Source organism: Cetorhinus maximus, chromosome 17 (genome assembly GCF_964194155.1).
Source record: "Cetorhinus maximus chromosome 17, sCetMax3.hap1.1, whole genome shotgun sequence".
Classification (NCBI taxonomy): Eukaryota; Metazoa; Chordata; class Chondrichthyes; order Lamniformes; family Cetorhinidae; genus Cetorhinus; species Cetorhinus maximus.
The window spans coordinates 60,132,184-61,181,052 of NC_135895.1; the positions used below are offsets into that span (position 1 = coordinate 60,132,184).

Genomic DNA, 1,048,869 nt, shown 5'->3' on the forward strand with positions numbered 1-1,048,869 from the left:
AAATGCAGACAAAAACTAAAATCCTGAAGACTAAAGAAAAATTTGAAGAAGCATTCTGACGTGAAGAAAAGCTCAAGAAGTGGATGCGCAGAGGGAAATCACCAGGGCAAAGCTCCGAGGAAAGGATTGAAAGCTGACGGCAGAAATTTGAAATTCCTCACTGCAGCAGAAGACTCCGTGGGATCTCTTGCAAGTTCAGTATCCATTCCCAGAGTGCAGAGTCAATAGACCTAGGGGGAGTGAGCTAAACCTTTTAACTTCCAGGAAAGCAAGTCCTGAGAAACTTATAAACAGTTCAGTGGTCAGAAATTGCTGTTTAAAAATTCTGTCGGAAGGAACAGATTCTCGAGTCATCATCTGAACACGTGGTGTCCAAGTTCCCTCTGAGAAGAAAAATAATGAATTAATTTGGAAGAATCGTGTCTAAAGAATCAGTTTTAAAAACCAGCAAAGGCCAGGATTCAATGCTTTTATGACCATAAAGCAGAGTGTGGAAATGAGGAACTCTGCAGCTAATCAATCCAAGCAGCCATTGTTTAAAATGTTTTCAAGGCTGAGCATGAACGCCATTACAGCAGGAGCCCACCAAAACTGGCAAGCATGGGAAAAACCTTTGTCTTCAAACAAACAGCAGCAGCATCTTGAATTTTAGCAACTTCTTGAAGCTGGAACTACATTTTAAAATTTTTTAACCATGGCTGAAAAATCCAAATTACCAGATCAGTTTGGATTCACCCAAGGGCCAAATCTGATGGAAAATTGGGTGTCCTGGGGGACAATTTTCCCCATATTGGGTAGGGCGTGTGGGAGAGAGTGCTGGAAATTGCAGACATTGAGCCTCTATTTTGCGTGGGCGGGCCAATTAAGGTGATTCCCGGGGACGACGGGAGTGCGCGGGCGCGGGTGGAATGGCAATTGCCGCCGGGTCCAATGGCGACCTGGCAGCCTGTTTAAAGGCCAAGCTGCAGCCACACTAAGGCTGCTGTACGTGGCCAGAGGTTGGGCAAGACAAATCTGAAACAGCCATGCCAGAGGATAGGGCGGGTGGCCACTGTGCGCCCAGGTTTTCCAATGAGTGCCTTGCTGCCCTCCTCGAGGAGGTGCTTGTCCCTGAGGACGGTAGGAGGAGGCCACCCCACTTGACCAAGCGTGCGTGGAAGGGTGTTGCGGAGGTAGTGAGCTCCCACGACGTTGTGCAGCGCTCATGGACCCAGTGCTGCAAGCCCTTCAACGACCTGCTGTGTATGCGAAGGGTGAGTAGCATGTTGGCATCATTCACTGCACCCATCATGTAACCTTCTCCCCCTGCTGGTGGACCACCCATGTCTGTGTGGTCTGCGTGCAATGAGTCAGTAACGGCATGTGTCCTTAGTTGGGCGGCCCACCAGATATTGCCTATGCGTTCATCAGCATGAGAGGGTTGGGATGAGATGGGTTCTGCACCCGCAGCATGTGATGGAGTGACACCCACATGACTGTGGTGGGGTCAACCTGGAGGAGCTACACCCAGGTGCACTGGTCGAACTCCACAACATGTGGAAGTCAGGGTGATGACATGGTGTGAGGGGATCTTCAAGGTACTGTGGCACAGATGGATGTGCTGCCCTCTGTGGTCCACGTCATTGTGCCTCCTTGCAACGGCTGGTACAACTGTGTGCTCCCAACTGTGATGAAGGCAGCATGTGGGCGGGGGAAAGGACACACCAGGCATATTAGTGTGAGTACCAGCCACCAGCGGGGGAAGGATGCACTGCAGACCTGCAATGACCAACCAGGCTTGGGGTGGGCCGGCCGCGAGGAGATTGATGGTACAAGTATCACTTATCAACGCAATTTTTTCATTTACAGGAGAAGAATTCTCATAACAGCGCTGGGCGGCTGAGGACTGGCGGTGGGCCAGGTCAGATTTTGCTGCTTAGCCGTTTTGAGCAGGAGGCCCTCGACCTGGAGAGGCGGCACGTGCCCAGGTCCACTGGAGCCGGAGAGGTTGGGGTTCCACAGGCAGGTATGTATGGCCAGCACTCACATCACTAGTAGTCTCCCAACATCCATGGCAGTGCTGATTGTTCAGTGAGTGACATTACCAATGTGGCTTGCCCAGTGCGTGTGGAATGATGATCCTGGGGACAGGCATGTACATTGGCATTGCCCACAGGCTAACTGATCGAATTTCCTTACTCTTCCTTTCAGCTTCATTGGCGCATGGAGCAGCAGGGGCCCCCTGACACCTGAGGAGCATGAAGTTGCACCTTTAGAAGTGTCACACCATCTCTGCCAGGCAGGCACCAGCGCAGATACTGGCACCTCGGTGGGCATCATATCATCAGCTAGTGTCCCGGGTCACAGCAGTGAGGGCACTTCACAGTCGCTGGAGCAGCTGGCGGAGACAGAGAGTGCCGATGGCACATGCAGTCGGAGGACTGAAGGGGCCCAGGCACATGCTCAGTCCATGGCAGATGATGAGCCTCTGGAGTCGTGGGCCATGCAGCCAAGTGCTGACATGCGGCCAGGTGTGCGGGAGCGTCTAGTGGAGATACATGAGGCTCTGCTTGGCTTGGTGTCAGTGGCGAAGGAGTCTACGTGGTCTGTGGCCTTTGAATTGAGCACCATGGAGAGATTGGCGACTCTCATGGAAAGGCAGCTCCAGGGACAGGATCAGGGGTTTCTGGGGTTGCGCTGGGACCTGCATGCTCTCACAGGGGCATTGACCTCATTTGGTTAGTGCCCGTGTGGGCGGTGGTTTGGCCACCAGGTATCCCATCTCGGCGCCCATCCATCTACGGTGAACAGGAAGGGCCAAATGGACCTCACGTCGGAGGAGCAGCTGCCTGTTGTCTCTGCTGGCGCCTCTCAGGGTGCTGCAGATGAGGGCAGCAGCTCCTCCGCCCCTCTGCCAGTGACCGCGGCTCCCAATGAGGCTGTGACAAATGGGGAGATGCCAGCTCCTTCCCAGGCGGGTCCATCACAGGCTCGACGGGCCAGAGGACGTCCGCCAAGGTCATTGAGGCCAACAGGACAGAGAGAGCAGACTGTCTCAGATGCCACTGCCGGTGACGGGGCACCAAAAAGACGTAGCGCCTGAAAATGAAAGATGAAGGTGTCTTAGGCACACCCCAGGTTCATCACTGGTGCTTTTCTGTTGCCCCCCACGCCCCCACCCCCCACCCCACCGCCCCCCCCCACCCAAGAGTTGTTTCGAGCTTTGTGTGAACTGCAACACCATTTTATTTCTGTTATGTGAAGAGACTTTGGTTGCAATATTAAATTTATGTCGTCTCAAATGGCTGTGGGTGCCTCTTTTTTTGGGAAGGTGCATGGATTCCTGAGATTTGATGACTGATTTGTGTGTCTTTTAGATTTATTCATGGCGCCCATCGCCAATCCTCCTGTCCAGACAGATGAGGTCTCCAGGATGGAGGATGCATGCCAGGCTTGCGTTGCAAATGCATATGTGCTGTGCTAGCTAAGGTTCATTGGATTAGAGTGTCCCGGGTGTCCCTGCCTCCCTGGAGCATGCCCGGGTCAGCCTGTGCCCCCTCATCATTTCTCATTGTGCGTGCTCATCCTCGGACTCACTGCTGGACTCATCGTGCTTAGCCCCAGCCACTCCGTCTATTTCTTCTTCGACCACAGCGTCCCCACTTTGCAGTGCTAGATTGTTCAAAGCGCAGCATGCAACCACGAGAAGCGATAGTTGATCTGGAGGGTTCTGGAGTGTGCCCCTGGAACGGTCTAGGTATCTGAAGCGCATTTTGAGAAGACAAATGGCTCTCTCCACCACAGCCCTTGTGGAGGCGTGACTTCTATTATCCCGCTGCTCAGCTTCTGTTCTTGGATGGCGGAGAGGCGTCATGAGCCACCTGCTGAGGGGATAGCCCTGGTCTCCCAGCAGCCATCCTTCTAGCCGGGCTGGAGCACTGAAGAGCCCCGGGACCTTGGAGTGTCTGAGGATGTAGGCGTCGTGGGAGCTGCCTGGTTACCTTGCACAGACTTGTAGAATCAGCATCCTGTGATCACACACTATCTGCACGTTCATGGAGTGGAAGCCCTTCCTGTTGACGAAGGCACCGGGCTCACCTGCTGGCGCCTTGATGGCCACATGTGTACAGTCTATAGCACCCTGGACGCGGGGGAAGCCAGCAATGGCCGTTAAGCCTCTGGCTCACTGTGTCTGACTGTCCTTGTCCCAGTGGTAGTGGATGAAGGTCAATGCACACCTGAACAGAGCGTCTGTCACCTGCTTGACACAAGTGTAGACAGCTGATTGGGAGACACCACAGAGATCGCCCACTGAACCCTGGAAAGAGCCGGAGGCATAGAAGTTGAGGGCAGCTGTGACCTTTAGAGACACAGGCATGGGGTGTCCACCCACACAGTTAGCTGATATCTCTGGACCAATCATCTGACAGATATTGACTGTCTCCCTTGAGAGATGGAGCCTCCTTCGGCACTGCACCTTAGACACATTGAGGTAGCTGCTTCGCGCTCTGTATACCCTGGCAGCAGGATAGTGGCGTATTCTGCAGCCCCTTCCACTTGGACTACCTCTTGGCCCTGCACCCCTTGTGCCTGCGCCTGTCCTCCCAAAGGTGGCTCCCCTGGATGCTGAATGTGCACTCCTGGCCTCCTCCCCCTTCTAGCCCTCCTTTCCTCCTCAGACGAGGTGCCTCCAGTGGAGAGATCACTTCCCATTCCCAGGCTCAGGGAGGCTTTCTGAAACCTACAGGCCCCAAAACAAATCATCACTGAAAGGTGCTGACTTGAAGATTATGAGTGCAGTCCAAGCAGCACCTATGCGTTTGACACTTCTCCGCCTCACACACACAAGTTTCAATAACTTCTGAGCACTAAATATTAAATATATGGATTCGTAAAACCACTGATCCCTCTTTCCCGCCCGTGGATGAGGATCATTAAAGTTTCGGATAGCTGCCTGCCCGTTGCGCCCGTGCGATGAGCCAAATATCGCATGGGCGCCTTAAAATCCATGACAATTGGAGCCTCAACTACCTTAATTGGCCTGGTAATTACTGGCGGGCGCACAACGGACATTGTCGCGTGCCCATCCAGCGAAATATTGCGATGGCACGCCGTGACATCGGGACGCGTGCCTGACATCACTGCGTGTCATTTTAACATCGGCATGAGGGTCCTGCCCCCCGCATGCCAATGGAAAAATTCTGGCCCTGGAAAAGAGAATTTTTAAACTACAGGAGTACATCAGGTTTAAGTAGAAATTCAGAAAAAGTCCAGATCAAAACCTTTTTATATTGGTTTGATGAACTTGGCTGATGAAATAATCCTAACGCCATACACTGATGAATTATCAACCAGCTTCGATGAAATATTAAAAGCCTTTGATGAATATTTTAATTTTCAAGTTATGGAGCGCACTGAGCTTACAAAGAGGCACAGAAAACTCCCAGTAAAGCGCCAAAAGAACGATGGACAATACATGAGTAAGCCACACAAAGGTGCCAGAGAAACAGGGAACTTTCCCGAAGTCTCAGAAATTTATCTTTTTGAAAATCCCGACATTCCCTGAACTGCAACAGCAGGTGACAGCATGGAGTGAACAGCTGACTATGAATGAAGGAAAACTATCTGATGAAAACTAAAATAAACAAACTCTGCAAAAGGAAACTTAAATAAGGTTGGAAAATGTTCATATTAGAAATAAATTGAAAAATTTGAAACTCAAGATTCAAGCTGAGTATGTACCCTTGAAACTGCATGAGACGTCAATGAACCAAACTGTTCAAGATCTGAACAAACAAAACTTTGAGGTGTCACAGAAGGTCAAGAAAGAGACTACAGAACTAAAGAAAATGGTTGGACATTTGGAAGAAAACTTGGAAAAACATTACATTTCCAAGAAGATATATGAAGAGATGAAAATCAAGAACTTGGAATGGCAAGGGAAAGTAGAAGTTCTCACAAAAGAGCGTGAGGAGTCTCAAAAACAATTAGCTGAAGCACAATTACAGAATGCGAGCTTGAACGATAGCACAGAGGAATTGTACTCTGCCAATGAAAAACTGACCAGGGTAGAGAATCAACTTTCACATATGAAAGATGAAGGAAAAACAAGAATGAAAACTAATGAGAACACTGAAATGGTGCTCACAGGAAGTAGAACACTTGAAAGAGGACTTGAAATGCTTAAATTATGAACTTATAGAAACAAATTCAACAAAAGTGGATCTTCAGTTAAAACATGATGAACTTAAAGCATCGGAAGTCTCTGGTAAACATCGTGTAAAATGTCGGGAACAGGGGAAGGAATTGCTGATGAATCAGAACAGTTGCTGAAAGCAGAATTAACAACTAAAACTGATGAACTTCTTGAACTTCGGTCCAATCTAAACAACATGAAGGATGAGATGTGCAGTACGGAAGAGCACATCTAGGCTTTTAAAGCAGATAAGATGAATTCTACAGAAGATCTAATGAATAAATTGTATGATATTAAGGAGCAGTCAGTGACCACGGAAGAAAGATTCCAAAAAGAATGGAATGCCCAAGTGAAGTTGTTAAACTTATAAAAGAATTCTGCAGATTAACAGCTCAACTTACCAGAGTTGAATGAGAAGATTCATAAGCTTGAAAAACAACTGGAAAAGAAGAAAGTAATCAAAAATCTGGCTAAAATTGTAAAACAAGTGGGAATGAAGATCCATTGTTGAAACATCAACTCCCATATGTGTCACGGCGAGCTGCATGATGAAAGAAGAGGAAAAAAATGCTCTGGGGATGAGTACAACGTTCGTTCATCCCACAAGAAACAGGATGGAACAGCAACCACCCATCACCAAACTGCTGAATTGACAAAGAGCAGTTCAATACCAAGGAATGGAAAAGAAGATAAAAAGTTACCCAGATGCCACAACAACCTGAAAATCAACAGAGTTTAACTGTAATGACAGAGCCTACCGCTTCTCTGACAGTAGTGCGAATGAGGTATGGAAGGGTTAAAAGGCCTCCAGACTGCCTGCACCTATGAACTCAGAGACTTGAAGGAGGGGAGATGGGCTAGTAATAATAATGTAAATACATGAGGTAAACTAGGTTAACTGAAAGTACATTGGATAAAGATTGGGGAGGTGTAGTACAAGGGTCTGGCACATTTAGGGTTAAATGAGACTCAGAACAGTGCCGCCCATACAGTGATGTAAGAGAACACATGACTCGCACCTAGGGGTCAGACTAGTGTTGAACAGAGCCATGTGCACAAGCAAGTACGGAGACAGCTCCTACCTTGAACCCTTTACTGTACATATGTACGTAGTTCTTGTAGTTAATAAATACATACAGTTAACCTATTTAAGGCTCTGAAGACTTCATTAAGACCCACCAAATGGTATCCAACACCCTACAACAGTAATGATGGCACAACTGTCAGTGTTCACCTTCATTACTACACTGAACCAGACAGCAACTTCAGGACTTTGGGCATGTAGAGAATAATGTGGAAATTCAGGGGTTGTTGTCTATTCCACACTCTTCCACAGGTTGTGCTATTGAAGTCTACCCCACCCGTCCTCCACAGAGTACAACGTCTCAGAAGTCAGTAAATTGGTAGAAACTTACCATAAAAACCCCTGAAAAAGTTACATCTTGTTGAATGTGGCGTAATTGTGTTTCTGCCATCATACTAAGTTCATAATTACTATTAAACACCCTCACTGGCCCTGAAAGATGAATTTTATAATTGTGGAATGTCAAATTTCTCTATTATGATTACAGAAATTAACATTTTAAAAAATCTAAAACTTGATATTGCAACTTTGATCTTAATCCAATTATAATCAATTTATTTCATAATCTGAAAATGTAAAATAAAAATGAAGGACAATCAGTGCTTTTAACTTTCTGGTTTGCTGCCTGTGAAAATACTTCAATGTGATTGGCTGCTTACCCTGCTTGCTGACATCATAACTGTTGGATGCCTGGACTTGACTTGGCACCAGATTTAAACTTCTATCAGGAAAGGTGAAATCCACAACACTGAGATCGTTAGATCTTTGTGGGCAGCTTTATTCAAGCTCACATTTCCATTTGTTCTAATAATTCAACAAATTAATTTAAACCCATAGTGATTTGAATTATAGTAATATTTTTATGGAGTGGGGGCATATAGGAACACCATTGTGGTTTTTTGAAAACTAGTCTCCCATAAATAGATGAAACTGAGTTCCCAATCTCAGCTAATTTGCTATGAAAGTAGTGATAAACAGAAATCACACCTTTCCCAATAAGGTGGGAAGGGGACAAAAAAATCTGATGAATAGCCATTGTCTTGTCACTTTTATGCACCTTTTCTGATTCAAATTTACAACATTGGACATCAAGGGGAAATCCTTGCTACTTGTTCATAAATGGTGCATTGCATGAGAAGGCCCAATGGAGGAAAAAGTGGACATATTACATTTTCTTTTAAATCAGGAATAAGCAAACTACTTTAGCTTCATAAAACTCAAGCTGCTGATGTCTTTAAATTGTTTTTTCAGCTATGATATATTGCTCTTCAGAAGCAACTGCAATTAATTTTAAGTGTTTCCAGTTTCCCCTTATTCTCTTTTCACACTGCTAGACACAACAGCTGCAGTTTTAACTGAATTCAGTGGGTTGAAAGCTATTGGTTTCAATGAGGGTGCCATTTTACATTCAATGGAGCAAAATCAGAATGTAAAGTGGGCAGTCAACCAAAACCCACCTCTAATACGTGGGTTAGGTTAAAATTAACCCTCATGCCTTGATCATCAGTGCAGACAGATGACCCAATTTCAATGGTTCATCTTGGCAATGAAGGACTGATTCTTCAATTTGATAAGCCTAGATGAAGAATCAAAGTCGATTGTGCAAGATACCAGGCAAGTTAAAAAGAATAAGAGAGAAAGTTAGGTAAATCAGAAACCACAATTAGGTAACACCAAATGTGGATCTTCAAAACAGAAAACTTGTACATTGTTTGAGTAAAGGAAGATAAAGGAATTGCAAAATTCTGAGTTGCTTAGAATGAATGAGCTAGAGCAGAAGTGCAGTGAATCTAAATTTCAATAGAATGATGCTAACAGTCAGGATTTTGGAACATCATCTTAATATTCACATCTATCAATGAAAATAAATGCAGACAATGCTACTCCTACATTATTGCCTTTTCATACTCTTACCTTATGTTGCTAGTGTTGAAAATGATTCAATTCACACGTTGGGTGGAAAGTCTCAGGGCACCAAAGGGCAGAGGAAGTTGGAACTGAGTCTGAGATGGAGAGGAGGAAGAGAGGAGAATGGCAGTAATAGGTGAGGAGGAGAGTGGTGGCAATAGATGAGGAGTAGAGGAGAGCAGCAGCATCAATTTCAGAGCCCACCCTCCTTTAGTGCTTACTTAACCAAGCACTGAAGTGACTCTTTGACTTGCTGGTAACATTCTCACCCCGGAGTCAGGTGCAGGTTTCAAACCTTAATTCAGACAATCCAGGCCAGTGGAGGTCAGAGCTCCAGTTCTGAATTCTGTTTTGCCATCCAGCAAAGTATTCACAAGCATTGAGTTTGGTTGCCCTCCTTCCCTCAGAGTATGGGTGATGGAAGTCCATAAAATTAATCACCCTATTGACTCACATTGTGGTAATCTGATGTGTAATATACCTTTAAGAAGAATGTTATAATGGAAGTTCACATGATCTTAGTATCCAATAAAGAGTAGTGCAGGCTACCTCAGTATTCAGTTGAAAGCACACAAGTGTAGCTCTTGAATACCTTTGTAAATAAGCAGAATGTGTTCCACTTAAGCGTGTACTGACCTACTTTGTCTATTGTACCAACTCAGTCAACCCTAAATAAGCATGCAACCTGGATCCATAAGTCCCAACAAACTGGTGACCAGGGTCCAACACATTTAAAGAAAGTTACAGTCAAAGGAGGAGTGTTCACCTTGCAGCCTTTCCAACTGTAAGTCAGCCTAAGAATCCTTCAAGGGAAGATTGTGAATGTACAAAAAAAACAATACTATCTACTTTGACCCAGGCGAAAAGATAGTCAGAGAGTTAGTTTTATAGCTTTTTTGGGAGTTGTGGGGTATACTGGTTTCTAAAGAAGAGAAGGGAGAGTGACTTGTACATTAACTTGCTAGCTGTACTGAGATCATTGATTTTTTTGCGGCATTGATCTGTAGTCCTAGAGGTGAGAGAATTGGCACCCAAACAACTCCCACCTCTTTCTACATGGCATGGGTGACATTTTAGTAGGTTTCTTGCCACAGACACCAGCATTCTGTTTCTCCTATGTTCTATTTCATTGAAAAGTATTTGCATGTCAGACTTAGTGAACAGTAGCATCCTCCTTGTAACATGCTCTACTACGTTCTTTGCTCACCTCTGCCAAGTTTTTCTGTGTTAGACAATCATGGATAGTGACAAATATATTAATGAGACATCCATGTGAGCTAGCTGACAGTCAACTCACTGGGCTAGCACTGGTCCTTATTTATCTGCTGTTCTCCCAGTCTGCTGCTGTAATCTTCAGTCAGAAGCAGCTTTTTGAATTTCTGTGCAATCCAACATATTTCTTCAGCTTTTCACAGGTTTTCCACCAGTGACTGATCCAGTGGATATGAAGTTTAGGTATAAGTACCTTTCCAAAACATCAGTGAGCACAACTCATGTTGCATGTGACATTTCTAAGCCAAAGTGTCCAAGAAGTAAATTTTCCAGGGGCTGTGTCTACCACAGGGAGGGAGCGAGGGATGGACGGGGACACACACACATACACACACACACACACACACACACACAGACACACATACACACAAAATTGGGATTATTTATGACCATTTTTTGGATGCTACAATTGTTCTTTGAGCTCCAAAATGGTGTCTGCGGCAGTTTCACACACACACACATACACTTGGGGGAGAAATTGTGCTGGACTCAATATGGGTGCAGGCATTAACCCACATGAAGTGAATGTCCACCTGAAATATGCAGAGCAAGCACAGTGTTAGTTTGGAGTTCAAGGCTTTAGTGCATGCCCCTCTTTTAACTTTGCTAGGCTGAACACACACTCAGCAGCAAGAAGGACCCCACATCAGTGCTATTTAAAGCAATCACCAACTGTTTATAGGTTACTTGCTGGCTGATTTCTACTGACTGTTGCTACAACTCTACAAGTGGTTGGTGTTTAAATTTGCGAAAATCTAGAGGGGGCTGAAGGAGTTTCTTTCTAACTTCAAGGTTCCTGCACAAACCAGTTGCTGCTAGACATGGGTGCACAAGTTGGCATTTCCTGAAAAACACTGCATGATTTGGAGAATGAACAGAAGCCATTCAGAGCAGGACAAACTGCTGAAAGAGGGAAGGAGAAGGACGGGAAGAAGGGGCTGTCAGCAGGAGCCCATATCTGCCTGGACTCTTCAGGGAGCAATTCTCCTTTAAACTTCAATGAGGAACAATGTGTGTGATGCCCTCACTGAAATTTGCTACCAGCTGCAGCCACAACTGCAACTTCAAAGAGGGCAAAGATCATATTGCCAGTGGCTGTGAAGGTGACTTTGGTGAAGAACTTTATGTTTCTGGCTCCGTTTTAGCCTGGAACTGGAGCTATTTGCAACACGTCACAGTTTGCAATCCAGAGTTTTGTAAGGAAGTTCATTGAGGGTCTCTGCTTATTAGAGAGCTAACTACATTCCATTCTCTCTTGCCTGGGGTAAGAAGGCAGAATGAGCATACAGCTCCATGAGGAGTGAAGGCTTCCCCCAAGGCGCAGGTTGCCATTGACTGTGCACACATTACATGCCAACTCTGTCTTAAACTGGAATGCAAAGGGATTTCATTTTCTCAGCGTTTAGCTGGTATGTAACCGCAGACAGCACATCATGCAGATTAATGCCCAATACCCCGGAAGCAGTCATGATGCCTTCATTTTGCAGCAGTCCACTGTTACAGCTGCATTTCAGCACCATGGTAAACCAAGGGGTGGCTAATAGGCAATGAGAGCTATTCGCTAGCAACATGGCTAATTACTCCAGTGCGCAACCCACACACACGTGCGCAGCATCCATACAATGAGGGCTATGTTTCTGCACAAAATGCAATAGAGCAAACCATTGGTATGCTGAAACAGCACTGCCCACTGCCTGCACAGCTCTGGAGGAACCCTGTAGTATTCGCTTGAGTGGGTGTCAAGATTGGTAGTGGTCTAACAATCAGACATAAGTAGCTGAGAAGCAGCATGAGGAAGAGGTGGTGATAATCTGGACAGCACCTTTTGAACCGAGCTGTCCATTAAGAGCTCACCTGAATGCAATACCAGTGGCCACAAACCCAATTCCCCATTCCCCAACACCATGCCTTTACTGTATCACTGACCATCACATCATCCACTCGCCACAATGCAAAATTAAGAGCCACCACAAAATAAGCATCCCATACCAAATTCGTAAATGAACCATGCCATAATGCATACAAATGTAAACTAATCACCCGTCTATATTCGCTTATTGCATGTCTTTTGTGTGCCTTTGCCCGGTCTAGTGCTGCTATGCAGTGGTCCTGCATGTCTGGTGTAAGGCTACTAATTCCCAATGGAGGAGACTGCCCTGATTGCAGGTCAATTGTGATCAGTGTCTCGCCATGTACAGATCCCGCCTCTATTCTTTCCTCTAAACCACATGCAGTGTCAATATCTAAGCTAGTGGCTGTGAGAGTGATATCAATTGCGTCTCCATAATCACTGTCTTCTTGTTATTCCTCCACTGCCTGATCAGGTTACACTTCTTGAGTTTCTGAAATGAAAAGCATAACATTTTACAAGGGCAAAATTGTGGTGTGGGGAAGGGGAAAAGTAAGAGATGGTTCATGTTCAATGAGGAGAGGTTGGATGTGAGAAGGAGGATCAGGTATGAGAAGAATGTTATCACTAGCCAAGGCTACAGTAATGGGCTTCCCAATACTGGCCACTACTATCTGCTCCATGGTGATTAGAACATGCAGGTGCACATCTTCCCCTTCAGTTATCTACTACTGTGTACCAACCTGTCCGGCAAGAGAGAGTTAAATGTGTCATGCAATCCGTTTGCCTAATGTGGCTGCCATGGATGAATATGAATGCAAAAATACAATTTAGGAGCAAGAGTAGGCCATTTGCTCCCTTGAGCCTGCTCTGCCATTTGATGGGGTCATGGCTGATCTGATTGTGGCCTCAGCTCTACTTTTCTGTCTACCCCCTATACCCTTTGACTCCCTTGATCAAGTATCTACCTAACTCAACCTTAAAAATATTCAATGACCCTGCCTCCACTATTCTCTGGGCAAGGAAATTCCACAGACTAACAACCCTCTGAGAGAAAAATAATCCTCCTCATCTCCATCTTAAATGGGAGTCTCCTTATTTTTAAACTGTGTTCCCTGGTTCTAGTCTCTTCCGTAAGTGGAAATATCCTCTCAGCATCAACCCTGTCAAGTTCCCTCAGGATCATATACGATTCATTAAGATCACCTCATCTTCCTCTAAACTCAAACGGTTACAAGCCCAACCTGTCCAACATTTCCACATGCGATAACTCCTTCATTCCAGGAATTAGTCAAGTGAATCTTCTCTGAACTGCTTCTAATGCAATTATATCCTTTCTTAAGTAAGGAGACCAAAATCACACATGGTACTCCAGATGTGGTTGCACCAACACCCTGCACAACTGAAGCAAAACTTTCCTACCTTTATATCCTATTCCCCTTGCAACAAATGACAACATTTCATTTGCTGCACCTGCATTCTAACTTTTGCGATTGATATACCAGGACACCCAGATCTCTCTGTACTGCAGAGTTCTGCAATCTCTCCCCATTTAAATAGTGTACTGCCTTTCTATTCTTCCTGCCAAAGTGGACAAGTTCACATTTTCTCACATTATACTCCATCTGCCAAATTTTTGCACACTCACTTAACCTATCTATTTTCCATGCCTTATGTCCTCTTCACAACTTACTTTTCTACCTATCTTCATGTCATCAGCAAATTTAGCAACCATACGTTCGGTTCCTTCATCCAAGTCATTGACAGAGATTTTAAATAGTTGAGCCCCAGCACTGATCCCTGTGACACTCCACTCATTACAGCTTGCCAACACGAAAATAACCCATTTATCTCTACTCTCTGCTTCCTGTTAGCTAACCAATCCTCTATCAATGCTAATAAATTACCTCCTAAATAGTGAGCTTTTATTTTGAGTAGTAACCTTTGATGTGCGCCTTTTTGAATGCCTTTTGGAATTCCACACCTTTATCCTTGTGGCTTGTTACTTCCTCAAAGCTCTAATAAATTAATCAAACATGGTTTATCTTTCACAAAACCATGCTGATGCTTTTTATTTCAATTTGATACTATCCTTAACTTCCTTGGTTAACCATGGGTGATGCACCCTTCCCATAGGCCAGGATTTTCTGGTGGTCGTGCGGGCTCGGCAGGCGGGTCCAGGAGCAGTTGGGAAGATGACTGCCGCCTGCGATCGGGCCCCCACCGCAATTTCACACTGGCCAGTCAATCAACGGCCAGCAAGCGTGAAACACGCGCTACAGTGCTCAGTGCTGCTGGGGAGGGGGTAGGAGGAGCGCAAGCGCGGAAGTTTGCGCATGTGTGTGGGTGCTAGCAGTAAAAGCTCCATAAGGCACACAGCTTCAGGGAGCTGAAAATTTTCCAAATAAAAAATAAAGATATTAAAAATGCTAAAAAAAAAATGTCCTCTCATGCGACTCTGTCACGTGAGCAGGGATATGTTAGAGATGAGCGCAAAAAGGATTTTGTAAAATCACTGGTCAAAACCTCAGCCCGCCCGTGGATGAGGTTTCACCAAAAATGTAAAGGCCTGCCGACCGAATGGTTGGACAAGCAGCAAAAAATTTGAGTCGATTACCTCATTGAGGGCCTTAATAGGCCACTTAATTGTCATCGGGCCGCTGCCGACTCCAACTTGGGCCCGTGACTGAAATATCGCGCGAGTGCGCGATGGCTTCGGGATGCTCACCCGATGTCATCGTGCATCATTTTACGCTTGTTTGGGTCGGGCACATGCCGGCTCGATGAGTGCAATATTCTGCCCCTAGAGTCTTTCAAACTAGAATGTACCTTTGCTGAGTGTTATGAAATATTCCCTGCCACTGCATCTCTACTAATACCCCTTTTAAGCCAATTTCCTAGTTCACTTTAGCCAGCTCTGTCTTCATAACCTTATAATTGCCTTTATTTAAGTTTAAAACACTAATCTCAGACCCATTCTTCTCTCCCTCAAACTGAATGCAAAATTCAATGATGTTATGATCACTGCTACCTTGCACATTACCTGGTCTAGGATAGCTTGCTCTCTGATTGGATCTGGAATGTGCTGCTCTAAGAAGCCATCCTGAAAACACTATGAACTCATCTTCCAGGCTACATTTGCCAATCTGAATCATCCAATCTATATGCACATTTAAATTACACATGATTACTGCCGCAACTTTCTTATGAGCCCCGATTACTTCTTCCTCTGTACCTCATCTTACAATGTAGTTACTGTTAGGGGGCCTATAAACCCCTCCCACGAGTGACTTCTTACCTCTACCCAAACTGATTCTACATCTTGATCTTTAAGGCTCTCTCTCGCTATTGTACAAATGTCATCCTTAATTAACAAAGCTATCCCATGACCTTTTCCTAGCTTCCCGTTCTTCAGAAATGTCAAATAGCCTTGAATATTCAGGTCCTAGTCTTGGTCACCTTGCAGCCATGTCTCTGTAATGGCTAACAAGTCATATACATCTATTTCTATTTGAGCTGACAATTCACCTATTCTGTTACGAATGCCATGCATGTTCAGATACAAAGTCCTTAGTTCTGTCTTTTTATTATTTTTGCAAACTCTGGCCTTACCTGTAAGTGCACTCTTAAGTTTGCACATTCTTCCCTTCCTGCCATGCTCTGATTATCCTTACCATTATTGCTACCTTGCTTTTTCCTTTCCCTTGAATTTAACACAACCTCTTTAAGCCTTTCCCCAGGGTCAGGGAGGGAAATCATGGGCCCTGGTGCTTCTCCTGTTTCTGGGACCCTTATCCCCACCACCTCACCAACACCCTCCCCCTCACATCCTTTGGGTGCCCAGATGTGGGTATGATTGTCAAAGTGGGGTGGGATTGTTTTATGTGGGCTTAGCAAAACTTATTGGCTTTTGTACTCTGTGCCTCTTTTTATAAACCCATTGAAAGCTCAGGTTTCGGTTTGATACACTTTACAACCACAACTTTGTCAGACAATTACACGCAACTTCGTTGTTCATATTACCCAAACAGCTCCACTTCTTTCAACCTAGCCATATGCAATATCCAAATAGCAATAGCCAAAAGACTTGAACCTCACATGCAGTGCAAACAACAATCCTATGTATAAATGAGACTATCTTGAACGAACAATGACATATTCTATTGGCGCATGGCTCCTGATTTCACTTCCAAGTTTAAAAATGGCAAAATCTTCCAGTAAATTAACGCCAATCAATTCATCTGCAACAATGTGCTATGTCTATCCACACAAGTGGACTTTGATAACAGCAAAATTACACTTTGAATTGAGTGATGAATATGTTCTCATTTTAAATTGAAACCACATGTACAAATGCCCAACATAGGAGTATGTAATAGGGGAGCAAAGTAATGCAGGGGAAGAATTTTCCCCATGTCGGAGGGGGGTGGTCGGGAGCGGGCACGGAGCCGATCTCCGCCCGTGATTGGCTCTGCGCCGCCATTTTATGTGGGTGGGCCAATTAAGGCCCGCCCAACGTGACACATAACCGGTAGCGCCCAGCGCTACCTGTGCAGGCGGGGGGAAGAGGGAGAGTGGGAGCCTGCGCTCTTACGCGCATGCACACGAAAGAGCGCAGAAATCTCCCTGAGGCACAGAGCTGCATCAGGGGGATTAAGTGCATATTGAAATTTTTGAATAAAGAAACATAAAAATTATTTACACATGTCCCCTCATGTGACAGTGTCACATGAGCTGGGACATGTTTATGAATTGTGCAAAAATTATTTATTTATTTAATAAAACCTTCAGATGCCTCATCCCGCCTGTGAATGAGGTTTCCTGAAAAACATGAAGGCTGCTTGGGCTCTTCACCTGCCCCCAAACCTTAATGTTGGACAGGTAGCATTGGTAACTACTTTAATTGGCTTTTTAATGGCCTTAACAGGCCTTAGACAGTTCGGCAGGCACGGAGCTGCCTCCAGCGCGCGCCAGCCTAACGAAAGATCTAAATAACGCACGGTGATGTCAGGACTCACGCCCGATGTCACACGCATTGTTTTATGCATCAGTGTGTCGGGCCTGCCCCCACACGCTGACATCAAAATTCTGGCCCAGATGCTGGAAATCTGAAATATTAACAGAAAATGCTGGAAATACTCAGCAGGCCAGGCGGCATCTGTGGAGAGAGAAACAGAGTCAATGCTTCAGGTCCTATTGGCATAGGGCAAATAAGATTAGAGAGATGAATGCATGGTTCAAAGACTGGTGTAGGAGAAGTGGGTTCTGGTTCGGGGTCACAGGCAGCAGTACTGGGGAAAATGGGGGCTGTACTGTTGGAACGATCTACATCCAAACCATGTTGGGATGAGTGTTCTTGCGAAATGCATAACTAGAGAAGTAGAAAGGGTTTTAAACTAAATTATGGGGGAAAACGATCAAATGTGGGAAGATCTCATATATCAAAGAGAAGAAACAAGGTACGAGAGGAAGGTATTAATATGGGAATGATAAACAGACTATGACAGGAAGGGACTGAGGGTGCAAGTCTAAGAGTAAAGCCTAAGATAAGGCTAGGGGTTACGAAAATAATAAAAAGGACAAAACTAAAGGCTCTGTATCTGAATGCACATAGTATTTGAAACAGAACAGATGAACTGATAGTGTAAATAGAAATAAATAATTATGATCTAATAGCCAATACAGAGACATGGCTGCAGAATGGGATAGATTGGGACCTGAACATTGAGGGGTATGTGACTTTTGAGAAGGATAGATGGCTAAGAAAAGTTGGAGGGGTGGCTCTGTTAATTAAAGATGACATTAACACAATAGAGAGGGATGACCTAAGTTCAGGAAACCAGGATATAGAAGTGGTTTGGATAGAGATGAAGAATGATAAAGGCAGTGGTATACTGGCCTTGATCCAAACAGTAATCACATGGTAGGATGGGGTATCAAAGAAGTAATAGTGGAAGCTTGTCAGAAAGGTATGGTGATTATCATGGGGGGTTGTAATCTACATATAAATTGAAACAACCAGATGGGCAAAAGTAGCATAGATGACGAATTCATAGAATGTTTTCTGGATCATTTCTTAGATCAGCATGTTTTAGAGCCAACCAGGGAGCAGGCTACACTAGACCTGGTATTGTGCAACAAGATAGATTAATTAATGGCCTCATGGTAAAGGCACCCCTATGTAGCAGTGATCATAATATGATTGAATTTTACATTCAGTTTGAGGGAGAGAAGGCTGTGTCTAAGACTAGTATTTTAAACTTAAATAAGGGCAGTCACAAAGACATGAAAGCAGAGCTAGCACAAGTGAACTGGCAATTTAGATTACTGGATAGGTCAATAGAGATCCAGTGGCAGACATTTAAGGGGATATTTCAGAAAACACAGAATAGATACATTCCAACGAGAGAGAAAAATTCTAAGGGGAGGATCCACCATTTGTGGTTAACAAAAAAAAAGTTAAAGATAGTATCAAACTTAAAGAAAAAGCATATAATTACACAAAGATGGGTGGCAGGTCAGAAGATTGGACAGAACATAAAAAAAAGGCAAATAATGACTAAGAAATTAATAAGAAGGGAAAAATTAGAGTGCAAGAGACAGCTAACTAGAAATATAAAGACGGAGAGTAAGAGTTTCTATAGATACTTAAAGAGTTAACGTTGGTCCTATAGAAAGTAAGTCTGGGGAATTAATAATGGAAAATAAGGAGATGGCAGATGAATTGAATAAGTATTTTGCATTGGTCTTCACTATAGAGGATACAAGTAACATCCTAGAAATAGCTGCTAATCAGAAACTGTAAGGGAGGGAGGAACTCAAGAAAATTACAATCACCAGGGAAGTGGTACTTAGCAAATTGCTGGAACTGCGGCTTGACAAGTCCCTGGGTCCTGATGAATTTCATCCTAGGATCTTAAAAGAAGTGACTGGTGGGATAGCTGATGCATTGGTTTTAATTTTCCAAAATTCCCTAGATTTGGGGAAGATTCTATGAGATTGGAAAATAGCTAATGTAACTCCTTTATTCAAAAAGGGAGACAGAAAGCAGGAAACTATAGGTCAGTTAGCTTAACATCTGTCATAGGGAAAATGTTAGAAGTTATTATTAAAGACGTTATAGCAGGGCACTTAGATAAATTCAAGGTAATCAGGCAGAGTCAACATGGCTCTGTGAAAGGGAAATCATGTTTAACCAATTTGTTGGAGTTCTTTGAAGTAGTATCAGGTGCTGTGGATAAAGAAGAACCGATAGATGGTACTGTGCTTACACATGTGCGTGAGTGTGTGGGAACCCTGAGCCCGCATTGAAAGAGGAAGTTGCTGAAGACCCGATGGTAAAATCCCCATCCCCTCTACCTGCCTATCCAGCACCCATTGTAGCTGAGGATTCCAGGAACTTCTCCTAGGCTTCAGGGACAAGTAAGAATCTGCCCACTAGTAATTCCACCTCATGTTGTCAAAGCCCTGACCGGAGACAAGATCAGAAATACAGATTCTACCCGTGATCAGTGCATTAGGAAATGGCAGGGTGTGCCACCACAGGGCCCCAGGCCAGGTCACAGTAAAGGTGAACCAGGGAATACAGAAACATAGTGCACAATCTGATACCCAGGTACTCATCAATTATTTGTCAGGAACCTGCCTCATGATATTGATGAGATGGAGCTGAAAGAATTCTTCACAGGATAGGCAATGTGATAGAGCTCAGTATTAATGCCAAGAGTAGTGGCCAGTGGGCATTGGGAAGGGTCTGGGCCAGAGACCAGGACCCACAAACTATTGGGGGGTACGGTGGAGGGAGGGGGGGTGGGAGTGAGGGCCAGAGATTTGAAGTACTATGTGTATTAGCACTCACCTTCCCATCCAGCAGCCTCCATCCAGGTCTGAAGACGGAAAAGTGAAGATTATGGAAGCAGTACTTGATGACAACAAGGCCAAACAGATATCCACGAGGTAAGCAAGGAGGGACTGGGGAATTTGGCGTGTCCCACAACTCAGCCAATGATTGCTGTTGTTTAGAATAGTGGCAATCATTGGCCGGTTAGCTTGTCAATTGGTATCGGTAGATGCCAAATTGGCTGCTTTGGACACTGACCATCCAGATTGACAGGATACTTAGCCAATGAGACTGGGCCCCCTTGGAGGCATGGGCCCCTGTGATTAGCATGGTGTGCACACCCCTCTCCTGGGCCCTTTTCACCCCACTATTAAATTTAAAGCCCTCTCTACTGCACTAGCTATACGACTCACCAGAACATGGTCCCAGCAAAGTTCAGGTGCTGAAAGCTCCCATGCTCCCCACCACTGGTGCCAGTGCTCCATTTCTTCCACAATAATCTTTCAGCCATGCATTCAGCTCCCTAATCTTATTTACCTTATGCCAATTTGCTCGTAGCTCAGCAAATAATCCAGAGATTATTACCTCTGAGGTTCTGCTTTTTAGTTTAACCCTAGATGCTCATACTCACCTCCCTAATAGAATTTCGTTCCTAGTCCTGGCTATGTCATTGGACCACAACATCTGGATCCTCCCCTCTCACTGCAAGTTCCTCTCCAACCCTGAGCAGATGTCCCAAACCATGGCACAAGGCAGGCAAAACAACCTTCTGGATTCTTGGTCTCAGCTACAGAGAGCTGTGTCTATCCCTCTGTCTATACTGTCTCTACTCACTACATTCCTATTTACCCCCCCTGCTTGAATGGCTTCCTGTACCATGGTGCCATGTTCAGTTCATTCATCCATCCTGCAGCACTCGCTCTTATGCATACAAGCTGCAACAGCCTTGAACCTGTTGGACAATTGCATGGGCTGAAGCTCCTTCATTTCTACTTTCTTGATCCCCATACCTGCCTTACTCGCAGTCACCCTCCCATCCCTGACCATGGACCAAATCAGAAGTACCTAGCCTAAGGGGTGAGACTGCCTCCTGCAGCGAAGTGTTCAGGTAACTTTCCCCCTCCCTGATGCATCGCTGCATCTGAAGCTCAGAGTCCAGCTCATCAACTCTCAGCCAAAATTCCTCGATCCGCAGACACTTCTGTATGTGTGTTTGCCGTGGATCACACTAGCATCCACTAGACCTAATATACTAAAGCTGCAACACATCACCTGCCAAACTAGCTTTATTCTGTTTAATTAACTAATTAATTTAATTTAATTTTAATTAATGCCTCTAGTCCTGCTTGTGTCTATATTATTATTTCAATTAATGTTCTGCTTACCCTGATTGAAGTGCTAGATAGCATAAATAGGAAACACTCACCAGCCAATCGCTTACCTGCTTCTCTGTGATATTGCACCCTGATTTTCCTTTCCAAATGGGGGCTCTGAACCTATAGATTGCCTAGTGGCTTTGCTCTTTGTGCCCACTTTGCTCTCGCTGGAACTCGCTCTCTACATGCTGTTTTTCCCCACTGTTCTCTCACTCTGACTCTGTGTAAATTGAGAGATGTGTTTGTGAGGCTTGCAGCAGTGTTAAAAGTGTAAAAATGCGGTGGAGCATACGTATATCAGGAATAGATCAATAGAGACCATTGCTATGTGAATGATGGATTGCATTGAGCAAACGCTGAAGCTAATTGTGCAGCTGATAGAAGATGGCATTTGAAGATGCATTCACTGACCTTGACCACTTGAGTGAGGTTATTAAACTTCTTATAGCACTGCCTTCAGGTCCTTGGGGCTTGACCTGACATTGACCTTCATGGCTATCTGCTCCCACTGCTTGTGCCTGAAAGACCTTATGGCCCCCTGTGGACATAGGACATCTCTCCTGCTTTCCACTTCTTCCACCAAGAGCTCTCGTGCATGTCGTGGCTTTATAATGATATAGAAGCACTCATAAGGGATTGGGTAAACACAATGTGGGTTCATTTATTTAGACTTGGCACATAAGAGCATTTATGCAAAGATAGGAAGCTTGAAGACACAGCATCACTGTGTGTGCCGTTTTCTACTCACAGGACAAAGTGAAACGGACTGGATCACATGACACTTCCCTTCTAGTGATGGCATGCTGCTATCCCTTAAAGGCATATTACAACAGTTCAGTGTCCAAAAACCTTGAAGCTACTCGCTCCCATATTGTGCCATTCTTCAATGTTTTACAGGGTCAGATTCACTTTCTGCATGGCTGCCATGCCTGCTCCAGCCACAACATACCTCTCCTTTTGGAAATGCAGATAGCTTTGCAATGCAAGCTAGCTTCAACTAATACTATCCATATTGGCCTCCTACAGAGTCATCCAGCCAATCAACAGCAGAATTAGTGCTGGCTGGAATCTGAAGTAATTGAAATGAGCAGGCACTGTGCTACCTGCATTGTAATCAATGGGCAGTTGCTAATGACGCATTGTGATCCCCATGACTGGTTTCAGGAGCTATCAAGTTTAGCCCCCTAAGTCTTCGACCTTCAACCCCTTGATAATCCTTCAGTCTTGTGTTTTTCTCCAATAAATGTGAAAAATATATTGCACACCTACAACTTAAGTTGGAGACTTCTGCAATATCATTGCTTCACATTAGACACTTATATCCAGACCAGTTTTGTCAAATCCTTTTAGGGAAATGGCAAGTTTAAAAAAAAGTGCTGTGCATCTTTCAGTTTTCTAGGCTGGTATGTATTGCTTTATAGAACAATGTAGTTAGACCTTGGAAGCAATATAAGAGGAACTATGGGCAGTGTAGACATATAAAAGAGAGAATTCTGACAATGAGACAGAGATTGGAAGCTAGGGGTGACAAAACGTATTGCCAATTGGAGGATATCCTGTGCAGGAGTACAAGGGCAATTTTAGAAGCTCCTCCACAAATATGATGGCATATAGCAGTGAGTGCTTTCATCAGACTGAAGCACATCTCTGTGTATACATGCCAGTCACCTGACTCACACACAACTGGACTAGTGAGCAGATTGCTATAATTTCAATAGAAAGGGAATTACTCCTCCCTAGTAATTACCAATTGTCTCCTTAACCAACTGGTTGTCTCACAATTCTGCCTTGGAAGATCTGCCTTCATACCAACAGCGCAACATGAAGATAACGGAACAGGAGGACCTGTCAGCTCGGGTTTACCTGGCAGCAGTGGTGTCCCACGTGCAACCTAAAAATCTCTATCCTACCCATTCTTTTTTAAACTTGGATGCCAGTGTCTCCAGTTCTGGTGGTAATGTTTTTAGCTGCATGCACTATATTTGGACACTAGCAGGATTTCCCTTAATCTTGACCCTTAGTTGATCACCAGGGTCAGTGTAAGCATATCAATCTCACTGGTTGAAAAAAATGCGAACGAGGCTCAATCTCCAGCATTTTTATTGGCCTCTCAATTTTTGCATGGTCCTTTTGTTTTCATGCAGGTATGGGATGGTTTAATTATTCCAACTTAGATTGAGATAAAGGTAATGAAGTAGTGAAGAAAGTTGTGAAAACTTTTTAAGAGTACATTTCAAAATGCCTTCTGGATAAGTATATTTCTAGCTCAACAAAGAAAAAAAAATCATTGCTCAATTTAGTTCTTGGAAATGAAATGGGACAAATATTGACCACAAGAGTAGGGGAACAATTTGAACAGTGACTCAAAAAATGACAGAACTCAGTGTCAAGAAAGGATCTTAAAAAATTTAACTGGGCAAACTAACTGGGCAGAAACATCAACAAACAAACTGAACAGCAATGGAGAATCTTCAAATATGAAAGGAAAGAGTAAAAATAGATATACTCTTTTACAGTGTGAAGGATAGAGTACAGGGGACAACAAGGGAGGATTAAAACTAAGTTATAATTTTAGGATGCAAGTGATAAAACTAGGGTAAATACTGAAGAAAACCACGAGAAATATACAAAGTGTAATGGGGAAGTAAAAATAGGGATTAGAGGGCTAAAATAGAATTTGAAATAAAATATGTCAGGAAGATAAAGGAAATAGTAAGGAAGAACAAATGTGAATTTGCATAGCAACTTTCATGACCACAGATGTCCCAAAGCATTGCACAGCCAATTAATTACTTTTGAATAGACCACCGCCAATTTGTACACATCAAGGATCTACAAAGAGAAATGAGATAATGACCCAGATGGTCTGTTTTAGTCAATTTGGTAGAAGGATGGCCAGGGGTGGAATTTTCCCAGAATTGCAATAAGTGCGGTAGTGGACGGGTAAAATGAAGTCCTAACCGCCAATGAAAATGCTGGGTTTTCACGACATTTTGTCCCAAGCCCACCTCATTATTTATTCACTCCCACGGAACACGATGTTTCCATGATGTGCAGGCTTTCATTCACCCACAAGCCATCACCCCACTGTTTCATCACACCGGCCACCATCTTTAAAAAGCAGTCGCCACCAAAGCACTTATCTCCACCAGCTCACAAATGCCACTCGGGAGACATGGCCTGCAAAGAAATAAAGACTGCAGCCCCCCCGCTTCAACGACGAGTCCCTTGAGCGACTGCTGGATGCCTTGGGGGTCTGCCGGGATGTGCTCCACCCCCACACTGGCCGCAGGATGGGCAGCAAAGTCACCAACCCGGCTTGGGAAGCGGTGGCAGCGGTGGTCAGCGCGAGCACCCTGCAGGGGGGACAGCCACCCAGTGCCCAAAAAAGGATGAATGATTTCCTCCGTTCCACGAGGGTAAGTCACTCTTTTCATCACTCCCAACCCATACACTCACAAACCCATCACACACCCACAGGGCCCTCACTCACTGCCAGTGCAAGGGACATCACCATTCACTCTCTCACACTCACCATCATTGTCCTCATCCTGTCCATGGGACCACTCACCACCCTCACAAGCCAGGCATACTTATCATCTGGCCTGGTAGGTGTCCTGATACACTCTCCCTATCTCTATCCATGCAGGACAAACTGGCTCACAACAGGAGGGAAAGTCTGCAGACAGGTGGAGGGATGCCGGAGTTCAAAGTTCTGACAGAATTTGAAAACAGAGCCATCCAGCTGACCGGCGATGACCGGGACCGGTCCTGTGCTGACGGTGAGGTCGGTGTTGCTCTAACAAGTCAGGATCCAGCAGTGCAACATCCATCAGACAACCATGCCATGAGTGATGTGTCCTCTTTCACAGGGCACTGCCATGCACTAATTATCTCCCCTTGCTTTCACAGGCACATCTGTGAAATAGCCGACAGAGTCCATGGCCCAGGGCCTCCAATCAAGCCCCGGAGACCACCCCTGAAGAGGGATCTGAATGTGCCCTCCCTGAAGTCCCATCACAGCACTCACCCACACCCTCCACTAGCGCAGAGACACACATCTCGGTGGGATGCTTTAGAGTAGCCTCGGGATCACAATCTGGTAAGCACATCACACTTTCTGATCCGCAGCAGGTAGCGGCAGGGACTTCCCACATCCACAGCACTCAGAGGACTGCTGGAGGCCAGAACATTGCTAAGTCCGAGTCAGATGACAAGCCTCTGGACTCAGTCACGTCACAGTTGCTGGAGGTGCAAAGGCAAGCTCGGGAACATCAGGAAAAGATGTCCGCTGCACTCCTCAGGTTGCAAAGCACAATGGAGGAGTCTGTCCTTCTTCAGGCTGAGCCAATAGCACCAGCATTGCAACGCACCAAGGTCAACACTGGCAGGATGGTGGCCGCCATGAAGACCTTGGTCCAGGGCGTCACTCCTGCACTGTTGCGCGGGCTTAACTCCATCACTGATGCCGTAGTTGGCCTCCAACAATGTGTATGTGAGAGGGGTGGTGGGTATCTTGATCTTACTCCAGCCACCCCTTCCACTCACAGAGTCAGCCAGGGGCCCTCGGACACCCATAGGGAGGAGGATCAGCAGATGCACACTCCAGGGCCATCTCAGAGGTGACTCTGGGGGTAACCGGCCCATCTGAATCCTCTCCTGATCTCCGCAACTCCAGCTTCACAGACCAAGGGTGATGCCACTGCCACACAGCAGGACCCCGAAAGCAGGCCAAGGCCCACCAAGTCTCGGCCCTCCAGAAGACGCCCACCAAGGTCATCACAGACAGAGCATCACAGTCAGCAGGCTGCCTCCACCTCTGCTGTGGATGTCCAAGGAGCACCAAGGCATAGCGGCAGGGTTAGGAAAGTTAAGTAAAAGTCGTTGCACAGCCTGGGCACGGGTGTTGGTCACTTGTACATACTGTTCACTATTGTCAATAAACTCCTAAGAATGTCTCCCTGCCTGTGGCTCCTTGTTCTGATGAGCACTGTTCCTGTCACTCAGATATGAAACATTTCTGCACAAGATAAAGGCAGGTGTCTCAGTCAGGGCCTCTTCCCTGTGCGGCCTTCAGACCACAGTGATAGTCCAGCCTCACACTCCCTGGAAACATTACTGATGCCTGCACCTCGGTGGTGCTTGTCATTGCTGCCAGATGTAGTGGGCAGGCGTCACAGAGTTCTCTCATACTCTCTGTGTGCTCTCAGCACCTATAAGGTGGGGCCGGCCCCCATCACACCAGCGTCTGTGACCAGTGATGCTGTGCACCAGCTCCTGAAGGGCTAAGGTGTTGAAGGCGGACACAGCATCAGATGCGTCTAAAGTTTCATGACTGCTTCTCTGAGATGGCCCTGATCATGGAGCGCAAGCGAGCTGCCCTCGGCCAGACAGGAGTCAGACATTCACAGAGGACGTGTGAAGATCATGGACTGTCCTCACTGCATGTTGTCCTTGCACAAAATCAGTGTTGTACACTCTTCAGTACCTTTATATCCTTGTAATAATAATATGGCATCCAGAATTGCAACCAATATTCTAAGTATGGTCAACCAAAGTTTGATACAAGTTTAACATAACTTTACTACTTTTCAATTCTATCCCTCTGGACGTAAACCATCATGCTTAATTTGCTTTTTTGTAGGGCCTTATTAATCAGTGTTGCTACTTTTAGTGATTTGTGCAGTTGTACTCCCTGATTGGACAGCATCTGATTCTCCAAACACTAAAGATATCATCCATATGAACGAAAGTGCTTGCAAGTTCCTTCAAACACTAAAATATTTCTTTTGCTGACAAAATTGCAAACATGTCAGGAACAGGACCTACCAAATCGGTTATGAAAATTGTGAGCTGAATACCAACTGAATAAGATGGTTTATCTTCCAAAATGAAAATATTCTTAAAATGCAGCCAGTTAATGGCCATATTCTTCATAGTGATGAATCTAATGAATCAGTAGCCCTCCATGTTGAACATCACTTGGACGAAGCACTGATGGGGCAAGGGCACAGAATGTAATCTGGATGGGGAATTTCAATGTGCATCACTAAGAGTGGCTCAGTAGCACCAATACTGACCAAGCTGGCTGAATCCTAAAGGACATATCTGCTAGATTGGGTCTGCGGCAGGTGGTGAAGGGATCAACAAGAGGGAAAACCTATTTGACCTCATCCTTACCAATCTACCCATTGCAGATGCATCTCTCCATGACAGTATTGGTAGCAGTGACCACCACTTAGTCCTTGTGGAGTTGAAGTCCCATCTTCACATTGGATGATATCCTCCACTGTGTTGTGTGGCACTACCACTGTGCTAAGTGGGATAGATTAAGAAGAGAGTGCAAGAAGAGGACCCTGGGACAGGCAGCCAGCAGCTCCTAGAAGAGATTGCGAGAGGAGGACCCTGGGAAAGGCAGTCAGCAGCACCTAGAGGATCTAGTCTATCTAGAGGATCTAGCATCTAGTCTATACTCAAGTAGGAGTAAGGGTAAAATAAAAGCAAGAGTCCATTGCTATTTAGTTAAGATACATTTGGGGAACTCAGTCCCGTGATTTGCACATCTTGCGCGATGTGAGAAACCCTAAATGCTCTTGGCGGTCTGGATGACCATGTGTGCAGGAGATGCCACCAACTGGAGCAAATCAAGCTCTGGGTTTTGGAGCTTGAGCAGCAGCTGGGGCCACTATGGTGCATTCATGAGGCTGAGAGGTTTGTGGATAACACGTTTCAGGACGTGGTCACCCGCAGCTTAAGGAGAAATCTTCGTATCCTCACTGGCTATGGGTGAGGTGCCAGAGGACTGGAGAATGGCCAATGTTGTTCCATTGTTTAAGAAGGGTAGCAGGGATAATCCAGGAAATTACAGGCCGGTGAGCCTTATGTCAGTGGTAGGGAAATTATTGGAGAAGGTTCTTCATGACAGGATTTACAGTAAATGGCAGAACCCTTAAGTGCATGATGGGCAGAGGGATCTGGGTGTACAGGTCCACAGGTCACTGAAAGTGGCAACGCAGATTGATAAGGTAGTCAGGAAGGCATATGGCATGCTTGCCTTCATTGGCAGGGGTATTGAGTATAAAAGCTGGGAAGTCATGCTGCAACTGTATAGAACCTTGGTTAGGCCACACTTGGAATATTGTGTGCAATTCTGGTCGCCACATTACCAGAAGGATATGGAGGCATTGGAGAGGGGGGTGCAGAGAAGGTTTACCAGGATGCTGCCTGGTCTGGAGGTTAATAGCTATGAGGAGAGGTTGGAGAAACTCGGATTGTTCTCACTAGAGCGATGGAGATTGAGGGGCGACTTGATAGAAGTTTACAAAATTATGAGTGGCATGGACAGAGTAGATAGTCAGAAGCTTTTTCCCAGGGTGGAAGAGTCAATTACTAGGGGACATAGATTTAAGGTGAGAGGAGAAAACTATAGAGGAGATGTGCAAGTTTTTTACGCAGAGGGTAGTGAGTGTCTGGAATTCGCTGCCAGAGGAGGTGGTGGAAGCAGGTACGATAGTGGTGTTTAAGAGGCAGTTTGACAAATACATGAATAGGATGGGAATTGAGGGATACGGACCCCGGAAGTGCAAAATGTTTTAGTTAACAGGCAATATGATCGGCGCAGGCTTGGAGGGCCGAAGGGCCTGTTCCTGTACTGTACTTTTCTTTGTTCTTTCTTTGAAGTGCAAGCAGAGAGGAAAGGGGTGACCGCCAGACAGAAGAAGGGGACCAGACAGATAGTGAGGGATTCTCCCAAGTGCACATCGCTGACAAACCATTTTTTGGCCTTGACAAACGGTGAGAGTGACAGTTACTCTGTGGAGGCCAACCAGAGCCAAGGCCATGGCACTGTGGGTGGTCCAGCTGCTCAAGGTGGGAGTAAGAAGTGTGGAAGGGCAATAGTGGTAGGGGATTTGTTAGTGAGGGGAGTAGACAGGTGTTTCTGCAGCAGTAGTCATGACTCCAGGATGGTATGTTGCCTCTCGGGTGCCAGGGGCAAGGATGTTACGGAACGGCTACAGGGGATTCTGAAGGGGGAGGGTGAACAGCTGGAGGTCCTGGTCCATGTTGGGACCAATGACATAAGAAGAAAGAGAAATGAGGTCCTGCAAGCAGACTTTAGGGAGTTGGGTAGGAAACTGAAAAGCATAGCTATGATATCATACTCCCAAGTGCCTATCTGTGCCCACAGCTCATCTGTCTTATTCCTCAGGTTCCTTGCATTAAAATATATTCCATTTAGCCTTGCTAAACTCACTTCTTTCTTATCTAGCCTATGTTTCCTTTGCCTTCCAAACTCATTTACTAGCATTTTAACTTCTAATTCCCTCTCAGCTTCTCTCCCCTCTGAACTACTTTTCAGGATCCCATCCACCCGTTTTGCCCATGTGATGAGCTAAAATTTGCACGGGCAACGTAAAATCGTAGTCAATAGGCTTTTTGATGACCTTAATTGGCCCTTTAATTGTCGGTGAGCACTGCTCCGACTCCTACGTGCGCCTGCCGACCTCAATATTGCACGGGTGCGTGATGATGTCAGGATGCACACCTGACGCCTTTTCACACTATTTTACTTGCATTCGAGTCGGGCGCGCGCCTGACCTCAGAATGCAAGATTCAGGCCCAAGGCTGCAAACAGACTGGCTTAATCCCAGACTTTTGCCAGGGAGAGGGATGGAGTCTGTTCCATAGCTACTGAGTGGGGACCAAAAATGACGCATTCATAGTCTTCCCAATATTAAATTGGACAACATTTCTGCTCATCCAGTACTGTACATGCTGTTGGATAAGCATTCTGATAATTTAGCAACAGTGGAGGAATGGAGAGAGGCGGTGGTGAATTAGAGCTGGGTGTTGTCAGTGTACCTGTGAAAACTAATGCTGTGCTTTCAGATGACGTTACCTAGGGGCAGCATGTAGATAAGAAATAGGAGGAAGTTAAAGATGTATCCTTGAGGGACGTCAGAAGTAACAATGCTAGAACAGGAAGAGAAGCGTGTGAGTCTCTGGTTATGATTAGATAAAATAGAATGGAACTAGGTGACAGCAGCCCCACCCAGCTGGACAAGAGTGGAGAGACATGGAGGAGGAGGATGTGGTCAACTGTGTCAAAGGCTGCAGACAGGTTGGGAAGGACAAGGGGGGAAAGTTTACCATTGTCACAGTCACATAGGATGTCATTTGTGACTTTGATCAGAGCTATTTTGGCACCGTGGCAGGTGTGGAAACCTGACTGGAGGGAGAAGAGCAAAATATATAGCACAATCTCTTCATGTCAGCAATAGCCCAGGAGCAATTCAACACCTGTCCCAAATTAGTGCACTTTCAAGATGGAATATTAAACTTTGTTGCTCTACAACTTCCCAATTTGTTAGTAGTCTTCTTCCAGACCTCTCAACATGAAGCTCCATGTAAAGGAATGATTTTTAACAGGACCCATCAGTCTTTGGTATTCATGTGTAATTTGGGTGCTACTAAATCGGAAATTACATCACTGCCAACCTAGTCCTGTTCTTTGCTGCTATCCACTAATTCAGTATTCACTGAACAGCAACCGGAAACCTTAACCGCCATAGCCAAGGGCATTGTGGGCATCTCCTGTTTACAAAATGCACTTCCGGTTTCCTGTGTAAATTTCTCCATACACATTTAACTGATGATTGTTAATTGTTGCATATAATTGTTAAAACAAAGTCAAATTCAAAACAATTAAAATCAAAATGCTTTTATCAAAATATTTCAAACCACCTGTTTTTATGTCATTAAATGATACAGCACAGAAGGTGGCCATTTTCCCAACCTGTGCTATTTCTTTGGTAAAGCTGTCCAATGAATCCCACTCTCCTGATCTTCCCCATAACCCTGTATATTTTTGTTTCCCTTTGGGGTACTTATCAATTTTCTTTTGAACGTAATTATTGACTCTGCTTCCACCTCCCTTTCAGGCAGTGAATTCCAGTTTGTAACTGAAGAAAACCCTCATGTGACCTCTCTTTTTCCCTCTTAAATCTGTGCCTTCTGGCTACTGACCCTCTTTGTTTACTCTATCAAAGCCTTTCATGAATTTGAACACCTTTCCCCTTAATCTGTTCTGCTCCAAGGAGAATAACCCAACTTAATCGAATCTCTCCACATAACTAGAGTCCGTCATTCCCAGTACAAAGTGTGATGCCCAGAGTTGAACATCTCAGGCCGAATTAGTGTTTTATAAAGGTTGTTACGACCAGGTGATGAGAAGTGAACTGGCTCCCCTCTATTCAGGGGGTAGGCAGTGGTGTAGTAATAATGTTGCTGGACTAACAATCTAGAGGACCAGGCTAATGTTCTGGGAGCACAAGTTCAAATCCCACCACAGCAGCTGGTAGAATTTAAGGCCCTGTAGATGGTTAAACTCCATTTTGTTTTCCCCACACCGATCCAAATCCTGCTGACTACATTTCTCATCATTCCTGATTCTAACCATGTCCCTGCAAAATTAATTATTGGTTGAATGAAATAAAAACCTCTCCTCTATTCAGCTACCTCAGTTGGTCACAACTAAGGTTTTTTAAACATGTCTTTTCCCCGTGGATGCCTTTTCTGAACCCAAATATATTTTCACTATCTATGCAGTGAGCAATAAGGAGCCAATCAAACACGGTTTTCTTGAGTCAAAGAAAGAGTAAGTTTTATCAGCCACTGAAGCCCGAGGAAAGTAATAAAAGATGCGACATTACATGTAAACAGGTATCAGACGTAAGGAAAGTTAGAGACCAAATAAAAGTTAAAAGAATATACGGTTAGATGTCCTTTGCTTGTCCTTAAGGTGTAGATTGTTAAACAGTGCGGCTGATTTAAGTTCGCTGGTTCCTTAGATGCAGTCAGATGTGGAAAGTGTTGCAATTCTTATAAGATTGCAATATATTTTGGTACGCTGACTTCTTGAACTGGGTACTGCACTTGTTCCGAGGGAGCACCTGTTCCCACTTGAGTGGAGTGCAGTTGTACATCCTGGCTGGCTACCAGTTCCCCATTGTCTTAAAACAGTTACAGTTGATCAAAATCTAGCACTTCGTATTTTTAAAATATCTTCCTTAGTGTTGAGTTTAGATGTCTGTAGATTACCAGAAATATCTCTCTCTTCACACTCCCTTGTGGGGAAGTGGGGGGAGGGGGCTCTTGTTTGCTTTTCTCACTTTGGAAGGTAGCCTCACTTTTTAAAGCAATTTTTTCTGTCTCATTTCAAATTACAAAATTTCCAATTGGTTGAAGGTTTTTTAAAAAATAGCTTTCCAAAAATAAAGAGTTATAGCTACATGACAAGGTTTAACATAACTTCTCTGTTTTTGTACTCAATTCATCTATTAATGAAGCCCAAGTTCCTATGTTTATTTTTAAAAGCCTCCATTTCAACTTGCCCTGCCACCTTCAAAGATTGTGTACGTACAACCCTGGGTCTCTCTGCTAGTGCACAACCAATAAAAATTGTACCGTTTGGTTTATATTGGCTTTACTCATTCTTTCATCCAGAATATATCACCACAGGATTCTCTATATTACATTTCATCTGTCATCTATTTGGTCATTCCACCAGTCTGAGCATACCCTCCTTAAGTCTTTTACTTTTCACTTCATTGTTCACTACAATTCTGAATTGTTTCAACTGCAAACGTTGAAATTGTGCCCCGTGTATCAATAAGATTATAAGATAAAAGAAATAGGAGGAGTAGACCATATAACCTCACCAATAACCTGCTCACCAATCTTCAGTTCAGGTTCCATTAGGGTTACTCAACTCCAGACCTCATTATAGTCCAGAGCTGAATTCCAGAGGGGAGGTTAGAGTGACTGCCCTTGACATTAAGGCAGCATTTGACCTAATGAGGCATCACGAGGAATCAGTGGAAAATCTCCACCTGCTGCAGCCATACCTCGCACAAGGGAAGTGTTTGTGGCTGTTGGAGACCAATCATCTCAACCTCAGGGCATCACTACAGGAATTTCTCAGGGCCTCATTGCCTCCCAAAAAACAAGCGTATCATGTCAAACACAAATACACACACACACACAAATCAAACTTATCCATAAACTTCACCCCAATAACTTCCACCAACCCCACCCCCCACCCCCTGCCAGGCCCCAGCCACTGTGACTGAATAGAAAAGCAAAATATTGTGGATGCTGGAAATCTGAAATAAAACAGAAAATGCTGGAAAAACTCAACAAGTCTGGCAGCATCTGTGGGGAGAGAAACAGAGTTAACGTTTCGAGTCCATATGACTCTTCTTTAGAACTGTGATTGAATGCTGGCTTGCTTGTGCTGTCATATCATTTCTTTGCCTTCGGTACTGTATATTAACTCACCTATTAGACCAAGGCTCAAGCTATAAATCAAGGGGCAAATCTATTTAACAGAAAACATCTAAATGAATATTCATTATGAATATATGTTTACACTAACTTATAAACCTCCTTGAAGTGTCAAAACAAAAAGAGATTCTTCTGAAACAAAATTGATTCTTGACATAGTCAATTACTGCTTTTGTGATGAGACACTATCAGAGTCATTGATGTAGCTCAGTCTCCCTGCTGACTCTGGAATGACTAACTCCTGCTTCCTAGATGACAGACGCGGCTGCAGCTGTATCAATGGTGGAAGTAAGTAGTGAATCTCTGACTTTCACTTCTACTGTGGATGCTGGAATTTTATCTTCAGCCCTGTTACTCTCATCTTCCTGCTTGATAACATCAACTTCTGTCTAAATCTATCATTGAGGATTTTCCAGGTTCCTGAACTAACTTTAGATCTTCACAACCTTGACCTGATGAATGGATGCAACCTGGAGCATTACAATTCCTTCTACTCCTATGTGCCATCTGGATATGACCGACTTTCCCACATAGCACTTCGACTGGAAACGGGGGCATTTAAATGGCTGGTGGTTACCATGGCAAAAGTAGCACTTAACTTTCTAATTCTGAGCCTGTGAACTTGGCTGCTGTGGCCTGGATCTTGCTATCATCCAGTGCACCTGCCATGCTGGCTCAGGAAAACAACTCCCTTGCAATTATCTCTCTGCCATGTTCATGGCTGTGGCCTCATCGCAGGCCTCCTTCTGCATCAGCCTTATTGCCTTTGCTTAAAAGTTTGCCCTGGATTTGATTGTTCTTTAGACCCCCTACAAATGTCACTAATGTGGATTTCTAAGACATGCCATACCCACAATGACGAGAGAGTTTATTTAATTCGAGAATGTAATTTGCAACAGTCTCTCTTGGCAACTGTTTTCTTTGGCGGAACATAACTCAGCGCAATATCATTCTTAGTCTTACTATAATAGGCGTCCAGAATTTCATTAATTTCAGCGTATGCCATTGAACTAGGGTCTCACAGGCAACACTGGTTGAAAACTATATCCAAAGCATCTGGCCCCATCATGGTGAAGAAAGCATTTAATTTATCCTCATCTCCTATTTTATTCAGTTTCAGCCAAGTACGTATGCTTGATTTGTAACTACACCAGCCTTCTTTGTTAGGGTTGAATTCTCCCATTGTCCCCGGCTATGCCTTCAGTGCCATTTTGTTCAATTATATACTGTGCTGGCGTACTGTGTACCTGAACACAATATGCACATGGAGCAATCTTTCAAGTTGCTCAAACTTCCTCAAAGTCAATTTTAGGAATTGTGGCACAATGTTCTTCAGTCCTTAATTTCTCAAATGAAGTGTAAAAAAAAAATTCCATCCCGGCCCCATTGCCATTTTTCTATTATGCAGGGCACTGAGTGAGACTAACACATGCTCAGCTGCAGGTAGCCATGATTGATCTAACTTATTTACACCTCCCCAGAGAGGGCATTATAACAAAATGCTCAGATCTTGCAAAATACTACATTCAGAGTGCCTCAACTTCTGCTTAAGCCACAGGAGTTACATCACGTGAGAATGGTAGGAAAAGTGAAAGATTTTGTATTTCCCCAAGGTTATGGGCATGGGCTGCAATAAGTCCTCAATTAAAGTTATGGTTGCATTCCTGAAAATCATGACTTTAAGTGAAATGACTTGAAACATTGATTCCTATGGGAGACAATGTTAAAACTGTGGTTAGGTTTTTTAGGACCTTCCTTGTCAAAAATAAAAAACAAATATTCAAACATTATACCTTCTTACTTGCAATATTTTACATTGTTAAATTGCTATGTTGGTATATGAAATACTTTAAAAAAAAATAAAAGCTATTTTTAAAAAAAGTAACTTTCTATTTACAGTACCTCCTGCTAGCTGTTGATCACACACACTGACAGAGGCTGCTCGGTGTAGGGGTACACACGTGCACTCATACAGACACTTCTCCCTCCCCAAAAACCTATCCACACATCAGGTCAGGAGAGGAGGAAAACCCAGGCTGAAAGGCAACCCACTTCTGACCCCGCTTTCTTCTGAATTCTGCCAAGGGCAGCACAAAGTATGTGTCACCAGAAGCAAAAGCAAGTTAAATCGAACTCCTTAGCTCAGACCTGGTACTCTTGCCCTTCCCTACTGACCAGGGCTTGGGGCCTAGTCTGTTTCTCTCTAGTTCTGCTTCTTAAGCAATAAGGCAAAAAAAGGTTTTCAGTTAGCTCTGCTGCTTGGCACTATTTCATGGTCATTTTTATTACTCTTTTTTTTTAAATTACCAATTTATTGTTTTGACATTTATTGTTTTTGCTCAGCAGGTTATTTTTTGCTCAGCAAGTTTTTTGTTCAGCAAACTTCTTAAAAAAAAATCATGTTTAATGTTGTGCCAAACCAGATCTCAGGCAGCTGCTGCTGAAGGGGAATGAGAGGCTCACAAGAAGCCTCATTGCTTTTCAGGGGGCTGGCAAGAGGGGTTATTTTTGCTCCAAAAGAAACAGGAAATGCTCAGCATATCTGGAAGCATCTATGCAGAAAGAAACAGAGATTAGTGACCCTTCATCAGCCTAGTGCAGATCATGGACTGAAGCATTGACTCTGTTTCTCTCTCCACAGATGCTGCCTGGTCTGAGTATTTCCAGTGCTTTCTGTTTATATTTCAGATTTCCAGCATCTGCAGTACTTTGCTCTTCAATTATATACTTCATGCTGGGCATTTGTAAGTGTGGTTAGTTTCAATTTAAAATGAGAAAATATTTATCACACAATGCAAAGTGTAATTTTTCTGTTAACAAAGCCCACTTATGTGGATAGAAACAACATATTATTGCAAGTGAATTTGGTTGGTGCTAATTTACTGAAAGGTTGTGCCATTTTTAAACTTGGAAGTGAAATCAGAGCTTGATTTTTCACAATGACAGAGTCTCTCTCCGTCATTGCGAAAATGGCAGAAGAGGCCAAATTACAGAAGTCCTGTCCTGAACAAAGCACTTATGATTTGCACGGAGACGGGAATGGGGCCAGTTCGGGATTTGGGCATGCATGTTTCGAGGAGGCACCCACCCAAATAAAACTGCAGCTGTCTCCAGCCACATCAGATTTTCATTAGCCAAGGGCAGAATTTTACATTTGACATGCGGGGCCAGGCCCGACACGCCAGAATGTAAAATGACGCGTGATGACACCGGTTGTGCGTCCCGATGTCATTGCGCTGTCTCATGATATTTTGTTTGACGGGTACACATCAGAGTCGGCTGCACACCCGCCGATAATTGAAAGGCCTATTAAGGCCATTAACGTACTAATTAACTCCAAATTTGCGCTGCCCATCCAACTTAATGGTTGGCGGGCAGGTGAAAAGGCCAAGCAGCCTTTCCGTTTTTTAGGAAACCTCATCCACGAGCGGGATGAGGTTGCCTAAAGCAAATACAAATTGAAAAAAAACTTTTTTTGAAAAATAAAAATATGTCCCATCTCATGTGATACAGTCACAAGAGGGGACATGTTTTATTAAATTTTTAATGTTTAATGTTTTTAATAATTTCTTTAAAATGCACTTCAATCTCCCTGAGGCAGCTCCATGCCTCAGGGAGATTGAAGCATTCCTTTGTGTGCATGTTAATTGGCCCGCCCACGTGAAATTGCGGTGCCGAGCCGATTGTGGGCAGTGGTTGGCTCTGCGACTGCCCCCGCCCGCTCCAGCCAAGCCCACCCGACCAATGTAAAATCCTGGCCATGGTGTACGCAGATTAGACCTGGTAGGAGCAGCTCTATACTTTGTAGTGTCCTTTGGAGATGTGAGGTATACTTTTGAAGAGGTAGGGTACCCCTTTGGATATGGTCCCGGGACACCTTTGGAGAAGGTCAGGTGCCCTTTGGGATTGTTAGAATTAGACATGAATGTGCGCAAAAAGTGCATAAACCCATTGGAATTGTAAAGTGAAACTGTCAAAAATGACAAAAGTGTTAAAAGCAACTGTCAAGAGGAACTGTCAAGGTATTTATAAAATCTGCCCTGTAAACCTTTGAAATCTACTGTGTGGAGTGTTAAAAAAATGCTTGCTATTTCACTCTGTCTGTTGACATAAGCCTAAGTGTTGTCATTCCTGGATTTGTGCTATATGATTTCACAACATTCCATTATCACAGTGGGGCACCTTCCATTTCACAGTTTGATTGATAGCTCCAAATGGTTATAGACCTGAAGTGAGACTATGAATTCCAATGCCCGTTTTTCTAAAGGAAATAAACACTTGAATAAAATGTTTGTTCTTTGGGGTTTTTTAAAAATAAAGTCTGCAATAGACACTACAAACATTATTTTTTTCAACCTTAGCATGGCTCCTGAGGTTTACTGTGGTGAATACTGGGTGAGTTGGCATGGTAGGTGCAACAGCAAAGGTTGGTGGGTGGAGGGCATGGGTTGACATGGAGGGTATGAAGGGCCATGTTGGGTTGGTAGAGGGCATGAGGTAGCATGGATTAGCATGGATGGGGCATTGCGATTGCATGGGAGGTGAGGTGGTGTGAAGGGTAAGGGCTGGAGGGCTTTTTTTGTTTTGACGCTTTTTGAAAAAATCTTTGACAAAGTGCTGGCACACCAGGGAAGGCATTCTACCCAGCCCAGATCCACACCCGGCAGCCTCTACACTCATTCTGGTGTCCCAGAGAACCTCGCTACCAGACTGAAAGCGCCTCAGAGGTTGGGGTTTTCTCTCAGTCGGACTGCAGTGCCGGGAAACGTTCCAACTCTACGCTCCTGACCCGGGAGCAAAAATTCAGGCCCAGGAGTCATGCCTCAATAGAATATGTCCTCATTGTTGCATCCTCAGAATATAGAGAATTCTGAAGATTGTCAACCCTCTGTGGAAGAAATTGATCCTCATCTCAGTCCTAGATAGCCACCTCTTACCCAGAAACTTTATTTTCTAGTCTTTCTACCTAACTGAAATCCCATACCCCAGGTACCACTCCAGCAAATCTCCTCTACGCTCTCTCTAAGGCCTTGGCATTAATGTTAAAAAGGTTTAAATGCAGAGCCTACCTCTCACTGACCCGCCACTCATTTAAATTTAGCATTTGCATACAAATACAGCTATGGTCTCCCTGATTATAGTTCAGCCTAGATTCAGGATTATAACTCTATACTCGACTTGTATTCCCTTGAGCATAGAAGATTTATCGGTGATCTGATCAAGGTATTTAAATTGTTGAAAGGATTTGATAGGGTTGATACGGATAAATTATTTCTATGGGCAGAATTTTCCGTTTGTCGCTTGGGCGGCCCCACGACTCGGCGCCAGGCGGGCAGCCGATTGCCGCTGGTGAAATGGGCTGCGCCGCCATTTTCTGTGGGCGGGCCAATTAAGGCCTGCACCACGGGTAAGCGACTCCAGTGGGGAACGGGAAAATAGTCACGGGGGTGGGCGGCCTCAGACTGCCGGTTCCAATGGGGAGCCGGCAGCCTGTATAAAGAGTGGCCAGGCAGCCTGCTTGGGGCAGTGCACATGGCCACTCGTGGAGAGAGGGAGGGAGGTGCGAGTGCAGAGCAGCATGAGCAGGAGGAGGTGGGCAGGCTGCAGGAGAGGCCAGCGGGGGGCCACTGTGCCCCCCGGTTTTCCGATGCATGCCTTGCTGTCCTCCTGCAAGAGGTGGGCATCCGTCAGCAACTTCTGTATCCAGAGGATGAGAGGAAGAGGGCCCCCCATGTCACCAGCCAGGTGTGGGAGGATGTGGGTGATGCTGTAAGTGCCCATGATGGTGTGCGGCGCATTAGCTCATAGTGCAGGAAAAGATTCAATGATTTGCTGCGCTCTGGAAGGGTGAGTACCATGTCTGTCTTGGCCATTTGACCCAGAAGGCAGCCTTAGCCTTTGAGCTCACCACCATGTCTTGCTGTCATTATTGCAGAGAGCATCTGTCGCACACTGGGTGGGCAAATGGGTACTGACCATGCTTACATCAGCCTTAGTGGTTGAGGAGAAGAAGGGTTCTCCCCGCAGCATATGTTGGTTTCTGTGGCATTTGAGTAGTCTGGGGGCAACCTGCAGGGGAGGCCACACGACACATACTCAGAACTCCAACACATGTCATATTGATGGTAATGAGATGGTGCAAGGAGTGCCTCAAGGTGTATTGGGCAAGTGCCATCTGCTGGCATTGGCGCCACACCTAGTTGCGCCTCCTTGCCATGGGCGCTAAGAGCCGTGTGATATTCAAAGTGATGGACGCCAAATGTGTCCAAGGGGACCGTTGGGGGAGGGGTTTGGGACCAGCTGTACTTTCTTCTGGGGACTCATCACCAGTAGTGTGGACAGGAGCCGCTGGAGGCCTCAGATGGGCCACTGTGGTTGGGGTGCGGCGTGCGCATGCAGAGAACATGAGCGAGCAGCCTCAATAAATCCTCTTCTCTGTTTTGCAGGCAAGAAGTCACCACAATGCCCGGGAGTGCCAGAGGACTGGAGGTGGGCGCGCCCTCCTGCAGTGCCTCACGCCTTTTGAAGAGCAGGCCATGGAGCTGGGCAGGAGTCAGTAGGCCAGGTCGACCGGGGGCGGCGAGGCTGGGGTCCGGCGGGCAGGTATTTGAGGTCCACAGACCCATCCACCCTGTCTGCCCACCATCCAAACCACTGATGGTTGCTGCAATCGTTAATGCTGAAACAATGCTCATTCACTGACTGAGACATTCTGACGTGTGGGTCATACAGAAGGGACCCTCGTCCCCTTGAGGAATCGCCTCTCCACCACCTTCCAAAGTCACCTTATCCCATTTGTGACCACTATCCCAATGGCCTAACGTGCCATGGCATCGCTGCTGCACAGCCAAAGACTTATTTCATCTGAGGGGGTTTGGGACCTCCAGCACCCTTTCAGCCAGTGCACCCCACATTACTTTGTCCAAAAGGTCCTCAGCACCTCAGCTGTGAACATCATGGCACTCAACTTAGATGAATGCCACCACGTTACTCATCCCTGTGCCAAGGGGAAATGTTGCTTTCTGCCCACCCGGTCTATGCCCCTCCTTACAGAATGAAGGCCAATAATGTGACCTCTCAACTTCCTGTGATCGACGGCAAATGTCACAACTGTTTGCGATGTTTCCTCAGCCCCGCAGCTATCCAGACCACAATGCATCCAGGTCAGGTACCTCTGCGCTCTCCCCACTCCTATGGTTCATAACATGCCATGTGGCATTCCTGAGGCCATCTAACCAGCCTGTTTGCATGTGCGTTTAATGTTTGGGGCTCGTCTTGACTCTTTTTCATCTCACCAATGTTCTTCTCCTTAGGGTCTTGAAGGGTGAGCGACTTATGAGGCTGGGGGGGAAAGGGATGAAAGGTTGAACTGACTGTACGCTAACTGATGCACTGTCCTTGTTGTTAATTTCAGCATCACCACCAGAGTGACCCGCACCTCGACCCCGCGGCCCCCCCTCCACACCTGAGGGGCAACATGTGCAACTTGCGGCACATCATTTCAGCCAGCCAGGCACCAGCGCAGACACACACACCACGATGGGGACTTTACCATCGGCTAGTGTCCCGGGTCACAGTGGAGAGGGCACATCACGATCGCTGGAGGAGATGGTAGGGGCAGAGAGTGCCGATGGCTCCAGCAGCCGGAGGGCTGCGGGGGACGAGGCACATGTTGAGTCCGGCACTGATGATGTGCCTCTGGAGCTGTCCCCATTGCAGCAGCTGCAGGACAGGCGGCAGGAAGTGTGTTTGCATCTGGCAGGGTTGCATGAGGGAATGCTTCAGTTGCTCTCTGTGACGGAGAAGTCCAGGCAGAGTGCACGTGAAGAATCTGCCCTCAAGGCAGAGCTTCAGGATTCCTCCAATGACAGATTGGCGACTCTCATAGAGAGGGGCTTCCACCAAATGGATCAAAATATGATTGGGTTATGCTCTGACCTGCAAGCCCTCACAGTGGTTCTGGCCACAGGTGGTGTTTTCCATTGTGGGAGATGTTGTGGACACCAAGCGCCGGCACTTGGTGCCCATGCATCTGCGGTGAGCAGGGAGGTAGATTTGGACCTCTCGTCGGTGCAGCAGCTGCCTGCCATCACTGTGAGCTCCTCTCAGGGCGCTCCGGATGAGGGCAGCAGCTCCTCCGCCCCTCTGCCAGTCAACGTTTCTTCCATTGAGGCTGCAACAACTGGGGAGGTGCCAGTTCAGGAACTGGCCACTCCCTCCAAGTGGAGCCATCACAGGCTCCACGGGCCAGAGGACACCCGCCAAGGTCATCTAGGCCAATAGGACACCAGAGTCAACAGGTCTATCTCTCAAGCCACTCCAAGCAATGGGTCGGCACCTAAACATAGCACCCGAAAACGTAAGCATAAGGCACCTTAGGCACTCCCCGGGTATGTCACTGGTGATTTTGTGTTGGCCTTAGAATAGGGACCCATATTTTTGTGATCGCTAACAAGTGATGTGTGGTTTTGTTTTGGACAAAATAAAGTCCACCTTTGTTACCATGGCTGAGGGTCTTTAGTTTGTGGTGCATTTTTCTTTTTCACATATTTATCATGAGTGTTTGAGTGGACATTGATGTTTCTGTACTAAGCCCTTATTTGCAGCTGAACAGGTGGAAGATGTGGCATCTAAGTGCCATGTGTGGAAGTGCCAGGCAACACTGGTCCTGCTGATCCATGTGTGTGGAGCTAGCTGAAGTTTCTTTGGATTAAATTGTCCCGGGTGTCCCTGCCTCCTTGGTGTAAATGCGGGTCATCGTTCTGCCCCTCATCATCACCCTGTGCTTCCTCATCCTCTGAGGCACTGCTGGATTCATCATGTGCAGCCTCATCCAGGGCGTCAAGGTCTTCATCGTCAACTGCATCGCCCCTTTCCAGCGCAAGATTGTGGAGAGCGCAGCATGCTACCACTATCAGAGAGACTCAATCTGGGGGGTACTGGAGTGCGCCCCCTGAGCGGTCCAGGCAATGGAAGCGCATCTTGAGAAGACCGATGGCTCTCTCCACCACAGCCCTGGTGGTGCCCTGGCTCCTATTGTACCGCTGCTCAGCTTCTGTTCTTGGATGGCGGAGAGGCGTCATGATCCATCTTCGCAGGGATAGCCCTTGTTACCCAGCAGCCAACCATCCAGCCCAGCCGGAGCATTGAAGAGCACCGGCACCTGGCAGTATCTGAGGATGTAGGCGTCACGGGAGCTGCCTGGGTACCTTGCACAAACTTGTAGAATCTGCATCCTGTGATCACACACTATCTGCACGTTCATGGAGTGGAAGCCCTTCCTGTTGATGAAGGCACCAGGCTCACCTGCTGGCGCCTTGATGGCCACATGTGTGCAGCCTATAGCACCCTGGACACGGGGGAAGCCAGCAATGGCCGCCGAGGCTCTGGCTCACTGTGTCTGACTTGCCTGGTTGCAGCGGAAGTGGATGAAGGTGGATACCTGTCTGAACAGAGCGTCTGTAACCTGCTTGACACAAGTGTGGACAGCTGATTGGGAGACACCGCAAAGATCACCCACCGAGCCCTGGAAGGAGGCAGAGGCATAGAAGTGGAGGGCAATTGTGAGCTTCAGAGTCGCTAGTATGGGGTGTCCACCCACACAGTTCGGGGAGATCTCAGGGCCAATCATCTGACAGATATAGTTGACTGTCTCCCTTGAGAGTCGGAGCCTCCTTTGGCACTGCACCTCAGTCATGTTGAGGTAGCTACTTAGCCGCCTGTATACCCTGGCAGCAGGATAGTGGCATCTTCTGCGGCCCCTTGCACCTTGGACAACCTCTTGGCACTGTGCCCCTTGTGCCTGTGTCTGGCCTCCCAAAGGTGGCTCCCCTGGAGGCTGATTGTCCAGTCCTGGCCTCCTCCTTATTCTATCCCTCCCTTCCTCCTCAGGGGAGCTGCCTCCAATGGAGAGGTCAGAACCCATACCCCCAGGCTAAATGGAGGCCTCCGGAAAGCTGCAGTCCCGAGAAAGATTACTGTCTGCAGACTGGTTTCAAAATACACAAGAAGTCTCTTGGAAATCGATGAGAACTACTAACAATCACACAAGTATGTTTAAACACTTTCATCAATTATAACTTTGTGAAAAACATGAACAACCCCTCTGAGTCCACATATCCCGACATTGCAAAAGTTTTCTTAAATAATCTCCTACCCGTCTTCCCGTTGGGCCCGTGCACCGACCCGAAGTTCACACGGGCCCCTCAAAATCGTACACAATTGGCAAGTTAAGGGGCTTAACGAGCCCTTCAATTAATGGCGGGTGAACTGAGCACGCCCGCCCACCGAAATATCACGATGGCGCACGCTGACTTCGGCACACTCGCGTGACATCTGCGCGCGTCGGTTTACACGCTGACGTGCGGGCTACGCCATCCACACGTCAGCTGGAAAATTCTGGCCTATGGCTGGGGGCTCAAGAACAAGGTGATGGAATCTAAAGTTTAGAGCTAGACTATTCAGGAGCTAAGTCAGGAAGTACTTATTTGGAATTGTCTTCCCAAAAACAAATTTAGGTCAATTGCAGCTTTCAAGACTGAGATAGACAGGTATTTTTGTTAGTTTCATGTCCCTTGATATTCTTAAGATAAGACAGCTAAATGAGCCCAGATACATATCCTTATCTAACTAAATGATGGAGCAGGCACGAGGAATGAATGGCCAACCTCAAGTTTGCAGTTTAGCGCAAGCATGAGCAGTTATTAGTCTCAAAATTAGTCTATGCAGTCCATCACCCTTGTAATGTAGACACAGTACCTGTGCACATTGTGATTATCTTCTGACTTGAAAATCTAAGGTGAGGTGAGAGTGACTGCCCTTGACATCAAGGCAGCATTTGACCGAGTGTGGCATCAAGGGGCCCGAGCAAAACTGGAGTCAATGGGAATAAGGGGAAAACTCCCCGCTGGTTGGAATCATACCTAGCACAAAGGAAGGTGGTTGTGGTTGTTGGAGGTCAATCATCTCAGCTCCAGAACATCATTGTAGGAGTTCCTCAGGGTAGTATCCTCAGGGCGAAAGAGCGCACTCATCTCCCTGAGGCTAAGTGCTGCCTCAGAGAGATCAGCGCCAAATTCAAAAATGTGAAATATAGAAAAATAAAATTTCCTGACATGTCCCCTCATGTGACACTGTCCATCACTTTTAACTAAACTTTTATTAAATTTTTAAAAACCTGCATCATCCCACCCATGGATGAGGTTTCATGCTTTTTCTGAAGCCTGCCAGGGCTCCCGGCCTGTTTGCCCACCTTAAGGTTTGACGGGCATGTCCTTTAAGTACTTCAATTACTTTTTAAATGGCCTCAGTTGGCTGTTGACAGGTCAGTGGGCACACAGCTGATTCTGCTGCGCTCCCGCCAACCTGAAAATTGAAATGGCACGGGGTGACGTCAGGAGTTCCGCCCGACGTCATTTTATGCGTTGGTGAGCGGGCCCCGCTCACCGAACTCAATATCTTGCCCTATATCGCCGTTCCTTCACTGCTGATGGGTCAAAATTCTGGAACTCCCTCCCTAACAGCACTGGGGGTGTACCTACAGCACATGGACTGTAGCAGTTCAAGAAGGCAGCTCACCACCACCTTCTCAGGAGCAGCTAGGGATGGGCAATAAATGCTGGCCCAGCCAGCCATGCCCACATCCCATATATAATTTTTTTAAAAAAACCTGAATAAGATTTTGCAACTTGTAAATTATAGTGGAAATGCAGCATTCGAAGCAGGCAGAGGACTGCTGCTTAGGAAACCAGATATAAATACAGCTCCTCATATCATTGTCATGTAAACACAAAGAAATCTACCAAAAAATTATTTGCAAAGCCGTGCCTTTTTGAATTCATTAACAAGCTGCAGAAGTCATGCTTTGACACCATGTGAAGAACCCATTCCGTGACAGATGCATCACTTCTCCCACTCAAACAGCTTCAAGCTGCCTTTCCATCTGGAGCCGAATAGTTGATGCCTTCTGGACTATGACTAGCTGCAGTATTAGTGAGTGATTTGGACAGTGAATTAAGGGGAGGGGGTGGTGGTAGAATTTGCTATATAAAGCTTAAATCTTTAAGCTTCATCACAAGTTAGATGGAGGCAAAATAAATGATACATTATTTAAAGAAACAGGAGTGATAAACCAGACATGCTGTGCGTTCAAAGGGTAAACCCAGTATTAGGAAACAATTAAAAAAATACAGACCTTCCCATTTTTATGGGGAACAAACAAACTAAATGCAAGATGATGTCATGCTTTAATCAAGACAAAATCATGATCATGACATTTCATAATGAAAGGAAGACAAGTGTAGGATTGATTTTCAATTCCTAATCAGGTTAACTACAATTGAACAATAATGACAAAAGTGAACAGATTTTAGAATCTCAATTTTATCAATGCTCTTATCATTACTACACCAAATTTTCCTCTTTCCACCTAACCTTAAAGTATTGTTTCACATACATGTTCTCCTCTTTCCATCTGCAAAGTAACAACATTGCCCAAGCTAACTCAATCTGCCTTAAGATATCAAAACTTCTGAACACCTTGTGACAAATGAAAAATGAAAGATCTGTCTCATTTCAATTTATAAAAGATGATTCATTATAAAATGAAAATGAACAATGCTGGTTTCAGGCACACACCCCCTTGAAAATGGTGATGTGGATTCAGAGGAATTATGATTAAGATCAGGAGAAAGCTGCAAACCTACAAATTCAGAAGAATGTAACCATTCAAAATACAATGTCAAGTAAATGGCCTTCTCCATGTGCATAGGTAAGAAATAGGGAAAAACAGAGCCAATTAAATTTAAACCAGAATATCCAAGCCCCATCCAAGCAGGAATCGCAATAATTGTTGCTTCCCCTCCCTGGAGCACAAATCAGCAGACAAACCGAGAGGTCTGGCTATTAGCCTTCCCTTTCTCCTGCCCACTTCCCCTCATTTAGCAGCTATTTTGCAAATGCTCTCTCATTCCACTCAGGGCAAAATTAGCCTTCCCTCCTCCTATTGAGAGAAGAAATGTTCTGCCACACCTCATTCCCATGAAGGTAAACATACCATGATATTTTTGAAAGACAAAGAGAGACTGGTGCACGCACATGGAGTTCAAATACCCAACTGAACTGGTTTATTCTGGTTTTCTGATATACATACATACACAAACAAATGGCCACAAGAGGGTGCTATTACACTCCTCCCTCCTTAATGAAAAAGTTACACAAAGTTTAAATTGCATACAACTTTATACAGTTCTTATTTTTCATTTATTTACCAATACAACTTAACTACTGGTTAAAGGCAAAATACTGCGATGCTGGAAATCTGAAACAAAAACAATAAGTGCTAGAAAAACTCAGCAGGTCTGACAGCATCTGTGGAAAGAAAGACAGAGTTAACGTTTTGAGTCCATATGACTTGCTGCTCCATTTGATGCAGGATGAAATGGTGGAGCTTTAGTGTTTTTTACCACATTAATTCTCATAAATTTTAAAAATCCTTCTGAAAAAACTGAGGTCCGTTGTCAGGCTCAATTTCCTCTGGGGCTCATAAGCATGAAACAAAATATGCAAAATATCTAGAGTTTTGCTAGCTGTTGTTCGAGTCATTGGAAACCCCTCAACCCCTTTTGAATGGCTATCTATCACAATGAAGAGCTGTTGCCCTTAAAATTCTGCAAAATCTATGTCCAGCCTCTACCACCCTCTAGCTGGCCATTTCCATGGTTGCAAAGATACCGATGGTGGCTTCTTTCCTATTGCTTGGCATACACTAAACTGTTTCACTCTGCCTGCGATGTCCTTATCTAATCCTGGACACTAAAGATAGCTTCTCGCTAGACTCTTTGCCACGCTCATCCTTAAGTGTTGACCATGAAGATCACATAGTAATTGCGACCTGTACCATTCAGAATTACAACTCTGGCTCCCCAAGTAAACACAATCTTTATTCAATGGACAACTTATACTTACACATAAAAGATGACCTGATTTCAAAATCCTGTATCTGTGTTTGGCCACCTATCATGAAACTATTAATGTATATAATATTGTTGGAAAATATTTTTCCTTTAAAATAGAGGTTTAGTCTGTGGGTGTGTCTTAGCTGGGTTAAAGCCAGCTAGTCTGTGTACTTTGATGTGTACTAGTTTTGATGTGTAAGAGAGATAGTGTGCATTTGCATTTTTTGAATAGCGCATTCAAGAAGTAGGGTGAAAACTGACACCTATCTAGCAGCTACCAAGCAATATATTTATATTACTAATAAAATTGGTACTATGAAAGGGGTTTCATTGTTAAAAGGTGAAGTTTAAAGAGGCTGGTGAGACAATGAGAATTAACATTCAATAGGGTGGTTGGTATAACAGGACAACAATTTTGGGTGTGCAGGGCAGAGGCAATGTGTGATCAAAAGGCAGCTGTAAGCCTCCAACTGGCTCCACAGGAACCAAAGTGAAAAGAACCTCATTTTGATTTTGTAAGGTGAGAATGCTTTGCCTTGTGCCTGGTTAAGTCCATGGGTTGCTGTTGCCTTGATGGAGATTAGTTTGGGAATTGGTTAAAAGTCATGACAGTAGTAATTTGTAGCCATGTATATATATATTTTTAACCTGTATAAATTAATAAAATGTTTCTTTTAGTTTAATGTAAAACCTCGAGAACTGAGGGTCTGATTCCTGATTAGAGTCGCATCTCAAACATAACACTTAAAATTATAGGTTATGACAATTATTTGAAGTTTCCCTCTGAGATTTTTAAATAACTCCGCTTCACCATAACAATCACCCATGTAATATAGTCATATACCCTTGCCAGTACAGGATCCCCGAGTTGTTCCCCAGATTGTTCTACCTATTTCATTTGATATGACTGGCAACTCATCTACATGTGAAAAGGAAAATGCATCTTTTCTGTTGAGCTCTACCTTGATGGGGATGGTAATATACACATTGTGTTGGCATTACAATGATCTTCCAATCATCTGTACTTGATCTCAGATTGATTAGCAGACAAAATCAAAGCCCACCTCCACATTGGGGCTGCAGCTAAAGTGGGTACTGGGAACTTTGGATTCAGAACAGCCATCAGTGGCTTATGATCAGTTTCAATTGTGAAATTGTGACCATACAAGTATTTATGCAATCTTATTACTCCAAAAATCAAATAAATTGCTTCACATTCTATCTGAGCATAATTTTGCTCACTAGCACCGAGGGTCCGTAAGGCAATCGGTCTCTCCTCACTATTATCCAACACAAGAGATCACTGCATCTACTTCGCATGGAGAGGTATTACATGCCGGCTTAATTTTTTTTGGACACAGCATAACGTACAAGCATTGGAGAGCATCTACCAATCTATTTATATTTTATTTTATTTATATATATATTTTAAAACACAACTTGAATGCTTTGTCACACTTAATCTAATTCCACGGAACGCCCTCCCTCAAGAGTTCATTCAGTGGATGCAATTAGGTTATCAAATTTAGTACAGGTTTACTGTAATAATTCATTAAGTCCAAAAAAAATCTGAGCTCAAAGGTGTGGTGCATTTCTTATTGCTTGAACATTACTCTTGGTAGAATGCAAGCCATCTTTGTCTACCCTGTGTCCCAAACACTCTCCAGAGTTTTGAAACACTTCACATTTGTGTGCCTTTGCCAAATTCCATGCTTTAAATTTATTTTTATTCTTTCATGCGATATGGGTGTCATTGGCAAGGCTAGCATTTGTTGTCCATCCCTAATTGCCCATTAACTGAGTGGCTTGCTAGGCCATTTCTGAGGGCAGCCAAGAGTCAACCACATTGCTGTGGGTTTGAAGTCACATGTAGGCCAGGCCAGGCAAGGACAGCAAATGTCTTTCCCTAAAGGATATCAGTGAACCAAATGGGTTTTTACGACAATCAGTGATAGTATTAGTGCCCATGGGCAGAATCTTCCAGTCAGCATGCTGGGGTGGGCCCGACATGCTGATGTGTAAAATGACGTGCGATGACATCGGGCAGGCGTCCCAATGTCATCGTGTGCCATTGCGATATTTCGTTCGGCAGGCGTGCACTGGAGTCGGCTGCATGCCCGAAATGTTAAGGGTCTATCAAGGCCATTGGGAAAATAATTAAAGTACTTTAGAACACTGCCCATCCAACCTTAAGGTTGGCGGGCAGGCAAAAACCCAAGCGGCCTTCGTGTTTTTCAGGAAACCTCATCCATGGACAGGATGAGGTTTCCTGAAGCTTTTATAAAATAAATAAATACATTTTCCCACCTTCACAAACATGTCCCAACTCACGTGACACTGTCACATGAGGGGACATGTTTAAATAAATTTTTACATCATTTATTAAAATGTTTTATTATCTATTCAATCTCTCCGAGGCCGCTCCGTGCCTCAGGGAGATTGCTGTGCTCTTTCGCGTGCATGCGTGAAAGAGCGCAGGCCCCAACTCTCCATCCTCCCCTCGCCCGCACAGGTAGCGCTGAGCACTACCAGCCAGGTTACACTGGGCTGGCCTTAATTGGCCCACCTGTATAAAATAGCAGCGCGCAGCCGATTGTAAGTGGCAATCGGCTCCACACTCGCCCCCACCCATCCTGCACGCCATAGGAAAAATCCAGCCCCATGAACCTGAGGCTAGCTTTCAATTACAGATTTTTATTAATTGAATTCAAAGTCCACCAGTCCCCTGTCCCCAGATCACTAGCCCCAACCTCTGGATTACTAGCCCAGTGACATTATCACTACACCACCATCTCCCCTGGAGCACCTTATCCAGCTTGTCATTATGGGTCTGCCTGTTTGGAGCTGAAATCTCATCCAAATTGCACACTAGTCCTTGAATCCCTTGCAAAATTTGATTCGCCGCCCTTTGGAAAATTCCAGGGGCAGGATTTTCCCGTTGGCGAGCAGGGGGCGGGGCCCGCTCGCCAACGCGTAAACTGACACGCGGTGATGTCGGGCGGAACTGCTGACGTCATTTCCTGTCATTTAAATTTTACGGTAGGCGGGGGCTCAGCAAAATCAGCTGTGCGCCTGCCGACTTGTCAAAGGCCAACTGAGGCCATTGACAGAGTCATTTAGCTAATTAATGGACCTGCCCATCCAACCTTAAGGTTGGCGGGCAGGCCAGGAGCCCCAGCGGGCTCCTGAAAAAACATGAAACCTCATCCACAGGTGGGATGAGGTTTCATGTAGGATTTTAAAAATTTTATTATAGTTTTTGTAAAAATTGTGGACATGTCCCAACTCATGTCACACTGTCACATGAGGGGACATGTCAGGAATTTCTTTTTCTATTTTTAATATTTTTGACAGTACAGCCGATCTCCCTGAGGCAACACTTAGCCTCAGGGAGATGAGTGCGCTCTTTTATGTGCATGCACTCTCGATTTTGGGATTCCGCCCCCCCGCCCGCACAGGGAGCGCATAGCACTTCCGTGCAGACATTGCGCTGGGCGGGCTTTAATTGGCCCGCACATGTAAAATGGTGCCATGCTCCCAATCGGAGGTGCTGATCGGAAGCACCCATGTGCGTGCCCGCCCTTCAACTTTGCCCCCGATGGGGGGAAAATCCTGCCAAAGGGGCTGAAGATACACAAATGGCAGCGTTTGAAATTGAAGAAGACCCATGTGTGTATCAACAGTCAAATATGACTTAGAATATTTCCGTCGGCGAGTTGGGGGCGGGGCCCGACCTCATCCCGCCCCATTTAAATATTCAGGAAGGCGGGCGGATAGCGAAATCAGCTGTCCGCCTGCCGACCTGACAATGGCCAATTGAGGCCATTGACAGGATAATTAAGCCACCTTAAGGTTGGCGGGCAGGCCAGGAGCCCCAGCGGGCTCCTGAAAAAACATGAAACCTCATCTACTGGCGGGATGAGGTTTCACGTCTGCTTTTAAAAATCTTTAATAAAGTTTTCGTCATATATATTAACATGTCCCATCTCGTGTGACATTGTCACATGAGGGGGACATGTTAATTTTTTTATTATTCTATTTTTGAGGTTTATGAAACTTTCAGCGCTCTCCCTGAGACACCACTTAGTCTCAGGGAGCAGTGTGCGCATGTGCAAAAGAGCGCACTCTGACAGTTGGGGAATCCCTCCCCCCCCCCTGCACAGGATCGCATAGCACTTCCCATCGGGCAGCCCGCTAGGCGGGCCTTAATTGGCCCGTCCACTCAAAATGGCGGCGGGGCCCCTCTTCGGCGGCGGCAATCGGTTGCCCGCCCACCCATCAAGGGCAAAATTCTGCCCATAATTTAACTCAAGTTGCAGATAGGCATTTGTCAGATCTAACTTTGAAAAAAGTCTGCTTCCTGACAAAACTGTGAACAGATCCATATTCAGCAAAGTATCAGGTGGATTACATTCCAGTACTCAGTTTACAGTTACCTTATAATCAGCACATATTATACACTACCATCTGACTTTGGTGCTACCACTATGATAAGAGCCCAATTACTCTCTTCTACTTTAGAGATAATGTTCTTAGTCTCAAGTTTTTTTCAGTTCTTGCTCTACTTTCTCTCAGAGTATACAGCACTGGACAAGGCCTGCAGTAAACTGGTCTTTTGTTCCTCGGAGCCTGTATGTTGGCCTTATATCCTTGAATCAATTTGCCAGTTTCACTAAACACTTGAGGGTACTTGGTGGTCACGTAGTCTTGCATTGTGAATTTCACATCGACAAGTGAAACTGGAATGAGCTTTTTCATAACCAGTTTCTTCCTAATTTTTTTTCAACCTTCACCACAGAGATATACAATGAACAATGTACAAAATTGCCTATGACTCAATCGAACACATTTCTCATTATGGGAATTTTCTCTTCTCCATAACTTTGTAATTCTGTGTGTAATTTCTCCAGTTGTGGACTCAACTTTCCACAGTGTAGCGATTTAGGAATCACACCACCTGATGCACCCATGTTGACCTCCAAGTTTATTGGAGCTCCATCTAACACTACTACAACTACGATGCCCTGCAAATTTCTACCGTACACCCTTGTACTTCGGGGGCCTCATCAACCTGGTGCTGTTCAATACTGTATGTAGTGACTGCCATTTCCTCCAGACAGCATTTTCTCCATTTACATTCTTTCAACATGCCTAGGCAAGAAGACTCTTCTCCTTGCAGCTGTAGCACTCTGCCTTCAAAAATGGACAATTCTGTGCCCAATGTTGGCCTAAGGGCCAGTAACAGGACTTTGTCATATCTCTGCTACTGCTACTAATTGCTGCCATTGGTGCCTTCCGCTTGCTCAGCTGCAGCTTATTTTACTTCAGCCGACGACGGACAGTTGCTAACTCTGACTCCTCTCGAGTCACATTCCGCCATGTCCACGGACAATGCCATTTGGCAAGCTCTATTGAAAGTTAACTTTGACAATGTCAGCAATTTACTGTGAATGCATCCACCTTTTAAACAACACACAAGTCTGTCCTGCAACACTTTCCCTTGAAATTCTACAAAATTACATTGAATGGACAGCTTTTTCAAAGCCATGGTAAACTTTCCAATGTCCTCACTGGGCAACTGATTCCTTAATCCAAACAATAGCTTTCAGTAATTTCCAATGGCTTGAGACTGTAATGCTGCTTAAGCTTACACAAAATGTCCAGCAAGAGCACGTCCTTTGGCTTAGCAGGGGTGAGCAAATTCGTGACTACTCCATACAATTCTGGGCCTGCTTCTGTTAAAAATACTGTCCTTCTTTTCCCCACTGCCTGAATAACAGCTGGATTATCAAGATCTTTGAGGATTTTATTAGCAGTGAAAAACATCTTCAGTCATTCCACAAGCATATTGAAAGACTTTTGTTCATGGCAGTGATCTATCAGACGTCCAATAATACCCATTGATGCAGCCATCTTCGAAAGTCAGTTCACCCATGTGTACAAGCAACCTTTTCTCTAAGACTGAGTTTTTAAGACTATTTCTCAGCAAAAAAAAAAATTACAGTTTTCTACTTTGCTGGAAGTTTCTCCAACCAAATTTGCTTGGCTAGATAATGTTAGTCCTAACCCTATCGCCAGACTGTGATATCTTTACAGGACAAAGAGAGACTGACACGTGCACATGGGAGTTCAAGTACCCAACTGAATTGGTTTATTCCGGTTTGCTTCTATACATACATATACAAATGGCTACAAGAGGGTGCTATTAAAATACCCTTTCAGCCTGTTCCCCTGGAGAACAGAAGTCACCTTACTTTCATCCAAAGCACTCAGCTTTCTCCTTTGAGGCTAATTCAACCTCTCTGTTCTCATCCACCCCTAGGTGAAATTGGGCCCATGCACATGTCTACTGTTTACTTGGTATGTGTTATTTCCTCGGATCCATGGGTTTGTTTTTGTGGTGGACATGGGTAAAGATACCTGGAGAGGCCCCAAATATAAGACCCCTCACTTCCCTCAGGTTTTCCTGTCATTTTAAGATTAAAATCAGCAACTGTCTCTTATTTCTTGATTTTCTTCATCTCTCCTGCTCTTTTCAGCGGGTGTTCTGAAACTGTGGTCTCGGGCCTTGATCTGCCAGTACTGTTTAAATATTAGCTGCAAAAGTAGATTTTTTTTTCCCTGCGATGACAACCCTGAAGTGCCAAGTTTTAATTAAGGTAGGAATCTTATTCTAACGTGTACATTGTTCCCATAACCAGCTCCCTCCAGGGTCACGCACCATACTTCTTGCAGGTGGGATAGGAGAAAGTCCATTCTCAGGAACACCAAATGCTAATCTACAGCCAGTGGCCAAAAAAGGTGCAAGAGGAGATTCCAACTTTAACCAGCCAAGAACAGACAGCAATCTCCTGCAGGAGTGAGAATCGGGGTGGTGGGTAGGCCCGTGACAGCAGAGGCCTGGTCTTTCCTTGTGGGATTTCCATGGAGGAGTTGTCCTGCTCCAGACTGCAGTCAGGTAAGTTTTTTAAACTTGATCTTACTGGTTTTCTAGCAGCTTCAGTTGCTGGACAATCACCCACTCAGGGGCCAGGTAAAATTCCATTGAGGTCCCCGGGACACTGATTTGCATTCATTCCCTCAGCCACCACCAAAACCGCAGGTCAGTTCAAACTGATCAACAATGGGAAACTCCTGTCCTGCAGTACATTCTTAATAAATTTTCAGTTTCTTTTTTGTTCTGATCGAGAGAGATGCCAGTCCTAGTGAGTGGGACAATATATCATTTCAACACGTAATGCCAATATTAAGTACTCCTGAGGCAGAAAAGTCAGCCTGCAGAATCTTAAGCCTTTTAACCACCGTTGTCAACTCAGAATTCAAACAAAAACCATGAGATGAACAAACCAGCTCAGCGGTGGCTAGAGGCAACAGGAGCTATGAGAGAGAAAAGATGAGGAGGTGAGCAGGATAGAGGGAAAGACGTGCATTTATACAGCACCTTTCACTATCTCACGTTACCCTAGAAGCTTTTTACAGCCAATGAAGTACTTTTTGAAATGCAGTCGCTGTTGTAATTCAGGAAACATGTCAGCCAAATTGTGCACAGCAAGATCCAAGAAACAGCTATCTGATTATGACTAGATAATCTGTTTTGGTGCTGGTTCAGGGATTAATGTTTACAAACACACCGATGACTAAAAATAAACATTGTTGCTACCAATCACCAATATTTATGGTTGTGGATCGGCTAGACGTTATGATGCAGACTGAGCACCATGGGCAGCGGTGTTGGGGGGGTGGGGTGGGGGGGGGGGCGGTGGGGGTGGGGGGTGGGGGGGGTGGCATATGCCTTTAAGGGGTAGCAGCATGCCATCACTAGAGGCGAAGTGTGTCATGTGATCCAGTCTCAGTTTCACTTTTGCCTGTGAGCAGAACAGCACAGCTCTTATGTCTTCAAGCTTTCTACCTTTGTATAAATGTTCTCATGTGCCTAGTCTTAATAAGTGAACCCACAATGTGTTTACCCAATCCCTTATGAGTGGTTGGTGCCTTTATATCATAAAATTGTGACATGGACCATCAATTTCTCTAAAGAAGTGCTGCGGGCAGGGCTAAGTGCTCGCCAGCACGGAAGATCCAGTAGCCAGAAAAATAATCCCAATTTGCATCTCTCAAATAGCTGGATGAGTACATGCTTGGGCCTATGTATTTGATTATTATTAATGAAGTGGAATCCATACCTTATTTTTACTTTTAGTAATTATCTGATCTGAAATGATCATAAAAGCTCTCTGTGCTGTCTCTACTCTAAACTTAGTATTATCACATCACTGCACCAGCATCTGTGGGTGGCAGTGATGTAGGGAAGTCCATGTTTAATCATTTTAATAGTTTAGTTATGTGCAATTATCAAGGAATTGAAGTGCATTAATTAATTAATACACTTCTGTGTATTATATATGTAAGACATGAGGATCATACTATGTGAGACCTTGGGCAGAATTGTCACAGGTTTGCACTAAGTATGGTAGTGGGCAGGGAAAACAACATTTTACCCGCTAGCCGCAAAAGCAGCTTTTCACGCCGTATAGTCCCAAACCCGGCGTATTAATTATGAATTTCCGGGAAACACGTCATTTCCATGGCGGACGGGCTCTCATTCGTCTGCCACGCCATCACCTCGCTGCTTCATCATGCTGGGCACAATAATTAAATTCCAGCTGCACGCACACCTCTCAGTGTTTCCAGCCCAGGACTGCTGTAGGGAAGATGTCCACGAAAGGCAAAAAGACTGCAGCCCCCAGGATTAATGACGCATCATTGGAACGTCTTTTCAGCGCTGTGGAGGTCCACCGTGATGTCCTCTACTCCCGCTTTGGCTGCAGGATGGGCAGCAGCGTGACCAACCGGACTTGGAGGCGGAGGCAGTGTTCGTCAGCGCCAATGCCCTTCAAAAGAGGACAGCCACCCAGTGCTGCAAGAGGATGAATGATCTCGTCTGTTCTGCCAGGGTAAGTCACTTTTCTCATCACTCTCAACTCACACACTCACAAACCCATCACACACCCACAGGGCCCTCACTCAGTGCCAGCTCAGGGGACATCACCATTCACTCTCTCACACACACTTTCATTGTCCTCATCCCAGCCATGAGACCACTCATCTCCCATGCATGCCTGGCATACTTATCATCTGGCCTGGCAGGTGTCCTGTTTACACTCTTTCCATCTCTATTCATGCAGGACAAGCTGGCCCACAACAAGAGGGAGAGGTCGCAGACTGGTGGAGGAATGCCTGAAATCAAAGTCCTCACAGACTTTAAAAAGGGAGCCACCCAACTGGACGGCAAGGATCTGGACCGTTTCTGTGCTGACAGTGAGGTCGGCGGTGCTCTACCAAGATAACATCCAGCAGTGCAACGTCCATCAGACAACCATGCTGTGAGTGATGTGTCCTGTTTCACAGGCCACAGCCCTATTGAAGTCCTGTCACAGCGCTCACCCACACCCTCCACCAGCGCAGAGATACATACCTCAGTGGGACCTAGCTTTAGAGTAGCCTTGTGACCTGTAGCAATTATGGTTTTATTTAGTGTGTAATGTACCTTTAAGAATAATACTTGTTAAGGAAGATCACATGATTTGTAGTAACCAATAAGTGAGTAGCACAGGCCACCTCAGCAGACAGTGCAGAGATAGGGTTGGAGTTGAAAGCACACGTGTAGCTGCTGAGTATATGGTATATAAGTTTAATGTTTCCACTCAAGATGTGTCTGCAGATCAACTCTATTGCTAATAGTACAACTCGGCCACCCTACAACAGGATCACAATCTGGTGAGCACATCACGCTGCCTGATCCGCAGCAGGCGGCGGCAGAGACTTCCCAAGTGTCCAGCATTCAGAGGACTGCTGGAGGCCAAAGATTTGCAGAGTCCAAGTCAGATGATGAGTCTCTGGACTCGGTCATACCTCAGTTGCTGGAGCTGTAAAGGCAAGCTCGAGAACACAGAAAGGGATATCTGCTGCACTCCTCAGATTGCAAGGCACAATGGAGGAGTCCATCTGCGATCAGGATGAGCCAACGCACCAAGGTCAACACTGGTAGGATGGCGGCCGCCATGGAGACCTTGGTCCAGGATGTTGCTCCTGCACTGCTCCGCGGGCTGAACTCCATCACTAACGCCATAGTTGGCCTCCAACAGTTTGCATGCGAGAGGGGTGCGGGGCAGCTCGATCTCACTGTGGCTACCCCTTCTCCACAAAGAGCTAACAAGAGGGCCCTTGGGACCTCCCCAAAGAGAGGAGGATCAGCAGGTGTATTCCTGGGGAGGGCATCCATCCAGGTGACTCCAGGAGTGTCCGGCCCTTCCGAATCCCCACTGACCTCAACAGCTCCAGCTCCACAGGCTGAGGAGGGTGCCACAGCCACACAGCAGGACCCCGAAAGCAGGCCAGGCCCTCCAGCTTTCAGCCAAGGTCATCACAAACAGAGCATCACAGTCAGCAGGCTGCCTGCACCTCCGCTGTGGATGGCCGGAGAGCACCAAGACAGGGTTAGGAAAGTTAAGAAGATGTAGTTGCACAGACTGGGCATGGGTGTTAATCACTTGTACATAATGTTCACTATTGTAAATAAACTCCCAAGAATGTCTCCCTGCCTATGGCTCCTTGTTCTGATGAGCAGTGTTCGTGTCACTCAGATGTGAAACCTTTCTGCACAAGATAAAGGCAGGTGTCTCAGTTCAGGGCCTCTTCCCTGTGTTTTGTGCAGCCTTCAGACCAAAGTGATGGTCCAGCCTCACACTCTCTGGACACATTACTGATGCCTGCACCTCGATGGTACTCACCATTGCTGCCAGAATGTCGTGGGCAGGCGTCACAGGTTCCATCATTCTCTCAATGTGCTCTCAGCACCTTTAAGGTGGGGCTGGCCCCCATCTCATCAGCATCTGTGACCCGTGATGCTGCGCTCCTGAAGGGGTCAGGTACTGAAGGTGGACAAAGGATCAGGTGCATTTAAAGCTTCATGGCTGCATCTCTATGATATGACCCTGATCACTGAGCGCAAGCGAGCTGCCCTCGACCAGAAAGGAGTCAGGCATTCTCAGAGACAATGTGAAGATCTATGGAGTGTTCTCACTGCATGTCGTCATCATCCTCCTGCAATCAAGTAACTATAATGGCCTCCATTACTTCTCCATGACAGGAGCAATCTCAACAAGGGTATGTGCGTTGTCATAAGCCAGACTGGAGTCAAACATTCACAGATGCAATGTGAAGATCAATGGTGTCTCCTCACTGCATGTTGTCATCATCCTCCGCAAATTTAACAGCTATGAGGGCCTCCCGAGTGCACCTGCCTCATCTAGCCAGTGTGAGGGCCTCATCCCCATCATCGCTGCCTTCGAGGACCTCCTCACACTCATCCCTGTTGGCGTCCTCCTCATCAAAGGAGATCTCCAGCTCCCCCATCTCCTCCTGAGCCAGCTCCTCTCCCCATTGCAGCACCAGGCTATAAAGAGCGCAGCAGATGACGATGATGCATGGCACTTTCTGCAGATTGTATTGTAGGGTTCCACCAGACCAGTCCAGGCAACGGAACCTCATTTTCATCATCCCGATGGTCAGCCCCACCAAGTTGCGAGTTGCAGCATGAGCCTCATTTTACTGTCGCTCTGCTGCAGTCTGAGGCTGCCACACGGGTGTCATCAGTCACGGCCTCTGCAGGTAGCCCTAGTTCCCAAGGAGCCAACCCTGCAGCCTCTGTGGACCCTGGAAGGCTTCAGGGATCTGTGACTGACTGAGAAGGTAGGAGTCATGCGCACTCCCTGGAAACCGTGCGCAGATCTGCAGGATGTATTTGTGGTGGTCGCACATCAGCTGCACATAGTTGCCCGCGTGTTGCGACGGAGATCTGAGTGCTACATGAATGTAGTCGAATGCACCTTGCACTTGTGGGAAACCCGAGATCTTGGCTGTCCTGGTTCCAGGAGAAATGCATAAAGTTGTGTGCCCTTGTGAAATGGCATCTGTGACCTCATGGATGCATTTGTGGGTGGAGCCTTGTGAGATCCCACAGAGGGCACCTGTGGAGCCCTGAAAGGAGCCACTGGCATAGAAATTGAACACCGAGGTCACTTTCACGGCCACTGACAGTGGATGCCTTCCATGTCCCTGTGGCACCAAATCTTGCAGTAGCCGGCAGATGTGACTGAACAATTCCCTAGATGTGCGCAGTCTTTGGCGACACTGGTTCTCGGCCAGCTTCAGGAATGACAGAGGTTGTCTATGGACCCTGGGTCTAGCTAGGCGCCGATCAGCGACGGCTCGCTGTGGCAGTGTGCACGGTGAGCCCCAGCCGCCCTTCTTCCCTCTGTCCCTCCCTCTGTGCAGCCAGGCACCTCAGTCACTCTCTTCTCCATGCTCTTGCTAAGCCATGAGGCATACAGCCAGGTCACCAGGCTCCATGATCCTGATGTACTGCTCCTGCAGGATGAAAGAAAGAGATGTGTGGGTTAGCATGGGTGTCCTAAGAAGCTGCCTTGCTTAAGTCTGAAAGCCCCTTAACGCATCCCAGAGAGTGCTGGCCATCACTTGGGTGGCTAGAGTTTAGTGCACTGCATGGCTGCCCGAAACCCCACCCACCTCCACCCCACTCCACCTGACCGATTGGCGGCAGCTTTGCCCATTGGACTGGATGATGTGCTCTCAGCTCAGGCACAGGCATTCTCCTAACCCACACTGCAAGTCTGTACTCTTAGCTTGAACCACAGGGGAGTCTGGTCCAAACCTGAATGGTACACTGCAGGGGGTTGTGAGCGCCTCCACCAGTGACTGCTCCATGGCCAGCTTTAGCAAGGAGATTGTACAATGTGCGCAGTCATCCAAGTGTTCTATAGTCCACTAAGGGATGAAACGCTCTGGAGCACTTGATGGCACTTTGATGCCTCTGTGTTGCTTGAATGGGCAGAGAAGCTAGAGGTCCAACTCCAGCCATATCAATGTGGCTGTGCCTGAACTGTCTTAGCTGCAGTGGAATGGTCAATTTATACAAGGTGTCCCTAACACGCAGCCGCTTCCCTTGCCCACGCCCCCCCCCATCCCGCACATGTTTGTGCATTACCTTCAACCACAGGGCAGCCCTTGCACCCCACCCCGCCAAGTCACCTCAACTGCAGCACAGCCCTTGCCCCCACCTCCATCAAGCCCCAAGTTGCCCCAACAGCAGGGCAGCCCTCCCCCCCCCCCCACCAAGTGGCCTTAACTGAGGGCAGCCTTTGCCCCACCCCGCCCCTCAACGTGCCTTAACCTTGAAGACCAGGGCGAGCGCTCCGCAATATTAATTTGTACTCACTTCCGAATTCCCCTCAAAGTGGAGCCCACCAAGTGCACCCCTTTTATATGCTGTTGTGAAACACGTTCGCGTAATTGCAGACAATCCAGCGGGAGGGTGGGGGGAGTGGGGGTGAGGGGGTGGGGGGGTGGATTCCGACAGGCTGGCCTTATAATGATATGCAGATGTATTACAATGAGGTTGCTGATGTCCAATGGCAGGAAGCATGGCCCACCATCAGTGGGCAGAGCAGACAATTGCAATTGATGTTGGGCCTTCGCCATATTATCCGCTGATGCCACAAATCACGCCCGATGCCATCAGGGCACGGAAAATCCCGGCCTTTGCTTTTGGGTGCATTCTTTCTTGACAAGTGAAATGTGCCATATTGCCTTAGGCCAAAGCAAGGTTACGTTTTATGGTTTTACTACAGGACAAATGTTGAAGGGAACCCACTTTTACATTTTATGGCTTGATTACAGGATACGTGAAAACAGATGCTGCAGAACTGCTGTAGAGATTAGACTCTGAGTGGTTTGACACTTATGCTGTATTCCACTCGAAAGCCTATTGTGTGAAGTAAAATAGTTTCATGTCTCAGTTCTAGGTTTTAAATTGTCTTAACTTTAAGTACCTTAAAGAGAAATAGTCAATTTCCTTCAAAGTATACAACAGATTTATGCATTACTGTGGTTTTTGGAATCAGGTTCTGTTATCAGTGTTGTAGTTATCTAGGTTGTGGTTTATTTTTATGAACTTGTATTAATAAAATATGTTATTTTTTTAATGTGTATATTGCTACCTGAACTTTAACATCAATCATCTTTATGCAGTGATTTTATATGTACTATAGTAATTTTGTAATTGCTGTATTAGTTTAAGATCGTATTGCTTGGACTTGTAATTATTTCTTAAGTAACTTGCTTCAGACATCAGCAGTTGATATGAAGTTACATATAGGCTTTTGAACTTTCCAGAACACCAAGATGTATCAGTTAGGTCTTTTGAGTTGATGAGCCTGAGGCAATCATTAGGAAGTGACACCACACATCGTCTTATTACAAATGCCTTGTGGTGCCTTGTTATCTTATTAAATTTATAGCTTTCCACTAAAATAATAGGGAAAATGTATGAAGAGAAGGAAGGATGTTCCCCACAAGTGACTGACATCTTAAGGAACCAGTCAAGAGTTAATGGGAAGTGACATCAGTCAGGTAACCATCACCCTTAAGAGACCAATCAGACATTGATCATGCACCACTTAACCAATCAAGGAATCTTCATGTGCTGCTTGGGTCAATCAGAACTAAAATACACTACTGACCGTGCATAGAGTAGTGGCTAGCAAGGGTTAATAAACAACAACTTTCAGTAGCTAGGTGTGCAGCAAGAAGATAGAAGATAGACTTCAGTCAACAGAACAAGAGACAGCACCACAGTCACAAGGCGGTGTTCCAGAGTGAACTGATTGATCCGCTGCCTTTTTTAAGTACTGCATTTTGTACTTGTTGCAATTAACTCAATAAATTCCGTGAAACTTGTGACAACATACTTGCACCAGAGTGTCAGTAGCTAGTTGGAACTGCAGGTTCCTTTTAGTTAACTCTTCCAACTCATTCTAGCAGTTGTAATCGATTTAAGTCTTATAATTGAGATTAGAGCGAACCCCAGATCTTACAGTGATAGCATCAGGTGGTTAAGAAGAGGAGGTTCCCAAACTGTGGAACTAATGTCCCCTTTTTAAAAAATCCTCCTCCAGCCATCCGTGTGGTATAAGTCAGACTATTTCTTTCAATGCAGTGACAATCTACAGTACAGTTTTGTGCTGTGGTTCATGCCCAAAGTGGATTATTATTGCTCCAAAAATAGGCAGAGTGAGTGAGGAGAGTTATTCCATCTGTCTGCAATGGATTTAAACCACATGCTACAAGCAAAAGGATAACAATTCACTGCAGTTCAGTTGTAAAATTGTAGTTCTTGCTCATGGCTCACTGGCAAGTGCTAAGTGTGTTATGATGGTCAGCTATGCGTAGCAAACAATTTAAAACCCGGCTCTGAGATGGTAATTCTCAGGTGGGTAGGTGCTACAGTTGGCCTGAACCGAGAAGAGAAGGAAGAAAACATTTTGACCAGAGATCCTGCGCAGGCTTAATATCTAGTGACCTCTGCTGGAAGTCCATGCACACAGGATCAGGTTCAGTTGGAAAGCCTCCCATATTTGGCAGGTAGTAGAAGTTTTGCCCAGTTCCTTTCTACAGGAATGCAGCTTGTCTCCACTCAATAACTCTCATGTAGAACTAGAAGGCTATATGACTCCAAAAATAATGAAAGACAAGTGAATATTACCACAGGATAGCTAGGAGAGACAGGGGGGCAGGTTAGTGCAACATTGATAGTCACAATGATGCAGGTCACCACTGGAGGGATTCCAGCAGAAAAACATAGGGCTGAATTTTCTGGTTGGTGGAGGGGCGGAGCCAGAGCGGGCGCAGGTGGGCGCAGACCCAATCACCACTCGCGATCAGGTCCGCACCACCATTTTACACGGGCGGGCCAATTAAGGCCTGTCAGGGCTTCCTGGGGATGCGCTCAGACCAGCAAGCCCTCACATCGGCAATGACCTCAGCTGGTCAGTGCCAGTGTGGGAGATGGTCTGGACATCAAGCTTCCCAACTCATTGTTAATCCATCCGCGGTGAGCAGGGAGGTCTGGAGCGACCTCACGGCGCAGCAGCTGCCTGTCGTCTCTGTGGGCACCTCTCAGGGTGCTCCGGGTGAGGGCAGCAGCTCCTCCACCCCTCTCCCAGTGACCGTAGCATCTGGTCAGACTGTGACGACTGGGGAGGTGCCAGCTGTGGAACTGGCAGCTCCCTCCCAGGTGTGGCCAGCACAGGCTCCACAGGCCAGAGGACGACCGCCAAGGTCATCGAGGCCAACAGGACGGCAGAGTCAGCAGGCTGTCTCATATGCCACTCCCAGTGATGGGGCAGCACCAAGACGCAGCACCCGGAAACAAAAACAGAAGGCACCTTAGGCACACCACGGGTTTATCATTGGTGCTTTTGTGTTGGCCCGAGATGAGGTCCTGATGATTTGTTCTGATTTGTAACACTTTTGTCTTTTTTCCTGCATAAATTTGTTTGCTTGTCATATTAAATTCAGATATGTCACCATGGCTGAGGGTGCCTCTTTTCTCCTTCATGTGAATGATTTCCAAAAATGTAATGAGTGCTTTGTTGAACATTCAGCTTTATTAACTTGGCCCTTAGTTACTTTTCATAACCTGGCAGATTTTGCACTTAGGTGCCGAGTATGGAACCTTACAGCCCAGGCTTGTCCTGGAGGTCCAACTATGGTGTGCTAGCTGAAGGTTGGTTGGATTAAAGCCTCCCGGGTGTCCCTGCCTCCCTGCAGTATACCCGGGTCAGCATCTACCCCCTCAGCATTTCCCTGTGCATGCTCATCCTCAGACTCACTGCTGGACTCATCGTGTGCAGCCGCAGCCACTGCATCTACATCTTTGTTGTCCACAGCATCACCCCTTTCCAGCGCAAGATTGTGCAGAGCTCAGCATGCAGCAACTATCTCCGAGACACGATCTGGGGGGTACTGGAGTGCACCCCCTGAGCCTTCCAGGCATCGGAAGCGCATCTTGAGAAGACCGATGGCTCTCTCCACCACAGCCCTTGTGGAGGCGTGGCTCCTTTTGTACCGCTGCTCAGCTTCTGTTCTTGGATGGCAGAGAGGCGTCATGAGCCACCTTCTGAGGGGATAGCCCTTGTCACCCAGCAGCCATCCATCAAGCCGAGCCAGAGCACTGAAGAGCCCCGGGACCTGGCAGTGTCTGAGGATGTAGGATCGTGGGAGCCTCCTGGGTTCCTTGCACAGACTTGTAGACTCAGCATCCTGTGATCACACACTATCTGCACGTTCATGGAGTGGAAGCCCTTCCTGTTGACGAAGGCACCGGGCTCACCTGCTGGCGCCTTGATGGCCACATGTGTGCAGTCTATAGCACCTTGGACACGGGGGAAGCCAGCAATGGCTGCGAAGCCTCTGGCTCGCTGTGCCCGGCTTGCCTGGTCCCAATGGAAGTGGATGAAGGTCAATGCACACCTGAACAGAGCGTCTGTATCCTGCTTGACATGAGTGTGGACAGCTGATTGGGAGACACTGCGAAGATCACCCACCGAGCCCTGGAAGGAGCCAGAGGGATAGAAGTTGACGGCAGCTGTGACCTTCAGAGCCGCTGGCATGGGTTATCCGCCCACACAGTTAGGGGAGATCTCAGGCCCAATCATCTGACAGATATAGTTGACGGTGTCCCTTGAAAGACGGGGCCTCCTTCAGCACTGCACCTCAGATATATTGAGGTAGCTGCTTCGCCACCTGTATATCCTGGCAGCAGGATAGTGGCATCTTCTCCGGCCCCTTCCGCCTTGGTCTACCTCTTGGCCCTGTGCCCCTTGTGCCTGTGCCTATCCTCCCAAAGGTGGCTCCCCTGGAGGCTGAATGAGCACTCCAGGCCTCCTCCCTTTTCTAGCCCTCCCTTCATCCTCAGAGGAGCTGCCTCCAGTGGACAGTTCAGCTCCCATTCCCAGACTAAGGGAAGGCTTTCTGAAACCTGCAGGCCCAGAAAAGATTCCTTATTGCAGTGTGCTGACCTGTAGGTTAAGAGTCCAGATAAAGCAGCTGGTATGCGTTTTGAAGTACTGCAGATCACACAGGCAAGTTTCAATAATTTTGAAAAATAACTACTTGACAGTGCACGCTCGCGACCCCACTGAGCCCTCTTATCCCGCCCGTGGATGAAGTTTGTACAAATGCGTCCTGCCCGCCTGCCTGTTGCACCCGTGTGCCGACCTGAAGGTTGCACAGGAGCCAAAAATTCGACATCGATTGATGAGTCATGGTCCTTAAGTGGCCCGTTAATTAATGGCAGACGCATCGGATATCATCGCACTCCCGCCCCGCCCAACGAAATATCGCGATGGCACGCGGTGTCGTTGGGATGCTCACCCAATGTCACCGTGCGTCATTTTATGCACAGGCCCCGCACACCAATGGGAAAATTCTGCCCATAATTTTCATCTTTAAGAAAGGAAACAGAACCGTTAACCTATTGGTGACCTATTTGTAAATCATTGGGAAATTGAAGGAATCAGAGAGAAGTAGAATGGACTGGAACCTGTGTGAAAGTGGAAGTCACAGAACTTGAAGGGGTAGAGTTCGCTTCTCAAAATTAAATGAACACATGGTGAACAATGGCAACCATAGTGACTTACTGTCCAGTTCACACTGTCGGGGCAAGATTTACACAAAGTTCCATCAATCTAATGGTCACTGAACAACAATTTTAGAAACACGGAAATAGATTTTAAACTTTTAGCTAGCTGCCCACCCATGTTGCAGGCAAAGAGGTAGAAACTATTTTTATGCCTAGAGCTAATTTAATTTAAATGGCCCAGGACAGGAAATAGCATTGGTCCTGTATATATGCTGCAGGCTTTCGATAAAGGACTAGGGCCAGGAAAATTAGCTCCAATGTATCAGTCACATCAGCTGAGACTAATTTAAATTCATATTCTATTTACTGTTATACCAAAATTCAGAAATTTTCAATGTTTGAGACCAGATAGGATTTTACTTCCATCCTTGTCCTATTTTAATTCAATGTTCCAGTAATTTTAAATGGACAGTTTTTAAAAGAGAACTTGTCTTTATTTGCAGAGATGGAAAACAGCTAGAATGACATTGTGAGCTTTGACCCAAAAGTCATTGTATTATGTTATTTGTTAAAATACATAAAAAATAGGTTTGCAGAAGCATTTGGCAAAGGTAGCTGTCCCTTACTTTAAAGAAAGCTACTCAGTTTGGCCAATGTCCAACTTGTAGAATTTTATTCAATCTGTATTTAAAAGTTCCTTTCTCTCTCTCATTTCCCTCGCTTTCAGTTTTCCTCCCTGGACATTGACTCCTCCCTAGTGACTCACACTGGAGCACAATTGCTACCAGCTCATCGGTAAGTCTTCTAAGTGACCACTTTTCACATGTGAGCTATGAAAACACATGTTCACATGTTATTTAATAAGGAGGCATCACATTGACACCTTTTCCCCCTCATAATCCAATGTCCAATTGTGAACACTTTGCAGCACATTAATGGACAGTAAGCAGGTGTGGAAACTCCTAACTACCTGGCCCTTACTGTGCTTTTTTCTATTTTTAGCTCGTGTTCTGAGCTATAGCCCTGTGTCAGGATTAATCCTGGGACCTTCCTAGTCTGCATGGCTCATTACCGCACAGGGTGGTATATTTTTCTGTTTTTTTAAAAACTAAATGAATAGTTTGATGATTGGAAATACATAGAGAAGGTGCTGTGTACATGTATAAAGTCAGATTTCTAAAAGGAACACAGTTGAGGGTCAAATATCTTTTGCCAACATCAGAATATGATGAGCACTATGCTTGGACTATTTCAGGCTCTGCTATATCCACATGGGAGTATGTGTCCAGTTTAGATTCCTCTTCGTCTAGAATCTTGGAAGTTCTGCAGCAGATGCTGAGAAGTGATCAGAATGATATCCATCCTTGGAGCTCTTAGTTACAAAGATCAATGTTTTTGAGAGGGCAAAAGCTTTTTCAAGCTAACAATTGGACTTAGTCCAGTTGAACAGGTTAGATTTCAGGAATTATTTATTTCCAATGAGTCATCATCCTCTGGAACAGACCATTGAAACAGAACATGGATGTGGATTCATTTGATGCAGTCTTTCAAGATGGAAGCTGGTAAATTCCTGACAGCGAGTGGAGGGGAAGACAGTGTGAGGAGATGGATGTGACACAAAACACTCATTTTCTATATGCACATAATGCCTGTGTCACCATCACATGTCTCACTGGTGTTTAGGCTCTTGATTGCTGAGCCTAATCGTGAAACTCTCAAGCCTGACGCCTGTAAATTCTGTTGTTTAACTAATGTTGTCCAGAAAAACTGGATAGTCAACAAACACAAGACATCACCTACTTTATAAAGAGATATCACCATTCAACACATGGTGGCAGCGGTGGTAGAGATTGTTTAAAACACTTTCGCTGGACACAATGGTCTGTACAACTGAAGAAGTTACTCAAGAATTAAACCACATTATTGTCAAAATGTGCTCCACTAATACCTTCAGCTCTCAACATTAATGAGAAAACCTGAAAAAACCCTTGTGACAGTGCTCAACAGAATGACAAAACTAGTGCAGGTGGTGACACTTCTTAGTGACCAGGGAAGAAACGTCTAAAGTTTACGCCACAAAGTTAGACTGAACCAAAAAGTGCAGACAGAAACAAGATAACACCAGTGATAATGAAGTTCCCTCAGTGCTGCCAACTGCACAAGGATGTTCCCTTTCAGGGATACAAGTTCGACCTGAGAATACAAGAAACTGCTGAAACAAATGACCAGTATTATACAGTACTGCAAAACATGCTGAGGGCTACAATTTCCATTCTAAAGCCAAAATAGGTACTTAGATCAACCCGGGTTTAGGATTTCAGAAATTAGGTGAGAGAGAGATTGCTTCAAGAGGCTAATGCAATCCTGTTGGAAGATGGATGGGATGCTTCTTAAAATCCAATAGTGCAACACAAAGTCATTGGGGATTTGAATGGACAAAACAGGAGTACAGGAAACCGAGGAGGCCCCAAAACACGAGAGTGGCACGATGGGGATAATGCCAGAGGCTCCCCAATGCTATGAGTGCTGGAACTATAGGAACAGGCAGGAGGAGTTCCATAGAAAACAGCTGTGCCCTGTCTTTGGGAAAACATACAGCAAATGTGACAAAACCAACCATTTTTCAGTAAAATCCTACGGAAGAGAAAATAATCGCTTTGCACATAGACAGCTTGAGCAGTATATGAACCAAGTGAAGATGTTGTCAATGAGGTCAGCGCTATTTGTTTTGACTGATTCAAGCGTTACATTTAAACTTGAGTTGAGCAACTACCCCCAGATTTCAAAGAGACATGGGTGCACAATCTAATGTAGCTCCATTTCACCTGTATCAAAAGATTATGCGATTTTTAAGCTGTCAAAATTTCAACTCATAAAAGACCAAAATTGTGGCTTACTGTTAAAGAATATGTACAAATCCAACTTTTATGTGGCAATTTTAGGTGTTCGCTAAATTGTAAGCATATCACTAATGGCAATATACTCTTTGCTGTGTAGAAAGGTCTGCCTGAGCATGAACTTCATTAAGTATACAGATAATGAAGTAATTAATAGGACATCTGCTACACATGCTTGCAAACTACCAACCATTTTTTAAAAAATCATGCTTGGAGTGTGGGCTTCGCTGGCTGGGCCAACATTTATTGCCCATCCCTAGTTGCCCTTGAGAAGGTGGTGGTGAGCTGCCTTCCTGAGCTGCTGCAGTCCATGTGGTGTAGGTACACCCACAGTGCTGTTAGGAAGGGAGTTCCAGGATTTTGACCCAGCGACAGTGAAGGGCGCTTATATATTTCCAAATCAGGATGGTGAGTGACTTGGAGGGGAACATACAGGCAATGGTGTTCCCATCTATCTGCTGCCCTTGTCCTTCTAGATGGTAGTGGTCATGGGTTTGGAAGGTGCTGTTGAAGGAGCCTTGGTGAATTTCTGCAATGCATCTTGTAGATGATACACACTGCTGCTACTGTGCGTCATGGTGGAGGGAGTGAATGTTTGTGGATGTGATGTCAATCAAGTGGGTTGTTTTGTCCCTGAGGGTGTCAAGCTTCTTGAGTGTTGTAGGAGCTGCACTCATCCAGGCAAATGGAGAGTATTCCATCACACATCTGACTTGTGCCTTGTAGATGGTGGACAGGCTTTGGGGAGTCAAGAGATGAATTACTCATCGCACGATTCCTAGCCTCTGACCTGCACTTGTAGCCACAGTATTTATATGGCTAGTCCAGTTCAGTTTCTGGTCAATGGTAACCCCCAAGATGTTGATAGTGAAGGATTCAGTGATGGTAATGCCATTGAATGCCAAGGGGTGATAGTAAGATTCTCTCTTGTTGAAGATGGTCAGCCTGGATATTGTTCAGGACTTGCTGCATTTGAACATGGATTGCTTCAGTATCTGAGGAGTTGTGAATGGTGCTGAACATTGTGCAATCGTCAGCGAACATCCCCACTTCTGACCTTATGATGGAAGGAAGGCCATTGACGAAGCAGCTGAAGATAGTTGGGCCAAGGACACTGCCCTGAGGAACTCCTACAGAGAAGTCCTGGAGCTGAGATGACTGACGTCCAACAACCACAACCATCTTCCTTTGTGCTAAGTATGACTCCAACCAGCAGAGAGTTTTCCCCCTGATTCCCATTGACTCCAGTTTTGCTAGGGCTCCTTGTTGCCACATTCGGTCAAATGGGGCCTTGATGTCGAGGGCAGTCACTCTCACCTCACCTTGGGAGTTCAGCTCTTTTGTCCTTGTTTGAACCAAGGCTGTAATGAGGTCAGGAGCTGAATGGACCTGGCGGAACCAAACTGGGCATCAGTGAGCAGGTTATTGCTAAGCAAGTGTCGCTTGATAGCACTGTTGATGACCCCTTCCATTACTTTACTGATGATTGAGTGTAGACTGTTGGGATGGTAATTGGCCGGGTTGGATTTGTCCTGCTTTTTGTGACAGGACATACCTGGGCAATTTTCCACGTAGCCGGGTAGATTGTCAACGTTGTAGCTGTTCACCAAGTGTTTAATACAGAAATATTCTAGCCTTCAGTGATAGTATATGACCTCAGAACTTCCAAAAATACTTCATAGCCATGATCAGACGAATTAGTAAATTGGATGCATTCATTTTAAACTTTGTTTACATCTTCCATCTTAAAATTGAGCTACTTTTACTCTTAAACGTATGTTTAAATACTTAAGCCTACCAAAATAAAGAATTGATTTTACAGTCCCCTCACTATTGATTATCTAGATGGATCCCTTGATGATATCATCTACAAACAAGATCAGCTGTAGACCGACACCCAACTCTCCCAACATCATTTCCCTGAAGGCTGTTGCTACATGTTAATTCATATCTGACATGAAGTGTTGTTCGAACCTTCCAACAGATCAAATTTAGCAGAAGTGCTCCACTTTGTTGAGATCTCACCAATACTGAGGCCTGCACTATTGTAACGTGCCTCTAAGGGGTAGCAGCATGCCATCACTAGAGGCAAAGTGTGTCATGTGATCCAGTCTCAGTTTCATTTTTGCCTGTGAGCAGAACAGCACAGCTCTTCTGTCTTCAAGCTTTCTACCTTTGTACAGTCTTAATAAATGAACCCACAACATGTTTACCCAATCCCTTATGAGTGATTGGTGCCTTTATATTATAAAAATATAACATGGACCATCAATTTCCCTATAGCAGCCCACTCAGGCGAAACCCAATGTGTATAACCTTTACTCGAACAGTTTGGCAAAGACTCAATAATGTATTCAAATCCAGTCTCAATTCATTCTATTTGGAAAATACTCTCCAGCAATATGTTCTGCATCCTCCATCTCTGTGACCTGGATTACTCTTTGTCCTTCATCTGGCTCAAGATTATTATTTGCCCCCTAATCCTCTCTCCTGTTCTGCTCTTTGTCCCTGCATACACTCCCAATATTGCTTAAATTTTTCTCCACCGATCATCATTAGCAACAAGTATAAGTGATTGGCCACATTGAATCCAAAGTCAAAGGAGGGAATTCTTCCAGATTGTCTGGAGCACATACTGTTATACAGAGCAAGCTAAAGAGCATGCAGAAAATGGATGCAGCAGCAAAATGGCAACATTGGCATCTGTTGTTTTTGTATGGAGAGAGGAAAGGGATGGAGAGATGAAATAATTGGATACTGGAATGGCAAAATTAATTATGTGCTAAGATTTATTTTTAGGGGCCTATAACGGATGAGGAAAAGCTAAAAAATGCATTGAAATTTCTTCTCAATTTTCTTATTGATCCATTATCGGCAACATTAGAGCTCAATGTAATTGTAGACAACCTTACAGTAAGGCACAGGCCTTTGAAATTCCTGAGATTAAAGAGGACAGAAGCCCAATTCCCAGACATGGGCTGGGTGTTGCAGTATATGGTCAGAAACCCAGTTCCAATGCGATTGGCCCTTTAAATGCTACTCAGGGAAGCTATGGGCAGAATTCCTACCATACAACTCCCCACACACAGCTACCTTCCAGAGGGAATTCATGGGCTACCCAGGAAAACGTGTCCTTTATAAAAGGCTGCAGCAGAAAGAGCTGGCACAAATCCCATCAGGCCCTAAACCTTTACAAGCTGGATAAGGTAATTGATCACACAGAATCATTTGCCTTATCAAGTTGTAAAATGGAAATCAGTGATAACCAATGATAGTAGAGAAAAAAATCCTAAGCCAGGAAGAGGATCCTCAACTAGGCAAAGATGCCCCTCAAAGCAGATCAGATCTTGCCACAGCATACACACCAATCTATTTTGAGGTTATACCATGGCTGTACAAATGCTCCCATCCCAGGATTTGAGCCAAGATTTCCACCCTGGGGTTAAGATGAGCAAGGGGGCCATTCCGTTGCACCCACACCAGCAGAGAGAGAGGACCCCCAGAATGTGAAAGTGAGCTACAGCATCTGGGATACAGTCATCTTAAATTTAAGCCAGGCTGCTAAAAGGCAGCATCCACTACTTTAAACAAGTTTACAACAAATTATTTACATATGCAGTCGAGAACAAGCTGTTCAAAGTTGCAGCAAAATTTATATCAATCTTGAGCCACAGAATGTGAAATGGCTTGGGACCTCTGGCCTGTTTAAACAAGAGATGTAAATCTGCATTTTAAATTTATGAAGGGATTAAGATTTATTTTTCAAAAATTAAGTGGCAGCTGAGTATCTCAAATACAGAGTTGTCCGAAAGCCAGATATTTTAATAGGAAAAAACTGATCTGGACAATTCAGCTTGGTGCTGCATTGTCACAGTGTGAGGCCTGACTAATTATCAGCTTTGCCGTTTTGCCCATGCTTCGAGTGACCCTTGACCCTACCCAACCCGCCAGCAGCCCAAACTGCCTGACCAGAAATCGGGCCCAGCCTCGGTCCCAAGGCTGCCGGTTGAGACACACTGTACCTGCAAATACAGTAACCCATGATACAAAATGCATGTAAAAATGAACAAACTGTGAAAACTACAATGAACACGTGGATTGTTTGAGGTTTAAGATGAAAAATGAACAAATAAATTAATCAGGAGAGAGAGATATAGGAAGAGAGACAGAGACCGAAGAGGGAGAAAAAGAGATTCAGAAGTTGAGACCAAATTGCACAGTAAATAGCCGAGAAACAACTTCATGTCGGAAGCTGGACAATTAATTCAAGATGCAACATTTGATTATGTTTTTCCGAGGTGACCTCCGGGGATAGAAAAAATGTTAATCTCACCTGCTATTATTTGTAACCAACTGGAGCAGAGCTGTTCTGCCATTTATTTCAGTAGATTCACCTTTGAGATTCCAGATTATCATTAAATACTCTCATAAACCAGAGAATCCACCATTCTGCAGACGTACAGACTCCGCAAATAAACTGCACCAGTAAAGAATGTAAAATTAACGCGATTGGTTCCTAGTGATAATACAGCTATAATGTAGTGACACAGAGCTGCCGACAGCAGAATTACTGTGAACATTTGCACAGTCAGGGCCTCTCAGAAGGTGACTCCTCTTTTCCTTGCTGAATGATCTGCCTTTAGAAGATGAGGGAAATAAAAGGTTTGCCGTCTCCTGGGATAAGATGGAAATAAAACTGCAATTCTGTGACAGGTGAACCCTCACCCGACCCCACTGATTCATGTAATTTAAATGTACTACTGCTCTGCTTAGAGTCAGAGGATGACAAAAAGCTTCAGGTTACATCCTATTTGAAGAAGATAGGGTGGAATTTTCCATGCCCACTGGCATCGGGAGTGCTCAGCGACCTGAGCGGACAATATAGTGGGAAGCCAGAAATCGGTTTCAGGACATCATGAAACCAATTTGCAATCATCCGCTCAGCCTGTCAATGGCGGACCGTGTTACCCACTATCAGACGTTGGGAACCTCACTGTAATACATCGACATATCATTATAAGGCCAGTCCACCGGAATCAACCCCCACACTGGATCGTCTGCCCATGTCTGCGTGATTGCACACTGACGTGTTTCACAACAGCATATAAAAGGTGTGCACTTGGCGGGCTACACTTTGAGGGGAACTCGGAGGTGAGTACACAGTAATGTTGCGGAGCGCTCACCCGGGTCGCCTGTTGGACTTGAGGTTGAGGCAACTGTCAGGGAGGGGCAAGAGCTACCCTGCGGTTGGGGCAACTTGGTGTTGAGGGGGGGGTTGGGGGCAAGGTTGAGGTTGAAGAGCTACCCTGAGGTTGAGGCAACTTGGCTGAGGGGTTGGGGGGAGGGGAGACAAGGGCAGATCATTCAGCAAGGACTTTCAATGTGGTTGAAGGTAGTGCATAAGCACGTGTGTGCGGGATGGTATTGGGGGAAGCGGCCACGGATTAGGGAAACCTTGTATAAAGTGACCATTCCTCTGCAGCTGAGACAATTCAGATGCAGTCGCATTGACATGCTTGGAGTTAGGTCTCTAGCTTATCTGCTACTCAAGCAACCCAGGGGCATGAAATTGCCACCAAGTGCTCCAGCGCTTTTCACCCCTCAGGCACAGACAGCAAACTAATGAGCGTTTTAGTGGACTGCAGAACAGTTAGATGACTGGGCACATTGTACAATCTCCTTGCGAAAGCTGGCCATGGAGCAGTCACTGGTGGAGGCGCTCACAGCCCCTTGCAATTTCATCATCCCGCTTTAGTCCAGTCTCCCCCATGGTTCAAGCTAACAGCGCAGCCTTGCAGTGCAGGTTAGGAGAATGCCTGTGCCTGAGCTGAGAGCAGAGCATGCAGTCCAGTGGGTAAAGCTGCTGTGTAGTAATTATAGTTTTGTAGAACTGTAGCTTTAAGAATAATACTGTGTTGTAATATCACATGACCTGTGTAAACCAATATGTGAGCAGCATGGGGAACCTCTAGGAGAGGGCTCTTCTTTAGTTATAGAGTTTGATGTACACATGTAGTTGCTGCTGCTATCTTGTAAATAAAATTAAATATGTCCACCAAGAAAAGTTGCCTGGAAAATTAACTCTATAACAAACTGGCAATGAGGATAAATCAGATTCACTGTTGTATCTCACCCAGCAATCGTGAGTATCTGAGTTCATTAAAAAAAAAGAGAATACACTCATCCGAAATGCCACAGTTTGGCAGAATTGATCCCTTTCAGCCAGCCACAGATGATTGGTCTCAATATATAGAACATTTTGCATTCTTCTTTCAAGTAAATGAAATCATGGGAGAGGAAAAGAGGAGAGCAATCCTCCTGAGTATATGTGGGAGAAAGATCTACAGTTTAATTCGAAGCTTGACGGCCCCCAGTGCCCCAGATTTGAAGAGTTTCAATGCATTAATAGACCTCATAAAGGGACACTTTCAACCCAAGCCCTCAGTCACAATGCAGAGGTTCATGTTCAATTCACGGAATAGAGCCCCGGCGGAGACCATTGCTACCTATGAAATTAAAACAACTAATGGAGTATTGTGATTTTGGGGAAACTCTGAATGACACGCTCAGGGATCATTTAGTATGTGGCATGCAGGAAGATGCTGTTCAGCGAAGATTGCTGGCTGAAGTGAATCTTGATTTTTAAAAATAGCGCTGGCGATGGAAAGCAATGTAAGAGATTCACAAGCAATTTAACAGGTGCAAAATGGCACCGTGCTCCTAGTTGGATGGGAACAGTCAGCCAGAAGTGGCACGGAAAGTCGGGACTCTGCTGCGAAGCAGGAAACAGCCCCCACTAACCAAAAACTTAGAGGAAACAGCTTAGCAACTACATCGAAAACTAATTTTCATTGGTGTGGAGACAATCATTCTTCTAGTGATTGGCAATTTAAAGAAGTAGAATGTTATTTTTGTTACAGAATTGGACACATAATGAGACATTGCAAAACGAGATTTAAACAGATCTCCAAACAAAAACGAAGCCCAATGAAGCCTATAGTGTAGAAGAGCCTGAAACAACCAATTCTGACATTTATTCGTTATTCAACATGAAAGTTGGGGAGACAGAGCCAATTATTGTCACAGTGCAAGTGAATGGTAAACCATTAAAAATGGAAGTAGACACGGGTGCTTCTACCACTGTAATAGGAGAACACACTTTCAGATATTTAAATTAAGGTGATCAAAAATTAAATTTGGCACAAACATCTGCCAAGTTGAAAACATACACAGGAGAAGAAATGCAGGTAAAAGGTATCACCAGAGTAACTGTTCATTACAGACATCAAACAGCACATCTACCCATGATGGCATTAGAAGGTAGAGCCTTCTAGGTCGAAATTGGTTGAGAGAAATTAACATTGATTGGCCAGTGAGATTTCAAAAGGAAGCAGGAGGAGTTCCTGAAAAAGGAACAAGGCAAGGTACTTCTGAAAGAGCCTGGAGAGTCCAAGGACTGCAACAGGATGAAAAAGGAGTGTGTAAGTATTCAGCAGCCTGAAGAAATGAAGACTGCCTTAAACAACAACATGTAAGAACAGCAGAAGAAACTCAAGGAGACTCTGCTGAATTACAGAAATAAAGATGAAGCAAGTGAGTTTCACAAAAAAAAGGAAACCTGTTGAAATACCTTCACACACTACAAGGATACCCCAGGTCAAAGCCTGGGAAGAGTGCCCTCTGCAGTCACCATCACCGTGAAGCAGTCTGGGAAGAGAGCCCTCTGCAGTCACCGTCGCCATGAAACAGTCTGGGAAGAGTGCCCTCTGCAGTCACCGTTGCTGTGAAGCAGCCTGGGAAGAGTGTCCTCTGCAGTCACCGTCGCTGAGTGAAAAAACACAAAGAGTGACATCACAGGAAAACTGTAAGTTCATTGGTTGGTAAGTAACTACTAGTTTGAACTACCTATTCTAAATTGATTTCAGATTAAAAGTGACTACTGGGGCCCAGGATCGGAGGCCTAACACTTCAGCTTCAACTCAGCATAGAGAGCGAGTTCCAGTTGATTTAAAAAAAATGTATTTTGAATCTCTATTCTAACTTGCTTTCTGATTAAAGGTAAATAGGAGAAATATTTTACAGATTGTTAAATTAAAGACCAGTTGGAAAGTTAAAAACAAATTAAAAAACTAATTAAATAAAATAGAGATGCAGGGCCAGGCGATGTGTTGTAGCTGCATGATGTGGGAGCTGGTGGACCCCATTGTGGTTCCTAGTGACCACATCTGTAGCAAATATTGGTTGCTTGAGGAACTCCGGCTCAGAGTTGATGAGCTAGAGTCTGAGCTTTGGACACTGCGACACATCAGGGAGGAGGAGAGTTACCTGGACGCTGTGTTTCAAGAGACAGTCACACCACTTTAGATTAACTATCTTAAATTCGGCCAGTGGTCAGGGACAGGAGGGTGTGACTATGAGTGAGGCAGGTAGAGGGATCCAGGAAGTAGCACAGCAGGAGCCTCAGCCTTTGCCCTTATCCAACAGGTTTGAGATTCTTGCTCCCTGTGTGGACGAGAACGGGGACTGTAGGGAGGATGAGCAAACTGACCATAGCACCGTGGTACAGGGAGCCATTCAAGTGGGGGGAGAAAAGAGAAATGTAGTTGTAATCGGGGATAGTGTAGTTAGGGGAATAGATACTGTTCTCTGCAGCCAGGATCGAGAGCCCCGAAGGCTATGTTGCCTACCTGGTGCCAGGGTTAAGGATATCTCATCTGGGCTGCAGGGGAACTTGGAGTGGGAGGGGAAAGATCCAGTTGTCGTGGTCCACATAGGTACCAACGATATAGGTAGAATGAGGAAAGAGGTTCTGCTGAGGGAATACGAGTAGCTAGGGGCTAAATTAAAAAGCAGAACCAAAAGGTAATAATCTCCAGAATATTACCTGAGCCATGAGCTAATTGGCACAGGGTCAATAAGATTAAAGAGGTAAATGTGTGGCTCAAAGGTTGGTGTGGGAGAAATGGGTTTGAATTCATGGGACATTGGCACCAGTACTGGGGAAAGAGGGAGCTATTCCATTCGTATAGGCTCCACTTGAATCAGGCTGGGACCAGTGTCCTGGCGAATCACATAACTAGGGTTGTAGATAGGGCTTTAAACTAAATCGTGGGGGGGAGGATTCAGTTGCATGGAAATATAAAAAATCAAAGTTTAAGGAGAGGGTAAGAGTGCAGGTTAGTGACGTGGCTGATTATTACCAAAAAGTGAAAGGAAGGAACAGAGTGTGTGAATGCCATATTGCATCAAATAATCATATAAGAGTAGGGAAAACTGACAGTAGGGCAAACTTAAAGGCTTTGTATCTGAATGCGCGTAACATTTGGAATAAAACTAATGAGTTAACAGCGCAAATAGAGATAAATAGGTATAATTTGGTGGTGATTACTGAGACTTGGTTACAGTGAGAACAGGTATGGGATTTGAATATCCAAGGGTACTCAGTGTTTCAGAAGGATAGGCAGGAAGGATAAGGAGGTGGTGTAGCTTTGTTAGTAAAGGAAGAGAACAGTGCTATAGTGAGGAATGATATAGGCACTGGAGAGCAAGACATAGAGTCAGTCTGGGTAGAAATAAGAAATAGCAAGGTAAAGAAGTCCCTGGTGGGAGTAATCTATAGGTCCCCAAACAGTAGTTCAGCAGTAGGGCACAGTATAAACCAGGAAATACTGGGAGCATGTAAGAAAGGCATGTCAATAATCATGGGTGATTTTAATATGCATATAGACTGGACTAATCAAATTGGCAAGGGTAGCATTGAGGGAGAGTTCATAGAGTGTATTAGAGATTGTTTCTTGGAGCAATATGTTGTAGAACCAACCAGGGAGCAGGCTATTCTGGATTTGGTTTTGTGTAATGAGATGGGATTAATTAATTATCTCAGAGTAAAGGATCATCTAGGGAAGAGTGATCATAGCATGCTAGAATTTCAAGTTCAGTTTGAGAGCAAGAAACTTGAGTCCCACACTAGTGTTCTGGAGTTAAACAAAGGTAACTACATAGGCATGAGGGCAGATTTGGCCCTAGTGGACTGGGCAGGAAGACTACAAGGTAGGACAGTTGATGAACAGTGGCAGATATTTAAGGAGATATTCAATTCCTCCCATGTAAAATATATTCCAAAGAGGAAGAAAGATGGTAAGAGGGGGGAAAAACATCCATGGCTAAGCATGGAAGTTAAAGATAACATAAAGGCAAAAACTAAGGCATACCAAATTGCAAAGGTCAGTGGCAGGCTGGAAGATTGGGAAACTTTAAAGATCAACAAAGGGTTACTAAAAAAATAGTAAAAAGAGCAAAGGTAAATTATGAAAGAAAATTAGCATAAAAATGTAAAAACTGATAGCAAAAGCTTCTACAAGTATTTAAAATGAAAGAGAGTAGCTAAAGTGAATGTTGGTCCCTTGGAGGATGAGACTGGGGAGTTAATAGTGGGGAACGCAGGAATGGCAGAGACGCTTAATCAATATTTTGCCTCAGTTTTCACGGTGGAGGACACTAGTACCACCCCAATAGTAACAGGTAGTGCAAAGGGTATAGAGAAGGAGGAACTTAGAACAATCACCATCACTAGAGAAAAAGTACTGAGCAAGCTATTAGGAATAAAGGGTGACAAGTCCCCAGGATCTGATGGTCTACATCCCAGGGTCTTAAAGGAAGTGGCAGCAGAGATGGTGGATGCATTGGTAATGATATTCCAAAATTCCCAGGATTCTGGAAAGGTTCCAGTGATTGGAAAAATGCTATTCAAAAATGCTTATTCAAAAAGTGGGGAGGCAGAAAGTAGGAAACTATAGATCAGTTAGTTTAATGTGAGGTTGGGAAATTGTTGGAATCCATTATTAAGGAAGTAGTAATGGGGCATTTGGAAAGTCAAAATGCAATCTATTAGGGTCAGCCTGGTTTTATGAAGAGTAAATCATGTTTGACTAATTTGCTAGAGTTCTTTGAAGATGTGACAAGCAAAGTGGATAATGGGGATCCTGTAGATGTAGTATATCTGGACTTCCAGAAAGCCTTTGATAAGGTGTCGCACAAAAGATTAACACGCAAGAAAAGGTCACACGGAGTTAGGGGTAATATGTTAGCTTGGATAGAGGATTGGCTAACCAACAGAAAGCAGAGAGTCAGGATAAATGGGTTTTTCTGGATGGCAAGCTGTAACTTGTGGGGTGCCACAGGTTCGGTCCTTGGGCCCCAACTATTTACAATCTATATTAATGACGTGGATTCAGGGATAGAAGGTACTTTAGCTAAATTTGCAGATGACACCAAAATAGGTGGGAAAGTAAGTTGCAATGAAGAAGTAAGAAATTTACAAATGGATATGGACAGGTTAGGTGAATGGGCCAAAATTTAGCGATGGAGTTTAACATGGATAAATGTGAGGTTATCCATTTTGAACGGAAGAATAAAAAGGCAACTTATTATTTAAATGGAGAAAAACTTCAGAATGCTTCAGTGCAGAGGGGTCTGGGTGTCCTCGTGCATGAATCGCTGAAAGCTAGTATGCAGGTACAGAAGGTAATAAGGAAAGCAAATGTAATTTTGGCATTTATTGCTAAAGGAATAGATAAAAATAGGGAAGTGTTGTTGCAACTGCACAAGGCATCGGTGAGATTGCACCTGGAGTACTGTGCACAGTTTTGGTCCCCTTACTTGAGGAAGGATGTAGTTGCATTGGAGACGGTTCAGAGGAGGTTCACTAGATTGATTCCAGAGATGTGGGGCTTGTCTTATGAGGAGAGATTGAGCAGTTTAGGCCTATACTCGCTAGAGTTTAGAAGAACGAGAGGAGACCTAATTGAGGTATATAAGATGCTAAAAGGGATAGACAAAGTAGATGTGGAGTGGATGTTTTACCTTGTGGGGCATTCAAGAATGAGAGGCCATAGTTTTAGGCTAAGGGGTGGTAGATTTAAATCAGAGATGAGGAGGAATTACCTTTCTCAAAGGGTCGTGAATCTGTGGAACTCACTGCCTCAGAATGCAGTGGATGCCGGGACGCTGAATAAATTTAAGGAGGAGATAGACAGATTTTTAATTAGTAAACGGTTGAAAGGTTATGGGGAGAGGGCGGGAAATTGGAGTTGAGGCCGAAATGAGATCAGCCATGATCGTATTGAATGGCGGGGCAGGCTCGAGGGGCTGAATTGCCTCCTCCTGCTCCTAGTTCTTATGTTCTAAAGTTTGTGCCTCTGAAAAATTACAAAGAGAAACAGGGAGAATTTAACATGTCTCTGAACAAATTGAAGAACCAGTTGGCAGAGAGGACGCAGCAATGTTCATGGTTCGCGGAGGAAGCCAACAGATATAAGAAAAGACAGAAGATCTGAAGAATCAACTGAATGAAGCTAAAGAGGATTTGAAAGCAAAAGTCATAGAACTTTCCAAGATGCGAACAGACAATGAAGTAGCTCAACTACTGAACTAAGACAAGTTGAGATTGCATCTGAGGGAAGTCCAGTCGACAGTGAAGTCAAAAAGAAGGTCGAGACTAAATTCTGTGGTAAAAAGAAGAAGACACGTAGGAAGAGGATGCAGACTTAGTGATGAAGCACCGTCTTCGAACAAGACTAAGTCTGATACTTCCCAATTGGAAGGTGAAGGTGGAGAAAAGTCAAGGGAACCAAAATGCAACTCATGATTTGCATAGTCGTGAGTGACAATTTCCTGTTCAAGAAACTGTATATATAAAGAAATTAGGAGGAGAACCAAAGTGGTTATCTGGTAAAATAAGTTCTGTGACCAGGCCATTGTGGAAGTGGAGAGCCAGATCACCCGTAAACATGTGGACCATTTAAGAAAAAGAGGTAACCCAACAAAGTGATGATCCACCTGTAACCATTACTGAACCAATGGTTCCTGTTGAAGTTGCTCAACCAAGGACAGACATGCCTGATGTCTCTGTCAGAGTGGACGACACTGAACTGCATGTGCCGAATGAGGTACCTGATGTTAATGCGGTTCCAGACAATGTGCTTCTTGCAAACAGAATCTGAAGTCGTGGAGCTACACCGTTCCACATGGATCAGGAAGCCACCTGAAAGACTGAACTTGTAATTTCATGACCTATTTAAACATTGTAATGTCATGAGATAAATATCCTTGTAGATACAAAATGCACCGAAAAATTAAAGGGGGAGGAATGTAGTAATTGTAGTTTTGAGTAACATAGGACTGTAACTTTAAGAATAATCCTGTGTTGTAAGATTACATGAACTGTGTAAACCAATGTGTGAGCAGCGCAGGGAACCTCTACAGGAGAGTTCTTCTTTAGTTATAGAGTTTGATGCACACGTGTAATTGCTACTGCAGTCTTGTAAATAAAGTTAAATGTGTCCACCAAGAAAAGTTGCCTGGAAAATCAACTCCATAACATGCTGCCAATCAGTTAGGTGGAGGAAGGTAGGGTCTCGGGCAGCCATGCAGCGCCCTAATCTCTGGCCATCCATTGGTGGTCAGCACTCTCCGGGATGCGTTAAGGAGCCTTCAGACTTAACCAAGAGAGGTTCTTAGAACACACAGTCTAACTCACGCATCTCTCTCTTTCATCCTGCAAGAGAAGTACATCAGGATTGTGGAGCCTGGTGAACTAGCTGTATGCCTTGTGGCTTACAGAGAGCCAAGACAACGGAGAAAAGAGAGACTGCAGCACCTGGCTCCACAAAGGGAGGAGCTGTACCCTCAGGAAGAAGTGGTGGCTGGGGCTTCCGCAAACACCGAAGAGCCACAGCAAACCATCGCTGGTCGGTGCCTAGCTAGACCCAGGGTCTATAGAAGCCCATTTTCATTCCTGCAGATGACTGAGAGCCATTGTTGGCGAAGACTGTGTATGTCTAGGGAACTGGTTGGTCATATCTGCCAGCTACTGCAGGATTTGACGCCATGGGGTCATGGAGGGCATCCACTGGCAGTGGCTGTGATAGTGACCGCGGTGCTCAATTTCTACACCAGTGGCTCCTTTCAGGGCTCTATAGGTGACCTCTGTGGGATCTCACAAGCCTCTGCACACAAATGCATCCATGAGATCACGGATACCATCTTCACAAGGGCACACAACTTTGTGCATTTCGCCGGGACCAGGACAGCCAGGATGCAACAGCGATTGAATTTGCCCAGACCTCGGGTTCTCCACAGGTGCAGGGTGACATCGACTGCACTCACATCTCCATCGCAACACGCGGTCAACTGCAAGCGCCTCCACTCGCTGAATGTTCAGCTGGTGTGCGACCACCGTAAACGCATCCTGCAGGTCTGCAAATGGTTTCCAGGGAGTGCGCATGACTCCTATATTCTCAGTCGGTCACAGTTCCCAGACGTCTTCCAGGGTCCACAGAGGCTGCAGGTTTGGCTCCTCGGGGACAAGGGCTGCCTGCAGAGGCCGTGGCTGATGACACCCGTACGGCAGCCTCAGACTGCATCAGAGCAAAGGTATAATGAGGCTCATGCTGCAGCTCACAACTTGGTGGAGCAGACCATTGGGATGCTGAAAATGAGGTCCTGGTGCCTTACCAGTCTGGTGGAGCCCTGCAATACAGTCCGCAGAGGGTGTCACGCATCGTCGTTGTCTGCTGCGCCTTTTGCAACCTGGCGCTGCAACAGGGAGAAGAGCTGGCTGAGGAGGAGATGGCGAAGCTGGCGGTCTCCTTGATAGGTGGACGTTGATGGTGATGAGGGTGAGGAGGTCCTTGAAGGCAACGATGATGGGGATGAGGCTCTCAGACTGGTCAGATGAGGCAGGTGCGCTCGGGAGGCCCTCAGAGCTGCTAGATTTGCGGAGGATGATGACAAAACGCAGTGAGGAGGTACCATAGATCTTCACATTGCATCTGTGAATGTTTGACTCCAGCCTAGCTTATGCAATGCACATACCCTCTGTGAGAATGCTCCTGTCATTGAGATGCAGTGGAGGCCCTAATAGTTGCTCGTTTGCATGACATTATGTCATTATGCTGACATGCAGTGAGGATACTCCATAGATCTTCTCATAGCCTCTGAGAATGTCTGACTCCTGTCTGGCCAAGGGCAGCTCACTCACACTCTGTGATCAGGGTCATCTCATGGAGATGCAGCCATGAAACTTTAAAAGCATCTGATCCTTTGTCCGCCTTCAGCACCTGACCCCTTCAGGAGCGCAGCATCACAGATAGTGAAGAGATGGGGAGCCAGCCCCACCTTAAAGATGCTGAGAGCACACAAAGAGAATGCTGGAACTCAGTGATGTCTGCTCATGACATTCTGGCAGCAATGACCAGCACCATCGAGGTGCAGGCATCAGTAATGTGTCCAGGGAGTGTGAGACCGGACCATCACTTTGGTCTGGAGGCTGCACAGAGCATGGGGAAGAGGCCCTGGACTGAGACACCTGCCTTCATCCTGTGCAGAAAGGTTTCACATCTGAGTGACATGAACACTGCTCATCAGAGCAAGGAGCCATAGGCAGGGAGACATTGTTGGGAGTTTATTAACAATAGTGAACATTATGTACAAGTGATTAACACCTGTGCTCAGGCTGTGCAACTACATCTTCTTAACCATCCTAACCCTGACGCTACATCTTGGTGCTCCCCCAACATTCACAGTGGAGGTGGAGGCAGCCTGCTAACTGCTATGCCCTGTCTGTAGTGACCTGACGGGTATCCTCTGGAGGGCTCTGGCCTCCTTTCAGGGTCCTGCTCTGTGACAGTGGCACCGTCCTTGTCCTGTGGAGTGGGAGCTGCTGGGGTCACAGGAAAAGAGGATTCAGATGGGCCGGACACTCAGGAGTCATCTGGGAGAATGCCCCTGGGGTGTGCACCTGCTGATCCTCCTCCCTATGGGTGCCCAAGGGCCCCAGGCTGACTCCTTGAGGAGAAGGGGTAGTTAGAGTGAGATCAGGCTGCCCCGCACCCCTCTCGTGTACAGACTTTTGGAGGCCAACTATGGCGCGGCACTGGAGATCAGCCCACACAGCGGTGCAGGAGAAACGCCCTGGACCAAGGTCTCCATGGTGGCCGCCATCTTACCAATTTTGACTTCGGTGTGTTGGCATGCTGGAGCTATCACCTCAGGCTGAAGGCAGACAGGCTCCTCCATCGTGCCTGGCAATCTGAGGAGTGCAGCGGACATCCCTCCCTGATTTCCTGAGCTTGCCTTTGCAGCTGCATCATCTGAGACATGACTGAGTCCAAAGGCTCATCATCTGACTCAGACTCAGCAATTTTCTGGCCTCCAGCAATCCTCCAAGTATCCAGGACTGGGGTAGTCCCTGCTGCTGCCAGCTGTGGATCAGACAGTGTGATATGCTCATCAGGTTGTGATCCCGAGGCTACTGTAAAGCTAGGTCCCACCGAGGTGTGTGTCTCTGCGCTGGTGGAGGGTGTGGGTGTGCGCTGTGACAGGGCTTCAGGGAGGGTGCCTCCAGATTCCTCTTCAGGGCTTGACTGGAGGCCCTGGGTCATTTACTGTCTTGGTTGTTTCCCAGATGTGCCGGTGAAAGCAAGGGGAGATAATTAGTGCATGGCAGTGGCCTGTGAAACAGGAAACATCACTCACAGCATGGTTGTCTGATGGATGTAACACTGTTGGACCTTCACTTAGTTAAGCACTGCCGACCTCACCGTCAGCACAAGGATGGTCCAGATCCTCGCCAGCCAGCTGGATGGCTCTGTTTTTGAATGTTTGTGAGGACATTGATGTCAGGCATTCCTTCGCTAGTAAACAACCTCTTCCTGTTGTTGTGTGCCAGCTTGTCCTGCATGAATAGAGATGGGGCGTGTGTAAGCGGGACACCTGCCAGGCCAGATGTTAAGTGTGCCTGGCAAATGTGGGTGGTGAGTGGTCCCATGGATGGGATGAGGACAATGAAAGTGTGTGAGCGAGTGAACGGTGATGTCCCTTGAACCATCAGTGTGTGAGGACCCTGTGGATGTGTGATGGGTTTGTGAGTGTGTGAGTTGAGAGTGATGAGAAGAATGACTTACCCTGGCAGAATGAAGGGGATCATTCATCCTGTAGCGGTACTGGGTTGCTACCACCTCACATGCTGGATTGGTATTGCCGCTGCCCCTCCTGTGGCCAGAACGGGGTTAGAGGAATCATGGTGGGCCTCCAAGGCGTTCAAAAGGCACTCGAGGGGCGCGTCACTAAACCGAGGGGCTGCAGTCTTATTGCATCTCGGGGCCATCCTGCCTTCTGTGCAGCATCCCTGGCTGGATACACTGAGAGGTGTGCATGTGACTAAATGTGGTGAGGTGATGGCATTGCGGGCGAGTTTCTTGGGGATGCATAATTAATGCGGCGGGTTTGGGGTAATACAGCGTGAGAAGCTGCCACTGCGGCCAGTGGGTAAAGCATTGTTTAGCCTGCCCACTACTGCACTTAGTGTGAATCTGGGACAATTCCGCCCATAGAATTTCTCAATCAACCAAAAGCAGATGTCAGAGAAATCACATAAACATGAAGTCACCTTGTTTTATTAGTTTACTTTCAATAGCATCATTCTGATTCTAATGAACAGTTGCAGTATTGAAGTCCTTTTTCAACCTTCCTAACCAACTGAAGTACTTAACATTAATTAAATGATAATTATAAGAACGACCGCAAAAGGAGTGACTGGAAAGCTGCAGGCTAATGGGTTCATATAGTGACCCCCGCCCCTCCTACACCAAGTTTCATATTACATTTGACATTGCCATGTAATTTTCTTCACTGTTATGTAAAGAACATATTTTTATTTTTTCTTGGACTGTGGCTTTAAGAGTGGACTGTGGCTTTAAAAACTACCATGGCTGCAGTTTAAATGAGATTTTCACCAGAACAGGAAGAAGAAAACCTACAATGTTGCCATCTCCTGGAACAGTGTGTGCCAGGTTGGACAGAATGGTGCTGGAACGGAGACCTGGTTTAAGAGGGAACTGCCTAGCGACGGTGTTTGGATTGGCTCCTGACCAAGTGGCCAGGTTCTTTGTGAGGATAGTGCAGTAGATCAGATCCTAGCCTGAAAAGAGGAAAGACCTGAAACCTTTCTCTCCTGTGTTTTGTAAGACTCCAGTAATCCTGCCATAGCAGCTAGCTGGCTATTCCTCACATTACTGTATGCTACTTGCTTTGAGAAATCCCTGTCAGGAGGAAAAGGGGAAAAAATCACCAGTAGAGATATTAAAAGTAAGTTTCAACCAGAGAACCACAGGCTGCAAGTGCTGGGAGATGATCTCGTGTCAGCCACAACAACCTGCAAAGAATTTGGAAGAAAGCAATCAAAGTCAACCCATCTAATCCTGAAATCCGGATTGGTGCTATTGAACTGTTTTATCTCACCCTTAAAATCCATGTTTTGTGTGTCTTGTGTGTGTGTTTGTGTATAGGGGTTTAAAGGGGTAGAGTTTAAGTTATAGAGTTAAAAGTTACCAGCTCATATTTCTTTCTTTTGCCACTGGTTACAGACAATTTGTTTAATAAACAGTTATTTACTTGTTAAGTTTACAAACCTGGTGCTTGTATTCTTTTAACCTAAATTAAACAGTTAGGTAGAATTGGGGCAATCTGGTGGTCTAATTAAACTTTTCACATTTGTCATGGCTCGGGGAGCAGTGGGGCTTGATACTACAGCGCACTATCCCCAATGAGTCATGACAGTTACTATGCTGTCCCATACCTTATAGAAAAAACTATTTGTTCTTTGATAGAGCCAGTATCATATGTTACTTCCCATGATGCAGAAGCAGATTTTGTTGGATGATCTGAAAATTTAGCTGCTGACAATTACTTTTTTTTTTGCAAAAATATACTTTATTCATAAAATATCTTCAACCACATTCCAAACCATTTCAAAAACACCATTACAAAGGTACAATCAGGTTCAACTTTTACAACATGTATCACAAGGTGCACCAGTACAAACAATGAAATTAAAATCATTTGCAGACATTCATTTTGAGCTGTACAGCCCGAGGGGATTTAAACAGTTCCCAGTCCCTCGGTGCACTGTGGCAGAAAGGTCTTAGGCAGCAACCCTTCCCCATTGCGCCTTTGCGGCAGCTGCCCCAAGCTTTAGTGTGTCCCTCAGCACGTAGTTCTGGACTTTGGAGGTCGGCATGTAACGTCTTAGAGGCCCCGCGGGAAAAGGAGAGGGTGGATCCTGTGGGATGGTTCCCCGAGCAGACTGTCAAAGTCATTTGGCAGAATGCCTCATCGCCAGAACTTTCCAACAAGCACCAAGACGTAGCTTGGCTGTTGGTGAGAAAGGCCCTCCCCGTCAGATCCTTCCTACACGCCAGGAGTCTCACCCCCTCGGCACGTTGCCCTCAAGGTGGCTGTGGTGGGGAAGAGACCGTTGTTCACCTCCTTGTGGATTGTACCTTTGCAAAGAAGGTCTGGAGAGAGATGCAGTGGTTTCTGTCGAGGTTCATCCCGAGCAGTTCTGTGACACAGGACTCTGTGCTCTACGGGCTGTTCCCAGGGACACACACCGAGACAAACATCAACTGCAGCTGGAGGATCATCAACTCGGTGAAAGATGCTCTTTGGTCTGCCCGAAACTTGTTGGTCTTCCAGCACAAAGAGTTGTCCCTGACCGAGTGTTGCAGACTGGCACATTCCAAAGTCCAGGACTATGTGCTGAGGGACGCACTAAAGCTATAGCTGCTGACAATTACATCTGAAGATGTAATAAAGGCAATTTTCAACTCATGTTAGTTGGAAGTCATTCCCTTAAAGATTTTATGGGGGACTCCCATTTCCTACCCTCTTGTGGGATTCAACCTAGCTGCTCACCCTCTTCACACAATCTACTAACAAAGAACAGTTGATCCTAAATGGGCAAGAGTTTCCAATTTGGGTGCAATTTGTGATCTGGATGCAAAGAAGCATTTTTTCCTCAAGCTTCCACTCAAACTTATTTGCATATTAGCAAATCTGCCTTAAACCAGTGCAATCAAGCGTTTTTTTGGAATGAAATTTATTAACAATATTGCATTAAAGTATTCAAATAATGCTGTACCTTGGCACAGCTTTATTAGAGCTGAAAATAGGTTTATCACAAAAACACATTTTTAATTTGGTCCACCCCTTTGAGTGATCTGATTTTGAATGACAGAAAACGATTTTGAAAAGCTATGCCAAACCATTTACATCAAAGCTTTAGAAACATGCCCATTTGTGTCCTTGAGCACAACATTTTTAGAGCCTCGTGGAAAGTCCACACACAGGCACAATTAGTTTGCACTGAAACTCAGCAGCATGGCCTTAATGTTTTATAAACTAACACAAACGATTGTGGAAAAATAATTGATTAGCACTGAACATAATTTGTTCATAAAATCATGAATCCAGTGTTGGCTTGCTCAGTGTCAAGTGGATTACGCTGAAAAAAACTAGCACAACTTGAAAATTTCTGCCAATTGTTTTCAGACACCTCAAGTAATGCCAATTGTTACAATGTTGGTAAGGACCGTTAATGTTAAGAGAGAAACACCCAGTAATTAAATGAAAGAACTAAGCCACAAGATTTCACATTTTTAAACATAAACAATCTTTATTGTATATATAAAAATAATAAAGAACGCAAACATTACTGACCAAACAGTAGTTTACAATGATAAATTGGTCATGGACACTTTTAAAGATATCCGTGTGTGTGCACGCGTGCGTATTTTCTTACCAGCGGAGTGAAAAATTCAATTTAAAATACCCCAGCAGCAAAGCTTTTGTTTTTATTTCACTCTGTTGCTCTGGAAATTACTCAAGAAAAGATAAAGTTCCAAACATATATGCACATAAAGATTAGTTGCAAATGAAGATAAAACAATACTTATAAAAATTGGATCATTTTGGTTCATATTCAGTGTAGGCCTGATATGTTTTGAAGTCAAGATGTTGCATTGTCAGAAGTGAAGGTTTTGAAGTTGTAGGTTTGTCCCTGCAGCTGCGATGGCTTCCACTGTTGAATTGCCAGACATTGCTTTAACAGGTGAGCTTAGTAGGTGAAATCAGGTTTACAGGGAGGAGAGAAGGTTTCTTACTTCTTTACTCAGACACTAGCCACTTCCCTAGGCACTTTTAGCTGCCTAGTTACTTTACAGCAGACTAGCAGCCGTTTTTAGATGCCTTTCTCTGTCTCTCCCTGGGATGAAGCTTTTTCACAATAGTTTTCTGTGGATCTGCCAGCTTCCTGCCTTTTTCACTGCTTTTTGCAGAGAAATTAAGATGGCCACGGTAATCATGTGACCTTTACAAAATGCCAATCATTTTCCAAATAAGGCATCCACACTTAAGCAGCCCTTCCCGCGCCTGTGGTTCTTCACTTGCCTGGCCGAGGCACAATTTATATTTTATATTATATTATATTTATATTATAATGAGGTGTCAACAAAACTTCATTATCTCCTGGACAAGACCACAGCGAACCATAATTAAATTAAGAATTTTCTTTTTCCCTCTCAGAAGAGGAGGCTCAGCCTAAAATCCACAGTTCTGTTTGGTAACCTGGAGCCATTTTGAAACAGTCTTTAAACTCAGTCCAAGTTTTTTGTAACATTTAAAACAGTTTTTCTAAAAAACTGTAATGCCATAACTACACACTGTAACAATATGCCATGAATCCAGTTTTATTTTTACTTCCCCTACACCCCCACCCAAAGAGTTCCCTTATCTTACAAAATCTTGAAGGTTCATTCACTTTTCCTGGGACAAACACAAAGGTATGCCACAGCCCTCCAAAATTCACTTAATTTCTCCTCACTGTTCCAGTTATGCTTTGAGGTATGACATTTCATGCAGATCCTTCCATTAGCTTTTGGCTAAGTGATCTTCCGATTTTCCTTTGAAACCTGACAGCAGTGGAATTCTCAGCTCAAAATTAGGCTTCACTGCATTCTCCAAGCTAACTGCTTGTTTTCACTATGAGGGTTACTGTGGATTACTTCCATTTGCTTCAAGCTAGGCAAATCTTTCAATTGCTTTCCCCACAAACTCATGTCTTCAAACTGAGCACAAGCTTCTACCTGCATTCCACATGAGGAATGATGTGCAGCCCTGGCTAACATTTATCTTTCTTCCCCGCCTCGACGCAGGTAAGTTGCTTCTGTCTGTTCCTAAACAGAACTACTAACTGTTTACTTCTGTGAACAAACACACACATAAATGAAACCAAAGGAACCTCCCTAGCCCCCACAGCCCATGTCCATGGCAACATGATATGCTTTGGGGTGCTCCAAACAGAAATTCAAAATAATTATCTTTCATCTTCAAAACAACCCCTTTGATTCTGTGACCCATGCGAATAAATTTATATCTCGAATGGAGTTTACAATCCTCCTCCCAGAATTGCTTGTCCTGCCAAGGAACTTACCAACTGCATTTAGTTTCTTTTATCTGGGAACAACATAAATAATTTAAGTATTTTGTTAAGATAACAATAGACACCCAGGTTCTACCAAGAGGTCCAGAGATAGGTCATTAAGTTCTCTCATTTCTAACTGTGACCTTGTAAGATAAAAACAAGTTACCTTTAACTCAGACTTGTTTGATCTGCATTCATTTTAGAGTTGTTCACTAGGTTCTTAATCAGGTTTTTCCATTTATCTTACGTTTAACACTTTAATCTCCAACCTCAAAGTTATATTCCTACATCTAAGAGTTATATTTCTAAAATACTTGAATAATGGAATCAGATATTTACCACACAAAGCAATAATTAAATTTAAATACCTAACATTTTCAATGTTCTATGTAACATTTGTATACATCAAAAGTTGAAATGTAAGCTTTTACAAAAGTAGAAGCTCCCAGATCAGTCTTGCTGCAGACTCTAGATCATCAAGTACAGAGAAAGGAAATGGGTGTTTCATTGTCCCATGAGGGTGGGGCAAAAGCAGCTGCAGGAGGATCTTGGGCAGATACCATCTTAAATATTTATGATTGATAATTTCAAATTATTTTCTGTCGAGTGATATCAAAGTAGTTGTAACTGTCAAAAGAAAATCACAATGGGAAATTTGCGAGGCCATTTTCTTTTTGTTCTTTCATGGGATGTGGGCATCACTGGCTGGGCCAGCATTTATTGTCCATCCCTAATTGCCCTTGAGAAGATGGTGGTGAGCTGCCTTCTTGAACCGCTGCAGTCCATGTGGTACACCCACCATGCTGTTAGGAAGGGAGTTCCAGGATTTTGATCCAGTGACAGTGAAGGAACAGCGATACAGTTCCATGTCAGGATGGTGTGTGACTTACATACAAACATACGAAATAGGAGCAGAAGTAGGCTATCTGGCTCCTGCTCTGCCATTCAATAAGATCATGGCTGATCTGTTTCTGCTGAGTCCCACATTTCCATCTACCCCTGATAACTTTTGATTCCCTTGTCTAACAAGAATCTATCTACCGCTGCCTTGAAAACATTCAGTGACCCCGCCTCCACTGCCTTCTGAGGCAGAGAGTTCCAAAGTCACACAACCCTCGGAAAATATTTCTCCTCATCTCTGTCCTATAAGCGCAACCCCTAATTTTAAAACAATGCCTCTGGTTCTGGACTCACTCACAAGAGGAAACATCCTTTCCACGTCCACCTTGTCAAAACCATTCAGGATCTTGTATACTTCAATCAAGTTACCCCTCGCACTTCTAAACTCCGGTGGAAACAAGCCCAGTCTGTCCAACCTGTCCCCATAAGACAACCCGCTCATTCCAGGTATCAATCTAGTAAACCTCCTCTGAACTGCCTCCAACGCATTTACATCCCTCCTTAAATAAGGAGACAAAAACTTCACACAGTATTCGAGATGCGGTCTCACCAATGCCCTGTGTAACTGAAGCATAACATCCTTACTTTTATGTTCAATCCCTCTCATAAGAAAGGATAGCATTCCACTAGCCTTCTTAATTACTTGCTGTACCTACATACTAACTTTTTGTGACTCGTGCACAAAAACACCTAGATCCTTTTGTACCTTGGAATTCTGCAGTCGTTCCCAGTTTAAGTAATAGTCTGCATTTTTATTCTTCCTGCCAAAGTGAACAACTTCATATTTTTCTACATTATATTCCATCTGCCAGATTTTTGCCCACTCACTCAACTTACCTATATCTGTCTGCAAGCTCCTTCTCCCACATCAGTCTTTGAGCCATTATTCACCTTTTATGTACCCTTTGCCAATTTGCACATGGCTCAGGTAATAATCCAGAGATAATAACTTTTGAGGTTCTGCTTTTCAATTTAGTGCCTAGCTCCTGATAATCTCTATGCAGAACCTCTTTCCTTATTCTACATATGTCATTGGTACCTACATGGACCACAACAACTGGATGCTCCTCCTTCCACTGCAAGTTCAGCTGCAGCCCTGAGCAGATGTCCCGAATCCTGGCATCGGGCAGGCAACACAGTCGTCTGGACTCTTTGTCCCCCACTACAACTACATTCCTTTTTGCTCCCCACACTTAAATGGCTCCTGCTCTTATCCAAACAAGCTGAGAGAACCTCAAACCTAAAGACAATTGCAAAGGCTGAGGCTCCTGCATGCCTACCCTCTGGGTCCCCTTACTTGCCTCACTCTCAGTCACGCCCTCCTGTCTCTGACCACTGACCGAATCAGAAGACCCTATCCTAAGTAGTTTGACTGCCTCCTGGTACAAAGCATCCAGGTAATTTTCCCCCTCCCTGATGTGTCGCAGAGTCCGCAGCTCAGCCTCCAGCTCAATGACTCTGAGCTAAAGTTCCTCAAGCCGCAAACACTTAGTGCAGATGAGTTTGCCCTGGATCACAATGTTAACCAGGAGCCCCCACATGCTGCAGCCTTGACACATCACCTGTCCTGCCATCCTTAAATGATTTAAATAATTACTTAAATACATTAACCACTTATCTACATTGCTTTTTTATATATTTTATTAACTTTACCACCTATTTGTGCACTACTTTAAACCTTAGGGATAGAATAGAACTTACCCACTTCCCAGCTACTCACCAAACAGCTAGCTCCTTTCCCTGTAGTAGAGCAAGAATAAACTCCTACAAGGTGAGAAAGATAGAAAAAGGAAACAAAAACCTTTTTCCCGAATTCCCCCTCTCACCAAAACTCAAGTCTTCACTCCGTTTCCTCAGCTGCACTAAAGAACCCTGAATTTATAGAAACTGAACTAGGGCTAGAGTAAGCAGATTCAACCAGTTAGCTAATTAATTTCTCAGCTCCTACAACTGAGAGTGAGTTTACCCTGTCCAAACTGCAAGAAAGAAATAATTTAGCCTGCTTAAATAGTACTTTCCAGTTACTGTTAATTACAATCTAGATTAGATTTTAAGAGCAAAATTTAAGAACAAAATTAACACTTAAAACTCCCCCTCTCACCAAATTCTAAGTCTTCACTCAGTTTCCTCAGCTGACTGGGAGGGGAACCTGCAGGTGGTGGTGTTCCCATGCATCTGCTGCCCTTACCTTTCTAAGTAGTAGAGGTCGTGGATTTGGAAGGTGCTGTTGAAGGAGCCTTGGTGAGTTGTTGCAGTGCATCCTGTAAATTGTAAACATTGCTGCCGCAGTGCGCCGGTGGTGGAGGGAATATATTTGTACGGTGGTGAATGGGGTGTCAATCAAGTGGGCTGCTTTATCCTGGATGGTGTTGACCTTCTTGAGTGTTGTTGGAGCTGCATTCATCCAGGCAAGTGGAAAGTATTCCATCACACTCCTGACTTGTGCCTTGTAAATAGTGGACAGGCTTTGGGGAGTCAGGAGGTGAGTTACTCTCTGCAGAATTCCCAGCCTCTTGACCCGTTCTTGTAGCCACAGTATTTATATAGCTGATTCAATTTCTGGTCAATGGTAAAGTTACCCCAGGACATTGATATTGCTGGGGATAGAACAAACTGAGACCAAAGAGCCACAGGCACAGCAACATATAATAGAAGAAAGCCAAATCTGTATGTTATGGAGGACATGGTCTTCACAGATAAAAGCAAAGCCAGTAATTCTAGATTACTCTTGATTTATGAATAGTAAGAAAGGAAGATACCGAGAGAGAAAAATGGGGAACATGGAGAAAAGACAAGTTTAGATGTAAAGAATAAATATATCGTGTCTCACACTACTTGTAAATGCAATGGCTCAGATTTTATGATCAGCAGTGAAAGGATGGCACTCACCTTTGACCTCGATTGAAGAAAGCTGTCCAGAAAGATTTAGTGGGCTCTAGAGTGCCAATTTTCCCTAATTCAATATGAGTTTCAATTTAGTGCACGCTATAGGAAACTTGTGGCATCAACCAACACTAATGTCACCAGGCAGGCTGAGCAGCCAATCAGATTGAAGGATTCTCATGGACAGCAAAGCATGAAGTAAAAAACAAGCATTTTATAGACAGTGAAATAAAGACTTGGATATACACATGGGGCTAAGCTGATGTCTCAAACAAACTTTGGAACTAAAAATTTCAAAATCATGGTAAGGAGGGAATAATATCATACAAATTTTTGAAGGCCAGAGAGGTTTTTCAGTGATAATGATGAGTTAGTATGCTATTAAAAACTCAGTTACACCACATTCAAAGTTCACAATTTTCATTGTTTTTTTTAGTGAGAATATTACATAAAAAATTGACATGAATGTCAAATCAGCAATTGTGTTGATTGTAGCTGCAAAGACTGCAGTAGTGCACCCTATGGAAGAGCAGAGTATCACTGTTAGCAACTTGTAGATTTTCACTTTTAACTGTGTGTGCAGGAGCTGCTTCTCTGGAGATCTTAGAGTTCAAGATCTGCTTAGAAGTGAATCCAGCCAAAAATGGATTGAGTTTGGTGTTGTCAGCGTACATGTGGAAACTGTACATGTTCTCACCAAGGGGTGGTGGGGGGGGAGGGGGGGTTGCTGCGAGGGGTGGTGCAAGGGTAGATCCTTGACAGACTCCATAAGTAGCTGTGTTGCCTGGGAGGAGAAGTCACTGCTGGCGAAACTCTGGCTACAATCAATGGAATGGGACCAAGTTTGGGCAGTCTCAGTTTGAGAAAGAATTTGGAAGAGGGTGCACAGGTTGACCATGTCATAGGCTGCAGAGAGATCAAGACCAAGGGATAGTGTACCATGGCCACAATCAATCACAGAGGATGTAACTTGTGACTTTGATATGGGTTATCTCAGTGCTATGACAGGAACAGAGACCTTATTGCAGAAATTCAAATATGGAGTAGCAGGAAAGATGAGCATTGATTTGAAAGTTGACAATATTCAAGGACTTGAGGAGGAAGTGATGTATTAGAGATGAAGTGGTAGTTTGCAATGACAGAGGAGACAAGTGTGGGTTTTTGGAGCAAGGAGTAATGATTGTTTTGAAAAAATGGCGAGTGTACCAGAGGAAATAGAATGATGTCAGCAGTAACGGGATGAGGAAGGGAAGCTGGATGTGTGTCAGCTTAATAGGAATGTGATTAAGGGGCGAGAAGGTGTGCTTTATCGACAAGGTGAGTTTGGAAAGGATCTGAGGGGAGATAGGGAAATTAGAGAAGGATGCAAGCTCATGGCTGGGTGGACAAGGGGAAGGGGGAAAAGTGTAGAGGCAGCTGAATGGGTGGTTTCAATCTTAGCGATAAATGAGTCCATCAGCTTGTTGCTGGAGGAGAGGATGGAGTGGTTTAAGGAGATGGTTCATAGAGGAGAAAAGAAGCAGAGGGTTAGCAACTACCCAGGATTATCCTAAAGTAAATAGTTTTGGCGAAGGAGCATGAGGTCCCATAATAGTTTCTCTGATCTAGCTAGATCTGAAAACGGGTGACTAAACCATTTCAGTACCAGATACACTCAACTCTAATGAAGATGGGCAGATGATGGAAAGAATAGCCATGTGGAAGGTTTTCATAAAGACCAACGTGTCACCCCTAGCACACCAATTTCCTGTCAATATGGTCATAGAAAGCAAAGGCTTGATTTGTGCGTGAACAGATATTCTGGGAGAGGCAGCGGCTAGTGGTGTTGTCCCGGGACTGGTAATGTAGAGACCCAGGGTAATGCTCTGGGGACCTAGGTTCAAATCCCACCACAGCAGATGGTAGAATTTGAATTCAAAAGATATCTGGAATTAAAGGTCCATTGATGACCATGAAATCATTGTTATTGTTGTAAAAACCCATCTGGTTCACTAATGCTCCTTTAGGGAAAGAAATCTGCTGTCCTTACCTGGTCTGGCCTACATGTGACTCCAGACCCATAACAATATGGTTGACTCTTAACTGCCCTCTGAACAAGGGCAATTAGGGATGAGTAATAAATGCTGGCCTAGCCAGCAATGCCCACATGCCATGAATAAATTTTTAAAAAGATATTCTGGAAGGAAATGCAGAGGAAGCAGTGATTGTCAGATACGGGGGATTTTAGGTTATACAGTTATATGGATATGGTTGAGATTATGAAAGATCTGTTCCTGTCATAATCAGCGGTCAGGGAAAAGACATCTGAAAGTGTATTTTTTTTTTGTGGGGTCAGCTCACTTAAAACTGATTTGTTATAAAATTAATTTCATTTCAGTTGTGTGAAAACAACAGTACTCCACATAATTGAAAAAATGGAAACTTGAAACTGAGCGAATCGGACTTCATTTGTTAAAAGGCACCATAACTTTAACATTTGGTGATCTCAATGTAAAACCAATTCTGATTGGAGGATTCAAGCAGAGAGTTGCAGGTGCATAGGCACAGACCTGGAAAGTGACAATGGGCTGAATTTTGCTGTCGGTGAGCAGGGGGTGGGGCCCGCTCGCCAACACGTAAAATGACGCGGGATGATGTCGGGCAGAACCCCCTATGTCACCCCGCCCCATTTAAATTTTCAGGAAGGCGGGGGCGCAGCAAAATCAGCTGTGCGCCCACCGACCTGTCAATGGCCAATTGAGGCCATTTACAGGATCATTGAAACAATTAAAGGACCTGCCCGTCCAGCCTTAAGGTTGGATGGGCAGGGCTTTTAATTGGCTTAATTATCCTGCCAATGGCCTCAATTGGCCATGGACAGGGCGGCGGGCAGACAACTGATCACGCTGTTCGCCCGCCTTCCTGAATATTTAAAGGGGTTGGGATGACATCAGGGGTTCCCCCCGATGTCATCCCGCTTCAGCGAGCAGGCCCCGCCCCAGCTCGCCGACGGAAAAATTCTGGCCAAAGTGTTTTTTTCATTTCGGTTTTCATTAAAAAGAATGGGCCTCAAATAAGGAGCAATGGGGATGGGGATAAGCTCTGTATGTACATTTTTCCCTTTGAGAGAAATTCCCAGCCTCCTGCTTGACACGGCAGTCAAGATTGGAATCTGAGTGTGACAGAAGAGAAGATTAAAATCACAGCCTATTACATTGGCCAGGAACCAGAGAATGACCTAAGCAGTCAAAAATGCTACACATCTTAAATTAGTATCTTCCTTCTTCCCCTCTACCACCTGCCCATTTTTGACCGCCAATTTTTAGCTCAGTGGGCGGGCACATGCCTGACCCGATCCGGCGTGAGTTGACATTGGGCAAGCATTCCGATATCATCCCGCGCTCTCACGATATTTTGGTCAGGGGGCGCGTGCAGAAGTTGGAAGCGTGCCCGCCGACAATTAAGAGGGCAGTTAAGCTCATTAACAGCTCAATTGTCTACAACTTTTCATTGCCCGTCTACCTTACAGTTGGCGGATGGGTGAATCGGCCAGGCGGCCTTTACGTTTTTTATCAAACCTCATCCACGGGCGGGATGAGGTTTCCCTGCTGAAATAAAATATAAATAAATTTCTGTGGACAGCATTTTCAGTAGCTAAATTTTCAGGTGATTTATTATGATGCGTGAACACTTTCTTTCAGCTTCTGAAACCTTTAGTTTTGACTTTTCAGGTCTTCAGTTCCCTGAGGCAGCTCTCTGCCTTCAGGGAGCCTTCTCTCAGTGGTGGCCCATGCCCACGTAGATGTCAGTGCCAGCCCTCCTCCTGCCCCTACCCTGGCAGCGTTGCGCGTGCTTCAAACCGACTGGCCAATAGTTGGCTGGCCAGCATGAAATCATAGTCGGGGGCCGATCATCGTCGGCAGTCCATTCTCAGGCTGATCCCGGGCCTGCCGATAGTGCTCGCCCACCAACCTTAAAATTCAGGCCTGTGTCTCAATCTAAATGCAATAAAGCATTTGGTCACTGGGGGGCATTGCAGAACAATATTCTAATGCCACAAATAGAACTGTTTATATACTGGGTCACATTTATAGTTCTGTAAAGGACATTAAATTAGAGAAGGGAAATTTAATGGCAATTTCCTACAGTAGATGTACACATAGGAATCAATTGGCCTTTGGCACATGTACTTTAAGAACTGAAAAATTGTTATTTAATTTTATATTCAAAGTCCTAGATCTGCTAAGGGTACTTGTGTAATCAAACAGGGAATAAATAGGAGGTTGGAAACAGGAAGTAATGTGACATTTGCCTTATGCCACAGTGATTTATTATTGCTGGTGCCTATTGCCAGACCCTGTCCTGGCAATATGTGCAATTACCACAACTGCATATCGCCCACATCCTGATCGGATTTTCCCCCAAGTTCTCATATTCCCTTCCAGTCATTTTTTTGTTCTCCTCCTCTTAAAGCATCATCATGTTGCATCAAGAGTATTGTTTGCACTTCTGATTACAAGAAGGATATTATTACACCCAAGGGTACAGGATGACAGGTGGTTTATGAAATCAAGTGACGTTTGAAAAAGGGATAATGAAGTTGAGCTCATTCTTGGGGAAAAAAAGAGAGGCGACTGAGACGATGGACCTGATTTTGAGTTTATTTAGCCAAATTGTTTACTGTGAAAGGGATCCAAGTTCTAGGGGAGACAAAAAGTTTGCCATAAGCAAACTTGCAGAACTATGTAAAAACTTAAAGTAACAAACAGCTTCAAAATTAAGCAGGCATCCCCAGAAAAAGCAGGGAACACAAAAAAACCCCGAAAAGCCCTCACTGAGCTCTTCCCTTTCTACTACATTGGATTTCAGGATTTTCATTGTTATTTTCTGACCACATTTCACAATTCAGTTTTACCTTACTTATGACACACAGGCCAGAATTTTCACGTCGGCTTGGGGGTGCGGGCCCAGCGGCGGGGGGGGGGGGGGGGGGTGCGTGTGCCCGGCTTGGAGGGGGGGGGGGTGTGGGCCCAGTGTGGGGGGTGTGGGCCCAGTGTGGGGGGTGGGCCCAGCTCACCGACATGTCAGATGACGCATGGTGACATCAGGCGTGCGTCCGGATGTCACCGCGCGTCATTCAGATCTTTCGTTCGGGGGGCGCACACCAGAGGCGGCTGCCACCCGCCAAACTATCAAAGGCCTGTTAAGGCCATTAAAAAACCAATTGAAGTATTTATCAATGCTGCCTGTCCAACCTTAAGGTTGTCGGGCAGGCGAAGAGCACAAGCAGTCTTCGCATTTTTCAGGGAACCTCATCCACGGGCCGGATGAGGTTTCCTGAAGGTTTTATTAAATAAATAAGTATTTTTTCCCACAATTCATAAAATGTCCCAGCTCATGTGACAATGTCACATGAGGGGACATGTCTAAATAATTTTAATCTTTCTTTATTTAAAACTTTCAATATGAACTTAATCTTCCTGGTGCAGCTCCGTGCCACAGGGAGATTTCTGAGCTCTTTCCTGCACATATGCGAAAGAGCGCAGGCTCTGACTCTCTCTCTTCCCCTTACCCACACAGGTAGCGCTGAGCTTAATTGGCCCACCCACGTAAAATGGCAGCACGGAGCCATTCATGGGCGGCGATCGGCTCCACACCCGCCCGCGCCCGCTCCCGACTGACTGACCCACCTGATAAGGAGAAAATTCTCCCCAAAAAGAATATTGCAATAAGAGTGCAGTTGGACAGTAATTTATCATGAATTAAAAGCTATACCTAGTATTTCATAGTTTGTACATCTTAACATAAAATATCACAAGATATTTTACAGCAATATAAAGCAAAATATGACTCCATAAGGAGAAAGTACGTCAGATGGACAAAAGCTTGGTCAAAGACATAGGTTTTAATGATCATCTTAAAGGAGAAAAGTGAGGCAGAGAGGCGGATTGATTTGGGGAGGGAATTTCAGAATGTAATGTCTAGGGAGCTGAATTCACAGCCACCAATTGCCAGGGTGGGTGGGGGGTGGTCAATTAAAACGAGGGATGCTCAAGTGAGCAGAGGAGTGCTTTTTATTTCTAACCTTTTTCTATAGGCAAAGGGTTGTTAGAGCACAAGAAGGCTGACCACAGGCAGTTGACGTAGAGACGACGACAATTTATTTGAGGAAAAGTTGATATTCATTGGATATATATTGTCAATACAAAAAAAGGGGCAACACAAAAGATGGTTAAAAAAAAGATAAAGGGCAATGGGGATGGAGCAGGATGTTACACTTACTTTCGATTGCTTTAACAAAGAGCCATAGCAGGCACAATGAATCAAGTGAAGTGGTGAGGGGAGTGGGGGAAAAAATCAAGGAGAGGAGCAGGGGAAGCAGCAAAAGGCTGTCAATAAAGCACTTCTAAAAGCTAATGAAAACCTATGGTTCCAATGTGTGCCAATTATGAGATCTTAAGGCAGCATTGAGCTGGAACAGTTGCCTGCACTGGAAACTCCCCAGATTACCCAAGTTAACTCAGCAGTTACAGGCAACTGCTTGGGAGGGACATTGCTATCCATGACATCAATGGCTCTGACACAGCATCTGTGGGAAGTGCTCCACCTACTGTTACGACACAAATAAATGCAGCCTGTTGGCCTGTTGTATTCGATTTCTCCACACATTGGAACTACTCTTGCACTTTCCACTATGGCAAAACTTCCTTTCTCTCCTGGTCCCTAAAAACTCTTTTCATGTCCGTGTGAACTTTTCATTTGTCCTTCCCTTGTCTACAGACAATTTCAGATGAAAAAACATTCACGAGTCCTTGAAAACTCTAGCCACATTTCCAATTTCCCCCTCATCCCCAGTGTCCTTAAATGTGTTGTCACTTTCCAAATCATACCCACCTTTCCCAGAACTCCCATGTTTGAATCCCTCCAATCAGATTCACCCCAGCCATAGTACCAAAACAGCTTTTAAAGTCACGAATGACATTCTGTGTGACCGTGATAAAGGCAAACTATCCCTCTTGACCTTCCCCAGCCTTCCTTCAATACTGTCCAGCTGGGTGGGATTGCACTTATCTGCTTCCATTCTTATCTATTTATTCGCAGCTTGAGAGTCACCTGAAGTAACGTCTCTTCCTGCTCCTGGACCATTACCTCTGGTGTCCCCACCAAGATCTATCCTAGGTCTTGTCCCATCTCTCATCTAGATGCTTCCTCTCGGGGGCATTTGAAAACGTGTTAATTTTTACATTTCTGCTAATGACACACTCAGTTTTCACCTCCATTCTCTTCATCCCTCCACTGTCCGCTTCCCTTCCTACCTCTCAGCCTTCCTCATCCCCCTCCTGTTAATCTCGCTTTGTGACCTTTTGCTCTCATATCCTCAGACTTCCTGGTTGCTCAGCTGCAAATCATGTTCAAAACACCTACAGTACATAGCATAACTACCATGTACAAATTCAGCCCCCAGATATGCTAAAAGCTCAGTAAGCGCCAGCAGCACTTGCAGCTGCAGATAGCAGCCAGAGAGCAATATTGATCAGAGATGGGTAATGCTTTGAAGTCCCAAGCTTGTAATTTGGCCATGATCTGCTGGAAGACTGCCAGAGAGGCTGGAAGGCCACCGGTGTCCACTGCTTCTCCAAGCTGGGCTGGTCTTGTGCTGAAGAAGCAAATCATTGGGAAGGGTCAACTCAACTAACTTGTTTGAGGAGCCAGGGGCAGGGCCAAAAATGGTCTAGTCTGAACGCAGATAATTGGCAGCCATGACTAAAAAGATATTTTCATGTTCTTACTTCCTTAGGGACAGTCATGTGCATGTACCCGGAGCCCTAAGAATGTCAAACAAAACTACAGAACATTCTATCATTCCCAGATTTCCACTTCTTACTTTAGCCTTCTGCTCTCCAGCTCAGTGTTGCATTTCTGCATGTGGGTAGGGCCAGCCAGGTTGTCCCAGCAACCGTTCCATATTACAGGAAATAATGGGGGCACTGGACAGTGCAGTGCTCTAATCACAAGCCTTGCACACCTGGAACTTGCATTCAAATCCAGCCCAAACCAATTGAATGAGTTTGGTCCATCTAAACCCAATTCCCAAAGGCTATGAACATAAAATTGCTATCTCACTTAATCTGCAGGCTGACTAGTGAGAGAAATGGATAATCTATTAAATCTATCATAGGTTTGCACTTAAGTTGGAATAGAGGTACATTGAGGAAAATACAGAACTTCCCTTCAATATGATCAGCAAAAATTCAAAGAGGTTTAAAATAAGTTTACGCTGTGCAACAGGGTAAAAGTGAGTCAGCTAAAATGGGTAGAATTTAGTTTCGGAGGCAGGGCACCCCCACTGGTTGGAGAATCAGTGGGAGCCTCATCCGGGAGGCCCAATGCAATTTAAGTGCAATCAGGCACTTAACTGGCCAGCATCCCGCACTTCACTGGCCAGCATCCCGCACTTCACTGGCCAGCATCCCGCACTTCACTGGCCAGCATCAGGTTTCCCAAGCAATCAAGGCCCCTGGAGGGCAGAAATCCCGCCACCGAGAGCTGCCAGCCAGAGGTTGGCAGTGCCAATGGGAGTAGTGGCTGCTGCCAGTAATGCTCTCAGGCCTTCATCAGGGATCATCTTTGGATTCCGGGAGTGGGATCACAGGTAGGGGGTTAGCTTTCAGCAGCCCTTTCCCATTCCTGATGCTGGGTCCCTCAGCTGGGCACTGAGTGCCTTTGTATGAGGGTGCTCTTCTCCCACCTGCCTCCCCAACCAGTAAGTGGTTAGTAAACCCAACAGGGTTTGCCAGGCAGCTTTTGGGATGCACGGGAGACATATACGAGTCCCATTAAATCCCTGAGCCAACATTAAATTCCAATAGGCTCAAGGATAATTGGCTTTAAGTTGTTCATTAATGAGCCTAATTGACATCCCAATGCCAGCAGGTGGGATTCTCATTTAGGGCCTTCCCGCCACACCCCATTAAATTTGGGAGAGTTTTCCCGACACGAGGAATTAGAAGCAGGCACTGCCACCTGATTTCTGCAGCCCCATCATGGCATGCCTGCTCTGGCAGGCTCCATTAAATCCTGGCCAATAGTTCAATGTACAACACCTGGATTGGCACAAATACCTAAAAGGTTGAGGTGGTTATCTTCCATTGTGTGTTGGGGTGGGGGTTTTGAGAGACCAAAACACAAGACAGAGATGCACGATGTTAATAATGCAACTGAACTTTATCTTCATTGGAGGAGGACATTCTTAATCTGAAGAAACTTACTCATTGTAACTCAATCCCTGAATTTTCTCCAGTTCCTTAGGCTTGTGAGGTCTGTCAGCTTTTGCAATACGGGTGCTCTTCTGGCAGATCCACTATGCGCACCATTTAGTGTGCAAAGAGTCATCATTGCAGTTCCAGGCCTTGATTTTCCTCTTGGGAGAGTGCTTTGCAAGCCAGGCCATCTTGTAGCTGGCAAACCACAATCCTGGCTGATGTGCAACTTTTCTGCACGGGTCCACAGTGTAGCTTGCAAGCCTCTAATCAGTGCAGGAGGAGTGCAGGCGTGGAGTCAGGCTGGTGAGAAAGCCTGGCCCAGTTCTAGGTGACAGCAGCTCAGCTTTAAACATTGTTTAAAAGGCCCCCTAAACCTTACCCCTCATTTCCCACCAGCCCAAGCCCCCACCCCCCCCCATATACCCCCAAGTATCTTCCATAGCCACTCACCCAGTATCCACTGTTTATGAAAACTATACTTACCTCACTGAGAGCGGAGTTCGGGAATTTCAACTCCCAATGGACCTCGGAGTTTTTACGCACACACAGATTGGGAGCGGGCTGCACATGTGCAGTTCTCCAATTTTTATGTTGTTTGGGCCCAGCACGCCCGTGCAGAAAAAAAGGTGTGAAAACCCACGTCATGTGACCAGGAGCAGCATGCCATAGAAGGCAGGTGTCCCAAAAGAAGAGCCCGGGGGGTTGGGGCGGGGAGCAGAGGCAGGAAAAGGTCCTAGTTCAGTTAAAAGGAGAGAAGCAGAAAAACAGGAAAGGGCTCAGGGGAAGCCTTGGTAATTGAAGAGGGCAGCTGAAGGGTGGTGACTCCATGATGCAGGCTGTTGGGGAAAAGGTACCCCTTTGGAGCAATAGTGTCCTGCTCAGTGTAGCTGAAGAGCTGATATTGTGCTTGTGAGTTGGTGCTCGATTGCCTACTCGGGAGTCCAGTGGAATGGAATTGCGGGAGGCAAGATTGAAACCCTGTGAGGTGGGCCGTCATTGAGGCTGTCTGAGTTGGAGTGATTTTGGAGAGAATTCCAAGGTGAGATCTTTGAAGGTGAAGATTGGAATACTTCATGAGAAAGACAGAGGTTCAGTGAGATTGGTTGACTCAGTGTTTACTGACGTATGGGTGGGTTGTTGAGGAATCCGTGGACAGTCTTGGTCGCATGTCATTTATTGTGCAGTGTGGTATATTCGACCAGAATTTGCCTGTTAATTCACATGTATTTCATTAACCCTGGATGTTAAAGTATAAAACAGATATTGTAAATTGTTTTATCTTCCTGACCTTGTATAGCAAAGTTTATATTTGTTTGTTCAAAACCTGTGGAATCTTGTGGCTTTATTCACTGACCGAGAGTCTTAAATCTCAAACTTTGCCCCCTTTAAACAAGACATTATTGATCTAGATCTTACCAAAATCTCAGGTGTCTGGCGTAGGATCATAACATCACTATGTGCTTAGATTCCATGCAATATTATTGGCTTCGGTAAAATTAAATCTCTCACCACCAAACAAAAGCCTCCAAACATACCATCATTGATATGGAAAAATTACATTTTGCCATGTAAAAAAACCTTGCAATCCTATTAGCTTGTGTCAGCAAACTAGAAACCACAAAGGCATAACCTGTTATTACAACCTCTTAAAACTGTCATTCATTCTCAGATGAATAGAACACCTAGTGTGCTGAAATCCACAGCACTTGAAATGCAGCTAAGCATTCATAATGGCTATAGCTGTCCAAACAACAAAATACACAGATGGAAAAAATGGAAGATGCTTATTTCAATTTCAAAGCAGAATGGATGGGAGCAGGTGGTTAGATTTTTTCACAAGTCAAAAGCAGGATTTGTAAAAAATCAGCCAGAGCTGTCACTCCATTTAGATCACAGTTCAAAAGATGACAGCTAAGGCTGACAGAACATTTTGTAACATTTTCACTGCATTATGGTACTTTTTCCATTGGAAAAGCAGTGTAATGCATGTGAACAATTACAAAAGCTAGTCAATGCAAGGCTAATGTACCTTTGCAGGACAGATCCCTACAATGAATCAATGCATTAAAAGCACGTCCACATTACTATACAGCATCTAATAGTGGCATTTGAAGGCATGGAAAGCATTTTACACTTATCTTTCAGAATGCTCCAGGCCCCTCCGCAGGCTTTCAATTTTCTTCACAAATTCTCAAACCTGGCATGCTTTTAATAGGTTCCCAAACCCCCCACTGCTGGATTTTCATCCCCCATTTAAAATGGGGAACCTAAACTCAGTGGAGGTGAGTATACATTTGTGCAAAAACTTGGCAGATGGAATATAATGTGGGAAAATGTGAGGTTATGCACTTTGGCAGGAAGAATAGAGGAGCTGAATATTATATAAATGGAGAGAGACTGCAGAAAGATGCAGCACAGAGGGATTTGGGGGTCCTCATGCATGAATCGCAAAAAGCTAGCACACAAGTTCAGCAGATAATATGGAAGGCAAATGGAATGTTGGCCTTTATTTCAAAGGGAATGGAAAATAAAAATAGGGAAGTCTTGCTAAAACTATACAAGGCAGTATAGTTAGTTACCACTAGTTAGACCACACCTAGAATACTGTGAACAGCTTTGGTCCCCTTATCTAAGGAAAGATGTACTGGCATTGGAGGCAGTCCAGAGAAGGCTCACTAAGTTGATCCCGGGTATGGAGGAATTTTCTTATGAGGAGAGGTTGAGTAGGTTGGGCCTGTACTCATTGGGGTTTAGAAGAATGAGAGGCATTCTTATTGAAACTTATAAGATTCTTAGGGGGTTTGACAGGGTAGATGCTGACAGGTTATTTCCCCTTGTGGGAGAGTCTAGGACCAGAGGCCATAATCTCAGAGTAAGGGGTCACCCATTTAAGACAGAGATGAGGAGGAATTTCTTCTCTCAGAGTGTAGTGAATCTGTGGAATTCTTTGCCGCAGAGGGCTGTAGAGGTTGGGTCATTAAATATATTCAAGACTGAGATAGACAGATTTTTAATCAGTAAGGGAATCAAGGGTGTGGGGAAAAGGCAGGAAAGTGGAATTATCAGGTCAGCCATGATCTCATTGAATGGCAGAGCAGACTCAATGGGCCAAATGGCCTACTTCTGCTCCTACATCTTATGGTCTTATACAATGGATACTGGTGAAGAAACAAGGAGAAGACTAAGGAATAGAGCAGGGACAATGCTACTGTGAATGTAATACAGTTAAAAGGGACAGAAAGCTGAAGGCAGGGAGAGCAGGGATTGTGAATTGGACAAGACCACTGCTGCTCTGTCAGTTTAGCCAGAGCCAACCAGGCCATTTAAAGGGGTGTGAAAAAAAGAGTCTCTGGGGATTCTGTGCCATCAAGCTTGCTATGAATCTAGCATTCCTTGTAGAACCTTCTTAACTGTTTGGATGCTGATGGTATCCAGAAACCTCAGACAGAGCATGGCTGCCAGTGAAAGTGACTTAAGGACCAAATCCATTGAGTGGGAAGTGAGAGATCTATGTGCCAAAGGCCAAGTTGGGGTTTGTGTGGAAAGTGATGTGAGTACTTGTAACTATGCAAGGCATATCTTTGTTTTATCAACTATTTTAAATTGAAATTTACTTTTTTATTTGAAATATCATTTGCCTGTTAACTGTTTGAATTATGTTGATTTTAGTTGGTTTGTTACAGTAAGTGAAACCTTGTCCATCAGTTTTCTTTCCATTGGTGTCATAGGGATTGTTCTTTTAAAGTGTCTTCAGTCTCTATGGGATTGTAACAAAAAAATACATTCTTGAAGCAACATCATTATGGTGTTGACCATTCTCCTCTCCAACTCAAATAATTCGGTTGTGTCTGCGGTCCTAGTGATTTATGGATTCTTCAGCAATGAAAAAGCAATGGCAATTATCAGCTCATCACCTTCTGTGTGGGTGCATCCACAGGTCAATAATGAACAAATTTGACATCAATGCATTCACTTAGATGAATATTGCTGCTAATACATGTGGTAATGCTGATTATTAGCTTCAATTATTTTACACAATTAAATATTTTACAACACATTTCAAAGATCCAAGGTGTAAATTGTCAAACAGGAGCTAGGCAGTATATGTCAAAACTTATTTTGCTAGCAAAAGCTTCAATTTTAATTAGCAGACAGCAGAGTTATTTCATTTGTTCTTTACAACTGCACATCTCATTATAGGAGAGGGGGGAATAAAAATGCTTACACACAGAAGCACTGTGTCTGTGCCAAAGCCATTCCCATAATTGGCTGTCTATAACCCATCTTGACTCATTCTGGTCAATGCTGAAATATATTTCAACAAACTGGAAATTGCTTCTGTCAGGTGGTTTTGTACAGGGTTTAGAAGTTGTGTCAATTCATTAAATGACTGGCAAGTGCCAGTTAACTTATTTATAACACTGTCTGCCCACACTGGGCTATGAAATTTATGGCTAGGTTCAAATTAGCACAATGGTATTATTTTGATGCTAGCTACTATTGCCTCCTCCAACATAAATACAAGATTGAAAGATTAAATATAAGAGGTGACAAATCTTGCAGCCAGTGATGATGAATTCATTTATTGTTAGCTGGACATCTTTAGTCATCTAATTGTAAAGCATGAGAAACTAAAAAAGAGAATTATCTTCTGGGACAGTCTAAAAATTATTGGGAAGTGCAGTTTGTTTTAACAAATGCTCAGTTATTTGACAGTTATACTTAAGTAATATTGATCAAAATTAATTTTACCCTAATTCGACAGTCATGGTCAATGCACTATTATTTTCCCCTTATTCTTGTGTTGAGACATGCTTCATGCGAGGACAGCACTTAAATGGCCATTGATACGACCCAAACTTGTAAGGTCCCAATATTAACAAGGAAAGTGAGGGGTTCGTTTGGGAGCCCAGTGGAGTGAAGAACCCAGCAAAGCTAGGGATGTGGAGACTTTGCTGATTTTAGTGACAAGAACTATTTAAATTAAGTTTCCAGATCCTATCTGACAGGCAACCAAATTGAGAGGTTGGCAAGAGGATAAGACTTTGCAGGAGGCAACAGATATAATGGGGGGGTCCAACGCAAGGCACTAGTAGCAATCAGTGACAGAAGAGGCACTGGCTGCAATTGGGAGGGCAGATGGCCGGAGAGGCTGTACTATTCTATGATTCTATAAACACCAGCATCCGTATTCTCTCTGCAGCACATGTGCTGAACATTTCCTACAATGGAACAGTGGCTGCTCTTCAGAAGTACTTCATTGGCTGTAAAACACTTTGGGACATCATGAGGGCATGAAAGGTGCAGCATAAATACAAACTTTTTCTTTCATTGTAGTAATTTGCCTGGCAGCCTCACCAATCAGCATTTTTCCTCTCATCTAATCTGCATTTTTGTTGCTAGCTCATTTTGGAAGCATTGAGTCTTAAGCTGTCTCTTCTCAGAAGGATCCAGGATTCAAGCTGTTACTGGTATTCTCAGCAGTTTCCACAGTGACATTTAAGGTTAGTACAGGAGATCACATCGTTCCATAAAGCACTTCCAGATTTCAACCTTCTGAATGTCACTAGGCCCCATTCACTTCACTGTTCACTGCAGACCCTAGTCTACTCCACAGGTGCCATACCTCATTCCTTCCCTCTTTAAGAATCCACACCTCTCCTGAGCGCTCAAGGTACTGTAATACTGCCAACCTTTAAAACCTTATTCCAATTTCAAATTTTGCACTGCCGCTCATTCCATTGTAAACAACAGCAATCTATTCCCAAACAGATCTATTTGTCCACTTTCAATCGAATGCAAATTGATCATTCTTTAACTAATCATTTAACAAAGATAAGACAGTCACTTGGAAGGCATTTGAAACAGAAAAACGGAAACAGGGAAAGAAGGCCAACTGTGACACTCCGACTGCAGGTCAGATGAAACTATATACCTCAGCAGAGATTTAGAATCAAACCTGGTCTATTTGGTTCAATACCACACTGGATGGTGTCTTTTATTCACTGAACTATCAGAAGACTGCATGGGATAACAATCGGTGGCAGAAGGTCATTTGGATGGCAAAGGGTGACAGACATCCTCTTCAAATCCAAGCAGAAGCCGTGAACGATCACCTAATTTCTGGTTCGTTCCACTGGATGAACTTCTGAATGTCTTGACAAGACCATAAGCACAGGTAGTTCGAACATATTGCTATTCACATCACTCTAAATCTATCCCCATAACCTTCAATTCCAGTCCTAAATTTACTTACCTAATACCACAGCCACAAATGCAGGTTTCTGTCACTAGGAGCTCCGTCACCAGCCAAATGGCACAGGAAAATTCCAATTCTGACTACAAATTTCTATCCCTGGAAACAACATTAGTTTAGAAAAAGATAGACATTAATAAACAAAATATTGAGAATAACAGTTTGGGGAGAGGAATAAAAGCAATATTTAAAAGAAATGTAATTTTAAAAAACCGGAAGCACACTTTTGAACAAAAAAATTAATATGTGCCAATAACTTTCCATAAACTATTTTCACCCTCCCATCCCACACACCATAAACAATACAAGCCAAGGTTTAGTTCTGAATCTATATAGTTACAAAGGTAATGCACATCTATTTCATTTCTGGGTAATGTAGTCAAGATACTGAATTGTCAGCAGAACTGAAATAGTATCAAATTTTCCACCTCCTTTTTCAAAGCGTTAGTAAAAAACTTAGCATCTTAGGTATGAGTTCCATACCTTTCCTTTTCAGAGAAGTCAAATTGAAGTCGCTTATGCATTTAAAAAACCACAACCTTTACCACACATTTGCCAATAAAATTCAACTGAGTCATGAAGGAGTAGGGATGTCAGAGGAAGAGGCAGCTTCAGATAAGTTTGGAATTTGAATGCTAGCATTGCAGGTGACCATTTTTCTGCCTGGCTCAGTTTATTTTCATTTGGCTTAAATGTGCTGGATAATTGTTTAACTATTACATACAGCTTCTCTTATCAACTGAAGTGCTGCTTACAGGTCCAAAGCTTCTATTCATATTAGGCATTAAAAAATGATTGCATTAATCACAGCTAAGGAAATAGTGGGCAATCTGCTCCCACTTTTCCACTAATATTTTCGGATACAGCATTTCAGGAGATACATGAGAAAGGGAATTCAATCCAAAATCAATCTGTGAACAGATGGTTCAGGTTGGTGTCTTGATATTGTCACTACTAACTAAAATGATAACTAGGAGAAATCTATTTTTTGCCAATAACTTATTAACTATAAATATGAAAAAGGCTAATTAATACTTTTGTCACCTTTACATTTGACTAGTCTGGGGCTGTCTTGACCAACATCCTATCCATAGGGCAGAATTTTCCGTGCCCGTTGGTGCAGGCGTCATGTCGGGTGAGAGCAGACAATATGTTGGGAAGGTCAAAAATTGGTTTCTCGCCATCGTGAAACCAGTTTGTGATCATCCGCTTTGCCTGTCAATGGTGGGTCACCTTTCCCACCTCCGGACTTCGAGAACTTAATTTTAATACATCTGCATATGATTGTAAGCCCTGTTTGCTGGAATCATCCCCCCACGTCAAATTTACTGCCCACGTCGAATGGAAAACACATCGGTACAGGACAGATCTTGACAAATATGACGTGCAGAAGTCGGGACTTATCGTGTCAGAGGCTTGCTCACATCGCGGACATCCGAGGAGCAGAAGATGCTGGAGCCCTACAGCAACCTGACTCTGGAGGAACACGTGCATCACATGTTGGGTGGATTTACATGGACATGGCTCTGCTGCGAAGCAGCTCACTGAAGGTGGAAGGTCACCGTTGAGGGTCTACTTTAGGACATCAGTGTCTTGGCCATGGTCTGCTACAGATGATTGTCAAAGGGGTAGAGAGGAAGCTCCAGCTGTGAGTGGGAGAGGAAGATGTAACGGGTTGGTGAGATCGGGAGAGGGGGAACAATCGTGTCGGTGGGGGGTGAGGTTAGGAGGGGGGAGGGGGTATGGGGGAGGAGAGTATAACAGGGGCCTGAATCTTACCTATGTCGGGAGGGCTGGGCGGGAGCGGGCGCGGAGCTGATTGCCGCTGGTGATCGGCTCTGTGCTGCTATTTTACACGGGCAAGCCAATTAAGGCCTGCCAAGCATGAATCACAGCTCCCGAGAACAGAGGGAAGGAGCGGGCAGTGGCGGGAGTCCAATGACCGCTGGGTCCAATGGTGTTTAAAAATACCGCAGGCAGCCTTCCAAAGCCTGCCAACGATGGCACACAGAAGGATGTCCAAGAGCGCTCTCGGAGAGCAGGCCAGACAGGAGGGAAGGGCGGTGCCCCGAGATTCTGAGATGAGTGCTCCGCGCCCTCCTCAAGGAGGTGGCAGCACACCACGACATCCTTGTGGCAAGGGACAGGAGGAGGAGGCCCCCCTCATGACAAAACGTGCTTGGGAGGAGGTGGCAGAAAGGGTCAGCTCCCACGATGTGGTGAGACGCACCTGGGTGCAGTGCCGCAAGCGGTTTAATGACCTCGTACGATCGGGAAGGGTGAGTACCATGTTGGCATGGGTCACTTAGCACAATAGTTAGTTTAGCCACTCCTGGCCCACCCCCCACAATTTGGAGTTTAGTTATTGAATTCATTCATTCACGGCATGTGGCCTTCGCTGGGTGGGCCAGCATTTATTGCCTATCCCTAGTTGCCCCTGAGAGGGTGGTGCTGAGCTCCCTTCTGTATCCGCTGCATGTGGTGCACTCACAGTGCTGTTTTGGGGGTGATCTCCAGGACCTGGACCTAGGCGCAGTGCTGGAACGGCGAACCATTTCAAAGACAGGATGCTGAGTGACTCGGAGGGGGACTTCCAAGTGGTGGGGTAGCCATCCATTTGCTGCCCTTGTCCTTCTAGTGCTCCTTGCTTTGGAAGGTCATAGAGTCTGAGTGGCAAATGTGATGGAGGCAGCATCTGGGCAAGGGGGACAGCCCTGTCTGCTTGGAGTGAGTATATGGCAGCTCCATGGTCACAAATCGGATGAGCCCCGGAATGTTTCACTCAGGTGGGGTTGGCAAGGCTGCAATAGCAATGCAGCTACAGGGTGGACTAATTAATGCTCCTTTCTTCTTTCAGGAGAAAACAGCACACAATAATGCTGAATGGATGTGGACTGGTGGAGGGCAGGCCCAACTATTCATACTCACCAGATACAAACAGGAGGCTCTTGAGCTGGAGAGGCGCCATGCGCCCAGGTCTAACTACAGTGGTGAGTTTGGGGTGGCACTGGGAGGTAAGAGTGCCATGCCCTGAGGTCATACTGTCTGTCAGTGCAAACATTCCACTATTGGCTGTATATTGAATTCAGCCTCCAACATGGGATGCCCATTGATAATGGAAGGAGGAGCGCATCCTGATCTGGGTGCCAGGCATGCACATAACGGTGTTATGACTTCAACTAATCAAATATCCTTGTTCTTTCTTTCAGCCTCACCGGAGCAGGTCCAGAGTCAGGAGGCAGAGGACCTGCCACTGACCCCTGAGGGCCCAGGAGATATAAATGCACCAGCGTCACACCCTCTCAGCCAGGCAGGCACCAGCGCAGATACCAGCACCTCGGCGAGGATAAGATCATCGGCTAATGTCTCGGTGCACAGTGGTGAGGGCACTTCACAATTGCTTGAGGTATGGGTGGAGGCAGAGAGTGCCCAGGGAGCTGGCAGTCGGAGGACTGCTGGGGATCAGGAACATGCTCAGTCAGTGGCTGGTGATGTGCCTCTGGAGTCGTCCCTGAGGCAGCAGATGCTGGAGGGTCTGTGGGAGGATCTGGCGGAGATACATGAGGCTATGCGTGGCATGGTCTCCGTGATGGAGAGTCCATGCAGATCATCGGCAATGCAATGACCCTCATGGCCGAGCACAATGCTTCCTCCATGGAGAGAGTGGCGACTCTCGTGGAGAGGCTACTCGAGGAGAACAATTGGGGCTTCGTGGGGATGGACTCGGACCTGCAAGCCCTCATAGCGGCATTGACCTTAGTGTCAGTGTGGGAGATGGATTGAGCACCCAGTATCCCAGCTAGGTGCCCATCCATCAATAGTGAGCAGGGAGGTCCAGAGCGACCTCACATTGATGCACGAGCTGCCTGTTGTCTCTGCAGGCTCCTCTTAGGGCGCTCCGGATGAAGGCAGCTCCTCTGCCCCTCTGCCAGTGACTGTGGCATCTGATGAGGCTGCGGCGACTGGGGAGATGCCAGCCGTGCCACTGGCCGCTCCCTTCCAGGCAGGGCCAGCACAGGCTCCACGGGGCAGAGGATGCCCAAGCTCATTAAGGCCATCAGGACAGCAGAGTGAGCAGGCTGTCTGCAATGCCAGTGCCAGCGAGAGGGGAGCACCTAGATGTAGCACCCTCAAACATAAGCGTTTATCACCTTAGGCACAACACGGGCTTATCACTGGTGGTTTTCTGTTGTCCCCCCCTTGTATTATTTGCTTCTCATTTGGTGTGCTGCTCAATACCTTTTAATGCACTTTCATTTCTGTTTTAAATGTTTTGGTTCTCAACAAGCCTCTGGGTGCTTCATTAGTTCTGCAGGTGGACGGGAACCCATGATGTTATGAGTGACTTGTGTGTCATTGAGCTTTATTGACAAGGTGCATAGTTAATGTTCCTAACCAGGCAAATGTTGCTCCCAGGTATCGAGTATGGAGCCTGCAGTCCTGGCGTGTGTTGGAGGTATGTCTGTGGTGGGCTAGCTGAAGGACAGTTGGATGAAAACCTGCCGGGTGTCCCTGCCTCCCTGGAGGTTGCCTGGGTCAGTGTCTATCCCCTCAGCATTCTCCTGAGCGTGCTCGCCCTCGGACTCACTACTGGACTCATCGTCTGCAGCCAGAGCATCTGCGTCTACATCTTCTTCCTCTACTGCACCCCCACCGCCCCCCAGTGCCAGATTGTGGAGAGCATGCAACCACTGTCAGTGACACACGATCTTGGGGGTATTGCAAGTCGCCCCCTGAACAGTCCAGGCATCGGAAGTGCATCTTGAGAAGACCGATGGTTCTCTCTATCACCACCCTTGTGGTGCCATGGCTCCTATTGTACCGCTGCTCAGCTTCTGTTCTTGGATGGCAGAGAGGCGACATGATCCACCTTCTGAGGGGATAGCCCTTGTCACCCAGGGCCTATCATCTGACAAATGGAGATCACTGTCTCCCTTGAGAGACGGAGCCTCCTTTGGCATTGCATCTCAGACACATTGAGGTAGCTGCTTTGCCGCCTGTAAACCCTGGCAGCGGGATAGTGGCGTCTTCTGCGGCCCCTTCCACCTTGCACTTCCTGTTGGCCCTCCTTTCAAAGGTGGCTACCCTGGAGGCTGAATATGGACTCCTGGCCTCCCCCCTCTTCTGGCCCTCTCTTCCTCCTCAGAGGAGATGCCTCCAGTGGAGAGCACAGCCCCCATTCCCAGGGTAAGGGAAGGCTGCCTGAAACCTGCAAGATCCCAAGAGTTAATTTTCCTCCAGAATCCTGAACTGAAGCCTGGTATTCCTGTCAAAGCAGCTCCAAAGAGATTTGAAGTTCTCCTGTTCATGCAAGCAAATAGCAGTAAGCTCCTGAAGTAAATAACGAACAACTAGTATTCGTGAGCCCACTAACCCATCTTATCCTGCCCGTGGATGAGTTTTTAAAAAAATGGCCTACCTGTCTGCCTGTTGCACGCGTGCGATGCCCTGAAAATCACATGGGTTCTGAAAAATCGCAGCGTATTAATCCCTCAAGGGCCTTAAGTGGCCCATTAATTAATGGCGGGCGTGCCTCGGAACTCATAGCGTGCCCACCCACTGAAATGTCGCAATGGCGTGTGGTGATGTTGGGACGCACGCTCAACGTTATCACACGCCACTTTACGAGCCGGCGTGTCGGACCCGCCCCCTCACGCCGACGTCAAAATTCTGCCCAGGAAAAATGCGGCAACTGGGGAGGCACGTGTAAGCGGGGAGGAAGATATAAGGGAAAGAGTTTGGAGGGGGAAGGAGTTCTGGGGGGGGAAGGAGTAAGGGTGGAGGAAGGAATAAGGGTGGGGAAAGGAGTAAGAGTGGTGGGGATGTCCAGGTGAACATGCAAGGGAGGGGTCTGTGGAGTTGATGACTGCCTCCTGAGGAGCGAAATGAGGGCAGGCGTGATGGGAGGGAATGGCGAGAATCAAGGAGGGCAGAGTGAGCCAGTAGGGTGGGAGGGTGAGTGTGCGACGGTAGTGGTAGAAGGGACGGTGAGGGTGGTTGGTGGGGACTCGGAGGCAGACACGGACCCTGGGGTTGGGAAGGAGGAGGTCGGGGAGGTCAATGGGGATGGGGGTGGGATTCTCTTGGACATAAGGAATGTGCATGTTCACCTGGACATCCCGGGAAGAAAAGGGTTCTGGCTGGTAGCTGACAGTGGGGAGGTGGAAGGTGATGCCAGGGGGGTCAAAGTGATGGAGGAAAGGATATGGGTGACTGGGAGAGGGGAAAGGACGGGGGAGCTAATGACAAACTTCAGCAGCACCATTTTGCAAAATCAAAAGTGAAAGGAGCCTCGTGTTGTGCGGGAACAGGTGCTGCATGGGAGTGTGGTCAGTGGGTGGGCGGAGATGCAGGTCAGCTCCGATGGACAACTGAAAGAGAAGCCCAGCATTGAAAATGCTCAGGACATTGAGATGAGTGTGATGGAGGAAGGATCTGCGGGCCTGGGAGAATGCTTACACGAGGGTCTGAAAGGCCCTGCCACACACACACTGCTCCCTCCAGAATCATTTGTGGCCTGGCTGCATGCAGCTGAACTGCTTTTGGAGGGGGTTGGGGTGGTGGATGCAGGGGGAGGACTTGCAAAGCCTGCAAATGCAGCTTAAAGACACCATTACACATTATTCAGTGAAAGGGAATATATTTTCAGATCATAAAGTGACAAAATATGTTCACCCGTGCAACCACTTGTGATCAGGAATTTTTTTAGCTTTTTTAGGTCTACCACTTCTTCTAGGTGCTGCCCTGACGTCCACAGCAGGGGTGGAGACAGCCTGTGCAATGGTTGGCCCTGTTGCCTCTGATGAATTTGGCCTGGATCCACTGGAGAGCCGAGGCTTTGAGGGCCCCGGTTTACTGTGGCTATCCTCCTGTGGGCCAGCTGCTCCCTCTGCAGTGACAGAGGACGAGGTTGAGGGAGTCACAGGCAAAGTGGACTTGGAGGGAGAGGACAGACTCTGAGATTCCTGAGTGGATGACTCTGGGATGTCCAGCTGCCGCTCCTCCTCCCTTCGGGTGCCTGAGGGCCCTGGCTGGCTCCTTGATGGGAAGGAGCATCTGGAGGGATGTCAATGTGCCCCGTTTCCCTCTTGCGTTGCCACCACAGCAAGTCACCCATGGCTACCGCAATGGAGTGCAGGCCTGCTCACATTTCTGCGTTCTGCTGGACCAGGGTGTCCATGGTGCCAACTTCCTCCACATGGAGACCTCCATACGTGCACATCTGGGCACAACTTCATCAGAGAGCAAGCAGGCGCACTCCTCCGACTCACGTGCCACACTGTTGAGGGTTCCCAACAGCCCTGCGTGATATTCCCCCGCCTTCTGCTGACTCTCCAGAATGAGTTGGAAGGCTAAATCCAGAGGTTTGTCACCTGACTCCGACCTCACAGATGCCTCTTCCCCAGCAGTCCTCCGAGTGCCAGGGAGCTCGGCTGAACCTGCCTCCCCCTGCTGCGGATGCGTGTCCATGAGGTGACCACCGGATTGTGAACTGGAGCCTGCTCTAGACCTAGGTCCCACCGAGGTGTGTGTCCCTGTGCTGGTGGAGGGTATGAGTAAGCACTGTGATTGGTCTTCCAGGCTGCTTATAACCAATGGAGGTGTCCTCTTGGCTGGAGGTGAGGACCTGGATGGAGCTGAAGGACTGGCTGGCTGAGGGTATTGGTCACTTGGCAGAGCTCCCTGAGATAATTAGTGCATGGCAGCAGAGTCAAAAGCAGGAAACAGAGCACTGACAGTTGTGTTGAGAGAGGGAAGATGTGGTGCAGGATCCTCACATGGGTGCTCACAGCTGACCTCACTGTCGCTGCAGGCATGGTCCACATCCTCACCAGTCAGCGTGAATGCACGCTCCTCAATGTGAATGAGGGGCCCAATGTGGGCTACTCCCCCCCTCGGTCTGGGACCTCTCCCTGCTGTTGTGAGCTAGCTTCTCCTGCATGAAAACAGATGGAGAGAGTGTGAGCAGGACACATGGCACTGCATGTATTGTTTGTGTGATGAGCGGAGCCATGGATGGGAGCTCCAGAGGATGTTCCTCTAACTTTGGCCTTCTGTCCATGACATCTCTACCACCCCAGTACTGGTGGTTGTTACTGGTGGTTGTGGCATGTTCTGGAATTCTTCTGCTCAATCCCTCCACCATTCTCTTCTTTTAAGAACTTCCTGAATACCACCCCGACCAAACTTTGGTCACCCCTCCATTTATCACCTCCTTTGGTTTGGCGTCCATTTACTTCTGATTACATCTCATTCAAAGACACCTGATGCATTTTTCTCCAATAAAGGTGCAATACAAGTGCAATTGTTGTAGCCACACCAGTGTTCCCACCAAGTTCCCACATATGTGCCCATGGCCATGCACAGACTGGAAGGGATAATAGAGATTGTACCTCTGTTAAATAATGCTAAATTGCGGCCGCACAAAAAACATTTAAAGATATCATGTGTTGTGATTTGATAGCCTTTAATGGGTTGTAGTTTAAACTACTATCAATCACACCACATTGACAGGATTATTAATCCTGTGCAGCGCTTCCCAAACTCTTCCGGCCAAGAACACTTATGACCTCCAAAAGTACTGGTGGAACCCTTAAGAAACATTCTTATGATGTTGAAAAGTTAAAGCACAAAAAATTGATTACACACAAACAATAGTACAAATATACAAAAACAAATTTATAGGAGTTTTTTCCTATTTCTTATATGTATACATTTATTATAATTTAAAAGTTCATTTATTCAGCTTTTTGTCATTTTTAGTGGGAGGAGTGATGCTACTCCTGATGCTCAAATAGTTTAATATCAGGGGTGATGCTGGAGAGCTGGATTCTCGTATCAGGTGCAGCATTCAGTCTGCTCCAGTTTTTTTTTGCTTTTGTCGCAGAGCATGGTGAAAAAACACTTCCACACAAATATGTTGTAGCGAAAGGAAAAGGCTCATAAACTGCCGGGTTTTTTTGCCACATTCGGGTACTCGTGAATTAAGCTGCTCCAAAAATTCATTAACGGAAGTTTGCTGAAGCTTTATTTTAGTGCGGAGTCAGGAATCATGTCAATCAGGCTCCCATAACCTTGCACTGAAAGGTCGACTGGCCTGGCTGTTAGCGCAATTGGGTTATGCACCCACATATTGTGGACATTTGATGGAGGAAAATATTCCAACAAAGAGTACAAGTCATACAGGTGCTGTGCAATACGGCTGAAAGTATTTTCATCGGGGGCAGAATTGATTTTTGGTGAGAAAGTCATTCAATGTCGGAAAGCAGTTGAAATTCTTAGTTCCAATGCACAAAGTCCAAAAACAGAATTTTCGCAATAACGATGAAATCTTGTCTTTCGCAATAAAAACGGTAACATCATTTCCTTGTAGCAACAGATTCACCTCATTCAGTTTGGTAAAAATATCTGCAAGATGCACAAGTCTCAGAAGCCACAAGGTATTTGACAAGTACTCTGAAAGTTAAAATCTGTGATCCACACAAAACACCAAAGCTTCACGGCGAAGCTCAAAAAGTCTCGCGAGCACTTTGCCTCGAGACATCCAGCTCACCTATCTATGTAAGAACAGCACTATGTGCTCACTACCCATTTTTTCGCACAGCATTTTATATAGTCTGGATTTCAATGGTCGAGTCTTAATGTAAATGATAATTTGCACTGCCCCATCCAGGACATTGTTTAGAGATGTAGACAGGTCCTGAACAGTGAGTGCTTGTCTGTGGAGAACACAGTGACTGCTCGTGCTGCGCGATGCTACAACTTTGAGCCATGTTACACCTCCTCTCTTCCCAACTATTGCTCTGTGTCATCATTGCACAGATCAACACGTTTTTCCCAACTAATTTCATGTATTTTCATAAAGTTGTTAATGCTGTTAAATATTTCTTCACCAGTAGTGCCGCTTTGGAAAGATTGACATAGAAGCAAGTCCTCCTAAATAAATGTATCAAAGACATAACGCACAAATACAAGCAATACTGTAAGCCCCGACACTTCAGTCAACTCATCTAGTTATAATGAATATACATCGCAATATTTCAGTCGCGAAACTAGCTCGTTCGCGATGTCAGCAGCAAAATCTTGAATGTGTCGGTCGACAGTATAGTCTGACAGCTGTAGTGCCTCGATTTTTTTTTACCAGCATGTTCATCAAGCATGCACATTGCAGCATCTTCAGTGTAAGGCTTGATCAGGTTTTCTCTAATCTTATGGGCCTCTCCCATGAGTGCAATGCGGTAACTTATTTTGTAAGGTTCCTGTGTTGTATTATCAGTTTTGACAGTTTCTAACATCAAGGTTTACGGTTTGTAAGTGCATTAAGCTTTCTCTTGAAAAAACTTTATCCTTATATTTGGAATGATTTGTTTTCAAATGCCTTCGCAGTTCAGCAGGTGCCATTGAACTGATGAACAATATTTCGGAGCGGACGATGCACTGTGCTTCGGGGGAATCCTTTTCTCCAATGCAAATAAATCAAAAGTCAAAGAGTTCTCATCGTGCTTAGACTTCTTGTTTCCTGCTGCTGATTCAGTTGATATGGATAATGATCACTTCATTTTGGAAAGATCATTTTCCGATTTTTCAGCAGTGACTGGTTGAAGGGGTCCACCTTCAGCGCTGGTTATTATATCAGGAGAACTTGCTTTGTGCTTCTTTGAGGGCCCTTCCTTTAGCCACCAGTCCATAACTAAGTAGCCTACCATAGTGTAATTTTGTAATATTATAAAATTTCACAAACACAAGAGAAACTTCTTGCTACCTTGAAATACCGGATGACTAGGTTATCACTAGCGAGTCTGAGCACTGAGCAGCGACCCCAGACAGGAGGCAGAAAATGGTTTCTACAGCCGCCTGTGCGTGCACACAATAAAACGTGTTCAGCCAAGCAGACAATACAAAACATTTTGTACAGCCATAAACGCGAACGCGTCACTAAACATTTTCAATTTCACACGGTGTGACCAACTTTAATATAAATAAATCCATCACATCACCTACTCTTACACTCCATCCACACTACACAAATTATTTTCACGGAAGCCCTGGATTTTTCATAGAGTACGGAACAGAGTTTGGGAAACTGTGGTCAGGTTGCAGGCAGCAGGTGGAGATCCGGTGCGCCGTACTTAGCTCCCAGTGAATACGATCTGTATGTAGTCTTACTTTCAAATAAAGAAAGCACATTATTGTTTTACCAATCTTTATGTATGATTGGTAAGTTTACGTTGAAGAAGAACAACATAACACAATGCACTGAAAAAAACTGGCCACACAATAACAACATTTTACAGGGAATATTGAGCCACACAAAAGTACAAGGATTGATTTAGGCTTGTTATAGCCACAAATGAAATTGTCCTGAGTGCATCTTAAAATGCATTATGTTCCGCTCACTATCACCATTGTGCTTGCTGAACTATACTGACTCTGGTCCTTCAACACCTCCAATTTAAAATTCTCATCACCAAGTTTAAGTATTCATTCTGTCACCTCTACGTTTGTAACCTTCTCCAGCCTCACAACCCACAGAGGAATCTGCATCCAGTCAACTCTGCATCCTGCACTCCTTTTACCCAACATCTGGGGGGCATTACATTCAGCTGCCTAGAGCCCAAGTTCTGGAATTCCCTCCCCAAACCTCTGTACCTGTCTCTTGACCTTTAAAGCTCTCCTTAAAACAAAAATGCCTCTTTGATCCATCCTAATATTTCCCTCTTGGGCTTGGTCTCAATTTATGTTTTAATACTGTTTCTATGAAATGCCTTGGGATGTATTTCTACATTAAAATGCCATACAAATGCAGATTGTCATTGTTTTAAGGAAATCAATATTTTCTTCCATGGTTCTGCCTGTATTTTGAAGTTGTGGCCATTAAGTATCCTTCAGTCAACATCACTAAACAGACTATCAGTCTTTGGTCACATTTCTATCTGCTCTGCACAAATTGGCTGCAGCATTTCCTACACAACAGTGGTTACACTTTAAAAGGACTTAATTGGCTGTAAAGTGCTTTGGGATGTTATATGAAATAGGAATGGGAGCAGATCATACATAGAGAATAACAGGAGTATGCCGTTTAGGCCTTAAGCCTTTTCCGCCATTCAATGAGACCATGGCTAATCTGCGCCCTAACTCCATATACCTATCTTTACCCCATATTCTTAAATACTTAGCAATCTCAGAGTTAAAAATTACAATTGGTCTATCATCAATTGCCATTTGAGGAAGAGAATTCCAAACTTCTACCAGCCTTAATGACTTAGATGAGGGGACTGACTGTAACCTATCCAATTTTGATGGTGATACAAAGTTAGGCAGGATAGTAAGCAGTGAGTGTTGTATGATGTATGTGCCTGCATGCCACTGTAATGTAAAGGTGGCAGAGCAAGGATTAACATGGGACTGGAGAATAGCACTGCCCACGGTATGATGTATAGAGTCACATAGTAATAACCTGAGAGAATGTCAAGAAGATATAATACTGTCTATAATGTTATTGGAAATTATTTTAAAATAGAGTTTAGTGCTGTCTGAATTTATGTATGTCTTAATTAGATTATAGCCAGCTAGTCTAGGGGCTTTGATATATAGAAGAGAAGTAGGTTTGAAATGTTAATTAGATAAACATGGGGAGTTTAGAAACATAGATGTCAAGGAGGCAATTTGCATTTTTAAATAAACAATTCAAAAGAATGGGTGAAGTATTATACCTAGCCAGAAGAAGCTAAACAATGTGTTTACTTTTTTCAAAGCTTAATAATAAAATTGGTATTATGAAATGGTTTTATTGTTAGATGAAGTAAAGTTCAAAAAGCCTAGTGATACAATGAGAATTTGCATTCAAAGAGGAAAATATGTATAAAAGAAGAGAAGGTTGTTGGTAAAAGGTAGAGGGATTCTAAGATCTAAAGCCTCCAGCCTGTAAGCCTCAAGCCACTGTCTGCAAGGACCCAGAGATGAAAGAAACTCAGAATTCGACTGTCCAGAGTGTGGTTTGTCGGGTGTCTGTTTAAATCTATGTGTTTTATTGTTGCCTTAACGGAGGTGTAACTAGGAGTCAGATTAATTAGGAGATTTTTTTGTAGTTATTTTAGTAGTAAGTTTGTAGACATATGTATGTGCTTATAATCTTTCTGGTATTAGTAAATGATTAATTTAGTTTCATAAAAACCTATTGAGACTCGGTGGTCTTTTTACTACTGAATTCAAAGCCTGCATCTCGAAACATACAAATTGCGAAGTAGGTTATGACAGTTGTTTCAAGTTTCCCTCTGGGATTTGAACAGCTCAGCATTTACCATTGGCTTTGTCATAATAGACAGCAGTCCAGAAAGAACACCCTGGAACCAGTCTGCATGTAGGTAACAGCACCATGCATGACATTAACCTGGGATCTGTAAATAGATAAAGACTAACAGTAAAGTGTTCATGTTTAAATATACAACTCCCAAGATCTCATCATTGAGACACAGCTGTGCACCATAATACAACATGGAAATAGTTAAAGACTAACAATAAAGGGTTCACGTTTAAATATACACTTCTCAAGACCTCATCATTGAGACATCTAAAGAACCCATATTACAACATGGTTGGCAGCGGTGGAATATCAGAATAGTACAACATGGTTTGCATCACATCAGCGGGAACCTGAAAGGTGGCGGCATTTTAAATGATGAATGCAGAACAGCATCCCAAGGTGTGAAACACTAAAAAGCAGCTGAAACCAGGCTAGAGAGACATACGCCTAAGAAGAAAAATTGAAGAAATAGTTGCAGAAGCTTCGCCAAAGGCTTAGAAGTTGAGGAATCCACCAGAATGTGAGGAAGCCCATTGCAAGATCCCTGGGTGATGCAGAGCAAAAAGCAACTGCTTAGGTCACAAAATGAGTGAGCAACACTACAAAAATTGCAAGACCCTGAGTGACGCCGTGTGAAGAATATTGGACAGTTCATGAGATGGTGAGCAAAAGTTATAAAAAAGCTGTACTTGTATTGAAGAATAGATGGTAGTCCCAGGGCTCAGCATATCCATAGGGCAGCTGGAGGAAAGCTGCAAGTTAAAAAATTTGGCTGGTGGGGTAAAGAAGAGCCTACAGAGTAACGAAAAGAGAAAAGTCCCTGCAGTCATCTTTTTAAAAAAGGCAAAGTTCCAAAAGCTCAAAGGCCTTAAAAAAATGAAGAAGGCCCTCGATCACCAGAGATCCCCCCCAAAACCATCAAGCATGGGACATTCACAGAGAAAAAAACACCTGTAGAGTAAAAGAAAATAGAAAGTATTAGCCCAGAGAAGTAAATGTTTCAAAAGTTTAAGCGGAAGGCCCATGATCACAGGGATACTGAAAAGCAGGGGAAAATCACAGGCAGCTGCAGACAGTCTGAGGTGCAAAAAAAGATTACCACACTCACAGTCTTAAAGGGGAAATGACATTTAAAGCGGTAATTGCAAGAAAAAAAACAGCCATGGACAGCAAATAAGAGACCCTAGAGAGAGGGCAACTCCCAAAAAAGTGCCGGCTACAAAAGACCCCAGAGAGAGGGCAACAAAAGACCCCAGAGAGAGGGCAACAAAAGACCCCAGAGCAAGGGAGACAGATGGCAGTGCAGAGTGAGCAGATGGCTATGAATGAAGGAAAGCTATCTGAGGGAACTCAAAAGAAGCAAAGCATGCAAGAAGCAAATAAAACTGTTCTACAGGAAAATTTTCACATCAAAGCTGAACTGGAAAATTTGAAGTGCAAGATTCAAGCTGAACATATACTTTTGAAAATGTACAATAAGTTGAAGTCTTTAATGAAACAAGTTGTCCATGATCAGAACAGGAAAATGGCAGAGTCAATACAAAGGTATCAGGAGGAGATAATGACCTTTAATTCTACACTTGGCAAATCAAAGCAGGAGTTGGGAAAACTCAACCAGATGTACAGCCAGGCAAAACAACAGGCAGAAAAGGCAGGCAAGGAAGTTGCAACCCTGAAAGACTCCTTGAAGAATCAATATGTAGCCATGGAAAAATGTGAGGAGCTAAAAAAAAGTGGAATATTACCTCAGAAAAAGCTGTATTGGAATTATCAGTAGCAATGAAATGATGCATTGAAGCCCAGAGTGAGCTGGCAGGAGATGAACAAGAAGATGAACAGTTGAAAGAACAATTGATTGTCCTTCAAGATCAAATGCAAAAGAAATGCATAACCATTCAGCAACATAAAGAAATGAAGACTATTTTAAACAACAGAATGGAAGCACAGCAGAAGAAACTCAAGGGACTGAATTTTTCCCGCATCGGGCAGGCTCAGTGGGAGTGGGCAGGGCTGGTCACAGAGCCAACCACCACCTGCAATCGGCTCCACACCGCCATTTTACGCTGGCAGGCCAATTAAGGCCCGCCCAGCACAATACACAAGCGGTAATGCTGAGGGGGGAGGAGCGAGAGTCAGGTCCAGCGCAAAAGAGCACTTCAATCTCTCTGAGGCAGCTTCATGCCTCAGGGAGATTGAAGTGCTTTAGCAAAAAATAATAAATTGAATAAAAATGTAATGAAACATGTCCCCTCATGTGACTGTGTCACATGAGATGGGGCATGTTTATATTTTTCAGAATTTAAAAAAATTAATTCATAAACGCTTTAGGAAACCTTATCCCGCTCGTGGATGAGGTTTTCTAAAAAATGCAAAGGCTGCTTCAACTTTTTGCCTGCCTGCCAATCGTAAGGTTGGCCGGGCAGCGTAACTTTGACATTAATTACTTCGTTAATGGCCTTAATAGGCCTATCAATTATCAGTGGGTGTGCAGCCGACTCTGGCACGCACCCGCCAAACAAAACATCGCGAGACAGCGCGATAACATTGGGACGCACGTCTGATGTCATCGCGTGTCATTTTACACGCCGGCATGTCGGGTCTGCCCCTGCATGCCGACTGTAAAATCCTGGCCGAAGAGACTTTGTTGAATTACAGGAAAGCTCAAGAGGAAACAAGCGAGCTTCTGGCGCTGGAAAGGGGCGACGCAGTGGATGAGGAAGACATAAACACAGTTGCTCCAGATGCACATGATGAGTCCAGCAGTGAGTCCGAGGATGAGCAGGCACAGGAGAATGCTGAGGGGGTAGATGCTGACCCGGGCGTCCTCCAGGGAGGCAGGGACACCTGGGAGGCTTTAATCCAACTCTCCTTCAGCTAGCCCACCACAGATGGACCTCCAACACAAGCCAGGGCTGCAGGCTCCACATTCGATACCTGAGTGCTAAATCCGCCTGGATAATAACATTAATTAAGGCGCTTGTCAATAAAGCTCAATGTCAAACAACTCACTCATAACATCATGGCTTCCCGTGTACATGCAGAAGTAAGGGATCACCCTGAGGCATGGCAACATGTCAAGATTTATTGAGAGAACAAATGTAACTTCAGAAACCAAAAAAAAAGTTGTTGGACATCACACCAAGTCTTCAATAGACTACTATGGGCCAACATAAAAGCACCAGTGAGAAGCCCATGTTGTGCCTAAGGTGCCTTAAATTTACGCTTACGGGTGCTACGTCTAGGCGCTGTCCCCTCACTGGCACTGGCATCTGAGACTGCCTGCTCACTCTGCTGACCTGTTGACCTCGATGACCTTGGCGGATGTCCTCTGGCCCTGTGGAGCCTATGATGGCCCCGCCTGGGAGGGAGCGGCCAGTTCCACAGTTGGCTTCTCTCTAGTCATCACAGTCTCATTGGATGCCACAGTCACTGGCAGAGGGGCGGAGGAGCTGCTGCCCTCATCCGGAGTACCCTGAGAGGAGCCCGCAGAGACGACAGGCAGCTGCTGCGCTGACGTGAGGTCGGTTCGGACCTCCCTGCTCACCGTAGATGGATGGGCACTGAGCTGGGATACTTGGTGCCCAAACCATCTCCCACACTGGCACTGACCAGCTGAGGCCAATGCTGCTGTGAGGGCTTGCAGGTCCGAGGCAACCCCAGAAGACCCTGATTGTTTTCCTGGAGGAGCCTCTCCACGAGAGTCGCCACTGTCTCCATGGAGGAAGCATGGCGCTCGGCCATGAGGCTCATTGCATCGGTGATGCTCTACGTGGACGCCTCAAGCATGGGCACCATGTCACGCACAGCCTCATGTATCTCCGCCAGATCCTCCCACATACCCTGCTGCACTTCCAGCATCTGCTCCCTCACAGACGACTCCAGAGGCACATCATCAGCCACCGACCAAGCAAGTACCTGGTCCCCAGCAGTCCTCCGACTGCCGGCACTCCGGGCACACTCTGTCCCTGCCCGCACCTCAAGTGAGTGTGAAGTACCCTCACCACCGTGCCCCGGGACACTAGCCGAAAATCTAATTCCCACCAAGGTGCTAGTATCTACGCTGGTGTCTCCCTGGCAGAGATGGTGTGACGCTGGTGAGTGGATTTCCTCTGAGCCCTCAGGTGGGAGAGGTGGCCCCTCTGCCTCCTCCTCCTGGCCCTGCTCCGATGATGCTGAAAGGAAGACCAAGGACATTTAATTAGTTAAAGTGGAGACGATGTCAATGTGCACGCTGCTCCCCTGGATCAGTATGCGCTCATCCTTCCATAATCAATGGTCAATCCATGTTGCAAACTTCAATCACTGAGCGTTCAGCAGTGCCATGGTTTTTGGGACACACATGGAATTATCTGCCTGTCAGGCGGGTGGTGAGGGTGCAGGCGCGGGCGAGCGCGGACCCAATCGCCACCCGCGATAGGCCTGGGCGGGCCAATTAAGGCCCACCCAGCGTGAATCACGGCTCCCGGGGACAGCGGGTGGCAGCGGGTCTGCAATGACCCCCGGGTCCAATGGCGACCCGACGACCTGTTCTAAAAAGTTGCTGCAGCCTTTCCAAGGCTGTGAATCATGGCCAGTGGAAGGGCTCCCCAGACTGCTGTTGCTGAGCAGGCCAGGCAGGAGGGTAGGGCAGGGGAGCACTGTGCCCCTCATTTTTCTGATGATTGCCTTGCTGCCCTCCTCGAGGAGGTGGCAGCACGATGGGAGGTTCTCGTGCCCCAGGATGGGAGGAGGAGCCCCCCCCCCAACTGACGAAACGTGCCTGGGAGGAGGTGGCGGAGGTGGTGAGCTCCCGTGACGTGGTGCGGCGCACCTGGATCCAGTGTCGCAAGTGCTTCAATGATTTGTTGCACTCTGGAAGGGTGAGTACCATGCTGGCATTGGGCATTTAACCCAGCAGGTCGGCTTTCCCCTCCAGGCGTCCCCCGAAGACTGAGTGTAGTGACTGCATTGAATCATTGATGGCATGTGTCCTTCGCTGGGTGGGCCAGCAGATATTGCCCATGTCGAGGTAACCCTGAGAGGGTGGTAAAGAGATGGGCCCTGTACCTGCAGCATGTGGTACAGTGACACCCACATTACTGTTCTGGGGGCAACTTGGAGGAGCTGCACCTTGGCGCAGTGCTGAAACTCCAGGACATGTCAAAGTCAGGGTGATGACATGCTGGGAGGGGAGCTTCAAGGTGGCGTGGCACCGATCGATCTGCTGCCCTCTGCACTCCACGTGCTTGCGCCTCCTTGCTATGGAAGGTTAGACCGTGTGGTGCCTGATGTGATGTGGGCAGCATTTGGCCAAGGGGGTGGGGGACAGGCCTGGCATCTTTGTGTGAATGTTCGGCAGCAGTGGGGGGAGGAGGCACTGGAGCCCAGCAATGCCCACTCTGGTCGGGGTGGGCTGTCTGCAAAGAGAGTCCAGGTACGAGTGGCGCTAATCAATGCTCCTGTCCTTTTCAGGAGAAGAATGCACATAATGCTGCCGAGTGGGTGAGGACTGGTGGCGGGCTGGCCCAGTTAGAGATTCTCAGCAGCTTCGAGCAGGAGGCCCTAGATTTGGAGAGGCGCCATGCGCCCAGGTCCATCAGTGTCGGTGAGGCTGGGGTGCCACGGGCAGTATGTTTGCCCAGCAGTGAGGTCAGCATTAGTGTCCCAGCAGCCATGGCACTGCTGAATGTTCAGTGATTGAGGTTTGCAACATGGCTTGACCATTGCTTATGGAAGGATGAGTGCATAATGATCCGGGGGACAGGGATGCACATTGACATTGTCTCCATGTTAACTGATCCAATGTCCTTGTTCTTCCTTTCAGCATCAGCGGAGCAGGGCCGGGAGGAGGAGCAGCAGGGGCCACCTCTCACACCTGAGGGCCCTGAAGTCTCAGACTCACCAGCGTCACACCATCTCTGCCAGGTAGGCACCAGCGCAGATACTAGCATCTCAGTGGGAATTAGAACATTGGTGTCCCAGGGTGCAGTGGTGAGGGCACCTTCAGAGCCGCTGGAGGAGCTGGAAGAGACAGAGTGCCTGGGGCGCCAGCAGTGGGAAGACTGCAGGGGACCAGGCACATGCTCGGTTGGTGCCTGATGATGTGCCTCTGGAGTCGTCCGCGATGCAGCAAATGCAGGAAATGCGGCTGGGTATACAGGAGCATCTGAGGGAGATACATGAGGCTATGCTTGGCTTGGTGTCTGTGGTGGAGGAGTCTACGTGGACTATCGCTGAAGCAATGAGCCTCATGGCCGAGCGCCATGCGTCCTCCATGGAGAGAGTGGCTACTCTCGTGGAGAGGCTCCCCCAGGAGACCAATCAGGGTTTCCTGGGGATGTGCACTGACCAGCAAGCCCTCACATTGGCATTGACCTCAGTAGATGGTCTGGGCACCAAGTTTCCCAGCTTGGTGCCCATCTATCCGCGGTGAGCAGGGAGGTCCAAAGCGACCTCACGTCGGCGCACACTGCCTATTGTCTCTGTGGGCACCTCTCAGGGCACTCCGGATGAGGGCGGCAACTCCTCCACCAGTGACCGTTGCACCCAATGAGGCTGCGACGACTGGGGAGATGCCAGCTGCGGAACTGGCCGCTCCCTTCCAGGCAGGGCCAGCACAGGCTCCACCAGCCAGAGGACGACCACCAAGGTCATCGAGGCCAACAGGACAGCAGAGTCAGCAGGCTGTCTCAGATACCACTCCCAGCGAGGGTGCAGCACTAAGACGTAGCACCCGGAAACGTTAACATAAGGCACCTTAGGCACACCACGGGTTTATCACTGGTGCTTTTGTGTTGGCCCGAGATGAGGTCTTTATGAGTTGGTGTGATGTTTAATACCACTGTCATTTTGTTTTCTTAAGTTCCTTTTGTTGTAATATTAAATTCATACATGTCACCATGGCTGAGGGTGCCTCTTTTCTTCTGCGGGTGGATGGTTACCAATAACGCTATGAGTGATTTGTGAGATATTCAGCTTTATTAACAAAGCCCTTAGTTAATGCTCCTATCCAGGCAGATTTTGCACTTAGGTATCGAGTATGGAGCCTGCAGACCAGGCTTGTCCTGGGGGTCCATATGTGGTGCGCTAGCTGAAGGTTCACTTGATTAAAGCCTCCCGGGTGTCCCTGCCTCCCTGGAGTACACCCAGGTTAGCGTCTACCCCCTCAGCATTCTCCTGTGCGTGCTCATCCTCGGACTCACTGCTGGACTCATCGTGTGCAGCCGCAGCCACTGCGTCTACATCTTCATCGTCCACTGCGTCCCCCCTTTCCAGCGCAAGATTGTGCAGAGCACTGCATGCTACCACTATCAGCAACACACGATCTGCGGGGTACGGGAGTGCACCCCCTGAACGGTTCAGGCATCAGAAGCGCATCTTGAGAAGACCGATGGCTCTCTCCACCACAGCCCTTGTGGAGCCGTGGCTCCTATTGTACTGCTGCTCAGCTTCTGATATTGGATGGCGGAGAGGCGTCATGAGCCACCTTCTGAGGGGGTAGCCCTTGTCACCCAGCAGCCATCCATCAAGCCGGGCTGGAGCACTGAGGAGCCCCAGCACCTGGGAGCGTCTGAGGATGTAGGCGTCATGGGAGCTGCCTGGGTATCTTGCACAGACTTGTAGAATCTGCATCCTGTGATCACACACTATCTGCACGTTCATGGAGTGGAAGCCCTTCCTGTTGACGAAGGCACCGGGTTTACCTGCTGGTGCCTTGATGGCCACATGTGTACAGTCTATAGCACTCTGGACACGGGGGAAGTCAGCAATGGCCGCAAAGCCTCTGGCTCGCTCTGTCTGGTTGGCCTGGTCCCAACGGTAGTGGATTAAGGTCAATGCACACCTGAGCCTGCTTGACACAAGTGTAGACAGCTGACCGGGAGACACCACAAAGATCACCCATCGAGCTCTGGAAGGAGCCAGGGGCATAGAAGTTGAGGGCAGCTGTGACCTTCAGAGCCACTGGCATGGGGTGTCCACCCACACAGTTAGGGGATATCTCAGGCCCAATCATCTGACAGATATAGTTGACTGTCTCCCTTGAGAGACGGAGCCTCCTTTGACACTGCACCTCAGACATATTGAGGTAACTGCTTCGCCGCCTGTATATCCTGGCAGCAGGATAGTGGCGTCTTCTGCGGCCCCTTCCACCTTGGTCTACCTCTTGGCCCTGCACCCCTTGTTCCTGAACCCATCCTCCCAAAGGTGGCTCCCCTGGAGGCTGAATGTGCACACCTGGCCTCCTCCCTTTTCTAGCCCTCCCTTCATCCTCAGAGGAGGTGCCTCCAGTGGAGAGTTCAGCTCCCATTCCCAGGGCAGATGACCAAAAAATTGATCAAAGAGGTAGGTTCTAAGTAGTGTGCTAAAGGAGGAAAGAGATTTACAGAGGCAGGGAGATCTAGGGATGGAATTCCAACATTTAGGACCCAGGCAGCTGAAGGCATAGCCAGTAATGGTGCATTGAATAAATTAGGGATGCACAAGAGATCAGAATTGGAAGAACAGAGATCTGAGGGTTGATTATCAGGGCCTTGGGTCTCACTGATGTTCAAAAGAATCAACTGCCTGTCTTCAGAATCTGAAGCAGAAGAACTAGCTTTTTCAATGTCAGAGGCTGATATGTTGCTTTTTCATTAAAACTGAGATCATATTCTGTTCAGATAAGTGACAATGGTATGGGGTAACCATTTCTCTTTTTTTCACTTTTTTCTGACAACAGTTGAAATTAAGAACTATGAGGAAAACAGTTAATACAAGTTTATATATTACAACAGTATAACATTGTATTACAATGCACGGATTCAATTCCTTTCGTTCTTAGTATCACACTTCCCCTGATAGTTCTTTATCTTCTCTCTCATTTCTCTTCTGTTATCTCAGTATTCTGTGCACACAGTTCTTTGCTAGAAATTTAGCTCCCCTGGGTAGTTGGTACATTGACCAAATTTCCAGCAAGAGCAGTAGAGCTGTGTCAATAAACTCCTTCAAAAAGAAGCTGGATGAATGCCTGGCTTCTAATAGAACTAAAATTTATTGGGATGAATGTAGACAAAGAGGAGCAAATGCTCCATGATACACAGTGGTTTCCTGGGTTGCTGGGACTGTGGGAATGTTGTGTGGGAACCAACTAGCCAGCTTTGAATAATCTGCAAATGTAAGTAATGTAGAACCTAACTTATTACTAACAAGGAGAATTTCTGTTGAGTTTTTCCTCAGGAGATAAAATATGTTGTATACCATCTATAAGAATGCAAATTTAACAATATCTATTGAAGTAATAGACCTAATATGGCAAATGGCTATTTCTCTCTCCACACTTTTGTATATTAGCATAAATCCACATGTGGATGATCCCAAGTCTGAAGCATATTTTTAATGATTATTTCACTTGGTATCACCAGAAGTATGTTACTGCTCATAGACAAAGTTGCACTTCTGTTTACCTTGACCTGTCTGAGCTGGAGAATTTTGTATGTGTGCTTGAGCCTGGAATGGCAACCCCTCAAATCGCAGGAGTTTTGCTGTGTGTGAGCGTAATGCCTGCTTTACCCTCCAGGAAAAGGTAACTGGAGGGGAAACAGGATGAATATTTTCTAAGCAGTCGAACAGGTTTCCTCAATGGTTAAGTTGGTAAATCCATTGTGTAGAACAAAAAAATGAAGGCCGGGATTTTCTGCTCCCATTGGCAGCGGGGGTCATGGCAGGCAGGAGCAGAAAATATCGCGAGAAGGCCAAAAATTGGTTTTATGGCGTTATAAAACCAGTTCATGATTGTGTGCTACAGCCTTCAGTGGCGGGCTGTGTTTCCCACCACAGCACGTCGGGAACATCACTTCAATATGTTTGCATCTTATTATAACTGGAATTATCACCAAAATTATCCCCCCCACGCTGAATCATCAGAGCATGTTGGCGTGCAATTAGAGCGATGTGGTTCACAATAGTATATAAGCAACGTGCACCTGGCAACCTGCACTTCACTTGTGAATCTGAGGTTTGTTCGCCTACCTTACATCGCGCAGTGCTCAAGGTAATCAGTGCCCGGCTTTTCAGACAGCACCACATCACTTTCAGGTTTTCACAGACAAGTCTCTACCTACTAGACCAGCGGTAAGTTGGGGGTGTATTTTAATGGGCTGCAGGGTTAAGGCTCCACTGGGGAAGGGGTGGGGGTAAACTGGCCAGAGGCATGGGAAGGGTCTGCAGTGCAAGGGCTCCAATGGCGGGCAAGAATGGGAAAGGTTGCACTTGCACTCAGACACATGACGGGCGGGGGGGTGGGGCGGGGGGGTGGGGGGGGGAGGGGGAGGTGGGAGTTGTGTGTGGGGAGTTAGTGTCCTCAGTGCCAGGATGGGCAGATGGGGAGAGAGTATGTTATAGAATGGCATAAGCCACTTGGGGCCAGAATAGGAGGAGCGGTGAGTGAGGAAGTGTTTCAGTTTACATTGTTGAGCTTGCAAAGACTGTCCTTGTCCCAGTGCAGGGAGGGGGAGGCCACGTCGGCCATTCACAATTGTTCCCAGAATGGTGTGCACAGGGCATTGTCGTAACATCACTCGCCTCAGTTTGTGGGGTTTTTGGCATCATATTAAGCCGCAGATGGTACACTTAGCCAGGGGAGGCATCTGCAGCCTACAGATGGGGAGAAGGTATTGTGTGGGCATCCAAAGGTGTGAGCAGGGGATATATGTTTAACAGTCCAAGTGGCCTCAAGATGGGATGGGGTGAGGTCTACATGAGGTATAGGCACATCCACCTCAAAATGTTCAGGGGCTAACGAACGAATATCCACCACAATCACGATGGGATCAAGGAATACAGGGAGAGGATTGAGAGGTCTTGGAGGGAGGGAAACCTGAACATTAAGCTCCTCCGGGATGATGAGAGGGGTTTCCACACTCACACAGAGAGGGACCAAGCTGGTCTGGCAGTGAGGGCTCAGCACCACCATCTTCCAAGCTGCAGTGATAGCGCAGGACAAAATTAAAATGAGAAGTTCTGCTGGTGGGGGCTCTGTGGGCGGATTGGAGGGAAGGTGCATGAACTGGGGGGCTGATTAAAGGGACCACCCAGCTGAACTGTGCATTCCCAAATGGGGAGAGAGGCACAGCTGAGACATGTTAGGAGCCTTTCAATGACAATGCAGGGAATCTGGACAGTGTCAGCTGTGGCTCAGTTCATAGCACCCTCGCCTTTGAATCAGAGGGTTGTGGGTTCATGTCCCACTCCCGGAAGCCAAGAACTGTGATTGTACTCGAAAGAGTTGCAATCTGTGACTGTTGGTAACTCGAAAGAATCAGGACAGTGAAGCAATGATGAGCATTCACGTGAGACTAATCCAGGAAAGTGGCTCTAATTGATCGCCTTGCATTAACCTCTTGTGCGCAGCATGGAGAATCCCCACAGCGATAACAAACTCTACAGCAGTTGGGTGACTGGACAAGCTTCAGATGCGCGTTAGAATCATGGCACTGGATGGTTCACAAAAGATAAGCTTCAGGCCCCCCTCAAATAGTCTCATATCCTGACTAAACATTTTCCCTCATGTTAATTCCAGAGAGTGTGGTATTAGAGTGCAATGAATGAGGATCCCAGTGCTTAGGCTGAAAGCAGCACGTCTAAGTGCCTGACCAAAGCAATCTCATAGCAGCCAGTCATGTAAAGGGGGGAGGGGGGCAGTGGAAGGAGTACCTTGAAACACACCCTGCGCTGGCCAGGATTTCAGGAGCGAATAGTTGCCGACACTGGAACAAAGCCCTTGAACCCACGCTCACTGATGAGTCATTGTCAGAAATAGGACCTTTGGAGGCTAATTGTGGCTTATGTCCAGGGATCTGGTGACTCACATTTGCTACATTCTCCAAGAATTGGCACCATGGAGCTGGGAAGGCATCCAGTGACTCTGAAGGTAACGGCTGCACTCAACTTCTATGCAAGTGGCTCCTTTCAGGTGGGATCTCTTAGGCGTCCACACACAAATACATACATGAGGTGACAGATGCCCTTTTTGCCAAGGCCCACAATTATATTAACTTCGACAGAGATCAAGCAAGCCAGGACACCAGAACTTTGGGCTTTGCTGAGATTTCCGGATTCCCACAGGTGCAGGGTGCCATCGACTGCACTCATGTGGTTATAAAAACTCCCTGCAACAGGCACTCTAATGCATAAACAGGAAAGGCTACCACTCGCTCAATGTACAGCTGGTATGCAACCATAAGTAACTTATCATGCAGGTTTGCGCCAGATACCCAAGAAGCCATAGAGTCATAGAGGTCTACAGCACAGAAAAAGGCTCTTCGGCCCATCAAGTCTGCACTGGTCAAACAAGTACCTAACTATTCTAATCCCATTTTCCAGCACTAGGCCCATAGCAAGTGCACACCCAAATACTTCTTAAATGTTATGAGGGTTTCTGCCTCTACCACCCTTTCAGGCAGTGAGTTCCAGATTCCCACCAACCTCTGGGTGAAAAAATTCTTCTTCACATCCCCTCTAAACCTCCTGCCCCTTACCTTAAATCTATGCTCCCTGGTTATTGATCCCTCTACCAAGGGGAAAAGTTCCTTCTTGTCTACCCTATCTATGCCCCTCATAATTTTATACACCTCAATCATGTCCCCCCCTCAATCTCCTCTGCTCCAGGGAAAATAACCCCAGTCTATCCAATCTCTCCTCATAACTAAAACTCTCCAGCCCAGGCAACATCCTGGTAAATCTCCTCTGCACTCTCTCTAGTACAATCACATCCTTCCTATAATGCAGATTCCAGAACTGCACGCAATACTCTAGCTGTGGCCTAACCAGTGTTTTATACAGTTCCAGCATAACCTCCCTGCTCTTATATTCTATGCCTCAGCTAATAAAGGCAAGTATCCCATATGCCTTCTTAACCACCTTATCTACCTGTCCCACTACCTAGAGGTGGACATGCACACCCTCTGATCCTTGGTACTTCCCAGGGTCCTACCATTCATCATGTATTCCCGTGCCTTGTTTGTCCAAGTGCATTGCCTCACACTTATCCGGATTAAATTCCATTTGCCACTGATCAGCCCATCTGACCAGCCCGTCGATATCTTCCTGTAATCTAAGGCTATCCTCCTCACTATTTACCATCCCACCAATTTTCATGTCATCCGCAAACTTACTGATCAACCCTCCTACATTCAAGTCTAAATCATTTATATATACCACAAACAGCAAGGGACCCAACACTGATCCCTGTAGAACCCCACTGGACACAGGCATCCATGACCCATACATATTGAGTATATCGCAGATCCCGGACACCTTTGAGGAACCACACAGGATCCAGGGCTGACTCCTCTGCAACAAAGAGTACCCACAAAGGATGTGGTTGATGACGCCCATGTGGTGCCCACAGAATCTTGCAGAGCGAAGGCACAATGAAGCTCATGCAGCAACCTGAACATTGGTGGAGCACAAAAGGGGCATCTTAAAGATGCGATTCCGATGCCTGGTCAGATCTGGCGGAGCACTCCAGTACACTCCCCAGAAGGTCTCACAGATCATCGTGGCTGCTGCGTGCTGCACAATCTGATGCTGCAAAGAAGCATCGTGGAGGAGCTGCACATCTCCTCTGATGAGGAAGACATATCAAAGGGGATGAGGGCGTTGAGTTGGAGGAAGCCGAGGCTGCAGGAGAAGAGGCCATAGCACAGGACAGACAGGGTAGGCGTTTGTGTGAGTCCTCAGAGCCACCAGGTTCCACGAGGAGGATGATGAGTTGCAGTGAGTACCCTCTTGGACAAGTGCTCTCTATCATGGGCCAACATGAACACCAGCATTGCTATTCCTCTCATTTCAACCATGCAGTATGGGAGTGAATAGTTACACATTAGGCTCACATTGTCCTGATCCTTTGAAGGATGAAGAAGCCTCGGGAGCATGTGTCCGTGCTGGGATGAGGTGCTAACTGGAGGAGGGAGTCCCGGCATCAGAAGTAAGAAAGTGCTGCCTCTTGAAGTGTCTCTCCAGCACCCCAGTCACAGTGGCAGCCTACAAGAGCCAGGAACTATTCCACTATCCTCAGTAGCTTGTAGCTGTACGCCTTCAATGTGACAAAGCTCCTCAAGGCGATCCATCTCCAGCAACGGGACAACGCATTCTGTGTAACGTTGATGGTGAAACTGAGTGGTGACAATTGGGTCAAGTGCATCTAATCAGAGGTGATTCAATCCTCTGTGTCACCTTCTTCTCTATCGCATTAACATCTGGCACTCTCAGTTAAAGATGCTGGCCTGCTTTTATCCTCAACTTACTATACATGTGGACTGCCTGAGGATGACAATGTTCAACCACTTGTGTGCCAGACATTAAAATGCTACCTCTTTAAGACACACAATGTGCCCTCATAGCTGGCCCTGGCCCTTGTGAACTACAAAATGCTCAGGCACCATGAAATTCTCAAGGTCATTGCTAATAAAGAGCAGACTTCAGCTTCAGTACATCCTCGCTCCTAACCCATTGCTCCCCTCAACATTGTCTAAAGTTATGAAGTGCACTTCCAGAGCCTGCTCAAAGGCTCTATTGACCGCCAAAGATCACCATTTGCAATTAGAATCATTCATCTTGACGAGTGTTTAAGTGATGGAACGGACAGTACTGCATCCCAAAATTGTGACAAGGGTCTTGTTTCTGCAATACAGAAAATTACAGGTTGAGAAATGCTCAAGGTTGTAGGTTTGAATGCCAGGCCCATAGTGTGGTTGAGAGGGGCAGAGCTTCAGCACCTTCAGGTGGCAATGTGCTCTGACTTATTGGTGAGTTCAGCAGATGTACACTCGGAAAGTCAGAAAAGCGGTTGGCAGACAGGAGTGCACATGAGCTCTGAGTATGGGCTCATAGCATTAAAACCCTTAAAACCCTGCCCGATGACAGACAGCACAGGGAGTTGCATGATATATGACCCTTCTCCATGCATGAACATTGCTTTCCTTCTACACTACACCTTCACTTTTTAAGAATGCAGATGAGCGAGGAGAACACCTCTGCCTCAAGGTTACACAAGCAAGAATAAACATGACATGACCCTGCAAAGCATGTGAATGAGGTTCCTTTCAGAAGCAAATTTAACATTCAGTTCGAGGCATCACTGATGTCGAGAATGATCTGGAAAAGGGTCACACACTGTGGTGATATGGAAGCACATGACATAGAAGAGGCCCATGATAGTGACATCTGCAAGAAGGGGGGAGTGGGGGTGGGGGAGGGAGGGACCACAATCTCACACCTGATTGACAGCAATCTAGCTTATTATAAAAAAGCGTACACTAGAGGCAATGTGAAATGGGTACGATTCTATTTACATTTGCGAGTATTATATATTTTTTTTCATTCATGGGATGTGCGCATCGCTGGCTAGGCCAGCATTTATTGCCCATCCCTAATTGCTCTTGAGAAGGTGGTGGTGAGCAGCCTTCTTGAACCGTTACAGTCCATGTGGTGTAGGTACACATACATAAGAACATAAGAAATAGCAGCAGGAGTAGGCTATTCAGCCCCTCAAGCCTACCTGCCATCCAATAAGATCACGGCTGATCTGCCCCAGGCCACAACTCCTCTTTCGTGCCAGCTCCACATAGCCCTCAACTCCATGACATTTCAAAAAAATCTACCTCCTCTTTAAATACTTTCAGTGATCTAGCCTCTATAACTCTGTGGGGTAGAGAATTCCAGACATTCACGACCCTCTGAGAGAAGAAATTCCTACGCATCTCAGTTTTAATGAGTGCACCCTTATTCTGTAACTATGTCCCCTAGTTCGAGATTCCCCCTCCAGTGGAAACATCTTCTCGGCATCTACCCTATCAGGCCCCCTCAGAATCTTGTACATTTCAATAAGATCACCCTTCATTCTTCTAAAATCTAATCAATAAAGGCCTAATCTTTGATAAGTCAAACACTTCATCCCAGGAATCAGCCTAGTGAATCTCTTTTGAACTGCCTCCAATGCAAGTGTATCCTTTCTTAAATACAGGGACCAAAACTGTACACAGTACTCCAAGTGTAGCCTCACCAACACCCTATACAGTTGTATAAAGACTTCCCTACTTTTAAACTCCAACCCCCTAGCAATACAGGCAAATATTCTATTTGCCTTCTTAATTAATTGCTGCACCTGCATGCTAACTTTTTGTGTTTCATGTACAAGAACACCCAGATCCCTCTGTGCCGCACTTTTTTGGAGTCTTTCTCCATTTAAAAAATAGTCTGCCTTTGATTCTGCCTAGCGAAGTGCATGACCTCACACTTTCCTGCATTAAACTCCATCTGCCAAGTTTTTGCCCTGTCACTCAACCTACCTATATCCCCTTGCAGATTCCTTATGTGCTCATCACAACATGCCCTCCCACCTATTTTTGTATCATCAGCAAATTTGGATACATTACACTCTGCACCCTCCTCCAAGTCATTAATATAGATAGTAAATAATTCAGGCCCTAGGACTGATCCTTGTGGCTCTCCACTAGTTACGTCTTTCCAACCTGAAAAAGACCCAGTAATCCCAACTCTCTGTCTTCTGTGTGTTAACCAATCCTCAATCCATGCTAATACATTACCCCCAATACCGTGAGCTCCTATCTTGTGCAATAACCTTTTATGTGGCACCTTATCAAATGCCTTCTGGAAATCCAAATATACTACATCTACCGGCTCCCCTTTATCAACTCTGCTTGTTATATCCTCAAAGAACTCTAGCAAATTTGTCAAACCTGGTTTCCCTTTCACAAAACCACGTTGACTCTGTTAAATTGCATTAAGCTTTTCTAAATGTCCTATTTCTTCCTTAATAATGGACTCTAACATTTTCCCAATGACAGTGTCCTGCTTTTTGTCTCCCACCCTTCTTGAACAGAGGCATCACATTAGTGGTTTTCCAATCCACTGGGACCCTCCCAGAATCCAAGTGAGTTCTGGAATATTTCTACCAATGCCTCCACTATTTCTGCAGCCACTTCCTTTAAAACACTTGGATGCAAGCCATCAGGTCCTGGCGACTTGTCTGCCTTTAGTCCCAATAGTTTGTCAAATACTTTGTCTCTCGTGATAGAGACTGTTACAAGATCTTTCCTCCCATTAGCTCCTTGCTTATCTGATATCTTTGGGATGTTTATAGTGTTCTTTACCATGAAGACCGGTGCAAAATATTGGTTTAAATTATCTGCCATTTCCCTGTTCCCCAATATCAATTCTCCAGTTGCATTCTCCAAGGGTCCCATGTTCACTTTAGCCTCTCTCTTTCTTTTTATATACCCACAGAAGCTCTTGCTGTTTGTTTTTACATTTTTTGCCAATTTACTTTCATAATCAATTTTCTTCCTCTTTATTAGCTTTTTAGTCATCCGCTGCTGGTTCCTAAATAATTCCCAATCCTCTGGCCTGCCACTAGTTTTCACCGCATTGTATGTCTTAGTTTTTGATTGGATACTCTCCTTGACCACCTTTGTTAACCATGGGTGGTTCATCCTTCTCATCGAGTCCTCCTTTTTGACCAGGATAAATTTTTGCTGAGCGTTATGAAATATCTGCTTAAATATCTGCCACTACTCACCCACTGACCTTCCCCTTAGTCTATTTTCCCAGCCTGCTTTAGATAACTCTTTCTTCATACCTCTATAATTGTCCTTATTTAAGTTGAGGACACTGGTTTGAGACCCCAGTTGCTCTATTTCAAACTAAATTTGAAATTCTACCATGTTGTGATTGCTACCCCCTAGAGGATCCTTAACTACGAGATCTTTTATTAATCCTACCTCATTGCACATTACTAGATCTAAAATAGCCTGTTCCTGGGTAGGTTCTGCAACGTATTGCTCTAAGAAACAATCCCTGATGCACTCTACAAATTCATCTTCCATATTATCCTTGCCAATATGATTTGTCCAGTCAATATGCAGATTAAAATCACCTATGACAATTGTAGCGCTCTTCTCACATGCCTCCATTATTTCCTGATTTAAACTTTATCCTACAGTGAGGCAACTCTTCGGGGGCCTATAGACAACTCCCACCTGTGACTTCTTCCATTTGCTATTCCTTTTTTCCACCCAAACTAATTCCACAACATGATCTATTGCACTTATATCACTGCTCACCACTGCACTGGTACCTTCCTTTATTTAAAGTGCTATGAGGGAGGGAGTTCCAGGATTTTGACCCAGTGATAGTGAAAGAACAGCGATATATCTCCAAGTCAGGATGGCGAGTGACTTAGAGGGGAAGTTCCAGGTGGTGGTGTTCCCACATACCTGCTGCCCTTGTCCTTCTAGATGGTAGTGGTTGTGAGTTTGGAAGGTGCTGTTGAGGGAGGCTTGATGAGTTCCTGCAGTGCATCTTGTAGATGGTACACACTGCTGCCACTGTGTGTCAGTGATGGAGGGAGTGAATGTTTGTGGATGGGGTGCCAATCAAGCGGGCTGCTTTGTCCTGTATGGTGTCAAGCTTCTCAAGTGTTATTGGAGCTGCAATCATCCAAGCAAGTAGAGAATATTCCATCACACTCCTGACTTGTGCTTGTAGATGGTGGACAGGCTTTGGAGAGTCAAAAGGTAAGTTATGTGCCGCAGGATTCCTACCTTCTGACCTGCTCATGTAGCCACAGTATTTTGTCACTTTGTGTTTGAGTACAATTCAGCTGCTGCTGATGGCCCAATCTGTAACCTCATCATGGCCCAGCATACCCCCAACTCTACCATTACCACCAAGCCAGGGGATCAACCCTAGTTCAATGAAGAGTGCAGAAGGGCATGCCAGGAACAGCACGTATACCTAAAAATGGGGCATCTACCTGGTGAAGCTATAACACAGGACTACTTGCATACCAAACAGCGTAGCAGCAACTGATAGACAGGGCTAAGTGATTCCAGAACCAACGGATCAGATCTAAGCTCTGAAGTCCTGCCACATCCAGTCGTGAATGGTGGTGGACAATTAAACAACTCATTGGGGGAGGAAGCTCCATAAAAATCTCCATCCTCAATGATGGAGGAGCCCAGCATGAGTGCAAAAGAAATACTGAGCGGATGGTCCATCTCTACTTCCTCTGAAGGTCGCCACCATGACAGATGCCAGTCTTCAGCCAATTCGGTTCACTCCACGTGATATCAAGAAACATCTAAGGGCATTGGAAACTGCAAAGGCTATGGGCCCTGATAATATTCTGGGAATAGTACTGAAGACTTGTGCCCCTAGCTAAGCTGTTCCAGTGCAGCTACAACATTGGCATCTACCTGGCACTGTTGAAAATTGCCCAGGTATGTCCTGTACACAAAAAGCAGGGCAATCCAACCAAGCCAATTAACGCCCCATCAGTCATCTCTCCATCATCAGTAAAGTGATGGAGGGGTCATCAATAGTGCTATCAAGTGGCACTTGCTTAGCATTAACCTGCACACTGACGCCCAGATTGGGTTCTGCCCCAGCCACTCAGCTCCTGACCTCATTACAGCCTTGGTTCAAACATGGACAAAAGAGCTGAACTCCAGAGGTGAGGTGAGAGTGACTGCCCTTGACATCAAGGCGGCATTTGACCAAGTGTGGCATCAAGGAGCCTGAGCAAAACTGGTGTTAATGAGAATCGGGGGAAAACTCTCCACTGGTTGGAGTCATATCTAGCACAAAGGAAGATGGTTGTGTTTGTTGGAGGTCAATCATCTCAGTTCCAGGAATCACTTCAGGAATTCCACCGGGTAGTTTCCAGGCCCAACCATCTTCATTTCCTTCATCAATGACCTTCCTTCCAGCTTAAGGTCAGAAGTGGGGGTGTTCGCTGATGATTGCACAATGTTCATTACCATTTGCGACTCTTCAGTTACTGAAGCAGTCCATGTCCAAGTGCAGCAAGACCTGGACAATATGCAGGCTTGGGCTGACAAGTGGCAAATAACATGTAACATTCATGCCACAAAAGTGCCTGGCAATGACCATGTCTAACAAGAGAGAATCCAACCATCGCCCCTTGACATTCAATGGCATTACCACTGCTGAATCCCCCACTATCAATATCTTGGGGGTTACCATTGACCAGACACTGAACTGCAGTAGCCATATAAATACTGTGGCAACTAGAGCAGGTCAGAGGCAGGGAATCCTGCAGTGATTAACTCACCTCCCGACTTCCCAAAGCTTGTCCACCACCTACAAGGTTCAAGTCAGGAGTGTGATGGGATAGTCTTCACTTGGCTTGGTGCAGCTCCAACAACACTCAAGAAGCATGACACCATCCAGGACAAAGCAGCCCACTTGATAGGCACCCCATCCACAAACATTCACTCCTGCCACCTCCGACGCACAGTAGCAGCAGTGTGTACCATCTACAGGATGCACTGCAGGGACTCACAAAGCCGCCTTAGACAGCATCTTCTAAACCCACAACGACCACCATCTAGAAGGACAAAGGCAACAGACAAATGGGAACACCACCAACTGGAAGCTCCCCTCCAAGCTACTCACCATCCTGACTTGGAAATATATCACTGTTCCTTCACTGTCACTGGGTCAAAATCCTGGAACTCCTTCCCTAACGGCACAGGGTGTACCTGCACCACATGGACTGCAGTGGTTCAAGTAGGTAGCTCACCACCACCTTTCCAAGGTCAATCAGGGATGGGCAATAAATGTTGGCCTATCCAGTGACGCTCACATCCCATGACTGAATATAAAAGAAAAACCTGTTGGCTGCTTATGTTTTTTAGCATGCAAGTATGCCTGTGTTGTAGCTTCACTAGGTTGACACCTCATTTTTAGGTATGCCTTCTGCTGCTCCTGGCACGCCCTTCTGCACTCTTCATTGAACCAGGGTTGATCCCCTGGCTTGGTGGTAATGGTGGAGTGGGGGATATGCCAGGCCATGAGGTTACAGATTGAGGTTGCCCACAGCGCCTCATGAGGTTGCCCACAGCACCTCATGGTTGCCCAGTCTTGAGTTACTATATCTGCTCGAAGTCTATCCCACTTAGCCTGACGGTAGTGCCATAAAACATGATGGAGGGTATCCTCAATGTAAAGCCAGGACTTTGTCTCCACAAGGACTGTGCAGTGGTCACTCCTACCGATGCCGTCACAGACTCATAGACACAGCCACCACTGTGCTGCTAAATTTTCTTGATCTTCCTGACTGTATCACCACGTGCTTCCCCAACATCCACAGTGGAGGTGGAGGTGGTTTGAATTGGCCGGACAGTCCTGGGTGGAGGTACCCGGAGTGTCCAGCTGCTGGTCCTCCTCCGTATTGCCCGAGAGCCCCTGGCTGGCTCGAGGAGAGGGGGCAGCTGGAGTGAGATCAAGTTGTCCTTCCCTACTCTCGCATAGCCACTGATAGATGCCACCAATGGCTACAGTGATGGAGTGCTGCTTCTGCAGCAGTGTTGGGCCAATGTCCTGCACCAAGGTCCCCATGGCAGCTGTTGATCTCGGTGTGTTGGCATGATGGCGCTATCACCTGAGACTGAACGTGGGCTAACTCCTCCATTGTCCATTGCATTCAGAGGAATGTAGCTGACATCCCTTCCTGATGTTCCCATGATTGTCGTTGCAGCTCCACCGACTGATTTAGGACCGAGTTCGGCAGCTCGTCATCTGACTTGGACTCAGCAGAATCCTGGCCTCCAGGAGTCTCCTTGTGCTGGTGGCCTCAGATGTCTGCCTCCACCTGCAGTGGTCCAGATTGTGTGCTGTGCTTACCAGATCATGACGCAAGGCTACCTTAGAACCAGGTCCCACCGAGATGTGTGTCTCTGTGCTGCTGGAGGGCGTAAGTGAGCATTGTGACGGGTCTTCAATGGTGCTGTCCTCAGGTTCTTCATCTGGAGGTGTTGTCAGCGCTCGAGCTAAGGGCTTGGCTGGTTGAGGGCCTCGAGCGCTTCGCAGAGGTGCCTATGAAGGAAGGTAGAGATAATTGGTGGATGGCAGGCAGCTGTAAAACACAACAATGCACTCACAGTATGGTTGAGGGACAAGCTGCTGCAAGATCCTCATATGGGTGTTTGCCGCCGACCTTCCTGACGCCACAGGCACAATCCAGTCCTCACCGGCCAGCTCAATGGTTGTGTTCTTGAAGGCAGTGAGGAACCTGAGTTCTGGCATTCCATCCTCGGCCTGGGACCTCTCCCTGCGATTGTGTGAGAGTTTGTCTTGCATAAAGACAGATGGAGTGTGAGAGCAGGGCATATGCCAGGCCAGATGATAAGAATGCCTGACATGTGTGGGTGGTGAGTGCAGCCATGGTCAGGATGCGGACGCAAGCTCCAGAGGAGATGAGCCCAGATGGAGATGTGAAGGTCTATGTGAGAATGAGGCGTGATGTCCCTTGAGCTGGCAGTGTGTGATATACCTGAGAATGTGTGATGGGCTTGCGACTTGTGTGCATTGAGAGTGATGAGATGGTTGACTTACCCTGGTGAAATGGATGAGATCAGTCATCCTCTTTCTGCACTGGATAGCTGACTTTCTGCTGTGCAACATTAGCACTGACCACCGCTGCCACCGCCTCCCCAGCTGGGATGGTGAGGTTGCTGCACTACCTCCGGCCATCATGGGGGTAGAGGACATCGCAGCGGGCCTCCACAGTGTCTCGCGGATGTTCCAATGAGTGTCACTAAACCTGGGTGCTGCCGCCGCCTTCCCTTTTGAGGCCATCTCTCTCATCTGTGGCAGTCTTAGGTACAGACATTAAAAAAGCTCTGCATAAATATGGCACCCAGGGCGAGGAATCAGTGAGCTCACGGCGGGGTGGGCGAATCAGAGGCCACCCACCCGTGATCTGGCCCGTTTCCCGTGTTTGCATAATTAAATCAAGCGGGAAGTGGATGACACGGCGCAAAAACCCATCATTGCGGCCAGCGGGCAGAATGCCGTTTTTCATGCCAACTGCTGCATTTAGTGCAATTAAGGGAAAATCCCACCCCAAGTCACTGGCAAGAACTGCCAGTTTCAATCTTTGGTCTCTGTTTGGTTAAGTATTTAAGTAAGAACATAACAAATTGTATTAATAATCCTGGGCTACAGAGTTGAATAAATAGCCAGCTTTCATGTTCCTGATCACTATCCAGTGACACGTGCTGTAATGCGTGCAGGGATATTAAGATTGGACTTAGCTATGATGCTTCCATGGCTTGATGCCTTGTTGATGCTCACTGTTTAGGTTCAAAAAAAGAATGGCCACTTGGATTAGCATTGGAGGGATGCAAATTCTCATGGAATCATATTCCTTTATGAACCAATACCATTAAGACAGGAGAAGATTGAAAACATAAAAGAAAGCCTTATTCTGTGGAAAAATAATGAAAATACATAGCATTATACTTATGGGGTGCAAAAGCACCAATGGTGCTATTTAATAACTTCCAAAATGCAATAAAATTGAAAGAACATAAAATATATCCATGCTTTTGTTTAATCGCTTCATATAAAAATCTCTTAAAAGGTTTCTGAACACAATATACAATACTATACCATACATTGTGTGAGACTGAGAAAACATTAAGGAAATTGCCATCTGAAACATTGCAATGTTTAACAGACATATAAACCCATTACTCATGCAGACGTTCCAATCTGCTAAACCGTTTTCAACACAATTTGGACCAAAAGCTTAAATGTAGTTTACAAGATACTGACATCAGACTGCAATTATTTTTTTGTTTTGTAGCTTTAAGTTCTTAACAGTTATCCCAGACATTGCTTCACAGTTGCACATTAAATAGTTTTACACTGTAATCTGTGGTGGACTAGTTTTGATAACTGAAAAAACCTTGACACAAATATCTGTAATTTCTGGGTTCCATATGTCTCTTTATCACTACTGTTCAGGTTGTACTATATTACACAATAATAAAAAAATCAATGGTAAGAAGAAGAGAACTCTCACCTGGAATTTTCTACACAGTAACACCACCTTACAGGCAATGTTAATGTATAAATTAATAATTTACAATAAACATTACAGTATGTACATGATATAAATACATGATTCTAAATAGAAATGAGCAAGCTCTAAGAATGTAATCAGCAGTGTTGTACAAAGGATGGCATACAAAATAAAAAATACAAACTGACGTAAAAGAATTTAAATACATCTAAATAAATTAAAGAGTAGGTGCATTTAAGTTAATAGCATCATAGTCCTACGTGATAACACTTAAAGATATTTAAATGCTCACTAGAGACTCCCAATATAACACTTGTTGCCATGTTACATTTTTTAAAACTGCAAGTTAGAAGCAGCCTGCACCTAGACATCTTGTTTTTCTTGAACTGTAACACCATGAATAGAAACAATGGGCAGTGGTGCTAGTGATTTTAAGGTATTAACAGAGGAGCAAGGTGTGACTGCGAGGTATCGGTAAGCCAATTAACGGCTTTGAATTATGTGACTATCCAGTGGAATATATTTCCCTTTGAAGAGGCATTTTAAAAATGTAGATTATTATTATGTCTAGCATTGATGGTGACAGAAGCAAAGTGTTGCGGATGCTAGAAATCTGGATAAAACAGAAAATGCTGGAGATACTTGGCAAGTCTGGCAGCAATTTGGAGAAAGAAGCAGGGTTAACAATTCAAGTTGATGAATTTTCATCAGAATTTTCATTCATTAGTTCCACATCCACAGGTGCTGCCAGACCTACTGAGTATTTCCAGCATTCTCTGTTTTCATTAATGGATATCAGGGTGTTTTGGCCTTCCCCTGATCATACAATGTTCATTAAAATCAGTCTGTTTTAGAAGTACAGACATGAAAATGTATGAAACCAAAGAGCTGAAATCTCCTCCCATTCTGTAGCTTTCATTTTGAAGAGCAGGTAGAAGAAATATTCACTATATTTCCCCCTCCCACATGATAATTATCAGGCATTGAACTGGTTAGTTGAATCAAAATTCAAGAATAATTTGCTTCACCTTATTAAGGTCTATAGGTAGTAAGTCTTACTAATGAGCAATGTTCCAGCATGCATTCATGCTTTAGAAAAACAAGAAATTATATTCTGAAGGAATTGAGAAATTTTATGCCAATTAATAAACTGGAATCAAATAGCTGATAGGTTACAATAGAAATTATAAAATTGTTTATGAAAATTGTGTCTTTACATCAAGGAAGTCCCAGCTCTCACTGATTTATCCATTTTGCAAAGCTGGAGATTGTCACGGCAACATTTAAATGCCATTGCAGAATGTTTCCATCAGATATTTAAGAAATAGTAGAGAGAAAAGTAATATAATGCAATATGAATCTCATTAGCTGTGTTCAGTTCAGGTGATGTAGAATGTAGAAGCAGCATATTGTCTCTACCTTTTCTTTTTGATTTATATTTTTGTATTTATCAAGATAGGGACTTCAGTTCTCAGAAATGTAACACTATCCCATTTCAGGCACCCAGTGTTAACATTAAATATGGTATAAAACAAGAAAGCACCCTTGACCTTGCCTCAACAACAGGCCTCAGTCACTGACTCAGAAGGACATCTCCAATTGCACTAATATGAAAGCTAAGTGCAATGATGGGGGAGCATGTGTTAGTTTTCATTATTATTCTATATGGATGAATGGTCTCCCTCATCTGTGTGATCTCGAAAATCTTTTCACTTCCAAAATCAACCATTCCAGTAGCGTCTCAGAGTGAACTTGCCAATTTGGACCCAATCCTCTGGACTTGTAAGTAATTTTATGCTGTGTGACCATGGCAGAGTTGAGATCACCCCAAATTCACATCAGTTAGGACCCAGCAAAAAGAGGAGACTTTCAACCCATTAATTAGAGTTGGGTTTGAACTCAGAGGTGAAAAGCTGTGCTCAACCTTTTGGAACCACCCAATCTACTATCTACATCTTTTTAACTACAGGCCAGATGGTGATTTGGGATTATCGCTTGCTATTAAATACATTTCAAAGGGATAATTCTCACATTGTGGTTAAATCATCCAATTTTCATTATTAAGCAATGCTAATTTGCCTTTTCTCCTAGATGTAGGACTGTGGCAGTGTGTAATAAGCAAGTACTCAAAATCTCCCAAAATGTTATTTTTAAAAAAGCTAGGTATAAAACAGAACATGTTTATACGACTGAAAATTTTTTGGGATACTTTAAAATAGGCTATGAACAGTTAATCCATTTTAAACTTTAACAGTAAAGATGCACCAAAGAATAAATTTTCAAAAGCAGTTTGCAGTTATTTGTAAGGTATTGCCATTCTATGAAGGGAACCGGAAGACTTAATTCTAATTTCTCTTAATCTTGAAAAGAATTATAAATGGATTTGTTCTTGTACTGTTCTTTATATGTAGAAAAGTTTTGTTAGGACTTTAGTAAATTGTGTTCAATTAAATAAAACACTTTTGGAAGGACAAAAACATTTTTCAAAAGGCACACAGTCCTAAGACATAATTAACTGAACAAAGAACAGTTTCCTACATGAAAAGCTAGTTCATATTGTTGAGACTGTCATACAGTTTCAGTGTCTTGCAGTACAAAATCTCTCAGTATTGTGTCATCAATTTGCATGCTCATCCCCAGTTAAATCTTAGACGGCTTTTGTCCAATAGTTTCAAATAAACTTGGCTTGCAATTAAGCCCACACTTCAAAACTCCTAAATGTTTATTCTACCTTTGGCCCTCCAATCTTGCCGTCAATGTTAATTGATCATCTGAACCAGAGTGGTAAGCTTTCATTTGCAAAACCTTGGGTTTAAAACCAACATCCTAGGTTTTCCCCCATAGATAATTTGTGCATGTGACAATAAGTAAATGTCCACTTTTGTAGAGTATTTACGTATCTATAGGTGATGTGTCGTCAATGAGGGGATCTGCTTGTGTCTCTTCCACCTCAGGCTCCTGGCTTTCTGACTCCAGTGTGACAAATACTTTTGTTTCACAACTCTGACAACTGCTGTCCTCCTCCCCCTGGCTTGTTTCCTCTTTCTCAGTCCCTTCTGAATCTTCATCTTCTTCCAGTGTGAGTTCAAACTGGAATTTTTCAGTGGAATACTGCCCTTCTTTCTCTTGCTCATCAGGGGAAGGGGATGGGCTCTGAGGGATCATACTCTGATACCAATTTCTATTGTCCTCTAATGTGTCCAGTATATCCTGAGCATCAGGATGAACAAGGTCAGCCCATGTTTCCCATAAAGGGTGTGCAATGTAGTCAATGAATCCAACCTAAGCAAACAGATTGATATAAAAAATATTTACTACAGTCTCTAAACAAGTCAAAATGAAATTAATCCCATATTTTCACAAGATAAATTCTATAAATATTCCAAAAGACAGAGTCAGAGTATACATAGCAACTGCAAATTATTCTTATATTTACTGAATTTTGTTATTACATTATTTGTATTTTAATCATTTTCTTAAAGTGTAACATAACACAGAGAAATGCAGTACCATGAGTATTGAAGAAAAAATGCTAGCATATTGTTTCCATCAGAATTCATCATCAGAATATTGCCAGACAAAAGCATCCTTTATAGGAATCTCCAAGAAGGAACAGGGAGAAAAGCATACAGGCAAATGAACAGATAATAAAAGATTGTTTTAAGGACAGATGGTGAAGATAAAACAGGACCACCCCTTTTTATAAATCGATGAAACCTAAGCCACTTTCTCACTATATCACAGAAAGCAGAGAGTAGTGGTGAACAATTGCTTTCCAGACTGAAGGGAAGTTTCCAACCATGTCAGGGATCGGTATTAGGACCACTGTTCTTTTTGATATACATTAATGACTTAGACCTAGGTAGACAGGACATAATTTCAAAGTTTTCGAATTACGAAAAACTTGGAAATGTAGTTAAGTGAGGAAGATAGCAGCAAACTTCAGGAGGATACAGACAAACACTTGGGGCTGAATTTTATGCTGATCAGGTGGGCGCGTGACTGATCCAATCAGGTGTGAAATTGCACGATATGATGTCGGGCAAGCATCCCGACATCATCCCGCGCAAGCGCGATATTTTGGTCAGCAGGCACGTGCAATAGTCAGAAGTGCACCTGCCAACAATTAAGCCCAGTAACGGCGCAATTGTCTGTCATTTTACATAGCCTGTCCAACCTCATGGTTGGTGGCTGGGTGAATTGGCCAGGCGGCCTTTACACTTTTCATCAAACCTCATCCAAGGGCGAGATGAGGTTTCTGTTATTAAATAATAAAAGTAGAAATCTGTGGACAGCATTTTTATAATCCATGTGTTCAGATGCCTGATTGTGATGCTTGGAAATTTTTTTCCTGATTTTAAAAACTTTATTTCCTGGGTTTCGGGTCTTCAGCTCCCTGAAGGAGCTCTCTGCCATCAGGGAGCTTTCTGTCAGCGCTTGTCCGCGCCCGCGTTAATATCATCGCTCACCCTCCTCCCGCCCCCACTCCAGCCACACTGAGCTTTTCAGCGCGTGCTACACGCTGGCTGTCGGGCCCGGCTTGGTGGGACCGCAAGCGGTCAGGGGCCGATGGCGGTTGGGCGGACTGTTTCCCGACTGCTCCCGGGCCCGCCGAGCTGAAAGTGCAGGCCATCAATTTGGAAAACACATGAAATTTAATGCAGAGAAGTGTGAAGTGACACAGTTTGGAAAAAAGGAAGTGGAGAGGCAATATAAACTAAATTGTACATTAGTGAAGGAAGGATGCAAGAACATACAGACCTGGGAGTTTGCACACACAAATTTATGAAAATGGCAAATTGTTAAAACTATTAAAAATACCTATGGGACCTTTTGCTTTATAAATAGAGGCATAGAGAACAAAAGCAAGGAAGTTATGCTAACAACAAATTTGCCTACGAAGTTTTTGAACTCTTTTGCTTGACAGCTAGAGCAGTTATTACCTACCTGGGATTTTTCAACTATTGCCGTGTGCTTGTCACACATTGGGCTGATTTCCATGCCTCGCTCCCGTTCTTTGTCTCCCTGATGAAAGAATTCATCCATGATTCGATCTGTCCACTGCCTGTACAGCTCCAGAGACTTTGTGGGATTGCTCAAATCAGCACAGTGTACCATGTTACGAAGAACCTGGAACCAAAGTAACAGGGGGCTTATTTAGAATCTTCTGCAATAAAATATCACAGAACTACCTTATAATAGCACCATCAGGGGAGGTGGTAGTGTAGTAGTAATGTCACTGGCCTAGTAATCCAGAGGCCCAGTCTAATGCTCTGGGGACATGGGTTTGAATATCACCATGGTAGCTGGGGGAATTTAAATTCAATTAATAAATCCGGAATTATAAAGCTAGTCTTAGCAATAGTGACCATGAAACCATTGTTGTAAAAACCCGTCTGGTTCACTAATGCACTTTAGGGAAGGATATTTGCCATCCTTACCTGGTCTGGCCTCCATGTGACTCCAGACCCATAGCAGTGTGGTTGACTCTTAAATGCCCTCTGAAATGGCCTAGCGAGCCACTCAGTTGTACCAAAACCACTACAAAGTCTACAAAAAGGAATGCCAAGCTGCGCACCATCCTGACTGGGCACTATATCCCATTCCTTCACTGTTGCTGGATCAAAATCCTGGAACTCCGTCCTTAACAGCACTGTGGGTGTATCTACACTATATGGAGTGCAGCGCTTCAAGGCGGCAGCTCAGTACCACCTTCTCATGGGCAATTAAGGTTGGACAATAAATGCTGGCCTAGCCAGTGACACCCACATCCTATGAAAGAATAGTAAAAAATAAAGACAAGTTTGCCTGGACCTCCTCTACTATAATGCTCAACAGGAGCAGTGCACCCAAAATTTCTGTTCAGCCCCAGGATTTCCTGTTCTGGACCATTCCTAGCACAGACTATCCCCTGGTAGGAGCATGAAAACAACATGATGATGCTGGCTTCTCAGGCATCCAGTTATGGCACAGGAAATGTCTGGCTGCTGCCTCAAATTGCTAGTCAGAAGGCCCTGATATGATCCTCAACATCCTGGTGGGAGGGGAAAGATGCAAAACAAATTATGATTCTAACCTGAAATTTCAGCCCCTCCCAGTTACCTCATGCACCCTTCAGTCAGCAAGGGGGGAGGGATAAATCTATAGTGCTGTTTCTTCTAGGTGCCCCTCTCCTGGCGAGCTTTGCATCTCTGCCCATCCCCACCTTTTCCTGCTAAACCTCAGAAATCATGTTGCAACATTAAAAATAAGTGGAGATTCGGCAATCCGGGTCTTCCCCCTTTTCAGTCAGGTTTGTGCTTTGTGCCCAGGAAATCTAGGAAAACTAGGTAGGCTTGGTCAGGATGTTTCTCCCTGGGCTATCATTTCCACTAGTTTTCATGCCTTGCATAGTGATTCTGATACAAAATCTAAAAATAATTTAAATATAAAGCTTCTCAAAAATTAGGGACAGTTTTATCCTGCAAACTACTAAAACACATCCTATAAATACAATTTCAAGTACATGTCAATCAATTACACATCAGTTCTGCTTGCTTTGTCCTTGTACTTCTCTAACTCCATGGACAATTTTTATTATTTAAAATTTTATTTTACTTTTTAAAAAAACTTAATCAAAAGTTATCTTCTATAATTTCCTAACCTTTATTCCTCTCAGAAATTAGGTTTTAAATTTTCCCTTTCCTGTTATTCTGGCTTCACCTTCCATTTCAGAGGTGGGACATTTAAAATAGATAAGTTTAATTTGTTGGAAACTGATTTAGAAGTTTGCTTTCTAACCAGTTAAAAGCCCAGAATTTATAGATTGACCTGGCTGCATGCCAGAGGCATGCATGTAATGGTTTACCTCAAACGCAACAAATCAGCTCTTTTTGCTGGATTGGGAGTCTTGTCCTACTGTATTGCTGCCAAATATGAGGATGCTCAAGTAAAAGTAGGACAGTTGATTTATGTGGCTGCTGCCAATCAGTTGTTTTTATAGTCCATACTATATATCCATTGCAGCACAGGCATCTGAGTGCTGTGCATGATGGTACACACCTGTATTCTATCTGTGTAATTGTCTAGTAGTAAAACACCCGAACTTGTCACTTTCTTTGTTTCCACCATTGTCTTGAGGTCTGCTAATAAGGTCATGTGTTTTGACATGTCAGTGGCCAACACCTAGAAAGGAGAAGAATATTGAAAATTTGAACAAATTAATGCAAGTTTCAAATCTTCTCAGACGAGGGGCAGGATTTTCCAGCCCTGCCCACCACCGGGATTGTCCGGTCCCTTTGGAAGTCAATGGACTTTTGGCTGGGTCGCCACATCTTCCAGTGCGGGTCCTGCCATGGTGGGGCCTGAAAATCCCAGCCAAAGACTTTTACATATGTCAATTTTCAACAACAAGTCCATGGACCAGCTTGCTTACCATCTCAATAACCATCTTCCTCAGCATCTGCCGCTGTTTCTTGGTGAGATTTTGAAAAATGTCACAGGAATCTTCCTGCAGCAGTTTGAAACCTACAGCCAGATGGTGGTTTTCTAACACAGACTCGTCGTTGTACATCAGTGCTAACTCGGAATCTGAAAAAACAAGGAAACACAGTATACATGGTGAAAAGAAGCTGAAAAGCCCCATCTGTTGTTGATTCTATGTGAATTAGGTAACATGTTTTGTTGAAAGAATCAGTGCAGGGCATTAAAGCACAGGCATGCAACATTACAGATAGAGCGACAAAAGCATAATGCTGCTCCTCCCTCTTTAGTGATTTTACAAGAGGCTCTGCTCAATGGGTGGGGGGGGGAGGGAGGACGGCGAGGAAGGGAGAACAGAAGTCAAACTTAATGGGCAGGATTTTCCGGTTGTTGGGTGGGCACAGTGGGCGGCCCAGGAGCGGCTGGGAAACGGCCTGGCCAACTAACGGCCAGCCAGAGTGAAAAGCGCGCTGAGGAACTCAAAGCTGCCGGGATGGGGGCGGGAGGAGGGCGAGTGCAAAGGTCTGCGCATGTGTGGGGGAGCGTGCACTGAAAGCTCCCTAAGGGAGCTGAAGAATTGTGGATTCCAAAACAAAGATTTTAAAAATGATAGAAACATGTCCCCACATGAAGGGGGACATATTAAAAATGATGTTTAAAAATTTTTACTATTTTTCAAAAATAGTTCTCATTCTGCCACAGATGAGGTTTCCTAAAAAATGCAAAGGCCGCCTGGCTGATTTGACCACCCGCCAACCATAAGGTTGGACAGGCAGCGAAAAGTAGGTAGAACTTAATTCAATAAGGGCCTTAATAGGCCTCTTAATTGTTGACGAGTGCACTGCCGACTCCCGCACGCGCCTGCCGACCAAAATATCGCGCGAGTGCACAATGACTTCAGGACACTCGCCCAACGTTATCGCACGCTATTTGATTGGGTCGGGCACGTGCCCACCCGCGGGATGTAAAATTCTGCCCAATGTTAATGCTTCCTAACAAGGAGTGTAAAGCCGCACTACCAGAACCCCCAGGCAGACCACCCGTCTCAGCCTTTCAGCTTACTTGCATTGGCCTAATGATACCTGCTAGAACTCCCCAGCTGTAAAAATGAAAGACTCACACAGGCCAGCTGTAATCAATATGCCACCGGCATCAACGCTTATGCCCCGACCCTTGACTCCAACAAAGATATTAAGGAAAAGTTCTATTCAGACCTTGATGGAGCTCTCATTGCATCCCAAAAGAAGACAAGATGCTCCTTCTGGGAAACTTTAATGCCAGGGTTGGCTGTGACTCCACTGCCTCAGCAGAACCATTGGGAAAAACGGGGTGGGAAAAGACAATGCGAATGGCGTGCTCAGCCTGACCTTGCTATAACAAACACCCTCTTCTGCCAGAAGGACAAATACAAAACCACATGGAAGCATCCTAGATCAAAGCACTGGCACCTCCTGGACTATGCTCAGATCAAAGATGTAAGTGATGTCTTTATCATTCAATTCATGCAGAAATCTGGTGCCTGCTGGACAGATCATAGACTAATTCAATTGGTAAATTGGAGGTGGAATATTTGGCTGACAAGGTGTGGGTTGATATGAGTTTTGTTTTGACAATATTCAAGGACAGGCTGAGTTTCTTGTGTGCAGAATTGAAGAGATCGAGAGTGGCTTGCACCAAGACATTGCAAGGCACAAAAGTCCAAGGCAGAGAAGATCAATGTCTCGATCCTAAAGCAGCCTAACCGAAAAGAATAATTCCAAGTGCTGTTCATGATCAACTGGAAAACCTTCACATGTCCAACTCAATTCTAGAACACTGGGATCAAAAAAAAATCAGATGCACTAGACTCTTCTGCCCAGACCATTGGATTCAAGCATTGTTGTCACCAGGACTGGTTTGATTAAAACGATACTGAAATATATGGCCTCCTAGAACAAAAACAAGCAGCCTTCATTGCCTGGCAGAACAACCCAAGGTCGCAAGTCAAGACGACAATATTCCAACAGCTCAATGCTGGTGCCCAAAGACAAATCCAAAAGGTAAAGGACATGTGGTGAAGAGAAAGAACAAGAGATCCAACAATATGCTGACCTTCATGACATCCAAAGGTTTTTGAAGCCACCAGGACCATCTATAGAGCAAGATCAAATGGACAAATTCCTCTTTGTTCACAGGATGGTGTTTCTCTTCTTAAGGGTGACAATGCCATCCATCAATGCTGGAAAAAACATTTTCAACAACTCCTCAACTGTGAATCCACAGTGACAGCTGATACTCTCCAGGCTGGACACCTGATTTGTGATGCAGAGTGATGCCAACAGCGTGGGTTCAATTCCTGCACTGGCTGAGATCATCCATGACGGCCCCACCTTCTCAACCTTGCCCTTCGACTGAAGTGTGGTTACCCCCAGGTTGAACTCACCACCAGTCGTCTCTCTCTAATGAGAGAGCAGTCTATGGTCCTCTGGGGCTATGGCAACTTTCACTTTAAATTTATTCCCCAGAACCCTGTGGCAGAATACATAGATCAACTGGAGAGCTGCAACAAGCAATCAATTGGATGGAAAACAACAGAACCTGTGGCTCTGATGGTATTCCAGCTGAGGTCTTCCAAACTGCTGGACTTTTGCTCTTATCAAGACTCCAAGCACTCATCCTATGGATTTGGGAGGAAAAAGAACACTCCCCCTCCCCCACTCCAAACAACTTCAGGAATGCTACAATTGTAACTATCTTCAAGAAGGGAGATAATCATGCTGTGGAAACTATAAAGGTATTTCCCTCTTGTCCATAAGCAGGGAAACTCCTTACACATATTATCCTAAATCGCCTACTTCCTGTGGCTGAGGAAATCCTCCCAGAGACAGAGTGTGGCTTTAGACCATCCAGAGGAACCTCTGGCATGGTCTTTGTTGCCAGACAAGAAAGATGTCAAGAACACCAGGAACTCTGCATTTGTTGACCTGGCTCAGTAAATCACAAGGTTCTGTAGACTATGTTCCAAAGATCTGGATGTCCAAGAAATTTCATCGCAATCCTTCAATTGCTTCATGACAATATAACTGCGACTGTCTTGATTGAGAGATCTGAAACAGACGCCTTCATAATCCGGAGCTGGGTCAAACAAGTCTGTGTGATAGTCCCCATACTATTTATAATCTACCTGACAGTGGCTATTTACCTAATCAAACATCAACTGCCCTCCAGTGTCAGTATTAAATATATCCTAGATGGGAAACTCCTAAACCTGTCACCTCCATGCCAAAACTAGATTGACCAGCATAGACATTAATGATATACAGTTTGTGAATGATTGCAGTGTTGTGACCCACTCTGTACCAGATTTGCAAGCCACTCTCGATCTCTTCAATTCTGCACACAAGAAACTCAGCCTGTAGTTGAATATTGTCAAAACAAAACTCATATCAACCCACACCTTGTTAGCTAAATATTCCACCTCCAATATATGCTGATTGAGACACTATGGAATATGTTGAGCAGTTCCCATATCTTGGCAGCCACCTCTCTCAAAAGGCCATTATTGATGAGGAGATCCAACACTGGATCAGCTGTGCCAGCTCAGCCTTCTACAAACTACAGTAGTGAGTATTTGACAACAAAGACCTCCGCAAGTCAACAAAAGCCCAAGTGTGCAAAGCAGTTGTCATCACCATATTCTGTTCTGCAGGGAGACCTGGACTGTGTATCAGCGACACATAAGCGTGCTAAAGAAATTCCATCAGCAATAACTCTGCTATATCCTCCATATAAAATGGGAGCACAACTAGTGTCCTTTTTGAAGCCAGCTCCACAAGCAGTTAGGCAAAACTCCTACAAAATCAACCTCAGTGGATGGGATATTGTGTCCAGGTGGCTGAAAAGCATCTCCACCACCAAGTCCTGTTTTCTCAACTCTCAAATGGCCAACCTTCTGGGAAGAGAAAGAAAACGCTTCAAAGACACTATGAAACTCTCCTTGACGTACAGTAGCATTCATTATTGTCTGGGAGGAGTTGAATTGCTGTCAACTATTCAAATTGCCAACAACTTGTCCATCAAGGTACATCGTGCTTTGAGTCACAACGTCTTATTGATAAGGCAGAATGGCAGCAGAGAAGGAAAGAAATAGAAGCAAATCCTGCACCCTGGATCCCACTATCACATGGGACATCTTGCTCGATGTGCCCAAAGATTTCTGGGTCAGGAATCGGCCTGCTCAGTCACGCAAAGACCCATGGCAGAAACCTGCGACCTGGCATAGACGGCACCTTCAAATTGAGGGAAGCTGCATGACAAATAACACCTGTGCATGGGGGGGACAAAAAAACCGATCCAGCAACTTTGTAAAAAAATAAGATTTTTTATATAATTCAAATGTTCATTCCTGTTCTGATAATAGCACATCTCAAGAGTTGTATAAACAAAAACTCAATTAACACGGAGGTTCAATTCCTGGCATGAGGTTGCTGACCTCACTGGTTGGTGATAGCCATGCTACAGTTGCCCTCAGGCCTCTGGACAGAGTTTTGGGGAAGGGAGGGGTCGGAGGGCAGAAGGTGTAAAAGCTGGAGCTCCCACTACTGAAAACCACCTTGCTGAAAGGTGTTAATTTGGATGTTTGGTGAGGCAAGATCAGGCTCTCCATAGTCAGATAAGCTTGATGATATTAACCATCTAGGCTACCATGAAAATAACATCCAACTACACGAGGTTCAGAAAGGTGGTTAGCACGTGTGCATCTATACCTTAGTATCAGTGTCATTAGGAAGTGACGGAGGGGGGAATGAAATTCCCCCAGGATTGAAGCAACTCACCAGGGACAAAAAAAAAATGTAATTTATTGGAAATACTGCTTGAATGATTCTTGTTTAGAACTGAATTAATGACATAATGTAAGCATAAAGATGATGAATCTTAACAGATTCCTTTATAAACTGAGCCCATTTGGATCTAATTTAGAGATTTTCATTTTGATTGCTCGCTCCACCTACACAAAATGACTCACTGCATCCACCAGGTGTTAAAACAGAGAAATTGGGATAGAAAAACAATAATACACAAACACAATAACTGCCAATTCCATGTAAGTGTGACATATAAATGATCCCAATTAAAGATCTTCTTTGAGAAATCAACAATGTTCCAGGAGCTAATGTGTTTTATAATTTTTAAAACTGTTTATTTTTCATATGCTTTCAATCATATAAAAAAATCAACTAATTCTACATGCAGTTATCTGAACTTACTTTTCTACTTAAAAGAATATGGTATAATGGGTGACAATGCACATTGATGCAATGATGTAAAGGCTGAATGGGCAGTGTCCATGATGAGAAAGATTGCACATGGTTTGTGGTAGAAACTCAATGGTCTTTGCTCATTCCATGTCTCTTAGTTTTCTTTTTAGTTTGAGGGCAAATTTGTTCTCTTCTGTCAAGTCTAGAACTGGATGTCGAAGATTTCCCATCCACAGTGCTACAAAAATGGCATATTTCAAAGATTGGTCTATATGATGTAAACAACAGTGAGACTATTAATTTCAAATATGATAGCCAATCATACGATGCAGTAATGTAATGATGTTTAATATTTTCCACACAACTGTGCAAGGCTATGGTAGTGCTGAGCCATGGTTCCTGCAATTCCACACAACTGGAAAAATAAATATCTGCTTTAAAAGTAAATTTTTGTTTTCCCAAAGTTCAATATAATTTTTTAGTAATATCTCGGCAATAGTGACAAGAGAAGCCTTAAATTTGATTTCTATTCTGTGCTGAAGTGGCTGGTGTCAGTTGGGACAGCAATGTGGATACTAAAATTAGCTTCCTTATTCCAGGGTTAAGATGAGGGAAATCAAATAGCCGCTCATTATTCATAATCAAGACTCACATTGCATAATGTCAATAGGACTAAGTAATAGAGAATTTCTTGTCTTTGTTAAACTGAAGTCTAGTGGGGATTTACACTTTCTGGATAAGGAGTGAGTGAGGGAAATTTAAGAAATTTCCTCCTGGCCAAAAGCCCAAAATTCCTCCCATGGAACAGATTACAGATGAGAGTTATCACACAATAGGTATGAGTTCTACCTGTTGATACATGGGTGATTTATTTTATGCAAAGCACCCTGACAAACATTCACCCAATGTGGTAAACACAATATGTAAATGATAAATTGAACAAAAAAGGATCATTTTCCATGCTATAATTCTCCTCTCCTTAAGATGCTGATCTACACTGCATTCTGGTTGCACTGCGCAGCACTCTCTTAGTACTGCACTGGAGTGTCAGCCTTGATTTTTGTGCTCAAGCCCTAACGTGGGATTTGAACTCAGAAACTTGTGACTCAGAGGCAAGAGTGCTATCAACTGAGTTGTTGTCGACAAATGTTAGAAAATGCATTAAAATAAAAACAAAATAAACAATAGGATGGTTGAAATTTTTTATGAAATTAGTGCTCATCCATTTGGTAACTTACTGGTGTTAATTAAAAATTGATTGGAGACACCAGGATGATCCACATCATGGATTGCAGCTGCAAAAATTGCAGCAAGAATCTCGAGATCTGTGAATACTGCCTGGAAAAGAAACATTAAACAAATGTGAATGAGCCATGAAAGACAGAAATAATCACACATCAATTAATAAAAATTCTTAATCTGTTTCACATCAAACACCACTTTGCAAGGATAAAAAACCAGAGGGATAGTCTTCCTTGGGAAATGCTCATATCCACTTCCGCATAGTCTGTTCAGAGTGGTGGAGGCCGGGTTACTGCCTAGTCCAGGAAGACCGGAGAAGAAAACTCATGGAGTAAAAGAAAATATGATGATACCCTCAAATTTAAAAAAGTTATAAGCAGACCTGAACAAATCCTAGTGACATGACCGATATTACCTGTATAACATTATGTGTTGATTTCATATTAATTGGTCTCTGGAACGCCACTAAATAGGTATCAAAAACAGCTTCCATTTATGCTAAAAGATTTTAGTATAGAAAGTTGTTACAAGGCACTTATTATAAGTGTGTAACCTGATAGAATTGGTGGGATGAGGAGGGTGGGGGGTGGGGTGGGCAGTGGTGACCAAAAGTTTAGTCCAAAAAGTGAGCATTAATATTAAAGGACAAGTGGGAATTGGCGAGCTGGAGGTGTTTATTGGGGGAATGTTAAAGCTTATGCCCTAGCTGCCAGTGAATGTGCACAGTAAATGCAGGATAAACAAGAGGCTAGATTTGAGGAACACAGAGTTCTTGGAGTATTGTAGGGCTACAGAAAGTTACAAAGGAGGGGAGACCATGAGAGATTTAGGCACAATGATGAGAGATGTAAATTTAAGGTGTTTGGGGGGGGGGGGGGGGGGTGTGCACTCAAAGAGCCAATACAGATCAGTGAGCACAAGATGATGGGTAAGTAGGACTTGGCATGGAATTGGGTATGGGTAGCAGAGTTTTGGATGAGCTGAAATTTATGGAGGATGGAGAGTGAGATGCCACCCAAGAGAGCATTGGGATAGATGAATTTGGAGGAGACAAAAGACATAGATGCAAGCTGATGGTCTGAGGCAGGGGTGGAGACCAGCATTATTACAGGTTTGGAAGTAGGTTTTTTTGTGGTTTTGGAGAATATGGGGAGTTAGAAGCTCAGGGTAAAATAGGATGCCCAGCTTGTGAAAAGTTTGGTTCAACCTGAGACAGCAGCCAGGAAATGGGGTGGAATTGGTGATGAGGGACTGGAGTTTGTGGTGGGAGCTGAAGGTGATGATTGTACACCGGACATTGGACGAACAGTCTGGCAACACAAAGGTAGTGGAGGAATCGAGAGAGGTGATGGCAATTTAGAGCTGGGTATCACTAATATGCAAGTAGAATGTGATAAATCTTTGAATGATGTTGCTAAGGAGCGGCATGTAGATGAGGTAGGGGAGGGGCCAGGGATAGATCCCTGAGGAACTGCAGAGAGAACAGTGCAGGATGAGGAAATCTCAGCGAGAAACTTGGGAGTCAGGCGTGTAGGGGTGGAAAAGAATGATTATTTTAAAGGTGAGGCAAGATAGGTGGAACAAAGGAGGAGAAGGTATCAGAAGATTGGTAGAAACAGGCCGAAGTGTGATTTGGTACTACATCACAACTGCAGCAGTTTAGATGGCACAAGTGGTAAAAAGTATAGCCAGGTGGGGAGGATTCAGTAAGGGAACAATTGTGGCTCAGGATTCAGCCAAATCCAGGATGTCAATTCATTCATCCACTGTTAATGACCTTGTTCAAGAGTAAACAAACATCCAGGAAGGTAATGTGGAAGGGCGATGAAAGTTGACAGAGTCAGAGATGGTAACAGATTGGGTGGGCAGCATGAGAAGCAGATTGGTGAGGTCAACCCCCCCCCCAGTGAACACATTGCCTAAGAAGGTTAGCGAGAGAGGAGGACAGGGCAGTTGCGTTTGGTGCTCATAGCAAGCATTTGATGGATCTTAAGCAGATTGCTGAGGCAAATGCAGAGGGTACATATGGGTTTATTCAACTTTGATGCAAGTGAGGGATAGTGGCAGGAGAATAGGGAGTCAGAAAAGTAGAGATGAATTGGTGGGGTTGGAGGGGGTGCGGTTGCAAAGGAAATATAAGTAATAGGTTCAGGTCTGCTGTGGCAAACTATATGTACATGAATTTGGAAACAGCAGGAATTCAGGTTACATAAGCAGACTAGGGGAAAATATCCTGGTCATAACCAGAGGTCAGGAAGCAGACAATACGAAAGAGACCAACATTTGAAATCTGAGGTCCTATGATGAGATGGAGTTGACTTGTAGACAGAGTGGGAGTCAGTATAGAGCATTCAGTGTCTGGATTCAGAGATAGCTGTGTAGAGGAGATGGATCCATATGCCATTCAAGCGGTAGAGTATCAGTAGTTGTGCAACTAGAGGAATCAGATGGCCAAGGAAGAACAGAGTGCCAACCATGAACCTGCAGAGATTGATCAAGGGGTCCAGTAGAGGTCCATAGAGACCTCAGGTATTAGATATGCACACTGAAAAATCAGGCATACCTATGAGAATTAAACCCATGGACCAAGAAGAATGAAGTGCAGGGAGCCAGGAGTGGGTGACCGATAATTCCACAGGATCAGTGTAGAAAAGGGAGGTGAAGAGGGCATTGGGAGAAGCAGCAGGAACATTAGGACCCAGTCCAAAATAGTGAAGAGATGTTCTGAAGGTCAAAGAGTTAGTGGAGAACAATTAAACAGAGATCATTCAGCAGCATGGGTGTAGAATTCAGAACTGATTAAGACTAATAGGAATGAATTAGTTCTAGCTCATTGTAAAATTAAAATTCCCAGTAAAGGAGTGGGATTCTGATCCTATAGGAGTGGGCCAGGTACTTGAATAAAACATAGGTTAATATTTCAAATCAAATTCTTCATTAGAATAGTTCTGGTGAAGAATCCCAAATGAAATGGTAAGCTACTCTTTTCCAGATGCCGTAAATCTCCAGTATTTTCTACTTTTATTTCAGGTTTCTAAAATACATGGAATTTTTTTCTGATATGTCATTTTTAGTGGTATGGTTGTTATTGAAAGATTCTTTAAAATATAATAAATTTTTAAAAACTATGGCAGCTTTCATTTGAAAGTCTTTAAGGACATCTATTTAATCTGCCCACAGGCACACACAAACATTAGTCCCATCCAGCTTTGCTTTCTAAGTCATGAGAGTTCATGTGTAATGTTTGACATTTCCTCATCTTGGATAAACAATCCTGAGTCCCAGGATGATACTGATGACTATCTCTACTCTGTCCTTATTCGCTGAAAGAAAATTATTCCACTGAATTGGAAATTATGTTGAAATGCATCACCCAAGGGTTTTCCTTAATAGCTGGGGGAAGCTGCAACACAACGTGTTACTGTGTGACACAGTCCTGGAAGATGTCAGGTCCTACCCCTGTTCTGTGTTGAATTAAGGTGATCTCTGCTAGGTCGAAAGTGGGAGGACCATATTTTGCTTCAATGTTCCTGAACTTTGGAGGTGGTGTGTGGGAGGGGGAAGGGGAGAAATTAATCAGGGACTGTATTCTGATTTCTATCTAATGATTCCTATTGTATAGATTGTAAAGAATGGGAATAGGCAGGGTCACGTTTAGTCGTGATGTTGCACACAGCTGAATGGCCTGTCAACACTCACTGTCCAGGCATAAACACTAAGATTAGTGACTTAGCTGACATACCATCACTTTGGGAACTGAACATCTAGCATGAACCATTAGCTCAGAAAAGGAGTGGAGAAAAGAAAAATATAATTCCATACAAAAGCAAAATACTGCAGATACTGGAAACCTGAAATAAAAACAGAAAATGCTGAGCAGGTCAGGCAACATCTGTGGAGAGAAACAGAGTTAACATTACAGGTCGATGGTCCTTCATCAGAATGATAAATCCATCACTGGATCAGGAAAATACAATTTCAACAGTTGTGCATAATATTCCTGTGACAATAATATGGCTGGGCTGTCACCCCTCTGAGTTTTCATTTGATGAAGTCAAAATCAATTAAAGCAAACATACATTCTATCAACTCAAAAAGGCACATTCCTCATATGGAAAAATCACTATTAGGTTACTCAATTGAGGAAAACCTAATTTTAAAAAAGCACATCGTAGGACATCAGCAAGGTTTAAATAGTAAAAACAAGTTGCATTTATAAAGCACTTTCAGAGCCTTTGTACCAATGTGTTTCACAGCTAATTAATTCCTTTTGAAATGTATTCACTGTTGTTCTGAATGCAAACAGAGAAGCCACTTTGCCCCAGCAGGAACCCACAAACAGCAATGACAAGAACAGTTGGTTGGTTAACCAGGTTTTGGTTCCGGAATGAATATTGATCAAAATGTTTGAAGAACTCCCTGCTCTTTTTCAAAGTGTCACTGGATCAGTTAAGTCCACCTGAACATCAAAACATCACACAACTAACAATGTATTCCACTATTACAGCACTGACATGTCAGATTAGATTATGTGAGGCTTTTAAGCATACAGATTTTACTCAGAGGTAAGTGCTACGAGAGGTTCTGGGAAAGAGATAGAAGAGGAGAAGGTGCAATAGTTAAAAGCAAAAAACTGCCGATGCTAGAAATCCAAAACAAAAACAAAAATACTTGGAAAAATTCAGCAGGTCCGACAGCATATGCGGAGAGGAACACAGCCCAATAGTTCTTGATTTCAACATTTTGAGAACTTGGGAAAGTAAAAGGGGATTTGAACACAGAATGGTTCAGTCCTGATTCTCAACATCACAGTTCAAAAATACTTCATTGGCTGTGAAGCACTTTGTTATGAAAGGCTCTATATAAATGAAAATTATTTCTTTCTTGGTCTTTAAGGTGTACTTACGTCTAGTGCCGGAGTAGAAAGAAGAATGTGTGTAGATTGCGCAACATCAGCAGCATGTAAGCTGTTATGGTAGGCCACATCCCCATGGTAGTGGTCTTCCAGTGTCATGATGTACGTTACAAATGTGTCAACAGGGATCCTAAATGTTTTCAGCAAATCCCGCTCCTGTTGAAAGTTATTTACAAAATGCAAATTTTACTTATTTGTGTAGAAAGCATTTGTACACCAAGTTAGAATGAATTAGAAGATAATTCATATTGTGCTACAGTTCATTGAAATTTTTCTTCTGCAGAAAAAGGTCTATCTTATATTTATTAACCTATGCAATGAAATGTCATATCCTAAAGTTCGTGGCAATTAGGCCAGAAATAATTAGTATCCTCTTCCCACTTGACCTCACTAACCTGGAAGATAGTGTACATAATGCAGGTGAGCGGTCGATTGTTTGAAAACTCTGCCACTTTAAATATGTTAAGGCCCCATTTATTCAGGTCATCCAGCTCCTGCAAAGACAAGGTGAAATACAGCCATTACTAAAGAATGCCCAAAATATTTATTAAACTTCATATTGAAATATTACATTTCAACACAAAATTCCCCTGTTGTTATCCAATGCATTTGACTGTAACAATTACTTTTGTAATGGAAGTGTTATTTTAGGTGATTTGCTACTGAGATTAGTCATGCAATTTACGTACGAGTGCAGATTGTGAATGTTGATATGTTGAGCATGGGGTGGGGATGAGATGAGCCAAATCCTTTATTGACACAATGTTTGCACTTTGCAGCAAGGTATGCTGGATAAGGATCATGAGTAGGAACCCTGATTTCTCCTTCCTTTGACCAGGTGCTGAGACCAACTGTTGCACTCTCATTGCTAATCTAACTAGGGTCAGCTAAATGGACCAGGAACTGAAATGTGGAACCTTCCCCGTACTTATGGCTTTATCTGTGCTTCCCTATCAAATTGTTCAGGACACACTGCCATCACCCCACCACCCAGCCCCATTTTACATCCTTGTGAGAAAATATCTCTGATTTACTGACTTTCCTCTAAATATCGACATTACAGCAATCTCAAAACCACAGCCATGTCCATTCTCATTCTGGTTTTCTCAGAGATTAAAAAAAAGAAATTGTGCCAAAAAGCAGGCTATATGGGGTCCTTATTCTACAGTTGATAGGTCATTAATATCTGTTGGCCTTCCTCACTTATCTTTGTGTTCTGTTTGAGCTTCAAGAGATGAAGAGTCGAAAGAGATCTCTAAACTGCAATAAGTGCAAAAATCTTAACTGGGGTCAGCATAGTTAAAAAAACATTCAGACTGACTGATACCACAAGACTGACAGTGGGGCATGTTTACTTTCTTTTCTGAAGTCAATTTGTTGATTATTTGTTCGCACCTTCCAAACCCATGACTTCTACTACCTAGGAGAAGGGCAGCAGATGCATGGGAATACCACCACCTGCAAGCTCCTCTCCAAGTCACATAACTATCCTGACTTGGAAATATATCGCAGTTCCTCCGCTGTCGCTCAGTCAAAATCCTGGAATTCTCTTGTTAATGGCACTGTGGGTGTCCCTACAACACAGGCTGCAGCGGTTCAAGAAGGCAGCTCACCACCACCTTCTCACGGGCAATTAGGGATGGGCAATAAATGCTGGCCTAGCCAGAGATGCCCACATCCCATGAATGAACATTAAAAAAAATACATTGTTGTACATTACTAGCATCAGTAACAGCCATCCTGATGCTTTCATTGTGAGACTTTGGAAAACAGCCATTTCTCTTTGTCAGTTGTTATTAAAAGCATTAACCACTGTGAAATTGAGCCTTGCAGACTTGTAAATCTCCAAGTTTGATTCAATTCATTGCTAACTCATCTAATCTGAAATAATGCGTTGCTAGGATGTTACAGTTAGTTTCAACCTTGGAATAAAAGGAGAACATTTCAGGCAGGATTCCCACTCCTGATTGTTACCTAGTGACAGCTGCTGTTTGGTCAGGGCAGCTGCAATGCACCACCACTATCAAATAGTTTGCTGATACCCACTGTCTAAGCTTACATGTGAAGATTGCTCACTTGGGCAGAGTTCTAAGGGAACACCAACCACCCATGCATGAGTCAGAGAAGGGGAGAAACATAATGATAAAAGAAGGCTTGTTTATAAACATTATGCAGAAAATGGCTTAGATAATGGGATCGAGAGCCTCAAATCCAAGTTTGCAGATAATGCTAATGGAGATAGCATTTTAATGACAGTGTAGATAAAAGCACAGGATTATAAAGAGATGTTGATATATTAAGAAAATGGGCTAAACTGTGGCAAATGAATTTCAAATTAGGCAAGTCTGGGGCCATCCACTTTGAAGTGCTTGCTAAATGGTGGAAAGCTACAAGGACTAGAGATTCAAAAGGAGACTTAGGGGTTCATGCATATAGATCATTAAAATGTCCAGAACAGGTACAAAAATAAACAAAAAGGCTAATAGAATGCTGGCCTTCGTATCTCAAGGATTAAAATAGAGGGTTCAAAGTCAAGCTACAGTTATACAAAGCCCTGGTGTGACCAGATCTGGAGTACTGGAGCTCTGGAGAAGGGTCATACGGACTCGAAACCTTAACTTTGTTTTTCTCTCCCCACAGATGCCGTCAGACCTGCTGAGTTTTTCCAGCATTTCTGTTTTTGTTCTGGAGTACTGTGCTTAGTTCTGGGTGCCACATCTTAGAAATGATATATTGTTCTTAGAGGGAGTACAGTGTAGATTTCCTAGAATGATACCTACACTTCAAGGGTTAAATTGCAAGACAAGGTTATACAAAATAGGGTTAAATTCCCTGGAATTTAAAAGTTTAAAGGGTGATTTAATCAAAGTTTTCAAGAAATTAAGGGAAATTGATAGGGTAAATGGAGAGAACTATTTCTGCTTTGGGGAATCTAGTGCTAGGGGTATAGCCTAAATATTAGAGTGATGGTTTTCAGGAGTGTTGTTAGGAAAGGGCACAGAAGTTTGGAACTCTCCTGTAAATGATAGTTGATGCTAAGTCAATTGCTAATTTTAAAACTAAGTTTGATGGTTTTCTATTAACCAAAGGCATTATACAATATGGAGTTGGGTCACAGATCAGCCATTATCTCAATGAATGGTGGAACAGGCTCCAGGGACTAAATGTCCTGGTCCTATGCTGTAAAATTACAAATGGAAGTTTGCTTTGTACCTTGGAAAGAAACTCTTCCAAGTCAGTTTTGACAGCAAATCGGGGGATGCTGGAGTGCGAGAGGCTGGAACTGTGCATCAGTTTTTTTACTCCACTGATTTGTGTCATGAGTTGCTGCTTTTTCTTTTTGTCTCTGTCCTTCTGTGTGGGGGAGGGCATCTCCACATCATTCTGCTTGTCTATCAGGAGAGAATAGAGAATTAAATTAGAAACTCAAAACATAAAAGACACCTGCAACTTTTCTTTCAGAAGACAAGTGATGTAAGAGGTGAAGAGTATAAGTGGAGATAAGATTTTCAAGCTGCAATGAAAGCAAAAATATGAGTGGATCCATAATCAGCACAGATATTCTGGATGCAACTTTGTCTGGGTGGCAAAACAGATGGTAACAGATTTATTGCCCAGTATACATGACACCTAGTTTTCCTGCAAACTGATCCTGTCAAAATTGAATTTGACCTTCATTAACACCATGGGAATCATCATGAAGCATGTTGTTCATCCTATCTAAAATCAACAACACAAAAACAAAATATTTGGCCATTATCACAATGCTGTTTGTGGGGCTTTGCTGTGCATAATTGGCTGCTGTGTTTTCTATATCATAGCAGTGACTACAATTCAATAACACTTGGTTAAGCCCTTGGCCTTTCCTGAGGTCATGAAAGGCACTATATAAATGCAAGCCTCTCTTTTTCTTCTAAAATCAATTTTTTGGGTGACACAGTCCCGATGACGTTTTTAAAAAAGCTTTTAGTTATTTTACAATGTTCTCTGCTAAAGGTGGTACCTCCCATTTTTGTTAGTTTCCATGGGAACCAGCTGCTCACTGGTGCTTTGCCAAAATAGTCACTCTTTACTCTCAGCAAGTTTTGAGGGCACCACAGTCCAATCCACTATTTGCACCTGGTTATCTTGTGATCTCAGGCAGGGCGATATTAGGATATTAACATTGACTACGAAGCAAAAATCAGCAAAGATTCCCCTCCTGCTAATCATCTAGTGGCCCCCGATTCAAAAATATATTGTGCGTGAGCATTAGGTGAGGGCAGGATGCAGCAAGGCTATGATGCTACTATAGCCCATCAAGTAAGGTACTGGAGCATAACCAGCACCTATAGAACTACATTCTTGCCTGCCAAGCATCTTCAGCTGATGAAAAGGGAAAAAAATAGGGGTAACGTCACAAAATGAATATCAGTTTTTTTTTTACTATCCAACTTATCTTCAATGATTTACCAATATTCAACAAAATTTAAAGAAAAATCAACAGTTTCTTTGGAAGGGTCTGATTAGAACAATCATCTTATCTTTTCCTTTTCTACTGCACAATAATTGATGTCGATGAGGCAAATACTAATAATGTGATATTGTAACTTCATTAAATATCAATGTATTTTCAGGAATTTCTACCTCAATTTACTCTCAGCTGAAAATCTTGAGATGTACCTTAACCAAAAAATCAAAAATAAATGACTATTTCCTAAGACAAGGCAGTAAAGAGATGGTCTGCTATAGCTACTAATATCCATTAGCATTCTGAATGGCACCCTGTGGACTAGGCAATGCATCAGGCATATTAATTAAATTGGGGTCTCCTCTTCTGATGGCTTTTTAACAGTATTCTTGAGGAGAGTCATTTAATTCATTATAGTTACATATTTAATTCCATAATCTTATTTTAATACAGAATATATCTACCGAGTCTGTATAAACCTTACATTCGGCACCAGAGCTATCAGTTTCAGACACATATTGAATTGGTGACACTCAACTGCTGTTTTTCATCTACTACTTAGATGACAGATCATTATATTCTTTGGACTACAAGGTGTTTAATCAACCAGAATGATTTATACACCAGAATTCATAGGCTCTACCCCACCATCCCGCTCAACTTAATTAAAATCCCTTGCAACAGAAAGCAATTAAGCTGAATCAGGTTGCATCTAAGCAGCATATCACAAAGAAACATCACGTCAAGCTGACATTAATGGATTTTTTTTTTCTCCTGGTTTTTCCTATCAGTGCATTACATGGAGGAGTGCCCTATTCAGGAACTGCCGTGTCAAATTGGGTGCTGATGATGGTAAGCAGCAGCAGGAAATGTTAATAGCATTGTCTCAGCAGTACTCCATCATCTTTCAAATAAGAGCACTTACAGATCTACAGCTGGATTGACTAATTATGGCAGTGGCAAGCTTGACCTATAACAATCAGCTATAACTCAGTAAGCAGACAATGAACAATGAAATTGGGAGGGAAGTCCCCGGGCATATTCCAATAGGAAACCACACCTGCAGGTGAAGTGGGCAACAAATTGAGGCAGAGAAAGAAATTCCTATTCACAATATATATTAACTGGTAACCTGCCAAACTATAACTGGGTGATTTTAACCTGGCGATCAGCGGATGGGAGTTCAAAAAATCAATTTCAAAAGCACAGTAAGTTTCTACAAAAGAAAGATGTGGAAAAGCTCAGATGCAAGGATTTCTCAGGTGAAACAAGAATCATTGAATCCTGTTTTCCATGGAAACAAGGCAATGGAGATATGAGTAGAACATCTGTGTGTGTGGTAAGCCATCCGTCACTCCTTTGAGGGGTGTATTTAGTGTAAAATATACACAAGATGAGCTGTCATGCATTAGCTTTGCTGGTATGGCATCAAGTCATGGGTTTGTTCTTCCCCATTGCAAGAGGGCACCTACTGTGAATCTAATGCATGTACCCATTGTTGCTCCTTTGTACAAGACAGATTTGGCCTTGGTAGGCATTAAATAATTAGTACAAGAGTCCACTGTGAAAATATAGATAATTTAAAAAAAAACACTTCAGTCTTGAAACTGTGGATCTTTAGGGGAAGAATATTTATGCAGAGGTAATTCTTCAATTTTTTAGTACTAGGTTCAAACCAAGTAACATAAACATGAACAATGTAATTCATGCACTCTGCAAGCAAGACTAAAAGGGCTAAGGGGCATACACAATATAACATCTCATGGTCTCTGCTAAGTTAGCTGATCCCAGCAGAGACAGGCAAAAAGGGAGGCAGTAAGTTAAACATTAATACAACAGTAAAATACTTCAGATGCTCAAAGAAAACAGAGAATGTTGGAAATACTCAACTGGTTGTAGACTAAAGGGTTAACTCTAATGATAGCTACTGAGCATGTGTGAAAGGAACTACATCACAGTGATGGCACTTATTGAGCAAAGATGAGTGTGAAGCATCTCAGAGGGTGGCTGCAGCTATGTCTTGGTCTTGTTTAACCTTTCTAAGTAGTCAGCATGTAAATAAATGTTTTTGAACAAAAGACCATTGCCTCCAGCAAGATCTCTTTTAGAGTAAGAAGCCAATGAATCCCGAGATAAACCCACAATAACAGACTGGTCTGGTAGTATCTGTAGAGAAAGAAGCTAAGTTAATGTTTTAGGTCGATGACCTTTCATCAGAGTTACAATAAAATGTAATATACCACGAAACATTAACTCTGTTTCTCTCTCCACAGATGTGGTCAGACCTGTTGCATATTTCCAACATTTTCTTTTATTTCAGTAAGGACAGGTATTGCGGCAGTGGTATACTGGCTTCAGTGCTGCCGGTGAAGGGAAAAAACTCAACTCTAATTTTTGCTTACCACTCAGTAAGTACCTGAACAAAGGCGTACAGATCCCATACAGAATAGGTTAAGGCTGGACTGTGATGGCCTTCACGTTAATTAGCCTGTTGAAGCTCAATATCTCAGCTCACTTTGAGAAATCATTGTTGGACTTGGTACCCTAGAACTGGTGCTATCTATGGAATTATCTTGCTGAAACAGTCAACTCCCTCATGGGACAAAAAGGAAAATGTTGGAAAAGGGATGGAAGGGGTTGGCACTGTGGTGTTCACTACTTTGATGAATCCAAGTCAGAAAAAGCATTTTATTTTCTGTTACACAATGATCCAATAAAAATCATGACACATATTTAGTATATGCTGACCAGATTTCCTAAAGAACTGCCCTACAGTGTTCCTGCAACAAACATTGCATTCATTAACACTAATCTTTTTATCAAACAATATTACTCATTTTGACTTACTGAAATTTCTAAGTTTTTGACTTCAGGGTCAAAGCAGATTTTTCTGAATAATACCATTTCATTAAGACTTTTTTGGTATATTTCCAATTCTTTGGCACCTTTAGCCTCCAGGCAAACAAGTTATATTCAAAAATATGAAAACCTTTATGAACATATGGTTGAAGATCTCATTTTCTTCTAAATTTCTGCTCTCCTCCAAAGTATTAATTCTTTGCTGGTGTAAGAAAAGTTTCATGGTATCAGTTTCCCTCTGGCCAAGTGCCTATTTTCACATGCATGTCTGGACATTGAGTAACAATGGGAGCAGTATGATGTTATGAAAGTATAATTATTTTCATAATATTTTTCTGGTTTATTGTGAAGTAGGTTTAAGGGGGTAAGTATGGTTGGGCCTGTCTGTGTGTGATTTAATTACGTTTGAAGTCAAATAGACTGCAGGTTTAAGTCATCAAAAGAAGCTAGGTGCTTGACGTGCTAATCAGTAAACATGGATGCCGGCATAGCATGCAAGTTGCGATGGAAATTTACATTGTTAGATAAATGAAAGGATATTTGGATTTCAGTGTTTACAACTAGCCAGATAAGCAAGGCTAAGGAATGTGTTTATTTTTCTCAAAGGTTACTGACAATATATAGTGACAACATGAAAGTTTTTATATTATGAGGGAGATACAGTTTCAAAGACGTACGGAACAATAGAATTTACATATTAAAAAGAGGGAAACATACGTAAAGGAGAATGAAAGGTTACGTGACAGAAGGCCATGCAAGATCTAGCAGGAGTGTGTGAAAGGCCTTAATGAAACCTCCAGCATTTGTGCATAAGTCTGCTGTCTAACGGAACTGAAGCTGGAAAAAAGCCATTTGGAATTCCATTGTCCATGGTATTGTGTTAACTTGCTGAGTCTGTTTTAAATCTAAAATCTATTTTGGACTGTTGCCTTAAAAGGGAGTGTAACTGGGAATCAGGTTAATTAGGAATTTTAGGAGTTATTATAATAGTAATTATAGTCTTATGCATGCGCTTGAAATCTTTTATATTTGTTAACAATTATTTTAATCTAATTTTTAAAATCTCTAAAGGTCTTGGTGGACTTATTACTTCTGAATTCAGTGCACACATCTCATAATAAATACAAATTACAAAACCATTGTGATAGCGTGGCCAAGCTTCCCTTGTGGATTTGGTCCACCTGGCACACATCATCTGCCACATCATAACAATGATCATGCCTTCATTGTATAAGGCCCTCCCACTGAGGGTTTGGTAACAGTGATAAACCCATCAGGCTGTATGTTTGACGTGAAATTAGTATTATAAATATAAGCTGGAATTGTAAGCATAGTAAGGCAGCACCTCAGAGTGCCACATAGTTTACTGATAGAAAGTGATCTGTTTTGCACTTCATGTAACGTCAACTTTGAACTATAATGAAATGTACTTTTATAAATTTTATGAAAGTATAATTTTGGAAAAAATTATGATCCTACCTTTGCCCCATGTATAAGCACATACATTTTACAACAAGTATCACTAGGTAGTACTTAGAAATAGCAACTCTGGAGACAATTAGAACCAATTAATTGATGCTATGCTGGCCAGTAAATGCATCAAAAAGGAAGCCTCTGGGAGCACTTTGAGAGGGATTTAACAGATGCAGGATGATTAAAGGAAGAAATAAACTTGAATTACACAGGGATTTTATGGAAATTGAACTATTTCCCCACTAGTCTGTCAAGTAAATCACTTCACAAAGATAAATCATGTGCAGCAGCAAAACAACACATGCAGAAATCCATTAGTGTGGGGTTGTAAATACCATTGATGCCAATCAACTATTCTATAACTTAGTATAGTATATGCTTGGATAACTAAATGAGGCCTTGCTGCTTCACTTTATATGTTAAACACAATAACTTTAAACATCTGCATGTGCTGCATAGGTGCACCATATGAAGCACCGTATAAAGCTATCACATCACCAACAGATTTGATTTGCTGCATGTCCATCATCTTACACAGATGGAAGGATGCGGACAACAATTAAACATTTGTAGATTTGTATTTGCATAATAACCAAAATTTTCAGGGTCCTTTAGCGATGGGCTGGGAGGCAGGAGGGCTGGCAAAATGGCAGGGGTAAGTGTTAGGGTGGGGGAATGTACCCGATGTTTTCCCACTGCCATGCTATATTCCCAGTGGCCTGAAATTTGGCGGATTGGCTGCCTGCCAGTGCACCTGAATCCACAGGCATTTTGCCTGCATTGGGAGGAACTGCTGCTGAGAGGGGAAACTGCCTACTCTAACCTGGTAGCTTCCCAGTGGGCTCTGGGGTGGTATGTCCCTCTACAGGAGGGCAGCTCCTGCTAAGTCTCTGCTGCTAGCACAGGTTCCCTGCACCTGTCACCCCATTCACCCCTCACTGAGCCCTGATTGCCTGGCCCTGGCTTCCCGCAACAGCGTTTATTCCTCTTCAAGGGCACCACACCATTGAGGCACCCTCTTCCTGGAGCTACAGCCTCAGTACTGGACACTAGCAATGACACAGCTGAGGCTGTTAAGCTGCTAGCTCTCCGATTGCACCAGTAGCCCTTGGCGACAGGAGGCTGTCCTTAATTGGATGGCAGCTCTGGCAGCAGCCACCTGGTCGCTGCCAGCAAAGGCCACCTGGCTCTTGCCAGCTGCCAAAGCAGGGTTGCCTCCCGCTTTCGGCCTGGCAGCACCTTTGCCCTCTCCACAAAATTCAGCCCAATATTTTATAAGCTTTGCTTCTGTTAGAATACAAAATTGAAGTAAAAGTATAAGTAAAAAATAAAAATCTTAAAGGAGCTTACTCTCAATGGTTTAGTGTGGCACTGAATCACAATAATCAGAAGAGCCCCAGATTTGAACCCTAGCCTGCAATGAGCTGATCTTAGTTAGGATGGCAGCAGTGAATATTATTCAATGCAATATGCAGGATGTGAAAAGTTTTGGGTGATTTCTGAGAGATGTGGTAAGGTGATACATGAATAAAAGTTGCTTTCATTCTTTAGGGTAGTAAGCTATAAATCAGACTCAGTGCTGCTGCACAGTGAAAGGAAACATTCAGCCTATGTTCCTGCTCTTGATCTCTACCCATGACTTCCCTCTTCACTTAACTTGAAGGGGTAATTGTGGGTGTCAGGTGAAGGTAGGACTAGGCTGAGATCTGATGCCTGTTAAATTGATCACTTACCATCCAGGCTTGCACAAGAAGAATGGGCACTAGGGAAAATACTAGAAAGCTACCCAGGAAAAACAAGGCACCAGGTGCCACCAATCCACCTGCTTTGGCACTCGCCCCTGGCAGCAACCAAACTACCTCCAGAGGTAGCAGACCTGACTCAATCACTCCCCTGTTCCCTAAAGCGAAAATCGTGCATGCTGGGGTCGTTCCCATGGAGACGGGTCTGCTAGGTTGGGAAACTTCCTGACTTGAGTTTCCCTCCCCTCAGTGGTGAAAATCCGACCGATGCCTTTTACACATCAGCTTTTGGCAGAATACTACAATGCTGGTTCATTTTAATTATATATTACATATTATACATGGCATATTATTAACAGCAAGGAAGAGCAGGATTAAATCAAGTTAAAAAAAATGTGAAAACTCTCTATTCTGTTCTCTCTCCTGGCTGTCGTTACAATGGAATTATTTTATTATTTTTATTTGTCGCGTGGTCTGGAGCTGAAGATGCTTTTGAGTACTTCAGAACTGAACATAAATTTTTGCACATCATTAAAAGTATCAGTAACTTTGTTGATGTAGCAGGTAATGACTGGTCTCCCACATTTCTACCCTTTGTAAACTTGAGGACATCCTAAACTCTGTTGCCTGTGTCTTAATGTGGCTAGTTGTTACATAAATACAGGTACCTTTTACATTCTATTCAACTTTGATGCTGTCCTGTAGAATGACTTTGGCAGGACACAGAACAACAAGAGTGGGTAAATTTGAGACAGAATCATAGAAAAATAAGAAAACAATGAAAAACCCAATGTTCATCAGTACCACACTGGTATGGAACCCAACTTAGAAACTGTTGAATAAGTTTTTTAACCTTTCCAGCACTGATTTTTGCTTTCTTAATGGCCCCAGATTTCCTCTGAACTTCTCCTGTTCCATTGCTGTATCTTTACAGAAGGGGCTCCCCTATGAAATTATGGTGATGGGCTGTGAGTAGTCCTGAGGAAATTCTGGGCCAATATAATGTCATCTGTTTTCATTCTGCAACGGATAGAGATTTTACCTCCTCTTTCCTGGTGGAAGCCAGGAAGGCAAGCACACAGATGGGCAGTTAAAATAGAATGGCTAAAATATCTGCTCCGTTCCGATTTTAAAATGCTTAATTTTTAAGACATAACAGGCGCAGACCTAACTCAAGCTTTACAAGTAGGTAAGTTTAAAACTTTCTGCTGTCGGGGCAGAAGCATAGGAGTGCTCTTCTGAGGATCACAAGGAAAGTGTAGGCCTCCCCTGTCCAAGATGGCAGTGGCATGTTTTCAAAAGGCTGGTCCACTACTTGCTGCTCTCAGGCTGGCCAGCCATTCGCTTAAACATTTCTCACCCAGAAATTAAAATTCCCACCATAATTTCCAAACTAATGGTCTGCAATGCTTAATGTTTTAATGATAGAAAACAACACAGAATGCAAAAAATTGTTAAATGTGTTAGTTTTTTCTTGTAATTTAGAGTAAAAGCACACACATTTTTCTCCATTCCTTTGGGTATCTCCAATTTGCTCATTTCCCAGGGAACCGTTTCCAGGCCTCAGTCAATGTTCTTCTGAGCCAATCGCTTTCTGTTTATTGACAACAGCCAATGCTTACTCTACATGATTAGCTACATGGTTAAATAGAGTGAAAAAAGAACTTGTTTCATGCAACAACTAATCACGTCCTTAAAGAATGCGAAAGTGCTTTCATGGATTACATTTTTTGACGTACCATCACTGTTAATGTGTACCAAAGGCTTCATCCAATTCCACATGAGAGGGTTCCACAAACAGCAAATGAATAAATGACAAGATAATCTGTCTTTGTTCCTAGTGGTGTTTGTTGAAAGTGGAGTGTTGGCCAGGAAAATGTCAGAACTCCCTGCTTTTCTTCAAATAGTGTCATGGGATATTTTACGTTTAGCTGGGCAGCAGGCAGTGCCTTGCTTTAACTTCTCAGCCAAAGATCAGCTTAGAAAAGGCTAGATAAATCCAGAAGCAGTGGGTGGATATGCAAGCTTGAATTTTAAGAGATTGTGGTGATGATTTTCAACTTAATTGTCTGGGTGGAAACTTGGCAGAGTGGATTGCCTGTCTATTCTATAACCAATGGAATGAAAATCAGCAGGCTTTATAAAGAGGTGGGGTCCTGTGCAACAAGGCAATAATGTTGAAATTTACCAAAATAACAAGGGGAAAAGAAGGTGAGCTTTTCCAAGTTTTGAGAAAGAATGCGTCAGCATAAGAGATAGTGTAATGAGCCTTGATTTCAATACAAGAGATGTGGAATGCTGTATAGGAAACTGTATTTGTAGATTAGGAAGATTAAAAGAGGAAAGTTCAGAGGGAAAAATGATCAAAACAGTTTTGTAGATAAAGAAAGCAACAATCACTTTATGGTGTGTGTTAGTGGTTCTAGAGAGAACCCTGCTTTTGATATTCCCTCCTGGTGGGAAGTTGCCTGGTTTCTGATTACTGCCAATCAGCTTGTATATTTAGTGATAATGGAACATCACCCTATGGTACTTTTTACTCTTGAGTCTCCAATATGTTGGTACTTCATGCTCCCTGCCTTCTTTTATAAAAATAGATTTTTTTTAGGGTGCAACTATAGCAATGGACTCGGCAATGGCTTAGTAAAAAAAAAAGCAATACCAATGATGCAGCTTTCAGTGGAACTCCAAAACAACTATTTGTTGGATCACAAGAATTTTCTTAGAAAAGGCTGTTACATATAAGAAGTCAACCATTTACAGTAATTGAGAAATGTTGAAACCATAGAAATGATAGTAATACGCAGCAAAACAAAAAGATGTTTTCAATAGCTACAAGGTGTAGCAATAAAAAGTATTTCTATTATATATTAGCTGTTTAAAAAAACTCAATTATTGTGAATATTGGTATTTCTACTATTTTTGTATTGAGTTCTCTTCAGGTGGTGTAATGGAAAAGTGGTTTACCAGACTCACCTAAAAAGGTGTTGGAAATGAACTCGGAGACTTGGTTGCCAGAGCGACTCATCTCCGAGAGATGGGTGAGCTCACGATTCAGCATTCTCTTGAACTGTTGATAAGACAAACACAGGAATCAGTACCTACCTTTCCTGTAAACCATTCAAAGTTGCTTTTGAATCACAATTCTTTCAATCAATAAAAGGATTGATCATAGAAAGTAGTAACGAAAGAAATTGTTATTTAATAGTTGCTATCAGATAGTCTCATTTATAAGTTAAATATTAAATATGAATCTAAAATAGTTTATAGTGGAGAATGAGTTGCGTTTGACTTTCATACAGAAACATTTACTTCACAATAAGTAGTGAGATTCTAATTATAATCATATTGGTCTATTGAATTAATTCTAAGAAAGACAAGGAATGACAGAACAAAAATATTTTTATTTTACATTTTAAAATATATATAAAATTTAGGTTAAAAATAGCATCTAAAATTTTAATAAATTTATACAGTCTGTACAGCTGTTTAATTTTAGAACCAACCCCCTCGCCCCCACACCGACTCCAGCACCCACCCGCCCCAATAATTGGATTGATTTTGATTTGAGGTATACATAATGAACTTTTCAAGGTATCATTTTCTTCTGTTTTTTGGAATCTGATAAGGGCTTAATGCTCTGTTGTTCTATAAAACAAAAAATTTGAGAAATTCTGACATTATAAAATGTGCGCTTGAAAGGAAGTTGTGAATTGGTAATACAACGGGCATTGTAAATAAACCTTATGGCACATAAAGTTTAATAGTAATAAAAAACTTTTAAAAATTCTCTCTCCTTCTATGCCACACAGCTAGTTCTAATAGTGCATTGTCTTATTAAAAACTTTTAAATTAAAATTATGGTGTTTGCTTTGATACCCTGATCAGTCCATCTTTGGTCATTTCTTTTATGCCCTCTTTTCCCTTAAGAGATAACATTTTATTTGAGCCATACCAACTTTACAGACATCCATTTGAATTTTAAAAAGCAAGATATATATATTGTCAATATGGGAAAACATGTTGATACAAAGGTTTCTGCATTTGAACTTACAGTCACATATTTCACAGCTAAAACACAGATTCACATACACCTGTAATTTTGAGATAAATCTACTCACCTTGATATAACCCCAAGAAACAGACAGCAAATAGTTTGCTTCAGGCATTTTGGCCCACTTGACAACAGGAGCAACAACAGCCGTATACAAAAGAAGCAATCTAGCTGGACAATTCCACACGCACAATTTCAGTAGTAATAACCAAAAGATGTAGATGTTTCATTTGCAGCTTGAACATTTGAAGTAAAAATCACAGTATCCTTTCACTGTATAAGAAAATCCAGTCCATGCAATACATCCTTGGAGAGATAGTATCTGCGCGTTTGCACTGACAGGATTGAGATAATGAAATCAGGGGTCACATGGAGCCAGAAACCATACAAGTGTGTGCAGTTCACAGCACTTATGATTTATGAATAGCTCTGATTTCTTGGATGGCTGGGGGTTGGGGGCGGGGGTGCTGCTTCAGATTAGTCTCAGTGCATAGGGGCAAAAAAAAAATCTTTTGTCTGCAAGCTTACAGTGTCTACATCATTTCAACGGATGTGGGAAGTGACAGAAAATGGAGGATGCCCTGTGCATATTTATGTAAATTAAATGCAGCTGGTGTCCCCATTTCATCAGAGAATATAGTCTGCTTTTAGCATCCTCCTACACTACTGTCAGAAACTTTCAACACAATTTAGTGAAATCATATTATCAGGAACAGATAGAATTATGATCTAATGCATTATCTGCCCTCTCTATTGCACAAAATGAGTGAGGAATAAAAGTGATAAAAGTGGCATTGCATGATGATTTACAATAATCTTCAGTGTAATTCTATGAAGTTCAAATTTTTCTGCCTTCTGTTTGTTGACATACAAAACAGCAAATTAAGGATCATTTATGCTGATCACTTTCCTGTCTGAAGAGTTAACATAATAAATTTAAACTTTTGGCTTTTCTCAGACAAAAATGCTTTATTCCTCGATAGCTTGTTTGTATGCATATTTTACAATTTAACTAAAATTATTTAAAATGAATTAATTTGTAACTAAAATGGATTGGTATGTCACTACATTCTGCACCTTATTAAAGTTGCACTGTTGTTGAGACAGACTTCCCAATTATAAACAGATCACAATCTTCTTTCTATAGTTTTCACAAAGCATCTAAAGAAAGATTGCATTCCTTAGACGATGGGGAAAAGGCTCAATATTAAAAGAGCTGGGGCACACTGAGTCATGTTCAGAGTTTGACAATTTTGTGGTGTCTGCAATAGTTTTTCACCTCTGCATTTTCCACAGCAGTTCCCCTTTAATTCTGAGATGAAGCACAGTGCCTGCATAGAAATGTTATCCACTCTTTATCTGATTGGCTTTCAGCTCAGCTGCAGTGACATCACCTAGCTTTTTCTGCACTGCTGATAAAGAGCATTAGAACATGGGGGGCAACTGCAGTAAGGAACCCCAGAGAATCTTGAGGCTGAAGTTCAAGCAGCACCATGAAATGAACAGCATAGCTCCATAGCAACCACATCACATGACATTCCTCCAGCTGGTTACTACAAGAATTCCCTCTTCATATTTTAATACCAATGAACAATGGAGCTGCCTGGCTTCTAAACCATTTTGTGTGCAAATATAACTCGTCTTTGCCTCGGCATTAGCAACATATTTAAAGGAATAACTGACATGATCATACAAAACAACCTGTACTCCTTGCCTTCTCCAAAAATTCCTGCCATCATGCTCGTTGCACTTTAAATAATAAGGTTTGATGTCTCTATTGATTTATCTGAATTCCAATTAAAATATAAAGCAATAATTACATTAGTGGCCCCTTTAATTTTTCTTCCTCCTTTCCTAAAGGCTGTAATGATGGAATATCGTTCCATGGGTTTGACTCTTAAGATTTTTCCCAAGCGACCATTCTTTATGTGTGAGCTTAAAACAGTGAAGCCAGAAGATTATTTAATTGTGTGCAGCATCACAGCTGAGACAGATACCTCACCTGGCATCCTCCACATGTGGCTCTGTAGCAAGGGATCGCTTGATAATGATCATGAGTGAGGATACCCAGGTGATTTTTTTTCCTTTCTCTAACCCAGTGACTCCCCCAATTAACTGAATATAGACTTAAGTTTCAACCTGACACCTTTCTGACTGTACATTTCAAATTTGATTGTTTTCACTGCGCTAAGCCACTCAGTTTGATCAATCCAACTATTTATCTTAAGCAAGTACTTACTTGTCAAATTTATTTCTCAGATATTGGCTTAGGCTAACTATGAGGGTTTTATGGAGACACAGTTATTTCTGAGTGTTCAAACCTACCCCATAATATTGTGAAGGAATGTTGTCTTATGTCCATGTTAAAGTCAAGGTTTAATTAAAATATGTTAGAATGTGTATTGCAGGGGATCTTTAATGCAAACCGTATTAATAAGTCTGAGAAAAATGTATTCTGCGCAGTATATGTAATACATCTTGTTATGTTACAGTATGCTTACTGAGGAAATTCATAGCAATATATGAAAGAAGTTTTTATTAATGTTGTGGCTGTGATTTGATGCACTTTGATTTCAAGCCAATGATATTTAATACTACATTGCTACTTTTATATAAAGCTCTTGTTCATTTTTTTCCTGTAGCTCTGTTTCTACTGGAAGGAATTTTGCATTACATGAAGACTCCTCATGTTGGGGAATTGGCCTCATTTAATTTGGCAGCATCACAGATCCCAACTTGCAGAACACATTAAGAACAGGAATGAGATTCAGGTAGAGTGAAAGAGGTATCAGCAAAATCACATTTCCCATGGTCCAGGGAACTGTGGAGAATGAAGAGGCAACTTTCTAAAGTACAGGAATATTGATACAAACACAGACAAGCATATCAACAAGTTATGACAACAAGCCTATCTTGAGTGAGGCAAATGTGATCATCTCAGGGGGCGCTTGCACCCTAAACCTGTTGCCCAACTTGCCTGCATTAATGGTTCAATGAGCAGGTTTAAATTTTGTGCAGTCTGGGTAGCTAAAACAACTGACAGGCCAATTTCTTGGAGTACAGAAAATTTGAATTCACCAGTTTAAGGATTCCTTCTCGGAGTGGGCAGGTGCTGCTCTGAGATTACAGTAACAAGACTGCCTATTCTGAATATTAAAGTATTATATTGTGGAGAAGATCATGTTTAGGCCATCGCATCATTGGACGCTCTGCCCCACCCCATTCCACTCCTGCCACTTTGCTAGGGTCCACTGAAACTCTAGGCTGATATGTTATCTGTATTATCCTTCACCTGTTTTCTCACCTAATGTAATCACAGTAGAATATATGTGGGGAGAAAGTAGGTGAAAATAAACTTGCATCCCCACTCTATTCCAACACATTAACCTTATGCATTTTATAATTTTAAATAAAAACCTCTTTGGTAATTCAGCTAAACATTCATTCTTTATGTTGAATCTAGACAGCAAATGTCAGCAACCTATTTAACTGAGCGGGGGGGACCAGAGAAATGTTCAATTTTGTCCTCACCCAATGGATGTACTTTCCAGTGGGAATCACTGGATAGTCCCTGTGATCAGCTAATTCAGCACAGACTGAAGTTGAAAACCAGGACTTCATTGGTCTGTATGGCTCAGTACCACTCTTGGATGATGCAGCCTCTCACTAAATCAGTGGAAACCTGTCATATATTATTTCCCTTTATGGATTCCTCTCTAGCCACTACAGTTAACCAGAGAGGGTTATTGCTGCAGTAGTACTTTTTCTTCACCATAGTGTGGATTGCCCTGTAACTCCTGTACTTTTGGTACATTTACCTCATGGGCAGGATCTTTAGGTCAGCGAGCGAGTGGGTGGGGAGGGGGGCGGTGCCCGCTCACTGACGTGTAAAATGACACAGGATGACGTTGGGCGGAACTCTTGGCGTCACCCTGCGTCATTTCCATTTTCAGGTCGGCGGGGCCGCAGTCGAATCAGCTGTGCGCCCACCGAGCTGTCAACTGCCTATTGAGGCCATTAATAAAACAATTTAGGTAATTGACAGGGCTGCCCGTCCAACCTTAGGGTTGGCGGGCAGGCTGAGAGCCCTGGCGAGCTTAAGAAAAAGCACAAAACCTCATCCATGGGTGGGATGAGGTTTCATGAGGGTTTTTAAATATTTAATAAAGGTTTGAGTTAAAGTGATGGTCACTGTCACATGAGGGGACATGTCAGAGAAATTTTTTAAACATTTACCTTAAAAATTTTACTTCTGAGCCGATCTTCCTGCGGCAGCACTTAGCCGCAGGGAGATCAGTGCGCTCTTTCGCGTGCATGCGTGAAAAAGCGCTCTCCTGGCTGAGGGAATTCCCCCCCTGGCTCGCACAGGGAGTGCATAGCGTCAGTGGACGTCATGCTGGGTGGGCCTTAATCGGCCTGCCCACGTAAAATGGCAGCGCGCCCCCGATCGGGGACGCCGATCGGAGACGTGCCTGCCTCCGCCCACCCCTGCACTTCCCCCCGAATGGGGGGAAAATTCTTCCCGATCTTTCCTGACACCTCCTGCAGAATCAACAAACTGCTGACAGAAGGCTAACAGGGAGAACCCTGACAATGAAAGTAGCAGTCTAATTATGAGGTCAAGTACCTGGAGTTGGACTTGAATTTAAGATTTTCTGAATCAGAGGCAAGAGTGCTACTAGAGTAAAGGCTGACATAGTTGATATATTTATCAACTTGAGTTCTACTTTGCTTGGTTTTTGATCTGAGCTGTGCTAAATGGAGAGGTGCCAAATAAAGTTTGTGCTATTTCCTTGCATGGGACAAAAACAAAAATAAGTGTCATGCCTGGGTACTATCCAGCACCTCCTAGCAGGAAGTTACAGGGGGAAGCTTAAACATATACAGGCCCTATCAGCAGCAGAGGCTTTAAGTCCCTGGGCTTGAAAATGGCGTACAAGCTTATGAAAAATTACACTGAAATATCCATGAGGGATTTTGATGCAGGATGCTTTACGGGCCGGGATTTTCCGGTCCCGCCCATAGCAAGGATTGTTGCAGGCGGGACAGAAAATTTGATAACCAGCTAAAGGTCCGTTGACTTTGGGCAGGAATTTCAAACCCTGGCCACTGTTAATGGCATTCTTCCAGACCATTAACTGGATATGGACGGTGGGGTTTGGTGAAATGATAGCATTCCAAAGAACTTCTTTGTTTTCCCATCCTTTCTTTTCTGTCACTGCTTGTCCCACCAAACTTACAACTTATTTATATATATATGTATGTATATATATAAAAACATATATATATAGATATATATGTATGTAAAGATCTTAGAATATTAGATTATTATATTTATTTCCCTAATATACAATTACACAAATCTGCTCAGCACACCAAACATTCAAGTAATTACAGATGTCTAAAGAGCATCATCTCAAACCTGCTCAAAATACAAACTAGAAGCAAGTTTCACAGAGCAGCTGCTTGTCAGGAAAGTTAACCTTCCTATAAATAATTGAGCATTGTGTGTACTGAATGTATACTCATCAAACATCTTAGGACATTTTCTATGTTAAAGGCAATATACAAATGCAAGTTGTTGTTGTTTGGCAGCCCTCTTCCTGCTTTTGGCATGTAAAAATGTCAAGTATGACCTGGAGCGCACAAGTGATTAGGTCAATTATCAAAGCCCAGAGTTTTCGTTCTACAGGAAAATAATAGCCTTTAAAGCATATTTGAGAGTCAGTAAGACCCAGATTTTCCACATCTGAGAGATTAAAGGAAAAGGAAAGCTTTCAAACATGATTTTTTTTTTACAGAAAAATGTTAGAGCAGTTAGGATAAATATGTTAGATAACAAATAAAACTAAACATAAAGACAGAAGACAAAGAAACACGGGTAAGGAATAGAGAATGGGGAAGAAATATAACTGGTCGTTTAAGCACAATTAAAGGCTTTGGTACAAGTTGGGGGACGGGAGCATCTGTGAAGAGAGAAGCAGAGTTAACGTCCAATATGATTCACCTTCGGAACTGAAGGGAGGCAGAAATGTGATGGGTTTTATGCTGTTGAAAAAGGTAAGGAGGGTCAGGTAGAACAAAAGGGAAAAGAGTACTCACATGGGCCCTAGTTATGCCCATCTTTTTGTGGGATATGTGGAACATTCCTTCCAGTCCTACTCAGGGCTTCTCCCTCAACTCTTTCTCCAGTATATCAATGACTATACTGATGCCACTTCCTGCTCTTGGCCGGAACTGGAAAAATGAATTAATATTGCTTCCAATTTCCACGCTTCACATGGTCCATCTCTGACACTTCCCTTCCCTTCCTTGACTTCTCTGCCTCTATTTCTGGGAATAGGCTGTCGAATAATATTTATTATAAGCACACCAATACCCACAATTACCTCAACTACACTTCCTCACACCCTTCTTCTATTCCATTCTCTCAGTTTCTTTGTCTCTGTCGCATCTGTTCTGATGATGCTACCTTCCACAACAGCACTTCTGACATGTCTTCCCTTTTCCTCAACCAGGAATCCTCCCGCCACTGTGGTTGACAGGACCCTCAAACATGTCCAATCCATTTTCCGCACTTCTGGACTCACACCTCCCTCTTCTTAACAGAACTCTGATAGGGTTTCCCTTATCCTCACTTTCCATCCCTCCAGCCTCCACATAAAAAGGATCATCCTTCATCATTTCTGCAACGTCCAGCATGATGCCACCACCAAATACATCGTCTCCTCACATCAGCATCCAGAAGGGACTGTTCCCTCTGCGATACCCTGGTCCCTTCTTCTAACACCCTGTTATCATGGCACCTTCCCATGCAATTGCCCTTTTATCTCCTCTCTCCTCACTGTCCAAGGCCCCAAACACTCCTTTGTGGTAAAACTGCACTTTATTTTAACTTCTTTCAATTTAGCATACTGTATTCACTGCTCACAATACAGTCGCCTCTACATTGGGAGACTAAATGCAGAACCATGGGACTGTTTTGCTGAACACCCCATTCAGTCTGCAAGTCGCTTGCCATTTTAATTCACCAATTTGCTCTCATGTTCACATTTCTGACCTCAGCCTGCTGCAGGCTTCCAGTGAAGCCTGACATAAGCTTCAGGAACAGTGCCTTGTCTTCCGATTAGGCACTTTACAGCCTTCTCAGCGCAACATTGAATTCAACAACTTCAGACTGTGAACTCTGTCCTTCATTTTGATTTTTTTTTTGCCAAGTGCCAGTTTGTATGTTGTTTTGATGTTTCTGCTTTCGGACAGGGCTGTCCTTTATTCTGCCATTAACACTTACTCTGGACCTATGCTTTACCTTTTTACTACAACCATTACTAATCCCTTTATCTTTTGTTCCATCTTTATTAGTTTATCTCTCCCGTCCCCTATGGACAGACAAGTGGCAGATGAAATTTAATGCACAGAAGTGATTCATTTGGTAGGACGAAATGGAAGTAGCAATTTGGGTCAAAATCCTGGAACTCCCTCCCTAACAACACTGTGGGTGTACCTACACCACATGGACTGTAGTGGTTCAAGGCGGCAGCTCACCACCACCTTCTCAAAGGCAACTAGGAATGGGCAATAAATGCTGGCCCAGCCAGCGAAGCCCACATTCTGTGAATGAATAAAAAATAAAATAAAGGGTACAATTCTAAAAGGGGTGCACAAGTAGAGGGAGCTGAGAGTATATGTGCACAACTCATTGAAGGTTGCAGGGCAGGTTGAGAGAGTGGTTAATAAAGCTTACGACATCCTGGGTTTTATAAATAGGGCATATAATAAATAGGGAGGGGAAAGATCCAGTTATTGTGGCCCATGTAGGTAACAATGACATAGGCAGGACAAGAAAAGAACTTCTGCATAGTCAGTAAGAGAAGCTAGGTACCAAATTAAGAAGCAGAACCTCAAAGGATAATAATCTCTGGATTATTAGCTGAGCCACGTGCAAATTGGCATAGGGCAAATAAGATTAGAGAGGTGAATGCATGGCTCAAAGGCTGGTGTGGAGAAGTGGGTTCTGGTTCATGCAGCATGGCACCAGTACTCGGGAATGTGGGGGGTGTACCGTTGGGACAGTCTACACCTGAACCGGGCTGAGACGACTGTCCTTGCGAATCGCATAACTAGGGAAGTAGAGAGGGTTCAAGCAAATCAAGGGGTAGATTCAAGGCAGGAGACACCATAATAGTAATATGGGAAATGAGGGTCATAGAATAGCAGGAAGGGGCAGAGAGATAAGACCTAAGAATACACCAATAGTGAAGAATGGACGTTATAAAGATAACAAAAAGACAAAACTAAAGGCTCTGTATCTATAACATTCATAACAAAGTAAATGAATTGATAGGCAACATTGAAGCAAATAAATACGATCTGAAAGCAATCACAGAGACATGGCTACAGGATGACAAGGATTGGGCTCTGAATTTTGAGGGATGTATGACATTCAAGACGAATAGGAAGCTAGGTAAAGATGGTGTGGTAGCACTGTTGACCAAGGATGGCACTGATGCGAGTTAGAGATGACCTTAGTTCAGGAGATCTGGATGTAGAATTGGTTTTGGTGGAGATGAGGAATAGTAGGGGAAAGAAGTCATTAGTGGGAGTGGTCTATAGGCCCCCTAACAGTAACCACAATGTAGGACAAAGTATATAAGAAGAAATATTGGGTGTGTGTGACAAGGGGATGGTAATAATCATTGGTGATTTTAATCTACATATAAACTGGAAAAATCAGATTGGCAGTCGTAGCCTGGATGAGGAGTTCATCTAATGCTTTCAAGGTAGTTTTATTTTAGAGTAGCATGTCTGGGACCAACCAGAGAGCAAGTTATATTGGATTTAGTATTGGTATTGTGTAATGTGATAGAACTAATTAATGACCTCAGAGTGAAGGCACCCCTAGGTAACAGCAACCACAATATGTTTGAATTTTATATCCAGCTTGAAAGGGAGAAGAGTGGGTCTAAGACTAGTGTTATAAACTTAAATAAGGGCAACTATGTGGGCATGAAAGCTGAGCTAGATGAAGTGAACTGGGATACTAGACCTGGGGATGGTACAATAGAAAAGCAGTGGCAGACATTTAAGGGGATATTTCAGAATACTCAGAATAAGTATATAAAGAAAAGTTCTAAAGGGAGTACCCATCATCCATGGTTAACTAAAGAAGCTAAGGAAATCATCAAACTTAAGGAAAAAGCATATAACTGTGCAAAGATGAGTGGCGGGTCAGATGATTGGTCAAAATATGAAGAATGGCAGAGAATGACTACAAGGTTAATCAGGAGAAAGAAATTAGGGTATAGAGGAAGCTAGCTAGAAATGTAAAAATGGATAGCAAGAGGTTCAACAGGCATTTAAAAAGGAAATAATAAGTAAAGTGAGTGTTCGTCCTCTCGAGAGTGACAGCGGGGACTTAATAGTAGATAATAAGAAAATGGTAGATGAAGTGAACAAATATTTCGCTTCTGTGTTCACTACAGAGGATACAAAAAGAATTCCAGTAACAGCTGTAAATCAAGAGGCGGAGGGAGAGGGGAGCTTGGTGAAATAACAATCAATAGGGAAGCGGTATTGAGCAAACTGATGGAGCTCCAGGCTGACAAGTCTCTGGGTCCTGATGGACTTCATTCTAGGGTCTTAAAAGAGGTAGCTAATGGGGTGGTAGATGCGTTTGTGTTAATTTTCCAAAATTATCTAGATTCTGGAAAGGTTCCATCAGGCTGGAAAGTAGCAAATATAACCCTTCTATACAAGAAGGGAAGGAGGCAGAAAACAGTAAATTATAGACCAGTTAGCTTGATGTCTGTCGTGGGGAAGGTGTTAGAATTGATTATTAAGAAGGTTATAGCTGGGCATTTAGAGAAACTCAAGGTAATCGGGAAGAGTCAGCGTGGTTTTGTGAAAGCAAAATTATGTTTAACCAATTTAATGGAGTTCTTTGAAGGAGTAACATGCCCTGTGGATAAAAGGGAGCCTGTAGACGTACTGTACTTGGGTTTCCAGAAGGCATTTGATAAGGTGCCACATCAAAGGTTATTGCGGAAAATAAAAGCTCATAGTGTAGGGGGTAACATATTAGTATGGATAGAAGATTGGCTGGTTGGTAGAAAATAGACAATATCCATAAATGGGTCATTTGTTGATTGGCAGGATGTGACAAGTGGAGTCCCGCAGGGCTCTGTGCTGGGGCCTCAACTTTTTATATGACAATTTATATCAATGCCTTAGATGAGGGGAGTGAAGGCATGATAGCTAAATTTGCAGATGACACAAAAATAGCTAAGAAAGTATGTTGTGAGGAGGACATAAGGAGGTTGCAGATGGACGTAGATAGGTTGAGTGAGTGGGCAAAAATCTGGCAGATGGAATATAATATGGGTTTGTTCACTTGGGCAGGGAGAATAAAAAAGCAGAATATTACTTAAATGGATAATGGCTGCAGAATTCAGAGGTGCAGAATGATCTAGGTGTTCCAGCGCATAAGTTACAAAAAGTTAGAATGCAGGTGCATCAAGTAATTAAGAAGGCTAATGGAATGTTATCCTTTAGTATGAGAGGAATGGAACATAAATGTATACAGTTATACAGGGCATTAGTGAGACCACATCTCGAATACTGTGTTCACTTTTGGTCTCCTTATTTAAGGAAGGATGTAAATGTGTTGGAGGCAGTTCAGAGGAGGTTTACTAGATTGATACCTGGAACAAGCGGGTCATCTTATGAGAAAAGGTTAGACAGACTGGGCTTGTTTCCACTGGAGTTTAGAAGAGAGAGGGGTGACTTGATTGAAGTAAATAAGATCCTGAACAGTATTGACAAGGTGGATGTGGAAAGGATGTTTCCTCTTGTGGGTGAGTCCAGAATAAGGGGCACTGTTTTAAGATTAGGGGGCTCCCTTTTAGGACAGAGATAAGGAGAATTTTTTTCTGTCAGAGGGTTGTGTGCCTTTGGAACTCTCGCCTCAGAAGATGGCAGAGGTGGGGTCACTGAATATTTTTAAAGCCGGGGGTAGATTGATTCCCTTGCCTAATGAGAATCTAAAGTTATTGGGGATAGCCATGAATTCGAAACACAAATAAATCAGCCATGATCTTATCAAAGGCAGAGCAGACTCAAAGGGCCGAATGGCCTACTTCTCCTCCTATTTCATATGTTCGTAAAAGCAACTAAGTTACAAAAACCTGTATAATACATTGGTTTGGCTTCAACTAGGACATTGCGTCCAGTTTTGAGCACCACACTTTAGGAAGGATATGAAGGCATTAGAGAGGGTGGAGAAAAGATTCACGATAATGGTTCCAAGGATGACGAACTTTAGTTATATAGATAGATTGGAAATGTTGGGGTTATTCTCCTTAGATAAGGAGGTTTAGAGGAGATTTGACAGAGATGTACAAAATCATGAAAGATCTGGAAAGAGTAGATAGGAAGAAACTATTTCCAATGGTGGAAGGATTGTAAACTAGAGGACACGAATTTAAAGGTGATTGGTGAAAGAATCAACAGTGTAATGATTAAAACCTTTTATTAACACAGCGATTGGCTAGGATCTGGAATGCACAGCCTGAAAGTGTGGTGGGGCAGGTTTAATCATGGCTTTTAAAAGAGAATTGTGTCACTATCTGAAGGGGAAATAATTGAAGGGCTATGAGAAAAAGGCAGGGAGTGGTAGTACGTGAATTGCTCTTGCAGACAGCAGGTACAGACACAACAGGCTGAATGGCCTCCTCCTCTTCTGTGATTCTGTGAATTTTCTGCCTCCTAATGAAAGCACTAAATAATGCTGGGATAATTTTATACAACTCCCTGGGCTTAATAGTAAATGACACAAGTGCAAGCTAGCAGAGTTTTGCACTGTAAAAGATATCACAACCAAGTCTAATCCTCTTTTCACCTGGCATCCACATGTATGTAGTTCCCAAGAGCAGAAACAGCAGCTGGTGTTTTTCTTTCCCCTATGCAAGTCCTGCAGTGCAAGGATTTACTTGCAGTCTGGGTGAGATCAATTCTGCACAGATGTGGGATCAAACCTGTGACCTACCTAGACTGTGTTGCTCAGCTCCAACAATGTTGGGCACTCTGATGCTGCCCTTACTTAGAGCCATCAGGGAACAGAAGTAATCCTTAAAAAGAGCCATTAAAATAATAAAGCCACAGCGTAATAGGTTATTAGTTGTGGCTGGAAAGCAGTAAATTACAAAAGATTAAAAATATTTGTACTGGATAGCATAATGTGCATCAGATATTTTTGTTCAATAACTCATTGCAGATATTAAATTATCACTCAGGAAAACATATCTTGATTTCTGATCTTAGACTAACTCTAATTAAGTGATAAGCCAGCACCTCCAACCTTCCAAGCCACACACCATCCTGATTTGGGATTATATTGCCAATCCTTAACTGTTGCTGGGTCAAAATCCTAAAACTCCCTCCCAACCAACACTGGGGACTGCAGCAGTTTAAGAAGGTGTCTCATCAGTTTGGCCAATCTTTGTATTGGTTCAATAGACAACACTCAGTACCTAGTTTAATGAAAAAATGCTGCTTTGGTGACGTGTTCGATGGCAGGTCACTGAACATCAGAAGCCAGGAGCAAAGAAACTCCTGGCATTGGAATTTCTCCCCATCAGCCTCACCCTCTCTGAAATCAAGGGCTATGTATGGAGCAGAGGAAAACCCTGTCTCAAACAGGACCCAATGTGATTAGTGGGTGGAATTCTGAGTGCAGGCACAATGTCCCTGGTCATGTCAGATACCCAATCCCCATTGGGACTCCTGCATCCAATGTGCACTTCCACAGTGCCAGTGCAGCCATGGAATTTTGGTCTCATTGTTTATTTTGAATTAATCAGTACACCCTACTTGCATCACAATCTTTCATGTTATGATTAACCATGCTTTCTTAACTGCATGTTGTTGTCATCATATTCTAAAACAATAGAATAGGATGCATTGTGTGAAGTTTATGAAAAGGTTGGATAGCTGAGGCTTGGCACTTTGAAAAGTACATTGCTCACTTTGTGAAGTTATGTTCAAGGCTAATCTTTAAAGGAGAGAAGTGAGGCAAATGTACAGTGCCTTTTAGTTAACGGCAAAAAAACAAAAGCAGGCCAGAAATTTTGACTAAAGGGTATTTGAAAATAATTTGCACTAAATTTTAAGAAAAAATAGTCTACTTTTGTTTAAAAAGTTGTAAAATGAAGTGTGACAAATTTTAATTGCATTATTTTACACAATCATAATTATATGTACTGAGTAAAAGTCAATATTGCCAAAAATCCCTGAAATTCAGTCTTCTTTCACAATGTATTATTCCAGAAGGGGAAAGCGTGCTTAACTATGTTAATGCCTTTTAAATAATTTTAGAATGATAGAAAAGTTACAGTACAGAAAGAGGCCACTCAACCCATTGTGTCTGCGCCAGCCAAAAAATAATAAATAAAAAACTAGCTGCCCATTCTAATTCTACTTTTCAGCACCTGGTCCTTAGCTTTGCAGATTACAGCCCTTAGGTGCAGATCCAGGTACCTTTTAAATGAGTTGAGGGTTTCTGCCTCCACCACTAAACCAGGCAGCGATTTCCAAACACCAACCACCCTCCGGGTGAAGAAGTTTTTCCTCATGCCCCCTCTAATCCTTCTACCAATCACTTTAAATCTGTCCCCCAGGTAATTGATCTCTCTGCTAGTGGAAACAGGGCATCCCTGATAAAAAGCAAAATACTGCGGATGTTGGAAATCTGAAACAAAAACAAAAATTGCTGGAAAAACTCAGCAGGTCTTACAGCCTCTGTGGAGAGGAAGACAGAGTTAACGTTTCAAGTCCGTATGACTCTTCATCAGAACTAAAGAGAAACAGAAAACAGGGCAATCCTGTCTACTCTAACTAGGCCCCACATAATCCTGTACACCTCAATCAGGTCACCCCTCAGCCTTCTCAGTTCCAAAGAAAACAACCCAACCTATCCAATCTTTCCTCATAGCTGCAATTTTCAACCCCTGAGATTCAGATCTGCTTACTTCCTAATGAACAGGGAAATGAGAGAAACAACAGAAAAAGATGGGTGCACTGCTGGATTTGATCTAAACTTGTCTATTTGTGGAATAGTAAAGACTTTCCACAGTTTGTGAAATAAGAAGCACACATTTACTTTGAACAGTGAATGTCAATGATTCTCCGAGAACTTCATTTGGTAATGGTATTGTCCAGTTTGGGTTGAACCATACAGACCATGAATGTGCTGGACTAGGAAACCACATCTGTGTTGAATTGCATGATCTCAATTAGAGCTAACTTTGAGTTATGAGGAATGATTGAAGAAACCTGGGCTTTTCAGCCAGGTGACTAAGTGTTAATCTTATGAGAGTTGTATGATTGTTAAGGGATAGAAAATGATAATGCAGAGTATTAGTTTAAATTAAACTGCAAGATCAGAACAAGGCCAAAGCAGCGATAATTATTTTTGGGAGAGATATCAGGAAATTCTTCTTCACATAAAGAATGTTTATCATGTTGAATAAACTTCCAGACAGAGTAGTAAAGATAATAACCCTGGAATTATTTAAGAAAAAGTTGGATGCTAAAATAGGAGGCAGGTTAAAATTCCTTTAGATGGATAAATTGAGGTAGGTTAAATGACTTTTCTCACCCAAAATTACCTTGTGAAATTTAAGCAAGCTAATTTTAGCAATTTGATGGTATTTAAGACATACTGATTTTAATTCCACTCTAACAAATCTGTGTACCTGAAGTGACCCATTGACGCTATATGTGTAAATAAAAAAGAACGTAATCAGCAACAGTCAACATCTGACTTAACCACAGCCCTAATGTTCTGCTTGGGCTCCTGCCCATTTTCCATGCGCATGGAATTCAAGATTTCACAGTTTTAGAATACTTTGAAAATTTACTAATTTAGTAGTAAATTAGTTACAATGCTCGCATCAATGTTCATTTGGTTCACCTGTACTTCTACTTAAAACAAACCGGGAGGCGGATATTAACAGAAAATTAAGCACTATCAAAAACTGAGAATATATATATATATATATATATATAAATAAGATCTTTGAGGTTATTTATAAAATTGAAGATCCAGACAGAATAAACTGGTGTATAACATTGTTTACCTGCCTGTTAATTTAATATGTATTCATTTACATGCATGACCTGCATTCCCTCATATGCCACCTGCCTCTCTCTCACCATGTGCTCACAAAACATTTTGTGCTAAAAGCAATTCTGGCTAACTCACAGATTCCTGCTTCAAAGAGAAAAAGAATTGTGTGTTCTATTGGAGAAAAGCTGAATAAAATACAGTGGCTGTTAAGCAGAGCGTCAACAGCAAATTTCATTCATGAATTTAACTTGGGTGTTCATATTAACCATGTCATTAAGGCAGCAAAAAAAAAAACTGGAAATTTGATGAGGATGCAGAACATAGCGAGGAACAGTCACAAAACAAGCCAAAAGCAAAGTACTGTGGATGCTCGAAAGCTGAAATTTAAAAAAACTGAAAATACTGGAAATACACAGCAGGTTGGACAGTATCTGTGGAGAGAGAAACAGTTTCAGAGTATCCCAATTCCCTCCAATGAACAACGCATAAGGCCACAGAAGCTGCCATTTCAGGTTCAATGGAGAAGATATGATATTCCCATGAACCACTGGGAACAATAGACCCATCTGTTGGAAGCACTAACTTGCAAAAAAGCTTAAAAAAGGCACTGCATGAGGAAACTGATGCTCTTGGTGAGTGGCTTTCAGTTGATGTGCCAATGATATAGTTCAGCAAGGGAAAGTTTTTTGAATGACCTAACTGTAAAGTATATATACAACATATATGAAACTAGTATGCTTTGGAAGTATATTCCTACTGATGTAGTCAGGTATAAGGTGAGAGAACCTGACTACAAAGTCAGTAAGGAGGAGCTGACACTGCGTACCTGCTTAAACGGTGCTGGTACACATAACCTCTCACTAACTGTGCGTGGCATATTCAATTAACCTGTTGGCATTGAAAAACGTGGATATGCATCTGCTGACTACAACAACCAACAAATACTGAGATCTTCCACTCTTGTTTTCTGAAAATATTCATACCACAATGAACCGAACTTTTGTTATGTTATTATTGTCACTTTAACGTGTCCTTCCACTTAACAATATTCCAGTACATCCAGGTTATCTTTCTGATTGAAGAAATCGGCCTGAATCTTCCGATCAACATCAATGTGCACCGTGAAGATAGTCCCGACTCGATGCTATCGAGTATTTCTTCCAGGATCTTACGACCCCAGCTGTCAGAGAAAGACACAGCACAGCTTTCCCTGGGGAACTCAGTTGGAGTGGAGTACAATCAGGGAAAGAGAGGACATGCCTCTTTTTTTACAGCACTAGTTGCTGTACTCTGGTAAGCATTTAAAAGTCTAGTCTTTTAATAAGTGTTAGTGAATGGGCATGTAGATGAATAGACAAATTGGTGAGTGGGTGAATGGGGTAGCTGGTGAGGTGGGTGAGTGGGTAGGTGGGTAGGGGGTGAGATAGGTGATTGGGCAGGTGGGTAGGGGGTGAGGTGGGTAGGGGGTGAGGTGGGTAAGGTAAGTGAGGTGAGTGAGATGGGTGAGACGGGTGAGACAGGTGAAGTGGGTAGGTGGACGAGGTGGGTAGGTAGGGTAGTTGAGTTGGCAGGTAGTCAGGGGAGTAATCGGATTGGGTTGGGCATAGTTGTGTCAGGGGTAGTCAGCTGGTTGGATGATCGTCAGGTTGGGGGGGAGGGAGTAGTTGGGTCAGTCGGGTACGGCCGGAGGGTAGTCAGTTGGGGCTGGTTCATCGGGGGGGTAGTCTGGTCGGGTTGGGGGTGGGGGGAGGCAAGAGGTGTGAATGGGGGTTCAGCTGTGTAGTTACCCAGGTGTAGACTGGATTTTAAACTCTAATATTTCCTAGGTAACTATCCAGCTAAGTACCACGTGTCTGTCCCAAGTCTCTGACTCTAGCTCGGAGTTGGAGACATTCTGACAGGATGTTGGAGAGCTGGGAAATTGTTCATTGAGAAGTTTAAACTTCCTTGTGTCAGGACATCTGCAGGCAATCTAGAGACTGGAGATTTGGACCATCAGATAGCACTTGCCTGCTTTCCAATATTACCACTGTGCTACAGCTATAGGATCAATGCATTACTCAAAATCTAAAATTCCACCATAAGAAGTAATTGCTGAGTTACACATATATTTACCTATGCTTTTGCCAAGTACTGGGGTATGATACAATAAGGGCTGTTGTGATTTTCTTGGAGAAAACTGGTCCAAAGAACAATGAGTGCAAGGAATTCAAAGAAGTAAAGGATTTAACTGTAGGTTATTTTGTGGATGATCTAAGAAATATATCAGGATGTTAGTGATGAAAATGTTGAATCGTTCTTAGTTGACAATGCAGGTCAAAGAAATTTATTATTTATTGTTCCAGATAGTATTGAAGGTATCTATAGCAAGAGAGAAAGCCATGATAGAAGTGGTAAGAATGGCATGCAGGAAGAGAGTGGATATACATCAATAGGTTGGCTAGCATCCTTCCACCTGCGAGAGATGATGGGAATATAGCCTCAAAACGCTGGTGGTCAGGTGAGGTCATCTGCCGCACTTCTTTTGATGGCTGAACAAGATAATAAAGGAAAGTAAAAGTCTGTCACAAGCTTGCTGATGGTGCAGGATGATCTCTGCTGAACCCTTGTTTTCTGGACTGGCATCTGTTTTGGAGCTTCTGATGCCACATGTCATCATGGTGGGGAATACCTGCCCACAGCTGGTGTTGCCATTTGGACTGATGGTCAGCTAGGGTTTCCTCCTTGTTGTAGTTGATGTTGAGGGCTTTCATGGCTCTTATGACAACATCCTTGAATCGTAGCTTTGGGTGCCCTGCCAGTCTCTTGGCACAGGCTACCTGCCCGTATAACATATCCTTGGGGCTGTGGCATCTTCCATCCTGTGAACATGCGCAAGCAGCTGAAGCCTTCTTTGCTTGATTAGCACCAGCATGCTTGGCATCAGGGTTCAAAATACAAGGAAGGTGGGTGGATTCACCCTCAAAAACCCCCAAAAGGTCCATGAAAAAAATCAACGACGGGAGTCACAAATGAGAGAAGAGTCATCTCCATACATGGGAGAGACGGAATCTATGAGGAGCTGCTCCTCCAGTCACAGATTACATCTCTCCCATGCTCACTGCCCCAGTTCCTCCAATCACAGGTTCCCTCTCTCCTGCTCTTGCTGTTCCTTAAGAGAGGGAATGTATGATTAGAGGAACAGCAATGCCAGGAGAGAGGGAACTGTGACTGGAAGAGCTGGAACAGTTATTCTGGCTGGTTCCACTGCTGGCATCATGCTAAGCGTGAACCCAGATGAGTGGGAGCAGGATAGCAACAAGCAGCAGGAGGCCTCACTCAGCGATGCATATCCAAGATAAGTGACCACAGTGCCTGAGTTAAGGCCAAGACCTGGCTCAGACTCAGGGCATGGATGGGCCGGGTTTGGGAGAGAAGCAGCAGCATGAGGTGGAGAAATGGCAGGACCTCCACCTGAATGAACTCTACTGTCTGGCTCTCCAGTTCTTTAACAACACCAATACCTTGGTCTGCAGAGACACTCTCAAGTGGACTATTGGTTTTTACCCTCTGTGCAGTTCAAAGTAGAGGTACAACCGCATTCAGAAATAGGGGTGTTTGGAAGGTTTTCTGCATCAACAGAGGGTGGTGGCAAATGGTTGAAGTGATAGACAATCTCAAGGAGTCGTCTGATGAATCATTGGTGGTTACAATGTTGGAAGTAAATTTTCACCTGGACTTTTTTTTCTTTTTATTTGCATTTTACTTAACTAAATTGATTGTAAAACTTATGTTAATTCAGCCTTTGGCTGCGACAGGAGTTGACTTTAATAAATCATTTATAATAGTTTGTGGCAAGGTGTGAAGAATTGGATAAATATTTAAAGTGAAAAAATTGCAGGGCCATGGGGAAAGTGGGGACTAATTTGATAAATGGCTCTCAAGGAGCCAGCACAGGCATGATGGGCTGTATGGCTTCCTTCTGTGCTGTAACATTCTATGATTTCAGACAGCCAGCATGCCTCTGTCTGTTTCTATATTTGTGTACAAATTTTCATTGTCCATTGTAAAAAGTATGGCATTGGGAGTACAGTTAGTGAGTTAACCACCTCTATGAACTGGTATGTGTCTTTAATGTAACTAGGGTGCAAATGTGCTAAGGTGTTCCAATCTATGTGTCCTTAAAGCAGTGATGACCATATGAGGAAGTGCTTGGGAAAAAAGCATCACCGAAATGTGATGTATATGTGAACTAAAGCATTCGTTATCTGTTGGCTAGCTTGGTGCTGCAGAATTAATTTGTGTATTCCCCTTGTTGCACAGTAGGACCTTTGGAAGTCACTATTCTGATTTGGATTTGTCAACAGTCAAATCAGAAGTATTAAGGGAAAGGAAACTTGAAATTGGCAGAACCAAAGAATGTTTTCAAGAGTGCTAATTGCTTGCAATTAATTTGTAAAAGGGGCTGCAGATGTGAGTCTCATTCCCAATAAGTTTCCTTGTGCCAAGTAGTTAGAATTTCCATTTTGGAAATAGAGTATGGGAGATTTATTTACAATAAATTAACAAAAAACATTTTATTTATAGATCCCAAGTTAGATTTAATATATATACAGGTATTTGTGCTACCTTATCTATCCAAAGAAAGAAACCCTAAAAAAAAAATCAACGCAAATACAGAAGGTGACGTGACTGCATCACCTAATAAAAGAGCTAGTGAGAATGGAAAAGGAGCCCCTGAAAACCAGCAAGTAGTTCGCAGAAATCAAAAAGTAGCCCTTGAAAAGAAAAATATTTGGACTCCTGCTTGCTCTAGAAAGGACTGCTTCATTGGTGACTTAGTCTTTCCATGTGATGCTGAGCATCGCATTCACCATGTGAACACCAAAGATGGAAGTTTATGAATCTTTGTTCTTGGTAGGTGTAAGGTGGCCAGGCTTCTCTGCCATACAGCAATTTGCTTAGGACACAGGGCTTGTAGGCTTGATCCTGTGGGTCAGTTTGTTGTTTTTCCATGCCCATTTTGTCAAAGTTGGTGGCTGCCTTTCCAATGTGTGCATTGACCTCTACATCAAGAGACAAGTTGTCTGTCACTGTAGATCCAAGATAGCAGAATTGCTCACTGCTTCCAGTGGTGTGTTGTTGAGTCTGATCACAGGTGGAGACAAAACACCCTATCCCATAACTGCAGTTTTCTTGATACTGATGCTGAGGGAGAACATGACACAGCATAGACAGGCGATTAATGAGCCCTTAGAGCTGAACTTCTGTCTGGGCAATTAGTGCAGCATCATCAACATACAGAAGTTCTCTGATCAGACAATGCCGCACTTTTCTCTGGGCTTTCAGTGTACAGCAGTAAAATTCCTCTTAGAGGAATAATAGCATAACAACCTGCATTTAAATAGTTTCAAGGCCACTTTGAAAATATAACAATGGATGCTGAGGAGAGATTAGGAGGGCTAACAAAAGGCTCAATTAAAAGGATGGGTTTTGAGAAGGTTTTTAATGGTAGAGAGGAGTTTAGGAGTTCTACAAAGGGAGAGACAAGACAGCTGAGCTGTGAAATAAACAGTACAAGTGATGTTAATATTTACAGTAGCAGGGCTATGCTGTAAGATAAGAAATTTTGTTTTACATGGCTTGGATACAGAGTTTTGAAAAAATAAATTGTCAGTCTATAAAACCATGGGTGATGGCTCCTTCATACCCCTCCATTCTAATTACAGCATAATAAACTAAAACTTCATTGCACAGGTTTCTCACACACACAGTGAGGTCATTCCCCCCTTGTGGATATGCACCGTCCAACTGTATTGAGTGCTTAAAGGAAAACTATTGAAGAATAACTGATAATCCTTCAAAATTAAAAACTAAGTATTAAACACAGTCTAGAAGCAGACATTCTATATGTATTTCTGCAAGTTCATTCAACATTATGAAGATTAATTACAATGATATTTTGGGCTAAAAATTCAATTAAACCCACTAGCTGGTTAGGGGATTGCGATGTGCGACTAGCCGGCATTTCTTAAAGGCAGCCTGTCCCTCCTAAAGGTGCAGTGCATTTAGGCTGCAGCAGCTCAGGGAGCTGCTTTTGAATGCTTTTGAGGGAAGGAGGCAAACTACCAATGGGGTAAGAGTCTGAAAAGAGAGCTCCCAGGTTCTCTGATGCAATGCTAGACGATTGAAAAGAGGAGAGGGGTGATGTTTCTGCAAGGGGCTAGGGGGCCTTCAAGACATACCCTCTGAAGGGAACAGGGTCAGTGGTCAGTGAAGCGAGTTGAAGGAGTCTGGCCCTAAAGACCTGGCTGCAGTGCTGTAAAAAGTTCAACGATCACACGCAAGTGTTCAAGGCCAGTGAATCTATCTTTGAAAGACATCTTCTACCCATTGCACCACAAACCTCTCATGCTATTCAATGCCTCATTACTTAGCAATCAGCATTCATGCTTAGCATTCAGATGTTCCATCTCAACTACACACACTTATCAGCACTGCAAGTCTCACATTCACATCTTGCAGCTTTTAAACTTCCAGTTATTCAGCTATGGCAGGCACATTACCTAAATGTACTGCAACACATTCACTGACACTTCCTTTCCTCTTGCAGGATAAGGTTGCACATGACAGGAGGGAACAGCCAAGAACCAGTGGAGGACAAGCATTCCTGAGCCTCTTGGAGGAGACAGTGCTCTGCATTACAGGGGCCAGCAGTGACTGAGGCCATTTCACCTGGCATTACTGGAAACACTCAGGATGACAGTTTGTTCTTGCCTTATGTACCTTCTCAAAAACCACTTCATCCTGATCCGCTAGCTGACAAGGAGTGTGAGGTGCCAATGGTCTAACCATGGACCTTTTGCTTTCCATGCAAACCCTCCTTCCCTCATCTCAACTCCCCCCATCAGCAGGTGAGTTCTGCTGCAAGGGGCTCAGATGGGGACTTCTATAGGATTGTGTACTGAGGAATGCTGTTGGGCATGCACAAAGAGGTGCTTGGTGTATTGGCAGGCTTGTCACAAACCCTACCATCACTGTCCAGGAGCTACAGCTTTCTAGTGTGGAAGTGGTGGCCAATTCCATGACAGCATTTGCAAACCCAGCAGCGTTTGGTGGCTGATGTCTCAGCTTCTATTGTAGCAGACGCAGAAGCCATCCAATATCTCAGTGCTGCAGTGAATGCTCAGTCTGAGCCCATGAGATCCATACTTGTTGCCATGCAAGACCAGCTTGGTGCCTTGCAGATGCAGATTAGTATCCACTGCCATGATAGCAGCAATGTTCAAAGGGACATTCAGGCTCCCACAGCAGTCCAGAAATCTGTGCTCCAGCTGATTATTAGGATTGCTGTGGTGCCACCGCAGTAGGGAGACAGTGGTTCCATGGTACATGAATCTGCTATCCTCTCTCAGGATGACAGCATTTGAGCTCCCACCACTGTCACTCTGATGGCCCCTCTGCTGATGTCTGTTAGTAAGCCAGTCCAGAATGCTGCCACCCAGAAAGTCCATACTGCACTTTGGTAGCCCTTGCAGTTACAGAACATTTCCCGGTTACTATGTAGCACCCCCTGTGTTTCATGTGTGTAGTCAATAGCTCCCTGCACCATTGGGAGTCCCACTACACTGCCAAAGCCATGTCCCACTTCTCCTGCTTTACTCTGGTTGGAGTGAAGTTCCTCTTCTTGTCTGCAGAGCCTCTGTTACCTCCCTGATGCAGTGATGGATGGTGAAATGTGCTTAGTCGACAATTTCGCTGGCTCATTCTTGGAAGGATCAGCTTACATAGAAATTTAGAAAATGTAATTCTAGTACCAGTAATATATTTTTCTATAATAGTTAATTTTCCTCATTTACTTCATTGAATCGTAGAATGGTATCAGCACAGGACACCATTCAGCCCATCGTCCCATGCTGGCTGTCTGTAAAAGATACTCAGCTAGCCCTCCTCCCCAGATCCTTGCACTACCTTTAAAATTGTACCCTTTAGTTTATTTTGCCTCATTTCTTTCTTCCTACCAAAATGTATCACTTTGCACTTCCTCTGCAGTAAATTTCATCTGCCATGTGTCTACCCATTCCACCAGTCCATGTCCTCCTGAGGTTTATTATCATCCTTCTCACTGTTCATTACACTTTCAAGTTTCTTGTCATCTGTAAATTTTGTAATTGTGCACTGCACATTCAAATCATTAGTATTGATCATGAAAAGCACTGGTCCTAATGCCATCCCTGGAGAACCCCACTTATAATTTCCTGCAGTCCAAAAAAAACTACTCACCACTATTCCCCATTTCCTATCCTTTAGCCAGTTCTGTATCCATGCTACTCAGCTATCCCTTTAATGCCATGGAATTCATCTTTACTGACAGGCATATTGATGGCAGTTTATCATACACGTTTTGGAAGTCCGTAAACACAATAACACCAACTGCATTGCCCTCACCAACCTTTTCTATTATTCGTCAAAAAACTCAAGTCAAGTCACTGAAAAAATGATTTGCCTTTAACAAATCCAAGCTGGCTTTCCTTAATTAATGCACACTTGTTTAAGGACTGTTAATTTTGTCCAGGATTTTCATTTCCAAAAGCTTCCCTGCCATCGAAGCTGAACTAATTAGCTTACAGTTGTTGGGTTTATCCCTGCATCCTTTTTTGAACAAAGTGCTAATGCTTGAAATTTTCCAGTCCTCTGGCATCACCGCTGTATCCTTGAGGACTAGAAAGTTATGATCAGTACATCTGCAATTTACACCTTCACTTCCCTCAGCAATTTAGGATGCATCCCACCCAGACCTGGTGACTTATTTACTTTAAGTGCAGGCAGCCTTTCCAAAACTCCTTTTTATCAATTTTTAGCTCATCCAGTATTTCATGAATGCGGTAATCTGAGGTGCAATACACCTTTAAGAGAATGTGAGCAGATTGACCATGTGACTGTATTAGCCAGTGGCTGTGTAGCGCAGGCTACAGTATTAATCAGTTGTTTAGAATAGGGTCTGGTTGGAGAAGCATGCATTATGTTAGTGCTCTGTTAGTTGTGTAAATAAACAGCATGTGCTTCATCTTATTTTGTACTGCAGATGCAGAGACCATTGTTTGCCAACGCACCCACCATTAGATAGGCGTGCAACCGTGTTCGCGAGCAAAGTGACCCAACAGAAGAAACATAACTGGCGACGAAGCAAAACATGACCAGTCGACGACACCAAGGAAAGCCGCAAAAATTCCACTGAAGTGAATCAGCCGTGCCTTTCAGGCCAATTGTAAGTACAGCCCTCACCATAGTCGCTGAAGTTATCTCCCTCCAGTATACCACAATTTGGCCATATCGAACCGTTTGATTAGACCACCGCTGACTGGTCACATTATACTGAATGCCTCACATCCTTCTTTTTGGCCAACGACATATCGGGGGAGGAGAAGAAGTGGGCGATCCTCTTATTGACATGTGGCAGTAAAACATACAGCCTAATTCGTAGTCTAACAGCACCCAACGTCCCAGATCCAAGAGCTTTGATGAGTTGATAAATCTTGTGAAATGCCACTTTCAGCCGAAATCCTCGCTAACAATGCAGTGTTTTAAGTTTAATTTGAGGTTTACGCCCCTGGAGAGGCAGTCGCTTGCTATGTAGTAGCCTTGAAACAACTGGCAGAGCACTGTGAGTTCGGGACGTCGATTAATGACATGTTAAGAGACCGATTAGTATGTGGGATTAACAAAGACGCCATTCAAAGAAGGCTGTTGTCAGAAATGAATTTAGACTTCAGCATGGCGCTGGAATTGGTGTTCACAATGGAGAGCACAGTCAGGGGTCCAGAAGCAATCAAGGGAGCACAAAATGGTGCCGTCCTTCATGTCAGGAGGAAAGCACCAGTTAGAAAAGGCGCAGAAGAGTATGGCTCTGCGGAAAGGTGGGAAACAGCCACCATTAACAGACCAGCAAAAAGCAATGGTTCAACAGAGAAAACCCACATTAATAACGGCAGAAGTGGAACCAGACAGCCTGCAAACGAATGACAATTTAAAAGAATCAAGTGTTTCTATTTCCATCATAATGGGCACATTATGTGATATTGTAAAGACAGATTGAGACAAAATTTTAAACAAAAAGGTAGAAATCGTGAAATCCAGATAATAGAGGAACCAGAATAAACAGTCAGATATTTACTCACCACTCAACTTAAAAATTGGTAAAGCAGAGCCAATCTACGTGACAGTGGAAGTCAATGGAAAACCCATCCAAATGGAGGTAGATACAGGGGCATCCATGACAGTTATAAGGGAACATACGTTCAAATATCTGAATGGAAGAGGCCACTCACTAAATCTGGAAAATTCAGATGCTAAATTAAAGACTGGTGAAGACACACGAGTAAGAGGTATATGCATGGTTCCAGTACAGTATGGAAGCCAGTCTGTTAATTTACCCAGTAGTGGTAGCAGGGGAGGGTCCAAGTCTACTTAGTCAGAACTGGCTTAAGGAAATAAAGTTGGAGTGGACCGAGATTTTTCAACTCAGAACGAAAGATCTGCAAGAATTATTACAGAAATATGTCTCTGTCTTCAGGGAAGAGCTTGGGAATATTCAGGGGCAGCAAGGTAAAATCCACATGGATCCAGGGGCAACCCCCAGATACTTGAAGATGAGGCCAGTCCCCTATGCGTTATAAGAGAAAGTTGATGTTGAATTAGACAGACTGGAAAGGTTGGGAGTCTTACAACCTGTACAATTTTCTGAATGGGCAACACCCATAGTTCCAGTACTAAAGCCTGACCAGAGTCTGTGAATATGCAGGGACTACAAGTTGACCATTAACAAAGTGGCCAGACTTGACAGGCACCCTATGCCAAAAATTGATGAATTGTACTGCAAGCTGGCAGGAGGAACTGCATATATGAATCTCGACATGAGCCACGCTTACCAGCAAGTCGATCTAGAAAAGGCCTCTTGGGATTTTGTGACTATAAATACACATAGGAGGTTATACCAGTATACCAGGTTACCTTTCAGAGTCTCATCGGCTTGAGCCATTTTCCAACGGACTATGGGAAATTTACTTCAAGGTCTACCCCATGTGGTGGTTTATCGCAATGATGTCCTAGTAACAGGACTAACTGATGAAGAACACCTGGCTAACCTGGAAGGGGTATTGAAGCACTTCTCACAAGCCAAATTACATTTGAAAAGAGAAAAATGTATCTTCCAAGCAAAAGAAGTGATTTACCTGGGTTATAGGGTCGATTCGCAGGGCCTTCACCCAGACAAAGTGAGAGCTATTTGTGAGGCACCAGCATCGAAAAACGCCATAGAACCCAAGTCCTCCTTGGGAATGATGATCTACTATGGCCGTTTTCTCCAAAATTTCTCAACAGTACCGGTTCCATTATGCAACTTACTCAAGAAAAACTATAGGTGGACTTGGTAAGCTCCACAACAGGCTTTTAAGACAGTAAAGCAGGCCCTGTTGGTACATTTTGACCCAAAGAAAGAATTAATTTTAATCTGTGATGCATCCCTCTATGGAGTTGGGGCGCTATTCTCCCACCGGATGGCGGATGGCTCCGAATGGCCCATTGGTTACGTCTCAAGAACACTGAGTGTGCAGAAGGAAGATGCTCACAAATAGAGAAAGGCGGCTTATCCATTGTATTTGGCATTAAGAAATTCCACCAATACATCCATGGTCACCACTTCACCATTGTATCCGAACACAAGCCACTACTAGGCTTGTTTGGGGAAAGTAAGGCAATATCCCCAATTGCCTCGGCACGCACCCAAAGGTTCTAGCTGCTTACGAATATACTTTTATCCACAAGCCGGGGAGCCAGATTGCAAATGCTGATGCACTGAGCAGATTACCTCTAAAAGACAGCAATGTGAACATCCTCATTCCTCAAGAACTTGTTACTAAACTTTCTAGATTTGTCACCAGTACATGCCAAACAAATAAGAGAGTGGATAGGCCGTGATCCAGTTTTGTCTCACGGCAGGGAACAATTCTTGCAGGGATGGTCTAACAAGCCAAAGTCGGATGAATTGAAGCCCTATTTTAATAGGAGACATGAGCTCACCTGCTAGGATGGTATTGTGCTGTGGGGAGCAGGAGTCATTGTGCCTCCGGAGGAAGACAGCCATTACTGACCAAATTGCAAAGTGTTCACCCTGGCATCTCCAGAATGAAAATGTTGGGGCGCAGCTACTTATGGTGGCCAGGGATGGACACAGAAATCGAAGCTTTTGGTCAAGAGCTGCATGCAGTGCCAGCAGGTACAGAAATGGCTCCCTTCTGCTCCACTGCATCCCTGGGAATGGCCAGGAAGGCCACGGGTCTGCTTCCACATTGACCACGTGGGGCCTTTTTTGGGCCCAATGTTCCTCTTGATTATAGATGCTCACTCGAAGTGGATGGATGTATAAGAGGTGAGATCACCCACATCTGTCACCATCATAAACAGATTAAGTCAAGAGTTTTGTGATACATGGGTTACCAGAGATAATAGTGTCTGATAATGGAATGGCATTCACCAGTGTGGAATTCCAAAGATTCACAAGTCTCAATGGCATAACATATCTTAAGACCTCACTATACCACCCTGCATCCAATGGTTTAGCCGAGAGGGCAGTCAAGACCTTTAAGTCCGGAATGAAAAAACTGGATGGTGACCCTCTTGCAACTAGATTATCACATTTCCTACTCAGCTATAGGACTATACCACACACGACCACCAGTATTGCCCTCACAGAGTTATTGATGAAGAGACGTCTCAGGACACATTTGAGTCTCATAAGACCGAATTTAGGGGGGAGGGTAGAGAGAAGTCAGGAGGCCCAGAAAAATGGATACTATTACCACAGTTGTGAAAGAAAGGTCACTGTTGGAGATGCAGTTTTTGCAAAGAACTTTGGAGATGGGCCCAAATGGCTACCAGGTGAAGTTAGTGCAATGACAGGGTGCCTGTCCTATCACATATCGGTTGAAGGTCGGATAATTAGGAGACACGTAGATCACCTCAGGAAAAGGGAAACAGATCTACAAGAAAGGGTACACCAAGCATTCCCGTTGGAGTCTACACCACATGTAGAAGGAACTCTCCTTGGTTTGGAAGTACCTGTAGGATCTGTTGAGCCTGAGAGACAAACTTACAGGTTCCTGCTGGAGAGCCTAGTGGACAGATGACTCCTGAGAGGGAGGCCTCGGATAAACCATCCAAAACCATAGAACTACGACATTCAACACATTTGAAGAAGCCTCCAGAGAGACTGAATTTGTAAATAGTTGATAAATTGTAAAGATCGTAAATTGTAGGAGGGGTGTGGTAATCTGAGGTGCAATACACCTTTAAGATAATATGAGCAGATTGACCACATGACTGTATTATTCAATGGCTGTGTGGTGCAGGTTACAATGTTAATCGGTAGTTTAGAATAGGGTCCGGTTGGAGAAGCACACATTGTATTAGTGCTCTGTTACTTGTGTAAATAAACAGTGTGTGCTTCATCTTATATTGGTTTCTGCATCTGCATTACATTGTTTGCCAACTCACAAACTGGTAGATAGGCGTGCAACCATGTTCGCGAGCAAAGCGACCAACAGAAGGAACATAACAATAAGTATAAGTTTCCTCTCTCTCATGCTGTAAAACTCCTTTGCATCTGTTTTTGCATCTTCAGGTCCAAATGAGCATGGGTCCATAGCACAAGATAGCCCAAATTCGGCATTCACTGATACTAATGACTAATGATACTAATTTCATTCACAAAGACAACAGGATGGCTATTGCGAAAATGGAAAATTGCCACGCTCGTGCATATGTGTCTGCTAAGGTTTAGTTCTGTATCTAACCATATCTGACTTGAAAGGACTTGGCGCTAAAAGTGGATGCCTACAAATGGAAAGTATTCCATTCCCCAATACACAAATTCTAGGTCTAGCACAAACTTCAGACAAGAAGAAGTTTTTGTGAATATTTCACAATGTACTGAAAAAGTATAACTTCACTCTAGAATTGTAATTTGAGTGTTAAAGTCCATCTTGCTGATACCTGCACTGAATTATATTGGAGTATTTCCTGCCAATGATATCAATGAGTGTTTTGTCAGTTGTAGGTGGATTGAGCCACTGGGATACCTTATCATGAGGCTTGTCTCTTTAAATCCAACATAATACTGTATATACTTTCTGATGACCCTATGTGCAACAATGTAAATGCTTAAATATAGTGTGATGTAACTGACTAAATAGATGCCATAAAGAAGGGGAAATGTATCATAAAGTCATCCTGTTGAACACAAAGAATGTTTGGCAAACAAAAACACAAGGGAATATATATGCTATATATTGTGGTGAAAATGAGGAACAACTTTTCTGGGAGTTCTCATTTCCCACCCAAAGAAGTATTAAAACAAGCAGCTCATACTAATAGTGCTGGGTGCCAGTAGCTGGATATTTGAATTTACAGCTGATCATCAATCTCATTTAATACTTGGCAACAATAGCTGTATTTAGTTGATTATCTGTATTCAATATTTTGAATTCAGAGATTAGTAGTTGTACACGCCTACATTCCTGATATCTTAGCGTTTTGCAATTCTGCTAAGTAGCCAGGAATGATGCAGGAAATGCGAGTCACCCTTTAAGCAGATGCACGGTGTATACTATCAGTTTGCAATGACGTCTTTTGGCTTCAATGACACAGTCAGGAACTCAGTAATAGTCTGGTCAGAGGAACACTCAGTGTTTGTGTAATTGCAGCCGACGTGCTCACATTTGGACTGCATTTTCCACCCCACATTGTTCCACTGACTGGTCTTCCTTTCATAGTTATCAGGAATCCAAGCATCCTGTTTTTGAAAACAGAGTCATGGCTGCCTTTAACCTTTATTTTAACCACAGCGAAATATTATTCTGATTTTCCACCCAAACTGTATGACTCTAGCCTGAGTTAAAACTTTAAAGGTAGTATCTTTACATCTAAAAAATTGTTGGGAAACTTTTTTTTTATCATGTGGGGAGAGACAAGGCATGCTTTAGCTTTTTTAGCTTTTAGCCTTTTTATATGCATTATTTTTATGTAGGTGATGTAGTGAACCATACTGGTAAAATGAATATCACTACATTTTGCACGCTCGTGGTCAAACAAAAAAAAGTTTGTGAAATAATTTTTCATTATGACATACACCATTATATCTTCCCTTCCCTTTATGGCCCCCATGCAATTTTGTCATACTTTATATTTTCTGAACGGATAATGTTCAAGCCAAGAAAAGTGGACCACATTCAACTTGAAACAAAAGGAAACATTTCTTTTCTAGCCAAAGGTCAGGTGCATAAAACCTCCAATTCAGTTAAAAAAAAAATTCCACACTGCTGTACCTTTACATATCATGGTCAATTTTATCACAGAATTCTAAAGCACCCAAAATTTCCAGCTCACTTCGATGCACCATATTATATACCAAAATTTGGTAAATCTACTTGCTGAATGACCAAGTGAATTAATTACATAAAACTTTGGTTAATTAAATATATAAATTTAGATGAAGATGCCAGCGAGGGAGGTGTGCCCTATCTACATCATCTGGGTGTTTGTGGAGAGCAGCATGATACCAGGCAGCCACATCTGCAATAATCTGCTGGGTCAAAATCCTGGAACTCCTTTGCTAACAGCGCTATGGGTACAGCTACACCAAGTGGACTGCAGCGGTTCAAGAAGACAGCTCACCTCCACCTTCTCAAGGGTAATTAGCGATGGGCAATAAACGCTGGCCTAGCTTGCGATGTCCACATCCCGTGAACAAATAAAAAAGAAAGTATCTGTAGCTCGAGGAACTTCAGTTCAGAGTTGTTGAGCTGCAAGCTAAAGTGTAGCGATTGCAATGCATCAGGGAGGAAGAGAGTTGCTTTGACATTTTGACCCAAGAGGTAATCACACCCATTAGGTCAGATATTTTCATGATAACGAAGGAAAAAAACACTGAATTGCATCCGGAAATATTGGACTTTAAAAATAAGACCTGAATTTATAAAAAACGCACACAAGCCACTGACTGGAATGCTGCAGGGCGACTCCCTAAGAGGTAATGGAGCCCCATCCTGTTGCCAGACAAAGTACTTCTAAAGACGTTCAGAAACTAATTGCTCCTTCCGGTCAAGACAATGGGACATATGGGGGATGAGTCTCATCTCATCAAGGAATTCTGTGAGAAATGCCCAGACAGATTTGTGAATTTGCTTCCCACTTGGTGTATACAAATAAGGGGTTAAAAGTGAGGGATGTTCTGAAAGCCTATTGGTGGATGTTCTGAGAGAGCAAGTGCTGGAAGTTTGACTCAGAAGTAATAGCCACATCCAGTACCCCTGCAAATAGCCATTTTGCAGGTATCCCAATCTCTCTCCCTCTCCACCGAAGTCAAGATAACTAGAACCTCAAAATGGACTATTCGTCTACCCGAGTCAATACTACTGAAACCTTGAAACGCCTACCTAAGTCAATTCTACTGGAATCTCGAATCGCAACGCTCAATCACCTACTCCTACAAGTCAAGGACTGTTCTGTATACCTTTTTATAAATATATACATTCACTTACTTCAAGCTAAATTCTTACTTTTAACCTTTGTGACCGTATAAGCATGTGTTTTATCCCTTCTTGCCTTTAGTAGTTAATAAACTTACCCTTACCTTTAACTCAAGAAAGTCTGATCAAATTGGCTCCTTCAAAATCAGAACGATTGGGTCTGGGAAAAAGGTATCTGCTAAAGGGATCCTTTTTAGACTAAATCATGTTGCAACCAACAGGGGGGGGGGGGGCAGCTGAATAAAGACAGGGAGCCAGTTCATACCTCCTCAACTGGATTTGGGGGTTTCCCAGCCAGACGGTGACAAATTAAGAGATCTCGTGTGGATCAACAACTTTGAGGAACCTCACCTGGGTGGAGGCGGGGGGAGGTGGGGCAGCCATAACAAATTGGAGGGCTATATTAAGTGTGTACCCAGTTAGCGTCAGAGGCGTACTGTCAGAAATTCCACACCCTCAGGAAATAGCCTGACCACACATACCTGGAATTTGAATGGCTTAAGCAACTTGCTTTTGACCATTGAGTGTGGGCACTTAAAACAGAAGTCACTTACGGAAACCTCCGTGAAATAATTCTCCTTGAGGAACTTAAAAACTCCCTACCCTTTCCAATAAGAACGCACCTAGAGGAGCAGGTGGTCACAGGAGCCAAGCAGGCAGCCACGCTGGCTGACAATTATGGGTTAATCCACAAACCCCTGTTCCAGAAGAGACACTCCCCTAGTCACTCCCAACAAACTGGGAAGGATAGAAGGGGTGGGGAGAGTGATAGGAAACTGAACACCCGTGGGAGAGGGGGAAATTTGTGGGTCCTCCTCAGGATAGAAAGTGTGGTGCTGAAATGAAAAGAAGCCTGTGTGTTTTAACTCTTGGAAGGTAGGGTGCATCTGGGCCAACTGCTGGAGGCTACGGGAAAAACCAGTGGGATTTATCGGGGCACCTACACCCCATGCAGAGAATGGGAGTCAGTCAGAAAGCATCGCAGACCAGGATATGGCTCTGACTGCAGCTGTGAATCCTTGCAGAGGCACTCCTGAGAATGTGGATGAGGTTAAACGAATCCTTGAGGGTTACCGGGATTTTGTATCCGAAGGAAGGGTGGCCACATTTGTCTATGGCCCGACAAGCTCCAACAGAGGAAGCTGAAGTGGCACTGCAGACTAAAGACCCTCTGGTCTGGTTATCTGAAACCTTTTTTGGGAGTCCAGAAGACCCTAAGGAGGTGATAAATAAATCTTCCTTAGTAGTGGCCCAGCAAGTTGACCCACAGTTAATAGCATTAGTTCAGACTGCTCACAATGAGGCCGACAGAAGCAGTCCCTGAATGCTACTACATTAAAAATGATGTGCTGATGAAGAAATGGAGAACCCCCCACAGGCCTGAAAATGAGGAGTGGACAGTGATCCACCAAGTGGTAGTGTCACCAAGGTACTGTGGGAAATCCTGGAGGTGGGTTGTAACAATATGGTTAAATTTAGTGGTCAGGGACGGGAGGATGTGTCTGCGACTCAGTTAGGTAAGGAGACATCACTGTAGTTATGTTGGAGCCTCAGCCTTTGCCATTGTCCAAAATACATTGTCCAACATACATACTTGCTACCGGTGTGGATGAGAACAAAGATTATAGGGTGGATGGGAAAATTGGCCATGGTGCTGTGGTACAGAAGGCATTCAAATGGCGAGAACAAAAGGGAATGTATAGTTGTGGTGAACAGTGTAGCCAGGTGAGGGCAGATACTGTTCCATGACAAGGAGTTCTGAAAGCTGTGTTGCCTGCCCGGTGTCAAGGTTAAGAATGTCTCCTTGAATCTAGAGAAGGGTGGAAAGGGTCCTGTTGTTGCAGTTCATGGAGGAATCAATGACATAAGTAAAACTAGGAATGAGGTTCTGCTGAGTGAGTTTGAAGAGCTAGGGTACAAAGTAAAAAGCAGAACATCAAAAGTTGTAATCTCTGGAATAATGTACAATTTGGAATAGGGACAAACAGATTAGAAGTTTAAATGCATTGCTGAGAAGAGAGGAGTGGCAGGCAGGGGTTTCAATTCATGGGGTGCTTGCATTAGAAGGTCTTGCTCCACTGGGATGGACTTCACTTAAACTGGCTTAAACCAGTATCCTTGTGAACTGAATAACCAGGGTGGTAAATAGGACTATAGACCTTTAAGGAGGAATGGGTTCATGCAAGGAAGAATCTATAAGATAGAAGAGAAGTCAAGTTGTGGAGCGGAGTAGCCATCTGAGTAAAATCAAGTAGATTGTATCAGGAAGGTATACTGAGATTAACAATGGTTACATTGTTAACATTAGCAATTATGGCCACATCAGTGAAACACAGTAAAAAGTTAAGATGCTATATGTATGAATACATAAAAACATTCATAATGGGATAAATGAATTGATAGCACAAATAAAGATAAATGGGTTTGATCTCGCAGTCATTATTGAGACATGGTTGCAGAGTGATGGAAGTTTGGAAGTAAATGTCCTGATTTATACTTTATCTAACACTTTAGTTACTGCTGGGGCCTCACAAATTGTTTGCATCAGTGTTTTCTCTCCTTTGTTATTTCTTAGCTCCACCCGTATTAATTCTATATTCTGATTTTCTGGGCTATGATCTTTTCTCGCTACTGCTTTTATTTCATTCTTTATTACCTACCTCCTTTTCAATTTTGCCTATCTTTCCTAAAAGTCAAATACTCTCAAATATTTATTTTGCAACCTTGGGAAAGCTGCAATCATATTCTCAGTAATAGCTACAAAATCAAATCCATTTATTTTTATTTGTACCATTAACTCATCTATCTGGTTATGAATGTTTAGTGGATTCAGATATAACACCTTTAATTTTAACTTCTCACTATTATTCTCTGCTGTGGCTTTGGTTGCTGATACCCTCTTACCATTATAATGGAGTATAAATAGGGTATAATGGGGGAGGGGGCGCAAGTGTGAAAGTTTGGCAGCAAGAATGGAAAAAAAAATGGTTAAAGGTCAGAGCCTACCTGAATGTTGGAATTCATAGGGATTTGGGTGTCCTTATATTTGAATCACAGAAGGTTAGCATGCAGACACAGCAAGCAATGAGATGACCTTCCTTGGCTGGAAAGTCTAATCTTAGAAATAAGGGGTTGGCCATTTGAGATGAGGAGAAATTTCTTCATTCAAAGTGTTGTGAATCTTTGGGATTCTCTACCCCAGAGATCAAGGGATATGAGAACAGGACGGAAAAACAGGGTTAATGTAAAAGTTCAGCCATGATCTTATTGAATGATGGGGAAAGTTCGAAGGGCCGTATAACCTACTCTTGCTTTGGTTCCTTACATTCTAATATTCTAAACTACATCTTCTAAACCTTTGATCATATATCCTAGATGTAAATAGCCATGGATATTGTCATATGTGTACAACTGCTGCACTTTTTATCAAATTAATCCATATTAGCATTTCATTTGCTTTTCTACAACCTTTTGCTTTCAGTTAAACTGTCTCTGCAACCTTAACTATTAATCCGGATTTGTTGCTTGATAATGAATTGAAGGGCCAACAATTCAAAATGACACATAGAAGTAGCTATATTTATTCACAAGTCTCTCATGGTGCATTTATATTACATGATCAGGAAAAGTTCAATTAGAAATCATTCTGTTTTCATTCCTTGTGCTCAATAATCTGCTTTCTTCACATTTTAGGCTGGATGTTAGTGGAACAGCCGCAACACTAAATAAACTGCACATGTGCTTGTTGCCACATACTCAGGTGTCTTAAATGCATTATGCAGCTGGGAAGCGTCTGTACAGTGAATACAAAACTGTACTACAGTGGAGTAGCTTAGTTCACTAGTACATAACAAAATCATAGAAGCCTTTGCTCACATGATTATGTATATGGCCATTGGTGGAGGAATTAACTCTGAAAAATGGATGCAGCAACTACCACTTTTGGGCAGCCTTAATCCCTCCAATGATACCTCAAATATATTACTACCATTTCCCAAGATTTTGCTCCCACTGCCAGCTCTGTTTCCTAAGTCCCAATAAGTGTGCACATATTTCCACTTGCAATTTTTAAGAATAGTGGAGCAACATAAATGTTTAAATTGAAAAAATTGGATGTGATAAGATGACTAAGGTCTGAAAAGGTCAGAATGGAGCATTGTGCTAGAGCTTTCATATCTGGGTCATGGATTCAAATTCAGTCCACATAGATTTAAATTAAATGGTCCTCCATCTCCTCATGAAAATAGTCCTCCATGAAATTGATTTGGGTAATCTCAATCTTGTTCCTACTTCCACTGCATAAGCAATCCCCTAATTCAATAATTTTGCTCAGACAGTCACAGGATACTTTGCACTGAATGTTTAAAAAAACCATATTGGTTAAATGGGCAAAGTTTTCAGAGGTTGTGGATGAAGCATAATTTTGCATTGTTCTAACTTGAGTTAAACATGTGAGATCAGAATCAAACAGTCAATCTGGGCAAATTCTCCAAATATACTTTTTGTACAACACAATAACAACTGAAGTTGCCCAGCTGGTAAAAACACAAAGACTTTAAACTGTTGTCAAAGCATATAAAGCAAGAAAGTCAACACCATTGAGGATGAAGCAGCCTGATTGATTGGCACCCTGTACACCATCTTAAACATTCACTCCCTCCACAACTGACACACCATGGCAGCAGTGTGGACCCTATGCAAGATGCACTGCAGCAACTTGTAAAACCTGCTTCGACAGCACCTTTCAAACCCATGACCCACCTATAAGAACAAGGGCAGCAAATGCATGGGGACACCATCACCCGAAAATTCCCTTCCAAGCCACACATCATACTGAACTGGAACTATGTCGTCGTTCCTTCATTGCCGCTGGATCAAAATCCTGTCACTCCCTTCCTATCAACACTGTAGATGTACCTACACTAGATGGACTGCAGCAGTTTAAGAAAGCGGCTCACCACCACCATCTCAAGGGCAATTAATGATGGGCAACAAATACGGCTTTGCCAGAAAGTCCTACACCCCATGAAAGAATCAAAAACATCAAGTGCAGTTTACCCTGCAATGTAATTCGATCTAATATATTATCACTACTCAAATTATCTACTTAATTGTGTACACAGTCATTCTTTGACATATAATTGTGTTCTCTTATCTGTTCCTAAAGTATTATTTGATTAAGGGCATTATATTAAAGAATTGAAGCATTAATAATGAAGGGTAAAATTGGTAATATAAAAAAATTATTTAGGAACACTAGTAGGTCAATGCCCCAAAATGCCCAGAAAATAGGTGCGCAGCACTTTTTTGATTTGGCTTTAGTTTCACATGAAGAATTTTAAATAAAATCTTCAAAGTAGACAAAATATAAACCAAATAGGCCATAATATGCCAAAGAATTTTCACTACATTTTACTTTCGAGAACAAATTGCAGTTTAGCGATTTTGCATTATTTTATTTCTCAAGCGTGAACATATAAAAATAAATAATTTCTTACCTTGTTGGAAGCCATCTCGCTGACTGACCGGTAGGTCTGTATTGTCTCAAGTTGATCCAAACACCAATCTAATTCTTCCAGAGTCTCCATGGCTAACTTTTGATAGGATTCTTCTGTAAACAAGCACATAGGCATGTAATCAGGGTTCAACTCCTGCACAGTGTCCATATCAGTATTACTTGAGCAGCCCAAAGTCAGACCACAATGTTCCTTCATCATGCGTCTCTGGCTTTCCCTTTGGTTACAGAAGGCGATATGGTGCTGCTATTGCCGTCCGTGTTCGTTGTCATCAGATTCAGGATGTCAGTAATTCATCAACAAAAAATCTTCTGGAGGTGCCAAGGCGGCCATGAGTGACACTACGAGAATTGCATATTGCTTGTTTTGCTCAGAGCAATGATTTCCCAACGAAGACGTCACATTTACAACATAAAATTAATCAGAACGCTGTTTACTTTCGGAGCGAAACTATGACTTGCAATTTTCGTTATGTTGTAATTACTCTTCGAAGTATGTCAGTTGCACTTCGATATACAACTGTTTAGAAAAAAGTCGACTGAAGAGATCTAACAAAGGTAGGAAAAACGCATTTAAGAGTCGCCAAATCAGCTTGATATTTGCTGGGCACTTGTTGCGTGACGGACTTTCCACAATTTAATATTTAGAATCATAGAATCCTGAGATAAGCTCACACAAGGGAGTCCCCTCTTCTCACCGAGTGCCAAATAAAGTATTTCTCTGATGAGTTTGTAGTCATACGAAGTTTGGCTGACCGGAGTAACTTTGTTTCTCGTGAAATGCCAAAAAGTTTCTGAGCCTAGCCAAAAACACATAGAAACCCTGGACTGGATTTTCCTCCCAAAATACACCAATCCAGTAAACTAGTCAACAATGCATTGCAAAATCACAAGTAATTCTCGGATTAGGGTAATATATTCTAGGTATAAAGATCATGGAATTGTTACGGTGCAGATGGAGGCCATTTGGCCCATCGTGTCTGCACTGGCTCTCCGAATGAGCAATTTACATAGTACCATTTCCTGCCTTCTCCCTGTAACCCTACACATTCTTCCTTTTCAGATAAGTCTAATTCCCTGTTGAATGCTTCAATTGAACCTGCTTCCACCTCACTCTCAGGCAGGCTCAGTTCATAGCACCCTCGCCTTTGAATCAGAGGGTTGTGGGTTCATGTCCCACTCCCGGAAACCAAGAACTGTGATTGTACTCGAAAGAGTTGCAATCTGTGACTGTTGATAACTCGAAAGAGTTTCCTTCTAGATGCTAACCACACGTGTGAAAAAAATGTTTTTCCTCATATTGCTTTTGCTTCTTTTGCAAATTGCCTTAAAGTTGGTGCCATCTCGTTTTTGATCCATTCATGAGTGGGAACAGCTTCTCCCTATCTACTCTGTCCAGACCCCTCATGATTTTGAATACCTCTATCAAATACCTTTCAGCCTTCTTTCCTTCAATGAAAACAGTCCCATCTTCTCCAATCTATCTTCATAACTGAAGTTCTTCCCTGGAACCATTCTCGGGAATCTTTTCTGCACTCTCTCCAATGCCTCCACACATTAAAGTGCGGCAACCAGAGTTGGACAAGATACTCCAGCGGAAGTTGAACTAGTGTCTTAAGTTCAATATAACCTCCTTGTTCTTGTACTCTATGCCTCTATTAATAAAGCCTAGGATACTGTGTGCTTTTTAAAAAACTGTTCTCTCACCCTATCATGCCACCTTCAATGACTTGTGCACATATACACCCAGGTCACTCTGCTCCTACACCCCCTTTAGAGCTGTATCCTTTATTTTATATTGTTTCTCCATGTTCTTCCTACCAAAATGAATTACTTTGCATTTTTCCACATTGAACTCCTTCATTCCACCAACTTGTCCACATCCTTTTAAATTTCTACATATCCTCCTCACAGTTCATAATGTTTCCAAGTTTTGCATCATCTACAAATTTTGAAATAGTGCCCTGTACACTAAGGTCCAGGTCATTAATATATATCAGGAAAAGCAAGTGTTCCAACACTGACAAGGCAATTACAAAGGTATGAGGACAGAGTTGGCTAAAGTGGACTGGGAAAAGAAGTTAAAAGGTAAAATGGTAGAGAAGCAGTCGCAGATAGTTAAAGAGATATTTCATAACTCTTAACAAAGATACATTCCATTGAGAAAGAAGACTCTATGAGAAGGATGCAATATCCATGGCTAACTAAGGAAGTTAAGGATAGTATCAAATTGAAAGAAAGGGCATACAATGTTGTGAAGATTTAATGGTAGGCCAGAAGATTGGGAACATTTTAGAAATCAGTGAAGGATGACTAAAATGTCATGAACGCTGAGCTTTACCAGATGATTATATTTTAAAACGTCCCTTCAACTCAGAAGTAAAACATATAGTTCTGAAAGCGGGTGGTAAACTCCTGGTTAACATCTCAGTTTGGAGAAGTGCCCATGTCACTTCAGGTTACCATGGGTGAGACTTGAGAAGGTATAGAAAGTCAAGTAGAAACCCATTGAGGCGTTGTGTTGCAGTTTCTAGCACCTTGCACAGAAGCTCACAAAGCAGAGGAAAAACTTATTCTGAGAAGCAGGGAGAAGAGAACTGGAACTCTTCCCGGAACAGGCCATCTCTGCTCTGTAGGAAATAATGGGGAGTAGAAGTGAAATTCAATATGGGGCAAAAGTACAATTTTATCTGAGCCGACTAAATCATTTAAAGGGACTAGATGCAGTAATCTCTGGAATTCTGGGTTGTCAGGATTGTTGTGAATTGAGGGAAAAGGGAATGCGTTGAGGTGTGCTTTGTTGGTGATAATCATATCCGAAGAGTCGGAGTGGAGTGGTTGTCGGTGGACACGGGATGATTTGACTTGGTGCGGTGGGGAGTGATTGAGCTCAGTTGGAGACCTATGAGAAGCTTTTAGACTGCTCTTTGATACTACATGTATGCCCAAGGTGTGGTGTAAAGCTAACGAAATTTAGCTTTGTTTATATTTGATGTACCATTTGCCTCTTAGTTAATATTTGAATAATGGAAGTGGAGTTAAGACCAAAATCAGTTCAGCCATGATCTTATTGAATGGCCAAGGAAGCTCGAGGGGCCAAATGGCCTATTCTTGCTCCTATTTATTATGTTCTTATGTGAAATTGTTAAGTATTGCTGAAAAAAATAAATACTGTGGAAGCTTTTCATCTTGCACTCATCAGGACAGGTGCAAGAATGCCAAATTTCAAAGGGAACAACAATTTATATTGCATGAGAAAAGGGGTACTGATTGGTTGGCAAGTTGGCTCCAATTAGTCAAGGCATTGCCATGGTGAATGCACCAAGGAGCTGTTGTCCCCCATGCCTTTGTTTATTCAAAAAAGGTACAATGTCTGTACATATTCTTTTTGGCTGCAGAGGACAGTCCCCTGCATATGAATATATGTAGCTTCTAGCAAGCATAAGTGAGCTACATTGTGAGCCTGACTGATAATCTTTGTGTGATTTTTAGCACACTTGGGATTGTTCAGCAAGTGCTTCCCAATCGAGGAATCATATCAAATGTTAGACATTATGTTCTGAGTTTTGAAAGCACGAGTTAAATGAGTACAGTCAGCACTCTGCTTATTGTGAGCAGCTGAAGGGACGTGCTATTTGATGTTATCTATTGAATGTGAGTGTATTAGATCCAGTGTTTTGCCAGTGTTCATTTCAAAATGTATTGATAATGCTATAGTGAGACATAGCCCCACAATCGAGTGAGTGCTCAAGCAGGATAAGTTTGAACAAATTGGTTGTAGGATTACTAACCTACACTGTGCCCTAGGATGCGTTTGGTCTAAGGTGCGTAAATTTATTTCATTTTTCGATTTGATCCATTTGTGCTGCTGTATTGCCTCAACAGATGACTGCACCATGAGCAACACCCACTTAAAATATGCCTGCACTGTAAACTCACTCAAGCAAAAGCATTTCGGCAGTGCAATTACTGATGCCGCCAAACACATAATGAATATATCTGATCATTTACTCTCCGAAAGCAAAGTTTGTCCTCGTGCATGGCTTCAATTTTGATGTTCCTACGTCCCACACGAACTGGGAAGAAGAGATATTTGAGGAGATTGAACTCCTCTATTCTCAGCTATCTCGCCACAGTGTCCAATGAAAATGCTGAGTCCTTGAAAGCGCACTTAGATGGTCTAGCATGTGCATATTGTGGGATACCCAATGACTTCTCCGGTTTTCACATGCAGTGTGAATGTTTGGTTGCGCTGCGAGACCTCAAGGCCAATCCAGGCACAGATATTTGCAAAATGGACAAAGGAACTGGAATAATCATCCTTAACAACAATGATAATATTGACAAAATGCACACCATTCTTAATGATGGATCCAAATTCATATCCATTGGACCCGTCGCCAAGCACGACCAGACAGCCCTGCTCGAAGGCAAGTTACAGAAACATCTGTTAGACTAATGTAAGAGTAACAAACTGCCTTGTGGTGTATATGATAGGATTCGTCCTCATGGTTCACTAGGTCAACGTACATATGGACTGCCAAAGACAAATAAAATTGATGTCCCATTATTTTGTCCTATCTTACCTATACTGGCTCTGCACAACATGAATTGGCCAAATGGTTGAACGAGTTGCTACAAACAGGTCTGAGTGAATATTTCACATACATGTGAAGGATTCCTTTACTTTCGCGAAGACTATACAGGACCCACTTATCGACAGCAATACCGTGTCTATGTGCTCATTCGACATTGCGAGCCCATTCACTAGTGTGCTGCTTAAGGAAATCATAGACATTTGTGCAATGTCACCATATCATGGCAACTTAGACGTGTCGCCATGTTCTAAATCTGTATTCACTGAAGTTGCGAACTTCAACTTGCCCAGTTGAATTCCGCATGGATTCTCCTCCAGGGCCAGCTCTTGCTAACAATTACAGCGTTTCCATGAGAAACGCATTTTCAGTGTAATGACCTCTAATGCTTTCCATATTTCCGATACATAGATGACACGTTTTCTATATTTGAATCTGCAGTTGCATGTAAGAATTTCCTTACATGTTTTAATGGGCTTCATACCTGCTCAAATCCACCTTTGAAATGGAATAGCTTAATGATCTCCTTGATATAATAGTTGAGGAATCTGCTAATAGTTTCTCTACTACTGTATACTGGTTAAAATGCATGTTGGGGTTCCTACAGCTCCAGATGCTACAAGATTGGCCTTATCGGCAACCTTGTAAATAGGGCCGGAATCATTTGCCCACTATGCAAGCATGATGTCAAAATAGGCCGTATCAAAGCTATCCAGCTGGATATTGGCTACCTTGATCCGATCACTTCTCACTGTGTATCGCGCACGCTCACGAATCGGCCTAAGTCTGCCACTTTCAGACCTGAAAAGTGGCCCGTCTAACTCAAATGACCCTACAAAGGTAAAGTACCTCAAAAATTTGAGAAACAGCCATTTCACGCTGATACCTTTGCCCTGCTATTACCACATTCTGCTTTCTGACCTTAATGCCACTATCAGCACCTCCTTTAGTCGGTACCACTATCATTAACATTCCTTTATCCTTTTGATCATGACATCTTTGTCAATCTTTCCTTTGCTTCCACCTATCGCTGCCCTTCTTTCCAGCTTCATCTGCTCCACCCCCCCTTAAACAGTATACATTTCATCAAATTTTTACTTCTCTTTTGCTCTGAAGAAGAATCATATGGACTTGAAACATTAATACAATTTGTAACTCAAGGTCTAGCATATCCCCCACTCCGCCATTACCATCAAGCCAGGGGATCAACCCTGGTTCAATGACGAGTGCAGGAGGGCATGCCAGGAGCAGCACCAGACATACCTAAAAATGAGGTGTCAACCTGATGAAGCTATAACACAGGACTACTTGCGTGCCAAACAGCATAAGCAGAAAGTGATTGACAGGGCTAAGCGATCCCACAACCAACGGATCAGCTCTAAGCTCTGTAGTCCTGCCACATCCAGTCGTGAATGGTGGTGGACAATTAAACAACTCACTGGAGGAGGAGGCACCACAAATATCCCCATCCTCGATGACGGAGGAGCCCAACACATCAATGCAAAAGATAAGGATGAAGCATTTGCTACAATCTTCAGCCAGAAGTGCCAATTGGATTATCCATCTCAGCCTCCTGTGCACGTCCCCAGCATCACACAGATGCTAGTCTTCAGCCAATTCAATTCACTCCACATGATATCAAGAAATGGCTGAAGGCACTGGATACTGCAAAGGATATGGGCCCTGACAATATTCCGGCAATAGTACTGAAGACTTGTGCTCCAGAACATGCCGCGCCCCTAGCCAAGCTGTTCCAGTACAGCTACAACTGGCATCTACCCAGCTATGTGGAAAATTGCTCGGGTATGTCCTGTACACAAAAAGCAGGACAAATCCAACCCGGCCAATTACTGCCCCATCAGTCTACTCTCCATCATCAGTAAAGTAATGGAAGGGGCCATCAACAGTGCTATCAAGCGGCATTTGCTTAGCAATAACCTGCTCACTGATGCCCAGTTTGGGTTCCACCAGGACCACTCAGCTCCTGACCTCATTACAGCCATGGTCCAAACATGGACAAAAGAGCTGAATTCCCAAGGTGAGGTGAGAGTTACTGCCCTTGACATCAAGGCCACATTTGACTGAGTGTGGCATCAAGGAGCCCTAGCAAAACTGGAGTCAATGGGAATCAGAGGGAAAACTCTCCGCTGGTTGGAGTCATACAAAGCATAAAGGAAGATGGTTGTGATTGTTGGAGGTCAGTCATCTCAGCTCCAGGACATCACTGCAGGAGTTCCTCAGGGTAGTGTCCTTGACCCAACCATCTTCATTTGCTTCATCAGTGACTTCCTTCCACCATAAGGTCAGAAGTGGTGATGTTCGCTGATGATTGCACAATGTTCAGCACCATTTGAAACTCCTCAGATACTGAAGCAGCCTATGTCTAAATGCAGCAAGACCTGGACAATATCCAAGCTTGGGCTGACAAGTGGCAAGTAACACTCGCACCACACAAGTGTCAGGCAATGACCATCTCCAACAAGGGAGAATCCAACCATCGTCCCTTGATGTTCAATGGCATTACCATCGCTGGATCCCCCACTATCAACATCCTGGGGATTATCAATAACCAGAAACTGAACTGGACTAGCCATATAAGTACTGTGGCTACAAGAGCAGGTCAGAGGCTAGGAATAGTGCAACCAGTCTCCAAAGCTTGTCCACCATCTACAAGGCATAAGTCAAGAGTGTGATGGAATACTCCCCACTTGCCTGGATGAGTGCAGCTCCCACAACACTCAAGAAGTTTGACGCCATCCAGGACGAAGCAGCCTGCTTGATTGGCATCACATCCACAAACATTCACTCCCTCTGCCACCAACACACAGTAACAGCAGTGTACACCATCTACAAGATGCACTGCAGCAATTCACCAACGCTCCTTCGACAGCACCTTCTAAACCCACAATCATTACCATCTAAAAGGACAAGGGCAGCTGATAGATGGGAACACCACCACCTAGAAGCTCCCGTCCAAGTCACTCACCATCCTGACTTGGAAATATATTGCCATTCCTTCACTGTCACTGGGTCAAAATCCTGGACCTCCCTTCCTAACAGCACTGTGGGTATACCCACACCACATGGACTGCAGCGGTTCAAGAAGGCAGCTCACTACCACCTTTTCAAGGGCAGCTAAGGATGGGCAATAAATGCTGGCCCAGCAGCGAAGCCCACATCCCATGAATGAATAATAAAACAATAGCATGTTCCTTCGGCTGTTCAAAATGGGCTGAGTACTAACTGTACTTAAACAACCCATGCTTGCAAAACTCAGAACATAGGGCAAAATTTTTAGCTTGGCGGGTGGGCGAGCGCCCAACCCGCTCGAGCATAAGATGGCGCGCGTTGACGTCAGGCGAGCGTCCCTACATCAAAGCGCAGTCGCGTGATATTTTGGTTGGCGGATGTGCGCGAGAATCGGCAGTGCACCCGCCAACAAATAAAAGTCCAGTTAAGGCCATTAAAGTGTCAATTGACTGACAGTTGGTGTCAGGCGAATGCCGTTAATTAAGCCTTCAATGGGCTTAATTGGCTACCCACCATGAATGGTCATGTAACTAATCCTGCTGTCACCCCACCTCCTCCAGAAGAGAGGTGGGAACATGCTGTGGGGGTGGCCCGACAGGGATTTCACTCCCATTTGTGGTCCCCCAACCCCCGCCCCATCTTGAGATCCATCTCCATACGCCCTTGAAAATTCAGCTCGATATGTTAAGTTATTTGTTCTATCCACAGGTACTGATTGACCTGTGATATTTCCTGCATTTTCTGTTTTTGTTCCACAGCACATGTTGTAATATGTGTAGGAAAATATAGTTACATTGCAATTTATCATCACTTTGTCTGAGATCTTGTGATGTACTGTCTTATCTCTTGGCAGCAATGAAACTGTCCCACTTGATTGTATTTTGGTTGATTTTTTCAATCTAGATTCTATCCAGTTTAATTCTCTGTAGGACCGCTGACATACAAATAATAAGAGTTTGGGATGATGAAGTGCTAGTTTCTGTATAAAAAGCTTGATGACTGAGACTGTTGTTAACTTAGCAACTTGCAACTAAATCCATCCTTTTTTCAGTGTAAACCCAGTGCAAGACTGCTGTCAAAAAAAGTATTTGGATATTGATGCCTCCAATTCATTTCCTTTCAGATAGTCCAAAAACAAGAGCCTGTGTGCTCTTTTAATCCATGTCTCTCTGAGACAATAGAATTTCTTTCCAGTTCACCTAGTTACCAGTGTAAGTGTGACCACCTACTCCACATCTAGACTGGTGCCAATAATAGGGTGAATATTAGTGCAATCTCTGTAGGGACTGAAGCCCAAGAGGCTGTAATGTCTGTAAGAGACATGAGGTCCAACAATATTACTGAAAGAAAAGTTCACTAAAATGCCATATGCTTATCTTACAGGAAAAAGTGATAAAGGCACAATATTTATATTTTTTTAAGAGGAGCTTGGTGATATAATTACCCAAATTTGAATTTTTTACACTTTGGTACATTTTCCAATAGTTGGAACCAATAATGAATGGGAGTTTGTAATTTTCAGCTACAAAGGAAGGGGTATTTGCATAGTTTTATCAAAAACAACATTTCACACTGACACTAGGTAGTGGCTAGTTTTCACTGATAGGATGCTGCCGTCAGTCCAAAAAGATGTTTTGCCTATTAGGCAATTGAGTAACCAGTATGATGCCAGGGATGTAGGCTGAATATCCCAATGAATAGCTGATCAAATCAAACAAAATGTTCTTCTGGCTGTTCATAACAGGGAGAGGCGGTGGCCAATTGGTAATGTCACTGGACTAGTAATTCAGAGGCACAGACTAATGTTCTGGGACATGGGTTCGAATTCAACCACGGCAGCTGGTGGAATTCAAATTCAGTTAATTAATCTGGAATTAAAAAGCTAGTAACAGTGACCATGGGAATTCCCTTTAGGGAAGGAAATCTGTCGTCCTTACCTGGTGTGGTCTAGATGTGACTCCAGACGCACAGCAATGTGGTTGACTCTTAAGGGCCCCTAAAACCGCTACAAAGCCTACAAAAAGGAATGAAACCCAATGGACCACCCGGCATTGACCACCGGAAACGACAATGGCCTAGCAAGCCACTCAGTTCTATGAATCCGCTACAAAGTCTCAAAAAAGGAATAAAACTGGACGGACCACCCAGCATCGACCTAGGCACCGGAAACAACAATGGCAAACCCAGCACTGTCGACCCTGCAAAGTCCTTCTTATTGACATCTGGGGGCTAGTGCCAAAATTGGGAGAGCTGTCCCAGAGACTAGTCAAGCAACAGCCTGACATAGTCATACTCACGGAATCATACCTTACAGGCAATGTCCCAGACTCCACCATCACCATCCAAACCGACACGACAGACCAGACGTGGCGGCACAGTGGTATACAGTCAGGAGGGAGTTGTTCCAGGAGTTCTCAACATCGACTCCGAACCCCATGATGTCACATGGCATCAGGGCAAACATGGGCAAAGAAGATTCTTGCTGATTATCACCTATTGCCCCAGCTGATGAATCAGTACTCCTCCTCCATGTTAAACACCACATTGAGGAAGCACTGAGGATGGCACTCTGGGTGGGGGACTTCAATGACCACCACCAAGAGTGGCTCGGTAGCACCACTATTAACCAAGCTTTTTTTTTCATTCATGGGGTATGGGTGTCACTAGCGTCACCAGCTAAGCCAGCATTTATTGCCCACCCCTCATTGCCCTTGTTCAGATGGCATTTAAGAGTCAACCACATTACTGTGGGTCTGGAGTGACATGTAGGCCAGACCCAGGTAAGGACAGCAGATTTCCTTCCCTAAAGGGCATTAGTGAACCAGGTGGGTTTTTACAACAATTGGCAATGGGTTTGTGGTCCACATTAGACTTTTACTTCCAGATTTTTATTGAATTCAAATTCTACCCTGGCGGGATTCGAACCTGTGTCCCTGGAGCATTACCCTGGGTCTCTGAATTACTAGTCCAGCGACAATACTACTACACCATTGCCTCCCCCGAGGCCAAATCGTAAAGGTCATAGCTGCTAGGCTAGGTCTGCGGCAGGTGGTGAGGGAACCAACAAGAGGGAAAAACCTCCTTGACCTTGTCCTAACCAATCTACCTATCACTGATGCATCTGTCCATGGCAATGTTGGTAGGAGTGATCACCACGCAGTTCTTGTGGAGACCAAGTTCTGTCTTCACATTGAGGATACCCTCCATTGTATTGTGTGGCACACACCATTCTGATTTGGAATTGATCCTGATGCCATTCCTTCATTGTCGTTGGGTCAAAATCCTGTGCTCCTTCCCTAACAGTACTGTGGGTGTACCTACACCACATTCACTTTAGTATGAATTGTTGTCATCTTTTGAAATTTACCATGTTTGTTTTTGGCCTGATGAGTGCAAGACAAATTGGCCTACTTCTGCTCCTAATTAGTATGTTTATAAAGGCTTCAGCAACATGTCTCTATTTTCAGCAATTTTCTATTTGCCATTTTGAAATTCATTGTTTTCCTGAATGTCTTGGATTTTTTTTCTCTCATCAACAGCAAGAGATGATTTATTATTGGAAGAAATAGGTTTTAATTTTCTTTTTCAGTGACTATTCAAGGAATGAGCAACTTATTTTGATTTATGAGGGTAGATTTTACAATCAGTAACGAAAATCTTGCAGCTGTAGAAAAGGCACAGAAGATTATTGTAAGTGGATAGAGTGCCCAATTCTTTCTACTTGTGATTTCCAAACTTGCTGTATTTTGTGTGAAAGTGTACTTTTCATGCTATGGACTCATTGTGCCTGATATCATTTCTTGGCTTTTGAGTCAGTATTATGCATTTTGCCTTCAACACATGAAACAGACTTAGAGTATTGGAGGCAAAATCTGAAATCATTTAAGAAATAAATAGATGTTACAGTAACAGTAAGCTAGGATCTTTCTGATTGAATGAATCAAGATGTGCCAAAAGACCTCGCTATTCCTCAACGATTTTGTTTCATTGTGATACTTATAGGTAACCCACATCATAGTTAGTAACAGTAAAGGACACAAGACAGACATGTTCCACTAAAGACCTTTGGGGAGGCTGTTTTGGAATGTCAAATAGGTCAACCACCTCATAATCACTTAATGCAGCAGTACCTTCACCATTAGCTATTAAACTAGATATATGGATATTATGCTGTCCTATATCTCTTGCTCACAGCATTTCCTGCCTTCCTAGCCATTGGATTTGACAGGCATTTATAATACCTAAGCAACCTTTGGAAATATCTGCCAGCAGCATAAATGACTGCTGCCAACTCCAAATCGATTTTCCTGCGTGTCCCTTGAAAGGTTCACATGGCATAGTTTTGTACCAGCACCATTCATTATTGTTGATGTTTAGCCTGCAGATACCTTGGTTTCACACTTCTATACTGTCTGCATACCTTTTACAGTAAAACCTGCCAATAATCCCTAGGAGAGATGTGCCAGGTGGAATTTCCCTTTCCCCTGCCCTTAAACCTCAGGGTTTTGATTCCCATGAGAGTGAAGCTCTCTAACTTCTAGGGAAGCCCACAGCAAATGGATGTGGTGACAGATAATTGTCAGCTATAAATTTATCTTGGTATTCTCTAGCAAATCCCTCTCATGTTGCAAGAGCACAGGTAACCTTCCCGTGAGCAACCTTATATTACTCAATTTTTTCAAAACATGAGAGATCTCTGCTTATCTGCTGCTTATTCTAACCTCTCCTGTACTTCATGTCTAGAAGAAATTCAGCAAAAAGCAACAGCAGCGAAGGAGCAGGAAGTTCAACCAGTGTCCTCTACTTCAGTCCCTGTCATCACATCAGAACCAGTGGCAATATTAATCCTCTCAACAGCACCTAGATGTCCATGAAGGGAAAAACCACTGGGGGGATGTACTTAATGTGCAGAAAGAGACTATACCGTTCAAGCACAGAGTAGCTGGATTTTCTCTATGTGGGTGGGAAACAGAAGTTGGGACTGTTTCTGCGTCCTGAACCTGCACCAGGGGAAAGTCACTCATTGGCATGGAGGCAGGTTCTCTGTCCATTTTAAGGGCACTGGGTGGGCTTTCGAAGTTGGAGGGCCAATCAGAGACCTTCTAACTTGAAAGAAGCAGCAGCTATGAAAGGTAAGTAACAGAGAGGGTGCTTCAACAATTTAATTAAAAAAGAGCTTCTGCAGCCAGGCTGCCATTGTTGGTCTGGTGGGGGGTGCAAATCCTTCTATAGGGTAGCCTCTGGCTACTCCTGCACCCAGGCAGGCAGGCAGGGAGGGTTCTAGGCATACCTGGAGTGTTGGCCCCTGGACTGCCTCTGATTCTCCACCTCCAGACACCTAAACTAGCCCCTGCTGGTGTGAAAACCTGGAGTCCAACTGGAAAATCCCAGTTAGTCTCCTTTGATTGACTTTCATAGGCCCTTATTAAGCCTAATTAGCTACTTGCTAAGTAAGTTGGTTAAAATTGGAACTATACAGAGAAGATTAGCATGACCCCTGCGCAAGGATGACACGCAAATTTGTGAAGCGTTCCATAAAAAAAAGAAAAATGGCCTGGAAGTGACATAGAGTGAGGGAACCTGCATGCCAGCTGGCGGGGCTACTTTTTGGCTCCATCCACCTCCAATTGGGCCGAAAATCCAACATTGTGTGTGGGAAAAGTAGAAGGAATGTGATGTTCTTCAACAGAGCATTAAAAGATGAGCCACCTCAGACCTGTGCGTCCTAATTTTAAGAGAAACAGCATGGGAGCAACAGATTACATTAAAGATGAAAACATTCCTGAAGTTGCCAGGATAGTAAGTATTAATATGGAGGATCTGGTATTGTTGGTCACAGATCAACTCAACATTTGAGAGAATGTAAGCCTTTCCTATTAATGAAATTTATTGGATTGATACATTGAACATATATTATCACGTGGGTGTCAACTATCACAACCTGGACTTTGGGGATGCTAGAAACTCTATGAGACTGAATGGACTGGTAGGGATCCATTTTGAAGCTAATTAACTTGCTGGATTTTACACCAGCGACTAGCTTGATGCACACGTACAGAGCCAGCTAAGTGACATTGCAAGTGTCCCTCAAAAACCAGCCTGGAATGACCTAGGTCCCAGTGGTGGAGATGGGCTGCAGCAGTTCCAGCAGGTTGCACAGCCTATTTAAGCCTTTCCTGTTTGAATGCAGCCCTCACAAGAAGTACTATTGGCTCAGTTTGGAGGTAGAAGCATTAGCAGGAGAATAGAAGCATGAGGCTCTCATTTTCCTTTCATAGTATATTAATGTATTCCGCCTCTTCTAGAATAATCAATTATGTAGGAATTTCCAAATGAAATCCTACAGTGGTCCCTTTAGACTGGATGAGTGTTAGAAATTGGACAGTCCCACATGCTGATACCAAAAATGTATGGCTTTCGGCAGGTGCCTAAAGTAAAAATAATTTTTAAAATAGTGAAGGAGAAAGATCTGGAAAAAGGGGTTTTTACAGGCAAAAGAAGTTTTATTTGCATTTTCCTTTATAAATTGCACTTCTGCCTTGACAGCTGATTTGGGAAAGCCAGTAACCCTGGTTGTATCTCATTGAACGTGGATGAAGCAAAAATCATGGAGAATTGAATGGGTTGCATTATTACAATACCATTTGCATATGTTTGCTTGGTAGTGGGCAAATGCTTCTTACGCCCTCTCTCACTTCTGACAGTAAAACAAAGGTGCATATCGGTGGGCAGAGGATTCAGTGTAACAAGCCCCTGTTCCATTTTCACATCTGCTTTTTCAGGTTATGCAGGTTTGCCAGTTTGTCGGCATAACAAAAGAGGAGATTCATCTTTCAACTGCTTAGTAACTTATACCGAGTTTCCCTATCACTCAACGTGAGCGGCTTTGTAATATACTTCAGTCCTAGTGCTGGGGAATCTCTAAAGCCATTCCAAAGTTAGAACAGATTGCATATGGACAATATTGAAAACAGATGGTTGTTTTGAGATTGAAATGTACTCTTCATTTTCTAGCCATGGATCCTTTCTTGCCTGGTGAAGGTGCACACAGGCTAGAGAGGTAAAAATGTTTTTAAAAATTCTTTCATGAGTGAGCATCGGTAGCAACACCAACATTTGTTGCCTATCTCTAACTGCCCTTGAGAAGGTGATGGTGAGCAACCTTCTGCTGCAGTCCATCTGGTGTAGGTACACCCAGAGTGCTGTTTAGAAGGGAGTTACAGGTTTTTGACCCATCAACAGTGAAGGAATAACAATATCGTTTCAAGTCAGGATGGTGTGTGGCTTAGAGGGGAACTTGCAAAAGATGTTTTCATATGTCTGCCGCCCTTGTCCTTTTAGGTGGTAGAGATTGAAAATGAAAGGAGGCTTAGCGAGTGCTGTAGCATAACTTGTATGTGGTAAACACTTTTGTCACTTCGTGCAGGTGTGATGGTGGTGAAGGAAATGAATGTCTAAGGTGGTGGCTGGGGTGCTGATCAAGTGGGCTGCTTTGTCCTGGATGGTGTTGAGCTTGGTATCGTTGCAGCTATAGTCATCCAGGCAAATGGAGAGTATTCTATCACACTTCTGAGTTGCGCCCTTGAGGGGTATCAGGTGGTGAATTATTTGCTGCAGAATTCCCAGCCTCTGACCTGCTCTTGTAGCCACAGTGTTTATATGGCTAAACAAAAATAAAAATTAAAATACCTGGAAAAACTCAGCAGGTCTGACAGCATCTGCGGAGAGGAGCACAGTTAACGTTTCGAGTCCGTATGACTCTTCAGAACTAAGGAAAAATAGAAAAGAGGTGAAATATAAGCTGGTTTAAGAGGGGGTGGGACAGGTAGAGCTGGATAGAGGGCCAGTGATAGGCCTATCCAGCTCTACCTGTCCCACCCCCCCCCCCCTTAAACCAGCTTATATTTCACCTCTTTTCTATTTTTCCTTAGTTCTGTTGAAGAGTCATACAGACTCGAAACGTTAACTGTGCTCCTCTCCGCAGATGCTGTCAGACCTGCTGAGTTTTTCCAGGTATTTTTATTTTTATTTTTGTTTTGGATTTCCAGCATCCACAGTTTTTTGCTTTTATCTTAGTGTTTATATGGCTGTTCTAGTTAAATTTCTGGTAACTCCAGAATGTTGATGGTGTAGGATTCAGCTATGATAATGCCAGGATGTCAAGGGGAGATGGTTAGATTCTCTCTTGTTGAAGTGGTCATTGCCTGGCACTTGTGTGACGCAAATATTACTAACCACTTTTCAGTCCAAGCCTGAATGTTGTCCAGCTCTTGCTGCACATGGATATGGATTGCTTCAGTATCTGAGGAACTGCCTTATTTAAGGAAGATAAGTGATCAGAGTGCTCATGGCTAACTGTGTTATCCTCATTAGTTGTCTCCAAATAGCAAGGAAATACCAGCATCGCATCTACAGCCAGAAGCACCTAATTTAAATAGCGAACTTATGCTGACTTTAGTGTACTGATGGTGCTCCAATGCAAATACAGCATTAAAAAATTTTCACTTCAAAGATGCGGATCTGACAAGGCAGAGGTCTTCCAAGGTGAGCCTATTAATAGCAGTTGAATGGTAGGAAAAACAACAAACAATACCTTTTTCTATTTTCCATCTTTTGTTTATCTACAGAGATTAGTTAGCTATTGCAATAAAATCCAAATTTTCATCCACTCTTGCCAGCATTACAAATTGTAATAGGAGTTTCAATAGAATGCAAAATGCACAAATTTTCTAGTACAAAGTATATTAATTATTTAATTAACACAAGCAAGTCACCTGAATTCGACTCTTCTTAATTGGCTTTTTCCTTTTCCAATAATGTTTAATATATTCTTTTTCTCAAAGCCAACATTGTAGTTGGATTTCATGAAACATGATGGTCTTTGATCCTAGCATAATTTATATATTATTTAAATTCCACACCCACCAAAGGTTTTCTTGTCTTAATGTATGAATTGGTTGATAAGCCACGGGCTCAATTACACAACAATCTATTAACTATCCAGGATTTATATGAAACAGTTGCAAAGACCAGCAAATAAAGTCATGACAAGGCAGCATGTGCTTTTACCACTTGAAAACAAGACTGTATTTGACTTAACCAAAAAATAGACCTGATTTTCCTCAAGGATTCTGACAGACTCACACTACAACCTAGAGGAAAAAGGATGGTTACAATCAATCTCACCAACGTCAGGAATTCTCAGCTGACTTTGTAAGGCGTGGAACTTTTGCCCTCCGGCAAGGGAAGCAGGGCCAATTAATCAAACACCCATATTATGTTACTGAAAAAATAGAATTATATTCATTGTTTGATGTTATCTGGATTAAAGAGAAACACAACAAGGCTAATTTGTCAGAAAACTTTCTGCAAACATACTCGAATAGGATTATATAACTCCAGGTGTAGAAACCAAGATATTTTCCTCCTACCCAAACTTGCTGGATGTTTTTTCACTAAAAATAAACAAAAATAGCAACTGCGATACCTCATTTTATTCATAAAGAAATTCTCCAGCGGTTTGAGTCCTACCTATCACAAAAAGATGGTGTTGGAAGCCAGTGATCTTAGCCCCAGCTCATCATTGCAAGAGATTCTCAGGTCAGCATCTTAGATCCCATTATCTTCGGCAATTTCACCAATAGTAAAAGTTCATTGCTAATTGCATAGTGTTTAGTTCCATTCTCTCTATTCCTCAGATAATGAAGCAGTACCAGCTCAGTTGGACAATATTCAAGTTTGGGCTGATATGGCAAGTAACATTCAGCCCATGAGGCTATGGGGAGAGAGCGAGGCCCAAGATCCAGGAGCAGGAGCACAGGGCAGGGAGCCTCACCCAGAAGCTTGGCTGGCATTGTCACCGCCATTTGGTGCGGTGCCCTGGCGGCTTGAGACAGGAAGCTGCCATCCACAGATTGAATGGTGAAGTGCGAGTAACTCGGAGTGGTGGTGTGGTGGTGGTGGGGAGGAGAGGGAGCAGCCCCCCAGCTCTATCCGTGGCCTCCCAACTCAATCCATGGCCCAAGGGGCTTGTCCCACTGTAGAATGTCAGGAAGAGGTCCAGGGTCCAGGCTCCGGGCCCAAGTGCAGCCTCAGTCTGAGAGTTGGCCAGAGCCTCGGGTTGTTGAGTCACAACAATGATCTGGGGTGGGGATGAGGATGAAGGAGGAGGGAAATGGGCTTGAGACAGAATGGGAAAGGAGAGAGAGAGAGAGAGAGAGTGGGAAAGGAATATGTTATGTTCCAGGTTCGTTTGGTGTCTCATTGATGAGATCTTCAGTCTTGTATGTTTAAACATGAACCATTTACTGGTAATCCTCAACCATGTGCGGATCCCAATTGCTGCCATGCATGGTGCCGCTGTCTCCATGCAGGCTCTTTCTAGAATGTTCTATCAGTCTATTACCATGTGACTCTATATACCATACTGTGGGTGGTGCTATTGTCCTTATGTTAACTCTTGCTCAGCCAAGCATCTTTACATTATAATGGCATGCAGGCACTTACAACAGAAAGCAAGCAAAAAGTTGAACTGAGTTTCAGGAGTGCTGCGGGTGAGACACAAAAGCTGTGCTATTCAGGGCTTTTTTGGGTGATTTAATATTATCTAATTTGAATTTATACAATATTTCTGTTATATCCAGTGATTTATTTTTTTTTGCAAGTTAATCCAGCTAGGATGCACAGCGCTGCACATGTACGATACAGTATTTCAACTTGTACATTGGACATTTCTGGCCCTGAAAACCAGAGAAACCTAATTGCAGCTTTAACATTGATTCCTTTGGGAACCCACGATTCACTTAGGACAGAATATTTTGCTCATCGGGTGGGCATGCGCCCAACCCGAACGAGTGTAAAATGACGTGCAAGATGCTGTCAGACGTGCTGAGTTTTTCTGAGGATGAGGATGAAGGAGGAGGAGATGGGGATGAGACAGAATGGGAAAGGAGAGAGAGACAGAGTGGGAAAGGAAAGTGTTCTGTTCCAGGTTCGTTTGGTGTCTCATTGATGAGATCTTCAGTTTTGTATGTTTAAACATAAATGGTTTACTAGTAATCCTTAACTATGTACAGATCCCAGTGACTGCTATGCATGGTGCTGCTGTCTCCATGCAGGCTCCTTCTAGAATGTTCTACCACTCTATTAACATGTGGCTCAATATATCATATTTAGGGCAGAATATTTTGCTCATCAGGTAGGCGTAAGTCCAACCCGAACGAGCGTGAAATCACGCGCAATGACGTCGGGTGAGCATCCCGACATCATTGTGCACTTACGTGATATTTCAGTCGGCGGGCACGCGCAGGAGTTGGCAGCGTGCCTGCCAACAATTAAGCAGCCTATTAAGGCCATTAAGATCATAATTAAAAGAAATTTTTCGCTGCCTGGCCAGCTGTTGGCAGGCAGGCGAATCAGCCAGATAGCCTTTGGATGTTTTGCGAAAGCTCATCCATGGACGGGATGAGGTTTTGATCAGTGATTAAGAAAAAAATTTTCAAACTAATTTCTAACATGTCCCTGCTCATGTGACAGAGTCATTCATGAGCGAGGATGTGTTTTTAACATTTTTAAACTCTTTATTTTTTATTTAAAAAATCTTCAGCTCCCTGAGGTAGCTCTGTGCCTCAGGGAGCTTTTACTACACGCACCCGCACACATGCGCGAACTTCCACGCTAGGTTAATTGCATTAGGAGAAGAGTTAAAGTTAGAGTTTAAAGCAGGGACTAAGAAAGCAGACAAAGTTGAGGTAATAGCACGGCATCTGGGATTGGAAGCAGAAAAGCTTAATCTGGATAGCAAGTCAGTTGAATTAGCTGGAATTCAGTTGCAGATAAAGCAGCTTATGATAGAAGGAGATAGAGAAAAGCAGAAATTTGAACATGTGAAAGAAAAAATGAAAAAGCTGAAATTGGAAAAAGAGCAAAAGAAATAGAAGTGCAAAAGTTTGAACTTGAACTCCAGAGAGAGAATTTAGCAAGGGAGGAAAGAGATAAAGAAGGAGATAGAGAGTTTCAAAGAGAGTAATAAATCAGACAGCGTGAACTGACGAGAGAAAAGTCTAGGTTATGGGGTTTAAGAGAGCCTAATAGTTTGGATGAGGAATCGAGTTCCATTCCCAACTTTGATATAATAAAGAGTCTTCATCTACTGCCTAAATTGAGAGATATTTTATCTTGTTTGAAAAAGTGGCTACAAAGCTAAAGTGGCCAAAGGCCATATGGACTCTCATTTTGCAAAGCGTTTAGGTCGGGAAGGTTATGGATGTATATTACAGACTTTCAGAAGAACAATCCATAAATTGTGAGGTAGTTAAAACTGCAGTGCTTAATGCTTACGAGCTTGTACCTGAAGCATTTCAGATGAAATTTTGGACTTTAAATAAAAGACCAAATGAAACATTTGTAGGGCTTGCTAGGGAGAATAAAATGCTGGGGGACTGGTGGTTTCGATCCCTGAGGTTAGAACAAAATTTTGAGAATGTGAGGAAACCAGTGATACTGAGAGAATTTCAAAATAGTACCCCAACAGCTATTAGTTTACACCTGGAAGACCGTAAGGTTTCTAAGATTTAGGAAACAGAAGTTCTGGCAGATGGGCATGATATATCACATTAGCAGTTAAGGGGCAGTAGATCTCCATTTGTAAATCCACAGGGAAGCTGGAGGAATAGAAAACAATCTAGCTTTACGGAGGAGGCAGAAGCTGTTCCATTCAATAGAAATGATAGTGTAGAGAATAAAAGGAATGTGAATAAACCAGTCTGCTTTTATTGTCAAAGCCCATTGTTGGAAATTCAACAGTAAACCAGTGGCAGTAATAAGAACATTTCAGGAATCCTAAAGACTCCTAAAGGCTGTACCAGCAAAGGAAATGGGTGATAAAAACCAAAGCAATTGTACAAGTGAAGCATGTTCCCTCAGAACCTACTTGAAAGGGGGATATGGCTCAGGATAGTGAAGGGATTCTTCCTTGACTACTGCTAAAGTCAGTGAGGTTACTGGGTCGAAGAGAGAAGTGTTCCCTTCCTCCTCCAACAAAACAAGTAAACAAATTAATACTTTGAGAGACACTGGTGCAGGTTAGTCATTGATGGTGGCTGATGATACAATTTGTGTTCCAGATAGTTTGATTTTTTTTAAAAGCATTCATAGGATGTGAGCATCGCTGGCTAGGCCAGCATTTATTGCCCATCTCTAATTTCCCTTGAGAAGGTGGTGGTGAGCTGCTTTCTTGAATTGCTGCTGTCCATATGTTGTAGGTACACCCACAGTGCTGTTAGGGAGGGAGTTACAGGATTTTGACCCATCGATAGTAATGATGAAGAAAAAAGTATTAATAGGGAGTATAGGGGGTATTAATGGGATTTATGAACCTGTTCCCTTGTGTTAAATAAATTTATGAAGTGACTTAGTAAATGAAATTGCTACTGTGACAATTGTTCCTAGTTCCTATTGAAGGGGTAGATTTTATTCTGGGTAATGATGTGGCCAGCATAGACAGTAACACGGCGACAACTGTATTCCATCAGGCACTTGATCACGTTGATCTTGCCAAACTCCTAAAAACTGCTGTGGCTAAACTTAAGAAGTTTATTGCGATAATGAGCAATTAAAGGAAAACCTGATGTGAAGAGAACCAACTTTCACACACGAAAGATGTTTGCTAATGAAAAACAAGAACTGATGAGAACACTTGAGCATCAATCACGGGAAAAGGAATTGCTGATGAATCAGAACAAGTTGGTTGAATGTAGAATTAAAAACCAAAACTGAAACTGTTGGAACTTTGTCATGAAAAGTAATGAGATTCTTGAACTTCAGTGCAATCTGGAGAACATGAAAGTGGAGACGTATGGTACGGAGGAGCAAATCCAGATGCGGAAAGCAGATAAGGAAAATTTTAAGAAACAGATCGAGGACCTAATGAGTAAATTGAAAGAGTCTAAGGAGCAATCAGTAACCATGGAAGAAAGATTCCAAAACGAACTGAATGCCAATGTGACTTTGTTAACCTTGTGTAAGGGTTCCACAAATGACTTTAACAAAGAAAACTGAACTGACCAGAGCAGTTGCTGAGCTGAATGAAAAGATTAATCAGCTTGAAAAAGAATTGGTTAATAAAAGAGTAAACAAATACTTGGATAAAATTGAGAAAGAAATGGAGAAGTTCCATTTTTGAAACATCAACAGGAAAAGAACGAATGTGTAGAAGGCTGTAGCATATCTTTGAGATAAGCTAGAAAATGGCTTGAGCAAAGAGAGAGGAAAATTTCCTCCGTGAAGTTTATTCATCTGGTGCTGATCAAAACAATGAGAGAGAAAATTTGTTATGGAGGAGGCAATTGAGGAAGATAATTTTGAAACATACATGGTTTCTGTAGCAAACCTAAAAGACCAATTGAAGGCACACTTCCATTAACAAAAAAGAAAAGTAAGAAAAACCCCATCTTCTTCTACATTAAAGCTGAAAAACCTGTGTGAAAATCAGTTGTGACATATACCATGACCAATATGAATCCATGGGCAGAATTTTATGTCCCGCAGGCAGACAGGCACCTGACCCGATCGGGCGTAAAATAGCGCGCGATGATGTCAGGCGAGAGTTCCGATGTCATCACTCACTCGTGCGATATTTCGGTCAGCAAGCGCACACGAGAGTCGGCAGCGCGCCCAACGACAATTAAGAGGCCTATTAAGGCAAGTAATCCATTAATTAACAACTATTTTTCGCTGCCCATCTAATCTTATGTCTGGCGGGTGGGCGGGCGAATCGGCCAGACTGCCTTTGCATTTTTGAGGGGCAAGATGAGGTTTCTGACATTAATTTAAAAAAATGCTTTTACCAAGTTTTTATTATGTCTATGTTTATGTGAGTGAATCCTATGTGGGGACATTTTTTTCACATTTTCCACATCTTTATTTAAGGGTTTTATATTCTTCAGCTCCCTGAGGCAGCTCTCTGCCTTCAGGCAGCTTTCATTGTGTGCTCCCCTGCGCATGCGCAGACTTCGGCGCCCGCTCTCCTTTCGTTCCCACCCCAGCAGCGCTGAGCCTTTCAGCGCATTTCATTCTGGTTGGCCGTTAATTGGCCAGCCAGCGTGAAATTGCGGTATGGGGCCGATCGCAGGCGGCGGACTGTTTCCCAGCCACTTCCGGGCCGGCCTCATGTGTGAAGAGAGGAAGACAGCCAGGATATTGGTTTGCAGTCACACCAGCAGGTTGAAAACCCTGGTACACAATACAAATATAAGTTGGTCAAGATGTTTCTGAAGAAAACTTTAATGTATGTTCACTACCTTTGGTTGACTATGAAAAGGTTATGGCCAAAAACCATGTAACTTGGTGTTCTATTCAGAGTTTAAAGAAAGAGGGTAGGAGAAAAGGCAGATTCTGAATTACGATAATTCTATGTCATTTAAATCCTGCTTATCCTACTTGTTACATGTATTGGCTTTTCTCTTGGTTAAATCTTTGCAACTTTATTGTACAATATGTGTACTTGTGGAACAAAATGAAAAAAATTATCTGTATAGTATGTAATAAGCTATTTGTTAAAAGTTTATGATGTTAAGTACTTCTTGTAAACATAATGTAAAGCCATTGTAAAGAAACCATCACCGTAGTGAAGCTTTCTTTCTTCCAAGGAAAATTTTGTTATGAAACTCAAAATTACCTTAGTGTTCTGCTCAGCATGTCTGAAGATCTGAAGTTGTGCCTGTAAATTGATGCTTGGGTGTATACTTGGGAATCTAGGGGAATGGAATCTCAGAAGGTGAGATGGAAACCCTGCGAGGTGGGCCGTTGTTGATGCCCAGAGTCTGGTAATTGAACAGGGCTCAAGAGAAACCCAGAAGATCCATCAAGAAGGCAGTTGAAAGTTGGTGACTTCATGCTGTGGGCTGTTGGGGCAAGGATAACCCTTTGGACAGTAATGTTCTGCACAGCGCAGCCGAACAGCAAAAGTTGTGCTTGTGAGTTGGTGCTTGAGCGAGTACTCAGGAATCCAGGGGAATGGAATCTCAGGAGACAGGATTGAAACCCTGCGAGGTGGCTGTTGTTGATGCCATCCAAGTTGGAGTAATTTTTGGAGAGAATTTCAAGGCGGGGTTTTCAAAGGTGAATATTGGAAAACCTCGTGAGGGAGATGGAGGGCAGAATTTTCCGTTTTTCAGACTAAGGGCAGTTGCACACGGCAAAGTCAGCGTGTTTCCCGCTAGTCAGTGGGGCGGGTTCTGCCACCTGATCATCCTCATTAATTATGCATCAGCGAGCTGCTCGCCAAATCACATGGCGGGGCAGGCACTGATTCATCCGCCTGCCATTACCTCATCAGTTCGAAGATCCTGGCACTATATTTAAGCAGTGCCCAAACACACACTCACTCTCCGCAGGCCTGCTGTATGTTATCACTGAACGCAATGTCCACCCAGAGAAGCAAGCCCTGTGCCCCTTGCTTCGGCTTCTCCGACAGGCCATCCGACAACACCGACATGTTCTGTTCCCAAGGGATGCCAGCAGGAGGGCAACCAACCTGACCTTGGGAGCCTGGGAGAAGGTTGCCTGGGAGGTTTGTGCCCATGGCACTCAAAGAAGAAATTCTCTGCAGTGCAGAAAGAAGATGAATGATCTCATCCACTCTGTCAGGGTAAGTCTATCCTCTACTCACTCTAGACTCATACTCTCATAAGGGCATCAGGCACTCTAGGGATTACAGTCCACAGGGATCTCACACACTGTTAGTAGAAGGGATTGAATGTCTCACACAGACTTTAGCATCACTACCATCTCGTGTATCCAGCACAATCAACAGCTTCTGCCCTTACTGGGGAGGGCACAGCAGCCATGCACCGCTTCCCAATTACTCTTCCATCTGTTCTCATCACATTCCATTCCATCTGTTTTCATGCAGGCAAAGCTAGCCCCCAGCAAGAGGGAGAGATCCCAGACTGGTGGAGGGACCCCCAAGATTCAGGAGCTGATTCCCTTACATGAGGAGGCAGCCAAGTTGGCAGGAGAGGACAGGGATTGCTCCTGTGCCAAAGATTGGCCTGCCCCAACAACCCAGCATGGATGAAACCTTCATTAGTCAAACACATTATGACCTTCACAGTGAGTTACATGAAATATTGGATTCCGCCTACTCAGGAACTAATTCTATCTTCTCTCTCTTCCAGACACCATCAGGAGCAGGCCGGGACACACCTCAGCCCTACCCCAGTCAACCTTGGATAATGTTGCTGGGGGCCCACTAAATCTAGAGCTGTCACTGCATTCACCTGCACCCTCCACCAGCTCAGAGACACACACCTCGCGGGTCATAGATCTAGATCATAGATCACCATCGGGAGATCACCTCACTGGCAAATCCTCTCAAGTGACAGCCCAGGTCTCTGGGACTTGGAGGACTGCTGGCGAACAGGCCCCTGCTGATTCAGAGTCTGATAATAAGCCTCTGCAGTCGACCATTTCACACATGCTGGAGATGCAAAGACAGGCAGGGGAACATCAGGCAAAGTTGTCAGAAACAGTCACCAGACCGTAACAAAGGATGGAGGAGTCCGTCCGCGTTCTCTCTGATGTCGTGGCTTCGGCATGCCAGTGCCTCGAGGTCTCCATGGGAAGGGTGACGGCTGCTTTGGAGACTGGGGTCTAGCAGTTCTTACTGAATTTGCACTCAGACCTGTACTCCATTGCTCTCGAATAGGTGGGATCCATCAGTGGCTAAGTGAGAGGGGGACAGGGCACCTCAACCTCCCTCCAGATGCCCCTTTCCCTCAGGGAGGGGCCCTCGGGCACCCAAAGGGAGGAGCAGCATCTGCCAGACACCCTGAGGATATCCACCTGGGACACTCCAAGGGTATCCAGCCATTCACAATGCCCTTGGGGTCTAACCCCATCCACTCCAGCTGCTCAGGCTGAGGAGGGTGCACCTGCCCCACAGCTGGAGACCCAAAAGCAGGCTGGGGCCCTCTAGGTCTGGGCCTCTGAAGGACACCCACCAAAGTCCTCAGACAATGAGGCATAGCAGTCAGCAGGTTGTCTCCGCCCCTGCTGTGGATGTCAGGGCTGTACCTAGACGAAGTGGTAGAGTGTGTAAAGTTAAGAAATTATGAATGCATGCTGGTGGCAAAGATGCTCATTCACTGTATGTATAATGCACCTTTGTAAACAGAATTTTATTTTATGACCCAATGCTTCAGCATGTGAATGCCTCTTGCATATGATTCTATGTGCTGTCTTATTTCAAGGGCACTCCCACTCCCACTCCTTAATGGTCTGCCTTCCTGTCCCTCAGATTTGTTATATTTAGCTTGTGTCCTCTAAGGGAGATGTGTCAAGCCAGAGCTTAAAAGTGCATATAGATAGAGAAATGCTCTTGTAAGCCTACCAACAGACAACTGAATTTGTGCCTTAGAGGGTGAGATCTAATGTTGCGGCATCAGCACTGAGCTGTGTTCCTCGTGAGTGTGAAAGCACCTGTCCTGGATGCATTATGTTCATTGCAACCATGCCACATTTCAATGGCCGCTGAAAGTGTTGTGTGCTGGTGACAAAGACTGTACAATATGCAGTTGACTCGGTGTGTGCTGCCTTTCACATCGTACAGGCGACACATGCAGCATTTGGTGCTGACCTTTCCAATTCAGATCCCCTCGTTATCCTTGAGGGTTACTGGTCCCATGCTGAAAAATGAGCTTGCTGGAGAGATCAATCATTGGGAATGACTTCCTGATCACCTCCATGCCTCTAAGGGACAGGAGAAATGTGCACCAGTCACCTTGTGACCTTACTCCTGCTGGAACCTAGTGGCAATCAGCATGTCACGGGCAAGTCTTCTGCGTCATGCCACTTTGATGGTATTCTTACGCGGAATGTTTCCATCCTGGCCCTCTTCAGGTTCCGGTCCTTCCAAGACTTCCTCATCCAAGGAAATATCTGCCTCTTCCGTGTCTCTCTCTGGCAAGTGATGTCCTCTTTGAAGCGCCAGGTTGTGCAGTGCACACTACGATGATGCAGGACACCCTCTGTGGAGCGCAGTGCAGAGCCGCACCGGAATGATCCAAACATTGGGAGCGCATCTTCAGGATGCCAGTCGTTTGCTCTATGATGGACCTTGTTACAGAATGTGGTGCATTGTATCTCTCCTCCGAGGAACTTGGACGACGACGCATAGGTGTCATAAGCCCAAGTCCTCGGCAGGTACCTATTATCACCTGGCAGCCAACCCTGTAAGCATTGTGATCCCTTGAAGATCTGAGGCACCTGTGAGTGAGTCAGGATGTAGGAGTTGTGTGAACTCTCAGGTAACCTGGCACAGACATGCACGATCTTCTTCTGATGATCGCGGACCATCTGCACGTTGAGGGATTGGAACCTTTTTGTTGCTGAAACATCAGTGGTTGCTGCCACAGAGCTCTTAAAGTGACATGCACAATCTATTGCAACCTGCATACATGAGAAGCTGGATACCATCACAAATCCCAGAAATCTTGCAGCCTGGCTGGTTTCATCCAGTGTGAACTGGATGTAGTGATGTGCCTTACTGTAAAGGGCATCCATAACTTCTCTTATGCATTTATGCGATGAGGACTAAGAAATGCCGCAAAGGTCCCTTGTAGATCCCTGGAATGAGCTGTTTGCAGAAAGGTTGTGTGGCGGTTAACTTTACAGCCACTGGCAAGGGATGGCCTCCCAATCCATATGGTGAATCCAGAAGAATGTGGCAGATGTAAGCCCCATATTCCTTGACAGGCAAAGGCATCTGTGGCATACTTTCTCGTTCATCTCCAAAAATGAGAGGTATCTTCAGTACACCCTGGGTCGTGCCCAATTTAACAATTGCAAGCCTTGTGCCCTGCTAGCCATGTAGATCCTAAATGCTATGTGCTGGCTTCCCTGGAGCATGTTGCATTCGTCCTGCAGCTGTGCTCTGTTAACGTGCCCTTTTCAAATTCCTCTGTGATGGTTATATGATCCATCAGAGCCGCTCACATGCTGCCACAAGCCCAAATATCTTATTGTAAGAAAGCACATCATGAGTTAGGGTGGCCAAATCAGTCACATTGCAGTTGACTCTTCATGACATTTTTCAGTTAAGCCTTGATCTCAATGTGTTCATTCACAAAGAATTAGGGTGTCCCTTGAATTGGCCCAGAGTCCAGTAATGGACTCCTCTCACAGACCCTCACACCCCTCCCCTGGCGATTTTTTTCCAAAGTTATTTTTCAACTGCATCATTTCATTGGGCTGACAACATGGTGGTGCTGCACATATATTTGAGACCAGCTTCCAACCTCCCCGTCACCATGGAAGTGCCTCCGATCTTTCTGGAACCCCATGATTTGCAGGTACACTTCCCCCTGATCACTCTCCAACCTCCCTTTTAACCCTGGAGCCCACAGTTGTCGTGGTCGACATTCCTGTCCTCCCTCCTGAACCGATCACTGTGGATGTCCCCATGCCTCATGTGGACCTCACCCCTCCCCAACTCGAGGCCATATGCACTGTGACTTACAGGGACCGCCCCACCAATGAGAGCTTCAACTACCCCCCACTGTATTATCAGTTCCCCACTTACAGGTTGCAGATGCCTGCCCTGATGATGACTGTGATCTGTAGCCCAGTACCAAACCTCCCATTCCCAGGACCCCCGTGTGGAAAGAACTGACCATGTCCTGCACACCACGCTGCACATAACCCCCATTGCACAGATAGGCCTTCCCCCTCCCTGGACTGGGCCAAGACTTGCATGCCACGCATAGCTCTGTAGCATGGAGTGCGCCACCCCAGGGCTTTAATTTCTAAACCTGGCCATATGTCCTCGGTCTCTAGACTGGCTTCAATTTCAAACCCCGACCATCTGCCAACAGTCCCTGGAGTACATGCCTGACTGACACTTTGCCCCCAGCTTCCTTCAGACCACCCCCTCCCCCAGCCATGCGTCTTTGTGCACTCCTTCCCTCTCGTGCAATACCCTCCGCCACCCACTCCCTCACTAAGTCTGACTGCACCCCTTCCATGTTGGGCTCCAGCAACTCCGTCCCATTCATTCCTGTGCCTGCCATTCCTCCCACCTTCCCTTGTTCCTCCCAATCCACACCCATCTTTCCCCTACCTGGCACGACTCTGCCTGTTCTTCCTCCACTCCCGGTTGGTCTCACCTGGTACAGTGCAGCCCTGCCCATGAAACACAATAGAGTATCGCCTGATAGAGCAGCTTGGCCAGTGCCCAGGAGCCGGAGGAGTGGTGAGAGATGACTGCAGCGTTGTTGCAGGTAGAATTTGAATGTTATTCACACCTCAAAGTTATGAGTGAAGTGAAGGTGGGCAAGTGCACATCTCTTATATTCGGTTGTGAATCAGACCAGTCTAATTACCATGGAGGAAGAATATGATTCTGGTGAATTGTGGTTTTAATAAGTATTCAATGGTAATGCATGCAAATGAGGTTCCTGACATGGATTAGCAGGAAAATTGACCTGCCAATAAGGTCCTGAGGGGAAAATTTGAAACTGTTTTCCCGCCAACGGGAATCCGACTTTTGCGCTCCCACCTGCCATGACTCCTGTAGCTGGTAGGAATGTAAAATTTCACCCAAAGTTTCGGTGAGATTGGTTGACTCGGTGTTAGTGTTCCTGGGTGGGTTGTTGAGAAATCCGTGGAATCTGTCATTTATTATGCAGGGTGATGTGTTCGACCACAGCCTACTTGTTAATTCACATGTATCTCATATTAAGCCTGAAAGTTAAGAGTATAAGATAGATATTGTAAATTGTTTTATCTTTTTGACTTTGTATCGTAAAGTTTATTTTTGTTTATTCAAAATTCACTGAGTAAATGTCTTGAATTTCAAACTTTGTCCTCTTTAAGCAAAATGTTACTGGCCCATTAACTGATCTCACCAACAACTTGGGTGTCTGGCCAAGGATCATAAAAATTTACTATAGCCATGTCTAGAGGCAATAGTAAAGGACTCAAGAAGTCGTGAGGTACAGCCGGGTGTCATCAGCGTACGTGTGAAAAACAATGCTGTGCTTTTGGATGATGTCGCCAAGGGACAGCGTGTAAATGAGAAATAGGAGGGTGCCAAGGGACAGTGGAGGTACAGGTGAAAGAGCATGAAGAGAAGTTATTGCAAGTGATTCTCTGGCTATGATTATATGAATAAGAATGGAACCAGGTGAGTGCAGTCCAACCCAGTAGACAACAGTGGATTAGTGTTGGAGGAGCATAGTGTGGTCAACCGTATGAAAAGCTGCAGACTTGTCAAAAAGGAATAGAGTAGATATTTTTCCTTTGCCACTGTTACATAGGATGTCATGGACCTCCTGACCCTCCAAAGTCTCTCAGTTACCTAAGAAGCCTGGGTCTTTAACATATTCAAGGCAGAGTTAGAACCGATTGTTGATCTACAAGGGAATGAAGAGTTATGGGGACAGGCAGGAAAGTTGTGCTATGTTTAATATACCTTCAAGAAGAATGTTATAATAGAAGATCACATGATCTTAGTATTCAACAGAAAAGTAGTGTGGGTTACCTTAGAAGTCAGTAGTCAGTAGGAGTATTCTAGAGTTAGAGTCTATAATGTGGAAACCGAGTTGGTGTTGTAAGCACACAAGTGTAACTGCTGAGTTCCTTTGTAAATAAATAGAATGTGTTCTACATGAGAACTGTCTGCTGGGCTACTCCATCTATGGTACTAACTCGGTCAACCCAAAACAAGCATGCAACCCGGATTCATTAATCCAATTAAACTAAGGGACCAGGATCCAACAAACTGGCGATGAGGAAAAAGCAAAAATAAGAGCAAGGAAGGATGAGAAAAAAAATGAGAAAAAAGCAAGATAACCTGAGGAAGGAAATCAAATGAACCGAAATCGGGCAATACCTCACATGGTAATAGAAAGTTGAATTTCCATCCTAATTGTCGAAGCAGTACTCTCGAAGCATGCCACAGTTTGGAAGAGTTGATTCTTTCAAACCAACCACAGATGATTGGTCTCATTATGTTGAACACCTCGCGTTCTTTTTCCAAGCTAATGACATTGCGGGGGAGGAGAAGAGGCGACCGATCATTTTATCCATGTGTGGAAGTAAGACCGATGGATTGATTTGAAGCTTGACAGCACCCAGTGTCACGGATTCGAAAAGCTTTGATGACTTAGTGAACCTTGTGAAGAGTCATTACCAGCCCAAGGCCTTGGTAACAATACAATGGTTCAAATTTAATTCAAGAATAGAGCCCCAGGGGAGACAGTTGCTTTTTATGTGGCAAGTCTGAACCAGTTAACAGAATATTGTGAGTTTGGTACATCTATAAATGATATGCTTAGAGTTCACTTGGTATGCGGTATAAATGAAGATACAATTCAGAAGAGATTATTGTCTGAAACAAATTTGGATTTTCAGAAGGCGCTAGAAATAGCACTGGCCATGGAAAGCGCAGTGAGGAAACTGAAAGCCATACAGGGATTGCAAAATGGTGCCATCCTCGATGTTGGGCAGGGAGCTCTAGCCAAAAAGGGCGTGAAAATGCACAGCTTTGATGAGAAGCTTGCAGACAAATAAAATGACTCAGCAACATACCTTCAAATACGTGAATTATGGAGAATGTAAATTAAAATTTGGAAGAAACAGGTGCCAAATTGAAAACTTACACAGGAGAAGGCATCAAAATCAAAGGGTCACTGTACAGTACAGAAGTCAATCAGTAACATTACCCTTGACAGTGATAGTGAGTGAGGAGCCAAACCTCCTTGGAAGAAACTAGCTAAAAGAAATTAAATTGGATTGGGCTGAGATCTTCCAGCTGAGAACCAGTGGGTTACCTGAGCTCCTACAAAAATACACCTCAGTTTTCCAAGATGAACTTGGGAAGATCCAGGGATTACAAACAAAAATTAATGTGGATCTAGACGCTACCCCCAGATTTATGAAGGCAAGACCAATACCTTACGCAATACAGGAAAAGGTAGACGCTAAATTGGATAGATTAGAGAAACTGGGAGTTATACAACTTGTGCATTTCTCAGAATGGACAGCATGAATAGTCCCCATACTGAAACCTGACCAAAGCATTCGAATCTGTGGAGAATACAAATTGACTGTCAATAAAGTGGCTAAGTTGGTCAGACACCCTATACCAAAAATTGAAGACCTGTACGCTAAGCTGGCAGATGAAAACGCCTACATGAAGCTTGATATGAGTCATGTTTATCAACAATTGGAGTTAGAGAAGGCCTCCCAGAAATTTGTAACAATTAATACACACAAAGGGTTGTACCAGTATACCAGTTTGCCTTTTGGCGTATCTTCAGCATGCGTCACATTCCAGAGAACAATGGAAAGTTTACTGCAGGGATTGTCTTATGTTGTAGTTTATTTAAATGATGTTCTGATGACAGGACTCACTGCAAAGGAGCATTTGGCAAACCTGGAAGAAGTTTTGAAACCTTTTTCACAGGTGGGAGTGCATTTAAAAAAAGAAAAGTGCATGTTCCAAGTGAAAGAGGTCATTTATTTAGGTCACAGGGTAGATGCACAGGGCCTTCACCCGGTTGAGGAAAAAGTGAGAGCCATTAGAGAGGCACCAGTGCCAAAGAACACCTCTGAGCTCAAATCATTCTTGGGGATGATCAATTACTATGGACGCTTCTCGCCTAATTTGTCGACAGAACTGGAACCCCTGTATTACCTACTCAAGAAAAACCAACGTTGGTCTTGGCAAACACCACAGAAAGAAGCTTTCGCAAAGGTGAAACAACTGTTACATTTATCTACCCTATTAGTACATTTTGACCAAAGAAAAGTTAGCTTTGACATGTGATGCACCACCCTATGGAGGGGGGCAGTGCTTTCCCATGGAATGGATGATGGATCAGAACGACCTATTGGATGTGTATCAAGAACGCTCAACACGGGAAAGGGATACTCACAGAAAGAAAAAGAAGGCTTATCAATCAACTTTGGTGTCAAGAAATTTCACCAGTATGTACACGGTCGTCATTTTACTATCGTTTTGGATCACAAGCCTTTTCTAGGATTGTTCAGCGAGGACAAGGCTATACCACCCATAGCCTCAACAAGAATATAAAGATGGACATTGATTCTGGCAGTGTATGAGTATACTTTCATCCACAGGCCTCGAAATCTGATTGCAAACACTGATGCATTTAGTTGTTTGATTTTGAAAGAAAACAATAAGGATATTCCAGTTCTTCAAGAACTCATTTTATTATTGAACTTCTTAGATCCATTGCCAGTATATGCTAGACAGATCAGAGATTGAACCAGTCAAGACCCAGTGTTATCCAAAGTACAAGAACAAGTTCTTCACGGTTGCTCAAAAGAACTAGGAAACCGTATTTTCACAGAAGATATGAGATAACCAGCCAGAATGGCATCTTATTGTGGGGAGCTTGAGTGATTGTTCCTCCAAAAGGATGAAAGCCATTGTTAACTGGACTACATAGTGCACATCCAGGTATTTCCTGAATGAAGGCCATAGCAAACAGCTACCTATTGTGGCCTGGAATGGATGGAGAAATAGAGTGCTTAGTGAGAAATTGTATGCAGTGTCAGCAAGTGCAAAAGTTACCTCCAACAGCTCCATTACACCCTTGGGAGTGCCCAGCAAGGCCATGGGTGCAATTACATATTGACTATGTACGACCTTTTATGGGAACAATGTTTCTCCTTATTGTTGATGCTCACTCAAAATGGATGGACATATTTGAGGTGAAGTCACCAACATCTTCTACTATAATTGACAAGCTACGTCAAAGTTTTGCTATCAACGGACTACCAGAAGTGGTCGTATCAGATAGCGACATGGCATTTACAAGTGCCGAGTTTCAATGGTTTATCAGCCTCAATGGTATCACTCATGTAAAAACTTTACCGTGCCCTCCTTCTTCGAAAGGACTGGCCGAGAGAGAAGTTCAAACATTCAAAACTGGCATGAAGAAATTAACCAGAGACTCCATAATGACCAAGCTAGCACCTTTTCTTTTCCATTATAGGACCAGCCCTCATACAACATCTGCAGAATTGTTAATGAAACACTGTCTCAGAACGAGATTGAGCTTAATAACATCAAATTTAGGGGGGGAAAGGTGGAAAGGAGTCAGGGAAGTCAGAAAACTGGACATGACTGGCATAGTTGTGGCAGAAAGTTTACCATTGGAGAGATGGTATATGTGAAAAATTTTGGAGGAGGACTCAAGTGGTTATCAGGTAAAATAAGTGCAATGACTGGAACTCTTTCTTACCACATGAAAGTGGAAGTCCAAGTCATACAGAGATATATCGATCATATGAGTAGGACAGAAACAAATTATCAGGAAATGATTTCTCCAGTGTTCACGACTGCATTAATGTCTCCTGTTGAACAAACTCAACTGAGTGCAGATGTGTCTGAAGGATTGGCTGTACCTGCAAGAGTTGAGGAAACAGATTTGCAGGTGCCCACCGAAGAACCGGATGTTTGGACGACACCAGAAACAGAGGCTCCTGACAGAGCATCTGAAGCTGTAGAGCTGAGATGTTCTACACACATAAGGGAACCCCCAGAAAGGCTGAATTTGTAAATTACTTATGTGTGTAAATAATTTGATATTTTGAGAAAAATTGTAACTGTAAAATATACTTCTGAGTATAGGGGGAGGGATGTGGTAATCTGATGTGTAATATACATTTAAGGAGAATATTGTAATGGAAGATCACATGATCTTTGCATCAAAAAGCAGAGTAGTGTGGACTACCTTAGTAGTCAGTAGGAGTAGTCTAGAGTTAGAGTCTGTAATGTAGGGACAGGGTTGGAGTTGTAAGTACACAAGTGTAACTGCTGAGTTTCTTTGTAAATAAATAGAATGTTTTCTATATAAGAACTGTCTGCTGATCTACTCCGTCTATGGTACCAACTCGGTCATCCCGAAACAAGCATGCAACCCAGATCCATTAGTTCAACTAAACTAAGGACCAGGATCCAACAAAAGTGAATTAAGACCATGATCAGCAATGACCTTACTGAATGGAGGAGAAGGCTCAATAGGCCAAATAGCTTATTCCTACTCGTATTTCTTATGATTTTATTATCTTAATGGAAGAGCTGAAGGCCAGCTGTACAGTCCAATACACAGGGATACAATGCTGGTACAACTTAACAGGCTTCATGAGAAGGCAAAATGTAGGGCACTGGTCAGCTACGCTTCTCATTAAGATGATAACTTTCATATGCACCTCTATACACCTCTATATATTCTGCCTCTCACAATCTCTCTTGTTTTGCACAGGTCCTGAAAGCTGCTAGTCTTCACTCCTCTAAACCTTATTTCGGCATCATTCATTCTCACAGTACAAGCATGCCCAATACTATAAGATCCCATGCTTGAATGCTTAGTCATTCACTTAAAACAATTTTATCTCTAACTAGCCCCTCTCTGGCATCGGCTTATTTACTGTCACTTCTCAGTAAGCCACGATCTATGAGTACCTATTTGGGCATTTAATAGAGATGTTTAATATGTTGAAAGATAGGACAAACAGACTCTTTGCAGTGATTGAGGATCTCATTAGAGGGAACATGAATACAAGACTCAATGACAGATTTAAGACAGAAAATTAGAGAAACTTTGTATGCATAAAGGATTGCATGAGAGATTGCGGAACCAATTAGGAGTTAGTGCTTGAAGTAAATATGTCACACAGGTGGTTAAAAGAAAGGGGAATAATGAGTATGGGAACAGAATGGGCACATGGGATTAGCAGTACTGCTCTTGTGGAGGATAAACGCCAATGTGAACTAGTTGTCCAGAAGGAAAAAAAAAACAGTTAATACTGGGAAATAAGAGTACTGGTCTGAACTGTTTGATCCTTCTGGGTGGCCCGAACAGCCTGCATCTATGTGAAATTTCCATGTAATCCTATTCATGATGCTGAATGATCAGAACCTCTTTGGAGACTAAACCTGAGAAAATTGACAATAGGAGTCACTGAATTACAGAATGGAAATTCTGGCTGATTTCCTCCTTCCTTTCCAAGAAGTTCTGTGGCTGTTTGTATTGCCACAGTTGCTTTCCCAACTGAGATCAACTGTATCAGTACAAACTGGGTACCAAACCAAGTTCACCAAACTTGGTTTATAAGGCATTACAATGCAACCTGTCTGTAAAGTGCTTTTTTTGTTTCCACAAGATCCTAAGAAATTGTTTGAAAGAAAGAAGTTGTATTTTTAAAAATTTTATCACATATGTCTGAACTGCCACAAAAGTGCTTCACATGCAATTATTTATTTTGAAATGCAATCACTTTCACTGTGCAGGTAAATGCAGCTGCCGTTTTGCACACAAGATGATGGATCAGCCTATCTGTTTTATTGGTGGAGTTGGTTGAAGGAAAAATGCTGATCAGGACATTGTGGAAATTCTTTCCATTTTTGTGAATGTGTTACAGGATCTATAAAGTCCACAGGTAGACTTGGCTTAATACCTCTTCTGAAGGCTGGCATCTCTGACAATTCAGCACACAATCAATACTACATCAAGTCCCCAATTTTAAATCCTCACCTGGCAGAAACTGGGCAAGGGGGCAGGTAAAATGAGAGCAATCATTTACTCCATATGACCCCGACATCATCGGGACCCGATTGCAATATCAGTTGGAGGCTTGAGCAGAGGAGCAGTGATGGCTTCACTGTAGAGTTGCCAACTGTGATTAAATGTATTTCTGGAGGTTTCATCACATGACTTTCCCCCACACTCCAGCCATTAATTGGCCAACACATCCAAATCCTATGAGGTACTGCCGTTTTACACCAATTGGAAAGCAAAATAACTCATTACCCAATTGGATGATACTGGACAGTTAGCCAAACAGCCTTATTCCCCTGATGTTCAATATTTATATACCTGGTAAAGAGAAATATTCAAAGAAAATGACAACAATTTTAAAAAATATTTTCCTCTAATCTTTCTCCAGGGTTGCATGCTACAGTGTCCTGGAGACTGACCTTCAATTCCTGGAGACTCCAGACCAATCCTGAAGGGCTGGCAACCCTACTTCATCATCCGGCCAAACCTGTTGGGAATTGGGATCAAAGGCTGGAAGAGGCCCTAGCAGGTAGTAACTAAATTTAATTTTAGGTTTCCTTATGTGCAAGGAGGAGCAGGTGTGCTCATCCAGTCCTCTCATAAAAGATTTGGGTCTCCTATGCCCACTGGTCCTCTTTCCTCCACCCCTGGTCATACCCAGAAACTATCACTGATAGTGGCTAGAAACACCATCACTTATTCGACTGCTGGTCACCAATCCCACAGGTCCTTGATTGTGGCCCCTTGCCTTCTGAATACCCATTTTAATCTGTTAGCCAGGTAGTAGTTCAGGTGGGAATTGAAGGCAGTTAATGGGGCTTGCTGTTAAAATCTGATGTTCTATGACCTTGTGGTCACTATCCACCTTTGGGCTTATATGCACTGTACTTGCCCCACCCCAACATCCCCCTCACCTCGCCACCTGCCCCCCCTTCCCCCCATTGAAATCAGATCCAACGTTTCAATCTAGATTATATGCTGAGGGCCTAGAATGATGTTTAAATGTATCATCATAATTTCCCTCTTGGCTGAAATTAATGCAGAAGGATTGGTGCAATCTGAGATTTTCAAATCTGAACATGTTTTGCATAACTTTTTCAATACAGTACATGAGGACCAAAAGCCTTAAATAGCTTTAAGATAACCAAAAACTTCCAAAAAAGGAATACCTTAGAATATTGAATATTTTTGTTTTTCATAAATGTGCATTTTAATTAAAGTGGAATTTTTATTTCATATTCATTTGATTTAGATTCATAAAAAGGACATCATGAAAGCACGTTAGTGATACTGCAGCTTCTTTTTAAATACAGTTTGTGTGGAGTTCAGTGTTCAGTGTTTTGGCAGGTTTTGCAGCTGGGAGGGCCTTATGTCCAATTAATGATTTCAATGACGTCAATAGCATAACTGAAATATTTACTTGGGCACATGAAACCAGCTTTCAGAGTTGTGTGTTGAGGAGAACTAAGAAAATGTGAAATGGATTTTCTGATTGGGAACTGGATTCTGATTATTACAGATGATCTTTGACAAGAACTAACAAACCTGCACAAATTTTTGTTTCTCAAAATGCTCCCTCAGATCAGCACCAGAAAAAAAAATCAACTCTTACTTCTCTGGACTATGTAATACAAAAAGATAATCATAAATTGATCTCAGCCAGCAAGAGGATTACAATTGGCCACAGTACCCTGGGCTAGGTAAGGAAGAAGAATCAGCCATTATTTCTTAGCCAATCATCTGTCAGAAAAATGTGACACCAATTTTAATTAAAGTGCAGTTTTTGGCAGGTGAGTTTGGTGTCAATTATAAACTCTCTCACTGCAGCAAAGAGGTTGGCATATTGTAGCTTCTAGCCTCATTTAAATGTTGCTGGCCAACTTCTGACCCATTTCCCCCCTCGCTTGGAGGCGAGGAGGGAAAGAGATAAATAATGGCCGTAGCGACCTAAATATTTCATTCTGGGGCCCAGAAGGGGCACTTTTATCCTTCTTCGGGCCTCTGCTACCTGGATCCACTCCTAATCTAGAGTGGACCCAGTAAAGGTTGAATACATCATTTCATCAGATTTGGGCAGGTGACCTTGTCAACTGCTCAAGAGAATAATTAAAATGCAAACCGGTCAGTTCTTAGTAGCCTCAGGGCAGTACATAACTTGGGCAATTTCAGCTGCCTGTCATCACTTTTCCGTGGGGGTTCCATCATTCTCATGCCACTGTTATGATGGATGACCGATTAAAAACCCCATGAAATTTCAGGGCCCATATATTTGGAAATGAGTTGAAAACAGGACAATTAAAAAATCTTTTCTGCTCAAAGGTTCTTGAAAATATTCCATAAATAGTAATGCTGGAAATGCAGCATTGGTGAGAAAAACAGGCACCAATTTTAAGGAAGTGTCTCAACTGAAATGTCATTATTTTTCTGTTCCAGATGTTGGCTGGCCCTGCTTTACATTTCTAACAATTCTTTTGGTTTTATTGAAAATTTTCAGAATTTGTTGTTTTTCTTTTTATATCAACATAATGAGCAACATAAGGGCTCAGCTGAAGCAGCCATATCTTTGAATGTACACATACTCCAGTTTGAAAGTAGATTGTGAAATTACATTTCTGGAATCAAAATTGCTCATCATCTTTTGAAGTTAAGAATTCAACCTGTACATCTTTATCCCGCACAAATGGCAGGATGAATGTCGATAATGGCATAAAGACTTCTTGGAAACTGGGATCTTTCAAATTCAAGTTCAATTGATTCAGTGTGGTTTTGTGAAACCTAACCTCTTTGCTCATACAGCAACTATTTATTTTACTTCTGCAATTTCAATTTTTTTTTATAATGTTAGGAACATAGGGACTCAGGCAGTACGTAGATGGTTACTCATAAATCCACATCTGCGTTTGGGAAAGTAACACATATTGTGCAAAAAGACAGTAGGCCAGGACACAAATCAAGGCCAGGTCTGGCAGAAAACTACAAATGTCACAAAAATATTAACTCCTGATTACTCATAATATTAAAATAATCCTGTCAATTCCTGTAGTGACACAGTTGGCAAATGCACAGTCCATGGCCACATAGCTAAGGAAGATCTCAAGTTTTACTCCCAGTTCTGTAGTGAGCTAGCTGATTTCAGCCATGATAGCACAGAATGAGGTCATTCTGCCCATGCTGGCTCTCTGTAGTTCAATCCAGTCAGTCCCATTCCCTCGCTCTCAATCCAGTCAGTCCCATTCCCCCGCTCTCAATCCAGTCAGTCCCATTCCCCCGCTCTCAATCCAGTCAGTCCCATTCCCCCGCTCTCAATCCAGTCAGTCCCATTCCCCCGCTCTCAATCCAGTCAGTCCCATTCCCCCGCTCTCAATCCAGTCAGTCCCATTCCCCCGCTCTCAATCCAGTCAGTCCCATTCCCCCGCTCTCAATCCAGTCAGTCCCATTCCCCCGCTCTCAATCCAGTCAGTCCCATTCCCCCGCTCTCAATCCAGTCAGTCCCATTCCCCCGCTCTCAATCCAGTCAGTCCCATTCCCCCGCTCTCAATCCAGTCAGTCCCATTCCCCCGCTCTCAATCCAGTCAGTCCCATTCCCCCGCTCTCAATCCAGTCAGTCCCGTTCCCCCGCTCTATGTGTAGTTCTGCCAGTTTATTTCCCTCAAGTATTCATCCATTTTCTTTTTGAAATCAATGATCGTCTCCACTTCCACCACCCTCATAGGCACAGAGTTCCAGGTCATTATTGCTCATTGCATAAAATGTCCTTCCTCACACACCAACCACCCCCCACCCCACCCCTGTGTCTCTAGCCCCAAACCCTAAATCCGTGTACCGCAGTCCTTGTACCATAATCTAATGGGAACAACTTTTCTTTGTCTACCTTCCTAAACCTGTCATAAACTTGCACACCTTTCTAAGGTCTCCCCTCGACCTCCTGTGCTCTAAGGAGAACAGCCACAGCTTCTCTAAACTAACCTGGTAGTTAAAATCCATCATTCATGGAAACCTTCTGGTAAATATCCTCTGCACCCTCTCAAGTTGGGATATTGGTAATGAAAGAAAAAAACAAACTTATATTTACCTAGCAGCTTTCATCAACTGAAGAAGTGAGTTTATATCCAGTTAAGTAGTTAGTGCTGAAAAGAGAGAAATGTTGCCAAAGCTTTTGGCTTGCACTCATCAGGACAAAGGCAAGAATGCAACAATTTATACTGCAGGAGAAAAGGGTGTTGATTGGATGGCAGATCAATTCTAATTGGCTGAGGCATTGCCATGGAGAAAGCCACAGGGAACGACAGGCTCCCCAAGCTTCCAGGTAATTCAAAACTGAGAAGTTCCAGGTAATTTCAGACCTGAAAAGTGCCCGGTCTACTTCAAATTAGCCTGGAAAAGTAAAATATCTCAAAAATTTGAACAAGAAGAAACCATTTCACGCTGTTACTATGCAGTGGTGACATGAGTGCTATTTTCCAGGATGGTGCCATCAGTTCAAAAAGACGTTCTGTCCACCATACAATTGAATAACATAGTGTACGAATTTCAGTGCTGATGTGATGCCAGGTACATAGGCTATAATTGCAATTGGGTAATTGAATTAAGCAACATGCTCCTCTGGCTGTTGGTAATAGGCAGAGTACAGGTGTACTCAATCAGCCCATGCTTGCAAAACACCCCAAAAAATCACCTGCTGGAGTGTGATGGAATACTCCCCACTTGCCTGGATGAGTGCAGCTCCCAAAACTCTCAAGAAGCTTGACACTGTCCAGGACAAAGCAGCCCGCTTGATTGGCACCACATCCACAAACATTCACTCCCTCCATCACTGACGCACAGTAGCAGCAGTGTGTGCCATCTACAAGATGCAATGCAGGCTCCTTAGACAGCACCTTCCAAACCTTTGGTCACTATCACCTACAAGGACAAGGGCAGCAGAAAGATGGGAATACCACTACCTGGAAGTTCCCCTCCAAGTCACTCACCATCCTGACTTGGAAATATATCACCGTTCCTTCACTGTCACTGGGTCAAAATTCTGGAACTCCCTTCCGAACAGCACTGTGGGTGTACCTACACCACATGGACTGCAGCGGTTCAAGAAGGCAGCTCACCACCACCTTCCAAGGGCAACTAGGGATGGACAATAAAAATGCTGGCCCAGCCAGTGAAGCCCAAATCCCATGAATGATTAAAAAAAAGATGTGATTCTGTGATTGGACAGCACTTGCTGAACAATCCTGAGTGCACTAATACCTACACTAACAACCAATTTAAGATAATCAGTCGAGCTTGTAACATGGCTCATTTATGCATGCTAGAAACAAAATGCAGGGACCTGTTCTCTGGAAACAAAAGGAATATGTTCAAGTCTTGTGCCTTTTTTGAAGTGCCCAGAAGCAGGGAAGCCCATAGTTTTCCATTTCTTTCTCGAGTCATCTATAAAGAAGAGACTTCTTCACCCAAAGAGTGATGCAAATGTGAAACTTGCTACCACTGTGAGTGGTTGAAGCAAATAGTATAGATGCAGTTAAAGGGGAACTAGACAACATATGAGAGAGAAGAGAGTAGATGATCACGATGTAGATTTAGATGAGGATCACCGAGATGAGGCTAGAGTGGAGCATAAACACTGGCATGTATGGTTGGGCCAAATGGCCTGTTTCTAGGTCGTACACTATATATATTCTATGTAATGGCTTTAGATGTTTCCTAAACATTCTTTAGCTAGGAACAATAGTTAAGGTTTCCATTCCAGATTGTTGCTTAAATGACTTCTGCTGGAAAATATGTAAGGTGTATATCAGTTGAGTATGAGGACTAGGTAGGCTGTAATGCCTCTGGTTGTTACACAACCTGCAAATATTCTGTATTTAGACTTGTTTATGAAAAATGGCACTTGGCCTATGTACCAGAGGGTGGCTGGTACTTGTGGAACCATCATACTGCACCACAACTCAGGATTATGAGGGATGGGGATGGATGTGGTTGGGGATTTGGAGCAGACTGAAGATAACATCTGCCACTAGGATAGCTGCAATAGTTAAATGCTGACAGAAATAAAATATGCAGGGAATGTTGATTGGATAGAATAAGATATGATGGACATCAGTCAGCAGATAAAAAAATTCTTGGCATTGTAATTACACGGTAGTCAAACACCACTGAACAGATTTGTGTGTGATCAGAGTGTTCTAATAAAAGTTGGGAATGCACAATTTGCATATACTGGGAGGGATTTTATAGAGCCTGCAAGAGTGGGAAACATGGCATGTGGGATGACTGAATTAGGCTGGAGCCGAAATTTTAATTTCCCGACAGTGGGTTGAGATGCAGAAATTAAGTCAGCGGTATTGTCCTGTGGCGTGTTAATACATATGCAAGTCATTAATACTCATTAGTGTAAATCTTTTTAAAATTAAAAACTCAGCGCATAAGAATCTCATGGCACCCAGTTCACATGTGTTTGAAGATGGCATGCAACAGTCGGCTTTGTGCCATTCTGTCTGAGGTCAGTGGTTTTCCTTGTTGAACCCTGCAGCAGAAGGGAGGTGAGCAGAAGAATGGCAGATTGCATGGAGGCTTGGGACCAGCAAGGGTGAGTCAGTGGTGAATGGGAGGGGGATGTTCAGTGGGGTGGGGGCATGGAGGAGTGAGAAAGGGATCCAAGGGAGGACAGAGGGTGGGATTGGTGGCATGGTGGAGTGGAAGAGGGAAGGACCTGGCATTGTGGGTGTGGTGGGAGCGGTCAGTCAAGGTAAGAAAATGAGGGACCTAAAGGACAATGTCAATACTGTCTACATGTGGGTCCATCTCAGGGTATAGGTTGGCAGAGTTCTAACAGGGCTTTGCGTTCACCCACAACATTTCAATTATCCTTACTGAGAGTGATCTCAGACAATCTCCTTTACAATGCATAGAAGGGAGGGCCAGCTGAGCCTGCAAGGTCAACCATGTCCTACAAATACAACACTGGACATTAACGTGAACATTCAAATATAGAACAAATGCAAAAACATATCAATGGTTATTCCACAATACAGAAATGTCCCTGGCCACGATTTTACAGCCCCGCTGCAGCATCTCCCCCTGGGGGATGCGGCGAGCCAATTAAATCTCCATTTAGTTCGGCGGAACCGTAATATCCCGCCGGGCATGAGGGGCCGTAAAATCCTGGCCCCTAACTTCCCTGTAACCCTGAGGCATGCCAGTATATTTACCTCTCTGGCTAAGCTAGTCTCAACAAATAACAATGATGCTCACATGAATAAAGTGAAACTTATGTAATGTGAAATATTTACAAGTGAAAATTAAATTTGAAAAACACCAATACCACCTTTGTGCTCTCAATCAGTCTTAAGTTAATGGCAATGGAGTTGGGCAGGAAATTTGTGGCCATGATGAAGAGCCTCCCCATTTGTCAAGGAGGCTCTTTGATAGTCCACCCATACTTGCTACGTTGTCTGCCGGGTTTCACCACTGAAAAACATCCCCTGCCACGTGATTGTACATATTTCCCGTGCATGCTGCTGTCACTTTAAATTTTAATTGTAATTGTGTGGAAACCAGCAAAAAGCAAGAGAACAGAAGTGGCACCCACTTCCTGTTCTGCTGTCAGTAACAGCATGTCACAGATAAAATTCTGCCCACTGAATCCAAGATGTGCTGAATCTGGCTGTATTGCAACCTGAAGTGGACAGCTGCATTAGGTCTGATTATTGCCTCCTATTGGAGTACTTGCTTAAAAGGGGTAGGAATCCATGTTTAAAGAGTTATAGCGGAAACTCAAATTGTAACCCCTAAAATATCCTTGATCCACATTGTACAAATTAAGCTCAAAAAAGCACTGAAAAATAAGATATATTACCAAAATCTACCATCCAAACGTATAAAAGTGATGGGCAGGAAAAGACCAGTTTTTCTTTCTCAACCGCCTACAGCATTGTTAACTGTATATGACGTGTGTTCTGCATTGATCCTACCAACATGACACTACACTCATCCAGGTAATATGCCATATGGTCCATTCTCCAAGCGCATCTAAACCTCACCATTAGTTTATAATCTTAGAAGAACAAACTTGCATTTATATAGTATCTTTCAAGTCATTTAAGTGCTATGCTGTCAGTGAAGTACTTTGAAGTGTTGTTATCGTTGCTGCCCTTCGATTTGAAGATGATGTCTAGCAGAGCTGAGTGTTCTGCCATGGGTCTTCATGGGACTCAACAGGACAGTTCTCGGCCCGCTAATCTTTGGGCACATGCGGCAGGATGTCCAACAAGGTCGTGGGAACTGGGGTGCAGGATTTGCTGCCTTTGCTTTCTTTCTCTGATACTGCTCTGCCTCATCATTAAGGCGTTTGGACTCGAGGCATGATGCAACTTGATGGACAAGCTGTTGCCATTTTGAATATCTGGTAGCAAGCTCCTCCCAGTCATTAATGTCAATGCTGCTGTGCTTCAAGGAGAGCTTCAGAGTGCCTTTAAAGCATTTTTTCTCTCCTCTCCTTGAATGCTGGCCACTTGAGATTTGAGAAAACGGGGCCTAGTGGGGGAGACACTTTTCGGCTATCTGGACATAGTGTCCAGTCCATCGTAGTTGATTTTGCAGGAGTTTTACCTGAATGCTTGTGGAACTGGCTTCAAGGAGGACCATAGTGTTTGACGGTCCTCCCTTTGAATTGGGTGGATGTGGCGGAGGCATTGCTAGTGAAAATTCTCTAGCATTCTTATGTGTCACTAATACACAATCCAGGTTTCACTACAGTACAGGAATTTGGTGATAACAACTGCTATGTACACTAGGACTTTCCTCTGGCTGGGGGGGTCTACAACTAGGGGTCACAGTCTCAGGATACGGGGTAGATCATTTAGGACTGAGATAAGGAGAAACCTCTTCACTCAGAGGATGGTGAACCTATGGAATTCTCTACCACAGAAGGCTGTGGAGGCCAAATCACTGAATATATTTAAGAAGGAAATAGATATATTTCTGGACCCTGAAGGCGTCAAGGGGTATAGGGAGAGCGCAGAAGTTCAGCATTGAGATAGAGGATCAGCCATGATCATAGTGAAAGGTGGAGCAGGCTCTAAGGGCCAAATGACCTACTCCTGTTCCTATTTTCTATGTTTCTATGTTTCGTTGACTTGCGGTGGTCTTTGTTGTCAAATACTCGCTAGTTTGTAGAAGGTTGAGCTGGTGCAGCTGATCCAGTGTTGGATCTCCTCGTTAATGGTGGCCTTTTGAGAGGCTGTCAACCATAGACCGATAGAAAAGTTACAGCACAGAAGGAGGCCATTTGGCCCATCTTGTCCATGCCAACCCAAGGACACCCAGGTGCCCTTTCTAATTCTACCTTCCTGCACCCAGCCCATAGCCCTGCAGCTTACAGCACTTAAGGTGCAGATCCAGGTACTTTTTAAAAAGAGTTTACAGTTTCTACCTCTGCCACCAACTTGGGCAGCGAATTCCGGACACCCACTACCCTCTGCGTAAAAAAGTTCTTCCTCATGTCCCCCCCCCTACACCTTCTGCCACTTTTCTTGAATCTATGTCCCCTGGTTCTAGAATTCTCCACCAAGGGAAACAATTTTATCCTGTCCGCTCTATCTATTCCCCTCATAATTTTGTACACCTCAATCAAGTCACCACTCAGCCTTCTTTGTTTTAAGGAAAATAACCCCAACCTATCCAATCTCTCCTCATAGCTACACTTTTCTAACCCTGGCAACATTCTTGTAAACCTCCTCTGCACTCTCTCCAGAGCTATTACGTCCTTCCTGTAATGTGGTGACCAGAACTGCACACAATACTCCAGTTGTGGCCTCACCAGTGTTTTATACAATTCCAACATTATATCCTTACTTTTATATTCTATACCTCTGCCAATGAAGGAGAGCATTCCATATGCCTTCTTTACAACCTTGTCTACTTGAACTGCTGCCTTCTGGGACCTGTGTACTTGTACCCCAAGATCTCTCATTTCATCTACCCCTCTTAGTATATTCCCATTTATTTTGTAATTCCTGTAGCTGTTTGACCTCCCTAAATGTATGACCTCACACTTCTCTATGCTAAAATCCATCTGCCACTCTACCGCCCACTCCACCAACCCATCTATATCATTTTGGAGATTATGGCTATCCTCTACACTATCCACTACTTGGCCAATCTCTGTCTCATCTGCAAATTTCCCAATCATGCCCCCTACGTTCACGTCCAAATTGTTAATATATAACACAAACGGGAAGGGTCCCAACACTGAACCCTGTGGAACACCAAGAGACAACTTTCCATTCGTATGGGCATCCATAGACCATTATCCTTTGTTTCCTGTTACAAAGCCAACCTTTTATCCAGTTTGCCACATTACCCTGAATCCCATGGGCTTTTACTTTCCTGACCAATGTACCATGTGGGACCTTGTCAAATGCCTTGCTAAAATCCATGTACACAACATCCACTGCACTACCTTCATCAACCTTTCCTGTCACTTTCTCAAAGAATTCAATCAAATTTGTGAGGCAAGACCTTCCTTTAACAAATCCATGCTGACCATCCCTGACTAGTCCAAGCCTTTCCACATGACAGTTAATCCTAAATCTCAGGATTGATTCTACTAATTTGCTCACCACCGATGTAAGACTAACTGGCCTATAATTGTTTGGAATTTCCTTTGATCCCTTTTTAAACAATGGAACTACGTTTGCATTTCTCCAGTCCTCTGGTACCTCCCCTGTATCTAGGGAAAATCATCCTCAGAGCATCTGCTATTGCCTCCCTGACTTCCTTCAGCAGCCTCGGAAACAATCCATCTGGCCCTGGTGACTTATCAACTTTCAAGGATTTCAACCCTTCAATTACTTCTTCTCTCTTTATGACTATCCCGTCCAATATCTCGCAGTGTTCCTCCTGGACTACTATATCTACATCCTCCCTTTCCTTTGTAAACACGGAGACAAAATATTCATTCAAAACCCTTCCCACAGCCTCTGCATCTACACACAAGTTTCCATCTTCATCTCTGATAGGTCCCACTTTTTCCTTAACTAACCTATAGCATTAATGTATTGGTAAAACATCTTTGGGTTATCTTTAACTCTACTTGCTACTTTTTTCATGCCCTCTCTTTGATTTCCTTATTTGCTTTTTTACTTCGTCCCTGCACTTCCTATATTCGTCTAGGCTATCTGTAGTGCTTATTTCTTTGTGCCTATCGTACGCTTTCTTTTTCTGTTTGATCTTCCCCTATATTCCTCTAGACAACCAGGGGGGGTCTAGATTTGGTAGTGCCACTCTTATTTTTGTAGGGGACATGTCTACTTTGTACAATTAGGATTTCACTTTTTAGTGCTTCCCACTGGTTTTCCACTGTTTTATCCTCCAGCAGTGCTGTCCAGTCCACCTCAGCCAACTCCCTTCTCATTTCTGCAAAATTTGCCTTCCCCCAGTTCAAGACATTTACTCCTGCCTTATCTCTGTCCTTTTCCATGGTAATGCTAAATCTAACTGATTGTGATCATGTCCCCGATGGTCACCAACTGTCACTTCACCCACTTGCCCTTATTCGTTCCCCAAGACTAGGTCTAGAATTACATCTCCTCTCGTTGGGTTTGTCACTAATTAGTTGAAAGAATTTCCCTGGACACACTGCATGAATTTTTCTCCCTCAGTGCCCCTTATATTGTTTGAATCCCAGTTGATATTAGGATAGTTGAAGTCTCCTACTATTATTGCCCTCTTGTTCTTACAAGCAGAAATTTGCCTACATATTTGTTCTTCTATCTCCCTTTCGCTATTTGGGGGTCTGTAGTATACTCCCAGTAGTGTGACTGCCCCTTTTTTATTTCTAAACTCAATCCATAAAGCCTCGTTTGTTGACCCATTTAGTATATCATGCCTTCTCACAACTGGAATTGATTCTTTAACCATTAGTGCTACCCCCCCCCTCCCTCCTTTTTTATCTCCTACTCTATCGTGTCTGAAGACTCTATAACCAGGGATATTAAGCTGCCAGTTTTGTCCCTCCTTTGGCCAGGTCTCCGTTATAGCAATGACATTCTGCTGCCATGTGTCTACCTGTGCCCTTAACTCATCTACCTTGTTTGTAATACTCCTTGCATTGAAGTATAAACAGTTTAACCCCGTCAACTTTCCTTGCTGGACACTTTGTAAACTTTGCTTCTCCTGTAACTCCATGTCTATCACAACCTCCCTAGATAATGCTCTACCTCCATTTTTCTGATCTGAATCTGACCTATCTGATCCTACTCCTGGGATCCCATCCCCCTGCCACACTAGTTTAAATACTCCCCAGCAGAACTAGCAAAAGCCCCGACAAGGACACTGGTCCATGCTCTGCCTGGGTGCAGCCCATTCAGTTTGTACAGGTCCCATCATCCCCAGAACCGGTCCCAGTGCCTCAAGAATCTGAATCCCTCCTGACTACACCATCTCTCCAGCCACGTGTTCATTTGGTTTATCCTCTTATTCCTGCTCTTGCTAGCACGTGGAACTGGGAGTAATCCTGAGATTACTACATTTGAGGTCCTGCATTTTAATTTATCTCCTAACTTCCAGTACTGAGCTTACAGGTCCTCATCCCTTAGCTTACCTATGTCGCTGGTACCAATGTGTACCATGACCACTGGCTGTTTATCTTCCCTCCCCAGAATGTCCTGCAGCCGCTCCATGACATCCTGGACCCTGGCACCAGGGAGGCAACATACCATAATATAAAAGCAAAATATTGCAGATGCTGGAAATCTAGAACAAAAACAAAATTACCTGGAAAAACTCAGCAGGTCTGACAGCATCTGCGGAGAGGGATACTGTTGACGTTTCGAGTCAACATACCATCCTTGATTCACGTATGCGGCCACAGAAGCGTCTGTCTGTGCCCCTAACTATTGAATCCCCTATCACTATAGCCCTGCCACTTGTTTTCCTCCCACCCCTCTGAGCAGCAGAGCTACCCACGGTGCCGTGAACTTGGCTGTTGCTGCTTTCCCCTCGGGCCATCCCCCACAACAGTATCCAAAGCGGTATATCTGTTAGAGAGGGGGATGACCACAGGAGACTCCTGCACTACCTTCCTGAGTCTTTGACTGTTCCTGATGGTCACCCATTCCCTTTCTGCCTGTGTAATCTTCACCTGCAGTGTGACCAGCTCGCTAAACGACTTGCTCAGCATCGCGGATGCTCCAGCTCCAAAATCCGGTTAGCTAGAAGCTGCATTTGGACACACCTTCCGCACACATGGTCACCAGAGACGCTGGAAGTGTCCCTCATTTCCCACATCCTGCAGGAGGAGCATATCACGGGTCTGAGTTCTCCTGCCATGATGTCCTCTCAATTAAGCTTAACCTTAAAAAATACGCTAGCTCGGGGCCTTATTTATGTTAGCTAGTAACCTTGTTTCTTGACTAATTATACTTGTACAGTACTACTCTATGCTTTTTTTATAGCTCCTACCTTAGTATAAAGCAATGAAGTACTTTAATAGATTGAAAAAAAAACTCACCAGGATTTACTCACCAATCAGCTGCTTTTTAAAAAATCCACTTTCAGAACAGTGTCCCTCGCAGGTCTGGTGCACTCCTGAAGGTATTACCTCTCTCTTTTTTTTTGGTTTGAGGAGGAGGGAGGGATGGAAACATTACAGCAATATAATGTTTGGGGCTATTCCATTCTTTGACAGTGGGTCCTCCTCGATCCCCTCCTGAGTTGCGGTGACTGCGCTGACTTCTCCCAGAATGCTTCTCAGTCACTTCTCACCACCGCCCTCTGTCGGATGCTCTTCCTCCTGTTGAGTGCAAGGGTCCTTCTCCTTGATCCCCTTCTGAGTTCTGGTTACTGCGCTGGCTTCTCCCAGTCAAGTTATGGGAAGTGCCCAACATATTTCAGGGTCTCTCCTTCGACATATATGGGAGGTGGAACATTTGGCTGATCAGATGGGGCTTGATACTGGAATTTTGTTCTGGCATCATTCAAGGACAGGTCGAGTGTAGTCACTGCTCTAATGTGGAAAATAAGCAGCAAATTTGGCCACAACAAGGTGCACAAACAGCAATGTGATAATGGCCAGATACTCTGTTTTAATGATATGAGCTGGCATGTAAATATTGGCCAGGACACCGGGAATTACTTTCCTGCCTTTCTTCTCATATTGCATGGGATCTTTTGCACCCACCTGAGTGAGACTTCAGTTTAATGTTTCATCCAAAAGACATCACCTCTGACAGTGCAACATTCTACCAGTACTACACTAGTGTGTTAGTCTACATAATGCATTCAAAGGATTTGAACCTTCAGTCTCCAAATAAAGGGCAAAAGTACTACCACTGAACCATGGACAATACTGATTCTTCTACAGTTTTGATCCTGATGCAGATTTTAGTACTAACTGAAAAATTTAGTACCATACAGTACAAAATAGTTGCTGGCAGCTACTTTAAATAATTTTTCTTCTAAAGGCACACTAACAAATCTGAATTTCTAATTTATATAGGTGGCAATTAAAAGTGGCATGCTTGCAAGACGATAGAAAATGATGTGGTGTAATTGCATTACTTCTGCATCAATGTCATATCATCTATGAACTCCTACCAGAAATGCATGCCATACACAAAAGGGGTGGACACCTAGAATTAAACATCTGTGTCCCTTTCAACCTCGTGAATTGGCATATGCAAGGTGGGAATGTCAGAGAATGAGCCCCACTCTTATAAACAATCTGTACTTTTGGAAATTATTGACAAACTTACCCAGACCAGGTATTTGAATTAATTTCTGACTATTTTGGTAGGTTTTGGGATTTTCAATTATTCAGGTCCCTTTTGGTTGATACAAGCATAGTTGGTGTAGAATGTGCACAGGGAATACACATCTCCTGCCATAATTTTGGTTGAAATCCCAAAGAAATAGCATAAACAACCACTTATGTTGTTTCTTTGAACCTTTGTCAAAGTGACTTTGGCACATAGGTTTTGTGTGACCCTTCAAGAAAGGGCCTGGACACATGCCCAAGAAAATCGTTGGTGGTTTATGTTAGATTGTGATAAAAGTTCTTGATGGCCCAATAAAATCAGCATATTTTAGGACTCTCCAAGCAAAATAGAAATGGGGCTAATTCCCTGAAACTGGCAAGGAGTAGCAACTGCAGGCGGCAAGAGTCCTAAATTGGGGGACTGTAGATTTAAGTTAGTAATGCTGTCTCCGAACACTAATTCTCACTGAATACTTAATCAGGAAATCAGGCCTTATAAATACCTCTTTTATTTTGCACATATAGGTAGTTACAGCCTGAACATTCAACCATACTTGGGTAAAGTTTTGCAGGGCCTTGCACAGTTAGCAGATATGAGAAATTTATGAGCAATGCAGGGCCCCACCAGTGATGCAGGGTTTCAGAAAATGCGTTCTACTGTCACTGTTTGTGAAATCATGATACTGTTTCATACTGTGAGCCAGCCTCATGAACAGGATCACTTTTATTTTCAGTTCTATTAACATCACACAAACAAAGCAAAAATAAATTCTAAGTGCCCGATTTGAAGTGTTAAAATCACAAAGAAAAGTTTGAGGCAGACAGACTGGTTAGGATCATATTTATTCAGCACCACAATCTGGTAGTTGAAGCCCATGAATGCCTGTACTAGTGAGTGGGTGCATTTTGGCCAATTAAAGTAATGGACTTGTTTAGTTCATATAGACAAAATTTGCTATATTTATAGTCGCATATGGGAATATTTTTTTCCTTTTTATTTGCTCTTGATTTAGCTCCCAGTTGTGAGTAATAATGAGGCATAAATCCGTACATCCAGTCCACATTTATAGGATCGAGGAGGATAAGTTTATTTTATTTAGAACTGTAGGCGGTAAATGTTAGCAGTGAATAAATTTGCATCGTAGCAATTAACACATTTCACATGCCAAACTACATGCTAATGACGCACAGGCTCACTGGTGTGTCTATTACTGCCAACAAGGTCTGTGTAGCTGCATGAAATTTTCAATGTATGTACATTTAAGCACAGAGCAATCTGCAGGATATAATGTATTATTTTATTATGTATCATACCATGAGTTGAAAAGAGTATACATTTTATACAACTCAATAATAAGACAATAAAATTAGCTGGAAAAAAAAAAAGATCTCCATGAAAAGCAGAGGAATTGAACAGAAAGCAGATAATAGCCTAATATGAAACACAAAGCCAGCTTCAGAAAAAGAGAAGTTGAAGTACCTGAAGACCCCAAAAATTGTTCCACTGACTTGAACCCCCTATAAAAAGCATTAATACACTTGGCTATTGCAATTTTGAGGGGGACATGCCAGTGGCCCTCCAAGCGATCATCTAGCACTGCATTTCCCACCTGCTCCTGAGCCAGGCATCCAAGATGTGCCCATTCTAATGTGGTCAGCCACCATACATAATCCATTGACCCTTGCTGATGCAATGGGATTTTCAGGACTACCATATTTATCCCACTACCTCACAGTTCCTTAATCAACAGAAGGAGTTCATTGCCAAATATGATGTCAGCAAACTCAAGAATTGAAGGTTTGCTTCCTGGGCTCAGAGAATGAAGGAAACAAAGTCATCCTATCTTCACATTACCAATCAGACCTTGTTGTTTCCACACTCCAACTCATTTTAAGAATGGTCACTGTTATCAGGATATGAGAAGCTACACACAGATGAAGATGGTCAGATAACAAACTTAACACTTTTAATTTACTTTAATATAGCAGCAATCAGTTGTGACAGTAATGCAATCTAGTCTGAGAATATATTAATTCATGCACCAAATTGTGGTATATTTTGCATAAATTGAACTACCACAGAATGAAGAAATGAGCTTTTTAGTGAAAGGAGGCAAAACTAATTAACATATCAATGTAGACTCCATCACCAACATGAAGAGGATACTAACAAACACGAGCAGGATAGTATTTGAAATTGAAGTTAATTCATCCAAGAGATTAGAAAGTATAAAACAATGTGAAAGGCCTTTATAATTTATGAATATAGCAAAACTGACAATCGAGGAAACAGTGGGACTCCTGAGGAGCAAAAAGGGAATGTTACAATAAGTGGTTGAGGAATAGCAAGCTTTCTAAGTGAAATTTTTGAGCTGATGTGGTAAATTTTCTAGGGAATGTTGATGAAATTCAAAGAAAAACAAATATAACTGATAAAGAAATTATGAATCAGCTAAAGGTGTTGAAGGAAGCAAAGCCCAAGTAAGCAGATGGTTTTCACCCTAAGGTACCTCAGGAAGTAGCAAATGAAATTAGTTATATTCAAGCAGTTCCTTATCTTTCCACTCCCAGCTCCACATTCAAGTAAGTTACTTATTTTCTTTGTTTCAGACATTTGATCGAGCTGATCTGCCCAAGCGTAGTCTGCGATGACACTGGCTGCCTTAGGGCAAATCATTATTGAAGTGGGGGCCTCAAGTTGTTGTTAGGACCCTTATTTGCACATTAAAAAAGGGCCTAACACCTGCTTCAGGAGTGAGTATAGCATGCCTCTTATTGGTCCTTACTCAATATGGCGGCTGCCGCACTTCAGGCTGGAAATATGCAGTAAGTGCACTCACATCATTTTTGAGCCTTAGTAGGCCATGTAGTGTTTGAATGATGTCTGGTATGTAGCCCAATTTTTGAGTCTGTCTCCAGTTTCAGACAATCATACTTTGTCATCACAATGCATTGCCCTTGAGCCAAATTCATCCAAAATTGTTTGAAAGTTTTCATATCGGCCCTGAAGTATTTCAGCTATTTCTCAGTCTCTAGCAAATATCCACTCTGCTATTTGTTTTTATTTTCCTTTTCTTTTTTCTGACTGAAGGCAAGAGGATCAATTCCTCAACACTATGCTTGCAGGGAATGTGGGTTGATGGAAAATTAGTGCTTCAGTATTGTAACCCCATCCAGACTTTTTGAGCGTAGATACTTTTGAGACCACGGGTTGTGGAATTAACCTTGTTAACTCCTGCTGAGAGTAAAGTTCCATGGGTGTTGCCAGTCCTTTTTCCTCATCTAAATGTCCACTCTTATTGCCTGAACCTAGGTCAGCAGCCTTGCCAGGTTAGTTGACCACAGGTGGGGGGGATATCATGGTTAAATTTAATCCTGTATCCACATATTTTACTTTCAGTAGGGGTCATTAAATAGAAATCAGTACCAAAAGTTTTTCAGATTACATTCTCCCTGCCCAAGGAGCACTGAGTCCTAAGACCTGTTGAATGTTCACTTGGTGTTCCAGCTGATTTAGCACAAACTAAGGATTCAAATGGGACCTTCTGCTTTACATGATTTCCTACACCACCATGGGGCCATTTAACCCATAGCCGTTGGCTGAGTCCACTCCTAACTTTTTGGGTATGCTACAGATAGACAGTAGCTTTAAGGGAGTAGAGTGGCAGCTGGACATGCTCTGAAAGCATTGTCACAATGGACTGAATTTTAATGGGCAGGAGCGCATGCATTTGGCAAGAAGTGGAGGGGTTAAAATTGAAGAAATTGGCAGTGCGATGGGAATTGGCTTCCACAGCTGACTTCTGTTAGGTTGCGTGCGAGCATCCTCCTCAGGAGGTGGTTGTCAATTTCAATATTTTAATTGCTTAATTACAGCAATATTAACAGAGCTTTTGCAATTTATCTGTGGAGCCATGAGTTTTGAGTCTTCCTGGAACTCTCCAGTGAAAGCAAAGCGAGAACACAATGGCCATTGAGGGAACTGAAGATGTGAGAGGGAAATATGCCAGTGAGTGCTGAAAATTCATGGCTTTCTTATCTTCTTGTGTGAAAGGCTCTCTTCACAGTATTTGTGCTGAGAGTTTAGTTTGACCACATTGAAGAGCTTTTTGACAACTTTGGAGATTTGTGCACCTGGTCTCCACTTTGAAGCTTGGATCCAAGAGAATAGCATGGATGCTGTTTATGCTATTTTACTTTAGACCTTAGATGAGAAACAGCAGCAACAGCTTACTCCTCACAGACAGGAAGCTTACCCTTTTTCTTTACACCTCATCTGGTAGGTATGACTTCCTGTGAGCTGTACTTCTATGCCAACCCCCTCTTTTTTCTGGCTCCAGCTTCCACTCCATCAAAGCTCTGCACTCCTACCATATCCAGTTGTGAGTGGTGGAGGAAAATTAAACAACTAGAGGGCGGAGGCTCCATCCCTCAATGAAGGCAGGGCCCTGCACATGAATGCAAAAGACAAGACTGAAGTTTTTGCAACTATCTTCAATCAATAGTGCTAAGTGGATTATCCACCTCAGCCTCCTCCTGAGATCACCAGCATCACAGACACCAGTCTTCAACCAATTCGATTCACTCCATGTGATATCAAGAAATGGCTAAGTGCACCGCAAAGCAAAAGCAATGGGCCCCAACACCCTGGCTGTAGTACGGAAGAATTGTTCCCCAGAACTAGCTGTGCTTCTAACCAAGCTATGCTAGTACAACTACAACCCCGGCATTTACCCAACAAAGTGATTGAGTTTCCACAGATGCAATCATTGAGTGCATGCATATGGCATTAAGGCACCCCTAGATCTTACAGGAGTGTTCATGAATTGCAAGAGCTTCCACCCCATCAGTCATAGTAAGTCCTGTCCACAAAAAGCAGGACCCAACCAATACTGCTCCATCAGTCTACTCTCACTCTCCAAAGTGATGCAAGCTGTTGTTGACAGTATTATGCGACACTCACCAGTAACCTGCTCATCGATACTCAATTTGGGTTCTGTGAGGACCAGTAGGTTCTCATCTTAAATGTTGGCCTTGCCAGCAACATCCACATTCTCCTAGCTTTTGTCCAAATATGGACAAAACAATTGAATTCCAGATGGGAGGTGAGAGTGATTGTCCTTGACTTTAAGATGATATTTGACTAGATGCAGCATCAGGATGCCCTTCAAAAGTCAATGGGAATCAAGGTGAAAGCTCTCACTGACCAGACTCATACCAAGCACAGAGGAATGAGGTTGTGGGTGTTGGAAGCCAATTATCTTAGCCCCAGGACATCGCTGCGGGAGTTTTTTTGGCAGTGTTTTATTTTATTAATTTATGGAATGTGGCTGTTGCTGGCAATGCCAACATTTATTGCCCCTTCCTAATTGCCCTTGAAAAGGTGGTGGTGAGCTGCCTCTTGAACCACTGCAATCCGTGTGGTGTAGTACACCCACAGTGCTCTTAGGTAGGAAGTTGCAGGACTTTGATCAGAGACAATGAAGGAATGGTGATATATTTCCAAGCCAGGATGATGTATAACTTGGAGAAGAACTTGGAGCTGGTGGTGTTCCCATGTGCTGCTGCCCTTGGTCTTCCAGGCAGTGGACGTGACAGGTTTGGAAGGTGCAGTTAAAATAAGTCTTGGTGAGTTGTTGAAGTACACCTTGCTGATGTTACACACTGCATCTATGGTTTACCAGAGATGGAGGGAGTGAATATGTAAGGTGGTGGATGGGGAGCTGATTAAGCTGGTTGCGTTCTCCTGAATAACACTGAGCTTCATGAGTGTTGTCAGTGCATTCATCTAAGCAAGTGGATAGTATCCCATCGCGTTTTTGACTAGTGCCTTACAGATGGTAGAAAAACTTTGAGAAGTCAGGAAGTGAGTTATTTGCCACAGGATTCCCAGCTCCTGAAATACTCTTGTAGCCACAGTATTTATCCGGTTCATCCGGTTAAATTTCTGCTCTGCCTTCTGTGTTTGGCAGCAGGGAAGAGTATTTCCCTGTGGGCCACTTATACATCCAGGGAAGCGTCACTAAAACAAGCCTTTTAACCTCTGGATTCCGTTCTGCCAATTTCTTCCGTTTTGCTCTCAAATTTAGAGTTTCCCTTTAAATATTGGAGTTGAAATCGACTCTTGCAGATCTTCATCACGTCCATTGATGCTAATTGGTCGGAAAACCTTGAAATGATAAGGCAATGCAGTGGTTGCATTAAAAAGCCACTGGCAGACATATTGCGCTTACTTCCAGGCTTCCCGCATGCAACTGGATCCCACTCCACATGCAATACCCCCACCATCCCAAGCAAATTGGTAACTTAATCTCCACCCCAATAATCAGTGTCTTCATACCTGGGGAGAAAAAATTGAGTAAATTTTCATTTTTGTCAACATTAAATTACTTTTACGTGAAGGGAAAATAGTTTTACAACAAAAACATTAACATAATTTGCACTGTTGCAGAAACCCAGAGATTGAGTGTTCAAAATGCCATCATAGTAAACTGTATCATTAATTTCAATAAGTTTACTATTGAACAACACAGAAATAAATTGACCACAAAAGTTGTTGAATTGATATAAAACCAACTACTTCACTAATGGCCATCAGAAAGGGAACCTGCCTTGTCTGGCTAACACATAACTCTCGTGTCTGCTATTTGGTCGAGTGTTAATACATATGACGTGGCCCAGTAAACCACTCAGTTATGTAAATAATCAAGAATGTAATATACTCAGAGCAATTTGGTTGAACAATAAACACAGCCACTCCATTGTTACCCCATCATAGGAACAAGTATAAAATTACTTTTAAAATCAACAGTGGCCCTTTAAGGACAGGAATGATGGTTAATATTAAGCGCAACATGTATAATGCACACTATACAATATTATTTCACATAAAGAATATTTGATGTTTGATGCACCTAGGTAGCAGTGGACAATAAACTAATTCTCACAATCATCAATCAGTAAAGATACTTCTCATAATATTGGATAAATTCCCAGATATGAACCTAGATATAGCATTGAATTACTGGGATGGGCAGAGTGATTGAACAACCATCTGCTTTACAATAAATTAATGAGTCACCCTGATCCAAAACAACACCGTCAATGTGACAAAAGCAAAACACTGCGGATGCTAGAAATCTGAAACAAAAACAGAAAATGCTGGAAAACCCAGCAGGTCTAACAGCATCTGTGGAGAGAAAGACAGAGTTAACGTTCAGAGCTCTGAAGAGTCATACGGACTCGAAACATTAACTCTGTCTTTCTCTCCACAGATGCTGTTAGACCTACCATTAATTTGAACTGACTGTAGTTAGCTATCCTGCTGGCTACACATACCATTCGAAAGTGATTTGTCGCTAAACCTGATTCCAAACTCCGAGTCTCAGCATGTAGCTCCCAAGTCCAGCAAAAAAAAAAATCATCATTAACAAATCATTTTGTCTGCTCCAGGTACCTTGTGGCTGTCCAGGTTCGGAAACAGCAAGCCCAACAGCCCCGACTGCTGAATTAACTCAGTCGGCAGCCAGCCAACTTCTACCGCCATTATCATCCCTTCTTCGAAGTGTGCCGCTGCCATTTTGAAAAGTCCGACAAAAACCAGCAAGTTCCAGAAGATCCTTTGTTCGCCAGTAACCAACGACATCATCTTGGAAGCATGTAGTCTCTAAAAGCTGTACCCACACTTTTTAAAAATCATCAGAAATGGATTGCACTTCCATACTTCAAGCTCCACTGGGCAAGAAACCCATGGCCCAGGCCAGTCACACAATTGGAGTCGTTAGAGAAGAAGATTTTTAAGATACAGCATTGCTATAGATCTCAATAAAAAATCAGAGGCAAAACAACTTAGTACACTTCTTTACTCACTTGGGCCAATAGCAGATGGCATCATGGCTCAACAAGCTATTGATGAATCATCTGCCAAATTTGATGATGTTTTGAAATTCTTCGATGTCTATTTTAACTCGAGATCCATTAAAATACTGGAGAGCTAAATTTAACAAGAGAATCCAGTTCCCTGGGGAACAGTCGATTTCTTCATTCATGATCTCATTAGGATGGCAGAAGGATGTGAAAATGGCAATTTAAAGTCTGACCTCAACCGAGACAGAATCGTGGTGGATGTTGCAGACGATTCACTCTCTGACCTCCTACAAGCTAAAGATGATCTTACTTTCAACAAGGCTATCCAGCTAGCTAGATTGAACTACACGAAAAACACAGGACCATCCTAAGGGAAGAAAACACTTCATGGGAAAGAAAACAACCCTCAGTCCACCATATCAAGTCACAAAAATGCAGGGACCACTCAAGTCAGGGAAAGCAACCGCTGAACCGCCCAGCGGAGCGACTTTTCCTGCTCTGCGGTGTAAAGTGCCTTCACAGGAAAGATCAGTGACTTATAAGTACTGTCCAATGCTTCCACTGCAACAGATAGGGGCACTTTGGTAAACTGTGCAAGTCAAAACCCCAGCACCGCACAGACATCCCAGAGGTAATCCTCAAGGTCAAGACCAAAAACTATGAAGATGTACAGCTATGCTTCTTGGGGGACATCAGGGAATGTGGTTCTTTGTTTTTGGAATGCTGACATCCTGGTTAATGGTCATCTAACCAATTTTAAATTAGATTCAGGTGCCAGCGTGACAGTCCTGTCAGGCAAGGAACCATGGCTCCAAGGCCTTTGGATTTGAACAAGAGACACTCCACTGTATGGAACAGGGGGAGTCTGACTCCTGGTCCTTCAGCATGATCCTTGAACCACCGAGGTATGGTGACAAACAAATCTTTGAGCCGATGTATGTCATCCGCAATCAGTCTCTCTCTTTTGAACAGAGAAGCCCATGTAGCCCTTGATCTTATCTAGCTGGTGGAAGATGTCAAGACTACCACAGTCACTAGTCAGCCAGAACAGCCCAGAATAAAGAATATTCAGATTCTTCACCTGTGATCTTTCTTTTCTTTTTTCAGAGCAGGTTTGCCCATCATCATTCCAGGTCCTGGAAAGTCTCCAGTAGTCAGACCAACCTACTGCACACAAGATTACCATTGCGCCTCCGGTGGTACCAGAGATGCATCAACAGTTTGAGGAACCTCTACCCCCAACTACGATGATAGTACAGTTGGTAGATACACCAACAACTTCCAGCCAATGTGCCAAAGCCACAAAGGGTGCTGGAACCTGGTAGCAGTTGCACAGCAACAACAAAAAACAGAAACAAGCACACTACTCAATCTTCTTCTTGCCACAGGAATGCTCTTTCTCAGCCTCAACAAGCTTCTGGACAGCCTAAATGGAGGAAGGAGAAAAAAAAAACACCACCAAGTAGACAAATGCCATTTTCATCCACCCTGCAAGAAACAATCAAGACTAACAACAACTATGCACCATCCAACCAGCCAGCCCAACCAGGCGTGGTTTAACATCAAGCCAACAACAAGAACAAGCAACACCAGAGCCTACGATTCTCCTGACAGAATGGCAAATTAGATGTGGAGGAGTTATAAATGCTCCAGACTGCCTGAACCTCTAACTTCAAGGGCTTGGAGGAGAGAGATGGGGTAGTGAGAAAGTTGTAATGTTAATAATGTAATAGCAATAATGTTAGAATAGCATTAAGGTTGTAACAATAAGGTTAATATACAAGATTTATAACAATGTAAGACTTGGAAGTAAACGGAAGTAGCTCATATCCATGGGATAAAAACTTGGGGGTGTGGGGAAAGGAATAGTAGAAGGGACTGGTATATAAAGGGTTAATGTGGGACTGAGTACAGTACCACCCACACAGTGGTGTAACAAGGCACCTGATCCAGAGCCAGGGTCAATCTGGAGATGGACATAGTTGGGTAAAGACCTAGAATGGGGTCAGCTCCATACCTGTATCCTCTACTATAAATAGGTACATAGTTATGAGTTGGCAATAAAGACTCATTGTTAATATACTCCAGACTGGAAGCCTACTTCACGGTGTCCGAAGCAGGATTTTTCAACTAGCAGGTTTCTTTGATTGACCTGGCATTTTAGCATCCCATGTCGAAATTGGAAGAAAGTGAAGGGGGAAGTCCAAGAGGAAGCCCCCTTCTGCCTGGTCTGCACTGCATTAACAAGGGGATCTTCAGTGTCCACTGACATTGAGTAGCAATGGGCATATTGACAACAGCTGATCTCTAGCCTGTCCAGACTGACATCCATCAATGCAAACTTTCCCACAGAGGCCACTGAATAGCAGAATGGATTATTTTTGTTTTGCAGCTCAGGAATTCCAAGACCAATTGTACAGCTATGTTGTTGTCCTGGGTTCCCAGGTCTATATAAAATATTTTAAAAATTGCATTTATGTAGGAACTTATCATGTTGTCACAATGTCTCAAAGCACTTCACAAAATGAATTACCTTTTCAGGATGCAGCGACCCTTGTTACAGAAGGAAATACAACAACCAGCGTGCATCATAAATAGTGAGGTGCAAATCAGTTAATTTGTTTATTATTGGCTGTGGAACAAATGTTAGCCAAAAAATACTGTTGTTCTTCAAATAATGATCTTTAATGTTGATCTGAACAGGCGGATGGGTAATATGCTGACATTGCCTTTGATATTTGACAGCTCTGACAATGCAGAGCTCTTTCAATACTACATAATCTGGGTTATGCTCCAAACTACCAGCATGGTATTCAGAAAGCTATAAGCCACTGATGCAGAGATGACATTGTTAGCATTTGCACAACGCTAATATGTAATGTGGTTCAGTTCCATATAGTCTGGTGTTTTTACTCATTGACCTTTGGAGGAGATATAGTTAACCTTTAAGGGATCATGGAGGAAATACTTCATACTTAAAGTTTTTTCTTCCATATCAATATCTTTCTTTTTAACTCCATAACATTATCTGTGGTTAGAAGAGGTTAAAAAAATACACTGGCAAATACTGAAATGAGTTTTGAAATATTCAAAACGGCAATAACTTAGGGATGAGTTGTTTAATATCTATAAACTTCAGGTTCCCTCACTTTTTCAAAAGAATTTCTACATCATGTTACAATCCTTTTGCACTGCAAACCAGACCTGTAGTTTTGAAATAATAGACAATATAGTTACGACACTCGAATCCTTGTGATTCACTATCAGAATTATGGCATGGCTGTCCAATGAGCTTTCTTTGAAGATTCAAAACAGTATCAGCCCACAGTCCATTTCTTTTTTTTACACTTTTTACGAGTTTTAAGCCAATTAAACAATGGTTAATCAGTTCATTTGTTTATTATTGGCTGAGGAACAAATGTTAGCCAAAAAATACTGTTGTTCTTCAAATAGTTTGGTTATTTTTGTGTCGATTAAACTGAAGGTGCTATGCAGAGTAGATTTTTCTCTAAGCTTTGTATGCTGTCTTAAACTAAATAATGGGGGCCAGGGATCAAATTTGGAAGATGTGGTAAACCAAAGAGTAGAGACAAGGCAAGAGAGAAAGATACTAATACGGGAAATGATAAACAGAATGTGCAGGAAAGGACAAAGAGTACAAATCTAAGAGTAAATCAGCAGATAAGGCTAGATGTTACAAAAATAATAAAAGGACAAAACTAATGGCTTTGTATCTAAATGCATGTAGCATTTGAAACAAAACAAGTGAACTGATAGTACTTATTTATTTCCATTTGCATTATCTGAAAGCCATTAGAGACAAGGCTACAGGATGACAAGATTGAGATCTGGATATTGAAGGGTACATGACATTTAGGAAAGATAGGAAGTTAGGAAAAGATGGAAGGGTGGCTCTGCTAATTAATGATGGTATTAACACATTAGAGACCGATGACCTACGTTCAGGAAACCAGGATATAGAAGCAGTTTGGGTTGAGATGAGAAATGATAAAGGCAAGAAGTCACTTGTCGGAGTGGTGTACAGCCCTCCTAATTGTAACTACATGGTAGGACAGAATATAAAAGGAAGAGATAATGGGAGCTTGTTAGAAAGGTACAGTCATAATCATGGTGGATTTTAATCTATATATAGGCTGGAAAAATCAGATGAGCAAAGGTAACATAGATGAGGACTTCATATAATGTTTTCGGGATTGTTTCTTAGAACAGCACGTTCTGCAGCCAACCAGAGAGCAGGCTATACAAGACCGGTTATTGAGCAATGAGATCGGGTTAATTGATAACCTCAGTGAAGGCATCCCTAGATGGCAGCAATCATAATATGATTGAATTTTACATTCAGTTTGAGGGAGAGAAGACTGGGTCCAAGACTAGTATTTTAAACCTAAATAAGGGCAATTATGAAAGCACGAAAGCAGAACTAGCTAAAGTGAACTAGGAAATGAGGTTAAGGGATAGGTCAATAGAGATGCAGTGGCAGACTTTTAAAGGGATATTTCAGAATATACAGAATAGATACATTCCAATAAGAAATGAAACTTCCAAACTGGTTAACTAAAAAAGTTAAAGACAGTATCAAACTTAAAGAAAAAGCACATATTGTGCAAAGACAGGTGGCAGGTCAAAAGATTGGACAGAATATAAAGAACAGCAAAGAATGACAAAAGATGAACAAGGAGGGAAAAATGAGAGTACAAGAGGAAGCTAGCTAGAAATATAAAGATGGATGGTAAGAGTTTCTAAAGATATTTAAATAAGGAAAGAGTTGAAAAAAAGTGGGCATTGGTCCTATAGAAAGTGAGTCTGGGGAATTAACAATGGAGAATAAGGAGATGACAAATGAATTGGAACAGGTATTTTGTATCGGTCTTCACTATAGGGGATACAAGTAACACCCCAGGAATAGCTGGAAATCAGGAAACGGGAGGGAGGAACTCTGGAAAATCACAATCACCAGAGAAATAAATGGTAACGAGCAAATTGTTTGAGCTGCAGGCTAACAAATCCCCAGGTTCTGATGGACTTCATCCTAGCGTCTTGAAAGAAGTGGCTAGTGAGATAGTTAATGCGTTGGTTTTAATTTTCCAAAACTCCCTGGATTCAGGGAAGGCTCCATTAGTTTGGAAAATAGCAAATGTAACTCCTTTATTCAATGGAGGATGGGGGGGGTGGGAGGTGGGGAGAAACAGAAATCAGGAAACTACAGGTCAGTTAGCTTAACATCTGTCATAGGAAAAATGTTAGAAGCTGTTATTAAAGAGCAGTGCAACAGGAAAAATTCAAGGTAATCAGGCAGTGTCAACATGGTTTTGTGAAAGAGAAAACATGTTTAACCGATTTATTGGAGTTCTTTGAAGGAGTCACATGTGCTGTGGATAAAGGGGAACTGGTGGGTGTACTGTACTTAGATTTCCAGAAGGCATTTGATAAGGTGCCACATCAAAGATTATTGTGGAAAATAAAAGCTCATGGTGTAGGGGATAACATATTGACATGGATAGAAGATTGGCTAGCTATCAGGAAACAGAGGGTAGCCATAAATGGGTCTTTTCCTGGTTTGCTGGATGTAGAGAGTGGTGTGCCACTGGGATCAGTGCTGGGGCCTCAACTTTTTACGATTTATATAAATGACGTGGATGAAGGGACTGAAGGTATGGTTGTTAAATTTGCTGACGACGCAAAGATAGGTAGGAAAGTTGTGAAGGAAGTAAGGAGGCTACAAAGTTACAAAGTGACATAGATAGGTTAAATGAGTGGGCAAATATCTGGCAAATTGAATATAATGTGGACAAATATGAAATTGCCCATTTGGCAGGAAGAATAAAAAAGCATGTTATCTTAATGCCAAGAGGTTGCAGAACTCAGATTCAGAGGGATCTGGGTGTCCTAGTTCATTAATCACAAAAGGCTAGTATGCAAGTACAGCCAGTAATTAGGAAAGCTAAAAGAATATGAACCGTTTATTGCGAGGGGAATTGATTCCAGAAGTAGGGAGGTTATGCTTCAGTTACACAGGGCACTGGTGAGACCACATCTGAAGTACTGTGTGCAGTATTGGTCTCCTTATTTAAGGAAGGATGTAAATACATTAACAGTTCAGAGGTTTCCTAGACTAATACCAGGAATGGGCAGGTGTGTCTTAAGAGGAAAGGTTAGACAGGTTAGGCTTGTATCTGCTGGAGTTTAGAAGAGTAAGAGGGAATTTGATTGAAACCTTTAAGATCCTGAGTAGTCTTGACAGAATGGATGTGGAGAGAATGCTTCTTCTTGTGGGAGAAACTAGAACTAGGGCTCACGGTTTAAAAATAAGGGGTTGCTTAATTAAGACAGAAATGAGGAGACATTTTTCTCTCAGAGCGTCATGAGTCTTTGGAATTCTCTTCCACAAAAGGCAGTGGAAGCAGAGTCTTTGAATGTTTTTAAGGCACAGCTAGATAGATTTTTGATAAACAAGGGTGTGAAAGGTTATCAGGGATGTGGAGTGGAGGTTACAATCATATCAGTCATGATTTTATTAAATAGCAGAGCAGGCTCGAGGGGCTTAGTGGCCTACTCCTGCTCCTAATTCGTATGTTATGTTCACATGTTAGCATCAAGCACTGTTAGGCAGGAACAGGATCCCTTAAAGAATTAGATAAAATAAATATTTCACAGTTATACAGCAACTTTAAGAACCTCAGATCTTTTCAAAGTACTTCACAGCTAATTGGGTCCTTAAAACAAAGTGTTGTCATAACGTAGGAATTAAAGGGCTGGATTTTTTGTGGTCAGTGATAAAACAATGGTGCTCACAGATGATCTCAAAGAAAGCTGTCCACAGAGATTTAGCAATCTTTCTGGTGTGGATTTCCACTTCACAGCCTTAGTTTGAATCTGGCACCAAGTCAAGGGGATCTCTAAATGTCCAACAACAAATATGTCATCAATCATGGTAAGCAGCTAATCACATTGAAGTATTCTCACGTACAGCAAGCCAGGAAATAATACTGTATTCACTGTTCATAATGTGGTTGACTGCTTTGCTGAACACCTTTGTTCAGCCTAGAAGCAAGACCCCTAGCTTCCTGTGACCTATCATTTTAGTTTCTTACCTTGCTCTCTGGCTGACATCTGCGCCCCTGGCTTACCGCAGTGTTCCAATGAAGCTCAATGTAAGCTTGAGGAACAGCACTTCATCTTTCAATTAGGAACTTTACAACCTCCTGGACTCAACATTAAGCTCAACGATTTCAGGCCATAATCTCTGCTCCCCACCACCCCCTCCCTCCCTCCCCATTTTGCTCCCTTTCTTTGCCCATTTCAGTTTTAACCTTGTTTTTGTCTTTTTTTTTGCTTTTGGATGGCGGTTGTTTAATATTCTGTCATTCACACCTCCTCTGGACTCATTTTTTGCTTCTTTACTTATTCCATTAATACCCTCTTGGCTCTGCCCCGCCAATTCTTTTGTCTTTTAATGTCTTCCGCTCGATCACAGAACTTTTGTTCTTTGTTCCCCCCCACCATTTGACCTACTTAAAACCTATTACATTTCTAACTTTCCCCAGTTCTGATGAAAGGTCATCAACCTGAAATGTTAACTCTTTCTCTCTCCATAGATGCTGCCAGAACTGCTGAGTATTTACAGCCTTTTCTGTTTTTATTTCAGATTTCCAATATCTGCAGAATTTTGCTTTTGTATTGTTGCAGGAAGTTACAAGCACTGAATCCTTTCACTTTTAGTTTAAATTTTCAGATAGTGAAAAAATGGCCTTGCAAGCCAATTAGTCCAAGGGCAATTGGGGATGGGCAAGAAATGCTGGCCTTGTCAGCAATGCCCACATCCCATGAATGAATAAAAAGAATGGATTGGATTCAGATAGATGCTAAAATATATTATAATATTATACCTTTGAGCCTTACTCTGAACTAACATCAGTTGAAATTAATTTTAACTTCAAATTTCTCTTCATTATTAGATATGTTATGTTATTATTGACTGTCCTATATATCAAGGTAATTTTGGCCAGTCATCTATCTATCCCACACTCAAATGATATAGGAGTTTCAGATCCCAAACCTAATACTCCCCAGATTTTGTTGTTCACCAAAGAACTGACTGAAAATAAAATATCATAAAAGTACACAATACTCCCTGTGGGCAATGCTTTGACACTTTCCTGTGCACTGTTATGGAGCCTCTTTGCTAAGTAATACAAAAATCAAAAAATCACAATCATTGAATTTTCACTGCCAGATTTCCTCCATATGCTAAAAGGTAACATGATCTATGTTAAGTTTCATTGGGGTCAGCAGCTCTCTGGTGCTTCATTTAAGTGCCAGTTCTATTGTGAGAGCACAGTGGCCTGGATTTTCCTCATCTAAGTCACTACATCTCAGCAGAAATGCACTAGGTTTATGGTGAGGGTGAGAGGTGGGGCAGGACTCACTGGCAATGGAAGAACCAGTCATCTGAAATGGGCAGGCACTTTATTTTAATATGCATTTGGGCTAAGTATGCTAGCCCTTCACTCCATTTTCTACACTTCTGGTGTATAGGATACCAACACAAGGAACACTCATTTGACATGGATATCCAGGGTTGGTAGGCAGAGATAAACATTGTGGAGGTCTTGAAAAAAATAATAGTAATATAAACTCAAGTGTACTTTCATCATTTCTCAACTTTTGCTAATTTATTTATTTTGTTTATTCCTGTTGGCTCCTAGATTCTCTTAAGTATTTATATGACAACTCATGCAAGTTATTTGTTTTTCTTCTAGTACTTGTATTTGCAGCAATGAATTACCCCCTTTTGACCTGTCTGGAAGAAAAGGACCCATGGAGCAATACAGAAGATATGCCCTGTGTGCACCTGCTGGAAGCCACAGACCAGTATCTGCAGAAGTGAAAACACCTAATTTCCATAGACCATTAGCACTGTTGGAAAGTTCTTCTTCACAAAGAATGCTGCTGTAGCAGGCTTAATAGCATAGCCACCCGAATGATTGACTAAACATATTGTTGGATGCTTTTTCAGAAGCACTCCAATCACAGTACATTGTGTTCAGGTGCGCAGCAAGAAATGAAAACATGTGAGTGTGATCAAGATGTCATATTGCCTGATTGGCTGCAGTTACCAAGATGCCACAACATCTGCAGGTCTCACATATTTATCTGCTCATTACAATAGAGAACAATTGTAGATTTGATCCATTGTTGCAAGGCCCGCTGATAATAATAACCAGTGGAATGGCAAGGTAGTGACAATAATAGTGAGCTGAGGCCAGAAATTCAGCAACACTGATTCATCAGTACTTTGGATGGAGCCATATAACTGCAAGTTATTTTTTTGTTCTTTAGATCTCCTTGTAGTCATGCTGCATTGCTGTCCTATGAAGATAATATTGTGGAGTGGCACACTCCTTGCACTCACTTGATGCAGCATCCCCCCCCACTTCAGGTTGTCTGCTCGGGCACCTCTATTTGTTCATGGGGTGTGGGTGTGAAAGTTTAAATTGATAAATGGAGTGCCAATTAAGTGGGCTGCTTTGTTCTGGATATCATCAAGCTTCTTGAACGTTGTTGGAGCCAGACCCACACAGGCAAGTGGAAGGTATTTCATCACATTCCTGACTTGTGCCTTGTAGATGGTGGACAGAATTTGGAGGAGTCAGGAGGTTAGTTACTTGGCTCAGAATTCCCAGTCTCTGACTTGCTCTTGTAGCCACAGTATTTATATAGAAACTAGGAGCAGGAGTTGGCCATTCGGCCCTTTGGGCCTGCTGCACCATTCATTATGATCATGGCTGATCATCCAACTCAATAGCCTGCTCCCGCTTTCTCCCCATACCCTTTGATCCATTTCGCCCCAAGAGCCATATCTAACTCCTTCTTGAAAGCATGCAGTGTTTTGGTCTCAACTACTTTCTGTGGTAATGAATTCCACAGGCTCACCAATCTCTGGGTGAAGAAATTTCTCCTCATCTCAGCCCTAAATGGTCTACCCCATATCCTCAGACTGTGACCCTGGTTCTGGACTCCCCCATCATCAGGAACATCCTTCCTGCATCTACCCTGTCTAGTCCTGTTAGAATTTTATAGGTTTCTATGAGATCCCTCCTCATTCTTCTGAACTCCAGCGAATATAATCCTAATCGACTCAATCTCTCCTCATATGTCAGTTCCACCTTCCCAGGAATCAGTCGGGTAAACCTTCGCTGCACTCCCTCTATAGCAAGTACATCCTTCCTCAGATAAAGGAGACCAAAACTGCACACAATATTCCAGGTGTGGTCTCACCAAGGCCCTGTACAATTGCAGCAAAACATCCCTGTTCCTGTACTCGAATCCTCTGGCTATGAAGGCCAATATACCATTTGCCTTCTTTACTGCCTGCTGCACCTGCATGCTTACCTTCAGCGACTGGTGTACAAGGACTCCCAGGTCTTGTTGCACATTCCCCTTTCTCAATTTATAGCCATTCAGATAATAATCTGCCTTCCTGTTTTTGCTACCAAAATGAATAACCTCACATTTATCCACATTATACTGCATCTGCCATGCATTTGACCACTTACTCAGCTTGTCCAAATCACAATGAAGCATCTCTGCATCCTCCTCACAGCTCACCCTCCCACCCAGCTGGTCCAGTTCAGTTTCTGGTCAATGGTAACCCCCAGGATGTTGATAGTGGGGGATTCAGAGATGGTAATGCCATATTAATCTAACTCAGTCGCAGAACACAATGGCAAACAGATCTTTCCTGGTAGGAGACATTGGTCAAATGAAAATGGGGTGAGCTCGGATTGAGAACTTGCTGAATATAGGATTTCATGTTGCATGGTCCTTTTAAGAGTATAGAAGGCTCCTATTCATCAAATGTTCTCAATCACCCCTTGTGGTGTTTCAGTGGGGAATGCGGGACTTGGGGCGGGCATTTAGTATTGTCAGCATTGGGTGCTCAACATTTCAAACTTAACATAAACCTCAGAGATCTGTTTCCTTCATGAGAATGCCATTAGACCCATAGGCTGCTGAAAACAACAGAGGTGTTTTGCATACAGTGTATGAATTCTGCAGAGCCCAGTCACATAGCACAATTAACAAACTCACATGGCAATGAAATAAAGAGAATGCATATGCAACTTCTGCACCTTTTCAAACAAAACAAGAGCTCATTAATAAATCTAATTATGCAGAGCATGGGATGAGACAAGTTTGCCACACTATCTGAACCACATGTATAAATACATTCAAGATAATTACCTAACCAACAAGAAGATTGTCTACTGCATTCGCTGCTCTCACTGTGGTCTCTTCTACACTGGGGAGACTAAACACAGACTGAGTGACCGCTTTGCGGAACACATCTGGTCTGTCCGCAAACATGACCTAGACCTTCCTATCGCTTGCCATTTCAACACACCATCCTACTCTCATGCCCACATGTCCATCCTTGGCCTGCTGCAATGTTCTAGTGAAGCCCAACGCAAACTGGAGGAACAGTATCTCATCTTCCAATTAGGCACTTTACAGCCTTCCGGAATTAACATTGAGTTCAACAACTTCAGATCATGAACTCTCTCCTCAATCCTCTTTTAATTCCCTTTTTTCTACATTCATTTTTATTTTTTATCCACTTATTTTTATTCATTTATCTATGGTTTTGGCTGCTTTTTTTATTCCCCCATCTCATTTTCTATCCTTTTTTTCCCCCACCACTGCCCCCTCCCTCCAACCAATCCCCAAAAAGGACCACCTGTTACTTGTTCCATGTTGTTCTTTCACACAATGCTACCCTTATTCTGCTATTATCACATTCTGCTTTCTTACCTTTACGCCACTATCAGCACCTTTGTAAGCCCTCACCACTACCATTAACGCTCCCTTTGTCCTTTAATTTGTGACATCTTTGTCAATCTCTCCTTTGTCCCCACCTATCGCTGGCCTTCTATCCTGCGTCACCTGCTCCATCCCCCTTAAACATTATAAATTTCATCACATTTCTACTTCTCTTCAGCTCTGAAGAAGAGTCATACTGACTCAAAACGTTAACTCTGTTTCTCTTTCCACAGATGCTGCCAGACCTGCTGAGTTTTTCCAGCATTTTCTGTTCTTGTTTCAGATTTCCAGCATCTGCAGTATTTTGCTTTTATTTAAGAAGATTGCTCTTTATGAGTACTGTTTCAGTTTTATAGCATTCTTCATAACCATGTCACTCAATTCTGTCCAATTTTGGTTCTGTCAAAGTTCTGTCAAAACTGTCCAATTTTGATCAGGATGCCCTGACATTAAACAGTGTCACTGAGGAAAGCAGTGCAAAAGAATATCAAAGTGGCTAAGTCAGTCAATTTATTAGTTCTGCAGTAATCTGTGCTCCTCCCAAAGCGCCAGCCATAATTGCAAGCATTGGGCAAATTGCTGAGGGTCAAGTACTGAAATTGAGTTTTTTTAAACAGTTTATCATACACATGCTAAAGTCCTCAGTACTTTTAACTTTACAATTCTGTTTCTTCTACACCTACATTTAATGTCATGGGAATAGTTGGAATTTCTGTAATCTGAAACAGAGTGCAAAATAACAGATTTTCTGAAGAGCAGAATGTTTTCTGGTTCTGTATTACTTTTAACACTGGCTATTGACCTTGCCAATTCAGAGACCTATTGTTTAATGCACTGGAGGGACACACAAATTCATTCATAGAAGTGGCGCTACGCAAACTTGTGTCGATTCCCAGGGGGCAAGCAGTGTCACCTGCATGGTGTTTCTCATTAATGTCATTGAAGAATGCTGAGCATTGTGGTGCCTGCCCCAGGGAAACGACAGTCTGTGTAGCAGTGCTACACAAATGAATTTCTCTCCCATTATCTCTAAGGGAAATACTCCAGTGTGAAAATTTCAATTAAAATTATATCAAAATGCTTCCCCATCCTCATAATAGAATCACATTGAAATAATAGTCACATCTTCTGTAGCAGGAATGCTCCAAATTACTAATATGGAAGTTGAGGAAAATGAATTTTTTGAGTAAAACGTTCCAGAAACTAAGAGTGCCCTGGAAATACATAGAAATTAAGTCAGTTCAGCTGTTCTAATGCCTTTCCCCCCAATTTAATCAAACTTCAATATTCTGCTTTCACCCAAATGGAAGAAAACATGCCATTTTATTCCGCTTGATCTCTGCAAACTTCAATTTGCACTGTATATGCATTTATTAAAAATAAAGTTAATTTTATGTTCCTAGTACATTTTTGTGCTCAGCATCAAGTTCCGCCTCTGTTCAGGAATGAAGCTTTTTCCACTATCCAATGCCAATATTAAACTCTTGTTGGACAGGGAGGGCTACAGGCTCTGAGCAGAGTTCTTCCCCCATTCTGCCCTAACCATGGGCCTTAAGCGAATCTCAAAAGAAAGCTTTCTACTGATATGAAATGAAATTTGTATTTCCCAAATTATGTTGTCTTTCTGAAAAAGGTGACCAAGTTAGTCCAATTTATGGGCCATTTTGTCCATTAAAACAAGGTTTCATGAGACTGACTTTCAATGCATCAGCCTGGGTTAGACTCAAACCCAGGTACCACAGCGAAAGAAGTTATGCTAAGCGATTGGACTACCTGGTTGCTAAGTAGTTTTTTTTCCTATTGGACAATAATATTTGTAGTTTCTGTAATGTATGCTATGTTGCTAGTGCATTGGATTTCTTAATTAAACTGCAACTTTTGAATTCACTTTGTTCTTATTGTTGCAATGTTTTTGTAATTTCATTAACAAATCACATTTCAGGCGACTCTCTGACCTACTCTAACTTCCTAAAGACTGACAAAACAGGAAAAATCTGCTAACATTGACTCAGACAGGCAGACACAAGAGGACAAAACACAGGATATGAAGGGAAATGTTACTTTTCCTCTTTCTAATCTAAAAGACCTCAACTTACGCCAATCTTTTTTTTTTGCTGGAAACACACTCCTAAAAGCATTTATCTACGCATTTAATAGCAAGTGTTGCTTTAATTTTTGCTCTCAGACATGCTGTAAAGTAAATCTATGTTTTGTAATTTCCAGATGGCATAAGAACAGACAGAAATTCCTACAGGTAGAAAGTTATTTTTCATTATCATTTTTTTGTGTTTCGCCGCGAGAACAGGATACAGGAAAGTGCACCCATCTGTATTCATAACCAGGAAACACAGGGGAGAAAAACATACACCAGAGCTAGATTTTCCTGCTTTCATGACGTAAAGTTGCTGTGATTGAGTCTTAAATCAATTGCAGCTGACAGGAACAACAAATACCTCAGCTGTGACAATTATTGTAACATGAAACTGTGACAGTGACTCAGCTCAAGTAGAATACTTCTGCCTGTTAGGTGCTTCTACATCCACAGCATGGCAATGATTAGCACAGGTGAAATAACAAAAATGCTCATCATTACAACTGACAGTTGAGTTTTTGCTTTCTAGCATTATAGGCATGTTTACTAATCCAGGTGATATTGGCCTCCAAGGGCAGATGAGCATATCTTTCAGCAGTATTTTTACGCTTCAAAGAGTATCTGGTTAACCCTTTTATCCTAGGCTTTCCATTGGCTGGAAAAATAGCCTTAGCAGCAGCTGTAGCCAATCAAAGTCCTATATTGTGAAAATTGCTGCAACCAAAATGGATTGGTTTTGGGACCCAGTTGAGTGGGATCCAGTTGGAAGAAGAAAGGAAGGAAGTACAACATTTTAATGTTAATTGTAAATTTGAGAGAGATTAGGTTAGATTATTAGGAAAAGTAAAATTGATTTTAAAAAGTAAATTGGTTATGAAATGCTTATTTTAGTAATTTATGTCACAGTAATAAAGCTATACCTGACATTGGTTCACTGGTTGCTCCTCAGCATCACAGTAAACAAGCTCAAACTTATTGAACCAATTGGTACAGAAGATTGTATTTCTTTTGGACCTGCAAGCAATCAAAGGGCTTAAGTTTTATCAGCATCCAATAAACAGAATTTATACTACACAAAACATTGCTCTCCCTGTGACACGATGTTCATTTACCATTTTTGTTCTGTATGTGGACAAATGCTTATGCTTCCTGTCCTTTCTCCACACATTAGAAAAGATCGCAAACCGAGCAACAAATAATTCCCCAAGAAACACCCTGTCACTGAAGAACCACAGACCAAAGTTATAAATTAAACAATCACTGTAGTTAGAACCACCAACAGAGGTTTCGAGAAGGTCTTGGAGGAGAAATAGGATAACACCTAAAAATGGACCTTTGGAGTCATGGTATGTGATTTACCTGCGCCCGTTCATTGCGTGGCTTTACATTTTTTCTGTTATTTTACATGATTGCTACGTACAGCCAGCCTTATCCTTGTTGTTCATTAGTATGCATCAGCAGAGGGCCCAATGTCACAAGTGGCTACGGATACCTCAAGGAAGTATGCATCTCTTAGAGGGGATTGTGGCTGAAAAAGGTGGTGGGAGTCATTTGAAAACTAATTGTGTGTGCTGATACTTAAAGCAATAGCTGAATATGTAAGAGAGCGAACACCGAGGTTTTCAGACACTGTACTGGAGGAGCTCGGTGCAAGGCATGGAGTGAAGGAGAGACATCCTGTATCCATAGCAGCGTATAAGGCTCTCCAGGCTCATGGTCAGGGGGTGTGGCAAGAAGTAGTATTACAGAGCAGCTAGGCATATTGCTGAACATGTTTGCTAGGAAGGAAGAAGTTTAACGATCTCACATGAGTTGTTAAGGTCAGTGAATTCATCTTCAAATGGCATATCCTACTAACTGCACTGCTATCCTCATTCACTGCTCAGTTTACCACAGCCCCATCACACAGCAACCAATAATCTCTTTTAATCAGTGCTCAAGTTTATAATCTTATGCTTTGCCCTGTTCCTTACACACTGAGCACTGTTACAAGTCTCACACTCAGGTAGCTATTCAATCATGACAGCCACATCACCCAAAATATTGCACGGCACTCATTGACACATTTCCTTCTTTCTTGCAGGACAAAGTGGCAAACAACAGCAAGCAGCTGAAAGAACTGGAGAAGGGCTAGTGCATCTTCATGTTTAACCTCCATGGAGGAGACATGTTGGCCACCATAGGAAGGGCATTGCTGAGGCCATGGCCACCGGTGGGGCTCAAGAGATTGATGATGAGGGTATCAGCTTACCTAATCCTCCTCCTCTCATCTTGATGCTCCCTCAGCCCATGATCTCTTCTTACTCAGAAGGTGCAGAGGGTGTAAGAATGCACTTCTTAATTTCTCCTCTCCCCTCAACTCAACCCAACCCTTTTCATTTCAGATATCAAAGAACTGAAATTTAGTCAGTCAATGCAGGAAGAAGGAGGAGGAGGAGGAGAAGAAAATTAAGATGAACAGGCACAGACATTTGATTTCACAGCCACCAATTCAGATATTGACACTGCAAATATTTTAGATTCTAGGATACAGGAGGGTATTAAAGGGAACAGATAGAATAGATAAGAAACCATTTCTGCTGGATGGAGAGTCTAGGGCTAGGGGCATAGTCCAAAAATTACAGCAGGCATTTCAGGAGTGAAATTAAGATACACTTCTACACACAAAGTGTGATAGAAGTTTGAAATTCTCTTTCAGAAATGGCAATTGATGCTTGAGCAATTGTTAATTTGGAATCTGAAATTAACCTATTTTTGTTAAGCATAAAGTATTAAGGGATATTTGGGAAAAAGCAGGTATATGGAGTTAGGTTGCAGATCAACCCCGCCATGACCTCAATGAATGGCGGAACAGGCTCAATTGGCTAAATGGTCTACACCTGTTTGTATGTTTCTGAGAGATCTGCACATGGTGAGATACAGGGCAAAGGGCAGGAGAAAAGGATAATGCAAGTACCAGTGCATTGGAGAGGGAGGTCACACACTAAGTCTGCTGCAAATGACTTAAATTAGGGCTTTGATGGGCCAGGCTACAGAAGAAGCCTACTGGGTGTACACAATGAAATGCTTGGTGTACTTGAAAGCCTGCGCTCAATAACAAGAGGCATGGAGCCCTAGCTTGGCACAGGGCTTTACACAGAGCTTGGAGGCCATCTTTTCCAAGATGAAATGGGTGGTCACTCCCATCAGCACACCTGTTGAACTCACCATGATGCAGCATCTGATATTTGATATTATAGCTTCCGCTGCAGCATAAAAGGCCTCCATCGATCACCTGAGTACTGCAGAGGATGTTTAGACTGCTGTCTTGCAACTTCAGACTTCTGCTAATCATAGCTGTGGATACCATTGTTCAAAGGAGCTTCCAGAGCATAACAGCAGTCATCAATCTGTTCTCTAGGGCCTGAATTTTCACGGGGACAGAGGGGGTCTCCAGCTTAGCCAAATTGATGCTGGAACCCCGAATCTGGAAGTCCTGCCCCCAAACCCAGGACCCACCATTGGGGTGGGTGCAGAGGAGGGGTGATGTTGTAGTTCGCACATCTGTGGTTCATGTAGGCAGCTGAATATGTAAAAGTGCAGCTGTCTTCAAACAGATCTAATTTTTGTTAGTGGGATGTCCAAAACATGACTTGTGGGCTTTACATTTTCCAGGAGAAAGTCTAAGCTTACTGGAGTTCTTTGCAGAGGTAGAGTACCCTTTTGGAGAGGTAAGGAATCCCTTTGGATAGATCCATGGGCACCTTTGGGAGAAGTAATGTGCCCTTTGGGATTGTTAAAAGTAGATATGAATGTGCATAAAAAGTGGTTAAATGCATTGGAACTGTCAAGCTGTCAAAGTATTTAAATCTTCTGTCCCCTAACTTTAAAAATGTCTGCAGTTAAAAAAAAGGTGTTTGCTATTTCACTCTGTTGACATAAGTCTGAGGGTTATCATAATAGTATTTGTGCTGCATGACTGATTTCACAACCTATCATTATCACAGTGGAGCGTCTATCAGTTCACAGTTTGATTGACAGGTCCAAGCGGTTATAAAGTCTTTGATTTGGGGCTATGAATACAAATACTTGTTTTTATAATGGGTTAAGTACTTGAAGGAAATGTTTGATACTCCCATGAGGGGGAACATTCTTTCAGCATCATTGTTGGAAAGAGGATGATATAATGATAAATAATGGAAGAAATAAAGATCATGGTTGTTGATGAATTGGGAAGTTTGGTTCAGGTTATTTGAATTGCTTATTAATTATTTCATCACACAGTCAGGCAGAAAGGCGCTGTTTATTTATATCCTCCCTTCCTCTACGCATTCCTCCACTTCCTGTTGAATTTCATTCTTATTCACTTCCTCATGCTCTTGCTCCTCTACTTGCTATCTGCTAAGTGGTTGGAAGACCTACTCCCTTATAATGGCTAGATTGTGCAGCATACCATCACAAATCTTGATACCCCTCAGATAAGTATTACTCAGCTCCACCAGAGCAATTCAGGCAGCAGATATGTTGCTCGAGGGTGCCAACCGTAAGCTCTATAATGTTTCTTGTGGCAGCATGCCTCTCATTTGAGGTCTGCTGTGCTCGTGTGCATGGGTTCCAGACCAGAGTCATGAGCTAGAAGCTATGAGTGAATAAGCCTTGTCACCCATCTGCCAGTCTTAGACCTGTTGCGGTGTTCAAATACGGATGCCACAGAGAACTGCCATAGAATGAAGGACTTGTGCCTACTGCCAGGATAATGGGCACTCATCTCCATGACTCGATGTCTGTGATTAGACTCCAGCTGTACATTGAGGAACTGGAATTCCTTTTGGCTCAGAAAAATGACTGATTCAACATGAGGCACACGGAAGACAATGAGCACGTAGTCAATGGCACCCTGCAACATGGGGAAGCCTGCAATCCATGAAAACCCTCAGGCTCACTCCATCAGGTTGTTTCTGGCACGAAGGAATGAGATGAAGTTGTGTCTATGTACATGGAGAGATCAGTGGCCTCCCTGATGCAGCTGTGCAGTGTAAACTGCAAGGTGTTGCTCATATCCCTAGCAGCAGCCTGGAAGAAGCCAGATGCAAAGTTGGCAGAGAGCCAAGATAGTAAAGTAAAATGAAGGCATCTCAGGCATTGGTTCTTGCTGAAGGTAAAGTGCTTTGGCAGACACAGCCTCCTACCGAGAAGCCTCCTCCCCCTCCTCCTTAATCTAGCAGCTTGTACTGCTCTGCTTGGCCTCTGTTCATTCTCCCAATCATGTTCAGTTCCAAGAGGAAGACCTACTATACCCCCTATGTCAGGAAGCAATTTATTTCAGTACCAGCTTTAAAATCAACAGAAGTACTTCAGCACCAGCCAGGTCATTTTCTGTTGACTATTGAAACATCAGGCAATTATAGGAAAGCTCCAAAAAATGCATGCATTTGCAACAGCAGTTAAAAGAAATAATACGGCAACTAACCTTTAAGTATTACATGATCCCATTAGTAGCAATAATGGGTGTTGGGGGTGGGTAGGGGGCCTTCATGCTGCTGTGCAAGGCTAAGTTAGGGTGTAAAGTGAAGCAGCATTTCACTTGCATTTCCCCTAACTTAGTCTACTGCATTCGTTGCTCCCAATGCGGTCTTCTCTACATTGGAGAGACCAAACGCAAACTGGGCGACCGCTTTGCAGAACAACTGCAGTCTGTCCGCAAGAAAGACCCAAACCTCCCTGTCGCTTGCCATTTTAACACACCACCCTGTTCTCTTGCCCACATGTCTGTCCTTGGCTTGCTGCATTGTTCCAGTGAAGCCCAACGCAAACTGGAGGAACAGCACCTCATCTTCCTATTAGGCACTTTACAGCCTTCCGGGCTGAATATTGAATTCAACAACTTTAGATCTTAAACTCCCCTCCCCCCATCCCCACCCCGTTTCTCCCCCCTCCCTTTTTTTCAATAATTTATATAGATTCTTCTTTTCCCACCTATTTCCATTATTTTTAAATCTAAAACTAAAACTTTTTTAGTCTTTCCACCCCACCCCCTACTAGAGCTGTACCCTGAGTATCCTGTCTTCCATTCTTAATTAGCACTTTTCTCAGGCAATATCACCACCTTCAACACCTCTTTGATCCTTTTGTCTGTGACATCTTTTGATTATCTGCTCCTATCACTGCTTGCTTATCTCCACAATCACCACACCCTCAACTTCTCTCTCTCCCCCCGCCCCCCCACCTTAGACCAGCTTATATTTCACTTTTCTCCTAACTATACTCAGTTCTGCCGAAGGGTCATGAAGACCCGAAACGTTAACTGATTTCTTCTCCACCGATGCTGCCAGACCTGCTGAGTTTTTCCAGGTAATTCTGTTTTTGTTTAAGTTAGGGTGTAGACTGGAACTGGTAGTCGAAAATTGCAGCACTGGCATCATTGTAGCTTTGCAGCATTGCATGCTGATTGATGTCATAATCTAACTGCTTACATGCTGCCAGCGGTCATTAGGTGCACGCGCACAAACCCTTTAACCAAGATGGTGTTCAACTTACTTTCCATCAGAAGTGAGCATGCATCTTGGATGCCATTTTCGACCAGGAGGTTTTTGCTTTGAGTGCAACCGGGATGTAAATTGCACTAGTTTTCCAAAGTGAATTTGTGGTTCAAGTTTCTACTCAAATCATTTACATATTGACAAATCTTCCATGAACCAACTCAACCAGCAGTGAGATAGAACATAATTATTTATTTTTTTCTCTCGCACTAAAAGATATTCCTTGGTGTATTTAAGAGTGGTAACGGCTGAAATACGGCTGAAAGTCGGTTTATTTGAAGAAATATGCATTTTTATAAGATTGTCTGATCCACCATCTGGAGTAACAATAGAAACTCTAGGTCATTATTCCAAATGTTGATGTTTACATAAGTTCATTCCTCCTAGCAAGTATGTCAATGGATATAGCAACCCTACAAATCTGAGACTGTTCGGACACATTCTCACCAGAGTTTTAGCACCAGCCAGCTGGAAGATTCTGATCACAATCTTGATCCCAAATGTTAGCCGACTCTAAGAAGTTATTGTCTGAGACATTGGCTAAGCACTATGCTTAATCTTCAAGTGTTTTAAAGTTATGTATTGTGAACTTCATATTCAGAAATGGTATTTTTTTTATTGTATTGTCTAGCTAGTTTAGTCACTGACTGAATAACCATTTTGAAAGATTATGAACTTTCACATCTGCTCATTTATTTCTATTTTATTAGTGATCTGTTTGAATCATTTTGTTGAAACAGTGAGTACTGATGGTGTCATTAGAAGAACTAACTGGGTGTGAGTAACTCAAAGATGTAGGGAAGCTGAATTCAGTAGAGATAGCCATTAACATTGAGGTTGTTGGGGAGCCTTTATTTTTGGATAGTTGCCTCCTTCAAGAGGATGCATGAGTTGTGTGGAATCCAGTTTGGACCAAAATGTACACCATTGATGGCTTGATAATTAATCAAGACAAAATAAATTTCCAGTAAATACAAGGTTAATAGGATTCATATTAATGACTTTCACTTATAAGTCAAAATAGGTTCTTTTAATGTTTCCTAAATCACTGATAAGACCTGGCAGTGAGTGAAATCCAGCAATGCAGCAGCTCTTAAAGGGCAGCTGCTCATTATTAAAGGGGAGGAGAGATTTTATGGTGCTGAAAGTTATGTTTGGTGGAGAACAGCAGTTAAGAAATACAAAGAAAGTGAGAAAAGGTGAATACCAGCAAAAATGATGTCTGAAGCCAGGAATGTGAGGAAGACTGTAGCGTAGCAGCAATGTTACTGGAATTAGACATCCAGAGGTCTGGACTAATGCTCTGAAGACATGAGTTCAAATTCCACCATGGCACCCGGTGGAATTTAAATGAAATTAAAAATCTGGAATAAATGTTGTTCTCAGTAATGGTCACCATGAAAGTACCAATTGTCGTAAAAATCTATCTGGTTCACCAATGCCCTTTAGGCAAAGAAATCAGTTGTCCTTTCTGGTATGGATTCCAGACCCACAGCAATGCGGTTGATGCTTAACTTCCCTCTGAAATGGCCTAGACAATTGTATACACTCAGAAAAGTCAAATAAGTAAACAAAATGGATGGACCACCGGACCTAGGTACCAGAAACGACTAAGGCACACCCTGCCCAGTCGATCTGCAAAGTTCACCTCACTAACATCGGCTAACTTGTGCCAAAGTTTGGACAGCTGACCCACAGATAAGTCAAACAACAGACTGACATAGTCATAAACATTGGATCATACTTTACAGCCAATGTTCCAGAATCCTCAATTACCATACCTGAATCTATCCTCTCCCATCACAAGGACAGACCCAGCAAAAGTGGTAGAACAGTGGTATACAGCCTGGAGGGAACTGTCCTCCAAGTCCTCAACATTGACTCTGGGCACCATTAAGTCACATGACATCAGGTCAAACTGCCTTCCTCATCTGAGGCATCTGTACTTATCTATGTTAAAACACCACTTGGAAAAAGCACAGAGGGCAGCAAAGGCTGTATATTCTGGGCTGGGGACTTCAATGTCCATCATGACGAGTGGATTGGTATTATCAAAAATGTATAAGCTGGCTGAGCCTTGAAGGATATATCTGCTAGACTGGGCCTGGGACAGGTGGTGAGAGAAGCAACAAGACGGAAAACCTACTTAACCTCGTCCTTAACAATCTACCTGCCCAAATGCATCTGTCATGACATTATTGGTAGAAGTGACCACCACATAGTCCTTGTGGAGACAATAGTTCCATCATCACTTTAAGGATACCCTCCATCGTTTGTGTGGCACTACCATCATGCTAAATGGGATAGATTCAAACACATCTAGTAGCTTGAACCTGGGCATCCATGAGGTGCTGTGCGTCCCCAGCAGCAGCAGATTTGTATTAAATCACAATCTGTAAATTCATGGCCTGGCATATTCCCTATGCTACAATTACCATTATGCCAGGGGATCAACCCTGGTTCAATGAGTGCAGGAGATCATTCCAGGAGCAATTCGAGGCATATCTAAAAACGAGGTTCCAACCTACTGAAGCCATTACACTGGGCTACATGCATGATAAACAGCAGTAGCAGCAACATGTGATAGAAAGAGCAAAGCGATCTCACAACCAACGGATTAGATTAAAGCTCTGGAATCCAGCCACATCCAGTCATGAATGGTTATGGACATTAAACAACTAACCTGAGGAGGAGGCTCCACCATCAACCTCATCCTCAATGATGAGACAGCCAAGCATACCAGTGCAAAAGACAAGGCTGAAGCATTTACAACCATCTTTGGCAAGATGAGGCAAGTGGATGATCCATCTTGGCCTCCTCCCAAGGTTCCCAGTATCACAGATGCCAGTCTTCAGCTAATTTGAATCACAGCATGTGATATCAAGACAAAAACAGAAAATGCTGGAAAAACTCAGCAGGTCTAATAGCACCTGTGGAGAGAAAGACAGAGTTAACGTTTCGAGCCCGTATGACTCTTCTTCAGAGCTCTGAAGAGTCATACAGACTCGAAAAGTTAACTGTCTTTCTCTCTACAGATGTTGTTAGACCTGCTGAGTTTTCCAGCATTTTCTGTTTTTGTTTCAGATTTCCAGCATCCACAGTAGTTTGCTATTATCTACGTGATATCAAGAAATGGCTGAAGGGCAGGATAAAGCAAAGCTATAGGCCCCGACAGCATACTGGCAGTGTGGCTCCTTCCCACAATTCTTTTTTCAGTGCATCGATGACTGTTTCGGTGCTGCTTCATGCTCTCATCTGGGCCTGGAAAAATATATAACTTTTGCTTCCAAATTCAACCCCTCTATCATCTTTACATGGTCCATTCCCGACACTTCCCTTCCTTGACCTCTCTGTCTCCATTTCTGGTGATAGACTGTCCACCAATATTAATTATTCATTACAAGCCCACCGACTCCCACAGCTACCTCGACTACAGCTCCTCACACCCTGCTTCCTGTAAGGACCATCCCATTCTCTCAGTTCCTTCACCTCCATTGCATCTGTTCTGGTGATGCCACTTTCCAAAATGGTGCTTCTGATATGTCTTCCTTAACAAAGGTTTCCCACTGTGGTTGACAAGGTCCTCAACCGTGTCCAACCCATCTCCTGTGCCTCTGTCCTCACACCTTCCTCTCCCTCCCAGAACCATGATAGGATCTCCCTTGTCCTCACTTTTCACCCCATCAGCTTCCAAATTTAAAGGATCATCCTCCGTCATTTCCGCCAACTCCAGCATGATGCCACCATCAAACAGATCTTCCCCTCCACCCCGCCATCAGCATTCCGTAGGGACTGTTCCCTCCGGGACAGCCTGGTCCACTCCTCCATCACCCCCAACACCTCATCTCCTTCCCATGAAATCGCAGAAGGTGCAACACCTGCCCCTTTACCTCCTCCCTCCTCACCATCCAAGGACCCAAACACTCCTTTCAAGTGAAGCAGCACTTCACTTGCACCTCCTTCAATTTTGTCCACTGCACTCGCTGCTCCCAATGCCGTTTCCTCTACATTGGAGACACCAAACGCAAACTGGGTGACTGCTTTGGGGAACACCTTCGGCCTGGCCGCAAGCATGACCCAGACCTTCCTGTCACTTGCCATTTCAACACACCATCCTGCTCTCATGCCTACATGTCAGTCCTTGGCCTGCTGCAATGTTCCAGTGAAGCCCAACACAAACTGGAGGAACAGCACCTCATCTTCCGATTAAGCACTTTACACCCTTCCAGACTTAATACTGAGTTCAACAACTTCAGACCATGAACTCTCTGCCCTCCATCTCCACCCCTTTTATATCCCTTTTTTCAAAATTAATTTTTATTTTATCAACTTACTTTTTTAAAATTTATTTTCATTTTTGTTCATTTATTCATTGTTTTATCTCCTTTTTTATTCCCCATTTTCGATCCTTCTTTCCCCAGCACTGCCCCCCCACCCCCATGGGCCATCTGTTACTTGTTCATGTTGTTCTTTTCAGAGTGCTTACCCTTGTTCTGCTATTATCACATTCTGCTTTCTTACTTTTATGCCACGATTAGCACCTCCTTTAGCCCTTACCACTGCCATTAACACTCCTTTGTCCTTTTGTTCATGACATTTTTGTCAATCTCTCCTTTGCCCCCACCTATTGCTGGCCTTCTATCCAGCTTCACCTGCTCCACCTCCCCTTAAACAGTATAAATTTCATCACGTTTTTACTTCTCTTTAGCTCTGAAGTCATACAGTCTCAAAACGTTAACTCTGTTTCTCTCTCCACAGATGCTGTTAGACCTGCTGAGTTTTTTCAGCATTTTCTGTTTTTGATACTGGCAGCAGTACTGATTTGTGCTCCAGAACTAGTTGTGTCCCAAGCCAAGCTGTTGCAGTACAGCTACAACACTGGCGTCGAGGTGTCAGCTGTGGTTCAGTTCATAGCACCCTCGCCTTTGAATCAGAAGGTTGTGGGTTCATGTCCCACTCCCGGAAACCAAGAACTGTGAACGTACTCGAAAGAGTTACAATCTGTGACTGCTGATAACTCGAAAGAGTTACAACACTGGCGTCTTTCCGACAATGTAGAAAATTGTCCAGGTGTGTCCTGTTGATAAGAGGCAGGAAAATCCAATCTGGCCAATTACTGCCCCATCAGTCTACTCTCCATCATCACTAAAGTGATGGAAGGTGCCATTGAAAGTGCTATCAAGTGGCACCTACACAGCAATAACCAGTTCACCAGTGCTCAGTTTGGTTTCCGCCAAGGCCACTCAACTCCTGACCTAATTACAGCATTGGTCCGAACATGGACAAAAGATATGAATTCCAGAAGTGAGGTGAGAGTGACTGCCCTAAACATCAAGGCAACAGTTGAATGAGTGTGGCATCAAGGAGATCTCAAAATTTAAATCAATAGGAATCAGTGGGAACTCTCCAATGATTGGAGTTATATCTAGCACAAAGGAAGCTGGTTGTTGTTGTGGGAGGCCAATCATCTCATCCCCACAATATCAATGCAGTTCATCAGAATTGGGGATATTCATTTCTGATCGCTTGGTGTTCAGCACCATTCACGACTCCTCAGCTACTGAAGCAGTCCGTGCCTATATGCAGCAAGAGCTGGATGACATTTGGCTTGGCTGAAGTGGCAAGTAACATTCATGCCACACAAGTGCCAGGCAATGACCATCTCCAACTCGCCTTGGCATTCAATGCCATTACCAAAGCTGAAACCCCCAACAACATCCCTTGGAGCACCATTGACAAGAAACTTAATTGAATCAGCCATAGAAATACTGTGCCATTTGCCACTTATCAGCCCAAGACTGAATGCTGTCCAGGTCTTGCTGCATATGGACACGGATTGCTTCAGCAATAGTGCTGAACATTGTGCAATCATCAGTGAACATCCCACTTCAGACCTGATGATGGAGGGAATGTCACTGGTGAAGCAGCTGAAGATGTGTCCTAGGCCAACCATCTGTCTACTCAGACTGAGCTGATTGACCTCCAACAACCACAACCATCTTCCTTTGTGCCAGGTATGACTCCAACCAGTGGAGAGTATTCCCCCTGATTCCCATTGACTCCAGTTTTGCTAGGGCCCCTTGAGGCTACACTCGGTCAAATGCTGCCTTGATGTCAAGGGCAGTCCCTCTCACCTCACCTCAGGAGTTCAGCTCCTTTGTCCATGTGTGGACCAAGGCTGTAATGAGGTCAGAAGCTGAGTGGCCCTGGCGGAACTCAAACTGAGCATCAGTGAGAAGGTTTTTTTTAATTATTCGTTACTTTTTATTATTGCCCATGCCATCAGGGGGCATTTAAGAGTCAACCACATTGCTGGTGGGTCTGGAATCACATGTAGGCTAGACCAGGTAAGGACGGCAGATTCCTTCCTAAAAGACATTAGTGAACCAGATGGGTTTTTACGACAATCAGCAATGGTTTCATGGTCATCATCAGACTTTTAATTCCAGATTTTTTTTATTGAATAAAAATTTCACCATCTGCCATGGCAGTAATCGAACCCAGGTCCCCAGGGTATTACCCTGGGTCTCTGGAATACTAGTCCAGTGAAAATACCACTATGCCATCGCCTCCCCATATTGCTCTAAGTGCCACATGATAGCACTGTTGATGACCCCCCTTCCATCACTTTGCTGATGATTGAGAGTAGACTGATGGTGCGGTAATTGGCTGGGTTGGATTTCTCTTGCTTTTTGTGGACAGGACATACCTGGGCAATTTTCCACATTGCCATGTTGATGCCAGTGTTGTAGCTGTTCTGGAAGAGCTTGGCTAAGGGCATGGTTAATTCTGTAGCACAAGTCTTCAGTACATGTACTTATATTATTTGCATCTATTTGGAACAAAACTACCCAAATTAGGGTTTTCTGCCTCCCCCATCACTTCTAGTGGAAGATCCCAGAAGTGAAGCAGTATGTGAAGAGCAGGTGCAGCAGTTCCCCAACTGAATTTCTGTCCCTGTCTGCTTAAGTTACACAGGGAGCTAGGAAAGTCCTAGTAGAATAATGTATATATGATTTTATTACCCTTAAATTACACTACGCATGTAATATTATATCCTTTTCCAGGTGTCTTTTCATTTTGCCTTTCTTTGAAGACAATGGTCAGGATTTTATGGTCCCATTGGATCATGCATCAAGGCGGGCAGGGGTGGGGGTGGGGGTGGGGGCGGACAAAATGTGAGAAGGCCAAAAATCGGTTTCACACTATTGTGAAACCAGTTTGCAATCGTCCGCTCCGCCCATCAATGGCAGGCCGAGTTTCCAGCTGCCACACATCAGGAACCTAATTTCAATACTTTAGCATCTTATTACAAGCCCTGCTCACTGGAATCATTCCCCCCCACGCTGATCATTTGGGCAAATTGGTGTGGTTGCATGCCGATGTGTTTCACAACCGTACATATGCGATGTGCGCCTGGCGAGCTGCACTTCGCTTGGGACTTTGAGGTTTGTTTGCCTACATGGCTTCAGGCAGCACTCATGGTCATCAGTGCCAGGCTTCACAGGCACCATATCACTTTTAGGTGGGGGCTCACAGGCAGGTCTCTGCCTAACAGACCAGCTATAAGGCAGGGATAGCTTTTCAATGGCTGCAGGGCTAGGGCTTGCTTTGGGAGGTGGGGGAGAAGTTATCTCAGGCAAGGGAAGAAGCTGCAGGGTAAGGAATGTACTGGGAAAGCAGTGGGTATCCCAGGGTGTGTGTGGGGGAACAGGTTGATCTGTGCAAGTGGCCCAGAGAAGATGAGGCCAGATGGAGATGTGAGGGTGTGTGTGAGAGAATTAGTGGTGATGTCCCTTGAGCTGGCAGTGAGGGAGATGCCAGTGAATGTGAATGCCACTCATGAGTGTGAGAGTTTAGAATGATGAGATGGTTGCCTTACCCTAGCAGCACGGTTGAGATCATTCATGCATTTTCTGCACTGGATGGCCAATCTCGTGTGCAACATTGGCGCTGACCACCTCTGCCACCACCTCCCAAGCTGGAGTGGTGAGACTGATGGGTGTCCTATGGCCAGAGCGGCGGTAGAGGACAGTGCAGCGGGCCTCCAAGGAATCCAGAAGACATCCCAGGGATGCATCACTGAATCGGGGGACTGCACTCTTCTTGGATTTTGGGGCCATGTCTTCACTGGAGCAGTCCTGGGCTGCAAGCCTTGGGAAATGTGTGTGCAGCTGCAGTTTAAATATGGCGCTCTGTGTGAGGCAGCGGCAAGGTAATGGCGTAGTGGGAAAATTGGAGGCTGCCCACCAGCGAGACAGCGTGTTTCCTGTGGCTGCATAATTAATGAGACAGGAATGGGACAATATGGAACAAAAACCTGACGTTGCGGCCGACAGGTAAAACAACTATTTGCCGCCCACTTTGTGCAAATCTGGGATGATTCCACCCAATGATTCTGTAATCTCTTATGGTACACAGGCATCAGCAGCTCTTTAGTATTCTCACTTTCTTTTAATATCGTTACAGTGAATGTCAGCATAATTCAGGCCAACATACCTATACTTCATATATAGTTGATGCATCATTGACAAATGCTTACATAACATTTCTGATTTGCTTGGGATACATAATAACCTGCCAATGTTAATTCAATTGAAATGAATGTCATAACATATGCTAATATAAATTTCCACAAATGGTCTATTATAAATTTGTGTACATGGTTTTTACCATAAATTTCTTCAAAATGATTTGTTTATTTTTTTTTCCACAGAAAATGAGGTTATAGATTTGTACTTTTGAACTATTTTGTCTACTGAATTTTGCCTGATTACTGGGGAATGTCTGTACATGTCAGGAACCTGGCAACTCCACTAAAATATTATTCCTTCATGGTGAATCCACCAGCAATTAGGGAAAATGGTGATAGTTCCCCCGAGCAGCACAGGAGAGGTCTCCAGAGGTGCCAGTGAAAATTATAGTCTGGATTTTAAGACAATTGCTGAGCGGCTGAGCCAAGAAAATGAGAAGCCATTCTCCCATTTACCTGACTCTTGCCACTACTTTCAGGATTTCCAGGCAGAAATGCAGGTGGACGCTGAATTCACCCATCCATATTTTTATTCAAATTAAATGTCAATGATGAAAATATGCTATTTGAAGTATTTCCCACCATTAATGCTTTAGCAATGCTCGACAGCTGGGCATCTGGAATGCTGTTGCAATTGTGGCAATTGTCAATACTAAAATTATAAAGGACCATTTAAACCATAAAGGGCTGTGATTGATGAACTTCTTTTAAAGGAAAGAAAAAACTGTTCTCTGTTAGAACCAGCGCTGTGAGCTGCGCCACCTGCTTGCCTGATTTGCCTTACCCATCCTCAACCAAGATAGGTGACAAGGTGCAACCAGAAACACTATTGGTGGCTTGCTGTGATTATTATTATTAGTTCAACCATAGAAGATCCACCAAGTTTAGGGCAGGATGAGAGGGGTGGTCAGAAAGGCACTGTAGATTAGATTCATGGTGAGTCAACATGCAGGGCAATCTCTTTGGCTGAACATCACATCTTCTTGAGGCAACAATACTGACTTTACCTGATATTACTGACACTGATGTCAAGTTCCAGATCTATAAAGTAAATGTGACATGAATTTCACCAGTTTACAGCCAATTCAGTGGATGAAACACTGCAGAGCAGCAGACAGCACAATATCCAACTGGGCAGAATAAGGCTGCATCAGCATGTTGTCTAAAAAAGGAACTTTAGGAGTGGATGACACTACAAGCATTAAAAATCCTCATCTAGGTTTGAACTTGATCTTTAAGAAATAATTTAGTACCTGTGAGGCTGATTCTGGTAATTGATGGTTGACTTGTTGCTGGGGATCTCCTATAGAAAGAGAGAAAGAGAACAAATCAACTTACCTCCCATAGACCAATGCAGTGGAGTAACTTGGCAGCAGCATAGCCAGATACAAAATATGTTCAAATTATAAGAAAATCAGAAAGGTAAAAATAGCTTTATAATAAAGCAGTTATAATAAAATGATTTTGAAAAAAAATGTATGAACATTTTGCTAGTCTTTTTCTTTCTTGCTCTGTATTTCCGAAGATATAAGATTCCAGTACTGGATAGCAGAATTATTTTCAATATTAGCTATGCAGTGTGACTACAAAAAGCTTGCAAGGCAGGTACAATATGTATTAGATGAAGAATAAAAGCCCTCGATACATTATCAGCAAAATTATTCAATTCCACCTGTAGTAGTATAGCCATTTTTTTCATTTCTTCCACCCATGTGATTCTGAGTGAGATTGCCACGAAGTTCACTCTGAACTGCTTGGTCATACTCAAACTCATGTCATGTGCAAACTTACAGCTAACAGAGAGTGGAGATTTTCATCCTATTGTTCTAGGCTAGATTTTTAATCTAGGGCTGGGATGCTGCTCCCAGGAGAAGTGTTCCAGCAGGACAAGACTTCTGTGCTCTCCTCTGACACCACAAACAATACAGGGTGGACCCCTAGTGAAATTCCTGGTGCTAAGAATAGAGTCCACTACTCCCCAGCAGCAAAATCCCAGTGGTATAGCAACCTCATTAAAAGAGGCAATTGAGGGGTCAGAAACACTCAGAAGATTGGTAGCCCAGTAGGCTTTGGAAGAGACCGAGATCTATAACACAAGGTAAATAGGGGCCAGAAAGGGAAGAAAACAGCTTGCTGCAAGGCCCCCTTGCTCCAAGCCTGGATCTTAAAGCTTCCTGGGCCTACCTCCTCCTCCTCTGTGGGAGCGAAAGGAAGCAGCCGTAACTGGAGGTACAAGAGCAGAATTCGCTGGGGCTGTAGGCCCCATTACTCTATTGCTAGTTGTGTGCAGTGTGTGGGAAAGGAGCAGCCAGCAGTGGTCCTGGCACCATAAAGGAGAGAAATGTAAGGTTAGACAGTGAAGTGGAAGTAGTCCTCATCGCCAAATTTTCCATCATTCTCCACGGTGGGATCATGGATCAGAATCCAACCTAGATCTTTAAATTGAAAGGACATTGTGCTAAATACTGCACCATGCAATTTCCCCCAAAAATCTCATTCCTAAAGGAACAACATCATCACTGAAAACTGGCAAAACTTTTCATAGATGCTTGTATGCAGGAAATACGAATTGTATTTGCAATGCAGCACAAATGAGATGTCTCTTTATGCTTTCCCTTTCCTATATAAAATATATATATATATATATAGATCAATTTCAAAAACTGAGTTTTTGAATTTTTTCACTGGAGGAAATGTGAGCCACGACAACCACCTTACGCTGTTCACTACTATCTAATCTGATTGAAACATAAGCCTTTATTCTGAACTCCATCACAATAAATATAAGCATCAAATATTAAATACCTCCAACATATTGACAGGAAGTCTTTTATGAAGCGTGCATAAGTCATACGTACTTGTGGCACAGATTCCTACAACAATGTTACACTCATACACGCACACACACCTGCAAGTCACCAACTCTAATCAAAGTCTTTAAAATGATAAAGGGTTTCAACAGGGTAGATACAGCAAAATTATTTCCTTTGGGGGAAGCCCAGAACAAGGAGAAATAATCTTAAAATTAGAGTTCAGCCATTTAGGATTCCAATTAGGAAACGCTTTTTCACATGAAGGGTAGTGCAAATCCGGAACTCACTCCTCCAAAAGATTATGGATGTTGGGTCAAAATTAAATTTTTAGTATTAAGATCAACAGATTTATATTAGGTAAAGATATCAAAGAATATGGATCAAAGGTGAATAAATTAAATTGAGGTACAGAACAGGTATAATCTGATTAATTAGTGGAATAAGCTTGAAAGGCTGAATAGCCTTCTCCTGTTTCTATGTTCAGCCGATAGTTTGAGAGCACTAACGTCCAGTTTTCTTGGGGAGTGGTGGAGGTGGTGCATGTTAAAATCAATTCTTGCGTTATAAGCTTTGGTTTCAACTTAGTCAGGATGTAGACAGCAGGAGGAGGGTATATGATGGGACATCTAAAGTTAAAGACAAGTAAGCACAGAAAACCAGTTTGTGATAGAGGGAGGGAGACAAAGGTTGAAGGTGGAAGAAAGATTGCCTATGCACTCCAATTTTTCTGAGAGTAACTTTAATCACCTGTCTCAGTTCCTAACATTGCAGACTCTGGACCGCAGTGCTTCAAACAGTAATTAAGGTTCTCCTGCAATCTCAGTGAGCGTCAGAATAGGCAATCCTGGATCCTCCCAAATAGCCTGCAATTGTATCATTTTCTGAAATGATGGCAAATCATTTGGCAAAATGGTTAGGCCAACAATCTCCAATTTCACAGTTAAAATCTGATAAAATTCAAGGACGGTGGGAGCACAATGGATAAAACCACGTAATGGGATGAAAGAGGTTCATGCCTGCAGGTTTCTATAGTATTGAATCAGTCAACCCAATGGTCAGCTGCTTCCCCACAATGAAAATGAAGAAGGAATGAGAAAGGGAATGGGCAGTAATAATGGGGAGGGGGAAGACGACAAAAGCTAGGAGCAACGGTTTAGGTGCGAAAGATGAAGGGGAATGCCAGCATCAACTGATAGAGAGTGGGGAGATAAAATGAACTGGAGGAAGTAGAGTGCATCTTGAATTGGGGAGAAGAAGAGGAACAACATTAGTGGCATGGATGGAAAAACAGTGGCAGGGAAAAGAATTGACATGGGGGAGGGTGGTGGGAAGGTAGAAGTGTCCCAAGTTGAACTGGGAGATGTGAAAAGTGCGAACTAAATTCAGGGAGCAGAAGGAAGAAAGGAGAACCCAGTTACACACTTGAAATGTTGGGAGTATAGAAAGTTATTTTGGATAGGGGAAAATGGTCTGGAAATTTGATGACGTTGCATCCAATTCATTGGCATAACACCATAAAACATGCGATAAAGCTTCCAAAACGGCAAGCATCTTTCATGTGCACATCCTGAGCTGTAAATGCATTATTCGTCGTGTTGGTATAGGCAGAAAAAGATGGAACCAGAACCCACACCTGAAACAGGCATTAGGCACTTTGCATGTACAGAGAGGGGCCTAACTCCTTTTTGTGCTGCCTTTGTAAAATTGAGCTACTCTGAATGCAGTCAGTGCCGTGTCTGCTGCGTTCAGGAAAATCTGGTCTACAAGTGAACTGACCAGCTATCACCAAAAAGATAAGGCTGGTTGAAAGATAACTTACTCATCCTGGCTCACATTAAAACATGGGTTGCTGCCAGCCAAACCCATGCTAGGGTTGCCAACCCTCCAGGGTTGGCCTGCAGTCTCCAGGAACTGAAGATCAATCTCCAGCATGCTGCTGTGTACAATTCTAAAGAAAAATCATAGGGACATAAAAAAGACAGCTAAGAAAAAACATATCTGAACATTAAGATATAAGTAAAATACTGCGGATGTTGGAAATCTGGAATAATAACAGAAAATGCTGGAAAAACTCAGCTCTGAAGAAGTCATATGGATTCGAAATGTTAATTTTGTTTCTCTCTCCACAGATGCTGCCAGACCTGTTGAGTTTTTCCAGCATTTTCTATTTTTATATCTTTGAACATTTCTCTTTACCAGATATAAAAATATTGAAAATGGAGGAAAATAAGGCTGTTTAGCTGACAGTCAATCATCCAATTGGGTAAAGAGTCTTTTAACTTTCCAGTCGGTGTAGGAAGGTAGCACATTACAAGGGTGGATGTGTTGGCTGATGAATGGCTGGAGTGTGGGGCAAATCATGTGATGAAACTTGCAGAAATACATTTAATCACAGTTGGCAACCCTTCTCCACTCCAATGGCCCCCCACAATCCCACCGATTGCCTCCCTCCCCTGATCGCAGCCTCCCTGCCTCACTTACCACGGCAGCTGGTTGATTCGTAACTGCACTCTGGAATGGCCTAGAAAGCCACTCGGCTGTACCAAACTGCCACAGAAGAGTCAAAAAGGAACAAAAACAGATGGACCACCTGGCATTGACCTAGGCATCGGAAATAACAATGACACATCCTGTCCAACCAACCCTGCAAAGTCCTCCTTACTAACAAAATTTAGAGACCTATCCCAAGCAACAGCCTGACATAGTCATACTCATCCTCACCAAATCATACCTTACAACCAGTTTGCCACAGTCCTCCATCATCATCCCTGGCTATGTCCTGTCCCATCAGAGGACATACCCATTAGAGGTAGTGGTACTGTGGTATACAGTCGGGAGGGAGTTGCCCTGGGAGCCCTCAACATTGACTCTGGACCCCTTTAAATCTCATGACATCAGGTCAAACATAGATAAAGAAATCTCCCACCTTCCCTCAGCTGATGAATCAGTATTCCTTCATGTTGAATAGCACTTGGAAGAAGGACTGAAGGCAGCAAGGGCATGGAATGTACTCTATATGGGGAGCTTCAATGCCAATCACTAAGAGTGGTTCAGTAGCTGACTGAGGTGGCCAAGACCTGAAAGATATATCTGCTAAACTGGGCCTGTGCCAGGTGGCGAGGGGCCAAGCAAAAGGAAACCTAATTGACCTTGCCCTCACCAATCTACCTGTCACAGATAAATCTGTCTATAATAGTACGGGTAGAAATGACCACCATGTTGTCCTAGTGAGCAAGGAAACCTCCTGCTGATTACCATGTACCACCCTTCCTCAGCTGATGAATCAGTGCTCCTCCACGTTGAACACCAGTTGGAGGAAGCACTGAGGGTGGAAAGGGTGTAGAATGTACTTTGGGTAGGGGACTTCAATGCCAATCACCAAGAGTGACTCGGTAGCACCACCACAGACTGAGCTGGCCAAGTCCCGAAAGGACATAGCTGCCAGACTGGGTCTGCGGCAGGTGGTGAGTGAACCAACAAGAGTGAAAAACCTACATGACCTCATCCTCACCAACCTGCCTGCCGCAGATGCATCTGTCCATGATAATATCGGTAGGAATGACCACCGCAGTGTTATTGTGGAGATGAAGTCCCGCCTTCACATTGAGGATACTGTCCATCGTGTTATGTGGCACTACCACAGTGCTAAATGGGATAGATTTCAAACAGATCTAGCAAGACTGGGCATCCAGGAGGTGCTTTGGGTCAACAGCAGCAGCAGAATATACTCTAACACAATCTGTAACCTCATGGTCCAGCCTATCCCTCACTCTACCATTACCATCAAGCCAGGGGATCAACACTGGTTCAATGAAAAATGCAGGAGGGCATGCCAGGAGCAGCACCAGGCATACCTAAAGATGAGGTGTCAACCTGATGAAGCTGTAACAGAGGACAATTTGCGTGCCAAACAGCACGGCCAGCAAGTGATAGACAGAGCTAAGCGATCCCGCAACCAACGGATCAGATCTAAGCTCTGCAATCCTACCACATCCAGTTGTGAATGGTGGTGGACAATTAAGCAACTCACTGGAGGAGGAGGCTCCACAAATGTCCCCATCCTCAATGATGGGGGAGCCCAGCACATCAATGCAAAAGATAAGGTTGAAGCTTTTGCTACAATCTTCAGCCTGAAGTGCCAAGTGAATGATCCATCTCAGCCTTCTCCGGAGGTCCACAGCATCACAGATGCCAGTCTTCAATTCACTCTACGTGATATCAAGAAACAGCTGAAGGCACTGAATGCTGAAAAGGCTATGGGCCCTGACAATATTCTGGTAATAGTACTGAAGACTTGTGCTCCAGAACTTGCCATATGCCTAGCCAAGCTGTTCCAGTACAGCTACAACACTGGCATCTACACGGCTATGTGGAAAATTGCCCAGGTATGTCCTGTACACAAAAAGCAGGACGAATCCAACCCAGCCAATTACTGCCCCAACAGTCTACTCTCGATCATCAGTAAAATAATGGAAGGGGTCATCAACAATGATCTCAAGCGGCACTTGCTGAGCAATAACCTGCTCACTGATGCCCAGTTTGTGTTCTGCCAGGACCACTCAACTCCAGACCTCATTACAGCCTTGGTTCAAACATGGACAAAAGAGCTGAACTCCCAAGATGAGAGTGGCTGCCCTTGGCATCAAGGCCACATTTGACTGGGCGTGGCATCAAGGAGCCCCAGAAAAACTGGAGTCAATAGGAATCAAGGAGAAAACCGTCCACTGGTTGGTGTCATGCAGCACAAAGGAAGGTGGTTGTGGGTGTTGGCGGTCAGTCATCTCAGCTCCAGGGCATCACTGCAGGAGTTCCTCAGGGTAGTGTCCTCAGCCCAATCAACTTCAGCTGCTTCATCAATGACCTTCCTTCCATCATAAGGTTAGAAGTGGGATGTTCGCTGATGATTGCACAACGTTCAGCACCATTCGCAACTCCTCAGATACTGAGCAGTCCATGTCCAAATGCAGCAAGACCTGGACAATATCCAGGCTTGGGCTGGCAAGTGACAAGTAACATTCACACCACACAAGTGCCTGGCAATGACCATCTCCAAGAAGAGAGAATCCAATCACCAAGCATTACCATCACTGAATCCCCCACTATCAAAATCCTAGGGGGGGTTACCATTGACCAGAAACTGAACTGGACTGGCCATATAAATACTGTGACTACACGAGCAGGTCAGAGGCTAGGAATCCTGTGACGAGTAATTCATCTCCTGACTCCCCAAAGCCTGTCCACCATCCAAAAGGCACAAGTCAGACGTGTGATGGAATACTCCCCACTTGCCTGGATGAGTGCAGCTCCCACAACACTCAAGAAGCTTGACACCATCCAGGACAAAGCAGCTCGCTTGTTTGGCACCACATCCACAAACATTCACTCCCTCCACCACCAACGCACAGTAGCAGCAGTGTGTAACATCTACAAGATGCACTGCAGGAATTCACCAAGGCTCCTTAGACAGCGCCTTCCAAACCCACGACCACCATCATCTAGAAGGACAAGGGGAGCAGATGAATGGGAACACCACCACCTGGAAGTTCTCCTCCAAGTCACTCACCATCCTGATTTGGAAATATATCGCCATTCCTTCACTGTCACTGGGTCAAGATACTGGAACTCCCCCCCTAACAGCACTGTGGGTGTACCTACACCACATTGACTGCAGCGGTTTAAGAAGGCAGCTCACCACCACCTTCTCAAGGACAACTAGGGATGGGCAATAAATGTTGGCCCAGCCAGCGAAGCCCACATCCCGTGAATGAATAAAAGAAAGTTGATCGTGTGTAAAACATGACCCCCACTTTTGGCTAAAAAATCTTTAATTTTTCCTATGTCTCAATTTGTTATTCATTAAAACAGTACTTGTGAATTATTCCATAAAGCAGTAATTGTGTGAAATTTTCCAATGGTGCGGCCCTTCCCTTTCCTTCCCCTGTCCTCTTGAACAGCATTGAAATCACAGGCCCAGCTGATGCAGCCGCTTCCTCTTCTGGGCTGTGGGGGTCTGGGGAGACTCCCTGAAACAAGATCATTACTTGATGAAACCATTTCAGAGAGTGGGCTCGGGTTCTATGCCTCTTTGGGATTTTGATGGGAGCACCATGTTGGTGTTCGCCCACCTGATGAACACATTAAAACCCATCAATCTGGAATTGAGTGTCATTCTACATGGAAAACTGGGAGCTCCATGTCCATTTCAAAGTTCATAGGCCTGAAAAAAGAAAGCTTCACATGATTAAGCCCTGTCACCATATTTGAGAGCAAAGACAAGTTCCATGATTCGGATTGTTCATAAGTTGAGAGTGCTGATTGTCTTTTGCCGTGCGTCTCAGCAATGGCTTCCCCCACTACCTTTTAGTTGAAAGTAAACCCCTCAAAAATATTACCCGTGTAAAAGTCGACCCCCTAACATTTTGCCTTAAAAATGGGTCTCTCAAATTTGACTTTTACATGAGTAGATACAGTATAAAAGTTTAAAATTAAGATGGTTTAATTATTTCTGTAAAAATACTAAATGTCTGGGAGAACATTCTCCTGCACCACCTCCCTCAGGACTGCCTCAATTTTGTGATTTGAATATCTGGTCTTCCTTTTCTTGGCTTTCATATGTACCTTTGCTTTTTTTCCCTTTAACAGAAGTTAACGACTGTTGTACCTACCAACAGCTTAAATTACAAAGCCTATGGAACTATTTGTTTTTCATGTCAAAGCCTTATGTTCAGGACTCTTGTTGAGTTGTCAGCTTTATGAGGCAATGCCAATTTATTTTGAAGCGTTAGTTAGCCTTTTGCTGTTTTTCTAGCAGTAGGATTTTGACATAATTTATGTCATATATCCTCTTGGTACAGGAAAATAGAAGTGTCAGGTACATATCTTGTTTTAAGTTGTTCAAAAAACATCAACAGAATTTACAGATTGCAATGAAACATGGTACACCAGGTACCTACAGATACCCATGGAGAAATATATAGTGGAGAAGCATTAAAAAGGGCAAAGTCAAAGCCTGCTTATGATGGATGTTGCTGCTGAGCAGGGAAAGAATGTGAAATTGGAACAAATTATTTACCAGATTTATATATATTTTAAAATATAAACAGAGAGAGAAGAGACTTGGACATGTCGAGACATGATTCCACCTATTGAGTCCATGCCAGCTCTCTGTAGAGCAACGTAATCAGTCCCATTCCCCCACTCTATCCCTGTAGCTCTACAAAATTATTTCCCTCAAGTGCACATCCAATTTCCACCACCCTCATAGACAGTGTTCCAAGTCATTATCACTCACTGCTTTTTAAAGTTCTTCCTCACATCCCCTCTATATCTCTTGCCCAAAAGCTTAAATCTGTGTTCGTTCACCCTTGTCTACTGTGATTAAACCTGTACAGCTCTATCAAATCTCTCCTCAATCTCCTTTGCTCAAACGAGAGCAATCCCAGCTTCTCCAATAACATTGTAACTAAAATCCCTCATCCTTCGAACCATTTTAATAAATCTCCCCTCAATGACACTCATGTCCTTCCTAAAGTGTGGTGATCAGAACTGGAAGCAATACACTAGTTGGGGCCTAATCAGTTGAAGCATAACTTCCCAGTTTCGGTATGGAATGCCTCTATTTATGAAACCCAAGATCCAATATGCTTTGCTAACTACTCATTCAATGTGTCCTGCTCCCTTCAAAGATCTATGCACATGAACCCCTGGGTTCCTTTATCCCTGCATACACTTTGGAACCGTGCCATTATGAATATATTGCCTCTCCCTATCCTTTCTGTCAAAATGCATCACCTCTCAATTCTCTATGTTAAACTTCAACTGCCACTTGTCTGCCCATTCTGCTAACCTATCTACAGCCTATTGCAGTCAACTGACATCATCCTCACTGTCAGCCGCATCTCAAAGTTTGGTATCATTGGCAAATTTGAAACTTTACTCTGCATTTCAATATCCAATCATTTATATATATTTTAAAAAAACAGTGGTCTTAGTATTGAACCTAGGCGAACACCACTATCTACCACCCTCCAGTCTGAAAAACACCCATTTACCATGACTTGCTGTTACCTGAAGAAAAACAATTTTTCATCCAAACTGATACTAATCCTCCGTGAGCTTCTATTTTGTTAACCAGCCTTTTATCTGGTACTTTGTCAAACACTTTCTTAAAATCCATATAGACAACATCCATTGCATTCCCTGCATCATCCTTCTCTGTTACTTCATCTAAAAAATCAATTAGATTAATCAAACACAGTATTCTAGTCTTGGCCTGCACCTCAAAGCATATATCACCCACTTTATCCCTAACAGCTACCCCCCCTCCCTTAGTACCCATTTACTCTTCAGATGCCAGGTGATGATTTTTGGGTTCTGTTTTATGTTAACTGCCATTCTCATTCTATTCTCATATTCTCTCTTTGCCAGTCTTATTTTCCTCTTCGTCACTCCCTTTGTCTTGTGTCCATGACATCTTTGTCATTGTATCTCTCTGACTTCCAACCTATCCCTGAACTTCTATTTTGCTCCACCTGCTTTACCATCCATCACCTCCCCCTGCCCCCACCCCACCCCTAGCAACAGCATGAAACCCATCACATTTCTACCTCTCTTCAGCTCTGAAGAAGAGTCATATGGACGGACTCAAAACGTTAACTGTTTCTTTCTCCACAGATGCTGCCAGACCTGCTAAGTTTTTCCAGTATTTCCTGTTTTTATTTTCCTCTTCCCTTCCCAACCTTTTGCATTTGACTTGATTCTCGCTTGAAGAATTCATCTAGCATGTATCATACACCCTCTTCTTTTGTTTCATCATATTCCCCAACTCCCCCCATCACCTAAAAAGCCTAGGCTTTGGCTCCTTTACCTTTCAACCTTGTTGGAATTAAGTATCTTCTCCCTGAAAGATCACCATCATTCCATTGCAATTTTTCCTGTCAATGTTTGGTTCTATTTTGCCTTGGCTAGATACCCTCTCATCTCATTGAAGTTAGCCCTCTTCCAGCTTAGAAGTTCTATTTTAGGTTGTTTCTTGCTATTCTCCATGCCAGAGGATGGCACAGAATTGGCAAAGGACAAAATACTTAAGAGTCAATTTGAGTTTTCCATTGACTATATTTGTAATTGGAAATCTACTATTAATCAGGGTCTCCTTCCTGAGTCCCCGCTCGTGCTGAATATCTGATCAACTCTTCCAAAAATCTCCAAATACTTTCCAGTGAAAGTATATTACTTTTTAATTCATTTTATGGGATGTGGGAATCGATAGCAAGGCCAGCATTTATTGTCCATCCCTAGTTGCCCTTGAGAAGGTGGTGATGAACTGCCTTCTTGAACCACTGCAGTCCATATGGTGCAGATACACCCACAGCGCTGTTAGGGAGGGTACCAATTTAGTTAATTTTCCAATATTTGCTGATGACAATGAGAATCAGGCATTTCTTGAAAGTATTTATGGGTGATGCTGTAGCAGAGTACCGGACTGCCATAACTATCTCAATACTTTTTGGTTTATTTGAGTTCAGCAGGGACTATTTAGACACATCTACGATTAGACACTCCTCATTGATTTTGTGATTAAATATTAAGACACATCTTGAATTTTTTCCCTCCTACTGTTTTCTACTCCCCACTCCTGAAGGTGCTGATCCATGCTGGAATATATTTCCAGTGGTGCCAGCAATCCTCTGGTATCTTGCTGGTGATTAATCTTCATATATGAACTTAGGCAGTGAGAGATAACAAACTACCCTTTCATGGAGGACACTGAAACTGTCCTTACCTGATTTCCACAAATGTCACATGTCCATTTTCCAGTGGAATGGGTAACTGGATAATTAACATAAGCGGGAATCCTCAGCAACATTTCCTAGCCTAGGGGGATGGATGACAATTATAAAGCCCATACTGCTGACCTAAGAGAAACTTCCTCAGCACAGAACCAAGGGATAATTTTCTTTTCTCACATTCAGAGGATGTGGGTGGCACAGGCATTTATTATCCATCCCTAATTGCCTTTGAGGATCTGGTGGTGAACCACCCTCTTAAACCACTTCAGTCCGTTTGGTAAAAGTACTTCCATAGATCTATTTGGTGGTGGTGGTGGTGGTGACGGGGGGTGGGGCCTACTTCCTGGATTTCTTTGGCCCAGTGACGGTGAAAGAACAGTGATATATTCCAAGTCAGGATGGTGTGTGGCTTGGAAGGAAACCTGGAGATCATGATGTTCCCATGCGCCTGCTGTTCTTGTGTAGGTGGTTGAGGTCATGGGAATGGGAGGTGCTGTCAAAAATGCCTCGGTAAGTTTCTGCAATGCATCTTGTATATGAAACATGCAGTAACCACAGTGCACCAGTAGTGAGAGTGAACTGAAGGATGCTGTTCAAACAGGCCACTTTGTCCTGGATGGTGTCAAGCTTCATGAGTACTGTTGGAGCTGCACTTATCCAGGCAAGCGACAAGTATTCCATCACATTCCTGATCTGTGCCTTGGAGATGGTGGAAAGGCTTTTGGGAGTCAGGTTAGTGAATCAACTGCCAAAGAATACCCAGCTTCTGACTTGTTCTTGTAGCTGCAGTATTTATTTGGTTGGTCCAGAACTCGAATTCAGCATCTATGATCAGTTCATTGCTGAGTAAGTGCCACTTGATAAGAATGTCAATGGCACCCTTGATCACTTTGCTGATGATTGAGAGTTGGCCTATGGTGGTAATTGGACTGATTGGATTCATCCTGCTTTGTTGAGTAGTGTTGAAACTGTACTGGAGCAGCTTGACTTGACTTGAAGCTTGGCTACCTCTGCAGAACAAATCTTCAGCATCACAGCCTGGTTACTGTTGAGGCTCATAACCTTTGCTGTATCTAGCACACTGCCATTTCTCCAGAACACATGGAATGAATTAGCTTAAAGACTGGCTTCTGTGATGGTGAGGGCCTTAGGTCTAGGCTGAGATGGATCATCCACATGGCACTTCCAGCTGATGATAGTTGCAAATGCTTCAGCCTTGCCTTTTGCACTCGTGTTGCCCAGAAGGAAAAGAAAGAGTTCGGACCAGTACTCTTATTTCCCAGTTTTTACTGCTGTTCATTTTAAGGTAGACAAGACCAATTTGGACCAGTATCCTTATTTCCCAGGTTTTACTGTTTTTTTCCTTCTGGGTGGACTGTGCCATCGTTGAGGGTGGGGATGTTCATGAAGCCTTCTCCCCGTTAGTTGTTTAATTGTTCACTACTGTTCATGAACGCATGAAGCAGGATTGCAGAGCTTTGATTTGATCCAATGGTCGGGGAATTGCTTAGCTCTGCCTATAGAAATGCTGCTTCTGTTGTTTAGCATATATGTAATCCTGTATTTTAGCTTCATCAGGTTGGCACCTCTTTCTAGATATGCCTGGCACTGCTCCTGACATGGTCTTCTACCCTCCTCATTGAGTAAGGCTGGCCTGCTGTTTGATGGTTATGGTAGAGGGGATGTGCCGGCCATGGGGTTACAAAATGTGGAGGAGTACATTTCTGGTTCTGCTGATGACCAAAGCACTTTATGAGTAGTCAATTCTAAGCTCCTGTATCTGTTCCAAATCTATGTATTCAACACAGTGATGGTGGCACATAACACAATGGAAGGTGCACTCCTACCAGACCTATTAGGGAGAGGTAGCTGTGTCAGGTAGCTTGGTAAGAATGAGGGGAAAAAATGAAAATTGTCCCAGTCAAGACATAAAGGTTCCATAGATCACACCAGAGGGCAGGTCTTTACAGACAATAAGATAACTCAGGTGATTGTCTGGACTGGTTTTGATAGCCTGAGGAGTCTGAGTGGAATTTTCCTAGGATTTTTTTTCCCCCACTTACTGGCCTGGGTCTCTCTATTTTATTGCTTCTTCCAGGAAATTACATGGATGTGGCAGAGGACAAGGGTGTAAGGAGGTTCTAGTCACACTGTCTGCCCATTATGGTGTGTGAGGCAGGACAGTTGGACCAGTTAATCTTTTCCTGCCTATCTTTTCCATATGTTAATATGTGTCAAACTGATGTCAGAGCGTTTGTAAATAGAGCTAATTCCAATTTTTGTGAAGCAGCCTATGACAATGAATGTCAGGGTAGGCACCGAAGAACCAACAAGCTATGAGTGGGGTGATTACTGGAGTTAGTCAGTGAGCAAGGACTAGAGCATCCAATACCACTGAGGTAATTATACATTTCAGCTAATTTTGAATAATTAAACTTCAGAGTGATATGGGCAGCAAATTAAGGCTTATGGCTGTAATTTAGTTGCTGAGAATTTTACAAGCTATTAGCAAGCTGACAGTTCTCTGGGGAGTCTTTGTATTTATTGATTTAATTATTTAGCAGATGCTGTCTACTTGCCAGCAGCCACATTTTTCTTCAGAGCAGTGGGGCGCCTGGTTTTCCTCAATCAACTCAAACCTATTGTGACTCTGCCCACTCTATTCCCATATTGCGTGTCTGAAGGTAACCTGCATTTGCGTGTCCTCCAGAATTGTTCTGAAAACTTTCTATTGGAAGTAATGTAACCAAACTGTCTGTGGTGATTCCTCCTTTGTATTTTACCCTTCCCTCCTTTTCTTATTAGAAAGTAACTAGCTGATGCTGAACTCCTCCCCAGAGGTTCTGACACTAATTGTAGCACCTGTCTTACCACCTTGTCTGAGAATATCTTACTCAGCACTGTCTAAGACCTGTCATTACTGAATGGCTTAGTTTTAGTTGCTTGGCTGGTCATTAACCAACTGAACTGCCAGGATAACTATTTTTAAATCAGATCACTCCAAATTGAATCTGGAACCCAATTTCCTGCAATGCTGTTGAGATTGGCACCATCAGCTCTAGTAATTTTTCTTTCTAACTATGTATTGAGTCACAAACAAACTTCTGGCAGAGCACTGCAGTTCCTGAATCTCTCAGTATTGGTATGGGACATTTATCAGCGGGACTTAGTGAAAGTTGTTGATTGGCAGAGAAGTGGGCCTATGTTCCATGCTCCAACTGTGCCCATTTGTTTCTACCCACCTTAATGCCAGTCAGGAGTAATCATCACTGTGAAATAACCTTCATTCAAGCTACTACAAATAACATCTTTTCACCAATGTCTGGGAAGTATAGGACAAGCACTGCAAAAAAGTGGGAAGGACTCTCACCTTGCTTCTCTGGGGAAAATGTTGAGCTCAAATTAATACTTACCTTGGTATTACAAGAAAAATCAGGAGTTTTCCCAAGCGGAGATTTAGGTGTGTAAATCCGTATCTGACCACTTGGTTAGAACTCCCATTGGGTGACACTTGCCAGATTGGCCAATCTGTAATTTACCACTGTGCATATCAGGTCACTGATGCATTGATATGTGCCAAGGTGGAAGACTCGATCACTTTCTCTAAGCAACAAGAAAATGCTTTTCATTTTTCAGAGTTCCCAAGCATATAGGCCATCATCGATGGAAGTCCTTTTTCCTGAATGCACTCCATTAATGTCCAGATTGTGTGCAGCCATCAGAATATATCAAGTACAAAGCTTCCATGATTTCATACCAGTCAATAAATCCATAATTATTTATCATAATTTCACTCTGGATAGATAAATTCTAGGTAATTAGGGATACATTGTTAAACCATGACCAGTGATGGCAGAATGGAAACAGCAAACTGCAGCATAAGAAAATAAAATGCAGCAAATGCCACTACAAAGATACAAACGGAGCAAACAATAGGGATGCAACAACAAAGACTCCACTGCTTTGATAGTTCTGACCATGTCCCATTCTACAGCCCTGAAAAGGCGTACATGTTACACAATTGTCAGAGGAGAAATCATCATGCTGCAGAGGAAAGATGAGAGTCAAGTAGGCACGGAAGATGAGAATGAGACTTGTAACAAATGTTATTTGTCTATATATCCCTAATGTGCTGTTCTAGTGTCTGCTAAATTTCCTTCTAACAGAATATCTGAGATTTGACAAATTCACAGAGGGAAAAAAAAGATGCAATAATGGAGATTTGATCAGCCACACAATCTGCGTGCCTGAATTAGCTAGAAAAAACAGATCAGGCAGATCATGGGCTAGCAGTCAACAGAAAGGAAGCCCACACTTAACAGGGGCATATCCTCTGGGTGAATTAGGCAGTTTGGACTGGTGGGGGTGGTCATGGGAGATGTGGGCGGGGAGCGGGGTTTCATTGCCTTATGTCTTCTTTCTGCTGTGGGCTTTCTTTTCTTACAATCATTTAGAGATTGTTGAAGTGGTTAATGTTTTATGATGGTTACCACTGCTATGTAATTGGCACTATCTTCCAAAATGAGAGGAACATACAGCAAGCGGGTATAAATGGAGGTGTCTTTGGCTTTAATTTTTCTGTGATTTTTGAACCATAATTGAAAGGTTTGTATGGAATTTAGATGGTGTGTTACCTATACCTTATAAATGAGAAAGACTAGAAGACTTCATATACCAACTACGAGTTAGGAGCAGTCAGAGGCCACTTGGCCCTTTGAGCCTGTTCCGCCATTCAGTAAGATCATGGCTGATCTGACCGTAACCTCCCAATAATCTTTCACACCCTTGTTTTTCAAGAATCTATCTACCTCTGCCTTGAAACAATTAAAGACTTTGCTTCCACTGCCTTTTGAGGAAGGGAGTTCTAAAGACTCACTGCCCTTAGAAAAAAATACTTCTCATTTCTGACTTAAATGGATGGTCCCTAATTTTTAAACAGTGACCCCTAGTTCTGGATTCTTCCACAAGAAGAAATATTCTCTCCACATCCACCCTGTCAAGACCCCTCAGGATCAATCAAGTCACCACTTACTCTCCTAAACTCCAGCGGATACAAACCTTGCCTGTCCAATCTTTCCTCATAAGACAACCCACCCATTCCTGGTATTAATCTAGTAAACCTCCTCTGTACTATTTCTAGTTCAGATATGATCTCTCACCAGTGTCCTGTACAACTGAAGCATAATCTCCCCACTTTTATATTCAATTCCCCTCACAATAAACAATAACATTCTATTAGCTTTCCTAATTACTTGCTGTACCTGCCTACTAGCCTTTTGTGTTTCATATACTAGGACACCCAGATCCCTCTGAATCTCAGAGCTCAGCAATCTGGTGAAAGATAATATGCTTCTTACTTATTCTTCCTACCAAAATGGACAATTTCACATTTGCCCACATTATACTCTATTTGCCAGATCTTTGCCCATTCACTTAACCTATCTATGTTCCTTTGTACCCTCCTTATGTCCTCTTCAAAACTCAGTTTCCTATCTATCTTTGTATCATGAGCAAATTTAGCAACCATTAGGTCCCTTCATCCAAGTCATTCATATAAATTGTAAAAGGTTGAGGCCCCAGCACTGATCCCTGTGTCACACTACTCGTTACATTCTGCCAAACAGAAAAAAAAGCATTTTTGGTTACCCTCTATTTCCTGTTAGATAGCCAATCTTCTATCCATGCCAATATGTCACCCCCTACACAATGAGCTTTTCTTTTCTGCAATGACCTTTGATGTGACAGCTTATCAAATTCCTTCTAGAAATCTAAGCGCAGTACATCCACCGGTTCCCCTTTAGCCACAGCACATGTGACTCCTCAAAGAACTCCAATAATTTTTTTAAAAATGATTTCCCTTTCACAAAACTATGTTGACCCTGCCTGATTGCCTTGAATTTTTCTCTAAGTGCCCTGCCATAACATCTTTAATAATAGCTTCCAACCTTTGCCCTATTACAGATGTCAAGCTAACTGTCCTGTAGTTTTCTGCTTTCTGTCTCCCTCCCTTTTTGAACAAAGAAGTTACATTTGCCATTTTCCAATCTAATGGAACCTTCCCAAATCTAGGGAGTTTTGGAAAATTAAAACCAATGCATCAACTATCTCACTAACCACTTCTTTCAAGACCTTAGGATGAAGCTCCATCAGGACCCAGAGATTTGTCATCCCGCAGCTCCAACAATTTGCTAAGGACCACTTTCCTGGTGATTGCAATTTTTCAGGGTTCCTTCCCCCCTCTTCCACTTCTTGATTTACAGCTATTTATGGGATGTTACTTGTATCCTCTATTGTGAAGACGGATGTAAAATTCCTGTTCGATTCATCTGCCATCTCCTTATTTTCCATTATTAATTCCCCAGACTTACTTTCTATAGAACCAACACTCACTTTGTTAACTCTTTTCCTATTTAAGTATCTGTAAAAACTCTTACTGCACATCTTTATATTGCTAGCTAGCTTTCACTCGTACTCTAATTTTTCCCTCCTCATTAATCATTTTGTCATTCTTTGCTGTTCTTTATCTTCTGCCCAATCTCCTAACCTGCCACCTGTTTCTGCGCAATTATATGCTTTTTCTTAAAGTTTGATACTGTCTTTAAATGTTTTAGTAAACCACTGATTCCAAGGGTCTTCCCCTTGGAATTTTTCTTTCTCATTGAAATGTATCTATTCTGTGTATGCTGAAATATGCCTTTAAATGTCTGCCACTGCATCTCTATTGACCTATCCCTTAACCTAATTTGCCAGTTCACTTTAGCTAGTCTGCTTTCATTCTCACATAATTGCTCTTATTTAAATTTAAAATACTAGTCTTGGACCCCCTTTTCTCTCCCTCAAATTGAATGTAAAATTCAATCATATTATGATCGCTGCTACCCAGGGGCACCTTCATTATGAGGTTATCAATTAATCCTATTTAATTGTACTATACCAGGTCTAATATAGCCTGGTTAGTTCCTGAATGTGCTGTTCTAAGAAACTATCCTGAAAACAATCTAAGAACTCCTCATCTAGGCTACCTTTGCCATCTGATTTTTCCAGTCCAAATTGTCATGAAGAGATATTAATGTCTATAGTGTTATTGGAAATTATTTTTAAAATGTAGTTGTAGTGGGGTCTGTGTCTATGCGTGTGTCTGTATGTGTCTTAATTAGATTAAAGACAGCTAGTCTGGGTGCTTTGATGTATAGTAGTTTTGAGATGTTAATTAGATAAACATAAGACAACTGCATCTGCAAAGGAACCAAATTGCAAGGAACCTCATTTTGAATTTGTAAGATCAAATGTGCCTTGCCTGGTGTCTGTTTAAAGTCTATGGGTTACTGTTGCCTTGGTGGACATTTACCTGGGTGTGGTTAATTTGGGGATTTGTTTAAACGTTATTATGGTTGTAATTTGTAGACATGTGTATGTGTTTAATTTGTTGTAAATTAATAAATGTTTAATTTAATTTTATATAAAAAACCTCTTGCGGCTCGGTCGTCTTATTCCTGAATTCAGAGCTGCATCTCAAACATACCAATTGAAAATATAGGTGATGGCAGTTGTTTCACGTTTCCCTTTGGGATTTAAACAAGTCAGCCTTTACCAACTGCTGTATCATAACAATATGTAGATTAAAATCCCCCATGATTATCGCCATACCTTTCTGACAAGCTTCCATTATCTCTTCCTTTATACTCTGTCCTACCATGTAGTCACAATTAGGGGGCTTGTACACCACTCCTACAAGTAGCTTCTTGCCTTTATTATTTCTCATCTCAGCCCACACTGCTTCTACATAGGGTCATCCCTATGCACTAATGCTATCTGTAATTAGTAGAGCCACCCCTCCACCTTTTCCTAGCTTCCTGTCCTTCCTAAAAGTTACGTACACTTCAATACTCCGGTCCCAATTTATATCATCCTGCAACTATGTTTCTGTAATAGCCATCAGATCGTACTTATTTATTTCTACTTATGCGCTCAGTTCATCCATTTTGTTTTAAATGCTACGTGCATTCAGATACAAAGCCTTTGGTTCTGTCCTTTTATTATTTTTGTAACCTCTAACCTTGACTACTGTTTTTCTCTTAGGTTTTGTACTCTATCCCTTCCTGTCATGTTCTGTTTATCATTTCTCAAATTAATACCTTTCTCTCTTGCCTGTCTCTACTCTTTGGTTTACCACATCTTCCCAAATTTGATCCCTTGCCTCCACTAGTTAGTTTAAAACCCTCTCATGTTGTGGCTCGCTAGAACACTAGCCCTAACATGATTCAGGTGTAAACTGTTCCAACGGTACAGATCCCACTTTCCCCAATACTGGTGTCAGTGCCACCATGAACCGGAGCCCACTTCTCCCACACCAGCTTTGAATCATGCATTCATTTCTCTAATCTTATTTGCCCTATGACAATTTGCATGTGGCTCAGGTAATAATCCAGAGAACCTCTTTCCTAGTTCTACCTATGCCATTGGTATCTACATGGACCATGACAACTGGATCCTCCCCCTCCCACTGCAAGTTCCTCTCCAGCCCTGAGCAGATGTCCTGAACCCTGGCACTGGGCAGACAACACAGTCTTCTGGGCTCTCGCTCTTTGCTGCAGAGAATAGTGCCAATTCCCCTCACTATATTGTCCCCTACTACCACTACATTCCATTTTGCTCCCCCGGCTTGAATGGCTTCCTGTACCACGGTGCCATGATCAATTTGCTCATCCATCCTGCAGTCCCCACTCTCATCCAAACAAGCTGAGAGAACCTCAAACCTATTGGATAATTGCAAAGACTGAGGGTCCTGCAATCCTGCTCTCTGGGTCCTCTTACCTACCTCACTCATAGTCACACCCTCCTGTCCCTGACCACTGACCAAATCAGAAGACCCTACCCTAAGTGGTGTAACTGCCTCCTAGTACAAAGCATTCAGTTAACTTTCCCCCTCCCTGATGTGTCGCAGTGTCTGCAGTTCAGCCTCCAGCTCAATAACTCTGAGCCAAAGCTCCCCAAGCCACAAACACTTACTACAAATGTGTTTCCCCTGGATCACAATGGCACCCAGGAGCCCCCGCAAACTATAGCCTTCTACAGACACATCACTTGTCCTGCCATCCTTAATGTGTTTTAATTAATTGCTCATTTATATTATTCACTTATTTATTTTCCTTTTATCTATTTTATTAACCTGACCACCAATGTGTATTCTTTTTAAACCTTAGGAATTGAATACACCTTAACCACTTACTGTAACTTTAAAAATTATTACAATTAGTAATAAGTAGAATAACTTACCAGTTACTCACCAATCAACTTCTTTCCCTGTACTGTAAGAAGTATGATCTGCATATGTCTAATGAGTTGATGCAGTTAGTTGAAGTGAAGTACATATTGCTGCTCTACCACAGCATTAAAAACAAGTACATTCAGCAATCACTTACCTTTTCAAACTTCTTTGTGTTAAACTTCTTCTAAGTTGAGGAATCCCTCACCTATGTTTCTCCATTCTTCAGATTCATCCTATGCAGCCCAAACAGCGGCCTTCTCAGGAAGATGCCTCTCTAAGCCTCCCTTGCTTTACTTCTTGCAACATTACCAACATGAGTTTCTCAACAAATGGCGTAGTTGTTCCTCCTCCCAGGGCTCTTGTACTCATTCCACCCACATTTTTTATGCAAACAACATCAAATTTGAAATACTGCTCTTGCAAATGCTGAAAGTGTAGATGCTTAAGGTACACCAGCATTTTCTCTCTCTCATGCATCAGATGTGTCACCAGCCACCCCATGCTCACCCCTTTTGCACACTTGGCACTTATAGATGAATACAAACTGGAACTGCCGCATAATTATTGAAATAAAATTATAGGGAATCTTATAAATACTGGGAAATCCCAAACAAGCACCCAAGATGTACAAAGCATTTTGGTATTTCCGGATACAAGAAAGTGTAAAATATCCCCTATAGCACAAGTCTAAGAGTAGAACATGTGATAATTATATTTGATCAAATTAGTCTTATGAAGGCGATATTGAGACAGTTAAACAAATGATGCCAGAAATTACATTCTCACTTTCACATTTATTTCCACTCTCCAAGAAACAAACCTCCTCACATTGTGGCGAAGTACGCCCTCTATCAGCTTTCTGAAGCAAATATGTTTTGCTGCAAGAGGAAACAAATAACTCCTGCTTTTCTAGTTTTCACTTCTGCTCTCCTTCCACCCTGATTTTAACCTAACTCACCAACGGCAATGGGATGGGTGCTGGTCAAACCCCTGCCTTATAGCCGGTCCAATTTCCCCCCCGGGTGGGTTCAGTTAAAATTGGGGCTTCAGCATTCACTACTTGCTGGGGTGCAATTTCATATCCACCAGCAGTAATTCTGTATTTGACCCATGTCAGTCTAGGCAGAGGGGTGTGATTGGCTATCTCGCGAAAGGTTGCATCGCAGTCAAGCACAATCCTGTCCTTGCCAAATATTCACAAATATACACATTCCAGCTGAAGTAACTGGATTGTACAATGACACCTCCCTAACTTATGGGTGTTGAAATCAATTTTAATTGCCTCTAATACTGCCCTGGTTGAGATGAGCTAACTGATCAAACCTGAGACATCCCTGCTCTGTGTGGCTCAGTTACTCACTATTTTTACTAGCTTAGCCACCAAGAGCCCAGAGGGAAAAAAATAGCTGGGACCAGTACTCTTATTTCCCAGTTTTTAACTGGTGTTCCATTTTTAGGTATCTAAGGCCAGTTTAGACCAGTATTCTTACTTCCCAGTTTTTACTGTTCTTTCCTTCTGGGACAGCCCTGATTATCTTTTCCTGTGTGCTAAAATCAAGACTAAATGCACCATCTGGTACTCTAAAGCATTCCGACCTCAAAATTTTGGAGCTCCATACCTACAATTTAAAGGATTTAGAAGACAATCTTGGTTTAATCTAAAAGTAAAATACTGCGGATGCTGGAAATCTGAAACAAAAACAGAAAATGCTCCGAAAAAGAGTCATATGGACTCGAAACGTTAACTGTTTTTCTCTCCATAGATACTGTTAGACCTGCTGAGTTTTTCCAGCATTTTCTGTTTTTGTCTTGGTTTAATCTAATCATGTTTATCTCCTTTGCTTTCCAACCTTATTCTTTTCAATCATGCAGCTTTCCTGCACTATTGCCACTTACATTTACCTTCGGTTTCTCAATAAATCTTTTTAAAAATCAGCAATTAAAATGGGCGCTGGAAAGCATTTGGTGCTCACAGTGATAACGTGATTAAAAATAAGTGCTTTCCTTGTAGGGAACAGCAAGTTGGAGAAAATAAATCAAAGGTTTTGTCATTATCTCATTAATCTGTAGCCCCTGGTCATTAGCGAAAACAAGGTACTGACACAGGTCTTGTAACATGGCTGTGCTTTCTCAGTTAAGGATTGATGTAGTGGCACTGGGGAGACTACTGGAGGAAAGATACACACTTAGATCTGTAACTAGTTTTGAAATTATTTACCTTTTCTAGCAAGATCAAAAAAAACTCTTTGCTGAGCCTGTTTTAAATTGCAGCAAATATATTGGTCCCTATATTAATATGAAGGCAGCTTTTGTTGCCCATCTCTAATTTCCCTTGACAAGGCGATGATGAGCCACCTTCCTAAAATGCTGCAGGTGAACCACAGTGCTATTAGGAAGCGAGTTCAAGGATTTTATTAATAGGCAACGAGGGAATGGCAGAGGCCCTGAACAAGAATTTTATATCACAGTAGCAGACACAAAAAACATCCCAAGGATAGTTGAAAATCAAGAGGCAAAAGCGAGGGAGGAACTTAGAACAATCACTATCACTAGAGAAAAAGTAATGGGAATACTAATGGTACATAAAGCTGTCAGACTCCTGGACTTGATGGCCTGCATCCTAGGGTCTTCAAAGAGGTGGCTGCAGTGCCAGTGGATGCATTGGTTGGAATCTTCCAAAATTCCCTAGATTCTGGAAGGGTCCCAGCAGATGGAAAAATTGCAAACGTAACATCTCTGCTCAAGAAAGGAAGGAGACAGAAAGCTGGAGACCATAGGCCAGTTTGCCTAATGTCTGCATTGGGAAAATGCTAGAATCTATTATTAAAGAGGTAATAGCAGGACATATAGAACATCATAATACAATTAGGCAGAGTCAATATGGTTTTGTGAAAGGGAAATTGACAAATTTATTCGAGCTCTTTGAGGATATAACGAACAGGGTGGTTGAAGGGGAACCAGTTGATGTCGTTCATTTGGATTTCCAAAAGGCATTCAATAAGGTGCCGCATGGATAGTGGATACGCTAACTAACAGAAACAGAGAGTTGGAATAAATGGGTCATTTTCAGGTTGGCAAACTGTAACTATTGGAGTGCCACAGGGATCAGTGCTATGGCCTCAACTGTTTACGATCTACATTAATAACTTAATGACTGTATTGTGGCCAAATTTGCTGATGATACAAACATAGGTAGGAAAGCAAGCTGCGAGGAGGATTCAAAGAGCCTGCAAAGGGATATAGATAGTTTAAGCGAATGGGCAAAAACTTGGCAGGTGAAGCATAATGTGGGAAAATGTAAGGTTGTCCACTTTGGCAGGAAGAAGAGAAAAACAGAGTATTACTTAAATGGAAAGAAGCTGCAGTATGCTGTTGTGCATAGGGACCTGGGTGTCCTCATTCATGAATTACAAAAAGTCAGCATTGCAGGTGTAGCAAGTAATTAAGATGATAAATGGAATGTTGGCCTTTATTGCAAGGGAGATGGAGTATAAAAGTAGGGATGCTTAGTTACTACTGTACAGGGCAGTAGTGATACCTTACCCAGAATATTTTGTGCAGTTTTGGTCACCTTACTTAAAGAAGAACATGCTTGCATTGGAGGCAGCTCAGAGAAGATTCACTAGACTTATTACTGGGATGAAGGGGTTGTCCTACGAGGTAGGGTTGAGCAGGTTAGACCTATACGCATTGGAGTTTAGAAGAACGAGAGGTGATCTTATTGAAACAAAGAAGTATCTGAGGGGGCTTGACAGGGGAGATGCTGAGAGGATGTTTCCCCTCCTGGGGGATTCAGAGCCAAGGGGCACAGTTTCAAAATAAGGAATCTCCCATTTAAGATGGAGATGATGAGGAATTTCTTCTCTCAGAGGGTCATTAGCGTTGGGAATTTTCTCCCCCAGTGAGCAGTGTAGGCTGGTTCATTCAATTTATTCAAGGCCGAATTAAACATATTTTTGATTGACAAGGAATTTAAGGATTATGGGGGACAGGCAGAAAAGTAGAGTTAAAGCTACATCAGAACAGCCATGATGATATTATTGACTGGTGAAGCAGGCTCATGCAGATAAATGGCCTACTCCTGCTCCTATTTCTTATGTTCTTTTGATCTAGCGACTGTGGAGGAATGGCAATGTAGTTCCAAGTCAGGACAATTTGTGATTTGGAGGGAAACTTGCAGATGTTAGTGTTCCCATGTGTTTGCTGCCATTTTCCTTCTAGGTCGTAGAGGTCGCAGGTTTGGAAGGTGCTGTCAAAGGAGCCTTGGTGCAGCTTGTATATGGTACACATTTCTGCCATTGTGTGCCAGTGTTGGAAGGAGCGATTGTTTAAGTTAATGGATGGGGTGCCGATCAAGCAGGCTGCTTTGACCTGATGGTATTGAGCTTCTTGAATGTTGTTGGAGCTGCAGTTAGCCAGGCAGGTGGCAACTATTCAATTGTACTACTGACTTGTGCCTTGTAGATGGTGGGAAGGTTTTGCAGAGTCAGCAGTTGAATTATTCCCTGCAGAAGTCACAGCCTCTAAGCTGCCCTTGTAGCCAGAAAATATATATGGCTGGTCCAGTTCAGTTTCTAGTCAATGATGACCCACAGTATGTTGATGATGGGGGATTCAGTGATGGTAATGTCATTGAATATCAGGGGGAGATAGTTAGGTTGTCGCCTGGCATTTGCATTTTGCAATCTCAGCTGCACTTTAAGGGGCAGTGCACAAATGGAAATTGGAAATGTTCAGGATGGATGGCGGACATGGAGCCAAGGGCAGCACGCAAATTTTATGAACCCTTACTGGAATTATTACTCAGTGCAGTCACAAGAAGGGGCATAATCTTCTCCAGCAATGGGAGGAAGGAACCAAAAGGCATGGTTGAAGGGAACTGAGGAATTGAGCAACAGGACATTGTGCCCAGGTCATGGATGCAATGTGGGAATGGGACGTAAAGAATTTAATGACCTAACCAGGTCAGAAAAAATGTGTGCACTTGCTGATTCAACTGCATCCAGTGCTTTGAGCAATCCCCCACTACTTTCACTCTGTCTTGCTACATGTTCTCCATCACATCACTCCTCACATCCATTCAACTTTCAGCAGCATCCAGTCTTCACTTTCTATGTACTTCATCACCTCCACATTTATGAATCTACTTCTGACACTCAAATAAATCCTTATGCATATGGTGCATTTCATAGTCATCCTCACTGAATGCACTTCATGCACTTGGTGAATACCTGATCTTTACCTTCTCACAAGTCTACTCCTTCACTCCTCGTAGAAAAGAGCACAAAACACTTGTGAGAAAGTCAGGACTGGGCTGCTGTAAATAGTCCAGCTCACAGATGCAGAGGAGGATGTCCTGGAGATAAGTGATATCTGTGTTCCTTTCAGAGATGGAAGGACAGGGAACTTTCAGATAGCTGAAGACAGAAAGACAGACTTGCAAGTGTATAGCATCTTTCATGATTACTGGACATCTCAAAGTTAATTATAGACAATGAAATACTCTTGTACTAGTCACTGCTGTAACCTAGGAAACCGTGCAGCCAATTTGGGCACAATAAGTTCCCACAAACAGCAATGTGGTAATGACCAGTTTGTATGATCTTGTTTGAGGGATAAACTACGGCCAGGACATTGGTGGTGGATTGGTAGTACAGAGAATTGAGAGGATGTCTATGGAAACAGAGGCCACTTCCATGAAGTTTCAAGTAAGGCTCTGAAATGAATCCATGCAAGCCATGACCACAGCCATGCAGAATTTGGATGTCAACTTGCCTGTCATCTTCAACAGGATGTCAGATACCCAATCCACAGCCCTACAACGCAACACTGATATTCACCATTATGGTCTGCAGCAGAATGATAGGAGTGATGTGGCACTGTCCCAGGAGTGGATGCCAGTGAAAGAGGACATGAAAGTAGGAATGCCACTAAGGGCACACGCACTCCTCACCTGTTTGTGCAATTCCATCTCTAGGCAGTACGAGACAAGCTTCCACATCTCCCGAAGACCCAATCTGCCCATGCACAGGTGCAGGTGGAGCAGTCTTTGACAGGGCCATCAGGGGCTCCAAAACCAAGAGGCTGGTGGCCAAAGGCATTTCAGGGCAGAGATCCAAGTAGCCTGCCTCTATCTGTGCTAAAGCTGCATGAGATGCACAACATAAAAGCAGTAGGAAGTATAAATTGTAATTAACATTGGGTGTTTGACAAAAGGTTATATTTTTGAATTTTGCTCTGCTTCAATAATGGCACACAAAATGTATTGATTTGCACCACTTCCAGGCCTTGCCCATTATTGTATCCCGAGTGCTAATTCACCTTTTTATTTGTTTCATGATGAATGGCAATACATGACCATTGGGCAGATGTGCAATTGGTGGATAAGTGGCTGAAGGACTACTTAGTGAAAAGGGAGGAGAAGTGGTTGCCCTGGCGATGGGAGCAGACTGCAGGTTTTCATTTCTTAAGTTTCACGCTAGGTGAAGCTTCTCGATTTTAGGCCATTCCTGACAGCATTGTAAGTGGCTGGTCTGGTAGTGCGTTCCCCCATTTTCAACCTCCTCTTGCTCCTTCCTATCTTTATCTGAAGATGAGCAATGAACCCGCTGTGCAATTTTGTGCAAAGTGCAATACACCAGCATGTTAGTTTGTTCGGGTACAGTTGAGATATATTCCCAAAAGGGGGAAACATTGGACAAACAAAGCCAAAGCTCAAATTCCCTAGATAATTAAAGATAGCAGAAAAAGGGTGCATATGCCACATATTTGGTAGATAATGTGATAAGAAGTGAAAACCAGGCTGAATATAGAAAGCTCAGATGAGAAGCGAAAAAAAGAGAAGCAAAGAAAAGAGACTGGCAGCTAACATGAAAGAATCCAAAAATCTTCTATGGGCATGAAAATGGTTTTAAAAAGCGGTAAAAGGAGGAGTGAGGCACATGAAGGCAGAAGGCATAGTTGAGGTACTAAATGAGTACGTTGCATCCATCTTAAGCAAGATGATGCTGCCAAAGTCATAATGAAAAAGGAGGTGGTTGAGACACTGGATGGGTTAATTGATAAACAGGAGGTATTAGAAAGGCTAGCTGTACTTAGAGTTGATAAATAACCAGGAGCAGACGAGATGCATCTAAGGATACTGAGGGAAGTTAGTGTGGAAACCATGGAGGAAATTTTCTAATCCTCCTTAGATACAGGGATGGTGTCAGAGGGCTGGAGAATTCAAAATGTTACACCCTTGTTCAAAAAAAAGGTGTAAGGATGAACTCAGCAACTATAGGCCAATCAATTTAGCCTTAGTGGTGGGAAAGCTTTGAGAAACAAAAACTAAAATTAACAAGGTAAGGCACAAATTATTGAAAGCGGCAGGACAAGTTGAGAAATTGGTTAACAAGACATATGGAACCCTGGGATTTATAAATAGGGGCACGGTGTACAAAAGCAAGGAAGTTGTGGTATCTTTATAAAACACTGTTTGGCCTCAACTGGAGTATTGTGCATAATTCTGGGTCTCACACTTTAAGAAAGATGTGAAGGCTTTAGAGAGGGTGCAGAAAAGATATATGAGAATGGTTTCAGGAATGAGGGGCTTCAGTTATGCGGATATATTGAAGAAGTTGGGGCTGTTCTCCTTAGAGAAGAGAATGTTGAGAGGAGTTTTGATAGGAGTGTTCAAAATCATGAGGAGTCTGCACAGAGTAGGTAGGGAGAAACATTTTCCATTGGAGGAAGGCTGTGAACCTAAAGGACACTGATTTAAGGTGAATCGGAAATGAACCTAAAGTGACACAAGGAAAAACCTTATTTACGCAACAAGTAGTCAGGATCTTGAATGCACATGATATTGGATGTTGGACAGTCTGATAGGTGAATCTGAGTCTGTTCATTCTGGCTATTATCATCACTGAATGTCCATAATTGCCAGCCCTGGCAATCAAGCCATCAGTGTCCTGCCTTATGCATTTATATACGGCTGACTGGAAGATCTTGGATATACTGGTCCAAAGGCGAAAAAGTTAAGGATGGTGGTCACTTTCATAGCCACTGGTAATGCTTGCCACTAAGTCATGCATGGATCACACCTTCCTGTAGGAAACAGTAGATGTCTGCCATCAACTTACATGACAACCTCAGCCTGCTGAAAAAATGATCTTCTGAGAGAAGGAAGCTGAGCCTCTGTCAGTAAACTATGTGACATGGGCAGTGCTCTCCTTTACAACTCCATCCTGTGCACTCCCCCCACCATCCCATGCACTCCCCTCCTCTGGACATGCTGACCCCAGCATGGAAGGTGATGGAAATAAGCGCAACAGACTGTGGAAGCTGACAATCTGAAATGAAAACAGAAAATTCTGGAAATATGGGAGGTGCGGGAGAATATGTTCTTCCTCTTCTGATGTTCTGTCAAACAAATCAAGGGCAACTAGGGATGGGCAATAAATGCTGGCCCAGCCAGCGAAGCCCACATCCCATGAATGATGAATGAAAAAAAAACATCCAAGGTGCCTCGCATCTTGATCTTGTCGGTTTGAAATCTTCAAAGGTTAAAAAAAGTTATATCCACACAGAACTCTGCTAAACATTTTACAGAGGGAACTGAGACAGCAGATACAATAAGTGAGCAAATGTTCAGATGGGAGAAAAACAAATTTAAATATCTACATGAGCTGTTGCTCAAACTTGCCTGTTTCCTGAGCACCCATGGTGCACAAGTAAAATTTAGAGCCAAGATAAAAACAATTTAAAAAGGGCTTATAAATGTTTTCTAAGGACGTTAATTGCACCAGTAAATTTCCACCTGCATCCAATTAATAAATCCCTGACTTAGACATGTTCATTTCTTGCCAACATTCAAATGCTCCTCTTAAAACCCAGAAGTGGGTACATCTGAGCCACATTGCATCATTGAAAATAAGAACACAAGAAATATCACAAATTGTCAGCCTTCACCTGCTCCAAATACAACTTGGAGAGGTAAATTTCCCTTCATTAACTAACATTTGCCAAATGACTTACTTGCTTGATGCTCCATGGATGTTTGTTAGTACCGAGAAATTACTCCTCACACTCCGCAAGCTGGCCAGTACCTGAAAAAATAAAAGTGAATTTGGATTATTCATGTAATTTAAAGATGACCTCATTCAGATAATTCAGCTTGTAAATGCATTTCTTGGTTGGGAATTGGGTCAAAAAGGTGAATAAGTTGCTAGGTTTAAATCCTCTTCTATTTAGGATCAGCTGGACAGCAGGAATGCTGCTGTAATCAGATATACTGAGGGTGAAATTGGGTTGCCAGCCTGTTTCATGTGACTGGAGGTGACCGGTTCACCCCCATTGCCCCAAGGGTATTGAGGATAAAAGTGTCAAACAAGGTTCTGTTCCTATATGTCATTTAACTACACTTACTGGAAAACATCCATGTGTGAACGAACCACCCTCCAGCAACCTTTGCTGAAATATGTCCACATGCAAACAGATTGGCCTGGATTTTCATCCTTAAGGAGTCAGGAAAATTCCCGGCTCAGCTCGCCTCGAGAAAGTGCCTGCAAAAGCGGGGTCTTCATTGCTGGGGGCCAGATGCGGGCTGGAGTCAGGCCAGCTGACCCAGGAAGATGTGCGGAGGCAGCCACAGGGCTGCCGGGTATAAAGAAGGCCTGTTTAAAAGGTCTGCCTCAGTGCCATGGGATTTTGTCGCAGTGAAAGTAAAACACAAAAGCCCTCCAGCCCTCACCCATCTTCGCCCTCCAAACACTCCTCATGCCCCATCCATACCACCTCATGCCCCCACTGACCCAGTATGTCCCCTCATATCCTCATGCCAAGCTCTGCCCTTCCACCCAGTCCCTAAGTCCCCACGTGCCCCTATGCCAAGATCTTCCCTTCCACCCAGTCCCTATGTCCTCTCATGCCAAACTCTGCCATTTCCATGCCTATTGACCGACTGTACACTTCCTAGAATCAATGAAGACCATAGTGTATAGTGGCATGTGTGAAAAAGAACCTTTGGAAAAATGTAATCCATTTATAACTTTCTCCAATGCTTGAAAAAAGAGTCTGGACCAAGTTAATAGAATATCAATCAACCAGGCCCTTTGAAATTTCAAAAACCACAAAACCGTGAAATCACTTAGCTTGTGTCAACAAACATTGTGAAATTGATCTGAGAGATCGGAGAGCCTGAGCTGTCAATCAAATAATACTTCCTCTGGTGAGCAGCTGTTCTAGTATTCTAATAGCTGTCTGAGTTCTCAGCCAAGCATACATATGAGGTTTCTGACAGGAAGCAGCCCACACCCTTTAAAGGCATTCTTGAAAATGAGAAAACCCGGGAATGGGGTCGGGAATCCTGGATCTGGGACCCGTTTGTCATTTTTAAAGGGCTCCTGAGTCAATCTGATGATGAAATTTCAGGCCATTGTCATCCAGTGACCAGTGTTGAAAATATGACCAAGTATAAATCAGGTAAGACAGAATTGCGCTTAATTATGACAACTAAAAGCCCACTGGCGTGTTGGCTGGGATTCCTTACCATTGCAAATTTTTGGCTCATATCTGGCAAAACAAGAGTGTGTGTCATTTGTGTATAATTATAACATGCTGACTCATTTTTGAAGGGATTTATTATGCATTCAAATAAACGTCTGGGGAATTTGCTGGAAGTGTTGGGATCAAATGGAGGATGGCAGAGCAGCTCTTGAATGATTACCCGCCAAATTCCCTCCATTTTTGCCAGACAATTGACAAGACTGCTCACTATTTGGGTAGGGTATTAGTGGTCAACTACCATCTGTAGATTTATGCCTCAATATGAGTAATTGCTTTTAAGAACTAATTACAAGCTAATTAGTTTCAGCTCCGTGGGAGGGACTATATTATTGGGCAAGTTTTCATGATAAGGAAGGAGGAAAATATCATAGGGAGAATTGCTGCTGTAGATCACTCTTGCACCAGCTCCTGGTGCAATCTTTCAGAGTGGCATTCTCAGAATTCTGAAAACAGGTTGTCTGGTTGCATCTTTTGCTGAATGTAACATGTACACCAGTGAAAGAGCATCAAGAAAAATGAAGCAAAGAATATCTGAGGTGAAGGAAGTTATACACTCTCGACTAAAATTAAAAGAAATGCTCAGGAAATGTGTCCTTTTTTATTACAATAAAAATGAAATTTAACCTACCTGTGCAAATGGTGTAACGATCAAGTCATCTCCATGTCTGGAAATATAAAAAATTAAAGTCAGTCTATTATTTTAAACTGTGGCAAACATTCTAATAATTTTTAGGTTTCATTCAGCACTAATCCATAAAATATTAATCCATTGGGCATTCCTCCCAACTCCTGAAATTACATTTTACAATGATTAGAATTCCAAAGATGAAGGTTAATAAATTATGTTACAAATACTTGGGAGGACACCACCACTCCCCACTGTAAAAGCTCTGGCGTAGACACCATGGGCATTATGTTCAGTTTTGGTCACTAAGACAATAAATAAACATTCATGGAGGAGGTGCAAAGAAGAGCCGCGAGGTTGGTCCCCATGTCAAAGAACTGAGCTATGAACGAAGAACTGGGGATTCTCAGCCTCTTGGAAAAGCAACTAGAGGGCGGGGGGACCTTATAGAGGCATATAAGATATTAAACAGTTAAAGCCAGAGCACTACTATCAGCAAGAGAAAGGCCTGTAGCTCAAACCAGTGAAAGGCAAATTAAGATACCAGGGAAAATTTCTTCACACAAAGAATTAAAATTATTTGAAATATAGTGAGGCACTGCCTCATTACAAGCAGCAACCCTAATTGCCCCATCTTACTCCCCTTTGACTCACCTGCCCAGCACATGCACTGGGGGCTAATTGTTCCAATACCTTTCCCATCCAACTCACCCCTCCCACTTCTAGCCCTGTGGACTCTACCAGTGGATCACTTCTCACCGCCTCTTTCTGCACATCCCTTGAGAATGTCTGTTCACTTCCAAGCAAGGCCCTTGCCACCAAATTTACCTCAATTTCCCCTTCAAAGCCCTTGAATGTGTTGCCACCTCAAATCTGTGCCTATCTCTCCCCAAACTCCATGATTGAATCACTTCAATCAGATTTCCACCCCTGCCACAATACCAAATCAGCTCTTATCAAAGTCACAAATTACACCCTACGTGATTGTAAAAAAGGTAAACAGTCCTCTTCATACTTCTCAACCTGCCTGCAGCCTTTGATATGGTTGACCACACCATCCTCTTCCAATGCCTTTCCACCATCATCCAGCTGGGTGGGATTGCACTCACCTAGTTTCATTCTTATCTAATTGCAGCCAGTATTGCCGGCAATGGCTTCCCTTCCCTCTCTCACATTGTTACTTCTGGAGTCCCCCAAGGATGTATCCTTGTTCCCTCCTATTTCTCATCTACCTGCTTCCCCTCATTATCGTTGAAGAACATAGCATTAGTTTTCACATATGCATTAATGACACCCAGCTTCACCACCTCTCTTGGCTCCTCCAGTTTTGCTAAATTATCAGACTGCTTGTCTGACATCCAATACCCAATCTAACCCACTCGTTACCAGCCTCCAATATTCTTCCCTCTAAGTCTGCGGCCATTGAAAAATCTGCTGTCTGTGAACTTATTCGCATCAAGTCCGTTCACCTATCACCCCAATGTTTGTTGACCTACATTGTCTCCTGATTAAGCAATGCGTTAAAATGTTTGTCCTTGTTTTCAAATCACTCCATGGTCTTGCTCTTCCCTATCTTTGTAATGTCCTCAGAGGTATTGGTGTTCCATTAATTCTGGTCTCGAGCGTCCCGATTTTAACAGCGCCACGTCATGGTGGCCACACCTTCAGGTTTCTAGGTCCTAAACCCTGGTGGTCTGTAAACCTCTCCGCTTCTTTCCTTCTGCAAGATTGTCCTTAAAACTTACCTCTTTGACCTTTGATCTACAAGATGCACTGCAGCAACTCACCAAGGCTCCTTTGACAGCACCTTCCAAACCCACAGCCTCTACCACCTAGAAAGACAAGGGCAGCAGATGTGTGGGAACACTACCACCTGCAAGTTCCCCTCCAAGCCACACACCATCCTGACATGGAACTATATCGCCATTCCTTTACTGTTGCTCCCTTCCTAACAGCACTGTGGGTGCACCTGCACTTCATAACAACAGCAGATCAAATAAGTAGCTTACCACCACCCTCTCAAGGGCAATTAGGGATAGGCAATAAATGCTGATGTAGCCAGCGATGCCCATATCTCATGAAAGATTAAAAAAAAGCTTTTAGTCAAGGCGTTATGTGGCTTTGCTTATCATGGTGCTTTGAAGCACCTTGGGGCATTTTAATATGTTAAAGGCATGAAAAATTGTTATTGTTGCTGATATCTTCTGGTAGGATAATTGAGGCAAATGCTTAAGAATCTTTAAAAGCCTGTTGGATGCATTAATGTTGTATGTTGGGACTCTAGCTTTATCTCTATGGATAACTTTGCAAAACGAAGTTCTGTCATATGCATTTCTTCCCATTTCTAGGTGGTGTAATTAATATTTGAGGTACAACACCATCATAACGACAGGAGAGGATTGAAGCCAGTACCTGAGGCAAACAAATTAGAATGAATTGGAATTGAATCACACTAAGATCTCCAGACTTTTATATTAATTACCTCTTATAAACCCACCAACCCTGCAGATACCTTGATTGCACTTCTTCCCATCCTGCCTCCCGTAAGGACTCTATTCCACTCTCCCAGTCTTTGTTTCTGTCATACGTTCCAATGACACCACTGTCTATACTATTCTTTCCAACATGCTTTATCCTGAATCAACGATTTCTTTCCACCATAGTTGACAGGGCCTGAAACCATGTTGGTCCCATTTCCCACACTTCTGCTCTTTTTACTTTGCTGATTTAGGTGTGTTGGCAAACTGTACCTTTAAATTGCGGCACATATTCTCCAGCGTCCTTGAGCAGTTGGAAGTATTAGAATTTAGGATGGATCAATAATCTAGTACCACTTCCATCGTTTGTCATTTCTATGTAAATTGACTGTTAGCCCATTATGCTACAGGAATTGATACAAACATGCTGTAGCCCTGTAACTCCGCCTCATCAGAACTCTCCACTCTCCATTCTACGAACTCTGATTTCTTGAGCAACCTTCCACTATTTGGACTCTACCTCAGACCCCTAAGCCCCATTCTCTGGAATTCATTGCCTAAATCCTGCCATTTCTTCATCTCTCTCTCCTTCTAAATCCTCTTTAAAAACCAAATTCATGACCAAGTATCTTCCTTATAGCTCATCTATTTGAGCGTTAATGTTTTGATTTAACCTCATTTTGGGAATTTTTTTTACAATAAAGACAATATATAAATGTTCTCTATCTCCATTTCCTGGGATAGGCTGTCAATAATTACCAACCCTGCAGATACCTTGAATGCACTTCTTCCCATCCTGCCTCCCGTAAGGAATCTATTCCACTCTCCCAGTCTTTGTTTCTGTCACACGTTCCAATGACACCACCGTCTATACTATTCTTTCCAACATGCTTTATCCTGAATCAACACCTGCCCCTTTACTTCCCCCCTCCTCACCGTCCAAGGGCCCAAACACTCCTTTCAAGTGAAGCAGCACTTCACTTGCACTTCCCTCAATTTAGTCTACTGCATTCGTTGCTCCCAATGCGGTCTCCTCTACATTGGAGAGACCAAACCCAGACTGGGTGACCGCTTTGCGGAACACCTTCGGCCAGTCCGCAAGCTTGACCCAGACTTCCCTGTCGCTTGCCATTGGCCTGCTGCAATATTCCAGTGAAGCTCAAAGCAAACTGGAGGAACAGCACCTCATCTTCCGACTAGACATTTTACAGCCTGCCGGACTTAATATTGAGATATTGAGTTCAACAACTTCAGACCATGAATTCTCTCCTCCATCCCCACCCCCTTTCCGATCCTCCTTTTTCTAATTATTTATATTTTTTAATTACCTTTTTCTTTTCCCACCTATTTCCATTATTTTTAAATGTATTCCCATCCATTGTTTCATCTCCACCTTTTAGTCTATTTTGATCCCTTCCCCCCTCCCCACTCCCACTAGAGCTATCTGTCACTTGCTCATCCTGCTTTCTACCCTTAATGTCACCATTAACACATTTCTTAGCTAATATCACCACCGTCAACACCCTTTTGTCTATGACATCTTTGGCAATCTCTTCTTTGCCTCCACCTATCACTATGCCCTTTATCCAGCTCTACCCCTCAACCAGCTTATATTTCACCTAATTTCTATTTTTCCTTAGTTCTGATGAAGAGTCATATGGACTCGAAACAACTGTATTCCTCTCCGCAGATGCTGTCAGACCTGCTGAGTTTTTCCAGCTATTTTTATTTTTGTCTCACATGTCCATCTGGCCTCATTTCCTCTGGAGACTACCTCCTCAGCCCTCACCATCTTGAAGCCACTTGCACAAGGCCAGTTGCATCGACACGTGCCCCCACAGACACCCTGGATACCCCCCTTCCCCAGTACAACTCTTGCCCTACAGCCTCTTCCCTTGCCTGAGGTGACTTCTTCCACTTCCCTAAACAAGCCCTAGCCCTGCAGCCATTGAAAATAGTCTGGTAGGTGGACACCTGCCTGCGAGCCCCCCCCTAAAAGTGATGTGGTGCTGCCTGCGAAGCCTAATGCTGATGACTGTGAGTGCTGCCCGAAGCAAGGTAGGCAGACAAACCTCCAAGTCCCGGTCGAAGTGCAGTTCGCCAGGTGCATGTCGCTTATATAGAGTTGTGAAATACATTGGCGTGCAATCATGCTGACGTGCCCGGAAGGTCTAGCATGGAGGGATGATTCTGGCGAGTAGGGCTTATAATTTCAATACTTCAGCATCTAATTAAGTTCCCAATGTGCTGCAGGGGGAAGCGCGTCCAGTCATTGACAGGTGGAGCAGACGATCACAAACTGGTTTCATGACAGTTTGAAATTTTTGGCGTTCTTGCTATATTGTTTCTCTGCCCCCATCCGCCATGATGCCTGATGTCAAAGGGGCCGGAAAATTCCTGCCTGTCCTCAACTCCCTAGGCTAATAAAGCTCAATGGAAGGTGAAGGAACAGCATCTCACTTTTAATTAGATGCTTTACAGCCTTCCAGATTCAACATTGAGTTCAACAATTTTATAGCATATCCACTGCGTCCATGTTTTGGACAGCAGTTGCTGGATCTATTGCTGTTATTTAAAGCTCTTCAAGGCCCATATTTTGTTTCTTTCCTCGGCCCATTACCATCCTCTTTTGCCTCGCACAATCAACCCATTTGTCATCACAGACCTTTCCTTTTGTTCAGCGTGGCTCAGTCGATAGCGCTGTCATCTCTGAGTCAGGAGGTATGGGTTCAAGACCCACCCAACGACTTGAACATAAAAATCAAAGCTGACATTCCTGTGCAGTACTTAGGGAATGCTGTGTTGGAGGCGTCGTCTTTTGGATGAGATGTTAAACCAATTGTCTTCCCCCTCAGGTGGATGTAAAGGATCCCATGACACTATTTTGAAGAGCAGCATTATCCCCGGTAGCCTGGCCAATATTTACAACTCAATCAACATCACAAATCACAACTCACTGTGATTGGATCAAAATCCTGGAGCTCCCTCCCTAAAAGCACTGTAGGTGTACCTACACCATATGGACTGCAGTGGTTCTAGAAGGTGGTCCAGCACCACCTTCTCAAGGGCAATTAGGGATGGGCAATAAATGCTGCCCTTGCCAGTGGTACCCACATTGCATGCATGAAAGAAAAAGCAGATTATCTGGTCATGATTGTATTGTTGTTTATGGGGGCTTGCTCTGAGCAAATTAGCTACACTTCAAAAGTGCTTCATTGGCTGTTAGATGCTTTGGGACATCCTGTGCTCAAGAACGGTGCTATATAAATGCAATTACTTTCTTTCTTTCCTCCCCTTTGCCTTCCCCTAGCTCTGAACTTCCCGATCTCTGTAATTACTTAAAACCTATTATATCACTAACTATTTCCCATTCTGATGAAAGCCATTGACCTGAAATGTTAACTCTGGTTCTCTCACCACAGTTGCTACTTGACCTTCTAGGTACTTTCAGCATTTTCTGTTTTTATTTCAGATTTCCAGGATTTGCAGTATTTTGCTTTTGTACCATATAAATGTTGTTTTGAAGTGACCTTCATTCTGGCACCAAACTGCATCATGCTCTTATGAACACAAGTTAATGTTATATTGAATACTCTTGTGTTGCTAGCCCCCTGATTTCTCATGGCATATCTTGATTAGATTGTTGCTCTGTTGTACCAGTATGCCAGTTTTGGTATTGCTGTTGAATGCTTTGGATGCAGTCACCACTGTAGTGATTAGAGTGCCAGCCCAGGGTAATATAAAAGTAGCGTTGAGCAAGCTTTGAATTTCCAAAAGAAAATCAGAATTTGCTCTTTCAATCTAGCCGGACTTCACTTCCAGCTCTTTCCCATTGCTGATACTGTTTTTGTTTCTGGCACAAAATATGTCCATGGAGTCATTCAAGTTTTCTGACGTGGAGCTTACTGGCAGCAGTGGAAATAGCAATGGCAGTAAATAAAGTTAGAACATATTTATTACTGGCTGTGAGTGACTAACATCTGCTTAGTTGAAAATCAAGCCCCAGAAACTGTGCAGCAGACTTGTAAGGCCACTTTTCACATGGCTCAGGTGGTCAGTGCAAAGCTGGGAGACCCAGGTTCAATCCCCAATTTGTGTTGAAATTAGCTGATTTCAGCTAAGGCAGTGGTGGAAACAGCATAATTAGCCTCAGCTTCATCAGGATAGCTATGATCATTAAATCAATTAGGGCTCTTGCTCCTGAACACTATCCAGTGACAAATAACTATGAATGTGTGTAAGGTCAGTGAGGACAGAACAGGCGAGAGTGTCAATGTCTTTCTGTGCCAAATAGGTGGTAACAGATGACTTTATGAATACTTTTTCCCTTCGCCATCCAATACCGCACATTGGGAAATACAAGTGTATGGAAGGATGGCTGCAATTTAAATATATACATGGCCAATAGGTGTGACTCCCCATCAGCAGCATGTACTCAAAAGGTCGACACTTTACTATCAAAACTCACATCACAAATGTCTATTTGGGCAAGATACTAGACAGTAGCCAGCATCAATGGAATTGTACACCAGTACAAGTAGGCACCTTCAGGAAACTAACTACGCTTGCTCAGTTTCTGCTGAATTAATTTTTCACTTTATCCCTATATACCATGGTCCAGTGGAGAACAGTGAATACTAATTGACCATAAACTAAATGGACTAGCCAGTGGCTACAAAAGCAGGTCAGAGGCTAGGAATCTTGCAGCAAGTAACTCACCTCCTGACTCTCCAAAACCTGGCCACCATCTACAAGGCACAAGTCAAGAGTATGATGGAATACTCTCCACTTGCCTGGATAAGTGCAGTTCTAATAACACTCAAGAAGTTTGACACCAGCCAGGACAAAGCAGCTCGCTTGATTGGCATCCCTTCCACAAACATTCACTCCCTCCACCACTGACAAACAGTGGCAGCAGGGTGAACCATCTACAAGATGCACTGCAAAAACTCACCAAGACTCCTTAGGCAGCACCTTCCAAACCCATGACTGCTACCATCTAGGAGGACAAGGACAGCAGACACATGGGAACACCACCATCTAGAAGTTCCCCTCCAAGCAAGTCACCACACTGACTTGGAAATATATCGCTGCTCCTTCACTGTTATTGGGTCAAAATCCTGGAACTCCCTCCCTATTGTGGGTGTACCTACACAATGTGGACTGCAGTAGTTCAAGAAGGCAGCTCACCACCACCTCCCTCAAGGGTAATTAGTGATGGGCAATAAATGCTGGCCTAGCCAACAACACCCACATCCCATAAATGAGTTAAAAAAAATAGTACTTCATCAAGATATTGATAGGACAAAAGCAAAATACTGCAGATGTGGGAAATCTGAAATAAAATCCAGAAATGCTCAGTGGGTCTGACAGCATTAGTGGAACAGAAACAGAGTTAAAGCTTCAGGTCGATGACCTGAATATATTGATAGGGTTGGATGAGATAGGTGTAAAAGGAGAGTTGTATAGTGCATAAACACCTGTATAGACCTGTTGGGGCAAATAACCTGTTTTTGTTTCTTAAATTCTATGTAATACTTTGTTTGCACCTTTAGCTGAATTAATTCCAGATCATTGGGCTATGAGGGGGCACTGTTATGTGCCAGACAAATAACAGACATGCACAAAAATAGCAATGGTTTCGAAGGGTAATGCAGCCTGCATGCCAAAGCCTGCATGTTGTTAATTATTTATCCAACTGTACTGTCTCAGCGTCAGTGAAATCAAAATGAAGAATTAACTTTTATTGTTGATCTACTCTGGAAATTGCCTGCTGAAGTGACTTCCATTAGAATTCTGTAACCCTTCAAACTGCCTGGTGGAAATTCACCATTCTCCATGTAGTACTAATTCACCAGAAAATTCCTGGGGCTGGATTTTACCGTCAGCTAGTGGGGGCTGGGGCCCGCTCACCGACGTGTAAAATGACGCGTGGTGACGTTGGGCGGAACTCCCGACTTCACCGCGTCCCATTTAAATTGTCAGGAAAGCAGGGGCACAGCAAAATCAGCTGTGCACCCGCCGACCTGTCAATGGCCAATTGAGGCCATTGACGAGCAATTAAAGTAATTAGTGGGTCTGCCCGTCCAACCTTAATGTTGGCAAGCAGGCCAGGCACCTCAGAGGGAAGTAGAAAAATCTTGAAGCCTCATCCACGGGCAGGATGAGGTTTCATGTAGGGTTTTAAAAATTTTAATAAAGTTTTTTTGGAAATTATGAACATGTCCCAACTCATGTGACATTATCACATGATGGGACATGTTAGGAAATTTTATTATTTTATTTTTAGCTTTTTAACATTTTGAGCAGATCTTCTTGAGGCAGCACTTAGCCTCAGGGAGATGAGTGCGCTCTTTTGTGCGCATGCGCGAAAGAGCGCACTCTCGACTTTAGGAATCCACCCCCGCCCGCACAGGGAGCGCTTTTGTGCACACGTCACGCTGGGCTGGCCTTAATTGGCCTGCCCACATAAAATGGCACCGCGCCTCCGATCGGGGGTCCCGATCGGAAGCGCACCCGCACACGCCTGCCCGTCAACTTCCCCCCCATTGGGGGGAAAATTCAGCCCCTGGTCTGTGTCGAACTTGTTGATCTCACCTGGGGGAAAGGCGGCAATCTTACGGAGCCTAATGTTTCCTGACTATGGAAAAGACTATCCAGAAACCCATGCACAGCTATGTGTGCTTTTGGGCATTTGGCAAGAACTGAATCAAACTCGGGTGTGATTTCCCTGTTCCCCCAATGCTTGATTCACCTGTTGACATTCATTAGATTGATTAGTGAGCTACTGATACTGAGAGATACTGATTGGCTACTTGAATCGTTGGAAAATGCTTCAGCACAAGTTAGTGCATTCAGAAGGATGGGTAGATACTTTGAATTAAAAACTTTCAGCAGAGGCACTTTATGTCCTTGCTTGTTTTCTGAAACAGTCTCCTGCCTACAAGCCTACAAAGTATTAGCCATCAAACCCAAATGATTGTACAGGATATGTATGCTGCTGTAAATCAATCCTCCACCACACAAATGGAAACTTTCAAGACTCAACATGTTAAATATTTATATTTCATGTTAAATAGTTAACCAATTCCTTTTGGTTTAGGAAAACTATTTTAGTTGACAGCTTTCTGCCATATAATGTACATGTGAAGCTCATTCTTTTTTAATTTTGATTTATTCCACATACAACATCATCTGTACCTATTTCTTGAGAATTTGGTTGAGAATGACTGTGTAATTCCATAACAATAATAACTTGTATCTATAAAGTGCCTTTAATATAGCAAAATGTCCTGAGGTCCTTCATAGGAGCATTATCTGAGACACACAGGACATATCAGGGCAGATGACCAAATGTTTGATCAAAGAGGTATAGTTTAAAGAGTGTCTTACAGGAGGAAAGAGAGGTGGAGAGGTTTAGGGAGGGAATCCAGAGTTTAGCGCATTGGCAGCTAAAGACACAACCGTGGTTAGAATCAGAAATGTTATGGTGCACAAGGAGACCATTCGGTCCATTGTGTATGCCTGGCTCTTTGAATGAGCATTATGATTTAGCGCCACTCTCCTGCCTTTTCCCCATACCCTTGCACATTAGATGATTATTTGAATAGAAACAATGTCCTCTTGAATGCCTTGATTGAACCTGCCTCCACCACACTTGCAGGTAGCGCATTTTAGACTCGAACTACTCGCAGTGTGAAAAAATTTCTTCTCACATCACATTTGCTTCTTTTGTAAATTGCTTTAAATCTGTGCCCTCTCGTTCTCGATCCTTTTACAAGCGTGAACAGTTTCCCCCTATCAACTCTATCCAGCCCTCTCATGATTTTGAACACCTCTATCAAATCTCTTCTTAGCCTTCCCCTTTCTAAGGAGAACAGTCCCAACCTCTCCAATCTATCTTCATTATTGAAGTTTCTCATCCCTGGAACCATCCTTGTAACCTCTTCTGTACTCTCACATCCTTCCTATAGTGTGGTGCCCAGAACTGTGCACAATACTCCAGCTGAGGTCTAACTAGTGTCTTATATAAGCTCAGCAAAACCTCCTTGCTCTTGGATTCTATGGGCTGAATTTTCTCCCCGCTGGGGAGGAAGTTGTTGGGCAGGTGCCTATGGGCGCACTTCCGATCGGGGCCCCTGATCGGAGGCGCGCTGCCATTTAACATGGGTGGGCCAGTTAAGGCCTGCCCATCGTGACATCCACACAGAAGCGCTATGCGCTCCCTGTGCGGCCGAAGGCGGGGTATTCCCAAAATCGAGAGTGCGCTCTTTCGTGCATGCGCACAAAAGAGCGCACTCATCTCCCCGAAGCTAAGTGCTGCCTCGGGAGATCGGCTGTACATGTAAAAAAGACAAAAATATAAAAATAAAATTTCCCTTACAAGTCCCCTCATGTGAGAATGTCACATGAGTTGGGCCATGTCCATAATTTTTATAAAATGTTTATTAAAATTTTTTAAAGCCTACATGAAACCTCATCCCGCCTGTGGATGAGGTTTCATGTTTTTTCTAGTTCCCGCCAGGCTCCTGGCCTGCCCACCAACGGGCAGGTCCTCTAATTACTTAATTGACCCTGTCAATGGCCTTAATTGGCCATTGACAGGTCGGCGGGCGTGCAGCTGATTTGGCTGCATTCTCACCTTCCTGAAAATTTAATTTGGGTGCGGTGACGTCAGGAGTTTCCCCCCGACATCACCGCGTGTCATTTTACATGTCGGCGAGCGGGCCGTGCCCCCCGCTTGCCGACTCATAAAATTCTGCCCTATGTCCCTACGATAAAGCCCAGGACACTGTATGCTTTATTAATTGCTCTCTCCACCTGTCCTGCCACCTTCAATAATCTATACATATATACACCCAGGTCCCTCTTCTCTTGCACCCTCTTCAGAATTATACCCCTTATTTTATATTGTCTCTCCATGTTCTTCCTACCAAAATGCATCACCTCACACTCCTCTGCATTGAACTTTATCTGTCTACTCCACCAACTTGTCCTTTTGAAGTTCTACACTATCCTCCTTACAGTTTACAATGCTTCCAAGTAGTGTTGAGATTAAAATCAGGGATGCTCAAGAGGCCAGGTTTGGAGGAGCGCACAGATCTCAGACAGTTATAGCAGTGGAGGAGAATATAGAGATAGTGAAGGATGATGCTATGGAGGGATTTGAAAACAAGGAAGAGAATTTTAAAATCAAGGAATTGCTTAAGCAGGAGTCAACATAGGTCACTGAGCACAGGGGTGATGGAGGGATAGGACTTGGCGCACGTTAGGGCTCGGGCAGCAGATTTTTGGATGACCTCAAGTTTGCTGAGGTATGGGCTATGCGGGAGGCCAGCCAAGTGCATTGGAATAGAGATAACAAAGGCATGGATAATTAACTGAAAAGGGGGTGCAGTTGGGTGATGTCACAGAGAATATACTTTCCTTTCAATGCAATGTTGTCAACTTGTACCACAATGCCATTATTTCAATTTAGAATCTGTCACAAGTGTATGTACATTTTTGCCCTTCAAATAAAATGTCACTAAGAATTGGCCATGATGCAGGCCTATCAACTCTTCAGCATTTAGTTGGAATTTTACATGTGAAATCATGCGCTTTTGCCCTCCCATGTACTGCATTAGTAATAGCTGACATTTCTCTTGTAATCTGCTGAGGAAAATCCAGAGATAGGAAAAGGGAGAAAAACTTGGATTTATATAGCACCTTTCGCAACCTTAGGACACCCCAAAGCAACCTACTGCCAATGAAGTACTTTTGAAATGTTGTCATTATTGTAATATATAGAGTATGATTGAGTTAGAACTATTCCATCAGTCATAGCAGTCAGGAAGGTGCCCTATTAAAATACAAGGTCTGTAGGATAGAGGATGGTCACTGCCATTATAATCAGTTCTGAGATAATCCTGTATCAATTGTGTTATCTTGCTCTTAGTGAATAGTGAGAGAATGCAGAAAAAAAATTGCAGCCAATCTTGCTGTGAAGAGAGAAATAGCAAAATAAAAATTAATAGAAAGAATAAATAAAAAGGAGATAGAAAATCAAGAAAGGTGGGAAAAGCATAAAGGGGATTCGAAAGGAAAGATAAGGAAAAGAGGGAGAAAAAGATTAAGTGAAGAGAAGAAAAGGTAGATGAAGATAAAGAGAAAATATATTTAATTCATATTTCTAATGCAGCGAAAGGTGTACTATGAACTCAATTTTCATAATGATGCAAGTGACAATTTAGAGGAGCCACATTTTCACTGTCTACTCATGTTGTGAAGTTGGATTTGTGCATACAAGTGTGAATACTCTTGGCACTTCTCACAGGCTTACTTCACCAGTGTGACCTTTAAAAAATGATTGATTTAATTTCAAGCATTTTCAATCATTAAAACATGAATTCTGGTCCAGAAAGCTACCAAAATTTCTTTTCACTTTAAAAGATGACCTTTTTTAAAATCAAAGCTTTGCATTGGGTCAATTTATACAATAGGCTATGTCTATCCTTGTTGGTGTGAGGCCACTCTGTCCAGGTGATTTCTGATAGTTAAAAATTCTTCTTCCTGCAGTTACCAAGGGATGCAATTTTGTTGGCCTAACTTTAGTTGAAGAATTGTTCAGTTTGTAATCAGCAAGCCCCAATTAAAGCAGGTGACAAATCAGGTTACTGTTTTAAATCATTTTGATCTTTCTGATGCATTGCCTCCAACTATATGGTTGCACCATAACTGAAAGCATCAAGTTTGTCTAATATTAACAGCTCGGAATGCTGTGAAGTTACCAACCTACTTACATTTCACTTGCAATTGATGAATTCCTAGACATAGACTTTGGTGACAATTCATAATCGCTGTCTGAGCGATACAGAAAGGATTCTCGTCGTTGGTTGTGGCTTGGAAAATTAGTTTGCAATACAAGTCCTGATCCAGGGCTGACCTGAGGATCCAATGGACTCCGGCCTGGAGAGGGACCATTCTCAACATCAAAACTATTAGAAAACACACAAAAAAAAGCTTTATTGACATATGCTTCTATATATTCTAAAAGGTTGTTAACAATGAATCTATCATCTTATTGCATTTTTTTTGTTGTTTTGCTTGAACCCCAAATCATTAAACACTCTGCTTAGTATGGCAGGTAGGTGCTCTGATTCTAGGCCTCTGCCAATGGAACTTTGAGCTTGCCACCAGGAAGTGCATGAGAATAGTCAAACAAATCCAGTCATTAAGCACAAGAATTGTACAGTTCTTCAAATCAATTATGTCAAATTTAGCATATGCAAAAAGCTTAGAGCTGCATTATGGTAAGTAAACAGAAAAGCTGTAAGAGAACTTGGAACAATTAAGAGAGTGCATCACATCTCCTTAAGCAGCCAAAAGATGTCAGAACTATTACATCAATTACTGGTGTGGTTAGAAAGACCACAAAAATACTTGATAGTCTTTGGTTTGAGACAAAAAATGGCAAGTATTACTTAGAGGTTTTCTTAGGCAGATGGAGAAAAAGTATGTTGGATAGACTAATTAAACCTACAAGTACTTTATTTATTCAGCAATCAGAAGCAACATGCTGAGCAATAGAACTCTATGTTACAACATCCTGTACTTGATGAAAAGCTGAGTAAAATAGATAGATTTTAAGGAGTGTCTTAAAGGACAAAAGTGAGGTAGACAGGTGGAATGGGTTAGAAAGTAAATTCCAAAGCTTAGGGTCCAAGAAGCTGAAGCATGGCCAACAATGGTGGAACGATTAAGATTGGGGGTGTTCAAGAGGCCAGAATTAGAAGGGTGCAGATATCTTGGGGAGCTGTGGGGCTGAAGGAGATCTTGGATGAATTTGTAAACAAGGATGATCATTTTAAAATTAATTGTGATCAAAACAAAGGCTCAACAGACCTGGGAAAAGACTTTCACACAAAAGGAAACTTATATTGAAAACTTAGATCCACATATAGAGCAAGTGAACAGTAAAACATCTGAAAGAAATGAGTATACAGTAATAAATGGAATGGTAATGCAGGAAATGGAATGAATGAAGATCAATACATTTTAGAAAGCTTCTGAAACAGATAGAAAACAGATGGAATATTGTGGAAAACATCATGTTAGAAGGAACGAAACAGGTCTGTCTTGTTGGGGTTAGGAATGTAATATATTTAGTAAAATGAACAATTTCCCAATCAAATGCACAAATATACCTAAGACAGTTAGATGATCCCAATGGTTAAGAGCTTCAGGATTCTAACACTTCATTACTTATGTTCAACAAAACAAAAATAAAAGTCATTGATTAAAAATTCCCAGGAATGACAAAAAACAGCCATGGCCAACTAACAGTGCCAATGTAGATCTGTTTTAATAGGTACTAACATTATTCACATCATGCAATGTGTAACAGTGAATCACTAAATCATAATAATAGATGGCTCGTAAAAATGCAAAATTACTCCTCAATGATAAAGAATACCAAAGAAATTATTCAAACTGATGGTCGATAGGACTTTGATGGTTTATGCTGAAATATCCTGAGAGAAATTAAGGAAGAAATAGTGGTGATTCAATAACTTTCCAAAATGCTGTGGTCAGGAAAATTGTGCCAGGGGACTGACTGAAGGGTGAAAAATGTGACATTCTTGTCCAAAGGAGCAGGGATAAGCAAAACAACTGTAGGCCAGTCAATCTTATTATAGTTTCTGATAAATCACTAAGGAGTGGATTATGTCTTCCTGTGACTGGCACCAAGCAGGCGAAGCATACCCAAATTATATTTCTGGCTACAGGTAATTAATTATTCCATCTCTGATCTGCCTCCAGCACAGGTTCAATCCTGAGCAGGGCTTTTCCCTGTAGTTAGAAATACAGTTGCTCCTGCAGACATCAGAGGCTGGCAGCAGAGAGAGTGGTCTATCTGTTGGAATAATAACTGGAAGGTCTCGAGGCTCAAAGGTACAAAGGGAGGATGAACTTAGGCCTTCCTTTGCATTGCTGCCAATCTTCTGAGAGCCTCCAAACTAGAAGGAGGGGCAGGCAAGCACCAGGCCTACCACCAACATTTTTGGAACAAAATAAAATCAACGTCCTTCCAATTCCTGAATGAAAATGAGATAGGAATTTGATGACACATTTCAATGCTTGCCCTTTGCTTGTTTCTACAACAGATGTAGACATTCTGCTCCCTAAGGGCAATGTAAAGATGCAAAGGCTGTCTCTGTCCCCATTTGCTTTCCTTTGTCTCTGGGGGCTGAATTTCCAGACAAGTTGGACAGGTGAATTAGCCCCCAGAGTCTATAATACAGGATGAAAATTTTTAAAACTTAGAGAAACATAAATTACTTTGCTGGCTTGAGGCTGCAGATTGCTGATCTATGCATCATTAGTCCAATAAAATATGCAATTAGAACTCTTGGCCACAGAATTATCCATGGTTCAATGTAAAGTTTTGTTTGATAATGCTCCTATGAAGTGCATTAAAGGCTTTATACAAATGCAAGTTGTTGATATATTGTTTTAGTGTGGTCCCATCTTGCAGGTCTGACTAATGCCTTCACTCCAGACACAACTGTCATTCAATCACTAATTTCAGCTGGCTTGATTCTTCGACGTATGTCAAACAGCTTGACTGACTTATATCAAAATCTGAAGATATGCTCTCATAATCATTTAAACAATGTTTTAAAAGTATATTTAGCATACTGGTACTTAGATTGAATTGCTGCTGTAATAATCCAATTGGCAACAGATTAATGTCAATGACTCCATTTTCAATTCACATTGAATTATAGAGTGGTTACAACACAGGAGATCATTCAGCCCATCGTGATCATGCGGCTCTCTGCAAGAACAACTCAGCTAGTTCCACTGCCCAGCCTTTTCCTCATAACTTTGCAAATTTTCTCTCTTCAGGTACTTATCCAATTCTCTTTCAAAAGCCATGATTGAATCTGCTTCCACCATAATCTCAGGCATTGCTTTCCAGATCCTAACTTCGTAAAAAGTTTTTCATCGTGTTGTCATTGATTCTTTTGCCAACTACCTTAAAATGGTGTCCTCTGGTTCTCGACCCTTCCGCGAATAGGAACATATTGTCCTTATCCACCCTGTCTAGACTCATGATTTTGAACACATTTTTCAAATCTCCTCTCCACCATCTCTTCTCTAAGGAGTATAGCCCCAACCTCTCCAATCTATCCACATAATTGAAGTCCTTCATCCTAGGAACTATTCTTGTGAATCTTCTGCAGCGCCTCTAATGTCTTCACATCCTTCTCTAAGTGCAGTGCCCAGAATTGGACACCATACTTCAGTTGAGACTGAACATAACTTCCTTGCTTTTATACCCTATTTATAAAGCCCAGGATCCTATATGTTTTTTAATCACTTTCTCAACCAGCCCTGCTATCTTCAATAATTTGTGTACATATACTCCAGGGTCTCTGCTCCTGCAGATCCTTTGGAATTGTATCCTTTATTTTCTGTTGACTTTCCTTGTTCTTCCTACCAAATGTCTATCATTATCCCCCTCACTTTTTACAATATTTCCAAGTTTTGTGAATTTGCAATTTTTAAAATTGTGCCCTGTACACCCAAGTTTAGGTTATTAGTATATATAAAGAAAAGCAGTACTGACCGCTAAGGAACCCCACGTTATACCTTCCTCCAGTCCAGAAACAAACCATTCAGCACGACTGTTTCCTGTAATTCACCCAACTTTGTATTAACACTGCCATTTTCCCTTTTAATCCATGTGTTTCAACTTTGCTGGCAAGTCTATTATGTGACAATTTTATCAAACACCTTTGGAAGTCCATATACACCATATCATCTGCACTTTCCTCATCAACCCCATTACCTCATCGAAACCTCAATCAAGTTAGTTAAGCATGATTTGTCTTTAACAAATCCGTGCTTGTTTTCCTTAATTAATCCACACTTGTCCAAGTAACTGTTAATCTTGTCCTGGGTTATCCTTTCTACAAGCTTTCCCACCATTTAGGTTTAACTGACTGACCTGCTATTGCTGGGTTTATCTTTATACACTTTTTTGAACAATGATATCAGAATTGAAATTGTCCAGTCCTCTGACACCCACCCCATATTTCATTCTTCCCCTTAATATCCTCAGCATCCTTGGATGCATCCAATTGAGTCTTGGTGACTTATCAACTTTTAATTATAGTCAGGCTTTCTAGTACCTAATCTTTATTAAGTTTTAGTCCATTTAGTAAGGCTATAATTCCATTATGTGTCATGGCTCAAGTGAAGGAAAATCTTCAAAAGGAAAAGGGGAGCCAGGAAGCATTCTGGATTTTCAAATTGACCCCAATATCCTACCTACACAGTTACCAGTCAGCAACCAACTCTGGTGAAAGTAAATGGGTCAAGAAGCACATTACTGAGTTTGTTGATAGGAAAGCACTGACCGGTGCTGAATGGGGATCTTCAGTTTTGGTCGTAATGGAAAGGTTCACATGCCAATAATCAAAAGCTATTTAATAAAATCCTCAAACATAATCATTGCCCACTTTGAACCATAGGTAGTGTCTGCCCAAACTGGGGAAATGGATTTTGGCATGATGTATAGATGAAAATTTCATTTGCTGACTGGTCAAATCCATTTCAAAGATGCAGGTGATTAAACATGCCTTTCTGAATCTCTCCTGCGTGAGGAATTTTAAAGAACTGATGAGGCACTTTATAATCATACCATGACCAAGGCTCCTTAGACAGCACCTTCCAAACCCATGACCACTACCATCTAGAAGGACAAGGGCAGCAGATGGTTGGGGACACCACCTGGAACACCTGGAAGTTCCCCTCCAAGTCACTCACCATCCTGACTTGGAAATATATCGCCGTTCCTTCACTGTCACTGGGTCAAAATCCTGGAACTCCCTCCCTAACAGCACTGTGGGTGTACCTACAGCACATGGACTGCAGCGGTTCAAGAAGGCAGCTCACCACCACCTTCGCAAGGGCAATTAGGAATGGGCAATAAATACTGGCCTAGCCAGCCATGCCCACAGTCCATGAATGAATAAAAGAAATAATATTTTTGACTTGCAGAAAGATATAAAGACCATGGGAGTAAATTTTAAAGCTCAAAGGGTAGGTGAGTTGGGGTTCGGTGAGATAAAAGCTTTAAAAATTTCAAACCTGACCCTAACCTGCCTCATCCAAGTTTAGAGAGGTAGCACAGGAGGGGGACAGCAGAAGTCTGCTGTGATACTTGTTTTAAAAGGAATCGAATTTACTTACAAAAGCATAGGCCTTTGCTTCCTACCTATTATCAGTCTGGTTACCAGACAAATTATTCAGAACTGGGAAGGGAAGGATAGGGAGCTCAAACCTATGGTGGGTCAGTTGATGAAGGTTAACATTTCAAATGTGGACCTTATCTATTCTCTTCACAGATACTGAACAATCTGTAGAGAATTTCTTGTACTTATTTTGTTTTATAAAACTTTCTTCTGTGAGATGGGATTAGACTTGTCAAAAACACATTCATGAAGTCGGTGATTTTAAATAAAAATGTAAGTTAAAGAACGTAGAAAGACTTTTGCCGATAATGAAGTGTTTTTTTTAGGATAAATATCGATAGATTGTTTCTGCTACATTGGTGAGAAAGCAACAAGAAAAAATACAAATTGAAGATAATCCCAAAAATAATTGTTGGGGTCATAAAAAAATCATTTGCACAATATAGGAATGTGAAGGTTTTTGCTGCAAGCCGCTGATTGACAGGCTTGGCTCACTGTTGGGCTGGGTGCACATCGGAGGAGGCACGGGAGCAGGTAGAAAGCCTGTAGCTGAAGTAGTGGGGGGGCGGTGGGAATGAGTCAGGGTCTGATTCCTGACCCTGGGAGGGAGGGACAAGTTCAGGTCAAGGTGGAGATCCAATCTCTGACTCCAGGGATTTGGATGGGGGTGTGATTTGATGATTGGTGGGGGTACAATGGTAGGGGAGAATGTATCATGTTTGGCTGGGAGGAATCACACCTACTTCTTCTGATTCACAAGCTGTGCCTTTTCTTCAAAACTGCCCTCACCTAACTTGAGCAGCCATGTTTCCCGAGTCTTGAAACACTGCCAGAGTTAAAGCTGTAAGATGGGTTAGTGTGAGGCAACCAGCCTTATAATATTATATTATTATAAACAGCCAACCTGCCTCCTGGGAGTAAGTTGCCTGTCCGCCTCCTGTATTCCCTTTCTAAACCTGGAAGAAGGCAGGTTATAGTCATGTTTGAGATTTTAAAACTTTTATTTTACCCAACCCCAACTCACCCATTTTTTGGCTTTTGACAACTAAACTTGTGTGAAGCTTGCCCAAAGCCAACACCCAACCCTCTCTCCCACCTTGCCTGCCTTTAAAAATATTCTTCTTCTCCTGAAAGAAAAAATGGACTGACAAGTACTGTTTTTCATGAAGACATTGTTGAGGTGATACACTTTGAAATTTGACAAGGAAGTATTCAATAAACAGCATGGCACTAGGAAGTTCTGAGGAACAAAGGGACCTTGGCATGTGTGTCCATAGATCTTTGAAGGCGGAGGGGCACATTAGTGGGGTGGTGAAAAAGGCATATGGGACACTTGCCTTTATCAATTGAGGCATAGATTACAAAAGTAGGGAGGTCATGTTGGAGTTGTATAGAACCTTAGTGAGGCCACAGCTGGAGTACTGTATGCAGTTCTGGTCGCCACATTATAGGAAGGATGTGATTGCACTGGAGGGGGTGCAGAGGGGATTCACAGGATGTTGCCTGGGATGAAACACTTAAGTTATGAAGAGACGTTGGATAGACTTGGGTTGTTTTCGTTGGAGCAGAGAAGACTGAGGGGCGACCTGATCGAGGTGTACAAGATTGTGAGGGGCATGGACAGGGTGGATAGGGGGCAGCTGTTCCCCTTAGTTGAAGGGTCAGTCACAAAGGGGCATAAGTTCAAGGTGAGGGGCAGGAGGTTTAGGGGGATGTGAGGAAAAACTTTTTTACCCAGAGGGTGGTGATGGTCTGGAATGCACCACCTGGGAGGGTGGTGGAGGCGGGTTGCCTCACATCCTTTAAAAAGTACCTGGATGAGCACTTGGCACGTCATAACATTCAAGGCTATGGGCCAAGTGCTGGTAAATGGGATTAGGTAGGTAGATCAGGTGTTTCTCACGTGTCGGTGCAGACTCGATGGGCCGAAGGGCCTCTTCTGCACTGTGATTCTGTGAGTTGTCACTTCATTGTCCTCTTTGGGGCGCATCTGTAAATGCCAGCATATGCTAGAGTACCGGTGATATCTATCAGTGCAACTTGCGTGGATAAGGACCAAGGAAGGGGAAGAAGGCAGGGAAGGGTGGAGCAGTGGCCGGGCAAAGGTGGAAGGGATAGTGCAGGCTGTCCATATGCTCTTCAAATATAAGCAACCCCCAAGACCTCACCATCGGCTGGGGGGGTGGTGGGGAAGGGCGGGGATGGTGTAGGTAAGCGGGAGTCTAAAATTCCATATGTTTCAGTTGTCCCTACCACATCTGATTCCATGCTACAGATTATTGCCTCCAGTTCTCCTGTTTTGTTTTGGGTGCTATGTACATTGCTTTCATTGCTTTACAGACAGTTTAGTTCATCTTTAATAACTGATCCTTTTACTGCTTGACAAGTTTAAAGTCCTATCGGCAGCTGGAATTGCTAACCCTCCTTGAATTGATGGGAGTCTCCTGAAATTGGCATTAATCTCCCGGTGGCCAAAGAAAGCTTTCTGTGAGATTTTAAACTGCAACATCAATGGTGAAGAGAGCAGGCACGCAGACCGGACTTCCCAAGGCAGAGTTTTTTTTTCTCTCATTTGTGTTTGTTTGGTCTGTGCCATCTTTAATGCAGGTAGCTGACACTGCAGGTAAGCACGGGTGAGGCCTATGACTGTGCCCTCAGTGCTTGCCAAATATTCAGACACTCCAGCTGGCCGTTGATTGGATGCAGCCAATTCACTTCCGAATGTGCAACATTGTAGTGCTGCGGCTCTGAGGCTCTGATTGGCTGCAATAGCTCTGTGGCCCAGGACTTTTAAATGATCCAGGGGCAGTCAAAGCTGGGCATTTTTACAGGTCGGATCTTCCTTTACCTAGGACAAGCCCCATCCCCTGGATTTGGGCTATCATCAGAATAACATGCGCTTCTCATGTTATTTCTTTAGGCAAGGAGATATTTCGGACAAAGATGATCCCCTGGGAATGTGTTAGCATTTTCAAGTGTTCCCAGACCTGCTCCTACCATGCCGCTGGCTTTCTGCGATGTCACTCCCGCCAAGGTCTCCTGGAATATGTCCAGCCAAAGCTGGCAACCCTACTGACACCCCTATTTATCCTTTCTGCAAGGACACTGGTCCTATTCTAGTTCAGTTGGACCAATCCCAGGACTATTGCCAATGTCACATGAAATGAAAATCCTCCTTTCCACACCAGTCTTTCAGCAATGCATTCATCTTCCTAATTCTACGCCAATCAGCATGTGGCTCAGGTGGTAATCCCAAGATCATCACCCTTGAGCTTCTGTTTCTTTTTTATATAGAAACTTTTGGTTATCTGTCCCAATATCTCCTTATGTGACTTGGTGTCAGAATTTGTTTGATAAGCTGTGAAGCTTTGGGATGTTTTACTATGTTAAATGCCTGTTGTTATTGTTGATTGGGCTCTAATTGCTAATCAATGACCCCTGCTGGAAAATGTGTTCATGAAGATCAGGTGACTGGTTTTGACGCCCTTCATGGTCAAATAGCTTACTGACACCCACAGTCATTCACATTAAAATGATCAGCTGTGCCAGGTAACAAATAGTGATGGTGCCAATGAAACTGTATTCAACAACTGAACCATCATAAGAGAAAGAGAAGTAAGTTTTTGCAATTACAACAGCTAAAGATAAAATAAAGCTTATCTAGTACTGACACTAAAAGTATCAAAAGGCATATGGGTTACCTACAGTGTACACTGAATATAAAATATATTAGAAAAGGTTCAAACATTAAGGGTAGTTTTTAAATCCTGATATCCTCTAAATGCCAAGTTAATCATACTGCTAAACCAGCTTTTTTAGTATAAACAGACAGGGAATGTCACTTTACCAGCATTGCCAAATGGACCAAAAGTTAGGAAATGTAACAGAAAAATGGTTAAAGTAACAGCTCAGTAATAGCGCAGGAACAATGTCCAAAATAATTACAAGAGAAAATACATGCAAAATTAAAAGCAACTGTGTTTTTCTTGTCTGTTAGTACAGTTTTAGTACGTGATATATGCCACATTCATGGAATATTAATAACAATATCATTTACTATGACTTCAAAACTCATATAAAGGTACCCTCTCTGCTAATGTAGTGAAGGTGATATCCTACGGATGAAGGCTTTATTGGAATAACAGAGGAATTAAAAGACATTAATGAATTTGTTTGTATGTTAATATGTTGCTTTCACAATTTTACCTCACTTTGTTTTCTACAGTATGGATTCTGTAGTGAATTGCACAGATACAGGATGGAAACAACTTTGTTTCACAGCCAAGAATAAGGTGCTCAGGTGAGACTTGTATTTCACTATTTGATAAACTGAAGTTCTTTCAAGTACCAAGCTGAACAAGCTAACTAAGGGTTACTTTTTAGTTAAATAAACTAGGAAGACATTTGCTTGTCACATACATTTTATAAAAAACTTAAAACAGATTCACAATCTGCAGCAGTTTAATTGAAGTAAATAAGATTGTTCTGAATTTAACAGTTGTTTAAAGGCATGAAACTATTTGGTGCAGAAAGAAAACATCAGAGTACCAACCTGATTTTGTTAGACAGGCGAGCTCGTTTAATATCTTCCTCACTGAAGGAAAAATGAACTTTAGTGGGACGCTTTACAGGAAAGTCCCAAGAATCAGAATGAAGAATCATTGTTGCAAACAGTATTTGTCCCACATTTCAGTATTGTGTAATCTGACTATACTGAAATACATACGCACAAAAAGTTTCTTAGCAAATCCTGTTACTGTGAACTGAAAAGGACAGGAATGTGCATGTCCAACATCCTGAAGCAGACTTTCTACTGTTTGGAATGGATTGACAGTTGGCCATAATACACAGCAGGAATTGTTTGAGTGACTTCCGGCAAGTCAAATCAGCAGTACTGGAGTTGCGATGGGCTCAAAATGGAATTGTAAGACTTACTGCCCCATTAATGCTGACAGTCTGGCTGTTGCCATTTTAAAGGGATGTTCTCTTGACTGGCAGGAGCACCTGTGAGCTGTAGGTCCTCTGATTATGCAATTAGTGGTTCTGTGACTAGATTATGACTCTGATTGTAATTGGGTATCAGGAGCACTCATTCATAAAAGGATTACCTCTCCAAACAGTCAAGTAGCCTGTCATAAGGGCTTTGGTAAGTCTTCAAGGGCACTTCATTAAAAGGGACAAGGCACCTTCACCCCTAATCATTGTGGCATGCATGAGCTCATATGGGGCAAGTTTCCATGACATTCACTGGTCTGTAACATTATCTTCCTTCTCTCCAACAGAAAAAAAAATGGTCACAGAAGGACAACTAGGGATATCAACCAACCATGTGAACCCTGAATATAAGGAAGAGAGGCAATGGCCCAGAATAGCGGATATGAAATGCTCATTGTTTGAATACAATTTGGCCTCCTGAGCCTTCAATATGGTGGGCAAAAACCATATGCTCATTACAAGCTTGAAGTATGCCGTCCACTATATTGATAAAGGCCAGAAAATTGGCAGTGCTCATGCCTCAAGTAGGCTTTTGTTCTTTTGCATATGCAAATAAGGGACCTTTTACCTGTTTAAGGCACCCATTGCGAAAGATGAGTATGTCCTGGGGAAGCCAGCCCCAGCTGACTCAGGAAAACCAGTCCTTAGGCTGCAACCAAGGTGGTAATTTTTTTGAGTGTACAAACCTGAACATGGCACTGAGAAGAGCTGCAGTGCTCCAGGATCCCACATTTAAAGAACCTAAACAGTTGATGAACACCAACCCTCTTCTCCAAATACCATTGCACCCTCCTCCGATTTACATATATTCTCCTCTGAAATTACTGTTGCTTGCTCCTCCACCAGAACCACTGATACCTCCTGACCCAAATGCCACCCTTCCCAGTCACCCCTTTCCTTGGGTTTCAGAGGATCACTGTGATGCCAGCAGCAGGCAATTTTCCATTGCCCTTTACTAGTGAGTTGTCTATTGCTCTGCATAGTTTGTTGACTTTATGGAAATGAGATTGAGACCTAGTCCCAATATCAGAGCCACTGAGGGCCTTACCATCTAGTTGCAGGGAATGATGCCTCTGCACCACCTCACCTGCCCCCACCCCAAGCTAACACCAACATTTGGCCACCAGAATTTCTTTCTTTCCTTCTCTTTATTTCTCTATCTATATGTAATTGACTCTAAATTAGCCTATTTCCTTCTCTTTCCTCTTCTTTTCAATGACTATAATATTGCATTAAAAATGAATAAGCAATTGAGGTAAATAAAACAGTTGATAATGTCAGTATTGTCATGAGGGTTACAGTCAAATGTGTGCTAGTGCCAATTCTTCATGCTACATCACTTGTACCATGAAAATCAATGGGGGTAATAACCTAACCTGCCTAGCAGGAAAGCAAATGACCCAATTGGCTTCCCTACTTTGCTTTCTACAGTTTCTACACAGCCTGACTTCAATAACCATGCCATGCACAAACTTAGGTTCAAAGAAGGATCAGTTACAATGTCGCTAGGAAATTTGAATCCTTAGCAAGGACTTTATCATAGAACAAGATTAGTAAGTTAGGAAGCTGTTTTTCTTCAGATATTGAAATTATAACAGGCAGAATTGAAGAAAATAGAGGCCCAGATCTTCTGGTCAGCAGAATGCTGGGTGCATTCACACTGCCTGTGAGGTTTTCCGCACCACACCTATGTAGCACATTTTCAGCTGGAGTTTCCAATCTCAGATTTCCAATTGGAAATCCCAGCTGTAGCATAAATGGACCAGCATAGCCTCTCCAGGGCAAATCCAGTGAGTGTAGAAGATGGCAGATGAAGGGAGGACACACCCCTTTTTATGACAGCAGGTTTCATATTCAGGTAAGTTTTTAAAAGTCTCAAGTCTTTCAATGTGTGAATGGGTGAGTGAGCAGGTGAATGAGTAGGTGAGTAAGTGCATGGGGAGTGAATGAGTGAGTGTGGGTAGGTGAAAGAGTGGGTGGGTGAATGAGTGAGTGGTTGGGCAGTTGAGTCGGGGGGGGTTTTGGATTTGGATCAGGGGGTAGTCACATCAGGTGGCGTTGGTGGGGGAGTATTTGGGTCAGGGGGTAGTTGGGTTGGGTCAGGGGAAGGAATTTGTTGTCATGCTCAGTTTAGTTATGCTGGCTAATCTCTGAATTACTCCAGAGATTAAACTGTATAACATTCTCAGGATAAGTATCCAGGTAAGTCCCATGTATCTAGCCCAAGTCTCTGATCCTGAGCTCAGCATTGGAGACTTTTGTCGAGTGTCCCAGATAATGCAAATCAGCCCATAGGAAGTTTAAACTTCCCAGGCAATTATAGCATGTGTGTGTGTGACAGGACTTCTGCAGAATCATAGGGCAGAATTTTCTAGCTGACGTGCGGGTGGTGGAGCCCGCACATCAGCGCTTAAAATGTCGTGCGCTGACATCGCGCGAGCGTCCCGACGTCAGCACGCGGCATCGCGATATTTCGGTCGGCAGGCACGCACAGCAGCGGGACACACGCCCGCCATAAATTAAAGGCCTCGTTAAGGCCCTTAACTTGCCAATTGTCCAGAATTTTGAGAAGCCTGTGCGAACTTCGGGTCGGCGCACGGGCCCAACGGGTAGGCGGGTAGGAGATTTTTTAATAAAACTCATGCATTGGCGGGATATGTAGACTCAGAGGGGTTGTTCATGCTTTCCACAAAGTTTTAATTGCAGAAAGTGTTTTAAAGTTGCCTGTTTGGTTGTTAGCAGTTCACATCGATTTCCAAGAACTTTTTGTGTTCTTTGAAACCAGTCTGCAGACAGTAATCTTTATCGGGCCTGCAGCTTTCCGGAGGCCTCCATTTAGCCTGCGGGTATGGGTTCTGACATCTCCACTGGAGGCAGCTCCTCTGAGGAGGAAGGGAGGGATAGAATAAGGAGGAGGCCAAGACTGGACAATCAGCCTCCAGGGGAGCCACCTTTGGGAAGCCAGGTGCAGGCACAAGGGGTGCAGGGCCAAGAGGTTGTCCAAGGTGGAAGGAGCCGCAGAAGACGCCACTATCCTGCTGCCAGGGTATACAGGCGGCGAAGCAGCTACCTCAACATGACTGAGGTGTAGTGCCGAAGGAGGCTCCGACTCTCAAGGGAGACAGTCAACTATATCTGTCAGATGATTGGCCCTGAAATATCTCCTGTGTGGGTGGACACCCCATGCTAGCGACTCTGAAGCTCACAGTTGCCGTCCACTTCTATGCCTCTGGCTCCTTCCAGGGCTCGGTGGGTGATCTTTGCGGTGTCTCCCAATCAGTTGTCCACACTTGTGTCAAGCAGGTTACAGAGGCTCTGTTCAGATGGGTATTGACCTTCATCCACTTCCGCTGCAACCAGGCAAGTCATACACAGTGAGCCAGAGGCTTCGTGGCCATTGCTGGCTTCCCCCACGTCCAGGGTGCAATAGATTGCACGCATGTGGCCATCAAGGCGCCAGAAGGTGAGCCCGGTACCTTCGTCAACAGGAAGGGCTTCCACTCCATGAACGTGCGGATAGTGTGTGATCACAGGATGCAGATTCTGCAAGTTTGTGCAAGGTACCCAGGCAGTTCCCACGATGCCTACATCCTCAGACACTCCCAGGTGCCGGGGCTTTTCAGTGCTCCAGTGCATGGTTGGCTGCTGGGTGAGAAGGGCTATCCCCTCCGAAGGTGGCTCATGACGCCACTCTGCCATCCAAGAAGCTGAGCAGCGGTACAGTAGGAGCCACGGCACCACAAGGGCTGAGGTGGAGAGAGCCATCAGTCTTCTCAAGATGCGCTTCCGTTGCCTGGACTGCTCAGGGCGCGCTCTCCAGTACCCCCCAGATTGTGTCTCTCTGATAGTGGTAGCATGCTGCGCTCTGCACAATCTTGTGCTGGAAAGGGGGGAATGCAGTTGATGATGAAGACCTTGATGCCCTGGATGAGGCCACACATGATGAATCCAGCAGTGGCTCAGAGATGAAGAAGCACAGGGTGATGATGAGGGGCAGCACGCTGACCCACTACTACAGCAAGGAGGCAGGGACACCCGGGACCATCTAATCCAACGAACCTTCAGCTAGCTCCACACACATGGATGAGCAGGACCAGCATTGCCTGGCGCTTCCACGTGTGGCACTTAGGTGCTACATCTTCCACCTTATCAGCTGCAACTAAGGGCTTAGTACAGAAACATCAATTTCCACTCAAACACTCATGATATGTGTGTGAAAAAGACAAATGCAGCACAAAGGAAACACCCTCAGCCATGGTCAGAAAAGTGGACTTTATTGTGTCCAAAATATAACAGAAACGTTTCCATTGCAAACATAAGTATATTTTTCCCTATTCTAAGGCCGACACAAAATCACCAGTGACATACCCATTGAGTGCCTAAGGTGCCTTATGCTTTCATTTGCGGTTGCTACATCTAGGTGCCGCCCCATCGCTCAGAGTGGCTTGTGAGACAGCCTGCTGACTCTGCTGTCCTGTTGGTGTCGATGACCTTGGCGGGAGTCCTCTGGCCCATGGAGCCTGTGATTGCCCCGCCTGAGAGAGAGTGGCCAGTTCCAGAACTAGCACCTCCCCAGTTGTCACAGCCTCAACAGAAGCAAAGTTGACTGGCAGAGGGGTGGAGGAGCTGCTGCCCTCCTCCGGGGCGCCCTGAGAGGAGCTTGCAGTGACGACAGGCAGCTGCTGCGCTGACGTGAGGTCCCATTGGACCTCTCTGTTCACCGCAGATGCATGAGCACCGAGTGCCGATGCTTGGTGCCCACAACATCTCCCACATCGGGAAAGACCACCCGTGGCCAGTACCGCTGTGAGGGCTTGCAGGTCAGAGCGTAACCCAATCAGAAGATTCTCCATCCGATCGAACCCCGTCTCCATGAAAGTCACCAATCTCTCAGTGGAGGAAGCGTGAAGCTCTGCCCTGAGGTTCATGCCTTCACGTGCACTCTGCCTGGACTCCTCCATCGCAGAGACCAACTGAAGCATACCCTCATGCAACCCTGCCAGATGCAAACGTGATTCCTGCCTCTTGTCCTGCAGCTGCTGCATTGGTGACAACTCCAGAGGCACGTCATCAATGCTGGACTCAGCATGTGCCTGGTCCCCTGCAGCCCTTCGGCTGCTGACGCCATCGGCACTCTCTGTCCGTGCAATCTCCTCCAGCGATTGTGAAGTGCCCTCTCCACTGTGACCCGGGACGCTAGCCGAAGGTAAATTACCCACCAAGGTGTTTGTGTCTGCACTGGTGCCTGGCTGGCTGAAATGATGTGCCACAAGTTGCACGTCTTGGGCCTCGGGTGTGGAGGGGGGGGCTGCGGTATCTTTGGGTGGGGCCATGTGGTGGTGATGCTGAAATTAACAACAAGGACAGTGCATCAGTTAGCATACAGTCAGATAAACCTTTCATACCTTTTCCCCCCAGCCTCATAAGTTGTTCACCCTTCAAGACCCTAAGGGGACGAACATTGCTGGGGTGGAAAAGAGTCAAGAGGAGGCCCAAACATTAGATGCGCATACAGACAGGCTGGTTAGATGGCCTCAGGAATGCCACATGGCATGTTATGTGCCATTGGAGTGGGGAGAGTGCAGAGGTACCTGACCTGGACGCATGCTGGCCTGGATAGTTGCGGTGCTGAGGAAACATCGTAAACAGTTGTGACATTTGCCGTGGATCACAGCAGATTGACAGGTCACATTATGGGCCTTCATACAAGGGGCATAGACCAGGTGGGCAGAAGGCAACATTTCCCCTTGTGCAGAGATGACTAACGTGGTGGCATTTATTTAAGTTGAGTGGCAGAAGGTTCACAGGTGAGGTGCTGAGGACCTTTTGGACAGAGTAATGTGGGACGCACTGGTTGAAAGGGTGGTGGAAGTTCAAACCCCCCTAAGATGCAATAAGTCTTTGGCTGTGTAGCAGCGATGCCATGGCATGTTAGGCCATTGGGATAGTGGTCACAAATGGGATAAGGTGACTTTGGAAGGTGGTGGAGATGCGATTCCTCAAGGGGACGAGGGACCTTTGTGTATGACCCACACGTCAGAGTGTCTCAGTCCCCAGATCTTTCTTTTTATTTTAAGTCCTAACGGAGATTTCATCCCGCCCTTGGATGGGTTTCATCAAAAATGTAAAGCTCGCCTGGCTGATTGACCCGTCCACCAACCGTAAGGTTGGTTGAGCCATGAAAAATCGCTTACAATTGGGCCGTTAACTAGCTTAATTGCCTGCTTAAATGTTGGCGGGCGCTCTTCTGACTTTTGTGCGTGACCACCAAGTGAAACATCGACGTTGGGACACTTGCCCGATGTCATCTCACGCGATTTGATGCCCATTCGGGTCGGGCTCACGCCCGCCCACACGCAGGACATAAAATTCTGGCCATAGAATGGTTACAGCACAGGAGGAGGCCGGGTACCAATGCACAACACAGACTTAAGTCCAGATTTCACAGCTCTGGACATTGGAAGATTGAGGCCAGATTGTTATTCCTCAAATACTACTAAGCCCATCAAATGTAAACCTGCCTTCTCAACTCAGGAGAAAAATTGTTTCTAATTAAATAATTTGACTCAACAAAATTTGTATTTATATTCCTAGTCCTGTTTTCACACAGGGATAGCTTATGTAGCTTTTTCCAGAGTGAGAAGTTTTGATTCTCTTAAAGACTTTGATGAAACTACAACTAGAAATCCTGTATTTAAAGACGACTGTTTCAGTTTAAATACTAGTTTGACTGCAAATGTTTAGCAAGTGTCTGCTAGTTACATAGTACAGCACAGAAACTGGCAATTTGGCTCAATCAGTCCATGCTGGTGTTAATGCTCCACTTGAGTCTCCTCCCAGCTTTCCTGATCTCATGCTATCAAGATAACTGTCTCCTCCCTTCTCCCTCATATGTTTACCTAGCCTCCCCTTAAATGCATCCATATTATTTATATCAACCACTTTCTCTGGTAGTGAGTTCCATATTCTCACTAGTCTCTGGATAAGGAAGGTTGTTTTGGTGACTATCTTAACATGATGTATTTAGTTTTCCTCTTTCCCACAAGTGGAAAAGCTCTATGCCTACTCTATCAAAACCTATCAGAATCTTGAGACCTCTATTAGGTTACCCCTCAACCTTCCCTTTAAAGAGAAAAGGGACCTGGCCTGTTCATTATTTCAGATAGATTTTACATTTTTGGTACCACCCTTGCAACTATTTTTTGCACCCTCTCCATTGCCACTATAACAGTTTTATAATATGGCAACCAGCATTGTACATCATGCTGCAAGTGAGGTCTAACCAAGGTTTGACACAGGTTTGCATAACTTCTCTATATTTCAGTCCTATCCCTCTAGAAATAAAGCTTAGTGCTTGGTTTGCTTTCTTATGGCCTTAATAACCTCCATCTCCCTGACAACTGCCCGAGGCTGAAGCAACAACATTGGGAGTCATTTTTGACCTCAATATGAGCTCCCAAACACATATTCATGCTATCACTATGATCAACTATTTCCACCTGCCTAACATCACCAGACTTGGTCCCTGCCTCAACTCATCTGCTGATATACTCTGACTGTTTAGTTTTCCTCTTTCCCACAAGCTGTAAGGGGCTGGTAGGAAAGAAGATGTGGGCTCTGGTGACTTTGAGAGTCACAGGGTATGCATGATCTCCCGGCTCAGGAGGCAAAGGTTGCCGAGATCTACAACAGCCAGCTTGGAGAACCACAGCTTGTCCTTCACTGCTCCTCAAGCAGCCTGTGCTATATTGATAGGCTCAACAGCAGCTGCTGGAGGTGACTGCTGAGACTGCTTCTGTTACTGCTCCTTCTCTTTCTAAGTGTATCTCCAAAATAAAGTAGCAATTATAGCACTCATAAAAAGCAGCTAAAACTTATTGAAGATAAAAAGGCAAAAAAATGTGCAAGAAGTAATCTGGCAGTTGGAAATTCTCCTGACAAACCGGGCAGAAAAATAATTCAATGGGCAGGATTTTCCCATCGGCGAGTGGGGGTAGGGGCGGGGCCTGCTCGCCGATGCGTAAAATGACGCGCGGTGACGTTGGGTGGAACTCCCGACGTCACCACACCCCATTTAAATTTTCCAGTAGGCGGGGGTGCAGCAAAATCAGCTGCGCACCCGCCAATCTGTCAATGGCCAATTGAGGCCATTGACAGAGTAATTAAACTAATTAATGGACCTGCCCGTCCAACCTTAAAGTTGGCGAGCAGGCCAGGAGCCCCGGCGGGAACTAGAAAAAGCATGAAACCTCATGCACGGGTGGGATGGTTTCATGTAGGTTTAAAAAATTTTATTAAAGTTTTTGTAAAAATTATGGACATGTCCCAACTCATGTGACAGTGTCAGGAATTTTTTTTTCTATTTTTAATCTTTGTCACAGAACAGCCGATCTCCCTGAGGCAGCACTTAGCTTCAGGGAGATGAGTGCGCTCTTTTGTGCACGTGAGCGAAAGAGCGCACTCTCAATTTTGGGATTCCCCCCCACCACCCGCAAAGGGAGCGCACAGCGCTTCTGTGCGGACATTGTGCTGGGCGGGCCTTAATTGGCCCGCCCACATAAAATGGCACCACGCCTCCAATCAGGGTCGCCAATTAGAAGCGTGCCTGTATGCTCCCGCCCTTCAACTTTCCCCCCGATGGGGGAAAAATCCTGCCCAATGAATCGCTGAGCTGCGGATGAGAAGCCCATATAATGCAGTGTCAGTAGCTCTCTCATACCAATCCTGTCAGGTTTTAACTGGCATGTCTGGGACTGGATGGGGCTTCCCTAATTCTGGCAGGTAGTATTAACATCAGGCCTTTGGTTTGTGATTGGAAGGAACATTTTGAGCCAGAAATACCAAGTTGAAGGTGGCAGTGAAATAAAATTTTGGAATAATTAGTTTAAGTATGAATTTTCCTATATTGTCAGTTGTGGCTCAAAGATAGCATGCTTACCTCTCAATCTATTATTGTTGATTCAAGTCCTACTCCGGAGACATGAGCGCATAATTTAGGCTGCTGCTCCAGTGAAGTACTGAGGGAGTGCTATCTTTCAGATGAAAGGTCCCATCTTGCCTCATGAAGCTATTTTGAAGATGAGCAGGGGAGCTCACTCTGATGTCCTGGCCATTATTTATCCATCAACCAACCAAAAAAAATCCAGATTATCTGGTCATTATTTCCATGTTGCTTGTGCAGATTGAGTTTCCTACATTGTACATTTCCTACATTGCAACAATGACTTTAAAAATGATTCATTGGCTGCAAAATGATTTGGCACACACAAGTTGTGAAAGACACAAAATAAATGAAAGTCTTTCTTTCCATTGGTACCGATATGTTAAATGCATGCCTAAAACACAGCAAGTGTCAACTTGTTAGATTAATGAGTAATTACATTAGTTACTCAGATACATTCCAGACATAGACACCTTCATCCACGTAGCTCCACAGAGGCACAATGGAATTTTTCCTTTCTATCATAAAATGGGTGCAATTTTAAATGTCAAACACCATAATAGGCTTCAGAAGTTATTTCACTGCAAGGCATGTAATTCAATAGTAAATTCCATCAGGGTTGCACTCTTTAAATAGCCTAGAACAGGCTATTGCTTGACGGCAAACTGGACAGCTACACAATGGCATCAACTTTTCATGTTTTGAATATATATTTTAAGACAGTTATTTAACTCACTTTATTACTGTCCAATGAAGCATTAAGGTCGTAGAAAGACACTCATATTTTGATTCACAACTACCCTTTTAAGATAATTCAATAAGTTGTGAACATTTGAAGCAGGAGTATATTGGATAAATGTTAATCCTACTGCAGGTGCAGTTTATTTAAGGCCATCATGGCTACACAAACAGATTAAGTAATTCTCGTGAGGAAAAGAGTCTGAATTCATGTGACAATATGACGCACTGAGGAATCAACAAATGTTTGGAAAATAGCCCATTAATTGCAACACTCTTTGATAGAAATTATGTCAGAAAGCTGAGCCCAAAACTGAGGAACAGGAAACAAAAGGGACTAACAACTAGATTTAGGAAAATGTAAAAGGGAGAAAAGCTAAGAAAGTTGGATTTGTTTCCTTTGGAAATGAGAACCCAGCAAGATGACCTAATTAAAGTTTCCAAGATTGTGAGCAGGAATGATAAGGTTGATCCACAGACAATGCTCACTATAAAGGAAGGAACAGATACATCGTGACACAAATTGAAAGCTAGAATTAAAAAGGGAGATCAGGTGGATAGAATTGTGGCAATTCCTTGACTTCACTGTCCCTGCTTGGGGCTATTATCAGAAATTCAGCATTCATGTGCATGATTTTATGACCATTTAAAGTAATGGTCAGAAAATTGTGCACCATGCTTGCCTGAATTTTTGATTTTTGTTTCTGAATGATGAGGTCTCCTGTTCCCAAAAGTTCATTTTATAGGCAAATATAGATTATAAGCAGTCACTTGGTAGTATAGAACTTGAATACTGCTGAAAAGAGAACATAAGAACATTAGAAATAGGAACGGGAGTAGACTATTCGGCTCCTGGAGCCTGCTCCGGCATTCAATAAGATCATGGTTGATCTTCTTGTGTTTCGATTTCCACATTCCCATCTAACCCCGATAACCTTTGATTCCCTTGTCTAACAAGAATCTATCTACCTCTGCCTGAAAAACATTCAATGACCCTGCCTCCACCACCTGCTGAGGCCGAGAATTCCAAAGGCGCACAAACCCTCTGAGAGAAAAAAATTCTCCTCATCTCTGTCCTAAAAGTGCGACCCCTAATTTTAAAACAGTGCCCCCTAGTTCTGGACTCACTCACAAGAGGAAACATCCTTTTGACGTCCACCTTGACAAGGCTGTTCAGGGTCTTGTATACTTCAATCACCCTTCACTCTTCTAAGCTCCAGTGGAAACAAGCCCAATCTGTCCAACATTTCCTCATAAGACAACCCATTCATTCCAGGTATCAATCTCGTAAACCTCCTTTGAACCGCCTCCGATGCATTTCCACCCTTCCTTAAATAAGGAGATCAAAACTGCACACAGTATTCAAGGTGTGGTCTCAACAATGTCCTGTATAATTGAAGCATAACATCCTTACTTTTATGTTCAATCCCTCTTGTAATAAAGGACAGCATTACATTAGCCTTCTTAATTACTTGTTGTACCTGCATACTAACTGAGATGGGAAGTTGTCAGTTTGAATTAAGCTTTCAGTCTGAAGACGCAACTAGAGGCTTTTAGCAGCAAATCAGATTAGTTTGGATAAGAATTGAAGGCTACAAGAAATAATTTTGTCTCCTACTAATCCTGTTGAAAACCTAAATGTCACTTTGTTTTCCCTTTTTATGAATTGCACATATGGTCAAACTGACCAAAATGATTATCTTTAACCTAAAAATCCTACATTTCCTGAAAGGAGGGTGAGTATATTTCTGCAGTCATATTTGGGTTTCATCTAATTTTTATCCACAGTACAAGTGATGATTTATTTTGTGTATACCTGCATCTCTAGTTATCAAACTCAGATAATGAATTTATTCATATCTTACATTTGTTCTGGCCATTTTATGAGAGATCTTTGAGGAAGTAACAAATACTATGGATAATGGGGAACATGTAGACGTAGTGTACATGGATTTCCAAAGGTGTTTGATAAGGTGTCACATAAAAGCTTACTATACAAATAGGAGCTCATGGTGTATAGGGTAACATATTAGCATGGATAGAGGATTGTTTAGCTAACAGGAAGCAGAGAGTAGGCATAAATGAGTCATTTTCAGGTTGGCAACCAGTGGAGTGCCACAGGGATCCATGCAGGGGCCTCAACTATTTGTAATCTATATAAATGACTTGAAAGAGGGACTGAATTTATGGTTGCTTAATTTGCTGATGACACAAAGACAGGTATAGGAGTGGGCATAAAGAGTCTACAAAGGAATTTAGATAGGTTAAGTGAGTGAGCAAAATATTGCCAGGTGGAGTATAATGTAGGAAAATATGAACTTGCCCACTTTGACAAGAAGAATGGAAAAGCAGAACACTACTTAAATTTAGAAAGATTGCAGAACTCTGTGGCACAGAGAGATCTGGATATCCTGGTACATGAATCATAGAAAGTTAGTATGCAGGTACAGCAAGTGATTAGGAAGCAAACTGAATGTTGTCATTTATTGCAAAGGGAATAGAATATCAAAGTAGGGAAGTTTTGCTACAATTGTATAGGGCGTTGGTGGGACCACATCTGGAGTACTGTGTACAGTTTTGGTCTCCTTACTTGAGAAAGGATATAATAGCATTAGAAGCAACTCAGGGAAAGTTCACTCAACTGATTTTTGGGATGAAGGGGTTATCTTATGAGGAAAGGTTGGACAGCTTGGGCCTATATCCATTGGAGTTTAGAGGAATGAGAGGTAATCTCATTGAAATGTACAAGACCCTGAGGGGAATTAACAGAGTGGATGTTGAGAGGATGTTTCCCTTGTGAGAGAGACTGGAAGTAGGGGACACAGTTAAAAAATAAGGGGTCTCCCATTTAAGACAGGAATGAAGAGAGCTCTCAGAGGGCCATTGGTCTGTGAAATTCTCTTACCCAGAGAGCAGTGGAGGCTGGGTCATTGAATATTTTTAAGGCTGAGTTAGATAGACTCTTGATTGATAAGGGCATCAAAGGGTATAGCTGGTAGACAGGAAAGTGAAGTTGAGCTGCAATCAGATCAGCAATGATCTTATCAAATGGCAGAGCAGGCTCGAGGGGCTTCCTCGATTCTAATTCCTGCTCCTAATTTGTATGTTTGTATGTTCTCGAATGATCTGATTTTTTTTTTAAGCGGTTTATTAGCTTCTACTAGTTTTTTAGGTTGGCATATATATCCAGGCTCACAGACGTGGAATGGTCATTAGACTATTAATTGGGGGCAGAACTGTCAGCACCTAGGAACAAAAACTTGTCTTCAGGAGAGGAGAAATTCAGAGCAAAAACTGGAGGGAGAAATATTAAAAAAGAAAAGGGTGAAACACAGGTGTTGATTTCAGTATTCATACAGCTGGAAAGCAGCTGTATCCCTTGTTTAAAACCATGCACATTGTTTCTGCTATTAACTATATACTTGTCATTAGTCAGAACATTTATTCATTGTTGCTAAGAAATGCATTTTCCTTTAATGAAGCAGTTTAATTATAGAATCATTGCATTGTGAGGAAATAAAGCTTATTATAACCTTCTGAGCTCTTGAACTTCCTTTGCAGCTTTTCTTTTTAAAGGTGAGGTTGTTTAAATTTCTCACTTCCATGAGTCACACACTAAGTGCGTGTGTACAGGCAGGTGTACCCAGGCCTCTGCCATTGCTAAACCAGTTGCTCACTCGTCCAGGAGCTGCACCCAAAAATATTCCCCCCATCTGCCCTCCTCACTGATGATCTGGATGGAACCTAAGCAATTTTGGGAACTGAAATAGGTTCTGTAATCAATTCATTGGAAATATCAATGAAGCATTTGTCAATAACCTCAGGGATTCAAGGATGAATTCAAGCTATAAATGATTATCTCCTGTATGAAATGCATCTTTGCTTAACTGTATAGGTCCAGGGCATGTCCAGAATGAATCAACCAGAAATTCAGTGCATCTCATGGATTTGCAACCATCTGAGTAACAATACATACTATCATTCATATGGCCCTGGGATTATCCTAGGTGCCCCCTCGACAAGTTTCAGATCCTTCAAGGTGGGTGAAATTATGAAATGGGTGTTAATGTAGTATGTCAACTTTTGATATCACCAATAATAAATTGAACAGTTCCTTGCTTTTGTATTAGTGGGAGAGAACAGAGGGAAGATACTGACCTGAAGCTGAATTGGACTGTTTGCAACCTCGCGTCCTATTTGTCCTTGAGCCGTGTTTCCGACACATTATCCTCACCACCACAAATACTGCTTACTTTGTCTCTGTAATTTTATGCTTCTCTACCCCCTGCCTCAGCTCTTCTGCTGCTGGAACCCTCACCAATGTCTTTGTTCACTCCAGGCTCAATTATTCCAATGTTATCCTGGTCAGCCTCCTCTGTAAATTTGAGTTCATGCCTGTGTCCTAACTTGTACCAAGTCTTGTTCACCTATCACCCTTGTGCTTGCTGACCTCCTTTGGCTCCTGGATCAGCAATACCTTGATTTTAAAATTCTCATCCTTAAGTTAGAATCCTTACATGGCTTCTCCCTTCTCTAGCTCTACAACCTTCCAAGATCTCTGTGCTTCTCCAGTGCTGGCTCTCACATATCCCAGAATTTAATTGCTCCATCAATGGCAGCTCTACCTTCAGCTGCCTAGTCCTAAACTATAGAATTTTCTCACTAAACACCCCCGTTTCTCTACGTCCCTCTCCTCCTTTAGGATGCTCCTTAAAACCTACCTCTTTAACAAACTTTTGTTCATCTGTCCTAATATCACTTTATGTAGCTCGTTGTCATATTTTGCTTGGAAATGCTCTTGTGAAGTGCTTTGGGACATTTTGACTATGTTGGTGGAGCCATATAAATGTCAGTTGCTGTTTTGATATCACTCTAGGCCTGTTTTTAGGCCTAGACTCGGCATTGTGCACTCGAACTGAGAGAGCATTAATGTACTTGGTATCTGCTGGCATTCGTCACACCACACCCTCCTGAGTGATCAATGTCAAGCATCTGTATTGCTGGAAGAGGCTTACCTCAGGTAAATTTTGGGACTGGAATCAAAGGGGAGGAAGCTACACTTCATTTCTTCAGGTTATGATGTAGGCTGGCATGGATTGCTTCATTTTTAAGGAATTTGTGAACGATGCTGAAAACTGTGGAATCATCAGCAAAAAGCTCCACTCTTTTGGAATGGTCAGTGAAGAAGCACCTGAATATTCTTTAACCAAGAACACTTCCCTGAGGAACTCCTGCAGCAATGATCTGGAACTATGACTATTAACTTCTGACAATCACAACCACAGTACTGCCAACATGTTGGCAGTGCTTAAAGTAGAAAAGTCACAGGTAGCAAAATTGGGCAGGGCCCAAAACAGTCGTGGGGACTACAATGCGGGATTATCTGAGGCTTGTTGCAGGCAGCACACAGACTTCAAGCCAGGCACACTAAAGTTCAGGACCACAGTCACCTTCAAAGCCACTGGCAAACTGTTTTCACTTTGCAGTGAGGTTGAAGTTGTGACTGCAGCAGGTGGCAGATTTCAGTAAGGGCATCCATAGTGAAGCACAGACACCTTTCATACATTGTTCCTTGCTGAGGTTTAGATAGGGGAATTGCTCCCTTACCACCTTGGGTATATATGGTCTCTTGCCGGGAACACTTCACCCACTCCCCCTCCCTTGTCCAATAGTTTGTTTTGCTCTGTTTCACTTCTGCTCATTCTCCCTATCCTTATGTAACCCAAGGGGAATGCACACTACTGAACCCATGTCTGGAAACAACTGGTGTGTGCAGAATACTTAGGTCAGTACAAAGTCCGTCAGCCCTTGGCACACCACTCCCTGTGGACTTTAGCAACTTTAAACAACTTTTAAAAACCACCAAAAATCTCTACAATCACACCAACAGCCAGCAGAAATCAATCAGCGACTAAGCTGACAGCAGTTGATGATCCCTTTAAATAACGCAGCTGGGACTGTCTTTCCTGCTGCTGAACACATGTTCAACTGTGTGAGGTTAGAAGAGTGTGTTAGCTGGAGCATTGAGTTCTAAAATGGCAACGCAGATATCAAATCAACATTAGATGCTGAATATGTCTCAATTTGCCTGTGCTGTGTACTCCCTGCAGGTGCACTAACATCTCACCAAAATAGTGACTGGCATGGGACACACCAAAAGTGTGCATGCATCCTGCGACTGCCATTTTGGGGTCAATGTAGCACTTGCAACCCTGAAAACTGTGTCTTAAGGAGTGAAATTTTGCAGCCACCAGCTTGCTGAAGGAAGTAAGGGTGAAGATAACACAGGCTTTGGCCACAATCTTCCAATCATCCTTTGATATGGGGATGGTGCCTGAGAACTGAAGGTTTGCAAATGTTGCACCCTGTTTAAAAAGGAGAGAGCTAGATAAAGCTGGCATCTATTTTATAGACAATGATCAGAGACAAAATTAACTGTTAAATTAACTGAAAAAGATTGATTAATAAATGACAGCCATCGTGTTTGACTAGCTTGATTGAATTATTTGATGAAGTAACAGAGAGGGTTGATGAAAGTAGTGAGATCAATGTATATGAGAATTTTCAAAGGGATTTTATGAAGTTTCATGTAGTAGACTTGTTAGCAAAAACTGATTTGTGTTGAATCTTGTTTTTCAGAATGGAGGGATTATGGAGTGGTATCCCCCAGAGGATCAAGTTTTGGTCGGTATTAGGACCACTGCTGTTTTTAATATACATTAATCACCTCAACTTGGGTATGCAAAGCATAATTTCAAAGTCCACAGATGACAAAAACTCAGAAACATATTAAACATTGAGGAGGATTTGAGAAGACTACAGGAGAACATGGACAGGCTGGTGAATGGGCACACAGATGACAGATTTAACACAGAGAAGGATGAAGTGGTGCATTTTGGCAGGAAGAAACAGGAGAGGCAATATAAGATAGATGTTACAATTTTAAAGAAGTGCAGGAACAGAACATCTGGGAGTGTACACGCATAAATCTTTAAAGGTGGGAGAGCAAGATGAGATGATAGTTAAAAAATACAACGGGGTTCTTGACTTTATAAGTAGATATATAAAGTACAAAAGCAAGGAAGTGATGCTAAACTTTTATAAATCATTGGTCAGGCCCCAGTTGGAGTATCAGCTGGATTTAACGGGGTGCTGGGGAATCTGTCTCGCCGGCGAAAAAATGGGGGTGAGTTTGCCCACATCATGGCACCTCATCCTGCAGGGATTTAAAGTTTAGAGGGGTATTAATGGGTTTAGGGCAGGACTTCTTCCCCCATTTGGGCAGGGGGTTCCGCCACTGAGAGCTGCCAGCCAATCAAATGGCTGGCAGCTTTCTGGTCCCAGCAGCGCCACCAGGAGTGGTGACCACAACCCATGGGAGTTCAAGAAGGAAAACCACTGACCTCAGACACAACTGGACAAGGCTGACTGTTGCATGGCATCTTTCAAACCTGAACTAGGTGCCAAGTGATTCTTGTGCACTGCTGACTCTATCATGAAAGTAAGGCATCATTACAAAAAGTTGTAATATAATGAGTATTCATGGCCTGCAAATGTATAACAATCAGGAAACCCGCCTGGGTGGGGGTGGAGGTGTAAAATCCAGTCCATTGTGTCCAATTCTAGGTCCAAAGTTTAGGAAAGATGTGAAGGCATTCAGTCGGGAGTACAACAGATTTACCAGAATGGTAGCAGGGAGGAGGGTCTTTGGTTATGTGGAAAGACTAGTGAAGCTAGAATTGCTCTCCTTAGACCGGTGAAGGATAATGGGAGATTTTGTTCAAAATTATGAAGAGTTTTTATATATTGATTAAGGACAAACCGTCTCCAGTGGCAGAAGGATCGGTAATCAGTGGATATAGATTTAGGTAACTGGCAACAACAACTTTCATTTACATGATACCATTAACACCGTTAAACACACAAGACACTTCATAGGAATGTTGTCAAACAAAGTTTAATGCTGACTTATATAAGATATTAGTATAGAAGACCAAAAGCTAGGTCAGGAGTGTCTTATAGTAGGCAAAGATAGAGAGACAGAGAGGTTTCATGAAGGAATTCCAGAGCTTATGGTCTTGGCAGCTGTAGTGATGGCCATCGATGTGCAATTAAAATTAGGGATGCTCATAGAGGCCAGAATTGGAAGAGCACAGATACAGTATCTTGTAGAGTTGAAGGTCTGCAGGAGATTACAGAGATAAGGAGGGATGAGACCGTGGAGGGATTTGAAAACATGTATGAAAATTTTGAAGTCAAGAAAAGAACCAGAGGAGAGTTGAGGAGATTTTATTTATGATGATCTGGAATGCACTGCCTGAAAGAGTGGTGGAAACAGATCCAATAATAACTTTTAAAAGTGAATTGGACAAATACTTGAAGGGAAAAATTTGCAGGGCTATGAGGAAGGGGCAGGAGAACGGAACTAACTAGATAGTTCGTTCAAAGAGCCTGCACTGCAGGATGGGCTGAATGACCTTCTGTGCTGTATAATTCTATGATTTTATAACTTCCTTTATGTTAGACATTGTTTCAACCACTAGATAGTTTTCCCTTTGCTCCCAACCACCTCAAATGTATGGACAATTCTGTTATTGTTCTTGTTGAACATTAATTACAACATAACTTCCTTCCATAAAGGAAACGTTGAGGTAGAACCAAAATAGTTGAAGGATAGGAGCATAATTGAAGATGCAGATGGTCTTACACCTTGGGTCTAGCCTCTATTAATTATCCCAAACCCAAGAATCCTAAAAATATATGCTTTTGTGTTGACTTGTCAGCAGAAAACAAAGCAGTTGAGCATGAACAACATCAATATCCAATCATGAATGAGGTTACCATACAGATATAAATAGGTCATGTTTTCTCAAAGCTAGACCTAAAAAACTGCATCATCAGCTAGTTTGACAAGAATAGCTGTTATATTATAAAATTTGTAATACACGTTGCTCTGAAACAATATAAAAAATACATTTTGGTATATCTCAGCAGCAGAGGTATTTCAGCACATCATCTAACAAGGCATCTTGATTGTAAGATCAAACAATTAATGAAATAAAAACAAATTGCTAGAAATATTCAGCAGGTCAGGCAGCATCTGTGGAGAGGAACAGTTAATGTTTCAGGTCAAGATGAGATGACCTTTTATCAGAATTGAAAGAAACACAGAAATGTAATAGGTTTTGAGCCAGTGGAAGTGGGGTGGGGGGGGGTGGTGGGGGGGAGAGAGAGGGGGCAGGAAGAATAAAAGTGAAGGGCTGTGATAGCGGGAGAGGGGGGCAGGAGAGATTAACTAATTGAAGATTTCATGGTGCAAAAGGCAAAGAGAGTGATAATGGGTAAATAAAGAAACAAAAAGTATGTCTAAATGGAGCATGAATGGCTACATGGCAACCACCTGAATGCAACATGAAGGGATAAGGAAGTAAATGAGACAAGACCGGCCCAGCTAAAAAAAATATAGAATAAGATGGAGGCAGAAGTTATCTAAAATTTTTGAACTCAATGTTGAGTCCAGAAGGCTGTAGAGTGCCGAGTTGAGAGATGAGGTACTTTTTGCAAGCTTGCATTGAGCTTCATTTTAACGCTGTAGCAGGCCATGGATGGAAAGATCAGAATGGGAGCAAGGTGGAGAATTAAAATGACAAGCGACAGAAAGCTCCAGGTCATGATTGTGGACTGAATGATGGTGTTCTGCCAAGCGGTCATCCGGACTGTATTTGGTCTCCCCAATGTAGAGTAGACCACATAGTGAGCAGTGAATACAGTATACTAAATTGAAAGAAGTACAAGTAAATTATTGTTTCACTTGGAAGAGTGTTTGGGACCTTTGGATGGTGAGAAGGGAGGAGTAAAAGGGCAGGTTTTGCATCTCCTGTGCTTGTATGGAAAAATGCCGTAGGAAAGGAAGACAGGGTTGGGGGTAAGTGAGGAATGGACCAGGGTATTGTGGAGGGAACTGTCCCTTCAGAATGCTGAAAGGAGAGGGAAGGGGAAGATGTCTTTGATGGTGGCATATGCTGTAGCTGGTGAAGGGTGGAGGGCCTTCTCAACCATGCTAGGTGACAATCCTCAGTTAAAGAAAAGAGAAGACAAATCGGAACCAATGGTGTGGAAGGTAGCATCATTTGAACAGATATAACAGAGACAGAGAAAATGAGAAAATGGAATAGAGTCCTTACAGGAATCAGAGCATGAAGAAATATAGTCGAGGTAGTTGTAGGTGCCTGTAGGCTTGTATTGAATATTAGTTGATAGCCTATCCCCAGAAATAGAGACAAAGAAGTCCAGAAAGGGAAGGAAAGAGTGAGAGATGGACCAGGTGAAGGTGACAGAAGGCTGGAAATTGAAAACAAAGTCAATGAAGTTTTTTGGTTCACAGCGAGAGCAGGAAGCAGCATCAATACAGTCGTCAATGATGGGGAAGGAGTCTGTGTAGGACTGGAACGAGGAGTGTTCCAGATATGCCACAAAAAGGCAGACATAGTTAGGACTAATGGCAGACCCAGAGCAATGCCTTTTATTTAGGAGAAGTGAGTGGAGTTGAAGGGAATGTTGTTCAGGGTGAGGCAACAAAGTTGGTAGTGAATGAGGACTGGTTGGTCCTATATTCGGAGAGCCTGTCCCGGTAGGGAATGGAAGGGTAGAGGAATTGGACTCCATGTTGAAGAGGAAATGGTTAGGGACAGGAAACTGGAAATTATTGAAGTGACTTAGGGCATCAGAAGAGTCAGGGGAGTAGGTGGAAAGAGACTGGAAAAAGGGAGAAAAATTGAGCCAAAATAGGAAGAAATATGTTCAGTGGGACAGGAACAGACTTAAACAATGAGTCAGCCAGGTCAGTCTTGCTTATGGATTTTGGGAAGGAGGTAGGGGATGGGGGACTATGAGGTTGGAGGCTGTGGAGGGAAGGATCTCCAGAGGAGATGAGATCAGTGACAGTTCTGGAGACAATGGCTTGATGTTTAGTAGTGGAGTGGAGGGGGATATAGGAGGAATTGGAGAGTTGGCGTTCAGCCTCTGCTAGATAGAGGTCAGTATGCCAAACAGCAACTACACTTGTCAGCAGGTTTGATGATGATGTTGGGGTTGGACTTCAGAGAATGTAGTGCTACATATTCACAAGGAGATGAGTTGGAGTGAATAAGGGGAAAAAGAAATTCAGATGACCAATGTCACGCCGGCAGTTCTCAATGAAAAGGTCCAGAGAGGGTAAGAAGTCAGAGGGAGGGGTCCAGGCAGAGGGAGAATATTGGAGACAGGTGAAAGCATCCGTTAAGCAGGGGGAAGACTCCTGACCAAAGAAGTGGAGGTGGAGATGATGGAAAAAGTGCTCAGCTTCATGCGAGATTGAAATTCATGGAGGTGAGGACATAAGGGGAAGAAGCTGAGGCCTTTTCTGAGGTCAATGATGTGTGCCTTTGCAGTGTTCTTCACAGGTTACAAAAGGGTGAAACATTTGAGCAAGACATAACAATGTAGTAAGGAACGCCTAGAAAACTTAGGCAAGTGTTCAAGAGGCACCAGATCTCAGGGAGTTCAAGGTAATTCAGTAGGCCGCAGTCCCAAGTAATGCATCAGAAAACGTCAAGGTATGGTCACTTACTATTCCCATTTTATAGCCAATTTAGCCAAAACTAGAGAACCGGCATGAATTGGTATCTTCAAGTGGGAAGACAGGCATGACTTACTCCAATCAAGCAATCACTATCTAGTCATGCAGTAAGGACTTATTTTGATACTAATAGACAAACAGAGATCTAAGTCAATGCCCGTTCAGTCAGCCTAGGAGCTAGCCTTGTGCAAAAAGATAATTTTGATGCAGCTTGATCTATCATCTATGCTGGGTGTTCACTCGATTCAACAAAGTAATGGTGCAGATTAATTCTTTAAACCATATGTAAATCTTCTTCTGAAATCCAGCATTGGCTGTTGAAAGTAAATTCTTATTACCATTGCCTTGGATCTGAAAACTCTGCAGTCTATATGTCATGGCAATCAGATAAGGTTGCTGCTGTCAGACGTTACTCAGACGAAGCTTAAGAATTCATGAATTTTAAAGGTCAAAATGCTATACCCAAGAGAATTGGTCTAGCTGATATTGAACAAGATGCATGGAAGAATCAAGCAAAGCTTTCTCATAATCTTTTGTTAAGGAACAGGAATTATTCATTGTGCATGAAATATTCTTTAAGATGTAATGTAAAATTTGTTAATAAAAGATATATGCTGTCAGTATATCTTAAAGGAAGGGAAGGAATTAAAGGGCGAACTGGGAGTTTCCCTGGGAACAAAGACCACATGGTGGTTGTATAACTAGTATCAACAAAGAACTTTTCTTTCAACTAAACAATGTTTATAAGAACAAATGCAACAGGTTCCATCATAGAGGCCATTGTGAATTGATGCTCCATGTTGTGGCATAATGCTTCCATATTTCAAAATCAATGTTACACTAAATTGGTAATTTGGTAATAATGGCAGGGAGCAGGCTTGCTATTCAATTAAGATCAGTGGAGGGAAGGCGGCTCTCAAGGAGGCTGGAGGGGCCAATGGGAAGCCCTCCAACATTGACACATAAGTAGTACTGAGGTGGGTGCTGCATATTCTTAAAGGAGAGAAAGACAGAGGGTGCCTCAACATGGAGATGCCCACTAGAAAAGGCCTGAGAAGGGTTTGACCCTCCACAGGACAGCCAATGGCTGCAGCTGTGGTCCAGCAACCATAGTGGATTAAAGGGTCCCTCCTGTGATCCACTGCCCCCCTCACATCTTGCTCTGGGCCCACCATTTTGCCTTGGACACTGCGCACCTGGCGACCTGACCTTCGAGAGGAATTGGAAGGCGAGTGCACACAACCTAGTGCAGTGTTCGCAAGCATTGCCCGTAGGACATCAAAGAAGAGGCGCTGCTCATTCTCGGGGGACACAGGCAAGTCACTTTTTCCCGGCTGGCTTTCAATGCGGTGCTGGCCAAGGGTTCCAGTGTGGATGAGGCCGGGGCTGGGGTGGGGGATGGGCACAGCAAGGCACGGCAGCATAGACTGAAGGAAATACTCAAGCATATTCTGGGGGGGGGGGTGGCGGGGGGAATGAGGGGTGTGAGGGAAGTGGCTGCGCACTTGGAAAAGCTTGTCAAAAGTAAGCATTCTTCTGCAGCTGAGACAATTCAGCAGCAGCTCCGTTGACATGCTTGGAGTTGGGCCTCTGAAGCTTTTCTGCCCACTCTAGCAATGCAAAAGCATGAATGTTCCATCAAATGCTCCAGAACTTTCCACCCCTCGGTTGCAGGCTACAAATTAACATGTGTTTTAGAGGGCAGCAGAACAATTGACCAACAGGGCAAGTTGTAGAATCCCCTTGCGAAAGGTGGCTATGGCGCAGTCACTGGTGGAGGCGCTCAGAGAGCCTTGTAATGTCTTTATTAAGGCTTGGATCAGTATCCCTCATGGTTCAAGCTAACAGCGCAACCTTAGAGTGCGTGTTAAGAGAATGCCTGTGCCTGAGCTGAGAGCACAGCATGCAGTCCAATGGCCGAAGCTGCTGCCAATCGGTCAAGTGGACTGGGTTGGAGGTGGGTGGGGTTTCAGACAACCATGATGCACACTACACTGGCCATCCAAGGGGTGCCAGCACTCTCCTGCTCGCATGAACGGGCCTTCAGACTTAATCAAGAGAGGACATGTATACTAACCCACGTGTCTCTCTCTCTTTGATCCTGCAGGAGGAGAACATTAGGATCATGGAACCAGGTGATTTAGCGGTACGTCTCACGGCTTGCAGGGAGCAGAGTAGAAGAAGAGAGTGGCATAGGCTCCTGGCTTGGCAAAGGGAGGAGCACCTCCCTCAAGATGAAGGGGCGCAGGGCCTGCTGCGCACACAGCTGAAGATCCACAGGGAGCTGTTGATCATAAGAGCTTTGCTAGACCCAGGATTCTAGACGCTGCCTGTCATTCCTGCAGATGACTGAGAACCAGTGTCGCCGAAGACTACGCATGTCTAGGGAACTGGTCACATATGCCGCCTGCTGCAGGATTTGGTGCCGGGGGACATGGAAGGCATGCACTTCCTGGCTGTGAAAGTGACCATGGCACACAATTTTTACGCCAGTAGCTCCTTCCAGAGCTCCACAGGTGACCTATGCGAGATCTCGCATGCCTCCACGCACAGGTGTATCCAGGTGGTCACAGACGCTATCTTTGTGAAGGCACAGAACTTTGTGCATTTCACCGGGGACCAGGGAGGGATTTGCGCAGATCTCAGGTTTTCCACAGATGCAGGGTGCCATTGATTACACTCATGTGGCACTTAGATCTCCATAGCAAAACACAGTCAACTACGTCAACTGCAAGGGCTTCCATTCGCTGAATGTTCAGCTAGTGTGCGACTACCACAAATGCATCCCACAGGTCTGCACACAATTCCCAGGGAGCGTCCACGACTGCTACATCCTTAGCAAGTCTCAGATCGCCAACATTTTTCAGGGTCCACGGAGGCTGCAGGGTTGGCTCTTCGGGGACAAAGGCTACCCACAAAGAATGTGGCTGATAACGCCCGTGCAGTGGCCTCAGACTGCAGCAGAGCGTTAGTATAACAAGCTCATGCCGTGACCTGGATTTTGGCAGGCAAACAAAAGATATCTTGAAAATTAGGTTCCGATGCCTCAACAGGTCTGGAGGAGTTCTGCAATATAGTCCACCAGGGAACTGGAAATTATTGAAATGACGTAGGGCATCAGAGGAATCGTGGATGTTCCGCCGCCTTCGTCTCCGTGCTCACTTCTTTAGGCAGGAGTCCTCCCCTGGTTCTATGGATCCTTTCACACGCCTCCAGTGTTCTCCCTCCACCTGGACCCCTCCCTCTGGCCTCTTACCTGCTCTTGATCTTTTCATTGAGAACTGTTGGCGTGATATTGGCCATCTCACTTTCTCTGCTCCTCTCACCCACTCTAACCTATCTCCTTCTGAACTTGCTGCACTCCGTTCCCTCAGATCCAATCCTGACTTTGTCATCAAACCTGCCAACAAGGGTGGTGCTGTTGTTATCTAGCGTACTGACCTCTACCTCGTAGAGGCTGAGCGCCAACTCGCAGACACTTCCTCCTACCTCCCCCTAGACCATGACCCCACCACCGAACATCAAGCCATTGTTTCCAGGACTGTCAATGACCTCATCTCCCCTGGAAATCTTCCCTCCACAGCTTCCAACCTCATAATCTCCCAACCTTGGACAGCCCACTTCTACCTCCTCCCCAAAATCCACAAACAGAACTGTCCCAGTAGACCGATCGTGTTAGCCTGTTCCTGCCCCACGGAACTCATTTCTTCCTTTTTTGACCCCGTTCTGTCTCCCCTTGTTCAGTCTCTTCCCACCTACATCGCGATTCCTCTGATGCCCTACATAATGTCAATAATTTGCAGTTCCCTGGTCCCAGCACCCCCCCCCTCTTCATCATGGACGCCCAATCCCTCTACACCTCCATCCCCCACCAGGATGGTCTGTGGGTTCTCCGCTTCTTTCTTGAACAGAGGTCCGAACAATCCCCATCCACCACCACTCTCCTCTGTCTGGCTGAACTTGTTCTCTCACTGAACAATTTCTCCTTAAACTCGCCTCACTTCCTCCAAATAAAAGGTGTGGCTATGGGTACCCACATGGGCCCCAGTGATGCCTGTCTCTTTATGGGGTATGTGGAACATTCCTTGTTCCAGTCCTACTTAGGCCCCCTCCCACAACTCTTTCTCCAGCACATCGATGACTGTTTCGGTGCCGCTTCATGCTCTCGTCTGGACCTGGAAAAATTTATTAATTTTGCTTCCAATTTCCACCCCTCCATCACTGACACTTCCCTTCCCTTCCTTGACCTCTCTGTCTCAATTTCTGGTGATAGACTGTCCACCAATATTCATTACAAGCCCACTGACTCCCACAGCTACCACTGGTTACAACTCCTCACACCCCTCTTCCTGTAAGTACTCCATCCCATTCTCTCAGTTCCTTCGCCTCCATCGCATCTGTTCTGATGATGTCACTTTCCAAAACAGCGCTTCTGACATGCCTCCCTTCTTCCTTAACCGAGGCTTCCCACCCACGGGTGTTGACAGGGCCCTCAACCATGTCCGACTCATCTCCCACGCCTCTGTTCTCACACCTTCCTCTCCCTCCCAGAATCATGAAAGGGTCCCCCTTGTCCTCACTTATCACCCTACCAGCCTCCGCATTCAAAGGATCATCCTCCGCCATTTCCGCCAACTCCAGCATGATGCCACCACCAAACACATCTTCCCTTCAGCTCCCCTGCCAGCATTCCATAGGGACCATTCCCTCCGGGACACCCTGGTCCACTCCTCCATCACCCCCAACACCTCAACTCCCTCCCATGGCACCTTCCCATGCAATCTCAGAAGGTGCAACACCTGCCCCTTTACTTCCCCCCTCCTCATTGTCCAAGGGCCCAAACATTCGTTTCAGGTGAAGCAGTGCTTCACTTGCACTTCCCTCAATTTAGTCTACTGCATTCGTTGCTCCCAATGCAGTCTCCTCTACATTGGAGCGATCAAACTCAGACTGGGTGACCGCTTTACAGAATACCTTCGGTCTGTCTGCAAGCATGACCCAGTCCTTCCTGTCGCTTGCCATTTCAACACACCACCCTGCTCTCATGCCCACGTGTCCGTCCTTGGCCTGCTGCAATGTTCCAGTGAATCTCAATGCAAACTGGAGGAACAGCAGCTCATCTTCCGATTAGGCACTTTACAGCCTTCCAGAGTTAACATTGAGTCCAACAACTTCAGATCATGAACTCTCTCCTCCATCCTCACTCCTTTTTGATCCCCTTTTTTCAAATTTTTAGTTTTGATATATTTTCCCCACCTACTTCTATTGTTATTATTTTTAAAATGTATTTCCATTCATTGTTTTATCCCCACCTTTTAGCCTATTTTATATTTTCTCCCACACTGTCCCCTCCCCCCACCCCACCCCACCCCCAGTAGGGCCATCTGTCACTCGCTCATCCTGCTTTCTACTCTTAATGTCACCATTAGCACCTCCTTTAGCTAATATCACCACCGTCAACACCCCTTTGACCTTTTGTTTATGACATCTTTCGCAATCTCTCCTTTGCCTCCACCTATCACTGGTCTTCTATCCAGCTTCACCTGTCCCACCCCCCCTTAAGCAGTATATATTTCACCACGTTTTTACTTCTCCTTAGTCCTGAAGAAGAGTCATAAGGACTCGAAACGTTAACTCTGTCTTTCTCTCCACAGATGCTGTCAAACCTGCTGAGTTTTTCTAGCAATTTTTGTTTTTGTTACATCAATATTTCTTAATTTCTGCTCTGAATGGTTGAACCTTTCAATTTTTTCCTTAGCTATCTCAATACAATTTGTGTAGTATGTGTTATTTGTTCTTCATATTTGTAGATATTAACATTTTTCTGCACTTCCACTAGTCTCTCAACTAGTATTAGCAACAGGTATACCTTGCATTGTAAACTCGATTGTTAATTACTTTTAGTGCAACTGGAGTCCAGGCACAATTGTTGGGAATTACAGCCCTTGTCATCTTCAGTTGATATATATGGAGAACTTGCATCAGGATGGGTGAATGCACATGTGAAAGGACCCAGATTGTGATGGAAGCTATAGTATGTTGGCTGTGACTGGCTAAAGAACAGTTGCAAAGACATAGATATGTCTGAACAATAACTGGTTTATTGGATGAACATAACTACTTACAGATGTACAAGACTACAGGTATTACTCAGTGCAAGCCATGAGCTTTCTCCTTTTAGACTCCTAGTCCGGTTTCTCCAGTCCCACACATTAACCCTTTCAGCCCTGAACACCTAATACTACAGAAGCTACAGTGGTACATCAAGATAGAAAGCGAGAGGAAAGCCCTTCTGACACTGTTAGTTGTAATCCCCACTTCCTGACTGCCATTTGGTGATCACACACTACATTATAGTGCCAACATTAAAAAAACATTTAAAAAAAAATCAAAATGAACTTGAAATTACACAGTTGCATCAGCAGATGGCAGGATCCAACAGTTTTATTGACTAAGGTTCTGTATACACGTCCATCATTTTAGAAACATGAATTATACACCTTGAGCCACAAAGTTTGGCAGCAAAGAGTTTGAAAGTAGTGGTGCTTGTGGGAAGTGTTACAGGGGTAGAAAATGCATTTGTGGGAAATGGCAAGGTTGCGGTAAGAATTATCTCTCTGAGCTGAAGGGAAAATGGTGGTTGCACACTGCCTGGATCAACTTGCGAATGCAGATTGCTGAGGTTAATGGGGACAGAGCTATCAGTGCTCAGGTGCAAGGACCAAAGGAAATGCCTTTGGTTTTGCAGATACTAAAGAAGAGTATACCCTGCCACACTAATGTTACTCTTCTAACCAGCCCTCAGTTTTACAGTTTTCAATCCACTTGTAACTTTGTTACTGCCTTTACACTGCCTTTCCTCTTTATATTAGACCCCACAACAGGTATTGAAAGACAAATTTTGTTAGACGCAATTGGGGGGCAGATAGTCATGCAGATGGTAATATCACTGGATTAGTAATACAGAGGTTCAGCTAATGCTCTGGGCACATGGGTTCAAATCTCAACATGGCTGTGGGCCTGATTTTTACTGTTGGCAGGTACGCGCAATCGGCGGGCCCGAGAGCGGCCAGACAGCCTGAAACGTGCGCTGAAAAGCTCAGTGCTGCCGGGGGCGGGAAGAGGGCGGGAGATGATGTTTCCGCAGGCACGGCTGAGCGCTGTGAGAAAGCTCCCTGAAGGCAGACAGCCGCCTCAAGGAGCTGCAGGCCTGAAAATGCTCAGATAAAGGTTTAAAAAGCTGCAAATAAATGCCCATGCATCATAATCAATCACCTGATAATATAGTTGATAAAAGTGCTGTCCACAGATATTTATTTTAATTTTATTTCATAATGGAAATTTCATCCCATCCTTGGATGAGGTTTGATGAAAAATGCAAAGACTGCCTGGCCGATTCGCCCATCTGCCAAATATAAGGTTGAACCCAACGAAAAATCAGAGACAATTGCGCCGTTAATAGGCTTAATTGTCGGCAGGTGCACTTCTGACTTTTGCACGCGCCCACCAAGTGAAATATCACACGATTGCGCGATGATGTCAGGACGCTCGCCCAATGTCTTCTCGCACGATTTTACGCCCAATTGGGTCGGGCACGCACCTGCCCATGGGACATAAATTTCAGCCCATGGAATTTAAATTCAATTAATAACTCTGGAATATGAAACTAGCTTCAGTCATGGTGACCATGACAACTATAATCGATTGTTTTTAAAAACCCGTCTGATTCACTAATGTCCTTTAGGGAAGGAAATCTACCATCCTTACCTGGTCTGGCCTACATGTGACTCCAGGCCCACAGGTTAACTGTTAACTGGCCTCAGGTTAAGGACAATCAGGGATGGGCAACAAATGCCAACCTTGCCAGAGATGCCTATATCCCATAAAAGAAGAGAAAAAAAACATGTACAGTCTCCGTAAAACCTAGAGACTGTTGTGAATAGTGGCCGAGTTGGTACTATTGATAGGGTTGATCAGCAGACCCTTCTTAGGTGGAAACTTTTAGTGTATTTACAAAGGTACTCAGCAGTAACTACACGTGTGCTTTCACTTCAAACTCTATCTCTACACTATTAATTACTAACTACAAAGGTAGCCCGCGCTACTCTCCTGTTGGGTGCTAAAGATCATGTGATCTTCCTTAACAAGTATTATTCTTAAAGGTATATTTCACGCTAAATAAAACCATAATTATCACATTCCTCTCCCTTTACTCGGAAGTGCAATTTTCTCAAGACAACAAAGTATTTGCACTAGTAAATAATTTACAAGTTCAGTTTTTCCTTATGCATGTAGAACGTCTCACACTGCAACTTCAGATGCTTTGTCAGGAACCTCCTTTTCTGGAGTTACCTGAACATCATGTGCTTCGGTGGACATCTGCAGTTCTGTATCCTCAACTCTTACAGGAACATCAGACATGTCTGTACTGGGTTGAGTTCTCACAACAGGAAACACTGACCTGGTTGTAAACACTGGTGGAATCAATTCTTGGTGATTTGTTTCTCTCTTCCTTAGAGGATCCACATTTCTCCATATGACTCGGCCTTCCACTTCCATGTGGTAAGTTAGAGGTCCAGTCACTGCACTTATTTTACCCGGTAATCACTTTGGTCCTTCTCCAAAGTTCGTCACGTATACCGTCTCTCACACGGTAAATTTTCCTCTCATGATTATGCCAGTCGTGTCTAGTTTTCTAACTTCCCTGACTCCTTTCCACCTTCCCCTCTAAATTCGGCATTGTTAAGCTCAACCTTGTCCTGGAACGGCGTTTCATCAATAACTCCGGAGGTGTGACACCTGTTGTTGTGTGAGGGCTGGTCCTACACTGGAAAAGAAAGTGTGCTAGCTTGGTTACTAAGGAATCTCCAGTTAGCTTCTTCATGCCTCTGACTTGAATATCTTCACCCATATATGTTTTTAATTGGGCAGCAGTTTCATCTAAATTTAATTGATGTTCCCCATTATTCAGGTATCTGAAGGCATGTACCCCAATTACTGTAGTGGAAGCTCCCATGTCCACTTCCATTCTAACCGGTCTGCTATTTACTTTCACTGTTACAAATATTGGTTCTGTTGTTCCAACTTTCAGATTAAACGACCAGTAAATATCTGAATGTTGTTGTTTCAGGCTCTTCTACATTGTAGATTTCATTGGGTGGCTTCTTTTGTTTACAAGTCTGCTTGAATCTTTCCTTGCACTGTCTCATTAAATGTCCATTTCTGTGACAATAATGACATTCAATTTTTTTTTAACTGCCAATCATTAAAAGACTGCTTGCTTCCACCTCTATTGAAATAATTCTTTGTTTGTGCTGTCATTTTTTTCTCATTTTCCGGTTAGCAGGGGCCGTTTTCTGCTTCTTGGCAGAGCCTTGCATTTTCGCACCCTTTTTGGCTGGGGTTTCCTGCCTGGTGTGGAGGACGGTGCCATATTGCACATCCTGTATGGCTTTTGAATCTCTTACTGCGCTTTCCATGGCCAGGGCCATCTCTACCACCTTCTTGAAATTCAAATTCACTTCGGACAATAATCTCTTCTGAACTGATTCACATCAGACAATAATTTCTTCTGAATTGTGTCCTCATTCACACCGCACACTAAATGATACCTGAGCGTGTCATTTAGAGATGTACCAAACTCATAATGTTCCATTAACTGCTTCAAACTTGCCACGTAGCATGCAACTGTCTCCCCCAGGGCTCTATTTCTCGAGTTAAAGTCGAACCTTTGCATTGTGACTGAGGACTTTGGTTGATAATGCCCCTTCACAAGATCCACCAATTCATCAACATTTTTCGAATCTGGGGCATTGGGTGCTGTCAAATTCAAATCAAACCGTAGGTTTTATTCCCACACGTAGTTAAGAGGATCATCCGTCTCTTCTCTTCCCCCATAATCTTGTTCGTTTGGAAAAAAACGTGAGGCGTTCAATGTAATGAGAGCAGTCGCCCATGGCTAGGTCGATAGGATCAATTCTTCCAAATTGTGGCATTCTGAGAGGGAATTACTTCTTGATTTGAACAAAACTTCTACTTATTCTGAGGTAGAGTGCCAATTTCATTTCACTTGATTTCTTCTGTTAAACTTGTATTATCTTCATCGCCAGTTTGTTGTAAGTGGTGGCCGGGTTGGTACTATTGATAGAGCTGATCAGCAGACACTTCTTAGGTGGAAACTTTTAGTTTATTTCCAAAGGTACTCAGCAGCAACTACACGTGTGCTTTCACTTCAAACTCTATCTCTACACTACTAATTACGAACTACAGAGGTAGCTGGCGCTACTCTCCTACCGGGTACTAAAGATCTTGTGATCTTCCTTAACAAGCATTATTAAAGGCATATTACATACTAAATAAGACCGTAATTACCACAGTGACACACACTGGTATTGAAATTAACATAATTTGAAAATGTTACATTATTGTAGAGATCAGATTGAGACCTGACTTCTGGTTATAGTTTGTTCAAATCAAGCTTTGTCACAACCGTATCCTATTCTTAATTCATTCGTTTCCTCTTACAATATACAAGTTATTAAATCCCAAACTTGGCATCATGTAGCTACTGTTATTTGATATGTTTTCTTTTCTATTCTCTTTATCCTTAGCAATGTACTATGTTCTGGTCTTGGCCTTTTGTTTATGCTTATATGGAGAACAGCACAGCCTTAAGGATTCAAACATGTGTTCTTTTAAACTTCATTAATATCCATTTCACCTTATTGATTTTCTCTGCACCATCACAGGAGGTTAATGTTTTGGGTGGAATCCTTCAACAGACCTCCTGTGCATTTCTAATATTTTCTGTTTTTATTTTTTTCATGTTGGATGTCAATCTTTGTTAGGTATTTGGTCAAAGCCCGAATATTGAATCACTTGTCACCAAAAAAAAATCTCAAACTGACCTTCAAAGCTTTTATCAAAATTGACTTTATTAGCTATTCATAGTGTGCTCCAATTGAGCCTGTCTACATGCACTTGCACTTAGTGGAAAGCAGGAAAGAGTTTAAAAGCTCCACCTGCTGTTTAAAGGGGTTGCTTCTGTCGCTGGCATATGTAAGAGAAATAGCTAAGGAAAGGCAATAACAATTTCAATTTCTGAAGTATGTTTGGAGATGCTCGCAGAGAAAGTGCAGCAAAAGAGGTGGGGGACAGGTGGGGGGAGGAAGAATTGCCTTCTTTGGCATCCCATGGCACCCTCCTTACAGACTAATATTCAGGTTTCTTGGCAGGGCCTGAAAGCAATCTCAAATATCTAGAGGATATGGCAGTATATGAGGTTAGAAGTTGATAGCTTCAAAGTCCACAAGGCAGGTATCACGTTTTGAGATTTTTGGCTATTTAACCTCGGAAAAATTTTAGGATAATTTTTAGTAATGATGCAGCTATTATAAATTCATTACATGAAGGGTGAACTCCATGTAATCCTTAAACTACCCAGTGTGGATTCAATCCATTAGCCTGGACCAGATGAATTAATTAATGGGGTGTGTTTCTTGTCCACCATATTAATTTGAGCCAGTACAGTTCATTAGCAAGACAGGAAATAGAACAAAATGTTAGAATGGTTTCAAGCGATTGGGCTCAGCATGAATTTTAGCTGAACAGGCCTGTTTAGGTGCCATGTTGGTGTGCGGGGGGAGAGGGAGGGAACATACTTGATTTGAGTTAAACTCAAATCTCAACACGAAATCCTTCGTTTACACTCTGTCTGGAAAGAAATTCAGGCTGAAGTAATTTTAAGTGGCATGAAAACAGAACATGCTGGAAACACCCAGCACGTCTGATCACATCTGTAGTGAGGGAAACAAAGTTAATGGGCGGAATTTTATGGCCCCATCGTGGCGGGGGCGAGGGCGCAAATATACGAGCTGCTCAAAAGTCCATCGACTTCGGCGGGACCGTAAAATCCCGCCGGCGTAAAATTTCACCCAATGTTTCAGGTTGATGATCTTTCATCAAAACAGTTAATTGTTTCTCTCTCCACAGATGCTGCATGACCTGCTGCAGCATTTTGTTTTTATTAAATGAGTGACATATTGCTCGATTTATTGTACACTATGCCCAGGAGATCAACTAATAATATATTAAAAATGCTGTGTATTTTTCCTGTCAACTCTTTTAACTATAAATTTCCATGTGCTCAATTATAATGGAAATTACCTACGTAAAACAAGCCAGGCTGTAATTGCACTCTTCACCCAGTGCCACCAATGGCAGGAGGGGGAAATTATAGTGCCACAAGCTTCACAGGTGGTTTCATTATAAATTTGGACTAAGAATTTGCAATGGAAATACACAAATGCGAACAAAATATAAGACTTTTCAGTCTTTCACTCCATGGGGAGGGTGTGACAAGCTCAATGCTCTCACAGGCCCAAATTTCAGGCTTGGGGTGGTTTAATTCCTGGGCTTTAGTTGCAGATTGCTGGTCAGCTGTCTGCACAGATTGGGTGGAAAATAGCAGATGACAGTGGTTAGGAGCAGGCATTCAACCAGCTGGAAGCCACAGGCCAATACCAAGGAAGTCTCAGTGGCAGGAAGGTAAGTCGCAGAGAGGGGCGCTTCAGAAGCTGCTTGTGAAAGCGAAGGATTGCTGCAACATTCTTTTGTTGTCTGATGGAACATTTTTGCTCACCTGGCCTCCATAAATTAAAGATTTCAACTTACACCTTTAGATCGTTTTGCCCTTCTGGCACCTGCTGGCTTGCTTCAGGAAAGTTAAACAGCCAGTTTTGCAAAAGCAGAGCTGCCATAATGGGGTTGGGTAGCAATGATCAAAGGCCCTTTAGTAGTCAGAAGGTCCTGATCAAAGAGGCTTGGAACATAATGTCAGGCTTCACAGTGCTGAATCTACTATTAGGCCCACAGCTGTGCTTACACTGCCTGATTGATTTTTAGCTGCAAGTGGGTGGCTGCACCTGAGGAGGAAAATCATGAGCAGTTGTATCCCTTCAGCACAACATACTTGGGATGCACTGCACCTGTTGGGAACCTAGTCCTGGAGGAAATCTATCCTGCACTTGCACAGCTCATATGGTTTACCAAGGGAGAAAGAAATCTCACCTGTTTCACCCAAAGAAATTATACCATTCAAAAAAACTGTTAGAAATGTTTAAAGCATGTTTGTATACCATTATAAGCACAAAAAAACCTAACATTTAATTCAGGTAAATTAGCCCTTTCTGGACGGACATCAGTTGTTTTTATATATATATATATATATATATATATGTATTAGGCCATTTAATAATTTTCACATTTTCTAACCGATCTGTGGCATACTGGGGGTCGAAATTAATCTGGGCCAGTCCATGTCCAGTGTTGGCACTATATTGACAGCTCACCAGGATATCTAAGGCTGGTTCTGAACTGAGACATTTCCATTATGGCTGTGCTACAGATAGGGTCATGAGAGAATTAAAACCCTTGTACCCTTTTCCCTTACTGTCCATAATCAGTGTGGTCCTTGGAGAGAAAGATGTGCATATTTCCTGGCCCATGGAGTATGTAGTCAACTTGAATAACAGTGGTTTTAAATAAAGAGGATTACTTATTCATGCATTCACCTTTGAAAGTTTAAAGGATACATCACTCATGCACCCACATACTCAAAGATACAGCTAAAGAGAATAGTGCACATTTACAAGTTGTAAACAAGTTATAGTTCACATGTTTGGCTCATCATAGGAAAACAGTTGTTGTGGGCCTGGTAAGGATGCATTTCACCCTGAAAGAGTAACTTAGGCGGTTTAAATAGCTGGAGTTGTATATCGGGATTATTGCAGGACTTCCTCAAAGAGATGGATGTTCAGCAGGTAGCAAAGTTAGCTGCTTGTAGATTTTCTTACCAGGAAGTCATGTTTCTTTACAGGTGGATTTGGATTAGGAATCAGGCTGGGAAACTTTTAAGATACAGCAGCCTCCAAGTATAAAAAGGCTTTGATGTTACTGCTTTGGCCTGCAGCTGATATTCTGCAGTGGTGTTGTTTGCAGACTGCCCAGGTCTGCCTGGGTCTTCAGGTGACAAAGCTCATTATCTCAGTTTGGGTCACATGACCAATACTGCTATTGTCCACATAGAATGATATAAAGCTAAAAGTTATTGTTATACAATAGAGATAGATGATGGTTCTTCACACCTACTTGTGGTTAACTGGTTTTCTGCAGTCCTCTTTTGTTAAATTGCAAACTTGGAGACATTGGACAGAAGTTTTCATTAATGAGGCTAAGTGTGGTGGCAGGCAGTTTTGGCAGCGTCCACTCTGTTGTCTGGAATGGGAGGAACTTGCGCCCGATTCTACACTTGGGGAGGGTAATTAATTATGCAAAGGCACTTATCGGTCCGAATTACCTGGCAGATCAGGAGCTGATTCGTCTGCCCGCCATCGGCTGGTGGATTTGACGGTCTGGAGGCATGTTTAAAGGCCAATCCAACACACAATCTCGCTCCCTCCAGCCCACCAAAGACCTCTGGCAGTCAGAAGAGGAAAGCCGAGAGCCTCAAGAAGAAGGCCGTACCCTGCTTTGTGCACCAGGCCCTCCAGGCCTTAATCAGATGGCTGCAGGCGCAAAGGCATACGGTCTATCCCAGGGATGGCTGCAGGAAGCGCAGCAGCCTCACCTCTCCGGCCTAGGAGACTGTCACAGGGCAGGTCAGCGCGGCTGGCAGCTGCGCCCGAAATGCCACCCAGTGCAGGAAGAGGGAATGGGGAGGGGGCCAACAGCATTGCCTTTACTGAGTTTGAAGAGGCTTCAGCTCAGCTGGCTGGGGAGGACAGGGATCGCTCCTGATGGGAAGGGGAGGTTGGCTTCTCTCACCAACCTAATATGGATTACAGCTTCATCATTTCTTCAAATCCTGACATTCACAGTGAATCACATGCAGACTTATCTAGCTAATGCTCATTAACTGAAACTCTATTTTCTGTTTTCTAGGCACCAGCAGATCAAGGCCCCCAAGCCAGTCCAGCACCAATGTGAGCCCACAAACTTCATCCGAAGAGGAAGCTCTGGAAGAACTGTCATGGCATTCACACACACCCTCCACCTGCGCAGACACAAACATGTCAATGGGGCACAGCTGTAGATTGGGCTCGGGCTCAATTTCTGGGGAATATCTCACTCACATGTCCCCGTAGCAAATGGAGGCAGGGACAGCCCAGGTCTTCGGCACTTGGAGGGCTGCTGGAGACCAGCCGCCCACTCAGTTAGAGTCAGATGATGAGCCTCTGGAAGCGACCGCCAAATCAATGCTAGAGGTGCAACGACAGGCGGTGGAGCATAAGGCAGAGATTCGACAGTCACTCAGCAGACTAGAGCGAACGATGGAGGAGTCCGTCCGCGATCTGTCCAATGTCATGGCTCTGAGATGCGAGCACCTCAAGGTCGCCATGGGAAGGCTGGTGACCAGCATGGAGACCTTTGCACTCAGCCCTGCGCTTCATGGCCACACACCCTGGTGGGCACCATCAAGATGTAGGCGACATGGGAACACGGCACCTTGACACCTCTCCAGGTGCACCATCTCCTGCAGGAGTCAGGGCGGGGCCCTCGGGCACCCACAGGATGAGCATCAGCTGGACACCCTGGGGGCCTCCTCTCAGGATACACCAAGGGTGTGCAGCCACTCACAGCCCCCTCTGCCTATGACTCAGCTTCTCAGGCCACCAAGGGCACTTCTGCTCCTGAACAGGTGACCCTTATCAGAGGACATCCACCAGGGTCATCGCAGACATCAGGATGTAGCAGTCAGCAGGCTGCCTCCACCTCTGCTGTGGATGTCAGGGCTGCAACCAGGCGTAGCGGTAGAGTTAAGAAAGTTAAGAAAATCAATGTCACTTTTGGGTCACGGGTGTGCTAGACATATAAATAAATTGCATGCTTGTTAATACATTTGATGGTTATGTGAATGTTCCTTTCAACTGAAGGCGTTGTAATTTTGTACTTTGGAATCATCTTATTTCGGGGTTTAGTCTTGCTCCTACTTAGGAATATTGTTCCACTGAGAGATTCATATTCCTGTGATATCAACCTCAGTTGAACTAGTCTCCGCACCCTTGTGTGATGTCAGGGGGTTGTGTTTAAATCTTCATTGGAAATATGTGATGTAAGCATTTCTAACCCTTCTTCCTCAAGGAACAATATTGAGTGAAGGCAGCTCATCACCATTGATATTCTAGCGGCATTTGTGTCTCCTCAGTGGTAGGGGCAAAAGAAAAGAAATGCAGGGGAGGAGGAGGTCCCTATTCATGTCCACATCTCAGTCGCAGCAGTGTTTGCGTAATTAGATGGCGGCAAAGACTTCACGATTTTTCTAGCATCGATCTCGTTCCTAAGTGGGCTCTCAGTTCCCAGAGTGAGCTCACTCACAGGGACCCATGGACCAAAGCAAAGATCATGGCCTGGCGATTCATGAGCTCAGAACATGAAGTGTGAATGCAGGACTTGTTCTCGCTGCAAGTAGGTGGATGTCCCTTTAGTTGAAAGAAAATGTCATTGAGGACTAGGAGAGCTATGATCGTATTCCCTCACTTTACTCTTCTTGGAACCTGTCAGCAATTAACATATCACAGGCACGTCTCCCACATCTTCCTTTCTTCATGGTGTGATCGCACTTAAACAGACCCACAGCAGCCTTGTGAGGTTCCTGGGCCTCCAGATCTTCATCCTCCAAAGAACTCTCATCCTCTTCCAGTTCATCCTCTGGCAGGGGTTCACCTCCTTGCATTGACAGATTGTGAATGGCACAGCACACTGCGATGTTGTGGGAAACCCCATCAGAAGTGTATTGGAGTGAGCCACCTGAGCGGTCCAAGCACCTGAAGCGCATCTTCAGAAGCCCGATGGTCTGGTCCATAAGGGAGCGTGTGGGGCAGTGAGCAGCATTGGACCTCTCCTTGGAATGACTCTGAGGGCAATGCACTGGTGCAATCAGCCAGCATTTCAGTGCATACTCCTTATTCCCAAGCATCCATCCCTGCAGACACAATGGCCCCTCAAAAATCTCAGGCACCTGGGAGTGACTCAGGATGTAGGAGTCATGGCAACTCCCAGGGTACCATGCACAAGCCTGCAGTATGTGCTTCACACACCAGTTGTAGCCCTTGCAGTTTATAAACATTAGGGGCTGCTCCCATGGAGCCTGTATAGCCACGTCGGTGCAGTCTATTGCACCCTGTACTCGTGTGAAGTCTGAGATGGCAGCGAAGCTGGTGAATCTCTAAGCCTGGCTATCTTTGTCCAGAGCAAACCTGACAATGATAGGCCTTCCTGTAAAGGGCATCTGTGACCTCCTTTATGCATTTGTGTTGCAGACCGAGAGGTGCTGCACAGATCCCTGTTAATCCTTGAAAAGAACCAGAGGCTAAGAAATTGAGTGCTGCGGTCACCTTCAAAGCCACAGGCAGGGGATACCCTCCAACTCCACGCGGCATAAGGTCTTCATGAAGAATGTGGCATATCTGATGTACCAGAGTTCGGGACAAGCACGATGTGCATAGCATTGCCTCTCACTCATTTGTAAATAGGAGTCTCTCGGATGATAAAACTGGTGAGTCGCCCCGGTTGTCTGTGTCTCTCCTCCTGACCCTTCCATTCATGCTCTAGCTTCGCTTGACCATGTCCCTCCTGCTGGAGCTGTGTGCGGACTCTCCCTCCTTTGCTTCCTCCATTGCATTAGGACCCTGACAAAGGCAGCATTGAACCCTGGCTCCATATCTGCTTTTGTCTTCTCTCGGAAAGGTAATATTGAAGATATTAACGATTCAAGTGGCAAAAACATAAGTTCAGCAGTTGACACGCTTTGAAATAGTAAGGGTCCATAGTTTTTCCTGCCCTACTTGCATGGTGGCTGATTCCAACTTGTCCCTGAGATAGTAGCTTGGACACGAGGTGACCAAGATGGCGTCGCAGATATGTAACATCTTGAGCCCTGCGTGGGATGCTAAAGTTTCAGTGAGATGAGTGACTCAACCTAGCTTTGTGCTCCAATCTCTGATGTGGCATATTAATGACCAGTTGCTCATGGTCAATGAGTGGGTGCCCTTTGGCACGTTAGGAATGTCAATTCTGATGAACACGTAACAGGCCTTCATTGATGGAATGCCATATATGATGCAGCTTTGCCTCCTTCACTATTGCCTGCATTCCCAAATTCTACATTCCTATGTATTACTCTTGAGACGCAACAACTGTGATGTGAAGCCACCGAGATCTGAGTAGCCCTTTAACAGTGCTAATGAAGCCATTGGCTTTCCGTGGCTTTCATTGCAAGGTGGTCTTCCTCCTTTCTTTCTAAGCAGACTCCTGTTCACTCCTGCGGCAACAAGAGGTTAGTACGCGGCCCCAAAAACGCCCCCTATGTGTTTGCACTTCCCTCTTCACTGCCACTCCATAGCTTTGCCTTCCCATTGCCCCCCTTGTGTTCGCCTTTCCCCCTCACTGCCATTCCACAGCTTTCCCTCGCTGTTGCCCCCTTTGTGTTCTTCAACCCCACCCTCGCCTCACAGCCTACCTCTTGTTGAAATGCTAGTTTCTGAAAGTGGAGGCCTGCATGAGTACCACAGCACAGTGGTGTTCTTCAGGACAATGTAGGCAAAGAGCAGGAGCAGACCAACCCTACAGCCCCAGCAGTGTGGCGTTCATCTCAACAAGACCGGCGCAGCGCTATGGCAGGTAGGCTATGTATGTTCCACTCACCTCGAAGTTACCAGCGAACCAAGCTCCGACTTGTCCACGCCATCCCTTTGCAAATGGGTTTGAGGCTGACATGACGCAAGATTGGAAGGCCTGGCAAGATTCCGGAAAGCAGCTGTTTCAATGAACATTTGCGACATGTTAATGAATGAAAATGGCTTTCTCGCCACTAGTCGTTGGGATAACCAACCCACCATAAACACACCATCGGAAGAATTGTAATCTGTTCTTACGACGGTGGATTTGTGACTTTTTGCCTGCTGCTGGGCTGTCAGCTCCCACCCGCCATGAAAACCACAGCAGGTGGGATGGGAAAATTCCAGCCATTAAGTCTAGAACTCCATTTATTTTGAGTTTGGAGTAAACCACAAAGAATGACAGGTGTAAATTCCATACAGTGGTTCCATCTGGGTATATCCATTCAAGGGAGAGACCCCCACTGAGGATGATTCAATTAGGAAATTACTGGAAGCTTGGGGTAGTCTGTTTTGAGTTTGCAACAGTGACCTGACCCTTGGCAGTTATCTTAACAGTCTTGTTCATATCCATTTTCAAAACTAAAAGACAATTCTGGAAGCTTCCATAGGAATACAGTTCATGTTTGAAGTTATGAATAGGACATGTTAATAGCTGAAAGAATGACATGTCATGATTTTAAGCTTTAAGACGTTCATTGTAACAAATGACTAAAAACACTATTGGCTAAACACTCGGCAAGATTTTCCGGCCCAGCCTATCGGCAGGATTTACCGGTGCTGCCGAAGTCAATGGATGTTTGGCTGGCTTTCCACATCCGCTGCGACGGGTCCTGCAATGGTGGGACTGGAAAATCCCAGCCACTTTCTTTGTAGGCAACTTATACTTTAAACCACAGAATGGAATACCCACCTTCTTATTCTTAGCCCTATCAAAAAAAACAAACTTCACAGGTATACATTAGACTGCCCTTTAAAGAGGTATTTAATTTTCTCAGAATCAATCCAAAGTGATTCTTAGCTCCAAGGGTTTATTCCTGTTCTTTTCTTTTCTCAGTCTGGTAACTTACAATCTTTGTACAGTCTTTCATAGTGAGGTTTTCTTTCCCGGGATCCTCTCCCTCTAACCCATGCTAGATGCCTCTTCCTGCCTTGTTTTAACTCCCCACAAATTTGATCTTTTCAATCCAAGGGTGAGTTTCCACCTGCATTCCTGTGCAATGAACCATAGAGGCATTTTTGGCCTCCAGCTGCTCCCTCCATCCTGGATGCAGGCAGTCTCAAAACACTGTCTGCGATAGCGATATTCTAGGGAAGCCTGTAACCTGATCTTTACAATGGCATCCCCCGTTTTCTTCCCCATGGTGTGAATCACATGGGCCTTGTATCAAGGTAGAAATGCGAATTAGCTTTTCTTGAGAGCCCAATTCTCTTTCACCTTGGAACAAATGGATAGTTTAAAGCACAACTGTTTACAACTTGACATTCTCAACACTTTTCTGGGATTTTGGAGACTCTCAATCTCCACTGTTAACACACAGGCTGTGGTCATTGTCTCCAAATGTAAACACCTTGCACCTTCTTCCCAGTAAAACAATCTTAGCCTTCCGTTGATCTCTAACAAACAAACACCTAGGCTTACTGTCAAGCAAACGTCAGAACTGGTCACATGACACCCTTCATTTTACCTTAAATTTAAAGACACAGTACCAACACATAACAATCTTATAAACCTCATAACTAATAATTATAAAATCAACACTTGGACTTTATCCAAAATATTACAGTCATTCTGAACAACATGAAACTTTCTGCCCCACAGTGCATTCAGTTTACACGAATACAAGTGCAAAAAGCAAAATCAAATGCAGGACAGTTGCACAGTTAGGAATTGCTCTTTCAATCCCATGTTGTAATATAATAGCAATCTTAGATGACTAATGCATCAGAAGGTTCATGTGGCGGATAAACACTCGCAAAGGCCCATGACAATCAATGGCCTGTTCTTGTGCTGTAAAATTCTATGTAAAAATTATAATAATGCACTTAGTTCCAAAAGAAATAAAGAAAAAGACAGACTGTTACCCTGTGTGTTTTTTCAAGCATCTTTTCACCTTTGGTACATGGACTAAAATTAACAATTAGTTCTGAGGTGTGGGTAAGACACATTGTTGGAGCCAAAATCAAAATTATCACCCTATGTTCAACCCATTTTGTATTTGACTGGGAAACAATCGGTTTTAACATTTGATGCCAAAAAAAGAATAGCATTCAATTTTTCAGCATTCAAAAAATTCAGCAATTTTTAAAAATTTCATCATCAGATGTGAGCATCGCTAGCAAGGCCAGAATTTATTGCCCATCCCTAATTGCCTTTGAGGAGGAGTGGTGAGCCGCCTTCTTGAACTACTGGTGCATGGGTGATGAAATATTGCCACAGTACTTTTAGGGAGGGAGTTCCAGAATTTTTACAGTGAAGGACAAGTCGGGGTGGTGTGTAGCTTGGAGGGGAACTTGCAGGTGCTCTCATGCACCTCCTACTCTTGTTCTTTTAGGCAGCAGAGGTTGCAGGTATGGAAGGTGCTGTCAAAGGAGCCTTAGTGAGTTGCTGCAGTGTATATTGTAGATGGTACATACTGCCATCACTGTGCATTGATGGTGGAGGCAGTGAATGTTTAAGGTGGTAGATGGGGTGCCAAATAAGTCGGCTACTTTGTCTTGGATGGTGACAAGCTTCTGGGTTTGGAGCTACACTCATCCAGGCAAGTGTAGAATATTCCATCATACTCCTGACTTGTGCCTTGTAAATGGTGAACAGTTTCTGAGGCGTCAGAAGATGAGTTACTTGTCAGTTTAATTGTCCGTCCCCATTTACAACTGGATGTGGCAAGACTAGCAGAGCTTCAATCTGATCCACTGGTTAACTTGTTGAGTACAAAAGAATTAACCTTGTACAAAAAGCCATGACACTACACAGGTTTATAAGCATCATGATAAAGCAACACACGAGAAGGAAAGTGTGATAATGTATTACTGAAATCCAGTAAACATCAGAAATGTAACAGCGGCCACTGTGAGAAGAGAGCATGCAGTAAACCTACAATGAGATTCACAATTTCTGAGAATATTAGGAACACTACAACAAATGCCTGTTGTGTTGGTGTAATTCGTGATTCTCATTAGAAGCAAGAGGAAGCTACTGAATCACACCACAAGGAACTTTGGATTCCAGCCAATCACTGAGGTTTCTCAATAATAGAGAAACAAAAATCACAAGGCAGGAGGCAGTTACAGAGGCAGGAGCACTGTAGCAAATCTGTATGAAGAGAGAAAATTCCGGAAGGAAAGAAGAAGATTTTTAAAAATGCTTACTTCAATCAAGCATTGACAGAATCGCAAATTCTCTCAAAAAACTAGCATCATTGTGAATCTGTGTTAGGGTCAAGGACACTAAAAAGAGCACTATGGCAAACTGTGATGAGCTGTGGCAACTGTAGGAAACTGTAACATGGGTTAAGATCATCCACAAGAAGTAATGTACAGTGGAATTTTCCACAGAAAATGAGTGACTCCAAAAAAAAAGTTACAGTGAATTATTGCATATGAGACCATCATAAATCTAGCAAAAAATGTAATAACAGAAAAATCATAATACAAGAAAAAAATAAAGAGGCGATCTGCTATCTAGCATACCGTCATTTGGACCCAATTAAAAAAGCATGCCTGAGCTATTATTTTGTTTCTCCTTCTCAGACATTAAGGGCTCGATTTTCCCCCAGGGTGGGTTCGCCATTGGAGCAAGGTCAATAGGGCTTTTGCTCATCATTCTGGCCATGCAGTGACTTTAACCCATTTCTTAGGTTGATTCTGGCTCAGCAGTGCTAGGTGGAGTTTAGGTGGAACTCCAATCATCAATAGGGAGCCCTCCACTACCAAGAAAAAAAGATGTGACAGTGCCAGAGAGGGACATCTGCTCTATCACTAGATCAAAAGAATCCGAAAGGTATGAGGATTAATTTCTTTTTCGGCCTCAGACTGATCTGACTCCTACAAAAAGGAAAGGTTTTGAGTCCAGAGTATCAGGAAACATGTCCATCTTAAGGCTGCCTTCTTCCAAATGGAGGTTCAATAAACCTCTGGCTAAAGTGCAGCAACAATGTTCCCTGCGGGTATGGGGTGAAGAAAATGGAGATCGGTACTGGTAGTAATAGGCATCAGTGTGATAGCTATTGCTGCCATAGTGCCCAATTTGGACAAGCATAGAAGAAAATTCAGACCTATCAATGTTTTCTTTACACTGTAAACCAGTGCACATTCCCTGCACTGAAAGAGAAAGCTAATTAAGGCATCCGCCTTTTACAATTACACAAATATGCAAATCTATTAACTTAGTAAAATGCCCAGGTTTGAAATTTCCGAATATATTACCAATAAATCTACATCCTAGTACAATTATATGAAGGATATGTTACTAAACCTTCATCTTCAATTATGTCGTTTTTTTTATTGCTGATGGTTACTTCTAAGGCTAATTTTTTTAGCAAATACTTTCTGTAATATAGTGGTGTGCAATTTTTTCTAACCACAAGAAAGTATAAAGTAGCACATCATGTATCTCTAGTGTCGTATGCAGCTGCAAGTGTTTTACTCAACGTATCCTGCAGTACAACCCAGCAGGCACAGGGATATCCAACAGCGTGAGCGGGAAATTGCTAACCCAACATAAAGTAATAATTTTATCTCTTATAAAATCGTTTCTCACAAACTCCATTCACCTTGGAGTTAGCATAATTATTCTAAATTATGCAAGTACCTTTGAAGTAGGAATCATGCAGTCTTATTTGGTGCTATATAATTATATTTCTACTACTCCATTGTTGTCTGCCTCTTAGAACAATTTTAACGATCAGATTTAAGACCTATAATAACAGATCAACAACATTCCGTGTTGTGTGTGGCAAATTTATCTCAACAATTTTGTAGAGATTTTCCAGCGTAAACAAAAAGCTTGAAATTTATAACTACTCTTAAAGGGAAGCTGTCATGAAATTGGGGAGGCAAAGTGATCAGAAGAGCCACGACTATTTGCATCAAGATGATGCTGAATGAAAGCAACAGTTTTTGCTTAACATGATGAAATGATTAAAATACCAAAAAAGTAGCTGCATTATATGCAATTGAAAATACTGTTCCAACCCTTTCCATAAACCCTAAAGGATTTACAGGTCCCTTAAATGTGTAGATGCAGCTTAGGTTTCATGACTGTTTAATGGAACCTGTGTTGCTAGTGCATCAACAATGGCTTTAAAATAAACTCTTTTGTTAAACAGTTGTAGATGCTTATTAATTCTCATCTCCTCGAAAGGTAACTGTTTGTATAATTTTTACTCTGTATATGCAGAATTGTATTAGCAAGTCATCTGGCTTCCATCATTCCCAGATTTGATATGCACACAACTGACAAATATTTATTTGTTTTCCATACTTTATATAATCTGACAAATCTTAAATGAACACATTCCCAAATAAGATGAAACCTATTATAGGTAATGCAGTCTAATAAATGCTGCCAATATGATGATAAGGCATAAATTGATTCCTGACACTCCATTCAGGTCCTGAAATCAGCTGCAATGCTTTACAGAATGAAGATTGACAGTTATTGTCAGGCTACTCTTGTACATGGTGGGGCTAGTTGAGCAGGGCTGCAAGTGGAGGCCTGCCAGCCGATTGCTTGTTCTCTTAGGGCTGCGTCTTCTAGTCGGCGGGGGGGGGGGCCCGCACGCCGACGCGTAAAATGATGCGGCGTGACGTCGGGCGTATGTCCTGTCACCCCGCGGCATTTAGTTTTCAGTTCGGCGGGCGCGCAGCCGACCTGGGCAGGTGAAAAGCCCAGGCGGCCTTCAGAAAAAACATGAAACCTCATCCACGGACAGGCTGAGGTTTCATGAGGGATTTAAAATGTGTATAAAATGTTGAAATAAAAGAAATTGACATGTCCCAGCTCATGTGACAGTGTCACATGAGGGGACATGTCAGGAATTTTTTTTGTACCCTTCCAAAAATTTTTACAATTTCCACCCATCTCCCTGAGGTGGCACTTTTCCTCAGGGAGATCTGTGCGCTCTTTTGCGCGCATGCACGAAAGAGCACACTCCTGACTCAGGGAATCCCCCCTGCCACCACCAGCACAGGGAACACCATAGTGCTTCCAAGTGGACGTCACGCTGGATGGGCCTTAATTGAACTAAGGGCAGCATTTTCCCCCCGCTCCCACACACTCCCCCAGACGGGGGGAAAATGTTGCCCTTAGTTCTAAGAATAACTTGGAACTACTCAATATAAATAACATAATCCATTATACGATAATGAAGTTCATCCAATAGTACAATTGGTAAATTTACTGCCCAGTGTGCAACCTGGAAAGGCAAATCAGGAAATCCGAGTCTCTGGTGTGACAGCAAATCTCTGCCAGGCAGTAGTAGAGGTACTGCGATTGGCTTCAGCTTCCATTAACTAAGAAAAGGAAAATCAATGGTTTTGTTGGGATATGGAACTGACCATCAATGAGTATCTTTTTTGATAACTAGGTGCTGTTCAATTGATCATAATTTATATCACTTCTCTAAAATTTGCAAGGAGGCTGAGGGAGTTTGATAGGGTTTGATTTGTACAGTCTGCTCTTGTGGACTTAAGAAGATCCCATGGCACTATTTTGAAGAAGAGTAGGGGTTATCCCCAGTGTCTTGACCATTACTTATCCCTCAATCCCTCCAGAGGGAGGTGGTGATGTAGTGGTAATCTCACTGGGCTAGTAATCCAGAGACCCAGGTTTGGGGACATGGGATTGAACCTGACCATGGCAGCTGGTGGAATTTGAATTCAATTAATAAATCTAGAATTAAAAGGCTAGTCTCTGTCATAGTAAAACCCATCTGGATCATGAATGCCCTATAGGGAAGCAAATTCCATTTGATTGGCACCCCATCCACCACCTAAACATTCACTCCCTCCACCACAGTGGCAGCAGTTTGTACTATCTACAAGACGCACTGCAGCATTTCATCAAGACTCCTTTGATAGCATCTTCCAAACCTGCAACCTCTACCACCTAGAAGGACAAGGGCAACAGATGCATGGGAACACCACCATCTACAAGTTTCCCTGCAAGTCACACACCATCCTTGACTTGGAAGGATATCGCTGTTCCTTCACTGTCGCTGGTTCAGAATCCTGGAATTCCCTTCCTAATAGCACTGTGGGTGTTCCTACAACACTTAGACTGCAGCAGTTCAAGAAGGCAGCACACCACCATCTTCTCAAGGGCGATTAGGGATGGGCAATAAATGCTGGCCCAGCCAGCCATGCCCACATCCCATGAATGAATGATAAAAAATAAATCAACATCACTCAAACAGATTATCTGGTCATTAATATTATTGTGCACAATTTAGTTGCTGCCTTTCCTGCATTATGACAGTGACTATACTTCAAAAGTTCTTCACTGACTGTATAGAGCTTTGGGATGCCCTGACAAGCTATTTCAATACTGTAGGCCTCTGCAACTTGAAATAATTAGTCATTTGGTAGTACAAAAGTTAGGCATTGCCGAAAAAAGAGACATGCTGTTGAAGCTTTTTGCCTTGCACTCATCAGGACACTTTGCACATCAAAGCCACCATGTGGGATAATGGCTATGATCAATTCATTGCTCGCTGTATATCACGCAAACTCATGAATGGGCCTAAGGCCACCACTTCCAGACCTAAAAAGTGCCCAATCTATCTCAGACCACCCTGAAGGTTAAGGTGTCTCAAAAATTTGGTCAACAGGTGAAGCTAGCCATTTCATGCTGTTAATATGCAATAGCAACACTATTGTGGTATTCTCCACTAACAGGGTGCTATCATCAAGCTAGAAAGGTGTTCTGCCTATCATACAAATTAGTGATGTGGCATATGAATTTTAGTGTCGTTGTGATTTTTTTTTAATATGTTCACGGGATTTGGGTGTCGCTGGCTAGGCCAGCATTTATTGCCCATCCCTAATTGCCCTTGTTCAGAGTCACATGTAGGTCAGACCAGGTGAGGATGGCAGATTTCCTTCCCTTCACATTAGTGAACCAGATGGGTTTTTACAACAATCAGCAATGGTTTCCCTGTCTGGTGGGGTTGGTCGGGAGCGGGCGTGGGCTTGCGCGCAGCCACCCGCAATCAGCTGTGCATGGCCATTTTGCGTGACGCACACCTGGAAGTGCTCAGCGCTCCCTGTGCGGGTGGGGGGAGGAGGCTGAGTCGGGGCCTGTGCTCTTTCGCGTATGTGCGCAAAAGAGTGCAGAAATCTCCCTGAGGCACAGAGCTATCTCAGGAAGATTAGTTTGGTTTCTAAAAATTTTAATAAAGTAAAAAAATTTTTTTAAGACATGTCTCCTCATGTGACAGTGTCACATGAGCTGGGACATGTCAATTAATTTTATTTAAAATTTTTATTAAACTTTAAAAACCTTCCTGAAACCTCATCCCAACCATGATAAATGCGAAGGCCGCCTGGGCTCTTCGCCTGCCCGCCAAACTTAAGGTTGGATGGGCAGCTCCGTTAATCATTTTAATTGGACTTTAAATGGCCTTAATAAGCCTTTGACAGTTCGGCAGGCACACAGCGGAATGGGCTACGCACCCGCCGAACTGAGGATCTGAATAACATGCGGTGTTGCCAGGATGCACGTCTGACGTCACCGCACGTCATTTTATGCGTCGGCAAGTGGGAGCCAAGGATTTTGGCCTAGGTGTTTTAACTGCAGATTTTTATTGAATTCAAATTCCACCACCTGCTGTGGTGGGATTCGAACTCAGCTCCCCAGAGCATTACCCTGGGTCTCTGGATTACCAGTCCAGTGACAATACCACTACGTCACCGCCTCCCCCATGCCAGGTATGTTGGTCGTATGTCCCAACGACTGGCAGATCATATCAAATAGCACATCCCTTCGGCTGTTCGCAACAGGCAAAGTACAAACCATACCCAACCAGCCCATGCTTGCAAAACTCAAAACATAATGTCCAACATTAAAGGTGATTCCGCAATTGGACCACACTTGCTAAACAATCCAAATTGTGCTAAGAATTGCACTGTAAGCCAATTTAAGATCATCAGCGGGCTCACAGTGTGGCTCACTTATGTGTGCTAGAAGCTATATATATTCACAGACAGGGCCCTGTCCTTTGCAGACAGAATGAGCATTGCGCCTTTTTAAATTAAAAAAAGAGCTTGAGGGACAGCCATTCCCTGGTTCATTCACCATGGCAATGCCTTGGCCAATCAGAGTCCACCTGCCCAATTCAAATTTGAACAAAAGCTCGGCAGTTAGCTGTCCCCTGGTGCATTCTGCATGTCAACGCCTCTACCAAAGTCCAATTGCCAACCAATCAGCACTTTTTTCTTATGCAGTATAAATTGTTGTTCCCTTTACTATTGGTATTCTTGCAAAGTGTCCTGATGAGTGTAAGATGAAAAGTTTCACAGCATGTCTTTTTTTTCAACTTGAAATGAGTATAAGTATGTACCAAGCCTGTAGAATCATAGCAATTGTCAGAAGAGATCAAACAACAACTAATCTGTAGGCAGTTGACGATCTCTTTAAATAGCGCTGGTAGGATTTCTTGCTGCTAATTGTGTGATTAAGAAAGGATGTTAACTAGAGCATTAAATACCAAAATGGCAGTGCTGGTGTCAAATCAGCATTACACACTGCTTTAGGCATGATTTGCCTACTCTGCATACTTCTGGTTGACTGTGCACACGCTCATATTCTTACCAATATGGCATTCAGTCCGACTCATCTCAAGGTGTACATGTGTGCATCTCGAGCACCATTTTGGACCCAAAGCAGCACTCTGTAGCAGCCCAACAACGGAGGATTCCCATCTGAATTTCGAGCCAATTATGTATCTGCCCCACAACTGACAGACTGCCTGGTAATACTTCTGCATTCTCTAGTTAAAAGAGATCCCACCATTTTCCTGTAACAACCTATATGACCTTAACAACCGGCAAAATAATGGAAAATATTTTAAATAGTAGGCTGATGAAGTATTTACATAACAATAAAGTAATGAGAAATAGTGATGTTCATTCGGAAGGGGAAATGCTCTCTGGTTAAGCTATTTGATTCTTTGAGGATGTTATAGATAAAGAAAATATTAGAATTATCTATATCACAATTTATTTGGGCTTTCAGTAGGCCTTTGTCAAAAGTCCACATGGAAGACTTCTAAACAAATTGAAAGTCCAGGGTAGAATACGAGAAATGATAAGTTAGCTAAAATAGAAAGTACATGGGAAATAAATTGTTTGCAGAGTGCCGCCGCAAGCAAAACCATTTGAGCTACACTCATTCCCCAGTGACAGGCAGCGCCACAGGTCACTAACTGCGTGGCCTTCTTCAACGAGAAAATCACATGGGCATGCAGTAGCAGCCCATAGTGCTGTGTGCCCCACTGGGGAATCAGCATATTTCTTTGTAATTTCTTCCCCAAAGAGTACTCATGAGAGATGAGGTATGTGAAGTGTTGAGTGGAGTCTCCCAGGAGATCTGTGCTTGGACTCCTGTTATTTCTAATCTATATAAATTTCATGGATATCAAAATCAACTGTGAGTATGCAAAATTTGCAGATGAGGTTAAAATAGAGAGATCACTATTGGCTAGGTTAAAGATTTTCAGAAGGACTTAGAATAATTTGTAATTGGATAGGCTTAATACAAATGAAATTTAATATAAACATTTGTAAAACGATGCATGTCGGGCAAAAAACCTTCTGTGACATTAAGTATAAGAATGGAACAGAATTAGCACAGGGAGATCTTGAAAGAGACCTGGGAATAATTGCAGACAGGTCATTTTCCATATCTAATTAATGTGGCAAAGGAATTAAAATAGCTAATAAAAATGCAGGATGCAAAGCCAGAACATTAGAGAACCAATCTATTTGGTTATTCTAAGGCTTTAGAATGAACCAATTAGACCACACTTGGAATATGGTGTTCAATTCAAGTCATTAAAAATGATAGGATGTGTGAAAAGAGGGTAGACTGAATTATATTGTTTAAAGAGAAATACAATAACAATTTACATTTGTATTGCATCTTTAACATAAACAAACACATGCAAGTAAATGGAGAAGTCAGGAATGTATAAGTAGGAGTGAGGCCCAAAGGCTTTGTCAAAGGTGGAGAGGCATAAACGTTTATAGAAGGTCATGTATGGAGTAGGAATGAAATTTAGTGAGTGAATTTCAGAAAAAAGGGTGTGCCACCAATAGTCAGGCAAAGGGAGATGGATACATGGAAAGCCAGAGACAGAGGAATGGAGAGTTTGTAAGAGATTATTAGCCTGAAAATGGTTGAAGAGGTATGGTTGGCTGAATGTCACATGAGGGTTTAAAAGTTGGTGCTGGGGAATCTGAAGCCTATAGAGGTCCTTGAGAAAGGGGTGATAGGTAAACAGAACTTAAAGTTTTGGATAAGCTGAGCTTCATGGAGGATAGGAAAAATGTTATTGTGGTGAATTTTGGAGCTGACAAAGACATGTATAAGGGCTTCAGTGACAGTGGGGAAGAGGTGAACAATGTTGCAGAGGTGAATGGAAGTAATTTTACTGATGAATAGGAGGCTGAATTTAAAGCTCAGCTAAAGGTCAAACAGGATACTATGGTTCCAAAGGTCTGGTTAAACCTGATGTGTTTACAAGACGAGAAGGAATAGATTTTTTGGTGAGCAAGTGGAGTTTATAGAGGGATGGAACACATTGTGGTATATTTCACTCACGCTGCTGGACAGTAACAGGGGAACAGCTTATTGTCCTGATGGGGGAGCATGCGCTGTATACACTTCATACAGCAGCAGTCTGTGGTCCATCCCAAGAGGTAGGTTTTAGTTAATTTTTGTGGGATCTGGAGGAGCAGGGGTACTCCTGATACTGTAGTTGCCCCAAGATGCTTCTTTTGACCTGCAATCTGCTGCCCCTATGCTATTGAGGTATGGCCCACAAAATGGAGCAGGCCACCTGGTCAACCACCCAAAATCTGCTCTGAGACAAAAACAAACCGTTTCACAAATTTTGAGCTGGAGTAAGTTATAGCTGATCCAAGACTTGATGTTGAATGGGAAGTTTGGCAGGACCAAAGCAATCCATGGTCAATATGGACCATGGAAAGGCAGAACTGGGCTTCATAAAAGTGTGAGTGTACCTCATTGGTGTATATATACAAATAAATATCTATTCCTCTCTCTATCTATTGTCATGAAAACATGTTTTATGTCAAATAATGATTTTTAATCCACCGGCTGGAAACCTGAATTAAACTTTTAAAAACAGAGATATTTTAAACAGAGTGACTAAAGGTGATGAGTGCATAGCTAAGGATGGCTACTGCAATTTGCATCACTGAATATTTCATATTCCAATCGATTGGGTTGGAGAAAGTATAATTGCAAAGATCCATCAAGGATAATGATTTGTGACTTGGGTAATATTGTTATGAACAATGTATAATTTTCAAGTTGAATATATTTTATATATAGAGAGGGGACAGGAATTTTAAGCTTTCTGATAAGAAAACTACAAAGTTGTTGGGACAGTAGTTAAATGAATTATCAGTTATAGGACTCAATGAAGTGATCAGGTTATCCGAGGTGCTGCTGGAAGACTGAGTTTAGGGAATTCATTTCGTTTGCTCTGTAGTTGAAAAAGCAATGGGCAGAATGATTCCGTCGGCGGGCTGGGGGCGGGGCCTGCTCGCTGACGTGAAAATGATGTGGGATGACCTTGGGTGGAACCCCTGAGGTCGTCCCGTCCCATTTAAATATTCAGGAAGGCGGGGGCACAGCGCAATCAGCTGTCCGCCCGCCGACCTGTCAACGGCCAATTGAGGCCATTGACAGGGTAGTTAAATCAATTAAAAGCCCTGCTCGTCCAACCTTAAGTTGGTGGGCAGGCCAGGAGCCCCAGTGGGCTTCTGAAAAAACATGAAACCTCATCTACCGGCGCGATGAGGTTTCATGTCGGTTTTAAAAAACTTTACTAAAGTTTCTGTGCAATTTATTAACATGTCCCATCATGTGTGACATTGTCACATGGGGGGGACATGTTAGTAATATTATTATTTTTCTATTTTTAAACATTCAAAACCTTTCAGCGATCTCCCTGAGGCAGCACTTAGCCTCAGGGAGATGTGCACTCATTCATGTGCATGCGTGAAAGAGCGCACTCTGGCAGTTGGGGAATCCCACCGCCCGCCCGCACAGGAAACGCATAGCGCTTCCCGTCGGGCGGTCCGCTGGGCGGGCCTTAACTGGCCTGCCATCTTAAAACGACGGCAGGGCCAGTTTCGGCGGTGGCGATCGGCTGCCCGCCCGCCCACCACCGAGCTGGTGGGGCCTGCCCACCCATCAAGGGTAAAATTCTGCCCAATAAGTTTAGAGTGCAGTTTTTGGGTGTCTCATTGGGAGATAAGAGTTGTGTGAGAGCATCAAGTGAATGCTCAGGTATTCACCAGAAGAAAACCATTTGCAACTGTGCCAGAGCCAAGCAAGAAGCCTTTGTGTCAGGCTATTGGTAACTTTTCACTAGTTTGTGTGTCTGTAAAAATATTGCTAGGATCAAGGAATAGCGTGAATTTGAAGCATCCTCTTGTGTTTGCATTGAGATCTTTCCAACCTTTTTGTCTGATGTGATATAGTTCATTTTTATTGTATAATAAATATTTTATTCTTTGTATTAAAAGTTCATCAGCAGATTCCTGTAAATTTGTTCAGTAGCTTACCTCTGAAGTTTCTAAAAAAAAAAGTTAGGGTCTATCAAGCCAGGTTTCACTTTGGGATCTGACTTGTCCAATATTAACATCAGCTGGGATCATAACAATATTTGTGGACCACATATCCTGCCCCCGTTAGCAAGGTGTCAAGCCAATTGTCTGAGGTACTTGACTGGTGGAGATGAGCCATTAAGGGCAGAATCTTGCCCTTGGATGGCGGGCGGGTCCCACTGGCTTGGCGACGGGTGGGCAGCCGACCCCCGCCACTGAAACGGGGCCCGCTTCCAGTTTAAGTGGGCAGGCCAATTAAGGCCTGGAAGCGCTATGCGCTTCCTGTGCGGGGGGGTTGGAGGGATTCCCCAGCTGTCAAAGTGTGCTCTTTCGCCCATGCGCACGAAAGAGCACACATCTTCCTGAGGCAAAGTCCTGTCTCAGGAAGAATAGCGACATTGGAAAAAACTTTAAAAATAGAAACAATAAAAAATTATTAACATGTCTCCCTCATGTGACAATGTCACACGAGATGGGGCATGTTAAAAAAGAACACATAAACTTTATTATTTTAGTTCAAACTGGATATGAAACTTCATCCCGCCAGTGGATGAAGTTTCATGAATAATCAGAAGCCCGCTTGGGCTCCTGGCCTACCCGCCAGCCTTAAGGTTGGACGGGCAGGTCTTTAAGTATTTTAACTAGCCTGTCAATGGCCTTAATTGGCCATTGACAGGTCGGCGGGTGAACAGCGAAATTAGCTGTCTACCCGCCTTCCTAAAACTTTAAATGGCCCGGGATGATGTCGGGGATTCCTCCTGACGTCATCCTGCGTCATTTTCCCCTCGGCAACCGGGCCCCGCCCCCAAATCGCCGAGGGGAAAATCCTGGCCTAAGCCTATTTGCTTGGACAATAGGACCCTAAAGGAAAGGGGAACGCCAAACATGAACTCATTGAGCTATAACGGGAATGCTTACACCCAATCACTTGATCGATAGGACCCTTGCTGTGAGAGGGTGATTCCCAGGCAAGAACTGATTAAAGTTGCAAAGGGAAATACGCCAGTGGCAACCACCTTTAAGTCACTGGGTGATAGTCATGTGACAAGCCCACCTTTGTATGTTTAAATGCAGTAATCAGGACAAGCACTTCAGACACTGACAAGAGAAGACCCAATTGGGGTTACTCCTTTCTCCCTCTCCAACCACTTTGCAAGCTTCAAACCTTGTTTGTTGACTGTGACTATCCAGGAATGTCCTTGCTGAGACAGAGGCTTCTTAAAATACTTTAACCCAGCACTACGGTCAGCCAAATCAACCATCTACATCTTTAAATCAGAAACATCGGGCCACCGAAGGAAAGTTGCAAGACCACCAAATTCAGCCTGAAGCCAGTCGAAACACCAAACTACAGACTGTATATTCTTTTCATTTTTATGGACTCTAATTTGACCAACCTATCCTTCCCCACTCTGTAATCTATTTGTGTGCATGTGTAACCTTGGAGCATGAGTGTGTGTGAGAGAAAGTTGAAGTGTATTTTATTATTTTACTTAGATCGGTTTAAGTATATTAAAACCAACCTCCTTCTTTGTTAAGCTCAAGAAAACCTGTCTGATTCGTTCTTTTACGATCACAGTATGTAAACAGTAAAATACTCACTAAATTGACAAGTATATCCTTTTAAAAACAAAAAAAAACAGTTGCAGTCAAATGAGGAGAGGGAATAGAGGGGATCCATTTGACCCTTCCTCGCCTGATCGTAAAATATATAAAATAAAATTAAATGATATGGATGTTAGATTATTACTTGAAAACATGTCACAATCATTGGAGCAGAAGGTATAACTTAAAATTAGTGAGAAGTAAATTAGGAAGCATTTCTTTACTTAAAGACGATACATGCTTGGAATAATCAGACCAGGAAATAAAGGCAAAATCATGAAAGAACATTCAAATGCAACTGTTGGTAGGCTAGGATAATTGGAGTTCTAGAGGGATAAACCTCTTGAGTGCCATTACTGTCTATTAATTTGCTAAGGCAGCTGGTTCAGCCTCCAATCTGTAGGGGGTAAAGTGAAAATGTATGCATTGTTGCTTGAAAATGTCAATAGTTGGAAGCAGTTGCATACACAGATGTTGACACTTTGATTGCAGACAATGTACATCATAATTTATTAATATTTCGCAGTTTTTTGTAATGTGTTTAAAATTAGTGCATCATTGCTACATATGAAAATAGATTTGCAATTCTGTCACCAAAGGAAATTTCTGCTCAGGAAGTGAGGTTTTAGGACATTTTGGGAGTTATTTTCATCTGTCAATCCCCTGGGAAAGATGTATGAGAAACGGCTCATAAACTAGTGCCCTGGACTGAATGGCTACTATCTAAGTATAAAATTGAAACATTACTTTGAAAAAAAACTATTTCAGTTTGCCAAGAATTTGAAAAGTGAAAATTAGACTCTTATAGGACATGGTTCTTGAGATCTCTATGATATTGAATCTGTTATTGCTTCTTTCTAATGCTTCATTGTGCCGTCTATTTGGTAAATAACTGCTCGGATGATTACCTATATTTTCTAAACAAAAATGCGATGGTTAAAGGGGAAAAAAAATCACTTACAAATGTTGGCTAAGGGGAGTACATGGGTGGAATATTTGTGTTGCACTAGCCTTTTCTTTCCCCTGTCGTGATCTCTGATTTTAACGTACTCATGCAAAAGTGTGCTGAAAATCCAAATTGTGCATGAATATTCATTTTCTAGCAAGAAGAAGAGGAAAGAACATACCACGGATATACTTAAAGCGAATAAATCAAAGCCAACGATAAAAATATATCACTAAATTGATGACAATCATACCATCCTAAGTCAAATGCCTATTAAATGCAAAGGGTTAGATAAAAAACTGGGCGGACCAAGGGCGGAATTTTATGGCCCTGTTTCGGCAGGGCGAGGCCGTAAAATGCAGCGAGCTGTTCAAAAGTCCATTGACTTTAGCTGACCTTAAAATCACACTGGCATAAAATTCCACTTCTAGATTTGATTATGGCACTATTAGCTATATATAACAAAACTGGGCTTTGTAAATAAATTATCTATAAAAATACAATCTCAGAAATTTACATTTAGTATGTTTGCACACACATTCATTGGTGTGTGCATGTGTGTTTGTTTGTCTGTCTTTTCTCAATGTTTATTTTTATGCTTTTTGTAGGCATTTCTGTGTAAACAGAAAGACTCAAAATGTGATTGGAGGTGGGAACAGGTGGTGAGATATTCCTGGTCTTCAGAATGGAAATACACGGATGATGTCGTTGCGGCCAAGGTGATTGATTTAGACTGTTAGAAAAGACCAGAAAGGAGAAAAGACAAACATCAAATACAATTAATGCTTTGTTGATTAACTATTCAAGAACGAGCTGGAGAAATATGTGGTATGAATGCAAATGAAGTTCAAGGTAACAAGTATAGACAGAGATGGTCAAATAACCCACGGGGGGGTCATTGTTTCTGTGCCTTTGGCACCATAGAAAAGTCATCTGTAGAAAGCAGCTGGCCAGCTCTGAATCATGAAGGTAGAAGAATGGACAGACAATATTGAATAGCTCAAGCCAGGGAGTTATTTCGAAAACTTTCTTTCAGATGAATAAATTAGTGGAGCATAGCACACTATAGGAAAGACTGCACCTGTAAAAGGAAAATACTTGATTACCTGAATGATGTTTTCTCATTCCATGTTTTCTTACTTTAACAATTCAAGCTTTTCAATGTCAACTATCACCTGATTACAATTTGAAAATTACCTAATGATATGTATGTGCATAAAAAATTGTGGGCAAGAAACTGAACTTAGTACTGCCCATTGCTTGGGTGATATCGGTACTGTTTGGGGACCAAAATGGTAACTAATGCACGCATATATATTTCTGATGCAAAATGCGCTGGATGCTAACTTGGTGAGGGAGATAGCGCACGCAATACTTCCACCAGTAGTATTCGAAGCAGGCAGATAATGACATCAATCAGCACGCAACACTGATTTGATACCTGAGCTGCTAATTTGGAACTCAACGCGATACCAACGCCCTCTCAAACTCTCACAGCAGAATATACATTAAGCAACAGGAAGAAACCCCATCCGCACTATTTAAAGGGATCACTAACTATTTACGTATTGACTTCTTCTAGCTGTTGCTATAATTGTACAAGTGTTCGGTGCTTTCCATAGTTCTTTCAAATTGCAAAAGTCTACAGGGATTCGTGTGGCAGGTGTTGAAAGACCTTTTCTCGGCTTCAGGCTTCTGTACAAAGCAGCTGTTCACATTGGTAAGGTAGTATGCATTCCCCTTGGACTAAAGCATGACTGAGAGAATGAGCAGACTCCATGCAGTGCAGGATAAGCTGCTAGAAGAGGGAGAAGGGGAATAAGGACACTCAGCAGGAGGTAATATCCATCCCGGGTATTCAGGGACAAGTTTTCTGCCTGAGCCTCAGTGAGGAACACTGTGTGAGATGCCTTTGCCTCAATATGCATGTCCTCACTGAAATCTACAACCTCAGGCAGGGCAAGACCTTACTACCAGTGGCTGTGAAGTTGACTGTTGTGATGAGCTTTTATGTGCCTGGTTACTTTCAAGTTGAAGCTGGAGATATTTGCAAAATCTCAGAGCTTGCTGTCCACTGTTGTGTAAGGGAGGTCACTGTGCTTCTCTATTCAAAGAGAGCTAACATTTCATACTCACTTACCAGAGAAACAGGTGAAGTGAGCACATGGCTTCACTAGGGGTGCAAGCTGCCCCATGTTACAGGGTGCCATTGGCTGTACTTGTGACATGGCATCTGTGCCATATACTGGAGGCAAAAAGGATTTGAATACTTTAATGTCCAGTTTGTGTGTGACCATAGTCACTGAATTATTCAGGTCAAGACCCAATTTTGGCCAGTTATTGCATCATAGTTGGGTGCACAAGTGTGCAAATGGAGTTGGCCCCCACTTTCAGGCTGCAAAGGATAGGGTCCAAGTTCTGTACACACCCCTGTGCAAGGTTGGCATTGCACTACTGCATGATCCTTGACACTGACTGCCGGTTTTCTGGCAGGCTTCCCAATGCACCCAGCATTTTGTTGTACATACCCAGTAATGTTCTTCTGTAGGATGTCCCATAAAAGGGCTCATCTGAGTCCTCTGTGTGAGAACGCATGAGTTCCGTGTTCTCACACACTTGCAAACTGACACCTGGGCTACCCTTGTTCCCTGTCTTGGCTTGGTGCTTGGTGTCTCACCACATTACAGATCCTGCCCCTAATCTATTCTCTAAGATACATACAATGTCAATATCTGAGCTGGTGGTTGTGAGTGTGAAATAAAGTAACAATGCTGTGTCCTCATCATCAGTCTCTTCTTGGCCACTATCTTGCCAGTTTGCAATTCTTGAATATCTGAAAGCAAAAGGCATAAGGATAAGGTTGTGGTGGGGGGAGTGGGATAAGTAAGAGCTTCATGTTTATACCATCTGAGGCTTGTAAATCAGAAAAGATTGTGGGATGAGAGGGAGGTAGAATACAAGAAAGAGGATTAGGTATGAGCACATCATCATGTTCGATGGATTCAGCTCCACCACTGGCTGCAACCTCAGTCATGGCTGCTCCAATAATGGCCTCTCAAACATGAAGGTTAGGGCATGCAGACACAACTGTCCTTCTCAGTTAACTCCTGCTCCCTACATGTGTGTGCTACCTTGTACTGCAAAAGAGAGGGAAATGTGTCAGTGAATGCAGTGCAATGTGTTTGGATGATTTGGCTGTCATGTTTGAATAGCTGGCAACGTTTGCAAGCTGTGAGGTGTGGGTGTGAGGTTTGCAGGAGTGCTAACTGTATGAGGTTGTGAATGTTAGGCATGATTCTTGATTGAAAGAGATTGTTGGTAGCTGAGTGATTGTGTGTGGTGAATTGAGCAGTGCTTGAGACCAGTGGCGTAGTTGGTCAGATTTGGCATTTGAAGATACATTTACTGACCTTGATCATTCATGTGCAGTCATTTAACTTCTTGCAGCACTGCATTCACATCCTTGGGGCTTGACCATTATACCATGGGCAGAATTTTGAGGTCGTCGGTGGGCGCGGCAGGCAGGCCCAGGAGCAGCCGGGAAACGGTCCGCTGCCTGTGATCGGCCCCCAACCACAATTTCATGATGGCAAGACAATTAAATTCCGCCCAGCGTCAAACATGGCTGTTCACTGGGCAGCGGGCAGAGGTGGGGGCCTGTCAGCCTTTGGGGCCAATGGCTACCTGGCAGTCAGTTTAAAACTGGCACAGTCAGGCCCTGGAAGGCTGCCAGAGACAAGGAGAACCCCAGTGTTGTAAGCAGGCGAGTATAAATTATGGGGAGTAATGTGGCTGCAGACGCCAGAAAGGAGGGCACTCGGCTCCCCAGTTTTCTGATCAGTGCATCATGGCCCTCCTGGAGAAGGTGGCTGCCAGGAGGGACAACCTTGTCCCCAGAGATGGAAGGAGGAGGCCATCGTACCTAATGAAAATAGTTTGGGAGGTGGTGGCAGTGCAGGTCAGCAGCCATGGTGTAGTGCAGTGCACCTGGGTCCAGTGCCGCAAGAGGTTTAATGACATGCTGCGCTCAGGAAGGGTGAGTATCTTGTTGGCATGAATCAGTGCGTTGAGATGTTAAGGTCTGGCCGTCCCCCCGTGGAGATCGGGGGTGTTAGAGTCTGAATACCAATTGTCAATGTTGCCAGAACTGGCCAAGGGGGTGAACCCTGGCTGCTTGGACTGAGTGACTTGTGGCTCGAGGGCCACAACTCGGGTGTGCCCTGCAAGGTGTTCCTCAGGTGGGGTTGGCCAGGCTGCAATGGCGCTGCAGGTAGAGAGGGGACTAATCTATGCTCCTCTGTCCTTTCAGAAGACCGCCCAAAACAACATTGAAAGGTTGCAGACCAGCAGAGGCCCAGCTAATCTCCTAATCCTTACCAGATAAGAGCATAACGCCTTGGACCTGGAGAGGCGCCACGCACCTTGGTCAACCGGCCGCAGAGAGGCTGGGGTGTCTGACGAAGGTGAGGGTGCAGTGCACAGAGGTGAGTGTTTCAGATGCTTCAAACATTCTTGTGTAGTCTCATCAGGTGATGGGAGCCTTGAAACCACATTCCCCATTGATCATTGAAAGACAATGGCATCGTGATGCAGATCTCCATGGTCTCACCAGGGTGCCTGGCATGCACAGTGACAGTGTGATGACTTAAACTAATGACGTGTCTTTGTTATCCTTTAGGCTTGCCAGCACTCACCCAATCCCAGGACCCCGAAGACCCACCCCTAACTCCAGAGGCCTGTCAGGCTCCAGAAGCACCTGTGTCACACCCGCTCTCTGAACCAGGCACCAGTGCAGATACCAGCACCTTGGTGGAAATTAGATCTTCGGCTAGAGTGTCGATGCATTGTGGTGAGGGCACTTCACACTTGCTTGAGGTGCAGGCGGAGGCAGAGAGTGCCCAAGGCGCCGGCAGTCGGGGGACTGCTGGAGACCAGGACGCTGAGTCAAAGGCAGATGATGAGCCTCTGGAGTCATCCATTAGGTGGCAGATGCTGGATGTCTAGGAGGATCTGGCAAAGATCCATGAGGGTATGCAGGCCATGGTCTCCATTATGAGGAGTCCATGCGGAGCATGAGCACTGCGGTGACCCTCATGGCCGTGTGCACGGCCTCCTCCATTGAAAGAGTGTTGACTCTCGTGGAGAGGTAGCTCCAGGAACAGAATCAGGGCTTCCTGGAGTTGTACTCGGACTTGCAAGCCCTCACACAGGCACTGGGCTCAGGTGATCAGTGTCAGTGTGGGAGATGGATGAGGCACCCAGTATCCCAGCTAGGTGCCCATCCATCAATGGTGAGCAGGGAGGTCCAGAGTGACCTCACGTTGGCGCACAAGCTGCTTGTCGTCTCTTTGGGCTCCTCTCAGGGCATTCTGGATAACGGCAGCAGCTCCTCTGCCCATGTGCCAGTGACCGTGGCATCTGATGAGGCTGCGGCAACTGGAGAGATGCCAGCCATTGCACTGTCCGCTTTCTCCCAGGCGGGGCCAACACAGGCTTCGCTGGCCAGAGGATGACCGCCAAGGTCATCAAGGCCAACAAGGCACCAGAGTCGAAAAAAAAAATGCTGGAAAAACTCAACAGGTCTGACAGCATCTGTGGAGAGAGAGACAGAGACAACATTTCAAGTCCGTATGATTCTTCAGATCTTCTTCAAAGCACCAGAGTCAGCAGGTTGCCTCCAATGCTGGTGCCAGCGAGTGGGGAGCACCAAGACGTAGCACTCGCAAACCTAAGTTTAAGGCACCATAAGCACAAGAGGATCTGGTCACAGGTGATCTTCTGTTGTGCAATGTTTTGTTTATTTTAACTGGTCTGGTGTTGAAGACCAGAGAAGGTTCTGTTAATTTGTTATGAGTGTCAACATGAGATAACATTTCTTATGTTGTAATGGCCTGAGTATGCTTCACCTTTTTTATTTAATTATGTTCAGAGTACGCCAGTATGTAAAGCTGGACGTGAGTGGCTCAAAACTTTATTGCATAGGTGCTGAGTGGACTTTGGGCGCAAATGAAAAGGTCATTTCAGACATCTAGAATGGAGGCGGCAGCCCTGGCATGAGGTGAAAGCAGATCTTTGGCAGCCTAGCTGCAGGAGCATCGGATCAAGGTGTCCCTGGCTCCCTGGAGGTTACAGAGGTCTGCCTCCAAGCCCTCAGCATTCTCCTCATCATGCTCTTCTTCTGACTCACTACTGGACTCATCATCTGTGGCTGTTGAGCTGCCTTAAGATCCTCTTCCTCCAGTGGGTCCACTCTTGCCAGTGCCAGATTGTGAAGAGCGCAGCATACAACCATTATCTGTGACACCCGCTCTGGGGGGGCTATTGTAGTGCTCCCCCTGAACAGTCCAGGCATCAGAAGCGCATCTTGAGAAGACCTCCTTATCACCGCCCTTGTGGAGGCATGACTCATAATGCTTCTCTGCCTCTGTTCTTGGGTGGCAGAGAGTCTTCATGAGCCACCTTTTCAACAGATAGCCCTCATCACGCAGCAGCCATCCATCCAGTTGGGCTGGAGCACTGAAGAGCCTCGGCACCTGGGAGTGTCTAGGGTGTATACGTCAGGGCAGCTGCCGGGGTACCTTGCACAGACTTGCAGAATATGCACCCTGTCGTCACACACTATCTGCACGTTCATGGAGTGGAATCCCTTTCTGTTGATGAAGGCATCCAGCTGACCCGCTGGTGCCTTGATGGCTACATGTGTGCAGTCGATTGCACCCTAGATATGGGGGATCCCAGCAATCACTGCAAACCGTCTGGCTCACTCAGCTTGTCTGGACGGTAAAGAATAAAGGTCAGAACCCACCTGAACAGAGCTTCTGTCACCAGCTTGACACAACTATGGACAGTTGATTGGGAGACTACACACAGATCCCCCAACTGACCCCTGGAAAAAGTCGTAGGCATGGAAGTTGAGGGCCGCTGTGACCTTCAGAGCCACCGGCATGGGGTGTCTACCCACACAGTTGGAGATGATCTCAGACCCAATCATCTGACAAGTAGAGGTCACTGTCTACCTTGTGAGGTGGAGCCTCCTTCGGTTTTGCACCTCAGACATATTGAAGTAGCTGCATCACTGCCTGTAAACCCTAGCAGCAGGATAGTGGCATCTTCTGCGGCTCCTTCCACCTTGGACTTCCTGCTGGCTCTGGGCCCCTTGTGCCTGCAACTCTTCTCCCATAGGTCCGTCCCCTGGAAGCTGCATTGGGACACCTAGCCTCCTCTCCCTTTTTCCCCTTTTTTTCTCCTCAGAGGAGGTGCCACCAGTGGAGATCACAATCCCCATCACCAGAATAATGGAAAGCTGTCTGATACCTGGAAGGGTCCACATGATCTGAATCCTCAGGGGGCCTTTGGAGACACCAAGGAGTCCTGAAATGAAGCCTCGAAATGCTAATCATTGAAGCCCCAAACAGAGATGAAGCTGCCAAGTGACAATAAGTCACCAAAGCAAACTGTCTACCAAACTCCTCACTACTCTCAGTGACAATGCTACTGACCTTTTTTGTCCTGTCCTTGGATGAGGTTTCTGAAATTGTGGACTGCCCGCCTGCCCGTTTTGCCCATGCAACGAGCATGAAATCGCACGGGCGACGAAAAATCGTCAATTGGCTTCTTAATGGCTTTAAGTGGCCTGTTAATCAATGGCGGGTGCGGCTCTGGCACCTGCTTGTGCCCGATGGAAATATCGCACTAGTGCGCAATGACATGGGGATGCTTGCCCGACGTCATCGTGCACTATTTTACGCCCAATCGTGTCGGGCGCGCACCCGCCTGCGGGATGTAAAATTCTGCCCCATTTGTCAAGAGGACCACCCGGTCCTCTGCAGATACAGGATGTCTATCCTCCTCTCCACCAACACATTCAGTGCAATGCATGAAATTCTTGGGGCACGCCTTCTCTCATATTTAGCCATCCCTCACTATTTCCCAGGTCAGATTCCCTTTCCTTCCTGCACAATCCCAGCACCTGTTCCAGCCACAATGTATATCCCCTTTAAGAGGTGTAGGCTAGCTTTAAGTAGTGAAGGCTAGCTTTAATTTTAATGTAACTGTATTACGTTACTGTTTTCAGCCCCCTGCTGATGCTTGCAGCCAATCAACGGCACAGTTACTGCTGGCTGCATGCAGAACTCATTATAATAAGCAGGCAGCATGAAGTTGGCGTGCTGCCTGCATTTCAATCAACAGGTGCAGGTTAATCATACATCGTGATTCCTGTGCCTGCTTTTGGATCTATCCAATTTAGTTCCCAATTAATTTGAAGGTTCTTTGTGAATCAATTAGGTCAGCAATCTGAGTAAAAAATATGCAATAGCAAATACACAGAAAAGTAATTTTTTGGAGACACACAATTGGCAGAAAAAAACTCTACAATTGTTTTCAAAACAACGTGACAATTTGGGGACTGATTTTTCTCCTAGTCGCAAGAGAAATACTCTGTTCCTAGGTGCAAAGCAGAAGCAAAAGGGATGGATACCTTTACCACTTTACCTGCAAAAGTGGACATAAAAGTGAATAAAGTTTTCATTTCTAGCAGCACTAATGCAGACTTATGATTTACAGGGGCAGGCAGCATTGCATTGAGGCAGGGGAAAAAATGCCATCATTTCATTGAATCTGACCTGAAAACCTTTCTCCATGAAATAAAGCAAAGGGTGAATAAAGTGATGGGCATCCAGGAAAATTACCAAAAAGTTCAACCAGGCCATGTGGAGTGAGTTGGTTTGGCACTGTTCCAATTTATTCCTTCCCAGGATTGCAGACTAGCAGTGGCAGAGTTTCATAATCACCACGAGGAATTTATTTCTTTAATGCTCTTCTACATTACCATGATCTTCCTCCTTCAGTGACCTCCGTTGCTACGCTGGGCCGGTTGTAATGGAAGGTTCAAGGTAAGAATGTATGAGCATTACCTAATTGGGGTTAAGGAAGAGCAGAAAGGGGTGGAATTTGTGGCTGTGTGATTCGACACATGGGTGTCACAGTGACAGTGTAGGTATTCAGTCACTAACCTAGTGCTGACAATATGCCACTCACCTCACCATCTCCCACAGTAAGACCACAGTGCCTACCTATGCCCGATTCACACAGGATGTGAAGTGTTTCACATTGGCGATGCCCTTCCTGTGGTCAACCACTCAATGCATTTTCCATAATTTTCTCTTGCAACAAGATTCAGTAAATGAGGGAAAGGTTAGCAGTTGATGAATGTGTAGCTCGCATCATAGGAGAGCGGAAGAGAGATCATCCTAGTAAAGTGGAACAGGAACTGGAGGATAGTGCATGCATGCAATTTCTATGTGGGATGCCAACATCATTGCTGAGATCTCAAAATCATGATCAATTCTCAAGATAAGAAGCCAGAGTTTCCTCAATCTGATCAATCGTGCCAACACAACTTACACTGAAACTTCCTGAGAAACCCAGCAGAGTATATTCGAAGATAAATGCTGGAATAAATCCAGCAGAAACAATCAAGTCCCAAGAAAGAAGCATGCATATTCTGTCCATCATCTTTAAGTCCCTCTATATCTTATTGATGTTATGAAATTTAAGGCTAGAGACCATCAAATCATAATAGCAGTACATAAAGCACAGCATTTTAAAGAGAATGAAAATGAAGGCAACAGTTTATGAAGTAATTTAAAATATTCAAAGATATACAGTAAGGAACTTCATTAAGGACAAACAAAAATAAAACTGCTCATCTAAATAGTGAATTCAAGTTCAGCTGTGCCTAAAAGTTTGGTTGTAAATTTACACCCATTCAGAACTAGCATAAATGCAGGAAACTGGCATTCACTGGTCTATTTTATGGGACTGAATATGTTAGTGGGCTCTGTAATTTTTGGTGGACCTAACTTAGGAGTGACATAGACCATTGAGGAAAATCACACGTAGCAACATTTTGGCATAAACTGATTACATTGGAAGTTCCTCAGAAACAAACAGTGCAACACCCCACTTATAGGGCAGAATCTTGTTCAGGTATTAGGGGTCTTGCCTGCTGGCTGGAGAGCAAGTGAGGAACTTGCGCTACCTCATTTTGAGAGTGGCAAGGCCAGCAGTGGGTCTTCTCCTGGAATCAAGACCTTAGGGGGGGTCTTGCCTACCTAGATCTGCTGGCCAATCAGAGGCTGGCAGCCCTTGTGCTCAGCAACCCCACTGCAAAGGCCATTGCTGCTGCTGGAAGGATAGGCGCTGGAGTCCCAGGATTGGAGCAACCCAGGCCACAGGTAAGATTGTTGGTGGAGCTCTCGGAGGGTGGGGGTCACAGGGAGAGGGGAGTCAGCAGCAAGGGCAGGGGGTGGCTTTCAGTGGGTCCCCCCATTTCCCAATGTCGAGTCCCTCGATCAGGCACTGATCAAGCACCCCCTCAACCCACCCCAGAGGTAACAATCTGGCCTCACAGTTTTAGTTGCCGTGCATGCCGCATGGTGACAGGCCTGCCTGCAGCTGGGTTAATAACAGCAACGGTGGGATGAGGCCCTTAAGTGGTTATTAACTGGCCACTTAAGGGCTTCAATAGGTGGCAGAGTGGGAAGGTGACCATGGCCTTCCCACCCAGAACTTAATTCTGGCGGAGGTGGGAAGGTGGAGGGGTTCTGGTATGCCACTATCCCGCCTAATTACATGCCCTTTCTGCCTCCAAACTCACCACCAGCGAGAGCAGAAAATTCTGCCCTTAATGCGGTTATGGTGAAACCTTTTGAACCATTAGCAACTTCCTTGACCAGCAAGTGCATGTAGTTTAGCTGCCATCTATCATGAATTAACAAACTAGAAAAAAAGACAGAAACAGAAGATCCTTAATGGTTTTAAATTTTCCTCGAATTATCATATAATGCTTATATTGCTTATTAACAATCATTTTAAAGTTGAAAATTTTACAATCCAAGACTTGCAGTAGAGAAATATTTTATATAATCCCAGCCAATCTCCTGTCACAACTAACTGTGGACATTGCAAGTTCCATCTTGCAAGAGCATTTCTCTTTCAATCAGGCACGGGAGTTAAGCAGCTATGAAAACAAATTATTTTAATCATGCAAATAGGCAGCTTCATCTGAGATAGTCCATTGCTATCAGCTTCAATATCAATGCTACAAAAGGTCACACATAAGAATCATTTGTTTGACATGTGTTACATAAACTGAAGTATATGAACCAGGCTAGAGGTTCCTATTTAAACCAACAATTTTTCCATGCTTTACATATAGATAGTTAATTGTACAATTCCTACAATCCTCCCTCCAAGGTTAAAAGTAGAGAATATAATATTTTGATGAAAAATAACTTATAATTCCTTTCCAAAACAGCCTTTCCTTTCAAAATGTATAGGCATGCTGCAAAATGTGGTTAGAATGCAGGTTAGTGAGGGCCAAAAAACATAAAACTTAAAAGCCAAAATTAATTTTTGCTGTTTTTTTAATTAAATATTTTAAGCAGAAAACTAAGTTCCTGATTATAATGTTTGGATGGATTTTGGTGGTGTGGATAACGAGGTGAGTTGGAAAATTATTTGCAACGCCAGAATTGAGACCTGGGCTATTTTCATTCTCAGCCCCATTTAAATCCTTCCGGAATGAATGAGATGTGGCAGGAAGTGGTGAAATAGCTTCTGGAGCTGCCCACTATCATAAAGTGAATGGCGGGATGGGCTTCTGGCTCCCATGCTGAGCTGGCCAATAGGTTGGGCCTTGGGACAGGAGTCGGGTTGAAGCAAGTTCAGCAAGTATGGGTGATTGGTGAGGGAAATTGAAGAAGTGAGTGGCAAGTAGCAGGAAGTCATGGGAGTCTTATGCAGAAAATGGAAAAAGGAGTAACAGAAGGGAACATATGGGTCTGTGGGATAGGAGGCAGTGAGAAGGATGAGCAAGCAAAGACATGGTTGCAGGTGGTAGGAAAGCATGAAAAATTTGGGCAGGAGATAGCATGTGGAAGTGAATAGCAGTATGGAATGGGGATGGACTGAAGTAGTGTGGGAGGTGTATCTACAATTAGTCAAGATGATTTTTGGGATGTTGGAATTTTGGGAAGAGGATTGGGTATTCTAGTATCCTTCTTACGGTATGTCATCTTCCTGTGGTTGCTGGCATCTTTCTTGCTCTGCTTTAATCCCTCCCTTACATTTGTCGTGTGATCTGTAAGAACAAATAAACAGGAGTAGACTATTCAGGCCCTTGAGCATGTTGCACAATTCAATTAGAGCACGGCTGATCTGGATTGCAACAAACCATCTTAAGATAAAGACCTACATTTCATTGGCCTTTCTGCTTACTTTTTGGACCGATGCACTAGCTTTTAGTAATACTATTCTTTTTGCTTTTGTTTCTATCATTTGGCTTGCTTCTCCATTCCTTACTTTCTTTCATGTAGTAATTGGTGTGGCGTGGCACGTAAGGGAACTGCTGAGGACTGATGTCTGCATTTTCTGGTCACAGGTGTTGGACAAATGAAGCTTGTAGCTCTTGGCAGTGGAGTGTCTTCTGGTGCAGTGGGTAGCATCCCTACCTCTGAATCAGAAACTTTGAGTTCGAGTCCCACTCTGGGAATTGATGGTCATGTAAGGTGCGTTCATAACATGGCCAAACAGTTTGATTATCAACCTGCAAATCCTTCCAATATGCCTATGGCAGCCGGTACGAATGGGAGAGTCTCCTGGTCAGCCAGAAACTGCAGATGGCAACAGCAAACCACAACAATATCTTCCAAGCATAATCATGGATAACCACATGGAAGTCCATGCTCACCAACACCCTCTTAGAACACAGTACCTGAAGAGAGAGAGAGTTCTTCCCATCTACTGACACCATCCCCATTTCTTCCGCGCTGTTTCTTGCTCCCAGCTTGTTCCCTATATTTACAGCTTTGAAAAATTTCTTCATCTTTTTCATTGCTGTATGTACTTATTTGAAGTATTTAGTGAATCACTGTTTCCGATAGCCTCTTGTATATACGCATTTCCTCAACTAAACCCCTCAATGACTTTCTTGCTGTCAGAAAGTTGCTCCACGCCTCTAACCTCCTGTCATCCCCAAACTCCTGTGTGCAGTCTGCACTTTTGTTTTCCTTTTCCTATGCCTGATCTTCACCTTCCCTTGCACACTATCTGCCTACAACAAAATGAAGAGAAAGCACAATGCTTATTGCACACTTTACATCTTCTCACCTCACCTGACTGCTCCAAGATTCAATGCTAGTTTTCATTCCGCTTTAACCACCATTGGCATACCTCTGCTGGAGGGCAGCATGTTGCCAAGGGAATGAATGGGGCCAGAGCAAGAGACAATTGTTTTTTATCATCTGAAGCTTAGAGGCAATAGAGTGCAAGATTGGGTCCTGGGAGCAAGGCCAAATTTGTTTCATAAAATTGCCAGGTAATGAGGGGAACCATAATGCAGAGTGGTGGAGCAGGATTTCTCTGCAGGCTGAGTGGAAAATAATCACCTGTGATTTTCCCTGAATTGGTCAATTAGTGGCCAGAGGGTGGAAGGGCAGGCTCCCAAAGCTGGAAGGTCAATAGGAACCTCTCCAGTTTGAAAGCAGCAGCAGGATGCCATAACAGGTAGCTGCGGATTTTGATACCCCAAAATGGAGGCACGTTTGTTCCAAAATTTCAAATTTAAAATTAAAAAAGACTTTTTCAGCCAGGCCTATTGGGGGGAGGGGTGGTGGGGGTGGAGGGGGCTGGTGGTGAGATCGTCCACAATGTAGCCTGTGACCGCTGCTAAATTCAGGCAGGCCTGGAGGAACTCTTAAGCCTGCCTGGAGCACTGGCCCCTGCTGCAGGGAGTTGGACGCTGACTGGAAAATCCCAGTTGGCCTCCAGCAATAGACCTCATTAGACCGTTAATTAGTTCAATTGGCTACCTCCGCTATCCAACCTCCAGGACAATGGCCCAGGGGTGGGATGGAGCCAGGGAATCATCATGGTATTTTTAGCACTGACCCCCCAATGGGCCCTAAAATTCCTGCCCATTGGCTCCGGTAGACAGTACAGGCATTGAGACCATATTGAAGAGTTCAAAGCTGGCCAGTTCCAGCATGAAGGTTTGGGAGACAGCAAGGCAGTGAGACACCAGTGAAGTGGGCAGGGTCAGTTGCTCCAAGGTTCAGTGGATATAACAGCAGTGAAATAAATAACATCTGCATGCTCTTATTTGTTAGCAGGCAGTAGGAAAGCAAAGTCAAATCTGTGCATTGGAAACTCAAATGCTGATGTTAATTTTGTGTACCCCTGGACTAGAAGGTTGGGCAATTTGTGAACACCACCAATGCAGGAGGGCTGCATAGCAGGTGTTATTGTTACACATTAAATATGATCAATGTCTGTTATCTCTGGGTGTTATTAAGATCACCAAAGCATCACTAAATAATAAGAACAGGAAATAGTGTAACAAACAGGAAGCCTCAAGAACTTTTACATTTGGAAGATAGGCATATAATAAGATATGTATGTTTATAATATTCAAAATCAAGTTCAAATTAAAAACTCAGATTTGTACAATGTCTGTTATATGGCAACACCATATATCATCTTATTGATTGCCAAACTTAACTATTATACCTAATATCAATATCACATCACAACCATGTCCATTGTTATATACATTTTTTTTTAAGGTGTGGAGATGAATATTACTGCTCATGAAGGTGACTGTAGTAACTGTAGCTTTAAGGAATGTAGTGACTGGATCTTTAAGACTTATTGTATTGTGTAGTATCATGTGTCAGTGTAGGCGAATCAGCTCGAAGCTGTGTGGATCTTGATGAAGCATGTAACTCCTGTTGACCTGTAAATAAAGTTCACTGCTTCCTATGAGAAACCTGTCTGGAAAATCAAGTCTATAACAACTGGCAACGAGGATGGGATTGGTTCCGGCACTGTCCCTCACCCAGTGAATGTGAATATCTTCTTTTAAACAGGGAAAATATACTCACCAAGTATGTCACTTTTTGGCAGGATTGACCTCTTCAACTCATCCACAGGGGATTGGAGTCAATATATAGAATGCCTCAGTTGCTTTTTCCAAGCAAACAAAATAATGGTGGAGGGAAAAAAGGAAAGGAATTCTCCTAAGTGCCTGTGGGAGTAAAACTTATAATTTGATCCATAGTTTGACAGCCCCGAACACTCCTGATTTGAAGACATGCGAATTGGTAGACCTCGTAAAGAGTCATTTTCAACCCAAACCCTCCGTAATCATGCAGAGGTTCAAATTTAAGTGGAGGGTAAGGGCTCCAGGGGAGACCATAGCAACATATGTAGTGAAGTTGAAACAGTTAACTGAACATCGTGACTTCGAGGAGACCCTAAATGATATGTGAAGGGATCGTCTGGCCTGTGATGTGCACGATTTTAAAACAGCATTGGAAATAGCACTTGTGATGGAAAGTGCCAAGCAGGATTTGCAGGTCTTACAGGGTGTACAAAGCGGTGCTATTTTCCAGTTGGGGCGTGAACAGACCGCTGGGGCGTGAAAACCAGAGAGCCAGCTGCTAACGGGAGACAGTCCCTGGTCCCTGAAAATTTATATAATATACAGGAGACAGCTCAGCAGCAACACGGAAAAAGAATTGTTACCAATGTGGAAGTAACCATGTCCCTGAAACTGGCTGTTTTAAAGAGGTGGAGTGCCATTATTGTCATTAAAGAGGGCACATACTGAAGCAATGTAAAGCAAGATTTAGACAGACACCCAGGCAGCAAACTAAACTGATCGAAGTACATAATGTGGAAAAACCAGAAACCACTAATTCCGATGCTTATTCTCTACTTAATGTGAAAGTAAGGAAAACAGAGCCAACCACTTTGCAGGTCAATGGAAAATCTTTGATTAAGGAAGTGGATACCGGTGCAGCAACCGGTAGTGGGGGAGCACACATTCAAATATTTAAACAAGGCTACTCAACAATTGAATATGGAGTAAACTTCAGCCAAACTGAAAACATATACTGGTGAAGCCGTGCAAGTGAAAGGTACCTGTTTATTAGAAATACCAGAAAGCATAGCTCCCTGTGATTGTAGTGGAAGGTGAAGGACCAAGCCTTCTAGGTTGTGATTGGCTAAAAGAAATTAAACTAAATTAGTCTGAAATTTTCCAGCTAAGAGCTGGAGGACTGTCAGAGCTGCTAAAAAAATATAAAGAGGTCTTTTGACAGGAACTGGGTAAAATCAAGGTCGTGCAGGCTAAGAGCTACATTGACTCTGAAGCACCTCTCCGTTTTTTATGAGAAACCTGTCTGGAAAATCAAGTCTATAACAGTGACAGTACTTGAAAATGAAACATTTTACAACTATGGGCTCGTATTAATAATGTAGTCTCAAAGCAAGGTGTAGTGTAGCCAGATGCAGAGTGAGATAAATACTTACCCATTTAAACATTTAGAACAATATTTCATTTTAAGTGTTTGAAACATCAAAATATACATCCAAAATGAATGAGCCTTGACAGAGTGCTTAACATCAACCTTGTACAAATAGTTCCTTTTTTTTCCACTATGAATTTCTAATATCCGCTATAATTTATAATAATTAATACCAGGCAAGGGTTTAAAAGCTGGAGTTCAATTTCAAACATTATCTTGGACTCTGATATCATGCAACCTACATAGATGACCCTGACTATCAGCAGACTAAGCAAATTAGAGTAAGATTCTATGCTTTTCTATGGGCAGAATTTTTACCTTGTCCGGCGGGCACGGCGGGTGGGACGGGAGCGGCCGCGCAAGGGACCACTGCCCGCGAACAGGCCCCAACCACGATTTCATGCTGGCTGGCCAATTAATGGCCAGCCAGCATGTAACACATGCTGATAACCTCAGCGCTGCCGGGGTGGGGGCAGAAAGGGCGTGAGAACTGAAGTTTGCGCATGTGCGGCGGGTGTGCTCAGTGAAAGCTCAGGGAGCTGAAGATTTCTAACAATAAAAATAAAGAATTCAAAAATGAGTTTTAAAATTTTTAATTTTTTTTTTTTAAAATCACTATTCGAAGCCTCATCTTGCCCATGGATGAGTTTTCGCAAAAAATGCAAAGGCCACTTGGCCTATTCACCCACCCGCCAACGGAGAGGAAAAATCTCACTTTATTTAATTAATTAATGTGCTTAACAGGCCTCTCAATTGTCAGCGCCTGCGCTGCCAACTCCGGCGCATGCCCGCCAAACGAAATATTGCGTGAGTGCATGATGACATTGGGACACTCAACCGACATCATCACGCGCTATTTCACGTTCGTGCATGTCGGGCACATGCCCGCACGCTAAGCTGAAAATCCTGGCCTATGTTGTTCCTACAAATCAAAAGTAAGCAGTTTGATGTATACTCAGTAACACTACTGTCATTTAAAAAATAAAGTCCCAGGTTTTGGGGTAGGACTAACAATAGGGTTATCAGGGTTCATGTTATTATGGTCTAACTCAAGACAGCAACTTCCAGCATCTGCACATATGCAGTAAACACAAAAATTAGAAAGTTGTCATCCTATTTGCGCTGCTCCTCAACAAGCTTCACCATCACACTATCATACCCGAGAAATTCGACATTCAAATGGGTGTCAATTTCCAGTCCTTATCTACTAGATACCCACTAAATACACCAGAAAAATTTTCTATTCAAGTGTAAGTGAATTTTTAATGGTCTTAATTACTAGCAAAGACGTCCCGTCTGACACTAAAAAATTACTTCTATAAGTCTGGAGTCTAATTCTTTCAGCTTTCAATTATTGTTAGAGATTTTTTAAAAATAGCTCATTTTTAAATCCTTTTTCTTTCTTTTATCCCTCTCTTCTTTCCCTCTATTTTGCTTCCTGTATATGATTTTACATTGAATTAAAATTTCTAATTTACACTTCCTGGTTCAGATTCCTGCTGTCAGGATGAAATGCAGGTCGGGAATCCACATATCCTGGCAGCATAACCTAGCAGATGATTTTGGAGGAGGTGGCTAATTAAATGGCCGCCTCTGGATGCCCCATCCGATTAAGGATGGTGGTTGGGCTCCTGAGTCTAGAGGCCCATAGGAAGCTGGCTACCAGTCATGGATTGGCAGCCCCACCATTGAAGGTGAGGGTTGCTGAAGTATGTAGGGAGACACGAGAGGGCCTACATTCCTGGTTGCCCACCACATGAGGGGGGAAAGATTAGAACCATTGGACATGAGAGGGGAAACTCCCACAGTAACGGCCACTGCCACAGTTGAGTTTTGGACCATCACCTTCCGCATTGAGGGAGCCTCCGATGTCTACCCTGACTGCCGGTGGGAGGCTGCCACTGTTTCACAGATGGCCACCTAATGTGACTGGTACTTCATGCACCAGCAGAAAATCCAGTCAATGTCAGGACAGTGCTTTTAATGAAGCCCTCAAGAGCTTAATTGGTTACCCACTGTGGCCAGGCGGGTAATCATTCCTACCATCAGGCCGACTCCTGCATAATTCCATGAAGGCAGCGACATGTCTTGGTGCTAGCTTGAAGGGATTTCCCTCTCATTTTAGGTTCCCTCCAACTACAGTCCCACCTCCATGGGTCATTGAAAATTCAGTCTCACATGTCTTAGTAAGGATTCTTCAACCTGATTGATTGAAGAGACAAGCTATTGCTTAGTCTGTTCACACAGTTCCCAGATTCCCTGTAGAAGGTGTTGTACTGTACCAGACTCCTAAGGACTGTAAGTTGCCATGCAAAAGCCCACATAAAAATGTGTTTGGGCAGCTGTAAGGCTAATGAATGATAAGCATCATTCACTTGCCGCTCACCGCAAAATCTCACTTATGTTGATACACAAAATACTTATTTTGCTGCATGCATATTCAAATCAAAAAATTGGTTTTAATTCTTCTTAAAATGTTTCTTTAGATTGTCTTTGCTTCCTAGGCCAGAATTTTTCACTGAGCGGGTGGGTGCCCGCCCGACCTGCTCAAGTCTAAAATAGCGTGTGATGACATCGGGACGTCATCACGCAATCGCGTGATATTTCGGTCAGCAGGCACACGCGGGCGCTGGAGCCATGCCCGCCATTAATTAAGAAGCCAGTTAAGGCCATTAAAAAGTCAACTGACACCGATTTTTTGTTGCCCAAGCGACAAGTGCGAAATTGCGCGGGCAAAACGGGCAGGCGGCCAGCCAACAGTTTCAAAACCCTCATCCATGGGTGGGATAAAAAGGGTCAGCAGCATTGCCAGCGTGAGTAGTGAGGAGTTTGGTAGATAGTTTGCTGCTGGTGACTTACTGGTGTGTGGTAGCTTCATCCCTGTTCGAGGTTTCATTGTTAGCATTTCCAGGCTTCATTTCAGGACTCATTGATGCCTCCAAGGACCCTGGAGAATTCAGACCATGTGGACCCTTCCAGGTATCAGACAGCCTTCTGTTACGCTGGTAATGGGGATTGTGGTCTGGCACCTTCTCTGAGGAGGAAGGGAGGGACAAAGAAGAGAGGAGGCCAGGTGTCCCAATGCAGCTTCCAGGGGAGCGACCTATGGGAGGAGAGGGTCAGGCACAAGGGGCGCAGGGCCAGCTGGCAGTCCAAGATGTTATGGGCACAGAAGACGCCACTATCCTGCTGCCAACGTTTACAGGTGGTGACGCAGCCACCTCAATATGTCCGAGGTGCAATGCCGAAGGAGGCTCCGCCTCTCAAGGGAGACAGTGACCTCTAACTGTCAGATGATTGGGCCTGAGATCAGCTCTGTGTGGGTGGATAACCCACGCCAGTGGCTCTGAAGGTCACAGTGGCCCTCAATTTCTATGCATCCAGCTCCTTCCAGGGGTGGATCTGTGTGGAGTCTCCCAATCAGCTATCCATAGTTGCGTCAAGCTAGTGACAGAAGCTCTGTTCAGGCGGGTATTGATGTATGGACGAGGCCAGTGAGGTTGAGAGAGCCAGAGGCTTTGAAGTCATTGCTGGATTCCCCAGCGTCCAGGGTGCAATCGACAGCACACATGTGGCCATCAAGGGCCAGCGGGTCAGCTGGGTGCCTTTGTCAACAGGAAAGGACTCCACTCCATGAATATGCAGATAGTGTGTGACCACAGGATGCAGATTCTGCAAGTATACAAGTGCCCTGGCAGCTCCCATGAAGCGTACATCCTGAGACACTCCCAGGCGCCGAGGCTCTTCAGTGCTCTAGCCCAACTGGATGGCTGGCTGCTGGGTGTCAAGCACTATCCCTTGAAAAGGTGGCTTATGATGACTCTCCGCCACCCAAGAACAGAAGCAGAGCACTGGAATAACAGGAGCCATGCCTCCACAAGGGTGGTGATAATTCTGAAGATGAGCTTCCGATGCCTGGACCATTCAGGGGGAGCATTACAATACCCCCAGAACAGGTGTCACTGATAGTGGTCACATGCTGCGCTCTCCACAATGTGGCACTGGTGAGGGGGGACCCACTGGAGGAAGAGGGTCTTGACACAGCTTAACAGGCCACAGATCGTGAATCCAGTAGTGAGTGAGAAGAAAAGCATGGTGAGGAGAATGCTGAGGGTGTGGAGGCAGATCTCTGTAACCTCCAGGAAGGCAGGGACACCTGGAATGCCTTGATCCAATGCTCCTTCAGCTAGGCTGCCAAATAAGTGCTACCACCTCATGCCAGGGCTGCTGCCTCCATCCCAGATGTCTACAATGACCCCTTCCTGTGATTCCAAAATCCACTCAGTGCCTGTGCAATAAAGTTTCGAGCCATCCACGTCCAGCATTACATACAGGCGTACCCTGCACCACATTAAATAAAAAAGGTGAAGCATACTCAGGCCATTATGGCAAAAGAAAATTTACCTCATGTTGACATTGCACAACAGAAGATCACCCATGACCAGTCCCTCTTGTGCTCATGGTGCCTTGAACTTATGTTTGCGAGTGCTACATCTTGGTGTTCCCCGCTCGCTAGCACTGGCATTGAAGACAGTCTGCTGACTGCTGTCCTATTGGCCTTGATGACCTTGGCGCTCATTCTCTGACCAGTGGAGCCTGTGCTGGCCCTGCCTCGGAGGGAGCAGCCTGTTCCACAGCTGGCATCCTCCCAGTCGCCGCAGCCTCATCAGATGCCACAGTCACTGGGTGGGGGCGGAGCAGCTGCTGCCATCATCCAGAGTGCCCTGAGAGGAACCTGCAGAGATGACAGGCAGCTTGTGTGCCAATGTGAGGTCACTCTGGACCTCCATGCTCACCACTGAAGGATGGGCACCTAGCTGGGACACTGGGTTCCTCATCCATCTCTCACATAGATACTGACCACCTGAGCTCAGTGCCTGTGGGAGGGCTTGCAACCCCTGATTCTGTTCCTAGAGCTGCCTCTCCATTAGAGTCGACGCTCTCTCAATGGAGGAGGCCGTGCACTCGGCCATGAGGGTCAACGCAGCGCTGATGCTATGCATGGACTCCTTCACAACGGAGACCACGGTATGCATACCCTCATGGATGATCGCCAGATCCTCCTGGACATCCCGCATCTGCCATCTAATGGATGACTTCAGAGGCTCATCATCTGCCTTCGACTCAGCATTGTCCTGGTCTCCAGCAGTCCCCTGACTGCCGGCGCCCTGGGCACTCTCTGCCTCCTCCTGCACCTCAAACAACTGTGAAGTGCCCTCACCACTGTGCATCGACACTCTAGCCAAAGATCTAACGCCCACCGAGGTGCTGGTATCTGTGCTGGTGCCTGGTTCGGAGAGCAGATGTGATGCAGGTGCTTCAGGACCCTGGCGGTCCTCTGGAGTCAGGGTTGGGTGCTTGCTGGAAAACCTAAGGGAGAACAACGACGTGTCATTAGTTTAAATCATCATACTGTCACCGTGCATGCCAGGCACCCTGGTGAGACCATGGAGATCTGCATCATGGTGTCATCATCTGTCAATGATAAATGGGGAATCCAGTTTTGAGGCTCCCATCAATGATGAGACTACACAAGAATGTTTGCACCAGCCAGTACTCTCACCTCTGTGCACTGAACTCTTACGTTTGTCTGATACCCCAGCTTCTCCACGGCCAGTTGACCAAGGTGCGTGGTGCCTCTCCAGCTCCAAGGCGTCCTGCTCATATCTGGTTAGGATTAGGTGGTTTGTGGGGCTTCCGCCTGTCTGTGACGTTTCAATGTTGTTATGGGCCGTCTTCTCCTGAAAAGACAGAGGAGCATTGGTTAGTCCACTTTCTTCCTGCAGCGCCATTGCAGCCTGGCCAATCCCAACTGAGGAGCACCTTGAAGGGCACATCTGAGTCGTGGCCCTCGAGCTACAAAGCACTCAGTCCAAGCAGCCATGGCTCACCCCATTGGCCAGCTCCGTCATCAGATTCTAACACCCCTGAGCTCCACAGGAAGACAGCCACCCCCTTAACACTTCCAACACACCGATTCATGCCACCACTGTACCCAACCTTCTTGAATGCAGCAGGTCATTAAACCTCTTGAGGTACTGAACCCTGGTCCACCGCACAACGTCGTGGCTGCTGATCTGCAATGCCACCTCCTCCCAAGCTCTTTTTGTAAGGTGCGGTGGCCTCCTCCTTCCATCCCTGGCTACAAGTTTGTCCCTCCTGGCAGCCACCTTCTCCAGGAGGACTGCAAGGCACTGATCAGGAAACCAGCAGGCCGAGTGCCCACCCGACCTGCCCTCCTGCCTGGTGTCTGCAGCCATAGTTGAATCCATAAATTATAATCTCCTGTTAACAACACCGAAGATATTTTTGTTGCTGGCACCCTTCCAGGGCCTGATTGTGCCGGTTTTAAACCAGCCTCCGGGTCACCATTAAAGCCGACGGCCGACAGGCCCCTGCCCCTTCCTGGCCATTGGAGAGCCGCCGTTCACGCTTGGTGAGCCTTAATTGGCCCACCAGCGGGAAATCACAGTCGAGGGCCGATCGCGGGCGGTGGCACCTTTCTTGGCCACTCCTGGGTCCGCTGATCGCGCCCGCCCGCCAAACTCAAAATTCTGCCCCTAATCATTTGCTGAAAATATTGCGGTATAGTTTCTTGGCTGTCAATAGCCCTGTGGTAACTCAGTTAGACAGATATTCTTCATGTGTGAATCAGGTGGACTATGAGTGGATTAACATCAGTCCTTCTTTTCTGTAGTCACCAAGCATCCATGCAACTGCATTTCCAGCAGGGAGGCTACTGGATGCAGATCAGGAGCAGGAGGAGTTCTGGCTGAGTTTATTTTTCCCTTCAAACCTGGGAGCTTAAAATTGGATGTGGGAACACGGTTGTTCCCACCATCACTATCATGACCGAGAGCAGCCAATTCAACATAAACGTGAGATCAAACCTGGCACCTTACAATAATAACAAACAGTTTATTCAGGAACTATAAGATCATTTTTTAAGGCTTAATTTTATCAATACCGCCAAATTTGGTGTAATTCCATTAATCATTTTAGATCCTAAAACAGATATTTCCTGAGAGTTTGCTATGCAAGAAACAGTACCAGTTGTCAGCATTTATTACTTCTCTAAATGCTTTTAGGCTCTTATGTTTCATCCATTCCTGAAAAGTCTATTGGATTTGCCAGGTTCATCTGAATCCTCAAATTGACGTCAGCAGTGTAATGTGACAAGGTTTCCTTGATGCAGCTGCAGTAACCATAGCATCTATTGAGGCATACCCTTTCATTCTACCAGGTGACAGCCAAGTAGAGAATATCACACAATCCCATCTGTTGTATTAACTGAAAGTGTAAGCACTTAAAGCTTTGAGAAAGCAATGAAAGCTGTAATTAGAATGGTGTCCCACAATTTCATGCCATAATTGTTTTTATCTGGTAGAGTCACAAAGTAATCAAACAGCATACCAAGACCTGGCACAAATAGTCAAGTATGATAAATGTTTGGAATAAGAAATAAAGCATGCTACAGATGTTGAATAAGAGCTCCATAACTTCTAGCTTATTCATTTTTTATTTTTGTTGCTTATACAATACTTTTTCATTCCAATTTTTTGCCTCCGTCTCTCAAAGCGATGCTTCCATGAACTTGGTCGGATTTCAAATGTCACTGTCATCAAGATGTGAGAAGTGGGCTTACCAGCCTCAAGCAAGATGTGACTAAAGGAGGGGGTAGTCATGACATGGAGGTCTTCAGGGACCTTTCCTTGCATCTCTATACTGGCAGTATCCATTTGAAAAGAAAATCTAAAATTTTGTCCTTAGGCCTGTTTAAGGCAGTGTTCTGTGAATGCTTTTTTTTGTATTTGTTTATGGGATGTGGGTGTCAGCTTGGCCAGCATTTATTGTCCATCCCTAAGTGCCCTTGTTCAGAGGGCAATTAAGAGTCAACCACATTGCTATGGGTTTGGAGTCACATGTAGGTCAGACCAGGTGAGGACAGCAGATTTCCTTCCCTAAAGGGAAGGAAAAAGTGAACCAGATGGGTTTTTACAACAATCCGCAATGGTTTTATGATCATCATATCAGACTTTTTAATTCCAGATAATTCCAGAGCATTAACCTGGGTCTCTGGAATACTAGTCCAGTGACAATACCACTATGCCACCGTCTCCTTCACCAGTAATAAAGATTACATTGTCCTGTACCACCAATTGAATGCCAAACATCTGGGCCCTAACATGGCCCTAGCATTCACATAAGGGGTGCACTTCAGGCTGCCAGGAGAAGGTTGATATTAGACGAGTCACAGGCTTGAGCAAGTTTCTGACCAGTCCTGCCATAGATCCATCGAAAAAAGTTGTCCGGCGCAAGTGGGAAACCTAGTGCCCTAACTCAGAGGCTCTGAAGCTCCTTTTATTGAGTCCTCTACTTGCGATTCATGTCTATCCATGCTCCCTCTTTCTACCTGCCCCAATCACCTCAACCTAGTAATTTTGTGTGGTGTCTCGGAGTGCTCAGAACACTTCAATTTGAAACAGCAGATAACAATTCAGGCAAAGATCTACCTGGACTGTTTGTTAGCTATTTTTAAGATTGTTAAAAATGCAGCTTACCTGCTAGGTGCCTACAGCTCCCTTAACTAACAAGCACACATACCACTGATGTGGCACATATCAGACCTGATACTACAAATTGATGGAGATGCAAATATTCTACACTGTACTGATATCAGCCATAATGTTCCACCTCTGGCATGCCAGGGTGCATCAGTTACTCTTGCACCTGTTAGTTTAGGTCAGTACAACCTGCTGGCCCCACTGACAGTTTGGGAATCTCTGCCATGATTCATACATTGGTACATTTCCATAGATACCAACTGGTCTCTGGTATCTTCTCAAACAGGTGGTCTTCATATGTAAGACTAGGCATTATTCAACCTAGGCTACTCAACTGCCAAAGACTAAGCTCAATTTTTCCATCCCCAATGTAAGAACCTGTGTCCATCAAGCAATAACATGTACCAGACTTAATGTGTTTTCCAATCACTAGTCTAGGAGATTGTGAAGCCATTTACAGCATCGATGGGATGTAATTAATGGTGTGCCACAGGGATCAGGACTAGGGCCTCATCTTTTACAATTTATACAAATGACTTGGGTGAAGGGATCAAATGTATGGTTGCTAAGTTTGCTGATGATACAAAGATAGATAGGAAAATAAGTTGTGAAAAGGACATAAGGAGGCTACAAAGGGATATAGATAGGTCGAGTGAGTGGGCAAAGATCTGGCAAGTGGAGCATAATGTAGGAAAATATGGAATTGTCCATTTTGGCAAGAAAAATAAAAAGAAGCATATTATCTAAGTGGTGAGAAATTGCAGAGCTCTGAAGTTCAGAGGGATCTGGGTGTCCTAGTGCATGAATCGCAGAAAGCTAGTATGCAGGTACAGCAAGTAATTAGGAAAGCTAATAGAATATTATTGTTTATTGCAAGGGGAATTGAATATAATATGGAGGTTATGCTTCAGTTGCACAGGACACTGGTGAGACCACATCTGGAATACTGTATACAGTAATGGTCTCCTTATTTAAGGAAGGATGTAAATGCATTAGAAGCAATTCAGACAAGGTTTACTAACTAATACCAGGAATGGGCAGGTTATGTTATGAGGAAAGATTATACGGGTTAGACTTGCATCAGCTGGAGTTTAGAAGAGTAAGAGGCAACTTGATTGAAACATATAAGATCTTGAGGGGTCTTGACAGGATCGATGTGGATAGGATGCTGCCTCTTGTGGGAGAATCTAGAACTAGGAATCACTGTATAAAAATAAAGGTTCGCCCATTTCAGACAGAGATGAGAAGAAATTTTTTCTCTCAGAGGGTAGTGAACCTTTAGAACTCCCTTCCTCAAAAGGCAGCGGAAGCAAAGTCTTTGAATGTTTTCAAGGCAGAGGTAGATAGATTCTTGATAAACAAGGGGGTGCAGGGTTACCAGGGGTAGGCAGGAGGTTACAATCAGATCAGCCATAATCTTATTGAATGGTGGAGCAGGCTCAAAAGGCCGAGTGACCTACTCCTGCTCCTAGGTGATATGTTTGTATGTTCATTTGAACTACTCTCTTGGCTCAGATTAGCTAACTCAAAATAGACCACCCATCAAATCCCAACCTTGTTGCTTGAATAACTCAGTGCTATATGATACAGTGCATTATCCTGTACCTCCATCAGAATATACAAAACAGGCCTTTGCAAAGTAAGCTTTTATAGAAAAGCATAGAGAAATTTCCAACTCCATTGCTCATCACAGGGTGTTGCAGTAGTCTGGTTGAGAAATTTGGCAACAGCAACATTGCAAGGCAGGTGGTAGCCCAGCAGATCAAGTTCCTCCCAAACATATTGGAAGATATGCAAGTTACACTAAAAACACCTTCATATTGTAAAACTACTTGAGAAAGTAATTTTACAATGCCGTCATAGGTCCCAACATGGTAGAAACTAAATCCTTCATGCCATGACATTCAAACTTATGTGGGATACTGTCAAGTAGCCTTGTGGGGGCTGTGTGTATATTTGTGTGCATGTGTGACTACTTTAATTAACTGAAGACAGTGAGACTGCATGGTTTAAATCATCAAAGGGTTAGGTGTAAAAGCAGGCATTTTTAAATGAAGATGAACAAGCTAAGACGGAATATAAGTAAATACAATATGAATAGGAATTTAACTGTTGAATTTCAAAGAAAAATAATAGGTGGTTTTACAACTGGCAAAGATCATAAATGAATAAAGCAAAGTTATTAAGTTCATTTTTCCTGAAAGTAGTGGCCATACAGACAACATGAAAGGTTTTTATATTCTGGAAAAAGGTTAACTTCCAAAGAAAGTTAAGAACAATGGGTTTAAAGATGAAAGAGAAAAAATATATCTAAGGAAAGATTGAAAGCTGTATGGGTGGTGTGGCCATGTGCTATCTGGAAGAGTGTGCTGTTTGAGGACAGACCTGTGGAGTAAGCAGCCTCTAGCCACCCCAGAGAAGTGTTCATTTGTTTTCCAGAAAGTAAGGTTTTGTTACAAGCCTTGGATTTCCATTGTTGAGTGAGAGGGAGAGAGAAGCCTGTAAAATAACTCTCCAGTAACAACTGTGGGTGCCTTGTGGTAATATTACTGGATTTCTTTATAGATTAAGAATCTATAGGAACTGTTGCATGGAAAATGTTGTTTATTTGTGTGAGCCTAACTATGTAGAAATCTTTTGGGAAATGTTGTAAGACTAAATTTAACTGTGTAGGCTATAACCTTGTGTGTTTAACTTTACTTTTCTTTTGTTAATAAATGTTTTAATTTAATATTCAAAATCTCCAAAAGTGGTAGCGGCGTCTTTACTACTGACTTTAGTCCATATACCTTCTCGTAACAAAAATACAAATTGTAAATCGTTGTGATGGCTTGACCAAGTTCCCCTTTGAGATTTGGTCAGCCCAGCAATTACCATCTGACATATCATAACACTTAACATTCCACAACATTACCATTGCTGAATGCCCACCATCAGAAGTTAAACAGACCAGTCAGTTTAACTTCAGCGGTGGGCAAGATTCTAGAAACAATTATTTGGGATAGAATTAGTTGTCACATGGAACAACTTGGGTTGATAAGGAAGAGCCAGCATGGATTTCTAAAGGGGCAATCGTGTTTAACTAACATGCTGGAGTTTTTTTGAAGAAGTAACAGAAAAGGTCAATGAGGGTAATACTGCTGATGTGGTGTACATGGACTTTCAAAAGGCATTTCATACAGTGCCACACAACAGACTTGTGAGAAAAGTTATTGCTCATAGAATAAAAGGGACAGTAGCAAGGTGGATACAAAATTGGCTGAAAAATAGGAAGCAGAGAGTAATGGTCAATGGATATTTTTCTGGCTGGAAGAAAGTTTGTAGTGGAGTTCCCCAGGGGTCGGTATTGGGACCCTTGCTTTTCCTGATACATATAACTGATCTAGATCTTGGTGTGCAGGGGACAATTTCAAAGTTTGCGGATGATACAAAGCTTGGCAGTGTTATAAGCTGTGAGGAGGACAGTGTAGAACTTCAAAAGGACATAGATAAGTTGGTGGAGTAGGCAGATAGTTGGCAGATGAAGTTCAATGCAGAGAAGTGTGAGGTGATGCATTTTGGTAGGAAGAACACGGACAGACAACATAAGGGGTGAAATTTTGAAGGGGGTGCAGGGGCAGAAAGATTGGGTGTATATGTGCATAGATTATTGAAGGTGGCAAGACAGGCGGAGAGAGCAGTTAATAAAGTATATAGTATTCTGGGCTTTATTAATAGGGATATAGAGTATAAAAGCAAGGAGGTTATGCTGAATTTGTATAAGATACTTGTTAGACCTCAGCTGGAGTATTGTGTATAGCTCTTGGCACCGCATTATAGGAAGGAAGTGAGCACATTGGAGAGAATGCAGAAGAGGTTTTCAAGAATGGTTCCAGGGATGAGAATCTTCAGTTACATGGACTGAAGAGGTTGGGACTGTTCTCCTTGGAGAGAAGGCAGCTAAGAGGAGATTTGATAGAGATATTCAAAATTATGAGGTGGCTGGACAGAGTAGATAGGGAAACGTTGTTCCCGCTCATAAAAGGATCAAGAATGAGAGGGCACAGATTTAATTGATTTGCAAAAGAAGCAAATGTGACGTGAATAAAAGCTTTTTCACACAATAAGTGGTTTGGGTCTGGAACGCACTGCCTGGAAGTGTGGTGGAGGCAGGTTCAAACGAGGCCTTCAATAGAGCATTAGGTGATTACTTGAATAGAAACAATGTGCAGGGGTATGCAGAAAAGATAGGGCAATGGCACTAGGTCATAATGCTCATTTGAAGAGCCAGTGCAGACACGATGGATCAAATGGCCTCCTTCTGTGCTGTTAAAATTCTGTGATTCCGTGATCAACATTCTGTGGGTCACTATTAATCAGAAACTTAACTGGACAAGCTATATAATTGCTGTGGCTACAACAGCAGGTCAGAGACTGGAAATTCTCCTGACTCCCCATGTCCACCATTTACAAAGCACAAGTCAGGAATATGATGGAATACGCTCTATTTGCCTGGATGAGTGTGGCTCCAACAACCATAAAAAACTCAGCACAATCCAGGACAAAGCAGCCTGCTTAATTGGCACCCCATCTACCACCTTCAACATTCACTCCCTCCACCACCAACACAGGGTCACAGCAGTGCATACCATATACAAGGTGCACTGCAGCAACTTGCCAAACTTCCTTCAAGAGCAACTTCCAAACCAATGTAGAAGGACAAGGGCAGCAGATGCATGGGAACACCACCATCTGTAAGTTCCCCTCCAAGCCACACACCAACCTGACTTAGAACTATACCACCTTCACTGTTAATGGGTCAAAATCCTGGAATTCCCTTACCAACAGCTCGGTTGGTGTAGCTACATCAAATGGACTGCAGTAGTTCAAGGCAGGTCCCAACCATCTTCTCAAAGGAAATTAGTGATGAGCAACAAATAGTGACTCAGCCAATATTCCATGAGAGCTTAAAATAAATTCTGTGACAGCCAGAGCGTTAAAAATTAGCTGCATGTGCATCATCGTCTTAAAGAATCAAAGGGAAATTGAGAGATAGATTGAGTTAAGAGATAGAACTGCATGCCCAGGGTGAAAGTAGTTGAAAGAATAACTACTGACATCTGTTCATGCTGCCTGCAGGGGGTGGAAAAGATGGGGGGAAAGGGGAGGGAAGGGGGCGGAAGGGAGGTGGGGAAGGCAGGGGAAGAGCAACGGACTGCAGGTCCAGGTGTATACACGGCAGCCACTGCATGTTCTTCTGGACCTGGGTCCACAAGGCAGCCACCACCCTTTCCATGGAGGCAGCCAAGCGCTTGCATGCTAGAGTTCTGATATCTGACAGAACATGGACAGACTCCTCCAGCTTTTGGTCCAGTTTGCACGTAGATTCTGGCATTTCTGTCTGATGTGCCCTTGCCTGTCTCTGCATCCACATCAGGTCACTTATGGTCGAGTCCAGAGGCTCAACATCTGTATGGGGCTGAGCAGGGGCCTACTCCCCAGCAGTCCTTTGAGTGCCAGAGACCTTGGCTGTCACTGCCTTGTCAGCTGTGGATCTGTGTCAGTGAGGTGCTCACCAGGTTGTGACTCTGAGCCCTTTCTAGAATGTGCACCTACCGAGGTGAATGTCTCTGCATTGGTGCAGGGTGTAGGTGAATGCCATGACGGTGAATCCTCTGTGGCTCATGAGGCATCATCCTCAGAGGTGGGTTAGGGCTGGTTCTGCAGCTGGTGTCCCTTGTGGGCCTCCCCCTTTTCTTGCTGGTGCCTGGAATGGAGAAAAGAAAGATTTAGTGGGTGCATAAGCAAGCTCCCTTATTACAGCAATATCTCACTCAGTTGGCTCATCGGATAATGGCCGACAGGAGGCATCCTCTGGATTCCTGGTAGCAGGTGCGGTCCTGTTCCTCCCTGGCTAGCTAGGTGGCCTTCTCCTCAAAAGGGGTGGGACTCCAATGTCTGGAATGCCACCTCTGGTCTTGGCCCATTCCCTCCTGTTGTGTGTTCTTGTCCTGCAGAAAGACAGAAGGATTGATTGTTATCCCATTGGGTGCATGAGCAGTTTAGGATCATGCATGCCTCTGCAAGCTCCTGAGCCCTTCCCAGTAAGTGATTACCAAGCAGGATATCCTGCAACTGATAGAACATCGAGAGCATGAAGTGGCTGGCACACTTTTAGTGCACATGTGCCATCTGCTGTTGAGTCCTGCAACTCAAACTCCTGTCTGACATGCTGGTGCACTTGCACACTTACACTGTCTGATGCCCTTGGGAGTGTCACTTTGCAGTGAGTAGACTGTGCCACTTACCCTGACGAAGCGCAGCAAATCATTCAACCTTTCTCTACACTGCTAAGCAGTTCTGCTATGGGCCCCTGAGGCATTATCCTCCGCTGCACCCTCTACCCAGGCCAAATTGGTCAGAGGGCCTCCTGCTGCCCTCCCTGGGAAACAGCACCTCCCGCTGTTCCTGGATGGGCTGGAGGAGAGCCTGCAGGGAAACTTCGCTGAACTGTGGGGCCAGACGTTGTCTGCTCCGAGACATACTGCCTGTGATGTGGAGAATCCGGAGCTCCTAGCCTTTAGTGAGTGAATGGCCGTCCAGGTCTTCTCCTTGCCCTTTCAATGTGGTGCCTGGACCTTAGACTCCATGAGGGAATGGCAGGGATGGCGGCTTCCTGCCCACCCCCACCACGAGAATCAGCAAGCTCCTCGCTGCATACATAATGGCTGAACAGCGCAAGATTGTGCATAGTCAGCTGTCCCGGCCCTCAGCAGAAATCACTGTCACTTAATACGCCCGCCACTGAATTTAGACTCCAGAACAGAAGATTCCAGCCTGTGTGTTAATCTAGCACAAAAGGTCTAAGACCGGAGAAAATGTAACAAGAAGAAGAAGAAGGAGATAAGCAAAAGATTAAAATATAATTGGAACATAGCCATCTGCTGGAGAAGTGCTAAGGTAAATGGGAACTTGATTAATGTTGGAAAACAACATAGTTCAGACGGTCTGCCGGAATGGATTAGTAAAGGCAATAATATATTATATGTTGTATTAGTGATTTTCGGTTTAGGTTATTTTTAAGTAATAATGAACTGGCTCTGTAATATTCTTTGCAGTAAATAAAATAATTAAGAAAATAAAAATATGACATGTTTCTCAGATATGATTCAAATGTAGAAGTGAATTGAAATTATTTCTATCTTGAGCAGTTTACACTGGATTATGAAGTTGAATGTTTTATTTGCTTAAATGAGATCCTATTATGTTAGCATCTGAAGCAATTCTGTAAACTCAGTGCTAATTACCATATATATTTTATAAACAGATATTAATGACAGTGGGAGGAGGGATATGGAAAGGCAGGCTTTAGAGTTCCCAATTTCAATTGTGCTATCAAAGATACAGGTCACAAAATGTGGGTGCATGACATAATTTTTCGCACAACGGGGGTCGTTCAGGTCCAAAACGGCATCTGTGTCCCATGTGCTCAGTTCTGCTGCAGGCTACGGAAGATGCCATTTTGGTGAGGTCATTAGTATGAGCATGAGGAGTGTGCAACATAATTTGCAGAGTCGATAGATTGTGACATCAGTACAGGTAGAGTGTCTCAAGACCGCAACCTCAGGGCCAAATCTGTGCTGGGTTTTGGATCTTGCCAGTTTTCGGGTTAGGTTGTTTGGGCCAGACCGGATCGGGCACGTAGAGTGTTGAGGGTATGTTTTTCAAGTAAGAATTGCAAAGGGTAGTTTTGAAAGAAATCGAGATAATACTGCAAGATAAGCCAAGGAGATTCTTTGGAGCTGTTTCCGATCCGTCAGCGTTACTTTGCCAGAAACATGGCAGAAGCTCTGATTATGCTTATAAATAGGATTCCAACTGCACTTCACTGAAGTGTTGGTAGTGGAGTGGGAGCAGCTCCAAGGAATTTTCTTCCAGCCCTACAGTTAGACCAAAAATGTCAGTGAGGAGGGAAAGTCAGGTGATAGCAGCTTTAAAAAATGGCTGGTTTTTGGACATCACTGATTTTCAGGTAGCTGTATTTGAGGCACTGTACTGTATTATGCCGATCTGAAACCAGCGGTGCCATTTTCAACCTCAATACTTAAGCTAATGATTCTCTTAACCATGGCCATTTGAACATATGCTCTTGCAGCCTCAGAGCAGGGCGAGAACAGCATTAGCAATGGCTATGAAATAGTCCATGGCCATGAACTTCTTTGCATCAGGCTCCTTCCAAGGACAAGCAGTGGAAATATTCAACATCTCTGTTTTCTGTCAACTGCTGCATAAGCTACACTCTATGTAAAGAGAGTGGATTGCATTGCCCTCGCTCATTCCAGAGAGAAGCAGGTGGAACCTGCACATGAGTTTGCCAGGATGGTGGGTTTCCCATGGTTCAGGGGGCCACTGCCTACATATGTTGTTTGCAGTTGCTACATCTAAATTCAGAGATGTACTGCAACTGTAAAGGGTTCTACTCCCCCAATGTGCAATGGGTGTTCCATCACACTCAGAGCACCATGCTCGTCAATGCATGCTATCCTAGCAGCAATCATGATGTATTTATTCTTTGTAAGTCCACTGCACCATCAGCATTTGAGCCATCATAAGAGACCAGAGGGTAGCTACTGGCTGACAAGGGCTATCTGCTAACCCCAGACTTATGGCACCACCGAGCAACCAATGCACAGTTGGCAGCATATTATGGGAGCCATGCTGCCACACAAAATTTTATTGAGCAAACAATTGGGGTGTTTAAGCAATGCTACCACTGCTGCACTGCTCTGGAGGAGCTCTGCAGTTATCTCCAGAGAGTGTGTCATGATTCTTCATGGTCTGCTCTATCCTTCACAATCTCACCATCATGAAGACACGGCACTTGTCACCAGGTATACGAGGAGCAGCTGAAGAGGAGGAGGGAGAGGGGAAGAGGGGAGACAACCAACACATCCCCTTTCTAGCCTGGCTGTCTATGATTGGCTCACCTGACTATAGTACTAGTGAGCACATCCTTAACTCCCCATTCAATATCAGTCCAATACCTTACCATCCCTCTATAAATGACCATCATTGCATCCTCTTGGCCACAATGCTGACATAATAGCCATCACAAAACAATCATTCCAAACCAAAAACAAACCATGCAATATTCCATACAAAAGTCAACTAATCACCCTAGTGCATTCCCTTAGTGCTGTCTTCCACAACTTTGAAGCAGGGCACTCTCCACTGTTGTGTCTCCACTGTTGTACCAGTAGTCACTCTTTTTCCAGGTCGGACTCTATCCACCAACCACTTCAGCACATGCTTCTGCCAGGATGCACCCCCCCTCAGGAACTGCAGGCTGGTTTTAAGTAGTGTAGGCTTGCTTTAAGTAGTGCTAGCCTCACACAAGCTTGGGCAGCTGCAGCATACAACCCCTCAACAACCTGTAGTGCTGGGCTGCACCAAGCTATCAGGGAAATGCGCAGGCAGCATGAAGTTTGCATGCTGTCTGAATCAGGAGCAGTAGTACAATTATTCACATTAGTTGCCCCCCAGACCTATTTTCTGGGGCTTTCCAATTTTGTCTGAGTGCAGATTGGGTAATTTGTCATGGGATAAGTGGATATTCTGAAGGAGTCTCATTCGCAAGTCTTGTGTGCTTTTGGTTCAGCATAACTACATTGGCATAGGTGGTTACTGGTTCCTAAAGATCAGAGGAACTGGGGAAATAGGAAGATTTGATTTTCAGGCAAGACTATTAAAAAACAATGTTTAATACTTTATATATGCTTTACTCTGTTCTGGATTGCACAAACAGTAATCGAAAAAGACTTTTTTAAAAAAAAAGCAGCAGCTCGCGTGTACTTTATTTAGCACAAGGCGCTGCTGCCATCAGCTTTTCATCTGGAACTAAAGTATGAGGTTTCTCTTTGGTTCTTTTTTAGGAGAAACATCAGGAACTTTAGTGTATGAAGGAGTTCTTTGAAGTTTGGAGTTCCAATCTGTTAGCACATGATCCTTTCACCGCTGTAATATGGATTCATCTCCAGCTGAGACTGATGGGATTAGATTCTTCTAAATGTCCTGTATTAATTACATTGGGTAGTCTGAATGGTAAAAGCTGGCAAACACATTCAGAAGGCTAGCTGCAGTAAGCTAATGTCATAGGTACAATTTTTCTTCGAAGGGGAAGGGTGTTTAAAAAATAATTTTTTCAAATAGGAATTTTGAAATGAGGTTCAAATGGAAGCATTATTACTCCTATTAATCTGCTGCTCCTCCTTTTGGTACCATGCCCGAAGAGAGCATTGGGAGCCATGGACTTCCATTAGATTGGTTCATGATCATGCTTGGCAAAGTGCGCTGTTGCATTCTGCAGTATGGCTAACCAGGATCTCTCCCACTCTTACCACCTGCCTACAGACATATTGGAAGGATTTACAGACTGATAATCAACCTGTTTGGCCACATTATGAATGCACCTTTTGTAGCCATCAAGTCCTCGAGTGGAACTTGAACGTGAAGCTTCTTGCCCAAAGGTAGGGACACTACCCATTGCGCCACAAGACCCCTATTCCATGAAACTAGCAACGTAAATAAAGCAAATTACAAGAAAAAAAAACAAAAGTTTTAAAACTTTTAAAAACTAAAAAGTTTTAAAGTACAGGTCATGTGTCATTTCTCTCAATAATTTCACTACTACTCACTCAAATATCCCAGTTAATATTTAGAAGCACAAGCTCAACTAATCAGGTTTCACTAATCGAATTATGAAGCTTACTTGCTCTGAGAGAACATCACTGTTTCTGTGATCAATCAAGTATTCTAAGACACATTCTTTCGAAAAAAGGAGTAGTCTGATGAGAAAAAAAATCATTGAAATGGTATTTGACCATACATCCACGCTGCCTAAGCCACTGGTGTTACAAAAAAAGCAACAATACCTATTGGAGGGGTGATTTTCTCTAAGGTTACATACAGGGTAAAGGATGTTTACATTGCAATGTTCTATGCTGCACCTGAATTTTGACTGCTTGTAACTATAGTGCTACCTACAAATGATGGCTTTTTCACGTCGCCACTTGTGGAGGTCTGGAAACATCTTTCTTTTCAATCTAAATTGTTCCTACCTGGAATATTTTTGGTTGTTCCCCACATAGTCTGCAGAGTGAGGCAAATTAAATTTCTGCTCAATTTAGACATGGCTTTATTATGACTTTGAGCCCAAAAGAATATTAAAGAACACAATGGGCAGAATCATCCCAGAGCTATACTAAGTGCGATAGCGGGTGTGAAAAACAACATTTTACCCACTGGCTGCAATGGCGATTTTTTGTGCCGTATCGTCCACTTCCAGCCTCATTAATTATGCGGCCACAGGAAATGTGCTGTCACTGGCGGGCAGCCTCTGAATCGTCCGACACACCATCACCTCACCGTTTCCTCACCTGGGTGCCATATCTAAACTGCAGTCTTGCACATAGTTCTCAATGCTCACAGCCCAGGACTGCTCCAGTGAAGACATGCATTGAAAGTCAAAAAGAGTTCAGTGACATTTCACTGGAATGCCTTTTGGAGGCCTACCGTGATGTCCTCCACCCTTGCCTTGGCCGCAGAAGGTCCATCAATCTCACCACTCCAGCTTGGGAGGTTGTGGCTGTGGTGGTCAGTGCCAACACTGCACAGAAAAAGTTGGCCATCCAGTGCAGAAAGAGGATGAATGATCTCATCCATGCCGCCAGGATAAGGTAACCATCTCATCACTCTAAACTCACATACCCACAAGGCCATCACACATTCACTGTCAGCTCAAGGGACTTCACCACTCACTCTCTCAGGCACACCCTCACATCGCCATCTGGCCTCATCTCCTCTGGAGACTGCCTCCTTAGCCCTTACCATCTCGAGGACACTTGCACAGACCAACATGTGCCCCCACACACATCCGGGATACCCCCCTTCCCCAGTTCAACCCTCGCCCTGCAACCTCTTCCCTTGCCTGAGGCCACTTCTCCCCCTTCCCCAAGCAAGCCCTAGCCCTGCAGCCACTGGTCTAGTAGGTAGACACCTGCCCGTGAGACCACCTAAAAGTGATGTGGCGTTGCTTGCGAAGCCTGGCACTGATGACCACGAGTACTGCCCAAAGCAAGGTAGGCAAACAAATCTCGAAGTTCTGAGTGAAGTGAAGCTCGTGAAGTGCACGTCGCTTATGCATAGTTGTGAAACACATCAGCGTGCAATCACGCCAACGTGCCTGGATGATCCAGCGTGGGGCATGATTCTGGAAAGCAGAGCTTATAATGAGATGCTAAAGTATTGAAATTAGGTTCCTGCCATGCAGCGGCATGAAACACGGCCTGCCATTAACGGTTGAAGCAAATGATCACAAACTGGTTTCACGATGGCATAAAACAAATTTTGGCCCTTCTCGCCATATTGTCCATTCACATGGCCAAACACGTCTGCTGCCAATGGGAGTGGAAAATTCCGCCCAATATCACACACACCATATCAACATATGAGCTAAATGTGAACTTATTATGTATAAACACGAAATGGACATTTTCCTGTGAATAAAAATGAGGTTCAGAGGCCAGGTGACCTTTTCTTTCCCACTAGTCCACATGGAACTGCAAAGATTCTGAGATAATCTCCATACCTGGACAAGTCTTGACAAAGTCATTAAAATGCAGACAACCTTACTAGATATATCTTTGAGAAATCATCAAAATGCAAACAATCCTCTGTGATTAATGGCTGCACTTCAACTAATTAGAAAAACTGATTTCACAGCACTGTTTGCAGACTCTTCAAAGTTGAAATCCAGAAAATGGGTGTGAATAGTGCTCTCTTATCAAGATGGCATGTGGATTGGGGATACTCGAACTCCATTGTCTGACAATGGCCTACCCATCAGAAACTATTTATGAGGACAATGGAAAGAGAAGCTCTTGTCACATGTCAGAAACTAGGGCCAAAATTTTATACTCCCCTAAAAGGGTTCTGAGGCAGGGGGAAAGCCTGAAATTGCAATGATGGGATTCCCTCCGGGTTCCCGTCTGCCCAGCCTCACAGCAATTTTACGCTGGGGCAGACAGAGGCTCAGACAGGAAGCCTGCCCTTGCCCAAACTGAGGCCCTTAAGTGATCAATTAAGTGCGATTTCCCACCCAGCCTCAATTTTTAGGCTGTCGGGCGGATAAAAGCTCGGCGGGGGGTGCGGAAATCTGGACATAAAGAAAGTTCGATCTCAGCAGGAAGGTGGCAGCTATGCCTCCATCAGAAGCCTCCTTCTGACTGGGGTGCCCTCCTTTTAAGGCCTGGTAAACTCCGGACCTCCCTGCACCCCCCTCCCACTGGCCTATTCCCCAAGACCCCCGATCACCACTCCACACACCCCCCACCCCCGACCTTCCCTACCCACCCTGCCATTGGACCCTTGACCTTTCTCTCCAGTTCCTGGGACTTAGTCTCAGTCAGCTCTGTGTAGTGCCTTTTCCGGCCACTGCAGCAGTGTTGCTGGAGGGACTGAATAGCTGCCGGCCAATCAGACCGAATTTCCTCCCGAGTGAGTGACAGAAGTCTTGCCGAATGCCAATCAACGCTCGTTAGAGCTTAAAATGGCAGCAGGGCTGTCGACATCCCCGCTGACTCTTCGGATGGCAGGGGCCGAGATTGAAACCCTGCGAGGGGAAGGATTATAATCTTCACGCACCTGCCATCCTAAAAATTCAGGCCTAGGTTTCTGATAAGGAGATTTAATAAGACATATTCTTCTCAGACAGAGACAGAAACATCTAGACCAGTGAAGGGAAAAGACCCTGCCCTAGACAGAAACTTGGTTTGGCCTTGACCTTTTTACCTGAGGAACCATACCAAGGCTTCGCTAGAGAGCTTCGCTACTTCACTATTGCATCTTGACTGGAATGGAAGAAGAGAAATCTGCTGCTGAAATAAACAAACAAAGTTGTCTTCCTAAACTTCCAGACTTTCAAGTCGACAAAAAAGATTACAAATCTGCATTGTTTCAAGTCTTCATCCCAGGGAAAAGCAAATGTAAGAGAGAACTATTGAAATCCTAAAACCTAAATTGCTACTTTTGTAAGCACAATCTCTTTTCTTGAGTGTGTTGTTATGATCTTTGACCAGACCCCCAAGTTTTTGTTTAGGGACCAATAACTTTTTTTAAAAAGTAGGCAAAGTTTGAGATTCCAGACATTTGCTCAGTGAACAAAGCCACAAGATTCCACGGGTTTTCAACAAACAAAAATAAACTTCACTATACAAGGTCAAAAAGAAAAACAATTTGCAATATCTATCTTTAACATTCAGGATTAATGTAAGATACATGTGAATTAACAGGCAAACTCTGGTCAAACACAGCACACTGCACGCTAAAAAGCAAATGCGACCAAGGCAGAGTCCAACAACCCACCTAGATGTCAGCAAACACTGAGTCAACCAATCTCACAAACTCTGTCTCTCTCATGAGGGATTCCAGTCTTCACCTTTGAAATTCTCGCCTTGGAATTCTCTCCAAAGGTCGCTTCAACTCGGGCGGCATCAACGACACCCACCTCGCAGGGTTTCAGTCTTATATCCCAAGACTCCGTTCTCCTGGATTCTTGAATATGTAATCAAGCACCAACTCATGAGCACAACTTCAGCTCTTCGACCACGACGAGGAGAACACTACTGCTCCAAAGCAGTACCTTCGCTCCAATGGCCTGCAGCACGGAGTCACCAACCTTCCGTTGCCTTGTTGGATCTTCAGGGATTCTCTCGAGCCCTCTTCAATTGCCAGGGCTTCTCCTTAGCCCTCTTCACTTAAGGTCTGGTAACCACAACCCTTTTCCTGCTTGGAGCCTGTTTCTCCGCTCCTCTCTTTTTTTTCTGAACTTAACTGGGACCTCTTCCTGTCCCTATCAGGGACTCTTCTTTTTGGTGCAGGATGCCAGTAACTCCACGCACATCATTTTGCAGACCTCAACATCCAGCTTGTGTGCAACGGTACATGGTGAATCATGTAGGTAAATGTCTGTATTCCGGCAGCAGGCATGACACTTTTAATTCACTGCTATCTGCTTTGCCATCTTTATTTGAGTCACTATGAAAGGTCATCAACCTGAAATGTTGGGGAGAATTTTACATTTCCCTGCCAGCAGGTTTGCAGGCAGGTGGGCCTGTAAAATTCCCCAGGTGGCCTTCCTGCCCACCCCAACATGTCTGTAATTTTACAGCGGGTGGGCAACGCCCAAGGGTCATGCAACGAGTCCTAAGGGCGTTCTCGCCCCAATTGAGGCTAATAGGTGGCCAATTATTAGCCAAAAGGGCTGCTTTAACTTTAGGACTGGTGGGAGAAGTTAAAGGACGAGTGGGGAGCCTAGCAGGTCATCCTGCTCAGGCCTCGGGTGGGAAGGTGGCAGTGGGGGTGAGGTGGGGGAAGTCTCCCTCATGGGCCTTCTTTCCACATCGGGTGCCAGCCCTTTCCCTCCCCCCCCACCAAGATCAGCCCCATGCGAAAGTTCTCTCCACTCCCGGCCTCTCCAACAATAGCCCCACACCTATCCCCACCACCCCAGGCCTCACCTCCTCTCCACGCTGTAAGAACCCCCTCATTTACCTGGTCCTGGACTCCAGGCCTTAGAATCAGGGACTGCTTGTAGTCCTAACCTCGGTCACTGCTGTCACTGGCACTGCTGGGACTTCTTAACGATTGACCGGCAGCTCTCTGAGACAGGACATCTGCCTGAGTGAGGGGCGGGACTCCTGTGTCCAACCAAGTAACAGCCCTCTAGGGGGTGGCTGCTGTGATTGGCGGGAATGTGTTCCCGCTGACTCTAGGGGTTTCACATCCCACCATTCAAAAACCCTTGCCCATTAACTCTATTTCTCTTTCCACAGATGTTGCTGAGTATTTCCAGCATTTTCTGGTTAGCAAAGAAATGGTTCACAAATTTCTTTTAGAGGAGGAAATCTGCCATTCCAGTCTGGCCTACATGTGACTCCAAATCCTGCCCTCTGAAATGGCCTAATGGCTAAAAAGTAGAAGAAATGTGATGTGATGAATTTTATACTGTTTAGGAGAGGGTTTAGGAGCAAGATAGAAGGTCAGGGATAGGTGACAGCTAAGGAGAGATTGACAAAGGTGTCATGGACACTACTTCTCTTTAGCTCTGAAGAAGTCGCATGGACTCAAAACACTAACTCTGTTTCTCTCTCCACAGATGCTGCCAGACCTGCTGAGTTTTAGCAGCATTTTCTGTTTTTATTTCAGATTTCCAGCATCCGCAGTATTTTGCTTTTAGCTGGCTGCTAGGTGATGGTTCCAAACAAGGATCCCAATGCATCTCACAGCTCTGGGCCAGTATCATATTGGGCACTAGAGTCACCCAATGAAAGGAAACATAGAAATGGAACAGGGCAGTAAGTTGCTATTGTCACTTATCAGGCAGAAACAGTTACAATCTAACCCACTGCTGATAGCTAGACTTTCCTTCCATTCATTTCAAGCACCACTCAAGTTTGACATTGCAAACGAGCACCTCTCAAAAGGATTATGGTTTTGTTTCATATTCACACATTGTAACAAAAACCCAGGAGGGAATTCGATTGAAAATGTCCTCAGTAGAACAGGAACCTCTAATGTGATCATGATTTTACTGCAATAATAACTTCTAAATATCTCATTACCTCTCAGATGCTTCCATTTGAAGTGGAACGTAAATATTTAATTTATAATTGGAACAGAGGCGTTGGAGGCATTAATTGGCGGTTCAAGTGATTGCTGTATGATTACTTTGTTTCTATGAATGGATAGGTACTGTCCCATTTAAATTCATTTTAACAGAACAAAATAATGAAATGTAACCTATTACTATAGTCAGGGTGGCCTGCTGCATGCTCTGCAATTTTGCCATCAGCAAATGTTTGTTTTAGAGTCTCGGAGAAAGACAAGGAAGGCAAACCTAGGCAGCATGCACAGGAAGCTGAAAATGCCCAGCTCAAGGAAAATCATGATCATACATTTAGGGAGGTCAAACAGTTACAGGGATTACAAAATAAATGGGAATATACTAAGAGGGGCAGATGAAGTGAGAGATCTTGGTATACAAGTACACAGGTCCCTGAAGGCAGCAGTTCAAGTAGACAAGGTTGTAAAGAAGGCATATGGAATGCAGTCCTTCATTGGCAGAGGTATAGAATATAAAAGTAAGGATATAATGTTGGAATTGTATAAAACACTGGTGAGGCCACAACTGGAGTGTTGTGTGCAGTTCTGGTCACCACATTACAGGAAGGACATAATAGCTCTGGAGAGAGTGCAGAGGAGGTTTACAAGAATGTTGCCAGGGTTAGAAAAGTGTAGCTATGAGGAGAGATTGGATAGGTGGGGGTTATTTTCCTTAGAACAAAGATGGCTGAGGGGTGACTTGATTGAGGTGTACAAAATTATGAGGGGTATAGATAGAGCGGACAGGATAAGATTGTTTCCCTTGATGGAGAATTCTAGAACCAGGGGACATATATTCAAGATAAGTGGCAGAAGGTGTAGGGGGGACATGAGGAAGAACCTTTTTTACGCAGAGGGTAGTGGGTGTCTGGAAGTCGCTGCCCAAGTTGGTGGTAGAGGCAGAAACTTTAAACTCTTTTAAAAAGTACCTGGATCGGCACCTAAAGTGCTGTAAGCTGCAGGGCTATGGGCCGGGTGCAGGAAGGTGGGATTATAAAGGGCACCTGGGTGTCCTCGGGCTGGCATGGACAAGATGGGCTGAATGGCCTCCATCTGTGCTGTAACTTTTCTATGGTTCTATGGTTCTAAGAGGAGGAAACTTTACCAGCTGCCAGATATGAAAACAACTCATTAGGTGCAACTTCAGATAAAATAGATCCCTGTCCACTGCATTCTCGGTTTATGCCATCGGAGTCCTACTTGACAACTAACCCCTCTCAGTATTCTGCCTGTTGCGAAAAGCCGAAGGGACATGCTGATTGATACGATCCCCAGTCGTTGGGATGTACAGCCTACGTATTTGACATCGCACTGGCAATGAAATTCATATACCATATTACTCATTTGTGTAGTAGGCAGAACGCTATTTTGGCTTGACGGCTTGACCACTCATGTTGCCACTGCAGCTTGAAACTGCTACCTTCACCTGTTGCTCAAATTATGAGCTATCTTACCCTTCCAAGGTCACTTGAGGTAGACTGGGCAATTTTCAGGTCCAAAAGTGGCAGCCTTAGGCCCATTAGTGAGTATGCACAATAGACAGCAGGCAATGATCTGATCAGAGTAGCCATTATCTCGCAGGATAGCTTTGATGCACCTTATTTCGGCGTCACAGAGTGAGCAAATAGTTTGGGCCCTATTTGGGCTATATCGAGTCATGAATGGCGGAGGATAATTAAACAACTAACAGGAGGAGGTGGCTCCACTATTATCCCCATCCTCAATGAGGGCAAAGCTTAGCATTTCAGGTAGAAGACAAGGCTGAAATGTTTGCAACTATCTTCAGCCAGAAGTGCCGAGTGGACGATCCATCTTGGCCTCCTACCGAGGTCCCCAGCAACAGAGGTGCCAGTCTTCTGCCAATCTGATTCACTCCATGTCATATCAAGAAACAGCTAATGCACTAAATACAGCAAAAGCTATGGGCCCTGACAACATTCTGCAGTTGCACTGAAAACATGCGCTCCTAAACCTGTCACCCTGCTAACCAAGCTGTTTCAGTAGAGCTACAACACTGGCATCCACCCAACAATGTGGAAAATTGTCCAGGTACGTCCTGTCCACGAAAAGGAAGACAAATCCAATCTGGCCAATTATTACTCATCGGTCTACTTTTGCTCATCAGCAAAGTGATGGAAGGTGCCATTGACAGTGCTATCAGGTGGCACTTACACAGCAATAACATGCTCACCAATGCTCAGTGGGGGTTCCACCAGGGCCACTCGGCTCCTGATCTCACTACAGCCTTGGTCAGAACATGGACAAAAGAGCTGAATTTATGAGGGGAGGGGGAGAGTTACTGCACTTGACACCAAGGCAGTATTTGACCAAGCGTGGCATAAAAGAGCCCCAGCAAAATTGAAGTAAATGGGATTCGGGGGAAAACTGTCCACTGGTTGGAGTCACACCTAGCACAGAGGAAGATGGTTGTGTTTGTTGAGGCCAATCATCTCAGTCCCAGGACATTGCTGCAAATGTTCCTCAGGATAATGTCCTAGGCCCATCAATGACCTAGCCTCCATCATAAGATCAGAGGTGGGGGTGTTCACTGATGATTGCACAGTGTTCGTATCATTCATGACTCCTCAGATACTGAAGCAGTTTTTGCCCATTTGCAGCAAGACCTGGACAACATTCAGACTTGGACTGATATGTAGCAAGTAATATTTGCGTCACACAAGTATCAGGCAATAATTGTCTTGTTTCAATGATGCACACAGGCCGTCAATATTGTAGCTGAGCTAACTTTATTGATAGCACATTTTTCTAACATGAACACATATCTGCAGCAACTGAATTCTATCAAAACAGGTTCCAACATGTGCTATTTGACCTACAACACCAAGGTCAGGTGACCCCATATCTAGTACAGAGTACCGTGTAGTATCTAATGCTGGAGTCCACAACCACAATCAGCTATTATCATGACAATAACCATGTCCAACAAGAGAGAATCTAAATATCTCCCCTTGACTTTCAATGGCACTACTATTATTGAGTCCCCTAGCATCAACATCCAGAGGGGACTGCCATTGACAGAAGACTTAACAGGGCCAGGCATATAAATACTATGGCTACAAGAGGAGACAGAGGATGGGAATTCTGCAACAAATAACTCATCTCCCGACTTCCGAAAGCCTGTCTACCTTCTACAAAGGATAAGTGAGGAGTGTGATGGAATATTCTCCATTTGCCTGGATGAATGCAGCTCCAATGATACTCAAGAAGCTTGACATCATCCAAGAAAAAGCAGCCACTTAATTAGCACCCCATCCACGAACTTAAACATTCATTCCCTCCCCTGCTGCCGCACAGTGGTTGCAGTGTGTACGATTTATAAAATGCACTGCAGCAACTTGACAAGCCACCTTTAAAAGCACCTTCCAAACCAAGAAGAACAAGGACAGCAGATGCATGGGAACACCAATGCAAATTCCCCTCCAAGCCACGTACCATCTTGACCTCAAATTATATTGCCATTCCTTCACTGTCACTGGGAACTCCTTTCCTAATAACACTGTGGGTGTACCTGCACCAGATGGACAGCAGTGGCTCAAGAAGGTAGCTCACCATCATTTTCTCAAGGGCAATTAGCAACAAATGCTATCCTCACCAGCAATGCTCATACACCATAAAAGAATGAAAAAAACTTGTGGTATTTATGTTGTCAATAATTGCTTAATTAACATATCAATATGAATGGGACTATTTCTTTCTTACTCCATCTCCTCTTCAGTGTCTACGCTTGTGTACCCATTTAAGCCAAACCTCTTAAGTTTTGTTCAATGGTGGAAGGTTTAGGGCAGGAATTTCCCCACAAGCTTCAGGGCCATGCCACCAAGCTCAAGTGTGTGGGTCAGAAGCCTGGACAGTGTGAGGATCAGTTACCCTGTTGTGATTTTCCCCGATTTGGCCAATTAAAGGCTAGAAGGTGGGTAAACCATTCAATTGAGGATGACAAGTGGGCTCTCTTCACTGGAGTACCAGTAGGAGGCCCTCCAGCAGGTAAGGAAGGGAGCGGACGCTCCAAGACTGAAAGGCCCTCTCTCAACTTTTTTCAAGTTTTAAATTAAAAAAATGTCTTCAGCAGCTGGGCTACCATTGCAGAGGGGGAGCCTTCAACAGAGTAGCTTGCAGCTGAAACCAGGCAGGCAGGGAGGGCCTTTAAGGGAATGCTGGAATCCTGGTCTGTTGCTGGGAGACCACCTTTGGGCTGTAACACTGTTCCCCTGATGCCTCTGGGAAGCTAGAGGTTAACTGGAAAATTCCAGTTGGCCTCCGACAATGGGCCTGAATGAGCCTCTAACAGGCTTAATTGGCTACTTGCCGCTTGGAGGTGGTAGTCTTGCCACACCTCCATCCCATCTCCTGGAAAATAGATGGAGGATGGAATGGAGCAGGAAAACTGCCCCCCACCCCAGCCAGGTCCCATGCCTGCTTCCATTGGTGTCTAAGGATTCAGCCCTCACAGACTCATGTCTGAAGCACTGTGCGCTAACCTGGAATTATGCCACAAAGGCAGCTCGTAGACACCTCCACCTGAAACACCATCTATCACGTATTTTTGGAACACTACATTCTTATGCCAACATTAGCTCCTGATCCAGCAAGGCCTCAAAATTAAAAATCAGACCCTTTTATTCAAATCTCTTTGTAACCTCACCCCTCTATTTCTATAACCGTCACCAACCCAGAGGAAGTCTACATTCCTCTAACCCTGGCCTCTTATATATTCAGGCAAAAAGATGCAGTAACCACCACCTAGCAGAATGGGCTAAGAGGGGACCCGGAGGCAGGAGCCACCACCTAGCAGAGCGGGTGAAAAGAGGACCAAAGAGGGGCTCAATCAAAAAGCAGAAGCTCAAAGGAAATAATCTCTGGATTACGATCTGAGCCAAGAGCAAATTGGCAAAGGGTAAATCCAATTAGAGAGTTAAATGCATGGCTCAAAGATTGGTGTGGGAGAAATGGGTTTCAAATCATGGGGCACTGGCACCAGTACTGGGGAAAGTGGGAACGCTACCTTTGGGATAGTCTTCACCTGAACTGTGCTGGGATGAATTTTCTGGCTATTCGTATAACTAGGTTGGGAGAGAGGGTTTTAAACTCAATCGTGGGGGCAAAGGATCAAGTTTGCGGCGACGTGATAAATTAAATAGAGAAGACAAGGCAAGAGAACAAGGTAGGAATAAGGGAAATGATGATCTGAGCATGGCAGGAAGGTGCAGAGCGTACAAACCCAAGAATGCACCAGCAGACCAGCATATAAGGCTGGAGGTTACAAAAATAGCAAAAAGATGGAACTAAATGCTCTGTTTCTGAATGCATGTAGCATTCATAACATAACAGATGAGTTGACAGGACAAATAGAATTAAATATGTATGAAATAAAAACAGAAAATGCTGGAACAACTCAGCAGGTCTGACAGCATCTGTGGAGAGAGAAACAACGTTAACGTTTTGAGGCCGCACAGTTCTTCGGAGGCAGGCAGGGCACCTTGATCTCACTCCAACTGCTCCTTCTCCTCAAGGAGTCAGCCAGGGGCCCTCAAGCACCCATAGAGAGGACGACCAGCAGAGGACTCCGGGGCCATCCCTCCAGGTGACTCTGGAACTGTTTGGCTGATCCAAATCCCCTCTCCTTGTGACCCCATCACCTCCAGGTCCACTGGCAAAGGACAGTGCATCTGCCCCACAGGAGGACACCCAAAGCAGGCCGGGGCCCTCCAGGTCTCAGCCCTCCAGAAGACCCCTGCCAAGCTCATCACAGACAACAGGGTGCAGCAGTCAGCAGGCTACCTCCACCTCCGCTGTGGATGTCGAGCAAGCACCAAGACGTAGCGGCAAGCTTAGGAAAGTTAAAAAGATTTAAGAGCACAGCACGGGTGTTCACAACATGTATGTAACGTCACAAATGTAAATATAACCGTTCCCATTTCACATCTCTTGTTATACCTCCTTTTTATGATGAGCTGGGTTGCTGTCATCCAGGTATGACACCTCTCCCCACATATCTCACACGTCGCTATAGTTGGCCTATCATCTATGTAGTGTGCTTCCATATCACAACCGTGTGCGACCCTTTTGCACATCATTCTTGACATCAGTGATGTCTCAATCTTAATGTTAAGCGTGCTTGTGGAATAAACCTCATTCACATGCTTCACTGGATCATGTCATCTTTATTCTTGGCTGTGCAAGATTGAGGCAGAGGTGTTCTCCTAACTCATCTGCATTCTTGAAAGGTGAAGGTGCAGTGTCTAGGGAAACATTTGATCACGCATGGAGAAAGGTCATATATCGTGCAAATCCATGTGCCCTCTGTCCCTCGGCAGGGTCTTCATGCCATGAGCACATACTCAAAGCTCGTGTGCGCTGCTGTCTGTTATGACCCAGTAGTTGGTAAAGATGAGTTATTTTAAAATCCCAGAGGGAAACTTTAAACAACTGTCATAACCTGTATTTTTATTTTTGTATGTTTGAGGTGCAGCTCTAAATTCAGGAATCAGACCACCAGTTTAAGAGGTTTTATATTAAACTAAATTAAATGTTTATTAATTTACACAAGTTAAATATATACACTTGGCTACAAATTACTATCATAACTTTTAATAAATTCCCAAACTAATCTCCATTAAGGCAACAGCAACCCATAGTCTTTCAGCAGACACCAGGCAAAGCATTTTCACCTTACAAATTCAAAATGAGGTTCCTTTCACTTTGGTTCCTTTGAAGACCGTTGTAGGCTTAAAGCTACTTTAATCTTACATTACCTCTGCCCTGCACACACAAAATTGCTGTCTGTTGTACCCAATACAGCTCATTGAATGTAAACTTCCATCGTATCACCAGCCCCTTTGAACTCCACCTCTTCTAACCACAAAACCCCTTTCATAGTACCAATTTTGTTAGTATTATGAACATATTGCTTGGTCTCTGCAAGCTGAGTGCCAGAATTCATTTCCCTTCTTCAATTCTCTATTCAACAAAATGCAAATGTGCCTCTACCTCTCTTACATCTCAAAATTGGTATACATCAAAGCACCCAGGCTTTAATCTAATCAAGACACACCCACAGACATAACCTCTATTTTAAAAGAAAAATATTTTCCAATAATATTATATACACTAATAGCTTCATGGCATTGTCAGCCAACTGTATTTGCGGCTTTCAGATTGTACATCTGCCAACCTCAGAAATAAGTGGGGCAACTTGCCACCTCAAGGTGATAAAGCTCGGCCCGTCAGCCACATTATAATCCTGGCACCCAAACGTCCAACCTTGAATGTCTCTCACCTGGCAGCTGTGTGTCTTGTGGGGACAAGGCTCTCGTCACAAACTAGGGATGCAGCGCTGTGAGTCTCCTCACCTGAGCACTCACCAATGTCACTAATGCCAATTTTAAATGGTGTTATCTTATGGGCAATAGAGGCTTTGAATATGCATGGGAAGCACACATGGACAATGTGGAGGGGAGCAACAGAATAGTGATGAGGGTGTACTGAAGCTGAGCTGAAGTCAGCTCTTTACTGGCAATGACGCATGCCCTTGAGGGCTTCGTGGTGTGCGCTCACAGTGGACTTAGCAAGGGCCTGGGGTGACCATGAGAGCACAATGTCAGCGTTGAAGAGGAGCCATTTTAATGTCTGGCAGGCAAGTCTTTGACGTCAGCATGCTCAGGTGGTCTACATCCATATTAATCTGAGGTTAAATGCAGCCCAGTATCTCTGACAGAGTGCCAGATGTCAGTGTGATTTGGAAGAATGCACCACAGACAGAGAGCCATCTGTAAATGGTTTAACAGCAGGGGAACGTCATTGGCTGCCCTGTCCCAAGTGTGAATTATCTGATTCACAATCGACGTTACACAGAGCGCATATCCTGTTGCTTGAGATGGATCTCCTTGAGGAGCCTTGTCAGCTTGAAGGCGTACAGCTATGAGACCACCGAGGATTATGCAACAGCTCCTGGCTCTTACAGGGTGTCGTAGCGACTGGGACGCTGGAGAGACGCTTGAAGAGACAGCACCTTCTGATGATTGATGCTGGGATGCCCTCCCCCCGTTAGCATCTCATCTCAGCAAGGACACATGCTCCCGAGGCTTCATCATCCTTCAAGGGATCAGGACAATGTGAGCCTGGTGTGAAACTATTCACTCTCATATTGAAATGCATGGTTGAAATGAGAGGAATTGAAATGCTGGAGCTCATGATGGAGGGCTTTTGTCCAAGAGGGTACTCACTACAACTTGCCATTCACCTGGTGGAATCTTGTGACAATGAGAGCCTCACGCACATGCCTGCCTTGTCTGGCTTGTGCTATGGCCTCTTCCCCTGCAGCCTTGGCTTCCTGGAACTCATCACTTTCGAGATCCTCCTCATCGGAGGAGAAGTGCTGCTCTTCCATCTCGTCATCTGGCAAGTCCTTCCCCCTTTGCAGTACCAGGCTGTGCAGCGCACAGCAAATTATAATGATCCATCAGGCCCTCTGCGGACTGTACTGGAGTGCTCTGCCAGATCTGTCCAGGCATCGGAATCGCATCCTTAGGCTCTCTATGGTGTGCTCCACCAATGCTTGGCTAGCAGCATGAGCCTCATTGTACCTTCTCTCTGCAGGGGGCTGAGGCCGTTGAACGAGAATCATCAGCAACTTCCTTGGTGTCAGCCTTTGATCCTGTGTGGTCCCTCGAAGGTGTCCAGGACCTGCAATCTACTCAAGATGTATGAGTCATGGACACTTCCTGGGTATCTGTCGCAAACGTGCATGATCAGTTTCTTGTGGTCACAGACCAGCTGTACATTGAGCGAGTAGTTGCCTTTCCGGTTTAATCATTGCAGTGCCCCATGCCAGGGAGCTTTTATAACCACACGAATGTAGTCGATGGCACCCTGCACCTGTGGAATCTCTGCAATCTCAGCAAAGCCCAGTGTTCTGGCGTCCTGGCTTGCTTAATCCCTGTTGAAGTTGACATAATTGTGGGCCTTGACAAAAAGGGCATCTGTGACCTCATGAATGCATTTTTACGTGGACATTTACGAGATCCGACAGAGGGCCCCAGTGGAGCACTGGAAGTAGCCACTGGTGTAGAAGTTGACTGCGGTTGTTTCTTTCAGCGCCAACTTTCTAACAGGCTTCTGGAGCTTGTTCATTTACTGTGGAGTTCATTATTACTCTAGGGAATTTCCATGCTGTGGGACAAGGGGTTAAAACAAGGAGATTGATCAGTGCCACTTTGTGGGATTAGTCTCACATGAATGGGCATCATTGCTTCAGTTTCCTGATTCCCTGCATTGTCATTGAAAGGCTTCTAACATGTCTAAACTGTGCCTCTCTCCTCATTTGGGCATGCACAGTTCAGTTGTATGCCAATGTAATCAGGACCCCCAGTGCATGCAATTGCCTCAGATCTGTCTGCAAACCCTCACCAACAAAACTTATCATTTCTATTTAGCGCTGTGCCATCGCTGCAGGTTGGAAGATGGCAGTGCAGAACTCTCACTGCTAGACCAGCTTGGACCCTTACTGCATTAGTACGGAAACCCCTCCCATCATCCCAGAGGAGCTTCATGTTCAGGCTTCCCTCCCTCAGTCCTCTCCATCCACCCCCTGTATTTCTTGATCCCGTCATACTTCTGGTGCACGTCCATTTGTTAGCCCCCGAACATTTTGAAGTGGATGTGCCTATGGGGCCTGTGTGGACCTCAGCCATCCCCATCTTGAGGCCACTTACACTGTTCAACTAGCCCCTCTAAACATCCCACCCGCAGTCATGTCTGAGTGCAACCTTCCCCATTCGTAACCCCTAATGCAGCCCTAGTCGTGCAGTCCCTTCTGCAGCGTGAGGCCAATTTCTCCCCTTCTTCCCCAGTACAGCCTTGGTCCTGCAGCTCCTTCTATGGAGTGAGGCCAGCTCTCCCCCTTCCCCAGTACAGTCTTAGGCCTGCATTCTATAAAGAGCTACCCCATTGTTACAGCTGGTATGGTAGGCACAGGCTTGCCTGTGACTAAGCCCTGAAAGTGAAGTGGCCCTGTCTGTGGAGCCTGGTGCTGATTCCCGTGAGTGCTACATGATGTAAAATAGGTGAACTAACCTCGAAATGAGGAGCAAAGTGCAGGTTGCCAGGTGCACGTCACTTATATCCCATTGTGAAACATATCGTACCAATTGCACGCCGATGTGTCCGGATAATCTAGCATGGGGGATGATTCCAGTGACTTCATAATGACATGCAAAAATATTTGAATGATGTTCCTGACATGTCGTGGTGGGAAACATGGCCCGTCATTGATGGCTGGAGCACACAATCATGACCTGGTTTTACAACATTGCAAAACCGACTTTGGCCCTCTTGTGAAATTTTACGCCCTCGCCCCCATGACACCCGCCGCAAATGGGCGTGGAAAATCCCATCTGTAGAATCAGTTTGGGTAGAGATGAGAAATGGTAAAGGTAAGAAATCACTTGTGTGAGTGGTTTATAGGCCTCCTAATATTGTAGGATTGAGTATACAGGAAGAAATAATGGGGGCTTGTGAGAAAGGTAAGGCAACAATCATGAGTAATTTTAATCTACATATAGATTGGACAAATCAGACTGGCAAAGGTAGCCTGGATGAGGAGTTCATAGAGACTGTTTTTGGGTCAGTTTCTTAGAATAGCACGTTTTAGCACCAACCAGAGAGCAGGCTACACTAGATCTGGTAATGTGCAATGAGACAAGATTAATTAATGACCTCATAGTGAAACTCTTTCGAGTTATCAACAGTCACAGATTGCAACTCTTTCGAGTACAATCACAGTTCTTGGTTTCCGGGAGTGGGACATGAACCCACAACCCTCTGATTCAAAGGCGAGGGTGCTATGAACTGAGCCACAGCTGACACCTCGACCTCATAGTGAAGGCACCCCTAGGTAGCAGTGATTATAATATGATTGAATTTCACATTCAGTTTGAACAAGAGAGGAATGGATTTAACAGTAGTGTTTTAAACTTAAATAAGGGCATGAAGACTCATGTCTAAAATAAACTAGGAAAATAGGCTAAATGGTAGTACAGTAGAGGAGCAGTGGCAGATATTTAAGGAGATGTTTCATAACTCTCAGAAAACATATATTCCATTAAGAAAGAAAAACTGAGAAGGATGCACCGTCCATCGCTAAAGAAGGAAGTTAAGGATAGTATCAAGTTAAAGAAAAAGTGTATAATACTATTATTAAGGAGGTTATAGTGGAGCACTTAGAAAATCTCAATACAATCAAGCAAAGTCAACCATGATTTTGTGCAATGGAAATCATGTTTGACTAATTTATTGAAGTTCTCTGAGGAAGTAACAAGCAATCTGGATAAAGGGGAACTGTGGATATGTTGTACTTAGATTTCCATAAGGTGTTTGACAATGTGTCTCATCAAAGGTTACTACGCAAAATAAGAGCTCTTGGTGCAGAGGTTAAAATATCAGCATGGATAGAATATTGATTAGCTAACAGGAAAGAGGGTAGGCAAAAATAAGTCATTTTTGGGTTGGTAAGATGCGACAAGTGGAGTGCCACAGGGATCAGTGCTGGGGCCTCAACTATTTATATTGGAAGGGACTGAATGTATGGTTGATAAATTTGCTGTTGACACAAAGGTAGGGAGGAAAGTAAGTTGTGAAGAGGACATAAGAAGTCTGCAAAGGGACACAGATAGGTTAAATGAGTGGTCAAAAATTTGGCAGATGGACTATAATGTGGGAAAATGTGAACTTGTCCACTTTGGCAGGAAGAATAGAAAAGCAGCATATTATTTAAATGGAGAGAGATTGCAGAACTCTGATGCACAGAGGCATCTGGGTGTCCTGGTACATGAATCAGGAAAAGTTAGTATGCAGGTGCAGCAAGTGATTAGGAAGGCAAATTAAATGTAGTCATTTATTGCAAGGGGAATGGAATATAAAAGTAGGGATATTTTGCTACAGTTGTAAAGGGCATTTGTAAGATCACATATACAGTTTTGGTCTCCTTATTTAAAAAAGGAATTAAAAGCATTAGAAGCAGTTCAAAGAAGGTTCACTCGACTGATATCTGGGATGGGAGGGGATTATCTTACAAGGAAAGGTTGGGCAGGCTGGACCTGTATCTAATGGAGTTTAGAAGATTAAGAGATGATCTTACTGAAACATAAGGTCCTGAGGGGATTTGACAGGGTGGATGCTGAAACAATGTTTCCCCTTGTGGGAGAGACTAGAACTAGGGGACACAGTTTAAAAATAAGGGTCTCCTGTTTAAGACGGAGATGAGAAGAATTTTTTTTTCGCTTAAGAGAATCGTAAATCTTTGGAACTCTTCCCCAGAGAGCGGTGGAGGCAGGGTCATTGCATATGTTTAAGGAAGAGGTAGATAGATTCTTGACTAACAAGGGAGTCAAAAGTTATTGGGTGTAGGCAGAATGTGGAGTTGAGGCTGTAATCAAGTCATCCATGATCTTATTGAATGGAGGAGCAGGCTCAAGGTGCCGAATGGCCTACACCTGTTCCTAATTCATAGGTTCAAATGTATGTATTCCAGATTTTCATGGTTCCAACATTGGTGGCCATACTTACAGCTGCCTAGGTCCTACTCTGGAAATCTCTCCGTAAACTTCCCTGCATCTCTACCTCTCTAACTCTCTCTCCTCCCTTTACACAGTCCTTAAATTGTACATTTCTCATGTGCCCTAATATCTCCTAATATGGTTCTGTATCAAATTTTGTTTGATAACGCTCTAATGAAGTACCTTGGGACATTTTACCACACTAAAGATGGTATAAAATTAAGATGTTATTGCTTGGCAAGCATCCTTACTTTAAATGCTGCCCACTGAATGTCCAGTGAGTTCTCAGCATCTTTTTCTCTTGGAACAACAACAGTTGGTTCCTCTTCTGCAATCTCATGTGCCTTTTGCTCCTTGTGCTCTGCTTCACCATCTGATCTGCTATCAGAATGACTAAAAATGTTCCTCTCAAGTCAGTGTCCCTGAGCTGATATTTACAAGTGAGAAAGCAATAATGGGATGGATGAAGTATGATTCAAATGGGAATTCAGCTGAGGGCCCTGGTTTCTGCAGCTGCGATTTCTCACAGGTTCCCGAGGAAGGGATTAAATGATTATCGGTTGAATGAGTGGCTGAGCCATAGAATAGTTAATGCGCTTTTGGAATAAGTTGTCATGACAACATTTTGAAAGGTAACATTTAAATATTTTGCGCAAAGGTTGCATTCAAATGCAGGAACTGCTGAAAAATGATGCATTCACTTTGCAAAACACCCTGCATCTGCCATGCACCTTCTCCTTCTCTGTCACTCCCATATGACTGAGCTTCCTCTTCAGAAGATGAAGGGCAAAGTATCAGGGGATCATCCAAATTATACTGCCTCTACTGGACATTGGATGCAATCTGGGGATAGAGCTCAAATGTGTATCAGAAGAATGAGTGGGGAATCCTTACTTTTACATGAGAATGTAACAAATTAGTGAAGCTTTCATGTCTTTTCCACATGCTGAACTATGAGTGGAGGAGATCAGTTGCAGGATGAGGAAAGGTTTGTGAGGGTTTTGTGCTTCCTCGAGGACATTTCAAGAAAGTTGGGCATCATGAGGAACAGGAGGAGAGAAAGGTGGATGATATTGATAAAGATTCTTTTAAGGATGTTTCATAAGACCATAAGACATAGGAGCAAAAGTAGGCCATTTGGCCCATCGAGTCAGCTCCACCATTCAATGAGATCATGGCTGATCTGATAATCCTCAACTCCACTTTCCTGCCTTTTCCACATAACCCTTGATTCCCTTACTGATTAAAAATCTGTCTACCTTAGCCTTGAATATACTTTACAACCCAGCCTCAACAGTCCTCTGCAGTAAAGAATTCCACAGATTCACTACCCTCTGAGAGAAGAAATTCCTCCTCATCTCTGCCTTAAATGGCTGACCCCTTACTGAGATTATGCCCTCTGGTCCTAGACTCTCCCACAAGGGGCAACCAACCTCTCAGCATCTACCCCATCAAGCCCCCTAAGAATCTTATATGTTTCAATAAGGTCACCTCTCATTCTTCTAAACTCCAATGAGTACAGGCCGAACCTACTAAACCTCTCCTCATAAGAAAATCCCTCCATAACCAGGATCAAGCTAATGAACCTTCTCTGGACTGCCTCCAATGCCAGTATATTTTTCCTTAGATAAGGGGACCAAAACTGTTCACAGTATTCTAGGTGCGGTCTAACTAGTGCCTTGTATAGATTTAGCAAGACTTCCCTATTTTTATACTCCATTCCCTTTGAAATAAAGGCCAATATTCCATTTTCCTTCCCTATTACCTGCTGAACTTGTATGTTAGCTTTTTTGGGATTCATGCACAAGGACTCCCAAACGCTTCTATGCTGTCTTTCTCCATTTAAATAATATTCAGCTTCTCCATTCTTCCTGGCAAAATGCATAACCTCAATTTCCCACATTATATTCCATCTGAAAAGTTTTTGCCCACTCACTTAACCTGCCTATATCCCTCTGTAGACTCTGCCATCCTCACCACTTGCCTTCCCACCTATTTTTGTGTCATCCGCAAACTTGGCGATTGTATGTTCACTTCCCTCATCTAAGTCATTGATATACATTGTAAATAATTGTGGCCCCAGCACTGACCCCTGTGGCACGCCACTAGTTACAGGTTGCCATCCTGAAAATGTCCCCCTTATCCCAACTCTGTCTTCTATTGGTTAGCCAGTCATGCTAATATACTACCCCCAACACCTTGGGCTCTTATTAAGTAGCCTGATATGCAGTACCTTATCGTACGCCTTTTGGAAATCCAAATATGTTACATCTACTGGTTGACGTTTATCTATCATGCTTGTTACCTCCTCAAAGAATTCTAATACATTTGTCAGGCATGATTTCCCCTTCACAAAGCCATGCTGACTCTGATTATATTATGCATTTCTAATGCTCTGCTATTACATCTTTTATGATAAACTCCAACATTTTCCCAATGACAGATGTTAAGCTAACTGGCCTATAGTTACCTGCTTTTTGTCTCCCTCCCTTTTTGAATAAGGGCGTTACATTGGCAGCTTTCCAATCTTCTGGGACGTTTCCAGAATCAAAGGATTCTTGGAAGATTACTACCAGTGCATCCACTTTTTGTGTAGCTACTTCCTTTAATCCTAGGATGTAACCCATAAGGTCCAGGGGACTTATTGGCCTTCAGCCCCATTAGTTTCCCTAGTACTTTTTCTCCAGTGATTGTATTTATTAGGCCCATCCCTTTTGCCCCTTGATTATTTCATATTTTTGGCTATTAGTATCTTCTACCATGAAGACTGATGCAAAGTATTTATTCAACTCATCTGCCATTTCCTGGTTCCCTATTATTTTTTCCCCAGCCTCATTCTCTAAGGGGCCTATTTTCACCTTGGCCTCTCTCTTCCTTTCTATACATTTAAAGAAGTTCTTACTGTCCCCTTTTATACTACTTGCTAGTTTACCCTCAGTTTATTTTCTTCTTTATTTTTTTTTGGTCACCTTTTGTTGGTTTAAAACTTTCCCAATCCTCTGGCTTACCACTAATCTTTGCCACACACACTGTTTTTTCTTTCAATTCGATGCTATCCTTAGCTTCTTTGGTTTACCATGGTTGGTTTATCCCATTCCTAGAATCCTTCTTCCTCACTGGGATATACCTTTGTTGAGAGTCATGGACGATTTTCTTAAATGTCTGCCATTGTTCATCAGCTGTCTTTCCTGTTGGACTCCTTTCCCAGTCCACTCCAGCCAAGTCTGCCCGCATTCCTTTGTAATTAACCTTATTTAAGTTTAGCATTTTTCCGATCCAAGTTTCTCACTCTCAAAATGAACACTAAATTCCACCATGATATGGTCACTGTTTCCTAGGCGATCTTTTACTCTGAGATCATTTATTAAACCTGCCTCATTACACTTTACCAGATCCAAAATAGCCTGATCCCTGGTTGGATCCACAACATACTGTTCCAGGAAACTGTCCCGAATACGCTATGAATTCTTGCTTGTGGCTACCTCTGCCAAATTGGTTTTCCCAATCTACATAAAGATTAAAGTTACCCATGATTAACCTACTGCCTTTTTTACATGCCTTCATTATCTCCTGATTTATTCTCTGTCCTACAGTATAGCTACTGTTAAGGGACTTAAACACTACTCCCACCAGTGTCTTCTTCTCCTTGTTATTTACCTCCACCCATATGGATTCTATATCTTCTGATCCAAGATCATTTCTTGCTATTGTACTTATTCCATCTCGTACTAACAAAGCTTCTCACCACCCTTTCCTTCCTGCCTGTCCTTTTGAAAAGTCACATACCCCTGAATATTTAGTTCCCAGCTTTGATCTCCTTGTAACGATGTCTCAGTAATGGCTATAAGATCATACCCTCTATTTATGCCGTTAATTCATTTATTTTGTCCCAAATACTATGTGCATTTAAGCAAAGGGCCATTAATTATGTCTTTTTATCATTTTTTTCCCCTTTTGACCCTATTTGCTGTTGCTTTTTTATGTTTGTACACTCTGTCCCTTCCTGTCACACTCTGTGTGACTAAATAGCTGCCCTGCAATGCTGCCATATCCTTTTGCTTTGTTAGCCTATGTATCCCCTCTCCAGAACCCTCCCCCCCACCCCACCCCCTTAATTAGTTTAAAGCCCTCTCTACTGTCCTAATTATTTGATTCACCAGGACAGTGGTCCCAGCATGGTTCAAGTGAAGCCCGTCCCACCGGAACTCCCTTCTACCCTAGTGCTGGTGCCAGTGCCCCATGAACTGAAACTCATTCCTCCCACACCAATCTTTGAGCCATGCATTTAACTCCTTGACTTTATTTACCCTATGCCAGTTTGCCCGTGGCTCAGGTAATAATCCTGAGATTATTACCTTGCAGGTTCTGCTTTTTAATTTACATCCTAGCTGTTCAAAATCTTTCAGCAGAACCTTCTTTCTAGTCCTATCAATGTCGTTGGTACCAACATGGAGGACAACAACTGTATCCATCCCCTCCCACTCAAAGTTCCTCTCCAGCAATGAGGAGATGTCCTTAACCCTGGCACTGGGCAAGCAACATAGCCTTCGGGACTCACGCTCATAGATACTGTTCTCTGTAGCCATCCCCGTAATTAAACTGTCCCCTACCACTACTACATTCCTATTTCCTCCCCCTACTTGAATGGCTCCCGGTACCATGGCTCCCTTCTGCTGTCTGTAACTCCACTTTCCTTGATTCACCTTGTGAGTTGTTTGAAGGCTCTAAAGATTGAACTATGCAATGACAGCTTCTTCCTATGTATCCAGGTTATGTTTTTCATTTTTCCCTTCTGTTTATACTGATTTCTCAGCCCAATTCCATTGCTGAGTACATGGCCAGAATTTTATCTGGAGGTGCTGGAACTGTCCCACAGCTGAAATGTCAGGGCAATCCCGGCTCCACTAGGCTGGATTGCCCTGCAGTGATTTAATGGCCATCAGGCTGTTAATAGGCTCAGGGTGGGACTTCTAACCCATCTGGGAGGAAGACCCACCTCCGAGAGCTGCCAGCCAATCAAATGTCCAGCAGGACTCTGGTCCCAGCAACTCCAACGGGAACGGTGACCACTGCAAGGACTATAGGTGGTCCCCAACGCCAAGGAGCCACAGAGCCTGATATAGAGGTAGGTCCGAGGTTTTGCTGAGACCAAGCAGGCAGGCATCGGTGTGGAGGGGCGGGAGCCGGGGTCAAGACAGCAGGGAGGGAGCCTCTGTTGGGCACAAGGTGTCCAACAGGATGGACCCCAGCCTACAAAAAGACCACCAGAAGAAACCCAGTAAAATTCCTTGCCATGAATGTGGAAACTCTATAGCCCAATGGACAAGCCTCACATGTTGCTCTGCTCAAAACTTCTCAGAGTGGCTGTTGCTGTCACTTAAATGCTGCAGAAGCAGCAGATTTCTCTTCTACACAGCAGTGAACTTCCAGTAAAAGGCTTATAATATATACTACTGGGAGTTATCTCAGCATTGCGCAAAAGACGTGAAATAAAGAAACTTTGGTGGGTTTACCATTGCAGGTAAAAATGCAGTTCTGAGACACTTCCTGCAGTAGTCACAATACTGAAGATGATTTAGTTCCACTTGCTTTTAAAAGTGTTAGCCGTCTTTGCACAAACATAGGGTTTTAACCCCTCAGATGTGGTTACAGGTAATAAAAATATTGAAATTAACTTAGATTTTGTCACGTTCCTATTGACATGCTAAACAAACTACAGAAAATTATAGTACAAAGTATGTTTGATAAGCTAAAATAGTCTGAAGGCATACCCCAATCAACATCAATGGGCTGGATTTTTGTCAAGAATATGGGTATCGGGAGTCAGGCATTTTCCAACCCCATCCTCCCTATTTTCATACCAGGGAGGCAAGCATGGGCTGCAGACGGCCCCGCCAACTCCAGAGGCAGGCCCGAGGCAGCAACAGAGGTGGCCGGATGGTGAGGCCGTTAGGTTAGAAGGCCCGCTTTTGCTTTAGTGGATAAACAACCAGCTGTATTCATGTTTTTTAAGTCCTTTAGCCCTCCTGCCTCCCTCGCAACCAACCCATGACTCCCTCTATGCTCCCATGCCCATTCTTGGAGCTCACCTAAGCACTCATAATGAGGCCATCTGGCAATCGTATCAACTGAAGCAGTTTGAACAGATGACCAGAGATCTGTTTTTCCAGATAACCTCATTATAAATGCTTTGGTGAGTTCCAAGAACGACTAGTGGGCTCAGCTCTTTAGATGATGTTTACAGAGCTGGTAGGGGAGTGCTAGCTTTGTTTGATTGACTTCTTAACTTGTAATAAACTGATCTTTCTTTGAAGAGTTTTTCAATGCTTATGTGTTTATTTACATGAGATTAAGAGGTGTGAAGTGGATTAAAGCTTATCATTGATACTATGAATGACTGTGATTAATTGACAATTTAATGAGAAGATAAGAGGAAAAATGTGTTTCAAAAGGAATGTTGAATGGCTTTTTTTTTTGGTTCTGACTCGAGACTAGGGCTCCCCTGTGGTTAATGAATCCTCTGAGATGCCATAAACCCTGTCCACTTATAAAATGGCCAGCTCCATCAAAATTGTGGGGGGAGACTTTGAAATGCCCTCCCCCCACAATGGAGCAGGCAAGGGTGGAAGCGCTGCATGCAGGCTCACTAACTGCACCCTTATCCCACACCGGCAATATAGCTAGAAACAGGAATGGGGGTGGGAATCTCAGAATCAAATCCAGTCCAACTTTTTTAAAGGCCTACCAACTTGGCCCAACTTCACAAAAATCAGGGCCAAGATGTTTGCTCCTAACATTTTCCACCTTGGCTGTCTTGTGCTGCACAATCCCTCTTCATCAAGACCTACTTGGTGAATATATTCATGCAAATTGATTATAAATTTATTGCAGTAGTCAAAATATCTGTGAACCATCTGCCTTGCTGATATTTGCACTTTTTGTAGAGCCAGGCATCTTGTATTTTAACAGAAAAAATAACTTATTGATTATGTTCATTGTACCCAGGGGATGATTTTTGTTCAGTTACGGTTTGTGTGCAATGACCATAGCATTATCTGTGACTTTCACAATGAGCTATTACCATGAATAATTGAATTACTGTTGAGGTTACATGTGCCAATATTGTCTTATCTGATTAATAAAGCTTTATAGTTCAGCATAAATTAGAGACACTGGAATCGATTTTCACTGCCTTTGCCTGGCCTTAATGGGACAGTATCAGCTTCAAAATGTGATTAAAAGCCTTTACCACCCTATTAACACCGCTAATGTGGCCAGCTCCATGTTAGAAGGTACCTAGGTGTCCAAAGCACCCGACTCTTTCAGGTGATAGGCCCATTTTAAAAAGGAAATTGACATCTTATGAAGACATCAGGATCCTGTTTGCCATTTTAGGCAAGGAAGGTCAGAACAGTTCAGTCCCATGAGTGATGGATAAGGGGAGGCTTCTATGAGTAAGTCTTGCATTATTTTAGTAGCTCGTGGAGCAGCATTGTTGTCTCCCACAAAAATAATTTGGGTCACTACTGCCCACATCTACTGTGATCACAATACCCCCCACCCTTCTGTACCCTTGCCACCCTCTTCTTCCAAGTGGAATTCAACATGGTGAAGTACCGATTCATCAGTTGAGGGTGGGGGGTAGGTTGTAAACAGTAGGAGGTTTTCTTGCCCATGTTTGAGCTGATGAGACTTCATGGGATTCTGAGTCAACATTGATATCTCCCAGAGCAACCTCCTCCTGACTGTATACCACTGTGCCACCACCTCTGGTGGGTCTGTCCTGCCAATGGGACAGTGATGGTGGTGTTTGGGACATTAGCTATAAGTTATGCTTCTGCAAATATGACTATGCAAGGCTGTTGCTTTTTGGCACAAGCCCCCAGATGTTAGTAAGGAGGACTCTGCAGGATTGAGAGGGCAGGGTGTGCCACAGTTGTTTCTGGTGCCTAAGTCAATGCCAGGTGGTCCCGTCTGAACCAGTTTGGTACAACTGAGTTGCTTGCTAAGCCATTTCACAGGGCAGTTAAGAGTCAGCCACATTATTCTGGTCACATGTAGACAAGACCAGGTAAGGACGGCAGATTTCCTTCCCTAGATGGATATTAGTGAACCAGATGGGTTTTTGCGATAATCAATTATAGTTTCATGGCACCATCACTGAGACTAGCTTTCAATCAATTGAATTTATTAATTGAACTTAAATTCCACCAACTACCATGGTGAGATTTGAATCTGTGGCATTTGAACCCAAGGCCTTGGCCTCTGGATTACTAGTCCAGTGACATTACCCATATGCTGTCGTCTCTCCCTATACTGAACTGAGACGTTCTGCAAAGCGATCACCCAATCTGCGTTTAGTCTCCTCAAACATAGAAAAACCGAGTCATGAGCAGTGAAATTGAAAGAAGGACCAGTAAATTGCTGTTTCACCTGGAAGGAGGGTTTTGGCCTTGGACGGTGAGAAGGGAGACTTCCTACACTTGACACCTTGCACTTGAAGGAAGCCTACTGATTGGTGAAACCTCTGTGTCCTGTGCAGCTGACACTTGCTTTTCGCAGGGTGAGTGATAAAGTTGTTGTCTCTCGTATATGCAATATCTGACACCAGATGTGAACTGGAAACTGTCTAATATGGCATGTAATTTCCAAAAGGGAATTGGATAAATACTTAGATGGGAAACATTTGCAAGGCTACGTGGAAAGGGCAGGGGAGAAGGACTAATTTGACAGCTCTTTCAGCAAGCCACAGGACGATGAATGTTCTGAGCTGTCTCGTTCTATGATTATATAAGGCTTGGACAAGCTACACCCGATCAACTTCATGTTATAATAACCTTCACTTCGATGAGAGGTATTACCGCTGTTCCAGAGGCTGCCTACATGTTATGCCATGGTCGCGAGTACAAATGCAGGACAACTTCTCTTGTGAAAAGGAGCCAGCAAAGATAGGTGTGTTTTAATATAATGTAACCAGACATTTTTAATTGTAGATGGCAGGTATCAATGGTTGCAGGCAGAGCACTTCAAGTGTCATTGCATCTGAATTCCTTTTCCTTATCTGAAGTTTCCAGCACTTCCAGAAATCAATAAGGAACGCCCAAGCTCAAACACTTGTACAGTACAATTTAAATGTTCACAATAATTGAGAATCCAAAAACAAAATGGCAGAATTTCAAGCTAAAACAACCAATGTCTTCAGCAACATTGAACAGGAAATGCAAGAGAAAACTTTTCCAATAACAACCTACAAGAGACCTATTTTGTTACGGCTAAGCCCCAGGATACGCGATGCATGATCCTAAAATGGGTTAGCAATACACCATAAGCAGTTCCTTGCCTACAATCAGGAATTCAACTGAACGACTCAATTTTTCACAGTACCCAATGCCATGCAAAGGGGACAATTTCACATCTGGAGGTTGCACTAAAACAGCGTGCGTATGCATCATTATAACTCGCCAATCAATGCAGAGTAATATAAACAGATTCCACAATGTATTCCTTGTGTTTCCTTGCCTGTCAACTCTTTATTCGCTGCTCACCCATTTAAATGTAATCTGCTTCCTTGCTGTTCACTACAAAATATCCATTCATAAAGCTGGCACTGACTGTGTTTTGGAAAGTTGTTTCTTTTACTGCTTTTTTGACTTGCCAAACTGCTGATTCTGTTTATTGCTTCTGCGATCAATTTGTTTCTGCTCTTTGCTATTGACACTTAGCAGTGTAGGATTTCTTTCGCACAAACATCCAAAATTGCTGCTGTCACCAGTTCAAGTAGGCTTCTCAATGAAATAAAATAGAGATATCACAAAATATATTAGAAGACCAGCTTGTATATTGGGATTTTGGATGACTGGAGAAAGACAAAAGTCACCCAACAATTTGTCTGGTCAACAGATTGAGGACTCGAAACGTCAACTCTTTTCTTCTCCGCCGATGCTGCCAGACCTGCTGAGTTTTTCCAGGTAATTCTGTTTTTGTGATAGAAAATGCAACCAGGTAAAAATCATTATGCTTAAAATCCTCAATTTGCATGAGCAGGTGGTGTTGGAAATTAGAGAGTCAGGCTGGAACTGCAGGAGATGGTGAGGTTGGAGCCAAGGTTCTAGTTCCATTACTTCTACTACATGAAAGTAGTAGACGAGAAGTTTGGGAAAGTCATTTAGCTGACACCAGGGGCAGAATATTACGCTCTTCGGGCGGGCGCACACTTGACCTGAACGAGCATAAAATGACACGCGATGACGTCAGGCGAGCGACCCGATGTCATTGTGTGCTCACGCAATAGTTTGGTTGGGAGTCGGCAGCGCGCCCGCCGACAATTAACAGGCCTATTAAGTCCTAATTAAATGAAATTTTTCGCAGCCCGTCCAACCTTATGGTTGGCAGGCAGACAAAAAAGCCAAGCGGCCTTTGGATTATTTGCAAAACCTCATCCATGAGCGAGATGAGGTTTCGTTCAGTGATTAAAAAAACGATAAAAATTTTTCGAACTAATTTCTTAACATGTCCCTGCTCATGTGACAGTCACATGAGGGGACATGTTATTAATATTTTTAAATTCGTTATTTTTTATTTTCAAAACTTTTCAGCTCCCTGAGGCAGCTCTGTGCCTCAGGGACCTTCTACTGCACATACCCCCGCGCATGCGTACACTTCTGCCCTCCTCCCACCCCCAAACCAGCAGCGCTGCAGCGCGTGTTTCACGCTGGCTGGCCGTTAATTGGTCGGCCAGCATGAAATCTATGTCGGGGCCTGATCATGGGCGGCTGTCGGCTTCGCAACCACTCCCGGGCCTGCCCGCTCACTGCACCCCACCCGACGAGGGCAAAATTCTGCCCCAGGAGTTGATGTAGTTCCCGAAATTGGATTGCACATGAATCAGGATCCAATCCAGTTGTAACGAATACAGTATAGTGCCTAATGAGCCCAATGGCAGGACCACGCCAAATAGGTCTGCTAACCTCATTAGGATAGTAGCATTTGGGGCCCAAAGGTTGAGAGAGCAACATCAGGAAAGGGTATGAATTGTGCAGCCTTCCTAAATAGAATATCTGTGATCTTTTTTATGCAGTGATGAGCTGCTGCCTGACACATGTGACTCAAGTTGCTAGGTGTTGCTTGGGAGATTTAAGTCAGCCTATGACACAGTAGGTGAATTAACACCTAGTGAGTAACTAACGAACAGCACCTAAGAAATAGCCAACTCCTGCTCCTATAAGATCACTTGGAAGAAGGCTGAATTTCTAAATCAACTTCATTTTCCCACCTTATCCATATCTCTTGATTCATTTAAGTGTTCAAAAATTGTTCGGTCAGTTAGGAATAGGCTCAACAGCTGAGCATCCACAGCCTTCTGAGGTAAAGAATTCCAAAGATTCACAACCTATTGAATGAAGAAATCTTTCTTCATCTCAGTCCTAAATGACAAGCCTCTTATCCTGAGACTATGATCCTTAATTCTAGGCTCTCCAGTCTGATTAAAGAGCCATTCAGCACCTCCCCATCAAGCCTTCTAAGAGTTATCTATGGTTGGAATTTAATGTTCTGCCCCGAGGCATGATTGATTGTGGGGGTTGGGGGGGTGGCATTTAAATGGGAGGGGGGGGTGGGAGACAGGTGGCAATTAATGCCCACTTAAGGGCCTCATCCCAACGCTGCTGGTATTCACCCAGAGGTAGGTGGGGGACCCACCATGAAGTAAGCCCAAATCGGCCTTCCGGGGAGGATGTTTCCTTGTTGTCAGGCACTCAGTGCCTGATAGAGGGTTCCAACATCAGGAAGAAGGGGGCCACTGACAGCCAGTTCCCTGCCTTTACTGACGACACTCCTCCCCAGTGAACCCCTCCCCTGTGACCCCCTTCCTCCATCAATCCCCTTGGGTCTCTTAGCAATCCTGAGCTTTGGGTGAGTGCATTACGGGCAGCAGCTACTGCCTGCTTGCATTGCCAAGCAACGCACAACTGCCATCCTCTGATGGCCGGCAGCTCTCAGGGTCGGGATTTCGGACCCTGGGGTCCATGATCCTGAGGAAAGCCCTGCTGCTGCCCAATTGAGAGCCTAATTAACACTTAATTCAGTGAAAGTCTTCCCGAAAGTATATGTCTTGGGGTTCTCACGGCTCTCCAGTCGATGGGCAAGACCTCCATCAAATTCCACATTATGTTTCAATGAGATCACCTCTCCTTCTTCTAAACTCCAGAGAATATAGGCCAGTGCAATCAGCTCTCCTCATAAAACAACCTAACCCCAGGATGACCTGCCAATTCACACATTGTAGACACCCTTATTTAAAAATTCTCAAAAACTTAAGGAATTCTGCACTATTGACTCCCACTCACTGCTGAATTCCCATTCTAACAAAATTCATGTTACAGATGTCCTGTTTTCACTCCGTTCACAACTCACTTAGTGGTCTGCTTTCTATTTGAACTCTGAAATTTGTAATGCTCTCTATTCAAGCAGCAGTTAACAATGACTAAAACTTATGATTATTACTAATCAAAGGCATAGCACTACTTTATCATAATGGCTGAGAAATTGCTAAATTGATAATGTAACGGAGTTCAGGACATGACCATTATTGAGTAAAAAAATTACAGCAATTTGCGGGAAGGAAGAATATACCATGAGTTGTGATCAGTCTTGCAGAAATACAAGCTCATCACCAACCTCCTCAGGAATGTTAAGAAATTGCTGGACTGGCGTCATAAATGGAAATGAATCTCAGCACAGACATTTAGGGCTGCTAATTCATGTCATATGGACCGTATTAATATTGTGATTTATGGTCCTAATATGGAACTCAATCTTGGCAGCCCAGAATGGGAACAATTGAAGCTATGGAACATCATTCCTGCAGGTAGTAAATTATTACAGGAAGATTTTGGCATTTAAAATTTATTTTTTTCTTGTTTTTCCTACATTCCTTTCTCTCTCTCAATCTAACCTTCCTTTCACCTTATTTTTCTTTCTAATTTGACTGTAATTCACCTTTTTTATTAAATCCTCAAATTTCATTGGTTAAGTAAACAGCCAATTGGAATCTGATGTTCAGGAGGCCCCAGATGCCTCTGACATTGCCACACCATCATCAAGTTGCATTTCCAGCAATTTGTGGTACTAAAAATAAGACTACGGAAAAAGTGAGAAAAACAAAAGGAAAATAAGATCAAATTCCTGAGAAACACTAGGAGATTGCAGACCTAGCAATTTCTGGGCCATTCTATTGTACAATTCATGGTATAAAATGCCTGTCCGTATAAAATAGCATATATTTGAATATGCCAAGAGCATATCACAGGGAATCAGCGAGTTCATATATTTAAAAAAGGTTTGTCTGCATGGACTACTGGTCAGCCACATTTCTGATATCACATTCTGGCATCATGGGGTTATCATAATATATATTGTTTGGTTACTGTTTCAGGGATATTGAATTTAAGGCAATCAAATGGAGGACTGGAGTGCAGAGTATTTCTTAAATGATGAGAGATTGGGAAGTGTTGATGCCCAAAGAGACCAGCGTGTCCTTATGTCATAAGCCACTGAAAGCTAATGTGCAGGTGCAGCAAGCAATTAGGAAGGCAAATGGTATGTGGGCCTTTATCACAAGAGGGTTAAAGATGTCTTGCTTCAATTGTATAGAACGTTGGTCAGACCGTACCTAGAGTGTTATGTACAGTTTTGGTCCCCTTACCTAAGGAAGATATACTTGCCTTAGAGAGGGTGCAAGTGAAGGTTCACCAGACTAATCCCTGGGATGACAGGACTGTCCAATGAGGAGGGATTGAGGAGACAAGGCCTGTATTCTCTAGAGTTCAGAAGATTGAGAGGTGATCTCACTGAAAATTACAAAATTCTTAAAGGGCTAGGCAAGTAGATGCAGAAAGAATGTTTCCCTTGTCTGGGAGTGTCTAGAACCAGGGGACACAGTCTCAAAATAAGGGGCAAGCCATTTAGAACTGAGATGAGGAGAAATTTCATCACTCAAGGAGGTAGTGAATCTTTGGAATTCTCTACCCCAAAGGGCTGTAGAAGCACAGTTATTGAGTACATTCAAGACAGAGATCAATAGCTTTCTAGATACTAATTACATTAAGGGATATGGGGACAGTGCAAGAAAATGGTGCTGAGCTAGACGATCGGCCATGATCTATAGTTGAATGGCAGAGCAGATTCGAGGATTGAATGGCCTACTCCTTCTCCTATTTCCTATGTAACTGTGGGAAATGATCAAAATCTATTGATAAAAAACAAAAAGCTGAGATAATTGCTGTCGCACATCAAAAGTCTTTAAAAAATGATCGTAATCTACTAATTAGAACAGCAGAGATGAACTAATTAGATCATTCAAAATAGTTTGTCAAAATGCTTTCTTTTCTCATTTTCCTTTGCCATAAATAATATCCTTGGTTGAAAATAGAGTTTCAAAAATAATAAAACAATTACATATTTCTAAATAATTTTATTTAACTTATTTATAAAATTGTTACTGTGCCGTTTAGAATCTTAGCTAATGCTTAAAGGCTTCTGCTTGAGCATGAAGTGGATATTTGTCCCAGTGGGATGTCAACTACAAATGCCTGTGCAACCCCTTGTATACCACATTCTGAATGTGTACAGTGTTCACATTTACCCAGCACTTAGCAGTCTGATTCCCTTTGTGTATAAGTTGAAGCATATATTTCCCCGTGCTGAATTTAGACAATAAGCTGGAAGGTGAATTTTGAGGTAATATTTCATATTTTAACTATTACCATTTTAAATTATACTTCAGAGGTAAAGTCAACTTCATAGAGTAGGAGGCACACACAGTGAATAATTACAGCATCCATGCTGGCTTTTATTTATATGAATAATTCAAAGAAAATGACTTGCCTTGTTACTTTACAGAAAATGTATGTTTTTCAGTGTAAATGGACAAAGCACGTGTTTGCTCAGTCTATGGTGATAGTTATGAACCATAGAAAAGTCACGGTGCAGGAAGAGGCCATTCAGCCCATCGTGTCTGCGCTGGCCAAAAAGAGAAAAAAAACTAGCTGCTCATTTTAATGCCACTTTCCAGCACCTGGTCTGTAGCCTTGCAGCACTTCAGATGCAGATCCAGGTACCTTTTAAACGAGTTGAGCGTTTCAACATCAACCACCAACTAAGGCAGTGAATTCCAGATGCCCGCCACCCTCTGGGTGAATACATTTTTCCTCATGTCCCCTCAAATCCTTCTACCAATCACCTTAAATCTATGCCCCCAGGTAATTGACCCCTCAGCTAGGGGAAATAAGTCTTTCCTGTCTACCCTATCTAGCCCCCTCCTAATTTTGCACACCTCAATTAGGTCATCCCTTAGCCTCCTCTGTTCTAAGGAAAACAACCCTAGCCTATCCAATCTCTCCTCATAGGTGCAACTTTCAAGCCCTGGCAACATTCTTGTAAGTCTCCTTTGCACTCCCTTAGGAGCAATTATGTGCTTCCTGTGATGTGGTGACCAGAACTATACACAAAATTCCAGCTGTGGCCTAACCAGTGTCGTTAATAAGGTAAATTGCTTTCTTAATGGCCATAATGGGCCGTTGACAGTTCAGTGGGCGTGCAGCTGCCTCTGGCGCGCGCCCGCCGAATGCAATATCGAAATGACGTGCGATGACGTCAGGACACACGCCCGACGTCATCTCTTGCCATTTTACACGTGGGCGTGGTGGGCCCGCCCCCACATGACAATATTCTGCCCTACATCCCTGCTTCTGTATTCAATACCTTACCCAATAAAGGAAAGCATTCCATATGCTTTCTTGACCACCTTGTCCACCTGTCCTGCCACCTTCAAGGACAAGGTTTTATACAGTTCCATCTTTACAGATAGAATCTTACCTATGGCGAGTGGGCTGGGCAGGAGCAAGTGGGGGCAGGCACGGAGCTGGTCACCGCCCATGATCGGTTGTGTGCCACCTTTTTACACGGGCGGGTCAATTAAGGCCAGCCCAGCATAACGCACAGCCGGTTCAGCACTAGCTGTGCAGGCATGGGGAGGAGGGACAGTCGGAGCCCAGTAAAGGAAAGCATTCCATATGCTTTCTTGACCACTTTGTCCACCTGTCCTGCCACCTTCAAGGACCTGTAGACATGCACTCCAAGGTTTCTCACTTCCTCAAATCCTCTCAATAACTTCCCATTGCTTTGTTTGCCCTGCCCAAATGCATTACTCCACACTTTTCTAGATTGAATTCCATTTGCTACTTCTCCGCCCACTCAACCAAACCATTGATATAATTCTTCACTATCAAGTACATGCAATTTTTATGTCAACTGCAAATTTCCCAATCATGCCTCCCCCATCTAAGTTTAAATCATTAATATATACATCAAACAGCAAGGGCCTCAATACGGAAACCTCTGGAACATCATTTGTTTCCTGTCACCACTCCAATTTTGGATCCAACCTGCCACATTCCCCTGTATCCCATGAGATCTCACTTTTCTGACCAGTCTGCCATGTGGAACCTTGTCAAATGCCTTACCGAAATCCAAGTAGACAACATCCACTACACTACCCTCATCAATCCTCTTTTTTACTTCCTCAAAAAAATCTATTGCGTTAGTAAGACACAGAAGCATGCTGACTATCCCTGATCAATCCGTGCCCCTGTGTTTATCAAATAATTTTAAACAATGTAGAACATGATTAGAAGCAGCTTCCCGGGTAAAAATTCAATTGAAAATTATTTTTAACTGCTTTTTTTTTATAAATGTCAGAGCTTGCACAAGAGAGAGACAGGAAGAAAAGTGAAGTGTTTGTGTTTTTTGTTTTATATACTGAGAATTTAAAGATTACTTTTGTTTGCTGAAAGAGTGAATAATGCCATGTTCATTTATGTCCCATTTCATGTCCAGCTGTAGTGGGTAAGGGAAACACTAGTTAATAATTTTCTAGGAAATAATCATAAACTAGTTGCCTCACCATCTCTAAGACACTTCTTTTGAAATTCTTTCACTGGAGTTGCCCAATTCACTTTCAGTTCCACACCCCTAAACCCTTCATAATCATAACACACCGTAACCTCTGACCTCCCATGAGTGACGCCACAGGAGAGCTACTAATTACACACTTGAGCAGTATAATAGTGCACATTTCTTACCCATCATGTTACAATTCCTGTTTCACACACCTGTCATATTTAAATATCTCATATTTTCATTGTCTTAAATGTCAGTCATAAAATTGCAACAAAGCTCCTTTCATGATGCAGGCATTGTATGAATCAAAACTATTAAACAGACATGAAAGAAATAAATCACAGATGAGTGGTAATAAAAGTCAGCCTTGGCTCAATAGTGGCAGCCTCAACTTAGATGGTGGGTTCCAGTTCAGAGACTCCAGCACAATCTAGGCTAATAATAAGTGCAGTACTTAAAGAATGTCACCTTTTCAATGAGACATTAAACCAAGGCCCCATCTGACATTTGAGGTCAATGTAAAAGATCACTTGGTACTATTTTGTATAGAACAGGGGAGTTCTCCTGGTGACCTTGCCAATATCTATCCCTCAGCCAACATCTCTAAATTCATTTAATTGGTCATTTATCTTACTATGCTGTGTATACACTACAGTGTGCAAAACCAGCACCCATGTTTCCCTACATTACAATAGCTATACTTAAAAAGTTCTTCATTCCCTGTGAAAACTCATGAAAGGCGCTTTATAAATGCAAGTTTTTTTTTCTTTGCAGAATAATTAGAAAATATATTATCAATGCTTTTCCAGAACTGTTCAAACTTTTTGCAGTATTTGAATTTTTTTGGTTGAGAGTATGAGAACCTCTTGAATTACAATCCAACTGGTTATTATTTCTCACTCCCCCCACAACTCCCTGTCCACCACACCCCTAGCCCACACAGTGTCCCCACGCCACAGTTTAACTTCAATTGACATAGCTTCCCAAGCTTCTGCCAATAGCACTCAGAACCAGCTGTCAAGAAATGGGCAAGAGCAGCCCACAGACTGTTTCGCTTCTGTAAAGTTCTCAGATTGCCATAGTGCCTCCATAAACCACTGTACTTCAGACCCAGAAAACAAATGAACAGAAAGATGATAGCTTAGTCAGCCACGCCACAGACAAGAATGTTGGTGCTCCAAAATGCTGGAGTAGATTTTTCTCTTCAGTGTTCCTCACGTGCAGTAAAGCCTATATTCTCTGAAGTGAATAAGAATGAGATGTAATCTCATTGAAACATACAAAATTCTGAACGCACTTGAGGGTAGACACAGGGGTTTTTTCCCCCCCCTGACTGGGGAACCTAGTACAGGGGGATACAGTTTCAGGAAAAGGGGTAATTTGTTTAGCACTGAGATGCGGAGAAATTTCTTCATTCAGTCAGTTGTGAAAGTTTGGAATTCTCTACCACAAAGGGTTGTGGATGCTCCATCATTAAGTATACTCGAGACCAAGATAGATAGATTTTTGATCTCTCAAGGAATCAAGAGATATGAGGGGTGGGTGGGAAAATGGAGTTGAGGCAGAGGACAACACACAATCATATTGAATGGTGAAGCAGGCTTAAGAGGCTGTATGGTCCACTCCTGTTCTATTTTTTACACTCATTGTGTCAGGTGTCTTTCCAATTGACCTGTCCTGGAATTTCACAAAGCTTCTCCAGTACTCAGAAGAACTGGATGAGAAAAAAAAATGACTTCAATAAAAAAAGAGGGAGGATTACCATCGACCAGGGAAATAATGCACAGTGATCAATGCTTTTAGAAAGCCTACTGTATTATAAGTGTTTCTAAATAAATAGGACTGTTGTGATTAGCATAAGAAGTACAACCTCAAAGGTTAAAAAGATATTTGGACAGAAAATGAGAAAAAAAATTCTGCCTTTAGATGATTTCTGCTTGTATAATATTTTATGACAGCAGGGTGGAACTGAAAAATATTAACAAATTAATTTTGCATTGAGCTCGAATTTGTCAAAAAAATTTACAGCTAGACATGAAATTTGACAATTTTAAATTAAAACTAAAAAAAACTTGAACTTTTTTTAAAACAAACAGAAGGAAATAATGTCACACATTTCCACATCTATAATTCCCGATATATATATATATATATATATATACACACAAAAACACATAATTTTAAAACAAAACAATATTTTTTCATTGCATCATTACAAGACACCCCTCTTCCAACACATTTAATAATTGGTTAGAGCAGGCACTTCTTTTTGTAAAACAGTCTGATAGTTGGTGACTTGTATCAACCCATTTTATCTTAGAGATCTCTTTTCTCTCTAACACCTCCTTTATGCTGGCTAGGTCTATTCGTAGTCTTTTTTCCGGGACACTTATCGTGGAATGAACATTTTCCCAAGAGACCGGTTATCAACATAACATTCTATGGGCAAACTTTTCCTACATTGCTCCTTATATAATATTTCTGTCAATATATTGGATAAGTAAACCCCCATATCTAATGCCTCTACTAAGGCTAACGTTTCAGCAGCTAAGGTGCTTTTCACTACCCTTTTTATTTTCTTGGCCTCCCAAGCCAGTGGGCAACATTTATCGTTCTTTCCCACCAAAAATAAGATGAACCCTGCTGTGCTAAAGTACCCATCTGGGAGATTGGCATGTGAAGCATCACTAAAAATGACCAACCTCATATCTTCTGGATCACCCAAGGCTGGAAACTTGAGCACACATCTCTCAGAATTTAATTTTTAAAGTGTTTTATTTGCTTTCAGAACTTGCTCAACTGTCATATGTTTCATCATGGTACTCAGCTCCAACACATCATAACTAGCGTCAGGCCTAGTCTGAGTGCACAACCAGTTCAGCTGCCCAATCAACCTTCTCAACTGTTCCATTTCTTCCTTGGTAGCAGGATCTTCTTTTTGTGAGGATCTATCATGAGTTATTGGGATATAATTAACATTTTCTAGATAAGATTGTTGATTTAATGTCACTCCTAACTTGCTCTGCTTAATGTCTAAACCCATGTATTTAAAGGCCCCAGAAGCCTGACTTCTAACCTGGAATTCCTTCTTTATCTTCTTGATTACCAATTGTTCAAATTCTACAGATCCTCCCCACAGGAAATCATCAACATGTATGATAAAGATCCCAGCTAGTTTCTCCTTATGGTACCAGTAGAACATCGTAGGAATCTGCCTTTAACTGAATGCAACCTATTTTCAACAAGACAGACCTCACAGAAAAGTACCATATTCTTGAAGCATCATTTAATCCATAAACACACTTATTCAATTTCCATAGCTTTCCTTCTACATCCCCGGCTTCTTTGGGTGGTTTCAAAAAAACTTCCCTTTGAAACTTCTCCCCCTGTAAAAACGGAGCCTTTATATCAATCGATTTGCACTCCCAGGAACCGGATGCCAAAATAGCTAAAAAACTCTTCAAACTCACTTTCCCCACAGTAGACGAGTCCACTCCAACACCCTGATCTTCTAGTCTCTCTTCAAAACCTTGGGCTACTATGCTCACTTTGGTTTTATATGTGCCGTCTGGGATTACCTTTTCTGTACAGATCCATCTGTGAGATAAAGCTGGCTGTCCTCTGTCAGGAATTTCAGAATATACCCCAAATTCCTTCCAACTTTCTAACTCTTTCCATTTGGCTTCCTTAATCAGCTTACTTTCCAATTTATTAGCAGCTACTAGAATCTCTTTGTCATAAGGACTTCTACTTTTATTGAGGTTGCTAGCTTGCTCTCTAGTCTTCCTTGTTAAGCTACGGCCTCTACTCACATTCCTCTCCCTTTCTGGACTGCTACTATATGATCATCCTCCCATGCGAACATAACTCCATTAGCAATTCCGTGATCTTTTTCTAGGGCCATGGCCACTTTCTGGTCGGGTTTCCACATCTTTACCTCGGTTTGCCAATCGATAGGTCTTGTCTCCTGTCCTTCATCCTGCACATTTAGCCAATGTTAATTTACCAGTGGCCTTTCCTGCTCTCCCTATGATGGTGGCATCCCTCCACACACTGGTCCCTTCTGGCATGTATGTTATCCTTGTTCCTACTTTGGGTAATTGCCCTTTTGGATGAATAGCGTTGTCCTGTACATCAGTGTTACTTCATTCATAGTCAGTCAACCCTGTATCTACCGTTGTCTGCTCCTCATAACTACCCAGTGTATATGTATGTGAAGTGCATGGTGCCACCTTGCATTCTATGTCCTGTTCAGAACCTGTAAAGGTATAGTGAGTACCAATTAACTGTGAAGAATGTACCCCAACAGTTTGATTACCGTGTTGCACAATTACTACTTTCCCATCACTCCCTATAACCTTGCCAGGTCCTTTCCACTCTTTCTGGCCTTCCCTTTTATAATATATCATGGGCAGAATTTTCCCCCCGTTGGGGGGGGAAGTTTAAGAGCGGGTGTGCGGAGGAGCACCTCTGATCGGCACCCCCGCTATGCGCTCCCTGTGCGGGCGGGTGGGGATTCCCTGAGCCGAGAGTGCGTTCTTTCGCATATGCGCACAAAAGAATGTACTCATCTCCCTCAGGCTAAGTGCTGCCTCAGGGGGATTGGCTCTACAATAAAAAATCTGAGAAATAGAAAAAAAAAATTTCCCTGACATGACCCCTCATGTGGCCCTGTCACATGAGTTGGGACATGTCCATAAATTTTACATACACTTTAATTATATTTTTAAAAACCTACATGAAACCTCATTCCGCCCGTGGTTGAGGTTTCATGCTTTTTCTAATGCCCGCCAGGGCTCCTGGCCTGCCTGCCAACCTTAAGGTTGGATGGGCAGGTCCATTAAATAGTTTAATGACTCTGTCAATGGCCTCAATTGGCAATTGACAGGTCAGCAGGTGCACAGCTGATTCTACTGAGCCCCCGCCTACCTGAAAATTTAAATGGGGCGCGGTGACGTCGGGAGTTCCGCCCGACGTCATCCCACGTCGGCGAGCGGGCCCCGTGCCCCGCTCACCAACCGGAAAATCCTGGTCCATGTCTCCTTATCTAAACAGAATTCCTGATGGTCTTATGCAGTGCCATAGGGCCCGCTAAATTTTCTCTGAAACCTCAGCTTTAAGGAAAGCTTTTCTGCCCGCATGCAAAGCGCTCAGTAGAAAAAGTGGAGCTAATGCTAGTCTCTTCTAGAGCAGGGGGAGCACCTGACAACACCGAAAGTAACTTTGGATTTCTTCCGTACACCAGCTGATACAGACTGTACCCCCCAACCATTTGCAGAGCGTTCTTTGTGTGCACCGCCCATGCTAGCACCGTTTGCAGTTTACAACCTGGTTGATCAGCTAATATTATATGTAACATGTCGTCTATTACTGCATGGTTTCTTTCACAAAGATCATTACTAAACAGGCTCTCAGCTGCAGTGTGCATATCTATGATGTTTAAATTTTCGCACATATCTTGAAATTCCTCATTGGCGAATTCCCCACCATTATCTGTGAGGAACTTCATTGGTGTTCCTAATCCTGTTCCTACCCATTTCTCCATGACCTTATCGACAATGGTCCTTTTGTCTTTACTGTGTATCACAGTGGATAGACTAAACCTGGTTGCCATATCTATGAAGTGTAGTAAAAAAATACCCCTATCCTTGTTCCAAACTTTCAAGTCCATTGCCACTGCATCGTTAAACTCCCAGGCTGGTGGCAAGCTCACAACAGGTTGCGGTGGTGTCTTGCGATATTTAAGGCAAATTTCACACTGAGCAGTGACTCGTTCAATAAGATCATCACATCCTTTATCGACCACTCCCACATCTTGAAGCAGAGTCTTCAGTTTCTGTGGTGCGGATGTGCAAACTGTCTATGTAATTTCCAAATGATCTTTTTGTCCACCAACTTCTCATTCTCGGTAGTAATCGAAACTTCATGAACCTTTTGACGAGAAATCTCTGGCTTCCTTAGTGGCAAGCAGTAAAATCGAGTGGACCAAGTAAAATGGAGATCCACATTTTTCCCAAACATGACTGCTCTATCATTCTTCATATCTAGCGTCATCTGAATCTTCTTCATCACAGGTCAACTCAACAATAGCGGTATCTCGCTAGAAACCACATCAGTACTGATAAAGATTGATCCCTGCTATCTTACAAGGCAGAACCACCCATTTGGGGGATGTTAATGTATTGTCATCTCCGACGCTGAAGAAGGTGGAGCTTTCATACTCCTCGACCTTCTGCCGGTCTGCCGCATCGAGAGACTCCAGATAACAGTTAAGCTAGTCCATGCCGCACATCGTAGAAGTGCAACCATTGTCCAGAACTGCACAGTTGAAGGAATCTACCATTAAGATACTCATCACTGGATTCAAACTCTCAATGATCAATACAATTCCATCATGGCAGTCACCATCATCATTTTCAGTTTCAGATGAATCCGTCTTGTGGGTCACTTCAAAAACACGATTCCTTTGCTGTGGGCAGTTCATTGCGTAATGTTACTAGGAATCACACCGAAAACACCAATGAACTATTCCCCATGCATTTTTTGGGTTTAAACATCTACGGTCACCATCCCTGACAAGCTTTTTGTCCCAACACACAAATTGGCTAGGGTTACAACCATTTTCAGACCTCTTGTCATTAACCCCATCTTTGTATTGGAATCTTCATCTAATATTTGGTCGACCGTGAAATTCGGTCACCATTGAATCCTCTATCCTTTGTTTTACAACATAGTTGTTTGCATTTGCTAAAAAAGTGGCAGGGAACGATTGTTTCCCCAGAAATTTTTTTAGGGAATAAGCCATTTGATCTAAGAGAGGTTCTTTCCCATGGAACTGAACCCCTGTTAGTACTAAAAGACTATCAACATGGGAAATGCGAGCACAGTCCAGTAATTTAAATACCAATACGGATTCTGGAATTTCAAGTTCAAATCGCTGTCGACTCCTGTACCATTTATCAAAATCTATGATATATTCTTCCATGGACTGATCATCTGATTTCCTAAACCTATCAAAGATCGCCCAAGCTTCATACGCTTCCAATAACTCATCCTTTTTGTAGAACTTATCCAAAAATTGTATCAGACGGTTCAATCCCTCTTCATGATCCAAATCACCCACTTTCCACTCTGAAAATACTTTACTCCTTATCTTACTTTTGGCTGGTAATGATTACGCCAAAGCCATACATCGCTCCTTCCGGGTAATAGCAGTAACCTGGGTCTACATTTCAACTTCAGCCTTCCATTGCTGATAAGGTTCAGAGTCAGAAAAAATTGGTGGATAGTCAAAGCTTGCGATTTTGCACCGTCCTTCCAACATTCCGTAACTTAAATTGTTAGCAATATTGCACTCCTTTTCCCTCAGAGGACTGAGGCAGAAAGCTTCATATACAGCAATCAATCAGCAAAGCTTAAAGTTCATCCTCTGCTACCATGTTACTCACAATAAGAAGTTGCAGAGGAAGAATTAATCCATGCAGGTCTCTTGGTTAAAGCTGGTTTATTTCCAAGACAACTCCTCAGTGCTACTAACTTCCTAGTAGCTTCCACAGAAAGTGTTCCAGCTGTACCTTTTTATTCTATTCAGCTGAGATAATTAATGCCGATTGGCCAGTCCGCCAACCATAAGGCTGGTCGGGCCATGAAAAAACCGCTTACAATTGCACCATTAATGAGCTTAATTGCCTGCTTAATTGTGGGTGGGAGCTCTTCAGACTGCCGAGCACGCCTGCCAAGCGAAATATCACACGAGTGCACAATGACGTCGGGACACTCGCCCGACTTCATCCTGCAAATTTTACGCCGTTTGGGTCGGGCATGCACAAGCCAGTGTAAAGAAGTTCATTCTTCATTAACTGAGGTTTCCCACCCACTGTGGTTGTCAAGGCCCTCAACTGTGTCCGACCCATCTCCCGGGCCTCTGCCCTCACACCTTCCCCTCCCTCCCAGAACCATTATAGGGTCCCCCTTGTTCTCACTTATCACCCCGCCAGCCTCCACATTCAAAGGATCATCCTCCACCATTTCCGCCAACTCCAGCATGATGCCACCACCAAACACATCTTCCCTTCACCCCCACTGTCGACATTCCATAGGGACCGTTCCCTCCGGGACAGCCTGGTCCACTTCTCCATCACCCCCAATGCCTCATCCCCCTCCCACGGCACCTTCCCATGCAATTGCAGAAGGTGCAACACCTGCCCCTTTACCTCCTCCCTCCTCACTGTTCAAGGGCCCAAACACTCCTTTCAGCTTCACTTGCACCTCCTTCAATTTGGTCTACAGCAGTCACTGCTCCCAATGCGGTCTCCTCTACATTGGAGAGACCAAATGCAGACTGGGTGACTGCTTTGCAGAACACTTTTGGTCTGTCCGCAAGCATGACCCAGAGCTTCCTGTCGCTTGCCATTTCAACACACCATCCTGCTCTCATGCCCACATGTCCATCCTTGGCCTGCTGAAATGTTCCAGTGAAGCCCAACGCAAACTGGAGGAACAGCACCTCATCTTCTGATTATGCACATTACATCCAGACTTAACATTGAGGTCAACAACTTCAGACCATGAACTCTCTCCTCCATCCTCACCCCTTTTTTTATCCTCTTTTTTCAATATTCAGTTTTATTTTTTAATTTTTATTTTTTATCCTCTTATTTTTATTTATTTTCATTTTTATTAATTGTTTTATCCCCACCTTTTATCCTATTTTGGATCTTTTTTCCCACCACCATCCTCTCCCCCCACCCCACCCTCACTAGGGCCATCTGTCACTTGTTCATGTTGTTCTTTCCAGAGTGCTTACCCTTGTCCTGCTATTATCACATTCTGCTTTCTGACCTTAATGCCACCTTCAGCACCTCCTTTAGCCAGCACCAATACCATTAACACCCCCTTGCCCTTTTGTTCACGACATCTTTGTCAATCTTTCCTTTGCCTCCACTGGCCTTCTGTCCAGCTTCACCTGCTCCACCCCCCTTAAACAACATAAATTTCATCACATTTTTACTTCTCTTTAGCTCTGAAGAAGTCATATGGACTTGAAACATTAACTCTGTTTTTCTCTCCACAGATGCTGTTGGACCTTTGAGTTTTTCCAACATTTTCTGTTTTTGTTTCAGATTTCCAACATCCGCAGTATTTTGCTTTTATATTAAAGAAGTTCAATCACTGTGCTTTCAGAAAAAAGAAATCTGGGAAATTGCTTTATGTGACTGAAATTCCAATCTCAATCAACAGTTTCTCAGGGAAAGAGAATAAAATTAATTGTTAATTCAGCATGTGAGCTTTTGCTCACTTTCTGGCAACTAGTTACTAACATAAATAGAAGTCTGGAATTAGTTGCATTAACTGTATTTTTGGCCTTAGGCTGCAATAATGGATTTAAGGATTAGAGAGAGGGTAAAAGAGAAATGAAATCAAACAAATAAACTTCCCTGGATTTTAATTTTATACCCCAACAAAAATTCCATTACATTACCTCGTCCGAGCACAGCCTTTTGGTTTATGCTAACTTTCCTCGATGTCTGTGCTTCTATACCTAGTTAATCTCATCAAGTTAAGGATAAAGTATGCCTCATGCCTTCCCTTAACGATTGTAGCACTCAATCCATTCTCATTCAGCTTTGAAACTCAGTAAAACTGAATTACATTGAAATATTGGTTACCAGGTAAAAGCAAAACACAAAGTTGAACACACTACTTTTTGAAAGTATTAATTCAGCAATTTGTGCCCTGCATCTTGCACCTGCAATGCTCACTGCATCAAGAGGTGACAAAGGGAACTGTAACAAGCTTAGCATTGTTTTATTTATTGGTAATTTGCAAGTGTCTGAAGACATTATGGTTTAACACGTTTTAAAAGATTGAAGATGTCCTTTGCTCACCTTCAGAAGAATGAGGGAATTATTAATCAGTCTTGAAACAGATTAACTGTCTGCCATTCTAGGCAACAGATGAAGATATATGAAGCATAATAACTTTCACAACTAATACAGTAACAAAACAACTTTTTTCCATAATTCCACTAAGTATCATAATTTCATGACAATAAGGGAAATAATTCAAAAAAATATACTTAATTAAGTCATTCATATACATTAAATAAAGCAACAGTTTAAAAAAGGGCAAGTTTTTTTTAAGCAGAAGCGTATAAAAGGTTGATGACCAAAGCGCAGGACTCTGGCATAGTTAAAACAATGGGACAAGATGATATAAAGCAGTAAGTAATGGTTATTTATGGTAAGGTCTGATTTATAAATCACATAAATTGGAGAATAATGGAAAAGATGATTTTGAAGACCTGTGAAAGAAAGAATTTGATGACATGATGTTTATTGATTTTAACAAGAAGAAAGGAAATATCTGGAAAGCAACAACAGTAAACTAAAACACTCCCTTTATTCAAAATGCAATTAATATATAAACTACTTGAGTTTGCTACCATGTAGGAAACTACAAAAAGTTTCCTGCAAGAGCAATTTATGTTACAGATGCTTCTCTCCAACACAGAGGCAGAGGATGAAGAGAAGCTAAATAGAAAAACCTCTTGCTACTGCCAAAGCTGTCAATGGGCAATAAAACAAAAGGAAGAGTTGATTAACTTCACCTCATTAAATTCAATGTTCGCTGTTATGATATTGACTTTGAGTTACATCTAGGAGATTATCAGCCATAATATTTTCAGCCATAGATTTTATACATTGTCCAGAAGCACAGTAAATACATGCACACAAGTGCTTTTACAATTTTCATTATTCCCAAGATTATACAAAATATCAGTTTATTAAATTTGAATATACTTATTTTGAAATCTGCTTAAAACAAATTACTATTTTTCAAAGAGAAGAATAAATGAACTTAAATAGGATTTCAGTTCAATCCAATCTTTATTTATGAATGAATTACAAAACTGTAATCTAAGGTAAGGTTTGATGCCGCAGTAAATTGTGAAAAAGAGAAGCGCAAGCAGTTATGTCACTTATCTGAGCTCCATGATTGGATTACAGGAGTTAGAGCACTCGATTGCACTTACTTCTATTAAAAATATGTGCATTTGATGTTTCTTATATTTGCTATTCCTCTTGATATGAACAGCATTTTATGGAACCAATACATTTGCTGAGTTGCCAAATGCATGCCATTATGCCGAGAATTGGCTCCAAGTAGACATCAGAGGAGCAACTTTCTGACTTTGCACTCCTAACAGGATGCCTCGCTTGGAAAATCATGTATTATAAATGTAGTGCATCCAGTGGTTTTGATTTCCTGACCATTTAAGTAATTTCTAATATGGCAGCCAAAGCTCCCCTCCAGGAGCACAAAAATGGCCCTTTAAGTACCTGTTTAACAAGATGGAGAGAAAAATGGAGGTATAATTTATGTGCTGCCTTTGCATTGCTCCAAGCAACCGCCTCACAACAATTTTAGCATTGAGTTCTTGAAGCAAGTCAGGCACAGAAGGTGCATGCTCCAAAAAATCAGGAGGGCAGAAGAAGGTAAAACGTAGTAATGTGTCTGACACTAAACAATTGAGTGTGAGAAATTAACCCATACAGGCGAAGTAAGTCCCAAGGACACCATAATATCCTGAGATGTCCCAGAACACAAAACAGAAAACTCAATCAGGACTGCTGCTTCTGATAGTGTACAGTAACCCACTTACAAAAGATGGAGATATAGGCATCAACATGATAGGGCTATAGGAGGGTTTTTGTGTCGGTTGATGTATTTGAGCTTTGGAGTTTGAAATTCAAGATAAACAATACTGAAAAACTACCAAAACAACCTACTTTAAAAGAAGTATAATTTCTGGGGCCTTATTCAGGAATCTTCTTGTAAGATGTTAATATTTCCTCTTGCCCAAGAATAAGTTGATCATGGACAAAAACCTTTTTGTTGGCTAGTTGTTGTTATTCAACTGTTTAAAGGCAATTGTGAGGAGGAAGAATAATGAAATAGGCGTGATCACTTTGTCATATTGTCACACACCATAATATTTTCATAATGTAGGAAGACATTTTAATGCACATTGTACCATCACATCCATTTGATAAACTATAACAGGCTCATCAAACATTTCTCCTGACTCATTAATGTGCAAGTCAATGTGATAATTAATATTATTTCCAACTACTATTAAATTTATTTAAGCCTTAAAAAACAACTTTACATCAGGGTTCAGTTCTAAGTGAATAGCAATCATTTTATACCTGGAAATGACGTTGAACAATATTTGGTCTGATCGCAACTTTGAATTATGTTTGTTTATTATATAAATTAAACACGCTACCTAAGATGGTGCAAATTGTGCACATATCTAAAATGAAAATCACTTATTTGCCAAATGAGAAACCAGCAATAAAGGACAATTGAAAAATATCAAAAACAAATATTTCAATTTATGTTTTCCAAAATTATATTGATACAGGTTGAACAAATAGTAACTTACCTTGGAAAAATATAACCTATTTCAAATTTATGTGAATGGCTTACCAATTCAGCTTCAATTCCCAGAAATGTTGCAATTACTTACCTGTGAAAAAAGACATAAGATTATCGAACAGAAGATCAAAAAAAACACATTATGTAGCAGATAGTACATTATGTATTTCACACCATAACTGTTTCATAATTTTATATCTGTACACTTACAGAAAGAAAGAAAGCAAAGAAGGAAATTGCATTTATATAGTGCCTTCCATAACCTCAGGACATCCGAAAGCACTTTACGGTCAATGGAGTACTCTTGAACTGTATTCACTGCTGTATAATAGCAATTGGGACAAAAGAGGGAGAGAGTTGGGGGGCAAGGGTGGGAGATAGCCGGGGCAAGGGTGGGACATAGAAAGGGTGAGGACGAGGACGGAATTGAGTGGAAGTGGGTGCAAGAGAGAGGACAAGTAAGAAGAGGTGGGAGGGCGGGAGAGAGGAGGGAGAAGGGCAGCAGAGAGGCAGGGGAAGGAAGGAGAGAGATGGGAGTTGGGTGAGGGTGGGACAGGAAAAGGGAGAGGGTGAGGCTGAGAGAATGGAGCAGGAGGTAGAGAGCAAGAGAGAGCAGGAGAGAGTAAGGGAGAGGGTGGAGGGCATGGGAGTGGAGAGGTGGGGGCAGGGCAGGAGAGAGGAAGGGAGAGGAGAGGGGGCGGGTTGAAAGTGGAGGGACGAGGTGGGAGAGGAGGAGACAGGGCGGGAGAGAAGTGGTTGGCGTGTGGGCTGGAAGCGAAGTGGTTGAGGAGGGGGAGATGGAAAAGGGAAGGGGGAAAGAGAGGGGAGGATAGTGGAGCTTAGCTTAGCTTGCTTGGTGTCGTTTCCCTCTCACTACCATTAAATAGTTTCCAGTCCAGGAAGGCTGCTAGTGCCACTGGGACCACAATCCAGCTTAGTCTAATGCCTTCAGGGAGATTAAAAAAGGAAAGCTAAGGAAATTAAAATTGTGGAAAGAGTGAGACATTCTGTAAACCTGATTATGTCTTTTCTTTCACTGATTGAAAGCAAGAATCTCACAAGAATAAGCAGCTTAAGCTCTTGACCAATGTATTTGTAATGTTTCTGATACAATGTCATCTCTCCAGAAGTTTTCCCTCCTTTGATTTCATCTCAGCTTTTTTTAAACCGGCAACATGCTTCACCTAAAATAAAATGGGTGTCCTGTGCTCCAGCATGTTAAAATGTGCATGTTAGAAATATCCAGTTTCAAGCTAGATTTTTTAAAAATCCATTCTTCATATCTACAGCTCTCCTACCAATTAATGTAAACCACTGCTGGTCTGTATTCATCGCTTTTTCTTTACCACAGTTACAAGGCATACTACAAAATAGTTTGCTGCTGCCTTTGCAATGTAGAAATTGGACATTTTAGATTCCATTGATCTACGATAAAATACGACAGCAATTTCAGAATATGTTAATATTGAAAGTCACAGAATACAAAATTAGTATTTTCCTACAAATAGAAGCATTACAACTTACTCAATGCATTCAACTTAAATGGCAGCATGGATACAAATGATTACAAGATTAAAGCCTTCTTTTGCAGAAGTCCCAATGTAAGACTTTTATAGCAGAATTATGAAGAGGCAAACATTTCAGATTTATTTAAAGATAGGACTCTTTTTTTGTTAAAAAAATCTTTCATTTGAAGATTTGTCTGACAGTCAAAATAACAGAACACTGAAAATAAAGTATAAAAAGCAATTTCCAAATGATAACAATATAAATATAAAACAGAGTTTTAGCAATGTAAACATGAACTGTGAAAGCTGATCAACATGTAAGATTCACAGGTCCCTTATAGCACACAAAGAAAGGATCACTCAAGCAGACTGACTGAACCAAGATTTAACTGACTGGTTCTGGAAACAGAATACGTAAACAGATTTGGCTGGGGCCAAACCATAAGTCTGTTATTTGAGGTATACAGAGGTCATACTCTGTTTCAAACTCCAGACAGAACACTTGGCAATGGTGTGCAAGATCCAGGAAAGGTTATAAAGGAGGGTGAAAGAGATATGTACGCATGTAGATTTGGAAGCCATTGGCAATAAGCCAACTAGAGGTAAATGACATACAGCCAACAAAGTCTGAAGCTCTAGAATTCCCCAGGCGTGGAATGCTTTTTAGACAGTTTCATGGAACAGTAGATCGTGGAATGAATGAGGGAAGCAATTATTTCAGATCTTGCTTTGTGCAATGAGGTAGGGTTACTTTATTAGTAAGGGATTGGGCAGAATTTTGCCCACGGATGGCGTGCAGGCCCTACCGGCTTGGCGGCGGGCGGACAGTCGACTCCCACCACCGAAACAGGGCCCGCTGCCATTTTGAGTGGGTGGGCCAATTAAGGCCCGCCCAGGGGCCTGCCCGACAGGAACCGCTATGAGCTTCCTGTGCAGGGGGGGGGAGGGAATCCCCATCTGTCAAAGTGCGCTCTTTCGTGCATGCGCGCAAAAGAGTGCACTGCTCCCTGAGGCAAAGTCCTGTCTCAGGAAGATTCGTGACAGGTAAGTAAAGTCTCAAAATAGATAAATATTGAAATTATTCACATGTCTCCCTCATGTAACAATGTCACACAAGATGGGACATTATAATAATAAACATATAAAATTTATTAAATGTTTAAAAAACAGATATGAAACTTCATCCTGCCAGTGGATGAAGTTTCATGAATAATCAGAAGCCCGCTGGGGCTCCTGGCCTGCCTGCCAGTATTAAGGTTGGACGGGCAGGTCTTTAATTATCTCAATGAGCCTGTCAATGGCCTCAATTGGCCATTGACAGGTCGGCGGCCGGACAGCTGATTTCGCTGTCCGCCGCCTTCCTAAAAATTTAAAGGGGCTGGGATGACGTCGGGGATTCCTCCCGACGTCATCCTGCGTCATTTTCCCCTCGGCCCCGCCCCCAATTCGCCGAGGGGAAAATCTTGCCCATTGTCTGGGAAAGAGTAATCACAATGTCTATTCCATCTGAGAGCAACATACATAAGTGCGACGCTATTGAACTTAGTAAATAAGGCCAATTACATAGATAAGTGGGGTGATTTGGCTAAGGCAATTGGGAAATTTGCGAAAAAGTTATAATGGTAGATTAGCAAAGGCAAAAATTTAAAGAGAGATTTCATAATTCTCAATAAATTGTCATTGCACCGAGAAATAAACACTCCATGGGAAAGGAGATCCATCCTTGTCTAACTGAAGAGGTTAAGAATAGTATTAGGTTAAAAGAAGAGGCTAATAATATTGCAAAGAGTAGTAAAGCCTGAAGATTAGGTGAGGTTTAGATGCCCAGCAAAGGGTGGCCAAAATGTAATAGAGAGGGAGAAGGTGCAAATTGGCATAGGGACGCGAGAATAAGGGAAGTAAACATGTGGCTAAAGGAGTGGTGCGGGAACTGGGGAATTTCGTGGGGCACTGGCATCAGTATTGGAACAAGAGGGATCTGTACCGTTGGGATGGTCTCCACCTGAACCAATCTGAGACCAATGTTTTAGCGAAAAGGGTAAATAGGGTGGTCAACAGGACTTTAAACTAGAAAGTGGGGGGGGCGGAGGGAAGGGTAAAACTCCAAGAAGTATGACTAATGGGAAACAAAGCAGCAGGTTAGCGTGTTGGGGGGGTGGATTCAACTTCATGGAAAGTTATGAAAAAACTGAAAAGAAAGGAGAGCCCAAGAGAGGCTATTAAAGTCTCCAGAACACAAAATAGGACAGAGTGTTTGGAAAGGGCTAGGAATCTAACTTCAAGCACATCAGATAAAGGGACGACAATGAGAAAGGGGACGGGAAATACAGGACTGAAGGTGTTGTATCTGAATGCACGCAATATACGAAATAGGTAAATGAGCTTGTGGTGCAGATTGAAATTGGTAGGTATGATGTGGTGGGCATCACGGAGACATGGCTGCAAGGAGATCAGGACTGGGAGCTAAATATCCAAGGATACACATCCTATCGAAAAGATAGGCAGGTTGGCAGAGGGGGTGGGGTTGCTTTGTTAGTAAGAAATGAAATTAAATCGATATCAAGAAATGATGTAGGGTCAGATGATGTAGAATTTGTGTGGGTAGAGTTGAGGAACCGCAAAGGTTAAAAAAAACATAAAGGGAGTTATGTACAGGCCTCCGAACATTAGTCAGGATGTGGGGCACAAGATACACCAGGAGATAGAAAAGGCGTGTAAGAAAGGCAAGGTTACAATGATTTATTACGGGGATTTCAATATGCAGGTAGACTGGGAAAATCAGGTTGGAAGTGGATCCCAAGAAAAGGAATTTGTGGAATGTCTACGAGATGGGTTTTTGGAGTAGCTTGTGGTGGAGCCCACTAGGGAACAGGCAATTCTAGATTTAGTGATGTGTAATGAGGCAGATTTGATAAGGGAGCTTAAGGTGAAGGAACCTTTAGGAGGAAGTGACCATAATATGATAGAATTTACCATGCAATTTGAGAGGAAAAAGCTGGAATCAGATGTAACGGTATTACAGTTGAATAAAGGCAACTACAGAGGCATGAGGGAGGAGCTGGCCAGAATTGACTGGGAGATTAGACTAGCAGGAAAGACAGTGGAACAGCATTGGCAGGAGTTACTGGGCGTAATTTGGGAGACACAGCAAAAATTCATCCCTAGGAAGAAGAAGCATACTAAAGGGAGGACGAGACAACCATGGCTGACAAGGGAAGTCAGGGACAGCAAAAAAGCTAAAGAGAAAGCATACAATGCGGCGAAGAGCAGTAGGAAACCAGGGGATTGGGAAGCCTACAAAGACCAACAGAGGACAACTAAAAAAGAAATAAGGAGGGAGAAGATTAAATATGAGGGTAAACTAGCCAGTAATATAAAAGAAGATTGCAAGAGTTTTTTTAGATATATAAAGGGTAAGAGAGAGGCAAAACTGGACATTGGGCCGCTGGAAAATGACGCTGGAGAAGTAGTAGTGGGGAACAAAGAAATGCCTAGGAACTGAATAGGTACTTTGCGTCAGTCTTCACAGTGGAAGACACAAGTGACATCCCCAAAGTTCAAGAGAGTCAGGGGGCAGAGGTGAGTATGGTGGCCATTACCAAGGAGAAGGTGCTAGGGAAACTGGAAGGTCTGAAGGTGGATAAATCACCTGGACCGGATGGATTACACCCCAGAGTTCTGAAGGAGATAACTGAAGAGATAGTGGAGGCGTTAGTGGTGATCTTTCAGGAATCACTGGAGTCAAGGAGGGTCCCAGAGGACTGGAAAATCACTAATGTAAACCCCCTGTTTAAGAAGGGAGTGAGGCAAAAGACGGGATATTACAGGCCAATTAGCCTGACCTTGGTCGTTGGTAAGATTTTAGAGTCCATTATTAAGGATGAGATTTCAGAATACTTGGAAGTGCATGGTAAAATCGGGCAAAGTCAGCATGGGTTCATCAAGGGGAAGTCATGCCTGACAAATCTGTTAGAATTTTTTGAGGAGGTAACGAGTAGGTTAGACAAAGGAGAGCCAATGGATGTTATCTACTTGGACTTCCAGAATGCCTTTGACAAGGTGCCGCACAGGAGGCTGCTCAGTAAGATAAGGGCCCATGGTGTTCGAGGCAAGGTACTAGCATGGATAGAAGATTGGCTGTCTGGCAGGAGGCAGAGAGTGGGGATAAGGGGGTCCTTCTCAGGATGGCGGCCGGTGACTAGTGGAGTTCCGCAGGGGTCAGTGTTGGGACCACAACTTTTCACTTTATATATTAATGATCTAGATGAAGGAACTGAGGGCATCCTGGCTAAGTTTGCAGATAATACAAAGATAGGTGGAGGGACAGGTAGTATTGAGGAGGCGGGGAGGCTGCAGAAGGATTTGGACAGGTTAGGAGAATGGGCAAAGAAGTGGCAGATGGAATACAACGTGGGGAAGTGTGAGGTCATGCACTTTGGTAGGAAGAATAAATGGGGAGAGAATTCAGAAATCTGGAGTGAAAAGGGACTTGGAAGTCCTAGTCCAGGATTCTCTTAAGGTTAACTTGCAGGTTGACGCGGTAGTTAGGAAGGCAAATGCAATGTTGGCATTTATTTTGAGAGGACTAGAATATAAAAGCAGGGATGTGCTGCTGAGGCTTTATAAGGCTCTGGTCAGACCACATTTAGAATATTGTGAGCAATTTTGGGCCCCGTATCTCAGGAAGGATGTGCTGGCCCTGGAGAGGGTCCAGAGGAGGTTCACGAGTACAATCCCAGGAATGAAAGGCTTAACATATGAGAAACGTTTGAGGACTCTGGGTCTATACTCGATGGAGTTTAGAAGGATGAGGGGGGATCTGATTAAAACTTACAGAATACTGAAAGGCCTGGATAGAGTGGACGTGGGGAAGATTTTTCCATTAGTAGGAGAGACTAGGACCTGAGGGCACAGCCTCAGAGTAAAGGGAAGACCTTTTAGAACAGAGATGAGGAGAAACTTCTTTAGCCAGAGAGTGGTGAATCTATGGAATTCATTGCCACAGAAGGCTGTGGAGGCTAGATCATTGAGTGTATTTAAGATCGTGATAGATAGGTTTTTGATTAGTAAGGGGATCAAAGGTTACGGGGAGAAGGCGGGAGAATGGGGTTGAGAAACTTATCAGCCATGATTGAATGGTGGAGCAGACTCGATGGGCCAAATGGCCTAATTTCTGCTCCTATGTCTTATGGTCTTATGGAGAAAAGTGAATGAGAGTAAACTAGCCAGAAATATAAAAACAGGCTGTCCCTCTCCTCCATGTCATTAATGTAGATAGTAAATAATTGAGGCCCCAGGACTGATCCTTCCAGCAACAGGTGAAAAAGGAAGAGAGTACTGAAAGTAGAGACTGAAACAGGAAAAATTATAAAAAGGAATAAGGAAATGGCAGAAACATTAAACAAATATTGAAGACAACACAAAAAGATAAAGGAAATAGTGGGGATCCAAGGTCTAATGAGACTGAAGAAGTTAGAACATAAGAACATAAGAAATAGGAGCAGGAGTAGACAATTCTGCCCCTCAAGCCTGCCCTGCCATTCAATAAGATTATGGCTAATCTGCACCAGACCTCAACCCCTCTTTCGTGCCAGCTCCTCTCAGCCCTCAACTCCCCGATATTTCAAAATCTATCTACCTCTTTAAATGCTTTCAGTGATGTAGCCTCCAAAACTCTCTGGGGTAGAGAATTCCAGACATTCACTATCCTCTGAGAGAAGAAATTCCTTCGCATCTCAGTTTTAAATGTCCCCTTATTCTGTAACTATGTCCCCTAATTTGAGATTCCCCCACTAGTGGAAACATCTTCTCAACATCTACCTTGTCAAGCCCCCACAGAATCTTGTATGTTTCAATAAGATCACCCCTCATTCTTCAAAACTCTAATGAATAAAGGCCTAACCTGTTTAACCGTTCTTGATAAATCAACCCCTTCATCCCAGGAATCAGCCAAGTGAATCGCTTTTGAACTGTCTCCAATGCCAGTATGTCCTTTCTTAAATACGGGGACCAAAACCGTACATAGTAATCCAGGTATGGCCTCAGTAACACCCTTTACAGTTGTAACAAGACTTCCCTATTTTTAAACTCCAATCCCCTAGCAATACAGGCCAAAATTTAATTTACTTTCTTAATTACTTGCTGCAGCTGCAAGCTAACATTTTGTGTTTCATGCACAAGAACACCCAGATCCCTCTGTGCTGCACTTTTTTGGAGTCTCTCACCATTTAAATAATAGTCTGCCTTTTGATTCTTCCTACCAGAGTGCATAACCTCACACTTTCCTACATTAAACTCCATCTGCCAAGTTTTTGCCCATTCGCTCAACCTATCTATATCCCCTTGCAGATTCCTTATGTCCTAATCACAACATGCCCTCCCACCTATTTCTGTATCAGCAGCAAATGTGGATCCATTACACTCTGCCCCCTCCTCCAATCATTAATATAGATAGTAAATAATTGAGGCCCTAGGACTGATCCTTGTGGCACTCCACTAGTTACGTCTTTCCAACCTGAAAAAGACCCATTAATCCCAACTCTCTTTCTTCTGTGTTAACCAATCCTCAATCCATGCTAATACATTACCTCCAATACAGTGAGCTCCTATCTTGTGCAATAACCTTTTATGTGGCACCTTATCGAATGCCTTCTGGAAATCCAAATACGCTACATTTACCGGTTCCCCTTTATCAACTCTGCTTGTTATACCCTCAAAGAACTCTAGCAAATTTGTCAAATATGATTTTCCTTTCACAAAACCATGTTGACTTTGATTGCATTAAGCTTTTCTAAATGTCTTGCTATTTCTTCCTTAATAATGAACTCTAGCATTTTCCCAATGACAGATGTTAGGCTGACTGGCCTATAGTTTCCTGGTTTTTGTCCCCCTCCCTTCTTGAACAGACGCGTCACATTAGCGGTTTTCCAATCCACTGTGACCCTCCTGGAATCCAGTGAATTCTGGAATATTTCGAACAATGCCTCCACTATCTCTGCAGCCACTTCCTTTAAAACCCTGGGATGCAGGTCATCAGGTCCTGGTGACTTGTCTGCCTTTAGTCCCATTAGTTTGTCAAGTACTTTGTCCCTCGTGATAGAGATTATTACAAGATCTTTCCTCCCATTAGCTCCTTGCTTATCTGATATCTTTGGGATGTTTATAGTGTCCTCCACCATCAAGACTGATGCAAAATATTGGTTTAAATTATCTGCCATTTCCCTGTTCCCTGTTATCAATTCTCCAGTCGCATCCTCCGAGGGTCCTACACTCACTTTAGCCACTCTCTTTCTTTTTATAAACCCTAGGAGCTCTTGCTGCTTGTTTTTATATAGTGTAGGAAAAAGTACAAGAGAAATTAACAGAACTAACAACTGATAATTCGCCTGGAACAGACAGCTGACATCTTAAGATTCTAAAAGAGGTGGGCGCAGAAATGGTGGATGCGTTGGTTGTACTTTTCCAAAATTCCCTTGATTCTAGAATGATACCAGTGGATTGGAAGGTAATACATGTAACATAATTCATGAAACAAGGGATACACAAAACAGGGAACTACAGCCCAATTAGCCTGACATCAGTCATAAGGAAAATGTGTTGGGATTCCTACCGCTCCACGTGCTGCAGGATTGGCCTTATGGCAATCTCATAAATAGGGCCCAATTAGTTTGCTCATTGTGCAAGCTTGATGCTAAAATAGGGTGCATCAAAACTATTCTGCAGGATAATGGCTATCCCAAACAGGTCATTGTTCACTATCAATCGCACATACTCATGGATGGGCGTAAGGCCATCACTTTTGACCTGAAAAGTGCCCAAAAAATTACCCTGAAAAGCCAAAGTATCCCAAAAATTTGAGCAACAGGTGAAGATAACCATTTCACACTGCTATTCTGCAATGGCAACACAAGTGGTGTTTTCCACTAACAGGATGCTACCGTCGAGCCAAAAAGACATTCTGCCTACCATACAAATGAATAATGTAGTATATGGATTTCAGTGCCTGGGTGATGCCACATACGTAGGCCGTATGTCCCAACAACTGGCAGATTGTGTCAAAAACCACGTTCTTTCAGCTGTTTGCAATAGCCAGAGTACTGACTGTATTCAACCAACCTGTACTTGCAAAACTCAGTATATAATGTCTAGCATTAGAAGTGATTCCACGATTGCACAATACTTGCTGAAAAATCCCGAGTGTGCTAAGAATTGCACTAACAATCAATTTAAGATTATCAGCTGGGCTCGCAATGTAGCTCACTTACGCTTGCTAGAAACTACATATATTCATATGCAGGAATCTGTCCTCTGCAGGCAAAAGCAATATGTCCAGACATTGCACCTTTTTTGAATAAACTAAAGCATGGAGTATAATAGCTCCCTAGTGAATTTGCTATGGCAATGTCTGATCAATCAGCACCCATTTCCTCAGGCAACATAAATTGTTATTCCCTTTGAAATTTGGCATTCTTGCATCAGTCTTGATGTGTACAAGACAAAAAACTTTGACAGCATGTCTCTTTTTTCAGCAATACTCAAGTTCTGTCAGCAACTATTTAAATCTATTAGAGTTTCTGAGGATATAATTGGTAGAGCAGGTAAAGGGGAAATCAGGGATATAGTGTATTTGTATTTTCACAAAGCATTCCCTAATGTGCTCCACAAAAACCTTGTTGCACAAGGTAAGGGCTCATGGGGTTGGAGGTAATATATTGGCATGGATTGAGAATTAGTTAAAGGTCAGAAAACAAAGTAGGAATAAACAGGCCAATTTCAGGTTGGCAGGCTGTTCCAAATGGAGTGCCACAAGGATCAGTTCACCCAGAGGGCTGTGAATCTTTAGAATTCTCAACTCCCGAAGGTAGTGGATTCCCAGTCACTGAGAATATTCAAGGCTAAAATCGATAAATCTTTGGACACTAAGGGTGGAATCTTACCTATGGTAGGCGGGCTGGGCAGGAGTAGGCGGGGGTGGGCGCAGGGCTGATCGCTGCCTGCGATCAGCTGCTGCAGGCGCGCAAAAGAGCGCAGCAATCTCCCTGAGGCACAGAGCTGCCTCAGGGAGATTAAGCGGATAATAAAACTTTTTGAAAAATAAAGTTAAAAATTATTCAAACATGTCCCCTCATGTGACAGTGTCAAATGAGCTAGGACATAAGAACATAAGAACTAGGAGCTGGAGTAGGCAATTCAGCCCCTCGAGCCTGCCCCTCGAGCCTGCCCCGCTATTCAATGCGATCATGGTTGATCTCATTTCGGCCTCAACTCCAATTTCCCGCCCTCTCCCCATAACCTTTCAACCTGTTACTAACTAAAAATCTGTCTATCTCCTCCTTTAATTTATTCAGCGTTCCGGCATCCACTGCATTCTGAGGTAGTAAATTCCACAGATTCACGACCCTTTGAGAAAAGTAATTCCTCCTCATCTCTGATTTAAATCTACCACCCCTTAGCCTAAAACTATGGCCTCTCGTTCTAGAATACCTCACAAGGGGAAACATCTGCTCCACATCTACTTTGTCTATCCCCATTAGCATCTTATATACCTCAATTAGATCTCCTCTCATCCTTCTAAACTCTAGCGAGTATAGGCCTAAACTGCTCAATCTCTCCTCATAAGACAAGCCCCGCATCTCTGTATTCAATCTGGTGAACCTCCTCTGAACTGCCTCCAATGCAACTACATCCTTCCTCAAGTAAGGGGACCAAAACTGTGCACAGTACTCCAGGGACGGTCTCACCAATGCCTTGCACAGTTGCAACAACACTTCCCTATTTTTATACTCTATTCCTTTAGCAATAAATGCCAAAATTCCATTTGCCGTCCTTATTACCTGCTGTACCTGCATACTAGCTTTCAGCGATTAATGCATGAGGACACCCACATCCCTCTGCACTGAAGCATTCTGAAGTTTCTCTCCATGTAAATAATAAGTTGCCTTTTTATTCTTCCAACCAAAATGGAGAACCTCACACTTATTCACGTTAAACTCCATCTGCCAAATTTTGGTCCATTCACCTAACCTGTCCATATCCATTTGTAAATTTCTTATTTCTTCATAACAACTTAGTTTCCCACCTATTTTGGTGTCATCTGTAAATTCAGCTATAGTATCTTCTATCCCTGAATCCACGTCATTAATGTAGATTGTAAATAGTTGGGGCCCAAGGACCAAACCCTGTGGCACCCCACTGGTTACAGCTTGCCATCCAGAAAAAGACCCATTTACCCCGACTCTCTGCTTTCTGTTGGTTAGCCAATCCTCTATCCAAGCTAATATATTACCCCTAACTCCATGTGATCTTATCTTGTGTACTATTCTTTTGTGCGGCACCTTATCAAAGGCCTTCTGGAAGTCCAGATATACTACAGATATACATCTACAGGATCCCCATTATCCACTTTGCTTGTCACATCTTCAAAGAACAAAGATGTGACAAGAAATTAGTGAAACACGATTTACTCTTCATAAAACCATGCTGACTCTGATGGATTGCATTTTGACTTTCCAAATGCCCCATCACTACTTCCTTAATAATGGATTCCAACAATTTCCCAACCACAGACGTTAAACTAACTGGTCTATAGTTTCCTACTTTCTGCCTTCCCCCCCTTTTTGAATAAGCATTTTTGAATAACATTTTTCCAATCCACTGGAACCTTTCCAGAATCTAGGGAATTTTGGAATATTATTACCAATGCATCCACTATCTCCGCTGCCACTTCCTTTAAGACCCTGGGATGTAGGCCATCAGGTCCTGGGGACATGTCACCCTTTAATCCCAATAGTTTGGTGATTGTTCTAAATTCCTCCTTCTCTATACCCTCTGCTCTACCTGTTACTATTGGGGTGGACTAGTGTCCTCCATCATGAAAACTGAGGCAAAATATTGATTAAGTGTCTCTGCCATTTCTGCATTCCCCACTATTAACACCCCAGTCTCATCCTCCAAGGGACCAACATTCACTTATGCTACTCTCTTTCGTTTTATATACTTGTAGAAGTTTTTGATATCTGTTTTTACATTTTGCGCTAGTTTTCTTTCATAATTTACCTTTGCTCTTTTTATTATTTTTTTAGTAATTCTTTGTTGATCTTTAAAAGTTTCCCAATCTTCCAGCCTGCCACTGACCTTTGCAATTTGGCATACCTTAGTTTTTGCCTTTATGCTATCTTTAACTCCCTTGTTTAGCCATGGATGCTTTTTCCCCCTCTTACCATCTTTCTTCATCTTTGGAATATATTTTACTTGGGAGGAATTGAATATCTCTTTAAACATCTGCCACTGTTCATCAACTGTCCTACCTTGTAGTCTTCCTGCCCCGTCCACTAGGGCCAAATCTGCCATCATGCCTATGTAGTTACCTTTAACTCCAGAACACTAGCATGGGACTCATGTTTCTCGCTCTCAAACTGAACTTGAAATTCTAGCATGCTATGATCACTCTTCCCTAGCGGATCCTTTACTCTGAGATCATTAATTAATCCCATCTCATTATACAAAACCAAATCCAGAATAGCCTGCTCCCTGGTTGGTTCCACAACATATTGCTCCAAGAAACAAACTCTAATGCACTCTATGAACTCTCCCTCGAGGCTACCCTTGCCAATTTGATTAGTCCAGTCTCTATGCATATTAAAATCACCCTGTTTGTGAAGTTCACAAAATGTACTTATTCATTTTATAAAACCTTCAGGAAACCTCATCCCACCTGTGGATGAGGTTTCCTGGAAAATGCAAAGGCCGCTTGGGCTCTTCGCCTGCCTGCCAATCTTAAGGTTGGATGGGCAGCGTTGTTAATAAGGTCAATTGCTTTCTTAATGGCCTTAGTAGCCCGTTGACAGTTCAGCGGGCACGCAGCACGCACACCGAAAGTCATCTCACGTCATTTTACATGCCGCCCCTGCATGCCAATGACAATCTTCTGCCCCAAGTGTATCATGGGATATTGGGATCACAAGGCCACAAGAGATAGCAGCAGGAGAAGACCATCCAGTCCATTGAGCTTGCTCCACCGCTCAATGCTATCATGGCTGATCTTGGGCTTCAACTCTACTTTCCTGCCCACTGCTCATGTCCTTTGATTCCCTGAGAGACCAAAAATCTGTTTATCCCAGCCTTTAATATATTCAACAATCAGGTGCAAATATGAAGTTGAGGTCAAGAATCTGCATGATCTTACTGAATGAGACAGAACAGGCTCAAGGGGCCATATGCCTACTCTTGCTCCTATTTTTTACTTTTGTGTGTAAACCCCTCTGCCTCTCTTCTTCTATTCAAAATCTACCTCGTCGGCCTAGCTTTTGATTGCCTGTTTTAATATCTACTGCTTTCAATTTTTGTTTAATTAGGTTCCTATGAAGTGCCTTGAAACATTTTTCATGCTTTAATCATTGTATAATTGTAAGTTGTTGTTGAACTGCAGGCAGCAAAGGCCAGGGTTTTCTGACTTTTCTGAAAGTAGAGATGTCCTCAAGCCCAAACTACCCAGGCCAAGATGCAGTAACAGTAGCCGAAATAAGGTGAGATTTATTTTCTTTAAAGGAACTTCCTCTTCTTCCACTTTCTTGCATCTACTGGATCATATACCCACTCCTAGTTCAGAAGATAAGGGCTCACATTTTCTGTCAGTATCTTAAACTACTCTTAAACCATCCAAGACCAACATGGAAACTTCTGCCTTTAACTTTCCCTTCTTCTCTGCAGGAAAGGATATCTCCTACACCAAACCTTTCACAATTGACAGTCGGATGGCAATAAGTCATTGTGGGGAGAGTTGTGGGACCAACCGTTGTTCTAAAATTTGGGCTTAGGAGGAAGTTTGGCCAATTAATTTGCTAATCTCCAAAGAACATTACTTAAAAATTCCCTATTATATTCAGTTAGCTGTAAATCTTTAAAACCTATTGGCAGTCTTTTTTCCAAGAAAAAGAAAAAAATCTTATGGTCAGGATACATACTGCTGTGTAAGTGTGCACAGTTGTTCATCAATTTAATAATTTTCAATGACATTTGTGAATTACACATCCACTATACTTTAAATGCAGGCTTTCACTAATTTATTTTCTAAAAATGTTAATCCTTGCACCTGCATAAATACTTTTCAATTATGCTTGGCCATTTTAGACATTAACCTTTAAATCTCACTCCAGCAATTTTCTTGGATTTTCAGCATCACTCACTATTACTAAGAAATTGTAACATTACTAGGTTACAGTATTGACGTCACTGTTACCATGGAGACCACATCCATCATGGAACACATGTCATTTCAATCAGTGTTGACTCTTTCCAGGCAAGACCAATGGCAACATCTTGATTAGCTAGTCAAACTTACATTTGTCTCAGATTAAATGTTAACAATTAAGGGAGTATTAGAATCTTCATTTTCTGCCCTGCAAATATGCAACAGACCATAAATAATCAAAAATTGTTTGCATTGTTAAATGTCACTTCATTATGCAAGGTGTCACCATTTCAACACAGAACTGCTATTTTCATTCTTCTTCAATAATACTGCATAGATACTTCTTAAAGGGGACAAAACACCTAAAATATTTGGTCCAAAATATATATACACTTAGTGAGTCCTAGGTATATTGTATGTATACTAGCATTTTTTGGGTGCATTCAGGGGCAGGACTTATTTCATCCCTGGCATTGCCGTCACTGTCAGAGACCTTCAATATTTGTGCCTATCAATGATGGTATCTTATTAACATGTTACAATGAGGTTGGCTGGCTCAATGCTCAAAATTCATGACTTGCATTCCAGTGCACCATGTGTAATTAACAAGTTAAAGCAGGCATACATGTTATGATACCAGTGGAGACAAAGAAACTAAAAGAACCAAATTTACCGAATGACCCCAGCAAAAAACCAAGACAAGATTTTACTTTTTATAAATTTTACTTTAACAGTCAAACCAATATAAATGAAATATGAATCATCAGTTTATGCTGACTGCAAATTGCCTATGACCTGCACGTTAAATAACAGATACAAAGGTGGATCTCACAGGTTTACTAGGCAGTCCACTTCATACGGCACCAATTCCAGCCACAGTCCTTTAAAACTCTGAAATTCCTCAGGCTGAATTCCAGCTCCTTTTTCTTCAAGGCTTTAGCCGGCACGGGCAGAATTTTACATGGCAGGATTTTAAGGTCCCGCCAAAGCCAACAAACCTTTGAACAGCTCGCCGCATTTTATGGCCCCACCCCCACCATGATGGGGCTGTAAAATCTCACCCGAAGTCTCATCTGAGAGCAGCTTTACTCCATCCAAGTCCCGCAGATACAATTTTCACCAAAAGGCACACTGTTCCAGATCTGGATCTAGCCTACCTGGTCTTAGTTTTCCAGCTGCGGCCTATTCATTCTCCTTCTTCCTCTTTTTAACCTGGTTACCTAAGCCCCGATTCTGCACCTCTCTGGATCACGATGGCCCCTGTCTCCATAGCGGACTTCAACTCCCAGAGTGCACCAGGCAAAGCACGGCTATGCATTACAGAGGGTAGGTAGTCCCTCAATATGCAGTAAGCAAGGGTGAGGGAGGGGGGCACAGCAAATGGAAGAGGCGACGACCAGCCACTAACCAGCAAATGAACCGGCCAGAAGCAATGCCCCTGCAACAGTCAATGCAGAACGCAGCTGCAATGGCAGCAGTCTGCACCAGCATCTCCAGCACCCTAATCAACCTCGCTCTGCAGCCCAACCTCAGCACAGCTGCCCAGCTTGCCCACGACTGCAAATTGCAGAGATCATCGCAATGTTAACAGACTGCAGCCTGAAGACACTCAGAAGTAGTTGCAGTCAGTGCATGAGAGCTTATGGAACTTCTTTTTCCCCTTTAACCTGAATAGTTAAAATTAGCCCTATGGACATTAACAGGGGTGTCAATGGTATTTGGGAGAAAGAGAAAACATACGCAAATTGTCAATTTTCTTCCTGGAAAGGGACAGGATAGGGAGATCTATACAAATAGGCTTTAAGAGAGGAATACTAAAACAAACTACCAAGCACAACCAAAGGGGTCATGAGGAAAAAATAGCTGGAAGTATAAAGCTAAACAGTAAAGCATTATTCAAGTATTTAAAGAATTAAGAAAGGGTGTAAGGAGAAGTTGGTCCAGTAAAAAGTGCCAGGGATTGGGGCATCTGAAGATAAAGTGCTGAGGCACTCAATTGTTAATTTTCAAGTCTTAATGAAGAAATGAGAGGGGAGGAATAAATGCAGAATTGGGTTTACATCTTAAATATGAACGAAGATTGAAAAATTTCTAAATCATGAGAGGCAGTTTATTGAAGCGAGATACATAAAGCTTCAAACTCTGATAACTTTCATCTAGGGTTATGAAGAAATTTTCTCAAATCCTTCTCCATATTTTTCAGTGTTCGGTGGTTTGAAACCAAACCTAAGAAAATTAGGAAATATAGGGCTGAATTTTCCCCCCATTGGGGGGGGGCTGTGTGGGGGTGGGCAGGAGCGAGCACGAACCCATTTGGCTCCTCTGATCGGGTGCGTGCTGCCATTTTATGTGGGAGGGCCAATTAAGGCCCGCCCAGCGTGACACTCGCCTGGAAGTGCTGAGCGTTCCCTCTGCAGGCGGAGGGGAATTCCCTGAGTCGGGAGTGCGTTCTTTCATGCATGCGCGTGAAAGAGCGCAGAAATCTCTCTGAGGCACAGAGGTGTTTAAGTTTAAAATTTCTAAATAAAGTTATTTGAAAACTTTTAAAACATGTCCCCTCATATGACAGTATCACATGAGCTGGGACATATCAATGATTTTTTAAAAAACATTTTTATTGAATTTTTAAACACTTCTTGAAACCTCATGAGGTTCCATGAAAAATGCGAAGGCCGCCTAGGCTCTTCGCCTGCCCACCAACCTTAAGGTTGGATGGGCAGCTCATTTAATTGTTTAAATTAGTTTTTAAACAGGCATTAATAGGCCTCTGACAGTTCAGCAGGTGGGCAGCCGACTCGGCTGCGTGCCCGCCGAACTGAAAACCTAAATGACGCGCGGTGACGTCGGGACACCCACCCGACGTCACCGCGCATCATTTTACACGTCGGTGAGCAGGCCCCGCCGCCGCTCGCCAACCGGAGAATTCAGCTCATAAAATGTGATTCCCACCTAAAAAAAGAAAGGTTTGATGATAAACTCTCAAATGACAAACCTGTAAGCCTTACTTCCATTGTTGCGAAAGTATTATGATGAATAATAAGAGACAATTCAGTTATGTCAGGAAGAAATAATAATTTTCATAGGCCAGGACTTTACATTGGTTGGGCAGGCTCAGCGTGGGCGGGCGGGAGCGGTCGCAGAGCCGACCACTGCCCACAATCGGCTCTGCACCACGATTTCACACGGGCGGGCTAATTAAGGACCGCCCAGCGTGGATTGCGAGCGGTTACACTGACGCTACCTGTGCAGGCGGTGGGGGGTGGGGGGAGGGAGAGTCGGGCCCAGCGCGCTGCTTGCACATGCGCGTGAAAAAGCGCTTTAATCTTTCTGAGGCACGGAGCCGTTTAATTTCAAATAAAACTTTTTATTTACTTTGTAATAGCTTCAGGAAACCTCATCCCACTCATGGATGAGGTTTCCTAAAAAACATAAAGGCCGCTTGGCCTTTTCGGTTGCCCGCCAACCATAAGGTTGCACGGACAGCGTAAAATTCCGGTTAATTACCTGGTTAATGGCCTTAATAGACCTTTCAATTATCGGCGGGCGCGCAACCGACTCCAGCATCTGCCCACTGAACATAAATATCGCACAATTTTGTGATGACCTCGGGAGGCACCCCTGATGTCATTGCGCGCCATTTTACATTCCGGCGTGTCGGGTGCACGCCCACACACCAAATGTAAAATTCTGCCCATAATGTTATTGGAATTTCTTATAAAGTACAGTAATAGTGGGGCCTGTGTCGATGGACAACATTTTCCCCTCGTCGGGGGGATGTGCGGGAGCGGGCGGGCGGGTTCCTGATTGGCTCCCCCAATTGGGGGGCGTGCTGCCATTTTATGTGGGCGGGGCAATTAAGGCCCGCCCAGTGTGATGTCTGCCAGGAAGTGCTGTGTGCACTCGTGCGGGCCGGGGGGTATTCCCTGAGCCGGGAATGCGCTCTTTCACGCATGTGCATGAAAGAATGTGACACTGTCACATGAGCTGGGGCACATCAATTTCTTTTATTTCAACATTTCATAAACATTTTAAAGCCCCGTGGGTGAGGTTTCATGCTTTTTCTTAAGGTTGGTTGGGCAGGTCCTTTAATTAGCTTAATTACTTTGTTAAAGGCCTTAAGTGGCCGCTGACAGTTCGGCGGGGGTGCAGCCGACTTGGCTGTGTGCCCGCCAAACTGAAAATCTAAATGACACAGGTCGACGTCGGGACACATGCCCGACATCACCACGGGTGATTTTATGCGTCAGCGAGTGGGCCCCGCCTCCCGCTCGCTGACCGGAAGATGCAGCCCTATGGGTATGTCTGTCTGTGCGCGTTTGTGTGCGTGCATTTGTTTGAGACTCATTTAAGTTAAAGGCTGCTGGTCTGAAGGTTTTGATGTATCAAAAGATAAGCTAGGTTTGAAATGTTATGTAGGTAAACATAGGTGTAAAGGGAACTTCTGCATTTTTAAATAAACTAGACTAGATTGAATTCAGAAGGGGGAGTGAAATATTATACCTAGCCAGGGGGAGTTAAGAAACAAGCGTGTTTATTTTTTCCAAAGATTACTGGTAAAATTGGTACTATGAGAGATTTTCACTATTAGAAAGGTAAAGTCCAAAGACATAGTGAAAGAATGGGAATTTGCATTCAAAGGGAAAAATATGTATAAAGAACTGAAGGTTGTGTGTAAGCGAAGGAATTCTAAGATCTAACAAGTGTGAAAAGCCTTCAGCATCTATGCCTCAAGTTGCTGTCTACAAAGAACTGGAATTAAGAAAACTCACTTTGAATTGGATTGTTCAGGGTACCATGCTTCTTTGCCTGAGTCTTTTAAAATCTGTGTCTTACTGTTCCCGTAACAAAAGTGTAACTGGGAGTTAAATTAACTAGGGGGTTTTGAAGTTATTATAGTAGTAATTTGTAGATCTATGTGTGTACTTAAAGTCATTTCTTCTATTAATAAAGGTTTAGTTTAGTTTTGTAAGAAACCTATAAGACTCGGTAATGCTGTTACAACTGAATTCACGGCACACATCTTGAAATTTATACAAATTGCAAACAAGTTGTGGCCGTTGTTTCAAGTTTCCCTTTGGGATTTGAACAACTCAGCATTTACCATCAGCTGTGCCATGACAGTTAGCATAGTTTTAGGAGTGGGAGATTTAACTCGACTAACTTATTGGATTTCTTTTTTGGATTTAATGGATATAGTAGATAAGGGAGAAACGGTTGATGTTATTGGCCAGGATTTCAGGAAGGCATTTGATACTGTGCCACATATTAGGCTATTACACAAGGTCCCAGCCCATAGGATGGATTAAAATAGGCTGCCAAATAGTTTGTTGGCAGAAAATAAGTAAAAGGTAGTGGTTGGCAGCCAGTGGAGTTCCACAAACTGTCAAGGGCATTTAAGTTTATAAGTTTTTAAGTATATGAGTGAGGAGGAAGGAATTGTGTCCAAAGTGTTCAAATTTGCAGATGCTGCCAAACTGGGAGCAATGGCAAATATGAAAATCAATGTACACTATTTCAAAAGGATCTGGACAAGAGCAAAGAAATGGCAGACATTAGTAGTTTGCTGGAAAGGCCAACATTTATTGCCAATTCCTAACTGCCCTCGAGATGTGGTTGTGAGCTATCTACCTGAACCACTAGCTAGGCCGTTTCAGAAGACAGTTAAGAACAAACACATTCATGTGGATCTGGAGTCATATGTAGAATGATAGAATTGGTACAGCACTGAAGGAGGCTATTTGATCCATTGAGTCCATGCCGGCTCTTTGCAAGAGCAATTTAGCTAGTCCCACTCCCCAGATTATTTTTCTTTCAGGTGCTTATCCAATTCCTTTTTGAAAGCCACAATTGAATCTGCCCCCACCACACTCAGATAGTTCACTCTTACTTCCTAAAGACATTTTTCCTCATGTTGCCTTTGGTTCTTTTGCCAATCTATTTAAATCTGTTTCCTCTGGTTCTTGACTCTTATGCCAATGCAAACACTGTCTAGACTGTTGTATGATTTTGTATGTGCCTGTGTGCCATTGTAACAGTGCTCAGCAGAGCAAAAGTTAATGTGGCACTGGAGAATAGCACAGCCCACAGTATGATGTATAGATTCACATGGTAATAGACTGAGAGAAAAGTCCAGAGAGAACACTTTGGAACCAGCCTGCATGGAGAAACAGCACCATGCATGACAGTAATCTGAGATCTATAAAGAGTTAAATATTAACAATAAATGGTTCAAGTTTAAACATACAAGTCTCAAGATCTCATCATTGAGACATCGAAAGAAGCCATATTACAACATGGTGGCAGCAGTGGGACAGCACAGCTGGCACCATAATACAACACGGTTGGCAGCGATGGTCACTTCTACAAGACATCACATCAGAGATAGTACCAAATATTACGTAGTGATCCATGGTGATATGAAAGGTGGCAGCTAAAGGCATGAACCCAATACAGCATCCCAAGGTATGAAAAATTAAAGCAACTGAAGCCTAACTAGAGAAACACGCATCAAGAAAAGTTGAAGATGCTTCACCATAGACTTGGGAGTGAGGAATCCACCAGAGTGAGTGAAAGTTCATTACAGAAAATTGCAAGGACTTGAGTGACATAGTTCATGAGATGGTGAGCAAAAATACAAAAAAGCTGTACTTACATTTTAGAATAGGTGGCAATCCCAGGGCTCAGCATATCCAAAGGGCAGCTGGAAGAAAGCTGCAAGTTAAAAAAAAAACTGTAAAAAAAAAAATCAGCTGGCAGAATCAAGAGAAAAACCTGCACGGCTCAGTAAACAAAAGAAAACCTGCAGAGTTTAAAAGAAGAAATTGCTGCAGAGTTGATAGCTCACAACTTAAAAAAAAGAGCATGCACCTGCCGAAATTCTCGGAGCGTGGGACAAAGAGCAAAGTACAAACTGCAGAGTAAAAAAACAAGAAAGAGTTGCCTTGAAATCGATTTTCAGCACCCAAAAAATAAATGATGCAGTATTTTCTTTAAAAACAAATTTTAAAAAAAAGTGCACGATCACCGTAGAGCCCAGCAAAATTGAAAAAGCATGGGACAATCACAGACCGAGGAACTGGCAGCTGCAAAGACAGCCTGAGTGATAAAAAAATGGTCACTGCACAGATAAAGGGGTAACAATATTTAAAGCAGTAACTACAAGAAAAAAAAACAGCCATGAATAGCAAATTAGAAGAGTCAGATGCATTTGTGCTATGGAAAGGGCCAAATCAGACCCAAGAGTGGGAGTCTTGGGGGAGCCAATTTTTGGTTTACAGGAGATTTATAGGATTAAGTGAGGAATCAGAAGAAGCGCAAGTTGATAAGTCTTTGGTTTATTTGCTGGTGAAGTAATCTACAACCGACATACTCAACAACATTTGGTGAGATATTTAAAGTCGTTGGCAGATATTTTAAACTGCAAGTTGTGGAGAGTGCAGGAGGGCAACAAAAGACCCCAGAGAGAGGGCAACTTCCAATAAAGTGCTGAGGGCAACAAAAGACCCCAGAGAGAGGGCAACTCCCAATAAAGCACTGAGGGCAGCAACAAGAGACCCCAGAGAGAGCGCACTCCCAATAAAGCGCCAAGGGCAACAGAGGACACCAGAGGGCAAAAAAGACCCCAGAGAGAGGATGACAGAAAACCTCAGGTAAAGGGTGGCAATGTGGAGTGAGCAGGTGACTGTGAATGAATGAAAACTATCTTAAGGTAATGCAAAAGAAGCAAAATGTACAAAAAGTAAATGAAGCTGTTCTACAAGAAAATGTTCGCATCAGAGCTGAACTGGAATATTTGAAGCACAAGGTTCAACCTGAATATGTACCTTTGAAAACGCATGATACACTGAAGTCTTCAATGAACCAAGCTGTTTGAGATCTGAACAAACAAATGTCAGAGATAATACAAAGGTATCAAGAGGAAATAATGACTTTCAATTCAACAGTTGACAAATCAAAGCAGGAGTTGTGAAAACTCAACCAGATGTATAACCAGGCAAAACAGCAGGCAGAAAAGGCAGTCAAAGAAGTCACGACCCTGAAAGACTCCTTGAAGAATTAGTATGCAGCCATGGAAAAACATGAAGAGCTAAAAAGGATGTTGAATATTACCTCAAAAAAAGCTGCACTGTAATTATCAGTAGCAACAAAATGATCCACTGAAGCCCAGAGTGAGTTGGCATGGGGACAACAAGAAAATAAACAGTTGAAAGAACAACTGATTGTCCTTCAAGTTCATATGCAAAAGGAATGCATAAGCATTCAGCAACATAAAGAAATGAAAATTGTCTTAAACAGCAGAATGGACACACGGCAGAAGAAACTTGAAGAGACTCTACTGAATTACAGGAAAGCTCAAGACGAAACAACTGAGCTTCACAAAGGGAAGGAAAACCTGTTAAAAGGCCTTCACATGTTACAAGAATCCCTCAGATCAAAGTTTACTCTTCTGAAAAATTACGAAGAGAAGCAAAATGTATTTAACATCATGCTGAACAAACTGAAGAACCAGTTGGCAGAGAAGACTCAGCAATGTTCAATATTTCAGGAGGAAGCCAAAAGCTGCAAGGAAGAGACTGAATAACTGAAGTAGTAGTTGAATGGAAAAGAGGAGCCATCGAAAGGACAAGCGATCGAAATTTCCAAAGCGAGCATATAATAAAACAAGGTAAGACTTCACTGGAGACAGGCCTGGCCAACAGTGAATCCAAAATGAAGGACAAGGACAAAGTTCTGTTGCAAAGAAAAGACAGAAATACAATCAGAAAATGCAACTCCAACACCGAAATGCAAGGCACTAGAAGAAGAAAAAGCTGAGCTGAATGAAAAGATTCTAAACTGCAAAGGATTTGAATCCAAAACAGCAAACAAGTGTTTGGCTGAAATTGTGAATCAAGTGGAAATGAAGGTTCAATTTGCAAAACATATACATACAGAACATGGTGGAACCCACAGAAAAAGAAAATTTGAGTCCACTCTAGGAATGAACAGAGTGTGCATTCCCCTCGGAAGGAATGGGAAAAATCCACAGTGTCCGAAAAAAGCAGACAAGTTGCTAATAAAGAGGAACACAACATACGCAGCAGCGCGAAAAGCAAATTAAAAGAATGCAACCCCGTACCAGAAACACAAAGTACTACTACCGTTCCTCCAAATGTGACAGACCAAGATGTGGAAGAACTGTCAAGCCTCAATTGAGATGGAGTGAGAGAAGGGCTAACAAGTAAAAACTGTATTCTAATATTCCCTTGGAAGGGAGGAAAGTTTTCTTTGGCAAAGAAAGGAGGATGTGGTATAATGCTGCATGTGCCTGCATTCCATTGCAATGTAGAGGTGCTCAGCACAGCAAGGGTTAATGTAGGACTGGAGAATGGCACCGACAACTGTATGATGTATAGAGTCACATGGTAATAAACCGAGAGAACAGTTTATAGAGAACTCTCTAGAACCAGCACCTTGCACGACAGTAACCTGGGATCTGTAAATAGTTAAAGATTAACAATAAACGGTTCATGTTTAAACATACAAGTCTCAAGATCTCATCATTGAGACATCTAAAGAACCCATTTTACGACATAGACCCCTCATGATTTTGAATATTTTTTATCAAATTTCTTCTCAATCTTCGCTTCTTTAAGGAAGACAACTCTAGCTTTTACAATCTATCCACGTAACTGAAGTCTCTCATCCCTGGAACGATTCTCATAAGTCTTTTCTGCATCCTCTCTAAAGGCTTCACATACTTCCTAAATTGCGATGACCAGAATTAGACTCAATACTCCAGTTGAAGCCGAACCAGTGTTTAATAAAAGCTCTGTCATAACTTCTCTGCCTTTGTATCTAAGCCACTATTTACAAAGCCCAGGATCCCATAGGCCTTTTTAACCACTTTCTCAACCTGCCTTGCCACTTTCAATGATTTGTGCATATTATTCCCAGGTGTCTCTGTTCCTGCACCCCCTTTAGAATATATTTTATGTTGCCTCTCCTTGTTCTTTCTACCAAAATGTATGACTTTTTATGTCTCTGTGTTAAATTTCCATGTGTCAACCCATTCTACCAGATAGGCCAGACCGGGTGAAGAAGGCAGATTTCCTTCCCTAAAATACATTAGTGAGCTAGATAATTTTTATGACAGCCCAATAGTTACTTGGACACCATTACTGATACCAGCTTTTTATTGTAGGTTCTAATTAATTAAATTTAAATTCCCCATCTGCCATGGTAGAATTTGAGATTATTCATCCAGGCCTCTGGATTACTAGTCCAGTAACATAACAACTATGCTATCGTACCCCATAAAATTCCCCTTTTATTGCACAGAAACATTTGGTTCTGAGGTTTGGTAAAGTTTAATAATTACATACTAAATGTGAGCGTACTTGAGTACGGGAGTAGGAGAAAGATGCTGCGGTTTTAGTGAACATATCATCAAAACCATCAGCATAATTCTTCCAGCCTGTTAGATAAACAAACAGAATGATGCACAACAAGAGCTCTAACATACATAGCCAGAGAGGTAATTTAAAAATTGTATTTGGCCCTGGTGAGACTGCATCTGGAGTACTGAAGTAGTTTTGGATCTCTCTATTTTGAAAAATAAATCAATTTTTGAAGAGGGTGGTTGATGCCAGAATTTAAGAGAACGATGTAGAAGGAAAGATTGATTATTATTAGTCCTATCTCATTTGAAAATAGAATTCTATAACTAAGAGCCATAATAGAAATAGTTGAAATTCTAGAAAGGCTTGGACAAATTGGATCCAGGCATGCTTTCCGGCTGTGCACAACATTTAAGCAAATGGCACAAGATCACCACAAATGGCCTCATGGACTTTCGACAATAAATTATCTTTCCTTTTCAGATGCTGTTCAATCAGCATGTATTTTCAGTTTTTATTTCAAACTTCTAATATCTTAGATAACGGCATATAAGTTGACATTTGAAGCCTTGAATAATCCTTCCAAAAACAGGGGTCAACTTATATGCTGAATATAAAAGAGAGCAGCTGGCATGGAGGTGTGGGTGGTGGCCATTTTGAAATGTCATTGACATCTTATGCAAAGAGTGAGTATGTCATAAATATGTCATATTTGCGTCAGAGCCCATATCACCTGCACCCAGTTATAAGGTATCAGTAAGTAAAACACGCACTTATGGGGTGAACAATTGAGGCTGACTACTAATGTGAGTAAAGCATGTTGTGGCTGAAAATGTTGGGGAAAAGGGGGGGTGTCGACTTAAAAGCTGTGATTTATGGTATTTCTAATTTTTTCATTTTTACCTTTAGTAAGTTTGGAATATTCCATGGAGATCCCAAATTTTGTTGTGAGCATATTTTTTGCCTTTTCAAATAAAGCAGTATAATTGAGAGGTGTAATTAGTATAATTAGGGATGTAAGGCAAGTAAGAGAGGAATAGTATCACTCATAGGTGGGCTCGTCGCATTCTTTGGAGTGGCTCATCCTGTATTGGTCCTCATCTTCGCCCAGCTCTCACCTGTGGTTCCAACTAGTTGCTAGCATGTGACAGTGGCAACACCCCAGTAAACTGCTTCAACGGGTGGGCCAAAGCAGGTGAGGATAGCTATTGGGTCTCCTACCTTCAGCAACTTAGGGATCTGTCTACCCTGGCATGTGAAGACTGATCCTGGCGGACTGGGAGCATGTGACCAATCTAAGGATCAACAGTCACGAAGGTGGGTCAGCACAGCAGTGTGTTGTGGAACGTGCAGAGCTCGACAAGACACAGAAGACATCCTGGTCAACCACTACATCCTAATTCTATGACGACGTCCACTCCTTGATTGCTATTGCACCAAAGTCAGACGAGCTAATCATTATTGGCGACTTCAATGCACAAGTCAGTGCAGATCACCAGGCGTGGGAAAAGATCATCAAATAAATGATGCTGGCAGTCTCCTCTTGTTGAAGATATGTGCTGAGCCTGAGCTTGTAATCGCCAATACTGTTTTCTACCTCCCTAATCACAAGATGACATTTTGGATGCACCCCCATTCTACACATTGGCATCTAAGTGACTATGTCGTCGCCAGGCAGAGGGACAGGCAGGGTGTGTATACAACAAAAGCCATGTGCAGTGCTGACCACCTTCATGCTATTTCAAAGCTAAACATCAAGATTCATCCCCCAGACGACTCCAGGACATGAAGGTCCAGAAGCATGTCAACGTCTCAAGGCTCAAACAGGCAGAGAAATTCAAGAATCGTCTGTGTACAGTGAAAATGGTACTCACTGCATTGAGGATGATTACGTGACCTTCAGGGATATAATGTACTCCACTGCTCTAGAGGTCCTTGGCCCTACTCCCCGTAAGCATCAAGATTGGTTTGATGAAAACAACGAGGGGATCCTAAAACTACTGGAGGAGAAGCATCGCCTCCAAAGGGTTTTTCCTCAATGACAAGTCATCACCAGTCAAGCTCAATGCCTACCAACACATCTGCAGGACTGTCTAATGCAAGCTCAGTGAGATAAGGCACTTGGCTGAATCAGAAAGCAGATGAATCACAGTCATATGCAGATTACAAGGACTGGAAGAGATTCTACAATGGTCTGAAATCTGTCTACAAGCCCAAGTCTACTAGTTCATCACCAATCCTCGGTGCTGACGGGTTAACACTGCTCACAGAAAAATCCCAATTCTAGAAGGATGGGCAGAACAGTTTAACCACATCCTCACTCAACCTTTATCCATTGATGAAGGAGCATTAAATGGGCTGCCACAGGTTGTCATCAACTGTTCTCTTGATGACCTTCCCATGCTGTTAGAAATTACAAATGCAATCAAATTCCTATGTAGCAGCAGAGCGCCAGGAACTGATGCTATCCCAGCTGAGGTCTACAAGGGTGGAGGTCAATGCCTGGTCAAGAAGTTCATTGAACTCTTTTAGTCTACGTAGGAGCAAGGAACCATCCCACAAGAATACAAAGATGCCTCCATTGTCCAGCTGTACAACCAGAAAGGAACTCACCAATCGTACGACAATCACAGAGGAATCTCACTCCTCTGCGTTGCCGGCAACACCTTCACCATAATCCTTCTGAATCGCTTAGCGCAATATCTTGACCAGGTTCTGCTGCCAGAGAGTCAGTGTGGTTTCAGAAAAGGTCGAATAAGCAATACGATGCTCCACAACAGCTTCAGGAGAAATGCCAAGAACAGGACATGGGTTTCTAAAACCAAATTTACTGACCTGACCAAGGCCTTTGACACAGTCAGCCGTGAAGGGCCTTGGAAAGCTATTGGAGAAATATGGCTGCCCTGAGAAATTCATCACACCTGGATCTGCACCTGAAATGCTGTAACCTGCAAGTCTATGGATCAGGTGTTGGAAAGTGGGAATAAAATGAGTGGCTAGTTTCTTTTTCTTTTCTCTTTTTTGGCCATCACAGACATGATTGACTGAATGTCCTCTTTCTGCACCATAAATTTTCTATGGTTTTATAGTTCAATGCTTTGATAGTTTCAGGATGGCATGCTTGCACATGCCCTGGGTGATGATGAGTCGTTTGACCCATCACCAGTCAATAATGGAGTTAAACAGGACTGCATGCTAGTGCCAACCCTCTTCACCCTCTATATTAATTATAAGACACGTGCAAGAGTTGCCAAAGCAAGTGTAGCCTTCAGAAAATTTCAAACATCAGTCTGGGAATGAAGAGGAGTAAGTCTGCCCACCAATCCGAAAGTCTATGGGCGGAATCGTCCCTGAATTGCACTAAGTGCGGTAGCGAGTGTGAAAAATGATGTTTTACTCGCCGGCCGCAATGGTGGGACGTGCCGTATCATCCACCTCCCGGAGTGTCCCGCCTCATTAATAATGCATTCATGGGAAACATGTCAGATTGCTGGTGGGTGGACTCGGATTTCCCTGCCATGCAGTGACCTCAATGTTTCCTCACTCTGGGCGCCATATTTAAAGCGCACCAGAGTGCAGCCTACTTCATTTTAACAGACCAGGACTGCTCCTGATGACAGATGGCCCCGAAAACAAAGGTGACGTCTGCCCCCAAATTTTGTGACACCTCTCTGAGGCACCTGCTGGATGCAGTGGAAGGCCACCACGATGTCCTCCATCCTCGCTCTGGCCGCAGGAGGTCCACCAGAGTCACCAATCTGGCCTGGAGGTGGTGGCAGCGGCGGTCAGCACTGATTGAGCACAGGGGAGGTAGGGCATCCAGTGCAGGAAGAGGATGAATGATCTCATCCCTTCCACCAGGGTAAGTCAACCACCCCATCATTCTCAACACACACTCTCAAAACCATCATGCATCCACAGGGATCTCACACCTCAAGAGACAACACCACTAACTCTCACACACACCCTCACATCTCCATCAGACTCATATGCTATGCAGCTTGCATCCTCATCCCATCCGTAGCTCCACTCACCACACAAACATTCAATGCATCCTTATCATCTGCCATGGCATGTGTTCTGCTCACACTCTCTTCATCTGTTTTCATGCAGGAGAAGCTGGCTCACAACAGCAGGGAGAGGTCCCAGACCGAGGATGGAATGGCCCACATTAGACCCCTCACTCACTTCGAGGAGCATGCCATCACACTGACTGGTGAGGATGTGGACCATGCCTGTGGCAGTGGTGAGGTCGGCAACGAACATCCACGTGAGGATCCTGCACCACATCATCCTATCCTCAACACAGCTGTGAGTGCTCTCTCTCCTGCTTTCGGCTCTGCTGCCATGGACTAATTATCTTTACTTTGGTTCATAATGAGCTCTGCCAAGTGACTGAGGCCCTCAGCCATCCAGTCCCACAGCTCCATCTAGGCTCTTACCTCCAGAAGAGGACCCCTCTTCCATTGAAGAGCTGAAAATAAGCAGCCTGGAAGACCAGTCACAGCGCTTACCTACGCCATCCACCAGCGCAGAGACACGCACCGCGGTGGGACCTAGATGTAGAGCGGGTTCGGGTTCACAATCTGGTGGTCACCGCAAGGACACGTCTCCTCTGCAGGAGGAAACAGGTTCAGCCGAACTTCCTGGGACTCAGGGGACTGCTGGGGAAGAGGCATTTGAGAGGTCCAAGTCAGATACAGAACCTCTGGATTCGGCCTTCCAACTCATCGTGGAGAGTCAGCAAGGGGAGCATCATGCAGAGTTGTTGCACGCCCTCAACAGAGTGGCACCCGAGTCGGAGGAGTGTGTCCATCTGCTCTCTGATGAGGTGGTGCCCACATATGCATGCATGGAGGTCACCATGGGAAGAATGGAAGATGCCATAGAGGCCTGGACCAGCAGAAGGTGAAGATGCACGCAGACCTGCATTCCATCGCAGTAGCCATGGGTGCAGTGGCAACATGAGAGGGGAAAGCAGGAACCCTGATGTCCCTCCAGGCATCCACACCATATTGAGATAGTCACAAATGAGTTGGGTTGGTCATGTAGTCAGAACGCCTGACACTCACTTACCAAAGTGAATCTTCAATGGAGAGCTTGAGTCAGAACTACATTCTCATAGCAGTCAAAGAAAGCACTACAAGGAATTCAAGGCTTCACGTAGGAGTTTTGAAATTGACTTTGAGTCCTGGGAGAAGCTCCCTCAGGATTGCTGTACCTGGTACAACCAAATAAAAATATGGTGCAGCCTCTGACAAAAACAAGTGCATATCAGAAGCAGAGACAAAACGCAACCAGAGGAAATCATGAGCCAGCAACTCATCAATTGTCTACAGTATCCCATTCTATTTGTAGCAAAACCTTCCAAGCACAGGTCAGCCTTCGCAGTCACCTATATACCCACTGGAATCCTACCAAACCCCTCAGATGATGAATATGATCATCTTTGCCTCAAAGGATGAACAAGAAGAGTGCAATTAATTTAATTTAGTTTGATAAATTAGATTGAAGCAAATACAATCCATGTGCTGATGCATCTATTTGGTTAAAAAAAAGTAACTAATCATGCAAATTAAACTATTTTACACTTAAGACTCTTTTGTGTAGCAGGAGCATACACTTTATATTTATACATTATTTTCAGCATCAACAGACTATGCCATAACAAAATCTCCTTCAAATCTCAATAATCATTAAATGATGAACAATGAGGCATTGTAGAAAGTACACACTGAACGCTAAAGGCATTATTGTATTCAGGTCATTATTACTGGAGTGTTTTTATTAGTTCTAAAAACTGCCTTGATCTATATTGTACACTAGGGCTAGATTGGATACAAACGAAAAACACATTAGAATTTATAATTTAACTCCCTCATTATGTCAGTTATTTTCTTTCCCCATGTACATTCATTCAAAATGTCCTCTCCCTGCACAACTCTATTACAGATGAAAGAGAGATAACAAAAGCAGAAACACAGGGAGCAGAGAGCACAATGTATGTGCCTGATCATGTGCTCCCAGGCAGCTTCTTAAATTCATGCTGGAACTTCATTAAAATGATATTCAGTAGCTGCAAGCCTGTTTAGTGGTTGGGGGGAAAGGGGTGGGGAAGAGGGGTGGCAAATCACGGTACTCTGATGTCACATAAAGGCAGCCAGCACCTCTTAAAAAGGGAGGTGCACTGTGCTGGCAGATAGCAGGAAAGCTGCCCAGGTTGAAGAGGATAGTTGGAACAGGTCCATACAGGGCACTCAAATTCTCAAACAGTGTTGGAGGCTCTGCTACAGGCGGTGGACTAGAGAAGAGCAATTCTCTTTGTATCAGGGAGGGAGGCTGAATCTGCATTCACAGCCTCTCCCCGTGGAAGCAAACATGCTGGTCATCATGGCCACGATGAGAGATATTTTGTCACATCTTATCCTCTTTTCACTTCTATGAAAAGCAAAAGCAGCATTCATCGTACCAGCTAGTCATTTTATGATGGATCTCAATTACCTAACCCATTTTCAAACTATATTGATTAATCCATTCACTGTCTGGAAAATCAATCCAGTTGTCTCTTGAACCCATTTATATTCTCCATTTGGAATCATTAACCTGGATTTTCCAATCAATGTTATTATAAAGAAAGCTGTAATCCATTACTGTTAAATTAAAATAATGGCATCTGAAAATCCTAGCTATTGAATCATAGAAATTCAAGTGCAGATACTTGTCTCATGATGCCTGTACCACAGAGTTATCTATTCTGGTCCCACTTTTCTGCTGTTTTCCCCTATCTTACTGTTAATCTAATGTCTCTTAGACTTGTGAGCAAAACAACTTCAATAGTGATTATTCTGTTTCATGCTTTAAAAACTCTTTGAGAGATTGAATTCTTTTTTATTTCTAGTCTTAATCCTAAATTTATGCATGCCGGGGAACTACACCCATAAGTTTGTGATCTAGTTGCTTTGCTTATGCTGTACCTAGTTTTATATGTTTTCTTGTTTCTGCAGAAGTGCTAGAGCAAGTGGTTGCAACATCTGTGCATGTGTATGCACATACCCTAATTTTTGGTAAAGAGGGCCAAACCTTATTGAACATTATTTGTGAAAATACTTACAAACCGGGAAACTGCCTTTAATTTGAAAGTGTACATTTTATACAAACTCCCGTCCCCCCACAATATAGTGAGGCAAAAGCCAAATGCCCGCAGACGCTGGAAGTCTGAAATAAAAACAGAAAATGCTGGAAATATTCAGCATGTCAGGTAGCACCTGTAAGAAAGAAACAGAGTTTGTCTGATGGAAGGTCATTGATCTGAAATGTTGGGTAGGATTTTTCCCGCAAGCATGAGGACCCTAATGCCAGGACCAAATAGGAGTTCCAAGCCCGCCCTTATAGCCAACGAAACCAGTGGAGCTATTTCCCTTGAGGCAGCCTTCTAATTGGCAGTCTCTAAGCTCAACATCAAACTAAAGATGGCAGGTGGTCTCCTGGTGCGGCCGGCCCAGAGGGTCATCAGCTCTGCTGGAAGACATGGACACTGCTGAGGCAGGTCTAGGGTCAAAAGGGCACGTCAACATGGAGATACTTTCGGAGGGATAAATTTAAAATAAAATCTCACAGGGATGAAGCAGGTGGCTCCTCGTAGCAGAGGGAAACCCTTCTGAATGGTTCACTGGGGCTGCCTTCCCTGTTTGGGTCTCCTACTTTGGGTATGGAGCCTGTGTGCCAATGGCTCCCCAGACTGTTGCAGGGAGACCATCTCCATTAAGCTGGTGACTTCTGCATGCAATTGGGCACTGCTCTGCTGTCAGCAAAATGTTAGCAGTCCCTCTAAACATGCGACTTGGCTGCCTGCCTCTATTCAGTAGGCAGCCAATCTGTCTCTCTACCAGTCCTGGAAATACGTTGGAGATAAATTTTGTTTTTGTTGTAATGGCCTGAGTATGCTTCACCTTTGTATTTTTTTGTTGCAGGATATGCCAGTATCCCTTGCCAGTGCCAGATTGTGCAGAGTGCAGCATGCAACCATTATCAGTGACAACTGATCTGGCGGGTATTGTAGTGCTTCCTCTGAACAGTTCAGGCATCGGAAGCGCATCTTCAGAAGACCTATGGTCCTCTCTATCACCGCCTATGTGGAGGCATGACTCCTATTATAACGCTCCTCTGCCTCTGTTCTTGGGTGGCGGAGAGGCATCATAAGCCACCTTTTTAACTTATAGCCCTCGTCATCCAGGAGCCACCCATCCAGTCGGGCTGAATCATTGAATAGCCTTGGCTCCTGGGAGTGTCTCAGGATGTAAGTGTCATGGGAGTTGCCAGGGTACTGTGCACAGACTTGCAGAATCTGCATCCTGTGGTCACACACTATCTGGATGTTCATCAAGTGGAATCCCTTCCTGTTGATGAAGGCACCTGGCTGACCCATTGGCACCTTGATGGCCACATTTATGCAATCGTTGCACCCTGGATGCGGGAAACCCAGCAATCGCTGCAAAACCTCTGACGCGCTCAGCCTGGCTGGCCTCGTCCATACGGAAATGAATAAATGTCATTACTCACCTGAACAGAGCATCTGTCGCCAGCTTGACGTAACTGTGGACAGCTGATTGGGACACTCCACAAAGATCCCCCACTGACCTCTGGAAAGAGCCGGAGACATAGAAGTTGACGACTGCTGTGACCTTCAGAGCCCACACAGTTGGAGGTGGTCTTAGGCCCAATCATCTGACAAATGGAGGTCATGGTCTCCCAGGAGAGGCAGAGTCTCCTTCGGCATTGCACCTCAGACATATTGAGGTAGCTGCATCGCAGCCTGTAAGCCCTGGCAGCAGAATATTGGCGTATTCTGCAGCTCCTTCCGCCTTGGACTACCGCCTGGCCCTGCGCCCCTTGTGCCTGAACTTCTCCTCCCACAGATCGCTCCTGTGGAAGCTGCATTGGGACACCTGGCTCTCTCTCCCTTCTGCTCCCCTCTTCCTCCTCAGAAGAGGTGCCACCAGCAGAGACCACAATCCCCATTACCAGATTAACAGAAGGCTGTCTGATAACTGGAAGGGTCCACACGGTCAAAATTCTCTGGAGGCCTTGGAGACACCAATGAGTCCTGAAACTAAACCTAGAAAAGCTAAGAATGAAGCTCAGAACTGAGATGAAGCTGTCAAGGTCAAATAAGCAACCTGCAGCAAACTATTTCCTAAACTCTTCATCACTCACACCGGCAATGCTGCTGACTCTTTTTCTCCCACCCTTGGATGGGATTTTGCAAAATGTGGGATGCCCGCCTGCCCGTTTTGCCTGTGCGACGAGCGCAAAACCGCATGGGCAACGTAAAATCGGGTTAACATGGACTTTTAATGGGCTTAAGTGGCCTCTTAATTGGTGGTGGGCACAGCTCCGACATTCACGTGTGCCCAAGGACCTGAAGATTGTGTGGGTGTGGGGTGCCGTCAGGATGCTTGCCTGACATCTTCTTGTGCTATTTTACGCCCAATTGGGTCAGGTGTGTGCCCGCCCACGAGGCGTAAAATTCTGCCCTGATAACATGTGAGGAGATTTCAGGCTTATTTTTAGATGACTGTAAATCATAATTTACAGTACACTAAACATGATGAGAGGTGACAGGGGGATGCATTTTAAAAATAGTTACATTGAATACATATTCCATTCCATTATTATTATTATGGGTTTTGCTCTTTTGAACTTTCCCATCTTTGTTCCCCCAAACTTCTAAACACAACCTCCAACTCACCCATCCACCTCAAATCAAGATTATACTTTCTCATATCAAATGATTACTTTCCAAACATTCAATAGTCTTTCCTTCCTCTCACAATCTACATTTTGCAAATCCAAGCAAGACATCCCATAATTATTACTTTCCGATTATTAAATCTTCTCTCCTACATTTTTTCATCATGTGCTGTCTTGCAGTTTAAGCCTTGTCACTTCACACAAATTTCTCATCAATATATTAAAAACAAATGCTCCACTTTGGTCTTAACAATTTTAGGTAGTGGACATATTGGGTTGGCATTCCTTCCATGATCCGCTACACAATGGGCCGTATAACACAGAGTTTGGCAGAATGAATCATGGTTACATCCTGCCCTGGTCTCGATTCCTTCCCTGCCTTGGCTCAGTAGGTTGGCAGCTGTCCCTTCACTGCTTGTAAGATGTAAATGCTGATGTCGAGGCGAGGCCTCACAATCCATCCAATTATTCCATTTTGCTGTTGCAATCTCCACCAACCTCAGGGACTAGAAGGAGAAAGATAGCAGTAGCCCCTCAGGTAATTACTTCAAGTCTCTTATGTCACTAGATGGAGGGAGAGGACGAGTTCATGGCCTCCTGTCCTTCCATGGAGGCCCCAAGCACATAGTTTTTAGGTCAATTAGGTGACCATAAAAACAAAATAAATCTCTTTCCTCCTCGTTAAATAGCCTCTGTTTCTTCAGATGCTGCCACATCAGCCTCACTATAGTGTTGCCCGAGTTATTGGGGCTTGCAGTCACCTTTATCATGGTGGGATCCAGCCGCATACTCAATGATTCAGCACATAAACATGGGCCCAAGTCAAGGCAAAAATTGGGGTGTCGGGTGGAAGCTTTGCATTGCCTCAATCTTTTCAACAAGAGGCAATTATTTCAAGTCCACACCTCCTCACAATCTTTTCTCCTTACTGGACTTCAGGCACAGGTGACTACCTGCCCCCAGAGAGCTGGAACCTAACTTAAATGGCAGTATGGCATTGCCATGTCACAATGAGGTAATCAAGATGCACTGGTCATTAAACTGTGTTCAGCTATTTGTGTGCCACAAACTTTACTTACCACTTATCAACCCAAATCTCATTGTATGTCGACATTAACTATATTATGATAGAATTTTACATTAATTTTGAAAGTGATGTAGTTCATTCAGAAACTAAGGTCTTAAATCTAAACATAGGAAACAATGAAGGTATGATGGGCAAATTGGTTATGGTGGATTGGGAAACTACGTGAAAAGATATGACAGTAGACAGGCAATTGCTAATATTTAAAGAACTAATACATAGTTTACAACAAAAATACATTCTTTAATGCACAAAAACCCAGCGAGAAAAGTGCTCCAACCATGGCTAATGAAAGAAGTCAAAGAAGAGGCATATAAAGTTGCCAAAAAATGGTAAGACTGAAGATTGGGAGCATTTTAGAATTCTGCAAAGGAGGACCAAGAAAAAGGTTAAGAAAGGGAAAATAGAATATAAGAGTAAACTAGTGAGAAACATAAAAACGGACTGTAAAAGCTTCTATAGGTATGCAAAAAGGAAAAGATTAGCGAAAACAAATGTGGGTTCATTACAAGCGAAGTCTGAAGAATTTAGAATGGGGAATCAAGAATTGGCAGAGAAACTAAACAAGTACTTTGTGTCTGTCTTTACAAAGGAAAATACTAAAAACATCCCAGAAATAATGGAGAATCAAAGAACTAGTGTAAGCAAGGAGCTACAAGATATTAATAGCAATAAAAAATAGTGCTAGAGAAATTAACGGAACTTAAAGTAGATAAATCCCCTGGACCTGATGATCTACAGCCCAGAGTGTTGAAAGAGGTGGCTGGGGAGATTGTGGGTGGCATTTTCCACTCCAGTGACAATGTGCAGTGGTGGGTGGGATAAGCAGCATTTTTCCCACTGGCGGTGTGGCAGGATATTGCGCCAATTTAACGCTTGGAAGTTCATTAATTATGCATCAGTGAGCATCTCTCCAAATCACATGGCAGGGTGGGCACCGATTGTCCCTGTCAGTGTCACCTGTTGGGGTCGAAGTTCCTGGTGCCACACTTAAGCGCCACCCAAACATTCACTCTCTGCAACCCAGCTGTGTGGACGACCAGCACTGAGATGGCCCCCTGGAACAAAATGAGTGTTGCCCCAAGGTTTAGCCACAGCTCCCTAGAGGCTTTAATAAGAGGTGTCCGCCCGCACTGGGATGTCCTCTATCTGAGGGATGGATCCAGGAGGTCCACAAACCTCACCTCACTGGCCTGGGAGGCAGGCATAGCCGAAGTCAGCTCCACGGGCAACTGTCAAAGAAATGCCATCAAGTGCAGGAACAAGATGAATGATCTCATCCGCACTGCCAGAGTAAGTCAACCCTCTGCTCACTTCAAACTCGCACACTCATAACAGCATCATGTACTCAAAGGGTTACACCCCTCAGGGATCTCACACAATATTACCGCAGGAGATATCAGCATTGAATGTTTCATCACCAGCAACTCATCTATCATTCTGCATAAAATGCATCCTCAGGCCTTACTGGGGAGGTGTCAGCACACAGCAGGCATGCATGCCTCCCAACCTCTGTTCCATCCCTTCTCATCATATTTCCAATATGGTACCAATGACTTAGGTAGGAAGGAGGATGTGGTCCTGCAATCAGAATTTAGGGAGCTAGGCAGAAAATTAGCAAGCAAGACCTCAAATGTAGTAATCTCCGATTACTCCCAGTACCACGTACCAGTGAGCACAGAAATAGGAGGATAAGGCATATCAATGCGTGACTGGAAAGATGGTGCAGGAGGGAGGGCTTTAGATGCCTGGGACACAGAATGACTTTGGGGGAGATGGCACCTGGACAAGCTGCACAGGATGTACCTGAACCGAGCTAGGACTGAGTTCCTTGCAGGGCATTTTGCTAGTGCTGTTGGCGGGGGGGCGGGGGGCGGGCTTTAAGCTAACTCGACAGGGTTGTGGGAACCAAGAGAAAATATTAGAGAGGAATACCAAGGTGCACAAAATACTGGGAGGGACAGATAGCACTAGTATAGGGAATAGTAGGTTAATAGGAGAAGGTGGGGTGAGGGAGAAAGTAATAAAATCTAAATCAGGGTTTCTATGCATGCATGCATGTGAATGCACGGAGTATAGTAAATAAGACTGGGGAGTTACAGGTGCAGATAGCCATGTGGAAATATGATGTTGTGGTGATAACAGAGACCTGGCTCAAGGAAGGGTACAAGGTATTCAGAAAAGATAGGAAAAGAAGGAAAGGAGGGGTGACGGTATTGGTTAAGGAATGCATTACAGTGCTAGAGAAAGAGGATGTCCCATAGGGTTCAAGGGCAGAATCAATTTGGCTAGAGCTAAGGAACGAAAAAGATGCAATTACATTGCTCAGTGTAGTCTATAGCCAACTAGTGAGAAAGATGTAGGAGAACAAATCTGCAGGGAAATTGGAGAGATGCAGGCATTATAGAGTAGTTATAACGCGTGACTTTAATTACCCGAATGTAGACTGGGATAAGTGGTAGTGTAAAGGGCGGAGAGGAGCAAAAGTTCCTAGATTGTGTTCAGGAGAATTTTCTACAGCAGTATGTGTCCAATCCAACAAGAAAAGATGCACTGTGGACCTAGTTCTTGGAAATGAGGTGGCCAAGTAGATCAAGTGTCAGTGGGTGAACATTTAGGAGACAGCGATCATTGTATTGTACATTCTAGGATGATGATAGGAAATGACGATAGGCAATCCAGAGTAATAATAAACTGAATGAGAGCCAACTTCGTTGGGTCAAGAGCGGAGCTGGGCCAGATAGACTGGAGCGAACGATTGGTGGGAAAAACTGTAGCTGAACAATGGGCTACCTTTAAAAGAGAATTGGGTCAGGCACAGTATATTCCATCGAAAGGTAGGGCAAATAAATGTAGAGCTCCTGGATGAAAAAGTAGATAGAAATTAAGATAAAGAAAAAAAGTGTGCTTATGACAGGTGTCAGGTAGAAAATACAATTGAGAACCTACTGGAATACAGAAGGTTCAAAGGGGAGGTGAAAAAGCACATTAGAGAAGTGAAGACGGATTATGAGGAAAGACTGGCAGCCAGCATAAAATAGAATCCTAAAGTATTCTATAGGCATATAAATAGTAAAATGGTGGAAAAAGGTGGAGGAGGGTCGATTAGGGACCTAAAAGGGAGTTTACACATGGACGAAGGGGCCATGGCTGAGGTATTAAATGAATACTTTGCATCCATCTTTACCAAGGAGGTAGGTGCTACCCAGGCCATGGTGACAGACAAGGAAACTCTGTCACTAGAAGGATTCAAAATTGTAAGGAGGAAGTGTTAAATAGACTGTCAGTAATTAAAGTTGACAAGGCACTGGGACCGGATGAGATGCATCCAAGGATATTAAAGGAAGTAGAAATTGCAGGGGCACTGGCCATAATTTTTCAGTCTTCCCTAGACTCAGGGGAGGTACCAGAGGACTGGAGAATTACAGACATTATGCCCTTGTTCAAATAAGGTTGTAAGGATAAGCCCAGCAATTACAGACCAGTCAGTTTAAATTCAGTGGTGGGCAAGATTCTAGAAACAATTATTCAGGATAGAATTAGTAGTCACATGGCAAAATGTGGACTGATAAGGAACAGCCAGCATGGATCTCCAAAGGGGAAATTGTGTTTAACTAACTTGCTGGAGTTTTTTGAAGAGGTATCAGAAAAGGTCAATGAGGGTAACGCTGTTCATGTGGTGTACATGGACTTTCAAAAGGCATTTAATACAGTGTCACACAACAGACTTGTAAGAAAAATTATTGCTCATGGAATGAAAGGGACAGTAGCAATGGGAATACAAAATTGGCTGAAAAATAGGAAGCAGAGAGAAATGATCAATGGATATTTTTCGGGCTGGAGGAAGATTTGTAGTGGACTTGGCCCAACAGTTTCTGCCAGAATTGTGCTTGGACCTGCACTCCATCGCTCCGGGCATAGGTGGGATCCATCAGTGGTTAGGCAGATGGGTGGTGGTTGGGGAGGTGGGGGTTGGTGGTGCTAGGGCACCTAGACCTCCCTCCAGGTGCCCCTTCTCCTCAAAGAGTCAGGCAGCGGCCCTCGGGTACCCACAGGGAGGAGGACCATCAGGTGGACACCCCAGGGCCATCCACCCAGGTGACTCCGAGAGTATCCAGCCAATCCCATTCTCCTCTGCCTATGACCCCATCACATCCAATTCCACAAGCCGAGGAGGGTGCACTTGCCTCACAGCAGGAAACCCAAAGCTGGCCATGGCCCTCCAGGCCTCAGCTTCCTGAGGACGCTAGCCAAGGTCATCACAGACAACATGGCGTCGCAGTCAGCAGGCTGCCTGCACCTCTGCTGCGGATGTTGGGGATGGAAGATTAAGAAACGTTGTGATCACTATGGGGGCTCAAGTGTTCACTCCCTGTACATATAATGCACCTTTGTAAACACATTTGCTGTTCATGGCAATGGTCTCATCATTTGAATACATCTTGCAAATACATCTGTGTGCCCTTTTATTGTGAGGGTGACCCAAGCTCCCAGCCTGTTATTGTCTCCCTGTGTGAGCCTCAGATTCATGTGATGTTTAGCGGACTCTTGTTATTTACTCATCCCTTGTGTAAGGTCAGGGAAATGTGTTGAGATCTTCCTGAAAGTGTCGGCATACTGAGTTTGGGACCTCTATTCCTTACAATACACCGTCGAGTTATGTGTGCTCATGTGTCTTGGAGAGTTACAAGTAATGTTATTTCATCAACAACGAGCTGTCTTCATACTATGTATGAAAGCACAAGGCCTGCAGCCGTGATGGCATCTCCAACTATGTGCGCATTTCTCTGTCCGCAAGAAGTGTCTTATTCAGGTGACCACAACTACATCATGTGCAGCTTACACACTGTTTGCGCTAGTGTGCTGCCTTGCACTTCCCACATTGGTTATATACAGCTTTGGCTGCTGGCCTTTCCAAAGATGAGGGCCTTGTGATCCTTCAGGGTTGCAGGCCCAAGGCTGAATGCTGACCTTGCTTGCGATGTGACTTCTTGTAAAGGCCTTTCCGATCACTGGCATGACACTAAGGAACAAGAGAAATGCGCTTGGATCCTCTTGGCTGGACCTTACTCCTGCTGGAACTTAGTGTCTATCAGTGCGTCATGGGGAAATCTCCTGCGCCTTCCCACTTCGATTGCATCCTCCCATGGAAGCTGACCCTCATCACCCTCCTCAGGTTCCTCCCTTTCCAGGTCGTCTTCACTTAATGAGTTCTCAGCCACCTCCATGTCTCCTTCTGGCAAGTGATCTCTCCTTTGAAGTGCTAGGTTGTACAGGGCTCCACAGACCATGATGGTGCGGGACACCCTCTGTGAAGAGTACTGCAGAGCCCCAACTGAGCAGTCCAAGCATCGGAAGCGCATCTTGAGGGTGCCAATGGTTTGCTCAATGAATGATCTTGTTGCACAGCATGCCGCATTGTATCTCTCCTCTGATGCACTTTGAGAGGATGATATACGTGTGTCATAAGCCATCTCCGCCCTTATCACCCAGCAGCCAATCCTGTAAGCTTTCGAATACCTAAGGCGCCTGAGAGTGACTCAGGATGTAGGAGTCGTGGGAACTCCCAGGGTACCTGGCACAAACATGCATGACCTGCTTATGATGTCGCAGACCAGCTGAATGTTGATGGAGTGGAACCCTTTCCTGCTAATGAAGATCAGGGGCTGCTGCCAGGGAGCTCTTAAAGGGATGCATGCAGTCGAGTGCACCCTGAACTTTCGGAAAGCCGCAAATCCCAGAAATCTCGCAGCCTGGCTAGCTTCATCCATTGTGAACTTTATATAATGATGAGCTTTACTGTAGAGAGCATCCGTCACCTCCTTGATGCATTTATGTATGGACCACAGAGGTGCCACGTAGGTCCTGTGTGGATCCCTGGAATCACTCGCTTGCAAAAAAATTGAGTAAGGCAGTGACTTTCAGGGTACTGGCAGGGGATGGCTTCCCAGTCCATGCGGCATTAGACCCTCCCGCAGAAAGGGGAAATGTGAGCCGCCACATCGCTTGACAAATGTAGACGTGGTTGACTCATTTCCAAATAGGAAAGGCGTCTTCAGTAGACCTGTGGTCATGCTAGTTGCCTCAATTGAATGTGTCTGACCTCCTCAGCCTCTGGATCTTCTTGGGGCTCCTCTGGACCATGCACCTCAGGCTGGGTATCATCTCTAAGTTGTGCTAGATGGTGCCGGGTCCTCTCCTCCTCCTCAGTCAGGATGCTGCCATCAAGAAGGCAGCATTCAGCGCAATCTCCATCCTGCAATCCTCCTTTTTTCCTTGGACAGATAGATCCAAAAGATGAATGTAAATTGACCAACTATAGCAGCCCTCCCACTCACAGCCAGAAGCCACTGTCGTGCCCTAGTGCTGCATCTGCATTACTCACCTTTCCCTGTTTCAGCCTTGTAGCTGAGGTGCTCCCTCACAGATCATAGGTTCATAGGTGCCTCAAACGTCGCCCCAACAACTTGACATCTCAATTCCATAGAGGTTGAAAGAGGCTTGAGCACAGCCATGCTATGTTCAACCTCACGAAAGGCACTCATACGATGCCTGATTTGGTTTAGAGATTAAGCCCATCTTGCACTTTTGGAATGAATGGATACCCTTTGACCTGTAACTCATTTAAACTGGCCAATGCACGTTTCAAGGTTTCATTGATCATTGTGCAGATATCCAGCAGCTGTGCACTCTTAATGGCTGGCTACATCTTCCCATTTCACATTCCTCCCACTGACCTGGCCACCTCTAATGTGACACCATTGAGATTGCAGTCTCATGTAAAAGTGCACCATTTGTTAGTGGCTCTGACTTCTCAATAAATTATTCATGAGTTCTATCAGCGGAGCCTTCATCTCCATGTTAAGAATCTAATAAGTACTAGCGTGCCCCTGAAAAAGCCATGGAGTTAAAGAATGTTAACGGCACAGAAGGAGGCCATTCGGCCCACCATGTGTGCACCAGCTCTCCAGATGAGCATTATGACCTAGTGCCATTGCCCTAACTTTTCCCCATACCCTTGCACATTGTTTCTATTCAAATAATCATCTAATGGCCTCTTGAATGCCCCGCTGAACCTGCTTGCACCACACTTCCAGGTAGTGCATTCCAGACCTGAACCACTCATTGTGTGAAAAAGTTTTTTCTCACCTCACATTTGCTTCTTTTGCAAGTCACTTTAAATCTGTGTCCTCTCGTTCTTGGCCCTTTTATGAGTGGGAACAGCTTCTCTCTATCTACTCTGTCCAGTACCCTCATGATTTTGAACATCTCTATCAAATCTCCTCTCAGCCTAATTCTCTCCAAGAAGAACAGTCCCAATCTCTCCAATCTATCCTCATCGCTGAAGTTTCTCATCCCTGGAACCATTCTTGTAAACCTCTTCTGCACTCTCTCCAATGTGTTCACATCCTTCCTATAATGTGGTGCCCAGAACTATACACAATATTCCGGCTGAGGTCGAATCAGTGCCTTATATAAATTCAGCATAACCTCCTTGTTTTTGTACTCTATGCCCCTATTAATAAAGCCCAGGATATTATATGATTTATTGACTGCTCTCTCCACCTGTCCTGCCACCTTCGATGATCTATGCACATATACACTCAGGTCTTTCTGCTCCTGCATCCCCTTCAAAATTTCACCACTTATCTTATAATGTCTGTCCATGTCCTTCCTACCAAAATTCATCACCTCACATTTCTCCGCATTGAGCTTCATCTGCCACCTATCTGCCCACTCCACCAACTTGACTATATCCTTTTGAAGTTCTACACTGTCCTCCTCGCAGTTTACAACATTCCCAGCTTCGTATCATCCACAAGCTTTGAAATTGTCCCCTGCACACCAAGATCTAGATCATTAATACATATCAGGAAAACCAAGGGTCCCAATACCAACCCCTGGGGAACTCCACTACAAACCTTCCTCTAGCCCGAAAAATATCCATTGACCATTACTCTTTGCTTCCTATTTTCAGCCAATTTAGTATTCCCGTTGCTACTATCCCTTTTATTCCATGAGCAATAACTTTTCTCACAAGTTGGTGTGGCACTGTCAAATGCCTTTTGAAAGTCCATGCACACCACATCAACAGCATTACCCTCATTGACCTTTTCTGTTACCTCTTCAAAAAACTCCAGCAAGTTAGTTAAACATGATTTCCTCTTTAGAAATCTATGCTGGCTCTTCCTCATCAACCCATATTTTTCCACGTGACTACTAATTCTATCCCGAATAATTGTTTCTGGAATCTTGTCCACCACTGAAGTTAAACTGACTGGTCTATAATTCCTGGGCTTATCCTTATGACCCTTTCTGAACAAGGGTGTAAAGTTTGCAATTCTCCAGTCCTCTGGCACCACCCGAATCTAGGGAAGACTGAAAGTTTATGGCCAGTGCCCCTGCAATTTCTACTTTCACCTCCTTCAATATTCTTGGATGCATCTCATCCTGTCCCAGTGCCTTGTCAACTTTAAGTACCGACAATCTATTCAACACTTCCTCCTCATCAATTGTCCGGTTGTGGGCTCCGCCCACGTGGTCTCAGACCCCTCCCATGGAGATGGTTTTCCATTTTTAAACTGCATCATTGATTCAGGATCTCAAGGTGGTGGTGCTGCATTTCAGTTTCCAGGCCAGCTTCGAACCTCCTGCTGTCACTGTTCACATCCCTCCAATCACCCTGAAACCCCATGATGTGCAGGTAGACCTCCTTCCAGTAATTCTCCAGCCTCCACCAGTGACCCTGGAGCCCATAGTTATTTTTGTGGAAATTCCTGCCCTCCCCCCTGAACCCATCATTGTGGATATCCGCATGTCCCAGGTGGACTTCACCCCGCCCCATCTTGAGGCTGTGTGCTCGGTGACATACAGAGGTGACCCTCTCTCCCCCCTTGGAGAGCTTTTAGTACACCCCCTACCTCTCACTGTTACATTTTCCCCATTTGCAGGCTGCAGATGCCTCTCCTCATTATGACCATCCCACTTGCAGCCCAATACTGAGCCAGCCACCCCAGGATCAGAATGTGAGGCTATATCCTCAACCTGTACACCTAGCTGTGCCTTATCTCCATTGAACACACAGGCCTTGACCCTCCTTGGAGCGGGAGGGCAATGTGAGTACCATGCATTGCCTTGTAGCATGGCCCACAGAGCCCCAGGACTGCCTTTAACACTCTCACCCCGACTATGAAGTCAACAGAGCCCCAGGACTGCCTTTAACACTCTCACCCCGACTATGAAGTCAACAGAGCCCCAGGACTGCCTTTAACACTCTCACCCCAACTATGAAGTCAACAGAGCCCCAGGGCTGCCTTTAATCTCTCAACATGACCTTTTGGGCCGATAACATAGACCCAGGACTATAAGTGCCTCTCACACAGCCCCCTGGTACCTTCTGGACTGACCACAATACTGTTTCCCTCCCCCTCTCTGTGAGTCTCTGTGTAACCTTTCCCTCCTGTGCAAGCCTTAACTACCCCCTCCACCAGTCACACAGTCTTGAGTGCACGTGCAACCCTTCCCTCTTGCGCTACACTAACCCCCCCCCAACCCCCTCACAACACCGCCCGCCCCCCTCACGCCACCTGCCCACCCCCCTCACACCACCGCCCACCCCCATCACGCCATCACCTCCCCACCCGCTCACATCACTGCCTGCCGCCCTGCCTGCCCAACCCTCACATCACCACCCGCCCGCCCCCTCACATCATTCTGCAGTCTACATGCATCTCCTCCCATATGTGCCAAACGAAGCCCAAACAAACCCCTGCTGTGCCTGCGTTTTAGCCTTCCCTGTCAGGCTCCAGCTTCCCCACCCCCAATCTTCCCTCTGCCTGCCATCTTTCCCCCCCAGCCCCCAACCCAATGTTCCTTTCACCCTCAGGTCTCTGTCAACTACCCCCCAGCTCCCCATGCTGGTCTGTGTTGGTATAGTGCAGCCCTGCCTGAGACCTGCAGCACACACTGAGTACTGTCCTCCCGGAGAGCCGCAGCAGCTACTGTGAGCAGTCCAGCTGGAAACCCCCACCAGTCTCTTACACATCAGCTTTAGCATCATTGATGACCCAGAGCAGCGCTGTTGCAGGCAGGCTTGGAATGTTGCACTCACCTCAAAGTCACAAGCAAAATGAAGGTGGACGGTTGCATGCCACTATATCTAGTCGTGAATCAGGCCAATCTAATTTCCCACTGGCGTGGTACGTAACTGGGAGGGGGAATGTGATTCCGGTGACTTACATTTTTATTGAGTATTCATGACAAGCTAATGCATGCAAATGGGGATTCCTGGCACGGATCAGTAGGATTGCTGACCTGCCATCAACCCGCCATGAAAGTGCTGAGGGGAGAATTCCGACTCGTTTTCCTGCCGACTGAAAACTGACTTTGGCATCTCTTCAAATTTTCTGCTCCCATTTGCCACAAATCCCGTCATTGGTGGGACTGGAAAATTCCACCCAGTAGATTCATTGGTGGCCATCTTTCAAAATTCTATGGACTCTGGAATGGTTCCGGCAGATTGGAAGGTGACAAATGTAACTTCACTACTTAAGAAAGGAGGAACAGAGAAAGCAGGAAACAGGCCTGTTAGCCTAACATCAGTTGTAGGGAAAATGCTAGCATCTATAATAAAGGACGCAATAACAGGACAGTTAGAAAATAATGGATTGGGCAGAGTCAATACGGATTTATGTAAGGGAAATCATGTTTAACAAACCTGTTGGAGTTTTTTGAGGATGTAACTAGTAGAATAGTTAAGTGGGGATCTGTGGATGCAGTATATTTATATTTTCAGAAAGCTTTCAATAATGTTGCACACAAGAGATTAGTAAACAAAGTTAGAGCATATGGGATTGGGGGAATATATTGGCATGGATTGAGAACTGGTTAACAGACAGAAAACAGAGTAGGAATAAATGGGTCATTTTCAGGTTGGCAGACTGTGATTAGTGTTGGATCAGTGCTTGGGCCCTAGCTATTCACAATCTATATCAATGATTTGGATGTGGGGATTAAGTGTAATATTTCCAAGTTTACAGATGACACAAAACTAGGTGGAAGTGTGGGTTAGGAGGAAGTGAAAAGATGCTTCAATGGGATCTGGAGAGACTAAGTGAGTGGGCAAAAATTTGGCAGATGAAATACAATGTGGAGAAATGTGACGTTATCCATTTTGTTAGGAAAAACAGAAATACAGAGTATTTCTTAAATGGTGAGAGGCTGGGAAACGCTGAACTTCAAAAGGACTTGGATGTCCTTGTTCATAAGCCACTGAAAGTTAACATGCAGATACAGCAAGTAATTAAGAAGGCAAATGGTATGTTGACCTTGACAGGAGAATTTGAGTGTAACAGTAAAGATAGCTTAGTGAGTCTTGGTGAGATCACACCTGGAGTAGTGTGTGCAGTTTTGGTCTCTTTATCCAAGGAAAGATATATTTACCATAGAGCGAGTGCAACGAAGGTTCACAAAACTAATTCCTGGGATGAAGGGATTGTTTTATGAGGAAAGATTAAATAGACTGGACCTTTATTCCCTGCAGTTTAGAAGAATGAAAGGTGATCTCATTCAAATATACAAAATTCTTACAGGGCTCAACAGTGGAGGTGTAGCAAGGATATTTCCCCTGGCTTGGGGGGAGCCTAGAACAAGGGGACAATCTCAGAATAAGGGACAGGTGATTTAAAACTGAGATGAGGAGGAATTTTGTCACTCAGAGGGTGGTGAATCTTTGGAATTTTCTGCCCAGGGGGCTGTTGAGACTCAGTTGTGGGGTACGTTCAAGACTGAGACTGATAGAATTCTACATATTAAAAATATCAAGGGATACCAGGATAATGCAGAAAAATGGCACCGAAGTAGAAGATCAGCCATGATCTCATTGAATGGTGGAGTGGGCTCGAAAGGCTGAATAGCCTACTCCTGCTCCTATTTTTTATGTTCTTATGACTACATTTCTATCAGCCTGCTTAGCTATGATGTCAATGTCAGTAGTGGAGTCAGCAGTGCTTGTTTTTTGTTTCTTCAACCACTTTCCAGCAAGAGAAAGAAAAAAAAAAATTACAGTTGGTTGGATTATTGAAGTGGATTCAATTAATTTTGTTGCAGCAAAATCCTGAAATTCTGCTGCAAAATGTTATTTTATTTTAATATTTGTAAGTTGACTTTCACTTATGACTTATTCACGTGACAATTACTTGACAATAAATAAGTTCTTATATAAAAAATGCAGCTTTGACAAGATGCTCTATGCTATGTACCCTGATATTCCATTTATGCCTTAAAATAATATATCCTAGCAATAGGACTGTTTGGGAAATCTGGGATTAATAGCCACTAGGCCCAAATCCTGTGCTGGGAGAGTGACAAGCAGCTCTCAGATTCATGTTATGTTTCTAATCTGGTGACAGCTTTTAAACTGTTTACTGGGCTCAGCCACTGAGCCTCCCATCTGTTGTTCAATAAAAAACCTCCAGTTCAGCTAGCTGCTGTTCAACACCTAACACTTTTACCTGGCTAGATGTTAAGTGGAACCTATTTCAGGATTCAGAGACTCAGCAGTGTGTCAAAATTACAAGTTTTTAAATCAGAGTATACATAACATATGCAAAAATGGCCTTTGCTTTGTCAGTTTGACTCAGTAATAACAACTTCAGCTCTGAGTCAGAAAGTTGATGAGTCAAGCCTTACTCCAGGGACCTGAGCACATAATCTAAGCCAAGGTTACTGGAGATTCTGGAGAGAACACTGGGCTCAGTAGCCAGGAAGCCTTCCCTTGGAGGTTCAAAATGACATCCACACCACGTGCACACTTCATGATGTAAAATGTGCCGGATGCCATGTTGGTAAAGGGGTCAGTGCAGGTGTAGTTAATAGCTACTGGAAGAATGCAGAGCAAGCTGATCGTGAGATTAAAAAAATGCTGTCTTGACACCAAAGTTCCAATTTAGAGCTCCGCACTCCAGCTCGTGCCCTCATTTAACTTTGTACAATGAACACATGTTAAACAGCATGAAGAACCCCCCCCACCATTGCTATTTAAAAGGGATTATCAACTACTTACAAGTTAATTGCTGGTGTAGATCTCCTGGCTGTGGCTACAATTCTACACATTTTTGGTGCTTTCCATAGTTGTCTCAAATTTCAAAAGACTACAGTGAGTGATGAGGCAGATGCTGAATTACTTTTGTTGACTTCAAAGCTTCTGCATAAACCAGTTGCTCCCAGACATGGGCCTGAATTTTCATGATGATAGAGGCTTGGATGGCCCCTGCCATCCCTGACGACACATCCCTACTACCTCCAGCAGCCCCGATACCATTTCACGCTCTAACGAGCATCGATTAGCCAGCAGCTCTCTAGTCCCTCCAGGAAGAGTGCTGCAATGGCCGGAAGTGGCAGGGGTCCCAGGGCGGGGAGTGTAGGGAAGGTCTGTAAGGGTCATGGGGGTGGGGGGAGGCAATCAGGGTCCCGGACGATAGGCCAGAGGGTTGGAAGGGAAAGCTAGAGGTCACCAAACCTTAAGGGGAGGGTGCCCCCAGTCAGAAGGGGGCTTCTGCTGGAGGCCCCCCCCCACCCCCACCCACCACCCACCTTCCCACCCGAGATCGAACTCTGTTCGTTTTCGGGTTTGACCCTGTGATCTGTCATCCGCCCACCAGCCTAAAAATTGAGGCTGGGTGGGAAAAGGTCCTTAAGTGGCCATTAAATGGCCACTTGAGGGCCTTAATTGGGGCAAGGGCGAGCTTCCCATCCGAGGCCCTGCCCGCCCCAGCATAAAATGATGACTAGGTCGGGCCAGGCGGGATCCCGGAGGGAATCCCGTCCATGCAATTTCACAATACCCCCACCCTCCCGCCTCAGAACCCACCAGGGGGAAGCATAAAATTCGGGCCATGGAATCAAGTAAGCCTGGAAAAATGTGCAAAGGCCACACAGAACAGGTCAAACTGCTGGAAGGGAAGAGAGAGGAGGAGGGGGAGAGGGGTTCTCTACCCGCAACTCAGCGACCAACGATTTTTGAGATGTCTGCACTTCACTAAGGGAGGTCATCACTGAAATCTACCACAACCACAACTCCAACTTCAGAGCAGGGGAAAGATTACATTGCCATTGATAATGGCTCTGAACTTCCACGTGTCTGGCTCCTTACAGGCTGATGACGAAGATATGAGCAACATCCCGCAATTTGCAGTGCATCATTACTTAAGGTAAGTCACTGAGGCTCTTTATTCAAAGCGAGGTTACATTATTTCACTATCTCTTGCCACAGGGGAGCAGGCAGGTTGGGGAGCAAGGGTTTGCAAAGTTTCCAGGCTTCCCTATGGTGCAAGGTACCACTGACTGCACACACATTGCTTTGCGTGCCTCGTAAGTCAAATAACTGAACCAAAAGGATTTTAGTCCTTGTTGTATGACCATAGCAGGCAGTCATAATGTCTTCATTCTTCAACAGTCCAAGAATCATCACAGCAAACAAAGATTGGCTACTAGCAACAAGGGCTATCCACTAATGACATAGCTCATTATTCCAATTACTAACCTAGGCACATCTGCCCAGCATGCACAATGAGAACCATGCTGCCACAAACAATGTGATAGAGCGAATCACTAGCGTGCTGAAACAATAATTCCACTGTCTGGACCACTCTGGAGGAGCCCCTCAGTACTTGGCTGAGTGCGTCTCAAAATTCATGCTGGGATGCTATGTGCTACATAACTTTGCCATTATGAGGGAACAATCCTGCCACCATTATCAGGTGAGGAGCATGAGGCAGTAATGGAAGAAGAGGAAGGGGAAGGTGGCTGCAACTGGACAGCCTCTTTCTGGAGAGGCTGTATGTGAAGAAATAATTCAAAAAGGACAACACAAGTAATCTCAACCCCAAAATCCCTTTCATCAACAGTCTCATATTCCTTAGCCTCCATCTATCACTAATCATTAGATCCTAGCCACTATGCAACAATAAAAGAAAACACAAAATACATAATCCGATCCAAATTTATAAATTAAATGATGCCATATTGTATACAAAGTTAAATTAATCATCCTTGTGCATTCCCTCAGTGTCTGTCTTCTGTGTGTCTGCCTGTCCTGGTTCTGCCACAAAGTGCTACCCAAGTGTTGCAGTATGGCTGGTGGAAGGTTGCTGATGGCGTTGGAGTACGGTCTCAAGTATCTCTCAGCTTAGAGACTCAGCTTCAAACTATACCATCTTGGTGTCGGTGGCAGCAGTCTGGCTTGGCTTGCTGACAAGTAACAGCAAGGCTTTGGTGGTGGCAGTGTGTCAGGAGTAGATCACAAATTATCTCATGCTGTGAGAGTGGACACCAGGTTCATGTTTCATTGAGCCATTGCCATTCCCCCAGGATGGTGCCTCATCAATCCTAGTAATCAGTTTGAGGACATATCGTTGGACTTCTGCGACACCCTGCAAGCCACTTTAAACCTTGGTATCCACAGCCATGGTGGCACCAATCTGCGTTTACATGGCAGTAAGCTGAGGTTCCATGGCAACAGTCTGAGCTCCCACTTTAGCACTCAAGAGTTTTGGTGGAAGCTGCATGTGCCACAGTGTAAGATGAGACATCAGATGCTGCATTATGTTGATTTCCACAAATGTGTTGATGGAGTTAGCCACTACTTCCATGCTGGAAAGGATGGGCTTTAAGCTCTACACAAAGTCCTGTGCCAAGTAGGTGCCTGGCTCCCCCATACTTCTTGACCAAGTATCAGCTTTCTGATAAGTTTCCCAATGCACAAAGCATTTTGTATACAACTATCAGCTTTCTTCTGTAGGCTGGCATGATGAAGTCCTCGCTGCCTTATCGTATGTGTGGAGTCCTTCTGCACCCCTTTTGGTCTAGGACATCTTCCCCTCCTTTCTTACTCCTCCACAAAGACCTTCAGTGCTGCATCAGTAAACCTTGATACCTGCTTCCTCCAATGGTCAGCTATTATTGATTGTTACCCAGAACTATTACCAATGTTGTCCCCACCTCCAGCAGCCACAATGTATCATCCCTTTAAGGCTAACTTTAAGTAGTGGTAGCAAGCACTGATATTAAGCACTCGGCTGACATGTTGAGACAATGAACAATGCAGTTAATGCTGGCTGCCCACAAAAATAATTATAATAAGCAGACAACATGATGTTGGCATGCTGCTTGCATTACACTGAACAGGTGCAGGGCAATCATGCATCTCAATCCCCATGCCTGTTTTCAGGTACTGTATAATTTAGTTGCATGTCTATTGGAGGAGATGTTGAACTGAAATATATGCCTGTTTAAGTGGATGTAAAAGATTATGAGGCACTAGTTTACAAGCAAAAGAGTTAGAATGATATACATAGAAGGAAGCCATTCAGTCCATCATGCATGTGCTGACTCTGTGAAAGAGCTATATATAATTAGGCCCACTCCCCTTCTTTTTCCCGATAGTTCTCCTATTGTTCTTGTTAACATTTATCCCTCAATGAACATCACCAAAATAGATTAACTGATCATTTAATTCATTGTTTGCAGGACCTTTCTGTTTACAAATTGGCTGCTGTGTTTGCATAGATAATAACTATATTATTTCAAAACATTTATTAGCTGTAACACATTTTAAACATCCTGTGTATGACACTATCTAAATGTAAGATTTTTCATTACAATCAAACTTCCATTTGCTTCCTGATAAATTTGAATGATGGCCTCAGACAATTTCTGCAATTGTGATTTAATGTATTATAATCATTAAGTTTACAAATAAGTATGGGATTGCAATATATTTCTCATCATTCTTAGGTTACTTCAGCCTCAAAAGCATAAGTCAAGAATCTCTATTAATTACTCTGGAAGCCCAGTGTTACTGAATTTTTTAATTTCTGGTGTAACAGCTCAGACTCAATATCCTAACAGTATCTTAAAGTAGGAACTAACAAATTTGCATTTACACAGCGCTTTTCACGACTTTTAATTTTTGAATATGTTTTGGGTTCTGCTACTATACTGTCAGGGAACGAGTGTGGGGAAGCAGGCAGAATGATTTCAAAGTCAATTTGGAAATGTTATTAATACTTATGATCCCCTGCATTTGATTTTTCCTCCTTATTGCAACTCTCCTAAAAGCAGCAACATTTGCTGAGGTACAGTTGTAATGAGCTGTTCTTCATAATGGATTTTAAACCGACTATTTGACTAGAGGAGATATCATTGTAAAAGCCTGGTATAGCGCATGTGTGTGCACCAACGCGTTCTTCCAGTAGCATTTACTAGATAGCAATCAGAGGATGAATACGCACTGATTTCCAGCCACCCCCCTCCCCCCACCCCCCGACTATCCAATGGTCACTGAGACAAATTATAACTTACCACTGCTCTGGCTGAGATCACTAAATTCAGTGCAGAGTAGTGATCAAAACTAGAACCTTCATTAGATTCAGTGCATCATTAGAAGGGGTATCTGATCCACTAGGCTATTAAACATCAACATCACTGCATGCTGGTCTTCTAGAAAATTATGAGAAAACAGACACCATGTGGGTGAAATTCAACTTCTGACAAAATGATGAATTTCAATCCAAATTATGTTTTCGTTTGCAGTATTTTTCAAACACAGAAATAAAAGATTTGTCAAGCAATTTACATTAAATTTATTCATTCATTTTGCCTCATGTTCATTAGGTTGACATTGCTTCTTACTAGTTCTAATATATTAGTTGAGAATGTATTTTTTAATTCATTCTTGGAATGTGGGCCAGCATTTATTGCCCAACCTTAACTGCCTTTGAGAAGGTGGTGGTGAGCTGCCTTCTTGAACTGCTGCAGTCCATGTGGTGTGGGAACACCCACAGTGCTGTTTGGAAGGGAGTTCCAGGATTTTGATCCAGCAACAGTGAAGGAACAGTGATATATTTCCAAGTCAGGATGGTGCATGACTTGGAGGGGAGCTTGCAGGTGGTGGTGTTCCTTTGCATCTGCTGCCCTTGACCTCCTAGGTATTAGAGGTAATGGGTTTGAAAGGTGCTATCGAAGGATCCTTGGTGAGTTGCTGCAGTGCATCTTGTAGATGGTACACATTACCGCCACTGCACATCAGTGGTGCAGGGAGTGAAGGTTGAAGGTGGTGGGGGGGCTAATCAAGAAGGCTGCATTGTCCTGGATGGTGTTGAGCTTCTTGAATGTTGGTGGAGCTGCAACCATCCAGGCAAGTGGAAAGTATTGCATCACACTCCTGACTTGTGCCTTGTAGATGGTGGACAGGCTTTGGGGAGTCAGAAAGTGAATTAACCCTGCAGAATTTCCAGCCTCTGACCTGCTCTTGTAACCACAGTATTTATTTGGCTGGTCCCATTTAGTTTTTGTTCAATGATAACCCCAGGATGTTGATAGTGGGGGATTCAGTAATGGTAATATCATTGAATCTCTTGTTGTAGGTGGTCATTGCCTGGCACTTGTATGGCACGAATGTTACTTGCCACTTATCTGCCCAAGCCAGAATACTGTCCAGGTCTTGCTGCTTTTGGACATGGACTGCTTCAGTATCTGAGGAGCATGAATGGTACTGAACATTGTGCAAACATCAGCAAACATCCCCACTTCTGACCTTATGATGAAGGGAAGGTCATTGATGTAGCAGCTGAAGATGGTTAGGCTGAGGACACTACCCTGAGGAACTCTTACAGCAATGTCCTGGGACTGAGATGACTGACCTTCAACAACCACAACCATCTTCCTTTGTGCTAGGTATGACTACAACCAGTGGAGAGTTTTCCCCCGATTCCCATTGACTCCAGTTTTGCTAGGACTCCTTGATGCCACACTCGGTCAAATGCAGCCTTGGTATCAAGGGCAGTCACTCTCACATCACCTCTGGAGTTCTGCTATTTTGTCCACGCTTGGAACAGGGCTGTAATGAGGTCAGGAGCTAAGTAGCCCTGGTGGATCCCAAACCAAGCATCAGTCAGCAGGTTACTGCTGATTAAGTGCCACTTGATAACACTGTCCATTGCTTTGCTGATGATCGAGGGTAGACTGATGGGGTGGTAATTGGTTGGGTTGGATTTGCCCTGCTTTTTGTGGACTCGACATACCTGGGAAATTTTCCACATTGCCGGGTGGATGCCAGTGTTGTAGCTGTACCAGAACAGCTTGGCCATGGGCGCAGCTAATTCTGGAACACAAGTCTTCTGTACTATTGCCAGAATGTTGTCAGGGCCCATACCCTAGCTGGATCCAATATCTTTTCAGCCATTTCTTTGGTATCACATGGAGGGAATTGAATTGGCTGAAGAATAGCATCTGTGATCCTGGGGCCCTTAGGAGGAGACTGAGATGAATCATCCACTCAGTGGGGACATGCCAATAAAAATGTGTTTGTTGCTTCTCTTGTTTGCAGTTTGCAACATATTAATTAAAAGTCACCATGTTTACTGAAGAAAGGGCAAATTATGCACAAGTTGGTCACTACGGGGGCATAATTTTGAGAGATTTCTATATTTGGGACAGTGCCTTTATCTGCTTTTTTCATTACAGTGATCAAATAATGAAGAAACTGCCCTCAAAAGGAAGAGAAGGCACTCCTTATACCCATTCCCACTATACTCCAGATCAGTTTTTGGGGCATGTCTGGGTTGTGTTTCAGAAGGATCAACTGTCATTGCCAAGAGGATCATACATCAGGCCAAAAAAAATGTTATAAATTTGGCAACCTTTGACTTTGCTCTAAATCAGTCTGAGCTCTCTCTCTCAAAATATTATGGTGCTGCTCTTAGATCCATGGGGCAAAACAACTTTGGCAACAGTACAGACTCCAATTATGCAAATTACTTAATTGTCCCACCTCCCCCACCAGCCACCACCACCTCACATTGGAGGCAAGGTCATCAACAGATCAAGACAGAATTCTCCCTTTGTCACTCAAACACTCAAATAGGCCTGGAGAATTTATAAACATTGTGCACATCACACACAGGTTGAAAATTTCCCTATACTTCATAACCTTATTGAATTGTTTATTTTAATTTAAAATATTCACCTTGTAATCTCATCAGGGCACACTACTGAGAATTATCCAAAAGGAAATTGCTCAAAGTATATCCTGGACATAAAAATTATTATAGAACAAGCAGCTATGACTCAGTCGGGTTTATCTTGCTAGGACAGATGGGTATGGGGGTAATTATGTTGGTTTCTGCCTTCATAATTCATACAAACACTGCATTCTCTTTTTACTGAGGAGCATGACTGCTAATCTCTTTTTGAGAAATAATTCATCACAAGTTTCAGAAGAGTTAAACCGGTATTATCAGTTTGTCTGATTAATATCTTATGATGCATTTTTAAACCTCTAATTTTGTACAAGCAATGCCCTATAATTTTCATTTCTACAGCCAGAGAAGAAAATAGATGCAAGTTACTCTACAGTTACCAAACATAAAACAGGATAATCGTGGGACAGATTATAGTTGAATTATGATGTTGGTTTTACAGCTGAAAATTCACCAAAACATTAGAGACTATTGCTTCCATCCCATAAGAAACAGAGACAAGTGGAAACATTAATAACCATTTTTTTCAAATGAAAACAGGGTAGAAGTTTCCAGGACAATGCACCACCTGCAGGGTCTTGGGTGCAATGGGCAGCTTGTTGGAAAATTGTGTATGCACTGCCCGCAATTCTGTCCATTGATTTTCCATTCCATTAATTTTCTGGCACTGCACCACCAACGGTTTTAAAATAAGTCTCTCCTTGCTTGCAAAACCCTACTGGTATTGTGGAGTCACATTAAATCTCCCCTTTGGTGTTTTATTTACCTTTTGGGAAGTTTCAAACTATCCAATCCAAAAGCAGACAAATGATAATCCAAGGTTAGCTTTGAATTGATAAACATGAATAGCAACTGGTGAAATGTATCATTGATTTCTGAAAGTAATCAACATGACAGCTGTCAGCATGATCCAGGGTAGAAGGGCTTCTGCTTTATTTCACAGATGCACTAATTTTGTTTTGCTTCATTTCCTGTTGATGTCATCAATGTCACTGATGCATTAGATAAAACAGGGACTCTAAATTATGGAGCTTTAAAAGAAAACTGGTGGACTGCTTCTCCTAAAAAAATTTGAGAAGGTGAAGGGCGTATTGCTATTTTTGTCACATGTGCATTAATGCATCTTGACATATTGATGTAATTACTTTTTTTTGTAAAGACAGTGTCCTTTTATTTTTAAATCTATACAATTTATATTTGCCCAATGACTAAAAGCTGACTTGAAGAAATGTATGTTGCTGTTGAGAACTAAAATTTGCATGTTTAGTTCTGGAAACAGTTGTTTTCTTTAAAAATATTTTCTCCCTGTGGCCACTTGGGTGAAGTGTGAGAGAGCTGCCATGGTGACAGAATCATTCCAATGTAAGCCACTGCCTTTAGGAGAGGAAGGAATAAAAACAAGGGCAAAATAATGAAGAAACCGCCCTCGAAAGGAAGAGAAGGCACTCCTTATACCCATTCCCATTATACTCCAGATCAGTTTTTGAGGCCTGTCCGGGTCAAGTTTCAGGAAGATCAATTGTCATTGCCAAGAGGATCATGTATCAGGCCAAGAAAAAAAAGTTACAAATTTGCCAACCTTTGACTTGTTCTGAATCAGTCTTTGAGCTCTCTCTCTCTCTCAAAATATTCTGGCGCTTCTCCTACATCCTGGGGGCAAAAAAGCTTTGTGGCACCAGTTATGCAAACAACTTCATTGTCCCTCCCCACCCCCGATTGGAGACAAGGTCATCAGCAGATCAAGACAGAATTCCCACTTTGTCACTCAAACGGGCATGCTGAATTTATAAACAATGTGCATATCAGACAGTGGTTGAAAATTTCCCGTACTCCATTACCTTATTGAATTGTTCTTTAAATAAAGTATTCACTTTGTAATCTCATTAGGACACACTGCTGAGAATTATCCAGAAGGAAATTGCTCAAAGTATACCCTGGGCATAAAAATGGGTAATATTTCAGCAACTAGCACTTCGACTGTGGCAAATCAGCAACAAAAAACACTTTCACAATTCACAGGAAAATCTTGAACAAAGTAATGAACCATAGTGGTTTTCATTTCTAGATTCTACAGGGAGTAGAAAAAGTCCAAGGTCTTTCACAGCGTACATGGTTAATACTTTTTGAGAACAAACCAATAAATATATGTTGCAAAAATTAAAACTTCTCAAGCAGTTATTGAGCTACTGAACTAGCATGAATGTAGAAAAATAATTGATTCCTTGTGAGCTTTTCTTTTATTCTTTTATGTGATGTGGGCAAAGCTGGCAAGGCCAGCATTTGTTGCCCACCCCTAATTGTCCTTGAAAAGTTGGTGGTCAGCCACCTTCTTGAACTGTAGTTGTAGCTGTGGGTGTAGATGCACCCAGTGTTGTTAGGAAGAGAGTTCCAGGATTTTCACCGAGCGACAGTGAAGAACTGCAATATAGTTCTGAGTCAGGATGGTGTGTGGCTTTGAAGGGAACTTGCAGGTGGTGCTGCCCTTGTCCTTCTGGGTGGTAGAAACTGCAGGTTTGGAAGGTGCTGCCGAAGGAGACTTGGGCTGCAGCAACATATCTTGTATATGGAATACATTGGTGCTACTGTGCATCGGTGGTGGAGGGAGTGAATGTTTAAGGTAGTGGATGGGATGCTGATCAAGTGAGCTACTTTGAACTGGATGCTGTTGGGCTGATTGAATGTTGCAGCTGCATTCATCCAGGCGAGTGAAGACTATTCCATTACATGCCTGACTTGAGCCTTGCATATAGTTGTAAGACTTTGGGAAGACAGGAAGTGAGTTACTTGCTGCAGAATTCACAGCCTCTGACTGCTTTATAGTCATAGCATTTATATGGCTCCTCCAGTTCAGTTCCTGGTCAATGGTAACCTCCATGACGTTGATAGTGGGGGATTCAGCATTGGTAATGCTATTCAATGTCAAGGGGAGATGGTTAGATTCTCCCTTGTTGAAGATGGTGATTGCCTGCCAGTTGTGTGGCACAAATGTTAGTTGCCAGTATCAGCCCAAACCTGAATGTTGTCCAGGTCTTGTTGCATATGGACATGGACTGCATCAATATTTGAGGAGTTGCGAATGGTATTGAACATTGTGCAATCATCAATGAAAACCCTATTTCTGACTTTATGATAGAGAAAAGGTCATTAATGAAGCAGCTAAAGATGGCTGGACCAAGAATACTATCCTGATGAACTCCTGGAGCAATATCCTGGGACTTAGATGATTGGCCTCCAACAACCTAGTGGGTAGATAGTACCATAGTGGAAATGTCACTGGTCTGTTAATCCAGAGACCCAGACTAATTGCTCTAGGTACACAGATTTAAATCCCATTAGGCAACTGGTGGAATTTAAATTCAATTAATAAAAAATCTGGAATTGAAAGCTAGTCTCAATAATGATGACCATGAACATATCATCGATTGTCGTAAAAACCCATCTGGTTCACTAATGTCCTTTAGGGAAGGAAATCTGCCGTCCTTACCTGGCCTGGCCTACATGTGACTCCAGACCCACAGCAATGTGGTTGACTCTTAACTGCCCTCTGAAATGGCCTAGTATGTCAATCAGATCAAGGGCAATTAGGGATGGGCAACAAATGCTGGCCTTGCCAGTGACACACTCATCTCATGAAAGAATAAAAAGATTTTAAAAACCACAATCGACTTCCTGTGGGCTAGGTACGACTCCAACCAGTGAAGAGATTTCCCTTGATTCCCATTAGCAGGACTGCAGAGCTTTAATCTGATCCACTGGTTGCGCAATTGCTTAACTCTATCTATGATATGCTGCTTCAGCTGTTTGGCATTTTGACATGTGGTCCTGTGTTGTAGCTTTACCAGGTTGACACCTCATTTTGGTATGCTTGGTGCTGCTCGTATGCTCTCCTGCAGTCTTCATTGAACTTGGGATGATCCATTGGCTTGATGTAATGAGATTGAGTGTTATGTTGGGCTATGAGGTTGCAGACTGTGGTTGAATACAATTCTGCTATTGCTGATGACCCACAGTGCCTCATGGATGCCCAGTTTTGAGTTGCTAGATCGGTTCTGAATCTATTCCATTTAGCACGGTGGAAGTACACATAACACAATGGAGGGTATGGTCAATGTGAAGATGGGATTTTGTCTTCACAAGGACTGTGTGGTGGTTACTCCTACCTATACAGTAGGAGAAAGCTCTCCCAATTTTGGCACAGATGCATCTACGATAGGTAGATTGGTGAGGAAAAGGTCATGCAGGTTTTTCCAGCTTGTTTGTTCCCTTACCACCTGCTGCAGGCCCAGTCTGGCAGATATGCCCTTCAGAGCTCAAGATGCTCAGTCAGTAGTGGTGCTACTGAACTACTCTTGCTATTGGACACTGAAGTCCCCCACCCAGAGTACATTCTGTGTCCTTCCTACCCTCGGTGCCTTTTCCAAGTGGTGTTCAATGTAGAGGAGTACTTATTCATCTGCTGAGGGAGGGTGGTAGGTGGTAATCAGCAGGGGTTTCTTGCCCATGGGGCTCAGAATCAATATTGAGGATGCCATGGCAACTCCTTCCCAACTGTATACCATGGTGCCACGACTTTTGATGGGTCTGTCCTGCGGTGTGACAGGACACACCCAGAGATGGTGATGGTGGTGTCTGGGATATTGGCTGTAAAGTATGATATGCTGAATATGCTATGTCAGGTTGTTGCTTGATTAGCCTGTAGGATAGCTCTCCCAATTTTGACATGCTCCCTAATGTTAGTAAGGAGTACTTAGCAGGGTTGACAGGGCTGGGTGTGCCATTGTCTTTTATGGTGCCTAGGTTTAATCTGGGTGGTCCGTCTGGTTGTATTTTTCCATAACACTTTGGTACAACTGAGTGGCTTGCTAGGCCATTTCAGAGAGCATTTAAGAGTCAACCACATTGCTGTGGGTCTAGAGTAACATGTAGGCCAGACCAGTTAAGGACGACGACTGCAGATTTCCTTCCCTAAGGGCATTGGTGAACCAGATGGGTTTTTACAACTATCGATGATAGTTTCATGGTCACCGTTACTGAGAGTAGCTTTCAATTCCAGATTTATTAACTAATTGAATTTCTTAATTATTTGCATTTAAATTCTCCAGCTGCCATGACGGGATTTGAACCCATATCCAGAGCATTGGCCTGGGCCTCTGGATTACTAATCTAGTGACATTACCGCTATGTGCCCCTAAACCGTGCAACTGTTCAAAAGAATGCCAATGGTTGCAAGCATTCCTAAGGGTATTTTAGTGGGAAAGATATTCTACAAATATGCAAAGGATAGAAGTAAGGCCTGCTCACTCAGACTGAGTACTGTGTTGATGCCTAGGTGGGCCTGGACAAATGCGAGGAAAAAAACAACTTATAGAAAATTATGGTTAGATACAAATATCATTGAAAAATAGCTCCATAAGGCATTCTAAATGTGATGGAAAATTGGTTGTAGAGGATTTTCACAGAAAAGGGATAGTGATGCAGAATTTACAAATCAAGCCATTAAAAGCAAATATGACTATTATATTACACCTTGGAAGAATGTACCATGGAAACCACAGATGTTTACAATATAGGAGGCTATTCCTTCCATCATATTTATGCTGGCTTTTTGCTAGAGTAATCCAGAAACTATCCAACTGCTCTGCCCTCTCCCCATAGCCTTGCATTTCTCCCCCATTTCAAATATTTATCCTCAAAAGATGCAATGATCTTTGCCTCAACCATTCCCATGCATTGTGTTCGACCAACCATCTGTGTAAATTTCCACATATCTATCTAATCATAAAGTGAACATTTTAAATTGATGATCCACCATCAATAGAGGAAAGAACCTCTTGTTCACCAGAGGAAAAAGTCTCTCCTTATTCAAGCTTATCAAATTTCTTCACTATTTTAACATACTTTATTAACCCTATTCTTTCATTTTCTACTCTATCCAGATTGTTACATTTCCTTATACCATACAGATGAATTTCTAACAAACCTTGTGAAATACCTTATTGAAATACTTACTGAAAAATTATATTAACTACATCTACAGCATTCCTTTTATCTATCAAGTCACTTCAGGAAAATCTATTAATTTCATGAAATGAAGGTTGCCTGCCTGTCCTTGAATGATCCAACCATTTCTCATTTAGCCTTGAATTATGGTTTCTACGGCCAGGATTTTCCATTTGGGGGAGGTGGGAGGGAGCGGGAGCAGGTGGGCACAGACCCGATCGCCGCCTGCTATTGGGTCCACTCCATCATTTTACGCGGGCGGGCCAATTAAGACCTGCCCAGCGTATTTGCCAACTCCCGTGGATAGCAGGAGTGTGCGGGCAGCGGCGGGCGTGCACAGACCGTCGGGTTCAATGGCGACCAGCCAGTCTGTTTAAAGGAAGGCCTGGCAGCCTTTGTAAGCTGCTCACAATGGCCAGCTCAAGGCTGCAGCAGAGGGGTTCAGGTGAGCAGGCTAGGCTGGAGGGAAGGCCAGAGGAGCAGGGCAGGCTGCAGGGTACTAGGCTGGAGGGAAGGCCAGAGGAGCAGGGCAGGCTGCAGGGTAGGGCAGCAGGGAGGGCCAATGCGCCCCTTGTTTTTCTGATGACTGCCTTGCTGCCCTCCTCGAGGTGGTGGCAGCACAGCGGGAGGTGTTGGTCCCCCTGGATGGGAGGAGGAAGACCCCCCAACATGACCAAACGTGCCTGGGAGGAGGTAGCGGAGGTGGTGAGCTCCCATGACGTGGTGCGGCACAACTGGATCCAGTACCGCAAGCGCTTCAATGATTTGTTGCGCTCTGGCAGGGTGAGTACCATGTTGGCATTGGGTATTTAACTCAGCAGGTAGCCTTACCCTCTGAGGCACCCCTCACCTGCAAGCTTTACTGGAGTGACTGCATTGAATCATTTAGGGCATTTTTCCTTTGCTGGGTGGGCAAGTGGATAGTGCCCATGCTGAGGTCAGCCTGAGTGGGTCATGAGCAGATGAGTTCCCCCTGCACCATGGGCAGAATTTTACGGCCCCGTTTCAGCAGGGACAGGGCCGTAAAATGCGACGAGCTATTATAAATCCCATTGACAACAGCGGGAAAGTAAAATCCCGCTGCAGTAAAATTTGGCCCCATGTGTTGATCTGAGTCCCACATGACTGATTTGGGGGCAACCTGGAGGAGCTGCACCTAGGCGCAGACTCAGAACTCCAGGACCTAACCTAGTCCGGGTGATGCGATAGTGGAAGGGGAGCCTCCAGTTGTTATGGCAATGAACCATCCGCTGCCCTCTACGCTGCAGGTGGTTGCGCCTCCTTGCTATGGGAAGAAATGCCATGTGGTTCCTAATGTGATGTAGGCAGCATGTGTCCAAGGGAGCATTGGCAGGGTGGGGAGCAGGCCTAGCATCTTTGTCTGAGTGATCAGCAGCAGTGGGGAGGGGAGGCACTGGAGGTTTGATATGTCCCACTCTGGTTGGGGTGTGGCGTGCACATGCAGAGTCCATGTGCAATTTGCCTTAATCAATGATCTTCTCTCTTTTTCAGGAGAAGAATGCTCATAACATGGCCGAGCGTGTAAGGACTGGGGGCGGCCAGGCACAGCTCTCCATATTAAGCCGCTTCGAGCAGGAGGCCTTGAGCTGGAGAGGCGCCATGCACCCAGGGCTACTGGTGTCGGTGAGGCTGGGGTGGCACGGCCAGGTACTTAAGTCCAACAGTGAGGTCCACATTGTCCTCCCAACAGCCATAGCAGTGACGATTGTTAAATTAGTTATTGCTGCAACATTGCTGGGCCATTGGAAGGTTGAGCGCATAATGAGCCGGAGGGACAGGGATGAAATTTGTCAGTGTGTGCACGCCAACTGATCCACTGTCCTTGTTCTTCCTTTCAGCATTATCAGAGCATGGCTGGGAGGAGCATCAGATGCCCCCTCTCACACCTGAGGGCCCTGAAGTCTCACCAACGTTACACCATTTCTGCGAGACAGGCGCAGCGCAGATACAAGCACCTCGGTGGGAATTTGAACATTGGCTAGTGTCCCGGGGCACAGTGGTGAGGGCACTTCATAGTCGCTGGGGGAGCTCGCAGAGGCAGAGAGTGCCCATGGCGCCAGCAGTCGGAGGACTGCAGCAGACCAGGCGCATGCTAAGTTAATGCTTGATGATGTGCCTCTGGAGTCATCCGCAACACAGCAGGTGCAGGAAATGCAGCCAGGTGTGCGGCAGCATCCTGGGGAAGACACATAAGGTTATGCTTGGCTTGGTCTCCGTGGTGGAGGAGTCTACTCGGATGATTGCTGAAGCAATGAGCCACATGTCCGAGCGCCATGCGTCCTCCATGGAGAGAGTGGCAACTCTCATGGAGAGCCTGCTCCAGGACACCCGCCAGGGCTTCCTACGGGTGCGCTCTGACCAGCAAGCCCTCAAATCGGCAATGACCTCAGCTGATCACTGCCAGTGTGGGAGATGGTGTGGGCATCAAGCTTCCCAGCTCATTGCACATCCATCCACAGTGAGCAGGGGGGTCTGAGGCGACCTCGCGTCAGTGCAGCAGCTGCCTGTTGTCTCTGCGGGCTCCTCTGAGGGCGCTCTGGATGAGGGCAGCAGCTGCTCCGCCCCTCTCCCAGTGACCGTAGCATCTGGTGAGGCTGCGATGACTGGGGAGATGCAAGTTGCGGAACAGGCAGCTCCCTCCCAGGTAAGGTCAGCACATGCTCCACGGTCCAGCGGACGACCGCCAAGGTCATCGAGGCCAACAGGACAGCACAGTCAGCAGGCTGGCTTGGGTGCCACTCTGAGCGCTGGGGCAGCACCAAGAAGTAGCACCCGTAAACGAAAGCATAAGGCACCTTAGGCACACCATGCATTTTTCACTGGTGCTTTTGTGTTGGCCTTAGATTGGATCCTTATGATTCCTTTCTGATTGTTAATACTATTGTTTAATATTTGTGATAACTTCTGATTCACACATTAAATGCCAGATGGGCCATCATGGCTGAGGGTGCCTCGTTTCGTCTGCATGTGTATGTTTAAGTGTCATGAGTGTTTTTTTGAACATTCAGCTTTATGTACAAGGGCCTTAGTTAGTGCTGTTGACCTGGCAGATTTTGCACTTAGGTGTCGAGTATCGAGGTGGCAGCCCAGGCTTGTCCTGGTGATCTACCTGTGTTGTGCTAGCTGAAGGTTCGCTGAATTAAAACATCCCAGGTGTCTTGCCTCTCTGGATAGTCCCGGGTCAGCGACTACCCCCTCAGCACTTCCCTGTGCATGCTCGTTCTCAGACTCACTGCTGGACTCATCGTGTGCAGCCGCAGCCACTGCGTTAATGTCTTCATCGTCCACTGCGTCTCCCCTTTTCCAGCGCAAGAGATTGTGGAGAGTGCAGCATGCAACCACTAACACCGAGATACGATCTGGTGGGTACTGGAGTGCACCCCCTGAACTCTCCAGGCATCGGAAGCGCATCTTGAGAAGACCGATGGCTCTCTCCACCACAGCCCTTGTGGAGGTGTGGCTCCTATTGTACTGCTGCTCAGCTTTTGTTCTTGGATGGCAGAGAGGCATCATGAGCCACCTTCTGAGGGGATAGCCCTTGTCACCCAGCAGCCATCCATCAAGGAGGGCTGGAGCATTGTAGAGACACAGCACCTGGGAGTGTCTCAGGATGTAGGCATCATGGGAGCTGCCTGGGTACCTTGCACAGACTTGTAAAATCTGCAACCTGTGATCACACACTATCTGCACGTTCATGGAGTGGAGGCCCTTCCTGTTGACGAAGGCACTGGGCTCACCTACTAGCGCCATGATGGCCACATGTGTGCAGTCGATTGTACCCTGGATGCGGGGGAATCCAGCAATGGCTGCGAAGCCTCTGGCTCGCTGTATCTGGCTTGCCTGGAGCCAACGGAAGTGGATGAAGGTCAATGCACGCCTGAACAGAGCGTCTGTAACCTGCTTGACACAAGTGTGGACAGCTGATTGGGAGACACCGCAAGGATCACCCATCGAGCCATGGAAGGAGCCAGAGGCATAGAAGTTGAAGGTAGCTGTGACCTTCAGAGCCACTGGCATGGGGTGTCCGCCCACACAGTTAGGGGAGATCTCAGGCCCAATCATCTGACAGATATAGTTCACTGTCTCCTTTGACAGACGAAGCCTCCTTCGGCACAGCACCTCAGACACATTGAGGTAACTGCCTTGCCGCCTGTATACCCTGGCAGCAGGATAGTGGCATCTTCTGGGGCCCCTTCCACCTTGGACTACCTCTTGGCCCTGCGTCCCTGTGTCTGCCCTCCCAAAGGTGGTTCCCCTGGAGGCTGAACATGTACTCCTGGCCTCCTCCTCCTTCTAGCCTGCCCTCGCCCCTCAGAGGAGCTGCCTCCAGTGGACAGATCAGATCCCATACCCAGTCTAAGGGAAGGCTTCCTGAAACCTGCAAGCTCAGAAAAGATTCCTCACTGCAGAGTGCTGACCTGAAGGTTAAGAGTCCAGAAAAAGCTGCTGGGAAGCTTCCTGAAGTACTGCAGATCACACAGGCAAGTTTTAAAAACTTTCTCCAATAAATACTTAGGAGAGCAGATTCACGACCCCACTGAGCCCTCTTATCCCGCCCATGGATGAGGTTAATAGAAATGTCTCCTACCCGCCTGCCTGTTGCGCCCATGCGCCAACCCAAAGATCGCACAGGTTCCGAAAAATCAGTGTCGATTGAAGACTAAAGGGCCTTAAGTGGCCTGATAATTAACGGCAGGCGCGCATCTGGCTTCATCACGCACCCACCCAGCGAAATATCGCGATGGCACGTGGTGACGCCAGGACGCTCGTCCGACGTCACCGCGCGTCATTTTATGCGTGGATGTGCGGGGCCTGCTCCCCGTACGTCAAACAAAAAATTCTGCCTCAAGAGTTTGTCCACAATTGATAAGCTAACTAATTTTTAGCCATCCACTTTATCACTTCCATTCTTGAATAAGGGTGTTACATTAACTACTTTCCAATCCCAAACCACAATTTATGTATTTGAGGAATTTTTTTGGCTTGAACTTCAGCAATCTCCTTAGATTTACTTTAAATATTACACAAATGTCCACAAACAGTAATTCTGCCCCTTTACTTAAGAGCATGGAAGAACTTGCACCTCATCACACCCTCAGGATGTTGCAAAGCGGCTTTCTGATAATGGGTTTCTTTTAAATGTAGTCACTGTTCTTTTGTAAGCAAGCACAACAACAAATGTGCATAAGGCAAGGTCCCTCACATAGCAAATGACTGATCTGGCAATCAATGGGGGGAGACCAGGAAAATTTCTTGCTTTTTAATAGTGCAATGGAACCTTCACTTTCCACATAAAATGACCATGAATGATTTTTAAAAAATCTCTTCTGGGACAACAATTTAGGGAATAAAATATAATTCTGAGATTGGTGAGGTGAGAGCGACTGCCCTTGACATCAAGGCTGCATTTGACCGAGGGTAGCATCAAGGAGCCCTAGCAAAACTAGAGTCAATGGGAATCGGTCAAAAACTCTACACTGGTTGGAGTCATACCTAGCACAAAGGAAGGTTGTGATTGTTGGAGGTCAGTCAACTCAGCTCCAGGACATCACTGAAGGAGTTCTTCAGGGTAGTGCCCTCGGCCCAACCATCTTCAACTGCTTCATCAATGACCTTCCTTCCATCATAAGGTCAGAAGTGGGGATGTTCGCTAATGATTGCACAATGTTCAGCACCATTCGTGACTCCTCAGATACTGAAGCAATCCATGTCCAAATGCAGCAAGATCTGGACAATATCCAGGCTTGGGCTGACAAGTGGCAAGTAACATTCACACCACACAAGCATCAGGCAATGACCATCTACAACAAGAGAGAATCCAACCATCACCCCTCGATGTTCAATGGCATTACCATCACTGAATCCTCCACTAACAACATCCTGGGGGTTACCATTGACAAGAAACTGAACTGGACTAGCCATATAAATACTGTGGCTACAAGAGCAGGTCAGAAGCTAGGAATCCTGTGATGACTATCTCCTCAAAGCCTGTCCACCATCTACAAGATGCAAGTCAGGAGTGTGATAGAATACTCCCCACTTGCCTGGATGAGTGCAGCTCCCACAATACTGAAGAAGCTTGACATCATCCAGGACAAAGCAGTCCACTTGATTGGCACCACATCCAGAAATGTTTACTCCCTCCACTACCGATGCACAGTAGCAGCAGTGTGTATCATCTACAAGATACACTGTAGGAATACACCAAGGCTCCTTCGACAGCACCTTCCAATCCCAGGGCCACTACCATCTAGAAGGACAAGGGCAGCAGATAGATGGGAACACCACCACCTGGAAGTTCCCCTCTAAGTCACGCACCATCCTGACTTGGAAATATATTGCCATTCCTTCACTGTCGTTGGGTCAAAATCCTGGAACTTCCTTCCTAACAACACTGTGGGTGTACCTACACCATACAGACTGCAGCGGTTCAGGAAGGCAGCTCACCATCACCTTCGCAAGGTCAACTAGGGATGCGTAATAAATGCTGGCCCAGCCAGCGAAGCCCACATCCCGCGAATGAATTTAAAAGAAATCTGTTCCAGGGGAGACAATTTAAGGAATAAAAAATAATTCCGAGATTCTAACCTGACTCCTTTCTCACATATTCAGTACAGACACTTGCCAGCATAACTTTCATCCATTTAAAGTGCCTTTTTTTGAATCTATCACATTCAATGTTTCCATAATTAAAAAAAGTCAAACCTCTTCCATGTGAGTTCTAAACTTCTAAGAGTAACACTAGCTTTCAATCCTCATAATCCCTCTTTACAATCTCTAAAGCCGTAATATTCAGCAGCAAATATGAGAACCAATATTGGATGCAATACTTAAAGTGTAGAGGTGTCAAAGCCTTACCTATATTCTAAGTATAACAATCTAAGTAACAATCTTTTAGTTTGTTCTTTTTACACAAGAAATAGAACATAGGAATTCAGAAGGCCAGCAAAGAGAATTTGGGTCCAACTAGCTAGCTCCAACATTCAGAAAAAGAATACACAGCTCACTACTTATATTCCTAGATTAATTTTCTTGCCAAATGCCTCTCCGACTCCATGTTCCATCAATCAATTTGTTTTTCCTATAGTTACCTCACATTGCCCTTGATTGGTCAATAACTATTCTCAAGTCACTTTCCTACTCTGCTACTTTTAATGCTTATCCATACACAAAATAGCCTGGCCCCAAATACATCACCTTCACTTTGTCCTCTTGATTTCTTAGCAGCTTTCCCTTAATTATTCCCACTTTCATTCACACGCATAGTAACACCTTTCCCTTTACAACTTTGCAAAATATTGAGATTTAGGCTATCATTCAAATGCTTTTGTGGTTCATCATTGATGTTAAACTATGTTTCTGTGCAAACAGTAAAAATTATCACTTGCCATACCTATCTCTTGTTTCTTGTAGCTGATTCTTAATACTTCTAGCACTTGTTAAAAACACAATGATAAATCTCTTTCTGATACTCACTCCATTCCTCAATTAGTAGAACTTATCATCAGCTGCCTCACCTAATAGAAGGACAATGTTTTGGGTGAATTTCCTCAACCCCCGTCATTGCTAGTCTAACCTCCAATTCATCTAATTGTAATATTTTTTTGCTCCAACCATGTAGCCAATCATTAAAAACAGTTCTACTATTTATTCTAGGGAAATTGTCGATGACTGGGAGGAACACAAACAACTTCCCTGGCTACTTCATCTTAAACTTAAGCATCATAGCTTGATCTTGTCTTTTTAGGATTTTTGGCACTGAGGGTGTACCTACACCACATGGGCTGCAGCGGTTCAAGAAACCAGCTCACCACCACCTTCTCAACGGCAATTAGGAATGAGCAATAAATGTTGGCCTAGCCAGCGATGCGCACATACCTTGAACGAATAAGAAAAAACCCGTCAACTTCCTTGGACCTATCCACTATTTATGACCCTGTCTTTCATAGTATACTGAATCTCCAGGATTAAAATTTATTTCAGACTGTCTTATGCAATGCCTTACAGCTTTTTGAATTTTCAATGAGACTTTGGCCTCAATGAATGCCAATCTCCCTGTGTGTAAAGCATTCAAGTGTGCAAAAAAAAAATAGAACTAACCATAGTCTCTTCTAGGGCAGTGGGGCTATCACACAGCACGGATGTTATTTTGGGATTCCTCCCACAGATCAATTGATAAGGATTAAAGCCCCCTACCGTCTGAAAATAATTCTTTGCATGGGCTGCCTGGTCAGTTGTTATCATACAGTTTAGTTGTTTGGTTGATCAGCTAAGATCTTATGGAACATCTCATCGATCACTGCCTGATTTCTTTCACAGAGTATATTGCTGAAAAGACTTTCAGCTGCAGTGTTCATAACCAGGGTGTTCACATTTTCACACATCCCTAAACTTGTCATTGGCAAACTCCACACCCCTCCCTCATTGTCAGTTAGAAATTTAGCCAGTGGTCCAAATCTGATCCCTATCCATTTTTCTATGACTTTATCTACAATCACCCTTTGTCCTTACCATGTATTACTGTAGAAAGACTAAACCTGGTTGCCATGTCTATAAAATAAAAAAACGAAAATGTTTCTATCTTTGTCCTATACCTTAAAAACCATGGCTTCTACTTCATTAAAATCTTGTGCCAATGAAAGACTTACAATGAGACATGACAGCATCCTCCGATGTGTCCCATTTTCCACTTATCTCTTTGATGAGCCTTGAATGTTCATCGCCCACCACACCTGCATCCTTTCATAGGGTTTTTAAAATCGACCTTTATCTCACCTTCAGGAAAATCAGATTATGTATCTATTTTATTATCTATGATAAGGAGGGTGAGCAAATTGTCTGTGTAACTGTAAGACAATTTTCTTTTCCTCTCTCAGATTCTTATCACCTGATGCTATTAACACTTATTTAACATTCTAATTAGAATTGTCAGGTTTTGTTCAGGGGATGCAATAATGCCCTGTTTGGTAAGCTGCAGATCCACTGATTTCTAACAACAACTGATTTATCATGTTCCATGTCCAGTTTCATCTGTGCCTTTTTCATTGAAGGGTATCTCACCAGAGACTGTATCAGACTATATCATAATAAAGTGGTTACTCCCAGCTATTTTGAATGGAATCACCACTCTTTTCAGTGACCTCAATGTGTTGCCATCCCCAGACCTGAAATAAGTAGAACTTTCATAGTCTTTGACTTTACTTCAATTGTTACCACTGAGGGAATCTAAAAAAACATTTTAACTAATCTGTTCTACACACTGTTGAGGTACAACCATTATCTAACATAGCACAACTGAATGAATGTGTGACTAATACACTCATTACTGGACTAAAGCTTCTCGTGAACAGTAGACTGATAATTATCATCATCCTCAACTTCTGAATTCTCTGCATCATGTGTCACTTCGAAAACCCTGCTGTTTCATTTTGGGCAGTTCATCGCATAATATTTTGAGTCATCTGAAGCACCTGTTAACTGTTCCCCGGGCATTTCTGAGGTTCATTCATCTATTATTACTACTCCAATCCTGTTCTCGGCCAGATGTGATAAAAATGCCTTCATCCTCATTCTCTTTGCCTATAACTCTTCTTTTGTACTGACACCTGCGCCCCATATCTGAACAATATTGAAAGGCTGCAATCATTGAGTCCTCCATCCTTTGGTGACACCGCAGAATGTCCCATTTGTGCCATCAAGGCTGCTGGAAATGACTACTTCCCCAGGGAGTTTCTTAAAACAGCAGACATTTGATCCAAAAGAGCGTCTTTTTCAGAGGACGGAAGGCCAATTAAGACCAGGAGCCTATCCATATGTGACACCTTAGCACAATCCAGAAATTTAAATGCGAACACTGAATAAGGAACCTCCAGATTGAATTTCTGGAATCTTTTATACAGTCTGTTAAAGTCGATGATATATTCCTCTATGGAATGACCATCCAGCTTTCGAAATCTATCCAAGTCTGACCATGCCTTGTAGGCATCTAATAGATCATCTTTCTTGCAAATTTCATCCACGAAGCTTAATAGAAGATCCAAACCTGCATCAATATCCAATTTACGGGCATCCAACTCACAAAGTACTTTGCTTCTATTTTACTTTTGTGAGGAGGTGCCAATGCCAAAGCCATACAAACAAAGAAAAGTACAGCACAGGAACAGACCCTTCAGCCCTCCAAGCCTGCGCCAATCATATTGCCCGTCAATTAAAATATTTTGCACTTCCGGGGTTCGTATCCCTCTATTCCCATCCTATTGATGTATTTGTCAAGCTGCCTCTTAAACACCATTATCGTACCTGCTTCCACCACCTCCTCTGGCAGCGAATTCCAGACACTCACTACCCTCTGTGTGAACAATTTGCCCCGCACATCTCCTCTATAGTTTTCTCCTCTCACCTTAAATCTATGTCCCCTAGTAATTGACTCTTCCACCCTGGGAAAAAGCTTCTGACTATCTACTCTGTCCATGCCACTCATAATTTTGTAAACTTCTATCAAGTCGCCCCTCAATCTCCATCGCTCTAGTGAGAACAATCTGAGTTTCTCCAACCTCTCCTCATAGCTAATAATCTCCAGACCAGGCAGCATCCTGGTAAACCTCCTCTGCACCCTCTCCAATGCCTCCATATCCTTCTGGTAATGTGGCAACCAGAATTGCACGCAATATTCCAAGTGTGGCCTAACCAAGGTTCTATACAGCTGCAGCATGACTTCCCAGCTTTTATACTCAATATCCCTGCCAATGAAGGCAAGCATGCCATATGTCTTCCTGATTACCTTATCCACCTGCGTTTCCACTTTCAGTGACCTGTGGACCTGTACACCCAGATCCCTCTGCCCGTCAATGCACTTAAGGGTTCTGTCATTTACTGTATAATTCCTGCCTATATTAGACCTTCCAAAATGCATTACCTCGCATTTGTCCGGATTAAACTCCATCTGCCATTTCTCTGCCCAAGTCTCCAACCGATCTCTATCCCGTTGTATCCTTTGACAATCCTCTTCACTATCTGCAACTCCTCCAACCTTAGTATCATCTGCAAACTTACTAATTAGCCCAGTTACATTTTCCTCCAAATCATTTATGTATACTACAAACAGGAAAGGTCCCAGCACTGATCCCTGTGGAACTCCACTAGTCACAGCTCTCCATTCAGAAAAGCATCCTTCCACTGCTACCCTCTGTCTTCTATGGCCAAGCCAATTCTGTATCCATCTTGCCAGTTCACCTTGTTTTCTCTTTGGTAAGGGCATAACACATTTCCATATATCCACTTCACTCTATCCACTGGTTTTAAGGTTTGATTCAGAGAACACGGGTGGGTAATCATACTCTGGAATTTACACCTGCTTTCAGCCATTCTTCAAAGTAACACAGATTACAATCTTCTGCCTGAAAAAAATGCCTTAGCCTCCAATCTTTACCTTTAACCATTCTCTGATACCATGTTAATTTATTCTGAAGCCAGATGGTGATGTAGTTAATCAGGTGCCAATCTTTTATTTAATACTAGGTTTATTTACAGAATGTAACGTTATAAATCTTTGCCTCCTCCCTAACCAACACCCAGTATCCCAGAAATCTCTCCTTAAGTGTGCTCAAGGTACTTAATTAATCAATGTCCTCATCTTGTATATCCTTAACCTCATACCATTAATATCTGGTCCAATGGATTGCATCCCTGTATTTTAAAGTTATCCAAGGGAGAGATAGCAGAGGCATTACTAGTCATATTTAATAATTTGTTCAAAAAAGGTGTAGTGTCAGAGGAATGGCAGATAGATAATGTAATTCCTCTATTTAAGAAGGGGGACAGAACATGTCCAGGGAATTATAGACCAGTCAGCTTAACATCAGTGTAGGAAAAATAATGGAATCCTTATGAAAGAAGAGAATAGGAGAACTTATATAAATGAGAAATATAATAATGAATAGTCAGCATGGATTTTAAAAGGGAATATCTTGCTGGACCAAACCTATTGAAGTTTTTGAGGAAGTAACAGGGAGTCTAGACAATGGCAATGCAGTAGATGTAATTTATCTGGATTTTCAAAAGGCGTTCAGTAAGGTGCCCCACAATAGACTAATAAAGATGATCAGAGAATGTGCTGTCAGCGGATAAGTGGCAGAATGGATTAGTAGCTGGCTTCAAGACAGAAAGCAGAGAGTGGGGGGTAAAGGGTAGGGATTCAGAGTGGCAGAAGGTAGGAAGTGGTGTTCCACAAGGATCAGTGCTGAAACCATGGCTATTCATAATTCACATTAAGGATTTGGAGTTTAGAATCCAAAATACAGTTTCCAAAGTTGCGCATGACACCAAATTGGGATGGGGTGGGGTGTGTGTGTGTGGGGTGGTGGTAGTGGTGGAGAGCGGGAAAGAGGTGGGATGGGATAGTCAATGCTGATGTGGACTACAACAAGTTACGGGAGAATATTAATAAACTTGCAGAATGGGCAAATAATTGGCAAATGAAGTTCAACACAGATAAATGTAGGTGAGTATATTTTGGTAGGAAGAATAGGAAGGTCACTTATTACTTGGAAGGTGTTAGTCTAAGTGGGGTAGAGGAACAAAGGGATCTCGGAATAAAAATACACCAGGCATTAAAAGTTGAGCCACAGGTTAGCAAGGCCATAAAAAAGAAAACCAATTATTAGGTGTTATTTCTATAGGGATAGATTGAATTAGCGTACTGCATGCAGTTCTGGTCGCCATATTATAAAAAGGGTGCAGAGAAGATTTACAAGGATGTTGTCATAAAAATACATGGGTATACCTATCAGGAAAGGATTGACAGGCTGGGTCTCTTTATTCCCAAAAAGGCTGAAGGATGACCTAATAGAGATCTTTACAATTATGAAAGGTTTTGATATAGAGGTTACAGAGAATGTTTCCTCCTTTGGGGAACAGCATAACTGGAGGCCAATATGAGATAGTCACCAAGAAATCCAACAGAGAATTCAGAAGAAATTTATTTACCCAAAGGGTGGTAAGAATGTGAAACTCGTTACCACAGGGAGTGGTTGAAGTGAATAGTATAGATGCATTTAAAGGGAAGCTAGACAATCATATGAGGGTGAAGGGAATAGATAGTTTTGATGGTGCATTTAGTTGAGGGAAGTGGGAGGAGGCTCAAGTGCAGGGTAAGCATTGGCATGGGCTGGTTGGTTTGTATGGCCTATTTCTGTGCTGTATTATCTTACATCGTCCTATTCTATCTGTAGTCATTAATAAGCAATATAACATCACAACAAAACGTTATCTCATTTTAAATTATTAAACAAATTTATTACATAGCAAATATGTTACCACACTGAATATATATTGGGATGGATTTTCATCTTGGAGGGGGGAATCAGAATTGGGGGATTTCCCGATGTCGGGATCCCGCCTCCTTACCAGCAGTGCCCTCATACGCTATTTTCATGGCAGGTAGTTGGGGACAGAATGAAGTTGGGCCTACTGAAACCCACAGCAGACCCAAGGTGGAGACGGAGGTGGGCCGATGCTGAGATAACCAGGTTAAAAGGACATATCCAAATGCTGAGACATCAGTCCTGTTCTGGAGATGAGGGTGAGGCCTTTCACTCCCCTCAACCCCCATACCCCCTCACCCAAAATCCACAATAAACAGAACTCACAACTTGTATAACATTGGAAGTATTTTAACAGCTCGTAAATCTGTCATAATAACCAAGTTCACAGTTTTCTTGACAGTTGTGTCAACAACCTTTACTGAATTGAACCCATTAGTGGGTTTGGAACTCAACCAATATTCATGATGAGGTTCCACTATATCAACAACTGTGTCAACAAAACCTTTGGAGTTGAATATATTAAAGCCTTTGAAGACAACCAGAAGCTCAGCCATCTGTAAGAGTTCTGAAGCAGCCAAACAGATGGCTGAGCTGAATTTCAAGGAAAACACAAAAACAAAGGAGGCAGTTCATGCAATAAAATTTGAATTTCATGATTATGCAAAGAAAGAATACTTTATCCAATGGATTATGTGCTCTAATGCATGTGAAGATTTTTCCAGTTTCACAATGCTGATCAAGCTAATGGTCACTTACCTTTTCATATCAAGAATCCCTTTATTAAAAACATACATAACTTACATTTTATTGACATGTGAAGTTGGCCACACATTTTGAACTTATTTTTCAAATGGTTTCCGACTTGAAACCCTGGTTGCCCCATGGTTCACAATGCCTCTGAGTTAATGTGAACTGTGCCACAATCCAAAGCTGGCCTGACTCCTTGAAATTGCAGAAGTCTGAAACTCCTGCTTCTGCAATGGAGCCAGAAAAGTCAGGACAGCTGGGTTTGGGCTTAGCACCGGCCCTCTTTCTTGCGCCACAAAAGGGGGGGCAAGAAGCCTGTCCGACATTCCCCCTGACGCAATTCATGCCCACGTCGGGATGGGAAAATCCAGCCATTTATATTTCTTTTTAGAGAAGAAATTCTGGCTTATTAATTGGGAATCATATGTAATGTGGTAGGTCTGCCCATCATCAAGATGGTCTCTTGGCCCACCTAATTTCCCACCCCCAGCAATATTTGCATACAGGGGTCAATCTGGCATGGGAAATTAACTGCTGCAGGGCTCAGGGTCAAGGATGAGACATCATCAGATCTACCTGAAACATTTGCAACTTTTTGGCAACTTTTTGAATCCTGCTTCTGTGAATGACAGCACAGGACTCTTCAAGTGTAACTCTGAATTCCCTTTCACTGACATTTGGATATTGGCACCAGAACTTTGGCATTCAGCATTCAAGCAGAACAAATAGTGTGAAGCAATGTACATTTCCTTCACTGTCATCTCATTTGCATGCATCTGCCCATATACAGGTAAGAATTTTTATATAGCACTGGCCTAATCTCTGGCAAAGGACAAAATACAGGAATGACGTGGAGCATGCCCTCAAGTACATTTTTGGTTCCGTCTGCCAGAATAATTGTGGCATAAAACGGTGAAGTGCATGCCTTTATCTCCTTGAAAGGGGATTTTTAACTTTAAAAGAAAAATCACAATTTAATCTATATTTCAACAAACTACCATCATGTCCTCATTTTCTCCTTATTTCCTTAAGGGCTGAGAGCTAACAATAGACAAGCATCTTTAATGAAAATCTTAGTTTGTTCAATTCAACTACCTCTTATAGCGCTCAACCTATTGCCAATACTTGATGTAATGGCTCCTCTTACTCTCCATGCCAACTCATGCCCCCCATCTACCTCCAATGGTCCCTCATACTCCTTTATGCACTCTGTACAGAACTAATGAACCCTATAATAACAATAACGTGTGTGGAATTGCTTAAAAACACCCATTCATAATTTTCTTAAAGAAACTGTTGTTGCTACAATCTTATAAAGTGTCAATCAACCAGACTTTTAAAGTATCACTAATAAAAGCTATGAGCACTTGAATCATCTACCTTGTGCAAAAAAAAATAGCCATTGACAAGTGATCACGGGAAAAAACAGATTAACAACTTCATAAAGCTGTCAATCAGGCAAAGTTTTCCCTTCTCCCCAGCTGTGTCAACAAAATAAAACCTTTTATGTGAGTCTCAGCTCTGAGTCAAGCTTCATTTGTTCCTGCCACTGAGCTAATTTCAGGTCCAACTTTTTTTAAAAATTCATCCACGGGATGTGAGCTTTGCTGGCTGGGCCAGCATTTAATGCGCATCCCTAGTTGCCCATGATAAGGTGGTGGTGAGCTGTCTTCTTGAACCGCTGCAGTCTGTGATGTAGGTACACCCACAGCACTGTTAGGAAGGGAGTTCCAGGATTTCGACCCAGCGACAACGAAGAAACGGTGACATATTTCCAGGTCAGGATGGTGAGTGCCTTGGAGAAGAACATCCAGGTGGCTGTGTTCCCATCTGTCTGCTGCCCTTGTCCTTCTAGATGGTAGTGGTCCTGGGATTGGAAGGTGCTGTCTAAGGAACCTTGGTAAATCCCTGCAGTGCATCTTGTATATGATACACACTGCTGCTAGTGTGTGTCAATGGTGGAGGGAGTGAATGTTTGTGGGTGTGGTGCCAATCAAGAGGGCTGCTTTGTCCTGGATGGTGTCAAGCTTTTTGAATGTGCAGCTTTCGGAGCTGCACTCATCCAGACAAATGGGGAGTATTCCATCACACTCCTGACTTATGCCTTGTAGATGGTGGTCACGCTTTGGGGAGTCAGGAAGAGAGTCACAGGGTTCCTAGCCTCTGACCTGCTCTTGTAGCCACAGTATTTATATGGCTAGTCCAATTCAGTTTCTGGTCAATGGTAACCCCCAGGATGTTGATAGTGGGGGATTCAGTGATGGTAATGCCATTGAACATCAAGGGGTGATGGTTGGATTCTTTGTTGGAGATGGTCATTGCCTGACACTTGTGTGGCACAAATGTTACTTGCCACTTGTCAGCCCAAGCCTGGATATTGTGCAATCATCAGCGAACATCCCCACTCCTGACTTTATGATGAAAGGAAGGTCATTGATGAAGCAGCTGAAGATGGTTGTGCCGAGGACAATATCCTGAGGAACTCCTGCAGTGATGTCCTGGAGCAGAGATGACTGACCTCCAAGAACCACAACCATCTTCCTTTGTGCTAGGTATGACTCCAACCGGCGTAGAGTTTTCCCCCTGACTCCCATTAACTCCAATTTGCTAGGGCTCCTTGATGCCACACTCAGTCAAATGTGGCTTTGATGTCAAGGGCAGTTACTTTCACCTCACCTCAGGAGTTCAGCTCTTTTGTCCATGTTTGAACCAAAGCTGTAATGAAGTCAGGGGCTGAGTGGCATCAGTGAGCAGGCTATTGCTAAGCTAGTGCTGCTTGATAGCACTGTTGATGACCCCTTCCACTACTTTACTGATGATCGAGAGTAGGCTGAGGGGGAGGTAATTGGCCAGGTTAGATTTGTCCTGCTTTTTGTGTACAAGACATACCTGGGCAATTTTCCACATAGTCAGGTAGATGCCAGTGGTGCAGCTGTACTGGGACAGTTTGGCTAGGGGATCAGCAAGTTCTGGAGCACAAGTCTTCACTACTATTGCCAGAATATTGTCAGGTCCCATAGCCTTTGCACAATCGCGTACCTCCTGCACTCTTCATTGAATTTGGGTTGATCCCCTAGCTTTATGGTAGAGTGGGGGATATGCCGACATGAGGTTACGATTATGTTCGAGTACAATTCTCCTCATGGATGCCCAGCCTCGAGTTGCTAGATCTGTTTAAATCCATCCCATTTAGCATGACGGCAGAGCCACACAACACAATGGAGGGTATCTTCAACGTAAAGGCGGGACTTCATTTCCACACTGACTGTGCAGTTGTCACTCCTACCAATATTGTCATGGACAGATGCTTCTGCAGCAGGCAGGTTGGTGAGGATGAGGTCAAGTATGTTTTTCCCATGGTTCCCTCACCACCTGCTGCAGACCCAGTCTAGCAACTATGTCCTTTAGGACTCAACCAGCTCGATCAGTAGTGGTACTACCAAGCCACTCTTGGTGACGGACATTGAAGTCCCCACCCAGAGCACATTCCTATATGGGATGGTGATGGTGGCATCTAGGACATTATCTGCAAGGTATGATTCCATGAGTATTGATATGTCAGGCTGTTGCTTGTGGGACAGCTCTTCCAATTTTGGCACTAGCCCCTAGGTGTTAGTTAGGAGGACTTTGCAGGGTGGACAGGTCTGAGTTTTCCGTTGTCGTTTCCAATGACTGGTAGTCCGTCCAGTTTCATTCCTCTTTTGGGACTTCATAGTGGGCTTGATACAACTGAGTGGCTTGCAAGGTCATTTCAGAGTCACATGTAGGCCAGACCAGGTAAGGACGGCAGATTTCCTTCCCTAAAGGGCATTAGTGAACCAGATTGACTATGGTTTGATGGTCCAAATTTTTATTGAATTCAAATTCTACCATCTGCTGTGGTGGGATTTGAACCAGGGTCCCCAGAGCATTACTCTGGGTTACTAGTCCAGCGACAATAGCACTATGCCATCGCCTACCCGCCACTTGCCCTTCAATCCCATGGGCTCTTACTTTTCTGACCAGTCTGCCATGGACTTTGCCAAAAACCTTGCTAAAATCAATGTAGACTACGTCCATGACCTCCCTATAGTTACCTCCTCAAAAGCGACAGTCAAGTTGGTCAGACAATACCTTCCCTTAACAAATCTGCTTATCTGCTTTTAAAGAAGGGCTCCCCTTTGGCTTAAATACTATATGACTAACACTCACTGTTTCAATAGAGCAACCAAAGACTTTTCATTGAAGGAGGAAATTCTACCCATTTCTCATTGGCTCTACTTTGCCTGGGTAGATAGAGTGATGTTGGGAACGAGCCAAATGTCACTGAAACAAAGAGGTTGAGGGTCTGGAAGGAACTTTGTTGGGGTCGCCTGGAGAGATCAGGTGATGAAGGGAAACAATCATAGGGGGTTCATGAAAGACATGGAGTGGCCTGGAGAAAATTGTGGGCCAGAAAGGGCATCGAGAGGATATTCAATCGCTGTGGAGGTTTGCTCTACAACCCTAACAACAGACCGAATTTTCATGTCTCCGACTGTGTCGGAACAGAGGCGGGGCGAAATTTAAAAATGATTCACACGACACACTTCTGTGATTCCTGCCCCTATTCCTGGTGCTCCCAATTTCCTGGCAGAGGAGCACTCCTGCGCCTCTTGATCCACAAGCAATGCCGGGAAAGCACTTAACTGTTCCTTGCAGCAGTCCTTACTTCCTTTTAGTTGTTGGGTTTCTCAAGGCCCAGGAAGCCTGGCCATACAGCATTAAAGCTGGAACATGAAACAACATTGAGGCATGTACCTCATTAATATATTTAAATGAGGGAACCTCCTCTCAGCAACAGGTAGGCCACATTGGCTCATCCCACCCTGCCTCTTAAAGCCAGATGTGGGCAAGTTCGAAACATGTTTAAGATTTTTTAAGTTTTACTTGCCACCAACCAAACCCATCAGTTTTGGGGGGTTAAAATTTCCCTCAAAGTGGCAGAGAGCTGAAATTTAAAAAATCCAATGTCAAAACTGCCTCTTAAAAAAAGGGGTCAGCATTTTGATTTGATTAGGAACTCCAATTGACAATTATTAGGCTAATCCATTACGGGCAGGGATAAGCAAGAGATTAGTGGACTTTCTTTGTTGCTTTCTTTCTCTTTGGTGATAGAAACTCCAGGCTGTGCTTACTTATATATGCAGCCCAAAACAGAGAAATACATAATAAAAACAGGAAGTGCTGGAAATACCCAACAGGTTTGGCAGCATATATGGAGAGAGAAACAGTGTTAAGGTTTCAAGTCAAACATGACACTTCTTCGGAACAGAAGGAAGATAGAAATGTGCAGGGTTTTATGCTGTTGAAAGGGAGTTGGGGGTAGGAAGAACAAAAGGGATCGTCTGGTGTAGGATAGAGGGCAGGACTGATGAAATGACATAGATGTTATGGAACAAAAGGCGATGGAGGTGATAATGGTTATGGTGAAGAAACAAAACATTTGTCCAGAGTGAGTGTGAATGGCAGAATAATGAACAGCTCTGTCTGAAAGTAAAAAACAGGAAAAACAAGATTCAGACTGGCACATAGCAAAAAAAAAGAATCAAAATGGGGACAGAGTTCATTGTCTGAAACTCTTGAACTCAACGTCAAGTCCAGAAGCCTAAAGTGCCTAATCGGAAGAGGGGGTGCTGTTTCTCGAGCTTGTGTTGAGCTTCACTGGAACACTGCAGCAGGCCAAGGACAGGAATGTGAGCATCCATACAAGGTGGTGAATTAAATGGCATGCAACTAGAAGCTTGGGATCAAATTTGTGGACTACATAGTTGGATTACATAGTTGAGATTATCTAGCTTTACAGTGAGTCCTCATTTAGAATGGCAGAAATGCGTTATTATTTTTTCATGGGATGAAGAATATTTTGACTGTGAAGACCATAATTTGTTCGTTCGTGCATTTTCTTATATCTGTCTAGGTAGCATAGTGTTTTGAATTTTACATTTGCATGCAGTCCCCAGATCAATGAGACTAAGGTCTGTTGTGTCAATTGGAGGGCCCAATGTGTCCACAATGCAAAAATTATCTATAATTCACATGAATTAGCAATTTCACTGAGGCAGACTGGATTCAAGAACACAAGAAATAGGAGCAGGGGTAAACCATTTGCCCATCGAGCCTGCTCTGCCATTCAATATGATCATCGCGGATCTTGGGCTTCAACTCCATTCCTCATATTCCTTAATTCCCTGAGAGATCAAAAATCTGTCTAGCTCAGCCTTAAATGTATTCAACAAAGGAACATTCACAACTCTCTAGGGTAGAGTATTGCAAAGATTCATAACCCTTTGATGAAGTAATTTCTCCTCATCAGAGTCCTAAGTGACCTGCCCCTTATCCTCAGGCTGTTCCCCCCGTGTTTTTGCTTTCACAGGTCGGGGATTCTATCACTCAGCATCTACCCTATCAAGCCCCTTCAGAATTTTGAGAGTTTCAGTGAGATCACCTCTTGGAAGGATTGGTGTTTGAGAAATAGAAACATCACACTCCTGCGTAGGGCAATGAAACTCGATTTGTAAAGTTGAGAATGGGCATATGCCAAAAACAATTGCACAGCAATTAGGATATTCAGACACAAAAAAAAGCTTCCCTGTACAAGAAAATTCAAGCCACCCAAGCTTGAAAATTTGCAGGTGTCACCCTCAGTTCCTGGGCCTGGAGGACTGGTGGTAGCTGGTTCCTGATTGGTGCAATCAAGTGGGGATCTTTTCCAGTCTTTTGGGCCTGGGAACTCTAAAAGGTTGAGACTGAATAGAGATCAAAATGGGGTTTGTGCATAAGAATGAAAGGAACCAGCAGGGTCTTTACAGGCAATGAGAAAAAGCTGGACTTAAAGATCTCCACTGTACAGAAACTTCTACTGAGCTTGGGTTCACAAAAATAACTGGGACAAAATAGAGGGTGATGAATGTGCTGATTCTGGATACCCAAATTTGTAAAATATTCCATTTTCATCATTGGCGAGCACAAATATTACTTTTCAAACTGAGAAAAGATTATTACAGCATACTTATACAGTTTGATTTTTTAATTTTGATGTCAAATGCTGAGCATTCACCCACTTTATCCAAGCTTGAAAATAATAGGGTATAACTATTAGTTGACTGTGCAATGCAAAATAATAGTTGGGATTTTATCCATTGCACTTAACACCTACACAGTTTATTACTATAATGGTATCCAGGTATATTGACTAGCTTCTGCTTAATGCTTATTCACTGAAGTGCAGAGGAAACTGAATCTATGCTCCAACATTCAATCTAGTCCAATGTTGGTAGCCAATGACCATCTATCATTTCATTTTTATTAAGTTCACCACATATTGATATTATTCCTTCTGCAGTATCATATTGAGCTTAAACCCCTTAACTAGTTAACCCAATGGCCTACTTGTCAAAGCCATCACAAAGTCAGTACAAAACCATATAGATCAGGATGTTCAAAATTTGATTTCTATTGTTTGCTCAATTGATTAATCTCAGCTGAGGCTTTTAATTATTGTCCATTGACACTTGCTGTAGAGTGAATGTTTGGGAACATTGTGAAGAGTTAATCATACTGTGCTGTGCTTTGCCATATGTAAAGAACGAACCTGCGTCTTTATTGTGTTTTTTCACAATTTCAGGATGTCCAAAGCACTTCATAGCCAAGAATTTATTTTTGAATTGTAGTTGCTGCAGCAATGTATGAAATACAGTAGTCAGTCAATCTGCACACAAATTTCCTACAATAAATAATGAGATAATGATCAGATGATCTTATTTTCATGATGTTGACAGATAAACACTGGCCAGGACACCAGGATGAACTCTCCAACTTTTTTTCGGTTAGTACCATGGGATATTTTACGTCCACCTGAGAAGGCAATTGGAGCCTTGGTTTTACATCTCATCCAAAAGAGTGCATCCCTGATAGTGCAGCACTCCCTCAGTACTACACCAGATTATGTGTTCACATCTTTGATGTGGGACCATTAGGGTAGACAAGAGGCAGACAGAGTCAAAAAAAATTCTGTTAATCGTTGTCTAAGTTCACACATGGTCATTTGAATATGGTACTGTAGAGTTAATGGCACCCATAGACCAACAGCTCATCAAAAATCAGCACCTTCAGGACAGAAAGAATTAAAGAGGAAAATATTTACGATAATATAATAAATTTTATTGGTAATTTTCTAAAAATGAATGTCAATAATATGTTCACATCACAGTACCAGCTAAGTAAAATCAGAAGTTGTAGCTTTCCATTTATATTGGGCTGTCCGAGAAGGGTAAGGTCAGAATTCTAATTGGCAGTGACATTGGACTGAGGGCATTGAGCAATATTCAGACAGTGCAGCCAGCTACAATTGAAGATTATATCAAATTACAGTACAGATATCATTTGGGCCTGAATTTTACCCTTGGCGGGCATGGACAATCGTCAGGCCCAGGACCGGTCAGGAAACAGTCCCCCGACTGCAATTTCAAGCTGGCTGGCCAATTAAGGCCTGTCCAGCATGAAACGCATCTTCCCAATGGTGGGAAAGGGCCGGGCGGGGGCGGAGGGCTGTTGGGCTCCAGGTCCAATGGCGACCAGGCGGTCGATTTAAAAACAGCAGAGGCAGCTCCTTGAAGGTTGCCAGAGAAGGATCATATTTTGTGTTGTAGAGACCAAAGCTATGGCATCAACAGAGGTTGGACATGCCAGGCGGGAGGGCAGGTCGGGCGAGCATTCGGCCCCACCTCCCGGTTTTCAGACAAGTGCCTCGCGGTGCTCTTGCAGGTGACTGTCAGGGAGGACACCCTCATTCCCAGAGATGGCAGAGGGAGGCCACCGCACCAGACTAAAAAGCTTTGGAGGTGGTGGCAGCCCAGGTCAGCAGCCACGATGTTGTGTGGCGCACATGGGTGCAGTGCCACAAAAGGTTCAAAGATCTGCTGTGCTCAGCAAGGGTGGGTACCATGTTGGCATGGATCAGTGTGGAGAAGTGTTAAGGACTGGCTGTCTCCATGTGGCGCTCAGGGGTGTTAAAGTCTGAGTGCCAACTGTCAATGACACTGAAGCTGGCCAAGGGGGTGAGCCCTGGCTGATTGGACTGAGTGTCTTGTAGCTCAAGGGCTATTGACTTGGATGTGCCCTGCGAGGCGTCCCTCAGGAGGGGTTGGCCAGGCTGCAATGATGCAGGTAGAGTGGACTAATCAATGCTCCTCTGTCCTTTCAGGAGAAGACAAGCCATAACCAGGTTGAGGACCCCCAAACCTCCTAATATTGACCAGATTTGAGCAGGATACGTTGGAGCTGGGGAGCCGCACCTCATTCAGCCGGTCGTGGAGAGGCTGGGGTGTCAGATGAGTTTAAGAGTGCAGTGCGCACAGGTAAGAGTTTTGGATTGTGCAAACATTCTTGTGTAGTCTCATCATTAATGGGAGCCTCAAAACTGGAGTCCCCATTGATCATTGAAAGATGTTGGCACCATGATGCAGATCTCCATTGCCTCACCAGGGTGCCTAGCATGCACAGTGACAGTATGATGACTTAAACTAATGACGCCTTTGTTCTCCCTTAGATTCACCAGCAGGCACTCGTTCGCAGGGCAAAGAGCCACCCCTGACCCGAAGAGCCACCCCTGACGCCAGAGGACCACCGGGCTTCAGCTGCACCTCCGTTATACACGCTCTCTGAACCAGGCACCAGCGCAGATACCAGCACTTTGGTGGGCATTAGATCTTTGGCTAGAATGTCGTTGCACAGCGCTGGGGCACTTCACACTCGCTTGTGGTGCAGGCGGAGACAAAGAGTGCCCAGGGCACCAGCAGTCAGGGGAATTCTGGAAACCAGGACAATGCTGAGTTGAAAGCAGATGAGGAGCCTCTGGAGTTATTCATTAGGCAGCAGATGCAGGTTGTCCAATGGGAGGATCTGGTGGAGAACCACAAGGGTATGCGTGCCATGGACACTGTTGTGGAGGAATCCATGCGGAATATGAGCACTGCGTTGACCCTCATGGCCGAGTGCATTGCCTCCTCCATTGAGAGAATGGTGATTCTCATGAGAGGCAGCTCCAGGGACAGAATCAGGGCACTGGCTGCACCTCCCAGGTGGGGCCAGCACAGGCTCCACTGGCCAGAGGGTGACGACCACCAAGGTCATCAAGGTCAACAGGACAGCAGAGTCAGCATGCTGTCTCCAATGCTGCTGCTAGCGAGGGGGTGGGGGGGGCAACAAAACGCAGCACTCATCAACGTAAGTTTAAGGCACCATGAGCACAAGAGGTACTGTTCACAGGTGATCTTCTGTTGTGTAATGTTTTGTTTATATGATTACTGGTGTGGAAATGAATATCAGAGATGGTAACGTTAATTTGTTTGGAGTGTGAAAATTATATAAATTTTGCTTTTGTTGTAATAGCCAGGGTCTGCTTCACCTTTATTTTTTGGTGCAGGGTATGCCAGTATGTAATGCTCGATGTGAGTGGCTCTAAACTTTATTGCACAGGCACTGAGTGGACTTTGGGTTCAAGTAAAAGAGTCATTTCAGGCATCCGGGATGGAGGCGGCAGCCCTGGCATGAGATGGAAGCTGAGCTCTGGCAGCCTAGCTGAAGGAGCATTGGATCAAGGTGTCCCTGGCTCCCTGAAAGATACAGTGGGCTGCCGCCACACCCTCAGCGTTCTCCTCACGATGCTCCTCTCCTGACTCACGACTGGATTCATCCTCTATGGCCTGTGCAGCTGCGTCAAGATCCTCCTCCTCCAGCGGGTCCCCCCTTGCCAGTCCCAGATTGTGGACAGCGCTGCATACAACTAATATCATTGACACCCGCTCTGGGGGGTATTATAGTGCTCCCCCTGAACAGTCCAGGCATCGGAAGCACATCTTCAGAAGACCTATGGTCCTCTCTATCACAGGCCTTGAGGAGGCATGACTCTGTTCTTGGGTGGCAGAGAGGCATCATAAGCTACCTCTTCAACAGATAGCTCTTGTCATCCAGCAGCCATCCATCCAGTCGGGCTGGAGCATTGAATATCCTCAGCACCTGGGATTGTCTCAGGATATAAGCGTCATGGGAGCTGCCAGGGTATCGTGCACAGACTTAACAGAATCTGCATCTTATGGTCACAAACTATCTGGACGTTCATCAAGTAGAATCCTGTTGATGAAGGCATCCAGCTGACCCGCTGGCACCTTGATGGCCACATACTGCAGTCGATTGCACCCTTGATGTGGGGGAACCCAGCAATCACTGCAAAACCTCTGGCTCGCTCAGCCTGGCTGGCCCCGTCCGTATGGAAATGCATAAATGTCATGACCTGCCTGAACAGAATTTCAGTCACTAGCTTGACGCAGGTGTGGACAGCTGATTGGGAGACTCCACTGACCGCTGGAAAGAGCTAGAGGCATAGAAGTTGAGGGCCACTGTGAACTTCAGAGCCACTGGCATGGGGTGTCCACCCACACAGTTGGGCGTGATCTCAGGCCCAATGCTATGACAAATGGAGGTCATGGAGGCAGAGCCTCCTTCGGCATTGCATCTTAGACATACTGAAATAGGTGCATCGCTGCCTGTAAACCCTCTCAGTGGCACTTCTGCAGCCCCTCCTGTCTTAGACTACCTACTGGCCCGGCGCCCCTTGTGCCTCCCACAGGTCACTCCTCTGGAAGCTCCATTGGGACACCTGGCCTCCTCTCCCTTCTGCCCCTCTCTTCCTCAGAGGAGGAGGTGCCTCCAGTGGAGACCACAATCCCCATTACCAGGGTAAAAGGCAGCTGCCTGATACCTGGAAGGGTCCACATGGTCAAAATCCTCCGAGGTCCTTGGAGACACCAACGAGTCCTTAAACGAAGCCTAGAAATGCTAAGAATGAAGCTTGGACCAGAGCTGAAGCTGTTAAGTTCAAATAAGCTACCAGCAGCAAACTCTCTCCTAAACTCCTCACTACTCACAAGGGCAATGCTGCTGACCTTTTCCATCCCTTCCTTGGATGAAGTTTTGCAAAATGTGGGCTGCCTGCCTGCCCATGCAACGAGCATGAGATCACACAGGCAAAGTAAAATCGGGGTCAATTGGGTTTTTAATGATGTAAGCTGCCTTTTAATTGATGGTGGGCATGGCTCCGACACCCGTGCTCGCTCTGCCAGATTGCATGCATGCAGGATGACGTGGGACGCTCATCCGACGTCATCTCGTGCGATTTTACACCCGATCGGGTCGGGCCTGTGCAAAGCCTAAGATTCTGCCCTCGGTTTGTTAGCATGTAAGAATCTTAGCTTTAAAGTTCTAGGTAATGTTATTGTTAATCAGGTGATGTGACTAACATTGAGCAGAAATCACAACAAACCTGAATGTGCTTACATCAAACAGTTTGGGTAGAAAAAAGGCATTTGAATGAGTTCAAGGCCGACACAAATTCTGAATGAGTTTTTTTTAAAGAAATAGGTTTAGGAGCCAAATTTAAATTTTCCTGCACTGAGATTGATAACAAATAACAGAAATATTCTTCAGTCCTGGATTGAATTAGATTGAAACAATCTCCAACCTTCCAAGAAGTAAAACAACAGTTTGCCATTTTAGTCCTCTTTAAAATATTGCTTCAATTTACATTTAAAGGCTGTGAATTGTTGGCTATGATACAATGGCTAATTTTCATCTCTGATTAATTAGTATCAATTCTAGCTTTCAAAATAAGCATGCCTTGTAACATGTAATAAACTAACTATGAATAGTAAAATCCTAATACTGGCTATTAGAAAATAAAGTTCTAGGCTCAGACCATCTCAACATTTAACTTACCCTAAAGTTTTCTATTCCTTCTAACCCTTACGAGGTCATTTACTTCCTGCAATTGTACTGCCAGATCATTAATCAACTCTCAAGCTTCCTTCTATATTGCTCTTGAGCAAGCTACAAGTAATTATACATTATCAGTGAGGTGATTCACAATTGATGTGCACTGCTTGAGTATCTGTTCTTCATAACTGCAATAGCACAGCGGACATCAGAGACCTGTGACATCATTCAAAAATAATGGAACTACAAAGGGTCTGGAGTGAGCTCAAAACTAGAGGTCATATTATAAGGTAGTCACTAATAAACCCAATTGGGAATTCAGGAGGAACTTATTTTCCGAGAGAATAGTGAGAATGTGGAACTTGTTAGCCGAAGGAGTAGTTGAAGTGAATAGTATAGATGCATTTAAGGAAAACCAAATTAACAATGAGGGAGAAAGGAATGGAAGGCTATGTTGATAAGGTTAGATGAAAAGAGATGGGAGAAGGCTCACATGGAGCATAAGTGTGGACATGGACCAGTTGGGCCAAATGAACCTGTTCTATGTTGTTGACTCTATATAACTATATGGCTCTGTGTTTTATCCCACCAAGATTCTATCACAGACCATGAACTATCTCCCGTTTTGTGAACACGATCCTTTCAACGTAACCTAATGTGGGAAAATCTGCCACAGTTCCTGTGCTTTTCATCCTGTCTGGAGGGGGGTGGGGGTGCTTCATGTATGAAAATCAGACCAAGTTATGATGGACTCCACGGCCTAACAGCCAGGTGCAGAGCACCTGTGAGGTTTGCAAATCATTGATATTTATTAACTTCACCTCAAGGAAACAAACCAGTGAGAAATAGTTGAAAGATTTATGTTATTTACATAAACAATAAATAATGTTTACATTTATGTTCCAACTTATTACATCAAAACATTTCAAAGCATGTGAGATAAGAATTGCTTTTGAATTGTAATAGCTGTTGTTAATGAAGACAAACTTGCCATTCTCCAAAATAAGTCAGTGAACTAGAACATTGAGGGATTGAAATTGGACACCATTGTACCCATTTTCAGGCAAAAGCACAGCCACCCATTAGGGGCATTAATGGAGTATTGTATATGTTAATGAGAGGCCCAATTACTGTTTTAGGACTTCTCAGGGAAATTGGATGTCCTGAGCATAATAGTAATTGCACTTGCAGAATTTCCAGATATGGATGTCGGCAAAGACCACTTCTCCTGCCCCCACAGCATGCTTGAGGGTTGTTGTTGGTCTGTGATTATCCCTCCCCACCCATTTGCTACATTCAGGATGTAGCAGCAAGACAAACAGCCCAATATTGACCTTTCAATTGGGAATCAACAAAGAAGTGGCAAGCACCTGTGGATCAGCTCAATAATGCTAACAAGACTCAATGCCCAATTTCAACACAGCTTATGGCCTCTCATTTGAGGCACTGATACTATATGTTAAAATGGATCTAAGGAAATTTCCACCTCTGAATGTATGCCTACCACTTTATGGCACCATGGGTTGATGCTCCAATGTTCTACAAATGTTCTGCAGCTACTAGCTCTCCCAATTAGACCTTACCCATTGATTCTTTCTTAAAGGAGAGCACAAGGATCTCCCTCTGTATAATTGACTTGTCATATTTTGTCTGTAGTTTAAATATTGGAAATGCGCAAGATATTAAAAAATGCTACATTAGATAGCCAACGATTGCCACTGTCATGAATGTTAGCTCACTCCAAAGCTAGATAGTGAAGTAGGAAACTAGACACCAGTCATTTATACTTGATATCAGATTTATTTATAGAATGCAGAATTACATGTGTCTTCCTCCTCCCTCAACAACTTTTGTGTCCCAGCAGTCTCCATTTATATGTGCTCTAGGTTCTTAACAAAACAATGCCCTTCACCTGTGTATCCTTAACCTTGATAATATAGTTAACACACCACTAACAAGGAAAACAGAGTCAGGCATAATTTCAGCTGAAGAATCATTGATGTCCAAGGTGGAATTTTAAACACCGATATGATGAATGATTCTCTTTGTAAGTGCAACTGAGCTATACAGATCAGGAATGTTCTAGGATTTATCTCTACTAGGTGCTGAGTTAGTTGATTACCAGTATGACAGTGAGGGCCTCAGCTATACTGAGCTTGAGAAGAAGGAACAGTCAAGCATCCTGCTCTTAATGTCTATCCAGAGACTTTGCTAGAAAGTGCAATATGAATGGACAAGGTCAGGTTTGGGCATAGGTATGGTACCTACCAAATGCCTATACACAACAATGGATGGCCATTCGAGGAAGACACCAGCATGAATAGTCAGGTCTTACAAAAAGAAGAAAAATCACACGGGAACAAAAAGTTATGGAACAAAGAGTTGTTCACAGAAGTTTAAAATAATAGGTTGGCAGGAATCCTTTTAATGACAGGTGAAAAGGTGAACTGCCATAGGAATCCTTAAGATGAATTACCATCAATCAAATTATGCAGAACAATGTTGAGATGCACACACAAAAAAAAAAACTACACTTGCACTGATCTGTCTCCCTTCAGCATGGCATTACATGACACCTTAGTCTCTAAAAGGGTATAATATGATAGATGTGTTATTACCAAGCAAATGAAAATGCTTGAATTGACAGGGTATGTTTGCTATGAATTAAAAATACCTGCCCAGGGAAAAGCCCACATCTTATCAAATGTCAGACTGTGTGATTACAGGACTATATTCAGGGTGTGATAATGCAATAAGCATCAAAGTAATTCTCCCTGACCTGTTCTCAAGAACCATTAATCAAAATACATTAGCGTGAAGGACTACATTTCAGACGCTGTTAAAATTGTGCATTCCAAATCAATTGAACATCTGCAAAGTTTTCTAGTGCTTCTGATTAAAATAGTTGTTCTTAAAGTAAATATCATACTTAACAACATTGATATTAAATTATAAAAATTAATTTGAAGAAAACAATAGCTAAAAGTTAAGCTTCCAAGCGTTTGGAATGCTTCACTGGATAATATTATAAATTAAACTTTTAATAGTAATAACCAGCCACATATTCCAATTTTTCACAACGTGTAGAGAGTAGCTTCATTTTAAGGCACTTTCACGATTTCCTTCCTGCCTTAGCAGCATCCACCTCTCCAACAGCTGGCCAAAAATCACTGCGGGCCCTCCTGTTGGGCCTCCCTCTTCCCTGGACCAGCCGTCCTTAACTGGACGGAGCTACTGGAGGGGCTTCTTAATTGGCTGCCTCTGGGAATGTCTCGATTGACATCCTGCTATGGCCACTTCGGTGTTTCCAACCTGGATTTGGGGCTAACGTTAGGATCGTGACCCAATTGGGAAAATTCAGCTTGTTAACTCTTTATCTCTCAACAGATGCTGTCAGATCTGCTGAGTATTTCCAGCATTTACTGTTTTTATTTCAAATTTCTTACTTTTGCAGCATTTTGCTCTTGTACAGTGCTTAGGTCAGACACACCTTAAGTACTGCACCCAGTTCAAGTTGCCAAGATTCAAGGAAGCATTCAAGAACTGATGCACTATCAAGAGAATCACAAAGTTGATCCCTTGGGAGGAAATGCGGGTTCTGACGGCAGAACCAGAAGTAGGCGCCACTTCCACTTACATGTTGGGACCTGGTGCACAAGCAATTCAAATTAAAACTTAAAGAGTCAGTGGCAGGCAGGGAAGGCGCATGCGTTTACGCGGCAGAATAGGTATTCATTGGTGGATCCCACCATCGATAGCCAATGCAGCAAGTACAGGCGGGCTATAAAAAAGCTTGCTAAACAAACAGGGAGGCTCTTCATCGCGGCCGCAACTTTCCTGTCTTATCAGTTGTTTCATTTCATGTTGCAATGCCTTATCACTTTCACCACCACCCCTCAAACCACTTACCTTTCACTCCCTCCTCTTAGTATTCCTTTGTATCCTGGGTCACCTCCACCCCCATCACTTCCAAGTCCCTTCAAAGATGTCTTGAACATAGACAGATACCTGCTCCATACTTTCGTGATGCCTCCCTGCAGATTCTCCTCTAGGCCGTCAGAGGACAGTGGGAGATGCTTTTCCACATGGGTGGCAACAGAAGATCCTCCCGCCTGACCAAGGTGGCCTGGACAGTGATTGCAGTGGAGATGAGCAATCATGGGGTCCACCAAAGCTTCTGGGTCCAGTGCAGGAAAAGGGTCAATGACCTGCTCCGATCTGCCAGGGTAAGTGGCACTCATATGTTACCAAAGGGTCTCTCGTGGTGTCATCAAGTGAGTGAGTGGGCAGTTAGACCATTCGGGGGAATGCGTGATCAGCCTCAGTACTGAATGGTAAATGAGGCCAAAATATGCGACAGTTTGGCTTTCGTGAGCGTTTAGACCCAACATACCACTGACGGGCCAGTGTGTAAGATGGGAACACATATAAACAAGGGGTTAGGTACAACTTGACATGTCACTAAATCTGCATGTTGTCATGCAGGAGAAGCTGACCCACAAAGTGAGGGAGAGGTCAAAGATTGAAGGTGGAGTGCCTGACCTGAAGCTCACCGCCCTGCAAAGAGGAGGACGACAGCTGAGCAATTACAGATAGCGAGGTTGGAATGGCCAGATGTAAGAGTGAGAATGCATCCGACCTTATGCTGGAATATTGGCACAGCAGGCATGTGAGGAAAGGTGATGTGCTCATAGGCTGTGCTGATCCTTAATTTGGTTTTGTCTGCTCTCCATCATAGGTCCTCACAGTCCCAAGTCCAGGTCACAGCCATGGCAGGAGCATGAAGACTCCGCCTCTGGGTCAATGGCACCACTGACCCTCAGGATGTATCGTTGCCTGCCACTTCCAAAACCCCCACCAGCACAGTGACACCCACACGGTCACGGAGCATTTAGATTCAGGAGCACAATCTGGTGAGCACTTTGCACACATATCCCTGCAGCTGAGGGAGACTGTGACAGCTGAGGAATGACTGTGGGGAACAGATCCATGCTGAGTCCTATACTGATGACGGACATCTGATCACCCTCAAAAGGCCTGCTGGAAATGCAGCAAAAGGCAGGGGAACCATACAGTGAAGGTGCCAGAGGCCATGTGCAGCTTTTTGCACAGGCAATGGACGAGTCCAGGCATGCATGAGTTCTGCCATGTCTCAGGCATTTGAGCACATGGATTCCTCCTTGGAAAGGTTGACAACCACCTTGGGGAGCCAGGTCCAACATATGACCCATTTGTGCTCTTACCTGCATTCTGTCATTCTAGCCACTGGCTCCACACAGTATTGGCTAGGCAAGTGGAGAATGAGGCACCCCGCCTGCCCCCAGGTGCCCTTTCTCCTTAGGGAGACAAGGAGGTGCCATTGCGCACAGAGAGGGATGAGCAGTATGTGCTTTTCACCCGGAGGGCTTTCTCTCAGGACATTCCGGGGGGGGGAGCGGCCTCTCTTCATCCCCTCTGCCATTAACCTCATTGTCTCCAGTAGGCAAGGCCATGGAGAATGCCCCTGCATTAATACAGCAGATCAACCCCCAATCCCCATTAGGCCAGGGCCCTCAACAGGAGCCTTTGGACCTACAAAGGACAGTGTCATGGTCATCAAATGCAACAGAGCAGCGCAACAACCAGACTGCCTCCACCTCAGCTGCTGATGCCAGGGTTGCCCCAAGGTGTGGTGGCCGGAAGAGAAAATTTATGACTTTATGAGAGCACAGAGGTGGCACAGGTGGTTTAAAAAAGCTCCATTTTTCACATGTAAATATTTCACATTATATTGGTTTCACTTTATTCATGTGAGGGCTAGCTTAGTCAGAGAGCTAAATGCACTGGCATGCTTCATGGCTGCCACACATTAAAGCTAGGGACATATCCTTTATTGTGGAGGAAACAATGTTGTGTGTGTGTGTTCAGTCTTTATTAACATGAACATTCAGTGTCCAGTTTTGTACTTGCCAGTCTGTGGGACATGGCTGAATATACAGACTCAGCTGGCCCTCCCTCATATGCACTGTCAAGGAGATTGTCCGAGATTACCTTCAACAGGGATAATTGAACTGCCGTGGTGCGCTCAAAGCTCTGTAATGATGGTGCAGGATCTGAATTCCAGGTCATGGTAGGCTGTATGTCCAAGTACAAAACAGGTGTTCTCGGGACCAGTATTCACTAGCGAGTGTGTGTGACAAAGGTTCACTCCCGTTGCTCTTCTAGGTGGCAGAGGATGCAGATTCTGGAAAGTAGGCTGGCAGGGGTTGGTAGACATCCTGAACAGGTAATGGAGTTCCAGCAATGGGACAATGGTCATGAACTGCTCTTGGGCGAAGCAGGTGTATAGGTTGTCCCTGTTATCTGTTGCACATCTCTCCATGGCTCTGCAGGCTCATGCTCATTCATTGCCTCTTCCAATTCATCCTAATCTGAAGAGCAGTGCTGCTCCTCCCTTTCACCTTTTTTCAACGATTCTCCACGTTGCATGGCCACACTGTACAGGGCACAGCAGGCCATAACTATTTGTGATGCCCTCTGTGATATGTACTGCAGAGCCCCTCCAGGCCCATCAAAGTAGTGGAACTGTACTTTCAGCAGATCAATGGTTTACTCGATGATGGCTCTGGTGGAGGTGTGAGCTGCATTGCACCACTCTTCTGCTGTGCTATGGGGATGCTTCAATTTTATCAACAACAAGGGTAGGGAGGATAGCCCTGGTCATCCAGGATCCAGCCATCAACCTGGGCTGGGGCCTCAAAAATCCCTGGGACCTGTGAATTGTGCAAAACCTATCAGCCCTGGGAAATGAGCACAGACATGCATGATTTGTTGCCTGTGATCGCAGACCAGTTGCATATTCAAACAGTAAAAGTCGTTGAGATTCGCATATGCCACTGGCTGGTCCCAGGGAGCTCCCAGAGAGGCTACATGGGTGCAGTTGACCCCTTACATTCTAGGGAAATGTGCGATGGCACTGAAGCCCAATGCCCTTGCCGCCTGCCTGTCCTCATCTGTGGAGAAATTAATTAAGTTATTCACACGCCGGAAGAGGGCACTGGTCATTTCCTTTATGCACCTGTGTGTGGCAGTCTGAGAAATGCCACATGTCACCCGTGGAGCCTTGAAAGCAACTGTTGGTGAAAAAAACTGAGCACCACAGTCACCTTGAGGGCCACTGACATAGGGTTCCTATCAAATCCAAGTGGCTGCAAGTCTTGCTGCGGAATCCGACATATATCTCTTCCTGGGCTTCCCAGGACACCCTCAACCATCTCTGGCATTGCCTTACCCACATTTGCAGGTAGTTAGTTCTCATCCTGAAGACTCAGTGACATCTTCTCCAATGCCTTTCCTGAATGCCAGCCTTCTGGCCAGTCTCCCACTCTGCTGCTGCCGAACAAGGCAGGCAATGATATGAGCAGCTCTGTGTTCATGGCTTTCATCCATACAGCTGCTGAGCAATGAGATTTTAAAATCCTCCTTTGGGCCACACCCAAAACTCCTTCCCCAACCCGATAGCCTCCTCTCACTTGAACCTAGATTCCTGACAGCTTAATCATAAGTTTGGAGCAACGGCCAGTAACAGAAAACGAATCACCTTCCACCCTCCCTCTGTCACCTTAGACTTTGAGCCCATTACTCTTGACCCTTCCTGCATCATTGTGCACCTTACCTGTCACCCTCGAACCTCCCACTATCAGCCTTAACCCTATGACAAGACAGTGGGCTTCCAATCTCTCCCCATTGACCGTACCCCCTCACCAGAGACATTCCTCCTCTGATTCAAGGCCCTCCCTCATCAGCCTTGACATGTCCTCACAACCCATTGGCTCACACTGAGACCATTATCCCTCCCTCTAATTGGACCTGCCATCACATCGACCTCCCCACTGTAACTGTGGAGCTTCCCCATGAAGAACAGGTTCCTCAATTTGACACCCAGGACCTGACACTAGACAGAACTGAAACCGCCCTTTAGGTCCTTCATTCTGCATTTCCTGACCGCTCCCCCTCCCCAGCCACAATCAAGATGCCAGGCCATTCTTGTTGCATACTTCCACTCCCACCCCGTCCCCTGCCACAAAGACCTCTAAGTCCCCACAAATGCTCCTGACCCAAACCATCCCACTCCTGATTCGCCCTTGCCCCTTCTGACCCCCCATCCAAGCTGGCAGTCTCCTACTCCCCTCCCATGTGCCGCAGATTTCCACAAAAGCAACCACTAACTGCAGATCCAATTGGACAAACTCAACTCATGTATGCCACTTTTAAACAACCGTGAAATTGGCACCATGAGTTTTCCATGCACCGCAGAGGGAGGGTGGATGGTGACGGATTCCAGGTGGATGGCGATTCGGTTTCTGTCACTGGCCATTGCTCCAAGCTCACAATTAAACTGGCAAGAGCCTAGGTTCAAATGCGATGAGGCAATTGGGGGAGGGTGGTCAGGAAGGTAGGACTTAATTTGAAAAACTTTTAAAATAATGAGTATTCATGGATGTAGGTGTTTTGAAAATAGGAACCTGCCACCAGGTGGCATGAGGCCCGACACGCTGCTGCAACACCGCTGACTTAATCTCTGCATCTCAACATGCCATCAGAAAACTGATATTTTGGCTCCTGCCTAAATAAATCCCTCCACCTACCACATTTCCCACTATTACAGACCCTATTAAATACTGCCACATATGTCAGGGGTTGACGATATGAAGAATATAAAAGAGGTATCTGTGAGGACCACAAATGTTATGGGAAAGGTAAATACAGAATATTAATTTAAATTGTGGGAATAGGACAAGAGGGGCATAGGTACAAAACAGTGAAAAGGTAACTTTAGGGTTGACCTCAGGAAAGTCTTCATCTAGAAAATGCTCAACACCTAGAATGGATTTCCATGTACAGTGATGGAGATGAAAATTCTGGGTGTATTTAAGAAACAAATGAATAGAGAGTATAGCATGTTTCTGGAAGAACTAATATGAGCAGAATGTAATTATGTCATGTTCTTGTAATTTATTAATTCAGCCACTTACTGAACCATTAATGGATCCCTTGCACATGAGATTCTCACTTCGATTGGCAGTCTCTAATTGCAAGAATTAAGTGTTAATTATAAATTAAATGACTATATAGTAGAATTTTATTTAACCATCCCCAAAAGAACAGTGAGAACTGGAGTTTTCTGGATGCTGCCTACAAGCTTTCAAAAAGGAAAGAACACTTTTGAGAAAAGGTCCAAGAGTTAATTTTCTAACTTCTCATTCCGTGTGGGGAGCATTGCCAACTGGAAGCACATATCAAAAATCTGGGATAAAGTCAGCAGAGCATTTGTCAGAAATTCCATTGTGAGAGTAGTCAGAACACACCTCTGATAACAAATCATTAATGTGTCAAAATTCATTTCCAACTACCTACCAACAGCAAATGGGTGACTTGGGAAAAGTAACAGAGGCCCAGGGATGAAAAGGAAAACCTGGATCAACTTGCTGTAAAATATAAAATACTCATAAGCGATGTTCCCTGTAAGCTGTACACATGTATGCAAGCAACCCAGAAGGTATCGCACAAGCTACAATCTTCAAGGAAGATAAATCATGCTGTAGAAACTATCAAGGTATTTCCCTCTTGTCCATAGCAGGGAAAATCCTGACACACATTCACCTGAATCCCTACTTCCCGTAGCTAAGGAAATCCTGCTGGAAATAGTGTGGCTTTAGGCCTTCCAGAGGAACCTCTGACATGGTCTTTGTTGCTAGATAAATCCAAGAAAAATATCAAGAACACCAGGAACTCTTCATTGCGTTCATCATCCTGACCAAAACAATTGACTCAGTAAATCATGAGGCTCTGTGGATTGTGCTCCAACAATTTAGATGTCCAAGAAATTTCATCACAATCCTGCAATTGTTTGATGACGTGGCTGCAAGTGTCTTGAGTGGGAGATCTGAAACAGACATTTTCAAAATCCAGATTTGGGTCAAGCAAGGCTGTGACCTGATAATGGCTCTTCACCTCAAAGATCAACTGCCAAAGGTGTAGCTATGAAATACTGTCTAGATGGAAAACTCTTTAATCTCAATTGTCTTTGTGCCAAGACTAACAGACCTCCATAGATACACATGATCTACAGTTTACAGACAGCTGCAGTGTTGTGCCCACTCTGCACTAGGTTTACAAGCAACTTTCAATCTCTTTGATTCTGCATACAACAAACTCAGTCTTGAATGTTGCCAAAACAACACTCATATCAATCCACACCTGGTCAACCAAATATTCCACCTCCCAAAAATGCTGAGGGAGAGACTGTGATATATGTTGAGCACTTCCCATACCTCAGCAGCCACCTCTCTCAAAAGGCTACCATTGACAAGGAGATCCAACACCGGAGCAACTGCAGTAGTTCAGCCTTCTACAAACTTCAGCAGCAAGTGTTTGACAACAAAGACCTCCCTCCACAACTAAACAAAAATCATAGTGTACTGAGCAGTTGTCATCAGCATGCTCCTGTACTGCAATGACTCCTGGACTATGCAACACATAAGAATGCTTCCGCCTCTGGATTCAATGGGATGAACATCAAACAACACTGGCATCATTCTTGAAGCCAGCTCCAAAAGCATTCAGAGAAAACTCCTGCAAAATCAACTTTGATGGACAGGATACTGTCAGGACATCCAAAAACCGTCTCCCCTGCCAGGTCCTGTTCTCTGAACTTTCAAATGGCCAACAATACAGGTAGGACAAATAAAATGCTTCAAAGGCACACTGAAGATCTCCGTGAAGTGCGGCAGCATTGACCTTAATGACTGGGAGGAGCTTAATTGCTACCAATCGTTTAGAATGACAACAATTTGAGTCCCAATGTCTCTGTAATGATGCAGAGTGCTGGCAGAGAAGAAAAAGAAGCAAATCCTGCACTGCAAATACCACTACTGCATGAGTCATCCTGCCCCACGTGCCCAAAGATTTGCGAGGGAGAATCAGTCTGTCAAATCACACAAAGGCCCATGGCAGAAATTCACAACATTGAGTGGACATCATCCTCGAATTGAGGGACAGCCGCCGCCGCTGACAAACGTTGCACAGTCTGCTCATAAACTGTCCCCTTTAAGATTCTATGTGTGTGTGATCATGCAGAAAAATTAAGTACTGCACATTCAAATGAACTGACAGTGCACAATGGAAAAAATTCAGAAAGAACGTCGATAGCAACATGTTCACTGGTCAGTGTTCAGCCAATGGGGAAGAAAGACAGGATCACAAAAGTGTGTGACTTTTGTACTGTGCTTAGATCTTTTGTACTGCACTTAGATCTAACATTATTGTTCACATGTGGGAGCCAAATTATTCAGCTTCACATGTTTTGCAAGTGAAGGGAAATATGGGGAGCTTAAATCCTGCACTAACTTTTGTCAACATATATGTATACCAGGTGGGAAACATTGATGTCAGCAGGAAATGCTGATGGGTGGGATGTATAGACTAGGAAGGCAGTTACAGATAAAAGCAAACTACTGTGGATGCTGGAAATTTGAAATAAAAAGCAGAAAACGCTGGAAAAACACAGCAGGTCTGGCAGCATTTGTGGAAAGAAACAGAGTTAACGTTTCGAGTCCACATGACTCTTCTTCAGAGCTAAACAAAAGTAGAAATGTGATGGATTTTATACAGTATAAAATCCATCACAATTTTATTTCTCTTTAGCTCTGAGGAAGTCACACGGACTCGAAACATTAACTCTGTTTCTCTCTCTACAGATGCTGCCAGACCTGCTGTGTTTTTCCAGCGTTTTCTGCTTTTTATTAATACAGTTACAGAAGTTGGCAGAGGGATGAAAGCAGAATATTTGCTCCTGTTCTTCACTAGAAGTACAAGCTTTATGCACAGGACAGGATATGGTAGATCTTAACAAAAAGATTGAAAACTATAATTAAAAAGGGATTATCAACACCTATTCCACAAAATCTAAAATTACCCTCTGGACATATTACTGTATTGTAACTGGGCCAAACTACACTATGAAATAGCCACTTTTATTTTATCAGACTGCTTTGACATCTATTGAGCACAAATACATTGATTACTTGACATATAGGGCAGAATCCTGTGTCCTTACCGTGGTGAGTTTTGTAGTTGGGGGTGGGGAAGCATTTAATCAGGCGGGAAGATGGCGGTTGGGGATTCTGCCGCCTTCCCACCTCCACCCTGATTAAGTCCGTAGCAGGGTGCCTTCCTGCACCGTCGCCAATCGAAGCCCTTAAGTTGGGAATTAAGATGATAAAAACTTAAGAAATAGGAGCAGAAATAGGGTGGTTGGCCCCTCAAACCTACTCTGGCACTTGATAAGATCATGGCTGATCTGATTGTGACCTTAACTCCACTTTACTGCCTTCCCCACATAACCCTGGCCTCCCTTGTCAATCAAAAATCTGTCTAACTCAGCCTTTAATATATTCAATGGCCAGCCTCCACTGCTCGCTAAGGAAGAGAATTTGAAACATTAACAACCTTCAGAGAAGAAATTTCTCTTTATCACTGCCTTTAATTGGAGACCTCTTATTTTGAAAAAGTGCCTCCTAGTTCTAGATTCCCCAATGACAGGAAATATCCTCTCAGCATCTACATTGTCAAGCCCCCTCAGAATCTTATGTTTTGATAAGATCATCTCTCATTCTTCTAAACTCTAATGAGTATCAGCCCAAACTTCTCGACCTTTCCTCATAAGGCAAATCCTTCGTCACAGGAGTCAGCCTATAATGAACTTTCTCTGAACTGTCTCCAATGCAACTATGTGCCTTGTAATGTCCCTAAGGCATGAAAACGATCATAAACTGTTGAATCAAACCTTACCTTTTTGCTCATTTAAAAAATGGGCTTTGCTGAGCCAAAAGATGGCTGCTACAGGTCACATGATTCACAAGTCAACTACAGTTTCTGGAAATTTCCAACAGTAGTTACAGGACAAAAGCTCAGCCCTCATCCTTGTGGAATCTCACACCTCTTATTGTGAGGACACTTTACAACCTATGAAACCAGGGACCAACAGATGACCCATCTCCACAGCCTGGTCCCATAACAGAGGGGAAGCCATTGAAATTCATTATACCTGCAGAGTCACTAAAAGCCACCATTTATCTCTGAAGGTGAACAATGGATTTTGACCAGAGGCATAGAAACTGCTTATTAGCCTGCAACTGACTCATTAATGGGCAACATCACAGGACCTAAGCTTCTGGCCTTTGGAAAGTTTTAATACTATATTTTGAGGCTCACAACTCAGTCTGCTGTTTAAACTCTAACCTGAAAACATCAAAGCAAGACTCCAGGCTGACCAACAATCTTCATCAAGTCTAAGCCTCCTGGTTCTCTGGAATATTCCTGCCATCGCCTGCTAAGTAGGCCAAGTCTCTGTATACAAAACTTATCTCACTGCATCACCATCAACTTTAAAGGAACTCTGCAAAATCCTGCTTCAGCTAGCAGAAATAAACTGCCTCTGTGAATAAACCCTCACTGGACTCTGACTTTCTGGACTCTGGAAATCACGTGAACTGATATCCACATCTGTGGTGCTTTTTCTTCAAGTTACTCATAGTTGTAAAAACTCCTCTTTCCTATCTTCTTATTGTGTGCTTGTTTGTGCGTGTATGAAGTTGCAACCATTCCCTAGGTTTCAATGTGTGAATAAACTATACCTCTGATTTAACTCTAAAGAGAGTTTGCTGCGTGTCACTTTCAAAATTGACCTCACAGAGGGCTTGGAGAAACATGTCACAGCCTATTTCAAAAATTAAAACACCTCTGCTTATGGACAGATGGTGAGAAAATAAAGAGTTTAGTTTTGTCTCTCTCCACTGTCCATAACAGCCTCCGTAAGTAAGGTCCCCAAAACTGTACAAAGTACTCTAGGTGTGGTCTCACCAATGCCCTCTACACTTGAGCAAGACTTCCCTACTTTTATATTCCACCCCCACCCTTGCAATAAACGTCAACATTTTGTTTGTCTTCCTAATTTCTTGCTGTACCTGCATGCTAACTTTTTGTGATTCATGTACTCTGCAGCATTCTGTAATCTCTCACCATTTAAATAATATTCTGTTTTGCTATTCTTTCTGCCAAACTTGATAACCTCGCGTTTTCCTACATTATGCTCCATCTTACAAATTTTTGTCCACTCATGTAACCTATCTATATTCCTTTGCAGGCTCTCTGTATTCTCCTCACAACTTGCTTTCCTACCTATCTTCATATCGTCAGTAAATTTGGCTACAATACGGTCTTTCCCGTCATCTAAGTAATTAATATAGATCATAAATAGCTGAGGCCCCAGTACTGATCCTTGTGGCACTCAACTAGCTACAGTTTGCCAACCTAATAATTCATTTATTCCGACTGTTTCCTGCTAGTTAGTCAGTCCTCTATCCATGCTAATATATCACTCCCAAAACCATGAGTCCATATCTTGTGCAGTAATCTTTCATGTGACACCTTTTCAAATGCCTTTTGGAAGTCCAAATACACTACATCTACTGGTACCCCTTTATCCATCTTGATTGTTACATCCTCAAACAGCTCTAATAAATTTGTCAAACAAGATTGCCCTTTCACAAAACCATGTTGACTCTGTCTAATATCATTGTGATTTTCTAAATGTCCCGCTATTTCCTCTTTACCAATGGATTCTTGCATTTCCCAATGACAGACATTAGGCTAACTGACCTATAGTTTCCTGTTTTCTGTCTCCTTCCTTTCTTGAACAGAGATGCTACATTGTGGATGAATTTATCTATCCTATTACAAAGGCAGCAAACATTCAGATAGAGTCCTTAATTCTGTCTTTTTACCATTTTTGCTTACTCTGACTTTATTTGCATTGCACTCTTATATAAATGTTTGCTCTGTCCCTTCCTGTCACACTCTGGTTATTATTACCTGTATCGCTACCCTGCACTATTGCCCTTTCTTTTTAACTTTCCAAACCTCCCCGCAAGTGAAACCTCCCCTCCCCCCCAACTAGGTCTGCAGACCTAGTTACATGATTCCCGTGGACACAGGTCCAGGTGCAATTTAGGTGAAGACTATCTCAATGGTACAGCTCCTTCTTTCCCCATTATTGGTACCAGTGCCCCATGAATTGAAGCCCATTTCTCTCACACCAATCTTTGAGCCATACATTCAACTTTCTCTGGACTTAATGCCGACTTAAGGGTGCCATCCCACTGCTGCAGGTATTAACCCAATGATGGGCAAGGGATTCGCCATGCAGAGAGCATGACTAGCAAACCCTAGTGTGTTTGCCTACAGTCTCCTGATTGGGGGACTGGGTCCCTTCGTTCAATGGCATTCAGTGCCTGATCAAGGGTCCCAGCATTGGGAAGGGAGGGGACAACTGAAAGCCAACTTCCTGCCCTTGCTGCTGACCCCGCTCACTTTTCCCCTGCGACCTCCACCCATGACCCCTTTCCTGCCATCACTCACCTGTGCCTGGGTCCCTTTTCGATCCGAGGCCTCAGGTGGGAGTAGTACCCAGTGGTGCTGCTGAATACAGAAAAGCTGCTGGCATCTGATTGGCCAACAGCTCTCAGCAACTGTGACTTCGGCTCCCCTGTGTCCTTGATCCTGGACACTGTTAATTGCCTGGATGGCACTTGGATGTGGGGGGCCATCTTGAAAAGAGGCAATGCAGGGTCCCGTCAGCTCTCCAGGTGATGGCCGAGACCTCCATTGCCTCCACAAGATTCTGCTCATAGTATCCTCCAACATTGAGACAACCACTAAATCTTTCAACAATTCCATTTGAAACGCTAAATAAAAGAAATTCATATTTTTTTTGCTAGCGAGCATTTCTTTGATTCAAAATAAATGGTAAAAAATTTAACTTGAGTGAAATTGTTACACTGCTTTTATTATGCATACAAAGATAATGCCCAAACCACTCATCTTGAATATCCAAATCCCTCAAAGTTAGCAGAAAACAAGCACCGAGGAGGTAGCAAGCTTAATTCTTGAGTGCTTAGTAATGCTATAATAACTAAGCCAACAGTTTAATATATACAAGTATCCTCTCTTGTGAATAGCTTGTAAATGATAATCACAACCACATAAACAATATAATATCCTAAGGAGAAAAATGTACCAATGAAAAGTCGGAACGTTTTAAGAAATCTAACAAAACAGATCAGTCCATGCAATTAGAGAAGGGGCATTCTCCATTCAAAGTTTTGTTGTGTTACATTAAATCCATGTGTATGTTTCCCTGATGGGTTAATGGGTGATTGAATCAAATGTGATGGTACTGACCAAACTGAGGACATCACAGATTTGACTGCTGACCGGTGATGTGTTAGCGAGCCTCAGCTAGAACAGTAATTGGAATTCTATAATTGGTATTAATACACCTGAAGTGAGGGAGAAAATAAAACAGTTTGGATTTCCTGCCTGTTAGCCAGTGACCTCGTGCTGGAAAGACTACGTATGTGTTTATCAGGGAAGAACAATATCAGCTTAGCTCTCATTTTCTCTACAGTTGAACACCCACTTATATTCACTGCCTACAATCATACATGAGAAATTGCTTGTGAATGCTCAATTAAATTTTATTCTTTTAAACTTTAAAATTTAAACTCTATTCCTTTCTCTACACATGCTGCTTAATCTACTGAGTGTTTCCAGCAATTTCTATTTTTGTTTCAGATTTCCCCTGTATCTGCAGTATTTTGTAAGAAAGAGCTAAGTTTCAGGCCTTTGGTTACCCTTCCAAATGTCCCTTCCTTTGGTCAGCATGTATTTATTTGATAACTCTGCACAGTTCCTTGGGGTATTTTTCTATGTTAAAGGCACTATATTAATGGAGGTTGTTGTTATTGCACCTTTTAAAACAGAAATATGCTAATAATGAGATGAGTGAAGCAAAAATGTACAACTTGGACAGTAAAGGAAAGAAAAATTATGGAATGCAATAAAGTCAAAAATGACAGAATTGGGCTGAAACTGGATTGCTCCCGGGTTCAGGCACAGGGGTCATGATTTGCAATTAGGCTGTGCCCACCCTGTTGAGGAAGGCAGCATGCAAACTTCCCACTGCCTCCTCATCTGAACGATTGTGCCATTCAGCCGAGCACAACCCTCACTGCTGACTAACTGAGCAATCACAGGCAATCCGCAGTGTGCATGGCAAGCACAGATTTCAGCTAGCCAGCATATCTTTGAGGCAGCCTGCCTCTCATAAAGGGGAGCTGACCACATTTTACAGAAGCAAGTTCTGACTGCCTATAAGTGGATGTAAGAAAAATCACCCCAAATGAGAAAGAGGGAGGGCTCCCAGGTTCACAGATGTGGCACTGGATGCCTTAGGCCACCCCACCCCACTCACTTCACTCGCCCAAATCCTCCCCTTCTGACTTTCTGCTTTCAGATATCCGAGAACCACCAGCAGGTCTGCCACTGCAGCTTAATGGGGAAGAGCAATGAAGAAGCAGCATTATTTAATTTGACACCTGAATCCACCAGCTCAGATATTGGCATTACACGTACCTCAGAACAGAATTGAGTCAGTAACTACCCTACAGTCAGGGAAAGGGGATTAGACAGTTAGTTTTCACGTTCCCTAGAAGGTAAGGCTGCAAAAGAGGTTTGCTACAGGGGTTTGGATGATGATCTCAATGAGGTAGCCTACCAGAGAATGCTGATGAGTATGTATCAACACGATTCTTCGTGCATTAGCAGGCCTGCCATACAGCCAGTTATCACTGTCAAGGAGCATTGTGAAGACCAGTTCCAACTTGGCACAGGGTTTCATGCAGAGCTGAGCAGAACCTTTCCAACGCTTAGATGGTGGGCAGCTTCATGACAGCTCTTGTGGACCTGCCCGTGATGCAGTTTCTGGTAGTGGTCTCAACTTCCATTGCAGCACAGGTGGAGGCCTTCCAACGTCTGAGTGCTGCAGTGGAAGCGCAAACTGAGATCATGAGATCCATGCTACTTCCATCCAGGCTCAGACTGCTGTCATCATGGCTGTGGATCCTTCTGCACATTTGGGCTTACAGACTGTCTCAGCAGTCCAGCGATCTGTCCTTCAACAGAATATTAGATTGCTGAGGCGTCACCCCAGGGAGTAACAGTGGCTCTGTGGTGCACAAACCTGCTGTCTTACCTCAGGATAACATTTGTGCTACCACCTTTGCCACTCTGCCAGTATCCTTGCTGTCACTTCTCAGGCAGCTGAGACTGCTGCTTGTCCATTTCAAGGTGGTGCAGTCCAAAGCTGGGTCCTCAAGGTCCAGGGCTGCTCAAGGGAATCCTGCAAGGTCATCTGCAGAGTTCACTGGTGAAAATCAGCAGCGGCTTCCATCACGATACAGGCACTGGGGTAGCACTGTTAGGAGCACCAGGACAGGTGAATGCAAGACAAGCACTAAGGGAATGCACATGGGTGATTACTTTTGTTTGTTTTTTATTATTGGATATTTGTTGGATAAAGTTGTTATGGAAAGGATTTTTTGTTGGTGGTTTTTAATTGCAGGATTTTGGCCAAGATGATGCTGTGATGGGCTGTAGAAGATGGGTTGAAAAATGAGGAATTAAGGAGCAATAATGGTGATAGGATAAGGTTCTAAAAAAGCAGAATCTCAATCGCTCTCAAAGACAGCCCATCCAGAGCAGAGGGGTGCTGGATGCCTCCTCCTTCTTCCTCTCAAGATGCCTTCTGTATAGTAAGGGCTGCGGTCTCGTAATAGCGATGTGGGGAGGACACAGCACACCATCTTGAAATTGGAGACAAACTCTAGCAAGTATAGTGGGCCTCCCTGTTCCACTCCACCCACTTCATTCCTCACCTCCCATCATTCCAGGCAGCAGAAACATTGTTTAAGAATGCCAATGGTCTGCTGCATGATGTTACTGGTTACAGCATGGTTCACACTGTCCTTGTGTGGTTGGGTAAAGGGAGGGAGTCATGAGCCATATGTATAGTGACAGTAGAAAGAGCAAGTCTTTTGTAACACCGAATCCTGTGGAAATCCGTTGGCCTGTCTTCTCCATTCACTTCTCCCTTGCCAATGTGAACATTAGATCACTTGTTGTGAAGGAGTGTTTTGATAACTGTCATGGCCCAGGTCATAAGCACTCTGGCCAATGTGCCACAAGTGTCATAGGCAGCTGCGTGGTCCAGTAGTACTGTGCCTGCCTTCAGGTTCTTTTTAAAGCCATTTTCAAGGTGGGTAGTGAGTGCCAAAACTTGATCACGTGCTGCGGCCCTTACAAAAACTAGCTTGGCCGACAGTAAGGATGGTCCCTACTTCCAGAGATATGCATTGCAGGACAACCAGGTGCAGCAAGTTCATCAATGCTGATGACATCTGCTGTGCCATGCAAGTTCCATCTTTCTGCATAACTGGAACCCCTCCTCTGACTTTTTGTCCTCTCAAACATCACTCCTTCACATATCCTCTGACTGATGAAAACTCACAAGCTGGTCGAAATCATCTGTGCTGCATCTCACTTACTATTCCTTGATGACCTGTTCAACCCACCTACCGCCCACCTTCCATCTCATTACCACATATGGAGCAATATTTGTGAGCAAGATCTACCAGCAGAATTTCTTTGGAACAAAGAATGGGAAACACAAGATGTCACTAACAAGTTCCTTGTGACAAACTCCACCTATCGAATGGCAGGCTTTGAGCTACAATGGTGAGTGTAGCCCTGGCTAAACATGTTAAGGGCAGGCCAAGGCCCATGTGAAGCCAGTGGCTCTGCCACTGGGGCTTCAGTACAAACCCCTTATGCACTTGTGGAGACAAACAAACAACGCTGCACATTACCAAGGAGTGTCCCCTCTACAGATTAAGTGGCAGACTAATCACCTTAGACTCAGCAAGTGAGGAGGCTATTGCTTGGCTTTGGGGATTTGCATTCACTAAATAAATAAATAAGCCGAAAGAGCAGATTGCCTCAGGATGAAAGTATTGTGTCCACTACCAGGATAGCAGACATTCACCGGCATAATGGTCTGGACATGGTCACACATTGCTGGTATATTAACGGAGTGGAACCCTTTGTGGTTCCTGTCCCTCTCCCAGTTTACATTTGCAGACCACAGAGCCACACGTCTATAGTCAACATCGCCCGACACCATTGGAAATCCTGCTACCCTGGGAAGGCTACATGCCCACTCCTGATTCACTTTGGTTAGAGAAAAAAAACGATGAAATCTCCTCTCCTGGCATATTGGGCCTCCGGCACCTCTCGGCTGCAGTAATGGTCAGTGAACTGGGAAATTCTGGCAATGATGCCACCTCCCACCTGGAGGAATACGGTTGCTATGAATTTGAGAATGATGGTGACCTTGACAACTACTGGCAGCACCATCCCGGCCCTGCTGTGAGGTTGCAGGTCCTGTTAAAGGAAGTGACACAGTTCAGTGACTACCTCCAAGGTGAATCACAGGCACCTCAGCATTGCTCTTGGCAGAGAAGTGCTCCCTGAAAACTCATGATGGGTAGGGCTGTGTGTGGAGAGCCTTCCTCCTCCTCCCCCTTGTTCTGCAGCCTTAGCTCCGTCTCCTTGTCATGTTGCAGGCCAAGAGGGATTGCAACAATAACTCTCATAACTGTAGCAGCCTTTCTGTGGACAGGACACAAAACTCCCCTAACCTGCCTGTCAAAACCAACAAGTCACCAAAACTCCTCCAAAAACACACCACAGTACTTCTATAAACACTGCAAGAGTAGAAGTCAAAAACACCACACCTGCAAGATGAATGGCTGGCCCTTTAAATAATGCTTGTTGGAGGGAGAGTTCCCTCGTGTAGCTGCAAGTGAGTAGGAGCAAACTTTAACTGGCCGTGCTTCGTACAGTGTGCGGAAAGTGCATCAAATCAGCCCGAGAAGATGTTTTACATCACGATCTGTTCATTGTCAAAGCTTCCAGCATGTGCATTGCATGCCTTTGCTCGCAGCCTTCCAAACATGGAGCACCACGGGCTGTACCGAAAATGGCTGGAAGTGCTGCACCTGCTATTTTTTGGGGATTTCTGGCTTCCATAGCACCATCTCTAGCAGCACTATGGAGCTGAATTTTGCAGCCTTGGTCTTTGAGATATTTCAGTTTGTATATCTTGCTTTAATCTGATCAACATACAAAATTAGATAATTAAGCAGAATTTTAAGGACTACATGTGGGACAACAGCAATGTAATATGTTTTGCATCCATACAGTAATTATGAAGTTACTTGTATACATAATTTATTCCCTTGTAGTTTTCCTCCCTCCCTCTATCTCTGACTTATACTCTCTTTCTTGTTAAGAAAACTTTGTTGATTTGCTAGTGGACAAATAATCAAATCAAAATGTATCTTTTTCTGAGTGATGCAATTAAAATGATATTTACTATGACAATAGTTAAATCGCTAATGGACTTAGTATTTTTGCCTGAGCAATAAAGACATGGTGGAGAAGAATAGGAATACCTCAGCAATAACACAAATAATTAACAATGCATTTCTGTTTATTTCAATTTTCCCCCTTTCCATTGTCTCCTGCAGGAAGCAACTTATAGTGGGATGACAATAGCCTCCAATATTTCACTGCTCTATATGTCAGCAAGGTATTTGACTACAGGGACATCACCTAACCAACACACACATGCACTATTCTGCAAGAGTTAATGGAAAGAGAGGAGTGGGAATCCTGGGCAATTTTTTTCTCCTCCTTTGCTGGGGTCAGCCAACTGAAACATATCAACCATTGATGAGCTAATTAATATAGACCGAGGATGGGATCTGGAAAACATACCAGTCTGAATGGCTCAGTACCACATTCATGCAGTGCAATTATCCACTCAACTATCAAAGTCAATTTTTATCCTATTTTTTCCCCAAGACCAGCAGATTACATTTTGTAACAAAAATCCAAGGTGGTATTTAATTTTATACAATTGGTCTCTAATATAATTATAACCATGTAAAAAACCTAAGAGGGCCCTTGTGTTCTTTTAAGGATGAAATAGTAGCACCATTTATTAAATATGTTTCCCATGTTTAGAATATTTTAGAATTAGTATTGTACTTAAACATACAGCACATTTTATTTTTAAAGAAAGTTTTCTTTTTAAAGACATGTTCCTTTCCTAGAGGTTTTGGGGATTTTTTCTGCCTGCCACTCACCTGAAAATCAGGCAACGAACAGTTGAAGATCTGGAGGGGTGGGGGTAGGGGTGGGAGGGGGCTGTCCCATTGCCACCCAAGGGCCCATTTGATGCATTTTTTCCTGATGAGCCCGAATGGATGAGCAGCTTGCTGACCTATTCTGACCAGAGGGAGCGGGTGCTGAAATATGCAAATTGGGATCCAATGCCAGTTCTATGACCCCGTTTACAACATTCAGTTGCAAATAGACAATTTGGGGGTGTTTGCTCTGTCTCTTTTTATCAAATTTGGATAGCCTAACCAGCAGTTCTTAAAGCAGTCCTGAGCTGATAAGTGGCAGGTAATATTTGCATCAAACAAATGCCAGGCAATGACCATCTCCAACAAGAGAGAATCTAACCATCTCCCCTTGATATTCAATGGTATTACCATCACTAAGTCCACCACCATTAGAATCCTGGGGATTATCTTTGACCAGAAACTTAACTGGACTTGCCGTATAAGTACTGTGGCTACAAAAGCAGGTCAGAGGCTGGGAATTCTGCAGCAAGTAACTCAACTCCTGACTCCCAAAGGAGTCTACCATCCACAAGGCACAACAAGTCAGGAGTGTGATGGAATACTCTCCACTTATCTGGATGAGTGCAGCTCCAACAACTCAAGCTTCACACCATCCAGGACAAAGCTTCCTGCTTGACTGGCACCCCATTCACCAACTTAAACATTTACTCCTTGCAGCACTGGCACACACTGGCAGTATGTACCATATACAAGATGCACGGCAGCAATTTGCCGAAGGTCCTTCAACAACACCTTTCATGTCCACGTCCTCTACCGCCTAGAAGTAGAAGAACTGCAGATGCATGGGAACACTAACACTTGCAAGTTCCCCTCCAAGAGACACATCATGCTGACTTGGAACTATATTGCGATTCCTTCACTGTCACTGGGTCAAAATCCTAGAACACCTTAACAGCTCTGTGGGTGTTCCTGCACCGTATGGACTGCAGCAGTGCAAGAATGTGGCTCGTCGCCATCTTCTTAAGGGCAATTAGGATTGAGCAACAAATGTTGGCCTAGTCAGTGATGCTCACATCTCATGAAAGAATATGTGGTGATTGTTGCTTTAAGGCCAGCCTTACAAGGGTAACATGGTCATAACAGCCAATCAACACCGAGTGCAGGGAATCTCATAAGGGGACGGAGTTTTCCTAGCCTGGTGTAGTGTATTGTAGCCTTGCTAGAAGCAAGCAGTTAATCCAACAGCTCTGTAAATAAAGTTTGTTATTCAACTAAAGAAGCCTCTCGGTAGAACATCTCTACATCTGGTTACGAAGATAAATGATCCTGGCGCTACCTCTTGCCCTACAACTGTGAGTATCTCGTTTTAAAGGAGGAAAGAAAGAGAAAAAATAAATACTCACCAGGATGCCTCTCTTCGGGAGAATCAACCCATTTGACTCCTCCACGGAGGACTGGAGTCAATACATTGAGCGCCTTGGATTTTATTTCCAGATCAATGAAATAGGGGAGGAAGCAAAGCAATTCCCTTAAGTGTCTGTGGGAGTCAAACCTACAACCTTATTCAGTCTCACCGTCCCAAGCGCACCTGACTCCAAATCGTTTAGTGAGCTTGTGGATTTAATGAAGGACCATTTTCATCCCAAACCATCGGTCATTATGCAAAGATACAAATTTAAACATGGGTGAGAGCCCCAAGCAAATCGATCGTCACTTATATTGCTAAGTTGAAGCAATTGTCAGAGCATTGTGATTTCGGAGCGCCCTTGAGAGACATGCTACAGATTGGTTTGTTTGTGGTGTGCGCAACGACGCCATTCACCGATTTACTTGCAGAAGTCAATATAACTTTTAAACGAGCAATGGAGATAGCGCTGTCCATGGAAGGCGCTGAAAAAGATTCGCAGGAACTACAGAGCTTGCAAAATGGTGCCATTTACCAGTTAGGGCGGGAACCTGCAGCCAGACGCGGTGCTAAAACCACTGAAGCAGCCGAGAAGTGGGAATCATTCCCAATCACCCAGAAATTTTTTTAAAAACGGAGACAATCAGACAGTGATCCTGAAGTTGAAATGTTACCAATGTGGGAGTAACCACACTCCTGAAACACGTAGATTTAAGGAGGTTGAGTGCTATTACTGTTGCAAAAGAGGTCATTTGATAAAGCAGTGCAGAGCTAAGTCCAGACTGCCAATTAACCAGCCAGCAAAGATGTTACAAGTACATAACGTGAAAGCGCCTGAAGTAACTGATTCTTGACATTCACTTTCTTTTTAATCTTAAAGCAGTCAAGGCAACTGTCACACTCCACGTAAACGGGAAGCCTTCAATTATGGAGGTGCTTACAGGGGCATCAGCCACAGTGATGGGTGAGCACACATTTCAGTACCTGAGAGAAGGTACCCAACCCTTGAGCCTGGAGAGAACTATTGCCCAGTTGAAGACTTACACAAGAGAAGACATAAAATTAAAAGGCACTGCCATGGTACCTGTGAGCTATGGGCACCAGTCAACCCAGCTCCCAGTAATAATAGTGACTAGCAAAGGACCAAGCCTTCTGGGCTGTGTTTGGCTAAAAGAAATCAAGTAAAATTGGTCCAAGATTTTTCAAGTGTGGGCAGGAGGACTGCTAGATTTGTTGAAAAAATACAACAGCGTCTTTCACGACGAATTAGGAAGAGTCAAAGACTTGCAAGCCAAGATTTATGTTGATCCAGAGGCAACTCCCCAATTTTTTTTAAAGGCAAGACCAGTACCATAAGCCATAAGAGAAAAAGTGGATGCTAGGTTAAACAGGTTGGAGGAACTAGACATCACACAGCCAGTTCAATTTTCAGAATGGGCAGCGCCTATTGTCCCCATACTGAAACCTGATAAGATCGTCCGCATTTGCGGTGATTATAAGCTAACAGTTAATCTGGCCGCCAAGTTGGATAATTATCCAATTCCAAGAATTGAAGACTTGTATGACTGGCAGGAGGTCAATCCTCCACTAAGTTGGATATCAGCCATGTGTACCAGCAACTCGAGTTTGATAACACATGCCGGAGATATGTCACAATAAACACACACAAAGGCCTATTCAAGTACACACGCCTACCTTTTGGCGTGTCCTCGGCATGTGCAATATTTCAAAGGATGATAGAGACCTTGACAATGTCCTCATAACTGGATCGGCAGAGGCTGAGCATTTAGCAAATTTAGAGGAGGTATTGAAAGGATTTCTGGAAGCGGGAGATCACCTACAAAAGGAGAAATGCACTTTCCAAGCCACCGAGGTTACCTATCTGGGGCACCGTGTAGATGCACAAGGATTACACCCTGAGCAAGAAAAGGTTAAGGCGATAAAAGAGGTGTCTTCCCCCACAAATATCACCAAACTCAAATCATTTTTAGAGATGGTAAACCACCATGGGCGATTTTTACCCAACTTATCGACTGTACTGGCCCCCTTGCACATACTGCTGAAGAAACACCATCGTTGGTCCTGGAAGGCTCCACGGGAGGCAGCCTTCAACAGTAAAATAACTGCTGCAATCCTTAATCTTGTTAGTGCATTTCAGCCCATCTAAAGAAGTGATATCGATCTGCGACACCTCTCCATATGGCGTTGGTGCAGTATTGTCCCATGAAATGGAAGATGGCTCTGAGAGGCCAATGGCTTACGTATCATGAACCCTCTGTGACCGAGAAAGGTTATTTGCAGATCGAGAAGGAAGGACTGTCAATAGTCTTTGGAGTTAGAAAATTCCACCAGTACTTACATTTCAGGCACTTTACTATTGTCTCTGATCATAAACCGCTTTTGGGCCTTTTCAAAGAAGACAAGGCGATCCCACTGATAGCCTCAGCAAGAATTCAGTGATGGGCATTAAATCTGTCTGCCTATGAATACACTTTCAAGCACCGACCTGGGATATACATAGCAAACGTGGACGCTCTTAGCCATCTACCCTTGCAAGAAACATTGTCTGTACCCCTGTACCCCCAGAAATCGTCGTTATATTGAATTTTTTTAGACACATCGCCCATCTGCATGAAGCAGACCAGAAATTGGACCAGTCAAGATCCGCTTCTGTCCAAAGTGAAATACCAGATACTTACAGGATGGTTAAATGAGCCAGTCTCTGAGGAAATGAAACATTTTTTTACCCATAAATATGAATTGAGTTGTCAGGATGGCATCATACTCTGGGGAGGAAGAGTAGTCATTCTTGTATCAGGCAGGGAAATGCTCCTAACCGAATTACACTGCACTTATCCTGGCATTTCCAAGATGAAAATGCTCACCAGTAGTTACGTGTGGCAGCCTGATATAAACGCAGATAGAGAAGCTAGTCAAGCATTGTCAACAGTGCCAACTGCAGCAAAAGTTGCCCCACTACACCCTTGGGAATGGCCTGGCCAACCATGGGTGCGGATCTATATAGACTACGTGGGTCCATTCCTAGGCACACGACGCTCATTCAAAATAGATGGAGGTTTGAGGTGAAATCATCTACGTTGCATCATTTACCATTGAAAGGTTATGCCGATGCTTTTCAACTCACGGATTGCCCGAAGTTATTGTATCAGACAATGGAGCCGTATTTACAAGAGCTGAATTTCAGAACTTCACCGATCTAAATGGTATTAAACACATCCGAACTGCGGCCTAACCACACAGCATTAATTGGACTAGCTGAGAGGGCCGTCCAAACTTTCAGGTCAGGACTAAATAAATTGTCGTGAAGAACCTTGGAAACTAAAATCTCACGCTTCTTAGCTACCGCACGACTCCACATGCAACAACGGGAGTTACACCAGCAGAATTGCTTATGAAGCATCATCTCAGAACGAGACAGAGCTTCGTATTTCCAAATTTGCCAGGGAGGGTAGAGAAGAACCAAGGCAATCAGAAACCAAGCCACGATTGCATAATAGAGCCTGGAAATTTATGGTAGATGAAGCCATGTATGTAAGAAACTTCGGTAGCAGTCCAGGTTGGATCCCAGGGATTGTTGTCTGAGAAACCGAACTCCTTTCATACCAAATAGACAGGGAAGGCCGGATTGTTCGTAAACACGTGGGTCACCTGAGGAGCAGGGAGATGCTTTCACAGTCAGTGTTGCCCCCAAAGAATATTATCGAACCCATAAGCACCGAAGTACCAAATCAGCCTGTCATAGACATAACTGATGTCTCTACTGAATCAAATAGTGATGGACTGCCTGTGCCAAAAGAGGTACCCATTAATCACAGTTCTTGTTAGTGTCGATCGCTGTAAGGGAGCCTCAAGTTATAGAATTACTCCGCTTTACCCGGAACAGAAAACCCCCTCAATGACTTGATTTGTAATTGCTGGGCCTAAGTGTATAATCTGAATTCAAGACAAGGTGCAAGTGTGATTATTTCTAAGATTTTTGATATTGTTTTCTATTCACCATTATAAAGTAATTTGTGTAAGGAATGTAAAACAAAGAGTTAAAGAGGGAGGGATGTGGTGATTGCTACTTTAAGGCCAACCTCACTGAGTAAGGGTCACGTGGTCAGAAGAGCCAAGCAACACCAAGCATGGAGGTGGAGCTTTGCTAGCCTGGGGAGTGTATTGTAACCTTGCTAGAGGCCTGCAGCTAATCCAACAGCTCTGTAAATAAAGTTCATTGTTTAACAAAAGAAGCCTATCGGTAGTACATTTCTACAGAATATAAAATGGCTACTGGAGAAAAGGCCCCAAACTGTTCTTTTGTGTGACCAGAAATAACAAGAGAGTGCTCCTTTGGTCATCTTAATTAGACTGGGGGTCAATGCTGACCAATGCATAACTTTCCAGGATCAGATGTTCCCTCTCTGACCCAGCTCCAACCTACCAGCCAACTCGGGGTAGGAGCTGGCTGATCTCCTGACCTTCTAAAACTGGTGAGCTGCTTCAAAGTGCCTATTTGGTGGCCACTATTCACCAATGACAGTCAAATGAGGCCTATATCCAAAAATTATTTCAGCCTCTGAAATCGGCTTTCGATATTCCATTGATTTTGCACCCATTTTAGGCAGATGTCTAAAATGGTCATCATTGATTCTTTACTAGACTAGAGTCCCAAAAAACAGGATTGGCTAGTGTTTCTGGCACAAGTTGCTATTAATATATGACCCTTGAATTTGGTGTTGCTAGGCTACTCTATCACAGGAAGACATAACAATCAAGCTTGAATCTGTCTTCACTTGATATCCCTTTGTGTTAGGCTTCCATGAAGAGTCAGTAGGTCCTGGACTGGAGCTGGAATCCAGGCTCTAAGATTAATTGTAGCAGCTCCACTGTCAACCTGACTCATACAGCACAAGCCCTTGACCCAACTTGAGACCTTCTTAGTTGGCATAGTTCAATTACCCACTGGATAAACTCAATGAGATATTGGGGAAAGTCCAGAAAATTTTAATTCAATGCAATATTCCTTAAACGCTTTTCACTTTACACCCATGTCCCATCGTCTAAAGACAGTCCAATGTAATCTAACATTAACAGGAGTTGCCATTTTGAAATTAGGATTCCCAATGACAATGCATTCCCTGAACACATCTTTTAATTTATATTTTTATTAAAAATAAATTAGGACAGTCATGAACTGAGTGGTGCAGTGAACTGGCACCTTGGTTTTCACTTCTAGCATTTGGGAGCCAAACTAGCTGGACGACAGGGCAATAAATTTTACTTTCTAGATCAAATGTAGGTGTGGATAGTTTCAATCCAATTCTTCAATATCACGGAAACTACTAACTTAGAACTAAAGATGCAATCTCAGCTCAGATTGGCCACAAGGATGAGTGATGTGAGAAGTGGAAAAATCACACTCAAGTTAAGGTATATTGTTGGACCACACTGGAGGGAGCTGTTGTATGTTGGTTGTGACTAGCTAAGGAACGATTGCTGAGACATAGATATGTCTGAACTATAAATGGTTTATTGGATGAACATAACTGTATGCAGATATACAAGACTAGGGCCAGGATTTTCCGGCCCCCTCGTGGTGGGACCCGTCGTGGGAGGTTCAGCGGCCCAGCCAAAAGTCCATTGACTTTCATCAGGACTGGATGATCCCAGCAGCTGGCGAGGCTGGAGAATCCTGCCTTAGATGTAACTCAGTCTAAGCCATGAGCATTCTCCCTCCAACTCTTGGTCATGTGTGTTTTTCATCATCATGTGGGTGGTACTGTTTCTCCGGTCCCACACATTAACCTTTTCAACACTGAACACCCTAATACTACAGGAGCTTTACACAAAAGCAAGTTCTGCCTTGCCTATAGACTTAATGTAGTGATTGCACCTGTTAATATTAAGTCAACATTTCATCTCTTAGAACTAACATCCTTCATGCTGGCAAATGCAAAAACAAAACCATTAGCTTTGAAGAGAAAAAACAGTTTTTATGCTGCACTCTAGCCTGATTTTAACTGGGGCTTTGGTGGGCAGGGTGAAAGGTGAGCATCAACACCAATGTTCCTTGTAAAATTTTGTTGTGCATGACCAATTTTGTTTCCATGCACTGTGCATTTATTTTGAGTGGCCATGCATGTACAGTACTTTGTAGGCTGCTGTGCAACTGTGAAGATGCACAGCTTAGCAGGAATGTTGGTCAACAACCCACCTTCTGCCCCCACCTGGAGCATTTAGCCTGGGCAGTTTTAATTTCTAAGTGTCATGTAATGATGCCTGTCAACTGCCTGCCTGAACTAGGTGGGAAATGGCAGCTGGCCACCAGATGCAAAAAGAATCTTGGGAGTTGGGTGATCACTGGCCAACACCAAGGGAATGGTCACTGAAAACAAAATTTTGTGGTGAGAGAGGAGTTTCAGAGGGACTCATGGGCAGCATGGGGTGGAAGCACCTTAACTTTTCTTGTGAGCATTTCTGTTTTTCCTAGCCTGACTACAGTCTTCACCTGGCATCAAAGCCACAACTACTTCTGCACTAAGGCTAACATTTGAAATTGCAGTTGGGGCTAAATTAAGTCATTGGATCCCAATCTGCATATTTAAAGAAGGACCCTAGTTTCAGGTGGGTTGTCTTGCTGCCAGTTCAGAGAAACAGATTAAAACTCTATTCACTAGGACTTTTGCAAGATAAGACAGGGGATAAGTCACCCAGCCAATTTTAACTCTCCAAACTCCGTTTCTGCTAGATGGATAAGGTTAAAATTCTTTCATATCTGAAAGAAGGCTGCTCTATGTATACAGTGGTGATGATGTAATCATTGGTGTGTTTCTAAATGCCCTCCATTTTAGGGAAATGAAGCCTATTCAGTGTCTGCGCTCATTCTACATCTATCACAGCAATTGCATAGTCATTACATTGAGCCTGTGCAGGAAATATCGACAAAATTCTTTAAGACTTAATTTTCTATGTAAATAAGGTCTGTTCTCTATAACATGGTTGAGTAATTATTAATAATATACAACAGATAATGGATAATTCGGCCCTATCAGCAATTTATTAAAATGGTACAAAAACAGTAGTACAGTCCTATAATGGCCTCCTTTCCATAATGAGTGATTTTTAACACTTCCTTGAAAAAAAATGACCTAAGTCAGGATATAACCTAAGGCTTGCTATTTGTTTTTTTATTAATGCATAACATGTAGCAATAAATTTAACAGATTTTCCTTCGTTATGGGAGCTATATATTATGTTTTAAGCTAACTAAAGAAGCATTTGCCTTGCAGCCCAACAACTTGGCTTCAGTAGCCTTTCTGGGATCAAATAGAGGACCCTGTGCTGCCAATGCTGGTGCAAGGAATATGCCAACTGATATTTTTTTCATCCATAGCTCTGGAGTAAGCAGAGCCAGAGCAGCAATGTCTTTATATAAGTTGTATGGAATATGAAAAGATCATTATGGGCATTACTGCCATGGCGTCCAAAGACCAGGTATCATCTCCCTATTATCAACTCAGTTCCACATCAAGATAACAAATTATCCCACCTCTTCACTAAAACATAAATAAATGAAAGTCCAAAATATCTATGTAATTTTGTATCTTAAGAGTATTCACCCTTAATTGCTTGCCTTCCTTGGCACAATAGTTTCATGATCCCAGCAGATTGCAAAGAAAATAATATACACCCGATGCAAATACCTATCAGGTACTCAACCATGTTATAGAGAACAGCGAAAAGCGTACTTGGACAGATATCAGGTGAGCACAACTTTGGGTCCAGCCTTATATAGTTTGCCCACAGACACGGCAAAGGCATGTAAATAGCAATCACTTGAGTCGAGTGCAGCAGGGCAGCCTGGACCCATAGATTACAAGCTCAGAAGGAGCCAAGAAGTGAGAAAAAATACTTTTAAGGATCAGTAGTTTCAGTGAAACTTTATACAGTACCTTAAAGCTTGTTTTTGATACTCAGTAATACACAGTTGATTCTAATGATTGATTCTACTGATTCTAATTTGAGGCATGTGTCTGCTGAAAGCAAGTTCAAGGTGGCAGACTCAAGTTATGCTGATGGCTGTGTCATTCACTTGCCAAATAAAATTGAGCTCTCCTTTTTTGTGTTAGTCCCGCTGTACATCAATACACAATGTTTTGTATAAATAGCATGCAAAATTTGTTTCTTTGCAGATTTAGAAAAATACAATATTGTACTTGGTTGTATGTTCAAACTTAATTGAAAATGGTCTGGCCCAACTGAAGAGACCCTTAGAAGATGCTGTACTATTCAGTGAAGTATCAAAGAAGATTATTGTGTTCACTATGTCAGCAGCCATGTAAAATTCTCTTGAATTGTTTGAACCTAGTTAGTGAAGTCTGGAAGTTGCAGAGGAATAGATTCTTACCCAAAAGTTTAAACAGCAATTTCACATTAATAATTAATTATGCTTGCACTATGCTGCTAATGAAAAAGTGAACTAGTCAAACTCATCCTCAAACTCCTCATAAAATACAGGTGGTCATCCATTAATTGTCGATCAGTAGGAAAGGAACTATCTAAATACATGTTTTACAATGAGATTGGGATTATGGTAGAGATAGAGATGATCAACTGCTACACGGAAAACAATGGTTCTTGTCCTGCTGGGGCAAGAGGAATTTTATCTGTGAAGGGCAGCATGCCAGGGTTGAATAGTAAGTATAAGGATGGATTATATTACCATTGGGGGTTCGGGAGTATCCATGCAGAAATTTCACTCTAGAAGATAATTGTGTGGAGTGGTGTCCTTAGCTATTGGAAGAAGTGGATTTAATTGACTGGCTACACTTTTTCTTATTCAAAGCTTTCTTTTGTTTCCATTTCTCACTGGCTAAATACAATTTACAAATATAAGTCATAGATTTTAAATTAAACTGATCTATAATGGAAACAAACTGACTAAATGGATTACCTAAGCACTAAGCTAATTATGGAATTTCCAGTCCTTAAAGGGTGGCTTTTAAATAAAATTTGAGTTGTCACTTTACAAGTCACAAAAGGTTTACAGATTATCTGCATTGGGACTTAATTCCCACTGTTACAGACAAGTCTTCAAATGTACAGATCCTTACAATGAAAGAGATGTGTAATTGGGACATTTGCCTGCAACATTAAAAATCTGGAACAAGCGCAGGGGATCCATCTTTCTCCTGCACAGATCTGTAGATATATAAAGTTTCTTGTGAACGTTTGCAAAAGAAAGTTCATTTAGTGGAAAAGGTCAAAGAGAAATAATTTAGAAAGTATATACAATGCAATTGTACGGACATTCTCTCATTCATTTCAGAAAAAAAGTTTACGATCTTTCACAATGCAAGCAATCAGCTGCTACATTATAATTCAATAGAATGTGATGGATTTCTGGTCATAGTTTTGAAACTGTCAGTTTACACTACCTATAAACACTTAGAGAGAATGTTCAACATCCAGAAATGATGAGAACATAACAATTTTATCAATGGTGTATTTTATGTCAAAAGCTTCAAGAGCAAATCCTAATGAATGTAACCATCAAGCAAATCTTAAGCCAAGGGGAGACTGGGTGGCGCAATGTATGAAAACATGACCACACGCGCCCCAAATATCTGGATTATGTGACGTATCCTTCGTGTAGTATTAACTATAGTTATTGGCATATTATCAACAAGGAGGAGCTAAATGACAGGTAGATAATATATTGTCAACTTGGCTCAGTTGGTAGCACTTCCACTTAGAAGTCGGAAGCTTTTAATTTTAACTCTCATTCCAGCACTTCAGAACATCTAACTTTGCATTTCAACTTACTAGTCTGTGAATCCTACATAAGGTCCAATTGTTCAACTGAGACCCTGCTTACCAGTCCGGTGGATTTAACACATCCCAAGATATTATTTATTTTGGATATCTTGGCTAATATTTAACGGGTATCATTGTGGAGTGACTTTGGCACTTTACCAGCAGTCTAGAAGTTGAGTTCAAATCACACCCTGGCAAATAACGAAATTCAACAATTCATTAATGTATGAGCCCACACCAGGAAACTAAGCATGAAAGTTACCAGACTCTCATAAAAAGCCAACTCCTTCATTAATATTCTTCAAGAAACGGAATCTACTGTTCCCACTTGGTTTGGCTTACACCTGATTCTAACCCACACCGTGGGCTGGATTTTACAGGGCACTGTGGTGTCCGCCCCCCTGGTTAAAACGTCGGAGGTGGGGAGCCTGCCCATGATCCCAACAGCTGATCTGCAGCAATTTAACGCTGGGAGCCACATTAATTGCTTTAAGGTGAGACTTCACCCCTATCTAAGGAGAAATCCTGCCTTAGAGGACTGTCGGCCAATCAGATGGCGGGCAGAGCAGGGGCAGGCACAGACCCAATCGCGGGTCCATGCAGCTATTTTACAGGGATGGGCCAATTAAAGCCCGCCCAGCGTATTTCCCGACTCCCGAGGATAGCAGGTGTACGCGTGCGGTGGCAGGCGTGCACAGACCGCCAGGTCCAATGGCGACCCGGCAGTCTGTTTAAAAGAAGGCCTGGCTGCCTTTTGTAGGCTGCTTACAGTGGCCAGTGCTAGACCGCAGCAGAGGGGTTCAGGTGAGCAGACCAGGCTGGAGGGTAGGCCGGGGGAGGGCCAGTGCGCCCCTCGTTTTTTTCTGATGACTGCCTTGCTGCCCTCCTCAAGGTTTTGGCAGCATGGCAGGAGGCATTGAATCATTAACTGCATTTTTCCTTTGCTGGGTGGGCAAGCAGATAGTGCCTGGGCTGAGGTCAGCCTGAGTGGGTCATGAGGAGCTCAGTTTTCCCCCGCAGCATCTGTTGATCTGAGTCCCACATGACTGGTTTGGGGGCAACCTAGAGGAGCTGCACCTAGGTGCAGACTCAGAACTCCAGGACATGTCCTGGTCAGGGTGATGAGATGGTGGAAGGGGAGCTTCAAGTGGCGTGGCAACGAACCATCTGCTGCCCTCTACACTGCACGTGCTTGCGCCTCCTTGCTATGGGAGAAAATACCGTGTGGTTCCTAATATGATGTAGGCAGCATTTGCCAAGGGGCCAGTGGGGGGCTGGAGAGCAGGCCTAGCATCTTTGTCAGAGTGATCAGCTGCTGCTGGGTGAGGAGGCACTGGAGGCCTGACATGTCCCACTCTGGTTAGGGTGTGCTGTGCATGAACAGAGTCCATGTGCAATTTGCCCTAATCAATGCTCTTCTCTCTTTTTCAGAAGAATGCACAGAACGCAGCTGAGTCTGTGAGGACTGAAGGTAGCCAGCACAGCTCTCCATACTAAGCCACTTCGAGCAGGAGCCCCTTGAGCTGAAGAGGCGCCATGCACCCAGGTCTACTGGTGTCGGTGAGGCTGGGGTGCCACGGCCAGGTATTTATACCCAGCAGTGAGGTCAGCATTGTCCTCCCAACAGCCATAGCAGTGATGATTGTTGAATTAGTTATTGCTGCAACATTGCTGGGCCATTGGAAGGTTGAGTGCATAATGAGCCGGGGGGACAGGGATGCACTTTGTCATTATCTGCACGCTAACTGATGCACTTTCCTAGTCCTTCCTTTCAGCATCATCAGAGCACGGCCTGGAGGAGGATGAGCAGCAGATGCCCCCTCTCACACCTGAGGGGCCTTAAGTCTCACCAGTGTCACACCATTTCTGCGAGGCAGGCACCAGCGCAGATATTAGCACCTTGCTGGGAGTTAAAACAACGACTAGTGTCCCGGGGTACAGTGGCGACAGCACTTCACACTCACTGGAGGAGCTGGCAGAGTTAGAGAGTGCCCATGGCGCCAGCAGTCGGAGGACTGCAGGGAACCAGGCACATGCTCACTCGGTGCCTGATGATGTGCCTCTGGAGTCGTCTGCGATGCAGCAGGTGCAGGAAATGTGGCCGGGTATGTGGGAGCATCTGGGGGTGATATATGAGGCTATGCTTGGCTTGGTCTCCGTGGTGGAGGAGACTACGTGGACCCTCGCTGAAGCAATGAGCCATATGTCCAAGCGCCAAGTGTCCTCCATGGAGACAGTGGTGACTCTCGTGGAAAGGCTCCTCCAGGAGACCTGCCAGGGCTTCCTGGGGATGTGCTCTGACCAGCAAGCCCTCATATCGGCAATGACCTCAGCTGGTCACTGCCCCTGTGGGAGATGGCGTGGGCAACAAGCTTCCCAGCTCAGTGCCAATCCAGCCACGGTGAGCAGGGAGGCCCGAAGTGACCTTACGTCGGCGCAGCTGCTGCCTGTCGTCTCTGCGGGCTCCTCTCAGGGCTCTCCAGATGAGGGCGGCAGCTCCTCCGCCTCTCTCCCAGTGACCGGTTCATCTGGTGAGGCTACGATGACTGGGGAGATGCCAGCTGCGGAACAGGCAGCTCCCTCCCAGGCGGGGCCAGCACATGCTCCACAGGCCAGAGGACAACTGTCAAGATTATAGAGGCCAACAGGACAGCACAGTCAGCAGGCTGGCTCTGGTGCCACTCCGAGCGATGGGACAGCACCAAGACATAGCACCCGTAAACGAAAGCATAAGGCGCATTGGGTTTTTCACTGATGCTTTTGTGTTGGCCCAAGATTAGGTCTCTATTAGTTACTTTTGATTGTTAACACTGTTGTTTTCTCTTTGTGAAAAGTTCTTTTGCTTCATACATTAAATGCAGATGTGTGACCATGGCTGGGGGTGCCTCATTTCTTCTGCATGTGATGGCTGACAAAAGTGTAATGAGTGATTTGTTGGACATTCAGCTTTATTTACAAAGCCCTTAGTTAGTGCTGCTGATCTGGCAGATTTTGCACTTAGATGTCGAGTATCGAGGCGGCAGCCCAGGATTGTCCTGGTGATCCATCTGTGTTGTGCTAGCTGATGGTTTGTTGGATTAAAGCATCCTGGGTCCTGCCTCCCTGGAGTAGTCTCGGGTCAGCGTCTACCCCCTCAGCATTTCCCTGTGCCCGCTCATCCTCAGAATCACTGCTGGACTCATCATGAGCAGCCGCAGCCACTGCATCGACATCTTTATCATCCACTGCATTCCCCCTTTCCAGCACAAGATTGTGGAGAGTGCAGCATGCAACCACTATCACCGAGACATGATCTGGGGGGTACTGGAGTGCGTCCCCGAGCTGACCAGGCACCGGAGCGCATCTTGAGGCCGATGGTTCTCTCCACCACAGCCCTTGTGGAGGGGTAGCTCCTATTATCCCGATGCTCAGCTTCTGTTCTTGGATAGCGGAGAGACATCATGAGCCACCTTCTGAGGGGATAGCCCTGGTCATCCAGCAGCCATCCATCAAGCCGGGCCAGAGCATTGAAGAGCCCGGCACCTGGGAGTGTCTGAGGATGAAAGCATCATGGGAGCTGCCTGGGTACCTTGCACAGACTTGTAGAATCTGCATCCTGAGATCACACACTATCTGTATGTTAATAGGAGCCCTTCCTGTTGACGAAGGCACCGTGCTCACCTGCTGGTGCCTTGCTGGCCACATGTGTGCAGTCTATTGCACCCTGGACGTGGGGGAAGCCAGCAATGGCTGTGAAGCCTCTAGCTCGCTGTGTCTGGCTTGCCTGGTCCCAACGGGAGTGGATGAAGGTCAATGCATGCCTGAACAGAGCGTCTGTAACCTGCTTGACACAAGTGTGGACAGCTGATTGGGAGACACCGCAAAGATCATCCATCGAGCCCTGGAAGGAGCCAGAGGCGTAGAAGTTGAGGGCAGCTGTGACCTTCAGAGCCACTAGCATGGGGTGTCCACCCACACAGTTAGGGGAGATCTCAGGCCCAATCATCTGACAGGTATAGTTGACTGTCTCCCTCGGGAGACGGAGCCTTCTTCAGCACTGTACCTCAGACATACTGAGGTAGCTGCTTCGCCACCTGTATGCCCTGGCAGCAGGATAGTGGCGTCTTCTGCGGCCCCTTCCACCTTGGACTACCTCTTGGCCCAGCGCCCCTTGTGCCTGTGCCTGTCCTCCCAAAGGTGGCTCCCCTGAAGGCTGAATGTGCACTCCAGTCTACCTCCCCCTTCTAGCCCTCCCTTCCACCTCAGAGGCACTGCCTCCAGTGGACAGATCAGCTCCCATACTCAGTCTAAGAGAAAGCTTCCTTAAACCTGCAGGCCCAGAAAAGATTCCTCACTGCAGAGTGCTGACCTGAAGGTTAGGAGTCCAAAAAAAGCAACTGGTATGCGTTTTGAGTTACTGCAGATCACACAAACAAGTTTGAAAAACTTTCAACAATAAATACTTCACAGAGCAGATTCACGACCCCACTGAGCCCTCTTATCCCACCCGTGGATGAGGTTAATATAAATGTGCCCTACTCGCCTGCCCTTTGTGCCCGTGCGCCGACCGGAAGATCGCTTAGGTGCCAAAAAATCGACATTGATTGAACGCTAAAGGGCATTAAGTGGCCTGTTAATTAATGGCAGGCACGCATTGGACCTCATCGTACGCCCACCCAGTGATACATCGCGATGGCGTGTGGTGACATCGGGATGCTCGCCTGACGTCACCACACTTCAAACAGAAAATTCTGCCCCAGGAGTTAAAAGATAGTCAGATAGAATTTCATCACCATAGGGTAATTAATAGACTCGTGCATTGTTACATGGGAAGCCACTGACCTGCATAGAATAAATGGGTTCAAAAGACAATGGCCAGACTCTTCCAGACCCATCGACAGTGGGAAGCTTGGCAGGTGGGAGAACTTAATTTGACAGAAGGGCAAAGATCAGTTGCTCAACTGCAGGATGAACTTTTGCAATTAGGTTCTTGGGACTTTAAAGGTAGGTTGAGCTTCCCAACGAATAGTGTTGGGAAGCCCTTTTGCATGCATTTTCATGCTCACTAAAAGGCCAGCTCACCAGAATTAAGTGCCTTCTCCAAATTAAGTTCTCTGCCAGCAAGAAATTAGAAGGCTCACATTTACAACTGCATATAATTGGCGTGCACCTGGTAAGGTTGACTTCTCGTCCTGGACTTTGAAGTGAGTAGTCACTGCTTTGGCCTTTTTAGGGACTGCTCAGAAATGTCAGCCTCCTGATTAAGATCAGGTGCTGATAGTCCAGGCTACATGAAGGCTGGACAGGGGGGCAGACCCAGCAGGAAAAGGTGGGATGGCTTCCGCGGAAGAAAGCCAGACTGTCTGGGGCATGTCAGGAGGGTGTGAGAGAAAGCCAGGCTGTACCTGGGGTTGTTAAGGAAGGTAAGCATGTCATGCATGCCTTGGTCCTGTTGTAGGACAGTGGATGGCCTCTCGGGGCAGTGAGTGCTGAAGAGAGATGGGTCTAAAGGGCATGGTCGGTGAGCTCAAAGATTTGGTCCTAAGGGTTTGAATGAGGGTACTGAAAAGCAGAGGGTATAGTCGCAGTCACAGTCAGAGGGGGGAGTTGGATCAGGTAGGTGGAAGTGCTAGGCTCATGGCCATGTAGTGGATAGTCTCATGCAGGGGATTGTGGAAAGGGAGTGTACAGCTGGCCTCAAGAACAGGAGGGGCATGGGCACGTCAACAATTATGGGAACAGGGGGCAGAGCTGGAATGTCCACATAAATTATAATAGGGTCCAGGCTAATGGCAGAGGTTGAAGGGTTACAGGAGAGAGAGGAATAACAAGGTGGTGATTGTGTAGGAGGATGGGGAAACTTGGTGGGTAACAGGGCAGGGTTTACACGCTGGCAAACCTAACATGCACCATGCTGAAGCTCTCAAGGTTTTTGTGCAGTTCATAAAACCTCGCAAGCATTTGATGCTTTGGGGTGGGAGGGGTCTCTTTTTGGGTGAGAGGAGTTAATGCCTTGTATTTTTGGGCTGAGCAAAAGAGCACCCTATTAATTATTAGTCCCTTCCACGGGCCAGGATTTTCCCTCCGTTGGGGGTGAAGTTGAAGGGTGGGCGCGCACAGGCGCGCTTCCAATCGGTGCCATTTTACTGGCCCGCCCAGCATGACGTCTGCACGGAAGCGCTATGTGCTTCCTGTGCGGGTGGGGGTGGAAATCCCAAAATCAAGAGTGCGCTCTTTTGCGCATGCGCACGAAGGAGCGCACTCATCTCCTTGAGGCTAAGTGTAGCTTCAGGGAGATCGGCTCTAAATGTAAAAAAGCTAAAAATAGAAAAAAATTTCCCTAACATGCCCCCTCAAGTGACACTGTCACATGAGTTGGGACATGTCCATAATTTTTACAAAAACTTTATTAAAATTTGTTAAAACCTACATGAAACCTCATCCCACCCGTCTTTGAGGTTTCATGCATTTTCTAATTCCCGCCGGGGCTGCTGGCCTGCCCGCCAACCTTAAGGTTGGACGGGCAGGTCCACCAATTAGTTTAATTGATCTGTCAATGGCCTCAATTGGCCATTGACAGGTTAGCGGGCACGCAGCTGATTTTGCTGCGCCCCCCGCCTACTGTAAAATTTAAATAAGGCGCGGTGACGTCGGGGGTTCCACCCGACGTCACCACACGTCATTTTATGTGTCGGCAAGTGGGCCCCACCCCCCGCTGGGAAAACCCTGCCCATGGAGAACCACGCTCAGTTGAATTCTGTTCTTGAGGTCCAATGCCCAATAAACCAGCACTGTTCCCTGAGTAATGGATCGCATTCCAGCAAGAACTCATTGTTTACTGCTGCTTTCAGAGGTATGGATGAAGGGAGGGAAGGAGGGAGTAAGGGAGGGAGGTGGAAGCCCCCAAGGGGCGTGGGTGGTGGATGGCAGCAAACTCCTGACTCCAACCTCCACCCTCCCAGGTAAACGGTCATGGCTGGCCAGGGTTTATGTTGCAAGTCTTTCTATGATGCCAAGGCAATGGTTTCTCTATGGAGTCTCAAGGGTAATGGAGGTAAGCCGAATAGTGTCTGAGAGGGGGTTCTCGCACATGGCCGTCATTACCCTGATCAATGTACAATATCTCCATGCACAATCATGTATAAATGGAGGAATCTTCACCGACTATCCACTGACAAGGAAAAATTAACTTCTTTAAATTTAGAATGAATAAATATTGCAGTGCTTAAAACTTGAATTGGAAGCTAGGGTTTAGACTGAACAGAAGCAGCTTTACTTTGTATCAGCGCTGTAATATATGTGACCTGGGAAAGCCATAAATAATGTGAGCCAAGAAATTTTGTGAGGGTTCTCCTAGTCTCTTGCTGTAAATTTGATTGGAAAAATAGCAGGACATCCACAAGAAGGGCATACAAGGCTATTTCTCTGAGTTGTGCTGGTTTCCCACCAACGTTATAGTGAGAGACCAGGAGAACCCCTGCCAGAATTCCAGGCCCATATTCTCCAATACAAATAACTGTTCACCTCAATGGACACAAGAAATCCGTGAAACCATCTCTATTTTTTTCTCAAAATGCATTAATAAATTGATTACATTAATTGAATCTTTGAAAGGAAAGGATTGCTTAATACTTTGGGTGGTTCACATTATCTGAATCCTCAAGCAAATTTTAACCTATCTTTCTTTCCCAGACGTGCATGCCCACTGTTTTATTATGCATTTCAAGTATTATTCATACTTAGTTTTACATCTATGCTTATTTTCTGCAGTAACTAGCAAACTACCCACATTATTGCTTATAGTCAATTGATAAAGATGCTGATGGAGTTGGGAGAGAAACTTAAACACACTTGACAGTGTCACCTATTTGCAAGAGCCTGCATCTAGGCAGTTATAGGCAACTGTTTACATACAGGATTTTTGCTCTAAATATTCATATAGGTGCTGAGATGATGGTATTAAAAGAGAATCCACAAAATACAATGACAGAAGTGCATACACTTGGAAAACTCCTTATAATACATAGATGTAGGTGAGGAAAAACAGGAGTTGTCACAGAATAAAGTGATGTTCTATTAATTATTCATTACAGTATGTGCAACTGAAAATTAATGAAACTTTTAAATATGTAGACAGGATAAAAATAAATATAATAAAATATGCTACATAGTGTTTGCATGAGTTTTTTGATTCTCCTACTGATGTTAATTGCCATCAAATATCACAGCATATATAGGAAATATGCAGAACAACCTTGAAATGTACATACGACATTGTAAACAATTAACGTGTCTTTAAAAGTTAGGTTGGTGAAATGGACAGGCATGTAGAAGATGCAATTTAATGTGGATAAATGTAATATATTTTGCAAAGAAAAACAAAGAATGGGAGTATACATTCAATGGAAAGACACTAAGGGTGCGGGTGGAGAATGAGATCTAGGTGATTAAATACATAACTTCCAAAAAGATAAAGCCATCAAAATGGCCAATAGCATTAATAAATGGGGTATGAGTATAAGAATAAATGAGTAATGATAAATCTTCCCAGAATATTTTTGGGCCACAGTTAGAGTATTGTGCACAATTTTGGGAGTCCCATTACAGGCACAGCATTAAAGACTTAGAGAGAGTGGGCAGCATAGGTACACCAGGATTAATAGAAACCAATAGTTATGATTTGAAATGCCAGGACTATATCCACTGGAGAGAAGGCTAATAGGAGATTAAAAAGAGATTTTTTAAACTATGAAGGAGTTAGGGATTGAAGCACTGCCAGAAGTTACTGAAAACTAACATGCAGGTGCAACAAGCAAACAGTTAGGAAGGCAAATGGTACGTTGGCCTTTATTGCAAAAGGATTTGAGTACAGGCGTAAATAAGTCTTGCTGCAATTGGACAGAGCCTTGGTGAGACCACACCTGGAGTATTGTGTACAGTTTCAGTCTCCTTACCTAAGGAAGGATGTACTTGTCATGGAGGGATTGCAACAAAAGTTCACCAGACTGATTCCTGGGATGGCGAGATTGTCCTATGAGGAGAGATTGAGGAAACTGGGCCTGTATTCTCTAGAGTTTAGAAGAATGAGAGAAAATTGAAGCTTACAAAATTCTTGTTGGGCTTGACAAGGTAGATGAAGGAAGGATGATTCCTCTGGCTGGGGGATTGGGAAGTCTAGAATTAGTCTCGGAATAAGAGGTAGGCCATTCAGGACTGAGATAAGGAGGAATTTCTTCTCTCGGAGAGTGATGAATCTTTGGAATTCTCTACACGAGAGGACTGTGAAGGTTCAGTGATTGAGTATGTTCAAGATAGAGACCGATAGATATCTAGACATGAAATATATCAAGGGATATGGGAATAGTATGGGAAAGTAGTGTTGAGATAAAAGATTAGCCATTATCCAGCTGAATGGCGGAGCAGGCTCAAAGGGGCCAAATGGCCTACTCCTGCTCCTATGTTCTTAAGCAGAGGTCATATTGACATTTAAGAATAGGCTTGTTAAGTCATTGAAGGAAGAAAGAACAAAGGAATATTGGAGCAGGGGTGGCACATGGGATCATGCAAACAATAAACAACAACATAGAAAACTGAATAGGCTCCTTCCATGTTATTATTTCTATGTAACTGTATCTCTGAATTACTGAAGCTTTGGTGACCAGAACAAACTTATGGTGCAAAATCTTCTTTGCCAATTGGCATTAATCAATATTCTGTAGAGTTCCCACAATGGCTTAGTATGGAATGTTGATTAAGATCAATGGCATGATCCTGGAAAATGTAGACCATTTTCTGTATCTTGGGAACCTCCACTCAATGAGAAATACCACCATCAGTGTCTTTGAAGATCCTCCAAATCTAGTGTCAAGAAAGGCGGTCCAACAGCAGCATGCTCTCCCAAGCCAGCTTTCCCAGCATTGAGGCATTAATCATTCAAAGCCAGCTCTGCTGGGAAGGATATGCTCCACTCAGAACTCGGTCGCAGCAGGAAACTCCTAGGAGGACAGTGGAAACCCTTGAAGGATGTCCTCAAAGCATTCCTGAAGAAGTCAAACATCCCTATTGACTCATGGGAATCCCTGGCTTGTGACTGACCAAAATGGAGAAGGCTCAAGCAGTAAGGCACCAAAACATTAAGAGACCTCACTGGGAACATACAAAGGCAAATTTGAAGCATCGAAGGGAGCACACAAACCTCCTAACAACCCATCTACCAAATCCTTCAAGCATATCTGACCCCGCATGTGGCAGAGTCTGGACTTATCAGCCATCTTAAAACCCATCAAAAGAATGAAGCAACTCATCCTCGATCCCGAGGAACTGCCTAAGAGGAGAAGAGTGAGACAGTTCAGGAAGGTCCCTATTTTGATTCCTAGTTTACACTGGGTAATTTCAGTTGGGGTAGGTTCAGGAGACAGGAAAATAAAAGATTCAATTCATTGATTAAACAACTACACCCACTGAAGGGTCCTGACGAAGGATTATGATTTTACTTACGGTCTAACAGCCTACTAACACTCACTGGTAGGGTCTCATAAAAAGGGGCCACAAGCAAATCCCTGGCTCCATCCAGACCCCCCGGGCCACTTTCACAGAGGTGGAATTGGGGAGCTGCGGCATGGGTACCTGTCCAGAACAGTGTGTAGCCAATATGACTTGTTAAAGGCCACTTAAGACCAATGAAAGGAGGATGACTAGGATTTTCCAGTCACCTTCCAGGTTTTTGCAGGCAACAGGGTCCAGTTTAAGATACCTGCTAGAGGCCTCCCATCAGCAGAACAAGGGGCCAGCATTCGAGGTTGGCCAGAAGGTCCTTGAATGTCAGGTGCAAGAGCTACAGGCAGGCCTGTGAGGGGCTCATCCCTCAACCACATCTACCCCCACCTCCCAACCCACAATAGTGACCTGGCTGCAAAAGCCATTTTATAATTGGAATTTGAAAAAGTTGGAGGGCACCACCATTTTTAAGAACCCTCTCCCTCACTGACCTTCCACTGTAGCTTACTCCTTCTCCAAAGCAGCAAGGCCTCTGACTGGCCGACCAGTTTCAAGAGCCACCACCCCCGTCTGGCTATTAAATTGGCTGCTCTGGGGAAAATTACAATGGATAACTGTTTCCCGCACAGTGTGGGCTTCTGGTGCCTTTGAGCCTGATGGCGGGATTCAAAAGCCCACAGGGAAATCCAGCCCACGGATTTTCTCTCCTCACTCCTTATGTTCCCCTCTGCATCTGCTTAAAATTTCTACAAAATAGGAAAACAAATAAATACAACTCTAGATGATGCAATATAATATAGCATGAAGTATTCATAATAATCTGCATAGTACAGCTTAAATTTTATTGATCATCCAGCTTGATATTTAAATTATTGCATTTTCTGCACTAATTATGATAAATTTGAAGCTAATATATAGATCCAAATAAATGAAATTCAATGTGTTGGTGCAATCTGAAATTAGGTCAAGAAATAAAGGAAAAGTATTAAAAAATAAAACACTAATTCCTAGCAATTAGCTGCTCTTTCTAAATGGAACATTTTTATTAACGCAACAGAATTAACTTGAAAACAAAATCAAAGTCCACAATCTTCACCATGCTGAATAAAACAGCCTCTATCTCGTTAACACGGTATTGTTAATGTTTTGTCATGAGCCACTTTCCCAAATAGTATTCTTCTTAAGGGTTACTCTTTAAAAAAAATGCTCCATTATGTTGCAACATACAGTAATGGAACATAGATTTACAATTTTAGTGGAATTTTTTCACTTGCTATACAGACGTTGGACTAGCCTTTCTGATATTATTGCTTTCTCTCAATAAACTATAAGAAGGAAGAAGAGTGTTGAAATTCAGTTCTGAAGGCATACCGCTGTGATGTAGACATGAAAGAAGACCAGAGAGAAATAGAGCAGCATGCCTGTTGAGGGTTACAGGGGAATGTGAGGTGGACTGCGAGTGCCTCTAAACGATCGGAGTATCATTGCATTGCCACAGTAAAGCCTGTGGCTAATTTTAAAACTTATATAACAAAAAATGATTTTTAAAATACTGCCAGTCCTAAGAAGTATAATGTAATTTTTTTTCATGAAAGTCTCATAGCGGCACCTTAAATATGAATACCAAAGTTAGGCATCTTCCCTCTTGGCTGTATGAACTGTTCCACTGGATGGTATCACAGGTTGAACAAATTATGAGCAGCATCACTGAGAGTCAGACCACAATGTCATCAATGGAGCAGTCCATCAAGAGCTGAGGGAGGGACATAATATATTTGGCAAGAAAACAGAAGGTCTATATTAAGGAATTTAATTTAAATTATGAAATACTCATTTTAACTCATTGCCTATTATTTGGCGGAAAAACATTTTTTATTTAAAACTAAGGGTGAGGACTTGCTTTAAGAGTTAAATTAGAGCACCAATGGCCTCCCATACTGCAGATATTTCAGACTAGCCAATAGAAGCCTATTTACAAATGCTGTTTTAAAATGTAGTAATTCTGCTATATTCCTCTGGATAATCCTGAAAGCAAAACACTTCATAGTATCAATACTTCGTCCTTGAAGAGATTTTTTTCAGTTTCCTTCAATAACAAAGGAATATAGTTCAGAACCACACACTTTACTGTGACATGATGATGAAGTGGCGCATTCACTGTGCTGCTTATACAGCTGTTCTGCAGGTGCAGCTGCAATCATTGCTAACCATCACTGCATCACAAGCACTCAACAAGACATTTTTCCATAGTAAACATGCTAAACTCATTCATCAATGGGTAGTTCTTCCAACAGCTCTTCTAGTACAAAAAGTACAATGATTTTATTTCTCACTACAGTGCATCACAATAACATATTTCATTCATCTAATTCAATTCATCTTGCTAATAGCTCCTGTTAGGATGTCCCTAATGACCCATTTCATACAGAAATTAAAAATGCATATCCCTATAATTAAAATCTTACCATGTATGTGCAACAGTAAACCGCCGGCGTTGACGAATGCTTTTATTCACCAACAACTTTCTGAATAGATTTGGAGAATTTCTAGGGGAGCTTCGAGGAGAGATTTTTGGAGAAGTAGCTCTCTTTCCTGTCAATTTAGAAGGTTCCAGTTCCAAATGCATATGCTCCTTAAAAGTCCTTATACAAGAATCCTCTTCGGGAGCAGTAAGCTCACAACGAAAAACGTCCTTTGTTGTCATATTGCTGATGTTTAACAAATTTGTGCCATTGAAAATTCTTGTCCTGTGTCACACACAGCTAGCCTTGCTGGCAGGAAAGGATTCAGCACAATAACATTAAGCTGCAGTTGTACAGCAGTTAAAAAAGATGATTTGCTCTTAAAGCAACAATTTAAATAAACAAAAATGCAACATTTAAAATAATTGTTTCAGTAAACCTTAGACTTGTCAAGCCCTTCTTGCCACAAGTAATGATGGCCAGCTTCTTTTTATAAGAGCTTTACCATTACTGATAGTCATCTTGAATATAAGCCAGTGTGTGCTCATTTATGTCAGAAGCCACCTAGTGGATGCAGCATGAATGTGAAATACACACTGAATCTCATTGAATTCATTCAGCTCAAGGTACCACCCTCAAAATTTTAATGGAGCAAAAAAACAATCCTTTCAACAATTCATTGGTGTAAAAGACTATTACAAGATGCTCATCATTTATTTAACATTAACCACAAGGCAATCAGCTGCTGTTTCTAGTAGATGCATATAGAAAAATCATACAACCTTGAGTTGTGATGAAATTTTCATTCAAAATTATTTTTTCCAATAACCTGTGAATGACACTTGCATTCACATAGTGACACATGGAGCTAATTCACATCAACTAAACGAACTGCCCTTCTCCATTAGAAAGGGTTTTATTATAAGCAATTTTTGGTGCACCAGTAAAAAAATAAATATATTCTCCTCAAAGTCAAAATTTCAATTAAAAATACAAGACGACAGCTACAGTACCTCCTTCTGTTTGACGTCAGTACACAAGTTGGTGTGCATAAGGTTGGATCATCAAGTCAACTTCCATTCCCTGATTATTGTTTAAGCAAAGATGTTCTAATACATATAGCTTTAATCATATTCTTGGAGAATTTCAAAAACTAAACATATCTCTAACAAAAAATGTTGAAATATTGAAAGGGGAGTTATTTTTCCTTTAAAAAAATCACTACAAAAGTAGTGACTTCATAGTGGGGCAGGATAGAAAATATCTTTATGCAGAGCAAATTTTAAGCTGTCCCTTCCGTTGCATGCAGAGATCATTATGGAATTGACGAGCCACTCCTCAAGTCTAACACTTTTCACAAAATGATTAATGATCAAAGATATGAACTTCAAAGTTGATTTCTGCAAATTTTTCCTGTTTTGTCTAGACTTCAGTATCCAAGGGTTGAATAATTCAGTGGCACACCAAGGGTGGGTCCCGCACAGGAAGTTGGAGGCATTTTGACTTCCGGGTCTGCCATCAGAACGTGCCCAATAATGTGCAAATTGCCGGCAATTAACGGCAAGGGCAGGTTAGAGACCTTCATCCCACCCAATGAGTGCTGGAGCATGGGATATCCAGTCTCGGAGGTCATAGGCGTGACGTGGATTAAAGGGTCCCAGCACAGGACAGTAGCAGGAGAGCCAGCAGATAAATAATCTTGTGAAATCATTGTGGAAATACTTGTGCAGTTTCCAGCCCAGCAAGGTAAAAGCATTTAATTTTTAGTTATCCTCTGCAAACCTTGTCATTCTTCACAGGTGGCACTCTTTTTAAACATCAGCAAGTCTACCACTTCTTGGCATGGAAGAGCTGTACACTTGTTACATGTTATATGCCTGCACCATTGGAGGGGGGCAGAGGCGGAGTAGAAGGGCCAAACTAGCCCCTGGATTCAGTGAGGACTCACTCAAATCCCTCCTGAGTGCAGTATCAGAGCGACGTGAGCAGTTTATGCCAATCCCTGGCAAGAGGAGGAAGCACAGCCAGACACGTGCTGCGTATGAGATGGTCAACAGTGTGGGTGTTATCAGAAGGTCTTGGCCCCACTGCCAGAAAAAGCTCAATGACCTAATGAGGTCGGCCAGGGTGAGTCTAGCCTTAGCTTGAGCTATCTTGGTCCAGTGTGCTACAGATCTCACTTGTGAATGCAGGAAGTAATTGTGTGTTGCTGCTCCTCAAAGACAGTATAATTCCTCAAGGACACAGCTGTCCTGGACCATGCCATTGTGCACCTGAAGCAATGGTCTAGTTCTAGGGTGGGTGGTTTACAGGGTAAGTATATGATGCATGTGCATGGCCACACACGCATTGAGCTTGTAATGGGTGGGAGGCATACCATGAGATTGCTTGAAATTGTTGATGCCCGCTCTCTGACAAATCTTTTCAGGAGAAGTGAGTCCACAACACATCGAGAGAGCCCATACAGGCGAGGGAGCTCCGAAGTCTTGACTGCTTTCGAAGAGAATGTGCTGGTGATCGTGGACCCTGACTCCTCCAGGAGTATAGGCAGAGGCAAGATTGGAGAAAGGCCTGGGTCTGGTGAGATGGCAGAAGGCTCAGGCTGATAGAAAAGAGGAGAAGGTAAGTGGAAGTTTAATGGAGGGTAGGTCTTATCAAATGTGGCTGATGAATATAGTTCATACCTTGGAAGCCTGACAAGCTTCATCATCTGAAGCTTAAAATGTTCGTTCAAGAATACATTGTGTCTGTGGAGTCTAATCACTTTTTCAATTGACATTTAAATAATGCAGAAAGGTTTCCAACTTTAGCCCTGCCTGCATAATGTATTAACACAAACCTGCGTGATGATGTCAGAAATGCCGCCCAACGTCATCACACCTGATATTACGTTTGGCGCCGAGGGGAACACTCCCGATCTGGGAGTGTTATACTCAGGCCCAAATGTGTGAAAATAATTTGTTGCATTTGCTTGGTGAAAATACAACAAACGATGAGTAAACATATTGCAATTATCTTTAAGACACAGGCCTGGATTTTCTTATAGGTTCAGAAAAATGTGATGTGCAAAATTTTGCGGCTTGGAAACTACACCCATGTGACTTTGGCAGGGATTTTTGTTTCTGCATGCAGGGTTCATTGGTTCGCTGTGCAGTTTGCAAGCCACAATGAACTGTGGGAGGAGTGTGGGTGAAGAGGTGGGCTGATTATAAGGCCCACCTACCATCTCCAACACAGCAACCCAGCTCTCAAAAATTGTTTAAATGCCCCCTAAATATCACCATCCATCCCAAAATCCTGCCCCTCATGCCACCCCATGTCCTCTCATCCCCCATGCCACCTCCATGGCCCATCGGATCCCCCATTCTACCTCCATAGCCATTCACTCAGTATTGACTATGTACAGTCCTCAGGAGCTATGCAACAGCAATGGGAATTGCAAAAAAGGAGCCTGTAACAATGTAATAAAACTTGCATTCAAAGGTGTGTCATTGTTACTGCAAAAATAGAATTCCCCATTGAAAAAAAAGGCAATATTTTAACTGGCCATCAAGCTGTGTAAACAACCAACCATGTATTCTGAAACCGCATCAAACACTGAATCTGTTATTATTGCCCTATAAAACGTTCAGTCATTCCCCTGAACTGCAGTTGACAACAGAACTCCAAGTGTTTTGGGAGCTCAGCTGAGCATTCATAATTGCTACAGCTATCAAAACATTATCACAACGGTGAGAGCCTGCTTTGAAAGAACAGGTATCCTCTCCATTTCACAGCAGATTTGCTTGTCAATCAATGGAGGTGAGTAGGTTTTTTGATATTTTCAAAAGCAGCTTTTTTTTCCCCACAGACAGAGCTGCCTGTACATTTAAATCCCAGTGCCAAAGGTGAAAAGGAGAGTTTGCCAACACATTTTTCTACATTTTTGAATGCTTTATGGCACTTTCTCTAGTGGAAAAAATACTATAGTGCATGTCAACACTTACACAATGGTACTTAATGTAATGGTTAACTTACCTTTGCCAGACAGAATCCCACAATGAATCGCTGCATTGAAAATACATCGACATTACAATAAAGCATCTAATAGTGACATTTGAAGCTGTCAAAACATTTTACACTTACTTTTCAGAATATTCAGACTCCTTAACAGACTTCGCCCAGTGGTCACAAACTCTGAGCTGAGGGAGTGCATTTTTTTTTTAGGATTCCCAAAACCCACACCAGCACATGAAAATAGTGGGCGAAATTTTACAGCAGCGGGATTTTACGTTCCTGCTGAAGCCAATGAAGTTTAGAAAGTCTCGCTGCATTTTACGGCCCCGTCCCCACTGAAATGGGGCCGTAAGATTCTGTCCAGTATGCGGGAGAGAATACAAGTTTTCTGTGGTCCTCACAATGAGGTCCTGCATGTTTGTTTTGCACCCCAGGCCTTCCTGACCTGCAAAAAGGCCACACAAAAATGGCATGGGGTTGGGTAGGCAGAGGAAAATTGTATACCCAGCAAAAAAAAAAAAAAAATCAGCATTTTGTAACCCGATTCACACCTCTACTGGGAGACAAAAATCAGGCCCCTAGTGTCAGCAACCATTTAGGGGTTCAACTATAACAGCTGCAGATAAAGTTCCTTGATGGCCTCAATATTGTGCCTCAGAAGAGCACCCTCTACTGCACTGGTGTAACATTTTCAATTCTCTTATCAATCACCCTTGTGATTTCTCTAAGGGGGGGTGCTGTCAATGTAATAATAAACTGGGAAGGGTAGGCTACACACCTTAGGCTGGCCAAGCCAACAGAAAAATAAGTTTTCAACTCATTGGGTGGAATGGTTGATTCAGAGATCCAGCATTCCCAGTGTAAAGCAACACTTGGAGAGCAAAACTTAGGAAGTCACAGATATGGACCTTAGATTTCTGGGATGCTCTCCTATGGTGAGGGTCATTCACCACTGACAGTATTAAATTGGGGGATCACCTCTTCATTTTACTTTCAGTTTACTTTTTTTCCCCTAACAAATTTTACTGCCTTGTCAGACGTTTTTGATCCTTTGGTGGAATGCACCCTCATGGGAATCTGGTGTCCTCCAGTACTTAACATAAATGGCCATTTTTCATGTAAGAATGTTGTTTGTAAACTAGTTTACTAACAGGAGGCATCACTGTCAAACCTGGTCTGGTGATCATACAATGTTTGCACATGTACATTTCCAGCAGGTCTGACTGAACTACAATCAGGGGCAACCTCACTCTCTAATCTGGGGGTACCCCTACTGCCGACCCAGATTCAATAAATGTTGGAAATCAAGCGTGAGACCTTCCTGGTCTGAAAGTCTAGACTTTCTATTAGTTGAACTCAATGAGCAACTGGGGAGGTGAATTTGGTTTAAAAAACTTGTTTTCCTGACAAAATGACAAACTGCAAAGCATTTGATTTACTCAAATGCTCTAAATACTACAGAAAACTTACCCTGCAACTGTTATGAATGAGCCAAAGGGGAGGTGGTTGTGCGTATACTTGTTGATAACATTATTTCTTGGTTTGAAATAGATTTTTTTTCAAAAATTGATAGGATTTATTACTTTCATACACTATTATTGTCTTCAATATCAGAGCGCATGAAAACCAAAAAAAAACCCACTGAGGATAAATTTGACTTTGTGCTCTGATGTAAATGAATAATAATGAATCAACAGCTCATTTTAAATCTCTCTCAATTTTTTTCTGGGGAAAGATGGAAAACAGGTTCCGAGTCCACTATGACCTGCTTTATATCAGCGTACAATATCAGAATTACCACCATTAGCAAGGAAATGAAACATGCCACTTGAGTGAGCAATAAAAGAACTTTGGATTTTTGCTGTGTTCTTTCAGATGAGCACTGTTTGGCAGACATGCAAGTACTAGTCATTAGTGGTACATGACAGGCTATATGAATTCCTTGAACCATTGAGAGAGGTGATGCTTGTGTGACATCTAGCAACTTTTCTCACCTCTCTATTTTACTGATTCTGCTGCTGTCATTGCTCCTCTGAATTTTGATCCTCCCAAGCTCAAAATACACACTGAACAATATTCCTCCCTTCTATATCTTCACTATGTTAAAAAATCAAGAGCCGGGTTTTTGTGAAGGAGTCAGAAAGTTCAAGTTGGGAAACTTTCCAATTTATTAGAGCCATCTCCTTTAAAAAGGCCCCATCTGCCATATTTTCATTTTGTGAAGGCGGTGGTGGGTTGGAGTTAGGCCTGCTGTCTCCAATGGCAGGCCCAAAGAGACAATGGAGGCAAGCCAGAAGGCTAGAATTCCCACCTTATTTACTGGAATTTTGACACAGTTGTAATAATGAATAACAGACCCTCAAACCTTTACATGCCCTCAAACCTCCTCCATGTCCCCTCATACCCCCAACGCCCCTCCATGCCCCCATGCTCCCCATGCCCTCTCCATTTCCCCCATGTATGCTCCTTAGCCACTCACCCAGTATCCACTATAGATAGTCCTCAGGAGCCATGTCTTTGAAATAGACATGAAAAAAAACCTCTTAATCTAATAGAGGTGTCAATCAAACATGTTGTGCAAACAGATCATACTGAAAAAACCTTCAGAGCCATTCAAAAAAATGTTAAATACCTTTAAGTGGTCAATCTCTTGATATGGAGGTAGAAATAAGTGGTCTTAGTGATTGCAAAAACAAACAAATACCTATTCAGTAACCACAAAGACAGATTTTCCTTAAATGACCTATTCTTAAAACTGTCTGCACAACTCCCTGGTGACATAAGTGGTTTGTGAGCTTTTGAAATTCAGCCAAGCATTCATAATATACTCATCTATAATAACAAACCTTTGAAACTACAAAAGAGATGGCCATGTTTTTTCCAACCTAAACTAGATGTCCTATCAATCAAAGCAGTTGAGGAACAGATGTGGGTTTTTTTTTTCTCTAAGCGAAAGCTGAAGTTTAGATATTTATTTTTCTAATTTGAAGCACTGTGAACATTTAAATCATTTCAGATCATGACACTTCCCAAGCAGTGTCTTTTTTTTTAGTTTTGAATGCATAATGCCACTTCTCCTAATTGGAAAAGTACTCTAATGCATCTGAACACTTATATAATGTTGATCAATATAATGGTCAATTTACCGTTGCAGGATAGAGCCCTATGATCAATCATTGCAGTAAAAACACATTTTAAATTATAATACAGCCTTTAACTATTGAAATTGAAAGAGCAGGTTTTCTTTTTGTATTTCAAAGCCTGTCAATGAATGAATTCCAGGAACAGGTGGCTTTATTTTGGTTCCCCATCTGGGACTGGGGTTCCCCCATGGTTCATGACTCCTCTGAGGCGCCGTGAACCAAATCTATTATGGAAGGGTCGTGACTCCACAAAACTAGCAGGAGTGAGGGGTTTGAACTGCCCATCCTGCAATGTAGCCAGCAAGAGGGGGAGTGCTGTCTGCAGGCGGGCTACCCACACATTTGTCCCATACTGTCAAAAATCCCCCAAAAGAGGAATGGGGCAGGAATCCCGTCACCTGTTCCTGCTCATCATTTTTTTAAAGGCTCCTGAGTCGGCCATCTCAGTGAAAATCCACGTCCAAGACTCATCCTTTTCTCTGTCACTCTGATTCTTTCACGATTTCAAAACATATCACCCTTAACCTTCTCATCTGCCTACTTACCATTCAAAACTCAATCTGCCATCATCTAACTATTACTTTAAGAAAGTTAGAATGTTCAACAAGGATTATTATTTGATCCACTGAAACACTTCCCACTACTATTCTAATTCTGAAAAAAAGAGATATGTCTAAGCTTTTCATCTTGCACTCATCAGGATATTCACAACAATACCAATATAAGGGGGGGAAATAACAATTTATACTCTATGTGAAGAGAGTGCTGATTGGTTGGCAAGTGGCATTGCCATGGAGAATGCACCACTGATGGTGACTGACAGTTAACTGTCAAGCATTGTTTGAAATTTAAACCAGGCAGCTTGACCCTGATGATCAAGGCATTGCCCTGAGGAATGAGTAACCAAATGGCTGCCATTTATTTTGTTTAGCTGAAACAGGCGCAATGTATGTACATGTTCTGTCTGTCTGCAAAGAACAGAGCCCTGTATATTAATATATGTAGTTCCAGTAGACACAAATGTGCCACATTGCGAACCTGACTGACAATCTTAAATTGGTTGTCAGCGTAACTCTTAGCACACTGAGGATTATTTAGCAAATGGTCTGAGGGCTCTCCGCTTCTTCCTCAAACAGAGGCCCGAACAATCCCCATCCACCACTACTCTCCTCCATCTGGCTGAATTTGTTCTCTCACTGAACAATTTCTCCTTAAACTCCTCTCACTTCCTCCAAATAAAAGGTGTGGCTATGGGTACCCACATGGGCCCCAGTTATGCCTGTCTCTTTATGGGGTATGTGGAACATTCCTTGTTCCAAGCCTACTCAGGCCCCCTCCCACAACTCTTTCTCCAGTACATCGATGACTGCTTCGGTGCCGCTTCATGCTCTCGTCTGGATCTGGAAAACTTTATTAATTTTGCTTCCAATTTCCACCACCCCATCATTTTCACGTGGTCCATCATTGACACTTCCCTTCCCTTCCTTGACCTCTCAGTCTCAATTTCTGGTGATAGACTGTGCACCAATATTCATTACAAGCCTACCGACTCCCACAGCTACCTCGACTACAGCTCCTCACACCCCGCTTCCTGTAAGGACTCCATCCCGTTCTCTCAGTTCCTTCGCCTCCATCGCATCTGTTCTGATGATGCCACTTTCAAAAACAGTTCCTCTGACATGTCTTCCTTCTTCCTTAACCGAGGATTTCCACCCACGGTGGTTGACAGGGCCCTCAACCATGTCTGGCCCATCTCCCGCGCATCCGCCCTCACACCTTCCTCTCCTTCCCAGAACCATGATAGGGTTCCCCTTTTCCTCACTTATCACCCCACCAGCCTACGCATTCAAAGGATCATCCTCCACTATTTCCGCCAACTCCAGCATGATGCCACAACCAAACACATCTTCCCTTCACCCTCCCCGGCGGCATTTCGTAGGGATCGTTCCCTCCGGGACACCTGGTCCACTCCTCCATCACCCCCTACACCCCACCCTCCCACGGCACCTTCCCGTGCAACCGCAGAAGGTGTAACACCTGCCCCTTTACTTCCCTCCTCCTCACCATCCAAGGGCCCAAACACTCCTTTCGAGTGAAGCAGCATTTCACCTCAATTTAGTCTACTGCATTCGCTGCTCCCAATGCGGTTTCCTATACATTGGAGAGACCAAACGCAGACTGGGTGGCCGCTTTGTGGAACACCTTCGGTGTGTCCGCAAGCATGACCCAGACCCTGTCGCTTGCCATTTCAACACACCACCCTGCTCTCATGCCCACATGTCCATCCTTGGCCTGCTGCTATGTTCCAGTGAAGCTCAACACAAACTGGAGGAACAACACCTCATCTTCCAACTAGGTACTTTACAGCCTTCCGGACTGAATATTGAGTTCAACAACTTTAGATCATGAACTCTCTCCTCCATCCCCACCCCCTTTCCGATCCCCCCTTTTCCAATAATTTATATATATTTTTCTTTTCCCACCTATTTCCATTATTTTTAAATATATTTCCATCCATTGTTTTATCTCTACCTTTTAGCCTATTTCAATGCCCTCCCCACCCCAACCCCCACTAGGGCTATCTGTCCCTTGCTCATCCTGCTTTCTACCCTTAATGTTCCCATTAGCACATTTCCTAGCTAATATCACCACCATCAACAACTCTTTGTCCTTTTGTCTCTGGCATCTTTTGGCAATCTCCACCTATCACTGGCCCTCTATCCAGCTCTACCTGTCCCACCACCCCCTCCCCTAAACCAGCTTATATTTCACCTCTTTTCTATTTTTCCTTAGTTCTGATGAAGAGTCATTCGGACTCGAAACATTAACCGTGTTCCTCTCCGCAGATGCTGTCAGACCTGCTGAGTTTTTCCAGGTATTTTTGTTTTTGTTCATTATTTAGCAAATGTTGTCCAATCATGGGGTCAGATCTAATGTTAGACGCTGTTTGAGTTTTACAAGCACAAGCTGGTTGAGTTTCGCCTTTACCGTGCCCATTGCGAACAGCATCTGGGGTAGGCTGTTTGATATGATCCGCCAGTCTTTAGGATGTAGAGAAGCTACCACGTGATATATAGGACAGGGTTCACCCTCACGGTTTGCTACGCCCTCATATGTTTGGGCTGCCCAAGGCACACAAAAGTGACGTCCCTATATTCCCCATCTTATCTATGACTGGTTCTGTACAACATGAATTGGCCAAATGATTGGGTGAATTGTTATAACCAGTTCTGACCAAGTTTTCCACATACACAGTGAAGGACTTCTTCACATTTGCGAAGGCCATACAGGACTTGCATATCAATAGCAACGCTGTGCCCACGTGCTCATTTGACATTGCTAGCCTATCCAGCAATGTTCCACTTAAGGAAGCCATAGATATTTGCATTATATCATGGTGGCCTAGACCCAACACCATTGCATGAATTAGTCTTCACTGAACTTACGAACTTGACAACTCACGCAGTTGAGTTCAGGCTTAAATGACGCCATGTACACCCAAATAGATGATGTTGCCATGCAATCCCCTCTAGACTCAGCTCTCTTTTTGGGTTCCATGAGAAGAGTGTCTTCAATGGAATGACACCAAACCTCCTACCCCGCGCATATTTCTGATATGTGGATGATGCCATTTGCTATATTTAAATCCGCAACTGCATGTAACAATTTGCTTACATGTCTTAATGGGCTCCCTCCTGCGATCAAATTCACCTATGAAATGGAGTAGTCAAATTAACTCTCCTTCCTTGACGTACTAATCAAGAAATCTGCCAGGTGATTCTCTACACGATCTACTGCAAGCCTATCTTCACTGGTTAATATACACATTGGGATTCTTATAGTTCCACATGCTATAAGATTGGTCTTATCGGCAACCTTGTAAATAAGGCCCGAGTTATTTGCTCACCATGCAAGCTTGATGCTGAAATAGGGCGCCTCAATAACATCCTACGGGGTAAAGGCTACCATGATCAGATCATTTTGCGCTGTATATCAAGCAAACTCATGAGTAGGCTTAAGCCCATCACTTTCAGCCCTGAAAAGCGCCCAGTCTACCTCAGATTACCCTGGAAGGGCAAGATATCTCAAAAATTTGAGCAACACATGAAGCTAGTTGTTTCACGCTGCTACTTTGCAGTAGCAACACAAATGGTATTTGCCACTAACAGGATGCTGCCGTCAAGCCAAAAAGATGTTCTACCTGTCACACAAGCGGGTAATGTGGTAGTGTGATGCTAGGTACGTAGGCTGTACAAGCGGATCGTATCAAACAGGATATCGCAGCTGCTGTTCACAATGGGCAGGGTACAGACTGTACCCAATCAGCCCGTGTTTGTGATTACATGTGATTCTGTGATTGGACAACATTTGCTAAATAAAAACAGAATTACCTGGAAAAACTCAGCAAGTCCGGCAGCATCGGCGGAGAAGAAATCAGTCAACGTTTCGAGCCCTCATGGCCCTTCAGCAGAACTGAAGCATAGTTTCAACAAGGGAGAAATATAAATTGGTTTAAGGTGGGTGGGGGGGAAGAGACACATTGAGGGTGTGGTGTGAGCAGATAATCAAAAGATGTCAGAGACAAAAGGGTCAAAGAGGTGTTGAAGGTGGCGGTCTTTGTCTGAGAAAAGTGCTAATTAAGAATGCAAGACAGGATATTCAAAGTACAGCTCTAGTGGGGGTGGGGTGGAAGGACTAAAGGTTTTAGTTTTAGATTTAAAAATAATGGAAATAGGTGGGGAAAGAAGAATCTATATAAATTATTGAAAAAAAAGGCGGGTGGGGGGGGAAAAGAAACGGGGTGGGGATGGGGGGAGGGGGGTTTAAGATCTAAAGTTGTTGAATTCAATATTCAGCCCAGAAGGCTGTAAAGTGCCTAGTCGGAAGATGAGGTGCTGTTCCTCCAGTTTGCGTTGGGCTTCACTGGAACAATGCAGCAAGCCAAGGACAGACATGTGTTTGATTGATTTGCTAAATAATCCTTAATGTGCTAAGAATTATGCTGACAACCAATTTATGATTGTTATTCAGGCTCGCAATGTGGCACAATTACATGTCCTGTAAGCTATAAGTATTAATACATAGGACCCTGTTCTTTGCAGAGAGAAAGAACATGTACATACATTGTGCCTGTTTCAGTTAAACAAAATAAATGACAGCCATTCGCTGACTCATTCCTCAGGGCAATGCCTTGACCAGAGTCAAGCTGCCTGGTTTAAATTTTAAACAATGTTTGGCAGTTAACCATCAGTTGCCATTAGTGGTGCATTCTCCATGGCAATGCCACTTGCCAACCAATCAGCACTCCCTTCACATACAGTATAAATTGTCGTTTCCCCCCGTATATTGGTATTCTTGCGAGTGTCCTGACATGTGCAAGACGAAAAGCTTAGACATGTCTCTTTATTCAACAAAACTCAAGTTTTGTACTACCAAATTACTATTCTAATTCTCCCAACCTAGGATTCAACTGCATCTTGAACTCCTCTAAAATTTTCATCTCTATTACTCTGCTTCGCAGATTGGAGTAGCGGGTGATCTCTGCACTCGAGTTCCATTACAGTTGCACATCCTTGGATTTATCCACATATTATTAGCATACTGGTTGTTTGTTCTATTTGTATCTTCATAGAAGCACACGCCTCATCGAAATGTTCTTGTTGCTATGTTTTACAGACTCTGCACTGGTCTTATCAGCCCTGACTCAAGAGGGTATTTCTCGTCACCAAGATTTATCCATTTTAGGTGAAACTTTCTAGAATTAATTGTGGACAGTACATTGGTGTAAACTGAAAACATTGTGACATGTAACCTGCATGATGCAATTGAGATGATCAGAGGCAACCTGCAAATAGATGAAACAGTAGCCACTCCAGTTAATAAATCCCATAGCTTTAATACAAGGGACCCATTTAGCCACTATGGGTTCCATTGAAAGTCAGCCACTCTGAAAGAATCAAGAGATCATGCTTGCAGATGGTCTTAAAATGTCATTAGCTCTAGTAACTAATGAATCAGTGACTTGCTTTATGCAGCCATGCAATGCTTGGCTGATCAGATATATGTCACATGAGGTGGCTTGAAAAGTACCAGTAGCATAAAAGTTGTTTGCCATTGTGACTTTGATAAACACAGACAAAGCCATCACAGCCAATGTTTGCAGGTGATGGCAGTCCTTTGACACTCTCCCTGGTGAAGCACAAGCAATAAAGACAGAGGTCCTCCAAGCAAATAGAGAAAAAAAGAAAAACTTGCATTTATGTAGCATCTTTCACAACCTCAGGATGTTCCAAAGCACTTTACTGACAATTAAGTAATTTTGAAATGCAATCATTGCTATAATGTGATAAGTGTGACAGCCAATTTTCGCAAAGGAAGACCCCACAAACAGCAATGTAATCATTTTTAAAGTGATTTTCATTGGCCAAGGCATCAGAAGAATTCCCTTGACTTTTTTCAAAATAGTGCAGATAGGACTTCTGTCCTGTCCAAAAAATAGCATTTTCAACAGTACAGCACTCCCTCAGTATTGCACTGGAGTGTCAGTCTAGATTGTGTGTTCAGTTCTCTGGAGTGGGCCTTGAACACACAATCTTCTGACTCAGAGAGAAGAGTGCTACTACTGAACCACAGCTGATACCCAAAAGTGAGGAAGTGGTGAAGAATGCAACAAGGACCGTTAATGCCGACAGGCTTTAAGCACATTTTCTAGACAGGGGAATGAGCAGGCTTTGGAATCATTGTGCAATTAACTCATCCGTCACATCTCTTACTACAAAGCTTCAACGTGGGCCTCCTTCTGCTGCTTCTTCACCTAGGTTTTCCTTGGCCAATGCAGGTTGCTTCTGTTGCTGCTGTGCCTCCTACAAATGCAAGCCTCTCATAAGAGCAAGGTTGCTTGGATGTACACCACTATGACATGGAAAACTCTTTGTGGGACATATTGTAGGGAACTCCCACACCAATGCAGACGCGAACCACTGTTTGAGAAATCCTACAGATCTCTCAACTTTGATCTTGGTGGTCCTGTGGCTATGATTGTACCTTATTTTCCCTTGGTAAAGTTGTGGAAGGATATCATGAGGCACATATGTAGGGGTTATTCTCTGTCCAGGAATGATCCAACATTGGGTGATAGTTGTGTCACAGGATAAAAGCATTGTGACAACTGCCTGGGTACCTTGCATAAACTGGTTCTGTCATCAGGGATGCGACATTAACTGGCAAGACCTAATCCCCAAGATCAATGACAAGAGGACCTGTTGCAGGCGGCAGCAGAGATTTGCCTGGAGAAGTGCATTCTCCTCAAACAGATATGAGAAATTGACTCATGGCCTGTACTGTGTGGGGTATGGGCTCCTACAACTAACCCTCCTTCACTGCCATCTTCTAAAAGGCACTGCGGCTGTTGATGGTGGTCGCGGAGGCCTCTCTTGCTCACCTTTTCCTATATTCAAATGAACCTGGCAATAATAACACTCATGATAAGCAGATGGCACTTACTGTGGGTAAAGGAAACATTGTTAAAATGAAACAATCTAAAGCTGAAACCTCTCCTGGAAATCCAAATGGCACAATAACACACAGATCTTAAGATCCAATTACTGGTCGGTGCGTGGCCCTTTAAATACTGTTTCCATGGTTTTGAGAAACTAATTCCACTAGGTTTTACCGGTGACTAGACACTGGCAATGGCAATTTCATGATAAAATTAGATTGCTCAGGATACATCATTGGCATGGCTGGCATTTATGGTCCATCCCTGGATGTCCTGAAGTGTGGTGGTGGGCTGCTCTCTTGAATTGCTACCATATGGCAATAGCAATTTGATATAACTGAGTGGCTTCAGACAGCAGTTCAGAGTGAAGTACATTAGTGTGGGACTTGAGTCATATAGGCCAGCTAAAGACAGCATATTATCTTTTCTAAAAGACAGTAGAGGACCAGGTTCATTTTTACAACCATCAAACAGCTTTGTAGTCACTTTTACTGATACCAGCTTTTCATTTCTGGATGTTCTTTTTGAACTGCCTTGGTGGAATTTGAACACACCCTCTCTAGATCATTAGTTCAGGCCTCGGACTACTATGCTGGGTAGAGAAGATTAAAATCGTGCCTATGATTTTTATCTCTCCTTTTCCAGAGAGCCCAGTACTCAAAGCTTAAGCATCATACGATATTGCATTGTCAACTAAATCCAACAGTGTGCCCTCTTATAAATATTACTTTTCTGATTGATGGAATGAATTACTCAGAACACTATGCCCAAATTTTTGATGCATTCTTAATCTTCTTATTTTGTTCAACATAATAATATCTTTCTAGGTCAGAAAACAGTTCCCTTAAGAAATATAGAGAACTGAAGACCATAATGAAGTCATAACCTTTATGACATTTCTGCTGAAAACAGGTCCCATTGTTCAAAGTACATCAGAATAAATTTTATTTTTAGGAAGCAATTAAGTAAATGTTATTCGAACTGGCGCATGGCCTATTCACAAAGCAGCTGTGGCCAACTCAATGCAAATCACTGTTCACCCTGTGGCCCACCAGTTCATATTGCATAGCCCAAAACATCACATTTTGGATTATAAAGTATGTGTGGTTGCCTGCAGAAGTGGACAAAAAGTATCTGGAGCACATGAATCATAACTGCATCACCACAATCAACTGCAATATTAATTAAATTAGTCCCTTAGGGTTGTGATGGAAAGTTGGAACTGGCCTCTTCTAAATTATTGCACTGCAATTTTGTTCCCTTTAAAATTATAGCAAGGTCAGAGGTCTGTGATCTTAAAAATGGCAGCAATTGCTGCTATCTCTGTAAAGTTTTCAGCCTGCGGGTTCAGCATAATATTAAATTAGTGATTTTATGCTAGTCTATTAGTGTGATTCGTTTCCACCTAATGATGAGGAGTGTACAGTAGAAATCCCTTATTCTGTATTATCTACCTATAAAAGGACATTATTAGACCTGATTAATGTCATATATCATTCACTACGCAACACAAGGCTTAGTTTTGGTTAGTTAGTTGCAGGTAGTTGCAGGCCTGCTTATAGATGCTGCCTTTTGCAAGGCGCATAAGTCCCAAGATGACCTTCCAGCCTCATATTCGTGCGAAGACTAAGACTACTATTTCTACCCCCATAGCATTGCCCAATTTAGCCCCCGTCTCAGTTCATCTGCTGCTGAAACCCTCATCCTTGTTGTTATTTCTAGACTCGACTATTCCAATACACTCCTGGGTGGACTCCTACATTCTAGCCTCCATAAACTTGAGGTGATCTAAAACTCTGCTGCACATGTCTTAACTTGCAGAAAGTCCCATTTACCTAGCACCCCTGTGCTTGCTGATCTACACTGGCTAGTCAAGCAAAATCTTGGATTTTAAAATTCTCATCCTTGTCTTCAAATCCCTCCATGGCCTTGCCCCTCCCGATCTTTGTAATCCCCTCCAGTTTCACAACCCTCCGAGATACCTGTCCCTTGTGCATTCCCAATTCTAACTGCTCCACCATTGGTGGCCGAAGTCTTCAGTTGCCTAGGCCCCAAGCTCTGGAATTCCCTCCCTATGCCTCTTTACCTCACATTCCTCCTTTAAGACATTCCTTAAAACCTACCTCATTGAGCCAGATTTTTTGGATGCGATATCTTGTGTCTCAGTGTCTTACCTTTTCTTATGTATAATGCTCCATTGAAACATTACATTAAAGGAGCTATATAAATAACAAATAAGTTGTTGTTGTCAAGAATGTTAGGAGAGGGTTTAAATTGTAATATAAGTTACGAACAGAGAAAAAAATCAATCTAAATTTCCCTTCTTGGCAGAAATCAACAATATTTTCAAAAGTAATGCAATACAAATATGAATGCCAGAGGAAAGATAGCTGCCCTAAACATCAAGGTAATATTCATCTGAGTATGGCTCCAAAAAGTAGCAGCAAAACTGAATCAGCCCATGCATGTCTACAGCAGCACCTCGATAACATCAAGGGTAGGACTGACAAGTCGCACCTAACATTTGCACCACCCAAGTGCCAGGAATTGATCACCTTGAACAAAAAAAAAGCTCAGCCATCTCCTCTGACCTTTAGAGCCATCATTACCACTGAGCACCCCATCAACATCTTCAGTATCATGACTGACTAGAATTTCAACTGGATCAGCAATATCAGCCAGAAATTCCCAGCCCCTCAAGCAGGATCTTCCGGCCCTGCAGATGTGAACAGAGATTTCAATGGCTCATTGTGGGGGAACCCGCTGTGAGGGTGGGGGCTGGAAAATTCCGCCATCAACTTTTGTGGCTTTGACAGCACATAGGCTCTGTATTCCATGATGTGTGGAAAATCAGCAAGTACCTCCAAGCCTATCCAATGTCTACAATAGCTCCTAGTAGATGGTAAATGCGAGCTATCAATTTTGGACCAAACAAGAGAAAGACACAAGTATTTTTAAATGTTGAAGAGCTAGGAACATTGCGGGTCCGTGTACATAGATCACTAAAATGTAGTAGTCAGTCACACAAAAAAAATCAAGACGACTAATTGGATGTTAACCGTTATAACTGGAGGGCTTGAACATAAAGGAGAGGGAGGTTCGCTACAACTATACAAAGTCCTGCTTAGATCACATTTGGAGTACTATGTAGAGTTCTGAGCACCACATCTCAGTAAAATTCCGCCATCAACTTTTGTGGCTTTGACAGCACAGAGACTTTGTATTCCATGATGTGTGGAAAATCAGCAAATACCTCCAATCCTATCCAATGTCTACAATAGCTCCTTCGATGGGTACAATGTTGAAGAAGCTCACCATTAACCAGGATAAAGCAATTATCTTGACTGGCCCTCATATCACCGGACACAATATCCACCTCCTCCACCACTAGTGCACTGCAGTTATTGTAAGGATATAATGGCCTTGGGAGGAGTGCAGTGTAGATTCACCAGATGGTTACCCAAGTTCTAAGAATTAAATTATGAGGAATGATTACACAAACTAGGCTTGTACTCTCTAGAATATAGAAGATTAAGGAGTGATTTCATTGAGGTTTGAGGATTTGGTAAGAAATTGTTAGGGGACAGGGGTACATATCTTTAAAATCAGAGCCAGGCCATTCAGGTGAGAAACTAGGAACACTGCTTCATGCAAAGGAGTGTAGGAGTACGGAAATCTCACAAAAACAGTACATGCTGGTTCAATTGATAATTTAAAATCTGAGGTTAATAGATTATTGCCAGGCAAGGTTTTAAAAAGGAGCCAAGGCAGGTGAATGAAGCGAAGGTACAGATCTCACTGAATGGTAGAACAGGCTTGAGGGGCTGAATGGCTTACTGCGATTCCTCTGCTCCTCTACTGTTGAGAAAAAAAAACAAGGGCAACAATGGCCTGGGAATACAATCACCTACAAGTTTCCCTCCAAGTCACATATCATCCTGTCTCAGGCATATTTCATCTTTGCTGGGTCATTACCCTGGAATTTCCTGCCAAACGCCATTGTGAGAACACCATCGCCATAATGACAGCAGATGAGACCAGCTAAGGCTAGGCTGGCAGCCTTGCTAGTGTCATCTACATTTCATAAACTGAAAGGCAAATATAAGGAACTAAAATGTTTACATTTGGCTGCACTTCCTGTGTACAAAGCAATATTACCTTTTTACCTTTTGTTGTGTTTCTATCACAATCTTGTATCAACTTTTTCACTACAAATATCTAGGTCCAGATTTACATTGGAAACTGCCAATGTAGACGTGCCACACTGTAATATACCCTCCTGTTAGTGATAGTACATAGAGCTCCATTTTCCCAGCTCCTGTGCCTGTGGTGCAGAGAAAGCTCTAAGTAACAACCAACTCCAATGCTTTTCTGCTTCCCAAATTATCATACATCCTGCTATGTAACTACAACTAATATAAAAATCAAAAAGTACTTAAAAATAAGGTCAGAATGTATGATTTTAAAATAGAAACTGAATTACATCGGTACACTCTGCTCCAGGTACCTCTTCCCTCAACTAGCAGTTTTAACTTACAAAAGGCAACAACACTAAAGTATGAATGGAAATCAGGAGGAATACAGGTATTTCCTGTTACAATGTTATTTCTTCTGTGTCAATTCAACAGAACACTTTTCCTCCTTGTAAGTGTATTTGAAGCAAGCAAATTAGGATTAGGCACATGGGCCTAGCTTAAATTGTACCAAAATGGGATCACTAAAAATACACACAAAATTCATTAGTTTTGCATGTAAAATAGTTTGTGAATAAATTAATATTGATTGTTTCAAAATCTCTTAAATTTGAATTAAAGATGCAAATTATTTGTCAACCACCAGTCCTGCAATGTAATTCCACTCTACACTGCATTGAATGTTCAAAGGCTTTTGTTTCTAAGCAACGCTAATAGTCAGTATTCAGGCTCACTCACTCAGCTGTACCATTCTCAAAACCACGTAGATATAATTTTTATGAGGATAGAACTCATTCTCAAGGTTGTCTCTCTTAAAAGGGCATTGTCTTCATGAAAAATAAGTTCCTTTTTTTGGGCGGCAGTAAAAGGAGAATGAGCCATACAATATTTTTAAATCACAATATTCACAAGTGATTAAATGAATTTACTGACACAGTTTATGTCATTGTATTAATTTAAATAAATGAAAAAATTGTCAACCTACTTTTCAAGAATACAATGCCCTTTTAAACATGGAATTTCGTCAAAAAAGTAGTAAAGCTTCCTCTTGTAGGTAAATGTATTGGGCGGAATTTTCCACTCCCACCAGCAGCAGGAATCATGGTGGGCGGGGGCACTAAATTTGGCATGATGGAAAAAGTCACTTTCCTCGCTGGTGGGAAATTAGTTTGGAATTTTGTTCTCCCGACTTTGATGGTGGGTTAAAGTCGGGTCAAATTTCCTGCTGATCGATGTCGGGAACTACATTTTTATCTAAGAATACTCTTTAAACACCAACTCCCCAGAAGGACACTTCCCTTCCAAATTAAATGCCCCGCTAGTAGATAATTAGAACGATCATTTCCCAACTGTACATAAGTGCTGCGCACCTAGCGAGCTTCAGTTCATCAATGGCTTTGAGGTCAGTAGACGTTGCATTCGCCTAATTTAAAGAGCATTGCTGTGAGATTTCTTGTGCCTGTATCACAAGCTGCGCCAAGGCTGGGCACGGGAGGCAACACCAGTGGAGGGAGGGGTGGGGTGGGGGGAGACAGAGGCAGAAATAGGGGACAGGAAGACAGAGGCAGGACTGGGGGGGTGGTTGGTGTGTGGAACATGGGAGTGGAAGGGGAAGACAGAGGCAGGACTAGGGGGTGGTAAAGGAACAGAGTGGAGTAGTGAAAGACTGTCCTGGGGCAAGCGTTATAAAACTGTCCAACGAAGAGTCTGAGATTATCCTGGGGCTGAGGTCACATGTCAGGGGCATATGGAAGAGACTGTCCTGGGGCTGTGGGGGCCTTGTCAGAGGGCCCTGCATGTCAACCATGCCTTGATCCCAGTCTTGGGTAGGGGAAGGTCTCTCTGGGCAGTGACAGTTGTGCACTGTATGGTGTGCAGGACATGGTCAGTCACCTAAGGTATTCGAGTCACTGTGAGGCACATGGCACAGACAGTGAGGGAAGGCATCTGTATCCTGCAATTCGATAACTTAAAAGTCATGGGCAGGTATTGGATAATCTCAGCGGGAGGGAGGGGGTGGGTGGGTGTGGGGCTCCCAGAAAGTCAGGGTGCACGTAGCCTTGATAAGGAGAGGGGTCAGGTTGACAAATGGCATGGGGACATCAATATTAAAGGGTTAAAGGGTTCAGGGAAGGAGAACAGGAATATCCACATGGATAATACTGGATTCATGGGTAATGGGGGAGGCTGGATTGTGATAGGAGGGAGGGGAATTATGAAGTGGTGAGTCTGAAGGAGGATGGAAGGAACCTGGTTGGTGATGGGTGTGGTTGGAAGCTGGTCTCCAGGACAAAGGTCAGCAGCACCATTTGAGCTTACTTTACAATGACAATTCGAATTTCTCCTCACCTCTGTCCTATAAGGGCAACCCCTAATTTTAAAACAGTGCCCCCTAGTTCTGGACTAACCCAAAAGAGGAAACGTCCTTTCCGCGTCCACCTTGTCAAGACCATTCAGGATCTTATATACTTCAATCAAATCACACCTCACTCTTCTAAACTCCATGGAAACAAACCCAGCCTGTCCAACCTATCGTCACGAAACAAACCGCTCATTTCAGGTATCAATCTAGTAAACCTCCGCTGAACTGCCTCCAACACATTTACATCCTTCCTTACATAAAACCAAAAATGCATACAGTATTCGAGATTTGGTCTCACCAATACCTGTATAACTGAAGCATAACGTCCTTACTTTTATGTTCAATTCCTCTCATAATAAACGATAGCATCTCATTAGCCTTCTTGATTACATGCAGTATATGCAAACTAACTTTTTTGTGACTCATGCACTAGAACACCTAGATCCCTCTGCACCTCAGAATTTTGCTGTCATTCTCCTTTTAAGTAATACTCTGCTTTTTTATTCTTTTGCCAAAGTGAGCAATTTCACATATTCCCACATTATACTCCATCTGCCAGTTTTATGGCTACTCACTCAACCTATGTATATCCATCTGCAAACTCCTTGGGCAGAATCGTCCCAGATTTCCACTAAATGCGGTAGCGGGGCAGGAAAAAAGGATGTTTTACCAGCTGGATGCAATGGCAGGTTTTCGTGTTGTATCGTCCCCTTCCCGCCTCATTAATTAAGCATTCCCAAGAAACCTGCTGGGTTGCTGGTGGGGCATCCTCTGATTTGCCCGCCCCGCCGTCACCTCAGGCCTTCCGTAAACTGGGCGCCATATTGAATGGCTGCCCCTGCAAAGAGCTAGCACACTTCAAGGGATAGGAAGGTGCTGGGAATTGATGGCTGCTAAAGGGAGGGAATATGCTGCCCCCAGGTTTAGCAATGCCTCCCTCGGGCGTCTAGTGGACGCCCGCTGCAATGTCCTCTACCCACTTTGCCAGCAAGCAGGGTCATCAATCCTGCATGGGAGGCGGTTGCAGCAGTGGTCAGTGCCCTGTAAAAGTCGACAGCCACGCAGTGTCAAAAGAGGATGAATGATCTCCTCAGTTCTGCCAGGGTAAGTCACTCTTTTCATCACTCAACTCACACTTTCAAACCCATCACATATCCACAGAGATCTCATTCACTGCCAGTTCAAAGGACACATCTTCATTTGCCCTACGGAGCATGTTCTCATCCCATCCATGGCACCGCTCACCACCCACACATGCCAGGCATCCTTATCATCTGGCATGGCAGGCATCCTGCTTACACTTTCCATCTGTATTCATGCAGGGCAACCTGGCACACAACAAAAGGGAAAGGTCGCAAACTGGTGGAGGAATGCCTGAAATCAAGGTCCTCACGGACTTTGAAAATAGAGTCATCCAGCTGGCCAGCGAGGGTCTGGCTGTTGCTGTGTTGACGGTGAGGTCGGCAGGGTTCGGTGAGGTCGGCAGCGTTCAGTGAGGATCCAGCAGTGCAACATCCATCAGACAACCATGCTGAGTCACTTCCCCTGCTCCGCAGTCCCTTGTCATGCACTAATTATCTCTCCTTGCTTTCGCAGCCAAAGGGGTCATCAGTCAGCCATCAGTTCCCAGCACACTGATGGTGCACCTTCAGTCAGTGGACACATCAGTCATGCTTGCACCCCAATAGGGCTTATCATTGTTGCTAGAATGTCCTGGGCCGGCAGCACAGAGTTCCATCATTCTCTCCATGTGCTCTCAGCACCTTTGTGATGCAGCTGCCACCACCCCCCCTCCATCATATCAGCATCTGTGTCCATTGACAGTGTCGTCCTGAAGGGTGCACCTCACAAAGAATGCCATAGGATCAAGAGAAGTTAAAGTTTCCCCACTGCATTTCTATGATATGTCCCTGTTCAGAGCGCAAGTTATCTGCTATCAGCCAGACAGGAGTCAGACATTCACATTAGCTATGTGAGGATCTATGGTGTCGCCACACTACATGTTGTCATCATCCTCCTTGAATCTAGCAGCTGAAGCTCTCCCTCATCTGGCCAGTGTGATGGCCTCGTTACCGTCATCCCTGCCTTCAAGGACCTCCTCACCCTTGTTGATGTCCTCCTCATCAGACGAGACATGCAGCTCCTCCATCACCTCCTCAGCCAGCCCCTATCCCTGTTGCAGCGCCAGGTTGTGAAGGGCTCAGCAGGCGATGACGATGCGTGACACCCTCTGTGGACTGTATCACAGGGCTCCACCAGACCGGTCCAGGCACTGGAACCTCATTTTCAATATTCCAATGGTTTGCTCCATCAAAGTGCGAGTTACAGCATGAGCTTCATTGTACCTTCTCTCTGCTGCCCTCTGAGGCCGCCACATGGGCATCATCAGCCACGTCCTCTGCGGGTAACCCTAGTCCCCGAGGAGTCAACTCTGCAGCCTCTCTGGACCCTGAAAGGTGTCAGAGATCTGAGACCGGCTGAGACGTAAGAGACGTGGATAGTCCCCGGGAGCTGTGCGCAGACCTGTAAGATGCGTTTGTGGTGGTCGCACACCAGCTGAACATTCAGTGAGTGGATGCCCTTGGAGTTGACGTAGATGGCTGCTTGTTGCCACGGAGATCTGAGTGCAGTCAGTGGCACCTGCACCTGTGGGAAACCTGAGATCTGGGCAAATCCCAGTGCTCTTGCATCCTGGCTTTCCTGCTCCTGGGTGAAATGCACAAAGTTGTGTTCCTTCATGAATATGGCATCCGTGACCTCCTTGATCTTGTGTGTGTGGAGGCTTCTGATATCCCACAGAGGTCACCTGTGGAGCCTTGCAAGGGGCCACTGGCATAAAACCCTGGGTCTAGCTAGGCTCCAACCATCGACAGCTCAGCTGTGGCTCTTCAGCGGCATGCACAGAAGCCTCGGCCGCCCATTCTCCTTGAGGGTGCTTCTCCTCCTTCTGTCCAGCCAGGCACCTGTCACTCTCTTCTCCTTCATCTCCGCTCCCTGGAAGCCATGAGGCATACAACTAAGTCACAGCTCCATGTTCCTGATGTTGTACTCCTGCTGAAGTCTGAAAGCCCTTTAACGCACCTCGGAGAGTGCTGGCCACCACTTGGATGGCCAGAGTTTAGTGCAGTGCATGGCTGCCCGAAACTCCACTCACCTCTGCCTCACTCCACCTGACCGATTGACGGCAGCTTCGCCCATTGGACTGCATACTGTGCTCTCAGCTCAGGCACAGGCATTCTCCTAACCTGTACTGCAAGGCTGCGCTGTTAGCTTGAACTATTGGGGAGACTGGTCCAAACCTGAATGACGACATTGCAAGGGGGTGTGAGCACCTCCACCGGTGATTACTCCATGGCAAGGAAATTGTACAACTTGCCCAGTCATCCAATTATTCCGCAGTCCACTAAAACACTCATTAGTTTGCAGTCTGTGCGCGAGGGGTGAAAAACTCTGGAGCATTTGGTGGCACTTTCATGCCTCTGCGTTGCTTGAGTGGGCAGTTAAGCTAGAGACCCAATTTCACACATCAGTGTGGCTGCGCCTGAACTGTCTCAGCTGCAGAGCAATGGGCACTTTATACAAGGTTTCCCTAATGTGTGGCCGCTTACCTCCCCCCCCCACAATGGACCCACACACCCCCACCTCCCCTCCCCCCTTCACCACATGTGCTTGTGCACTACCATCAGGCCACCCTTGCCCCAGCAGCACACTGTCAGCCAGCTGGGAAAAGTGACTTGCCTGTGCCCTCGCCTGAATGCGTGGTGCCATAACCTTGAAGCCCAACAGGCGACCCTCATGAGCACTGTGCAATGTTAGTGTGCACTCACCTCCCAACTCACCTCCCAGTCCCCCTCAAAGTTCAGCTTGCCAGGTGCATGCCTTTTAAATGTTGTTGTGAAACACATCGGCATGCAATCACGCCGTCATGCCTGGATGACCCAGCGTGGGGGGATGATTCTGGCGAGCAGGGCTTATAATTATATGCAGATGTATTAAAATGATGTTCTCCATGTCCATTGATGGGTGGAGCAGATGATCACAAACTGGTTTCACGACGTCGTGAAACAGATTTTTGGCCTTCCCACCATATTGTCGTTCCCACCCCCCCCACCCACCAGCCTCAACGTCGGCCCTTATGTCTTCTTCACAACATACTTTCATACTTATCTTTATGTCGTCTGCAAATTTCATTCCCCTCATCCAAGTCATAAATGTAAATTGTAAAAGGTTGAGGCCTCAGCACATACCCCTGCGGGACTCCACTCATCACACTCTACCAATCAGACAAAGACCCATTTATGCATAGCCTCTGCTTTCTGCCAGCCAGCCAATCTTCTATCCATGCTAATATGTTACCTCTTACACCATGCGCTTTTATTTTCCACAATAACCTTTGATGAGACACCTTACCAAATACCTTCTGGAAATCCAAGTATAGTGCACCTACAGGCTCCCCTTTATCCACAGCACGTTACTCATTCAAAGAACTCTAATAAATCAAACATGATTTGCCTTTCACAAAATCATGCTGACTCTTCCCGAACAGCTTGTATCTTTCTAAGTGCCCAGCTATAACCTCTTTAAATGATTGATTCTAACACCTTCCTCATGATAGATGTCAAGCTAACTAGCCTATGGTTTCCTGTTTTCTGCCTCCCTGCCTTCTTGAATAGAGGGGTTACATTTTCTACTTTCCAGTCTGATGGAACCTTTCCATAATCTTAGGAATTTTGGAAAATTAGCATGAACGCATCTAGTGCCTTATTAGCCACCTCTTTTAAGACCCTAGGATGAAGTCCATCTTGACCCAGAGACTTGTTAGCCGCAGCTCCATCAGCTTTCTCAGTACCACTTCCCTAGTGATTGTAATTTCACCAAGTACCATTCTCCCGTCCACCTCCTGATTTACAGCTATTACTGTAATGTTTTTTGTATCCTCTATGGTAAAGACAGAAGCAAAATATTTGTTCATTTCATCCACCATTTCCTTATTATCTACCATTAACTCCACATTTTCACTCTTGAGGACCAACACTCACTTTACTTACTCTTTTCCTTTTTAAATACCCATAGAAACTCTTGCTACCTGTCTTTTCATTTCTAGCTAGCTTCTTCCCATACTTTTTTTTCTCCTGATTAACATTTTAGTCATTCTCTGATGCTGTTTATATTCTGACCAATCATCTGACCTGCCACTCATCTTTGCGCAGTTATGTGCTTTTGCCTTAAGTTTGATGCTTTTCCTAACTTCTTTAGTTAACCATGGATGGTGAGTCCTCCCCTTAGAATTTTTCTTTATAGTAGAAATATACTTATTCTGAGTATGCTGAAATACCCCCTTAAATATCTGCCACTGCTTCTCTGTTGATCTATTGCCCAGTCTATTATCCCAGTTCACTTCAGCTAGCTCAGCTTTCATGCCTGCATAGTTGCCCTTATTTAAGTTTAAAGCACTAATCTTAGACCCACTCTTCTCCTTTTCAAACTGGATGGAAAATTCAATCATATTGTGGTTGCTGCCACCTAGGGGTGCCTTTACTTTGAGGTCATTGGATTAATCAAATCATATTACACAATACCATGTCTAATATAAACTGCTCTCTGGTTCATTGTGGAACATGCTGCTCTAAGAAACTCTCTCAAAAGCACTCTATGAACTCCTCATCCAGGCTTCTGCTGCCAATCTGATTTTCTAGTTTATATCTAGATTAAAGACACCCTTGACTATTGCCTTTATCACAAGCACCCAATATTTCTTCTTGTATACTTTGTCCTACATTGTAGTTACTGTTAGGGGGCCTGTAGACCACTTCTACCAATGACTTCTTTCATCTCCACCCAAACTGATTCTACATCCTGATCTCCTGAACCAAAGTCATCTCTAATTATTGCACCAATGCCATCCTTAATTAACAGTGCTACCCCTCCACCTTTACCTAGCTTCCTATTCTTCTTGAATGTCATATATCCCTCAATATTCCAGATCCAATCCTTGTCATCCTGCAGCCATGTCTCCGTAATGGCTATCAGATCATATTTATTTCCTTCAATGTGCGCTATGAATTTGTTTTCTTTGTTATGAATGTTACATGCATTCAGATACTGAGCCTTTAGTTTTGTCTTTGTTATCTTTGTAACATCCAGTCTTGATTGTTGGTGTATTCTTAGGCTTTTTCTCTGTCCCTTACTGCCTCTCCCTGACCCTCATTTTCCATATTACTATTTTCCTCTCTTACCTTGTCTCTACTCTTTGATATACCACACCTTTCCACATTTCATCTAGTACCTCATTAGCCACCTCCTTTAAGACCCTATGATGAAGTCCATCTGGACCCGGAGACTTGTCAGCCCACAGCTTCTGATTTACCCCTTGCCCCCACTATTTAGTTTAAAACTCTCTCTACTTCCCTAGTTACATGGTTCACAAGAACACTGGTCCCAGCATGGTGCAGGTGCCAACCGTCCCAATGGTATGGCCCCCACTTTCCCCAGTACTGGTGCCAGTGCCCCACAAACCAAAACCCACTTCTCCCTCACCAGTCTTTGCGCCACATATTCATCTCTCTAATTTTATGTACCCTATGCTAATTTGCAAGTGGCTCAGGTAATAATCAAGAGATTATAACCTTTGAGGATCTACTTTTTAATTTAGTGCCTAACTCCTCATATGCTCTATATAGAACCTCTTTCCTAGCTCTACCTACATGGACCAAGACAACTGGATCCTCCCCCTCCCACTGCAAGTTCCTCTCCAGCCCTAAGCAGATGTCCTGAGCCCTGGCATCAGGTAGACAACACAGCCCTCTAGACTCTCGCTCTTTGCTGCAGAGAACAGTGTCAATCCCCCTCACTATACTACTATATCCCCCTACTACCACTACATTCATTTTTGCTCCCCCCACTTGAATGGCTTCCTGTACCACATTGCCACGGTCAGTTTGCTTGTCTACCCTGCAGCCCCCACTCATCCAAACAAACTGAGAGAGCCTCAAAGCTATTGGACAATTGCAGAGGCTGACACTCCTGCCCTTTGGGTCCCCTTACCTGCCTCATTTGCAGTCACACCCTCCTGTTCCTGACCAAATCAAAAGAGGTTATCCTAAGTGATGTGACTACCTCCTGGTACAAAGCATCCTGGAAACTTGCCCCCTCCCTGATGTGTTGCAGAGTCTGTTGCTCAGCCTTCAACTCAATGACACTGAGCCGAAGTTCCTTGAGCCACAAACACTTACTGTGTCGTGTTTGCCCTGGATCACAGTGGTATCCAGAAGCTCCCACATGCTGCAGCCTTGATACTTCATTTGTCCTGCCATCCTTAATGTTTTTTAATTAACTATTTAATTATATTACTGACTTTTTAAAAATATATTTTATTAACTTTACCACCAGTTTGTATACTATTTTAAACCTTAGGAATAAAATAGACCTTAACCACTTACAAGATACTCACCAAACAGCTAGCTCCTTTCCCTGTAGTAGGGTAAGAACCAATTCCTACAGGGTGAGAAAGGTAAAAAAAGCAAAGGAAACTAACACCGTCTACCCCCTCCCTGAGCTCCCCCACTGACCAAACTCAGGTTTGCACTCAGTTTCGTCAGCTGCACTCGTTTGCCAAGGCTGCACTGAAGAACCTTGAATTTATAGCAAACTGAACTGGGGCTAGAGAAACCAGATTCAACCAGTTAGCTAATTAACTACTCAGCTCTCACAGCAGAGAGTGTTTACCTGATCCTTGACCCCTCTAGACACGTCCTCTTTCTCCAGGACTGCAATGCTCTCCTTAATCAATAACAACACCCCACACCCTTTTCTTACTTTCCTATCTTTCCTGAACACCTTGATAGTTAACACATTCCATCTCTCAACATCATAATTCCACATGGCAATCTGCAATATAACTCAACGTTATTTACCACACTCCGTGCATTAACATAAATGCACTGTAACCCAGATTTAGACTCTATTGCTTTCTCCCTTACTCTGACCCCACCTATTAATTTACTATTCCCTACACTCTGGTGCTATCTGTCTCTCCCAGTATTTTGTGCACCTTGGTATTCTTCTCCGATATTTTTTCCTGATTTTGACACCCCTGTTGAGTTGGTTTAAACCCACACCAACAACACTAACAAAACGGCCTACAAGGAACTCTGTTTTGGCTCTGTTCAGGCGCAACCCGTCCGGCTTGTACATGTCCTATCTCCCCCAGGGCCTTTCCCAATGTCCCAAGAATCTAAAGCCATCCCTCCTGCACCATCTTTCCAACCATGCATTCATCTGCCTTATCCTCCTACTTCTGTACTCCCTTTCATATGGCACAGAGTAATCTGGAGATTACTACTTTTGAGATCCTACTTGCCAATATTCTACCTAGCTCCCTAAATTCTGACTGCAGGATCACACCTCTCTTTCTACTTATGTCATTGATACCAGTGTGGACTATGACTGTTCACCCTCTCCCCTCAGGGTGCTCTGCAGCTGCTCAGTGACATCCTTAACGCTGGCACCAGGGAGGAAACAAATCATCCTGGATTCACGTCTGTGGCTAAAGAAATGCCTATTTGTTCCCTCAACTATCAAATCACCTATCACTATTGCTCTTCTAGACTTTCTTGTACCCCTTGTGCAGCTGAACCACCAATGGTGCCATGAACTTGCCTCCTGCTCCACTCCCCAGATGAACCATCACACTCATTAGTACTCAGAACTGAATATTGGTTGGAGAGTGGGATGCACTTGGGGGACTCCTGTCCTACTTGCCTATTCCTTTTTGATTGCCTGGTGATCACCCCTTCCCTCTCTCCCTGCATACTCTTAAGATTTCAGGTGACCACATCTATAAACATGCTACCCACATTTACAGTCCTCGACATTGTCCATCTCACAAAGGCCAATCATTCCAATGAACCCTAAGTCAATGAGTGCATAGTCATACAATGAATTACATACCAGCTTCATTCTGTGACTTCACAGAGGGATTCTGTGAAACACTGCTGGACACTCATTCAGGAGCAAACTATGATCCTCACAGGTAAAAAGGCTGGTTCATCAGGATTAGTACACACCGCTGACAGCCCACACTCATTCCTGTCTAGCAGACATTTCAAATGTCACCGAGTGGGACCAACCTCCATCACTCAGCATCATGTATGGGAAGAGTGGGGGCTAATAAAGGAATAATGTTCATCCTTAAATGTGGGGATAAAATTACACTACAGGGAGGCATAGAAGGCTATGACGCTTGACGATGAATACTACTTTAACCAAAACCAGATAGTTATAAAATAAATGACATTACAAAGTGCACTTGGGTGAAAAGACTCCAACACAGATCACGACAAATAGTTATAAGATCCAGAAACTGCAGACTTTCAGGATAATCACTAACATCAATGAAAAAGTCTCATGAGGTCACATAATGTCTACCTGCGATGCAAGGGTTACATGTATTCTGTCCAGCCATCATCTTCATATAGGAAGTGGCATTGCTCATGTCAATGATGTGGAACTAAAGGCAATTCACTGTGATTACACTGATTGAGACTTAATGGAACAGAAGAACAAGACGTTGTGGGGGGGTGGCGTGGGGGCATGGGGAAGCTTCATTGTGCACCCTACAATGGACACACGACCATGCATCACATTGATTATTCATTCAATATCTGAGATTTGGAGAAGGATAAGTATGAAATATATTTACACTAATGCAGATGATGTACAGTGAACAAACACTGTGCCACTATTATGCATTCAAAACTTATTTGTCCTAACTCTACCACTATGTCTATGGGTAGCCCTGACATCTGCAGCAGAGGTGGATGCAGCCTGGGCTATTCAGCCCACCGAGCCTCCTCTGCCATTCAATATTATCATGGCTGATCATTCACTTCAGTACCTTTTTCCTACACTATCCCCAGGCAAAGATAGCTTCGAAGATGAGTTAATAGTGTGTATTTGGGACAATTTCTTCGAGCAGTCTGTTCTAGTGCCAACCAGGGAGCAAGATATTTTAGACCTGATAATGTATATTGAGACAGGGTTAATTAATGATGTCACAGTAAAGGATTCCCTAGACAACAGTGATCATAACATGATAGAATTGCACAGTTTGAGGGTGAGAAGTGTGTGTCTAAGACTAGTGTCTTAAACTTAAATAAAGGCAATGACAAGGGCACAAAAATAGAGTTGGCTAAAGTGAACTGGGAACATAGGTTAAAAGGTAGGACAGTAGAGAAGCAGTAACAGATATTTAGGCAAATATTTCATAACTCTCAGCAAAGATATATTTTATTAAGAAAGGCAGGCTCTATGAGAAGGATGCACCATCTGTGGCTAACTAAGGAAGTTAAGGGTTGTATCAAATTGAAAGAAAAAGCATATAATACTGTGAAGATTAGTGGTAGGTCAGAAGATTGGACAGATTTTAGAAACTAGCAAAGAATTTAGTCATTAATGCCAAAAATGAGATAGAAATTAAATTGGGAGAGAAAGCTCACTTGAAATATAAAATGGTTGGTAAGAGTTTCTACAAGTATTTTAAAAGGACAAGGGGAGCTAAAGTGAATGTTGGTCCCTTAGAGGGTGACTGGTGAAAATATAATGGGAAACAAGGAAATGGGGGAAGCATTGAACAGGTATTTTGTATTGGACTTCACTGTAGAAGACAAGAAAAACAGCCCAACAATACTTGAAAATAAAGAGGTAAAAGAGAGGAACTTAAAACAATCACTAGGGGAAAGGCCTTGGGAAAAATCTTAGAACGAAAAGCTGACAAGTCCCCTGAACCAGATGGCCTACTTCCTATGGCCTTAGAAAAAAGTGGCTGTAGAGATAGTATGGAGACATTGATTGTGACCTTCCAAAATTTCCTAGATTCTTCAAAGGTACCAGTGGGCTGGAAATGGAACACCTCTATTCAAGAAAGGAAGGAGACAGAACGCAGAAAACTATAGGCTAGTTAGCCTAAAGTTTGTCACAGGGAAAATGTAGAATCAATTATTAAGGAGGTAATAGCAGGACATTTAGAAAATCATAATACAATCAGGAAAAGTTAACATGGTTTTGTGAAAGGGAAATAGTGTTTGGCCAATTTATAAGACTTCTTTCAGGAAGTAACAAACAAGGGGAACCTGTAGACTTGGGCCTGAATTTTTTGTTCTTTGGATGCGCGCGATCGGCAGGCCTGGAAGCAAACAGGAAATATGCCTCAGGCTGGGATTTCACGCTGGCTGGCCAATTAACGGGGTTAGGTAGGTCAGGTGTTTCTCACATGTCGGTGCAGACTTGATGGGCCGAAGGTCCTCTTCTGTGCTGTGTGATTCTGTGATTCGGTGACTAGGGTACACAGTTAAAAATTTAGGGGGGTCTCCCATTTAAGACTGAGATGAGATTTTTTTTTTCCCTCAGATGGTTGTTAGCCTGTGGAATTCTCTTCCCCAAAGAGCATTGGAAGCGGAGTCATTGAATATATTCAAGGCTGAGTTAGAGATTTTTGATTGATGAGGTGGTCAAGGCTTATAAGGGGCAGACAGGAAAGTGGAGCTGAGCCCACAATCAGATCAGCCATGATCTTATCAAATGGTGGAGGAGGCTCAAAGGGCCGAATGGCCTCCTCTGGCTCTTAATTCTTGTGTTAATACTGTCACTGGTTAATGTAGTTCCTATGCAGAAAATTTAACATAATATTTGTATTTACAGGTTACTACAGTTGCTATGTTTATAAACTGATGAAAATAATATACACAGATCACTGTATATACAGGTCAACAGTTTTGTTTTATTCTTACCCACAGGGCTGTTAGGAAAGGAGTTCCAGGATTTTGATCCAGCGACAGTGAAGGACTGGCGATATAGTTCCAAGTCAGCAGTGTGTGAAGCTTGGAGGGGAACTTGGTGGTGGTGTTCCCATACATCTGCTGCCCTTGTTATACAGCCATGCTTCTGGCCTGATACAACTTTGTTCATGCAGGGAAATAGAATATGCTGTATATGGATGCCAATGAAGTTGCCTTTTTTAACATGTTTTTCTCTTTATTCTTTCATGGGATGTGGGCGTCAATGGCAAGGGCAGCATTTGTTGTCCATCCCCAATTGCCCTTGAACTGAGTGGCTTGCTAGGCCATTTCAGAGGACAGTCAAGAGTCAACGACATTGCTGTGCATCTTGAGTCACATGTAGGCCAGATCAGGTAAGGATGGCGGATTTCCTTCCCTAAAGGACATTAATGAACCAGATGGGCTTTGACAATAATTAACGATAGTTACATGGTCACCATTACTGAGACTAGCTTTAAATTCAATTAATAAAACTGGAATATAAGTTCCACAACAAACTGTTGTGGTGGGATTTGAACTCTTGTTCCCTTGGCATTAGCTTGGGTCTCTGTATTACTAGTCTAGTGACATTACCAACACGCTACTATACAGGTTAATACAATGACTGCATATACAGGTTAATAATAGCCACTATTAAGACAATATCATTGCTGTAGAGAACTTAGCTGATTTTCTAGCTGTTTAGGTGTGGATTACAGAAAACAAAGCCCACAGAAACTAGGAATATAAGGATTATTTCAACCTCTTTTGTAGCAATGAAATCTGCCCCTGTGGCACCTTTCTTGAAATTTTCTTTCCTCCCAGTCTGGTGTATTTTCATGATGTCATTTTGGCTGGCATCATTGAAACAACCCTTCGACTCTGGATCACAATTTATAATGAAGTCAAGTCTGGAATAAATTGTTAAGTGTTATAATGTTCAGAATCACATTGTGTGGTTTACAGTACAGTGGATTTGGTTTACTCTTTAATTAAGTGTACAAATTTACCACAAATAGTGCATGGGAGATCAATCACCCCATTATTGAGAAGAACTTGTAGCTGTCTGTGCTACACCTTATAGGCTTGAGGCTAATACTTGCTATTTAATATAGAAACTTCCCCACTGCCAATACCCCAATTACCACACAATATCCTAAAATGGATGTAGCTTGGCGAAGTAAATGTTTCATGTGCCAGCCTGAGTCACATTTGCCTTCAGACCTCAGTTAAGTGTTATATAGGCAAAATACTGCAGATGTTGGAAATCGGAAATAAAAACAGAAAATTCTGGAAACACTCAGCAGGCTTGGCAGCATCTGTGGAGAGAGTAACAGAGTTAACATTTCAGGTCTCATGAAAGGTCACAGCCCTGAAAGCTTAACTCTTGTTTCTCTCTCCACAAATACTGCCTGACCTGCTTTGTATTTCCAATACTTTTCTGCTTTTATTACTGAATAAATGCAACTTCTTTATATTTCTGAGCAAGAGAGGTTGCATATTGTTTTGCTAATGGATCGAAGGAAAGTAAATTTGATAGTGGGGATTTGGGTAACATTATTGTTCAGCCTGGGAATATCTGATGTAGTGCAACCAATTTGGTAAGAAAAAAAAACACTGGCACATCAAGCCTTTTTCTTCCTTGGATTATATGCAAATCTCCACCCGAATGGAATATATATGATTTATTTAATGCTCCAAGGGATGTCATGTAAACTTTCCTTTGTCCAAGGCCTATTATTACTATTATTATAGTAATAAAATCATATGGGTTCAGACAAACAGGGCTTCCTGTTCCCTTTAAAGTGGGCTCTTTCTTTTCTGGTGCTATATCAGGTGTCTTCATCTTCCTTCCTGCAGTGACGGTTCCCATTTGATTTCCAGGATCTTGTTGGGAGGTCAAACAGAATTGACAAACAATCCTGAGACAAGCTACTGGGTCAGGATCACACTGGGGTTGGGACAGAAGGCTGAAACCTTGCTCCAATCACTCGCAGGCTTTTAACATTCTCCTATGGAAAATCAGATCTTTATTTGTTGTTTAATAAAAAGACATTAATTGCTGCCACCTATAGACAATGGCTATCATTACACTTTAAGTACATATTTAGGCAGAAGTAAAAAGAAAAACCGTAAATGCTGTAAAAGTGGATCAAAACAGCATTTACAAGAGAATATTCTGATGATTGCTGCCCATCAGATATTTTTCAATTATCTGTACACATAAAATCATAATATTTTTGTAACATGCAGTGACTTGTCCTGCCTCCAAACCTATGACCATTTTACAATTCTGTCATGCATGTGCCAGTAAACACAACAACCAAATGAATTGTGCTGTCATATAAAAAAAACCCATCATTGATCATCATTTCTGGGGCAGATCTAGTTGCCAAAATAGTCTGGCAGATAAAAAGCAACTCCTTCTTTAAAAAAACAAGCATTCTATTCTAATTTATCCACACTATTATGGAAGTGAATTCCTGTATATCCTTGAAATACAGTCATTCACTTCTTACATTGAACAAGTCTACTAAAGATATGGCTCAGTTTCTTTGGTGGCTTCACATTTTCTGACAATTAAAATAAAGACTCAATACATCACTAAACATTTTTTTTAAGATAAAATGAAACAAAAGATAATAGAAATCTGTGTCTCTTAAAAATAAGATAGAAAATCTAGGAATTTGTTATCACAGGCTCAATATAAAAATTGAAAAGGAAAGGGAAGGAAAGACTGAACTACATTCTACAAATGGTAAAAAAATTAATTTGATAGAAAGTGCAAACTTGGGTTGGCTGTGATGCCCCCTCTTGAATATCTTGTCAGCATTCACTTTCTAGGTTTACACGTGGGCACGTGACTGGAATGTGTGTGAGTAGCTAGTACATACATACAGTGGAGTTCAGTAGAGTTAATACCTTCAGGATATCAAAGAGAACGGTGGTGAAGAAATATTGTGTTTGTAACTATATTTTGCCTGTGTTCATTGTTGATGTGTCAAATCAAAGAAGCTTCCCTTGAACACAGAGACAATGAATGAAAGCGCTTTGTGTAAACTACAAAAATGAATCCCTGCTCCTTAAAAATAATGCCTGACAGAGCGAGTTAGAAAATACTTTGCATTTCTCCGAGATAGAATTACAAGTACCAATGAATCTTCCCTTACACCGTAATGATCAATTTACGAAATACATTACATGACTGCATTTTTCACTCCTAGCTGGTATGGAAAGTGAGGTGTATGTGTTTAATATTTATGCTTTTTTGTAAAAGGATATTTTAGTTAAAAAGTTAAAAAGAATTGTTATATAAAACCTGCCAGTAGAGTGTGCTAAGTCCTGGATGTATTGCCTTCTCTTGGAGACTACAGAATAAAGGAACCTTCTGTTTTTCATACAGGAAGTTGGAGTTCAGAAGCAGATAGCTGTGTGTGTATTTTTAATTGTTAAGAAGTGACAAAACACTTCAAATGGTGACGGGGGTGGGATCATCATTATGAGGGTCTTTAGAGGCTTTTGGTCCAGCTACTATGGACTTTGCAAATGGAACAGTTTTTCATTGTGAATGCGATTGAAGAGGAAAAGCAGGCCTCAGTGTTTCTTACAGTCATCGGAATGAAAAATTTCACTTTACTGAGAAATCTCATTGTTCCTGACAAGCCAGCAGATAAAAGCTTTAAAGAGCTTGTGGACGTTTTGAAAAAAAAGCACTTTGATCCCAGACCATCAATTATTGCGGAGCAATTCAAGTTTCACCGAAGAGAACAACATGAAAGTGAGTCAGTTTCCCAGTTCCTGGCTGAGGTTGAGAAAATTAGCGGAACATTGTGACTTTAGGCGATCGCATGGTTTATACAGAGAAATGAAAGAATTCAGTAGATTGTTAGCGGAGCAAGAGTTGATACTGAAGAAAGCATTCGAGACTGCGCAAAGCACAGAAATGGCAGAGAAACAAGCTGAAGATTTGAAAGCGCATTCTAACAATGCCGAAGTTAAAATAGTAAATTCAGGGTATACTCACTTCAAACATGTTACCGGTTTCTATTGCTTCAGAGAAGACATGGGAGAAAATTTTCAAGAAATGTCCATTGGTGAAAACCCTCCTCCAGCTTAGCACCTACACTGGTGAGCCTGTGAATATACTTGGAAAAATGTCCATTCAAGCTAAATATGGAGATCAAAAAGCAAGGTTGCCACTTATCATTGTGAAAGGGGATCGTCCATCGCTTATGGGCAGGAAGTGGCTAAAAGAAATTTGGCTGGACTGGTATAAAATAAATAAAGTGCATTGCAACCCCATGTGGCAGCCCTTGTTAGGCAAGCATACTGATGTCTTCAAAGAAGGTCTTGGAGTTATTAAAGACATTGAAGCCAAACTTGCTGCAAAGGCCAAAGCTTCTCCAAGGTTCTTCAAACCATTTTCAGTTCCCTACTCAGCATGACAGAAAATCGAGCAGGAACTAGAACAACTTGAAAACTTTCAGATAATTGAGAAAGTTGACTATACAGAGTGGGCAGCTCCAATAGTCCCAGTAGCGAAGGATGACAAGTCTATCAGAATATGTGGTGACTGTAAGATCACCATTAATCTTTTCCTGGAAGTGCATCAGTACCCGCTACTGAAAATTGAGGACCTGTTCTTCTGCTCTGAATGGAGGTGAATTATCCACAAAGCTTGATCTATCACAGGCATTTTGCAAATGCAGCTGAGTGAAGGTTCCAGGAAGTACACAACCATCAGCACACACAGAGATCTATATCAATATAAATGACTACCATTTGGGATTGTGTCATCACCAGCCTTATTCCAGCAGACCATGGACAAAATACTGCAGGGCCTCCCTGATGTAATCTGCTTCCAAGATGACATGCTTGTCACTGGGAAAAACCTCCCAACTCACTTAGAGAACTTAGGCAGGGTCCTGCGTAGACTGGAGAAATACGGCATCCGTATAAGAATTCCTATAAGAAATCCAAATGCTCGTTCCTGAAGGCCTCAGTGGAGTACCTGGGACATGTGATCGACGAAACTGGCCTCTCAGCCTCACCCATAAAGGTGGAGGTAGTGGTGATTGCACCACAGCCTAAAAATGTTAAGGATCTTCGTTCGTTTTTGGGACTTGTGAATTACTACGGCAAGTTCACTCCCAGTTTGCCCACCAAGGCAGCACCATTGAATAATCTGCTGAAGATGAATGCAAAATGGGATTGGTCACAAGCTTGTTAGGAAAGTTTCAAAGAACTCAAGCAAGAGCTCACTTCTGCTAAAGTCTTGGCATATTTCGATGAAAAGTTACCCATCAGCCTGGCTTGTGATGCATCTGGATATGGTGTTGGAGCTGTCATCTCCCACACATTTCCTGATGGCAGTGAAAGGATCATTGCATACGAATCACGCACATTGTTCAAGGCAGAACAAAATTATGCCCGAATTGAGAAGGAAGCTCTTGGACTAACCTATGGAGTCAAGGAGTTCCACCAATATTTGTGTAAGTGTAAATTCACGTTAATTACAGACCAGGACCACAAGCCTTTGACCTGGTTGCTTAGCTCGAAGTCACAAAACCTGACACTTGCCACTGCACGCCTACAAAGGTGGGCACTGGTTGTATCTGCTTACCAGTATGAAATTACATTTCGCTCTACTAAGAATCATGGAAATGCGGACGCACTTTCCAGACTTTTGTTACACCACAGCTCCACAACCCTAAGTGAAGTCACTGCTTTCAATGTGAACCAGATAGACATGTTACCTGTTAAAGCGTATCAAATTCAACTTGAAATGCAGAGGGATGCTGTTCTCTTCAAAGTTTACCTGTACACACAAAGGTTGATGTGCATCCCAAGAAGTGACTACTGAGCTTATGCATAGATTTGAGCTGACTCTGCAAAACGGTTGTTTGTTATGAGGAATCAGAGTTGTAATTCCTCCAAAATTCCAAACACAAGTGTTAAAAGAACTTCATCTCAGTCACATTGGAATCATCAAAATAAAAGTATTAGCTCGTCTACATATATGGTGGCCACACCTGGATAAAGACATCGAAGGCATTGCCAGCGATTGCCTTCCATGCCAAGAAATGAAGTCTTCTCCTGCACCTGCCCATTACATCCATGGGCTTGGCCTGACCACCCATGGCAGAGACTTCATGTGGACTTTGCCAGTCCATTTCTTGGACATATTCCTGATTGTGGTGGATGTCCACACAAAGTGGCCTCATGTTATTCCCATGAAGTCGACTACTTCAACAACGACCACTGATGCTCTCCAAAATGTGTTCACTACTTTTGGATTGCCAGAGCAGATTGTGTCTGACAATGGCACATCATGTGAATTTCAAACATTTCTGAAGAACAATGGGATCAAGCAAATTCTCATCTCGCCTTACCACTCATCCTCAAATGGTGAAGTGGAGCACTTTCTCTGGATGTTCAAAATGGCCATATTGAAGGGGAGGACGCAAACAGATTTGAAGTTGAAGCTGAAGAAAATTTTGATGATGTATCATAACACTCCACATTCAACAATAGGTGTATCTCCTGCTGAGCTGATGTTTGGAAGACAACTGCGTACCAAAATGGATTTTGTGTGTCCTGATTCGAAAGGATTGGTTCAAGGCAACTTGATCAGAAAAGGTCATAAGACACAAGTAAACCAGCTTGTGAGTTTAATCTGGATCAGTCTGTTTGGGTCCAAAATTACTGTAGGACACGAAAGTGGCTCCTAGGAAGAATCATCAAGCATCGAGGGCCACTGACCTATCTTGTTGAATCTTCCTGTGGAATCTGGAAGACACACACTGACCAGATGAGAGAAGCCAAATCCAAGGAACCAAATTTCCATAGATCCCCAGTCACAGTGGAAGATTTCTGGAAAACATCTGCTCCAGTTGGTGAAACCTGACTTGATTCAACTGACAAACCTGTATTTGCAACTGTTGAACCTAAACAGAAACTAGTGGAACAGCAGAGCCTTCCATCTCTAAGCAAACAAACTGAGATACCTAAGCCAACACTCCTCTCTAAACCAAAGCGAATCTGTAAACCACCTGTTTGTTCCTGGCTAAAGGGAGAGGAGATATGATGTTTGTGTTTAATGTTTATGCTTTTTTGTAAAAGGATATTTTAGTTAAAAAGAATTGTTATATAAAACCTGCCAGTAGGTTATGCTAAATCCCAGATATATTGTCCTCTGGTGGAGAATAAGGAATAAAGGAACCTTCTGTTTTTCATACAGGAAATTGGAGTTAAGAAGCAGATAGCTGTGTATGTATTCTTAATTGTTAAGAAGTGACAAAACACTTCAGAAAGGAAATATGACTGATGACATTCTCTAAGTTGGGATGAAAATACATTTCACAGGGTGAGGAGGGAGTGTTTTACTTCCCTGTTGGCAATGGCTGATACTGACACTGGGTACCTGGGATCCTGTCCTAAAGTATGAATTCCAAACTTTGACAAGCTCAAAAAATTCATGGGAAAAACATTCCAGAATTTTGAAACTTATTATGCTGCATGATAATCCCAGTGACATAAGTGACCTTGGACGCCTGAGGATGGTTTAATTATGATAACTGACTGTTGTAGCAAATTTACAGGAAACATGACATTCAAAAGAGATCTTGACCAATTAAACAGTAGATGCAAAGAATGCCAGATGCAGATACCTATAAATGTAAGGCAATGCAAATTGGAATATTGATTTGTACTTGCAAGGCACAGTACTACCACTAGAGGTAGCAAATACATTCACATAAAAACAAAGCATGCTGAAAATAAAGAGTAGGTCAGTGACAAAAAGGTACTTTGTGTTTTATGATTTCAGGTGCTGATGACTTGCCAATTATTCCCAGAATTTTCTGTTTTATTTCAGATTCCCAGAACTTATTTTTCACCTTAATTGTAGTCAAACAAGCATATTTTCCTGTGTACATACAATTTATAGTGACAACTTAGTTTTAAACAAATTATTTAGCTTTGCATAAAGAAGAATTTTTTTTATTCATTCATGAGATATGGCCGTCGCTGCCTAGGCCAGCATTTATTGCCTATCCCTAATTGCCCTCGAGAAGGTGGTGGTGAACTGTGTTCTTGGACCCCTGCCACCCAGTGGTGTAGCCACACCCAGAGTGCTATTAGGGAGGGAATTCCAGGATTTTGACCCAGTGACGGTGAAGGAACGGCGATATAGTTCCAAGTCAGGATGGTGAATGGCTTGGAAGGGAACTTCCACGTGGTGGTGTTCCCATGTATCTGCTGTCCTTGTAGATGGTAGTGGTCATGGGTTTGGAAGGTGCTGTCTAAGGAGCCTCGGTGAATTCCTGCAGGGCGTCTTGTAGATCGTACACACTGCTGCTACTGTGTGTCGGTGGTGGGGGGAGTGAGTATTTGTGGATGGGGTGCCAATCAGGTGGGCTGCTTTGTCCTGGATGGTGTCAAGGTTCTTGAGTATTGTTGGAGCTGCACTCATCCAAGCAATTGGGGAATGTTCCACCACACTCCTGACTTGTGCCTTGTAGATGGTGAATAGCCTTTGGGGAGTCAGGAGGTGAGTTACTCACCACAGGCTTCCTAGCCTCTGACCTACACCTGTAACCACAGTATTTATATGGCTAGTCCAGTTCAGTTTCTGGTCAATGGTAACCCCCAGGATGTTGATAGTGGGGGATTCAGCCATGGTAATGCCATTGAATGTTACAGGGTGATGGTTAGATTCTCTCTTCTTGGAGGTGGTTATTGCCTGGCACTTGTGTGGCATGAAAATCACTTGCCACTTGTCAGCCCAAGCCTGGATATTCTTCAGGTCTTCGTGCATTTGAACATGGACTGCTTCAGTATCTGAGGAGTTGAAAATAGTGCTGAACATTGTGCAATCAGTGAACATCCCCACTTCTGACCTTATGATGGAAGGTAGGTTATTGATGAAGCAGCTGAAGACGGTTGGGCCTGGGACACTACCCTGAGGAACGCCTGCAGTGATGTGCTAGAATTTAGATGATTGACCTAAAACTACAACCATCTTTCCTTTGTGCTAGGTATGATTCTAAACAGCGGAGCATTTTCCCCTTGATTCCCATTGACTCCAGTTTTGCTAGGGCTCCTTGATACCTTACTCAGCTAGATGCTACCTTGATGTCAAGGGTAGTCAATATCACCTCACTTCTGGAGTTCAGTTCTTTTGTCCATGTTTGAACCAGGGCTGTAATGAGGTCTGGAGCTGAGTGGCTCTGGCAGAACCCAAACTGGGTGTCAGTGAGCAGGTTATTGGTAAGCAAGTGCTGCTTGATAGCACTGTTGATGATCCTTTCCATCACTTTACTGGTGATCGAGAGTAGACTGATGGGGCGGTAATTGGCTAGGTTGGATTTGTCCTGCTTTCTACAGACAGGACATCCCTGGGCAATTTTCCACATAGCCGGGTTGATGTCAGTGTTGTAGCTGTATGGAACAGCTTGTCTAGGGGCGTGGCAAGTTCTGCAGCAAGTCTTCAGGACTGTTGCAGGTATTGCCAGGACCCATAGCTTTTGCACTATCCAGTGCCGCCGTTTCTTGATATCACATGGAATAAATCGAATTAGCTGAAGATTGGCATCTGTGATGCTGGGGACCTCCGGGGGAGGCCGAGATGGATCATCCACTCGGCACTTCTGTTGCGAATGCTTCAGCCTAATCTTTTGCACTAATGTGCTGGGCTCCCCCATCATTGAGGATGGGGATATTTGTGGAGCCTCTTCCTCCAGTAAGCTTTTTAATTGTCCACCACCATTCACGACTGGATGTGGCTTAGATCTGATCCATTGGTTGTAGAATTGCTTAGATCTGTCTATCACTTGCTGCTAATGCTGTTCTGTATGCAAGTAGCCTTGTGTTGTAGCTGCACCAGGTTGACACCTCATTTTTATGCCTGATGCTGTTCCTGGCATGCCCACCTGCACTCTTCATTGCACCAGGGTTGATCCCCTGGCTTGGTGGTAATGGTAAAGTGGGGGATATGTTGGGCCATGAGGTAACAGATTGTGGTTTGAGTACAATTCTGCTGCAGCTGATGGCCCACAGTGTCTCAGGGTTGCCCACTCTTGAGTTTCTAGATCTGTTCGCAATCTATCCTATTTAGCACAGTGGTAGAGCTCACAATATGATGTAAGGTATCCTCAATGTAAAGCCGGGACTTTATCTCCACAAGGACTGTGCGCTGGTCACTCCTGTCATGGGCAGATGCATCTGAGGCAGGCAGATTGGTGAGGTCAAGTATGTTTTTCCCTCTTGTTGGTTACCCACCACCTGCTGCAGACCCAGTCTAGTAGCTATGTCCTTTAGGACTGGGCCAGCTTGGTCAGTAGTGATGCTACCAAAGCACTCTTGGTGATGGACATTGAAGTCCCCTTACCCAGAGTACATTCACCCTTGCCACCTTCAGTGCTTCCTCCAATTGGCGTTCAACATGGAGGTGTGCTGATTCATCAGCTGGGAGGGCGCCGGGGTGGGGTGGGGAGTATGTGGTAATCAGTAGGCAACGTCCTTGCCCATGTTCGAGCTGATGCCATGAGACTTCAAGGAGTCTGGAGTCAATGTAGAGGAGTCCCTCCCGACTGTATACCACTGTGCCGCCACTTCTGTTGGGCCTGTCCTTCCGGTGTGACAGGACATAACCAGGGATGGTGATAGTGGTGTCTGGGACATTATCTGTAAGGTTTGATTCCATGAGTATGAATATGTCAGGGTGTTGCTTTACTAGTCCGTGAAACAGCTCTCCCAATTTTGGCACAATCCTGCATATGTTAGTGAGTAGGACTTTCAGGGTTGACAGGGCTGTGTTTGCGATTGTCGTTTTCTATACCTAGCTCGATGCCAGGTAGTCCGTCCAGTTTCATTCCTGTTAGACTTTTTAGCAGTTTGATACAACTGAGTGGCTTGCTAGGTCACTTCAGGGGCATTTAAGAGTCAACCACATTGATGAGAGTCTGGAGTCATATTTAGACCAGATTTCCTTCCCTAAAGGGCATTAGTGAGCCAGTTGGGTTTATAAGACAATTGACAATGGTTTCATGGTCATTATTAGAGTTTTCCAGACTAATTGCAGATTTTTATTGAATTCAAATTCCACCTTCTGCCATGGTGGGATTCAAACCCGGGTCCCCAGAGCATTACCTTGGGTCACTAGATTACTAGTGCAGTGACAATACCACTATGTTGCCACCTCCCCCATAATTCACCAGCAGTGCCTCTGTTGGTAAGACATAAGAACATAAGAACTAGGAGCAGGAGCAGGCCACTCGGCCCGCCATTCAATAAGATCATGGCTGATCTGCCCCAGGCCTCAATTCCTTTTTTGTGCCAGTTCCTCATAGCCCTCAACTCCCCGATATTTCAAAAATCTATCTACCTCCTCTTTAAATACTTTCAGTGATCCCGCCTCCAAAACTCTCTGGGGTAAAGAATCCCAGACATTCACTACCCCCAGAGAAGAAATTCCTTCGCATCTCAGTTTTAAATGAGTGTCCCTTTATTCTGTAACTATGTCCCCTAGTTTGAGATTCCCCCACTAGTGGAAACATCTTCCCAACATCTACCCTGTCAAGCCCCCTCAGAATGTTGTATGTTTCAATAAGGTCACCCTTCATTCTTCTAAACTCAAATGAATAAAGGCCTAACCTGTTTAGCCGTTCTTGTTAAGTCAACCCCTTCATCCCAGGAATCAGCCTAGTGAATCTCTTTTGAACTGCCTCCAATGCCAGTGTATCCTTTCTTAAATACGGGAACCAATACTATACACAGGTGTGGCTTCACAATACCCTGTAGAGTTGTAACAAGACTTCCCTATTTTTAAGCTCCAACCTCATTGCAATACAGGCCAAAATTTTATATGCCTTCCTAATTACTTGCTGCACCTGCATGCTAACTTTTTGTGTTTCATGTACAAGAACACCCTGATTCCTCTGTGCCGCACTTTTTTGGAGTCTCCCTCTTCATTTACATAATAGACTGCCTTTTTATTCTTCCTACCAAAGTGCATGACCTCACACCTTCCTACATTAAACTCCACCTGCCAAGTTCTTGCCCACTCACTCAACTTGTCTATATCCTCTTACAAATTCCTTATGTCCTCAACACAACATGCCTTCCCACCTATTTTTGCATCAGCAGCCACTCTCTTTCTTTTTATATATCTGTAGAAGCTCTTGCTGTTTGTTTTTATATTTCTTGCCAATTGACTTTCATAATCAATTTTCTCCCTCTTTATTAGCTTTTCAGTCATCAGCTGCTGGATCCTAAAACATTTCCAATCCTCTGGCCTACCACTAGTTTTCGCTGCTTTGTAAACCTTAGATTTTGATTGGATACTCTCCTTGACCACCTTTGTTAACCACGGGTGGCTCTTCCTTCTCATCGAGTCCTTCTTTTTGACCAGGATAACTTTTTGCTTAGTGTTATGAAATATCTGCTTAAAAATCTGCCACTGCTCATCCACAGACCTTCCCCTTAGTTTATTTTCCCAGCCCGCTTTAGACAACTCTTTCTGCATACAGTAAACACTGAGCAAAATTCTGTTTCCGAACTCATCAGTTCTACAAAAAAAAAGCTAAATTTTCCTGTTCCAAAAGGCAATAGACAATGCTTCATACTGAAGTCTATCAGTCAATGTCAAAGCTTTGGAATTCGAGGTTAATATTAGGAATGGTTAAGAAACTGGTTCAAGGATAGGAAACAACATATATAGATATTATATAAGGTTGGATGTGCGGGAAAAGCATTAGCTTTTCCTATCAAGACCTATTCAAAGTCTCACTACAAATCTATAATTCAGTTTTTGCCTCGCTGAACTGTTTTGATTGGTTTGTTTAAGCAACGCAACTGTTGGTGGGTTTATTTGGTGGGTGGTGCCTGGCGCACACGGAGGCACGTGGAGGACTTGCAGCTGCCGATGTTTGGTGCTGGTGATGGTGGGATGGGGTGGGGGGGTGTAGTTGGTGGAGAACAAAAACAGTAGAGGGTAAGGGGTGTCCAACAACAAAGTTACTCTAGCTGATGAGGTTGTTCCTGTGAGGGATGGAAGAAAAGGAATGGGGGTGGCATGAGAGGAACGGCATACGACGGGGTGGAGTTGGAATGGGAGGAGTGGATGAGGTGATGGAATTAGTTAAATGTGGCAAAATGGTGGAGTCAATTATTTGATACAAGTTATTTGAAAGCTAATCTTTAAATTTGAATAAAAGAATACATCAGTATTGATTCTATAAATGCAGACGATACCATTCTTTAGCCTCCAAGGTTTATAAGTCTAACTCCAATGGACAAGCTACCCCACAAATTTAGACTCAAGGAAAGAGCAGTTAAAATGTTGCTTTGAAACTTGAATTCTAAATGAAGAATTTCTCATGAAACAAGATTGGATAGTTAGGAAGCTGTTTTCTTCAATGTAGATGCTGCAACTATAAGAGTCAGATTTCAAGAAAATAGAGTGTTTGTTCCTTGAATAATATTGAGCCCATCAGATGTAAACTAGCCTTGTCAAATCAGGAGAAAACAGTTCCCAATTTGACTTACATATTTTATGACTATAAACAAGTCACAAGGCCAAACTCTTGACCAAATTTGTTTTCATGTTCCTAGGTCTGTTCTTACACATGGATAGCTTTATGTAGTTTTTTCTGGAGTGAGTTTAAAACCTAAATTCTCTGGTGAATGAATAACTAGAAATCCTGCATTTAAAGCAAAACTGTTGCAATAAAGTTATTAATGCGACCCCAAACGTTTTGCAGATCTCTGCTAATTGGTTATATTTGATGATGAACATGCCCGAACAATGCAGGGCAGAGATTAATAAAGCCAATTAAATGTTGAAATCCTTTTCCTTCCGTGCCAAAACAGTAGAAAATATGTCAGAGGAAGATACGATCGAACTGTAAAGTGCCCTGATCGTACCCTACATAGCGACACAGGAATTGCAAGACAAGAATAAACGATGGTCTATCTAAGAAGTGTCCACAGTGGCTTATTGGTAGCAATCTCAATTCTGAGTCAGAAGATTGTGGGCTCAACTCCCACTCCAGATACTTCAACACCAAATTTAGGCAAGCAATTCATAGCTTATGAAGAGTTTTGGGGTGGCCTGAGATCAAGAAAGGCATTTTATTAATTCAAGGGTGTGTTTGCTGCCATCACAACTGCAGGAGTTGCATTCACCAGACATGCACATCACTGCCAGAGGTGCCACAGGTAAGCTACCTATAGCAAAGAAAAGGACCATCTGCAATATTAAGCAATATAAAGATACTTTAATAAGTACCACCAGTTACGAATTACAGTTTTCACAGAACATTGAACACCAAAACACCAGTTAAAAATCCTGGGATCGCGACTGCAATTTGCTCTCCGTCCTGCTCACTGCCCCGGACCCCTCACTGCCTCCTTCTCACTCACCACCCTGCTCCCTCACTGTCCACAGACAGCGAGCGGAGCAGCCAAGGGTTCAGAGGGGGAGCCGATCGGAGCAGTGAGCTGGTCGGCGAGAGGAGCGGCGAGCAAAGCAGCAAGTAGGTCGGCAAGTGAGCCAGCGTGTGGGGCAGCGAGTGAAGTGGTGAGCGAAGCAACGAGTGGGATGAGCATTTGGTTGTCCAACATTCATAGAAACATAGAAACTAGGAGCAGGCATAAGCCATTCGGCCCTTCGAGCCTGCTCCGCCATTCATTATGATTATGGCTGATCATCCAACTCAATAGCCTGCTCCTGCTTTCTCCCCATATACTTTGATCCCTTTTGCCCCAAGAGCTATATCTAACTCCTTCTTGAAAACATACAATGTTTTGGCCTCAACTACTTTCTGTGGTAACGAATTCCACAGGCTCACCACTCTCTGGGCGAAGAAATTTCTCCTCACCTCAGTCCTAAATGATTTACCCCGTATCCTTAGACTGTGATAACGGTCGCACAATGTTAACGCCAGTGGCATGGCACATGCGTCTACGGGAGGAGTGTGCGCCGACTTGCTGTTCCAGGGGCACAATGATGACGTCAGCGGTACCGACTTCCTGTTCCAGCACAGTGGCAAGAGGAACAGTGTAAATCCAAGCCTTTCTTTTTAGTTCCCATTCTAACATCCTTGCAGTTGCATGATACAATGATAACAGAGTTGTGACTAATCATAGCAATTAACATCTCATTTAGTATATAACAGATGCAGTCCTGAGACGAGAAAAACTTTGGAAAGCTTTGGAAATCATGGCCTCAAAAATCATCTGTTGCTTCCAAGCCTGTTACACTCAACTTGCATCAAGTCTCAAATTATCTCAAGAAATACTTCCGAGGCACATGACAAATATAAAAGCATTTGAGGAAATGCTGATTCCAAGTGTCAAAGGTGTGCGCTTTCAGAGAAGATTGCGGAAAATTGGGCTCTTCAGCACTGAAAGGAGGAATCTGTTAAGTTACCTTCACAGAGATACATAATAACGTTATGAAAAAAGCAAATCTTGAAAACGTCTTTAAGTTACATTATGAATGTGTAAATTAGTAAACTGTACATTTAGGACTGATATTAGGAAGCTTTTCTTCATAAAAAGAATGAACCCCTGCACTGAGGAATGGATGTCAAAGTTCCAGCCCCTTCTTCTACATTCAAAAAGGGCTTAATAAACCATGTGGCCCACTCATCCTTTCTAGGAGCAGATGATAGAATGATAAAAAGATATAAGATAGCACATTTTAACATCGAGATTTTGCCAAAGTTTGGCTTGCAAGTCTGTAGAATTCCCAGTTCGGTCTTTGGACTCAGTATGTTGGCATTCCAAAGTTCCCAGCTTGGTCTCCTTTCTGCCAAGTTAGCCAAATTTTGCTTACAGCCCTCCCTCCCCCAAGTCAGTCAAAAATCACTTCACTGCTGCATACACATACAAAAACACACAATAGTGAAATTCCATAGGCTGAAAAGTTACAGTCTTACCAATCTTGGTCTACAGGTGTAATAGCTATCCTTGGAGGTACTCGCAATGGTAAAGTGGTAGGTCTTGGTATGCTATCTCTTTCTGGAGTCTTTGCTCTTTCTCCCTGCCTCCAAGCCAATGGTGGCAATTGAAGATTACCAGAGAAACGTCTCCTTCCTCTTCGTAAATCCACTCCAATTATGGTTCCAGATGAAGTATAAGATTTGCTGAGACCATAGTCTGTGGAATCTTTACCATTCTAAAAGAAGATCAAAAGAGGTATTTTTTTTAGGAAAAAAACATAAGCTCAATATGTACAAAGAATTAAATTTTAAAAAATATATTTGCTTGAATTTCATGCTGAACAGCTATAAGGTATTGTTCACCATGTTTCTATTGAGTTTTTAATAATCCTGTGTTAAAGTATTGTTTTAAGTGATATGTGACACCAAAAATATCAAATTTAGAAAAATATACAAAGCTCCAATAGCAAGTCCTTGCAATTCACTCAATAAACTAAATGCAACAAACTTCACTGTTTTGTATTTATGTTAAAATTATATATTTTCTTTAAAAATATTTATTTATTCTTTCCTGTTGCTTTACTTCAGTTGCATAAATTCATAAAAAGAACAGTTTACACTTGTAGCACACACTCAAATTATTAAACTAATTATGCTTAATTGCCTCGATCAAAAACATAAATTGTTTTGTTAAACTATGTTAAGCTCTACTCAAACAAGCAATGGATAAATAGGCTGCATGGTGTAGTACTGAGCCGTACAGACTAGCAAAGTCATTGGTTATATCTTGCTTCATGCTGTCGTTCTCAAACATAAAAGGGCTGGAAGTACAAAAGGTAGCATTTGCACCCCTTACATAAGCAAACATTTATTTTTTAAAAAAGCCTGATTATCATCTTCAGGAAAGGAAAACGGAGAAAATTAGAAGATAATGCACATTTTTCATTTCACACACAAATGAGAGAACTGAAATATAGACTTTCAATAATGCACAGGAAAATATAAGACAACAGCATGGCAATAATGGTACGAGTAATGCTGCTCACTGTCATTACTGGTTAAAACTGACAGCAACTTCTGGTGCCTGGACTAAATGTGGAAAATCAAAAGACTTTCCACAGGTGCAGGGTATAAGAGTCTTCTCCCACCCTTATAAAAGAAGATTTCTGGCGGCTTCTTTTGTGCTATGTAGGTTCAGATGCCACTCAGCTCTATCCTATGCAGTTGCAAAAAGCAGGAAGGGAAGCTGTGGGCAGCTGTCTGTCCAGGGCAGGGACATGAACCAACCCTCTTTACATGTTTTATGTTGGAAAAATTATATTCATTTAGCGCATTTTTGGGAACATATTAAATGAAGGATAGCTGTACATTTCTTCCATTTTTCCTCAATTCTGTTGAAGGGTCATCAACCTGTATTTCACTGTGTTTCTCTCCGCAGATACTTCCTGACCTGCTGAGTATTTCCAGCATTTTCTGTTTTTATTTCAGTTTCAGCTTCACCTGCTTTCTCAAAGTATTGCAATTTAAATGCTATTTCATCAAGTAAAATGTTACTGCACACAGCAATAAAAGCTCTTCTGTCTTTCACATCACAGGGGGTACCATCCACATGGCCAAGATACAGTTCTGGAAGATGTCCTTTCATGCAAATGTAGCATTGGCACTGAGCGCTATCTCATTTTTGAATGCACAGATAATGGACAAAGAGTCACACATCAGTGCAAGCTCTGGCACATGCTACTGTTCTGAGAGACCAATGCCACAGCCATCACTATTCCATAGGCATTAGGCTTGTGACGCCACTAACTAGAAGGATGGATGGTAACAATCAGATCCGAAAACCCCCGAGAACACCACACATATCAGATTGCTTTGCCGCTGCATGACAATAGTAAGCTGACAGCATGAAAAAAGTTGTGCATGTTGGTGGTTCAGGTGCTACAAAAGGTTCTTAGGTCTGAGGTGGGCCTCGTGTAATGACAGCTTGCTCCTGGGAGGGATCTGTTGCTGGCTGCATTTCTGGAGCTTGTGCCCAGGCATTGCATCCTACATGACCCTGGCATGCTGTTCTGAGAGGGAAAGCTGAAGTGGAGATGTTGAAAATGTTGAGAATATTGACTGTAAGCACTAGGCAATACAGGTGCCTTTTACTGTGTTATGTCTTCTGATTTCCATAAGTTAGAAATAATCACACTTTAGACTCAAAATGCTGGAGCTTCATCAAGTGTGTTCCTTACTGCTCTCCATGTGGCTGACAGATGAATGGACAGATACACTGAGCCTCCACTCCTGCATTGTGGCAAAGTCAAATTGCCACTCTGCTCCTAATTTCTTACCTGCAATCTTTCTCAATCCTATCTTGTCTGACCTTCTGACTCAGGCCATGCAAGATCTGTGCAGTGTTGCACGCTCCCGAGGTCTTCAGATGAGCGCTGCAGAGTTGGATGTAAGGAGGCTGCACCTCTTTTCTTGCAGCAATATCTTCCATAAACCAGGCAAGTTAAAGGTCCAGCCAAGTTTAAAGGTATTTGACAGGTCAGGGAGAAGGTAAGTGTCCAAGGTAACAGGGTAGGACTTGAGGGGTGGGGGTAGGATTTTGTGGAAGCGGTAGTGTTGGGTCGGGTCAGGCCTCAGTTGGAGGTTAGGGGAGTGTTGGGTCAGGCCTCAAGGTCAGCAGGGGGTGAGAGTTGGGTTTGGCAGGGGTGGGGGGTAAGAGTCAGCAGTTAGGCCTTAATGGTGGTGGGGGTGGAGAGTCCCCATTGGGGGTTGGGAAATCCCATGGGGGCATTGGTGTAGGTCTATACAATAGTTGCTATAGTAATATATATAATGTATCAGCAGCAACAATTGATGTAACACAGTCGGAACCATCCAATGTTTGTGATTTAAATCATTCCCAGTGCAGGGCAATTGCCCATTGGAAGTTTGCACTTTCCAGGCAATTGCCACGCAAACCTTACCTGGGAACTTCCCGGGGCAGGAAGTGGGGTGGGGGGGGGCGGCATCTGGGGATTCCCCAGCGCAGGAGTATACACTCAGTTACACTGCCCAGAAGTTACAGCACATTGTTACTTGGCACATGACTGCAGTGCAGCACCCCAGGATATATATTCACAGAGCAGTTGGCTGCTAGCTCTTTACCAATATTATAACAATACAACATACTGCATACCAAATCTTGGGAAAGCCAACAAACCAGCAAACCAGATTGCCTTGCTGTGATGCCAAAAACAATGTACTTCCCAGTTCTTACAAAATGCAGTGATCAGCTGCTGAATATATGCCTTTACTGCACACTCTATATTGCAGATATTCCCTGTAGTTGTCTGAAATATTAAACTTTAATGTAGTGATCATCTTCATGGCCCCCCAGGCAGTGCGGTAGGTGGCAGAGCTCCCTTTTGCCTATTTTTGAAATTCACTGTTCTAACGCTCATCTGCTTACTAAGGTCCTCATAGGATCTTGCATCCTGTGTGTTATTTGTGGGGCTGGGGAATTGGTAATACCTGTTGGTATATATCCACCTTAACTGCTGCCTTACTTTCCTTTCCTGCTGCTCATCCTCCATGATAACAGCATGCAAAGATATGACCATGGGGAATGCCATACCTGCCCCGAAGAACTCTCTGTGGGCAGGGTGATTATGCATTCCTGCAAGCAACAGCAAAATTCAAGGCTGTACAGGTTAAATACCAAAAATAATCACCCCAAACAGTTATTCCATGCTGCAGTAATTGCTATTCAAACTTTCAGCAACTTCAGGCTCAAATAATCCTGGCTTCTACCAGTCTCAGCCAATCCCACAACAACTGCACCTTATATTTCATTTTAACTTATCATTGCTGCTCTGCATGCATAAATCCAGGAAGTTGAGGGCTGAGTCATTCACCCAGATTATCATGTATTGAAATAAGCAACATAGAGGTCTAGTGAGTGGATCATGGGGATAGGCCGAATCACATTTGGAAATTTGGTGCTTCAGTTATGAGGCAGGAAACTGGTGGAAGCAGCTTCAGCATCAAGTGATTTGGTCCAATTTTAAGCCCCAGAAATGCCAAAAACAGCATGAAATTTCAAAGTCTGTGGGTTAGTGGTGATAATATCTGGAATTGACCAGTCTGCAGTATGAAAATGGCTTTTCATTTGTTTCCACACTTCTGCATAATGGGTTAATGTGCAATAACTAAAACTCTTATTGAACTACTATTAAAGGATGGATCTGACTGAAATAAGCAAAATGCTATTTTCTGCATTTCTTTGTGCATTAACATTGTACTTACAGTTGATATAGGGCAGAATTTTCCGTTTGATTCCAGAAGATTCTGCCCTATGTCTTTGGACTTTACCTCTCTAATAATAAAAATCTATCATAATACCAATTTTACCAGTAATCTTTGGGAAAAATAAACACTGTTTCTTAACTTCTCCCGGCTAGGTGTAACATTTCACCCTCTCTTTTGAATTCAAGCTACTCTGGTTTATTTAAAAATGCAAATGTTCCCTTTACACCTCACATGCTAAAACTTAACCCATGTTTACCTATTTAGCATTTCAAACCTAGCTTCTCTTCTTATATCAAAACTTTCAGACCAGCTGTCTCTAATTCAATTAAGTCCCACCCAGGCACACACATTTACATAGACACAGACCCCCAAGTACTCTACATTACGATAAATTCCAAATAACATTATGAAACTTATTATATCTTCCTGACATGTTCAGGAATCCCCGGGACATGGTCTTAATTAGTTTGTTCTGGTAACATGCAACCCAATGGCCCATTACTCCAGCAATTCAGTTTGAGACCTGAAAATGGTCCAAAATCTGAAAAAGCCTAAGGTGATAAAAATCCACTCTTTATCTTTGGTATACCCTGAGGTGTGTTTGGATCCATAATCTCAATAGCTATGGTTCAATATGCACCTCCTCCATAGCTAGGTGCTTATGGTTTCTCCTCCACCACATTTTACCTGCTCATTTGTGCTCTGCCTTCTGCCTAACTAACTAAATCCCTGTAGCTGAATGATTTATACTGGTGCTTGCCAGGGTTAGATGCAATGAGCTGCCAGATAAGGCACTAGCTGACAACCGTTGTGAGGGGCTTGCTGCAATGTCTTATGCCATACCTTTCAAAACAAAGAAAGAAAATTATTAGGGTTAGATTCTCAGAAATAAATTACTGAACTGCTGCCTTACTTGTACAGTACAGTTATTGTGTGGCAGCTAGGTATTAGTGTGTGGTAGTTTATAGGAAGGAGTGTGATAGATGGCTGAATTTACAAAACCTGAGCTGATATTATGCCTACTGCTACCTTATCTCCTACCTCTTCCTGCAACTCCAACCCTTTACCTGCAGGGCCTACTCAAGGAAGGGTGAGGACACGTATTGAACCTTGATCCCAATCTGGTTGCTTGTTTTCAATCCAGTGGGAACTCCCACTGATAATCAGTTCTTTATAACTTCTATCCATAGGTTCAGTTAGCATCCAAAACATTTGTTGGTTTGGGGCACTTTACACCTGCCCAGGATGTCCAGTAAAATATAGTTGCAGAATGTTCTTTGACATGACTTCTTTAGTGAATACTTCCCTGACATAATCACTTAGCATGTTAACGATTTTCAGCTCATTTTCAATTCCACTTCAACTTAAGGTATCCCAATTCTTTGAAAACCCACTGAAAAACCTACTGGAAAAATGTTTATTTCCATATTTTGTTTTTGCAGCTATACTAATTTCAAGTTCCTTCTTTGTCTTCTGATTAACTTTTTTTACACCTTGAAGATTCCTAACTTCTGCCCAGTGGTTTCTCTCACACATTTCCCTGCAGATTTTAAGAAGGCTGTTTTTTCTTATTTATTTCGCTTTGTATTCGTCTGGGAATTTCATCTACTGAAATTTCCTGATTATATTTCTTCAGCATTCGCTGAATCATCAGAAGCTTATTTTATATGAATTTGGTTCAGGATTGCACACTACTGTTAATCTGTATCAAGCCAACTTGCTTGTTTTAATGCAGCAGCTGACACTCTTGACACTGACACCGAGACTGACACTGTGCAGGTGCAGGAAGGCTCCCCCTAGTGTTGTGGCACATACACAGCCTTTTTTTTATTTGTTCATGGGATGTAGGCATTGTTTGCAAGGCCAGTATGTATTGTCCATCCCTAATTGCCATCGAGAAGGTGATGGTGAGTCACCTTCTTGAACCGCTGCAGTTCATGTGGTGTAGGTACACCCACATTGTCTCTAGGGAAAGAATTTCAGGGTAATGACCAAGCAACAGTGAAGAAATGGCGATTTAGTTCTAAGTCAGGGTGGTTTGTAACTTGGAGGGGAACTTGCAGATGCTGTTGTTCCCATGCATCTGTTTCCCTAGTCCTTCTAGGTGGTAGAGGTGGCAGGTTTGGAAGGAGCTGTTAAAGGAGCTTTGCAGAGTTGCCGCAGTGCATCTTGTGGATGGCACATATTGTTGCCACTGTGTACCGGTGGTGGGGGGAGTGAATGTTTAAGGTGGATGTGATGCTGATCAAGCAGACTGCTTTGTCCTGGGTGGTACTGAGCTTCTTGAGTGTTGTTGGAGCTGCGCTCATCCAGGCAAGTGGGGGGTTTTCAATCACACTCCTGACTTCTGCCTTGTCGATGGTGGCTTTGAGGAGTCAGGAGGTGAGTTACTCACCACAGAATTCCCAGCCTCTGACCTGCTCTTGTAGCCACAGTATTTCTATGGCTTGTTCAGTTAAGCTTCTGGTCATTGGTGAGGTGGAAGCATTTTCTTAAGGAGACTGTCAAAGAACATTCTACAACAAAATTCATTGGACATCTTAAGGTAATTTAAAAATATATATATGTATTTACTAGCATTTGGTTTGTATTTATCATGCATGCTTGGTGACATGTCGGTTAAAAACATTCAGTTTCTCAAGTGCTATTTTCCAATCATTCTGCTTAAACTTTTCACTCACTGCCTTGAAATCAATCCTTTTAAAATCATACGTCTGAATACTAGTGAATGAATGTCATCTTGGCAAACTAATAATTTTACTATTGTCATCCTGACGTGCTTTCTCCCACAGCACCTTTGACAAAGGGCTGGATTTTCCAGGGCCTTTTGAATCCTACCTACACCTGACCCAATTATCTTAGTGGAACTTCATTTTACACTGAGGGTAGGTTTAGCACAGGGATCTCTAGGGCACTCAGGGAATAAAGCCCCCCAAAAAAGTGTTCAGACATTCTAGTGGGAGGAAGTGCTTATAGTCAGTGCCACCTCAACCACCAGATGAACAACAGTTCAGTGTCAGAAACATTTTAATGGTCTTACCAGGTTGACCAAGGAAAGTGAAAGCACAAGTGACTAAGCAAATGCTAATAAGTTATGACCCCTGTAGAGACCGATATGTTTGAAGTCCCAGTGACCACTTAAAGCAACTCCACAAGAAGATTTCAAGTTTTAAGATTTTACTGTAACAATAAACACTATTTCATAGGCAACTTATACTCTAAGGCTACAGAAAAGTTAACCCTCATTAATGCTTTAATGCGACCAATAACCCCACATCTCAGTTATGTTACACCGTACTCTCCAAGGGATTACAGTCCTTATATGAAACAGTCCACAGTCATTGCCAGCTTCCAACGGGTTCATGTTTCTCTGTTTTACCAAATAATAATTTCGAGTGACCGTCTAAAGGCGCTTCCTTCAGTTTTAGAGAGTGTCAAAATCCACTACAAGCAGCAAAGCCTGCTCCAATAATTCTCCTCCGTGGCCACACCAGGATGAATCTCCTGAATTCATTAGAAGGCTATGGAATGAGTTTCTTTGACCAGAGACAGTCTTCCCTCCCGCATCCTACTTCAGTAGCTCGCAGAGAACTCAAAGCTTCTCTCTGCTGATCACACTAACTGCAATCCTTTTCCTCTCCCTCTCTTTTCTCTTCTAACCAAAAGCCTGGTTGCTGAAAGTCTGTCAGCACAGGTGCCCTTGCCCTTATTACCATATGTGAGAACTTTGCATCTTGCTCAGCAAGTCTCTTGACTTGGGCCTTTCTTGTCCCCATTAGCAACCAAGCCACTTAGGCTTGTTGTCAGGCAGAATTTGTAGCAGGTCACATGACCCCCTTCACTACTCCATTTTATCTTAAATCAGACAGAGTTTAAAACAAACATCTGATAAAACCGTGTATTCATAACAGAGTAATCTGGGTTCAGATGAAGCGTTCTGAAGATGAAGATCTGAAATGTTCAGATGAAGATCTGAAATGTTAACTCTATTTCTCTCCATAGGTGCTGCCTGACCTGCTGAGTATTTCCTGTATTTTCTGTTTTAATTTAAGATTATAGCATCTGCAATATTTTGCTTTTGTAGGAGTGATCTCACATCATATAAAAACCACAGTGTAGAAGAGATGAATTAAACAGTTGGACTGCACAAGATGCCCTCAACAACTCCTCACAGTCAGACTTCTCTTTCCCTTTCACTGCCTCATATTACATTTACTACACGGTTGAGTAAGAAATGAAGATATTGCTGCATTGCCTGTGTCTGATGTGCATACTCATAAAGGTATGTATGCAGACCCCTAACTGAAAAGGAAACTATGAATTAGTCTGGCTCCTGTCTGAACCCTTACATTCTTTGCAAAAACGAAACAGGCGAACAACCAAATGCAAAGGAGTTCCACAGATAGTAGAACAGCAAGCACCAGTCGCCTGAGCAGACATGAGGAGGTACAACATCTGAAGGCCAAGGAAAAGGAGCAGAAAACAAGATGCATTTATATAATGCCTTTAGCCTAGAAAAACGTTCCAAAATTACTTCACAGAAGTGTAATCAGATAAAAATGGATGTTAAGCCAAAGACACAGATATTCAGAGGGGTGACCAAAGGCTTAGTCAAAGAGCTGGGTTTCAAGGAGGATCAAAGCCAGAGAGGAATCAAGAGAGGTTTAGGAAATACATTTCAGAGTATAGGACCAAAACAGGTGAAAGCACGGTAACAATGGTTGGTGGTAGTAAGGGGAAGTGCACAAGGGGCTAGAGTCACAGGGTTCTTGAAGTTCTGTAGGAGGTTACAGAGATAAGAGAAGTGAGGCCATGAAGGGGTTTAAATACAATGATGAGAAATTTAAAACTGATATGTGTGGGTTCAGAAGCCAATGAAGGGGTGAAAGGTGACTGAACTTTGTATGGGCTAGAAAGTAAGCACCAGAGTTTTGGATAGGCCAAAGCCTGTGGAGGATGGGATGTTAGCCAGAAAGGCATTAGGATAGTTGTGTTTAGAGGTGATAAAGGAGAGGTGGAAGTATATGGTCTTTGTGATAGAGAGGACATGGGAGAGAATTCTACAGGCCTCTGCTGGTGGAGTTGTAGTTGGGGATGGCCTGTAGAATTCCCATGATGGCCTTCCCATCGCTCTCCCGCCCACTCTGCAATTTTATGGGGGTGCAGCTGAGACCAAGAGTGGCTTGGCTGCCCTAGTCCCAATTAAAACCCTCAACTAGCCAATTTATGGCCACTTCCTGCCTAGCCTAAACTTTGACGGTGGAGCTAGTGGTTCAGGGACTGGGGGGGGCGGGTGACGCTGGGGGAAGCTCGGAAGGTTATCCAGCTCAGGCCTGACACTGGAGAGGGGTGGGGGGCCCTTTCCCCTACTGGTCCCCTTTCAGTTTGGGTGCCCCGCTCCCCCACACAACCTCCCCATCCCGCCCAAGTCTGGTCACCCCAGGTGCTCCTTCTCCTCTGCCCTTCAAATCATGAGCCCACCCCACTCACCTTCACCAACTCCCACCCCACTGGGTCGCCACTCCCCTCCTTGCCGCAAGACCCTGACCTTCCCTGTGTCCTGGGGCTCCAGCACTTTGACTTTGGGTACCGCCTGTAGTCCCAGCAATAGGGAGGTGATGGCATAGTGGTATTGTTGCTAGACTTGTAAGCCAGGGATCCAGGGTAAAGCTCTGGGGACCCAGGTTCAAATCACACCATGGTAATATTTGAATTCAATAAAAATCTGAAATTAAAACCATTGTTGATTGTTGTAAAAACCCATCTGGTTCACAAAGGAAGGAAATCTGCCATCCTTACCTGGTCTGGCCTATATGTGGTTGAAGGTTAAAATGCCCTCTGAAATGGCCTAGTAAGCCACTCAGCTGTATCAAAACACTACAAAGCCTAAAACAAAGAATGAAACTGGAAGGACCACCTGGCATTGACCTAGGCAGCAGAAACAGCCCTGTTCCCCCTGCAAAGTCCTCCTGACTAACATCTGGGAGCTAGTGCCAAAACTGGGAGAGCTGCCTCACATACAAGTCAAGCAACAGCCTAACAGTCATCCTCACAGAATCATATCTTACAGATAATGTCCCAGATATCACCATCACCATCCCTGGGTATGTCCTGTCTCACTAGCAGGGCATACCCAGCAGAGGTGGCGACAGAGTGGTATACAGTCGGGAGGGAGTTGTCCCGGGAGTCCTCAACATAGACCCCATGAAGTCTCATGGCATCAGGCCAAACATGGGCAAGGAAACCTCCTGATTACCATGTACTGCCTTCCCTCAGCTGATGAATCAGTTTCCCTCCATGTTGAATACCATTTGGAGGAAGCACTGAGGGTGGCAAGGGTGCAGAATGTACTTTGGGTGGGGGACTTCAATGTCCATCACCAAGAGTGGCTCAGTTGCACCACTGCTGGCTGAGCTAGATTGGGCCTGCAGCAAGTGCTGAGGGGAAAACAGACTTAACCTCATCCTCACCAGCCTGCCTGCCACAGATGCATCTGCCTATGACAGTATCGGTAAGAATAACCACTGCACAGTCCTTGTGGAGATGAAGCCTTGCCTTCACATTGAGGATACCCGCCATCAGCAGCAGAGTTGCACTCGACCACAATCTGTAACCTCATAGCCCAGCATGTCACCGATTCTACCGTTACCATCAAGCCAGGGGATCACCACTGGTTCAATGAAGAGTGCAGGGGGGCATGACAGGAGCAGCACCAGGCATACCTAAAAATGAGGTGTCAACCTGCTGAAAATATAACACAGGACTATTTGCATGCCAAACAGCATAAGCAGCAAGTAATAGACAGAGCTAAACGATTGCACAACCAACGGATCAGATCTAAGCTCTGCAGTCCTGCCACATCCAGTTGTGAATGGTGGTGGAAAATTAAACAACTCACTGGAGGAGGAGGCTCCACAAATATCCCCATCTTCAATGATGGGAAAGTCCAGCACATCAGTGCAAAAGATAAGGCTGACGTATTTTTTAAAATCTTCAGCCAGCAGTGCCAAGTGAATGATCCACCTCAGCCTCCTCCAGAGTTCCCCAGCATCACAGGTGTCAGTCTTAGCCAGTTCGATTCATGCCACATGATATCAAGAAATGGCTGAAGGCACTGGATACAGCAAAGGCTACGGGCCCTGATAAAATTCCGACAATAGCGCTGAAGACTTGTGCTCCAGAACTTGCCGCACCCCTAGGCGAGCTGTTCCAGTACTGCTACAAAACTGGCAACTACCCGGCTATGTGGAAAATTGCCCAGGTATGTCCTGTTCACAAAAAGCAGGACAAATCCAACCCGGCCAATTACCGCCTCATCAGTCTACTCTCGATCATCAGTAAAGTAATGGAAGGGGTCATCAACAGTGCTATCAAGCGGTAATTACTTAGCAATAACCTGTTCACTGATGCCTAATTTGGGTTCCGCCAGGGCTACTCAGCTCCTGACCTCATTACAGCCTTGGTTCAAACATGGACAAAAGAGCTGAACTCGCGAGGTGAGAGTGAGAGTGATTGCCCTTAACATCAAGGCTGCATTTGACCTAGTGTGGCATCAAGGAGCCCTAGCAAAACTGGAGTCGATGGGAACCAAGGGGAAAACTCTCCATTGGTCGGAGTCATACCCAGCACAAAGGAAGATGGTTGTGATTGTTGGAGGTCAGTCATCTCAGCTCCAGGAAATCACTGCAGGAGTTCCTCAGGGTAGTGTCCTCAGCCCAACCATCTTCTGCTGCTTCATCAGCGACCTTCCTTCCATCATAAGGAGTGGGGATGTTCGCACAATGCTCAGCACCATTCACAACTCCTCAGATACTGAAGCAGTCCATGTCCAGATGCAGCAAGGCCTGGACAAAATCCAGCCTTGGGCTGACAGGTGGCAAGTAATATTCATGCCACACAAGTGCCAGAAAATGACCGTCTCCAACAAGAGAGAATCTAACCATCACCCCTTGATATTCAATGGTATTACCATCACTGAATCCCCAACTATCAACATCCTGGGGGTTACCATTGACCAGAAACTGAACTGGACTAGCTATATAAATACTGTGGCTACAACAGCAGGTCAAAGGCTAGGAATCCTGTGGAGAGTAATTCACCTCCTGACTCCCCAAAGCCTGTCCACCATTTACAAGGCACACAGTCAGGAGTGTGATGGAATACTCCCCCTTGCCGAGATGAGTGCAGCTCCCACAATACTCAAGAAGCTTGACACTATCCAGGACCAAGCAGCCTGCTTGATTGGCACCACATCCACAAACATTCACACCTTCCACCACCAACACACAGTAGCTGCGCGATGTACCATCTCCCAATGCACTGCAGGAATTCACCACGGCTCCTTAGACAGCACCCTCCAAACCATGACCACTACCATCTAGAAGGACAAGGGCAGCAGACAGATGGGAACACCACCACCTGGAAGTTCCCCTCCAAGTCACTCACCATCCTGACTTGGAAATATATCACCGTTCCTTCACTGTCGCTGGATCAAAATCCTGGAACTCCCTTCCTAATAGCACTGTGGGTGTACCTACACCACATGGGCTGCAGCAGTTCAGGAAGGCAGCTCACCACCACCTTCTCAAAGGCAATTAGCATGGGCAATAAACGCTGGCCCAGCCAGCGAATGCCACATCCCGCGAATGAATAAAAAATAACGGTCGCTGCTCCCAGTGGCAAAGGTGAGACTACAGAGCTGCTGGCCAATCCCAGGATTTACACCCAAGTGAGGGGTGGAATTATTGCTCCTGACTGTTGGGCATCACTGATTGGTGGGGATGCATTCCCTGCCAACACCTCCAGTGGTGGGTCAGGAAACAGAAGGATTTCGATTTCCACGTACATGAATCAGTAAAAGTTAGTTTCAGGGGACTAAGACCTCACCCTGTATATTTTTTATAAAATAGATATATCCTCACGACTATTTCCAAAACTATAAAAACTGGATAAAGACCTTTTAAAATGGCTGAATCTATATCTATCTATAACGTCTGAACAAAACGAACTATATGGCAGTTTCAAATAAACTTACACCTCATTATTCCTGAAGAGACACTAACAACATAAGGCGGAATTTTCCAGTGTCAGGCTTGTTCGGTGGCGTGAGCAGACAATATGGCAAGAAGGCCAAAAACTGGTTTCAGGACGTCGTGAAACCAGCTTGTGATCGTCCGCTCAGCCCGTCAATGGCGGGCCTCGTTTCCTGCCATTGGGAGTTGGGGACCTCATTGTAATACATCAACATATCGTTAGAAGTCTAGCCGCCGGACTCATCCCCCACACACCCCCCCCGCCCCACCGACTGGATCGTTCGCCCATGTCGGGGTGCAGTTTCACAACAGCATAAAAAGGCGTGCACCAGTGGACTGCGCTTTGAGGGGAACTCGGAGGTGAGTGCACAGTAACATTGCGCAGCACAGGTGCGTTTGAGAGGGGGGATTGGCAAAGAATGCCCTGTGGTTGAAAGTAGCACACAAGCACATTCAAGGTGGGGGCAGGGTGGGCGAGGGAAGTGGCCACGCATTAGGGAAACCTTGTATAAAGTGACCATTGCTCTGCAGCCGAGACTGTTCAGGTGCAGCCACATTGATATGATTGGAGTTGGGCCTCTAGCTTATCTGCCCACTCAAGCAATACAGAGGCATCAAAGTGCCACCAAGTGCTCCAGAGCGTTTCATCCCTCGGACATAGATTGCAAACCAATGAACGTTTTAGTGGACGGCAGAACAGTTGGATGTTGTACAATCTCTTTGCTAAAACTGGCCTTGGAGCAGTCTCTGGTGGATGCGCTCACAGTCTCTTGCAAGGTCATTATCCCAGTTTGGACCAGTCTCCCCCATGGCTCAAGATGAAAGTGCAGCCTTGCAGTGCGAGTTAGGAGAATTCCTGCACCTGAGCTGAGAGCACAGCATGCAGTCCAAAGGACAAAGCTGCCACCAATCAGTCAGATGGAGTGGGATGGAGGAAGTTGAGGTTTCGGGCAGCCTTGCAGTGCACTAAACTCTAGCCACCCAAGTGGTGGTCAGCACTCTCCAGGATGCGTTAAGGGGCCTTCAGACTTAACCAAGACAGGTTATTAGTACACCCATGCTAACCCACAAGTCTCTCTCTTTCATCCTGCATGAGTAGTACATCAGTATCGTGGAGCCTGGTGACCTAGCTATTTGCCTCATGGCGTAGAGAAAGTGAGACGACAAAGAAGAGAGCGACTGAGGCGCTTGGCTGCGTAGAGGGAGGTACAGCACCCTCTGGAAGAAGGAGTGGCTGGGGCTCCCTCACATGCCAAGCGAGCCATCACTGGTCAGCGCCTAGCAACACCCAGGGTCTATAGATTCATTCCTGCAGATGTCCAAGAACCAGTGTCGCCATAGACTGCGCAAGTCTAGGGAACTGGTCGGTCATATCTGCCACCTGCTGCAGGATTTGGTGCCACGGGGATGTGGAGGGCATCCGCTGCCAGTAGCCATGAAAGTGACAACGGCGCTCAATTTCTATGCCAGTGGCTCCCTTCAGGGCTCCACAGGTGACCTCTGTGGTATCTCACAAGCCTCTATCCACAAATGAGGTTATGGATGCCATCTGTGTGAGGGCACACAACTTTGTGCATTTCGCTCGGGACCAGCAGAGCCAGGATGCAAGAGCGATTGATTTTGCCCAGATCTCAGATTCCCACAGGTGCAGGGTGCCATCGATTGCCCTCTCGTGGCGCTCAGATCTCCATCACAACAAGGGTCCAACTATGTCAACCGCAAGGGATCCCATTCGCTGAATGTGCAGCTGGTGTGCGATCACCACAAACACATTCTGCAGCTCAGTACACGGTTTCCAGGGAATGTGCACGACTCCTGCATTCTCAGTCGGTCACAGATCCCTGACGTCGTCCAGGGTCCACAGAGGCTGCAGGGACGGCTCCTCGGGGACAAGGGCTACTCACAGAGAACGTGGCTGATGACACCCGTGCGGCAGCCTCCGACTGCAGGAGAGTGAAGGTATAACGAGGCTCATGCTGCAGCTCACAACTTGATGGAGCAAACCATTGGGATGCTGAAAATGAGGTTCTGGTGCCTGGACCGGTCTGGTGGAGCCCTGCAATATAGTCCACAGAGGGTGTCATGCATCGTCATCACCTGCTGCGCCCTTTACAACCTGGTGCTGCAATGGGGAGAGGAGCTGGCTGAGGAGTAGATGGAGGAGCTGGAGGTCTCCTCCGATGAGGAGGATGCTGACTGTGATGAGGGTGAGGAGGTCCTCGAAGGCGACGATGACAGGGATGAGGCCCTTGCACTGGCCAGATGAGGCAGGCGTGCTCGGGAGGCCGTAATAGCTGCCAGATTTGCAGAGTATGACAACGACATGCAGTGAGGAGATACCATAAAATCCTCACATTGCATCTACGAATATTTGACTCCAGTCAGGCTCATGGCAGCACACATATCCTCTGTGATAATGTTCCTGTCATGGAGATGCAGTGGAGGCCCTACTAGTCACTCAATAGCAGGAGGATGATGACGAGATGCAGTGAGGACACTCCATAGACCTTCACATAGCCTCTGAGAATATCTGACTCCTGTCTGGCCGAGGGCAGCTTGCCTTGTAATCAGGCTCATATGATAGAAATGCAGCCATGAAACGTTAAAAGCACCTGACCCCTTCGGGAGCACAGTGTCACTGGTCACAGATGCTGAAGAAATGGGGGCCAGCCGCATCTTAAAGGTGCAGAGAACACACACAGAATGATGGTACTCTGACGCCTGCCCACTACATTCTGGCAGCAATGACAAGCACCATCGCGGTGCAGGCAACATGTGTTCAGCAAGTGTGAGGCCAGACCAACACTTTGGTATGAAGGCTGCACAAAGCACAGGGAAAAGGCCCTGGACTGAGGCACATGCCTTTATTTTGTGCAGAAGGTTTCACATCTGAATGACACAAACATTGCTCATCAGTACAAGGAGCCATAGGCAGGAAGACATTCTTGGGAGTTTATCGACAATAGTGAACATTATGTACAAGTGGTTAACACACTGCCCAGGCTGTGCAACTACATCTTCTTAACCTTCCTAACCCTGCCTTAGTCTTGGTGCTCCCCGGACATCCACAGCAGAGGTGGAGGCAGCCTGTTGACTGCGATGCCCTGTGTTTGATGACCTTGGCGGGCATCCTCTGGAGGGCTGACACTTGGAGGGCGTCGGCCTGCTTTCGGGGTCCTGCTTTATGGCAGTGGCACCTTCCTCAGCCTGTAGAGCTGGAGCTGCTGAGGTCGCAGTAAGAGGGGATTCAGATGGGCCGGATACTTCAGGAGTCACCTGGATAGATGGCCCTGGCGGTGGGGACACCTGCTGATACTCCTCCTTATGGATGCCCAAGGTCCCTGGCTGACTCCTTGAGAAGGGGTAGCTGGTGAGATTGGGCTGCCCTGCACCCCTCTCATGTACATGCTGTTGGTCGCCAACTATGGCATCAGTGATGGAGTTCAGCTCGCGCTACAGTGCAGGAGTGACATCCTGGGCCAAGGTCTCCATGGTGGCCGCCATCCTACCAGTGTTGACCTCAGTATGTTGACATGCCGGCGCTATCACCTCAGCCTGAAGGCAGTCAGATTCCTCCACTGTACCTTGCAATCTGAGGAGTGCAGCGGACATCCTTCCTGACGTTCCCGAGCTTGCCTTTGCAACTCCAGCGACTGTGACATGACTAAGTCCAGAGGCTCGTCATCTGGCTTGGACCTAGAAAATTTCTGGCCTTCAGGGGTCCTCTGACTGCCGGACACCTGGAAAGTCCCTGCTGCCACCTGCTGTGGATCAGACAGTGCGAAGTGCTCACCGGGTTGTGATCCCAAGGCTACTCTAAAGCTAGGTCTCATCAAGATGTGTGTCTCTGCGCTGGTGGAGAACATAAGAACATAAGAAATAGAACAGAGGTAGACCCATTCGGCCCCTCGAGACTGCTCTGCAATTCAATAAGATCATGGCTGATCTTCTTGTGTTTCGATTTCCACATTCCCATCTAGCCCCGATGACCTTTGATTCCCTTGTCTAACAAGAATCTATCTACCTCTGCCGTAAAAATATTCACTGACCCCGCCTCCACCACCTTCTGAGGCAGAGTGTTCCAAAGTCACACAACCCTCAGAAAAAAATTCTCCTCATCTCTGTCCTAAAAGGGTGACCCCTAATTTTAAAACAGTGCCCCCTGGCTCTGGACTCACCCACAAGAGGAAACATCCTTTCGATGCCCACCTTGTCGAGGCCATTCAGGATCTTGTATACTTCAATCAAATCACCCCTCACTCATCTAAACTCCAGTGGAAACAAGCTTAGTTTGTCCCACCTTTCTCATAATTCAACCCACTCATTCCAGGTATCAATCTAATAAACCTCCTTTGAACCGCCTCCAATGCATTTCCATCCTTCCTTAAATAAGGAGATCAAAACTGCACACAGTATTCTAGGTGCGGTCTCATCAATGCCCTGTATAACTGAAGCATAACATCTTTACTTTTATGTTAAATCCCTCTCATAATAAAGGATAGCATTCCATTAGCCTTCTTAATTACTTGCTGTACCTGCATACTAGCTTTTTGTGACTCATGTACCAGAACACCTAGATTGCTCTGCACCTCGGAATTATGCAGCCATGCTCCATTTAAGTAATTTTTTTTTTTTGTTCTTCCTGCCAAAGTGAACAATTTCACATTTTTCCACATTAAAGTCCATTTGCGAGATCTCTGCCCACTCAATCAACCTATCTATATCCATCTGCAACCTCATGTCCCCTTCACAACATACTTTCCTACCTTTGTGTCATCTGCAAATTTAGCTACCATGTCTTCACTCCCCTCATCTAAGTCATTGATGTAAATCGTAAAAAGCCGAGGCTGCAGTACAGACCGCTGTGGAAATCCACTCATCACATCCTGCCAATCTGAAAAAGACCCATTTATGCATACTCTCTGCTTTCTGCCAGCCAATCTTCTATCCATGCTAATATGTTACCCCTACACCATGCACTTCTATTTTATGTAATAGTCTTCGATGTGGCACCTTATCAAATACCTTCTGGAAATCCAAGCACAGCACATCTACTGGCTCCCCTTTATCCACTGTGCATGTTATTCCTTCAAAAAACTCCAATAAATTGGTTAAACATGATTTTCCTTTCATAAAACCATGCTGACTTTTCCCGATTGCCTTGAGCTCTTCTAAGTGCCCAGCTATAACCCCCTTAACGATCGATTCTAATAACTTCCCCACCACAGACATCAAGCTGACTGGCCTATAGTTTTCTGTTTTCTGCCTCCCTTCCTTCTTGAATAGAGGGGTTATATTTGCTACGTTCCAACCTGATGAAACCTTTTCAGAATCTAGTGAATTTTGGAAAATTAACACCAGCACATCGAATACCTCATTAACTGCCTCTTTTAAGGCCCTAGGATGTAGTCCATTGGGATCTGGAGACTTGCCAGCCTGCAGCTCAATCAATTTGCTCAGTACTGTTTCCCTAGTGATTTCAATTTCCTTTCCTTTCTCCCGTTCACCTCCTGATTTATAGCCATTACTGGAATGTTTTTTATATCCTCTATAGTGAACACAGAAGCAAAATATTTGTTCATTTCTTCCACCATTTTCTTATTATCTATTAGTTCCCCACTATCATTCTCTGGAGGACCAACACTCGCTTTACTTACTCTTTTCCTTTTTAAATACCTGTAGAAACTCTTGCTATCCGTTTTTGTATTTCTAGCTAGCTTCCTCTCATACTCTAATTTCTTTCTCCTGATTAACCTTTTAGTCATTTTCTGCCGTTCTTTATATTCTGTCCAATAACCTGTCCTGCCACTCATTTTTGTGGAGTTGTATGCTTTTTTAAAGTTTGATGCTTTCCTTAACTTCTTTAGTTAACCAGGGATGGTGGGTCCTCCCCTTAGAATTTTTCTTTATAATAGGAATGTACTTATTCTGAATACTCTGAAATATCCCCTTAAATGTCTACCATGGCTTCTCTATTGTTCTATTCTCTAGCCTAGTTTCCCAGTTCACTCCAGCTAGCTCAGCTTTCATTCCCCACATAGTTGCCTTTATTTAAGTTTAAGATACTAGTCTTAGAGCTACTCTTCTCCCTTTCAAACCGGATGTAAAATTCAATCATATTGTGATCACTGCTACCTAGGGGTGCCTTTACTCTGAGGTCATTAATTAATCCTGTCATGTTACGCAACACCAAGTCTAATATATCCTGTTCTTTGGTTGATTCCAGAACATGCTGCTCTAAGAAACTCTCTTGAAAGCATTCTAAGAACTCCTCATCCAGGCTACTACTGCCAATCTAATTTTTCCAGTTTGTGTGTAGATTAAAATCATCCATGATTATTGCCGGCCCTTTATCACAAGCACACAATATTTTCTCTTGAATACTTTGTCCTACACTGTAGCTACTGTTAGGGGACCTGTAGACAACTCCCACTAATGATTTTTTTCCTCTACTATTCCTCATCTCCACCCAAACTGATTCTACATCCTGATCTCCTGAACCAAGGTCATCTCTAACTATTGCACCAATGCCCTCTTTGATTAACAGTGCTACCCCTCCACCTTTACCTAGCTTCCTATGCTTCTTCCAAGTAACCCTCAATATTAATAACCCAATCTTTGTCATCCTGCAGCTACGTCTCCGTAATGGCTATCAGATCATATTTATTTACTTCAATGTGGGCCATCAATTTATTTACTTTGTTATGAATGCTACGTGCATTCAGTTTTGTCTTTTTGTTACCTTTGTAACATCTAGTTTTGACTGTTGATGTATTCTTATGTTTTTTCTCTCTGTCCCTTCCTGCCATTTTCTGACCCTCATTTCTCATATTACTATTTTGCTATCATGCCTTGACTTTACAACTTGAATTGCTACCTCAACCCAAGCTTGATCCCTCACCCCTCTTGTTTAGTTTAAAGCCCTCTCTACTTCCCTAGTTATGCGATTTGCGAGGACACTTGTCCAGCACGAAGGTGTGAGTGAGCGCTGTGACAGGACTCCAAGGAGGGTGCCTTCAGATTCCTCCTCAGAAAATTCTTCAGGGCTTGATTGTAGGTCCTGGGTTGTGGACTCCATCAGCTGTTTGGCATATGTGCCTGTGAAAGAAAGGAGAGATAATGAGTGCATGGCAGTGGCCTGTGAACTAGGACTTCACTCACAGCATGGTCATCTGATAGGTGTCGCACTGCTGGATCCTCACTTAGTAGACCACTGCCGACCTCATTGTTAGCAGAGGAACAGTCCAGGTCCTCGCCAGCCATCTGCATGGCTCTGTTCTCAAAGTCCGTGAGGACCTCGATTTCAGGCATTCCTCCATAGGTCTGCGACATTTCCCTCTTGTTGTGTGCCGGCTTGTCCTGCATGGGTGGAGATGGAGAGACAGTGTAAGCAGGAGACCTGCCAGGCGAGACAGTAAGTATGACTGGCGTATGTGGGTGGTGAGTCGTCCCATGGACTGGATGAGGACAATGAAGGTGTGTGTGAGACAGTGAATGGTGATGTTCCATTGAAAAGGTGAGAGTTAAGAGTGATGAGAAGAGTGACTTACCCTGGCGGAATGGAGATGATCATTCATCCTCTTGCTGCACTGGGTGGCTGTCCTCTTTTGCAGAGTGTTGGGACTGACCACCACTGCCAGCACCTCCCAAGCCAGATTGATGATGTTGCTGCCCATCCGGCGGCCAGAGCGGGGGTGGAGGACATCACGGTGAGCCTCCACTGCATCCAAAAGGCACTCGAGGGATGAATCATTGAACCTGAGGACTACAGTCTTTTTGTCTTTCAGGGCCATGTCTAATTTGCAATAGTCATGGGCTGAAAGCATGGAGAGCTGTGCATGTGGCTGCACTTTAAATCTGGCGTCCTGCATGATGAGGCAGCAAAATGATGGCATGGCGGGTGAATGAGAGCCCACTTGCCATGGAATCAGCACATTTTCTGGGAATGCATAATTAATGTGGTGGGTCTGGGATGATACGGCATGAAAAGCCACCATTGTGACCAGTGGGTAAAACATTGTTTTACCCGCCTGCTACTGCACTTAGTGCAAATCTGGGATGATTCCACTCAGTGTGGGCTACACAGATCAAATTCAAAGAGAGCTATACAAAGGCCATTTGCATTTCATAAACCAGGTTGGCTAACTGGAGTCTGATGTCTGGTAGGACAAAGGGCCCTGCCACCTTCCTTTCAATTCATAATGGTTGAGACATTTAACAGTCTTGGCAGCCCAGACGGGGAATGCACACCCTTTGTCAAAGACACTCAGAAAAGGTTGGAGTCATGTGACATGGACTCCTAGCCTGTAGAACCAGTTATATTGCCTTGCTCAGACTGCAAACTCAGTCTGCCATTTTATCATCTAACCAGCAGCACAACAGAAAAGGGGCTCAACCCAGATTGAATACCTAGCCCCACCTACACTGTTTCTACTGGAACTTTTGTACCATTGCCTACAAAACAAATTCATCTCTGCCTGCCTACTCATTGTGTGAATTCAACACCACCAGAAAAGTGAATTATACCACATTGGTTTTCAACCTGCCAACCTCCGTGAAGGAAAACCTTACTGGGTTTTGTTTCTGGACTCTGGACCCATGTGAAGCATGAAAGCAAAGGAGGCAACACCTACACAGAGACTGCAGTGGTTTAAGGCAGCAGCTCATCACCACCTTCTCAAGGGTAACAAATGCTGGCCTAGCAAGTAATGCCCACATCCCGTAAATGAATTTTTAAAAATTGTAACACTCCTTCCATGTTTGAGTATGTGCAAATAAACTAACCCTTTGAGTTCATCTAATCTCGAGTGTACAGTGGGGTCATTAATAGAAACTGAATCACACCAAAACCAAGGAGTTGGGAAATATATCATCGCTTATAAACATACGTATGTATATATGTACGTATGAATTATGAGCAGGAGTAGACCACTCGGCCCCTCAATAAGATCATGGCTTATCTGATTGTAACCTCAACTCCACATTCCTACTTAACCAGATAACCTTTCACCCCCATGCTTATCAAGAATATATCTATTTCAGCCTTAAAAATATTCAAAGACTCTCCTTCCACTGCCTTCTGAAGAAGAGTTCCAAAGACCCACGACTCTCAGAGAAAAAAATTCTCCTCATCTCTGTCTTAAATGAACGACCCCTTATTTTTAAACAGTGACCCCTTGTTCTAGATTCCCTCACAAGAGGAAACAACCTCTCCACATCCACCCTGTCAAGACCCCTCAGGATCTTAAAGGTTTCAATCAAGCCACCTCTTACTCTTCTAAACTCCAGTGAATATAAGCCGAGCCAGTCCAACCTTTCCTCATAAGACAATCTGCCCATTCCTGGTAGTAGTCTAGTAAACCTCCTCTGAACTGCTTCTAATGCATTTACATCCTTCCTTAAATAAGGATACCAATACTGTGCAAAGTACTCAAGGTGTGATGTCACCAATGCCCTGTTCAACTGAAGCATAATCTTCCTGCTTTTTTATTCAATTCCCCTCGAATTTTTTTTATATTCATTCATGGACTGTGCGCATCACCGGATAGGCCAGCATTTATTGCCCATCCCTAATTGCCCTTGAGAAGGGCAATAAATGATAACATTCTATTAGCTTTCTTAATTACTTACTGTACCTGCATACTAGCCTTTTGTGACTCATGACCTAGGATACCCAGATCCCTATGAATCTCAGAGCTCAGCAATCTCTCACCATTTAGATAATATGCTTCTTTTATATTTTCCCTGCCAAAATGGACAATTTCACATTTGCCCACATTATACTCCCTTCATCCAAGTCATTTATATAAATTGTAAAAAGTTGAGGCCCCAGCACTGATCCCTGTGGCACACCGCTTTTTACATCCTGCCAACCAGAAAACGACCCATTTATGCCTACTCGGTTTCCTGTTAGCTGGCCAATCTTCTATCCATGCCAATATGTTACCCCCTACACCATGGTCTTTTATTTTCCACAATAACCTTTGACGTGGCACCTTATCAAATGCCTTCTGGAAATTCACTGGTTCCCCTTTATCTACAGCACATGTGACTCCTTCAAGGACACCAATAAATCGGAGTTAAACATGATTTCCCTTTCACAAAACCATGTTGATTCTGCCTGATTGCCTTTGAATTTTTCTAAGTGCCCTGTTATAACATCTTCAATAATAGCTTCTAAAATTTTCCCTATGACATGTTAGTTAACTGGCTTGTAGTTTCATGCTTTCTGTCTCCCTCCCTTTTGAATAAAGGAGTTACATTTGCTATTTTCCAATCTAATGGAACCTTCCCTGAACCTAGGGAATTTTGGAAAATTAAAACCAACTATTTCGCAAGCCACTTCTTAAGACCCTAGGATGAAGTCCATCAGGACCCAGGGATTTGTCAGCCCGCAGCTCCAACAATTTGCTCTATACCACTTCCCTGGTGATTGTAATTTTCCTGAGTTCCTCCCTCCCTTCCATTTCCTGATTTACAGCTATTTCTGGGATGTTACATGTGTCCTTTATAGTGAAGACCGATGCAAAATACCTGTTTAATTCCCCTGACATTTCCTTACTTTCCATTATTAATTCCCCAGACTCACTTTCAATGGGACAAATACTCACTCTGTTAACTCTTTTCTTATTTAAATATCTATCGAAACTCTTGCTATCCATATTTATATTTCTAGCTGGCTTTCTCTTGTATTCTAATTGTTTTCTTCATTATTAATCTTTTTGTCATTCTTTGCTGTTCTTTATATTCTTTCCAATCTTCTGATCTGTCACCTGTCTTTGCGCAATTATATACCTTTTCTTTAAGTTTGATACTGTCTTTAACTTTTTTAGTTAACCACAGATAGTGGGTCCTTTCCTTGGAAATTTTTTCTCATTGGAATGTGTCTATTCTATGTATTCTGAAATATCCCTTTAAATGTCTGCCACTGCATCTCTATTGTGCTATCCTTTAACCCCAATTACCAGTTCACTTTAGCTAGCTCTGCTTCCATGCCCTCATAACTGCCTTTATTTAAGTTTAAAATACTAGTCCTGGACCCACTCATCTCTCCCTCAAACTGAATGTAAAATTCAATCTTATTATGATCGCTGCTACCTAGGGGTGCTTTCATTATGAGGTTATCAATTAATCCTATCTCATTGGGCTATACCAGGTCTAGTATAGCCTGCTCTCTACTTGGCTCGATAATGTGCCGTTCTAAGAAACAATCCCGAAAACATTCTATGAACTCATCTATGCTACCCTTGCCCATCCGATTTTCCAATCTAAAGTAGATAAAAATCCCCCATGATTATCAGCATGTCTTTCTGACAAGCTCCCATCACCTCTTCCTTTATATTCTGCCTACCATGTAGTTACAATTAGGGGGGCTGTACATCATTCCCACAAAAAACTTATTGCCTTTATCATTTCTCATCCCAACCCAAGCTGCTTGGTTTCCTGAATTTAGGTCATCCCTCCCTAATCTGTTAAAACCATAATTAATTAACAGAGCGACCCCTCCACCTTTTCCGAACTTCCTGCCCTTCCTAAAAATTACGCACCCTTCAATATTCCAGTCCAAATTTATGTCATCCTGTAGCTACGTCTCTGTACTGGCTATCAGCTTGTACTTAGTTATTTCTATTTGTGTTATCAGTTCATCTGTTTTGTTTCGAATTCTACGTGCATTCAGATACAGAGCCTTTAGTTTTGCCCTTTATTATTTTTGTAACATCTAGCCTTATCTGTTGATTTACTCTTAGATTTGTACTCTATGTCCCTTCATGTCACAGTCTGTTTATCATTTCCCATATTAGTACCTTTCTCTCTTGCTTTGTCTCCAATATTTGGTTACCACATCTTCCCAAATTAGATGCTGCCATCATAAAGGGGGAAGAAAATCAAAACACATTTCTGTTTACAGATGGGTGGTGACAGGAGAAATCAATGCTGCTTAAATTAACCCACTCCTATCTGTAACATTGTGGATAGGTACAAAAAGCAATCAAAAAGGCTAATAGAATGCTTGCATTTATCTAAAAGGATTTGTAATACAAAGTGAGGAAATGATGCTTTTTTCAGATCCCATCTGGAGATTTGTATTCAAGTTTGGTCACTTCAGCTCAGCAAAGATGTTGCAGAGAATGCAGCACAGATGCACCAGAATTATACCATGCTTAAAGAATTAAATTGAGGACAGGAAGTGCTGGAAAAGCTCAGCAGTCTGGCAGCATCTATGGAGAGAGAAACAGAATTAACATTTCGACTTAACCAACTCTTCTTCGGAACACATTTCAAGTCATTAGACTCAAAACATTAATTATTTCTCTCCACAGATGCTGCCACACAAGCTCAGTTTTTCCAGCATTTTCTGCTTTTATTTCGGATTTCCAGCACCGCAGTATTTCACTTTTAAATTATGAGGACATGTTGCATCATATTAGTTTGTATTCCCTTGAGTTTAGAAGGTTGACTGACGATTGAAGTGTTTCAGATAATAAAAGGTATTCGATACGGTAGATATAGAGAACCTATTTCAACTGATTGGGGAATCTAGAGTAAGGGACAAAATCTTAAAGTTAGAGCTAGGCCATTTTGGAGTGAAATCAAAAAAATTTCACAAAGTGTATAACTTCAGTTTACACATTTGTTTTATAACTAAGTAACTACACAGCAGTGGAAATCTGGAACTCTCTCCTCAAAAGACTGTGGATGCTGAATCAATTGAAATTTTGAAGGCTAAGATCAATAGATTGTTGTTAGGTAAGACTATCAAGAGATGTGGAGCTCAGGCATGTGCATGGGGTTTAGCACAGATCAGCTGTGATCTAATTGAATGGTAGAACAGATTCAAGCCTACTCCCGCTCTGATGTTTCATTCTGGTCCAAACTGAGAGATTACTACCTAAAGACTCTGAACTTCAATCTAGATCCTAACTCCTCAAACTCTCCTCCAAAACTTCCATTCTACTCTTTCCAATATACTTGATTCCTACATGAAGACTTGTAGTCTATTAATTACAAAAATCAAAGCATTTATTTCAGTGGATTCCCAAATCTCTGACACAATCTTGTTATTGGACATTTCTAGGGATTGACATATGAGCCAGTGGTGGAAAGTCTCCTCAATCCCATATTAGTTATCGAAAAAGCACAAATAGCTGCATGGTAAGCATTAGTCTCAGCTCAATCTCACGGATTGAAGCGCATCCATTGTAATTACAAACTCCTTTCCCCTCAACAGATAAACAAAGCTCTTAAGACACAATTGCATTCTTTGAAGGAAAAATAAAGAAGCAATCCATGTCTATACGCGAAGAGCACATTCCATGGCTCAATATACTGATACAAGGAGATCTCTGGAGGTGCTGTGTAGCGAAAGTAATTTATCATTGCTTTGAAAGCTTTGTCCATTCTATAGGCAGGATCTGTAATAAGATCACTGCTGCATCTAGTACAATTTGCTTCAAATGGGAAATAGGGAAGCAAGTTTCACCATGGCCAGGCCAGTCCTAATGAAGAGTCAAACCCAAACTCCAACCTTTCTTTCTCTCAGAGTAAGGTGCCAGTTTAATTTTTCATTGTTGTATTGAGAAATTTCTAAAATGAGAACCAGATGTCAAGGAATTTCTACTATTTGGGGAAGTTCTACTGGAGCCCACCAGCGAAAGAGAGGAAATTCTGGCAATGCTGCAGCAGAAACACCACTAAAGCATTCAGAAGATCCATCAAGGGACCTTAAAGGAGCAGTAGCAACCTGCATATTTAAAATGAAGAACTATCGGAGACTTTGATGGAAACTGTGGAGTTACTTGAGACAGAATAGAGGAAAAGAAGGCTGCTACAAGGCCTTTTCACTCCATGGAGGTCCTCCAGGCAGTTAGTAATACTTCTCGGGATCCACCACCATCTCTCCCATGGCAGCTCCACTGAAGCATTTGATAAAGTGCAACACAACAGACTTGTGAGCAAAATTAGAGCTCATGGATCAAAAGGGACAGTAGTAACATGGATGTGAAATTGGCTGAGTGACAAGAAACAGGATACTGTAGTGGTTAATGGTTGTTTTTTGGACTGGAGGAAGGTTCATATTGGAGTTCCCCAGGGGTTGATATTAGCACACGTCCTCTTCTTGACTTATATTACTGACCTACACCTTGGTCTAGAGGGCACAAATTCAAAATTTACAGATAGTACAAAACTTAGAAGTATTGTGAACTGTGAGGAGGATAGTGTAGAACTTCAAAAGATCATAGACAGTTTAGTGGAACAGTCGGGCAAGTGACAGATGAAATGTGATGCAGAGTGATTCATAGAAAGAACATGGAGAGACAATATAAAATAAAGGGTACAATACTGAAGGGGTGCAGGAGTATATGTGCATAAATCATTGAATATAGCAGATCAAGTTGAAAAAGTGTGATTAATAAAGCATATAGGATCCTGGGCTTTATAAATCGAGGCATAGAACACAAAAGCAAGGAAGTTAAGTTAAACTTGTATAAAATACTGGTTGGGTCTCAACTGGAGTATTGCATTCAGTTCTGGGCATCACACTTTAGAAAGGATGTGAAGGCGTTAGAGAGAGTGCAGAAAAGATTTGTGGGACTGCTTCTAGGGATGAGGAACTTCAATTACCATAGATAGGTTGCAGAAGTTGGTACTGTTTTCCTTAGAAAAGAGAAGGGAGAGGAGATTTGATAGAAGTATTCAAAAAAAAGAGGGGTCTGGGCAGAGTAGCTAGGGTAAACTGTTCCTATTTGTGGAAGGATCAAGATCCAGAGGGCACAGATTTAAGGTGATTGGCAAAAGTGACAAAAGAAGAAATAATGACATGAGGAAAAACTTTTTCATGCAACAAATGGTTAGGATCTGGAATTCACTGCCTGAGTATGGTTCAATTGAGGCATTCAAGGGGGAATTGAATTATTATCTGTAAGGGAAGAATGTACAGGGCTACTGAGAAAAGGCATGGCAGTGGCATTGCTTCTTCAGAGAGCCAGCACAGTCATGATGGGCCAAATGGCCTCCTACTGTGATGTAACCATTCTATCCTAAGATTCTAAGGTGTGGCAACATAGGATTTCCATCTTTTTGCCTGTCAGGATTCCACCCTGTGCCCCTTTCACCAGTTGCATACAGCTTGTGGGGAGTGATTGAGCAGTGGTCATTCCAGTGGGGGTGCAGGAGGCTCAGGCAACAATCCTAACCGGACACTGAGGCAGCAGGAACATCACGGCCACATTTTCCCATTGCAATCCTATCCAATATTGGTGAGATCAGAGAGGAAAAATCACTTGTTACAACCAGTCTCCGGGCAACGTCCTCCAATTTGTTATGATCCCTCATGGAGGTGAGATGAACTGGCACCCCCCTTCTTTAATCAACTCCCTCGGTTGGTTGCAACAAGGTTAATTTAAAAAGGATCCCTTCCCTCGTGGATACTTTTTCCCAGTCCAAATATATTTATGTTTTAAAAGGAGCCAATTTAACCAGGTTTCCTCGAGTCAAAGGAAGAGTAAGTTTATTAGTTACTAAAACATGAGAAAAAATAATAAAAATGCAACACATTAACACAGATTAGAAATGAGAAGTAAGTCCAGAAATAGAGGTCTAAAAAAAAGTTATATGGATCAGTCTTTGGGCTTGCCCATGAGGAGTAGACGAAACGTTGTGGCCTTTAAATTGGGTGATCCCGGTAGAGCTAACTTTAGCAGTTGAGAAGTGGGTTTGGAGATTCTTGATTCTGCAGGTTAGCTGAAAAGAGTTGTCCTGTTTCCCTTTTGACTTTAGCTTTGTTGACTTATGACTTGCTTCCAGCAATCAGGGAGATTCCTAGTTGATGTTCTTCAACTGTGACCTTCACAGCACACCCTCACACACCAGGCCTGGGACACCAAAACTAGCACATGAGACCAGTTGGCTTTTTAACACATTTTCTTGTGCATTCCTGGAAGGGAAAAAAACAATGTATTTTGCCAAGATCTGCTTTCTTTTCAACTCACATCATGTCACAGTCTGGGATATAACTCACAGGAGATGGTTTCTGCTGAGATGGTAATCAGCCTTCATTAACTCCGAAACCACAGGAGGTTACAGTTCAGTTTTTGCATTGCATCTTTTCCTTTGAAATATCTCTGCCTCAAGTGGGCCTTGACGCCTTTTTAGGCGCGACATTCCGTTCTCTGGACTCTGGAAGCGTCATCCACATAGGAATTTTCCAGCAACTGGTTACTTTACAGTCCCAGTCAGTTTTTGCTTGTAGGTCCTTTTTTTTTAAAAAAACATATCTTACTTAAAAGTTCAATACGTCCATAAGTAATTCAGGCTATGGTCCACTATCATGACACCCTCCGCTTCAAACAAATCAGCATTTTAAAATGCATGTTGATTTTTCAATTGATTTCAATATCTTCTGCTAGGGAAATTTTGGGAAAAATTTTGCCCCCGTTGGGGCGGTTGTGCGGGGGCGGGTGCGAACCCGATCGGTGCCACACCACCATTTTATGTGGGCTGGCCAATTATGACCTGCCCAGCGTGACGCTCGTCCAGAAGTGCTGAGCAGTCCCTGTGCGGGCGGAGGGGGATTCCCTGAGTCGGGGTCGGCGCTCTTTCGTGCACAAAGTAGTTAAAAATTTTTCAAACATGTTCCCTCATGTGACACTGCAAGTGGGTAGAATTTTGTGCTATAAGGTTCACAAAGAAGTGTAGATATATTTTCATGTACCCTAAAATGGAAAATTCTGCAATGGCACAGCTGGTTGATCAGTATCTGAAGATAGGTTTGCCCCCAATGATGGGCATGATCATGTCTTAAGACACTGTCACATGATCTGGGACATGTCAAAGAATTATTTAAAAAATTTTTATTGAATTTTAAAACACTTCATGAAACAACATCCCGCCCGTGGATGAGGTTTCATGAAAAATGTGAAGGCTGCCTGGGCTCTTCGCCAGCCCACCAACCTTAAGGTTGAACGGGCAGTTCATTTAATTGCTTAAATTAGTTTTGAACAAGCCTTCACAGGCCTTTGACAGTTTGGCAGCCGAGTTGGCTGCGCACCCGCTGAACTGGAAATCTAGATGAAGCGCGGTGACGTCAGGACGCCCGCCCGAAGTCACTGCGCGTCATTTTACGCGTGGGCAAGCAGGCCCCGCCTCCGCTCGCCGACCGGAGAATTCAGCCCATTAATTCTAGAGACTTTCAACACATTTCCATCACTAGTAAAGCAAACCTTAAGACATGATCATGCCCATCACTGGGGGCAAACCAATCTTCAGGTACTCATCAACCAGCTGTGCCATTGCAGAATTTTCCATTTTAGGGTACAAGAAAATATATCTGCATGCTTTAAAAGTCTGTGAACCTTATAGCACAAAATTCCACCCACTTGCAGTCTAACTGAAATATACTCAAGCTGGTTTTGCAGACTGGATTAAAAAAAACAATCAATAATCAGCTGGAAATTCCAGAGTGTTCACAGCTGAATTAATGTCAATGTGGCTTGTTAATCAGCAGAGTTGTTTTCCATGGGCAGGATTCTCCCCCCGTCGGGGGCAAAGTTGAAGTGCGGGCACGCACAGGCGAGCATCCGATCGGCACCCCAACCGGGCGCACGGCACCATTTTACATGGGTGGGCCAACTCACATGAGTTGGGACATGTCCATAATTTTTAATAAAACTTTAATTAAATTTTTAAAAACCTACATGAAACCTCATCCCGCCCGTGGATGAGGTTTCATGCTTTTTCTAATTCCTGTCAGGGCTCCCGGCCTGCTCGCCAACCTTAAGGTTGGACGGGCAGGTCCATTAATTAGTTTAATGACTCTGTCATTGGCCTCAATTGGCCATTGACAGGTCGGCGGGCGCACAGCCGATTTTGCTGCGCCCCCGCCTACCTGAAAAGTTAAATGGGGCGGTGACATCGAGAGTTCTGCCCGACGTCATACCGCATCATTTTACGCATCGGCGAGCGGGGGGCGGGGCCCGCTCACCAACGGGAAAATCCTGCCCCATGTTAGACACACTAGTGTCGCCAAAATGTAGGCAACTGAAAACAGCTTTTCAATCTAACTGGTTTCTATCCAGATACAATTTTTGTCAAACCCTAACATTTTTCATGAGATAATTAACATTATGATCATTCAGCCCAGCAAGTCTTTTGCATACATAAGTCCCAAATCTTCACCTTCTCAAAATATCCCTTAATCCTTTCCCCCACCAGAAATGCATCTAATTTGTTTCAGAACATTCGTACACTCTTCTTCAATTACTTTATACCAGCATAAGAACAATGACAGACATGTAAAGACACTCTGGTCCACCCCACCTGTGCCAGGCAATTGTGATATTTTGTGCATTACAAAACATGCACTCCATATTCTACCCAAAACAATGTGGCCCCCTGGAAGAAGTGGAAATGCTGTTTAAAAACCTAGATCAACTTGGGAGAAATTAACAGGGAATTTCCTCTCTATCTCATGTAGGCAGTGATGATCACTATGCCCTTGAATTTCATTAAGTGACATTGAATTTCATTAAGAAACAGATCTGGTTTGCACTTGAAGGAATTCAGCAAATTGGCATCCACTATATGAGGTAGCAGCCTATTCTCGGTATCCACTAGTCTCTAAGAAAACTTAGATCTAGATCTAACCTAGATCTATTCTCACACAATTTAAAATTGTGCCCCTCCCAACCCCACTACAACTCTCCCTAATTTATGTAATTTGAAAAACTGTCAACTGAGGCAGAATTTATTCTGTTCATTATTTTATAAATCTCAAATCAGATCACCCCTAAGTCTACGCTTCTCTGACATGCAGAGTCCCAACTCCTTTCGTTTATCTTGATAAGCGAGGTGCTTTTTACTAGGAATTAGTCTAGTCGCCCTCTGCACCCCTTTCAAAGTCTCCATATCATCCACCAAAGCTGGACACAGTATTCTAAGTGAGGTCTGACCAACATTTTGTACAAAGACAAATGGAATGCTTTGTCATACAATCAAGTGTCCTATGAATGTACGATTGCTACTCACTTTAGCTGCTGCTTCACAAGATTGCTTGCATACTATAATGATGTATGCTCTAGAATGAGCACAACTCTTTCTTCCCCACCTTTTTTAATACTTTTCCCTGAAGATATATGTATGTTTAGCATTCACCCTGCATTACAATATACTTTTCCTAATTAAATATCATTTACCAATCATGACCAACCCCTCAAAAGATCAGGATCTGCCTGAAGCCCTCAAGCATTGTTAACAGTCCCCTGTATATAGTTAATTCCCTAACTCTATCACCCTTCAGGTAGAAAAGCTTTATTCTCCAACCTCTAACTTTTTCTACTGCAACTTTCCAATTTATATTCCTTAATATTTGGCACCTCCATCATAACAAACAACTTACCTGGATACATTTTGATAATTCCCTTCAAACCTCAAACACTCCTCTTTTCTAAATAAAACAATCCCATCTTCCTTATTTTTCTTACAACTTGCATTCTGATATCTGTAATTACCTTTACTGTTCCTGCAAGATGATAATACTCATTTTGTCACCTAAGCCTCCTCTTCCAGCTGCTCTTCTGTGGTTTTCTACATTTGTGAATGTAACAAAACCATATGATTCAGGATACTGTGATCAGCACTGCAGCCACCTCTGACTTATCCAACTGCTTTAGAATGTACATTGTATTTTTAATGTTGGTCCTGCTGGAACCAAGGCCCTCATTATATCTGTGTTTGACTTCAGTATGAAGATCCTGATTAAGGCAGCAACTACTCTGTAACCATTTCTTCATTGGCTGTGGATCATCAAAGGAATGAAAGATTAATGTAAAATGAAGGCATCATGAAAGGTACTGTATGGAAATTTAGCTGTGACTTGCATGATCCAACACAAATGACAGGATTTTCCCGTCGGCGAGCGGGGGGCGGGGTCCGCTCGCCGACACATAAAATAACGCGCGGTAATGTCGGGCAGAAGTGCACGTGCAAAAGAGCGCACTCTCAGGTTTGGGGATTTCGCCGCCAGCACATGGAATGCATAACACTTCTGTGCGGACGTCACACTGGGTAGTCCTTAATTGGCCCGCCCGCGTAAAATGGCGGCGCGCCCCCATCAGGGGCGCCAATCGGAGCCATGTCTTTGCGCGCCCGTACTTCAACTCCCCCCCCCCCAGACAGGGTGAAAATCCTGCCCAAAGAATCACACAAAATCTGCACAATGATGAAATAGTTGGCTTTCCAGTTAATATGGGGTAGGTGGCACTCCTTTCAGTTGGAGTATGAAGATATTATGAGGGCAGTTTATCACGCTGTGGACTTTGTACAACCCTATCATTCAGAACAACCCAAGAGCTTGGGTCTGCTGCTTCTCGACCCTGGGTTCTACGGGAACAAAGAATCAGTCACTGGTTTTATTTAGCAATGCATTATCAAACAAAATATTACTTCAGTATTGCTGAAAGAAAACATTTTGTCGAAGCTTTTCATCTTGCACTCATTAGGGCAATCGCAAGACTACCGATGTCAGGGGATGCAACAACTTAATATTGTATGAGAAGAGAGTGCTGATTGGTTGGCAAGTGGACTCTGATTGGTGGAGGCATTGCCATGGCAAAAGCACCAATTGATGGTGACTGATAGTTAACTGCCAAACATTGTTTGACATTTTAAGCTAGGTGGCTTGATTGATTGGGCAAGACATTGCCCCGAGGAATGAACCAGCGAATGGCTATCACTTATTTTGTTTAGCTAAAACAGGTCCAGTGTGTGTACATGATCCTTCTGTTTGCAAAGAACAGGGTCTTGTGTATAATATATGTAGCTTCCAGTACACGCAAATGTGCCACATTGCGAGCCTGACTGATGATCTTAAATTAGTTGTCAGTGTAATTTTTAGCACATTGAGGATGTAACTGTTGGCCAGGAGATCCAGAAGTTAAAAGCACTTTGAGGTGGCAATGATCTTGCCTGCCCTGGACTCTGGCTTGGCCATTCAGATACTGGCTATAGGTTATTCAGCTATAGCTTGCTTACTAGTTCCTAAGGAACTTAAGACTTGAAGGTCATGACCCCTGAGCTGTAAGAACATAAATTATCTAAACCTCAAAACTACACACAGAGGCGACCTGTACAGATACTAAGGGGTTAACTGTAACACACAGAGGAATAAGCTAACCAAAACTCTGGCTCAACAAGAGAATAAAACCATTAATATGGACAATAGCACAGGGCAACTGCCATTAAATAGCACAATTAGTTCCTGCCAGAAATGAAAGGAACATTCACACCTCAGTCAACCTTGGAGCCAGGCATCCCTCACCACGGGGAGGGGATCACATTGTTTTCTGTTGTGTAAACAGCAGAAGAATTGGTTCTGTTGAAGGGTCATGAGGACTCGAAACGTCAACTTTGTTCTTCTCCATGCCGATGCTGCCAGATCTGCTGAGTTTTTCCAGGTATTTCTGTTTTTGTAATTGATTATGTCTGAACAGTCCTGTCTAGACCAGGGCATGGAATAAGCCAAGGTGAAGAGATGCTAATCACCGGACGACTCAGTGGAATGGTAACAGGATCTGTGCCTATGTTAGTGTGATATGAATCATTATAAAAGAGGATGACATTGGAGAGACACTGCAGTCAGGAGAAGGAAGATGGAGACCGGTCATCTCCGGGTCCAGGCCTACAATCAACACCAGAACGACCAGCTGTGTGGGCGATTGTAAGTTTCAACCAAATCGTAGAGGGGTTTGTGTTGTGAAGTATTTTGTAAATTTCAGTCAGCCTCATATCAGAGTTTGTACTATGAGGTATTGTTGGTAATTCCAGTCAAATCACAGAAGGGTTTGTACTGGGGAAATTTTGGGAGTTCAATAAACAAATGAATCGGAGGTTGAGCCAAACCCTGTGTCATGTGCACTTTTGTTCTCGTAATTCTTGGAGTCCAAGAACTATTGGAAGTGGGGGACACGAATGGAATCTTACAAACTGCAGAAGCATTGTTTCTCTGCATGGCTTTCTCTGCAGTGGTCAGGGGCTAATAGATTGGTCCTCCAAAGCAACAGCAGTTTGAATTCCAGGAGGGCATCCATGTCAGTGTGAGATAATGCATTTTGGTTTAAAAAAGACAGTAATTATGCACTGAATAAAAATGGGCTTGATTCTGTAGAAGAGCAGAGATTTTCAGGTACTGAATTACAGGGCAGTAAAGGCAGCACCTTAAATTGGTTAGGCTATAAAGTTAATTGAATTCTAAGTCTTATCTCAAGAGGTTCAGAAAAGTCTATGACCTTAGTCAAGTACTTGGGGCATAGGATAATGTAACACTATGTCAAATCTATAAGGCCATAAGACGTAGTGTCAGGGAGATATAATAATGTTATTGGGATTTATTGCAAAATAGTGGTATCTGTGTCTGCCCGCGTGTGTCCGTGTGTGTCTGTGTGAGAGAGAGACATAATTGGATTAAGTGCAGCTGGTCTGGAGGATTTGATGAATGAGAAGATGAGCTAGGTTTGAAATGTTAAGTAGGTAAATGTGGGAGAAGTTAGAATGTAAGGAGTAAAAGAACATTTGCATTTTTAAATAAACCAGACTAGATTGTTTTCAAAGGAGGGGTGAAATCTATCACCTAGCCAGGTGAAGTTCAGAAAAAATGGGCAGAATTTTTAGCTGAACAGCCAGGTGCACGCCTGACCTGCTTGAGTGTAACATGATGCACGATGACGTCGGGCGAGGTTTCTGACGCCATCACGCACTTGCGCGATATTTCAGTTGGTGGGTGCACGCGGGAGTCAGCAGCGCGCCCACCAACAATAAACAGGCCTATTAAGGTCATTAAATTAATACTTAAATGAAAATTTTCGCTGGCAAATCGGCTAGGCAGCCTTTGGGTTTTTTATGAAACTTCATCCATGGGCACAATGAGGTTTCCAACAGGAATTAAACATACAACAAAAATGTTCAAATCTCATTTATAACATGTCCCTGCTCATGTGACATGTTTTTAACATTTTTAAATTCTTTATTTGTGTTCTTAAAAATCATTAGCTCCCTCAGGCAGCTCTGCGCCTTCAGGGAGCTTTTATGCACGCACCTGCACACATGGGCAAACTTCTACATTTGCCCAACTGCCATCCCCACCCAGGCAGCGCTCAGCGTTGCAGTGCGCAATTCACACAGGCTGACCAACTAATTGGCCAGCCAGCATGAAATTGAGGTCAGGGCCCAATCGCGGGGGCGGAGGTCAGCTTCGTGACTGCTACCGGGCCTACCCGCCGCGCTCACATGAGGAGGTAAAAATCACACTTGTGTGTTTATTTTTCCCCAAAGATTTTTGGTAAAATTCGTACTATGATAAGTTTTTATGATCAGGGAAGTAAAGTCCAAAGGCATAGTGAAACAATGGGAACTTGCATTCAAAGTTTAAAGGAGTGAAGGCTGTATGTAAGGATAGGCATTTTAAGATCTAACAAGTGTGAAAACCCTTCAGCATCTACACCTTAAGCTGCTGTCTGCAATGGACTGAAGTTAAGAAAACTCACATTGAATTCAATTGTTCAGGGTATCATGTTTCTTTGCCTGGGTCTTTTGAAATCTATGTATTTTACTGTTGCCTTAACGGAGATGTAACTTGGGAGTCAGAATAATTAGGGTATTTAGAAGTTATTATAGTAGTAATTTGTAGACATATGCATGTGCTTAAAATCATTTCTCTTGTTAATAAATGTTTAATCTAGTTTTGTAAAAACCTATAAGGCTTGGTGGTCTTATTACTACTGAATTCAAAGCACACATCTCGAAATTTATACAAATTACAAAACAGTTGTGGCAATTTTTTCAAGTTTTCCTCTGGGATTTGAACAACTCAGCATTTACCATCATCTGTGCCATAACAGTAGGAGCAGAAGTAGGCCTTCGGCCCATCGAGTCTACTCCGCCATTCAATGATATCATGGCTGATCTGATAATCCTCAACTCCGCTTTCCTGCTTTTTCCCCATAGCCCTTGATTCCCTTACTGATTAAAAATCTGTCTAACTCAGCCTTGAATATACTTAACGACCCAACCTCTACAGCCCTCTGCGGTAAAAAATTCCAAAGATCCACTACCCTCAGAGAAGAAATTCCTCCTCATCTCTGTCTTAAATGGTTGACGCCTTGAGATTATGCCCTCTGATCCTCAGCTCTCCCACAAGGGGAAATAACCTCTCAGCATCTACCGTGTCAAACCCCCTAAGAATCTTATGGCCAGAATTTTACTTGGGCATGCGGAGGCGCACCCGACACACCCGAGCGTAATATGACGCGCAACGACATTGGGCATGCATCTTGACATCACCACGCACTTGCGTGGTATTTTGTTCAATGGGCGCCTGCCAGAGTCAGCTGCGCGCCTGTCAATAATTGAAAGGCCTGTTAAGGCCATTAGCGAGCTAATTAACTTGAAATGTACACTGCCCATCCAACCTAATGGTTGGCGGGCAGGTGAGGAGGCCAAGCGGCCTTTACATGTTTTAGGAAACCTCACCCACAAGTGGGATGAGGTTTCCTAGAGCTATTACAAATTAAATAAAAATAAAAATACTTTGAAATTAAAAACATGTCCCACCTCATGTCACACATTCACACGAGGGGACATGTTTCATTAAATTTTTATTGTCTTAATTAATTTTTTTTAAAATGTGCTTCAATCTCCCTGAGGCAGCTCTGTGCCTCAGGGAAATTGAAGCACTTTTTTGTGCATGTGCGTGAACTGCGCGCGAGGCCTGCTCTCCCTCCTCCACTCACCCACACAGGCAGCGCTGCCGCTCACGCAGGATGAGCTTTAATTGGCCTGCCTGCCCGAAATCGCAGTGTGGAGCTGATCGCAGGCGGCGGTCGGCTTCCCAATCGCCCCTACCCGCTTCCGCCGAGCCTACCCGACAAGGGAAAAATTATGGCCTATATGTTTCAATAAGATCGCCTCTCATTCTTCCAAATGCCAATGAGTACAGCTCCAACCTACTCAACCTCTCCTCATAAGAAAACCCCTCCATACCCAGGAACAACCTAGTGAACCTTCTCTGGACTGCCTCCAATGCCAGTATATCTTTCCTTAGATAATGGGACCAAAACAGTTGACAGCATTCTAGGTGTGGTCTAACTAGTGTCTTGTACAGTTTTAGCAAGACTTCCCTATTTTATACTCTATTCCCTTTGAAATAAAGGCTAACATTACATTTGCCTTCCCTATTAATCTGCTGAATTTGTATGCTAGCTTATTGTGATTCTGGGCCCCCAAATCCCTCTGTGAAGCTTTCTGAAGTCTTTCTCTAAGTAATATTCAGCTCCTCTATTCTTCCTACCAAAGTGTATAACCTCATATTATCCCACATTATACTCCATCTTTTCCAAGCTTTTGCCCACTCACTTAACCTGTCTATATCCCTCTGTAGACTGTGTCATTCTCACTACTTGCCTCCCACCTACTTTTGTATCACCTGCAAACTTGACGATAGTACATTTACTTGCCTCATCCTAGTCATTAATATATGATGTAAATAATTGTGGCCCCAACACTGATGCCCTCATTATCTCCTGATTTATTCTCTGTCCTACAGTATAGCTAATGTTAGGGGGCCTGTAGACTACTGCCACCAGTGTCTTTTGCCCCTTGTTATTTTTTACCTCTACCCATATGGATTCTACATCTTCTGATCCAAGATAATTTCTTGCTATCGTGCTTTTTTCCATCTCGTAATAACAAAGCTACCCCACCACCCTTTCCTTCCTGCCTGTCCTTTCGAAAAGTCACATACCCCTGAATATTTAGTTGCCAGCTTTGATCTCCTTGTAACCATATCTCCATAACGGCTATAAGATCATTCCTATCAACCTCTATTTGTGCCATTAAGTTATTTATTTTGTCCCAAAACTTTCTGTTGAAGGGTCGTGAGGACTCGAAACATCGACTCTTTTCTTCTCCACCGATGCTGCCAGACCTGCTGAGTTTTTCCAGGTAATTCTGTTTTTGTTTTGGATTTCCAGCATCCGCAGTAGTTTTTTGTTTTTAAGAAAAAGGTGATGGTAGCTGCCCAGCATTCTCTGAGGTCTCCTGCAAATTTGGTGCCCAAGTATTCCCATTGCGCACAAGAAAGTTGATGAATGTCAGCAATCCTTTAGCTTAAAAGGTGACATGTGATTTTAATAGTCATATCTATTTGAACCATTAAAATTTTGCATTCAGTGTGGTATGACCAGAAGTGACACCACACACAATGTTGGGTCAGCACATTTGGGGCAGACCCAACATTACACTTACTAGGGTTAGACTGGAATAAACTTGAGAGTCAAATCTTGGTGGAGAAATGGTATATTTTTAAATTCACAATGCAGTGATTAGAAAGTCAATTTATACTATGAAGTAAAATTAACCAAATCCACATGTTTTTAGTATAATTCTAGTGTAAAATTAAGGTAAATAATTTTGGGGGTTGGCAGCAAATGGAATGGAAGTTGTTTCCATCAGTTTCAACTCCAAAATTAATTCCCTACCATAAAATTCCCTCCACTTCTTGACCCTTGCCATGATCCATCTGTCCTGTGCTGTGTTAATGAGGGCGAGTGGGACAGAAGCCTGCACTTCCTGGTTTTATGCTTGAAATGCAATTGGAGTAAGTTAGAAGAGGAATGCACAGCACAGCTGATGTTAGGGTCAGGTGAAACCAGCAAAAGTCAGTAATTTCTGAGTCTGAAGTGTCTGGAACTTAAAGTGATTGCATAGCAGGAAGACACTTTAGCAACATTTTTAAAAATAATGACCTGGACTTGCTCCTGACAGTTTGGGATTCCCATTATTTGAATCCCAGAGTGAGACATTCCTATGGGCAGGTTTCCACAGTACTATTACAATTTCCACTACTTTATCAAAAATTCAGTCAGGAGAGAAGCGGAATAAAAAGAGAAGAAAGACAGACCTTTCATAACCTCAGGACCCCCAAAATACTGTACAACAGTGGCTACAGAAGTGGTTCTAATGTAGGAAACATTGGCAGCCATCTTTTTTATGCACCGCAGTCTCCCACAGACAAAAATGGGATAATGACCAAATAGTATGCTTTAGGAATTTCTTGTGGGATAAGTGTGGGCCAAGATATTGGAGTGAACGCACTTGTTAATTTTTGAAATAGTGTCATGGGATAGTTTATGTTCACCTGAGAGGGGAGACAGGGCCTCAGTTTAACATCTCACCTAAAAGATGATGTCATAAATATCCTATCATTTGAATCACAGCAACACTGGGTGTAAGGAAAATGCATTCATCCTGTGTATTCAACTGGGTGGCAGAGACAGGACATGAATGTTAGTGATTTCAATTCCCCTTGAAAGTTCTATCGCCAGCTTTGCCCTTTCAAGGAAATTTTAAAATAAACCTCCCTTCCTTTAGCTGTCCAAAGAGACCCCTTGGCAGCCAAGCTGCAACAGGCTTTGAAGGTCCCCTTTGACCGTTCTTCAACCCGCAACCACTCACAACAGATTTCTTCACCAGAGTAGGAGGAGCTCAAACCAATTACATGAAATACCTAACCCTAGAAACCTAGAAACCCTAGATCATGAACACATCCTTGGAGCAGGTGGAACTCACACTCCAAAGATACAACGTGATTCTGCTTGAGAAAATTTCAGATCTGATTTCCTTCATGGGGGGATATGTTGAGTTACAGTCCACTATGAAGGGAAATCTTGAATTAGAATTACAGCAGGATAAGATGAATCATGAAGGGAGGAGAAGTAGGAATCACATCAGAACCTCGCAGAATATATAGCAAGGTTGGCACTTCAGAATCAGCACAAGCATCAAGAAATATATCTAGTTTAACACTAACAACTCTCTAAAACTTCCAAAACAAGCCAGGTGAATATTTCTCGAATAACACGAGTCTTTAAAAAAAGAGCCTAAAATATTAAAGTGGCAATACAATTAGCTCAAGTTATTTACTTACATCTTCCGCTGTCACTGCCAAGACACTTCTACTTTTCTTCATTGTGAAAATGATTGCGATCTATTGGTCCAGAAGCTGTATTTCAGAGAAGCAGATAGCCAGTTCCTTACACATTCATGTATCTCCTACATCAGAGCACAACAAACATATTAGAACTGAATGGCTGCAATCAGAAACATAAAGGCTTGTAACATTTCAATGCTGATTTAAGTCTAAAGAAAACACAATCATCCAAAGCTATTTACAAAGAAAAATATTTAACATAGTTCAGTAATTGGGAACCAAGCAATAAACAACTAATTGAAGCTGAAGCATTCTTGTCAAAACATACAACTGTTTAAACATTATTACTATTTAAATGCCTGTCTTCTGCAGCTTCCTCATCAATAAAGTCAAGCCCTCTACAAGAGCTGTTTTCTGACATTGTTCTTTCTAAAATAAGTTACAGCTTAGTGTTAACTAGAAAATAGCAGACTCTGGCATGCCAGCAATTTTCCTGGTGATCTTTCATCATTCTGTAGTCTACTTTCCTAATTGACATCCTGAAGAATATTTAAGGATGTTGAGTCATTTGTAACAATCACAGGCACTTTTCCTCATTTTACCTTTTATGGTGTCCTTCTCTATGGCCCTTCACCCATTTTATATACCTAGATTAATAATCAACCATTCTTCTGGCACATCCCGGCCAGGAGTCCAACAAAACTCGAGCAAAAGGGATGGTAATCAGCTGCTGGACTTGTCAGCCAATTTCCATGGGTCCCTTTGAGTTACTAATACCTGACATATTGCCCAGCCCGTCAGTAGGGTATGGCACCTACCTGGACCTAAAGATTAATAAAAGTTCATAAAATTCTAGCTTTATCTCAAGAAGTATAAATTATTAAAATCAAGGGATAATGAGCATCCTAAATAAACTATTAATTGTTTCAGTTAAAATGCTGTGAATTATTGAGCAGGTCTTGTAGTGCGGGGATAGTGTACCTAACTCTGGGCCAGAAACTCTGGGCTTAAGTCCCATTACAAGACTTGATGATCATGGAAAGTGTGTTCATAATGCAGCCAAACAGGTTGAATATCGGCCTGTAAATCCTTCCAATATGCCTGATGTCAGATGGTAAGAGCAGGAGAATTTCCTGGTCAGTCATGCTGCAGGAGGCAATAGCAAACCACTGTAGTACTTTGCCAAGCACAGTCATGGACCAAATAATGGAAGTCCATGGTCATTAACACCCTCTTAGAGTATGGTCCTTGAAGGAGGGGGTGGTATTATTGGGCAGCACACTAATGGAAGTACATGGATGCTTTAGAGTGGTACAATACAGATTCATTAGAATGCTGCCAGCCATGAGGAATTCAAATACAAAGAAAAGATTTGAATTTTGGATTTTTTTTTAAAACAGCGCAGATTACAGGCGATATGACAAGGTCTTGGATGATGCCTTCATTAAAATATTTGTTGCATCTGAGGCTCCTCCTCCTCTTCTGGTGCAGCACCTACAGGATATTCCTTGGGGCCACTGGCAAGTGCCCACATGCTGATGGAGGTCCTGTCAACAGCCTGCCATGAATACAGAATGACCTTGGGTTCTGAAAAATGGGCCAAGTTTATTGCATGGATCAGGTGGTGGGGTGGAGGGCAGGGGAAAAAAATTGTTGTCCTGTCCCCTGTAGGAGCAGATTAAGGGAAATACAACCCTTAACAAGCTTTTAAACAGACAAACAAGTTAATGTCGTGTGTAAGGTTCATTAATGCATTGGACTAGAATCTTCCTGCGGCACTTTGCTTATCCACGTTTTTTTTTAAATCTGCAAACAAATGTGGCCAAGGATTTTTAGCTTGTCAGCATTGATCTAATAGTCTGCTAGTTTCTGTCTGGTCTTTTGTTTCATTCCCAGTGCCAATTGCTCCTATGTTAGAGATTTTTGAAAAGTGGCACAGAATCACATTCATGAGACATTTCGTTAAATTATTTGACAGTCAAGAGATGAGCCAAACACTGTTCATTTCTTAACTGCTGCTCTCCAACCTGATGCTACAATCTTCAACCAGAACTGCTTTTTTAAAGTAAAACTGTGCTTTCAGGGCACTGACCCCTGTTCTGCTATTAACACCCTCTGCTATCTTACCTCTATGCCACTATCAGCACCTTCTTTACTATTTACCACTGCCATTAACACTCCCTTTGTCTTGTGTCCATGACATCTTTGACAACCTCTCCTTAGCTTCCACCTAACCCTGACCTTCTATCTTGTTCCACCTACTCCACCCGTTCCTAACAATATAAAATCCATCATATCACACTTCTACTTCTCTTTAGCTCTGAAGAAGAGTCATATGGACTCGAAACATTAACTCTGTTTCTCTCTCCACAGATGCTGCCAAATCTGCTGAGTTTTGCCAGCATTTTCTGTTTTTATTTCAGATTTCCAGCATCCGCAATAAGTTGTTTTTAGCTGCCTTTTTAAAGGCTGCACTCCAATTTCCATGCACTACAGAAGATTACATGATTTTGCACTGATTTTAAACCAATCACAGCTCAAGATCTATGGAAGAGCAAATTTTTCTCTCTTGTCCAACGGTGGGCACCAGTCTTTACATTGACCTAAAACCAATACAACTGACTTCATGGAAATTTGGGGCAATCATGTTAATCATAGGATATTACAGCAGAGAAGGGGACCATTTGGTCCATTGGGCTTGTACCAATTCTTTGAAAGAATGAGTACCACTCAGCTGCTCTTTCCCACAGCTCTTCACATTTTCCTCCTCACAGTATGTAACCAGTCCCACTGAAGTAATTATTGAATTCACTTTTACTACCATTTCAGACATTCCAGGTCACAATTTGCTGCATAACATTTTTCTTACTCATTCTATCTGATTATTTTGCCCATTACCTTTAAATCAATGTCCTCTGATAACTGACCCTTCCGTCACTAGAAAGTTTCTCCTTATTTATTATATCAATCTGCTTCATGCTTTTGAGCATCAAATTTCTTCTTAGCCTTGCCTACTTAAAAGGAGAACAACTCCAGTTTATCTACTCGCTCCATGTAACTGGTCTTTCATTCCTGCTCCCTTGACCTTTTCTAAGATCTTGACATCCTTTCTGAAGTGCAGTGCCTGCAGAATTGGTCACACCAGCAGAGGCCTAACCAGTGTTTTAAAAAGGTTTACCATAACTTGCTTGCTTTTATACCTCTATTGGTATGAAGCCAAGGATCATGTGTGCCTTTTCAATAGCCTTCTCAATTTGTCCTACCACCTATAAAAACTTGTGGAAGTACGCTCCTAGGTCTCTCTTTTCCCATACCCCTTTTTAACATTGTACCATTTACCAAAATAAATCACCTCACACTTATCGATGTTAAATTTCATTTGCCATGTATCTGGCCATTTCAACAGACTATCTATATCCTCCTGAAATTGGTTACCATCCTCCTCATTGTTTGCTACACTTCCAAGTTTCATGTCATCTGCAAACTTTACAATTATGCCTGGTGTATACCCATTACAGGTTATCATTATATATATATATATATATATAATATATATAAACAATATAATTATTTTAATCATATCTAGAGCCTTATTTTGGAGATAAATAATTAGCAATTATAATTTTTCAGAAAGCATTTTGATTCAGTTATGAAGATGATATGCTGCCACTTAGTAACCAAACTGTGCAATTACGAAGTGATAAATATACACAGGATTGGTTGTTTCTTTTGTAAATGTGGACATGCAAATTTATACTTGATGCAAGAGTGGTACAAGTAGATTGTCACCAGAAAATAAGTTTTTGTAGACAAGAAGTGCATAAAGTGAATAAGACATGCAAGTCTCCATTTTGACTCAGGTACACACGGGTGAGCATTAGGTTTGCCCCATTTCACTGACACAAAGCCCTTGTCATTTTAATTCTTAGGCCTTAAAAGTTATTCCCAGGTCAAATATATGAACTTATGAAAAACGAAGGGCCCTCTGATCCATCCAGTCTATTGCATACAACTGGGATGCCGTGTGCATCACAATATATAGACATCCCATCCTACCCAAAATCATGTAATCACTTGGGGAAGGTGGAAAAAAAAGATTAAAAACCCTCACTCAAACCCAATGTCAATCCTGGCGAGTCCAGGAGGAGTTCACCACTGGGAATTCTTTGATGGGTCCAGAGGAGTGACTGGAACTGTATGTTATACTACAGCATCAGCCATGTACGTTATATTACAGCCATGAGAAGGTATGGTCATCAATGGCTTCTTTCCCATTCCCTTCCCTAATCACACATGTCCATTCTGTCCCATCCCATCATTCTCATTGGGCAGAATTTTCTGCCTGTCGGGCCCGACCCAATCTCCGGCGGGCAGGGAGACGATCCCCACTGCCATTTTATGTGGGCATGGCCAATTGAGGCCCTCCCAGCGTGATGTCCAGCGGGAAGCGCTATGCGCTTCCTGTGTGGGCGGGGGGGATTCCCCAAAAGCGAGAGTGCGCTCTTTCGCGCATGCACATGAAAGAGCACACATCTCCCTAAGGCTAAGTGCTGCCTCAGGGAGATCGCTTACACTTTTAAAAATATTAAAATTAGAAAAAAAAAAATTCCTAACATGTCCCCCTCATGTGACAATGTCACATGAGATGAGACATGTTCATAATTTACATAATAACTTTATTAAAAATTTTAAAACCCTGCATGAAACCTCATCCCACCTGTGGATGAAGTTTCATGTTTTAACTATTTGCCACCGGGGCTCCTGGCCGACCTGCCAACCTTAAGGTTGGACGGGCAGGTCCTTTAATTGTATAAATGATCCTGTCAATGGCCTCAATTGGCCCTTGACAGGTCGGCAGACCCGCAACTGATTTTGCTGCGCCCCTGCCTTCCTGAAGATTTAAATGGGGCGGGATGACGTCGGGGGTTCCGCCTGACGTCATCCCGTGTCATTTTATTCGTCAGCGAGCGGGCCCCACCCCCTGCTCGCCGACAGCAAAATTCTGCCCATTGAGTCACCCAGCCCTTCACCTTCCCACTATTTCAATTATTCCTGTTAATGCCCGTAGCTCTTCTCATTTAGACTATCTGGTCAATAATCCCTGTACCCCTCACCCCTAATAACTATTATTTCTCTTCATGTTTAATCCTCCATGCACTCCTGCTCATCCACCCCTCACTATCCAGCCATTTTCCACCTCCTATTGCTTCCTATTAATTTACCTTACAGACTGCTTGCTTTCAAAATTCAACTCAGTGGGTGGAATTTTCTCTCCCCGTTGGCGTCGGGTGCCATGCCAGGCATCAGCGGAAAATATGGCGGGAAGGCCAAAAATCGGTTTCACACCATCGTGAAACCAGTTTGCAATAGTCTGCTCTGCTTGGCAATGGCAGGCCGCATTTCACGCTGCCGCACTCGTGGTCATCAATGCCAAGATTCACAGGCGGCACCTCATCACTTTTAAGGGAGCTCACAGGCAGGTCTCTTCCTACCAGACCAGTTGTAAGTTGTGGGTGGCTTTTCAATGGCTGCAGGACTAGGGCTTGTTTGGGGATCGAGGATAAGAGGCCTCAGGCAAAGGAAGAGGCTTCAGGGCAAGCGGGGAAGGGGGGCTATCCCAGGGTGTATTGGGGGCACATGTTGGTCTGTGCGAGCTCCCTCATGATGGTGCGCTCTGAAGAGGCAGTCTCCAGAGGAGGTGAGGCCAGATGGAAAAGTGAGTGAGTGGTGATGTCCCTTGAGCTGGCAGTGCGTGAGATGCCAGTGAGTGAATTTGTGATGGCTTTGAGAGTGAGAGAGTTCAGAGTGACGAGATGACTGGCTTATCCTGGAGGCACGGATGAGATCATTTATCCTCTTTCTGCACTGGATGGCCAACCTCTGCTGTGTACTGTTGGCGTTGACCACCACTGCCACCACCTCCCAAGCCGGAGTGGTGAGATTCCTGTACCTCTTGCGGCCAGAGGACATCATGGCGGGCCTCCGAAAGGCATTCCAGTGACGGGTCACTGAACTCTCCCTGGCTTTCAGGGCCATGTCTTCATTGGTGCAGTCCTGGGCAGCGAACATTGAGAACTGTGTGCACGGCTGCAGTTTAGATATGGCATCTGGAATGAGGAAACAGTGTGGTAACAGCATGGCGGCGATTCAGAGGTTGCCCGTCAGTGAGACAGCATATTTGCTGTGGCTGCATAATTAATGAGGTGGGAAGTGGATGATATGGTGTGAAAAGTCGTCATTGCGGACGGTGGGTAAAACGTTCTTTTTCTCGCCCGCTACTGCATTTAGTGAGAATTTGGGACGATTCTGCCTAGTGACTTTTGTTAGGAGCAAGCCAACTTAATATTGGACTTTTTAAAATTATTTTTTATTATTTAACTTTCTACAGTATGTTTCTCTCTCTCTTTATTCACCTATCTCACAGATTTTAGAAGTTAGAACCACTATCATTAGCATAAAAGTCATTAGAATACCTGAGGTCTTAATTGAAAAGCCACAGAATTCAGGCACAGGGTTTGCGGTGCGTGATCATCCCAAGCCCAAAGTGATACAGACAACATGCAAACTCCATGCTCCCTGCTCATTTCCATGATTGCAACATGCAGTCCAGCACTGAAGGCACTGCTGAGTGGCTGCACACCCCAAGTTCATGTGAGGTTCATGTGCACCACTGAAAGCTAGCCTCCATCGGCAGATCTGCCACAGAACCTGCTGTCACTGTCAAAAAGCATGGAGGAGTCTGACTCCAACTTGACCCAGGGCTTGGCACAGAGCTTGGAGCCCATCCTTTCCAACGTGCAAGTCCTGGCCAAATCCATGACAATGTTTGTAGACCAAGCCTTGTTACAGCATCCAATGGCCAAAGTCTCAGTTTCTAGTGCAGCACAAGCAGAAGCCGGCCAACATCTGAAAGTTGCAGTGGAAGTTCAGACTGAGGTAATGAGATGCTTGCAGGATGCCATGCAGGGTCATTCTACTGCCTTCAAGGCTGAGGATGCAGTGCCTAAAGAGGCTTGCAGTCTCTCATAGTAGACCAGCCTTCCGTGTTCCAGCAAATTACTAGGGTCGCTAAGGCATTACCCAGGAGAATGGAGATCGCACTATGGTGTAAGAAATTGCTGTCCTCCCTCAGATTGATAGCATCTATGCTCCCATCACAGTCATTCCTTTAGTTCCCCTGCTTGATGCCAGTCAGTCAACCGTCCTAAACTGCTTCCACCCATGCTGAGGTAGTGCAGTCTGAATCTGGGCCCCAAAGACCCAGAACTGCTTGAGAGTGTCCTGCAAGGCCATGTTCAGTCATCTCCAGTGAAAAGGAGATGTCTTCCAGGTATTGCAGCCACTGGGATGGCAGTGTATGCAAGCACGAGGACAGGCAAATGCACCACAAGAAGAGCACAAAGCGATTGAGCTAAATTTTATATGTATTATTTGAAGTGTTGTTGGATAAAATTATGACCTTTTTAGCTGTCTTTTACTTCAGGGTTTTGGCCAAGAGCTTGCTATGATTGTCCATAGCAGAGGGATACATCAGTGGGGAATTGTGGAGCAATGGTGCTGTAGGCATGTTTTCAGGGCAACTGAGATTGATTAGCCCCTCACAAGCATCCTTATGGGACACCAAGGGTACTCCTCCCTTCCTCTTGCTCCTCTTCCGGAGATGCTCAAGGAAGGCCTAGCATTCCCTGGGATTATGGAGTAATACTATGAGGAAAGCTTGGACAGGTTGGGTCCGTATCCCTTGGAGTTTGGAAGAATGAGAGGTGATCTTATTGAAACATATAAGATCCTGAGGTGACTTGATAGGTTGGATGCTGAGAGGATGTTTCCCCTTGTGGGAGAGTCTAAGGGACACAGTTTGAAAATATGGGGTCTCCCATTTAAGACAGAGATGAGGAGACATTTGTTTCTGAGGGAGAGCGGTGGAGGGTCATCGAATATTTTTAAGGCTGAGTTAGATAGCTTCTTGACTGACAAGGGTGTCAAAGGGTAGAGGAGTAGAAAGGAAAGTGGAGTTGAGACCACAATCAGATCAGCCATAATCCTATTGAATGTACAGCAGGCTTGAGGGGTCAAATGGACTATTCCTGCTCCTAATTTGGATGTTCACATGTGAGGCCTATGCCCTTATGTGGGCCAGGCTATGTAGAATGCAGCAGACCATAAAGAATTTGGAGAAGTGCTCCAGTAAGTATTATAGAGCTCGCCTTGAGCATTCCAGGCAGCAGAATCATTGCTATAGAGCGCCAATGGCTTGCTCTGTGACGTCCCTGGTTTCTGCATGACTCTCGTTATACATGAGCTATCCATTCATGGTCAGGTGACAACGGGGATTCATGAGCTGTGTGCAGAAAAGGAGTGCTTTTGCAGTTTTGCTTTTGAATCTTTCTAATTAACTGTTTAATCTTAAGAAAAACAAAATCTGTTATTAATAAATCTGTTTGCTTCTGCATCTCGAGTTGGAAGAGATGAAACTTGTATACTGCTCTATCACCTATTGCTGTAGCATATGTTACAGCTATCGTAAGCTGATCAATACCCAATAAATTGAATTATTTTCAAAACACTGCACTCAATTTGCAAATTTAATTGTGATTGATTTCCACACATCTTTTACTGTAAGCTCACTATTACAAATGAAAGCAGAAACATTGTAAAAAGATGTAACTTTTTCGTGGATTTGATGAAGGAGCTACACTTTCAGTCAGAGTCTTAAGATGCTGAATCCCCATTTAATAACGCAGACTTTGTAATCCATGGATGGGCTAAACCTCATAATACAACTTAAGTACATGGCTACATCATCAAATCAAGATTATCATGCCCAGTGAAATGTAACACTTCCTGAAAACAAATCAAAATAAAAGGCAAACAACCTGGTCCTGTCTGCAATCTGGAACTGAATCCCCTAAGCTCATTTAAACATGGAACACCCAAAGCCAGAACAGATCCTAGACATGAAACAATCTGCTAACCACTGCAATGTTTGGATCCCTTTCCGAATGTGAATATTACTTAGTTCAATATTAAAGAATCCATCTCAAGTGTAATGGCTAGAAATCTAAATAATCGTGGTTGCAGCATACAGGTTCCTGGTATAGAAAGGCAAAGTATTATTCAAATTATCATTCAAATAACTTAGTACATATGAATATGAAATGAGTGGCGAGAAATTACCATTGGGTCCAATAAGCCTGTCTCATTGAGGCATTGGTGCAATCATATACATCACTGAAACATCCCTACCTCTCAAAATATCCTGAGATGGATAAAAGGATACAAGAGTCTGCAAAGGGATATAGATAGGTTACATGAGAAGACAAAAATTTGGCAATGGAGCATAATGTGAGAAAATGTGAGGTTGTCCACTTTGGCAGGTACAGAAAAGCAGAATATTATTTAAATGGAGAGAGACTGCAGTGATACAGGAGGAATTTGGGTCTTATACGAATCACAAAATGTCAGCATGCAGGTACAGCAAGTAATTAGGAAGGCAAACAGAATGTTGGCCTTTATTGGACTTTAGTGCTAAAGTAGGGAAGTTTTGCTACAACTCTACAGACCACACCTAGAATATTGCTCAAGTCTTAATAATTTAAGGAAGGATAGTCTTGCATTGCAGGCAGTTCAGAGAGGGTTCAGAAGGTTGATGCCTGGGGTGAAGAGGAAGTCTTATAAAGAAAGCTTGAGCAGGTTCGGCCTATACTCTTTGGGGATTAGAAGAATGAGAGGTGATCTTATTGAAACATACAAGATACAGAGAGAACGTTTCCTCCCATGGGGAATCTAGAACTAGGAGACCACAACTAGGAGACAGTTTCAAAATCAGAAACCTCCCATTTACAATGGAGATGAGGAGGTATTTATTCCCTCAGAGGGTTGTTAATCTTTAGAATCCTCTCCCCAACCAAGCAGAGGAGGCTACGTCATTGAATATGTTCAAGGCTGAGTTAGACAGATTTTTCATTTATAAGGGAGTCAAGGAAGTTATGTGGGGGTGTTGTTGCGGGCATCAAACAGGTGCCCCATTGCAGCTCTGCAACTTCCTTTGGCAGGAAATTGTTTGGCTGCATGGCTTGTTGGGGTGGGTAGAATGGATGCTGTATGAGAAGGTATGGGAAGGAGTATGGCATATGAGAATGGGCTATAACATTTATATGGCTCCCAGAGGCTTCTTCTTCCCCTTTTAAAATCTTTGAGAGAAACTAAATTTTATGCAAAGGCCTCAAATGATCCCTATAAGGACTGTAAGTCCACTCAACACCAGACTGACACACACAGCGGAATCGTCACAGATTTGCACTAAGTGCGGTAGTGGGCGGGTAATTTTACCTGCTGGCTGCAATGGCGGGTTTTCACACTGTATTGCCCCAAACCCACTGCATTAATTATGCATTCCCAGGAAACATGCCGCTTCGATGGAGGGTGGGCTCTCATTCGCCCGCCGCGCCATCACCTCGCTGCTTCATCACGCTGGGTACCATATTTAAAGTCCAGCCACGCACACACGTCAGTGCTTCCAGCCCAGGACTACTGCAGGTAAGATGTCCACAAAAGGCAAAATGACTGCTGCCCCCAGGTTTAGTGACACGTCACTGGAACGAGTTTTGGATACCATGGGGGCCTGCCGCAATGTCCTCTACCCCTGCTCTGGCCGCAGGAAGGGCAGCGGCTGATCAACCAGGCTTGGGGGGCAGTGGCCATGGTGATCAGTGCCAATTTTGCACAGAAGAGACTGGCCATCCAATGCAGATAGAGGATAAATGACCTCATCCGTGCAGCCAGGGTATGCCAACAATCTCATTACTCTAAACTCTCACATTCAAGCCCATCACACATTCATTGGCATCTCACTCACTGCCAGCTCAAGGGACATCACCACCCATTCTCACACACATACCCTCATGGACTTGAAACGTCAACTGTATCCCTCTCCGCAGGTGCTGTTAGACCTGCTCAGTTTTACCAGGTATTTTTGTTTTTGTTCTAGATTTCCAGCATCCGCAGCATTTTGCTTTTACCTCACATGTCCATCTGGCCTAATCTCCTCTGGAGAGTGCCTCCTCAGCACTCACCATCTTGAGGCCACTTACACAGATTATCATGTGCCCCCCACCCCCCCCCACCCCCACACACCCTGGGTTACCCTGCTTCCCCAGTACAGCCCTCGTCCTGCAGCCTCTTCCCTTGCCTGAGGCCACTTCTCCCGCTTTGCCAAGCAAGCCCTAGCCCTGCAGCCGTTGAAAGGCCACCCACATATGGCTGATCTGGTAGATTGAGATCTGCCATGAGCCCTCCTAAAAGTGATGTGGTGCTGCTTATGAAGCCAGGCGCTGATGACTGCTAGTGCTGACCGAAGCAAGGTAGGCAAACAAACCTTGAAGTCCCGAGCGAAATGCAGGCCACCAGGTGTACGTGTTGGTGTGAAACACGTCAGCGTGCTTTCCAGCCGACATGGGCGAACGATCCAGTGGCGGTGGGGGGGAAGATTCTGGTGGGCTGGCCTAATAATATGTAAATGTATTACAATGAGGTTCCCAATGTCCGATGGTAGGAAACGCGGCCCGGAATTGGTGGGCTAGGCAGATGATCGCCAACTGGTTTCACGCTGTCGTGAAACCGATCGCGCCATATTGTCCGCTCATACCACCGAACACGTCCAACGCCAGCGGGCATGGAAAATCCCAACCACAATGTTTGAAATTTATAATCGGGGTCTTACAGCAGACATAGGACTCTGATTTGTATAACTAAACATCCTCCCCTTGTTTTGGATGGTGATTGCTGGTTGCCATTAAAAAAACTGCCTGAAAGTTGATTCAGCTGGGGAAATTGGCACACTTGGGTCCCATCAAACCTTCAATTGTCAGTCACCCATTTTTCTGTCTCTCTAAAGTTTGTTCACCATCTACAAGGCACAAGGCCAAAGGGTGATGGAATACTCTCCACTTGCCTGGGTAAGTGTGGCTCCAACAACACTCAAAAAGTTTGACACATCCAGGACAATGCAGACTGCTGGATCGGCACCCCATGCATTACCCCAAACATTCACTTCCTCCACCACTGATGTATAGTGGCGGCAGTGTGTATCATATACAAGATCATTAAAGCAAATCATCAAGCTTCCTTAGACAGCACTTTCCACCACGACCTTTAACACCTGGAAGGAAGGGCAGCAGACACTTGGGAACACCGCCACCTTCAAATTGCCCTCCAAGTTAAACACTATCCCCATAGAAGAATAAATAAAAAGCTTTGTCTGTGAAGCTTTCATCATTTGCATCAGCAACTAAACATATATCTGGTTGCTTACCCACAGAAGTATCAGGTATCAACTCAGGTTCGTTACAAAGAATGAAATCCAATACAATTTCTCTTCAGTAACTTGGTGAATAAAGAAACAATGACTAACGGTATAACAAAAAACTCTGTCTTGTTTCTTTCTGAACTTTACTATCCCTATGCTATCATTTTTTGAACAGGTAAGTTAAAGACCCCAGCTGCCAACCTTCTAATTTTGACTGGGTTTTCTGCCTTGCTCAACCTGGAGACTTATAACATGCACCAAAGATCAGTTGCACCAAAACCATTTCAACCCCCTCCCTTTTGTTTTATTCTTTCACAGGATGTGGGCGTTGCTGGCTAGGCCAGGATTTTTTGCCCATCCCTAATTTCCCTGAGAAGGTGGTGGTGAGCTACTTTCTTGAACCATTGCAGCCCATGTCGTGTTAGGAAGGGAGTTCCAAGATTTAGATCCAATGAGAGTGAGGGAACGGCGATATAGTTCCAAATCAGGATGTGTGGCTTGGAAGGGAACTTTCAGGCAATGGTGTTTCCATGCATCTCATGGGGAAGGCAATGGCATAATGGTATTGTTGCTGGACTAGTAATCCAGAGACCCAGGGGACCTGAGTTTGAACCCCGCCATGGCAAATGGTGGAATTTGAATCCAATAAAATAATTAAAAGTCTAATGATAACCATGACATCATTGATGATTGTTGTAAAACTCCATCTGGTTCACTAATGCCCTGAATGAATAAAAAAAAAATCTACTTCCCTTGTTCTTCTAGGTGGTAGACGTCACAGGTTAGAAATTTGCTGTTGAAAGAGCCTTGGTGAGGGTGCAGGGTGTGAATGTTTAAGATGGTGGCTGGGTTGCCAATTAAGGTGAGCTGTTTTGTCTTGGATGGTGCCGAGCATCTTGAATGTTGTATGTGTATTCCATCACACTCCTGACTTGTGCCTTGTAGATAGTGGACAGGATTTGGGGCGTCAGGAGGTGGACTACTCACCTCACAATTCCCAGCCTCTGTCTGCTCTTGCAGCCACAGTATTTATATTTGTGCCAGTTCAGTTTCTGCTCAACGATAACTCCAGAACACTGATAGATTCTCTGTTGTTGGAGATGGTCATTGCCTGGCACTTGTGTGGCATGAATGTTATTTGCCATTTATCTGTTGTCCAGGTCTTACTGCACATGGACATGGACTGGGAAAGTTCCCCGGCAGCAGAAATGCTTCGGGAAGCCATCCTGTCACAACTCCCCGCTTTATTACCTGCACCCCCTGCTCAGCTCATCTCCAAGCACGCCACCAAGGAGCTGTGAAAATTCAACCCCATGATGTTCAGCCCCATGAGGTTTCCCTGTGTCAAATGGTAACTAAAGTCTTAATCTCACTTCCAATTTAATCAGGCATGAGCCAAATAAACCCCAGAAAGTAGACACCTGGAAAATATGAGAAATCACTTCCGCAAAAAGCTACAAATACCATATTCTCAGCTGGTAACCAGACTCAATGGTTGGAGGTAAAGCTACAGCACAGCAGCCCTGATATTCTGATCTGCACTTACTTCATGCACAGTTAGTAAGAGTGAGAAAGGTAATTTATATAAGCAGAGAAAAAGTATTGGAGAAACATAAAGGGACTAAAAGCCAACAAATCCGCTGGACCTTAAGGCTCACATTCTAGGGTTCTAAAAGAGATAGCTGCAGAGATGGTGAATGCGCTGGTTATGATCTTCCAAAATTTCCTAGATTCTAGGCTGTCCTAGAGGATTGGAAGTTAGTAAATGGAACATCACTATTCAAGAAAGAAGGGAGAGAGATAACGGGGAACTACAGATAAGTTAGCGCAACATTAGCTGTCAGGAAAACTTTGGAATCTATTATTAAGGAAGTCTTAACAATGCACTTGGAAAATCATAGCATGATCAGAGAAAGTCATCATAGTTTTACGAAAGTGAAATCTTATGGGTGGATGAAGAGTACTGTGGGGGAGCTATCCCCATTGGGGGTTGAAAAAGAGTCCAGTGGGAGTGACAATCAGGGGGTGGGGGAGCTCTGTGAGGGGGTAACCCCATGGGGTTGGGGAGGTCCTTGTGGGGGTAGTCGGGGGGTGGGTAGAGTCCCATGGAGTGGAGGGGCAGAGACCCATTGGGGATGGTAGTCGGGGTTGGGGGTGGTGTTGGGGAAGTCCTGTGGGTGTCGATGTGCGTCTGTTCAATAGCTACTGAGGAGTTAGAAGTGGTTTTATTTCTTCTAATTTTTCTGGGTAGCTATTGACATAGCAGAGTTAGAATGATCCAAAGTTTGCGATTTAAGTTGCATTTGCAGGTGATTTCCAGTGCAGGGAAATTGCCCATGGGAAGTTTGCCCTTCTGGGAAATTGCCATGCAAACCTTCCGCGGGTTCTTCAGCACATCTTTGGGGCACCCTGCAGTTACACTGCCCTGGAGCTCAGAAGTTACAGCCCAGCGAAAAGAAAAGCTAGACCAATTCAGGGAAAATCTCTGGAAAATCACTTTCCCACTCCAAAGGCAATCAAACAAGATGCAAAGGACCACAAGTTGGGAGAAATCCCCAAGGCCCACCTACCTTCTATATTAGGTTATGTTGGATTCACTCAGCAACTTGCCCAGCTCCCTTTTATTTGCAGCAAATCCACACACACTGAATGTGTCAGTAACTGTTTCAGAGCTGAAAACTGCTCACAAAAGGAAGTACTCCCTGACATCTAAACTAGTTCTATGCTTATGTAAATCATACTCAAATCTTTGAACCTTCCTAACCTATCTAGTTTGAATAGTCTTTGCATATTACCGAATTTATTTTGAAGTATGTATGGTACTGTGTGCTGTTAACTAAACAGCAAGCAGCCATTCATGAGAGTAAGCACTAATAGTAGTTACACTCCAAGGTCACAGCTGTATTTCTATTGTTATTCTTTAACAGAACATTCTAGAGAGTCTGGAAATAAAAACTCGTTATTGCCATGGAGGTCTTGTGGCACAGGAGTAGCATTCCTGCCTCTGAGCCAGGAGCTTTGGGTTCAAGTTCCACTCCAGAACTTTATGGCTAAGGAAGGTGTGTTCATATTGTGGCTCAACGGATTGAGTATTAATCTGTAAAGCCTTCCAATACACCTATGGCAGACGGTGAGAGTGGGTCAGCTAGAACCTGCAGAAGGCAATGGCAAGCATAACCACGGGCCAACATATGGAGCAGAATTTTTAGCTTGGCGGGCGGGTGCGCACCCGACCCGCTCAAGTGTTAAATAAAGCACGTTGACGTTGGCCGAGCATGCCTCGTCAACACGTGCTCTCATGATAGTTTGCTCGGCAGGTGCGCAATGGATATGGATGTGCACGCGCAATGGAGATGGATGTGCACCCACCATTAATTTAGTGGCCAGTTAAGACCCTTGAGACACCAATTGTCTCGGACTTTACGTAGCCCATGCGATTTTTAGGCCATCGCATGGGCAAAATGAGCAGGCGGGCAGACCACAATTTGCAAAACCTAATCCACGAGTGGGATAAGAGGGCTTGTCAAAATGATTAGTGAGGAGTTTAAGATATCACTTGCTGCAGGTTGCAACTGTGAACAGGACGGCTTCATCTCGCTTCAGATCTGCATTTAGATATTTTGGAGGCTTCAGTTCAGGATTCAACTGTTGTTTTCCAGGCCCCCCGGAGGATTCAGACCATGTGGGGCCTTCCAGGTATCAGACAGCCTTCCCTTATCTCAGTAATGGGGATTGTGGTCTCTGCTGGAGGCACCTCCGAGGAGGAGGAAGAGGGGTCCAGAAGGGGGAGGAGGCCAGGTGTCTCTATTAAGCTTCCAGGGGAGCGACCTGGACCTGTGGGAGGAAAGGCGCAGGCACAAGGGGCGCAGGGCCAACAGGAAGTTCAAGACAGAAGGGGCCGCAGAAGATGCCAATATCCTACTGCCAGGGTTTACAGGTGGCAATGCAGCTACCTCAATATGTCTGAAGCGCAACGCCGAAGGAGGCTCCACCTCTCAAGGGAGACAGTGACCTCCATCTGTCAGAGGATCGGCCCCGAGATCAGCGCCGACTGCGTGGGTGGACACCCCATGCCAGTGGTGCTGAAGGTCACAGTGGCCTTCAACTTCTTTGCCTCCAGCTCTTTCCAGGGGTCAGTGGGGGATTTTTGTGGAATGTCCCAATCAGCTTTCCATGGTTGCATCAAACTGGTGACAGGCGCTCTGTTCAGGCATGCACTGGCTTTCATTCATTACCGTACGGACGAGGCCAGCCAGGCAGAGCGAGCCCGAGGCTTTGCAGTGATTTCTGGGTTCCCCCGAATCCAGGGTACAATCGACTGCACACATGCGGCCATAAAGGCGCCAGCAGGTGAGCCAGGAGCCTTTGTCAACAAGAAGGGCTTCCACTCCATGAACTCACAAGATGCAGATTCTGCAAATGTGCGCAAGATACCCTGGCAACTCCCATGACACTTACATCCTGAGGCACTCCCAGGTGCTGAGGCTCTTCAGTGCTCAAGCCTGACTGGATGGATGGCTGCTGGGTGACAAGGGCTATCCCCTCAAAAGGTGGCTTATGACGCCTCTCTGCCACCCAAGAACAAGAGGCCAAGCAGCGGTACAACAGGAGCCATGCTTCCACAAGGACGGTGGTAGAGAGAACCATAGGTCTTCTAAAGATGCAGTTCCGATGCCTGGGCCATTCAGGAGGCGCACTCCAATACCCCCCAGATCATGTGTCACTGGTGGTGGTTGCATGCTGCGCTCTCCACAATCTGGCACTGGCAAGGGGGGATGCAGCGGAGGAAGAAGATCTCGATGCAGCTGCACAGACAACAGATGATGGGTCCAGTAGTGACTCCGAGGGCGAGCACAGTGAGGAGAACGTTGAGGGCATTGACACAGACCTGGGTAACCTACAGGAAGGCAGGGACACCCTGGACGCTTTGATTCTACGCTCCTTCAGCTAGCCTACCAAATAAGAGCAATCACCACCACATGCCAGGGCTGCAGGCTCCATACTTGATCCCTGACAGGACCATTTCCTTGGTTAACAACGTAAACTATGTACCTTTGCAATGAAGTTTCAGGAGACACATGCTCATCACAACATCATGGCCTACCCTGCACCTAGAGAACAAATGATTCATACAGAGGCCAATTGCACAAAATAACATATAATTTACTTGTGAATGTGAAACATTGCAGAAATTAACATGAACCGGTGTTCTCCATTATACCATTACAAAAAAGAAAAGTAAAATGGGGGAACCAAATATCACCCACGATAAAAGCAAAATACTGCAGATGCTGGAAATCTGAAACAAAAATAAAAATAGCTGGAAAAACTCAGCAGGACTGACAGCGTCTGTGGAGAGGAAGACAGAGTTAACATTTCGAGTCCGTATGACTCTTCATCAGAACTAAAGAGAAATAGAAATTAGGTGAAATATAAGTTGTTTAAGGGGGTGGGACAGGTGGAGGTGGATAGAGGGCCAGTGATAGGTGGAGGCATAGGAGAGATTGCCAAAGATGTCATAGACAAAAGGTCAAAGGGCTGTTGACGGTGGTGATATTAGCTAAAGGTTATGCTAATGGTGATATTAAGGGTAGAAAGCAGGATGAGCAAGTGACAGATGGCCCAAGTCGGGGTGGGGTGGGGGGAAGGGATCAAAATAGGCTAAAAGATGGAGATAAAACAATGGATGGAAATAAATTTAAAAATAATAATAGAAATAGGTGGGAAAAGAAAGATATATTTAAAAAATATAGTAATTATTAGAAAAAAAGGGGTTCGGAAATGGGGTGGGGATGGAGGAGAGAGTTCATGATCTGAAGCTGTCACACATGATAAGCCTGTGTTATGCTTAAGGTGCTTTAAGTTTTCGCTTGTGGGTGGTACATCTAGGTGCCCCCCCCCCCCCTTTGCTGGCACTGACATTGGAGACAACCTGCTCACCCTGCTGTCTTGTTGGCCTTGATGACCTTGGCGGGCAGCCTCTGGCCCGTAGGGCCTATGATGGCCCCACCTGGGAGGGAGCGGCCAGTGCCATGGCTGGCATCTTCCCAGTCGCTGCAGCCTCATCAGACGCCACGGTCACTGGCAGAGGGGTGGAGGAGCTACTGCCATCATCCGGAGCGCCCTGAGAGGAGCCCGCAGAGGCGACAGGCAGCTCGTGCGCTGACATCAGGTCGCTTTGGGCCTCCCTGCTCACCATTGATGGATGGGCACCTAGCTGGGTGCCTAATCAATCTCCAACACTGATACTGACCAGCTGAAGTCATTGCCGGAGTGAGAGTTTGCAGGTCCGAGCACATCCCCAGGAACCCCTGATTGAGTCCCCGTAGGAGCCTCTACGTGAGAGTTGCCACTCTCTCCATGGAGGAGGCATTGTGCTCGGCCATGAGGGTGAACGCAGTGCTTATGCTCCACAGGGACTCCTCCACAATGGACACTATGGCACGCAGTCCCTCATGTATCCGCCAGATCCTCCCACACACCCTGCTGGATGTCTAGCATCTGCTGCCTCAGGAACAACTCCAGAGGCCCATCATCAGCCATCGACTGAGCATTGTCCTGGTCTCCAGCAGTCCTCCAACTGCCATGCCCTGGGCACTCTCTGTCTCCACCTATGCCTCAAGCGAGTGTGAAGTGCCCTCACCAATGTCCACCGATAGGCTACATGGTGATGTTATGCCCACCGAGGTGCTGGTATCTGCACTGGTGCCTGCTTGACAGAGAGGGTATGACGCAGGTGCGTGCTGAGCATGGTGCTCCTCAGGGGTTAGGGATGGGCCTTCAGGCTCCTCATAACGAACAGCTGCTGGTGAGCCTAAAAGGGAGAAGGAGGACATAACATTAGTTTAAGTCATGAAACTGTCACTGTGCATGCCAGGCACCCTGGTGAGATAAGGATTTGCATCATGGTGCCCTCGTCTTTTGAGTATCATGGGGATTCCAGATTCACATTAATATGGAGACTACACTGGAATGGTAGCAATAACTGACATTTTCACCTCACTGCACTGCACTCTTACCTTCCTCTGGCACCCCAACCTCATTGTGGCCTCTTGACCGAGGTGCATGGCACCTCTCCAGCTCCAGGGCCTCCTGCTCGTATTACGAGAGGATGAGGAGGTGTGGGAGCCCCCTGCCTGTCCGCGACCTCTCAGCATTGTTATGGGATGTTTTCTCCTGAAAGGGCAGAGGAGCGTTGATTAATCCACTCTCTACCTGCAGCGCCATTGCAGCCTGGCCAATCCTACTTAAGGAACACCTCACAGGGCTCAGCTGATTCGTGGCCCTGGAGCCACAAGACACTCAGTCCAAGCAGCCAGGGCTCACCCTCTTGGCCAGCTCCTGCCTCATTGACATTTGGCACTCAGACTCTAACACATGGCCCACGGGGAGATGGGCAGCTCTTAACTGTTCTGCAAAGTGAGCCATGTCAACATGGTACTCAGCCTTCCCCATCACAGAAGATCATTGAAACGCTTCCAGAACTGGACCCATGTGCGCCTCACCATGTCGTGGCTACTAACCCTGGATGCCACCTCCTCCCAGGCCTTTTCAGTGATGTGGCGGGAGGGGGGCCTCCTCCGCCTGTCCCTGGGGAGGAGGGTTTCTCCCCTCGCTGCCACCTCCTCCAGGAGAACCGCAAGGCACTCGCCCGAAAAACACAGGGCTAACTGCCCCACCAGCCTGTCCTCCTGCTGCCGTGCCCACCTGCTACGGTTTCCATTCGCAACACTTCCATGTCCTTCGAAGGCAGCCTTCCAGTGGCTGCCGAGGCCGCATTTGAATCGGCTGCCGGGTCGCCATTGGACCCAGAGGACATCATGCTCCCAACCCCACCCACCCCTTGCGCACATTCCAGGCCACGTTTCGTGCTGAGTGGGCCTTAATTGGCCCGCCTGTGTAAAATCGCAGAGCGCTGCCCATCGCGGGCGGCAGTCAGTTTCCTGACCGCCCCCGCCGATCCCGCACGCCAAGGGTAAAAATCTGCCCATGGAAATCCATGGTCACCAGTGTACTCTTAGGGCATAGTACCTAAAGAGAGAGAGCTATTATCGCAACAATTTGAATGTTTATTCAGATATAACCATTTGAAGGTTTCAATGAAAATTTTATAAAGTGTATGCTTTTCTAGCTGCAGCTCCAGCTCTCCAAGGATCTTTAAACCAGAGATCGGGGTAGTTAATCCTTCAAATCCAACATGTGAGAGCAGCACAATTGGACACAGTGTTCCTTACAAGTCCTAACCAAGGCCTTGTAGAGACAGAATAACATTTCTCATATTTTCATCATTGCAATTTACTGCCACTCTACGAGCAATAACATCACAGCACTAGTCGTGGGCCTTCAAAGATTTAAACATTATGACATTCAGATCCAACACAGTAACCTTCAACAACATGCAACTCCTGAAGCAATTTCCTAGGACTGGGTTGATTGACCTCCAACAACCACAACCATCTTCCTTTGTGCCAGGTATGACTCCAACCAGTGGAGAGTTTTCCCCCTGATTCCCGCTGAATTCAATTTGCCAAGGTTCATTGATGCCACACTCTGTCAAACGCTGCTTTGATGTTCAAGGTAGTCGCTCTCACCTCTTCCCACATGCACTGTTACAACCAGTCCCCAAGGTCCCCCAGTTTGTTAACTTCCTGAACGGGACCTCAATTTTGTCATTCTCCCGGGTGAGGAGGGATGAGCTGGCTTCCCTTCTTTATTCAACCCCCTCAGTTGGTCGCATCAAAGTTAATTAAAATGGGATAACTTTTCCTAGCCCAAATGTATTTTTTTTTAGAAGGAGCCAATTTAACCAGGCTTTCTTGAGTCAAAGAAAGAGTCATAGTTAATAAAAGCCTGAGAAAAATAATAAAAACACAACACACATATTAGAAATGAGAAGTTAAGAGTCCAAATAAAAGATTTTAAAAATATACAAAATAGTCTTTGGCTTGTCCGTGAAGCACAGATGGCGATACATTGCATCTGTTAAGTTAGGCTATTCTGGTAGAGCTAAATTTGGTAGTTCGCAATGGGTTTAGAGGCCCTTGGTTCTGCAGGTTGGTTAAAGAAGCTGTCCTATTTCCTTTTTGATTGTGGCTTCTGCTGAGCCTTGCCTCTAGCAAAAGAGACAGAGCGAGAGAGACAGACTTTGCTTGCAACTACAGGGATGACTAGTGTCTCTCACACAGCATGCTTTTTAACCCACTTTTCCCTGCATATTTATGTAAGGGGTAAATAAAACAATTGTCTTGTGCCCATAGTCTGTTCTCTTTTATCTCTTTTTTACTTTTTACACATTCTGAGATATAAATCAACAAGGAGATGGATTTTTGGGTGACTGCTGAGATGTGGTAATCAGTCTTTGAAAAGCTCAATCTTTTACATCTTTCCTATCTCCCTTTGAAGAAGGCCATGAGACCTTTTCAGGTGCGACATTCCATGTTCTCTCAGGATGGGTCTGTCAGTATAATCCACATAGGAATTTTCCAGAAAGTGGTCACTTTACATTATCAGCCATCTTTTTCTCAGTGTTCTTGCTTATATTTCTTTAAAAACAACACATCTTCCTTAAAAACTTCAATATGCCCGTAAGTAATTTGAGGCTGTAATCAGCTTTTCATGACAGCACCATGCTACATTTAATCAACATTAAAAGGACATCAGATATGGGCCCATTACAGCAACACATCTAGATCCAGCTGCAATCTCTTTTTCTCATGTAAGGTTCTTAAATCTGCAAATAATCTTTGTACCATCCACAACACTGCAGACAGCACACCCAAACCCATTGTTCAGAATTAGCTTGTTGTGACAATGTTGACTTTCATGTTTATCGCAATCAAAGCAAAAATTTGATAAGGCCCATTAGCAGGCGCAGGAATCTCGATGTGTGTTTGCCTCTCTCACAGTCAAGGTGATGCAGGAAGTACACGGACTTCGTGTCGCCTGCTGATTGTGACATGTAGCCCAACATTAAATGCAATGCTAACTGGCTGCACATTTAACAGGGATACAGGTGGGTGCATGTCTAGCAAGAATTGCAGCTACTCTGTCTATCTTAAAGACAGCCTACAGCTCTTATAGGAAAAGAGCATTCAGGCTACAGAAACTGGTGTAATTGTTTGTGAAAGTTTTTCAGAGAAGGTAAAAAATGAGTACCAATGGAGCTGCAGCTCAGAGAGAAGGCTCCCAGGCTCCCCAGTGCAGCAGTCCAAAGCAAGGAGTGAAGGGATGTTTCCACAATGGCTTGGAGGCCCTCCAGGCATGCACTGTGAAGACATTGAGAGCAGGTGGCCATGGAAGTTAATTCAAGGATTGTGGCCCCAAGGATCTGACTGTAGTATCGGAAAAATGTCCTCACACTGGTGGTCAAGGTCAGTGAATGCATCTTCACATGTCATCTAGTCACCTCTCTCATTACTCAATACATCACATCCCCATCACACACAGCCATCAGCGTTCAGAGCTCATGTCTAATATTCAGGTGTTTCCCCCTCACTCACCTTCAAATGCTGCCAACTTCACATCCACATTTTGTAGATTCCATTTACTTCCAGCTATTCAGCTCCAGTGCTGTACTGAGGGAGCGCTGTACTATCGGAGGTGCCATCTTTTGGATGAGACATTACACCGAAGTCCAATCTAATGCTCAGGTGGATGTAAAAGATGCCATAGCACTATTACAAAGAAGAGCAGGCAAAGTATCCCTGGTGTCCTAGCCAATATCGATCCCTCCAACTAAATCACAAGGTGACCAAAACCGTACACGAGATGTGGTCTCACCAAGATCCTGTACAGTTGTAGCGAGGCTTCCCTTACTCTATTTCCCTTGCCATAAAGATCAACATTCCATTTGCCTTCTATTTGCTGTACCTGCATGCTAACTTTTTATGATGCATGTATCAGGACACCCAGATCCCACTGTACCACAATATTCTGTAGTCTCTCTCCATTTAAATAATATTCTGTTTTTCTGTTCTTTTCCCACATTATACTCCCATCTGCCAAATTTTTGCCCACTCACTTAACCTGTTTATATCCCTTTCCAGGCTCTTTGTATACTCCTCACAGTTTGCTTTCCTACTTATAGTCATATCGTCAGGGAATTTGGCTACAATAGAGTTGGTCCATTCACACAAGTCATTAACATAGATTGTAAATAGTTGAGGCCCTAGCACTGATCCCTATGAAACTCTACCAGTTATTTTGCCATCCTGAAAATGCCCCATTTAACCCTGTTTTCTGTTAGTTCTTTTTCTTTGGTTCTATGCCTGAAGACAGGTCTGATCCACAGCACCACAATCTCCACCACAGGTAGGGTAAGGAGGCAGGAACCAAATCCACCCCAGCCAGAACAGGTATCAAACCCTGTGCTGTTGCCATGAATCTGATCCACACCAGTTATCCAGTCAACTAAGCAATCGGTAACCAGTAACACCACCGCTGCCCCTGCGTCCCCCACCACCCCATCCCAAGAAATTCTATTCTTGGGATGCTTTTTGTGTCTTCTACTATGAAGGTGGGTACAAAATGCACTCAAAGCCTCTGGCATTTCTTAATTTCCCATTACTATTTCCTCAGTCTCACCCTCTAAGGGGCCAATGCTCACTTTCACTACTCTTACGTTTTGTGTACTTGCAGAAGCTTTTACTGTCTTTTTTTATATTTCTTGCTCATTTTCTCTCATACTCCAATTTCCCCCTTTTTAAAAAAAATCATCCTTTGCTGGTTTCTAAACCTTTTCCAACCTTCTGGTCTACTCCTAATCTTCACACCATTGTACACCTTTCCTTTCAGTTTGATACTGCCCTTAATTTCCTTGGTTAGCCATAGATAGCACATCCTTCTGATGGATATATTCCATTGAGGAAGAAAGGCTCTTTGTTCAAAGTCTCTTGCTTCATGATGCACTCTGGGAATGTCTATGACACTGTGAGACTGCACACCAGAAGTGTACAGCATTCATTAAAGCCCTAAAAAAATGTAAATTAAGATTGACTCCCATAATGTAGCCTGAATACCTTTAAATGACTGATATCAAGCAAACACTGCATCAGTAGCACAGTCAAAATGTTAAGGCTTACAAATGTAGGTCATGGCAGAATGATGGGTGAAGATATATCACCAACATCAATGCAAATTGATTTCCTCATGAACTCGTCTTCCACTTCCAAACCATGCAATACAATAGGAGCACTCAAGGAACTTCCTTCTCAATACTTTCTACAAATTTCTTTTAAGTAACAATCAATGCTACAGGAAGTTGTAGTGCACAAAAGCTTTTAAAATAGTTCTCTCCATAGCAAAACAAGCTCATAGCAGGAAATAAAATGCAACTTGCAGGTACCAACATCTTAAGTGCCAAAACAATTCAATTAAGTTGCTAAATAGCAATAATGCGGAGATGTTAAAATAGTCACATTGAATTGCAAATTAACAAATGCCCTTAAAGTTGAACCTAGTGCCAGCAAAAACAGTTAAATAATTGTATTAACACATTTGGAATTAATGACCATACTGTTCCTGGACAGGAGTCCTTGCAGTTTCTGCTGTAATTCATATTGATTGGAATAATTAAGTTGACTGCATTAAAGTTCAGCTCATGACCTTCAATGGTGTAAGCTGCAAGGTGTGACTAACTGACAAGCTCATTTTATTTTGAATCATATCTACGTTCAACAGACCCTGTCTGCAAATGGTGTCTCATCCCACCAAAATAGATAATGCCACACTTACAAAGAATGGAATAGACACCAATGAGTGGCAAAGTTGACTTTGATGAGACTAGCCGCCCTACACATATGAAGCTTCTAATTCAAAATGTAAAGTCATCAACCAGACTTTGCAACCTAAAAGGTTTAGGAAGACATAAGCCAAATTTGGATGCAACCAAATTGACTGTTCACCCACAAATATGAATTGCAGATAAATCTGCAAGAAGCCATTAAACTCGTTTCTAATTATTAATCTCAATGATGAAATAATCATTGGTGATATCTGGTTCCTCATAAAGTGATAATAAGAAGCAAGGTAATAAATTAAGAGCTCACCTCAGCAGTTTGCCATGCTTTGCTTCCCTGCAAAAAAATGAAATATCAAGTTTCCCTTTTCCAAAGCAAAATTGAATCATGATTTTTTTTTTAGCCTTTCTGTTTATTTTCCTCTAATAATTTAAGGTTAATGCATATGACCCAAGTCTCATTGAAAAACCTGTAAGAATTATTTAATTGCTCTTCAAATTATCATCTCTATGCCAAGACTGTTCTCTAAGTCTTCCTCCATTTGCCTCTTCATTCATTTAATTATATTGGTCAAACTTTGCACTTTCTAGCACTTCCCAGCTGGAGCCACTGTGAAATAATCAAATATGAACATCAAATCATAAACCTATTAACGATTCCAGGATTGTGAGCACGTGCTAACAAATGCATGAAGTACTATTAACTATGTAAGATTCCCCTCGTTCGACCATGGTTGTGTCCCTCCTGGCATCTTTCTAATCCCTTGCTCAGTGTCCATTTGTTTTCGATTGCCACTTTGTAACAAGCAGTCTGGAAATGTACATTATTGTTGCTACCAGCTTGCAACTCCTACCAAGCTTTTCATTTTGAGACAGAACAACATTATAAAAGTAAATCTGATGTGCAAGCAAGTAAATTGGATGCAAAAGCAACTCTTGAAATAAGATGATCCATTCAAATTTACACTGTATACACAGTACCTTTTTGCTCCTGCGTATTAAAAAATGAAATTGCTGAATCTATTCCCTGCTCATAAGAAAAGCTAGATTCAGACCTAAGAACTGATGATACTTATTTCCAAGTCAGAATTTGCATATTACTCTCAAAAGTTTCCATACCCTGTGTTGTTATGGCAACAAGATAGCTGTAGATAAAACTCAGCTAATAATTTGGAAGTATTTTCATGCGGCCATGCACTGCAGTGGATGTTATCTCATCTTTGTGAAAAACAAATAAGACTTTATTTTCAGTACCAAATGCACCTATCGCTTATGGAATGAAAAATATCACAAATAACCCATGTCAATAGGCAAAAATATGCACCTGTACTAATCTGCAGGCAGACAAAAATGCCGACGTACTCTATTTTATTTAGTGACATTAATGGTATGTTAATTATATTGTTAAGATACACAGGTGAAGGGCATTGGTTAATTAAGTACTTAGAGCGCCTTATCTGAAACTGAAGATGGTTGATGAGAAGAAACTGGCTCCCAAGAAGGGAGCCAAGAAAGCCTTAAAGAAACTGGCAGCAAAGGGCGGAAAGAAGCGGCGAAGGTCGAGGAAGGAGAGTTACTCCATCTACATAATGATGAAGCAGGTTCACCCCAACATCGGCATCTTCTCCAAGGCCATGAGCATTGTGAACTCATTTGTGAACGATATTTTCAAGTGCATCGCAGGTGAGGCTTCCCGCCTGGCCCATAACAACGAGCGCAGCACTATCAACTCCTGGGAGGTCCAGACCACCATGCGCCTGTTGCTGCCACCCGGGGAATTGGCCAAGCATGTCATGTCGGAAGGGACAAAGGCACTGACCAAGTACACCAGCTCCAAGTGAAACTCCACAATGGACTGAAAAACACATATAAAGAGAAACTACTGGGACAGAGGGTAGTAGGTAGGAAGCAGACATATGTAATGCAGCATTCTGTAAATAAACCTATGATCAAGTAAAGTATTAGTGTCTAGTTTCATACTTCACCAACTGGCTTGGGATCAAATTAACAGGTGAGAAGGAGTAAGGGAAATAAAAGGTTGTCATAGCTTTTCAACAGACAGCAGAAGGAAACAGACTGGTTATTGATTTGTCCATATTCCATTGCCATGTGTGGAACCCTTTAGTTTTAATGCTCATGAAAAAGAATTGCCCCTTCCAGAAGCCATTCACAACTTATCCAATCAAGGAATCTACCACAAACTCTGCTCCAATTTATGTACCCATGAGGGTACATTTTATATGAATACTTCCAATTTCCACATTATTAAGTGAAACACCAGAATACTTACTTATCCTTTCATCTCTACTATTCATTGATGGCTTCATGTGGCACGTTATAATGGTCTTCATTGAAAGATTATTTTGCCCTGAGGCAGCTTGAATTAGCTGCATTCAGGAAAAACAATCCTAGAAGCCAGCTAACAGGCCATCCCTAAAGAGAGCATTGCAGTCTGCCACAAACTAGCTAATTTTTAAAGTATCTTTTTCTAAACAAGGAGCCAACAGGAGCAGGGGTGCTCCCAAGCATGGCCACTCCCCACTCCTGATATCATCACGCCCCAAAACCCAGCCCTCCAATCCCAGCCACTATTAATACACCCTTTTCTGACCACATCACACTACATTCCCAATCTCTCCCCTTCTTTGCTTACTCAAAGGTCACTGCTGGCAGTGCAGTGGCCCGATCTTAAATCTCAGCTTGTCAGCTTTCTGCAGCTCACTGGCTTGATAGAAATGAGATCCAAGGCCCAATATATGGTGTGCCTCAGGTCTCATTATTCAGGTGCAGAAATTAACCCCTGCGCAACCAAAAATGGTGTATCCAGATTTGCAGGCCCTAAGGTTGACAATAAAGCTTCAACCAAAATAAAAAAAACTACATTCGCAATAACAAATAAATGTATTAATTGAATTGCTTTTTGCACCTACCACAATTTTCATTAAAGTGTTTCCTTGAAGGCGTCAGTCACTCACAAATACTTGGGCTCGGATTTGATATTTTTACCAGGGGCTGCAGTTCTGAGCTGAATTAGGATTGTACAGTCTAAACATATACAAGATATATTATTTCTCCAGGAGTAGACTAGTACCAGTTAACTATACTGAACATTTTTTTCTAGAAATTTCTATTCCAAAGAAGTTTTAAAAAATTACCTGAGGAGAAGCCGGGGGAAACTAGCAACAACTATTATAATTTAAAATGCATCAATGTTTTTTTAAAAAAGAGAGCCTCCATATAAATGGCTGCGACAGATTACACATCTGTTGTAGTCTTTGTTTTGTGCTCTATAAACTTTAGAAAGTGAAACAGATGGAGACTGTGGTCCAAGAAAGAGGGAATGTAAAGGGGAGTCAAAGTCATTTAGAAGTGCAGAACTTGAATATTGCTGAAAAGAGAGATATCTTGTCCAAGCTTTTCATCTTGCATTCTTCAGCACAAACACAAGAATGCTAAATTTCAATAATCACAACAATTTATACTGCAGGAGAAAAGACCTCGTTGACAAGTTGACTCTCATTGACCAAGAGAAAGCAACGGGAACAGACTCCCCAAGATCCCAGGTAATTCAAAAAAGGCACAAGGTTTGAACGTGTTCCTTTTGTACGCAGAAAACAAATGTAGTCAGAGGGGGTTATGCCACCTAGTGGAACACAGGAAGTGTAGATGAGGAGATGACTGGATAAAGTTGGAGTAAGGAGGGTGTTTCAGAAGTCAGAGTTAGACAGAAATGGGGTTATTGGGAACTGGAGTATTGGGCATGGAGAATCAGTTTTGTTGGAAAGAGAGGGCAAGAGAGAATATATGAATAATAATCAGCATTTTCTGTTTTTGTTTCAGAGATATGAATTTGCCTTGGGCTCTCTCAGGTCATCAGAGTTAACTCCCCATTGTCACAGGCCTGGCTATTAGCATCCTATGGTGGTGAAAATCATGAAGTCACATGAGAGACTTCTACAAAATACACTGTTAGGGACAGTGCCCATGTGGATTACAGACTGTATTAGCTTCAATCAGAGGAGTTAGCCCTGCCTCTGAACTCATTTACATGCAGTTAATTGGTCCTTGAAGGAGATTGGTGTTTTTCTTTCACTGAGAGGACAATTGAGGTGCAGTTTTTTTAAAGTGGTAAATTTGAGGCAGTAACAACAAACAGAAGGCTAATGTTTATTCCAACTCATAATATAACCTTTAAGTACTAGTGATTTTGTACGTTATGAGCTGCACGCTTAATTGAATTTGAATTTCAAATGAAGTAATGCTATATGAACACAACCAGTGTCGTATGGAACTATACAGTTCAGCTCAGATTGGTATAGGGTTAGCTATCAGCCAGAGTATTGCTGAAAAAAGAGACTTCTTTGTCGATGCTTTTCGTCTTGCACTCAAGAGGACAATTCGCAAGAAAAAACTAATGTCAGGGGAAACAACATATTTATACTGTATGAGAAAGAGTGCTGATTAGTTGGCAAGTCGATTCTGATTGGTAGAAGCATTGCCATGGAGAATGCACTAGTTGATGGTGACTGGCAGTTAACTGCTAAGCATCATTTGAAATTTAAACCAGGCAGCTCGATTCTGATTGGTCAAGACATTGCCTGGGGAATGAATCAGTGAATGGCTGTCACTTATTTTGTTTAGCTGAAACAGGCGCAATGTATGTACATGTTCTTTTTGTCTGCAAAGAACAGAGCCCTGTGTATTCATATATGTAGCTTCCAATACACACAAATGTGCCACACTGCGAGCCCAGCTAACAATCTTAAATTGGTTTTCAGCATAATTCTTAGGGCACTGAGGATTATTTAGTAAATATCCAATCGTGGAACGTCTAGTGCTGAACACTGTATTTTGAGTGTTGCAAGCACAGGCTGGTTGGGTACATTCCAAACCTTGCTTGTTGTGAACAGCAGATGGACATGTTGTTTGATACGATCCGCCAATCTTCAGGATGTATGGCTTACATACCTAGCATCACATGGGCACCGAAATTTCTATACCACATTATGTATTTGTGCAATAGGCAGAATATCTTTTAGGCCTGATGGTAGCATCCTGTTAGTGATGAATACCAATTGTGTTGCTACTTCATAGTAGCAGTGGGAAACAGCTTGTTTCATCTGTTGCTCAAATTTTGAGATACCTTGCCTTTCCAGGGTAATCTGAGGTAGACTGGGTACTTTTGAGGGCCGAAAATGATAGTTTGCATTATATACAGCATGAAATGATCCGATCAGGGTAGCCATTATCCCGCAGGATGTCCTTGGTGTACCCTATTTCAGCATCAAGCTTACATGGTGAGAAAATGGCTCAGGCCATATTTACGAGGGTGCAAATGAGACCAATCTTACAGCGTGTGAACTGTAAGAATCCCAATGCGTATATTGATCAATGAAGGTGGCTTGCAGTAGACCATGTTAGAGAACTCCCGGCAGATTTCTCAACTAGTACGTCAAGGAAAGGGAGTTCATTTGACTGCTCCATTTCAAATGTGAATTTGAGCGCAGGATGGAGCCCATTAAGACATGCAAGAAAATTATTACATGCAGCTGCAGATTTAAATATAGCAAACGTATCATCCACATGTCAGAAATATGCAAGTGGTAGGAGGTTAGGTATGATTCCAGCGAAAACACGTTTCTCATGGAATCCAACAAAGGTGTTTGCGGGAGCTGGGCCTAGAGAATATGCCAAGGCAACTTCATCTATTTGGGCATACATGGTGTCATTAAAGCTGAACTTAACTGCGTGAGTTGCCGAGTTCATACGTTCACGCAATGGTGGCGGGTGTCAATCACCATGACATAGTGCTGCAGCGCAAATATCTATGGCTTCCTTCAGTGAAACATTGGTGAATAGGCTGGTAACTAAGCACATGGACACAGCATTGCTATTGATATGCAAGTCCTGTATGGTCTTCGCAATGTGATGGAATCCTTCACTGTGTATCTGGAAAACTTGCTCAATGCTGGTTGTAATAATTTGGGCAATCATTTGGCTGATTCAGCTGTGCAGAACCAGTCCTATATAAAATAGGGCGTAAAGGGACATCACTTCTGTGTGCCTCGGGTGGCCCACACATATGCAGATGCAGCGAGCCACGAGGATGAGCCTGTCATGTATATCACATGGCAGCTCATCACTCTCACACAAACCCAGCAAGCATTGTTTTAGCTTACAAGGCTATCTGGTCATGTTCAGCGGCAAGTCCAATGGATATAAATTTGGACCCATCACGACGAATGGGTCCAAATTTATATCCATTGCATTTTGTTGATATAGTCATGCTTAGTAAGGATAACTATTCCATCCCTTTGTCAGGTTTACTGATGTGTATGTCTGGGTTGGTCTTAAGGCCTCATAACGCTGTAAGACATTGGCGTTGCATGTGAAAATCAGACAGGTCATTCGGAATCCCACAATATGCATTGGCTAGATCAGCTAGGCGCGCTTTCAAGGATTCAGCATCTTCAGTGGACACTGGTTTGTGGTGGGATAGTTGGGAGTAGAGGAGTTAGAACTCAGCAAATACCTCTTCCCATTTGATTTATGACGAAGGCACATCAAAGTTGAAACCATGCGCAAGAACAAACTCATTTTCTGAGAATACATGGTCAGAGAGGTTTGTTACATGTTTAGTGGCGTTGTTAACTGCATTTCCAAACCGCTTAAGTGAGTTTATGGTGTGGACATGTTTCAAATGGGTACTGTTTACCGTGCGTCATCTATTGAAGCAATATAGCGGATAAATAGATCAAATCGAAAAATGAAGGAAATTTGCGCACCTCAGACTAACTGCATGGCGTAAATTAGTAACCCTGTTACCAATCTGTTCAATCTCATCTTGCGTAAACGCTCAATCAATAGTAGGACTGTGTCTCACTTTACGACAGTGTGATGCTAGGTATGTTTGCCGTATGTCCCAAAAACTGGTGGATCGTATCAAACAGCTTTCACTGTTCGCAATGAGCAAGGTATGAACCATACACAACCAACCTGTGCATGCAAAACTTACAAGTGTCCAACATTTGATGTGATTCCGCATTGAACAGCATTTGCTAAATAATCCTCAATGTGCTAAGAATTACGCTGACAACCAATTTAAGATTGTCAGTTGGGTTCACAATGTGGCACATTTGCACATACTGGAAGTTACATATATTAATACACAGGATCCTGTTCATTGACAGAAAGAACATGTATATACAGTGCGCCTGTTTCAGCTAAACAAAATAAGAGACAGCCATTCGCTGGTTCATTCCCCAGGGTAATGTCTTGACCAATCAGAGTCAAACAGCCTGGTTTAAACTTCAAACAGTGCTTGGCAGTTAACTGTCAGTCACAATCAACTAGTGTATTCTCCATGGCAACGCCTCTACCAATCAGAGGTGACTTGCCAACCAATCATCACTCTCTTCTCATACAGTATAACATGTTGTTTCCTCTGACATTAGTATTTTCTTGTGAATTGTCCTGATGAGTGCAAGACAAAGAGCTTTGACAAAAAAAGCCTCTTTTTCAGCAATATTCAGGTTCTGTACTACCAAATGACTATATGGGCCAGAATTGATGGTATTATGACACAGCTGATGGTAAAGGCTGAGTTATTCAAAACCCATAGGGAAACTTGAAACATTAACCCGTTTTTGCAAATTGTATGTTTTGAGATGCAGGCTTTGAATTCAGTAGTAATAAGATAACTGGGTCTCAGGAGGTTTTTTATAAAACGAAATTAAACATTTATTAATAAAAGAAAAAGTTTAAGCACAAACATATGTCTACAAAATTATAATAACTACAAAAATCCCCTAATTAATCTGACTCTCAGTTACACACCCGTTAAGTCATAGATTTAAAGAGACACCTGGCAAAGCACACCCTGGACACTCGCATTCAAAATTAGTTTCTTTCAGTCCTGGGTCCTTGCAGACATACTGGTTTATAGGCTGGTGCTTCTCACGCTTGATGGATCTTAAAATTCATCCACCTTACACACAATCTCCTTTCTCCTTGAGGCACATCCTTCTCTTTGAACGTAAATTTTCCACTTTATTACTAGTTTTTAATTTTACCTCTTCTAACAATAAAATCCTTTGATTCCACCAATTTTATTAGTAAGCTGAAAAGGATAAACACATTGCTTGGCATCTTCTAGCTAGCTGTAAGGTTTCATCCATTCTTTTGAATGCTTTATTTAAAAATGCAAAATGCCCCCTTGCCACCCATGTTTCTAAACTTCCCCATGTTTGTCTAATTACCATTTTAAGCCTACTTTTTTCTATACATCAAAGCCTCTAGACCAGCTGGCTTTAATCCAATTAAGACACACACACATAGACACAGATACCATTAAACTCTATTTAAAAAAAAATTCAAATAACATTATAGACATTAATCTCTTCATGACAGATGGTGCAGACACTATAATGGGCTTCAACAATCTAAGACTTAAAAAGGAAAATTGACAGGTTTCCCCCTCCAAGTCAATATGTAGTGGATTCCTCCTAGAAAGTGCATGTGTGGAAATTAGGTGAGAATCTGTACCCCCGATGAAATGATTTGCTGATACTCACTATATGCTAGAATTTAATATTTTCAGCATTTGTAATTTACTTCCCATGCTTGATTCATCCATTCTCTCACTACATAAACCTTCCTCAGCTGAAAGACAGGTAATAGATATATTCTCGGATCTCTGCCAATGTTAGAAGCTAACTATGAATATCAAGGGCAATAGTTTTGATTATATCCCCCTCTAGTCAAGATCTTTCCATACAAGCAAGAACTAAGATTTAGGAATGTACAAAATATCCATAGACCCAAAAATTTATATTCCTCTATATATATATATATATATATATATATATATGCCTAAAAGTAAAGACATCTTACATGCACATCAGATCCTCATTCAGGTTTCTCCAATGTCTGGTTTCTCTCTAAAAAAAGATAGATCCAACCATAGAATCTTGTTATAGCATTTTATAGCACAGATGGTGACCACTCGGTCCATCATGTCTGTTCCAGCTCTCTAAAGAAAAACCGACCCACAATTCCCATTCCTGGTCCTTTTAAATTTTTCTTTTTCCAAATATTTATCCACTTCCCTTCTAAAAACTACTGTACATTCTGCTTCCACCACTGGCAGGGCATTCCATAGTCTAACTCCTGTTGTTTTAAAAACTGAGGCAGCCAAGCTGAATAGGTAAAAGAAAAGAGATTTAAAACTCACAACAGGAGCAAGGACTGGAGTCAGGAGGAAGATTTATCATTTAAATATTAAAGCACTAGGAAAGAGGAGCAACAGTTGACAAGAGTGTTTAAATGAAACACAGTACTTATGGGCACAAAGGTGATAATCTTGTGATAAAGTAATAATCTTGGTTGGTATATTTGCAATGTTGGATAAGGATAATGGATTTTTTGTCCAGTGGAATTCAGATGATATTCTGGAGGTCTGCCATAGATAGATTTCTCCTTGCATGCAAGTATATACAAATCTGACAGCAGGATGGATGAATATTGTGGAGTTTGGCTCAATTGCCTTTGAGGATCAGAGTGTTTTTATCCAGAACTTTCTCTCAGGAGATTAAAGGTGCAGGATAGAGAAAATTGTGCATGGTGCATAGAAGAACCATGATTGATAGGCAATGATTTTTTTTTGTTGCAAGCTTTTGTAGGAATCATGGATATGAACACTTATGACCAAGGTTGTAAACATCAAGGCCTAGAAAAGTGATCATGGGGTGCCCATTTTACAGTTTACATTTTAAAACCACCCAGGGATCTAATATGGGAGTAGCACGGGTTCGCTCATTCCACACCAGAAGTACATTGTCTGTCATATTTGATTGGATTCCTCCATAGGCACCCAGGGCAAATATCATAAGTTCTAAAAAGGCTCGTTAAAATATTTAAGTAAGGATACTATGCTTGCGCAGGATGCTTTTGTTAGGAAATAGAGACAGTTTTAAGTAAGTTATGTTGGTAATTGTAGATGTTAGGAATGTGTTTTAGCTTTAAAGTTTAAGTTAATTTGTATTTCTGTATCTGTGTTAAGAAAGGTCAAATTGAATTTTAGTTTCATTTTTCAAAAGGTGCCTACATTTCTAATGAGTTTCACGACTCCTAAAGTTAAGCAAACAAGAGTAGAAAAAAAAGTGCCTAATAACAGGGGTCCAGAGAGTCAGGTCCCTCCCACAGACACACACACAGAAGATGACAAACAGCAGTTTGTTTTGGAAGCTTTTGGAGTTCAGCGGGTTTTGAAGATAGCTGTCAGGGAAGCAGCCTAGAATAGGCACAGATAGCCAGTCCTAAGCTAAGAAAAAGATGCCAAACTCCAGGGGAGTGAAACCAGAGAAAGCCCCAAGCAGATCTTCTAGTCAAAGGAAGGACAGGAGCCTGGAAAAGGTCCTGTTAAGTGAAGTTAAGAGTGAGGGGTAGAAAAAGGCTTCAAGTTTAAAGCTCCAAGCTGCAGAAAGCAGATTTAAAGTGAGAACAGCTTGCAAGAGCAAGAAGGTCCAAAGAGACAGCTGAAGGTCTATAACTCTTTGCTATGGGCATGTGAAGCACTGGTACTATTGACAGCTGAGTTGTTGAGAGAGTGTGCATGGAAGACAGCTTTAATGCATGTGGTGACCCAGGGGAGAGGAACATTAGGAGAGTTCAAAACCCTGAAGGTGAACCCTTGCGGAAGGCATCTGAGAGAAAGTGTCAGTTTGGGAGAAGATTCCATGGAGAGTTCTTGGAAAGTGGAGATTGGAAACCTTCATGTGAAAAATGGAGTGCAGTGAGACTGGTTGGCACACGGTGTGAGAAGCGTCTGGGGGGAGTTGAGAAGAGATCCATAGCATCTGGTTGAGGTGCCATCTGTCACTTGGTTTCAGAGTGTAGTGTGTCTGACCACAGGTCACCATAGGTTTACATGAGCTGTGTATTTACTGCGAATATTAAAGTATAAGATAGCTTTTGTAACTTGTGTTATCCTTACAAATCTGTAAATATCTATAAAGGTAAAGTTGTGGATGAAGGAGTATTATAATATTGTTCATCTTTTCTTGTTGAATAAATGTTTTATTCTTTTGTTAAAAGTTCATTAGCTGACTCCAGTGACTCTGTCCAGTGGCCCCTCTCCACATATCTAAACAAACAAATAAAAGTTAGGTAAAAACAAAAAACTACTGCGGATGCTGGAAATCCAAAACAAAAACAAAAACAGAATTACCTGGAAAAACTCAGGAGGTCTGGCAGCATCGGTGGAGAAGAAAAGAGTTGATGTTTCGAGTCCAATGACCCTTCAGGATCCATCAAGCTGGGTTCCACTCTGAGATCAGGCTTGTCCAGGAGTAACCTCAGCTGGGATCATAATGCTCTCATGAAAGTGGGCCAAGCACCTGACTCACCAAATGACAGACTCACTCATCTGTGGTGCTGACAGGCAGCAAGGAATCACGATTTTTTAAAAAGCTCATTCACAACATATATGTTAGTTGCTAGTTTTTTCTTTTTGGCTACTGGTTAACTTCTGGATGCTTTTTGGCCTATTCTCAGTCTTCTACAATTAATTTCTGACTTCTGAGAAAAAGTTTTTGCTAGTGCTTGATTGCTTTTGTCTGCCTTCAAAGCAGTTATATCGCTGTCATGTGGTTTGGTTAGGTCTTCCGTCAGGACTGAAGGACAAGGAGAACAGCCAAGGCAGCAGGAGAGGAGGAGGAGGAGCTGGACGATGAGGGAGGAAGAACAGGTCACTATCAGGGGACTTCACCCGATGAACTTCTTGGGACTGCAATGTCTCAGGTACCTCCACTTCACCAAGGAGACTATCACCAAACTGTAATGTGGTACTGCCATAACTCAAGCCATAAGCCAAATTATGGACACCAGTGACTGTGTTTGCCAAGGTCACCACAGCCCTTCCTTTTTTAAGTAACAGGCTCCTTCCAGACAGCGAAAGGTGAATCAGTGATATCTCCCAGTTTGCTATTCAGCATGGTATCAGGGAGATCATCAAGGCTCTCTGCACCAGGAAGAACGGCTACATCTCTTTCCCAATGGAGATGGCAAAGCAGGACCACAGAGCACTAGGTTTCACCCAGACTGCAGGTTTCCCTAGCATTCCGGGGGGCATAGAGTTCATCCCATCCACAGCCTGAATTAATTCTGAATAAAGAGATGCATTGTGACCGTACTGGCAAGATGGTGACAAAGCAACAAGAGTTATTTCCTTCAGACATGGCTCATGACCCTGCTCACAAACCCAGACACAGTTGCAAAAGCTGGTCTATAAGATCCATGCTGCTAGCAGATACATTGTCAAGCAGGCAGTTGGCATGTTCAAACAACACTGCCTGGACCAAGTGGGAGGAACTACAAGCCTCACCATGTGTCCATATTTGTGGTCCTCTGCTGCATAACTCTGCCATAATGAGTGACTAGTCCTTCACCACCTAGGCAGTAAAAAGTGCAGAAGGAAGGGCAGCAAGAGCAGGGGTGGATGGAAGAGCAGGAACAGCATTGTCCACCATTGCCCCTAGCTCTAGAGCTCTTAAAAGAGTAATTCATCCAAGCGATCCTTCAAGTGAAACATCCCTCCCATCCATAATGTTTAGATCTACAAATTGGTGGGTGGTAAATAGTGAGGTGGATAGCCTTAGATTACAGGAGGATATAGATGGGCTGGTCAGATGGGCTGATCAGTGGCAAATGGAATTTAATCTGGATATGTGTGAGGTGATACACTTGGGCAAGACAAACAAGGCACGGGAATACATAATGAATGGTAGGACCCTGGGAAGAACCGAGGATCAGAGGGACCTTGGTGTGCATGTTCACCGGTCTCTTAAGGTAGCGGGACAGGTAGATAAGGTGGTTAAGAAGGCACATGAGATACTTGCCTTTATTAGCCAAGGCATAGAGTATAAGAGCAGGGAGGTTATGCTGGAACTGTATAAAACGCTGGTTAGGCCACAGCTAGAGTACTGTGTGTAGTTCTGGAATCCGCATTATAGGAAGGATGTGATTGCACTAGACAGTGTGCAGAGGAGATTTACCAGGATGTTGCCTGGGCATGAGAGTTTTAGTTATGAGGAGAGATTGGATAGACTGGGGTTATTTTCCCTGGAGCAGAGGAGATTGAGGGGGGACATGATTGAGGTGTATAAAATTATGAGGGGCATAGATAGGGTAGACAGGAAAGAACTTTTCTCCTTGGTGGAGGGATCAATAACCAGGGGGCACAGATTTAAGTTAAGGGGCAGGAGGCTTAGGGGGAATGTGAGGAAGAATTTTTTCACCCAGAGGGTGGTGGGAATCTGGAACTCACTGCCTGAAAGGGTGGTAGAGGCAGAAACCCTCATAACATTTAAGAAGTATTTGGATGTGCGCTTGTGATGCCATGGCATACAAGGCTATTGGTCTAGTGCTGGAAAATGGGGTTAGAATAGTTAGGTACTTGTTTGACTGGCGCAGACTCGATGGGTCAAAGGGCCTTTTTCTGTGCTGTAAACCTCTATGACCATTGACCATACTACTATCAATCAATTGCCTTCCTTGAATAGGTCTTGCCTTCATTTTACCACAAATAAACAGCAACAGAAAATCCAAAACAAAAATGATCCAACGACTCTATTCTATGTACTTTTTTAAAAAAAACAGGAATAACTGAGAATTTCCCTTGTGCAATGTTTCAGTGCATGTCTTCGGTGCTTGTTTATATATTCTATTAGTCCTATGATGCGCTATGCCCAGTATATGCAACAACATGAGAGCTAGAATTTTGTTGAGCTTGTATTGAAGACATAATTCAGGTTACCTCAGTGGGTGACCTCAAGTAGCTATGAAGGCTTGGCTGCAGACTACACCGTCACAGTATGGACTATGGGGCAGTGTGGCCCAGCTAACTGTGTAACACTGACAAACACACTTCCAAAATAAATAGCTGTCCTTCTGAGGAGGATCAACACTTGCCTCTCCCATGGAACCAATGCCATTATCCTGGAACTGTGCCTCAGTGCTCCGACTGAACAGCATGAGAACAGAGAGCAGAAGTGACGTGACACACTAGAAACCCCTGTCAATGCTGGACCATGCACTCAAAATGGCAGCAGTCGCAGGTTCCATGACAGCAGCGTGAGCTGCCTCTATCACGGTAGACTCCATTGCGATGCTCATGGAGCCGGACACTTGGTCCATGGTTGACGGAAAGACCTCCATGCTCTTCGTGAAGTCCCAACATAAATTGGACCTGGAATGCTTTGTACTCTCACTCATTGAATGTAACCTTACTGGCAGGCAGATCAGTATGCTTAGCATTTCCTAGTATATACCCAGCTTTCTTCAGTGGCTTGAACTACCGAAGTTGGTATCAGGGTTCTCGACAGCAGAGCTAATATGTGATCTTGTCCTCCTGAGTTGGCAATTCTGCTGTTCTATACACTAATTTATTTTGTCAAAAACACCAGCTTTTATACCTTATATTCTCAAACTAAATTTATTTGATATCGTTACAACTAATTTGGCATACACTGTGTTGCAAGGATTCCTTTGACTTCAAGGCACATATCAAACACTTTTTAGATAAATAGATTTTTATAATAAAAGCCATTCATTAATCATTACTTTTTACTTTGCCAGGCTTTAAATAACATGCTTTAAAACAATCCATATAAGAATAAGCAGCTTCCAGGTTTAGTTGTGAAAACTAGGAGGCAGTACTAAGAAAAAGGTTCTGCTAAGAGAGCATGAGCAGCTAGGGGCCAAATTTAAAAAGCAGAACCACAAAAGCATAATCTCTGGATTACTAGCTGAGCCACAAACAAACTGGCATAGGGTAAATAAGAACAGAGTTGATGTGTGGCTCAAAAATTTGTGGAGAGAAAATGGGCTTAGATTCTTGGAGCACTGGCAAAAGAGGGAGCTATACCATTGAAACAGATTTCACTTGAGCTGTGCTGGAACTAGTATCCTGGTGAATCATATATCCAGGGTTCTAGAAAAGGCTTCGAACAAAATAGTTCAGGGGGGTGGGGTTTGGGTGAGGTGAGATTTAGAAAATTAACAAGGCAATGTGGGTAAAACTAACCAGCGTGTGACAGGAAGGAAAAGTGTCTACAAATATAAAAGTGCATCAGAAAACAGGGTCAGAATAAGGAAAAATAATATAAAGACAAAATTAAAGGCTCTTTATCTGAGTGTATGCAGTATTCATAACAAGATGGATAAATTGATAGCACAAATTGAAATAAATGGGTATAATACAATAGCTATTAGATGTGATTGCAAAGTTAGCAAGGCTGGGAACTGAATATTGAAGGGTATCTGGCATTTTGGAAGGATAGGAAGAAAAGAAAAGGAGGTGGGGTAGCTCTGTTAATAAGGGATGAGATCAGTACAGTAGTGATAAATTGTCTAGACTTGAAGATCAAGATGTAGAATCAAGTTAGGTGCAGATAGGAGATAGAAAGGGAAAGAAATCACTGGTGAGAGTAGCTTATAGGTCCCATAACTGTAGCTACAATGTAGTTCAGAGCATAAATCAAGGAATAATGGGAGACTTGTAAGAAAGGAACTACAATAATTGCGAGTGATTTTAATCTTCACATAGATTGGACAAATCAAATTGGCAAAAGGTAGTCTTAAGGATGAGTTCATTGAGTTCAGGGCAGTTTTCTAGAACAATACATTCTGGAACCAACCAGGGAACAGACTATTTTAGACCTGGTAATCTGTAATGAGACAAGATTAATTAATTACCTCATAATGAAGGATCATCAGAGTAAGAGAATGATCATAACATGATAAAATTTCACATTCAGTTTGAGGGTAAGAAACTTGGGTCTGATGTCTTAAACATAAATAAGAACAATTACACGGGTATGAAGGCAAATTTGGCTAAAGTGAACTGGGAAAATAGGTTAAAAGGTAGGATGGTAGATAAGCATGTGGTAAACATTTAAGGAGATAATTCAAAATTCTCAACAAATATATATTCCATTGAGAAAGTGCATTCTTATTGTAGAGTCATTTAATCAATGACTAAGGAAGTTAAGGGTGATATCAAATCGAAAAGCGTACTACATGGTGAAGATTAGTGGCAGGCCAGAAGATTGAAAAATTTTTAGAAACCAGTGAAGGATGACTAAAAAAAGAGGGAGAAATTAGAATGAGAGCAAACTAGCAAGAAATATAAAAGCAGACAGTAGGAGCTTTTACAAGCATATAAAAAAGGGAGTAGCTAAAGGTTCCTTAGAAAATGAGGCTGGGGAATTAATAATGGGAAACAAGGAAATGGCAGAGACTTTGAACTAATATTTTGCATCTGTCTTCACGTTAGAAGACATAAAAAAGCGTCTCAGGAAAAATAAAACAAACAAGGGGCAAAAGGGAGAGAGGATCATAAAAAATCACTATCACGAAAGAAAAACGTATCAGACAAACTACTGGAAATGAGGGTTGACAAGCACCCTGGAATTGATGGCCGGCCTCTCAGGATCTTAAAAAGAACTGACTGGAGAGATAGCAGATGCATCGGTTGTGATCTTCCAACATTCCCTAGATTCTGGAAAGGTCGCAGCAGATTGGAAAACTGCAAATGTAATACTTCTATTCATGAAAGGAGGGAGACAGAAAGCAGAGGCCAGTTAGCCTAAGATCTGACATTGGGAAAATGCTGGAATCTATTATTCAGTAGGAGCCAATATATTTAGAAAATCATAATATAATTGGGCAGAGTTAACATATTTTTGAGAAAGGGAAATAGTGTTTCACAAATTTATTAAAGCTCTTTGAGGATGTCATAATCAGGGTGGATAAAGGGGTACCAGTAGATGTAGTGCATTTGGATTTCCACAAGACATTCAATAAGGGGCCATATAAAAGGTTACTACAAAAGATACAAACACATGGTGTTGGGGGTAATATATTAGCAGTGATAGACGATTGACTAACAAAAGACAGAGTCAGGCTAAATGGTTTATTTTCAAAATGGAAAATGGTAACTAGTGGGGTGTGACAGTCATCACTGCTGGGGCCTCAACTCTTTAGAATTTAGACTAATGACTTGGATGAAGGGACCGAGAATATTGTAGCGAAATTTGCTGATGATACAAATATAGGTAGGAAACAAATTGTGAGGAGGACACAGTCTGCAAAAAGATATAGATAGGTTATGCGAATGGGCAAAAAATTGGCAGATGGAGCATAATGTGGGAAATTGTGAGATTTCCACTTTGGTGGGAAGCATAGAAAAACAGAATGTTATTAAAATGGAGAGGGACTGTAGAATCCTGCAGTACAGGGGGGTCTGGGTGTCCTCGTACATGAATCATAAATGTTAGCATGCAGATGCAGCAAGTTATTAGGGAGATAAATGAAATGTTGGCCTTTATTGCAAAGTAGATGGAGTATCAAAGAAAGAAAGTCTTGTTATAACTGCATGTGGCATTGGTAATACTGTAACTGGAGTGCTTAATGTTTGGGTCTCTTTACTTAAGGAGGAATATACTTTCACTGGAGGCAGTTCAGAGAAAGTTCAGTAGGTTAATTCCTGGGATGAATGAGTTGTCTTATGCACAAATTTGGGCAGGATTGGGCCTATGCTTATTGGAGTTTAGAAGAATTAAAGACGATTTTACTGAGGCAAATTAGATTCTGAAGGGGCTCGACAGGGTAGATGCTTCCCCTTGTGGGGGAGTTTAACGGACAGAGCTTCAAAATAAGGGGTCTCCCATTTAAGACACAAATGAAGAGGAATTTCTTCTCTTGGAATCATTAATCTTTGGAATTCTCTGCCCAGAGAGCAGTGGAGACTGGATCATTGAATATATTCAGGCTGAGTTAGGTAGATATTTGATCAACAAGGGAGTCAAGGGTTATAGTGAACAGGCAGTAAAATGGAGTTACGGCCACAGTCAGATCAGCCATGATCTTAATGAATGGCAGAGCAGGCTCGAAGGGCCAAATGGCCTTTCCTGATCCTATTTCTTATGTTCTTGGCCCAGAACTTCCATGGAGTGGCAATCACCGTCAGATTCCCACTCTGCTCCTTTTTACTTACCTAGATTGGGAGCCGCACATTCCTCGCCTGATCTTCCAGCCAGAGCCTGGTGAGAAATGTGTAGCAAACAGTTCCAGAGGCCTTCCAGTGCAGGGCATCAGCGTCAGAGGAAGTGAAGCAACGTAACTGCCGTAAAGCAGTAAGTTTAAAGGTCCCAGGCATTGAGAAGCCAAGGAGAAGGTAAGTATATAAGGTAAGTGGGTTAGGGGTAAGTGGATTAGGTCGGTCAGGGTGGGAAACCTGGGCAGGGGGGTAGTCAGTGGGGAGGGTGGTAGTTACCGAGGAGGTTAAGGGGGGTTGGGGGGGGATCTGTATTATAGTTACCCAGGAGTTAGAAGTGGATTTAATCCTTCTAACCTTTCCTGGGTAACTATTCTACTAAGAGAATTGGAACCATCTGAAATCTCCAATTTAAATTGGAGTATTGGATAATGCCAGGTGCAGGGTAATTGCCCATCAAAAGTTTCAACTTCACAGGGAAATCCCATGCAGTCCTTGTGTGGGGACCTCCAGGGACTCCCCCAGCGCATCTTCTGGGGTATGACCCCCTCCCGGAGATTGGAAGTTCTGGGCCCTTATGTTCTTAACTCCTTTTACTTTTTCTGGCCTTAAATAACATCACAAGATGAAAATAGCTCTCTGCTTTTGTAAACCTGGGCACTTTTTGATCAAGTTAACATGACACACAAGTTCAAGTTGGCTTTAGTTTTTTTATTACTTAACTTTTGTGACCTTAAAGATAGGCAGTTCCACTGTTGTAGAATATTACATATGCAATACATGATAAATATTTCTGTCCTATAAAACAGTGCATCATCAGACTTGCTGCAGTCTTACCATGAGAGGCATAAAAATAATGATATCAATGCAATTTAAAAACAAACCAAGCAACAATCAGAGCAGAGAGGGAATGCACATATGAATCAAGTGCAAGTTAAGTTGCTAAAAAGTCTATCAATGAGGAGATATTAAGGAATATGGAGACAACAAAAAACATGAGCTGGCAGCAAAGCTAGCAATAAATAAAAGGAGGTAAACCTGCCAAGTTGCTCCATAATCCTTCAGAAAATTATTTCAGCCATCAACTTATCACCACTAAATGGAGTACTTAAGAAAATAAACCGACATTAAAAAGATTATCAACATAAGATTACATAATAAGATTTTCTGTATTTGACATGTCTATAACAATGTTTTCCATTGAAGGCCTTAGCATATATAAGATGAAGGGTTGAATTTAACTGGGATGGCAGAAGTCCTGCCAACAGCGCTGAAAGCTGAAGGCGGCCCAGCTTCAACCAGCCTCAGGGCATGGGAATGCATATTGCCAGCAATAAAGAGTAAAGCTGCTGCTGCTGGGGCTGCTGTCCTATTAAGGATGGCAACCCATCTTCAAGAGCTGCTAGACCAGTGGACAACGTAATTTAGCAAACTAAATCCACCAATCTAATCACAGCAATTGTAGCACAAATATATATTTAGATAAAAAGTCCGGCAACTCCCAAAACAAATTAATGGAATTTGACTCACAGAAGCTATGATTTAATCATTAACTGTCAAGCTCAGGCTTTTATTTTTCACACTAGAGACAATGCAAATGGCTAATGTATTGTTTCAACTCATTTCTGTTTAACGAAAACAAAATTTCCTTGATGCCCTTGTGCGATTAGCATTAAAAGATACAAGCTGGAAATCAGTTCAATGCCTAACTTTTTCACCCACGGTGGTTGACAGGGCCCTCAACCGTGTCCGGCCCATCTCCCGCGCATCCGCCCTCACACCTTCTTCTCCCTCCCAGAAACATGATAGGGTCCCCCTTGTCCTCACTTATCACCCCACCAGCCTCCGCATTCAAAGGATCATCTTCCGCCATTTCCGCCAACTCCAGCATGATGCCACCACCAAATACATCTTCCCTTCACCCCCCTGGTGGCATTCCGCAGGGATCGATCCCTCTGGGACACCCTGGTCCACTCCTCCATCACCCCCTACACCTCAACCCCCTCCAATGGCACCTTCCCATGCAACCGCAGAAGGGGCAACACCTGTCCCTTTACTTCCCCTCTTCTCACCGTCCAAGGGCCCAAACACTCCTTTCAAGTGAAGCAGCATTTCACTTGCACTTCCCTCAATTTAGTCTACTGCATTCGTTGCTCCCAATGCGGTTTCCTCTACATTGGAGAGACCAAACGCAGACTGGGTGACTGCTTTGCAGAACACCTTCGGTCTGTCCACAAGCATTACCCAGACCTCCCTGTCGCTTGCCATTTCAACACTCCACCCTGCTCTCAGGCCCACATGTCCGTCCTTGGCTTGCTGCATTATTCCAGTGAAGCTCAACGCAAACTGGAGGAACAGCACCTCATCTTCCGACTAGACACTTTACAGCCTTCCGGACTGAATATTGAGTTCAACAATTTTAGATCATGAACTCTCTCCTCCATCCCCACCCCCTTTCCATTTCCCCCCCCACTTTTTTTCCAATAATTTATATAGGTTTTTCTTTTCCCACCTACTTCCATTATTTTTAAATGTATTTCCATCCATTGTTTTATCTCTACCTTTTAGCCTTTTTTGATTCCTTCACCCCACCCCACTCCCACTCGGGCTATCTGTACATTGCTCATCCTGCTTTCTACCCTTAATTAGCACATTCCATAGATAATATCACCACCTTCAACACCTCTTTGTCCTTTGGTCTGTGACATCTTTTGGTTATCTCCACCTATCACTGGCCCTCTATCCAGCTCTACTTGTCCCACCCCCCCCTTAAACCAGCTTATATTTCACCTCTCTTCTATTTTAACTTAGTTCTGTTGAAGTCATTCGGACTCGAAATGTTAACTGTGCTCCTCTCCGCAGATGCTGTCAGACCTGCTGAGTTTTTCTAGGTATTTTTGTTTTTGTTTTCAATGCCTAACTGTGCTGAGAAAGCCTGTGGGCTTCAGGATCCTGCTGTCAGGCTAAATGATGATTAGAAGCCCTCAGAGTGTGGGAAACAGTCAATGTGATTTTCACTGAATTGGTCAATTAATGGTCAGAGGACAGGCTCACCATCCAATGGCAGGCTGCCATCCAAGATAATTGATGGACAGAGAATTCCAAATTGGAGACATCCTCTCTCCTTTTTAAATTTTAAAACAAAAAAATGGCCTTTGAAGCTGGGACAACACTGTGGAGGCAGCGTCCATCCACAGGGCAGCCTGGGCTGCTGCTGAACTCAGACCAGCAGAGAGGACCTCGAGGCCTGCCTGGAATGCTACCCTCCCTCAGTCTGCAGGTGCATTGTCCCAAGCCACCTGCAGAAACCTGGAGGCTGATGGAAAATCCCAGTTGGCCTCTAAAAATGGGCTTTAATAGGCCTTTAATCAGCTCAGTTGGATACCTGCTCCTATAGACAGGTAGCCCTGCTGCATCCCCCCATCCAGGAAAATGATCAGGAGAGATCAGAACCAGTGCAAGTGCAGGGAACCTTCAAAAAGTGATGTCAGCACAAAGGTGAGGGCTGATTGGTGAGTAGTGAGTAAGTATTTTTCTCCAGTTTAAAATAGATTAAGCTAAGGAAAGGCAAGGGTTCTAGTTTTTATTTAAAGTACATAAATAATTTAACTTATTTTACCTCGTATTTTAACTTGAAGTATGGGTTTTCTTTTTCAACTAGACGCATGGCAGGGCAACTCAGTCCCATGTTATGTACCGCCTGCAACATGTGGAAAGTCCTAGACGCTCCTTGCACTCTGGCCAGCCACTTGTGCAGGAAGTGCCACCAGCTGCAGCTACTTGAGCTCTGAGTTTCGGAGCTTGAGCGGCACTGACATGCATCCGCGAGGCTGTGTTTCGTGGATAGCACATTTTTAGATGTGGTCACCCCACAGCTTACGGAAGTGCAGACAGAGAGGGAATGGTGACCATCAGTCAGAAGAAAGGTGTCAGGCAGGTGTCAGGAAATCCCCAGGGTGCATCTCGCTCGAGAACCGTTTTTCTGTGTTGGAAAACGGTGAGAGTGACGGTTCCTCTGGGTAGTGCAGCCACACTCATGGCGCTGTGAGTGGCTCAGCTGCATGGGTGGTGGGGGGAGGAGGAGGAAAAAGAGGCGAAGAGCAACAGTGGTAGGAGACTTGATAGTAAGGGGAACAGACAGGCGTTTCTGCGGCCGTAGACGTGACTCCAAGACGGTATGTTGCCTCCCTGGTGCCAGAGTCAAGGATGCCACTGAATGGCTGCAGGGCATTCTAAAGGGGGAGGGCAAACAGAGATCGTGGTACATATTGGTACCAACAACATAGGTAGAAAGAGGGATGAGGTCCTGCAAGATGAATTGAGAGAGCTAGGAAACAGATTAAAAAACAGGACCTCAAAAGGTAGTAAATCTCTGGATTACTTCCCGAGCCACGTGCTAGTGAGTATAGAAATAAGAGGTTAGTCCAGGTGAATGCGTGGCTGGAGAGATGGTGCAGGAGGCAGGGTTTTAGATTTCTGGGACATTGAGACCATTTCTGGGGGCAGTGGGACCTGTACAAGGCGGATGGGTTGCATCTGAACCAGAATGGGACCAACATCCTTGCAGGGAGGTTTGCTAGTGCTGTTGGGGAGGGTTTAAACTAACTTGGTAGGGGGATGGGATCCTGAGAGGAAGTGCAGCAGGGGGAGATGCACAGCCAAAATTAGAAGAGACAGCAAGTGAGTCTGGAAGGCATAGAAATTGTAGGCCAGTTAAGGCACAAGGGAGTTTAGCAAGGTTGGATGGTATTTATTTTAATACAAGGAGTCTGATGAATAAGGCAGATAAGTTGAGGGCACAAATTAATACATGGAAATATTATGTCATTGCTGTCACAGAGACATGGTTGAGAGAATGGCAGGATTGGCAGCTCAATATTCCAGGATATAGGGTCTTCAGGCGAGACAGGGAAGGAAGTAAAAGAGGAGGGGGTAATCACAATATTGATCAAGGAATCAATTACAGCAGTGAGGAGGGATGACATTTTAGAAGGCTTCTCAAATGAAGCCATATGAATAGAATTTAGAAACAAAAAAGGAGCAATCACATTAGGCCCCCAAATAGTCAGAGAGAAATAGAAGAGCAGATATGTAGGCAAATTTCAGAGAAGTGTAAAAATGATAGGGTAGTAATAGTGGGGGATTTCAACTTCCCCAACATTAATTGGGCTAGTCGTAGTGTGATAGGTTTAGAGGGAGCGGAATTCTTAAGATGCATCCAGGAGAGCTTTTTAAGCCAGTACATAGAAGGTCCTTTAAGAGACGGGGCATCCTGGACTTAATTTTAGGGAATGAAGGCCAGGCAAGTGGTAGAGGTATCAGTGGGGGAGCATTTTGCAGATAATGTTCATTAACTCCGTTAGATTCAAGGTTGTTATGGAAAAGGACAAGGATGGGCCAGGGATCAGAGTTCTAAATTGGGTGAAGGCCAATTTTAATAAGATCGGATCTGATTTGGCCAGCGTGGACTGGAAGCAGCTATTTTTAAGGTAAATCTGCATCAGAGCAGTGGGACTCATTCAAGAAGGACATAGGGAAAGTACAGGGCCAACATAATCCAGTAAAGACAAAGGTTGGGACCAACAAATCCAGGGAACCCTGGATGTCGAGGGATATACAGGATTGGACAAAGTGAAAAGGGGAGGCTTATGGCAGATACCAAGGGCTCAAAACAGCCGAAGCCCTAGAGGAGTATAGAATGTGTAGGGGGAACTTAAAAAGGAAATTAGGAGAGCAAAAAGGGGGCATGAAAAAACATTGGTAGGTAAAATAAAGGAAAATCCAAAGTTATTTTACAAGTACATTAAGAGTAAGAGGATAACTAGGGAAAGAGTAGGGCCCATTAAGGACCATAGTGGTAATTTGTGTGTGGAGCCGGAAGACGCAGGTTGGGTTCTAAATGAATGCTTTGTGTCAGTGTTCACAAGTGAGAGGGACGACGTGGGTATGGAGATCAGGCAGAAAGACTGTGATATAATTAAAGAAATTAGCATAGAAAGGGAGGAGGTTCTAAGTGGTCTGGCAGGCTTAAAAGTAGATAAATCTCCAGGCCTGGATGAAATGTATCCCAGGCTGTTGAATGAGGCAAGGGAGGAGATAACAGGGGCGCTGGCAATAATTTTCAATGCCTCTCTGGCCACAGGAGAGGTGGCAGAGGACTGGAGGACAGCCAATGTGGTACCGTTAGTCAAGAAGGGAGGAAGGGATAAATCAGGGAACTACAGGCCAGTCAATCTAACCTCAGTGGTGGGGAAACTATTGGAAGCAATTCTGAGGGACAGAATTAATCTACACTTGGAGAGGCAGGGATTAATCAAGGACAGTCAGCATGGTTTTGTTAAGGGGGGGGTCATGTCTGATCAATTTGATTGAATTTTTCAAAGCGGTGACCAGGTGTGTAGATGAGGGCAATGCATTTGACATAGTCTACTTGGACTTCAGCAATGCTTTTGATAAGGTCCTGCATGGGAGACTGATAACAAAGGTAAGAGCCCATGGGATCCAAGGCAATTTGGCAAATTGGATCCAGAATTGGCTGAGTGGCAGGAAGCAGAGGGTGATGGTTGAGCGGTGTTTTTGTGACTGGATGCCTGTGTCCAGTGGGGTTCCACAGGGATCAGTGTTGGGTCCCTTGCTGTTTGTGGTATATATAAATGATTTAGACTTGAATGTTGGAGGGTTGTTAAGTAAGTTCGCGGATGACACGAAAGTTGGTGGGGTGGTAAATAGTGAGGAGGATAGCCTTAGATTACAGGAGGATATAGATGGGCTGGTCAGATGTGCTGATCAGTGGCAAATGGAATTTAATCTGGATAAGTGCGAGGTGATGCACTGGGGCAAGACAAACAAGGCACGGGAATACACAATGAATGGTAGGATCCTGGGAAGTACCAAGGATCAGAGGGACCTTGGTGTGCATGTTCACCGATCCCTTAAGGTAGCGGGATAGGTAGATAAGGTGGTTAAGAGGGCACATGGGATACTTGCCTTTATTAGCCGAGGCATAGAATATAAGAGCAGGGAGGTTATGCTGGAACTGTATAAAACGCTGTTTGGGCCACAGTTAGAGTATTGGGTGCAGTTCTGGAATCTGCATTATAGGAAGGATCTGATTATACTAGAGAGAGTGCAGAGGAGAATTACCAGGATGTTGCCTGAGCTGAAGTTTTAGTTATGAGGAGAGGTTGGATAGACTGGGGTTATTTTCCCTGGAGCAGAGGAGATTGAGGGGGGACATGATTGACGTGTATAAAATTATGAGGGGCATAGATAGGGTAGACAGGAGGGAACTTTTCCTCTTGGTGGAGGGATCAATAACCAGGGGGGCATAGATTTAAGCTAAGGAGCAGGAGGTTTAGAGGGGATGTGAGGAAGAATTTTTTCACCCAGAGGGTGGTGGGAATCTGGAACTCACTGTCTGAAAGGGTGGTAGAGGCAGAAACAGTCATAACATTTAAGAAGTATTTAGATGTGCACTTGCAATGCCATGGCATACAAGGCTATGGGCCTAGTGCTGGAAAATGGGATTAGAATAGTTAGGTACTTGTTTGACCGGCGCAGACTCGATGGGCCTTTTTCTGTGCTGTAGACCTCTATGACTCTGACTTAAAATACGGCGCTTATTACACAAGTTATCTATAATTGTGCTTGCTAGAGGCTCTCTTGAAAATTACAGCCAGATTTTCCCAGCAAAATGCAATCATTTTGTAATGAATTAGCCTTTCTCTCCTTTGATTCTGCCTCAACATCCATTGTTCTCGCTTCTCCACCTTCTCTATTAAAATTGCAAACAGCAGAATCCCGAAAGGGAAAACCATGACCTTCTATGGTTTTATTTAATGTGTTTGGAGGCTGAAAATATGCTGGTGACCAGAAAATCTTAATGATGACAGTTTGAACTGTACCTCAGGAACCCCTGAAAGCAAAAACAAAAATCCAAATATGCAGGCAAACACAAGATATAGGGAAAAGTTTGAATAATAAGCACTTTCAAGTGGATCATCCCTCTAGTGAGGCTTCCCCTGACAAAAGTACACCTCATTTAACTGCTCATCTGCAGTATTTTGCTTTTATATAATAGTTTCCAAATTTGGGTCATTTATGTAAATTAAAAACAACAGTGGTCCAAGTGTTGAGGCCTGAAGTACCTTGCACAGTACTAACCCCCATCCAAAATAACTCATAACAAGGTCATTTAATTTTCCACCAATCAACCACTTTCTTATCAGTTCCTAGGTTTCACTGCGATTCTCCAAAGTCTTAAGTTTAATTAATAGCATTTCATGTGTAATGTTGACAAAAGGCTTTTGGATTAAAGTGAACTATGTTATCGCGTTTACTATATCCATTTGGGTTGTTACTTCCTCAAAGTCATCAAGGTGGTCGGTCAGGATATTACAATGTATAATACTTAATATGGAAAAAGGACATTATGACAGTGTTTTTAAATTGCAGGATACATAAGACCCGATGTGCAGTCATGCTGAGATTAATGGCATATAAGGATTTATGCAGACACATAAAAAAGGCACAAAGGCCATGAACAAACATTTGATTTCAGGAGAGCAAAAACAGATATATGCATCCCAGATAGGACAAGGATAGCTGAAAGCAATGTAAGTTATGATTAAACCTGATTTGAAGGGCAATGGGTAAAAGACCAAGGTAGAGTATTTGCTTGCAATCTGATTCATAGCTTAAGATAAATAAGCTGAATGGAGGCGTCTTTTTAAATTAATCATGAAAGTTTAGTCAGCTGTTAAACAATTTAAAACAGTTTGAACAAGCAGGATTATTGGTTAATAGAATTAAAATGCATTTTTTGCTGACATTACATAAGCGTATCTGCCCAACTACACTTGGCATACAAGGTATTATTTATAATGCATGCCAGCATCCAACATGGGCTGCATTTCAGAATCATTTCCCAATTAGCACACATAAAACATTGTTATATATCTCCAAGCACACTCTTTTCCCCTTTGGAGAAAAGTGGGAAAGTATTGGATAAGTAGGCTGATTATCAACCTGTTTGGACAGTGCCATGAACGTTCCTTCCAATGCCAAAATTTGCTCTCCTGAAAATAAATGTTTGTTCATGGTCTTTGTGCTCCCCTGGGGTGGGAGTTGAACCTAGCGCTTCTGGTTCAGAGGCAGGGGTGCTACCTATTGAATCACAAGGCCTCCTACATGAAACATGATAAAAGACTTACAGAAGAGAGAACTTTTAAACGCTATAGGTTAACTTATACTATTTTAAATTTTATGAAAAGGCCTGAATTTTGCACTCCTTGGGCATGTGCAATTGATGGGCCCGGGAGTGGACGGGAAAACCTTCTCTGACCGCATTTCACACTGGCTGGCTGCAGACGTCCAAAAATGCTGCAAAAAAATGTCCATGCAGCACAATCAAGCACTTGAAAGCATACCTCAAAAAAAAAAAGTTCCCCTATATATATTTTTATTTTAAATCCTAATGGAGATTTCATCCTGCCCTTGGATGAGGTTTAATCAAAAACGTAAAGCCCACCTGGCTGATTGGCCCATCCACCAACTGTCAGGTTGGACGGGCCACAAAAAAAAAAATCGCTTACAATTAGGCCGTTAATCTATTTAATTGCACGCTTAATTGTCAGCGGGCATTCTTCCAACTTTTGCGCACGCCTGCCACACAAAATATCGCGGGAGTGCACAATGATGTCGGGACGCTTGCCCGACATCATCTCGCGTGATTTTACACTCGTTCAGGTCTGGTGCGTGCCTGTCCGCAGGATGTAAAATTCTGGCCCAAGTTATGGTAGGGTAAGTAAAAGAAATTATATGGAGAGTTTTTCCTGAGTCTGTGGCCAGGTGCATCGGTTCACCACAGTGCATCGAATATCAGAAAATTGAACAGATGGAACATACACCTGTAAATAGAAATGAAATTGGGCAGTTTTCTTCATAGTTGTGAATTCAACTTACCCTATTTTCAAATGTTTACTGCACTCTTGGGATCCAGTACACCTGGGCACAAACTGAAAAATCTTACCAAGTAATTTAACTTAAAAATTTGAGTCTCCCAGAACTCAGCAAAATCAGGTTTTTTGCTGATCTAACAAGATTCAATCCATGCAAATTAATCAAGATTTCTTGACGTATTACATGCTATTTTCTTAGTCTGAATAGTTCAAATGTGCTCTTCATTTTCTTTTAAAAAGCAACTAATTCTACTCAATCTTCTAGTTAAGACAATAAAAATAAGGTCAAATCTTTAAACTGATCAAACTAGAATCAGCAGATTGAATTGTGACGTGCATTTTAAGGTCACTATTCCCAAATGTTAAGTTACTGATGTTAACTGGAGCCATATAAGTAGGCGTCAAGCACAGTGATTGATGCTCACTGTTTGCACCTATTAAATAGAGCCAACTTCTACATTGTTACAATAATTTGCTTTCTTCAAAAGAAGTGCTCATTTGAATTGTGATACCCCTACTTCCAGCCCATCATAAAACCTGAGAGACTAAACATCAAATCTGAAATACCCCTGGTCTGTACTTTTTGGCTGTTCATTGGTTTAACCACTGTTGATCCATCAGGTACACCATTAAGTAATTTTTAATACTTAATAGGTTCCATTGTCTCGAATGTAAGAGCTGGAGGACGGTTACTGCAGTTCCACTGAAATTTAACTGAAGCAACTTTGGTCCTTCAAAGGAATAAATCAAAGATGGTGAGCTTGAAAGAGTTGTTCTCTGAAGTATACAAATATACAATAGAACGATACAGATAATGTCAACATATGTACTTACAGCAATTATGAATCATTGAGGGTGAAATTGGACCTAGTTTTGTCTATTTCTTGGGAGTGAAATAAGAGTAAAAAGGTCCACTTTCACAGGGCAGAAACGCATGCAATGCCAGATTTGCTTGGGCGATATGAAGGCAGTTCTGGTGACTGCCTTAAAGATGTATTAGGTCCCTTGCATATGCTACTGATGGGCCGAATGCTTGTATAAGGATACTGCTCCGAAATTGATCAAAAATTTGAGGAGTTTACGCTTCACAAGCTTTGACGAGCTTTTATGACTTCATAGTGGCGTAACCAGTTATCCTTAAAGGATCACTGAAGGCCAAAGGTAAGATAAGTAAACATTTCTCCCCACTTATCTCAATGTGGATCCAAGACAACAGATGCGCTCTTCCTGCCTCCATAGCAACACTGCAGCCAGATATCAGCTTGCACCCTTTCCCCAGTTCACCACCACCCCACCAACACCCATCCCACTCCCATTTCTCTCCACCACCTTAACACCCACCTCAGGGTCACTGCTGGGGTTATAGTCAGTCCAAATTGGTTCACAGTAAACCAGTGAGCTGCATGCCCAATTGGTGGTCACAAATCACAAACTTATGCAGGTAAGGCCTAAAACCCAATTTTGTATGAACCTCAGATGTCAGTCTTCAGTGCACTCTCCAAGCAAACAAACCATTTTGCCCCAAAAATGTGTCTGAATGAATTTCTGCTATTCTGATTAAAATAACAATCTCCTCCTTGGTAAATTAAAAGGAGTTGTCAAACACTTTTGCCAAAGCAAGTACTTGTAATGTGTTTGTTTAAACTATTCTACCAAAGGAAAAGTACTTGAGGTGTGACTGTGCAATCCCACACTCGCAGAGCAACAGCATAGAGAATGTCATATAGCCATTTAAGACACAGAAAGAGGCCCTTTGGCCCATTGAGGCTATGACAGCTCCCTGTAGATAAATCAGTCAGTCTCAGTCCCCCACTCGATCTCTGCAGCCCTGCAAGTTTATTTCCTTCAAGTGCACTGTCTCAATGACCTTCACATCTTTCCTGAAGTGTAATGACCAGAACTTGAGATAATACTCCAGTTAGGGCCTAACCAAAGCACAGCTTCCTTGATTTTGTACTCAAATGTCTCTATTTATGAATTCCAAGATCCCATATGCTTTGCTAACCGCTTTCTCAACATCTCCCGGCCCCTTCAAAGACCAATGCACATGTACCCCCAGGCCCCTCCATTCCTGCAAACTCTTTAGAATTGTGCCATTTAAGTCTATATTCCCTCTCCCTATCCCTTCTACCAAAATGTATCACCTCACACTTTGTATTAAATTCCATCTGCCACTTGCCTTCCCATTCCACTAGCCTATCTACTGTTGCAGGTGATTCATGTCTTCCTCACTGTTTTCCACTCCTCCAAGTTTTGTATCATCAGCAAATTTATGAATTTACTCTGTATTCCAAGATCCAAGTCTTTTACATATAGCAAAAAAAAGCAATGGCCCTAGTACTGGCTGTTGGGGAACACCATTGTCCAACATCCTCTAGTCCAAAAAATAACCATTCTGCCACAACTCTCTGCTTTAAGCAAATTTTTTTATCCATTTGGACATTGATCGTCCTGTTCCATAAGCCTCAATTTTGTTAACCAGCATTAAAATCCATTTTGACATCACTATATTCCCTTCATCAACCTTCTCTGTTGCTTCGTCAAAAAACTCAGGTGATTAGTCAAACACAATGGGCAGAATTTTCCCCCCCATTGGGAGGGAGGTCGATGGGCGGGCGCACTTCCGATCGGCGCCCCCGATCGGAGGTGCACCGCCATTTTATGTGGGAGGGCCAATTAAGGCCCGCCCAGCATGACGTCCGCAGGGAAGCGCTATGCGTTCCCTGTGCGGGCGGGGGGAATCCCTAAAATCGAAAATGCACTCTTTCGCGCATGTGCCCGAAATAGCGCATTCATCTCCCTGAGGCTAAGTGCTGCCTCAGGGAGATCCCCTCTACTTTCAACAATATTAAAAATAGAAAAAAAAAATTCCCTTACATGATCCCTCATGTGACAATGTCACATGAGTTGGGACATGTTCATAATTTCCATAACAACTTTATTAACATTTTTAAAACCCTACTTGAAACCTCATCCTGCCTGTGGATGAGGTTTCATGTTTTTTCTAGTTGCCGCCGGGGCTCCTGGCCTGCCCACCAACCTTAAGGTTGGACGGACAGGTACTTTAATTGCTTAATTGATCCTGTCAATGGCCTCAATTGGCCATTGACAGGTCGGCGGGTGCGCAGCTGATTTTGCAGCGCGCCCGCCTTCTTGAAAACTTAAAATCGGGCGCAGTGACGTCAGAAGTTCCCCCCAATGTCACCACGCGTTATTTTACGTGTCAGCGAGGGGGCCGCACCCCCACTCGCCAACAGTAAAATCCTGCCCAATCTGTTCTTTACAAATCTGTGCTGGCCCTCTAAGTAACTCAAACTTCTCCAAATGCCTGATGATCTTTTTTCCCAGATAATGAATTCCAAAACCTTACCCACCACTGATGTTAAAGTAACTGGCCGGTAAGACTGTCCTTATACTTTTCTTGAATAGGTGTGTCACATTGCCAACCTCCAATCCCCTGCCACCCCACCCATATCTAACAAAGATTGAACGATGGAGGCAAGCCCTTTCGCTATCTTCACGCCCACAAAATGGTCTACATTGTTGAAGTACTTTGATTAGTGCTCCCCAGTAACATGGTACCCTCCCATTTGTTTTCTGAAGTCATCAAGGTCTATATTGTTAACTATCTTTTGCAAATGACTCCCAATTATCAATAGTTGTATATAATTTTGGATACACAGTTGCATTATTATATTTTTTTATCTTGTCTAAAAAATTCTAAATATGACTTACAACCTTCTGGGCTCACCTTTTGAGTTCAAAAATTTCAGATAATAAACTCTTCCCCCTTTTAATGGACAGCAGCTGTTAGTGATGGTTCTGTTATTTCCTATTTGCATGTTCTCTAGATCCACTTTTTTTCCCTTTACGTGTCCCATTACTATCTCCTTTTGCCTTGCACCATCATTCATTTTGCCAATTAGTCTATCCTGCCTTCCACACTGTCACAGGCCTTCCCATTTGATCTTCCCTCTTTCCCTACCTCTGTACTTGCTTGAAACCTGGTGAAAGGTCATCAACCTGAAGCATTAAACCTGTTTCCCTGTCCACAAACTCTACCCGACCTGCTCAGTATTTCCAGGATTCCCTATTTATATTTCACAAATTTCATACATTTGCATACAGAAGGCATGCAAAACTATGTCAACTCATAACACACAGGCTCACAATTACCAGATAGTGTATGGAAACGGTGGGTTGCACTGCAAGAACTCTATTTTGCATTTACAATGTTAATATAAAAGTTCAACCAAAATCAAAGTGATTACTTTCTGTATAATGAACCAAAATAAGTTTTACATTTCAACACTGTTGTCCAAGATTATAAAGACAAAATTCATGTTTTATTTCTTGAAAACAAAATGTGTTACATTCTTTGTAGAGACAATAACTTTTTAAAAAAGAAATTCAAAATTCCAGTTAAAATCTGAAAGGATGACACCACAAGACTTCAGATTTTAAGCCATTTACTGTAACAGACAAAGTATTATTCCCTATTTTTATAGGCAACTTATACTTTAAACTACAGAAAACTTTTAACTCAACCAATAATAAACACCATCAGATATATCTTATATTGTCCTTTAAGTAAACATTCAACATTAGAACCAGTCCAAAATGATTCTTGGTTTCCAAAGGGTTTATTTCCAACTTTCCCAGCCTAGAAAACTAACTGCAGAACTGTATTTTACAGTGCAGTTTTCTTGCAGCATTGTTTTAACTTCTCACAATCCGAGTGTGAAATCCCATCCATAGTGATGCACAATGAACCACTGAAACCTTCAGACTCTAGCTGCTCTCTCTCTTCCTCCAGACCCTGGCAGACTAACTTGTCTGTGAATTTTCAGTGATATCTTAGCAACCCTTCCCCTCTCAAAGCCCATGTCCATAGTAACATGAATCACATGGCCCTTCTATCCAGATAGAAATGCTGATTGGTTATCCCTGAGACCCCAACTCTCTTTTATTTTCAAAGTAAAGCACAACTGTTTACAACCCGATATTCTCCAGAGTTTTTGGGGACTTTGGCACACTAAGTCTATCCACTGTTAGCACAAAGGCTGCTGCCATTGTCTCCAAATATAAACACCTTGCACCTTCTTCCCAGCAAAACAATCTGCCCCACGCCACCCCCACCGAATCACTAACAATCAAACTACCTAAGCTTGCCATCACACAAACTTCAGAACAGGTCACATGACCTCCCCTTTCATTTTACCTTAAATTAAAGGCATAGTTCCAAAACATAATCCTATAAACCTCAATTGTTGCAGCTGTAATTTATTCAATAATATTTAAAATTATTTAGAAAAGAAAATGGTTAACAAATCCAAATCTGGTCATCTTTTAACATAAAACTTTGAACCTTACCAATGCCTCTCCATTTATGCTGTGTGTTTCATCGCATACCTTATCCAAATCACCACCCATGCTTACAGTGGCTCTCCAAATTTTCCCATCCCGCCTGCGATGATGCCCACCAGTGGCGGGGCTAGAAAATCCCACCCGTTAACTCTGTTTCTCCCTCCACCGATGCTGCTTGAGCTGCTGAATATTGCCAACAGTTTCCCTGTTTATTTCCTACAGCATCCACAGTATTTTGTTTTAGATCTAAAGACATTATCTGCCATAGTAACATTGAAGGCACCCAGATTTGCCTTTCCCAGCCTCTGTTGTACATGTGATTGTCCAACATTGTCTTGGATGAGCTGTAACTTTCCTGAGCTATACATTGTCTTTGGCCTCTGCCAAAAATTCTGTAACCTTGCCACTAACTCCATCTTCTTCCCGGGGAAAATGGAACTCTAGGGCAGAGAGGGGATCCAGAGTGATGGATACAGTACCGAAGTGGTTGAGGTGGCCAGGAGGAGAGACATAATGGTTCTACATGGGGCCAGTAGCCTCTCAAAGACCACCTTCAAAAGGGTGTAGGTGCAGGTGGCTAGGGTGGTCAATTAATGAAGTTTGGCCCCAAGGACCCAGCAGAAGTGCCACAACCCACCCAATTACCTCCCCTTAGTCTACTCTCGATCATCAGTAAAGTGATGGTTGTCAACAGTGTTATCAAGTGGCACTTGCTTAGCAATAACCTGCTCATGGATACTCAGTTTGGGTTTCACAAGGGCCACTCAGCTGCTGACCTCATTCCAGCCTTGGTTCAAGCATGGACAAAAGAGCTGAATTCCAGAGGTGAGGTGACTGACTGCCCTTTACATCAAGGCAGCATTTGAAAGTGCGGCATCAAGGAGCCCTAGCAAAACCAGAGTCAATGGGAATCAAGAGGAAAACACTCTGCTGGTTGGAGTCATACCTAGCACAAAGGAAGATGGTTGTGGTTGTTGAAGGTCAATCAGCTCAGCTCCAGGACATCACTGCAGGAATTCCTCAGGGTAGTGTCCTAGGCCCAACCATCTTCACTTCTATCATCAATGACCTTCCTTCCATCATAAAGGCATGTGTGGGCATGTTCGCTGGTGATTGCACAATGTTCAGCACCATTTGCACCTCCTCAGATACTGAAGCAATCCATGTCCAAAAGTAGCAAGTCCTGGACAATATTCCACCTTGTACTGACAAGTGGCAAGTAACATTCGTGCCAAACATGTGTCAGGCAATAACTATCTCCAACAAGAGAGAATCTAACCATCGCCCCTTGACATTCAATGCCATTACCATCGCTGAATCCCTCAATAACAACATCCTGGAGGTTACCATTGACCAGAAACTGAACTGAACTAGCCATATAAATACTGTGGTTACAAGAGCAGGTCAGAGGCTAGGAATCCTGTGGTGAGTAACTTACCTCCAGACTCCCCAAGGTCTGTCCACCATCTACAAGGCTCAAGTCAGGAGTGTGATGGAATACTCTCCACTTGCTTGGATGAGTGCAGCTCCAACAACGTTGAAGAAGCTTGACACCATCCAAGACAAAGTAACCCACTTGATCCACACCCCATCCACACACATTCGCTCCCTTTACCACCGACACACACTGCAGCAGTGCTTTCCTATCTACAAGATGTTCTGCAAGAATTCACCAAGGCTCCTTGGACAGCACCTTCCAAACCCACGACTGCTACCATCTAGAAGAACAAGTGCAGCGGACACATGGGAACACCACCACTTGGAAGTTCACCTCCAGGCCGCTCACCATCCTGACTTGGAAATATATCGCTGTTCCTTCGCTGTTGCTCGGTTAAAATCCTGGAACTCCCTCCCTGACACCACTGTGGACTGCAGTGATTCAAGAAGGTAGCTCACCACTATATTCAAGGGCAAATAGGGATGGGTAATAAATGCTGGCCCAGCCAGCGATGCCCATGTCCCATGAAGGAACAAAAAGGTCTAATCACTCACATGGTGGTCAAAGTCAGTGAATGCATCCTGTCATCCTACCCACTGCTCCACCAACTTTCACACTGCTCAATGCACCTATGCACATCACTCACCCAGTAGCACTCCTTTGAACTCAGAAGTCACACCTAACCTCCTGAAACTTCACCTTACCCTCACACCTGCTAGCATCATACCCACCTCCCACTCTCTCTATATACTGCCAGCTATTCAGCTATGGCAATACACATCAGCCAGACAGTGCTTTACAATCACTGAAATTCACCTTCTCTCATGAAGGGCAGGATGGCACACAACAGAGCAGATCCAGCAGCAAAACAAAGACACCCGCATGTCTTGAGCCCTAAATAGGAAGTTACTCTCAACATCACGGGGCAAGTTATAATGAGGGCGTGAACATGAAGAAATCACCAAGACCATAGGGGTTGACTTTATGATCCTGCCAATGCCACTTCTCGACTCCCAGGACATCCTCATCCTGCTATCTTGCATGATGAGAAAGCTGCTGATGCTTCCCAACCCAACACCACCCCCTCTATATCAACTCTCCCCTTCTGATTTCCTGCTTTCAGACACCCATGAACCGTCTCCTGTCCAGCCACAGCAGCCCAAGGAGGAAGGGTGAGAGCAATAGCACAGCGCTATTGATGAGGTCCCAGCACTTAATCTGATGCTCACAGCCACCAACTCAAATACTGACATTGCATGTCACATGAAGGCAAATAAAGGGTTAGGATCAGTACATAGTGAGTTATCCATGAATGGGCAGACAGGCCAGGGTGAAAGGATTGTTCATTTGCCAGCCTACTGGAGGGTGAACAATTTAATTTAAATTCCAAGAATATGACAAACAGCCAAAGGTTCAAACCAGCTCTGCTGCAAAGGACTCTGATGAGGACCTTGACGGAGCATAATACAGAGGGTGCTGATGGTCATGCACACAGATGCTGGGTGCACTGACCAACCAGCTAAACTGCCTCTTGTCACTGTGAAGGAGCATAGAGGAGTCCTGCTCCAAGTTGTCAGAGGGTGTCATGCAACTCTTGCCCACTCTGCAGCCTCTGCTCCATCTCCCTGTCATGCTCAGACACAGACACTAGCACTCCTGTCCCCATATCTACTGCAGCCTTTATAGGGACAGGTCACCTACTCTTCTGTTATTTCTGTAAGGATGAGGCAATACTCTCTGGTAAATCCAGGAACTCACCACAACATCTCCAAAAACACTTGAGTACTAACAGACATTTTGCAATAGCACAAGTTCTTGACCTTAATATGGGTGCCAGACCGTTTAAAGGATACTTATGCAAGGCCCTTGCAACTTAACGCTTGGCACTTACAGAGTGATAAAGGATTCGTTGTCTGGGCATGCATAGTCCAATTTTGCTAACCTGGCATCACATTGGCCGGTTGGGTCTGTGACGTCATAATATTATCACCCTTTTACAGTCTTCCAGCAAACCTGCTTGGGAGGCAAGCGTGAGTGTCCTTCTCAAGAGAGTGCACCGTGGGAGTACAACCAGAAGCAGGTGGTGGCACAGCCTAGCACAAGACAGACCACTTGATTGGCACCCCATCCACTGACTTAAAAATTCACTCCCTCCACCACTGGCACACAATGGTAGCAGTGTGTACCATCTACAAGATGCACCACAGCAACTCACCAAGCGTCCTTCAAAAGTACCTTCCAAACCCATGCCCTCTACCACCTAGAAGGTCAAAGACAGCAGGCTCATGGGGACACCACCACCTGCAAGTTCCCCTCCAACCCACTCACCATGCTGACATGGAACTATATCGCCACTTCTTCACTGTCACTGGATCAAAATCCTGGAACTACCTTGGTAACACTACCGTGGCTGTACCTACACCAGATGGACCGCAGCAGTTCAAAGCTGCACATCACCATATTCTCAAGGGAAATTAGGGATGGACAACAAATGCTGGTTTTGCCAGCGATGCTCACATCCCATGAAAGAAGTTAAAGAAAACCAAAATGGCGTAAGCCTCCACAGCTCTGCAAAGATGAATTTCTCCTTAATCTCTCCCTTGGTACAACATCCATTTTTCTTAGTTCTATGTGAAGCACAGTGGATTAGTGTGCTTAGCATAGAAAAATAATTAAATAAAAAGAATGCTGTTCTTTGTATAGGATATTAACTAAATAGCCGAGGCATTGAATAAAGTTTGAATGTGGATGATCAAACTTTATAGCAGTTGTAAAATTACAGCTGCTGCATGAGAAAATGGAGTCAGAGGAATGGAGATTCTGGAAGCAACTGCAGGGCTTGCCATTCAGCTCTGGTTTCCAACACACAAGGCAAATATTGAAACAATGGAAGAAATGCAAGGGAGATTCACAACACTGATCCTTAGCATTAGAGGAATGATATATGAAGAAAGAGTGGAGAAACCTGGACTTTGCAGTCTTGAAAGGAAGAGTCTGAGATCCGATCTTAGAGATATACAGGAAAGTAAATGGTCTTAAACAGTTATGAAAAAGTAAACAGTACAGAAAGTGTCAATCCAGAAAATTAATTTAAATTCCAAAAATAGGACAAACATTTCAAACTAGTAAAATGTAAATCAGGTACTGATGTAGCAGGAAGTTCTTCAAAGAAAAAGATCAATATATGGATTGGCCTCCTGGATAAAGTAGTTTAGGCAAAAATCCCAGAACCTATTTGATACTGCAGTCGGGAGACTTTAAGGTCTCTCTGAATGAATTAAGATGGGCTAAATGACCTTCCTTATTGGTAATTACCTTGAGATTTTATAGACACACAGGAATTTATATTTTTCCTTTATTTCGCTCTTTTCCCTGGTGGTAGTGTTATGACACATAAAACAGGCATGCATGATCTGACAAGCTGTGAGAGAGCTATTTAGCAGAAATTCTTCCCTTCCTCCTTAGTCTGCTGAGCTATCAACTCCTGCCACCGGCAGTACAAGTGATTGCTCCCCGATCACCACCAATATCATTTGCATCAGTTGTTGGGAAGGTTCCACATTTAGAGCCTGTCTACAGCTCGCCTGGACTCTGTGTATTACATAGCATGGCTCAGTCAGCAACTGATCAGAACTGCATTTTTCCCTTTCATAGAATTGTGCTGGTGCACCAACAACTGATTTCAAAATTGATATCACAAAACAGTTGCAACAAATAGGAATTGAATTTATGTTGCACAAATATTAGTGCAATTTTTAACATTGTATTAAAATTATGAAAAAACAGACATTAACTCATTGAGGTTGCCAAAGATGTCATAGACAAAAGGACAAAGGGGTGTTGCCAGTGGTGATATTAGCTAAAGGGTGTGCTAATGCTGACATTAAGGGTAGAAAGCAGGATGAGCAAGTGACAGATGGCTTTAGTGGGGGTGTGGTAGGGGGAGGGGATCAAAATAGGCTAAAAGGTGAAGAAAAACAATGGATGGAAATAAATTTTAAAATAATAATAGAAATAGGTGGGAAAAGAAAAATATATTTTAAAAATATATAAATAATTAGAAAAAAGGGGGATCGGAAAGGGGGTGGGGATGGAGGAGAGAGTTCATGATCTGAAGTTGTTGAACTCAACGTTAAGTCCGGAAGGCTGTAAATCGGAAGATGAGGTGCTGTTCCTCCAGTTTGCGTTGAGCTTCACTGGAACCTTGCAGCAGGCCAAGGACGGACATGTGGGCATGAGAGCAGGGTGGTGTGTTGAAATGGCAAGCGACAGGAAGGTCTGGGTCATGCATGCGACAGACCAAAGGTGTTCCGCAAAGTGGTCACCCAGTCTGCGTTTGGTCTCTCCAATGTAGGGGAAACCGTATTGGGAGCAACGAATGCAGTAGACTAAATTGAGGGAAGTGCAAATGGAGTGCTGCTTCACTTGAAAGGAGTGTTTGGGCCCTTGGACGGTGAGGAGAGGGGGAAAGTAAAGGGGCAGGTGTTGCACCTTCTGCGGTTGCATGGGAAGGTGCCGTGGGAGGAGGTTGAGGTGTAGGGGGTGATGGAGGAGTGGACCAGGGTGTCCCATCCCCACCCCCTTTCCGATCCCCCCTTCTTCTAATTATTTATATGTTTTTTTAAAAAATATTTTTCTTTTCCCACCTATTTCTATTATTATTTTTAAATTTATTTCCATCCATTGTTTTATCACCACCTTTTAGCCTATTTCGATCCCTTCCCCCTACCCCACCCCCACTAAAGCCATCTGTCACTTGCTCATCCTGCTTTCTACCCTTAATGTCACCATTAGCACATCCTTTAGCTAATATCACCACCATCAACACCCCTTTGTCCTTTTGTCTATGACATCTTTGGCAGCCTCTTCTGTGCCTCCACCTATCACTGGCCCTCTATCCAGCTCCACCTGTCCCACCTCCCTCAAACAGCTTATATTTCACCTAATTTCTATTTTTCTTTCGTTCTGATGAAGAGTCACATGGACTCAAAACGTTAACTCTGTCTTCCTCTCCAATCAAACTGGCAATTGAAAAATAGATTCTCCAGCTAGTACTGCGAGCCTATACTGCGAGAAGACAAGCAAAAATTCCCTTCCACATCATCACCACCAGAGGCAATGCCATGTGGTTCTATTGCCCATCCTACACGTTTAATTACCTGACTCCCAGGAAATTAGTTAGGACTGGGACACAGATAAAGTGTGTTTGAAAGCCCTGCCCTGTCAATGATGCACTGCTATTACAACAAGGTGGGAAATCTAGGCTTACGTTACTCTATGGGAAGTTTTCCAGCAGAATTTCCTAAAAGTCTTTTTGGCTGATGACAACTACCAAATTAGATTAATGCTGGCTAAGAATTAAAAAAAAACAAAAATGTACATTGGAGTATTTACTCAAGGCAATTTATAATAGATGGGATTTGTAATATATATTTGAAAATGTAATTCCTTCTTTGGTTAATTTTTGACTATTTGAAAACTGCATCTAACAGGGAGAGGGGGCCAAGTGGATTTAATATGTGGATAGCAAGGCAAACCAAGATAATGAATAAAAAGCCTGGCAAACAACTTCTTAAGTAAAGAATGATGTTGAAAACTTATAAGGGTGAATACATTGTAAACCATGACAGTTCATGATCCGTTTGGGGAGGGGCACCAAGAAAAGATTATGCCATAGAAAGCAAACATTCACTGTCCCAAACCCCCCCCCCCACCCCCAACAGCTCCCCTTACTCCCTCACTCACTTCCACCACCCATCTCCCAAGCCCTCGCTTACAGGGAGGGCTTGGGAGTGGGGCGGCAAGTGAGGCAACAAGCAGGAATCAGCGAGGATTCAGGGAAGGGAAACGGCAAAAGGGTGAGTTGAAAGAGGGAGTGGGAAGGGCGGCGAGCAGGAGGGACAGCTAGAAGAAAGGTTGGGGAGGTAAGATGGAGGGTTGAGGTGGGAAGCGGTGAGTGGGAGGATTGGGTGGGGGAAGCAGTGAAACGACACACTGAGCATTTGCACTAACTGTGCTTAAATGAAAATCGAGGCAGCGCCATTCGGCAACATCTCTAATCTACAAACTGTGCTAAAACGAAAATGGGCTATTTGAATGTGCTTTGAACAGGGTATACTTGCAGTTGAGACATTCTTGTAGTTGAACAATCATTCCCCTCCACTGTTGGTAGTTTCTGTGTAATCAGTCCCTTTCTCCCCCAAAAGATTTCTGAAGCAGAACTCAGACAATCTGTACTGTAGTCAATCTTGTGCATACATGACTGATTTATCGTGATATTGATAACTGTTGGTACCATTCGCACAGCAGTGAAAACTTGCACCAGTATATCATAAACCAATAACAGTGTGAAGTGTTCATGTTAGGATAAGGAAATGAATAGAAAAGTAAAAATAGTGATGCATATTGCTGAAAAGACCTTTCTCCTGAGAATTAAACAAATTTGATATTTGTGGTGCATAAGTATAATCTGCTGCATTATTGAGTCTCCTCAGCTGAGTGTGATCCCCAAGAATCCACATGAACTCAAGACCCAGGCTTCTTGATTTGAATATGTTGTTGGAGCCATGTAGAATGTGGAAAATGCATTGTATGGATTAATTTAGCTATTCTCTTGAAAAATTCAATGATTTTCCATATCTATTTGTTCTATACCTTTGTAAATCTGAAACTTAATTGAGAAACCAAACTGGTAGCCAAAAAGATTTTTCATATTTTGACTGGTCATCACTGGTTCACCTTTTTGTTTGCTAGTTTTTGCTGACTGCTTGTTTTGGACTGGTTGTGTTCATTTTTGTTAGATGTTTACTTAAATGTTTTTCCCATACCAGATTGAAAGCTCATCTGCTTCTTTATTTGTGATTCATTGTTATTTTATGAATATGAAATATTAGCAGATTAGATGTAAGTAGAGCACTAAGTATTAAGAACAGTGAACCTGAATCTATGAGAAAACTTTGGGAGAGCAGAAGATGGTGTCCTTGTACAAGAAACACAGAAGGTTAATATGGAGGTACAGCACACAATTAGGAAAGCAAATAGTATGTTGGCCTTTATTGCACGGGGTTTGGAGTACAAGAGCAAGGAAGTCTTGCTGCAATTTTACAGGTCTTTCATAAGACCACATTTGAAGTACTGTGTACAGTTTTGGTCTCCAAACCCAAGGAAGGATATACATACCTTAGAGGCAAAGAATGTTCACTCGATTGATTCCTGGGATGAGAAGGTTGTCCTGTGGGAAGAGGTCAAGTAGAATGGGCCTGTACTCTCTGGAGTTTAGAAAAATGAGACATGGTCTCATTGAAACATAAGATTCTGAGAGGATTTGACAGGATAGGTGCTGAGAGGATGTTTTCCCTGGATGGAGAGTCTAAAACAAAGGGCACGGTCTCAGGCAGAAGAGATGAATATTAATTCAGAGGTGGGAAAAAAAATCTTCACTCAGAAAGCTGAAATCTTTGGAATTATCTGCCCCAGAGGGCTGTAGATGCTTAGACATTAAGTATATTCAAGACTCAGATCAATAGGTTTTTGGTCTCTTAAGAGAATCAAGTGAAATGGGGTTCAGGCAAGAAAGTAAAATTGAGATCAAGGATCAATCAGCCAATTGTTAAAGGGCAGGGCATCCTCAAGGGGCCATACGCCCTACTCTGCTCCTATTTTGAAATTTCTTATAACTGAAGTGATCTGAAGGGGAAAAAGCCATCCTAATTCTCTTCAAATGCAGTTTTCTACTTTTTAATAGCCCAAAGCACAAGCATAATATCATGGACTTTTGAACTCAGCCTACTAACAGCTTGCTTCAATTCAAGGATGGCAATTGATGGGGAAGCTGCAAGCAAAAAAATTGTTGTCACATTTAGAATTTGACTTTACTGCAGCACAATGATTATTTCACTGCACTGGCACAAATCATTTTCTGAAGGATAATAACTTCGTGATAGTTACAAAATAAATTTTGGGAAAATTTTGAGAATCTGCAAGTTTTCTTGTTGAAGGTAATCGATTTAATTTCAGTGGCACCTCCATTTATAAATCACACCCAAATGACATGGTTATATAAAATCTAACCTTGAAGCAGAAGTCAAGCATCCCTAGATCAGAAAGACTGAAAATTGTGGTGAAATCTGTCGCCAAGTTTGTGTATGGGTTCATAAATTCACATGGGTTGTCACTTCATCCAAGAAGTTGAGGAGATCAGTCAGGCAGAGTCTTCCTGTTCTGAATTTGTGCTGACTACAACAACAATTCAGTAAACAGTAAAGTTTACTCCTGAAAATTTATTTAACTATCTTGCACCGAATGAAAAAAAGGCTATTGATCCTGTAGTTGCCCGTATCTGATCTATTCCCTTTTTGAAAAGAGGCATGAAACTTGAAAGCCTAGAGGCACCATGTTATACTAAACTGTGTGTAACATTAGTAGATTAGATGCAGGTATGACACAAAATTCCAACAGCCAGCCACCAATGTCCTTGACCCCATCAAAATCCCAGACGCAGCCAACTAAAATATTATTGTAAGATGTCCCCAGTATTCGGCTGCAGCTAAAGTGCCTGGCCTAAGGGTTTTGACCATGGTATAGAGGACCCATATCTAGAGATGTAAACAATTCAATGACCACCTGAGGACCAGCAAGGTGAGTGGCCTACAATTCTTAGCTGTCAGCCAGTCACTCTCTCACCCCCTTAGCAGTCTTCTGCAAAGCAATCCACTTACTAATACACCTTACTGCCACGTGCATTCCTTTCTCCTCAGATCTCTATATCAATAGACAGCAGTAATACTCAACAGCAAACTGGTGCCCTCTCCCATTCCTTTCAGTCATCCCCCTCAAATGTTTTCCCTTCATCCTGAGCAATCAGTTAAATCCTCACACTTTGTATCTCTCTCCCGTCTCAGAATGCAGAAGAGGAGAGCCTAAAGTTTCCAGGAGAGGCAGAGAACCGGGCTGGAGCTGCATCCATGCCCAGCGTTACTTTGATGGAGGAGGAAGCTGAAGATTGGCAGAGTGGCAGCAGTGCAGGCTGTTGCTGTTGGCGAGATTAGGGTGGCCCAGAGACTTGGTGACAGCATTAGATATACTTGGCACTGAACTATCACTGATGCTGAATCTATGCCACCAGCACATTAACTCTCATCACCTGCACAATGGTACGCTGCAGTCCAATTTCACCTATGTGCAACCCTAGCTCATGTCTTTGATCTCCCACGGGTTCAATGTGGGAGCCACCACAGCAGGTGAGGGAGAAGGCCATGAAGTCCTCAGAGAAGTGTAAGCACTCCGAGGATGCACTGTCACATCACTCCTGTTCACCATCACCAGTGCACATGCACACAACTCAGTGGGTCCAGATTCTCTGCTAAATCAAGATGCATATGGTGAAGAGCACATCACGTGAGCAGAGCAGGTGCTGGAGACAGCAACAACAGTGAGGCATCCCAGTGAAGGACACAGGACACCAAACTCTATTCAACTGGACACTGAGCTTCAGGGGGGTCATACGCTAAATGGATACTGATGGAGCAGCAGAGAAAATGTGAGAGTGGTCAGAATTTCCAGAGGTAGTGGGCATCCTTGTGCAGAAGATGGAGGAATCTATCATGAATGCCATGATATCTCCTGCATTTGAGCTCATGATCACCTCCATCAAAACAGTGGCCACTCTCATGGAGAGCCATGTGCTGTAGGCCAATGAGTGTTTGCTGGCCCACAGAAATGTCTTGCATACCGTGACTATCATTTTGAAAGTAATGATTAAAGAATTGCCTTGATGCCTGAACACCACACTCAAATGCAGCCAAGTGCTCTCTTGCTCTTGGTTAACAAGGAAGTACAGGTGGGTCCTGAGAGGAAAGAGGGAGAAAGGGATGATGAGAGTAGGGGCTCTTCTCAAGCCTGCCCCATTTCATGGCCCTTGCCCTCGGCCCCTCTGATAGGATGTGTCCTGCGTGGATATAGATGGGGCACTCTTTTGGCAGGCCCATCATGGGCTCCAAAACCCAGAGGACATGCGTCACAGGCATCTCATGTGTCAAAGCAGGGGAACGAACAGCCTGCTTCCAGCTCGGTTTAAGCCATAGGAGTTGTACCATGTAAAAGTAAGAAAAAATGGATTCAGAAATGGCCTTAGTTACATAAAGGAAGTCACTTGGGTGCTTATTACCCTGTTAGTATCACACGGAAAATGTCTATTTTAATGAAGGCATGAGCTTGTTCTTGCTACTAATTGTCAAGGTGTCTTTTTTGTTCCATACTACATTGACTATCAGCAGGTAAATGGCAGTGAATGGAAAGTGATGCAGTGGTGAGGACATCAGGGCCTGAATGTAATGGGTGGACACCTGTCTGTGATGAGGTCTTTTGCTGGGAGTAGGTTTTTCCACAAGAGTTGGCAGGGGACAAGAGTAACGCTGCAAGCATAGCTCTCAGCTGAAGAGGTGCCTGGATGAGGGAGTCATGGGATTCTCAGGCATGCAGGTTTATGGCAGCTGGCACCAACAATTCAGGATGATCCTCTTCTTCCAGCTCCAATTCTCTCTGCAGTGCCACGCCAGTGTGCGGCACAACACTACTATTGTGTATACCCTTGGTGGACAATTTTAATGCACACCCCCAATCAGTCAAGGCACCAAAACCTCAGTTTAAGCAATCCAATGGTTTGCTCTATTGTCAACCTGGTGATGAAATTGCTCCTGTTGTACATCTCCTATGTCTTTATAGTGGGATTCCTCACTAGAGTCAGGAGCCAGTTCTTAAGTGGCACCCCTTATCCCCAAGAACCAGTTGCTGAGGCTGGAGAGAAGAACTGCAGAACTTAAGACAGCTGAAAGATGAATGCGTTGTGGCAGCTCTTTGGATAATTGGCACAAACTTGTGTGAACCAATTGCACATTGAAGGAGTGGATTCCCTTTTGATTAACAAAAATCCCTGGCTGTTCTGACGATGCCATAATGATCACATGGATGTTGTCTACAACGCCCTGGAACTGTGGAAATCCTGCGAAAGAAGCAAAGCAAACGCCACTCTAGGTTCACTGATTGCATCTATCTCAAAGTTAATGTAATGAGAGCTCTCGCAAATAAGATATCCATAACCTGACGGATGCAGTTGTGGGCTTCAGATTGCAAGATGTGACACAGGCCTGGAATGAAATGCATGCAGAGAAACTAAGGGCTGTGATCATCTTAACCGCCATAGATAGATGGAATAGATGGAAAGCCACTCCTATTGGCCTTAGGTCTTCTTCCAAGAGGAACTACCTGCCATAAGAGCTGGAGCCTTCAAAGGCACTGCGGCTCCGAGGTCAATGAAGCTGACCCTTGGTCTATAGGCCCTGTGCTGAGGGTAAGGTGTTCTTCAATGTGCAGCCTGTGTACATCCCCTCTGTTCCATCCAGCTGCATGTGGCTGTGGAGAATGCTACAGCTCCTACTCCTCTTGGAGTTGCTGAGCTGGACAATGCTGCAGCTTCTCCTCAGAGGTCCAACCTACTTCAGAATATAAAAGTCTCATGGCATAAGGAAATCTCACAGGTGATAAGGTGTCTTGCCCCTCAGAACTGTCAAAGCCACTTGAAATAACTGGCACTAAGTTGTTCTGCCACACAAATTCAGTGAGTTTAGGCTGAAGGAACTGCCAGTGTCCTGTCAGTGGAGGCGTTTGACTGTGACTGACCACAGGATTGTCAGTTTCACCCTTTATACTACTCCTATCAGTTCAGTTTCAGTCGATGACTTTGCATTGTGCACTCACCTTCTCCACCCTGTCAGATTGCAGACAGTGTGTAACCCTTTGCATTGCTGGAAAGAGGGAATCCCTGTATAAAATTGCTGCTAACTGACTTTTGAACTACTTCAGCTGGCTTCCCACCAGACCCACAAGGGTTTTTGGCCGCACTCGCAAATCTTCCCTGGGAAAGCGGAAAGAGGGCAGGATCATGTCAGTATCCCAATCCAAAGTCATTTTTTTGAACTTTCCAACCCCACTGTTTGTTTGGTTCAGATTTCCTGCATCCACAGTATTTTGCTTTTACTAGTATTTATTCAGTGATTTTAACATACAGGAGTATTATCAAACAAAGTTTGGCACTCAGTCACATGAGGAGATATAGGACACACGACCACTTAACCAAAAGCTTGGTCAAGGACTTAAGTTTTAAGGAGCATCTTAAATGGAGTAGAGAGAGGTAGAGAGGTTTAGAGAGGGAATTCCAGAACTTAGTACCCAGGAAGCTAAGTGCACAGCTGTCAGTTGTGGAGCCATAAAAATCTGGATGCGCAGGAGACCAGTATTGGATGAGTTCAGAGATATTGGAAGGCTGTAGGGTGGAGCAGGTTACAGGAGATAGTGAAGGGCAAGGCCATGGAGGGATTTGAAAACAAGAGTGAGAATTTTGTAGGTCAGTAAAAATAGATAAATGGAACTTGGTGCAAGTTAGCATAATTTGAGATGAGCTTAAATTTAAAGAGGGTGCAAGGCTGATGACTTTCTGATGTGCTCCTGGTGTCATTGTACTCTTTTTCACAGTTGACAATGTTCACATTGTTATGAGGCAAAGAAATAAATGGATGTTAAGTCAAAGAAGGAAATATTAGAAGGGCTGACCAATATATTGGTCAAAGAAGTGGATTTTAAGGAGCAGAGGGAGTTGGACAGATCGAGAGGTTTAGAAAGGGAATTCCAGAGTGTACGATCCTCTCAGCTAATATCAGTTTCCAATGGTGGGGCAAATGTAGAGGGGATGCTTTAAAGCCTAATAATGTCCCAACAATCAAAAATTGGCTGTAGGAGAAAAAAAAAGTGTAGTTATACATGGAGCTAGCAAGTAAAGAAGGAAGTAAATTACTTGAAAGTGAGGACATAAACAAAACTCTCTGCAAACAAGAGTGAACAAGGTGGTCAAACACAGGCCTGGCTGAATTGGAGATCTGAGTTTATGAGCAGATGTTATTTAATGTGAATGACAAATCATGTGGTTGCTGTTATTTCACCAGAAACTACATAGGAGGATGGTGGATAGATTACTGAAGCCCTTACAGAGGGGTAGTATAGCTATAACATTAGAGCACAATTCTCACACAGTGATTCTGGCATGTACAGGGAGTTGGTCATAGCCTCACTTACAGTAGCATTTACAACTCTGGTCACCATATCTTAGGAAAATATCCAGGCATTGACAATAATGTAGCAAATAGTAACTAAATCAATAACTGGGATTAATCGAAATATGAGAAAATTCTCAAAAGCTGGAACAGTTAACACTGAAGAAGGTTTAAAATTATCTTAGAGAAGTATTCAAAATCTAAGAGTACACACATGGTAAATGTTAATTGTCCCAGATATCATATACCACTACAATAACTTTGGTAGTACAAAAATTATTCCCACCATTGAGACAAGAACCTGAATCAGAACTCGAGTTTGAGCAAGAGCCTGCAGGCGTCAAAGTGAGGTCAGTGCACTTATATAAATCAAGCTGGTGGCCATGTCAGTATTCATACACCTGGAGGCCCCATCAGAGATAGGAGCAAAATGTGGTGCTTGAAAGTGAATGTGGGTAAAGCCAACTTATTGGCAGGATTCTTAGTTTGGAGAAGTTAGAGAGGTTGCCCTCTTCCTCCTGTCACTGAGAGCGCTCACCCCACTGCATCCCTGCAGTCCCACAGCAGGACCCCTAGGTAGGAGTGAGATATCTTGGGAGCAGCCATCCCAGGTTTCCTCTTCTTTCCTGTGGTTAATGCAGCCTCATAAATCCATATGCTGCCAAGTTATTATAATATACAGTGTCTTTAATTAGAAATCCTTCCTTTGACAGATTCAGTGTGCAATCTCATCCACCCTTCCCATTGGTTGAGGAACTTGGACGTTAGATACTAATGTTGTGGCTCAGTGGAAGAGCTGCGATAAAGACTACTGGAGAATTTACTGAGTTCCCAACCTGCCAGCTGTCCTGCTGGGTCACAGAGAAATTGGATGGCTTCTTCCTGTGCTACAATAGAAACTGAGATATCGGCCACCAGACGCTGCATCATGACTAAATCTACAAGTGCTGTCAAGCAGTTGGCCAGCACTCCCATGCCAGAAAGGCTAGGCTCCAAGCTCTGGATAAAGCTCTGTGCCAAGTTGGAACCAGATTCCTCCATGTTCCTTGACACTAACAAAAGGCCCTGTCGTACTGCCAATGCGCCAGGCATCTGTGTGTGCATATCCAGTGTTCCCCTTAAGCTACCCGATAAAAATCCTTATTTACTCACCCTGCTCTACATACCCTAGGTGGATAAGGCCTTCTACTGAGTGCTCTCTTCCTCCTCCCTCTGTGCAGTCTGTGGCCCATGTCCCTGTCATGCTGCAACTCAAGACGGTTTGAAGCTACCATTGGTGCTTGTATGATTTCTGACGGCAGACCTTCAAAGTCCTCTACACTACTTGTAAATGTTCAGCAACACTTTTCTGACACTAACACTTTTATTAGGACTCCAACAACACAGTACACAGTACTTTCAAAAGAGGGGTTAACAGGGCTTGTGAGGTCCAACATGGTAGATTGGGTGCCAAATCAATGTTAGATGCGGAGTAATATTACAATTTGTCCACTCTGCACCTTCTGGCAAATGCCCACCATACCCATGCCTTTACAAGCATAACATTTTGCACCAGGTGTTGTTGAAAGCAGTTCAACTGCCATCTTTGCTTCTTCTGGCTTCTGCACCACTGACAATATTGGTGCTCTGGAGCCAAATTTTGTTACTTTAAAAAAAAATCAATTTTACACATGAGCTTGGCCAGAGCCTCTGAGCCAAAAGGCAGTGAGGGCAAACATCATTCAAATGCCAGAATTTTATCAGCCCTTGGGAGAGGAAAGTTAGAGGTGGGAGGACTTGTAGAATGGCGACAGAGGGCACCTGGATGGATATTCCCAAAAGCGGGAATGGCAGTGGCGATGCTGCCTACTGACCACAGCCAGGCGGCCAATTAATTCAATTAACTGGCCAATTAAAAGCCAAATTCCATCTCCAGCAGCATTTTACTGGCTTCAGGATGGAACCACTAGGTACACTGAGATGGCCTCCCAACAGCTTCCTGGGAGTGGAGGGGGGCCTTCCTTTCTGAGTGCTCCAAGGCCCATGGAGGGGCCCCCTGGTGATGCTGCACATCTCCAACACTGCCACTACCTCTTCATTCATTTTGGCCTTCCTGCCTGGCCCTGGCCCACTGAAAAATAATTTTTTCCAGCCCTTCAACACGGAGGTACTCTCTCCTCTCTACAGCCTTAGCAGCAGCCACCCCTATCAGTGGCGCCATCAAGAATGCTGCTGCCAGTCCTCTGATTGGGCCGACAGTTCGGAGAGGAAGGCCACTGTCCTTAGCTAGTCAGTGATCCCAGCAGTGACCTCTTAATTGGGCACTGCCAGTAAAATCACCCCACTGTAGGCCTGCTTTCAATCCCAGTGGGGAAACTTCACTCTCATCAGTAAAATTCTGGCCAAAGTCTTAAATACGTGATTTCAGCTTGAATTTAGCATTAAAAGAGTACTCAATTGTCAAAGATGTTTTTTAGATGAGGCGTTGAACCAAGGCCTTTTGGTCTATTCAGGTGGGAGCAGAAAAAAATTCCATGGCATTATTTGAAGAAGAGCAGACGAATTCTGCCAATGTCATGGCCAACATTCATCTCTCAGTACCGTTACATATGCCTGTCATTGTTCAAACGGTTTAAAGGTATAGCTTTTTAGTTTTATACATTAAATTTTAATGCAAGTTCAGTGGGAAAGCCCTTGTAAACATCTAGAGGCTGGAAAACTACACAGACTTAAGGCAATTATAATTCAAAAGGTAACTTTACTGGTTAGGGTCAGAGTAAACGGGCGAGAGTAATAAATGGCAGATGGGCAGGTGAGCTTACTAAAGAACTGGAGGCATGATATCTGCAGTTATTTCAGTAATGGATATAAATTATTTATGTGGTTTCCCAGAATTAAGGAAAGCTTTGGAATTAAAATGTAGCTAATTTGCGTTTCTACCTAGGAACAGGCCATGTGTGTCACATTGCCATGGAGATGGATGGAGCTTAGGTGATACTCCTTGTTTTGCGTTTACCTTTGTGAATTCAGTTCATACAGAGCCAGAAAACAAGACTGGTTGAGAGAAGCAGCTAAGAAGAGACAGCCAACAGGAAGGCTGGTTGATTTTTGGAAAGCAGAAAAGAGACATCAACTTTAGGTTTTTTGTAACTTGTAGCTCCTTGGATATTGAGAGATAAAGCCAGACCTACACCTGAAGTAGAGTAAATTCCCATTGACCTCACCTGCGATTGAGAGCTGGTATTCAATATAAGACAAAGTTGGAAAGAAGAAAAACGACAGGAAGAATTTGTTCGCTAGAAACTAAAGGGAGAAATCCAAGTAATCCTCTTGATAAAAAGCAAATAAACTTCTTGCAGCTAGAGTTCTGGAAGTAATCAGCTTGGTTGCAGTTTGAAACCATAGCAGCAATATTTCTAAGATACGGAAACTCTTGGGAGAAAAAAGGTAGAACTGAGTTTATAGAATAAATCTTTATAAACTTTGGTGTTATGTTAATGGTGCTCGCTTTAATTTCTCTTTTTATATAAAGTTTGATTTTTGTTCAAAATCTTGACATCTTAAGGCATAGTTCTGTCAGGTTAATTGCTGGGTGTTCAGATTTCTTCTTTAAAAATTAACGTTCCTAATAGGATCATAACAAAATTAGACAAACTGCTCATTTGCCTCGTTCACAGACTCAGGAATGTAGCTGTACTCAAACCTCCTGCCACATTTGTCAACATAACGGAGAGACATTCAAAAAAAAAATGGAATTCAGTTCCTGTAATGTAATTTGGGACGTCCAGGCTACATGAATGGAGCAGTATAAATGCAAACTCATTATTTATTTTCTCAAATTAATTGCAGTTTATATTCCTCAAAAAAATTCAGCAATGTCTGGAGGCCTTTGTTATGCCAAAGTGCGTTTGGATCTGTAAGAGAAGATCTCATTCAGCCAGCTGCAAGTTAAATGTAAACTTTATCAGGACTCACTGAGACCAGTTGCCAGTAAAACCCATTCTTAGCAGACTTTCCAGGCAGCCATTCTTAGTCCTGTAAATTTTACATTTGGCTTGCAGCTGGGCAACAAGATCATGTCACCACTGTCAATGTTAGCAAGTGACGTTGGATGCTCCAGGTCCCATCTCAGCCAACACCGTGATGCAGAGAACCATACCCTCTGTAGGACTTAGGTGATTCAGGCATCCTTGTCCCCCACTGGTTCTGCTCTGCTCCCTTCTAATGTGTACCTTGTTATGCAATAGAGTGGACAGAACATCAGTGATTGCATAGCACTGTGAGTGATGTGCCATCATAGCTGGAGGCTATTAGAGGCAGTGAGTGGTAGGTGCGTGAGGGTAAAGTGGAGTATCGGGATTTTAGAGGGAGTCCTGAGCATCAGGGGATTCTGCTGAGTGAGTGGTGAGAGTTTGGTGCATTGAGCAATACGAGAAGTTAGGTATGAGATAACATTGGTGAATGCATCTTCACATGATAACAGGGGGAAACTCCCTGCTGGTTGGAGTCATAATGAGCACTAAGGAAGATGGTTGTGGTTGTTGGAGGTCATACATCTCAGCTCCAGGACATCGCTGCAGAAGTTCCTTAGGGTAGTGTCCTAGGCCCAACAATCTCCAGCTGCTTCATCAATGACCTTCCTTTCATCATATGGTCAGAAGTGGGGATGTTCGCTGATGATTGCACAATGTTCAGCACTATTTGTGACTCCTCAGATACTGAAGCAATCCACGTTCAAATGCAGCAAGACCCGGATAATATCCAGGCTTGGACTGACAAGTGGCAAGTAACATTCGTGCCACACAAGTGCCAGGCAATGGCCATTTCCAACAAGAGAGAATCTAATCATCACCCCTTGACATTCAATGGCATTACCATTGCTGAATCCACCACTATCAACACCCTGGTAGTTACCATTGACCAGAAACTAAACTGGACTAACCATATAAGTACCATATAAGTACCTGTGGCTACAAGAGCAGGTCAGAGGCTAGGAATCCTGCAGCAAGTAACTCACCTCCTGACTCCCCAAATCCTGTCCACCACCTACAAGGCACAAGTCAGGAGTGTGATGGAATACACTCTCCACTTGCCTGGATGGGTGCAGCTCCAACAACACTCAAGAAGCTTGACACCATCCAGGACAAAGCAGTCCACTTGCTTGGCACCCCTTCCACAAATATTCACTCCCTCCATCACCGACAAACAGTGGCAGCAGTGTGTACTATCTACAAGATGAACTGCAGAAACTCTCCAAGGCTTCTTAGGCAGCACCTTCCAAACCCACAACTGCTACCATCTTGAACGACAAGGGGAGCAGATACATGGGAACACAACCACCGGGAAGTTCCCCTCCAAGCTACTCACCATCCTGACTTGGAAATATATCTCTGTTCCTTCACTGTCACTGGGTCAAAATCCTAGAACTCCCTCCCTAACAGCACTGTGGGTGTACCTACACCTCAGGGATTGCAGCGGTTCAGGAAGGCAGCTCACCAACACCTTCTCAAGGGTAATTAGGGACAGGCAATAAATGCTGGCCTAGCCAACGACACCCTCATCCCATAAATGAATAAAAACCCAGGTGAGATCATTAGACCTCTTGTGGCACTGGTGTCAGGTCTTCAGGCCTAAACTATAAGTGTTAACTATCCTCATCACCTGCTCCCATTCCCTCCTGAGGTTCTCCTAACCTCCCCCTGTCCCCACCCCTACCTGTGGAACCATGGCATCTGTCCTCCTGCCTACCTGCACATCAATGCCTCCAGTGGATCCTCTGTATGCCCTGGTGTTCACATTGCAAGAATATATATTGCAGCAATCTCTCTGTATCTCCCCTTTAAGAAGGGCGCTTTGGTTGTACCATATGGTTTACAAACAACACTGCTAGGATCTCCTGTTGTGTGCAGAGCTCGTCAACTGCATTCAGGAGCAGACAATAGCACTAAAAGTGTACAAGCTAGCGCCACAATCATGCAGATGAGGTGGATTAATAAATTTGACATGTTGCCCAACACAATCTGAATTGGCATGATCACGAATTGTGAATCCCCACATCCAAAAAAAAGCGCTAACCATTTTCTCACCCATTATATTTCTTCCCAGCGTTTTAAAATGGGCTGTTCAGCCCTTGATCCATTTCATTGTGAAATTAGTCTATTTCAACTCTTGACCCACACCAATTGTTCTCTCATTCCTTGGACTTGCCCTCATCAATCTTATACATTTCTCACCCAAATTGTTAAACTATCATTGGCTGCTCTTATACTACTGCTATTTATCTATCTATACAAGAAAACTCAGTTGCCTTATCCTGACAGCAGACCCATAAGTAACACAAAAAGTGGTAAGATGATTTAGCAGAGAGGTGGTCTTTCACAATCCAAACTAACACAATGCCAGCTTTAGATGTTGTGCATTTTCAGTAATTTTATTTCATATATTTCTCATACTGGATTGCAGTGATACTGCTAAAACATAAAACCTGATGCATGCATTTACCTTAAATGAATATAAAATGTTAGAGGATGCTAACCTGGCCAGTTGGATTCCCAAGCAGCAAAGATTTGAAAACATAGGAAACATCAGATGACACCTTTGCCAACAGTGCAAGATTGAAAAGAATGACTCTTCTAGGAATCTTATGCAGTCTTGAATTGGAACAAGATCAGATGATTCTCACCTGACTTCAGAAATCATAAAACTCATGAATGAATCACTTGGTTGGCATTTATCCCAGGCTATGTAAAAAGGACAAGCAAAAAACTAAAAATGGAAGTTTATCTGGGAATTACAGCATCAACATTGATGGATGGCATTCAAAATTTAAATATTTAAATCATATGCTGCTGTATTCAAATTTGAGGATTTTTGTGACATCAACAATATCACAAAAAATTGTAAGTTATAAAAATTTGTTGCCATCTTTCATAAATAGGGTATGTTTTATTTAACTCCCCATTTTAAAGGCTGAATTTAAAGCTCAAATTTTAACTACAGGCCAACTCTGGGCAGGCAGGAAACAGTGAGAGTTAGAAGCTCAACTGCTGTTCTATAAATTTTAATTCCCATGACTTTTTAAAATTCTGTCAACCAACTTCCCTGCTCCAGTTAGGAAGTGGCAGAGAAATTTCCCCCATAGGTAATTAGTCACCTCTCACTGAGGACTCTGCAGTGGCCTCTGAAGCTGCAACCCAAGGGTAGGCTTCTGAAATCTTTTCCAAATACACCTTCCTCTAGAACCCGGGGGAGCAAGTATGCTTCCCAATTTCAAAGTAGTTACAACATCCCTTTACCAATGTTCCTTGTAAAGTTTTGTCGTTGTGCGCTGCCAGTTTTATCAGTGCACAGCCATTGTCATGAACACTTTAATCACAGAAAATGGTTCATCTTCAAGGACTAAGCACATTCTGGAAGAATTTGTGTTTTAAAAGACACTGTCCTTAAAGGGTTAATGCAGGATTCTGATTGCTGTTCCTGAAAAAAAAAAATCATTTTACAAGAAAAGGTAATTAAGCAGTTTTAAAGAAGCTGGAAACCTCTTGATCCTGGTGGACTCTGTACAAAAAGGGTCACATGGTAGTTTATGGTTCTGGGAAAAAAAACACCTGGAAAGACTGGCCTGAATTTTCCAGTCAGCAGGCGGGCTCGGTGACAGCGGGTGGAGGCGATCAGCCAATTAAGACCCGCCCAGCATAAGACGCGAGCCATAGCACTGAGCGCTACCTGTGTGGGCAGGGGAAGGAGAGAGTCGGGGCCAGTGCTCTTTCGCGCATGAGCGCTTCAATCTCCTTGAGGCAGCTCCGTGCCTCAGGGAGATTGAATCGCTATTGAAAATTATTTTAAAAAGGGATTAAAAATTGATTTAAACTGTATCAAATGAGATGGGACATGTTTTTTATATTTAGGAAAAATGTTTTATTTAATTAATAAAAGCTTTAGGAAACCTCATCCCACTCGTGGATGAGTTTTTCCAAAAAAACATGAAGGCCGCTTGGCCTTTTCGCCTGCCCGCCAACCTTAAGGTTGGATAGGCAGCATTAACAAATAGATTAATTACTTGCTTAATGCCTTAATAGGCCATTTAAATATCGGCAAGCACGCAGCTAACTCAAGCGAGTGCCCGCCAAATGAAACATCGCTCAACAGCGTGATGATATCGGGACACACGCCCAACGTCATCTTGCGTCATTTTACGTTTTGGTGTGTTGAGCCTGCCCCCACACGCCAACTGCAAAATCCTGCCCTGTGTTTAAAAGGTTGGTTTTGGTTTTGCTTTGAGAAGAGAAAAAGACCGACTGCTTGAGAAAGGAAGACAGCAGCCTTTTTGCAGACCAGAGCTAGTCCACAGTCAAAAGTGAACATAAGCTGCCCTTAAGTTGCTACGTGCTGGAATAGAGTATCTGCATGTGTTCTTCGAATACACCTGAAAAGCAATGCAAGAGTCATCAACTGTTTAAGAGGTCAGTGCTGAGACACCAAACATATAACCCCGACGCCGTGTCAAGGACTCCACCATCTTTCCTTTTCTCTTGAACCACTGACTTTTAACGTTTGGCAGAGTTCCTCTATAGTGTGTGCATGTCACTTAGCGTATAGTATACTTTCATATTCCATACTGTATGTTAATAAGCTTTGTCTTTCTATTCGACAAGACTGGTTTTATAATAAACTAATAAGATTAATGCTCATTGAAAGAAGCCTAGTTGAAGTCTCTTTTATTCTGGGTAACAGTAGCGAAGGTAAATGATTGGCCATTTTGGTGAGTGAATCAAACTTTTAAACTAATGGTGCGACATGTGGAGTAGTGGGGCTAGATCAGCTGCACACTCCTCCCAACCCGGTGGTAACACCACACACATGCGCAGCTTAGCGGGCAAATTGCCCCTCACTACCAGCCTGCAACCCCCCATAGCTCACTTTAAAGATCTCTCCTAAGACATAAATGTGGGCTGGTGCTTACAAAGTGGCTTGAAATTGGTTTCTTTCATGGGGTGAGCTGCCTTTGGAGGTCCGAGCAACACCAGCAGCTCGCCCCGACTATGCAGGTGAGACCAAAGGACCAACTTTTATTGATCTTTGGGACTTTAGCTTCAGGTACACGCTGAAATGGCCATCTTGGCCCAAAAATGGGCCCAGAATAATTCCTGCCCCTGCTATTTTACCAATGTGAACAGCAACATTAATGTTGGCCAGGGCACCGTAAGAATTCTTCTGCTCTTCTCTGAATAGTAGAACAGGATCTGAGAGGATAGCCTTGATTTAACATCTCATCTGAAAGACAACACCTCTGCCAGTGCTGAATCCCTTGGATTGCTTTGAAATGCCACAGTAGTCGATGTGTTCAAGTCTCTGGTGAACTTCTTATTCAGATGGGAGGGTGCTACCACTGAGTTGAGTCTGACAAGCTAGTTTTTTAAAAATTCTCATTCTTCACAAGAACTGACCAGTATGTACTCACATATTGTTGTGTCATCTACAATACTTACCTCCTGTAAGTGTAACACCTTTTCTGTTACAATCACACATATTTGATCACGCCTTTCCTACTGCATTTATTGTCTCAAAGTAAAAAAAAAAGCAAATCATATTTGTAGAGGTAGAAAACATAGAAATCAACAGTGGCAAGAAGAGCTAGAAAACAACCAGTGAGAAATTACGAACCATGTATGCAAACAATCACATCTGAATGATCAAACAGAAGAGCTCCTCAATGAAATGAAAGATGAATTAAGTCAGTCAAAGGTGGTCTTGATTTTTTTCACTTGAAAATTATTTCTAAAGTCCAAAATAACGTTTTAACTAAAATAAAACATCTTAAAAATTACAAATGTTATAATCTACTGAAATGTACACTTTTAATTGTCTTTTATACAATTTAATACACTTATTTGTTTTCTGACTGCTGCCTGCCTCAAAAGCTATGACCTTAAAGAACATTAGTTTGGAGAGTTTGTAAAATTGCCCACCAGGCATCTATAGATTTCTTTGAATCAAATTTAACAAGCAATTTTTGTCTGATTCTGGTTTATTTAAGACGGTATAGGACAGATTTAGTGCAGCAGCCAAATATCAATGTGTTAAAAACAAAAAGCTGCGGATGCTGGAAATCCAAAACAAAAACAGAAACAGAAATACCTGGAAAAACTCAGCAGGTATGGCAGCATCGGCGGAGAAGAGTACAGTTGACGTTTCGAGTCCTCATGACCCTTCAACAGAACTGTTGAAGGGTCATGAGGGCTTGAAACGTCAACTGTACTCTTCTCCACCAATGCTGCCAGGCCTGCTGAGTTTTTCCAAATATCAATGTGCGTTGGTCAAATATAGACAAACGCATTCTGATGTTGGGCTACATTGAATTTTGCAGTATAAGGCTCTCCCCTGAATAGGTTGCAGACATGGAAAAAAAATTACCTAGTAGGACATTTGGCTGAAAAGTGCAAAACCCCAATAAGGGGAGCAGCTGTTAAAGAGTTGTAGCTGCTAAAAGGCTGCAGTTCACAGTAAAATGAAAATTGTAGTTGCGAAAAAAAAGTGGATTAATTGTTCACCATGACATGGACAAACCTATGAGCAGCACTATTCCCTTCTGCATTAGTTTTGGCCGCATCACAGGCTAATATCTGTATTCCACCAACATTATATAGGTAGCAGCTAAGATAAAAGCAAAATACTGCGGATGCTGGAAATTTGAAACAAAAACAAAAATTGCTGGAAAAACTCAGCAGGTCTGACGGCATCGCTGATGAAGAGTCATACGGACTCGAAACCTTAACTCTGTCTTCCTCTCCACAGATGCTGTCAGACCTGCTGAGTTTTTCCAGCAGTTTTTGTTTTTGTTGTATTATATGGGTAGCGCTAGTTAAACAAGGCATAACCTGCTGAAATGGTAGTCCTGGTGATGAAAACTTTTAAATGGAAATAATCATTTCATGCTGAAATGTTAGAGATTTCCTAATGTAAGGAATATACCAATGATGATTATTTCTCTGGCGACGGAGGCCAGGTCTGGCATTCTTGAGAGGCTGCCAGCCATCCTTATGTGGATAGCAAGCCAATTAAGCTAATTGACCAATTCAGGGGAAAAAAATCACAGCTCAGTGACCCTTCCACACACAGGGCTGAATAAAATGAGAGGGCGGATGGCTCACATCTCTGGAAGCAAAGTCAATGTTGAGCCAACTCGCTCCACACCGGCCCACCACGCAGCCATAATGCTCCATCAGTCCCGGCAACAGCAGCATCAAGAGCGTGTTACTGGGCACTGCCGGGGTTGCAAGAAGAGGACGAAGGCGGCCCATGGATCCCTGAAGCCAGTAAGCCCAGGGTCTTGGGTAGGAAGGGTTTCAGCAAGTCAGGGAGGGGGCCAGGGTGTTGGATTTAAGGCTGCAGGGGCTTAGGAAGGGGGTTTTCCATCTTAGGGTGGCAAACCCCTGATCCACAAAGGGCAGCCCCAAAGATCGAAACCAACCTTCCTTTCCACCCTTTGAAGAATGGAGTTTAAAAGGAGGAAAAAAAAAAAATCGGGCTTCCAGCCTTTTCCCACCTGTCCAAACCAAACGTTTTATGCAGTGGGCAGCATACTATCAGGGTTAATTAGGCTTCCTACAAGCCAATTGCATCGATTATCTACTGTGTGCTGTCGATTTCGGCACCTGCCCACCCCATTAAGAATGAGAGTTCAAGGGTGGGTGGAAAGGTGGTGGGGTGGGCACCTGCCTATTTTGTGTGCCCCCCCACCCCCCCGACCAGAAACACACCCGGCAGGGGCACATAAAATACAACCCAGTGTGGGCTTCTGACCTCCACTTAAGCCTGAAACCTGCAGGGAAAATCCTGCCGAAGTATCCAAACCAAAAGTTAAGATTTAATTTTCAAGGATTCAACTGAAGAGCTGAAGACTGCAAAAAGTAAAACACATTTACTTTTCAAACATTATAGAATGCTCTTCCACAATCATAGAAATTGCTCCATATGAGTGTGATAATGACTGCAAAAAAAAGAAAAAATTAATTGTACATTTAGTACATTGTGATTGTATTTAATAGCATTGCACTAAGTATGTTCTTTGGTCATCAATTTCCCAAAACAGGTATACTTGTTTCACATTTTAACTAATTTTCTGTATCTAAGCCTACTACTTATTTTCATAGGTTTCACCTTGTTAATTTAATTACATCTGGCAGCATTATTTTGTAATAAACAGAGCAGTATTATTTCCTTGTAATCCAGTAAGATTAAATTCTCTGTAGTCTTGCAGCCATTATTTTACTGATTTAATCTTTCAACTACCTTCTATGCTTCAACTGTATGGGCTACCCTGACCAACGTCAAACTGAATAATACAAACAAGGCAGCATAAAAATAAACAGGCCCAATTTTATAACTTGTGATTGCAAATGATGGTGCAGTAATCATTATTTTTAAAAATCCTCTTACATGTAATTACAATGAAAATAATTGCAAGGTTTAGACCCATTAGTCAGCAATCTTTAGGACGCCATCTGAACTTCTCCACAAAATTGGTTTTGAAATTATTCCATTCCCATTCTCGGTAAAATTATTTTCCCCTAAATTTAACTTCAAGGGTATTTTTATTTGTTCATGGCATGAGCATTGCTGACAAGGCCAGTATTTGTTGTCCATTCCCAAATGCCCTTGAGAAAGTCTTTAAAATCTTTAAAAATAGCAGTGGGTTTGAACGCAGCCTATTACTTCTAGGGCTACAATCCAACCTCAGTTTAGGCAGATGCATGTAGCGTATGTAAAATAGATACACTTTTTTTCCAACGAGCTAGCAAATCAGCTGTTGTACTGTGTCAGCTGAATCTTGCTGAACTCTTACTTTACTCATTTGCATTTCCTTAAAAAGGAGCTTAATATGATCTATAGTCTTACCTTCAATATAGAGTAAATGGGTGATCACAGTGGGAAATAGCACACACAGCTATAATAGTTAGGTCTGGTATATACAGGTTTAATGTACGATTAAGTACAGTACTGCCACACAGTGATGTAAGAAGGCACATGATCCAGAGCCAGGGTCAGTTAGATGTGGACAGAGATGTGTAAAGATCGAGGATGGAGTCAGTTCCATACCTGTACCCTCTATTGTATATATGTATATAGTTATGAGTTGTTAATAAAGACTTACTGTTAATATAATCAAGATTATGAAGCCAACTTCATGGTGTCCAAAGCAGGATTCTTCAACGACGAGCATATCTTGGGAAACTGCAGGCACATGGTATTAGAAATTGTTCCATGCCAATTTTTGGGGGCACAGAGGTCTAGTTTCACAATTGGCCTGCATTCATTGCAGTGGAGGTAGGCAGCACACAAATTTTGTCCAGCATCCTCAATTAAATTATTAGATGCAGCAGCCCAGCGCAACATGTGATGCTGGCTGGCTGCATACTCAGAGGGCCTAAGAGCATGCAAGGCTAGCATATGTTCCAGTTAGCCGCCAGCTGTTAAAGGCATTCTGTCCCCCTTAAAGGGGAGCTACACTTGATAACAGCAGCCTGTTGCTGATTGATATTAGTGCTGAAAAGTAATATGAGCACCAGACACTGGAGGCATTAGCTGTCTTGTTTTTTGTTTCAATGATGCACACAGGCCGTCGACATTGTAGCTGAGTTAACTTTATTGATAACACATTTTCCTAACATGAACAAATATCTGCAGTAACTGAATTAAACAGGTTCCAGCTTGTGTTATCTGCTCTTCAACCCCGAGGTCAGGGTGACCCCATATCTAGTACAGAGTACCGTATAGTATCTAATACTAGAGTCCACAGCCGCAATCAGCTATTATCAAGACATTTCCCTTTTTTAAAAAAAAAAACTTTTATACAACTCAAGTACACAAAGTCTCTTATCTATTCTTTCTCACTTGGTTTTGATCAGTCTGTTTTGTCTTTTATTCATCTCTGTATCTCTGGTTTTTTCACAATTCTTCCATTGGGTGTTCTGAATGGTAACAGAGGTGATTTTGAAGGACATGGGGCTCTCTCCAGCTCTGTATCACTATCATCCCTTGGACAGTTTTCAGGAGTCTCAGGCTTTGTCTGGTTAACTGTTGCTTCACTGGTGCATTCTGGTTTTTGATCTTCAGCAACACTTTCTGGTTCAGTGCAGGGCTGCATTTCATTTGTTTTCCAAAATAATTTCCAGTTTCTTCTGCACTGTTGTCCATTTGGAATCTGCACAATTTAAGACTTTGATTCACCTTTGACAACAGCAGGATTCCAGATCCCTTCATGCTGAATACCCACTGTCTCTCCCATGTTCACGTCAAGCTGAGGTCGGGCACCTTGATCAAAGTACTGTTTCTCCTTCTCGCAGTCTCAGTTTGAGCAGGTCCTGCATGCTGTAGCTCACTGGCTGTGGAAATAACAGTTGGGGTGCAGTTGGAAGCTTGGTTCTTAGTCTTCGCCCAATCAGGAGCTCTGCTGGAGATGATCCAATGCCCTCTAATGGAGTATCCCTGTAATGCAGCAGAGCCAGGTAGGGGTCTCTTGCATCCTCCTTTGCCTCCTTCAACAGGTGTTTTAAGGTCTGGACAGTAGGTTCCACCATTCCGTTGGATTGAGGGTATTTGGGACTTGACGTAGCGTGGCAAAACAAACCCCCCAGTCCTATGCAAATTTGCGAAACTCAATGCCTGAGAATTGTGGACCGTTATCAGAGATGAGCACTTCAGGTATGTCGTGGCGAGCACAAGTTGTTTTTAAATGATTTATTACAGTGATGCTCTTACCATCACGTCTCAGCAGCACAGACTCAAAGAACTTTGAGTAATAATCTACTGCTAGTAGGTATTCACTGTTGTCAAATGTGAACAAGTCCACTCCAATTTTCTGCCAGGGCCTCTCTGGAATGCTTTGTGGTTGAAGACTGACTATACTTTTGGCACACAGCACACACATTCACCATTTCCCCGATTTGTGCTCCCATTTCAGGCCAATACATTACATCTTGAGCTCTTCTCCTGCATGTTTCTATGCCGAGGTAACTTTCATGTATGCGCTGCAGCATTTCTTTCCTCAGTGTTGCAGGAATTATGATCCTTTCTCCCTTGGAAAGCATTCCTTCTGCTACATGAAGTTCCTCACAAAAGTTCCAGTACCCTTGTACAGCAGAAGGGGCTCTGCTCCGATGTGTGGGCCAGTCAGTTTGCACAACCTTCTGCAGTTTTCTCAGGGTGGAGTCGTTCTTGCTTGTTTCCCTGATCTCATCCAGTTTTGTTACAGCCACAGGTAAGTTCTTTGTCAGCATGTGAACCTGTGCTTCCATTTCTTTATCCTCTTCCTCCATAATGGGTAGGTATACACGTGACAGATCATCTGCAATGTACATTTCCTTGCCTGGTTTGTATTTAACTCTGACCTGGTACTTCTGCAGATGCATTAGGAATCTTTGGATTCTTTCACGGTTCAGGGGCTTTTTAAGTATAACTTCCAAACGCTTATTTGCCATAGGCAAACTGGTGGAAGCGTTCTAGGCCAAACACAATTGCTAGCATTTCTTTTCTATTTGGGCATACTGCTGCTGTGTTTCCGTCATTGCCTTTGAAGGGTATGCCACTGGTGCCTCATTTCGCAAGAGGACAGCTCCCAGGCCAGCCTTTGAAGCATCCACTGAGTTATTGACTGGCTGACTGACATTGTAATACTTTAACACTGGTGCCTGGGTTAGTGTTCTCTTCAGACTGGTCAAAGCTTCCTGGTGACTTTGTTCCCAGTGCCATTCCACATCATTTTGTAAAAATTCTCCAAGAGGTGCTGTCAGGTCTGACATGTTCAGAATGAATTTTCCAAGATAGGTCACCATTCCCTAAAACCTCTCCAAGTCTCTTACACTCTGGGAGTGGCATTTTCACAACTGCTTTGATTTTACTCGAGTCCATCTTCAGTCCCTCACTTGTTAGCACATGTCCCAAGTACTTGATTTCATGAAGACCTATTTTGCACTTTTCCTTCTTCAATTTGAAGTTCCTTTCTCTAGCTCTGGCCAGCACCTGCCTCAGCCTGTGGTTGTGTTCTTCTAGTGAGGCTCTCCAGACCAGCACATCGTCCATATAGGTTTCCACGCCCTTTAACACTTCAAACAGCTGCTTCACTGTTCTGTGGAACACCTCCAGAGCTGAATTAATACCAAAAGGTAAGTGTAAAAACCTGTATCACCCATATGATGTTGAAGGTAGAGATAGGAGCTGCGTTCATTCAAGTTGACCTGCCAGACACCTGAACTCGTATCCAAGGCTGAATAGTATTTAGCATCAACTAGCTTACACGAGACCTCTTCTGCTGTGGGCAACTGGTAATACTTTCTTTATACTGCCTGGTTTAGGTCTCTAGGATCCAGACAGACTCTCAGATTCCCATCTGATTTTTCTACAAGTACAATTAGATTAACCCACTTTGTTGGTCCTTCAATTTTCTTGATGATGTAAAGTTTCTCCATTCTGTCCAACTCTCCTTTCAGTCGGTTTCTCAGCATTACTGTTATTTTCCTGGGAGGGTGTATTTCGGGTGTCACAGTTTCGTCAATCTTGGTGTGTTCTCCTTTTCGGCAGTCAATCCCCTGGAACACATCTTTATACTCACTCAGGATATCATCAGTGGTGGCAGTCATTATTCTCTTGATTAGCTTCAGATTTTCACAAGCTTTGATTTCAAGAGCGGGTTTTGCATCTGTTTTCACCACTATGAATGGAAGTGCTTGAGATTCTTTTTTGTAGTTCGCTTTAAGTGTGCACTTGCCTTCTACTCCAATTTTTTCACCTGTATAAGTAGACAGCTTCACATTTGTTTTAGTTAGCTGTTTTTCTTTCATTATCTTATGATACAGCTCATGGGAATGACATTCGCTTGTGCGCCTGTGTCAAACTTCAAATCCACCATCATGTTGGCAATTTTTAAATCAACCTTCCATTTGTCTCCTTTGAAATTTTTTGCTGCTCCAACGAAAAGTTCAGTTTCAATGTCTGAGTCATCATCTGTAATTATGTGCACTTTCTTCGATATACACATCTTAGCGAAATGAGTTAGTTCATCACAGTTCTTACACTACTTTCCATAGGCTGGACAACTATGTAGTAAATGCTCTGTTCCACATGGGCTGCATTTAAATGTTTTAATATCAGTTTTGTTCTTTTTATGTTCAGACTGTCTATTTGTTCTTTCCCAGGGTTGTTTCTATTTAACTACATCTAACTGCTTGGCTGTGTGAGGCTTATCATCTTCTGTCATCTGTTTAATCTGGCCTTTTGTTGTCTCTGCCGCTCTGCAGATATTTATTGCTTTCTCCAGCATGAGATCAGCTTCTCTCAAAAGCCGTTCTATCAGAGTCATTTGCGATCCCGCAAAATATTCTATCTCCGATGAGTGATTCTTCAAGCTCTCCAAATCCATACGATTTAGCTCATTTTCTCAGCTCAGTTATGTATTAACTAATGTCGTCACTTGCGTGTGTGCGTATAGAAATCGGTATCTTTCATATGTGATGTTTTTCTTAGGACTGCAGAAGGCTTTGAATTTTTCCATTATTTCTTTGAAGTCATTTCGCTTCTCATCACTTTCAAACGTGAATGTGTTATAGCCTTCTAGGGCTTCTTCCCCTCCTATACGAAGAAAGATGGAAGACTATACCCGAGGGTCTTTTTTATCACTGCCCATCGCTGTGCGGTACAGCCTTGAATTGCTGCCAGGATCGCCTCCAGTTTTTGGCAAGATTGCCCTCCAAACTGAGCTCTGTCGGTAGTTTCAGAACCTCCATTGCTGCGTTTAGTTTACTTCTGACACCAAGTGCTGAGTTTATCCCTCGTCAGGCGTGTGCGATCGGCAGGCCCAGGAGCAGTGGGAAATGGGCCCTGATAACGATTGGCCCCCAACCGTGATTTCACATTGGGTGGCCAATTAACGGCCAGCCGGCGTGAAGCATGGGCTGGAAAGGTCAGCGCTGCCGGGGTAGGGGCAGGAACGACATCACTGTGGGCAGGGGTGAGCGCTTCCACTGATCTCTCCGGAGGCAGACAGCTGCCTCAGGAAGCTGCAGACCTCCAAACAATAAAATAAAGCACAAAAAAGCTACAAAAAATGTCCATGCAGCACAATCAAGCACCTGAAAGCAGACCTCAAAAATGCTGTCCCTAAATATTTCTTTTTATTTTATTTCCAACGGTGATTTCATCCCACCCTTGGATGAGGTTTAATCAAAAACGTAAAGGCCGCCTGGCCAATTCGTCTGTCCGCCAACTAAGGTTGGATGGCCACGTAAAATCACTGACAATTGCACCATTAATGGGCTTAACTGCCCGCTTAATTGTTGGCGGGCACGCTTCCAACTGCCGTGCGTGCCCGCTGAGTGAAATATCACACAAGTGCATGATGACGTAGGGACGCTCACCCGATGTCATCGCGCATGTTTGGGTCAGGCACCGCCTGCCCACAGAACGCAAAATTCTGCCCCATGTCTTGTTTTCTGTTCCAATGATGCACACAGGCCGTCTGCAATGTAGCTGAGCTAACTTTATTGATAACACGTTTTCCGAACATGAACAGATATCTGCAGTAACTTAATTCGATCAAGACAGGCTCCAACATGTGCTATCTGACCTTCAACCCTCAGGTCGGGTGACCCTATATCTAGTACAGAGTACCGTATAGTATCTAATACTGGAGTCCACACCACAATCAACTATTATCATGACATTCGTGACCGATGTGGACAGAAGAGAGGCTTTGTTTCCCCATCACTCACCCAACAGCACTTACTAGCATTGAGGACTTACACCTAATATTCACTTAATCCATTTCACCAAACACATGTTCCAATGATACCAGCCACATACCCACCTCCCACTGCCTCCACATATCTCCATTATTCAGCTGTGACAAACCCAACAAATACAGTGCCACACTATCACTGATAATCTTCCCTCTCTCTTGCAGGGCATCCAACGTTGCCAAGGCCATGAGGGATGATGGTAATTTACTGCCTTATGTTCCTTCTCAACTTCCTCTTCACCCTCATCCTGATATCCTTATCAGCCATGATCTCATTTTTTGGTGGAACAGGCTGGTGGGACTCCAGTTGGCATACTCATGAATGTTCTTAGCTGACGTGAAGTGAAAGCTGCAGATGGTGTGACCATGGACCTCTTGCTTTCCACCCTACCCCCTTCCCTCCCTCACCTCTGCTTTTATGCTTTCTGATACTCAAGAACTTCCACCTAATCAGCCACAACACACCTAGCAGGAAGAGGGAGAGCAAACCCACACCAGTGATGAGAAAACTGCCATTTGATCTGACACTCACAGCCACCAGATCAGATACTGGCAAGGTATATACCTTAGAAGCTAGCATGTGGTCAGAATCTACATGTGGTAAATCAACAGGAACAAGTGGGCTGCTGTCAGGCCAGTTTGTGCTCACGCACTGGAACATGAGATTGCACACAAGTTCTGCTGCAAGGGCCATGCTGATGACTGCAATAGGGCAGCATATAGCAGAATGCTGATGAACGTGCACAATGAGATTCTTGGTACAGGGGCATGCCTGCCGACAGCCTCCTGTCACTGTCAAGGAGCATTGAGGAGTCCAGTTCTATGTGGCAGAGGGCAACAAAAAGAGCTTGAAGCCCATCCATTCCACTGTGGAAGTGGTAGCCATTACCATGACAGCATTTTCAGAGGTTTCAGATTCCACGTCAAGAGGAAGCCATGGAACATCTGAGTGCTACAATGAGGCTCAGATGGAGTTCATGGAGATCCATGCTTGCTGTCATGCAGGCTCAGACTGCTGCCATGATGGATTCAGATTTCAGTGCTCAAAGGGGCACGTGTCTCACAGCAGTCCAGCAATCTGATTGCGAAGGAGCTGCCCCATTGAAGTGGCTGTGGCACCATGGAATGCTGTCCTCTCAGACTAATTCATAGTATTCATGTTCCCATCACTGCAACTCCACCAGTGCCTTTGCTGTCACCGATCAGACCACTGCTGCCCATATCAAGATGGTGCAGTCCAATGCCAAGCCCTCAAGGCCCAGAGCTACATGAGACCATCTTGCAAGGTCATCCTCAATTTCTCCCAGTGAAAATCAGCAGCCTCCCCACCAGGCAAGGACACCCAAAAGACAGGTTCTAAGGGATTGCAGATGGATGAACAGTTCATTTCTGTTTGTATAATTGGATATTTTGTTGCATAAATGTGTTAATGAGAAGGTTTTTTGGGTGGCCTCTAAGCCTCTATTGTTGGATGGTGGTCAAAGTGGTATTGCAAATGGATGTGACAGGGGGAATGGTGCATTGATGGTGGTCAAGGGGAAGTAGTTTCATTGAAAACAGAGTCCGATAATGCACTCTGACAGCCTGTCCCATTAAAACGGATACAAGAAGCTTCCTCTACGCCTCCACCTGTCCCTCTTAGGAGTAGCCTCCAGATTTTTGGAGGCACTATCTGTGCCCTCATAATAGCAATGTTGTGGAGAATGCAGAAGACCACTACAAACTTTGGGATTCGCTTCCGCATGTCCTGTCAGGCTCCACCAGCACCACCCACCCACCCCTACACCATGCCCTGAGCAAGTAAGGCAGCAGAACTATTCTTTCAGCCAGCCAATTTTCTACCTGACAATGTTTTGTGTGGGGCTCCATGGCTTCTACTGTATACACCATTTCTTTGGGATGCAAAGGTGGCGGGGGACGGGCGGGTGGGAAGGATGACATTAGCCTTTTGTAGTGGGAGTAGCCTTTGTCCTTGAGCAGCCAGCCCCTGGTTTCTCTAGGAGCCCCAAGGTTGTGGGGAGGCCTACTGGCTCAGGATGAATGTATTATGACTGCTGCCAGGATAGCAGGCATTCACCAACATGATGTTCTTGGCATGGTCAGGCACCAACTGCACATTTACGGTCAAGCTGTATGGTTTAAATTTCAAACAATGCTTGGCATTTAACTGTTAGTCACAATCACTGGTGCATTCTTCATGGCAATGCCACTTGCCAATCAATCAGCACTCTCTTCACATTCAGTATAAATTGTTGTTTCCCCCTTATATTGATATTCTTGCGAAGTGTCCTGAGGAGTGCAGGACAAAAAGCTTAGACATGTCTCTTTTTTCAGCAATACTGGGATATTTTAGAGATTTCTCCTGCGCCCACTGGAAGGGTCCAAATGCATAAATATTAAGGTAACGGTGACCTTCGCAGCCACTGGCAGGGTCATCATGGTTTGAGGCTCCTGGTCATGTTGTAGTAAATGGCATAGTTCAGTAACCACTTCCTTGTTGAAACTGAGTTGCTTCAAGCACTGTTCCTGGGTCAAGCGTAGGTAGGAGAAGTAAACCCTTGGTAGGTCGAGCCTGCTGTGTAGAACCCTTCTACCATCCTCCTTCACAGAACTTCCCCTTTTTCCGACCATCTTTCTGTTGTATATTGCACCGAGAAATGATTAACATCTAGATGTTCAGCCAACAGCTACTACTGAACTAACTTTATTTACACCTCCCCAACAGAGGGGGCAGCAGAGAGGGCAATATGACAAAATGCTCAGATCTTGCAATATACTACACCCTGCTACCCACTTAAAAAACCCATACATCTAAAGGCATTGGCACATGTAAATAATTTCATAGAAAACAATATGACTAAACTAAAATCAACAATATCTGAAATTTGACAGTTGGGTTGTGCGCTTGCTTTTACAGTACTATAATCATAGCCGAAATATATACAAGACCAAAATTACCCATGTAGTTTACATGTAAAGAAAACGTTTTTCCTTAACACCAGTATGTATTTAACAAAAATATCTTCATTTGACAAGTAGTAATTAAAATAACAACTTTTTTCTTCTTTCTTACTTAGAATTAACCTACATGGCTTCTTTCTCTTTCTGCCTGGGTATCTCTTCCCACTTCCACTAGCTTGACTCTGCTCTCTCCACATCTTTGACCATGTCAGACCCAAACTTTGGGCAGGTGTGGCGGGCAGGGGCAGGAGCATCCGCAAACTGACCGCTGCCCATGATCGGGCCCCGACCACGATTTCACACTGGCATGCTAATTACCAGCCAGCCAGCATGAAAGGCACGCTCAGTGCTGCCGGAGTGGGGGCTCCCTAAGTTTCATGCCTCATGCAATCATGAATTGTCTTCACATTATCTTGTTTTTTCTTACTTTGCTATTGACGTAAGGCTTAAGCAAACTAAACCTTATTCTAGAAGCATGTTTAAACACTAACTTATAAATTCTGGGATTATTCCATAAAAGAACAGAGAATTGTCCAACCTGTGTTGAAGAGAAACATGGAAATTACTGCCTAACCCGTCGCCCAACAAATATTTCTACAAAAACCTATTCACAATCTGTACACTTCTTTTTGCAGCACCATTGGATGTTGGGTGATATGGTGGTATTAGAAAAAATGTTTGACTCAATTCTTATTCAAATATTTCACTCTTCTGACAAACTGTGGACCATTATCTGACACCAACACCCCTGGCAACCCATTAATTGCAAACCAACTTCTCAAACCCCCAACTGTTTTGGCACTTGGTGTATTGGGCATTGGCTCAACATTTATCCACTTGCAATAGTTATTGACATCAGTAAAAATTGTGCCAAGAAGCCTGCCTTTGGGCAGAGCACACATGAATGAACAAAAGAACAAATGAATGAATAGCTATCGACCAAAACAATGTACCCTTTCCCTTCCACTTCAAAGAAATCAACATGTTCTCATTCCCACGGTTTTCTTGTATTGACTATGAAATGCAAGGAACTTTAATTGAATCATTTCTCATTCTGAGACAAACTTCGCAAATTTCTAACCAGCTCTTCAATATCTCTGCCAAACTTTGGATACCAAAAATAGCTTCTTACTACTGCCATACAGAATATCCCTGTGTGCTCATGATGAAGCCCCTCTAACAATCTCTCTCTAAACCTTGGTGAAATAATTACACTTAAATCCCAATTGCAGGAGAATGAAATACTCCTGCAATTTCTCATCATCACACTCTTAAGGCCAGCCATTCATCACATAATTAAGCACCACACCCTTGCAAGTGTCTCCACTAATTTCTATAGCAGGCACTGGCATGTCATTTGTGCGTATTAAGTGATCCACAGGTAACACAGTGGCTAGAAGTGAATCAGTCTTCATGGGAAATCTCGAAAGAACATCCACATTTGCATGATCTGCTGACTTACAATATTTAATATTGTACTGATGGGTAATCAAAAGCAACACCCATCTCTGAAGCTGTGCTACTGCTAATGATGCTACTCTCATAAGAACATAGAAAATAGGAACAGCAGAAGGCCATTTGGCCCCTCAAGCATCCTCTGCCATTCAACAAGCTCAATGCTGATCTGATTGTGGCTTTAACCCCACTTTCCTGCCTCTACCCCTCAATTCACTTGTCAATCAAAAATCTGTCTAATGCAATTTTGACTATATTCAATGACCCGGCCTCCACTGCTTTCTGGGGGAGGGAATTTAAAGCACCAGCCAACCCTCCGAGGGAAAAAATTCCTCCTCATCTCTATCTTAAATTGGAGACCTCTTATTCTTAAATTGTATCCCTTAGTTCCAGATTCGCCCAGGAGGCAAAACATCCTCTCAGCATCTACCCTGTCAAGCCCCCTCAGAATCTTATATATTTCAATAAGATCACCTTTCATTCTTCTGAACTCCAATGAGCGTAGGCCACAAATTGCTTGATCTTTCCTCGTTAGACAACCCCGTCATGCCAGGAATCATCTAGTGAAGCTTCTCTGAACTTCTTCCAGTGCAAGAATGGCCCTTCTTAAGTAAGGTGACCAAAACGGTGCACAAAACTAACTGGATGTGGCCTCACCATTGCCCTGTACAATTGTAGTATACAGACTTGAAAAGTTAATTCTGTTTCTCTCTTCACAGATGCTGCCAGACCTGCTGAGTTTTTTCCAGTATTTCCTGTTTTTATTTCAGATTTCCAGCATCCGTAGTAGTTTACTTTTATTTCCTACTTTGATACTCCATTCCCCTTGCAATAAAAGCCAACTTTCAGTTTGTGTTCCAGTACCTCCATGCTGACTTTGTGATTCATGTACAAGGACACCCATGGTTCCTCTGTACTGCAGCATTCTTGCTCCATTTAAATAATATTCTGCTTTCTTATTCTTCATTCCAAAGTGGACATCTTACATTTTCCACATTATGCTCCATTTGCCAAAGTTTTGCCCACTCACTTAACCTATCTATATCCCTTTGCAGACTCTTTGTATCCTTCTCAGAACTTACTTTCCTACCCATCGTCGTATTGTCAGCAAATTTGACTGCAATATACCTGGTCCTTTCATCTAAATCATTAGTATAGATTGTAAACAGCTGAGGCCCCAACACAGATCTCTGTGGTACTTCACCATCTTGAACATGATCCATTTATCCTGAATCTCTGTTTCCCGGACAGGCCTCTGTCCATGCTAATATATCACCCCCAACACTATAAGCTCTTATCGTGTGTAGTAACTTTTTACATGGCACCTTGCTAAATGCCTTTTGGAAATCCAAATACACCACATCTACTGGCTCCCCTTTAGCCACCCTATTTGTTACATTTGCAAAGAACTTAAATAAATTTGTCAAATATGATTTTCCTTTCACAAAGCCACATTGACCCTGCTTGATAGTAATATGATTTTCTAAATGTCCTGCTACTACTTCTTTAATAACATATTCCAGCATTTTCCCAATCACAAATGTTAGGCTAACTGGCCTATAGTTTCCTACTTTCTGCCTCCCTCCTTTCTTCAACAGAGATGGTTTTCCAATCTGCTGGAACCTTTACAGAATCTAGGGAATTTTGGCAAGATACAAGCAACGCATCCACTATCTCAGCAGCCATTTATTTTAAGACACCAGAATGCTAGTCAACAGGTCATAAGGCTGACAAGGCCCCAAGTCCCACTGGTATTTCCATTACTTCTTCTCCCGTTATATTTAAGTTTCTGACTTCCTTTTACCTCTTGATTTTCAACTATTCTTAAGATGATTTTTACGTCTTCTACTGTGAATATACTTGTTCAAATTCTCTGCCATTTCATTGTTTTCCATTATTAATTCCCTAACCTTACCCTTGAAGGTAGAAGCTTTTACTGGCTGTTTTTATATATCTTGCTCACACTCCAATTTCTCCTTCTTTATTTTATTTTTTAAAGTCATCCTTTGCTGGTTTCTAAAACTTACCTAATCTTCTGGCCTACCAATAATCTTTGCAACATTGTGCACTTTATCTTTCAATTTGATACCACCCTTAACGTCCTTACTTAGCCATGAATGATGCATCCTTTTTCCTCAACAGAATATGTTGTATGTTCAGTAGGTCTCAAGAAGAGGTTCTGAGTTTTGTATGGTTGAACATTTAAGTGTTTATCGATTACACATAACTATGTACATATACAGGGTATAACCCAAGCTATGAACTAACTCCATGCTTGCTATTACACATGTCTCTGTCCAGTCCACAACTGACTCTAGTCTCAGGTCATGTGTCTCTTTAAATCACACTGTGGGTGGTACTGTTTTCCAGTCCCGCATTAACTCTTGCTATGCCAGATACCCTTATACTACACGTTTCCCCAAGTCTTTACCCAATGTACTTATATTACAAACATGCCACCCCTTCTCCCCACCTCAAATCTCACTTTAATGAATTCAGACAGTCTGGAGGCTTGACAATTCTTAAAGATCTTGTTCTGATCACATTCGGAGGAACGGTAGGCTCCGCTGATTTGGGCAACGTTTGTTGATTTAGAGTTTGAGTTGTAGTCTGTGTTTTTGGCACTTGGTTGTCTTCCTCTAATATGCTCAAGTGTATTGTAGGAAGTTCACCTTGAGAGATGAGGAGGAGTCTCCTGCAGTTCCTCCTAATTGTACCTTCTGGTGTATGGATGAGCTATGACTATAGCCAGTCATCATCTCTCCAGACAATGACACCCCCTCTTTCAAGGTCCCTGATCCACACTCTGTCCCTTTGTGTAACTGTGGCAAGTTTCTAGTGTGGTACCTTCTTGTTGGTGGAAGCCTGCCGCTGCAAGACTGTTCTTGTTCCTGAATATTCCAGTAGTCCTTGACTGCCAACACCGGGATTAGTTTCTTTGGCAGCATTGCGAGTTGGGTGCAGAGATTTTTGTCCATCAGGAGCTCTGATGGGGCTAACCCATATTGCAGTGGGGTGGATCTACAGGTTAAAAGCACCATAGGGAAGTCTTTGTTCTTTCTCAGAAGAGCTTTAATAGTGCGGATGCCCCTTTGATTGTGGATACCTTGGGGAGCTGGTACAGTGTTGAAAGCTATAAATGGTGGCAAACTGAGTGAAGTATTAATTTGAGAATTGTGGTCTGGGATGCCATGGCTGGCAAACATTTCCTTCAAGGATCTCATGACTGCTTCAGTAGCCGTCGTGTATAATTGCTTCACCTCAATCCATCGAAGGAGTAGTCAACCACGATGAGGAAGGACTTGCCATTAAAGATGAATAAATAGATTCCCAACCTTTCCCACTGTCTGGTAGGGAACTGTATGGGGATAAGGGGCTCCCTCTTTCTGGTCCAGCTGGTGCAGCACACAGACCTGGCAGTTTGTGATCATTTCTTCAATGATCCTTGATAAGCCCGGCCACCATACTGCAGATTGGGCATGCACTCTGAACTTTGTAATTCCCAGGTAACCTTGGTGAATTTTTTTGGAGAATCTCTGGCCACAGAGAAACTGGAATGATCTCCCGCTAGTCGTGTACTGGCAGATCATCCATCATGGTAAAGTGTTCCTGCTGTTCAACCAAATTTTCATGACGCTGCCACCTGGCCTCTGCTGTGGCCATCCTTGTTGACAGTAACAGCGAATGCAGCTGTACTCCTCATCTCGCATCTGTTCCTGGCAGATTTATTGAAGTTTCCCTGAAGTCGCAGGCAGTTTTCTCCTCACCAATTGGGAGTATGACTCAAGCTCCTCAACCAGGTTGACATCATGTGTCACAGGAAGGCCAACTGTGGCCCTGGATAGTGTGTCTGCAGTCGTTTGATGTTTGCCTTGAACATACATTGTCTCATATGCGAATCTCATGAGATGCAAACAGAATCTCTGAATTCTGGGGACCATCTTTTAAGTTCCTTCTCGTCTAACAGTGAGGCCAGTGGTTTATGATTCATTTCAATGGTGGCTTTCAGGCTGATAATGTAGTCAGAGAACTTCTCACAAGCCAATGTGACTGTGAGAGCTTCTTCTTTGATAATAAAATACTATATCTCTGACAGCCTATAGGTGTATAGTATACTGGTCGGCAACATCCATCCACTTTTCCTGAAATAAAACTGCCTCTAGGCCCATAGATGAGGCATCTGCTGCCATGGTAGTGGGCAGGGATGGGTCATAATGAGCCAGGATATCGGATGAGAGCAGCATGATTTTGATGTGCCCAAATGCTTGCTCCTGGTGTGCATCCCAACACAATGCATGGCTTTTTTTGAGAAGGTGCCACAGGGGTTCTGAGACCTGCACCAGGTTGGGTAGGAATTTTGCCAACTGGTTCACCATGCCCAGGAATCTCTGGAGGCAGGGAATAGATGATGAGGTTGGGGACTCGCTGATAGCTTTCATTTCTTGTGGGTCTACCATGATGCCTTTGCTGCCGACAATGTGTCCTAAGAGCTGAATAGAGGTCTTGAGAACTCGCATTTCTCGATCAGTGTCAACCCTGCTTCCTGCAAGCATTTTAGGACCACCGTAAGCCTTCTGTTATGTTCCTCCATGGTCATGCCGTGCACCAAAACATCATCCATGTGGCAATGACATCCTCCAGGCCTTGCAAAATGGCTGACGACGTACATTGAAAAATCTCGGGTGCTGGGGTATTGCTGAGTGGCGAGCGGTTGAAACAGAATTTGCCTAAAGTGGTGATAACCGTAGTCAGCTATCTGGATTTTTTGTCTAGAAGATGTTGCCAGAAGTCACTGTTAGCTGCAAGCTTTGAAAACACTGCTTTTGGAGATCTTGGCAGGCCGTCATCCACCAAGGACATTGGGTGGACTTCTCTCACTACTGTCTTGTTGAGATATGTCAGGTCAACACAGATACAGACGGACCCATTTGGCTTCAGAACTGGAACCATCCCAGGACACCATTCGGTCAGCTGAGTGACAGGGGAGATGACCCCCATTTTGGTTATCTCGTCTAATTGTTGCTGCACTAGCTTCATGAGCGGCAAAATGCGGTATTTTTCATGATGTGAACAGGTACACGGGCTTAGCAATATGCGGTCCTCAGTTGCCCCAAGGGTTTGGGAAACTTTGAATTTGGAACCAGACCCTTCCTGATTGACTTCATCAATTTTCGACACAGGCCTTTCTGCTTAAAAGGGAAAATTTTTGATTGTGGACTACAAATAATGTCTCCCGTATTTGTTTATCTTTGTATTGAAGTGCCACCTGCAATGTACCATTAACTTGAAGCTTGATGCCACCTGCTCTATACAGCTGTGTGGGTGGCATCAGCAGTTGTGTCAGCAGCCATGTTTCCTTGTTCGAGAGGACCGTAACACTGGCTCCCATGTCCAATTTGAAGTTGGTGAGGTAACCGCTTACGGAGATGTCCGCATTCCAAAATGACAGTCCAGGATCCTTGACCTCATCCATCCAAGAAGCACGGTTGGACCTTTTCCTGGTGGTGTACTTCATGGATTGTCCTGGGATACTGGGCCCATCTGGGTGTCTTAGCTTTGCACAGCTTTCCAAAGTGTCCCAGGTGCTTGCAGTTGAAACACCACTAAGATTGCTGGACATTGTCTCGCCTGTGAGGTCGTTTGGCTCCATGGCACTAGCATGGTTGCCCACCCTCTTGTAGTCAGTTTGGGTATTGACTTTCTTAGTATGGAGTCTCTCTGCCCCTTTGTTGCTTTACCAGCTGGACAGTTGGGTTTTATCCATTCCATGGCTTGCTTACCACATAAAATGGACCTGTGTTGTTGGCAGATTTCAGACTGTTTGACTATTTGTATGGCCCTTTCTAAAGTCAGATCTTCCATTGCCTGTAGTATATCTGAAGGGAAATCATTAGCCATTCCAACAACAATTCTGTCCCATAGGAATTCTGATTTAAGGTCACCGTAGTCACAGCCTTCAGCTTGTTTACAAAAGAATCAACTCCAAACTGTTGGACATGGTTGTTGAATTTCACTCTCTAAAATGTTGTTGCTTCTTAGATTAAAACATGTATCGAATGATTTTAGAGCTTCATCAAATTTATCTGCGGGTGTGTTTATTCCTTGCCTCGCAATAATGCCATTGGCTATTGGACCTACTGAATAAAGTAATATATTCACTTGTTCAGCTTCTGTCTTTTTATCTAATTCTGAAGCTATTACATATCTTAAGAATCTTTTCCACCGAAGTCCCCAATTTTGTGTTTGGTCTGGCCCTTGGATCAGTCCAAATTGGTCTGGTAATGTTGATTTATTGTCCATGGTTGCTTTAAAGTTCAGGTGAGTACAGCTTTAAATGCACGGCAATGGCAGCTCTATTTTTGTGCAGCAATTTACTCAATCAACTAATTTGGGCCTTCCCTGTGATATTGGAGGATTTTTGAGTGTTTTACAGTGGATTCCTGGCTTTGGCAGAGGCTTTTAATTGTTCCTATTCTTTTTTACAATGAGCTTGACTGCCACATGGTATGGCACCGATTCAGGATCCAGACTGACCACGGTGCTTTTGGAAACAGGCTGCTCTGGCTTTTATTTTTAACAGCACTGAAGCTTTTAAACCTGTCATGGCTTAGAACTGAATTTTTTGCTCATCCCTGCTAGGTCCTTTGACTTTGCCCCCTGTGGACATTCACAATGGACCTTCATTAAATCTTGTAAAGCCCTCAGCTGTACAATGGGGTTTTTTCTTCTGCCTTTCTGCTTCCAATTCTGCAAATGAGCTTCTTTCAGGTGACTTCCCTTTGTCTTCACTTCAGGTGCTTTAAATCAGGTCAGAATGCTGCTCCTTTAGTTTTCCAGCTTTTGAATTCCTGCTCCAGCTTCTGAGGTTCTGGGTTTTTCCATTAGGTGCCACCATGTTGTATGTTGCACGTTCAGTATGTCTCACAAAGAGGTTCTGACTCTTGTATGGTTGAACATTAGGTGTTTATTGATAACACACATCTATGTACATATATACATGGTATAGACCAAGCCATGCTTGCTTCTACACAGGTCTCTGTCCAGTCCACAACTAACTCTAGTCTTAGGTCGTGTCTCTCTTTACATCACACTGTGGGTGGTACTGTTTCCCAGTCCCATATTAGCCCTTGCTATGCCAGATACTCTTATACTACAGAATATATCTTTGTTGAGTTATGAAATATCATTTTTTAAAATTCACTCATGGGATATTGGCGTCGCTGGCTAGGTCAGCGTTTATTGCCCATCCCTAATTGCCCTTGTTCAGAGAGCATTTAAGAGTCAACCACATTGCTGTGGGTCTGGAGTCACATGTAGGTCAGACCAGGTAAGGACTGCAGATTTCCTTCCCTAAAGGATGGGGTTTTATGACAATCGGCAATGGTTTCATGGTCATCATCAGGCTTTTTAATTCCGGATTTTTATTAAAATTCAAATTTCACCATCTGCCATGGTGGGATTCAAACCCAGGTCCACAGAGCACTACCCTGGGCCTCTGGAATACCAGTTCAGTGACAATACCACTATGCCACTGCCAACCCTATCCTTAAATGTCTGCCACTGTTTCTCTACCATCTTCCTTTTTAACTTATTTACCCACCTAATTAATGCTGTCTCATTACACATTACCAGGTCCAAAATAGGCTGGTCCCTGGTAGGTTTCAGAACATATTTTTTAAGAAACTCTTCTTTGAACCAAAAATGATCATAAGGGCTTGGTGGTCAGTTGGCAAAATGAACTTCCTACTGTACAAGTATTCGCTGATAATTGCACAATGTTCAGCACCACTCACAACTCCTCAAATACTGAAGCAATCCATGTCCAAATGCGGCAATATCTGGACAATATCTAGGTTTGGGCTGATAAGTAGCAAGTAACATTCATGCCACACAAGGCATGACCATCTCCAACAAGAGAGAATCTAATCATTGCCCCTTGACATTTAATGGCATTACTATCACAGAGTCTCCCACTGTCAACATCCTGCAGGTTACCCTTGACCAGAAACGGAACTGGATTATTCCCTGGTGGAAGGCTGTGAAAATTCCCTGGTGGAAGACTGTGGAGAGAAACCTTACCAAGTACCAAGACTAATGATAAACATGTGGACTCTCAGCCAGCAGCCATTTTTAAATTATTACACCTCCCCAACAAAGAGGGGAGCTGAGAGGGCAATATAACAAAATGCTCATATCTTGTAATATACTACAGGCCTCTGCTCCATCTTATGGTAACGCTGCACACCAATACCAACTAACATGGAGGCAGGGGAGGGAATTTGGGTGGTCAGCAGTTTAGTAGGAATTGGGTTGAGGAGCAGAAGGTGGGCCTCATGGACAATATAAGCATAGAGAGAGCATGAGGCGAATTAAGAAATAAACAAAAGATCAGGACCAGAGATGGAGGCACCTTGGCTTGGTGGGCTAGGGAAAGGAAGGGAAGCAGCAGAGGCAGCTAAAAAATGGTCTCACCTTCAGTGATAAAGAAACCCTTGAGCTCCATGCACTTGTTGTTGGAATACAGGGTAGAGAAGACACTGGAGAGGGATTTAAGATGACAGTTTGTAGTATAGACAATAAGATGGAGGTTATCTTTGCATTCCAGAATGATCTTGAAATAGTAACAGTTTTGGCAAAGGGCAGCAGGACCCAAGTCTGTTTTATGTGGTCCAGCCAGATCTGGCAATATATTTATATATATATATATATATATAGGCATCCTTTGAACTTAAGAGAGCAGAGATGAGGGCTGTAGGATGCTAATGAGCCAAAGGCTATAGAGTTGGAATTTTCAGAGTGCACTTGTAAATAAATTTGAGGAGTGTTTTTTGCCCCCACAGTGGGCACAGAAAAAAATAAGGCTTGGAGGGGGTAGGGGAATGTGGGTGGTGAGCGATAACAAGCAATTTATCAGAGATAGCCTTATCTATGAATGATACAATTGGAGTAGCAAGGCATTTTGAGATGACAATGTCAAGAGGGTGGCTGTGAAAATGGGTAGGGGAGTTTATATAGGAGCATAGGTGGGCAGTGAACTCAAAGAAGTGAACATAAGAAATAGGAGCAGAAGGCGGCCATATTGCCTGTCGAGCCTGTTCTGCCATTTAAAATGATTATGGCTGATCTTGGGCTTTAACTCCACTTTCCTGCCAACTCTACATATCTCTTCACTCTCTAAGAGACCAAAAATCTGCCTATCTCAGCCTTAAATATATTCAGTGATGGCATTTCCACAACCCCCTGGAGTAGAGAATTCCAAAGATTCATAAACCCTAGAGTGAAGAATTCTCTCATCTCAATCCTAAATGATCTCCCCCTTAAACAGAAACTATGCCCCCTTGTTCTCGATTTCCCCAGCCAGAGGAAACAATGTCTCAATATCTACTGTCAAGCCCCTTCATAATCTTGACTGTTTCAATGAGGTCTCCTGTCATTCTTCTAAACTCCAGAGAACATAGGCACAATTTACTCAGCTTCTCATCATAAGACAACCTTCTCATCCCAGACAGAGTGTGATGAGTCGAAATGATGTTGAAATTAGAGGATAATAAGTCACTTGGTGCAGAAACAGGAGGGGGGGGGGTGGGGGGGCGAGAAGATAGCTCAGTGAGAAAATTGGCATGGTACTTGGGAGGATGGAAGAGAACAAGGTTTTAAATGAGAGGAGAGACAAATGGAACAAGGCAAGATGCTCAAAGGATGAGAATGTGCAGAAGAATAGATGGAAAGGCCAAAGTGTGATTTAGTTACAAGAACCACACCATCATGCGGTAGTTTGGGCATGGGAAGTGGTGGAAGATATAGACAGGCAGGAGTCTTCATTTAGCAAGGTGTTATCATTGCCCCTCAGTCAGGTTTCTATCAAGACTAGGATAATTGGTGCAGTCATCCAAAATAAGCTCATGGGTGGCAAGGGCCTGTTCACAACTGAATGGACATACAGGGTGGAGTTGTAAAATAAGGTGGTGATAGTTGATCTACTGGCAGAAATACAGGGTCAGCATTGTAAGGGTATATAGGATGTGAAGGAGATAGAAAAGATCAGCCTCGAGTGGGTCCAGTGGTGGGAATGTCAGTGAGTGAGTAGGATGGGGAAGTAGGGGAAGCAACGAGTCTTCGATGGCCTCTTTGGAGGATGCCAGAAAAGCACAAAGAGAATGTATAGGCTTATCTAAGAGGGAGTCAAGCCTAAGATGGCAGCAGGAAAGTTGGAAGATGGAGAAGTCTAAACGATTGAGGTACGAATTTGGGATGGCAGAGTATCCACGATGGGAGAAATGAAATGAGGCATTTTGACAGGAGAATGGGTAAAGAGAAAAAAAAAGAGAAAAAGGTGGAAATAGAAGTGATGGGCCTGGGTCAGCTGTGGCAGCTAAAACGCTCATGCAAGTGGACATAGGGAAAATTCAAGTCACGTACACCTTGTTATATAGCAAGATTAAGATACATATATCCTGGTAGTAAATGGGAAGAGAGAAGAGGCAAGAAGGAGTACAGAGTTAAAATCAGAGGTGCCTTGGTGGGGTAATTAGGTAGGTATGGTGGTGTATCAGTGAACTGGTGTTCAGTTTCGAATACAGAAGTGGAGGGCGATTAAGCCAAAGCTATTTGAGCAGTAGAGTATCGGAGGGCGTACTGCTGGAGGTATCTTTATGGGAACAAAGAACCAGAACTGTGCAGAATTGATCATGGAGCAGAAAGATAGTAGTAAAGATGGAGCCCCCCACCCCCACAAGATCCAGAGGCAGGGAAGAAATGTACTTCAGCCCAGGGGAAAATATCACTGACCAGGAACTAGACTATAGCTGAAAAACCAGTCGGACAGTCACAAGCTCAGCAAGTAACTGCCATGGCGGGGGATGAGCTGTAGGCGATGCAATGTTACTTTGCAAATTCAGAAACTGAGCAGCAGAGACATGGCAGCTGAGTCTTACGATGAGGTCCAGTACAGAAATATGCCTTGAGGCCCAGAGAAGTCCAAGAATTTAGAACACACATTTGAGAATAGATTCAGTGCTCACTGTGGAAAACAAACTGCAGGCATAGTTGTGCAGTGGGCACTGCAAACTAGCCATTAACTTGTATTTAGGGATATATGCTATTAGAGCTAGGAGAACTTAAACAGCGGGAGGGAGGTGACTAAGGAGAAAAGACAGTGGGCACCAACAGATGGACAAGGATAGAGTTATAAAACAAAGATCTTCCTTGGGAGCTGCCTGCCAGGAGCCATCTTGAAGTGGGTACTGTCGTTGATAGCTTTGTTAATGATAAGCTATAATATTGTGTGAATAATCAATATTTTTCCCAGCAGTTTTTATTTACTATCGCAGAAAAGAAAATATGTGCACATTTTTCTTTTTATTTGAGAAGAAATGCAGAGGTTTTTATTTTAAGGAACTTTGATGTCATTACCACAAATTATTTTTTGTAATTTTTTGCCTCCTCTGCATCACAGATGCCAGTCCTCAGCCAATCCGATTCACTCCATGTGATATCAAGAAAAGGCTGAAGGCACTGGATACTGCAAAGGCTATGGGTCCTGACAACATTCAGGCAATAGTACTGAAGACTTGTGCTCCAGAACTTGCCACGCTCCGAGCCAAGCTGTTCCAGTACAGCTATAAAACTGGCATCTAACCGGCTATGTGGAAAATTGCCCAGGTAAGCCCTGTACACAAAAGTCAGGACAAATCCAACCTGGCCAATTACCCGCCCCATCAGTCTACTCTCCATCATCAGTAAAGTAATGGAAGGGGTCATCAACAGTGCTATTAAGCGGCACTTGCTTAGCAATAACCTGCTCACTGATGCCCAGTTGGAGTTCTGCCAGGGCCACTCAGCTCCTGATTTCATTGCAGCCTTGGTTCAAACATGGACAAAAGAGCTGAACTCCAGAGGTGATGTGAAAGTGACTGCCCTTGACATCAAGGCCGCATTTGACTGAGTGTGACATCAAGGAGCCCTAGCAAAACTGGAGTCAATGGAAATTAGGGGGGGATAACTCTGCTGGTTGGATGCATACCTAGCACAAAGGAAGATGGTTGTGGTTACTGGAGGTTATTCATCTCTGTTCCATGACATAACTGCAGGAGTTCCTCAGGGTAGTGTCCTAGACCCAACCATCGTCAACTACTTCATCAATGGCCTTCCTTCCATCGTAAAGACGTAAAGTGGGGATATTCGCTGATGATTGCACAATGTTCAGCATCATTCAAAACTCCTCAGATACTGAAGCAGTCTATGTCCAAATGCAGCAAGACCTGGACAATATCCAGGCTTGGGCTGACAAGTGGCAAGTAACATTTGCACCACACATGTGCCAGGCAATGACCATCTCCAACAAGAGAGAATCTAACTATTGCGCCTTGACATTCAATGGCATTATCATCACTGAATCCCCCACTATCAACGTCCTGGGGGTTACCATTGACCAGAAACTGAACTGAACTAGCCATATAGATACTGTGGCTGTAAGAGCAGGTCAGAGACTAGGAATCCTGCGATGAGTAACTCACCTCCTGATGCCCCAAATCCTGTCCACCATCTACAAGGCACAAGTCAGGAGTGTGATGGAATATTTGCCTATATGAGTGCAGCTCCCACAACACTCAAGAAGCTTGACACCATCCAGGACAAAGCAGCCCACTTGATTGGCACCACATCCACAAACATTCACTCCCTCCACCACTGACGCACAGTAGCAGCAGCGTGTACCATCTACAAGATGCACTGCAGGAATTCACCAAGGCTCCTTAGACAGTACCTTCCAAATCCACGGCCATTACCATCTAGAAGGACAAGGACAGCAGATAGATGGGAACACCACCACTTGGATGTTCCCCTCCAAGCCACTCACCATCTTGACTTGGAAATATATCGCCGTTCCTTCACTGTCGCTGTGTCAAAATCCTGGAACTCCCTTCCTAACAGCACTGTGGCTGTACTTACACCACGTGGACTGCAGCGGTTAAAGAAGGCAGCTCACCACCACCTTCTCAAGGGCAACTAGGGATGGGCAATAAATGCTGGCCCAGCCAGTGAAGCCCACATCCCATGAACGAATAAAAAAATTAACAAAATACATGAAGGTAGATTTTCTGAAACAGATGCTGTTACACTCAAAGTTTGGGAGGAGAGGTGTGTGTGTATTCTCCATGATCAGCTTATTATCTCATCCTCAGAATTATGATGAGCTCTGGGTGTGGATTTCAACATTTGCAGGAAGCACGTTAGTTTGGGGGTTGCGTGTTGGAAAATTGCATGTGGATGAAATTTAAAGGACCGTAGACAATTATGAGGGTATTTCAGAATAGGGAATAAAATCCAATGAGTCAAAAGACGATTCATTACACTGGCAGCCTTTGCCAAGTCAGAATGGGAGAAGGCCAAGTAATTGGCAAAACTGTAGCACAAGGAAATACCAAGGTCTAATGAGAAACTTAAATTAATATTAAAGATAAAGTACACAAGAGCTTAATGGGATATAAGCCTACAAATCCTCTGGACCTGACAGGCTATCCTAGCGTTCTAAAAGCGCTGGCTGCAGAGATAGTGGATGCATTGTTATTCACATTCCAGAATTCCCTAGGTTGTAGAACGGTCACCATAGAGTAGAAGGTAGCAAATATAACCTCGATGTTCAGGGAAGGAGGGAAAGGGACAATAGGGAACTATAGGTCAATTAGTCTGACATCAGTTGTAGGAAAAATGTTGGATTCTGTCATTAGGACATGGCATTAGGACATTTTGAAAATCATAACATTATTAGGCAGTGTCAAAACAGCTTAATAAAAATGTAATCGAGGGAAGAATTCCACCCCCCACCATGGGGGGGGGGGGGCGCAAAGAGTGCAGGAGCGGGTAGGCACACCTCCAATCAGGGGCGCACCGCCATTTTACCTGGGCAGGTCAATTAAGGCCCGCCCAGCATGACATCCGCCAGAAATCACTATGCGCTCCCTGTGCAGGTGGGGGGGGATTCCCTCAACCGAGTGCGCTCGCATGTGCGCAAAAGGGCGCACTCATCTCCCTGAGGCTAAGTGCTGCCTCAGGGAGATCGGCGCCAAATTTAAAAATGGTCAACGTACAAAAATATAATTTCCCTGACATGTCCCCTCATGTGACACTATCACATGTCCATCACTTTTAATCAAACTTTTATTAAATTTTTTAAAACTCTCATGAAACCTCATCCTGCCCGTGGATGAGGTTTCATGCTTTCTCTGAAGCCCGCCAGGGCTCCCAGCCTGCCCACCAATCGTAAGGTTGGACAGGCAGGTCCATTAATTATTTGAATTAGTTTTTAAACAGCCTCAATTGGCCACTGACAGGTCGGCGTGCGCACAGCTGATTCAGCTGAGCCGCCACCGACCTGAAAATTGAAATGACGCAGGGTGACATCGGGAGTTCCGCCTGACATCATCCTGCGTCATTTTACACGTCGGCGAGCATGCCCCGCCCCCCCACTCGCCGACCGCAATATCCTGGCCCAAGTTTTCAAAATCTTAATTTTTTTGAGGGTTTAACAAGCAAGGTGAGGGGGAAAACAGTGGATCTAATATATAATATAATATCTTCAGATGGCATTTGAAAAGGTGCTACACAAGATTAGAGCTCATTGGTTTGGGGGCAATATATTAGCATTTATTGAATGCCATATTGTTTAACAGACATTAAAAAGAGAGTGGGAATAAACACGTCATTTGAGGTGGCAGGTTGTAACTGAAGGAATGCTTCAAGAATCAATGGTTGGGCATCAGCTATTTGCAATTTATATGAAGGGACCAAGTGTAATATATCAAACGTTGCTGATGATACAAAGCTAGATGGAAAAGTGAACTGTGAGGAGGATGTAAAGAAGCTGCAAAGGAATATAGGTCCCTTCCCCTATACTCCATCTGCCACATTCTCAAGAATGTGGCAGATGGAGTATAGGGGAAGTGTGAAATTATCCATTTTGGTAGGGAGAATGGAAAAACAAAATTTTAAAAAGTAGTGAAAGATAGTAAATATTGGCATAGTAAATACTGGCATACAGAGGGATTTGAGTGTACTTGTATATGAACTATAGGAAGTTAACATGGAAGTGCAACAAGTAATTTGGAGGGCAAATGGTATATTAGCCTTTATTACAAGGCAGTTGGAACATAAGAGTAAGGACATTTTGCTGCAATTACACAGGGCTTTGGTAAGACTACTTGCGGAGCATTGTGTACAGTTTTGGTCTCTCTTAATCTAAAGAAGGATAGACTTGCCTTAGAAGGGGTGCAATAAAGGCTCACTAGATTGATTTGAGATGAGAGAGCTGTCCTATGAGAGAGATCGTGTAGAATGGGTCTGTATTCTCTGGAGTTTAAAAGAATGAGAGGAGATTTCATTGAAATGTATAAGACTTTTCAAATTCAGCTTTTCGTCAAAGCTGACCCATTCGGCAGTACTGGTATGACTGAGGGTCAAAGTAGGTGTCTGGCTTTTCCATTTTTTGAGGAGGTGACCTGGCACTTATAAGAAGCAGATGTTACCTGCCACTTGTCAGCCTAAATCTGAATGTTATCCAGGTCCTATTGAGAGGCTGGTACGATAATGTCCACTCAATTACTAAGTCCAGATAATTTACATGAGTACAATAAATAAGAGCAGCTCCTACAGGATACCTATGGAAACTTATCACATTTTTCCTGTATGAGAAAAAGTCCTAGTTTCTTTATTTTGGTTTCTGCTCTCTAAAACTCTATCTCCACCTTTGAATCCACTTACCATTTCTTTTTGTTATAAATCTCTTATGTAGTACCTTATCAATTTCACTTGAAAATCCATAGAAACAACATCCAGTACATTTCTTTTTATCTAACTTCTACAATTTCTTCAAAGAATTACTGAACACTCATTTACATTGAGTGCCATCTGCCTGCCATACTGCACTGCAATTTTTCACATCCTTTGTAAACATTTGTAATGCCACCCAATCTCTCCATTTGGGCACATTATCAAATGTCAGTGTTGTTCTCTCTATTTCATGAGGCTGTTGCAAGGAAGGTGGCACTACTTCCATCCTTTGGCGCCATCCCTACAGATCAGCATTATAGCATATGCGGAAGGAAGTGGAGGCAGGCTTCAGGCAACTGCTGACCAGTTCTTTCACCAGCTGTGCCAGCTATAAGGCTGCTAATGTCCTAGCAGCAGATTTCACAGATCTATATTCAGTTCTATGATTACCTGGTCCAAGTGAAAACAGTTTCTCGAAATGATGACAAGTAGATATGACATTGCCTCCAAATCTGGTCGGTGGCATCTGGCAAGTTAAGCTAATCAAGCAGTTGATCACCCTAGCATGCATACTTTGATACAGTACCACTGAAAGCACAACATACTGTGATTGGGGTGCTTCTGAAGAAGCATCTATATTTTACTTAATCAAATAATTGCAGATATTATTTGTACCATGTATATTTTATTTGTACTAACAAATCTGTTACAGCTTCCTTTGGTAACAGGAGCTTCCAAATGCACAATACCTTTGCTAAAATAGAAAACTGTTCTTATTGTACTCTGCCTTACTGGAATATCATGTCATCAGGTTTGGCTTGGGAAGAATGACACCAGAACACAAAATATGGCAGTAAACACTGCATAAATTTATTAAACATTCATATAGATGGCTGAACATAAGCAGTTCTACTGCAATTACAGACTTCACTATTTACTTTTGAATCAAAATAACAAATGGCATTTCCTCTCCACTAACTCTCTATATTATTATTTGAAACAAGGTTTTTTTTTTAAACAGAATCACAATATTGTTACAGCACAGAAGGAGGCCATTATGCCCATCGTGTCTACAACGGCTCTCCAAATGAGCAATTCACCTAGTGCCATTGCTCTGCTTTCTCCTCATAACCCTGCACATTCTCCCTTTTCACACAAGTCTAATTTACTTAACAAACCCATGCTGGCTTTCCTTAATTAACCTGCATTTGTCCCAAATTATTGTTTCTAGAAGTTTCCACGCTATCGAAATTGAAGTGACTGGCCTGTAGTTGCTGGACTTATCTTTACACCCTTTTTTGAACAAGAGTGCAACATTTACAATTCTCCAATCTTCTGGTACCACCCCTGAGTCTAAGGAAGGATGAAAAACTATGGTCAATACCTCCATAATTTCCACCCTCACTTCCTTCAGTATCTTTGGATGCCTCTCATATGGTTCTGGTGCCTTATCCATTTTAAGTGCAGATAGCCTATTCAATACCTCCTCTTCATCAATTTTAAATCCTTCTAGTTAATTAATTACCTCCTCTTTCACCATGGCTTGGGTAGCATCTTCCTCCGTGGTAAAGACAGAAGCAAAGTATTCACTTAATACCTCAGCTATCTCCCTGCCTCCATGCATAAATCCCCTTTTGCATCCCTAATCAGCACTCCTCCTTTTCCCACCCTGTTACTATTTGTCTACAGAAGACTTTAAGATTCCCTTTAATATTAGCTGCCAGTCTCTTTTCATACTCCCTCTTTGATTCTCTTATTTGCCTTTTCACTTCCCCTCAATCTTCTCTATCCAGCCAGGTTCTCCATTGTATTATCCACCTAACATCTGGTAAAAGCATACTTATTCTCCTTCATCTTAATCTCTATCTCTTTTGTCATCCAGGGACTCTGGATTTGTTTGCCCTACCTTTCCCCTTTGAGGGAATATACCTTGACTGTGCCCGAACTCTCTCTTCTTTGAAGTTAGCCCATTGTTCAGCTACTGATTTTCCTGCCAACCTTTGATTTCAATTTATTCGACCCAGATCCATTTTTACCCTAGTGATGTTGGCTTTTCCCCAATTAATTATTCTTACTCTAGGTTGTTCTTTGTCCTTTTCCATAACCAACCTAAACTTCACGATATAATTAGCACTATCCCCTAAATGTTCTCCTACTAACATTTAATCCACTTGGCCCACCTCTTCCCAAGAACCAGGTCTAGCAGTGCCTACCATCTCATTGGACTGAAAATATACTGGTGTAGAAAATTTTCCTGAACACACTCTAGTAACACTTGCCCCTCTCTGCCCTTTAGACTATTACTATCCCAGTCTTTCTTTGGTTAAAGTCCCCCATTATAACTACTCTATAATTCTTGCACCTCTCTGTAATTTCCTTGCAAATTTGTTCCTCTACATCCTTTCCACTTGATGTTGACCTATAGACAACACTGAGCAATGTAATTGCATCTTTTTGTTCTTTAGCTTTATTCAAATAGATTCTGAGCTGCACCCCTCTGGAATTTCTGAGCTGCACCCCTCTGGAATTTCCTTTCTGTCCAGCAATACTATCCTTAATCAATACTGCCACCCTTCCCCCTTTCTTTCTTTCTTTCTGATTTTTCTTGAACACCTTGTATCCAGGAATATTTAACACCCAGTCCTGCCCTTCTTGGAGCCAGGTCTCTGTTATAACCACAAAGTAATATTTCCACATTTCAATCCGGGTTTGTAACTCACCAATTTTATTAACCATACTCTGTGCATTTACATAGATGCACATTAACCCCATTTGAGACTTTATTACTTTCTCCCTCAGTCTGGCTCCGCCCAATAACTTACTATTCCCTACTCCAGTGCTATAATTCTCTCCCACTATTCTGTACACCTGGATATTCCTCTCTGATATTTCCCTCCTGGTTCTCCAGCCATGCCAAGTTCGTTTAAACCCTCCCCAATAGCACTAACAACGAACTCAGTCCTGGCTCTATTTAGGTGCAACCCATCCGGCCTGTAGGAGGTCCCATTTACCCCACAGCCAGTACCAGTGTCCAAGAATTTAAAGCACTATCTCATGCACTACCTTTCCAGCCATGTATTAACCAGTTTTATCCTCCTATTTTCGTACTCACCTGCACGTGGTGCTGGGAGTAATCTGAAGATTACTACTTTGGAAGTCCTACTTGCTAATTTCCTACCTAGTTCCCTAAATTCTGACTGCAGGACTGCGTCCCATCTTTCTGTCTATGTTGCTTGTACAATGTGTACCACAACTGCAGGCTGTTGACCCCCACACCCCCTGGAATGCTCCACAGTCATTCAGCGACATCCTTAACTCAGGGAGGCAACACCCTATCCTGGATTCAAATCTGTGCCACAGAAACGCCAAATTCCCTATTCCCCTAACTATCAAATCGCCTATCACTATTGCTTTTCCTGTCTTCCTTGTACTCCCTGCACAGCTGAGCCACCCTGGTGCCATGGACTTCGCTTTGACTGCACTTCCCAGATGAACCTTCACTCTCATCAGTATTCAGAACTGAATACTGGTTAAAGAGTGGGATGCACACGGGGAACTCTCGCACTACATGTCTGTTTATACTTGACTGTCTGGTGGTCACCTATTCCCCCTCTCCTTGCATAGTCTTAAGCTGTGGAGTGACCCACATCGATAAAAATACTATTCATGAAGCTCTCAGCTTGACACCAGCTGTAACTCAAGTTCTAAAACCCAGAGCTCAAGCTGCTGCAACTGACAGTACTTCCTGCATAAATGGTTTCCAGGACAGGGGAAGTGTCCTTGAGTTTCCAAAAAGCATAGGATGTGCACTCTAGAGGTTGGAGTAGCCCTGCCCTTCCTATATCTGTTAGTTAATAACCTTGCTACTGCTGATAAACCTGACCACTGATAATAAACTTTTACCAATACTAATGAACCTAATACTGATAAATCTACTAATATTTAATGTACCTTTCTAGTAATAATAAACCTTATTTTTAAAAAAATAGATAAGACTCACCAGTTTATTCCCTAGTTTAGATAAGGTAAATAAGGAAATACTCACCAGCCAATCACCTATCTGGTCCCCTGTGATGGTACACCTCGATTTTTCTTTCTGAAGGCAGGCTCTGAACGAACAGACAGACTCCTGGTTAGATTCTAAGATAAAGGCAAAATACTGCAGATGCTGGAAATCTGAAACAAAAACAAAAAGCGCTGGGAAAACTCAGCAGGTCTGACAGCATCTGTGGAGAGAAAGGCAGAGTTAACATTTCGAGTTCGTATGACTCTGGTATGGTTCTGAAGAAGAGTCATACAGACTCGAAATGTTAACTCTGTCTTTCTCTCCACAGATGCTGTCAGACCTGCTGAGTTTTTCCAGTACTTTTTGTTTTTGTTCCTGGTTAGGTTCGCTCTGCTGTTGCATTCTCCTGCTGCTCACCAAGTCTAATCCTTTCTTAGTAACAGCCACATAAGAAGGGAGTGCTCTGACTCCAGTGGCTTCAAATTATTTATTTAATTTTAAATTCTTCCACGGGATGTGGGCATCACTTGCCCATCCCTAAGTGCCCTTGAAAAGTTGGTGGTGAGCTGCATTCTGGAACTGCTGCAGTCCATGTGGTGTAGGTACACCCACAGTGCTGTTGGGAGGGAGTCCCAGGATTTTGACCCAGTGACAGTGAAACAAAAGCGATATATTTCCAAGTCAGGACGGTGAGAGGCTTGCAGAGGAACTTGCGGGTGGTGGTGCCTGCTTCCCTTGTCCTTCTAGGTAGTCGAGGTCACAGGTTTGGAAGGTGCTGTCGAAGGAGCCTTGACGTTGAGTTGCTGCAGTGCATCTTACAGATGGTACACACTGCTGCCATTGTGCATCAGTGGTGGAGGGAGTGGATGTTGAAGGTGGTGAATGGGGTGCCCATCAAGTGGACTGCTTTGCCCTGGATGGTGTTGAGCTTCTTGAGTTGACAGGATAGTGCGAAAGGATGACTCTGGGACAGGCAATTAGCAGCACCTAGAGGAGAGCAGAAGAGCTATAAAAATGGTGTGAGAAGCAGCAAGAGTTCGAGTGCAGAGGTGACTGAGTGAGTTTGGGGAGGAGGTGCTCCTTTCCTTTTCTGCCTTTCCACAAAAAGAGTGACAGCCTTGGTAAGTAGGATCTGGTGAGTAAATTAGAAAAGTGTAATATTTTTAAACAAATTGCCGTACTTGGATTTAACTGAGAAGCGCCAGAAATAAGGGAAATTCAGGGTCAATATAATAAAGTAAAATAAATAATCCAAAGTAGAATAAAGTTAATGTGAGGGAAGTAGAGTTAAGACATGGCAGGGCTCAGTCGAATGCAATGCATGTCCTGTAATATGTGCCAAGTCACGGACACTACCGGTGTCCTAGACAACCACATGTGCAGGAAGTGTTGCCAGCTGCAGAAATTTGAGCTCTGGGTTTCAGAGCTCGAACGGCAGCTGGAGTCACTGTGGTGCATCCATGTGGCTGAGAGCTATGAGGGTGGCACGTTCAGAGAGGTGGTCACACCGCAGTTAAGGGCCTGGAGAGAGAGAGAGGGAATGGGTGACCACTAGGCAGTCCAAGAGTCCCCTGGGGTCCCACCCTCAAATCAGTTTTCCATTTTGGAAGCTGGAGAGGGCACTGGTTCTTCAGAGGAGTGCAGTCAAAGCCAAGTTTGTGGCACCACGAGCAGCTCGGTTGTACAGGCAGGGAGGAAGAAGAAAATAAGAGCAATAGTGATAGGGGATTCATTGGTTAGGGGAGAAGACAGGCGTATCTGTGACCATAGACATGACTCCAGGATGGTATGTTGCCTCCCTGATGCCAGGGAGACAAAGAGCGGCTGCAGGACATTCTTCTGGGGAAGGGTGAACAGCCAAGAGGTCGTGGTCCACATTGGTACCAATGACTTAGGTAGGAGGGTGGGTGGGGTGGGGGGGTGGTGGTGGTGGTGGTGGTGGTGGTGATGTAGTCCTGCAATCAGAATTTCGGGAGCTAGGTAGAAAATTAGCAAGCTGTTCCTCAAATGTAGTAATCTTCAGATTATTCCCAATACCGCTTTCCAGTGAGTACAGAAATAGGAGGATAAGGCATATGAATGTGGCTGGAAAGATGGTGCAGGAGGGAGGGCTTTAGGTTCCTGGGACAAGCTCTGGAGGATAATGGCACCTGTACAAGCCGGACGGGTTGCATCTGAACAGAGCCAGGACTGAGTTCCTTGCCGGGTGTTTTGCTAGTGCCATTGGGAGGGCTTTAAACTAACTCAGCAGGGGTGTGGAAACCAAGAGGAAATATGAGAGAGGAATACCATGATGCATAAAATACTGGGAGTCACAGATAGCACTAGTACAGAGAATAGTAAGTTAATAGGTGGAGTTGGGGTGAGGGAAAAACTAACAAAATCTAAATCAGTGTTAGTATGCATGTATGTGAATGTATGGAGTATAGTAAATAAGATTGAGGAGTTACAGGCGCAGATTGCCATATGATGTTGTGGCAGTAACAGAGACCTGGCTCAAGGCAGGGCAGAACTAGGCATTAAATATTCCTGGGTACAAAGGTTTCAGAAAAGATAGGAAAGGAAGAAAAGGAGGAGGGGTGGCTGTATTAGTTAAGGAAAGCATTACAGTGTTGGAGAAGGAGGAATGTCACAGAGGGTTCAAGGACAGAATCAATTTGGCTAGAGCTAAGGAACAAAAAGGGTGCAATTGCGTTCCTCGGTGTAGTCTATAGACCACCAACTAGTGAGAAGGAACAAACCTGCAGGGAAATTACAGCAAGCATTAGAGTAGTTATAATGGGTGACTTTAATTACCCAAATGTAGATTAGAACAGTGGCAATGTAAAGGGTGGAGAGGGGCAAAAGTTCCTAGATTATGTTCAGGAAAATTTTTCACAGCAGTACGTGTCCAATCCAACAAGGAAAGATGCACTGTTGGACCTGGACCAAACAAAAGATTGGTGGGAAAAACTGTAGCTGAACATTGGGCTACCTTCAAAAAAGAATTGGTTCGGGCACAGTCAAGATATATTCCATCGAAAGGGAAAGGTAGAGCAAACAAATCCAGAGCTCCCTGGATGAAAAAGGAGATAGAAATTAGGATAAAAAAGAAAAAAAGTGTGCTTTATGACAGGTGTCAGGTAAAAAATACAATTGAGAACCAAGAGGAATACAGAATGTTCAAAGGGGAGCTGAAAAGCATATTAGAGAAGTGAAGAGGGATTTTGAGAAAAGACTGGCAGCTAATATAAAGGGGAATCCCAAAGTCTCCTGTAGGCATATAAATAGTAAAAGGGTGGTAAGGAGGAGGAGTAGGACCGATTAGGGACCTAGGAGGAAATTTACGCATGGACAAAGGAGCCATGGCCGAGGTATTAAATGAATACTGTGCATCAGTCTTTACCAAGGAGGTAGGTACTACCCAGGCCATGGTGACAGATGAGGAAACTGTCACTAGAAAGGTTCAAAATTGGTAAGGAGAAAGTGTTGGATAAACTGTTGGTACTTAAAGTTGACAAGGCACTGGGACCGGAGGAGATGCATCCAAGGATATTAAAGAAAGCGAGATAGAAATTGCAGGGGCACTAGCCATAATTTTTCAGTCTTCCCTAGACTCAGAGGAAGTGCCAGAGTGCTGGAGAATTGCAAACATTATACCCCTGTTCAAAAAAGGTTGTAAGGATAAGCCCAGCAATTACAGACCAGTCAGTTTAACTTCAGTGGTGGGCAGGATTCTAGAAACAATTACTCAGGATAGAATTAGTAGTCACATGGAAAAATATGGATTGATGAGGAAGGGCCAGCATGGATTTCTAAAGGGGAAATTGTGCTTAACTAACTTGCTGGAGTTTTTTTGAAGAGGTAACAGAAAAGGTCAAGGGTAACATTGCTGATGTGGTGTACATGGACTTTCAAAAGGCATTTGATACAGTACCATACAACAAGCTTGTGAGAAAGGTTGTTGCTCGTGGAATAAAAGGGGCAGTAGCAATGTGGATACAAAATTGGCTGAAAAATAGGAAGCAGAGAGTAATGGTCAAAGGATATATTTCTGGCTGGAGGAAGGTTTGTAGTGGGTGTTCCCCAGGGCTCGGTATTAGGACCCTTGCTTTTCCTGATATATATTAATGATCTAGACCTAGGTGTGCAGGGGCTAATTTCAAAGTTTGCGGATGATACGAAGCTTGGGAGTGTTGTAAACTGCAAGGAGGACAGTGTAGAACTTCAAAAGGACATAGACAAGTTGGAGTAGGCAGCTAGGTGGCAGATGAAATTCAACGTGGAGAAGTATGAGGTGATGCATTTTTGTAGGAAGAACATAGACAGACAATATGGAATAAGGGGTGAAATTTTGAAGGGGGTGCAGGAGCAGAAATACCTGTGTGTATATGTGCATAGATCATTGAAGATGGCAGGACAGGTGGGGAGAGCAGTTAATAAAGCATATAGTATCCTGGGCTTTATTAATAAGAGAATAGAGTACAAGAACAAGGGGGATATGCTGAATTTATATAAGGCATTTGTTAGACCTCAGCTGGGGTATTGTGTACAGTTCTGAGCGCCACATTATAGGAAGGATGTGAACACATTGGAGAGATTGCAGAAGACGTTTACAAGAATGGTTCCAGGGATGAGAAACTTCAGTTACAAAGATAGATTAGAGAGGTTGGGACTCTTCTCCTTAGAGAGCAGAAGGCTAAGAGGAGATTTGATAGAGATGTTCAAAATCATGAGGGGGCTGGACAGGGTAGATAGGGAGAAGCGGTTCCCGCTTGCAAAAGGATCAAGAACAAGAGGGCACAGATCTAAAGTGATTTGCAAAAGAAGCAAACGTGGTGTGAGAAAAAACTTTTTCACACAACGAGTGGTTCAGGTCTGGAGTGTACTGCTTGGAAGTGTGGTGGAGGCAGGTTCAATCAAGGCATCCAAGAGGGCATTAGATGATTATTTGAATAGAAACAGTGTGCAGTGGTATGGGGAAAAGGCAGGGCAATGGCATTAGGTCATGAAGCTCATTTGGAGAGCTGGTGCAGACACGATGAGCCAAATGTCCTCCTTCTGTGCTGTTAAAATTCTGTGATTTATTGGAGCTGCACTCATCCAGACAAGTGGGCACTATTCCATCATATTCCTGACTTGTGCCTTATAGATGATGGACAGGCTTTGGGGAGTCAGGTGGTGAGTTACTTGCCACAGAATTCCCAGCCTTTGACCTTCCCTTGTCGCAAAAGTATTTATATGGCTGGCACAGGTTAGTTTCTGGTCAATGGTAACTCCCAGGATGTTGATCGTGGGGGATTCAGTGATGGTAATGCCATTGAAAGGTCCAGGGGCAATGGTTGGATTCTCTCTTGTTGGTGATGGTCATTGCCCAGCACTTGTGTGCCGTGCACATTGCTTGTCACTTGCCAGCCCAACTCTGACTGTTGTCCAGGTCTTGCTGCATTTAGTCATGTATTGCTTCAAATTGACTGGTGCCCTCAGTACAAAAGCCAAATATAAGCCCACAGGCAAAAAATCTTGCCTATAAAAATATCCGTCAAATGTATTACATGGAATCATGGCCCTGCTCTTCAACAGACCAGGCTCACATCTTCATCTCAGTTGCAGCTGCTAGTCAAACCTATTACTTTACTCCCCAGGATATCAATCATACAGGATATTTGAATTGAACAGAATGACTCCATGGATCGATTTGTGCCAAACACTTTCAATGAACTGCTGGATCATATCCCATCCTGGCAGACTGGCAGCAATCAAATCAAGCATATAAAGGCCTTCTTGATGAGAATGAATTTGGTAAATAATCCATCATAGATAAAAATGCCTCATTTTTGTCAAAAATGCTAAGGCAGGCATTTAGTAGTATTCAGATCATCTGCTATGCTTTATATAAAAAGAGATTCTATAAAAAAAACTATGAAGCAAATAATTGTGATTTATAAAGGTTTTACAGTGGAAAGACAAAGTTATTTGTATCTTAGTCTTGTATTTGTAATGCTATTTTACATCTAAGGATTTGTATTTTCAGTATCAGTAGTATGTGCAATATTTTTACATCAGATAGGTCATGTGATAAATTGCTTCAATAAATTTGCTGCATTCGAACAATAAGTGAATTACTATTATATTTAGGCTGCAGAAAAACCAGAATAAACATCAGAAATTAATCATGAGCAACACAACAGATGATTCACTTTTTCATATAAAACATTTAAGAGTAATCATTAGATCTGGATTAAAACATGTGGCCAAAAAAGGTATATTACACTAGACAATTTTCTGTAGCAGTCTTCAGGTTACACAGGGGGTAACTGGGCAGGGCTGAGAGATGACCGCAACACTGAAGGCCAGAACAACACAGAGGAGAGGACAGAGTGAGGTTAGAGCTTGAGGAAAAAGATAGATCATAGTTAAAGAATGGGAGAAAATTGGGGAATTTGAGCAGGGTTAAAGCAGAGGGAAAAGAATGGAAAATAGAGCACGGGCAAATGCCAGGAGTGGAAACTTCAACATAATAACAGTGCAGAGGAGAATTGGGGTCAGGGTGGGGGGCGCGGGGTGGATGGTGGGGTAAGAAGAACCACTAAAGTAGGGCTGGAGCCTAGAAAAACTGATCACAAATATTATAGGCACAGCCAATGTGGAATGGAGAGGGGGAATAAGAGGTATGGCAGTGGCAGGAAGAGGCTGGAGGGGGTAAAGTGAGGAGCATAACAGAGGTGGAAGAGGGAGAAGGATAATCAAGGGCAAGAGGAAGGAGAGGTGGGAATGAGGGAGTTTTTTTTATCAGTTTGTTCACATCTTTTCTAGTTAACAGGTGTAAAGACTCATTCATTTGTGTTCTCCTTGGTGTTTAAGTAAACTTTTGCTATTAGATTCACTGCGGTTTGACTTTTAAGCCCACGTAAAACCAAGTAAAAATAAACTTAAGAATCTAAATTTATAACGCAACTTGCCGGAAAGGGTGAATCATCTCCCTAAAAAAAAAGGGCCTTTTTTAAAACTCATTCATGGAATGTGGGCATCACTGACTAGGCCAGCATTTACTGCCCATCTCTAATTGTCCTTGAGAAGGTGGTGGTGAGCTGTCTTCTTGAACTGCTTCAGTCCATGTGGTGTAGTTACACACACAGTGCTGTTAGGAAGGGAGTTCCAGGATTTTGACACAGTGACAGTGAAGGAACGGCGATATATTTCCAAGTCAGGATGATGAGTGACTTGGAGGGGGAATTCCAGGTGGCGGTGTTCCCATGTGTCTGCTGCCCTGGTCCTTCTAGATGATAGTGGTGGTGGGTTTGGAAGGTGCTGCCTAAGGAGGCTTGTTGAGTTCCTGCAGTGCACCCTGTAGATGGTACATACTGTTGCCACTGTGCGTCGGTGGTGGAGGGAGCGAATGTTTGTGGATGGGGTGCTAATCAAGTGGGCTGCTTTGTCCTGGATGGTGTCGGAGCTTCTTGAGTGTTGTTGGAGCGGCACTCATCCAGGCAAGTGGAGAATATTCCATCACAATCCTGACTTGTGCCTTGTAGGTGGAGGACAGACTTTGGGGAGTCAGAAGGTGAGTTACGCACCACAGGGCTCCTAGCCTCTGACCTTCTCTTATAGCCATAGTATTTATATGGTTAGTCCAGTTCAGTTTCTGGTCAATGGTAACCCTCAGGATGCTGATAGTGGGGGATTCAGTGATGGTAATGTCACTGAATGTCAAGGGGCGATGGTTAGATTCTCTCTTGTTGGAGATGGTCATTATCTGGCACACGTGTGGCTCGAATGTTACTTGCCACTTGTCAGCCCAAACCTGGATATTGTCCAGGTCTTGCTGCATTTGGATTTGGACTGCTTCAGTATCTGAGGAGTCATGAATAGTGCTGAACATTGTGCAATCATCAGCAAACATCCCCACTTTACACCTTTTTGATGGAAGGAAGGCCTTTGATGAAGTAGCCGAAGATGGTTGGGTCTAGGACACTACCCTGAGGAACTCCTGCAGTGATGTCCTGGAACTGATATGATTGACCTGCAACAACCACAACCATCTTCCTTTGTGCTAGGAATGACTCTAACCAGTGGATGGTTTTCTCCCTGATTCCCATTGACTCCAGTTTTGCTAGGGCTCCTTGGTGCCACAGTCAGTCAAGTGCTGCCTTGATGTCAAGGGCAGTCACTCTCATCTCACCCCTGGAGTCAACTCTGTTGTCCATGTTTGAACCAAGGCCATAATGACTTCAGGGGTTGAATGACACTGGCAGAACCCAAGCTGACCGTCAGTGTGCAGGTTATTGCTAAGCAAATGCCGCTTCATATCACTGTTGATGATCCCTTCCATCATTTTACTGATGGTCAAGAGCAGACTGATAGCGCAGTAATTGGCTGGGTTGGATTTGTCCTGCTTTTTGTAGACAGGACATACCTGGGCAATTTTTCATAGCCGGGTAGATGCCAGTGTTGTAGCTGTACTGGAACCACTTGGTTAGGAGCACGGCAAGTTCTGGAGCACAAATCTTTAGTAATATTGCCGGAACATTGTCAGGGCCCATAGCCTTTGAAGTATTCATCTTTTTCTTGATATCATCTGTGATGTTGGGGGACCTCCAGAGGAGGCCGAGATGGATCATCCACTTGGTATTTCTGGCTGAAGATGGTTGTAAATGCTTCAACCTTACCTTTTGCATTGATGTGCTGGGCTCCCCCAGCATTGAGGATGGAGATATTTGCGGAGCCTCCTACGGCAGTGAGTTGTTCAATTGTCCACTACCATTGGCAATTCACAACTTGATGTGGCAGGACTGCAGAGCTTAGATCCGATCCGTTAGTTGTAGAATCACTTAGTTTTGTGTATCACTTGCTGCTTATGCTGTTTGGCACACAAGTTGTCCTGTGTTATAGCTTCATCAGGTTGACACCTCATTTTAAGGTTTGCCTGCTGCTACTCCTGGCATGCCCTCCTGCACTCTTCATTGAACCAGGGTTGATCCCCTGGCTTGATTGTAATAGCAGACTGGGGGATATGCCAGGCCATGAGGTTACAGATTGTGGTTGAGTACAATTCTGCACCTGATCGCCGACAGCGCCTTATGGATGCCCAGTCTTGAATTGCTAAATCTATTCAAATCCATCCCATTTAGCACAGTGGTGGAGCCACACAACACGATGGAGGGTTTCCTCAATGAAAAGGTGGAACTTCATCTTCACAAGGACTGTGCAGTGATCACTCATACCAATACTGTCATGGACAGCTGCACCTATAGGTTGGTGAGGATGAGGTCAAGTATGTTTTTCCCTCACCACCTGCCACAGACCTAGTCTAGCAGCTATGTCCTTCAGAGCTCAACCAGCTCAGTCAGTAGTGGGCCACCCTTGGTGATGGACATTGAAGTCCCCCGCCCAGAAAACATTCTACTCCCTTGCTACCATCAATGCTTCCTCCAAGTGGTTTTCAACATGGAGTATTGATTCATTCACTGAGGGAATGCAGTATGTGGTAATCAGCAGGAGGTTTCCTTGCCCATGTTTGACCTGATGCCATGAGACTTCATGGAGATCAGATTCAATGTTGAGGACTCCCAGGCCAAATTACTCCTGACTGTATACTACTGTGCCGCCACATCTTGCTGTTGGGACAGGACATATCTGGTGCAAGAGATTTGGTTTACAAAACCATCCAGCGGCCAAATAATTGTGTAATGATAATGTGACAAGTTGAGGTAGGACGTAAAATTATAAATATTGACATAGAATTTAGAAAGATGACCTGATGCAAACATTTGACAAAATTAGGACAGCCAGAAGTAAGGCTTTACGGACTGGAAATACATGGAGATGTAACATTTTTTTAAGTAACTTGTAGACATTTTTGTAACTTAAACCTACTACGTGACCAAAAGTTCCGTCTGCTCCACTCCCCTGCCTGAGCGCTTGGCAGGCGAAGCATATCAGTTACAGTCTGCCTACCCTAACTGCTATGCATTAGAACGGAGTGGGTCAGACCAGTTGCACCAGGAACTTGGAGCAAAAATCATTCAAGTGAAAACTGGATTTATCTCTTTCAGAAAATAATATTTTGGGATATACTATAAGGGTAATTTGTGACATGACATGGTAAACGTAGCATTCTTAAGGAGGCAGAAGGTGAGATTGGAACTATGGTTCCCAGTTTCAGGATAAGGCATCAGACACTTAGGGCCAAGATGAGGGGAAATTTCTTCACTCAAATTGTTGTGAATCTTTGGAATTCTCTGCTGCAGAGAGCTTTGGATACTCAGCAATTGAGTATAATCAAATCAGAGAACAACAGGTTTTTGGATACTAAGGGTGTCAAGGGATGTGGGCTTAGTGCAAGAAGTTGCAGCTGAGGTAGAAGGTCAGCCTGGTTCTTATTGAACGGTGGAGCAGGTTCAAGGGACCAAATGACCTACTGCTGCTCCTATTTCTTATTTTATTTTCTTAAAGCTTTCTAAGATTGGGTTTTGCCTTGTGTCATGTCTGTGTAAACTAATCGATCAAGATTTATCAACAACTACAATCAACATCTCAAGCAACTACCAGGATGGTAGGGAACAAACCAGATGGACCTTGTTTCTTAATTCCACAATTTTAATGGTCCTATACAGTGCAGGCCTCAAAGGTTGCTTTGGTTGTTATTTCAGAAGAGAAGCTGAGGGTCACCAGACACCAAAGAAATCTCTGCTTTGCAGTCAAAGATTGGCTCTGGTCCTCTATGCTTTGCGGGTAAGGCCCTTCTGTTGCTCCAAACTGAGGAATGGGGGTTGAGGGGGTGGTTGGTTGTGTCCCAGTGCAAGATAAATTACAAACTACTTAGGAACCTACTATAAATAATACGCTTGGGATGCAGGAGACTGAGGCAGGCCAGTGGGGAACACCCCTTCCTGCACCGGATACTGCAGACGTAGGGCTTGCTGTGTTTTTAACAAGCCTCTATACTTTTTTTTTCAAGCACCCAGGAAATAAGCATTCCCAAGCATCTGGGAGAGCAATATCAGAATGAAAAACTGTTCAGAGCAAGAGGACTTGCCTGGTGCTTGCTTCATGGATGAGTCATCCATGAAATAGTACTGTTCAGGACATTAAGGCCTGTAATTTGCTGACAAAATAATACTGAGGCTAACAATACTTTTTTTTAAATTTAGATATTTGGTAGTACAGAACTTGAACATTGCTGAAAAAGAGACATGCTGTCAAACTTTTTCATCTTACACTCATCGGGGCAGACTTGCATGAATGCCAATTGAAAAAGAAACAACAATTTACACTGCATGAGAGGTGCAATGCATGCACATGCTCCTTCTGTCTGCAAAGGGGGTCGTGTGTGTGAATATATGGAGCTTCTAGCACGCGTTAAGTGAGACACACTGAACCCGACTGGTTGTCAGTGTAATTCTTAGCACAATCAGCATTATTGAACAAGTGATATCCAATCATGGAATCACACCTAATGTTGGACTCTATGTTTTGAGTTTTGCAAGCACAGGTTGGTTGGGTACGGTCAGTATTTTGCCTGTTGCGTGCAGCTGAAGGGGTCGTTTGATACAATCCGCCAGTCGTTGAGATGTACGGCCTACATACCTGGCATCACACTGGCACTGGAATTTAAGATCATCAGTCAGGTTTGCAGTGTGGCTCCCTTGTGCATGCTAAAAGCTGCATATATTCTCACACAGGCCCTGCAGGCAGAGGGAGCATGTCTATGTACTGTGCTTTTTCAACTAAACAAAAGCTTGGGGTGGGGGGTGGCAGCTATTTCCTGGTTCATTCCCCATGGCAACACCTTGACCAGAGTTATCCTGCCAGATTTCAATTTAAACAAAAGCTTGGCAGTTAACTGCTCCCTGGTGCATTCTCCATGGCAACACCTCTCCCAATGAGCATTCTCTTCTCATGCAATATAAATTGTTGTTCTCTTTACAATTGGCATTCTTGCAAATCTGTCCTGATGAGTGCAAGGTGATAAGCTTCGAAAGCATGTCTCTTTTTCTCAGCAACATTTTTTTTTACTTATTTGTTCACGGGATATGGACTTCACTGCCTAGGCTAGCATTTATTGCCCATCCCTAACTGCTCTTGAGGAGGTGGTAGTGAGCCAATTTCTTGAACTGCTGCAGTCCATAACTTGTTCTTATTTATACACAAATGCCATAGCAACTTCAGGTAGAAACCCAAAAGCTGCTCTCCAGATTTGGTCTGTTATTCGCTTTGTTCAGCATCTGTGTGTCTGGCTCATCATCAAAATCCACTGAATAGCATGAAATTGCCGTATTTAACTAAACTCACCACAGAAAATTGAGTCATCTCCACTTCCATCTAAGTACTCTTAATTAGGTGAAGCGTTAATTACTGCCAGTCAACTTCTCTGGCACTGAAAAGAGCTACCTAATTACAAGTGTGGAACCTCATTCTTTCAAGTTTTATTTGTTGTTGAAGATTTAAAAGGATTTAAAGGATTTTTTGAAAAAACCTTTCCTTTCTCTTGTTCTATTCTCAATCTAATCCTTTCTTTTGTACCTGATTTGGCATTGAATTCATCCATTCTAATTTACACTTCCTTCTCAGTTCTTGCACTGTTCACTTCACAATCCTAAAATCTGATTAGTTAGGAAGATAAGCAGTTGCTAGCCATGTTCACTCATGTTCCAAATGTCATTTCCTTTGCTTCAACGTCATTAGCTCACACTTTCAGCAACTTGCCATGCAAAAATTACAAAATCCTAAATGTACAAGGCCAAGTCCAACTAATGGCTGATATTGTTAGATGCTCTGACACAGCAAATTATGCCCAATGTTTGGGATGTAAAGTTGGATTGATACTCTGAAACCACTTCCAGATTTCCAACACTCCACTTCCTTCAATCACACAAAAGACTTCAGAGTTATATCTGCATTTAATCACCTCTCAGGAGATTGAATGAGTTGTCTGCAAGCTGATGGTAAAAACAGCAGGACTGCTGGACCAAACTGCATCTTCCATTCTATATTTTTATTATGTACCTGTCTGCTTTTTAATACACTGGCTTTCCACATATCGAATCTTGTACTGAATGAAATTATGAAGAAACACACAAGGTAAATTGAATAGCGTTTGCATATCATGTTACTCATTTCCTAATTATACCAAACATAAAATCTATTATTAAATATAATACCTTAACTCTCTTGAGCACAGATTATATTTCTGCACTAAATAATTAATATGAGTATATTTGACCTTTTATATTTAATTATATTATGGAAAACAGAAAGGCAATCGAGTGAATTCTCCATGGGTGGGAAGAGAGAATGTGTTACAAGGAATGTTGAAACAATATATTTTTCGACTGACAGCATGAGCAACTGCATTTATAACTATCACTGGTCTGATTGAAACCTGTCTAGGAACATGTGCCACATATCAGAGTGAAAATCCACAGTCAATTGAATTTTGGATCAGATTGTGAAAGAAACCAGTTGAGGCAATTAAACAAATTATTTATCAAAGCAAATGAATTCTTAATTAATCTGGAAAACATAAATTATTTTTTATGCCCAGATTTTCCTGACATGACAAAGTAGGACTTATACCCATCCATGCGTTCCCACCACAACTGATCACATTTCCCTGAAGGGGGGTGGGGCATCTTTTAATATGTAGGACTGCATTTTAGTGAGAATTCTGTCATTGACTGGGTCTCCAGCACTGGGAGGGAGCAATATTGAATAGACTGCTGCAGTTCAAAGGGCAATTGTACAGTAGATCGCTTAGAAGGGAAGTGTGAGGGAGAGGGAGCTGGAACTGAGCTTGAATATTAAAAAGCAATGAAAGAAAGATTCCAAACGTGGGGAGGCGGGAGCTTTGGGGCCAGTGCACTTGCCTTCTCCCCAAAGTTGTCCTCGTCTCCCTTCAGCTGGCAGGTTTTCCAACACCTGGGAAACCCAATCAGCCAAAGTTAAATCCGAGGCTGCCAGCCACAGTAAAATATTTAAATTAAAAACAGAAAATGCTGGAAATACTCAGCAGGTCAAGCAACATATGTGGAGAGAGAAACAAAGTTAACATTTCTGGTTGATGACATTTCATCAGAACTGGGAAAAGTTCAAGATGTAATAGGTTTTGAGCAAGGGGTGAGTGGGGCAAGGACAAAAGAAAGGTCGGTAATAGGGTGGAAGGAAAGAGAGATTGAATGACAGAACAGTTAGTCTTCCAGGGCCAAAGGAAATGGTGATGGGGGAAGAAAAGAAAGATGCATCCTTCCAGGTGGAGCAGCGCTTTACGTGTCGTGCACTTCTTTCAATTTAGTCTACCTTATTCGCTGCTCACAATGTGGTTTCCTCTATGCTGGGGAGACCAAACACAGAAAGGATGACTGCTTTGAGTTCAGTCCACAAGCATGACCCCTAGCTTCCGGTGGTGTCATTTTAGGTTTCCACCTTGCTGTCACAGTGATATCTACCCTTGGCCTGCTGCACTGTTGCAGTGAAGTTTGATGTAAGCTTTCAATTAGGCACTTTGCAGCTTTCTGGACTCTGAGTTCAACAATTTCAGACCTGTCTCTCCTGTCTTCCATTCTATCAAAGGGGAGGTGGTGACATAGTGGTAATGTCACTGGACTAGTAATCCAGAGGCCCAGGCTAATGCTCTGGGTGTAAATCTCACCAAAGCAGCTGGTGGAATTTAAATTCAATTAATAAATAATTAATTAATCTTAAATTAAAAGCTTGTCTTCGTATTGGGGATGATGGTAACTACAATTTTTGTATGCATGCAGCAGGCAAGATAGTCTTCCTGGTGGACGTGGAGTGAATAGGAGCTACTTATTTTTCTATGGGGAGGTGTTGTTCAACTACTGGAGACGAGGTGTTGATGACTGAGATTGGGTGGTGGCAATCAAAGGGGAATAGGTAATGGCTGACAGAGAGAGGGAGGTGGCAGCTTTAAGAAGTCTCATGGGGGACACAGAGGGAGAAAGCTGGGCTATGCAGGGAAAGTCAATGTCAAAAGATGGTGGGTCAAGCATGACTCTGGGTTATACAGAGAAGGTCACTGGTAAAGTCCTGAAAGTTGAGGGTAACTTGGATGGCATTTCAAGGGTAAAAGGGGGCAGTTCCACTGTGTGGGTCACTGATAGCTGATCAAGGGTGATGGGGGATGGGTCAAAGGTAAGCAAAGGCAAGGCAAGGATGGTGTTGAACACTAACTGAAAAACACTGAGGGTGGCAAAGGCACAGAATGTACTCTAGGTGGGATCTTCAGTGTCCATCATCAAGAGTGGCTCAGGCACACCACTACTGACTGAGCTGGCAGAGTCACCAAGGGCATAGTTGCTAGATTGGGTCTGCAGCAGGTGGTGAGGGAACCAAGAGGGAAAAGCCTACATGACCTCGTCCTCACCAATCTACCTGTTGCAGATGCATCAGTCTACAACAACATTGGTAGGAGTGACCACTGCACAGTCCTTGTGGAGACAAAGTCCCATCTTCACACTGAGGATACCCTCCTTCATGTTGTGCACTACCTCCATACTAAATAGGATAGACTTCGATGAGATCTAGCAACTCAAACTGGACATCCATGAGACACTGCGGGCTTTCAGCAGCAGAATTGTACTGAACCACAATGTGCAACCTCATGGCCCAGTATAACCCCCAATTTACCATCATCATCAAGCCGGGGGATCAACCCTGGTTCAATGAAGAGAGCAGGAGGACATGCCAGGAGCAATACCAGGCATACCTTAAAATGAAATGTCAACCTGGTGAAGCTACAATATGGGACTACTTGCATGCCAAAACAACAGAAGCAATAGGCACCAGACATAGCTAAGCGATCCCACAGCAAAAAGTCAGATCTAAGCTCTGCAGTCCTGTGATATCCAGTCATGAATGGTGGTAAACAACTGTTCGGAAGAAGCAGCTCCACAAATATCCCCAACCTCAATTATGAGGGAGCCCAGCATATCAATGCTAAAGATAAGGTTGAGTATTTGGAAACATTTTCAGTCTGAAGTGCTGAGTGGACAATCCCTCTCGGATCCTCCTGAGGTCAGTAGCATCACAGATGCCAGTCTTCAGCCAATTTGATCCACTCCACATGATATCAAGAAATGACTAGAGGCAATGGATACTGCAAAGCCTATGGGCCCTGAAAACATTCAGGTGGTGGTACTGGAGACTTGTGCTCCAGAATGATTTGCGTCCCTAGCCAAGTTGTTCCAATACAGCTACAATACTGTCATTTAACTAGAAATGTGGAAAATTACCCAGGTATGTCCTATCCAAAAAATTAGGACAAATCCAACCTGGCCAATTACCGCCCCATTAGTCTACTCTTGATCATCAGTAAAGTAATGGAAGGGGTCATCAACAGTGCTATCAAGTGGCACATGCTTAGCAATAACCTGCTCACTCCACCCAGTTGGGGTTCTGCCAGGGCCACTCAGCTCCTGACCTCATTACAGCCTTGGTTCAAACATGGACAAAAGAGCTGAACTCCCAAGGTGAGGTGACAGTGACTGCCCTTGGCCTCAAGACAGCATTTGACCTAGTGTGTCATCAAGGAGCCCTGGCAAAACTGAAGTCAATGGGGAATCAAGGGGAAATCTCTTTACTGGTTGGAGTTATATCACAAGAGAATGTGGTTGTGGTTGTTGGAAGTCAATCTAAAATTAATCTCAAATTAAGGGGAGGAGACAGTTGTGTAGTCGTAATTCACTGGACTGGTAATCCAGAGGCCCAGGCTAAAGCTCTGGAGGGGCAGGGGTTCAGATCCCACCACGGCAGATGGTGGAATTCAAATGCAACCAATAAAAAAAAAATCCAAAATTGAAAGCTTCTCTTGGTAATGGTGAACATGGAACTATCACAGATTCTCATAAAAACCCATCTGGTTCACTAATGTCTTTTAGGGAAGGAAATTTGCCATCCTTGCTCAGCCTGGTCTACATGTGACTCCAGATCCACAGCAATTTGGTTGATTCTTAACTGCCCTCTGAAAATGGCCTAGCTCAGTTCAAGAGCAAATAGGGATTTGGAACAACTAGAGATGGTATGTGAGGTTTGGTGCACTGATGGAATCCTGATGCCTATCAGGAGTAAGAGATGGGGACATTTGGGAGTTGAAGTTTACAGAGGTTGAAAGATGGAAGGCAGCCAGGAAAGTACTGAAATACTCAAGACTGCAGGTGGCAAATGCATGCACAAGGGTTTCAATGGCGGGCGGATTGAGGCAGGATCAGAGTCAGGCAATGTTACAGAGGTGGAATAAAAACAGGAAGTACTGGAAAAATTCACCAGGTCTGGCAACCTGTGGAGAGAGAAACAGAGTTAACGTTTTAAGTCCAATATGACTCCTCTTCTTCAGAACCAGTTTTTCCAGCACTTTGCTTTTATTTCATATCTCTAGCATCGATAGTATTATGCTTTTATTTTGTTACAGAGGTAGAACTGGCCAATTTTTGTGATCAAAAGGTTACAGATTTGAAAGTTCAGCTCATGTTTAAATAAGATGCCAAAATTGCAAATCCAGGACAATGCCCAAAGAGGATATGGAATTGGTGGCAAGGATAAGGAGTTTATGGTGGGGATCAAAGACATTTGATTCATTGTCCCCAATGTTTATAGATGAAGGATTTTGTACCTTACCCATAATTCTGTATCAGATAAGCAGTTTGCTGATTAAAGTACTGGAAGGCTCAAGAGAGATGTTAGAGAGATGGAGCTGGGAAGATGTTTCCATGTCAGCAGATGATGACACCAAGGGGCAACATATAGATGAGGGAGAAGGGGTGGACCAAGGATACATCCTTCGCTCATGAAACATTTCAGAAAGCACTCTTCAGCAATTTAGTTTAATGATCCAATGACCAAACTATAATCAATAAAGGATGACCACTTTGCAATCTTCAGTGTAAATTTGAATGGAAATCCGTAGAAGGATAACAGGGAACTGAATGACTTTATTCAATCAATATTAAATTTTTTGAACAAATTAAACAGCAAAGAGCTTTTAGTGAAAGGGGCAGTACTGATTATGGATGACTATATTAAACTAAACTGAGCTATAAATAAACATCTCCTCTCTCATAAAGAGAAGGAAGGTAAGTAGAGCAATATGGGACTAATTCTTGACTCAGCAAGTCAAAAGCAAGGCAAGGATAAATGCTGTCTTGGATCTCATATTTAATTAACATAAAATAAGTGACACACTAGCATTTGACAAGATGTGCTAGATGCCAATAATCACAGCCACAACATGTGTTTATGTTGGCAACAGAAATTTATAAAAAATGCGAGAGGGGGAGAGAGAGAGAGAGAGAGAGAGAGAGGCAAATCATACAAATTTTATTGGGACAAGTCAACATTGTTTCATAGCAACTGGCCCCATTTTAGAATGGACAGTAGTAGCCAAGTATGGGTAGTCTATTTGGATTTTCTCTCATGTGCGACTGGTAGCTAGCTCGGTCAAAGCTCACAATAATTGAAAAGAATTTACAATAATTGTCTAGATGGGGTGAAAATTGACTTAGCAACAGAAAACAATGGGTAGTGATAATTGGAAAATGCTCTGCTTGTGAAACACTCTGCTTAACTAATGCTGGCCTACAGGAATCTGTTCTGGGATCAAAGGCATCCACAATGTGTGTAAATGATATGGAACAAAATGTCCTCAGTAATATTATTAAATTTACTTTTGTTCAAAATTATGTGGATAAGAAGAAAGGAAGTTGAGTACGAGGAGACCATGGTCATTGTGGTTTGAAATATGGCAGCTAAAGTTTAATATAAATAAATGCAAATAAGGCAAAATGGACAATTCAGGATTGGTTTAAAGATAGATAAATATGCTGCAAATTTTAACAATATGGAATACTGGAAGTACTCAGCACTTGAGGCAATATCCTTGGAGGAATCAATGGGGATCGTAGCATAGTGGTAATGTTACTACATTAGTAATTAAGAGACCTGGGCTAATACTCCAGGGATATGAATTTAAGTCCCACTATAACAGTTTGGAGAATTTTAATTCAATTAATTAATAAACTAGAATAAAAACCTATGACGGGAATTTACGGTCCCACCCATGTCATAGGTGGGATGGAAAATTTGGAGAGGCAGCCAAAAGTCTATTGACTTTGGTGGGCGGGACTGGAAAATCCCGACCTTAGTCTCATTAATGATGATCGTGAAGCTACCACTTTTGTCACAAAAACTTATGTGGCTCACTAATGTCCTTCAGGGAAGGAAATCTGCCATCCATCTGCTATACATGTGGCCCAAGACACACAGCAATATGGTTGACTCTTAACTGCACTCCAAAATGGCCTGCCAAGCTACAGAAAAAAAGCACTGTGGTGTTCCTACACCACATGGACCTGAATTTTCAGCTCAGTGATGGGCGAGATCAGTGGGCCCGGGATCAGCCTGGAAACAGACCACCAACGGCGATCAGCCCCCAACTGCGATTTCATGCTGGTTGGCCAACACACAGGCATTGGCGGCCATTGAGAGAAAGCTTCAGGCACAGAGCTGCCTCAGGGAGCTGCGGACCCAAAAAACATGAAATAAAGTTTTGAAAATCAGAAAAAATGTCCAAGCATCATAACCAGGCACCTGAACATAAAGATGATAAAAATGCTGCCCACAGATTTTTATTTTATTTAATAACGGAAACCTCATCCCGCATCTGGATGAGGTTTGATGAAAAATGCAAAGGCCACCTGGCCGATTCGCCCGTCCGCCGACTGCAAGGCCGGACGGGCTATGAAAAATAATAGACAATTGCGCCGTTCCTGGAGTAGTTCAAAAAGGCAGCTCACCACCACCTCTCAAAACCAATTAGGGATGTGCAATAAATGCTGGCCTTGCCTGCAACATTCACATCCCAAGAACAAATAAAACATTAAGTTGATGTTTTGGATGTCAAGACTGTCAGGTATTACCAATGAGTAGAACAAGGAGAGAGAAAGGGGGCAAACAAAACATACACCTGAGAATTACATGTAAATGTTCCTAACTAGAAAACAGGAGATGGTAAAATGACAGAAGTAAGCATGAGACAATCAAAGCATAATTAAATAGTATCATTTAACATTTATGGTACAAAAACAAGACTCAGGCCAATAGGTCCACGTTGCTTTTTATGCCTCACACAAGCCTTCTGCCACCCTTATTCATTTAACACCAGCAACACATCCTTCTATTCCTTTTTCCCTCATGTGTATATCTAGCTTCTCCTTAATTGCATTATAACGAATTAGGCAGATGGAAAGGAATGCATGAAAATTTGTGAAAGCAGAGCTGGCTCTTGCAGCCTAGAAGGGTGGTTGACAGTGCCAAAAGCAGTGGTTCCCAAACTGTGGGTCACGATCACAATTGGGGTGACAAAAACAGTAGTAGGACTCACGAGTTTGCCCCTCCTCTAGACTGCGCCCCACACCAGTCCAGCCTGCCCTTGGCCTGCTCTCATCTTTTGGTCGCAGGACCATCTTATCAGCTCAGGCTAGGGCTTGGGCTATCAGAGCTGCCGCACCTCCTCGTTGACCTGTGTGCGATTGCTAGGAGGCAAGAGAGGCTGATTACTGTGTGTGTGTGTGTGTGTGCGCGCACGCGCATATATAGAGAGAGGGCCTTCACCAAGTCTTCTGTCAGTGGGGAATATAGCGAACTTGGCCGAAACCTCAGATGTCAGTAACTGTCGCAGGTTACGTTCTATAACTATTCAGAAGCGCTCCACTTCCCAAAGGTTGGGAGGACCACAGCTCCACACTCAGGTAGGTTACTCACTTTGTGAATTAAATACATTTTATTTTAAAGCTGCATTGTGTATAGCAGAGCGCACAGTGAAACTACAGCATCTGGGACTATAAATAAATATTTTGTGTCATTTGAAGATTATTAAATTTATTTGACTCGTCTCACATTAAAAATCAATCATGTCAAGATGGCCTTCATGGAATTTCGGTGTGATGTCACGATAGAATGCTGAGTGCAAATGCGAACATCAAGAGTATCCATTGTTACCTGGCCAAAGTCCATGAGCTGGAGCAGCTCAGATGGAGTAGGGGACTGGCGAGTACATTAAATAACATTTTTACAAAGTACTTTAAAAACACAGATTTTCATTTTTATATGATGTATCATGTGTTGATCTATAATACAACTTTAATAATTATATACTGAATTTTACTATGCTGCTTTATTGCTGTTTTGTTTTTGTCGGCATCTGGGATCACTTTAATTTTCAAGTGTTAAAATGGGGTCACATTGGAAATAGTTTGGGATGTGCAGGCCTAGAGGATATTACAAGGTGGCAGAAAACTTTTTTAGCATCCCAATGGCTTGCTTAATTGTCATCCTTGTTTTCACTGGAGCACCACTGGTGGATTAAAAGTGATGTCATGAGCCATGGGAACAGTGAATTCCCCTTTTTATTTCCGAGCAATCATCCTGCCCCTTTCTCCTTCTGTTGAAATAAAGCTGGAATATTGGATTGGTGCATCACAAATTTGCATGTAGTAAGCTGCCCCTATTACCAAAAAGATGAGCACATTTAGGGAACTAGTGCACATAAATATATGGTGGGTGGAGGGCGGAGGTACATTTGGGGCCTACATAGCCACATCACTGAAAATAATAAAACCCGCAGAAGGTGCAACACCTGCCCCTTTACTTCCCCTCTCCTCACCGTCCAAGGGCCCAAACACTCCTTTCAAGTGAAGCAGCATTTCACTTGCACTTCCCTCAATTTAGTCTGCTGCATTCGTTGCTCTTAATGCGGTTTCTTCTACATTGAAGAGACCAAACGCAGACTGGGTGACCACTTTGCAGAATACCTTCGCTCTGTCCACAAGCATGACCTAGACCTCCCTGTCGCTTGCCATTTCAAAACTCCACCCTGCTCTCATGCCCACATGTCCGTCCTTGGCCTGCTGCATTGTTCCAGTGAAGCTCAACGCAAACTGGAAGAACAGCACCTCATCTTCCGACTAGGGACTTTACAGCCTTCCGGACTGAATATTGAATTCAACAATTTTAGATCATGAGCTCTCTCCTCCATTCCCACCCCCTTTCCGATCCCCCCCTTTTTTCCCAATAATTTATATAGATTTTTCTTTTCCCACCTATTTCCATTATTTTTAAATGTATTTCCATCCATTGTTTTATCTCTACCTTTCAGCCTATTTCGATCCCCTTCCCTTCACCCCAACCCCACTAGGGCTATCTGTACCTTGCTTGTCCTGCTTTCTACCCTTAATTAGCACATTCCGTAGATAATATCACCACGTCTTTGTCCATCTCCACCTATCACAGGCCCTCTATCCAGCTCTACCTGTCCCACCACCCGCCCACCCCCCCCACCAAACCAGCTTATATTTCACCTCTTTTCTATTTTTACTTAGTTCTGTTGAAGAGTCATATGGACTCGAAACGTTAACTGTGTTCCTCTCCGCACTTGCTGCCAGACCTGCTGAGTTTTTCCAGGTATTTTTATTTTTGTCACTGAAAATAATGTCTGCCAATACCCTGGGAAAACAGTGATTAAATTTTTTTAAAATCACACTCAGTCATTTCTTTGAGCCCACTGTCGAAGAGTATAAATACAGCTGCTCAAAAAAATGGACGGCATTAGTAAATTGTCTTAACTCAGTGATAGCACTCTCACCTCAGTCAAAAGAGTGTGGGTTCAAGTTCCACTCCAGAGTCTTGACAGCATAATCTAAACTGACAAATCCACGCAATACCAAGGAAGCACTGGAGGTAGCATCTCTTGGACAGGATCTTAAACCAAGGCCTTGTCTGTCATCTCCACTCGAATGGATGTAAAAAAAAAATCTATGGCACTACTCATAGAGGAGAGAGTGAATTTTCCCAGTGCCAATATTATTCCTCAACCAACATCACTTAAATCGCAATGGCCCAGATTTTGCAGTTAGTAGCGAAGCAAGGGCACTTTCTATGGACCTTGAAGAAATCCTCGCTGAGAGATCGAACAATCTTGTGTGAGAACTTCACCTCTCTCGACATTGCTTCTAGCCATGTTTAATGCAGATTCCCAGCATCTAGTTGCAGTGATGTCATCAAGCTGTCCAAGCAGCCATACACATTAAAAAATTCTCACACACAGCCAACCGGGAAATGAAAAGCACAAATAATCAAATCACAATGTAAAAATTTTACAGTGTGAGAAATAAAGATTGGAACATACACATGGGGTGACAGTAGAAGTTGAATTATCATGCACAAATGTTAAATTTTAAATTTTTTTTTTTAAATACAGTAATTAATCACAATGAAGACATTTAACAAATATAAAATTATTTTTCAGGACCTGATCGTTTGACCAGTAATAGTTATTATTTAGATCGCCATTAAAAGCCCAGTTATACCTCATTGTACAAGACTTGACTTTTAACAGAGTTTCTAACAGTAACATGAGGGGGGAAAAAAGGGAAGTTCTCACCAAATCAATTGATTTCACTGATTGCTGACTCTGGGGGCGTGGGATCTACAGCATAACCTGTGGCAAGGCAGTGATGACAGACTGCAACTTCAGGATTTCTGTGCTAAATCCTGAGGTTGTGATCAGATTCAGAGGGGTAATGTTGGATAAACTGACAGTTTTCCATTAAAAACCCTGCAATTTCTGGAGCAATGATCACATTGCTGTTTGTGAGACTTCGCTATGCACACAGTGGCTACTGTGTTTCCTTACATTTCAAAAGTACTTTATTGGCATAAAGTGTTTGAATCACAAAAGGCCAGCATGCAGGTACATCAAGTAATTAGGAAAGCTAATAGAATGTTAGCCGAGAATATGCATAAATGAGTCTTTTTTCTGATTGGCAGGATGTGATGAGTGGTGTCCCACAGGGGTCTGTGCTGGGGTCTCAACTTTTTACGATTTACATCAATGACTCAGATGAGGGGAGTGAAGACGTGGTAACTAAATTTGCAGATGACACAAAGACAAGTAGGAAAGTATGTTGTGAAGAGGACATGAGGAGGTTGCAGATGGACATAGATAGGTTGAGTGAGTGAGCAAAGATCTGGCAAATGGAATTTAATGTGGGAAAATGTGAAGTTGTTCACTTTGGCAGGAAAAACAAAAAATGGAGAATGGCTGCATAATTCTGAGGTGCAGAGGGATCTAGGTGTTCTAACACATGAGTCACAAAAAGTATGCAGGTACAGTAAGTAATTAAGAAGGCTAATGGAATGCTATCCGTTATTACGAGAGGGATTAAACATAAAAGGAAGGATGTTATGCTTCAGTTATACAGGGCACTGGTGAGACCGCACCTAGAATGCTGTGTGCAGTTTTGGTCTCCTTATTTAAAGGAGGATGGAAATGCATTGGAGGCAGTTCAAAGGAGGTTTACTAGATTGATACATGGAATGAGTGGGTTGTCTTACGAGGAAAGGTTGGACAGACTGGGCTTATTTCCACTGGAGTTCAGAAGAGTGAGGGGTGATTTGATTGAAGTATATAAGATCCTGAACGACCTCGATAAGGTGGACGTCGAAAGGATGTTTCCTCATGTGGGCAAGTCCAGAACTAGGGGGCACTGTTTTAAAATTAGGGGTCACCCTTTTAGGACAGAGATGAGGAGATATATTTTTCTGAGGGTTGTGCAACTTTGGAATTCTCTGCTTCAGAAGGTGGTGGAGGCGGGGTCATTGAATATTTTTAAGGCAGAGGTAGGTAGATTCCCTTGCCTAACAAGAATCTAAGGTCATCGGGGTTAGATAGGAATGTGGAAATCGAAACACATGAAGATCAGCCATGATCTTACTGAATGGTGGAGCAGGCTTGAGGGGCTGAATGGTCTACTCCTGTTCCTATTTCTTATGTTCTTAATGTTATTGTTTATTGTGAGGGGAATTTAATGCAAGAGTAGGGAGGTTATGCTTCAGTTATACAGGGTATTGGTGAGGCTACATCTGGAGTACTGTGTACATCATTCATCTCCTTATTTAAGGAAGGATGTAAATGTGTTAGAAGCCGTTCAGAGAAGGTTTACTAAACTAATACCTGGAATGGGTGGGTTGTCTTAAGAGGAAAGGCTGGACAGGCTAGGTTTGTATCCACTGGAGTTTCAAAGAGTAAGAGGCGACTTAATTGAAACATATAAGATCCTAAGGGGACTTGCCAGAGTGGATGTAGAAAGGATGTTTCCTCTTGTGGAAGAATCTAGAACTAGGGGCCACTGTTTAAAAATATTAAGACAGAGATGAGGAGAAATTTTTTTCTCCGAGGGTTGCGAGTCTTTGGAACTCTCTTCCTCAAAAGGCAGTGGAGGCAGAAGCTTTGAATATTTTTAAGGCAGAGGTCGATAGATTCTTGATAAGCAAGGGTGTGAAAGGTTATTGGGGTAGGCAGGAATGTGGAGTTGAGGTTAAAATCAAATCAGCCATGATCTTATTGAATGGCGGAGCAGACTCGAAGGGCTGAGTGGCCTACTCCTGTTCCTAATTCATTGGTTCGCATTTTCGTATGTCCTTCTTCTCTTGACAATCACACACAATATATCGGTTCATCTGGAAAATATCTTGTGAACCTTGGAATAAGGGGTTGAATAAAATTTCAGAGCTGTACTTATTTTCTTTTCCTTTGTACATCATGGACTTTGGTTACAGATGTGGCTACACAAAGAACAGAGCTGTTTCAAAAACATCCTGAGACACAGCGTCTAGGTCAATGTTGGAGTGGTACTGCTCTCTTTATGATATGGCTTTTCTTTAATGTTGTTTCATTTAACTAGGCTTCCCTAATAGACTCCTACTGTTCCTCATCCTTCAAGGATATCTCATATAACATAATATTCTCAATGAGGAACATATTTTACAACCTTCAGAAAACTGCTGTCTAATTAACTTTAACTAAAAGACTTTCTACAGGTGTTGAAAAATGTAGGTGGACATTTCCCAAGCATAGCGATGAAATTTTTAAATGGCTCCACATTTGCTTTAGATAAATCCTGCTGCCTTGCCAGTGTGAGTGGACACATATTTGAAAAATCCATCCCTATATATTACAAGAATGCCAACTCCTCTAACAGTAATCAGGTTTTGGCGACGAGCTTAAAAGTCCTTCCTATACTTTAACAAGGCAATAACAGCAGATGCATAATCTCAGCTGTCTGATTGTAACCAGAAGATATCTCTCAAATGCTAGATTTAGTCCATGAATCACAGAATTGATATGGGGCAGAAGGAGCCACTCAGCCCATCATGTCTACACCAGCTCTCTAAATGCGCATTATGACTTAGTGCCATTCTCCTGCCTTTTCCCCGTACCATTGCACATTGTTTCTATTCAAATAATCGTCCAATGCCCTCTTGAATGCTTCAATTGAACCTGCCTCCATCACACTTCCAGGCAGTCTATTATTAGAGTAGAAACTTGTGTACACTGTCTACAAAAATCAAAAGGACTGGAAGGGTATGATACAGATTAGAGAGCTGACTCCTGTGACGAGCGACGATAGAGTTGATGGGAAGGCACTCAGCTCAAACCATGTGAAATGGAGGGATTCATGGGACAACACAAGTTTGTGTGTGGTGGGCCCAGGCCCTGATTTTCACCATAGCATCCCTCTGAAGTGGCACTTAGCCAGGAGCTTTCTTTCCTCCTTCTTGATCACAAGCGAATCTGCTTACTCATTTGCGGTTCATGCCCTCCTTTACGACAAGTCAATCACAGCAAGCAACTTGGCAGAAAATTATATAGAGGAACATAATGGTAAGACAGAGAAAGAGGATAGGAACTTCTTCCTCAAAGGCAATGAGAATATGATGAGGACAACAATGATGAAGCAGAAGATCAGGATGATGAATTCCCACAAGAGTCTCTCGATGCTGCCAGGTTCCTCAACCCCAACTTTCTCTGCGGTGCCCCTGGGTCACTTGTTTTTACACTTCCGCTAGCTCAGATCCATTCACTGGGTGAAAGGGCAAAGGGGCTGGGAGAAGGAAGTACTGTGGACAGTCTGAGGATGTGGAACCAGATGATTCACAGAGCAAGTCACGTATGATATCATGTCAGATTTCCCAGAGGAAATGGTAAACTCTTTGCTTGGTTTTGAAGTTGCCGAGTGCACATTTCATTGGTATTTGTCTAAAAAGGCAGCTGTTTGAGGAAAATAATATCCAGAGCAGACACTAATCTTCGGGGCAGGGGGTGCAGCAACTGACATCCTTGACACTAGAATCTATAGCCTTCATTTGTGGCAACACCAGCAATAGTTTAAATATTTATTTAAATATTTAATTCCTCCACCAAACTGGCCAGCTGTTTACCCAACATAAAAAGACTTTAACCAGGCTTCTTTCAATCAAAATAATTGATTTATTAAAGTGAATTGCAAAATGGTTAACATACAATTTGTAATTTGGAGGTGTAACAATTTTCTCCTTTTTTTAAGTAAACAGATATCCCAAAGCCCATGTACACACAAACACAGCTTAACTAGTGGTGCAACCAGTTCTGGAGCACAAGTCTTCAGCATTATAGCTGGGGATTTGTCAGGGCCTATAGCCTTTGCTGTATCCAGTACACTCAGACATTTCTTGATATCACGTGGAGTGGACTAAATTAGCTGGAGATCTCAGGAGGATGCCAAGATGGGTCATCTACTTGGCACTTCTGGTTGAAGGTGGTTGCAAATGAACCAGCCTTGTCCTTTGCATCCATGTGTTTGTCTCTACCACAATTGAAGATGGGATGTTCATGGAGCTTCCTCCTCCATTTGGATGTTCCATCCATGACTGGATGTGACAGGACTTAAAGTTTTGATCTGACCTTTAGCTGTGGGTTCACTTAGCTCTATCCAAAACATACTGTTTCTGCTGTCTTGCCTGCATGTTGCCCTGAGTTGTAGCTTCTCCAGTTGGCACCTTTTTAGATACCCTGATGTTGCTCCTGGCATGCTTTTCTACAATCCTTGTTGAACCATGGTAGATCATCTTGTTTGTTGGTCATGGCAAAGTGAGGAATATGCTAGGCCATGTGGGTACAGATTGTGGTAGAATACAATTCACTGCTAACGATGGCCCAGTTTTAAGCTGCTGGATCTGTCTGAATCCATCCTAATCAACGCAGTAATAGTGTCATACAACATGATGGAGGGTGTTCTCAAGTGTGACGATGGACTGTGTAATGGTCACTTCTACCAATACAGATGCATCTGCAACAGGTAAATTGGTGAAGACTAAGGTCAAGTAGCTTTTTCCCTCATGTTGGTTCTCGCACCACCATAGGCCCAATCTAGTAGCTATGTCCTTCAGGATTTGGCCAGCTTGATCAGTAGTGGCGCTAGTGAGCCACTCTGGGTAGGGGAGTTCAATACCCATTACCAAGAGTACATTCTGTCCCTTTGCTACCCTCAGCGCTTCATCAAAATAGTGTTCATCATGGAGGAGTGCTGATTCATCAACTGAGGGAAGATGGCAATCAGCGGGAGGTTTCCTTGCCCATGTTCAACCTGATGCCATGAGACATCATGGTGTTCAGAGTCAATGTTGAGCACTCCCATGGCCACTCCCTCCCATCTGTATACCACTGTGCCACCCTCTCTGGTGGGTCTATCCAGCCAGTGTGACAGGATATACCCAGGTATGGTGATGGAGGGATCTGAAATGTTGGCTGATGGACATTCTTACAGAATCATACCTTTGTCAGGCTGTTGTTTGACTGGTCTGTGGGACAGCTCTCCAAATTTTAGCACAAGTCCCCAGATAATAGTGAGGAGAGCTTTGCAGAGTCAACTGGCATGGTGTGCCTTTGTTGTGTCTACTATCTAGGTCAATGCCAGGTGGCCTGCCTGGTTTTATTCTTATTCAACTTACATACAACTGAGTGGCTTGCTAGACCACTTCAAAGGGCAGTTAATAGTCAACCACATTATTACAAGTCTGGAATCACAGATAGGCCAGACCAGGCTAGGGTGACACATTTCCTTCCCTAAAAAGACATTAGTGAACCAGGTGGATTTTTAGACAATCTGGTAGTTCCGTGGTTATCATTACTGATACTAGCTTTTGATTCCAGATTTTTAAAATTTATTGAATTTAAATTCCCCAGCTGCTGTGGTCCGATTTGACCTCATGGGCTATATTTTACATGGGGTCCCCATCTCAGCATAGGAATCCAGGTGCAGCCAGCCTCCATTTGCCAGCTCACCCCACAGCCATTTAATGGCCATTGGCCTATTAATTGGCTTGCAGCGGACCTTCTGCCCCCACCAAGGAGGAAGTGCCATCTCTGAGAGCAGCCAGTCATATAGCTGGCAGTTCTCTGGTCTTAGCAGCACCACCAGAAGCGGTGGCCACTGCTGGGACTGCAGGCAGTCCCCAAAAGAAGCGAGTTGCGATGGGGCCCAGGCGAAAGTAAGTCCAGAACGTTGCCAGGGCCAGGCTGGCAGGCCCTGGCGAGGGGGTGAGGGGCCAGAAGGGGAAAAGGCAGGGTGGATAAATAACTTGTGGGGGGCTCTGATGGACACAGGAGCCCAAAAAGGAGGCATCCAATCACCACACCACCTCCCCCCACCCCCACCTCCCCACTACCCAATTTCCCAACCTCCAGTCTGCCAGGTTTTACCTGGCAGGCTGGACACTTGATGCCAACCTCCCTCCACCACAGGTAAAATCCCAACAGTGCTGGGAGGAGGCCCTTATGTGATGATTAATTCGCCCATGGGCGAGCGAGCCCAACAACTCCCTCATCACTAGTAAAACTGCTGTAGGGGCAGATAGGCACCAGGAACGGCACCACTGATACAGTTGCCAATTTTATATCCCCCCTCCTCCCACCCCCACCACACCTGCTGTCAGATCCCCAGGAGGGGGAGACCGTAGAATTCTTGCTCATGTCGCTAGATCATTAGTCCAGGTCTCCAGTAACATAGCCACTATACTCCCATCCCTATGAACCAGTGCGATTTCAGAGCAAGCTGGGTTTTTTTCATGCTAAAATAGTAATATATTTGTTGTGTGCTAAAATGGTTGTTACATCTGCTTGACCTGGAAACTAGCCTTTTCTGTTCAGTTCAGTCATTTACTGGGTATTCGCCTTTGCTCAAACATAATCCGTAGTGCTTCAGTTATGCACAATATAGCAGGATCCACACAGATGCTCAATTTGCAGACATAAGCATACAAAATGCACACAAATATAAGACTTTGTATTATTCCTTTTGAAAGTGGCTAATAAACAACATACTGCAACAATAAAAACTAACAATCCTGATGAGTAACCACTGTAAAGATGTGAAGTTAATACAACTATGGTCTTGACATTGCCTCAAATCGATTTTCCACATAAATCGGCCAAAACACGAAAAAGAAAATATTCCATGTAATAAATTTCCCGTAACTGTTCATTTCAGTTTATAGAGAAAGGTACCAGGAGCACTAAACATAGTTGTTTCATTATTAAGAAGCTTTACTAGAATTCCAGGAAAAAATATTAATTGAATAAAGAAATAAAATACTTGCAGAGTTGCACTGTAATTGATAAGCATAGGTGAATTATGCATAAAATATGGTGTAATTCTGAGTCAACATTTAACAGCAACGCTCATAATACAACATTTATTTCTCAAAGGCTCATCGTTAAATTGTGCACTCACTCATCAAGTCACCACAAGTAGTTAACCCTCTAAAGTAGTAATGAAATGATAGACAGTGATTTTGAGTTGTGATACAAGCACATAGAGTATAGTGTTTATTTCTAGCCACAATTCCATCACATCCGATAGAATTATGCAAGATTAAACTGCCAGAGCAAAATAGCAATATGCATCACGAGAATGAATTGACATGATAGAGTGCCACTTAATTTGAAGCCAGCATGTTCCATGTTTAGTGTCCAGTTTCATTGTAAACTTGAAGTGCTAGTTGTCATGCATGGGATTAGTGAGTTTAATGGTGCTTGGAGTTTTAGCCAATACTGGCACCTTTAGTGTGCATGGCTGGTCACTTACTTTTCTACAGGACTAGAGGTGAAATAAACTTCTGTCATTAACAAGGCTGATTGGACTTCACTCATGAGGTGACTCTAGCTGTTATGCTGAGCCGCTACAATATGAAAAAAGTCTCTCGAGGGCCTAAGGAGGAAGAAAAACAAGTATAGTGCAGATTATTGGGACTGGAACACTGGTGTTATGGTAACAATCCAGTGCGAAATTTACACCTGAAGCAGGATGAATTCAGTTTTGAGTTGCTAGTCTAACAGCAATATCAATTCATATTCATATTTTGGCTTCACGAGCATGGTACAGTTGAACATAATCTGTTAACTAAGAATTAGCCTTTTCATTTCACCAAGTTTCAATGAAAGTTTTTTTAAAAAAGATAAGCTTCCTAAAAGAAAGAAAACTTCCAGAATCCATAAATGAAAATCACATTACAAATAATTTTAAAAGCTTAATAATAGACTAAACGTTGTATCCCATGGCTTCCTACCCTGTAACTGAAGACAACTAAGGTTGTGGTTGTAAAACACCACATTTCCTTAAAAAGATTAATGCTGCAAATGCAATATTACTACTCAAACCCCGCACAGAATTACAGCATGGGCTTTACTTTCACCTTTCCTTTTAAAATCAGAACATCAGAATGTGCCCCATCACACTGCAATAGTAATCAGACTAATTTGCTCTGCTCCTATATAAAGTGCCCCTCTAGTTTCCAACATAGTACTAAGCTACACAGGAAAGCACTCTTCAAAATCAATAAGAACCACTTAACTAGTTTATATAATTCAGTGCACCAACTGTACAACATATCTGAAACCAGTTCATTTGACGAAGTTTATAAGCAAAATGTACAGAGGACAAAAACATGTAAAAGTTGCATCTAGGCTAGCCTTATTTGAAAAACCATAAAAAAGTCTGAAGAGGATATTTCCATTAGGCTAAACAAGAAAAACGTTAGTCAAAAAAATATCTGTTTGTCCACTGAGCCATGTTCCATATATTAAGCACAATCTAGGATATGCCACCACGGCAGTGAGTGTAAAGCCAGAAATTGAGGCACCAGAGCTGCACAATACCTAGCAAATGACATGCAGGAGGAATTTCCAATCGCTACCTAACTTGTCATGCCGGGTGAATATTTGAAGATTATCTGGAGGTTATGAAACCTACAATCATATTTGTATAGGAGTACATGTACTGAAAAATTGGATTCTCGTCCCTCTATGTGATTACAATCAACTTGAGAGAAAAATGCATTTCTGTTGTGACAGAGCATCACCTTGTAAGAGTACAACATAGTCATCTAACATTGTTGTGGTTCTCAAAATGGGGATAGTGATGTTACTTACAATCGAACTTTGAAACTCTCAACTGTCTAACCTTTCACTCCCCATTCACTACTGTACTTCTGGAGGTGTAAATTTCCTCAACCAGTCCTTGACTTGTATCTTTGATGTCTTTGCCTTAGCAAAAGCCCTTCTTCTATCCCATTAATTCACATCCTCTCTGCTATTTACCCTATCTATGCCCCATTAAGTTCATGGCACACTGTCAACTTTCACTGTCAAAAAGTTTGTTACATCTATGAACAGCATATATAGATCCTAAAGTTGCTGTCTGCACTTTTCTCATAGATGCCTTGCTGCAAATACCATAATCAGCTGTCCCACAGTTAGCCCCAAAACCACATTGCAATTCCAGCAGGACATCATTTACAAGGCTTTGTAGACTTGAAGAGGACCCTTTTAAGGATCTTTCCTGTAATTGAGAGAAGGCATATTCCTCAGTAGTTGCCATACATTTTTGAACCCTTTCTGCTTCCACATGCTAATGTTGGCATTCCTGAAGTCCTGCGGAACTTTTCCCTGATCCCATGTATTCCTAAAGACAGCTGTCAAGTTTGTTACACTTCCAAATTTCTGCTGGATTGCTGCCTGGGCCAGGGGCTTTCCTTGTTTGGTTGATTTGATTGTCTTCATCACCTCTTCAGTGGGAGGAGGAAGAGACAGGCTTTCTTTCTTAGCCAATTGCTCAATTTGATGCAGAGAATCTGTTGAGGTGTAGGAGTCCCTGTTGAGGAGCTTGGCAAAGTGTTCACATCACCTTTCCATTACAGCTGCATTATCAGTGATTAGCTCATTTCCATTAGCTGTTAAGGAGAACAAGTGGCGGATGGGCAATATACTTTCTTCATCACATTGAAAAAACACGAATCATGCATCTCAGCTAGATATTGCAGCTCATCAGCTTATGTGTTCCACCAGTCATTCTGCATTTTCCTTAAAGTATGCCTGTGTTTAACATTTTTATAGGCTTCATGCTTGGTTGACGACTCTGGGGCTGCTAGAAGACTTGCACGTGCAAGCTGTTTCTGTTTGAGAGAGATGTTTTCATCATTCTCATCAAACCATTGGTGATGGTGCTCACAGTATCCCAGGATGTCTACTGAAGTCTTGAAGATCTGATCACAGAGCTGTTTTAATTCATCTTCTACATCACTTGGGGGAGGAAGCTTAAACTTCAGAGTGGTATCAAGCTGTGTAGCAAGAAGGAGATGGAAACTAGAAGCTTTGTGGTTGTTACACTACAGATGGGGGTCCAGATTTACTATTACTGAGAATTAGTAAAATGTTTCATCTTCCATTACATTTGTAATTCAGGAGGCAGAGCGAATTAAACTTCTTTATTGGTTTTCCACTATGGTCTACTTTTTTACTTTTAATAAACCTGATTTAGAGTATTGCACAGCCGAATAAAGTGTTTTTCTTCAGCAATGCAATCATAATAAGAACAAGAGAAATTGTTTCACTTCAATATGCTAATTGTAATAACAAGGGTTTCTGTTGAATCCTGTACAATGCTACTATACCTAGATATTATGGGTAATACCATGATTTAGCACCCCGAGTGGAGACTGGTGTTCACAGCAAGCACATCTCAGAAAACTGAATGACTGTCCATAATTTACCATCTATCAGAATTAATGTTCAATTGCCTGGGATGCGCACAATGTGAGTACTGCTCCCAGCTGCAAATTCAGTTCTTGGAATAAGCCCTTTTGCACAGATATATATGTTAATGCATGTCTATAAAGTATTAATCATAGAACCACTTGGCCCATCTTGTCTGCACTGGCCAAAAAATGAGCCACCCAGCCTAATCCCACATTCCAGCATTTGGTCTGTAGCCCTGCAGGTTATGGCACTTCAGGTGCCTATCCAGGCAGTTTTTAAATTAGTTGAGGGCTTTTGCCTCTAATACCCTTTCAGGCAGTGAATTCCAGACCCCTACAATTCTCTGGGTGAAAAAAAAAAATCATCTCCCTTCTAATTCTTCTACAAATCATTTTAAATCTATGCTCCCTGGACACTGACCTCTCTGCTAAAGTAAATAGGCCCTTCCCATCCACTCTATCCTGGCCCCTCACAAATTGTACATCTCAATCAAATCTCCCCTCAGCCTCATCTGTTCCAAGGAGAACAACCCTAACCTATCCAATCTTTCCTCATAGCTGAAATTATGCAGTCCTAGCAATAAGGTAAAAGGGAATGAAGCAAAATGTGGTTGTATGTTAGCTAGGTTGCAGTGGAGGGAAGAAAGAGGAGTTCATGCTAGAATGATTCATGCTCTGGTATATATAGATAATGTGGAATTGCAATTTACAATACATAAGGTATTTAAATTCATAGCTAACACCAAGCTGTGGCAGATTATCAGTTAGAAGAAGCAACTACCATCTTATGAAGAGAGTTAACAGGATTTGTATTTGGGTGGAGCTGTGGTAAAGAAGTTCAATATGGAAAAATGCAACATACTAAATATGGCATGTAAAAATACACAATAAATACACAACAGTGAGATAGAACTTGCCAAGGTGGATGGTGAGGGAGGTCTCAGGTGCCAGTTGACTCATCGCTCATGTTTTTAAAAAATTATATGCAATAAACAAAAAAAATGCACTGGAGCAACTCGTCAAGGTTTCTTTGACAACATCACACAAACACGTGTCCTCCATCAAGACAGATGAGGGCAGCAAGGAAGACAGATGAGGGCAGCAAGGGCATGGGACACCACCATCTCCAAGTTTTCCACCAAGTCACATATCATCCTGAAATATGTCACCATCTCTTCATTGCTCATGGTCAAAATACTGAAATTCCCTAACTAACAACTGTGGTGTACGTCACCACAAGGACTGCAATAGTTCAAAGCAGCTGCTCACCACCTTCTCAAGAGCCCTGCCAGCAATGCCCACATCCAGTGAATGAATTTAAAAAATCTCAAGGGGGCTTCAGAGGCATATGATTCTTTATTTTCTGTTCCTATTAATTGGAGGCAATACTTTCAGATATATCAGGGCAGCAGAACGAGGGCAAAGGCTCAAATTTGCAAAGAATATATTTAGCACACAAGATTAATTAGCAGTTGGAACAGCTGCCAGGAAGAATGGTTCATGCCAGGGTGGATGTTGGACTTATTCATGAAACATCTCTTTTTTTTGTTCTTTCATGGGATGTGGGTGTCACTGGCAAGGCTAACATTTGCTTTCAATCCCTAATTGCGCTTGAGAAGGTGGTGATGAGCTGCCTTCTTGAACTCTTGCAGTCCATCTGGTGCAAGTACACCCACAGTGCTGTTAGGGTGTTCCAGGATTTTGATCCAAAGGCAGCAAAGGAGTGGCAATATAGTTCCAAGTCAGGATGGTGTGTGCATGGATGGGAATTTGCAGCTGGTAGTGTTCCCACGTGTATGCAGTCCTTGTCGATCTTAGGTGGTAGAGGCATGCTGCAGTCGAAGGAGCATTGGTGAGTTGCTGCAGTGCATCTTGTATATGGTACACACTGCTGCCAGATGGAGGAGTGAATGTTTAAATTGATGAATTGGGTGCCGATCAAGCAGACTGTTTGTCATGGATGGTGAGGAGCTTCTTGAGTGTTGTTGGAGCTGCACAAATCCAGGCAAGTGGAGTCTCCCATCATACTTCAGCAATTCCTGAGATGAAGGGGTTATCCTGTGAGGAAAGGTTGAGCAGTTTAGGTCTGTAGCCACTACAGTTTAGAAGAATGAGAGGTGATCTTATTGAAGATCCTGAGGGAACTTGACAGGATTGTTGCTGAAAGGATGTTTTCCCTTATGGGAGAGACTGGAACTAGGAAACTAGGGGAAGGGGGGCTGCAATTCAGAGGGTTGGGGATGGGGTAAGGCCACAACTCAGGGGGTGGGGAGGGGGAGGATCTGCATTGACCAGGAGGATTGGGAAGCAGGAGCCAGATCGGCAGCAAACAAGCAGTACTGTAAGTAGAAAAATTTTTATTTTCTTTTAAAATAAAATAAGTTTTAAAAATATACAAGTTATTTCATTTACCCATGTAGGAATTTAGTAATGTAAAATATTTCAACTTAGAGGGTACAATGTTTTAATTTTTTTTCCTGATAAGGAAGGCACAGAACCTAACTACAATTTTAACATTGGTTCCCATCGTTTAAAGTCATGATTTTCAGGAACGCAACCACAACTTAAGTGAGGACTTACTGTATTTTCTTCTTAAATCTTTGCTGTCACTCCCCCTATTGACATCAGCTACGTGGTATGACAGTGGCAATGTTTAAAATGGAATGGTAAAAACAAAAAAACCGCAGGTGATAAATGTCAATACAGGTTCAGAGGTCTTGTTCTTAATTTGAAATTTAGAAAATCTTCCAGTAGTTCTCACCCCTGCTACATAGTTGAAGACACTGTTATGGCATGGAGGATGGTAAATGTTGAGCTGCTCAAATCCCAGGGGGAAACTTGAAAGTGTTGCCAAAACGTTTTTTGCAATTTGCATAGTACAAGGAGCGGTTCTGAAATCAGGAAATGATGTCCCGACTACTTGTGATGATTTTATGGTAAAGTAAACATTTACTGAAAGAATAAACAAATAAAACACAATTACACTTAAACACATGAATGGCTTCACACAGTAAACAGTACTTTAAAACAGTTCCACAAATCTTAACTACCGTCAGAGCTAACCTCCCCATTTTCTGTTCAACAACTATCCTGAGATTTTAGGATCTGTAGAAGTCCAATACTTATTACCACACAGTGCTTTTACCTTGGGGTGTCCTCTGAGGCTGGCAGTAACTGGGTCTTCAAGCCTGGCCTTGTTCACACTGTCTTCTTGGAGTTCTGACCAGCTAGCCTGCTGTCTTCTGGGAGATCTAAGCAATTACCCTCTCACATATGCTTCAGTATTTCCTGAAATGCATTCCTTCCCTTTGATCTCTCCATTATCTCAACCAGTCTCGTCAGAAATGTTTTCTTCCTAGAATTCAAATCGTTCCTTACTTTAGCTCAGACTTATAAAAACAAATTTACCCACCTTTAAATTATTTCCTTACACCTTCTTGCAACCTGCATATATTACTCTTTGAACTAAAACAACTTAATTCAAACTATTCCTGTTATTGCTTTATGTAAAACTCTGATTGAAGCTCCTCTTGGTTCATTAACATATCAAAACAACTTCTTACTGTTGACTTGAGACCCTTGCTGTCACTCTAGCTTTTAATCCAATTACAACCTGACTTCGAGTACGTCATAAAAATGTTACAATTTCTTGATAACATAAACTCTTTTCAAGTAGTAAACAGGTTCCAACTTATAGAGTTTCATCTTGCAGTTTCAGAACTCAAAAGATCCTCCCTCCTTTAGGAAACTATCCTCTAACTCACTGGTGCAAATCTATTAATGTACACTGACATAACTAAACTATCTGTGGGTCACTGAAGAGCTAATGAAGCAGCAATACTGGAGAATTAAAATGGGCAAGCATTGAAATTCACTATTAAGGCACAAATTAAGTAAAAATATAACAAATAAAAGTTTCAGTTTCTCTATTTATTTTCATGGATGACATGCTTTTCCATTGCTTTCTCCCAGTGTGTGCCAAATAATGTTCTGTAATCAAGCTGTTGTAGAGCTACTGAAGCTGTTGTAGAGCTGCACAAAAAGGTGCTCCCTACAAATTGCATACAAAGGGTGGTAGAGGTTTGAAACTTTCTTCCAGAAAAGACAATTGATGCTGGATTTATTGTTAATTTTAAAACAAAATTGATAGATTTTTGCTAAGGCATTAAAGGATATGGAACCTAGGCGGGTATATGGGGTTTAGTCGCAAATCAGCCATGATCATATAGTGTGTCTAAACAGGCTCATGGGGCTAAATGGCCTACTCCTGTCCCTATGTTCTCTATGTCCTTGTACCAAAGCACATGCCTGCTGTTCAATCTTTCACTACATTATACTGAGAGTAGGAATTCAGCAATGGCAGAGTTGCAATAATTGACTCTTCTGATTGGTACTGTCCTCACTGGTGCAGTATGCAGTTAATGGTGATGTGAACATGCAGGCATGCTGCACACTTAATTACTGTTGAGTGGGGGAAAACCGATCTGTACATTCATTCTCAAAAGTATAGAGTGCTATTCAGTGGCCGCTAACAGTTAATGATACTTCTAATATAATCTCATCCATGCTTTGTTATCTCCAGTCTTAAATATACCTATAGGTATAGGTATAGAGGATCCCAGGGATAGGTCCAAGGCCTAGTAGTACAAGCTAAAATTCACTAGGTCAAATACATAAGCACACACTCTACTAAACACAACTCAACTTTAAACTGAAAAAGTTGACTACCCCATTATTATGACAAAATCAACAACAACTTGCATTTACATGGTGCTTTTAATGCAAGAAAATGTCTAAAGGCACTTGGCATGAACACGAGGCAAAAATTGACACCGACTGAGTCAAACAAGATATTAGGATGATGATTTAAAGCTTTTGTCAAAAAGGTAAGTTTTAAGAAGCATTTTAAAAAGGAGTGAGGTGGAAACAGGGATGTTTTGGAAGGGAACCAAAAGACATGACCATCAATGGTGCAAGTCATACAAGAGTCTAGAGTTAAGGACACAAAAGTTCTTGGGAGATTGTAGAGTTGAATTAGGTTACAGGGATAGAGAGGGATGAGGTTATACAGAGATTTGAACACGAGGATGATACTTTTAAATAATGCACTGGTGGATCAGAAGCCAATGGAAGTTAGCAAGCAGAGGGGTGATGAGAGTGAGAGAGATTTGGTAAGGGTTAAAATATAGGCAACACACTTTAGGATAAGCTCAAGCTTATGAACCCTGATAGATGGGAGGCCGGCCAGGAATACATAGGTATATTTAAGACTGGAGATAACAAAGCATGGATAAGATTATATTAGAAATATCATTAACTGTTAGCGGCCACTGAATAGCACTCCATGCTTTTGAGATTGAATGTACAGATCGGTTTTCCCCCACTCAACAGTAATTAAGTGTGCAGCATGCCTGCATGTTCACATCACCATTAACTGCATACTGCACCAGTGAGGACAGTACCAATCAGAAGAGTCAATTATTGCAACTCTGCCATTGCTGAACAGGCGGATTCATAAAAAAGTAAAACAATGAGAAGATAAAGCTGCATTATACCATGGAAATGAAATCTTTGTAAGAACACATTTTTTTAAATGACACAGGTATTTCAAATTTAAGCTGTGAATAGGAGTTAATTAACTCAAATGCCTGTGTGGAAAAGTCTGGGGAAAACCATTATACAGGCTGTTCAACTCTTGCAGTTCTCATTCCACAGCAGTTACAGGGGCGCCAATGGTCTGGTTGAACTCTATGAACCTCAGATAGCATTAAGCAATGACCATGTTACCTAGCCTGGTGAATTTTGTTTGAGAGGCACAACACAGTCTAAAACTATAAGTTGTAGATACATCCCTATATATTATCTCATCGCTCCCAACTTCAGTGAACTCACCTTGTTATCCTTATTTCTAACTGTACAGCCAGGAATGGATGCCCAAATAATAGAAATTTCAGCACCGAAGTAGGAGCCTATACAGTCAATGTCAGAGTGTGCTCCACCTTGAAACTACCCATTCCTTTGCTTTTTTCTTCAAGGTTTTAGAAGCCATGATTGAGTCAGTTTCAATAGCAGCTGTAAATACACATTGCATATTCTGATACCCTTTGTACGAAAACATTTTTCTAACCTCTCCAATTCTATTATTAATCATAACCTTGTGCTCTTTCTTACCAATTTACTATCTAATGGAAATAATCTTTTACTATTTTCCAACTGAAACCATTTCAATGTTTTTAATCATTCTATTAAATCTCCCATAACATTCTTAACACAAACAAATACTAGTTTTGTAATTCTCTCATCTTGACTAAACCACCTGAAATCATCCTGACATTATACTGGTGAGGGAATCCAAATAAATACTTTTCCATAGCTTCGATATCCTTTCTATAATAGGTATCCAAGCAATGCATGATCCTTCATTCATGATACTGTAAAACACTATCTACCTAAATAGGTAATTAAGAAATGTAAATGAAGCCAGTAATTGAAATTATTAATGTATATGACTTTGTCCAATTATAGTTTATGACATTAAAGTCCTGCTGTATGCAAAATGAAACCAACGTGAAAACTGTATCTTTTTTTTGCTTCCATTACAAGCGCCAAAGAAATTTAGATCTATCATTTCAACTTTGAATGCAGAGTTTGAAAAACAATTTTAAAACAATAAGATTTGCTGAACCTGCCAAGTATACCTGAAGGCTGTCCGGCATGTGCTACGAAAAGGGGGCCAGTAACGTACGAGTCTCCATACCGTGCAGTATTCTTTGAGTTTGTGAAAACACCTAAAAACCTAGCATACCTGAGCTGCAGTTTATACATCTTAACCCACTCTCCTTATGAGATAGCCATGTAACTTGACCGAACAAAATAGCATCATACGTAAGATAAATAAACAAAAAAAATATATATTCCAGTATATAAAACTTCATAGCCAATCACCAAACTTGTTTGATGGCAATAATGATTTACCCCACCTTGCTCCAAAATCCTAAACCGGAAAACAGTACAGGATTGGACACATATAGGTTATACCATGTTTTTGCAATAGCGTAACGAAATTAAAAGACTGGGAATTAAGCCAGAAAATAGTGATTCTTTGTTTTCTGCGTCGATACAAAGCGAACAGACCATCAAACACATTCAGTGCTGACACTCCATCCCAAAACGCTAAAAACAGAGAAGTGGACCTTCTCGCAATGAAATCATTCGAAATGATCCCTGGACTGACACACTTGTAAAGCATTCCCAAATAATGAAATGGAGGAAACTGTCTCAGTCTAGATTGCTCGCATTTACACAAAGTCAAGCAAGGAAACTCTTCAGATACGCAATACCGCTAAAGGCTCGGGTCACAAATTCACAAAACAAACGTTTCAGCAGATTTCCTATTGTCGATTGTAAAATGTTTGTTCTGGTACTGGACTACACAATCACAAGGCTTTATTTTGTTTTAAAACAGTTCACAATAATGCTGGAAACAATGTGCGTCTATCAAAATACAGAAACAGAAAATGCAGTATGTCAGTTAGGTCCCAGTTGGCAATGATGTGAAAACTCCGTCCACTGTGCACCGTTTATTTTTTAATGTACCAGCAGGAATCGTTTTGACTGAGTGTGTTGCTCCTCAACTGTTATTTGCGCGAAGATCGCGTACAGCAATTGGAATATGAACATAAGCTCAGCAGTCTATCGGTTAATTCAGCAAGTCTTACCTTTCAAAGAATCGGGGAGACCGGTTTTGGCCTCGGTTGATTGTGTTGCAAACTGAAAGGGGGGGTGGGGGCAGAATTTTTAAAATGAAATAAAACCACACGTTGAAGCCCTCGACAGGCTGCTGCTCTTATTGTCCGGCAGTGTAGTTCACGCTGCTGATGAGTGTCCACTTGAGGCTCCAGCCTGTATTGTCCGGTTGTCTGGCTCGCGCGGCTTCTCGCGCTCCCCACCAGTGTCCGGTCCCGCGCGGCTTCTCGCGCTCCCCACCAGTGTCCAGTCCCGCGCGGCTTCTCGCGCTCCCCACCAGTGTCCGGTCCCGGGGCTTCCCGCGCTCCCCACCAGTGTCCGGTCCCGCGCGGCTTCTCGCGCTCCCCACCAGTGTCCGGTCGTGCCACGGTAAAAGGGCTCAACTCCCTCTGCAATTAAAGGCAGTGAGATGGAGAAAGGTCAAGCCCTAGACAATGCGACAATCTCCACATGCAGCTTTACCCTGCCGCCCTATGTGAACATTTACAGTCTCAGATCCATCCTGGCTAGCTCCCTCACGTTTGTGCCTCTCCCTCTGACAGCTCCATCTGGCTTTCACGAACCGAATGTATTTGAATGAAGTGCAAGTGTACTGTCAGTAACATGCGCAAAGGCATTGAAAAGGACGTGTGGTTTGCAATCAACTGGCCCTCGAGTCCCCCAATGCTTATTACGTCAATCATTGTCTCCCACCTGTTTTTTTGGCAGGCCCGAGATCTATTAATATATAAACGCAAGGAATGTGCGTTGAAACCTAAAGTACCTCACGATGGATCATAATTATTAATAAAGACCATATTTGTGGTGAAATTGAAATTGACGTTGATGAAGTAAGAGAAACAATCTCCCAAAATTAAATTATTGGAGTACCATTTTCGCCCAATGTAGCTTTTTCACGCTAGTGATGCGTGTAAGAAAGCTTCAGGAAGAGGTAAGATATTTTACAAAAGCTCATTAATTTGTACGCTTGTAACTTTATCATTCTCCTGTGCCCTATGCCAAAGAGCAAACATACTGACACTTTTTAGGTAACTAAAATTCAGAAGGCTGCCTACATTGTTGATATTCAGAAGTGCCATTAAACCTTTTTTTAAAAAAATGAAGTATGCTTTCAAAAGTGTCTGACTAATCTTTTTACTAATTTCTGTAAAATAACTATACTTTTTTTAAAAAGTTTATTGGATGTGAAACACTTTGGGATGTCCTATACCAATAATACAAGTTCTTTCTTTATCATATAATGTGATACACTTGTGGTACACTTGCACTTCATTCAAATACACGTGATAATGTGAATGGTGTCATGATATTCTAGCAATTACTCTCTAAGAAAAAAATTTAAAAATTAACGAGCTCTTTATAGAAGAGCTTGCATTTAACTAGAATCATGCACAACTTGAAGATGTCCCAATGCACTTCACAACCAATGAATGACTTTTGAAGTGTGGTCACTGTTGTCATCTAAATACCAGAATCAGTTTGCACACAAGGTCCTGCAGAAAACAATAAGATAAATGGGCAGATAATCTGTTTTTCAGTGATGCTGCTAGAAGGATACATGTTGGCCAGGACACCAGAAATTCTCAGCTCTTCTTCAAATAGTGTCATGGGACCTTTTACATCCAGCAGATGAGGCAGATGGTCTCAGCTTAACAGTTCATTCAAAGTTAGTAACCTCTAACAGTGCAACATAGCTTCGGTACTACACTGAAGTGTCAGTTTAAATTATGTGCTCAAATCACTGGAGTGGGGTGGGCCCCATGACCCATGTTCTATCTCTGAGGCTGGTGTCTATTAATTATTTTTATTTGTGCATGCCTGGAGAGGTCTGCTTTGGAAGCAACAAATTTGTTTTCTATCTTACCCGCAATATGATTCTGGATTATTTACATCTCATTTCAATTCTCATCACACTGGCCAGCTCTATTTATATTACAGCGAGTGCCAAATTACCAAAACACTCAGACTGCTCCGGGACAGTAACAAAACCGACAATGACATTCACATGTATGCACTGAATGCATTGCCTATGCACAACCATTCCATTCCAACTTAATTTTTAAAATTAAGATTTCAATCAAAGCAACAGTCCGGGTACTATAACTGGATTCAGTAGCCTGGACTAATAATGGTCAAGCCATCAAAAAAATTTCCATTGCTGATTCCGACTAGTTATAAAGTACATGCGTGCAGACATCAGGTGAAAAATGCATCAGGTATGACTGTGCTGCCATTAACAACAGAAATTTGTATATATGTAGTGCAATTAAAGTAGAAATAATACCCCAGGGTGCTTTATGGGACCGGGACATGGTGGGCACATGGCAATTGCCCAAGGCATTGTCTGACAGATTAAGAGCAGTGTCTATGTATTTGATGGGAAAAAAATGGCTTTAATAAGGGAAAGAGAAAAGTAAAGAGATGAAAAGATCTTGCTTGAACGGAGGACCAACCAGACACCATATTCCATTATGCTCCCTGCCCTGGCTGAACTTGTTCCTACTTTGAACAACTTCCCCTTTGACTCCATTCACTTCCCCAAAATGAAAGGTGTTGCTACGGAAACCCATACTGATCTAGCTATGTCTTCCTTTTTGTGGGATATATGGAACATTCTTTGTTCCAGTCCAACTCGAGTTCCCTCCTTCACCTCTTTTTCCAGTACATTGATTCCAGTACATTGATGACTGTATTGACACAGCTTCCTGTTCTTGCCCCAAACTGGAAAATTTCATAAACTTTGCTTCCAATTTCCAACCCTCCTGCATCTTCATATGGCCCATCTCTGACTCTCTCTTCCCATCCGCAACTTCTCTATATTTCTCAGGATGGGCTGTCAACCAATATTTGTTATAATCCCATTGACTCCCCCAGCTACTTTGATTATACTTCTTCCTACCTGTTTCCTCTAAGGACTGTATCCATTTTGTCAATTCCTCCCTCTCCATTATTCTTGTCTAATGATGCAAATTGCAGACCAATGCTTCTGATATGTCTTCCTTTTCCTCAATCAACAAAAACCCACTATCATGGTTAGCAGGGTCCACAACCATTCTGCCCTGTTTCCCACACTTCTGCCCTTACCCCTTCCCCTCCCTCTGAGAACTCTGATAGATCCTCCTTGTTCTCACCTTCCACCACACCAACCTCCAGGCTCAACAGATCATCCTCCATCATTTCCAGCACAATGCCACCACTAAACACAGCTTCTTGTTTGAGCATCCTGAGGGAACCATACCTTCCACAATAGCAAAGGGAGGATAATAAATATTTTAAAGCATATAGACTGGTAAAAGAGTGTTAAAGCAGTTAGAGTTATTATGGCCAGCTCAAAAACATGACCATCAAGCACAGGAGTATTTACTACCAATTTTCAATGGTCTCTCAAACATAGCAATTATCTTCACTTCAAATAAAATTATACTAAATTGTTCAGGACTGCCCATTATCGCCAAAAGATAAATCCAGCTTCAAGCGCATAAGAAATAGCAGCAGGAGAAGGCCATAAGATCCACCAAGTCTGCTTCACAATTCAGTAAGATCATGGCTAAACTTCTACATCAACTCCACATTCTCACCCTATTCCCATATACTTTGATACCCTTAGTATCCATAAATCTATCAATCTCCATCTTGAATATATTCATCGACTGAACATCCACAGCCCTCTGTGGTCAAGAAACCCAAATGATTCACGACCTTCAGTGAAGAAATTTCACCTAACCTCAATCCTAAATGGCTGACCCTTTGTTCTGAGACTATGACCCCTAGTTCTGGACTCCCGACCAGGAGAGACAGCCTTTCAGCATCTACCCTGTCAAACCTTCTAAGAATTTTATATGCTTCAGTGAGATTGTCTTTCATTCATTCTATAGGATTTAGTCCCATTCTACTTATTGGGCATCCGTCTTATCCCAGGAATCGATTAAATGAACATTTGCTGCACCCCGCCCAAGGCAAGTATATTCTTCCTTAAGTTGGGAGACCAAAACGGTACATGGTAATCCAGGTGTAGTCTCACCTCAGCCCTGTATAATTGCAACAATTTTACTCAAATTCCAACTCCCTCGCAATACAAGCTAACATACCATTTGCCTTCCAGTTGCTTGCTGTACCTGCATGTTAATTTTGTGCAATTCATGTACAAGAACACCCAAATCCCTCTGATTACCAACATTAGCTAGTCTCCCACCTTTTAAAAAATATTCTGCTTTTCCTTTTTTCCTACAAAAGTGGATAATTTCACACTCCTCCACATTATTCTCCATCTGTCATCTTCTTCTCCAATCAGTTAACTGGCCTCTATCCCTTTGCAGCCTCTTTACATCCTCCCCACAGCTTACTTTCCCAGCTGGCTTTGTAATGTCAGCATACTTGGTCCCCTTATCTAAGTAATTCATTTAGATTGTAAATAGTTGAGGCCCAAATATTGATCCTTGCAGCACTCCACTAGATACACCTCACCATCCTGAAAATGACCTGTTTATGCCTACTCTGTTTTCTGTCTTTTAACCAATCCTTAATCTGTGCTAATATATTCCCCCCAACCACCCCCCCCCCCCCCCCCCCCCCCCCCCCCCAATCCAATGGGACCTAATCTCATGCGACAGCCTCTTATGTGGCACCTTCTGAAAATTCAAAATGAACAACATCCACTGGATCCTTCTTATTTACCCAACTATGTTACACCCTCAAAAAACTCTTAAGGTTTCTCAAACATGATTTCCTTTCATAAAACCATATTGACTCTTCTTAATCATATTATGATTTTCCAAGTGTCCTGTAAACACGTCCTTAATTTCCATTCTACTGATGTCACACTAACTGGACCATAGAGTTCCTTGTTTTCTATTTCAGCCCTTTATTGAATAATGGGATTGCATTTGCTATCTTCCAATCCACAGGACAGTCCTAGCATCTAAAGAATTCTTAAATAGCAGAATCATTACAGCCACTATCTATGCAGCTAGCTCTTTTACAACCGTAGGGTGCAGGTCAGCAGATCCAATGGATTTTTTAGCTTTTAGTCCTATTCATTTCCCCAGTACTTTTTCTTTACTCATGTTATTCACTTTAAGTTTGCACTCTCATTCGATCCATGTACCCCACAATTTCTGGTATGTTCTTTGTGTCATCTACTGTGAAGACAGATACAAACTATTTGACCAACATCTGTGCCATTTCCTATTTCCCATAATTGTTTCTACTGTCCCAGCCTCTAAGGATCCATGTTTCCATTCACCATTTTTTTTCTTTTCATGTACTTCTAAAAGCTCTTACAATATTTCTTACATAATTCTTGCTAGGTTACTCTATTCTATTTTCCCCTTCTTTATCAATTATTTAGTCATCCTTTGCTGATGTTTTAAAACCCTCCTGATCCTCAAGCTTCCTATTCTTTTTGACAACATCATGAGCTTCTTCTAATCTAAACTATCCTTAACTTCTCTAGGTAGAAATGGTTGTACCTCTTTTCCAGTACAGTTTTTATTACTCATGGAAATGTATTGCTAATTATGCATTATTTAATTAAGTGTTTACCATTTATTATCCACCTGCATATCTTTTAATTGAATTTCCCAATCTACCTCAGCTAGATCACCCCATATATCGCTGTAATTGTTTATGTTTAAATTTAAGACTTAACTACATCAATCTCAATATGAAATTTTGTCATATTATGATCAGTGTTTGCCAGAGGATCCTTTACTACAAGATTGCTAATTAACCCAGTCTCACATGCAACTTTAAATAATGTCTCCCATGGTGCAGAGAAATTTAAGGACGAATTCCACTCCTTTGCCAACTTATGCATCTAATTTTCATTATTCTCAAAATCTCCTGGATTGTCCTAAATGTTTCAAAAAATAAATTCCATACACAAGCTATTGAAAAAGGTAGGAAAAATAAGTGGGATAGATTGTTAGTTGAGATAGGGTTGAACTGAAAGGAGAAATCTATTGTTATCAGGGTGACCAATTCAAAGGGAGAAAATTAAGGCACATTCTGGCATGGAGGTCCATATGAGTGGTGGGCTGAGTTAGAGGTTGGTGCTGCCTGAGCTGTAATAGTGGGGTTGGGGGTTGGGGCGGGAGGGGGGGGTGCGGGGGAGGGGAAGGGGAGGTGCTGCCAGGGCTGCAATGGAGGGGGATGGTTGCTTCCAATGCTGTGAGAGCATGTAAACAGGAGAACAGTGGGTGCTGCCAACACACAAAATTTAAAGGTACGAATTACAGGAAAAAGAGCATCCCAGCAGAATATAATCCAGCTATGGGACAGTGACCTCAGATATGGGTTGATCCTGTAAAGTAAGGGACAGTTGGTCACCCTGGTTGTTACAGACAGGGGAGAGATGGTAGGATGGATTTCCCCTTTTTCCCACCTCTTGACTGACCACGACAGAATGTGTTTTAGAGAAGAAGTGTTTTAACCCCTTGAGTGCTGTGACTTTTAAGAACAAACAAAAGATATGCTTTCTCATAGGTCTAAATTAAAGGAAAGAATAAACATTTATTCTCCTCAACACATAAAATGTAATCGCAACAACACACACTCCCACATTCATGCAAGACACCCACACACATACAAGAAAAGATAATCACAAAAGGTGGAGGATGCACTTAAATTTATTAAAGTAGCAAAACATAATTCCTAGTATTCATCCTCGGGATGGTAGTTGGAAATATTGCAGACCTGAGAATTCATTCTTGGTTCACTGACGACAATGGAGTTCGAAAGTTTCTGGTGATAAACTCACAGTGGCTTACAACATGCAACAGCAGCTTTCTAGCTTTTCTAATCAAAGTTGTGGTTGAACCCCTGTAATGAAGAAATAATTTGCAAGTGAAAATAATAGCCCCACTCCTTTGCCTTTGGTGAATTTCTAGGCAGGGTTCTTATTTTTTCTAGGTGAGATGTAATCTTTCTATCCCAGACTGACGGGGCTGTCCTTGTGAATTAATACTGTATCTTATTTCAAGCCAGTTTCAATCATGTGACCACAGTATCGGTGTTTCGTTGTCCACACAAATGGTTTGATGGGCTAAGCAATTGTCACACAATAGGGCATTTCAGTTATTAATAGCTTCTGAATATCTTGATTTGCTTTTTAATTCCCCACAAGGCCTGCAAGTCTAGCAGCTATACTTTTACTCTTTAATTGAAATGGAGAGGGACAGTCATTAGCACCTAGGAAGGTCACTCACATCCGAAGTGTCTTCCCAGAGACGTGCCCAGACATGACTCCACGTGTCTATACAGAAAACACAAAATAAGGTCTCTTTTCCTTATCCTGTGCTGCTTTTTAGAAGTAAAAATGTCCATCTTCATCATAAGTTCATGGACATATGACATGGGTGTAACATTGTTAAACCATTAGGCAAGGTTGAGTATTATAAAATCCTGTAATTTATAGCCCTTATTTGTTGCACCCTGACATAATGATTAATTAGGCATTCTGGGGCTCATTGTTATGAATGGAGATGTTAGCTGTTTTTTGTGCTGGAGAAGATTCATGGGGTTGATTTTACATTTGGAAATGGGGTCTGCTATTCCCCCTTCTCTCTCCCCCCCCCACCCCACCCCCCCAACCCCGTGCATGCATATTGTTTGATATTGTGGAAGTCAGGTAGGTGCCAAAATTGGCAGCCCACCCACCATTTTTAAAAAGTGAATTAGTAAGCTATTATGCTTGTTAAGCAGGCAATAGACCTGAATTTTATGCTGGCAACACCATTATGCAGTGGGTACATGTGAAAATCGTTCAGAGGAAGTCATACCAGGTATCAGGATGCATTGCAAAAGTGGATATAGATGTTCAAAACAGGTCTGTAGCTGCATTCAGCAGCAGACTCTGATGTTGAAGATGTGAGAGTTTCCTAGTAGTTTAACTTAATACTAGTTTTCAGTCTGTGTTAGGACATTTTCTCAGGGAAGTGGGCATACTGAAAGTGCTACAATCAACTTGGTGCATTTTGGCATTGGACTTTTAGATTGCTGTCCCTCATGAGAATTGTTCAATCTGAGGGAGACTGAGGTAGCAGTGATCATAATATAATTGAATTTTACATTCAGGTTGAAGGAGAGAAGAGTAGGTCCAAGACTAGTATTTTAAACCTAAATAAGGGTGATTACGAGAGCATGAAAGCAGAGGTAGCCAAACCAGACTGGCAAATTGGGTTAAGGGATAGGTCAATAGAGATACAGTGGCAGACATTTAAGGGAATATTTCAGAATACACAGAATAGATACATTCCAATGAGAAAGAAAAATTCCAAGGTGAGCACCCACCATCCGTGGTTAACTAAACAAGTTAAAGATAGTATCAAATATAAAGATAAAAAACATATAATTGCGCGAAGATGGGTGGCAGGTCAGAAGATTGGACAGAATATAACAAACATCAAAGAATTACTAAAAGATTAGGGGGGGGACAAATTTGAGTATGATAGAAAGCTAGCTAGAAATATAAAGTATGTAAATATATAGTAAGAGTTTCTATGGATAGTTAAAAGAAAGAGTTAACAAAGTGAGCATTGGCCCTGTAGAAAGTGAGTCTGGGGAATTAATAATGGTAAATAAGTAGATGGAAGATGAACTGAACAGGTGTGCTGCATTAGTCTTCACTGTAGAGGATACAAGTAACCTCCTAGAAATAGCTGCTAATCAGGAAATGGAAGGGACGGAGGAACTCAGGAAAATTACAGTCACCAGTTAAGTGACTGAGCAAATTGTTGGAGCTGCGGGTTGACAAGTCCCCGGGTCCTGATGGACTTCATCCTAGGGGCTTAAAAGAAGTGGCTAATGAGATAATTGATGCATTGGTTTTAATTTTTCAAAATTCAATAGATTCGGGGAAGGTTCCATTAGAATGGGAAATGGTGAATGTAACCCATTTATTCAAAATGGGAGGGAGACAGGTAGCAGGAAACTACAGGCCAGTTGGCTTAAAATTTGTCTTGGGAGAAATGTTAGAAGCTATTATCAAAGACGTTATAGCACTTGGAAATATCCAGGGTGATCAGGCAGAGTCAAAATGGTTTTGTGAAGGGGAAATCATGTTTAACCAACTAATTGGAGTTCTTTGAAGAAGTAACATATGCTGTGGGTAAAGGGTAACCAGGGGATATATTGTAGTTAGATTTCCAGAAGGCATTTGATAAAGCGCCATATCAAAGATTATTTTAGAAAATAAAAGCTCATGCTGTAGTGGGAACATATTGGCATGGATAGAAGATTGGCTAGCAAACAGGAAACTGAGATTAGGCAGAAAGGGTATTTTTCCGGTTGTCAAGATGTAAAGAGTGGTTGCCACAAGGATCAGTGCTGGGGCCTCAACTTTTTACAATTTATATAAATGCCGTGAATGAAAGAATCGAAATTGTGGTTGCTAAATTTGCTGATGACACAAAGATAGATAGGAAAGTAAGTTGTGAAGAGGACGTAAGGAGGCTACAAATGGATATAGATAGGTTAAGCAAGTGGACAAAAATCTGGCAAATGGAGTATAATGCAGGAAAATGTGAAATTGTCCATTTTGGCAGGAAAAGTAAAAAAAGAAGCATATTATCTAAATGGTGAAAGACTGCAGAGCTCTGAGATGCAGAAGTATCTGGGTGTCCTAGTGCATTAATTGCAAAAGGCTAGTATGCAGATACAGAAAGTAATTAGGAAAGCTAACAGAACGTTATCATTTATTGCAAGGGAAATTGAGTATTATAGAATCACAAGATAACAGAATCTTAATGGCACAGAAGGAGGCCATTCGGCCCATCATGTTTGCACTGTCTCTTCAAATGAACATTATGACCTAGGGCAGAATTTTACCCCCATCCGGGGTAGGGGTGGGGGTTGGGGGGGCGCGAGTTGAAGAGTGGGCGAATGGAGATGTACCTCCGAATGGCGCCCCCAATTGGGGGCACGCCACCATTTTACGTGGGCAGGCTATGCACTCCTTGTACAGGTGGAGGGGAATCCCTAAACCCGAGAGTGTGCTCTTTCGCGCATGTGCACGAAAGAGCACACTCATCTCCCTGAGGCTAAGTGCTGCCTCAGGGAGATCGGCTGCACATTTTAAAATATTAAAAATAGAAAAAAAATATTCCCTGACATGTTCCCTCATATGACACTGTCAGATGAGTTGGGACATGTCCATAACTTATAAAAACACTTTAATTAAATTTTTAAAAACCTACATAAAACCTCATCCCACCCGTGAGGTTTCATGCTCTTTCTAATGGCTGCCAGGGCTACCGGCCTGCCCGCCAACCTTAAGGTTGGACGGGCAGGTCCATTAATTACTTTAATGACTCTGTCAATGGCCTCAATTGACCATTGACAGGTCGGCGGGCGCACAGCTGATTTTGCTGAGCCCCCACTTACCTGAAAATTTAAATGGGGCACGGTGACGTCGGGAGTTCCGCCTGACATCACCGCGCGTCATTTTATGTGTCGGCTAGCGGGCCCCGCCCCCACTCGCTGACGGGAAAATCCTGGTCTTAGTGTCATTGCCCTGCCTTTTCCCTACCCTTGCACACTAGGTGATTATTTTGAATAGAAACAATATCCTCATGAATGCCTCAATTGAGCCTACCTCCAGTATGTTTCCAGGCAGTGCATTCCAGACCTGAACCACTCATTATGTGAAGAAGTTTTTTCTCACATCTCACTTGCTTCTTTTGCAAATCACTTTTAATCTGTGCCCTCTCCTTCTTGATCCTTTTACGAGCGGGAACATCATCTCCTTATCGACTCTGTCCAGCCCCCTCATTTTGATTTTGAACATCTCTAACAAATCTCCTCACAGCCTTCCTCTCTCCAAGGAGAACGGTCCCAACCTCTCCAATCTATCCTCATTGCTGAATGACTGCTCCTAATTCATATGTTCGTATTTTTGTATGTCATGTCTGGATTTCCAAAGTTGCAAGATGTCATTGGTTGCACACATGTGGCAATAAAAGCTCCATCTGGACAGCCAGGGCATTTGTCAAAGGAAAGGATAAAATTCCATCAATGTGCAGATTGTGTATGATCATAGACAAAGCATATTGCAGGTGTGTGTACGGTATACAGGGAGCAGTCATGATGCATACATACTTAGGCACTTCCAGGTGCCAGGGATATTCAGTGGTCTGGATCCTTTGGATGGCTGGCTTGTGGGAAATAAAGGATGACTTCTCAAGGAATGGCTAATGAACCCAGTTAGAAATCCATATACAGAGCTTGATAGAAGGAATAATGACAGCCACACATCCACTGGGGCCATAATTGAGTAGACCATTGGTCTGCTCAAAATGTGCTCTAGATGTTTGCACCAATCCAGTGGTGCTCTGCAATATGCTTCCGCTGGAGTCACACTCATGGTTGTGGTCTGCTGTGCCTTGCAGAACCTGGGCCTTCAGCGAGCGGAAGTACTGGAAGAGGAGAATCTGATGGAGAGAGCCAAATGCTCAGAGAGTGTGTCAGATGATGAAGAGGATGAGCCATGCCAGCCAGCTGCGCAAGCTTTTGATGCCCAAGAGATGTGAGATTCTCTAATACTGTGAAGATTCCACTAGCTCTGTGTCATTTGCTCAACTATAACATCTTGGCTGCACGCACCTTTTTCTTATATCTCTCATGCATGAACGCCAGGGCCGTCAGTGCTTTTGCCAATGTTGAGTTACCAGATGAGGCTCATCAGAGGGACCCACATGAGCAAAAATTTCCTTGTCAGCATGCAGTCAATCCAAATCAAAACCATCACATCACACTCATAAAACACAAATGAGCCAAAGCATCAAGTGAAAAGAACAATTATGTAACAACAAAATGAATCAACAATTTTCATAATTCTCAGTACTGAACAGTCACCCTTATGACCTATAAGTGACTAAGGTGTTTTCTTGAAATGTTTACGGTGCTAAGGTGCGGTGTTCCCCGCTCAGTACAAACTATGCTGGTGACAGGCTGTTGACCCTTATGCCCTGTTGCCTGGGATGACTTTGGCGGCTATTCTCTGGTCACCTGAGGCTGTGAGGAGCACTGACCTGGTGGGAGTCTCCTGCACAGTGTCAGGGGGCTCACCTATTGCTTCATCACGCTGAGGCACTAGTGTCAATGGCAGAGGGATGGAGGAAAGGCTGTCACCATCAGAAACACCGTGAGAGCTGCTCGCCCAATCCTGACAACAGCTGCTCATCCGCCACCATAAGGTTCATTTGGCCCTCCCTGCTTTCCTGAAAGGAACTAGGCTTGAGGGGCCAAGTGGATGTGACTCCATGCTCCTCCTCCCTCTATCACACTTTTTTTGGACTCTGGAGCTCAGAGAAAAGGCAATGGAGTGCAGATCAGAATGCATACCCAGTTTCCCATCAGTGAGCTGCTTGGTTTGGCCCTCCATGACAGTCACCATTCTCTCAATGGGGGAAGCCGTGCATTCTGAAGAGCAGGTGATCGCATCACTCATAGCCTGCATGGACTCCTGCATGTCCATGCAAGTGCAGACAACCACTCTGGAATCTCTGCCACATCTTCAAGCACCTTATGCTGTGCATCCAGCATCTGGCACCTCAAGGACAACTCCAGAGGTTTGTCTTTAGCCTGTGGCTCAGTATCTAGGTTGCCTCCAACACTCCTCTGACTGCCAGAGGCCTGCTCTATCCTAGTCTCCAATAGCTGGTCTTGCGATTGTGATCTCGCACCAGTGTGTGGACCCCTTAGAATAGACTCGCACATACCTAGCAAGGTACATTATCTGCACTGGTGCTAGGTGTGGAGCAAGGATATAATGTTGCACACTCTGAAGCTTCCTCCTCCTCTTCCGAGACTAACATTGGTTTCTCAGGATTAGCTGCAGTTTCTGATGTTTTATTTGTGGGGGAAACAAATAAGGAGAATGAAGGGCACCCTCACCATTTGGGGTGATTTCAGAGAGACACATTTCCTAAAAACACACTCTCACAACATGGGGATATAGTAACCAGGCCTTGAATTTTAGGCCCTTCAACATTGAAGCATAGGTTCCTCCCCAAATTCGGAAAGCCTCCAAGATCAAAAGCCATCAAAGCCACCACCTAGCCACCTTCCCCATTTTCCATCACCGCTCCCCTACCAAACACCTTGGTCCCCATGAACTTCCTTCGGCAGTGTTTGTAGGAGCTATGCGCCCTTGGAATCTCACCACCTCGGGGCCTTCCTCCAACTTCATCTCGTTCAATGGTGCGACTCCACTGATTTGCTGAAAGCTCCAGCACTTCCTCCTCTATATGAGTGTAAAAGGGCCATGCTGGCCTGACCATCTCCAGTCCTTGATCGTCCCTAAGGCGTTATGTGCCCTCTTCACCTGCAAATAAAAATGGACATTGTAAAGAATATGCCGTGCTATAATCATGCTTTCAAATATATGGCCAACATGGCCTTTTGCAGCGGTCAACAATTCTTAATGATCCTTGCGAACTAGCAGGTGATGCAGTTAATAAGCAACACCACGCCCCTCCCTCCTGCCCCATGCAGAGTGGTATTTCTGCTTCATGCCACCTTGTGCACTTGGCCAAGATGCTGGGCAACCTTACAATTGATACACATTACACCTTCACACCCTTCCATAAAGGTCCATCTCCGAATTGGTTACACATTCATCCTGGCAGATCATAAGAGCTCATTCAGCTTCTTACGGCACTGTAACCAAGTTCTTTGGGTGGTCCTGCGGCTGCCGATCTCCTCTGCGACTTCCATCCATCTGCTGCTGCTCCAAAAGCTCAAAGGATTTCCGTTTCCTGACTCTAAACTTCAGTCTGAAAACCACTAATTATGGTGCAGCAACCACAAATCCATGCCATGACGCCTTTAAATGGGTGCCCATGACTGACATCTAGTTCATGACCTACCCCCTTTCTCCCCAGACATCCCACTTTGGAGGCCCAATTGAGCAAGCTAACCATCTTCCCTTTCCTAGATGGCTGGTTTCCCAATGGGTGGTCATTAATGGGCCTCAAGATGCTTTATTCAGCGTCTTTGACAGATGGGGGGAGTCGGTAAAATGCACACTTCTGGGTCAGACTCCTGCCCGCCGCTGAGAAGCGTAAAATTCACCCAATTGTATCAGTTCAGCCATATGGACGAAAAGAAGCTGACAGATCCTGTAGGACTTCCCATAACAAGCATGTAAAATGCTTAATTACTTGTGAAATTTGTGTAAAAGTACTTGTCAGGCTATTTCACCTGGTTCTGTACTAACATCAAAGGTAGGGCATAACTTGCAGATTTGTGGGCTATCTTAATGTTGAAATTGTGCTGCAGTAAAATACAAGCTTTAAGTTGGTAATTAAGCACAGCTGTCCCCAATTGGGGAAGGATGAGGGAATCATTGCAAGAGTATATAAACCAGTTCACTCTGGGTGCCTAGAGGAACTGGGAGAGTTTGTGATTTTACTTTGCTGCCTTGGGAATAAGTCTGTTTTAAGTACAGGCTAGCTTCAGACTCATTCTTTCTCAACATATAATTATTGGAATTAACAGGGTAATCTTGATTTAGTGTGAGATAGCTCTGTTCTGGAATGGTCCTTCTATCCTGGACTCCAGACATGAGACTTTGTTAGTAGACAGACTATAGACATACTCTGGTATCTGCTTAATACTTGTTTATTAGCACTGCATCTAGACTGGTTATGGGGTAGGCATGTTGTTCCCAGGCATGATTCCAGCCTCTCTCTCTCAAGAGAGAGTCTAACACAAATGTTGTCAGTGGTACATCATCATCTACATCATACATTGGCAAATCCCATTTGTTAAACCTTTATACTAAACCTCTTCCCAAATATACTATCCTATTTTCAACAAAAGCATATCTTTTAACTATTTACATTGTAATTCTGTAACTCCCTTTTGAAACTACAGATTTTACCCAACTCCAACTCCTACTCTTCCCCTCCCCAAGCCACAGTCCTGGAGGATTCAATCTCCCACAGTATTCTCAGCCCATAGAGAAGATGCCTTGGAGGCCTGAGGGCTTTCTTCTGTGTCTGGAAGGACATCACTATCCATAGAATAGGACAGCACTGTTGTGAGCATTGCTGGGAAGCCATCTGTATAGGTTGTAGGATGGCTGTTCTGCATGGGCAAAGAAGAATTTTCAATGAAAGACTGATCCAAGAGAGAAGACTGAAGAGAATTGACCTTACAACCTTCTGGGATTAGAAGAGAAGAACTCAGGATTCTCTGAAGAATTTGTTGAACCCTCGAAGCACATAGGGAAAGAGCTTCAGAAGAGGAATGATCTTCAACTCCAGGGAAGATTATCACAGCTGTATCATCCACAGCTGTATTGATGACTGAAAAGGCATCTGAGATTGAAGATCTGAGATTTCAATGAACAATAGACAACGAAGAAAAAAAAATGACCAAATTCCTGACATCAAGGCAGCATTTGACTGAGTCTGGTATCAAGGAGCCCTAGCAAAACTGGAGTCAATGGGAGTCAGAGGAAAATTCTCTGCTGGTTGGAGTCATACCTAGCACAAAGGAGGATGGTTATGGTTGTTGGGGGTCAATCATCTCAGCTCCAGGAATCACTGCAGGAGTTCTTCAGGGTAGTATCCTAGGCCCAACCATCTTCAGCTGCTTCATCAATGACCTTCCTTCCATCATACGGTCAGAAGTAGAGATGTTCACTGACGATTGCACAATGTTCCACACCATTTGCGACTCCTCAGATACTGAAGCAGTCGTGTCCAAATGCAACAAGACCTGGACCATATCCAGGCTTGGGCTGACAAGTGGCAAGTAACATTTGTGCTACACAAGTGCCAGACAATGACCATCTCCAACAAGAGAGAGTCTAACCATCAGCCTTTGACATTCAATGTCATTACCATCACTGAATCCCCCACTATCAACATCCTGGGAGTTAACATTGACCAGAGACTGAACTGGTCTAGCCATATAAAAACTGTGGCTACAAGAGCAGGTCAGAGACTAGGAATCCTGCGATGAGTAACTCACCTCCTGACTCCCCAAAGCCTATCCACCATCCACAAGGCACAAGTCAGGAGTGTGATGGACTCTCCACTTGCCTGAATGAGTGCAGCTCCAACAGCACTCAAGAAGCTTATCACCATCCAGGACAAAGCAGCCCACTTGAATGGCACCCCTTCCACAAATTCACTCCACCACCGACAAACACTGGCAGCAGTGTGTACCATCTACAAGATGCACTGCAGAAACTCACCAAGGCTCCTTAGGCAGCACCTACCATGCCCACCGTGACTACCGTCTAGAAGAACAAGGGCAGCCAGACACATGGGAACACCACAACCTGGAAGTTCTCCTCCAAGCCACTCATCATCCTGACTTGGAAATATATCGCCGTTCCTTCACTGTCGCTGGGTCAAAATCCTGGAACTTCTTCACTATCAGCATTGTGGGTGTATGTACACCACATGAACTACAATGGTTCAAGAAGGCAGCTCACCACCACCTTCTCAAGGGCATCAAGGGTGGCTCTTCAGGGTCCTGCATTCGAGTGCCTGCTGGATAATCTAAGGGAGAACAATGACATGTCATTAGTTTAAGTCATCACACCAACACTGTGCACACCAGGCACCTTGGTGAGACAATGGAGATCTGCATCATGGTGCCATCATCTTTCAATGATGAATGAGGACTCCAGGTTTGAGCTCCCATTAATGATGAGACAACACAAGAATGTTTGAATAATCTGACACTCTCACCACTGTGCATTACACACTTACCTTTGTAAGAGCCTCTCCACAACAGGCTGACCGAGGTGGGTGGCGGCTCTGCCGCTCCAAAGCATCCATTTCATACCTCATCAAGATTAGGAGGCTTGCAGGGCCTCTGCCAGTCCTTGGTCTCTCGATGGCGTTATGGCTCCTCTTCTCCTGAAAGGACAGAGGAGCATTGATTAGTCCACTCTCTACCTGCAGCGCCATTGCAGCCTGGCCAACCCTACCTGAGGACAACCTTGCAGGGCACATCCAAATCATGGCCCTCGAGTCGCAAGGCACTCAGTCCAAGCAGGCAGGGCTCACCCTCTTGGCCAGCTCCAGCATCATTGACAGTTGGCACTCAGGCTGTAACACCCCTGAGCTCCACAGGGGGAAGGCCAGCCCTTTACACTTCTCCACATTGATCCATGCCATTTCGGTACTCACCCTTGCCAAGCGCAGCAGGTCATTGAACCTTTTGCAGCATTGCACCCATGTGCGTCGCACAACATTGTCACCACTGACCTCGGCTGCCACCTCCTCCCAGGCTTTTTGGGTCTGTTGCGGTGGCCTCCTCCTCCTGCCATCCCTGGGTGCGAGAGTGTCTCGTCCTACACCAGCCTCCTCCACGAGAAGCAGGGGGCGCTGAGTGCCCATCTGTCCCTCTAGCCTGACGTTTCCTGCCGCTGGTGAGGTCATTGTTTTAGTCTCTAGACCGACTCCAAAGATTCTCCCCTGGCAGCCTTCAGAGAGCTGCCTTTGGCAGTTTTAAAGTGCCCACCATTGGGCCCGGCGCCCGACAGGCTCCCACCCCCTCCTGCCCCTTCCCAACCATTCAGAAGACGCGTTTCACACTGGGCGGACCTTAATTAATAATCCGTGAAATTGTATTTACAACACAATCGCGGCTGGGAACAGATTCCACATCTACTCCCGCTCCTGTCAACTTCGCACACACCGAATGTGAAATTCAGGCCCATATGTTCCAATTTCAGACATTCTTTTTGGTTCTTTTGTTGAAATCAAGTCCTTTCCAGATAGTGGAATTGTTGCTCAAGTACCCTCATGGTATATAAAAACAAAATACTGCACATACTGAAAATCTGAAATAAAATGTTCTGTTTTTATTACCTTATGGGTGTACTTTAAGAGGGTCCTAGCAGAGCCTTTGATCTGATGAGGCTGCGATGACTGGGGAGATGCCAGCCATGGCACTGGCCTCGCTCTCCCAGGCAGGTCCAGCACAGGCTCCAGTGGCCAGAGGACGACTGCCAAGGTCATCAAGGCCAACAGGACAGCACAGTCAGCAGGCTGCCTTCAATGCTGCTGCCAATGAAGTGGGCGGTGGGGGGGAGCTGGAAAACAAGACGCAGCACTCGCAAACATAAGTTTAAGGCACAATGAACACAAAAGGGACTGTTCATGGGTGATCTTCTGCTCTGCCATGTTTTGTTAATATGCTTACTGGTGTGGCCGTTAACACCAGATATAGTTCTGTTCATTTGATGTGAGTGTCAAAATGACATAAATTTTGCTTTTGTCTTAATGGCTTGAGTATGCTTCACTTGTTTTATAGGTGCAGGGCACACCAGTATCTAATGCTGGAGATGCCAACAGTGGAGAGTACAATCCCCATTACCAGGGTAACAGAAGATTGTCTGATACCTGGAAGGGTCCATGTGGTCAAAATTCTCCGGGGGCTTTGGAGACAACAATGAGCCCTGTAATGAAGCCTAGAAATGATAAGACAGAAGCTCAGTACAGAGATGAAGCTGTCAAGTTCAAATAAGCAACCAGCAGCAAACCATCTCCGAAACTCCGCACTACTCACAATGGCAATGCTGCTGGGTGTTTGCTTGGGTGAGGTTTTGTTAAAGGTGGGCTGCCTCGCCTGCCCGTGCGATGAGCGTGAAATCACGCAGGCAACGTAAAATCACCTTTTTAATGGCCTTAAATGGCCTTTTAATTGTTGGCTGGCACCGCTCCGACACCTGCATGCGTCTGCCAACCTGAAGATTGCTCGCATTTGGGATAACGTCAGGACACTCGCCCGAAGTCATCTCGCACTATGTTGTGTCCTTTTGGGTCAGGCATGAGCCTGCCCATGAGGCGTAAAATTCTTCCCATGAAGAAAAGTAGGTCATTCAACCCCTCAAGATATTCTGCCATGCAATTAGATCATAGCCGGAATTTTACCGCTCCGTCTCAGCGGGGATGGAACTATAAAATGTGGCAAGCCATTCTGATCTCCATTGACTTCAGCAGGACAGTAAAATCCCACTGGTGTAAAATTCTGCCCATGTCTGATTTGCACATCAACTCCATTCATCCACCTTTGATCCATACCCCTCGCAGGTGCTGCCTAACAAAAAATTATTGATCTCAATTTTTAAAATTTGAATTGAACCAGCATTCAGTGCCTTTTGAGGGAATACATTTTATATTTTATCCTTTTGTGTGATAAAATATATCCTTTATTTAATTTCCAGATCACTTTGCTCCAATCTTAAGATTATGCTCCCTCATTCTGGAAACCTCCATCAGAGGAAATGGTTCCTCTGTATCTAGACTATCAAATTCTTTAATAATTTAAAATATCTTGAATAGTTCATATCTCAATCTGGCATGTTGTGATGAGTGGAGTTCCACAGGGGTCTGTGCTAGGGCCTCAATTTTTTACACATTATATGAATTACTTAGATGAGGGGAGCGAAGGCATGGCAGCTAAATTTGCAGATGACACAAAGATAGGTAGGAAAGTATGTGGTAAAGGGGACATAAGGAGGTTGCAGACGGATAAAGATAGGTTGAGTGAGTGGGCAAAGATCTGGCAAATGGGGTATATTGCGGGAAAATGTGAAGTTGTTCACTTTGGCAGGAAGAATAAAAAAGCAGAGTATTATTTAAACAGAGAGCGGCTGCAGAATTCTGAGGTGCAGAGGGATTTAGGGATTTAATGCATGAGTCACAAAAAGTTAGTATGTAGGTACAGCAAGTAATTAAGAAGGCTAATGGAATGCTATCTTTATTATGAGAGGAGTTGAACATAAAAGTAAGGATAAAAGCAAAATTCTGCGGATGCTGGAAATCTGAAATAAAAATGGGAAATGCTGGAAAAGCTCAGCAGGTCTGACAGCATCTGTGGAGACAGAAGCAGAGTTAACATTTCAAGTCTGTATGACCTTTCTTCAGAGCTAAAGAGAAGTAGAAATGTGATGAAATTTATACAGTTTAAGGAGGTTGGAGCAGGTGAAGCTGGAAAGAAGGCCAAGCTAAGGAGAGATTGACAAAGGTGGCATGACCAAAAAGACAAAGGGAGTGTTAATGGTAGTGGTAAGGACTAAAAGAAATGTTGATAGTGACATAAAGGTAAGAAAGCAGAATGTGTTAATAGCAGAACAAGGGTAAGCACTCTGTGAAAGAACAACATGGAACAAGTAACAGATGGCCCTTTTGGGGGTGGGGTGGGGGGAGGGGGCGGTTGGGCAAAAAGGATGGAAAGGGGAATAAAAGGAGATAAAAAGGGGATAAAACAATGAATGAATGAATAAAAATGAAAATAAGTAGATAAAAAATTAAAATAAATTTATTTTTTTAAAAATAAGGCAATTAAAAAAGGGGTGAAGATAAAGGTTCATGGTCTGAAGTTGTTGAACTCAATCTTAAGTCCGGAAAGCTGTAAAGTGCCTAATCGGAAGATGAGGTGCTATTCCTCCAGTTTGCCTTGGGTTTCACTGGAACATTGCAGCAGGCCAAGGACGGACATTTGGGCATGAGAGCAGGATGGTGTGTTGAAATGGCAAGTGACAGGGAGGTCTGGGTCATGCTTGCAGACAAGCCAAAGGTGTTTCGCAAAGTGATCACCCACTCTGCATTTGGTCTCCCCAATGTAGAGGAGGCCACATTGGGAGCAGGGAATGCAGTTGACCAAATTGAAGGAGGTGCAAATGAAACACTGCTTCACCTGAAAGGAGTGTTTGGGCCCTTGGAAGGTGAGGAGGGAGGAGGTAAAGGGGCAGGTGTTGCACCTTCTGCAATTGCATGGGAAGCTGCCATGGGAAGAGGACGTAATGGAGGAGTGGACCGGGGTATCCTGGAGGGAACAGCCCCTATGGCATGCTGATGGTGGGGGTGAGGGGAAGATGTATTTGGTGGTGGCATCATGCTGGAGTTGGCGGAAATGCTAAAGGATGATCCTTTGAATGCGGAGGCTGGTGGGGTGATAAGTGAGGACAAGGGGGACACTATCATGGTTCTGGGAGGGAGGGGAAGGTGTGCGGGGCAGAGATGTGGGAGATTGGTCGGACACGGGTGAGGGCCCCGTCAACCACAGTGCCGGGGAAACCTCAGTTAAGGAAGAAGGAAGACATGTCAGAAGCGCCATTTTGGAAAGTGGCATCATCAGAACAGATGTAACCGAGGTAAAGGAACTGAGAGAATGGGATAGAGTCCTTACAGGAAGCGGGGTGTGAAGAGCTGTAGTCGAGGTGGCTGTGGGAGTCAGTGCGCTTCTAATGAATATTGGTGGACAGTCACCAGAAATGGAGACTGACAGGTCAAGGAAGGGAAGGGAAGTGTCAGTGATGGACCATGTGAAAGTGATGGAGGAGTGGAAATTGGAAGCAAAATTGATAAATTTTTCCAGGTCCAGATGAGAGCATGAAGCGGCACCGAAACAGTCATCGATGTACCAAAAAAAGAGTTGTGGGAAGGGGCCTGAGTAGGACTGGAACAAGGAATGTTCCATGTACCCCATAAAAAGATAGGCACCACTGGGACCCATGCGGATACCCATAGCACACCTTTTATTTGGAGGAAGTGAGGCAAGTTTAAGGAGAAATTGTTCAGTGAGAGAACAAGTTCAGCCAGACGAAGAAGAGTGGTGGTGGATGGGGATTGTTCGGGCCTCTGTTTGAGGAAGAAGTGGAGAGCCCTCAGATCATCCCGGTGGGGGATGGAGGCATAGAGGGATTGGACGTCCATGGTGAAGAGGAAGCAGTTGGGGTCAGGGAACTGGAAATTGTTGACATGACGTAGGGCATCAGAAGAGTTGCAGATGTAGGTGGGAAGAGACTGGACAAGGGGAGTCAAGATAGGAAGAAATGAGTTCCATGGGGCAGGAACAGGCTGACATGATCGGTCTACCGGGACAGTCCTGTTTGTGGATTTTGGGGAGGAGGTAGAAGCGGGCTGCTTGAGGTTGGGAGACTATGAGGTTAGAAGCTGTGGAGGGAATATCTCCAGAGGAGATGAGGTGAGTGGCAGTCCTGGAAACAATGGCTTGATGGTGACCCCAGTGGTGGGGTCATGGTCCAGGGGGAGGTAGGAAGAAGTGCTTGAGAGTTGGCGCTCAGCCTCTGCAAGGTAGAGGTCAGTACGCCAGACAACAACAGCACCACCCTTGTCGGCAGGTTTTATAACAAAGTCAGGGTTGGACCTAAGAGAATGGAATGCAGCAAGTTCAGAAGGAGACAGGTTAGAGTGGGTGAGAGGAGCAGAGATATTGAGATGGCCGATGTCATGCCGACAGTCCTCAATGAAAAGATCAAGAGAAGGTAAGAGGCCTGAGGGAGGGGTCCAGATAGAGGGAGAATACTGGAGGTGGGTGAAAGGATCCGTTGAATGGGGGGAGGACTCCTGCCCAAAGAAGTGAGCACAGAGACGAAGGCGGCGGAAGAAGAGTTCAGCATTGTGACGAGGTTATGAAACTGAGTCCTTTGCTGAGCACTGAACATTCAGCATCAGAGGGGAAGGTCAGAGGGTATGGTGAATACACGGCAAGGGCTGGGGTTAGAAGAAGGGATGGGGTCAGAGGGACAGGAAGGAGCTGAGGGACCTGGATGGGCCTGAAAGGAAGAGACAAAGATTCTTGTTAAGGTGTTGGATGAGACGAAGAATAAAATGAAACTGGGGACAAGGACAGCTTTGAGATGGATGAATCAGTGCTGCTGGAGGGAGAGGTCAAGTGTGTTCATATGGTCCGCATGATACTGTGGATTTCAGCAAAGGACTCAATGTTCCTTTGCCCCCATCTATCACTAGCCTTCTATCCAGCTTCACCTGCTCTGCCCCCCTCAAACAGTATAAATTTCATCACATTTCTACTTCTCTTTAGCTCTGAAGAAGGGTCATAGAGACTCCAAACGTTAACTCTGTTTCTCTCGCCACAGATGCTGTCAGAGCTGTTGAGTTTTTCCAACATTTTCCATTTTTATGTAAGGATGTTATGCTTCAGCTATACAGCGCATTGGTGAGACCACATCTTGAATACTGTGTGCAGTTTAGGTCTCCTTATTTAAAGAAGGATATAAATGCATTGGAGGTGGTTCAGAGGGTTTACTAGATTGATACCTAGAATGAGTGGGTTGTCTGATGAGGGAAGGTTGCACAGAGTGGGCTTGTTTCCCTGGAGTTTAGAAGAATGAGGGGTGACTTGATTGAAATATAAAATACTGAATGGTCTTGCCAAGGTGGACATGGAAGGGATGTTTCCTCTTGTGGGTGAGTCCAGAACTAAGGGGCACTGTTTTAAAATCAGGGGTCGCCCTTTCAGGACAGAGATAAGGAGAAATGTGTTTCTCTCAGAAAGTTGTGCAACTTTGGAGCTCTCTGCCTCAGAAGGCGGTGGAGGCGGGGTCATTGAATATTTCTCATGCTCAGGTAGATAGATCCTTGTTAGGCAAGGGAATCAAAGGTTACTGGGGGTAGATGGGAATGTGGAATTCAAAACACAAGCAGATTAGCTATGATTGTATTGAATGGTGGAGCAGGCTCAAGGGGCCAAATGGCCTACTTCTGCTTCTATTTCGCATGTTTGCATGGTAAAGTCAAATGAGTACAAACAAGTCTATGTAAGCAGTCCTCAGAATTTAACCCTTTAAGCCCCAGTATTATTTTAGTAAATCTGCACTGTATCCCTACCAAAACCAAAATATCTTCCAGGAAACAGAAACATGAAATGATGGAAATGCTCAGCAGATCAGGCAGCAGCGAGAGAGAGTAAAGCAGGATTAACATTTTAACCTTGTGCCTGAACTGGCAAATATTACAAATATAACAGGTTTTATACAAGTACAGAGGTCAAGAAGGAGGAGGGGAGGAAAGTCTGTAAGCTCAGGATCATGCTTGCAGACCAAACAGAGGTGTTCAGCAAAGCGATCACCCAATATAACCCCCAATATATAGAGTACTGCCTTGTGAGTAGTGAATACAATATACTAACTTTAAACATGTACAATGAAATCAGTTTCATCTGAAGGAATGTTGGGGCCCTGGACATGGCAAAATAAGAGATGAAAGGGCAGGCTTTGCATCTCCTGCACCTGCATTGGAAGATGCTCTAGGAGGGGGAGTAGGTACTGGGGTAATGGTTAAGTGGACCAGGGTGTTGTATAGGGTATGATCCCTTCAGAAGGCTGAAATGGGAGGAGAAGGGAAGAGGTGTTTGATGGTGGCAACATAGTGGAGGTGGCAGGATTGTTGGAGGATCCGTTGAACCTGGAGGCTAGTGGCGGGGAGGTGAAGTTACCCTATCATGGTTCTGGGAGGGAAGGCATGGAGTGAGGGCAGGAGTGTGGGAAATGGGTCAGCCACGGTTGAGGGCCCTGTCAACCATGGTGGAAATGAATCCTTGGCTGAAGACGTACAAAAGCATCGGTGTGGAAGATGTGCTGGAGATAGAGAACTGGGAGAATGGAATAAAGTTCTTAAAGCAAGCAGGATGGAAGGAAGTGCAATCAAGATAGCTGTGTGCTTACAGTAGATATTGATTGACATCCCTAGAGATGGAGATAGAGAAGGTGAGGAAGTGAATCGGAGAAAGACCATGTGAAGACAAATGAGGAGTGGAAATTTAAAGCAAAGTCGATGGCAGTTTCCTGTTCAAACAAAAGCATTAAGTGGCACTGATGCAGTCATTAATTGACTGGCAAAAGAGGTGAGGGAGGGGACCTCATATATTTCATGAGTCTTGGCCTAAACTGAATGCAGTACTTCAGGTAGGGTCTGGCCAACTGAAGCATAACTTCCTTCCCTTTGTATTCCAAACCTCTTCAAGTAAAGGCTGGCATCCCACCTGTTAGAATCATATCTCTTTAAACTGGATTTTACTTTTTAAAATATGACAATGCATTATTTGGACATTGGAGGCTGGCCGAGTGTTTTTTTAAAAGGGTCATAAGTTCACCTTAGAACTGTCAACAAGCAGGCCTCTTCCAAGCAATCACCTGAGTTAAATTGTATTTAAGAAGGAATTGTTTGTTTTGAACTGCAAAGGGCTTTAATTAGTGAAAAGCTGGAAGACAAAAAGACAATCACATGCCAGAGGCAAACCTCAAGTTTGAACCTATAGTTTTTCTTGCAGTCTTGTTGGGGAAAGGCTGAGAACAGAAGTCTACCCTGACTAGCTCGCTGTCTCTCCCTCTCTGCTTTGTGAAACTGTGTGTGGCTCTCGACCTGTAGTCAGATAATCCTCATCTAAATATAGTTTGTCTGCATAATTTTGGACTTGCTAGCTGAGACAGGAAGAATTGGTCCAGCTATACTCTCCTCTACGCTGAAGCATCATTCCCAACATCTACTGGGCCTAGGGGCACGTCTTCACCCCAGAGAACTTAAGACCCACAGTATCGAACATCCGTGAACTTTAATTTTTTTTCTTTTTAAGAAAGTTTTTTCTGATCCGCCCGACTCTGCAGAGACTACCTGTGTGTCTTTTGTTTGTCTATGGATGTGAGTCTTTGTGTGTGCTGGGGAAGTTTAAAAGGGTTAGTTAGTTATACTTCCAGGTTATAAATGTGTCAATCAGTTTAAAAACTTGTTTAAAAGGACTTTTGTTTTACAATAAATTAATCATTCTGAGTTTTTAAAGAGAGTTCTGGTCAGAGTCTCTTTTCTTCTGGGTACTAGAAGTATAGGTAAACAATTGGCCATTTTGGTGAGAAAATAAAACATTTAAATTAATGGTACGGCCTGCGGAGTAGTGGGGCTTGATAATTTGCACACTCCTCCCATCTTGGTCGTAACACATCAAACTTTCTGATTAATTTTTGTATCTGTGTATTAGCTTTTAGTGAGTTGTGTACTGGATGCCTAAATCCATTCTCTCTTTCACAACTCCTAGTATCCTACCATTGAGAAAATATTCAATTTTTTTTCTTTCAGACGGATAACCTTTTCCCCACATTGAACTCTCTCTAAGAGGATCTAATACTAATTCTTGAGTATTGCTGAAAAAAAAACACTTTGTCAAAACTTTTCAGCTTGCACTGATTAGGACAATCACAGAATACCAATGTTATGGGAAGCAACAACTTTATACTGTATGAGAGAGTGTTGATTGGATGGCAAGTGGATACTGACTGGTAGATGCATTGCCGTAGAGAATGCACCAGTTAATTGTGTCTGACAGTTTGCTACCAAGCATTGTTTGAAATTTAAACCAGGCAGCTTGACTCTGGTTGGTCAAGGCATTGCCCTGAGGAATGAATCAGAAAATGGCGATCATTTATTTCAAAATAAGCGATAGCCATCATGCCAGAAATGCAGTCAGCATGCAGCCCAAGGAATTGGGAGCCTGCCCACCATATGCAAATAGTCGATTAGTGGGTACTTGAGCTCATTAGCAGTCAAATTGACTAATAATATGTGCTGAATGCAATAATACAGTCAGAGTGTGGGACAATGCCAGGTGGGAAACTCATTTTATCCCATGGTTACATGCCCGGGTGGGTTTAAAAGCTGCAGTTGGGTTCAGTGTTTGACTTCAGCAGTCCAGCCTGCAGTGAATTGGGTGAGTAGTTATTCTTGGAATGTGGGTCATCTATATGTGTTTCAATCAGACTTGTGTTCCTAGTGCCTCACCTGCACTGCAGCCTTTATGCTGTGATCAACATGGGGATTGTGGTTTCTGTGGGACACACATTCTCCAGTTAGGAGGAGAGGAGGAGGAGAAGTAGATTGAGAAGGAGAGGGAGAAGGCCAGATGGTCAGGGACAGGAGGCAATGGAGGTGCATGAGGGTACAGGAGTAATGGGCTGCTGAGGGCAGGATACCTCAACCACGGAGGTTTGGGACAAGGCCTTATCCTCCCAGTCAGGTATACATGATGAGAATGAGTTACCTTCAAATGTCTGAGACACAGTGCTGGAGGAGCCTCAGGCTGTCAAGCACCACAGTAACCTCTCCATGTGAGGTGCTGGCTGGGGACATTGCTTCCAACTGCATGGGTGATCATCCGATGCCAGTTGCCATGAAGGTCACTGTGGTGCTGAATTTTTTTGCTACTGGGTGCTTTCAGGTTGCGCATGGAGACCTCAGTGGAATAACGCAGCCTGCTGCCCACCACTGCATAAAGGTCTTCACCGATGCAATGTTCCGAAGGGCAGGTCAGTATATTGCATTCTCCATGGAGTCCTGAAGTCAATTTGAATAAGCCAGACAGTTTGTGGCAATGGCAGGTTTCCCTAGGGTTCAGGGAATGATACACGACACACATGTCACCATAAAGACTCTAGCAGGCCAGCCGTCCACATTTATAAACAAGAAGAGCTATCACTCTGTAATGTGCAATTAGTATGTGACCAACATTGGAGAACTGTGCAGGTCTGTGCTAGATACCTGGGCAGAAGCCATGACTCCTACGTTCTCAGGAACTCTCAGGTGTCAGGCATGGTTAAAGGGTCTGATGCCTTGAATGGATGGCTGCTGGGTGACAAGGGCTATCCTTCGAAGAATTGGCTCTTGACGCCAATGAGGGTTCCTAGGACAGATGCAGATAGGAGGTACAACGACGGCCACAGCACAACCAGAGCCATCATAGAGCAGACAGTTGGGCTCCCAAAGATGAGTTTCTGGTGTCTGGATAGATCAGAAGAGGCACTGCAGTACCCCCATCCAGAGTGTCGCTGATGGTCATTGTGTGCTGTGCTCTGCACAACCTATTGCTTAAGAGACAGGCTGCCCTGGAGGAAAAGGAGCCACAACAAACCAGTCAATCCTCTGATAATGAGATTGATGAGGATGTGGGGGAATTCCAGACAGGAAACTGGGCCTGTATTCTCTAGAGTTTCGAAGAATGAGAGGTGATCTCACTGAAACCTTCAAAATATTTAAAGGGATAGACAGGGTAGATGAAGGTAAGATGTTTCCCCTCATTGGGGAGTCTAGAACCAGGGGACACAATTCAAAATAAGGGGAAGCCACTTAGGACCGAGATGAAGAAAAATTTCTTTACTTAGAGGGTTGTGAATCTTTGGAATTCTCTACCCCAGAGGGCCGTGGAAGCTCAGTCATTGAGAATGTTTAAGGTAGAGATTGATCGCTTTCTGATCAACAATAATGTGAAGGGTTATGGGGATAATGCAGGTAACAGGCATTGAAGCGTTCGATCAGCCATGATCGTACTGAATGGCAAAGCAGGCTCAGTGGGCTGAATGGCCTTCTCCTGTTCCTGTGTTCCTAGAAGTGCAAGGTCCTGCATGGGAGCACATGGATGGCTGTGACGCACATGAAGCCTTAATAATGCAGACGTTCCAGTAGGTCATGCAGTCGAGGCCTCTGAACTGCCTATAATCCAGGCGCAATTCTTTCATCCCACCACCACAGAAAACTCATTCCAAAAGTCATTTTAGCACAATTACTGTAGCCATCCATTGACCACTGTTGCATATTATTCTGCATGAAAAGCATCTCCTGTTATTTTCTTAAACTGGAAATAACCCACTCGACCTCTGCGTGATGGCTATGAAACACATAGGGTGGGATCATCCCAGATTTGCACCAAGTGCCATAGTGGGCGTGAAAAATGTTGTTTTACCCGCCGGCCCCATTGGTGGGTTTTTGCATCATATTGACCCCTTCCCAGCACGGCCCACCTCATTAATAATGCACTCATGGGAAACACCCCGGCTCACTGTCAGGCAGGCTCTTATTTGCCCGTCATGCCATGACATCAGCGCTTCCTCGCTCCAGGCACCATATTTAAAGCATATCAGAGTGCAGCCTACTTCATGCCTACAGGCCAGAACTGCTCCAGGCAACAGATGGGCCTGAAAGCAAAGGAGACCTCATATTTTGTGACGCCTCTCTGGGGCGCCTGCTGGATGCAGGGGAAGACGCCCCACTCAAGAGTACATACAAGAACTAGAGGGCTCAGATTCAAAATAATGGGCAAACGGAGTAGAAGGGAAGTGAGGAAAAATATTTTTACCCAGAGGGTGGTTGGACTGTGGAACAAACTTCCTGTAAGGTTGGTGAAGACAGGTTTGATCGAGGTATTCAAAAGGGAATTGGATTGCTACCTGAAAAGAGAGGATGTGCAAGGTTACGGGGATAGGGCAGGGCAGTGGGACTAGGCAGAATGCTTTCAGTGAGCCAGTGCAACTCGTTGGGCCAACTGGCTCCTTCTGCACTGTAAAGATTCTGTGATGTCCTCTACCCCAGCTATGGACATAGGAGGTCCACAGTGTCACCAGCCTGGCCTGGGAGGTGGTGGCAGTGGCAGTCAGTGCCAATGGAGCTCAGAGGAGGTCAGCCATCCAGTGCAGGAAGAGGATGGTTGATCTCATCCATTCACCAGGGTAATTCAACCACCTCACCACTCTCAACTCACACACTCCAAACCCATCACACTTCCACAGGGGCCTCACACTTCAAGGGACAAAACCACTAACTCTCACACACACCCTCACATCTCCATCAGGCCCATAGCCTCTGGAGCTCCCGTCCATGGCTGTGCTTACCATACAAACATTCCATGCAGTGCCATGTGTCCTGCTCACACTCTCTCCATCTGTTTTCATGCAGGAGAAGCTGGCTCACAACAGCAGGGAGAGGTCCCAGACCGGGGATGTAATGGCCCACATTAGGCCCCTCACTCACTTTGAGGAGCATGCCATGGTGCTGACTGGTTAGGATGTGGACCGTGCCTGTGGCGACAGTGAAGTCGGCAGTGAGCACCCACATGAGGATCCTGCACCATGTCAGCCCTCTCAGAAAGCAACTGTGCTTTTGATTCTGCCGCCATGCAATAATTATCTCTACTTTGGTTCACAGGGAGTTCTGCCAAGCGACCGACACCCTCAGCCAGCAGGCCCCTTAGGTCCATGCATGCCCTCACCTCCAGTGAAAAGGACACCTCCTCCATTGAAGATCTGGAAATAAGCAGCCTAGAAGACCCATCACAGCGGTTACCCACACCGTCCACCAGCGCAGAGACACACACCTCGGTGGGACCTAGATCTAGAGCAGGCTCAGGTTTACAATCTGGTGGTCACCGCATGGACTTGTATCTGCAGCAGGAGGAGGCAGGTTCAGCTGAGCTTCCTGGCACTCAGAGAACTGCTGGGGAAGAGGCATCTGTGAGGTCTGAGTCAGATGAGGAGCCTCTGGATTCAGCCATCCAACTCATTGTGGAGAATCAGCAGGAGGCAGTGGTGCACGTAGACCTGCACTCCATCGTGGTAGCCATGGGAGGAGGAGTGACAGCTGGATACGCCTAGGTGATCCACTCAGGAATCTCAAAGGCTGTCCGCTCTCTCTGAGTTCTCCTTGCCTGTGACCCTCCTCAACCTCATCCCCTGTCACCACAGAGGGAGTAGCCAGCCCACGGGAGGACAGCCAAAGCAAGCTGGGTCCTGCACGGCCTCTGCTCTCCAGAGGACGCATGCCAAAATCATCAGAGGCAACAGAGCCAACCATTTCTCAGGCTATCTCCACTCCTGCTGCAGATGTCAGGGCAGCACCTAGAAGAAGTGGTAGGCCTAGAAAAGTTAAGAAATTCTGATCACAAGTGGTTGTACTGGTGAACATATTTTGGCACTTTATAATCTGAAAATATATTCACTTTCACTGAATAATATGTAATGTTGTATTTCAGCTTCATTGACAAGCTTCATGAATCCTCCCTCTGAAACCCCTCCACTAGCAGTTCAACTGCACGCAGCTGGACCATGAGTGTTTCTGGAGGGAGAAAATCATGTGTGGCACGAGCCTCATGCAAGCACTCTCCCACACACACAGAGCCTTCTTCCATCTTACTGTCCTGAGCATTTTCAAAGCTGCTTGCTGGGATTCTCTTTCAGTTGTCCATCGGAGCTGATCTGCATCTCTGCCCACCCACTGATCGCACTCCCATGCAGCACCTTTCCAATACGAGGCTCCGCCCACTTTCGATTTCGAAAATTTTCAACCATGGTGAAGTTTTTCATCAGCTCCCTCATCATTTCCCCTCCCCCAGTCAGCCATATCCTATCCCCCATCACTGTCACCCCCAGTGGCATCAGCTTCCACCTCCGAAACGCCACCTACCAACCTGGACTCTTGTCTTTCCAGGATGTTCAGGTGAACGTGCACATTCCCTACCTTCCTGAGAATCCCACTTCCATCCACATTGATCTCCTTGACCTCCTCCTTCCTACTCCCAGAGTCCATGTATGCCTCTGAGTCCCCACCAACCACCCCGTCATCCCTTCTACCAGTACCGATGTACCCTCACCCTCCCACCCTTCAGGCTCTCTCCACCCCCCCCTCACACTCACCATTCTGTCCTATCACACCCACCCTAAGTTTGCTGCCCAGGAGGCAGTCATTGGCTCCACAGTCCCCTCCCTTGTACATTCACCTTGACATCCCCAGCCTTACTCCCTCCTCCACCCTTACTCCTTCCTCCCATGGACACTTTCTGCACTCCGAACTCCTCCTCCCTCCAGACACCTTCCCCTCTCCAAACTTCCTCCTCCCCTGGACACCTTCCCCAATCCAAATTCCCTCCTCCCCCCAGACATCTTCCCCTCTCCAAACTCCCTCCTCCTTCCACACCTTTGTCCTTCCAAATTCCCTCCCTTACACCTACCTCCCCACTTGCTGCATTCTCCCCATACACCCTCCTCCCCTCTCCCAACCTCACCCCCGCCAACACATTCGTTTTCCCACTTCCCAACCTCACCGCCCCCTGACATCTTTGTTCCCCCCTCCCCAATTATAGCACCCCTGGTACACCTTCTCTCCCAGTCACACCCAGACCTTCTTCTCCCACCAGCAACCACCCCCCCCTCCTCCCCCACCTCAGTACACCTTACTCTCCCACTCACAGCTAGACCTTCCTCTCTCCCCACCTTCACCGATCATCGATAGCAACCCATCGCCAAGACCATGATGTTCCAAAGCAGTCCCGAAGCATCAACGGAGACCTCCGACCTTCCGAGAGCTGCTTCACAGTGGAGCCATGTCCATGAGAATCCATCCAGCATGTGATGCACGTGTTCCTCCAGGGTCCGGTAGCTGTAAGGCTCCAGCATCTTCTGCTCCTCGGATGTCTGCAATCTGAGCAAGGCCCTAAAGGTGAGTCTCAACTTCTGTACCTCTTACTTGCCCATACATGCTCTGGGCTGGCATGTTTTCCCACCAGCATGACGGTAAATCAGGCATGAGGGATAGATCTGGTCAGCCTTCCTTTGCATCCCATTACCAGGATGCAAATTGGGTTCACGCCAGCCTCCAGCAGGTTCATGTTTCGCCATGGCAGACACCATTGGATGATCCTGCTCTGCTTTCACACCGGCGTGAAACCGATTTGTGCCCCTCGCGCCGAATTGTCCCACCCCCGCCCATCATGACACTTGCCACCAACGGGACCAGACTAGTCCGCCCATAATTTATTTACATATGGCCAATGGGCCCTTGCCAAGGGAACAAATCTAAACGCACCCATGTGGACCGATATGTGCCTACTGTGGAGTCTTCCTCTATCTCATCGGTGTGCTGCAGCGTGGTCCTCTCCCTGTCGCATTCAGCTGCAGTGGAGAGAGGTCGCTGATCTGTTTTATCCTTACACTGGATGACTTTGGTAGGCTGTGCAGGGTGGGGCCTTGAGAGCCCCATCAAATTAAGAATCTCCTGCAGAGCAGCAGCAGGCCCTTCTGTCGCTGTACCACTCAAGGGTAACTGTGCCAATGGCGGAGGGGGGGAGGAGAGGTTGCCCCCAATAGAAGTGCCTAAGAGATACTTTCAGATGGCGGCAGCTGCTGCTCAACCTTTGCCATGAGGACCAATAGGGCTTCTCTGTTTTCCTGAGAGGGGCCAGGAGCTGGCTGAGTATCCAGGCTCCCAGTCTCCCTGTGTCCCTGGCTCTGGGCCCCTGAGCCCAGAGCCAGGGCGATGGAGTGCAGGTCAGAGCACACACCCATGATTGCTTCTACAATCTGCTGGGTCTGCCTTTCCAAGGCAATCCCAAGCCTGTCTATGGAGGAATCCTGGCACTCTGAAGAGTGGGTTATTGCAGTGCACATGACCTGGGTGGACACCTCCAGAATCTATGCCAGAACACAACTCCTTTTGGATCTCTGTCAAATCTCCATGCACCTTGTGCTGGATGTCCAGCATCTGCCGCCTTACAGATGACTCCAGAAGCTTATCATCCAATTTGGACCCAGTCTCTGTATCACCTTGAACACTCCTCCGACTGCCAGAGGCCTGCTCCATCACAATCCCTGGCATGTGCATGTGCGAATCACCAGATTGTGCTTCTCCATGCTCCGATGTGCGAAACCCTGCCAAGGTGCCAGTATCTGCATTGGTGCTTGGTGCAAGGAGAGATGTGCTGCTGCACCCTCTGAGGCTTCCTCTTCCTCCTCGGAGGCTCGTGTGGCTCCCATGGGGCTTGCGTTCTCAGCAGTCTATGGTTCACCTGCTCAGGGGACAGAAAATATAAGGTGTGTTATGGCCATTCTCTACCTTCATTGTGTGAGTGAAGCCACAAGCTTCAATTATGGTAGCACTACATGCAGAGTGAGATATTACTCTTTGTTTAGCTTATAACAACTTCTAGAATGCAAACACTGGTTCCTCCCTGATCCAAAAGAACCTTTGAATGCAGAAACCATCAATGGGTCATTCATAACATACCAGGCATCATGCACCCTCCCCTTAGTCCTCCTCACCTCGCTCTCTTTCAACTGTAGACAATGCCCCTTGCATTCCCACCACCCCTAGGCCTTTCTCCAATTTCACTTTTGTCAGTTGAACGGCTCCAGTCATTTGCTGCAAACTCCAGAACCACCTCCTCCAGCAGGGTCAGATTAGCCAGGTCGGCAACACTGCCTCCTCCTGGAATTGTGGGTCCTCTTCTCCCGCAATAAAATGTGACAGTATGATGATTTAGATTCTCAGGCCACTCATTCCTTTACACTTTTATGCCCTGTGAAAACTCCACAGGCTGCACAATGATTAGCAGCCAATAGCCTGTGCGCTTCCCACACCTCACCCCAACACCACCCCTCCATAGGCCTCGGAGCCACGTTCAGTGTCATTTGTGCCTCATGTTGCCTCACACTTCTGAGCAGTAAAGACATAACGCAGATGGAGCCTACCCCAGACCTTCCATGTTTGCTCATGCCCACAGTGGAGACTCCCTCACCCTTGCAGATTTTAAAAGATCATTGAGTCTCTTCCAACATTGAGTCCAGACATTTGACATTCTCCGGACAACTACAAAGCTACTGAGCTCTGCTGCCACCTTCAACCCAGCTGCTTTGGTCATGCTGGGAGGTCTTCTCTTTCCATCAGCGGGCACGAGTATCTCTGGCCTGGTACAGCCTGGAGGAGGGCTCACAGGGAGTCTTCGCTGAACCTTGGGGCCATCTTGGTCCTTCTCCTCTCCTGTACACCTGGCTCCCTTCTCAGCCATCTATGGAGGGAGAAAGATAGTTATCAGTCAGCTGCTTATATTTCCATCAAAGTTATGCTTAGAATGAATGCCATGGCTGTACCTTCCCTGCCAAAGGTTCTTAATTCTGCCTCTTTGTGTGAAAATAGTGAAAATGAATTAAAAATTCAAACTCACATGTCTCAATGCTTGCAAATACTTATATATTGCATCAAAATCTTCTTCCTTCCGGAAAACCTCTACCGCTGGTGCCCTGACACTGTCCCATGCCAGGTGTCCCTTTAAAATAGTGGCCATGACCTCCTTCCAGGCCACGTCCTGCCATCTCCGTGCCAGAACTTCCCACCTGCTCAGCTCCACTGGGCGGACAGGCCACCATCCAGAAACATTGCAACCCACTCGATGGTTGCTAATTGGTGCAGCTGCCTTATTTTCCGATGTCCTGGAATGGCAGGGGCGGGAGTTGGTGAGCCACTCATTTCCAGGTCCGACTCCCATCCACCTCCATGGACCGTATTTTTCAGCCTTTGAATGGTGTAAAATTGATAAGGAGGAGGTATTGGATAAGCTGTCTGTAATTAAAGTTGGTAAAGCACCAGGACTGGATGAGATATATCCAAGGATACTGAGGGAAGTGAGAATGGAAATTGTGAAGGCATTGGCCATATTTTTCCAAGTCTTCCTTAAACTCAGGGGTGGTGCCAAAGGGCTGGAAAATTGTAAATGTTACATACTTGCTCAAAAAAGGTGTAAAGATAAGCCCAACAACTACAGGCCAGTAAGTTTACCCTCAGTGGTGGGAAAGCTTGTGGAAATGATAATTCAGGGCAAAATTAATAGAGACTTAGGCACATGCGGCTTAATTAAGCGAAACCAGCACAAACTCGTTAAACACAAATCTTGTTTAATTAACTTGCTGGAGTTTTTTAACGAGGTAACAAAGTTACATAGGGTGGAATCATCCCAGATTTTCAGTAAGTGTGGTAGCGGACTGGTAAAATGATGGTTCACCTGTTGGCCGCAATGGTGACTTTTCATGCCGAATCATCCCAAACCCGCTGCATTAATTATGAATTCCAGGGAAACATGCCATTTCCATGGCGGATGGGCTTTCATTTGCCCGCCACGCGATCATCTCGCCGTTTCATCATGTCTGGTGCCATATTTAAAGTCCAGCGGCACACACACCTCTCAGTGCTTTCAGCCCATGACTGCTGCAGGGAAGATGTCCATGAAAGGCAAGAAGACTGCAGCCCAAGGTTTAATGATGCATCACTGGAACGCCATTTGGACGGTGTGGAGGCCCGCTGTGATGTGCTCTACCCCTGCTTTGGCCGCAGGAAGGGGAGCAGCGTGACCAACCAGGCTAGGGAGGCAGTGGCAGTGGTGGTCAGCGCCAACGCCATTCAAAAGAGGATAGCCACTAGCCACTGCCAGTGCAGCAAGTGGATGAATGATAGCCTCCGTTCCGCCAGGGTAAGTCATTCTTCTCTTCACTCTCAACTCACACACTCTCAAACCCATCACACATCCACAAGGCCCTCACTCACTGCTGGTTCAAGCGACATCACCATTCATTGTCTCACACACACCTTCATTGTCCTCATCCTGTCGATGGCACCACTCACCACCCACACATGCCACACATACTTATCATCTGGCCTGGCAGGCATCCTGTTTACACTCTCTCCATCTCTATTCACACAGGACAAGCTGTCACACAACAAGAGGGAAAGGTCGCAGACCGTGGAGGAATGTTTCACAGGGCACTGCCATGCACTAATTATCTCCCCTTGCTTCTGCAGGCACATCTGGGAAACAGCCAACGGTATCACCAACCCAGAGCCTCCAATCAAGCCCCGAAGAAACCTCTGAAGAGCAATCTGGAGGCACCCTCCTTGAAAACCCATCACAGCACTCACCCACACCCTCCACCAGCGCAGAGACACACACCTCGGTGGGACCGAGCTTTAGAGTAGCCCTGGGATCACAATCTGGTGAGCATATCACACTGTCTGATCCACAGCAGGTGGCGGCAGGGACTTCCCAAGTGTCCGGCACTCAGAGGGCTGCAGGAGGCCAGAAATTTGCTGAGCCTGAGTCACGTGACGAGCCTCTGGACTCGGTCATGTCACAGTTATTGGAGCTGTAAAGGCAAGCTCGGGAACATCAGGCAGGGATGTCCGCTGCACTCCTCAGGTTGCAAGGCACGATGGAGGAGTCTGTCCACCTTCAGGCTGAGCTGATAGCACTGAGGTCAACACTGGTAGGATTGCAGCCGCCATGGAGACCTTGGTCCAGGACATCACTCCTGCACTGCTGTACGGGCTGAACTCCTTTGCTGAGACCATAGTTGGCCTCCAACAGTATATATGTGAGAGGGGTGCGTAGCAGCTCGATCTCACACTAGCTACTCCTTCTCCTCAAGGAGTCATCCAGGGGTGAGTCATCCACAGGGAGGAGGATCAGCAGGTGTACCCCCCAGGCCATCCATCCAGGTGACTCCGGGATTGTCCGGCCCATCCTAATCCCCTCTTCCTGTGAGCTCAGCAGCTCCAGCTCCACAGGCCGAGAAAGGTGCCACTGATACACAGCAGGACCCCGAAAGCAGGCAGAGTCCTCCAGATCTCAGCTCTTTAGAGGACGCCGGCCAACGTCACAGACGTTGCAGTCAGCAGGCTGCCTCCAGCTCCACTGTGGATGTCTGGGGAGCATCAAGACGTAGCGGTAGAGTTAAGAAAGTTAAGAAGAATTAGTTGCACAGCCTGGGGATGGGTGTTAATTACTTGTACATACTGTTCGCTATTGTTAATAAACTCCCAAGAATGTCTCCCTGCCTATGGCTCCTTGTTCTTATGAGCAGTGTTCATGTCACTCAGATGTGAAACCTTTCTGCACAAGATCATGACAGGTGTCTCAGTCCAGGGCCTCTTCCCTGAGCTTTGCGCAGCCTTCAGACCAAAATGATGGTCCGGTCTCACACTCTCTGGACTGATGCCTGCACCTCAATGGTGCTTGTCATTGCTGCCAAAATGTTGTGGGCAGGTGTCACAGAGTTCCGTCATTCTCTCTGTGTGCTCTCAGCACTTTTAAGGTGGGGCTGGTCCCCATTTCAACGGCATCTGTGACCAGTGACACTGTGCTCCTGAAGGGGTCAGGTGCTGAAGACTGACAAAGCATCAGATGCTTTTTAATGTTTCATGACTGTGTCTCTATGATATGACCCCGATCACAGAGCGTAAGCAAGCTGCCCTCGGCCAGACAGGAGTCAAACATTCTCAGGGGCTATGTGAAGATCTATGGAGTGTCCTCACTGCATGTCATCATCATTCTCCCGCAGTCGAACGACTATTAGGGCCTCCACTGCACCTCCATGACAAGAACATTACCACAGAGGTTATGTGTGTTGCCATAAGCCAGACTGGAGTCAAATGTTCATAGATGCAATGAGAGGATCAATGGTGTCTCCCCACTGCATGTCGCCATCATCCTCCACAAATCTAGCAGCTATGAGGGCCTCCTGAGCATGCCTCCCTCGTCTGGCCAGTGCAAGGGCCTCATCCCCATCATTGTTGCCTTTGAGGACCTCCTCACCCTCATCCCCACTAATGTCCTTCTCATTGGAGATTTCCAGCCCCTCCTCAGCCAGCTCCTCTCCCAGTTGCAGCGCCGGGTTGTAAAAGGTGTAGCAGGTGACGATGATGGCATGTGACACCCTCTGTGGACTATATTGCAGGGCTCTACCAGACCAGTGCAGGCACGAGAACCTCACTTTCAGTATCCTGATGGTCTGCCCCGCCAAGTTGCGAGTTGCAGCGTGAGCCTCATTATACATTCACTCGGCTTCAGTCTGAGGCCACCGCACGGGTATCATCAGCCTCATCCTCTGTGGGTAGCCGTTGTCCCGAAGGAGCCATCCCTGCAGCTTCTGTAGACCCTGGAAGACATCAGGGATCTGACCAACCTCGAACGTAGGAGTCGTGCACACTCCCATGGAAACTGTGTGCAGACCTGCAGGATGCATTTGTGGTGGTTGCACACCAGCTGCACATTCAGCGAATGGAATCCTTTGAGGTTGACATATTTGACCCCTGTTTTGCGATGGAGATCTGAGCGCCAGTCAATGGCACCCTGCACCTGTAGGAAACCCAAGATCTGGACAAATCCAATTGCTCTTGCATCTCGGCTGTCCTGGTCCTGGGTGAAATGCACAAAGTGTGTGCCCTCATGAAGATGGTATCTGTGACCTCATGGATACACTTGTGGATGGCGGCTTGTGATATCCCACAGTGGTCACCTGTGGAGCCTTGAAAGAAGCCACTGGCATAGAAGTTGAACACCGCTATCACTTTCACAGCCACTGGCAGTGGATGCCCTCCATGTCCCCGTGGTGCCAAATCCTGCAATAGCTGGTAAATGTGACCGACCAGTTCCCTAGACATGCGCAGTCTTCGGCGATTCTGGTTCTCAGTCATCTGCAGGAATGAAAGGGGGCATCCATAGACCCTGGGTCCAACTAGGCACTGACCAGCGACTGCTTGCTGCGGCTCTTCAGCGGCGTGTGCGGGAGTACCAGCCATGCCTTCTTCTAGAGGGTGCTGCTCCTGCCTCTGCGCAGCCAGGCACCTCAGTCGCTCTCTTCTCAGTCGTCTTCACTCTCTGTAAGCCACGAGGCATACAACTAGTTCACCAGGCTCGATGATCCTGATGTACTTCTCCTGCAGGATGAAAAAGAGAGATACGTGGGTTAGTATGGGTGTACTAAAAACCTGTCTTGGTTAAGTGTGAAGGCCCCTTAACTGATCCTGGAGAGTGCTGGCCACTACTTGGATGGCCAGAGATTAGTGTGCTACATGGCTGCCCGAGACCCCGCCCACCTATGCCCCACTCCCCCTGGCCGATTGCGGCATCTTTGCCCATTGGACTGGATGCTGTGCTCTCAGCTCAGGCACAGGCATTCTCCTAACCCACACTGCAAGGCTGTGCTGTTAGCTTGAATCATGGGGGAGACTGGTCCAAACCGAGATGATGACATTGCAAGGGGCTGTGAGCGCCTCCACCAGTGACTGCTCCACGGCCAGCTTTCGCAAGGAGATTGTACAACGTGTCCGGTCGTCCAACTGTTCTGCAGTCCACTAAAATGCTCATTACTTTGCAGTCTGTGTCTGAGGGGTGAAAAGCTCTGGAGCACTTGGTGGCACTTTAATGCCTCTGCGTTGCTTGAGTGGGCAGAGAAGCTAGAGGCCCAACTCCAACCATATCAATGTGGCTGTGCCTGAACTGTCTCAGCTGCACAGGAATGGTCAATTTATACAAGGTTTCCCTAATGCATGGCTGCTTCCCTCACCTACCACCGCTTCCAACTTGCATGTGCTTGTGTGCTACCTTCAACCGCAGGGCATCCCTTCCACCCCTCCCCCCCACTGACCAAGTCATCTCAACCACTGGCCAACCCTTGTCACCACCGCCCCCCCCTCCCCCAACAAGTCACCTCAACTGCAGGGCAGCCCACGCACCCCCTCCACCCAAGTCACCTCAACCACTGGGCAGCCCTTGACCACCCCGCCCAATGCACCTCAACAGGCGACCCAGGCTAGTGCTCTGTGACATTACTGTGTACTCACCTCCAAGTTCTCCTCAAAGTGCAGTCCACCAAGTGCACGCCTTTGATATGCAGTTGTGAAACATGTAGGCATGCAATCACGCCAATGTGGGCGAACAATTCAGCCAGGCATGGGGGGGTTGGTGGAGAGGCGACAATTCCAGTGGGCTGGCCTTATAATGATATGCTGATGTATTACAATTATGTTCCCAATGTCCAATGGCGGGAAACGCAGCCCACTATTGGCAGGCGGAATGCACGATTGGAAACTGGTTTCACGACGTTGTGAAACGGATTTTAGGCCTTCTCGCATATTGTCCGCATATGCCACCAAACACGTGCGACACCAGCAGGCACGGAAAATCCGCGACATTATTGCAATCCCATGTTTAATCATAGGAGTTAGGAGCAGGAGTAGGTAATGCTATTGAAGCGGTGTACGTGGGGCAGAATTTTACATCCTGTGGGTGGGTGTGCGCCCGACCTGATTGGGCGTAAAACTAGCACATGATGATGTCAGGTGAGCATCCCAACATCATCGCGCACTCGTGCGATATTTTGGTCAGTGGACGCGAGTGAGCCACGCCCACCATTAATTAAGAGGCGACTTAAGGCCGTTAAAAAACCAATTGACGCTGATGTTTCATTGCCTGTGCGATTTCATGCTCTTCGCACAGGCAAAACAGGCAGGCGGCCAGGCGACATTTTCACAAGCCTCATCCATGGGCGGGGTAAAAGGGGTCAACAGTATTGTCAGCGTCAATAGTGGGGAGTTTGGTACATAGTTTGCTGCTGGTGACTTATTGGTACTTGGCATCTTCATCTCTGTTTAGGGCTTCATTCTTAGCATTTCCAGGCTTCATTTCAGGTCTCCTTGGCGTCTCCAAGGCCCCAGAGAATTCCAATCATGTGGACCTTCTAGGTATCAGATTGCTTTGCATTACCCTGGTAATGGGGATTGTGGTCCCTGCTGGTGGCACCTCCTCTGAGGAGGAAGAGAGGGGCAGAAGGGAAAGGAGACCTTGTGTCCCTGTGGGAGGAGAGGCAGAGGCCCAAGAGGTGCAGGGCCAGCAGGAGGGCCAGGCGGAAGGGGCCGCAGAAGACCCCACCATCCTGCTGCCAGGACTTACAGATGGCGATGCAGCTACTTCAATATGTCTGAGGTGAAATGTCGAAGGAGGCTCCGCCTCTCAAGGGAGACAGTGACCTCCATCTGTCAGATGATTGGGCCTGAGATCAGCTCCAACTATGTGGGTGGACACCCCATGCCAGTGGCTCTGAAGACCACAGAGGCCCTCAACTTTTATGCTTCCGGCTCTTTCCAGGGCTCAGTGAGGGATCTGTGTGAAGTCTCCCAATCAGCTGTCCATAGTTGCAACAAGCTGGTGACAGAAGCTCTGTCCAGGCAGGTTCTGACCTTTATTCTTTACCATACATACGAAGCCAGCCAGGTTGAGTGAGCCAGAGGCTTTGCAGCAAGTGCTGGGTTCCCCCGCATCCAGGGTGCAATCGACTGGGTACATTTAGCCATCAATGCACCAGCGGGTCAGCAGGGTGCCTTCATCAACAGAAAGGGATTCCACTCCATGAACGTGCAGATGGTGTGTGACCACAAGATGCAAGTCTGTGCAAGGTACCCTGGCAGCTCCCATGATGCCTATATCTTGAGACACTCCCAGGTGCCGAGGTTCTTCAGTGCTCCAGCCCGATTGGATGGATGGCTGCTGGGTGACAAGGGCTATCCATTGAAGAGTGGCTTATAACGCCTCTCTGCCACCCAAGAACAGAGGTAGAGAAGCAGTACAATACTAGTCTCGCCTCCACAAGGGCAGTGATAGAGAGGGCCATAGGTCTTCTCAAGATGTGCCTCCGATGCTAGGACCATTCACGGGGAGCACTACAATACCCCAGGGAGCAGGTATCATAGTAGTGGTTGCATGCTGCGCTTGCCACAACCTGGTACTGGCAAGGAGGGACCCACTGGAGGAAGAGGATCTTGACACAGCTGCAGAGGCCACAGATGATGGCTCCAGTAGTGAGTCAGAAGAGGAGCATGGTGAGGAGAATGCTGAGGGCATGGAGGCAGACCTTGGTAACCTCCAGGGAGGCAGGTACAGCAGGAATGCTTTGATCCAACGCTCCTTTAGCTAGGCTACCAATGGTCAGCTTCAAACGCATGTCAGAGCTGCCGCCTCCAGCCCAGATGCTTGAAATGACCCTTTCATTTGAACCCAAGAAGTCCACTCAGTGCCTGTGCAATAAGGTTTAGAGCTACTCACGTTCAGCATTACATACTGGCGTACCCTGCACCAAAAATATAAAAAAGTGAAGCATACTCAGGCCATTATGACAAAAACAAAATTTATCTCATTTTGACAATCCAAAAAAATTTATACAACATTCTTTGGTCTTCATTCCCAGACCGGTAAAGCTAAACCAAACATAAATGAATAGAAAATCACCCGTGAAATGTTCCTCGTGTGCTCATGGTGCCTTTAACTTATGTTTCCAAGTGCTACGTCTTGGTGCCCCCACCTCGCTGGCACAGGCATTGGGGACAGCCTGCTAACTCTGGTGCCTTGTTGGCCTTGATGACCTTGGCAGTCGCCCTCTGGCCATTGGAGCCTGTGCTGGTCCAGCCTTTGAGGGAGCAGCCAGTGCCACGGCTGGCATCTCCCCAGTCATTGCAACCTCATCAGATGCCTCAGTCACTGGTAGAGGGGTGGAGGAGCTGCTGTCATCATCCAGAATGCCCTGAGAGGAGCCCTCAGAGATGACAAGCAGCTCGTGCGTCAACGTGAGGTCGCTCTGGACCTCTCTGCTCACCATTGATGGATGGGCACCTAGCTGGGATACTGGATACCTCATCCATCTTCCACACTGACACTGACCACCTGAGGCTAGTCCCTGAGTGAGGGCTTGCAGGTCCCAGCGCAACCCCTGGTTCTGTCCCTGGAACTACCTCTCCATGAGAGTCGCCACTCTTTCAATGGAGGAGGCAGCATGCTCAGCAATAAGGGTCAAAGCAGTGCTCATGCTCCGCATGGACTCCTCCACAGCGGAGACCATGGCATGCAGACCCTCAGGGATCTCCGCCAGATCCTCCCGCGCATCTCACTGGCTAATGGACGACTCCAGAGGCTCATCACCTCCCTTCGACTGAGCATCATCCTGATCCACAGCAGTCCTCCGACTGCCGACGCCCTATGCACTTTTTACCTCCGCCTGCACCTCAAGCGAGTGTGAAGTGCCCTCACCGCTGTGCACCAACATTCTCGCCGCTGATCTAATGCCCACTGAGCTGCTGGTATCTGTGCTGGTGCCTGTTTCAGAGAGCAGGTGTGACGCAGGTGAAAATGAAGCCCTGTGGTCCTCCGACATCAGGGGTGGCCCTTCAGGGTTCACAGAGCGAGTGTGTGCTGGAAAACATAAAAGGGAGAACAAGAACATTGCATTAGTTAAATTCTCCACTGTCACTGTGCATGCCAGACACCCTGGTGACACAATGGAGATCTGCATCATGGTGCCATCATCTTTCAATGATCAATGGGGACTCCAGGTTCGAGACTCCCATCAATGAAGGTACTATACTAGGTTGCACATTCAGAAACTCTCACCTCTATGCACTGCGCTCTTAACTTCGTCTGGCATACCTGCCTATTCACGCCCAGTTGCACAGGGACTGTGCTGATTCTCAAGTGTGTCCTGCTTGAACCTGTTGAGCAGCAGGAGGTTGGGTGGGCCTCTGCCTGTGCGTGCCCTCTCTGCTTGGTTATAGCTTGTCTTCTCCTGAAAGGACAAAGGAGCATTGATTAGTCTGCTCTCTACCTGCAGCGTCATTGCAGCCTGGCCAACCCCAGCTAAGGAACACCTCGCAGGGCACATCCTTGAGCTGCAAGGCATTCAGTCCAAACAGCCAGGGTTCACCCCCTTGGCCAGCTCTGGCATCATTGACAGTTGGCACTCAGGCTCGAGCACCCCTGAGGTTCACGGGGGGGATGGCCACACCTTAACACTTCTGCACACTGACACGTGCCAACACAGTACTCACCTTTCACCTTTCCTGAGCACAACAGGTCATTGCACCGCTTTTGGCACTGTATCCATGTGCACCGCACACGTAATGGCTGCTCACCAGCACTGCCACCTCTTCCCATGCCCTCTTGGTGAGGTGCGGTGACCTCCTCCTCACATCTCTGGGGACAAGGGTGTCCCTCCTGCAGCCACCTCCTTCAGCAGGATGACGAAGCACTCATCCGAAAAGCGGGGGGCCAAGTGCCCACCCGACCTGCCATCCCACCTGGCATCTCCAGCTGCACTCGGCTCCATAACTTGAATGTTGATGACGCAGAGGAGCCACTCTTCAATGGCAGCCTTCCAGAGGCTGCCTGGGCCATTTTTAAACCAGCCGCCAGGTCACCATTGGACCTAGCGGCCGACAGGCACCTGCCCCCGCTCAGCCCTTCCCGGCCAGTGATGAGCCACATTTCACACTGGGCAGGCCTTAATTGGCCTGCCAGCATGAAATCGCGGTCGGGGGCCGATCGTGGGCAGCAGACCATTTCTTGGCCGCTCCCAGGCCTGCCCACCAACTTCAAAATCCTGCCCATGGACTTCCAGAGGCATTTGATAAAGAGCCACACAACAGGCTTGTGAGCAAAGATGGAGTTTATGGAATAAAAGCGACAGTAGTAACATGGATATGGAATTGGTTCAGTGACAAGAAACAGAGAGTAGCGGTTAATGGTTTTTTGGACTGGATGCAGGTTTATATTGGATGTCCCTGGTGGTTGGTGTTAGGACCCCTCCTCTTTCTAATATATATTAATAACCCAGACGCTGGTGTACAGGGCACAATTTCAAAATTTTTGGACGATGCAAAATATTGGAAATGAGCTGTGAAGAAGAAGTGGCTTACTTCTACTCCTATTTCATATGTTCGTATGTTCATAAGGCAGCGTGGAACTTGTTATGACCAGGTGAGAAGGGGTGAACTGGCTCTCCTCTATTCAACCTCCTCAGTTGGTCACAACAAAGGTTTAAGTTTCTTTTTCACAAGAATATGCCTTTTCCAAATCAGAATGTATTTACCTATTTAAGCTGACGAGCCAATCAAACAAGGTTTTCTTGAGTCAAGGATAGAGGAAATTTATGAACCACTAAACCTGAGAAAAATAATAAAAATGTGATGTCAAGCATTCAATCATCATACAGTCATTCGGGCCCAACCAACACACGCGCGCACACACACACACACACACACGCACAGGTATCAAAAATAAGGGGAGTTAGAGACCAATAAAAAAAAGTTAAAAGAATATACGGTTAATTGTCCTTGAAGCATAGATTTTAAACGCTATGGCTGATTTAGGTTAGCTGGTTTTTTGGATGTGGTCAGATAAAGAAGATGTTGCAATTATGAAATCTCGGTTCACTGGTAGCTTTGTGGTAGAATTGGCTGCTTGAACTGGACGACACTCTTATTCCAAAAGAGAGGAAAGGAGTCAGAGAAGCCCTCAGCCTGCTTTCTCTGCTGAAGAATTTCTTGACACCACCTGTGTCACTTGCAATCTCTCTATAGTGGCTGGGCTGCCTTATCTTGAAATACTTCACCCATTGTGCATTTCCAAGGGGTTTTGGGTGTGTCTGTCTGTGGCAGCCATTGTTTCAATGTGCAGTATGTTGCATTTTTTAATGTCTGTTCCTTAGAAAGTTATGAGTTTCGATGGGTATCTGGATTATAGAAATGTCTCTCTCTTCACACTCTCCTGAGGGTGACTTGTTTGTTTCTCACCTTCACCTTGGAATGTGGCCTTGCATTTTTAAGCAGTTTGTTCTGTCTCAGTTCAAATTGCAAAATTTCCAGTCAGTTGAATCATTTTTTCAAAAATAAAGGGACATAGCCTTGTGACAAACATAGCCAAGTTGGTGGAATGGGTGGACAAGTGGCAGATGAAGTTCATTGCAGAGAAGCATGAGGTGGTTCATTTTGGTAGGAAGAGCATGGAGAGAAATTAAAAATTGAGGGTACAACTCTAAAGGGGGTTCAGGAGCAGAGAGACTTGGGCTTATATCTACATAAATCATTGAAGATTGCAAGACAGGTTGAGAGAGTGGTTAATAAAACATATAGCATCCCGGGCTTCATTAATAGGGACATAGAGTTCAAGAGAAGGAAGAAACTTGTAAAGGACGCTGCTTCGGCCTCAACTGGAGTATTGTGTCCAGTTCTGGGCGCCACACTTTAGGAAGGATGTGCAGAAAAAAGAGTGCAGAAAAGATTCAAAAGAATGGTTCCATGGATGAGGAACTTCAGTTATGTAGATAAATTGTAGAAGTTAGCAATGTTTTCCTTGGAGAAGAGAAAGTTGAGAGGAGAGTCGATAGAGCTATTCAAAACCATGAGGGGTCTGAATAGAGTATACAGGAAAAAAACAGAAAAATCCAGAACCAGAGGGCACAGATTTAAGGTAACTGGCAAAAGAAGCAATGGCGACATGAGAAAAAATATTTTCACGCAGCAAGTAGTTAGAATGCACTGCCTGAGAATGTGGTAGAGACAGGTTCAACTGAGACATTCGACATGGAATGTGCAGATCTTCAGGGAGAAGGCAGGGGAGTATCACTAGATGAATTGATCCTTCAGGCAGCCAGCAGAGACATGATGGGCTGAATAGTAATCACAGGTGGATTTATTCCAATTTTCCATTAAGGGAAATAAAAAAAAGTTGTAGGAAAGATATAAGATAAAGAATATGATGAGGCATGAGCAGTGTATAGATTGTTTCACTTAAATGGGTCAAGATTATGGCACAATTCAGTAGGACAGAATGTCACCTTGAAATGAGCAAACTGTAGCACAATTTGTTGTACTATCTTTTTCAAAATATACTGCTTCAGGATAATTATTTTAAAGAAGAAGAAACTCGAGCAGCACACTTTTTGTTCAGCTTATTCCTCTATTGTGCACGGTTAAAAGATGTTGCTCTAAAAATATTCTCTAACTTTTCAAAAAGAACATCAATTCTCAGCTCCACAGTGAGCCACTAAGTTGGGTCTTTTTGCTGCTCAGCTGCACGGAGTCACCAATGAGGCAAGCCCTTGTGCTGTTTCAATTGAAAACAAAAGACTATAATTTTAGTCTTAACTGAGAGCAGAACCACAGCTTCCTGACCCCCAAAAAACACACTGCCAGTTGAATATCTGTGGCTAGTTTTTTCATGTGAGAAAATAGTAGATTTTTATGGCAATTTTTCTTTTCAATATTCAACAGGGATACTATTTGAATTAAAGGTATTCTCCCTACTTTCCTTCCCCTGTATATCTGAGTACTTAGGCCTGGTTAAATGCTTCATTTTTCTAGCTAATGTTATTTGCTACTGTTGATAATACTGTAAGTAGTATAGTTAATAACAATCATATTTAAACAACTGTTTTATTCATTGTTTTACTAAAGAGTACCTTTCCTTTCATCTTATCATACATATCACCGTATCTATTTAATATTTTTTCACCATTGAATCATTTGCAATTCAACATGCACAAAAGAACAGAAACTATTTAACCAAAATATATATAGATGACACTTGGCTGTGGAATAATTAGATTCAACATACTAAGCATAAGAAAGGGAAATTATGGAAAACGTTAAATTGGGAGAATAATTTTGTATCCAAAGTAGCACTGTATTCCTGCCAAAAGCATTTGACAAACTTTCTTATTTGTGAAAGGAGAAGGCACAAGTAGTTTTGTCCTAATGGTCAATATAAATATCAAAACACTTTTTTATCCTCAAAAGCTCTTAACTAAACATATTACAGAAGCCAGATATGTATTCTTAGTAAAAGTGAGTGATGCCATGAGTTAACACACCAGGGAGCCAATTTTACATGTAGGTGCACAATGGGCGATCAGCAGGTGAAGTGCTCCCCCCTTGCTGCCTGGTTTTACTAACAGGAGCTTGGAGACATTTTGAGGTCTAGGCTTTATTTGCATGCTACCGTGGAGCTGCAGTTGCCAGTGCAATTGCAGTGTAAAATCCAGCCCTCATTTCTCACTTCCATCTCCTTGGATGCTGCTTGATCTGCTGAGTATTTCCAGCATTTTCTGTTCTTATTTCAGATTTCCAGCATCCACAGTATTTTGCTTTTGTCAGTTAGAAACTGGTTTGTTTGAGAAATAAGAAAAATGCATACACAACCACAGTTGTTCCACAACTAATAGAGGATTTTTTAATACAAATATAAAGCATAGAATTTATGATTTTTAAAAACCACTTCTCCGAGTGTCAAGCAAGGGTAGTTGTATATAGGGTACACAGCCAGTTGTTAAGAAAAGGCTAAGTCCGTATTAGGAGAGTATAAGAAAGATAAGTGAGCATTTAAATGAGCCAAAATAATCAGAAACTAAAAAATGAGAGCATTTATGGGCTAAAGTTTACTGTTGGCAATATGAGTAGATGAATGTTACTCATTTAAAATAAATAAATGACTGTCTCAATTAAAATAACAAGCAGATGGATTGCCGTACAAATATGTTAAGCATTTGCAAGCTCATGTTGCCAATAGTAATGTTTGAACTTATATCTACATTCCAACAAACCTGTTACTTCTACAGGCTGTATAACATGCTCTGTCAAAGATTCTACCTAACTCATTTAATCTTTTGAGAAAAGATTCACCCTGCTTCCCAAAAGATTAATTGAATAAGACTTCAGCATATCTACCTAACTGCATTATTCATTCATGATGAATCGGCTTCCTTGGTCAACATCCCCAGTATGACAGCAGTTCAGGAGCCAGATAATCTTGGCCCTGAGCCAGTTTGAAAGAAGGTGGCTCATGATCAGATTGGCAGTCGACAATGCAGATAGCCCACAATGGCCTGGTCCACATCCAGGCCAATATGATGGGCTCAGGGTTTGGGGGAGGTGGCGGTGCATGATGGTCACGTGAGGGCCCTCTCAACCCCTGGATCTATAATGGCTGCCAAGGCACAGCTGCAGCTGCTTACCATCCCTGGAGGGGTTGTCCCTCCAGGATCAAACCCAGGCAGCTGTGCCTTTTTAAAAAAAAATAAATTCACCTTCACTTGTCCTCGTTGTTTCCATACTCGCAATGGCAGTGCCCACCTTGGCTGTTGGGGCTGCAATCACCAAGTGCTAAAGCGCCTCCGGCTGGCAATCCAGCATCAGAAGCCCAGCCATCATCCCTGATTGGGCATGCTGGGTCAGGGCCCTTGAACTAACCGACCCAGAACAAACTGGTTCCCAATCTCTGATTAGAAATCCAGTCCATGTTAAGGATGGCACATAGGTGTTGTCAGCCATGGCTGCAGAGGATAACTGATCGCTCAGGAGCCACATTGAGAAGTCCCTTAGACAATGGAAGAGTTGAGGGACACTGGATTTCACTTAGAAACAATACAATGTGGCAGCTGCCACGAAAACTAGCAATCACTTGTGTATTGTATACAGACGGGACAATGACTGGGTGTAACTGACGTAGTAATGTGAAAAATGGGACGTATGATGTCACCATATAATTACTTCATTTAACTTAAAATTGAGCATGAAAATGGTTTCTTTAACTGCAAACCAAAGATCGCAACTCAAGCTCTGACCTCATACCCTATCATGTCACTATCCTATCCCAATATAGTTTTGGACTTAGATAAATTGGGAATAACAACTTCAGTTCTATAGTGGTCATATAGGAAGGCATTTTAGAGAGCTATTTAGGGTGGTACAAAGTAAATATAAACTGTAAGGGTTGCTTTACTCACAGTGATTTTATTGAGGATGGGGCATCCACTTTTTGTTTTGCAAAGGCTTGATATGGAATTTTAATGACATTTGAAAAATGATTTTGATTTGTCGAATTGTATTTAATTATGTATCTATTGATTTAGTTACATTTCATTCTATATTGTTTGCACTCATTTACAAGATGGTATTAAAAATGGTAAGCAGAATGCATCCACTTAATAATCAAGACAGAAGATTCAATTTGAAGTTAAGTAATTGAAAAAGAACATGTGAGTGATAATATAAATGAGCAGAATAATACACAGCCAAGGATACAAAATGCCACTACTTCAAAACATTTTCTTGCATCCTCTCCCTGCTGTAATGTTTTGAGGTCACAATGGGACATCAGTATCTAAACAGTTTTTAGTATCTAGCCTCCCATGCAAAGTAAAAGCAATTTACACAAGTCCAAACTGAATATTATGATCAGTATTTTCAAATAACATTTTGCAGACGCATATATACCAGGTAAATCACTTTATCCACAAAACTGCAGTAGCTATTAGTCCAAAAGAAAAGAGCTTCCTCAATGACTCACTCTTTAAATGGCACCCCCCAATGTGGTGCTGAGTTAATAATTCAACAGGATCCCAGGTTCAATCCCCAGTCTATGCTAAATTAGCTGAGCTCTTAAAGTGATTTTCCAACACGACAATTAGCCTCAAGGGATGGGAACAAAGTGGAGAGAAATATCAGTCATGGTTTCTGCTCCAGATTACTATCAAATAATCCATGATACAATAAACAAGTATGTGTGAGTACTGGGAGGGCAGCCTGTGATGCCTTCTGTGGTCTGTTGTAGCTTGCTGTATGAATGATATATAGATTGATTTTTTTGCTGTGTGTCTTATTTAGAAATTTTGCTATGTCTTATTTAGATAGGTAATGAGGTTTGGCAGGTACTACAGGTAGCATCACAGCTAGAGGTAGCATCACAGCTGTGCCTACATGCATGTATTTTCTACCCTGTCTGATTTTTAAGAATATATTTTCATTATAAGCAAAGTTTCACAATAAATACCTAAATGGGTGAACATAAGGCCTAGAAAGTGAAAACACAATTTCCTTTATTTCTACATTTACTTAGACTTTAGCTCGTATGTTAAATTTATGCATGAAAGTTGGCTGAGCAAAAACAAAAACAAAATCCTGTTAAAGGGCAATTTGAGAAGTTTTGTCCAGGTTAGGACAAATATGACTCATTATAGGATCTATAAAAGAGACAGGCTTTTCAAACTACATGGTCAGTGAAGGGCGTGCAAGAAGACAGATGACTATTCCGGAGTGAGATGGAGACTGAGTGAGCAATGAATTAAGTTCACATGGGAATTTGGTGCATGGGGAAAGAGGTGTGACAAACATAGGAATTATTCTATGTTAAGTAAGTGAGCAATTAAATTAAGTTAACTAAATAACGTAAGTAACAATGGCTGGACAGGTGTTATGTTGCAGCTGTGGAATGCGGGAGCTGTTGGCCACAATGGCGATCCATGACAAACACATCTGCAGAAAGTGTAAGCAGCTTGAGGAATTCCAGATCAGGATTATTGGTCTGGAAGCTGAACTGCAGACACTGCGCAACATAAGGGAGGGGGAGAAATACCTGGACACTTTGTTCCAGAAGACGGTCACACCTCTTAAAATAGGGTTGTCCGTTTTGGTCAGCAATGAGGGATAGGAGGATATGACCATGAGTGAGGCAGGTAATGGGACTGAGCAGACAGTAGTGGAGGAGCTTCAGACTTTGCAATTGTCAAACAGGTTTGAGGCGCTCACAACCTGTGGATGAAAGTGAGGTCTGCAAGGTGGATGAGCAGGCTGGCCATGGTACCGGAAGCTGTTCAAGCCGCGGGAGCAAACAGAAATGTAGTGTTAGTAGGGGGTAGTATGGTGAGGGGGATTGACACTGTTCTCTGCAGCAAAGAGCGAGAGTCCAGAAGGCTGTGTTGCCTGCCCAGTGCCAGGATGCGGGACATCTGCTCAGGGCTGGAGAGGAACTTGCAGTGGGAGGGGGAGGATCCAGTTGTCGTGGTCCATGTAGGTACCAACGACATAGGCAGGACAAGGAAAGAGATTCTGTGTAGTCAGTATGAGAAGCTAGGTACCAAATTAAGAAGCAAAACCTCAAAGGTAATTATCTCTGGATTATTGCCTGAGCCATGTGGAAATTGGCATAGGGCAAATAAGATTAGAGAAAGGAACACATGAATCAAAGACTGGTGTGGGAGAAGTGGGTTTTGGTTCTTGGGGCACTGGCATCAGTGCTGGGGAAACTGGAGGCTGTACTGTTGGGATGGTCTGCACCTGAATCTTGCTGGAACTTTTGTTCTCGTGAATCACGTAACTAGGGAGGTAGACAGGGCTTTAAACTAAACAAGGGAGGTGAGGGATCAAGCTTGGGTAGATATGGCAAATCAAGGGGTAGATTCAAAGCAGGAGACCATAATAGTAATATGGGAAATGAGGGTCATAGAATAGCAGGAAGGGACAGAGAGATAAAACCTAAGAATACACCAATAGTCAAGACTAGATGTTACAGAGATAACAAAAAGAAACAACTAAAGGCTCTGTAACTGAATGCGCGTAGCATTCATAACAATGTAAATGAATTGATAGCACACATTGAAGTAAATAAATATGATCTGATAGCCATTACGGAGACATGGCTGCAGGATGACAAGGATTAGGTTATTCAGGGGCATATGATGCTCAGGAAGAATAGGAAGCGAGGTAAAGGTGGAGGGATAGCACTGTTGATCAAGGATGGCACTGGTGCAATAGTTGGAGATAACCTTGTTTCAGGAGATCAGGATATAGAATCGTTTTGGGTGGAGATGGAAGAAGTCATTAGTGGGAGTGGTCTTCAGGCCCCCTAACAGTAACCACAATATAGGACAAAGTATACAAGAAGAAATACTGGGTGCTTGTGATAAAGGGACAGCAACAATCATCAGTGATTTTATTCTACATATAAACTGAAAAAATCAGATTTGCAGTATTAACCTGGATGAGGAGTTCATGGAATGCTTTCAAGATAGTTTTTTTTAGAGCAGCACGTTTTGGAACCAACCAGACAGCAGGTTATATTAGAATTGGTATTGTGTAATGTGACAGGATTAATTAATGACCTCAGAGTGAAGGCATCCCTAAGTAGCAGCAACCATAATGTGATTGAATTTTACATCCAGTTTGAAAGGAAGAAGAGTGGGTCTAAGGCTAGTATTTTAAACTAAATAAGGGCAACTATATGGGCATGAAAGCTGAGTTAGCTGAAGTGAACTGGGATACTAGGCTAGGGGATAGATCAATAGAGAAGCAGTGGCAGACATTTAAGGGGCTATTTCAGAATACTCAGAATTAGTATATTCCTACTATAAAGAAACATTCTAAGGGGAGGACTCACCATCCGTGGTTAACTAAAGAAGTTAAGGAAAGCATCAAACTTAAGAAAAAAGCATAAAATTGCACAAAGATGAGTGGCAAGTCAGATGATTGGTCAGAATATAAAGAACAGCAGAGAATGACTAAAAGGTTAATTAGGAGAAAGAAATTAGCACATGAGAGGAAGCTAGCGAGAAATATAAAAATGGATAGCAAAAATTTCTACAGGTATTTAAAAAGGAAAAGAGTAAGTAAAGTGAATGTTGGTCCTCTAGAGAGTGGCAGCGGGGAGTTAATAGTGGATAATAAGGAAATGGCAGATGAAATGAGCAAATATTTTGCTTCTGTCTTCACTATAGAGGATACAAAAAACATTCCAGTAATAGCTGTAAATCAGGAGGTGGAAGGGAGAGGGGAACTTGGTGACAACAAGGGTAATTAGGGATGGGCAATAAATGCTGGCATGGCCAGCAACGCTCACATCCCGTAAATGAATTTTTAAAAATACAATCACTAGGGAAGCAGTACTGCAGGCTGACAAATCTCTGGGTCCTGATGGACTTCATTCTAGGGTCTTAAAAGAGGTGGCTAATGATGTAGTAGATGCGTTGGTGTTAATTCCCTAGATTATGAGAAGGTTTCATTAGACTGGAAAGTAGCAAATATAACCCCACTATTCAAGAAGGGAGGGAGGCAGAAAACAGGAAACTATAGGCCAGTTAGCTTGATGCCTGTTGTGGGGAAGATGTTAGAATTGATCATTAAGGAGGCTATAGCTGGGCACTTAGAATAACTCAAGGTAATCAGGAAGAGTTAGCAGGTTTTATGAAAGGGAAATCATGTTTAAGCAACTGATTGGAGTTCTTTGAATAAATAAATAAAAAATGGATTCAAAAGGGGGTAAAGAGGGAGGAAAGAGTTCATGGGCTGAAGTTGTTGATCTCAATGTTAAGTCTGGAAGGTTATAAAGTGCCTAATCAGAAGATGAGGCCCTGTTCCTTCAGTTTGCGTTGGGCTTCACTGGAACTTTGCAGCAAGCCAAGGATAGACATGTGGGCATTTAATTATTTATTTATATTTTTAAAAATTATTTTATTCTTTTATTTATTTGTTAGTTTTTTATCCTTTTCCCCCAAACACCCCATACCTCCACAGGGCCACCTGTCACTAGTTTTTTTGTTGTTTTGCTTTCACAGAGTGCTGACCCTTGTTCTGCTATTAACGCCTTCTGCTATCTTACCTTTATGCCACTATCAGCATCTTCTTCACTCTTTATCACTGCCATTAACGCTCCATTTGTCTTGTGTCCGTGACATCTTTGTCAATCTCTCCTTAGCTGTCATCTATCCCTGACCTTCTCTCTCATTCCACCTGCTCCACATCCCATTAAACATAATAGAATTCACCTTATTTCTACTTCCCTTTAGCTCTGAAGAAGAGTCATGCAGACTCAAAACATTGGGTGAAATCGTCCGTGCCCGCTGGTGAGCGTGTCTTTGGCATAAGTGGACAATATGGCGAGAAGGCCAAAAATCAGTTTCAAGGCATTGTGAAACCAGTTTGCAATCGTCCACTCCGCCCGCTGATGGCGAGCTGTGTTTCCCGCCTTTGGACATTGGAAGCCTCATTGTAATACATATGCATATCATTATAAGCCCAGCCTGCCGGAATCCTCCCCCCTCAGCTGGATCGTCCGCCCACATCAGCATGATTACACACCGACATGTTTTACAACAGCATATAAAAGATGTGCACTTGGCGGGGAACTCAGAGGTGAGTACACAGTAACGTAGCGGAGCACTCGCCCGGGTCGCCTGTTGGGCTTCAATGTTGAGGCACATTGGGAAGTGGGGGGTGAGGGACAAGGGCTGCCCTGAGATTGAGGGTTGGGGGCGGCAAAGGCTACCCTGTGGTTGAGGTGATTGGGGGTTGGGCAAGGGCTGCCCTGCGGTTGAAGGTAGCGCACTAGGTCATGCAGGGTGGTGGGGGTGGGGATGGTGGTGGGCGAGGGAAGTGGCCATGCATTCGGGAAACCTTGTATAAAATGACCATTCCTCTGCAGCTGATGCAGTTCAGGTGCAGCCACATTGATATGGTTGGAGTTGGGCCTCTAGCTTCTCTGCCCACTCAAGCAATGCAGAAGCATGAAATTGCCACCAAGTGCTCCAGAGCTTTTCACCCCTCAGCACAGACTGCAAACTAATGAACATTTCAGTGGACTGCAAAACAATTGGATGACTGGGCATGTTGTAAAATCTCCTTGCTAAAGCTGGCCGTGGAGCAGTCGCTGGTGGAGGCGCTCACAGCCCCTTGAAATTTCATCCCGGTTTGGACCAGTCTGCCCCATGGTTCAAGCTAATAGTGCAGCTTTGCAGTGTGGGTTAGGAGAATGCCTTCGTCAGAGCTGAGAGCACAGCATGCAGTGCAATGGGCAAAGCTGCCGTCAATCGGTTGGGTATAGTGGGGCAGAGGTGGGTGGGGTTTTGAGCAGCCATGCAGTGCACTAATCTCTGGCCATCCAAGAGGTGGCCAGCACTCTCTGGGATGTGTTAAGGGGCCTTCTGACTTAACCAGGACAGGTTCTTAGTATCCCATGCTAACCCACATATCCCTCTCTTTCATCCTGCATGATAAAAACCCCATCTGAAGCCCGCATTGCCTTGTGGAAAGACCGTCTTGCCAGTCTTGAACAACCCCCAGCGATGGAAATTCTACCAGATGAAAGCCTTCCCCCAGGAGCTAATTGCAATTGGACAACCTGGAAGTGCCTTAACGGACTTAGGACTGGTGTAGGTCGTTCAAAGGTGTCACTAAGCAAATGGGGATATACAACCTGCCCGACAACATTGTGAATGTGGAACTGAACCACAGACTATGCAACATCTCCTGCAATGTCTATCACTAGAGGAACCCCGCATTGTTGCAGATCTTGCCGAATTCAACAACACGGCGCAATAAATTTGTCCAGTTCTGGCTGGGCCATGTATAGACTGTCTGTGGACATGATAAGAAGATCCTGCAGGAGGAGTACATCAGGATCATGGAGCCTGGTGACCTAGCTGTATGCCTCATGGCTTACAGAGAGCAAAGGCGACTGAGAAGAGAGCGACTGAGGCACCTGGCTGCGCAGAGGGAGGAGCAGCACCCTCTGGAAGAAGGCGCGGCTGGGCTCCTGCACACACGGCCGAAGAACCACAGCAAGCCTTCGCTGGTCAGCGCCTAGCTAGACCCAGGGTCTATAGATGCCGCCTTTCATTCCTGCAGACAACCGAGAACTAGTGTCGCTGAAGAATGCGCATGTCTAGGGAACTGGTTGGTCACATCTACTGCAGGATTTGGTGCCACAGAAACATGGAGGGAATTCGCTGCCAGTGGCCGTGAAAGTGACTGCAGCACTCTACTTCTACGGGAATGCATAATTAATGTGGTAGGTTTGGGACGATACAGCGTGAAAAGCCGACATTACAGCTGGCGGGTAAAACAACGCAAATCTGCAAATCTGGGATGATTCTGCCCAATAACTCTGTTTCTCTCTTCACAGATGCTGCCAGGCCTGCTGAGTTTTTCCAGCATTTTCTGTTTTAATATCATATATTATATTATAAAGAAATGTGTTTGATGCCTCTTCACTTCCTCCTGCTCCTCAGCTGCTTGCTGTATCCCTTGTGGCAGGGGATGTACCTTCATGATGGCAAAGTTATACAGGACATGGTAGACCATGACAAATCAGATTGCTCCAATGAGTACTGTGTGACCTGTTCAGAGTGGCCCAGGCAGCAGAACCAACATCTGAGTACCATAATGCTGCTCTCTATGATGTATCATTATGTCTTTGCACATTTGCTCGCCACTAGTGGTTGTGTTGTGCAGCTGTTAAGCATATAGTTTGTTACCTAGGAGCCACCTCTGGTTTGATATGGGGGCTCAAGTACTGAATGAATAGCAGTGGCACAGAATAAAAGTATCATACTACTTCCAGGAAAGCAGGCATTCACTTCCATGATGTGTTGAACATTGTCACACACCAACTGCACATTTATTTGTGATTGGGCAATCTCAATAGGTAGATGCAATGGCTGCAAAGCATGTGTGTACAGTCAATGGCACCTTGCATCATGGAGAAGCCTGTTATCTTAGCAAAGCTACATGCATATTCCACCTGCTTCTCTTTGGTCAGAGAGAAGAAAATGAACTTCTCCTTCCTGACAAGAAGAACATCAGTCACGTCCCTTATATAGGTGATGAGCTGGAAGACCTTTCAAATGTCAACTGCTCTAAGCTGGAAGGATCCTGAAGCAAAGAAATTCAGGGCTGATGTCACCTCATGGCCTTGGCAAGCACCATGTTTGCCCTGCTTTGAGTTCATGGAATCATAGCTTCATGAAGTCATTTCGGTACAGAAGTAAGCCATTAGGCCCATCAATTCAATTTTGGCTCTCAATACAGCAATCAAGTCAGTCTCATTTTCCCAGCTTATCTTCATTGCCCTGCAAATTTATTTAATTCAAGTGTCCATCCAATTTCCTTTTGAAATCATTGATCCCCTCCGCTTCCACAGCCTCAGTAGGCAGTGACTTCTAGGTCATTATCACTTGCTGCATAAAAAAGTTTTACCTTGCATCCATCTGTTGATCTTGCCTAAAACCTGAAATCCCTGTCCCTTAGTCCTTTTACCATCAGCTAATGGGAACAGCTTTGACTTTTCTACCTTGTCTGAACCTGTCATGACCTTGTACACCTCTATCAAATCTCCCCCTTAATCACTTTTGATCCAAGGAGAACAACGCCAGCTTCTCCAATCTAACCTTGTAATGAAAATCCCTCATCCCTGGAACCATTCTGGTAAAACTCCTCTGCACCCTCCCAAGGACCCTTACATTCTTCCTAAAGTATGGTGACCATGATGGGACACAATGCTCTACTTGTGGTCTATCCAGAATTTTATAAATGTTCAGTGTAACCTCTGTGCTTTTGTACACAGTACCTCTGTGAAGCCAAGATCCCATTTGCTTTCTAAGTACTCTCTCAATATTCCTGCCCCTTTCAAAGATCTATGCCTATGAACCCCAGTTCCCAGAACTGTGCCATATTACATCTCCCTGTCCTTTCTGCCAAAATACATCCCCTCACACTTCTGTGTATTAAATTCCATCTGCCACTCCACATTCTGCTAACCTATCTATGTCCTATTGAAGTCCATTAGTTTCCTCCTCACTGTTTCAGATAGTAGGTCTGTCTGCAAGTGGTGTAACGTTTCTGTAAGCACCTCCTTTGTAAATCAGAGTTGATGCACACGCTGCTGCTGGTTTAGATAAAGGTAAAAGAACTGCTTGTGGAAGACCCTGGATGGATAATGCCTCCTGCTGAAAGCCCTCCTCTTCCTCCTCCCTCTGCAAGCAGTCTGCCCTCTTCTGTTTTCTCTTTGCTCCATCTGACTCTTGTATTTCAGGTCAAGTGGAACGGTAACTTTAGCACTCAAAACTGGAAACTAGTGATCTGAGGTTAAAACCAAGTTTTTCTCCTTGTGCAGCACCATGCCCTGCCAATTTCAACACCTTTAAACAATTCGTCAAACCACCAAGTAGTTCTACAAATTCAAACAGAGGCAGTAAAAATTAATCAGCAACTAAACTGAGAATGGCTGACAATCCCTTTAAATGATTCTGGTGGTGGGTCCTTCCTGCTGCTGAACACATGTTTAGCTGCGAATGTTTAAGAGAGATGTTAGCTGGATCAGCGAGCACTGGCAACAAATCAGCATTACGCTCTGACCAACATCATGATCCGCATACTTCCATTACACATTCCTAACACCCAGGCTACTGACCTCACCACAGGCACCTGGCATGGGCCATGCCACAACTGTGCACGCTTGACGCAGACACAATTTTGGGACCAAGGTAATGCCTGTAAGACCGAAACTACAGGTTCTCTGTCGTTGCATTTATGGCCATTAAACCTGGTTAGGATTTCAGACTTAAATATAAATTTCTATTAAAAGTGTTAAATGCATTTAGCTGTCAAATTTTTACTTGAAACTTTATAATCTCTCTTTTTAAATGCAAAGACGGTAGATTGAAATTCACTGTTGTTCCTTCATATTTTTATTCCAGACTCAAGTTGCACCTTAAGAACATTGCCATGGTTCTTACTCTCCCTGTGACCCAAAGCAGATCCAAAATGGACTAGTGAACCAAATAGAAAAAAATTACATTTCAAACATTGATATCCTGTGCATTCTCTACCATCAAAGCTCACAGGGAAGATTGAGAGGAGTTCAAAATCATGAGGAGTCTGAACAGATAGGGAGAAACTGTTCGCATTGGTAGAAGGGTCAAAAACCAGAGGACACCGATTTAAAGTGGATGGCCAAAGAATAAAAGGCAACATGAGGAAACATTTCTATGCAGTGAGCGGACAGGATCTGAAACACAGTGCCTGGGATTGTTGTGGAGGCAGATTCAATTGTGGCTTTCAAAAAGGAATTGGATATCTGAAGAGAAAAGGTTTGTAGGACTACAGGGAGAAAGGATTTGGGCTAGCTAAACTACTCTTATAGAGAGCTGGCACAGACATGTACTGTACTGTCCTTCTGTACTGTAACCTGCGAAAAAAAATCATATTTTAGAATCATGATTTATAGAAGAATCAAACCATGTATTCAAATTCTGCAGTTTTAACATGTCTGCATGAGTTCAAATGCTACAATTTAGATTCTAAGTGAACCTTTGTAACCTTAGCTTGCATACTTGCTTGTAATTGCTTGGAGTTGTAATAAACTAGCCAAAACCAATACAAATTGATAAAATGTTTGGAAGTCTGAGAACTTTCTTACTTAGGAATGTTGTAGATTAGCGGTTGATGCCAGATACCAATTAAAAATCAATTAAATGTTCTGGTAATTGGTCAATTGACTCAAATGGTTTGTAAAGGAGAGGACTAATTAACTGTTTACGGTATAAGAAATGAGGTTGAAATAATATCGGTTGCAGTGGAGAGAAGGAAGATTGAAAAGGAAAGGTCTGCCTCTACCTGGGATCTGAATATTGAGCAGATTACAGAAGTCTGAGGAATAAGCTATAGAAGTCTCAGGAGTTTGGAACGAAGAGAAGTCCATTAGACAAATTTGTCCTTCCTTGGATCCCTCTTCCACTCCTCCATTCCCCTGCTTTCACTCCAAAGCCCCTCCCTCACCATTGACTCACCCTGTCCAGTCCCAAGCTTCCATGCAAGCGGCCATTCTCCTGGTCCCCTTTCTTATGTTGCAGAGTGTAACAAGGAAAACTGCTGACCTCAGACACAACTGCGTGCATACCACTGTTATGAACAATGTATAATTTTAAGTTGAATTTGTGTGTATATCCATATATATAAATATGTGTGTGTGTGCGTTAACAAAGATAAAAATAGTTTCAGCTTCATTTATATTTTGTTTATGAACCTTGGTGCCTGGGTGTCTGGATAGACTTGTCACTGAAAGGTTTCTGGTCTTTTGGGTTTGTTTGTATATATATATCTATTTTTAATGAGGTTTTACAAGCCCTGAATGAAAGAGTTGGGTTAAAAGGGTTGAACGTTCAGTGATTTTGGAAACAAAACACAAAGTAGAAAAGCTTTACTGTTGCCTAGCAACAGTGATCCAGGGACATAGGAAAGACAGAAGTTGAGAGAGGGGAGTTCAATGTGTGCATCCATGAAAGAAGACAGGGTTTAAGCTCTCTGAGGAGAAAAACTTCAAGGCTATTGGGACAGTAGTTAACTGAATAATCAGTCATGGGACTCAGCAAGGTGAACAATTTAGCAGAGGTGCGACTGGAAGACTGAGTTTAGGAAACTCATTTGTTTGCTCTGCAGTTGAAGAGTTAAACAGTGAGTTTAGAGTGCGGTTTTTGGGTGTCTCAGGGAGAGATACAGTTTGGGTGAGAAGTATCAAGTGAATGCTCAGGAATTCACTGGAAGAAAACCATGTGCAACTGTGCAAGTTCCAAGCGAGAAGACTTTGCATCAAGCTATGGTAACTCCTCACCTTCTGTAAAGATATTGCTGGGGTGAAGGAATAACGGGAATTTAAATCATCTCTTGTGTTTGTATTGAGATCTTTCCAACCTTTTTGTCTGGTGTAATATAGATTTTTTAAAATAGTTTTAATAAATATTTTATTTTGTGTATTAAAAATTCATCAGCAGGCTCCTGTGAATTTGTTCAGTAACTTTCCTCCATGATTTTCTAATGAAAAAAGTTAAGATCTATCAAGCCAGGTTTCACTCTGGGATACAACTTGTCCAGTATTAACAGCAGCTGGGATCGTAACACCACATTTAGATGAACATGAACTGGGTGCTGCGAGATTCTCATGTGCCGCTGACTTTGTCGTGAAAGTAAGATATAATTACAAAAAGTTTTAATATAATGAGTATTCGTGGCAAATGTATAACAAGCAGGAAACTTCCATGAGACAGTGTGAGGGCCAACCCACCAAAAACACATTACTGAGTTAATTTTTAAATGTGAACTGCCGTTGGAAAAACAAAATTTCAGCTCCTGTCGAATTAAGTCATCCCGCCCACCACATTTCCCACTCTTGCAGGCCCCATAAAATAACCTCCTTAGTAAAATTGAAAATGTTAAAAGTTAATGGCAACAACAATAAACTTGATATGGAGATTCTAGCCCCAAAATACACACAATACTGCTCCATTGCTGTAACAGTAGTGGTCAGAGAGAGGTGCAATACCTTGAGTGTATAAAATCACATGGAAATATCTTCAGCATGTGATGGTATTTGTGCTCTGCTGATGGAATAAAGCCCACCGCTGCCAGAGGCAGGCCCAAGGTGGCATTGGAGGCAGGCAAATAGTGAGACCAGCAGGCTAAAAGGCCTGCCTCCATTTACTGGGATATCAGCCCAGTTGTAATCATAACTGTCAGGCCCTCTGACCCTCATCTCACTCACCCCTTCATGCTCCTTCATACCACCTCCAGGCCCCCTCATATCACCCATACCCTCTCATATCCCATGGCCTCTCTATGCCCCCTCACATCCCCCTTGCCCCATCATATCCCTCATGTCCCTTCATTCCCCCATGCTCCCATTATGCCCCATGCCACTTCATATCCCCCAGGCCACTCCTTGCTCCTAATGTACCCCATTCCCTCTCATACCTGGAAGCCCCCTCCATGCCTCTTCCATCCCCCTCAATGCTCCCTCAAATTCCTATGCTCCCTGCATATCTCATATCTCCCCATGCCCTCTCCATGCCCCCCATGTATCCTCCATAGCCATTCATCCAGTATTTACTATGGACATACCTCAGGAGCCTGTAATAGCAATGGGAAGCCTTTGAAATGGATGTGAAAATTATTAAACATCTAATAATCTGATAGAGCTGTCACTCAAACATACAGCCATTCATATTGCAAAGGAAAAAATGCCCAGACCCTTTGAAGAAAAGTTAAATCCCCCTAAGTGGTCATTCGGTTGTAAAAAGAAAACAGACATCTATTCAGAAACCACATCAGACAGATAATTATTTAATAATCGCTTAAGACTGTCAATCAAACAGTATACACAACCTCCTGCTGAGCTATGTGCTGCATGGTGTTTGAAACTCAGCCAAGCATTCATGACAGGCTCAGTTGTCAAAACAATGCATTACAGCTCCAGACAATGGAGCCTATTGGAACTACAAGAATAGATTGCTTGGATTTTTCTAAGCTACACCAGGTGGCCCATCATTCAAAGAATTCAAGGAGTAGGTAGCTTTTTTTGGTTCCACCCTCAGGATTAGGGTGGTTCCCCCATGATTCATGACATCTCTGAGATGACATGAACCATCTCCTAATGGAACAGGCTTGATTCCATCAAAATTTGGGGGATTGTTTTGAACAGTCCACCCAGCAACGGAGCTGACAAAGGCGGGAGTGCTGCATATGAGCTGGCTACCCACAATCTTATTCCTCGCTGGTGAAAATAGTCAGAAACAAGAATGGGAGTGGAAATCCCAGAATCAGGTCCCACCTGACATTTTTAAACGCATCTGGACTCAAACTCACTCGGTGAAAATCAGGCCAACGTTTCAGAACTGGGAAAAGTTAAAAATGTAATAGATTTTAAGCGAGTTAAAGGAAGTAGGGTGGCAAAAGTAATAAAAGGGAGGATATGTGATAGGGTGGAAGGTAGGATAGATTAAATGTCAAAAGGGATAGTGGTGCAAGGCTAAAGGGAGTTGTAATGGGACAAATAAAGAAACAAAGGTGTGTAGAGGAAATGTAAATAGCAGAATGATCAAAAACTGCTGTCCAAAAGCGAAAACAAGTGAAAAATGGAAGTAAAACCGCAACCTGCAAAGACCAAGGAAATGAAATGTGTGCAGAGGTTATGGTCTGAAATTGTTGAATGCAATGTTGTCCAGAAGGCTGTAAAGTGCCCAATTGAAAATAAGGTGCTTCCTTGACTTTACATTGAGCATTATTGGAACATTGCAGTAGGCTGAGGACAGAGAGGTCATCTAATAATCTAATAATTGTGAATTAAGATGTCAAGCGACTTGTGGCTCGGGGTCTTGTGGACTGAATGGAGGTGTTCCACAAAGTATTCACCCTTTCTGCATTTGCTTTCCCCAATGTAGAGCAGACATTGTGAGCTATGAACACAGCATACTAAATTGAAACAAGTACAGGTAAATCACTGTTTCATCCGAAAGGGGTGCTTGGGGCCTTGGACAGTGAGGATGGAGATGGTAAAAGTGCAAGGGCTACGTCCCATATGCTTGTATGGAAAGGTAATGTGGGAAGGGGATGGGGTGTTGGGGGTGACTGAGGAGTGATCATGGTACCACAGAGGGAACAGTCCCTTCAGAATACTGAAAGGTAAGGGATGGGGAAGATGTATTTGGCCGCAGCTTCACACTGGAAGTGACAAAAATGGCAGAGGATGAATTGTTGAAAGCAGAGACTGGCGGGGTGGAAGATGAGGACAAGGGGAACCCTACACTAGTTTTGGAAGGGAAGGGGCGAGATCAAAAGCGTGTGAAATGGAATGGACATGTCAAGAACCCTGTCAGCTCTCAGTCGAAGAAAAGAGAAATAATATCAGAAGTGCTAGCCTGGAAGGTTGCTTCATCAAAACAGATACAATGGAGACAGAGAAACTGAGAGCATGAAATGGAATCCTTACAGGATTCAGGGCAAGAGGAAGTATGGGCAAGGTAGCTGTGGGAGTCAGTGAACTTGTAGTGGATATGGCTTATCTCCAAAAATGAAGATAAGTAAATAGAGATGTCCATAGCTGCAGCCAAAGGCCTTCTTGTAAAGGGTCTACCCCTCTGCTGCAGCAGTCACGCAGCTGCAGCCATTTTTAATCTTAACTTTTAAAAAGGTGTTCAGATGGTGCCTCCATCTTGTGAGACTGCCGAATTTGCAGGGCTGGAGGTCCTATTGGATGGCAAGCATGCTCCCTGGACACTAATTGGCCAGCTGATTTTAAAAAAATCACACCAGTCATCAGACAATGAGATGGTGCAGGGTTGACCAGGACCTGGAAATGTGACATCGGAGCTCACCAATTCTGATGAAAGCTCAGACCTGAAATGTTAACGTTGTTTCTGTCTCCACAAGTTCTGCCAGGCCTGAATGTTTCCAGCATTTTATGTTGTTATTTAAGTGACTAGATTTGGATAGATCGGGACCAAGAGTGATTAATGTTCATCAGTGTAGATAATTGTGCAGTTATACACATAGCTGTGTAGAATTCAGTTAGAAATTGTAGGCTAATGGTAACAGGAAGGATGGGAGACTTAGGAGTGGACATTGGCTACTGCCTAAATGTTCAAGATCAGTGTCAGGCACTGTAGCTGAAGTAAAAGGTCCTGCACCGTATTGCCCAGGTTGTTCAGTGTGATAATAATACAACATATAAAATGATAGGCAGGAAAAGATAACTGGTTCCAGCTAGCCCCACATAGATATGAATCCTTTTGAATCTTGATACAGCCACTGCCTATTCACCTCGTTTCATGTGATTTTCTGGGAGAGGTGGGAAACCAGCTAAAAATCCTAATCAATTAGGGAAAGAAAATCCGGAAACTTCCCCTCCCAGGGGAAATGAGTTTAGATGTGCAGAAGTTTTATTTTTTCTCAAAGGTGATTGACCCATGGAATGGTAGTCCTGAGGTGATAGTGAAGATTTGCTTATTGCCATCCATCATTCATTTTTAGAAAACAAGATTAATGTGAAAGAAAGGTAGATTTTGGCTAAATGCCAACAAATTATGGACTCCAAAGAGGAATTTCTGATAGAAATTTTCTAAATTTATGAGAATAGTTCCAGTAACGAGAGACTTCAGTTATGTGGATAGGTTGGAGAAGCTGCGTTGTTCTCCTTGGAGAAGAGAAGGTTAAGAGGAGATTTGATAGGGGAGAATTTTCTCCCCGTCGGGTGGGCGGTTTGGGAGCGGGCATGGGCAGGCGCATAGCCGCTCGCCGCCCCCGATTGGCTGCACACTGCCATTTCGCATGGGTGGGCCAATTAAGGCCCGCCCAGCGTGATGCGTACCCGGAAGCGCTAAGTGCTCCCTGTGTGGGCGGGGAGAGGAGGGGGAGTCGGAGCCTGCGCGCGAAAGAGCACAGAAATCTCCCTGAGGCACAGAGTCGCCTCAGAGAGATTACTCTGCTTATGAAAAATTGAAATAAAGGAAAAAAATTATTCAGACATGTCCCCTCATGTGACCGTGTCACATGAGCTGGGGCATGTCAATGAATTTTAATAAAAAATTTTATTATATTTATAAACCCTTCATGAAACCTCATCCCGCCCGTGGATGAGGTTCCATGAAAAATGCAAAGGCCGCCTGGGCTCTTCGCCTGCCCGCCAACCTTAAAGTTGGACGGGCAGCCCTGGGAATCAGTGTAATTAGTTAATTAATGGCCTTAATAGGCCTTTGACAGTTTGGCGGGTGTGCAGCCGACTCCGCTGCGTGCCCACCAAACTGAAGATGGTAATGATGCGCGGTGACATTGGAATACACGCCTGGCGTCACTGCGTGTCATTTTACACGTCGACGAGCGGGGCCCACCCCCGCACGCCGACCAGGCCATAGAGATGTTCAAAATCATGAGGAGTCTGCGCAGAGTAGATATAGAGCAAGGTTATTCCCATTGGTGGAAGGGCCTAGAACCATAGATGACTGATTGGCAAAAGAACCAGGGCCGAAATGAGGAAAAACATGTTTTTGCACAGCGAGTGGTTAGGACCTGGAATGCGCTACCTGAGAAGGTGATGGAGGGAGGTTCAATTGTGCTTTCTAAAGGGAATTGGCAGTTTTTGGAATGAAAAAAATTGTAGAGATATGGGGAAAAGACAAGATGGTGGGACTCGCTGAGTTCATCTTGCAGACAGTCAACATGGATATGACTGCCTGATTGGCTCCTTCTGTTGTGAGATTCATTGAAATTAACTATGAGTCTCTGTTTCTTTGTCTCAACCAGGAAGTACGAGGAGGAAGGTTGAGGATATAGGGATGAGTCCAGTAAGAAGTGAAGTGAGAGAGTATGGGCCCAATAACATTTTTATAGTAAATAAGATATTTTGTTGTTTTTTGGGTTGAAACAGAAATTTGCATAAGCTTAAAAAGTCCACAGTTTGTTAACACTGTAATAAGTTTAAAGATCTTAAAGAAAAAGTTTCACCATTTCTAACCATTTATAAAACATTAGTTTGAATTTTGTGATAGTAATGATGGTGAAGCTGTCAGCATTTGCTATCATTACTCCTCTGGAATTCACAGTGACTTCTGGAGTCTACACTTGCACAATCAAACCTGGAATCTAGAAGTTGCTCTCAATGCTTCCATGTTTCTCCATAGGCTGCACTTTTGAAGGACTCCCACACTGCAAGCAATTAGAAGTCACTGAACTTATGAGAACTTGCCCTTTTATGCTCACTGTGTTGAAAAGTTATATCTTATGGATGAGGCGTTATTGGGTCTTTGAAAGCGTACCAAGTTCATAATTACTGCTGAAAAAGTCTCACTGGCTCTGAAAAATTAATCTTACATTTATGGAATGTCAAATTTCTCCATTATGATAAACAATTCCACATATTTTAATTTTTAAAGTATATTTGTGATATTTCTGCTTCTACCTTAGTCCCATGTGTATGTCCCAATCATTTATTTTGTTCTCTGTATAAGTTAATTGAAAGTGAAGGATAACCAGTACACTTTACTTCCTGGTTTGCTGTCTGTGAAAATATTTCAATGAGATTGGCTGTTTATCTTGCTTGACTACATCACTGTTGCTCAATGACTGGAGAGCCCCTTGGCTTGGTACCAAATTCAAACTGAAATTGGGAAAGTGGAACTCCATGCCACAGAAATTGCTAGAGGTCAGCAGTGAACGTGAAATCTAACTCATTAGCTTTTATATTTTTCTATTTCTTAGCTTTATAGTTTTCTTTAAATACATTTATTTGGTGAGTATTGATAGATCATCTGGGAAGGGAAGTTGACTTGAAGTAATTATTAAACATACCAGTGAGAGAGGGCTTTGTGATTATAGTTCTAGACAAAAAGACAAAGACGAAAAGACAAACTATATTACAATACTCCTTCACCCACAACTATATCTTTACAGATATATTCAGATTTGTAAGGATAACACAAGTTACAAATGTTATCTTATACTCTAATGTTCATAGTAAATGCACAGTCAATGTAAACTATTAGGCAACCTGTGGTCAGACACACCACACTCTGAAACCAAGTGACAGATGCCACCCCAAAGAGATGTTATGGATCTCTCATCAACTCCCTCCAGACGCTTGTCACGCCATGAGCCAACCAATCTCACTGAACTCTGTCTTTCACACAAGGGTTTCCAATCTCCGCTCTCGAGGAACTCACTTTGGAAACTTATCATAAACGATGCTTTCTCTCAGATGCCTTCAACAAGGGTCCACCTCCAGGGTTTTGAACTCTCCTTCCAATGTTCCTCTCCCCTGGACCACCATGTGCATTTAAGTTTCCTTTCACGCACTCTCTCTCACTCACTCAGCCATACCAACAGAACAACACTACTCATGATAAAGAGTCACAGACCTTTGGCTATCCCCCATTGGAACTCCTGGCTCCTCCCAAGCCTATATTGCTTTAAATCTGTGTCCTACAATGTTCTCCCTTTAAGTTTGGAGCTTGAAGCCTTCCTCTTTGCTCCTTATCTTCAATTCTACAGAACAGGACCTTATCCAGATTCCTGTTCTTGTCCTTTGACTAGTATCCTCTTGGGACCTTTCCTGTTCCTCTCCCCTGAATTTTGGAAATTTCTTCTTTAGTTTCTGGAAACTGCTCCTGCAGTTCCTTCTCCTGTGGCCAGCATCTCCTGGCAGCTGGCTTCAATTTTAGTTTGGGGCTTGCTTATCTGTCCCTCTGCTGTCCAGCCTCTCTGGAATCCTGGCTTCAACTTAACTGAAACTGATTTTTTAGTTTTCTCTGTCTCTGTGGATCCCTCTCTCTGGACCCCTGTTGCTAGGTAACAGCACAGTTTTTTTTCTAACCTCGTGTTTGTTTTAACTTCCCTTCAAGAGTCGTAAAATCTATTTAGAATACAGGCACACAAAAAAAGCCTTAGGCCAGCTGTCTCCAGTCAAAAATAAAACTAGATCCCAGTTTTCATAAAACATGTGTGATAGATGAATATGATGAATTCAATTTTTTAAATTTTGGATCATGGAGGGCTAATGTATAATTTCCCTAAAATATGAAATGGGTGGTAGGTTGTATTATTTTAGAATGTAGAAAAATTAGTGCATGGAGGGAGGCCATTCAGCACATCATGTCTGTGCTAGAGGAGAAAGAGCAATCCAGCCTTGTCCCACTTTCCAACTCGGTTCATTGTCCTGTAGATTACTTGGTAAAGTGTTTAACTAAGTATACATAAGAAACTGTCTTGATGTGAGTCAAATGGTTTTTTACTCCATGTCTTCTTACATTCTTAATTTCTTATAAATGATCTTCCATTTCTAGTCCCTCTGATCTTCCTGGATCATACTTTTCTTCCCATGAGAGGATGGACAGTTAACCTAGTTTATGGCCTTCACTAATGAAACTCTAAACTGGCCACTAGGAAGAAAATTAAATCATGCTAGTCTCTGTTCAATATGACAATTAAATGACTAAAGATTGCATCCCAAATATGTCCCATAAATGTAGTCTGGGTTTCTGAAATGTTCACAACTCATTGACTCTGTAATTAATTTAAAGACCTATGATCTCAAAGCATTGCAATACACCACCGTGACACCTAATAGTGGATTCAGATTTAATCTGAAATTACTTGCTGTTGGAGTCCTGAGCCTTTACAATTTAAGACCGTACTGACATTAAAGTCTTCCACAGTTTCTCATTATTGATTTTTTGTAATTTAAGAAGCTCATTACATCTCCACTGCCTCTTTATCAAGGGCACTGTAAAACTCTGGCATATATCCTAACATCAATTATGGAAGGTTTTAGTGCAATATCTAATTTCTAGAGCTTGTTCAAAGCCAGCCTCCCTATCAGAAAATCAATTTTTCAACTTGGAGAAGGTAAGGAACCCCTTTTATTGTCCATTGTTTTGAACTGTGGGTCAAAATAGCTGCTCACAACATGGATCAAAAGAAGTGGGAAAATGTATATAAAACATTTTTTGACTATCTTTACTGTTGTTGTTCTAGAAGGTTGGCATAGATATCTGTATATTCCAGAAATAAATTGCAGTAAGATCATTGGGTAAGACAAACTAAATACTTCTTCAGCAAAAAAATAAATGCTTAAAGCTAAATTTGCATTGTGTGACTTTTGTGACATTCTTGACTTTAAACTTATTTTAGCTTTTGAATACAGGGCATTCAGTTATAACAAAAGGCTGTCCCAGCTTCCAATGGTGACAAAAGTGGCATCAGTAACCCACTGGCACATATTCAATGTGCACCACTTCTGAATTAACAACCAGGTAAATTGGAAATATAAGTCTTTATGGAGCAGTTCCCTGCACATTGCAATCTGAGTTATTAGTTAGGCTCCTTGGTACAACTAGAAGCCAGAGTGTTAAGGAAGGGAAGCAAGAATCATGGAGGGTTATATCCCCTACTAAGTTTTGATATTTTTGAAGTAGTACACAGCTGATATATAGCTGAATATATCAAAAATATTTTCTATTATTGCTAAATACTCTCAGTACACGATTCCTCTTCTTTAATGGCCCTCATACAAACAGTGTCATATATTACATTATGCCAGGCCACATTTATGGACAGACAAACATGGTTAGCGGGCTGGATTTTCAAAACAGGGTCAGGAACCTGATACCCCAGTGAATTCTGAGCCCTGACCAGATGCCTCAACTGTGTGGGTCACGTGAAGCTATTTTTAAATGTAAATGCCCTACTAGGGGAGGAAGTGAGCTTGGTGCCCAACTAGTGGCACTGAGCACCTCGAGGAGGCGGGAGTTGTCTGCCTGGCTCCAACCACAAAGGCAGGTGCCAGCCATGTTGGGGCCTGCCACTGCCTTGCCACAGAGAACAGGCAGATCCTCAGAGTACCAATAGCATAAATCCAGAACAATATTTCAGGTCAATGACCTTTCATAAAAATGGGAATAACTAAACAGCATAACAGGTTTTAAACAAATACATAGGCAGGGAAAGGGTGGGGTGGGGAGAAAGTACAAAGTGGAAGAGCTGTGAAATAGTAGAAGACAGAAGAGGTTAAATTGACATGATGATGTAAGAAAACTCTGAATGGTAATGGGATGAATAAAGACATTGGCCCAGATTTTCACTTTGGATCAGATGCGCAGAGTCAGGAGAATTTCTGATACCACCAACCAGACCTTTAAAAATGTCTGCCCACACTTGCAATTTTTGATCATGGGTGGTGGAGGGAGGGGTGGGTGTAGGGATGGGGGGAGGGGAGGACATTCAGTGGCAGGCCTGGCGTGGGTTGGGTGACCTGGGCACATATAAGAAGCACCCCTTTTGAAAGGTCTGTTTGAGAACTTAGTCCTCAATGTTACACTTCCTAAGCCTTGGATGAGACACCTTTGGGTTATCAGGCAAGTGTCAGAGCTGTAAATGTTGTCCAACTCTTAGCTGACACTGGAGTAGATGGTCCATCATGGGCTTTCCCTATGGGAGAATTGTCATTGCTGATGCCTAATCAAAAGTGTATTGAACTAATCCACTAAGTGAACTCTCAAGAAACAGCCATGGAGATGGCATCATCTTGCCACCACTACCTGGTGCAAATATGCAGTGATTTAATTAGCTGGCTAGACTCAGTGGATGAATGATGAAAAGTGCCATGCTCATTATCCCATATACATGAACTCTTGCCACTCATCTGTTAGGATGGCACCCACACAACGGACACGTGACCAGGTCCCGGGCATCTGCAGAGTCATGGCATAACAGTCTAGAAGGGAGTAAGACTAAGCAAAGTTAAGCCAGTAGGGCTGTCAGGGGTCACTGAGTACAGCATGCCATCTTGGAGCCACAGCCGCTACATACATGGCACCAAGCACATGTGCACAGCCATTCTCTTCACCACATCATTACCAGTATTCATTGATGAAATGTTGAAAATGGTTAGTGCATGTAAGGACACAAAAGTGAATAGGAGCAAGGTAGTCTGAATTGCCCATGACCAACAAAAGAGATGTGAATGGGCACTTGGATGCACAAATACAGTAAAGACCAATATCTCTGTATGCACTATATATATGAGGGTAACAGAAATTCCTGTTGTTGCAGAGCAAAAGGGCAAAGAACGCAACAACAATGGCTTGAACTGGTGGTGGATCAGCCTACCTGAGGCCCATATGCACTGTGTAAGAAACGGTCATGGAGATCACGAGGGTGCCTGAAGAGCTGTCTGTTGGTGATGGTGAATCACCAGTAGCAGGTGAAGAAGGAGCTGTTGAGGTTCGCCTTGACACATGGTGGTACTGGTGGAGGTAATCATTGAGGACAATAGGACGTTGGCATGAGAGGGAGTTCAAAGAAGGGGTTGTGTCATGAAGGCAGTGTGAGCATGGTTAAGGCAGTGGTATGCATTAATGCTTTCATTTGGGGAAGGGCTATACCTAAATAACTCCTTTTGTGTCTCACACAGGTCCCAAATCTGCTTGTTCTCTCCCCCAGGCCAGATCATTCATTGGGCATCAAGAGGAGGAAGAGATGTCTGAGGAAGCAGGGTCACATCAGATAGCCCACATTACGCCAACTCAGATACCAGCACAATGGAGGGATGTAGCGCAGACGTAGTCAGTGGCACAGGATGTAGGGCACAGCACCAGAGTGCAGGAGGAGGTGTCTGAGTCAGAGATATCTTTGCACAGTCCCTAGAGGAGGAAGGAAAGTCAAGCTGATGCTCCAGTGTGCAGGAATGTGGAGCCACAGGATTAACCTTTTGGGGCACAGTATTTGTCCAATCAAGTGCAGATGTGTGGACATCTGGCTGAATTCCCTGAGGCAGTGGGAGCTCTAGGACTATGAATGAAGGTGTCCATTTCTGTCATGAACTCCACATTGACCTGGGGCCTTGACCACATGAGCTCTGACCATGACAGCTTGGCCAATCTCTTAGAAAGACACATGAAGCAGCACTCGGAATGGATACAAGAGCAGCGTCTCGGCCAGGAAAGGGTGCATGCTGCCCTTGGTAGCCTGGATCAGCCCACTGAGAATATGAGTGCTGACATGCATGAATACATGAGGAGTTGCGTACCCTTAATAGGGCTGTTGCAGTGTTGTCACAGTGGTTGCTGGGATGGATGACTGCTGTGCTCCAGCAGTCAGCCCATTAACTTCACATGAAGGCCAACCCTGGGCTATGGAGGTGTCTGAGAAGGATGAAGGTGTCAAAACCTTCTCAGCATCTTCATCTTCACGTCCCCAGGCCCTCCGCCAGAGCTCTCTTCTGTTCCACATGTGCCAGTGACCATGCAGAGATGCAGAGGCTGCAGTCTGAAGTATGTCCCCAACCTGGCCTGCACAACAAGGCCAACTACCACACTCTCCCTTGCCATATAGACCAAAAAGTGAGCAGCCCCTACCTCCACCTCCTCTGAGGCAATACAGGGCACTTGACAGTGAAGGGCACCCATCTTGCCTGGAACACTAATGTGTTCACTGTGGATACACTTGGCACATTGTATTTATCAGATTTGAGCACTTTTTGAATATAGTTACTTTCACTTCGACAAGACTCGGCATTTGTTTTTACTCTAGAGATCTCAAAAAGAATGATCCAAGTATGAAGGCACATCTTACCAGTAATAATGAGGGAGGCAAACTGAGGTCCATCTCAATGTTCTGTTAACAGGAGCAAGGATTTGGGCTGATTGGTGAAGCATAGGAGGGCTTCTTCATTCATTTTTTAATGCATTCATGGGATGTGGGCTTCCCTGGCTGGACCAGCATTTATTGTCCATCCCTAGTTGCCCTTGAGAAGGTGGTGGTGAGCTGCCTTCTTGAGCCATTACTGTCCATGTGGTGTGGGTACACTCACAGTGCTGTTAGGAAGGGAGTTCCAGGATTTTGACCCAGCGACAGTAAAGGAATGGCACTATATTTCCAAGTCAGGATGGTGACTTGGAGGGGAGCTTCCAGGTGGTGGTGTTCCCATCTGTCTGCTGCACTTGTCCTTCTAGATGGTAGTGGTCATGGGTTTGGAAGGTGCTGTCAATGGACCCTTGGTTAATTCCTGCAGTGCATCTTGTAGATGGTACACACTGCTGCTACTGTGCGTCGGTGGTGGAGGGAGTGAATGTTTGTGGATGTGGTGCCAATCAAGTGGGCTGTTTTGTCCTGGATGGTGAATGTGTCAAGCTTCTCAAGTGTTGTGGGAGCTGCATTCATCCGGGCAAGTGGGGAGTATTCCATTGCACGTCTGACTTGTGCCTTGTAGACAGTGGACAGGCTTTGGGGATTCAGGAGGTGAGTTACTCATCGCATAATTCCTAGCCCCTGACCTGCTTTTGTAGCCACAGTATTTATATGGCTAGTCTAGTTCAGTTTCTGGTCAATGGTAACCCCCAGGATGTTGATAGTGGAGGATTCAGTGATGGTAATGCCATTGAACATCAAGGGGCGATGGCTGGATTCTCTCTTGTTGGAGATGGTCATTGCCTGACACTTGTGTGGTGCGAATGTTACTTGCCACTTGTCAGCCCAAGCCTGGATATTGTCCAGGTCTTGCTGCATTTGGAAATAGACTGCTTCAGTTTCTAAGGAGTCGCGAATGGTGCTGAACATTGCTGGTGCTGAGTGGCCCTGGCAGAACCCAAACTGGGCTTCAGTGAACAGTTTATTGCTAAGCAAGTGCTGCTTGATAGCACTGTTGATGACCCCTTCCATTACTTTACTGATGATCGAGAGTAGACTGATGGGGTGATAATTGGCTGGGTTGGATGCGTCCTGCTTTTTGTGTACAGGACATACCTGGGCAATTTTCCACATAGATGGGCAGATGCCAGTGTTGTAGCAGTAATGGAACAGCTTGGCTAGGGGCACGGAAAGTTCGGGAGCACAAGTCTTCAATACTCTTGTTGGTTCCTTCACCACCTGCCGCAGACCTAGTCTAGCAGCTATGTCCTTTAGGACTCAGCCAGCTTAGTCAGTAGTGGTGCTACCGAGCCACTCTTGATGGTAGACATTGAAGTCCCCCACCCAGAGTACATCCTGCACCCTTGCCACCCTCAGTGCTTCCTCCAAGTGATGTTCAACATGGAGAAGGACTGATTCAGCAGCTGAGGGAGGGCAGTATGTGGTAATCAGCAGGAGGTTTCCTTCCCCATGTTTGACCTTATGCCATGAGACTTCATGGGGGCCGGAGTCAATGTTGAGGACTCTCAGGGCAACTCCCTCCCGACTGTATACCACTGTGCCACCACCTCTGCTGGGTCCATCCTGCTGGTGGAGCAGGACATACCCAGGGATGGTGATGGTGGGTCAGGAACATTATCTGTAAGGTATGATTCCGTGAGGATGACCATGCCAGGCTATTGCTTGACTACTCTGTACTCTGTGAGACAGCTCTCCCAATTTTGGCACTATCCCCCAGATGTTAGTAAGGAGGACTTTGCAGGGTCGACATGGATGAGATTGCCGTTGTTGTTCCTGGTATCAGATAAGACTGCAGAGGTCAAAGGATCAAGCACTGAGATGCTCTTGAGTCTTTCATTTTCAATCTAAGTGTGCTTTTAAGGGAGGCTTAGGGTGGAATTTTATGCTGGCAGGATTTTATGTTCCCATGGAAGTCAATAGGCTTTTGAATGGCTTGCCGCATTTTACAGCCCCGCCTCAGCTGCGATGGGGCTGTAAAATTCTGCCCTTAATGATCCAACTCCACAACCAGATGCTGGCATCTGTATCAGTATGTATCAAGTATGAATGCTGGATGCAAGACATTCTTCTGCACTGCAGTGTTGCACTAGGTATGGGCATCACAGCTCAGTAGGCCATGTATCGTCCATATAATATTGGTCATTGCTGTACTCACTACAGTGGCTACATTGGCATTCAAGGTGTCACAGGATGTGATTTGTGCAGTTTGCAGAGATATAGATGGAAGGCAGGAATGATGCCATGTGGCCGGAATGGACGTTGCGAATGTTCTTTCAGGGAGCTGGAATGGCATAGTTATGTCATCATGCGTGTGATGCCATATCTGCATGTATGATACAACATACACTCGTATCAGCATGTAAAAGGTTTTAAGTCTTAAGTCGTGTCAATCTCTGCATTGTGGGCATGGCTTGATTATGCACAAGTTGGGAGCATGGGTGCCTCATTTAGAGTCTATAGCATTTACCTGAGGGGGCCTTATTGTCATGTTTGTTTGAAACATGATGAGGCCCATGTTTATGATATAGAAGGTAACGGCCATATGGATGTGACTGAGTCAAATTGTTAGATGTTCTTTTGCTATATTGTAGTGGATGGCAGTCCCTTGAGTAATTCTGGCGTCACTTTATAAGGATATTTATGTGGAAGTATGTCACCAGGGACTAGCTGATGGCAACTATTATATAGTTGGACCTCATGAAAATCTATTTTGAACAAGGACCCATCTGACAATGAACCCCTCCTGCACGGTGTCAGCCCTGGCTACATGGCCATGTCTCCCTGCTGCTTTGCCATTGGTGGGATCCTCATCCTCAACCATTTCAGAATTGGCAGAATATACAGGGGCTTTCTCCTCCTCCTCCTCATCTTCTTCCTCTTCAGAGAAAGCAGATCTGCCCATGGCCTCATTGACGACAATTTGGAGGCCCCTCCGCTGCACAATGTTGTGCAGCATGCACCATACAACAACTATTATTGAAACCCTTGCTGGGGCATATTTCAGAGCTCCACCTGAGTAACTGAGACATGGAAATCTCATCTTTAAATTGCCAATGGCCTGCTCGATGGTGCTCCTGATAACGACATGTCTGCTTTGTAGTTGCTCTCTACGTTGGATTGTGGATTGTAGGTTCCTAAAGGGCATCATCGGCCAAATTTTTAATGGGGAGCCCTTGTCTCCTAGGAGCCAACAATGGATTTGCGTTAATGGCTGAAATAGATGGGGGAGTTGTGAACTCCTTAGTATGAAGGAGTCATGGTAGCTGCCTGGGAATCTTGCACATACTTGAAGAAAGACCTTATTATTGTCACAAACCACCTGGACATTGATTGAGTGAAAGAACCCTCGATTAACAAAGGTGTCTGCATGTCCAATTGGGGCCTTTATTGCAACATAGGTGCAATCTATGACCTGAGGTCTATGACCTGCACCTGAGGGAAGGCTGCAATTTGAACCACGGCCATGGCTCTCTGCATCTGAGATGCCAAATCTATAGGGAAAATAATGTGGTCCCCCCGACATGATCAAACAAAGCTTTTGTCACTGCCTTAATGTAGCTGTGTGCTGCTGACTGGGATATACCAACCAGGCCTCACGATAAGCCTTAGAAAGAGCCAGAGGCATAGAAGTTTAGTGTGATGCTTACGAGTGCGTTATGATGACGAGAAGACATCTGAAGTTAAGTTCTTAATTCTTTAGGGGCAATAAATACAAATTTAAAGGTAACTCTACAGGAGTGCCTTGTCTCCCCAAAGGGGTACCTTGGCTATCCAAGGAAACACTATGACTTGGTCTGCTCTGCATACATCGGTTTCCACACTACAGGGAGGCCAAAATATGATTTGACTGGAGGCAGCTGATGATTTAAATGGCCAGCTGTCTCTGTGAACTGCCCATGTGTGAACTTCAGCCAATCCCGTCCCAGCGAAAATAGAAAATGCCATGTTTGGGGGCGGGACTTAGGATTTCTGTGCTCATCCATCATTTTTGTCTCGATAGAAAGACTCGTGGCTAAAATTCAGGCCTTCGTCTCATAGACCTTCCCCTTTGTTCTTTGCTCTCCTCTGTATTTGCTTAAAACCTTTTACATCTCTAACTTTTTCTAGCTCTGATGAAAGGGCATCGACTTGAAATGTTAACTCTGGTTCTTTCTCCACAGATGTTGTCTGACAGATTATTTCTGCTTTACTTCAAATTTTCAGCATCTGCAATATTTTGCTTTAGTGTTCATTTATTCTATTGCTGGCTTTCCACTCTATAAGATCACTCTTACTTCAAACTCAGTTCAGCTTTTCATCTATCCTAGCATCTTTCTCTTTCACATACACACATGCATTCCACTAGATTCAAACCTACTTGTAGGCCATACACCCTTTCATTCTAGGAGCAAGTGTTACATATTAGAAAAAGCCCAACAAAAATCTTCAAATGAGCAGTGAACGAATAGCAATAGTTCCCATTTGTGCCCAGGAACATCAGTGCAATGCAAGGTCTCCATGTCACAATGGTCACCTTACAGCAGTGCTATATTCTCTATCCTGGAACAGCTGCAGTGCCCCCTCCTAACCCGTATGAAATAAGAACCTGCACTGTCTTCTTTTGCTGATAGTTCCAGAGCGAACAATGTTACTATTTCAGTAGCATAAGTAAGTCAATGGATACTGATTGTTTGAAACTTGAGAAATATGCCAAATATTTATATTTAGTAGATTATGAAACAATTATTATAAAGTATGTACCCTGCAAAAATACATTTACCAATGTTTGCTTTTGAACATAACATACGAATATAGGTCTGATATTTAACAGTAAAGTCAGTCTTTCACGGCATAAGTTCTTTTTATTCATTCTTGGGATGTGGGCATTGCTGGCTAAGCCAGCATTTATTGCTCATACCTAATTGCCTTTGAGAAGGTGGTGGTGAGCTGCCTTCTCGAACTGCTGCACTCCATATGGTGTAGGTACATCCACAGTGCTGTTAGGGAGGGAGTTTCAGGATTTTAACCCAGCGACAGTGAAGGAACAGCGATATAATTACCAGTCAGGATGGTGAGTTACTTGGTGGGGAACTTCCAGGTAGTGATGTTCCCATATGTCTGCTGCTCTTGTCCTTCTAGGTGGTAGTGGCCGTGGGTTTGAAAGGTGCTGTCTAAGGAGCCTTGGTGAATTTCTGCAGTGCATCTTGTAGATGGAACACACTATTGCCACTGTACGTCAACGGTGGAGGGAGTGAATGTTTGTGGAAGGGGTGCCAATTAAGCGGCTGCTTTGCCCTTGATGGTGTCAAGCTTCTTGAGTGTTGTAGGAGCTGCACACATCCAGGCAAGTGAGGAGTATTCCATCACACTCCTGACTTGTGCCTTGTAGATGGTGGACAGGCTTTGGGGAGTCAGGAGGTGAGTTACTCGCCACAGGATTCCTAGTCTCTGACCTATTTTTGTAGCCACAGTGTTTATATGGCTAGTCCAGTTCAGTTTCTGGTCAATGCTTGCCACCAGGTTGTTGATAGTGGTAGATTCAGCAATGGTAATGCCTTTGAATGTCAAGGGGCGATGGTTACATTTTCTCTTGTTGGTTATTACATGGCACTTGCGTGGCATGAATGTTACTTGCCACTTGTCAGCACAAGCCTGAATATTGTCCAGGTCTTGCTGCGATTGAACATGGACTGCTTCAGTATTTGAGAAGTCGCGAATGGTGCTGAACATTGTGCAATTATCAGCAATCATCCCCACTTCTGACCTCATGATGGAAGGAAGGTCATTGATGAAACAGCTGAAGATGGTTGGGCCTAGGACACTACCCTGAGGAACTCCTGTAGTGATGTCCTGGAACTGAGATGATTGACATCCAACGACCACAACCATCTTCCTTTGTGCTAAGTATGACTCCAAGCAATGTAGAGATTTCCCCTGATTCCCATTGACTCCAGTTTTGCTAGGGCTCCTTGATGCCACATTTGATCAAATGCTGTCTTGATATCAAGGGCAGTCACTCTCACCTCACCTCTGGAGTTCAGCTCTTTTGTCCATGTTTGAACCAAGGCTGTAATGAGATCAGGAGTTGAGTGGCCCTGAAAGGTACCAAACTGAGCATTGGTGAGCAGGTTATTGATAATGAAGTGTCACTTGATGGTATTATTGATAACCTCTTTCATCACTTTACTGATGATCGAGAGCAGACTGATGGGGTGGTAATTGACCAAGTTGGATTTGTCCTGCTTTTTGTGTACAGGACAAAGCTGGGCAGTTTTCCACATTTCCAGGTAGACGCCAGTGTTGTTGCTGTGCTGGAACAGTTTGGCTAGGGCTGTGGCAAGTTCTGGAGTACAAGTCTTCAGCACTGTTGCCAGAATATTGTCAAGAGCCATAGCCTTTGCAGTAGCCTGTGCTTTCGGCCATTTCTTGATATCACATGGAATGAATCAAATTGGCAGCAGACTGGCATCTGCGATGCTGGGGACCTCCGGAGGATGCCAAGGTGGATCATCTACTTGGCACTTCTGACTGAAGATTGTTGCAAATCTTTCAGCCATATCTTTTGCACTCATGTGCTAGGTTCTCCCATCATTGAGGATGGGGATATTTGTGGAGCCTTCTCCTCTAGTTATCCTTTGCAAGGGTGACACCAATTTTGCAGAGATAATTTTTTAAAAATTTAAGAAGAAGCAGCATTTTTCCATCAGAAATTTTATAAATGTTGTATTTATGTAACTGAAGGGAAAATCTCTGAACTCCTATGACAACTGATGACCTGATGTGAGATTAAGAGCCATCTGTCTTTCTGTTGCTACTGTGTTTACACAGATCACCACATTAATGCTTTTGAAATTGCAGTAAAAGCAAGTTTAAAGGGACACAGTTGTAATGAAAAAAGTATTTGCAAATTTTCTTATTTGTTCAAGTGAACAATAATTCAAAATATATGTACCTTATTTTCTTTACAAAGATGTTATATTCAAGTGACATTGTGTAATCTTTTACTGTAACTTATGTCATACTGTAGTAATTATAGTTTTGGTAAATGTAGGACTGTAGCTTTAAGAATAATCCTGTGTTGTAAGATGACATGATCTGTGTAAACCAGTGAGTTAGCAGCACGGTGAACCTCTACGAGAGAGCTCTTCTTTAGCTATAGAGTTTGATGCACACATGTAGCTGCTGCTGCTGTCTTGTAAATAAAGTTCACCAAGAAAAGTTGCCTGGAAAAGCAACTCTATAACAGACTGGTGACAAGGGTAAATCAGATCTGGTGCTGTCCCTTGCCCAGTGATTGTGAGTATCTAAGATAAATAATAAGGAAGGAAGATATACTCATCAGAGATCCCACAGTTTGGCAGAATCGATCCCATTGAACCAGCCACAGATGACTGGTCTCAATATATAGAACATCTTGGGTTTTACTTTCAAGCCAGCGAAATCACGGGGAAGGAACAGAGGAGAGTGATTCTCCTGACTTTGTGGGAACAAGGCCTACAGTTTAATTTGAAGCTTGACAGCTGCCAGTGCTCCAGATTCGAAGACCTTCAGTGAATTAGTAGACCTCACTAAGCGACATCTTCAACCCGAGCTCTCAATCACAACGTTCAGGTTCAATTCACGGAATAGCGGCCCTGGGGGAGACCATTATTACATGTGTGGCAAAACTAAAACAACTAATCAATGTTTTGATTTCGGTGAAGCCCTGAATGATATGCTCAGGGATCATTTGGTCCGTGGTGTGCAAGAGGACTATTCAGCAAAGATTGTTGACTGAAGTGGATCTTGATTTTAAGAAAGCTTTAGAAATAGCGCTTGTGATGGGAAGTGCTGTAAGGGATGCACAAGCGATTCAAGGTGCACAAAATGGCATCATTTTCCTGGGTTTGGCAGGAACAGTCAGCCAAACAGAAAACCCGGGACTCCACCACGAAGCGGGAAACAGACCATGCTAACCAAACATTTAGAGGAAACAGTTCAGCAGCAAATTCGAAAACGAATTTTTATCGACATGGAAACAATCATACTCCGAACGATTGGCAATTTAAAAAGGTGGAGTGTTACTTTTGTCACAAAAGTGGGTGCATATTGAAACATTGCAAAGTAAGATTAAAACAGGCTTTCAGGCAACAAATGAAGTCCAACGAAATATATAATGTGGAAGAGCCAGGAACAACCAATTCTGATACTTATTCCTAATTCAACATGAAAGTTGGGGAGACAGAGGCAATTACTGTCACGTTGCAAGTGAATGGTAAAACTTTAAAAATGGAAGTAGACATTGGTGCTTCTACCACCATATTAGGAGAACACACTTTCAGAAATTTAAATAAAGGTGCTCAACAATTAAATTAAATAACAGCAAACCTCTGCTTAGTTGAAAACGTACACAGGCGAGGAAATCCATGTAAAGGGTATCACCACAGCGACTATTCACTATAGACACCAATCAGCACAGCTACCAATGATGATGGTAGAAGGTGAAGGAGCAAGCCTTCTAGATCGAAATTGGTTGAGGGAAATTAAACTTGATTGGCCAGTGAAGCAGGAAGAGTTCCTGAGTTGAAAAAGGAACAAGGCAAGGCACTTCAGAAAGAGCCTGCAGAGCCCAAGGGCCACAGCAGAGTGAAAAAGGAGTGTGTAGCCATTCAGCAACCTGAAGAAATGAAGATTGTCTTAAACAACAACATGGAAGAACAGAAGAAACTCAAGGAGACTCTGTTGAATGACAGAATTCGAGGTGAAACAATTGAGTTTCACAAAGAAAAGGAAAACCTGTTGAAATACCTTCACAGACTACAAGGATCCCTCAGGTCAAAGTTTGTGCCTCTGGAAAATTACAAAGAGAAACAGGAAGAATTTAACATCACCCTGAACAAACTGAAGAGCCAGTTAGCAGAGAGGACGCAGTGATGTTCAAGGTTTCAGGAGGAAGCCAACAGATATAAGGAGACAGAAAGCTGAAGAATCAACTGAATGAAGCTAAAGAGGCCTTGAAAGCAAAAGTCGAAGAACTTTCCAAGATGCAAGAAGATAGTGAAATCATTGGTAGTTCAACTACTGAACTAAGACAAGTTGGGATTTCACCTGAGAGAAGTCTGGCCAACAGTGAAGTCAAAAAGAAGGCCGAGACTAAACTCTGTGGTAGGAAGAAGAAGGCAAAAAGGAAGAAGGTTCTGAAAAGACAATGAAAGGTGGGAATGAATAAGTTAACAAGTGAATTATTGGAAATTAAACTTGCTCGTTCCCTATTTCACTACAGAACAATGCCCCACACTACGACAGGTGCAACACCTGCAGAATTACTGATGAGGCACTGCCTTTGAACACAACTAAGCCTGATACTTCCCAACTTGGAGGGGAATGTGGAGAAAAGCAAAGGGAACCAAAAAGCGACTCGTGATTTGCATAGTCATGAGCGACAATTTACTGTTGGAGAAGCAGTATATGTAAGGAATTTCGGCAGAGGATCGAAGTGGTTATCTGGTAAAGTAAGCTCTGTGACCGGACCATTGTCGTGCCACGTGGAAGTAGAGGGCCGGATCACCCATAAGCATGTGGATCAATTAAGAAGAAGGGAGATACCCCAACAAAATGATGTTCCGCCTGTAACCATTGCTGAACCTGTGGTTCCTGTTGAAGTTGCTCAACCAAGGATAGGCATGCCCGATGTCTCTGTCAGAGTGGATGACACTGAACTGCCTGTGCCTAACGAGGTATCTGCTGTTAATGCAGTTCCAGGGAATGTGGTTCCTGTCAAAGAATCGTAAGTGTGGACTGACGACGTTCCACATGGATCAGGAAACCACCTGAAAGACTGAATTTGTAATTTCATTGTAATGCCATGAGATAAATATCCTTGTAAATACAAAATGTACAGAAAAGTTAAAAGGGGAGGAATGTAGTGATTAGAGTTTTGATAAATGTAGGACTGTAGCTTCAAGAATAATCCTGTGTTGTAAGATCACATGATCTGTGTAAACCAATGAGTTAGCAGCATGGGGAACCTCTATGAGTTTGATGTACACATGTATCTGCTGCTGTCTTGTAATAAAGTTCAATGTTTCCACAAGAAAAGTTGCCTAGAAAATCAACTCTGTAATACATATCATTGTATATACCCAAACAAATTAGGATGCGATCTATCAACATTCTTCCAAGAACAGTGCTGCCTATTTCAATGATTGGAGCAATAACAAACAATAAAAAAGAAATATTGCAGTTTGGAAATAAACCAAACACGAAGTACATTAGAAAGGAACATAGTGCTGAATTTTCTGCAGAGAGTGGGCTCCCCGCACCCCAGCGTAAATTTCAGAGCGAGTCCACCTCCGCTTAGCCGGCTTGCCCCCCCTTAATTTTTCAGGCTCAGCTCTTTAATTACCACAAGGTGGGACTTCCATCTATCTTCAGGAGGATGCCCTGTCTCATAGCACACTGGCAGCGTCAAACAAGTTAATATAAATCAGGTCTCCTGGAGTAGCAGGTGAGTTTCTCACAGCAATATCCCCTCATACAAAACTCTGTCCGGAATTAAGTTCAGAGCCAGAAACAAGAAGAAAGAGGAAATAGAATGAAAGGGTCCATTAGCGGAAAAAACAGGGACATCTTTCTTTAAAAAAATTATCAATGAGCAATGTCATAGGAATCAACTATATAATATAAGTGTTCATTCTTTCACAGGATGGGGCATTACTGACTGGGCCAGCATTTATTGCCCATCCCTAGCTGCCCTTGAGAAGGTGGTGGTGAGATGCCTTCTTGAACCGCTGCAGTCCATGTGGTGTAGGTACACCCACAGTGCTGTTAGGGAGGGAGTTCCAGGATTTTGACCCAACAACAGTGAAGGAACGGTGATGTATTTCCAAGTCAGAAACCAAGCAGAAGCAGTGGCCACTGCTGGTGCTGCACATAGGGCAGGAGGTGCTATTCAGTGATGGATCTGGACGTTGAGGTAAGTCCGAGGTCCCACTGGGGCCAGGCTGACAGGCCCCAGCAAGAGGGGTAGTAGGGCATGTTGGACATGACAATGGGGGTAGGGTTGGCATGGGGAAGCAAAACTGCAGGATGGGGGCCCTCCAATTGACACAGGGGGCCCAGGAAGGAGGCACCCTTCCTTTCACTGGCCAGAACCTGCAGGATTAAACCGGGCTACATGTTGGGCACAGGCTTCTACTGCCCATTATATCGGAGCAGCGGCTAGATGAGGCCCTTAATTGGGCATTAACTGTCCACTTAAGGGCATCAATTGGGCCATGGACAGTCGACTTACCCTATGCCTGTAAAATTGTGACGGGTAGGGGGGGAACGGAGCTGCCGATGGCATGGCGCCCTAATTTACAGGTCCACTGACCCATTTTCCCATCAGTGGGAGGCCCGCAAACTTCAGCCCACAGGCTATTTTCTGAGATGCTGCCTGGTCTGTTGACTGTTTCCAGCATTTTTTGTTTTAATTTCATATCATTTACTATGTTGATAACGTTAAATCAACCCTCCTTGATATTCCTCTCTCCTGATGGTGTTGATCCCCCTTGGGGTATGGTTCCGTGGGAGTTACCATCCTGAGTTGGAAATATATCGCTGTTCCTTCACTGTCGTTGGGTCAAAATCCTGGAACTCCCTCCCTAACAGCACTGTGGGTGTACCTACACCACAGAGACTGCAGCGGTTCAAGAAGGCAGCTCACCACCACCTTCTCAAGGGCAATTAGGGATGGGCAATAAATGCTGGCCCAGTCAGCAATGCCCCATCCTGTGAAAGAATGAAATTTTGTATTATACAGTTGATTCCTATGACATTGCTCATTGATAATTTTTTTAAAGAAAGATGTCCCTGTTTTTCCCACTAATAGACCCTTTCATACTAATTCCTCTTTCTTCTTGTTTCTGGCTCTGAACTTAATTCTGGACAGAGTTTTGCATGAGGGGATATTGCTGTGAGAAACTCACCTGCTACTCCAGGAGACCTGATTTATATTAACTTTAACATGGGCCTTGTTTAAATTTGACCATCGGAAGTGGGGAAAATCATGTAGCCCAGAGGTGACCCCAGGGCCGGGATTTTACAACTCCAAAACAGACAGCATTGGAGGTAGGGTGTGCATCGTAAAATCATGTGGGATGGCACCAGAGCCCACCTCTGTGTCATCATGCTGGTCCACATTTTACCAGTGACGGACAACAACCCATGTGAGAAACAGCACATGCCTTTTCAAAACAGGCAACCGACAGGTAGTTAACATCATTAAGGATCCAATACACTGCAATTTTAAAGGTCCTGTCAAATTTTTCAAGGATTGCAAGGGGGCCAAGGGCTATTGAAGCCTTGGCTAGTATTAAAGAATTGCAACTGAGGTCATTGCTACAATACGCCAATTCAATTCACCTCACATGATATCAAGCAAAAGCTGAAGGGACTGGATACTGCAAAGGCTATGGGCCGTGACAAGATCCAGCAATAGTACTGTAGACTTGTGCTCCAGAGCTTGCTGCGTCCTTAGCCAAGCTGTTCCAGCACAGCTACAACACTGTCTACCTGGCAATGTGGAAAACTGCTCAGGTATGTCCTGTAAACAAAAAGCAGGACAAATCAAACATGGACAATTACTGCCCCATTAGCCTACTCACGATCATCAGCAAAGTTATGGAAAGTATCATCAACAGTGCTATCAAGCGACATTTACTCAGCAATAACATACTCAGGGTAGTGTCCTAGGCTCAGCCATCTTCAGCTGCTTCATCAATGACATTCCCTCCATCATAAGGTCAGAAGTGGGGATGTTCACCGATGATTGCACAATAATCAGCACCATTCGTGAATCTTCAGATACTGAAGCAGACTGTGCCCATGTGCAGCAAAATGTGGACAACATTCAGGCTTGGGCTGATAAGTGGCAAGTAACATTCGCGCCACACTAGTGCCAAGCAATGACCATCCCCAACAAGAGAGAATCCAATCATTTCCCCATGACATTCAATAACATTACAATTGCTGAATCCCCCACTATCAACTATCAACATTGACCAGAAACTGAACTGGACCAACCATATAAATACTGTGGCTAGAAGAACAGGTCAGAGGCTGGGAATTCTGCGGAGAGTAACTCACCTCCTGACTCCCCAAAGTCTGGCCACCATCTACAAGGCACAAGTCAGGAGTGTGATGGAATACTTTCCACTTGCCTGGATGAGTGCAGCTCCAACAACGCTCAAGAAGCTCGACACCATCCAGCGCAAAGCATCCTACTTGATTGGCACCCCATCCACAAACATTCACTCCATCCATTACCGGCGCACAGTAGCAGCACTGTATACCATCTACAAGATGCATTGCGGCAACTCACCAAGGTTCCTTCAACAGCGCCTTCCAAACAACCTCTACCCTAGAAGGACAAGGGTGGCAGATGCATGAAAACACCACCACCTGCAAGTTTCCCTCCAAGCCTCACCACACTGTCCTGACTTGGAACTATATCATCATTCCTTCACGGTCGCTGGATCAAAATCCTGGAACGCCCTCCCTAACAGTCATGTAGGTGTACCTACACCACATGGACTGAAATAGTTCAAGAAGGCAGTTCACCGCCACCTTCTCAAGGGCAATTAGGGATGGGCAATAAATGCTGGCCTAGCCAGCGACACCCACGTCCTATTAAGGAATAAAAAAGAGCAACCGTGGGGTCAAGCAATTTGCCTTTACAGGATGGATGGTGCCACATAGCAACAGTGTTTAGCACGGAGGAGGGGGAATTGAGGAGTCAGTGATCTGGGGTCAAGCCCCCATCGTACCAATAAGCTCTTGACACAGGTATCAGTTGAGAGGGCCTGAGAGAGCCATGGGGTGGACAGAGCTGTCACAGCAACTCACAGAGTGGTCCTTCAGACCAGAGGTGCCCATGTGTCATTGGCATTGCACCTTCAAGAGGAAGGTCCTCTGGTGAGGAGTAAAATCGGGGAGGAAGGGAGGTGCAGGCACATGGATCTGGACAGCAGTAACCTCTTGGCCACACGCAGTGGAAACCTTGGGGAAGTGGCAGAGGCCTTGAGCAGGTGCCAGTGAGGTTATATAGACAAAGGATGAGCTACCCTAGATTTCAGAGAGGCTGTGTTGCTGAAGACTGTGCCCCTCCCTAGAGGCCATGACAATTCTTTGTTTCATGCTCACAGAGGACGTGAGCTCTAGTTTCATTGGTGGTCACCTGATGCCAGTGGCCATCAAGGCCCTAAACCTCCATGGAGAAGTAAATGCGCCATTAGAAATCCCTTAAGAATTTAGAACAATCTACAGCAAATACAAGCATTTTGAAAATTTTCATTAGCAAATATCCATGATGTGATACAAAAGAGATGTTTAACAATATATAGCTATTTATCTGAGAACAGTCCCTTTAAATAGTGCTGAAAATGGCAACCTCTTGAATGGTATCATTCATGGTTTGTGTGTTGATATCAGGAACTGGTTATAACAATGCAGGGAGAATCTAAAATAGCATCAAAGGTTTTAAATATGCAATATGATCCCAATTTTCAATAATTACTGAGGTATCTATCTTTTCTAGCAACAGTTCTGACCACCTACATTGATATCTTGAAAATCTGAATGGGTGGGCAACCTGTGGTAAGTCAGCAATTCAATTCCACATATGATTTTAGTCCCGCTACAATCCTAGTTTTCAGTGCAAGTGAGGCAATAGTAATTCAAAAACTGCCCACCTTGCATCTTAATGGCAGTTACATTTGTTAATCTTTTGGTCTTTACTCCAAAAGACTTAGTCAAGGAATTATTTTCATAAGTATGTCATTTTTGATGTCAAAATTACACCAAAAAAAGATCCATCTGATCTCTCATATATTCCCATTGAAAATGAATAAACCTGTTTTGTTTCTATCTTCAATGCGTTTTAATATTTCTCCTAATACTATCTTTAAATACCCTCAACTGAGCGGGGGTCTCAACAAATGAGTTGTTTTTCCATTTAACTATAACAGAAATATGGCCATGTGTGGGGTCCACAAAGTCAGAATCAAATGGCAATCAATCATTGTGAGGCTGCATTGGGACACCATTTTGAAGGCTTTCAAATCCTCGGCCACATCAACTTGTGGAGTCACCTCCCAAGTGGAATGACAAGTTGGAATTCCAAAATCTTGCATCCTCTGTGGAATGAGTACCTTCGTAACGCTGGGCGGAATCGTCCGGTCTTGCAACAGAGGGAAGCTTGGAGGGCAGGGGAACTTAATTAGTTTCCCGATGTTGGGATGATTTTTAAGAATTCTGTTCCCAGGACTTTAAAGGTGTTTTAAGGGCGGATCAAACTTCCTGACGAACTGTGTTGAGAAGCCCTCTTGCATGTATTAGCATGTCATGCATGCTCATTGAAAGGCCACTTCACTGTAATTAAGTTCTCAGCCAGTGGGGAAGTTTTGCAAGTGGCAAAACTATATACAATGCTTATAGACCTGTGCGACCTGTGTGCTTTCAATACTTTTTAATCACTCGTTGCCTACCGCTACATCTAGGTGCAACTCCAATATCCACAGCTGAGGTGAAGGCAGCTTGCTGGCTACTGTGCCCTGTTGACTATTGTGGTTTTGGCAGGTGTCCTCTGATGGCCCAAGGCCTAGAGGAACCTGGAGTGCTAAGGGTCTCCTGCTCAGTTACAGGTGCGCCCTCTTCGACCTGACTTACTGGAGGCGATGGGGTCAACAGCAGAGGGGAGGTGGAGTGGCAGGACATCCTTGGAATGTCTTGGGATGAAACCCCTGGGGTGCCTGGCTTGCAGCCCTCCTCCCTGTGGGTTCCTGAAGGCACCTCCCTGACTCCGTGAGGAGAACGGGCACCTGGAGGGAAGTAGAGGTGCCCCATTCCCCCTCTCACCTAGCCACCGCTGTACTGCGCCCATGGCTAGAGCAATGGAGTGCAGGTCTAAGTGCATATCTGGCAGCCACTATGCATTCTGCTGGACCTGGGTCCTCTAAGACAGCTGTTGCCTTTTCCATGGAGGAGCCATGACAGCAGGCAGAACGTGGACAGACCCCTCCAGCCTTTGGTCCAGTCTGCATATGGCCTCTGGCAACTCTGCCTGATGTTGCCTTCCCTGTCTTTGCATCTCCAAAAGGTCTCTTAGGGCCAAGTCCAGAGTCTCATCATCTGCATGGGGCTGAGCAGGGGCCTTGTCTCCAGCAGCCCTCCGAGTTTCAGAGACCTCAGCTGTCACCTCCTCCACCAGCTGTGGACCTATATCAGTGATGCGCTCACCGAATTGTGACCCCAAGTCTATTCTAGAACATGGATCCATCGAGGTGACTGTATTTGCGCTGGTGGAGGGTGCAGGTGAACACCGTGATGGCACATCCTCTGAAGATTCTGAGGCACCCTCCTCAGAGGGGAAGTTGGACATAGAGCTGTGGGTGGTCTCCCTTGTTGCCTCCCCATTTTTTAGCTGGTACCTGGTAGAGAGAAAAGAGAGATTTAGTGATTGACTAAGCAGGCTCCTTAATTCAGGCAAGGTGTTACTCTGTGGGCACAGCTGACAACTGCCTACTGGAGGCATCCTCACTGGCTTCCTAGGACAGTCCCATCTTGCCTTCATCACAGGCACAGTCCTGCTGCTGCCTGCCTGTCTTGGCACCCTGCCCCTTGAAAGGAGTGAGGACTCTCATGTCCAGAATTCCACATCCGGTCTGGGGCTGTTCCCGCTTGTTGTGGGCATTCTTGTCTTGACAGAACAATTGATTGTTATTGCAATGGTTGCGTGGGCAGTTCAGGAGCTTGCATGCCTATGGCAACTGCTGAGCCCTCCACAGTAAGTGCTTAATGAGCAGGATGGCCCGCAACTGATAGAAGATTGAGGGCATGAAGTGGCTGGCACACATTCAGTGCACATGGCCCATCTGCTGGTGAGTGCTCCAAGCCAAACTCCTGTCTGGCATCCCTGTGCATTTGCACAATTAGACTGCCTGATGCCCTTAGGAGTGTCAGTTTTGCTGTGAGGATGGATGGTACACTTATCATGGTGGGGCACATTTTCTGACACTGCTGGGGGTTTCTATGCTGGGCCCATGGGTGCTAACCTCCGCAGTAATCTCCATCCAGCCTGTCATGATCAGACGGGAGGGTCTCCTGCAGCCATCCTGGGGAAACAGAATATCCCACCTTTCCTGGACAGCTTGGAGGAGATTCTACAGGGAGGTTTCACTGAACCACAGGGCCACACATTGTTTTCTTTGGAACATTAAGGACAGCCAGACTGAAGCTCCTGGCCTCTGTAAGTGAATGGCTGTCCAGGTGCCTTTTAAACCTTCGACCCCTTAAGGTAATGGCGGGGATGGTGACTTCCTGCCTGTCCCCGCCACAAGATTCGGTGATTTCCACACGGATGCATAGGTAATGAGCTGAACAGCTCAAATTCACGTGTGGTCAGCCATCCCGCACCCCGGCCCCCCAGCAGGAATCACTCTCACTTCTGCGCCCACCGCCAAACTTAGATTCCAGAATGGACGATTTCACTCACTGATACAGGCATGGACACCTGCCTCTAATACATAAAATGACAAGCTTCCCAGAATTTAAGACAGACTCACAGCAAGAACAGGTAGGAAGTTGGAAGTTACATCCTGCTGTAATAGTGATGCATGAACTTATAGGCTTACGTGTTTTCTGTCTTCTTTTGGGACAACCTATGATTCAGCAAAAGCCATTGCTGGTCAGAGTTCATCAAAATTATGTTAATGACTCTAATCCCAGAAATTTGGCTGTGGTTAGTGCACAGCCAGGGGATGAGCTGAAGTCTCATGCTGTCAAAATTTCACTTCTGCAAATGTTATGAGGAAAATCTGTTCTCTGCTCTATTTTGCTCAGCCCTTTTAAACCAACTACATTCAAAACACCCCAGGTTCAAAGGAACAGTCAGGGAATTCTATGTACTGGATTATGGATACAAAGGGAGGAATCTTGTCCCCTTTAAAATAACTAAGGGGCATGACCATATCTGAGCCTCAACCTTGCACCTGCTGTCAGTGAACTTGCCTGGGAGACCTTACCATAGGTGACCGAACAAGAGGCCACATCCAGCTCCTCTGTCCAATTAAGGCTGGTGGGCAGATTCCTGAGGCTACAGGCACAATCAGAGGGCCTTCAGCCTTGGAAGAACCACAGCCCCAGCAACAGGAGGTGGACACTGCCACCACAGGATGGGGAACATGAAAGCACCTCCATCATCAGGATAGCCTGTGGCGGCAGCTATGGTCCGCTGATCTACGCTACTTCGGTAGGAAGGTAAGCACAGGAGGGCTGGTGGGCTGCCCTCAGCCAGGCTCCATCCAGCCTCCTGTGTGTTTTCAACCCACAAATGAGTTAATTGTTCAAATTTGCTACCTGTCCCTGCCAGGCACGTAGCATCTGTTGGTGATGACCCACTTCCGGAAAGAATGCCCTGAGGTGGGAACACATTGGAAAGAATTTTCCAGTCCCGCTGAATTCAATGGATATTTGGATGCCTCACTGCATTTTACAAACCTGGCGGGGCTGGAAAATTCCACCCATTGGACCGCTGACCCAATGCTAGCATATCTGAATTTTTCCCAACCTACCTTCAAGCCTGTCCTTGCGGGATTGGGAACACACTATCCAAAATTACAACAATGTTGGTGCAGGAATAGTAATATGAAAGTATTAGGATTTTCTTCTGTTTTAGTTCATGAGCTTAAAACTTACAAAGTTTTCCAGGAAAACAAGGAAGAGAGGGTTAAAAAAAGAGGTACTGCAATAATTGAGGCGCTGCACCTCTATTGCTCCTGTTGTGTCTACTTTCCAGCTCAAATCTTACTTCAGGTTATCTCTGGTTACATGCCATTACTTGCATAATTCTGTTACATTGATTGAAAACTTCAGATGTTCTGGCTTATTTGAAATATCAACTGGATTGTACATGCACAGATTAATGACAACACTGATATCATTGCCTCCTAAGCACTCTCCGTGTAAGTACGTATACTATAGTTAGTATCAGAGTGAGTCAGAACATCCAGTTATGTGTCCAACATCATCCCATAACATAATTGAATAAATGCGTAAATCAGGATGGAACTGAGAAGTTGAACTTGCACTAATAAATTAACCTAACCAAGAAAAATGTTATGTACATTGATATACATCATGAATTTGTGCCAACATGACATATTATGATTGCTTGAGATGCAATTTTAACTGCAGTCTAAACATGAGTGACTGACAAAACACTACGATGCTCGATAATCTTTTCTAAGCATTGAAGAGCTTGATTGTTGCAGGTGATTTTGTACATGTTCATTTAATGCCCAATTTACATTTGTGGCTGCAATGAATCTTAAAGAACATGAGCATATCGTTAAGATATCATACACCTATTGTTATCCATCATGAATGACCATCACATCTCTGCAGTTCACTCACCAAACTTATTACCACCAAATGCATGTGAAGTGGTAAAATTATGGGCAGAATCGTCCCAGATTTGCCCTAAGTACGGTAGCGGGCATGAAAAAGGACGTTTTACTCACCGGCCGCAATGCCGGATTTTCACACCCTATCATCCCATTGCCGCCTCATTAATTATGCTTTCCCAGGAAACACGTCAGGTTGCTGGTGGGGCAGCCTCTGATTCGCCGGCCCCACTGTCACCTCAGGCCTTCAGTAAACCGGGTGCAATGTTTAAAGGTTGCCCCTGCAAAGGCTAGCACTCTTCAAGGGATAGGAAGCTGCTGGGGCATGCTACCCCCAGATTTGGCAACACCTCCCTCAAGCGCCTACTGGGCACAGTGGAAGCCCGCCATGATGTCACCTACCCGCCACTCTGGGCAAAGACCAGCAAGCAAGGTCATTAATCCAGCATGGGAAGCAGTGGCAGCAGTGGTTAGCACCAACACCCTGCAAAAGAGGACAGCCATCCAGTGCAGGAATATGAATGGTTTCATCCGTTCCGCCAGGGTAAGTAACTCCTCTACAAAAACAGAATTACCTGGAAAAACTCAGCAGGTCTGGCAGCATCGGCGGAGAAGAAATCAGTTAACGTTTCGAGCCTTCATGGCCCTTCGGCAGAACTAAAGCATAGTTAGGAGAAGGGAGAAATATAAACTGGTTTAAGGTGGGGGGGGGGGGGTGGGGGGAGAGAAACGGGGTGGGGATGGGGGGATGGGGAGTTTAAGATCTAAAGTTGTTGAACTCAATATTCAGCCCGGAAGGCTGTAAAGTGCCTAGTCGGAAGATGAGGTGCTGTTCCTCCAGTTTGCGTTGGGCTTCACTGGAACAATGCAGCAAGCCAAGGACAGACATGTGGGCAAGAGAACAGGGTGGAGTGTTAAAATGGCAAGCGACAGGGAGGTTTGGGTCTTTCTTGCGGACAGACCGCAGGTGTTCCGCAAAATGGTCGCCCAGTTTGCGTTTGGTCTCTCCAATGTAGAGGAGACCGCATTGGGAGCAACGAATGCAGTAGACTAAGTTAGGGGAAATGCAAGTGAAATGCTGCTTCACTTGAAAGGAGTGTTTGGGCCCTTGGACGGTGAGGAGAGAGGAAGTGAAGGGGCAGGTGTTGCATCTTCTGCGTGGGCATGGGGAGGTGCCATAAGTGGGGGTTGAGGAGTAGGGGGTGATGGAGGAGTGGACCAGGGTGTCCCGAAGGGAACGATCCCTACGGAATGCTGTCAGGGGGGGTGAAGGAAAGATGTGTTTGGTGGTGGCATCATGCTGGAGTTGGCGGAAATGGCGGAGGATGATCCTTTGAATGCGGAGGCTGGTGGGTGATAAGTGAGGACAAGGGGGACCCTATCATGTTTCTGGGAAGGAGGAGAAGTCTTGAGGGAGGATGCGCGGGATATGGGCTGGACACGGTTGAGGGCCCTGTCAACGACCGTGGATGGAAAACCTCGGTTAAGGAAGAAGGAGGACATGTCAGAGGAGCTGTTTTTGAAGGTAGCGTCATCAGAACAGATGCGACGGAGGCGAAGGAACTGAGAGAATGGGATGGAGTCTTTACAAGAAGCGGGGTGTGAGGAGCTGTAGTCGAGGTAGCTGTGGGAGTCGGTAGGCTTGTAATGGATATTGGTGGACAGTCTATCATCAGAAATTGAGACAGAGAGGTCAAGGAAGGGAAGAGAAGTGTCAGAGATGGACCATGTGAAAATGATGGAGGGGTGGAGATTGGAAGCAAAATTAATAAATTTTTTCAGGTCCCGACGAGAGCATGAAGCAGCACCGAAGTAATCATCGATGTACCAGAAAAAGAGTTGTGGGAGGGGGCCAGAGTAGGACTGGAACAAGGAATGTTCCACATACCCCATAAAGAGACAGGCATAGCTGGGGCCCATGCGGGTACCCATAGCCACACCTTTTATTTGGAGGAAGTGAGAGGAGTTAAAGGAGAAATTGTTCAGTGAGAGAACAAGTTCAGCCAGATGGAGGAGAGTAGTGGTGGATGGGGATTGTTGGGGCCTCTGTTCAAGGAAGAAGCTAAGGGCCCTCAGACCATCCTGGTGGGGGATGGAGGTGTAGAGGGATTGGACATCCATGGTGAAGAGGAAGCGGTTGGGGCCAGGGAACTGGAAATTGTTGATGTGACGTAAGGTGTCAGAGGAATCACGGATGTAGGTGGGAAGGGACTGGACAAGGGGAGAGAGAAGGGAGTCAAGATAACGAGAATTGAGTTCCGTGGGGCAGGAACAGGCTGACACAATTGGTCTGCCAGGACAGTTCTGTTTGTGGATTTTGGGTAGGAGGTAGAAGCGGGCCGTCCGAGGTTGGGCGACTATCAAGTTGGAAGCTGTGGGAGGAAGATCTCCAGAGGAGATGAGGTCAGTGACAGTCCTGGAAACAATGGCTTGATGTTCTGTGGTGGGGTCATGGTCCAGGGAGAGGTAGGAGGAAATGTCTGCAAGTTGACGCTCAGCCTCCGCGAGGTAGAGGTCAATGCGCCAGACAACAACAGTACCACCCTTGTCAGCGGGTTTGACGACAATGTTGGGGTTGGACCTGAGAGAACGGAGTGCAGTGAGTTCAGAGAGAGACAGATTAGAATGGGTGAGAGGAGCAGAGAAATTGAGACGGCTAATGTCACGCCGACAGTTCTCAATGAAAAGATCAAGAGAAGGTAAGAATCCAGAGGGAGGGGTCCAAGTGGAGGGAGAATATTGGAGGTGGGTAAAAGGATCCGTTGAACGGGGAGAGGACTCCTGCCCAAAGAAGTGAGCACGGAGACGAAGACGGCGGAAGAAGAGTTCAGCATCATGCCGAGCCCGAAATTCATTGAGATGAGGGCGTAAGGGTATGAAACTAAGTCCTTTGCTGAGCACTGAACGTTCAGCATCGGAGAGGGGAAGGTCAGGGGGTATAGTGAATACGCGGCTGGGGCTGGGATTGGAAGATGGGGTGAGGACGGAGGGACAAGCAGGGGTGGGGGGTCCCAGATGGGTGTTGGTGTCGATGAGTTGTTGGAGCTTGCGTTCCTTAGCACTTGAGAGAAAGAGAAAAAGTTTCTTGTTGAGGCGACGGATGAGGCGAAGAATAAAATGAAACTGGGGGCACGCACAGCTTTGAAAAAGGGTGCGGCGGTGCTGCTGGAGGGAGAGGTCGAGTGTGTTCATATGGCGGCGCATGGCACTGAGTGTGGATCTCAGAATGCGACGGGAACAGCAGTCCGAGAAACGTTTTATGTCCCGGAGATACCTGTAATCCTGGGTGGGTTCGAAACAAGAGGGATGGAATTTCAGTTGAAATCCACGTGGGGTGAGTCGGAGACGGAGACAGTCACTGAGAAAGGAGATATGGCTGTGAAAGCGGGTTTTAGTAAACACCTTGTCAAACACCAGGAGAGAAATGGAATGCAATGAAGGTGAGCAGGGCAGAAGAGACAGTCGGAAATCCTGTCGGAGGACAGAACCGTACTTCTTCAAAGAGGGCATTTCTTGAAGAGAGGTGACAGTCAATTAAACACAGGGATAAAAACAAAAAGCTAAAGTAACTCCTCTCATCACTCTCAACAAACACACTCACAAACCCATCACACATCCACAGGGATCTTGCACCTCAAGGGACAACACCATTAACTCTCACATCGCTATCAGGCTCATACCCTCTCAAGCTCACATTCTTATCACATCCATGGCCCTTCTCACCACACAAACATTCCATGCAGTGCCATGCATCCTGCTCATACTCTCTCCATCAGTTTCCATGGAGGGGAAGCCTGCTCACAACAGCAGGGAGAGGTCCCAGACCTGGGGTGGAGTGACCCACACTGGGCCCCTCACTCACTTTGAGGAGCATGCCATTGTGCTGACTGGTGAAGATGTGGACCGTGCCTGTGGTGATGATGAGATTGGAGGCGGACACCCACCTGAGGATCCTGCACCACATCATCTCTCTCTCAATGCAACTGTGAGTGCTCTCTCTCCTGCTTTTGACTCTGCTGACATACACTAATTATCTCTACTTTGGCTCACAGGGAGCTCTGCCAAGCGACCGACACCCTCAGCCAGCCAGTCCCTCAGCTCCATCCATGTCCTTACCTCAGCGAAGAGGACACCCCCTCCGCTGAAGAGCTGGAAATAAGCAGCTGGAATAACCATCACAGCACTTACCCACACCCCACCAGTGACACACATCTCGGTGGGACCTAGATCTAGAGCAGGCTCGGGTTCACAATCTGGTGGTCACTGCACGGACATGTGTCCGCAGCAGCAGGAGGAAGGTTCAGTGGAGCTCCCTGGCACTCGGTGGACCGCTGAGGAAGCAGCATCTGTGAGGTCTGAGTCAGATGATGAGCCTCTAGATTTGGCCTTCCAACACATCGTGCAGTGACAGCAGAAGGTGGGGGAATAGCATGCAGAGTTGTTGGAAGCCCTCAACAGAGTGATTTGAGGAGTGCATCCACCTGCTCTCTGATGAAGTGGTGCCCACATGTGCACATATGGAGGTTTCAATGGGAAGGATGTCGGATGCCATGGATACCCTGGTCCAGCAGAATGCGGAGATGCGCTCAGACCTGCACTCCTTCCAGTAGCCATAGGTGAGTTCCTGCAGTGGCAAAACAGAAGGGAAATGGGGCACTCGACAACCCTCCAGGTGCTCCTTCCCTCAAGGGGTCAGGCCAGGGCCCTCGGGCACCCAAAGGGAGGTGGAGCGGCAGCTGGACACCCCTGGGTCATCCACTCAGGAACCTCAGAGGCTGTCCACTCCTTCCGAGTCCCCTTTGCCTGTGACCCCACCTTAGCTTCACCTCTGTCACTGCAGAGGGAGCACCTGACCCACAGGAGGATGGCCAAAGCAATCCAGGGCCCTCAAGGCCTTGGCTGTCCAGAGGACCCACACCGAAGTCATCAGAGGCAACAGGACCAAACATTTCACGGGCTATCTCCACTCCTGCTGCGGGTGTCAGGGCAGCACCCTGAAGTGGTAGGCCTAGAAAAGATAAGAAATTCTGATCATAAGTGGTTGCACAGGTGCACACATGTTGTCACTTTATAATTTGAAAATATATTCACTTACACTGAGTAATGTGTAATGTTGTCTTTCAGCTTCATTCACAGGCTTCGCAAGTCCTCCCCCTGCATCCCCCAACTAGCAGTTCAGCTGCACGCAGCTGGACCATGAGTGATTCTGGAGGGAGAAGTGTATGTGTGGCAGGGCCTTTCGGAGCCTCATGCAAGTAATCTCTCATGCACCACATCCACAAACATTCACTACCTCCACCACTGACACACAGTAGCAGCAGTGGGTACCATCTACAAGATGCACGGCAGGAATTCACCAAGGCTTCTTAGACAGTGCCTTCCAAACACATGACCACTACCATCTAGAAGGACAAGAGCAGCAGATAGATAGGAACACCACCACCTTCCTCCTTCAAACTCATCTCAATATCCTGAGCATTTTCAATGCTGCCTGCTGGGGTCCTCTTTCAGTTGTCTATCTGAGCCGACCTGCATCTCCGCCCACCCACTGATCACACTCCCATGCAGCACCTATGCCATCCAACATGAGGGTCCTTTCACTTTTAATTTTAGAAGCATGGTGGTTGTTAAGTGTGTCTTCAACTCCCCCGACCTTTCCCCCCCCCAGTCACTGTTGACCCTCCAGTCTCACATTCTACTTCCCCACCGTCACCTACCACCAGAACCCTTTTCTTTCCAGGATGTCCAGGTGAACATGTACGCTCCCTACCTTTCCGAAAATCCCACCCCCATCCACATTGACCTCCTTGACCTCCTCCTTCCCATCCCCAGGGTTCATGTCTGCCTCCGAGTTCCCACCAACCACCCTTGCTACCATCCACTTGCTACCATCCACTGCTACCATCACACCCTCACCCTCCAACCCTACCAGCTCACTCTGCCCTCTCTCATACTCACCATTCCCTCCACCACGCCCACACTCATTTCACTCCCCAGGAGGCAGTCATTGACTCCACAGACCCCTCCCTTGCATGTTCACCTGGATACTGCCTCCCATCTCCACTCTTCCTCCCACCCTTACTCCTTCCTCTGGTGGTGTAGTGCTATTGTCACTGGATTGGTAATCCAGAGTAACGCTCAGGGGACTTGGATTCAACTCCCACCAGGGAAAATGGTGAAGTTTGAATTTCTAAAAGAATCTGGAATTTAAAGTCTGATGATGACCATGAAACCATTGTTGATTGTAGTAAAAAAATTCATTTGGTTCACTAATGTCCTTTAGGGAACGACATCTGCCGTCCTTATCTGGTCTGGCCTACATGTGACTCTAAATGCCCTCTGAAATGGCCTAGCAAGCCACTCAGTTGTATTAAAACCACTAAAAAGTAAATAAAAAGGAACAAAACCAGATGGACCACCCGGCATCGACCTAGGCACTGGAAGCATTAGCGGCAATTGCTTAGCAAAAACCTGCTCACTGATGCCCAGTGCCTCTCAACTCCTGACCTCATTACAGCTTTGGTCCAAACATGGACAAAAGAGCTGAACTCCCGAGGTGAGGTGAGAGTGACTGCCCTTGAGATCAAGGCAGCATTTGACCGAGTGTGGCATCAAGGAGCCCTAGCAAAACTGGAGTCAATGGGAATCAGGGGGAAAGCTCTCCACTGGCTGGAGTCATACCTAGCGCAAAGGAAAATTATTGTGGTGGTTGGAAGTCAGTCATCTCAGTTCCAGGACATCACCGCAGGAGTTCCTCAGGTAGTGTCCTAGGCCCAACCATCTTCAGCTGTTTCATCAATGACCTTCCTTCCATCATAAGATCAGCTGTGGTGATGTTCGCTGATGATTGCACAATGTTCAGCACCATTCATGACTCCTCAGATACTGAAGCAGTCCATGTCCAAATGCAGCAAGACCTGGACAATATCCAGGCTTGGGGTGGCAAGTAACATTCACGCCACACAAGTGCTGGGCAATAACCATCTCCAACAAGAGATGGTTGACTCTTAGATGCCCTCTGAAATGGCCTAGCAAGCCACTCAGTTGTATTAAAACCACTAAAAAGTCAAAAACCTGCTCACTGACTCCCAGTTTGGGTTCCACCAGGGCCATTAACCATCGCCTCTTAACATTCAATGGCATTACCATCACTGAATACCCCACTATCAACATCCTGGGGGGTTACCATTGACCAGAAACTGAACTGGAATAACCATATAAATACTGTGGCTACAACAGCAGGTCAGAGGCTAGGAATTGTGCGACGAGTAACTCACCTCCTGATTCCCCAAAGCTTGTCCACCATCTACAAGGCACAAGTCAGGAGTGTGATGGAATGCTCTTCACTTGCCTGGATCAGTGCAGCTCCAACAACACTCAACAAGCTTGGCAGTGCCAAGGACAAAGCAGCCCATATGATTGGCACCACATCCACAAACATTCACTCCCTCCACCACAGACACACAGTAGCAGCAGTGGGTGCCATCTACAAGATGCACTGCAGGAATTCACCAAGCCTCCTTAGACAGCGCTTTCCAAACACATGACCACTACCACCTAGAAGGACAAGAGCAGCAGATAGATAGGAATACCACCACTTGGAAGTTCCTCTCTAATTCACTCACTATCTTGACTTGGAAACATATTTCCGTTCCTTCACTGTTGCTGGGTCAAAATCCTGGAACTCCTTTCCCAACAGCACTATGGGAATACCTGCACCACATGGACTGCAGAGGTTCAAGAAGGCAGCTCACCACCACCTTCTCAAGGGCAATTAGGGAATGGGCAATAAATGCTGGCCCAGCCAGCAAAGCCCACATCCCGTGGATGAATAAAAAAAGAAAAAAATTACCATTGCTGAATCCCCCATTATCAACATCCTGGGATACAGCTGTTTCAGAGGGGAGGTAAAAAAGCAAATAAGAGAAGCAAAGTGGGATCATGAGAAATGACTAGCAGCCAACATGAAGGGGAACCCCAAAGACTTCCAGCAGCACACAAATAGTAAGAGGGTGATAAAAGGAGGAGTAGGGCCAAGTAGGGACCAAAAAGGGGATTTACACATGGCAGAGGGCATGGCTGAGGTGTTAAATGAATACTTTGCATCTGTCTTTACCAAGGAAGCAGATGCTACCAAGGCCATGGCGACAGAGAAGGAAAATCTGTCACTGGAAGTGTTCAAAATTGTTTAGGAGGAAGTGTTGGATAAACTGCTGGTTCTTAAAGTTAACAAGTCACTGGGACTGGATGAGATGCATCCAAGGATATTGAAGGAAGTAAGAGTGGAAATTGTAGGGTCATCGGCCATAATCTTTCAGTCTTCCCTAGACTCAGAAGAGGTGCTAGAGGACTGGAGAATTGCAAACATCATGCACGTGTTCAAAAAAGGTTGTAAGAATAAGTCCAGCAATTATAGACCAGTCAGTTTAACTTCAGTGGCGGGGAAGCTTCTAGAGAAAATTATTTGGGACAGAATTCTTAGTCACATGGAAAAATGTGGGTTCACTAGGAAGAGTCAGCATTGATTTCTAAAGGGGAAATTGTGTTTAACTAACCTGCTGGACTTCTTGAAGAGGTAACAGAGGGAGTTGATGAGGATAATGCTGTTGATGTGGTGTAAATGGAATTCGATGCAGTGTCACACAAACGATTTGTGAGAAAAGTTATAGTTCATTGAATGAAAATGACAGTAGCAACATGAATACAAAATTGGCCGAGTAATAGGAAACAGAGGGTAATGGTAAATAGATGTTTTTTTGGGCTGGAGAAAGGTTTGTAGTGGAATTCCCCAGTAGTCAGTATTAGGACCCTTGCTTTTCCTGATATATATTAATGATCTAGATCTTGGTGGCAGGGTACAATTTCTAAGTTTGCGGATGATACAAGACTTGGAAGCATTGTAAACTGTGAGGAGGACAGTATAGAACTTCAAAAGGACATAGACAAGTTGGTGGAGTGGGCAGATAGGTGGCAGATGAAGTTCAATGCGAAGAAGTATGAGATGATTCGTTTTGGTAGGAAAAACATGGAGAGACAATATAAAATATGGGATACAATTCCTAAAGGCGTGCAGGAACAGACGGCCCAGGGTGTATATGTGCATAGATCATTGAAGGTCAGGTGGAGAGAGCAGTTAATAAAGCATATAATATCCTGGGCTTTATTAATAGGGTCATGGAGTACAAGAGCATGGAGGTTATGCTGAGCTTAAGGCGCTAGTTAGACCTCAGATGGAGTATTGTGTACAGTTCTAGGTGCCACACTAAAGGAAGGATGTGAACAGATTGGAGAAAGTGCAGAAGAGGTTTACAAGAATGGTTCCAGCGCTGAGAAACTTGAATTATGAACATAGGTTGGAGAGGTTGGGACTATTATCCTTGGAGAGGAGAAGTCTAAGAGATTTGATAGAGGTGTTCAAAATCATGAGGAGGCTGGACAGAGTAGATAGGGAGAAGCTGTTCCTGCTGGTCAGGGGATCGAGGCAGCGCAGAATTAAAATGATTTGCCAAGCAATTGAAGAAGCAAATGTTATGTGAGAAAAAACTTTTTCGCACAGTGAATGGTTTGAGTCTGAAATGCACTGCCTGGAAGTGTGGTGGAGGCAGGTTCAATCAAGGCATTCCAGAGGGCAGTAAATGATTATTGGAATAGAAACAATGTGCAAGGTACAGGGAAAAAGCAGGAGAATGGCACAAAGTCATGATGCTCATTTGGAGAGCCGGTGCAAACACGATGGACCCAATGGCCTCCTTCTGTGCTGCAACAATTCTGTGATTCTGGGGTTACCATTGACCAAAAACTGAACCGGACTAGCCACATAGGGCAGAATGGCCCGTGCCTGCTGGCGTTGGCGTGTTCAGTGGCGTGAGCGGACAACATGGTGAGAAGGCCAAAAGCCAGTTTCATGATGTCATGAAATCAGTTTGCAATTGCCCACTCATCCCATCGATGGCAGCCCGCGTTTCCTGCCATTGGACCTCATTGTAATACATCAGCATATCATTATAAGGCCAGCCCGCCAGACTCATCCCCTCCTCGCTGGATCATCCACACAGGTCGACATGTTTCACAACATATAAAGGGATTGCACTTGGCAGGCTGGACTTTGACAGGGACTCGGAGGTGAGTGCATGTGGCGGAGCGCTTGCGAGGGACACCTATTGGACTTTGACATTGAGGTGCGTTTGCAGGGGAGCGCAAAGGCTCCCCTGCAGTTGAGGCAACTTGGCAGGGGGAGCAAAGGCTGCCCTGCCGTTGAAGGTAGCGCGCAAGCACGTCCGGAGTGGGGATGGGGTGGGCGAGGGAAGTGGCCATGCATTAGGGAAACCTTGTATAAAGTGACCATTCCATACAGTTCAGGCACAGCCACATTGATATGATTGGAGTCGGGCCTCCAGCTTATCTGACCACTCAAGCAATGCAGAGGCATCAAAGGGCCACCAAAGGCTCCAGAGCTTTTCACCCCTCAGGCACAGACTGCAAAGTAATGAACATTTTAGTGGACTGAAGAACAGTGGGAGGACTGGTCATGAGGTACGATCTCCTTGCTAAAGCTGGCTGTGGAGCAATCACTGGTGGAGGTGCTCACAGGCCCTTGCATTGTCATCATCCCAGTTTGGACCAGTCTCCCCAATGATTAAAACTAACAGTGCAGCCTTGCAGTGCGGGTTAGGAGAATGCATGTGCCTGAGCTGAAAGCACAGCATGCAGTCCAATGGGCAAAGCTGCCAGCAATCGGTCGGGTGGAGTGGGGTGGAGGAAGTTGGGGTTTTGGGCAGCCTTGCAGTGCACTAAACTCTGGCCATCCAAGCGGTTGCCAGTACTCCCCAGGATGTGTTAAGAGGCCATCAGAATTAACCAAGACAGGTTTTTAGTACACCCATGCTAACCCAAACATCTCTCTTTTTCATCCTGCAGGAGGAGTACTTCAGGATCATGGAGCCTGGTGAACTGGTGAGCTAGCTGTACACCTCGTGGCATACAGAGAGTGAAGACAATGGAGAAGAGAGTGACTGAGGTGCCTGGCTGCACAGAGGGAGGAGCAGCACCTTCTGGAAGAAGGGGCGTCTGGGGCTCCCTCACACGTCGCCAAAGATCCACAGTGAGCCATTGTTGGTCAGCGTCTAGCTGGACCCAAGTCTATAGACGCCACCTTTCATTCCTGCAGATGACCGAGAACCAGTGTCGCCGAAGACTGCATATGTCCAGGGAACTGGTCGGTCACATTTACCAGCTACTGCAGGATTTGGTGCCATGTAGACATGGATGGCATCCACTGCCAGTAGCCGTGAAAGTGACAGCGAGCTCAATTTCTACGCCATGACTCCTTTCAGGGCTCCACAGGTGACCTCTGTGGGATATCACATGCCTCCACCCACAAATGCACTCATGAGATCATAGATACCATCTTTGCGAGGGAACACAGCTTTGTGCATTTTGCCCAGGACCAGGAGAGCCAGGATGCAACAGCAACTGGATTTGCTCAGATTTCAGTTCTCCCACAGGTGCAGGGTGCCATCGGCTTCACTCACGTGGTGCTTAGACCTCTGTTGCAACAGGCGGGCAACTATGTCAACCACAAGGGATTCCATTTGCTGAATGTGCAGCTGGTGTGTGACCACCACAAACGCACGCTGCTGGTCTGGGCATGGTTTGCAGGGTCTGTGCACAACCCCTATATTCTCAGTCAGTCACAGATCCCTGATGTCTTCCATGGTCCAGGAGCTGCAGGGTTGGCTCCTCGGGGACAAGGGCTACCTGCAGACACCCGTGCAACTGCCTCAGACTGCAGCAGAGCAAAGGTACAATGAGGCTATTGCTGCAGCTCACAACTTGGTGGGGCAGACCATCAGGATGATGAAAATGAGGTTCTGGTGCCTAGACTGATCTGATGGAGCCCTGCAATATAGTCCACAGAGAGTGTTACGCATCGTTGTCACCTGCTGCAGCCTTTACAACCTGGCACTGCAACAGGGAGAGAAGCTGGCTGAGGAGGAGGTGGAGGAGCTGCACATCTCCTCTGATGAGGAAGATGTTGACAGTGATGAGGGTGAGGGGGATTTCGAAGGCGATGACGATGGCAATGAGGCCCTCTCAATGAGCAGACAAGGCAGGTGCACTCGGGAGGCCCTCATAGCTGCTAGATTTGTGGAGGATGATGACAACATGCAGTGAGGAGACACTATAAGATCCTCACATTGCACCTGTAAACGTTTGACTCCAGTCTGGCTAATGGCAGCGCACACACCCTCTGTGAGAATGCTCCTGTCATGGAGATGTAGTGGAGGCCATCTTAGTCACTCGATTCCAGGAGGATGATGACGACATGCAGTAAGGACACTCCATAGATCTTCACATTGTCTCTGAGAATGTCTGACTCCTGTCTGGCCGAGGGCAGCTCACTTGCGCTCAGTGATCAGGGTCATATCATGAGGATGCAGCCATGAAGCTTTAAATGCACCTGATCCTTTGTCCGCCTTCAGCACCTGAGCCCTTCAGGAGCACAGCGTCACTGGTCACAGATGCTGAAGAGATGGGGGCCAGTCCCACCTTAAAGGTGCTGAGAGCACACAGAGAGAATGATGGAACTCTGTGACGCCTGCCCACAACATTCTGGCAGTAATGATAAGCACCATCGAGGTGCAGGCATCAGTAATGTGTCCAGGGAGTGTGAGGCTGTACCATCACTTTGATCTGAAGGCTGTAGAAAGCACAGGGAAGAGGCCCTGGACTGAGACACCTGCCTTTATCTTGTGCAGGGGCCAAGGTTTCACACCTGAGTGACATGAACACTGCTCAGCACAACAAGGAGCCATGGACAGGGAGACGTTCTTGGGATTTTCTTGACAATCGTGAACACTATATACAAGCGATTAACGCTCATGCCCAGGCAATGCAGCTACATCTTCTTAACCTTCCTAACCCTGCTGCTACATCTTGGTGCTTCCTTCGACATCCACAGTGGAGGCAGCCTGCTACACCCTGTCTGTGCTGACCTTGGCGGGCATCCTCTGGAGGGCTGAGACCTGGAGGGCCCTGGCCTGCTTTTGGGGTCCTGCTGCTTGGCAGTGGCACCCTCCTCAGCCTATGGGGCTGGAGCTGCTGAGGTCACAGAAGAGAGGATAGGATGGGCCGACAATCTATGAAGTCACCTGGATGGATGGCTTTGCTGATCCTCCTCCCTGTTGGTGCCCAAAGGTCCCCAGCTGACTCCTTGAGGAGAAGGAGTAGATGGAGTGAGATCGAGCTGCCCCACATCTCCCTCACTTACACACTGTTGGGTGCCAACTATGGTGTCAGTGATGCAGTTCAGCCCATGCAGCAGTGCAGGACCAATGTCCTGAACCAAGGTCTCCATGCTGGCCGCCATCCTACCAGTGTTGAACTCGGTGCGTTGACATGCCGGCGCTATCACCTCAGCCTGAAGATGGACGGGCTCCTCCACTGTGCCTTGCAATCTGAGGAGTGCAGTGGACATCCCTTCCTGATGTTCCCAAGCTTGCCTTTGCAGCTCCAGCAACTGTGACATGACCGAACCCAGAAGTTCGTCATCTGACTCAGACTCAACAAATTTCTGGCCCCCACAGTCCTCCGAGTGCCAGACACCTGGGAAGTCCCTGCCCGATGATAAATATGCCTGGCATGTGTGTGTGGTGTGTCCTCCCATGGGCAGAATGAGGACAATGAAGGTGTATGGTAAGAGAGTGAATGGTGGTGTCAGTGAGTGAGGGCCCTGTGGGTGTGTGATGGGTTTGTGAGTGTGTGAGTTGAGAGTGATGAGAAAAGTGACTTACCCTGGCAGAACGGAGGAGATCATTCATCCTATTGTGGCACTAGCTGGCTCTCCACTTTTGCGGGGCATTGGCACGACCACCCTCACTGCCACTGCCTATCAAGCCGGATTGGTGAGGTTGCTGCCCATCCTTCGGCCAGAGCGGGAGTAGAGGACATCACGGCAAGCCTCCACTGCATCCAAAAGGTGCTCGAGGGATGTGTCTTTGAACCTGGGGAATGCAGTCTTCTTGCCTTCCGGGGCGATGTCTTCCATGCAGCAGTGCTGGGCTGTAAGCACTGAGAGGTGTGCACGCAGCTGCACTTTAAATATGGCGCCCAGCATGTTGAAGTGGCAAGGTGATGGCTGTGGGCAAATGAGAGCCCGCCCACCATGCAAACGACGCATCTCCCAGAATGCATAGTCAATGCGGTGGGTTTAGAACAATACAGCATGAAAAGTCACTAATGCAGCCAGTGGGTGCTACTGCACTTAGTCCAAATCTGGGACGATTCTGCCCATAAATATTGTGGCTACAAGAGCAGGTCAGAGGCTACAAATCCTCTGGAAAGTAACTCACCTCCTGACTCCCCAAAGCCTGTCCACCATCCCCAAGTCAGGAGTGTGATGGAATACTCTCCACTTGCCTGAATGAGTGCAGCTCCAAAAACACTCAAGAAGCTTGACACTGTCCAGAACAAAGCATCCCGCTTGATTGGCACCTTTTCCACAAACATTCACTCCCTCCACCACTGATGAGCAGCAGTGTGTACCATCTACAAGATGCACTGCAGAAACTCACCGAGGATCCTTAGACAGCACCTTCCAAACTCATGACCACTACCATTTGGAAGGACAATGGCAGTTGATACATGGGAACACCATCACCTCAAAGTTCCCCTCCAAGCCACTCACCATCCTGAATTGGAAATATATCACCGTTCCTTCACTGTCGCTGGGTCAAAATCCTGGAACCCCCTCCCTATCAGCACAGTGGGTGTACCTACACTACATGGAATGCAGCAGTTCAAGAAGGCAGCTCACCACCATCTTCTCAAGGGCAATTAGGGATGGGAATAAATGCTGGCCTAGCCAGCAACAGCCACACCCTCCTCCCCCCGGACTCCTCCCCCACTCTGAATTCCCTCCTCTCTCTGGACTTTTTTCTCCCCCTGGACTCCTGCCCCCCCTCTGAACTCCTTCCTCCCCCCTGAGGTCCTGCTCCGTCCAAACTCCTTCCTGCCCCTGAAGTCCTACCACCCCATTCAAACTTCTTCCCCCTCCAAAGTCCTTCCCTTACACCTTCCTCTCCCTTAGACCTACCTCCTCAGTTGCTGCATTCTCCCCGTTACACCCTCCTCCCCCCATACTCCCTTCCTCACTTCAAACCTCGTTCCCCCACCGACCCCATCATTTCACCCCCCTCCCAGCCTCACTCCCCTTGCCGACAACATAGTCCCCCTCCTCTCTCAGTCAAACCTAGGCCTTCCTCTTCTACCGAGCGCACCTCCCCGCCCAGTATACCTTCCTCTTCCAGTCAAACCTACACCTTCCTCTCCGCCCTCTCACAATCATCCATGGTAGACCATGGCCAAGACACTGATGTCCTGAAGCTGACCCCGGACATTAACAGTGACCTTGCAACTTCTGTGAGCTGCCTTCCGGCGGATCCATGTCAATCAGAATCCACCCAACATGCAATGTATGAGTTCCTCCAGGGTCCGGCAGACGTAGGGCCCCAGCATCTTCTGCTTCTCGATGTCCACAGTGTGAGCAAGGTCCTAACGATTAGTCCTGACTTTTGCATGTTACACTTGCCAACATGTGTTCTGGGCCAACATGTTTTCCCACTAACGTAGGCGATAAATTTGATGTGGGGGGATTATTCTGGTGAACAGGGCTTATAATTAGATGCAGACGTATTAACATGGGGTTCCCAACATGTGGTGGTGCGAAAGGCAGCCTGCCAATGACAGGTGGAGCGGACGATCACAGGAAAGGTGGCTCAACCATGGCATACAGAAGAAATTAGGGATAGTATTAGATCCAAAGAGGAGACATATAAAATTGCCAGAAAAAGCAGCAAGCCTGAGGATTGGGAGCAGTTTAGGATTCAGCAAAAGTGGACAAGAAGATTAATCAAGAAGGGGAAAATGGAATATGAGAGTAAGCTTGCAGGGAACAGAAAAACTGACTGTAAAACACGTGAAGAGAAAAAGATTAGCGAAGACAAACGTAGGCCCCTTACAGTCAGAAACGGAGGAAATTATAATGGGGAACAAAGAAATGGCTGAAGAATCAAACACATATTTTGGTTCTGTCTTCACAAAAGAGGACACAAATAATTTCCCAGAAATGTAGGGATCCAAGGGCCTAGTCAGAGGGAGGAACTGAAGAAAATCAGTATTAGTAAAAAAACATGGTGCTAGAGAAATATTGGGGTTAAAGGCTGAAAAATCACCAGGGCCTGATAATCTACATCCTAGAGTAATAAAGGAAATAGCCCTGGAAATATTGGATGCATTGGTGGTCATCTTCCAAAAACACATGGCAGAGGCAGTATAATGTGAATAAATGTGAAGTTATACATTTTGATGTGAAAAACAGAAAGGCAGAGTATTATTTAAATGGTGATATATTGGGAAATATGGGTGTACAAAGGGATCTAGGTGTCCTTGTACACCAGTTAATGAAAGTAAATAGGCAGGTGCAGCAAGTAATTAGGAAGACAAATGATATGTTGGCCTTCATTGCAAGAGGATTTGAGTTCAGAAGTAGGGGTGTCTTATTGCAGTTATACAAGGCCTCGGTGAGACCACACCTTGAGTATTGCATGCAGTTTTGGTCTCCCTACCTAAGAAAGGATATTCCTGCCATAGAGGGTGTGCAGCAAAGGTTAACTCGGCTGATACCAGGGATGGCAGGACTGTTGTATGAGGAGAGATTGGTTTGACTGGGCCCGTTTTCACTAGAGTTTAGAAGAATGAGAGGGGATCTGGTTGAAACATATAAAATTCTAACAGGGCTAGACAGCCTAGATGCAGGGAGGATGTTTACCCTGGTTGGGGAGTCTAGAACCGAGGTCCACAGTCTCAGAATATGGGTCAGGCCATTTAGGACTGAGATGAAGAAAAATTTGTTCACTGAGAGAGTGGTCAGCCTGTGGAATTTTCTACCACAGAAGGCTGTGGAGACTGGGTCACTGAGTATATAGAAGAAAGAAATTGACAAATTTTTGGATATTAGGGGCATCAAGGGGTATGAAGAGAAAGTGGGAATATGGCGTTGAGATAGAGGATCAGCCATGATCATATTGAATGGTGAAGGGCCGAATGGCCTACTCCTGCTCCTAGTTTCTATGTATCTTTCACTAGAAAGTTCCAATCAAGATCCACAGACCTGAAACATGGGGCATAATTTTACAGTCCCCCACCAACAGGTTTGCAGATGGGGGACTCGTAAAATCCCCTGGGTGGCCTTCCCACCACCATCCCGCTCACCCCTGGCCTTTCCGCAATTTTATGTGGTGTGGATGAGACCCAGGGTAGCCCACCTGACCTTGCCCAATCGAAGTCCTTAAGTAGTCAATTATTGCCTGCTTAAGGGCCACTTCCCAACTGGGCACAATTTTGCCCTGCCATCTGAAAACCCAGAAACTCATTTTAAGTTGCCATATGTGCTGAGGATTTCCAGTATTTTCAGTCTTTATTGCAGATTTCCAGTATCCATAATATTTTGGCAATGGGATTGTGGGTTGGTTGTGTGTCTTGTATAGGTTGCTAGATCATTTTCTGCCATTTTGGCTCCAAACAGATTTGAGATCACAATTATCCATGAGATTCATCATTGACATCAATCAAAAGTAACTACATGTACATCCATAGATATGTCAAAAATATATGAGATCAAATAATATTTTAAAAGTTTGTAGTTAAAACAGCAGAGTAAGTTGGAAAACCAGCAGTTTGTTGGAAGAGCAATGGATGATGACATAGAGCGAAATCGTCTCAGATTTTCACTAAGCGTGGTAGCGGGTGTGAAAAAAATAGTTTTACCTGCCGGTCACAGTGCTGGGTTTTCGCACAGCATCACCCCCTTCCTGGTCCGTCCCACCTCATTAATAATGCATGCACAGGAAACACTCTGGATCGCTGGCAGGGCAGCCTTTGATTCGCCCACCCCATCGTCACCTCAGGCCTTCAGTACACTGGGCGCCATATTTAAAGGCTGCCCCTGCACAGAGCGAGCACTCTCTAAGGAATCGAAAGCTTCTGCACAAAGACATGCAGCCAAAGGGAGGAAACAGTGCTGCCCCCAGATTTAGCGACGGCTCCTTTGGGCTCCTGGTGGGCACAGTGGAGGCCCGCCATGAAGTCCTGTACCCTGTCTCTGAGTGAAGAACAGCAAGCAAAGTCACCAATCCAGCATGGGAGGTAGTGGCAGTGGTGGACAGCGCCAATGCCCTGCAAAAGAGGACAGCCATCCAGTGCTGAAAGAGGATGAATGATCTCCTCCATTCCGCCAGGGTAAGTCACTCTTCTCATCACTCTCAACTCACACACTCACAAACCCATCACACACCGACAATGAGTGAGTCTCACTCACTGCCAGTTCAATGGACATCACCATTCACTCTTACACACCTTCATCTGCCCTGCAGATTGTGTCCTCACCCCATTCATGGCACCATTCACCACCCACGCATGCCAGGCATCCTTCTCATCTCATCTGGCAGGTATCCAGCTGACCTGTGATTGGAACTTTCTAATGAAAGATCACAGACTTGAAATGTTAACTTGGTTTCTCTCTCCACAGATGCTGCCAGAACTGCTAAGATTTTCCAGCATTTTCTCTTTTTGTTTCAGATCACCTGCATCCACAGTATTATGTTTTTTTTGAGTTTTTCCAGCATCTTCTGTTTTTATATGCAATTCCATTAACTATGAAATACATTCTCTCCATCTGTATTTATGTAGGACAAGCTGGCACATAGCAAATGGGAGATGTCCCAGACCGATGGAAGAATGCCTGACATCAGGGTCCTCACAGGCTTTGAAAATAGATTCATTCAGCTGGCTGATGATGATCTGGACCATTCCTTTGCTGACAGTGAGGTCAGTGGTACTCAATCAAGTGAGGATCCAGCAGTACAATATCCATCAGCCAATCATGCTGAGAGTAAGTTCCTCTGTTCCGCAGTCCCCTGCCATGCACTAATTATCTCTCCTTGCTTTTGCAGGTACATCTGGGAAGCAGCCAAGGGGGCCCACGAGGCAGGTCCTCAACTTAAGCCCCAAGACACTTTGGAAGAAGAAATGGATGACATCCTAACTGAAGACCCATCACAGCGCTCACCCACACCCTGCACCAATGCAGACACATACCTTGGTGGGACCTAGCTCTAGGGTAGCCTCAGGATCACAATCTGTTGAGCACATCGCACTGTCTGATCCACAGAAGGCAGAGGCAAGAACTTCCTAGGTTTCTGGCACTCGCAGGACTACTAGAGGCCAGAAAGCTGCTGAGTTTGAGTCAGATGAGCAGCCTCACTTGCAGGAACTGCAAAACCAAGCCGGGAACATCAGGAAGGGATGTCCGCTGCACTCCTTAGATTGCAAGGCATGACGGAAGGATCTGTCTGCCTTCAGTCTGAGGTGATAGCACCGGCATGCCAATGCACTGAGGTAAACACTGGTAGGATGGCAGCCGCCATAGAGACCTTGGTACAGGACATCGGTCCCTGCAGTGCTCATGGGCTGAACTCCATCACTGATGCCATTGTTGTCCTCCGATGGTGCCAACGCGAGAGGGATGTGGGGCAGCTCAATCTCACTCCAGCTTCCCCTTCTCCTCAAGGAGTTAGCCAGGAGCTGTCATAGGGAGAAGGACCAGCAGCTTGACATCCCGGGGCCATCCATCCAGGTGACTCCAGAAAGTTCGGCCAAACCAAATCCCCTATACCTGTGACCCCCGAAGCTCCAGCTCCACAGGCCAAGGAGCCTGGAGCAGGTCCACAACAGGACACCGAAAGCAGGCCAAAGCCCTCCAGGTCTCAGCCTTCCAGAGGATGCCCGCCAACGTAAATAAACTCCCAAGTATCTCTCCTTGCCTATGGCTTCTTGTTATGATGAGCAGTGTCACTCAGATGTGAACCTTGGTTCCTGCACAAGATAAAGGCAGGTGTCTCAGTCCAAGGCCTCTTCCTGTGTAGTGTGTCACCTTCAGAACAAAGTGATATTCTGGCTTCTCACTCACTGGACACATTCATGATGCTTGCACCTCGATGGTGCTTTTCATTGCTGCCAAAATGTCGTGGGCAGACATCACAGAATTCCGTCATTCTCTCTGTGTGTTCGCAGCACCTTTAAGGTGGGGCTGGCCCCCATCTCTTCAGCATTTGTTACCAGTGATGCCATGTTCCTGAAGGGGTCAGGTGTTGAAGGCTGCCAAAGGATCAAGTGCATTTAAGTTTCTAGGCTGTATCTCCATAATATGACCATGTTCACAGAGTGCGAGCAAGGTGATCTTAGCCAGACAGGAGTCAGACATTCACAAAGGCTATGTGAAGATCTATGGATTCTCCTCACGGCATGTCATCATTATCCTCCTGGAATCTAGCAATTAGGGGCTCTGCTGCGAGTCCATGACATGAGCCTGAGCGCTGAGGGTATGTGTGCTGACATCAGCCACACAGGAGTAAAATGTTCACAGATGCAACGTGAGTTTGTCAGGACTGTCCTCACTGCATCTTGTCATCAACCTCCAAGAATCATACGGCTATGAGTGCCTCGCAAGCACACCTACCTTGTCTGGCCAGTGCGATGGCCTCATCGCTGGCATCCTCACCTTTGAGGACCTCATCATGGTCATCCCCTTCGACCTTCTCTTCATCAGAGGAGATGTGCAGCGCTTCCAACTCCTCCTCAGCCAGGTCCTCCCCCTGTTGCAGCGCCAACTTGTGGAGTAGTGTACAGCAAGCGACGATGATGTGCAACGCCCTTGGTAGACTGTACTGCAGTGCTCCACCGGATCTGTTGCCGCACCAGAACCTCATTTTCTAAATGCCTATTGTTTGCTCCACCAAAGCCTCATAGCATGAGCCTCGTTATGCTGTCACCCTGCTGCGTTCTGAGGCCGTCGCACGGGCATCATCAACCATGTTCTCTGTGGGTAGCCCTTGTCCTGGAGGCACCTACCCTGCAGCCTCTCTGGGCCTGGAAGATGTCAGGGATCTGAGACCTGCTGAGGACGTAGGAATCATGGATGCTCCCTGAGGATCATGCGCAGACCTATAGGATGCGTTTGTGGTGGTCGCACAGCAGCTGAACAATCAGCAAGTGGAAGCCCTTGTTGTTGACATAGTTAACTGCCTGTTACCACGGAGATCTAAGTACCATGTGAGCGCAGTCGATGGCACCCTGAACCTGTGGAAAACCTGAGATCTGCGTAAATCCCAGTGCTCTTGCTTCCTTGCTTTCCTGATCCCAGGCAAAATGCACAAAGTTCTGTGCCTTCGCGAAGATGGTGTTCCTGACCTCCTGGATATACTTTTGCGTGAAGGCTTGCGAGACCCTGCACAGGTCACCTGTGGAGCCCTGGAATGAGCCATTAGCATAAAAACTGACCGTGTGGTCACTTTCACGTCCACTGGCAGTGGATGCCCTCCATGTCCCCGTGGCACAAAATCCTGCAGCCAGGTGGCATATGTGACCAACTAGTTCCCTAGACATGCACAGTCATCTGAAGGAATGACAAGTGCCGCCTATAGACCCTGGGTCTAGCTACGCACCTACACACGGTGGCTCTCTGTGGATATTCAGCTACGTGCGCAGCATGCCCTGCCGCCCCTTCATCTTGAGGAAGGTGCTGCTCCCTTTGTCGAACCTGGTGCCTCCACTGCTCTCTTCTTCTTCTTCTACTCTGCTCCCTGTAAGCCATGAGGCATACTGCTAAATCACCAGGCTCCATGATCCTGATGTTCTCCTCCTGCAAGATCAAAGAGAGAAACACGTGGGTTAGCATAGGTGTTCTAAGAACCTCTCTTCGTTAAGTCTGAAGGGTCCTTCACACATGTAAGAGAGTGCTGGCCACCACTTGGATGGCCAGTGTTTATTGTACTACAAGGCTGTCCTACACCTCACCCACCCCGTCCCACTCCATTTGACCGATTGGCGGCAGCTTTGTCCACTGGACTGCATGCTGTGCTCTCAGCTCAGGTGCAGGCATTCCCCTAACCCGCACTGCAAGGCTGCACTGTTAGCTTGGACCATATAAGATACTGGTCCAAACCTTAATAAAGACATTGCAAGGGGCTGTGAGTGCCTCCACCAGTGACTGTGCCATGGCCACCTTTCGCAAGGGGACTGTACAACTTGCCCAGTCGGCCAATTGTTCTATTGCCCCCGAAACACAAATTAATTTGCAGTCTGCGCCTGAGGGGGGGTGAAAAGATCTGGAGCATTTGATGTCACTTTCATGTTTTTGTGTTTCTTGAGTGGGCAGAAAAGCTTCAGAAGCCCGGCTCCAAGCATGTCAATGGAGCTGCAGCTGAACGGTCTCAGCTGCGGAAGAATTCTTACTTTATCAAGCTTTTCCAAGTGCTTGGCCATTTCCTTCACAACCCCCCCCTCTCCCACCCCCCCACCCCCCTCCCCCCAGCACCCCTGCTTGTGCTTGTGAGTACTTCCTTCAGTCCGTGCTGCCTTGCTCCCCACCCTGACCCCTGGCCTGACCTGCACTCAAGCCCCTGCCCGGCACCGCACTGAAAGGGAAAAAATGACTTGCCTGTGCCCCCCCTCGAATGTGCAGCACCTCTTCCTTGATGGCCGATGGGCGATGCTCGCGATCGCTGCACAAAGTTGTGTGCACTCACCTTTGAGTTCCCCTCGAAGTTCAGCTCGTCAGGTGCACGCCTTTCAAAGGCAGTCATGAAGCACAGTGTTCTGAAGTCATGCCAGCATGGTCAGTAAATTTGACTTGGTGATTGATTCCAGAGAGCAAGGCTTATAATGCCATGCTAAAGTATTAAAATTAGGTTCCCAACGTGTGATGGCAGAAAGTGCAGCCTGTCATTGATGGGTGGAGTGGACAATCGCAAACTGGTTTCACTTTGGTGTGAAACCAATTTCTGGCCTTCTTGCCATATTGTGCCCCACCAATGGGGCCAGAAAATTCTGGCCATAGTTACAGGATAGACGTTCAATTTCCTCAAAATTGAACTGCAAATCTTGACTGCATTATTGTGGGGAGCAGCAATGTTCAAAAACAAATGGAGGGTGGTGATCACAATTCTTTTGGAACTTAATTTTTCACTGATAGACAGGGCAATTGTCAAGTTGTCCAGGACCAGGCTTTTCATTTATAGAATACTATTTTTCAAGAAACATACTAAAGATAAGCAAGTATAACAATGAATAATTTGAAGTTAATGGTTTACCATTATTACCACTAATATAATTTCATACAATGAAAGGAAACATAATGAACTATCAATGAAACTGCTGGGCCAGACATTCTGTTAGAAAAACTTAAAAATGTATTAGTAAAGCTCAGTTTTCATTAATAATTTTACTATTCATTAATAATACATTTGTCAGCTGAGAATTGGTATCATATCTTCATAAAATCCATTAACAATGTAAGGAATAAAGTCTGCTTCAACTTTAAAGTTATACTAAGTGACTGATTTAGTTTGACAGCAGTTCTGTCATTCTTGGAAGATTATCAATAATAACGAAAGTATCTATCCTCTTTTGCCCTCTCTTAGCCTCTGATTTATTACAGGGAGACTCCTGCTAAAAAACCAAGGGCAGATGGAAAAATACGAATGAATACAACTTTTATCAGTCATGAAAAGATAATTTATATCAAGTTCAGATGTGTCATGCTTGCGTAATCATAAAGGAGCACAAGCAAATCAGATAGTTGCTAGGATACAGGGGCAGAAAAAACATGAGATCCATGGAAGCTATGAGCACACCCTCCCTTCCACTATACACCTACAATGGTTTTGTTCTAATAATGCTAAATTATTATTTGATAAATTGAGATTATATCTAAGCATCTAATGAAGAATCTTGACCATTCATTTAATATTAACCTATGGCAATCATTATATACGGTTTCTTTCTTTGGTAATGATATTCTGGGGATATAAATTTTTGTGACCTGAATTCTTTATTTCAGTGACATACCCAAGTTCCATATTTCTTGACTTGCCTCCAACCTTATTACGATATCTCTGTCATTGAAAGTGCCTGACTCAGGAATACGTTTTGAAACTGGCAAACTTCATTTTACATTTAATTTGGAGGAAGATTCTTTAATTCTTCCATAACTAGCCCACAAGATGAGTTTTGAAATGTAATAGATATATCTACTCTGAGGACTTTGCAATAAAATTATAAATTAAAAGATGAAAAGATTTTTTAATTATCTCATCAGATTCCTTCTTGGCTCTAAATTTACCATCCTACATATTATTTCTTCTCCTTGAAATCAGCATTCAATGGTCTGTCACCTAGTTATTTGATGACCTAAGTACACACATACACCAGGAAATGGGACACAAGCTGTCCCTACCCCCATCTGAATATAATTTTTCTAATTTAACTATAGTTAATAGTCCCACTTCATAAAGTTTATAACCATTTGGAGTTGTCAATCAAACTGAACTGACAACCACCCCACTGTGATAATGAAATATTGTGAAATCAGTCATGCAGCACTAATCCAGTAATGATAACCCCCAGGCTTATGTCAACTGACAGAATGAAATAGCAAGCACTGCTGTTTTTAACATTGCTGATTTTTTCTAATATTTAGAGGACATTTAAATGCCGGACAACTTGACAGTCCTTTTGGTAGTTCTCTTGACAGTTCTTTTGACAGTTCCATCGAACTAGACATTTCCATTGAGTTTATGCATTTTTACACACATTCATGTCTAATTTTAACATCCCAAAGGGTACCACACCTCTTTAAAAGGGTACACTACCTCTCCAAATACTGCCAGCAGCTTTAGTCCTTCTACCAGATCTAAAGTGCAAAAGTAATGTTTTGAACATTCCACTAGCCAAAATCAGACCTGACTAAGGTAGCTGCGCTTTAACATGAGGGAGGCGGTGGCGTAGTGGTATTGTCACTGGACTAGTAATCCAGAGACCCAAGGTAATGCTATAGGGACTCAGGCTCGAATTCCACCATGGCAGATGGTGGAATTTGAATTCAACCGATAAAATCTAGAATTAAAAGTCTAAGGATGAAACCATTGTCGATTGTCATTAAAAACCCATCTGGTTCACTAATGTTCTTTAGGGAAGGAACTCTGCCATCCTTACTTGGTCTGGCCTAGATGTGACTCCAGGACCATAGCAATGTTGTTGATTCTTAAATGCCGTTTGAAATGGCCTAGTAACCTAGAAAGTCTAAGAGGAATGAAACCTGATGGGCCACTTTGGCATCGAATTAGGCATCGGAAACGAAAACAGAAGGGCAAATTTAGCCCTGTTTTCCCTGCAAAGTCCTTCTTACTAACATCTGGGGGCTTGTGCCAAAATTGGGAGAGCTGGTTCACAGAGTAGTTAAGTAACAACTTGACATAGTCATACTCATAGAATGATAACTGACAGATAATGTCCCAGATACCACCATCACCATCCCTGGGTACGCCCTGTCCCACCGGCAAGATAGAGCCAGCAGAGGTTGTGGAACAGTGGTATACAGTCGGGAGGAAGTTGCCCTGGGATTCCTCAACATCCACTCTGGACCCCATGAAGCCTCATGGCATTAGGTCAAACATGGGCCAGGAAACCTCCTATCGATTGCCACTAACCTCCCCTGCCCCCACCCCCTGCAACCTGCCCCATCCCTGCCCAACTGATGAGTCAGTACTCCTCCATGTTAAACACCACTTGGAGGAAGCATTGAGGGTGGCAAGAGCACAGAATGTACTCTGGGTGGAGGACATCAATGTCCATCACCAAAAGTGGCTCAGTAGCACCGCTATTGACCAAACTGGCCAAATCCTAAAAGACGTAGCTGCTAGACTGGGTTAGTGGCGGGTGATGGGGAAACTAATGAGAGGAAAAAACATACTTGACCTCATCTGCATCAATCTGCCTGCCACAGATGCATTTGTCCATGACAGTATCAGTAGGAGTGACCACTGCACAGTCCTCATGGAGACAAAGTCATGCCATCATATTGAGGATACAATCCATCGTGTTGTGTGGCACTACCACCATGCTAAATGGGATAGATTTTGAACAGATCTAGCAACACAAAACTGGGCATCCATGAAGCGCTGACAGCCACCATCAGCAGCAGAATTGTACTCAACCATAATCTGCAGCCTCATGGCTGGCATATCCCCCACTCTACCATTACCACCAAGCCAGGGGATCAACCCTGGTTCAATGAAGAGTGCAGGAGGGCGTGCCAGGAGCAGCGCCAGGCATATTCAAAAATGAGGTGTCAATCTTATGAAGCTACAACACAGAACTATTTTATGCCAAACAGCATAAGTAGCAAGTGATAGAACCAAACGATCCCACAACCAATGAATCAGATCTAAGCTCTGCAGTCCTGCCACATCCAATCGTGAACAGTGGTGGACAATTAAACAACTCACTGGAGGAGGAGGCTCCACAAATATCCCCAGTAAAGGCACCCCTAGGTAGCAGTGACCACAATATGATTGAATTTTACATCCAGTTTGAAAGGGAGAAGAGCGGTTCTAAGACAAGCATCTTAAACTTTAATAAGGGCAACTATGTAGGGATGAAAGCTGAGCTAGCTGAAGTGAACTGGGAAACTAGGCTAGAGGATAAATCAATAGAGAAGCAGTGGCAGGCATTTAAGGGGAAGTTATTAGAATCGATCATTAAGGAGGTTATAGCTGGGCACTTAGCAGAGCTCAAGGCAATAATGGAGAGTCAGCATGTTTTGTGAAAGGAAAATAACTTTTAACCAATTTATTGGAGATTTTGAAGGAGTAACATGCATAGTAGATAAAGGGGAGCCTGTAGACTTATTGTACTTGGGTTTCCAGAAGGCATTTGATAAGGTACCACATCAAAGATTATTACAGAAAATAAAAGCGCATGGGTGTAGGGGGTAACATATTAGTATGGATAGAAGATTGGCCAACTGGCAGAAAGCAGAGAGTGTGCATAAATCGGTCTTTTTTGGATTAGCAGGAATGTGACTAGTGGAGTCCCACAGGGGTCTGTAACTGGGGCCTCAACTTTTTACGATTTACATCAGTAACTTAGGTGACGGGAGTGAAGATGTGGTAGCTAAATTTGCAGATGATACAAAGATAGGTAGGAAAGTATGTTGTGAAGAGGACATGAGGAGGTTGCAGATGGATATAGATAGGTTGAGTGAGTGGGCAAAAATCTGGCAAATGGAGTTTGATGTGAGAAAATGTGAAATTGTTCACTTTGGCAGGAAGAACGCAAAAGCAGAATGTTGCTTAAATGGAGAATGGCTGCATAATTCTGAGGTGCAGAGGGAACTAGATGTTCTGGCATGAGTCACAAAAAGTTAGTATGCAGGTACAGCAAGTAATTAAGAAGGCTAATGGAATGCTATCCTTTATTAAAGGAGGAATTGAACATAAAAGTAAGGATGTTATACTTCAGATATACAATGCATTGGTGAGACTGCACCTAGAATACTGTGTGCAGTTTTGGTCTCCTTATTTAAGGAAGGATGGAAATACATTGGAGGCAGTTCAAAGGAGGTTTACTAGGTTAATACCTGGAATGAGTGGGTTGTCTTATGAGGAAAGGTTGGATAGACTGGGCTTGTTTTCACTGGAGTTTAGACGAGTGAGGGATGATTTGATTGAAGTATACAGGATCCTGAATGACCTTGACAGGGTGGACATCGAAAGGATGTTTCCTTGTGGGTGAGTCCAGAACTAGGAGGCACTATTTTAAAATTAGGGGTCGCCCTTTTGGGATAGAGATAAGGAGAATGTTTTTTCTCTCAGAGGGTTATGCGATTTTGGAATTCTCTGCCTCAGGAGGTGGTGGAAGCAGGGTCATTTTTTATTTTTATTATTTTTGAGGCAGAGGTAGATAGATTCATGTTAGGCAATGGAATCAAAGATTATCAGGGTTAGATGGGAATGTGGAAATCGAAACACAAGACGATCAGCTGTGATCTTATTGAATGGTGGAGCAGGCTCGAACGGCTGAATGGTCTACTCCTGTTCCTATTTCTTATGTTCTTATGTTTTTATCCTCAATGATGGGGAAACCCAGCACATCAGTGCAAAAGATAGGCTGAAGTATTTGCAACAATCTCCACACGGAAGTGCCGAGTGGATGATCCAACTCGGTCTCCTCTGGAGGTTCCTCATATCACAGATACCAGTCTTCAGCCAATCAATTCAGTCCACGTGATATTAAGGAATGGCTGAAGGTACTGGATACTGAAAAGGCTATGAGCCCTGACAATATTCCAGCAATAGTGCTGCAGTCTTATGCTCCAGAACTTGCCGCGCCCCTAGCCAAGCTGTTCCAGTACAGCTACAACACTTGTATCTACCCGGCAATGTGGAAAATTGCCCAGATACGCCTTGTACACAAAAAGCAGGACAAATCCAACTCGGCCAATTACTACCCACCAGTCTCCTCTTGATCATCAATAAAGTGATGAAAGGGGTCATCAACAGTGATATCAAACAGCGCTTGCTTGGCAATAATCTGCTCACTGTTGCTCAATTTGGGTTCCACCAGGATCACTCAGCTTCTGGCCTCATTACAGCTTCAAACATGGCCAAAAGAGCTGAACTCCAGTGGTGAGATGAGAGTGACTGCCCTTGACATCAAGCCTGTCCATCAAGGCAGCATTTGACAAAGTATGGCTTCAATGAGCCCTTGCAAAACTGGGGTCAATGGGAGTCAGGGGGAAAACACTCCTGTGATTGGAGTCATATATCTAGCACAAAGTAAGTTGATTTGGTTGTTGGAGGTCAATCATCTCAGTTCAAGGACATTACTGCAGGAGTTCCTCAAGGTAGTGTCCTAGGCCCAACCACCTTCAGCTGCTTCATCAATGACCTTCCTTTCATCATAAGGTCAGAAGTGGGGATGTTTGCTGATGATTGCACAATTGCATCATTCGTGACTCCTCAGATACTGAAGCAGTCTATGTCCAAATGCAGCGAGATTTGGACAATATCCAGGCTTAGGCTGACAAGGGGTAAGTAACATTCACGCCACACAAGTGCCTGGCAATGACCATTTCCAACAAGAGAAAATCTAACCGTCACCCCTTGACATTCAATGGCATTACCGTCACTGAATCCCCCACTATCAACATCCTGGGGTTTACCATTGACCATAAACTGAACTAGACTAGCCATATAAATACTGTGACAACAAGAACAGGTCAGAGGCTAGGAAACCTGTGACGAGTAACTCACCTCCTGACTCCACAAAGCCTGGCCACCATCTGCAGGGCACAAGTCAGGAATGTGAGGGCACTTGCCTGGATCAGTGCAGCCCCAACAACACTCAAGAAACTTGGCACAATCCAGAACAAAGCAGCCTGCTTGATTGGCACTGCATTCACAAACATTCAGTCCCTCTGCCACGAACGCACAGTAGCAGCAGTGTGTACCACCTACAAGATGCACTGTAGAAACTCACCAAGGCTCCTTAGACAGCACCTTCCAAATCCATGACCACTACCATCTAGAAGTACAAGGGCAGCCAATACATGGAAACACCACCACCATGAAGTTCCCCTCCAAGCCACTCACTATCCTGACTCAGAAATATATCGCCGTTCCTTCACTGTCGCTGGGTCAAAATCCTGGAACTCCCTCCCTAACAACACTGTGGGTGTAGCTACACCACATGGACTGCAGCGGTTCAAGAAGGCAGCTCACCACCACCTTCTCAAGGGCAATTAAGGTTGGGCAATAAATGCTGGCTTAGCCGGCGATGCCCACATCCCATGTATGAATTAAAAAAAAACATCTGCGGTTGCCTCTGTGAACAACGGATCTGCACATTAAAACCCGTCCCATTCCCTCCCATCCCTGTGAAAATGGCAAAGGCTGAGCTTGTGGGTGGGGCTTCTGGACCCAGGCCTTTGCTGCCATTTTCACAAAGATGGAGAGCCTCTCCAAGTACGCAAATGTTCTGGCCTTGGCCTTGTCAGTCTTGAAAGTGAAAGGAATTTTTTTGAGTATTAAGTAGAATGGAAAATTTTAGTGCTGAGCATTATTCCTGCCCACAGCTGGAGGTCTTGATAGAAACAGTTCAATGGCAAGTTAAAGACTGATCAGTCACAAAGCAATTCTTTGCATTAAGAGTGATGAAAATACCTGGAATGGTCTTCAGCATAGTACAGTAGAGGCAACTACATTGGCGTCAAACAGGAATTAATAGGCTGCTACATTGAGGACGGCAGATTGAGGAATTCTGCAGAAGCATGAGCTAGATGCATTGAATTGGTCCCCTCATGTGGTGTTCTTACCCTTTGATGATTTAAAAAAAAAATATGGTGAATGTGTGCTGATCTTGTCAAGAGATATTAATACTTGCAAATAGATTGGCTGAAACAGGAAGACACAGTATCAGCACCAAGTATTTCTAGGGGATGTACAGTACAGTGAGCTACAGTTCAACATTTCTTAGAATTTTCCGCAATAGTTGCACTAGATGAATCATAAATCTCAGAGCAACAGCCCTACTTCACTACCAATGCATACACACAAACCATCTGTGCAAAAGCTCTACTAAAATTACAATTTCATTTCGAAACTATCAGAACATGCTCCACGTGGATCATTATAGCCTGCGGAGAATGTAGACCTTCACCCAACTAATAGTGAAATGGAAGGTCAGTATTGGAACCCATTGCACCACCAATTCTCACAGTATTTTGTATGGTTCCATCTTATTCTAAAGTGATTCAACAGACATTAGACTAAACTGTAGTAACTGTGCATTCTACTGGGTGTTCCTGTTTTATCATTAGACAGACATTTTCATATAGATAAATCTGAACTTAGACTCTGATCTTTAATAAAAGCAGAAGTGATGCTACCATATTAAGTAACACAGATGTCTCCCACACATATGCATTTCTGCTATCATGTTCAATTTACCTACTAATTCTTCTTGCTCAAATGCAGACACAGGGAAAACCAATTTATACATTCTTAAGTAATAAATTCTCAGCAGAGGCCAAGAGTTGTTTTAGAGCAAATAACCATAGTACAGATGTGCAGGAGATCAATTTCTTGGTGTACAACTTTTCAGAAAGTCATACCATAATTTTAAAATCAATATCATTTTTTGATTCTAAATTATCTGAATTTTACCAATTTCTTAAAATAGGAGGAAAAGCTACGGAATAAGTTTTCCCTCTGGATTGCAGGTGCACAGCACAGCTAAGGATCAATTTCCTGATGTTGTGCTGGGACAGCAGTCCCCTGCAGACAGTTTTTGCATAGCGAATAATTAGGCAGTGTTAGCCTGAGCACTGAGTCAATGAGCTGCGCATTCAGTAGGCCAGGTAATTTAAAGGCAACAATCTGTCACTTTTTCCATGGAAAGAAAGTGACAGCATGAGTGCTCTCTGTGCTGAATAGGCCATGCACTTGGAACAGATAGACTGGGGCAAGGGGTGGGGTGAAGGAGAATGGCTGATCGCCAAAGCAACAGTTGCACATTAGGGTACAGCTGTTTCCAACATTCACCAGGGACTACACTTCAAAACTACTTACTTCACTGTAAAGTGCCTGGGGAGATCCTGTGATAATGAAAGGCACCATATAAATGCAAATCATTCTTTTTGTATCTGGATGGTGGCAAAGTTTGGTGCTTGCCAGTTGTGATTTTCCGAATTTTTGAGGTTGTCCCAGGAAAATGAAAGAATGTTGTGAGGAGGAAGGTGTCTTACTTTCAAATAGAACCCTGAAGCTAATGCTCAGGGAAGTAGAGTTACAAAATTTAGGTTGGAGGAGAACCCTCCTTAGAAGTCAACTATCTGGGTTGATAAAAAGAGGTTAAAGAATAGGTAAACATTCTGTCTGCAGTCAGTTGTTCTTCATAGGTATGCAAATGTTGTATCATCTTTATAAATTTGCTCAAATTAGGGCTTGCTAAATGTACCTCTTTTTGTACTGCGGTATGGCATGACAGTAACCATACACTTCAGGTCCAGAACTCTGGCCTGCTGTGCAATATCACATGGCAATCATTTTAATCAACAACACGTCTTTCACATGCAGTGGAAGATTTTCAACGACGGTTGGTAGAATCATAAAAGGCTTCACCAATGCTAATTTGTTTGCTACATTTTTTGAGAGACATAATGGGCAGAATTTTCCCTGAATTACACTAAGTGCGGTGGTAGGCGTGAAAAAAGACATTTTTTCCGCTGGCCGCGATGGCGGATTTTTGCGCAGTATCGTCCGTTTCCTGGCGCCTCATTAATAATGCATGCATGGGAAACACGCCAGATCGCTGGCGGGCGGGCTTGGATTTGCCTGCCAAGCCATGACCTCAGCGCTTCCTCACTCCATGCACCATGTTTAAAGCGCACCAATGTACAGCCTACTTTGTGTCTACAGATCAAAGGACTGCTCCAAGTGAAAGATAGCCCCAAAAGCAAAGAAGACGGCAATATCCAAATTTAGTGACGCCTCTCTGGGGCACCTGCTAGACTCAGTGGATGCCCACTGCGAACTCCTCTGTCCCCGCTTTGGGCAAAGACCAGCCAGCAAGTGCACCAATCCAACATGGGAGGCAGTGGTGGTGGGTGGTTAGTGCCAGCGCCCTTCAAAAGAGGACAACCACCCAGTGCTGCAAAAGGATGAATGATTTCTTCCATTCTGCCAGGCTAAGTCACTCTTCTCATCACTCTCAACTCACACACTCAAAAACCACACATCCACAGGGATCTCACTCACTGCAGCTCAAGGGACATTACCACTCACTCTCTCACACTCACTGTCATCTCCCCTGCCCATCGTGTCCTTGGCACCACTAACACTCCACACATGCCAGGCATCCTTCTCATCTGGCCTGGCAGGCATCTTGCTTACACTCTCTCCATCTGTTTCCATGAAGGATAAGCTAGTCTACAACAGGAAGACGGCCTAGACTGGTGGAGGAATGCCTGACATCAAGGTCCTCACGGACATTAAAAATAGAGCCATCTAGCTGGCTGGCGAGGATGTGGACCGTTCCTGTGCAAACAGTGAGGTCGGCGACACTCAACTGAGGATGCTGCACTGCAACATCTATCAGGCAATCATACCGTGAGTGATGTCTCCTGTTTCACAACCCCCTACTATGCACTAATTATCTATCTTTTCTCTCGCAAGCATATCCGGGAAGCAGCCGGGAGCAGCCACTAGCCAAGTCATTGACTCCAGCCCTGAGCACCCCTCAGAAGAGGAATCCACAGACACACCAATGGAAGATGGTCACAGTGCTCACCCACACCAGCCACCAGCGCAGGGACACACACCTTGGCGAGATCTAGTTCTAGATTAGCCTCGGGGGTCACAATCTGGTGTACACGCTGCGCTTTCTGATCCACAGCAGGCGGAAGCAGAGAAATCCAAGGGTTCCGGCACTCGGAGCACTGCTGGAGGCCAGGAATCTCCTGAGCCCGAGTCAGATGAGGAGCTCCTGGACTTGGTTCTATCTCAGTTGCTGGAGCTGCAAAGATAAACTCGGGAACATGTGGAAGGGGTGTCCGCTGCACTCCTCAGATTGCAAAGTATGATGGAGGAGTTCGTCTGCCTTCAGCCTGAGGTGGTAGCACCAGCATACCAATGCACCAGGGTCAACACTGGTAGGCTAGCGGTCGCCTTGGAGATCTTGGTCCTCCATGCAGCAGGAGCTGCACTCCATTGCTGAGGCAATTGCTGGCATTCATCAGTGTCAATGCAAGAGGTAGGCAGGGCATCTCGAACTCATGCCAGCTCCCAATTCTTCTCAAGGAGTCAGCCAGGGGCTTTCGGGCACCCATAGAGAGGAGGATCAGCAGGTGCACAGCTGGGGGTCATCTGCCTATGTGACTCTGAGAGTGTCTGGCCCATCCGATTCCCCTCCTACAGTGAGCCCTGCAGCTCTAGCTTTGCAGGCCGAGGAGGTTGCCACTGCCACACCGCAGTCCCCCGAAAACAGGACAGGGCCCTCCAGATTTCGGCCCCCCAGAGGACGCCCACGAAGTTCATCACAGACAGGGCATAGCAATCAGCAGGCTGCCTCCATCTTCACTGTGGGTGTCCAAGGAGCACCAAGACATAGCAGCAATATTAGGAAGGTTAAGGAGATGTAGTTCCACGGTGTGGGCACAGGTGTTAATCACTTGTACATAATGTTCATGATTGTAAATAAACTCCTAAGAATGTCTCCTTTCCTATGGCTCCTTGTTATGATGTGCGGTATTCGTGTCACTCATATGTGAGACCTTGGTTTCTGCATAAGATAAAGGCAGGTATCTCAGTCCAGGGCCTCTTCCCTGTGCAGTGTGTAACATTCAGACTAAAGTGATGGTCCGGCTTCACACTCACTGGACACGTTAGTGATGCCTGCACCTCGATGATGCTTGTCATTGCTGCCAGAATGTTGTGGGCAGGCGTCACAGAGTCATTTTCTCCGTGTGCTCTCAGCACCTTTGAGGTTGGGCTGGCCCTCAATTTCTTCAGTATCTGTGTCTGATGACAGTGTGTTCCGGAAGGGGTCAGGTAATGAAGGCTGACAAAGGATCAGGTGCTCTAAAATTATCACTGCTGCGTCTCCATGATATGACCCTGTTCACAGAGTGCAAGCGAGCTGCCCTCAGCCAGACAGGGATCAGACATTCACAGAGGCGATGTAAAGATCTATGGAATGTCTTCTTCGCATGTCATCATCATCCCCTTGGAATCTTGCCACTATTCAGGCCTCCACTGCATCTCCATGACATGAGCTTGATCATAGAGGGTATGTGCACTGCCATCAGCCAGGCAGGAGTTAAATGTTCACAAATGCAATGTGAGGATGTTGGGACTGTCCTCACTGCGTGTTGACATCATCCTCCATGATTCGTGCAGCTATGAGGGCCTCCCAAGTGTGCCTGCCTTGTCTGGCCACTGTGATGTCCTCATTACCGGCATCCTCACCTTCCAGGGCCTCATCACCATCATCCCTTTCGGTGACTTCCTCATCAGAGGAGGCATGCAGCACTTCCACCTCCTCCTCAGCCAGGTCCTCCCCCTCTGTTGCAGCACCAGGTTGTGTAGTGCGTAGCAAGCGATGATGATGCGTGACACCCCCTGGGGACTGTACTGCAGTGCTCCACCAGACCTGTCGAGACACTGGAACCTCAATTTCAAGATGCCAGTCATGTGCTGTACTGAAGTCCGGGTTGTGGCATGAGCCTCGTTGTACCATCTCTCTGTCGCAAGTGAGGCCACGCCCGCTGTGGGTAACCCTTGTTCCCGAGGAGCCAACCCTGCAGCCTCTGTGGACTCTGGGTCTGAGACCTGCTGTGGATGATACCGGGGTATTGTGCACAGACCTGCATGATGCATTTGTTGTGGTTGCAAACCAGCTGAGCATTCAGCAAGTGGAAGCCCTTGTGGTTGACATAGTCGACTGCTTGCTGCCACAGAGGTCTAAGTATCACATGAGTGCAGTCAATGGCATCCTGCACCTGTGGAAAACCATAGATTGCCACAAATCCTAGTGCTGTTTCTTCCTAGCTTTCCTGATCCCAGTCTAAATGCACAAAGTTCTGTGCCTTCGCAAAGATGGAGACCTCCTGGATGCACATGTGGTTGGAGGCTTGTGAGACCCACATAGGTCACCTGTGGAACCCTGGAAGGAGTCACAGGCATAAAAATTGAGCATCAGAATCACTTTCAATGCCACTGGCAGTGGATGCCCATTAAGTTGCCATGGTGCCAAGTCCTGCAGAAGGTGGCATATGTGAGTGACCAGTTCCTTAGACATGTGCAGTCTTTGGCAAGACTGGTTCATGCTAATCTGCAGGAATGACAAGTGCCATCTATAGACCCTGGGCCTAACAAGGTACCTACGAGAAACAGCTCGTTGTGGGTCTTCAGTTTCATCTGGAGGAGGCCCTTGAGGATGGTGCTCCTCCCTCGAACCAGCCACCTCCATTGCAATCCTCTTCTCCTCTGCTCCCTGTAAGCCATGAGGCATTCAGCTAGATCACCAGGCTCCATTCTCCTGATGTTCTTCTCCTGCAGGATCAAAGAGATAGGCACGAGGGTTAGCATATGTCTCCTAAGGACCTCTCTTGGTTAAGTCTCCAGCTCTGGCTGCGTCTCAAGGCCCCTTCACACATGCAGAAGAGTGCTGGCCACCACTTGGATGGACAGTGTGTAGTGCACTTCATGGCTGTCCAAAACCCCATCAACCACCACCCCACTCCACCTGACTGATCGGGACAGCTTCAGCCATTGGACTGCGTGCTGTGCTCCCAGCTTAGGCGCAGGCATTATCCTAACCTGCACTGCAAGGCTGTGCTGTTAGCTTGAATCATGAGGGTTACTGGTTCAAATCTGAATAAGTACATTGCACGGGGCTCTGAGCACCTTTATCAATGACTGTCCCATGGCCACCTTTCGCAAGGGGATTCTACAACTTGCCCAGTTGGCCAATTGCTCTGCTCCCCACTAAAATGCACATTAATTTACAGTCTTTGCCCAAGGGGTGAAAAGCTTTGAAGCATTTGGTGGCACTTTAAGCTTTTGTGTTGCTTGAGTGGGCAGAAATGCTTCAGAGGCCCAACTCCAAGTATGTCAATGGAGCTGCTGGTGAACGAACTCAGCTGAAGAATGCTCACTTTTGAGAAGCTTTTCCAAATGTGTGGCAGCTTCCCTCACCCTCCCACTCCCATGTCTGACATGTGCCTGCGTACTTCCATCAGTCTGTACTGCCTTGCCCCCCACCTGGCCCCATAGGCATTGGAACCCTTCCCCCAGCACTGCACTGAAAGCCAGCTGGGAAAAAGCGAGTTGCCTGCTCCCCTCTGAATGTGCTTCCTTGATGTCCTACAGGCGATCCTCGCGATCGCTGCACAAAGTTGTGTGCACTCACCTCCAAGTTCCCCTCGAAATTCAGCTCACCAGGTGCAGACCTTTTAAAGGCAGTTGTAAATCACGTCGTTCTGAAGTCACGCCAATGTGGGAATTAAATTTGATGTGGAGGGACAATTCTGGTGTGCGGGCACAATAATGAGATGCAAATGCATTAAAATTAAGTTCCCAATGTTGGATGGCAGGAAACAGCCCGCCATTGATGAGGGGAGCGGCCAATTGCGTCCTGGGTTTACGTCACCTGAAAAAGCGATGAGGACCATCTCGTGATATTTTCTGCTCATGCCGCCAAACACGCCCGCCACACACAGGTGCAGAAAATTCCGGCTAATGTCTAATTTCATAACAATAACATCACTACTTGACCAGTTTTTACTATTGCAAGCAAGTACAATCCCATTGCTTGTAAGGGGTGCCTTGGTTCTCACGCAATTTGCCTGCTCTACACATTGGATGGTTTAAAGGGTCACAAAAGAATAATTGGCAGGGTGGGTGGGATAAATGGGCATTTGGAGATGAGGCACTGCCTCAGAAAGAAAGAGGCCACAGTGTGCTTACCTGTGTTATAATACATAATTCCCAGCTAGTAAAAGAGCCTTCAACTGGGCAAGGGAATTGCCAGCTCTGGTTGATAAATTGTGTGAAGTAAATATGTTACATGAGAATTGGATTTTTATCTAACTTCTGAAAAATCTGGGAGACCAAGGCAAACTTGTGCTATTGTGATAACAAATAGCAGTCATGAGACATGAGTGCAATCATTTTTATTCAATATTTTGTAGCATTCTTATTCCAGTTGATAAATTTTGTATGTGGCGAAGATGCATGCTGGAAATGATAGCTCTCCTGTGAAACTACAATGCCTAGATTGCACTGTAATAACCCATGTCACCTGGTAACAAGGCAGATCATTTACAAATTATAATCCTAAGGCAAATGTAGTGGAACATACAATTGCAAATATCTAGTTTCAGAATTCATGTGTTTAGAGGTATAACTTTGAGTTTGCGGAATTAAAGTGTCAAATGTAAGATAAGTGGAAAACCTCGGTTTGATAAATTGGTAAACACCCCTAAGATAATTACCATTCAAAGGATAGTCTATGTTTACATAAAGAGGTCAGAGGTGGAAGTGTGGAAACTAAACAATGGACTATTTTTCCTGAGTTTCTTGGTAGAGACGAGATATCTACAGTTGTCTTCATATGTAGTTCTCAGACCAATGAAGCTAAAAGTACCTTTGTAAACAAGAGGGTTTCATGGGGAGAACCATCAAGTCTGGAGAGAGGGTTATTAACTCATTAGATCTATGAATTATTCAGGTGGGTCCCAGAATCAAAACTTTTGGTTTTGAAGGTAATAGACAATTGGTTTGCATTTCTGTTTGGAATATCCCAAGTATACTATGTTGCCATGGAGATGGGTTGTGGGGGTTAGGGAGGTTTCCTTTGTTTAATACTTTGTGCGTCTTCCATGGTGCTGCCCTCAGGGTCCTCATTCGAGGTGCTCTCGGCACTGGGATCGGGATTACGGTTACCTGAGGGCAACATGTCAGATGTGCCTAGGAAAGTGGGGATTATTAGCGCTTGGCAGCACATTGAACACAGAACATTGCTGCCAGAATGTTGTGCGCAGCATCACAGAGTTCCGTCATTCGCTCTGTGTGCTCTCAGCACTCCATCTCTTCAGCATATGTGATCAGTGACAGTGTGTTCCTGAAGGGGTCAGGTGCTGAAGGCTAACAAAGGATCAGGTACATTTAAAGTTTCATGGCTGCGTCTCAATGATATGACCCTGATCACAGAGCGCAAGCGAGCTGCCCTCAGCCAGACAGGAGTCAGACATTCACAGAGGCAATGTGAAGATCTATGGAGTGTCCTCACTGCATATCGTCATCATCCTCCTGGAATCTAGCGACTATTAGGGTCTCCGCTGCGTCTCCATGACCTGAGCCTGAGCACTGAGGGTTTGTGCGCTGCTATCAGCCGCAAAGGAGACAAGTGTTCACAGATGCAATGTGAGGATGTCAGGACAGTCATCACTGCATCTCATCATCATCCTACACGAATCTTGCGGCTATGAGGGCTTCCCGAGTATGGCTGCCTTGTCTGGCCAGTTCAATGGCCTCATCGCCAGCATCCTTGCCTTCGAGGACCTCATCACTGTCATCACCTTTGACATCCTCCTCATTGGAGGAAATGTGCACCTCTTGCAACTCCTCCTCAGCCAGTTCTGCCTCTGTTGCGGCACCAGGTTGTGGAGTGGGCAGCAAGCAACGATGATGCGCGACACCCTTGGTGGTCTATGTTGCAGTGCTGCACCGGACCTCTTTTTCCAAGATGTCAATTATTTGCTCCACCAACATCTGGGTCGCGACATGAGCCTCGTTATACCGTCACTCTGCTGCAGCCTGAGGCAGCCATCAGCCACGTTCTCAGTGGGTAGCCCTTGTCCCCGAGGAGCCAACCCTGCAGCCTTTCTGGACCTGGAAGATGTCAGGGATCACAATTTAGGACAAAGTGTACAAGAAGAAATACTGGGTGCTTGTGATAAAGGGACAGCAATAATCATGGGTGACTTTAATCTACATATAAACTGGAAAACTAAGATTGGCAGTACACCACAATGAAAGCCAGTTGGGAAAAAGCAGCTTGCCTGTGCACCGTACCCCCCACCCCCACCCAAATTGCATGGCGCCTCATGTCCTACAGGCAGTGCTTGTGAATGCTGCGCAAGGTTGTGTGCACTCACCTGAGTTTCCCTCGAAGTGCAGGTCACCAGGTGTAGGCCTTTCAAAGGCAGTTGTGAAGAACACCGTTCTGAAGTCATGCTGACGTGGGTGGTAAATTTGACTTTGGGGATGATTCCGGAGAGCAGGGCTGATAATGAGATGCTAAGGTATTGAAGTGAGGTTCCTGTGTGGCAGCGGGAAACGCAGCCCGCCATTGGCGGGTGGAGCGGAAGATCGCAAACAGGTTACACAACGGCATGAAACTGATTTTTGGCCTTCTCACCATATTGTCCACTCAGATCTGCTGCCAACAAGACCGGACGATTCCGCCCTCAGTCTGCTGGAAGTCCAAAGGACTCTCAACACTGAGTCAAAGCCACATGCAAGTCGCTAGCTTTCAATGGGCGGTTTACTGAAGGCATGAGAGACATCTAATGATTTCACTAAATTGGGGAAGCAGGAGTAAAGCATGTTGAATTGCATTTGAATTATATACTAATGGGCTATTTAGCGTCTCAATGAGCCTCCCACAGCTAACGTGTGCCTTCCTGCCACTGACTTAATCGCTTACAGTTATCCCACTGTCGGGAGTCAAATGTGTGGCCTCCTGCGCAATTCTCCAAGCCCACTCACCATCTTGCCCACTCCCATGGGCTTAATAAAATCCAGCCCTATATCTATAAACAGTGCTGTGTGTGTAATATATTTAACTTGTGTTAAATAAATGATATATTACTGAATTAATTTTACTCCATCAAAGCTGGAGGAAATGACTGTCACATTTAAGTTGCTGCAGGATTAAGATAAGAACCAGAAACGAACTACGAGCAATACCACAGGCAATCAACCCTTATAAATTAAACAAAATACATGAAAAAGTATGATTCATTGTAGTTATCTAAGGATCGCTTGTGTGGATATAAAATGCAACATTTTTGTTATTTGTGAATTTCTATCGGTTTACTTTTACTTTTTATATAGGTTCTTTACATAACATGAATTAACAACTTTAAAAACAACTAATACTAAATAATTGTCCTTAACTACATGTCAAGTACATGTTTCACTGTTTCAGGCAACACAATTAAAAGTGGTGGTAAGATCATAATAAAAGCCCCCAGTGTATCTTGGTAGAAAATTTCACAAAGAAACCTAATTTATTGCACCAGATTTCCCCATTTTAGGATCTAATTGCATGTGAAGTGCAAGACAAGCCTAAAATTAGAGAGGGAACAAAATGGTGCATTAGTGTTAATAGGCAATATCAACCTTTACTCAGAAGTACTTCTTAAAAATTCAATTCCGAGCTTATTCCAGAATAACCTGAAAAGGCAATCTCCAATTCTCTGTAACAATGGGCAATTGCAAAAAACAACAGAATCTGTTGTGCTTACTGTGGTCAGTGAGATAAATAACAGAAACGCCATTTTTAGAAAATTGCTATTTGGGGTCCTATACTAGTCGTTGGATGGTGATGTAATATTCAAATACCAAAGGACGAAATGTGCACACTGCCAGCTAGAACTGAATATGGAATGTCTAACCAGTGGTCCTTAAAGGAAATTCAGGAAACAACACACGTAAGTGTTGTAAATTATTTTTGGGGTGCTCGGAAGCACATGGATTATCTTCCTGGCCCCACAAAAAAATTATGTTCTGTTGACGGCCCTTCTGAGCTTCCATACCCTTTTTTAAGCATGCTCTTTTGGCAAGATGATCAACAGATTTATGTTACGTAAGCATATCAAGAGACATGGACCTAAGGCAGGTATATTAAGTGGAAATGCAGATCAGCCATGGCCTATTTGAATGGTGAGATAGGTTGGAAGGGCTGAATGGCCTACCTGTTCCTTGTGTTCCTTCAAGAAGTGTCATATTGAACTCAAAACATTAACTCTGTTTCTCTCTCCACAGGTGCTGCCAGATCTGCTGAGCTTTGCCAGCACTTTCTGTTTTTATTCTGTTCCTTCCCTGATATTTGTTTCAAAGTTTTTCAGAATTTATTTGGAGAACATTTTTTGGGCCTTAGATTTTTCATAGATTATATGTTGGCATTTAATAACTTTTTTCAATTTAGGGAGTACATTCAGAAAATTATGAAATTTATTAGATTACCCTCCATAATTTTTAATCTAATATCCTCAATGTTGTTAATGATATTTAAAAGTGTGTTTTGAATCTATGATTCATTGTTCATTCAATGTTCACAAATATGCAATTCTGGACATGGATCAGGAGTGGGAAATATGGGGTGGAATTTAATCCAACCCACAGTGGTGGGAAACGTGGTGGTCAGACCGACTTAATAGTGGGTCAGGCTGCGCATCAGTCTGCTGGCAAAAACCTCCCATGATTAAGTTGGAGGTGGGAAGGGGAAGAAACTTGCCCACCCACATGAATTAGGCTCGTTATCCCTGAGTATTCCAGAATTTATTGTTGGCTCTGAGTTTAAATGGTAGTCACATGGCTTCCCCGTGCCTCCCGAAGGCTGCCCAACAAACCCTGTTGTCGGGGAGGTGTCCTTTGTTGTCAGGCACTCAGTGTCCAATTGAGGTAACTGGCATTAGGAAGGGGAGCTGCTGAAAGCTATTCTCCCTTCCCTTGCCTTTGACCCCCCTGCACTCTCCCTCCTGCAACATCCTCCCCGTGGCTCAAAACCCACACTCAATCCCAGTGGCGCTGCTGGCAATGGAGAGCTGCTGGCCTCTGATTGGCTGCAGTTCTTGGCAGGCAGCATTTCAGTCCTTGCAGTCCTAAATCCTGGGGAAGGCCCAATTCTAGCTAGTTAAGTGCTTGACACCAACTTAAATTGGTCGGGTTTCCCCCACAGAAGTGCCATGGGGATCCCACCAATCCTTTAACCTGTGGGCGAGACCCCCGTCGTCAACATTAAAGTAGCTTCTGGTTTATTTGTTCCCTTCCTAACCTAGGGACTATTGAAGTGAATTGTAATGCCTGTCCTGGCTAACATTAGCCAACTCAACAAAGACCAAATATCAAACCTGGGATCTTTTTCATAACTAGGTGAGCCTTATCAAGCAATGCATTTACCAACTACACTACTAAAGAATTGAGGATAGATTTTCATCTTTTCACTAATTTTGGCCAAAAGATAAGCATGAATGCTACTTAGCTCTTATGTCTATCTTTTTACTTAAACTAGTGAATGAAAAAACTGTACCCCAAGATAATAATTTCAAATGAATAGTTGGATTACAGTGGTATGTTGCAATACTAATCTTCTGTGCCATGGCAGGTGCTACAGATTGATCCATTGTGCCTCAAAGTGCTAAACCTGAAGCTAGTGTTGTGTGAACAAAAAATGCTGTTAAAACTCAGCAGGTTAAGCAGCACCTGTGGAGAGAAGCAGAGTTAAAGTTTCAGGTCGATGACAGTTCTGATCTCAATTTGTTTTCTAAAGCTACCAGCCAAACTCAGCAACTGCCTGATAATGAAAAATCATTGGCCCAGAAATTCCTTGGAGCATCCACCCTGCTAGAATTGTGGCCACTGGTGACTACTGCTGTTGGTTTAATTGAAGTATGCGGGAGGTGATGCCGCACCCTCCCTTCAGATTTCAATTGTAACTTACACTTCAAAACACCCAGCACCACGACAATTTCAAACTGAGCCAAAAGTATTCAGCAACTAACCTGCAAGTTGTTGATGATCCCTTTACACAGCGCTAGTGGGGAGGGGTTTAGTGGGGTAGGGACATCCGTACTGCTGCTGTGCATGTTTAAGAGAGGGCATTATCTGGAGTGGTAAGATCCAAAATTTTTAGTGCTGTCATCAAATCAGCGTTAGATGCTGACTGACGCCATATTCTGCCGTCATTGCACATCTCCAGCGCACTCTCATAACACCTGCACTACTTCATCAAAATGGCACCATGAGCACAACACTGGAAGTGAGCAGAAGTGGGTTGGACACCATTTTGGTACTAAAACAGCATTTGTAACATCAAAACTACTAGCACAATGGAGAAGAATTTTATGATTGGGAACCCGGCTCCCGTTTCTACCTCCATGGTGAAAATTCAGTCCTTTATCTTAACCACTGGCACAACCTTGTCAAACGATTTCTCATCCGAATAATGAATACCAATTGCATTTTCCTGAATATATGGGAAATTATATTCAAAAACAACCACACTAACGCAATGTCATCCTTTTTATTAAGTAATGTTGACTTTCTTCAACAGTTACCCTTTTACAGCTGTCAACCTGCTTTATTTATCTGTGTATATATAAGGCAGCTGTGCACAATTTTCTGGAGATGCTGGCGTTAAAAAAGTTAAGCTATAATATTCTGAAGCAAGGGATGAACCGAAAGTTGTCGGTAAGAGTACATCTAGATAAGAGCGCATCTTGCAGGAGTGGTTTGTAAACCCCCTGACACTAACCACAGTGTAGGACATAGTGCAGAGGAAGAAATAATGGGGGCTTATGAGAAAGGAATGGTGATAATCATGGGTGATTACATATAGATTGGACAAATCAGATTAGCAAAGGTAGCCTGGATGATGAGTTCAGAGAGTGTTTTTGGGATAGTTTCTTAGAGCAGCATGTTTTAGCACCAACCAGAGAGCAGGCTACACCAGGTCTTGTAATGTGCAATGAGACACAATTAATTAATGACCTCATAGTGAAACTCTTTCGAGTTATCAACAGTCACAGATTGCAACTCTTTTCAAGTACAATCACAGTTCTTGGTTTCTGGGAGTGGGACATGAACCCACAACCCTCTGATTCAAAGGCGAGGGTTCTATGAACTGAGCCACAGGTGCCCTGAAATAGCAGTGATCATAATATGAGTGAATTTCACATTTAGTTTGAGGGATGGAGGAGAGGATTGAAGATAGTGTTTTAAACTTAACTAAGGGCAATTAGGAGAGCATGAAGACAGAGCTAGCAAATGTGAGCTGGGAAATTAGGTTAAATGGATAGGTCAGTAGAAATGCAGTGGCAGACACTTAAGGATATATTTCAGGATACTCAGAAAAAATCCATTCCAGTGAGAAAGAAAGACTCTAAGGGAAGGACAGACCATTCTTGGCTAACGAAAGAAGTTAAGGATCGGGTCAAATTGAAAGAACAAGTGTTTCATTCTGCAAAGATGAGCAGCAGGCCAGAAGATTGGGCAGAATATCAAGGGCAGCAAAGAATGACTAAAAGATTAATAAGGAGAGAGAAAAGAGAGTACAAGAGAAAGCTGGCTAGAAATATAAAAACAGATGGCAAGAGTTTCTACAGCTATTTAAAAAAGAGTAAATAAAGTAAGCGTTGGTTCTCTAGAGAATGAGAATGGGGAACTAATAACGGAAAATAAGGAAATGGCGGATGAATTGAACAGACATTTTGCATCTGTCTTCACTGTAGAGAATACAAATAACATCCCAGAAATAATTATGGATCGGGGTGAAAGGGAGGGAGGAATTTAAAACAATTATAATCACCAGAGAAAGGATACTGAGAGAATTGTTGAAATTAAAGGCTGACAAATCCCCAGGTTCTGATGGACTTCATCCTAGAGTCTTAGAAGAAGTGGCTGCTGAGATAGTAGGTGCATTGGTTTTAATTTTCCAAAATTCCCTAGATTCTGGAAAGGTCCATCAGATTGGAAAATAGCAAATATGACTCCTCTATTGAAGAAAGGCAGAAGACAGAAAGCAGGAAACTACAGGCCAGTTAGCTTAAGATTTGTCATAAGGAAATTGTTGGAATCTATTAGGTTATAGTGGGGCACTTAGAAAATCTCAATGCAATCAAGCAGAGTCAACATGGCTATGTGAAAAGGAAATCATGTTTGACTAATTTATTGGAGTTCTTTGAGGAAGTAACAAGAAACATGGATAAAGGGGAACCTGTGGATGTACTGTATTTAGATTTCCAGAAGGCATTTGACAAGGTGCCACATCAAAGGTTATTATTTAAAATAAGAGCTCATGGTGTAAGGGGATAACATATTAGCATAGATAGAGGATTGGTTAGCTAATAGGAAGCAGAGAGTAGGGATAAATGGGTCTTTTTTGGGTTGGCAAGATATGAAATGTGGAGTGCCACAGGGATCAGTGCTTGGGCCTCAACTAATTACAGTTTGGAAGAAGGGACCAAATGTATAGTTGCTACATTTGCTGATGATACAAAGATAGGTAGGAAAGTAAGTTGTGAAGAGGATATAAGGAGTCTGCAAATGGACATGGATAGGTTAAGTAAGTGGGCAAAAATTTGGCAGAGGGAGTATAATGTGAGAAAAAGTAAACTTGTCCACTTTGGCAGAAAGAATAGAAGAGAATAAAAAAGTAGAAAATAATTTATTATCTAAATGAAGAGAGATTGCAGAGCTCTGGGTTACATAGGGATCTTGCTGTCATTGTGAATGAATCGGGAAAATTTAATATGTAGGTACAGCAAGTGATTAGGAAGACAAATGGAATACCATCATTTATGCAAGGGGAATGGAATATAAAAGTAGGGATGTTTTGCTACAGTTATACAGGACATTTCTGAGACCACATCTACAATAGAGTGTATCGTTTCGGGCGCCTTATTTAAGAAAGGATATAAATGTATTTGAAGCAGATCAGGGAAAGTTCACTTGACTGAAGCCTGGGATGGGGTGTTATCTTATGGGGAAAGGTTGGACAGGCTGGACCTGTATCCATTGGAATTTAGGAGGTTGAGATGTGGGGCAGGATTCTTAGGTCGGCGTGCGGGTCCAGGATCGGCAGGTCCAGGATCAGCCGGGGAATGGACTGCCGACCACGATTGGCCCCCACGAATTTACGCTGGCTGACCAATTAACGGCTAGCCAGCATGAAGCGCGCATGCTGAAAGGCTCAGCACTGCCGGGGTGGGGGCAGGAGGAGGGCGAGTGTTGAAGTCTGTGCAGATGTGTGCATGAAAGCTGCCTGAAGGCAGAGAGCTGCCTCAGGGAGCTGAAGACCCGAACAACCTAAAATGAAGGTCACAGAAACCGGAAACAAGTGTCCAAGCTTCATAATCAGTCATCTGAAAAGTAGGTAGTGAAAATGCTGTCTACAGGAATTTATTTTTATTTTAATTTATCACAAAAACCCCATCTCGCCCCTGGATGAGGTTTCCTGAAAAATGCAACGGCTGCCTGGTTGATTCACCCGCCCGCCAACTGTAACGTTGGGCGGGCAATGAAAAATCTCTGTTAATTACGCCATTAATGAGCTTAATTTCCCTCTTAATTGTTGGCAGGTGCGCTTCCAAGTTTAGCGCATGCCCGCTGACCGAAATATCACGTGAGTGTGTGATGACGTTGGGATGCTCGCCCGATGTCATCACACACTATTTTACGCTCGAGTAGGTTGGGCGTGTGCCCACCCACTCAGCGAAAGATTCTGCCCGTGATCTTATTGAAAGATATAACATCCTGTGGGTGGATGCTGAAAGGATATTTCTCCTTGTGAGAGAGACTGGAACTCGGGGACACAGTTTAAAAATATGGGGTCTCCTATTTAAGACGAAGATGAGGAGCAATTTTTTCTCTGAGAAGGTTGTGAATCTTTGGAACTCTTCCCTAGAGCGTGGTGGAGGCAGGGTCAATTAATATTTTTAAGGAAGGGGTAGATAGATTCTTGTCTAACAAGGGAGTCAAAAGTTATTGGGTGTGGGCGGAATGTGGAGTTGAGGCCACAATCAGACCAGCCATGATCTTATTGAATGGCAGAGCAGGCTTGAAGTGTTGAATGGCCTACTCCTGCTCCTAATCCTTATCTTTGTATGTTATCTCTCTTTATAACAGTGGTAACAATTTTATAGAATACACTTAACATAATCCTTCTAAAAGGAAATCAAATAAAAACAAAGCAACTTCTAGAAAATGTAATTTAACTCACTTTCACTATAACAAGTTGCACATACGTGAAAAATGATTTAAAATCAGTTTTTATTTTAACATTCTGGTCCTCTTTTCCTCCTTTGATACAATCACAGATTTCCTATTGCATTCAGTGGATAATCATTATGTAATTATGTTCATTCAAAGAGTTATTTAGAATTCTATCAAAAGCATTTCCAACTGAAGCCAGTAAGAGTTGCTTTGAGAAGAAATTAAAGATTGGTGATAGCAGCAGGGGAGTTCAAAGAATCACAGAAAACTACAGCATTGAAGGAGGCCATTTGGCCTATTGTTCATGTGCTGGCTCTTGGAAAGAGCAGTTGTGTTTAGTCCCACACATGGGCTTTTTGTCTATTACCCTCTAAAATCCCCAACCTAAAGTACCAGTCCAACTCATTTTAAAGTTTACAGAATCAGCTTCCATCGCCTTTCAAGTAGCGCAACACGGATTCCGACAGCTCTAAGTAAAAGAAAATCTCCTCCTCTCCCCTCTAGTTCTTTTGCTATTTATTTTATTTATTTATTATTGGTTATTGACCCACTCACCAGAGGGAAAATGTTTTCTCTATCTACTTTTAGCAAAATCTCTCATTATCTTGAAAACCTCTTAGATCTTCTCTTAACCCTCTCTGTTCTAAGGAGAACAAATCTAACCTTGGCAATCTCTCCTCATAACTGAAGTCCCTGATAACATCCTAGTAAATCTCCGCTTCATCCTTTGTAAGGCCTTTACATCTTCCCTGAAGTGCAGTACCCAGAATTGTCCACAGTAATCCAATTGAGGCCTAACCAGCATTTTATAAGTTATAGCATGATCTCTTTGCTTTTATATTCTATGCCTCTATTTTAAAACCTAAGTAACCATGGGCTGGATTTTGCTTCATTGGGCAGATGCAGCGGGCAGGCCTGGGAGCGGTTGCAAAACCGACTGCTGCCCGCGATCAGGTCCCATCCGTGAGTTCACGCTGGCTGGCCAATTAACGGCCAACCAGCACGAGTTGCAACGCTGAGCTCCGCCGGGGTGGGGGCGGGAGGAGGGTGAGCGCAGAAGTTTGCGCATGCGTTGGGGAGCGCACACCAAAAGCTCCTTGAAGGCACAGAGCTGCCTCAGGGAGCTGAAGATTTAGAACAGTACAAATAAATATTTAAAAAATAAGGTGAACGTGTCCCTTCATGTGGCTCTGTCACATGAGCAGGGACATGTTAGAAATGAGATTTAAACATTTTAATTTTATTATTAATTCCTGTTGGAAACGGGATGAGGTTTCATAAAAAATCTAAAGGTTCTGATTTAATTAATTGATTAAGGGCCTTATTAGGCCTCTTGGTGGCGGGCGCGCTGCTGCTTCTTGCGCGCGCCCGCTGAACGAAATATGGCTAAGGGTGTGTGTTGACATCGGGACACTCGCCCAACGTCATTGCGTACTATTTTACTCCCAATCAGGTCAGGCGCGCCTGGCTGACGAGAGAAAAATTCTGTCCCATATGTTCTTTTTAAAATCACCTTATCAACCTGCCCTCCCACCTGTAAAGATTTGTCTATATAGACACCAAGATCGCTCTGCTCATCTACACTTTTTCAAGATCGTACCAATTACAGTATATTTCCTTTCCATATTAGTCCTCCCAAAATGCATCACTTCACATCTTCACATTGAACTCCACCTGCCATTCTTCACATGTTTAGAGTGTGTGGACGGGAGTTTCTGGACTCTTTGAGGACAGGGCCAGAGGCAGGAAGGTGGGTAAAATTACTTGGGAAGATATCGGGTGTCATGCCTGCTGCCTTCCCACTGCCTTGCCAGCAGCGAGAAAGGTGGCAAATGATCCGCTCACCTGTAGTCCAATTGAAGGCTTCTTCCCAACTATGTTGGCATTTAACTAGTGTCAGTGGCTCTCCGCCAAGTTGGGAGACCACCAGATAAACCCTGGTGGCTTCCCAGCAGCTTCTGGGATGGAAGAGAGCGATCTCCTTTTTAGAGGCTTATTTGGCCCAAAAAAGGGTCCCCCTAGCCACAATGGTCACCCATGGCATTGGCACCCTCAGCAACACCCCCACTGCCCCCTCCCCACCTCACCAGGGCCTGTCTGACTGGCCCCGGCGTCCCCAGACCCCACTTACCCAGTTACAAGGTCCAGGTAGGACTACACTGAAGGTCATTGAACAACACCTGCAAAAATTAAAATGCAAGGATAGAGAATTTATTGAACCTCAGTATTCCATACAGAACCAAGAACCATTGTTATTAAGCAGGAAGGCATGTTTACAATTGAAGATTATCTAGAAACTGATGAAATTGCTGACAAGCAGTACAGTGGCACATTCAGGAGTGAATTTCCAAGATTATTTTCAGGCTTGGGAAAACTGAAAACTGAATACTGTGTTACCCTAAGAGCTGATGCTAAACTAGTTCACCTCTTCACACCGAGAATGGTCCCTCACTCACTCTTGGACAAAATCAAGGATGAAATTGAGCACATAATACAGCATAGGGTTCTCTCTCCAGTAACTATATCGCCAAAGTGGTGTTCTCGAATGGTCATGGTTCCAAAGCCAAAGCTTATTAGAACCTGCATGGGCTTAACTCAACTAAACAAATAAGTAGAATGTGAGACCCACCCAATGGCATCAGTGGATGAGAGTCTTACCAAATGAGCTAAAAGAATTCTATTCACCAAATTAGATGCAAACAGTGGATTTTGGTAGTTGCCTCTGGACAAGAGGTCCAGACTGCTGACCACCTTTACAATGTCATTCAGTCATTACATCTTTGATAGCTTACCATTTGGAATTGCACCTTCTCCAGAAATATTCCAGAGAACAAACTCTTAGACCTGAGAAGGCCTGGGAGGAGTAATATACAATCTGCATGCCATATTCGTACATGGCCCCACAAGTGAAGAGCATGACCGTAGAGTGAGAGCAGTCCTGAAAGTTCTACAGGATGCAGGTTTGACATTGAACAAGAAATGTGAATTTGCAAAGCAGATGATTAAATTACTAGGCACATTGTACAAGCCTCAGGAATAGCTGTCAGTCCACAGAAAACAAAGGCGATTAGAGAGTTTCCACAACCCAGGAACATGACAGGGCTACAGAGATTCCCATGAATGATCAACTGATTGGGCAAGCTCCTGACAAATTTTTCATAAACCAGAACCATTGAGACAGCTGTTGAGACAAGGTCAACAGCTGTGCTGGAATGTGGACCAGCAAAATGCTTTGAGAAGATCAAAAGTCTTCTGATTTCTCCTGCACTACGATGCAGAACTGCTGACCATAGTAACAGCAGGTTAATTGTCTATAGGTCTGGATGCAGTTTTATTCCAAGTACAAAGAGATGGCAAATGATTGCTCACAGACACAGAAAAAAGATATGCTACAATTGAGAAGGAAACATTGGCAACAACACAGGTGTGTGAGAAGTCCTCAGACTACAAGATGGCATTATGGTTTAAATTTGAAAGTGACTATAAGCCACTTCATGCTGAGACTAATGAGGTATCATTCAATGACTGAGTATGTTTGAGGGAAGAATCAGACGACAGCAGATGCGCTATCAAAAATACCAGTTGAAGGAACCAAAATAGAGAATTTGAATTTTATTGAGGAGAAGGAAGTGTATACATCAATCATTATCAACACCTGCTGCAAAGAAGCTGCAGGAGATAAAACAAGTACAATAGCAAGATAACGAATGTGTCCAGATAAATGGTAAACTGTCTGGAAAGATGGCCAGACTATACTCCTAACAACCCAGTTCTATGATAGTACTTCGAACAGAGAAGACACCTCCTAGTTTTTAGTGACAAATTAGTCAGTCCGAGAACACTTCAACTTGGTATTCTTCAAAAAGTTCATCAAGGTTACTTAGGGGTAGCAAAATGTCAAGCAAGAGCCTTGCAATCAGTCTGGTGGCCGGGTATTACTTGTTCTATTGAATAACTAATTTTGAATTGCTTTATATGTGCAGTGAATAGCCAAGAGCAAAGAGAACCACTGTCATCCTCCACTTTTCCATCAAGGCTTTGGGAATGCCTAGGAATGGATTTATTTGATTTTAAAGGCAAGGTATTTTTTATTGTCATTAATTACTATTCCAGATGGATTGAAGTAAATAGATTGCACAGCATCATGGCAGAAGCAGCCATTCACTCACTAAAGGGAATCTATGCAGCACATGGCATCCTGGACATTGTAGTGTCTGACAATGGTCCACAATTTGCGAATAAATTATTCCACAACTTTGCAAAGGCATTTGGATTCATTCACCTGACTAGCTCACCTTGGTATCCTCAAGCGGATGGAGAAGCTGAGAGAGGTGTTCAAATCATTAAGACTTGATGACAAAGAATTAATATCAACTTAGCCCTTCTTAATTATCAAACCTCACTGCTATAAAATAGTTTCTCACCAACAGACTTGTTAATGGGAAATCTGAGAACACAACTTACAGCTCTGCAACAGAAACTAGAACCAAACATCGCCTCGAATGACCATGAGAGAGTTAAAAAGCTTGGTCAAGGCACCTCAGAGACTAAGTCAGAGACTGTGGGGGGAGGTGTAGGAGGATGTATATAGTTGGGATAAAGACTTGGGGGGAGATGTAAAGGGTTAACATCAGAAGCACTTGATGCTGATGGAACTGTGATGTAAGGACGCATGATTAGGTAACAGAGATCTGGAGGGAAAAGAAGGCCAACCTCATGCAGAGCTCCTAAGATATACATAGAGCTATAAATAAATATTAATGGTTTTAACAAACTACAATCTTGAGTAGCTTACTTAGGAAAAATAGACAAACCCCAAAGAATGCCATCTAGACCCTGAACATACAACAAAACACCATAAAATGTGGCCTGGACCCTGATGCTCACTGAAGTGGGGTCACAGTCTCACTCCAGCCCCCAGCAGCAGGACCCTTGCCACCTCAAATAAAATTCCAGTCCCTAGTTTGATAAAAGAGATGGATTTTTGAAAAAAGGTCAAAGGAGATGAGAGTGGTTGTGAGGCAAAGAAGTTCAGGGACGGAATTCCAAAACGTTGGGCATAAGTTGTTGAAGGCATGGCTGAGCAGGGGAAAGGGAGAGGGGGTATGCACAGGGGCTGGGATCAGAGGAACAGAGATTTGGAGGTTGTAGGTCTGGAGAAGGGGATGAAAGAAAGCATGTTTCAAGGCCACAAAAGGCAAAGAGGGGAGTTTTAAATTTGAGATATTTAGAACCAAGAGCCATTGTGAGTCAGTCAATGCAGGGAGGGGTGATGGATGAGCTGAAATACATGGAGAATTAGAGCATTGAAATAGTCAATTTTGGAGGTGAAAAGACATGGATCAAGCTTTCAGCTGCAAGTGGGCTGAGGTAGGGGACAGAGGCAGACGATGATATGGAGATGGATATATGCAATCATGAGGGAGAGATTATATAGTCAAAAAATCAGCTCAGGATCAAACAGGAGGCCAAATGTTGTCTACTGTCACTTACCTGGTAGCTGGAGAGATAGCGGACCTGCAAGGAACGGCCCAAAGCAAAGGAGTATGAATCGGGACCAAGGCTTGAGGCCTACACCACTTACTTTGGAGTTGGAGAGGCAGCGGACATGCAAGAAAGCAACCCAAAGTGAAGGAGTATAAATCGGGACCGAAGCTTGAGGTCTACACCACTTACCTGGGAGTCGGGAGGTGGAGGGACCAGTCAGCCTCTTGGTACCAGCCATACTGAGTTTGAAAGGAGAGTGAGAGAAAACAAATAGTGACCTCACAGGAAAACCGTAAGCTCATTGGTTGGTAAGAAACTGCTATTAGGAACTGTCTTTAAATTGTTCTAAATTAGAAAAGTGCATTACCTTTAAGTGGCTATACTTGGATTTAAGTGAGAAGCACCAGGAATAAGGGAAGGTCAGGGCCAGTATAATAAAGTAATATAAATAAACCAAAGCAAAATAAAGCTAAGACATGACAGGACAGCTTGGTCGAGTAGAATGTATGTCCTGTAATATGTGGGAAAACACGGATGCTACCATTGTCCTAGATGACCATATGTGCAGGAAGTGCTGCCAGCTGCAGAATCTAGATCTCCGGGTTTCGGAGCTCGAGTGGTGGCTCCGTCACAGTGGTGCATCTGCGAGGCTGAGAGCCACATGGATAGCATGTTCAGAGAGGTGGTCACATTATAGCTTAGGAGCCTTGAGGTAGAAAGGCAATAGGTGACTGCCAGGCAGTCCAAGAGAACTAGCCAGGTAGTGCAGGAGTCCCCTGGGCTCCCACTCGCAAATCGGTTTTCCATTTTGGAAGCTGGTGAGGGTGCTGGAGGAGTGCAGAGTGCAGTCAGAGCCAAGTTTGTGGCACCACAAGTGGCTTGGCTGTACAGGAGGGGAGGGAGAAGAAAGGAAGAGCAATAGTGATAGGGGATTAATTTGTTAGGGGAACAGACAGATGATTCTGTGGTTGTAGACATGACTCCAAGATGATATATTGCCTCTCTGTGCCAGGGTCAAGGATGTCACTGAGCAGCTGCAGGGCATTCTTCTGGGGGAGGGTGATCAGCCAAAGGTTGTGGTACACATTGGTACCAATGACTAAGATAGGAAGGGGGATGTGATCCTGTGGTCAGAATTTAGGGAGCTAGGTATAAAGTTAGCAAGCAGGACCTCAAATGTAGTAATCTCCACATTACTCCCAGTGCTATGTGCCAGTGAGTACAGAAATAGGAGGATAAGACAGATGAACGCGTGGCTGGAAAGATGATGCAGGAGGGAGGGTTTTAGATTCCTGGGACACTGGGACTGACACTGGGGGAGATGGCACCTGTACAATCTGGACGGGTTGCATCTGAGCAGAGCTGGGACTGAGTTCTTTGTGGGGCGTATTGCTAGTGCTGTTGGGAGGGCTTTAAACTAACTTGGCAGGGGTGTGGGAACCAGGAGAGAATATTAGAGAAGAATACCAGGGTGCACAAAATACTGGGAGAGACAGGTAGCATGAGTACAAAGAATAATAAGTTAATAGTTGAAGTTGGAGTAAGGGAGAAAGTCATGAAGTCTAAATCAGGGTTACTATGCATGAATGTGAATGCACAGTGTATAGAAAATAAGATTAGAGAGTTACAAGTGCAGATTGCCATGTGGAAATATGATATTGTGGTGATAACAGAGACCTGACTCAGGGAATGGCAGGACTTAGTGTTAAATATTCCCAGGTGCAAGGTGTTCAGAAGAGATAGGAAAGAAGGAAAGGAGGATGGGTGGTGGCATTGGTTAAAGAGAGCATTACAATGCTGGAGAAAGAGGATGTCCCAGAGGGTTCAAGGACAGGATCAATTTGGCTAGAGCTAAGAAACAAAAAGGGTGCAATTACATTCCTCGGTGTAGTCTATAGACCCCCAACTAGTGGGAAGAATGTAGAGGAAGAAATCTGCAGGGAAATTACAGGGAGATGGAAACATTATAGAGTAGCTATAATTACCCTAATGTAGGCTGGGACAGTGGTAGTGTAAAGGGTGGAGAGTGGCAAGACTTCCTAGATTGTGTTCAGGAGATTTTCTGCAGTAGTATGGGTACATTCCAACAAGAAAGGATGCACTGTTGGACCTGGTTCTTGGAAATGAGATGGGCCAATTAGATCAAGCCTCAGTGAGGAAACATTTAGAAGACAGTGATCTTTGCATCATAAGGTTTAGAATGACGGTAGAAAAGGACAATGTGCACTTCAGAGTAAGAATAATTAATTAGGGGAGAGTAGACTTCAATGTGGCAGGAACGGAACTGGGCCGGATAGACTGGAACCAAAGGTTGGTGCGAAAATCTGTAGCTGAACAATCGGCTACCTTCAAAGAAGAAATGGTTCAGGCATAGTCAAGGTATATTCCCTCAAAAGGGAAAGGTGGGGCAAACAAATCCAGAGCACCCTAGATGAAAAGGGAGATAGAAATTAAGATAAAGAAAAAAAACTGTGCTTATGACAAGGTGTCAGGTAGAAACCACAATTGAGGACCAAGTGGAATACTGAAGGTTCAGAGGGGAGGTGAAAAAGCATATTAGAGAAGCAAAGAGGGATTATGAGAAAAGACAGGCAGCCAACACAAAGGAGAATCCCAAAGTCTTCTACTGGCACACAAATAGTAAGAGGGTGGTAAAAGGAGGAGTAGGGGTGATTCGAGACCAAAAAAGGGACTTACACATGGAGGCAGGGAGCATGGCTGAGGTGTCAAATTAATACTTTGCATCTGTCTTTACCAAGGAAGCAGATGTTACGGAGGTCATGGTGACAGAGGAGGAAATTGTCACTAGAGGGGTTCAAAATTGATAAGGAGGAAGTGTTGGATAAACTGTCAGCACTGAAAGATGACAAGGCACTGGGGCCGGATGAAATGCATCCAAGGGTTTTGAAGGAAGTAAGAGTGGAAATTACAGGAGTACTGGCCATAATCTTTTAGTCTTCCCTAGACTCAGGGGCGGTGCCAGAGGACTGGAGAATTACAGACATTACGTCCTTTGTCACAAAAGGTTGTAAGGATAAGCCCAGCAATTACAGACCAGTCAGTTTAACTTCAGTGGTGGGGAAACCTCTATAGACAATTATTTGGGATAGAATTACTAGTCACATGGAAAAATGTGGATTGATTAGGAAGAGCCAGCATGGATTTCTAAAGGGGAAATCATGTTTAACTAACTTGCTGGAGTCTTATGAAGAGGTAACAGAGAGGGTAGATGAGGGTAATGTTGTTGATGTGGTCTACATGGACTTTCAAAAGGCATTCTATACAGCGCCACACAACAGACCTCTGAAAAAAGTTATAGCTCATGGAATAAAAGGGACAGTAGCAACATGGATACAAAATTGGCTGAGTAATAAGAAACAGTGGATAAGGGTCAATGGATATTTTTCAGACTGGAGGAAGGTTTGTAGTGGAGTTCACTGGGGGCCGGTATAGGGATCCTTTCTTTTCCTGATGTATATTAATGATCTAGATCTTGGCGCGCAGGGGACAATTTCAAAGTTTGCTGATGATACGAAACTTGCCGGCATTGTAAACTGTGAAGAGGATAGTACAGAACTTCAAAAGGACATAAACAAGTTGGTAGAATGGGCAGATAGGTGACAGATGAAATTCAATGCAGAGAAGTGTGAGGTGCTGCATTTTGGTAGAAAGAATATGGAGAAACAATATAAAGTAAGGGGTCCAATTCTTAAGAGTGTGCAGGAGCAGAGGGACCTGGGTGTACATGTGCGTGCATCATTGAAGGTGGCAGGACAGGTGGAGAGAGCAATTAATAAAGCGTACAGTATCCTGGGCTTTATTAATAGGGGCATAGAGTACAAGAGCAGGGATGTTATGATAAGCTTATATAAGACACTAGTTAGACCTCAGCTGGAATATTGTGTACAGTCTGGGTGCCACACTATAGGAAGGATGTGAATGCATTGGAGAGAGAGCAGAAGAAGTTTACAAGAATGGTTCCGGGGATGAGAAACTTCAGTTACGAAGATAAATTGGAGCGGTTAGGACTGTTCTCCTTGGAGAGAAGGCTAAGAGGAGATTTGATAGAGGTGTTCAAACTCATGAGGGGGCTGGATAGAGTAGATAGGGAGAAAATGTTCTCACTCGTAAAAGATCACGAACGAGCGGGCACAGATTTAAAGTGATTTGCAAAAGAAGCAAATGTGATGTGAGAAGCGTGGTGGAGACAGGTTCAATTGAGGCATTCAAGAGGGCATTAGATGATTAGTTAAATAGAAACAATGTGCAGGGTTACGGGGAAAAGGTAGGAGAATGGCACAAAGTCATAGTGCTCATTTGGACAGCTGGTGCAGACACGATAAGCTGAATGGCCTCCTTCTGCATTGTAACAATTCTGTGATTCCGTCTACTTCCCTAAACCTGAAAAGATTGAGTGGCAGAGCAGAGTCACAGTGCCCATGGCATATAGAGTAGTCCAGCAATACATTGCCATGCAATCTTGATGGCAGAAGAGTCCAGGAGTCTGAGAAATAAAATGTGAATAAAAACCCATCAATTAAAAAGAGCATCAGTAAAAAAAAAAGAGCATGTAGATTGAAGGGATGGGCAATGTACGGGTATCTTTAGCTTGAATTTGTAGAATGAGTTAAATTGTATCCTCTATTTGGGGCAGGGGATATAAAGCAGTGGAGGGCATGAAATTGGTGAGAAAATGGCAAAGAATGGCAATGAGTGCTCATGGATAGAATTGCAATGAGCAGTGTATAGTGTATACTTCGCCCCATTCGCTATATGGGAAATGTAAAACAATGATTTAGAAAGGGATGGAGACAGAAGCATAATTTAGTGAGGTGAGGGACACATTTTTTATTCTGCATTGATTCATGCAACTAAGGCCTGGTCCTAGGATTGATTTTCCAAACACAGATTGCATGAAGAAAACTAAAATGTTCCATTCCATTGTGCTGATAGATGAAAATGGTCATATTTTAAATAATAGAATCATACAGCACAGAAGAAACCCATTCGATCCATCATGCCTGTGCTGACTTTTTGAAAGAGCTATCCAATTAGTCCCACTCTCCAGTTCTTTCCCCTTAGCCCTGGGAATTGCACCTTTTCAAGTAGATATCCAATTCCCTATTGAAAGTTACTATTAAATCTGCATTTACCGCCCTTCTCAAGCAGTAACGTTCCAGCTCATAACAACAGGTGGGATTTTCTGCACCCATCCCCCGCCAGGATCTTCAGGTCCCGCCGCAAGTCAATGGACTTCTGGCTGGGGCGTCACCTCGCCCGCGATGGGTCCTAAAAATCCCAGCCAACATGTGTAAAAAAAAATTCATCTCCCCTCGAGCTTTTTTACCAATTATCTTAAATCTGTGTCCTCTGGCTACTACCCAGTGGAAACAACTTCTCCCTATTTAATCTAACACCATCCTTCATGCCTCCATTAAATCTCACCTTAAACTTCTCTGCTCTAAGGAGAACAAACTCAGTTTCTCGAATCTCTCAATATAATCAAGGTTCCTCATCTCTGGCATCACTTTCATCAATCTCCTTCATAGCACCTCCAAGACCTTGACATCTTTCCTAAAGTGTAATGCCCAGAATTTTACTGAGTCTCAGCAATTTGTAAAGGTTTACCATAACTCCCTTGTTCTTTTTCTCTATGCCTCTATTTATATATCCAAGGGTCTAGCATGCTTTTTTTTGACAGCCTTATCAATTTGTCCTGCCACCAAAGCTTTGTGTATGTGAACCCTCATGTCCCTGTATCCCTGCACCCCATTAAAATGTACCATCCAATTTGTCTTGTCTTTCTTCAAGTTTCCTTTCAAAATACACCACATCACATTCAACTTGAGGTTTGTTGCAAATCAAAATAAAAATTCAAAAAAAGGGAAAAAAATATAGAAATGAACAATAAAAATAGACTAATTTATACAGCAACTGTAATAGTGTATTATCTCCTGATGCAGGGCAGAGTTCCATTCAATTTAGATGTAAATTAGAAAAATAAGAGTTTAGACAGGATGTTAATTTTTCCATGACAATTTTTTTGTGTAATTTCTTTTGGATAAGGATAGAAAAATATGACTCAAAAATAGCTCTGCAAGAGCTGCTGCTACTGCTTGATATCCATTCAGCAAGATGCTGTAAATTTTCATGTGTAATACACAAAAATTTGCATTGGAAAGTACAAATATGTATTTCATACAATTGTGCTTTATTGGGATAATTTTCTGACCTCATACTTCTGGCAGTGTGCCTCCCCAACCAAGAAATTTATATGAAATTTGTGTGTGTGCAGCACATAGTTTTCTAACAAAATGGAAGGGTCAAAAAGCACAAAACTAGTAAACTCGGTTCAACTCACCACACTATTTCTTTCATAATTCACTCAACATGACATTTATTGATTTTATTTCCTAAGGAAAGATATTGGAAGAATTTTTCTTGACCCCTCCCCAATTTTACATCTAAATTCTGCTTACTTTATTTGGCATGATAATTCCAGGTCCAAGAACTATCATTTTGCACATATAAGCTGTAATATAACACTGTAAGTGATCATTTCTGAGAGGTATAAGTGCAGTTGCTAGGATGGGTCATATGTAGTTATAAGAAGTTACAAAGGGAGAAGAGTTTCAGAAATCTCCGATACTGGCATAGCTTCTTACCGGGCCGTGCAGGCGCTTAACAAGTGGTGCAGATTGGCCGCCCAATTTTCAACATTGTTTCTATAAAGGGCAGCCAAACTGCAATGCCATTTTTTATTCCCAGACGGGAAACTGAAAATATATTCCACCAACTCTTTGAGTCTTATGCCCGCTTAAAGTCTACAAAACCAATCCAGAGGATTTTGTCCATATTCCTAGAATTTAGCATGGAGCTTTCATTAGCACATCCATATCCCCTTCCGAAATCATTCTTACTACTTTGCAGCTCCGCTCCAGGTATCCCTCCAATTGTTGAGAGATCCTCCAGCAAACACCTTATCTATTTGTACCAATTCCTCTTCAATTGTATACTTCTTGTTCCCTCTTTACAAGCAATGGGATCATTGGCAGTTGTTACGTTTTAGGTAATTTCTTTAGTTCTTTCCATTTTTTAGAAGGCTTTGATAACAGTAATTTCACCAATTCAATTCCCTTATGTTAGTGAGTGAAATTCATATGCTCACAGAGACATGTAACAATAATGTTTATCAAACATTATAGTGCCAGCTTTCCCATTTTGTATATTGTTCAAAATAACCGTGCATTCTTTATACATTTAAGACGTGAATTTAACATGCTTCATGCCAGACTGATAAACAGGTTATAAATCCTTTACACAATGTTACATTAATAATAAATTGCAGTTGTGATACAGAATCTTCCAGAACTTTTTTTAGTCTTGCAAATGTTTCAGTGAGGTTTGATATATACAAGCCTTGAATTGGCTTAATTTCAAACTTTCCATTTATGTACAGGTTTCTTTTACTTCAGAGGTTAATTGATAGAAATATGAGAACCTAAGAATGCAGGAAAACATCTATTCATCATCCCACCTCCCAACTGTTTACATTAAACTCATTCCATCATCCAGATCCTTTCATCAAATTTAGAATTTGATCAAACCACTTTACATCTTTTTTCTCCCAGAACCCACATCCTTCAGCTCCCTCCTGAATCAGATATCAATCCAATTCCAATTATGACTGTTTCTATTGAGACAACATTTACTCCGCTAGGTCACAACCTGCAAAAACAAAGCTAAGTATTCAATGGTTAAGTTCCATTTCCCTCATTGGCCTCCAAAGCACTAGAAAACAAACTTCAATGTGTCCAGAACTCTTCCATTTATCTTATACTGCCCCCAAATTTGTAGTCCTGTTTCCACTGAATTCTATTGACTCATCAAACCCCAGTATGTTGACCTTAAAGTCCTCTTCACTTTCAAATAATTCCAAAGCCTCAGTCCTCCACATCTTCTACAACCCTGCTGCGATACTGATATGTGATTTTCAAAAATCCTACACCCTTGCCTAGACCCTCTGCTTTTCTGACTGCTACATTGCTGTGTTTCCCCCCGGCCCCCTCTCCTCTGTTTTTCCTTGGCAGCAGAGCCTTTAAACATCATGGTTGCAAACTCAGGAATTATCTCGCTAAACCCCTCAGCTTTGTCACTTCTCTCCCAAGCTTCCAATGACTTCTCAGTATCCCATTGCCTGTGTGCTTGGCCACCCTATGAATTTTCTTATTTTCCTGAAGCTCCTTGCCAACCTTTGCATGGTTGCTAGACTATTTTAGGGCAAATTTTCATCCTCACCACAAGGGAAGTAATCAGACACAGGGTAGTGATGGGGTATTCTACAATAGGCTGCATCAGATTGCTGTAGTGAGAACAAAAAATTACCCCATTTAAATAACCCATTAATATTATTGAGGACTAGATAGTGCGGTTGGTCCATCCATTACATCCTATATTTGAATTAGCCAAAACTATTGTGTTTAAACAACTGTTGAATGGATTGTGTGTGAAATAAGCAAGCATGAGTGACCACTAGTTCCTACCAATACAAACTCAGCCCATTATTTGCCATAAATTTGCAATCCCACTTAAAAGCCATGAGGAATTAATGAAAACTGTGCAATAAACGTATCATAATGGTAAATTATGGATATTTTTCTAGAGTTACAGCCAAATCACATTGGTGAAGCCGTGTTCAAACTGACCCTATTTTCACTGGAGTGAGGGCCTTATCTTGCCATGTGTGATTTATGATTTTTTTTAAGAGTAGACGTAAATGCTCGTAAAAGGCGTTTAAGTCTGTGAACTGTCAAGCTGTCAAGTTATTTAAATCCCTGTAAACAGCCAGTCTGTCTGTGTCTGAGTATTGAAAAATATTGGTGCTTTTAGTTTTAATAGCTGTTTGTTGACATAACCCTAAGGACTATTATTGTAGTATTATTACTGTTTGACTATTTCCACAACCTCTCATTATCACAGTGGGGGGCTATAAGTTCACAATTTGATTCACAGCTCCAAGAGGTTATTAATGGATTAGCTGGTGTCTTTGCTGTGGGTTAATGAATACAAATGCTTGTTTTTATAGAAGGTTAAGTACTTGAAGGTACTTAAATGAATTGAACTGGCTTTTATCAATGAGAGTATTTATAAGCTTATAATAGATACTTAGAACTTTATTTCATCTCAGTGTGGTTCCCAAGGTCTGCACATAGTGGATACCATCTGAGTTGACATGAAGGTTGTAAGGGAAAAGGGTGGTGGGTGGCAGACATTGGTTGGCATGAGTTGGTACTAAGTTTACATACAGGCTATAAGAGGCCATGAAGATGAGTGGGGGTCATGTGTTGGCATGAATTGGCACTAAGTTTGGCATAGTGGTTGCATTGGGCCACTGGGGGTGGATGGAGATACATCGCTTGGCATGGAAGGTATATGGGGCTACTGGGGGTGGGTGGAAGGGCATAGGTTGGCATGAAAGGCATAGGGGACATTGGGGATGTGTTGGCATGCATTGGAATGGATGGGTAATGGGGAGTAGGTGGGAGGTGAGGAGATAGCACCAGAGGGCCTCATATTCAAACACACAACTGGGATGAAGTCCCAGAGCACCAAGATAGACCTTTTATTCATCCCACCTTGGCTACCCCGGTGGTTGCCTCCAAACCATTTCTGGGAGCAGCAGGCCCAACTCCAGCATGCAACCAGCACCCCAACCCACTGCACCCCCCCCCCCCCCCCCCGCCCCACCCCTCCAACGTTATCAGAACGAAGATCCTGAAATTTGGGGCATTTTTCCCAAGGTGGGTGCAACGAGCCAGGAAATTTCCCAACTCTGCATACCTACCTACGGAGTGAAAATCAGGGCCTTAATATCTTACAGCTGTGAAGCTGAGCCACACATACCAGGAATGATCCTAGTTTGATCCCTTGTCTGCAGTAAGTTAGATAACCCTTTGTGATGGGGTGTTAGTTGCCGACTGCAATTATGGGGGTAGGGGATGAAAGTGAGCCATCCTTGATAACTTTCTAGTAACCCCTTCCAGGAGATAACAGGGAAGACATGTAAAAATGCAATTAATTAGTTAATTTGTACTAATAGTGAAACAGTGACTACTATCATTAAGATTTTCCTTGGAACTCCTGCAGAATTGGAGGACTTTGGAGGAAAATTGGCAGAAATCCTATTTACATGTCTATCTGGGATTTCCATTCAAGTTATGGTGGCAAATCAGAAAAATTCCTGAGGGAATTCCAAACACATGTCTCGTATATCTTTGATCCCAGTGCTATTAATCTGGGTAAGTCTTGGGAGTTATGGCAAGGCAGGTAATGCTGCTGCTCACCAAAATCACTTTGGGAAGTACACTGGTCAGATACACCCCATTCTGACCACAGTGCAGCATATTCCTGGGGTAAATAAACAAGTGGATATGGGCAAGGTCAACCTGTCAGTGTAAACCACAGAAAACCATGGCCTTTAAATCCCTGTATCAGCGTAGCAAATGGGCTAAACTTCACTTTTATTTAAAGGTGGGGCAAGCTATTGGTGATAGGCTGTGGATAGCAGTTGCTTCTGCTAAATAGGTTCACGCATGTAACCAGATTAAAGGTGAGAGACCTGACTGGGTGTGTTTCAGAGGCACTCCAATGAGTACCACAATGTGAACTCCCATCATTCAATATAATTGACTGATAGCAGGACTTCAAATGATTCAATTTGAGTTTGAAGGATGTTGGAAACATGTGCTTAATGCATGGAACATCATTTGCCATAACTAAGAGATGCACATGGCTACATCTGATGGAGTTTGGCCAACATCTTCAACTTCCCTCAGTGATGACCCTATTATGGATGCAGAAAGATTCCCCGCAAAGATCAGACCTCTGTTTTGGAATATCAATTCTTTGGATGACAAGAAGACAAATGTTGGAGTTTTCTTTTCCTAAGAACAGATTTGTGTTTTTTATCCTATAAGAAACAAGTGGAAGGATTTATTTTTGGTGTTTCCATGGTTGCTATACAGTTGAGGAGCCTATGGACAGCCTATTTAGAGAAAAATAGAGAAGATGCTGAGGTAGGAGGGAATTTTCAGTTATGGATAGTAAATTTCAGACTAGCTAGGATTAGAAAATTTTATGGATTATTGCAGCTTTGTAGAACTTTGCTTGATTAATGCAGTGAGAGGATTTCTCCACAATTTTGCCTAAATCAGTGTCAAGTTTGTTTTCCCTCTTTTTTTGCCTACCCCATGAGATTCTCATGGTCTGATGTTACATAGTAAAGACCGATGTATCGGAGTTTCAGTAAAATAGTGCAGCATACTGTACAGCATGAAGGCCCTAATGAACCAGGTCAATGGGGAGATTCGGACTCTGCACCATATGGTAATTGTTGAGAACAGTAATCATATGTAATTATAAGAGCTGCTCTATGCAATGAGATGAGGGAGAAAAAACAGTGTCAGGGGCCACCAACAACGCTGTGAGGCCCTTGTGAGAATGATGACTTTCTTCAGTGACGGTGTACATGATTTGTGCTCAAAACAGTTCTCCTTCATGAATCAGAATTCCTTGGCCTACAACATAAAGGTTCCCTTTAACCCATGTGTCCTCCAGGGCAAAGCTACTAGGTAGACATGGTCAAAAGGGACATGCTGCAGGAAAGGAGAGCTCCGGTCTACTCCAAACTGTCAATGACTACCTTGGAAGATGTGTTCGTCTCACAGCACTACATGTGTCTTTGATAGAGCCTTTCACACGAGGACATGGACTAAGTGAAACCTGAGACAAGGGATAGCAGCTGCTGGAAGAGTTTACCTTGAGGTTAGGTGAAAGATTATGTATTCTTATATATCCTTGGGTTTGGGGGTCTTCCCTAATCCCTGGTTCTGCCAAAGTGCACCAAACTTCTTGATTTGGAATAGTGGGATATGTTCCATTGGTTCAGGAGTGTGCACTCTGTCCTTATTAAACAGGAACTCTGCAGGCGAATATAGATTTTTTAAGTTGCTTGGCTTAGAGATTCCAAAACATAGTGCTGGATTTCCCTGTGTGGCAGACACCCAACTGACCAAAAAAAAGGAAGAGAAAGTGTCCATTTATTTTTTGACACTAGACATGCTTCAAGCCAATGGTGTTACAAAGGAGATCCTGGTTGAGTCACAGCAAAAGCACTACAATTCTACTTCAAATGTTTAAATCTAAGTTTTCCATTTACACTCAAGCGGGGGTCTCAGTGACATTCTTGCCATCTTATACAATTTTGTATTGAAAATGAAAAGTCATTAGGATGGAAAAGAAAAGGGCTATTAATTCCCTCAATTATTCACAGGGTAAAAGATCATTCATCCATGAAAGTCTGGCACCAAACTGCCTGTGAGGGTTTTGGAGCGTAGTGAAATGGAGAATGAAAGGAAAGGGTCTATATTAAAACAGAAGTCAGGAAAAAACATTGGTTTGTTCGCAAATACATTAATTGTGTTACAGTGGATCATAATTTCACTCTCTCTGGGATCTGCAAGCTAAAAATGATGCATTGTTTCCCTCGCCCAAACAAAAATTAATATTTGGATGAAGACAGTTTACCTGTATATCCATCTAGTGACATATTACACAGATGATTAAAATGCTCACGTGGATAATAGAATTCTACCCTATGGGCAGATTTATTCATCCTGTGGGTGGGCGCATGCCCGAGCCAACTGGGTTTAAAATAGCACGAGAAGCTGTCGGGGAGCGTCCCGAGCTGCACTCGCACGATATTTCACTTGGCAGACGCGTGCAAAAGACAGAAGTGCGCCCACCGACAATTAAGAGGGAAATTAAGCCCATTAATGGTGCAATTGTCTCTGATTTTTGGTGCCCCGTCCAGCCTTATGGATGGCGGACAGGCGAATCGGCCAGGCAGCCTTTACATTTTTGATCAAACCTCATCCAGGGGCGGAATGAGATTTCCATTATGAAATAAAATAAAAAGATCTGTGGACAGCAATTTTATGAGGTATATTTTCAGGTGCTTGATTGTGATGCATGGACGCTTTCTTGCAGTTTTTTAAACCTTTATTTAATCATTTGAAGGTCTGCAGCTCCCTGAGACAGCTGTCTACCTTCAGGGAGCTCTCTCACAGCGCTCACCCGCGGCCATGGCGATGTCATCGCCCGCCCTCTTCCCGTCCACACCCTGGCAGCACTGAGCTTTTCAGCGAGCGTTTTACGTTGGCTGGCTGTTAATTGGCCAGCCAGCATGAAATCGTGGTCAGGGACCAATCGCGGTTGACAGTCCATTTCCCAACCGCTCCCGGGTCCGCCAATCACGCGCGGCCGCCAAAGATAAAATTCAGGCCCGTGTGCTTTTAAAGGCCAAACAGGTTCAAAAACATAATTATATACAGAATGATAAAATGGATTACAAACAACTCCAGGCACAAATCAAACCTGTTATACACTGTGTATGATAAAAATTGTTCAAAATTTTATACAAACCAGCACATGCTATAAGGGACATGCTTACATTTCCAATTAATGTACCTGAGTGCATTTTATTTCCGAGGAACCATATGATTGAGTTTCAAAAACTGCAGCTGTGTCTCAAAGAAAACAGGGAATAAACACTTTACCACTTTAATATTCCCTCATTTCTATTCTGAATGCTTCTAAAAACATACATAGCTATAACGTAAGAGTTTGCTTTTATGGTAAATACGTATTTGTTTACAAAATGCAAGTCAATAAAAATACAGAATACAAATACAGTATTTGAATAGGTAAGTGCTCATTTCTGATATTTCCTGCATCTTTTTTGTCTTTTTAAAACATGTAATGCTGGTTTGGAAAGCAAAGTACTGCAGGTGTTGGAAATCTGAAATAAAAGCAGAAAATACTGGAAATGCTCAACGGGTCAGGACGCAACTGTGAAGAGAAAACGAGAGTTAATGGGTGGAATTGTCCCAGATTTGCACTAAGTGCAGTAGCAGGTGGGTAAAACGACATTTTACCTGCTGGCCACAATCGCAGGTTTTCACACCGTATCGTCCCAAACCCGCCACGCATTATGCATTCCCAGGAAACACGGCATTTCCAGGTGGGAAGACTCTTATTCGCCTGCCATGCCATCACCTCACCGCTTCATCACACCAGGCACCACATTTAAAGTACAGCTGTACTCAGTGTTTCCAGCCTAGGACTGCAGCAAAGAAGACATGGCCCCGAAAGGCAAGAAGACTGCAGTCCTCGAGTGCCTTTTGGATGCCGTGGAGGCCCGCTGTGGTGTCCTCTAACCCCGCTCTAGCTGCAGGAGGGGCAGCTACATTACCACTGTGGCTTGGTAGGTGATGTCAGTGGTGATCAGTGCCAATGTTGCACAAAAGACATTGGCCATCCAATGAAGATAGAGGATGAATGATCTCATTTGTGCAGCCAGGGTACGGCAACCATCTCATCACTCTAAACTCACACACTCATGCCCATCACACATTCACTGGCATCTCACTCACTGCCAGCTCAAGGGACATCACCATTCACTCTCTCACATAAACCCTTACATGTCCATCTGGCCTCATCTCCTCTGGAGAATGCCTCCTTAGCCCTCACCATCTTCAGGCTACTTCCACAGATCAACATGTGCCCCCACACACACCCTCAGTACAGCCCTTGCCCTACAGCTTCTTCCCTTGCCTGAGGCCACTTCTTCCCCTTCCCCAAACAAGACCTTGCCCCACAGCCATTGAAAAGCCACCCACATATGGCTGATCTGGTAGGTAGACACCTACCTGTAAGCCCCCTAAAAGTGATGTGGTGCTGTCTGTGAAGCCTGTCACTGATCACTGCGAGTGCTGACCGAAGCAAGATATGTAAACAAACCTTGAAGTCCTGAGCAAAGTGCAGTCCGCCAAGTGCATGCCTTATATATGTTGTCGTGAAACACTTCAGCCTGGTTTCCCGCCAACGTGGACAGACGATCTACTGGGGGGTCGGGGGGCGGGGGGGTGGTGTGGTGGGTGGATGAGTCCAGCGGTCTGGCCTTACAATGATATGCTGAAATATTACAATGAGGTTCCCAATGTCCAATGGCAGAGAACGCGGCCCACCATCGGCAGGCAGAGCAGACGGTCACAAACTGGTTTCATGACATCGGGGAACCGATTTTGGCCTTCTCATCATGTTGTCCATTCACGCCGCCAAACACGCCCGACATCGGTGGGCACGGAAAATCCCGGCCAATATTTCAAGTCTCTGGCCTTTCATCAGAACAGTTCAGATGTAAGGTCACAGAATTGAAAAGTTAATACTCTTTCTCTCCACAGATGCTGCCTGACAAGATGCTGCCCGAAAAGCTAATTAATAGTGGTTTGTATTTAGGGAGGGGAAAGGAACAGAACAGGTACCACTGTTGACAGATATCATTTAACATCTCAAACCAGTAACAGTATTTTCCTATTTGTTAGGAACTCAGATTGTAGCTTATTTTGGATTGCCAAGGACAATTTGAGTCTTAACCCAATGTATTACTGATCTCCAGCAGATCACACTCTTGGTCGGTGATTTATTGACAGTTTCCAATAAGGCAGCTGCAGCAGAAATGCTTGTAACTTTAAGCAAAAACTTCAGCTCTCTCAATAGTTATTTAATGATAAACAGAAGAAAATTAATAAGAAACATTGTTTGGAGGGAAAGCAAGCAAGATGGTGGGGAAAAATGAAAGAAAAATTCCATGGTATATGGTCAGTAGTTGGCAATTCCCTCTGACTGCTCCTGCCCTGCCAATGCAATGTCGCCATAACCACATTGGTGGAAACACCATTTGCACACATAAAGGGGTTAACAGCCACACTTCTAACATTAAGATGAAGGAAATTCAATGGTCATTATAGTTATGACCTGCACCAGTGCTGTGTAATTGTACCAAGCAAACAATTTAAATTTCTTCTTCATTCATGTAAAAACACAACAAGAACTGCATGCACTGTTCTGGGTGAATATGGGCAGAACAAGAATCAGAATGTAGCAGCATATATGCAGCATAAGAAAGGACATATTCCTGAACCAACAGGACTAGAATCTTTCTCCTGTCCTTTATTACCAATTACTGTTACCACAATGGACATAACGTTTATTTACTAGGCATGCATTTTCCTAACTCTCTTCTCTCCTGAGGACACTGGCTATTGGTGAAGTTCAATTTCACAGCTAACAGCAGATTGTTAGTAGCTTGATTTAAAGGTTATTTGCCATGTCTGGCTAATTGAGAGTATGGAACAGGCTATTTAATTCAAATGGGGATCGCAGTCAAATCTGGTCTGTCTTCCCTGGAATTTCTGCACATGCACCTTCTAATAAAAGTCACCAGATAGCAATCAGTGTAGGCATCTTAGCTGATTTTTCCCCGGTCTAGCCCAGAAACACCAAGAATGTAATGTCCAAACTGTTGAAGATCGGCTAACTCAGCATGGACCAGGAACCAAATATAGTACCTTCTGCCTTACACGACGCAAGTTGTTACCTAAACATGCACGTAGGTAGACACAGGGCAAATCCCTCAAGGTATTACATTCACATTTCAATCAATGCATAGAAAAATAAATTAATGCTACATGAGCCTTGATTTCAACATAGGATGTAGGAAGGAGAAAACTTAAAGATTAAAAGAAAACTGATGTGCTAAGGCATTTGGTGTGAGTGATGTAAGTTATTTAATATTAACTTCCATGTGTAAAAAATGAAAACAGATTGAAGACTGCTTACATATGTAAATAGCATGAACTGATATTTTAATTCTTATTCTATGAATGAAGAGTGCAGGGGGAACATCAGGAACAACACCAGGCATACCTGAAAATGACCTGGTGAAGCCAA

The 1,048,869-nt window shown here is 43.8% G+C and overlaps 1 protein-coding gene and 1 non-coding gene across 7 annotated transcripts; one reads left to right on the forward strand and one right to left on the reverse strand.

Annotated features, from left to right (window-relative positions):
- Positions 1–147,415: 147,415 nt before the first annotated feature.
- On the reverse strand, positions 147,416–886,375 carry pde4ba (phosphodiesterase 4B, cAMP-specific a). 6 transcript variants are annotated; one of them, XM_078561297.1, is made up of 18 exons: positions 886,107–886,375; positions 875,442–875,564; positions 728,565–728,689; positions 687,273–687,511; positions 352,734–352,928; positions 339,479–339,515; positions 337,321–337,391; positions 307,687–307,736; positions 218,598–218,710; positions 180,336–180,429; positions 170,049–170,227; positions 167,231–167,329; positions 166,827–166,991; positions 161,917–162,016; positions 155,395–155,549; positions 155,022–155,144; positions 152,928–153,110; positions 147,416–151,262 (listed from the first exon to the last, which is right to left on the reverse strand). In XM_078561297.1, the coding sequence occupies exons 3-18, from the start codon at positions 728,604–728,606 to the stop codon at positions 150,873–150,875; spliced, it is 2,235 nt and encodes a 744-aa protein (XP_078417423.1). In that variant the 5' UTR covers positions 728,607–728,689; positions 875,442–875,564; positions 886,107–886,375; the 3' UTR covers positions 147,416–150,872. The 6 variants fall into 6 exon arrangements, with proteins under 6 accessions (XP_078417423.1, XP_078417422.1, XP_078417426.1 ...); XM_078561296.1 differs by lacking the exon at positions 875,442–875,564; XM_078561300.1 differs by lacking the exons at positions 875,442–875,564; positions 886,107–886,375 and adding an exon at positions 716,581–716,843 and having other exon boundaries at positions 728,565–728,658.
- LOC144692853 (U6 spliceosomal RNA) lies at positions 231,679–231,781 on the forward strand. The gene has a single exon (XR_013579410.1). It is a non-coding gene; the product is annotated as a U6 spliceosomal RNA (small nuclear RNA).
- Positions 886,376–1,048,869: the final 162,494 nt, after the last annotated feature.

Excerpts from the sequence above, each read along its gene's own strand:
- pde4ba (XM_078561296.1), bottom strand. The coding sequence starts at position 728,606 with ATGAAGAAAAGTAGAAGTGTCTTGGCAGTGACAGCGGAAGAT. Across the intron at positions 307,737-337,320 it reads ATCCATGGAGCATCAAGCAA|GAGATCCCCAGCAACAAGTC; the intron begins GTAAGTCATTTG and ends CTCTTTCTATAG. Across the intron at positions 155,550-161,916 it reads TCAATTTTTAATTAACACCA|ATTCCGAGTTAGCACTGATG; the intron begins GTAAGTTACCAA and ends TTGTTTTTTCAG.